Genomic DNA, 1,099,351 nt, shown 5'->3' with positions numbered 1-1,099,351 from the left:
GCATATTTTTAACTCCAGCAGAGGTGGCCGTAAGAGGAAATCACGTTGTTTTTGCTTGTGGTACTGTAGAGCGTGGATGACTGGTTACGTGTGTGAGCGCCTATAAAGTTAACCATTTCAGCACATCATGTGAGAGAGAACAGCGGGTCACAGTAAAATGAGGAATGTAGATTTGTATTGCTGGTGGTGACATTCCTATAAAGCTAGCAGGAAGGCTCACGAGCTGCAGCCACTGATCTGAATGTTGGCTACTGGCGGTGGCATCCCCCGGGCAGCTTTGGGTAAATGATAAAGTCTAGGCCCTTGTGGATCTCCAACTGGTCAGATTTGCCTGGGAAGGGGGGGGGGTCTTAGGTACCGTTAGGGCTCTCTGGTTTAGTTGCGTCATTCCGATGCTGTGGTTCTGCAGGATTAGGTCTATTTGTATTGCTTGTCCCTAGCCAGTTGGGCTCATAGTGGTGGTTGGAGTATAATGGCGGGTAAAGCTGAGGCAGTTGGAGAGGCGCTCAGGATGTTTTGTGAAGCAGGCAGGTAGGATTTAATTCAACCCGGTGTGCTTTTGCAGGCCTAGGTGAGTATGGAGCTCCAAGACGTGCTGTGGCCACAACAAAAAATTAAATGCCAAGGTGCTTGTTGAAAAGGGGAGGGAAGCGTGCAAACACCAGTGGGCTCATATGAAGCCTAGGCATTGTATTACACACCGCTTGAGGAGCCGGCTTCAACTGGAGGGAGAGGAGACAGGACCGCGTCCATATACATGTCAGGAGCCAAGCGCCCGGCAATTGAAAGGCAGCCCCAGGGAAATCTTTAGTGGCGCGTGGTAAGAACGCACAGCACAGTGTTGGCAGCGAATGCGAGCCGCTCGGTATCTAATGCAGGCCAGCAGGGGACAGCAGAGTGCTCACATGTGCTGTTTAGTGAGACCTCTCAGGTTAAGAATTTACCTATTTTCAGACGCTTGCTGCAATGTAGGGATGCTCAAGAGGAGGATGGTGCTGATTTAGAGTGAGCACTTTCAGCAGTTATACATGTTCTTCAAAGAGGAATTTTATGATAAATACAATTCAGGCAGGTCAGCAGAGGGTGGCAGGTAGTAATGAGGGCATTGATATGCAGAATGTAAAGAAGAATATTCTTCAAGAGTGTCAAGATGGCGGTCGTACTCTGAGAGTGATCCGGACCCCTCTGTCATCCGCTCAATTTCAGCCCAGTGATATATAGCCGGAATTCTTCCTAATCAACTTGGGGTGCCTGTACAAAGCTCCGGTGCTTCCTGTGCCACAGGGCGCCAAAAGTCCCAAACGACTGCCTTGAATGAGCAAGGGGACCCGGGCACAAGAAGGCAGTGCCCGAGCTGTGGTGAGCTCCAGCGCAGGAGAGGCACGAGTATGGTTGGCTGAAAGTGAGTGAGGACTCGCTGTCTGACTGGACCCCCCCCGCCGTCTGCTGTGTCAGGGCTGCTACCCATCGCGGCTCTGACCCTTGTGCCAGTGAAAATCAATTTGTAATAGGCTGCCGGCATAGGAGCGGGGCAGGAGCAAAGCACTGCTCTGGACGGTTGCTGACTACGGGAGAGGACATGGTGGATGAACTGTACCCTCCATCGAGGACGCCGAGAGGCCCCTCGCGGTGCAACAGATCGACACGGCCCAGGCGAGAGCTGGGTGAGTGGAGGGGCCCCAACTAAGCCAAGCCTCCGGATGCAACATCTGCTGCTGGAGACTGTGGCCCGCTGGAGTGACCGAAGAGATGCAGAGGGCTCACATCGGTGGGCCTGTGACTAAGAGACCAGGACCACTCCAACGTTGCTGCCCGTACAGGTTCGAAGCAGTGGGGGATGGTTGGAGAAATAGTTACCCAGGCTTGAACCATGGGCCTGGTCCTACCGATCCAGCACATGCACTAGCACAATTAAAGAGAGCACCCCCCACCTTTCCGGGTGTTGTGAGTATCTAGAGCCCAGGGCCTATGAAACACCCAGTCTCAAAGCTCCTTTCTCACACGGTTAAGTTATACAGGAGGCAGAGGAGGTTGAAAAACGGTCTCATCAGAACAACCTCTGCCTGGTGGGTATTTCCGAGGGATCAGAACCCAATCAGGTGTCAGTACTCATTGAAACTTGGATCAAATCGAGGATGGCGTAGGAACACCTCTCAGTGTGGCTTGTGGTACAAAGGGTGCACCGTGCTCTTGCATCTAAACCGCCCCCGGCAGCCCCTCACAGGCCCATTATAGCACAAATCCTTAACTTCAAGGACCGAGAGGCTATTCTTCAGGAAGCCCGCTTTCACCCCACACTTGACTATCAGGGATGCAAAGTTCTGCTGTTCCCAAATTACACCAAGGAGGTCCAGGTGCAACAGAGATCCTACACTGCAATCAAACAAAAGCTGCAAGCTCTCAATCTCTCGTATAGATTCCTTTTCCCTGCCCGTCTCAGGGTTATCCACAAGAGCCACTTCTTCGGCTCCCAGAAGCGGCACGGACATAAGCCACAGAGGAACACCCCCTCGCTAGAAGCAAAGCCGCATCTTCCTCTCCTGCACAAATGCCTTCAAAACGCGCAGTGGAAAGAGCGGCGATACAGCAGCAAAGATGTACCCGATCCTGGCCGGGCCACAATGCACAAAGAAGAAAGCGCCTCTGGTTCTCCTTTAGCACATACCTCTTCCCAAGAGTGGAACCCGAGCCAAGAGACACCCCGGACCTGATCACCGACCCCAGTGATAGAGGGAAGCCGGGACTCCGACCTATCGCGCAGCAATTTGATCTGTAGACCCCAAGGCTGTGGGTGTCGTAAGACTTCGGTCCTGATGGATAGGAACATTTCCGGACTTCTGGCTTAGTATAAATCCTGATAAGTGGAAGGGTCCACCACTCTGCCATCAACGTGCAATGTCAACACTTGTTCTTGTTTTTTTTTTTTTTGTTTTTTTTTTCAATCTGTTTATTGCACAGAATAGCAATCCAATCAGTACATACAATTGTAACAATGCGAACATAGAGAGGCAATGATCGGTTAAACAAACGATAATTGAATATATCACAGTGGGATTGCAAACTATCAGAATGACTCAGTACGATAGTACATTTCTGTTTTTTTGCAAAACGAGAATGAAAAAGGGAAATCATAATATAACTGAAGAAAAAGTGGTCATAACCGTACAAAAAATGATACAAGACAAGAATGTCGCGAGCACAGTCGAGCACGTCACTCAGCACAAAATTCAGATTCATCTACATTAGAGCAATTTGAGAACGGAACATCAAGCCTAACAGGTACAGACCAGTCTTCTGTCAAACTCCACAAAGGAGATTCTGGAACCCCACAGTGAGAAAGGCAACACTCAATGCGGTGGCAGAGAAATATTCAGCAAGTTGCCAGGGCGGCTAATTCCGTACCGTAGCAATGTCTGCAATGCGTGTACCTAGTTAACCCACCCCCGCGGGAACAAAGGAGTTAATCGATTGGGATTGTGCCCCCTGTGTTAGCTTCGCAATGTATGTCCGGAATGGCCCCCATATATCCAGCGGTCTGGAGGCGATAGGAACCATCTCGGAGTATTCAGCCCTGTTAACATTACAGTAAGCCATACTACGGAGCCAAGCGCGGACCGTTGGAGCGCGCCTAGCACACCAGAGCAGCGCCACTTCACGTTTAGCGAAAAGGAGGCCATGGGACGCCAGTTTTCTAAGCTGACGCGGGAAGTTAGCGACATAACCAAGCAGCGCAATTTCAGGGGTGGGATGTAGGTCAATGCCGAGTATTAACCCCAAAATCCTGGTGTACTTGCAGCCAATAGGTGTGCAGTTTCGGGCAAGTCCAGGAAAGATGGGCAAAGTCAGCCTGTGGGCCGTTGCACTTAGGGCAATTGTGCTGTCTGCTGGGGTCAATTCTGTGGGCAAGTGCGGGAGTGTGGTACGCCCTCCTAAGGAACCTAAAATGTATTAGTTTATGTCTGGTGTTAATGGAGACATCCCTTGTGGTGGCACAACATGCAGCCCATTGATCATCCGTGATTTGGGTACCCAGGTCGCCCTCCCAAGCAGCGCGCACCTTAGCGTCAACTGAGGGAACTGAGGCCAGGCACAGCTTATATAACTTGGATACGATATGCGCCCCTGTTTGGTTCTGTATTATGAATGTGAGTGCAGTGGAGTCATCAGGAGGGAGCGGGAACGTGGGGAATTCAGCCCTAAGCATAGAGCGAAGTCTAGTCAGCGTGAATGAGTCCATGAAAGTCCTGTCCGTGAAGCGGTGATCTTCTGTGAGGGAAAAGGCATGGCCGTCCAGGAAAAGGTCCTCTACAGTGTGTATATGATACTTGGATAGCGTGCGCTGTACCACCGATTCGCCAGTGATGGGGAGCCAGTGGGGGTTGGGCAACGACAGTGCAGGAGAGTATAGTTTCTCGAGGAGTAAGAGGGGTCTAAGTTTGTCCCAAGCCCAACAAGTAGTGGACAAAGGCTGTATATCTTGCGGGTCTCGAGGGAGTCCCCTAGGAAGGACGGAAGAGAGGGCCACAGGGAGCGCCAAGGCAGCCTCTGCTCTCAAATGAGGAATCCTGGCATCCGGGTGAAACCAAGGGTATGCGTACGAGCTCTGTGCGACCAAGTAATAAAGAAAAAAGTATGGTACTCTGAAGCCGCCCCGTTCGTAAGGGAGTGTCAAAGTTCGCCAGGAACACTTGTTCTTGTTTACACTGTTTGAGCGATAGATGTTTCCAGGGACAAATGACTGGGAGGGGAAGGGACAGTAGAGTTTTTTTTTTTGGTTCCTGTTTTATTCCCTTCAGTTCCCCAAGACACAAGCAATGTGGCGCTCACATCATCCTCAGGACAACACTTCCTCAAGAACACGCCTGCCGAGCCAGCTCATTGATCGTACTCACAAATGGGCCGGACGCCCTCCGCACCGCCACATACAACCCCTCCAGTGACTACACCCATGACAACACCCAATCTTGATCTAGAACCCCTGCGCATCCTCTCATGGAATGTCAATGGTCTGGACAAAGTGAAGCATACTGCTGTCTTGAAGTTCTCAAACCGCTTCACTTCCTCTGTCCTTATGCTGCAAGAGACCCACCTATTAGGTAAACACTGCCCCTTTCTAGCCCACCAAGGATTTGACATGGTATACCATGAAGGCTCACGTGGGGCTCCAAGGGAGCAGCAATCCTGCTCCACTGTTCCTTTCCCTTTGTAGTTGCGTGAGAACTTCACGACCCTCAGGCGTCTTTCTTGGCTCTCCCTAGGGTGGTGGGGGGGGGGGGGGCATGCAATTAATCTGATTACGGCCTACATGCCCCCTGCAGTTCTTGCATATTCTCTGCGCGATCTGGCAACCCTGCTGTTGTCTCTCTCCCAGGGGCTAACAGTGCTAGCAAGGGACTTTAATGCAGTTATGAACCCAGACTGGGATGCCACTGGCACCCCCTCCTCGAACAGGAGGGCAGTTGCCAAGAAACTTAAACACTGGGCCACCCAGCTGGGTTTGTGTGACATCTGTAGAGTATGGAACTCACGTCTCCATCAATACTCACACTTCTGTTGCCCACCACACCCGGGCAGGCATTGGCTATCTGTTCATACCCAATCTGGACTGTCGACTGGTCGTGACCATACACACACTCGTCCGAGGAATATCAGATCACACACTCCTACTTCTGTACCTCAGAGGGCCCACAGACGTGCTCCATCCTATGTGGCGATTTAACGCATGATTCGTGCAACAGCAAGAATACAAAGATGCAATCGGGAGCGTGCAGGAAAGATACCTCCAAATGAATAAAGGCTCGGTTACTTCCCCGAGCACGCTATGGGCGGCTGGCAAAGTGTCGATCCGAGGATTCGCTAAAGGATACGTCAAATAGACATATCAAGACGAACACGCCTCCTGGTTGGAAGTCTGCACAATCCAACTGGAGCAGGTATTGGACGCATAACCCGAAAGTAGCATAAGTCGTCAGCTCGATCTAGTATGTGAAGAAATACAGAATCTCTCCTTAGACTCGGTCAGGCAAATGTGGAGGTCCTCCACCGCCCATGTGTGTGGATGGGGTGACAAAAATGGCAAGCTCCTTTACTGGCTTGCCTCTCGCTCCCTAGCCAACGAGTAATACCTGAAATAGTTGACACACATTGCAATACCCAACGTGCATCAGAGGCGATTGCACAGACATTCGTGTACTACTACAACCGTCACTACTCCAAACCCAGGAGCCTGAATCCGGTGACTGGCTTTGATTTCTTCTGACTTCTCGCACCCATGGCTGCCCGAGGCAGAGATTAAAATGCTTGACCAACCTCTTTCGCAAGAAGAGATAAGCCAGGCTATGTTGATGTTAGCCACAGGCAAGACCCCTCGCCAAGATGGATACCCTGCCGAATACTAGCTGTTTAGGGAGATCATCGTACCACAACTTGAAGCACTATACACCGAGAACAAAGAGAAAGGGACCTCTCTGCGAGATAGACGTGGCCACAATCGTGGTCATCCCTAAAACGGACCCTCCTTCCAACCTATGCTCGGAATAGGGTCCGATCTCACTAATTAATACCAAAGTCAAATTATATGCCACGATTCTTGCTACTCGTCTCAAAAGAGTAATCACAACCCTGGTACACCCTGACCAATGTGGGTTCATGCCACGTTGGGGCATGCGACATTGTCTGAGACACCTGCGCGTAGCGCTGGCTCACAGTCAACTTCTCTCTCTGTATCTAGCCCTATTGATGATTGATTTTGAAAAGGCCTTTGACACAGTTGACTGGCGATACTTGGAGGCCGTGCTGATTCATGCAGGATTCGGCCTGTATTTTAGAGGGCTCATAAAAGTACTCTATTCCAAACCATCAGCTCGGGTGCTGACCAAAAGAGTCCTATCGGATGAATTCCGCATTGGCCAAGTGACGAGACAAGGTTGCCCCCTCTCCCACCTACTCTTTGCTCTCTCACCATAGAACCACTAGCCTGTCTCATCAAGGGAGATGGCCATATCCGGTGGTGGCAGTGGAATGAGTCCCACGAGGAGCGTATCGCCCTACACGTGGATGATGTGCTTTTATTCATGGCTGACCCCGCCCGATCAGACCCCCACTGCCTGCAAACCCTGAGACTCTTCAGAGAAGCGTCTGGTCTGAAGCTTAACCCAGCCAAATCAGTTCTGGTCCCACTGCACCTCTCCCAGGAATGTGTGGACCGGGAATGTGTGGAATGGCAAACTAACATTCCAATCAGGCTGCACAGTTTTCGCTACCTGGGGATTCGGGTGGCACTCCACCCGGAACTAACTTGGTCTCTAAATCTCACTTCACTGCTTAAAAAGACCAGAGAACGCCTTCGGAAGTGGTGGACTCTCACACTGAACCCAATGGGGGGGGGGAAGCATTATACAAAATGATGATACTTTCCTGGTTCCTGTACATGTTGCTGAACATACCTCTTCATATCCTGAAGCAATGGTTCTCAGCCCTGGATAAAATGGCTGTCGCATTTCTATGGGGCAACTCGCGACTGAGAGTGGCGCTGGTCCACTGTCAAAAAGCACCATACGATGGTGGGCTGGGGATGACTAACCTCTTCCTCCACTACATGGCTGCACTCTAACTTGTGGTTAATGACTGGTTTTCCAGGGGGTGGTCAGACCCAGCCTACCGTGCAGAACCGGGACTCTCGCGGATCCAGGCAATGCTGTATGATACGTCGGTTCCTCTCACCATCCCAAGCGTAACCAGATCAAGCTTCCTCGCGTGGCAAGCTGCACTTCGACGCACCCAATGGGAAGCCAGAATCACATTGTAAACACCCTTGTGGCAGGGTACATAGTTGAGAGAAGTGGCAGGGCTGGATGGGTTCCAAAAGTGGGATCTTATTGGTATTACCCAAGTAGGCGATGTATGGAGAGGGGATCATATTCACACATTCCAAAACCTGCAGGGTCTTCACTCCCTCAGCAACACATTATTTTACAAATACCTGCAGCTTAGACATGCCCTCGTGATGCACATCCCCAGTGGTACTATCCTACTTGAATTCAGACACCTAAAAGCCAAACTCTTTAAGAGTGAGTTGGGTAAGGGGGGGGGGTCACAGATCTACAAGATACTAGTTAACGACTCTCCTGCCACCTTAAATGAGCTGAGAGCCAGATGGGAGCGATGGTTGGGTCCTATGGAGGAGGAAGGTTGGGTGGTCAGCCCTTATGGCCCCGAGTAATCACTATCTCAGCCCGGCTTAGACTTATCCAAACCTACTATCTCCACTGTGCATATCTCACTCCCACTAGCCTCTAACTAGTGGGACATCTGCCAACCTCAAGATGCACATGATGTATGACTGAGTCCGCGGACTTCTGTCATATGACCTGGTCCTGTCCTAACATATCGAGGTACTGGGCTAAAGTGGTAGCCAAATTAGGCGAGGTTCTGGGTTGAGGTGTCCCACTCATGCCCAAGGTGTTGCTGCTGGGAATCCTGGGGGGCTTTGGTGACTCAAGAGTGGACAAAACATTCCTGGGCACAGCCACAATGGTGGCCAAGAGAGACATTGCGTCCAAATGGAAAGACCCAAACACCCCTACTATTACCCAATGGCAGGAAGGATTGGAATGGTGTGCCGCACAAGAACATCCTGTGTATGAGACATGGGGTTGCCCCTTCAAACATAAACATGTGTGAGGTAATTAGCCTTGATTGTTGGAATGACAGAGCGGGGAAAGGGCAGGAGTAACGGCATACGTAATCTTACTATTAAACTTTATAATTTTCTTGAATGTGTAAGTGCGGTTGCCCAGCAAACAGATATATTAGGCAACAGGGTGTCTGACGAGTGCATTGAGTTGTAGTGTCTGTTGATTTTAAACCCAATAAAATAGAGTATAAAAAAATATTATTCTTAGTAGGCAGGCTGATATTTAAATTTCGGGTCAGAAAGAGAGGACCAGTGAGTTTTTTCAGGGTCATAGTGGGCCCCAAGGAGTTTTACCTGTCGGTAGATAGGTTTGGGTCTCTGGTGAGGCTAACTTATTCTAATACTGGTCTAGCAGAGTGCAGGACCACAGTCTCTGCAGGTTGTGGTGGCTTGCAGAGCACTGGTGAGAGAATGCTTCATGGCGCCAACAGATGCAGCTTGGTTTTCAGTGACCCCGGAGGACTGGCCTGAAGAGAGGAAGAGATTTGTTGCCACCACCCCGACCGAGTGGAAGAAGAAGACTTCATCTGTGTTACTTCCAGGCTCCAGAAAAGTGAATTGGAAGCACTTTGATGGGGTGTGGGTGATGGAGAATATCCTGGTGTGAGTTCTGTGCATGCGGAGGGGCTATGATGAAGTTGAATTAGAGGAAGGGGAAATACCTTGTTGGCAAGAACAAAAAGAGATAAAAAAGCAGAGGGGATGAAAAAGGGGCGGAGGACTGTAACATTTTCCCAAAAGTCATATCTAACAGGCGGGGACTCGTTAGAGGAGTCACTGGATAGATGTTGGGATGTAGAAGAATACCAGAAAAAGGCGCTCGAAGGTGAGCTTCTCCAGAATGGGTGAGCCGACTGAGAACAGGTGAGAGTGGTAGTGTTACTGGGATGGCGTTAATGCGAAAGAGCAGCACATAAAAATATACAAAGAAACAGGACCTATAGCCGTAGATAAAGGTGTGGGTACAGATTCTACTGCTCAGGAGGGAGAGAAAACTGGTAAGAAAGATACAGTAGCTGGTGCAGGCGAGGATGCCAAGGTAAAGGGTAACACTGATGACACTTTTAAGTCATGGGTAGACAAAGAAGAGACATCAAATGAAGATGGGGTAAAAAGTAAAACGGAAGGCTTGAAAAGACTGACTTGCATGGGGATATCTTTGCCTTTGGGGGCACATTTGAGCAATGCGATGAAAGAAGATTTGGAGGGATGAATTTGTTGATGTATACAAACTGTTAAATAGAAAAATAAAATCTAAAAGAGTTCTAGAGAAGAGGCTTGGGAACTGGAAAAAAGACCTAGCGTGCCCACCACAATAGATATGTGGACATCTGCATTTTAAATATTTGCCGGCATCTATTGTGAACAATTTCCCGAGAGGACTGTGTCCCTTTGTAAGTATATAGATACCATTCATAAGGCCCATACGGAGTTTGGGGTTTCGCATGGATGCACTGCAATGAGGAATTTCGAGCCCGTATGGTGCCTATACCTGATAAACCTTTGGTGGTAGTGGACACCGAGCTATGGGTCCAATGGATGTATCCACAGAGACCTACTCCGACAATGCACCTCAAATGGCTTGGGAGTTCCACACCAGCCTTTTCTCAGGAAATCCAGCTCGGGGGGAGGGTATTACCTGAGAACCCCTTTTAAGTATAATCACAAGTTGTCTAAATGTGGGGCTCAGCACGCAGTTCTCCGGTGTTTGGGGGAGCATGCAAGTTTCAGGGGCAGCAGGCAAGGCAGAGGCTGGGGTTGATCTTCAACCTGGTCACAAAGGATTTTACACCAATTAAGTTGGAATGTTTGAGTTATTGGTTGAAGTAGTACCCTAACAGAGAAGAGGCAACAAGGTTAGAATGGGGTTTCAGAGAAGGTTTCAGACTTGGTTATCAGGCTCCTAGGACACGCAGCTTTGCAGAGAATTTAAGGTCAGCGAAAGAAGATAATCATATTGTTAGACAAAAACTGGACAAGGTAGTAGCAGAAGGGAGGATGGCAGGTCTTTTCACATCCTGGTCTTTGCCTGATTTGATGATTTCTTCCCTAGGGGTAGTGCCTAAGAAATCTGTGGGAGAATTGTGTAAGATTCATCACCTTTCATGGCACCAGGGTATGTCAGTGAATTATTATATATCAAGAGAATGCTGCAGTGCAGATTGCTTCAGTGGACTTCGTTGTTGCCCTAGTCAGATTGGTGGGCCCAGGAGCCAAGTTAGCAAAATGCGACATCAAGTCAGCTTTTCGTCTCCTCCTAGTTTATCCTATGGGCTTTTCTTTGTCAGGTATCCAATTTGAAAACCAGTTGTATATTGATAAAGTGTTACCAATTGGATGTGCACTCTCTTGCAGGTGGTTTGAGTCATTTAGTAGCTTTTTGCAGTGAATTAATTACCCATTATTTGGATGATTTTTTTGTTTGTAGGTGCAGAAGGCACCCAGGATTTTGCTGTAGCCTTAAAATAGTTTCAGGATATGGCAGATGTGTTGGATGTACCTTTGGCTCCTGAAAAAAGGGAAGGTCCTAGTACATGTTTAGTTTTTCCTGGTATCGAATTAGACACAGTTAAAATAGAGGCGAGGTTAGCTGAATTGAAGGTTAAAGAAATTGCTGCATTACTTGAAGAAACAATAACACCTCCGCTACACCTGAAGCAAGTTTAATGACCGTTAGGTCATCTGAATTTTGCTTGTCGTGTTGTAAGAGCAGGCAAGATTTTTTTGTTGGCAGATAGGTTTTGCTATGTCCGGAACTAAATTACCACATCACAGGATCAGGAGTTCCGCAATGATGTGGGATTTTGAAGTTTGGTTATGTTTTTAAAAGGTTTCAATGGCATCACCTTGTGATCCTTGGATTCGGATTTTGTTTGGATGGTTGTAGCGACCTGGGACAACAACAACAGAAGGGGTGGACACAGAGTACAATGAAACAAAGTTACAATGACACATCTCGTTCATTATACCCCCCACAGAACGTCAACAGGGACTTTGAAATACAAGAAGAAGAAACAGATCACTGGCCCTTTAAGGGAGACTGGAGCCAAGAGTGGGAGGAGTCACGACAAGACGACGAGACGTCTTATACCAGGAACGACGAATCAGAGGTGTGCTTGTTCACCCGGAGGGAGCGGAGCGGAGAGGAGAGAGAGCGTGGAGAAAGGAGGAAGTTGACGGAGTTCGAGAGAGCGGAGTTCGAGACGACGGAGACCCGGCGCGGAGAAGAGGAAGGAGAGAGAGAGAAGCCAGGAGGCCACCGACACCGCGGATCGCCCAGCCATACACCCGCGGGAGGTGTATGGCTCAACCAGGTACGCGACACTATTAAGGGCTGGGTCAGCCGTAAGGGAGGGTTTTTGGAATAACCGCCGTGTTTTCCTCCCCTTTGGTCTGGTGTCCCCCTCCCCGAGCACAAACCCTTCACAGCCGGCACTAGACGTGGAGCACAACTGGTTATTCCCCTCACTCCCTACCCTTTAGTATCGCAAGACGTGTGGACATTCTCCTCACACTTTGTATTTCTCCTTTTGTCCCGACTGCGAGACGAAGACGGAGCCGGACGAGACACCACCCCGACGGACACCCGAGAGAGGCCGTCGACCGGAAATAGTGGAAGCCTGCATCAGGAGAAGCGCGAGAAGTAGATCGCCAAGAGGAACTGTCACTAGAGGAAAGAAAAGCTCAGATCTCTTGTTTGCCAAAATAAAACCTAAGAAGACAAGAATTCACGTTTTGCCTATTAATCCCGACCCCGTTACAGTGGTGGAGAATGCGGGCATAGGCACCATCGCTGACAAAAAGATGGAAACCGTAGTAGATCAACTGGTAAAAGGTCAAGAGAAACTCGGATGGGTCCTAGAGCAACACTTGGTATCCGCCCAAGCAGACAGGGAAATATTGCGAAAAGCCATTGTGGGACAAAGGGAACAGCCCTGGGTCGATCCCACGGGTAGGTCTGGAGCAACTGAAAGACCAATGTCTCACGGAACACCGGCCATTTCTTTCCAAAAATATAGAACCGGAGAAGACCCGGATGCGTTTTTGTTAAACTTTGAAAGAGCAGCACGAGCTTGTGGCTGGCCAGTTACGAAATGGCCTTTCTTTTTAGCACCACTACTGGGGGGAGAAGCTCAGGCAGCTTATCAAGTGGCCAATCCAAATGGAAACACTGCCTACGCCGATATAAAACGAATCATTCTCGATCACTTGGGGTTAGACCCCGAAGCATATCAGCTCCGTTTTCGTAAGGAGAGGGCCATGGTGGGAGAAAACCCCAAAACATTGTTTGTCAGGTTAAAAATGGCCGCAGACAAGTGGCTCACACCCACTACTAGCAGCAAAGAGGAAATACTCGACAGGATTTATCTAGAACAGTTCCTAGAAGCACTCCCCTACGCCACCCAAAGGTGGCTTCGACAACATTCCGGGATAACCACCGCTCAAGCAGTTGAAATGGCCTCATCGTTTTCACGAGCTCAACCAAAGGTGGGTCCAGCGGACTGGGATAAAGAGGAAAAAAATGCTGACCGGAACGGTCTGTTCCGAAAGGTAGAGAGCCAGCACGACCTCGTACCTGGAGAACTGAGAACACGGGAACATCAGGCCCACAATGCTTTGATTGTGGACAGTGGGGCCACATCGCCCGATTGTGCCCTAAAAAGAGACTAGAAGAAGAACCCATGGAAGTGGGATACCTCCCTAAAGCGGTGCTGTACTCGGCGGAATTGGGTGGATCCTTCCGAGTAAGTGTAAAGGTTGACCAGAAGACCCTGGTAGCGTTGTTAGACTCCGGCTGCCGCCAGTCGGTCATTCAATCTCAATACGTAAACCCAAACCAATACATCACTAACGGGAAGGTTAATATTAAGTGTGTCCACGGGGATGTCAAAAGGTACCCTATAGCTAATATTACCATAGAACACACAGCAGGACCCCCACACATAGTAAGGGTGGGTGTAATGTCAGAATTGCCGGAAGACCTAATCATTGGGACGGATAACCCCGATTTCTTGACTATGTTTAAGAATACCCTAGAACCAGGTCAGGCAGGTAAACTTAAAAGATTGCCCAGCCCAAGAGACGAACACAGTGATCCGTCTGTACAACCCCAGAAGGGCACTTTAAAGTTTGTAAAATTGTCAGAAAAGGCGACCCCTCCCACTAAGGGTTCAACTAAAGCCGCCGGTTACGATTTATGTAGTGCTTATGACTACGAATTACCGGCTAAAGAAAAAGTATTGGTCAAAACAGACCTGCAAATCGCAGTACCCCCAGGATGTTATGGTAGGATAGCCCCTCGCTCCGGATTGGCCGCGAAACACTTCATAGACGTAGGAGCTGGCGTCATTGACGAAGATTACAGGGGTAACGTAATGGTCCTTCTTTTCAACCTGGGAACAACCACCTTTTCAGTACACAGAGGTGACGTGTAGCCCAACTGATATGCGAAAATATCGCTTCCCCGGCACTCCAAGAGGTGGCGGAATTAGAGGACACAGAGCGTGGTTCAAACGGGTTTGGGTCCACGGGAGATCGAGGTCATTCCGTAAACGCAGTGGTTTCCCCCGACCCGTGGATCCTGGATAAAAGCTTCAAGTTTGCGCAAATTAGTGACTCCACCCTATTTCATGCGTGGGAACAGGCCCACCAACAGGCCGGTAACTCTATAACATACCCAGCCTTCGAGATTCAAGAAGAGTTGCTTTATAGGATAGGTAAAGAGGGGGACTCTCCTCAGCTCCTGGTCCCAGTGTCGTTCAGAGAACAGGTCCTTTTTTTTGGACATAGCCACCTAGTTGCGGGACATAGCGGCACAGAAAAAACGACCCAAACTATCCTCCGAAATTTTTTTGGGCCGGGGATTTACAAGGACACTGAAGAGTATTGTAGAACTTGCGACATTTGCCAAAGGTTGAACATGAGCAGACCCCCGGCTGTTCCTCTACAGCCATTGCCGGTCATTGGTAAACCTTTCGAAAGGGTTGGCATGGACCTGATTGGACCGTTGCCAAAAACACTAAAAGGGTTCCAACACATACTGGTTGTGGTAGATTACGCCACTAGGTTCCCCGAGGCTTTTCCCTTATCAACTGCTAATTCCAAACAAGTTTGTGATAAAATGATCGAACTATTCAGTAGGGTGGGATTTCCGAAAGAAATTCTGACGGACCAGGGCACTCCGTTCGTTTCGAAGTTGATGAGAGAAATATGCCACACATTGCAAATCCACCAGATCCGTACCTCGGTTTACCATCCCCAAACGGACGGACTGGTGGAACGTTATAATCGTACCCTAAAAACAACACTCCGTAAAATGATGGAAGTCAGCGGGGACGAGTGGGACAGAATGTTGCCACTAGCACTGTATGCCATACGAGCTCAGAGACAGTCTAGCCTGGGGGTAACGCCCTTTGAACTCCTCTACGGGCGTCAACCCTGCTCCCTCCTGGAAATGACTAGGGATGCTTGGGTGAATGAAACCTCAGAAGAGACGTCGGCGACGCTCGATTATGCCCAGAGCCTGAAATCCAAAATCGGCAAGTTGAGGGAACTAGCGATGGTCCACCTTGAGAATAGCCAACGTAAACGGAAGCATGACTATGATAAGGGGAAGAAGTGGAGACAGCTACAGGTCAACGACTGGGCATTGGTTCTCCTACCGTCGTCTTCGCAGAAATTTAAGGCTGCATGGACAGGTCCATATAAAGTGGTTGGGGTGATAGGTAGAACTAGTTATAAATTACAAATAACTCACTCCAAACAACAGTCATATCACATAAACCTATTAAAAAAGTGGTTAGGTCCCCCGCCAGCACAGGTTAACCTCACGGGGGTCGACTCAAATGGAGAGTCTACGGTTCAGCTTCTTCTCCATAACGAAGAACTAACTACAGGACAACAACAAGAACTTAGACAAATTCTTGAGGGTTACGCCGGTGTTTTTTCCAACAGACCAGGGCGTACATCTATAACCGAACACTGCATCATAACTCCACCAAATAAAAAGATCAGAATGAGACCTTACAGAGTCCCGGAGGCTAGACGAGCTGCCATTAAGGCTGAAATAGACTAGATGCTTTGCCTTGGGGTCATCCGACCCTCAAAAAGTGATTGGTGTAGCCCCATCGTGATGGTCCCTAAGCCTGATGGCAGCAGGAGATTTTGTAAGGACTTTCGCGCCCTTAATGAGATTTCTCTCTTTGACGCATATCCCATTCCTAGAGTGGATGAATTAATTGAGAAACTGGGCCGCTCTCAGTACATCACTACCCTAGATTTAACTAAGGGTTATTGGCAAGTTCCACTGAGACCCGAGGATGCCAAAAAGACAGCGTTTTCAACAGAGGAGGGCCATTTTGAGTTTACGGTGCTCCCCTTCGGACTTCATGGGGCGCCGGCAACTTTCCAACGCCTTATGAACACTGTCTTAGCCGGATTGTCTGACTTTACGTCGGCTTATCTGGACGACATTGTGATCTACAGCCCAGATTGGCGCACCCACTTGGAACATCTGTCCACAGTACTGAGGGCTCTCAAAACTGCCGGACTCACAGTGAATGCAAAGAAGTGCAAAATGGCCTTTCGGAAAGTGAAATATCTTGGATATGTACTGGGCCACGGGTTGATTGAACCGCAAATTGAGAAGGTCAGGGCAATTATCAACACCCCTTTTCCTGCCACTAGAAAAGAATTGAGGTCTTTCCTCGGACTTGTCGGGTACTACCGGCGATTTATACCACAATTTGCAGACATAGCGGCCCCTCTTACGGATGCCCTGAGGGTTACGGGGAAATCCTCTACGCCGGTGCGACCTTCACTTGGAATGTTGGAAGCCTTTCGAACTCTGAAATCGATGATAACTTCTACACCGGTGCTCTCTTCACTGGACTTCTCACGGCCGTTTTCGCTGCATACGTATGCATCTGACTTTGGGATTGGGGCAGTCCTTTCCCAAGTGGGTGACGACGGTCTGGATCATCCAATACTGTATGTTAGTAGGAAACTGTTTCCTCGTGAACTGAAATACGCCACTATTGAGAAGGAGTGCCTCGCGATAAAATGGGCTATTGAAAAACTGGCTTACTACCTTGAAGGCCGTCGATTTGACCTGTTTACGGATCACGCGCCACTGCTGTGGATGGCTCGCAACAAAGCGAATAATGCTAGAGTAATGCGCTGGTTCCTGTCACTACAGCCATACGTGTTTTCGATCCATCACCGTAAAGGCGTTGATAATGTGGGTGCAGACTTTCTATCCCGTCACCCACTCACCGATCGTGAGTGTCCAGGGGGGAGGTGTGTAGCGACCTGGGACAACAACAACAGAAGGGGTGGACACAGAGTACAATGAAACAAAGTTACAATGACACATCTCGTTCATTATACCCCCCACAGAACGTCAACAGGGACTTTGAAATACAAGAAGAAGAAACAGATCACTGGCCCTTTAAGGGAGACTGGAGCCAAGAGTGGGAGGAGTCACGACAAGACGACGAGACGTCTTATACCAGGAACGACGAATCAGAGGTGTGCTTGTTCACCCGGAGGGAGCGGAGCGGAGAGGAGAGAGAGCGTGGAGAAAGGAGGAAGTTGACGGAGTTCGAGAGAGCGGAGTTCGAGACGACGGAGACCCGGCGCGGAGAAGAGGAAGGAGAGAGAGAGAAGCCAGGAGGCCACCGACACCGCGGATTGCCCAGCCATACACCCGCGGGAGGTGTATGGCTCAACCAGGTACGCGACACTATTAAGGGCTGGGTCAGCCGTAAGGGAGGGTTTTTGGAATAACCGCCGTGTTTTCCTCCCCTTTGGTCTGGTGTCCCCCTCCCCGAGCACAAACCCTTCACAGCCGGCACTAGACGTGGAGCACAACTGGTTATTCCCCTCACTCCCTACCCTTTAGTATCGCAAGACGTGTGGACATTCTCCTCACACTTTGTATTTCTCCTTTTGTCCCGACTGCGAGACGAAGACGGAGCCGGACGAGACACCACCCCGACGGACACCCGAGAGAGGCCGTCGACCGGAAACAGTGGAAGCCTGCATCAGGAGAAGCGCGAGAAGTAGATCGCCAAGAGGAACTGTCACTAGAGGAAAGAAAAGCTCAAATCTCTTGTTTGCCAAAATAAAACCTAAGAAGACAAGAATTCACGTTTTGCCTATTAATCCCGACCCCGTTACAATGGTCCAGATATTCTTAGACGCTGCTGGCTCCAGAAGTTTTGGTTTATTCTGGGCCGGTAGATGGTGTGCTGAGAAGTGGCCTGTGAAGTGGGAGGGAGAAGCAACACAGATCTTTCTGGAGTGATCTAAAATGGACCAAAGTGGTGGGGGCGGGAGGCAAAGGTGTTACTAAACAAATCAACGGGTTGGTGTGTCCAGTGGTTACGTTGCAAGATTTCAAAGCAGCGGGGGAGGCTGAATCAGGTTCAGTCTTTGCTCACCAAGATGGCTCGTGGCTGCTTGCGTGACAGGTGTTGGGTGTAATGAGAAAGGTTTTATGTCATATTGGGGAAGATCCTTTTCGTTTTGGCACTCATTCTTTTATAGTTGGCGCTGCTTTTGAAGCAGGTTGGGGTTTTATCTCAGTGCGGTAAAAGATTGGGTCGTTGGTCTTCGGTACTTTAGGGAGATTGAGGATGCTTAGCTTGTAAGTGGTTGTTAACTCTTATTTCTCGTTTCAGGTTGTGTGGCAGGATCGTCGGTGGCTTTCTTTTCCATTTGGATAGCTGGACATTTCATTAAGTGGGTCGCAAAGCAAGCTGGAAAACGTCCTTTTGGGTGGAATCTGGGGTTTTACAGTGATAAAATCAATATTGATTGGTGGGGTGGGGGGGGGGTCATGAAATGGGGTCAGCATTTACCCTGCTTATCCAATGTGGTGTTAGAATGTGCCCTGAAGTTTTACTTTTGCGTTTAGGGAAAAACGACCTGGTGCAGTTGTCAGGGTTTGATTAAAGAAATGGAAAACAAATCTTGATGTTCTTGGGCAGTCTTGATCTGGGACAAAAATCCTGTTAACAGCTTTGGCGCCTAGAAGAGTTTGCCGGATGCTGTTAAATTTACAGCAGTTGAGAGCGAGGTGCAAAGTTAGCTGGGAAATGCAACGTTTTTGTAGAAGTAGGGGTGCAGGTTGGTTGGAACTCCCCAGCCCAGCACATGAACGGGGAGCATCCTGACCCCAGAACAGGAGCATGGCCGACCGGAGGACTGGAGCGGCCGCACCGGGAGAAATGTGAAAAGACCAACATCAGCAACATTTAAAAAATGCAAAAGAAACACTCACAGCACCGCCAAATCATCCAGAAGCAAACCGGAACAGAGGCCGGAACTGAGAGCACCAGCGTTGCGACAGCCGTCGGAGCAGGAAAAAAACAGACATGGCGGTGGGTGGGAGGGGCTTATGTAACCTTCGCACTTTGAATTTCTGGCGTTTTGATTGGCTGTGTGGCGGCAGGACTGCCTCACGTAGTAAGGACTGGGACGGGGAGGACCCATGAGGGGGTAGTGTTCTAACACCAAGCAGCGGATTTGGCTAAAAGTGTAATACACACAAGTGATGTAACTCAATGAAGCAGTAATAAATATATATAACCGTTGGCTATGAGAAACCGTAACTTGTAAGGATTGTTGCTAGCAGAACAGTGTAGGTGAACTACTTAAGCTGTGAGGCATCCTCCTTTTCTTCAGGCTCTCGTACCATCCTCAAATCTTTGGTATCACAAATGGCTTTTTTTTTTTTACAACGGTTGCCAATGGTGGGGGAGGGGGGTGGGGGGTGTCACACAGTCCACAGGCAGTCCTGTTAGCCACAGCAGAGAATAATTTCATACAATGACAACAATTATTCTCACTGTGCCTATCAGGATCCCTGAGCCAATCTTCTTTCTAAATTAGTGGAAATCAGTGGTTCATCAGGCCTCAGCATCAACAAGGGAATTAAAGCATTATCCCAGAGCATGTGATGTACTGTGGCAATGAAGCACCATTCCACCAATTGAGGAAAGGATCTTTTGGAATTTTCTCAATTGGAGGTTTCATGGCATTTCACCTCAGCAAAACTGGATCCATCAGAGGTTGGGACTTTGGATCTGCTCAGGCTCTCTGTCTCATATTTCAAGTTGCTTCACTATAGCAAAAAATACAGGCTCTTTCAATATTGTAAGATGCTGTCCATGACTGTTAAGCAGTATTACCGTAAAACAAACAAATGGTTAGCAGGACCAGGCACGCCTAGACCTAGAATGCTAACTGCTGTGCTAAATGGCCTATTATCTACGCAAAAGTATGGTTAAAGAAGCGTGAAACACACACTTATGTCAGCATTGCTGAATCAGGAGAAACATGACCTACAAATTAAGGGAAGCATACATCCAGTAGTTTCTACCTTGTAAACCAGCTGCACCTGAAACAAAACACTATTGTATGAAAAAGTCCAACCCAACCTATTATATGCCTACTAATCCACAATATTACCTCCCTTTCGTAAAGAGGAAATAAGTCTGCCACCTGCTTAGGGATTTCTTAACTTGCATAATTCAAAAACACAAGGGGTTGGATTCACAAAATTCTCTTTGTCCGTATACCTAGGTTTACAACCGAAAGTGGCTGGTTTTACACCTGTTAGATTTAAACAAGATGTCTAGCAGGATAAATCTATTTACATCTGTAAAATTGTGCATACAGTTATGCACGTAAAATTTACACAAGGGGTAGTTAGCCTTATAAATTTCCGATCACCCATAAACTTGTACGTTTGTGGGCATTGACAAATTTCCCTATGATCTTTTCCCATTCATAAAAGGGTTGCCAATTTGTTCCTGCAAAGGGCTGGGGTAAACCCTTACATGTAATGAAGGCAGATATGAACACTCCCCTACACGGGGCAGAATGTTTTCCCCCCATGGAAAGAAAATAAATAAAATATGCAATTGTACATACATTGTACATATACATTGGCTTCTCCCAATGTGGAATAGTGTATGTGTAAAACTGGCAATATAAAAATTTTAAAATGACTTTCTCAGTATCACACTTAGAATTGTTTTGACTGAGGCAGCTTACCAGGCATAGTCATGGACATAATTCTGGAAATATTCCAAAAGTCGTATATCTACACCACCTGTAGGACTCAGTGTATGGTTGTAAACAGTGGCGGCTCCTCCGCTTAGGCGGAGGAGTGTTGCCCCCTTGAGCAAAAAATGAAAAATAAAATGACAATAACGTATTGTTATTGTCATTTTATTTTTCCTATTACATGCAGCCTGTGTGCAGTGTGGGGCGGGGCAGGGCTGGCCAGGGGAGGAGTGGTTTGCACTCCCAAAGAGCGAATTAACTGTTTGCCCAGACCTCTTGGGCCGACCAAACAGTTCATGCGCACTTTGCATGTTCCTACCAGGCTGCATTGCACAGCTTGGTCAGGACCAAGACCAGGAAGACTGTCACCCAGGCACTCGTCACCAGCCGACTGGACTACGGAAACGCCCTCTACGCCGGAACCACAGCCAAGCTACAGAAAAGACTCCAGCGCATCCAGAACGCCTCCGCCCGATTCATCCTGGATGTCCCCCGACGCAGCCACATCGCCAGCCACCTGAGGAACCTGCACTGGCTCCCCGTCGACAAGAGGATCACGTTCCGGCTCCTCACCCACGCACACAAGTCTCTCCACGACCTGGGCCCCAAGTACCTCAACGACCGCCTGACCTTCTACACGCCCACCCGCCAGCTACGGTCCACCAGCCTCGCCCTCGCAGCCGTACCACGCATCCGAAGAGCCACCGCCGGAGGAAGATCCTTCTCTAACCTGGCTGCCAAGACTTGGAACTCCCTCCCCATCCACCTTCGGCTGACCCAGGACCATCTCGCCTTCAGGAAACAACTCAAGACCTGGCTGTTCGAGCAGTAGCATACCCCTCCCCCCCAAGCGCCTTGAGACCCTCCCGGGTGAGTAGTGCGCTATACAAATGGCATGATTGATTGATTGATTGACCATACACAGGCTCCCTGTTCCAGTATGAGTGCCGATCCACAGCCCTCAGACCAATCATATTGGCTCAGGGGAGTCTGTGTGCTAGGTGTTTCCTGTTGCAGAGGAAGAAGGACGAGGACGCAGGGGAGGCAGCTGCCGGAAGTTCTAAGGTAAGTGCTTTTTTTTTTAATTAAGTAACTCCCCGCCTCACCACACCCGTCCGGTAGCAGCCGCTACTGGTTGTAAATGTCTTGACTATTGTAAATCAATCCCACAGTTTTGTTTGGTTCCAGTGTTGCATTTACATTGATGTTAGAAAGGATGCCAATAATTGTCCAAGAGTTGTGCTGAGATTGAATATGTGCTGGTGAAAACTACATGCCCTATGCTCATCTAGGCCTTTTTGTTGCTGTCATGTCAGTGTAATTACAAACTAATTTTGGGTTCCTATCAGAGATACCTTTGCCTCTGTGAGAAATGCAATATATTTATATAAAGACATTTACAAAGAAATTCATCCCATTTCTCTTCAAGGCTTGATTACACAACCAGCTGCATCAGTGATTTTAGTTTTATGCTAAAAAAAAGTCAGTTAATGTATATGTATTTTGTTTCAGAAAAAATGGTGCATCCTGCCTTGTATCAGTGATTATGCCAATTTGCATGGCAAACTTTGAAAGTGTACACACACAACAAAGGCTTGGGTAAGGATTGCTTAGAGGAATTCATTATTTCCCTCAAAGAAGAAGGCCTCCTTACCCATAGGCTCAATGATAGATATTTGAAGGGTCGCCTCACCTACAACTTTTCGTGGCATGCTTCATCATTGATGGCTCCTCACACTGGAATAACATGGTACTTCACCAGTAGACTCAACCATAACTGGGAGTTCTTTGATATTGCAACAGGGTTCCGATAAGCAGCCAAAAATACCTAAGGGTATACTCCAAGAATATTTCTTTATTGTGGAGTACCCTTGATGTAATAAAAAACAGATCAACTCAGCTAAAGAGCGAAATTCGTGTTACACTCAACCCTATAGGTTGCCAACATGTTTTGGCCGAATTAGTTGCCAAAAACTGCTCACCGTCCTTCTTAAGGGAAACAGAAATACCACCCTAGACAATGAGTGTAGGCACGCAAGAAGAAAATGAGGCATAAGACTCGTACCTGTATGTTGTTTAACAGCAGTGAGCCCTATAGGAATTAGTACAGAGCAATTACACTATAAACCCACAGACTGTAACAAACTTATAAATTATAATAGTTTTCATCCCAAAATGTTATGTGACAATCTACCATTTGGCAAGTTTCTTAGATTACGACAGAATCGCACAGGCATATAAGACTATAACCATCATGAGGGTTTATTGACTAGGAATCAACAAGCCAAAGAGTACCCTCTTGGATAAATAAGGAGAGTATGTTAGCCCTGAAGAAGACTGGTGACCAGTTTTTGGCAACTAATTCGGTCTAAACATGTTGGCAACCTATAAGATTGAGTGAAACATTAATTTCGCTCTCTAACCATGTTCCTATCTGTTTATATTATATCAAGGATACCCCACAATAAAGAAATACTCTTGGGGTATTGTGAGAAAGTGCCCTCTTTCTGCATGGTATGCCCTCACGTTTTGCTGAATTGCTGATGTTCTTTGACTGAGTGCGCCCTGGGCTCCTGCTAATCAGGTACCCAGGACCTATGTACCTTCCCTAAAATTGCATTGAAGCTTAAACCCAATTGGCATCTCTGGCCATAGGTCAGCCCCTGGTAAATGGTACCACAGGTACCCAGTGCACTGTGACCAGAGAAGGCCTCTAAGGGCTGCAGCACTCATTGTGCCACCCATAGAGGTCCTGTACCCTGACACTCACACACTGCCTTTGCAGCCTTCGTGTCTTGGTGCAGAACAAACTGAGGAGTCGACATGGCACACATCCCTGTGTGCCATACCTACAAACCACTGCTCTGGCATAAATCAGTCACCCCTCTAGCTGGGTGCACTATACCAGTGGTGAGGGTACAGGTGCATGAGCCCTGTACCCATACAGTGTCTAAGTCCATTCTTAGACATTGTAATTGCAGTGCTGCCATTAGGAGTATATGGTGCTGGGAGTTTGTCATTACGAACTCCACAGCACCATAATGTCTACACTGAAAACTGAGAAGTTTGGTATCAAACTTCTCGGCACATTAAACCCACACTGATGCCAGTGTGGGATTTAATGTAAAATGCACGACAGAGGGTATCTTAGAGATGCCCCCTGAAACTCGACCAGCTTCTTGTGTCCCGACTGAGAGGCTGCTTAGGCTGCCATCAACAGACATGTTTCTAGACCCCTGGGTCGAGAGCCTGCTGCTCTCGGGGGCCTGAAACAATGCACATCCTGAGACGAGGTGCCAAGCCTCCTCCCCCAGGATGGGCAGGGTTCACGAAGGAGAAGTTTCAAAGGCATGCCGCCTTTGTGAGCTTCCCCAGGCCACTTGCTGCTTTCAGTGGCTGGTCCCCACTGGTTCTACCCCCCACTTAGGGTGGGAGAACCAGCGGGGAAAACAAGTGAGGGAGAGAGGTGTGCCCACCTCTGCCAACTCCATCCCTCAGGGGGGGGAGGCGAGGTGAAGCACAACTCCCAGTACCTGCCATCTTGAGGATGGGGGAACCCAACCAACCAGGGATGGGCTCCTGCCCCCTCCCACTAGAGGGTGGCACAATAGGGGATGTACCCACCCAGGGAAGGGACCCATTGGTCCTTACCATCTACCTACCTGTAACGCCCCTAGATCTAGTATTTAGGAGCGCCCTGAACCTTGCTTCCTCAGATCCAGAAACTACAAGAAAGAAGATAAGAAGAAGGACCGAAGAGCTGTGCAGAGCTAACAAGAGGACGACGCCCACCGACTTGGCCCCAGCCCTACAGGCCTGTCTCCCCTCGAACCTGCTCCTGCGAAATCCTGGTGTGTCCTGCAGCCAGCAACCGCAAAAACCCAGGAGGACCTGCCTGCCTTCACTTCCAAAGACTGCTTCTCCCATGATCACCGGATTTGTTCAACTGCAACCTCAGGCAGCAGCTGGAAACCGCGAATCCAGCCCACTCTGCACTCGCCGAATCCGGCCCGAGTTTGAGTGGAAAAACACCACGAGGCGGTCACCCTGGCGATCCTGAACCGGGATCCGGTGACCCCTGACCTGCCTCAAGCCTCCAGCCAACGCCTGCAGTCTAAATCCAGAAGTCTTCCCTAACCGCGACCAGGAGCTGGTAGGAAGATCCGACCCCAAAAGGCACCCCTGCACCCGACGCCCCACAGCCTTGTGTGCCCAAACCAACGGTGCCTAACGAACCCCTAACTTCCCAACTCACCTCTTGAAGTGGTGGTCGCACCCAGAAGTCCTTTGTCTCCCTGCCTGCAGTGCTTTTGCAAACTGGAGGTTCTCCATTGAAAACCACAGGGCGCCCGATGTGGAACAACCAGTGGCCTGCTTTCCAGCAGCCACCAACCGGAGGCCCCATATCCCTATTGGAAAACATTGTGCCTCAACACTCTGCACTCGGCCGCCCTAGAGCCGCTAAGGGTGTAACAAGAGTGCATCACTGACCCTGGGGGACCCCTGATTCTAATTCCAGAACCTTAACTTCCACAGCCGATAACTTACCTGTGAATCGATAACCTGTTTTCCTCCATAGGATAAGATTGACAATTTTCTTCCAAAAAGTTTCTAAGTGTGGAGTTTTGAAATCTAAAAATATTCTTTAAAAATCACACGAATAACCAATACCAAACTTACCTGTTTGCAGGAAATGTCCCAGTGCTGAATCTAGGTATCTAGCACTGAGTTAGAAAAGTAACGTAAAAAGTAACTTACCTGTAATTTATTGAGAAAGCCTATTCATTTCAATGTACTGTATATGCTAAGCATTGCAACCTACTGCATCCCCTGTAAATCAAGTCCTATTGCATTTTCAAACTGTTCTACATTCAGCAACTTATTACTGTAAAGTATGTCTTGCCTACATGTGTCAGGCTTGCTTGGGTCTAAAAATATAACAACAGTATATATTTTTATACAAAAACAATTGGCCTAGAGTTTAGTTCTTGAGTGTGTGAATTAATTTGCTGAGTGAGTGTGTACATCAAATGCTTAACACTGTCCTCTGATACTGCCTTACTGCTCGACCACTCTACCATAAATAGAGAGTAAGGTTCAATCTAACTTTAACCTCTGCCTACCTCTGGGGTCACCTGGACTCTATACACACTATACCTAATTTTGATTTAGTATATATAGAGCCAGTTTCCTACAGGTATTGTAATTGCATTTATATAGCGCTTACTACCCCTGGCGAGGCGTCGAAGCGCTTTTTCGGCGGGTAGCACGCTACTCCGGGACCCACAGAGGATTAGTTTTGAATTAGTACAGTGAAACATGCAAGTACATTTTAAGTGGTGGATAGGAGGATTTGGAATGATAGAAGAAGGATAGAGTAGGACAGAGGTTTGTATTTATTTATCGCTCGCTTGTTGACGCATGCTATTCAGGGAGCCTATAGAGGATTAGAGGTGAATTAATATGGTGAAATATGAGGTAATTTCAATGGTGGATATTAGTCTGTTACTTGGAGTGAGAAGGATAGCGGATGGATAAAAGGGGAAGAAAGATTTGCATTCATATAGCACTTGTTACCCCTGATGGGCGTTGAAGCGCTTTTCTGGCGAGTAGCACGCCACTCCGGAACCCATAAAGGATTAGTGTTGAAAATTAGTATAGTATAAATATGAAGTAATTTGAGAAGTAGATATGTTATTCAGTTATTTGGGCAGTGTATTAGTATAGTTGAATATGGAATATGGAATTTGAGAAGTGAAACATGTTAGTCTGTTAAGTTTGATTGAAAAAGGATAGTGGATATTTATAGCTGATTTTTTGGTCCTTGTTGTAATGTCCTGCATGCTAATATCAAAGAACTCCCAGTTATGGTTGAGTCCACCAATGTAATCACATCTTACCCAAGTGTGGGGGCGGGGCCGCTGATGATGAAGCATTCCATGAAACATTGTGGTTGAGTCGATCCCTCAAATATCTGTCATTGAGCCTATGGGTAAGGAGGAGTTCTACTTTGACGAAACAAATTCATCCCTTTAAGTATTATGTACCCAAGCATCTTGTGTCTGTATAGTTGTTGACAGGAGGACCTGCCTGGGTAGTTTTTCCTTCTTCCTCTCTGATTGTGTACAAACTTTGAAAGTGACCACCCTCCAAGCACCATGGCCTACAAATATGGTAGTGGCCTGCACACTGTGGCACCCAAATTGCCAACTCAAGTTACTATCTTCAAGGATATACTTTTCTATGTAATAATTGATATACCAATATACAGTCTCTCTCATGCATTTATGTCCTGAAACCAAGCCTCTCACTCCGAGCTAGAGGTGCACATTTCACAACCTGGCTGCTAGACCTGGAGAAACATCTGCCTCTTCTGGTGAGAAGTTTGCATTTACCAACTGGACTTCACTTAAATAAAGGGAGTGGTTGGAAAATATCTCTTGATTCTATATTTCAATTCCATCTCTTGATTTTGTCTCAAAGTGTGCAAGAAGTTGTGCTATTATGGTGACAAATTCTAAAACTGTTGATATTAGCGACAATGGAAGACCCTAGTGTATGTATGTATGTGTGCTTCCTTTCAATAAAGACCGGTTCTAATTGTCTTCTTACCGATACGCTGCTATACTTATGTAGTTCTGTAAATCAGAGCCATTATGACACTGCTGTTCAGATCGTGCTATCTTTTGACACAGTGTAGTGTCAAAAGCGTACAAACAGTAGAACATGGGAGGTACTCCAAGACGTAGCTAAAAGCAATGTTTTCTTCCAAGTTTCGCAGTGCAACACTTAAATAAACTTGTTCTTGTTAGAAACTTGGCTAGAAGAGGAGATAATCTTTACATTGTTTTGCTCTGAGAAGTCTCAACAACGAGACTGGGTTCCACCTACGGAATCTAGGCTAACCAAATTTTTAGCAAGCCTGATCCCTGGTCATGGTAGCTGTTCCATCAAAGTTAGGGCCTGCAGGATGCCCTGTTCAATGTATTGTATTTTTGCATTTACTTAGTGCTTCACAACCCAGATGGAGTTTTGAAGCTCTATGATTTGCATCAGGATCTTTGGCACCCTTTTAGAGTGCAAGGTTGAATTGGGATTTGGTTGTAGATTGACCTGCATGAGATTTGAAGAGGTGGTGTACTCATGGTGTGATGCAGTTGCTGCTGTTAAGCATGAAGTGTTGAGCAATCTGATTAGAATAGACCCTTTGCAAACATGGATACCTACACATTTGTAGGGTTCATTATAACATGGAAATGATAAATGTAGGTTTTTAGAGCTCTCTGGAATTTAAGATGGTTTGACATTTCTCTTACAATTTTTATTAGAAAGTTCCATATCTTATTTTTCTGGACTGAGGAGGGGTTTCTTCTGATGAGATTATTTGTCAGACAGGAGCCTATGCAGATTGCTTTGACGGTGATATACCTAACCACAGCCAGTCAGTGTAGATGAAGAGAAGGGTTAACGTGTAACCTGCTATTGAAGTGTATGCTTTATCTCCCAGCTCCATTCCGGTTCGAATCCATAATCATGCCTGGGTTCCTTGGTTGGAATGATGGTTTAGTGGGGAGGTAAAACTCTTTTGGTCAAACGATAGAGTGGTTGTAGATGGTCCATTTCCCCTAGGCTAGCATCCACATTTTCTAAGTGTTTAGTTTGAATTACTTAATGTGCATGCAGTGATCCATAACCAGGAGGCCTTGCGCGAAGGCACAGGATTCTAACTAGATGGCACTTTGATGTTTTAGAATACCTGGTCTTCTGTGTAAATGTAGCAGCTCATTGTGATGGAAATCCGCGCCAGTTATGTCTGAAGAATGGGGGAAGCTGGTCAATCCTTGGGGGACTCCTGTTTTCTGTGCAAAAGGATCTGAGGAGACAAGGAAGGAGGGAAAGCAAAAGGGATGTTTCAGTATGGAAAGATTCACTCCAGCGGATTATGGTGCCTTGAATACCTGTAAATTCCCGTCTTGGAGCGTCTTGGAGTGGTATGATAAGCCAAGGCTGCAGAAAGATGTAAAAGCAGAGTAGTCCATTTGAGTGCACAGTAGTCTTGGCATCAAGTGAGGTTGTAATTTTGCAGATTTTCTTCTACTACTAGAGTGGCATCTTGTTAGTGTGTGGGGTGCAGGCTGATAGTTGTATACAGGAAGGCATTTAACCAACTTGCATAGAATGGACCGTTGCATATTGGGTGATGTTTGAAAGGACTGTTAGGTCGCGTGGTTGCTCAGTTTCTTGTTTTAAAATAGATTTTATGTAGGCCGTTTTCAGTTCTTTAGGGAATAGGCCATACTCCAAGGAATGGTTGATAATAGCTTTGGCTGAAATGGCCGAATGGCTGTTTATGAGGATGTCCTGGAATATGTATGGATCTTAAAGGGATGCACTGGTGATCCAGGTTTTTGTGAGACTGGCAAAGTCATCCGTAGATGAGGGCTGCATTGAGGCTTGGTCTGAGATATTAAGGCAATGTGTGAGTTGAATTGAAGGTCACTCTTTGGTTAAGCCTCAAGATAACTTTCAATATCGTTTGTTTTGCGGATAGAATGGTAAGCAGTGGTTCACATAATTCTTATGCAGGAATGGTTTTAGAGGTCGTGCATTCTGGGGGTCAGGATTTTAGCAATTATCTTGTTATGTTTCTTGGTTGAATGTATTGCTTTATGTATCCAGTGAGAGTACAAAAGCTTTTCCCATATAGAGTTGCTCTGTAGATTCTGGAATGGTTTGTCTTTGGGTTGTGTGTCTTTTTGCTGTCTTTACAGAGGTCTTTTCTTGAATGTTTTCTGGTGTTGGTGAGAGCAAGGGGTGGTCTTTCTTGTCAGGACGATGTCAAGGACGGATGTCACCAGGAGATGGAACCGTTAAACTGAGATTGCTGGAACATTAGGTAGTGATGAGTTAAGTTAAGCCCAGGAGGAAACCTAGTCAACTTGCTTGTCAGGTGTCTTAGGTATGTTTGCAGGTATAGATGCAGATTTTGATGGTGGGGGGGGGGGGTGTATATGGGGGTGTTTTACTACTAATCCTAGTCTCCACAATATATACAGAAATGTGGGCAGTAATCAGTTCTTTTGTTTATTGGTGCTGAATGCATGTCTTCTTTTGGGCTTCATCAAGGTTCCATTTTTGCTACATTTAGTTTCACCGTTTAAGACTAACAACAATAAATTTGCAGAAGGAATACTTCAACGTAACATAAACTTGTGCAACATGACCGCCAACCTTCAGGTGGTTTCTGATGTCAAATCCAGCAAATCTCCCTTTGTCTTGAAGACCCAGTCCTAAATGTTTACAGTGAAGAGCCCAGATATCTTAAGGAAAAGACTCAGGAATAACTGCACTCACAGACCCTCGCTAAATGCAGAAACTACTTTTAATTTTGATTGCCACTGACCTAGCAGTTCCGAATAGGAAAGCAGGCAAGGGGACCAAAAACACGTGGAACTAATAAGCATGATGTCATATTGACACAGGAGACTATATCACAGCCCCATCATATCTTTTGCTTTAATTAAATTGTTTCTATTTTCCAATCAAAGTCAAGGTGTAGACCTTGCTTTATGTATATGAAGGGAAACATTTGTATATCATAAATTTTACCTTATGGTATGTACATCCCATACACATTCATGACCATCAACTTGTTGTCAATGCAATAGGGTAACCACCTCAAGCCAGGCACTACGAACAGTCTCGGATCCTGAGCTTCTCGCCTATATAGCATTGATATCATGCATGTTAGTCTAATTAGTTTCATGGAAGCAAACAAAAGTACATCACCCTGAATGCACCAGGCTTTCGCAAAATAGTTTTGGACTGGATGTAGTATTTGTAATGACCTTGAGGAAGGATTTCACTCTGCACTGCAAAGAAGCACAGAATGTTTGGGGTAAATGCAGGAGACTATTTTAATACAATTGATGCATTGATAAATATTTATACTATCAATGTTATTATTTGGCTACTTGTAAGGTATGATACAAACTCTCAACACAGCATTTTCCTTCTATTGAATTAATGCAATATATACTTCAAAATGGGGAAAAGCACGACGGAGGTGAACAGCCATTTTTAACCAGTTACTACATTTTAAACGGTTCGGTGTTGCTGCAGATCAATAAGGAAGACTGTTCCATGTTAAAGCACCCTAGATTTAGGAACATAAAACATAAGCAAAGTATCAGATCTCCGCCAATGTTTAGGAATGTACCAAACAAATTTCTGCCACAAAAATTGAGGCCAATAATCATGGAAGATCCTGTGCATAATGCAGGATGTCACAAGAAGTTTTGAACAGGATCCAATTATGGACCGGCAGCCAATGGAATTTATGTATATGGCCTTAGTAAGGATCACATTTTTTAGGTTGACCAAAGTCATAGCTGCTGCATTTGAACTGCCGGGAAGCGCACAGAATCCTTTTTAGGAAAGCATAAATAGATTGCACCACCTCATCAACGGCAAGAATTCTGTGAGTGAACGTTAAAAATTGAAATTTCCATGCAAGAAAACAGAGATAAAAGAATGCAAGGTTGCCTTTAATAGGCTATGCGCTCCTATTCTATAGTCCTTTATATCTAGAACTCATCAAGTTAATATCAGTTATGACGTTTCGTGTTAAATGTAGATATTTGGGATACATTGAAGGTAGTAAGCCACGCGGCTTGAGTTCAGTTTCCCTCTAGTGTCCTCAGAGATGAGTCCTATCAATATATTTTTAATTCTTATTCTGAAATTTCCTCTTTGCTCTATGATCACTTTGAAAAAAGAAAACAATTAAAACATTGCATATTGTTACAGACCCAAAGATGTAAAGAATTTTTAAATAGTTCCCCTACTGAAAATCCATACAAATCGTTTTAAGATAATCAAGAACATCGGAACTTCTATGTGACAAGTTTGTTAAGTAAAGGGGAGGTAAGCCTGTTTGGTTTATTTTTAAATGTTTGATTTCAATGGGTAAAAAAATGTGTGTATTTGTTTAGAGTAGGAATGAATGAATGAAGATTTATAAACCTCAACCAAATTGGTGTCTCTGCGTTGACTGAAGCTAAACAAATGCAAAAGTAATGAGGAAGTGGACAGCCACGTCTTCAGATATTTATGGAACAAGAGTTTACCTCACTAACTGCACATGAACATTTAAAGTGTTTAGAGGTCCGACAGGAGAAAGTCCGGCTATCCTGTATGAAGTAGGGAGTATGGGCGATCTCAACAAGTGCCCAGAGGTAAAGCCGGCTGATAAGAGTTGGCGACTGTTTGCAGTTGCAGTCATGTGCGTCTCCCCATTACACCTGCTAATACCTGTATGAGCGCTTTTGGAAGGCAGGTGACACTGAGCAATAGTAAGTAAGTAAGTAAAAGTTTATTTGTTGATTAATTCAAATCATTACAAACAAAAGAACAGTACATATCCATAACAAAATCGAATTAAAAATAAACAACTGAGCAATAGTAAGAAGATGTGGGGGTGAAAGGATTTCCTTTGTAGCTCCTCGGCTGTCTGGCCCCTCTGCAACTAGCAGTTTGGGCCATATTTAATGAGCTCTATACATGAATTGGGGCAGCTGAAATTTGGTATCTAGGTCCGACTCACCCTAAACTTCTAAAGGAGCATCCACCCGATCAGAAACCGGTGATTAAAACCAAGAGACCAGACCCTGATAGTCGCACTGCTATATCCCACAGCATGCAACATTAAGAGTGGGGGAATTAAATGGACACTGTAGGGGTTGAGGGGGAGGCTAAAGCAAGGACACAGCAGGAGAGGCAGCGAAGTCCAGTAAAGGTAGTGTGACACGAGGATATTTCTCTTTTATTAATGTAAAGTATGTTTACTCTGCACAATACTTATGTGGGATAAGATGGTTGTCCCAAAGAAGCTATTCCTTTAAACTATGATGAAGTGAGTCACTGCAACCTAATGCAGGAGAATCTTCGTCAGCCCCCTCCCTCTCTGATGTACAGGCCGGTACCACCTGTAAGAGGGAATTATGTAGACATTGACTTTAACCAGTCATTCCCGCGCACCTTAGGGAAGGTTAAGGATAGGGGAAGATGAGATAGGCTGGAGAGAAAAGAATTACTTCTTTGCCTTCCACAACCTCCTACAAGAGATAGTGAGAGTATTGAGTAGCCAGGAGACACTGGTGCGGACAACGCAGGATAAGACCCGTTTCATGGCAGCTATTAAGCATTTACAAACTACCACTAGTCATGTGGAGAAGAAGGTGGATAGCAGAATGGAGGCATGATGGGAGGCAACTGGTTATAAGACCTTGGAGTGGACAAGGAGGTAAGAGATGTATTAGTGCAACTGTGTGACCTGAATAGAGAATGTGGGCACCTGATGGATTTTATGGACTATATGGTCATCTCCTTTGTTTGACAGGAGTTGAAGCTGGAGGTATTGGAGAATTCTGTCTGGGCCTCAAATCAAAGTGTTTTTGGTTTCCCTACAATCTCAGAGCATGGCAGTCCTAGGGCAGCAGAGGGGGTGTTCATATCCTCGGAAATGCTTGATAGAGCTCCCAATATACTGTGGATGCTCCTAAAGCGGTGACCCTGCCCACTAGGGTGCCTGTGTGAAGCTGCCACGATGAATGAGGAATCCTTGTGTAGTTGTGGATTCCAACTAAGCATTCCCTAGTACTGAGATATGTGGTCTTTAGAAGTACATCACGCTAGAAGAGAGCATGGTTGAGTGGGGATAAAATCAGGAAGGCAGGAGCTGCAGCTGGTTTGTCAGGACCTCTTGAAGATGGGCCTTGAGGCTTCGGTTTGGTATCCAGAAGGCTGAGAAAATCTTAGTGCGGAAGGTTTTGATATTTTTAGATGGCGATGCTCTGATGTTTCACGCAAGCTTAAAGGGGTACTTGATCCCAGTGAAAACATTGGAGGAATTTGACATCTCCTGGTGATCCTCTGCCTGTTCACCCGCTGCAAGTATACACTCCTCAACAACGGCAGGTGGTAGATGTGGCACATGGCGTTTGCAAGATGAGAATTTTTCCCTTCTTGTGCTTCATGATTTCAGTTTTATTGTCTTCCATGTTGTACTTCCTTTGCAACCTTTATTTTTGCCATGCTGGGTCTTGGGCGGACCACTGGCTTTCTCTGTAACCACTGGACTTTCTGTGGTGCATGATATTGTGTTGTGAAATACTTGAATTAGTCAACTTGATTCGAATGTGCGTCCCTGTGTTGCTGTTTGGATGACTGCATTCTGGTTTATTTTCTATAGATGGAACAACTATGTTAGTACTGTGTGCTTTTGACTTACTAATAAAACAATGTTTAAAAAAGAAAGGGCTCTCCTCTCCAAATAACACTACCTGCCCTGACATTGTCTTTCTGTTTTTCCTCTCACTCCACACTTACTGCTCACCCCCTTCAATAAGGTGCACCTCTCTTTAACCTCAGAATCTTCTACTTCTATCTGTTGAAATTGTTGATCCCTATTGAACACAGAGTGTCTCATGTGTCTTATCCTAGTCAGTGAGAGACAGCTTAGAGGTCAAAGTTTGAGCATGAGCTATCAGAAGGCAATCCCAATGCCAGAAATGTGAAGGAAAGATCTCAATGTCCTTTTGGGTCTGGTAAGGGGGCGATATGGGCAATGGAAGGTATGGGGTAATCTCCCCCTTCCCATCAAGTAAGTACAGTTACAGGAAGCGGCTTATTAGCTGCAAAGAAATTGTTGAACATGTAAGCTGGCCCAGTTGGATGATGCATTTGAAAGATGTACAAATTAATTGATGACATTGTAAATTTGACCTGAAAATTCAAGTTTCTGACAATTCAAAAAGCATTCTTTATCTGAGGGCGAATTGTCCCCTGCGAAGAGTCACAATAAAGTAGCATATATATAATATGTCTGGCCCTAACATGAAATTCCATGCTCTTTCAAAGTGATGATGTATGTAAAATCACTGGTCGACATTAGACTGATGTTATGTTATGTTATTATTTATTTATAGAGCGCGCGTTCACCCATGGGTTTCATGGCGCTAATGTCTGAGGTCCTGTGGTAATCCCTAATCGTAGGCCTGCTTGAATAACCATGTTTTCAGGGATTTTCTGAAGACCAGGAGACTGTCACATTTCCTGAGTGAGGTAGGAAGAGAGTTCCAGAGAGCAGCTGCTAAGTAAGAAAAGCAACTTCCTCCTTGCTTCTTTCTTTTAAAGGAGGGGATGGTCAACAGGTTCAGATGGGCAGAACGGAGATTGCGTTGTGGTTTGTGTAAGTCAATAGCTGTCTGATAAATTTTGGACCTTTACCATGTAGAGCTTTGTAAACAATACACCCGGTTTTAAAGATGATCCTTTGGGCCATTGGTAACCAGTGGAGTTTTTTCAGACTTTGTCGGGCTGACTGCCATTTGGGCTGTTTCCATATCAGCCTTGATGCCTGATTTTGGACCATCTGCAGTTGTTTCAGGGCGCCAACTGGGAGCCCGAGATAGATGGCATTTGAAAAATCAAGATGAGAAAGTGATAGAGCGCGCGAGGCCACCCGGCCAATAGTTTTCGCCGTTTCCGGCTTCAGGGCCCATATACTTTCCAAATCACCATATACATCGATCGGGTGACTTCACGAGCTCTACCAGGTTGATGTGTGTGTGTTCCCTGCTACCAAATTTCGGTGCACCCGACTTACCATCCACCGATGTGGGTGCCTAATGACCACAATGAATCAGGGAGCTAGCTGTAAAAGAAAGGCAGCAAAATACAAACCCAAACAATAACATTCAAATACTGTTTAAATGACCACGGACAACTGGAAGTTTTAAAATGTTTATCTAAATTCAATATTTTCTTGCATGAGGTACAATAAAACAAGGCAATCAATAACCAAGATAACGTAAATCACATAGGCAGAAAGAAATAATGACAGAGTAATCATCAAGGTACTAATAAAATGTAACGAGAAAAGATACTATGCAAGTCAGTATTATCTAAACAGGGATACCTAAGTGTGAGTGACTATAGGAGAGTTTATAATGAATAACACGCTTCACTTAAGGTGAAGGGGCCTTTGAACAATCTAGGCAACGAAGTTCTAGACCATATCAGGAAATGACACACTGCTATGCAAAATATAATTTCTAACAAATGAGAAGACATAGGAATAAACTTTATGGAAAAATATAAATGACTTTCAATAGTTGCGGAAAGGCATGGAAAATATAACATATGCAATGTTGAACTTTATTAAAGCAAAAGTTAGAAATTCAGAAGGTGCAAGAATTTCAAGAGGTTCAGAGCAATATTTACCTAGAAAGGTGTGGAAACCAAACCCTGGCCACGGGTCAGTTAAGGACAGGAAACCCTCAAGGAAGGATACCCCTCAAAGGACAGCAGGTGCAGAATGGACACCCAGGACAGGACAGGATACCCTTGGAATAGGAATCAGGACAGGACCCTCAGGACAGGACAGCAAACCCTCAGGACAGGACCCTCTTCAGGACAGGACCGGAACCCACAGTTCGGAAGCAACGCCTGCGCTCCACCCGCTCTGCAGCTATCGATCAAGACCCCGATTGGGTCAGCGAACTCCCAGCTAAGTGCTTTGCCAGCACTTTAAGGTTCAGTAGAACCTTAGTCTATAGTCAAATTCGGACAGAGTGCTCCGCAGCGCTCTGTATCTTCAGTCACCTATTGAGTGCGTTGGGTCAGTGACAGGTCAGCTAAACCAGACAAGTCGGACGGTTCACTAGGTGAACCCAGGGTAGATATACAGTTTGGGGACAGTGTACCACCCCCCAATGTTGCAAAGTGTCAGAATCCCTCAATTTCGATTGGTCCTAAGGTAGGGTTTGGGTAACACACCAATCACAATACACGAATTGAAGCCTTCATTAACATATTTGGGTACCGCCTAGCAGGTTTGGGGTTCCCAGGAGAAACTGTGCAGAAACACAATGACAATTTAACAATGTATCATATGAGGAGCCACATTCGCTGTTCTCGCAGGGCAGAGGTGACTTTCTCAGGAGCATCTCGCCCATCACTGCCAACTGGCTATGTTCCATCAGCCAAGGTCCCTCGTGCTGCCGAATGTCGCACAGGCGCAGAAGGGACCTCCAATATGGCTCTCCTCTCACTCAGACCCCCATTTCCCGCGGTACATGAAAAGTAAGCGAAAACAAATTAATACATAATAATGTCATTATGAAAACACATCACAGGGTTTGTACTTTTAACTCATCATCAAGAAATAAACTTATTGCATCTAAATGTTAGCTACATTGATACGGACACAAGAGCAGTGGCACGAGCAGTACCACATGATAAGCACAGCTATGAATTACGCATGCGCATAACTTTCCCTCCACTTCTGCAGACGCGTCAGGACACGTGAGTGTGGCTGACGCATGCGCAGTAACTAAAATACAAGCGGCGGCCATTTTTAGGGACACGGATTAATTCATTAGAAATACACATAGGCAAGCTTCGGGAACTTTACCTAAACAAAATAAATGTTAGTAAAACATACACTTTTGTTACCTTATTACACATAAACGAGGTTCTTGATTTCGGCAAGCCGCAAAATATGCGAAGCTTTGCTTCATCAATCCCCTCTTTGATGATATCTACTATCATCACAAATTATAATGGAACCAGATGCCAACTTTCTTTCACACTTTATAAAGTTCTATTTCTTCCAGCAACCGTTCTAACTTTTCTCTTTCAGTTTTAGCCGGGTGAGAAGTCTTCACCTTTTTGTATATCTGATCATTCACTTCCTCTAATTCAATCTCATCCACACTTCGTTTCACTCCTCTTGCATTTACCTCGTGCTTTTTGGTGCGCTTGCGGTATTTACAGCATAAGAAAATGGAAAGTATAATAAGACCTATAATACCAATTGGCATCAGAATTTTGAATAATAAGCTTTTACCTATGCTAGCAAGCCAATGACCTACATTTGAGAGACCATCTACCAGTCTCTTCCAGGCACTATCAACCTCGAGTGGTTTGAGTTCCTTTGCCAAATTAGTAATGTTTTTCACATATCTTTTGATCTGTACACTTTTATCCGGAATATAAGTGCAACAATGTTGCGCCTTCAACATCCGGCAGACTCCGCCCTCTTTCGCTAATAAGGTGTCAAGAGCAAGTCGATTTTGTAAAACCATTGATCTGATCGCAACCATTTCGGTATTGACCAGCAGAAATCCATGAGCTGTTTCAGTAGACAGCACATCTACTATAGTAGACAATTTGCAAATTCTGTGAGTGTTCAGAACCACTCCCACTCCAGGTATCAGTGCACTGAAAATACTACCCATAATTTCACCTATACTTTCTCTTTTACTACACACTAAGCCATTTGTATCTTCATTGCTTCCAGCTTTTCCATTCACATGGTATATTTTCGGGAAAACAATGCCAAAGTAGCAGCTCCCATACCAGTGATCCGGCAATTTGAAATAAGCCTTGTTCCCACAAATATAATAAATTCCAGGAAACACAGGCTCTGACCCATTTTTGAAACCCCAACCTCCAATTACCTTGTAATTTTGTTCGCATTCACTGGAACCAATGAAAACATTATTATAATAGCTAGTCTTCTCGCGGTGAAGACATAGCTTGCCTTTCTTTTCAAAATCCAGCAACAGAGCAGGACCCGCTCCACCAGATGAGGTGCCTTCCATGTTCTCTGCCCACTTTGGCTTTTTCTGACTTTCGTCATTAGCCTTCTTCTGAATTTTAATTCTCCTTTTCTCTGCCATGTTCAGGAACATCTTTTCCTGCTCACGCAAAGAACAAGTCAAGTTATCTCTGTGTGCGTCTGCTATGTCAATGTTACCTATAGTCAGAAAGTAGTCTCCCATATATCTTATGGTGTCAGTTTTGGTATGTACAGGATTCAAGTTCCCACGTATAGGAAGTTCAGAAAAGATCACGTCATTGTTAGAGTAATAATACTGTAACGGTCCCCTTTTGTAAAATAAACTAGCTAAAATGCTACAGGAAATTCCATATGTCAATGGCAGATGATGGTATGTCACGCCTTCAGCCACCGAAGTAGGTAGCTTCATGCAGACATAGCAATCTTCAATTTCCATAGTCTCTACATAGTGTATTAACAAGTTTGCGAAAACATTTAAATGTGTCCTGTTCTTCATTCCATGATAATGTAGTCCTCCCTCATCTGATGCTTCTAAGTCTCGTTTAGTTTGTCTCAATGCTCTCTCATGTCTTTCTACACTCTGTGTTGTTAGCTCCTCATTGTCAGTATTTACAACTTCAGTAGGGACAATGTTAGTATCTTTACTTACAGCAAAGGGAATGAAAATTGTTAATCCTATCCAAATAACTATCAGTACTACTACACTACATATACACACCTTGCAACACGTCTTAAAACGGCTGCAACTAGGTCTACCATTCACTGTTGAATCAGACATTTTAGCTCAGAAGGAGTGTTCTCACCCCTCTTTTTAGCTTTTTACACAACTAGCTTACTTTGTGCAAATTCACGGTGGTTCGTCTTCCTCTTCAGCTGAGTACTCTGGGACAGGCTCTCCGTCGCTCACGTCAGTTATATCAAGATCTTCAAGTTCTTCCAAAACCAGTGTCCATTCAGGAGACTTGTACTTTTTGTTTTGTCTTTTTATTCGCTCACTCCTTCTTTTGGAAGAGTCTTCTTCTTGCTCTGCTATTCGAGCACTTCTTCTTGCTTCTGCACGTTTTTCTTCCACTGTCTTTATCCTTAGTCTCAATCTTCTTACAAACCTAGGCTCAAGGTTGTTTCTTTTCTTTAGTCTCTTAGTCGGTACTTGGACTTCACTTTCTTTTCTTATTCTCTTGTTCTCTCTATCTTGTGGTAATTCTTCTCCACGTTCTTCTCCTACTTCCCTTATCTGGCTAGTTCCAGGGCTAGCATCAAATTCTTCTGCCTGGTTGCTAATCTGGCCTTGTTCAGGAATATTTTGTTTTTGGCTTTCGATTGTCTTTATTTCTGTTTCTGTTTCCTGAACCCGTTCTTCTAACCCTTTCTGATCCTGTTCAAGCACTTCGATCTCTTGATCTTCTTCTGCTCGAACTATCACTCTGTTTCTAGTCTCTTCCTTATCTGCATCAGGTGTTCGCGGTGGTGTATCGAATACCTGCTCTGTCCCTGTCTGACCTTCTCCTTCCTCAGTTTTGATTTGAATCTCAAGTGGCTGAGGTTCTTCGCCTGTGCCTTGCTTTTCCTCTTGTTCTGATAGGATCTTCAGTCAGATCAATCATCGGTATCCATTCTTCTGGCCATATGCTTGGCAGCTCGTCTTCAGCTACTCCTGGCTCAGTTTCCTGGACCTCTTCAGCAGGCTGGATTCTTGGCAGTTCGTAGTCAACTACTCCTGGGCCAACGTCTGCTGTTCCTGCAACCTGACTGGTGCTGGGCTGCTCGTTGTCAGTTGCTTCTGGTCTGGCTCCTTCAGGGTCCTCTGCTGGTTGCCCTTCTTCTTCAAATCCTTTGTCTGGCAATACCTTCTGGGTGTCTCCAGCGTGGATCCACTGAGGAACACCTGCGACCTTCACTGCAGTGGTTGTCACCAGGATTACTTGGCGTTTCTTTCCCCACCTTGGTGCCAGACAGCTTGATCGAGTGTGCTTCTTTATTTTGACCCAATCTCCTGGAACCAAGCTGTGGAGAGGAGTCGTTGGATTGAGGATGCCGTCGTCTCCAATCTGGCGAGAGATAGAACGCACTTGGTCACCCAATCTTCTGCAGTATTCAAGCACCAAATCATCAGTAATACTCAACAGTTTGCTTCCTGGCACCCATGCTTGTCTCATCACTCTTCCCATAATGATTTCATGGGGACTTAGGCCTGTCTTGCGGTCTGGAACACTTCTCAGTCCCATCAGGACCAGGGGCAGGGCCTTCACCCAGGTCATGCCAGTAGCATCTGTCAACTTTGCTAGTCTGTTTTTGATAGTTCCATTTACTTGTTCCACTATTCCAGAAGCCTCTGGGTGGTATGCACAATGGAGTTTCTGCCTTATTCCGAAGGCCTTACAGAGTTCAGCCAGTATGTCATTCTGGAAATGTCCACCCTTATCTGATTCAATAATGCATGGTATTCCGAACCTAGGTATCAGTTCTTTTAGTAAACACTTCGCTACTGTCAGTGCGTCACTTTGAGGAGTAGGGTAAGCTTCTACCCATTTTGAAAATACGCAAACAATGACAAGGACATATCGTTTCCCTTCACAACGGGGCATGGTGATGAAATCAACCTGTATCCTTATAAAGGGACCCCCTGATCTCCCAATCTTGCTCAGTTCAACCATTGTCCTCTTGCCTGGGTTCATCTGTTGACATGACAGGCACCTCTGGCAGAGGGACTCTGCTACCTTCCTGAACTTTTTACTGTACCAAGTCTGTTGAAATACCAGAATCATGGCATCCCTACCAATGTGTGATCCTTCATGTATTAATCTTGCCATTGTGCCAAGCAAGTGTCGGGGTAACACAGGCATACCAGTTGGGCCCAAAATCACACCATCCACACGTCTCGGTCTACACCCATCCTCCTTCCATTTCTCTCTTTCTTGCCAAGGAGCCGACTCCTGCCACTCTCTCACCTCATCCCATGTAGGCACTTCCTCAAACACCTGAAGCTGGCAGCTGGTTCCTGGCCCCCCTCGTTTTGGATTTACAATATACCGATCTTTGGCACACCATTGAGCCACTCGATCAGCATAATCGTTTCCCAGTGATACTCTGTCCATGCTCCTTTGATGAGCAGTACATTTTACCACTGCCAGTTCTTTGGGCAACTGGATGGCCTCTAAAAGGTCATGAACAACCTTTGCATTCCGAATGGGAGTACCTGAGGAAGTCATGAATTCCCTCTGTAGCCATAATTGGCCAAAGTCATGCACAACGCCATAACAGTACTGACTGTCAGTATACACTGTTATGCGTAAGTCCTTCCCAATTTTGCAAGCCTTTATCATGGCTATCAATTCGGCTACTTGTGCAGACTTGATGTTATATAGGTAACCTGCTTGTTCAATTTTTGTGAAAGACACTACTGCATAAGCAGCACTCAAGCCTCCTAATTCATGTCTTAGACAGGAACCATCCACAAATAGTTCTTTATCATGCTCAGGCAATGGTACTTCTTTTATGTCTGGGCGTGGCTTGGTACTGAACTCTGTTAGGTCAATACAATCATGTTCATCATCATCCCCACCTTCCATTTCCAAGGGGTCGGGGAGTAAGGTGGCAGGGTTCAGAATACCGCACCTAACAATGCTTACATTTGCTGCACCCACAAGAATCCTCTCGTATTTAGTCAGCCTACTAGGGGTGAGATACTGTGTTTTAGTTCTGGTCAATAGAATTACCACTCCATGTGAAACATACACGGTCACAGGATGTCCCATGACAATGGACTCACTCTGTTCCAAACTTGCACAGGTAGCAGCTACTGCTTTCAGACAGCCTGGTAACCCAGCAGCTACTGGGTCCAGTGTGGCAGAGAAATAAGCCACAGGCCTTCTGGTCGTGCCATGTTCTTGAGTCAGGACAGACAATGCGCAATTATCGCGAGTGTCACAGAAAAGGGCAAACTCTTTGGAATAATCTGGCATTCCCAACGCAGGGGCGGTACACAGACAGTTCTTCAATCTTGTGAAAGCCATTAGACTTTCATCGTCCCACTGTACAACATCTGGCATTCCTCTCGTGGTCATTTTTATCAAGGGCCTGGCTAAGGCTGCAAATCCCAGAATCCACTGCCTGCAGTACCCTAATACACCCAGGAACATTCTGACATCTTTTTGAGTACGGGGCAACTGCATTTTTTGAATTATTCTCACTCTTTCTGATGTGACTTTTCTGACACCCTTTTCTATTTGGTGTCCCAGATATTTTACAGATTTCGCACAGAACTGTAGTTTGTCAGGGGCTACTTTATGCCCTTTCTCACACAGATGATTTAGGAGGGCAATGGTGTCAACCACACAGTCCCGGTGACTTTTAGACGCCAGTAGAAGGTCGTCTATGTACTGCACTAACACAGAGTTCCCAGGTAAGATCAAAGTCTCTAGACATTTTTTCAAGATCTGATTAAAGATAGAGGGGCTCTCTGTATACCCCTGAGGGACCCTGTTCCAACAATATACGTGACCCTCAAAAGCAAATGAGAAAAGAAATTTGCTGTCGGGGTGCAGGGGTATCGAAAAGAATGCATGACACAAATCAATCACAGTGAACCATTCAGCATCCCAAGGAATCTGGTATAATATCACTGCAGGGTTTGGGACAATAGGGCAGCAAGGAACTACAATTTTGTTAACCTTTCTCAGGTCCTGCACTACCCTATACTTGCCACTAGGCTTTTTGATGCCCATAATCGGTGAGTTGCATGGGCTGCTCATCACTTCCTGTATGATGTTTCCTTCCAATAATTTTTGTATTTCCAGAGTGACACCTGCTTTCACCTCAGCATTCATTCGGTAGGGCCTAGTGTTAGGATATACTGCATTGTCCTTGATGGCTATTTGTATGGGGTCCACATCTTTCATCAACCCCACATCCTTTCCAGTGAAATCCCACACCTCTGGCTTTACGGCTTCCTGTAGTTCTTGGGGCAAGTCCTGCAGGGTCAATCTTTTAATTTCTGAGTCAGGTCTAAGCAACAATAATTTATAAATGCCGTCTTCATCTGGGGTCTGTATTTCAACACCTTTTGGTGTGCAAAAGATGGTACAGTTCATTTTGCACAGCAAATCACGTCCCAGTAGATTTACTGGACTGGTGTCACAGACGACAAATCTATGCATCTGTTTAAAATTTCCAATTGAAATCTCCATTGGTTCGGTAACAGGAGTACTAATCAATTGATTAGATACACCTACTACTTGGATATTTTCTCCCGAGAGGGGTAGGTTTGGAACGTCCACTGTTCTTACAGTAGAACGGGTAGCGCCAGTGTCCAACAGAAAGGTGACATCATTTCCGTCAACCTTTCCTTCAATATATGGTCCAGACTGGTCTACCGGCAAGGAAGCGCCAAGTACGCACTCCTCGTCCTCCCCTCTCAGGCCCCGTCAGTCCTGATCATTACAAAGGAAGGTATCATTCAGCAGATACTGCGAAGTTGCTGTATTTCTGTTCTCCCCGCTTTCCCAAACCTCTATCTCTTCATTTTCTGCCTGTCTTCCCCTGTATACCTGCTTGGGTGCTCGAGGCACCTGAACTGTTTTTACCTGGGGTTGAGTCTTTCTTGGTCTTTCTTTCTGCGTCTGTGGAGTTAAATCAGGAGTTTTCTCATTAACATCGACTAATTGGGGACACTCGTTTCGCCAGTGTCCAATTTCGCCGCACTGATGGCAGGGAAATTTTTTCATAGCCTCTTCCCTGCTAAATTTGGGCCGGGGCTTTCCTCCACCCCCTTCCCCAGGACTTTTGTTCTCAGCATTTTTAACCATGTTACTCAATTGTTTTTCCTGTTGTTCTGCGAGCTTCACCTGAGCCCACATAACCTTCTCCTTAAGGGCCTTTTTCTTTTCTGCCATCTCGTCCTCGCAGTACTTAGCGTACCGCAGGACCTCATCCATTTTCTTAGTATGCCAACAGATTTTATTGTCTTTTATCCACTGACAAATTTCAGGTCTTAAACCATTTACAAACCTGTAAATAAAGTGCGTCATATCCTTCAGGTCGATGTTGTCAATACCACTGTATGTTTTAAATACCTGCAATAACCTCTCATAGAAGGAGTGCACTGTCTCGTCCCTTTCCTGTGTTGTTCTATCTATTTTTGTCCAATCAGTTTCCTTTGCGGGCACCTTTTCTTTCAAGTGCTGAATTACCTGCTCATATTTTCGCATGACATCCTTTGATGGCTCCCCTGTTTCCTTGTTTCTGGGATACTCTTCACTGGGCCAATCTATGGCTATTTTACACTGGGTCCATAAATCAACTGGAACCACAATGTCGAAAAACCCATCCAGGTCTTTCCACAGACATTTCTGTACCTTCACGAACCTTTCCACCTGCCTGTACCAGTCAACTGGTTTCTCTCGTAATTTTGGAAAATCGTTCGTGAAGGACACAATATCCTGCCTAGACCAGGGAACATGCACATATTTCCCTCCTGGAACTTCGCGCATGGGGCATAGCTGCTCAGGTTTTTCTACTTCTCTTAAAGCAAACTCGGGAGTCACTTGTCGGGAGCGAACCTCTTCCCTCTTTTTCGCCCACCTGCTTCTCCATCTTTCCACATCTCCCCATTTCTGCAGTACCCCCATTAATTCTTTAATCTGCAACTTCTTCCCTGCCACATTCAGGTGTTCTATGTCTTTGTCTGAGAAGTCTGCTCTGTACGGTTTCTGTAAGGGCTTGGATTTTGAGATATCTACCCCCATACTAACTGCTGTTTCGGTCAGTTTTTCGTGGAGCACTCTGGTGTTCCTTGTAAAGCTTTTACATATGAACGACAATTCTTCCTCAGAGTAGGTATTCAATCGATCCAACCCCACATTTCCTGCCATTAATTCTTCTATTTCGACCCTCAGCTTGTAGAGGTCTAAAGGTTTTGTTTGCGGAGTCTGCTTCTCTAATTCACGACTCCAACTCTCAATTTCATCCGGAGTTACCAGAGAGACATTCCTAGTACCTGTTGCTGTCTCTAATTTAATTTCTTTTGTATTAAAAGGGTTATACCTCTGCTGTATTCCCTTTCCAGTCTGTTTGTTTGGCAATTCCAAAAACGCAACTTCAGACTCGCACTCACTGGACTGATCATCTATAATGATCGGTTCCTGTCTCGGGGTTGCCATGACTGGGGTCATAACTGGAGTAATCGGGTTTCCCTGACCATTTCCGTATAACGGGACCACCGGTCCAATAGTTACTGGAATAGTCAATGCCTCAGGACTGGTATTTAACTGAGAAATTTTCTGAATTATTTCTGTTCTTTGTCTAGCTAGAGCCTCTTGCTCCTTTTCCACTAGTACCCTTCTTAGAGTTGTGTCATGTAATATCTGGGGGGTCAATGGAGGAGTAAAACTCGGGGCTGTAGGATGCGTTTCACTTGGTCCTCCCCCATAATTTGGTTTCGGGAATAAAGTTCCAGTATTAAAGGACCTGCGCTCTTCCCCATATGGAGGTTGAACAAAAGGCAGTCCTGAATTCGAGGGTTTCTCTTCGCTTTCATACAAGGTTCTGGGAAAAAAGGTTTTCGTACGTGAATATTTTTCTTCCTGACTTGCGGGCACTTTGGGATATATATCCCTTGTTTCCGTCAGTTCGGGTTTTTCAGGATAGGGCAATACTTGACCACCCCCTCCCAGTCCCAGGGACCTGTCTTCTTCCTTTAGGAAGTGGCGTCGGGGAACATCTCCTACACTGGAAGGTCGGGTTCCCTCATTGTAAGGTGGCGGACTTCTGGTACAGATGTCATCTATTAGGTCATCATCTGAATCCCCCAGGGCCCCCCAATGCTTACTTTTTTCAGTACTTTTTTCACCCGCTCCAATGTTATGACATGCCGGCATCATGGGAAACAGACCCTCAACAATCATGCTCTGTCTCCACTGTTTCATCCTTTTATCCCTGGATTCCTGTTTCTGCCTGGGGTACCACTTGGTCAAACCCTTGTCCATTCGGGGTATTTCTCTTTCAAAAGCCTCAATCTCCCATTCCTCTAATGCCTCATACTGCGTTAGTCTTGGTCTGGGATGCAGTTCATTCATTCGGGTTCTTAAATTAAATAAGATCCTACCATTGAAAGTACCATCTAACGGAAAAGCCAATACTCCGTCATCTTTTGTGTACTTCACCCAATTCTCCAGCCACACACAGGTATTGTACCCTCGGTCAAACATCATGAATGAGGCGGGAGTATTGGGTGCTGGGACAAGAACACCTTCCCTAGATTTAATCGGTTTGTCCGTTTTAAAATAATTTTTCACCTTACTTACAAGGGACATTTTTCTCTTGGTTCCGTACATAATATCGTATCTATTAGTCTTCCACTGATCCCTTTCAAACCCTAGGTGCCTTGGATCAGGTCGAGTTCCTGTAGTCTGCGAGTGCCACATACGACTTCTGCGCTAACTTTGTTTACAAACTACCTCCAATCAGAACGCGCTTCAGAAATTCGTGCAACCAATGGGTGCGCGACACAAAATAAGCTCCGCCAATAGGTGCGCGACCCCTTCGTGAGACAGTTCCCACGCTCCGGCGCTCACCCCTCCTTTACAATTTCAGCTCCGCTACCCGCCCGCTGCTTCTACCAATCCCAGCGCGGCCCAGAGTGACGTCAGAGGCGCTTCGCGACTGACTCCCTCCCTTCACAAGGTAACGGAAACTTTCTTTCTTTTAAAGTGCTCAGTGCTTGGTTATTTTACAACAAATACACATTCGCCACAGTGCTCAAGTGTCTAGACAGAGAAAGAATTCTTTTACTGCAAGTAAACTACTTCCATTTACTTTTCACTCGCTGCGGGCAGATCTCTTCCGCCTACCCTTCACTCTAGCATCGGTGAACCTGTTATTCCCCTAAACTCATCCACTTCTTTCCGGGATATATTCCGAGTTTAAGGTTTCTCAGCGGACCCCTCTGCTTTCACGCTAGTTCCGAGGAACCTGCTACTCTTCCGATGTGACCCTTACTAGGTTACGCCACTATGGGAATTTTGCCAATGAACCCCGTTACTGTCATTTATTCACACATGTATTCAGAAAACCCTAGTTAGTGCTTCCCGGTTATCTTAACCTGCACCTAACTTTCCTCGAACCTGTGACCTCAGGACAATGGATTCTATTCACCACTTGCCCTTTCAATTCCCCGGGGAGTTCGGACAACACTTAACAATTCGATTTACAAATGCATGGATTAGTACATATAACAATATAAGAACAAGAATAATAACAATACAAAAATTCATGAGTTTCAGCAGCGTATTCACAAGAGAGTGATCAGTTCCCTCAGAACAGCCGCTCTTATAGCAGCATTAATATAATAGCAGCTTCCGACTTAACTAGTCCAACTAATCCCTGCCTTACTCTCAACTAGTCCCTAACCATCCTCTAGCTACCAGAAAACTGATAGAGCGCGCGAGGCCACCCGGCCAATAGTTTTCGCCGTTTCCGGCTTCAGGGCCCATATACTTTCCAAATCACCATATACATCGATCGGGTGACTTCACGAGCTCTACCAGGTTGATGTGTGTGTGTTCCCTGCTACCAAATTTCGGTGCACCCGACTTACCATCCACCGATGTGGGTGCCTAATGACCACAATGAATCAGGGAGCTAGCTGTAAAAGAAAGGCAGCAAAATACAAACCCAAACAATAACATTCAAATACTGTTTAAATGACCACGGACAACTGGAAGTTTTAAAATGTTTATCTAAATTCAATATTTTCTTGCATGAGGTACAATAAAACAAGGCAATCAATAACCAAGATAACGTAAATCACATAGGCAGAAAGAAATAATGACAGAGTAATCATCAAGGTACTAATAAAATGTAACGAGAAAAGATACTATGCAAGTCAGTATTATCTAAACAGGGATACCTAAGTGTGAGTGACTATAGGAGAGTTTATAATGAATAACACGCTTCACTTAAGGTGAAGGGGCCTTTGAACAATCTAGGCAACGAAGTTCTAGACCATATCAGGAAATGACACACTGCTATGCAAAATATAATTTCTAACAAATGAGAAGACATAGGAATAAACTTTATGGAAAAATATAAATGACTTTCAATAGTTGCGGAAAGGCATGGAAAATATAACATATGCAATGTTGAACTTTATTAAAGCAAAAGTTAGAAATTCAGAAGGTGCAAGAATTTCAAGAGGTTCAGAGCAATATTTACCTAGAAAGGTGTGGAAACCAAACCCTGGCCACGGGTCAGTTAAGGACAGGAAACCCTCAAGGAAGGATACCCCTCAAAGGACAGCAGGTGCAGAATGGACACCCAGGACAGGACAGGATACCCTTGGAATAGGAATCAGGACAGGACCCTCAGGACAGGACAGCAAACCCTCAGGACAGGACCCTCTTCAGGACAGGACCGGAACCCACAGTTCGGAAGCAACGCCTGCGCTCCACCCGCTCTGCAGCTATCGATCAAGACCCCGATTGGGTCAGCGAACTCCCAGCTAAGTGCTTTGCCAGCACTTTAAGGTTCAGTAGAACCTTAGTCTATAGTCAAATTCGGACAGAGTGCTCCGCAGCGCTCTGTATCTTCAGTCACCTATTGAGTGCGTTGGGTCAGTGACAGGTCAGCTAAACCAGACAAGTCGGACGGTTCACTAGGTGAACCCAGGGTAGATATACAGTTTGGGGACAGTGTACCACCCCCCAATGTTGCAAAGTGTCAGAATCCCTCAATTTCGATTGGTCCTAAGGTAGGGTTTGGGTAACACACCAATCACAATACACGAATTGAAGCCTTCATTAACATATTTGGGTACCGCCTAGCAGGTTTGGGGTTCCCAGGAGAAACTGTGCAGAAACACAATGACAATTTAACAATGTATCATATGAGGAGCCACATTCGCTGTTCTCGCAGGGCAGAGGTGACTTTCTCAGGAGCATCTCGCCCATCACTGCCAACTGGCTATGTTCCATCAGCCAAGGTCCCTCGTGCTGCCGAATGTCGCACAGGCGCAGAAGGGACCTCCAATATGGCTCTCCTCTCACTCAGACCCCCATTTCCCGCGGTACATGAAAAGTAAGCGAAAACAAATTAATACATAATAATGTCATTATGAAAACACATCACAGGGTTTGTACTTTTAACTCATCATCAAGAAATAAACTTATTGCATCTAAATGTTAGCTACATTGATACGGACACAAGAGCAGTGGCACGAGCAGTACCACATGATAAGCACAGCTATGAATTACGCATGCGCATAACTTTCCCTCCACTTCTGCAGACGCGTCAGGACACGTGAGTGTGGCTGACGCATGCGCAGTAACTAAAATACAAGCGGCGGCCATTTTTAGGGACACGGATTAATTCATTAGAAATACACATAGGCAAGCTTCGGGAACTTTACCTAAACAAAATAAATGTTAGTAAAACATACACTTTTGTTACCTTATTACACATAAACGAGGTTCTTGATTTCGGCAAGCCGCAAAATATGCGAAGCTTTGCTTCATCAAAAGTACCAAGGCGATTATTACCTGCACCAGTGCTGAGTGGGTGAGTAAGTGCGCTATTTTTCTGATTTTCCATAATTGGAAAAAACAGGATGAAGCAGTGGCTCCCACTTGACCTTTCAGTGAGAGGTCGGCGTTTAGTGTAACCCCCAGACTTTTGACTTTCTGTGTGGCTATGGGCGGAGAGCCCATGTGTAAGGGCCAAAAATGAGGACCCCAACTGAGCTCACTCTTCCCAGGCAGAACTAATTATGTTTTGCCTGGGTTAAGCTTTAGATGATTTAAGTCCATCCACTTTTGTATGAGTGACATCGTTACCTGAAACTCTTTGACAGCGTCCGGAGTATTCAGGGGGAATATTAGCTGTAAGTCGTCAGCATAATTAAAGATGGTAACTTTCTGGGTTTTTAATAAGTATAGTAGGGGTCTCAGATAAAGGTTGAATAGGAGTGGTGAGAGTGACGAGCCTTGTGGCACCCCGCAGGATGAGGATAGTTTTTGAGCTGTGAAGGTACCTAGTCCCACAGATTGTGTCCGGTCAGAGATGAATGACGCTATCCAACCAAGCGCAGAACCCCTAAGGCCGGCTTGCTCGACACGGTTTAACAAGATGTTATAGTCAACCGTGTCGAACGCGGCCGGCAAGTCAAGTAGCACCAGTGCCTGATGGATATCTTTGTCTGAGTTGGCTCTAATGGTATCCTGAACTGCAAGGATTACCATTTCAGTAGAGTAAGCTGGGCGGAACCCTGCCTGGATAGGTTCCAAAAAGTCTGATTGCTCTATGAAATTCGAAAGACATCTGGACACATGGGCCTCAAGAAGTTTGGATAAAAACGGGAGGAGAGAGATAGGCCTGTAATTTGCCGAGTCCAGTGGGTCGGCCCCCGGCTTCTTTAGGAGCGGGACGAGCGTGGCTGCTTTAAACATGCCAGGAACCTTACCCTGTGACAGGGATTCATTCAAAAGTGGGAGGATGCTGGCCGGCATAGCTGAGCATACCTCTTTCAGAATATGCGGGAGACAGCTATCGTAAGGGGACCCCGATTTGACCCGAGATAGGAGTTCCGATAGCGTGTTTAGGTCAATAAGAGGTCAAACATCCAGTGTGTGCGGGTTGATGCAGATGTCATCCAGCGCATCTGAGATGGATGAATTAGGGATGTTCCTTTTTATGGTGAGAATTTTATCTATAAAGAAAGAGTTGAGTGAATGACAGAGCTTCTGAATAGGTAACTGGGGGGGAGCTGTTCTTTCGCTGTTGCAGAGGTCATTTACTATTTTAAAAATATCCTTGGATTTATTTTGGGAATTTAGTATCTTCCCAGAAAAGTAATCCGTTTTATTTTTTTGAATGGTATAAAGATACTCTCTGCGAGCAGTCATGTATACTCCCTTATGTTGCTGACAGTATTTCACTCTCCAAGCTCTCTCTTTCTGGCGTAGTTCTAATTTGAGTTTCCTTAATTCAGGGCTGAACCATTTGTGGGCATCTGTATCACGTGTGCGAGAGAACTTGACCACTGGGGCGTGAATATCCGCAGCATCGGATAGCCAAACTGTGATCTTTTCTTCCATGCCGTCTAGTTCGTCGCTTAAGCTAGGTTGTGTGAATTTCAAAGTTTCTAAGAAATCCACAGTATTTACAGAGTTCCATTTTCTGGTTGTGCCTTTTGTCTGGTATACTGATTTAGAATGGCCTTCCATAGTGATTGTAAACTGGATTAAGTGATGGTCAGACCAGATACAGGGCGTGATAGACGGAGTTGGAAGTGATAAATTATGGGACCAGATTTGATCTAGTGCATGACCCTTTTCGTGAGTGGAATCCGATTTGTGTTTGGTCAAATTGAGATTCACAAGTAGTTCCTATAGTTCGACTGCCTGGGGTCCACCTGCCTCGTTGTTAAGCCAGTAATTTAGATCCCCTACTAAGAGGACTTTCGAGTGATGAGTAACTGAAAGATGAGAAGTCATCTCAAGAGCTGAGAATAGGCTATAGATCATTTTGCATACATTCAATAGGTCATTAATAGGCCATCTTTAGTTTTCAACTGCTAAAAAAGAGAACTAAGACTCTCATTCAGGAGCCCATGTAGTCTGCCACCTTTCTTGCAAAACAATGTTGATGAATAAGTGACTGGTTCTGCATTTCGGCGTAACGTTAACACAGAAAATGGCATTGAGATTGGCTGAAATACAGCGCCTCTCATTTCTAATGGTACCAAAAGCATGAGGTGTTCTGAAAGGAAATACAGAATATTAAATTTCATAAATTACAGCGGTTATTAACCAGTATTAAACAAATTAGTTTTACTTTGAGGAAGGCTTGGAGCATAATCGTAACTGACTATGCATAAGGTATTTGCATAACAGAGTGCTTATAATTTACTATCTCAATGACTGTAAACATGTTTTATAAGCTGTTTCATGGATGTGACCGACGTTATATTTGTCTTGTTCAAATCTATTACAAATTATGGTTTTTTTTTTTAACTTATAGAAGCTAAGATACCTAAACCTCATAATTCACACACTGGATATAATTTGGTGGTTTGGACCATACAATATTTGTAGCCAGACTCTTACAATTGGAATGTCGGGTTATAAAAGAGATAGGCATGTTTGTCGTCACGTCTCTGCCTTTCCCTAACCTTTTGTGAGCTTGATCTAGGCCTCGTGACTTTGATTTTAAGGCTATCTTGGCTAACATACTTATGTGATGCTGAGGCAGTAAATATGAGAGAATGAAAAACAGTACCTGCAATGGAACTGGCAGTAAACAGATAGGTGTTAAGGTTTCCTGAGCCTGCTGAAAGATTTTGTTGTAATCTTCTTTTACCTGCTGCACTCTCCTTTCAGTAGTTCTCTGCCTACCTGCTCAGCTTGTGATGAGGTCATGTAGAATGTTGGTGTGTGTTTATTTGAGTGGAGTGTCAGTGATCTGGAGGGCTGAGCAGCCAGGAGGCTGCTCCTGGTGGGGCAACTTATAGGGCAACTTAAGGGACAACTTAAGAGGCACTTAATGAACTTACTATCTTTCTATAACTTAAGAATAAATATACTTGGCGTAACTACAAGACCCAGACTACGCATCATCTTTCATTACAATACTGGCGACGAGTTGGAGAACTTACGTGATCTACATTGAATTGGAGTATACATATGGAACTGAAGGAGTGCAAAAAGAAGCTAACTGACTGTCAATACGAAACTGAAGAAGAGCAAGCAAAAGAAGCCAACTGTCTGTCCATAAGAAACTGAAGAAGTGCACGTTAGAGAAGCAAACTGGCTGTCCACATGCCCCACCAGTGACCATAGACCGGTCGGCCCCAACGTGGATGTGGCAGTGCTTGTTGAACTTGGGTGAGTGTTCCCATTTGTGATCGGTTTGCCTGCTAACCTAAGGATTAATTCTGCATAACGGCGTGTGACATTTCCTGATGTTCATTGTGTGGAAAAGCTGACCTTTGAGGCAGAATGGAAAAACGCAACATCGTGTGCAGAAAGAGTAGATATGCAGCAGATCTATGCGCAGCGCGTTTTGGCAATGGAAGTGAAAGCGTGTCTTGACTGTAGAAGAGACAAGTTTGCAGCGTGTTTTGCCAGCTAAAAAGACTTTTAACTTTAAAAATCGAGCCACCGTTCTTTCTGTGCTAGCTGACTCACCGTTTTTCTCGTGAGTGACAGTTGGTCCTTGGAGCTCTTTCTAGTTCGCCTGCATACCTGGAATGATGACGTCTTTGGAATTCTTCGTGGTGTTAGTGAAAGTCTCCTTTGACCCTTATGACGTTTGATTTGAGAAGGCTACCTCCGTCACGTCGGCGTCATGTTCAGCGCCTAAGCGTGCCCAATATCCTTTAGAGCGACGCTGAACGACGCTGTGGCGGCCATTTTGGCACATTGGGAAGAATCCTTTTGTTGTGCTGAGAACCACGACGTTTAGCATTGAAGTATGGAGATCGCAATGTTTTTGTTTTCCCGGATTGGTTCACGACGTCTATCAAGTCCCTTGCATGAACTCGGGATTTCGTGGGTTTTCACCTTGTGGGCCAAAACGAGCCCTGTTGCTTCTGACACAATTTTGGACATACTCTGGATTTAACCTGCACCACCTGGACTATGGATGAATGATTACTTGAATTAGACTTTTGGGCGAAGAATCTTCGTCAGCCCCCTCCCTCTCTGATGTACAGGCCGGTACCACCTGTAAGAGGGAATTATGTAGACATTGACTTTAACCAGTCATTCCCGCGCACCTTAGGGAAGGTTAAGGATAGGGGAAGATGAGATAGGCTGGAGAGAAAAGAATTACTTCTTTGCCTTCCACAACCTCCTACAAGAGATAGTGAGAGTATTGAGTAGCCAGGAGACACTGGTGCGGACAACGCAGGATAAGACCCGTTTCATGGCAGCTATTAAGCATTTACAAACTACCACTAGTCATGTGGAGAAGAAGGTGGATAGCAGAATGGAGGCATGATGGGAGGCAACTGGTTATAAGACCTTGGAGTGGACAAGGAGGTAAGAGATGTATTAGTGCAACTGTGTGACCTGAATAGAGAATGTGGGCACCTGATGGATTTTATGGACTATATGGTCATCTCCTTTGTTTGACAGGAGTTGAAGCTGGAGGTATTGGAGAATTCTGTCTGGGCCTCAAATCAAAGTGTTTTTGGTTTCCCTACAATCTCAGGGCATGGCAGTCCTAGGGCAGCAGAGGGGGTGTTCATATCCTCGGAAATGCTTGATAGAGCTCCCAATATACTGTGGATGCTCCTAAAGCGGTGACCCTGCCCACTAGGGTGCCTGTGTGAAGCTGCCACGATGAATGAGGAATCCTTGTGTAGTTGTGGATTCCAACTAAGCATTCCCTAGTACTGAGATATGTGGTCTTTAGAAGTACATCACGCTAGAAGAGAGCATGGTTGAGTGGGGATAAAATCAAGAAGGCAGGAGCTGCAGCTGGTTTGTCAGGACCTCTTGAAGATGGGCCTTGAGGCTTCGGTTTGGTATCCAGAAGGCTGAGAAAATCTTAGTGCGGAAGGTTTTGATATTTTTAGATGGCGATGCTCTGATGTTTCACGCAAGCTTAAAGGGGTACTTGATCCCAGTGAAAACATTGGAGGAATTTGACATCTCCTGGTGATCCTCTGCCTGTTCACCCGCTGCAAGTATACACTCCTCAACAACGGCAGGTGGTAGATGTGGCACATGGCGTTTGCAAGATGAGAATTTTTCCCTTCTTGTGCTTCATGATTTCAGTTTTATTGTCTTCCATGTTGTACTTCCTTTGCAACCTTTATTTTTGCCATGCTGGGTCTTGGGCGGACCACTGGCTTTCTCTGTAACCACTGGACTTTCTGTGGTGCATGATATTGTGTTGTGAAATACTTGAATTAGTCAACTTGATTCGAATGTGCGTTTGCTGTTTGGATGACTGCATTCTGGTTTATTTTCTATAGATGGAACAACTATGTTAGTACTGTGTGCTTTTGACTTACTAATAAAACAATGTTTAAAAAAGAAAGGGCTCTCCTCTCCAAATAACACTACCTGCCCTGACATTGTCTTTCTGTTTTTCCTCTCACTCCACACTTACTGCTCACCCCCTTCAATAAGGTGCACCTCTCTTTAACCTCAGAATCTTCTACTTCTATCTGTTGAAATTGTTGATCCCTATTGAACACAGAGTGTCTCATGTGTCTTATCCTAGTCAGTGAGAGACAGCCTAGAGGTCAAAGTTTGAGCATGAGCTATCAGAAGGCAATCCCAATGCCAGAAAATGTGAAGGAAAGATCTCAATGTCCTTTTGGGTCTGGTAAGGGGGCGATATGGGCAATGGAAGGTATGGGGTAATCTCCCCCTTCCCATCAAGTAAGTACAGTTACAGGAAGCGGCTTATTAGCTGCAAAGAAATTGTTGAACATGTAAGCTGGCCCAGTTGGATGATGCATTTGAAAGATGTACAAATTAATTGATGACATTGTAAATTTTGACCTGAAAATTCAAGTTTCTGACAATTCAAAAAGCATTCTTTATCTGAGGGCGAATTGGTCCCCTGCGAAGAGTCACAATAAAGTAGCATATATATAATATGTCTGGCCCTAACATGAAATTCCATGCTCTTTCAAAGTGATGATGTATGTAAAATCACTGGTCGACATTAGACTGATGTTATGTTATGTTATTATTTATTTATAGAGCGCGCGTTCACCCATGGGTTTCAATGGCGCTAATGTCTGAGGTCCTGTGGTAATCCCTAATCGTAGGCCTGCTTGAATAACCATGTTTTCAGGGATTTTCTGAAGACCAGGAGACTGTCACATTTCCTGAGTGAGGTAGGAAGAGAGTTCCAGAGAGCAGCTGCTAAGTAAGAAAAGCAACTTCCTCCTTGCTTCTTTCTTTTAAAGGAGGGGATGGTCAACCAGGTTCAGATGGGCAGAACGGAGATTGCGTTGTGGTTTGTGTAAGTCAATAGCTGTCTGATAAATTTTGGACCTTTACCATGTAGAGCTTTGTAAACAATACACCCGGTTTTAAAGATGATCCTTTGGGCCATTGGTAACCAGTGGAGTTTTTTTCAGACTTTGTCGGGCTGACTGCCATTTTGGGCTGTTTCCATATCAGCCTTGATGCCTGATTTTGGACCATCTGCAGTTGTTCAGGGCGCCAACTGGGAGCCCGAGATAGATGGCATTTGAAAAATCAAGATGAGAAAGTACCAAGGCGATTATTACCTGCACCAGTGCTGAGTGGGTGAGTAAGTGCGCTATTTTTCTGATTTTCCATAATTGGAAAAAACAGGATGAAGCAGTGGCTCCCACTTGACCTTTTCAGTGAGAGGTCGGCGTTTAGTGTAACCCCCAGACTTTTGACTTTCTGTGTGGCTATGGGCGGAGAGCCCATGTGTAAGGGCCAAAAATGAGGACCCCAACTGAGCTCACTCTTCCCAGGCAGAACTAATTATGTTTTGCCTGGGTTAAGCTTTAGATGATTTAAGTCCATCCACTTTTGTATGAGTGACATCGTTACCTGAAACTCTTTGACAGCGTCCGGAGTATTCAGGGGGAATATTAGCTGTAAGTCGTCAGCATAATTAAAGATGGTAACTTTCTGGGTTTTTAATAAGTATAGTAGGGGTCTCAGATAAAGGTTGAATAGGAGTGGTGAGAGTGACGAGCCTTGTGGCACCCCGCAGGATGAGGATAGTTTTTGAGCTGTGAAGGTACCTAGTCCCACAGATTGTGTCCGGTCAGAGATGAATGACGCTATCCAACCAAGCGCAGAACCCCTAAGGCCGGCTTGCTCGACACGGTTTAACAAGATGTTATAGTCAACCGTGTCGAACGCGGCCGGCAAGTCAAGTAGCACCAGTGCCTGATGGATATCTTTGTCTGAGTTGGCTCTAATGGTATCCTGAACTGCAAGGATTACCATTTCAGTAGAGTAAGCTGGGCGGAACCCTGCCTGGATAGGTTCCAAAAAGTCTGATTGCTCTATGAAATTCGAAAGACATCTGGACACATGGGCCTCAAGAAGTTTGGATAAAAACGGGAGGAGAGAGATAGGCCTGTAATTTGCCGAGTCCAGTGGGTCGGCCCCCGGCTTCTTTAGGAGCGGGACGAGCGTGGCTGCTTTAAACATGCCAGGAACCTTACCCTGTGACAGGGATTCATTCAAAAGTGGGAGGATGCTGGCCGGCATAGCTGAGCATACCTCTTTCAGAATATGCGGGAGACAGCTATCGTAAGGGGACCCCGATTTGACCCGAGATAGGAGTTCCGATAGCGTGTTTAGGTCAATAAGAGGTCAAACATCCAGTGTGTGCGGGTTGATGCAGATGTCATCCAGCGCATCTGAGATGGATGAATTAGGGATGTTCCTTTTTATGGTGAGAATTTTATCTATAAAGAAAGAGTTGAGTGAATGACAGAGCTTCTGAATAGGTAACTGGGGGGGAGCTGTTCTATCGCTGTTGCAGAGGTCATTTACTATTTTAAAAATATCCTTGGATTTATTTTGGGAATTTAGTATCTTCCCAGAAAAGTAATCCGTTTTATTTTTTTGAATGGTATAAAGATACTCTCTGCGAGCAGTCATGTATACTCCCTTATGTTGCTGACAGTATTTCACTCTCCAAGCTCTCTCTTTCTGGCGTAGTTCTAATTTGAGTTTCCTTAATTCAGGGCTGAACCATTTGTGGGCATCTGTATCACGTGTGCGAGAGAACTTGACCACTGGGGCGTGAATATCCGCAGCATCGGATAGCCAAACTGTGATCTTTTCTTCCATGCTGTCTAGTTCGTCGCTTAAGCTAGGTTGTGTGAATTTCAAAGTTTCTAAGAAATCCACAGTATTTACAGAGTTCCATTTTCTGGTTGTGCCTTTTGTCTGGTATACTGATTTAGAATGGCCTTCCATAGTGATTGTAAACTGGATTAAGTGATGGTCAGACCAGATACAGGGCGTGATAGACGGAGTTGGAAGTGATAAATTATGGGACCAGATTTGATCTAGTGCATGACCCTTTTCGTGAGTGGAATCCGATTTGTGTTTGGTCAAATTGAGATTCACAAGTAGTTCCTATAGTTCGACTGCCTGGGGTCCACCTGCCTCGTTGTTAAGCCAGTAATTTAGATCCCCTACTAAGAGGACTTTCGAGTGATGAGTAACTGAAAGATGAGAAGTCATCTCAAGAGCTGAGAATAGGCTATAGATCATTTTGCATACATTCAATAGGTCATTAATAGGCCATCTTTAGTTTTCAACTGCTAAAAAAGAGAACTAAGACTCTCATTCAGGAGCCCATGTAGTCTGCCACCTTTCTTGCAAAACAATGTTGATGAATAAGTGACTGGTTCTGCATTTCGGCGTAACGTTAACACAGAAAATGGCATTGAGATTGGCTGAAATACAGCGCCTCTCATTTCTAATGGTACCAAAAGCATGAGGTGTTCTGAAAGGAAATACAGAATATTACATTTCATAAATTACAGCGGTTATTAACCAGTATTAAACAAATTAGTTTTACTTTGAGGAAGGCTTGGAGCATAATCGTAACTGACTATGCATAAGGTATTTGCATAACAGAGTGCTTATAATTTACTATCTCAATGACTGTAAACATGTTTTATAAGCTGTTTCATGGATGTGACCGACGTTATATTTGTCTTGTTCAAATCTATTACAAATTATGGTTTTGTTTTTTTAACTTATAGAAGCTAAGATACCTAAACCTCATAATTCACACACTGGATATAATTTGGTGGTTTGGACCATACAATATTTGTAGCCAGACTCTTACAATTGGAATGTCGGGTTATAAAAGAGATAGGCATGTTTGTCGTCACGTCTCTGCCTTTCCCTAACCTTTTGTGAGCTTGATCTAGGCCTCGTGACTTTGATTTTAAGGCTATCTTGGCTAACATACTTATGTGATGCTGAGGCAGTAAATATGAGAGAATGAAAAACAGTACCTGCAATGGAACTGGCAGTAAACAGATAGGTGTTAAGGTTTCCTGAGCCTGCTGAAAGATTTTGTTGTAATCTTCTTTTACCTGCTGCACTCTCCTTTCAGTAGTTCTCTGCCTACCTGCTCAGCTTGTGATGAGGTCATGTAGAATGTTGGTGTGTGTTTATTTGAGTGGAGTGTCAGTTGATCTGGAGGGCTGAGCAGCCAGGAGGCTGCTCCTGGTGGGGCAACTTATAGGGCAACTTAAGGGACAACTTAAGAGGCACTTAATGAACTTACTATCTTTCTATAACTTAAGAATAAATATACTTGGCGTAACTACAAGACCCAGACTACGCATCATCTTTCATTACAATACTGGCGACGAGTTGGAGAACTTACGTGATCTACATTGAATTGGAGTATACATATGGAACTGAAGGAGTGCAAAAAGAAGCTAACTGACTGTCAATACGAAACTGAAGAAGAGCAAGCAAAAGAAGCCAACTGTCTGTCCATAAGAAACTGAAGAAGTGCACGTTAGAGAAGCAAACTGGCTGTCCACATGCCCCACCAGTGACCATAGACCGGTCGGCCCCAACGTGGATGTGCCAGTGCTTGTTGAACTTGGGTGAGTGTTCCCATTTGTGATCGGTTTGCCTGCTAACCTAAGGATTAATTCTGCATAACGGCGTGTGACATTTCCTGATGTTCATTGTGTGGAAAAGCTGACCTTTGAGGCAGAATGGAAAAACGCAACATCGTGTGCAGAAAGAGTAGATATGCAGCAGATCTATGCGCAGCGCGTTTTGGCAATGGAAGTGAAAGCGTGTCTTGACTGTAGAAGAGACAAGTTTGCAGCGTGTTTTGCCAGCTAAAAAGACTTTTAACTTTAAAAATCGAGCCACCATTCTTTCTGTGCTAGCTGACTCACCGTTTTTCTCGTGAGTGACAGTTGGTCCTTGGAGCTCTTTCCAGTTCGCCTGCATACCTGGAATGATGACGTCTTTGGAATTCTTCGTGGTGTTAGTGAAAGTCTCCTTTGACCCTTATGACGTTTGATTTGAGAAGGCTACCTCCGTCACGTCGGCGTCATGTTCAGCGCCTAAGCGTGCCCAATATCCTTTAGAGCGACGCTGAACGACGCTGTGGCGGCCATTTTGGCACATTGGGAAGAATCCTTTTGTTGTGCTGAGAACCACGACGTTTAGCATTGAAGTATGGAGATCGCAATGTTTTTGTTTTCCGGATTGGTTCACGACGTCTATCAAGTCCCTTGCATGAACTCGGGATTTCGTGGGTTTTCACCTTGTGGGCCAAAACGAGCCCTGTTGCTTCTGACACAATTTTGGACATACTCTGGATTTAACCTGCACCACCTGGACTATGGATGAATGATTACTTGAATTAGACTTTTGGGCGAAGAATCTTCGTCAGCCCCCTCCCTCTCTGATGTACAGGCCGGTACCACCTGTAAGAGGGAATTATGTAGACATTGACTTTAACCAGTCATTCCCGCGCACCTTAGGGAAGGTTAAGGATAGGGGAAGATGAGATAGGCTGGAGAGAAAAGAATTACTTCTTTGCCTTCCACAACCTCCTACAAGAGATAGTGAGAGTATTGAGTAGCCAGGAGACACTGGTGCGGACAACGCAGGATAAGACCCGTTTCATGGCAGCTATTAAGCATTTACAAACTACCACTAGTCATGTGGAGAAGAAGGTGGATAGCAGAATGGAGGCATGATGGGAGGCAACTGGTTATAAGACCTTGGAGTGGACAAGGAGGTAAGAGATGTATTAGTGCAACTGTGTGACCTGAATAGAGAATGTGGGCACCTGATGGATTTTATGGACTATATGGTCATCTCCTTTGTTTGACAGGAGTTGAAGCTGGAGGTATTGGAGAATTCTGTCTGGGCCTCAAATCAAAGTGTTTTTGGTTTCCCTACAATCTCAGGGCATGGCAGTCCTAGGGCAGCAGAGGGGGTGTTCATATCCTCGGAAATGCTTGATAGAGCTCCCAATATACTGTGGATGCTCCTAAAGCGGTGACCCTGCCCACTAGGGTGCCTGTGTGAAGCTGCCACGATGAATGAGGAATCCTTGTGTAGTTGTGGATTCCAACTAAGCATTCCCTAGTACTGAGATATGTGGTCTTTAGAAGTACATCACGCTAGAAGAGAGCATGGTTGAGTGGGGATAAAATCAAGAAGGCAGGAGCTGCAGCTGGTTTGTCAGGACCTCTTGAAGATGGGCCTTGAGGCTTCGGTTTGGTATCCAGAAGGCTGAGAAAATCTTAGTGCGGAAGGTTTTGATATTTTTAGATGGCGATGCTCTGATGTTTCACGCAAGCTTAAAGGGGTACTTGATCCCAGTGAAAACATTGGAGGAATTTGACATCTCCTGGTGATCCTCTGCCTGTTCACCCGCTGCAAGTATACACTCCTCAACAACGGCAGGTGGTAGATGTGGCACATGGCGTTTGCAAGATGAGAATTTTTCCCTTCTTGTGCTTCATGATTTCAGTTTTATTGTCTTCCATGTTATACTTCCTTTGCAACCTTTATTTTTGCCATGCTGGGTCTTGGGCGGACCACTGGCTTTCTCTGTAACCACTGGACTTTCTGTGGTGCATGATATTGTGTTGTGAAATACTTGAATTAGTCAACTTGATTCGAATGTGCGTCCCTGTGTTGCTGTTTGGATGACTGCATTCTGGTTTATTTTCTATAGATGGAACAACTATGTTAGTACTGTGTGCTTTTGACTTACTAATAAAACAATGTTTAAAAAAGAAAGGGCTCTCCTCTCCAAATAACACTACCTGCCCTGACATTGTCTTTCTGTTTTTCCTCTCACTCCACACTTACTGCTCACCCCCTTCAATAAGGTGCACCTCTCTTTAACCTCAGAATCTTCTACTTCTATCTGTTGAAATTGTTGATCCCTATTGAACACAGAGTGTCTCATGTGTCTTATCCTAGTCAGTGAGAGACAGCCTAGAGGTCAAAGTTTGAGCATGAGCTATCAGAAGGCAATCCCAATGCCAGAAATGTGAAGGAAAGATCTCAATGTCCTTTTGGGTCTGGTAAGGGGGCGATATGGGCAATGGAAGGTATGGGGTAATCTCCCCCTTCCCATCAAGTAAGTACAGTTACAGGAAGCGGCTTATTAGCTGCAAGGAAATTGTTGAACATGTAAGCTGGCCCAGTTGGATGATGCATTTGAAAGATGTACAAATTAATTGATGACATTGTAAATTTGACCTGAAAATTCAAGTTTCTGACAATTCAAAAAGCATTCTTTATCTGAGGGCGAATTGTCCCCTGCGAAGAGTCACAATAAAGTAGCATATATATAATATGTCTGGCCCTAACATGAAATTCCATGCTCTTTCAAAGTGATGATGTATGTAAAATCACTGGTCGACATTAGACTGATGTTATGTTATGTTATTATTTATTTATAGAGCGCGCGTTCACCCATGGGTTTCATGGCGCTAATGTCTGAGGTCCTGTGGTAATCCCTAATCGTAGGCCTGCTTGAATAACCATGTTTTCAGGGATTTTCTGAAGACCAGGAGACTGTCACATTTCCTGAGTGAGGTAGGAAGAGAGTTCCAGAGAGCAGCTGCTAAGTAAGAAAAGCAACTTCCTCCTTGCTTCTTTCTTTTAAAGGAGGGGATGGTCAACAGGTTCAGATGGGCAGAACGGAGATTGCGTTGTGGTTTGTGTAAGTCAATAGCTGTCTGATAAATTTTGGACCTTTACCATGTAGAGCTTTGTAAACAATACACCCGGTTTTAAAGATGATCCTTTGGGCCATTGGTAACCAGTGGAGTTTTTTCAGACTTTGTCGGGCTGACTGCCATTTGGGCTGTTTCCATATCAGCCTTGATGCCTGATTTTGGACCATCTGCAGTTGTTTCAGGGCGCCAACTGGGAGCCCGAGATAGATGGCATTTGAAAAATCAAGATGAGAAAGTACCAAGGCGATTATTACCTGCACCAGTGCTGAGTGGGTGAGTAAGTGCGCTATTTTTCTGATTTTCCATAATTGGAAAAAACAGGATGAAGCAGTGGCTCCCACTTGACCTTTCAGTGAGAGGTCGGCGTTTAGTGTAACCCCCAGACTTTTGACTTTCTGTGTGGCTATGGGCGGAGAGCCCATGTGTAAGGGCCAAAAATGAGGACCCCAACTGAGCTCACTCTTCCCAGGCAGAACTAATTATGTTTTGCCTGGGTTAAGCTTTAGATGATTTAAGTCCATCCACTTTTGTATGAGTGACATCGTTACCTGAAACTCTTTGACAGCGTCCGGAGTATTCAGGGGGAATATTAGCTGTAAGTCGTCAGCATAATTAAAGATGGTAACTTTCTGGGTTTTTAATAAGTATAATAGGGGTCTCAGATAAAGGTTGAATAGGAGTGGTGAGAGTGACGAGCCTTGTGGCACCCCGCAGGATGAGGATAGTTTTTGAGCTGTGAAGGTACCTAGTCCCACAGATTGTGTCCGGTCAGAGATGAATGACGCTATCCAACCAAGCGCAGAACCCCTAAGGCCGGCTTGCTCGACACGGTTTAACAAGATGTTATAGTCAACCGTGTCGAACGCGGCCGGCAAGTCAAGTAGCACCAGTGCCTGATGGATATCTTTGTCTGAGTTGGCTCTAATGGTATCCTGAACTGCAAGGATTACCATTTCAGTAGAGTAAGCTGGGCGGAACCCTGCCTGGATAGGTTCCAAAAAGTCTGATTGCTCTATGAAATTCGAAAGACATCTGGACACATGGGCCTCAAGAAGTTTGGATAAAAACGGGAGGAGAGAGATAGGCCTGTAATTTGCCGAGTCCAGTGGGTCGGCCCCCGGCTTCTTTAGGAGCGGGACGAGCGTGGCTGCTTTAAACATGCCAGGAACCTTACCCTGTGACAGGGATTCATTCAAAAGTGGGAGGATGCTGGCCGGCATAGCTGAGCATACCTCTTTCAGAATATGCGGGAGACAGCTATCGTAAGGGGACCCCGATTTGACCCGAGATAGGAGTTCCGATAGCGTGTTTAGGTCAATAAGAGGTCAAACATCCAGTGTGTGCGGGTTGATGCAGATGTCATCCAGCGCATCTGAGATGGATGAATTAGGGATGTTCCTTTTTATGGTGAGAATTTTATCTATAAAGAAAGAGTTGAGTGAATGACAGAGCTTCTGAATAGGTAACTGGGGGGGAGCTGTTCTATCGCTGTTGCAGAGGTCATTTACTATTTTAAAAATATCCTTGGATTTATTTTGGGAATTTAGTATCTTCCCAGAAAAGTAATCCGTTTTATTTTTTTGAATGGTATAAAGATACTCTCTGCGAGCAGTCATGTATACTCCCTTATGTTGCTGACAGTATTTCACTCTCCAAGCTCTCTCTTTCTGGCGTAGTTCTAATTTGAGTTTCCTTAATTCAGGGCTGAACCATTTGTGGGCATCTGTATCACGTGTGCGAGAGAACTTGACCACTGGGGCGTGAATATCCGCAGCATCGGATAGCCAAACTGTGATCTTTTCTTCCATGCCGTCTAGTTCGTCGCTTAAGCTAGGTTGTGTGAATTTCAAAGTTTCTAAGAAATCCACAGTATTTACAGAGTTCCATTTTCTGGTTGTGCCTTTTGTCTGGTATACTGATTTAGAATGGCCTTCCATAGTGATTGTAAACTGGATTAAGTGATGGTCAGACCAGATACAGGGCGTGATAGACGGAGTTGGAAGTGATAAATTATGGGACCAGATTTGATCTAGTGCATGACCCTTTTCGTGAGTGGAATCCGATTTGTGTTTGGTCAAATTGAGATTCACAAGTAGTTCCTATAGTTCGACTGCCTGGGGTCCACCTGCCTCGTTGTTAAGCCAGTAATTTAGATCCCCTACTAAGAGGACTTTCGAGTGATGAGTAACTGAAAGATGAGAAGTCATCTCAAGAGCTGAGAATAGGCTATAGATCATTTTGCATACATTCAATAGGTCATTAATAGGCCATCTTTAGTTTTCAACTGCTAAAAAAGAGAACTAAGACTCTCATTCAGGAGCCCATGTAGTCTGCCACCTTTCTTGCAAAACAATGTTGATGAATAAGTGACTGGTTCTGCATTTCGGCGTAACGTTAACACAGAAAATGGCATTGAGATTGGCTGAAATACAGCGCCTCTCATTTCTAATGGTACCAAAAGCATGAGGTGTTCTGAAAGGAAATACAGAATATTACATTTCATAAATTACAGCGGTTATTAACCAGTATTAAACAAATTAGTTTTACTTTGAGGAAGGCTTGGAGCATAATCGTAACTGACTATGCATAAGGTATTTGCATAACAGAGTGCTTATAATTTACTATCTCAATGACTGTAAACATGTTTTATAAGCTGTTTCATGGATGTGACCGACGTTATATTTGTCTTGTTCAAATCTATTACAAATTATGGTTTTGTTTTTTTAACTTATAGAAGCTAAGATACCTAAACCTCATAATTCACACACTGGATATAATTTGGTGGTTTGGACCATACAATATTTGTAGCCAGACTCTTACAATTGGAATGTCGGGTTATAAAAGAGATAGGCATGTTTGTCGTCACGTCTCTGCCTTTCCCTAACCTTTTGTGAGCTTGATCTAGGCCTCGTGACTTTGATTTTAAGGCTATCTTGGCTAACATACTTATGTGATGCTGAGGCAGTAAATATGAGAGAATGAAAAACAGTACCTGCAATGGAACTGGCAGTAAACAGATAGGTGTTAAGGTTTCCTGAGCCTGCTGAAAGATTTTGTTGTAATCTTCTTTTACCTGCTGCACTCTCCTTTCAGTAGTTCTCTGCCTACCTGCTCAGCTTGTGATGAGGTCATGTAGAATGTTGGTGTGTGTTTATTTGAGTGGAGTGTCAGTTGATCTGGAGGGCTGAGCAGCCAGGAGGCTGCTCCTGGTGGGGCAACTTATAGGGCAACTTAAGGGACAACTTAAGAGGCACTTAATGAACTTACTATCTTTCTATAACTTAAGAATAAATATACTTGGCGTAACTACAAGACCCAGACTACGCATCATCTTTCATTACAATACTGGCGACGAGTTGGAGAACTTACGTGATCTACATTGAATTGGAGTATACATATGGAACTGAAGGAGTGCAAAAAGAAGCTAACTGACTGTCAATACGAAACTGAAGAAGAGCAAGCAAAAGAAGCCAACTGTCTGTCCATAAGAAACTGAAGAAGTGCACGTTAGAGAAGCAAACTGGCTGTCCACATGCCCCACCAGTGACCATAGACCGGTCGGCCCCAACGTGGATGTGCCAGTGCTTGTTGAACTTGGGTGAGTGTTCCCATTTGTGATCGGTTTGCCTGCTAACCTAAGGATTAATTCTGCATAACGGCGTGTGACATTTCCTGATGTTCATTGTGTGGAAAAGCTGACCTTTGAGGCAGAATGGAAAAACGCAACATCGTGTGCAGAAAGAGTAGATATGCAGCAGATCTATGCGCAGCGCGTTTTGGCAATGGAAGTGAAAGCGTGTCTTGACTGTAGAAGAGACAAGTTTGCAGCGTGTTTTGCCAGCTAAAAAAGACTTTTAACTTTAAAAATCGAGCCACCGTTCTTTCTGTGCTAGCTGACTCACCGTTTTTCTCGTGAGTGACAGTTGGTCCTTGGAGCTCTTTCCAGTTCGCCTGCATACCTGGAATGATGACGTCTTTGGAATTCTTCGTGGTGTTAGTGAAAGTCTCCTTTGACCCTTATGACGTTTGATTTGAGAAGGCTACCTCCGTCACGTCGGCGTCATGTTCAGCGCCTAAGCGTGCCCAATATCCTTTAGAGCGACGCTGAACGACGCTGTGGCGGCCATTTTGGCACATTGGGAAGAATCCTTTTGTTGTGCTGAGAACCACGACGTTTAGCATTGAAGTATGGAGATCGCAATGTTTTTGTTTTCCGGATTGGTTCACGACGTCTATCAAGTCCCTTGCATGAACTCGGGATTTCGTGGGTTTTCACCTTGTGGGCCAAAACGAGCCCTGTTGCTTCTGACACAATTTTGGACATACTCTGGATTTAACCTGCACCACCTGGACTATGGATGAATGATTACTTGAATTAGACTTTTGGGCGAAGAATCTTCGTCAGCCCCCTCCCTCTCTGATGTACAGGCCGGTACCACCTGTAAGAGGGAATTATGTAGACATTGACTTTAACCAGTCATTCCCGCGCACCTTAGGGAAGGTTAAGGATAGGGGAAGATGAGATAGGCTGGAGAGAAAAGAATTACTTCTTTGCCTTCCACAACCTCCTACAAGAGATAGTGAGAGTATTGAGTAGCCAGGAGACACTGGTGCGGACAACGCAGGATAAGACCCGTTTCATGGCAGCTATTAAGCATTTACAAACTACCACTAGTCATGTGGAGAAGAAGGTGGATAGCAGAATGGAGGCATGATGGGAGGCAACTGGTTATAAGACCTTGGAGTGGACAAGGAGGTAAGAGATGTATTAGTGCAACTGTGTGACCTGAATAGAGAATGTGGGCACCTGATGGATTTTATGGACTATATGGTCATCTCCTTTGTTTGACAGGAGTTGAAGCTGGAGGTATTGGAGAATTCTGTCTGGGCCTCAAATCAAAGTGTTTTTGGTTTCCCTACAATCTCAGAGCATGGCAGTCCTAGGGCAGCAGAGGGGGTGTTCATATCCTCGGAAATGCTTGATAGAGCTCCCAATATACTGTGGATGCTCCTAAAGCGGTGACCCTGCCCACTAGGGTGCCTGTGTGAAGCTGCCACGATGAATGAGGAATCCTTGTGTAGTTGTGGATTCCAACTAAGCATTCCCTAGTACTGAGATATGTGGTCTTTAGAAGTACATCACGCTAGAAGAGAGCATGGTTGAGTGGGGATAAAATCAAGAAGGCAGGAGCTGCAGCTGGTTTGTCAGGACCTCTTGAAGATGGGCCTTGAGGCTTCGGTTTGGTATCCAGAAGGCTGAGAAAATCTTAGTGCGGAAGGTTTTGATATTTTTAGATGGCGATGCTCTGATGTTTCACGCAAGCTTAAAGGGGTACTTGATCCCAGTGAAAACATTGGAGGAATTTGACATCTCCTGGTGATCCTCTGCCTGTTCACCCGCTGCAAGTATACACTCCTCAACAACGGCAGGTGGTAGATGTGGCACATGGCGTTTGCAAGATGAGAATTTTTCCCTTCTTGTGCTTCATGATTTCAGTTTTATTGTCTTCCATGTTGTACTTCCTTTGCAACCTTTATTTTTGCCATGCTGGGTCTTGGGCGGACCACTGGCTTTCTCTGTAACCACTGGACTTTCTGTGGTGCATGATATTGTGTTGTGAAATACTTGAATTAGTCAACTTGATTCGAATGTGCGTCCCTGTGTTGCTGTTTGGATGACTGCATTCTGGTTTATTTTCTATAGATGGAACAACTATGTTAGTACTGTGTGCTTTTGACTTACTAATAAAACAATGTTTAAAAAAGAAAGGGCTCTCCTCTCCAAATAACACTACCTGCCCTGACATTGTCTTTCTGTTTTTCCTCTCACTCCACACTTACTGCTCACCCCCTTCAATAAGGTGCACCTCTCTTTAACCTCAGAATCTTCTACTTCTATCTGTTGAAATTGTTGATCCCTATTGAACACAGAGTGTCTCATGTGTCTTATCCTAGTCAGTGAGAGACAGCCTAGAGGTCAAAGTTTGAGCATGAGCTATCAGAAGGCAATCCCAATGCCAGAAATGTGAAGGAAAGATCTCAATGTCCTTTTGGGTCTGGTAAGGGGGCGATATGGGCATTGGAAGGTATGGGGTAATCTCCCCCTTCCCATCAAGTAAGTACAGTTACAGGAAGCGGCTTATTAGCTGCAAAGAAATTGTTGAACATGTAAGCTGGCCCAGTTGGATGATGCATTTGAAAGATGTACAAATTAATTGATGACATTGTAAATTTGACCTGAAAATTCAAGTTTCTGACAATTCAAAAAGCATTCTTTATCTGAGGGCGAATTGTCCCCTGCGAAGAGTCACAATAAAGTAGCATATATATAATATGTCTGGCCCTAACATGAAATTCCATGCTCTTTCAAAGTGATGATGTATGTAAAATCACTGGTCGACATTAGACTGATGTTATGTTATGTTATTATTTATTTATAGAGCGCGCGTTCACCCATGGGTTTCATGGCGCTAATGTCTGAGGTCCTGTGGTAATCCCTAATCGTAGGCCTGCTTGAATAACCATGTTTTCAGGGATTTTCTGAAGACCAGGAGACTGTCACATTTCCTGAGTGAGGTAGGAAGAGAGTTCCAGAGAGCAGCTGCTAAGTAAGAAAAGCAACTTCCTCCTTGCTTCTTTCTTTTAAAGGAGGGGATGGTCAACAGGTTCAGATGGGCAGAACGGAGATTGCGTTGTGGTTTGTGTAAGTCAATAGCTGTCTGATAAATTTTGGACCTTTACCATGTAGAGCTTTGTAAACAATACACCCGGTTTTAAAGATGATCCTTTGGGCCATTGGTAACCAGTGGAGTTTTTTCAGACTTTGTCGGGCTGACTGCCATTTGGGCTGTTTCCATATCAGCCTTTATGCCTGATTTTGGACCATCTGCAGTTGTTTCAGGGCGCCAACTGGGAGCCCGAGATAGATGGCATTTGAAAAATCAAGATGAGAAAGTACCAAGGCGATTATTACCTGCACCAGTGCTGAGTGGGTGAGTAAGTGCGCTATTTTTCTGATTTTCCATAATTGGAAAAAACAGGATGAAGCAGTGGCTCCCACTTGACCTTTCAGTGAGAGGTCGGCGTTTAGTGTAACCCCCGGACTTTTGACTTTCTGTGTGGCTATGGGCGGAGAGCCCATGTGTAAGGGCCAAAAATGAGGACCCCAACTGAGCTCACTCTTCCCAGGCAGAACTAATTATGTTTTGCCTGGGTTAAGCTTTAGATGATTTAAGTCCATCCACTTTTGTATGAGTGACATCGTTACCTGAAACTCTTTGACAGCGTCCGGAGTATTCAGGGGGAATATTAGCTGTAAGTCGTCAGCATAATTAAAGATGGTAACTTTCTGGGTTTTTAATAAGTATAGTAGGGGTCTCAGATAAAGGTTGAATAGGAGTGGTGAGAGTGACGAGCCTTGTGGCACCCCGCAGGATGAGGATAGTTTTTGAGCTGTGAAGGTACCTAGTCCCACAGATTGTGTCCGGTCAGAGATGAATGACGCTATCCAACCAAGCGCAGAACCCCTAAGGCCGGCTTGCTCGACACGGTTTAACAAGATGTTATAGTCAACCGTGTCGAACGCGGCCGGCAAGTCAAGTAGCACCAGTGCCTGATGGATATCTTTGTCTGAGTTGGCTCTAATGGTATCCTGAACTGCAAGGATTACCATTTCAGTAGAGTAAGCTGGGCGGAACCCTGCCTGGATAGGTTCCAAAAAGTCTGATTGCTCTATGAAATTCGAAAGACATCTGGACACATGGGCCTCAAGAAGTTTGGATAAAAACGGGAGGAGAGAGATAGGCCTGTAATTTGCCGAGTCCAGTGGGTCGGCCCCCGGCTTCTTTAGGAGCGGGACGAGCGTGGCTGCTTTAAACATGCCAGGAACCTTACCCTGTGACAGGGATTCATTCAAAAGTGGGAGGATGCTGGCCGGCATAGCTGAGCATACCTCTTTCAGAATATGCGGGAGACAGCTATCGTAAGGGGACCCCGATTTGACCCGAGATAGGAGTTCCGATAGCGTGTTTAGGTCAATAAGAGGTCAAACATCCAGTGTGTGCGGGTTGATGCAGATGTCATCCAGCGCATCTGAGATGGATGAATTAGGGATGTTCCTTTTTATGGTGAGAATTTTATCTATAAAGAAAGAGTTGAGTGAATGACAGAGCTTCTGAATAGGTAACTGGGGGGGAGCTGTTCTATCGCTGTTGCAGAGGTCATTTACTATTTTAAAAATATCCTTGGATTTATTTTGGGAATTTAGTATCTTCCCAGAAAAGTAATCCGTTTTATTTTTTTGAATGGTATAAAGATACTCTCTGCGAGCAGTCATGTATACTCCCTTATGTTGCTGACAGTATTTCACTCTCCAAGCTCTCTCTTTCTGGCGTAGTTCTAATTTGAGTTTCCTTAATTCAGGGCTGAACCATTTGTGGGCATCTGTATCACGTGTGCGAGAGAACTTGACCACTGGGGCGTGAATATCCGCAGCATCGGATAGCCAAACTGTGATCTTTTCTTCCATGCTGTCTAGTTCGTCGCTTAAGCTAGGTTGTGTGAATTTCAAAGTTTCTAAGAAATCCACAGTATTTACAGAGTTCCATTTTCTGGTTGTGCCTTTTGTCTGGTATACTGATTTAGAATGGCCTTCCATAGTGATTGTAAACTGGATTAAGTGATGGTCAGACCAGATACAGGGCGTGATAGACGGAGTTGGAAGTGATAAATTATGGGACCAGATTTGATCTAGTGCATGACCCTTTTCGTGAGTGGAATCCGATTTGTGTTTGGTCAAATTGAGATTCACAAGTAGTTCCTATAGTTCGACTGCCTGGGGTCCACCTGCCTCGTTGTTAAGCCAGTAATTTAGATCCCCTACTAAGAGGACTTTCGAGTGATGAGTAACTGAAAGATGAGAAGTCATCTCAAGAGCTGAGAATAGGCTATAGATCATTTTGCATACATTCAATAGGTCATTAATAGGCCATCTTTAGTTTTCAACTGCTAAAAAAGAGAACTAAGACTCTCATTCAGGAGCCCATGTAGTCTGCCACCTTTCTTGCAAAACAATGTTGATGAATAAGTGACTGGTTCTGCATTTCGGCGTAACGTTAACACAGAAAATGGCATTGAGATTGGCTGAAATACAGCGCCTCTCATTTCTAATGGTACCAAAAGCATGAGGTGTTCTGAAAGGAAATACAGAATATTACATTTCATAAATTACAGCGGTTATTAACCAGTATTAAACAAATTAGTTTTACTTTGAGGAAGGCTTGGAGCATAATCGTAACTGACTATGCATAAGGTATTTGCATAACAGAGTGCTTATAATTTACTATCTCAATGACTGTAAACATGTTTTATAAGCTGTTTCATGGATGTGACCGACGTTATATTTGTCTTGTTCAAATCTATTACAAATTATGGTTTTTTTTTTAACTTATAGAAGCTAAGATACCTAAACCTCATAATTCACACACTGGATATAATTTGGTGGTTTGGACCATACAATATTTGTAGCCAGACTCTTACAATTGGAATGTCGGGTTATAAAAGAGATAGGCATGTTTGTCGTCACGTCTCTGCCTTTCCCTAACCTTTTGTGAGCTTGATCTAGGCCTCGTGACTTTGATTTTAAGGCTATCTTGGCTAACATACTTATGTGATGCTGAGGCAGTAAATATGAGAGAATGAAAAACAGTACCTGCAATGGAACTGGCAGTAAACAGATAGGTGTTAAGGTTTCCTGAGCCTGCTGAAAGATTTTGTTGTAATCTTCTTTTACCTGCTGCACTCTCCTTTCAGTAGTTCTCTGCCTACCTGCTCAGCTTGTGATGAGGTCATGTAGAATGTTGGTGTGTGTTTATTTGAGTGGAGTGTCAGTTGATCTGGAGGGCTGAGCAGCCAGGAGGCTGCTCCTGGTGGGGCAACTTATAGGGCAACTTAAGGGACAACTTAAGAGGCACTTAATGAACTTACTATCTTTCTATAACTTAAGAATAAATATACTTGGCGTAACTACAAGACCCAGACTACGCATCATCTTTCATTACAATACTGGCGACGAGTTGGAGAACTTACGTGATCTACATTGAATTGGAGTATACATATGGAACTGAAGGAGTGCAAAAAGAAGCTAACTGACTGTCAATACGAAACTGAAGAAGAGCAAGCAAAAGAAGCCAACTGTCTGTCCATAAGAAACTGAAGAAGTGCACGTTAGAGAAGCAAACTGGCTGTCCACATGCCCCACCAGTGACCATAGACCGGTCGGCCCCAACGTGGATGTGCCAGTGCTTGTTGAACTTGGGTGAGTGTTCCCATTTGTGATCGGTTTGCCTGCTAACCTAAGGATTAATTCTGCATAACGGCGTGTGACATTTCCTGATGTTCATTGTGTGGAAAAGCTGACCTTTGAGGCAGAATGGAAAAACGCAACATCGTGTGCAGAAAGAGTAGATATGCAGCAGATCTATGCGCAGCGCGTTTTGGCAATGGAAGTGAAAGCGTGTCTTGACTGTAGAAGAGACAAGTTTGCAGCGTGTTTTGCCAGCTAAAAAGACTTTTAACTTTAAAAATCGAGCCAGCGTTCTTTCTGTGCTAGCTGACTCACCGTTTTTCTCGTGAGTGACAGTTGGTCCTTGGAGCTCTTTCCAGTTCGCCTGCATACCTGGAATGATGACGTCTTTGGAATTCTTCGTGGTGTTAGTGAAAGTCTCCTTTGACCCTTATGACGTTTGATTTGAGAAGGCTACCTCCGTCACGTCGGCGTCATGTTCAGCGCCTAAGCGTGCCCAATATCCTTTAGAGCGACGCTGAACGACGCTGTGGTGGCCATTTTGGCACATTGGGAAGAATCCTTTTGTTGTGCTGAGAACCACGACGTTTAGCATTGAAGTATGGAGATCGCAATGTTTTTGTTTTCCGGATTGGTTCACGACGTCTATCAAGTCCCTTGCATGAACTCGGGATTTCGTGGGTTTTCACCTTGTGGGCCAAAACGAGCCCTGTTGCTTCTGACACAATTTTGGACATACTCTGGATTTAACCTGCACCACCTGGACTATGGATGAATGATTACTTGAATTAGACTTTTGGGCGAAGAATCTTCGTCAGCCCCCTCCCTCTCTGATGTACAGGCCGGTACCACCTGTAAGAGGGAATTATGTAGACATTGACTTTAACCAGTCATTCCCGCGCACCTTAGGGAAGGTTAAGGATAGGGGAAGATGAGATAGGCTGGAGAGAAAAGAATTACTTCTTTGCCTTCCACAACCTCCTACAAGAGATAGTGAGAGTATTGAGTAGCCAGGAGACACTGGTGCGGACAACGCAGGATAAGACCCGTTTCATGGCAGCTATTAAGCATTTACAAACTACCACTAGTCATGTGGAGAAGAAGGTGGATAGCAGAATGGAGGCATGATGGGAGGCAACTGGTTATAAGACCTTGGAGTGGACAAGGAGGTAAGAGATGTATTAGTGCAACTGTGTGACCTGAATAGAGAATGTGGGCACCTGATGGATTTTATGGACTATATGGTCATCTCCTTTGTTTGACAGGAGTTGAAGCTGGAGGTATTGGAGAATTCTGTCTGGGCCTCAAATCAAAGTGTTTTTGGTTTCCCTACAATCTCAGAGCATGGCAGTCCTAGGGCAGCAGAGGGGGTGTTCATATCCTCGGAAATGCTTGATAGAGCTCCCAATATACTGTGGATGCTCCTAAAGCGGTGACCCTGCCCACTAGGGTGCCTGTGTGAAGCTGCCACGATGAATGAGGAATCCTTGTGTAGTTGTGGATTCCAACTAAGCATTCCCTAGTACTGAGATATGTGGTCTTTAGAAGTACATCACGCTAGAAGAGAGCATGGTTGAGTGGGGATAAAATCAAGAAGGCAGGAGCTGCAGCTGGTTTGTCAGGACCTCTTGAAGATGGGCCTTGAGGCTTCGGTTTGGTATCCAGAAGGCTGAGAAAATCTTAGTGCGGAAGGTTTTGATATTTTTAGATGGCGATGCTCTGATGTTTCACGCAAGCTTAAAGGGGTACTTGATCCCAGTGAAAACATTGGAGGAATTTGACATCTCCTGGTGATCCTCTGCCTGTTCACCCGCTGCAAGTATACACTCCTCAACAACGGCAGGTGGTAGATGTGGCACATGGCGTTTGCAAGATGAGAATTTTTCCCTTCTTGTGCTTCATGATTTCAGTTTTATTGTCTTCCATGTTGTACTTCCTTTGCAACCTTTATTTTTGCCATGCTGGGTCTTGGGCGGACCACTGGCTTTCTCTGTAACCACTGGACTTTCTGTGGTGCATGATATTGTGTTGTGAAATACTTGAATTAGTCAACTTGATTCGAATGTGCGTCCCTGTGTTGCTGTTTGGATGACTGCATTCTGGTTTATTTTCTATAGATGGAACAACTATGTTAGTACTGTGTGCTTTTGACTTACTAATAAAACAATGTTTAAAAAAGAAAGGGCTCTCCTCTCCAAATAACACTACCTGCCCTGACATTGTCTTTCTGTTTTTCCTCTCACTCCACACTTACTGCTCACCCCCTTCAATAAGGTGCACCTCTCTTTAACCTCAGAATCTTCTACTTCTATCTGTTGAAATTGTTGATCCCTATTGAACACAGAGTGTCTCATGTGTCTTATCCTAGTCAGTGAGAGACAGCCTAGAGGTCAAAGTTTGAGCATGAGCTATCAGAAGGCAATCCCAATGCCAGAAATGTGAAGGAAAGATCTCAATGTCCTTTTGGGTCTGGTAAGGGGGCGATATGGGCATTGGAAGGTATGGGGTAATCTCCCCCTTCCCATCAAGTAAGTACAGTTACAGGAAGCGGCTTATTAGCTGCAAAGAAATTGTTGAACATGTAAGCTGGCCCAGTTGGATGATGCATTTGAAAGATGTACAAATTAATTGATGACATTGTAAATTTGACCTGAAAATTCAAGTTTCTGACAATTCAAAAAGCATTCTTTATCTGAGGGCGAATTGTCCCCTGCGAAGAGTCACAATAAAGTAGCATATATATAATATGTCTGGCCCTAACATGAAATTCCATGCTCTTTCAAAGTGATGATGTATGTAAAATCACTGGTCGACATTAGACTGATGTTATGTTATGTTATTATTTATTTATAGAGCGCGCGTTCACCCATGGGTTTCATGGCGCTAATGTCTGAGGTCCTGTGGTAATCCCTAATCGTAGGCCTGCTTGAATAACCATGTTTTCAGGGATTTTCTGAAGACCAGGAGACTGTCACATTTCCTGAGTGAGGTAGGAAGAGAGTTCCAGAGAGCAGCTGCTAAGTAAGAAAAGCAACTTCCTCCTTGCTTCTTTCTTTTAAAGGAGGGGATGGTCAACAGGTTCAGATGGGCAGAACGGAGATTGCGTTGTGGTTTGTGTAAGTCAATAGCTGTCTGATAAATTTTGGACCTTTACCATGTAGAGCTTTGTAAACAATACACCCGGTTTTAAAGATGATCCTTTGGGCCATTGGTAACCAGTGGAGTTTTTTCAGACTTTGTCGGGCTGACTGCCATTTGGGCTGTTTCCATATCAGCCTTTATGCCTGATTTTGGACCATCTGCAGTTGTTTCAGGGCGCCAACTGGGAGCCCGAGATAGATGGCATTTGAAAAATCAAGATGAGAAAGTACCAAGGCGATTATTACCTGCACCAGTGCTGAGTGGGTGAGTAAGTGCGCTATTTTTCTGATTTTCCATAATTGGAAAAAACAGGATGAAGCAGTGGCTCCCACTTGACCTTTCAGTGAGAGGTCGGCGTTTAGTGTAACCCCCGGACTTTTGACTTTCTGTGTGGCTATGGGCGGAGAGCCCATGTGTAAGGGCCAAAAATGAGGACCCCAACTGAGCTCACTCTTCCCAGGCAGAACTAATTATGTTTTGCCTGGGTTAAGCTTTAGATGATTTAAGTCCATCCACTTTTGTATGAGTGACATCGTTACCTGAAACTCTTTGACAGCGTCCGGAGTATTCAGGGGGAATATTAGCTGTAAGTCGTCAGCATAATTAAAGATGGTAACTTTCTGGGTTTTTAATAAGTATAGTAGGGGTCTCAGATAAAGGTTGAATAGGAGTGGTGAGAGTGACGAGCCTTGTGGCACCCCGCAGGATGAGGATAGTTTTTGAGCTGTGAAGGTACCTAGTCCCACAGATTGTGTCCGGTCAGAGATGAATGACGCTATCCAACCAAGCGCAGAACCCCTAAGGCCGGCTTGCTCGACACGGTTTAACAAGATGTTATAGTCAACCGTGTCGAACGCGGCCGGCAAGTCAAGTAGCACCAGTGCCTGATGGATATCTTTGTCTGAGTTGGCTCTAATGGTATCCTGAACTGCAAGGATTACCATTTCAGTAGAGTAAGCTGGGCGGAACCCTGCCTGGATAGGTTCCAAAAAGTCTGATTGCTCTATGAAATTCGAAAGACATCTGGACACATGGGCCTCAAGAAGTTTGGATAAAAACGGGAGGAGAGAGATAGGCCTGTAATTTGCCGAGTCCAGTGGGTCGGCCCCCGGCTTCTTTAGGAGCGGGACGAGCGTGGCTGCTTTAAACATGCCAGGAACCTTACCCTGTGACAGGGATTCATTCAAAAGTGGGAGGATGCTGGCCGGCATAGCTGAGCATACCTCTTTCAGAATATGCGGGAGACAGCTATCGTAAGGGGACCCCGATTTGACCCGAGATAGGAGTTCCGATAGCGTGTTTAGGTCAATAAGAGGTCAAACATCCAGTGTGTGCGGGTTGATGCAGATGTCATCCAGCGCATCTGAGATGGATGAATTAGGGATGTTCCTTTTTATGGTGAGAATTTTATCTATAAAGAAAGAGTTGAGTGAATGACAGAGCTTCTGAATAGGTAACTGGGGGGGAGCTGTTCTATCGCTGTTGCAGAGGTCATTTACTATTTTAAAAATATCCTTGGATTTATTTTGGGAATTTAGTATCTTCCCAGAAAAGTAATCCGTTTTATTTTTTTGAATGGTATAAAGATACTCTCTGCGAGCAGTCATGTATACTCCCTTATGTTGCTGACAGTATTTCACTCTCCAAGCTCTCTCTTTCTGGCGTAGTTCTAATTTGAGTTTCCTTAATTCAGGGCTGAACCATTTGTGGGCATCTGTATCACGTGTGCGAGAGAACTTGACCACTGGGGCGTGAATATCCGCAGCATCGGATAGCCAAACTGTGATCTTTTCTTCCATGCTGTCTAGTTCGTCGCTTAAGCTAGGTTGTGTGAATTTCAAAGTTTCTAAGAAATCCACAGTATTTACAGAGTTCCATTTTCTGGTTGTGCCTTTTGTCTGGTATACTGATTTAGAATGGCCTTCCATAGTGATTGTAAACTGGATTAAGTGATGGTCAGACCAGATACAGGGCGTGATAGACGGAGTTGGAAGTGATAAATTATGGGACCAGATTTGATCTAGTGCATGACCCTTTTCGTGAGTGGAATCCGATTTGTGTTTGGTCAAATTGAGATTCACAAGTAGTTCCTATAGTTCGACTGCCTGGGGTCCACCTGCCTCGTTGTTAAGCCAGTAATTTAGATCCCCTACTAAGAGGACTTTCGAGTGATGAGTAACTGAAAGATGAGAAGTCATCTCAAGAGCTGAGAATAGGCTATAGATCATTTTGCATACATTCAATAGGTCATTAATAGGCCATCTTTAGTTTTCAACTGCTAAAAAAGAGAACTAAGACTCTCATTCAGGAGCCCATGTAGTCTGCCACCTTTCTTGCAAAACAATGTTGATGAATAAGTGACTGGTTCTGCATTTCGGCGTAACGTTAACACAGAAAATGGCATTGAGATTGGCTGAAATACAGCGCCTCTCATTTCTAATGGTACCAAAAGCATGAGGTGTTCTGAAAGGAAATACAGAATATTACATTTCATAAATTACAGCGGTTATTAACCAGTATTAAACAAATTAGTTTTACTTTGAGGAAGGCTTGGAGCATAATCGTAACTGACTATGCATAAGGTATTTGCATAACAGAGTGCTTATAATTTACTATCTCAATGACTGTAAACATGTTTTATAAGCTGTTTCATGGATGTGACCGACGTTATATTTGTCTTGTTCAAATCTATTACAAATTATGGTTTTTTTTTTAACTTATAGAAGCTAAGATACCTAAACCTCATAATTCACACACTGGATATAATTTGGTGGTTTGGACCATACAATATTTGTAGCCAGACTCTTACAATTGGAATGTCGGGTTATAAAAGAGATAGGCATGTTTGTCGTCACGTCTCTGCCTTTCCCTAACCTTTTGTGAGCTTGATCTAGGCCTCGTGACTTTGATTTTAAGGCTATCTTGGCTAACATACTTATGTGATGCTGAGGCAGTAAATATGAGAGAATGAAAAACAGTACCTGCAATGGAACTGGCAGTAAACAGATAGGTGTTAAGGTTTCCTGAGCCTGCTGAAAGATTTTGTTGTAATCTTCTTTTACCTGCTGCACTCTCCTTTCAGTAGTTCTCTGCCTACCTGCTCAGCTTGTGATGAGGTCATGTAGAATGTTGGTGTGTGTTTATTTGAGTGGAGTGTCAGTTGATCTGGAGGGCTGAGCAGCCAGGAGGCTGCTCCTGGTGGGGCAACTTATAGGGCAACTTAAGGGACAACTTAAGAGGCACTTAATGAACTTACTATCTTTCTATAACTTAAGAATAAATATACTTGGCGTAACTACAAGACCCAGACTACGCATCATCTTTCATTACAATACTGGCGACGAGTTGGAGAACTTACGTGATCTACATTGAATTGGAGTATACATATGGAACTGAAGGAGTGCAAAAAGAAGCTAACTGACTGTCAATACGAAACTGAAGAAGAGCAAGCAAAAGAAGCCAACTGTCTGTCCATAAGAAACTGAAGAAGTGCACGTTAGAGAAGCAAACTGGCTGTCCACATGCCCCACCAGTGACCATAGACCGGTCGGCCCCAACGTGGATGTGCCAGTGCTTGTTGAACTTGGGTGAGTGTTCCCATTTGTGATCGGTTTGCCTGCTAACCTAAGGATTAATTCTGCATAACGGCGTGTGACATTTCCTGATGTTCATTGTGTGGAAAAGCTGACCTTTGAGGCAGAATGGAAAAACGCAACATCGTGTGCAGAAAGAGTAGATATGCAGCAGATCTATGCGCAGCGCGTTTTGGCAATGGAAGTGAAAGCGTGTCTTGACTGTAGAAGAGACAAGTTTGCAGCGTGTTTTGCCAGCTAAAAAGACTTTTAACTTTAAAAATCGAGCCAGCGTTCTTTCTGTGCTAGCTGACTCACCGTTTTTCTCGTGAGTGACAGTTGGTCCTTGGAGCTCTTTCCAGTTCGCCTGCATACCTGGAATGATGACGTCTTTGGAATTCTTCGTGGTGTTAGTGAAAGTCTCCTTTGACCCTTATGACGTTTGATTTGAGAAGGCTACCTCCGTCACGTCGGCGTCATGTTCAGCGCCTAAGCGTGCCCAATATCCTTTAGAGCGACGCTGAACGACGCTGTGGTGGCCATTTTGGCACATTGGGAAGAATCCTTTTGTTGTGCTGAGAACCACGACGTTTAGCATTGAAGTATGGAGATCGCAATGTTTTTGTTTTCCGGATTGGTTCACGACGTCTATCAAGTCCCTTGCATGAACTCGGGATTTCGTGGGTTTTCACCTTGTGGGCCAAAACGAGCCCTGTTGCTTCTGACACAATTTTGGACATACTCTGGATTTAACCTGCACCACCTGGACTATGGATGAATGATTACTTGAATTAGACTTTTGGGCGAAGTTTTGGACTTTCGGATGAGGTATCGCTCATCTTCACATGGACTGGACTTTCGGGTGAGGTATCGCTCATTCTTTTACTTAGATTGGACTTTCGGGTGAGGTATCGCTCATCTATCTTGACCACGGTGACCACATTCATTGTTTTAGTTTGTTGTGTTACTATCTACCTTGTGATGTTTACATTTTGGTTTTCACAACATTGTTTTGGGGGCATGTAAAAGTTGTATGCTTGTTTTTATGTTATGTGGAGCATTATCAGAATGGTGTTGTTTTTATGAAAGACGTCGCAAATCTTCCCGTATTTACAACATTCCTTACTTGAGACAGCTCACCGGAGCATGAGACTTTATTATTTTTGCTGGTCATTTGTAGTTTTTGTCTCTTGTTTTCTGGTGTGGTGGTTGGTAAATGTGTGTGGTATATCTCTTGCCTCTACTGGTGTGTTCCTTTTCACAGTTGTACGTGTGTGTCATGGGTTATAAGATATCCCTAATTTTAGTTTGTCGTGGGTTATAGTAATCCATATTTTGTTTTCCGTGGGTTTAATTTCCCAAAATCTGTTTACCTTAGGTTTAAAGAAACCTATCAGATGTTTGCCGTGGGCATGGCGTTTTCCATAATTTGTTTTCCTTTGGGTATGTTTTCCCAACATTTTTGTCTATCTTGGGATTAGTTATTCCCATAATTTGTTTTCCTTTGGGTGAAGGAGTGCCCAGGGTGTGTTGCTTTTGGATTGGCGTGGCTCGCGGTGTGCTTGCCTTTGTTTCGAAGTGTTCATGGGTCGGTGTTTTGGATTTGCAGTTGGCAAGGTGACCCATCATATGTTTGCCTTGAGTTCTAAATAATCTTATTTAGTTAGTTTTGAATTACAGTTACCCATAGTTTTTTCTTTATGGGTGTTGGCTCTGTCATGTGGCGTTTAGGTACACCGTGTGGTGTGTTGTTCTTGGAAACGCAGTATGTAGTTTTTTTTTTAATTGTATTTTTGACTTGCATTCCTTGTTTTCTTTATTTTATCAGAGAGTAGGGTATATTACAATTTTTTTTTGTCATTTGTGTGTTTTACCATATCTATGCATTTTTGAGTAAAGGGGTAGGATGTGTAGTATGTTTTATTTCATGGTGTTATCAAGGGGGTAGGTGGCATGTTTTATGTCATGCATCTTTCCTCTCTCTTTTGTTGTTCCACTACACTACTTCCTTACACTTGTCTGTTATGGTCTTCATAGCAATCGGAGGTGATGTCCAGTTTCTTTTCACTGTTTTCACTGCATCCTCCTGTGCTCTAATGTGTGTCTAACAGCTTCACATTTTCTAATTGTTTTTCATATTATAATGGGGGAGATGTGTTGTAATCTTCTTTTACCTGCTGCACTCTCCTTTCAGTAGTTCTCTGCCTACCTGCTCAGCTTGTGATGAGGTCATGTAGAATGTTGGTGTGTGTTTATTTGAGTGGAGTGTCAGTTGATCTGGAGGGCTGAGCAGCCAGGAGGCTGCTCCTGGTGGGGCAACTTATAGGGCAACTTAAGGGACAACTTAAGAGGCACTTAATGAACTTACTATCTTTCTATAACTTAAGAATAAATATACTTGGCGTAACTACAAGACCCAGACTACGCATCATCTTTCATTACAATAGATTTGTTTTTCAGAATCCAGTGAAAATCTGACAGGTTTAAATTACAGTTTCAGGGAAACAGGTGTGAAAGAGAAACAACAGAACAATGCAACCTGACCCGATACCAGCAGAACCACACACAAAAGGTGGGACAGAACACTAGAGGATTGAAATGAAGCAAGGCTCCAACTGAGGAAAAAGGAATTATAGCTTCGTCATGTAATTCATACTCAGATGAACCCACAGCAACACAAGTAGACCTTTGACTCTGCACCCCATATGCTGCAAAAGCTCATGCTCTTCAAGTAAAGTAGAGCCTTATTTTACGGTTCAGTGACTAGTAGCCCAAGGGGAGATGTCACTGGAGTACCAAGCGCACAAACTGACATTTTCTACACAGCTTACTCATTATCTCAGTAAGCCACGTGTATACTTAAGAGTCGCATTTTTGAATGCTATGATTACGTTTGGTAATCCCCATTACTCTTAGTCCTACTCGTCCTCGACCCAGTCATCACTCATGAGGTATTCCACAGACAGGAAACAAAACAGGAAACGCTTTTAGGCTCCACCCCCCCTCCTGCCAGGTGCTATATTACACTCAACCACCAGCAGCACATCCTGACACACCAAGCAACAAAGGCCTGGACAGGGAGGGAGGGCGGGAAGTATGACTGGGTCGAGGACGAGTAGGACTAAGAGTAATGGGAATTACTAAACGTAATCATAGCATTACCTCTACGTCCCTCGTCCTCGACCCAGTCATCACTCATGAGGCATACCAAAGCAACGCCCAAACAGGCCTTTAGCAACCCAAACACAACAAAACACTGACCAGACACAAAGGAGTGCAGCAAAAAAGAAAAGTTTAACACACAAACAGAACTCAGAGCGGAGGGCGAACCCCCACAGCTTGCAACACCCCACGACCAAAATTGGTCCAGTCAGACAGGGCACAATTCAACCTGTAGTGCCTCACAAACATGGACTCGGAGGCCCAGGTCTCAGCACGACAAATCTCATCAAGAGACACACCATGATAAGCAGCCCAGGACGCAGACACGCCCCGAGTGGAACGCGCCTGAACCCCCGCCGGACAAGGCAAACCAGCACCACGATAGGCAAGAGTGATGACAGCCTTAATCCAACGACCCAAGGTGAGCCTGGAAGCAGCCTTACCCTTACCAGCCAAACCAAAGGTGACAAAGAGAGAGTCAGACAAGCGAAATTTCCCAGAACGAGCCACATAAATGGACAAGGCACGCCTCAGGTCCAAAGAATGAAGCAACAGCTCAGAAGGAGAAGAAGGAGAAGGACACAAAGAAGGAAGAACCAGCTCCTGAGAGGAATGGATACGGGAGCGGAGTTTGGGGACAAAACCAGGATCCAAAGAGAGCACCACAGCGTCATCCAGGAAACGCAAAAACGGGGGGGAACAACGCAAGGCCGTAAGCTCCCCCAACCGCCTCGCAGAAGTGATGGCCACCAGAAAAGCCACTTTGTAGGACAGAAACTTAAGGTCCACAGTCTCCAAAGGCTCAAAGGGGGAAGACTGCAAAACACCCAACACCAAAGAGAGATCCCAAGGGGGCACCAGAGAACGAACAGAAGGCGAAGAAAGAGAAAAACTACGAAACAGACGAGAAACCAACAGGCCATCGGAAGAAAGAAAAGAACCCGGGTCCCGGAAGGCCCGGATAGCAGCCCATTGACCCCTCAAGGTAGACACAGCAAAGCGTTTCTGAAAACCATCCAGAAAAAACTGAAGGACAGAAGACACAGGGCAAGAGGTAGGAGACAAACCAGAAGAGGAACACCACCCAGAGAAAGAAGACCAGTGCTTCGAGTAGGAAGACAAAGTAGACGGCCTACGAGAGGCCTGCATCACAGAAATGATGTGGTCGGGCAGACCAAGGACCCCAAGAGACAACCGTTCAACCTCCAGACCGCCAAGGAGAGGGAAACCAGAATAGGGGACGGGGACCTCAGAGGAGAGGGGTAGCGGGGCAGAAGCCAAGGAGGGACCACCACTAGGCCCAGCAGCAGAGGAAACCAGGACCTCCTCGGCCAGTGCGGAAGAACAGCCACCACCTGAGCCCCCTCCCGCTGAACCTTCAGCAAGAAGGCAGGAATCAGAGGAAAGGGAGAAAAGGCATAAAGAAGCCAAGGAGGCCACCGGAGAGACAAGGCATCCACTCCCCAGGCGCCCACCTCCGGAGACCTGGAGCAGAACAGGGGAACCAGGGCATTCGAGCAGGAGGCGAACAAGTCCAGAACCGGAGTCCCGAACCTCAGGTAAAGCAAGCGAAAAGTCCGGGGAGCCAGGCACAGGGACAGAGACGAAGGAAAACTCCGGCTCAACGAATCCGCCACCACGTTGTCCACACCTCGAATATGCTGAGCAGACAGGGCCAGAAGATTCTTCTCCGTCCAGTCCGAAATGGAGCAGGCCACCAGATTCAGGGAAGAACTGCGGGTCCCCCCCTGGTGATTGATATAGGCCACAGACATGGTGTTGTCCAATCTCACCAGCACATGGCAACCCCTCAGATGAAGTTGGAAAAAACTGAGCGCCCTCTCCACCACAGATAACTCCCTCCAGTTGGACGACCTGTGAGACTCCGACGGGAGCCAACGAGCCTGCACAGCCCAATGGTACAGAGTCGCCCCCCAACCGGAAGCGCTGGCATCCGTGGTCACAACCAGAGGAGGAGGCAGACGGAACAACATCCCCACGGAAAGGTGGGAAGGATCCAGCCACCACTGAAGAGCAGACACAACGTCCAAAAACACGGGCACAGGAACCGCATAATCCAGGACAGGAAAGGGGACCCACCATTGCATATGCCACAGCAGAGGGCACAGATGAACCCTGGCCCAGGGCACGGTGAAGACAGAAGCAGCCATGTGGCTCTGAACCTCCAGCCACTGAAGGAGGGGAGCCGAGGTCCGTGACAACAACCTCCTCAGCAAAGACTGAAGGCGACAAATCCGGGCCTCCGGCAGGAACACTCTGCCCAACACAGAATCGAACACAGCTCCGATGAAGGTCCTCCGAGTGGCAGGCTCCAGGTGGCACTTCGGCAAGTTGATCAGGAACCCGTGTTCCCTGAGCGTAGTCATGGTCAAGAGAAGGTGGCGAGACATGACCTCCAGGGACGGAGCCTGAACCATCCAGTCGTCGAGATACAGGAACACCGACACCCCCAGGAGATGGAGATGGGCCACCAAGGGAGCCATCACCTTGGTGAACACCCGGGGGGCGGACCGAAGACCAAAGGGAAGGACGCAGAACTGCCAGTGCTGGCCCTTCAGGCAGAAGCGCAGGAAACGCTGATCCCTCACAGCTACCGGGACATGCAGGTACGCATCCTGGAGGTCCAGAGTGGAGAACACCCGACCGGACTGGATCAGCGGGATAACCTTCTGGATCTTCCGCACGAACAAGGTCAGACCCCGAAGGTTGATGACCACCCGGAAGCCCCCAGTGATCTTCGGCACCACAAAGATGATGGAGTAGACACCCAACCCCCTCTCCGCCATAGGAACAGGGACAACCGCAAGCTTGCTGACCAAAGAACGAACCCCGTCCAACAAGGCCAGACGGCGGGAGGCATCCCGAGGAGAAGGGGTCACCACCACCCCAGAGGGGGTAGGTGGGGACAGGAACTCGATCCGGTAGCCCCTCGACAAGACATCCAGCACCCATCTGTCGGAAGTCGGCAGGCGCCAAGCAGGAAGGAACTGGTGTAGCCTCCCACCAGCGAGAACGTCCACTAGGCCGGCATAGTCAGGAACGCTGCGGACCAGACCCGGCACCCCTCTGGGACTTCTTCTGAAACTTCCGGGGAAAAAAACGGCCAGTGCCACGCTGACTCCGAAACGAGGACTGCTGAAATCTGGAAGACTGGCGGAAAGACCTGGCACCAGAGAAGGAGGAACCCCTACGGGGTGGAAGATCCCGAAAGGACAAAGAATGCTTGCGCTCCGTGAAGACTTGTGCAGTTTCTCCTCCAGCGAGTCACCAAAGAGACGGGCACCAGTGAAAGGCAGCCGCAAAGCCATGGAACGCTGGGCCGCGTCCGTCTTCCAATCCCTCAGCAACAGGTTACGACGGGCAGCCACAGAGGAACCACAGGACATAGCATAAGCCCTCACAGAATCAAAGGCAATGTCCGACAGGAATTCCGCCTGGCGCTCCATAGACTCCAGCAATTCCGGACAACCGGCACCCTCCTGCATAGATGAAAACAGGGTCTTGAAATCAGTCAGCAGAGACTGGGCAACATACGCCCCATAAACGCCAGAACGAATAGCCAGGTGCGAGGCGGCATAAGACTTCTTCAGGGCAGAATCCACCTTCTTGTCCACGCCGTCCTTCAGAATGTTATCATCCGCCATCGAAGGACGACCCACAAGACTGGCTACAACAGAGTCCACAGGAACTGAATCAGGCAAATGTTCCGCCATATCCTGCAAGGGATAAAGCTTAGACATAAATCTGGCATGGAAATATGATCAGGGTCCTTCCACTCCTTCAGCAGGACATCAGAGATAGAGGGATGGACCGGCAAGGAAGAGGCAACAGGCTTCCGAAACTGCGGCAAGAGCAAATCGTGAGAGGTACTGGGCGCAGAATCATCAGGAAACCCCATGGTAGCTCGCACATGGGAAAGGACTTCAGGCAAGAGATCCCTGGAAATGTATTTGCCCTGAAGCTCAACAGCAGCCGAAGAAGACTCATCAGACTCAGAAGAAGATGAAATATCAGAATAAAGTGCAGCAGAACCAGAAAGACCAGCAGCACCCTTCTTGGACGCCTTCAAATCGGAAAGAGTCTCCAGGATAAGGCGCTTGAGCCGATCATCATCAACTCCCCAGGCACGCTTCACAGGGGGAGGAGAGGAGGCCACACTGGAACCAGAGGTAGAGGGAGGCACAGGAGAGGAATGCTTCCTCTTGTGATGGTGTTTCCCCATAATGAACACGCAAACGCACAAAGCAGGAACAAATGAACATACAGCACAAGAGCACACAAACACCCCCCCCCCAGAGGCCGCCCATATATATACGTACACAGGGCACACCCTAATCAACCCCCCACAGGGAGGAACGAAACAGGCCAAAAATGGCCAAAACAACCAAGAAAGCCTCAAAAAACAACTAGGGAGGCAAGCCCACGACCCCCTAGCCAACCAACAAGCCAGGCCGTAAAAGAGGGAGGCCACCATTAAAGAAATGGGGCAACCCATAAGGTACTGGACCTGGGTGTTACATCAATATTAAACAACAATGGTCCGAGACCTCTATAGTTCCAAACAAAAATAACAATTAAGATTCACAACTCATGAGCATGTACCCATTGATCAGCTCCACTCAATTAATGATAAATACATGAATAAGGCAACAGCATCCATTTCCAGAAACAGTACAATATTTTAATCTATTGTGTCAATTTCAACCAAGAATGTAAAGCTTCAGTTTGTAAATCAATACAAAAATATATACATTGCCCCGTAGAGCGTGCAGCATAGCAAAAGGGTGTCAAGAAGTTGTGAAGGTGATTGAAGGAGAAAGAAAAGGAGGAAATCAAAAAAACATGTGAAATACAATTCCAATAATTTTAACAAACAGTATCAGGCCTCAAAATCCTGGATCGGTACAACCTAGCCACTTAATTAATTAGTCAGCACTCTCTCTTAGGACAGAATATATGTCATTAATATCTGCACATGATCGTGGACAGAGAAAATCGTGGTCCAGGTTTTTTTGTAAAGTGTCGACGTTTCGACTCGTCTTACGGCCTTACAGTTAGTTATGCCTGGGCCATGCGAGTCTTCTTCAGGACATAATGTACGGGGCAAACAGGGATCCTTATGATGATCCTGTAAGGAAGATAGATGACCATGAATTGGAGCCATTGCCGGGCATATAAATCACAGGTACATGCCCAGGAGTTTACTTGCTTACCCTTCTCGAGATCAAGGTGGTTATAATTCCCACACTAGAGAGATCAATCAAATCAATCCTAAAAGAATTCCTGTTGTATGTGGATTCTGTAAAAACAATAAAGAGCCTATATAAGACTCTATAGCCCTAAATCATTTAGACCAAACCAATCAAAGAATGAAAAAACGACAATTACCTCCTCAATGGTCTAGATTTCTTGTATCTTGGTTTTCAACGTACACCTTAGTATTTCATTTCGTTCCCCCAGGTAGCTGTAATATTATAAACAACAGATGTACCAAACCAAACTGCAACCTCAACGGTAATTCAAAATTGCCTGCATATATTAAAGGCTCACCGTGTAGTGATTCAACACTTCAATCCTGGGCTAAAGCGTCTACCACGAGAACTCTGTCGAGTGTATTATGCAGTCATCACGCTGTAAAGAATAAACAGCCTGAGTGAAACCACCCAACAATGGAATATTCCATATCGAGAAGTAAAAACATTTCAACCCCCATTACCTAATTCGTTATGAGGTTCTTCTTCTTCTATGGTGCCCAACACGACAGTTTCTCCAAGTCACCAGGAGGCTGTAATAATGTAGCATCAAGTGTAATTCCCATACAGTCACTTATGAAGATCTATCAGAGAATTACGGTGCCTACAATACGAGGACGCTTACCGCATACAAAGTCGATAACCCGAATCATTCGGTGAACAGCGTCTGACGTGCGACACAGCTCGTTTAATCCAGGCGCTTATCTTTACCGTCACTGGCGATAGTAAACAGCAAAGTAGGACTGCGCATATACTCGTAACAGCGTCTTAAAGCCTAATGGGGATTATGTTTTTTAAAATGTAATCGTAATCACTAAGGTCAGTACAAGGAGCTCAGGGTAGGAATTCTTATTCCCAATGGTTTGATGTAAATAAAATTAAATCGAATATAAATAAGACCGTCGGCCCTCTTGGCCCGGGACAATCTTATCATTATATACCCCCTAATGGGCATAATATACTCAATTAATTGTCCAAAATTCACAAACTACAGTTGTCATCCGTCGCTCAAACTCAAAAGTAAGGATAGTTAGTGTTAGTACCTATATCGAAAGACCAATAAAAAGATGTGTCGGCCATATTGGTTTGGGAGGACGTTCTAAATGTTTTATGAACCAGGTAGGTGTCGAATCCCAGGATAGCGCTAGTTGTGCACAATTAAAAATTACATTATTTACATATATACATTTCACATACAAATGTTACACATATTAAACAAATTACATCTATACAGCACATATTGATATTTACCAAAGTATTTCCTCATACAGTACCATCACAAAGTTAGACATTGGTTAATTCAAAGAATTGTTACAAACAAAAAAGAGAGTAAGGGAGTTCATTCACTCGAAAGTGAACTAGAGACTTCTCCTATTCCCCTGGAGGAAATGTATCAAAAACAATGCGAGGAGTATCCCCTATGAGGTTGAAGAACAGACGTATCTGGAGGACCGGTTTTTGGCAACAAGGAGGAAATTCATCCTTTTGTTTAAAACCCCTCACTCACCACCTAGTGGTGACATGCTTCATCATCGGGGTCCACCTTGGCGTCCTAGCGACCCCAAGGTGTGCTGCGACACCTGGACTACAGTGGAGCGGGTTGTGACTGTGGGTGCAAAAAAATAAATGTTAAAAATTGTCCTGGTTGTACTCAAAAAATTAATTTTAATTATAGAGCAACTGAACAATGTTTAAAAATATAAGGGCGAGATCCTGGTAGGGGGGTTACGACCAAAGGGATCTCTATATGTGTTGAGTGGTCAACATGTTTCTACCTTAAGGGCTGTTGCCCGGTATTCGTCAGGACCAGAATAACAGCAGGACAGGAGGTGCGTGCTCCCTAAAAAGCACACCCGTTCCTTGATCCCCTGTGTGCCTACTGGCAAAAATGGCCAGTGGTAAATGCTGCACAATACAATAAAGGGCAGGCGAATAAGCAAAAAAGAGACCTGTAGGGAGAGAAGAATGGGTAAAAAGCAATCAGGTATTGAGTGATTAACTTACTCTCCTGTAACGTCGTGCAGTTTCTCAGTGAAATGGAAATATAGTGCCAAAAGAAGGGGGGGGGGTTGTGGTCTCCAGATAAACATAATACCGTCGTGATGGAGTGAGATATTAGTCAACATCTATGCCAAGGAGTAGGTGCACGCGAGTTGCATGCAGTGTAAACACGACACTGCTGGATAATTATATTGAGTATATAAAGTGCCGATATCGAGGAAATACAAAGGGTGGCATTACATGGATCGTATTTATCACGTGGTGCCTTTGCTAATTGCAGGGTGATAAGTAACATAACGGTTCCTCTGCCATTGTGGGTGAATACAAGGTGGGGTGATCAAAGGCATAGCGGTAACTCGGTGGTGCTATATGTATTTTGACAGCATCTGACTCGTACATGCGAGTGAATAACATTTAATTAACATACATGACGAACATACATGTAACACTGAGGGACAAACATCAGCCCAAATGGCATAAAACTGGGCTTACTCGGATAAGAGCTCTCAGCGCTTCAACGGGCAGGGCGTAGGGTCAATGCCTATAGCGTAACATATTTCTGTAAGGTTAAAGAAAGCGCGGGCGTTGTAAATTTCTGTGCCGCTCAAGGCGCTCTGAGAATGGTGAGCGGTGCCCTCGTGGACCCGGTACTAGATAGTGTACCCGGGTGCTAGTATTGAGATTCTACTTACAGTTACTGGCAAGGGAAATCAGGTTCGACCTACTCCTCGCGTCCTCTGCTCGGCTAGTGATTGCGAGGGCAGCTGGACGCGGTAAAGAGGAGTTGGCCGCTTCCGCATTCGGGCGCGGCCTGGGCGGGTATGGGGGCGGGGCTTACAGTACGTCATGGCGTGCTGTCGGTAGCTAGGCTACCGTAGGGAAACAGACAGCGGGTTAGGTTGTTGCAAACCTCAGGACAGGTTAGGTAGGCTCGCGGAGCTGCTCCGCAATGCTGGCATCGATGTGAATGTAGCGTGAAATACACGTCAAGGCATGTGGTGTAGAAATTAATTACACAGCCTAGTGAATTAAAAGAGATAAGGAAGGAATACAATGCTGGCCTGGCAGTGGAGCAGACATTAGTTGTGTGACCGGTATAAGGTCAAAGGGCGGCATGACACCACAGTTAATGAAATCAGCCTACCATGGATTTATTGACATTGTTGGGTCACGTGGGGGCTAGACATGTATGCGGGCGCCAAAATGGCGCAAAAAGCCTAGGGTAGATCATATGAAGGCCATGTAGTGTGAGGAACACTCAGTTAGAGGCTCAGCAGGGCAAAGGTTCGATATGTGCTGAGAGTATCATATGGCAGCTGTGCTCATTTCTTAGTCAGTGGTCGGGGCGACCAATGGGAAAGGAGTTTCACTTCAGCACCGAGTTCCATGGAATATTATCGTTGAGTCCAATTTTGTGAGAAGAAAGACGATAAATCCATCGCTGCTCTTTTTCAAACAGTCGTGCTTGTGCATTAGGGCCTGGTTGGATTTGCTCAATTACCGTCCATCTCATATCGTTGGGGGTGTGATGCGCTGTAAGAAAATGGTCAGTGAGCCTGGTATTTGTTTTTTTGCATCGGATTGTGCTACGATGTTCCGCTATTCGTTGTTTGACTTTTCTTGTCGTCATCCCCACATATGGCTTGTCACAACTGCATCGGATCAAATAGATGACAAATGTACTGTTGCAGTTTGTGTGTGATCTTTGTTGCCAAATTTTGCCTTCCTCAAGGTTCAAAGTTTTTGTGTTGTTGGTGAGGTGGCAAACGCTGCAGTCACCACATCTGGAATGTCCGATCACTGGGGGTAAGCCCCAAGCGTTGGTGATGGTTTGGTTGGTTGTTGTCATATTCTTTATAGGTCTGGTGTTCACCAAAGTGTCTTTTAGGCTCCGTGCCTTTTTGTAAGAAAACAGTGGCCTGTCCCACTTGTGATTCCCCGTGTGTAGTATTGACCAATGTTTTCTAATACTTTTGCTGACCTGGTTGGACACCGCATTGTATGTGGTCACGCATGTGAGTGGGAGCTCCTCCTCTGGTCTAGGTGTGTCCTCTAGCAAAGCTTGTCGTGGCTGGTTTCTTGCCCTTTTCTGGCATCTCCTTGTGATCTTTTCGGGGTAACCCCGGTTAGTTAGTTTCTCCGTCAGATCTGCTGCCTGGGTTTTGTAGTCCTTTAGTTCGCTACAGTTCCTCCTAAGCCTGAGATACTGGCCGTAGGGTAGATTCTCCCTTAGGGGGCGGGGATGAAAACTGTCAAATCTCAGCAAGTTGTTTTTCGCCGTGGGCTTGCAGTGGGTTTTAGTCTTAAGCTTGTCTGTGTCTCTTTCGATCTCAATATCCAGAAAGACCATTTTGTCTTTGTCAACACTGTGTGTGAACCTTAGGTTAGGGTCACACGTGTTTAGCCACCTAATGAAATCCATTAGCGTTTCTTGCGGTCCTTGCCAGATAGTGAAGACGTCATCTATGTACCGCCTCCAGAATTTGATGTGGTTGCTGTAAGGGTTGTTGGGGGTGATGACATATTTTTTCTCAAAGTCATACACGTAGAGGCCCGCTACGCTGGGAGCGAAGACACTTCCCATGGATGTCCCGCCTATTTGGAGATATAGTTTGCCATCATGTTCAAAGAAGTTCCTTTTAAGAGCGAGGGTTGCGCACTCTACAATGAACTCTCTCGGTGTTGTGTAATCCCATGTGGAATTGTCCAGTGTTTGCTTGAGTACTGTGATGGTGGCGTCTTGGGGTATGTTAGTATAGAGACTCTCTATATATAGACTCACAAGGATGTGGTCTGGTTCAATCTTGATGTCTTCCAACATAGTCAGTAGGCTTTTAGTGTCCCTCAGATAGGTTGCAGTATTTTGTACAATAGTTTTTAGGAAGTGGTCACAGAAGCGTGATAAGGGTTCCAAAAGCGAACCTATGCCTGACACGATTGGTCTGCCAGGCGGCGGGATCTTGCCTTTGTGCATCTTCGGGACTACATAGAAGTAGGGAATCTTACCCTCCGTTTTGCAGAGGTAGTCCGCTTCCTTTTTGGAAATGTGGCCTGACGCCTCTGCTGTTTCCACCATATTAGTTATTTCCACCCTTAGGTCATCGGTGGGGTCGGCTGTTAGCCTTCTGTAGTTGGTGTTGTCCCCCAGAAGGCGTTGGCATTCGATGTCGTAGTCGGCCTTGTTCATTATTACCAACCCCCCGCTTTTGTCGGCTGGTTTTATTATGATAGAATCGTCATTTTTTAAGTCAGCTATGGCTTTGGTCTCCGCTTGGCTGTTGTTGTGGTATTGTTTAGTGACTGCTAGTGCTTCAATGTCGTTGAATACAGCTTGCTCGAAGGTGTTGATCTCCACCGGGATTGAGTGTGGCGGGGGCGTGAAGGTGGACCGCAATCTAAGGCCTGTTTCATTCTTGGTTTCATCAGATTCAATGATGGTGGTTTTTTCAAAATATGCTTTCAGTTTGAGTTTCCGAAAGAAAGCGGCCAGCTCACAATGTAATTTGAACTTGTCCAAGGCTGCAGTGGGCACAAAACCTAGACCTTTATTTAGTACATTGGATTCTGTAGTTGTCAGTGTACGTGAAGATAGGTTGGTTACTAGTTCCTCGCTGTGCTGGGGCCTGCTTTGTTGGCTCCCGATTTGCTCCTGGTTACGCTGCCTGTTGTGTCTTCCTCCTCCCAATGGACGTTGTTCCCTCGTCTGTTGCGTCCCCTTCCGCGCCTGCCTCTGCTCTGAAAAGGAGGGCGGGACTGGTTTTGTTGGAAGGGGAACTGTTGGAATGGTGGCTGCCAACCAAACATTGGGTACTGTTGTGGGTGTTGGTAAGGGTGCATCAACGGTTGTTGGAATGGATGTTAAGGGGGGTGGTTAAATTGTGGCCATTGGTAATTCCCTCTATAGCCTCCTTGTTGTCTTTTTCTGGGTGTCCCACTGTTGGAGCTACCGCTGTTGTGGGAACTGTTAGTGGTATCACTTGATGCGTCTGAGTCCTGGTCCGGGACTCCAGTGCTTTTGAAATCAGGGTCCGAGTATGGATAGACTTTTACAAAAGAGAATTTCTTCAGATCTTTCTGAAATTTTTGAACCTTTTGTTGGGTAAGGTTTTCCCTGTATTCGGCTATTTCTTTATTTAAGTCATCTAGCTTTTTTTTGTATCCAGTGATACTGGCTTTAATTTGTGTCTCGGTGACTTGAATCTCCACTTGGATCTTCTCCGACAAGCGTATGGCCGTTTTCAGAATTAGTATGATCCAATCGTGGGTGCAGTGCCACGCAATAAGTGCCCAATCTTTTCTAAACTCGGGGTCATCTAGGAAGATGCGTGGAGCGTTTGTAACCAAGAGGCCCTTTGGAGCTATTTTGTTGGTAACATATTCCTTCAATATTGTTCCATGTAGGATAGTCCTGATACGGTTCCTTTTCATTTCTGTCAGTTTTTCCCATTCACAGGTTTGTGATATGGTGTTACTAATGTTGGCGTCCGCAAAGACACTGAGATCACTCATGATGGAATCTATCTCATCGGTAGAATACGTAAGTCCTGTGTATTCCGCCATATTGGCTGTAGGTGTGTTCCTCAGAAATTACAGTGAAAAACAGTTTAAAAACTCAGTGGTAAAACCGTGGTGAGCTTAGTAAAAAACTTAGTAAAAAACTCTCGCAGCCTTTGCATATAACAACCAGGTACACACACTTAAGGTACACAGCAATTGCAACACCACAGGGGTAATTTATGCTATCCTATGCCCCTGTGGGTTCATGTACATTGGACAGACCATTCAAAAAATAAAATGTTGAATCCTCCAACATGTCAGCTGGATACGTTGCAGAACTGTAGGAGCGCCTTTAGTGCAACACTTTACCACTTTTGCCCATGAGCCTGACAGTCTTAAGTGGTGGATAATTGAAAAGGTGGTAGTGAACCAGAGAGGAGGTGATTTTCAGAGCATCCTGAGTAGAAGGGAATGTCGTTGGATATACCTTCTTGATACAGCCAGCAAGGGACTCAATGAGTTAGAGGAAATAAATAGACAAGTGGCAATTCGTTGAATTAACCAATGTCTAACTTTGTGATGGTACTGTATGAGGAAATACTTTGGTAAATATCAATATGTGCTGTATAGATGTAATTTGTGTAATATGTGTAACATTTGTATGTGAAATGTATATATGTAAATAATGTAATTTTTAATTGTGCACAACTAGCGCTATCCTGGGATTCGACAACTACCTGGTTCATAAAACATATAGAACGTCCTCCCAAACCAATATGGCCGACGCATCTTTTTATTGGTCTTTCGATATAGGTACTAACACTAACTATCCTTACTTTTGAGTTTGAGCCACGGATGACAACTGTAGTTTGTGAATTTTGGACAATTAATTGAGTATATTATGCACATTAGGGGGTATATAATGATAAGATTGTCCCGGGCCAAGAGGGCCGACGGTCTTATTTATATTCGATTTAATTTTATTTACATCAAACCATTGGGAATAAGAATTCCTACCCTGAGCTCCTTGTACTGACCTTAGTGATTACGATTAAGTTTTAAAAAACATAATCCCCATTAGGCTTTAAGACGCTGTTACGAGTATATGCGCAGTCCTACTTTGCTGTTTACTATCGCCAGTGACGATAAAGATAAGCGCCCGGATTAAACGAGCTGTGTCGCTCGTCAGACGCTGTTCACCGAATGATTCGGGTTATCGACTTTGTATGCGGTAAGCATCCTCGTATTGTAGGCACCGTAATTCTCTGATAGATCTTCATAAGTGACTGTATGGGAATTACACTTGATGCTACATTATTACAGCCTCCTGGTGACTTGGAGAAACTGTCGTGTTGGGCACCAGTGTGTCGAGAAGACTAATAGAGGAAGAAGAACCTCATAACGAATTAGGTAATGGGGGTTGAAATGTTTTTACTTCTCGATATGGAATATTCCATTGTTGGGTGGTTTCACTCAGGCTGTTTATTCTTTACAGCGTGATGACTGCATAATACACTCGACAGAGTTCTCGTGGTAGACGCTTTAGCCCAGGATTGAAGTGTTGAATCACTACACGGTGAGCCTTTAATATATGCAGGCAATTTTGAATTACCGTTGAGGTTGCAGTTTGGTTTGGTACATCTGTTGTTTATAATATTACAGCTACCTGGGGGAACGAAATTAAATACTAAGGTGTACGTTGAAAACCAAGATACAAGAAATCTAGACCATTGAGGAGGTAATTGTCGTTTTTTCATTCTTTGATTGGTTTGGTCTAAATGATTTAGCGCTATACAGTCTTATATAGGCTCTTTATTGTTTTTACAGAATCCACATACAACAGGAATTCTTTTAGGATTGATTTGATTGATCTCTCTAGTGTGGGAATTATAACCACCTTGATCTCGAGAAGGGTAAGCAAGTAAACTCCTGGGCATGTACCTGTGATTTATATGCCCGGCAATGGCTCCAATTCATGGTCATCTATCTTCCTTACAGGATCATCATAAGGATCCCTGTTTGCCCCGTACATTATGTCCTGAAGAAGACTTGCATGGCCCAGGCATAACTAACCGTAAGGCCGTAAGACGAGTCGAAACGTCGACACTTTACAAAAAAACCTGGACCACGATTTTCTCTCTCCACGATCATGTGCAGATATTAATGACATATATTCTGTCCTAAGAGAGAGTGCTGACTAATTAATTAAGTGGCTAGGTTGTACAGATCCGGGATTTTGAGGCCTGATACTGTTTGTTAAAATTATTGGAATTGTATTTCACATGTTTTTTTGATTTCCTCCTTTTCTTTCTCCTTCAATCACCTTCACAACTTCTTGACACCCTTTTGCTATGCTGCACGCTCTACGGGGCAATGTATATATTTTTGTATTGATTTGCAAACTGAAGCTTTACATTCTTGGTTGAAATTGACACAATAGATTAAAATATTGTACTGTTTCTGGAAATGGATGCTGTTGCTTATTCATGTATTTATCATTAATTGAGTGGAGCTGATCAATGGGTACATGCTCCTGAGTTGTGAATCTTAATTGTAAAAGAGGGAGGGGCAGGCAATGGAAAAAGAGAAGCAAAGAGCCCCTCGCGGCAAACAAAGAAGAAAGAAAAGGAGCGACTTACCGAGGCTCCACCAGCGCCAAAACGACCACCAGAAACGGGCCGCAGGGCCGCCGGGCCCGGAGGGGGGGCGGCACAAACCAAAATACACCCCCAAGGACCGGAGCGCCCGGAGCCCACCCGGGCGTCCGTCCAAACAGCCGATGGGGAAGAAATGCCTACCGCGCATGCGTGGAACCACACAAGCAGCGCAAGAGTAGGGCGGGCTTCCAAACACCAACACAGAGGAAGCCCGGTCCAAGGAAACAACACATCGGCGCCGGCCGACACGAACAAGAAACGCCGCGACCAGCAGCGCCTCCACACTGGGCCCCCACTCCACAGAGAGGACTGGGGTGAGAGGGGAATAAACGGGGAGGAGCGCGAACGCCTCAGCGCACCTCGACCCATGCCACCAACCCATGGAAACATCCCCGGGTCCCCACCAGTACAGAGGGGCCCGGGGGAAGGGGGCAAGGAACAACAAGGGGAGGGACGCGCAAACAGCAAACCAGCACTCCCAACCCCTACCTGCCAACAGGAGAGCTCCGGCATCCATCCAGGGCACAGCAGCAGCGAACAGGGCACGAAGGAGGAAGACCAGAGAAGCCCAGCAGCCCAGGTCAACCAAGCCCAGGAGGAGACAGGGAAGCCCAGCAGCCCCACTCCAAAAATCCCACGAAGGTCCATGGGAGCCCCCCAGAGCCCAGCAGAGGAGGATCCACAGGACAATATGGAGGTAAGTGCCCGGCACCCACCCCAGCGTCTCCCATCAAGTAATCCACCGACAGGAAACAAAACAGGATGTGCTGCTGGTGGTTGAGTGTAATATAGCACCTGGCAGGAGGGGGGGTGGAGCCTAAAAGCGTTTCCTGTTTTGTTTCCTGTCTGTGAAATACCTCATGAGTGATGACTGGGTCAAGGACGAGGGACGTAGAGGTAATGCTTAATGATTGCAGCCCCTGCCATTAAGACATATACTACTCACAGAAGCACGCAGTCTTAAGCATTTCGGTAAATGAGCCTTATCCGAAAATGTTTTTAATTTCACACAAAATCTAGTCCTTAACTCGTTTGTGATTAGTAGATAGAATGGACTACTGGCTTTCCTTTCTCGGTGTTTGCAAAGAAAAATTAATATTGATAATTAGCCCAACAGGTGGGTTTTCCTTAAACACTTTCAAAGGAAATAAAGCAACCCCAAAATTGCTATCCATTTTTCCATTCACAGGTAACACGCCCTGATACTTTGTTTGCAAGGGCAGCTTAAAGCATTTAGGGCCATATGTAGGTGGCCAAATAGCGAGGGTCACGCTGAAATTAGCAGGATCGCTATTTGGCTGCGAGCAATGTAGGTGAGTTTAAAACTACAAGCAAAATAAGGAATCACAAAATTGCGATTCCTTATTTTGCTCTTGCATTTAAGGAATCGCAAGTGCGATTCCGTAAATGCAATGTAAGTAGCACAAAAGAAAGTGCACTTTAGCCTTAAGGAATCGCTATTTACCACCAACTTCAAGTTGGTGGTAATTAGCGATTTCCTTTAAAAAAAAAACTTTTTTGAATATGCCATGTGGCACACATTCATGCCCTTAGGGCATGTATGTGTGCCACATGTGCACATATGCACATTTCAGGGGTGCAACAGGGTGTCTTTTTGACACCCTGACACCCTGGCACTCCCGCTATTTGCGATTCTTTAATAGCGAATCGCAAATAGTAAATATCTTCCATTCATTCCTATAAGCCTCCTAGCCCATAGGAATGAATGGGTAGGTATTCCTTATTAGCGAATATCAATTTGTAATTCGTTATTAAGAAATATTAAGGAATCGCTAATATTTCAGTGATTCCCACCTACACTCAATTTTGTGAGTCCTTAATAGCGAATCGGTAAAATTTGCTATTAAGTATTCACCAATTTGATTTTACCTACATCTGGTCCTTCATTACCTAACACAAAACAAGCACTTGCAATGCAATGTGTCTCGCCTTTGGAACCTTATATGTATTTAGATATAGAGCACATTAGCCTGGGTGCTAAAACATCTACTTTGCTTTAACACTGGAGGGAAAATAAGCACCAAACTGCGTGACACATCAGGTATGGGAACACATGGAGAGAAATATTGCCTTTCAGCAGGATATGGTATAATACAAAAGCTCTATTTGTAAAATAAAATAAGGACCTTCGGTGGTCATATCACTGAAAATACAAGTTTTGAATTTTTTTTTATTGTCTATGGGTGCTCGTGGAAGACAATTTCTATGGAATGGAATCTAAAGAATGCTAAAGTGATTCTGGTATTTTACTGACCTCTGCTGGTCGTTTTCTATCAAGAAAGTAAATTGAGGTAGTTGAACAGAAACAAGAGTCCCTTAGCGGAAGCAGACAAGTCCTAGGGCTGATCTCCTGAGCCCACAAAGTACATACACATATAAGTATATACTAAAGTATATTCAAGAGGACTCGAATGCTCGACCTAAAAAGGGTAAGTATTTAATAAAAATGCCCACACACTCATGTTAAATATTAGTTACAAACACATCACTTGACTGTCTGTTAGCAAGCTATAACAATAGACGGTTCAAAGCCGGAGGGTCCTAGGGAAAATTTTGAGACCACACAGGATTTATTCCCCAATTTCAGAACAAACAAAACATATTCAAAACATCCCTGAGCTCCTCCCTCTTAGAGAGGGGGTTGGAGCCCCCAGATGAACTAGGTTTTTCCTCTGGGAGGAGATTCCCAAATGATGAAGCATGTCACCTTTGGTGAGTGAGGGATTTCGGCCTGAAAAGGGAAATGCCTACAGATAGTTCTGTTGGGCCTATTCACTGATTTTGTTTTACATTTACACATTTTATTTTGACAAAACAGCCAGTAGTGATTTTCCACACTTTTTTACTACTATTATAGACCTCAGGATTTTGTACTGTTAGCAAGGCCTGTTACTTCCAATATATATCATGTACATATAGCAGTCTTTGAGTCAGCTCCTCAGCCTCTTGTGCGTGACTGGTCTGCATTGTTGTTTGTCTCACTTCCCTGCCCTGATTCAATGGTTTTCCGCCATATTCTTGTGTTTGCCCTTTCTAGGAGAATTTCAGTCTTACAGGGTTGGGATTGAATAGATGTGAGGAAGAGCCCTGTGAACAAATCACGGACAAAATCATGGAATTCGCTCTGCCTTCCTGCCTCACTGCCGAAGTGCCTGTGAAAATAGAGAAACAAAGGGTTAGACCGGGTGTGACCTGGGAAGGGCCACCAACATTAATGAAGGACAAATCTATTTCGATACAGGTGTGCTTTGTTCCTCTCGCTGGGGAGAGGATGTGGTCTGACGGCTAGACTGCCGAATTTGGAGCTGCGAAACTAAGGTTTGTGCTTCAGGGTCATGTCCACATCCTGTGATTCTGGGCAAATCACTTAATCTCTCCGTGCTTACCAAAAAAATGAATGTGTCCTTATGTAACGTACCCGGTGCTCATATAAAGAGCTCCAATACCTTCAGGTAGAGTTCGCACTATATAAATCTGCAAAAAAAAAGAAGAAACGAAGGAGTGGGTCAAAGAGGTCGAGGATGGCAAAACAAAAGAGGAGAGAAATGGTGAGGTAGTCCACAGGGAAACGGAATCTGGTCGTGGGACAGCAGAAGACATGGAGAAAGAAAGCAGAGTCCAAGGAGACAACATCACCAGCTTTGGCTAGTGCCCGGAAACATAGACCGAAGAGTGGTTGACGCCACCGCCCATCACTGCCACGAAAGAGGAAATGCTTGAAAATATATACTTAGAACAATACCTTGCCTCACTTAATTCCCCTGTCCTGAAATGGGTGCGTCAACATACGTAGCTGACATTGCAAAGAGCGGTTGAAATCGTGAGTGACTTTAACTGATCCCACAAGATTTATAAAGGGTGTGAGGAAAACAGCTGGAGGGGGACGGGACCTGGTACAATGAGACCACCTAGAGCTGGGTTGCCAGGAAACACAAGACAGTAACAATTGTATCTGGTCCTGCACCAAGATCCCCACTTCCTGCACCACAATGCTTTCATAGTGGAGGATTCGGACCTATTGCTTGACACTGTCCCCAAAAAGAAGTACCTATGGATATCGGCCTGGTTAGATCTCTTTATTGCACAACAACCGAGGCTCAACCAACCTATCACTGTCAGATGCAGGGCCGGACTGGCTACCGGGCAGTTAGGAATGCTGCTGAGCTGGGGGCTGATTTCGTTAATGGGGACCTGAGTGAGCTAAACGAAATTCGTTTTGCTTTCCGTATTTCGAAGCTCACGCAGGTCTCCATGGACGAAATCAGCCCCCACTGCAGTAAAATCAGGCAGCAGCTCGGCAGCATTCCTAACTGCCCGGTAGCCAGTCAGGCCCTTGTCAGATGAGGGTGAATGGTGAACCCGTTTCAGCTTTGGGTGTCATGCGCCCTTAGGTACTCCCAGAGGGAATTAAAAAAAACACAGAATGATAAATATACAATGTGTCCACGGCGACAAAAAAGTACATCCCAAGGGATCCCCTTTGTTTCGCGGCTAATGAGGCAAGTGTGTCAGCAATTAGACATCAAACAAATACTCACTCCTGCCTATCACCCCCAAACAGATGGCCTCATTGAGAGGTATAATGCCACTCTTAAGAGTGCCCTAAAAAAACGTCTGGACCTAGAAACCAGAAAATGGTAGGATATGCTTTTTGTAATCCAATGTAAAGTCCAGGAGAGCACTGGGTTTTCTCCCTTCGAATTCCTCTTTACTTTGACCGGCAGCCCCGTTCATTGTTGGATATGGCGAGAGAAGAATGGGAACAAGAGAAGGATCAGACAAAGACCATCTTGGGGTATGTTACTCATTAAAACCCACTTTGGGCAGATCTGAAACATAGTGAGAACTAATCTGGAGAACGTCCAACTATCCCAAAAAAAAACACTTTGATAAAAAGGCGATGGTCCAGACTTTAGCCACTGGGCACATGGTTCACCTAATGATGCCTTCATCGGAACACAACATTTTAGGTCAGTGGCAAGGTCTGTATGAGGTGTTAGAACAAGAGACTCCTGTCATTTACTGTACTGAGACGAACCCTGAAAAAAGGTAACCCAAATATATTATATAAACCTTCTAAAGAAAATGGGAGAGACCCTTACCCATCCTGTTTGGAAACCCTCATCTGGAACACCCTTGTATTTTCAATGTATTGATTCAAACTTCCCAGAAAGCTTGAAGCAGGACCTTTAAACCCACATACAACCCCTACAGGAGGTAGCTCCCTTATCACTGGCAAGACTGCTGCTCTATATCATGTGATAAATACACCTCCCAGGAAGACAGTGCGTTTGAGACCCTACTGCATCCCAGAAGATAGCCGAGAGGTCATAGAGAAAGAGGTAAAGCAAATGTTACAGATGGGGGTCATTGAACTATCCCTTAGCGAATGGAATTCACCAATTGTTTTAGTGCCAAAAACCGATGAGTCGGTTCGGTTTTGTATTGATTTTTGAGAAGTAAATAAAATCTCAAAATTTGATGCATATGCCCTCCCCTGAGTGGATGAAATGATAGAAAGACTGGGGAGGCGAAATACATAAGTACTATGAACTTATATAAGGGCTTCTGGCAAGTCCCATTGTGAAAACAAGACAAAGAGAAAACTTAAAGCCAAATCACACTTTTTCTGTGCTTCCTCCATTGCATTTACGGAATCGCAATTTGCGATTCCTTAAATGCAATCGCAAAATAGGGAATCGCAAATTTTGCGATTCCTTATTTTGCGAGTGTTTTTTTCTCATACATTGCACAAAGCTAAATTGCGATCGCAAACGCTGAAATTCTGCAAATTTTAGCGTTTGCGATCGCAATTTAGCTTGATAAATATGCCCCTCCGGGAAGAGAGATGTGAGTGAGAGTCGAGTGAGCCCCTTTACTTACATGGAAAGAATCACGTGCCATTCTGCCTCACTGCCGACATGACAGTGAAAAGAGAGAGACTCATAAGGTTAGACCTGGCGTGACCTGGTAAGAGTCACCAACATTAAAGAAGGATAACTCTAACGCATTCATGACATTTGGGACAGGCTTGACAAATACACCGTTACACATTACAGTCAACGCCTTCATAGGGAATGGGATAAATCGAGCCGACTTTTGGCTTGGATTCTTTGTCGGAAACACGCCCCTGACGCGATTATTTTTTTTGCGGGAGGCCTGGTCTACTCAGAAGTGGGGCTGCTGTGGGTCCTAAAATCCCGTCTGCAGACGGTGTGTGCCGCAGATCCCGCAATCTGTGAGGCATCCTATCTCCCTTACCTTCATGACCTGACCCTGCAGTCTATCCCTAAATCCGCACAGAAGGATCTCGAGAAACCCCTAACACTGGGGAAGGTACAATCCGCTCTGCAGCACCTACCACAAGCCAAATCCCCAGGTAATGACGGGTTCCCTCCGGAGTTCTATCAAGCATTCATGGGTACACTTCCCTGCCTCCTGTTGCAGGTTTACCTCGAGGCATTTGAACACGAAGTTCTCCCACCAAGCATGACACAGGGGGAAATATGCATATTCTGAAACCGGGAGGGGATGCTCATGAGCCCTCATCATATCGACAGATTACGATGATTAACACAGATGTTAAAATCTTATGCAAGCTCTTGGCTACTCGATTAGCGACATACATGCCTCACTTGGTCCATGAGGACCAGTGTAGGTTCATACCGGGACGAAAGACGACTATGAATCTGCGCCGGCGTAACCATATAATGCCTGAGGTGCGCGATCGGGAGGAACAGATGGTCTTGGTATCCATTGACCTCACCAAGGCTTTCGACACGTTAGATTGGGGATACCTTCTTGAGGTCTTACGCGCTGAGGGGTTAGGTCCCAAATTTTGTCGCTGGATTCGCATTTTGTATACGGCACCCTGCACAAGAGTAAAACTTGGGGGCACGAGATCAGAAGACTGGCAGTTGGGAAGGGGCAATCATCAGGGGTGCCCCCTTTCGCCTTTATTGTTCGCCCTGGCTATACAATCCTTCGCGGTCTGGGTCAGGACTGACATGGAATGATGGGGAATTAGAATGGGTGACATGAGTCATGTTATCTCCCTATAGGCCAACAATGCCCTGTTTTATTTGGCTTCTCCCTGGGACGCACTACCGGTATTGCTGCGCCAGCTAGACAGGTTTGAAGAGGTCTCTGGATTGCGACTCAACCACGGTAAGTCCCTGATTTTCCCATTGGCGAGACTGGCCTCGGTACCCCTGGGGGAAGTCACGGACCTGGGGTTGTGCTGGGAACAGGTGGGTTTCCGTTACCTTGGGATACAGGTAGCCCCGACGGACACATAGGTGCCGACCTGGAATGTAGACCGCATGATCACCTCCCTGCGGCAGTCGGTGACATTTTGGAACACTCTTCCACTGTCATTGATGGGCAGGCTGGCCATCTCCAAGATGGTGATGCTTACTAGGACACTGTATGTCCTCCAGAACTCACTATGTCCGTTACCGTCACGAGTCTTCAAAACCCTGAACATAATGCTTACATCCCTGCTCTGGGCGGGCCGACACAGTAGGGTAGCTCTTAACACTATTATACGCAGCTATGAAGATGGCGGTCTGGAAGCTCCACGCTTCGACTTATACTATTATGCGGCCCAATTACACCATGCGGCACGTTGGCTGACAGACGCGGACAATTGGGAGAAACGCCTTCTCTCTGGCAGGGTGCACACCCAGACACTGCAGGAAGCACTGATGCAGGGCTGGGGGTTGGACGCATCTCTTCCCTACATAGTGCGACATACAGCCAGTATATGGCAGCGGTTTGCGAGAAAGTCTTACGGAAATCACCCTTTCACAGGGAGCTCTCGGTCTGGATATTGGCACCCTTCAAAGACATGGGACGATACAACCTTGGAGGGAGGGTGGATGCGAAGTTCTTGCCGACCTTTTCCCCAACGAGACCTTCATCACTTACGAACAGGTGGAAGAGAACTTTGGCCTCGGACAGGGCCAATTCCTACAGTTCTGGGGGATTCAGGATGTGGTGAAAATAACCTGGCTACTGTTCCCGGACATTCCACCCCGACACACACTCTAGATATCCTACTCATGTGTGGTACAGGTCGCAAACTGATTTCTCTCCTCTACAAAGCTATGAAACAGGATTCTACACCCCCCCCCCCCCCACACCCCCTGGTGCCGTCATCTCGGGCTACCTGGGAGAAGGATCTCGCTGTCCAGCTGGAGGAGAAACAATGGGCACACATAAGCTCCCTCACGCGCACAGTCTCCTGTAACGCCAGGTTTAAATTAACGCACTTTAACTTCTTGCATTGCACCTACCTAACCTCAGTATCCCTGAAACTTATTTCATGTGACAGGGGAGATAGATGCCCTAGATGTGCCACAGAGAAAGCAGGCTTTTTACATTTGGCATGGGATTGTCAAATGGTCAGGCAGTTCTGGGTGGGGGTGGTGGGCAGTATTGTTGCGGCCACAGGTCTTCAGGTGAAACTTGAACCCTTGAATTGTTTCCTTGCATTTGTCCGGAAGCCGAAGAAAAATAAACTCCCATATAAGCTCCAACAACTAATGCTAGTGCTCGCTAGGCGCAGGGTAGCTATAACTTGGATGGGGCAGAGGGGCCCAGAAGTGCCCATCTGGCTTAAAGATGTCCGAGAGTGGTCCCTAGCCGGGGAGAGGCCCATATGAAATTCACCAGAAGGGACGAGAAGCTACAAGAGGACCTAATTGTTTGGCGTGAAATGTGTACCTCTGGGTTGGCGGAGAGGTAGCCCTTCTCGCAGGATACAACTGACAGCGAGGAGAGTGGGTTAGAATTAGACGGTGGGCCTCACCATAATGAGGAGCAAGATGACCGATCCCGGTAATATACACACTGGAAGTCAGTGGCATGCCCCTTCTTCACTGTATACGCTTATGAATGATTATATTTCCCCATTGTACTTTTCTTCCCCCGATGCTACCACCTGTCCTACGTGCCATTAACTATGTCAACGGTATGCCTACATAAGCTTTGTCGATGCCAATTTGTTTTTGCATTTGCAAAATATAAACTGAAAAAGAAAGTTTTTTTTTAAAAAAGGATAACTCTATTTCAAAACAGGCAAGCGGGGTTACCCTGGCAGCGAACAAAGGAGGGACCAAAGAGTCAGAGGACCCCAGAGCGAGAGAGGAGAGAAATGGCAAGTAAGTCCACGGGGAGACGGAATCCGGTTGTGTAAAAGCAGAGGATGGGGAGAAAAGGACCAGAGCCAAAGGAGACAAAGTCCTCAGCTTTGACGAGTGCCCGGAGACGTGTACCGAAGAGTGGTGGACAGAAAACAGAAAACTAACTTAACTGCTTATTATAACGGCCAACTAAATTGTTAACGAGTGCTAAACTATTTGAGTAACTAAACCTTTTTTCTTTTCTCTTACAGGAACTCAAGGAATGTGGTATGCTTGGTTAGCACAAGAATTATTGGTAAGTATATTTGAATGCGAAACAATATTTCTACTGAAACAACTGAAAACTAAACTCTCTTCTTTTATTTTACAGGTGCCAAGGACTGCGGAGAGCTTTGACTGACACAAGACTTTCTGTTGAGTAAACTATTCAGTGTGACTCGCGTTTTACATTTATTTTAAAAAGGACTTGCATGACTGGAAATTCTTTCTCTCAATGACAGGACGCTCCGAGAATGACTGGAAGGTCAAACGGAGTCACGGACAATTGTCTCTGGATTCTGGAAATATTCAATTCTGCCCGACGCGTAGTGTTTCCTAACACTACTGCCGTAAATGCTACAACGTATCTCTACTACACTAACTCTAAACGCTGGTGATGCTGAAGCACTGCTCCTTCTCCAACAGCTTTGGTGAAGTGCAAACAGCTGCGGGGAAGCGTGCACCTAGAGTGAAGCTCCGGGTTTCAGGCTCAAAACAGGAAGGCTGAAGCGTTGACAACAGCGCTTTCAGCCATCTTAGTGGAACGTAAATGAACAAGCTCAGTCCAAGACAGATAATCTATTTCCCTGCCAGAAGTAGTGATGGCCCTGTGGGAGAGCGGGCCGGATAAACAGACGCGGAGGCTGTATATAGTGGGCCAGTTGGCAAGTTTTATTCAAAACTTTAGTGTTTTTCTTGAATATTGTCTTTTGGGGACTATTGGTGTTCTTTCGGGTCTCCTTTCTCTTGTGTGGTTCCTCGTCTCCTACGAGCTTCGTGGTTGTTCGGTCTTCTCTGGGGCTGATGGATCTTCCAGGGAGGCTCATAAGAGGAAAGAAAACAAGGAGCCGTCAGATACCCCCTCAATGATACGCACGTGGGCTATACTGTATCCGTCACCACACCCGTTCCGTGTTTTGGGGAATGTCGTAAGACAGGACAGGTGGTTCTAGTGAGGTGAGGGAGGTTGTGATGAGGCAGGTCTGGGCAGTACTGTGCACTGTGAAAATAAAGGGGAGTAAAGAGCTATGATCTCTCACGATTTCCGAATTCACAATCAATCGGGTCAGATGAAATGTGAGGAAAGGGAATCACACAAATCAAAACCCTGTGTTACACACTCAGGGCCCCCCTCCCTTTTTACTTGTCTACCTCCCGCCTTTCCGCTCATTCTTTCCCCTATCCGTGGTCACTCACCGGCTCTGCCGCAACTCTCCTGAGTTGCGGCCGATCTCCAGCTTCCTCCTATGGGGACCACCAATCTAAGCACCATGTCTCGTCTTCATCTCGGGATCATCTTCTTCGTTCCACGATTCCACCACCTCCTCTCATTTCTCCTCCCCCTCGCAACTCTTTCCTCGCTCCGGCTTGTTTGCGCTCGCTGTCGGTGTATCCGGTCTTTTTCTCTTCCTGCGGGGATGTACTTCCGAGGTTAATCCCTCCTCCTTCCTCCTCCAATTCGCATGCATCTCGACCCTGTATGGGCAGAGGACATGGGGGAGGGGTTACCTTTACGGAGGCCGCTGTGTTGGATTGCTGGTTCCGCGAGGGGATTTCCACGGGTAAGCCACCTCCACTAAACGGACGTGTCAACCCCGGTAACAGGCGTGTCCTGCTCTGCACCTTCTCACAGGCCCCCACTAGGCTAGTCTTTTGTAGCCTCCTGGTTCGATTCCTGACACTGCCTGTCCGCAGTCACCGTTTTAAATTTGGCCATATGACTGGAAATGTACCAAGACGCTGTGTATTAGCAATGTACCAGGCACTTAGGTTTATTTAAAGAGAAAACAAACACAAGGAGATGATGGACGGAGCACTGAAACTTTTCAGACATTCAGCCCCAGTCACAGATCTGGGTTGAATCCATCATCGTTCTTTAGCTCACTTTGCCACCCCAGTTCAGACCCAGCCATATGCAAATCAGTCTTGACCCTGTGCCCTATGGGAACAGTCCAACCCGAACTCCCTAACCAGGTCTTCCCTGAACTGAAAACAAGCATCCTGGGACCAGTTTCAGTGTAAAACTCCTCACCAGCCAGGCTAGCTTGAATCCAGTGGCAAGGGACCCATGTCTGGGCATACCCTCCCAACTTAGGGCGAACAAAGCAACCTCAAGGAGATGATTGACAGAGTCTGAAACTTTTCAGACACTCACCCCCAGCCACAGATCTGGGTTGAATCCATCACAGTTCCTTAGCTCACTTTGCCACCTCAGTTCAGACCCAGCTATATGCAAATCAGTCTTGACCCTGTGCCTCATGGGAACAGTCCAGCCCGAACTACCAAGCCAGGTCTTCCCTGAACCGAAAACAAGCATCCTGGGACCGGTCGGAGCGTGTCGCCGTCGCTGTGTCTGCCGTCGCAACTCCGAATGAGGGTGTCGCCGCTGGAACTGTCGCACTGCACCGCATCGACCAAGAGCACCTCGCATCCCCAAGAAGTGCGCCGCGGTCGTAGCTGCTGCCGTCACATCTTGGATGTCGCCGCTGTAGTTGTCGCATTGAGCGGAAGTTTCACGTATCGTGGGAGTAGAGCGTCGCCGCTGGAGCTGCTTCCGTCGCATCGTAAGGGTGTCACCGCTGCAGTCCACGCATTGAACCGAGAACTTCTCGCATCCCCGAGAAGCGTGCCGCATCTGGAAGATCTTCACGTCTTTATTTCTTTGTATCTAACTTTGCCGTATTTCCCATCACTGCGACATTGCTTGTCGTGGAAGCGCAACGCAACTTAAGGTACTTTGACGCAGAGTGTCGCACTAAGAACTGAACTGAATTAAGCTTATATCTACCATTTTAAGGTAATCTTATTGTGTATTTTTGTCGTTTATGGTCTTGTGGTAACTCTATATAAAGTCTTCTTATTTTTTATATAAAACTGGTGTGGTGTCCATTTGTAGTGTTGTCACTGGGTTACTGTATGTGGTCACAACTGCTTAACTTACAACGCCTCCGAGATAAGGCCTTGCTGCTCATGCCAAGCTACCAAGGGGGTGAGCAGGGGTTATTTTAGGAGTGTAATCCCCTTATCCTGATTAGAGGAGAGGGTCCCTATTTGCCACACGTACACCTACCTGTGCCAACTAGAGACCCCCAAATCTAACATTGGTGGTAAGCGGAATGGATTCTATATTTGCATTTCTGACTCATGTACAGTGACTGGTGAACACTACTTAGTGAGTGCAGAAAATAAAGATACCACATACTTTTTGGTAGATTCCTTTTTGGATTTTTGTTCTATTTTTGAAAGATGCGTGATTCAGCTGTAGTGGAGAGGGTTGTATTTCTAAACAACTACTGCCTAAACCAGGGCTTCCTTAACAACGAAAGCCTAACCACGAGATTTTCTCAACCACTACCTTTTTTTAACACGTCTTCCTAAACCACTAAATTTAACATCTCTTGTTTTGCCAGCAGATGGCACTATTGTAATTACAATTCTTCTTGAGTGAACCACTCGTAAAAAATAAACGGATCTAAATCTACTTTTTTTTTTATAACGCATACCATTAGCTTTTTTTTTTTTCCTTTTTTTGGGGGGGAGACCCCCCCACAACCCCCCCTAATGTTCCCTTAATTCTGAGGAGTGTAGTGGAGAGACTCGTGGTTCAGGGAAGTCGTGCTTAATGAAAGTCGTGGTTTAAGAAAGTCGTGGTTCCGGCTTCGTTGTTCAGGTAAGTCGTTTTAAAATTATCGTTGTTAAGGATGTTTCCCATTGGAGAGAGCAGAATCCATAGCCACTACTGATCTTGAATAGGAAGAAGAGAAATTGGAAAGTTACAAAGTTGCACAGTTGAAGTATTTTTGCAAGAAATTCAAGGTTTCCACTGTTGGGTACACCAGGACACAAGAATTCTACAAGGCACTGAGGGCCTTGGTAGAAGCAAGGAAAACTCTTGGAATTGAGGAGGGGATGATCTGGCAATTGTGCAACAGGAAGGGCCATTGGGCTCAGGAGGAAGGAAGGCACCTTCCCCCGCAGGTAGCATTGGTTCTAACAAAAGTCTGCCTCCAGAGGAGTTGGAGGACAGAGAGAGATCAAGAAGGCATGAAATGGAGATGGCCAAGTTCAAGGTAAATAGGCAGCTGGAATTATAAAATAGAAGATGACATTGAGGAAAAGAAAATGCAGTTTGAGCATGAAAAAGTTTTGAGGGAGTTGGAGTTTAAAACCAAAAGTTTAGAAGTTACTCCCTCTGGTGGCAGCATACCGTCAGTACATACAGAAAGTAGAGTGTATATTCCCAAGGATGTGGTGAAGGAGTTTTACAAAAATGATATTGGTCAGTGGTTCAGAGCCTATGTGGTAGCTATGTCTTCCCACCGGGTCCCTGAGAGAGATTGGGGAGCGGGGTTGTGGGGAAGGTTCCTTAGTGAGGGGCGGGACACATTGTTAGACTTGCCTTCTGAAGTCCAAAATTCATACAGCCACATGAAAGATGCATTGATGTCTAGATATGGTTTGACACCTGAGCTCTATAGACAGAGGATCAGGAAGTGCAAAAAGTTAGAAAACAGTACTTGGGTTGAATATGTCACTTTCTTTTGCAGAGCATTGTATGGTTGGGTAAAGGGCAGCAGGGTTAATGATTTTCAAGGTCTCTTCGATTTGATTGTATGGGAGCACTTGTCTGATAATTGTTTTCCAGAGCGGCGCCAGCATCTGATAGATAGCAAGCTGACTAACCCTAGGAAGCTTGCAGAGGAGGCGTACCGCTTGGTGAGTACCCGGGTCCACAAGGGTCACGTGTGAGACTCAGCCAAAGGTGGGCAGGTTCCCCAGCAGTAGAGTGAAGGAGACAAGGGTAAACAGAAGGAGTTCCGCAAAGGGCCCCAAGGGAACCCAGTGAAAGGTTTCCAGCCTCCCCCTGAGAGAAAGCAAGGGGCCCCAACAGGTAGTCCTGTTCCCCAGGAGCCCCTAAAGTGTTACAAGTGAGGCAACCTGGGTCATAAGGCGAATTATACCAGGTGCCGCCTGTTTGGTAAACCAGCACCCACTGGTGCTCAGCCCCGGCAGATGGCTAGTGTAGCCTTGGGGGAGGAGATTGATGTCCAAGGTGGGTGGGGTCCCGCACAGATGACCTTAGTCTCTTGAGAAGACTGTGAGATGGTCTCACAAGCTCAGCTGCCCAGGAACACTAAGAAATATGGGCAGCGAGTGACCATTAATGGCCAAAAGGTGGAGGCTCTTAGAGATACAGGAGCCAGTGTGACAGCTGTTAAGTGTCACCTGGTGTCTCAAGAGCAGATTGTCCCTCATGCATTTTGCCGAGTTGTTAGCGCCGACAACACAGAGAGTCATTGTCCAATGGCTCAGGTTCCCTTTGAGTGGGGGGGGAGGGGTTCTCTGGTACTCTTCAGGTAGGTGTGAGGCCCGCCATGCCTGTTGACTGTTTGTTGGGAAATGATTTGGAGAGCTCTCCTTGGGAAAAGGTGGAGAAAACAACTCACTTGAAGATGGTTGGACTGCCTGACTGGGCGTGCGTGACCACCCGGTCAATGTCAGCCAGTAGGGGTTCTCAAGAGGACCTGGAGCCTGAGAGGGAGGCCCAGGAACCTGCCGAAGAGAGAAGTGGTGAGGCGCGGGAAACCGCCGCCCGAAGTTCCCATGGCGCAGGAGAAGGTAGACCCTGAGGAGGATGCCCTGGAGCCTACCGGCGAGCAAGTCGCTGAACTGGGGGACCTGCCTGAGCTGATCCATTGGCAGCAAGAAGGAGGCCCCTCCAGGGAGGAATTTTGCAAGTAGCAAAAAGAGTGCCCTTCTCTTATGGGCTTGCGGCAACAGGCTGCAAGCCAGGCAGCAGGTGATCAGTCAGGGTCACACTTGATTTACTGGGAGAATGGTCTCCTATATAGTGAGCCTAAGGTTGCTGAACCTGGGTCAGCCCGTGTGCTGGTGGTACCCCAGAAGTTCAGAGCCTTACTACTGGTGCTGGCTCATGATGTGCCATTAGCAGGACATTTGGGGGAGGACAAGACCTTTGAGAGGCTTGTCACCCACTTTCATTGGCCCCAAATGCGCAAGAGTTCTGATGCTCATTGCAGGACTTGTCAGACTTGCCAGGCAAGTGGAAAGAGTGGGAGGAAGCATAAGGCTCCTCTACAGCCATTCCCTGTGGTCAGTACCCCATTTGAGCGGGTAGGGATTGACATAGTGGGGCCACTGGACCCCAAGACAGCCATGGGCAACAGGTTAATTCTGGTCTTGGTGGACCATGCCACCCGGTACTCGGAAGCTATACCTCTGAGGACAGTGACGCCCCCCGTGGTGGGACGAGCACTGATGGGAATTTTCTTCCGAGTGGGATTCCCTCACGAGGTAGTGTCTGACCGGGGAACCAACTTCATTTCCAAATATATGAAGTCCCTGTGGCAGGAGTGTGGTGTAACCTACAAGTTCACCACTCCTTACCACTCCCAAGGAAATGGGCTGGTTGAAAGGTTCAACCGGACCCTGAAGGGGATGATAATGGGTCTTGAGGAACCCATGAGGCGTAAGTAGGACGTCCTCTTACCGTGCCTGTTGTTTTCATACCGTGAGGTGCCACAGAAATCTCTAGGGCTCCATCCCTTCGAGCTTCTCTATGGACACCCAGTCAGAGGACCTCTGAGTTTGGTTAAAGAAGGCTGGGAGCAATCTCCCAGGAAACCTCCCCAGGATGTATATAGCTACATGCTGGCCTTCAGGAACCAGAGTAGGTGTGACAGGCAACTCGCTGAGGCGAATCTGGAAGCCAGCCAGGAGGAGATGAAGCATTGGTATGACCAGAATGCCACTCTGGTAGAGCTTCAACCTGGCCAGAAAGTGTGGGTCATGGCCCCAGTGGAGCCCTGTGCGCTCCAGGATAAGTGGACCGGACCATTTGAGGTTGTGGAGCGCAAGAGTCCAGTTACCTACTTGGTGGACTTGCGGTCTCCTAGGAACCCCTTGAGAGTCCTACATGTTAACCGCCTTAAGCCCCACTTAGAGAGGTCTGAAGTGGGCATGCTCTTGGCAACAGATGCTGGAATGGAGGAGGAGACTGAGCCTCTTCCTGACCTCCTGTCAGCCTCAGAGTAAGATGGGTCAGTGGATGGTGTTAACCTCTCTTCCGCCCTGACCCATGAGCAACAGAATGACTGCCGCCAGTTGCTGGGACAGTTTTCTGATCTGTTCTCCCTGGTTCCTGGTGTCACAGATTGGTGCATCCATGATGTGGACACAGGAGACAGCTTACCTGTGAAGCACAAGTCTTACAGGGTAACTGACAGGGTGAGGGCTTGCATCAAAGAGCAGGTCTCAAAGATGCTTTGGCTAGGGGTGATTGTGTTCTCCAGCAGTCCTTCGGCCAGCCCAGTGGTCTTGATCCCGAAGGCTGCAGCACCGGGTGCCACACCCGAACTCCGGTTTTGTGTGGACTACAGAGGGCTCAATTCAGTCACGAAGACTGACGCGCACCCCATCCCCAGAGCTGATCAGCTCATTGATCGGTTAGGGGCTGCACGGTACCTCAGCACGTTTGACTTAACGTCTGGGTACTGGCAGATCGCCTTGACTGATGGGACAAAGGAGAGGTCAGCATTCTCCACACCAGATAGGCATTTTCAGTTCCGTGATATGCCCTTTGGGATGAAGAATACCCCTGCCACCTTTCAGAGGTTGGTCAACCAGGTGTTGGTTGGACTAGATAAGTTCAGTGGCTCCTACCTGGATGGCATCGCAGTGTTCAGTGCCGGTTGGGAGGAACATCTGCGCCACCTCTGGGAAATGGTGATGGCGCTGTGGAAGGCAGGCCTCATGATCAAGGCGAATAAGTGCCAGATCGGGAAGTGTTCCGAGGTGTACTTGGGACACCAAGTTGGGAGCGGCCAGGTGGTGCCCCTACAACCCAAGATTGAAACCATCCTGGCTTGGGAGCCACCCAAAACCCAAAAAGAGGTGAGAGCCTTCTTAGGTCTCACATGGTATTACAGGAGGTTTGTCAAGGGGTATGGCAACATTGTTGCACCCTTGACAGAGCTGACTTCCAGTAAGCAGCCCAAGAAGGTGATCTGGACTGACACCTGTCAGAAAGCTTTTGAGGCCCTGAAAGCTGCCATGTGCACAGCGCCCGTGCTCTTGGCACCCAGCTTCTCAAGAGAGTTTATCGTCCAAACAGACGCTTCAGAGCATGGTGTGGGGGCTGTTCTGTCACAGATTAATGAGGAGGGCCTTGATCAACCTGTAGCCTTTATCAGTAGAAGGTTACTTCCACGGGAACAGAGGTGGAGTTCTATTGAGCGTGAGGCATTTGCTGTGGTCTGGGCACTGAAGAAGCTGAGACCATACCTGTTTGGGACTCACTTCCGGGTTCAGACAGACCACAGGCCCCTCAGACGTTTGATGCAAATGAGGGATGAGAATCCAAAGCTGTTGGGGTGGTCTATTTCCCTACAGAGTATGGACTTTACGGTGGAACACTGCCCTGGTACAGAACACGCCAAAGCTGATGGTCTGGCCAGATTTTTCCACCTTAGTGAAAAGAAATCCCAGGAGTTAGGGTAGTTCTCCCCACTTTTCAGCTGGAGGGGACACGTGTTAGACCTGGCACATTGGCGTGGGTCTCTTTTCAATTTTTGCTGTTGCCTCATGGTTTTTTGCTGGTGTTAGATGCTTTGGGCACTGTGCCACTGCCATCCAGTGCCACAGTGCAAGTGCTCCCTATATTAAAATTGATGTATTAATCAGTGGTTCCATGTTTGGCTATTTGGTTTACATGTCAGACCCTAGTCTAGTGCACTGAGTGTGCCCAGGGCGTGTAAATCCAAATGCTGCTGGTGGTCCTGCAGCACTGGTTGTGCCACCCACAGAAGCAGCCTTGTAAAATGTGTCTAAGGTCTGCCATTGCAGAGCCTGCGTGCTGTCTGGTACTGTCATGCTGACCGGGCAAGTGCACCCACTTGCCAGTCCCTAGACCTTCCCTTTTCTTCATATCAGTCACCCCTATGGTAGGTCCAAGGACAGGGTGCATTGTAAGTATAAGGTAGGACAAGCCCTGGTGTGTGTGGCACGTCCTAATAGTGAATTACAGCCATTTTCGTTTTTCACTATTGCAAGGCTACCTGTTCTCCATAGGCCAGAGTGGGCATTTAGAGTTATTACATTTTATAATCCTAACTGTCTCAGAGAACATGGTAGAAATTCGAGTTTAGTATGCCTGAACTCAGAATAATAAAATACATCTTTTAGTGAAGTTGGTTTTAATATTCTGTGATTGCAAATACCACTTTTAGAAAGTAGGTATTTGCTTGTCTAACCATTCAAACCTGCCTCTGCTAGGTTGGGTATTCCTTTGTCTGGTTTTGTGAGTGACAGGGCTGGGGGATTCCAAGAGACAGGCTGAGTCACCCAGTGGTAAATAGTGAGATCGGCATCTAGATGGGAGAGAGGATTTGCACCCGAACCTTGATTAGGGCTGTGCCTGCTTTCCACAATGCTGGGTCCACCTCCTGGGGAGCGGCTGATGTCTCTGCCCTGCACACTGAAAGAAGAGAAGGAGTCCTGTAAACAAAGTGCTCCAGGACCGTACTTGCCTTCCACAATGCTGGCTCCACCTCCTGTGGAGCGTCTGATGTGCCTGCCCTGCACTGCGAAAGGAAATTAAAAGTCTGGTAAACAGAGTGCTTCAGAACTGGTTTAGACTGGGCAAATGCCCCTCTCCCCTCAGAGAACAAAGGATTTTGGGGTATAAATATTGGGACCCTGATCCCATGAAATTAGATCACTTTGGACTACAAGAAGAAACCTTTACTGAGGAGAGGAACCTGAAGAAACTGAAGAGAGACTATTCCCAAGATGAAGTGCTGCTTGGGGGAGTGGCCTGAAGTGGTTGCCTTACTGCCAAAGGAAGGAGAAACGAACTTTGTGTACTTTGCCTTCAACTTGTGAAGGATCTCCAAGGGCTTGGAAAAGAGCATGCCTCCTGCTGAAGTCTCAGGGACAACAGACTTCACCCCCCAGCTCCCTAGAGTTCTTTGGAAGTGCCTGCTGCTGTTTTGGGCCTTCTGAGGAACTGCGTGTCGCAAGGAGCTGGAAGCGTGACTCAACGAGAAGAAGCTTGTCGCCGTCGCCGTGCCTGCCGTCGCAACAACAAAGGAGGGTGGCGCCGCTGGAACTGTCGCACTGCACCGCATCGACCAAGAGCACCTTGCATCCCCAAGAAGCGCACTGCCGTCGGAGCTGCTGCCGTCGCATCTTGGATGTCGCCGCTGTAGTTGTCGCATCGAGCGGAAGCTTCATGCATCGTGGGAGTAAAGCGTCGCAGCTGGAACTGCTGCCGTCGCATCGTAAGGGTGTCACCGCTGCAGTCCACGCATTGAACCGAGAACTTCTCGCATCCCCGAGAAGCGTGCCACATCTGGAAGATCTTCACGTCTTTATTTCTTTGTATCTGAACTTTGCCGCATTTCCCATCGCTGTGACATTGCTTGTAGTGGAAGCGCATAGCAACTTAAGGTACAATGACGCAGAGTGTCGCATCTAAGAACTGAACTGAACTGAACTAAGCTTAAATCTACCATCTTAAAGTAATCATACTGTGTATTTTTGTCGTTTATTGTCTTGTAGTAACTCTATATAAAGTCTACTTATATAAAACCTGTGTGGTGTCTATTTGTATTGTCACTGGGTTACTGTATGTGGTCACAACTGCTTAACTTACAACGCCTCTGAGATAAGGCCTTGCTGCTCGTGCCAAGCTACCAAGGGGGTGCGCAGGGGTTATTTTAGGAGTGTAATCCCCTTATCCTGACTAGAGGGGAGGGTCCCTATTTGTCACACGTACCTACCTGTGCCAACTAGAGACCCCCAAATCTAACAGTGATCTTGTTTCAGTTTGTACAGCCGAATAAAAAGGACTCTGTACAATAAAATAAAGTGTGAAGAGGTACATGGAACAGGTGATCAACGGTGGGGGGAGAGGACAGCAAATTAGAAAAAGCACCCATCAGGCCTGGAATCAGTGCTTAATTTGTGCCGGTGGTTTCCGGTGCTCGGCACTGGCACCTAATTGTCAACACCGGCACTTTTGGATGTCTGCCACATGGTGCCTCTGTTTGCCTGATTTTAGAGATGAGCACAACAACAGTTGTTTATTAATTCAAAATACATTACAAATGACCAATACCTTTTGTCCAGGCTATTCTTATAGTTTTGGGGCCCAGAACAGTCTGAATTGTCACGCTTATAAGAGTGTGATTGTTAGAAGTTGTGTTGATACTGTCGTAGGGGCAATGTGTAGTGAGAGCTGCTGTAGCCTCCTGACGAGGGCCCTGGCACATATTGATGTACAAATTAAGCACTTCCCAGAATAGATCCCGACTGGGAGAGATCTGAGTCAGCCGGAAGGCATTGTCCTTTTGATTTGTACAGTTGATTCAACGTGCACCAGCACACAGACAAGCGGTACAACGTACAGAGTTTCAAGAGGGCATGAGCGTGGCATCCACTTCCATGTTGGTGGGAGAAGGAGGAGGAGGAGCTGAGCATTCCTACAAAAAGAAACATGCAGGAGAGACTTTTTTGTTAAAATTGGTAGTGTTATGACCAGCACTAAGAGCATAAATAAAAGAAAGATGCTGCAAAGGAGTAACTTTTATATGAATGGGACTTACTTTGCTTCCAGAAAAAACTGACAAGTGGAGTTGCCACCTCATGTACCTCACCAACACCCCAAGCACAGGCCTAACCACAACCTATATACTTGCAAACAACACACTGTACATGGTGTCTTGGAACCCGAGGCAATGGGAGAGCTTTGCGGTCTCATCAGGAGCATTAACGTATAATACCGTACCACCAAGGGAATTTAGGGATGGGCTCCCTCCGACATACCCAAGCCGTCGTGTTTGTGCTCGGTCCGACCCTAAGGAACAGAGTTCCTCTTTAAGTCAAGGGTGGGGGGCTAAGGGACATGGGAGGGTCTTAAAACCCACTGCTCCCTGTCAAATGGTTACCCAAAGAGGAGACATAACCTCCGATGCAAGGGGGCTATGTGGTGTGTGCTGAAGGGGTACCAGGATGACCTACAATCTAAGCTGAGTCCCTCAGTAAACTACCTTCAGCATAAGAGAAGCACAGACCTTGGAGGTACTCTCACCAGACTCAGAGGGCCAGATGTAACTTGGTACCAACTGCTGCCCTGAATGAGAATGGCCATGTAGAACTCTGCACCGTGCACTTGCCTGAGCAGGCCACGTGGAATGCCTCACCCCCAATGGCCACCTGGAACTAAACTTCATGCTTCAACCAGGCAGGAGAGGGTCAGGGGAAACACTGCACCATCCATTAGTGTCTGGATAGAAGAGTTCCCCCTCCCCCACCATCAGAGGATCCCTCACAGGTCTCTGCTCTGCCTCAAGAGATCCAGGCGGAACTCTGCATCCTCCAGAGTCCAGGGGCCAGAGGAACTATCCACCACCCAGAGGAGGGCACCAGCCCTGGTATGAGTGGGAACATTGCAGAGTCCCCTGGCACAACGGCGGGGTGAAACAAAACACCGCCTGGTGCACTCTGCAACAACCAAAGACCTGGACGCAAGTTAATTTGGCACCATCTATGGCGTAGATCCTGTCTAGGATTTCCCTGATCATACCGGGACTGGATGGAATACCCTATGAACAGGACCTTGCCAAAGAAACAACAACATGTGTTTGCCCAGCTGCCCGCCTTCATTGCTTTTGTATTTTACACTTTGTTCGAACACATGGAAAACAAGCAGGGCCCGCGCTTTGACAACTAATGAATTTCATTCAATGTAGCTTTCAAACCCCAAGTCACAGGGGAGAAGAGGGTGCATGTCTTCTGCATCCCCATTCATACCCTGGAGTACGTGTACACGTATGGCTGTTTGGTCCTCTGCAAACATCTCCGCCAGTGCCACTGCTATGGCCTCGAAGCGCTGAGGGAAATCTGAAATCAACATGAAACAGATCATTTCCAAAAGAGGTTACATTAAGAAAACAAGCATTGGCAAAGCCAATAGGCCTCGCCTAAGTGAGTACTACTGGCTTTAGTAATTGTCAATTCCTGTTAGCCATTTTGTATAACAGCACAGCTGCTGTTTAGCCTGTCCACATCATAGCATTTTTTTTTATCTGGCAGGAGTGGTGGGTCATGCAACACAACAGAGTTTGAAGGGATGGGGCAAGGAACACAGTACAGGAGGGTTGGGATAGAAGGGTAAAGCAACACCAACTGAGGCGGGGCGGGCTGGGTGTGGGCGAGAGACAGCCTGAAACATATGCACTATTTTGGAGTGCTGCCAGTAAAAGTAAAAACCTAGCTCCTAAAGTGCGGGCAGTGAAAGAACACTGGACATATTTGAGGTAAATACCTCTATAAATGATACAACCAAAAGGTAAGTACCTAAAGTGTTGTGTCAAGTCTGTTCCAAAATGTTGCAAACAAGTGGTATGTTGCACCAAGGATACATACGGATAACCCAGTCATAGGGACTGTCCATCTTCCAATGTGAACAGCACACTTGAAGGTTATGATGGATCAAATGAAGTTGTTTTAAAAGAGCAAGATGTTTTGCTTTAATAGAAACAATCAATGACATAACATTTATGTAATGCCAGCTTTAAGGTAAACAAAACCCAAACAGTTGAGAGTAAAAATGGTGAGGTGCTGAACTGCAAGCTTAATTCTAACAATTAAAAGAAGCAAATGAAAGATAGCAAACCTACAGAAACTCTGAGGCCTCTGTGGAAGACCTGGATATAAAGTGTGCCTTTACCTAAATGTACAAGAATACAGAAGGAAGGTCGGGGAAGGTTCATCAATGATATCCCTTGATCTGTCCAATTTTCTTAAAAATACTTTTAACTCAGAGGACATAACCTTCCCACGTTCTTAAGATTGGTTCCCTTCTGTAAAAACTGCAGTTTGCATTCAATACAGGCTGCGAAAACCCTTCCCTAAAGAAGAAAGAAACCGCCTCAGGGCAGAATGACCTCATCCTTCTTGAATCAAAGGGCGCAGATAACCCTGATGACCTCAAGTTGGCATTTTCTTGACATGTCAGGCCTTCTCCTAAACATTATTAATTTAACCTTCTTCACCAAATAGCAGGTGACCCCTATAGACCCAGATCTTCTAGCAGGATGTCTCAAAGGCCAATTTGTTTTACGGGCATCGCAAACTGCACATTACACACTGAACAGTGCAGATCAACTCTCCTGCAACCAGACCCAAAATGATGTGATCTACCCATCAACGAAGCAGGCAAAACAATTGATGGTATGCTATTTGAGGTACCCCTTCTAAAGGATGTCACTAAATTTGTCAGTACTGTCACCTCACTAAACAAAGCTCAGGCAGCCCTTGAGAGTCTTCAGTCAAAACCTTTATAACAAGGTCAGCAGACGCAGAGGGCACTCAGCTGGTCTATCTTTCTTCCAGCCCTCCTTCAAAGGTTATCCACGGCATCAGGATGGCTAGGGTTTGTACTTTTTAACTTACGAACTATGGTTGTTTTAATTCTTAATGCTATTTACTTGAAGTTAATATGGATTCTATTAAAATAAACAACGTTGTTAAAATAAAGCAGGATAGAGTAGACAGTTTCCTCACGTTAAATGTCTGTTGATCAAAAAGCAACTGCTATTCAACACAAAACATCAAAACATGAAGATAATAGTGTAGTCTTATCTAAAAAAAATGGCAAATCCTACTACCAGCCTAGGATTAAGGTGTATTTTAAGACAAAAACTACAGCAAAGGCTATGTGTTGCAGGGGCACCCTTGATAAAGCCAGATCAGGCCATATGGCAAGTTCTATGTCCAGACCAGAGGTTTTGCATTATTTAACCTCCTTCCTGCTTTATTTCAACAGAAGCCATATTGGAAGTATAGTAAATATCATTAGGAATTACAACACCTATAAATCTTAAGTAAAAAACAACAAATTCCAGAATATGATATTATCTAATCACAGTCCCATGTATGGTATAAACACTCATCAAAGCTGTAACCCCTCCTCTTTCCTGCTGCTCATGCAGCCATGAGAAGTACAATTTTCCATTTATATTTCAAATGTTTTATGCTGCTTTTGTGTATTATCTTTGGTACACTATGGAGCGGAGTTGTGCTGATTTACTTTGGCATTGTGACTCCCTTCTTGCTATTTTTATTTCTATTGTGTTTACCAAGTAGGGTTATGTGCTCTTTTCTCTTTTATCAATCCACCTCTCCCTCCGGCTTGCCTTCGACTGACCACGAGCGTCAATTTTTAGTGGTTTACCTCACATGCTCTACAGTCAGACGCCCGGCATTCTGTTCCTATTGCAATTCCGAAGATTCTGCCACTCGGCTTGCCCCAATTACCTCTTCACAGCCTTGTTAAGTTATTACCCATCCAGTAGGAGGTGCAAGGAGACGCATTCCTTCATCTCCACAAATGTAATCCTGTATGCACCAATTGACACACTACTCGACAAGGAGCCTGGGCTGCAATAATTTCTGAACAAGGTTTGTAAACCTAAGCAAATTTTTTCTTGTATGCATCATATTTATATATACATGTATTACAATTCACCCGAGTATGCAAATGGCAACCCCACCCCTCTCATTTCACTTTCTGGTGGGCAAAAGTGACTAACCCAAAAAAAACCTGTGGGTAATTTTTGCACAGAGAAATTTATTTGATAATGCCGTATTGGTCTTTAGGAAGATGTCCCAAGGTAATCCCAGCAATACCATAGCTCTTATTTCCGAAAGAGCTGAGCAATATATATTCATGATAGACTGGTCAATTTCGGACCAATCCATCCCAAACTATACTATCAGGTCCGTTTCCACCTCCTTGGGTCCTTTAGCCCAACAACTAAAGACCTTTTTCTCTTTGATACCAAAGCCTGACGTTCCAGCCCTTCCCACGCCTGGCTCTGAGGGTAAAGAAGGCAATTACAAGATGAAAAAGCCCTCCAATGTGACTGCCTTCGAATTTTTAAAACAAGCATTTACAATGCAATGGTTTTGCCTTTGACAATGTTAGAGCTATTGGCATTGTAAATGTTAAAATTTTCATCTATTTTTTTTTGAGTAAACAGATAAATAAATGGTGTTGTTTAGTAGTAAATAGCTTTATTTTTCGCAAATGTGAGACTTATTGCATTTGCACTTATACACACACACACAGGTATATGTACACAGAGCTATACATACACAGAGAGAGAGAGAGAGCTAGAGTGAGAAAGAGAGAGGGAGCTAGAGGGAGTAAGACAGAGAGAGAAGGAGCTAGAGAGAGTAAGACAGAGAGAGAAGGAGACAGTGGGAGCTAGAGGGAGTAAAACAGAGAGCGAGGGAGCTAGACACAGAGAGGGAGCTAGAGGGAGTAAGATAGAGAGAGAAGGAGCTAGAGGGAGCTAGAGCGAGCAAGACAGAGAGAGAGGGAGCTAGAGGGAGCAAGGGAGAGAGAGGGAGCTAGAGGGAGCAAGACAGAGAGAGGGAGCTAGAGGGATTAAGACTGAGAGAAGGAGCTAGAGGGAGTAAGACAGAGAGAGAGGGAGCTAGACGGAGCAAGACACAGAGAGAGGGAGCTAGAAAGAGCAAGACAGAGAGGGAGCAAGAGAGGGAGCAAGACATATAGAGAGGGAGCTATAGAGAGTAAGACAGAAAGGGAGCTAGAGAGAGCAAGACAGAGAGAGAGGGAGCAAGAGGGAGTAACAAAGAGAGGAAGCTAGAGGGAGTAAGACAGAGAGAGAGAGAGCTAGAGTGAGAAAGACAGAGCGAGAGGGAGCTAGAGGGAGTAAGACAGAGAGAGAGGGAGCTAGAGGGAGTAAGACAGAGAGAGAAGGAGCTAGAGCAGGGGTCTCCAACCTTTTCTGTAGTGAGAGCTAATTCTACTCAAGGAAAGTTCTGCCGAGCTACTAGCATATTTTATCACTGTAAAATTCTGATGATATGTATTAACATTACACTATCACTACCCTAACAAAGATTTATCAGGAGTCACCACCCAAAAATTCCAGATGAAGTTATAAGCAGAATGCTAGGAACACGTTTATCAATATTGAATGCTTATAATCAAGTAAAATTCAAATCATCACATGCTGTGTGCCACAAAGGGTACTACCACAGCAGTAGGTCTCCCCAACTCAAATTAAATTATCATTCAGCTAACAACTTTAAATGCGTTTTAGAATTGTAATATTTTGTCTTCATTAGCATATTCGTTTTTAAAAATACACATATTTTTCTATCAAAACCACTTTCCACTTTCCAGCAATCAAACTCAATTTTCCAAAAGAAAAACCTTTTCATAAAAAGCATAATTTTTTCTTTAAAAATCAAATCAGTTTTCATGGTTAGAAAATACACAGTCCCTAAACATCAGCTTTTCGTTTTCATTGAGTACCGCCATGTAAAGATGACAGGGATGGACAAATTCTGCCTCAAATACGCAGGAATTGGAATCATAGGCCATGCTTGCTCACCATAACACAATTAATGCATCTGTTATGCTAATAATGCCAACCATTAAACCGGGGCTACCACTGTGCCACAGCTGGATGCCCAACATATATCAGTAATGGACAATATAATGGGAGAAGTGGTTGCCACTCTGTCAGGAATGGCTCAAGGCAAGCCCATCATGCTCCTAATATGTCAGTGATGGCAGCAAGTATGTTATTACTAGACTTGTATGCCCAAAATAGTCAAGGATGTAATATTAATGCAATGGCACAATTATACCATCAACGAGCACAGTTGCGTCAGAGATAATACTCTTATGACGGGGACCAGCATACATATTTGGCAGCCCTTGACACTAGGAGTAGCTTTAAGGAACCAACACTGTTTATTAGTGAAAGACACAATGTCACCCACCCACACAAAAATGAATATGATGCTTCTAATTTTCTCTGCCTTGGATGTATCCTCTCTTCCCTCAGCTCTTTGATTGATCATGCTCCCAACCAACAAATGTTCACTCTAGTTCTTGCAGTCACACACTTTGGTGGGTCAGCCTTGGTTACTGCTCCCACTATTCTTTAATGTCACACACGGTGTGACTGATAGAGCAGGGCATATAACATGGCCAATCTCCTTCTTAGGTAGATTTAAAGTGGATAAAGATGGTTCATGTGATAAACCCATAGGCCAACACCATAGCCTACACATGCTTCAACAACCTCTGCATACTTCGCAAGACCTTTAAATGGATCCCTCCCGAATCCAGGAAGACCGTCACCCATGCACTCATCACCAGCAGGCTGGACTACCGGAATGCCCTCTATGCCAGAGTCAACAAATCTCTGCTCCACAAACTACAGACAGTCCAGAACGCCGCAGCCAGACTTGTCCTCAGCATCCCATGACACAACCACATCACCCAGCACCTACGGGACCTCCAGTGGCTCCCCTTCGAAAAAAGAGTGACCTTCAAGCTGCTCACACACACCTACAAAGCCCTCCACAACACCGGACTCCAATACCTCAACAAAAGAATCTTCTTCTACTCCTCCAAGAGAAACCTCAGCTCTGCTGACCAGGCCTGTAGCTCCCGGGTAATTTCTAGCCCTTTTCGTGCTCAATACGACTATAATCTACAATCATTTCAGTCCTAATAACCTTTTCATTCACTAATAGGGCTTAACTATGCGCTTTGACAGGGTTTAGTGCCTTTTTACCGTTAGTTAGGCCTGTAGGCCCAAAAGCCGGAGAGCAGCCATTTTGGATGGCTGTCTCATCCATTTTAGATAGTTGCCTCTGCTGACTGAGGTGCTTGCAGAGCAGAGGTGATATTTACTGTTAAGGCTGTTATTCGCTAGTTAGAAACCGGCCGAGACCGGCCCTTATCGAAGGAATGTATTTTGTTCACTGGTGGTAGACGCAATACGCAGGTGGCCACTGCTGACGGCGTGGGGTGCCAGGGGCTGGTACAGGAATTCGGTGGGAGTCGGCCTACGACTGGAAATTTCCATAGAGGAAGGGAGAGATATATTATCAAAGAGCAAGTAGCAGACAGAGAGAGAGTTACGTGTGGAGCAGACAGATGAAGTTGTCCTGAGAGCTGGTGATTAATTACTAGCTTGTAACGAAGAGGAGGAAGAGATCAGGAATCCTGTGAGGCCAACATGCAGGAGTGGTAGAAACCGAGACGAAGTCCAGACGAGGGTTCGAGTCCAGAACCGAGGCAGCGTAGACGAGGTGTAGTGGTGCAGACGTGTACCCGTGAGCCATAGTGGGAGAGCAGAGTCCCGAGCGAGTGAAGACCCAAGATACAGAGAGGGATTAGCTCCACTGCTGAGATGGAAAGACACACGTATAAGGTGAGACGTTCTGAGTTAGTATAGAATAAATATAGATCTAATAATCTACATTTCCTCCCTTTTTAGGTTGTAATGAATAACTGTAACTGTGATTAACTGACAATGTTTTAATGAGAATAAAAGATATAAGGTTCCCTACATATATTTGAGTGTTGTTTCCGTGACAGGACTAACCTTTTTCTTTAACCAGATACTGGCAGGTTAGCAGGTGATTGGACCCTTCTAGCAGGTAACTGAGAAATGGGGGACAGTGTAGTCCGGAGCTGGAAGGAACTCCCAAATGTTCTAATCTAATAACTCTTCCAAATTGTGAATAGTAAATATCGTTGGCGCATCCTAGGTGTGTGCCACCGACCCTTATAGAACCCCTGCCGAGAGACACAAGGTATCACGTCAGGAAACATAGATAAACATAGTGGTCCAGAGAGTTAGGGAAACAGTCTGGCGACTATAAATCAGGTAAACAGTCTGGCGACTATAAATCAGGTAAGTAAACAGTCTGGCGACTATAAATCAGGTAAACAGTCTGGCGACTATAAATCAGGTAAGTAAACAGTCTGGCGACTATAAATCAGGTAAACAGTCTGGCGACTATAAATCAGGTAAACAGTCTGGCGACTATAAATCAGGTAAACAGTCTGGCGACTATAAATCAGGTAAGTAAACAGTCTGGCGACTATAAATCAGGAGAGTTAGATAGGGGATTCCCTAGATGTTAGTTATTCCTACTTGTACAGGCTTGTAAATAGCTACTAATCGCCTTCTCAGGTGAGTTCTTTAAACAAAATGTAAATAATCTCCTGAGAAGAGTATAATTGCGTGACGGCTGAGGCAGCCATTATCGATAGGCCACCTACTCCAAAAACCAAGTCGTTACATTTGGCGTCACGAACCGTTTTCGATCTATAGGTGCGGGAATGCCTTGGTGATTTCATGAGAGGATCCGTGGGTTCTCGCCGTATTTGATTTTGTATATATTTGATATATTGTACAGTTTTTTGATCGATTTTGATTTGTTTTGTATATAACAATGTTTTCGAAAAAAGTGAAACCGACTTTTCAATGGCCTGTGGATATTCCTGGTTGGGAGGCTACTGCTTATGAAGCGCTTGCGCGTGAGTGGGCTAATTCCACGGGTCTGAGTGAGAACTGGACTTCGTCCTTAGAGCGTGCCGAGCCAGTTCAGGTGGTTGCGTGCTTGCAGAAAGTCCAGATTTTGAAAGACTCTGAGATTCCTCTCGTAGGTCGGAGAGGTTGGATTTTGTTGCATGCGTATAAGATTTTGCATGAGAAGAATACTAAATTACAAACTGAGTTTAAGACCTTGGAAGAACAATTTGTTCAAGTTAAAAATGATTTTACACTGTTGCGATGTCAAAATAAATTGCTCGCTGACAAACTTGACACTTATCAGGCTGTAGCTGAAAGGGCTGGGCTGCTGTCTGCATTGCGAAGTACAAATACAGACACCGACGTGGAAGGGTTAACACCAGAAAGGTGCGTATGGTTGTTGCGAAGGCAGGACTTGATTGGAATCCCGATGAGTGGGATGGTGATATTTGGAATTCATCTGATTCTTTGAACTCTAATGATGAAACTGCTGTGCATGCGCATTCTAGTGATACGTATCGCGACCCTCCTAAGGGTCCTACCGATGTGTCTGCTCCATCCGATTCATCGACGTAAGTTACAGGGCAATCCTCAGAATCCCAATGGTATTCCGCTTGACAGCTTGAAGGATTACACACAACAAGAATTGAATGACATGTTAGATCGCTTCCGACAGAAGCCGGGTGAATCCTTATTAACTTGGATGGTCCGTCTTTTTGACACAGGTGCTTCAGGTATCTCATTAGATCACGGTGATGCGATGAAGTTTTGTACGTTGAGTGTTGATTCTACTATTCAAGAATCTTTTCGCCATTATAATAACAATAATCAGACTAATCTTTTACAGTTGGCAGTTGACGGCTGTAATCGTAAATACCCTACTGAATCTGATTGGCCTCTGAATGACAATCCATGGTATACTTTGAGAGATGCTTCTCAGCGCTTGAAAGAGGAGAGTATGAAAACTGCTATCTTTTTAGGGACGGCTCATCGCTTGATGGATGGCATCCTTAATTCTTCTGTGAGGAACCGAATAATCCGTACGTCTCCTCCTGCTTACAAACAAGTTATGATGACTTTGCTGATTAATCAGACTGGTAACCGTTTGTCTGAAGTGATTGAGGCTGTGCGTGAACTTGGCGAGTTGGGTGAATGGTTTAAACCTGAACGACAATCCCGACCGGAAAACCGCACTAATGATTTTAAATTCACTAGACGTGATATGTACATAGCTTTGCTGAAGGATGGTGTCCGTGAGAAGGACATTCAGGGTCAACCCAATAATGTGCTTTGGTCCATGTTTTGTGAGCGCGGCTTGGATAGAAAGGAAGGTGCTCGAAGGGTGCGTAAACAGGACCTGGCCCATGACCGTTCGGATGACAGTGACCTTGATTCTCGATCTCATCGTGGGAAAGAGACGGAGAGAGAGAGAGAGAGAGGGGGAGAGAAAGAGAGTGGGATAGAACACGAGATGAATCATCTCACCCCAGGAGAGAAAGAGATCAGTCTGTACGAGAGAGAGAGAGAGAGAGAGAGAGAGAGAGAGAGATCTCCAGAGGTGCGGATGAGAGATAAACAATCACGATCCCCTGAGAGAGGTTCACAATATTTCATGAATGACAAAAATCCTTTTCATGAGGATAACAGATATGAACGAGATGCGACACTACCCAAACGATATGAGAGTCTTTACCCTGATTTGTCTTGGGCGCGAGAACACAGTAAACGAGAATAGGAAGTAGGTCAAGCTCCAGTGCGAAATTGGTCTCGCAAAGACCAGAGGCCTTATGTAGATATTGAGATATATTGGAGACATCGAAACATACAGAGGGCCCGAGCATTGGTGGATACTGGAGCAGAGGCCACTCTAATTTCTGGAAATCCTAAAAAGTTTAACGGACAGGGCTACACGATTACTGGACTAGGTGGTAAAGAGACCCCTGCAGTACAAACTAAACTTGAATTAAGAATTGGAAGAAATCCCCGAAAAGAGTACCATGTACTAGTGGTACCTCTTGATGAATATATAATTGGCATTGATATTTTAAAAGGTATGACATTGCATTTGGATGATGGATGTTATAAATTTGGTCATTGTCACTACATATCGACAAAAAGTGTGAGAGTTGGGCGTCTAGTGATGCCTCCGATTAAAATTCCTCAAGCCACGAAAGTGGTTTCAATGAAACAGTACCGCATTCCCGGTGGGCATGATGAGATCAGTGCTACCATTCAAGATTTAATGGACGCAGGAGTAATAATTCCTGTTATTTCGGCTTGGAACAATCCTGTTTGGCCGGTCCGCAAGAGTGATAATTCTTGGCGCATGACAGTTGATTACCGAGAGTTAAATAAACATACACCTCCTTTGACTGTTGCAGTCCCTGATGTTATTACTTTAATTGAGAGAATTCAGAAACATCCAGGGACATGGTATGCAACCATTGACATTGCTAATGCTTTCTTTTCCATCCCAATTGCACCCGAATGTCAGGAACAATTCAGTTTTACATGGAGTGGACGTCAAATGACGTTCAGAAGTCTTCCCCAGGGCTACTTGCATAGTCCGACAATCTGTCATCGAATAGTGGCAGAGCATTTAGATGAGGTGACTGTTGATCCCAAAATTCAGGTGTGTCATTATATCGATGACATACTGATTCAAGGTGAGACTCAAGATCAGGTGCGAACACAATTTGAGCAAATCGTTGCACATTTACAAAGCAAAGGCTGGGAGATTAATCCTGATAAATTGCAGGGTCCAACGCAACATGTGAAATTTTTAGGAATTCACTGGCATGAGGGAAACAGAGAAGTAATTCCTCAAGTGAAGCAGAAAATTGCAGAATTCGCTGTCCCTAAAAATAGAAAAGAAGCCCAAAAATTCATTGGTTTATTTGGCTTTTGGCGCCAACATATTCCGCATTTGAGTCAAATTTTGGCCCCTTTGTACAAAGTTACTCGTAAAAAGAATGTGTTTGAATGGAGTGAAGCACAGCAAGATGCATTTGATTTGGCGAAAGAAGCGATGCAGCATGCTTTGGATTTGTGGCCAGTGCGTGATGGTGATGTGGATTTGAATGTATCCGTACAAGACATGTATGCAAATTGGAGCTTGTGGCAGAAGCAACGCAATACTAAAGTACCTTTAGGCTTCTGGACTAAAAAATTACCAGACGCTGGTGAGCGTTATACACCTTTTGAGAAACAGTTGCTTGCATGTTACTGGGCTTTAGTAGACACTGAACAATTGACACTGGGACATGATGTGATTTTGAGACCGGAGATTCCTATTATGCAATGAGTTCTAAGCTCACCAAAAACCCATAGAATTGGACATGCTCAGGAGATTAGTATAGTTAAGTGGAAGTGGTACATACAAGATCGGCCTCGTGTGGGTCCAAAAGGAGTGGCGATGTTGCATGAGAAAGTGGCGCAGGCGCCACTGGCAGAGAGAGAGAATGAGTGCTCCGTACCTGTAGTACAGGAATCGCCTGTTAAATGGGGTAAGCCGTTCGATGATTTGTCAGTGGAGGACAGAAAACACGTTTGGTTTACGGATGGTTCAGCCAGGTACATAGGAGAGAAGAGACACTGGAAGGCGGTCTCATACAACCCCATTACCCAAAAGTTACTGAGTACGACTGGTGAAGGGCAAAGTAGCCAGTTTGCAGAGCTATATGCCGTATATCAAGTGCTAAAACAGGAATTGCCTGGAAAATGCCATATTTTCACTGATTCATGGTCCACTGCGAATGGACTAGTAATGTGGTTGCCCACGTGGAAATTCCATAATTGGAAGATCAACGGCAAAGAAATCTGGGGCAAAGAGTTATGGCAGGAGATTTGGGAATTCCTTCCTCAAAGTGATGTGACAGTTTTTCATGTTGATGCTCATACACCCATTGACTCTTTAGATAAATTATTTAATAATATTGCAGACGAACACTCTAAGATCCATAAGGCAGTGGTGGACCAACGAAATTCTGATTTGGCAGGCTTGGCGAAATGGGCTCACCAAAAAGCAGGACATTATGGCGAGAAAATTACTAGCAGGTGGGCTGCTGAGAGAGGCATTTATATTCCCTTTGATTTGATTAAAACAGCTATACTACATTGTCCAATATGTCAGCATTCCCAACACAGAGAGGTGCCTCGAATAGTTAAAGGACACTTACATCGAGGAAAATCCCCTGCCCAAGTGTGGCAGATTGACTACATTGGTCCCTTACCCATGAGTAGAAACTGCCAATATGTTTGTACTTTAGTTGATACTTTTAGCGGTTTTTTAATTGCCTTTCCATGTAAAAACGCCACCCAGATCAACACCATGAAAACATTAGATTTGATTACATTGTACTATGGTACTCCACTTCAGGTGCAATCTGACAACGGATCACATTTCAAAGGGAGATTAGTGCAAAATTACTGTGCAGAAAACAATATCGAGTGGGTGTTTCATATACCATATTACCCACAAGCATCCGGCCTGATTGAGCGAATGAACGGATTACTGAAAGACCAATTACGTAAATTGTCAGATGGTACCTTAAAGAATTGGAGAGACAATTTATCTGATGCATTGCTGATTTTGAATAACCAACCGTATCTATATGATAATTCTCCTTTAATGCGTTTATTCCCTCCAGCAGTTGAGGTTAAACCTAATACGATTAAAAGTACAGTTTCCTATTGGGAAATCACCCCCGGAGCCTTAGCTCCATGTTGAGCTACCCCTGGATCTGCAAGCTTAGACCTGCATTCTTTAAAAGGAACCCTTTTACGGATTAACGTAGTCACTATGATTGAAACAGGAATAGGTGTCCAAATACCTTCAGAACATTTCGGCCTGATTGCTCCAAGATCTGGTTTAGCTTTAAAAGGTATCCAGGTGCTTGGCGGTGTAATTGACAGTGACTACCAAGGAGAAATTAAAGTTATCCTGTTGAATAATGGCGATTCTGAAGTTACAATTAACGAACATGATAGAATTGCCCAATTGGTCATTATGCCTGTATTCAGTGGTGTGATTCAGAAAGGTGCAGCTCCAATTCTGTTAACAACGAGTGGTGCCGGTGGATTTGGTTCTACTGACAATCCCGGAGCTAGAGTATGGGTGCAATCACCAAATAATCCCCCTGAACAGGCTGAAATTATTGCAACAGGACTGGATAACACCATACTAGTGATGAGGCCAGGGCAAGAAGGCTGGGATGTAGTCCCGGCTGACAAATGTTATTTACGAGAATAAATGATACGTGTTTCTTGAATTGCAGATCATTACCTGGATTGCTGCTGCCGGATGTGTCGTCGTTGGACTCCCGTGGGTCTACTGCGACGAGAGTCAAGACGTCATCCGGGACCGGACTAACAATATGGACAGAGAACGTCGACCTGAAGCGGCGTGGGATGTGAAAACGAACTTTTGGGTCAGCCTGGCCCAATCAATTAATAACTCTTCCCATTTTTGTCTGACTGCGAGGAAGTCTGTCAACGACATCCTTGCCACTTGTCTTGTGGCAATCCCCATCTCCACTGCTTCCCTTTTACATTTCTTTAATATTACCAAAGTTCACCCAGACTTCATCTATCCAGATTTCACCCCATATACTTACTGTGCCTCGTGTACGGTCCTAACTGACCCTGAGCCCCCGAGTACTTTTCAAATCTTAACATTTAACATTACTGATGGGGATATATGTTATAACATGACATGTGACCCTAAATTTATTGGCAAATGTGCCCAATTAAGACTGGAACATTCCACATCATATTCGACTCATGAAACGATTTTGTGTCAAACTAGAACGGCACAATCATGTGCTTCCTTTAACAATAATATGAGATGTAAACGTATAATAATAGCTGCAAGTCATTATTACCATGTATCATTACCAACTGGATGGCTCTTTTCCTGCGGAAACAGGTCTTGGTCTTATATCCCAGCGAACATTTCTGGTGGCCCCTGTGCCCTAACAAGACTGAGTCTTTTGCTATTTTCCCCTGATGGAACAATTTTGTCCCGTGTGACACGAGATGTCATGCTGTCCAATGACTGTGATTCCTCAATTCACCTTTATTCTAGATCTGAATACCTTAGTTTAGCGATTTCTATTATAGGTGTTCCTGCTTTATCTGTGCATAATGCTAACACTATTAATAAGATCGCTTGCTGGATGGTATAATCTATCAATAGTACTTCTACAATTTTAACTGACCTGTTACTAGATAATCAAGGAGAACGCCGTGCCATCTTACAGAACAGGGCCGCTATTGATTACTTATTATTGAAACATGATCATGGCTGCTCAGATTTTGAGGGTATGTGTTGTTTTAATTTATCAGACCATTCCCAATCTATTAGATCTCATCTTAACAAGTTACATGAACTGACCGAAGAAATTAAGAAAAATACAAATGAAGGGTGGTTTGATTGGCTGTTCAGCTGGTTACCAGATTTACATTTCTTACGACAAATTATAGGAGGAATTGTTTTAGTAATTTGCATTTTAATTGCCATCTGTTGCTGTATCCAATGTATACCATCGTTTTTCCAGATGTTCCGCTCAAAAATTATGAACAGATCATTTAGCATAGTATCCTATTATTCCTCCAGTGACTTCCCCACAGTGTGAGATTATTCCCATTAGATTAGTTGTTTTTCTAATCCTTCAATGCTAGTACATATAGTCGGGAGTGGAATGTAGCGCCCGGGTAATTTCTAGCCCTTTTCGTGCTCAATACGACTATAATCTACAATCATTTCAGTCCTAAAAACCTTTTCATTCACTAATAGGGCTTAACTATGCGCTTTGACAGGGTTTAGTGCCTTTTTACCGTTAGTTAGGCCTGTAGGCCCAAAAGCCAGAGAGCAGCCATTTTGGATGGCTGTCTCATCCATTTTAGATAGTTGCCTCTGCTGACTGAGGTGCTTGCAGAGCAGAGGTGATATTTACTGTTAAGGCTGTTATTCGCTAGTTAGAAACCGGCCGAGACCGGCCCTTATCGAAGGAATGTATTTTGTTCACTGGTGGTAGACGCAATACGCAGGTGGCCACTGCTGACGGCGTGGGGCGCCAGGGGCTGGTACAGGAATTCGGTGGGAGTCGGCCTACGACTGGAAATTTCCATAGAGGAAGGGAGAGATATATTATCAAAGAGCAAGTAGCAGACAGAGAGAGAGTTACGTGAGGAGCAGACAGATGAAGTTGTCCTGAGAGCTGATGATTAATTACTAGCTTGTAACGAAGAGGAGGAAGAGATCAGGAATCCTGTGAGGCCAACATGCAGGAGTGGTAGAAACCGAGACGAAGTCCAGACGAGGGTTCGAGTCCAGAACCGAGGCAGCGTAGACGAGGTGTAGCGGTGCAGACGTGTACCCGTGAGCCATAGTGGGAGAGCAGAGTCCCGAGCGAGTGAAGACCCAAGATACAGAGAGGGATTAGCTCCACTGCTGAGATGGAAAGACACACGTATAAGGTGAGGCGTTCTGAGTTAGTATAGAATAAATATAGATCTAATAATCTACATTTCCTCCCTTTTTAGGTTGTAATGAATAACTGTTTGTAACTGTGATTAACTGACAATGTTTTAATGAGAATAAAAGATATAAGGTTCCCTACATATATTTGAGTGTTGTTTCCGTGACAGGACTAACCTTTTTCTTTAACCAGATACTGGCAGGTTAGCAGGTGATTGGACCCTTCTAGCAGGTAACTGAGAAATGGGGGACAGTGTAGTCCGGAGCTGGAAGGAACTCCCAAATGTTCTAATCTAATAACTCTTCCAAATTGTGAATAGTAAATATCGTTGGCGCATCCTAGGTGTGTGCCACCGACCCTTATAGAACCCCTGCCGAGAGACACAAGGTATCACGTCAGGAAACATAGATAAACATAGTGGTCCCGAGAGTTAGGGAAACAGTCTGGCGACTATAAATCAGGTAAACAGTCTGGCGACTATAAATCAGGTAAGTAAACAGTCTGGCGACTATAAATCAGGTAAACAGTCTGGCGACTATAAATCAGGTAAGTACACAGTCTGGCGACTACAAATCAGGTAAACAGTCTGGCGACTATAAATCAGGTAAACAGTCTGGCGACTATAAATCAGGTAAACAGTCTGGCGACTATAAATCAGGTAAACAGTCTGGCGACTATAAATCAGGTAAGTAAACAGTCTGGCGACTATAAATCAGGAGAGTTAGATAGGGGATTCCCTAGATGTTAGTTATTCCTACTTGTACAGGCTTGTAAATAGCTACTAATCGCCTTCTCAGGTGAGTTCTTTAAACAAAATGTAAATAATCTCCTGAGAAGAGTATAATTGCGTGACGGCTGAGGCAGCCATTATCGATAGGCCACCTACTCCAAAAACCAAGTCGTTACAAGGCCTTGGCCGAAATCACCCGCATCCACAGAGCCAGAACAGGAGGCAGATCCTTCTCCTACATTGCGGCCAAGACCTGGAACAAACTGCCCCTCAGCATCAGACCAAGCCCCACACTGAAAGCATTCTGGAAGAGCCTCAAGACCTGGCTTTTCGATTGACTGGAGCTGCCCAAATGCCCCCCCTCCCAGCGCTTTGAGACCCTCACGGGTGAGTAGTGCACTCTATAAATCCTTGATTGATTGATTGATAGGCTAACAGAGTGTGCGTTTGAGTGTTATCAAGAGGTTCTGACATTGGTTTTGCTGTCTGCAACTCTTACGGGTAATGAAACGAGCAGTGCTGCCTTCTTTAATATACACAGAATCCCTGAGATAAGATTGGTTTGGCTTCACCTCTGAGAGCTACTTTGAGGGTGCTGGTGAGCTACCAGTAGCTCCCGAGCTACTGGTTGGAGACGCCTGAGTTAGAGAGAGTAAGACAGAGAGAAGGAGACAGAGGGAGCTAGAGGGAGTAAGATAGAGAGAGAAGGAACTAGAACGAGCAAGACAGAGAGAGAGGGAGCTAGAGGGAGCAAGGGAGAGAGAGTGAGCTAGAGGGAGCAAGACAGAGAGAGGGGGCTAGAGGGATTAAGACGGAGAGAGAAGGAGCTAGAGGGAGTAAGACAGAGAGAGAGGGAGCTAGACGGAGCAAGACACGGAGAGAGGGAGCTAGAAAGAGCAAGACAGAGAGGGAGCAAGAGGGAGCAAGACAGAGAGGGAGCAAGACAGAGAGGGTGCTATAGAGAGTAAGACAGAGAGCTAGAGAGAGCAAGACAGAGAGAGAGGGAACAAGAGGGAGTAACAAAGAGAGAGGAAGCTAGAGGGAGTAAGACAGAGAGAGAGCTAGAGTGAGAAAGACCGAGAGAGAGGGAGCTAGAGGGAGTAAGACAGAGAGAGAAGGAGCTAGAGAGAGTAAGACAGAGAAAAGTAGACAGTTTTAGCTAGAGGGAGTAAAACAGAGAGAGAGGGAGCTAGACAGAGAGGGAGCTAGAGGGAGTAAGATAGAGAGAGAAGGAGCTAGAGGGAGCTAGAGCGAGCAAGACGGAGAGAGAGGGAGCTAGAGGGAGCAAGGGAGAAAGAGGGAGCAAGGGACCAGGCAAAACCTAAAAACTGCCTCTTCAGGCATGAATAGTTGGCCCACAACACCGCTCTCCGCTAGCACAGGGACACCTCTGCTAAGGAGGCTGTGCACTCTTGAAATCCTCATTCATTCAAACTAGGATCACGCTCACCCCTGCTATTGACAAATATTCCCCAAGATCACTTACAGCACACACCACTTTACAAAATGGTCCCGCTCTGCCACCCGGGGAAAAATAATAGGAAATCCCCATGCATTTTTGGTTTGAAAAGACTGCAGACATTTGCGTTAAGACCTGCATTTACGATCTAACTTGGCTGTTTTTGCAGATTGTTGCACAACAGCTGGATACTTTCTCAGACATTTGATTGCACAGTCATGCTACATGCTATTGTGCCCTTAGGTATTATCCTAAATACAGTTTACATCTACTTATGAACTGTCTGGGTCAGCCATGAAGTCATCTATGTCTCTTTTTGCATGCGGTCAATACAGCTGGGTTTTTCGTTTTTTAACTATTTGCATTTAACATATCTCCCCAACCCCCACGAGGCGTAAATCATTTTAGGAATTGTGCCACCAATGGAGTTTGTATGCCTTTTTAGTGATTGTATTAATTTTAATTACAGTTGCACTACACTGTTCTCGCGTTGATTAAATGGATTGTTTCAATAAAGTATGATTAAACTTGAAGCCAAATTCAATACATTAATATGCTGTGGGAAACAGGCAAAACATAAGTACACCAAAATGTGTAAACGAATAGGTAGACAGGAAACCTGGTACCCCAGTTGACAGACACAATGCCGCCACTGCTCTTAGGTGATATCAGTCTTCAGTTGCCGAACAACAATTGTGAGCAAAGATGTGGCCCCAGTGCTCTCATCAACGACTAATCCGTCCCTGGCACGTAGAAAGTTTCTATTATCCTCCGAGGATCGGTGATGGCAAGAAGGTTGGAATGGGTCGTGACTCTGCAGTATCCCGGACGAGGCCGCAAACTGTTAGTACATGTCTCAGCGCAGCTGCGTTAGCTGTATAGATAAGGCGCAGGTAAGCTGCCCACTTACTCTCCCCCATGCCCACGACACCGGCTGCAGCCTCACTGTGCTTACCTGAAAGTGGTCAGAGAGAAGCTGTAACCGCGCTCCGCCGCCATCTTCTCATCAGTAGTGAATGTGAAACACCAGAGAACCCGGCTGCTACCGCGTGGAAATAGATAGAGGACAACAAGGAAGTATCAACTTGCGAAGAAGCAGCCTCCAGGGGAGAACTCTCCGACCGCCTCCAAGACGAACGGAACCACGCCCAGGGAAAAAATCGCGGGAACGCCCCCGAATCTGGTCCGGCCTTGACGGACAGATCCGGCTCCCAATGGCTAGCCTTCTTTTATGGAGCTAGCCAATGGGAGCCGGGGGCGGGTCATCGATCCCACACCAGACTCATAAGGTTTTTTAGCGTATGCGCACTACGTGCGCACTTGCAGGCAAAACCTAAAAAGGCCTTGTTGGATTCTTTGCTCATTAATCCACCTGCGGAAGACGAGGAAGCACACGCTCATGCCTCAGACACTCTAGACATTGATGAAGACAACTCTGAAGCATTTGAGAGTGATCTGGAGCACACATGGTGCCGTAACTTAAATGAATAAAACTATAGGAAGAAAGTGGGGAAAAGCTAATCAACGATGTCCCTTAATCCCTCCACTCTTCTTGAAAATACTTTTGACCAAGAGGACATAATCCACCCTCACTCTTCTGATTGGTTCCCTTCTGCAAAACCTGTAGCCTACGTTCAATATAAGCTTCAAAATTCCTTCCCTGAAGCGGTATGAAACCACATAAAGGCAGAATGGTCTCATCTTTCTCTTGAAACACAGGTCACAAATACCCTTGACCTCAAATTTGCTTCTTATTGGCATGTCGGACCCTCTCGCAAAAAATCTTGATTTAGCTTTCTTGGCCAAATAGCAGGGGACCCCTATAGACCTATATCTTCTAGCAGGATGTCTCAAGGACATTTGTCTTTTGGCCACGCAAGCTGCACACTATCTAATGAACTGTGCAGATCAATTTTCCTGCAAATAGACCCGAAATTATGTGATCGAGCCACCAATGAAGCAGACAAAACAGCTGATGGTATGCTATTTGGTGTGCCCTGAATAAAGGAAGTCACTAAAGTTGTCAGTACTGTCACTTCACTATACAATGCTCAGGCAGCCCTGAAAAAGCTTTCAATCAACCCCTCTTTAACAATGCCAGCAGTGGCAGAGAGTACTCAGCTGGTCGATTTTCCTTCCAACTCTGTCAAATGCAAGTTAAGAGGTTTATTCAATAAGCAGAGCAGAGAGTGAAGAGAAGCATCAGGTTAAACCCATACACCTCAGCCACAGCATACCAACGGCCCATTCCACAGTGTGTAAGCTCCTCCCTCCACATTCCAGAACTTCATGACCGCAAGGTTCCACTGTTCTAGTCTATTCTACAATGTTCTGGTATTTTCTAAGATGCAGGTCAGATACACATCTCCCTTTTTTCACAAAAGATATTTTCCTCAGATTTCCATCCCAGAAAGAAACACATAATAGTGAATAATGAGTATTTGAAAAAGACAAGCGAAATATAAAAATAAGTTAAGAGGGCGACCCCTTTATTTGCTGAGGAGAGGCTGGGTGAACTATGGACGTCAAAGGGGTTCGATAGATGGGATCTCATCGGGATTAGTAAATTGAGCGATCTTTGGGTTAAGGATAGAGTGAAGACCTTTGCGGAACTACAGCAGGAGTATGGTCTGCTTGACTCGGAATTTTTTCGATATCTTCAGGTTCGCCACGCCGTTGGGTCGGTTTTTCCGGCCGGTTCTGATATTCCGGAGAGTTCCCCCCTGGAGGATAGGGTGCTGGACGGTCATGTTCCGGACAGCACTATTTCTCTTATTTATAAAAAACTCATTAATGTTCGATCGGACTTGCTGGTCCATTTGCGTGACGCCTGGACTGCCGATGGGCTGGAGCTAGACGATGAAGATTGGCAGGCTGCGGTGTCCTCTCCTAAAGAGGTCGCGATTCCGGCGCGCTTGCGACTTGTTCAGCTGAAAGTCCTGCACCGTGTCTATGTCACTGGTCCTCGACTGATGCGTATGGGTTTTTCTGATGATGGACTGTGTCGGCGGGGTTGTGGTATGCTTGCTACTTTCCTTCATATTGTATGGGAGTGCCCAGTGGTTGAGTCCTTCTGGAGGGGAGTGCATGAAGTGATGAATGAAGTCACGAATGTTCGACTGATACCTGAACCTAGGCGCTGTCTCTTGAATGTGTGGGAACCGACCGACTGTAATGTCGCTCAGACTCAATGGGTGACTCTAGGCAACATGATCGCAAAGAGGGACATTGCGCAGTTATGGGGCTCTCATAGGGCTCCCTTGGTCTCTGGATGGGAAGACAACATGGACTGGTGCATGTTCAGAGAGAAAATTGTCTACCTTTCCCGTGGCAGGCCCCAAAAGTGGGGTAGGATATGGAACCAGTGGAATGCATTCCGTGGGGACATCTGTGTACCCCCCTTCGTAGATCCCCCTGATACTCCTTGTTCCCCTTGACTGTACACTCCGGCTCCCACATGTACAGATTTATCGATATTTTCACCGGCTCTGGGCTCCCGTTCTGTCCCTCCCTCCCTTTCTTTTTCCTGTCCTGTACCATCTCCTGTCTCCCTTATTGTTTCCTGATCGCCTCCTCCTGCCACACACGAAACGACCATCATGATCGGAGTGCAGCCTTGTTTCTTTTGTTGTTTGGATGTTATAAAATGAAACCGCTCGTATCCTGTCGTTTGGAACTTAACGATCTTCTTACCGTGGCTGCCGGACCCCTGGTTGTCGGCTGATGAGCTGTGTATTATGTTATACCTTGTGATGTTTTCCTGGCCGGCCCGTAGGGTTGTAGGCGAGAATCTGTACTTCCATAATTTTGCTAATAAAGGTTTTTTCAAAAAATAAAAATAAAAATAAAAAATAAGTTAAGAAAGGATTTTTATTTATGGCTTCACAGAGGTGAAATTAGACATGAGTATCACATTACATTTGTAAAAATAAGTGGAAGTTAATGTAGTATCTGTCACTTTATTACTTGACTAAGTAATCTTTTAAGAAACTCAGCAGGCGAGTCACCAGTCCACTTGATCTGATTCGAACAGCAGTGTTTCCCCCCTTTTGTATCACAGGACTGTCATTACTACGTCTACTTTCTGACTTGCTTCACTGTTGTTTTGACATGTCACCCCATTGTGTACAGACCAGTACTGTTTCACGACCCTCCCCAAACACCATATTCTACCATCCTGTGTCTTGACTGCATTGTGAAAGAGCTTTATAACTTTTATGGGCTCATTACATTTTCACCATTGACTGTTGCCAGTTGGAGCTTTCACTCTTACCCAATCACCCACTTTAAACTCGATAACCTTGGTCTTATACAATTCGTCAAACCTGTCCTTCCTGGCTGCCTGCAACTCTAACTCCTTTTTCCTCCACTGTTGGCCTACATCTACCCTCACCCACCCTTTGTGCCATTGTATCCACCAAGGTACTAGTCTAGAATTGGGCTTTCTGCTCTTTAACAACTCAATGGGAGTCCTATTTGTTGACTAATGAGGAGTTAAGCGATAAGCCTCTATTCGCCTCCACACTTCCTCTTTTCAGCGCAACCCATTAGCTCTTGTCAGCTGAATTGCCTTTTTGAGTGTTTAGTTAAATCTTTCTACTGCCCCATTGGTTTCTCAGTGATACAGGGCACTAAGTGTGTGTGTTATTCCATTGCAGTACATACATTTCTTCATTTCTCGGGAACAAAACAGAACACCATTGTCAGTTAAAAGGGTGTTGAGTAGTCCCTCTTGAAAGAGGAACCCCTTGTAGGAAGTTTATAACTGAGATCGAGAGAAGTAGAACTCTCCATCATATCATGGAATGTCCGTGGTATCAACCCACGGAAAGGAAAACAAATACTCTATTTAAATAGGCTCGACATTAAGGTAGCCTTTCTACAAGTGACTCACTTATCACCTCACAATGACCCAGTCTTTGCCAAACAGTGGGGCTCCCATTGGTACTTCTACTGTTATAGCTCAAATTCCCGGGGTAGCTGCATATCGATACATAAAAGTGTCCTGCTCTTCCTGCAAACCCACTACTCAGACCCAAATAGCAGATATCAACTCCTGCAGGGCACGCTAGTGGGTAAAAATATACTGTTGGTAAATATCTATGCACCCAATATAGACAATCCCGATTTCTTTCATGATTTATATGCCCGCCTAGACGGTTTTGAGCCAAATCACCTGATAATGGGAGGCGACCTCAACATGCCACACTGCCTCCAGATGAACATGACTAGTATGCAAACCCACTGACAAACACCGGGCCAGGGCTGTCTTTCGACAAATTGCAGACACATATTCTGCAATATCCGCTACCCCCATGTCCCAGGGTTCACGTTCTATTCCTCCCCACACTCGATTTGGACCAGACTGGACTATTGGTTCTTAACAACAATCGCCCACCAATGGATATCTGAAATTTCAGTCCTACCCTGTACGTTGTCTGATCACAGTTCAGCCAGTTCTGCTTCAATTAGCAATACTGTGTACGTGCTATGCAGCCTACAGCTGGAAGTTCCGGGGAGAAGCTTTACAGGACCTGGTGTTCCGCAATGAGCTACTAACCTCCATCTCTAAATACTTCACAATGTACAGGGTCAACCCAGGCCACCTTATGGGAGGCATTTAAGGCATACATTTGCAGAATATGTATCTCTAAACATGCAGGTATACTCCATGACATACGCTCCCAATTACAATGAATTGAAGATACCCTAAGAGATCTGGAGCAGGGTACTGCAGAGGGGGGGCCAGACCGGATGCATCAACACTTGACACTGCTGGCTGAATTTCAAGATCTAGCAGACAGAGAGATTGCGTAACTGGGGAAACATGACACTGTACGTTGTTATGGTGAGGAGTAGTGCCCTGAACACCAACAAACTTATATTGCTAGCCTGTGTTCTGATTCGTGGGACACTATCACAGGTGGCGGAAACATCCTACAGGAATTTAAGAGAAACTACCGGGAATTATATTCCTTCAATGTTGAGGCGACCTCTACTGAGGTCGCTACAAACACCGAGGAAATAACAATTGTATGGCTATTAAACGGCCAGCGAGAATTCCTTAGTGATCCCCTAACATTGGAGGAGGTGACGCAGGCAATCACCACACTGGATGGCTCTAAGGCATCGTGCCTAGATGGCCTGACTGGAGCCTTCTATACAGCATTTAAGCAGCAACTGGGCCCACAACTCCTAACCCTCTACAATGAATCCCTGCTTACTAGGGAGTTACCACCCATACTCCGAGAGGCTGTCCTGACCATATTGTTAAAACCAGGTAAAGACCCCAGCCGCTGTGCATCCTAACGGCCTTTATCCTTGCTAAATCTAGATAATAAAATACTAGCCAAAGTGCTTGCCACTAGGCTGGCACTGTTGATGGGGCAGCTTATTTCACCTGCCCAGTTCGGCTTCGTTCCTCAAAGGTTCGACATCCCTCAATCTTAGATTTAGAAAGACCAGGATCGGAGACGGGTCATTTAGGTCTGCAGCTGCGCGGCTGTGGAATGAACTCCCAGTTGAACTTAGACAAATAGCAGATTTATTGTACTTTAGGAAAAGGCTTAACACTTGGCTATTCCCCAGGGTATAGTGGAGCCCAGCCGTAGCTCTGATTACTTTCATCTAGTATTGTTGTTTATGTGCACTATGGCATGCATGGTAATCTCAGCGCCAGGATACCTATTGGGTGACAGTGCGCAATACAAGACCGACTTACATTACATTACATCTGTGCACCATCTTTGCGGTCCTCAATAAAGTTGCCCAAGACATGCCAGTGGCTGTGGCCTTGGTGGATGCTGAGAAGGTATTCGATTCACTCGAATAGATATTCCCGAGAGTAATCCTAATAAAACTGGGATTACCCCCACCGTTTCTTGCACTAATTATGCTCTTACATACTAATCCAACAGCCCGCCTCTGAGTGAACGGCGCACTCACAAATGCGTTCCCTGTGCTGCAGGGCACCAGGCAAGGGTACCCGCTTTCCCCTATTCTTTTTATTATCGCAAGGGACCCATTGGATAGGGCGCTACAAGACAGACATGCATCACCGTTTACTGCAACTCATGTATGGTCCACTACTGCTATCACTGTATGCAGATGACATCCTGCTATTCATAAGGCACCCACAGGGCAACTTACCCCCACTTATGCAGTAGATAGCTCGGTAAGGGAACCTCTCAGGGCTCCATATTAACTGGGCTAAATCTGAGTTCTTTCTCCTTACAGCTACCGCTCAACCGCAGTCTGTGGAATAACCCCTCCGATGGGCTGATGACGGCACTAAATACCTGGGAATACACCTGCATAGAAATAAAGACCAGATACTTCAGCGGAATTATGGCCCAGCAGTGGCAGCGCTTATGGAAAAAGTGGACAGAAGGATAAAGTTACCCCTTTCTATGGCAGGACGAGTGGCCATCATTAAAATGGTGGTGGTCCCACGTTTTGCTTTACCTGTTCACAAACATTCCCATTCCGCGCTCTCAGACCTTTTTCCGCAATCTGCATGGCATCCTCCTGTGCCTAATATGGGCGGTAAGATGCCCTTGGCTACGGTGGGACACTTTAACCCTCCCCTGCAAGCAAAGAGGCCTTGGGGTCCCAATGTTTCCCTCTACTACCTAACCGCACACTGCCACTATACCTATAACTGGTATCATCCAGACGCCCACATTCCATATGTTCACCTGGAGTGGGCCCAGATGGATGTACTATTACATTCACAGATCTTGCCGCTGGGTATACCGCTGGAGACTGAGGATATTCAAACAGTCTTTAAGACCAGCTGGGCATGGCGGAGGCTGCGACGCATGTTGGAAAGTGGACCACTCTCTATACCACTATTCCTTTGCACGATAACCCGTGGCTCCCACTTACACGAGAAGCACTGGTCAACCGCACACTTAAAAGACATTCCTTACTCACCACAGGTGACTTATTCCCAGACTGCAATATCCTACACCTGACAGACAATGCACGAATACAAGGCACCTCCTATAGGGACCTCTTTGTCCTCAGGAGACTCCAGAACACCTTAAGGTCCTTCATGCCCTCCTACCCGCTCCCACTTGATGATTTCCCACCCTCGACACTTGTCATTAAGGCTGCAGACGGCGGTCATATGACATCGAGACTTTATCATTCATGCATGGCCCTGAAACTAGACACAACTGCATGCATGGGTGGGGAGGTCAGGGAGACAGAGTTGGGGACCCCACTAATAGATCCGATGTGGAGTTACTGCAGTGAGCAGATAAAGTGCTTTTCCTAATAACCAAAGACATAAACGGATACATTTTAAATACCTTCACCGATATTACCTCTCCCCATCCAACATCGCCAAATTCGACCACACTATATCCGATGAATGTTTAAAATGCCATGCCCCTAGGGTAGACTTTGCACATTTATCCTGGACATGTACGGTGGTGGCTAAGTTCTGGGAAAGCATATATACACATATCTCTGCCATGCTAGACTATGTGATGACCCCAGACACTGTGGTTGCCCTACTGGAGTATACACAAATTGTACCCAATGCATTCCGTCGCCTTTTCTCCATAGCACTGTTACTGGGGAAGAGGGAGATGGCTCTGAGATGGGCAAGTATCAGATCACCTACCTCGAAGGAATGGTTAGAAAGCATGAGCAGATGTAAGGCTATAGGAGAAGACTACGCCAACCTACAGCCCCCTTGCATCTCGCCCCAAAGACACTTGGTTACCCTTTCACATCTATCTTTGTAACCTAGAGCAAAGTGAGGATGCCAGACTCCACCCTCCCTTCTTTTTATTTTACCCAGTGCATGTCCGCCTCTGCTTTATATTGACTTCAGTATGAATAGAATCCACATTTACAGTGTTCTGGTACATTGTGACTACCGTGGATGTTTTTATTACTGTGTGATAATACTACTATTAGTAGTTGTATTGCACGAGCAACTAATGTTGCGCAATGTTTTTTTGTTTTTTTTATATTTCTTTTTATTGAAACAAGGCATAAAAAAAACTGTGACATAATATGAGGGAGACACCCTCCCGTACCGCACATTATCTTGACAGGAGAAAAAGGGGAGCATAAAGGGAGGTGAAGCGGGAGACATAATATAGACATATAGAACCATCAAGGAGAAGTAGGAATATCAATGGGAGAGTCAACAGGTGGTGCACAGATATCTCCCCTGTACCGGTTCCACAACCCCCACACAGATGTCCACTTACGCAGGCGGCCCCGCGCCACATAAACAGTTTTTTCGCGGAACATACACCAATCCATGTTCTTTTTCCATTCCTCGACTGTCGGTAGCCCCTCAGACCCCCATCTCTGTGCTATATTCCTCTTTGCTATCATATCGCCCAAAGTCACCCAGTTGGTCTGTGCTGTATTAAGATCCGTGGGCTCCCAAATATTTAGGAGGCATCTCCTCGCCTCCGGTAACACTGCCACCCCCAAACCCTCTTGCATGACATCGTGTATCTCCTTCCAATACTCGGTTACAGAACGGCACTCCCAAATAATATGGATGAACGTGCCCACAAGGCCACATCCCCGTATACACAAATCCGTCTCTGACAACCCCATCCGAACCAAGCGGGGTCCAGTGACATAAATTTTATGCAATATCTTCAACTGAATAAGCCGAAGGCGTGCTGGGATCGCGACCACCCTCGGCGAAGATACAGCCGTTTGCCAGTCCTCATCATCCAATTCAACTTCATCTTGCAACCATTTGGCTCTCAAGTCAACCAGGAGATCTGCTCTATGATTGATCAACTTTTTATAAATCAGGGAAATAGTTTTTTCGGGTAGATATCCATCTAAAATTCTGTCCTCAAGAGGTGAGGCCTTGGGTAGATCCGCCACCACCGGAAGCGCCCCCTTCAACGCATGTCAGACCTGTCATAGCGAAAATACTCAGTGCCTCTCAACTTATATTCAGTTTGCACTTCCAGGAACGTTTTAATCTTCCCCTTGGCCCAGACTTCTCCAACAGTCGAGACCCCAATCAAGTCCCATTTGTCGAAACCTTTCGTATTCCAAAGCTTGCCCAACCTATCAAAGTCAAATAGTGGAGTGGCTTGTGTCAGACTGTCCCTCCATCCCTAATAGCTAGTGGCATCACGCTAGATAAGCACAGCGTGCTTAGTTGGCCCTGTCAAACCTCTCCCCGCTGTTTTAGTATACAACGCCCTATTGTAATTGCCTCCAGGTAGGAGCCTCCTATCCATCGCATAGCCGGGGTCAGAAGGGGGCCCATAAGTGCTAAGGTTAATGGCCGCCAACTGAGAAGCCCAATAGTATAGTCGGATGTCAGGGAGCGCAATCCCGCCATCATACCATGGAAGAGTCAATTTAGCTAAAGCAATCCGGGGTCTACCATCCCATAACAGGGTGCGTTGCAACCCTTCGACCTCTCGGAAGTAACTAGCTGGCACTACATCTAATGAATTTTGAAGAGCGTATAGGAAACGAGGCAAAGACATCATTTTGAAGAGGGTTGCACGCTCCAGCAGGATGAGAGGGAGCCTCTTCCAACCGGCCACATCGCTTCAATGTTGCGCAATGTTGCCTGAATTTTCTTTTGCTCTGTAAAAAAAATTCAATAAAGACAATTTTTTTAAAAAAACAAGTCTTATCCATTTTTGTATTTTACTTTACATGTATGTATTGAGATTATATATCCATTGCTATTGTTTATCACTGTGTTTACGTTTTGCATTTTAGGACACCGTGCGTTTCCTCTGTGGTCAAGCGTGCTCCAATTGCCTTTTACATTTTTGCCTTTACGTTGGCGGCTGCGTCGCGCCTTTTTTACGGACTTGTTTAGGAGCGCTCCAGCCTCCAGGTGGTGATGTGCTGACATGCATGCCTTAATTCGTGGAGTGGGAGTAGGGAGTGAAGATGCGTTGGCCACCCAGCCGTGCAGTCCACTTTCAATTTCCTCACGGACCATTTGCACGCATGCCCACCTTTTCTCTCTTTCCCGGTCATTCAACACTGCTTTGTTTAATGCGTCAGCACCACGTAAACTATCGTCTGTACCCTAGTCTCGTGCTCTCCCCGGCGACACCCTGGTTGAGTTACCTCCAGGGCTGTATAAATTGTTTGTGAGGCTTCTTCCCTAGAGTGATGTAGGCTGCTCCTGCCATGCTTTATTGTTGCTTCGTTGTCATCCTGGGGTTTTGATAACTATTTTGCACTCCCCCTTTGAAGCTCATTTATGCAAAGGTGATTTGCCTCCCCTGAGGTACTAATGTAACTGCTTGGCATCCTTATTGCTACGCATGATCAATTTGAAGGGGAGATGGACCAATATTACAATGTACCGAGGGGTCTTTAGAGCAGGGCTTGGTGGAAGTGCTGGACGCTGAGGTCCAAGAGTCAATGAATAAGGCTTTGGTTAGGGCTTTGGGCCCCATTACTCGACACCTGCATGGCTATGTAAGCCAGCAGGGATGTATCCGTGCACCTCTTCATTAACTGGTGATTATGGCCCTCCCCGAGACTGGGCAATTTTAAGGGGAAATCTGCAAAGGGACCCCACTCTGCGGCCTTCGAAAAATGGCAGACTCCCTCTCGGGAGTTAAAGCAGATAGTGCTCCGCCTGTTAAGCCCTAGTCCGCTTTGCCTGAAACTTGGGGATTCAAATTCTTTTAGCTCCAATAGCTCTAATCAGGACATCTAGGCTGGTCCGAGCCAACAAATGTGCAAGACGTGCCACGACCAGCTAGTCTAAGAAGCATCTCACGGTGAATTCAAACCATCGGACATCATCTACTCACATTTCAACAGCTGGCTTCCCCCACAAGAAATAGCGGATTATTTTCAATCCCACATCCGCCAGGGCTTTGATAAGGATGTTGGGCTCAACTACACTCTGAGTGCCCCAGACCGGATCTCACCGGCAAAGTGATCGAAACCACTGAAGTGGACCCTACTTTGGTCACGTTCCTCAAGAAATACTCAAAAGATCTAAAAAAAGTCTTGACCATGCATGGTGCAATTGCGAGGATAAGTTATTAGACGTCACTGGCCCTCTCACCAAGATCCTGGAGGTAGCTTTCCAGGCCAAGGATTCGGCAAATCGACCTCGAAGTCTTAGTGGGTTGGGTTCAGAGAGCCATGTGTCAGCTCAGCAATGCATATTGCACTATATCCACTGAGTGTAGATGCTCCATACTTATGAAGATTTATCCCAAGCTTAATAAGCCGATTTCATCAAAAGTGGGACCGGTGGCGCAAGGTCTCCTCTGTGGGGCTCTGTTACTTACAGAGCTATCCATCCGAATTTGTTGCAACGTTTAACACTCTTGACAAAGACCGAGGGTCTCTTAAAAAGGTGTTCCGCCAATCTTTTTTTGGCAGGGCCGGACGGTTCAGAGAGCGTGTGTTCCGCCAGGGTTACTACCAAGGCCTGCAACGTGTTATTACCAGTGAGGTATAGGTGGTGGACAAGAATCCTCATACACCTCCACTTTCTACCCTTTCCGCACCCGTCGTGGTAGGAACTGCTTCAGAAGAGGGCGATTCAAGGGAGCACAAGGAACCTCCCAGGAGTCCAGAGCAACAGGTGAAACTGAATCCTCTCTCAGAGGTCTCTTTGGGGGGCATACCCAGTCTTTTCCTACACAGTTGGCAAAAGTTAACCCAAAACTCATGGGTCATTAAGTCCGTACAAGGGCACAGGTTGGAGTTTTACGACAACCACTTCCAATGTTCCCCACCCAACAAGATGTATTTTCCCCAATAACACCTCAGAAATTCAGGCTGTCCTAGTGAAAGAGGCTATAAGGGTGACCACTTCTCACCTGAATGGTTTTCCCACCTCTATATTTCTAGTAGAGAAGAAAGGGGGTTGGTCAATACTTGTGCTCCCTGAGACACTTTAACGCTTGGACAGCTTACCGGCACTTCAGGATGTAGGGCACCCATCTTCTAAGGGATATCCTTCAGGAGAGCGATTGGATGGTGCTTCTGGATTTAAAAGACATGTACTTGACAGTCCCAATTTATTTCCCTCATCGCCGCATTCTACAGTTTCTGTGGCGAGGGCATTGCCAAACATTCAAGGTCCTTCACTTTAGCCTCTCCTCAGCACCATGGTGTTTCACAAAGATTATGAGGCTGGTGGTAGAGACCTTCAAGTGAAGGGAGCGTGTTTGATCATCTACCTAAACAACACCATTCTTATGGCCTAAAGTCGTCAGACATTCTTGTCCGATTTGGAGTGGACAATTCTCCTCCTTCAAGAGCTAGGTCTCATTATCAGTCCTAAGAAGTCGGTTCTTTTCTCAGCTCAAAGCCTGGAATTCCTCTGGTTTCAGGTGGATTCAGTCTTGGTGCAGCTAGTCCTTCCCGCCTCAGAAGGTCCGGAATATCAAGGAGTAGAGGACTGCTTTGTGCAAACCGACGATAACCTTGAGGTTGATAGCACCGCTTGTAGGGCTTCTAGCTTCTTCCATCCAAGTCATCTTCCTGGGCCCCCTCCACTGCAAAGCTCTTCAACAGGTCAGGATTCACAACCTTCACAAGGGTCTCCATTATTTGGCATAAGTCAGTCTGTAGGAGGAGGCCAGGACAGATATGCCCTGGTGGTTAGATCACATTGAGGCCTGGAACGGCTAAGCAAACTTTGGCTCGGCACACAGAGGATTATCGAATCGGACGCCAGCCGGTGGGGCTGGAGTGTGAGATGCAGCTCAGTCTCCACTGGGGGCAAATAGCCCAATTCAAAACAGTCCCTCCATATCGATTGACTGGAACACCTTGCGGGTTCTTTCGCAATACAGAGTCTTTCCCCAGCAAAGATGGACTGTTGCATCTTTCTGCGGAAGGACAATATTTCCGCGATTCGGTATTCGAACAAATTGGGCGGGATGAAATCTTGTGGCGATAGCCAAGGACTTTTGCCTTCAGCATCTAATTACCTGAAGTTGCGAAGTATCTTCTGGGCCAACGCAATGCAGTTGCAGATTGGCATTCCTGTCACCTCTGGGATTCCAGTGATTGGAGACTTCACCCGAAGATCTTCAACGTGACTCACCGCCAGTAGGGCTCATGCTCTGTGGATCTATTCGCCTCTTGCCTCCACCGGCAACTCCCAACATTCTTTAGATGGCACCTGGATCCGCAAGCTACGGATGCTTTCCTTCAGGACTGGTCTCCCTTCCTGAGCAATGCCTTCCCCATTTATGATGAGTCCCAGGGTTCTTTCCCCGGCAAGGTGTCATGGGGTAGAAATTGTTCTAGTGACTCCTGTCTGGAAAGTGCAAGCTAAGTTTCTGGTAGTCCTCTAATTGGCTTGTGCTTATCCGATATTGATTCCATTCCGCTGGAACCTGTTGATGGACCGAATGTGGCAACCTCATCCTCGGATCCTATCGGGACATCTCTTGCTTTAGGCATGAGTGCTTCCGAGAGAGATGGAGACTTCCAGGTATTTCACAAGACGCTGCAGCCTTCATTAGACAGGCTTAGTCAGCTGGTACACATAAACGCTACGCCTCAACATGGCAACGCTGGTCTGGTTGGTGCTGTGAATGGGATGCTGATCCCGTTGGGGCAGATTGCTGTTTAGTCATAAACTTTTTATCTTCTTGGTTTTTGCTGGTATGGCGTATTGTCTCCCAGTGGATTGTAAACCCATTGGTGAACATCCAGTGGTGTGTAAGCACTAAAAGGTAGCCGAATGTTCAAACCCCCTCGGTAGAGGTTTTCAGTTTTATGTGAAGTCAATATAGTCCTTACATTTTGGAAGGATTTGGCCTGATAATAAATATTAAGCATGCAAACTGCTGTCAGCCAAACTGACTATGCTTTTAAAAGTAATATCATGCAAAAAAGGTCTGATGTACAAGTGTCGGGTCTCACTGGGGGGGGTTTCTCTTGCAAAAGAGTTTCCTTCACAATCACCAGGTTGACGAAATACAATTCCTGGTTGCTTTCTTATCCTGCATTCCCTGATAATAGTAAGCTTTGTGTTGTACGATATTTAAAGACGTATGAGGAAGTACCAGTGAGTTCCGTTCTGACATGTGGGGTTAGTTGTTGATGGTAATGCAGAAGCCATTCATGCCTGTGGCGGCTGTCACCTTAGCCAGGTGGATACGTTATCTGTTGCCTAAGGCTGGAAATGATATGTCCATTATGGCTATACATTCAGCTAGAAAGGCCATAGTCTCGAAGTCCTTTACGTTAGAATCTCAGTTGGATGATATGCTGAAACCAGCAAACTGGTCGTCCGAATCCACGTTTAAGTCATTTTATTATAAACCTATTGTCGATGTTGCTTCTGTGGTTGCGGCTCAGTTTTGAACAAGCATAATCGGAGCCTATGGTCCTGACATATAACAACAAGCATTTACAATGCAACGGTTTCGCCTTTGAGAAAGTTAGACCTATTGGCATTGTAAATGACAACATTTTTATTTATGTGTTGATTTTCAAAACAGATAAATAAATGGCACTGTCATTTACAATACCAATAGCTTAATCTCTCGCAAATGCCACACACAAACACACAGACCCACAGAGTCCCACACACATCCATACCTGCAGAGCCACACACACACACACACACAGAGCCAGGGTGTCTGTGAGGAAGATGGACAGGTAAGCCACAACAACAGGGGAGGGGTCGAAGTTACAAGGCAAGCAACAATAACGAACAGGGAGGCGGGAGGAGTAGGGAAAAGCAGCAACAATAGCAAAATGGAAATGGAGAGGGACGGGAGCAAGCAATAACAAGCATTGGCAAAGCTAATAGGCTTTAAAAAATAAATATATATTTTGGCAGTGAGACGTGAAAGAAGGACAGGAGGAGTAAAATAATCAGAACAGAAGGACAGGTAGGGGAAATAGCATGGAGGGCAGGTGGGGGAGAAGCGGAGTTGAAAAATAAAAGCACACTGGAAACCGAGGAAAGCAGTGGGGAGAAAAGTACACGACAGACAACAGGTGGACACACATGCACTCTCATGGAGTGCTTCGCAAAAAGAAACAAGTAGACCACAGAAACATCTGTCCAGAGCGCGCCTCAGGTCAGTGGAATGTCAGGCTGCACGCCATGGACGCATACACGGAAGCAACGCGAGATCACGGCGCTGCCTGCTGCTTACATGCGAGGTAATTGGTAAACTGATTACACGAGAGGTAAAGTGTCCTGGCGCGTAGCTGGAAAGTGCAGACAGAGATGGGAGTGACTGCAATGGAAGGGGGTGAAAAGAGGGAAACTTATAATACAAGGCAGAGACCGACTGATCCAAATAATAGGAGGAACAGGTAATTAAACATGCAAGCAAGGATAAAGGACATTAAAGATGGATAAAAAAAAAGCATAGTCGGCGAGTGGAAAACTTCAGAAAGGAACGGGAGCGTCGTACAAGTTAACGGCAGAAAGTCATATGTGCAGTCATGAAGCGTCACATGGTGGAGAGGCGAAGAGGGAGGGGGATCCCCACAAGCTGAGACGAGTCAGGCAGAGTCATAGGGGAGATGTGTATAGAAAAGAGGTGACTAAAGTGTGGGGGGTCACACGGGTGGTGAGGAGTTGGGTATAGTCGGAGCGAGGGGCGATGAACCACGGTATACCAGAGAGGCCCGTGTGCTGGGTCCGCAGGGGCCTCGAAGCCTCAGGCTTTCCGCTCTTTCCTTTGTTTGGCGCTTTCTTCAAGCGCCTTCACTGGGCGGAAGCTTGAGACGCTCGAAAGCCTAGATTTCTCAACGCCAGATTGGCGATTTGTCTTTTGAGGCACAGACTTTCAGCACAATAAACTAACGCTGCAGCGAAACCCACTTAAAAAGAAATCTACGTGCAGCTCCTGCTGTTTTCCAGCCTAGAATGGGGGCACGGCCCCGGAGAATACAGCAAAGTCCCTCGGGTCCGTTTGTAGTCTTAACTCTAACAGACTCGCCTAAACACTGCATCGGGTACAGCCCGGATCTCCCGGCTCTCTTCAAACCTAAGCCTCGATAGAGGCTTTACAGTAAACCCTTCCTCGTCCAGTGCGGTTCCCTGGGTATAGGTCTTAAACTACGAATATATAACTACGCAGAGTTCACCGTCTGCACCACACCCCCGGTTTCGAGAGCGTGTTGGGTGTAGCCGCTACTACACCCAATAACCGAGGCCGGTCTCCCTGTCTGCTTACTCAGGCTCGGACTCGGAGACACGCCGGGCCTCCCCCGACTTTAAAGCGGGACCCGGCTTTACACAGCCCGCTCTCCCTCCCGGCTCACAGGCCGGTCTGCAGCCTGCATTCCCACGCCCCCGAGATGCCCAGCAGAGTGCAGCCAGCAGCATTGCTGCATTTCAGCCCAGTGCCCCAGATCACACTCAACACAGGCATATCAAATAACACCCAGTCTCTGCCCCCGCATACAATACCAGTCACATTACCCACACCACTGCTGCTCTTACGGACATTACATCACAGAACAGGGTAGCTGATGTGCCCACACGAGTGGGAAAGCGATCAGCTGTAGAGGGACCACCTTATTTTTTATGCTGTATTTTTTTTTATCCCTAGTTTTCTTCCTTACTGCCTACTATGTAAAGCAATTTCCATCTGTTCTTTTACAGGATGTATGTAAAGCGCTCTGATACCTACTGGTTAAGCTAGCGCTATATAAAACCTAAAATAAATAAAAGACGGGAAGAACAGTTATAGCTTGCCGTCTAGGGAGGGGGGGGCACTTTTTACACCCACGTGTCAAGCACCGGCTCTGCATCCTCAGAGGCAGCTGCTGCCTCCCAGACCTGCTAATTCCATCAGGGAGCGGAGTCCCACCCTGTCACCAAATGCTCTCAAAAGCTGTAATCGTGCTCACAACATGGTGCAAGAGCCAAAACTCGCACATCAAACGAGATTCCCAGCCCCCACCCCTCCCAGGCAAAAGGAAACCACGGGACCACCCCAAAACACTATGCTGGTGGGAGTGGCTTCGTCCCACACGGCACATAGAAGGCACTCCTATAACCAGGTATACATCCCTTTTCACGGGGTTCACAATACAGTTCATGCTGGGTGCGATTCCCTTAAAAGCATTTTTAGAGACTCTCCCTTCTGCCCCACCACAAACACGTGATAATAAATCAAGGATTTGCCAGAATGAACAAAAGAGACGTGACCTGCGATAACACCACTTGCACGAGGAAAGTTCACTTCCCAGCCAACCTGTGGCAGGCGAGCTGCAGAGGCTAAACTTTGATCCACACCCAGTTGCCTGCAATGAACCTTCTGGGGAGTACCAACTCAGCGTGAAACAGCCTGGAGCAGTTCTCTGACGTGCAACATTTGAACATACCACCCCATCCATCAAGGGATTCCAACACAGAACAGGCACACAGGCTCTGTGCGGGGCGTTCCTTTTTTTCACAGAGCCCCGAGGTAATCAGATTTTCACAATATTTGAAACAAGGCTGTTGGGACTTCCTGCAACGTAAAAGAACAGGATACATTGACCACCGCACCCAGCCCCCTTAAGACCGTAGCGCGAGTTTGGCAGGGGGGGGGGTGCATTTTCAGACCGGGTAGTAAAAACTCCCCCTCAGGCTCAACTTTTCTATTATTCAGGCTCACCTCTGCAGATCCGGGAGGTAAAAATCCACAGAAAATCCAAAATAACTGCCCTCCGGTCCGGTGTAAACTGCTGGGTTCCCAACATCCAGGTTAAATCCAAGAGCCCCCGGGCGGAGGAGGCACAGGGCGAGGAGAGCCGCAAGGGCGGGCTGCCATGGTTGGTCTCCTGGGTTCTCTGTGCGGACCGGCGCTGCTCTCTGCCTCCTGTCCTGTCTCTACGGCCCCTGCTGCGGGCTCTTTCCTGCCTGTGAGTCACTGCAGCGGGGCCTGGGAGTAGTCTGCTCAAAGTCACCAAGCCCCCTCTAATTCCGGCGCAGGGGCCCGCCTGCCCCAGGCATTGGAACTAATTAAGTACGTTCTGTGTGCTTTTCACATCACAGCCTTAAGCCCTGCCCCCCCCTGCCCGGTGACATAATGCAATTATTCGGAGGCCGCTGTGTCTCTAGCCCCCTTCCTTTAACCTTTTTAAACCGCGAGAGGTGCACGGCTGGGAGAGGACCAGGGGCCCTTCACAAACGCCAGAAAGGGAAAGTTGCGACACCTCAGGTGTGGGTAGTTAATCCAGTCCTGTGTTTATTCATTGCAATATGTATGATACATGCAGTTCTAATACTTTCGAATTAGAAATACGGGATTCCAAGGCTAGGTACAAACAAGTCAGGTCCCGGGCCGGCAGCCAATCACAGCGCGGCCCGGGAAATGACGTCACGGGAGTGTCCCGGGCCGGCAGCCAATCACAGCGCGGCCCGGGACAAAGGGGCGGGGCTTAAAAAAGCACCAGAAACGCCCCCGAATCGCGTTTTCAAGAGAAAGCGCGATTGACAGCCTCTGTCTCCCAATGGCTAGTCTCCATTTATGGAGCTAGCCAATTGGAAACAGAGGCGGTCCAAACATCCCTACTGAAAACAAAAGTTTTCGATCTGGGAGGGGCTTTGCCCCTCGCCAGGTCGAAACCTAAAAACATTTCTAGCATTCACAATAAGAATTTTCAATTCTATTAAGGACACAGAGGTGAGGATTATCCCACCCTAAGCTAAATATGTATGGGCAGGCATTTATACTTTTTGAATATGCTGATTGCTGTTGTTATAAATATCCACCTGTTATTTCCATTTGGTTATGGAATTTTTCGTTATGATGGCCAGTGATTTTTGCTTCGGTTTTCTTTTTCCTCATAGAAAACATTGAGAAGTAACCGCCTCTTGGGCTGAGGTCATGCAGTGTTGGATGTTCTCCCTCTATTATTCTTGGCCTCAGCTGATGTTTTTTGTCTTCAGTACAGGTTGTGGGCGCCTTGGAGCACGGGTCTTCGAGTCAGATACCTGTTGAGTCCTGAATTCTTCCAGTTTGAGGGTCCTCCGTTGTAGGATTCCGTAATGATGGACAGTTATTTCCCAAATATGGGCAAAGAAAGAGGAATTTAGGTGGCGTTTTGGGGTTATATAGGGCTGATGGCTCTATAACTGGTACATGTGACTCTAGGTGTTCATAAAAAATTTAGCGTTTTTCAATTTAAAGTTCTGATTGGCTGCTGTATAGAGTAAAGAAAGAGAAGCATAGTCCTCGCTCCATCAATCAGTTCATATATATAATGCTGCTTGTCACCTGTGTGGGCATTCATGCACTGGGGAGTGTGCTCCTCTTGGGGGTTGTCAGTCAAACATCCAGGTTTTTAGGCCGTTTCTGAAGTTCTGTATGGTGGGTGCCGCCTGGAGGTGGAGAGGGAGAGACAGGTCTTTCCGGCCAGGTGGGAGAGGTGCGGCTGCCACTTCTCCTTTAGTGAAAATGGGGTATGCGGGCGAGGGAGAGGGAGGTGGTGGTAGGCTGGCCATTTGTTGTGCATGGCCTTGAAGGTATGGGTCAGCAGTTTTCACTGGTACTTTCTGCGGACACGAAGTCAGTGGAGTGCTTTCAGGTGAGGAATGATGTGGGCTCTCCTTGGGAGGTCAAAGATGAGCCTGGTTGCCAAGTTTTGAATGTATTGAAGTCTGTTAAGCAGTTGTGAGGCGATTCCTATGTAGAGGGAGTTGCCGTAGTACAGGTGGCTGGTGATGAAGGTTTGGGTGACGGTGCGTCTGGTGCTGATGGGGATTCATTTTAATATTTTCCGGAGCACACAGAAAGTGAAGAAGCACTCTAAGGAGAGTTTGTTTATCTGTTTCTTCATGGTGAGCTTGTTGGAGAGGTTTCTGGCGTGTTCCATGGGAATGGCCATGGTGCACAGTTACGCTGGCCACCAGGAGTTGTTCCAGGGGATGTGTTGTTCCCAAAGATGAGTACCTCTGTTTTATCGGTAATAAGATTTAGGCATTTGTTTTGCAATGAGTCATGCACCAGTGGAAACTGGCTTTAGTATTAGTGGGGTTTGCGGATAGGGAGAGGATGAGCTGATTGTCATCCGCATAGGATGTGATGTTTATCCCATAGTATTTAATGGACATGTAGGTGTTGAACAGGGTTGCACTCAGTAAAGAACCTTGAGGAATACTGCAGACAGTGTTCTTGGGGCCCAAGGTGTATGGCAGGAAGCAGATGCTTTTGTTTCTCCTGGAGAGGAAGGAAGCAATCCATCTGAGGGCATTTCCTTGTATCCCCACCTGGTGGAGTCCGAGAGAGAGGTTGTGGTGGGACATGGTGTTGAAGGCTGCGGAGAGGTTGAGGAGGATTAGGGCTGCGGTCTCTCCCTAATCTGTTGCTGCTATTAAGGCGGTTTCCATGCTAAGATTAGCAGAGAATCTGGATTGGGATGGGTCCAGTGCTTAATTTGTGCCGGTGCTTTCCAGTGCTTAGCACCAGCACTTAATGATCAGGACCGAGGCTACGCGCATCTGCTGCACATCACATGATATTGGTATATTTACTACTACTACTGGACTCGGAGTCGGCGCTGAGTGTTTTTCTCATCTCCTGAGTGAGTCCCAGTGAAGAGTTTATTTTTCTTCCGGACAAGGATCCACCCGAACAGACCAATGGACCTGTCCCTGTGTGTAACAAGCATTGTATATAAATATGAAAGACATGGCAATGAAGCTCGCTGAACATGGGTCCAACCATGAAAGTCAGAGAAACAAATAGAAAGTGAGAGGGAGACAAGGGGAGAGAGAAAGAGATAAGTGGAGAGGGGATGGAAAGGGAGGGGAGTTGACTGGGGAGGGGTGTAAAGAGAGGGGAGGGATGGGAAGTGAAGATGGTGAAGGGGAGTGAAGATGGGGAAGGGAAGTGAAGATGGGGAAGAGAAGTGAAAATGGGGCAGGGAAGTGAAGATGGGGCAGGGAAGTGAAGCTGGGGCAGGGAAGTGAAGATAGGGAAGGGAACCTTAAACTGCAATCCACCTTTGTGTTCCCTGATAGCTCCACCTCCCGCCGAACCACCTGTACCCAGTTACATAAAGGTCGATTCGCCAAGTGTCAGGGTAGAATTGGTGACTTAACATGGCCTTGAACTCACTTAAATCATATGGATGCAAAAGGGATGAACACCTGTTTTGCAGAAAGGTACTGATTTGTTCTTGGGGAAGGACTGGTGTTTGCAGCAGGGTCAAACATAGAAGGTGTTTGACAATTGGAAGATTCTGTACTTAAAAACACTGTCATTCAGACCCCCTTATGTCCTTTCTGCATTCCCACAGCCCACGATGTCCCAGACATACTGCCATGACTTGCTCCTCTCCCACCTCACCAACCCAAAATGCTTTTAATTAAAATGCTCTATGTAAAAAAATATTATGTTTCTTTTTGTAAAGATTTGCATTTCAAATAATACTAGCCAAAAACTGTAAACTTGCTTTGGGGTTTCTGATGGGAAGTTTTTCTTTCGAAACATTGTGTTTAATTAAAAATAAAGATGCAGTAGTATTTGCTTCATTCTAGGGGAGGAAGGATACGGAGTGGATCACAATAAGGAACTGTAAAAGGGGATTGTTTTATTGTCAAGTTTGGTGCTAAACCAAGCAGCGCTGCCATTTTAGCTCACATCATCTTGCATTCTACCACGCCTAATCTTGGGATCCTTTAAACTAAAAGTACCTTAATGCAGATGGACATATCCCAAACAGTCAGGGGTTCATGAACAGGAGACAATGTAAAAATGTGCTGGTTTTGAGTATTCCCTCTGGAACTACACTCCGGGGTAGAGGGGTGGTAGTGGCATGGTCTGTAAGGAAGCGAACAGACCCTTGTACTCTTTCCGCCATCTAGTGCCGGGAGCTGTGAAACAGTGAGCTTCCCTGCAGGTTAATTCAAAAGTAGGTAATACTACAGATGACCTGGAGATTACTGAATCCTATTTAAAAAATGTTTTGATAAGACCAATACATGAAGCATTATCAATGGCTTTCTTCAACTCACTGCATAACCGTCAATGGAAAATGTACTTCTTCTGTATGAAATTTGTATTCTAAAAATACTTGCTTTGGGATTATTAAAACAAAACCAGGTCTTAAACTTCAGTAATTCATCTTAAATAGGGCAAGACAAAGCCAGGTATGCCCTGCCAGTGCCACAGCCGAATAATTAGTTCTCTGCATTTACCTATGCATGCCTGGGGCCTATAGAGTAACGTATTGAGGTTCCTGCTTGCACTGCCTTGGAAGACTTTTAGCTCCAGTTTCCTTAAACTATCCCTAGGACACTAAAAAACATGCATATGGGGGAATTTATAGTCTGTAAAGAGAAGACTGCAGTGTTTTTCAGTCCAGCAAAATGTATTTATGTACAAACTTGTATAGATGTGCATTATTCATTTCACTTATAAAAGTTTGCCAGCACAAGTAATGCACATAGGGTGATGACATCACATGGGTGGCCACAGCTTGTGATTCACACTTTGGAATCTTGCACTGCTGTCACTGCTTCCTCTTTGTTCTTTGCATTAGAGAATTTTTGCTCTTATTGCTATACCTGTGTTATTTGCTTCTGAAGCCAAAGCGATTGACCTTATGAGGGAGAGGAGTGTAGAGTGCAAAGAGGTGGAGCACTTGTACAAAGATGGGCAGGTTTCAGGCTCCCACACACAGCGGTGTGTACAGGTGGCTGGTGTGTTTTTGTCTGTGCGTGTTGCCTGTGTGTTGGTTTGTGTCTGGCTCAGTTGCTTTGAAGCTGAATGAGGGCATCGGTGAGTTTAGCTAATTTATTTCAAAATTGTGCTTTATATGCACTTTTGATTTAATCTTTTTCAAAATGTTCACAAGGAAAGGGAAATTCCTATCAAAACCTTACTATGAGGAAGGCCCCCTTGCTGAAATTCAGATTGGGTATTACTTCTGAATTTTAGCAGTACCTGTTGAGGATGTGGGTGGAGCTAATATAGTAAGTGTGTAGAGCCAGTGAAGGAAATGGGTGAAGCCAGAGAAAAATAGGTGTGGCCTCCAACACATATTTGGGCACCTGTACTTCATATTTTACAAATTAAGCACTGGATGGGTCCAGAAAGTTGATCTCAAGGTGGTTGGAAAGTTGACTGTTTTCGCTGTCTCCAGAAACTTGGCTGGGAAAGATGTATTTTCAGAATGCTGGGCGTGGTCTTGGTGGTCTGTAAACCAGGATGCACCTGAAGGTGGACTTGCTGTCTGTGTTGAGTTTGAAGTTGAAGTGTCCGATGATGGGTTTGAGGTTATTGGTGGTTGCATTGCATTGGAGAGATGGTTTGTGAATGATGGCTATCCCACCTCCTTGTTTGTTTACATGATCTTGGTGTATTATCTTGTAGCTGCTTGGAGTGACTGTGGCGATGTCTGATGCGGAGGCCGGGTTGAGCCATGTCTCAGTGATGAAGACGACATCTGGGTCAGTGAGGTAGTCCCAGATTTCTGTGGCATGTTTGTGGAGTGATCGGACGTTGCTTAGGAGGCATTTAATTTCGTTTGACTTACTGAATATGTGCTGTGGTCCAAACACAGGTTAGTTGATGTTGCAGGAGAAGTGGCATTGTTGACAGGTGAAGGGTCCTGCTGTAGAGCATGGTGAGGCTATGCTGCATTGGTCGCTGCAAGGTCCTGGATTTAAAGCTGTTATCTCAGCGATTGAGTAGCTGTGGATGGGCAGAAATCCAGAGGTCCTGGTGCTGGGTGCAGTCTAGGCATGGACGGGCGCAGACGGGCTTGAATTTGTCACCCCAGCGGCACGGTCACACTGTGGCCTCCATTAAGTAGATTTGTGGGAGGGGGGCGAGGCACTGGCGGGAGGGAGAAAGCGGTTAAGGTTATGCTGGAAAAATAGAAACCTGAGAAAAAACGATTATGGGGAAAACAGATGCAAAAAGTTTAAAGTTAAGGAAGAACGACACCGGTTATGGTGAGAAAATGGTGGGAAAAGGGTTAGGGTTAAGGAAGAAAGGCAACGATTATGAGGAGAAAACAGAGGAAAAGGGTTAGGATTAAAGGAAGAAAGACCTTGATTGAGGGAGACAAAATGGAGGAAATGGGTTAAAGTTAAGGAAGAAAGAGAGCGATTATGGGGGGGGAAGGAGGAGAAAAAGATTAAGGGTACTATGGAGAGAAAGTGGGCAAGAGGTTAACATGAGGCAAAAATGACACTGTGGAGAGAAAAGGGGCAGACGTTTAAAGTGAGGCGCAAATTTTGCTGTGGAGAAGGAGGCAAGAGTCAAAGTAAGGAACAAATGAAACTGTAGAGAGAACAGAGGTAAAGGTTAATGTGAGACACAAGGAGGGCAGAGCTCAGTAGACAGGATGTGGGCTGACAGTGGTTGCAGGCTTGAGCGGAGGCTCGGCCTGCAACAGCCGGGGGCTGGCCAGGAACCTGCTAGACAATGCTAGACATTTTTTCACTGTAGTTTCCCCATTTACTTGCATAGAGTAGAGGAAGTGTTAAATGTCATATAGCTTCATTTTAACCTTAGAAAGCAAAGCTAAGAGACTCCGCTCTGTTGCTCTGATGTAGTGTCGTTTGCATCACAAGCCTGGAGTTTTGGCATTGTGATGCCAACGAGTTATCCCATGGTAATTGGCCCTATGCATGTTCTCTTGTTAGCATTACACAGTTGAAAGTTCAACCGTGAAGAGAACATTTCATCAGGGCGTGCTGAGGGAACTAGATGTGTCTAGGGCTGTAAAAGTTAACTTACCTGGAACCTTACAACTTGCGTGCAATAGATATTACAAGCCCAAACCCAAATTGCTGCTCTGGCACAGATAGCAAAGTGCTGTTCGTGTAGGCTTGACGCCAGATTGCTTTAGGCTAAATAATTACACCGGTGCCTTTCAACAGACAGCCCCTCCTCGTCTACGGTAATGAATGAAATAAGAGGCTATAGTCCTCCTTTTATTTCCAAAGCCGCCGCTTCCAACGAATGCAACAGACGTCCCTCCTCCCCTGAGGGACGTTTCTCTTTTCAGGGCAGGCTCTCGTCTGCGTCAGATTCCTAGAAAGCACAGACCGGAAGTGGATTATAAGCACCGCCCACATGTGTGCTACCGATTACCGCGCTGAAAGGAAAACGACAAAGATCGCACGTAAAAATGTCTGCTTCCACAAACAACGCTCTCAAATGCACTCAACTACGAGTTCGCCGGCAACGTTTTTACTAGCGTCGTCCTGTGGACGATCTCGCCCGGGCCTCTGCTTCTTTTGCTAGGTTGTGAGTTGGCATTCCCCGCCACTTATAATCATTCTGCGTCTGCCAAAAAAAGAGAAAGTTAGGCGAGTGAAGCGTTTAAGGGGCGGAGTTTGGTGAACCCGAAGGTATCCCTACCACGTGCCTAACTGTTGAAAGGAGAGAGCGCCATGCTTAGTGTGGCAAGCACTTTTTTAAATCTATTTTACAGGAGGCATTCACGCTTTAGTAAAGTAATGGAAATAAAAGACTGACCAAGAAAATGGAGACCTATTATTTTCCACTCTGCAATGTTCTGGGCTGTTGACGTTGGGGAATAAAATAAAGGCAGGTGTGCGGTATAATGAAAAATTTCCTAGCTTACGTAACGGAAAGTTTCGATTCTATTAAGGACTAGGAGGCGAGGATTATACGCAGTCCTTTCTTCTCTTTATTAAAATCAGCAATTCAAAGAAAAAACCAATCAACACAAACTTCTTAAACCACAACTCCCATGAGCACATGGGGCATAGTGTCCATAGTAACTGTCATCCAATCATGGAGCCGTCCGCCGTAATATTAGCCATGACGTCCCATCCTCTTCCTCTTCTTCTCTGTGAGGAAGAACTCCAGGAAAAAACCTTCAATCCTTCTGGTCGTGTCCTAAATCAAACAAGGACAACGTTATCCAGCTCTTCTTACAAGAGGGAAGGCAAGAAGGCAGTATACAGTCTATACAATAATCGGTATAACATGAGCTTTAGCACAGTCCAAGAGGAAAAACATGTATACAAGCAATGACCTGGCACAATTCAATTCAGTGCATCCACAACACATTGTAGAATCGTAAACTCAATACTTACTGAAATACGTAGGTATATGGGTGGGGAGAGACCACCAGTCTCGGGAGGGATAATCCTCGCCTCCTAGTCCTTAATAGAATCGAAACTTTCTGTTACGTAAGCTAGGAAATTTTTCATTCTATGTCAGGACGGAGGCGAGGATTATGCAGTTTCAAAGCTTATCCACCACCAGTTCTGCCGCGCCATAGATAGGCTTGAAGTAAAACTTTTTAAACGTGGACTCCGAGGACCAATCAGCTGCTGCCATGATGTCCTCTAACCTACCGCCCAGCTGAATGGCCTTAGAAGCCATTGCTCCTCTCGTGGAATGAGCACCGAATCTAGTCACATCTATCCCCGCTTCGGTCATGATCCAACGGACCCACCTAGCGATGGACGGAGCCGAAACCGCCTTAAAGGGCTTCAGCAGTGCAATGAGAAGCTGTCGCTCCCCAGGAGGACGACACTCCTCTGTCATATCCTCGTAGGCCTTGAGGCAACGCACCACACACAACTTTGGTTGATCCGGGAATGCCGGGTACGACACCGATCTAATACTGGTCTTGGTCCGTCTAGCGACCGTGAAAGTCACTCCCTCCGGAGTGAACGTACGTGCCGTGACGTCCAAAGCTCTGACGTCTGAGACACGCTTGCACGACACTAGACAAAGCAAAATAGCAAGCTTAGCAGACAACTCCTTCCTACTCAGATACTGGTTATCACGCCATGAGCAGAGGAACCGGAGAATGATGTTGACATCCCAGAGGTTGCAATATCTGGGTTCTGGGGGTTTGGATAGCCTGACACCTTTCATGAGCTTGCAAACCCAAGGGTGTTCCCCCGCCGGTTTACCGTCGATGAGGGAATGTCCCGCTGAAATGGCGGATCTGAAAGAGTTGACTGAGCGATATGCTAAACCCGATTGGGCCAGTTCGGCCAGAAAGTTCAAGATGAGGGTAACGTCGGCCCCCACGGGATCGGCGTGTCTTCCCAGACACCAACGACGCCATCGCTGCCAAGCCGATCGGTACCTCTTGACGGTACCTGGGGCCCAGGCGCTGCAAATGAGCTCCTTAGCGCCCGCCGAAAGGCGTCCGTCCTGCCAGCGTCCCCTGAAATCCTCCAAGCCATGAGGTGTAAGGTTTCCTGCAGCACCATCGGATGCCCCTCTCCCAGGGGCCCCGACAGTAGCGACGGGAACAAGGGCAGCCGAATCGGACGATCCCACGAGAGCTCGAGCAGAGGGGGAAACCAGGCCTGAGCCCGCCAGAAGGGAGTCACTAGGACCAGCGAAGCCCGCTGACGGCGAGCTTGCGCCGCTACTCGCGGAATCATGAGAAACGGAGGGAAGGCATAAGCCTGTTCCAGCGACCAATCTTGTAAGAATGCATCGACCGCCAGCGCTTCCGGGTCCGGTCTCCAACTCACAAACCTCGGAAGTTGGCGGTTGAGCCGGGAAGCAAACAGATCCACTGAGAACGGTCCCCAAACATCCGTCAAAGTCTGGAAGACCGCAGGGTGCAGCCGCCAGTCGCTGAAATCCAGGAAGTTCCTGGAATGCCAGTCCGCGATCGAGTTCTGCGTGCCCGGGAGATACTCCGCCGACACCGAAATTCGCTTCTCCAGGCAATAGTGCCAGAAGTCCTTTGCCAAGTTCGCCAGTGCCTTGGACCGAGGCCCGCCCAGGCGATTGATGTATTGCACCGCCGATACGTTGTCCATTCGTAGCAGGATGCAACACGAAACTTGGTTCTGTGTCAAGGACTTCACCGCGAAAGAGCCCGCCAGTAGCTCCAGGCAGTTGATGTGGAGCTGTAGCTCCGTCTCCGACCAACGGCCCCCCATCGTGACATCGCCGCACCGGGCTCCCCAACCCGCTCTGCTGGCATCTGATTCGATAATCAGATCCGGGCTTGAGCCGAAGATCGCTCTCCCGTTCCACGCACTCATGTGCTCTATCCACCATCGCAACTCCGTCCTCGTCTCCTCCGTAAGGGAGATGATTTCGGAGTAAGTTAGACCTTTCCGAAGGTGTTGCGCCTTCAGACGTTGAAGGGCCCTGTAGTGTAACGGACCCGGAAAGATCGCCTGAATCGAGGATGAGAGAAGACCCACGATTCGCGCCAGCTGACGAAGGGAGATTCTGTCTCTCCGCAGTGTGTGGGAGAGTTCCTTGCGAATCTTGTTCACCTTCTGCTGCGGGAGACTGAGGCAGGCCGCCTCCGAATCTATAAGGAATCCCAGAAAGGTCATCTGTCTCCCCGGAAGGAGCTCCGACTTCTGAGCATTCACTACAAACCCCAGATCCTGGAGCAGGGCAATAGTCATGGTCAAGTTGGAACGAAGACGGTCCTGCGACTGATCCATAATCAGGATGTCGTCGAGGTAGATGATCATCCGAACACCCCTCTCGCGTAGCGTTTCCACCACTGGCCGTAGGAGCTTCGTAAAGCACCATGGGGCCGACGAGAGGCCAAAGGGGAGAGCTTGGAACTCGAAGACCTCCCCGTTCCATAGGAACTGTAAGAAGCGCCTGTGAGGGGGAAAGATCGGTACCGTGAGGTACGCATCCTTCAGGTCCAGACGAACCATCCAATCCCCTTGCAGGAGAATATCGCGTAGGAGATGGATTCCCTCCATCTTGAAATGGCGGTACACCAGCCATTCGTTGAACTCCCGTAAGTTGATCACCGGTCGGAATCCCTTGTCCTTCTTCTGGACTAGGAAAATATTGCTCAAGAACCCCGCAGGGTGAAGGTGTGTTCTGCGAATCGCACCTTTCCTGAGGAGGTCTGAAACCTCGCGTTCGATCAGAAGACTGTCTTCTACCGAAAAAACCAATGGACGAGGGCGAACCCTCTGACGAGGGGTGCCATAAAACTCTATCCGGAAGCCCCTGACCGTCTGTAACACCCAAGGGTCTGATGAGATTTTGCACCAGTTGGGGAGGTGATCCCTTAACCTCCCTCCCAGCACGGATGGGGAAAAAAGGGTAACACTCACCGGATGGACCTCCCGGCGCATTTGCGCCGCCGTGGTAGCCTCTGCCGCGCCCTTTGCCGGCGCCTCGGCTAGGGTAGAAGTTCCCCTGACGGCCGTCGTTCCAGCCGTTATTCCGGCGCTGCTGGTTTTTGTTGTTAGGGCCTTGCTGCTGTTGTTGGCGGCCGGAGGAGCGACCCCGTCCTCTTCCGGCCCCTGCAAAAACCCGACCCGGAAAAATTTTCTTGATGGACGATTGTGCTCTGTCCAGGGCAGAGAAGGTTGTGACAAATTTATTTAACTCCTTAATAAAAGGTTCTCCAAAAAGTTTGCCTTGTGCGATAGGCCCCGCCTCCGAGGTGGCCAGATCTCCGAGTTTAGGATCAATTTTAATGAGGAGAGACCTCCTCCGCTCTGCCGCCAACGCGCAGTTTGCGTTACCTAGAAAGCATAGGGCCCTCTGCGCCCAACCTGCCACGACCTCCGTGGACATCGCCGTCCCTGACTCCTTCGCCCTCTCGGCTAGCTGGATAATCTGTGTCACAGGACCGACGACGTCCAGGAGTTTGTCCTGACAGCTGCGCCAGGAGCGGTCTATGCCCCTCCTAGGGTCCTTCATAAACTTTGCGAAGAACGCGTAGAGCTTGTCGTCGATGTCAGGAGTGGCCGACACTCTGCCTTCCAGCTTTGGGCGTGGGCATTCACCCCGCATGCGGGTTCTAACCTCCTTCTCTAGAGGCTGGCGCACTTTACCAGCCACGTACGCTGCAACTTTGGGATCCGGGGTCCACTCCGAAGATCTTGGGTGGTAGATCTTTGTCGGGTCAAACATATCTGGGATCTTAACATCGCCTTCGCCCGTCCCCGAGGAATGAGGTGCCGGTCGCCAAGGGCGCCCCGAATACCCATCCTCATCGTCCGAGGAGGCATCATCATCATCAGTAACGCCCTCTCCCTCCAAGGGGAAACCATACTCTTGGTCCGAGTCCGGGGCGACCTCGTCGCCATCCTCTCCGGGGTAGAATCCCTCCCGGCAGGGTAAATTCCTCAGCGTACGCGCACTTTTACGAAAGGAGTCTCTCAAGCGATCAAACTCCTCCAAGTGCCCCGCGTGACGCTTCGCAGACCGCTTACCCCCACCCTGCGCGCCTTTGGGTTCGCGATCCGCAGGCCCCGCGCCACCGAACACCCCGGGGATACTCTGGGTAAGGGCATCCACTCGCTCCCTCAAAGGTGCCAGTACCGTGTCAAGTGCCTGCGAGAAAACGCGACTCACCTCAGGTGGCAAGAGTGAGGTGCCAGTCACTTCCACCGCCTCCTGAGAAAGGGGGTCAATTTGAGCCGAAGACTGCATGCTAGATGCGAGGGCGTGAGCACAAAACACCTTGTAAATATCCCCAAAGGTAGCCCCCTCGCCAGTGCTCGTTCAGTGCTGCTGACTGAAAATTAAGGGTGCGGTGACCTGAAACCGCCACTAGATGGCGCTGTGCGCAGTGCACAAATCCACCGATACCGGCGTCGGGCGAGGGTTGGTGAGTCAGTGAAAGCTCTGACTCAGCGCGCCGTCGCAGGGAGCAGAGCACCGCGAGCGCAGCCTGACTCCCAGCGGTGGCGCCCCACGGAGCAAGGGAAAGCGGGGCCGCTTGCCACAGAGCCCGCGTTCAACCGGCAGGGACGGCGCAAGCAGAGCCTGACGCGCGTCGAGCTGCCGAGCCTGAAAAAATGCCTAATAAGCGAGAAAAGCGCACCACAAGCAAGCGCTATCGCACAGGCAATTATATATTAGCAAAAGTCACAACAATACACAATGCGTCAGGAAGGATAAAGAAGTTGACTTAACTGACGAGCAGAGAAGAAAGAGGATGGGACGTCATGGCTAATATTACGGCGGACGGCTCCATGATTGGATGACAGTTACTATGGACACTATGCCCCATGTGCTCATGGGAGTTGTGGTTTAAGAAGTTTGTGTTGATTGGTTTTTTCTTTGAATTGCTGATTTTAATAAAGAGAAGAAAGGACTGCGTATAATCCTCGCCTCCGTCCTGACATAGAATCTCATCACGCTGCTAAGCGATGCGTCCCATAGCAAAATAACCACATCTCAGTGGTAATCATCCATATAGGATCAGAACAGAATCAACACCCTTCCAACCACTCATTCTACACAGTGTACCATTCTACCTAGGTAGGCAAGCACTTACGCACCCCACATAGAGGTAGCATACCTGCAAATATTTTATGAAAGGGAAGTGGGAGATTTTGAAATAAAAATTGGGAAAATGTAATTTCCCCATTAACTTCTATTCAAGAAGATGCAATTTCTGGCGGGAGACAGCTAAAATAAGCCATTTTTAGCTTGAAAAATGTGGAGTCTTCTGCCTGAATTGGGTCAATTGGAGTGTATGAGGTAGTGAGCACTATATAAATGTTACAGTACAACACGGTAAACCAAACATGCAACTGTCCCGATTCACGCGTGAGACTACCGATTTCAAGGCTAGTTTCTCGCCTCCCGATTCCCGTATGCAAAAACTCGATTGCTCTGCAGGCTTTTGCAGACAGGGACTGGTCTTGAGTGACTTGGGAGTATACACTACCAGTAACCTGCTCCTGCAGGCCAGTGCACTTTCTTCATGCTCCTGACAGGTAAGGAAAAAAACGATATATTTACATTCAGTCCCATACATGACAATAAACCCTATTGGGGCCTTAATAGAAGTCAATGGGAGAAATACGTTCTCGCTTTCCTCTCCTAAAAAGTTGCCATATATGGTAAACATACTCACCTTGGGTCCATATGAGTTAATCGTGGAAATATTATGTGACGGATTCAAACAGCACACAAAAGTGGGGGTTGAAGGTGAAGTAGTTTTAAGAAAAAGTAGGCAATCAATCGGGTTTATTAGAGGAAAGTAATAAGATAGACCAGGATATCAAAAGAAAACAAACAATGGGTTAACAGATACATGTGTAGATCTCCTTGTGATGTGGTCCCAAATGGTGTTTTCTTCTGCAGCCTTTCATTTTAGTTATGCTTGAAATAGTTATTGATCCTTTGTATTTGCTAAGGAATTTGAAAAAACAATGAGTTTCATGTTTAGGAAGGTCCTTCTCTCCTCACTGAGCTATGGAGAGTGGTCAAGATATAGGGTTCTGGATCAAAAGATGCATCGTCTGTGTAGATCTTGTTTTTGCCACTACAAAATAGCTGGGACAGAGGCCTAATATTTGCGTTACCTTCTCCGGTCTGCACATGCTTTCATTTCTCTTTTCTTTTGATGTATCTCTTACTGCACGTCTTCCTGTGATACTGATGCTGTTGCTATTCCTGGGAGAATCTGTTCTAATTTTTCTCTTAAAGTTAATTTCTGCATGCGAGTTGCCAGTAGGGCCATGGGGTATGTCTCAATAGTTATCCAGAGTTTGACAGAATACCCAAGATATTAACTTTCGAACAAGCTTAATTATTTGGTGGTAATCCATCTACATAAGATTAACAGGCATGAAGGCTTCCTGTTGTAAGAAATAATGTAAAGAAGTAAAAGGTAAAGAAACCATCTAGACACCTCAGCAGAACGGATTCCAACTGGCACATTTGTAGCATTCGAAATTCTAACTACACCACATGAATAGAATGCACAGCATGTGCAATAACGCTCCGTAAAACATACATTAAAATCCATAAAAGGAAACCTCACATGAATGATTGTATAACAGCAATTAAATACATGAACTGTGAACATAAATAACAATGCTTCTACTAATGACTACAGAATACTATGTATTTTCCCAAAATATAAATAGTTTTCAAACCAATAGGACGATATCTGCATCCTTTCCCAAAAGCAAGTCCCTTGCAACTAATTCCTCTCCAACCTTCTCTGACACATGGGCTTGATCATGCACACAGCTGAGTACAGACACAATAGTCTGCTCACCCCTTTCTAGTGGCTTTTCGTTCGAAGTCCTACTGTTTCCAAATTTAGACATATCACTAATCAGAAAGCAAAACCCAGGTCACACGTATTTCATAATCCAATCTTTTTTTAAAACCACATGATTACGTTCTGGCCACCATATTCCATCAGTCAACCACTTTGAACCCTTTGTTACTTCAAATGCAGAAGCTCCTTTACGCCTTCTCTCATTCCTCCTCCTGATCAGCGCAAAGTAATGAACCTGGATATCCAGCTCATTGGCACCATACTTTCAAAATAGTCTTTCATTTTCCCTGTCTATCTCTTATATTTTCTCTGATAATATCATAGGTCACTCTTTATTTAAATACACCAGTCACATCAAAAAGCACCCAAGTACTAGCTTTGTCCTCCCTTCCCTGCACCTCAGCATTTACAATGGTGTTTCACCTGTATTAGAATGTGGAGTGTTATGACAATGCACACTTTCTTCTTAATCTGAATTGCTACATCACACCCGAAGCCACAGCTAACTGAATGATCTCCTTGAGATTTCTGTTGACTTGCTCCAGTAAACCACTGGATTGTGGCTTGAATAATGTCACCATGCAATGGCTTACAGAACTGTACCACATTATCTGAAATGGGGTCTAGTTGTAGTCCTCTCAATTGCAAAAACATATTCCAGAAATATAGAACAAGATCTCCTCACCACCTCGTGCATCCGACAAGCCGACACCACCATCTTGCTTGACTTCAACCTCCCAGACAACACAAGGTAAAAAAAAACACAAGAGGCACGGCCTTCAACCTCATCAATACACTCAACAAGGTACAGCATATCACACAACCAACACACTACAAAGGCCACATCCTTGACCTTTTCTTGCTCATCACTACCAACTATCCAATGCATACCCCCATATCCCTGACTTCACCAACCATTTTGCCATCGCTGTCACCTGCATAACGAAACTTGAGGGGGCCCCCCTACAAGGTACGGGGTGGGGCCTACTCCAGATCAATCAGGAGCTCTCCAACCGGAGTATTGTGCTGAGGGGGCCCCATGGAGCTTGGGGGCCCACATACGGTGTGGGCTGCGGGGGCCTGTGTTACGCCACTGATCCCTGTCTCTGTGCTCACCTCCCTCCCAACAAAAAAAGGTCAACAAAAATAGAAAGACCAAACCTACAAATCCTTTAAAGACTTCTCCGTTGACAAACTAATGGTTGAACTCATCTTTCACCCTATCAACTCCACATCCGACGCCAACACCCTTTTAAACACCTACATCACTTTTTTGGAAAGCTATGTAAACATCCCCACCCCAAATACTATATTCAAGTGCAAGCCAAAGACTTAGCACCCTGATTCTCTAAAGGTCTTCCTGGTAATAAGTATTCTATTTGTTGACAGGAAAGAAATTGGAAGAAAGTCAGAACTCACAAGAACTACTTGGTACTGAAATCTCTCTGCTTACCATGCAGACAGCGCATCAAGTCAACCAAGGCAAAGTACCACAACAAATCCATCAATGAAGCATCAACGAAAGCAGAATGCCTTTTAAGATAATCAATCTACTCATTGTCATGCCTACCTATTCCTCACTTCACAGAAAAGTGTAATGCCATCAACCTCTTCTTCAGTGAAAAAAATACTTAAGATCAGACTCGTATTGACAATACCAAGCCTGCTTCATTTCTTACACCTACCCCTTCCACAGAATCCCACAATGACCAGCCTTCAAAAACCTATCCCTCCCAGATCTCGCTGACATTCTCCTTATCCTTTTCCTATTGCCACTTCTTATAAAGATGATGTCTTATCACCTCCCTTCATCAAAGCTCTCTCCGGGGAAGCTCTCTTACTCTAACTTACCATTGTCAATGCCTCCCTCACTGAAGCCATCTTCTCAGAAGCTCTCAAGACAGGCTAGATCTGCTCACCCTTAGGAAACCTACACTAGATCCTGATGACCTCACCTACTACCGACCTGTCTATCCTACCATTCAAGATCATTGAAAAAGCAGTCTATGTTCAACTACAAGATCACATCAATGTTTCACCACAAAACAGATGTAATCTTCTATAATGGAGGGGTTTTACTACGTAGTTGGTGGAGGGAACCTTAAAAAGTCAGCAGAATTATGGTACTTTCCCAGCTTGTTCACAATGTGAAGGCAATACCCCTGTAGTTAGAACCCCCATAGCTCAATACAAAGTGGCCTTTCAACTTACCTTTTAGGTTGCTGAATATGGATATGAAAGTTTGGTGATCACAGTCACAAGGCTATTCCATGCAGGAACAAATGAAAATGTTCACAGATTCACACAAAATCAAGACTCTCTTTTTCAACCTGAAAGTATGTTTTCTCGTGTTTCTTCAGGCTTTTACTGGCACAGGCAATGACATGTTAATAAATTGTGAGTCATTATTTTCCCCATAGACTTTCATTGAGGCAATTTTAGGTGGGAGACTGCTAAAATAAAGCCACTTTTAAATTAGAAAATCGTAAGCCTCCAGCCGGAATCCAGCTTGTTGGCATGTATGAGGCAATACCCTTAGAGTGTAATGCACGACCAACGTCAGACACAGTTTGCTTCAGACTCTATGCCAACAAATGTCGCCTGGTAATCTGGAGACTACTATCTGTTTGAGATCTCTCAGGTTCAAATATTGAGGCAAAATATTGAAAGCACCCAGCGTAATATCTGCCCAATAATGGCTAAAAAAAGTAACATTTGAAGGAGCTGATGATGACATGAGGGCTTCAACTTCCTGGCTCCCTCCCAACTTGTGTAAAGATGTGTCCACAGAGCTTTGGTATTGGCTGTCAGAAACCACATTTTTTCTCATTGAGTGTGAGGTTGCATTAATGTCTGGGAGAGCACTGCAGACTTTCCAAGTGAGCAAATTATGTTCCTGCTTTGTCTTTCCAAGCATCAAAAAGGCATCTCTATAACTTTACATATTTCGCCCTGAAAGGCCTCTGCTGAAGATGAAACACCAAAGAAAGGGGTTTGTTTCTAAAACAAATAACCTTATGACTAGCAAGATGGGTGATGCAGCTTGGTAACTCTCGCTCACTACCTGGTCGGTGTCACACATTAACATGGCTGTTGGGCGGGCTGGTGGGAACTTCACACTGCAGGTAACACCACGTGAGAGGAGGCCACTGCCAGAGAAGCACAGGTGTTTTCAAGGACTGTTTTTTTTTGCCAGTTGTCACTAAAGACTGACAAAAACAGCCTTTCACCAAAGGTAAGTTTACTTGCAAATTAATGATAAATGGAACACAGGGACATATGCATTAAAGGGTTTTATTCATTTTGTGTCTACGGGAAAATGTTGTAGTACATTTGGCTCAAAATCTCGATCGTATGAACTTGCTTGTTCATCCAGAATGTACAAGCGTGAGCATCAATCAAGTATGTCCTCACACTTGCCAGCTGTCTGCACGGTTCTCACTAGCCGTTCCCTATGTTCGCGTTTGAGCATCTAGCAAGTGTGGCATGTGCACCAAGTGAAACGCTACAGTATCTTTTAAAACAAAGCAGTTACTAAAAATATAAAGCAGGTTAACTTATTTTATTTCACTCTCCCTCAAAATGTTTTTCAAATCTGTATTTTGCACTTTATTTAAAAATGGAAAACAAAAAACAGCTGGTGAACTCCAGCTCTGTGTTGCTCTGCTGCACTTTGCACTCTGAAACAATGTTTTCTGTGATTGGCTATATGAAAAGAATTCCTTACTTGACTTGGAAAAGTGTGCCACCCTTTTCTGTTTATATAAACACAAGGAGGAGTACCATCATTGGAAGGTCAAGAGACTCCTAATGTGGTGGTAGGCAAACAAAAGGAAAGAATGTATCATTTTATTAAAAACCCCTCACTCACCAACCTGGTGGTGACATGCTTCATCATCGGGGTCCACCCTGGTGGCCTAGCGTCACCAGGGTGTGCTACGACACCTGAATTACAGTGGAGCAGGTAGTGAATGTAGGTGCAGAAAAAAGTGTGTTAAAAATTGTCCTGGTTTAACTTTGTGGCAGATACATTTTATTGACAAGTAACTGGACAATGTTAAAAAAGTGGGGCGAGATACTGTGAGGGTATATTAAGGCCAAGAGTATCTCTTATATGTGTGTTGGTCTACATGTTTCAACCGTGCATGGGATATACCAGGTTTTCATCAGGACCGGGTTGACAGGGAACTGAGCGGTATGTACCCCCTAAAAGGCACACCCTATCCTCGTTCTCTGTATTCCAAAGGAGCAAAAATCGCTCAATGGTAAAAAACAGACTCTAGCCGCAATGGGTGAGTCAAAAACGTGAAAAAGACTGCTATTCTGGAGTCTAATCACATCGGAGGGCGGGAGGGGGTATCCCCACTACTTAACCGAATTAGTTCCTTCGTGTCGGAAATGCCGATTACCTATGCTTGTCCTACGCTGCCCTGCTACTGTAATTCAGGTGTCGTAGAACACCCTGGTGACACTAGGCAACCAGGGTGGACCCCGATGATGAAGCATGTCACCATGTTTGCCTACCACCACATAAGGAGTCTCTTGACCTTCCAATGATGGTACTCCTCCTTTTGTTTATCTAGTCCTTCCACAGGGGAACAGGAGTACACTCCGTTCACTTTCAGTGAACACGATCCCTTGCTCTCCCTATTGTTAGCATATACCCTTTTCTGTTTGCCTGCAACATTTTTACCCTTGCTGACGCAACAATTTGTGACTCCAGTGGAGGTGTCAAATGTCCCGTGCTATGCCATAACCCACTTGGGGTGAACACAGAAGATGTGGTTTAACGACCAGAGCGACCGACTAAAAAGCTGGGGAACCAGGTTCGAGTCTTGCGGGAAGCAAAATAATCCTGTGATTCTGGGCAAATCACTTAATCTCACCTGTGCCTAAAAATTAAAGTGTCCATCTGTAATGCAACTAGTGCTCATGTAAAGCACTCTGATACCCTCGGGTCGAGTTTGCACTATATAAAGCTGCAAATAAAAGTATTGGCTACTTACGGCAGGAGCGCTGGTTGGTGTTGTTTGACTCTGCTGTCCATGTGTCTGTTGACTGGGCCAAATACATCCTATCAGCATTTAACTCTCAGGCTAGCAAGGGCATCCAGTCAAAGGCTTCTCAGGGACCTAGCATGAGGTGGTAGAGACTCAGACCTGGACTAGCATGTGAGCGGGGCCACAGAAAGTCAGAATACAAGATATTACATGCAGATCGGTCACTCGCAAAACCCATTTGAAGACAGCATCTGCAGCGTCAGGAAATCACAATGTGTTGAAAGAAAGAAGCGCAAAACTAATTTGTGCTCATACCAGCACCGTCGAGGGCGGCAGCAATGGATGACTATCCTCAACCCTGTGCTGCTTGTAGACTGATTTTGAAAAAAACAGTGAATGATGCTAAAAGGGTGCCTTGTACAGAAGTGGGTATCAGATCAGTGAGAAATTTGACATAGTATGGCATTTGCGACAGAACCCCTCCCACTGGATAGATTCTAAAACAAAAGGAAGCCCGCAGCGTCAAGATATTATTTCAACAAGGAGGAGCAGCAAAACCAAAGTACACCCTGCTGTAAACTAAAAGAGGAGTCTCTTGAGCTTTAACAAACGTCTCTTCTACCTCCTCCTCAGCTCCCACTGATGGGGATAAAGTGCATAGCTTTCAACAGCTTCCAAAAACACTGGACTAGATGATAGAACCAGAATCTGTTATTCGCATTAAAGGATTCTTTCAAAGTTGTTTTTCAGTACACCTTCACTCATTGTCGGCAAAATTGAATATCCACTAGTTATTCTGTGTATGTGTCACATCAAGCACGTGAAACACCAAGTCCACCAGCTTCATTTAGATAGTGGTAGGCCTTATGTTTTCTGTTGACTTAGCCACCATTGGCTCATTTGACGGAAAACCCTCTACGACAGCCTGACGGAGTATGGACTGTGGGAGGAAGAACATTAGTACTCCCGCCAGGACTTTAAGTGGGATGAAAAAACTCGGGGGGCTCTCGAAGGGGCGTGGCCAATGTAATTAATGGTGTGGCTTAAAAACGCCTAAGCTGAAAATTTGTGCTTAGCATAGTGTGCCGCCCGACTGGTATTTTGTTGCTTTTGTCATTGCATCCAGATATATAATACAACAAGTAACATTACACCTACAACAAGTCGGGACTATTGGCTTCGTCAATGGCTGTTAGTTGCATATGATAAATAAGCACCAACTACTGCTTTATTGTATACAAAATTGTAAATGCTTCAGTTCTGACATGATGATACCATGAAGGAATTATGATGAGCCTCTTTGAAGTTACATCAAAGGCAGTGAAGAGTGGTACTTCTGCAGAGTTAAGATTTGGGGTTTTTTTCACCCTGAGGCTGGAGGCAAAAATTGAGAGCCCGAAAGGGACCCAACTCAGCACCTACTTTTCAGAACTGCTGGTGCTGAGTTCCGGCAGGACCTGACCCACGTAAAGTCCAGACTCCTGCCTATTTAGTGTGAACGGTGTAATGAATTTTTTCTTTCCTGTCCGTCACCTGGTGGAAAAGGAAGAAGAAAAAAATAATGCCCCTCACACAATGGGAGAAAATGCCCAGGGCTTTGGGGTCATTAGTTTTTTTTTTTTCTAAAACAAACTTCTGATTTGGGAGTCTGTTTCAGAAAAACAAAAAACCTGAAAAAGTTTAGTGAATGGCTGTCACAACCGACGGCGGCCGCCCACCAAACTTTTTGTACAATGAAAGAAACCGCCATAACTGCGGACCCCCCTCCAATCCCCCTTGCTACGCCACTGAGTTTGCTTGAGACAGTGGGAAGTAGGAAGCAAGGAGATCCATTAACTGGAATGTAGAATGTTCTTGCTGAATGCATAACTTTGAAATTACTGGCTAGCCTCCTGTTGTCCTGTGTGTTCTGTCAAGGTGTTCAATCCAAAATTTTGCTGGGACAAGGATGTTGATTATGTGTGTGGGGCGGAGAAGAGCCATGCTTCCAAATTAAAGAGCACATCTTGTTTGTAGCCTGATTTTTGGTTCCTTATGTCTGCTTTGTGTTGCACTGCTGAGTGTGCACTGATGAGCATGATGTGTTATTTGTACTTTTCAGTACATTTACTGTGGGAGGAAATGATTGATTTATATATAAGTTTGCTGGGATTCAGTGTGTATGGTTGGGTTCTGCAGCCAGAAACTTTGCATATTTGATGATAGTTGTAGATGTATTGGTGCAGTAAGACCACAATGACAGATTCCCTGGCACAGACGTTTGTGGTGGAAGATGCAGGGCGTCTGGTTCTTTACCCTTTCTTGGACCATAGATTATGTTTCCTTATCTTCATCTGCTTTTTAGATCAGGCATCTGGGTGAGGACCCACTCAGTAACCAGCAGAAGAAAGGCGAGAAGAAAAGTCCAGATCTGGTGTGAGCGTTGCCAGTGCCCAGATTAATGCTGCCGGTTGTTACGGTTGCTAGTATTGAGCAGAGGAGCGAGCTCTCCTGCTTTAACTGGTAGGGAAGCGCCCCTTGGTCTTCTAGCTGCTAAAGTGGAGGACCTTAGTTTAAGGATCTCAATAATCCTAAACCATGAAAATAGACCACTTGTATCTGTGTTTTAGGGGTATTTAGAAGAGTACCAAATATGCTCTTGCTTTGTGGTTTTATTTGAGAAATCATTGTTTTCACTTGCATTAGTTCAATTCGATCAATTGTAGTGAACCAGGATTGCAACTTCCAAAAAGTGGTAGGTTGTTAAATGAACACTGAGAACAGGAACAATGCATCCTGGGTGATATGAAGCCATCTTGTAATCTTACTTATTTAGCATAGTGAGATGGTAGCAGTACATGGTCAATTATGCCCCTTAGCCCCCTCTCCCCCCCAGAACATTAGAAAGTTCCAGTAAACATATATAATTCTGGGCATACATTTTGTACCTCACTCCATGTTGTCAAGACACTTAGGGGCCCATTAGGATGGCGGACGGATTGCCCCCTCCATCCGCACCTAAATTCCCCCCGGCATCTTAAGATGGAGGGGGGGACCGGCGGGGGGGGACCGGGGTGGAAAGTGTTTAATATGGTGGTGGTTTCTATTAGACACTGCCAGCCATATTATGATGGGATTCAACAGATGCCTTTCCGTGGCGGCAATGCCGCCACGGAAAGGCATGCGGTCTTCACTTCGGGGGCCCCCTGCAGGCCCCCATGGTGAAGGGGCGGTGGGGGGTGCACATGGGGGGTACCTGTGGTACCCCCCTGCATTTACATACACAATGCGGCAGGCAACGCGCAGTGCCTGCCGCTTTGTGTATGCAAATGCATACATGCATTTTTAACATTGTGGCAGGCGGTGCTGAGAGCACCGCCCGCCATAATGTTAAAAATGCATGATGCACCCGCCACTGTGGCGGACGCATCCTAATATGCAGTGTGGGACCGCCGCTCAGCTGGCGGTCCACTTTTCCGCGAGGGTGTCCGCCCGCCATCCTAATGGGGGCCCTTGTTTCCAGTTCTGGCTTTTCACATGCAGCTCTTCTTGTATATGCTGACTTCTCCTGGCTGACAGTGCCCCAGGTAATTAGGGTGCAGGAAGTACTGCAACACCCACAGATAACCTTGAAACAGTACAGGTGGAAAACTATTGACAAAAAGGACTTTTAAATGTTCTTTTTGGTGCCATTCATTGTGTTATCAGACCTAGACTGTCCAACTGCTGATTACATTGGCAGCTGTGTTAGCTTTTCCTCTCACTGTCTCTAAAGTGAGGGCATTTTGTAACTTGACACTAATGATACTCTTGGTAGGTACTGGGCAGGGTGGAAGGAATAGGCTGTTATATGTCAAAGGTTTTATAGCCCACATTTAACCCCTTCGCTGCGGCGGCAATTCCGCCGCAGCGCTAGGGGGGCGGTGGGGGCGAGCGGCGCTCGCATGCTCGTGACGGAGCCGCTCCCTCACGAGCCGCGGTTGAGCTGTGCTCATGACGGAGCGGTTCCGTCATGGCCCCGCCCGCTCAATAGAACGTCCAGCGCAGGCGCGGAATCCGCACCGCGCAGGCGCGGCGGCAGGGCCATGACGGAACTGCTCCGTCATGAGCACAGCTCAGCCGATGCTCATGACGGAGCGGCTCCGTCATGAGCATGGGAGGGGTTAAACAAGAACATTTGTTTACTTTTCTTATATCAGTTGCATTTGAAGTGTCGCTGCCTCTTAATCCTGAAATGAGATGCGAACAAACATTTTTGTAGTGTCCAAACAAACCATGACCCCTTTGTTTCCTTTGTTTGATGGTTAGACGTTTAAAACCACTCCGAATTATTGCTTCTTTAAACATGTGATATTTTCACTTAAGACTGGCCAAATAGCAACCACAAAATCATTGTACTTTGTGACGTCAAAGGAAAGGCCAGTGTGTTACTTGCAACTGCTCCATCTATCTTCCTTCTTTCATATTGGCAAGTGAAAATCGATTGCTGGAGATTGCACCGTTGGCAGACAATGTAAGTTTAGATTAAAACAGTTTGAGTAATGTTGTTATACAACATCAAGGAAAGCACAAAGGTCTTGGGAGAAATGCTTGCAAATAGTTTGAGCCTCTAGCAGTTGCTTGGCGCCTCGTTCCAGTCCTTTGCTTCTCAACCCCATGACACTCCAGAGACCAGCTACATCCGAATGAACCTTGGCCATGCTCCAATGGAAAAAGATATTGAACATAATAGAAGATTTTAAAACACAATTTTAATAGCATTACATATTCTTGATTACCTATCACACAGTCAGTTCAAATGCACTTTAGTGTGTACACGACTCAAACTTTCAACTTTAAAAAACCTATTTAGGGTTCACTGACAAAATATTGAGATAAAAAATATCGACCTACAAAATTATTGAGACTTAAATATCGACTACAAAAATATCAACAACCTATACTTAAAAAGGTAAGTATAAAAATATCAAAAATAAAAGAAAATATTGTTTTCAATAAAGTTGGTAGAAAGTAGAAACAGAGAACTCTTTTTTTATTATTTTACTTTTAAAGTATGAATACATAACAGGTATAATTCACAGCGATTTTCAGCAGACATAATACAGTGGTTAAAAAAGGCAATTTCAACTCTACATGGGTACATATATGGCACGAAGCCTAATTCGGTGAAGTATAGGCACATTGCAACAGATGTGCACATTGATTGTTCTACTCAGGTCTAGAGACAGGTATCTGTCCTGCGTAAAGATACAGTACTTCTGGCCAGATAAGTAAACATATCAAGGGCTGTTATTTCTCATTCTAGATCACCATTGGCCATTACAATATATAAGTAAAACCTTACACATCGTTCACTGGGTTCAGTACAATAATCAGACATTTATGGAATGGTGAAGGCAACAGATATATCTTAACATATCATGCTATTCCTCACTACAGCAATGTCTCCGGCTAATCCACTTGAGAGTCTGGGGAGTGTGTTAGAAGGTAACTTTGCAACGGACTCCATATATCTCTTGGTATTGAGGCATGAAGAAGTGTTTCAGCATACAGAGTCAGTTGGTCTTGGCAGTTGTTAGAATTGGGGGTCTCTAGTTGGCACAGGTAGGTCCTTGTGACAAATAGGGACCCTCTCCTCTAGTCAGAGTAAGGGGGATTACACTCCCAAAATAACCCCTGCTCACCCTCTAGGTGGCGTGGTGCAAATAGTCAAGGTTTATTTCAGAGGCGTTGTAAGTTAAGCATTTATGACCACATACAGTAACCCAGTGACAACACTACAAATGGACACCACACAGGTTTTATATAAAAAATAAGTTATACTTTATATAGAGTTACCACAAGACCAATAAACGACAAAAAGAATCCACAGTACTATTAGCTTTCAAGAGTTTTTGTTAAAAAGGCTTAAATCAAGGTTCTGTGCGAGTCAGTAGCCCGGAGGGGCTACACCCTTGTTGAAAATAACAGAGTCTAGCAAATCCAACGGACCTCGTCGGTCCCGGCCCACACTATGGTCGACAGACTCAGTCACAGTACCTTTTACTTGGGGCAGCCGGCCGGCACGGATGTGCGAGCCGGTTCCGGTGATCGTCGCGGTGCAGAAAAGAAGCATTGCAGGACACGATGTCCCTCGATGCGGTGCAGGCAGCGGCCCGTTGACAGAGTCGGTGGATGTAAGGCTTGCATTGCAGGGCGAGACGGTGCTTCGATGCGGTGCTTGAAGCTTGCTGGGTGGCGAACGAGCCGGAGTTTGGGAGCTGGCGTTGATCAGTCCGAACAGCGGTGCAAGTCAGGCGGTGCGTCGCAAAGCGTGCGAGGCGGTGCCCAACTCCGGTGCTGTCACAGGACTCGAAGTCAGCAGCAGTGACCGCGTCGGTCAGACCAGTTCGATTTGGTGTAGCGAGGCGTTGCACGTTGCTGTGTCCACCAGTCGTGGTGCAGCCAACGGCTCGGTGATGGCATCAGGACGGAGTCGGTGAGCGGAGAGCTTGCGTTGTTTGAGGCGGATGTTGCTTGATGTGGTGCCTACAGGGACACCGGGCCGGTCGTGAGAGTCGGTCACAGCTCCCTGCCTCTGTAGCCACTTGTTTCCAGCAGCAATTCACAAAGGCTGGTGAAATCCACTGGTCCTGGGACTTCGGTCACTGGGCAAGCTCTCTTCCAAGCCCTTGGAGATCTTTGCACAAGTTGAAAGAAAGGTCCACAACGTTCTTTCTCCTCTCTTTGGCATTCAGACAACCACTGCAGGCCAATCCCCCAAGCAGCACTTCAGCTTGGGAATAGTCTCTCCTCAGTTTCTTCAGGTTCCTTCTCCTCAGCAGAGGTTTTGTCTTGTAAGTCCAGAAGTTCATGGGATCAGGTTCCCAATACTTAGACCCCATAATCCTTTGTTCTCTGAGGGGCGAGGGGCCTATGCCCAATTCGAGCCAGTTCTGAAGCACTCTGTTTACCAGACTTCTCCTTTCCTTTCACAGCACAGGGCAGGCACGTCAGATGCCCCACAGGAGGTGGAGCCAGCATTGTGGAAGGCAAGTACAGTCCTGGAGCACTTTGTTGACAGTCTTCCTTCTCTTCCTTCAGTGTGCAGGGCAGAGACGTCAGACGCACCACAGGGGGTGGAGCCAGCATAGTAGAGGGAAGGCCCGGCCCAGGTGCAACGCCTCCCTCCCATCTAGATGCAGATCTCCCTATTGACCACCGGGCAGCCCCAGCCTGTCTCCTGGAATTCCCCAGACCTATCACACACAAACCCAGACAAGGAATACACAACCTCGCAGAGGCAGGCTCAAATGGTTAGGCAAGCAAATTCCTACTTTCTAAAAGCGGTATTTGCAAACACAGAATATTAAAATAAACTTCACTAAAAGATGTATTTTATTATTTTGAGTCCAGGCACACTAAACTCGAATTTCTACCATGTTCTCTGAGTCTGCTAGGATTATAAAGTGTAATAACTCTAATGTTCTCTGAGTCTGCTAGGATTATAAAGTGTAATAACTCTAACAGCCCACTCTGGCCTATGGAGAACAGGTTGCCTTACAATAGTAAAAAACGAAAATGGCTGTAATTCACTATTAGGGGTAACTGCAAACATTGGGCACAGGGTCAGCGCTGATTTGCATATCGCCATTGTCTAACCCAGGGTGGTGTGGAGTGGAAAAACGATGGATTTGGACCCAGATCTTTTGACTGGGGTGAATGTGTGACATTGATCCACATTCTGTCCATCATTGTTGTTTTTGCAGTAACCGCTCTAAGTGTACTGGGGATGCTCAGACGTGAGTCCCAGGCACTCCACACCACTGGAAGCAAGCTAGCCGGGCTGATGAGAGGTGTTACCTCGAAACCGGGCCAGTCCTCGGATGCTTGTTTCCGTTCTGGGAAGGACATGGCTTTTGTAGTTCGGACTGGACTGTTCCCATTGGGCACAGGGTCAGCGCTGATTTGCATATCGCCATTGTCTAACCCAGGGTGGTGTGGAGTGGAAAAACGATGGATTTGGGCCCAGATCTTTTGACTGGGGTGAATGTGTGACATTGATCCACATTCTGTCCATCATTGTTGTTTTTGCAGTAACCGCTCTAAGTGTACTGGGGATGCTCAGACGTGAGTCCCAGGCACTCCACACCACTGGAAGCAAGCTAGCCGGGCTGATGAGAGGTGTTACCTCGAAACCGGGCCGGTCATCGGATGCTTGTTTCCGTTCTGGGAAGGACATCGCTTTTGTAGTTCGGACTGGACTGTTCCCATTGGGCACAGGGTCAGCGCTGATTTGCATATCGCCATTGTCTAACCCAGGGTGGTGTGGAGTGGAAAAACGATGGATTTGGGCCCAGATCTTTTGACTGGGGTGAATGTGTGAAATTGATCCACATTCTGTCCATCATTGTTGTTTTTGCAGTAACCGCTCTAAGTGTACTGGGGATGCTCAGACGTGAGTCCCAGGCACTCCACACCACTGGAAGCAAGCTAGCCGGGTTGATGAGAGGTGTTACCTCGAAACCGGGCCGGTCCTCGGATGCTTGTTTCCGTTCTGGGAAGGACATGGCTTTTGTAGTTCGGACTGGACTGTTCCCATTGGGCACAGGGTCAGCGCTGATTTGCATATCGCCATTGTCTAACCCAGGGTGGTGTGGAGTGGAAAAACGATGGATTTGGGCCCAGATCTTTTGACTGGGGTGAATGTGTGACATTGATCCACATTCTGTCCATCATTGTTGTTTTTGCAGTAACCGCTCTAAGTGTACTGGGGATGCTCAGACGTGAGTCCCAGGCACTCCACACCACTGGAAGCAAGCTAGCCGGGCTGATGAGAGGTGTTACCTCGAAACCGGGCTGGTCCTCGGATGCTTGTTTCCGTGCTGGGAAGGACATGGCTTTTGTAGTTCGGACTGGACTGTTCCCATTGGGCACAGGGTCAGCGCTGATTTGCATATCGCCATTGTCTAACCCAGGGTGGTGTGGAGTGGAAAAACGATGGATTTGGGCCCAGATCTTTTGACTGGGGTGAATGTGTGACATTGATCCACATTCTGTCCATCATTGTTGTTTTTGCAGTAACCGCTCTAACTGTACTGGGGATGCTCAGACGTGAGTCCCAGGCACTCCACACCACTGGAAGCAAGCTAGCCGGGCTGATGAGAGGTGTTACCTCGAAACCGGGCCGGTCCTCGGATGCTTGTTTCCGTTCTGGGAAGGACATGGCTTTTGTAGTTCGGACTGGACTGTTCCCATTGGGCACAGGGTCAGCGCTGATTTGCATATCGCCATTGTCTAACCCAGGGTGGTGTGGAGTGGAAAAACGATGGATTTGGGCCCTGATCTTTTGACTGGGGTGAATGTGTGACATTGATCCACATTCTGTCCATCATTGTTGTTTTTGCAGTAACCGCTCTAAGTGTACTGGGGATGCTCAGACGTGAGTCCCAGGCACTCCACACCACTGGAAGCAAGCTAGCCGAGCTGATGAGAGGTGTTACCTCGAAACCGGGCCGGTCCTCGGATGCTTGTTTCCGTTCTGGGAAGGACATGGCTTTTGTAGTTCGGACTGGACTGTTCCCATTGGGCACAGGGTCAGCGCTGATTTGCATATCGCCATTGTCTAACCCAGGGTGGTGTGGAGTGGAAAAACGATGGATTTGGGCCCAGATCTTTTGACTGGGGTGAATGTGTGACATTGATCCACATTCTGTCCATCATTGTTGTTTTTGCAGTAACCGCTCTAAGTGTACTGGGGATGCTCAGACGTGAGTCCCAGGCACTCCACACCACTGGAAGCAAGCTAGCCGGGCTGATGAGAGGTGTTACCTCGAAACCGGGCCGGTCCTCGGATGCTTGTTTCCGTTCTGGGAAGGACATGGCTTTTGTAGTTCGGACTGGACTGTTCCCATTGGGCACAGGGTCAGCGCTGATTTGCATATCGCCATTGTCTAACCCAGGGTGGTGTGGAGTGGAAAAACGATGGATTTGGGCCCAGATCTTTTGACTGGGGTGAATGTGTGACATTGATCCACATTCTGTCCATCATTGTTGTTTTTGCAGTAACCGCTCTAAGTGTACTGGGGATGCTCAGACGTGAGTCCCAGGCACTCCACACCACTGGAAGCAAGCTAGCCGGGCTGATGAGAGGTGTTACCTCGAAACCGGGCCGGTCCTCGGATGCTTGTTTCCGTTCTGGGAAGGACATGGCTTTTGTAGTTCGGACTGGACTGTTCCCATTGGGCACAGGGTCAGCGCTGATTTGCATATCGCCATTGTCTAACCCAGGGTGGTGTGGAGTGGAAAAACGATGGATTTGGGCCCAGATCTTTTGACTGGGGTGAATGTGTGACATTGATCCACATTCTGTCCATCATTGTTGTTTTTGCAGTAACCGCTCTAAGTGTACTGGGGATGCTCAGACGTGAGTCCCAGGCACTCCACACCACTGGAAGCAAGCTAGCCGGGCTGATGAGAGGTGTTACCTCGAAACCGGGCCGGTCCTCGGATGCTTGTTTCCGTTCTGGGAAGGACATGGCTTTTGTAGTTCGGACTGGACTGTTCCCATTGGGCACAGGGTCAGCGCTGATTTGCATATCGCCATTGTCTAACCCAGGGTGGTGTGGAGTGGAAAAACGATGGATTTGGGCCCAGATCTTTTGACTGGGGTGAATGTGTGACATTGATCCACATTCTGTCCATCATTGTTGTTTTTGCAGTAACCGCTCTAAGTGTACTGGGGATGCTCAGACGTGAGTCCCAGGCACTCCACACCACTGGAAGCAAGCTAGCCGGGCTGATGAGAGGTGTTACCTCGAAACCGGGCCGGTCCTCGGATGCTTGTTTCCGTTCTGGGAAGGACATGGCTTTTGTAGTTCGGACTGGACTGTTCCCATTGGGCACAGGGTCAGCGCTGATTTGCATATCGCCATTGTCTAACCCAGGGTGGTGTGGAGTGGAAAAACGATGGATTTGGGCCCAGATCTTTTGACTGGGGTGAATGTGTGACATTGATCCACATTCTGTCCATCATTGTTGTTTTTGCAGTAGGTAATTCACTATTAGGACATGCCACACACATCAGGGCTTGTCCTACCTTGTACTTACAATGCACCCTGCCTGTGGGCCTACCATAGGGGTGACTAATATGAAGTCAAGGGAAGGTTTAGGGACTGGCAAGTGGGTGCACTTTCCCAGTCAGCATGACAGTACCAGACTGCACGCAGGCTCTGCAATGGAAGACCTTAGACACGTTTTGCAAGGCCGCTTCTGTGGGTGGCACAACCAGTGCTGCAAGCTCACTAGCGGCATTTGGATTTACATGCCCTGGGCACACTCAGAGCACTGTACTAGGGTCTGACAAGTAAACCAAACATCCAATCATGGAACCACTAATCAATACATCAATTTACAGTAGGGAGCACTCGCACTGTGGCACTGGACAGCAGTGGCATAGTGCCCAAAGCATCTAACACCAGCAAAAACACATGAGGCAACAGCAAAAATGGAAGGGAGACCCATGCCAATGGTGCCAGGTCTAACAGCAGTATACTAGATCAGTCAGCCCTCCCCCTACCCCACCTGGACGCTACTCTACATTTAGCTAACAACAATGCTATTACTAGATATTTTCGACATGACCTGGGTATGGATTTAGTGTATCCCAACAACGCTATTGAAGGCGTACAGTTTACAGTAATGGGCACCATCTGATCTAGGGCGTCGAAAACCTGAGGCCAATATTTACTCACTTGTGGGCACTCCCATGACAAGTGTAAGAAATCTGCACCCTGTCTTCCACACCTCTCACAGCAATCCGTACTTTTCAATTTAAAGCAGAACATTTTGACAGAAGTATAATATAGACGTTGTAGGAATTTATAATGCATGACTCGCAACCGACCACTAGCAGAGATCTGCTCCGTTTGCAGGCAACAGTATGTCCACTGATCATCTGTTATTTCCTGCCCTAATTCCAAACTCCATTTCATAGGGGAGGAGCAGGAAGGTGCTGACCGTTGAGTGTGAATTGTATGATAAAGAGTGGAAACCAAATGTTCCGGCGAGACATTGCAAAGTATTGTATGCAGGGGAGCAATCTGGGGTAATTGATCGTATGCCCTGGCGGAGGCGAACATAAAGAAATATGTCGAATGAAGAGTGTTGCCCTTTTGGAAAGAGGGACTCTAACGATCGAAATTCCTCATTTTGATAAAGATCTCCCCATGTGGCAATGCGCGTACGCTCACAGAGTCTGGTGAACCCTGTTTCTAGTAGCAATGGCATTCGGGGATGATATGAGAGCGGGAGTAATGGCGAGTATAGCATTGGGCATTGAAGGAGCAGTAGGATACAGTGCCAAGCATCTACTGTACATGTGATTGTGGTAGGTGTACTGTCTCGTGTTCAGGGGGGGGTGTACAATACACCATTCAGTGGAATGGGATCCGCTAGCCAATGTTCCGCTGCAATCTGTGGCATATACCTAGGAGGATGGATCCAGTAAAAAGTATAATGGGCCTGTGCGCACGTATAGTACAGTTCAAAATCTGGGATATCAAAGCCCCCCTGTGCATATGGCTGTGTGAGTATTTGACATTGTAAACGTGGCTGTTTCCCTCCCCATATCAACCTTACCATTTCAGATCTGAGTGTTTAGAAGAAGTGACGACCGGGATAGTAGGGGATATTTAGAAAAAGGTATTGTATTTGCTGGAGGATCACTTGATCAATGCAGCTCACCCTGCCAGAGAGATGCGTAGTGATATCCACCGCGTGACCCGGTCTGTAATGCGATCTATGGCTGTACCATAATTAAGGTGCATTAGCTCCTTCCTATCTTTAGTTACCACTATCCCAAGATATTTGAGATCAGAATCGCACCATTCTAAGGGAACGTCTAAGGGAAATCTAGATGTTGCTTGTGTCGGGGGAAAAAATTGCGACTTCCCCCAATTCATTTGTATCCCAGAGAGTTTTCCAAATATTATAAATTCGTGCAATAGCGGATTTAAATTATTCTCTGGGTCGCTCACGTAGACGGTCATTTCATCCGCATATAGTGATATGAGGATCTCTGGCAAATAACATCTCAGTGCCCTGTCTTGGTGATGTTGCCTCAGTTTAGATGCCAATGGTTCAATTGCAAGTGCAAAAAGTAGGGGTGAGAGTGGGCATCCCTGTCTCGTACCTCTAGATATGGAAAATGCATCAGATACATACCCATTGATTAGTACTTTAGCCGTAAGCATCTGATATAATAATTTTATCCAAGACAGAAACACAGGAGGAAATCCCATACCTTGCAGTACTCCCAGCAAGTAATCCCATTTGACAGAATTGAACACCTTTGTAGCATCCAGAAAGACTGCCGCCAGCGGCAGTTCAGGAGCGATGTTCTGTAGTATGGAAAACAGGGTACCTAGCTTGTGTGTAGTTGCCCTGCCTCTGACAAATCTTGCCTGATCAGGGTGCACCAACTGCTCCATAAGGAGAGACAGACGTTCGCAAGTATTTTTGTATCACAATTAAGGAGGGATAGCGGCCTATATGAATCTCAATGACTAGGTGATTTGCTAGGTTTAAGGAGGGAGGTACTAAGAGCCTCTCTCATGGAAGATGGGAGTACGCCAATTTCTAATGACTCTTCCTATACCTCCTTTAAATCTACATAGGTTTTATAAAATTCAGAAGGCAGTCCATTCAGGCAAGGGCCTTCCCAGATTGCATCTGCATTATCGCTTCTCATATTTCATCAATTTCAAATGGGGCTCTGAGAAATTTCCTCTGTGTGTTGCCAAGCCATCCTATTTGCACATCTCCAAGGAAGCTATCTCATTTGAAAGAGTCTCTTCTCTGCGATGTGTACAGTGTTGCATAGTGGGCGATGAAAGTGGCAAGGATGTCAGTGGTATCACGCTGTATTATCTCCCCCGGGCCTAAAATTTTCAACACAGAATTGTAGATGTGAGGACGCCGTATGGTATCAGCTAGGGCCTTACCCGGTCTCTCCCCTTCGCCATAGCGGCGGGCTATCCAATACTTCCCTTTGAATTTCGTTTCACGATCGGCTGTTGAAGTATATTCCGTTAGCTTTTCCCGAATTGCATGCTGAATATCACCACCTCCCCCCATAGCCAGTTGTGTTTCGAGGGCCTTAAGTTTGGCATCCAGTTTGCGAGTGTTCCTTGTATGTCTCTTAGCACTCCATAGCTTTTAGAAATACAAAATCCCCGAATTGTGACCTTGAAGATTTCCCGTATAGTTTCTACATTGTCAACCGACCCTCTGTTTCTCTGGAAAAAATCTTGGATTTCATCCCTTAACTCACCATGGAATACCGTGTCAAGGAGTGATAAGGGTTGCAGCCTCCAATTACTGCATGGTTTGTCATATCACGGTGGGGTGAGTGTTAGTTTAACAGGCGAATGCTCCGAATAGGTCATGGCCAGATGTGCGACATTTTTAATGATGGAGCCTAGGTCTCGAGATAGCAGGTAATAGTTAAGGCGTGCCCAGGAGTTGGCATGTGTTGTGTAGTGTGTACCCTCTCGTGTAGCGGGGTGGGGTTGAGGCCAAGCATCTAGTAATCCGTTATCTGATTTAATCCCCTGTATAGCGTGATAGGATCTATTATAATGATGCTTAGCAGGGTTAGATCTGTCTATTGCAGGGTCAGGTTCTACAATAAAATCCTCTCCCCAAGTTATATGAGTAGAGCCTATTTCCATAATCTTCTCCCACAGCAGTGTAAAAAATTTGTGATTATCTATGTTTGGGTCATAACAGCACACTAGTGTAACTGAATCCGTGCCCAATCTTCCCCAGACAATGGTGTATCTGCCATTTTGATCAAGGTACGACTTTTAATTAGTATGCCCGTGCCTCTAGCGTAGGATGAGTATGATGAAAACAACCTATGTTCTGCCCACTTGGTAGCAAAGGTAATGGGATGCAATGGATTAGTATGTGTTTCTTGGAGGACGGCAATGTGTATCTGTTGCCTATCCAAATACGCTAGCAGCTGATGACCTTTTTGTGGATCCCCCCGCCCTCTCACATTCCAGGTGATGATGTGCAAGTTCTGATGTGTAGCCCGATCAGCCATCTGTGTCTACTACATACAATAAATAGTAATGTACCCTTTGCAGACGTTGCTTCCTGTGTGTAGCATGTACCAAAATCTTGTATATTTGTCTGTCGCGCTGTATATTGGGAGTACCAGTAAAAAGTAAAACATCCCCTTGTCCCCCTCCCACTGAAGCATCCCAATCATGCCAGACATAACAATCCCTCCCCCTCCCTTGCCCAAGAGAATTCAATAACCAAAGCGCACATATTAGTGCAGTCCAGAGTGATAGGGAAATGCCCTTGTGGGGGAAACTTCTAGGGGCTAGCACGATTTCCCACACTTCCATAGAGCCAGTGAGATGATATCAGCTGTCCCTACCGGAGCGAGGGTGTTCGGCGTGCCCAGACATACTTATCTAGCATACCAGTAGTTCAGGTCATAGGTGCTGCAAGTCGACCACAGGGGATGTACATATCAGTTCCTGGAAGGCACCGTTTTGTTGCATCATTATCAGCCTCGTAGGTAGAGCTGTTTTCACCTCCACATTTCATGGTTCATTCAGTAACCGGCGAGGAGGCTCTGGAGGATGTATCAGGCCCTTTGGGATCATAGCTCTGTCGTTTCAACAGCTTCAGGAATTCCTCCACTTGCTGCAGTTTGGTGTAAAACCACTGCTTCCCTTGATGCGTAATTCTCAATTGAGCTGGGTATAGAAGGGCGTAGTCAATTTGAGCTTTTCTCAATTTCTGCTTAACTGGTATGAATTTTCGCCTCTCATCTTGTACAGATGCCGTGAAGTCAGGATATATTGTTAAATGAATTTCCTTCAAATCTGAGCTGCCGCTTATCTTGGGCTATTTTCAAGCAACAGCCCTATCCCGATAATTCAATAGCCACGCAATGATGGGCCTGGGTGCAGCACCTGGTGGAGGTCTTGGACCCAAGCACCGATGAGCTCGTTCAACTATGAAGTGTGTGGAGAGTGCTACAACTCCGATTGTCGCTAACAACATCTTCTCCACATATTCCTCCATTTTACCCATGTTCGTGCTTTCCGGAATGCCAATTATGCACACATTATTGCGCCTGCTTCTCGCGCCTACATCTTCATTTTTGGCAGCAATTATCTTCAATAGTTTATCCATTTGTGCTACATTATCCTGTAGATGAGAGGTCGCATCTTCGGCATCTGAGATTCAACGCTCCGTGTCTTTAATGCGTTTGTCATGAGTGTCTAGCTTGTGGTCTATGGCATCCATGCGCGTGGTCATGCATCCAGGATATCAGCGATGGTGGTGAGTCCCAGCTTGACCTCTTGCAGTAATGTCTTCATGTCATCGCTTGGGGTCGTACCCTACTGAATGGCGGATTGCGCCATACTCTTCTCGTCTTCCTCTTGCTGCAGTCATGTATTTTTCTTTGCATGAAAAGTTAACCGGGTCTGTTTCGTGCCCGTCTTCCCCATGGTTGCTATATATATCGCTTCCAGGAGCAGCAGTGGCAGGATTTACTGGTGGATAATCTCCCGTGTCTAGGCTTTCCTGTCCGGGTATTCACTCCTGATCTTTAACTTCACTCTTACATAGAGTAGTGTCTTATGATCACGAGGAAGCTATGAATGATAGACCCGCAGCCTTGTAACCGCGGCAGCAGTGCTTAAGCCGGTCAAGGATTTTTTTCACAGCCCACTTGCTTATCAAACTGTATCCTATTTTTACCTTCTGGTTACACATCGGTGTTACAGCTAGAAGGTCTAGTTCCAGCACCTATTGTATGTCACTGTGGAAGGATCGGGCACATTGGATAGTGTAGGTGCAATGGAAGGAGTAATAGAGGCTCCACAACCACCGCAAAGACGTATTTTGAGGTAAGTTATGTTAGTATTGCTCAGCAGTGTCTTAACTTATTGGTTTCACCAGCGGTATGCCTCAAATATACCGCAATCCTGATGGCAGCATTCTCCTGACTGGGCTATTTCTGGTGCTCTTTCTTTTAACTCGGATCTGTACAGGCGCGAGTAGCTCACTCCTATGTCTTTTTGCAGTGCAATCAGCAGCAATCTGTTTTCACTTCAGAGCGCCTTTCACTGCACCGCCTTCCAGATGCTTTGTGTTTAATATAGTGGTTCGACGTTAACACAACTTTCCCGCCGAAATGCCAGCAGGTGTCTACTGTCTCCCGGGGTGCACCTTCACCTCCCCTTGAGCAGGTGACTATAATCACATATTTTCTCTATTTAGCGCTTAACTGAGGACGCGCGCTTTCAACCGGGAATCAAACTGCCGTTATTACATTGGAGCATCTGTGGCCGATCCGCCACCCGGACGACATATAGAACAATACAGCGTCCCAGGGCAATCTTCTAGCAGCGCATTTAAATAGGTCTGTGTCTTTGCAATTGGGGCGAACACTGCGCCGTGTATGCGGGGGTGAACTCTCACCTCCCCGTTAGCAGGCTGTAGTGGTCAGCACTGAAGTCCTGTGGACCTGAAGCTCCACACTTCAGCAGGCCTTCTTGTGGGGCATTCTTTACTCCTCACCAGCAGCTCCGAATAGCCTCGCAGTAGCACCGAATTTGCGACCTCCTGTCACCAGACTTATAACTGCAATCTGCCGCTCTTTTTATGCCTGGATATTCGACTGGATCGGATAAATGATCGGATTAGGACGTCGACCGGCAGGAGCCTCACATCAGTGCGGCCTTCTTGCCAGTGCGCCACCTAGCACCCCCCAGAAGCAGAGGACTCTGGGTAGTTCTCAAGTTTAGGTGGAAAGCAGCACCAATATAGAGCACTCTCAACACCAGCGATAATCTAAATTTGCTCACCTCACAGCTCGGCATGGATAGCACTGTGCTAATCCTATGCTTAATGACTTTGCTGTGGAAATGGCAAAAATACTTTGTCCCTGTATATCTCGACATGGATGGCACTGTGCTAATCCTACGCTTAAAGACTCTAATAGAAAAGCAGACATTTGAGGTGAGCAAATTTCGAGTGTCGCTGGTGTTGAGAGTGCTATATATTGGAGCTGCTTTCCACCTAAACTTGAGAACTACCCAGAGTTCTCTGCTTCTGTTTTTGCATCATTTATGCATCACTCTATGCCTGAAAAAGTTTTGTTTTGAGATGTATATATATATATATATATATATATATATATATGCGAGCCAACAAACTCCGGTTCCGAAAGAAGCCGACAAGCAGGGCGGTCCGTGAGCAGGGCACCGGCAGCCCTGTGTACTATCAAATCCAGCACTCCCCAGCTACGGAAGAAACACCACGGACACCTTGCAAGGATTGCAGGTAATTTATTCCAAATGTAGAACTGCACCGCAACGCGTTTCACCTTTCGGCTTGATCACGCTAAAGAAGCCTAGCAGTGTACACATTTAAATATTAGTGTTAGACATAAACATAAACAAAGGACTCAAAAACACCGTGAATTAAATGTCACTGAACCACTTACTAACTAGTACCGCCATTTTGACCTAGTCACAATCAATGGCCAATGTATGCATGAAAACCCATTTCTAGTTCATGAAATACATTTGTGCACGCTGCCACAGTGATAATTAAGCGTGGTATATAACAGTATTGATCGCACTGCTAGTAGTCAAAATAACTGCCCAAGTGGGCCACAATTATTCAAAAGTAAATACAACACTGCGCTGTATGCAAATCAGATTGTCTACATAGACAAAGAACGTAAAAAGTCTCGCCCTAGTGGGCATGAACATCAAAAGGGTATACTAAACAGTCTGGCTTTGCTGGTCAAGATCCAATAGGCGTGTCCCACCATCACCAAAAATGTGCCATCACCTAAAAAATCAATAAAATATCATACAGTCAAAAAACATATGTACAAATTTCTAAAAAACAGTTCAGAAAAAACGGCAGCAACTGAAAAAAGCACAATTCAATTGTATTAAATGTATCACACTATGTGGATAACCAATATAAGGACAGATCAATTCTACCTGGAGTAACACTGGCCATTGATACTAGTTGATTACACTATATACATATATTACAGTTTAAGCAGATCAAGGAGGACACTGAATAGTTACTCCCTGTGCATGACTGATTATGTTGGGCAGTTCTTAATGCAAATGAATTGACAGTTCTTCACTTGAGTTCAAACCCTGCGGCATCATCGTTTCCATATCGATGATGTATTTGGACTCAAGTTTACGAAGTGCCAGTCTGCGGTTGCCCCAACGAATGTTAATGGGAATTTCATCGATAACAACCATTCTCAATAATTTTTCATTCTGAAAATGTTGTTCGAAGAAATGGCGTGCAACCGGATACTGTCTGTTGTGGTGTCTTATAGCTCTCATGTGTTCCAGCACACGGTGTTTGGCACATTTAATAGTACTTCCTATGTATGCTTTGTTGCATGGGCACAGTAGTACATACACACAATACATGGTATTGCAGTTCAGTTTCTTTTTGATCGTTAGCTTTTTCTCAGTGCCTGCAATAGATAGAATTTTACAATCAGAGCTGTTACTGCAGGCCTTGCACTTCCTGCACCTGGTGAAACCTATAGACACAGGCCTGTCCTTTCTAAGCTTGCCAGTTATCAGGTTTGGACTTAGCTCATCTCTCAGAGAATTGCTTTTTTGAAAAGTTATCTGAGGTTTGACACTTAGGTGTTTCTCCAAGTGTGTATCAGTTAGCAATACATGCCAATGCTTGTGCAGTATTTTACGAACTTGTGAGGCTTGACCCGAGTATTTGGTAATGAACCGTAAGGTGTTCTTCTCTATGGCCTCTACTTCAGGATGAAGTAACTTAGTTCTTTGCATGGTGTCAACCTTCGCACATGCTTCCTGGATACTTTTGGGACTGTATCCCCGTTCCAAAAACCGACCAATCATGGTCTGTTTTTCGGACTGGTAGTTTTCCTCAGAGCTACAATTACGTCTTGCCCGTAACAATTCACCGTAGGGGATACTATGTATTAGCTGTCTAGGGTGTGAACTGGCAGCATTCAGGATACTGTTACCCGCCGTGCCCTTGCGGAACAATCTCGTCTGCATGGTACTGTCAACAATTTCCACTAATACATCCAGAAATTCGATTCTGGTTTTACTCATATGTTCAGTGAATCTGAGATTGTGATCGTTGTCATTCAAACGCTCCACAAAGGTGTGGAAAAGTAAATTTTGCCATGTTCTGTGTCCCTACATGTCCTCCATCATATGTTATATGTGCATGATTAATATGCATATGTTATTCCCCATGTTTGATTAAAGACGCAATTACAGTTGTGTCCACCTCTAGTATGGCAGTTTCCAGTTCTCGTGAATACTACGAATATCAGGCCTATGTAAAGCTACGTTGCCACGTTTCTCAGTGTGCACGTTATTCCATTGTAAAGTCCCCGTTTCTAGGCCTCAAAAGGGCCCGGACACCAGATTCAGCTCCTGTCTCCTGTCTACTGTATTCCTCGCGGAGGAGCGATACAGCCCCCACCTGTATCCTCGACCCTTCACTTACTTCCTGCCTCGCAGTGCCCGGTTCAGCTTGGCTCTGCCTCTGAGTCTGCCAAGAGTATGTTATGATTCCAGTTATCAGTTCAGTCCTCCTCCTCTGCATTCCTAAAGCTACTGAACTGCATCAATAGTTTCCGTCATTGTCTAGCCTTTACGGCCCCATGTTAGAGAAATACTGTATTAATGGTCATTTAATATTCTTCATCACGCACTACATGTAGAATAATGCATGGTCCAGTCTTAGTGTCTGTTAGCCTTTCCCCTCCTGACTTCTAGTTTATATCAACATGTTCTCTAAACATCAGATACTAGATACTGTTTAGGTACATGTCGCCCTGACTCTCCAGACTTCAGTCTCTGCTCCTAGCACAGAGTTCGAAGCCCCCAGCTTCTCCTAGTGATACGTCATTGCCAGTTTGCGCGCACCATCAGGTTAGAGGTCCCGGCTCCTCAGGTAGCCCCCTCCATGGTTTCCGCCCCATTCATGACATATTCTGTTACGTTTGCATCACATGTCTATGTATACGCCCTGTTACACCTCTTTTCACCCTTATCTTTCGCGACTGCTACGCGTCACGCCTATTGCTCCACCCACTGCTACGCCTATTGTAATGTAATGCTATGTGTTTGCGTTATGTATATATGCTCATGTACTGTTATTAAAAGTTAGCCGTCATTCCCGATCCTGTCCCCGGCAGCTGCCATCCTATTCCCGTGCAGGTCGTCCTGTTCCTGTCCTTATGCTGTATTAAACCTGCAAAACTCCTACTACCTCGAATCTTGACTCTTATTTATTGAGCTATCTGTTATTCATTTATGCATTAAAAAATAGGGTATTATTTATTTATTTACCACATAATGGCGCCCGAATAGGGACTTGCCCTTTCCCCACGCGTCGGTGAAGCCACGCCGACCCCCTGACCCTCTGCAGTCGTGACGGAACTCTTCTGCGCACCGGCAGATATTTCTGCTTCAAGTATCCCTCAGGCCCACGGAGGAGACGGAGGAGGCGGTCCAGCATCCAGACGAGACGGTGGAGGAACGCGGCGAGTCCCGACCAGAGCCCAAGCCGAGAGTCCAAGGTCCGAGGTATCCGGAGGTCCACCCGTAACTGAAGTCCGAAGTTCGTCGTCCGTCGTCGTAGCAGTCCAGTCCGATCCGAGGCCTTCCGTGCTTGCTGCCCGGTGAGTACCGTCGCTGGGGTAGTATCTAGACAGGGTCAATCTAAATTGACTCTGGTCCGTGGGTTGGTGGTACACAGACCCACAAACGAAGTGTTCACCTAGGTGGATACGGGTCTTGATGCGTCCCTTTATGGGACCGGTATGTTCCGTACTGTTTCAGCAGTGCATCCAGTAACTCTAGTCTGTTCCGTTCTCGAGAAATTCTTGTGTTTCTGTTCTCAGTATTCCAGGTAATATTCTGTCCGAACTGTTATGTTATGATGTTCTTCATGTATTTTAATGTCGTGGTATGAATGGGGAATAAGTATCGTGTTCATTGTGTATTGTATTGTGTCTAGATTACAGTCCAGTCATGCCCTTGTTTTCTAAGTTACGTCAGTTAAAAACTAGAAAGGGTCTGCTGGAAGCAGCAGTTCCAGTTCCGCCTAGGGACAGTCCAGGTCATTTTATGTATCAGAAGCATGGCATAAGTGCCATATTATATCTAGATTTATGGGTAGAGTATACCAAACAGTTAGAAGAAAAGTATAGATGGCCCGTATCGGGTACATGGGATGCCGAGTGCATCATGAGAGTAGAAGAAGCATTATGGAAAAAGAAAGCCAGACAGTCACAGAAAGATGCCATCGAGTTATGGCGCAAAGAAGCTCATAAAAGAACCGAAAAAGAAATCAGAAAGTCAGAATTAAGTAGAGAATCCTTAGAACGAGCCCAAGAAAAAGAATTAATCGAGATAGGTGAACAAGTTAAAACTGAACAATCAGAGAGACAGAGGAATGCCCTTATTAAGGGTATGTATCCTCTCCTTGCCGAGGGCTTGCCAAAAGCGACCCCGGAGGCATCCAGTAACTTTCCGCCACCATTAGTTCCGACCAAGCTACGTCACAAACCGACCGCAGCTGATATTTTTATTTCGTCCTATTTGGACGACACAGTCCCAGAATATGCAAATCCTGTTCGCGCTCCGCCAGTCCCTGTAAATCAGGCACTTCCCGTTCCTCCAGACACCGGGGTACCCCTTGCAGTACCTGTTATGGTCCCCCCGGTCCAGCCCGCTATACCAGTTCAGCCCGCATTTCAATTTCCTGCCACACTAGTACGAAGAGGATCAGTCGACGACTCTAGTTTAGGGGCCGCAGGAGGAGGTCCTCCTCAGACCCCGCCGCCACATAAGCGTTTAACAACAGCCGAATTACATATGCAAGCGTCACAGCGTACGCCCAGACATCAGTCTGTAGCAGAAATAAGAAAAGCCCTTAATGAATGCGGCTATGATCCAGTCCCAGGCGAGGATAATATGGTTTTATATTCATTACGTGTAAGAAGGGTGGCCGAGTATCTAGTCACCCTACCGAATATGAAAGAAGACCTAGACAGAATATATCGTTTCATCCGTACAGGGGATGATCCAGAAAGCATTGGCGAAGCCATGTCTCAAAGGAAAGCTGAGACCTAGCTCATGATATTAAAGTTTCTGATCAATTGTCTAATAAGAGAACAAGATTACCCGTCCAAAGATCAAGCCGAAATGAGAACCCTGACCAAGTGGAGTGATAATATAGCCGAGGGTAAGCACAGAACCACCAGTGCTATGGAAAGTATGTACAAGAAAATTCGTAAAGAAATAATAAGGTTACACGATCAACGTAAAGCAACACAAGTAAGCGAGAAAGAAAGTAACTCTGATACTGAAGAGGTAGAGGACGAGAATCCCGACAGAATAGCGTATGTAGGAAAATCTAGATTTCCAGATCGCCATTTACGCCTAGAACACAAGTCTACTTTCCATCATCCAGCACCAGAACAAGGTTCTCTAGAACAAGTATTCCAAGCTACCGATCACATTCTGAAATCACGAATCGGTTACAGTGAGTTGAGTACCATGCATGAACAAGAACTAGTCCGATCAGCAGTCCGATGGATTACTGATTCTACCACTTTTCCAGACGAAATAGTGGCACAAATGTTTCTGAAAATGCCCCCAGCCGAGCAACGACTGGCGGGTATGTATATGATTCAGCACCTCATTACATTGTATGAGGGTCAGCACTCTGATCCAGGCCCGTTACATGATATCCTGAACGAGTTACTCCAGTATAGATGGAAAGGTTTAGGTACCGATTTAATTAGTGTCGTTCTAGAACAGCGTCACAAATATAGAACGTTTTTGAACCCGCATTTTGTTCATGTCTCACCCCCAGAAAGTAAACCATTTTACATGGGGAGACAGAATCCGTTACGAGAAGTCCACCCAGTTAGAGGAACGGGTGGCGAACTAGAACGAGTGTTTGTTTACACTCCGATTACAAAGATGGAACTCCTAGAGATGAAGAAATTAATTCCCTGTCATGATAAAGATCCAGCAGGGTTCCACCGAGAATTAAAAGACATGCTCCGTATGGGAGAATACACGTATCCAGATATAATTAAAATGTTAAAGGTTCTGCTGCCCGCAGGGGTGTATGAAAAGCTCAAGGAAAAAGAATGGGAGGTGGGAGAGAAAAAGATCGATTGGGCAGTTCTAGAAGCTGAAGATAAGGCACGAGTACCAGGTACCGGTCTTGGAGCGAAATGTAAAGAATTACCGGAATTATTAATACAAGTTTTGCCCAGATTATTGACAACTAGAAAAGAAGACTGGGATGCAATCTCAGCCTGTAAACAGAAACAAGATGAAGACATTAGTGATTTTTATTCTAGATTTGAGAAATGTTTTAGCATCAACAGTGGTCTCAAGACAAGTAGTGAGTCATACCCTCATCTTTTTGTTACTAAATTAGTCGAGAATTCAAGTCCACAAATTAAGAATCGAGTTTTGAAAGTCGAAAGTACCTGGCAAGCTAATACCCCGTCCCAGATGTTACAGATGCTCCAATACCACCAGAATAGAATCAGGGAAGAGCAAGACCACGAAAGGAAACGTATGAAAGACACGAAAATGAAAGTACTAGTTGCACAATCTGTTCCTCAAGACAGTCAGAAGAGGGGTCCGAATCAAGCCAGTCATCCGGCAGCTCCCGTTAAAGGGAACTGCAATTATTGTAAACAGCCAGGTCATTTTATAAACGAGTGTGCAGTTCTGAAACACAACATAGCTACTGGTAAGACTAAAGAAAGACCACGTCCGCCTAGACAAGAACAAGTTTCACAGACTCCTCAGCCACAGAATGCACCACAGACAGTTACAGCACCGCAGCCTATCGCTGCAACACAGCACGTTACACAGCAGATGTACCAGTATGCACAGTCCGAGTATCCAGAGTACCAGCAGTATTCATGAAACAGCCTAGAGAGGGAGGTAGGCTTGCCTCTCATCGAGATACCTGTAGATCAAGAAGGTCCCTATGTTCACAGTCAAGTACTAGGGAAAGATAGAAAGTTTGTGATTGATACAGGGGCAAGTAGGACCACAATTAGCCATGCCGAAGTTCCAGGGGCTCCGCTCTCAGGCTCAAGAGATGTTTCCCTTGGATTTTCAGGAAAACCTATCGTAAATGAAATATCAAAGCCAGTTACTCTAGAAGTAGGTCCATTGTCCCGTACTACTGATCTGTTACTTACTAAGTCATGTCCAGAGAATTTATTAGGCATTAAAACACTGAAAGAGTTAGGTGCAGTTATATGCTGTTCCCCAGAGGGAATACGTCTGTTCCTACGTGACTTCAAGGGTCACTATGTATTACGAGATTTTGATCCCAGATTGTCTAATGTTCCGCAGCATTTATGGGCGCAAGGTCCAACTGATGTAGGTTACATGCAAATCACACCCCATCGTGTGACTCTCAAGCCAGGTGTAGTGTTACCACGAATCAGACAGTACAGATTGCCACCTGAGGCTGTAGCAGCCTTATCCAAAATTATTGACGAGCTCATCGCTCAAGGAGTAGTTGTAGAAACTGACTCCAATGTATGCAATTCTCCGATCATTCCAGTCATGAAACGTACTGATCCAAATGCACCCCCAGTATATCGATTAGTGATTGATCTCCGAGAGCTTAATAAATGTATTATTCCCCAGTATCCAGTTGTCCCAGATATCTCTTCCCTGTTGACAGCCATTGATTCCGAAGCCTCATTTTTCACTGTCATAGACCTCAAGAACGCGTTTTTCAGTGTTCCCATTCATCCAGACAGCCAGTTTCTTTTCGGATTCTGTTTAAATGGAAGGAGCTATATGTTCACACGAGCTCCTCAAGGTTTCACAGAAAGTCCTAGTATTTACAGTCAAGCACTCAAGAGACAACTAGACAACATTCACATGCCAACTGACACTGCCCTGCTCCAGTATGTCGATGATCTACTGATCACAGCCCGTTCTGAACGTGACTGCGAGCGAGCGTCACTGACGGTTCTGTATTTCCTAGCCGAGATGGGGCACAAGGTGTCCCCTTCTAAGCTTCAATTCTGTGTCCAGCAAGTGGTCTACTTGGGACACTTACTGTCCAAGAGGGGTAGGCAGTTGACACCAGACCGTATCCAGTTAATAGCGAGTCTTCCTCAGCCCAAGACCCAGAAGGAGGTACGTGCTTTTATCGGCCTCACTTCTTACTGCCGACAATGGATTCCTCAGTATGCATTCCTAGCCAAGCCACTGATACAGTTAACGACACAGGAGGCAGCCGTATCGTCTGTCCTCCCTTGGACATCTGAACATACACTCAGTTTCAATGAGTTAAAGAAAGCCCTATGTCAAGCTCCAGTTCTAGCTACACCAAACTACAGTAAGCCTTTTACACTTTTCGTCACAGAACGCGAAGGTACAGCATTATCTGTTCTCACACAAGATCAAGCAGGACAATACAAGCCATGTGCTTATTTTTCGAGCACATTAGATCCTGTAGCCCAGGCTCTGCCTGCGTGCCTCAAGTCAGTTGCAGCCACAGCACTAGCTATCAGACAAAGTGATTCCATAGTCTTAGGACACTTCCTGACAGTACAAGTTCCACACTCCGTGGAAGTTCTTTTAAACCGAACACAGACTCAGCACTTGACAATTGCACGTTTAACAGGTTATGAATTGACACTGTTCCAGCCACACATAGAAATCAGACGCTGCAACGTTTTAAATCCTGCTACATTGTTACCATCAGTTACCTCGAATTCTGCCACACATGACTGTGTGGAAGTAGTTAACATTACGACAAAGCCAAGACAAGATCTGACAGATATTCCGTTACCAGATCCCGACCTGACACTTTATGTGGATGGTTCATGTATGAGAACAAGTACAGGAGAACTAGTCGCCGCGTATGCAGTGACTACCGACACCGAAGTTATTGAGACACACCGTATTGACACCCTGTCCGCTCAAGCAGCAGAGCTAGTTGCTCTGACACAAGCCTGTATACACGCTAAGAACCGGAAAGTTAATGTTTACACAGATTCACGCTACGCATTCGGAGTCGTACACGACTTTGGAGTGCTCTGGCAGGAGAGAGGTTTCATGACTTCTCATGGAACCAAGATTCAGCATGGTCTCCTTATTCAAGCTCTGTTAGATGCCATACATTTACCGACATCCATTGCTATCATGAAGTGCAAAGCACATACGAAAGTTACTGACATTATTTCCCAGGGTAACGATCTAGCAGATCGCACAGCCAAGCTTACAGCACAGACTCCAGACATTCCAGTTAACATGACACACACTCCAGATCCGACTCCATGTATGACAGTTAAGGACCCTACACAAGATGTCATAGATATCCAGTTACATGCTACTCCTGAAGAAATCAAGAAATGGTCCGAACAAGGAGGGGTCCAGACAGATCAAGGATGGGTGACGAAGGGTAGAGCCACATGGTTTCTCCCCGACTCTATGGTTCAAGTCATTATCAATACCGCACATAGTCCAGCACATTTAGGAGAAAAAGCTATGCTAGACAGTATCCAGAACATTTGGTTCAACAAGCATTTACGAGCTGCAGCCAAGCAGAAAGTCCGTACCTGTATGATATGTTGTCAGTTTAATCCAGGTAAAAGTGTCCCGGTGGAACAAGGGGGATTCCAGCCTCCTGACCACCCTTTTGAAGTCCTCCAGATGGATTATATTCAGATGGAGCGATGTCGAGGTTTCAAGTATGTCCTTGTAGTTGTATGCGCCTTGTCCAGGTGGACAGAAGCATATCCAGTCCCAGATTACACAGCCGCGACCACTGCCAAGCAGTTGGTTCGTGAGTTCTTACCCCGTTATGGACTCCCTAGGGTCGTATATTCTGATAACGGCCAGCCATTCTCATCTGAGTTGATGAAGCATGTTTCCCTTTTGTTAGGATACCAGTGGAAGTTCCATTGTGTACGCCATCCTGAAGCAGCAGGTCTCGTAGAGAGACATAACCAGACCCTGAAAATTCGCATCGCTAAAATTTGTAAAGAGAAAGGTGTGGACTGGCTAGTAGCTCTGCCAGTCGCTTTGTTTTATATGCGCATGGTCGCACATTCCAGATCAGGTCTGTCCCCGTATGAGGTCGTTTTCGGCCGCCCCCCTAACATGTGGGGTACTCCTAGACCCCGAAGTATTACCGATGTTTCAAGTAATATGCTGACAGATTACCTAGCTTCCTTGATGTCTGCCCTCAACTCTTGTCGTTCACAGGTTGCCGCCGCATTTCCAGACAACACCGAGGTGGCACCGCATGAAATCGTTCCAGGATCCATGGTCCTTGTCCGGAATTTTGACCGCTCAAGTCCACTGGATCCACGCTGGAAGGAGCCCCGACAGGTCCTCCTCGCCACCCGTACAGCCGTGAAGTTGGAGGGTCGCAAAGGCTGGGTGCACCTTTCACATATAAAGAAGTTTTATGGACTGAAACCCGTCTCAAAGAACATTTCCCAGGATTTGAAGGATTGCCAAAATATTGTTCTCAAGGACTGTCCCGCAAAAGACATTGCTACAAACCCTCCCCTGTTAGAGAAAACTCCGCAGCAGGAGTATAAGTTGAAACTCCGGTCTAGTAAAATAAGTCAGCCAGTTTGATTGTCTAAGTCCTCCCCTAGGTGAAACGGTTAGACTGTTTCTGACATGTATAAAATAGACCCCATAGTGAGAGAGTTAGTCAAAACTCAATCCGATGTATCATTTTTCTATGTTTCATATTATTTCTCAGCATTATGATTTCCTGCACCAGTTATGCCTTTTACCTGTATTTTCTAGTTTCTCATGTAAATACGTCTTCTAATGTTACAGTAGAGCACACGTTTAGTGATCTACCTCCTCATGAACTCTCTTACCGCCTCGCTATGCGAAATAATACTTTTATCCGCATGCTACATTACTCACACCAGACCAGCAATGCCACTAATTGTTGGGTATGTGGTCGACTTCCCCCTTTCCAGACACCGAAGGGAGTTCTGCCACTCTTTCCTTATCCGTTTTCACATAATGGTTCGTGTGGAGCATGGTCCACGTTAACGTCATCCTCAACAGATATGTCTTTTCTTAACAGTACATGTTTTCCAGACAAGCAAGGTCTTCCCCACAGAACCGGGTTAGATCTAGAAAATGAAGTGTACAATTTAGGTAATTATTCTTCGAATTTCATGGTCCTGAATGTTCAGTCTGATACTACTCCAGACTTACCTGCTATTTCAGTACTACCAGTCAAAGGCGAATTATGTGTCCGAAATAATGGTTCCGTACACGTAGGACATAGTGATTGTACTATTATTGTCAAGTATAGTGACAGTAGGAAATCTATTTTCAAAGCTTTACGTCATTCTTATTTTATTTGTGGTCAGACCGCATATGTTCGTCTGCCCCTCGATTGGGAGGGAACCTGTTACATTGCCTTCCTACTGCCACCTGTTTTTCTAGCCCCACCCGACTACCATAGGAATTCCCACCTAGTACATACTAGACACAAGAGAAACCTCCCGATTGTCGATTATACTGAAACTGCTCTAGAACAATATATAGATATCAATAAAGGTGTCTTCCCTTATTTAGGTACAGTTGTGAATAGTAAACTGATACGTAGATTAACCAGAACACTCGAAGCCGTAGTAATTGAGACTACTTCTGCTCTAAGTAATTTAACCGAAGAACAATCCTTTATGAGAATTGTCGTGCTCCAGAATCGTCTCGTCCTTGACGTCATATTGGCCGATAGGGGCGGGGCCTGTAGAGTCATCGGATCTAGTTGCTGCATTTTCATTCCAAATAACGCGCCGTCTGTCTATTCAGCTATAACCAGACTCCATAAAATTGCTCATCTATTACACCAAGATCCAGGCACCTGGACATGGTCCGGTTGGTTCTGGAATATAATTTCCGCCTGGGGATGGAAAGTCTTGTCCTTTCTAGGTATTGCAGTAGCGATCATATTCAGCTGCTGCCTCTGTATACAATGTGGCCCTGCGATTTGCGGCATTTGTGCTACCTCTTGTATTCCTAGTCCCAAGCCCCGTTCTAAATCCCGTTCCAAGAAAATTCGAGACGAGCAAATGATACTGTATGAAATGATAGATGGTATCATGAATATTGATGTTTCCTGATGAAACGTAGTGACAAGGAGGGAATGTGGAAAAGTAAATTTTGCCATGTTCTGTGTCCCTACATGTCCTCCATCATATGTTATATGTGCATGATTAATATGCATATGTTATTCCCCATGTTTGATTAAAGACGCAATTACAGTTGTGTCCACCTCTAGTATGGCAGTTTCCAGTTCTCGTGAATACTACGAATATCAGGCCTATGTAAAGCTACGTTGCCACGTTTCTCAGTGTGCACGTTATTCCATTGTAAAGTCCCCGTTTCTAGGCCTCAAAAGGGCCCGGACACCAGATTCAGCTCCTGTCTCCTGTCTACTGTATTCCTCGCGGAGGAGCGATACAGCCCCCACCTGTATCCTCGACCCTTCACTTACTTCCTGCCTCGCAGTGCCCGGTTCAGCTTGGCTCTGCCTCTGAGTCTGCCAAGAGTATGTTATGATTCCAGTTATCAGTTCAGTCCTCCTCCTCTGCATTCCTAAAGCTACTGAACTGCATCAATAGTTTCCGTCATTGTCTAGCCTTTACGGCCCCATGTTAGAGAAATACTGTATTAATGGTCATTTAATATTCTTCATCACGCACTACATGTAGAATAATGCATGGTCCAGTCTTAGTGTCTGTTAGCCTTTCCCCTCCTGACTTCTAGTTTATATCAACATGTTCTCTAAACATCAGATACTAGATACTGTTTAGGTACATGTCGCCCTGACTCTCCAGACTTCAGTCTCTGCTCCTAGCACAGAGTTCGAAGCCCCCAGCTTCTCCTAGTGATACGTCATTGCCAGTTTGCGCGCACCATCAGGTTAGAGGTCCCGGCTCCTCAGGTAGCCCCCTCCATGGTTTCCGCCCCATTCATGACATATTCTGTTACGTTTGCATCACATGTCTATGTATACGCCCTGTTACACCTCTTTTCACCCTTATCTTTCGCGACTGCTACGCGTCACGCCTATTGCTCCACCCACTGCTACGCCTATTGTAATGTAATGCTATGTGTTTGCGTTATGTATATATGCTCATGTACTGTTATTAAAAGTTAGCCGTCATTCCCGATCCTGTCCCCGGCAGCTGCCATCCTATTCCCGTGCAGGTCGTCCTGTTCCTGTCCTTATGCTGTATTAAACCTGCAAAACTCCTACTACCTCGAATCTTGACTCTTATTTATTGAGCTATCTGTTATTCATTTATGCATTCAAAAATAGGGTATTATTTATTTATTTACCACAAAGGCACGTGCTGATTCCATATCCCCATCCCAAATTAGAAAAATGTCATCTATGTACCTCAGCCACAGGACACAGCGATCATGATTTTCCAAGTGGGCGGCCACCCGCTCCTCCCACCAGCCCATCGCCAGGTTGGCGTAGCTGGGGGCAAAGCAGGTGCCCATCGCTGTGCCCTGTGACTGATGATACACAACCTCATCAAAGAGGAAAAAATTGTTTCGCAAGCAAAATTCCATCATGTGGACAATCATTTTAGAGTGGGAGAGGAAGGCGATAGAACGTCGCCTCAGATAGTATTCCACAGCTTTTAATCCAAAGTCATGTCTTATGGATGTGTACAGACTGCACACATCCAGCTAATACATAGTATCCCCTACGGTGAATTGTTACGGGCAAGACGTAATTGTAGCTCTGAGGAAAACTACCAGTCCGAAAAACAGACCATGATTGGTCGGTTTTTGGAACGGGGATACAGTCCCAAAAGTATCCAGGAAGCATGTGCGAAGGTTGACACCATGCAAAGAACTAAGTTACTTCATCCTGAAGTAGAGGCCATAGAGAAGAACACCTTACGGTTCATTACCAAATACTCGGGTCAAGCCTCACAAGTTCGTAAAATACTGCACAAGCATTGGCATGTATTGCTAACTGATACACACTTGGAGAAACACCTAAGTGTCAAACCTCAGATAACTTTTCAAAAAAGCAATTCTCTGAGAGATGAGCTAAGTCCAAACCTGATAACTGGCAAGCTTAGAAAGGACAGGCCTGTGTCTATAGGTTTCACCAGGTGCAGGAAGTGCAAGGCCTGCAGTAACAGCTCTGATTGTAAAATTCTATCTATTGCAGGCACTGAGAAAAAGCTAACGATCAAAAAGAAACTGAACTGCAATACCATGTATTGTGTGTATGTACTACTGTGCCCATGCAACAAAGCATACATAGGAAGTACTATTAAATGTGCCAAACACCGTGTGCTGGAACACATGAGAGCTATAAGACACCACAACAGACAGTATCCGGTTGCACGCCATTTCTTCGAACAACATTTTCAGAATGAAAAATTATTGAGAATGGTTGTTATCGATGAAATTCCCATTAACATTCGTGGGGGCAACCGCAGACTGGCACTTCGTAAACTTGAGTCCAAATACATCATCGATATGGAAACGACGATGCCGCAGGGTTTGAACTCAAGTGAAGAACTGTCAATTCATTTGCATTAAGAACTGCCCAACATAATCAGTCATGCACAGGGAGTAACTATTCAGTGTCCTCCTTGATCTGCTTAAACTGTAATATATGTATATAGTGTAATCAACTAGTATCAATGGCCAGTGTTACTCCAGGTAGAATTGATCTGTCCTTATATTGGTTATCCACATAGTGTGATACATTTAATACAATTGAATTGGGCTTTTTTCAGTTGCTGCCGTTTTCTGAACTGTTTTTTAGAAATTTGTACATATGTTTTTTGACTGTATGATATTTTATTGATTTTTTAGGTGATGGCACATTTTTGGTGATGGTGGGACACGCCTATTGGATCTTGACCAGCAAAGCCAGACTGTTTAGTATACCCTTTTGATGTTCATGCCCACTAGGGCGAGACTTTTTACGTTCTTTGTCTATGTAGACAATCTGATTTGCATACAGCGCAGTGTTGTATTTACTTTTGAATAATTGTGGCCCACTTGGGCAGTTATTTTGACTACTAGCAGTGCGATCAATACTGTTATATACCACGCTTAATTATCACTGTGGCAGCGTGCACAAATGTATTTCATGAACTAGAAATGGGTTTTCATGCATACATTGGCCATTGATTGTGACTAGGTCAAAATGGCGGTACTAGTTAGTAAGTGGTTCAGTGACATTTAATTCACGGTGTTTTTGAGTCCTTTGTTTATGTTTATGTCTATCACTAATATTTAAATGTGTACACTGCTAGGCTTCTTTAGCGTGATCAAGCCGAAAGGTGAAACGCGTTGCGGTGCAGTTCTACATTTGGAATAAATTACCTGCAATCCTTGCAAGGTGTCCGTGGTGTTTCTTCCGTAGCTGGGGAGTGCTGGATTTGATATATATATATATATATATATATATATCCCAGCTCCGACTCCACTCTTCACGGATCACTCGTTGGCGGGTGCGGTTTGCGGCAGTGGACATCCGCTAAACATAAACGCTCCAACTCTCAAAATTCCATTAAGAATTACCGCACTCGCAGAGGGGGATACAGCATAATTCTCTTTATTTTCGACAAACGCGTTTCAGCTACAAGCCTTCGTCAGTGTCAATAACACCCCACCGGTCAGCATGTTAATAAAGTTTCTGTGTTTGCATACATAGACATCAAAAGTTTCGACGATGGCGGAAAGGGCTGTGGATCGAGAAATTGAACAAGATAGGAAGAAAGTGCTTTTGTTCAAATCTGTTTTTATTGTGAACACAGCGATAAGCCTACAACCCCATTTCAGGGCCGGCCGCGCAGAAAAAAAAAGACCAGTGGGCAGTATTAACCGGGGGAGGTGGAACCATTAACACAGCGCTCTGCCTACAACCCCTGGAGGGGCCGGCCGCGTGGCTTAGGGGAGAGTATAACAAGAGGTGGTCAGATGACGGCAATGCGTCGGTGTGCGGGGGAGGTGCGTACGTAAGAGAGAGCAATGGTGCCACATTTTCAAAGGCCCAACAGGGGCCGAACTGCCCCAAAGAGGGGTGGAAGCCAGAGTGGCAAGTAGGAAAGAAGAAAAGTCAGAGGAGGAGTGAGTAGTAGCGAGGTGGAGAGGGATCTGGGGGGCGTGACTGCAGTCGCCAATATGGGATGGACAGCGCAAATCGGCACTGGGGGAAGCGATTAGGTGGCTAGCCTGTTTGGGTCAGCAGGGATGAGGGCATCCTCAAACAATTGCAGGGCGCGGAGCCTGGGAGGCATGTGGCGGGCATAACTGATGGAGCACAGGTATCGCGCGAGAGGTTCCCACACTGCCTTGAAGCGTATCCCCCGTGATTGTATCCGCGCCGTGAGTAGCTCCATAGTCAGGACGTGCCAGAGGCGCACGAACCAAGAGGCTATCGGCGGTGCCTCAGTCCGCTTCCAGTATAGAGCAATGAGTTGCCTGGCTGCGCCCAACATGTGAAGGGAGAGGATCCAGTCGCTGCGCGTGAGGGCCCTAAGTGTGGGGGGTCGAATGCCCAGCAGGAGTGTGCAAACCTCTTCAGGGAGGGGAAAACCCAGCACCTTCTTAATGTGACTAAGGACCTCCTTCCAAAAGACAGCTAGGGTAGGGCACGACCACCAGATGTGTACGAAGTCACCAGTCGCAGTGCCACACCTCCAGCACAGCGGCGAGGAAGTGGGGAACATTTTGCTGAGTCTCAGGGGAGTGTAGTACCATTGTGTTAGCATCTTGTACGCGTTTTCCCTCTGTGGGATGCTGCGGTAGGTTTTGGGGATGTCGTTCCAGAGCCGAGTCCATTGAGATGGCGTGATATCAGCGCCAGTCACCGACTGCCACTGCCTCTGATAGGGATGCGCAGGCGGAGCGACGGGGTGTTGCAATATGTTGTAGATCTGGGATATGAGCCGTTTCAATCCCCCGAGGGAGCGTGCCAACTTCTCAAACGGGGTATATGCCCTGGTAGCAGCCTGATACATGTCGTCCCCCGAGAGCCAGTGGCGTAGCTGCGCATATTGTAAGCTAGCGGTGAGAGGAAGGCCAAATTCGTCTCTGCAGTCCAGCCACGATTTAGGCGACCCACCAAGAAAAAGATCTCCTGCGACCCTGCAGTCTCCTTGAGTCCAACTCTCGAAGGCTCGGGTCTGGGCAGCAGGGGGAAAGTGCGGGTTACCTGCAATGGGGGTGTGCGGAGAGGGGAACGTGGTGAGGCCCTTGGGTACCGCCACTCTGTCCCATACTTCAAGAACCGTCCTTGTGGGGACCGCCATATATGCACTTCTGGAGCGCGCCACACGCGGTAGCCATGGTAGGTCCCATATGGTGCGTCCCGTGACCACTCGGTCCATGTGGAACCAGTGCTTGTCGCTTTCGCGTGCACCCCATTCGATCACGAACCGGAGATGCGCCGCCCAATAGTAGTGGAGGAGATTCGGGCAGGCCAGTCCACCCCTGTCTCTCGGCTCCATGAGGACTTTCTGTGAGAACCGGGGCCGCTTGCCCCCCCATATGAAGGACGTGAGGTCGCGTTGGAGGGTTCTGATGCAGTGAATCGGGATCGGGGTGGGGAGGCACTGGAAGACATATAGGATGCGGGGGAGGATCGACATCTTGACAGCGTTGAGCCGCCCCAGCCAGGAAATCATCAAAGGTTTCCATTTCCGCAGGTCCGCCAGGACTTCCTTGCGGCAAGAGGCCCAGTTCCTCGGGGACCACGAGTCGAGGTGGGGTGTGAGGTCTAGACCCAGATATTGAATGTGGTCATCCGCCCAACGGTAGGGTGTGACCCCCTTCAGGAGGGAGACCTCCTCTTCGGGGACGGTGAGGTTAAGCGCCCAAGATTTGGTGTGATTAATTTTAAGGCCGGACGCCTGCTCAAACAATGAGAGGGTTTCGTGCACCGCTGGGAGGGAGACCCGAGGATTCGTAAGAGTAAGAATCAGGTCGTCCGCAAATAGCGCAACCTTGTTAGAGCGCCCTCCGTGGGGGATACCATGAATATCAGGAGTGCGCCTAATCAGCTCCGCCAATGGCTCGACCGCAAGAGCGAACAGGAGCGGCGAAAGCGGGCATCCCTGCCTCGTGCCCCTGTGGATCAAGAGCGGCGATGTCAGCTGACCGTTGACCCGAATTCTGGCCTGCGGCCCAAGGTAAGGGGCCATGCACCTGGAGATCATGAGAGGGCTAAGACCAAGTTTCGTGAGGACCGCCCGTAGGAAGGTCCAGTCGACCCGGTCGAAAGCCTTTTCTGCGTCCAGCGAAAGGAGGCAGGCCGGGATTTTCCAGTGGTGCACCTTACCCACTAGGTGTGCCAGCCTGCGAACGTTGTCGGCTCCCTGACGGTCCCGTATAAATCCCACCTGGTCCGGGTTCACTAATCCCGGCATGTGCGGGTCCAGCCGCTTGGCCAGGATCTTAGTGTAGATCTTGAGATCGGTGTTAAGGAGGGCGATGGGGCGGTAGGAGGCACACAGGTCGGGATCCTTCCCAGGCTTGGGGATCAGGGCAATTTCCGCCAGGCCCATATCAGGGGATGGGCCAACGGTATCAGAGAAGGAGCTGTAGAGCCGCAGCAGATGCGGGCGGAGTTGGGTCAAGAACAGGCGATAGAAGGTCAACGGCAGGCCGTCCGGCCCCGGGGTTTTCCCCACAGGGAGGTCTTTGACCGCTTCTGTTATTTCCTCCTCCTGCAGGGGCCCCTCCAGCGTGGCCGCACAAGCAGGGGACAGTGGAGACCCCCCGAAGTCCGCAAGAACGGCCTCTCGCGCCTCCGCAGAGGTGGGCTCCTCAGCATACAGGGAGGAGTAGTAAGCGACAAATGCGGCCTGTTTGGCCTTCTCTGAGGTGGCACTGGTGCCATCCTGCCGCTTGACATTGGCAATGTGGGCCCTAGCTGCGCGTGCCCGCAGCCTGACGGCCAATAGACGACCAACCTTGTCCCCTCCCTCGTAATACCGTTGCTTAAGCGCTAGTAGGGAGTGTTCCGCCTTGTTGGTGCGCAGGGCGCGGAGTTGCCCCCTGAGAATGGCGAGAGTTCTCTTTGACGCCCGTGAAGGGGAGTCCCGGTCCCGAGACTCCGCCTGCTTGATCTCGCTAGCCAGGTCGGTTTCCACCTGGAACGCTTCCTTCCTCCGCGCCGCCGCCAGGGAGGTGATATGGCCCCGAATGGTGGCCTTGAAGGCATCCCAGACCGTGTGAAAGGGCAGGTCGGGGGTGTCGTTGATGGCGAAGTAAGAGTCTATGGCGTCACGGATGCTGGCGACGTCGTCCGGATCCCGGAGGATCCTCGGCGGGAGCGCCCATCTGCGCTCACGAGTGGCACGGGTCAGGGGGTCCTGCAACAAAAGCTCCACGTGAGCGTGGTCCGACAGGGAAATGTCGGAGATAGTGGCAGTTAAGGAGTCTCGGGCCAATTCAAGGGAGGTGAAGAGATAGTCGATTCGGGAGTATGTCCGATGGGAATGTGAATAGAAGGAATAGTCCCGGGTCCCCGGGTTGTGGTAGCGCCACACGTCCACTAGTCCCAGGTCTGTAAGCTGCGTTCTAAGGGCAGAGGACATTGCTCCCGCGCCGTTAAAGGGGGTTCCCGCCCGATCTAGCTCAGGGTCCCAGACAAGATTGAAGTCGCCGCCCAGGATCACATTACTGTCGCCCGATGGGAACTGTTCCCGCAGAAGCGCCTGGAGGTATTTGTCCTGCGACTGGTTGGGTGCGTACACACATCCTAGAGTGAACTGTGCTCGTCCCATCTGTACCGTGGCCCGGAGGAAACGCCCGTCAGCGCTTTTGAAGGGTTTCACGGGTCCCCGCCGAATGCCAGCCCTACAGAGGATTGCCACCCCCGCTGTCTTGGTGTCAGAGGATGCCCAGAACTGTGTAGGGTATCTGGGGTGCGCCATGCGTTTGATGTCACCCCTGAGAAGGTGCGTCTCCTGGAGGAGGATAATGTCAGGGGAGTGGTGTAGGAGGTAGCGCCATATCTGCTTACGCTTGTTGGGGGAGTTGAGCCCTTTGACGTTGAGGGAGAGGACCTTCAAGGGCGTAGGGATGTTCGCTGTCATAGCACTAAGGGGGTGTGGAGTCGCGCAAGACCCAACATAGCAGACCCACCCGCAGACAGGACAGCGGCAGCCTCATCTCGCCTCCAGCGCGCCAACCCCCACGGGACCCACCCCGCCACCCCTTCGCAGGCGCGGGGAAAGAGTGATAGGAGAGGGCAGTGAAGGGTAAAGTAGGAAGAGGAGAGAAAGGAAAAAGAGAAAAGGCGCAGAGAAGAAGTAGAACCAAAACAGGCCAACAGGGCCAGTGTACATTGTCCCAGATACCGGACATCCTCTACCCAAGGGTTTGGATGAACTCAGGAATGTCACTTCCTATGGGACAAAGGGGGGGGGAAGCGAAGAGCTAGGTAAGTGGAGTAAGATTGAATCGTCTCAGAGCCCGTCCACCCCGCTGCTCCAAGGTAGTTCGGGGGCGTGTCGGGCCGTGGGACCACTTGGTCCATTCAGGCGCCAGTGGGGCGCTGGGGCTCCTTGATGCAGTACATGGCCTGGAGGAGGCAAAAGATATCGTCCATTCCTTCAGACCCCCGCGGGCGGGGGGGGGAGAGCCACGGATGTGGCCTGCCAGTGAGAGGGGGAAAGCCCCTTTTCCAAGAACAGTGGGGTGAAGTCTCCATGATGCATGAGGACACATCGGGGTGCCCAATGGGCGAGCACATGTTCAGGGCATCTGTGAGCACAATAGCAATGGTCAGTGTTCTTCCGTAGCCGAGGGGCGATCCCCACCCTCAGATCCAGAAGCGAGGAGCTGGGAGGCCTGTTCCTCGCGGTCGTCCTCAAGAGAGCGGATGTGTGCGATGATGTCCTGTTTGGTCTGTGAGGCAGAGAGTGCAGCCACCGGAGGGGACCGTCGACGTTTGCGCACAGTGGACCATTCCGAGCGTGGAGGGGCCTTCTCCAGGTGGGGAGGTCGGGTTGGACTGTGATCCGGGGACTCCGGCATGCCTAGCAGTTGTGCCGCTTCCTGATAGGACCTGAGCGCCCTGCGCTTGTCCTCCCACCTGAAGATGAGCGCGAAGGGGTGGCCCCACTGGTAAGAGATGTTGAGGGTCCGGAGTCTCTCCGTGATCGGGCGGAAGACCTTTCGTCTGTAGAGGGTTGAGGGGGCCAGGTCCTGAAAGATCTGGATCTTGTGGCCTTCGTACCTCAGGTCCGGGTTGTCCCTAGCCGCCTTCAAAATGGCCTCCTTCTCAGTGAAATAATGAAGCCTGGTGACGATGTCGGGCAGGGGACCCGCTTTTCCTCCCGCTCCAAAGACTCGGTGTGCGCGGTCGAGGCGCGGCGGGGGGGCGTCCTCCTCGCCCCACACCGCTTGCAGGAGTAGGGCCACGTAGGCCATGGTATTAGTCCCCTCTTCTCCAAGTGGCACACCCCGTATGCGTAGGTTGTTGCGGCGTCCCCTATTTTCCAAGTCCTCCTGCTTAATCTGGAGCTGGATATGTTGTTCTTCGAGGGTCGCCACCCTCCGCCAGATCTGCTCCAGGTCTTCGGTGCGGGAATCGACCGTCTTTTCCAGGCCGTCGACCCGGTCGCCAAGGTCGGTGACTTCCTTGCGAAGTTCTTTGACGCATGTATGGACCTCCGACCTGAGGGAGCCAATCTCAGTCTTCAGATCAGCCATGAAGGAGGACATGAAGGCCTGCGTCACCGGTGGGGAGTCGGCTGGCGGTGGGGGTTTCCCCCCTGAAGACGATGAGGGCCCCCCGGATGATGACGGCGAACCCGCCTTGCCCCACATGGAAGCCACTGATGCTCCTCTGGTCGTCGTGGGCGGGGGGTCCGGCCTGGTCCCCTTGCCGCGGGTCATGGTCCACTCAGGGCGGCAAAGGGCAGTGGGGGGCAGGGTCAGTTGCTGTGGACGATCCCTGATCAGCGGCGGGGGATACGCTGTGTGAGGCCGCCCTGGTGCCCCGCTTCCCAGCCGTCCGGATCTCACGAGCAGGGGTTCAAGTCCATGAGGCTAGAGAGGGCGGTGCACGCCTTGGCCCTCACGAGTCCAAAGCCTGGACGGTCCGCCAACAGGACGCGGAGCGCACTCAGGCGAGAGAAGGCCAGGCCGTAGAGAGGTCGCAGGAGCGGAGGTAGATGGCGCAGCCGGGGAGGCAAGGCAGCGTGGGCGATGGCAGTAGGTGCTCCACGACAAGCAGGACCCGGGGCTTACAGGCGAAGAGCCTCCTATGGCTCGTGGCGTGGCGCAGCCTCCCGGTCTCGACTGTGCCAGGGCCAGTCCCCAGCGCGACCCCCAGCCGGCTCTGCAGCGACAACCGAGGAGTGATCAGGGGGGTCCTTCCCAGTGTCCCCACGTCTCAGCAGTAGGAGGCCCAGTGCCTGGGGGTAGAAGATGGCGGATCCGCCCGCCCGTGGCAAGGTGGTGGTCCGGGCTGCAGCTCACCAGGCTCAGCAGGGCCGGGTTGTGGTGGAGAGGCGGGCAGGGGAAGTGTCCTGTGGTGCAGGGGCCCACCGAGGCTCAGGCAGCGCCAGCAAGCAGCGTCAGGGCCGCTTCCCCAAAGCGCTGCTGTATGTGTCCGGGGCAGCGTCTAAGTAGGGGCTGTCCGCACTGGTGGTACTGTCCTCCACCCAGGGTGCAAGATGGCGGGTAGGCCCGCGGCCGAGCTCCGCTGTCGCCGGATTCCCCCCGGGAGTTGGAGAAGGGGGGGGGTAAGGGCGGCGCGCTGCAGCTCACCAGGTGTGTCCAGCGATGGGTCGTGGTCGGGCCTCACGGGCAGGGGGCCTCCGGCGACTCCTCCGGTCTGGGCCTGCCGTTCCCGCCAAAGCCGGGGCCTCTCGTGGATGCGGCGTCCAGGCCGCCGCTGCTCTCCCCGCCGGTGGCAGCCCGGTGCAGACAGCGTCGGTGCACCGCAGCCGGTGTCAGACCGGCTCCGCTGATGGATCGGAGCCGCAGGCTGGGGTAAGAATGCTCCGGAGCCTCACTCAGGCCGCTGTGCCGGTCTCCTTCTCGGGAGCTAGTCCGGATGTTTCGGCAGCGGGCCCTGCGGCAAGATGGCGGCCAGCGGCCGAGCCGGGGACCCCAGAGCCGTGCGCTGTGGCCGCGTGAGTGCTCACGGCCGCGATTCGCCGCCAAGAAGGATCGCCAACAGGGTCGGCAGTGCACCGGGGGTCCTCAGGAGCAGATGACCCCCGAAACTACGCTAAAACAGGCTCAACAGTGCAGCGGGGCGACGGAGCTCGATCGAGACACGTCTGCTCACATCGCTGTCTTGGCCACGCCCCAGCAAGAAAGTGCTTTTAAACCTACCTCTACCTTTAATCCATAAATGCCCTGGGATGCCATCGACGTGTTCTCAGAAGCTGTGACCAATGATCTGCTGACCTTCAGAGGGAAACAAGGAAAGGCCGCCTATTCGGGGAATATCACACCGCAAGAAAAGAATGGCTGCAGGATCTCATGAAGGACGACACGATTGTTATCAAACCATCGGATAAAGGTGGGAATGTGGTCCTATTATCGAGAGATCAATATCGGAAGGAAGCAATGAGACAGCTATCTGATGTACAATACTACCGGAAGACCAACCAGGAGGAATATAAGAAGAGTGTGGTGCAATATGATAAACTGGTGCAATAGTGGTATAATTGATCGATGCTAGGGGCAGAGGAACATCTGTTTCTACGCAGTAACAACCCCACAATCCCCACGTTTTATCATCTGCCTAAACTACACAAAAATGAACAAGAACCACCCGGGAGACCGATTGTGTCCTCTATAAATGGTTTGACAGAACACATGTCTAGGTTTATTGACAACTATCTGTTCCCTTTTGTGGTCCAACTTCACTCTTACATAAAAGACACAAAAGATTTCTTGAGTAAAATCAAAGATGTTGTCTGGGATCCATCTTATCTACTAATGGTACTGGACATTACCAGCCTGTACACGAACATTAGACATGAGCAAGGAATGACAGCTGTTGAGCACTTTTTAAGCAAAAGACAGCTGTGGTTTGCGCAACATAACTGTATGCTGTTGGACTTTGTAGAGTTCTGCTTGACTAGTAAACATTTTTTGTTTGAAGAGCAACTTTACATGCAGGTATCCAGGACTGCGATGGGCACCTGCTTCTCCCCCAGTTATGGGAACTTGTTCGTAGGCTGGTGGGAGGAGCGGGTGCCCAGGCAGTGCCAGGGTAACGGGCAGGACATTGGAGGAGTGGCGCGGTGGTATCGGTACATCGATGACCTGTTCATCGTGTAGCAGGGGACGATGGATACGGCCCATCAATATGTAGAAGTCCTTAATAACAACTCTTGCAACTTGCACTTCTGGGGTACCATTAGTCCAGTGGCAGTGGACTATCTGGACCTGAGAGTGTTCGTTGACAATGGTAGACTGCGCACAGCACTTTTCCGTAAAACCACAGCTGGCAATTCTATCTTGTGTGCCAACAGCAATCATCCTCCAAAGCTAGTCCAGAGCATTCCCTATGGGGAGCTTTTGAGGCTACGGAGGAATAGTTCGGGGGATCAGGACTTCGAGGCGGCTGCCTCGGAGAGTATCAGTAGATTTGTTAGGAGGGGTTATGACCTAGATTCTTTGACTAAAACTCTTGGGAGGGTCAGGAAAATACCCAGTACTCAACTTCTGTTGGACAAATCCAAAGTAGAAGATTCTAACCTAGCAGGGAAATTTTGTATGATCACTCCTTATTCGTCTGAATCCAATCACCTCAGGAAAATGCTTTTAACAAACTGGCATATCCTGAAAACGGATCCTGTCATTAAGAAAGACATACCAGCACGACCACAGGTAACTTTCCGCAAGGCAAGGTCTTTGAGAGATCTATGAGTAAGGAGTCATTTTGAAAAGGCTGTACCCAGAATAGGAACACTAAGAGAAATGAAGTGCTTTTTCCCCTGCAGTAGGTGTAAGGCCTGTGTTGGAAGCAAACGAGTTTTAACATACAGTCTGCCTGGGACTGTAAAAACTAGGATTATTGACAAATTCATCACATGCAGTACACCGTATGCTGTTTATTGTTTGGTCTGCCCTTGTGGCTTACGCTACATAGGTAGTACCATTCATCCGTTGAAGATCAGGATCCTTGAACATCTGAGGGCGATTGATAAGGCTAATCCTGCCTACCCTGTCGCAAGACATTTTGCAGAATTACATCATAGCAATAGGGGTAAATTGCAGTATTTTGGATTGGACTTCGTCCCGAGTAATTGTATTGTATTGTATTGTATTGTATTGGGGATTTGTATAGCGCTCGGCTGCCCCAGCAAAGGGGCGTCCCGGCGCTGCGAGCAGAACTAAAAACGGAAGAGAATATCAGAAGAAAAGAGAACAGTTACTGGAAGAGAAGGGTTTTGATGGCTTTTCTAAAAGCCAGAAGATCCTGCATGCCACAGATAGTTTCCGGGAGGCTGTTCCAGAGCTTGGCAGCGAGCGAGCTGAAGGAACGACCGCCCACTCTGGCTAGATTGATACGGGGTATGACCACCAGATGTTGTCCTGCTGAACGCAGTAGCCTCCCAGGAATATATTTCGTCAGGAGGGGGCACAACATCGGGGGGAGGCGGTTTTAAGGATTTTGAAGGCAAGACAAAGTGCCTTAAACTGAATCCTTTTTCCCACCTGGAGCCAGTGCAGTTTTTTCCGAGCTCCCGCCGCTGAGGAGTGGCGGGAGAGGCCTACCAACGCTCTGGCGGCAGCATTCTGCACTCTCTGAAGTCTAACAACTTCCGCCTGATTAGCGCCCAATAGGAGGGAGCTGCCATAATCCTGCCTAGAGAGAATGGTAGCTTGGACAATAACCTGGCGGGTGTGACAGTTGAAGAACTTCAGCGTAGGTCTTAGATTGCGCAGGATGCCAAAGCAGGTGGCTGCGACTTTTTTAGTGTGATGAGTAAATTTCAATGCCGAGTCGACCCAGACTCCTAGATTTTTTACACAATCCTTGGGCATAGGCGGTTGGCCTAAAATATCCGGCCACCAGTTGCCACCCCAGGCTGCGGTGTTTTTCCCCAAGAGCAGTATTTCCGTTTTTCCAGCATTGAGCTGGAGGAAATTCGCCGTCATCCAGTTGGTGATGTCGGTAAGGGTCTGCTTGAAGTGATGAGCCTCCAGACCGTTATTGCCATTGAGAGCCACCACCAACTGGGTGTCGTCTGCATAAGATACTAACGTCAGACCACTCTGTTTAGCCACTTCAGCTAGTGGTCGGACGTAAACATTGAACAGGGTGGGGCTCAGTGATGACCCCTGAGGCACCCCCTGTCCAATGTTGTGATCTTTTGAGATGTAGGGAGGGGTGGACACTTTAAAGGATCTATTGGCAAGGAAGTCTTTAAACCATCCCAGGGCCGTACCTATAATTCCAGCTTCCTCCAATCTCATCAGGAGGACCTCGTGTGACACCGTATCGAAGGCAGCACTGAGATCCAACAGGATCAGTGCTGCCGTTCCGCCGGTGTCAAGAATGGTACGGAGGTCCTCTGTAACACTAAGCAAGGCTGTCTCGGTGCTGTGACCCGCTCTAAACCTGTGTTGGGAGTCATCCAGAATGTTATTGGTTAGGAGGAAGTTGGTAAGGATGGTATTAACATGTGCTTCCATGATTTTAGCTGGCCAAGGAAGAAGAGAGATGGGCCGAAAATTTTCAGGAAGGGTAGGATCCAGAGTGGGCTTTTTCAAAATGGGAGATACCCATGCCTGCTTCCATTTAAAAGGGATTTTGGCCATAGAAAGAGACCGGTTAATAATATTTCGTATTGGTTCCGTGATAAGCTCATTAGCTGCACAGAAGGTCTCGGGTTTTAGGGGATCGGCCGGGGAGCCAGATTTAATTTTTTTACAAATTTTATCGAAGCTCTCACGTTCTAGTGTGGGAAGGGAGAACAGACAAGGTCTGCTAGGGTCTAACATAACAGAAGGCTGAGGGGAGTGGGGAAAGGTCTCGTAAATTTTCTTTATTTTGACAGTAAAAAAGTTGGCCATGTTATTACATAGGTCTGAAGAGGTGACAGCAGAGATGGTGGTTTTCTTTGCAGTAAGATCTTTTACAATTTTAAAAACAGTTTTAGAGACATTAGTGCTATTATTGATTTCAGTGGCGTAATAAGCCGCCCTTGTTCTACAGACCTGGCGGACAGGCGACAGGCTAAGAAAACTCAGGCGCCTGGAATCCAGGTACATAATTGATCTGTTGACGAAATCCCCTAAGGGTGTAAATAGTGGGGAAGAGCTGGTGGTGCACTTGGAGAAATGATATGAAACGGATTCTCATCCAAAGTGCTTATCCGCTCTGGCATGGCATATATCCATTCTGAGTGGGGACATTAGTGTGACTTTGCGATTTTGAGACTGTTATTCTGAAAATAATTTGAACCTTTTTGAAATGATTTTTGTAAATTAGTAATGTCGTATTCTTTGTACTCTTTGGACTCTATGAAATTTTGAATGATTGAATTTATGAATTCTGAATTCTGAATTTTTGAATTTTGAAATTTTGATTTTCTGAATCTCTGCTTTTCTGCAATTTTTTGAATCTTGAAAAGAATTTTTAGAACTTTGAATCACTGTTTACGCTTGACTGCTAATATTGTTTCTTATGGGATTGATTTATGTAAAGGGGTTATTTGCCGATGCACGGCTTGATCTGAATTTGGTATTGTGCACGAGGAATGTGCGGTTGGATGAATTCTTCACGCATTATGATATTTGTGCGAAATAAGCATTACGTTTAGATCATTGTAGCAGCAATGAGTGTGGCAATGCAGCGCAACATTCCTGGTGGCCCTCCCCTACAGATGTATACTGTAGGGAGGCAAGCTGATACACGGCGATATACTGATAATGTGACCGCTTTTTGAGAGACTGTTTAAGAACTTGACAATCCGTGATGATATAATTGAAGGACATAATTATATTTGTCCATGTATATACCTTAATGGTTACTCGCAGTGAGAAATGCGAGGAAATTCTAAGATGGCAGGTCGTTTTCCATAGTTGTCCTTGTCCCCTTTTGATGTCTATGTATGCAAACACAGAAACTTTATTAACATGCTGACCGGTGGGGTGTTATTGAGACTGACAAAGGCTTGTAGCTGAAACGCGTTTGTCGAAAATAAAGAGAATTATGCTGTATCCCCCTCTGCGAGTGCGGTAATTCTTAATGGAATTTTGAGAGTTGGAGCGTATATATATATATATATATATATATATATATATATATATATATATATATATATGTATATATATATATATATATATATATATATATATATATATATATATATATATATATATATATATATATATATATTCAAAACAGGTTGCCACAAAGTGAGGGGGCCACTGCTGAGGATAACTTCTGCCAACACAAGTTCCACGAAATGCTGCCTGTCACCTTCCATCACATAACACGGCTCTACGCATTTCAGGTTTCCCCTTGTTCACGAGCCAACAGCAAGTAACACAGCCACCTTGATTGGAAACACCTGCTTTATTAAATAGTTACCGCCCATGTGGGCGTGTCTTAGCCTCAAACTTTAGCAAGTGCAAGCTGATGCATTGTGGTACAAGCAGTCCAATCACTACATTTTACCTCAGTGGGTCGGTGTCAATGTTCAAAAATTGTGCAAATTAAACACCACAGTGGGTTGACGTACGGTAAAGAGCAGCTTCCGTCGAAATTCATTCCCTTGTGTTTTTGAAAACCTCTGCTCCATGCTGGCACTTGGAAGTCCGGTGCCTGGATACGCAACCATGCGGCGGGCCTCCTCGCGACCGACAAAGGCCGCTAAAATATTCAAAACAGGTTGCCACAAAGTGAGGGGGCCACTGCTGAGGATAACTTCTGCCAACACAAGTTCCACGAAATGCTGCCTGTCACCTTCCATCACATAACACGGCTCTACGCGTTTCAGGTTTCCCCTTGTTCACGAGCCAACAGCAAGTAACACAGCCACCTTGATTGGAAACACCTGCTTTATTAAATAGTTACCGCCCATGTGGGCGTGTCTTAGCCTCAAACTTTAGCAAGTGCAAGCTGAAGCATTGTGGTACAAGCAGTCCAATCACTACATTTTACCTCAGTGGGTCGGTGTCAATGTTCAAAAATTGTGCAAATTAAACACCACAGTGGGTTGACGTACGGTAAAGAGCAGCTTCCGTCGAAATTCATTCCCTTGTGTTTTTGAAAACCTCTGCTCCATGCTGGCACTTGGAAGTCCGGTGCCTGGATACGCAACCATGCGGCGGGCCTCCTCGCGACCGACAAAGGCCGCTAAAATATTCAAAACAGGTTGCCACAAAGTGAGGGGGCCACTGCTGAGGATAACTTCTGCCAACACAAGTTCCACGAAATGCTGCCTGTCACCTTCCATCACATAACACAGCTCTACGCGTTTCAGGTTTCCCCTTGTTCACGAGCCAACAGCAAGTAACACAGCCACCTTGATTGGAAACACCTGCTTTATTAAATAGTTACCGCCCATGTGGGCGTGTCTTAGCCTCAAACTTTAGCAAGTGCAAGCTGATGCATTGTGGTACAAGCAGTCCAATCACTACATTTTACCTCAGTGGGTCGGTGTCAATGTTCAAAAATTGTGCAAATTAAACACCACAGTGGGTTGACGTACATAAAAGAGCAGCTTCCGTCGAAATTCATTCCCTTGTGTTTTTGAAAACCTCTGCTCCATGCTGGCACTTGGAAGTCCGGTGCCTGGATCCGCAAATATGCGGCGGGCCTCCTCGCGACCGACAAAGGACGCTAAAATATTCAAAACAGGTTGCCACAAAGTGAGGGGGCCACTGCTGAGGATAACTTCTGCCAACACAAGTTCCACGAAATGCTGCCTGTCACCTTCCATCACATAACACCGCTCTACTCGTTTCAGGTTTCACCTTGTTCACGAGCCAACAGCAAGTAACACAGCCACCTTGATTGACAACACCTGCTTTATTGAGTAGTTACCGCCCATGTGGGCGAGTCTTAGCCTCAAACTTTAGCAAGTGCTGAACTTGTGTTGGCAGAAGTTATCCTGAGCAGTGGCCCCCTCACTTTGTGGCAACCTGTTTTGAATATTTTAGCGGCCTTTGTCGGTCGCGAGGAGGCCCGCCGCATGGTTGCGGATCCAGGCACCGGACTTCCAAGTGCCAGCATGGAGCAGAGGTTTTCAAAAACAGAAGGGAATGAATTTCGACGGAAGCTGCTCTTTACCGTACGTCAACCCACTGTGGTGTGTAATTTGCACAATTTTTTAACATTGACACCGACCCACTGAGGTAAAATGTAGTGATTGGACTGCTTGTACCACAATGCATCAGCTTGCACTTGCTAAAGTTTGAGGCTAAGACACGCCCACATGGGCGGTAACTATTTAATAAAGCAGGTGTTTCCAATCAAGGTGGCTGTGTTACTTGCTGTTGGCTCGTGAACAAGGGGAAACCTGAAACGCGTAGAGCCGTGTTATGTGATGGAAGGTGACAGGCAGAATTTCGTGGAACTTGTGTTGGCAGAAGTTATCCTCAGCAGTGGCCCCCTCACTTTGTGGCAACCTGTTTTGAATATTTTAGCGGCCTTTGTCGGTCGCGAGGAGGCCCGCCGCATGGTTGCGGATCCAGGCACCGGACTTCCAAGTGCCAGCATGGAGCAGAGGTTTTCAAAAACACAAGGGAATGAATTTCGACGGAAGCTGCCCTTTACCGCACGTCAACCCACTGTGGTGTTTAATTTGCACAATTTTCGAACATTGACACCGACCCACTGAGGTAAAATGTAGTGATTGGACTGCTTGTACCACAATGCATCAGCTTGCACTTGCTAAAGTTTGAGGCTAAGACACGCCCACATGGGCGGTAACTATTTAATAAAGCAGGTGTTTCCAATCAAGGTGGCTGTGTTACTTGCTGTTGGCTCATGAACAAGGGGAAACCTGAAACGCGTAGAGCCGTGTTATGTGATGGAAGGTGACAGGCAGCATTTCGTGGAACTTGTGTTGGCAGAAGTTATCCTCAGCAGTGGTCCCGTCACTTTGTGGCAACCTGTTTTGAATATTTTAGCGGCCTTTGTCGGTCGCGAGGAGGCCCGCCGCATGGTTGCGTATCCTGGCACCGGACTTCCAAGTGCCAGCATGGAGCAGAGGTTTTCAAAAACACAAGGGAATGAATTTCGACGGAAGCTGCTCTTTACCGTACGTCAACCCACTGTGGTGTTTAAATTGCACAATTTTTGAACATTGACACCGACCCACTGAGGTAAAATGTAGTGATTGGACTGCTTGTACCACAATGCATCAGCTTGCACTTGCTAAAGTTTGAGGCTAAGACACGCCCACATGGGCGGTAACTATTTAATAAAGCAGGTGTTTCCAATCAAGGTGGCTGTGTTACTTGCTGTTGGCTCATGAACAAGGGGAAACCTGAAACGCGTAGAGCCGTGTTATGTGATGGAAGGTGACAGGCAGCATTTCGTGGAACTTGTGTTGGCAGAAGTTATCCTCAGCAGTGGTCCCGTCACTTTGTGGCAACCTGTTTTGAATATTTTAGCGGCCTTTGTCGGTCGCGAGGAGGCCCGCCGCATGGTTGCGTATCCTGGCACCGGACTTCCAAGTGCCAGCATGGAGCAGAGGTTTTCAAAAACACAAGGGAATGAATTTCGACGGAAGCTGCTCTTTACCGTACGTCAACCCACTGTGGTGTTTAATTTGCACAATTTTTGAACATTGACACCGACCCACTGAGGTAAAATGTAGTGATTGGACTGCTTGTACCACAATGCATCAGCTTGCACCTGCTAAAGTTTGAGGCTAAGACACGCCCACATGTGCGGTAACTATTTAATAAAGCAGGTGTTTCCAATCAAGGTGGCAGTGTTACTTGCTGTTGGCTCGTGAACAAGGGGAAACCTGAAACGCGTAGAGCCGTGTTATGTGATGGAAGGTGACAGGCAGCATTTCGTGGAACTTGTGTTGGCAGAAGTTATCCTCAGCAGTGGCCCCCTCACTTTGTGGCAACCTGATTTGAATATTTTAGCGGCCTTTGTCGGTCGCGAGGAGGCCCGCCGCATGGTTGCGGATCCAGGCACCGGATTTCAAGTGCCAGCATGGAGCAAAGGTTTTCAAAAACACAAGGGAATGAATTTCGACGGAAGCTGCTCTTTACCGTACGTCAACCCACTGTGGTGTTTAATTTGCAAATTTTTTTAACATTGACACCGACCCACTGAGGTTGAAAGTAGTGATTGGACTGCTTGTACCACAATGCATAAGCTTGCACTTGCTAAAGTTTGAGGCTAAGACACGCCCACATGGGCGGTAACTTATTAATAAAGCAAGTGTTTCCAATCAAGGTGGCTGTGTTACTTGCTGTTGGCTCATGAACAAGGGGAAACCTGAAACGCGTAGAGCCGTGTTATGTGGTGGAAGGTGACAGGCAGCATTTCGTGTAACTTGTGTTGGCAGAAGTTATCCTCAGCAGTGGCCCCCTCACTTTGTGGCAACCTGTTTTGAATATTTTAGCGGCCTTTGTCAGTCGCGAGGAGGCCCGCCGCATGGTTGCGGATCCAGGCACCGGACTTCCAAGTGCCAGCATGGAGCAGAGGTTTTCAAAAACACAAGGGAATGAATTTCGACGGAAGCTGCTCTTTACCGTACGTCAACCCACTGTGGTGTTTAATTTGCACAATTTTTGAACATTGACACCGACCCACTGAGGTAAAATGTAGTGATTGGACTGCTTGTACCACAATGCATCATCTTGCACTTGCTAAAGTTTGAGGCTAAGACACGCCCACATGGGCGCTAACTATTTAATAAAGCAGGTGTTTCCAATCAAGGTGGCTGTGTTACTTGCTGTTGGCTCGTGAACAAGGGGAAACCTGAAACGCGTAGAGCTGTGTTATGTGATGGAAGGTGACAGGCAGCATTTCGTGGAACTTGTGTTGGCAGAAGTTATCCTCAGCAGTGGCCCCCTCACTTTGTGGCAACCTGTTTTGAATATTTTAGCGGCCTTTGTCAGTCGCGAGGAGGCCCGCCGCATGGTTGCGGATCCAGGCACCGGGCTTCCAAGTGCCAGCATGGAGCAGAGGTTTTCAAAAACACAAGGGAATGAATTTCGACGGAAGCTGCTCTTTACCGTACGTCAACCCACTGTGGTGTTTAATTTGCACAATTTTTGAACATTGACACCGACCCACTGAGGTAAAATGTAGTGATTGGACTGCTTGTACCACAATGCATCATCTTGCACTTGCTAAAGTTTGAGGCTAAGACACGCCCACATGGGCGCTAACTATTTAATAAAGCAGGTGTTTCCAATCAAGGTGGCTGTGTTACTTGCTGTTGGCTCGTGAACAAGGGGAAACCTGAAACGCGTAGAGCTGTGTTATGTGATGGAAGGTGACAGGCAGCATTTCGTGGAACTTGTGTTGGCAGAAGTTATCCTCAGCAGTGGCCCCCTCACTTTGTGGCAACCTGATTTGAATATTTTAGCGGCCTTTGTCGGTCGCGAGGAGGCCCGCCGCATGGTTGCGGATCCAGGCACCGGATTTCAAGTGCCAGCATGGAGCAAAGGTTTTCAAAAACACAAGGGAATGAATTTCGACGGAAGCTGCTCTTTACCGTACGTCAACCCACTGTGGTGTTTAATTTGCAAATTTTTTTAACATTGACACCGACCCACTGAGGTTGAAAGTAGTGATTGGACTGCTTGTACCACAATGCATAAGCTTGCACTTGCTAAAGTTTGAGGCTAAGACACGCCCACATGGGCGGTAACTTATTAATAAAGCAAGTGTTTCCAATCAAGGTGGCTGTGTTACTTGCTGTTGGCTCATGAACAAGGGGAAACCTGAAACGCGTAGAGCCGTGTTATGTGGTGGAAGGTGACAGGCAGCATTTCGTGTAACTTGTGTTGGCAGAAGTTATCCTCAGCAGTGGCCCCCTCACTTTGTGGCAACCTGTTTTGAATATTTTAGCGGCCTTTGTCAGTCGCGAGGAGGCCCGCCGCATGGTTGCGGATCCAGGCACCGGACTTCCAAGTGCCAGCATGGAGCAGAGGTTTTCAAAAACACAAGGGAATGAATTTCGACGGAAGCTGCTCTTTACCGTACGTCAACCCACTGTGGTGTTTAATTTGCACAATTTTTGAACATTGACACCGACCCACTGAGGTAAAATGTAGTGATTGGACTGCTTGTACCACAATGCATCATCTTGCACTTGCTAAAGTTTGAGGCTAAGACACGCCCACATGGGCGCTAACTATTTAATAAAGCAGGTGTTTCCAATCAAGGTGGCTGTGTTACTTGCTGTTGGCTCGTGAACAAGGGGAAACCTGAAACGCGTAGAGCTGTGTTATGTGATGGAAGGTGACAGGCAGCATTTCGTGGAACTTGTGTTGGCAGAAGTTATCCTCAGCAGTGGCCCCCTCACTTTGTGGCAACCTGTTTTGAATATTTTAGCGGCCTTTGTCAGTCGCGAGGAGGCCCGCCGCATGGTTGCGGATCCAGGCACCGGGCTTCCAAGTGCCAGCATGGAGCAGAGGTTTTCAAAAACACAAGGGAATGAATTTCGACGGAAGCTGCTCTTTACCGTACGTCAACCCACTGTGGTGTTTAATTTGCACAATTTTTGAACATTGACACCGACCCACTGAGGTAAAATGTAGTGATTGGACTGCTTGTACCACAATGCATCATCTTGCACTTGCTAAAGTTTGAGGCTAAGACACGCCCACATGGGCGCTAACTATTTAATAAAGCAGGTGTTTCCAATCAAGGTGGCTGTGTTACTTGCTGTTGGCTCGTGAACAAGGGGAAACCTGAAACGCGTAGAGCTGTGTTATGTGATGGAAGGTGACAGGCAGCATTTCGTGGAACTTGTGTTGGCAGAAGTTATCCTCAGCAGTGGCCCCCTCACTTTGTGGCAACCTGTTTTGAATATATATATATATATATATATATATATATATATATATATATTCACTGAAAAAACCATAGGTTATAGACTATATATAGTTAGGAATTAGCATTTACAAAACCTTGAAAATTCACTGAAAAAACCATAGGTTATAGACCATATATAGTTAGGAATTAGCATTTAAAAAACCTTATTTTACTCACACAAAACCATTGAAATTCCATATATAGTTAGTTGCACTAACTATATATCGCGCACCCGCAATCCACTGCTGATCATGTCACATATTACATCATTCATGACATGGTCAGTGACATCACTGATGACATCACTGATGACATCTCAAATGACATCACTGATGACATCACTGATGACATCTCATTTGACATCATTCTTGTGCTAATACGATAAACCTCTTCAGACTCTAATATAACCTTAGATACACTCAGTGTATACAGACACTCACACACTGCCACTCATCCATGGAGTTACTCACACACCCAGTCAGTCATGCAAAGAAACAATCTCACCTCCATTTCTTCAACTATACAGTTAAACACACCTTACTTATTGATACATATACTAACACATATTTACTCTCTTATACAATCCCTGATACAAGTTCACAATGATCGATACAACCACTCACTCATTCAGTGGCTCTCATGCACAGTTATTTATATATGCCAACTCTCACATGTACTGTGTTTTACATATGTACTTACTATGACATGTAGCATTGAGATATCCATTCACTCATCAATACACTCATGCACACAGTCAACTGCCCATGTAGCTGTTTCCACATGCACTCTTGAACTCATACACCTAGTGAATAAACTGCTCACACATCTATGCATAGAGTCACACACCTTCCAGCCACCCCCACACAAACTCAATCTCCCATAGAAATACTTGGGCAACCAATTAATAACACATATAGCCTCTCGTATAGCTAATGATCAACACATGCAGCAGTTTACAGAACAGACATAATGATGCACAAATTAAGACAGTTTAGTCACTAACCCATGCATTCAGTGAGACACATTTAATCACTCACTCATACAGTCAGTCACGCACCTACTAAATCCTTCATCCAGACACTTATACATCCACTCATTCTTCAATATGTAAGACATATTTTAACTTTACAGAAACATACAGTCACTGGATGTTGTCATCAGTGATGTCATCAGTGATGTCATTTGAGATGTCATCAGTGATGTCATCAGTGATGTCACTGACCATGTCATGAATGATGTAATATGTGACATGATCAGCAGTGGATTGCGGGTGCGCGATATATAGTTAGTGCAACTAACTATATATGGAATTTCAATGGTTTTGTGTGAGTAAAATAAGGTTTTTTAAATGCTAATTCCTAACTATATATGGTCTATAACCTATGGTTTTTTCAGTGAATTTTCAAGGTTTTGTAAATGCTAATTCCTAACTATATATAGTCTATAACCTATGGTTTTTTCAGTGAATTTCAATGGTTTTTTAATAGCAAATATCATAAGCTGTCGAATGTCAAGTACGTGGTAAGTAAAAACATTTTCGTGTTTATGCACACTGATCTGCTTTGAATACTGCCCCCCACCCCTCATTTCTATTAGGAGTACTCTCTCTTTGCAGATAGTGAAGGGTAGTTAACGCAGCCCTTTGCCCCCTTTGTAATACGTCGTGCCTGCTTCTCTCTCCATTTGATTGATTGTTCTCTTTGGTTCATTCTCTATTTACAAACAAGCACAGAGTCGCAATACTCTGTTTAGTCTTTGCAGATAGCGAAAAATCGTGTAAAAAAACAAAAGGAATCGAGCAAAATCAGTAGGCCACTAATGGGATCTCTTTTTGACCTCGCTAAAATAGAAACATTAGGAACAACCTGTTGAAAATAGCAATGCGTATGTACATAAGCGGCGTTCATTTGTGTTCACAGTACCCCTTGTTGATTGTTTCAATCGAGCATTGAATTGTTCGAAGTTAATTCTCTTAAGGATCTTCTCTACCTGCAAACGAGGAAGAATAGGAATATTCTCTCTCCCTTTGCAGATAGTGAAGGGTAGGTAACGCAAGCCTTTAACACGTCGTACCTATTTCATTCCTCATTGATTGATTGATTGTCCGAACATTGACTGTTTGGGAATTAGTTCTTTTTGGAGGTATTCCCTGTTTGCATATAAACGTAGGAAAATCTTTGCAAGTAGTGAAAGGGTACGTAATGCGGACCTTTCTCCCCCGTTGTAATCTGTCATGCCTATCTACTCCCCACTGATTGATGCACCTTTTTCACCCGGACCATTTACTAGAGATACGTCATCTGGCCCGACCAGAGAGCACCCCTAGTGAAAAGGACATATGCAATAATAACGAAGTGATCACTGTATCCTGTTAACAGAAACTTTACCATGAAACAACCTGGAAAGAAAAAAATAGGAAAACGAAAATCAGTAGGCCACTGATGAACATGAACATGAACTTTTATTAAACAACAAACAAAGAAACGATAACATAACGTAATGATAAAACCTATTAATGTCCTAGAAACAAGAAAACGTTAAAGTATGCCAGTGGTGAGAGACCAGAAAAACAGTCCGAGAAACCAAATCACCCCTCGCTGTCCCAACTCATGCACTCTGAAAGTTCAAAGTTTTGAGGAGTGCTTGTAACATTGTCTGAAGCCTATTTGCAATTGCTTCATCTTCACTATTCTTAAAGTAAGTGGGGGCTGTTGTGATGCGGTGCCACCCTGAACCGCTTGACGGAGGCCCCCGAGGGACGGTGTCATGTCGCGGACTCGGAGGGGGCGCTTGGCTCCGGCCCCCTCCCCAAGTCGTGTTGCCCTGGTGTGGCCTGAGATCGCCCCCGACATAGGTGGCCGGCTCCCGGGGTCAAGCGGAACTTTTTTCCTTTTGGTGACTCTTCCATTCTTCACCTTGTCCCACAATCCGTTTCACCTAAAGACACGCTGTAGTGGGGCACCCCTTTTCCATTTCATTTGCCATTCAGCCCGCTTTTGCTACACTGTGCCTCTTCCGCTATTCAGCTGTTTACCGCCCGCTCTTTCGACTACAGCGTCTCGCTCACCATGTACTTGAGTTGCTCCCGCTCTTGCGGTGCAGCGATAGGCGGCTGCCACAGGACTCTCAAAATGGCGGCCATCTCTTCAGATTTGGGCGTGGTCCACTAAAATGGGCCTGCGACACCTTGGAACTCGGACGCTTGTCTGCTAGAGCTTGGGCTCCATTCTCGAAAGCGTCCCCTCATCCTTGAAGATTCTACAAAAGTCTTGGGGGGCCCCCGACTCCCGCAGGCTTCTGGTGGGGAGCGCCTAGCATGATTGCTCGTGGAATGGCCACGACGGAGCTACGAAATGGTGGTGCTCTCATGCTAACGCCAGCTTCAGTCTGAAACATCCAGAAACACTGTAGACTACCAATTCGATCAGTTCCGGTAGCGCTCCAACGTGACCCGGTAGAGAAGAACTTGCCCTCCCCTCTTTGACTGATGGTTCTTGTTGCCTGTCCCTTCTGTTGTCATTTAACAGAACTATTTAGCCTGCTGAAAGGGGTTGTGTGCCGTCCGCTGGTTGGTGGAGACATTTTCACTATATTCTGGACCTGCGTTGTCGCGTAATGCGTCATATGACGCGCCGCGTTAGAAAGTTTAATAAATTATTAAACACAATAAACAATCCTTAAAAAATAAAAGTCTATCATTCATTTTTCATTGCAGTACGCTGCCCAGAAAGCTTCCCGGTTCCCGGACCGGGCGCTACCCACGCAAAAAAACAAAAAAAAATTTTTTTTTTTTTGCCCCGCGGGGCCGTTTTAAAGCCTCCACATTAAACCTAGGGGGTCAGGGAGGATCTACTATGCCCCCTTATGGTTATTTGCCCCTTTGTTTTGGCCTCCTCTTGTCTCTCGATCCTACCGAGAGACAAGATGGCGGCAGCTACGGACTTTTTGGAATGTTGACAGACGCCAGAGAACCAATCAGCTTCGCTTCACAAAGCTCCGTTGCGCGAAAAGTACGCGTCCTGGAGCGCTGCCCGGTCCGCTGCTACAGATATATATCTTTTTTTAAACGTTAATTTCTCAAAATCCACTGGAGCACATATATTGAGACCTACAAAAGGCACATCGGGCTACCAGTCCCTACAATTTTGCCAAGTTTCGTGCAAATCTATTCAGCCGTTCGGGCTAAAAGTGAGGCTAACCGCCCTATGGAAAAATCAATGTTAAAAACACGTTTTGGGACCCCCCTTTTTTCTCGGCCCCCCCTTGACGAAACCCCCCCAAATTTTCAGGGGCTGCTCAGAAACAAAATGTGCCATTTTCCTGAAAATTTCAGCCAATTCCGTCCACAAACGCCAAAGTTATTAGACATAGAATTTTCAAAAAACCCATAGGGAAAAAATCCTAACTATATATACCTACTGGCGACCGCCAGTAGGTAATATATATATATATATATATATATATATATATATATATATATATATATATATATATATATATACATATACATATATATATATATATATATATATATATATATATCTATATATATATATATATATCCAGTTAAGAAAAATGTAAAACTAATAATTTAAAATTATATTACGATTTAAAAAATACTATACATAACAAAAGATGTTTTATATATATAGAAGTGTTGGATTGCAGAGGGAAACAATTTACTATTCCCTCTCCAATGAGTGCAAAAGTAGGGAAAGTGTTGGAATATAGAGGGCTAAAATGTATTATTCCCACTCCAGTTAGTCCAACAGTAGGGGAAGTGTTGGATTGCCGAGGTTCAACAGTCGGGAAAGTGTTGGATTGCGAAAGGGTAGAATTTACTATTCCCACTCCACTTAGTGTAACAATAGGAAAAGTGTTGGATTGCGGAGGGATGAAATATACAATTCCCACTCCAAGGAGTGCAAAAGTAGGGAAAGTATTGGATTGCGGAGGGGTAAAATGTAATAGTCCCACTCCAGGCAGAGCAACAGTAGGGAAAGTGGTGGATTGCTGAGGGATAAAATGTACTATTCCCACTCCAGTCAGTGTAACAGTAGGGAAAGTGTTGGATTGCAGAAGGAAAACATTTAATATTCCCACTTCAGTTAATACTACATTAGAAACAAATACATTCTCAGCAAAACTATAAATTAATTTAAAAAAAATATTAAAATATAAATATAATAGAAAACACAAATGTATTTCATATAAAAACTATTTAAAATAAATACATATTATAATGTTAAATACATATCATAAATAATTACAAACATTATTAAAATGTTACTCCGAAAATAAATGTCATATTCAAAAATATGTTTATTTCAAAAGTATTCATCAACACGAAAATAATGTACTTATTCATTTTTATTTCAGTTACCACCACCATATACCCCTACAAAATTTACAAGCAACACCTAAAACTTAACTTTAAAAAGCTAATTATTTACACACAAAAAATACATATTTATTAACTAATTATCAATAAATACAAATTAATTATTATTTAATTCAATTTAATTTACTTTCCACAATATACCCCCCAAACATATTAATCTAAAAAACATTAATTCTAACCTAAGTAATATTTAATTTACTTTCTACAATATATCCCAACATAACCCAAACCCACAAATAAAATGTTAGTTTAAAAAAATGTAATAGCACAATTAACATAATTAATTATTAATCAAATAATTATTATTAAATAAAAATATTAATATTAGTTACATAGAATTAATTTACTTCCCACCCCGTAGCCCTTTGAACCCCACAACCCACACCTAATAAAAAAAATATTTGCCCAATTAACATATTTAATTATCTATTAAAAATTAATATTAGTTAACAATTAGTTATGAATTATTTAGAATTAAATCACTTCCCACCCTGTACCCCTATAAACCCCACAACACACACATAAAATTTAAATGAGAAAAATTAATTACATTATTAACATAATTATTAATTAAAAAATAATATTAGTTGAAAAATCATTAATTTATTATATTTAGTTTACTTCCCACCCTGTGCTCCTAATCATCCATAACTCGCTACGGTACTAAAAATATCAAAAATTCCTTAAATTAAATTGAAACTCTGCAAAAAAAATTACAAATACATCAAAAAACGTAAACAATTATACGAACAAATATCATATATATTTAATATACATACCAAAATACATAACAATAATTAAAAAACGATTTTATAAACAACTATATTTTTGTAATTGATATTAATGACTTTGATATTTTTTAAATCAATATTACTTACCTTAAAATCGATATTCTTGACAACGATATTCTTGCTGACGATATTTCCATGTCACAATATTTTTGGCATCGATATTTTTGCAAGTCGATATTTCCAACTCAATATTTTGTCTCAACACCACTGCTGACCTAGGGAAATGGGACCTAAGTTTGAATCCTGGCTTTGGCTAAACATGCTGTGATTCTGGGCAAATGACTTTGGGCCATATGTATGAAGCCAATTTGCGATCGCACATTAGCAGTGTGCAATGTAGCACACAAAAACCCCCTCCCAAAATAAGGAATCGCAGATTTTGCGATTCCCTATTTTGCGATTGCATTTAAGGAATCGCAAAATACGATTCCTTAAATGCAACATAAAAAGTACAAAAGAAAGTGCGATTTGGCCTTATGGAATCGCAAATTACCACCAACTTCAAGTTGGTGGTAAATTGCGATTTCACTTAAAAATGCACTATTTTGCATTTCGGGCATGTATGTGTGCCACATGTGCGCACATGCACATTTCAGGGGTGCAACAGGGTGTCCTTTTGACACCCTGGCATCCTTATAATTGCATTCTCAATTTGCAATTCTCTAATTGGTAATCGCAAATTGAGAATGCCTTCTCATTTATTCCTATGGGCCTCCTAGCTCATGAATGAATGGGAAGTTATTCCTTATTTGTGAATCTCAATTTGCGATTATCAAATAAGGAATATGTGGGATTCACAAAATTATTAGCAAATCCCACATACATTGCATTTTGCGATTCTCAAATTGTGATTCGCTGAAAATCACAATTTGAGAATCCCCAAACTCTATTTTGATACATATGGCCCTTAATTTGTCAAGCCCTAAAATGGAAAACAAATATCTGCAATGTAGTCTGTTTTCTTTGTAAAGCACCTTAGCCGCAGGGCTAGTTGTGTTCCTTAGAACGCTGCAATAAATGTACTTTTTCTGTTTTGCAATCCCAGAAGTACTAGTGCAAATGTAGCAGTTGCATTACAGTGCTTGAACAAAATTCAGTATATAGCTCAGGAAATCAACACCAATGTCAGTATTTAAAAGAATGTAAAAATGATCCTTTATTATGGACATCTATTTAAATAAATGGAAGGATCTGCCATGTTACTTAAATACAACTTTCTTCCACCTCCATTTTATTTACCAATTTTTATGTAGACTTTCTTCACACAGTATTATTATTATAGAGAATGTAATTCACAGTACATGGTAATAATACTTCTGCCTCACATTGGAACAGAAAATAATATGATGAAATCGCAACATAACACACTTAGGGCCTGATTACGATGTCTACTATTGCGAGGAAGGAATAGCCCGACCATCGGTCAGCGGTTATGACATTCCAGGTTGCGGTCGGAAACATCCATTTTGCAATGGGAGTTTGTGCAGCTGGCTAAAAAGGCCTGCAGCACAAGCTCCCATTTTTAAACATTCCTGCACCATGTGGCAGGCACCTCACAGTGGCTGCCACACAGTGCAGGGATGTTTAGGGGGGCACGATAGGTGCCCCCCAGGCCATGATACGGAGGGCCTTGGGGGAAGGGGGCCCTGCTAGGGGCCTCCAACGTTACTTTCCAACACCCTTTCCATGTTTGAAAGGCTGACATGGAATGGCTGTCGGAAACTGACATCATAATCCCTACGGCGGAGCCGTCTTCATTAAGGGATTATGAGGAGTTTCTGACTCACCAACAGGCTCCAGAGCCTATCAGAAAGCGTTGGTTGGTTCCTTCGACTGCTGCCCCCGACTCCATGCATTGTAATGTGTTGGTCAGATTGCAGCAGTAGATGGCAGTCAGGCCACAACCGACAGGCCGTTGGTTGTGGTCCGACAGCCATTGTAATTAGGCTCTTAATGTGGAAAGTCAAATTTAATAGCGTTGTTGGATCCCAGTATAATTGAATACGAACGGATATAAAAAGTTTACTGACAAGGGAAAAATGGGTGCCATGGATATGGATGTGTGAAGTTGTATTTATCATGACACAAGAGACATATTAGAGATGACAGATGCATTAAAACAATAGGAAAGTCATCCTATATGTTTCCTGTACATATGGTATCTCACTAATGCAAAGAGGTGACTATGTACTTAGTAGTAGTGTTTGTTCTTTTTATATACAATTGATTCTTAAGTGTTGTCAGTATGAGGTATATGAATCTCTTGTCGACACTTATGCAGAGAAGCCCATATCTTAAGATTCATAGAATCTTGCACTTTGTATTTCACTCTCTCATGTCAGGCTAATTGAAAACGCTCAGTTTGCCATTTATCATGTGTAGGGGCAATCCTGGTTTTCCAGTGGTTCAGGATTCAGACCTTAGCCACTGCAAGTGAGGTGGCATCCATCTTCTCCATAAGGAGGATATAGCTAAGACATCAGAAAGAGCATGTAGTTATGCAACTTTGATGGAAGGTCAAAGGTTAGTAGGCTATGGTGAGATAGTGTGATCCGAATCCTTGACCAATAGGTAACATACGCGATCAGGTCGGAGACTGCTGATTTTTTAAGCCAAAAATTGCTTTATTTCAGCTGGCTCCTGCCAGAAATTGCCTTTGCTTCAATAGAACTCAGTGGGGGAAATACAGACTACCGATTTTGTTTTTATAATCTCCCACTTTCCTGTTCTGAAATGTAGACAGCATGTTTGAGGTAGCGATGAGTGGGCATAACAATAAAGTGTGGCATAGTGTGCCCTCTTCCTGGTCGTACCCCCAGCACTGCGAATCTTTGGCCAGTCCCCACTTGACTTAGGGGCTCATTACGATATCGGGGGAAAGCCTCTCCTGACACCGACTCAGAATCAGGACAGACCGACTTGCGGTCGAGGGCTCCGACCGCTGAATTACAATGCGACCAAACATTGTTTGGGTAGATTCCCATTGTTTCCTATGGGGGACTGGTGTTCCGCCAAACAACCGGCTGTAATAAAGGCTCCTGGGGGCAAATTAGGTGTGTGCAAAAAACCCTGCACCTGTGTTGCAGACACCCCACGGTGCCTGCTACACAGTGCAGGATTTTACAGGGGGGTCCCTTAGGTACCCTTTGGCAATGAACCGTAGGCTGCGGGCCTGGAGGGCCCTGCAAGGGGCCCCAAAGTCACTTTCCGCCAGCCTTTCCTTGTCACACAGGCCGATGCAGAAAGGCTGCTGGAAATCGAGATCGTAATCCCAAGGGCGGAAACACTGTTAATAGAGGTGTACGATGAGGTTCGGACTGACAAGAATACTCCGCGAGTTGCTCGGAACCAATTCAGAATGACCACACGGCTTACATTCAGACCGCAAACATCATAATCGGGCGGTAGAAAGGTAAACCGACCGAGTCGGTTGGCAGGGCTCCGACGCGGTCGAGGAGATTCCGACTGTCGGGAGGAGGCTTTCTGCCCTACTTCGTAATGAGCCTCCAAGAGTGCTAGTGTCCAATACCAACTGTGAAATATTTTATTGAATGTCAATTTCAATCAAGAGTCTCACAGTCCCTGATCATGCTTGTGTAATGAAGTGGATCATTCCTCTTCTACATACTCAATCAAGAGGTTATTTGGCATTTATTATTGGTGTCTTTCACCACAGAAGTCAAGTACAATTCCATAATCATGGTTTTATATAGCCCCATTATTGCACCTTTGTGTAATTTTACACAGGTATATAGTGACTAAGGGCCCCATTAGTATGGCTGGCGGACTTTGTCCGCCCGCCATACCCTCGGGAACCAGGACCGCTCGCTGAGGGTGCGGGGGTCCCGCACTCCCGATTTGCATGCGCCTGCCACACTGGCGGACGCATTGGGCATCAGCAACATTGTGGCGGGCGGTGCAGAGAGCACCACCCGCCGCAATGCCACAGAGGCAGGTTGTGCGTTTCAATGCACAACTGGACAGGCACCGTGCAATGCCTGCCACGTTGTTCATTGAAAGGCAGGGGGGTACCATAGGTACCCCCCATGTGCACCCACACCCCCCGGAGTCCCTGGGGCCATGCAACGGGCCCCCCAAGCAGACTCTGCATGCCTTTCCGTGGCAGCAAAGGCATGTTCAAGGCCACATTGTAATAGGGCTGGCGGTGTCTGTCAGACACCGCAACCATATTGAACCCTTTTCCGCGCGGTCGACATGTCGACCGGACGGAAAAGTGGCGGACGGTCTTTCCGTCCGCCCATAGAACCCCCAGCCATTGTGATATGGCGGGGGGTCTTTTCTGCGGTGATGGCGGGCGGATTGCCCCTGCCGGGCCGGCAGTGACTACCGCCGGCCCAGCGGGGACAATCCGCCCGCCATCCTAATGGGGCCCTAAGTGTTCAATTGATGTTTCTGCTTGTTCAGAATACATTGCAAGCAGTTTTTAGTTATCAGTATCACCAGCTCTTATTTTCAACTAGTCCATATTGGAATAGTGTAGGAAAGTGCCCTTTTTCACATCGTTACCGTCCACTTTTTGCATGATATCTGTTGCACTTTGACTGAGTGTGTGTGTTAACTGTACCTTTGTTTCCACAATTGGCACACCTTTGGCCCACATGTAAGTCCCTTGTAAAAGGTGCCAGTGGTACCAAGGGCCTTGTGACCAGAGAGGGTCTCTAAGGGCTGCAGCATGTATTGTGCCACCCTCACAGACCCCTCACCAGACTCATACACACTGCCATTGCAGACTGTGCGTTTTGGTGCAGACAAAACCTACGAGTCGACATGGCACCCATCCCTGTGTGACAAACCCACAACCACTGCCTGTGTCACAGGTAAGCCACCCCTCTAGCAGGCCTCTCAGCCCTACAGCAGGGTGCACTATATCACAGGTGAGGTCATTGTAGTATGAGCCATATGCCCCTACATTGTCTAAATCCATGTTGTATGCCTGAGTGGGTGTTGGTTTTTATTTCTTGGTGACTGACATTGTCACTCAAGTGATTGTATGAACTCTATTACCTCGTACAGTATGAGGCACACACCTTGATATTTATTTGACACGTCCTGTATATAAATGTTTGGGAGCTAAAGGAGCACTTTACTACCTAGAGACCACATTATAGCTATGTACTTTGTTTGCTTGTGATGATATGTTTGTCTTGACAGATTTTCCCTTTCTACGAGTTGGACGAAAGGACATCTGACCGTGAGTACTCGGTTAGGTCATAGTGGTCAAAGGAAGGGTATACCTTAGCAAGTGTATACCGCCCGGGCCACATTCACTGGTCCTTATGAAAAACTGGTACTATCAACTTCAGGTTGAAACAGTAGACCTTCTTATGCACTTTTTATGCACATTTTTTCACTTTAAAGATACTGATGGTCAATCTAACCAGGAACGGCATCTCACCATTGTTTTTAATATTGCCCAGTTGCTCCAGAATAAAATACTTTTAGTGAGTTCTATCTGGCCAATTTTTAAACCGCCTTTCACTCACTGGCACAACAAAAATGAACCTGCTCCACTGTAATCAGGTGTTGTAGCACACCCGGATGGCATTCGACCATTCGGGTGGGACCCCAATGATGAAGCATGTCATCAACTAGGTTGGTGAGTGAGAGGTCTTCTTAAGAAAGGAGAATTTCCTTTCTTGTGCACCATTCCCAACACTGCGGAGACATTGCGTTGTCTCTTGGGTGTACTCCTCCATTTGTTTTTGTAATAAATCCATTCTTAGACATTGTAAGTGCAGTGAAGCCATATTGGGATGATAGAGATCGTAGGTCACCCGACCAATATTTTCACCACTCAGGTTTCGGGCCCATATACTTCAATTCACCATCCACATTGATCAGATGACCTTACAACCTACTACCAATAATTGTGAGTCCCTTTCTACTATTTCTTAGTGTACCCGACTTACCATCCACAGATACGGGTACCTATGACCACGATGGGTCAGGGAGCTAGCTGTAAAAAGAAAGACAGGAAAAATACAAACCCAACATTTAAACTTTTACTTTCATAAAATGACCACGACCAAACTGGGAAGTTTTAAAAGTTTATCTTAGATTTCAGATTCTGCAATCATACAGTTTATAGCAATAAGGCAATCTATAATCAGAATAACGAAGAGCACATAACCATATAGGAAGAGTATACAGGCAACCATCTAACCCTATAATGAGGGAAAATTCAGAAATAACGGAAATGAAATTCAAGGGAGTGTACTTAATGCTAGGAATTTTTATGCGCGTATTAGGATTTTTATCATTGGGTCATATTTCGAGAGAAAAAACACTAGGGAAAACCTATACATCTATAGGAAGGGTGGAAAAGTGCAACACACTATAATTCTAACGTTATTACTTCAATTCAATATTTAGGAGAAAATTGTAAAACACATTTAATTCATAAACAGTATGGAGAGATTTATACTTAAAAAGACAGGGGAACATAGGAACATGCTATGAAATTAAAGGCAAATGACTTGAATGAGATGCAATGGTTGCGTGAGAAAAAGCATGGAAAATTATCATATGCAAAGGTATGTCTTTATTGAAGCAAAGACAGAAAAATAGAAAGGTGCAGTTTAAGAACTCAGAGCGATATTTACCTAGACTGGTGTGAAAACCAACCCTGGCCACGGGTCAGTTAAGGACAGGAAAACCCTCAAGGAAGGATAACCCTCAGTGGGACAGCAGGTGCAGAATGGACACCCCAGGACAGGACAGGAAAACCAGATTAGGATCAGGACAGGACCACCATGATACGACCAGCACCCACAGTTCGGAAGCAACGCCAGCGCTCCACCCTCTCTGCAGCTATCAGTCAGGACCCCGATTGGGTCAGCGAATTCCCCAGGAAAGTGCTCCGCCAGCACTTAAGGTTCAGTAAAACCTTCAGAGTCTATGGTCAAATTTCGGACAGAGAGCTCCGCAGCACCTCTGTATCAAGTCACCTATTGAGTGCGTTGGGTCAGTGACAGGTCAGCTATTCAGACAAGTCGGACAAATTCTCTAGGTGAACCTAGGCTAGATATACTGTTTTGGGACAGTGTACCACCCCCCAGATGTTTGCAAAGTGTCAGAATCCCCAATTTCGATTGGTCCTAAGGTAGGATTTGGTTAACACACCAATCAGAACAGACTTTTCTAAGCCCCTATTTACATGCTTAGGCACCGCCTAGCAAGATTGGGGTTCTCACGAGAAGTCACACAGAATACAATGGAGAAGAATACAATGTAATAAATGTAGCATTTTTTATTCCTCTGGCTGGGTGAAGGTGCATCTTCCCATGCATGACTTTGGCAGCAACCTTCTGTTGGCTCGGTTTCAATGCCACCTCGCCTCGGCTGCTTCTGCGCAGTACTGCCCTCCAAGATGGACTCCCAAGCCCCCATCACCCCTCCGTGCCGAGGATACATGAAAAGTAAGCGAAAACAAATTAGCACATAGAAATAAACGAAGGTATTTCATGTTAAAATTTCGTACTTCAGATTTATCATCATAAAAATATACTATGCAATTAGATATTAGTGCAATATATAACAACACGAGAGCAACAGCACGAACTTCAGCACGTTATTGCAGCGAGCTGCCATCTTGTGGCTATTACGCATGCGCACCCTTTCCCTCCAACTAAATCTACGTAGAGTCACGTGAGTGTGACTAACGCATGCGCAGAAGCAAATTTAAGAAACGGCGGCCATATTAATGACAAGGGTTACTCTTATTAGTAGAACACATAGGCAAGCTTCGCTACCACACATGTATACCAAAAATAAAAGATATTAGTACAATGTACAGATTATTATGAGGTTACAACAGATCCGAGGTTCATGAATCGAGCAAGTCGCGATGCGAAACCTTGCTCTATCAGGGTATGTCGCCTGGGAGCTTGTCATTATGAACTCCAAAGCTCCAGGATGGCTTTACTGAATACTGGGAAGTTTGGTATCAAACTTCTCAACACAATAAACCCACACTGATGCCAGTGTTGGATTTATTGTGAAATGCACCCAGAGGGAATCTTAGAGATGCCCACTGAAAAAATGAGCAACTCCCTCGTGTCCAACTGACTATTCAACACCAGCCTGCCACACACAGACATGTTTCTGACCTCCTGAGATGGGAGCCCTTGTGCTTTCGTGCGTCAGGGACAAAGGCTTCTTGGGGTGGTTGCTTCACGCTTACCCCAAGCAGGAACAGCATTCAGGGGGGTAAGCCTCAGAGGCTTCCTGCTCTTAGATATGCTAGCCAGGGCCTCTCTAGCTAGTGGAGATGACCGCCCCCTTGACAAAGCCCCACTTTTGGCGACAAGGGTGGTGGTAATAGTAGTAGTCAGGAGAGGTGTGCCCACTCTCTAACGGGATCACACAAGGGTGCCCTGGATCAAGGTAACCCCCTCCTTTGGAAAACTTCTGACCACCACATTACAATGCAGGTGGTCGAAAGTGAAACTGGCAGGTCATTCCAGCTGGATTCTGGGGGCCTCACCGTAATCCCTAAGGATGGCATTTCTGCCATCAGGATTACGATGTTGGTTTCAGACAGGCTTTCCAAGTCGGGCTTTCTGACATGGAAAGCCTGTTGGAAAGTGACTTTGGGGGCCCCTACCAGGGCCTCCTTCTTCCTGTGTCCTCCGGTTGGGGGCCAAGGGGGCAACTATGTGCCCCCCTGCACAATGAGGTACCTGCCACACAGGGGAAACAGCATTTACAAAACTGTTTCCACAACGCATGGCTTTACAACTCGGTGGTTACAACAACTGTGTTGTTACCACGCGTGCCATTACATCACAAGTCATATGAACGACTTGCTGTAGGGGGCGTGCAACATCAGGGAATGTGTTGGATTTTAAATCCAACACCTTCTCTGCTGGTGCACAAACTGGAGTAGAAATAGTAAGTCCAGCGCGCCCCCTAAAGTAAGTCGTTGATATGACTTGCGATGTAATGGATGCGTTGTAAGGCCATGCGTGGTGAATGTATGCGTTGAAATGTCGTACATTCCCACACAGTGCAGGGATTAACAGAAACTCCCATTTCTCTATGGGAGCTTGTGCTACAGCCAGTTTACGGCCACAACACAATCTCCCATAGAGAAATTAGAGTATGCAACCGCACCATTTGCAGACTCATTGTAATAGTGGTGTCGGGACTGCTTAGCAGAGGTCTGTTGGTCCCGAGACCACAACGGTGTCGGGCAGATGTAAATCCACCCAACATCTTAATAAGGCCCTAAGTCTATCCCCATTCTATAATAAAGTTTAATGTCTTTGTGACTTTGACGTAATAGTCGTGGGGGGACCAGTCGAAGGGAGCATACTGAAGACGTGGTTATATCCAACAGCAACCACCATTTTAACCAGTTGAGCTATTTAGTGCTATCTGCATGTGGATGTCCAAGTTCATTTTGCTGATTAAGGGGCCTATTAGGATAGCGGACGGACCTGCGTCTGTCCGCCACCCCGAGGTGGAGGGAACGTCCGCAGGGGCTGCGGCGTTCCCTCCATGCAGATTAGGATGTGACCGCCACCCTGGCGGTCACATACCCTATGTTTAACATTGCGGCGGGTGCTGCTTGAAGCAGCGCCCGCCGCAAGGTTAAAAGTGCATGCTGTGCATATGCATGCACAAAGCGGCAGGCACCGCGCGGTGCCTGCTGCTTTGAGCATGCATATGCAGGGGGGTACCATAGGTACCCGCCATGTGCACTCCAGCCCCCAACACCCTGGGGGCTCGCAACGAGCCCCCAAAACAAAAGACCACATGCTTTTCCACGGCGGAAAAGCCGCCGCGGAAAAGCATGTCTTCTGCCCCATCCTAATATGGCTGGCGGTGTCTGATGGACACCATATGAGAGCTTTATCCTAATCGGCCCCTAAATGATTGAGGGTATTGGGGATTATGTCTGCAAAGCCAATATTCAATAATATTCCCAAATGTTTAAGGTTGTGTGTGACTCATTTGAAAGTGTGATTTTCTGATGCTGCCCTACTTGTGTAGCATGACATAGGTACGATTCACATTCACATTTTGTCCAGTTAATTTGTAACATGAGAAGCTTGGGAATGTCTCTATTAAGGCCCTAAGGAATGGCAGTGAGGTTTTAGGTTTTGTAAATAATAACATAATGTGTTCTGAAAGTAAAAGGGCCTTTGTTTCTCCTTCATATGGGAAAACAGTGATTCCTTCGGAATAATATACTGTATACTTATGATACAAAAGCACAATCGCAATATAGAGTGTTAAGTAATGGCAGAGGGCGAAGGAACCACTAACACAATAGATTCAGTGTAACATTTTATAGATTTTCAAACAAAAATAGATATATACATTGTTGTCAATCAAAGAAACATTTGTGCATTGTGTCCCAAGTGAGAACGGGAACCTAAACCTAAGTGACAATGTGAGTCTTATATACAAGGTTTCCACAATTTGTACAAGTCGACCATTATCAAAATGGATTCTATGTGAACAGCAACTATATACAGTGATATGCGCTGGGAAATAGTTTGCTTCTTCTGTTTGTCGACGGCGTTTCGACCCTCTAATCAATGTGGGGTCTCTTCAGGACTATTGATGAAGGGACATCCCAAAGTGAGGGAAGACTGCCAATCTGATAATGTAGGTCGGCCAAGGAGGCTCTGTGAATATTATTATTAAAGTGTTTATACTTTACCAACTAAGTAATGACACTTTGGAAATGTTCGTTTTTAGAATTGATCTGCTCCCCCAACATTGCTGGAAAGGTGCTCTGGTCTATCAACCACCAGGGTCCCTCTCTAATTTCTTGCTTCAATTAATCGAATTCATCCAACCACATGTGATTTCAACTAGAAACTTTGTGCTTCTAGGAGATTTCAGTATCCATAGCGAAAATACCACAAACCAAGACACTGCTACCTTTCTGGCAGACCTAACCTCATTGGAACTGGGTAAGATCAATAGTGGTCCCACTCACTTAGCGGGACATACGTTAGAAATGATCTTTACCAATTCCCCCAATATCATCTGTGGTGCCACCTCTCCACTCACTTGGACAGACCATTCACCTATAGAGTTCTATATTAGGGGCCCGGGGACACTTAACAATTCTCATACTAATTCAGCCAGGTGGCGTAGACAGTGGTTCAAACTCACGCTCGAGGATTTTCAAAAAACTTTCCTTAGCTCTCAGAATTTTGATACAGTTAATGTGGTGGGGGCGCCTAGCTTGTTTCAACCATCCGGTCCCACTGAAAAAATGCGCCAACGTAACCAGACATCCTCAGACAGCTTGGTTCTCTCCCGATCTCCGAACAGAAAAGAGCAGTTGTAAAATATTAGGATGACTATGGCCTTTATCACATCTCTTACAGGATAAAGAAAGATACAAACTAGCACTGGCGCAATACCATAAAAACATTAAACATGCTTGCAGAACTCATATAGTGCAAAAACTCGAACAGGCAGGGAATGGCCCTAAAACCCTCTATCAGATTCTAAAAACCTTCACCAAGCCCAAAGCATGGATAACCTGTGACTAAGGGAGTGAAGCAGGGCTCCTGCTTGAGTCCCACTTTATTCAACATTTATGTTGCCCCCTTAGCAAGATTACTAAGGAATTCAGGCTTTGTTCCTATGTTTTATGCTGATGATACTCAACTTCTACTCTCCTTTGACATGAACAATCCCAATGCTCAGTCAATCTTTGCGGAGGGTTTGCGCACCATTGTAAGCTGGATGAGAAATGACTTTCTCCAGCTTCATGCAGGGAAAACGGAGATAATGCAGTTTGGCGAGGCAATGTTGAGGTGGTCTCCTGGATGGTGGCCCAAGGAAATGGGCACTGCACCTACGCCGAAACTAGTGGCAAAAAACATAGGTGTCCGTTTGGACCAGAAGTTGAACATGAAAGAGCATGCAACATCAAATGTCAGGTCATGCTTTCACAGGCTTTGTCCTCTGAGGAAGGTATTCCCCTTTCTGCCAACACACACGCGGAAAACACTTATCCAGGCACTAGTGCCAAGCCGGCTAGATTATTGCAATTCCATGATGATTTCAGCAAATGAAGTATCTCTGAATAGGCTACAAGTAGTTCAGTACACTGCTGCCCGTCTGGTAACTATCTGCCCCCTCGAACTTCCTCTCCCCCTTCTGCGACAGCTACACTGGTTGTAAGCACGAAAGCGAATCAAGTTTAAGATTTGTTGCATCGTGCACAAATCTCTGAGTGGCAAAGCCCCTAGCTACTTAGCGAAGAAACTGACCAACTACCTGCCGCCCCTATCTCTCCAATCAGGTTCCAAATCTCTCTTTGTTACTCCTCGCTATAATAAAGAGTGTTTGGGATGAAAAGCTTTCTCCCACATAGCTCCTAACCTCTGGAATGCACTCCGGGTGCACCTGCGACACTGTTCGGTTCACATACAGTTTAGAAAATACCTTAAAACCCTACTGTTCTAACCCACCTCTCCATGTGGCTGGTAGCAGCAATCCGACAGCCCAGAGATACCCTTTGGGGTGATTCAGGTGCTCTATAAGAAATAAAATTAATCTAATCATATGGCTGGGTCCAAACTGGGGTGGTGTGGTGAACAAAAGTATGATGAATTAAACCAGGATGCGTGTTTCTGGTCCAGGGAGGACCTGGCTTGACAGTTCTGACTGGACTGTTCCCATGACGAGGAGGGTCAAGACTGATTTACAAATGGCTGGGTCCAAACTAGGATGTTGTGTTGAGCAAAAGAATTATGGATTAAACCTCGATCCTTGTGACTGGGGGTGAATGTTTGCATTGTTCAGCATTCTGTTGATCATTTGTTCCTTTTGCATTGGTCGCCCTAAGTGGGAAGGGTATGCCCAGACGTGGGTCCTGTGCTCACTGTGCCACTGTATTCAAGCAAGCCTGGCTGATGAGTGGTGATGTCCTTAACCCAGTCCCAGGATGCTTGTTTCCGGTCCAGGGAAGCCCTGGGTTGGCAGTTCAGGCTGGAGTGTTCCCATGATGAGCAGGGTGCATGTGGCTGGGTCCAAACTGGGGTGGCATGGTGAGCAAAAGAACCATGGATTAAACCCAGATCCTTGTGACAGAGAGTGCATGTTGGTATTGTTCAGCATTCCATCCATCATTTGTTCCTTGTGCTTTAGTCGTCCTAAGCGGGAAGGGTATGCCCAGACGTGAGTCCCATGCTCACTGTGCCACTGGATTCAAACTAGCCTGGCTGATGAGGGTTGATGCCCCGAAACCTATCTCAGGATGCTTGTTTCTGGTCCAGGTAGGACCTGGGTTGGAAGTTCGGGCTGGACTGTTCCCATGAGGAGCAGGGTCAAGACTGATTTGCATATGGCTGGGGCCAAACTGGGGTGGCGTGGTGAGCAAAAGAACGATGGATTAAACCCAGATCCTTGTGACTGGGGGTTAATGTTTGCACTGTTCAGCATTCCAAATGTTATTTGTCCCTTTTGTTTAAGCCTGTAGTAACAGCAACAAAAACACAGAGCACAAGGAAATGCAACAGGAGTCAGTTACAAAGCCAGCACACTCTCTGCACACAGGGCTGAAATAGCTGTAGGCTGATGGAAGGGCCACAGGTGCAGGGAGAGAGCCAGGTGCAAGGAAATAACCAGGTGCAAGGAATCAGGGAACCACCAATGAAGAGAAGGACTTGGGGGCTTGCAGGAAGGCAGACCAAGGAAACCATGAGACTCAAGACAGGGAATAGGAAAACCTGTAATGGACTATGGAACAGAGCACATATAGAAACGGGTCCAGAATACAGAGATAAAGGGTTCAAAATAACCGTAGGATCAAGGAACAAATCTATCAAACGAGAAACCACCATCAGGATGTGATCTAGGAAGGGTCTGAAGATAGAGGAAGCTACAAGGACCATGATGCCTCACGCAAATGAAGGGGTAGCCTGGACTGGAATGCAAAGTGTATCTGGCAAGGTGTAGAAGTGTATAATGTCCTAATTAGAGATAACAGCAAGAGTCCAGAGGGCCTTTGTGAGCGCCGCCTAGTAGGAGGATGGCAGAACCCTGACATGGATTGGGATGCGGTCCCAAGTAATTATCAGTGGCTGAGATTAATTCAAGCATTCCATCTATCACATTTTTGTGTACTTTCAGTGTGTCTTCTGTTTTTAAGCATACAGATAGTTTAAGCTTTCTGTGTCCAAGGTTTTATTGGTTCAATAGAGCAGGAGATTTATTTGAGTGTTTCACTTCCCATAGAGAACTATGAGCATTACTATCTTCATGCCCTGCAGCAAAAAGGTGCTCCTACATGTATAGTCTGTTACCAGTCTCTTTCTGAAACACAGTGCTTCGGGCAAATGTCTTTATGTCCTTGCTGCAGTATCACAACCTTGTGTTTCTAATTGCGTTACCGAGAGATCGCTGTGATTGCAGGTAGGTTGTGAGTAGTTACCCATGTCCGCCCACAGAGCGAGGCCCACAGAACAGTTCCTACTTGCCTTTGATCCAGTCCATGTCCCTTACTTGCACTGGATTAAGCGTGCAGTGGTTCCAGTTGTCAGAGGACCCAGTGCTCCAAGTTAGGTTCTAGCAGCCCTTAAAGCACTTTTTCTGGTTTTCTCCTGTGGGTCAATTCAGTGTCATAGCTACCAGTCATAGGTACCAGTTATATGCAGCTCACTCCTCCCTAGGCTAATATTATGTTGTTTCAGGGTGCGCTTTTAGTGGTCATGTCTGGAAACCTCAGTCAAGTAAGGTGCACAGAAAGTAGCAGGCCAACACTTTTCTCCTTAACCATCTTGGTTTACTGGATATGTCTGCCCTGCTGCACAGTTCCAAACTCAATGCATTTCCAACCATGACATTTCGAAAGCCCCACACTCTCTCTCTTGGCTGCTGTGGTGCAGCTGCAGTGGCCGCTTGGAATAACCACTCCTTTTGTCGCAGGAGGTCTTGAAGCAACATCTTGCATTTCTGCACAACTTCTGCCAGTCAATTTGGCTGGATTTCTGATAGGGTCTCTGGTGTCCAAACAACTGCTGAAAGACAGCAGTCTGCCTGGAGAATCATGAGGAAGCAGCCATCCTGCTCCCGGGCCTGTCTCTGTCTCCTTTTATGTCTATTTTTCAGCAGTTCTAACAACATCTGCACTTTATACTATTTCATTGTGAACATAACATCTTTTAACTTAGTGAGTTTTCACTTAGATTCAAGCTCTATATTCTTATCCTGAACTTTACAGGCAAATACATGGAAGGATTTTTGAACAATGACTGTACAAAATGTTAATGGAATCCACATCACTAGTGGGTACTGTTTGCATTTCATATGTTTTACTTAAGCGGGCATTCTCTAACAGTGTTTGATTTTTCTCAGATAATGTGTTCCTGCAATTTGCAGTTTTGTATACTGTGAACTGAGTCGCTTTTTGGTGTCATCCGGGAGTAGCCAGAAAATTAAATAACCCCCCATTTGAATCAAAGTTCTTAATTCACCAAGCAACTGAAGCAAGTCATCACTACCCTCCCCAGAAGAGCTCTCTTGTCTCTTTCATCCAAGCACCTATCCATTTATCCTTTCATTGTTCCATGCACCTGCTATATTCTACCATTTCACCATTACATTCTGCCATCCATTCATTCTTTCATCCATCATTCAGACTTTTACCATTTCGTCCGTCCACCAATCCATATCCAAAAATCCATCCATCTCCAAAACTATTTATTGTACCTATCCATTAAACCTATCCATCCATTCATCTATCCAGCCACCCTTTCACCTATCCATCTCTCCATGCACCCTTTTACTCATCCATCCATCCTTTCAGTCATTCATCCATACAACCTTTCGCTTATCCATCCATCCACCCTTTCACTCCATCCATCCACCGTTTCACTTCATCCAATCAATCCTCCTATTCACTCATCCATCCATCCACCTGTGTACTCAGCCACTCATCCTACCATTTACCCTTTCACTCATCCATACATCCTTTCACTCACTCATAATGAGCAATACCCTGGTGTCGAAAGTACGCACTTTCTTGGTCGAGCAACGCACAGAAAGTGATCACTTCCCATTAATTACTAAAATCAATACGCTGGTCAACAAATCCCAAAAAATCAATACTGTTGCTCAATACACTGAAAAATTCAACCTTCGGAAAGTGATATGGGGAGGGAAAGACATAAAACCAACAATAGAAAAATTCAAAAAACAATTGTCGGAAATGACAAGTAAAGAAAAAGAAAACCCAATAAAAACATGGGAATATTTATGTAGTGTCCTAACGAGAGACCCTCCACCCACGAAACCGAATAAAGGACGAATCGATACAGGGAAGAAGCCTTGGTTCAACCTCTCCCTCAGGGAGGAAAAAAGGAAAATTTCACGCGAAGTCCGGAATCAGGTAGCAATAGTGAAAAACGGAAAGAAACCGGATAAGGTGAAATTAAAGGCCATGCGGAAAAAATATAAGACCCTGCTGAGTAAAGCAAAAAAACTATACCAAGAAGAAATCTGGACAAAATTACTAGTTGCAAGTAAAAATAAAAACGGTTGGTCATTTTGGGGTATTATTTATTTATTTTTTTTATATATATTTTTATTAATTATAACACAAGAGTAGAAATGTACATTTCGGGTATCATTGGTATAACATATTACAGTGGCGAACGGGCAGATGAAATGAAGAAATACAATCTAATTGTAGGCCTCTGGAAAGTATCAATACCAGCCGGAGCTGGGTCAAAACAATACAAGACAAATAACCATAAGCAAACATTATCAGAATCTGCCCACCAAGGATACAGGATATAAAATTAGACACTCGACACCCGAATATGCATAACAACAGGCTCAGGAGAATATGCCACATCTCTTGTGGAGAGGGGAAAAGGGAAAAGATAGGTCATAGAACAAAAGAAAGGAAAAAAAAAAAAAACACAACCCCCCACCCTGCGGATGGCTACGACCTAACCCCACTAGCAGTGTGCCTGTCGCCCCCTAAACTACACCCCAAGGAAGGGAAAAGACGGAGGAGGAATATCTTACGACCCAATGCGGGCTCTCGGACTCCCCTCCCCCCCGCCGCGAACAGACGTTCCCCACCATGGTACTAAGAGAGGTAAAGCAGACTTATAAGCAAACTGATGGAGAAATCACCAGGAGAGAAAATACCATCCCGCCCAGCCCCAGACATAACAGAGGCAGCAAATCCCATTGTCGAACACAGTCAGTGAACCAAAGCCAAAAAAAAGAATCCCATATAGCCCTCACTCCCACCGATACCACCCAGCAGTGTCAAAGGAAGTCTCTGCACAGAATTAAAACAGTCAAGTTCAATCCTGGCCTCTACGATCCATCACACAAACCCTCTCCGATAGGACCAGCACAATAGCAAAGGAGTCAGAACGTTGTAGAAAGGGGAGAGGATCAATATAGCATGAAAGGGTCAGAAGAGTCAAGTCTCGAAGTCTATCAGGGATACGAAAGTCAATCCAATGAATATCGATGGAGGTCCCCAGAAACGAAGAAAGAAATAAGTCCTGTGAGGGCGATGACTTTGCCGAGTTTGCTGGCTGGTCAGGGGCTCCAGTCGCGGGCCGCTGTAGTTGCGCAGATATAATAGGCGTCAGATTAGAACGATGCTCGGGGTTCTCCTCCCGGATAAAATCAAACTTTGCGGGGGTCACCATATAGTGCGGGTCTGACTCTGGGCTAGGGTCCGGTCTCGAACAAACAGTCTCAATGCGTACGGTTAGGTTGTGGAGAGCAGCCTCCATTTGCCAGTGAAGAGCCCCGATGGCGGCCATGACGGTCCCCAGTGTCGGTCCACACGCCGTCCGATCCATCTCCGCTTAATCGATGACAAAGCAGGTCATCAACCCCGGAGGCCGGCTACTCCGGGGAAACCAACTGGAGTGGGGTGGGCGAAGTCGACTGGCGACTGTCAGGCTGTGCGCTCTTTACACCGCAGCCGAGAGCGGGGGGCCCCCCCGCGGACCCCGAGGGCTGCAGCAGGGTCCCAGGAACCGGACCCCCACTCACCACGGCATCCACGTCTCGTCGCTGTCTAGCGAATATACGCAGGGACTCGAGACAACCACCAGGATCGAGAATTTGTGTCACTCCAATGAGACCGGACCCTGCCAGGTACCCGCGGCCGATGTTGTTCAACTGAAACCCGGCTGGGTCAGTACTCGAGGCCCCGGTTTACAGTCTGGAGAAGGCCCGAAAATGACAGACGGTGTAACTTCGTCAAAAAAGGTGATAAAGACTCCGGGATTGCGTTCCTGGACTCAGTGACGATTCGGACACACGGGAGTCTGGCGGGAGGTCAGGATTAAGTTCAGGATATATCCACCAGCGACGGAGGTCGACGGAGCCGGGAGCTTATGCGGCCATCTTGGTTGCTAGCGTAGCTCCTCCCCCCGTGGAGGCCATTTTGGGGTATTATTAACAAATTGACAAAGGGCAACCTACTCAGACAAGAGGCAGGAATTGGAGAAAATAAATGGATCCAGCATGTTAAAAACATGTTTTCTGGCAGGGAGAACGGACAAAATCGACAGTGTAAAAAAGAGTGCGGAATATGCACCAAAAATTTAGAGCATGCAGAAGCTCTTTTTAAATCACAAGAAATCCAGCAGAAAGATATCAGCATGCCAACTGTGGCCAACGAGAATCGGCCCAAAAATAAAACGGGCAAGGAGCCTACAATACCACCAAAAACACCAGAAGAAATAATACCAGTCCTAGACAACCAGGTAACAACCAAACAGCTAAAAAGTATAATAAAACGTCTAAAAACAGAGGGTGCAGCAGGTCCTAATGGGCTCCCAAATGTGCTTCTTAAATACTCCCCGGAGTTCTGGGCAGAATATTTAGCACCACTCTTTAATTGGATCTATAGCCAGAACAAAATGCCCAAGTCCTGGAAAGGGAATATAATACACCCCATTTTCAAGCAGGGCGATAACAACGACCCAGGGAATTACAGGCTAATATCGCTGATCGACGTGGAAGCGAAACTATATGGATCATGCTTGCTGCAGCATCTCCAAGACTGGATGGAGGACACAAATATAATACCCATGTTGCAAACGGGTTTTAGGCCAAGAATGGGCACTTTAACAAATTTGACAACCTTGGCCCTTCTAAAGGAAAAAGCAGAAGCAAAGAAGACCAGACTGTTTGCTTGTTTTATAGACCTGCGATCCGCCTTCGATAGGGTGAACCGGAACAGACTATGGGAAAAATTAAGATCATGGGGGTTACCGAAGAACCTATTGGAGGCTATAATAAGCCTGTACAGTGACACCTGGGCTAGAGTCAAACTGGGAGACAGTAGCAGCATTACTGCCGAAAAACGCACGCAACAGGGCCTAAAACAAGGCTGTGTACTGGCCCCAAGCTTATTTAATCTCTACATGGCGGACATTACCAAACACATACAGGTGGGGGAAGGTCACCCACCGAACTTGGCAAACACACCAATTCCCTTTCTTCAATATGCCGACGACATAGTTGTGTTGAGTCAAACCCCAATAGGGCTGCAAAGAATGATAAACAACCTTGTAATTTATTTGGAGCATGAAAGCTTAGAATTAAATAAAGAAAAGACCAAAGTAGTCCGCTTAGTAGATCCGAAGAAAGCAACATTCAAATGGTACGCAAACAGTACCCAAATAAAGGAGGAAGTATCCTATAAATATCTAGGATTAAAATTGGGGTGAGGCCCGACCAACAAAGAACATAAAATAGATCTAAAGGCGAAAACACACTCCCTGATCTATGCACATCGGTTATTGCGGAAAAAATTGAGCTGTCCAAACTACACACACTTGGTAAACGTGATGAAATCACAGACCTTACCCACTTTGTCATATGCATTGGCCACCTGGTGTGGCAAAGAAGCGGGGATGCTAAATAACTTACAAACAAAGGTATATAAAGCGGCTCTAAATCTTCCAAAATCAGCCTCACCAGCACAGGTACGCCTAGAATTTGGCCTGCTGAATCAGAAATTTCGCAGTATGGGTACTTTTGCGAAACTTTGCCACAAATTACGTTTGTCAGAGGAAGGCTCACTGGACAGCCTGTGTTGGAATGAAATCGAAAACCAGCAGAAACAGTCTACACTAGGCAGCTGGGGAGACTTCTTGTTGCAATCCTTGAGGGGTTTAAAAATCCAATCAACATTTCTTGAAGACAAATTGATAATTTCGAAGCGACGACACGGGTGGTCAGTGATAAACTCATATTCTAGGCCAAAGCCACAGCCTTATTTAGAAAGTCATTTTAATGAGAATCTAAAACAGAGATATATAGAACACTGGCTGGGCTTACAGCCTTCTAAGGACTTGCTACCATCCTGGAAGGGCAGTTATACAGACCCTCATTGTCGCCTATGTGGGTACCAAAATGAAACATTACCCCACCTGCTATGTGTTTGCCCGGCTCTTATGGACTTAAGGAGACGACTTTTAAAAAACATTTTTAATAAAATGAACATTCGTACATGCAGGCAAGCTGTAATTCGATGGTTGGAGGGATCGTCTCCCGTGTTGGCTTGTAGGGGGGCCAAATACATGAGAAAAGTAGAATCGCTCCTACGACAAGCGGAACATGGGGAGACAAGAGATGTTTTTTTAACATGTACAAAATAAGCACATTTTTAACGAATTTCAACGATTATCTAATGCACTGTAATTTTTTAATAATTTTTAATAATTGGAAACAATAAATTTTGACTTTGACTTTGACACTCATCCATCCACACTTTCAAACATCTGTCCATCCATTCACTCTCCCTTTCAGTCATCCATCTATTATTTTACTCATACTTCCATCCACCCTTTTGTCCATCCATCCAACCTCCCTTTCACGCATCCATCAATTGTCACACATCCATCCATCCTTTCTCTCATCAATCTAACCTTTCACTCATCCATCCATCCATCCTTTCTTTCACTCACTCATCCAGCCACCCTTTCTCTTATTGTCCATCCATTCTCCCTTTCACTTATCCATTCTTTCTCTCATTCATCCATTCACCCTTTCACCCGTCCATCCATCTACCCATACATCCTTTCACTCACCCACCCATCCACCTTTTCAATCACACCCATCCTTCCTTCCTATTACTCACTCAGCTTTGTTTGCAAAGTTGCAGGCAGAAGATACCCATCAAGAACTTCCCCCCGCTGTAGCTGCTAAAGTTGGGGCTTCATGACGCTGCATTTATTCATTTACTCATCCGTCTATGCATCCTTTCGCTCATCTATCAATCCACCCTTCCGCTTCATCCATCATCCATCCACCCTGTTATTCCACCCATCCATCCATCCATTCACTCCCTCCACTCAGCCATCCATACTCTCACTCAATCATGCATCCATACCTTCTCTCATCAGTCACCCCTTCATTCATCCATTCATTCTTTCACTTATTCCTCATTCAATCCATCCATCTATATATCCACTCTCTCTTTCACTCATCCATTCATTATTTTACTCAGCCCTCCTTACAACCATCCCATCACTCATCTATCTACCCATCTGCCTTTTCACTCACTCACCCATCCACCCTTTTCACTCATACACCCATCCATACGTTCACTCATACACCCACCTACCTTTTCATGCTATGTATGAGCTTTTGTCTGCTGAGTTGCAAGTAGAAGAGCCCATGAAGAACTCCACCCCATTCTAGCTGCTAAAGTAGGGGTTCACAACACTCCTGGGTGTCAGTATGAGTTGAGGTTGTGGATGGGTGTTTATAACAAGCAATGACAGAGAGCTCAGGAGTTGAGGCTGAAGACAAAGTGAGTTTCTCTCAGTGCCTCTTAGAGGGTCATGTAGGTTTTCAGAATACGTGCTCATCCATCTAGTCCTTCGTCTCTCAGCAGATCGCAGACAGCAATGGTCATGCTTGTCAATTGTAATTGTGATTCTGTGTGGAAGTGTATGAAGGAGATACACAGCTGTCAAAATATTGATAGGGCAGAAGTAAAAGAAAGTACAATACTTACAGGTGGAAGGGTGTATTGTGTGAGTAGTGGAGATGGGGAAGTGAAGGAGATGCAAGGATGTCTATGTAGGAAAGAGTGAAAAGAGGGTGCTGACGAGGAAAGAAGTGAGGTGGTAGATATGCAGATGGAAGAATTTTGAAAGATTTGGGGAGAAAGGGGCATAAGTGCCTAACATACAGACTCAGCCCTGTCAAGTTTCCCAAGTCCTTGCATGATGGACTTTGCCAGTCCAGGTTTTTTTCTTTGAATTCTGGGACTTGTCATCTTATTTATTCCATTACAACACAGTACTTCAAATTCCAGACGTCAAAGGAAAAGAAACTAAATTGGACCATCACATCTTGCATGGACATTGAAAACTTGGCAGCTATGGAGACTGCAGAGGAAAGTGGTGCAAGAGGAGTGATTGAAACACTCCAAAGACAGTCCTTAGTATTGTTTAGTTCACATTCTTACCTGTTTAGAACTAATACTATTAATTCTACTTTTAGTTTTCCGTTTTAAGCCATACGCTTAATTGCATAGGTCCTGCCTCTTGCAAAGGATTGATATTTACGCTTCTTAGGCAACGCCCTTTTAGAGTCTCACCACTTTTTTCATTCTACTTAAAGCCCTGAATAAAGGGGCATATTTACAAGGGCCATATCTCCGCTTTTTTGGCTTTTAAAGCCAAAAAAGCAGAGATTAAAATATTGCCCTATTTACAAGAGGGTGCTAACATGCATTAGCGCATGTTAGCACCCTTTTTTCAGACGCCTCCCTTTGCATCTCTAATGAGATGCAAAGTGGGCGTCACTGGGCAGTACAACCTTGTAAATATCACTGATGTGCACATCGCGATATTTACAAGGTAGCCCACGCATTTTAGCAGACATTAGTATTGGGCGAAAACCACTGTTTTCGCCAATAACTAACGTCTGCTAAAATCATGACTACCCATACCTAACATGGGGAGTGGATTCTTGTGTTACGACCATATGGTCGTATCAACAAGCATATCGCCGTTTTGCAGGGAACATTGCTGGAAAACCAACGATGTTCCTGTTGTATGCTTGCAGTAGAAATCAGAGATGTATTCCAAGAAGTTTGTCAACCATAAGAGGTTTATTAGATAAGAGTAAATCAACCCACGACCAGTACAGTTGAGTAACAGGCTTGTAATGGTCATGACATATCTATCATGGCATTCTAAGAACATAGAATAAGAACTCATGTACAACATTCCTTAAAGAGCAAGTATAACAAGTGCAGTACATACTACACATCCTTCCCCTAATAAATAAAGCAGAATTGTAGATGAAAAATACAGTAAGATAATATACACATACATGGGAAAAGAGAAAACAATATAAAACATTAATTCAAAATATAATCATGGAGTCTCACAGGAACAGATCTGATTCTACGACTGAGAACCTTACCATCCCCCGCACCAATGGAATTGGAAACAGGTTGTAAAGTGGGCAGAGGCATAAGATTATTTGAATCACCATATGCTAAAAGTGAAGAATCAGGAACAACATTAGTAGAACGATTTACAGGAACAGATGGAACAGAAGGAAACATTGAGGATTCTCCAACACCAAACCAATCAGTGCTAAGATCATCGGATAAATCCGTGGTCTGCTTGTTGGAAGAAATAATCCTCGCTTGTTGATCAGAAATCTTAATGAGAGTATTCTTGTTCCACCAACCCCTTTCAAATAAAAGAGCTGCAGAACGAGAGACCTTTAAGACTTTAACGGGAGCAGAAAATTTGGATTGCCCCTTAGTGATTTTAACAGGTTTCTTAATGATGACCCAATCACCAGAAACAAGAGGCTTTTCTGTAACATGCATACGTTTGTCGTAATTACCTTTATAACTCTCCTGTTTGGTTTTAACATGTTCACGAATCTTAGCTAAATCCACATTGACAAGAGAACTCTTCATCAACCAAGAAGGATTCAATCTAGAAGTAGGGATCCTACCTCGAAGTAAAACAAAAGGGGATACTCTTGTGGTACTGTGCGGGGTACAATTATAGTTCCAGATTTTCTCGTTAAGAAATTCAGAAATATCAAGTTTATTGGCACAAGCTGTTTGAACAGCTTCCTTCAATAAACGGTTTGCTCTCTCTACAAGACCATTAGATGCTGGACTGTAAAGAGGAACTAAAATGTGCTTAATATCTAAATTATTTAAAAACATATTCATCTCTTGTGAAACAAAGTGCGAACCGTTATCGGAAACAATTTCATGTGGTGTACCATCGATGACAAACAAACTCTTTAAAAATTAAATCACAGCAACCGAATTAGGATTCTTAACCAAAGAAAAATATATCCATTTAGAAAAGTAATCAATGGCCACAATCAAGAATTTGAGATTATCATTAAAAACAGAAAATGGGCCAGAAAAATCTATGGCAATTTTCTGCCAAGGAGCCAAGCGACTATAACCTTAATAATCGCGTCGCGTTGACAAGAAGTTCAATTGAAAATTGTCGTCGACGCGTTAGACAAGTTGACTCTGAGCGCTGAAAGCGTAAACAAAGGAGGAGCGCATTCAGGTTACGTATTACGAAGGGCGCATTCTAGAGTGACGTCGTATTATTCGACGTGCTGCGCGTGTACCAGAAGCGCGTAAAGAAATAACAAGTCAGCTTGGTTCGCGAGAGTAGAACGCTTCTCGCATTTGAATAAACGGTACGATCAGGGCAGCGTTTCCAAGATAGCTTTCAGGTAAATTTTTGCGAAGAAAATTAACTCACAGTTTTAGTAGAAGTAGTCCCAATAAATGAGAACGATGTTTCGAAGGCAAAATCCAATTTGCTTGAAACGGTGGAGCCAGTGACTTTAAAGTTCACAAGTCGAACGGCTCACGTCGGTGGGTTTGACTCTTACAAGCTTTAAATCGTCGCCAATAAATGTTGTATGCTTGCAGTAGAAATCAGAGATGTATTCCAAGAAGTTTGTCAACCATAAGAGGTTTATTAGATAAGAGTAAATCAACCCACGACCAGTACAGTTGAGTAACAGGCTTGTAATGGTCATGACATATCTATCATGGCATTCTAAGAACATAGAATAAGAACTCATGTACAACATTCCTTAAAGAGCAAGTATAACAAGTGCAGTACATACTACAGTTCCATGCAAAACGGCCATTACCCCGCTATCGCTGGAATTTATATTGCCATTGCGCTATGCGTTGTAAATACAGCGCAAATATCGCGATAAATTCCAGCGATAGACGGCGATAAATATGAAAGCGCTAAGCGCGCTTTGCGATATTTATCGCCGTCTGTTGTAAATATGCCCCAAATGTTGTTAAGAGGTAAAAGATACATTGGCACATCGTGCAAAGTCAATTTGGCACTTCAGGCTAATGTACATCGGTTTATGTATAAATTACTATTTTAACATATGATTTCTAGGGTTTGGTAAACTTTTCAAAGCCTTTGCAAGCCCACCAGTTATACAGTTTCACATTTTTCAGTCAACTTTCCCAATTTGGTAAATCGCTCTGACAGGAGAGGGACTACCAGGAATTGTAAAGCAGTTTTGTTCTGCAGCATGGCGTCTTCTTATACGTTACAATTTATTAAGTAAGTTAGCGCTCTAGCTCTTTTGTTAGCACACTAGTTACAATTAATCGCTTTGTGTGATAAGAAGCAGTGGAAACCCAGAGAGGAAATGGAGGCTACAAATGTTAAACGCTCGCCCCTGCAAAGTCGTTCTTTTTAAGTCAATAGCGCTAAGGGTGCAAGGTGGCCACAATACAAAGTCTGACTAGCAATTGCCTAAGCCACACTAAAAATGGCGCCTGCGTGCTCCCGTGGCGTCGCTTCGTGGCGTCATCGCGCCACTGGCAGGGCATGGCCGTGGAGAGGCAAAGTTTGTCAGTGAGAGTGAGGGAAGTGAGGGCGCTGGAGCGGTACGGGTCGCCTTCTTGGTCTTTCGGGAGCGGCTGGCTGAGGCGCCACAGGCCCCGGGCCGGGCTCTGGAAAGGCGCCTGATTCTGTTTTTAAATTATACGCGTATCTACATTTTTAAAATTCGGGACCGGTGAGCGCGGCGCCTTCTGGGGCTCTAACCCTTCAGACATCTCCTGAGACACAGAATCGGCAGCAGTGATGACGGAAGAGTCCAGCATTAGTGCCCTGTCCTGGTCCATCAACAGGGATGATTATGAACTTCAGGAGGTGATCGGTGAGTGCAGGCCCTGACCCCTCCTTCACCCTTTAATACCTCACAAAATGTGTGACAGGTCCCACAGCTCTGTTAGTTGCCAGGCCCCTCCACACTTTTAAACACGGGCTTGTGACAGCCCATGCTAATCCACTATAGGCTACCAAGGTTTGCCACGCACACCTCCAGACATGGGCTGGCTATTCTCAGATTTACATCCGTGCTATCCGGCCCACGTACAGTTAAATGACAGTTCAGAACTGTGCCCCCCTCCTGGCCTGCCATACTCTGTGACCTCAGTAGACCCAACCCGTGCTGACAAGCGTTTGTTATAATACTACTAAATCACAGGTCTAGTGACAGGCTCCAAAGCCAGTCTATGACCATGATTTCCTGTCACTCACCCCTACACATGAGTTGGTGATGGGTTCATTAGCTATCTCGGTGCTGGCAGGCCCTGCTACCCCCACCCCATACACACACAAGTTGGTGACAGTCCACATTGCCTTCATCTCTTATAGCCCTATTCCAACACATCATATTGCCCCCAGCCATGTTGTAAGAACTCCAAAAAAAAGTGCATCCCACCATTAGAACATGACTGAGCTCTTCCAGTTCCACAAACTACTGACAGGGCACTTGGAACCCCACCCCCAGTTTTAGTACTTCCTAACCCTGTAGATCCTGTGAAAATCACCGTCCTAACATTTCAGAATACTTCTTTGCAGTCAATGTCACCACCCTTTGAAACTGTTTGTGGTCACAGGTATGGTGTCAATTTTGCCCGACACACAGAAGCCACTGTAAGTCAGAGGCCCGCTCTGTTCTACAAGTCCCTTAGCCCCAGAACACTCAACCAATATATGCTATAGCAAAACATGTCTGTTCTTGCAAGGTTTAATATTCAACTCATGTACACACACGCTTGTGACAGGCTCCAGAATTAATTTCTGCTATAGAAAATAGTTCCCCATAGCCCTCCAAACTGGCCGTTAACAGGGCAAAGTCACGGACATCCTACTCACCTCTCACCTCCAAATGCCGAGGCTACAGAGGAAAGAAAACATTTCAAATTCTTTGCTACTGCCAGCGTTTCTCCCTAGCACTTGGACAGTTATAGGTTCCAGAACCTATACTTGTGCTATTGAGGCCTGATCACACACAACCTAAAATATACTGATGACCGAGCCTCTTTCTTTGCTGCCTGGTTGTGCACTTTTTGTACCCATAAACGGGCAAAAGCTAGACCCAAAGCTCCTTTGTTTTGTTGGTGTCTAATCTATACCCACACTTCTCTAAACAGGTGAAGTTAATCTTGTTTCTGTAAAGAAGGGATGGCCGCAGACTCTTGCTTTCCTTCCATAGTTTGCCCATCGCAGTTCAAAAACTAAGTGACAGCTGAAGAGCCCCTTTCTGTCCTTAAGTGTTTATTCTCTACACACACAGGAGCTAGTGACATGCCCCAAAGACCTTCTATGCTGTTAGTGGCAACTGCCCTACTTAAGCGTAGACTAGTGATAGTCCTTACTTCATTTCTGGTTACTTCTTCACACAAGCCCATACTGGCTTGTGATTTGTTCCGTAGGTATGGGATGACAAGGCCTCCCTTCTTTCCCTCTCTATACTACAAGCGTTTAATAGCTCCCCTCTTCTCCAAGGAGGTTTGGTGGTAGGCGTTGGTCCTGTCATTCATTCTGTCTCTCGCTGCTCTGAGTCTACTCAGTACTGTGACATCCCTAAATAGCCACAATGTCCTGTGCCCAACGCTCTAATTACTTAGTTTAGTCTCTGTTAGATTACATAGGTATTAGTCATATACCCAACACCCCACATTCCCTTCGTTTCCCTAGTCCTTTGCTATCCCCTCGTCAAAGAGGGGACTGCTTGGGAGTTTCAGCAATGTCTACATATTCCCCCCCAAAGTTCTAGAAGAATTGGTTACTTTTTGAACTGTGAAAAGTCCTGTGAACCTGTCAAATACTATCTGCCCTGTCAGTCTGCCAGCTTCACCTTCAAGTGTTCCGTGACAAATCTGGGACCAGCCCTAATAATTCACTTAGTCCTAGTATAGCCTTCCTCCACCTCACATAGGACCCGTGATGAGCCCACACGCCCCTCCTTCCCTAACAAAGTTTGTCTTTGCTTAAGTGGGTGGGGAGTTCTAAGTAGCCTAGACCTCATAAACAGTCACGCAGTGACTGCTGACTGACCTGTGCACCAAGAAACTGTCAGGTGTTTAATCCCTTTTCTGGTGGCAGTGACTGGTTGTGGGTTTATGGTTTCAGCCGTTTGCACTCAAGAGACGGGGCCCAGGGATTGTTTAACCCTTCATTGCTTCATGCCACGTGTGTATCCTTAAATAAAACACGATGACACGCACCAGGGGCTTCTTTTAACTTCTAGATCTATCCTCCATCAGGTTATTTACACCTTAATTCCGTTGATGGAGCGTTTGATAGGTAATTGGGTGTTGGGTATTGGTCTCCACTCCTCGTAAGCACTCTTCCTACAGAGGCCTGGTAATGGGCAGCAAAGATTGGGGGCCGAAGTGACAGTGGCAGTCAGTTATTCTGTCCCTCTTTACCTTTGACAGGCTGTTCTAATTGAGCCCGCACCCGTCTTGTCGGCTATTAAAATGTCTCGCCTCACAACTGTCTTCCTTGTGCATGCACTGTTAGCATCCACATTCTGTCTGTCACGACGCGCACCACAGCAATCATTATCACTTTTCATTCCTCTCATCAAATAATATATATTTTTCTTAGCGGAAAAATTGAAATTGCCAGAAGTATAGAATGTGCTGTCGCTCTAGTTTTTATATTTTTTTGCAACAGACCTACTCATGACATTTTTCTTTACACTGTCCTGTCAAATTCCCATCCTGCCCAGTCATATCGAACCCGCCACTGAACATTCCCCACACTTGTGACATAATGTCCCCCAAAATAGCGCCGGGCAAGCCTATTTGAAGGGTTAGCTTTATAGTTGGCTCCAGCACCTTTCTTCGGAGGCAGTTACATTGTATTGGCAGTTTAGAGGTACCCAAGATTGATCAGCCTTTTGTAAATTCTTTGGACGTGTTGATTTTTCGTTTCTTTGCCACAGCTGACCCGTCAGAACATGTTGTATGTAATAAGGTACTTGTATAAAGGGTATTGAGACATGGTGGTCAAACTCCAGAATTTTTCTTCTCCTACCCATAAGTGGCAATTGCCTACCTTGAGTATACCACCATAGAGATGTCAACGCTCATTTAAAACAAATGTAGAGACTGCAAGCTGGTGTTTTCCCCTTTTCTAAGTGCTCCCAAGGGGGAACTGTGGTATTGTGAGATGAAGTGATTTATCAGGGTTGCGCACGCTTGCAGGGTTTGAATATTTCTGAGTGTGATGAATTGAAAACTTGAATACATCTCCTTTCTAGGTGTTATGCAGATTTTTTTTAATGAGATCTCTGACATCCGGAAGTGACAGACGGTGTGGGTGGATGTGTTGGGCTCGACATTAAATGTACAGTCACTGACTCCGTTATCAGGCTCTTAGGACTAGCTTCAAATCGCCGCATAGAGATGGAAGGTGCATCCATCAACATTTCACAAGAATTCCCACAGTGTTATGTGGCTTAAGCCTAAAATGAAATCCAAGGGCTGCTTTGAGCGGTAGGCAGTCGGCAGTCCTTCCTTTTGTATGGCTAATACATTGCCAGGTATTTTCGAGGCGGTACACGCTACAGCTTGGATAAAGCTGTATTCGTCAAATTGGTCACGCATATTCATGAATCTCTGTCTCCCACCAGGCGGCTAAATTTTTTTTGTTTGATCAGCAGTCTGTATTCATTCTGCTGTCAGATGCACACCTCCCCTGCTTTTCCTGTCTTTGTGTCAGTAAAAGCCTAAAAGCAGAGAAGCCACCACTGTTCTCCCCCCTACGCTTGCATGCAACAGAGTGATAAGAGGTTGATGTGTGTGTGTATGTATGTTGCTTACCCAGAAGTTACAATATGAATTTACCATGCCCCGAAAATATCTTAAACGGTTTCTTGCTTGTTAGAATCAGTCAGATCATCTGTATGCCAGATTGGTGAACTAAACAGTTTTGTTTTTTTAATGTTTACACAACTCAGCCAGCTGTTTTGCAATGAGATGAAATCCGTGCATAAAACAGAATAACGGAAAATACACTTCTTGCCGCAACCTAAATGTTGCTACTAAATATGTTTGTGGAATATGCACATTGTAATTGCTATTCTTAAATTATACATGCATCTGACACTGCTGGGCACTTTGTCATTCCTTATTATTTTAACAAGAATGCTAAAGTACTAAAACAGTAGTTTAGACATGCTTTTATAGGTGGTGCGCTCACAATCTCGTTTGAATGCGTGTTGCATGCATATTCCATTGCTCAGCAGGCACTTAAGAGCAGCTGTCAAGCTGCAGGTTTAAATCTGAAATGTGCTGCGTTCTGGCTGTGACCCCATCGTGTTTTGATTCTGCAAAGCCCCGGCATGACTGCACGTTTCCATTGGTGGAAACGTTTTGGAAGGTCATACCCCAGACCACCATTGTAAACTAAAGGCAGATTGCGCGCTAACCTAGATCTGTTTAACAATATCTATTTCTCATTCAATTACGTGTAAAATGTGCTCATGTGGGGCAAGGGGGGAAGGCGGGGCAAGAGGGGGTAACATTCGTGTGTACTCCAGCTTGCATTTGGGTACTATGATTATCTTGTAATCTCTAGTGACCCACACACCCTGTTGACAAGGCAAAATACAAAGTACTTGGGGAGCGTGGGGCAGTTGCTAGAAGGACAATTCACTGCCCCGTCCACTTCTTCCCAACTCTGGTACTAATCTCTACTGCTCTACATCTGGTTGCAACGCTGAGAGATGGTCTTTATAGGTCGGACCTCAAAAATGGTGCTTTGGGATTTGAGCTTTATTCCATCTGTTTAAGTAGTTAGCCTTTGTAAATGATGAATGCCACTACATATCAGTTTGGTTGTGTGCAAAGTAACTTTTAAAATAAACTTTTACCCAGTCTGTAGGGTGCATGTCACATCTGTCATTTGTTTCTAAAGTGGTTTAACATTCTTCTTGCATTCATCTTTTAAAACACACAGGAATTTGTCAGCACATCGTCATTGGGATTGCAGTTTAACATCTGTAATGCCTGCAATGTGAACAGCTAAATAACTTTTTAGGACCATGGTTTGTCTTATGTAATTACAGATCAGGGGATCAGTTTTAATAATATTTTTAATAATATTTGTAATTAAAAGACCAAGGAAGATGATTATGCATGCTTCTGCTGTGTATTTGACTGTCTGTATTGCTTTTAATACTTGTAAACAACATGAATTGGGAATTTCTCTTTTAAAGATATTTGTTTATATCTAAATAAAGATATGTTACTGCCTGCAGTGTGTGTGTGTGTGTAAATCGGAATTAAACTCACACCCTGCCCAATATTAGGAATTCCTTTTAGCTGGTTGTCGTTTACTCCCGAGGGCTTTCCAGCAGGTTACTCCGAATTCCTTCCAGTATGCTGCTAAACTTTTCGCAGTTTGTGAGGAAAGCCTAACAAAAGATAACTTAGATATTTAAATCGCACGCCTTATAACATTTCCAACAGTTTTTTCTTCTCCTTCAAGCGTGCCATAAAATGCGGAAATTAATCTCAAGTGAAAGTGATTGTTATATGATTTGAGCATTGCACCAGTTTGCTTTAAACAAGGACAGAATCTCAACAAAGATCTTGCAAAAATGTTAGGAATGTATACTGCATGCCAAGCATGGGTGGAAGGTGAATGATGAGGAAGATCATATTTTTCTGTTTGTAAGAAAAATCTACTTTTGTTTCCGAAGGATTTATTTTCAGCAAAACAACGGTCATTAACTTTTTTCCTTGCCAAAGCCGGTCAGTGCTGCATGCTTAAGAAGAGTTTTTGTAGATTTGCATGATTCTGACCAGCAGTGTAAGTGATATTCTGTTAGGGACTTAAATAATAATTATAATGTATGAATCCTGAGGATTAGTGCACTGACAACCCTCTACGTGAGTTCACATTAACCTCCTATTTTAGCCCTAAGTGAACTCTTTCCATTGTGTGTGACCTGGGGCCCATGTTTTCTATCAGAATCTCATTGTGCATTGTGTCACATGGTACTGAGTGTTAATAAAGCAGAGCAGCCTGTGTAGTGCAAATGAGATGAAATCCGAAGAGCATGTGATCCTAAATTCTTGTTTCTGTAACAGGCAAAACACCATGCTCTTTCAATGGCCATTGTTTGAAGATTAGTAATTAGTAGGTAGCTAATCAAATCACACGTCTAACGTGTTTTTTGTTTCAATACACCTGTAAATTGTGAACGTTATCACGTTATTCAAACATTCTGCTTCACAGTTTTAAGAGAATGTTTAAAACCGTTGCTTCCAATTGTCAACAGTATGAGACACACCTTCAAAAGTGTGAAAAGAGTAATGGAAATGTTTAAACACCAACGTTACTTAATATGGAAAGAGCAGCAAAGCCACCTGTCTTCCCTGAACTGTTTACCATGCTCTCCCTAAAAATCAAATGTTCTGCAGCACCCTGCGCTTCAAAGGCGAGCCCAGTCCTTACTAAACCCGGTTTTAGAAATTTGGTGCGCTAACCCTCCAAAATAATGTGTCCCCCCCCCTCCCCCCAAATAAAAACAGGTTCTCTTTCCCCAATAGCTGGAAAGTTAATTCTCCTTATAAAATTGTGAGCATGTCTCTGTCTCGGGTATAACCATGCCGCAAGAGATTACTACTAACTCATCCCTTTTCACTTGGAGAGGTTTTTTTTTTTTTTAATAATGGTGTTATTTTGACACTTGTATGGCAGGCACTGGAGCAAAATCTGAATGCACATGTTCAATTTAGCCTTCCCTCATTGAGATGCACCTATGTTTCTTCCTACTGGGATAAGGGTTCTCTTTTCCAATTAACATCTTCAGACCCTCTAGCCAAGCACTCATTGGACAGTCCTCGCATGATTGTCTGGTTTTGTTTTATACTGTTTTAGTCTTGTTTTCTTTAGTACTCTGTAATCCTTCCCTGTAAATTTCTTGGGTTTGTACTCTACTTAATTGGCTCTACTGCTTTTCCTGATAATCTAGTAGTCTACAGTGGACCACACCTGCGCATATTGTGTGAATTATCACATGATATTCCTGGTTAGCTGTCAGCTTTGTTCAAAGATTTAGGCTCTTACTGTGACTCAGTTAATCATGTACTATTTATTATATTTCTACTAGTGAACCTGGAACAGTCCAACATACTGGAAAATATCAGTTTAACTAAAAGTCACTCATATGATGGGATACGTTTAATTTACAGTTTATTTAAAGGTTAATGAGGCAGCACAAACCTTACTCTGGCCTTTTCTATGGCATACATTTTTTTAAATTTGATATAAAATGACATTTTTTAATAGGGGAACATTACTGTAGTTAGGTATACCTCACTTTAAAAAGGTAAACCTCTTTTTTGTTATTTTACCAAGTGTAAAGCAGTGTAATACAGATTTGCTTTGTTAGCTTTTCCAAGCTGTTTAACCCTTCATTTATCCCATTATGCCTTCTAGTAGCATTACAGATTTATTTCTTCCATTAGTTGGTATCTTGATAGTAGATGGTGATTGTGATTCTCATATTTAACATGACTAGAGAATCTGGATTTCATTAGACATGGAGGCTGACATTATGCATTATTCCTTTAATGCAGTCCAAGCAGCCACTTACATCACAATATTAAAAGGTTCCAGAATAGAATACCAACACATGAAAGGCATGAGCCATCAATAATCTGCCTCTTTTAAATGTGGAGGAAAATAAGTTCATGAAACTTGAAACATCAAAACGATCTTATGATGAGCAAGATGGAGAAGAAAGAATGAAGGTAAAACAAAGACCAGACGACACACAGTCAAAGGAGCGTTACCTGAAAAGAGAAAGAAGTAAATATCTCTTGAATGTATAAAAGTGTCAAGCTTATCAAGCTAAAAGGAACAAGAGTTAATAAAAAGTACAGTAATAAACTGTAACAAAAACAGCATTCAATCATTGTAAGGCCACGAAGGGGTGGGATGGGAGGTATAATGTCAGCCTCTGTGTCTTTAATGAAATCCAGATTCTCTAGTCATGTTAATATGAGAATCGCAATTTCATTGCAAGAACGGAGGCTATATTATGCATGTTGGTAGCTTTGTAAAACATCATCAGACATATGTTCAATAGGCTTGCAATAATAAGTGCAAAGGTGCTAGCATTTGACCAGTCAGCAGCTTTGAGAATGTCGTCCAACTTACCTCCAGACCAGAGACATTTACTGGCCATAGCACTCCTCTAAGGGAGTGAGCTTGAAATTTCTTTAAGTCAATACCTGCTAAACTCATAACAGTCTTAACTCATCTAGCAATAGAGGTCGAGGTTATGCCTTTGTGGGGTTTAACAAAGGATATAAGTAATTGGTTAACATCCTGAGGGCGAAGAGCAAACATTCTGCGATCATACTCTCTCATGCACTCCACTACGCAAAGTTTTGGACATAAATCAAAACGTGGGTAAAAGATTGAATTAGACATCGTCTTTGTTCTTCTATGAAACTCAAATTTTACTCCGAACATGTTATAAGATCTATTTGTAATTTCCATGGCTTTGACATCAGAGACCCTTCTGCATGAGATTAGGCATAGTAGAGTAGCCAGCTTAATGGAAAGGTTTTTAAAAAAAATTGAGGAGAGTATTAACAGGCCAGTTATTGAAAGATCAAGGATTAATTTGGCCCAAAGACTTTCATATTTAGGTTTAGGAGGTCTTCTTAAACGAATGTTTTTCATCACTCTACAAACAATGACATTTTACCTACCGTTTTACCATTGAAGAGGACATGACCAGCAGAAATAGCCTATCTATAGCAATTGATAGTTCTACAGCTGAGGCCTTTATCAAATTGTTTAACAAGGAAGTTCACTATGTCAACAATAGGTGTTTCCAAGAAATCCAGGTTCCTTTCCAGGCACCAACGTACCCAGATTCTCCATAAGTTGTTATATCTGTAGTGAGTGCCTGGGGCCCAAGACTCTCTTAGGAGAGTTGCAGCCATCGCCAAAAGTTCTGAGATTTCATTGGATCTCCTAACACTCTCCAGGCAATTAGGGTTAAACTCCTGTTCTGAATTAGGGGGTGAACTCCTCCGTCTACTTCTGCAAGAAGATTCTCTAGGGTAGGAATTAAGAAGGTGGGGTTGCAAGCTAGTTCTAGAGTGGCGGGGAACCATGCTTGGAATGGCCAAAAGGAAGTTATTAGGACAAGGAAGCACTGATCCTGTCTCACTTTCTGAAGAACTCTCGGAATCGTGGCAAAGGGAGGGAATGCGTAAACCTTGGCTCCATCCAAGATTGTAGTAAGGCGTTGACTGCTAGAGCACCCGGGTTGGGCATCCAGCTGAAGTTGTTCTCCAGTTGAAAGGTTAGTCTGCTCGCAAATAAGTCTATCTCTAGAGGGCCCCAGATCTTGTTTAGGGTAATGAACACAGAACATTCAGTTTCCAATTGCTGTAATCTAACAGGAACCTTGAGTTGCCAGTCTGCAGAGATGTTTGATTTCCCCGGAAGGTATTCCGTTTTGAGAGCGATATTATGCTCCAGACGGAATATCCAAAGTTTCTTTACTAGATTCGAGAGATCCGCAGATTTGGTGCCTCCCAATCGATTTATATAGGCTACCGCTGACATGTTGTCCATCTTTAGAATGACTGACCTCCCCTGGAGAGAGTGTCGTTGTCGCTCATGAGGGCATAAAGCCCAGCTGTTAGTTCTAAATAATTTATGCGGTGAGATGATTCCTCTTGTGACCAGTGTTCTGATTGAGAAGGCAAGCTCCCCAGCCATGAAGGCTCGCATCCGATTCTAAAACAAACTCTGGTTTTGAACCAAAGATTGCTTTTCCGTTCCACGTGTCTAGGTTCTTGAGCCACCAGGTTAGTTCCCATTTGGCTTCTTGATCCAGACAGATCCGATCTCCATACCAAAGGCCAGATCTTAGGGCTCTCATCTTTACCCTTTGAAGGTCCCGATAGTTGAGGGGACCGGGAACGATGGCTTGGATGGAGAGGAGAGGAGACCCAGAAGTTTGGCTAGCTCTCTCAGAGATAAGTCTTGCTGTTTCAGGACGTGTCTTATTTCCTTCCTGATTTTGGTAATCTTTTTGTAAGGTAGTAAAATTAGACATTTCAATGTGTCTACTGTGAAATCTAGGCACTCCAGAGATCTGGAAGGGGACATAATTGATTTTTCTTTGTTTATGATGAATCCTAAACTTTCTAGGAGATCCATCACAGTCTTCAGGACTTTCGCTAGTTGTGAAGGCTCTTTAGACATTATAAGAATGTCGTCTAAGTAAATGATTAAATGAATGCCCTTTATTCTTAGAGATGAGGCAACAGCTCTCATGACCTTGGTGAAGCACCAAGGGGCAGAGTAGAGTCTGAAGGGGAGAGCCTGAAATTGGTAAAGGTAATTTTTTCAGACCATTTGAAGAAAGGGTTGGTGGGATTCAGCTATAGGAATGGTGAAGTAAGCATCCTTTAGGTCCCGTTTGACAAGCCAGTCTCCCTCTTGAAATAAATCTCTCAAGAGATGGATGCCCTCCATCTTGAAGTGTCTGTAAACCAAATATTTGTTTAGTTCTCTTAAGTTTGATAGGTCTCCAACCTTTGTCTATCTTTTTTACAAGAAAGAGTGTGCTTATAAATCATAAAGTTTCTAATGGGACCTCTATTATGGCTCCCTTTCTGAAGCATAGAGGAGATCTCCTCCTCTATTATTTTTTTGTTGGTCTGGAGAGAGAGGGGCACGTCTCTCGGGAAAGAAGTTTGTAAAGGTATATGAGTCAAATCTATCATAAACCCAATGGCCTTGCTTAAGAACCAAGGATCTTGAGTGATCAATCTCCAATTGTGAAGGAAGTATTTGAGTCTACCACCTACTTTTTGGGGGAAAGAAGGAGAAGGGAGAGAGTTCTCACTTGCAGGGCTGTTTTATATGTTTGATATGAAGGTTCCATGGGATCTAAATCCTCTGATGCGCTGGCCTCTAATTCTCTGCGGGTAGAATTGAGGCACGTTGTACTGCTGATACCCTCTTCCGAAACTACAGGATCTTGGAAATGGCCTTTGATTGAAGCGGCCGGCAGAGAGGCCTCGTCTTCTGGCCCTCCCAAAAAGGTTAGGATTGAAAATTATGTGCATATTTTGCTGTGCCTTGTCCAGGACGGTGAAAGTGGAGACACATTTTTCCAAGGATGTAATGAGGTCTTCTCCAAAGAGTAAACCTTTTGGATTTTGTGAGGGTTCTTTATCCACCATGTCAGTTATTTTTGGATTTATTTTGAGTCAAAACAACTGACTTTCTGCATTAATGCTAGTGTTGGCATTACCCGGTAGAATTAATGCTCTCTGGCTCCATCCCCTGATGAGATTGGAGTTGAGAGGCGTGCCATTGATGTGGCTTTCTTCTGCGGAACCTAGGATTCTGGCTAATGGTCCCAGTACGTCGAGAAGACTGTCTTGGCACCCTTTCAGGGATTTTTCCATCCCTTTTCTTGGATCACGTCCAAGTTTGAATAGGAATTCAGGGTCCAAATTGGGGTATAGCAGCTTTTATCCTCAGTAGAAGGTCTAGAGCATTCAGCTCTAAGGATGTTATGAGTGTCCCTTTCTAAGAGGTTTCTTATCCATTTTTTACCGAATTTTGTGACGTGGTCCTGAAGGATCGACTCTGAACTTCTTGGGCGTTTCAGATTTAATGGGGAAAAACTTTCTTCCCCTAAGGGGTCAAGGATTATATCCTTAGATGATGGGAGTTCCTCTTATGGATTGTAAAATTGTTGATCATCTTCATCAAGATCAAGGACCTACTTATCAGGTGTGTCCGAGGATTCTATATCATTAGATTAGTTATCTCCCATATTGTAAAGAGCATTATGATATTTTGTGCCGCTAGGGAAACCCAATGTTTTGTGCCGCTAAGGACACCCAGATAAGTTGTGCCGCTAGGGACACCTTGGGAGTTTGAGGTGCGAGGACCTCCATTAGAAGTGAAGGCGCTACGACCTCCCTGAATTGGTGAGTTGCTTGGACTTCCTGTATTGCTCTTATCAATGTTTTTACTTTTCTTAAGTGTTTTACACCTTAATTCACTGATCTTGTCAGAGTAGGAGTTTGGAATTTCTGAGATTTCGTACTCATCAGGGAGTGACCTTTTAGAGGACATGATCTGACTTAAGGTCTCAAACATGCAGGACCTCAATTCCTTATGAAGGATGTTTTGCAGGGCTTCGTTGTCTATGTTAGGAGTAGGGGCAGAAGCCTTGTCCGAGTCAGACATGGTATATAGGAAATGTTAACTTGTAAAAAGTGGTAAAACCCTTTAATGAAAGATAATTAGGGAGGATTTCCCTAAATAATAGCGACAAGGTTTATAGATGAAGGAATGTCAAGAGAATAATTCCTCTCATTATAATTAATTTTGTTATAGAATGTTGAAAAGGCCAGTTAAATGGGGATTTCCTGCTAAAACCGTCTTTTTTTTTTTTTTTTTTTTTTTTTTTGTTTTTTTTTTTAAATAACTACTTGCGGATGAAATCCGAAATAATAAAAGGTAGCGATGCAGAGCCGCGTTGGAGTGCGCGGCCTGCATCGGTGGAACGAGGTGAAAAACGGGAGTTAAACGAAGACTTTAAGTAAGCTCATTATGGCATGAGGAAGGAGAACAAGGATAACATTGAAGAATAATCGTTTACACAAAAAAACAAAATATTAAGCTTTGATTAAACATCTAAACATCTTTAAATATATTCAAACATTAGAAATTGTACATAAGCTGAAAGAAAAGGCAGGTTAATCTGGTCAGTTACGCAAGGATAGGAATGGGGTGTAGGGAGATCTCCATATATTGGAGATTGGTGTAGAGGCAGTAGGAAGGGGGGGGGGGGGTGAGGTTAAGCCACACACAAGGGAACTTCAAAATCGAAAATAAAAATGAATAATGGTAATGAAGGAAAATGAACTTAGCTGCTTGGAGCTCCATTTAAAAGAGGCAGATTATTGATGGCTTATGCCTTTCGTGTGTTGCTATTCTATTCTGGAACCTTTTAATATTGTGATGTAAGCGGCTCCGTTCCTGTAATGACATTTTATCTGAAGGACTCTGGCATTTTTTTTCTTTCTTAGTTTTGTCCCAGATATGAGCTCCTCCCTTAATTAAGCATTTAAAAGCGGTATTGGGGATGCCTTGTTTGTGTCACAGAAGTTATTGGGTGAAGATTCATTGGTTCTGTGACTCCGGATCTACCGTACCCAAAAGGAAGCAAGACCACAAAGCTGAAAACTGTTTGGATAAAAAGTATCTCTAAATATTACGTCACCATTTCAGCCTCCCAGATATTTCTGAAGGGGTTTGGGGTTACAGTGAAACATAGTTTTGTGTCCTTCCCCTTAGATATTTTTTTGTTGACAACTGCTGGTAATGTCAATTGGAAGCGAAGTGAATGGCTTGTAAAATACAATTTAAATAATTGCACATGAAATGGGCTGCATCACTTTAATGACCTTGTCTGTACAAATAGTTTTATTAAACTAGAAAGGTAACAAAGACTTGCCAGACAGTAGTAGATGCAGAGTATAGCCTAAATATTCTCTCAGGTCCTACATCTCAAAGCTTTTTGAGAAGCAGTACTGCAGGTTCTCTCCCTTTTCAATTTTTGAGTGAATGTTAATTTAAAGTGCATATGTGTCACACTGTGCTGTCTCCTGCTCCTTGCACTTAGAAGCAAAGCTGCCTATCCCAACAGGAATAGTCAGACAATATTTGAATTGGAAAAGTTATGTACTGGAAAAAACACAACGGTTAGAGTAACAATATAGTTAAATGTTTTAATCAGAAAGGAACTTACGTTAAAAAAAAAAAACCAACTTGAATTCGGCAGTTATAGGCTGCGCCCATGGAATTATGCAGCAGAGGAGTGCCAAATAATGGGCAGGGTTAACTAAATTATGTGGCAAGAACATGCAAATTATGTGGCAAAATTTGTAATATTATTTCATTATTTCTTAATTTCTACATTTGTATACACAGTTGGGCAACTCAGTGTACCAGTTTAACACCAAAATATAACGATTAGCAACAGAAAGGTGACTTTCAAACTTTGTGAAACACTTTATATGGGGCAGCAATGCACGCCGGTGTGTTTTTAGTAACTTTAGAACCGTTCGAGAAACAAAAAATGTTTTTAGTTAGAATCTGCAGATAACTCTGCTGGGACTGTACAATTGTATAATTACATGGGCCCTGGTTAGTTTAGATAACTAACTATATCATCATACACTGCCTATGACCTCACATATATCCTCACTCATGACTTGTTAAATTACATTATGACATCACTGACATCTCAAATTATATTTTTGAAGAAATCACTGATGACATAATACAATAAGGCTCCATGCCGAACACGCGGAGTTGTCAACTAGCTGTGAGTTGGCCGCAGGGCCTGGCTTGCTAGCAGGCCTGCACCCAACCTGCTGTTGAGTGGCCAACAACTGCTCCATACTGCCTTTATATGGCCTTGCAAACTAATTGGGTAACCCAATAAACGTCAAAGGACATGGGTATAATGCAATACGAACAACAAGTTGTCCTAACGTACATCCTTGGACAGACCCAAGAAGTTGTGACTCTAATAATTTAATTCGCTGAGTCACTCAAAACTGATTTCATGCAATAGTTGCCCAAAAGGCAATTCAATACTAGTCGGCACGCACCAGAGAAACAGATACAACTGCTTTATTCAGAGAAAATTATTTTTAGGTCGAAGCCTAGCGTAAGACTACACACATGCGCAGTCTCGCTGGCGAGATTTAGTGTTATTGGGGAGATTTCACTAGCGGGCTTTAAGCCCCGCCCCTCTTTCCCATTGGCCGGCGTCACCATTCATGCTAAACGGTGGCCAGCCATTGGGAAAGAGGGTAGTGTGACGTACACTTTTCTCTTTGTCAGTCGGCCCACTTGGACGGGCTCGTCCGACTTACTTCTGCTGTAAAAGGTTTCTAATCTTTATGGGGCCATGGCCCCATAAAGATTAGAAACCTTTTACAGCAGAAGTAAGTCGGACGAGACCGTCCGACAAAGAGAAGTCTCTATCTGGCGAGCGCTATGCAGGCGTGACGCTGCAGTCGGAGCATGGGATCACCAGCTCACTCTGGAGTTTCTGCTCACATACATAAACTGTAAACCTGCCCATCTAATGCATTGTTATTTCCAAGCTGTGTGCTACAAACAAGGCGCTCCGGATTCTTGCCCTACCGGGTCCTCGCTGACCACAGGGAAGGTGGAGGTAGCACGGTTCTGCTCTTCCGCAGCCAAGCACGACTCGCAGGGTTCGGCTAAGGTTCCCGAGCGCAGCGAGCAATCTCATCTCATCACAGAACCGTCTCAATCGGGCAGTTTTTCCAACCGGAACTGTGAAGTCAGCGCACCACGTTTCCACCCGTGCTGTTTTCAAAGTCTGAACCGAGTGCTACTCGGAAGGATCTTGTTAGCTCGGGTGGCCATCTTTAAAACAGTAATACAAACAGACGAATTTGTGCTCGCTTGGGGCTGGGAGCAGTGTTTGTGACTGTAGTAGCAACCTCCAAGTTCATAATGTTTAACTTAATCTGGGCTAATTTACAACTCCTAAATTCGTAGAAGGATTCTCATTTAATGAAAAAATAAGTCGCCACGTTTATTTCTAGTAAAAGCTATCCTAATTGTGTAACTTTATAGCCGCGCTAAATTTTCAATTTAGACAATAAAATAAATACCAATTCAGAACTTGCCAGCGGTAAAAAATGCCCATTAGATTTTCATTCACTGCTTCTAGATCGTGTCACTTCGGGTCAGTTTCTTTCTCTGCTACACTGTTTCTCTTCGCTACATGTCGTTTGATTAGGCGATGGCTCATTTTGAAAGGGTGCTAGCTGGGCATAATACACATGTAAGTAGCTTTATGGGGCCATAAGTCGGACGAGCCCTTCCAAGTGAGCCGTTTGACAAGGAGAAAAGTCTCTGTCTGGCGAGCGCTTGTTTAGGACTTGTGCCCTGGGTAACATGAATTGTAAATACCCCTTGTATGAATAAACACATCGAAAACCACCCCCAGTTTCAGCTGCTCCCTGTCTGTTCTCTCTAATTTCTTTTGCTACCTTTTGTTTAAAGGTGAATGGAGGGCTTACTTTGCTTCTGAGCTCGTGAATTAATCAGCACTGCATGTATTAAAGATATGGTTTGTTCCCCAACATTAAAGGTGTGTTTCCAATCCCCTTTGCACCCGACGGAACTTTTTTTATTGCTGTCATGTCATTGTTTCATACCTGCAACTGTACTGGTACTGGCGAGCGTAACCACCTGAGTCCAGGGGCGCTATCCCTTTACTCATCTTCGAACATATACGTATGTTTTTTTTAAACTTTATTTTGGCCGTATAGCACGTAGTAAATATAGCGGCAGCAGGCCGCTTCAAAGGGAAATAATTTGAAAAGTGCATGCTTTTTTTACTTTTCGCATTTCCCTCGTCGATGAAGTACCATGTTGGGCTCACACGGTCTAAAGAGAAAGGTGTGCCCAGATATTTAAGCTCCAATGGTTCTTTGTGAGACGAAGCTGGCTACTTAGGAGAGGCTAATGGGTTTCTTTGAATTCACTCTTTAAACAAACAAATGTGGCTGACTGCATCTTGGTGCCCTGCCTCCATGGTACTACAGATGCCAGAGATGCAGGGGATGACTCGCCGGCTTCTCTTCAAAGTCTCCTACGGTTACAATCGGCTGCCTGGTTTTGCTTCTGGGCTCGAGTTGGCCCGTGTGAAGCCTTTATGAAAAAAGACCTATTGTGGTCTATTTGAATGGTTGATACGGTGCCTCATGAGCCTGTGTCTTAGGGCATTTGCGGTTAAGTGACCGCTTCAATTGTTTAGAGTTGTTCCATACCCTGCAGCTTCACACGGGCCAACTCAAGCCCAGAAGCAAAACCAGGCAGCCGATTTTTGCTGCCCGGTTTTAGGACAATAGGCTTACTACATTTATTTACAATTGAGTACTTGTTTGTACGGACCAGCAGAGGTCCTGATGAGTAGGCAGGAGGGGACTGCCTACGAAACATGTCATGTCGACATAGTAGACTACACATATTGATCTACTTACTAACCCCCTTTTAACGTTCCCAGCCAGCAAAGCCATTAAATTAATTTTTTCGGCTAGCCAGGGAATTTTTAAACTTTTTGTACATACACCCACGTATATAGGTCCCTACACTTCCTATCACTTACCACTGTCTTCACCAATCACATAGCCTATCGTCAAGAACTAAGTGCTCCCGCGCACCTCGTTGGTTGTAGCACGCCCCGCCCCGTAGAGGGACGGGAAGACCCCAATGATGGGAGAATTACACTATGGGATTCATAGAGTGTGAGGGGTATTTTAAAAACACACAGTGCCTTTTTCTGCCAACCGCAGAGAGGCATTCCTTCACTTTTAGACTTTAGATCCTCACTTTTTTTCAAAAAATATTCACCCTTACACATTGATATTCTTAATCAGACCACAAGGTCTGATGGGCTGCTCCTTTTCAGGGGAGCAAGGGCCAGTCTGGAGCAACCAGACCGGCGTTGGAAAATCAAGGTTTCGTCGTCACAGAGGCCACTAGCCAAGGGGCAAGTGACAGGACAGACGCGTTGAGCAGGAAAATGCAGAAGGGCCCCACGCAGAACTCGTGGAGTGTGGAGGGCTGATCTTCGGTGCAGTTGGTGCTCGGGGCTGGGGCTTCTCAATCCCCAATGCACAACTTCAAGGGTGCCTCAGAAGTTGCACGGAAAGCAATTCGCTGGCTTTCCAAGATGGCCAGTCTCGCGTCGCCTCCACGGGTCTCAGCTTTGCTGTGGATCGGGCTGAAGAAAGTCTGGAAGTCCGGGTCTTGTCAGACTCTGTCAGGAGCGTCGAGAAAGCAAACCGTTGATCGCTTGATGGTGCCTGCTTGTGCAGGGTGGTCACTCCTTGACCACAAGGGAGATTCTTCAGTCTTCTACGTTGAGTAGGATGTCGAAGGTCCAGAGTTTCGTATCAGAGTTTCAGTCAGGATAAATCTAAAGTCTTGGGACTCGGCTCCTACCTATATACCAAATCTAGGGGCTGGATTACCTGCTAGGTCCCTCCTATGGGTGGGACCCAGGAAGGGGGTGGTTACACCCCTTTCCCTTTGTCCAGTTTCGCGCCAGAGCTGGGGCTGGAGTGCCCCAGCACCGGTTTGTACTGGACTATGCATGGGACACCATGTGTGCCCCAGGCAGTGTCTCATTTCATTCAGCCCTCCTTGCCCCAATACACTATAGCCTGCCTGGGATGGTGCTAGCACCTCCCTGTGACAGGAAACCTATTGTCCAAGCCTCCCTCGCTGGAAGGACTCCCAGCAGCAGGAGGTCAGACTTGTGTCTGTGGCAGCAGCATCCATTTTGTGATGCTGAGGCTCTGGTTAACTTTAACCGGGATTAGTGGAAGTAACAGAACTGGCGAGGGGGTAGTATTCCAAAGCGTATGACACCTTTCACAACATGTTTTGATAAAGCCGAACCAAAGATAGCATTGAACCGCGAGGTTTATAATGCACTTAAGAGTATATGGTATGGCATTATCCTAGAAAAGCTATAAGGTTCCGAAAGCTGCAGACAGGCTCAGCTCATGCTAGAGCACCATCTCACATAAAACCAAGCACTCTGCCTCCAGGATTGTTAAGGCCTGCCATAGGAGTGACTTATATGTGCATATGTGTCTAGACATAAAGTTAGATATAGGTATACTATATCTAAGCAAGGGGTGATTACACAACCTTCCCCAGCTGAGTGATCAGGCAGTTGTGTCAGTTTGGATGGCCAGCCAGGGATGGCAAAAGATATGCTGCAGCCCCTGGTAGGCCTTGGGTGCACCTATGCCCTGGGTACCTATAGTACACTGTACAGGGACTCACAAGAGTGACCCAAATCCCAATTGGTGATGTACCTAAAGTACATGGTTTGAAATTTAGAGAGCGAACAGCAGGGCTGTGGGTCTGATTAGCAGGCCCACAGCCACATTAAGTCGAAAACCAGTGAAGCAAAAAGCAAAAAAATGGGGTGACCATAGGAAAGCAGACCCTACTCTCCCCGAGCCACATTCACTGTCTTCTCCTGAACCATGCTCCAGTCCATGTCTTTTTTTCAGGGAGCTAAGAGTAGGTGGCGCAGCCGCCCCCCACAGTCTCGCAATATTCCTCTTCACAATCACTAGACCTAGTGTGACCCACAATTTACCCCTAGATGAAAGGTCAAAGGGCTCCTATACATTAAGGACGCACCTCTTTGCCTCAAGTCGCAACTCCATTCCCCACACCTCGTACATGCAATGTAGCACCCGGGACCAGTAGGCCTGTATCTCTCGGCACTCCCATAAGATGTGCAAGAAGGTACCCACCTCCCCACACCCCCTACGGCAGAGTCCATTCTCACTGCGACCCATAAGAACCATCCTAGTGCCAGACAGATAGATCGATGCAGTATTTTCAGTTGGATAAGGTGCAATTTTGCAGCGATTGCTACCGCCTTAGGGGATGCTAGCGTCTCTCGCCATTCCTCGTCATCCAGTTCGAGTCCATCTGCTTCCCATTTCCCCCTAAGGGCCGTCAGCGGGTCTGGGGTGTGATTTGAGTTTCTTGTATGTTAGTGAGATGGCCCTCTCTGGGAGGTGGCCATCCAACAGCCTATCCTCCAGTGGTGAGGACCCTGGGAGTTGTGTCCCTGGGGGGATGTTAGTCTGGAGTGCATGTCGGACCTGCATGTAACGGAAATGTTCCGTCTGGGCCAAGTCATATGTTTGTTGTAGTGTGTCAAATGATACCACCCCAGTCGGGCCCCACAGGTCTTTGACTTGCGATATCCCGATCAGGTCCCTGTTTCTAAACCCTTTGGTTCGTCTGAGAGAGCCGAGCCGTTCCGAAGCCCAGAGCGGGGTTGCTAGGGTAAGTTTTCCCGCCCACCCCAATTTCTTCTGTACGATGTGCCATAGCTGGACCGAGTGTTTGGTAGGTTCCGTTAGGTGGTATCTACCAGGGCGCGAGTAAAGGGCCACCTCATAGTCCCCGCCCCCGGAAGGAGCCACTTATCCATTTTGTACCCAGGGTCATTCCCAGCACAGTATGTGCCCTGGTTTATGGCCGAGAGGTGCGCCACCCAATAGTATTTCCGGATGTCAGGGAGCGCTAGTCCCCCCCCGCCAAACCAACCCAGCGTCAGTTTTTGCAGGGAAATGCGTGGCAGGCCAGTCCAGAGCAGATCCCTCTGGGTTGTCTCGATTGTGGCGAAATACTTCTGAGGCACCAAGTCCGGGTAGTTTTGGAGAGCGTACAGGAACCTTGGCAGCACCATCATTTTAAACAGCGCTGCCCGCCCCTGTAGAGACCGAGGGAGGGTTTTCCATGTGGCCGTGTCTCTTTGAAGCCGGCGGAGGGGCGGCAAAAGGTTCCTCTCATAACAGACAGTCCGGTCCTTGGTGATAAAAACCCCTAGATATGTGACGCCCTCATCAGCTATTTGGATCGGGCATTCGCTCGGAATCAGGGGGGGTTCACCATGTAGGACGTAAAGGAGGGATTTGCCCCAATTAATACCATAGCCGGAGTAGTCGCCGAACTTGGTGAACATTTCCAGCGCCCTCACAATGGATTCACCCGGCTTCGTAAGATAGAGGAGGATGTCGTCCGCGTAAAGCGAAATCCTGTCCTCTCAACCCTCCGCCCATCGTATCCCCGTCAGGGAGGAAGCTTGTTGAATCCAAGCTGCAAACGGTTCCAGGGAGAGAGCGAAAAGTAGAGGTAAGAGGGGGCACACCTGTCGTGTCCCTCTCTCAAGCACGAAGACGTCTGAAACCTTATTATCGAATACCACCTGCGCTAGCGGTTCCGCATATAGAAGTCGCACCCAGCTCACAAATTCCGGGCCAAATCCCAGCGTCCGTAGAACGGCCAACATATACGGCCATTCCAGGGTTTCGAACGCCATTGCTGCGTCCAACGACACCACTACCGCGTCTTCGTGGATCCGATGACAGCTATCCATCACTCTGTGAAGCCGGCGCAAGTTAAGCGCCGTATTGCGGTGGGGCATAAAGCCCGACTGATCGGGGTGCACCAGTGTATGGAGGACGGGTTTTAAGCCTATTGGCCAGCAGTTTGGCTAGGACTTTCGGCTCCGCATTGAGCAATGAGATCGGCCTATAAGAGGCACACAACTCTTTAGGCTTCCCCTCCTTGGGGATAGCAACAATCTTATCTACGCGCTGGTCTTTCGGTAGTGCCCTCTGCGCCCTACTCTCATTAAACATACGAAGGAGGGGTACACCAATACTGTCGGGTTTAAGCTTGTAAAGCTCCACCGGTATGCCATTCGGTCCGAGGGCTTTCCCAGGACGGCGATCATGAATGGCCTTAAGTAATTCGTCCACCTTATAGGTGCCTCAAGCGCCTCCCGCTGTTCGGCAGTTAAAGCAGGGAGTGTAATGTCGCTCAGGAAAGCCATCGACTCCTCTTCCGATCTTTTGGACTTCGTCTTGTAGACCCGTCAGTAATGAGCCGCAAATTCCTTAACAATCTCGCGCGGTTCCGTAATAACGGCCGCCAAGTCTGTCTTAATTTCCGCTACCCTTTTCTGTGCTTGTTGTTTCTTGTCTAGCCAGGCTATGAGCTTGCCCGCTTTGTCCCCTTGGTCATATAGCCTGCCCTCCCTGTCTCGTGCCAGTGTCTTGGCCGCTTCCGTTGCCAGGGCCTTATACTCTGCCGTTTTAAGTTGAAGTCGGTGTATCGCCTCTCGGTCCTCACCCTCCTGCGCGGCATCTTCAAGCGCCAGCAGATCTGTTTCTACTTCTGCAATCTGGGCTTCCCATTCCTTACGGTTACCTGCGATAACCGACAGGGCCTCAGCACCGTTTTAAAGGCCTCCCACAATACCAACAACGAGTCAACCGAGCCCTCGTTTTCCCTGAAGTAATTATCGATAACTTGTGTCCGTTTTTTTCCCGTGTCTTCGCCCTTAATATACCAGGCATTAATCAGTGCCACACATCCCACCCTGTGGCTACCTACGGTTATGTGTGCCCATAAAGGGGAGTGATCCGAGATTCCGCGCGCCAAGTGGGCGATCTCCTGGATTGTGACATCCTGGTACATTGGTGCTAGTAAGTAGTCTTATTTGTGAGAAAGTGTGATGTGGGCCTGAGAAAAAGGTGTATTGCTCTTGAGTAGGGTGTTTGAGACGCCAGAGGTCCACTAGACCACATGCTTCCATAAGATTGGGGAGCCACCGTTGTCCTGTACCAATATCTCTGGCCGGGCGCCTGTCCATTTCCCCTCACACCACAGTGTTAAAGTCACCCCCTACAAGGAGTTGTCCCTCCGGGAGAGAAAGCAGCAATCTCCCCAGATCAAGGTACGACTGTGTTTGGAGGCCTGGCGGGGTGTAGACCGTCACCAGATTGAGCCGGCGACCCTCCCATGTCCCTGAGATAGCCACAAAGCGCCCCAGGGGATCCATCTCGGTGTGTTCAATTGTGAATGGAAAGTTGCGTTTGAGAAGGATACCCACTCCTCTGGACCCAGATGTAAAGCCCGCATGGGCCTTCAGTGTACCCCCATCTATTAAGAGCATAACATGTGTTACCCATCAGGTGGGTCTCCACTTGACCCAATGTTAAGTGGATTTTTTCATGTATGCACTTTTATGTTCCAGACTACCCATTCACAGGAGCTGTGACCTGACCGGCCATATCGGGCGGCAACTAATGGTCCGTAGTTCACACACCTATTTGTAATTCCTATTGAGTCAACACACGAGTGACCGGTTTTAATTCAGTTTTGATCTCACTTAAGTTGTCTCTTTACATACCCCCTTTTGTCCTGATCAAGACCCGCAAGCGGAGGTACTAAGTCATCCTCTACGCATTCAGTTGGGTCGACATCCCTCAACCCAGGGCATGTACTACGGTGTAACCTCCATTACCCCCCCCCCCCCGTCTCCACCCCCCCACCCCCGATGCTGCATTTTGAATCTGTCTGTGTTCTCGTCAAATGGACTTTAAAAAATAAATAATGAAAATTATCTTTTAGCCAGTCCCACCCACACTGCTATGCTGTTCTAAGCATCATCCCAGCCAGTCCCTATTGTTAATTGACATAGTGTTCCTGTATAGTTGTTCCTTTGCCTTTCCTAGAGCAACCGTTTATGGATATACTGCCATATGTTGCAATGATTTGGCTATTTGCGTAACAAGAAAATATAAAAATAATTTTCTCTCTGAATAAAGCTGTCTGTTTCTCTGGTGAGTGCTGAAGAGTATTGAGTTCTCTCTTGGGCAACTAATATGTGAAATCACTTTTGAGTGACTCTGCTAATTAAATTATTAGAAACACAACTTCTTGGGTCTGTCCGATGTACGTTAGGACCACTTGTTCGTATTATATATGGCTTTGAGCAGCATGGGTTGGCAAAAGGGTCTGGCCTGCTGCCAACCCTGCTACACAGTTTTCACTGTGCTCAGCCGGTGTTGGTCGCAGTAACCCTTCACCTTACCCTCCCCCGCAAGGGTGCTGTCAACCATTGATGCGCACAGAAAGAAAACATATATGTATATATTTGGAGTACAACTGAATTATTACAGTTCCACACGTGGGTCTGCAGTACCAAAATCGGATTATATATATTTTATTTTAATTACTGGGGTTTCCTTTAGCCCCAACTGTCACACATGGACCTAGGTGTGCCCTGCCCACCCGGTTTCCTTATATGACCTTTTATTTTCTTTTTTCAGGACTTGATTGATTACTGTATGGTGAATGCCAAATTTTCACAAGTGTTGCGGTCAGTGAGTTAGATTGTTTTGGTGCCAAGATCGATACTTTTGCTCAACCGAAGACAAACTCTGAGCCTTACAAGTTAAGTAACAGCTCACCGATAAGTTTTTTCATTGACTGATACTATGAGGGCCGTTCAACCCCAAAAAGCAGTGACGTCTCTGAATCAGATGAAATTACTGGGATTAGTTCCGCTCAGAACCTTCATTTTGGGCCTATATATAAATAGATTGTCCAATGCCATATCAGTGGACAAGTTGGTTCATGACTGTTGGAAGAGTGCCAAAATAATATTCATCGTTGAGAAGGGCTCTCCTATCTAACTGGGGAGGTACTGGCCCAAATGTCTAATTGGAAACATACAATAAATGTTTAGCAAACAGATATTGAGCAAAGTTATTTCATTGATGGCTCAAAAATCATACACCGACCCATCAACAGGCAGAATTCAGGACCCAAGTCAGAACTGTACACCAGGTCTTTGGCTTTCTTCTAATAAAATGGAAAACATTTGACATTAACTGGGGTCACTTGTATATAGAGTGTGTTGCTTTACAAGCAGCCTTTTATCTAGTGCCAAGCTCACAATTATGGCAAGTACTTTCAATATAGGGAGTCTCAATGAATTTACTATTTTTAGTAAGGCAGCTTTATTCGGACATCTATCAGGAGAGAATTCCATGACTGTTTACTTTCCACCACAAAATGTTTTTGAATTCTTATTTATCGACTTTCTAGATTATTGTAATGCCATCTGTTGGACTTGGCCCTCTATACATGGTCATCCCCAAACTTATTTCCTTTGTCGTCCTGTTTTCTGAACCCGTTTTTGTTGGCTTTTAGGACTGCGCTCCATACCACTGCTAACCAATTCTAAAGTGCTTGTGCTCCCGCCTTTTAGCATGGTAAAATTGGCTTTTACTCAGTTGTCAGATTTAGTTTGCTTGTAGATCCCTAGTAAATTGGTACTGCATGTACCTAAGTCCTGTAAAGTAAATGTTACCTTGTGGGCCTGCAGCATTGATCTTGCTACCAACTTAAGTAGCCTTTTAAATAGATCTCAGGCCTGCCATTGCAGCCTGTATATGCAGTTTCGAACTGCAATTTTGACCTGGCAAAATGCGCCATTTGCCAGGTTTTACCATCCTTATTATTTAATTTATGTAAGTCTACCCTAGGTTAGGTAATGTAAAAAAGGGGATTTCCTTTGTGTTCTTCAGTTAATTCTCAATCATATAGCAGATTTTCTCAATCAATTTTTACATGACCTGTAGAAATATTAGATACAGAAACTCTATAGATTCCTCATTTCTCACAAATTTATTTTTCGGAAAAAACCTGGTTGAAATTACAATACACGAATTAAAAACAATAATTAAAAACAATATAAAAACAATATGCAATCAATTGCTCAAATCAAAGATCTTCCCACTCTATACATTTCTGATTTGATCTATGAATCTTAGTTTACATGTATTGCATAAATTTGACATACAACATACAAATTAATACAATTTTATAAAGTATAGTTAAAAATCATATGGAGTCCTTATGTCGACGCGTTTCGGTGCTTGAGTTTGAATCGAATGAACACCTTCCTCAGGACTGAACTTTATTAAAAACCAGGTATCTTCTTTCTAGAAAGACGAATACATACAGTTAGTCTCAAATTTTCCTAAATGAGAAATTGTGTCCCTACTCCTACATGTCATGTATCTATCTGCATATATTGCGTCCTTTTACATTGACCAATATGTTGAGCTTACTTTTATTGCATGTTCATCATTATTTTCATGGAATACTGGACCATCAAGTTTACTTTCCAGGTCCTCTTGTGGGTTCTGATTCATATATATCGACCACAATACCTATACAGATGGGTGAGCGAGTGGTCAAAAGTTATCTTTAATTGACCAAAAGAATTTAGTTGTTTGGCAAAGTACTTAGTCAATGTTACTTACTTCACTATTGGAGTTACAATCATATCATCTGCATCTCCTTTGAACTTGGTTCTGTAGTTTATGCTACTGGATTATTTGTGCCGGTTAAAATCAGGCGTTACCTTTGAAGCCTAAGGGATTAAAAAATATAATGACATTGTTGGTGGCCCTAGGCATTCTGAGCTATGAAGTGAAAAAAAAAAATGAGGTAGATAACGTGGGGCATCATATATATCTATATATATATCTATATATATCTATATATATATATATATATATCTCTGTCAGCGTATAATGATAGCCTGACTTTTCTCGAGGATGGCCATAGGAACACGCTCAATTGTGCTTCACAAGCCGTTCCACTCCGCCACAGATTCTATTGTTCAATAGAACAGAAAGGGTGCCAAGGGATCCCTTTTTGTCAGGTGCCTCTTTTGATATGAAAAGGTTCAGATATGGCATCATTAAACTATCTGTGCTCCAGGTTCCATGTGCAGTAGTTTTGCTATAGTCTTAGAGCCCACCGTAGTGGGCTCTACCAGCCATTAAAGGCCCGCTCCAGCACGAACAGTCCGAGCCGAAGGTGAGGGTCTTTATCATATGTTGCGGGCCTTTAATGGCCCGCAGATCCCACTAAGAGGGGGCTCTAAGGCTCTTAGAACATTTGCCCCTAGAGGGCAGAATGTTTTAATTTGTAAAACAAAGGCCTCACGGAGCCTGAGGTGGTTGATACCCCCTCGGGCGCTGTGAGGCTTTTTGTCCACAGCATTAGCTGTGAACAAACATTGGAATGTCGGAGCTCTGGGCTTTTACCAGCCATTAGAAGCCCGCAGCATTCCATTGTCTTCAATGAAGTGCTCAACATTCCAATGGTCTAATTGTCAATGAAAACCTGGGCTAAGTTCGTCCTCTCCAGAAGACAGAACATAAAGGGCCAATGCACTAAATGAAAGGGCTTCTCACAGTCTGTGGAGACCATGGCCCGCGGCTTCTTGCAATCCATTGACTTGGCCAGTACAGTATTAAGTTGCCTCATGCATTGTTAGGTACTAAGACTGGGTAAGAAACCGTTTTTGTCACCCCTGACTGTGTATTACTGTTAACAATCTATTGGTTAACACTTTGACAAGTATCTTGACCTCCATATTAATTAAGGATATGGGGCGATATGAGCCACAATAGTCAAAAAGCTCACCTGGTCTCAGTATAACAGATAAAGTGGATTCCCTCGGGTCCTGTGATAGTATCCCAGTCTTAAGGGCTTCCTCAAAAATACTCTAGCTAGGCTGCAGTGTTTCTCGTAAGTTAATATATTTAATGGTTGTTTTTTATGTTGCCAGCACCAGGGTACCCCTCCTTGGGTATGGAGGGGGTTACGGTTTTGTGCTTTCTAAGTAATATAAGCATAATTACTGGATATACAAGCTGGTACCATAAAGATTACATTATTATAAAAAGCATTCCTGGTTACTGCTGGATAATTTGAAAAAGCCAAGGAAACCAAAATAAATTGAATATGTGATTTTATTGACTGCCACAAACTCCTCCTTTATGTCGGCTATGTCAAATTTTGGAACGCCCTTAGGAAATGGTATCCCACAATAACTCATTGTTCTGATGCATAACGTATACACTAAGCAAACCAGCATTGACAAAGCAAATGGGTCTCGCCTAGGCAAGAGCTATTGGCTTTGCCAACGTGTTCTGGTCATGTTATACATCGGAGTGGCTGCTGCTCAGCTTGGCTAAAAGTTAGTGGGGTAGAGGAGAGTGGAAAAGAGTGCCGAAGACTGAAGAGTCATGGGCTGGAGTGTCGAGGAGAGAAGTAGAGTAGAGTGGCGGGGAGTAGAGTGGCCTAAAGCGAAGTGAATAGAGTGTAGTAGAGTGACATGTCATGGACTGGAGTGGAGTGTTGAGGAGAGAAGTTAAGTGGAGGGGTGTAGAGTGACGTAGTATTGTGGAGTGGCGTAGCGTGTAGTAGAGTGACGTATCATTGAATAGATTGTAGTAGAGTGTCTGAGTGGGAGTGGTGTGGAGTAAAGTGTGAGTGGTTTTCCTAGTGGAGTTTCTGAGTGGATGGCTTGGAGTGGCATTGCGTAAAGCGTCAGTGGAGGGCGTACAATGAACTTAAGTGTTGTGGAGTGGCATAGAGTAGAATAAAGTGGCACAGTATCTCGAGAAGTGGCCTGGAATTAAACCGTGTAGTGTGGAATATACATGTTGTTGTAGTTCACTGCTATTACAGACAACACATTTTCAAATGAAATGACCATTAGATTTGCAGATACGTTTTTCTGATACAACTATACAAGCTTACAAACGATGATGTGTGGAAATGGCATCACCTAGTGTACGGATGTGTTTTGATCATATTAAAATATTTGTTTCCACCACACTTCCGAATTACAAAAAAAGTTCCTCACTTGTGCATTCCTAATTCTGATATATTCTGAAATATTTGCACACTTCATTTACTAACCTTTAAATGCTGGTGTGTGCTAGGGAAAACTTTTCTTTCCCAATACAGGCAAGATTATCACATAAATTCTCTCACTTTGAAGTCCGAGAAAGTAAAGTAAATGCCAAGCTTTTCATGGAAGACACAGTCTGACATTTGACCTCTGTCTGTGGAGCACAGCATATGTGACAAGATAACAAAATGTAAAGGCCTGTTTATAGAAAGCAAGGACTTGTGGAAGAATATAAGGAGAAGGAGCGATAGTGAACAAGCTTTGCTGCTTTGGAGTTATAAAGACTGCTGGACAGCCTAAAACAAATAAAGCAAGCAAATGGAATTTCGAAAATGCGAGCTACAAATTACAAACCCAATGGTAAGCAATGGGTGCAATGCTTTCCCAAGCAAGCTTTCATAATGCTCACAAGAAGTCTTTTCGCAAACGGACAGCAGCACTGTGTGATAGGCTTTGACCTAACAACCTCAATTGAAACAGATCTTGGTGAAACAAAATGGTTATGGGTTGGCAAAGAGGTAGACAGCTGTGCATTCTTTCACCCTACCAATTCAGCTTTTATGAAGGCCTAATGTGAGAAGCTGGTATGGAAGATGTGTGTGGATTCAAAATTGGTGTATGAAACATTAGCCAGCTTTAAAAAATGTTTAGAAAAAGAAAATGTATATATGTATTAGTACATTTTCTGAGAACACAAAATGTACATCCTGTACGAAGAGTAACTCAAGGCCATGGGTATACAGGATCAAACCACAAGCACCATGTTTACAGGTTAGTGTTGACATTGTTTACATTGGGCAGTTATATTTATTAAGCGTTAGCCTCCACACTGCAGCCAGGTACATGTATACTCACTCTCCCCCTTCCTCTGACTGCGGTTGGAGGCTGAGATTCCCCCGGCATATCGCTCATTTCCAGTCCTTAATGCCTGAGCCAAGGGCCCCATATCTTAAATAATATATTTGGGCGCCCTCTCGCTTTGTACGTCACCTTTTCTGCCCCCATGTACATATCCATCCTTGTTTTCCATTCATGTAGTGTTGGGGTGTTTGGAGCACCTTACTGTTTGGCTATGTCCCTTTTGCCACTACTAGTCCTAAGTTGCGTAGGGTAAGAGCATACCTGGACGCGTCTATCTCGGAGGGTGTGCCCAACAGAGCGTATTTGACGTCTCTTGGCAGCTGTGTCCCCACTATCTCGCTAAGCTCCTTTATTATTATAGTCCAATATATTTGTATATGGGAACAATCCTATAGAATATGGATGTTTGTTCCTATTTCCATTCTGCAACGTCTGTCTTCCCAATTTTATAAAGACTGGATCTGTCAAGGTAAACCCTGTGGAGGATTTAGAATTTAATATTAGCCACCTTTTGATATGTTGATGACACACCTCGCATAGCTCAAAGTCAAGGAGACCTGATAACCCTCACAGTGATTGGAACTACTAGATGGAAAAAGACTATAGTGATTACAACAGGCACATCAATCAATTTGAAAGATAATGGTGAAGAATTATAAGTGAGGGACAGCTTTTGTCTTTTGACATTAACCATCGTAATCTAAATGTTCCAGCAGTCAAGATACACACTGCAGATTAGCACGAGGCAGCTCTGCAATGAGACCTGAAAAGATTTTCAAAAGCCTAGCTGTTTCTTCAAGAACAAAGGCCTGAATTGTACAAGCATATTTCTTGTGGCAAGCTAGACAGTGAAGAAACCAGAAATGAAGACCATAGATGTCTTTTCCTGTAGTAGTGTCATACATTTCTAGGAAAACTATGAACATACAAGAAATCTTCGAGATAAATACTTGATCAAATCAAGCCAGGACCTTTACGCAAACACAGAGATAACCGGACCAAACCTCTCAATTTGGACACACAAAGTGAAGCACTAAAGACTATATGCTTGGAAAAATGGGGAGACTTTGAGGAAGATGATGACTGGGAGCAAGATGTTTGGACGCGATCACATTTTTTTTATTTTCCCACAAATAGTGCTCACTAACGTAAGGCAACAGGGCTTAAAAAACTGTGATTAAAATCGATATGAATAAAAGTACTTTAGGGAGCAACATTTAAATGCATGTGTGTAATGCCGAGTACTCGACTATGCTTCAATGGAGGTTGTGGCTAATGAAAAGAGATGCAAATGTCACCCATTTTCAAGTAAATGTTTATGGATATATGGACTTTATAGTAATTATTGTCGAATTGTGCAATAAAAAAATCGAATTCTAGGATGCAAAGGTGAACAAATTGGCCTCTTCTTTAGAGGCTTGGGCAGCCTGTCTTGTGACTACTTAAAAGGTCATAAATTTGCCTTGCAAAAGGTAGCGATCATAGGTATGTATCGCTTGCTTAAATTCATTCCATGCCAAGCAAGTCAGTTTTGAAACCTTCTAATCGTATTTTGTATTTTTATTCAGGGTAGCCTTTAGCTTAATTGCCATTGATCGGTGATCCTGTGAGAGCAAGTGGTTTTGGTAAAGAGCGTCATTCTTCCAAATGCAGTGCTGACACCACTCTAGTGTAGTTGCAGTACACCTCACACATATAACCTTTATGCTAGCAAGACGGCTCTCTAGCATCAATGGTTAGTCTTGTGAAATTGTTAAAGAACCATTGAGACCTGCTAAATGAATACCACTATGTGTTGCCTTGAACAAACAGGGGTTAAAGAGATTTAGTCTCAGAATCATTTTCTGCTGGAAGTTACTTGTTAGATTTTTTAAGGTACATACTGAACACCTTAGTTATACTTTAAGCGATAAAAATAACCAGTTATTTTGCTGTGCAGATTTTTTTTTATTTCTGTCGGAAATGCACACACTGCACTCGCCCCTTCCGCTCCCCTAGAATCGGGGCAGAGCCAGAAGCTAGTAGTGTGCACATCTTAATTGTAAGCCCATTTTTTTTTGCTTTTTGAGCCTGCCAGCACAAGCGCAACGTCCTGGTCAATAGGCACAACACATTTTAGGTGGTTCGATTCTGAGACGGTCGAGATGGCTGAGCGAGTTGAGCGCTTGCTGCTTATCTTTGTGTTTTGGGCTAAATTCGCAAAAATCCGGCAACAAGTGTACTGTAGTGTCATTTTTTTCACACTGGCTACCGCTGAAGTTAGGATCAGAAACTCTAGGTAGGAGAAAGGAACAGGTTGCAAGCGCAGCTCCTGCCCGCATTTGTTCGCGCCCCCTCCTTGTCTATTCGAGCCTTTGATGTGCATTGACTGCTCTGGTGTGTGTCGGTTCCCATACACCCGGTCCGGGTTTCCTCAACAGGCTCAAGCCTCACCTCCCCTTCGTTACCTATGGAAGGAGCATTGACGCATTCGGTCCATTGGACATGTGAGCCCGGCACTACATATGGCTTACAGTGCCTGGTAGGGAACATGTCTGTCCCATGTCCGTATTGTTTGTCTCCTATCTTGCCTTGTACTAAATCAGGGCTGCCAAGGGGTATTTGAAAGTGTGACAGACGCACTGGTTTGTGAAACCTTAAGCCACCGATGTCTACAACTGATAAACCGTCAAGGTAGTTTGCTTCGAGGTATTTGCTGGAAAAAGCACACCTTTTAAAACCCACATAATATTTGGGACATTAGATTTACATTGCGAATGAGTGTTTGCAAAATGTGCTTTCCCTCATATACATTTAGACAAATTGAGAAATATTTTTGACTTTTCTCCCTTTTGTGTCAAATTCATGATTTTTGAATCCTGTGGCACGCAGCTTAGGGGTTCATCCTTTTGAGGCTGATCAGGCGAATAGCATTAAACTGGGTAATTTAAATAAAATATTATTCACAGCGCTTAGAGGTGGCAAAACAGTGGTATTCTATGCTATACAAGATAGTTATCATCACAAACACTGATGGTGACTTATTTATTTTATTTATAAAGTTTTATATAGCGCAAACTTGACCCAAGAGGGTATCGAGCGCTTTACATTTAGAATCGTTGCGTTACAAGTTACATCAGATAAAAGAGCATAGTAAGGTACAGTACACATAAACAATGTTTCAATAATTCGAAAGAGGGATGGGACGAGGTAGTAATAGCGGGGAGATGAGGAAGAACAATGCCCAATATCCGGCTGGGTAGGTGACGGTCAAGGGGGAAACCAGGGCCCATCTCCTCATTAGCTGTCAAGCAGCTCCACCGGTCATCAGCCATGTTGCTCAGGTGTCGGCATTCAGGAAAAAACTGTTTTAGTTTATTTGATTTGCGAAGGTTATATAGCACTATCTAGACCCGGAGGTATCGTAGCGTAAAACCAGGGGAACATTGCATTAGAAGGTAATCAAAAGGATTATAAAGCGCTGGCTTTACCGTAGGTATCAGAGCGCTAGAACAGAGGAAACAATGCGTTCTAAATTGCAACAGTTAAAATAGCGTAGTAAGGTCAAGTAAAACAAACAACGAGGTTGAGAGAATGTATAGCAAAGGAGGGGAGGAAGGAGCCATAGCAGGGAGACGAGGAAGAACTGTGTCCAATGTCCGGCTGGGTAGGTGACTGTCTAGCAACTCCACCGGGCATCAGCCATGTTGCTCCGGTCTCAATGTTCTGGGAAAACAGTTTAGAATATAAACGTAGGCTACGAGGATAGAGGTAAAAGCTTGTTTGTTTTTTAACTATACTTACTGTTCGTATGACAATTTCTAGGTGAAAGCATAGTTCTGAAGGAAATTTCGACCCACTCATTATTTTCCTTCTGTTGATTTTGAAGGATTATGTATTTTATATTTGAGAAAGGTCTTTACAAAGCTTCACTTTTTCCAGCTATTTGCGTGGGGGGTGGGGGGGGGGGGGAGGTGTTGGTTGAAGTAGCTAAGCAATATGGCTTCCGCCCACTAGAAGTCATGGCACTGATAGTGCAAATAACTGATGTAAAATCTGTCCAGGGTTATGTGTAACAAGTCTAGTATTCTTCTCATCTTCTCTAGGCAGATGACGCAGAGGACCAATTTTTAATATGGCCTTAAACTAGTATTTAAAATCTTTTCATAAATCCTACTAATTGTCAAAATCATGGAACAGAAGAATGAACCATGTTGAGCGTTTTTTTTTTTGTGCAGATCCGAGTCCTTACATAAAAGGAGGATGGCATTTTATTGAAAGAAGGATATCCTTTTCCTTCAGTTTAAAACCAGATTAAATGTTTAAAAGGATGACCTGTTCTTGTTAAGTTGACGGTTTATACTCCGCTGTATACTCCATTTCCTGGGTACCCTAATAAACTAGACCAAAAAAATGCTCAAAGTGACCTGCGCTCGCACAGACAAATTGTTAAATATTTTCAGAAAGGCTTTCTTTACCTTTTATTATTTTAAACTACCACTTGCAGTTTTTGCTTTAAATGTTTTCCTGGTTTGCTGTGCAAAGAAATTTGTTTGCAGTAGTATCATCTGCTTGGTTCTTCATAGAAAACTCTTCTGTACAGAGCATAAAATAAAACACAACGCTTCGGGGAAGCCAAATGTCAGTATGTATTTAAGTTCAAGGTAAGTTTGAGATAAAGGAATATATAGTAATGCAGGGAATACAATAACAAGAAAATTAAAATAATTACATACAATAAAGTCCTTCAATTTTGAAGAGTACAAAGGAATTAGATGAAAGTCAATCATATCATGTGTAAGAGAATATCAGTCGTAGGAAAATAGAATCGGTAAAGAAAAGAAACTTACAATCTTTTCTAATATACATATTACAACCCAGGATACAATTAAACTATATATTATCAACATGAAGGCAGTCATGGAGGTTTAGTCACTTCCTGTTGGAGAGGAGTGAGAGACAGAGAACATCGAGCACTTGTATCTATAAACGACGTAACAGGCGTCTATAAATCTAAACGTTTTGATGCCAAATGCATCGGGTATACAAATGTTGTGTCAAGTCTATGATTGTAACAGACAGCATACCACCATGCTTGATACGACAATTTAGTAAAGTCCTTCCAGTTTTTGGTAATTTGTTGAAAGGCAACTGCTAACAGCAAGTCTATTATATTTACATTAGAATCACAATGTTCCCAAACAGGGGATAAACTACCTAAAAAAATAAGTGAAACAGAGAAAGGGTGATCGGAGTAAAAAATCAGATTAATTTGATGCCATATCTTTTCCCAAAAACTATGAACAGAGTTGAATGTAAAAAGCAGGTGAAACAAATCTGCATGTGATTAAGAGCATGTCCAGCACGTATCTGGAAGTGCAGTATGTCTTGCATTGAGGGTAAGTGGAGAAAGTAGGAGTCTATTATATATAAAAAAGAGTGTCTGAGTGGTGTTTGCAGCCCTAGAGGACTTCTTAAGTTTAAGCCAGATGTTGTCCCATAACTCCACAGACCAAGATATTCCTAAATCTTTCTCCCAAGATACCCCTACCTTAGTTTTTTTCCCCTCGGAGTAAATAAGCTATGTTAAAGTTTATATATGGCGGAAGCCCTAGAGTTAAGTAGGAGAACCCACAATTTATCTGCAGGGACGGGTTCAGGAGGAATAGGGTGCTGAAGATTTGTGCGTTGTGTTCAGGCATTTTGAATAGCTTGTATTAAGAGGAGATATTTAGAGCAAACATTTGGAGGTAGGCCAAAAGAGCTGCTGGCATGGTCAAAAGACATAATCTCATCCTGGTCATCCTGGTCATCTAATTGACTCACCCAAATCAGGCCTCGTTGTCGCCACGATTTCCAAAATATAGATCTATTATTTATCAAAATAGAAGCTTTGTTCCATATAGTAGAGTTAAAAACTGAGACCCAATCACTGGAATTCGAAGAGGAGACAATCTGTATAATTTTAGAAGTATGTATAAGTCTAGGAGTGGAAATTTACTGTGGTTTACGTGTAAAAGACAAATATTCTTGGAATGAAAATGAGAGCTGAAGGATTGTTCAAGCATGACCCAAAGGGGACAGTTTGCAGAAGACTCGGAGCCACCTCGAAGCCTGATGTAATAGGAAAGACTTATGGTAAATGGGAAAATTAGGGAAATTTGTCCCACCTTCCGATTTTGGGCGATTCAATTTTGATATAGACATATGCGATTTCTTGTTACTCCATAAAAAGGAAGATGAGATGGAATTACATTTTTTAAAAATATTTTAAGGGTATAGACAGCGGAATGTATATACAGTGAATCAACTGCAATGAAGAAAAGAAAAGAAAGAAGAGAAAAGTACCGCGAATAGACAAAATTTGAAATGTGAAAGAGAATTGCAGGATAGTAAAAAATATTAAGGTGAAAATAGATAGAGATAAGACATTCCATTTAAGAAAGAAATAGAAGAGAGAAAATAGTACAAGAGATTAAAAAAAACCAGGTGAAATGAAAGACTTGCATATAATCCAGGACATACGAAGGGTGGAGGGGTGTGAGGCCGCACGGAACAATGACGTGCCCAAGACTCATACGGGTAGGCGGAGAGGAAAACGGAACCAACAAACGCTGGAACATAGGGGGAAGGATGACACGCAAAAGTTGCCTGTAGTGAGAAAAGGATGTTAATTATATAATTGAGACAACGTTTACATAAATATACTTTGTGTACTAAGTATCAGCTCACAAACATAACCAATAACAGTATTATAGTTTGTAACAAGAATAGAACCATATCATGAGCCAAAAATATCTATTTGGAGCTTGATGAAGAAGTAGTATCCATTGAGTCAGCGTGGTAAGAGTATAGGAAGCTTTTTAGTTTTATTGGGTCTTCATAGGTGTTAGTTTTGTTATTGATGATCACTTTTAAATAGGCAAGGGTGGAGTAAACCATATCGTGCACCAATGGAGCGTAGTTGCAGTCTTAATGCTAGGAACTCCTTGCATCGGTCCGCAGTTGATTTAGCATAATCTTGAGAGAAAAATTAGGAGTTTCCTGACCAAGTAATGCGATTCATTGCCTTTGCCGCAGATACGATTTTTAGCAAGTCAGTGTTTTCTAGAAGGTATAAGATCACTCCTCTTGGTTTTCTTACTGTGGAGGAGGACAACAAAGGTAATGTCGGACCCAATCTATGAGCTCTCTGGATATTGAGAAGAGTGTCTTCTGGTAGCTTAAGTATCTTTGGGAGAAAGGATTTAAAAAAGGCGATTGGATCTGAACCTTCTGTTCCCTCAGTTAGACCATAGATACGAAGATTATTTCTCCTATTTCTATTTTCCAAATTTTCAATTTGCTTGTGAAGCATTAACATCTGGGAGCATAAAGAGTCAGCCTTGGAAGTAGAAGAATTTAAGGCGTCCACATTTTGTTCTAGTGTAATAACACGTTCTTCCATATTAGACCATCTGTCAGAGAGCATCTGTAACTTAGAGTTCGCTTCTTCAACAAATGGGCGTAGGGCCCTAATTTCTTCTAGCAATAAGTCCATTGTGACTGAAGTAGGTTGTTTAGGAGGAGAAGGAGGGTCTTTCTTCAGCCTTTTTGACGGAACTTTGGTAACACCAGAGGCTAAGGTGGTAGTAAATGTCGACGCACCTTTAGGTGAAGCGTTGGCTGAGTCATCCATGGAAAGATAACTAGCGTGAACTGGTGTGAATTGAGAATCTATGAGACGAAGATTTGGGTTGAGCAAAACCTTTAGGTAATCTTCCCATAAATGAGAATAAAATTAAACTGGAATACCAATGACCAGGGATTCTCAACTTAAAATGTCTCAGTAATTAGCTCCTTAATGCAGTATGATGAAGTAGGAACTAAAAAAGATGCATAAGATCTGGTGCAACTAGATAAAATAGTTGCAACGTTATAGCGATGCCACCATTAATGATTCGATGAATAAAGCAAAGCGCAGGTAATAAGCCAGTCAGTTCGCTGAGGCAAGTTTGTCTGCAGAATATTACAGAGTGGCAGCTATTAAATGCGCGGGCTATGCCATAGTCTTTGGGTTAGTAAAAGTCGTTATGTTAAATGACACGCTGAGAGATTAAATAAGGCGCTCATGTAGTACTATCTAGGAGTGTAGCAATGAAAGCTGCGAGTTGAAGAGGAAACTCCGTCAGCGAGAATTCATAAAAAGCTCAGTAAAGCCGCATCTCAACACATTAATGAAATGAGTTTGTCTGCTTTCTTGTAAAAAAATTTGAAGATTAATTCCATGAATGTCACAGGGCTCCCAATACATCATAAGTGTTTCTCTCATTTGTTTTGAATTGCTTTACTTCAAAGTGAAATATGTAGTGCAAGCAAGAAGAGGCAAACCACAATATAATACATCAGAGAAGAAATGAAATGCAAGCGCAACAAAAGCATTCCCCCAACATGAGTAGAATAAGGCAAAATGCAAGCGCTAAAACAGGTTTGTCTGGGAAGTGCTCTAAAATGGCAGCCATTAAATTCACAAGCTGCTGCATCCTATTATGTGGGTAACAAGTCACTGACTTAAATAATGCAGTGGATGATTAGGTGAAGCGCTTATGCAATGCTGTCCAGCGGTCATCATTCCAAGGATTTTGGCAATGGAAGCAGCGCAGTGAGGTGACAGCTCTGTCAGTGGTATCGCACAAGATGGCGGGCGCAAGCTCAGCAGAGCTGCGCCACAACTCACAAGTGTAGTAGAGGTGCCTTCGGTGCTGCAATCAATACGGAGAGAACATCTTTGTGAACCTCAAGGCTTCCGATACATATTCCTCAGTTTTTATGGCTGTGCGAGTGAAAGTTGCCCCGTTCGGGCCCTTTCCGCTCCCGTCCTACCCGGGAGAGCTATGAACGAGCCGCCATCTTCTTCGGGCGCTAGCCACGCCCCCAGTCAGTATGTATTTAATGCAGAAATATCAATAAACCAGCAAAACAATTAGCCACAGTTTTTGTTTCAGCGAAACAATTGGAGTACATAATGTTAAAATCTATACCTTTCGGAAACAGTTTTATAAATTTTTCGTTCAATACAAGTCAATGGAAGCGTGAACACGTGATGGAAACTCTTACTTCAACAAAACTAATTAATGAGGAGGAGGCAGGATCTGATCACAAACTGAATGTGAAAACACTTTGAAGGAAAGATAAAGCAACATAAATGCTGAGTTCACTACTATTTGAAATGTATGCTTCTGTCTGCCATTCTTAATAAAGAGGATGTGTAAAATGGCTTCTAGGACTCAGAAGTACAGCAAACTTTGCAGACATACTAAAGTTAGCATGCACTTCGGGCCACTGTAAAAACAACAATAAAATGAGGTAATCTTCTATATGTGTGCATGTTAAGGCATCCATGTGCGATGGCTTATTGGTAACAAAGCACTGCCATTGAGTCACAGAGCATATTATTGTGGTTTCTGAATAGGTTTGTCTAATATGGAGTCTAGCATGCCCAGAACTAAGGTCCGACATTAGCCCTTATGTTGTCTAAAAGGCAAAGCTTTCCTTGAGTTCTGGAGTTACCCAGTGCAGGATAGAGAGAGCAAGCAATGTTCCAATGGCCAGGATTTCAAAGCTGTGCGAACTACTGGAGAAACACAGTACATTTCGCAGGGCATTGTCAAGCTGCACCTAGCATCTTTTGATGATAGTACTCCAGTTGGCAGAAAAGCCACATGAAACGGTTGCTTGTGGGTAGGATGTTTGCACGGTTGAGAATGCTTTATGATAAATGTTCCTGCCAACTTGTAGCAGACCAATAGCAAATGATGCTTCCAGGCCATACTGAGAATCCAAGAAGCTGCATATTAATTTTCCTCTCCACCCGGTTCTAGGAACAAAGGCTGTCTTTTTCCCTTTCTTATGCCGTGGGAAACGAAGGCTATTTCGATCTTCAACACTGTTTTTTTCTTGTCAAAGGCGAAGGGATGAATCCTGTGAATCCAGCTTCATGTGTAGAAACACAAGAGTAGCCATGAGCACCTCGCTAGGGCTACTGCAAGAGAACATCACCTCATAATGTGGGCTTTTTGGGCAACCCGAACCTGGAGCAAGATATCAGTTTAGGAGACTACAAAGTTACCAGCTTTTTGACCGGGTTAGTGGTGTGTGCAAGGGAGGGAATAGTGGAATTGATGCAAGGCTGTGAGATGCTGCCCTGGGATAGGATGTCCACTAATGTTAGTGGGCACCTTGCACCAGTCCAGGCAACCCTTATGGTGATTTAAGAGGTCTTAGACAACTTTAGAAAGCTCTCGAAGTGGTAGCTGTGGAGAGCAGCCTTCAGGCTTAGTCCAGAAGGAGTGTAAAGCAGCTTGTTTCACCAGAATGCAGTCTTATAGTATAGATTAAGTGAAAAGAACCACACCAAGTATTTATACAAATATGTATTTATTATATAACACTCTCTAGTACGTTCAAATATCTCCTACACGGAGATAACACTATGCATACAATACTTTAGCAAATAAACACCGTAAATAGCACGAAATACACAGTGGACCCCGAAGTCCAGCGCAGTCCTGCGTGCCCAGACGGTAGAAGTAGTGGTGTCTGATCTGAATCTTTTCCCACAACGAATCTAGGGACCTACACCCAGGTAAGCTCTTAATTACCCTAGGGAAAGGGTTGTTAAGATTCAGAGGACCCTGCCATGGGAGGGTCTGGACAGGGGGAGGTTACTAAAATGTCCTTTGTCCAGATTCCTGGCAGGGCAGGAGCCAATGGCTCCCAGGACTGGTTTGAACTGGGCTAAATGTGTCCCTCATGCAGACTGAGTGGCGCTGGCAAGTGCACCCCCCACCCCAATACACTAAATCCTGTCTGGGAGGTGGTCACATCTCCCTGTGACAGGATTCCTATTGTTCTGCCTTCCCCTTCTCGAGCATGGCTCAGCAGCAGGAGGGCAGAATTCTGTCACTGGTCGGCAGCAACCATTTTTTGTGCTGTCTGGGTCAAAAAGGTTGGTACAGGGAACACTGAGAGCCTAACTGAGGGCTCTTCCAGTGCTTGGAATCATACCTACCACACCGCTTACAGAGTGGAGGTATGATTCCAACATGTTTGATACAAAACCTGATAGGATTCTTTGCAGCCATTTTCGAATTAGCAGTGCTCCTCTATACAGTACATGGCTGCTTCACTGACAACCCGGGAGCATGGACTCCGTAGGCTGCAGGGGTGTCCTGCTCATGCAGGGGCACCCTCTCACTTAGAACCAAGCACCCTGCCTTCAGGATTACAAAGGCCTGCTATAGGGTTGACTTACAGGTTTTAAATGCAGTGACCCTAGATATAGGAAACCTATATCTTTAGTAAGTGGTGCAAGTACCAACTTAAACAGGCTGCAATGGTAGGCCCGTAGTTCCATTTTGAAAGGTCTTTCAAGGGTGACATAATAGATGCTTCTCTGGGGGACCTATGCCCTGGGTACATGGGTACCATATACCATAAGATTTGTCTTGCACTGACTGTATCTGTACAATATCTTACTGGTGAGAGCAGCCCCTCCAGTACCATCTGGTGCCGTCTTTTGTTGGTTACTCTATTCTCTTGATAACTATATGCGATATTGCTTCTATCTGATTTATTTTCAGTATTACGCTGTGTGTTGAAAGGATTGTACGACTTCTTTTAAGTAAAGGCCTTGGCTGAACGATGATTACTTGAATATTATTATATGCTTTGTTCAGTTCTGGCATTCTACCCAACAGCACCTTCCTGGGTAACACTCGGACAGCGCACCTTCGCTACCCTGAGGGTCCAATGCTAAAGGAGAGTACTTGGTGCCCAGCTTTGGGCTCATTAGTACGGTAAACCCCATAGCACGAGTGGTAACAGGCTCTTGTTCTAGTTTGAGCACACTAACTCTGTATTTCCCTGGGACTCTTGAAAAAGTTCCCACATTGCTAATTAACTCTAGCTAGCTATACATAGACAACAGTGGATGAAGTCAGAACAGATTCATGTTGCAATCGCAACTGCCTGGTGTGCTCCATTGAAAGTTAGATTTGTTGAATACATGTAGATTATGATCTTCATGGTGTGTTCATATGAGACAATGCGGTGGCACATTTAGGCTGCAAAATCTAAGTTAATTTACACACATAAGCAATAATATTTGGGCTAAGATTATTTTTGAATACTACTCATTCGTTTAGGGTGAAACTGGATTAATTGGAATGGCTATTCGAGCTGAGACACATTTAGGTATGTTCGGCAAGAATAATGGGTGTTGCCCCCTCCCCGCCCTATCAGCAATTTAGAGGTACCAGTGTGTTGGCAATTCTTCCCTTTAAAACATAGCCACTACTTGTCTGTTAAATTGGCAATCGGTGATTGAGCGGTTGATTGTGTATTAGAGTTCTCGTAATTAGCAAATTTATCATTTTTGATGTCCGAATCAATAGGTACTTGCATCATGTGAGAGTGAAACAGTGAGATGCAAAGCCTTCTGACTGAGTTGCTACAGTGACATAATGTGGCTGTCTTACAGGAAGATAATTTTATCTGAATCCCTCCTTAATAGTTTCGAAGAATTCGTTTTTTTCTGCAGGGGAGTTTCTAGGAACAACTCCTCAATTTCGGTTTATATATTACTCACATGCGTGCTTGACCTGTCAAGCAACATTTGAGTGTGCTGCAGTGCCAACATTTATCTTTCCATACAGTGCATCAGCAATCTACCCTGTGATAGTGAGGCTCGTTGCACTTTTCTAGAGATTCTCCAAATTTCTCAAGGCCCATAAAATGCAAATAGCCTTTATGGATTAAATGGAAGAGAGGTTATTTGGAAGGGTATAGGCTACAAATAGCAAGGTAGAAGTTAATTTTGATACAGCGTTAGCCCTAAAATTACTTACGTGGTCCTTCTCTCTAAATGATTCTGAAGCTTCTTCCATAAGATTGTGTTTAAAGGAGCTAAGTACCAACTTAAACTCCTAAATATTTCAGTTGCTCAAAATTAAACCTATTTCAAAGGCGGTAATTTCCGAAAAGGTTTAAATGCTTTTGACTTTTTGTAGTTGACTTTAAACCCAAACATGATAAATACAGTGTTCTAAAGTTTCCCTGCCTCCTTTGTTTAGTTTTATGTAGCGTGCATCTTCACCATGTAATTTTGTAGTATCCCTCTGCAGCCTTTTTTTTTGGTAATATATATTTTAAATCTAACCTTGCATGCCAAGTTCTCTATACAATTATTTGCATTCCGGAAACTTTTCATTTTTTGCTGGTTATAGTGTATTGAAAATTAACTAGTATAGACTAGAATAATTGTATTTATATTTTTACATATGAAACTCAAATATAATTTCACCTGGTAGAATATATTTTTTTCTGTTCCCAGTACCAATTGTGGCAAACGTTTTTTTTTCCTAGCAGTTTCAGACACTATAGTCTTGTCTATTTTGAATAAAGGTTTCTTGATCTTGACTGATCAATAGAGGGAGAATTCACAAGTGCAGGACAACTACTTTAGTTCCTAACGTAATCAAAATACGGGCCTTAAGCAAGGTAACCGAAAAGCGAGTCTCGGCGAACACCAGACGTTTCAATTAGACCTTTTCCACTTCCAGAGTCTGGTATGTTCAGAAAGATGGCATAATTAGTTCTCTTGCACCATGCCAACGCAAATCTTGGCATAATCAGAGCCTGGTATTCAAGATCATTGTTCACTGGGCGACACCAAATAGGACAAGTTCATTGTTTAGAGGACGGAGAAACCCGTGTTTCATTTCTGGCAAAGTATTAATACCCAGACAGATTTTTAGATTCCCTTAGAATTGCTTTAGTGATTTAAGAGGCCGTCCTATCTCTAGTTCTCAAACTTAGATGAGGCACAGTCTGGAAGTAAATGCATAATGAAATGCCTTGCTGATTCCCAGTGACTTCATTATGAATGCTGGCATTAAAACCTTTCAGAGGTGGAAGTTTGTAGGCAAATATTTTCCAGTCAATTGTACAGCAGTAAACGTCATTCTCCTTTGAATCTACTGTTGATTATGTATGACTCATGTAGTTCAGGCCTATTTGAGTCATTCCACATGAGCGAATAAACTATTAATTCATTCATTTTTGTTGTTTTGTATGAGCTTGAACAGCTGCCCCCTGAGAAACTTTTTGATGTGATCAGAGAAGATTGGCTGCTACTCCTCGGATCTGGGATATCACTAAAAGGCTGGGATTCCAGCCAGTGAGGTTGCCCCAACCCACTCACTGACAATTCTTGCTACTGACACATACATATTGCCCTCTCCTCCGACACCTTGGTCCCATCACGATCTCTGGTGCCCATAGCACATTCAATGCCTGTATGTGGGGATGCGGTGCACGGTTTACAAGGGCACAACACTCAAAATGCATCCAGCAATCCCAATAAATGGATGTTCTGCCAGATATTCGCTTTTTATGACAAAAGAGAGCTATTTATATATGAACCCACACGCAGACTTCGGAAGTCCAGCAGTCTAGTGCTATCTGGATACGCTTATGTGTCCCGCTTTCCAGTCTACTGACTGGTTTTTCTCCATTCAGATCAGGCCCTGCTAGTGAATACAAGTTTTAGAGGTTGAACAATGGATTTGTAGAAGACAGTCTCCTAGTGCCGTAGGACGATTAGTGGGAGCAAGTTCTCCCAGGGCGCTGCAGGCCGGCAATCCGTCTTAGCCCAATTGTATTGATATTGCGGTACGGAGGCTTTCAACAGTCTGGCGTGGCGGTAGACTGGCGCGAATGCCGGTGATAAGCGGTGTTCTTGATTTTGCAGGCAAGGTATCTGGGTGTCCACCGCACTCCTCCAGTGGTGCAGTACCTTCCTCTAATCCCAACGTTAGGTCTTGAGTGGCTACTTGGTTTCTGATGCTCTAAAAGGGACTCACTTGTACACTGTACCAGGCCAATTGCTCTTGCTCCTCATGGCATCCCCCTCTGGCATAAGGGGTTGGGCGGCATCCTGGAAAAAGCTTGATCGGTGAAGCAGTAATGATCTTCACAGTATAGGGTTGTCGACTTTAGGTAGAGCACAAGCAACAGCCAGATGAGTGTGATAGTACTGATCTTCACGCCCACCTTTTCTTGCTTTTAGGATTATTGACTTTGCGTGTCACACATTGCGACCATACTGATCTTCAAGGCAGATTCGTCTGGCATATGATCTCGCCAACTTTGAGTGGTACACAGGCAGCAGCCTGATCAGTGTGGCATTCCATATCTAGATTGTCAACCTCACACTTCCGTGGCCCACTCGACAGAACCCCCACTGGGCATCGCTTCCTCATGGCACTCTCCCCGTCTCTATAGGGTTCTCTGGTCCCAGCAGGCTATCAGATGCTGGTGCTCCCAGGTCCAGGGCAAGTGTCATTGATTCTCTTGAGTGCTCCCCCTCACCTAGCAGGGAGACTAGCAGGCCTTCGTCCCCAGTCCTGCTCTCACTAGGCATAGTCTTACTGAGCCTCTCTACAGCCCTAGTCTGAGTGCTTGACATTTGACAATTTGGGAGTCTCAAACTCCATTGTTACCACCCATTTCCAGAAGTGATTTAATGCCCTCTTTGAAATGTCTGGTTCCTTTGAATTGCTCACTTGTCTGTCAGGTCTTTTATCCAGGAAGTAGCCTGTCACAGCAGGAGTGGCTCCAAGTTTGATAGCTACACAACACAAACCATGTGAGTCCCTCGATCACACCAGGATAGCAGCCTCATTGATCTATGCCCATATAAAGGTTACAAAGGTCCTAGCCCTGCTTCCTTATCTCTGCAGCGTTTTCCTGATCAGTTACAACCTCTTCCTATGATGTGCTCAGTCCCTAGTGACCTTGCTCGAATCAAAAAGCCCCGGTAAAGTGCACAAGAGAGCCTGGCTCTCACTGCTTCTCCGTATTTGTCCCACCCAGCACTCGGAATCTAGTAATCCACAAATCTGTCTGGGAGGGCTCCTTCATGCTCAACATGCCTTTCCAAGGCCCTGGGTCTCCAAAATGGAACTCGCATGCTTCCATATACTGTACCACTCACATGCACACATACACACATACATACATACATACATACATACATACATCATGCACAAGCAAACTCATGCTCGTCGTACGGCGCTAGATGCTAACCTGATGTAGGCCTAGGGCAAGTTGAGCACACCGCAGTTGAACTTTACATGAGTGGGCTGTTAGGCTCCTCTCCAGTGACACAGATTAAAAGGTCTGTGCACTCTTTGAATCATTGTTACAAAAACAATGTATGCTGCAACCACTCACTCTGGAAACTTAACTCTTGGAAAGGTCAGTAGCCTTTTACCACCACGGAGGTAGCGCTTTGGGCGCCCCTCCCAATCTACCATGACTGAAATCCTTGAGACAGGCCTAGTTATAGGCCAGCCCTACTGCCAATGCTGTACTTGTTTTTGAACAGAGAAGCGGGAGCAAAAGCATTCACTATACCAATCCAATAATCATAGCTTTCTTAGTGCTAGTAAATTATATTTGCTATGTTCACAGAGAAGAATAGTATTACTATCACATGTGATGTTATGGAAATTTGAGCCAATTTATTCTGGTCAGTTATGCAGTGTGATATTCCTGCTGCAGAGGTCATCACGGACCCAGTGCACATGGCCGTTACCTAGTTAACGTACCCACCAGACAGATGTTCATATTGGATTTAGTCATGCCCATGTCCAGTGAGAAATGTATTCTGGTTTCTCATTTCTCTTTCATTGCTACGTCGTTCCAAGCACAGGCCTGTTTGCATTTAGGGCACAATTTCGAGTGCTTTTTGTTTTCTTGTTTGATTCTGCACCTGCCTCCACCTGGAATGGAAGGTTGGAGGTGTTTTTCTTCTCTTAGAATGGTCGCCTCTTTTATAGTATACGTTCCTTCGTCACCCTCTGCTTTCCAGAGTCAATTAGAAGTTGGGGAACTATCCGGCTGCTCCATGTGGCCCCTGATTCACATTATGGGTTTTGTTTCACAAACTGCTACTTCTACCTTGAGCCCTCCTCTATGGGTCCCAGTTGGACATAGTCAGTTTTTACAGAAGAGGATTTGGTTCTTCATCCTTATACTTCTGTCTCTGAATTTAGCTGTCTGGTGCCTGAGATTTTCACCTTGCATGTTAAGTTAGTCCGGGTAACTTTTTTAAGCAATCTGGAGTCAGACTCCTAACGTTTCTTTCAGGGCCGGGATTCTGACACTGGCCTGTGGCCAATAATCTCAACACTGTCCCTTATAGTTTATGTGATTGTTAGTCTTTTGTTTGCTGCTCCAGTAGATTAGGATGCAAATAATATTCTGCAGGTCCTTTTTGTGTGACAAAGGAGTCTCCCGGAATTGCAGAAAACTGGTCGGTCTTCATTTTTCTGTTCTGAGTCAGCAGCCGTGTGGGATTGGTTTCCTCATATCTGGGTAATAAACCCTTTGAATACTTGATGACCAGTGACATTCAACGTGTAACTTGGAAGAAAAGTTAGTTTTTTGGTGGCTGTTGCCTCTGCTTCGAGGATCAGTAAGTCATGGGCCATAGCTTACTGATCCTTAGTAATACAACTTCCCCTTTTGTCCCTTCCCAAGATTCTCTGCGAATGCTCGATTTAATTGATGATGGTTCTTCTGTCAGATTTCCCTTAAATCATTCTGTGATGCTTAATTGACTTTGTTGTCTGGCTGTTTTGAAAATATCCTAATTTTATCTTGAGGGGTACATAAGTGCCAGGCCCTCTAGAATGCTTTTTTCAGACACCTGATGCTTTTACTGCTCCCTAGTCTTCCAAAAACATGCTTTACGGGCATGGTTTGTTGGTTGGACTTGTAGTAATGGATGCTTTTATGACACAGGACGTAAAAACAATATCTCAGGGAGTGTCCAGTACATTTTGGTGCCATGTCCCCCTAAAATGTATCTGCAAAGCAGCATCCTGGGTTCCTTGTTCATTCTAAAAACACTACTCTATGGACATCAGATCCTGGGCTACTGGGCAACTTGGCCATACATTCCTCCTTTCAAATTCATCATGCGTTTTAATCAGTTATGTCCTAGTATTATCGGAGCTCAGTATAATTCGAACATAGGCATACTATGTTACCTCACTGGATTACACCAAAACGTGTACGTTGTCTGTTTTCAAGGGCAAATGTGTATATATATATATTTTTACCATTGTCACATAGATCAGTAGCCCTTTGAGATGCTTTTGCGGATTAACAATGCGTACATTTGGTATACCAGCAAGTACAGGTTATATACTGGCTCTACACTCTAACCTACACTTCTGCACTCTCCCTTAAAACCGGCATTTCCAACAATCCCTCTGGGTACCTGCTATATTCAGATGTCCTTTAAAGTAGGGACCTTAGGGGGGAGAGTTTTGTGCATGATCGTAAAGGGATCGAGCAAGCATGTATTTACAGTCAAATTTTTATAGTAGCTCCTATTGCATAGCCATAGTATTCCGTCAGGATGTAGGCAGAGGGATTAAAAGCTACTAGTGATAGAGTAGCGAACACTATCTCAGCAAAAGTAAATTTTCTTTGAGACAATTGGCGTTTTCACCATGCTTCTTTTTAGGTCTCAGTCTAGTCTCAGTCTCCGATAGCGCTGCCACCTCGTTGAAAAAACACTTATTGTGGGCATTCTGAAAACACGTTCTGAAACTCATTCCACCCATTGCTTACCCTTGGCTTTGTAACTCACATTTTCTGGCGTTCTACTTGCTGGCTTTATTTGTTTTAGGCTGTCCAGCATGTCTTAATCACTCCCGTGGAGCATAGCCTGTTTACTGAAAACGAGCACTCGCGGAAGAATACAATAAACAGGCCCTTAAATCTTGTTTTCTCTTGTCGCATTTGCTGTGTGTTCAATTGTCAGACTCTGACTTCCGAGGGTGCTTGGTGTTTAATTTTTGTTCTCTGTTCTCGGGCTTCAAAGTGAGAGGATTTATTCGACTGTCTTGCAATGTACTAGGAAAGAAAAGTTTTTTCCTAGCACACGACAAAATGCAAATGCCTGTAAATGAATTGTGAAAATATTTCAGAATATATCAGATTTCGGATATTTTTTTTCTCGAAATTCTAAAATGTGGTGGAAACAAATATTTTAATATGACCAAAACCAATCCGTACACTAGGTGATGTTATTTCCACATATCGTTTGTGTACTTTGTAATTTGATCGGTAAAACCGTATGTGCAAATGTAATATTTATTTCAGTTCTAAAAGTGGTGCCTATAATGGCATTGCGCTAATGCACTATGCATACTCCACTGTACGCCATATATGTATGTTATATCCCTAAAGTCATAGGGATTGTGAAAAATCCAAGCATCATACAAAAACAAGTGTAGCAAATGTGCCATGCCCATTCAACAAGAGGCATGGGGAACTGGACTCTGCCGGCGTGCCTCGCCTCCCTCCAGCCATTTTACAGTATTTATAGTTCAGCCCGGGGTGCTCTGGCATCGCAGGGGGGACCATCTGTGGCAACGAAGATGAATCTGAGGCATTGGCGAAAGTAAAGGAGATAGCATATTGAGAAGCTGATTCCTTTCCTGGCTGCGGCGGAGTGAGAAGTCCGCGGTATAACACAAAATGGCGCCTGCCGCGATGGGATCATTGAGTGTTCCCTCGCAATAGCGACTTACTCTGGTTGGGTTAGCATCCCTGGGAACCCAGGCTCTGGAGGCAAGTTGACTTCAGGAATCCGGATGAGGTGCGCCGCGAACAAAGTGGGAGCCGCGCACGGGTGGTCTCCTCTGAATCACTCACAGCGGTTGAGGTGGAACCACAGGGCGGTGATTTAGAGAGCGAGCAGCATAGAGGGTGCGGTTTCAAACGATTAAATTGCAGATTTGGTGGCATAACGGAACGGGCCTGACTGTGCCCGACCCTAAAATGGCAGCAGCACCTCTCCGCATTAGGACTGAGATCAATCGCAGGGATCGTCCCCGGAAATGTGGCAACTGAGAATTGGCCAGCTGGGATGATCCCTGGGTTCCACACAAGTGGTGTCTTGCCCTGGGAGGAAAAATGGGGCAGAGTTAACACCCAGCATGTGGCTGTGCTAGACAGGAGCTACCAAGATGGCTTGAGCCAGGCAGGAGACCTGACTTTGTGGCACAGTTCCGCCTGCCCTTGAGGGTCCTCCTCTTTCCACAAGATGGAGCCCAGCATGACCTCAAGATCAGCCCGGGGATCCAGCATGCTGCTTCCCCCTCCACCCTTCTACCCCTATGGACATCTCCAACTCGGGGATCCCTCCAGACCCAAGACCACCACCCTTGAGTGCAACACCACCTGAACACCTGGCTGAACGATGACAAGAATTTCCTGCTCTGTAAATATGTAATATATATTTGTCAAAGCCTAATCTCTGTTAAAATGTAATTCTGTGTGAATTTGTAATTTGTGTATATATATATATATATATATATATATATATATATATATATATATATATTTCTCTGACCACTAGTATATGTAGTAGACCTTTGTACTTACTACCATTCCTATGTGATTTTAGAGTTTATCTGTTTGTATCTCTTCCTTGAGTGACTTTACAACTTGTACATTTGTAATTTTTTTCCTTCTTTATATTGCTTTTGTAACTAATGTAATCCAAAGTCCTTGTGTAATGCAACTGTTTCTTTTGTAAAGCGCTCTGACACCTTCGGGTAATGTTTGCGCTATATATAATCGCATTAATAAATAAAAAAAATGAAAGACTGTGGTATGTAACTGGTGGTGCATTTTGACTCACTGGTATAGTAGTGCACTGTCGAGCACAGACAGCACATTTTCTGTTGAAATTTGCTTAGACATTTAATTTTACTGGAAAAACTATATAGCACAAAATGGTAATGGGTGGAAATTGTTTCAGTTAATATTGATCATTTATTTGTGCATCACTAAGTAAAATGTATTGTTTTGATTTTATTAAAATCTTTGTTTTCACCACACTTCAAATTATATCAGCAATTAAGAAAGCACAAATTAAGCTCTTTGTTGTAATTCTGAAATTTGTATAGTTAATTTCCTAAAATTTAAATGTGCGTTGGAAAAAAATAGACATGCTGCTTTCGTGTATTTCCCAGTAAACCGTAGGATCTGCGCGTTTGTGGACAACATAAACTTTGGGTGAGGTGCCTAGACTGATTCCATGCATTCCTGTAGGATATGTTGGCCTAAAGAAAAGCTAGCTGACAGTGCCAGCATAAGCCACCCTCCCAACCTAAACATGTGGCGAATGGTTTCTGGCAACCACTGAACACGGCAACTCTGACCTTCCTGTTATTCTTGTAAAGAATACATTTGCTGTGACAATCAGTAGACAGAAGCAAATGAAAGTGATTACAAGCACTAGAAGAGTAAATAGCGGGTATAGTTCTACCACTGTGATAAAACAGTGTATATATGCAGGCATATAAAACAAGGTAGTAATCGGGCATACTCCTACTACGCTATCCCTTCACTATGTGCTTCTAGTGTAGGTGTGTTTATCAGGGGCCTCACACCTTCTCCCACTTCTTAGGGCATCCTCTGCTTTAATAAACTACTTCCTCCTTCTGGCACCAGTTTAAGTCAGTTTCTCACTCTGATACTGACTGGGGAAAGAGGCCCCCCACCGTCTCACGATGTGCTTTGCCACTCCCTCTGCCAGTTCCAACCAAATCCTGGTATATCAGGACCAGTCCTCCTCCCCCTGTATCATCAGGAGCAACGATTTAGCATCCATTTGCACTCTTACTGATCTGATCCTAGACATCCCTTCCGTCACTCCCTGCCAATAGCTTTGATTCTTGGGGCAATCTCACAGGATATAGTACAAGGATCCCCCATGCGCATACCCCTCTCGCACATATTGGTGTGTTCATTGCTCCGATTTTGTGCAGCAGAGTGCGTGAGTAGTAGGCCTGAAGCAAACTTTGAGCTGCATCAGCCGAAATTGAGTTGGAATAGCTATGTCCCAGGGTCTTTGTAGGGCTTTCACCCAGATCTCATAGTCCGTGTCGGTAGGTCATCCCTCCAGGTGCACCTCAGAGGGCCCAAGGGGTCGGGAATTGTTCATCAATTTTCCATAAATAACTGACACTCTCTTGTTCATGATAGTGCCCGTTTGCAAGCGGTCTGTCGAGGGAGACGAGTCTGGCAGGGTTGTCTCTTCTTAAATATGAACCCAGAGAGCATTTCAGAGTTGAAAATAGTGAAGTTTCTGGGCGGTTGATAACTTGTATCCTGACTAAGTGTTTCGAAGGCAATCAATGCTCCACTCCTCCATACATCGCCCAGATGCTTAATCCCGTACCACGAGAAGCCCTGCAGGTTGGACACCTCAGTAAGCCGGTTGCCGTGCCATAGGAGGGTCATGGCCATCAACTTGGCCTGCCAGCCCAAAAGCATTCAGCCTTCGTGCAGTACCCTACAACAGTTGATGTGTGTATTGGTAGGCCCCTCGGCTTTCTGGCGGGTATACAGGATAGTTTCATAGTTCCCAGTAGGCATCGCTTCTCTGTCGATGCTATAGGCCCGCTCCCCCTAGTCCAAAAATACCTAGTCGTTAATCACTATGCGCTGCGAGGCCTAATAGTACTGGATTTTCCAAGTGCAATAAGCTGCTGCCCCATGCCACTATAATGCAAGGAGCTCTTGGTCTGGTCAACCTGTGTGTGTGTGTGTGTGTGTATATATATATATATATATATATATATATATATATATATATATATATGGTGGGATTGGGTAGGGTGTGTGTTGGAGGGTGTATAAAAAGCGTGGTAAGGACATCATTTTATACAAAGCTGCCCTTCCTATTACAGATAATGGAAGGGTGTGCTAATGCAGAGTCTATCCAATTGCTGGGTGAGGTTATGCTGATCATGTACAGCTGCTGGTATTGGGTCACAAAAATCTTTACTTGAAACCATCCGTTTTGATTGGGGCCGCACAATCCATCGGGAATCGCTGGTGCGGTCCCGACAGAGGAAACACCACTGAATTGGCCCAGTTTATACTGTAGCCAGAATAGCAACCAAAGGGTTCAAAGATGTGGAGAATCCTGGCTATTAAAAAAAATATGGTCTGGCGACATATAGTACTATGTCGTTGGCATATAAGGAGATGCGTTCATCCCAGCTGTCTGATGATGGAATACCCCTTATCATTGGGCCACAGATCCAGGACGCCAACGGCTCCAGTGACAGGGTGTATATCAGGGGCGATAATGGGCACCCATGTTGGGTGCCCCTTTGCAGTGGGAAGATCCTAGATATCACTTCGTTAACTTTCACTCTAGCCATAGGTGCCTGGTAGCACAACCTGGTCCATTCGCAAAAATTGGGTCGAATCCTGGTCTGGCCAAGGTATCCAATAGGAATGGCCATTCTATGCGATTAAACGCCATTGTAACGACCAGTGCCTTTAGTGCTGACTGCGCCTCCTGTGGCAAGCCAATCATGTGCAGGACCGCATATAATCTTTGCTGATTGAGTCGAGTGTTCCTACGTGGCATAAAGCCAGACTGGTCCACACGAGGAGAAGTCATTAGGGGGGCTTAGTCGCCAGGGCCTTGGCCAAGACTTTCGAGTCAACGTTCAGGAGAGTGATTGACCTGTAGGAGCTGCACTCCTCCGAGGGCTTGACTAATTTGTGTATGACCACAATTGTGGCTATGCATTGATCCTCTGGCAAACAGCCTGCCTATCTAGCTGCCTAGATCATATGTTATGTTATGCACTTTTATTAGGCGCACAGATGCTCCAGCGAAGGAGCGTCCTGGGGCCGCGACAAGGTAGCAGCACAACACAACGTGACAACATACAGAAAATTAAAACTAAGGGAACAAGAAGGTTTTCACCGCACGGCGAAAGGAGAACAAGTCCCTCAGGGCGCGAATCGCCGGGGGAAGGGAGTTCCAAAGCACCGCCGCACGGACTTGGAAGGAACGTCCGCCGGCTCTACTGCGCTTAAAGCGAGGAACAACAGCCAGTTCTAGATCAGCAGATCTTAAAGCTCGCGCTGGAATATAATGAACCAGAAGTTTGGAAAGAATCATGGCCGGAGACCCCTTAAGTATTTTATAGGCAACACAGAGGACCTTGAACTGAATCCGCTGAGCCACCGGGAGCCAGTGCAGCGAGCGCAGGGTACTGGAAGTGGGGCATGATCTAGGTAATCCCACCACCGCTCTCGCAGCGGCATTCTGGATCCGCTGCAGGCGACCAATTTCTGCCTGGTTCAGGCCTACCAATAGGGAGCTCGCATAGTCCAGCCTAGAGATGACAGTGGCTTGGATCACGAGTTGCCTGGTGGCGGCATCAAAAAACTTAAGCACAGGACGGAGCCCCCGTAGAATGCCAAAACAACAGGCCGCCATACGTTTGGTGTGGCAGGCAGACGTAAGGGAAGGATCCAACCATACCCCGAGGTTTTTAAGCTCAGACACGGGTAGGTGTAAGACCCAAATCCCCTGGCCACCATCTCCCTCCCCAAAGTTCCGGTTGTTTGCCAAAAATCATGACCTCGGTCTTGCTGGCGTTCCGCTGGAGACAGTTGGACGTCATCCAGCCAGCGACCGCCCGCAGTCCTTGTTGGAATCTGGGTGCATCCACATCGGCATCCCCGCTGATCGTGACCGCTAGCTGGGTATCATCGGCGTATGACACCATTGTCATACCCCACTGCCGCACAACCTCAGCTAGCGGCCTTACGTAAAGATTAAACAACGTATGACTCAGCGAGGAGCCTTGGGGGACCCCCAGATCCAACAGATGGTATTTGGACTGGTACGGTGGGACGGTCACGCTAAAGGTCCGATTGGCTAAAAAAGACCGGAACCATTGGAGAGCGATGCCGGTGACACCAGCCTCCTCTAAACGACGCAGAAGGATGGGGTGTGATACGGTGTCAAAGGCGGCGCTCAGATCTAATAGCACCAGCGCTGCCGTTTGACCCGCATCAAGCACGGAGCGCAGATGCTCCACCATATACAGCAGAGCCGTCTCCGTGCTATGCCCTGACCGAAACCCATTCTGCGTCATATCAAGGATATCGGCTTGGTGTAGATGTTCCGAGAGGACCGCGTTGACATGCGCCTCAGTCACCTTGGCAGGCCACGGCAGGAGTGAAATTGGCCGATAGCTTTCGGGCTTGCTACCATCCAGGCTAGGTTTCTTGAGAATAGGCCGGACCATGGCCTGTTTCCACTTATGTGGAACTACGCCAGATGTAAGCGACGTATTGATCAAAGAACATAGCGGTGAGATGTCATGCGCAGCTAGGTCTTTGAACACAGCCGGACAAAGCGGATCCGCTGGGGACCCGACCTCACTTGGCGAGCCAGTTTGCCAAGGCTTTCAGATGTTAGATTCGGAAAAGAGTGCAACTCCTCAGATGTCAAAGGTTTAAAAGGTGTGTCTGCAGGTGGGATAGTCGACGGAAAAGCCCGATAGATAGCATTGACCTTTTCCAAAAAGAAATCCGCCAAAATTTCACAGTGCTCAACAGAGCTCTGGTGGATAGCAGTCACCTTTTTGGCTGTAAGGTCTTTCAACACCTTGAAAATGGTTTTAGAGGGGTTGGCACTAGTCCGAAATTGTAAGGCATAGAAGGCAGCGCGGGTTCTGCACACTGCTCGATGATAGAGTTTCACAGTGGCCAGGTACAAGACCTTTTTCTCGTTGTTATAGGTTTTGCGCCATGCCCGCTCTGCACGCCTACAAGTGGTCTTAAGGGCCCGTAACGCGTCGTCGTACCATGGGCTGGAATTCCTGGCCCCCGATTTACACCAGACTATAGGGATAAGGGAATCTAATGCCCTAGTCACCCAGTTGCAGAAGCCATCGTAGCCTTGATCTACAGCCCCAGTTGTATCTAGTGGGTCGGACGACAAGAAATGGAAAAACTCATCCAGCTTCAGTTTGTTCCAGCTGCGTCTAGGAGTTGGACACACCACTGGTTTGGGCTGCATGACGGGTACGGGGCACCGGATCTGTATCAAATAATGATCAGTCCATGCCAACGGTGTAAGGCTAAAAATGCTGGATATCTAGCATCTGTGCATCTATCTTGTTGGTCATTCCTATAAACCTTCCCTGACTGCAGGGCTCCGAGGGCCGCTGCTTGTTCATCCACCTTATCTGCATCTAGGGTCTCTGTTGCCTCACCTGTGAGAGCCTGAAGGGAGAAGTCCCGCAGAAACACCTCCAAGTCGGCCCCTGTACTGGCGCTCACAGGCGTGAACAGGTTTTCATTGTAGGATACAAATGTATCTCTGCTATATCCGAGTTAGTCGTATGTAGGACTCCCTTCCTATCCTTGACTCCCACCACCCAAGATCAATCTCTATCTCTCTTCTTGAGCCAGGCCATCAGCCTGGAGGCTTTATCCCACGATGTGCATGAGGTGCTGTATAGCCAATGCATATGACTCAATTGCATTTTCCGCCGAAGCCCTGCAGCTCAGCAGCAGCCTATGGGGCAGGACTGCTCCTCCCTCCTCCCTCCTCTGCTACTCTTGTCTCAAGGGTGAGTATTTCTCGCTCTATGTTCTTGCATTCCACCACTGCCTCCCTCCGATCAGTTATGTTATGTTATGTTACTGAGTATTTCTAAAGCGCACGTTCACCAAGAGGTCTCTTGGCGCTAGGTAGCTGATCTGCCCTTGATCCATCGTTTCTGGTAAGCCTGTTCTCCAATGGTGGGTATTCCATGCTCGAGGGGCAGTGCCGGAGAACCTTCTTCCTCCAGTCTGGTGTTTTTTTTTATATTGGGGATGACCAGATAGTTTAAGTGACTAGATCTCAGTTCTCTGCTGGGGCAGTATTAAGTTATCCGAGATATTATGAAGGCAGGGCTGCTCAGATGTAACACCTTAATGACCGTGCAGCCTACCTTAAACCTAGTTCTTTGCGTCACCGGCAGCAACTGGAGGTCCTTGGTTACCTAAGAGATGTGCCCCTTCCTGGGCAGGTGAGATATTAGCCGAGCTGCCTGGTTTTGGGAGTTGGTGGCCCCCCCCCCCCATCTCACTGGCCAAAGGGTGGGATTCCAGCGGACCACCTTATTCTTGGTGAAGACTATTTCGGTTTTTATCAAAGTATAATTTCAAAGGGTTACTGTTCATCCAATACTGGATGAACAGCATAGTATCTTGGAAATGCTGCCATCTTCCTTTTTTTGTTCTGCTGCAAAAACTAGAAAACTTCGTGTAACTCCAAGCATAAGATCCAAACTCCTCCATATTTTCTTCTCCTTCGTTCAGTTCCTCTTTTAATTCTGTCCTGAATAAAGAAAAAAATAATACATGAAGAGAAGAGGTAGGGTCAAACAAATGCACGGGAGGGATATTAGCCTCCGTGCCTTTAATAAAATCATGATTTTTCTACCCATTAAACTGTGGAAAAAAAGCATTTTATGTCAAAGGCCCGCAGGCCAATATTATGCATGTTCAAAGTTCATTCAAAACATTCTGTACAACATTTTCCACAGGCTTAAAGTAGAACTTATTAAATGTCAAATTAGAAGACCAATCCGCTGCTTTCAAAATAGCTCCTAAACTTGCTCCCATCATAAAGGCCTTGCTTGCCATAGCCCCTCTGCTTGAATGTGCACTAAAAATCCCAATGTCAATCCCTGACATCTTCATAACCTCTTTAACCCACCTAGCTAAAGTAGGAGCCGAAACTGCTGTAAAAGGCATTCCATATGAAATAAGTAACTGAGAGCAACCCAACGCCCGCAAAACCATTGTTCTTTTCTCATATTCTTTTAGACAACGAACCACACACATTATTATGACCCTCTATATTTGGGTAAAAAATAGTCTTTGACATGGTCTTAGTCCTTTTACTTATCTCGAAACACACCCCTTCAGGCTGATAACACCGCGAAGATACTTCTAAAGCCCTAATATCTGAAACTCTTCTAAATGAAACTAAACACAAAAGAACTGCCAACTTCCATGACAAACTCTTTAGACTCAATTCACAATTAGGTCTCCAACTACCCAGTTCCTTCAAAACGAACGATACATCCAAAAGAAACGCATATTTAGTCTTGGTGGCACTTTTAAACTAACACTCTTAAGCTCTCTTTTAACCAAGACATGCTGACCAACCGGCACATCGTCAACCAACTCATGCCCAGCCAAGATCGCTAATCTGTTCAAATTTGCTGTATGGTATGCAAGCCCTTTCCCAAACAGGAAAGACAAATAATTCACAACCTCCACTACATTAACAGGTACGGGATTCAAATCCTTTTCAAAACACCAATCACACCACTTTCTCCAAGCCAGTCTATATGCCTTTGTATTACCAAAGGCCCATGATGCATTGATGAAGTCTGAAGACTCCACTGATAGTGCTGACACTTTCCTTTTTAAACATTTTTTTTAATTTTTTTTATTCACAACACGAGAGGGAGAAACAAAAATTCACATGACGAAAGTAAACAATGGGGAACATAGACAAAATAGCAGAATGACAATTGACGCAGTTAAAATATATCTTAATCCAATAAGCAAAATATAAAATATAGGTAGATGACGTTGCAGATACTTGCCCCAAAATGCAAGCCAAAACAAAGGATGAAAAAAGCTCAAGTAATACACCATGTTCAAATAATAAATGAACCCCAGATTTTCTCGCATTTAGATATTGAGTGGGTACCTCTTAGCTTGGCCAGGGCATGTTCCATAGAGTAAATCTCATTAACCAGTGCCCACCATTCCATGTCCTGACACTTTCCAAACTCTCCTGAAATCAGGCACCCCAAAAGCCTCAGGTGTCCTGCAATCACTAGTTTGAGGCAAACCGCTCTCTGCACCCATTGGCTTATTTCTTCCATATCAGCACTTTTATTGCTCGAATGTGCCTCTTCGCACATATCGAAAATCTTAGTAAGAGGATCCAAAATATCAAGTAATCTGTCCCTTCTTGGGTGCCTGCCAGACTTATTTAAGAATGTCATAATTTTCAAATCTAGCTCAGGAGTGTAAGCTACTTGATTTTCCAAACTCGGTCTAGGACACTCAGATCTTAGCCGAGTTCTTACTTCTTTTGGGATCTCCCTACGGATCCAGTATGATATATACTTTGCTACGTGATCTGCAGGCACCCACTGCGGAGATAATGGGTGCTGAATTAGTGAAGGGTCAAACATTTCTTCTCCTTGTGGGTCTAAAATATCTTTTTTCTCCAACTTAATCTTTTCATCCTCAACCTTCCTCCTTTTCCTTTCAACCACATCTTCATCCATGTCAGCAAAACCTGACTAACACGCGATTTCAACATCCCCACTAGAGGAAGATGAATCGCATACCACCAAACTGTGGCACCTTTTTCTCGCCTTTATAGCTAACCCCGTTGGCCTTTATAGCCTTTTCGCTTTCCTGAACCTTACGTTCAATCCATTTTAAATTTCTCTGTAATTCAATATTCTTTCTCTTTGACGTCTTCTTTACGCCATCCTGTTTAGACCCACTTGCAACAATTCCACCTCTTCTGTGGACCAAAAAACCTCCTCTTCATGAGGTTTGTCTCTATTACCTTTCACCTTTTAATGTCCTTTCCACTGTACTCTCTTATCGTCTTATCAATGCTCGCTGATAATTCCCCAAACCTCTGATCCATATATTGTCTGAATCTGTCCTCAAAACCTGACTCCTCATTTGTATCCATTCCTTATAAAAATAACCTTCCTTTCTTTTATATAAATGACTTAGCTGACTTCTTTTCTGTAAATTCTTTTTTCTACTTATATTAAAAATAATTATCACCACAGCTTTCTCCTCCTGCGTCAATGTCTCTTTCACTATCGAATACCGGTGAAGAGATCGTACTCTTCATGAACTGTCAATTTTTTTTATCCCAAAACATGGATGAACCCTTTCCATAATAAAGTGTTTACACTTTCCCAAACTAACAAATTGGCCGCCCGGCGCAACGAATGCATACAGGTGCAGAAATTAACCAAACATTCTTCTCCCTAAAACGCTCTTTAACTGGCTAATGAAACGCGCGTGAGGCAAACACCCGCTCTGAACCGTGAGGCAACCAAAGAACTTCATATGCCAACAATCTACTCCCGCTGATGAGTCGCGCGCCTAGAGACATGCTCGCTCTTGATCCGCGAGACACCAAAAGATCTTCACGTACCAACTGAGATCTTCGCCTCTCACCCCACGTGACCCGATTTAAAATTGCTCGCACTCCCAACGGTAGGCCTACTCTTTTGAATAACTTAAAGGAATTGCAAATTTCAACCTCTATCTCTCCTGCCTACCTATCTTTAGCGATTACTTTAAAAGGTTAATAAACACTAAAACCATGCACAATAACTTCTTTCTATAATAAATTAAATTTCTCATTTAAAATATATATCATTTTCACATTTAATATTAATCTAATGATTCATTTAACTAGAATCTAGTTATATTAACATTATCTAACTTTTAAAATTAATTTCTTTCAAAACTCAAATCAGAATTATGACACTCCTTAAAAATGTACTTATCTATAGTGTGAGCAGCAACAAAAGAGGAAGATGGCGCCGGTATTTGGACATTATGCATGTTCAGTGTTCTGGAATGTTTTAAATGTTCCAATTCTTGTTGCTGCTGTGTGAGGAGCAATAAAGGATTATTTGCATAATATTAGCCTCTGTGCCTTTAATAAAATCATGAGTTTCTACCCATTAAAACTGTGGAAAATCTGCATTGTAAACAGCAGTTGCATGTCAGCGTAATTGAAAACGTTCACCTCTATCATTTTAAGAGAATTGACCATGGGTCAAATATAGATGTTAAAGAGATGGGGAGAGAGAGGAACCCTTGTGGCAGCCCGCAGTTAAAAGGGGCCTCTGCTGAAATCAAAGGGGGTAGCCTCACTGATTGGAATCTATCATTCAGAAATTAAGTCACACATTTCAGCGCCACACCCCGTAGACCAGCAGCCTTAACCCGGTCAGCCAAAATAGAGTGGTCGACCGTGTAAAAGGCTGCCAACAAGTCTAGTAGCACAAGGGCTTGGGTGTGTTCCCCTTGTCTACTTCCTTGCGCATGTCGTCGATCCCAGACGTGACTACGAAATCCCGCCTGACGGGGTTCCAAGAACTCAGACTTCTCTATAAATGCACTGAGATGATGTGCAACGTGTGCCTCCAGAATGTTTGCCAAGTATGGTAAAAGAGAGAGAGGGTGAAAATGTTTCATGTCTGTGGGGTCGGCCCCATCTTTCTTAAGAATAGGTACAATAACAGCTTTAAAAAAAAAGTGGTGACCAACTTAGAATTAATAGATTGATTAAGAAATAGTAATACACTGTCTGCAAAGGCAGTTGCACTACTCTTAAGACCTTAGGGGGGAAAATGTAATTGGGTGAACCTGACTTAACTTTAGTCAGTAACTTTGTTAGGTCCCCTTGGGATATATTGGGAAAGCACAAGATCGTGTGGCTATTCATGTCCCCTGCTGATAAATTGATAGAAAAGGGACTAGAGGTAATGCTCTTTTTTTATGGCCACAATCTTGTTCATGGAAAAGGCGTTCAGAGAGTCACACAAACTATGTGAGGGTTTGACCGGGAGGGTCACTCTGGATTCGAGAGTTCTGTGACGAGCCTAAACATCTCTTTAGATTTGTTATGGCATTCTACTTGTGAAGTAGCTCATTTTAGTTTGCCTTAAAAGAGATTTATACAGTTTAAGTTGTAGGAGATACCTAGTTTTAAGGTCTGGTGAGTACTCAGAACCCCATTTCCTTTCTGCTCGTCTAAGGTGATAGTCAGTGCTTGGGCATATCCACGGATCAGTGCTTTAAAGGCTTCCTATAGGGTATATTGCGATGTTACTAAACTGCGATTGTCTTGGAAGTATAAATCGGCTGATGAGCGCAGTTTTTTCCCTAACCTCACCGTCCCTCAGTTACTTCTGGTCCAGTCTGGGGAAGGTGGGAGTGCGAACTATTGACACCTGAACCTAACTCCCGGCGGGGAGTGGTTAGAAATTCTTAGCACGTGATGCATAGTTTCTTCAAAGTTTCCCACCTGAGTGTGGGGTGTGAAGTAGTAATGGAGGTGTGAGAAGGAGCCGTGGGAAGCTTAGTAATATGTGCATTGATTCATGTGAGGGTTGTGGGTTCTTCTCCGGTCCACTATACCCATGGCAGACATGAAGGCTGTTCGAACGCCCCCTTGCCGCGGCCAGCTTTTCCAGACCAGGGTCCATTACTGCATTCATATTCCCCCCCTCATCCCAACAGGAAGGTCCCAGTGGGTAATTCTAAAAGAAGGGCATTGAGTTTTAGGATGACTGTAGCATGGAGTCTAGGTTGAAAATACAGGGAGCACAAATTCAAGCGGAGCCCTCCCAGGTACTTGTCAGAGCCACGCAACACCCTTGGGCATCCCACCACACTCTGGTCACTGTGAGGGGCAGCAAACTGTTAATCAGGATGCCCACCCCCTTGGGAGTCCATGGAGTTTCCAGTGTGGGTCAGGAGTCTATACACAAACCGGGCCAGAGCCCTATAGGGATTTCCCGTAAGGTATTTCCTGCATTAGTACGATGTCGGGGAGTAGCGTTTAATGTACTTCAAAAGTGTGTTTGATCTTATTGCAAAGTCCATTCACATTCCACGTCTACACTGTATGTGTTTATGTTGTGGCCCTGCCATAGGTGTGTGTAAGTGTTCTGGATTTTCCTCCGCCACCTCACTTTGGGCAACGCATCCGTGCTTTCTGCCCTTCACTTATTACATGAATAAGCAAAACAGTTCAACATTTCAACAAAATCTTACAGTTTCATGAACTCCCTCCTCCCTGCGTCCCTACGTAGTGAGCTGTAAACCTCCCACTTCCCCAACCTTCAGAGTGATCCAATATAGTTCATGTGCCCTAAAAGAAAGCAAATATTCAGGTCTAGCTTCCCCTGAGGTCTCCCTGGTCTCCCTGCTCTCCCACCCCCATCAAACCAAGGAGTAGAGTCCGATGTCCACTGTACAGGCCCATGCCCGTGCATCCCCTCAGTTCGCCTCTCTCACCCACCCCCATAAAAGAGTGAAAATAAAATACTGGCGCACCGTGGACTCAGTAAGTGTTCATCCTGTAGCAAGGACGGTCTTCTGGCAGGACAAGCTGGCAGGGGCCGTAGGGATACGCGACTCTAGGCGTTTGTCTCTTGGTATAGTCCCATTTTCTCCCATACCCTGCCACTCTCCAGCCATCCAACCAGTCCTAGTTCTCTTCCGGTGTCATGAAGTGAGCGCCTTGCCACCCGTGACAACTCTGAGCTTGGCTGGATATAGCATCATGCACTTTAAGTTCTTTTCCCTAAGGGCTTTTTTGACTGAGTTGAAAGTCTGCCGCTGGTGCTGTACCTGGAGGGAGAAGTCTGGAAAGAACCAGATAGTCAAATTTTCATACTGTAAATCCTAATGTGATCGGGCCGCTTGCAGGATCATGTCCCGGTCCCTATAGTTGAAAATACAAGCTTTAATTGACCCTGGGCGCGGTGGTGGCCCCAACGCCCGGTGAGCCTGTTCTATGGTGAAGTAATTAGACAGTCTTTTGGGGCAGAGGATATTAAGAATGAGGTTTTCGAGAAAAAGATTTGCAGATTGCCCCTCAGACTAGCATTAAGGATATGCAGATAGCCCTGTCACCCCGTGGATGAAGATAGAATGACAATTGTACAGTGTGCGTAAAGGCCTTTGTACTCAGTGTTCGAGGTATCATGATAATGTTGTGCACAGCCAGATGTGTAAGCAAAGATGTTTCAGAGAAACTAATCCAACATTGTCATACACGCAAATATGTGCAAAAGGTCACAGTAAAATGTTATTGTGCAGAAATAGGACAGTGTAAGAAAATGTGCAGTGTTTCTACGTAGGCCTAACCTGGCCTCATAACACTACAGCCTTTCCTTTCCTTTCATTTAACTTACCCCTGCCTGATTGCTAAGTAGGTGACTTTTTTTGCCAAATCCCTTCACTTTGCAGTCCGAGAAATAAAAGTACTCTACAGTTTCCGATTAAGCAGCAACTTGACAGAGGATATAGCCTGATATTTAACCTTTGTCTTTGAACGTGCAGCAAATGAGACAACATAAACATAATACTTAAATGTATCTTTCTTACTCTTTAACCTTCTTAACTCCAGCATTATGATTTCTGTGGGTGCTGCAGCACCCCCAGCATCCAACCTTCCAGTGCCTAGGCCCATAAAGTCTGATTGTGAAACCCATTAGATGCTACTTTAAGTGGTTGAGTATAATACTTTAAAAATGGTCGGAGCCAGCATTATTTTGGTTCATTTGGGAATGGGTGATGGAGCGTGCAGGTTGGGAAAACACCTGCACCTTGAACAGAACTTTGTAATATTCTAGCCCCGGCTTTTTATCCCTGTGTTTTGAGACCATTGTCTATCACTGCACGCTTCCATTAACCGAAAAATCATAAATGCTAAAATTTTGTATAAGATGAAACTGTTTGGAAATAGTATAGCCCCGTCCTTTGAACACTACATTTATATTTTTGTACTAGCTTTGGTTAAGCGCAGGGTTTTTTGATGTTTATGCCAGTTCTAGTCCAAATCACAACAAATTCAATGAAATGATATAGACATGAAAAACAAATGGAAAGGGAAACCAAAGGAGATGTTTTAGGTTGTAGCCTACCAGACCATGCATCTGTCTGGTTTGCTGACAATATTTTGGGGACATTCAGAAAGCTTCTCTGGGAATGCATTCTGCCCATTGCTTACCATTGGCTTTTTGGTTTGTAACTCACTTTTGCTTGCTTTCTATTGTCTGACTTTATTTGTTTTGGGCTGACCAGCTTGAGTTTGTTCCTTCTGTGGCTCATACCTTATTTACGGTATGTATCCTTCTAAGTGCTTCTCTTTTGTAAACAGGCCTTTAATTTAACTCCTTCTTCTTCTTTTTTTTTTTTTTTTTTTTTTGTCACATGTGCTGTGCATTCACAAACTGAGTTCTTGTCCGGTTCTTTGTTCAGGGAGCTTAGTGTTTACTTTTCTTTCTCTGACTTCAAAGTGAGAGGATTTATGTGGCAGTCATGCTGGACCCTGGGGTTGTGCTGGAGATGAAGCACAATTTTGATTATTCTGAAGTGTGGATGCTAATTTTTGAATACGATCGAAACAAATAAATACACTAGGTGATGACTTTACCACACATCATTTGTCCGCTGTAAACTTTTATCAGTAAACCTATGCAAATGTAATGGTCATTTCAATTCAAGATGTGTTGTCTGTAATGACAGTGCACTACCACACTATTCATACTCCACTCTGCACCACTCCATGCCACTTAACTCTACGCCTCTTTACTCTGCACCACTCTACTCTGCCAATGCATTCTACCCACTGTGCACAGTACCCCACTCTTTGCCACGGTACCCCACTCTTTGCCACGGTACCCCACTCTTTGCCACGGTACCCCACTCTTTGCTGCTCCAGTTACTCTACTCTGCACCCCTCTACTCTGCACCCCTCTACTCTGCACCCCTCTACTCTGCACCCCTCTACTCTGCACCCCTCTACTCTGCACCCCTCTACTCTGCACCCCTCTACTCTGCACCCCTCTACTCTGCACCCCTCTACTCTGCACCCCTCTACTCTGCACCCCTCTACTCTGCACCGCTCTACTCTGCACCGCTCTACTCTGCACCGCTCTACTCTGCACCGCTCTACTCTGCACCGCTCTACTCTGCACCGCTCTACTCTGCACCGCTCTACTCTGCACCGCTCTACTCTGCACCGCTCTACTCTGCACCGCTCTACTCTGCACCGCTCTACTCTGCACCGCTCTACTCTGCACCGCTCTACTCTGCACCGCTCTACTCTGCACCGCTCTACTCTGCACCGCTCTACTCTGCACCGCTCTACTCTGCACCGCTCTACTCTGCACCGCTCTACTCTGCACCGCTCTACTCTGCACCGCTCTACTCTGCACCGCTCTACTCTGCACCGCTCTACTCTGCACCGCTCTACTCTGCACCCCGAAACAGTCCACACTGCACCACTCTACTCTACCATGCACCGCTCTGCACCACTCTGCACCCCTCTACTCTACCATGCACCACTCTGCACCCCTCTACTCTACCATGCACCACTCTGCACCCCTCTGCTCTACCATGCACCACTCTGCACCACTCTGCTCTACCATGCACCACTCTGCACCACTCTGCTCTACCATGCACCACTCTGCACCACTCTGCTCTACCATGCACCACTCTGCACCACTCTGCTCTACCATGCACCACTCTGCTCTACCCTGCACCACTCTGCTCTACCCTGCACCACTCTGCTCTACCCTGCACCACTCTGCTCTACCCTGCACCACTCTGCTCTACCCTGCACCACTCTGCTCTACCCTGCACCACTCTGCTCTACCCTGCACCACTCTGCTCTACCCTGCACCACTCTGCTCTACCCTGCACCACTCTGCTCTACCCTGCACCACTCTGCTCTACCCTGCACCACTCTGCTCTACCCTGCACCACTCTGCTCTACCCTGCACCACTCTGCTCTACCCTGCACCACTCTGCTCTACCCTGCACCACTCTGCTCTACCCTGCACCACTCTGCTCTACCCTGCACCACTCTGCTCTACCCTGCACCACTCTGCTCTACCCTGCACCACTCTGCTCTACCCTGCACCACTCTGCTCTACCCTGCACCACTCTGCTCTACCCTGCACCACTCTGCTCTACCCTGCACCACTCTGCTCTACCCTGCACCACTCTGCTCTACCCTGCACCACTCTGCTCTACCCTGCACCACTCTGCTCTACCCTGCACCACTCTGCTCTACCCTGCACCACTCTGCTCTACCCTGCACCACTCTGCTCTACCCTGCACCACTCTGCTCTACCCTGCACCACTCTGCTCTACCCTGCACCACTCTGCTCTACCCTGCACCACTCTGCTCTACCCTGCACCACTCTGCTCTACCCTGCACCACTCTGCTCTACCCTGCACCACTCTGCTCTACCCTGCACCACTCTGCTCTACCCTGCACCACTCTGCTCTACCCTGCACCACTCTGCTCTACCCTGCACCACTCTGCTCTACCCTGCACCACTCTGCTCTACCCTGCACCACTCTGCTCTACCCTGCACCACTCTGCTCTACCCTGCACCACTCTGCTCTACCCTGCACCACTCTGCTCTACCCTGCACCACTCTGCTCTACCCTGCACCACTCTGCTCTACCCTGCACCACTCTGCTCTACCCTGCACCACTCTGCTCTACCCTGCACCACTCTGCTCTACCCTGCACCACTCTGCTCTACCCTGCACCACTCTGCTCTACCCTGCACCACTCTGCTCTACCCTGCACCACTCTGCTCTACCCTGCACCACTCTGCTCTACCCTGCACCACTCTGCTCTACCCTGCACCACTCTGCTCTACCCTGCACCACTCTGCTCTACCCTGCACCACTCTGCTCTACCCTGCACCACTCTGCTCTACCCTGCACCACTCTGCTCTACCCTGCACCACTCTGCTCTACCCTGCACCACTCTGCTCTACCCTGCACCACTCTGCTCTACCCTGCACCACTCTGCTCTACCCTGCACCACTCTGCTCTACCCTGCACCACTCTGCTCTACCCTGCACCACTCTGCTCTACCCTGCACCACTCTGCTCTACCCTGCACCACTCTGCTCTACCCTGCACCACTCTGCTCTACCCTGCACCACTCTGCTCTACCCTGCACCACTCTGCTCTACCCTGCACCACTCTGCTCTACCCTGCACCACTCTGCTCTACCCTGCACCACTCTGCTCTACCCTGCACCACTCTGCTCTACCCTGCACCACTCTGCTCTACCCTGCACCACTCTGCTCTACCCTGCACCACTCTGCTCTACCCTGCACCACTCTGCTCTACCCTGCACCACTCTGCTCTACCCTGCACCACTCTGCTCTACCCTGCACCACTCTGCTCTACCCTGCACCACTCTGCTCTACCCTGCACCACTCTGCTCTACCCTGCACCACTCTGCTCTACCCTGCACCACTCTGCTCTACCCTGCACCACTCTGCTCTACCCTGCACCACTCTGCTCTACCCTGCACCACTCTGCTCTACCCTGCACCACTCTGCTCTACCCTGCACCACTCTGCTCTACCCTGCACCACTCTGCTCTACCCTGCACCACTCTGCTCTACCCTGCACCACTCTGCTCTACCCTGCACCACTCTGCTCTACCCTGCACCACTCTGCTCTACCCTGCACCACTCTGCTCTACCCTGCACCACTCTGCACCACTCTGCTCTACCATGCACCACTCTGCACCACTCTGCTCTACCACCAAGAAAAAGAGAGGGACCCACCAGCCAAAGGGGACCGTTAAAGACTTCAGTCACGAAAAAAGTGCCCCATGGCTACTAGTATGTTTACCATACAATCCTTCCACACTACCTCACACCAGTAACAAGAGAATGGACATAAAGGATGTGATCAACAGATCTATGCACTAAAAATGACGTTCAGTTTTATTAAAAAACATACATCAAATATAATTCAATTGAATAAGGCTAAAAAAAAGTACATAGCTGATTAAAAACGTCAGAATTAAAAAACAAAATATTAATTACATCAAACAATAGCATTCATTATAAATTGGGAACAAAGAAGAAAGGAACAGTAATTCCTAATTCTAGAGGGAACTCCTAAATCAAGTCAGTATTCAATTGTATCCACCATGGGGTGAAAATTGATCTCAATCATACAGTACAATTGCCCCAACAGATTTTAGATAGTATCCTCTTAACAGAGCATCGACGCGTTTCGTTGGGCCTGTGAATGAGCGGCCGTCACCTTCTTCAGGAAATTAAATACGTCCCAATGACAATATGAATAGTCTGTATTCCCAGGGCTAGTGAATTCGTCTGGATCCGTATTACCACTTGGTACTCGATACACTCGGTACCTTAGTCGGAGAAACAGCACGGTCCGCTACTGAGAGCGAAACCGTTGGGCTATTATAAACCTTTCTTCATGCTGATAAGGAATCGGCAAGTTTTTCGAGGAACCTTCAATTCAGCGCAGAGAGTTATTACTCAGTTAGAATAATTGTTAAAATCCCTCGGTACAGCTTAAAAAATTGCTGAGACGGTTCTTCCGATAATAAGCAACTGCTCGGGGCAGAACACACCGTCACCTTCCGCGATCTTAGTCCGCTGTGTATATCGCTTCAGGGTGAAATGCCTCCGGAAATGGTCAAAAGGTGCCATTCTACTGCCCTCAAAGCCGGTGCACTATACGGCACTACACTCTGTGCAACTCTAATCTACTGTATATCACTGTACTTTATGCCCCTTCACTTCTCTACTCCACTCTACTCTTTGCCACTGCACTCTACTCTTTGCCACTGCACTCTAGCCCGCTCCACTCTACAGCAGTCCACTCCTACGTCCTTTGTACTCTACTCCAGTACTCAATGCCTCTCCAATCTACCATGCACTACTCCACTCTGCGTCGCTCTGCCAATGTACACTGTCAACTACTCTATGACCCTCTACACCATTTAGCTATGTCACTGCTTTCTACGCCACTCTACACCATTGAGCTATGTCACTGCACTCTATGCCACTCTACACCATTGAGCTATGTCACTGCACTCTACACCATTATATTCTTCCTCACCGCTGTACTCTATGCCACTGCACTCTGTAACGCTACTCTGCCACTGTACTTTACGCCACCACACTTTGCACCACTCTACTTTGTATCACTCTACTGCACTCTGCTGCAATGTACTCTACACCACTACACTTTATGCCACTCTACTCTGCATCACTCCACTCTGCCACTACAATGTATGCCGCTCTAATCTACTCTGCACTCCAAAGCTCTGCACTCTACAACACTGCTCTCTCCACCTATGCATTCTATCATAGTCCACTCTACGGTGCACCACTTCACTTTACTCTGAAACAATCTACTCTACGCCACTCTGGTCCAATCCATCCTGCTCCACTCTACTTTACTCCAATGCACTCTACACCACTGTACTTAATGCTACTCTACTCTGTGACACATCTCCACTCTACGATGCTGTTGGCAACTCTGTGCCACTTTACTCCACTCAATTCTATGACTCACTACTCTACTGGACTTTGACACTATGCCACTCAACGCCACTCTACAACACTGAACTCCACTCTATGCCGTTCCACTCTACTACACTACTACTCTATTCCAATCCATCCGACAATCTATTCCGCTCTACTTTACAACACTCTACTCCACCCAACACACTCTACGTCACTCCATGACACTCTGCCGCTCTACTCTACGCCACTCTACTACCTACCACTCTGACACCCTACTGCTTCAACAACACTCTACGCCACTTCATTTCACTCCACTCCATGACACTTCACTTCACGCTACTCCACTCTACTCTACACACTCCCTGACTCTCTACGGTGCTCCATGACACGCCACTTTACTCCATGACACTCTACTTGTCGACACTCCACTCACCTTTACGCCACAGACTTTGTCATGCTGAACAGCAGACACCCTGGTGTACAAAGTGACTAAAACACATTGGCAAAGCCAATAGCTCCTGCATCGGTGAGACATATCGGCTTTACCAGTGTTTGTTTTAAACTCTTTAAAAGTCTGGAAGAAGCCATTTACTTTTTGAGAAATGTACGTAAATATTGAATAAAATAGTTTAATCAACCTCACGCTGACATTAATAAATTGCCTTCTCTCGGCTGCTCATAATCCCGTGTTTAATTAATGCAGGCGAATTAAAACTGTGAACGCAATGATTGCAACCCAAGTCCCGCCAGCCAGTACGCTCTGTTGTGCTTCAGGCATGCCCTTCTGTCAGCAGGTACACAAAGAAAATACGTTGTAGTTTTCGCAGTTTATGGTTAGCAGGGCTCACTGCAGCGTTTTGTTTTGGAGAGTGGATACCGGCTTACCGCGCACCCCGACAGCTTCCTCCCCTGCCAGATAATATGGAGTTAGGGGAATGTCACAGACCTGCATGACATTCTGAGAGGCTTGCCATCTCAGGGCGGTGGAGCAGTTTCGAAGAAACCCTGCCAAATATTTATTTATGATTACACATGGATTGCATGTGTGCATCATGTTTTCAGTTACACAATTCACAATTCAAAAGTGCTTTATTCGAGTATTACTCATAAAAGCAGACATACAAACACGTAATAAAAAACAATTAAATTACAAAAGTCACATTTGACATAAGCACATATCACTGTAAAAAACAAATGTATTTCAGCAGAATTTACATAATCGCAGGTGTAAAGTTCATTATTGTTAAGAATCCAGTTAAAAACAATACAATATCGATGCTAAAAATCAATAGAATTCCAGTCCGAGATGACACGTGAAGAATACCATACAGAGAATAGATAAACTAGCAGTCTCTGATCAACTAGGCAGAGAGTAGTTACCCTACTAGCAATCTCTGCCTAATTACCCACGGCCACCCCAAGTACTTTGCAGTCGCAATTATAATCCAAGTCAAGGAGGTAGATCTAACAATACGCAAAGCGACCATACTGCTTTTAGTACCCAAGTTCCTACACATAGGAGACAACCAAATTCGCCTTGGAACAGAATATACATGGCAGGAGAACAGGAAGTGACCAAGTGTTTCTTTTCCATCCCCACAAACTGGGCAAGTAGCTGGTCCTCCGTCTCTCCACTTAGATGTTAGATTACGAAGAGGGAGAGAGCCAGCCCTTAGTTGAAAAAACAGTTTCCTGTCCATGGGTTTCGATATGTAATCCCAATACATTTCATATATAGGGAACAGTTTAACCTCAAGAAAGGTGGTAGTCATGGACCCGTAGTTAATACTAAGCAAACTCCTATTTGCAACCCGTTCCCAGAATGTTTTTTAGGATTGCTTTAGTGGGGAATGATGACCCAGCCGGATCAGACCATAGTGCATATAGTCCAAGTTCAGATAAAGCGAGTTTTAACGATTTGAACCATTTAATTTTGTTAAAACGATCCGCTTTGATGACATCCATGAACCCATCCGCATAGTGGGAGAGCTCAGGCGTGGTCCAGAGCCTACGCCAATATAAAATCGGACGTAGTTTACCCATTTCCGAGATTTCTCTCCTGCCAAGCTCGTATCTCAGAGGCAAAAGCGGGCTGCTCTGTGGGGTGCCTGTGAGTTTCCTTAAGAATTTATTCTCAGATGTTTGAAGCTCCTGCAGGTTTTCTTGCCCCCACAACTCAGCCCCGTACAATGCAGACCCAATTGCTTTAGCCTCGTATATGATCAAGGGTGGTTTAATTGGTTTGGCCAACGATTTCCTATGCTCCTTTATAATGGTACCAGCTAATTGCTTGTGTCTTAATAATGCAATGTTTATATGTTGGTTCCATCTGTTATCATTGGCGATAAGGATCCCCAAATATGTAAAGGATTTTACAACTTCAAGGGTGCGTCCGCTCATGGTGATTTTGGATTTAAAATTTTTATGAGGATTAAAAACCATGAGTTTGGTCTTAGATGCGTTTACCTTCAAACCATGATCGCCACAAAACTTGTCAAAAATTGCCAATGATTTCTGTAGACCACTTGGGGTTTTGGATAAAATTAACGTGTCATCGGTAAACATTAAAATAGGAACTTTTACACCTGCAAGAGAGGGAGCATCCACTACCTGAGATTGCATACGGGGGACAATGCCATTAATAAAAAGAGTAAATAGTGTTGGTGCCATTGAGCATCCTTGCCGAACCCCGCGCTCAACAGGAAATTCGGCAGTGTCATTACCGTACCCGCCCCATTGGATTTTGGCATAAGTACCTTCATGTAGTCTCATGATCAAGGTCAACAAGACCCCTGGGACCCCCATAGCCGCAAGCACTTCCCACAGTTTTGCCCGTGGTACCAGGTCGAATGCAGCCCGCAGATCAACAAATGCTGCGTATACACTGCCTCCACCTAGTACCACGGTCCTCCACTGGATCAGTTGGAAGCGGAAGACCTGATCCACAGTGCTGGTTGCCCTGCGGAACCCTGCCTGAACAGGAGATAAAATATTGTGGTCCTCCGCCCAATCGAGCAAGCTATTTATAATCACTCGCCCCACAATTTTTTGAACAGTATCAATTAAGCTGATTGGGCGGTAGTTGCAAGGTTGGGCACGGTCTCCCTTTTTATATACAGGGATGATTACAGCACCCCTCCATGATACCGGGATTTCTGCACCCTTGGCAATGTGGTTTACTCCACCTTCCAGTGTCATTTAGGAAAACGTCCGCTGGGACCCCGTCAATACCAGGAGCTCGGCCACTATGTGCAGATTTTAGAGCAGACAATACTTCACTCTGAGTGAAGATATTGTCTTCTGCAAACAAGTAAATTGGGCAGATGCTGTTCACAGACTGATCCCTAGTAGAGTACTGTTCGCTGAAGAATTTAACCCATGCGTCCTGTGGGACGTTGTTGTTACAAGCTTCTTCAGACCTTTCGTTACCCCATTTGACGATGTGCCAAAATAATCTAGAATGTTTATGATCACTTGCACATTTCAACTTGTTCCAATGGGCTTCGTCCCAATCTCTTTTCGCTTTAGCAATACAGTTTTTATAATGCTTCCTAGCAGATCGAATCACCCCCAAATTTTTGCTCTTGATTGCTACTCCCAAGTTGGTTCGTGCCACCTTGCAATTGTGATTATACCACTTAGCAGCTCTTTTGGCACGTAGACTCTTGCTATTTGCGGGTTTTAGAAAATAACATTTGATTTCATTAAAGAGAGTCACGTGTGCTTTGGTAGTATCGTCATGGCCCAGAGAGATCCCTGCCACGCACTCCAAGGCAGCAATAGCCTTGTCAGTCGCAGCTCCTATTTTTTCTAGGACCTGGAGGTCCGACCTAACACCAGACCACCTCAACCTACGCATGTCATTTGTTGGTACAATGAGCGGTGGTAGAAGTTGGTCACAGGGGATAGATACAGTATCTTCAGACAGCCACAATTTATGAGAAACACTTAAAGGATTGTGGTCGCTCTCGAGCCTTTCCGTCACCACCATATCACCAACAAATGACCATATAGACATGCTACAGATGACATAATCAATCCTGCTTTTGTTTCTCCCATTATTGAAAGTCATCGCAGGTACTCTGTCAGACTTAGTTCGACCGTTCAGAGCTCTTAGCCCATGTTCGAGGCACATTGCGTTTATACCTAATATATCCACAGACCATCGAGTTACTGGAGTAGTTTCTAAGGTGGGGATATCCCATTGCTTATCTTCCTCTTCACCCAGTGAAGCCTCTCCAGTGACAAGGGTTCGAATGTGCGATTTAAATCGCCTGCAATTATTATATTCTTCCCTGTCGAATGTATCTCTAGAAGATTATACAGGCTTAAAAGAACCTCAGATTTTCCTGCATTTCCTCCTCTGACATATATATTATAGATGTCGATGGAGATGGATAAATCACTCATAAGTCTAATAAGCTGGATGTCTTTTTGATCAAGCTCCACACTTTGTACTACAACCTTTAGGGACTGTCTGACCCATATAGTGAGCCCCCCCATTGGGCGCCCTTTTGGGCCCTTGGTGGCTGGAACATAAAAATTTAAGTACCCCAAAGCAAAAACAGGATCACAGGCCCATGTCTCTTGGAAAATGCAAATATCGTACTTGCTTACAAATCCAAACCAGTCTGCACCATCCAACTTGGAACATAGCCCAGCCACATTCCAAGACAATAGATTCCCCGTATCGATTTCCATGCCAAATTCGGGACTAGAAACAAACCCATTCAACACCGCATCAACATTACCGCAGCAGTCTAAATTTTCATTAGCTGGTCCTTCAGTAACCTCAGGAATGACCCTCTTAGAGCGAGCTTCTACTAGATGACCGGTCTTCCCATAAGTACGTACATCACAGGTGTTTTGCAACATATGATTATGGTTAAATGGTTGTCAATCACAGGCATCCAGGCCTGAGAGGGCAGAGAATCTATTCTCCAAGCCTAGTCCCCACTCAATAGAGCCCACGTCCATCCTGCCTCTTTTAGTCACAACGTTCCATTTTGTTTTTAGAATACTAGCATTCGGACCCCTTCCCTTCCGAGGGTAGAAAAAGTCCAAAGTCAGTGGAACAATTGAAGTTGATCTTCGCTGTGGAGGTAAGATGTTGGGCAAGATGTTTGGCAAGACCCCAGGGTCTGAAAAGTGGAGAACAACGCCCCCCCCCCCAACTTTTTAACCCTATTGCCAATCCACTCGACCCTTTTGGCGTTTACAAGTTCTTCAGATAATTGCTGCTTTCCCCAGGGAGAAATAACCATGTTGTTAGTGAGCCACGATAAGGATTTATTTATTAAGGATGATGTTGATTCTTTTTCTCCTGGAGCTAATGGGGGGACATTAGCAAGGACAAGAACCAATGGAGAGGCTTCTACTACAAGCTCAAAAGACCCTTTCCCAGTGTTAGAATCGTCAATAATGGGAATAGGGGGTACAACATCAGAGGCACCGACAGAGGAACTAGGAAGTGATGCCGTTGGTGGATTTGGCGCAGGAATAGGGATGGATCCAATGTTTTTTACAGTGGCAATTTTACTCACTAATGGCTCTATCCTGGACAGAATGACTTCCGGGAGATTTCCTACCTCCCCCAGAGATTTTTCTAATAATCCTTCTAATCGACTGACCTCGGCTGTTAGCTTATCGATTTTACTAACCAGAGGTTTAACTAAACCTTTAAGTTTTGTATCCATCATATGCAGTAATTTATTAAGTTGAGCATTGGAGAGAGTAACATAGGCTTCACTAGTCAAATCATCCTCTTCATCCTCCAGTGGTTTCATTAGCGGGGTTGCAACTTTATTTTTAGCTGACCTTAGACCCTCCCGTTTTGACGTAACCTTTGTTTTATCCCCTGTGATCCTTGGGGCTGGAACAGGAGCTGCAACGGGGGTTGGTGGCTCATTATTGGTGGATATCACAGTCACAGCTTCACTGTCACTATTATCATCAGTGCTGGCAACTATGCCACTAGGCTGGATAATAATAGTGTCGTGGAGAGAATCCTGTGCATCACCTGAAGGACTGCTGGTTTGTTGTGCAAAAGGATCCTCTATCTCTATGTCGTCAAAAGGAGATTGGTTAGATAAGTCTAATCCCAATGAGGATCTCCTGTCGCTGTTTATTCTTGCCACAACTTGAACAAGATAATTGTCTATGGTATTATTTGCAAGGGCTTGCTTTTTCGCAGGCATCGTTCAATAGGACAATATACTCGGAGCGTTATAGTTTCTCACAAAGCTCAACAGTTATGATAAATACCCAGGGCAATATCTTCCGAGATGGGCGGTATACTACGCTTGGTCGAAATGAATTTAGGACAGAGTCTCGGGCCCAACCCAACCTGGTCCAACCTCGGACGGCCTCAGACGGCCCGCCCTTTGCCCGCCCTTTGCCTGGGCTTAGCCCCGGGCGCTCCCGCACGCTTCCGCGACGCGAAGGAAGAGGCTGGATTTAAAGCGCCTCCTGGCGCTTTTTTCACGCTGGCGGCTTCCGGCCGCGGTGCAAGCTGGAGTCTGTGGTCCTGTCAGCCTGTGCTCTCCCCCTCACAGCTGCCGCAAACGGAAGATGGAAGCGTGCTGCGGCGGCGGGAGGAGAGCGGGAGTAGAGCAGAACAGGTAGGCGCAACTCAGGCAGGAGATCTGCTTCAACAAAAGGCAGTGTCGGCGTTTGCAAAGAGCCCCCAGTTACAAAAAATGCACTTGTTTTTGGGGGCTTAAGTGGCCGTGATGAATGGTGGAAAACATATCCGAGCGAGATTTATTTATTTTCTTTTCGTATCCTTCCACTCTGACCAATTTCATACTTTACTCCATGTTGTCTAGTTATAGTGAATGTGCCAAGTATGAGAACGTGCCAAGTATGTGAACGTCTGCTAGTTGGCCAATGTTAGTTATTGCTTTGATCGGTCACAGCCAGGCTGAAGTGGCTTTTGTAGTTTCAACAGGCCGTTCAGTGGAGCCTGGCTGCTTAATGATGTGGTTGGTGTCTCTGGCCGAAATCGGACTTCCGAATGCCTCCTTGAATGGATGCGTCTTTTAAGGCATTTTTTTTAAAGGGTTGAAAATTAAGATTGTACCTCATGGAAGGACTTGCCACGTTTTTTTATGCATTGCAAAGCACGTCTAAAGGACACCATATATTTAACAAAACATTCATGGTGGAACATTAAAAATATTCAGCAATAAAAACATACACACTGGTGTTGGTAAGGCCAGTCCATCAGTATCAGTTGTGGTCAGCATTACATTTGCAGATTGCATACACTGAACTTTGGATACAAAATGAATGTGCAGTCCATACTTAAAGCAGCAATGAGTCACGCGGAGGAAGAGAAAGAAAGTATATGTGGTGTAGGCACGTGCAATTTAATTGCGATAAGAGACACAGTTATGGTTTTACCTAGACAGAGATAACAGAGATGAATGTTTAGGACCTTTTACGAATTGAATAACATTGGTAAAACATCATGAAAGTAAACAAACACCCCTTTATTCAAACAGCTAAACTCGCCACCACTGCGCCCCAAACCTATCCAACTACACTCTCTGTGGACATACTCTTCTGTTCCAAGCCATCCCAGGCAATGAGAATTCCCAAAGTTGTCTTGGTGAATAATGCAATTTATGACCAAAATCTTGGTACCATAAAGTTCTGTAGTAGGGGATCTCTGTGTATAGTCATAATCTAGTGAATAGTCCCGCCCATGTGCGTGGACCCCGGAGCAATCAAAAATAATCTCTTACAGTGTCGAAAAATACAGACCTGCACAGACACTTAAGAGAGAATTAAAGACAGATAATGCAGCCTATAACACAGGCTACACTGTCCAGTACTTCAACTAGAAATTCCACCCAAAAATCCACAAAACAGCAAAGCCTGTACAGATTTCCCTTGCTTCAGCAGCAAAAAAAACCCTGGAATTATAGAGAGGAGGATCTGGACAGACAAGCCCCATAGGCTGCCATTATGTGGCTCAGAACAGGATACTGTGCCTTTAAGAGAACTTTCCAGTATCCCAGAATGCACTGCAGGTCCCTTTTACTTTCAGTTCTTTTTTCCGGCTCCTGCAAGCAGGACCCTGGAGCATTGAGCTCTCCCTTTTCAAGGGTTTATTGGTGATTTTTCACTATTAATTTCGTTTTGAGTGCTTCTAAAGTACTTTAGTGCTGTTCTTCTTGGTTTTTGCTCCTTTTTTATGTCAAATATGCCTGCATTATTTGACAAATGCCCGGAGTGTTCCAGGAAGAAGGCCAAATCGGATCCCCATGAGGTGTGTATCCTCTGCCTTCCCTCTTCCCATGTCCCAGAGGAGTGTGAGATTTGTCAGGGCTTCTCTGGCAGGACCCTGAAGGACAGACAGAAGATCAGGCTTCAGGGACTCGAGGAAAGAAGGCTGAAGGCGCAAGGTGGGTCTGGAGGGGCTTCTTCTGCCCGTGCTGAGGCCTCTGGGGGGGCTCCCCAGAGGCAGGAAGACCAGCAAGCGGGCCCACTCTCCGTCTGGGTCGATTGCGCAGACCACGACGTTGAGAGGAATGACTACGGTCTGTTCCCCATCTCCCCAGGGCTCTGGGGCGAAGCGCCGTCGACTGTCGACGTCGAGGGAGGTGCACAGACCGCCGTCGAAGTCTCCTGTGACGATTTCGTCGTCATCCTCGTCGAGTGTTCGACGTCGATGGGCCTGGCGATGGCGCTCGCCGTCGAAGCGACACCGCCGTTCGTCGGCGAAGAGGAAAAGATCGTCGTCGAGGGGAACCTCGTCGTCGAGGAGTGGACGGACGAGGTCGCCGTCGAGGCGGACGAGGTCGCCGTCGAGGCATGGAAGACGGTCGACGCCGCTGAAGAGACGCTCGACGTCGAGGGGCAGACGCTCGCCGTCAGGTCACCGTTCTTAGACGTCGAAGAAGCGTGAGAAGAGGCCTGTTGCCATGGGAGGCTCGCCAATGTCCCAGGCTGGTGGTGGATCACCGGGCTCGGTGTATTCCGAGGTGTATACGCCTTCGCAAGTTACGCCTCCGCCTCCATTGCCGAAGGGTCTCCCTCCGAGGGTTCCTACCCCTCCTCCTTTGCCTCCGCTTCCGCACCCTGTACCTCGGCCTCAGGTGCCAGAGAAGCCGCCTCCGGTTCCTCCGAGGTCGGCTTCGTTGCCCAGGTTTCCGACCCCTCCCAAAGGGACTCCAAAGCCGCAGGCCCCGGTCAAACCTAAGACGCCCGCTCCGGTGGAACCTGCGGATCGTCCGAGGCCTAGGAAGTCAAGATCACGCTCCGGACGGAGAGGAAGATCTAGGAGTCGGCACAGATCCTCCACTAGATCTAGACGTCGCCATAGGAGGCGAGGATCCAGGTCCCGCACGGACTCCTCCAGGATCCTATTCGCCGACCTTGTCGGATTCCCCGGGGACAAGGGTGTCCCCGGTGGACGACGACAGCACGTTCCAGGAGGTTCTCCTGAGGGGGGCTACAAAGTTAGGCATCACGGTGACGGCTCCTACACCTACGACGTCCGTGATATTTGAGACACTTCACAAGAAGCATTTGTCTCGCCCCCTGCTGCCATTAGTGCCGGGTTTGGTGGAACCTGCGGAGGAGCTGTTCCTTACGCCAGCGGTGGTGAAGGCCGCTCCCTCACGACTTCTGAAGAAGTACAGGGCCCCGGATTCGGACCCGGCTTTCCTGCGAATGGATCCAGTACCCGACTCCGTTATAGTGACGGCGGCCAGGAAGTTACACTCTACCTCCCCGTCCTCCACCGTGCCGCCTGATAAGGAAAGCCGATGGATCGAGCCGGCTGGGAGGAAGGCTTTTGGAACTGCTTCCACTACCATGAAAGCCTCCAGCGATTCGGCTTTGCTGGGTCGGTACGACCGTGCCCTGTGGGATTCCCTGCAACAGTTCACGGACCTTCTGCCACGAGACAAGAGGGAGGACTTCCTAGAGATCCTTAAGGAAGGGATGCTGGTTTCAAACCAGGTCATCAGCGCGGCTGCGGATATCTCTCTTTTGGGGGCCCATGGGTACTGCCATGGGATCAACCAGCGCCGTCATGCTTGGCTCAGGCTCACGTCACTCAAGCCGGAGGCCCAGCAGCGGGTGGCCAATCTGCCGTTTTCAGATGCAACACTGTTCGGGAAACATGCCGATGATGAGATGGCCCGCATGAAGGCGGAGGCAGAGACCCTGACGGCGGTGGGCTTGGAGAAGCCCAAAGAAAAGAAGTCCTACCGACCGTTCCAGAGATGGTTCGGTGCGCAGGGCAGAGGGTGAGGACAGTCTTCGGGGCAGCAGCAGCAACAGCAGCAGTTCCGGAGACCCTTCGAGAAGCGCCAGAAGGGTAGAGGTGGACAGCAGTCCTCTACAGCTAACAAAGGCCCGGCCGGGTCTCGACCCTGAGCGGTTATTTCCCCTTCATCCGTTACCCGCTCCGGTGGGGGGAAGCGTTCAATTTTTTCTGGCAGAGTGGAGAAAAATTACTCAGGACAAGTGGGTGCTGAATATTGTTTGCAATGGATACAGTCTTCGGTTCACCAGCCCTCCATCGATTCCTCCGGTCAGCTCACAGTATTCCTCCGGTCAGCTCACAGTATTCCTCCGGTCAGCTCACAGTATCAACTGCGCGAGCTGCAGGCGGAGGCAGATATCCTGCTAAGGAAAAGGGCGATAGAAGACGTACCTCTGTCTCGAAGAGGTCTGTACTCCCGGTTCTTTCTGGTCCGCAAGAAGGACAAGAACGAGTTCAGGCCCATTCTGGACTTGCGACAGGCAAACAAGTGGATTCGCAGAGGAAAGTTTCGCATGCTGTCGTTGCATCAGATTTATCCTCAGTTGCAACAGGGAGACTGGCTATGTGCAATAGACCTACAGGATGCGTACTTCCATGTGCCCATTGCACACAAACACTGGAAGTTCCTGCGATTTCAAGTCGGCACCAATCACTATCAATACACGGTACTTCCATTCGGGCTGAAGTCTGCACCCAGAACTTTCTCGAAGTGCATGGCAGTGGTAGCGGCACACCTGTGGAAGAACAAGGTGTTTGTCTACCCGTACCTGGACGATTGGTTGATCAAGGCCTCCTTCTCGGAAGCTCAAGCGCACTTCCAGAAGACGTGCGTTCTATTGAACAAGCTGGGGTTGCACATCAACTTGTCCAAGTCTGTCCCGACTCCGGTCCAGTGCATTCAGTACTTGGGGGCCACCATCGATACGATGTCAGCAAGCGTGTCTCCTTCGGAGGAGCGACGATTATCACTCCTTCGGAAGGCTCAGGCTCTTATGACCACTCCATCTACAACAGTGAGGAAGGTGTCTTCTCTACTGGGATCGATGGCCTCTTGTATCTTCCTGACGCCACACGCGCGGCTGCACATGAGACTGCTGCAGGAGTGCTTGGAGGATCAGTGGGACCAGAGGAGAGGATCTTGGGACGACAAGATACGACTGTCTCTGCATGCTCTTCAGTCTCTGAAGTGGTGGTGTTCAGCAGAGAATCTCTTCAGGGGAGTTCCCTTTCACAAGGACATTCCCACTCAGACTATCGTGACGGATGCTTCTCTCCAGGGCTGGGGAGCGCACTCCGGAGATTTACAGATTCAAGGGACGTGGTCCCCGACGGAATCCACGTACCACATCAATTTCCTGGAACTCGGAGCTGTTCACTTGGCACTGAAGGCCTTTCTCCCGTCCTTCCAGACCAACTCCCTGCTTGTACAGACGGACAATACGACCACGATGTATTACCTCAACAAGCAGGGGGGTTCGAGATCACGCACCCTGTCGCAGGAGGCGCAGGCGATCTGGCACTGGCTTCTGGCCCAGGGACTGACTATAACGGCCACCCATCTGCCAGGTGTGCAGAATGTTCAGGCAGACGCACTGAGCAGACTGATTCAGGAAAACCACGAATGGGTCATAAACGACGAAGTACTAGGAGAAGTCTTCGCAAGGTGGGGAACTCCAGATGTAGATCTGTTCGCCACCGCGGAAAACAGCAAATGCCGAGACTTCGCCTCCAGGTACTACCAGCCGGGGACACTGGGGAAATGCGTTATGGATCAACTAGTCGAACAGCTTTCTGTACACTTTTTCACCCATTCCCCTGATTCCGACGGTTCTCATCAAGCTGTCCCAGTCCAGGGCGCGGATGATACTGATTGCCCCGGAATGGCCCAGGCAGTGGTGGTTCACGGACCTGCTTCACCGGTCTCTCCTTCCTCACATGAAGTTGCCGTGCAGGCCGGACCTTCTCACGAAGTTCGGGGGACAGATGTTGCACCCCAACCTCTCGTCTTTGAGTTTGGCGGCATGGCTCCTGAGATAGTGCAATATGGCCATCTTAATCTCCCAGAAGATTGCATGGACATACTGAAGGAGGCTAAGCGACCTTCCACTAGGACTTCTTATGCTTACAAGTGGAAGAGGTTTTGTATCTGGTGTAGGTCCAAGAACTATGACCCGACGACATGTAAGGAAGATGTCATCCTTCCATACCTTCTACATCTGGTGCAGTCTGGCCTTAATGTCCATTCCATTAAGGTCCATCTGGCTGCCTTGACTGCCTACAGGAAATGCCCTTCACAGACTTCCTTCTTCCAGATCCCTGTGATCAAAGACTTTTTGGAAGGCTTGAAGAAAGTGTTTCCTCCTGTCAGGCTTCCTTCGCCTTCATGGGAACTGAATGTGGTGCTGTCCAGGTTGATGAAGGAGGCTTTTGAACCTATTCATAAGGCTTCGTTGCAGCACCTGTCCTGGAAGGCGGTGTTCCTCGTGGCCATTACATCGGCCCGCAGGGTGAGTGAAATTCAGGCGTTGTGTTGCCAAGAACCTTATACTGTATTTCATGCTGCTAAGGTTGTTGTGCGTACTCACCCTAAGTTTGTTCCCAAGGTTATTTCTGATTTTCATGTCAACCAGACTATAACTTTGCCTACGTTTTTTCAGAATCCTTCATCTCCAGCGGAAAGGTCTTTACGTTCCCTGGATGTGCGGCGGGTGTTGAAATTTTATCTGGATAAAACCAAAGATATTCGTAGGTCGGATCAATTGTTTATCAATTATGGATCAGTCAGGACAGGTCTTGCTACCTCTAAGCAGTCTATCTCTAGGTGGATTGTGTCCTGCATGCAATTGTGTTACCAAAAAGCTAATAAGACCTTAGGAGGTAAACCTAAGGCTCATTCCACCAGGGACAAAGCTGCCACGACTGCTTTGCTCCGTAATGTTCCAATTGCAGAAAACTGCAAGGCGGCCACTTGGAAGTCGGTCCATACCTGTGCTAAGCATTACTGCCTGGACACTGATGCCAGAGCAGACGCTCAGGTTGGGCAGGCTTCGCTGCGAAATCTGTTCGCACAATAGTGGTGTTATTTCTCGTTTCTCCACCGCCGCTTTGGTGTGGGGATGGGCTTGCCATTCTATTCACTAGATTGACTATACACCGAGATCCCCTACTACAGAAGGAGTAGTTTCTGTCCTGTAACTCCAGTTCTGTAGTAGGGGTATCTCTGTTATAGTCATAAGCGCCCTCCCTCCTCCCCGGTGGAGAGAGATATTCATGTAAGGAATGCTACAGGTCTGGCGTGTTACGCCTTCAAAAAGAACAAAGTAAAAGGGACCTGCAGTGCATTCTGGGATACTGTGAAGTTCTGGAAAGTTCTCTTAAAGGCACAGTATCCTGTTCTGAGCCACATAATGGCAGCCTATGGGGCTTGTCTGTCCAGATCCTCCTCTCTATCATTCCAGAGGGTTTTTGCTGCTGAAGCAAGGGAAATCTGTACAGGCTTTGCTGTTTTGTGGATTTTTTTTGTGGAATTTCTAGTTGAAGTACTGGACAGTGTAGCCTGTGTTATAGGCTGCATTATCTGTCTTTAATTCTCTCTTAAGTGTCTGTGCAGGTCTGCATTTTTCAACACTGTAAGAGATTATTTTTGATTGCTCTGGGGTCCACGCACATGGGCGGGACTATTCACTAGATTATGACTATAACAGAGATATGCCTACTACAGAACTGGAGTTACAGGACAGAAACTACTCCTTCACCAATGAGTTCTCCAGTAGTCATGGAGTTGTTTTTCCTTGCTTCTAAAACGTGCCTGCGTTATAATGAACAAAGGTCCTTAGCTTATTTGAGAATCAAAAAAACAATACTGTATAGAAACACAATGGAAAGCTATACGTTATAAAGTTTCCAAACCCAGCCGGGAAAGGAGTTTATTTATCAAGAAACAATGTTCAATCCTACAATACAAACGTAATAACAAGACACAAGCCTGTGCCGTACAAAAAAGAGGGAAAGGAAAAATAGGATAAAGGTGAAAGCGGTGTCTATCAGGCAAAGGAAGAGAGCAAGGACAGGGCACTGTAAATAGGTAAAAGATCAATAACAGTGTCGCCTGGAGTGGAGTATACACAATCTTATTTGACAATATTGTAAATGTAAACCCACTCATGGGTGTCGACGTTTCGATCCCTATTGCTCAACTAGATACATGGGATCATCATCAGGACTTTTGTAATGAACAAAACATGCCTGATTGTGAGAAAGCCTCAGTAAATCTATGCATGAAGCCTCACATGGGAGGTGTACTTCACTTCAAGGTTTATGGCCGAAGAGATCGTGCACGTAGTAAAATGTCGTGGAGGTCTTTTTTGGGGGTCCAGACGAATTGTTTGTTAAAGAATTACTGGTACAATTCGTAGTTCGTTTCCAACTGCATACGATGGCAGCGCTTACTTAGCTCATCAGGGGAGCGGGGTAAAGATTTTACGTGTAGGCAGCAGTGGCCATACACGGGGGTTGCCAACAATGTGGCGTTCAGACGAAAGTCAAGGTTGAAGACTTGTCTCTCCCGTGGCTTCTCGGTCAATGCCGGTTGCAATTGCATTGACCGATCTGGACCCCCAAAAAAGACCTCCACGACATTTTACTACGTGCACGATCTCTTCGGCCATAAACCTTGAAGTGAAGTACACCTCCCATGTGAGGCTTCATGCATAGATTTACTGAGGCTTTCTCACAATCAGGCATGTTTTGTTCATTACAAAAGTCCTGATGATGATCCCATGTATCTAGTTGAGCAATAGGGATCGAAACGTCGACACCCATGAGTGGGTTTACATTTACAATATTGTCAAATAAGATTGTGTATACTCCACTCCAGGCGACACTGTTATTGATCTTTTACCTATTTACAGTGCCCTGTCCTTGCTCTCTTCCTTTGCCTGATAGACACCGCTTTCACCTTTATCCTATTTTTCCTTTCCCTCTTTTTTGTACGGCACAGGCTTGTGTCTTGTTATTACGTTTGTATTGTAGGATTGAACATTGTTTCTTGATAAATAAACTCCTTTCCCGGCTGGGTTTGGAAACTTTATAACGTATAGCTTTCCATTGTGTTTCTATACAGTATTGTTTTTTTGATTCTCAAATAAGCTAAGGACCTTTGTTCATTATAACGCTGTTATACCCATGGTACTTAGCTATCCGTTGGGTCCCTCTTGTGTCTTAAAAAAATCTAAAACGTGCCTGTGCATTGTTTCATTAACTTGCACAAGTAAAATGTTGTTTTTATATATTTTTGACTACTGATGCAACGAAAAAAAGCATTCCCTAACAAGTCACTTTTTCAGATAATTTAAATTTGTTTACTAGTCAAGTGTTGAGGCCTTAACAAACTTAATAATTGCTGTAAAATGCACCGTTTGGGAATACAATGACCTTACCTAAATGCATTAAATTAATTGGAATAAAATAAGGTGCACCTCTAATAATGTGCGTATCCTCCTAGAAAAAGATGTAAAGGATTGGGAAGAGCAGGGTAAAGAGGATCCAATATGCATCTGTATACTGGTCATTGCCTCGTAAGCTGAAATCCACCATAAGAGCTCAACTGAGGCTTGCACCACAATGTAAGCCTCAGTTGAGCTCATTATGTAAAAGCACTCTCCCAGACCACAAGGCAAAATTAACATTGATTGAAGCATAAAAAATGATGATTAAGAAAATGTCATTTGAATATATTGACATTTTTCAATTAGTATCAAACCTGAAAATGTTACTGCTGGAATTAAACTAATTTGAATATACATTACTGATAACTAGAATTGACAACTAGAATATATAGCTACCAGATTTGAAGATGATGGTGCATGAAAATCTCCAATAGTCCCAATAGTCCCACGAAGGAATTATTTTCAGTTATTTTGTGGCATTTTTTCTCTTTTACCACTAAGGCCGGCATCCATTTTCTGCTCACCTGTTTCATTATCCATTTCCAACTCTTTGACACAGTCACCATATTCCCTGATTAAAGCTGTAGTGCTTCGTCCTTTTCTCCATGAAGTCCATCGTTTTCTTGCTGTAATCTTTTACTGACAACATCCATGAAACATTTTTAGAAAGACTTTCCTTTCTTAGCTAATGGTTTCCACAACATCGAGGGAGAGGTGTGGCGCCGCGGCCAGGGCGACTGACGCTGGAATCTGGGGACCACGGTTCGATCCCCGGCTCCGGCGGCAGGTTAGCCCAGCACCATGTGACTCTGGGCAACAGCTCGCTTAATCTTCCCGACGGCCCCCAGCGCCTAGAGACCCTTACGGGTGATTGTGCGCTTTACAAATGTGGACTTTACTTTACTTTATCTGGAGTGCTCATAGATAGTGGTAGGTATTTTGTTTCAGTATAGTTCTCAAAATATATACGTAGGTTTGAGCTTGGTGTTCACTTCTTCATAAGGAGTAGAATTGATTTTGCTTCATATGCACTCCTAATTGTTAATAAGGTCATAGAGTAAGAATGTTCCAGAGTTGACAAGACTTGGGACTACCTTTTGGAAGAAGTTTGGGATAGTATACTTGCCAGTTTTCCAGTTTTTGGAATTGATCAGTGGATACTATGTGTTATCTTTGGTCCATAATGTCAATTAATGCTGCTGTCCCAAGACTCTCTTGCATGTGAAATCCACTTGGATAACCAAGTTACTCCCTTTGTCTGGTTAGCTCTATAGTGTATTGAAAGTCGGTCACTTAACATTTACTCTAGAAGATGGTAGAGTTTCTAACTCTGCTGCATCATGACAAAGGTTATTGCAGTTCACAAAAACATCCAGTTAAAGCGGTAGCCTAGATAACTAACTGGTGTTTTATTTACATATTGAGAAGAGGTGCAATTAAAATCAATGGCAGGTAGGAAAAAAAAGAAGGTCCCAGCACCTCGGAACCAAAAATGTGCTTATGTGTGGTATTTTGTGTTAAGGCACTACATAAAAACACACAAGGTCTTGTTACCAATACTATCCTATTGGGAAATGTTTTCGTTGTCCTGGGCAATCTTAATTAACTCCTATGTTACTATTGTCTGTTTGTTGCAGATATTCAGTAGATGGTTGTACCATACAAAAGGCTACACTACATCAAGTTGGCTATGAAATTTCGGCTCTACTTTCTCAGTGTCCATGTGTAACGCTAGACAACTCAGAGGTCTAGTGCTGAGGTGACCGAGAATGAAAAATTTCCTAGCTAGCGGAACGGAAAGTTTCAATTCTATTAAGGAGTTTCAATTCTATTAAGGACTCGGAGGCGAGGATTATGCTATTCTTTCTTCACTTTATTGAATAGCAGCCATTTGTAGTAAAAACTGCTACTATTCCCACGATCCATAGGGAATAAACAAATAATAGAGAAGAGAATGTCCATGGCAAGAGTGTCATCATCTGCACCAATCACAGGTCCCCAGGGTGCTGATAGTCCTCTGTCTCTGACTATTCCTCCTCTTTCGCCGCTCGGTCAGCCATCCAGGACGCTACAAGAATCCTATTTGTTGGAATCGCCTGTAAAGGGCAACGGGTAAGGGACAGAAGTGGCTGAGAATCAAACCTGTCGGGAAAACATCTCAAGTACAAACGCAAGAGCATGACAATAAAGCATATAGCTAAAGTCAAAACTTTACTTACTCCAATACGAGGGAGGGAAATCCTGCAAGGAACTTGCACCCTGGGTGGGATAATCCTCTCCTCCGAGTCCTTAATAGTATTGAAACTTTGTTACGCTAGCTAGGAAATTTTTCATTCTATGTCAGGACCGGAGGCGAGGATTATGCTCGTTTAAAGCTTGCTCACAACCATATCAATAACTGGTTTAAAGTTAAACCGCTTAAAGGTAGAGTCTGAAGACCAATCTGCAGCATTCAGAATGTCTAACAGATGAGCTCCCAGGGTAAAACCTTTGGAGGCCATAGCTCCTCTAGTAGAGTGTGCCCCAAACAGACGGAGGTCCATACCTGCCTCCTGCATCAACCACCGAGCAATTGTTGGCGAGGAAACAGCCCTGTGAGGCTTTTTGAGTGCGATGAGGAGCTGCCGCTCCCCTGGAGGTCTGAATTCCTCAGACATTTCTTAGTACACCCTAAGTAAGGCCACAACACACAATTTCGGGGAATCCAGGAAAGCAGGATAAGATATGGACATTGTTCCACACTTTGTGCGCAGACGGATTGTAAAGGTAACCACTGTAGGAGAAAAAATCCTACCAAACACGTCCAGGGCCCTGAAGTTGGACACTTGTCTGCAAGAGACTAAGCAAAGAAGCATGGCTAACTTCGCAGAGAGTTCCTTCCTAGAAAGGAATCTGTTTGGCTACCAAGACAGGAAAAGGTTCAAGACCAGGTAGACATCCCATAGTTGGGAGTACCTCAGCTGTGGAGGCAGAGACAGGCGGATGCCTCGAAGGAGACGACAGACCAAAGGATGTTCCCCGACTGGAGAGCAGCCCAGAACGGTATGCCCAGCTGAAACGGCGGAACGAAAGGTATTGATGGTCCTATAGGCCAACCCTTCTTCCGCCAAGGAGGCCAGAATATTTAGGATGGAAGTCCCATCTGTTGCTACGGGATCGAAACCCTGTCGCAGACACAAACACCATCTTCTCCAGGTTGAACTATATCGCTTGACTGTGCTGTCCGCCCAAGCTCTGGACATGAACCTCTCAGCCGCTCCCGAAAGGTCCGGGACCGCCCATCATCCCCTGTAATCCGCCGCGCCATCAGAGACCGCAACCCCTGCGCCATAAACGGATGAGGGACTCCCTCCGGACTGCGGAGGAGAGTCGGAAAGCCGGGGAGAGGAATTGGAAAATCCCAAGAACGTTCCAGTAGAACCGGAAACCAAACTTGTGACCTACAAATCGGCGAAATGAGAACCACGTCCTCTCGCTGCCACCGCACCTGGGCTGAGTCCCAGGTGATCATGGCAAGCGGGGGAAAGGCATAACCCGCTTCCTCCTGCCAGTTCTGCAGAAACCCGTCCGTCTTCTCCGCTGGAAGGTCCGACCTCCAACTGAAGAACCGGGGAAGCTGGTGATCCAGTCAGGACGCGAACAGGTCCACTGAACTGTCCCCAGAGGTCCTGGAGATCCGCAAACACTCCTAGATGTAGCTTCCAAAGGCTCACGTCGTGGAAATGGTGGGACTGAAAGTCCGCCACCTGGTTGTCTTGACCGGGAAGATATTCAGCTGAAACTGAGATCTGATGGTCCAGGCAATACTGCCAAAAGTTTGCTGCCAGGTCCAAGAGGGCCTTAGAGTGTGTGCGCCTCGAGATGGTTTATATACCGGACCGCCGAGAAATTGTCTATTTTGAGGAGGACACAAGACCGGATCAAATCCTTGGTCCAGCACCGGATCGCAAATGACCCCGCCAACAGTTCCAGACAGTTGATGTGCAACTGCTGTTCTTGCCTAGACCACATACCTCCCGTGGTGAAGTCGCCACACCTTGCGCCCCAACCGGATCTGCTCGCGTCGTACTCGATAACGATATCTGGCACAGAACCGAAAATGGGCCGACCATTCCAGGCTTCCATGTTGGATAGCCACCACCGGAGCTCCTCCGTGGCGTCCGCTGACAGACCCACCTTATAGGAATAAGAGACACTCTTGCGTAAGTGGGAAGCTTTGAGGTGTTGAAGGGCTCGGTAATGGAGCGGGCCCAGGAATATAGCCTGGATGGAGGCCGACAGAAGGCCCACAATGCGAGCAAGTTGCCTGAGCATGATCGGAGGCTGCGTGAGCGCCCTCCGAATCTCGTGACGGAGCTTGGTCCGTTTCCGGGATGTAAGGCTGAGGGTGGATTCTATTGAATCGATGGAAAAACCGAGAAAAACAACCCTTTGAGAGGGCACAAGAGTTGATTTGGCTGCGTTGATCACAAACCCGAGGCCCTGAAGGAGGTTGGCGGCCATCTGGAGGTGACGAGAGAGGGTAACGGGACCTTGCGCCATCAGTAGTATATAGTCGAGATAGACGATGAGTCTTATGCCCGAGGCCCGAAGCCGTTCGATGGCCAGTCGGAGAACATTGGTAAAACACCAAGGGGGAGGGGACAGAGAACGAAAGAGTGGCGAACTTGTACACCCTGTCCTGAAGAAACCGCCGATGGGGCTGGAAGATCGGAATCGCGAGGTAGGCGTCCTTGGGGTTGAGGTGCACAATCCAATCGCTGGGACGCAGAATAGCGCGGAGTAGATGGATACCCTCCATCTTGAAGTGCCAGTAGACTAGCCACGCATTGAACTCGCGTAAATTGATGACTAGTCTCTGGCCGCCATCAGGCTTGTCCACCAGAAAGAGGTTGCAAAGAAAACCTCCCAGATGTGGCCACGATTCTGTGATCGCTTTCTTGCCCAGCAGAGACTGCACCTCTTGGTCGACTAACGCGGCCTCCGCTGCCGAAAAACGAGGCGGGCGAAGCAGCACAGCCTGAGTAAGATCCCCTTAGAACTCTGTGAGAACCCAGCACAGTTTGCAGCACCCAGGCGTCTCCCGTGATGGAAGTCAAAGCCGGGAAAAAACGCACCAGACGGCCCCCCACCTTTATAAGGGAAGAAGGGACAACAGTCACTGGAGGAAGGGAAGGAAGGGAAGCACTCACCGGAGAGCTGGAGGCGGCACAGCCTCTACCGCCTCTGTTCTTGCCACGTCATCCACACGTGGGGTAAAAATTGCCAAAGCGGGCCTGGGTCTTGGTATTGCCCGGAGGAGACTTGACCTCTGTTGGTTAGGGCAGCCGGACTTGCGGCCCCATGGAAAACCCGAGGGCGAAAAACCTTCCTGATAAAGGCTTGGGCCTTGTCAAGGGACGTAAAAGTGTTGTCAAACCTCCCTAACTCTTTAATAAAAGACTCGCCAAACCGGCCGCCCTGAGCAATTGCGCCCGCCTCTGTGTCGGCCAGGCCCCCCAGCTCTGACCTGTATGAGTAGGGACCTGCACCGCTCAGTGGAGTTTGCACAGTTAGGGTTCCCAAGTAACACCACCACGCGCTGGGCCCAAGATGACAGGTTTTCAGGGGAAATTAGGGAACCAGAGGCCTTGGCCTCCTCTGCCATATCCAATATTTTAGTGATAGTGCCCAAGATGTCTAACAACTTGTCTTAGCAGGCGCGCCATGACCGATCTATGCCCTTTTTGGGGTCCTTTACAAATTTCTGGAGGAAGGTAGCCATTTTGGGGGTCAATGTTTGGGGTGGCGGCTACCTTGCCATCAAGGGAGGGTCGAGGGCATTCTGCCCTTAGACAATTACGGGTCGCAGGCTCAAGGGGGCGGCGGATCCGACTGGCCACGTATTGGGTGACCTTGTCCGAGGGGCCCAGTCGGATGACCGCGGGTGTAGGATATCGTCCGGATTCAACATATCCGCAGAGAGATTCTGCCCATCAGAGGCCGGGGCATTCTGCCCATCTGGCCAAGGGCGTGAGGGTCCACCCCAGCATCCTTAGCGCGTTTGGGCGGAGGGGGTTGGGTGTCTGCCTGCGTGCCGCTAGTGGAAGGGACAGCAGGGAGAGACTGGGCAGCCCTGGAGAGCCTGTCACAGGCTAGATCTATTTTACGGGTCAACCTCTCCTCAATGGGTGTCGTAGCTTGTTCCATCGCCTTATATATGGACGCATCCACAGTCATAGAAATCATCGCTCCACTGAAGGGCAGAAAGGTTCCTCGTCCCACTGATCGTCTTGGTAGATGTCCACCTGATAGTCTTCCATTCAAGTCAGGGAGGTACCCTAAGTAAGTGTATGGGAGGGTAGTACTGTATCAGGTAAGTAAGATTGGGAGGGTAGGTAGGAGAATACCAACAGAAACAACAAGAGGTGGAGTGCCTCAAATATAGGGAGCTGGGTGTCAGCCTGAATTTAGGGCGGTCAGTGCTCGCAATTAGGAATGGGCCCGGGACCCCAAAGCCCAGGTGCCAAGTAATCTGTAGGGCGGCCTGCCAACAAGGATCCCCGCAGACACAGTCTGCAATACAGACACAAGAGTCTGAGCGTAGGAGTAAAACTCTTAATGGAGTGAAACTGACCCCCAGGCAGGAACTGCCTCACGCTGCCTAATGGCAGAATGCTGACCGGAGAAATCGCCGGCGTTCAATGTGGGCAAAAGTAATCAGGCTGCCTAATGGCAGTGTAAGCACAGATCCAGGTCAGGAGTGTAGAAGGCAGGCAAGACCAGGCACTCGATGCGATGCTGCAAGGCTCCTCTACGCGCTACTGACAGTTCTGAACCGGCAGCACGCCTCAATGCGGCGCGCAAAAACGCTCCCTCTGGCGGTTAACAGCGGTCACCTCAGCAGGCACCAGACAGAGCCGTTAGAGCGCTCCGACGCTCCCACGGCTGAAAGCGAGACGCCGAGAAGCTGCAGCTTCGCCAGTTAAAAGGAAACCACAAGGCAGCTACAAACAGAAAAATAACACGCAGAAAAGCACTTCTGGCAACCGGCGGGCGCACGTCCAACATGCAATGACGTGCGCGCGCCAAAACCCCAAGCCGTGAGGGAAACTGCACCGAGGCATACGATAAACAATAAATGCAAGCGCAACCCATGAGGGAAACGGCACTTTACAAGCTGCACAGTACGCTGTATGAAAAGCGCCAGTAACGACAACAATCTAAAACTAACAGCCTAATCTCACAGTAAAGCATTAAGCACAATAGAAATAAATCGGACTGGTCTTGGCTGCAAGCAGCGAAGAAAGAGGAGGAATAGTCGGAGACAGAGGACTATCAGCACCCTGGGGACCTGTGATTGGTGCAGATGATGGGACACTCTTGCCATGGACATTCTCTGTTTTCTGTTTATTCCCTATGGTTCATGGGAATAGTAGTTGTTTTTACTTATCTACAAATGGCTGCCATTCAATAAAGTGAAGAAAGAATAGCATGATCCTCGCCTCCGGTCCTGACATTGAATCTACTAAATTGTAGGAGGACTACTTGTGCTGAATATGGGTAGTACCCGTAGTGCTTACTGGATGGGTACCAATACGTGAATGACCCATATCTCAAGTGTCAGACTGCCGTGAGGGTTTACAGATGGTGGGGATATCAATGGATCTGTCTACATCCACTGGTGTGCTATTTAGGACTAGGACACTGGAATTCTGGGTTATATTAGATAATATCTTCAACAATAGAGGATTGATAAGATAATTCAAACAATTTTATTTCATAATATTTGTCCACAACGGACGGAGCACTACTACCTAAGGTGAATAGTGAAACCCTCTGTGGCGGTCTGTTCAAAAATAGCAGTTCTAGAATTCCACAGTGCAGCAGTGCAGGGTTGGCCTGGTTTGATGCAGGGTCAGCACATTCATATCATAGTCAAGGAAAACAATCTGAAGATCCTTTAAAAAATGTTCATGTAGATGCTTTTTAAATCAATTGTGACAAGTTCAATTGCAGACTTGTTGTGGGTCCTGGGCATCTCCTTCTCACAAAATGAACTACAAATAGGTGTCACTCAGCCGGACAGTGCTCTTAATTCTCCTGGTCAGGGTCCTGTTCGTCACTACACACTGGATACTATATTTCACTTCTTTCATGGGAAATAGTTTACTTTTTGGCGGGCAGGTTGCTGCAACATGACTTACTCCAGGACCTAGGCATGGTTCTGGCCTTAAAAACCGAAAAGGGGGTGTTAATTATTACAGGGCAGTATCCGGTAAAACACGGTCCCAGAGTAACGAGAGAGACAGGGCGTACTCACCAAAGCTTCTTTTCACTGCGGATGGTGCCGTATTAAATTGGTTTTGCCATCACGAGGTGTATTGAAACTCTAAAAGGATAGGAATGTGGCTTATAATGCCAGGAATGATACTCTCCATCAAGATCTAAATTGCATTACCTTACTCATAAGATACACAGAGCATCCAAAAGAAGAAGTTTCTTCATCGCAGACAAATTTTAGGACCCACTGGGTCTAAATTATCACCAGTTGTAAGGTCTAAGATTCATTCTTCTCTGTGACAGCCCAGAAGAAGTCAAGGGTTTCACACCCTATTAACGAAACACGTGTTGGCTGGCTCGCGAAGCAATACACCATTAAAAATCAACATTCCAAGAAAGAACACCTTTGTCTTCATCCTTGATAACGATAACTTTTCTGTATTGTTTATCCACTCATATGCGTGTGCACAGGACTTGTTATGGTTCTGGCCTTGAAAGGGCAATGGGGAATAGAAGCCAACTACCTTGTAAATATCGCAGTGGGATGATGCATGGTCTTCTTCTGAGGTTCGGACAAAATTAAAGTAGTAATTGTGACGAGGCAGAATCCAGTCTGCTGTTTGGGTAGGGCTACTTTTCTGGGTGTATCCGGCACCCATAGCGATAGGGACCAAATCTAGGGGACTCATATTGTCTACTCTACTGTGGGAAAATACAAAACTGGCCGTTGAAGTACAAAATTGATCCATGGCACAATGGATGGCCTCCAGATCACCTGCTATGTCGAAGTAGAGAAAAAGGTGTCGATTTGGTGTGTGCATCAAAAGCGGGTGGTCTTTGAAGCACGTAGCTGCCCTCAGAAACATGCACGGGTGTAGGGTAAACGGATTGGACAACTAGTTTAATTGATTGTATACCTGTGATGGTGGTTTGTACAGACATGTTTTGTCTTACAATTGTTGGATGTCTTGCACTGTACGGACTAATTCACTTGCAGTGATGTAATGTGTGTGCCTTGTTCCACTATTTCACCGGTGTTACTGTTCTAAAACTCAATAAAATGGGATAAAAAAAATGGATCCGTGACACATTGCCAGCTTCGCTGCCTTTCTTTCACATAAGGACATTTTTCTCCTATCTCCTCTTATAAATCGTGAAACATGAAAGGAGATACAAGCGCCTGAATTAATCTTAAGCACTGTTGGTTATTAATTGCACAGTCTATTACATTGTTTTTGTTCTATTAAACCCAGGTGTATTTCAGCTCTGTGCCTCAGCAGTGATTGGCTGTTGCCCCTTGCTAAACCCACTCTTCAAAAATGTACCAGTTGCTGAAGGGCCGAAGGCTTTACCCTGTGATGGTGATCTGATCTTGATATAGCTTGTTCTTCACATGGTCTGCAGTGTTCTGTGTGTGCTCCTTCATCCCACAGGAGCTGGAGTGGAGAGCTCAAACTGTCGTTAGCAGTTTGTCTGAGTAGAACCCTTCATGAGCTTTGCAAGCATTGGGGTTTGCGGGACTTGATTCATGGTACTGTTACCTGCCCAGCACCAGATCTGGGCTAACTGCCTCATAAGAGAAGTACCAGCACATCATCGTCCAATGGGAAGTTGCATGTGTCCTATGAGGAATACCATTAGTGCACAGGTGGTGTTTTGCTTCGGATTATTGTATGCTATTCAACAGGGACTCCTATAAAGCTTCACAAGATACCGGATTAGATCACCCTCAAGCACAGCCAGATGTTCGTCCTCACCTAAGGTGGATGCCCGAGTAGAAAATGAGTGTTATGGCCATGGGCCTATAGCACATTCAGAGCCACATGCTTGACCCCTGTCTGTATCACTTCAGTCGCTGTGCACCTCCACAATTACTATACTTTAGTATCCGGGCTGCAATGTGTATTCTTCAGAAGTAACTGGAACATGCTTTGTTCGGTCCTGAGAGACTCCATGTTACTTTCGGCCTCACAGGCGTCTGAAATGGATTCAAATTTCCCTGTAGCAATTGCGTAGTGGTGGTGTACTGTTCCAACCATTGTGGCTCAGGTATTCTTCCCAATGCATAGAAGCAATGTCAAAAGCAGTATGGCACCTGTACCACTCTACTCTATTGCAACGCTGTCTTCTCCACTGCGCTCTACACCGCACAAATCTACTCTACTCTGCTCCACTCCACTCTACACCATTGCACTCTGTGCTCCTACACTCTGTGCCAATCCCCTGTATACCGCTCTACTCTACACCACTGTGCTCTACACCATTACACTATATGCAGCTGCAATCTACCCTGCACCACTCCACGCGACTGTACTCTGAAATAATCTACTCCGTGCCACTGCACTTTACGCCACGCTACTCTTAACCACTGCACTCTACGCCAATCCACTCTACACAACTGCACTCTACTCTGCATCACTGTAATCTACGCCACTCTACTACACTCTACACCACTGCACTCTGACACTACTCTGCAACACTGCACTCTCCTCCACTGAACTCTACGCCACTCTACTCTGCACTTCTCCACCCTACGCCACTGCACTCTACAGCACAATACTCTGCACCACCCCACTACTCTACTCCGCATCAATCTGTGCTACTCTACGCCACTGCACTCTATGCCATTCTCCTCTGCACTGCGCGCCACTGCAGTCTGTGCCACTCAACTCTGATTTCAATGCCACTACACTCTAAAACACTCTATGCCAGGGCACTCCACACCAGTCCCCTTTACGCCACTCCACTGTATGCCACTCTACGCAACTCCACACTATGCCACTCCCATACATGCTACTCTCCGCCATTCTACTCCCCTCTACAATACTCTACTCTTCACCATTTCACTCTACGACACTCCACGCGGCTCTCCTCTTTGCCAATAACTTTTAGCCATGTTGAACAGCAGCCAAGCTGGTGTAGAACATAGCTAAAACACATTGGTAAAGCCAATAGTTCTTGCATGAGCGAGACTAGTAGACTTTGCCAATACCCGTTTCCCACTGCCCCTTTATTTTTAGGTCGAGCCTGGACAGCTCATGCGCTGCTCTGCGAGGCGTGCTGCAATCTAGACTGTGGCTTTGAAGCACCTCCTATCTTTTCCAATCGTTCCTGTTCGTGTCCTTCATAAATGCATGCTTTTGGTTTGTCAGAATGCTTAATTAGCCCTGCCTTTTTGTTTTTCAAACTCTTCCAGGAGACTCGCACAGTTGCACGAAGTCTTACGCTTTTTTTTATATATATAGGTTCCGTTGTGCGCAATTTTTTTTCCTGCTAGTTTTCCTCCGCTTTTGTATCGGCACACTGCCTCTGTGCTTCATGTTTCGGTCGGCATTTGCATCACTGGTTTAACTATTTTTTTTTTACTTTGGAGGTTGTGCGCCTTTTAACGATTTGAGCACTTTCATTTTCATCCTTTGCGTCTTGTTTCCTGCTTGTGGCAGCCTGTTCACCGCGTGCCATTTCTCCCTTGACCCGCTCCTACCACCCCTGTGAGATTGCTGCTTGTGATTTGCCCAAAATCACAGGATGTTGAGCAGATGCCGAGATTCGAACTTCTGAGTCTGCAGCTCTGACTGAATGCCCTATTCTAAAAGAAGGAGAGAAGGGGAGATAATCATACACTAGATAGAAAGTATGACTTTTGTCCAGCCGGACAAGAATTTATTTTCATAATATTTTTCAATAAGTAGCGTTAAACAATCAATAACAAGTGGGCACACTCTAATACAGCTTAATCTTAGCGCACCGATACACCTTATGCACTAAGATTAAGCAGTATTAGAGTGTGCAATGGTGTTTAAAAGTTGATATACGTCTGTGTAAACTGAGTACAAGTATACAGACCCATTTTGGCTTGCCTTTTGGCCAATCCCTTTCGTTGTTCTGTCTTGTGTTTTGTGGGTCACGGCTGTGCCCACTTGTTATTGATTGTTTCTTAAACGCTACTTATTGAAAAATATTATGAAAATAAATTCTTGACCGGCTGGACAAAAGTCATACTTTCTATCTAGTGTATGATTATCTCCCCTTGTTTATTCTTTTAGAAAAGGGACCACTGTTCTCTATAATATGATGCTACCCAAGGTCCCTACTGAATTACCTTTGGGTTCCCTTGTCCTTGTATAAAAAAACTGACTGAGTGCCCGGCAGCTCTGACTGCATGCCCTTCACAGAAAGTTTGATGATGTTTCATTGCTGTTTTTTAAATGTTGCCTGATGGAGTCATTTATAAACTCAGATGCTGTTCAAGTCACATTGCGTGCTGCCCCTCCCCACCCCTTCACCGCTTTCATTTTCACCATTGCGTCTTGTTTCCTGTTCGCCTTCTGCCGGCTCTCCCTACCCCTTCACCCCGCACCCACCATCTCTCCGAGACTGCTGCTTGTATTTTAAGTGATTTGCCCAAAATCACAGGGCACGGTTTGCTCATCAGTGACTCTGCACCCTGAAAGCTCCAGAACCGCACAGTATGCTGGATTACCAAATCCTTACAAGGTCCCAAAGGCGAGACCTATTGCATTGCAAATGCATGTCTGTCTAGACTTCCTGACCTTCGAACTTTTCCTCTTACGTCACCTGCACCGATTCCGCTTTTTCTATACGATTTGCATTGTCTGCACTTTATTAATGTTTAGCCCTGTTACTGCTTGCCTCTTAACACTAGGGTTTGTATTTCTATTGGCCTCCCCCCCCCCCCCCCCCGGGTCCTGGAAACTGTTCTAGAAGGTACTTGTGTGTTTCATGTGTGTTCCGCAATCAACCTATCGATTTGGTTAATGAAACTTACTTTTTCTTCAAGCCATCCTAACCGGGAATCCAAAGAGCTAACGATGCGTCCAACACTTTAATGGAGAGTACTGAGGCCCACAGTTGCAATGAATGTTTTCATAGAAGTAGTTTGTGTCTTAAAAAGCAAGGTGAAGTGTGGTTCTTGCTTGGTACTTTATCCTACATTCACATTTTGCATGCGATCCCTTTAGGGTGGCCTATGAAGAATTTTTGAAATATAATAAATTCTCTTGTTTAACTCAATTTTCTTTTTGACTAGGAAAATACGTATTTAGCTAATAGATTGACGTCAAATAATGTATGTGTTTAGTCTATGGAAGCTGGTTCATGAGAAGAACTCCAGCACATGGGATTCTGCGCAGGAGCGCAGTTGTAGGTGTGCCCACCAGTTAGCCCTGTATTGGCTTGGGTGTACATTGGCATGGCTTGGGGAGCGGTGTTACACCCCCCCCTAATAAATGTATTTACTGGTAAATAGTTGAGTAAAAGTGCTTTCATTCGGAGATGGCGAGGTCTCTGTAGAGTATCACCAGGAGTTTTTACAAACACACAGACAAAACACACACTTTATCCGTTTGAAAGCCTTTAAAAATGTTAGTAAGTTTACAAATTACTATGTTTTCCCTCACTTAGTACCCCTTCCATTATACATATATCTCCCTTTCCACGGCCCCTTTAGCCCCTCTCATGCTCCCCTGCCTCGCATAATCTGGGGCTAACGTTCATCAGACATTACAGGTCTGTCTACAGCAAACAAAAGCCAGTATTGGGTAAAATGCGTAATAAATTACAAGCGTGTCATGGGTCAGAAGATGCCAAGCACCCTCTTTGTGCTCATGCGTTCCCTCACACGAGCTGCCCTAACGTTCTGTCTTCATCAACTCGTGCCATTTTGTAAAGGCGGCAAATATTAATTTTAATAAACGCCCCCCGCCAATCCGTTTTTTGGTGCCGGTTAGAGCACCTCGTGGTGTCTTTTGGCTGTAGAAAAATCGAAGGACCAGCCAATAGAGCACCACCTTTCAACTGTGGAATCGAACTTCCCGTTCTGGGGTGTATGCTTCAAGGTCTGTTTCAGTCAACGTATCAGTCACTTACAAGACTTAGGCGGTAACTGATGAAGGAAATGAAAACCAGAGGCTAAAGGGAGCAGAGTTGAGATCTTTAGGATTTCAGACTAACCATCATTATGTTTGCAGAACCTTTAACCCGATTTTGACATACTAAATGTATGAGTAATGATACCTTGCTTTTATGTCGGTTTCCTTCGTGTAATTAACATACTGGGGATTCCTAAATCTTTAAGGCGATCAGGAGATCTACTGTGAATAGCTATAAGAACATATTATCCTAAAATGAAATACATGTTACTTCCTGTCATGCATGTGTCTTAGCTTGTTTCCTGGAGATTTACACTTGTGGTCAAGTGGATATTTCTGGGACTACAATTGAAATATTGGAGAGAAAACAAGTTTTACAGATGGTTTTATGGTAAATATTCAGGGAAAAGTGGCAAAAGTAATTCAAATGGTTGCGTTTGTATAAGTATAAAATTAAACCATTTTCTTCGACAATAGTGGCGAAAATCACCACGAACACAGCTGGTCAAAATGGTGGCATGGTGCCATCTCATGGCATTGGGCGTCTAGTTTAGTGTCTGTTTTCCTCCGCTTTAATAATTTACTTTCGTAATCCACACAATTTTATTTTTCTAAGTCGTGGGCTTAGAAACGGTAAGTCATTGTCGTACGAACCCCATGCCTCTTTTATTCCCCTTGTCATAATGAAAATATATATTCATTTATTTTGTTGTTTATTTAAAGTGCTGTATAAAACTAATAGCCCCTCCTAGCGTTCTGAATGGGGTGGTTAACTGAGTTTTGCAAGCACATCATTATGGGACAAATAGAATCGAATGTTGTAGTTTTCCATCCATATAAGCACAAGCAAGAGGAAAATAGGCAGGTGGTCATGCTGGCCCATATAGTTGAACAACAAACTCCTGCATTTTAGCACCGGGATGCTCGATTAATAGTGGCATAATACTATTTTCAATTTCTGAGAGAAATGCAGAATGATTAAGTAAATAAGCAATAGCCAGGCAGAGTAGTTTGATCAACACGATTGACCTCTTGCATCTTAAATTACATATGAATTATTGGTTGTCAGAAGTGAAGAACAAATTATCCGTTTTTAAAGCATTTCTATACCTAGTCACCCACCATACGCCTCCAGCCACGCATTGCTAAATGTTCCTTTGTCCTGTAGTCACTCGTACAATAGCATTCCATTCCTACAATTTTCTCTGGCATCAAAGTTGAACCAATAATGACCTAAACATGTGGAATTACATAAATTACCAGCAGTGTCAAAATGCAACAAACCAAGGCCCTTTAGTCCGGCTCTGTACCACGAGTGCGTACGTAACGGTCATTCTACAAAACAATGAATCATTCATTTCTGTATGACATTCATGTCCTTGTTGTCTGCTACAAATTAAGTGTTGGTAAAATAAACACCATGATTAATTGTGCTCAATGTTGTACGTGTGTTAGAGTTCTTAATTTTTTTTAAACGGTTGTTGCTAAAAAAAAAAAAGAGAAAAGAAAAAGTAAGCTGTAGGCTGCATGTAATAGCAGTGCAGCGCCATCAAGATCAGACCTGCTAGACAGGACTCTGATACCGCTGAAGGTGACGCTGAGCCGACCTGCTGCTCATTGTAGCCTCTTCTGGTTAACTGGGAAGGACCTGCTGGTTCTCTGTGGCTTTCAAATGCACAAGAGATTGCCTCTGGGTGTTTGGCAACAACTGAAAGGACTCACTATGCCAATAATGGGGTACGTTGAAGGACTAGCGCACTTTTGACCAGTGGGTAACCAAAATTGCAGCTTTTCCCAGGGAGATCATAAAGGAGGAAACCGAGAAGGAGCAGTGGGCATCGAGGGTGCGTGGAGTCTCCCTGAAATAACACCAGGAGTCACCAATTTGCGCATGTTAAAGTGTCTAGTTTTAGTACAACTGTGTGATTTCATGAAGATCTTTCTTGCAAAGATGGGCAACTGGTGTGGTCATTAACATAATTGCGTCTGTTGGCTAGTTATTGAGATCTGAGCGTGCGCACCCCCACACTGTAATAGGCTGGGCCATAGGACACAACTGGCACACAACCTTAACTCCCACGGGTGAGGCCCAGTAGCCACTACTTGTCTTGTGGCTGCCGGAGTGGGTATGACTGCTACCGCGTTGAGAGAAAATGGTGTATTAAATACTTTTTGTTTCATTTAATTTCTTCATGGATAACTGTATTAGGATATGTCAATGGTGCCCACCTGGTATGCAAGCATTTACCAGGTCAGGATGAATCTGGTTTTATCTGGCTGGTGCAGTATCTAGATAACCAAGGGTTAGTTTAATTTATAGTTGATGGTAAAGATGCATTAGGGTATCTAACATGTCAACTTTTCCCCCTTAACTTGGTGACCACAATGCATGGTGGATCCTGTTTGGTTCCAGAGAGAGACTGAGAAATGTCCGGTGCTCAAAAGATGAGACGACTCCTTGACTGATTAGTCCCAACTGAGCAAAGGTGGAAATGGGATACTGGTTGCAGGCTCACAACTGAGGCAGTTAGTGATTAAACCCTAATCGGACTCTGTTGATGCCCTGTGCTTGGAATGAGTACAATTTATTAATTGAAGGACCAGTCTTTTGCCTAAAGACTTGGTAATTCTGACTGCAGAATAATATATAATAGCTGCTGAAAGTTAAAAGCTCCAAATTGTATCTTGTGATTGAGCTGGCAGCCTGCCGTAAGGAGTGCTATTGTATATTGCAACTTTACATATTGGCACTATCCTGATTTTCTTAGTAGTGTGTTCTGGGTATGTGAAAGATTTTGACTTTTGAAATTGGGTCGTTCAGCTAGGAACAAAGCAATAGGACTGGTTTGATTGTGTTAGTTTTTTAAATTAAAGCCATGATTAGAAAGAATGACTGGAGGGATTCATGTTGTTCCCCTTTTTAGCTTGAACTCGGACAGTTACAATACAAATTGTTGTTAAAGCATTTACCAAGAAATGTTTTATTAATAGAACACAGCATTTTGAGGTGCCTGGATTAATGGTTGCCTTTGTAGGTCAACCCATAAACTATGCAGACTAGCGATCTGCCTCAAGTTTATTCATCCGAGCAGCTTCTTGGAAGGCCTAGTTAATATGTTCCAAGTGCAGTTTGTCTGCGCTGCTGAAATCCAAAGAAATCAACAGAATGTTGCCACCAGGAAATGGCTATATTTGACTGAAACTGCAGGGGAAACCTTACCTGGTTACTGTTCTGGTTGCAAATTCATAGCTCTTTCTCGATGTCTGTAGTGATACATGTTCGCTCTCAGTAGGTGCAGACTACTGTTTTGCTGCTCCTTAGTGCACCTAATCGGGTGACATTCAGTTTCTTAATGAGAGAGTTGTAAGTCAAGACACACAAGATTGCAACTATCAATTAGGTTAGAGCATTATTGCGTACACTGGCACATTGAAGGTAGGAGGCTAAGTTGGAGTGAACCGAATTTGAACCTGTCCTCCTTCCTAGGTAGGTGAAATTGGTGCCACTGATTTAAGTATTAAGCGGATGTTCAGCAGCAGAGTTGTTCTGTCTTCAGAGTGCTAATGAGTTATGTCCTTTTTCCATGTACAAGCCAACTACTGCTATTTGCAATTGGATGGTTTAATCATGTCCTTGGATTGGCCCAACGATTATTTGCAGAAACCAATGAGAAAACCAAACATGATTACTCCTTGAGCGCCATTGAATTGGCCTTGTGGATGAACAGTTGTCTCATGATCCCTCTTCATCAGCTGTGTTGTCATTTAAGTTTTTAGGCGGTCTCTTCGGCATCTGTTGTGGTGCTCTGCCTGTTAAAATCACCAGACAGATCACCTGGCCACACTGTGCCTGGGCATCCTTGTGACATTTGCTGTGGACAATCACATTGCCAAGCCAGTCTGGCTTTCGTACTTCTTCTAAAAAAAAAAAAAAAAAAAAAGGTACTGCTCTAGTCTGCTTCAGGGTCCAACCAGGGCCCCTTCCAAACACGAGGTTGGAAACTATGCCTATTTTCCCACCATGGTCTCATAGATGAATTGTATACAGAAAGCGATCATTTGTTTTTTCCTCTCTGTAGTAGGCTCCTTTTAATATTTGATTCAGAACTTTAATGTACGGCAGACCTATTTGTTTTACTGCTACTTTTTTTTAGGTCTAGCTTACCAGACAGTAAAAGTTGTTTAGTAGCAAAAGACCTGTAGTCGACTTACCAAAAACGTACGGTCCGCTATTGTTTACCATTCATTGTCACACATCAGCTTGCTTCATATTTGATGACTTTTTTTGCCCTAGCTTGGTCTATCTTCTGTTTGTCCCTCCGCTGGAGCAAAGCATCTTTACAATCGCTCTTAATGTCTGGTTTTTGTCTTTTCACTACTCACCTTTAGGGAACTTTTTTTAGGTCTCGGCCTGCCAATGCGCTTGCGCATTGCTGGCGGAGATTATAGTAAGGGCAAAAGAACAGTCTACCAACGGAGGATTAGCCACAGTTCATGTGATCTACGCGCGTGCCCAAATCAGCCACGTTACAAACCACCATTTGTCTGTGCCGCACATCGCACTTCAAAGGCTGTCACTCCCCCCCCCCCCCCCCGCAAGCGCACACCGCACTCTTCTACTTCCCCTCCCACCTCCCACGGCCGGCCGCTCTTCCCATTCACGCGCTCTGCAGGTCACCATTTGCCAGCAAGCGGACTTCAAAGACTTCAAGCTGTGGCCATAATCAGGCTCCTCTGCTTGCTGTGACCCCTCCCTTTTCCCCCTCCATCCTGGTCAGCCTCGCTCTCCCAAGCGCCTCGCTTAGGCACATACATACACCTCTCGCGTGCTCCCCCCACCTCATCCGATCACTTTCACGTCCGCTTGGTCTTGAAGACCCGCGTTAAGAAAATAACTCTAAAAGGATTGTCTTTGCTTAGGGGTAAATCACAACTGCGATCAGAGATCTTTGTTGAGAACCCCTAAAAGGCTATGTTGTTGGAGATTCATGTTTCTACTTAGTCTCACAACTTGTCTCCACCAGCACTGACCGCAACTGCCCCTGGACGCTTCCTCTCATGTGGTGCCATTTCCACTTCTCGCTCTGTTGGTTGCACACTCGTTCCTTCAATAAGCCCAGTATGCCTGTCACACTCTACTCTCCATGTTACTGAATACACAACCCAAATTTGGTTGGTGTATTTAGTAACATGCTGCACGCCTCACACTGCTGCACGCCTCACACTGCTGCACGCCTCACACTGCTGCACGCCTCACACTGCTGCACGCCTCACACTGCTGCACGCCTCACACTGCTGCACGCCTCACACTGCTGCACGCCTCACACTGCTGCACGCCTCACACTGCTGCACGCCTCACACTGCTGCACGCCTCACACTGCTGCACGCCTCACACTGCTGCACGCCTCACACTGCTGCACGCCTCACACTGCTGCACGCCTCACACTGCTGCACGCCTCACACTGCTGCACGCCTCACACTGCTGCACGCCTCACACTGCTGCACGCCTCACACTGCTGCACGCCTCACACTGCGGCACGCCTCACACTGCGGCACGCCTCACACTGCGGCAGGCCACACACTGCGGCAGGCCACACACTGCGGCAGGCCACACACTGCGGCAGGCCACACACTGCTGCAGGCCACACACTGCTGCAGGCCACACACTGCTGCAGGCCACACACTGCTGCAGGCCACACACTGCTGCAGGCCACACACTGCTGCAGGCCACACACTGCTGCAGGCCACACACTGCTGCAGGCCACACACTGCTGCAGGCCACACACTGCTGCAGGCCTCACACTGCTGCAGGCCTCACACTGCTGCAGGCCTCACACTGCTGCAGGCCTCACACTGCTGCAGGCCTCACACTGCTGCAGGCCTCACACTGCTGCAGGCCTCACACTGCTGCAGGCCTCACACTGCTGCAGGCCTCACACTGCTGCAGGCCTCACACTGCTGCAGGCCTCACATCACTCTGGGACACCACCACATCACTCTGGGACACCACCACATCACTCTGGGACACCACCACATCACTCTGGGACACCACCACATCACTCTGGGACACCACCACATCACTCTGGGACACCACCACATCACTCTGGGACACCACCACATCACTCTGGGACACCACCACATCACTCTGGGACACCACCACATCACTCTGGGACACCACCACATCACTCTGGGACACCACCACATCACTCTGGGACACCACATCATCACTCTGGGACACCACATCATCACTCTGGGACACCACATCATCACTCTGGGACACCACATCATCACTCAGCCCAACCACATCATCACTCAGCCCAACCACATCATCACTCAGCCCAACCACATCATCACTCAGCCCAACCACATCATCACTCGGCACCACAACAACACGGTCCTTGCTTGCTACCAACAAGCATTGCCATAGCCAATAGGACTCACATTAAGAAAGTGTAAGCTATTGGCTTTGTGAATAACAATGCTATTAATTTATATATTTTCAAAGCCAACACATATTAAAAAAATTGTCATTTACAATACAAATAGCTCACACTTTCCTAATGTGAGACCTATTGCATTGCAAATGCTTGTTCTTTTTGGTTAAGCACTCCAAGAGTTAATGGGTTTTCCAGCTCTCTCCTCTTCCTGTGTGCTCCCCTTAAATGCTCTCTTCCTTCCTCCATGTTTATCACTCGTGTAATTCTCCCTGGTTCCCACTAGTGCTCCATGTATCTCTCACCTTTGCATGCTTCTCCCAGCTCCCAATGTTGCAGTCTTTTGTATGCTTATGTCTCTGAAGTGTTTTGCCCCCCCCCCTGCTGCCGTGCTGTTCTACTCTCCCAGCTCTCACACCCTGTGTTTATCGGTGGGTGCTTTCCCTCTCCTCTTGTCTTGTCCCTCATGCAGTGCCTCACCTTTCTCGATCCCACCTGCTGTGCCCATTTGCTCCTCTGTCTGTCCTTTTTATTTTTTATTTAAATATGCGCTTTTACACTAAAAGTTTAATTTATTTTTATTTACAGATCCATGTTGCATCTACCATCTTGTATTGGTAAATAAAAAATTAAATGCTCCCACGCAAGGATTTTGGCATGCATACATATTGACACTTTAAAGTGTTTTGAAATTACGTGACTGCTAGCAGCAGTTGTCATTGAACCATTTTTATACCAGCACTAGCAAGGCCATTAGTTACTGTTTATGAATGCACTAAAAAGCAAGACCTAAAAATCCATATACGTTAATGACTGCCCTCCTCCCATCTGTGCTGCTACCAGAGAAAAACACCATACATTTTTTAGTTATCTAAGACATGTTATTAGCACTACAATGGCGTGTGTGTGTGTGCGCCCCTGAAATTCAAGCTCATACAGCTGGATAAACAAAATTATTTCAGTTGTGTGTAGGGCAAGCACTTTTTTGTGGAAGCATACGTCTGCCCAATCAAGATGTGTTCCTGACTCCCAACCTGTGGGTGGAGCCAAAGCCCTTCTCCTGTTGATTCTCACATATTTGTCTGGCAACAGCTGCACTGTCAAGCCAGAACATAAAAATGTATGCATTGTTGCACATCACCAGGGGAAGGGTAAAGCAAACCACTGTAGATCATTACTGAAAGACACTGGCAAAGCCAAAAGGTCCTAAAGGCTTTACCACTGCTTGTTAGGTCAGGCGTGGCGTACTGTGCAGTCGAGCTTGCGAGATTTTATGTTTTTAGGAGTATTTCACTAGTGAGGGTGAAGCCCCGCCCCTCTTCTCTATTGGCTGTCCTCCTAAACGGTGGCCAGCCATTGAAGAAGAGGTCCTAGTGATGTTCTCCTTTCTCGCTAAGCCCCGTCCTTTTCAGACTGGGTTCAGATGACCCCATAAAGAAGATAAGGAACCTTTTACCCCAGGAGGAAGTCGGGGCACCCAGTCTATAAGGGACTGGGCTTTGAAGAGTAATTTCTTTTATTTCCTGCGCGTCTTCCCCGCCCTCTGCCCCAGCCTTGGACGGTCATTGGTCTGTTCCCCCATCTGTCCTGGGGCCTGGCTGAATGGAGGCGCAGCTGGAGAGTAGGCTCCTCGTTTGAGCTGCTGCCGGCGGACACTGGACCGAGCCTCCTCCAGCGGCCGAGCCTGGATTCACTCTGATCCGAGGGACGCTGGTCTTGGACGCTGGATGCCACGGCGCACTGTCCATGGACTGGAACAGTAGAGGTAAGGACCCTGTGCCTGTAGTTCACTGCTGCCTCCTCGGAGTCCCCGCCCGGAGCCTCCTAATGGACCCAGAGCGTAGGGCTTGAGTCCTCCCCTCAACAGGCGCTGCCATTCTTCTTACTTCTAAGTTTAAAACTAGGAATAGTTTCGGCACATGAGTCAGGTGTAAATAGCACGGCAGCTTTAATGCTGTACACGGGCCAACAATCCTATTACTCTGGCAACCGTGAGCGGCTGCGACGTCACTTCCTCCATGGAAGCTCTGCCAGGGCTCGTGTGCTGTCTCTACTGCTCCGCACGGGGCGGCCGTGTACGATCCCGACTGAAGAGAAGGCTGCGACGCAGGAGAGCTTGTGAGGCCGAGCACGGAGGATGGCCGCTGCCACGGAGTGTCAGAGCGGCGCCTCCGGCCGCCACGAGAAGAGCCTGGGTTTGCTCACTACCAAGTTCGTCACCCTGTTGCAGGAAGCTAAGGATGGCGTGCTGGATCTTAAAAGTGGTCAGTGCGACTTCCGTACTCACTGGAGATGCGTCCTGCATGTGCAGGGGTCTAAGAGCGCTGCATTCTCCATTCGTATGAGTTTGGTGGTGGGGTGCAGTCTTAAAGAGCCGAACTTGTTTTCTACATGTGGCAAAGTTAGGAGAGAGTAGCAGAGAATGAGACACCTGGAAATTGAGGGTCCTCGTCTCGAGTCTGATTGAACATGTCATTCTTTCGTTGGTCTGAACCTTTGCTCTCTTTGCGAAGTGCCCTTACTTCTCAAGTAGGGGGAATGTTTTTAGGTCTCGCGTTTGCGAGAGATTAAGCTATTGGCATTGTAAATGACAATGCCATTTATTTATGTTTTCAAAACCATCACATAAATACAAATTTTGTCATTTACAATGCCAATAGCTCTAACTTTTGCAAAGGCGAGACCGTTGCGTTGTAAATGCTTGTTTTTAGATATTGTAAAGGAGCTGCATGAATGTTGCCTCAATTAAATTTTATCTCCGTATTTACTGTTATCGGAGAAACCAATCAAAGGGGAACGCCAAGTAATTAGGCTGTTTCTCTAGGAAAAAGTGAGGCCCATTCTTCGCTTTTTAGGTCTCGTTGCGATTACAGTGCGCAGCGCTGTCTCGCCAGAGATCTATTGTTACTGACACAGCTTTCCAGGAGACAGCACCTGGCCGCGCGCCTTTCCTCTCCGAGGAGGCGATCGGAGCGTGCCACGCGCACGCGAACACGCTCGCTGTGGCCAGCTGCTGTCTCCTGGGAAGCTCCAACACCACACACGCATGCGCATACACAGACAGACACACGAGTGCCCATGCACGCACGCACATATAGACACCCCCCCCACACATACACACACACACACGCGCACACACACACACACGCACGAGTGCACCGAGCCCCCCCCCAGCCCTTTTGAACTTACCGGGCCAATCTCGGGGGACTCCGCTCTCAGCACGCAGCAGGGGCAAGCACCGGGCATGTGCCTCGTGCCCCCTCCGCAGAGTTCACGCTGCGGCTCTTGCCAGCTCCTTTCCCAGGGCTCCCTCTTGGTCAAGGGAGCCCCGCAACACTTGCGCAACCTCCTGCTGGCAGCCCCGGGCTCTCCACCGCTCACAGGAGCCCCGGGCCGCGATATGATTTACACCGCCTGCCTCCTCTTCCGGTCTGGACGCGGCCCCGCCCCGTCACAGGCGACATTGCCTGACTTCCGGTGCGTGCGCGGCGGTATTCCGGGGGCATTTTCTGCCACACAAACCTTGCCAATTTTTCACTCTCTACCCCGCCCGCTGCCCACGAAGGAGGCCCGGCCCCCAGGAGCGGGACCGGGTGCCAGAGTCCCGCTGCACTGGGAGCGGAGACGCCGCCGACGGAGCCCCGGAGCAGCACGGAGACAGAGTGAAGTCCCCAAGAGACCCGGTGAGTGCGGGCGTCTTGAGGCGGGGGACCCAGTGTTCTTTAGAGGCCCCGTGGGGGCCCGGGCATACTCCTGGAGCGGCCCCGGAAGACAGCGGGCCGCTCCCTCTTTAATTCCAGCAGCTCTGCGGGCGCTGTTATTTCGAGTCCCCAGAAGTGGGACTCCAACGTTTGGGGCATATTGGTTCAAAGCCCCCCAGGGGCTCCTGGCGCCATTATCATTTCGAGTCCCCCGAGCGGGACTCCAGCATCACGGGGCAGTTGTTTGCTTTCTTAGCCCACGAGGGCTCCGGGGGCCATCATTGTACGAGGGGGTGCGTCGGGGCACATTGCCGGTGCCCGCCCCCCTCCTGCTAAAGTGGTAGCGACATTTGGTTATTTTAGAGCCCAGAGTGGCTCACAGCCCACCGTGCCTGAGGTGCTTCACCAGAGCTGTGTGAATAACAGCTGTGAGCCCGTGCCTGAGGTGCATCATCAGAGCTGTGTAGAGCTGTGTGAATAATAACAGCTGTGAGAGCAAGGAAAAGTCCTCCAGCCTCCCAGTCCAGCAGGCATCCAGGCAGCCAGGGCTGCAATTAGTGTTGCAATATTTAGCAATGTCAAAAGCTCAAACTTAATTACTGCGAGACCTATTGCATTGCAAATGCTTGTTGTTGTAGTAAAGAAAGGTGTATGTGTTTGTATAAGGGTGCAGAATTTCACGATGTAACCTACTAAAAATAATTTGACAGGATTCGCCAATGAATAGCATTTATCAAAGAGCACAGTGCCTTCAATCAACATTTCTAGCATGTACATGCACTCAGTGTACTGGATTAAAATATCTAATTTAAGTGTTAAATTGAGCAACCTTTTTTAGAATAATTCCGATAGTTTGACACTCGCTGCTCCGCACTGAGTTGGTTTTAATAAAGTAATAGACTCAAAAATCAACAGGACCTTCGTACCTGGCTGGGAAATACAAAACGTTCTTTTTTTTTTTTTTTTTTTTTTTTTTTTTACACACAAGTCCAGCTTCCAACTCTTATCGCCCAATGTTCTTCTATGTATAGAACACTCTACAACCTGTGCATTCACCAGAGAGTGTTTAACTCAAGTAGTACAGCAAAGGCAATTGTATTAGATCTAGCAATTGCTATGATCATTGTATTGTCTAGTATAAGAGGAGAAAAACACAGACTTCTTTCACCAAAGGATGCTGCTTCTTCAGAATCAAATTGTGTGTTGTTAACATAGGAGCACATCAAATAGCCACCTCCAGTTGTGGCCATTTCCCCAGAACCTAAGTGAGACCATCCCTTTTTTCTGGGTTGTGTGTGATTTCATAGAAAAACAATTTCATGGAATACCATTACAGAGAAACCATTTCATCCTAATTGTTTAATTGACATTTTCAGAATGAATGGCCTTTACCTTTTCATAGAAAACAATAGAATGTCTTCTTTGTCGAAATGTTGCTATTGAATGCTTTATTTTTTCAAGCGTAAATGAAATGGTTGCAGTTCTCACTTTCACAAACAGTTTTGCCTGCTATAATTATTTGAGTGATTTTCTTCAGGGGACATTATTGCATACTTACTTACAACTCTTACATTTTAAAACAATTACTTGGATGTTTTTAATTTTCTGACCCATCACACCTGTAAACCCCATCCATTGCTGACCCCTCACTACCCAAACACCATGAATCCCTCCCCCCAAAAACCACTCCCCACACCTAAACTACACTAATCCCTGAAGGCTAAAAGACCTTTCTACCCCAAAAATCCTCTATCCCTAGACCATAAAATCCCTCACTACCCCTATTTCACCATGTCCAGAAACTTCTTTGTACGCCTAATACCCACCCATTCAATAACCCTTAAAAGACCTCGGCAAACCCAAAATCTACCCATCCCTAACCTCCTTTAAAAAAAAAAAAAAAAAAATAATACCCTGACCGCCATTAAACACCACTCACCCATGACTCAGAAGAACCACTCATCATCCTAAACTACTCATCGTTGAACCGTAAACACATCCAAGCTCCACCCATCCCTAAATCCTTAAAACCCCTCACCACCCTAAACTCCACCCCTATCCTGAATCCTAAAACCTCTTAACCACCCCAGGTGCTATCCATAATTGAACCTTAATCCTCACAGCCCTAAACTCCGCCCCTCAATGAACCTTAAAACGCTCAACACCCTTACACTTCACCCATCTCTGAAATCTAAAAACACCTCAGACCTAAACGCCTCATCCGTGAACCTTAAAAACCCCTCTCCACTCCCATGCTCCTTCCATCTCTAAACCCTAAAAACCCCTTTCTATGCTTGAACTTCAATTATTCCTTATTCAAAAACTTCTCATCGCCCTAAACATTACCCATACCTGAATTCAAAAACCCTCATTGTCCTAAACTCATTCCAAGTTTAATTTAGGATTTTCCTTAACACCTTCGCTGCGGCGGCTATTCTGCTGCAGCGCTAAGGGGGCGGGGGGGCGTGTCACGCCCATGCTGGTGACGGAGCCGCTCCGTCACCAGCCTCGGTTGAGCTGTGCTCATGACGGAGAAGTTCCATCATGGCCCCGCCCGCTCAATGGAACGCGTCGCGCAGGCGCGTCAGGCAGGCCATGACGGAACCGCTCCGTCGTCAGCACAGCGCCTCCGCGGCTGATGACGTAGCGGTTCCGTCATCAGCACGGAAAAGGTTAAGACCATCTTTCCTTGTAAATGTTAGCGTACATTTGAACATTTTTAAAAAAAATTCCTTGCATGTTTTAGTACAAGATAATGGTTAAAAAAAACTTGGATTAGATCAATTCGCAACTGTGTTTCTGATGGGCCTTTCTGATTCAAGAAGCTCTCTCATAGAGGCACTCCTTAATTTATTCATCTATTGTGGATGGAAATCACTAGATCAAAATTCAAAGTTTGAGAAAAATGTAAAGTATTGAATCGGAAGAAGGATTCAAATTCAAAACCAATCTCCATTTCACAGTTTATTAAACCAAACAACATCATCCACTCTGGATTTATGTAGAAAAAACATGTTCTCTATAATTTGTTTGCTAAATCCATGTCTTTTGAAAAGATGACTTTGTGACTTCTGAGTGAAGAAATTATCCTAGGTGAATGAGGACTAGAAATCCGGAATGAGGATCTGTAGGAAGGTGGAGTATTATGCGGTGATGATGGTTAGGCTTTCCCATGCAATACTCTTACAATACACCAAAGATGGTCTTTTGATTCACAATAATAAATCCTTAGCTCAGTCCTGGTACAGTGGCAAAGAGCAGTCCGGCTTTATTTACTAGAAGAACATGTGTTCATCTTTTCAGAGTACCAACATGGACGATAAGTAATTGACATGACTCAAAAGATATCCAACACCAATTTATAAAATTGAAGCCAATTTTTTTTAAAATATAAATTTAGACACCAAAACGAATTCAATCAGATAGGTATAATTGATGGTGTGGATTTAGAAGCAAAATTAAATCGGTGCGAAACAGTACGGCAATACTTTACCATTGTGGTCAATGTGAAAAAGCACTAGTGACAATTGGACACTTGCAGGTAGAGTTGCGTGGAATTCGAGGAGCGTAAAGGTAATGTAGTTCCCAGGACCAAGCCACAATAGTCTGTTCGGCTTTACCTGGCTCGAGAAGCCCGGGTGCTGGGTTGTCCTGGATGTCCTTGGCACTGAAGCTCGAGCCATGGGGGAGCTGGTTTTACTCTTGTACCATGTTGGGGAGGAAACGGGTGCAAAAAGTCAAGCAGCGAAGCCACTGCTGACATTGGATGAAGGTTTTGCACGGGTACTTCAAGGTGCAGCGTCGAGTAAAGGTGGTGATTGCCGGACTAGCCACCAACAAGGCATGGCAGCGGGAAGGTCAGCAGAATGTTATTTCGACATCTCGAGGACCGGGGGAAAATTGTAGCCGTCTGAAACTTTGTGGAGGTCAGGACTAAATTTCCCCCAATGCATTAAACCATCTGCTTTTGGGTGATCCCTATGAGGGCTCGATGGCGTGAGATTCTTTGGTTCCTGTACATTGTGTTTTCCTGCTGTATGCAGGGGACTAGTGCCACTAGTTCAGGGGAGTCTGGAGTTGCATTTGGCTCTCAAAGGGGTTCCTCTGTCTGGGGGAACCGACCTTTGGTCAGGAATGAGTCGCAGTCATGCATTTCCAGCAAGGTTGCCGCAGAATATTATGCCTTTGCTTTGTGCAGATCATGTTATTTCAGACACTGATCTCTTTGTCCTTTGTTGCAAGCCAGATTAGAACGGAGGTTGTGGTGTTGGGGGTAACCCTTAAATCCTAGAGTTAGGGGGGTGAGTGTGGGCGCCAATGGGCTACTAGCCCCAGTGGCTAATACGCCCTTGAAGTGTCACTTTTTCTACCATGAACCCTTTATTCTACCACTTTTTAAAATGACAGAAACCTTTCTTAGCTGTACAGACGAGGTAGCCCGCTCTAGAGGCGTGGGCTAGCGTTTTTGGGCTGTTCACCTGAAAATCTAATTTTCCTGCCTGCCCAGGTGCAAATGTGCCTGGAGGCAGGGGGAAGCTGTTGCCTCCTTTGGGAGGCAGCCTGGTTGCATGTTACAGGTGGTGAAGACTTTGAAGCTCACTGCCTTGATGTTCCACTCAACTAGCCATCCTGTCAGCGAGGGACGTGTGACCTCCTTCTTGTCCAGGCCATTGTTTCGGACTCCTGGGAGACTTCACACTTACTGGCAGTGGGTCAGATTCCTTTCTTGCAACTGTGGGCTGACAGCCAGAGCACAGGAAAGGCTGGGGCAACCAGGTGGGCAACCTCTAAGGTAGCCACCTGTGTGCATGCCACATTGTCCTCGACACAAGATGTATGTCGGGGATGACAAGACACGTTGTTTGATCTCAAACATGACATATTTCAGTGGTACCATAATGGAGATGGCAACCTCCAGTTTGTCTGGGTGCCAGCTCATGTTATCCTATGGACTGCTTATCACTCAGTGTCCTTTAATGGAAAAGGCCACTGTAGGTGACATATAAGGTAGCACTGACATATCGTCACCTTTAATATATTGCACCCTGCCTCCTCTGCTCAGGAGGCCTTCCTTAGGGGTGACTGGCACATATTATTAATAGTGCTTTGACTTTGCCACACAGGATGAGGCTCATAGATATATCCCATGTCCGCCTTCACAATGGAGCCCTTGGGGCAAAACCGATGACGCTTGGTTTCCCTACCTCACCAAAACATGGAGGTTAGTGCCCAATTCCTGCCAGGAATTTTAATGGGGGATTTACCAACTCCAGTAACTCCACAGCCTCACCCTTCTCTAGGGATGATGGAAATGAGAGCTCCTTCAATTTCAGGGGTCAGTCCTCCAAAGCCAGTTGTTCCTTGTCCTAAAGATAAAAGTGGCGCACCACCAGTACGAAGTATTTATGATGATATAACCAGTCCAGGACTTGGAGCAACACCTTTGAGTTCGCGGAAGCAGCACAGTTTTTCCTTCATGCATACTCCATTATCCGGCACAATACCATCTACACCTGGGACAGGCAGTAGCGTATTCAGCCCAGCAACAATAGGACAAACTAGAAGGACGATGCTGAATCCTGCTCAGCTTGATCCTTTTTATAGTCCAGGTGACGCGCTGACTTCAGACAACCAGTTAGATGACACATGGCTTCCTACATTCTGCTACAGTTTGCAGAGTATGGAAACATTTTAAAGCATGTGATGTCTAACAGGAAATTGGATGCACATCCAGGACCAGTCCAAATTGCAGGCCAGGAAAGCCTTGAGCAAAGATGGAAGGGTGTTTGGTGAATCTATAATGGTTGGGGTCAAGTCTTGCATAGATAAAAGTGTAATTGAAAGCTGTGACAGGTCTTACACGTGTTCCACATCCTCAGTCTACACACCACTAGTGAAAATAATTGGCACGCCTGTACAACATGCTACAACTCCTAGAACAACTACAGTGCAACCACTTTCTGCAGCGTATAAAGCATCAACCAGTGAATATCAGGTTGTTGCTGACTGACAGACACCAAGGAAATGTGACAACATTGTTTCTAAAGCCATGGAATACATGTTTGGATGGTAGTTCGAAGGTGGGAGAGCCTCACTGATATAAACCTGTCAGTTTTCTTGGTTAGTTATATAACCAACTGGCAGCACTATTTCTCTGTCTACTTGGGATGGCAGTTGGTGGTCTTTTAGGCTGCTGTGCACTTGGAGGGAGTGAACAGAAAATGTTGACTTGTCTAGGTCCCCGTAATTGTAAGATAATTACATGTCGGTCATCAGTGTGAAAGTAAAATGCTGGTTCTACTGCATCCGTTACACCTATTTAATAAGCAGCAATGTATATTTTTGACTAAAAGGATTGACATACCTAAGCAAAGGGACATTGTGCCAATTGTAACACGTTGGTGTGCTAAGGCACAAAAAGTTATGTTTAATAGATTTTGTATAGCAGCACCTTAACGTATTTGGTTGCTTTTCTTCTTCTAGAGGTACCTGATTAACACGTGCCCTTTTGAAATTAATATTGTCTATAATGAACATGGTCATAATGTTTCTGTCACTGTCTGTTTTTCTCATTGTTACATATTTTAAAATTGTTATTGTAAATTCACAAATAAATGTGTTGCCTACAAAGTTCGAGCAGTTTGCACTACTCCTGCAGTGGCAGGCCCCCTGTCATCAATTTACTGGGGTCACTCAGGATGGCACTAGCAGTGCTTCAGGCCCTGGTTACCCTTTTAACGCCCATGCCCTGAGTACCACTAGTACCATATACTAGGGACTTATAAGCGAAGATTTACGTCCTTGTGAGTTGGGGTTACCAGTTCACTTATATCAGTCTTAGCGAAGGAGAGTACTGGCATTTGGGCTTGGGCAGCAGACTCCAGTGCACTTTCAGAGTCATAATCATCGGCATTGGAGCAAAAAGTAGGGAGAGGGGCTGGTGACCATACAACAAAGGCACTTTGCTACAGAACCCCACTGTGGACCCATTTGGAATGTAAGCTTGATTGATGCAAGCATTTACTTCGGTGTATTCTCCCTTTACTGCTGGTTCTAGCATTCTGGAGGCAAGCTCCAAGTCAGGTTTTACTTTACACCTGTTTAAAGTACTGAAATCATTCTTTTATTTGTTCGGCGATTACTGTTCTAGGCATGCAACTTTGAAGGTGTGTAAATGACAATGTTAATAACAAAACTCTGGTACATAACTTTATCAACTCAAGATTGATAAGTCAGAGTGGTGTCACCAGTGTTGGATCCTGTGACATTAGGTTTATAAAAATATCTGCAGCAGGTGTGAAACTCACTGCATTCACTACGTGACTTCTACAGCTTGGCTCATAATAGTATACAGATTTTCATGTTTCAGGTCTGATCTCGAGACCACCATCACTGTTTTGCAAATCTAATTTTATTAAAAAAATCATAAATAAAAAAACACACATATATACAGAACTTGACATGGTTTGGGTGTCAGCCTTCTTCATTTATTGGTTTGTCAACCGGTTAAAAAACAGTGTGGTAAACCGGTATGGAAAGCAATATTTGCAACAGTACTTGCAGTTCCCCAGTTTTACTTGGAGCCAAGTATTTGAGTACGAGGTGATAAAATAGTTTTCATTAAGGTAGACGGGATGTTCTTTGCTGCTAGCTTCTGCCATAGGATATTATGTGGATCTGAGGCAAAGGCCGCGTTGAAATCCATGAAGAATAGACATAGCAAGCATTTTGATTTAATAATTTTATCAGCCCCATTGCCAAAGCCAGAAGGTTTGCAGTGATCCCCATCCCCTTTTAAATCCTGTTTGGTGGTCGGGAGGAAAATACAATATTCTTTAGCCACAAATTGAGTTCTCCATGTAGCCTCATTATCCTGCAGGGAAGTTTGTCAATAGTTTCCTACGTTCAAGATTCTGGTATTTCTGCAGTAGAGATGCAGTGATTGTATTGTTAATAGGGTCTCCCGAAATTTCAGGTTGCCTTTAAAGAGTTGTTGTGGTAGGCCATTTGGCCGTCTTGCCTTATCCTGTTGATTACTTCAACAATCTGTTGACTAGTAAAAACTGTGATTTCCATGGATGAGAGTGCACAAGTTTCTGTACTTAATGATTTTAAATATTCCATATCAGCTACTGTTTTAACCACAGGTATTCCTGCACCCCACTTGTTCGTTTCAATGGATTTTGGGGTTGCCATTGTATTGTTACATTGTGCCTTGATGATCTAATCTTCCTGTTGGCGTGCAGCTATATTTGCATAGTTTACAAGAGGGTGGTGTTGGTTACTTTTATTTACAATCTCCCAGAACTTTTTTGCATTACTCCATTTACAGGCAAGGCTGAGAGTCGGCCAGTAGTTGTCATGGGGAGCATGTCTGATTGCCCATATTTTATTTTAAAAGACTTTTGAATGACTGCAATTTTTACGTAAGACCGGCCCGGTTGTGATGCTGTTTTTAAGCTCTAAGCTGTTTATGCAGTTCCTTTTTAATGGCCCTTGTAGATGGAGGAAGCCTGTGGCATAGTAGTTTGTTTTGTGTAGGAACATGTGCTCTGCGTGAGTGTGATAGAAACTCGTCAGTCAGGTTCTTGATTCCCACTTCCCAAGCCTTTCTCGAACTCTGATCATTTATGACCAAATTTTCCATAAGTCTGCATTGCTCCTCAAAGTCCTTTGCTGTAGCACCTTTCCAGTTTTATCTGTTTAGGTTGGTAGTTGGTGATACAGATCCAGAGTATAGACTTTCGCCAGAGCTGACTTTTATTGCCTAGCTGCAAAGTATGCAGATTATGATTGCTTCCTGAGTGAACGTCTAACTTGAAAGGCTCCAAGTATCTAAACGAGGAGAGTCTCATTGTATTGTATTGTATGCCAAATTTATAAAGTGCAACTTTCACCCAGCTGGTATCTTGGCGCTGTAGCACGTGACATCAACACCCACAGATGGAAAAAGGAAGTGGATCGGCAGTAAACGTTCTCCATCATCACGGGATCATATTCTAGGGAACAGCCATGTTTTAACATTTTTCCTAAACTGCAGGATGTGTAATCTATAGTGGAACAGGATTTAGTGGTGGTGTGAGTCTGTGATGTAGGCTGGTCTTCTCTTGCTGTTCTGATCGCTGATCTGAGACCGACATGCAAGCCTATACCCAATATCTCCTTTACAGTGGGATCACGTCTTTTAGTCACGGGTATCATATGATATGAGATGTTCAAATGGTCGTCTTGTAGCAGTACCAGTTAATCTTGATAATTGTTGGAGAATGGATTTCAGTTTAAAGAAGCCAGTTAAGATGGTGTGCCCCGACATGCTTTTGGCTTAGTTTGGTTATTATTGACTCCAGTATAGGTATAATCTCACTTTTTAGGTGGAGGCGTGAGTGGATGTAAATATTCATCAATATGAGTGGTGCTCTAAGTTCACACATCCAGTTTGCAACCAGCATAGCCATGATCCAGGATCAATGTAGTGCGATTTCTTCTATATTAACACCCTTATCAAAGGAAGTGTAAATAGCTAGGCCACCTTTAGGTCCGTCTATTATCGTTGTTGTTAATGCTTAGTATCTATATTCAAAATTCCTGATCAGGGGAATGGATGTTATACTCCATGTCTCCTGCAGCATTATCACATTAAATTGCTGCTAGTACTTGACCGCTTCTACATTATCAACCAAGTTCCTCAAACGTCTTATTTTCTATGAGCATATCTGCAGACCAGTGGAGGGACTGAGCGTATGCATAGCAGGTAGTCCGTTTCCTGATCTATTACCCAAGGCCATTGGCAGCCATAACCAGTCTGTCTCCATGTTGCTGTTTTGACTCGACCTGTGTTTCCACCCTAGTGTATCTTTCAGCTTATTGCTGTATTTTTGGGCGGGTTTTTGCTGCTGATTGTGTTTTTCAGAATTGAAAAAGACTCTTTTGAGCAACTGCTATTGTGACTGTCCTAGATTCACTGTAGAGCTGTACTGGGTATGCTTCAGTTAAATATCTTGTTAGCTCTATGCCCCAGTTCCTGAAGTGATACTTTTCTTGCCACCTTTGTCCTTCCTGTTCAGCCGTTGAATAGTTAATTAAAGTGGGTTCCTTTGGTTGTGTTCCTCTAGGCAGGAAAAACACAATGGATTGTATGTCTGCACTGGTTAAATGTGCCAGTGGCACATGGCTTCTGAGTAGATTCAGGAAGGATATTTCCCCTATTTAGTATATTGTGGGGACCTTTCAATACATATTCTGGGTAGATTAGGATCTTTCTTCCTGATTGGTCAGTAATGCCTGAGCTTTGTATTGAAGCAGCACCCAGGAATGGGACAATGAAGTGGAGCACAGTTGGAAACGCCGACCACAATCATCGGTCATGCAATTGGTGGATTTTTGAGAGGTGTTTGCCATGCTCCCTGTCCAGCATTTTTGCGCCCCCACAGTTTAACTTTTACTCCACAAGCATTTCTCACACCTTCAGTCCGATAGGTGTGAGAATTGATTGTGGTCTAAAAGTTAAAACTGTGGGGACGCCAAAATGCTGGACAATGTCTGTGAATGGTCTCCTTGCAATTGAGGGTGCGTCTCCCTCCCCTCTGCCTCCAGACAGACACCATCCCTGAGAGGCCGGGGGGGGGGGGGGGGGCCCCTCCAATGGACCTTAATTGCAAGGCGACACCTTTTTAAAAAAAATAGATCGCCAGGGAAACAGGACACATCACCAGTGCGTGGCCCCATGCTGGTGGGCTGAGTGCGAGGCCCTGTGCAGCCGCCCACGCTGCCCATGCCTAGCGCCGACCATGGCGGTGAGAACAGCTGGAGCCGAACTGTCAGACAGCCTGTCTACCTGCCTGCCTGCAAAGTCAGTTGCAGCGAGCCCTGCCCTGCTCCCTGTACGCACGTGTTTCCTGGAGGACGCCGTCTCCCTGCGCTGAGGCAGTATCTTCACAACAATGCTAGCCGTTGCCGACGCTGGATACACGTGTCATAAGACTTTGGTGCGGTTTTCTTGCATGTCTGTTAGTTTTAAAATGGAATCAAAATAGAATAGGCCACGTGCAAGCAATAGGGAAATAGGCAACGGGCAGTAGTGTAACAACCGTGAGTGGCGATGGAAGAATGCTGATATGCAGTGACGCATCAGGGTGAAGCTTGCTCCCAGGGAAGCACTTAAACTAATCAGCAGAAGTGGCACGCAAGCGGGTGTGTTGGTCCCTCAAGCTAGCACAAGCCTCCCTAGTTGAACGCTGGCCGCTTCCTACCTTTCCAGGGGCCTGCTGCCTAATGCACTCACCGCTGCTGTCACTGTCGGCAGCTCTGCAGATTGTTCATCTTCTGTAACAGCCACTACTGTCCATCTCAAAGTTGCCTCCTGGGTTTTGTCGGCCCTTGATCAAGTGACAGGCAAATGACCGATTGTAAGTCATGGGGTATCAAGCTGCCTGGACAAACCGAGCAGGTCCTCACGCGCTGAGCATCCAGTGTCCCCGGGCCAGCAGCAAGCTCCACCCTCACATGTAGCCACGTAGTACCTCCTTGTGATTTATGATGCCCGCCTTGAACTCCTTGATCACATCTGTGTGGGCATATAAGGTTAAACACTGTAAATGCTATTTCACCTTCCCTTCGTAGACTTCTAAAGTAAAATTCATGTATTCGTAATAGATGTGAAATATATGCCCTACTTTCAAGGTGCCATCTTTGTTTATTTTGATTACAAGATGGAACTGATGCTATTTTGAAATATGTTGGAAAGTATGAATGATAGTGGACTGCATTTCAGAAAAAAAATATTGATTAGTGGGGTGGATTACCTGGGTCCCCACATTAGCAAAGAACGGTTGGGTCCTAATGGCAGTTTGAAAGCCATTTAAGAAGCTCCGTCCCTAAAGTACAAATATCAGTCGCAGTCTTTTTATGGGTTGGTGTAGTATTAAGATGTCGATCTAATTTTGCTAGAAAGACCATCAAGATAAGGGTTGTTGAAGAAGACAAACCTTTTCATGGTGTTAAAAGTATGATAAATAATTTTTGAAAATGCAGAATTAAATTGTCGCTGTTTAAACCTAGAAACTTTTTTGACACCAACGTGGTAGATCCCAACAATGTTTACAGTTGTGTAGTTTTAATGCAGTCGAGTTGACGGAGTGCAGTGACTGTAGCATGTGCGTCCTGTTCATGGAGAGGAACATTGATTTGTTATTTTCCCACCTAGAAACCAAACGGGGGCCCGTGACGTATACCCTGTGGAGGATTTTAAGTTGTACCAGTCGGAGTCGAGCTGGAATCGCGACCTCCTTGGGAGAGGAGATCGCAGACTGCCAGTCCTCGTCATCTAACTCGAGACTGTCACGGGTCCACAAGTCCCGGAGATGCAATAGGAGGTCCGACCTATCGTTAATTATTTTTTTATAGACAAGGGAAATGGTACTATCAGGTACATGACCATCCAACAATCTATCTTCTAATGGGGACGATTCCGGAATTACACCCCCCACTGGGAAAACTGACATCAAGGCATGGCGGACTTGAACATAGCGGAAGTACTCTGTGTCACCCAATTCAAACTCCGTCTTTAACATCTCAAACGATTTCACCTGACCTTTGACCTAGAGGTCTTCCACCTTACTAATACCAATGAGGTCCCACTTATCGAAACCCTTGGTCTTCCACAATTTACCAAGCTTATCCGAGCCAAAAAGCGGGGTTGCTAGAGTCAAGCGGTCTTTCCATCCCATAGAATTAGTTGCGTCCTGCCACACACGTACTGCCGTCTTCGTGGGCCCTGACAAAGCCTTAATCACCGATTTTGAATACAGTGCCCTATAGTAATTACCCTCAGGCAACAGCCATCTATCCATGGCGAAAGCAGGGTTCAATTCGGGACCATACATACCATGATTAATGGCACCCAATTGAGACGCCCAATAATAACGTTTGATGTCAGGGAGAGCAATACCCTCGTCATACCACGGGAGCGTCAGTTTGGCAAGTGCAATACGGGGTCTACCGTCCCATATCAACTTCCTTTGAAGACCCTCAACTGTGCGAAAATAGCTAGCAGGAACTATATCAAGAGTATTCTGGAGGGCATAAAGAAAGCGAGGCAGAGACGACATTTTAAAGAGGGCCGCACAACCAAGCAGCGAAAGCGGAAGCTTACGCCAACCCGCGACGTCCAGTTTCAATTTAGTGAAAGGCGGGAGAAGATTCCGTTCAAACCTAGTTGCGGGGTCCAATGAGACATAGATACCGAGGTATTTAAACCCCGATTGCGTCACCTGAATGGGACAATTACGTGGAAGAAGAGGGATGTCACCAGAAAGAACGTATAGATAGGATTTCGTCCAATTAATAATCAGGCCAGAGTTTTGACCAAAAGAGGTCAAAACATCACACAAGACCATTAATGACTTCCGGGGCGAGGTCAGATACAGTAAAATGTCATCTGCATAAAGCGAGATGCGATCTTCAAACTCAGAGGACCACTGAATACCCTTCATCGAGGGCTCCCACTGGATCCACGCAGCGAGGGGCTCGAGGGCTAAAGCAAACAGGAGCGGCGACAAGTGACCACCCTGGCGAGTATCTCTCTCAAGACTAAACGGAATAGAGACCCGACCATTCACAACAATTTGCGCAAGGGGGTCCTCATAGAGAAGCCGCACCCAGCCAATAAAACCGGGTCCAAACCCAAACTTAGCCAACACGCCCCACAAATATGGCCATTCCACAGTATCGAAAGCCATAGTGGCATCCAACGACGCCAAGATGGCCGGCTCACGTAACGTTGCAGCCCTCGCGAGAACTCCATGTAGACGCCTAAGATTCAGGGCAGTGTTTCTATGTGGGATGAAACCGGATTGATCCGGATGGATCAACCCGCTAATAATGGTGATTAATCGGTTAGCCAGTAATTTTGCGAGGATCTTAGGTTCGGCATTCAAGAGATATCGGCCGATACGATGCACACTTATCTCCTGGTTTCCCTTCCTTATGAATAACCACAATGGTAGCAAGACGCTGATCACGGGGGAGAGAACACTCGCGTGACTCCAAAAACATATCCCTTAAATAGGGAGCCATCTTGTGAGGCCGCAACTCGTAAAGTTCAATAGGCAAACCGTTGGGACCCGTAGCTTTCCCTGAGCGCAGGGAGCGAATTGCAAGAGCCACCTCATCCGCTGTTATTGCAGCTTCCATTTGTTCCCTGTCAACATCAGAAAGACGCGGTAAAGCAATATCACGCAACAATAGGTGTGAGTCCTCCTCCGGCCTATCCGACACGGAGGAGTAAACTGTCTGGAAGTGATCCGCAAAACATTGGACAATCTCTACAGGGTTGGTGACTCGAGCACCACTCGCCGTCTCTCAATCACAGGCACCACACGACTAGCTCTGTCTTTCTTATCCAGCCACGCTATCAATTTGCCTGCTTTATCTCCCACATCATATAGACGTCCCTGTTGTTCTCTACTCATGGCCTTAGCTGAGTCAGTAACCAATGCCCTGTATTCCAACAGTTTTAGTCGCAGAACATGTCTTAGCACGGGTAACCTCCTGCTCCAGGCCAAGCTCCAAGTCCGCTATCTCCATCTCGATCTTGACCACCTCCTCATCCCTCCGTTTCTTAACGCCCGTGATTAACGACAGGGCCTGGCCCCTAAAGACAGCCTTGAAAGCCTCCCAAAGCGACATCGCAGACGAAACGGAACCCTCGTTTTCCAGAAAATATTGGTCAAAAGATTTTACCAGGTCAGCACGAGTTTTAGGGTTCCGGAAATACCAGGGATTAATCGGGGCTACCCGTCCCTCAGTCCCGGAATTCAACTCCAGTCGGAGCCATAGCGGAGAGTGATCGGAAATTCCCCGAGCCAAATGCTTAACCTCAGTGATAGAAAGTGCCTGAGCAGCAGGCACCAAAACATAATCAATCCGTGAAAGGCTACCGTGAGCGCCCGAATGAAACGTGTACTGCCGCTGAGCGGGGTGTAACAATCTCCAGCAATCTACCAGGCACAGAGTGTCAATGAGATCGCGGAGCCAAGTCTGAGCCCCCTTAAGATCCCTAGGTGGATGTCGGTCAACCATACCAGAAACAACAGCGTTAAAGTAGCCACCTAATAGCAGTGACCCCTCGGGGAGAGCGAGGATAACCCGCCCCAAGTCCGCAAAAGTAGTTCACTGCAGGCCAGGGGGGACATACACAGAAACTAGGGAAAGGGTCCGTCCCTCCCACCTACCCGTAAGAGCAACATAGCGCCCTCTGTCATCGAGGACAGTGGTGTCAATCTCCAGCGGGAGAGAATTCTTAACAAGGATACCAACCCCCCTGGAACCAGAGGAAAACCCAGCATGGGCGACCAAACGATACCCCTTCCTATTCATGGCAGGACAAGTATTACCTATCAAGTGCGTCTCCTGAAGAAGGACAACATCAGGGGAAAGACGTTTTAACAACTGCAGTACTACCCCACGTTTTATCCTATCCCCCAACCCATTCACATTCCAGCTCATCAGTTTCAACCCCCACCCCCATCCCGAAAAAGAAAGTAGATCCAAACCCAGTAAGAATCCAGCACTTCGATCAGAAAGCCTAACAATACATTGCCTTGCATAAAAACAAACAAACTCCCCAACAGAATCCCCCATCCCCCACCAACATCCCGTTACAAACCCCCCCACCCTGCACCCCTGCTTGAGACTAGAAAGCCACTCCAACTTGCAGTGTGCCTGTCGCCTCCACATCTAACTAAGCTACAAAAAGTCAATCAGAGGAGGAAAGAGACCCACCAATAGCCCCGCAACCCCCCGAATGTCACATCAAATAACATAACAGAATCAGCGAACCACAGTTCGAGGCCAACTAGAGACCCCAGAAACCAGACAGCAGGTGTTCCATCAGTCCGCCTTCCGCCCCACCAGACTGTTCCTCCTGTGCACGCTGACTCTGCAGAGTGTCCAGCCAGTTGGCCACCCCATCCGGTCGATCAAAAAAATAAGTCCGCTCCGCATGTTCGATCCTCAACTTAGCCGGGAAAAGCATAGCGTACTTAAGGCCCATGTCACGCAATCTTCTCTTCACCCCTAGGAAACCAAGTCTCTGCTTCTGGACCGATTGGGTAAAGTTCGGGTAGAAGCTAATGGTAGTGTTTTCAAACTTTATAGGTCCACCCATCCGTGAGGCCTGCAGGATAGCGTCTCTATCACGGAAATTAAAGATTCTTGCGATAGGCCGCGGTGGGGCACCCATCTTCAGTTTACCACCCGGAATTCTATGGGCCCGTTCGACCGTAAAAAACGTACTCAGTCCCTTGGGTGCAAGGTGGCTAACGATGAGATCCTCGACGAATAGGTCAGCCGCTGGATCCTCCGCCTTCTCCGGGACATTATTCCGCCTAGCCCGTCCTTCAAAATCCTCCAGGCGACGCACAAAGAGGTCATTGGAGGACCTCAAAATTGCGGACCTCTGTCTGCAGGTCAGCAACGTCACCCGTCAGACTGGTAGCTTTAATGTCCAACGACTTGACTTTCTCGTTCGTTTTCGTCAAGTCCGTACGGATCAAGTTGACATCTATCGCCACAGTATCGAGCTTATGGGCGAGAGTCTCCAGCTGTTGCCCAAGGGAGGATTTGATCCCATCGATAGCGGCCATAACGTCCTGAAGGGTCAGCTCTGTTGCCGAAGTCAGTGGATCTCTCGTGTCCTCCAGCGACCTGCCCGGTCCACCGGGGGATCCCTTAGCCTGAGCGTAGCGATCCATGATGTTAGTCTGGGTATAGCCACCCCGTCGAGTGGTCTTAAGTTTCTGCTTCTCCCCCTCCGGTTTCCCCGCCCTTGAAGGATGCAGACCGACTTGGAGCCGTTAGGCAAAATAGAAAGATGGCGGCACCTGGGACCCCCGAGCGGAGGCCCAGTTTCAGCCAGAGGGCATCGGCCAAGTGTCGTCCCAAAACCAGCAAGGCAATGAAAGAGCACACTCGAGTGCAGCGCAGGATAACAGCCCTCAGCACGGGGGGGGAAGGTCCCAGTCGAAGATCTCTATGGAAGACAAATCGAAAGTGAAAGTCAACCGCACCGGTCGTCCCTGTCCCCTCAGGCCGATGTTGTTCAACTACAACTCTGGCACCATGCCAACTCCACAGCCGGGCGTCACGGAGATGTAGGCCATAATCTTTGGAGCACCACAACACCAGTTCCCGGGGTCCAATTCGGAATCGGAATGCAGATTTCGCCTCACCTGTGGTTCGTCTTCACGAGGACGTCAATGAAGGACAGGATAAACGACAGGATAAATGCGGGAGGTTACGAGGGTCTCTGGAGCCCTAAGCTCACACGGCAATCTTGGTTGCGCGCGAAGCTCCTCCCTGTTCATCCATTGTTAGTTTATTTACGGGGAGATCCTTCATCAGTGGCTGATTGATTCCTTTAATCAGCAAGGCATGTGTTCTATATAGCGTACTATATAGTATTGTGTGAATGCACTAGGTATTCCCACTAGACTGTCTATGACCTCCCCTATTTGAGGTGTTTGGAAGGGTGTTGTATGGTATTTTGCCCGTCTGGAGAGCAACTCCCTGGTGACCAGCAAGTATAACAGTTTTCCTGTTTTATCACCTGTCTTGTAGCAAATCATTTTTGTGGCCAACCAAGTGAGTTTGCCGAGTCTATGGCTATTTGTGGTGTTCTTACCTTCCCCAATTGCTTGGCTGCTACATTGCTGCTACATTGTCAGCACAGGCCGCTTACTATTGCACTAACTGCCACAGTTGGTATTACAGTGGGTTAATCTATAACTCCATATGGTTCTCCTAGAGTCTTGTATGAGAAATCGTTTTCCCCCTGCCTCAAAATGGGACTGGCATGATTTGTATATATTATGTATATCCAAAACTGTTGGATAGCAGAATGTGTAGTATACTTTTGTTAGGTTGTAGAGGAGATGTGTGTTCTTGTGATAGAATGGTGTATGCCACTCAGTAACAGAAGAGAATCCATTGCTCTTGGAATCGTATTTACCAATTGTCTATGGGGCCTCCTAATTATTAAATTAGTTCTTATGTTCTTCATCATTAAATAAAAATCAATTTTTTACATCCACGTTCAACATAAACTTATCTTTAACACGTGCCATGGTTTTTGCAGCCATTGACAGTTGGATCTAGAAACTCAAAACTGTACACTGCGTACCCTTCGTGAGAGGTGTAAAAGTATCAGATGCAAGGAAATCAGATGTGCGGTTGCCTAAGTGTTGGTTTTGGCTAATTTATCAGTAAAAACTAGACAAATGCTCAAATGTATGCATCGTAAAACATGCAACTGTAGATGGCCAGTTATCCAAGTGTTTCTTTGGTATTTCACCACGAAAAGCTTAGATCAGAGGAACGTAAGTGAGCAATATTGGAAAATATCTGAAACAAATGCTAACTCCTTTCTATAATTTGTGTCTTCTTTCAGGAAGTGGAGCTACTGCTGTTGTGCAAGCAGCCTACTGCATTCCAAAGAAAGAGAAGGTGGCGATAAAGAGGATCAATCTAGAAAAATGCCAAACCAGCATGGATGAGCTTTTGGTAAATATACAATTCAGAAATGGCCGATTTGGGCTTACATTGAAAGCCAAGCCTGTTTAATGTTGTGCACAATCTGCTAGTACTATCCAATAGGGCCTCAAGAGCAAGGCAACATGAACTATTTTTATTTAGAACCTCGCTTCTGTTTTCCTAGTCTACTTTAACGATTGTGATAACGTACTTATATCAAATTTGAATGCAGATATGTGGCAGCTGGACAATCTACGCTCCCTATTTCTATGGCTACCCACCTCTGGCTTTGCCTTACCCTTCACTGCAGCAATAGTTACTGCTCTTGTTTATACAGCATCATTTTCTTTACTTATTTTCAGTTTTATCCCTGAAATTACACTTGTTGCACTTTACGTAAAAATCTTGGTACAAGAGAAAATGCATAATTGTGTGTACAGCTGCTAGCTACCATTTCGTCAAAGGAGCCACTGAATCCGAGGGGGGTATTGCAGATGGTATTTTTAGTTTTAAAGTGCCACCAATTTCTTATGACTGCTGTTTAAAATGTACAATGGCACGAGTAGAAGTAAAATATTTTATGTATCGTTCAACAAAAGAAAACGCTCTCTACTAACATGCCCTGTATTCATTGCAGTCTGCTCGACTGCGTTTTGAGGAGTGTAACTTAGTAAGAAGCTCACTGACGCCTGATGTCCTCCGCCCTCTTACTTGTAATTAGCTCTAACCCCATCCTCTGTTTAGGGCGAGACTTCAAAAGGAAGGCTAGTCACTCTCAGCCCTCATCCACTCTGTCATCACCTAGCTATAGTATTACCTCTATTGCATTCAAAATATATTCAAATTCACCCTGCGTCATTACTATCTCACCTCCCATAATCCACACCTCTTTTAGCTATCCCTAGCATACATTCCCTCAGTTCACATCATGCATCTTCTTGCCGCCCACACACACTTTTTATGTTTACACACTTTAAGAAACTGAATTGTTAATTGGGGTGGGTGACTACCCACCTCACGCAAATTTCACAACCCATGTCAGGGTGAGCCCTTAATGCTACTAAATTCACCTGAGTTTAACTGGCTGGTAGCTATGGCACAGAGCAGACTGGCTTAACTTGAGGCAATGTGTAAAGTTTTTCTTTATTACCAAAATAGTAATAAAGTCGAAATATAAAGCAATAAAAATCCCCAGCAGAATTAAAGCGTATGATTTCAACAACAAAATGACGACAATCCATTAAGGAGAACCAGAGACATGCATTTTTAAGTTTTAATTGGGAATAGCATGAAAAATCACGAAGTTCCAATGATAGTCAATGGTTGCATTAGACTGAGACCTAGACACAATCTGAGGTTAAACATGATGGAGTGGGAGTCAGATACACCAACTAGGTCCTATATGACTTAAGACAATGTACAATTCCCCCTGTTCCTATTAATATCACTTTGATCTGATAGAGACTTGTAGCCATCGATTTCTCACCTGGATCTGGAAGTATTTCATGAGCAGTACACCTGCACGCCGGAAGGAGGCCTGGGCCATGTTCTCTCAAGCTAAGGCTGATGGGACAGATTCAGCTAAGTTAACGATTTGTTGTGGACTGGACACTACCGATTTGCTTGGGAGTGTGGTTACTTTGTTGAAGTTGCGGCACCATGCCTGGCTGAGAACAACTAGCGTTTCCGAGGATGTCCAAGTCTTTCTTATGGACATGTCGTTTGATGGGTCCCACCTCTTCGAAGACAAGACGGACTCTGCGCTCGATCGTTATTTCGAGGGCGAAGATGACGAGGATCAGCAGACCTACCAGCACTCGACGTCCTCAGAGGCACAAGACTTGGAGTGGCATGACGTCGTCGCAGATGTGCCGGAAGAAGGGGTAGACGCATTCCGTTCGAGGCCTTCACCGTCAGACAACATAGGGATCTACAATATGGTCATCCAAAAGGCTGCACAGACATATGGGGTAAAATTGGAGGAGAAGCCCAAGGCATGTTTCCTCCTGGAAACTCTACTGCCTCAACAAACTATGAGCCAGTTCCTGCCCATGCTTCCTGGTGTGTTGGACCATGGAACGGATGCCTTTAAAGAACCAGCGGTATGCAAAGCTGTGACTCTAAGAACGGAGAAAAAGTATAAGCATTCCTCAAAGAACCCTGCATACATCCAGGGGTCAGTGCCAGCTGATTCCATAATTACAATAACCGCTAGGTAAAGGGCCAATGTACCCACAAATGCCGGACCACCTCCAGACAAAGAGAGTAGAAGGTTGGACCTCAAGGGGATGAAGGTGGAGCGGAGTGCGGCAATCCAATGACTCATTGCAAACTCAAACGCCCTAATCAACAGGCACTGGGAGGAAGTGGGGCAACTCCTGAAGCATCCACCAGACCAGTACGAACACGGAACAGCTCATGTTTAAAATCGGCCTTGGATGCTGCGGAGACGTCCAGCAGACAAATGATCGGAGTGACCAAGAGAAGACACGCCTGGCTTAGTATTTCAGGATTCAAGCCAGAAGTGCAAAAAAACATCCTGAATACACCATTTAACGGAGAGCTACTGTTTGGCACACCAGTTGACGAGTTAACCCAGCTCAAAAAGAACAAGACAGCAAGGTCCATGGGAGCGCTGCAGTTCAGAGGGATGAGAAGGGGTACACCTGCAAAAAGGCCAGGTGGTAAGGGGGCAATGTACCTACCACATCGCATCAAAAGTTCCAATAAAGCTATCAAGGGAGCAACCAAGACCAGCAGCAGCAGGGATAGCAACAGCAGAACTGGCAGTACCAGCCCTGGGGCCAGTCCTTTTGAGGGCGCTCAAACGGACGAGGACAGACACGAAGAGGAGGCCAACAGCCTTCCTCCATGTGATTTCACCATGGAGCAAACACCCACCCTAGCAACACCTTGGGTGGGCAGAAAGACAGAGCGAAAAACAGAAACCTGTCGCTCCACAAAAAGCAGTCCCTCGAACACACAGCACCCGTAGGAGGCAGGATAAAGGACTTCCTCCAGGAGTGAAGGAAGGTCACAACTGACAAATGGATACTAAACATCATACAATACGGATACTGCATAGAGCTAGAGAAACAACCTCCAAACAGAAAACCAAGAAACAAGGCACACTCAGTAAAGCAACTTTCACTCTTGCAACTAGAAGCGCAGGAGCTGCTCAGCAAGGAGGCGATGGAGGAAGTACCACACAACCAAAGGAACAAGGGGGTTTACTCCACTTATTTCCTCGTGCCAAAGGTGGACGAAACAAAACACTAAGACCTATCATAGATCTAAGGTTCTTGAACAAATTCATAAGAACTCAAAGATTCAAAATGACTTCCCTACAAGAGGTAATACCACAAATACAACCCGGAGATTACATGGCAGCTATAGATTTAAAGGACGCCTACTTGCACATCCCCATCAACCACAAGCACAAACGTCTACTAAGGTTTGTGATCTACCAAACTCACTACCTGTTCACAGTACTGGCATTCGGACTCAAATCCGCACCAAGGGTGTTTACAAAATTCCTAGCAGCAGTAGCAGCGCACCTACGAGGCAAGGAATACACGAATATCCCTACCTCGACGACTGGCTTGCAAAGGCAAGTTCATACCGCCACTGCAAACACATCCAGCAGGTCATATAAACACTGAGCCACCCGGGTTTCTCTAATCATTGGAAAAAATCATCATCCGAGTCGGAGCAGATCAAAATACTCTTAGGGGCCGAGATCAACACCATACAGGCCAAAGTGTTTCCCAGCAGGAAGAGAACATTGGCGATACTGAAGGAAACTCCTCTTTACCGCAAGGGGCAAGTTCTGACAGCGAGGACGTTGAGCAAGCTAATGGCAATGATGGCGTCGTGCATCCACCTGGTCCCAAATATTCAACTACACATGAGACAATTCCAGGTATGGATACAGCAGCAATGGTTACAGGCAACAGGGAGTTAAGAAGATCTAGTGGTTCACACACGCAGTGCATCAGGAAATGGCGGTACTGGAACAAGGAAAACATTTCATAGGGGAAACCATTCACACAACCAACTCCAACAGTGACCATCACAACGGACGCCTCCCAGCTGGGGTGGGGCGTGCACATGAACAAACTCAAGGTGAGAGGTCGATGGTCGCAGCAAGATGCGGTCAGACACATCAACTACCTAGAACTAAAAACTGTGTTCCTAGCCTTAAAGGCATTTCAGAAGCAGCTTTACGGAAACAGGGTGTTGATCCAAACGGACAACACAACTACCATGCTCTACATCAACAAGCAGGGTGGAACACAATCAGTACCACTATCGGGGTTAGCACAGGAAATATGGACATGGGCCACTCTACTAAGGATAGACTTACTAGCAATACATCTCCCAGGGAAGGACCATGTGGAAGCAGACCGACTCAGCAGGCAGACGTCAGCCTCCCACGAATAGGAGATCAACCAGCAGGCAATGGAAAAAATATTCCAAAGGTGGGGAACACCGCAAATAGACCTATTTGCAGCACACCAGAATGCAAAATGCCAACACTTTGCATCCAGGCAACCAGACCATTGGTCACAAGGGAATACGCTACGGATCAGTTGGTCAAGGACATTTGCATACTCCTTTCCCCCCGATACCACTGGTACACAGGGTACTCAACAAATGCCGGATCAGCAACATGACACTAAAACTGATAGCACCTCAGTGGGCCAGACAGTCCTGGTTCTCACAGAGAGTGGAAATGGCACAAGAACCAGGACACAGGTTCCCAAGAAGAAGGGACCTGTTAACGATGCAGAACGTAAAGGTGCTACACCCAGAGCCAGAGAGCCTCTGCCTAGCAGCATGGCTCCTGACGAACTAGAATTTTCACACCTCAAACCACAAGCAGGTACTATGGCAGTACTCAGGGAGGCCTACCACAAGAAAGTGCTACATAGCAAAATGGAAAAGGTTTCCCCAATGGTGCATCAAGGAGAAACTACAATTGAAGATCACAAGGGAATCCACTGTACTGAGATACTTAACACACCTGCTACAAAACAAACTAAGCTACACATCCCTACGGGTGCACTTAGTGGCGATAGTGGCTTACACAAGAGGAGAAAAAGGGAAATGTTTCTTCACCTCCGAAATTGTGAAAAGATTTCTGGAAGGAGCGAAAAGAATCTCACCCCCAAAGAGGATGCCAGCACCAACGTGAAACCTCAACGTAGTGCTAACTCAATTGATGAAGGCACCCTTTAAACCTATTCACAAGGCTACATTGCACATGGTCACACTAAAGGCAGCCTTCTTAGTGGCTATCACGTCGCTACGAAGAGTAAGTGAGTTGCAAGCGCTAACACTCCAAGAACCCTACCTACAAATACACGACAGGATTGTAATGAGAACGGACACACACTTCATGCCAAAGGTGGTGTTTCGGTTCCACATTAACCAAGCAATCCAAATACCATGTTTTTTCCAAAAACCTCCCACAAGCACAGAAAGGACGCTACACACGTTAGATGCCAGAAGGGCTGTAATGCACTATCTAGAAAGGACAAAGGAGTGCATAAAAACAAAGCAGTTTTCTCTCCTTTGCCAGCAGTTTTTTGGGATGACCAGTCACCAAAAATACGATTGCACAGTGGATTCCCCAAACATTTCAACTGCCACAAGCAGGCAGGACAACAGTTACAAGGAGCAGCTCAAGCTCACTCAACAAGGAAGAAAGGAGCAACAATTGCTTTTCTGGCGAACACACCTATTCAAAACATTTGCCAAGGTGCAACTTGGTCTTCAGTGCATACATTCACTAAGCACTACTGTGTGGATATTTAAATGAACAAGGAAGCGCAAGTGGGACAGAAGGTCTTAGAACACATTTTCAGTAACCAGTGCTCATCTTCCACCCAACCACCGCAATAAAGACAAACCGCTACTAAGTCCATGCATAGCGTAGTGAATCCAGAAAGATTCACGCTGCAAAATGTATAGTTTCTTACCTGTCGGTGTAGTTTTGCAGCTTGAAGACTTTCTGGATTCACTGACGATTCCACCCTCCTCCGCCAGAAAGATGAGACAGGAGGACAGGGGGGTTAAACCTCACACATAGCTAAATGGATAAGCAAAGAGGATAACATAAAACAAGAAAAGAATTCTGGGATGTCCAAGCCCACCTGGGCCATGAAAAAAAAGAGAAAATACTACGATTCCGGACCCAACCACTAGATGGCGGAATGGAATAATGCACAGCATAGTGAATCTAGAAAGTCTTCAAGCTGCAAAACTACACCTACAGGTAAGAAACTATACCTTACCAGCCCGCTCCCCCCCGACTTCTTTAGTTAGCCCTCTTATCATTGGCACCCTGTGGCAGGGGGGGGTATGCTATCACATGCCCTGCTGGATATCTGTAACATCAGACTGCTCGGTTCTTCAGATTCTTCGAAGGGATTGCTTCCTCCCCTTCATGACCATCCCTTCACCCATGCCACCAGCTTGCGACCGGCTGATGGAAGGCCATTTTCCTTACTCTGCTAGAAAGTGATGGCTCTCTAGGCCAAGGGAGCCATAGAGAGGGTGCCAACGCCAGAAGTAGGTCGTACTTCTTATTCCTACTACTTTCTAGTGCCCAAAAAGGACAGAGATCATCATCATATTCTAGATGTACTTTCTTTTTATTTCTTCTTCAAGAAGAAGTTCAAAATGCTCACGCTTGCTCAAATCTTGTCTGCTCATGACCCAGGAGACTGGGTGGTAGCATTGGATTTGCGGGACACACAGTTCCACCTTCCTGTCCTGCCTGCCCACAGGTGTTAGCTGGGGTTCACAGTGGGCCACGAACAATTGCTGTTCGCTATGCTTCCTTTTTCCCTTACCAGCGCCCCATAGGTCTTCACCCAGGTGATGGCGGTAGTTACAGCTCATCTGCGGATACCAAGAGTGCCAGTCCTACCCTGTCTCGGCGACTGAATGTTGAAGACGGGCTTGCTTTAGGCAGTCTTCTCCCACCTCCAGACTACTGGTGACCCACTGCATTTGGTGGGGTTCACTATCAACATGCCGAAGTCACACCTAATTTCTGCTCAGGCGATCCCTTTCATCAGAGCTGTTCTGGACATGGTGCAATTTCGGGCCTATCCTCCTGAACTGCGAGTCCAGGATATTTAGTCTGTGATACCAATGTTTCAGGGTCTATCCTGGATTTTGATGAGACTGACTCGGAGGCTGGTGGGACTCATGGCCTCCAGTATCCTGCTTATGAGACATACTTGCTGGCATATGCGGGCTCTTCAGTGGTACCTGAGATTCCAGTGGGCACGGCATGAGGGGAATCTCTCCGACCTGGAGAGGTCCGCAGGATTACTTCTGCCGGCTCTTAGGGGCTGGATCAAGGTTTGTTCTCAATTGGCAGCACATGACATGTTTGTGTTTGTCTTCTTGTTTCTTTATCCGCTGCTGTGATCACACTGTTCTAGTGTTTCACTAGTTGCGCTTAACTGTGTTGTGTCTGTCTCTAGTACCCCGAAATACTGCATGACGTGAGTCTGTGGTTGTCCTCTGAAGCCCCCTGAATGCAGATTGTTGGGCTCTGTCGGAGACGGCGTTGGGGTGCAAGCAGCAGTGGTCCAGTGCTGTGTGATTGCTTTTGTTTTTGACAGACACCAAACCCTCTGGGCTTTTCTTCGTGTCTGCTTTGTTTCAGTTCCACATACCCGCTGCTGGCCTGTGCATCCTTTCTGGGATAACGCTGAATTCCTCAGATAGGGCCAGTCAACAGCACACGATGGACTGGAGCAGGCAAGCTATGCTCTGGGCAAGCTGGATGAGTGGCTGGCTGAATGGAAGACCTGGATGAATTGATAAATGAAACCAATGGCGGGACGAGTTCATAGATGAATTAGTAGGCAGATTTCATTTATTGAACTGGGTGCATGAGGTGAACAAGGGAGTAGTCACGTTCAGGATTCATGTTGGTTTGGAGGGTAGTGAGGCTGTGGTGGCAGAAACCTGGTACTGACGTCACTTGAGAGGACCACATCACTATCCACTACACACGTTTTCACAGTATGACTTGAAAGTTGGCAGAGTGCTTGGATTTCAACTAATGATTTTCTTAATGAACTTGCATTAGGGCTCCCCCCCCCCCTCCCCTGCTGACAGTGACGTTCTTCATTATTTTCACAGATGGTGAATTCAGGCATTCTTACTGTAAACACTGATGTGGCAAAGGGGTGGTAGTAGCCAGCAGCAGCCACAGGAGACGCCCAGTTTCACTTTTAAGTAGCCTGGCTGTTCTCTCTCTAAATTGATACCATGTACTTTAGGTACATACCAGATTGGTTACTGGGTCACCCTTGTGAGCCCTTGTATATGGTACCCAGGTCATGGGTACACCCTCGGCCTACCAGGGGCTGCAGCATGCATTTAGCCACCCCTGGTTAGCCTTCCAAACTGACACCACAGGTCTGTAATTACAGCCTGGGTAAGGTGGTGTAATCACCCCTTACTTAGATATATATATATATATATATATATATATATATATATATGTCTGTCTGTCTGTCTGTCTGTCTGTCTGTCTGTCTGTCTGTCTGTCTGTCTGTCTGTCTGTCTGTCTGTCTGTCTGTCTGTCTGTCTGTCTGTCTGTCTGTCTGTCTGTCTGTCTGTCTGTCTGTCTGTCTCTCTCTGTGTCTCTCTCTGTGTCTCTCTCTGTGTCTCTCTCTGTGTCTCTCTCTGTGTCTCTCTCTGTGTCTCTCTCTGTCTCTCTCTGTGTCTCTCTGTGTCTCTCTCTGTGTCCCCCCCTCCTATGGCAGGCCTCTACAATCCTGGAGGCAGAGTGCTTGGTTTTGTGTGAGAGGGTGCCCTAGCATGAGCTGAGCCCCTCTGCAGCTTTCGGAACCATCTCCTTATAGCTGTTCATGTTCTAGCCATACCATATACTCTTAAGTGCATTATAATCCTTGCGGTTAATGCTAACTTTGTTTTGATCGAAACATGTCGTATAAGGTGTCAAACACTTTGGAATACTACCCCACCCCCCCCCCCGGCCAATTTTGGCGGCGGGGGTAGCATACCACCCTTCTAGAGGAAGAAGACATGTAGTTACTGGTAAACCCGGTTAAAGTTAAACAGAACCGCAGCATCACAAAATGGATGCTGCTGCGACAGGCCCTCCTGCTGCTGGACGAAACTCCGGCAAGGGAGGCCTGGACAATAGGTTTCCTGTCCAGGGAGGTGCTAGCACCTCCCCAGACAGGCTTTAGTGTATTGGGACAGGGTGGGTTGCATTCAATTAATGCTTTTCAGACACTGCCTGGGGCACACAAGGTGCTCCATGCATTTCCCAGTTCAAACCGGTTGCTGGGGCTCCCAGGACCAGCTCTGGTGCGAAACTGGACAAAGGGGAAGGGGTGTAACCACCCCCTCTCCAGGTCCTCCCATAGGTGGGACCTTAGAGTTAGTCCAACCCCTAAACTTACTATAAGAATAGGAGCCCAGTCCCTGAGACTTGAGATTACCCTGGACGAAACTCTGATACATAATTCCTGGACCTTCGACATTCCATTTCGACTGGAAGACGGAAGAAATCTCCCTTGTGGTCAAGGAGGGACCACTCTGTCCAAACAGGCACCAACAGCATCTTTGCCGGTGTGCACTTTCGAGGCTTCCGCCGGATCCCGAAGAATCTGCGACACAGTACATGGACTTCCAGACATCTCTGACGCTGTGCTGTGCTCCCAGCGAAGCTGAGACATGTGGCGGACACGAGAGACGTGGGACTGGAACTCCTGGACCTCCTGCATCATTGCTACTGCACCTACTTCCCGAGGTATCCCGAAGTTGTGCATTGGGGTATTTGAAGCACCCAGCACCTTTTGCACCGAAGCTCAGAGGCCCACACTGCCCGAGTGTCCCGTGGGCCCGCGTTGTGCATTTTATCTCGACGCGTCTTCGCGGTTCCTAGTCCGTTGGCTAGTGAACCCCCACGAAGACCAGTCTTCACTTTCTTTAGCTTTCCTGGTTGCTCCAGGCTCGCTCCCACTCTTCTCCAAAGGAGGAGTTCCTCAGACCTTGCTGGTCTGCACTGAAGCCAGTCTCGACATCCTGCGTGGGACATCTTGCGTGGGTTGCTGTTGCCAAGGCGTGTTGGGTCCAATCCGGATTCAGACACAGCAGTCAACTAGATCCTTTGTGGGACAGCTCGAATCCAGCTCCTGGTCATCGTCGACGCCTCCTGGACCCTGTGGCTTAAGAGACCAGCTTCACCTCTATCACCCGAAAGCACCCGACATCGGCTGGCATCTTCTTTCCACCATCCTGGTCACTGGCTAGTGGCCCAGACTCTGTCCCTTCTGCTTTCAGGTTCTTCACATCTCCGATCCACTCGGGCACTTTTCCTCTGGTCGCCTGCACCACTTCTTCGCAGCTCTCCATTGGAATCGATGACTAAACTCGACACCAAAAGACACCTATGCACCCGGCTTCCCTGGGTGAGGTAACACGAATACTCCGGTGCTCCCGTGGGTCTTGACTCTCGAAGTGTCCTAGTCTAAAAGGGTTCCATCGTAGTTTACCTAGAAGTACCCTTAATCTTTAAACTTGTAACTTGTTTGTTCTCCATAGAAAGTCAATGGTAAGACTGAATGGTTTAGACACTGCAAGTGTCTCCCGTGGGCTTCCTACATCCTAACCTTTGGTGGTTCTATGCAGCCACAGCGATTCCACAGGCTCTAGGCCTGCTTTCTAACACTCATGTGGTTCTTATACCACTATTTTAGTATATGGTTTGTGAGGCCCCTAGGGCATAACTTATACTGTGCAACTTATCGTATGCTAATTAAGTTCCTTGTATTGTACTTTTACCTCTGACCTCATAAAGAGTCCAGAGGGTTTGTGTTTAGAATAAATACATATATATTTGATATATACCTTACGTGGTGTGCTTTCATTTGATCATTCAAGAGATTATAATTGGTAAAACAACTAGCTTAACTCGCCTCTAAGTCTTAGCCTGAAGGCTGCTCTCCACAGCTACCACTAGGATAGCTTTCTATAAGGTTGACATTACAACCTACCATCAATAAGGGTCGATTGGACTGGTGCAAGGTGCACACTAGAATAGTGGACATCATATACCAGGCCAACTTCTCACACCCTGGATCACACATCTTGTGAACGAAGGTAACCTGGGAATAGAGCTGGATGCCTGCCCCCCCCCACCCTTCACTCTACTTTCATGTAACAAATCTTATAGTGAGAAAACTCAACATACATTTTCCAGTTAATTCCCCGTGTCTTCACGAGGCCAGATTGTGACACCGCGGCCACATCCGAGAAAGTAGAGACACAAAATGCAAACCAAAGCACGGAATACCATGGAATACCATGGAATACCATGGAAATTCCAGGAGTTCAGACAGGCACTGTACACCGAAAAGCACAGTGAATGTGACATCAGAAAGAGGGCAGTGAAGAGCTAAACACGTTACCCATTATCCACTCAAATGCATTTCCACATATAAATTATTTCATTAACCGCTATACTGCAATCATTTTGCCCATCAAAACGTTCCTGTGATTATGTTTGACACCATCCTGTTTTTTCACAAGTAGTACCACTTTTGTTTACAATGCTTAAGAGGTTATGGTAATATTTTCTTCTTGTGCCTTTTGTAGGTGTCTTTTTTCGTTTTCCATTCATCGTTAGGCCACTGGTAAACAGTATAGTTAGAAAGTTAAGAAAAAAATGGCGACTAGAAATGTATGCAGATTGTGTTGACCTCTGCTTAGGGAGGTGTTTGTGATATTCATTCCTTGCTCTCCTGTGGCATACTTTGGGTTAGCATCAATAGTGACTTTAGGTGGTTCAACCTGTCTGCGTCCCATCAGAGGAAGGACAAGCTTTCAGATGATTTTCTTGCCTGACTATGCCATCCTGCCAACACTACGACCTGTCTGAGTATTGTTTCGATACCTGTCCCAGACTCTTAAGTGCCTCGTAACCCTGCCGCCTCCCAAGCTAACTTTGACCAGACATAATTTTATGTTGCCACTTTTTCAACCTACATCGGTGCCCTTTTGTTTTGATTTATAATGTACGCATTACTGATGCTCTGCAACTTTGACAGATTATGACCATTGTACTGCTTTGCTACGCTCATCTACTGTAAACTGTCTACCTGCTTAATACAGGCCTACTGTTCCCTAATGACCTCTTCCTACTCCTGAAGCTACATGTACACTTGTTGACATTGTAACTTAGAAATACACTGTTTTGAATTCTGAACAGACTTCCTCATATTTTCATTAAATAGCAGTGAACCCTATCCTTGTGTGTGGCCATTCACCAGTGGCATATGAAGTATCTGTGGATGTTGTAGCACCCAGGATAATGTGCTGCATGGTTAATTGCTTAAAATGTCCCAAAAAGCGAGACCTATTGGCTGTGTCAATGCTTGTTTTTTCTCTCATTTTCAACTGTTCTCATCGAATCCCCCAGGGATGGTTTCATTGCTTTGCTTCGGTGATCCATACATTTCTCTGGGCCTGCAGCAGCCCCATGTAGACTCTGAATTGCTAGTCGTCCCCCCTTTGATGGCGGGACGGGCATGGCGGATCTTTATTGCTACTACTTGAAAACATTGTTTTTACTCTGTAGTTAATAAATACCTCATTTATTGCCCCATACTCCTTTTATCCGTGAGCAAAAGTTTTGCTTGCTATTATTATTATTATACTCTACCTATCCCTTCGTCGTACCCTGATCCCTTGCTCAACAGCAAGGTTCATACTTTATATTTGTACATAGATAAAATTGCAACTTGCATGCGCCAGATCTCTTCATTTCTACATCCATCAATCCGAGGCTAAGAAAATAGAACCCTTATTTATGCAAGAATTTGCCTGTGACTGAATTAGAATTCCTTTCCTGTAGCGTGTGTGTGACCTCTTGTTTAACACATGGTTCGGGGAATAATTAGTCGTTCTCGTGCCTGCTGGAGTTTATAAAGGAAAGTAGAACTTGTCTGGCGCCAAGTACTGACACTCTACAACCGCGTTGTATATTTTCGCGACCACTAATCACTTTTTATTTGATGAACGGGATGACCACGACACGCGCCTTGTTGCCACAGGAGTGTTCACAGGTTTTTAAAATACATCAACGAAAGCAACCTTTCTTGCTCCCTGTTCGTGGAACGGCCAAAATACAGCGTGCTAAACGTACCTCTTTGGCAAAGAAAATATGAAAGCAGTGCGGTTAACTTTTCATTTTTGCATTCACGATGATCGTTTTACCGTGTAGACGAATTATAACTTAGCCTTCTTTGTTGCATGGCTTAATTTTTTGCATTTAAGAAAATACAGTAATATCTTTATCCGTTTCTTTAAATTGTTAGTTTACATTTTGCGTGTCATACATGAAGGCCGAAACAAGTATTACAATAAAAGCAATGGAATACGAAACGCTTAAATAACTGCCTGTAGTGACTAGAGTCGACTGTTAATATTTCAGCTAAACTGTTCTGTGTGTTGAGTAGCCTCGTACTTGTGGGGTACCTCCGTTAAACGGGTTCGCAATCACCTTTTTTCAAATATTGTGTGAGTGTGTGTTTTTATTTTTTAATTCCGATATAAAAAGTCAAATATTTCATACATCATCAGATGGAAGCATTCTTCCCTTCTAGTTCATCTGTTTTGTTTGATGCCATAGATACATTTCTAAACCCAGTTTTTGAGCAGGTTCCAATCGTTTCAATTTATCGTGGTTCCAGGCTATCCTTGGCCGTACACAGCAACTGATTAAATACAGTAGACTGGTCCTTTGTATTTAAGATTCTAGCATGGGGTATGATACTATGCTGTCAGCTACTTCTCGGAATGGGCATGGTATTGCTGGTCGCAATTAATACAATTTTTGGGTATAGGGGTTGGGTGAAAAATCTAAAATGGCTGAACATGGACTTTTGCCATTACTGCCTCCTACACTGAATCTTTATTTAAGAAGAGTACTTAACACGGTTCAACTGAAAGGTGGTGCATACGATCGCAAGACCGCTTTCAGATTTCTGATATTTATACATTTCTAATTTTAAAGCTAATCCATTAAAATGAGGCTACCACACATTGATCATTAGGCTTATCACCCTAACATATACAGAAACTAACTTTAATGTCATACTAATTTACTCTTCAGATATTGAATGCCATTCAGTATGAGAAACATCCTAAACAAATGCAGCGGTTGCTATTCTGATTCACTTTGCAATTGAATTTTTACATTGCGATAGTTAACATTTCAATCCATCTCCTGAAACAGACATGGTGCTGTGATACAGCACAACATTTAGTGCTATCCATTTTTTAATGAACAGACTTTAAAAAAGAATGGACTTGGTAGCACAAATATTGAACTGAAACACGTGGCAGGCTTTTAAAAAGCGAGACCACATTGTATGTGATAAATGTTAGTTTCTGTATTTGATCACCTTTGCTTAAAGTTTGTTGTATGTTTGAATATGTTTTTGGGCTTGTTAATCATGCTCAAGAAAGTTTTAGTAGTGATGTATAAATCTAGTGAGGGTCATTTGTAGCACAGGTTCTAACTGGAAACAGCCATTATCTACAGTTTAGTAGGAGAGGAATGCTTAGGCTTCCTTCTGGTAACTGACATTCTTCTACAATAGTGGCCTGTGATGTTACTTAGTACTATGCCACCATTAACTTTCTCTGCTCCTTTGTTTTAGATGACTGAGTACAATACGTGTTTGAGCTGTTTATGGAGGTCTTTATTTTAACAGAAGTTATTCTTTATTTGTAGAAGAACTAAACCAAACTCTGCACATATGCCAGTCTGTTTTTTCAGCATAATCTTAAATTTGTGAGGTCACCCATCTCGTGTAGTTTGGGCAAAATTATACCTTTTATCAAGTTCTATAGTAATTCATAATCTAGATTTTAATCGGCATACTTCAGTTTTGTCAAAAGGGCTTGTTAGATGAGTAATATAGTTGTCAAGATAAATGTGTTCTTTGTGACCATTGCACAGTAACCCTGAGCCACCCTGCTTCTGATGTCGCTCTTCCTGATCAACCTAGTATGATTTTCTACACATAAAGGTTTGTGCTACAAGTTTACGTGATTTAGAAAAGGCGCTCATGTGATAATTACTGGAACCTGCTGAAAATGGGCTTCATTTCACGTGACTCTCCTTTTAACATGGATGCATCACATCCCTATATCCTGATTGATAGTTGTGGTGTGCAAGCATTTCTCTCTGCCAGTGTTTAGTGAGGTTGCTTTCTGGCACTCCCTGATAAATATATGCACCTGGTAAAATTTGGACCCCTTCTTCTGCCTCACTTTGTCTTATGTGTGAGTACTTTATAAGTTTGAATATCCCGGTTAGTGAAAGCCTGTTGAATTGCGTGTCTGTCCCAGGGCAAGCTTATGGCACTCATCTGAGCAAAGACATTTCCTGCATCTTGTGTCAATCCCCGAAGAGATTGCTAGAGCGCCATAAAAATATTTGCCCCTATGCCATCATCGGTGGGGTTTTTTGTGATTTCCATTCTAATGCAGTCTTGCTTTTTGCTTCCAGCAGAGCCAGGCTCGCACATTTGTTTTTATGTATTTTGGATGCGGAAGGCAGCAATAGAAGCAACAAGCTCATCTCGGTGACCTTCCAATGCCTTGTTAATCTGGGATGTTACCCAAGTCTGCCCTGGTAATGCATGGTCCAGAACCTGTTCTGTGAACTGGAGGGGCGCCGAAAGCATACCCTCCTAACAGGAATATTATTACTGTCCAACCCCTTTGGTAAGTCACATAAAGCAGTGGTGGTACCGTACCAAGTTTTTGTAAATCTATAACATGACCAAACCTTTTTCTGTGTCAAGAGGTGATGCGGTCTGCTGATCCCACTCAAAGTTTCTTTGTATGTGAATCCCAGAACTTGTTTTGGAATTCTTTTGCATGTTGAGTGTATCTGTGTAATGGGTGCTGAACGTGTGAGGTAGTAGGACTTTGTATGTTGTGAGCGTGTAAGGACTAGGATAGGGGTATCAATTTAAATGGTCCCTGATTTAGCATTGCACAAGATGGGAGGGTGGATGCAACTTTCTTAGACACTGACAGTCCTGGTGCTGGAGGGTGAAGAACAGACAGGGAAGCAAAGAAGGGACAGCGACAGGGCTGCCTTTAGAAAGTCGATGTGGAAATTCTTAGCAAAGGCTGCAAATTAGTTCTTCCTGAGCATGGCAATTTTGCTGTTAGTAGAGGTGAGGGGGTGTCCTGCAGTGTTTGTTGTTGAAGGTGAGGAAGATTCTTGGTAGTGCATGCTCTTTTGCCTGTCCTTGATTAATGCATCAGTAGGACTAATGACAGCGAGGTGCAGACATCTCAGAAGACAATGTGCCCTTTTTTCCTAATCCTCCTGCTTGAAAGCAGGACCATTGCTACCTGTTGAGAGAATCCTCACCTTGCACAAAACCTGTATCTGAGGAATGGCCACAAAATCTATTTGAAAGATAACCAATTTAAACCGGTTCTAAATCCTTAGGCAGTGGATTCACATTCTCTGGAAAATGTCTATAAGGTAGGATCCGAAACACACCACTTTCTTTTAGTTACAGTTCTTCTTGATCAAGGAAGGGTATATTCCACAGGGTACTCCAACGACTGCTCGTAATGATCAGTGCCCAGTACATGTCCTTAAAGATGGCTTCATGATCAGTTGCAGTGTCTAGCAATGGAAGTAAGCATTACTGGGAGACATCTGCTCATGCAGATGTGCCCTCACGTAATATAATGCAATCTACCATGGGACTCTAAAGGCCTGCTGTAGGAGTGACATACATATAGTGCATGCAGTGTACATGTACATGGCACACAGTATGCCATGTTCTGTTCCCAATGTTTTGAACCATTACACACATCCTGTGACAGCAGTCTGCATGTTTGTGTGTGGATCCCTGAGGGTGTCATAATACATGCTGCAGCACTTAAGGATCATTTCCCTGGGAGCAAGTGGTGACATTTACTAGGGACATACAGGGGTGTTAAAGTCCTTGCCAATTGGGTTTCGATTTATCATTTGTCTTATTTTAAGGGAAAGAGCACTGGGGCTTAGTTAGCAGAGACCCAGTGCACTACCAATCAACAGCATCAGTACCAGTGAGTAAAAAAGGGGGTGGGGGGGTGGGGAGGAGCTATGTTAAAAAAAATGGCAATTTCCTACATCAGCAGAGATCCAATGCCCATGCCAAATCTGTAGGAATACCTGGCAAGTTTCCATAAGAGGTTTGCACATACATGTGGAAGGCAAGGATGTTTCGTAATGGCTTCAGTTTTGAGATCACTGGTAGAAGGCATGATTTGAACAATGAATCTAAGGCAGCCACTCTAATAATTTGTTTGTTTATAGAAGGAATGACAGTCACTGGGAGAGTGCCTGTAGCTAATCAAGTAAGCTATGAGAAAATGAAGAAATTTCTGAACAGAAGGTTTTTACTGAAACAATCTCAGTACTGTCCGATTATCCAAAGAAAGTAAAAGTGGAAGGTGCGCGCTTTGAAATTTGAATTCATGTTGTGTTGCGTGATTGAAATGAGTGGGCAGACAAGTCAAATATTTAATGCCTTTAACGAGTTGATAACAGAGTGACTGAAAGAGGAATGCTCTACTTCCCTCAGGCAAGATCTGCCAGAATTGGCTAAAAAAGATCCAGAGAAAATTGCAGTGCTGGCTTAGAAGTGGTTAACTAATAGGGTTCACAAAAGGCAAATAAGTTTAACAAAGCACTGGAACAGCATGAGTTTAAGGCGAAGATGGAGAGGAACTCTCAACAAAGTGGTTACAAACTGGAGGTTATGAGCCAGGACAATTCTCAATTCTAGACAAAAAGGAAATGGGGTTCCAGATCAGGAACACATGGAAAATGGAGGACAGGAACGTTTTTTCAAGCCAAAGTGATTACTTTTTATAGATGTATTGACTAGGTGCGTGTATCCGAGAGGGCCTTGTAGCACTCAACCTACTTGCAGTGGACATTTGGAAAAGTGACCGAGATGCACGTTTATCAAACTACCATGTTATTTGTGTTGTAAGCCAACATTAACACACAGAAGATTCCTGCCACCATGGTACGGAACGTTTATCTCCTGATGCCAGTGACGCATTATTTGGGGGCAAGGACCACAATATTTCATGTTTACTTGTGATCACTGGATAAGTAGGCTCAGCCTCTTGCAGCACAAACACTTTTGGTTGCAAGTTACAGTACTACATTGTTGGCCTATTATTTGAAAGTTTTATATAGCACAAACAAGACCCTTGCGGGTATCAGATTGCTTTACAAGGTAAGTGTCTTAGATACTTAGGTACATGGTAAATAACAGAAAGTTCCATGATAGTGTAAACACCCTATCATAGATACATAGGTATATGGTGCATAACAAAACGTTCCATGTAAGGAAGATTGTTTGCAATCAAAATAAGATTTTTTTTTCCATAAGTATAGGTTGTTTGAACATGGTTCATTATTGAAACTCTTTACAATTGGGGAGCGTGCACTATGGAAATGCTGTGATCTCAGCCTGTCTTTACTGTCAGTGATTCCAGAATAATAATGTGTATACTTTTTCAAAATGTAACAATTTGAAGCTATTTATAATTTTCCTAGTATGCTTTCTGATTTTTTGCAAATAAATGCAGAAGCCGGAGTAAGATGGCGACAATGCTAGACGTGTTTGCTGGGAGCTCCGGACTGGGCCCGCTGATTATCCGACATATATTCTCCCTATCGACTATCCACACACACTCTCTGCTGGAGGATGATCCGAATGCCTCCTGGTGACCCTGGTACGGTGCCCCCTATAGCTGATTGCTGTGGGAATGAGGCGCGGCCAATCGTGAACTGAGACCCAGGCCTGTGCCAGACTGCCTGCTGGGGACACCCATGGCCCATTTGGGGAGCTGTTGCCTGTTGCCTGGGAGGACTTATGGGGGTGCATGGAGCGCGAAAGCTCGGGTCTGTGGTTGCCCCGCTTGGTGGCCGACTACAGAGACTCGTCACACTCATCACCCCCCACCCCTGGGTCAGGCTGGTGACTAGTGCAGCCTACCTGACAGCTGTGGACACTCTCCAGGTGACCTTTTCTCTGCTGCAGCCTGGATTTCCACAGGATGTCCGTCGTTCCCCGGCACCCATGGCCTGTGGATTCTGCTGACGCCCTGAGTCCCAAGCCCTTCCTGCAGCTGTAACCCGAACACCGCTGAAGGTATTCCCTGCTGGGAGTCCGTGCTACTTCTACAGAGTTATTTGCAGGCAGCATACACCTATGGCTGCTGACCTAGCCCGCCATAAGATTTCAGACACTGCGGAGGGCCAGCTGTTTCCCCCCTCCGCTTGGACTTAGTGCAGACTTAGTGAGACTGTCTCTGCTGGCTCCCGCTCCCATCATTGAGGGCGATCATGACCCCCCCCTGCCTCCCTGCGGAAGGGGGGGTATCATGAGTGCCCTCAACGTGCCACGCTTCGGCCGTGGCCTTTGGTGAGTCCGCTTAGCCCATTGTAGCGTCTGCAGGAGATAACTGCCCTGACGGGGCCCAGGTGATCCGGACCTGCCGCCGCCACACTTATCATCAGCATTGTCCTTGACTCATCATCTGAACTGGGCTGGCTGAACTATGTCCTGAAGGGCCCCCTTCCTCTTCTCCTCTGTGGTTTTGTGCCTGCTCTTCACCGACACCTCTGAAGTGTCACAGGAGTCCTGCATCAGGGGGTGGCCTTGTCGCCCCAGCTATTTGACCTGTGCACAAGCCCACGGCGTTCCTGCCCCCCATCAATGGTACCTCGGGGTTGTGAATGTCCCTGTGATTGCCCTTGGCTCCAGTGCCGACCGTGTCGCTAGTCGTGAGGTAGGATCCTCTTCATTTATCTTGCTGGCCCCCGCTCCTTCAATGCTGCCCGCGGACCAGAACTGTGGAACCGCATCAGTGGGCACTTGGCAATTGGGCCATGTATACTAAGGGGAAGCCTAGAAAATTACTGTCGGGCCGATTTGGGGACCAACCCGCTTGTCCCATCCACACAGGGAAAATGCGATATTCCTGGCTGCCTGCTGACCCTCGTGGAGGGGTGACTTCGGATTTTCTTTGACTGTCTGGGTTGTCCACTACACCTCTACTCGTGGAGTGATCATATTGCCCTGGTTCCTGTCTTTCTCCACTGGGTGGGCCTTCCTGTCACCCCTTCTCCGAGGAACACGGACTGCTCCGCTGTATTGGGCACAACTTCCTGAAGCCTTCCTAGGTGTCTTGTGCTGTCCCGGAGATGACCTGAAACCCAAGAGTGCCACCATGCAAAACATACAGGGGAAGGCACCATTGATCCGACCTTGGCAAAGGGGGTGACAAGACCCTCAACAACTGGAAAAGACCCTCCAGACGCACTCAGCCCAGTTTGATAAAGTACTCCAGGCCATCCTAGACACTAACACCTCCCTGGAGACTCGCATTGATTAAGTCTCAGTAGAGGTCAATTTACACCATGCCAATCATCGCAAGATATCGGACCGCGTGGGTGAAATTGAAGCTGTATTGGCAGCCCTATGCCCCTCAAAGAAATAATTTGCTTTGATCACTTCCGCTGGATTCCTATGGATCCAAATGCCCATATATTTAACAGGGCCATTCTGCCACATTAGGTGGAATTCCAGCGGGGATGGGTCCGTGATCTTAGATAATCGGAGCACAGTGGACTTGCTCCAGTTTGTTAAGCCCAGAGTCTCTCCCAAATTTAATATATTCCCTTAGTAGGGGCGATAGATTGTTTTTAGAGTCGCAAACATAGAGCACCATGTCGTCTGCATATAGGGATATTCCTGTTAGCCGTAGGTGGAATCTTAGTGCTGTATCTGCTTGTTGTTGCCTTTCTTTGCATGCAAGGGGTTCGAGTGCAATGGTAAACAATAGGGGGGAAAGAGGGCATCCTTGCCTCGTTCCACGCTGTATTTGTTCCGATACCTGCCTATTTAGCCTAATAGGTGCTCTCGGCTTGGTGTAGAGGAGTTTTTTCCATTGTATCAGCATTCCTCCTGGCATGTCCATTCTCTGTAAAATTGTGAATACATGGATCCATTCCACTGAGTCGAAGGCTTTGGCTTCATCAAGTAATACAGCCGCCGCCGCCTCCAATCCTGGGTTCAGTTGGTGCTGAAGTGCAAAGATAGTGCATATGATATGTGATGTCGACCGCATTGGTATGAATCCAGATTGAGCCAGTAATATAAGGTTTTGCATTATCGGTTGCAGTCTTATAGCCATGATTTTAGCTAGTATTTTAGCGTCTGTATTAATAAGTGACAGTGGGCGGTATGAGTCACAACTATCTGGTGCTTTGTCAGGTTTTTGTAGCACTACTATTGTGGCTTCTTGTAAGGTGGGTGGCAACATCTTTTTATTGAATGCATCCTCATACATATCCACTAAATGTGGGCTTAGCAGGTCCTCATATTGTTTGTAGAATACACATGTGAACCTGTCTGGTCCTAGTGCTTTGCCATTTGGTAGTACCTTAATAGCCTCTTGTACTTCTTGTAATGTGATTGGTTGTGCTAGAAATTCTCTTTGGCCATCTGGGAGCCATGATATGGCAATGTCCTCTAGGTACTCTGCGATTTCTGTCGTTCCCGCCGTCTTGCAGGATGTATATAGATTGCCGTACGTCTCCTCAAATGCTGTCAGTATTCCTTTAGTGTCGTAATGAGCTACATCATTGTCGTCCATTATTTTTATGATTGTCTGTGTCACGTTTTTGGTCCGTATTTTATGCGCCAGTGTGCTGCCAGGACTGCCTCCCTCACCATAGGCTCTGACTGTCTGGCATTTCGTCATGTATTTAATTTCGATGTCTGCAAGCACATTGTATAGCGTTAACTGCTCCCTCACTTCCCCCAGAATATCTGCACAGTGCGTGCGGTCATAGTCTCCCTCTAGCTTCTTAAGTGTCTTTTCCAAGTTCTGCAGCTGTGTAAGTATATCATTCAGTATTCCTGCACTTGTACCGATGCAAACCCCACAAATGGTTGGCTTAAAGGCCTCCCATAACATGCTTGGATCTCTCACTGAGCCTTCATTCAATTGGAAGTATTATTCCACTGCCACCTTATTAGCTTTATTGTATATTGGGTCGAATGGAGATGTTGCATTGAATCTCCATCTGTATTGTGGAGGTATGTATGTTGGCACATCTAAGGACAACAACACAAGTTTGTGATCTGAAAGTGTCTTAGGGAGATGTTGAACGTCATTCACCCAATTACTGCCCCCTTCCACCCAAAAATGCTAACCAGTAATCAATCCTGGATCAGCTCGCATGTACTGGTGCGGTATATATGCCTTCTTGTTTCCGTAGGTGGCGTATGTAGGAGAGTGGGGTCTGCAATCCCATGGCCACCCCAGATTTTTGCTTTTTGCTTCACTGATTTACGACTTTCCCTGGCTGTGGGCCTGCTAATCAGACCCACAGCCTAGCTGTTCTCTCTCTAAATTACAACTGTGTACCTTAGGTGCATTTTACCAATTGGTACTGGGCCACCTTATCAGTCCCTGTACAGCATACCTTAGGTATCCAGGGCATAGGTGTACCCAGGGCCTACCAGGGGCTGAAGCATGTATTATGCCACCCCTGGCTGGCCACCCAAACAGACACAACTGGCTGCACATGTCGAGTAATGTGTCATACGAATTGGAATACTAACCCCTCGCCAATTCTGGCGACGGGGTTAGCATTCTACCCTTCTAGAGGGACACGACATGTATGTAACTGTGAACCCCGGTTAAAGTCAGACATAGCCTCAGCTCCACAAAATGGATGCTGCCACCGAGACACAAGTCTGCCCTCCTGCTGCTGGGAGTCCTTCCAGCAACGGGGGCATGGACAAAGGGTTTCCTGTCAGGGGCGGTGCCAGCACCATCCCAGACAGGATTTTGTGTATTCCAGGTAGGCAGGGCTGAAAGGAAGGTGACTGCAAGTGGCACCCCGGTGCTCACTGTGCATATGCCTGCTCAAACCAGTTCCTGGGGCACACCAGCCCCTGAGCTGGGGAGAGACCGGACAAAGGAGAGGGGTGTAACCACCCCCCTTCTAGTCCCACCCATAGGGCAGGACTTAGTCGCGTGCCAGCCCCTTTTCTTAGTATAAAGATAGGAGCATGCCCCCTTCCCAAATTAGATAATCTTGAATCTTGAAACTACTTTCCACAAAAGGTACTCTTGACTCTTCTGAAGACTCTCCCTTGTGGCTAAGGAGTAGCCACCCTGCACCAGCAGGCACCATCGAAGCTCTTGCGGTTTGCTGTAAGTCCATCCTCTGGATCAAGACTGCCCAGCTCGACGAGACCCGGATTCCCTGCCATCTCTGACCTCTACCTACATCATCCAGCACAGCTGAGATTCGTGGGTGCGACGAGACCCGTGGGACCGGCCATCTTCAAGACCTGCACGACGCTTTTCCAGCACGACCCCCGAGAGACCCTCGAGTAAGTGCACTGGGGTTTGAGAAGCCCTAACCCGAAGCAGCTCCAGCACCGAAGTCCAGCCTCCCAGCATCCACGAGATCTGCGTGGGGCCATCTGCTTCCTTGCTGTTTGCCACGTTGTCCGGTCACTTGCCCGTTGGCTAGTGACCCTCTTGACGACGTACCACGACGATTTCACCGCTGGTCTGGTTGCTCCAGACTGGCCCTTGCTCCCCTCCAACAGAGGAGCACCCTGGACCCTCCTGGTCCACTCCAGACGCCATCTTGAGTCCACCGCGTGGGCTTGCCTTTGCCAAGGCTTGTTGCTCCAATCCTGGTTTCAGCAGCGCCGACAGCAGACACCCTCGTGGGATAGCTCGCCCCTCCATCCTGGTCGCCGACAACGCCTCCTGGTCCGAGAGACTGCAGAGCCAAGCGTCGCCCACTCACCTGGTCGAGGTGCCCTCATCCGATGCCATCCTGGTGCCCATCTGATCACTGGCTAGTGATCAAGAACTGAGTCCCCTCTGCTTTCAGGTCATCTTCAACTCCGATCCAGGCTTGGATCCCATCGAACTTCATCACTGGTCGCCTGCCAGCAACTTCTTCTTTCAGGCTCCATAGACTGTAACGAGGATTCCCGACGTCTTTTGAACGCTATGCAGCCGCAGCCCCTGGGCTAGGTAACTCGAGCATTTCAGTGCTCCATCGTAGGTTCACTATCTAAGTGTCCAGATCCTTTTTCGTTTTCAGCCTAACTAGGCGGATTCGTCCGATAACACTAACTTTACGAAATCTAGCATCCATAGACTTTGTCCCGCGTGAGAGTGCACACTCTGCACCCGATCTCCCTAGGCCTCCTGCTCCTAACCTCAGGGTTCAGTAGTGTAGTCCTAGCGATCCTGAAGCCTCTGGATCTTGTTACTTACCTGCTAGTATTTCGCATCCCACTTTTGTAGTATATGGTTTTTCGTGCCCCTCGGGCATTTGTGTAAATTGTGCAACTTAAAGTATTTTCTTAAGAGTTTTGTATTGTGCTTAGCTCCCTGACTCATAAAGAGTTCAGGGTAGAACTGTTATTAATAAATATCCTATATTTTTATAACAACTTGTGTGGTGTCCTTTCACTTGGTGTTCAAGGGGTATATGTGATGGTAAAACAGCTGGCTGAACACGCCCTCTACAGTTTAGCCTGAAGACTGCTCGTGTCCATGCTACTAGGATAGCTGGTCTGAAAGGTTGACTTACAACCAATCATCAATAAGGGTTGTTTGGTATGATACAAAGTGATCACTAGAATAGTGAGCACTATATATCAGGCCAACTTCTCACAGCATAGCCACCATATGTCTACTATGTGGCATTCTTCCATGCCCTTAAGTATAGCCTTAGCTGCTTGTTTGTGATGCTCTATTGCTGTTATTGATCTGTCATTGGTAGTACGCAATGCTACATTTAAGCCTCCACCCCATAGTGTCTCCATCTGTGGTAGCTCTCTGTTTGTTCCATATGTTCATGTAAAACCTTGATCGTCTATATTAGGCCAGTATGTGTTAATCATCCCCACTCTGGAGCCACACAGTATTCCAGTAAGGATTATGTACCTGCCTTGATCGTCCATGATGGTGTGTTCTACTCTGGATTGCACTCCCTTTTTAATCAGGATCATGACGCCACTAGAGTAAGAGTAGTAGGAAGAGGCCATTATTATTTCCACCCACCATTTTCTTACTCAGTTTTCAGTATTTTTAGTTAAGTGGGTTTCTTGTAGCATAGCTATCTCTACTTGGTGTCTATCCAGGTAAGCCAACACCTGTCTAAGTTTTCTTGGGTCGTTCAGGACTCTTGTGTTCCAGGTAATCAATTTCAGCGGTGCAAGTCGACCGTGGCTATGCATTTGTGTGTGTAGGGTACATATATATGTGCATGCTCAGTGTTATTTCTGCATGTGTATTGATAGTGTAATCTGAAAGACACGTTCGTGATAGATTCCTTACCTTAGAATATCCCCAGGCGTGAGACTGGATCCGGAAATTATTTGCGTTGCAGTACCCATGCGCGTCGGTAGGCGGCTCCGCGTCAGTCATCGGCGTCGTGGGCACCGTGATGACGTCGTCGGAGTACTTAGACGCCGCCTCCGCGCGCTGACGTCAGTTCTTCTTTTTTCCGCGGCAGCAAGCGCAGATCCTGAAAAAGTTGTACCCTAGTCACTTTTTGTCGACCCTTTTTTGATCTACTTCGAAGTCTCTCGACTCCGACGGTGCCGGTAGGTATGCCCGGGTTCAAGCCCTGCGCCGACTGCAGCCGACTGATGTCGGTTACCGACCCCCATCGCCGGTGCCTGCACTGTCTAGGCCCGGACCACCACGACGACGAGTCCTGCTCCGACTGCGAGGCCCTGACGTCTAAAGCTAGACCGGAGCGGTCCCGTAAGCGACTCGAGCTTTGGCAGTCCGCCCCGCGCCGCTCGAGGTCCCGGTCCGAAAGGAGGTCTAGGGACTGGTCGTGGGGCCGGAGTCACCACAGTTCCGGGAGTAGTCATCGGTCTTCGGGCTCGAAGTCCTCAGGTAAGAGGCACAAGAAGTCGAAGAGGCACCATCGCTCTTCTGACTCCCCCCGATGCTCGTGCGACGCGGCCGGGGGTTCGGGCGACACCGCCCACGGTTCGGGCGACACCACCCACGGGGCTCCGCCGGAGCCGCAGGTGTCGCGGCCTGCTCCATACCCGCCAGTCCCTGGGCAGAATGCGAAGCCGGGGGAGATTGATGACTTCCTCTGGCCATGAGGTCGCGGGCCGGGTGCTTCGGCCCCGGCGTCGTTGGGTCCTTTGGCCCCGACGCCGTCGGCGACTTCGGTCCCGATTGCGCAGGGCCCCACTGGATCCGGCTCCAGATCCGGCTCGCCGCCGGTCGACCTCACAACCTCGCCGGCACCAAAGGGTGTCGCTCCCGGCGCCTTCCCAGGACGACGCCGTCCCTGGTCCTACCCTCGATTTGGGTCCGGCGTCGGAGCGGCGCTGCTCGGCGCCACGTTCGACGCAGATGGGAGATTTTTACTTCTACGACCCGGCCTCATCCTTTGAGCCTGAGTACCAGGCGATGGGTGATGAGGGGGATGGGGAGGTGTCTGAGGACCCTCTGGCACGTGAGTGTCAGTCTTCTGCGGACTGGACAGGAGAGCTTGGGGAGTCCAGTGGTCTGGACACTTCGCCCGACACTGGTTTTGTCTCCTCCTAGCGTGGCTACTGAGGAGGGGGCTGCCTATAGTGTGGTGCTGATGAGGGCGGCCAAGACCTTGGGCCTTGAGCTCCCCGTCGCGGCGTGAGGACTAACCTCCTTACTGAGGTCCTTAAACCGCAGTCAAGCTTGGCCGAGCCTCTGCTGCCTTGTCAGACGTTCTTCTGGGCACTTGGTCCAAGCCCGCTACAGGTCAGCCTGTGGATAGGAACGTGGCCAGGCGCCACCGCCCGGCTCCGGGCGACCCTTGCTTTCTGTCTACCCTCCCCACTCCCGAGAGCCTGGTCATCCAGGCCTCTATTTCCCAGACCGCATTCCCGTCTGCTCCTCCTGACTGGGAATCCAAGAGGTGCGAGCAATACGGAAAGGAAGTATTCTCCTCCCTGAGTTTAGGATTGCGGTCAGTCAACACCGCATGCCTCTTGGGCCGCTACACCCACTCTCTGTGGGATACGGTCGTGGATGTGCTGCCAGAATGCCCGGTGGAGGTCTGGGCTAAACTCGGCCAAGCCCTTGTGGAAGGTCGAGATGCGGCGTGTTATTCCATCCGGTGTGGGCTGGACACTACAGACTCACTATGCAGAGCGATGGCAACAACGGTGGCGATTCGTCTCCACGCCTGGTTGAGATTTGCCAACTTCTCGGCTGATGTCCAAAACACACTTATGGACATGCCGTTTGATGGCCGTCACCTCTTCGGCGACAAAGCAGGCCATGCGCTCGAGCGCTTTAAGGACTCCAGGGCTACGGCCAAGTCCTTGGGCCTCTCGGCCCGCGCCAGCAAACTGCTGCTTTTCGCCCCTTTCGTGGCCAAGGAATGGGCGCCCCCACACGTTCTGCCAGCCACGGGCTGCAAACTACCATTCAGCGCGGTGGCGGACGTGGAAACCGCCGTGGTGGCGGTCGGGGACAACGGCGAGTTCAGTCCACACCAGCCCCTGCAGCATCCGCCGCAAAACCTTTGTAGTCCGAGTCTTCAGGCCCATGTGACGCCAGTGGGGGGCAGGGTTCGCCATCACCACCACCACTGGCGCACTGTCACATCGGACAGGTGGGTGCTGCAAATCTTCCGAAGGGGCTACTCCCTCCCCTTATAGGCGTCCCCTCCAGCCATGCCACCTCAGTACCACCGCGTGTCGGGGGATCACTTGAAACTTCTGCAAGAGGAAGTTACGGCCCTCTTGGCCAAGGGGGCCATCGAGCGAGTTCCTGGGCCAGAAGTAGGGTGTGGTTGTTACTCCCACTACTTTCTGGTACCCAAGAAGGGCAAAGGGGGCCTATGCCGTATCTTGGACCTACGGAACGTCAACTGCTTCCTCCGCAAGGAGAAGTTCAAGATGCTGACTTTGGCTCAGGTCTTAGCTGCCCTAGACCCAGGAGACTGGATGGTAGCGTTGACTTGCCAGCTAGGCCACAAGCACTTTCAGTTTACCGTGCTCACCTTCGGCCTTACCAGCTCCCCACGGGTGTTCACGAAAGTGATGGCGGTGGTCGCAGCTTATCTGTGAAGGTTGGGGGTTTCAGTTTTCCCCTACCTCGACGACTGGTTGTTGAAGGCGGGCTCGCCCCAGACAGTAGTCAGCCACCTCCAGACTACGGTCGACCTCCTGCACCTGCTGGTGTTCTCCATCAATGTGCCGAAGTCACACCTGTGTCCCTCTCAGAAGCTCCTCTTCATCGGAGCGGTTCTGGACTCGGCGCAGTTTCGGGTTTATCCTCCCGAACAGCAGGTTCGGGATATTCAGGCTCTGATTCCGATCTTTCAGCCTTTATCCCGAGTCTTGGTCAGGTTGACGCTGCGGCCTCTGGGGCTGATGGCCTCCTGCATCCTTCTGGTGCATCACGCCCGGTGGCGGATGCGGGCTCTGCAGTGGGACCTGAAGTTTCAGTGGGCCCAGCATCAGGGCAACTTGTCCGACCAGGTCTTGATCTCGGAGGGCACTGCAAGACAGTTGCAGTGGTGGCTCATGGACCGCGATTGGGTCAGCGGCAGATCCCTCTCCCTACCCCAACCGGAGCGCGTAGTTGTGACGGACGCGTCCCTCCAGGGCTAGGGGTGCCACATGGGCGAGGCGGAGATCAGAGGCCTCTGGTCTCCGGCGGAGTCCTGGCTCCACATCAACCTTCTGGAGCTGCGAGCGATCCGGCTTGCACTGAAGGCATTCCTCCCCTCTGTCCGGGGGAGTGTAGTGCAGGTGTTCACGGACAACACCACCGCCATGTGGTACTGCAACAGGGTCCTGGCATAGTGTCGTCGACCCTATGCCAGGAGGCTCTGCGCCTCTGGCAGTGGCTGGAACTTCAGGGCGTGACCCTGGTGGTTCAACACCTGGCAGGTTCCCTGAACGCCAGGGCGGACGAACTCAGCAGTCAGTGCATGATGGATCACGAATGGCGTCTGAACTCCAACGTGGCGCAAGGCCTCTTTCAGCAGTGGGGAGAGCCTTGATTAGATCTATTCGCCACAGAAGAGAACGCGCAATGTCATCTGTTCTGCGCGCTGGAATTTCCAAGGCAGCACTCGCTCGGAGACGCTTTTCGCCGCGAGTGGAGTTGCGGTATATTGTACGCCTTTCCGCCTATACCACTTCTGCCCAGAGTGCTGAATAAGATCAGGCGCGACCGGGCCCAGGTTATCCTTGTGGCTCCGGACTGGGCACCAAGATATTGGTATCCAGAGCTACTCAGCATGTCGGTCAATCCCCCGATTCGTCTGCCTCTTCAGGAGGACCTTCTGTCGCAGCAGCAGGGGACGGTCCTCCACCCGAACCTGTCCAGTCTCCACCTCCATGCTTGGAGATTGAGCGGCGACAGTTGAGGCCATTTGACTTGCCTCCTGAAGTTTGTAATGTGATTCTGGCAGCCAGGCGTCCCTCCACAAAGTCGGTATACGCCTGCAGGTGGAACAGATTTGTGGCATGGTGCACAGCAAAGGCTGTGGATCCACTCTCTGCCCCCCTTTCTGAGGTTCTCCTCTTCCTACTTTCTCTTGCCCAGCAGGGCTCTGCTCTGGGCACTATCCAGGGCTACCTTTCTGCCCTTTCCGCCTTCTTGAGGCTTCCTGATCAGCCTTCTTTGTTCAAGTCCCCGATTGTTAACAGATTCTTGAAGAGCATCACTCATATGTTCCCCCCTTTTCCTTTCGTGATGCCCCAGTGGGACTTGAACCTGGTTCTAACTTACCTGATGTGTGCTCCTTTTGAGCCGCTTCATAACTGTCCTCTCCGTCTTCTGACGCTTAAGACTGCTTTCCTGGTTGCCATCACCTCTGCCAGGAGAGTGAGTGAGCTCCAGGCTCTTTCCTCTAAACCTCCTTTCCTTTCTTTCCATCCGGACAAGGTTGTGTTGCGGACAAGACCCTCTTTCCTGCCCAAGGTAGTCACAGCCTTCCACATCGGGCAGTCCATCACCTTGCCCACCTCATTTCCGCCTCCGCATCCCTCGAAAGAGGAAGAGAGGCTCCACCGTCTGGACCCAAAACGTGCGCTCTCTTACTATCTGGATCGCACACGCCAGTTCCGGGTGGATGACCAACTCTTTGTTGGTTACGTGGGCCCTAAGAAGGGACGGGCGGTACACAAACGGACCATCTCTCGGTGGATCGTGTTGTGCATCCAGGCGTGCTACTCTTTGGCTAAAAAGGAACCTCCTGTTGGGCTGAGGGCCCATTCCACTCTGGCCACAGCGACAATTTCCCTGGGCTGGGGAGTCCCCTTGCAGGACATATGTCAGGCAACTACGTTGGCCTCGCTGCACACGTTCGCAAGACACTACTGCCTGGACAGCGAAGTCCGGAGGGGATGGCTTCTTTGGCCGTTCCGTCCTCCAGGACTTTCTGGTGTGATTATTGGTTCGCAGACCCACCACCGGGGTTGGTATTGCTGGGGTATCTATTCTAAGGTAAGGAATCTATCACTAACGTGTCTCTTTCAGATGCACAAGTTGCTACTTGTGTAACGATATATCTGTAAGAGACATTAGTTAGTGATAGATTCCTTTACGACCCACCCAACCTCCCCGTTCTGCGAACCGATATCTAGGGTTAAGGTCATCCCCTTTCTGGGCCCTAGTTTCATGGCACCAGTGTTGGTTTTTATCATGGCTCTGCGTTTCTGGCGCGGAAAAGCTCTGTATAAGAACTAACGTCACCAAGCGAAGGCGGCGTCTAAGTACTCAGACGACGTCATCACGGCGCCGACGACGCCTACCGACGCGCATGGGTACTGCTAATTTCCGGATCCAGTCTGACGCCTGGGGATATTCTAAGATAAGGAATGTGGATACTAGTGCCTAACTAAATAAACAACCTCCCTCACCCCCTCCACCCCTGCATCCCAATCATGCTGGAGAAGTCCCCATAGAACAAAACACTTATCCATATGTCAAATAGTACTGCAACGGTGAAATTCCTTGCCATCTGGTAGTCAACAGTGTGGGGTATACAACAGTGGGGGCATACGACAGTGGTGGCTCACCTGAGTCCCATCTCACGCCCCGCTTGGTTAATGGCGGGCCATGAGCATTCATTTCGTATGATCAGCCATCTAGTTGTCGTTTAACTTGTTTCTAACCCAGTTATGTGGCAGCCATTTCCCTTCTCCATTTTGCCATTCGTTGCCTTGTTGTCCTTTCCGGTGTAGTACTCCTAGTTCCTTAGAGGTTTACGACTCCTAACAATCCATTTAGTCATCTTCTGTATGTTGGCGTTTTTGCTTGTTGCCAGCTATTAGCATGTCCGTATAGTCCATAGCTGCTTTTGGTATTTGGAAAACCTTTTCTTTGCCTCTAAGCATTATTTTGAATTGAGCAGGGTAGTGCGTGGCAGTGGATGTTTCTACTTTTTGCAGACACTTTTTGACTTGCAGATACTCTTTCCTAGCCGTCTGTACAGTCATTGTAAAATCTGGAAAGCAATGCAACGTGTTTCCGTGATGATTTATAGCTATTTTTTCTGGCCAGCCGTAATATTGTGTTCGTGTCCCTATGGTTTAACAGTCTTGCAACGATGGGGCGCAGTGGTGCTCCAGGCGGGTGTCTGGGTGCCAGGGAGTGGTGTGCTCGCTCCACTATTAACATGGGCAATAGCGCTTCTGTTCCAAAAATTTCTTTCAGCAAGTGCTCAACATTGGTCTCCACCTGCCCAGTGTTAGTCGATTCTGGTACGCCTACAATGCATATATTATTTTGTCTTGATCTCTCTTCAAACTCCTCATTTCTGGCCTCAATTACTGTTATCACTTTTTCCATGTTTAGGCTTTTGTACTTGGTTCTTGCTTAGTATCTTCAGCAGCTGATAATTTATGCTGCATTTTGTTCAACCTACTCGTTTGTTCCATTTTTGTAGTTCAGTTATCCATTCTTAGATTCAAATGATCGATTTTACCATCAACTGATTGCAGACTTTGTTGCATAGCTGTCAACGTGGCCTCAAGAGCGTCCGAGGGGTGGCTTTGCTCTTCCATGTCCATAGCTGTTATCCTGGGTTGGGCTTTAATTGTTTTCCCCATTTGGGTTTCGAGCGTGGTAGTAAGGCGCTTTCTCACTGGGTGCCCGATGTTTATTTCGTACTTTCGTTGCACGCTTGCCCTGAATTTGTGCGCTAATGGTCTCCCCTGTCTGTCAGCAATGCTTTGATCACTCTGAGCTTCAGGGTGGACAGTTTCCGAAAGTCCCTTACTGCCCTTCACCTTTCTCTGTGCTGCGCAAATAATTATGATGTAGTCTCTTTAACTGAGCTATTCACACTGTTGCGTTACACTTTTGCCCAGCTATGCATCTTTAGTCGCCCTTGCACACATGGAGCGGTCAAATTCGTTATTTTTCTATTTTGGCTGCTCGGCAGTGCGTCCCCCGCCGCTCCCAGCGACTCGAATATTACAGCACGGGTAACAGTCGCTAGTGCCTCACGGGACCTCCGCTCCGCCCCAACCCTCCAATAACTTAGTGGAGCAAGCACATGATCCCACACTCACCTTTGGGTCAGGAGTAGTTGTTTCCCTGTGTGTGCAGCGGACTGGTCTACTGGCACCTCGTTTCTTGTACCTTCTTTGGCAATCTTCAGCCAGCTCTGCCCTTACAGTGGGCTTCTCCAGCGCGTTCCACGTTCATGGCGTGCGGGCTAGCCTTCAGCTGCACTCTGTGTGTCACACGCTGCTTGCGCCGGTAGCGAGAGTCTGCATACGTGTAGTTTGAGCTCCCTCGTCTATCTGCAACCCCAGTGTCAGGGTCTGTGGATGTTTCAGCTGACGCCGTGGCAGTCGCTCGCCTGTTAGGCTACCGGCCTTTAGTCTGTCAGCGCTGCCATTTTACCTGGCCTCGCCTGTCAGGATCTTAGATTTTCAGGGCTTAGAGCAGCAGCCATCGCAGCGAGTTTCAGTTATATCGAGCCACCACTCGTTCTGCTAACATCGCCCAGCATTTTTCCACATTTGCTTTGGCTGTTATCAGGATAATGACGGATTACAGGCTCACAGCGGCTGAGCTGCACTAGGGAGCAGGCGCCTTGCCGCGAACTCTCTAGCGCCCGCTTTTCTAATCATTTTAAGACCCAATTCCCTTGTGTTTATTATTTTTTTTGGGGGGTGGTAGTGCTTTTTTAGGGGGGGGGAGGTGGGGTATGTAGTAAGGTTCGACATTTTCTACGTCTTTTTTTAATGTCGACTTCTCTTATTTCTGGCCCTCTTTTGAAGGCCTCATACTAACGTTGGTTGAATGCATAAGTGATTTGGGACTTTGATGATTCACATGCACATATGTGCAATAACTACTGTTAACTAACCACCCTGTAGTTTTGGGCCCGAGCTGGATTAGAGGGGAGTCATTACCTTTTAGGTTATTGCTCTAAAGTTAAGGGCACTAAGGCTACTAGCACTCCCAATACAAATAATTGAGGGCAGTGCTGAGCAGGAAATATTTCATATATGAAGACACTGGGAAAAAAATGTTTATTCTCTCTGATTATTACTTATCTCTTTAAAATTAGCTTGTTAACAAATGGTTATCTTGGGCTCCTCCCTTTGATTTTCCTGAGTCGAAAGCCCAACGAGTGAAAACTCAAATGTTCTTCACAAAAAGGACAAAGATTTAAAAGAACCTATCACACCTACAGATGTCACAGTTTTGAGAGAGACAGGTTATTTTCTTCGTATAAGTAGGCTTTCTGTTTTGTGGTGGTACCAGATGTCCCCCTTGGGGTAGATGGGTAGGGTCCTGCACCGAAGAGCACCTTGCCTTCCCTTGTCATCACCGTGAGTATTTTTGAGCCCAACTAGTGATATGGCAGTTGAGGTTGAGGTAATCCTATTAGATTCTGTTACCAGTCTCGTTCCTCCTTCATGAATCCGTAAACTACAGCAAAACCATCCTGAGACTTGTCTTCCTGAATTGAAGGACCAAAAGACTATCATGTGCTGTGGTAAGAAGAATTGGAAATATCCTGGTCAACTCACCCCCACACTCTTCCTCTGTGGCTGAGCAACTTACATTGGTTGACACATTACAAAACAGAAAATATGAGACATAGCGAATCAAAAACTGAAGCCACTGAAAAATGATAGGTAAAGTAATAGTTGCAGCTATGTTTTCTAATGTAGCTACCTCTTATAATACGTAGAGCCCAGGGCTCTCAACTGTCCTCGTCCCACAGTTATGTGACCACTACTGACATGATGTTATGCTACTACCAGCACCCACTCTCAGTGGAGTGTTAATGGGGACTGGCATATGCGCTTAACTCCTGCTGCTAACAGATTTGAGGCAGACGATTTTCAGACAATATCGGACGCAGGTTGTTTGAGGGTGTAATTGAATAAAATCTTTGTTTTTCCCATAATCCTGTGTGCATCCGCTCACAACATTCTTGCCAAGAGGCACAAAAAAGGCTGCTAGGCAGACACATTGATATGACTGGTACAACTGTGTTAGCTGATGTTAGTCTGGAACCTGATAATTCCACAATAGTATGCCAAGTCATATGCATGGAACGGTAGCCACTGCTGGTTACAGTACCAGGGGAGGGGGCCCGCTAGTAGTAAAATATGTTGAATATGATATTAACATAACAATATCTTAAAACGTGCATGTAGCTGTGCATACTGGAGGGACTATGATCAACTTTTACAAGGATTCTTATTACCTCTTAGGTAGAGGTGAGGTATAAAATGGTGTACTAATTGCTTTCTCTGGAGGATAATGGTGAGTCTGTAGAGGCCATGATGTTATTTCAATCATATAAAGGCTTTAAGAAAATCAGAATGACTATCGCGTATGTTGACTCTTCTGCTGGAAAGCAGACTGATTAGGATCCATCCATCGCTTTAAGGTTTACATTTTGTATAATGAGATGTTAGGGTGTTGCTGTTGAATAGGTTAATCCTGCCCATGGTACTGATAGCCAGGACAGCTTTAGTGGCTTTTAGAAGCCATGTTATACCTGATCCTAGCAACCTGTTGCAACATGTGCTATTCTGAATTTTTAGAAAAACAAACGAGATACCCTAGGTGTGACACTTACGCGCAGACATGGGCCGATAGCTCACTGTGCCATTGGTCTCAAGTTGCCACTTCCTGACAAGGCCTAAATAGAAACTGGTCTAGATTTGCTTGTGCTCATCTCTAGAGGAGACTGGTCCTGGCTGTTAACAAGACTGATTTTCTCGGTCTCGAGGTGCATAATATAGCCTTATAGTCCGCCGTAGCGGGCTATACCGGCTATTAAAGGCCCGAGCCGAAGGCGAGGGACTTTAACAAAGGAACTGGACTTTAATAGCCGGTATAGCCCTGCTACGAAGGGCTATAAGGCAATTAGAACATTCTGCCACTAGAGGGAGCTCCCAACATTCCAATGTTCTAATATAGCCTTATAGCGCGTCGTAGAGGGTATAGCCCAGCTACGAAGGACTATAAGACTATTAGAACATTCTGCCACTAGAGGGCACAATGTTCTAACAAAAAAACAAAAAAAAAGCCTTATGGGAGCGTGAGGGGATTGGAATCCCCTCAGGCTCCCTGAAGCCTTTGTTCACGCCCAAGCTGTGAACAAAGAAATATTGGAATGTGGGAGCTCCAGGCTTATTAGCCCGGAGCACTCCATTGTTTTCAATGGAGTTCTCAACATTCTAATGTTCTAATCTACATTAGAACATTGGAATGTTGGGAGCTCCATTGAAAACAATAGAGTGCTCCGGGCTTATAATAGATGGTATAAGCCTGGAGCTCCAACATTCCAATGTTTCTTTGTTCACAGCTCTGCCTGTGAACAAAGGGTTCAGGGAACCTGAGGGGATTCCAATCCCCTCACGCTCCCAAAAGGCTTTGTTTTTTTTGTTAGAGCATTCTGTCCTCTAGTGACAGAATGTTCTGATAGCCTTATAGCCCTTCGTAGATGGCTATACCGCTATTAAAGTCCCTCTCCCTTGTTAAAGGCCCTCGCCTTCGGCTCTGGGCCTTTAACGCTGGAGAGGGCCTTTAATAGCCGGTATAGCCCTCTACGGCGGGCTATAAGGCTATAGTATAATTGTCTGTAAATTGCCAGATTAACATCCAGTAGCTGATTTTAATTCAAGCATTCCACTTCCACTTTTTTGTTTTTCTCCATCTTAGATACCTAATGTGTGGTGGGTATACCTAGACGTTCTCAGTGTTTACTGTGTTGAACTCCTAGTGTAATTCACTGTAGAGGCCCAATAGTCCAAAATTGGTTTTGGGTGCTTATGTTCCCATCTAGAGGGACTTGGACTGAGTTTTTGCAGGACTGTTCCTGTTGGAGCAGCATTCAGATTGATTAGCATAAGGCTTGTCTGTCTGGAGTGTCATGATGGACAGACAAATGTAATTAAGGATTGAAATGTGGTCCGAGCACTTAAAAGTGGCAGAGGTGAATTCAAACATTGCACCCAATTTTTTTGTTTTGTTTTTCAGGGAGTAATATTCAGAGGATGTTACCTCAAGAGCTCATGCCCAGTTACGTAAGACCATTTCGCAGTATACATTCCCATTTCAGTTAAGCTACCTCTCGCTAGCCAGGCTATGCAGTCTTCCTATGAGTCTGAATGAGGGCCACTACATGTAAAGGTAAGCACAGGTTGGTCCGAATGAAGGTTCCATTCATCCAGTCTACCATCTGCCTTCATGGTTCTCTAGTAGTGTATGAGGGGAGATGAAAGAGACAAGGTCTGAAAGCTGGCAGGAACGAGGGTGAGATCTTTGCATGGGCTCATAAACTGACATTAACCCCTTCGACGCTGATGACGAGCTGGGCTCGTCATGGCGTAGCCTCCTCGCACGCTCATGACGAGCCCAGCTCGTCACGTAACATGCGATTTTAAAAATCTCAGCGTACGAGCGGAATTCCGACCGCCCGCATGCGGTTAAGGGAGCTAAGGACTAGTTGTACAAGAGCTGTAATGGTGGGTAACGTACCTCACTTTACAGAAAATAACTAAATTACCATCCCAGACCTATGAAAGACACTATGCCATGCACAAGGCCTCAAACCCCCCACTATTTCTAGGACTATGCACGGTGGCTTACTTAATACAGCTCTTTTATAATGTAAATAAAGGACGAGCTGCATAACATTAGTCTGTCTATGCTGTAGAAAATCTGCAATTCACTTCACAGCTGGGGCCATGTCCCCAGTAAGCATTGTCGGTTTAAACAGGACTTTGGCACCCAGAGACAATTGTAGATGCTTTTTAATCTTTGTGGTGATTGCCAGTGTATTATAGTTGAGATTGCTAAGAAAAGTACACACTTATGTGTTTATATGTATAATAGAAAACTAGCTCCAAGTCAGCAGAGCGCTGTACAGGGTCGAAGTCTGAGATGCAGTGAAGGTGAACTATTTGAAGAGTTGCAACGTAGTTCTTTAAAAAGGTGGTCTTCAACTATTTCCTTAAGTGAAGAAAGGTTGATTTCTGATGGATACATAAATGTTGTGCAGGTGGAGATGGCCGGTTGTCTAGTTTTTAGGTCTCGCGTGAGACCGCGCACATCTGCTGTAACTTGAGACATTCTATTGTTTTATTTTTTTATTTTTACATCCTCTAAAGGGGTTGTTAGCCCACTCATTACTTACCTTTAGTTGGCTTCATTGCCACTCTACTTTTTTGTTGGTGAGCGTGTGTTTGTGCAGGTCTGCTTCACTATATTTATAACGTTTTATGTAGCACGAACAGAACCCATGGGGGTATCAGAGTGCTTTACAATATGCAGTTGTTGAGCATTAGATGGTTGAGGTAGTATACATAGATTCGGTATTCGCCATTCAGTACAAAATAGGTAGATGGGAGTATATGGGTGGCATAGAAGACTAGTAGTTATTAAGGAATGATCCACGAGGGAATCAGAGCGCTTTACAATACACATATTATTACATATTAGGAGGTTGATGTAGTATACATGCATTCGATATTCGTCATTCAGTACAAAAGAGGTAGACAGTAGTATAAAGGTAGCATAGGAGACTGGTAGTCATCATAGAGTTAAAGTCTTAGGATGTGAATTTGTTCATTAGGAGCAGTTGTACTTCTTTTTTGAAGGAGGTAAAGGAAGTGATTCCGCGAACCACTGGAGGTAGGGAGTTTCAGATATTCTGAACGATACCTGAGAATGCTCTGCAACCAGTTCTCTTTTTGTGAAAGGATTGTGGTTTCAGTAGTAATGAACACGCACTACGCAATAGTCTATGTCCTCCTGATCGCTCAAGCTTTCGTGCTAAGTAGCTGGGGGTATTATTATGCAGGGCTTTGTGAGTCATGCAGGCAATCTTTAGGTGTATTCTTGCCTCGTAGGGTAGCCCGTCCAAAGCCTTCAAGGTTGAAGAAATGTGGTTATTTCTTTAAGTTCCTGAGACCAGTCTGGCTGCACCGTTAAGCGAAGCCCTCAGTGGAGCAAGCTTGTATTTGGGAAGACCGCATAGAGTGTTGCTTCCATAGTCCAATCTTGGTAGCACTAGGGCTTGTACCTGCCATTTTTAAGTCGTTCTGTGGGAGGAAGGGCTTAAGTTTCCTTAGTATGCTCATTTGATGTTTAGCTCCCTTGGTGGCAATATTGATTTGTGCCTGCATGTTTAACTTTTTGACGATGGTGACTCCCAAGAATTTCGCTGAGTCAATGATGTGGGGAGCACCTTCAAAGGAGGTAAGATGCTTCAGCCATAAGTCTATCTTTAGTGAGTGATTGGGAGGGGAGTTGAGAAGGGATTCCATTTATTTGGTGTTAAGCATGAGGTGGTTGTCAGTGAGCCAACTTTGAGTATTCTGCAGAATAGCGTTGAGGGAGATAAAGTCTTCTGGTTGCGAGATTTTCATACACAGTTAAGTGTCGTCCGCATATAAGTGATATAGAATGTTCGCAGAGTTCAGTGCGTTTGCCAGGAGTTACAGGAGTAAATTGAAAAGGATGGGTGAGGGTGCTGACCCCTGAGGAACCCCTTTGGTGACTCTGGGGGGTTGAGAGAGTGAATGCTTAGTCTTGATTCTTTGTGTTCTGTTATTTAGGAAGGAGGTGAACCATTGTAGCACTGGGCCAGTTAGGCCCATCCTTCGTTCTAGTAAGGACAGTAGGTTGTCATGCTTAACCGTATCAAAAGCGGAGGATAAGTCACGAAGTATCAATAGGCATAATTCGTTGTGGTAAAGCATTTTTAGGATGTCGTCTATTATGTGGTTGAGTGCAGATTCAGTGCTGTGACCTTGCCGGAAGCCGGATTAGTATTTGTCTAGGAGGTTGTAATTCTCGAGGTGATTGCATAGTTGTATTTGGACAAATCATTCTAGCAATTTCGCCAAAGTGTGGATGTTGGATATAGGGCGTTAGTTGTTGAGATCAGTCGAGAGAGTCGGATTTCTTTAGTATAGATGTGACCTGTCTTATTTTAAGACAGTCCGGTATGGACCCTTGTCTCAGAGCAATGTTTTTAACCAAAGGGAAGAATAGATGTTTTTATCTGTTTGAATAAAGGAGGTAAGGGGTCAGAGAAGTGATTTGAGGGGTTAATCGTTAGAATGTTATACATTTCTTGTTCAGGGAGGGGAGAGAAGGTGTGCCATGAGGTATTGTTTTTTGGGAATTCCTTCTGAGTATTAAAATGGACCTTGATCTGAGAGTGAGATTTAGCATCAAGGGCCATAGTTTGTGGGAGGGCCTTCTTAGATTGAATGTTGAGTTCAATGGATTTGGTTTTTCTAGGAAGAATTTGGCCAGCTCATCGTAGTTGGGTGTAGTCTAGTTGCTTGGTTCCAGGGAGTTTGGCTTGTTGCGCGCTTGTTGTTTAACGAAAGCTAATAGTTTTTTGGGACAGTTGATGGCTTGGTTCAGCTGGGATTCGCCTTTATGATCTTCCTATTTTATGAATTCCTCAGCACTCTGAGTTGATATAGGCCCTCAATGGAGGGTGCTGATTTCCATAGTCTCTCCGCTGCTCTTAGCTTGCGCCGATCCGAATCCAGGTACTCATTGAACCATGGTTTAGAGAGTTTGGAGGAAACCTTTTTCTCTTGGAAGGGCGCTGCGGATTCAAGAATTTCAAGCATCATGGAATTGTAAAAGACTGTGAGATCATGGATGTCGGCCATGTCTGTCGAGGGGATCAGGGAGGAGTTGCATCGGTTTACCAGGTCGATGGATTTGTTTTGTTTTTGTGGGTGGACCCCTTTTTGGAATTACCTCAATATTGATTAAAAAGAGAATGCTATAATGGTCTGTCCAGTCACATGGGGTGATGGATTCCAATGATACAGTGTTCATTTTAGCTATGATGAGGTCCCGTGTCTCTCCCTTGTTGTGGGTTGGCCCGTCACAGAGTTGGGAAAGATCCTAATTTGCCAGAAAAGATTTAAGACTGCTTACACCATGATCGCTTGAGTTGTTCCAATGGAGATTGAAGTTGCGCTGGAAAATCTGTGGCACTTGTGAGTTGCCATTGGATGTAATGACTTCCATTAGCTCACCGATGAACGTCAAATTATCACCCGGGGGTGGTAAATTATGTGAAGTTTGTAGGCGAGGCGCTTGTCATCAGAGATGTTGATACTGAGATATTCGCAGAAGGATAAAGAGATGGAGTCTGCTTGATTGACTGAATTGTCTGTGTATTTGTTTTCTTCCCTGAAGCATGGACCAAGTGCTGACTGATTTTATTTATTATTATTTTCATTGTGTCCTTCTATGCTGCTTCAACTCGGATTGTGGTACCTATTTTTAGGTTTTGCTTGGCAATGCGTACGAAGTACGCATGCGCTAGCAAAATCCTTATGTTTCTCTGTGGGGTCGGGTATCCGCCCCCTCCTCGCCCCCTCCTCCCATTGGCTAGCTCCATAAATGGAGGCTAGCCATTGGGAGCCAGATCTGTCCGTCAAGGCCGGACCAGATTCGGGGGCGTTCCCGACATTTTTTCCCTCTCCACCCACTTCGGATCGTCATCGCGGCGGAGGGTGTGTTATTTTTTATTTTTTTTAGTCGGCTTGTTTTCGTCTTTTTCAAGTGTCTGTTGTTGGAGTTGGCTGCAAGATTCGAGTTCCCACGAGGCGATCAGGTAAGGAGCATTTTGTTGTGCGTGCGCCGTGATCCTCCCGCCCCACCCCCCCCGTCCGTGTCCTTCCCGCCCCCCCTGCCGCTTCCGTGTCTTTCCCGCCCCCCCCCGCTTCCGTGTTTTTCCCGCCCCCCCCCGCGCTTCCGTGTCTTTCCCGCCCCCCCCCCCCCCCAGCTTCCGTGTTTTCCTTGCTCTTATGACCGGTCACTATTGGCTCAGATTCTATGTGCCTTGCACCCAGAAAACAGGATGGTGTCCCAGGACGCGTTGTGCACTGCTTTGCACGCAAGTTTCGTGCAGCGCTACGGGCCGATAAATCGGTCTGCACAAGATCACACGCTTTGTCTTCTGGGGAAGCCGGGATAATTAACCGCAAGCCCACTTCTAAAATTAGCCCGGGCTTTTCAGGGTTGGCATGTGCGCATACTCAGCCCACTCGGCCGCGGGTGCTGTCACTTTCTCTGAGGGGGCGGCATTTCCCGGCAGAGGCGGTGGGAAGAGGAGTCGGATCCCCCGGGCGCGCGGACGGTGCCAGTGCCCGGGATGGACGCGCGCGCGCCGATGGACGACCTGCTGGAGGAGGGCAGTCTGTCCACCCGGGCAGCACAGCTCAGGTGGTACTGGGAGCAGGAGGGCTCAGCGCAGAGGCTGCCACCGGGTGGGGAGGGCGGGGGGGTACCATGCACCCACTTTAGCCTCCTCGCGCCCGGGGAGTTCTCCAAGCAATGGAACCATCTTTGCATTCTGGCGCTTGTGGGTTTAGTTTTCTTGAGGGGCGTCACAAGGCAATTAAAAAGCTCTTGGAACGTACCCGATGTGACACCGAACCGGCGGGTGGGGTCGACACTCGTCCGGGGAGCAGGGTGTGGGGCCGTCTTTCCTTCCAGTTCTCGATTCTTGTCTTTTTCCATCCACCCTTCCATTTTTCTTTCTCTCCGGTTTCTTTCAGTCCTCTTCCACCCGTGCATCCTTCTTTCCTTCTATTATTCTGTGCCTGTCTTCCCCCTCCTTCCTTCCATCCATAACTAATCCATCCTTCTTTTTCTTCATCCACCCTTCTTTCCTTCTCTCCTTCCCTCCATCATCTGACCTGCTCCTCTCCCTTCTCCATATCCGTCCGTCTCTCAGGCATCCATCACTTCTCCACCCAGCCATCCCTAGCTCCATCCACCCACTCCTCTCTGCGCCTATCCCTGCGTCAACCCTTCTCTCATCCACCCCTTCAATCTAAACGCTTTCCATTCATACTCTGTTCATCGATCCATCCTTCTCTTCAACGACCTACCCCTCTACCTCTTATCTTCCTCTCCATCTCTGCTTCTCTCCATCCACCTACCTCTTATCCTCCTCTCCATCCATGCTTCCCATCATCCACCTACCTCTACCTCTTATCCTCCTCTCCATCCGTGCTTCCCTCCGTCCATCTGCCTCTCATCCTCCTATCTGACCATGCTTCCCACCATCCACCTACCTCTCTCTTATCCTCCTCCCCATCCATGCTTCCCTCCATTCACCTACCCCTATCTCTTTCCTCCTCTCCATCCATGCTTCCCTCCGTCCACCTACCCCTACCTCTCTTTCTCCTCTCCGTCCATGCTTCCCTCCATCCACCTACCCCTCTACCTCTTATCCTCCTCTCCGTCCATGCTTCCCTCCATCCACTTACCCCCTACTTTTCATCCTCCTCTCCGTCCATGCTTCCCTCCATCCACTTACCCCCTACTTTTCATCCCCCTCTCCTTCCATGCTTCCCTCCATCCACCTACCCCACCTCTCCATCCATGCTTCCCTCCATCCACCTACCCCTATCTCATCCTCTCCATCCATGCTTCCCTCCGTCCATCTACTCCTCTGCCTCTCATCCTCATCTCCGACCATGCTTCCCACCATCCACCTACCTCTCTCTCTTATCCTCCTCCTCATCCATGCTTCCCTCCATCCACCTACCCCTATCTCTTTCCTCCTCTCCATCCATGCTTCCCTCCGTCCACCTACCCCTACCTCTCTTTCTCCTCTCCGTCCATGCTTCCCTCCATCCACCTACCCCTCTACCTCTTATCCTCCTCTCCGTCCATGCTTTCCTCCATCCACCTACCCCTCTACCTCTTATCCTCCTCTCCGTTCATGCTTTTCTCCATCCACCTAACCCCTACCTCTCATCCTCTTCTCCGTCCATGCTTCCTTCCATCCACTTACCCCCTACTTCTCACCCCCCTCTCCTTCCATGCTTCCCTCAATCCACCTACCCCTACCTCTCCGTCCTCGCTTCCCTCCATCCACCTACCTCTACCTCTTATCATCCTCTCCGTCCATGCTTCCCTCCCCCACCTACCCTCAATCAATCAATCAATCATGCTTTTGTGTAGCTCGGCTACTCACCCGTGAGGGTTTCAAGGCGCTGACCCATCTACCTCTTATCCTTCTCTCCATCCACCCACACATCTATCGCGCATCCTTCTCTCATCCATCCCTTCAGTCTGTCCTCTTTCCATTCATCCGTCTATCGACCCCCTTTCTCTCCATCCACATGTGTATCTGTCACAACCTTAATGCTCACCTTCCACCCCCTCCCCCCTCTCCCCTGTGCTCTCTTGTAGCTCTTCCCATAGCCCCATCATGCAGTTCTCTTCCACAGACCTGCCTCTCCGACTGAAGTCAAAGGAGCTGTAAACACCCCTGTAAGTGCCTGACACGACACGGGACATTCTAGTAGCCCCCCTCGCAACCCCCCCCCCCCCCGGCGCGAGATACTAACGTGAGAGGCGGGCCGGTGTGGCCGGTTCATGGCGCCCCCGCTTTGATGATAAATATCTATTGTGGCGCTGAAAGTCACTGCCTTTGTCACAGCAGCCTCCAAGCACGTGCCAAGTGTCGGGCTCCCCGAGGGTCTATTGGCACAAGGGCTCCCCAGGGGTCCCCGCCTGGGCCTCTCCGTGCGACCTCCGCACCTACCCCTTTAGCAATGTATCAAAGTGCATAGCAAATGTGTGCGTGTGCCTGACCATTAGCGCCCCCCTAAGGTTACCAGGTGACTCCAGCACGCTATCTCGTATTTAACAGCCTAATGCATTCTGGGAGTTGTAGTATTTATTTCTAGTCTAACAGTTGTCTCCGCACCTGGAAACAATGTTTTGTGAAAGAAAAGGGGTGGAACACGGATGGTGACATGAGGTGATCTGCTCAGTTTAGCCCCAGGGTCGGATTGGGATTGAAAGTCGGCCCGGGCACACAAAACAACCAAAAATCGCCCCCCATTTGCATAATGCCTCTCCTCAAATCACTGCTTCAGCGCAATTGCATTAAAAAGGAGGGGGCTTAAAAAAATGCACGCATTAGTTTACACTAGTGAAACACATCTGAAAACAAGTGAGGCCACTTCTACTGAGGCCCCCTGCCCCGCTCAGTATGTGCACACATTAATGGGCCGGCCAGCGAGACAAAGGGAGTGATACCGCTGCCTGTTGCTAAACCGGCGGTGGGGGACCGGCAGTCTGTGGGGGGGGCTCGCAGTCTGTGGTGGGGGGCTCGCAGTCTGTGGTGGGGGGCTCGCAGTGTGTGGGGGGGCTCGCAGTGTGTGGGGGGGCTCGCAGTGTGTGGGGGGGCTCGCAGTGTGTGGGGGGCTCTGTGTGTGTGTGGGGGGGCTTTGTGTGGCTGTGTGTGGGGGGCTCTGTGTGGGTGGGTGTGTGTGTGGGGGGCCTCTGAGTGTGTGTTGGGGGGGCTCTCTGTGGGTGTTTGTGTGTGTCATTTGCGAGAGATAAAGCTAGTGGCATTGCAAATGACAATGCCATTTATTTATGTTAAAAGAAAAAACATAAATAAAAATGTCAAGAGCAATGCCAATAGCTCAAACTTTAACAAAGGCAAAACCATTGCATTGTAAATGCTTGTTCTTTTTGTGAGTGTGTAGTTTGTCTGTTATTTTTACCTGCTCCCATGCCTCTCTCTCGTTTGTTAGCTGTTTTTTCTGCCTTTCGCATTTTACTTTTATGTCTTGGACCTGCTGCTCCACTCACTCGTTGTTAGCTTTGTAGGTTTTTCAAAACTTCACTTTCCATTAAGCCACTTTTCTCAGGCCAATTTTATTCAAGGCTCATGACAAAACAGCATAATTTAGTAAATTTAAATAAAGTTCTGTGTGCAGTATTCACTAATGGTCCGTTTGTTTTTGACTCGTCCATGTTTCCGTTGCATTTCGTGTAATGCGCCTTCTTCCAAATTTGGCAAAGCCAATGCAAATTGCAAGTTTTTCAATTGTGCCAAATGGTGATATCTGCGTGTGCCTAAATAAATGTGCATGAGTGTTTTTAGCAGTTTGTAAGTTGTATGCCTAAATCACACATTATACCATAATATACTATACAATAACAGACCATGACATACCACACCATACCATACCAAATTACAGCCAACCATCCTGAGTCATACTATACAGTAACAGGCCATACCACTCCATACCATACAATTGCAGTCCATACAAATCATATATATTATCCTATACTAGACAATAATAGGCCATACTATATCATACTACACTACACTATACTATGATAGGTCGTACCATATCATACTTTTATCTCTGCCCTCCACTGAACCTTAAGGTCACCCTCATTTCTCTGAACCCCAAATTCACCCTTTGCTACTACCCACTCCGTACCCTCAGGTCACCCACCCCCTTACCTCAACCCACCGAGACCTCAAGGCTCCCTCACCTCTCATTACCTCTACCCACCCCGCTAAAGACTGTGTGGTAATGTCTGTTTCCCCTCAGGCAGGACACACATGTTTTAGGAGCAAAGTAAGTTGTTTTGTGCCCTTCAGGACATTTGGCGAGCATTTTAGTCTCCTTGATGGGTTGCCCCCTCACTCCCCCTCTCCACCCTATAGTTTAGGTCTTGGCTGACGCTACATACCCGCTTATTGCTTACCATTGATTTGCTTGTTATCCATTATTTCCTTGCTGTTCTTTGGTTTTGCTTGGAGCCTCATAATGGAGTGGTGTGGCATAGAGTGAAAGGGCATAGAGTGTAGTGGCGTAGTGTGGAGTATGCATGGTGTGGTAGCACAGTGCTAGACAGACACTTTTTGTTTTGAAATGACCATTACATTTGCACCGAAATGCGGTTTTACTGCACACAATGTGTGTAAATGTCATCTCCTAGTGTACTGATGTGTTTTGATTGTATTCAAATATAAGTTCTACCACTCTTCAGAATTACAAAACAAGTGCTTCATTTTTACTGATTCTGATATCTTCTGAAACATCAACACTTCATTTTTTTTGTTGTGTGCTTGAAAAAAAAATTCTACACCCTCTCATCTTACATGGGTACTCAGCAGGATTGTGGCATAGATTCTCTCACTTTGAAGTTAGAGAAGGAAAAATAAACACCAAGCTTCCTGGAAGATAAAGCTTGACATTTGACCTCTGTCTTTGAATGCACAGCAAATCTGACAAGATCACAACAAGATTTAAAGGCCTGTTTACAGAAAGCGAGTTTGTGGAAGAATACATTAAACAAGGTTTGGGCAACGGGAGGGACTAACTCAAGCTGGACAGAAATATAGCCAGCAAATAATCAGAAAATGTGAGTTACAAACCACAAAGCCAATGGTAAGCAACTGGTGGCATGCATTCCTCGATCAGCTTTGAATGTCCTCAAGATGTCTTTAGTGCTTCGACCTAAAAAGGATCACTATCCCTTGTGGTCCGCGCTGGTTGCGCCATAGTGCTTTCCCACCCCTAACTTTCAGACATGCTTCACAGCACCCGTACTGTTGTGGAAACATGGCCTAATGAAATAGACAAAGTCAATAGCTCTCGCATAGGCACCTCAACTCCAGTCTAATGGCTTTTTAGCTGAGGGATTGTAGAGAGCCACCTGAAATGGTGAGTAAGCATGGGCGTAAAATCCGTTCCGCTCGCGGATTTTGCGGATTTTCGGCAAATTCGCAATCCGCGAACTCTCGCGAACTTGCCGAAAATCCGTGCGAAGCGTATTTTTTGCTTGGTCGCACTTGCCAACTAGAATACTATACAATTTCGCGGGAGTAAACACTTGCGAACACGTAGATGCGGCGTGCAGCGACAATCTCGCAATTGCGAGATTGCAAAATTTGCAATTTCGCACAAGAAATCCACCAGCAGGCAGCATAAACCTTGAAAATTATGATTTTTATCAGAATAACTCCTCAGGTTGACATTTGCCTGCACTTTTTTTTTTTTTTGCAAGGAGTCCATTTTGGGGGTGGGGGGGTGGGAGGAAGGAAGTGCCCCACAGTCTCCAACTTCCTGTTCCTGTCCAGCAGGCTCCTCCCAGTGCTTTCTTCATGTGCTGGTCACTTTGATTTGGATCTTGACCTGGAAGGATTACTTCTTGTGGATGCTGCTGGATATTTGGATTTTTGCAAAACTGAAAGCACTCAGCAGGTGCAAAAGTTCAATCTTATCATTAGTAACCATTCCCTGTAGTGCCTGGAAGGATTACTTTTTGTGGATGCTGCTGGATATTTGGATTTTTGCAAAACTGAAAGCACTCAGCAGGTGCAAAAGTTCAATCTTATCATTAGTAACCATTCCCTGTAGTGCTTCCTGAGGGGCCCCTTCAGAGTTCAGTTGCCTACTTGCAACTATTCTATGACCCTGCTCTGACCCTCACAGCAGGCTCAGAGAATAGCTACAAGTATACAACAAAGGTCCTGTTAAAAAAATTACACTGCAACAGAAAGCAATTACAGATAAGGAAGCAACTGCCAGCCTGGAAGTTCAAATTCAGTGACACATTAATCAGCCCCTAATTCATTCATGTCAGTTGAGGCAGGGCAGGTGTGCTTTTCCCCCCATAATCTACAGTGATGAACTAGAGGGTGGCATGGGTGAGCCAGAGGGTGGCATGGGTGAGCCAGAGGGTGGCATGGGTGAGCCAGAGGGTGGCATGGGTGAAACAGAGGGTGGCAGTGGTGAAACAGAGGGTGCTGTGATGAACCAGACGTAGAAACAACATGGTCGCGACCGTTGCTACCCGACAAGTAAGTTCGCGTTTGCGAACTGGTAAAAAACACTCGCGAAATGGCAGAAACACTTCCGAACACACAAAAAAAAGGAATCTGCAAAATTCGTGAGTTTGCGGATTTTGCGGATTGCGAATCCGTAAATACGCAATTTCGCAGATTGCCAATTCGCAAAATCCGCCCATGCATAACGGTGAGCTTGTCAGCCAGATAAGCAGTGGTCCCAATGTGTTAGCTTTATTGATAAAGCAGCTGGGTTTTCAAAATGGTGAAGGCAGACTAGGGGGAGCTAGTGGACTTCCATTAGTGTGAAATGATGTGGTTATATTTCTTCATGTGTGTGATTAGATGTTCTACAGTGTGTATGATGTGTTAATAGGAGCTTCCTTTCGTGAGAAATTGGCTGCTACCTTTGAGCTCTCAAGTTTACCTATTAAATGTGCTAGCTCATTCGATCCACGTTTTTGTATTCTGTTACCTGTAGTCCTAAAGTTATAATGGGGTAAACAGGATTACAAGTACCAAAATGCAAAGAAAAATCATGAACTGAGTGAGCTCCTATTAGGAACTCCGAAACGTGTGCTCTGTGCTTTTAGACAGCAGAAATACCCTAATCAACATGACACTTCTGGACTTAACGTGAAACCATGTTCCTTCTAAAAAGCCTATTTTTATTCTTTCCGAAACCATATTCCTTTAAATCTTGTTTTAACCGATGCGCGCACACACACTCTACCACACACACACACACACACCTTCACGTACAATTTTCACACTTTGTTAAACACTTATCATACACAGATCCTTAATAGCTTATTCACAGTAACATGTTTTCAATGCTTCTATTGACCACTTATTTGTGTGGGTTGCACATGTGGCATTTCCGTTGCAGCCTTATTTGCTTTTCAATCACGTGCCCTAAATGTAACGCCTGTGATAGCACAGAAAAAAGCCTTTTGTACTTGGAGTATGGCATTGTTCATTGGGCGTCGGAGCGTGTCCTCGTGTCAAAATGGCCCTTCTCATCTAACATGCTTTCTAGACGGGCTGGAAATGGGAAAATGTGAGACTATTATTTATACACGAGTAGGAGGGCGAGTGGCAGCCAGGCGCCGCCCGTTGGGGCACACAAGTGTATAAACAAAACATTTTTTTTGTCGTTTTGTTTGTGTGGGTTGGTCTTATTTTTTTCAACAAAAATAGAAGCATGTGACGGTCTTTGTAGCTTTGTATTGTGGTGCACTCTAATCACTGCTTCTGGAAGTGCGTTCTTGCAGTGGTTTGGTATCTGACTTCAGAATAATTAATACAAGACCGTGAATAAATCCCTTCTTGTTTGCTTGGTGTTGGACAACGAGATGCTGGGAGGGTTTCAACCTGCTGCTGCTTCTGTAAGCGTCATGTGGCTCAATCTGTCCGTCTCTTGTCTGTTTACCTCTCTCTATCCATACATCTCAGTTTGTGTTCATTTGTGCCTCTCCCTCCCTCTCTCTCTCTCTCTCTCTCTCTCTCTCTTTATGCCCCCTCTATCTTTCTCCTCTCCTCACTCTGGTACTCTTATGAATTGGAACACAAAGTGGAGATCTGTGATTCACATTATTGTAGTTATACTATCATGTGAAATGTTGTGCTGCGCTGTAATGATATTTATACATTTTAGTTATAAAATGTTACTGCTATTCAGCAGTAGCGCCCTGATTTCAGCGACTTTTTCAGTTTGACTGGATGTCAATGTAGGTAGATCTTTTTTTGTTATCCGTTTACTAAGAATGCTAGGTGAATCGCAGGTGCTGTCACATTGCAAAGCCTGGAAAAGCATCCTTAAGCTTCTCAAAAATGTCTGACTTTGCACTCCTATTTTCATGTTTGTGTCAGACTACTCTAGACATGCGGTTCACACAGTCCTGTATTTACAGTCTGTCTTCATGAAGTGATAAAAAAATTGTGCTCATAAAATACCCGGAAAGAAAGAATATTGGCATTATTGCTGCTTGTCGCACATTGTAGTGGTTCAGGCTTGTGTGAGCCTTGATGCACCAACTGCAAATGCTAACAGCAAGATAATATTGGTTTAACAATTCTATTGTAGTACAAGACTTAAGCAAGTTAAGCTTTGTATTGCCAGAGCAATTACTCTGCTGCCAAATATGTCCTGAAGTCTTTAGCTGGGTCATCATTAAATAGTGTGCTGTCAAGGTAATCTGGCATGGCCTCCAGGCTCCTGTGTAGAGTCTCCAGTTGAGTAGACCTGTTTGGTGGGTACACCCAGTTGACATGAGACGTGCATCTTTATATATGTATACAATTCTAATCATATAGAGCTAGTTGAAGGAGTGTATTTAAGGTTGGAGGCAGTATACCAAAAGAGATCTATTTGAAATAACCTCTTCTCCTTTTGTAGATCCTTCTTTACTCGTTACTGAAAATAAAGTACTTCTCTGCACCTCGTTGCTACACATTCTCCCTTTCTGTACGTTTTCTGTTTTCCTGCCTTGCCGTCTTACTCTTGGGGCGAACAAAGCAAAACCAAAGGGGATGATGGACCGAGTGTTGAACATTGCAAGCACTCTCCCCCAGTCAACTGATCTGGGTTTCATCCATCATCATTCTTTAGCTCACTCCGCCACCCCAGTTCAGACATGGCCATATGCAAATCAGTCTGACCCTGTGCCTCATGGGAACAGTCCAGCCCGAACTGCCAAGCCATGTCTTCCCTGGACCGGAAACGCGCATCCTGGGACCGGTTTCTGGCTAATCAGCCACCATCAGCCAGGCTAGCTTGAATCCAGTGGCAAAGTGAGCAAGGGACCCACGTCTGGGCATACCCTGCCAACTTAGGGTCTTACTCTTGGTCGCCTAGACTTCATCCCTTTCCAGAATCTAGCCTCTGTTGTAACTTTAACTGTTGTATTTTGTGGAAAAATTAATGTCCTTCTCACATAGTTCGTGTATCCACGTCCTGCACTCCAAATGCACCCATTACACCTTCTTACCTAAATGTACCATATGCAATTAATCTCTTAATTGTTTTTATTATTCAGTTGTCTATTACCCATATGCATGTAATTGCTAATTGGATATTTCTGACTGTAAAGCACTCATGTCAGTTTAGACTATATTCACACTACATGAAATCTGAAAAAAATGTCTCCAAGACATGCATAAAAATACTGGTTTTCAATAATGATCTTTAGTTTCTTAAAATAATTATTTGTTTGTGAAAGACTGTGGTGGAGTCACTTGTCCCAAAGAGCTTTAGGACGAGGTAAGAGAATATATATATATATATATATATATATATATATATATATATATATATGAATCATTGAAAAAACCATAGGTTTTAGGGAAAGTTATAGTTATTTGGACATTTCACTCGTACAAAACCAGAGAAATTCCCCCGTTATAGTTAGTTCAGCTAACTATAACTCCCGTCCCTGCACTGCTGATGACGACACATATTACATCACTCATGACATGGTCAGTGACATCACTGATGACATCTCAAATGACGTCACTGATGACATCACTGATGTGGGTGGCGGTCCCCGGGGCTGCAGGTGGGCAGTGTGACCCCTGCGATTATGATTGAGAGCCCCTGGGAGTGGCGGTCCCCGGGGCTTGGGAGGGGGCCTTAGAGGCCCCCAAACTTTTACAAAAACAAGCCCCGGGGGTGGTGGTCCCCGGGGCAGTGTGGCCCCCCTCCCCCTCCGCATTTTTTACTGCCCCTGGGACCGGGCCCACCCAGGGGCTTCAATTAAAAGTAGCGCGGGAGGCCACGCTTTGTGTTTATTTTTATTTTGTTTTCTCGGCCGGATTCGCGCACCCAGCGTGAATTTGGATGACATTTTTATTAATGCGTTTTTGGGCCCTGGGGTTCTTGTGGGACCCCCTGAGCAAGCCTACGGGGTCAGGGTGTTTCTACCCTGCCCCCTTTTCTTGTTTTTCTCGTTTGTTTCTCGTTTCTTGTGCCTCGGTTCTACTGATGCACAAGATGACTGCCAACACTTCCTGATTTGAAGTGTCAACAGCCAATTGGAATGCAGCTCGTGATCGGCATGCGCGGATCCTCCGTTCCTCTATATATCGAAACCTTTATTTTTTTATTTTCTCAGCAACTACTGAACGGATCTACACCATTTAAGAAGAGTGCCTTCTGAACCAAGCACTACCTTTTTGCCAAATTTGGTATAATTCCGTTCAGCAGTTTGAGCTGTAGCAGTGTCTAAAGTTTCCTATGGGAAATTGATTTTTTTCACCTCTTTTTCTTGAATTTCTCAAGAACTACTCAACGGATTTACACCATTTAACAAAAAAAGAGTTCGGGCTGTAGGCGTGTCTAAAGTCTCCTATGGGAACTAACATGGGGAAAACACGTTTTGGGACCCCCCTTTTTTCTCGCCCCCACTTGCCGAATCCCCCCAAAACTTTCTAGATAGGAGCTGACCGGAGCGCCCCATGAGTTTTGAAAATTTCGCGAAGATTCGTCATCCGGCGACAAAGTTATTGGGAAAACAAAAAATGCTTTTTGAATAGAAACAAAGTCCTAACTATAACTACCTACTGGCGACCGCCAGTAGGTAATATATATATATATATATATATATATATATATATATATATATATATATATATATATATTCAAAAATTATGTTCTGGTTTTTTTTTTTTTTTTTTTGTGCCCACATTCAAACTTGAATGAAACTGAAAACCTAGTGAACGAGCAAAAGAGTGTAAAATCCAATACATTTGTGGTAAATAAATAATTAATTACCGGTACTATTTTTGAATACATTAATAATAACAGATAGCTCAATAAATAAGAGGCAGGATCCGTGGAATCTGAGTCTAACAGGCTTTAATCAGGCATAAGGGAAGGGACAGGATCGGAACAGCCTGAAATAGAATGGCAAGGAAGGCAGCTGCAACGTCTCACTAACAGTACATGGTATATATAGTAAAACATCACAATTACATTACATACAGTAGGCGTAACTAGTGACAAACGTAAGATAAGAACACATGGGCGTGAAAAGAAGGCGTGCACAGGGCGTGCACGAAGACATGTGATGAGAACGTCACAGAAGTGTCATGAAGTGGGTGGATACATGGAGGGGGCTACCTGAGCAGCTGGAACCTTTAACCTAGTGGTGCGCGCAAACGGACAATGACGTGTAACTGGGAGAGCTGGGGCTCTGACTTCTGCACTAGAAGAGGAGATGAAAGTCTGCGATGTCAGGACGACATGTACCTATAGCATATCTGGTATCTGGTGTTTGGAGTACATGTTGATAGAAACTAAAAGTTATCAGAGCAAAGGCTACTTGACACTAAGGCTGGTGTAGGCATATATTCTACATGTATTGCGTGTGCTATGAATCTTCTATGAATATTAATACAGTAATTCTCTTGCATGGAGACAGAAAGACTAGACTATAACTGGAGATGTTTATGCGGTTCGTTAGCTTAGGAATGTGAAGACGGAGAGCTGAACTGATAACTAGAGGCATAACATATTCTTGGCAGACAGGCAGGCAGAGCCAGGCCAGGCACCGCGCTGCGCGGCAGGAAGTAAGTGAAGGGTCAGGGATGCAGGTGGGGGCTGCATCGCTCCTCGGAGTGGTTTCAGGAGACTGGAGCTTGAATCTGGTGTCCGGCCCTTTGAGGCCTAGTAACGGGGACAATTGGATGAATTAACGTGCATAATGTAAAACGTGGGCAACATAGGCCTAATACTCGTTGCTTTCACAGGAACTGGAAACTGGCATACTAGAGTTGGACACAACTATAATTGCGTCTTTAATCGATCATAGGGGGATATGTGCATATCGATCATGCACATATAACATAGGATGGGGAACACGTAGGCACATATAACAAGGCAAAATTCAATTTTCCTCATTCCCTCCTTGTGCCCTACGTTTCAATCAGGAAACATCAATATTCATGATACCATCTATCTGTTCATATAGCATCATTTGCTCGTCTCGAATTGTCTTGGAACGGGACTTAGGACTAGGAATACAAGAGGTAGCACACAAGCCGCAAATCGCAGGGCCACATTGTAAACAGAGACAGCAACTGAATATGACCATTACTGCTATACCTAGGAATGACAATACTTTCCATCCCCAGGCAGATATTATACTCCAGAGCCAACCGGACCATGTCCAAGTGCCTGGATTCTGGTGTAACTGATGGGCAATTTTGTGAAGTCTGGTTATAGCTGAATAAACAGACGGTGCGTTATTAGGAATGAAAATGCAGCAACTAGATCCGATGACTCTACAAGCTCCTCCCCTATCGGCCAGTATGACGTCAAGGACGAGACGATTTTGGAGCACGACAAATCTCATAGCAGATTGCTCTTCAGTTAAGTTACCTAGAGCGGAAGTAGTCTCATTCACTACTGCTTCAAGGGTTCTGGTTAACCTACGTATTAGATTACTATTCTGGACAGGACCTATGAAAAAAAAGAAACCTTTATTGAAGTCTTGATACTGTTCTAAGGCAGTTTCAGTTTGATCGACAATTGGGGACTCGGTCTCCCTTCTATGTCTAACGTGTACTAGATGTGTATTTCTGTGATAATCGGATGGGGCTAGAAAAACTGGTGCCAGTAGGAAGGCAATGTAACATGTTCCATCCCAATCTAGGGGCAGACGAACATATGCGGTCTGACCACACACAAAATAAGAATGACGTGAGGCTTTGAAAATAGATTTCCCACTGTCACTATACTCGACCACAGTGGTACAATCACTATGACCTACATGTGCGGAACCATTCTTTCTGACACATAATTCACCTTTCAGTGGTAGAACTGAAATAGCAGGCAAATCTGGAGTAGTCTCGGACTGAACATTCAAGACCATGAAATTCGAGGAATAATTACCTAGATCATATACTTCATTTTCTAGATTAACCCTGTTCTATGGGAAAGACCTTCCTTGTCTGGGAAACATGTTCTATTCAGAAGGGACATATCATTTGAGGATGACATTAACGTGGACCATGCTCCACACGAACCATTGTGTGAAAACGGATAGGGAAAGAGTGGCAGAACTCCCTTCGGTGTCTGGAAAGGGGAGAGTTGACCACACACCCAACAATTTGTGGCATTGCTAGTCTGATGTGAATAGTGTAACATACGGATAAACGTATTATTGCGCATGGCAAGACGATAGGATAACTCGTGAGGAGGCAGGTCACTAAAAGTGTGCTCTGCTGTAACATTAGAAGAAAAATGTACATGTGAATTAATAGGAAAACAGAAATGTAAGGCATAACTTATGCAGGTAACCATAAGACTCAGAAATGTCATAAATAATAGAGTAATAATGCATCTACTTCGAAGATTCTTACAATAACGTATTCTCTTAGAGTTTTGACTAACTCTCTCACTGTGTGGGTCTATCTCATACATGTCAGGAACCTGTCTAACCGTTTCACCCGAGAGGGACTTAGACAATTAAACTGGCTGACTTACTAGACCTCAGTTTTTCTTTATACTCCTGCTGCGGAGTTTTCTCTAACAGGGGAAGTTTAGAGTCAGTATCTGGGCAGTCCTTGAAAACGGGGCAGTCCTTGAAAACAGTCTTTGGAGAGAGTCCATGAAATCGCTTCACATGACTGGAGTGCAACCACCCTTTTCGACCTTCGATCTTGACTGCAGTCCTTGTTGTTAGTAGGACGAGTTTAGGCTCTTTCCAGCGGGGCTCCAGCGGACTTGAACGATCAAAATTCCTCACGAGGACTAGGTCGCCTGGTATGACCTCGTGCGGTTTCACTTGAGTGTTGTCTGGAAAAGCAGCGGCAACCTGTGAACGACAAGAGAGTAGTGCAGACATCAAGGAAGCCAGGTAATCTGTCAGCATATTACTGTCAACATTAGTTATTTTACGTGGCCTAGGTGTACCCCACATGTTTGGGGGACGACCGAAAATTACCTCGTAAGGGGACAGACCTGAACGGGAGTGAGCGACCATTCTCATATAGAAAAGGGCGACTGGCAGTGCTACTATCCAATCTACGCCTTTCTCTGCGCATACTTTGGCAATGCGGATTTTCAGAGTCTGATTATGTCTCTCTACAAGACCGGCTGCTTCAGGATGTCGTACACAATGGAACTTCGACTGGTACCCTAACAGAAGGGATACTTGTTTCATGAGTTCGGATGAGAATGGCTGGCCGTTATCTGAATACACGACCCTAGGTAAACCATAGCGGGGGAAATACTCACGAACCAACTGCCTGGCAGTGGTCGCGGCAGTGTAATCTGGAACTGGATATGCTTCTGTCCATCTGGACAAAGCGCATACAACTACGAGGACATACTTGAAACCTCAACATCGATCCATCTGAATATAATCCATCTGGAGGACTTCAAAAGGGTGGTCAGGAGGATGGAATCCACCTTGTTCCACCGGGACACCTTTTCCTGGATTGAACTGACAACATATCATACAGGTACGCACTTTCTGCTTGGCTGCTGCTCGTAAATGCTTGTTAAACCAAAGATTCTGAATACTGTCTAACATGGCTTTTTCTCCTAAGTGTGCTGGACTATGTGCAGTGTTAATAATGACTTGAACCATAGAGTCGGGGAGAAACCATGTGGCTTTTCCCTTCGTCAACCATCCCTGATCTGTCTGGACCCCTCCTTGTTCAGACCATTTCTTGATTTCATCTGGGGTAGCATGTGACTGTATATCTAGTACGTCTTGTGTAGGGTCCTTAACTGTCATACAAGTCGTCTGAACTGGAATGTCTGTCTGTGTCGTGTTAACTGGAATGTCTGGAGTCTGAGCTGTGAGCTTGGCTGTTCGATCTGCTAGATCGTTACCCTGGGAAATGATGTCAGTGACTTTCGTATGTGCCTTGCACTTCATGATAGCGATAGCTGTTCGTAAATGTATTGCATCTAACAGAGCTTGAATGAGGGGGCCATGCTGAATCTTGGTTCCATGAGAAGTCATGAAACCTCTTTCTTGCCAGAGTACTCCAAAGTCGTGTACGACTCCGAATGCATAACGTGAATCTGTGTATATGTTTACTTTCAGGTTCTTAGCTGGTATGCAGGCTTGGGTCAGAGCAATGAGCTCTGCTGCTTGAGCAGACAGGGTGTCAATACGATGTGTTTCTATAACTTCAGTGTCAGCAGTCACTGCTTACGCGGCTACTAGTTCTCCTGTACTTGTTCTCATACATGAACCATCCACATAAAGTGTCAGGTCGGGATCAGGTAATGCAATGTCTGTCAAGTCTTGTCTTGGTCATGATGTTAACAACTTCCACACAGTCATGTGTGGCAGGATTTGAAGTAACTGAGGGTAACAGTGTAGCTGGATTTAAAATGTTGCAGCGTCTAATTTCTATGTGTGGCTGAAACAGTGTCAGTTCATAACCTGTTAAACGTGCAATTTTCAAGTGCTGAGTCTGTGTTCGGTTTAAAAGTACTTCCACGGAGTGTGAAACTTGTACTGTCAGGGAGTGTCCTAACACTATGGAATCACTCTGTCTGATAGCTAGAGCTGTGGCTGCAACGGACTTGAGGCACGCAGGCAGAGCCTGGGCCACCGGATCTAATGTGCTAGAAAAATAAGCACAGGGCTTGTATTGTCCTGCTTGATCTTGTGTGAGAACAGATAATGCAGTACCATCACGTTCAGTGACAAAAAGTGTAAAAGGCTTACTGTAGTTTGGTGTTGCTAGAACAGGTGCTTGGCATAAAGCTTTCTTTAATTCATTGAAAACAAGTGTATGTTCTTGGGTCCAAGGGAGGACAGTCGATGCGGCTGCCTCCTGTGTCGTTAACTGTATCAGTGGTTTAGCTAGATATGCGTACTGAGGAATCCATTGTCTGCAATAAGAAGTGAGGCCGATAAAAGCTCGCACCTCCTTCTGAGTCTTGGGCTGTGGAAGATGTGCTATTAACTGGATACGGTCTGGTGTCAACTGCCTACCCCTCTTGGACAGTAAGTGTCCAAGGTAGACCACTTGCTGGACACAGAATTGTAGTTTAGAAGGGGACACCTTGTGCCCCATCTCGGCCAGGAAATACAAAACTGTAAGTGACGCACGTTCGCAGTCACGTTCAGAACGGGCTGTGAGCAATAGATCATCGACATACTGGAGCAGGGCAGTGTCAGTTGGCATGTGAATATTGTCTAGTTGTCTTTTAAGTGCTTGACTGTAAATACTAGGACTTTCTGTGAAACCTTGAGGAGCTTGTGTGAATTTATAGCTCCTTCCATTTAAACAGAATCCGAAAAGAAACTGGCTGTCTGGATGAATGGGGACACTAAAGAATGCGTTCTTGAGATCAATAACAGTAAAGAACGTAGCTTCGGAATCAATAGCTGTCAATAGGGAAGAAATATCTGGGACCACTGGGTACTGGGGTATGATACATTTATTAAGTTCTCGAAGGTCAATCACTAATCGATAAACTGGAGGTGCATTGGGATCAGTACGTTTTAGAATCGGAATGATAGGACAATTACATACATTGGAGTCAGTTTCTACAACTACTCCTTGAGCAATGAGCTCGTCAATAATTTCCGATAAGGCTGCTACAGCCTCAGGTGGCAATTTGTACTGTCGGATTCGTGGTAATACAACACATTCTTCAGAGTGACACGATGGGGTGTGATGTGCATACAACCTACATCAGTTGGACCTTGCGCCCATAAATGCTGTGGTACATTCAATAATCGTGGATCAAAATCACGTAATACATAATGACCTTTAAAGTCTCTTAAAAACAATCGTACTCCTTCTGGGGAACAGCATATAACTGCTCCTAATTCTTTCAGGGTCTTGATGCCTAGTAAGTTTTCTGGACATGATTTCGTTAGTAACAAGTCTGTAGTTCGGGATAATGGACCAACTTCTAGGGTAACTGGTTTCGATATTTCATTAACAATAGGCTTTCCTGAAAATGCAAGGGAAACATTTCTAGAGCCTGAGAGTGGAGCCCCTGGAACCTCGTCATGACTGATGGTAGTCCTACTTGCCCCTGTATCAATCAGAAACTTTCTGTCTTTCCCTAATACTTGACTGTGTACATAGGGACCCTCTTGATCTACAGGAATCTCGATGAGAGGCAAGCCAACCTCCCTCTCTAGGCTGTTTCATGAATACTGCTGATAATCTGGATATTCTGACTGTGCATACTGGTACATCTGCTGTGTAACGTGTTGTGTTGCAGCTATAGGCTGCGGTACTGTAACTGTCTGTGGTGCATTCTGCGGCTGGGAAGTCTGTGAAACTTGTTCTTGTTTAGGCGGACGTGGTCTCTTTCGTTTTACCAGTAGCTATGTTGTGTTTCAGAACTGCACATTCATTTATATAATGACCTTGCTGTTTACAGTAATTGCATGTCCCCTTAACGGGAGCTGCAGGATGACTAGTTTGATTCGGACCCCTCTTCTGACTGTCTTGCGGAACAGATTGTGCAACTAGTACTTTCATTTTCGTGTCTTTCATACGTCTCCTTTCATGTTCCTGCTCTTCCCTGATTCTGTTTTGGTGATACTGTAGCATCTGGAGCATTTGTGACGGAGTATTAGCTTGCCAGGTACTTTCGACTTTCAGTACTCGATTTTTAACTTGTGGACTTGAATTCTCAACTAGCTTGGTAACAAAAAGATGTGGATACGATTCACTACTTGTTTTCAGACCACTATTAATAATGAAACATTTCTCAAATCTAGAATAAAAATCACTAGTATCTTCGTCTTGTTTCTGTTTACAGGCTGAGATGGCATCCCAGTCTTCCTTTTTCGTGGCTAGTTATCTTGGCAAGATTGTATTAACAATTCGGGCAATGCTTTAGCTTTATCCCCAAGACCGGTACCTGGAACTCGTGTGTTATCTTCAGTTTCTAATGCGGTCCAATCTATCTTCTTCTCTCCCACCTCCCATTCTTTTTCTTTGAGTTTTTCATATATGCCCGCAGGCAACAGGACCTTTAACATTTTAATGATATCGGGATACGTGTATTCTCCCATACGGAGCATGTCCTTTAATTCACGGTGGAACCCTGCTGGATCTTTATCGTGACAGGGTATTAACTTTTTCATTTCAAGAAGTTCTATTTTCGTGATAGGGGTGTAAACAAATACTCGTTCTAGATCACCCCCCTCTCCTCTAACTGGATGTACTTCTCGCAACGGATTCTGTCTGTCTATATAGAAAGGTTTTCTTTCTGGGGGTGGAACGGAAACAAAATGTGGATTCAGGAACGTTCTGTATTTGTGACGCTGTTCTAATATGACACTAATTAAATCGGTACCTAGACCTTTCCATCTGTTTAGGAGTAACTCGTTCAGTACATCATGTAAAGGACCTGGATCAGAATGCTGATCCTCATACAGTGTAATGAGGTGCTGGATCATATACGTACCCACCAGACGCTGCTCGGCTGGGGGCAGTTTCAGAAACGTTTGGGCCACTATTTCATCTGGAAACGTGGTAGAATCACTAGTCCATCGGACTGCTGATCGGGCTAGTTCTTGTTCATGCATGGTACTAAGCTCGCTATAACCTATTCGTGATTTCAGAATTTGATCGGTGGCCTGGAATACTTGTTCAAGAGAACACTGTTCTGGTACGGGAGGAGGAAAAACTTTCTTGTAATCTAGGTGTGAATGTCGGTCGGAAAATCTAGTTCTACCTACATACGCTATTCTGGAGGGATTCTCGCTGTCTACCTCTTCACTGGAAGAGTCATTCTCTTTCTCGGTTCCTCTTTTTGCTTCCTCCTTCTGGTGTATACTTATAATTTCCTTACGAATTTTCTTGTACATACTTTCTACACTACCATGTGTCTTGTGTTTTCCCTCGGCTATATTGTCACTCCACCTGGTCAGGCCTTTCATCTCGTCTTTGTCTTTATCAGGATAATCTTGCTCTCTTATTAAACAGTTAATCAAGAACTGTAAAATCATATGTTGAATCTCGGCTTTTCTGTGTGCCATAGCTTCGTGAATACTTCCTGGATTCTCCCCTGTACGGACAAAACGATATATTCTGTCTAGATGTTCCTTCATGTCGGGCAGAGTGACCAAAAAGTTGGCAACCCGTCTTAAACGTACTGAATATAATACCATATGATCTTCGCCTGGAACTGGATCATATATACAGTCAGTAAGAAGTCGCTTGAGATCTGTGTATGTAGCCACTTTTGGCGTACGCTGTAACGCTGCTTCTCGCGGCGTCAGTCGTCTTACTTGAGGCGGGGTGATAGGAGCACCTCCCCCCGCTGCTCCTGAACTGGAATCGTCAGTTAATACTGTACGTGCTGGTAAAGTGACTGGCAAAACGGGCACACCTAATGTGGGCTGGTCCGGGGGTACTGGCACATTAACTTGGTCCCCGGGACCAGTGGCTGGAGGAACAGGAATTACATTATTTACAGGATGCTGAGGGTGAGCAGGCGGAATAGGATTTGCATATGCCGGGACTGTGTCGTCCAAGTAGGACGAAAGAAAAATTTCAGCTGCGGTCGGTTTATGACGTAGCTTAATCGGGACCAATGGTGGCAGTAAATTACAGGGTACTTCCGGGGTTGCTTTCGGCAAGCCCTCGGCAAGAAGAGGATACATACCTTTAATAAGGGCATTTCTCTGTCGGTCTGACTGTTCTGCTCTAACTCGTTCACCTTCTTCGATTAATTCCCTTTCTTGGGCTTTTTCTGAGGATTCCCTACTTAATTCTGCTTTTCTGAATTCTTTTTCGGTTCTTCTATGAGATTCTTTGCGCCATAACTCGATGGCATCTTTCTGGGACTGTCTGGCTTTCTTTTTCCATAATGCTTCTTCTACTCGCATGATGCACTCGGCATCCCATGTACCCGATACAGGCCATCTATATTTCTCTTCAAGATCCTTCGTGTAATCCACCCATAAGTCTAGATATAATATGGCATCTAAGCCATGCTTGTGATACATGAAATGTCCAGGACTGTCCCTAGGAGGGACAGGAACTGCTTCTTCGAGTAACCCTTTTCTAGTTTTTATCTGACGTAACTTCGAAAACAGAGGCATGTCTGAGTTGTACTTGCGAACACAATACACAATAATCACAGTAATGAAATGGCAAACAAATCACTCATACCACGACATAGAAATACATTAATAACAGTTCGAACAGAATACTACCTGATACACTGAAACATAACACTTGAATTTCTCGAGAACGGACTTACTAGAATTACTGGATGCACTGCTAAAACAGTACAGAACATACCGGTCTCGTAAAGAGACACGTCATACCGTATCCACCTAGGTGGACACGTCGGACTGGATCTGTGTACCCAAACCCATCGGACCAGGAACAAACTAATGAACCTGTCTAGATACTTCCCCCGCAACGGTACTCACCGGGAAGCAGAAACTGAAGGCCTCGGACTGGACTGGACTGCTACGACGTCTGGTTACTACGCATGCGCTTCGAACTTCGGTGCTTCGGTTACAGGTGGGCCTCCGGATACCTCGGACCTTGCTCTCTCGGCTTGGGCTCTGGTCGGGACGAACCGCATTCCTCATCGCCTCGTCTGGATGCCGGACCGCAGTCTCCGTCTCCTCCGTGGGCCTGAGGGAGACTTGATGAAGCAGAAATATCTGCACGTACACGGTAGAGTTCCGTCACGGCTGTAGAAGGGTCAGGGGGCCTGCGTTACATCGCCGGCGCATGGGGAAGGGGCTCGTCCCTATTCGGGCGCCATTTTGTGGTAAATAAATAATTAATTACCGGTACTATTTTTGAATACATTAATAATAACAGATAGCTCAATAAATAAGAGGCAGGATCCGTGGAATCTGAGTCTAACAGGCTTTAATCAGGCATAAGGGAAGGGACAGGATCGGAACAGCCTGAAATAGAATGGCAAGGAAGGCAGCTGCAACGTCTCACAAACAGTACATGGTATATATAGTAAAACATCACAATTACATTACATACAGTAGGCGTAACTAGTGACAAACGTAAGATAAGAACACATGGGCGTGAAAAGAAGGCGTGCACAGGGCGTGCACGAAGACATGTGATGAGAACGTCACAGAAGTGTCATGAAGTGGGTGGATACATGGAGGGGGCTACCTGAGCAGCTGGAACCTTTAACCTAGTGGTGCGCGCAAACGGACAATGACGTGTAACTGGGAGAGCTGGGGCTCTGACTTCTGCACTAGAAGAGGAGACGAAAGTCTGCGATGTCAGGGCGACATGTACCTATAGCATATCTGGTATCTGGTGTTTGGAGTACATGTTGATAGAAACTAAAAGTTATCAGAGCAAAGGCTACTTGACACTAAGGCTGGTGTAGGCATATATTCTACATGTATTGCGTGTGCTATGAATCTTCTATGAATATTAATACAGTAATTCTCTTGCATGGAGACAGAAAGACTAGACTATAACTGGAGATGTTTATGCGGTTCGTTAGCTTAGGAATGTGAAGACGGAGAGCTGAACTGATAACTAGAGGCATAACATATTCTTGGCAGACAGGCAGGCAGAGCCAGGCCAGGCACCGCGCTGCGCGGCAGGAAGTAAGTGAAGGGTCAGGGATGCAGGTGGGGGCTGCATCGCTCCTCGGAGTGGTTTCAGGAGACTGGAGCTTGAATCTGGTGTCCGGCCCTTTGAGGCCTAGTAACGGGGACAATTGGATGAATTAACGTGCATAATGTAAAACGTGGGCAACATAGGCCTAATACTCGTTGCTTTCACAGGAACTGGAAACTGGCATACTAGAGTTGGACACAACTATAATTGCGTCTTTAATCGATCATAGGGGGATATGTGCATATCGATCATGCACATATAACATAGGATGGGGAACACGTAGGCACATATAACAAGGCAAAATTCAATTTTCCTCACATTAAAGATGACTTCTTAATTGCTGTGTCAGGATGTATGTTTATTCTTGGTAATCAAATAATCAAGTACAGCATTTAGATAAGGTAGTAATCCAGGTTCCAGTTAAGGTTAAGATAAATGCCCCACCGGGAGCAGCAGCCCTGCTGCTCAGCCTCCCAAGGTAACTGACAATACACTTAAAGATGCACAGATAGAACTAAGGATGACATCATAGAGACAGCCTGAGCAACAGAGTACAAGAGACTAAGAAAGGACAAGAAAGAGAGAAGAGCAGAGAGAAGCAGGATACAACACACCTTCCCCCTTTAAACGAAAAGTTAAAGAAGATAAAACAGAGCAGAAGAGTAAAATAAAGGAACAACATAAAAACGCACAAAAATAAACACCCTCTTCAGAATGGTGGAGACTAGAGGAAACGCACAACATAAACACCCTCTTCATAATGGTGGAGAGAAGAGGTAAGTGTGAGGGTACCAACATTGTACCAACACCATGAGCTAACAAGAATAAAAGTGGTTATGGTAAACCACTTGACAAAATCAACATTAGAATGAAAATGGATCTGAACACCTCAATGAAAATTTGAGCAATAAAGGTTCAGTACCGTCAATCATGAATGAAATCTGAACACCTCTAAAAAACATAGAGCACCGAAGTGGTCAGCATACATAAGCACTAACTGAATTGAGCCCTAGGCTCATCACCAGTAATAATAAATAGAACTGTGAATCTCAATATGAATAGAACACCTCCAGCAAAGTAGAGCACCAAAGTGGTTCACAAAATGTAAGCATAAATATAACTGAGCACATCTACGGCTCCTCACAAACACTGAACATGAAAATGTAATATTAACCCCTTTTAACAAAATAGAGTTAAGCATAGATAACACTGAGCACCTCAACATAAGTCGAGCAAATAAATGACTCAGTAGCAATACGAATAAATCTGAGCACCGTTATGGCTCATCAAAAACACTGAGCCCTCTATGGCCCATCACCAATAAGCATAACAAGAATGGTGCACCTCAATAGATATTGAGCAAATAAATGGCTCCAACAAACGTAGCAAAATTATAATACCTACAACTAACCTCCAGAAGATACAAATGGAAATGAACATGAAACTGAACACCTCTAAATAATTAGAGCACTAACGTGGTTCATCAAATTTTAGCACAAATAAGTGAGCACACCACGGCTCTTCAACTTTAAACTTAACAGGAATGGAGCTCCTCAACGAAGTTGAGCACAGATATGGCTCCTCCCAGCAAGACTTGAAGAATTAATCAGCATGCATAGTTTCTTTCTTTTCGTTCTTTTTTTCATTTGAAACATTAAACCCTCAACAAATAAAACCCCCAAAAGATCCAGAATCCAGTTAACTAAAAAAAAAACAACGGAATGGAGCACCTCAATATGTACATATTGAGCATCAAAAATGGCTCCCCACTTCGAAGAAAGAATTATACTGACATGTATGAAATGACTTGCGTAAAATATCACATAATAGGTCATTAATCACAATGAACTTTAAATCATCAGATCAACAGCACCGTTCGAAAATTAATTAAAATGCAAGGTGCAGCTGACCACATTTTAAACAAAACAAATTAAAATAATAAATGTAGTCACCGTTGTCAGATTTTCGGACTTTCCTGACTTGTAAACTGAAGTGAGAATGAAAACGCCAACACTCTTTTCCTTTACAGACAGTCACCAAAAGCAAATAAATTGGAAGCACGGGGACGTCATGGAGAAGCTCAATAAGGGGTGTCTCCGAACATCAGAGCTACTTGAAGGATGCGCCGGTAGTACTTCCAAATAAAATGATGTCCTTCTGAAGCTGTAGTTGTATTAAGATGACATGGCACACATTATCAAACTGAAAACATGTAAGCGTTATTCCTTGCACCAAACAAAACTGTCTAAACACAGCAATGCACGTCGGGCACAAGAAGGTAAGAACACTGTTGAATAGAAAGGCTGTGTTGCAACAAATGACCCAGGCGGAAACAGGCAGGAACAGTACAAGGTGAACTGACTTTAGACAGGACCAAATGCCAACTTTAAAATGGTGCTACGCAGCGCACGCTGCACCGGGTGGCGCTCGGCACGTAGGTGCTTGATAATCCATTGTGATGTGCATTTCAGCAACGAAGCTTCTGTGGACGTCAGACAATCCAAGGTAAGCCTTATGCGCATTTTCCAGCTCACGCACAGTTTTTAAATGGTAACATAACAGTTAAACTGTCCGCAATGGCATCGGGAAAAGGAGCAGTCCCTGAAAGCACAGATTTATGCTTTAACTTTCACTCGGAAGCAGCACATTCACAGTCACTTCAACCCGGGACCCAATCCTTGACCCTGACTAAAGTATGAAATCATAAAATTCCACCACATGTATATGGGCTGACATCCTCGTGGCAAGAGCTCCAATGATGCAGACTCTCCGGCTCCCCTCAGGTGCACTAGCCAACTGTTCAGAGCACACCAACACAGGATTATTTCACAGATCTGATGACAGCAAAGTTTGTTTCAGAATATACTATCTACTCATTTTCAGTCACAAGAAAGTTGGTAGTAGACAGCATAAAGTATCCATGTACAAGTTCCAAGTTATTCAAATCGAATCACTTCCTTTTCTAAAATGACTGTAAGGCAGGGAGTCTCCACATGTAGCTGCATATTATATTATGTAAAAGCAGATTTTAAACAGCAGGTGACAACTTAAACATCCAACGTTTAAGCGTACTTCAACATGTACCAAACCCAACTTACTTCTGGCTGTCTGTTGTTGTAGACACTGGTGGGGCAATTAAGAGGTTGGGCATGAGGTTCAGTTAGTTTCTTCTGTTGCAGTATCTTTTTGATCACGCGTGGTTTCTTTCCTTAAATCGTCGCCAGTGTAAAATCCAATAAATTAAAGATGACTTCTTAATTGCTGTGTCAGGATGTATGTTTATTCTTGGTAATCAAATAATCAAGTACAGCATTTAGATAAGGTAGTAATCCAGGTTCCAGTTAAGGTTAAGATAAATGCTCCACCGGGAGCAGCTGCCCTGCTGCTCAGCCTCCAAGGTAACTGACAATACACTTAAAGATACACAGATAGAACTAAGGATGACATCATAGAGACAGGCTGAGCAACAGAGTACAAGAGACTAAGAAAGGACAAGAAAGAGAGAAGAGCAGAGAGAAGCAGGATACAACACTAGTGAACGAGCAAAAGAGTCTTAAATAGAATATCCTGGAAGAAAATGTGATGTTCAGTGACCAGGCTTATTTTCCTATGATCACAGCTAATATAACGGACATTACAATTATATCACGTTTTCAATTTTAAAAGCACAGTTTGAAAAGAGGCTACTAATATTGAGATTTACTTGTGAAGTAGTTGAGGTGGTGTCAGTCTTTCACCCGTTCTCCCCCCTATATTGCTTTACCACTCCCTGTTTCTGCGCCTCAGAAGGAACCCACCCCACAGATTTCCAAGGAATTCTCTGAATAGAATGTGGTTATTCCACTTTCAAACATTGTGAAGGATGACATTTCTGCATGCAAAACCCTTGCCTGCATACTTTATATATTTCATGCACTGGTGATGTTCAAACTAGACCACGACTACGCTTATAAACGTTACTTCTAAGAAACCAGTCCAACCTACTCGTCTTTTGGTTTCCAGTGGTATAGCGGTTCACTTTACTTGATAACCCCGGTTTTAAATACTTTTCATTTGCATCTAGCTTATTGCACTTATCAGTGATGCAATTCTTGGGTCTGTTTATGAAAAGAAATAGGTGTGCTCATCGCTCTGGTTTCCTGAATACAAAAATGTAATTTAATAATAGCTTTCCTGGCTGCCCCAGTACATTTTCTTGCAAAAACATATTAACACTCCATATTGTTTTTCACTGTGGTGAATTCCCTCAGCAACCAACTTAACATTACAGATTGTGTTAACATGCACGACTTTCTATTTTTTCAGAAATTTCTAAACGTATCATGTAAAAATCACCCCAGGATTTATTATAGGTAATTTCTGTATATATATATTCAGTATATATATATATTCAGTTATTAGTCCTTGTTGCTTTGACCTAGTTAGGATGGACTGTCTGAAAATAATTAATGTCCGACTGTGGTTTTTCACTGATCAACAAGGTCTTGTCAGGGTACTTTGCATTAAATCATGACTCTATGAATTGTCCAAGTATTTGTCAATAAATTGCTATAACTGCCAAGTTTTTAACATCCTATAAGTGCAGTACTAGTTTCTGACTATTTTGTAGCAGAGTGCCTTGTACGGAGCTTTGATATTCATTTGCAGTTTCCTTTTTTTAGCCTAATGTCTACATTTTCCCCATTTCTCTTTGCAGAAAGAAATCCAGGCCATGAGTCAGTGCCATCATCCTAACATTGTGTCGTACTACACCTCGTTTGTAGTAAAGGATGAACTGTGGCTGGTGATGAAATTACTAAGTGGAGGTGAGTGGTTCTCATTCTGGTCATAACATGTACCCTCCAGCTCCTGTTCTCATAGAGACAATGTTCTACGGAAATCTATTGAAGATCGCTTTTGGGTATGTTTCAGTCTTTGGAATAGTTTGCCTCTTAGACTCAATCTAAAATATTCCCTTGTGTCTAGTGATTGCATTCCATGAGATGTGTGTGACTGCTTTTCAGTTTTGTTCACCGCATTCAGGTAGCTCCTTGATTACACGTATTAGCAGGCTGCACCATTCATCATGGTGTCTTTTGTTCTGCATGTTCTATTTTGTATGCTGGGGGGGGAGGGGGGTCAATATACTGTTACAACAACCAAAATCCTTTGAACATGCGATGAGAAAACGATGAATATGGAACCTCGTAAATCAAATCTAGGGTTAACAATCTGATGGGTCGGAACTTTTGCAACAAAACATAAGAAATGGGCTCAGCAGATATTAGGAAGGGAAGTGTGGGATAATGAGTAACTGTACAAAACTAAACCTTTTCCTAAAGCTGTGTGGGGACATGGAGAGGCCAGTTCAAAGGTTGCCTACAGCACCCCCTGATGGTGGGTGACAAATGCAATACACTATCATGTCCCCCTGCAGTGTTTTCCGGAAGGTGTAACATTCGTGGAGAAAAGGGGTAGAGGAGCACAAAAAATGTATCACATCTAGTGTGCCAAATAAATTCTGACGTCCCTGGATTGACAGGAGCTAATTCAACACAGGCAGGTGTTGGTTAAAGGAGGCTACACAGTCCGTATGATCCAGTCAGGCAAGATCAGACAGTTTGCTACTAGAAAATAAAGCTGGAGCCTACGATAAGAAGTTTGGCAGACTGAGCTCTAAATTGTAACTCACATGGGCTTTTTGGGTGAACTGCTAGCCAACGAGCATTGGCAAAGCCAGTAGGTCTGGTGTTGGCCGCCAGCCTTTGTCAATACTAGTTATATTTTTTCATAGTCTTTGTAAAGCTTTGTTGTTTGGACACAAGGCGGGCCATCTTCAATCTAAAAAAACAAAACATTGGCAAACCCAAAAAGGTTTTTAGTCTAAAAAAGCACAGATTACCATAGTAGTCCCTGGCACTTAAAGGCACTACTTGTGCTCCTTGTGAATGAGCAGAATACCATCACTTACAGAGAAGTAAGCCATTTGTTGAAATGGGCAGACCCATTTCTATATGCTGTGTCCTGTATGTAGTGGGTGGCAGAAAAATGTGAATGACCCTATAACAGAAAAATTGATGAAGAGGGCTGGGTGAAAGCCCGTAACAGTAATTATATTACGCATATCGTGTTTGTAAAATCAAAAGGTCTTGGCGAACTACAGATCCGAAAAGCATAGTATGCAAATCCTGTATTTCAAGCTAGACAAATGCCAGTCTAGCTTGAAATACATCAGCGAGAGGGAAATTAAGTAAAGATGTGTGATGCACATACCTTTGCTGTAGAAGCTCACTAACTTACTGTTTTGTCTGAGCATAACAACAGGTAACACACACGCATGCCCTTTTTTTCTGGAGTTCTTTTTTTGATTTAATGAACCCGCTTGCGAACTGTTGTGACTTTGTCTAACTTTGGTAATGAAATACAGTGGTTGTGCAGGGCAGTCGTTTGTGGAAGACTGCTTAACACCTCTCATGGCTGTATCACTTTGTATGTCCGCAGTTTGAGGGCTTGGACAACTAGTAACCAGACTTCTGACAACAGCTCACGGTCATGCCTCTTTGAAGTCTTAGCAGGAATCTCAAGGTCGGTTGTCATGTGGACTTCAGACCGACCATCTCCTCGGTAGAAAGTGGTTGTCTAGAGCAAGGTAAATGGTTTGGCCATCAGTGATTCATACTTCTCTGCACTGGTTGCTGTGCTCCAAATCCATGTACTGCTGTCAATGCTGCTTTCAAATGTAGGCCACTTGGTCTGGCAGCATCCCCAGCAACCAACTCTGGTTGAACATTTGTTGGTGGCAGAAAGGGCTGTGTTTAGTCTGCGTAGATTTTGTTCTGACCCGTGCACATTCTGGGCTTATGGACTTTCAAATTCAGGGCCCTCTTGGTGTGACTGCATCATCAGCAACCAAGACTGGTAGAACGCCTGCGGGTGGCTGCGTTTAGTCTGCGTAGATTGTGTTATGGGCCGTGCACCTTCTGGGCTTGCGCAGCTCATTAATGTGTAACCGGGGGTGTATCTTGGTCAGTAAGATTGGGGGAAGGGGAGCTTCAAATTTTCCAGCAATCACACTGGCATATAATGTTAACATACATTATGCGAAGGCAGGGCTCAGGCGAGGGGCTTAAAGGGCAGTGGAAAGAAAGAAGATTGTAGATTTGTAGGGGGTACTAAGTGAGATAAAAACATAGTACTTTGTAAACTTATTAACATTTTTGAAGGTTTCCAAAACCGAGAAAGCGAGAGTGCGTCTTTTTGTCTGTAGTTTTATAAAAATTCCTGGAAAAATACGACAGAGCCCTCACCATATCCGACTGAAACCACTTGTATCCAACTAATTGCCAGCAAATACATTTATTAGGCGGGGTGTAACTCCCCAAACACCCACTCTGAAGCTACGCCCCTATTTGTAACATTCCCAGTGTGTGCTTGAGTACAGACTTAACATGTGAAACTCAGTCGACTGAGTGCCTTGCACCCCTAGTACTGATCTGCTTGCCCTTCTCTGCCCAGGGATGGGGTCACAGTAACCGTGCATGTCTCTACTGTCTGGGGCTGGTTGCATGTGATGAGCACATACAGCTGCAGCCCGCACTGCTATGGTTTGGAAGGAGTTTTTCTTCTTACCATAGCAGGGCGTGCTGAAGACTCGGTCACTGACATTGGTGATTTTTATTTCTGCAATGGGTTACATGCTGCTGTGTGCTTGTTTGTTTGTCACTGTTAGTGTGTCATATTTGCGTATGTGTGTGCTGTCTGTCTAGGTTGTCAGGGTGGCATACAGCGCCACACCTGCTGAGAACATCTGGCTTCTCAGGTGATGTCCAGGCTAACCTCATGGACATGCCCTTTGACTTGACTCGTCTTTTTGGTGAGAAAGGGAACTCTGCCTTGGAGCACTTCAAGGAATCTTGTGCCACGGCCAGATCATTGGGCCGCTTGGTTACACCTCATTGCCAGTCTAGCTTTCTCTCCTTTCGTAGCAATGGAAGGTGTTTTCAACCACGTCCACTATATCCCAGCCATCGTCCTGCTCAGCCTCCCCAAATTGTGCAAGGACATGGACACTGTTCATTCCGACCTCTGAATGGTAACCAGAAGTCATCTGCCACCCAGCCCTCGTCAGCTGCAACCTCCAAGCATTCCTAGTTTGGTTCTGCAAGACCATGTTAACCCAGTCGGAAGGAGAATTCAACACCATCTCCTCCACTGGAGGTCCTTTAACCTCAGACAAATGGGCATTGCAGATCATTCAGGAAGGCTATTCTCTTCCTTTTCCTTCTTTTCCGCCATCTCAAGAATGACTTCTGGAGGATTATCTAGCATTACTCTGAGAGGAAGTTACAGTTCTCCTGGCCAAGGGAGCTATAGAAAAGGTTCTACTTTCTGATACCAAAAAAGAATAAAGGGTTGAGGTCCATTTTGGACCGTCAGACCGTAAATCTCTTCCTCAAAAAGGAGAAATTCAAGATGCTCACAGGTCTTGTCTGCCCTAGACCAAGGAGACTGGCTGGTAGCCTTGAACTTGCAGTATGCGTATTTTCACATCCCCATCCGCTTGCCCACTGGCGTTACCTGCGGTTCAGGGTAGGCCAGGAGCACTTTCAATTGACTGTGCTTCCATTTGACCTTTACCCCTCGAGTGTTCACTAAGGTGCGGCTGTGGTTGCAGCTAATCTGCGTAGTTTGGAGGTATCAGTCTTTCCCCTATGACTGGCTGTTGAAGGCGCTTACGTCCCAGGCTGTCTCCCACCTCCAGACTACGGCAAACCTCCTGCATTCCCTGGGGTCTCTAAAACATTACAGTAACACCTGACTCCTTCTCAGATGCTCCCTTTCATCTGAGCTGTTCTGGAATTTGCAGTTTTGCGCTTAACCTCCCAAGCAGCGGGTCCTGGATATTCAGGATATAGTACCAATGTTTAAGCCTCTTTCCTGGATTTCTGTGAGAATGGCTCGGAGGCTGCTGGGACTCATGGCTTCCTGTATCCTGTTGGTATACCATGCCAGATGGAGTATGCAGGCTGTGCAGTAGGACCTGAAGTTCCAGTGGGCGCAGCATCAGTGGAGTCTCTCCGATGTGGTCCAGATGTTGGGGCGAACTGCGAAAGATCTGCAATGGTGGTTGAGGAACTTCATTAGTGTCTGAGGCAGACCCCTCTTCCCCCCCCCCCCCCCCCGCCAGATTACACACTAGTGACAAATGTGTCACTCCTGGGATTTTGCGACCATCTGGGAGAGTTGGAGATCAGAAGACACTGGTCTCTGGCAAGGTTGAGACTCAATTTCAATTTGTTGGAGCTCCAGATGATTCGGTTAGCATTGAAAGCATTTCTTCCCTCTGTCGAGGGAAAGTTAGTGCAAGTGTTTACAGACCACATCCCAGCCATGTGGTACTGCAACAAGCAGGGTGAGGTGGGTTATGGAACCTTTGTCAAGAGGCCCTGCTTCTCTTGAGATAGCAGGAAAGCAGGGCATAACCCTGTTTATTTAACACCTGTCAGGTTCTCTGAACACCAGGGCAGACTAACTCAGCCATCGATGCCTAGCGGATCACAAATGAAGTCTCCATCTGGAGCTGGCCCAAGGTCTCTTTCAGCAGTGGAGAGAGCCTGAGTTAGGTCTGTTCACCTCCGAAGAGAATGTGCAATTTCACCAGTTTAACTTGCTGGAGTTTCCAAAGCAGCTATCGCTCAGTGACTCTTTTCGTCATGAGTGGAGCTCAGGCCTCCTGTACGCCTTCCAGCCCATACCACTTCTGCCCAGAGTTACAGTTAGTCTATGGAAAATAGGTCCTAAGTGTTTATGTGTTGCTAATAACTTTGGCGCTGTTTGATGAATGTACTGATGACCATCAATAGGTAATTAATATATATTATTATATATATTAATTACCTATTGGCAGTCACCATAGGTAGTTAATATATATTATCTATATTAATTACCTACTGGCAGTCCCCGTAGGTAGTTAGCTAGAGCCTAGTTTCTTAAGACCAAGTGTTTACACTCACAGACCCACACACCCACCCACTCAGCCACTCTCAAAGGCAACAGGTTACAGTTAGGATTCAAAAGTTAAAAAACATAGAAATTCACTGAAAAAACAAAGATTACAAGGACTTTATAGTTCGGCTCAGATTTCACTTGTGCAAAACCGGAGAAATTCAGCAGTTCTAGTTACTTGAGCGAACTAGAACTAATTCCCCTGCAGTGCACTGCTTATTACTTCACATATTACATCACTCATGACATTGTCAGTGACATCACTGAGGATATCTCAAATGTCATCACTGATATCATTAATTGAATGTGTTTCCTAAAAGTTTGAGTGCTAAAGATATACAGTAAGATACTACAAGAGTTAAATGAATATACTTTCTTTAATACTGAGTGATACTATTTCTAACATATATTATATGAGTGGCTGTTTGAGTGGCTGTATTGGTAAATAAGTGGGTGTGTGAGTAGCTGTGTGAGTGAGTGGCTGGCTGTGTGATTTGTTGTATTGGTGACTGAGTGCCTGTATGGATGACTGAGTGGCTGTGTGAGCAGCTGTATGAGTGAGGAAGTGGGTGTGTGAGTGGCTGTATGGATAAGTGTTTGACTTTGTGAATGAAAAAGCAAATCAATGAATGAAGCTATAATGGCTTTAATTCCCAGGCTTGCCATTTGTTGACTGACTAGCACGGTTAGCTGACTCAATCAAAGATAATGTAGTAGGACATTCTTGACTTTCATGTGCAGTTAAAAATCTTTCTGCTGAATTGCAGTTTCCTTGGGAAATATCAGTTACGAAACGTGAACACACACAACTCTGTATCCCTCTGTTGCACCCTTGTATTCTGCATTTGATAGAGATCTCTAGACGCAGATTCCTTACCTTTTGAATTTCCCAGGTTTCAGGCTGGGTCTGGAAGATTTTTCGTGAGCAGTATCCCTACGAGCCGGTAGGTGGCGCCGATCAGCTCTGCATGCGTCATCTGTGTTGTCTGCCCCGGAAGTGACGGCCGCAGTACCTATATAGATGCCATCTAGGCGCACTGACATCAGTACATTTCTTTCTGCACCAGCCATCGCTGATCCGGAGAAGAGCTACTCCTCAGTCACTGTTTCACTATTTTTTTCCCCGCCATTTTATCTAGTTTGTTTGATGTTTTGTTCTCCTGGTGTGTAGGATGCCATCCAAGAAGACCGGATTCAAGCCCTGTGGATCCTGTCAATGGCTCATGTCAGTGACGGGCTCACATCTTGTCTGCTTGTGATCTATGGTACGCAACCAGAAGCTCTACGATACTCTACAACTTTCCTCAACTGAACATCTCCCTGCTCTACGATACTCTAGAACACTCTACTCGAATGTACAACTCTCTGCTCTACTCGAACACCGTACAACACATTACTCCAGCTATGCTCTTCCACTATGTGCCCTTCCACTCTACTCTGTGCCACTTAGCACAGCTCTTTGCTGTTGCACTGTACACCACTTAAAGCTGCTGTACAACATGGCTAAAAAACATTGGCTAAGTGGCAAAGCCAATAGTTCTTGCGTAGATGAAACCTAATGGCTTTGCAATGCTAGTTTATTTTTCTTGCTCCTCTGAACCCCTCCCTGCTCATGCCACCCAACATTTTCTCTCCCACCCAATCTGTCCCCTCCCCCACCCCTCCCAGTTGTTTAAGTTTTTATTTATTTTTATTCATCCCCATACCGGCTCCCTCAAGTCGCATTTGTTTGACATTAGATTTTGGGGGGGGGGGGGTAGCTACTGTTAATTTCTTAATGCACACGTTTGAGCACATTTCATGACTTTTTTTCGTAAACATTTTAGTTTACTACTATAATACAAAAAATAGCCGCCAAGCCATGCTGTATCTTCGCTCGTACATGGTGATGGTATACATAATCCTTTTAGACCATAATAGCATCAGGACATACAGACATGTACACATCATCCTGCTTCATTTATAAACCTTTTTAATGTTTTTTTTTGCCCATGCTCTTCAACATCGACAAAGAAGCAGATTATTTCTTGTTGCTGATGTCTAACAGCATCAGGGAAAAAAATGTAACAAAGCAAATAGATCTATAATGTTTTTAAAAAGAGATAACAAGTGAATTTACTGTGCAGGGTTACAATGCTTGAGACATTTGGTAACAATGCATGACTGATTAAGATTTTTTTCTTAAATTTTTTTATTGGCTTTCACAACAAATAACTAGCATTTGGGACTCCCCGGGGACTCCTCTTTGCCTTAAAGATGGGTTGGTTGCTCCTATTAGGGAAGGTGGAATTTCCATTTGGTCAGATCTGGGGGATACTAATGGGGTGTACCTGTGGGAAATATTGAAAGCTAAGATAGGCCCTGGATTCTCCAAATTCAAGTTCTTACAACTGAAATCCTGGTTCGAGGCAGAGAGCGGGGGTTTAATGGGAGATTGGGAAACTGAGATCCTCTTTATGTCAGACCATCTGATAAAGAGAGACGTATCAATTTGGTACAAGAAATTGGTCGAAGCAGACGACAAAGATATTCCATCTCAGGCTTTGGTGTGGAGACAATCTCCCTTTGAATCTGTTATAGATGAGTTATTAGAGCCCTCCTTAAATCTTCTCTACAAATATACAAAATATACAAAATCAGCTAGCCTAAAGAAAAACAATTTCTTTGTTACCAATCAGATCTACTATACCCCAGCTAAAATAGCAAAATTTGCCCAACCCCCGAGGCGAAATGTTATAGATGCATGGCCCGTAAAGCAAATGACATATCACGGTTAATGGGACTCTAGTCTTTTTTGCCGATGACCGCTCCTCAACAAAGATCTTGGTAGCGAAGGACAGAGGACTTTTACTGTGTCTTATTTTACTAGCGCGCAGGGAAATCTACCTGAAATGGTAAGACTGCAACCCCCCAAGAATGGAAGAATGGTTGAACTCTGCATTTGCAATGGCTCGCCTCGATATTGCCAGTGTTGGGAACACCTCAAATAGCCTCTGGCAACCTCTTATTGCCATGGGCAGAGATCTGAGATTGTGTAGACAATGAAGCGCGAAGGCTCCCGGTCCTATGATTACACCTTAAAACTCCAGTGTAAGGAGTTGGTCGGGGGACCTAAGCATGCGCAGTCGGCCGGAGGGAGCCCAGGTCCATAAAAACAGCTGTAACATTCTGCAATTTGTTTAAAGGTGAGATGAGGACAAATATATATTTTTTTTAAATAACCAAGTAAAACATGAGAAAAGCAGCTTTGCAGTATACAAATAGTAACCAATCATATGCATAACACAAGCACATGAAACCTATCGGGCGGTTCACCAATTAATCCAGCGAGCATGTAACTCCACTCACTCTTAAGCTACAATACATCTAGGATATGTTGCTTTTAGGCCTTAAACATTCGGGTGGGCGTGTGTCCGGTGAGTCTGTGATGAGTCGCAGTATCTCAGCCCATTCCATCAGGTCATCTTCAATTTTTTATCTGTACGTACTTTTCTCATATGATTCGCTTCAGACTTTGTTTTTTTTTTTATTTCAATTTTGGTACTTTGTAATATTGCCTATTGTCATTCAAGTATCAAGAAATGAACAACAAAACGACCCACAGTCCTTAAAGTGTTCTGAAGTTTTGTTTGCACTTCTTCTTTAAATAGAGCTTTAATTCATTCTTTTATAAAATAAAAAAAATAATCTGAAAGTAGCTATAAGCTCAAATTTTATTCAAGAACTGTTAATGAATTCCAATTTTGCTTTAATTTCTGGCGACATTTTTGGAACGTGTATCTGTTACCTTTTATTCGCACCACTTTAGTAGACTATGAACAGTTTGAACATTTGATATATGGACAAACATAAAATGATAAAACAGGAGATATCAGCAAAAAATTTTGAACTGTTGCCTATATTAAGTATTATTAACTGAAACAGAACTGAAAGAGGGTATTTCTTAGTGTCACAAAATATTTGTACTTATTGACATATTTTGCTGTGTCATCTATTTGTCCCATACAGTTTCTTGGAGTGTCATGGGATAGAAGGGGGTGGAAGAAAGGTGGAAGATGCCATAAAACAGTGTTGAGACGACTTCTGAATTGCTATAATGCAGCCTTCCTGATGTCAGCAATGGTCTCCCCGCATTGGCAGGTTGTCTTAAAATCTAGCTGGGGCTCACCATTCACCTACTTTCCCCTCTTCAAAACATGCAGTCTGTCAGCACAACGCCCTTAGGTAACTGAAATGTGGCACCCAGCACTTAAACATTTTCAGGAAGTTTTAATCATATCAAACCAAAATTCAGACTGCTGGCTCTTTTCATTACATATTTTATCCAGAAAGAAAGCATTTGCTAACTAGTTCTGTTCTGCCTTCTCGTTACGTAGGAATGGGTTGGATGCTAAAATCTAGTGTCATCATTCAGTCCACACTTCTAGTCATCTCGGTAGATTTCTCTTCCCTGCTGTCACACAGGTTTCTCCTCTTCTAATAACATTTCAATGCAAGAAATACCCTTAGCAACACAATTGCAAATTCCGTGTTACCAGTTGTTTCATGTGTTTCCTCTGGGGATTGACTTTACCATGCATTTGACTACAATGTGACGGATGCCACAAGGCTCTGCAATGCGATTGCCGTGTTCTCTCCACAATCTCCCCCTCCCTGACAATTTTGTGCTTAACAATAATTTCATCAATAAAACATTTTTGTACTACCCTGTTTTCAAAACAAGCAGGCTTAAAGGCCCACAAACGACACTGTACAGGAAGCTTTCTTCTGTGGAACGAGCTACGGTCCTGCAGAAAAACCTTCATTCTATAATAAATAACAACCATATATCCTAGGTGAGCTAATCTTTACTTCCCGAATATGCCTTTTACAACTTCTCCATTTTGCTTCTGAACATTTCAGCATACCTTTATCCAGCACTCTGTGGACCCATTCACTTGTACTCTCGCCTCTCCTCTGCTTCACCGCCTATCCCCCCAAATGAGTATTCCTTGCATAGATCCCCCAACCTCTCCTTACTTTCGTTTTAATGCACCAATGCTTGTGTCTTTTTAGGTCTGGCATTAACAAAGACCGTTTGTATTTACTAAAATGTTATATATATTTACTGTAGGAGGTTTCAGCCTGCGCTCTTCATCCATTGGTCTGTTTTTGTGCCAGTTAAATCATGGAGACGTGTGTCAGCCCACCATTGACTTAACTTCACTGTGCGTGTCAGCATTCTGCTGTTTGCAGACAAAATAGGCATAGTGCCAGGGACTACTATGCCAATGTGTGCTTTTTATTACCCAAAAATATTTTTGCTTTTAGCCAATGTTTTTGTATTCGTGATGGCCCAGCAGCTCCCCAAATTACAATGTTATACCAAAACCAAGACAATACAAAAAAAATTTGACAAAATACCAGGGTTGTCGACTTTTTATTCTTTCGATCCTCGGGATCACGGTTCGATCACTGGCTCCGGCGGCAGGGGTCTGCCCAGCACCATGTGACTCTGGGCAATAGCTCGATTAATCTTCCCACCGGCCCCCAGCGCCGAGATACCCCTTTGGGGGTGATTCGTGCGCTATACAAGTACTAGATTTACATTTTTATTTTATTTTTTTAAGAGGCGTTGATCTAATGAGCAATGCAAGTGAGTTGTCCTTCTGATTTTTGTTTTACAAGCTATGCTGTATCAGAAGTTGTTTGTGGCTGCAATTTCAACGATTTTACATTTGCTAACTGATGGGCGTTCAGTTTGTGTGATATTTTGCGTTTTTCTCTTGTGGGAAACTATTGTAAGGTATGGTCTTAGCAAAATGAGTTGACCTTTGCATTCCATTGAAGTCACCAAATTCCTCATCTAGGCAGTTAGGGTGTTGACTGCATGGATGACAGACCCTCCGCTTTTGTAGTCTGAGGTTGAATAAAAACACCTCCTTTCACCAATGAGTGAGCATCTTCTGTCACAATTTGGGACAGCCACCATTAGTGGCCTGCAGGCTATGTAACAGGTGACGGCTACATTGAATCCTTTGAATGTAAATTGGTGCTGATTGAGGTTTACAGAGAGCGGGAAATTGTTTTGAGGACTTGACCCGATGGTAGATAATACTGTGTATTGCCTCCAAATTATTTGGTCATTTTGTGAACAGAGTGCGCAGCTCAGTGGCTCATCCGACATCAACCGAACATCCTTCATCAGCACATTCAGTATCCGTGCTAAAAACAGGCCTTATTGTGTGTTCAGGGCTCACATGCTATAACCTGGCCACCAAGACGGAGCACTCACCGCTTCACCGTCACTGAGCCTCCACTCTTTGGAGCCAACCACAATATCAGCTATGCTGTTCATATTCTGGAACTCTGACATTGTCCGGAAAGTAACCACACACAAGAGAAGGGAACTTGAAACATATTTTATTTTTAAAAAGAAAAACAGGTGTGTTTTGAAGTTAATTCCTTTGCGGGTACATTCTGCCACTTAGTGGCATACAAAAAAAGTCCAATGAAGCAAGGAATACTTCTAATTTTCTTTAATTGTTATAATACAGTTTCATGCAAAATAAGAGAAATGTATAAGGACAACACATACATATTACTTCTTGTGTTCCATATCTTCCGCTGTATCATCCGCTTTTTTGCTAGATACTGTTTTCATTACTTTAATGTTTGTTGATGACATCTAACCACCAATGGAGTGTATGTAAGCCACCATTCAACCTCTCCGCTTCCTCCCTAATCCTGGCCCGCCCCCAATTGAATGGCAGGAGTGAATTTATATGTTCGAGAATTACATAATTGCGCGGGATGGTCAAAATTTTAACCGTAGTAGGATGAAAACCTTACTAATCAGTGCCCCTTGCTAGTAAGGCCAGCCTGTTTTCAGATGTTTACTGGTTGTTGTGGATCAACTAGTTTATCCAATTGCAGATGTCTACAAAAGGCTAAACGAAGACTGGAAGCAAGGCTTGCCAACTGCGAACTTTCCAATGGCGCGTCATAAATTTAAATCTCCACCACAAAGCTCAGATGAGTCAGTGGAAGAATATGTAGCACATTTCAGGAAGTTGTTATAACGTGTCCATTTGACAAAACGACTGATGGAACTAATAAAGGATCACCTTCGTGTTCAATGTCATAGCAAGAAAATATAGCAGAGGTTGTTTGCAGCAAAAAAACAACTTTGAAGGCAGCCATCGAGATTGCTAAAAGTGTCCTAAGAGTCAATTGCCTACCAACATAAAGGGAACGAGAGGAGAAGACGTGGCTTTTATTGAGGAGACAAAAAATGATGTGAATGTTGTGAGCACGAAAACTGGCTATGGATTCAAAGGTTTTACCATTGTGAATGATGATACTGTAATCAAAGGGTCCGTTTCAGGAAGACCTTGCACTAGGTGTGGGAGCTATTACCATTCTTCCTGTTTTTAAAAGAAACAAGAAAAGTAATGCATTGCACGAAGATTGCAGAAAATTGGGCGAAAACTCACCAGGATCTGTAAGAGTAAGGTTAAGGGGAATGTTGCCTCTATTGCCAAAGAAATATTCTATTCTGAAAGCGCTTTTGAGTTTGGTAGTGGAGGAATACAGTCGGGGGAAGGAAGTGTAGACCCAAAGCCACTTTCCTGATAAACAGAGCTGGTAGATCTCATGGTAGATTCTGGTTCCATGTTCACTATCATCCCAGAGGATATTTGGTAGAAAAAGTGAGAAAGGACCACATTAGACCTTGAGGATATAAACTCTACAGACTTTCAAGGGAGCGCTATTGTTAATAGCTTTTTGTAGGAGGCGAATGATGCAAAGTTTACGTGGCCACGCTCAAACCTCCAGTACTGGGTTGGGTACATCAATTCAACCTTCATATAATCATTAATCTGCTGGCCAAGGACTAAGTCATGGTGATGGAGGACACTGATGTGGGAGAAATAGTCCGTAATGACAATCAGGTGTTTATGGCTGACCTGGGAATGTTGAAGGGTTGTGTAGAAAGGATTGTACTTCAAGAGCCCTGTAAAAGACCGAGCCAGGCAATTTCTCACTGTAATCAGAGAATAGGCCAAAGGACTATTAAAGGAAATGGTTCAGGAAGAGGATTGAAACTGTGGAGTTGGCACAGTGAGTGACACCTATACTCGTCACGAACAAGGCCGACATTAGATGACTATTACATTTCAAAGTCTGAAGCTGAATAGTTTGGTTGCTAGTTTCCCTCTAGTCAACACAAGAGAGAAGATATTAATTTTGAAAGAGGCAAAGTATTTCTCCAAGCAGAAGCGCATATGATCAAATAAACTTACACCCTGACTCAAAAGCACTCACTGCAATTAGTACACCTAATCATGTTTTTCAGTGCAATTGGCTTCCCTTTGGTCTTGCCTCTGCTGCAAGTATTGTTCAGCACATGGTGCAAGACATCTTTAAAAATCAAGCACAGACTGTGTTCTTTCAAGACAATATTCTTGTTTTTGGCAAAAACTGTGGACAAGTATAACCTGCGTTGAAACAAGTTTTGGACAAAATAAGAAATTCCAAAATTACTGAAAAAAGGAAAGTGCCAATATCTTAAGGAAGAGGTGAAATACCTAAGACTACACCATCTTTGCCCAAAGATCTGGCCAAAAATATGACCCAGTTAAAGCCATTAGGGATGCTCCACAAGACCAAAACGCAGAGATCAATATGAATTAAGATCCTTTTTGGGTTTAGTTCATTTGTAAGCCAAATTTGTGAAGAATTTTACAGGCAAGAATTAATCTCCCATGGTACTATTGATAAAACAAATATTTTTGTATGGTGGTGTGATCAACAAAAAGCTTTGAGAGGGTAAAAGGTGATACTGCTAATGCCGTAATTTTGACACCTTTTGAACTTAAGTGGAATATTTAAAGACTGATCTATTGGGATTGAATGTGACCATAAGCCATCGTTCAGAGTGTTGCAGCTGGGTGGTATGAGTAACATGCCAGCTAGTATTGAAAGGTTGCCAGCCAGATTACAGAATTTGAACTTGAATACATCCCCAGTTGGAATAATAAGCTAGGGAACTAGCTCTCACCTACCCTGACCCCATTTTGCAGGAGATGAATTTGTAACTTGCAGGAGTTTGTGGCATGTATGTATGATGTATTGGTTCTTTTCAAAAGGGGAGTGGTTAGCTGCGCTATTGGAGGATAAATGTAGTTGGGGGTAACAAAAATCTCTTAATTAAGGGTGGTGTTACAGAGAACTGTTTTAAGTGTAGAAACTGGACCTTATTTTAAGATTTTGGTAAGGTGTCAATTGGAGGCGATTGTGTTGATGCAGGGAAAACGTTTTGGCTCTCCTTTAACATTGAGGAAAGGAGTACATGAGCTTGCATATGAAGGACATTGGGTCATCCTTAATGGTCAAGCACATCAAGTAAAACCTTTGGTGCCTTTAGATGTAAAATCATAGGCCTAGTGGATTTCTTCGTCCTGGGTGGGGCAGCTTTGGAGTAAGCCCTCCAGTTACCCTTCCCAAGGGAACAGAAAGACTGCATGCCACTTTTTGAGGGGTGAGAGCACTTGACCATGCATGGGGTGGCCATACTTCCACTCTAAAGGCCCCTTACCTTTTTCGCCATCCATGGGGAGATTGGAGGATTTATCCCCAATCTGTCCCATGTCGCCCCAACCCCAGGGACGTAACACAGGCCCACGCATCCCCCGCAGTGCGGGGGGGCCCTCAAGCTCAAGGGGGGCCCCCTTAGCACTGCACTTCGGCTTGAGAGCTCCTAATATAGTCCAAAGGGGGCCCCTCCACGGACCTGGCAGGGGGGCCACCTCAATTATTGTTACGCCGCTGCCCAACACCCTCCTCTAGAAAGCGGGATATCAGGCAGAAACCCCACTGGATAGCAGGTATATATTTGTATTTGTTTCTTTTTAGATTTTTACAGAGGGACCGTATTGGGGGCCGGCGTGTCCTGGCCTCAAACCATATCTCCCCCCCCCCCCCCCCCCCCCCCCCCCTCCACCCCACCCCCAGCAGTCTACATTTTTAAATAGGGTTGGGTAGCCCCATCCTGGCATTGGGATAACGCCACAACAGTCTTTCCGCCCCAATTGTCCGGGGAATATGAGAGGATTTACACTGCCCACCCACCAGCCAAATTCCCAGTGGATGCCCCAAAAATATTTTTTTCATGAAAGAATTGGGTGGGAGCAGGCCCGTTCGAAGGCGCTTAGGTCATCCCCTTCCCATGGCAAGCAAAAGTGATTTTTCTGGGTGTAGTTTTGACATATGGGCTGACAGAGTGGCTAACCTCCTCTTCTGCCTCATCCTGGTGGCAGACGACTGTGGTGCCCAGGGGTGGTAGATGCAGTGTAGTACCAGGATGAATAAGGCTGCTTATATAGTGCGACAGCGACCCATGATGGGCATCTCAGTGCTGCATTATTAGGAGAAGGCATAATGTAATGGACAAACCCCTCACAATACTGGGATGGGCAAACCCCTCACAATACTGGGATGGGCATATAGAAGATAAAAAATCCAATTTCTCCTCTTGACGTTGACGGAAAGTCCACCAGACTACCATGGGGAAAAAGTGAGAAAAGTAATAATTGGGCGGGGTGCTGTACCATCCACAGTATTGTGGTATGTAGGTCTTCTTGTCGCAAACAGACTGGTTTGGTTGGCAGTGGACTCTTGGCAAGCTCTGGCACTGTCTGTCGAAGGTTTGGTGAGTTGAGACCTGTATACCCTAATTCTGCGGATGCTGGCAACATTGGTCAGGCCACATTCATTCTGGACCAGTGTTTGTACTCCTATTTAATGTTTATTATATTGCTTTACCTTCAGTGATCAGATTTAGAATATAGGTCCTGAAAATGCCATACACCTCTTAGTAGGGTCAGTAGGAATAGCAGAAACACGTCGACCCTCTTATCACATAAAGGATGGAATGATCTCCCCATTCCTCTTTTAATGTGCACCATGAAGCATTTTTAAGTAACCTTTTCACTCACCTTTATCACACTCAACTTCACCTATACCCAACAGCTCACATAAAGCTGTCCTCCGAGGTATCATCCAAGAGCTCCTCTCCAGGTTCTGAGAGTTGTAGCCCATTTGTTTGTGGTGTGAGGAGGAACCTGATGCCACCACTTGGTGGGTGAGAGTCTTCCGTCCTTAAAACAGATATTTTATTTCTTATTTTGTTTGTCTCCTTTCTTTTAGAGACTTACAGATAATTAATACGACCCTGTAACTTTTTATCCTGATCAAACCCCCTGCATCCTTTTGTGCGTTAGGATCACTCTGGCACTCTCAGCCAATGGTGACAATAATAATACTGTGTTATCAAGCTTGTCCTGATTGAAGCACTGACACTAGTGTGTGTATGGTCCCTAATGCACATCATTGGAACAGATCAAAACTGTAACCATGTGCATGCCTTGCACACACATGGACTTTACTGGTTCCTGTTGCATGCGATAGACTTATCGTCTGAAATGTTTGGGTAGGTAGGGGGTAGGAATTTTGAGGAACCCTGCACATTCCAGAACTGTACCTCACATAAAGGTGAAGATGATTATAGCCCAAGTTTAATGTTTGCAGGGCATTATGGGTAAGAAATTGTTGTGGGATCTACACAAGACGCCACTCTGTACTGCTCTGGGTATCTATTTTTTAGGAATGTCTGGGTTTGGTAGGTATCTGTGGGCATTGGCCGAGTTCTGGCCCAAATACCGCAGCTACCCACATCGAAGAATGAGTCAGTTTGAAAGACAAAATGTTCATTTTTTTTTTCCCCTGTTGCCTTTTGGAGGCTATCCTGTTGCAGATGCTAGCCCAGCCACACAAATGGAGTGCGTTTTTATCGGTTGTAGTGTGGGAACACATTATAGTAGAATATTTATTATTCCAATTGGCTTTCTCTCCATTTTTAGCTTCAGGTGGTCACCAGTGTGAAAGAAATATCCCGTTTTGCAGAATGCCATCTCAATCACATGATATTGTGGGATAATCCCAAATTCAGACCTGTATAAATAACCACTGTTTCTGAACTCATTAGCTTGAGAAGGTTTAAAAAATAAATGTTTCTTTCAGACCCTTGTCTTCTTTATTAGAGGTGATCATTGGACTTGATTCATGGGCAGAACACAGAGAATACATCCTTATAAGCATGCTACTCAGCTGTTGGCTCTGAATATCATGTATTTGAACAACCATCAAACCCTACATATATCTGTGGCTAGAAGATTCTTCTGGAGGCAATGATGTATTGCATATGTAAATCAATCATCATATCTACTTTTCAGAAACGTGTAGCGCTCTGTGTTCACCTATTGGTTTCTCACCTGTTCCTACCACAAATAGCTAGTAGGTAGAAGCCACAAAAAATAAGAAATGTCAACTGCCAATCAGAAAAGAACTCCGCCAGATCCTGAAAGCTGGGAAGATGGAGATCTTAGCATAGCAAACCTTTTGTTGCCGTTTTAAGGGGAAAATATACACTTTATTGCACAGCATTTCTTTTGTTACACATATCCAGAAAACCTAAAACGCTGTTACATTTTGGTTGTTTTCTTAGTTCTCTTCAGGGGATACATGACCACTTGCTACCATTAACATCCCCAACATGAGTAAAAAAATTGCAAAGTTGGCATGGGTAGCTTTTTGTTGAAATTTTTTTTATGAAGGCCTAAGCACAAATTGTCACACATCATAAAATGTTCTTTACTTCTGCGGGGAGGGGGGGAGTAGAAGTGTGGTTTGGGGGTGAAAGCAAAGCCTAATCGCTTAAAGGGTTAAGATTTTAGATATTCAAATTTGAGTGGGGATTAATTCGGTATTGCGTTTCTAATGAGGTTTCACATATATATAGAAATATTTTTTTCAGTATTGTCACTAGGCACATTGGTCACTGATGTTGCTGCGCTGTTTAGGTCGAGCCTAACAGTGCAGTTCACCGATTGCTTGCCACTGGTTGACATTACGGTCTCTCTTGCCAGCTTGCTATTTAATGACTTTTTGTGTCTATCTTGTCGATCTTCTTTGTCCTTCTCATGTAGCATAACCTCTTAACCATCTCTTTGACAGGCTGGTTTCTATTCTTCCACCGCTCACTTTTAGGGAACTACGCTCTCCATGAGAGTGCTTGTGTTCCTCCTCAAATGCGCTTTGTGCTCTGTGGTTCTGTCGTGTTTAGTTCATTCCCCACGATGAGCTCCATTTTTCCCCCCTCATGTGCTTCTACCCCTTCCCCATGTTATCACCCATGTGTCCTGCTCACTCACTAGTGCTTTCCCCTCTGCTGGCCATTTTCTTCTCCCCCAGGTCCCCCACGCCATAGTGTGTACTCTTCCATGTTGCCGTCTCTTGTGTGCGGCTGAGGGGTTATTTGTAGGATGGAGGAATGCAGGGTAACACCTACCTGGGAGCTCTCCCAGGATCACGTTACACTACACTCTTCTGGATTGTGAAACCTGGCCTGCACCTCCTTCCTTTCCAGCTGGAAAGAGTGATCTGTCCTAACTAAAAGATCAAGGGCACTGTGTGAACAAATATAATTAATATGGTGTGTCCTTAACCCCTTGTATGTGCGGTGAATTTTCGCGCTGTGTGTGTGATTTACATAGTGGGCGGGATTCGGATGGCCCCCGTCCGCACACACCCACCGTGACGCATGACGGCTGGGGGCAGTCATGAGCATGCAAGGGGTTAATGTTGCAATTTTAACAAATAACTTTGGTTGAGAAGATTTAGGACCATATGTACGAACATTTTTAGCAGTCTGAATCAGAAAATCGTGCTGTTTGCGACTGCTAAAACAGCTTTTAGCATGTACTAACCCGATTTTGCGAGTCAGTAATAGGTTACCGACTCGCAAAATAGGGCTTGCGAGTCGGTATTAGGAAGGGGAGTTTCCCTTCCTAATAGCAAGTCGCTGGGGCATGTATGCATGTTTTGCGACTGGAATGCGGTAGCAAAACATTAATATTTTACCTACTCGTGAAGGAGGTGGTAAAACGAGTCCTCAAGTGGTTCCCCTTTGTGAATGTGGGCGCCAACATTATTTAGGAGCAGGCAGTGGTCCCATTGCCCACTGCCTACTCTTAAAAACTGAAAAGGTAGCTTTTCATTTTTTAAATGATTCTCGTTTTTCTTTAAGGAAAACAGGTTCCTTGTCAATAAAAAAAATGAATGCTTTATTTAAAAAGCAATCACAGACATGGTGATCTGCTGACCCCATCAGGCCACCATCCCTGTGATTACAGTCCATTCCTAATGGGCCGCAAATTTTAACTTGCGACACCAGTGGGACTCACAAACCGTGTCCGAGACACTGTTGTACATCACTTTTTGTGAGTTCCTAATTGCAAGTAAAAAAAAAAGTCACAATTAGTAAAAAATAAATGAAATCCAGTATTTGTAAAGTGGGAATAAGTACTCGAGGGTGTTTAGGCGCTGGGGGACATCTGGAAGAATGAGCAAGCTATTGCAGAGAGTCACATGGTTCTGGGCTAACCTGCCGCCGGCACCGGGGATCAAACCCTGAGCCCTGTGTTCCGGAGTCTGCCGGCCTCTTCCCTTGTGTCCTTGCTGCAAATAGCCAGGTCACGACTTTCTTCTGTGAGTATATGCAATCCGTATACTTTCACAGGCCTGTATTGGCACTTTTCAACAAGGATGTGATAATTTTTAGGTGACATTACCAGCATATTTCATCCGGGTTGTGATTGTTTTAGGTTATAGTACGTGCACTTTTTATCAGGATTTGGACACTGTGAGGTGAAAATAAAAGCTATTATCCCGAGTGTTGTCATCGTTTTAAAGAGCAGTGGCATCAATTCTCATCGGAACTGTCATAGTTCTGCGGCACCGGGCCATTACTAATCATCATGGCTCGCTGTGTTGTTAGTTGACAGTACTGGCCCTTCTCGTTAGTACTATGATAATTGATAAGGTACAGTGCCATGACCTCTCAGCATGGTGATGTGATGTTAATGTAGCAAATACATTTTCTGTTTTTAACAAGGCTGCTATATAGTGAATGGGATGGAACTTGGAAGCCGCACTTCTCAGTCTGTATTTTAATAGGACAATGAAGGTTCTTATCAGGAAAACTGCTTTTCTGCAACTTTGCAGCACGTTTAATGGGGCAATACTGGCAATCACTCAATAATATTGCCATTCTTTAATGTGATTATACCGTTTCGTTTCATAAGTCTTTATTTCGGCAAAATATACCATAAAAGACCACACAGAATAAAACACAATATAACATTAAAACCAACATGATACATAAATTACATAATACACAGGACATCGCTAGCTATTCAGTAACATACATAAAAATCATAAAAGCAACATTCATTTTATACACATCATTAAGAACCATTTTATTACAATAATTGATGATAAATTAAGACATTAAGTCAATTCAAACGCATTGCTAATCACTGGATACCACTACTAAAAAACCCTTCATGAAAAATAATTTGGGATGATGTTGTTAAAGCCATTCTGTACATACACACTCCGATCCGGCCGATAATAAATCTCTATGTTAGATCTTTCCAGAAAATGATGTTTTCTCTCTAGTCTTGTCTTTAAGGGCCGAGGGTAGCGGGACCTAGGGTAAAAATCATGGAGTCCCCAGACAGAGATCGGTCCATCCCCTAATTGTGAAAACCAAGTTTGTAAATAAGGCACCACCCGATCGCTCCAGAATCTAACTAACACCAGGTCGCCTGGGAGATCTTTTGGAAGGGGGCCGAGCCATCCCACCCTTCTAACACTTCGAATGGCACCATCAATGTTCGCTGGCAAGGGTCGGTTCCTAGACAGCCAATAGATGACCTTGTGTTTTAGATCCTCTGATCTCTCGGTTTTTCCCTTTGTAATTGGTAAGACACCAGTGAGAACACAGACAAAGGGGGCGGCCATTGGGGGCAGATGTATATGTTTGGTATAATCTAGGTTAGTAGTTTTCTCCTCATAAGGTGGGGGCACTTTTGGCACCCCTATATCAGCGAAGATGCTCTAGGTGGTAATGGGCTCGGTGACGGATGACGAGAAAATACAGGGGCGGTTGTGTGGGACCGTGGGTCTGTTAAGAGGGATGCTACTTTTTTGAGGAGCTAACTTAGAAACCACGGTAGCGGGTAAGGGCTGTGGTTGGCTCTGTCCTGCCTGGTTCTTGTTAGGTTGAGTCGGTGACCTAAATGAGGTATCTATATCCCTTAACCTATCCCCTAGGGAGTTGATTCTTGCAGTCAAAGGGGATATAAGAGAGGTGACCAGGCGTTCAATGGGGTCCAGAAGAGCTGCCTGATAGGGGGGTGCAAAGGATTCAATGTTGTCGCGGACTTGGGAAGCTGTAAGAGGGGTGCTGACAGACGGTAAGGAACTTGTGCAAGGCTTAAGCAGTTTAGCTTCCCTCCCCATGCTGTTATCCCCGGGGCGCCTTCTTGTGGCCATAGGAGTTTTAGGGTTCCCTAGTTGTTTAGTATTTACTTTTACTAACGGGGATAAGAGTGGGGCAACCAGAGTGTTATCATTTGCGTTCAATAGAGAGTTAGACAGCAAATGTACGGGAAGTATTGGGCTGGATAGGACTTGGGGTGGGTCTGCTCTGGTTTCAACTGGTGCATATCGAACGTGACATAGGGCGTTCAAATCTCCAACCAGGACAAACTTGATGCTGTGTCGACTAGCTGCGCCTCGGGATGTTTGCAGGCTACGCAATGTGAGGGCAGACGAGTTTCTAAATCCTCCAAGTCATGGATAACGTGTAATAATACCCTGTCTACCGTGTCTACATAGCAGTCTAACCTCCCCCTACTAGAATCACTTGGGAGAGTACTGGGTTTGGGAGCCCCCTTAAGAGACATGGCGACGGTGCAGCAAACAGAGTCCCGCAAAAAGTCAATGGAAGTCCTGGTGTCTCTGCAGTGTATACAGAGATATAGGTCTGAGTCTCACTATACCTTGTTCAGTAGGAGCCAAGGGGGGTGGCCCGTCCCGTCCTTCTCGGGCCTCTGAGGGCCACAGAGGGCCCGCCCTTTGCCCGGGCTTCGCCCGGCATCCCGCTCGCGTCCCGCGAAGCTGATCAGAGCGCTGTATATGGGCGCCTCCTGGCGCTTGCAGTGCGTGTGGAAGCTGCGCCGCCGCTGAGGCAGCCGGGAATTGCAGTCCCGGGGCGGCGGCGCTATGCCTGCAATGTAGTGACTCGTGGCGGCAACAGTAGAGGACTCCCCTCGTCCCCCAGCTCCAGTGAGTGTACCCCACCTGCTCCGCCGAGCAGAGCGCTGTATATGGGCGCCTCCTGGCGCTTGCAGTGCGTGTGGAAGCTGCGCCGCCGCTGAGGCAGCCGGGAATTGCAGTCCCGGGGCGGCGGCGCTATTCCTGCAATGTAGTGACTCGTGGCGGCAACAGAAGAGGACTCCCCTCGTCCCCCAGCTCCGGTGAGTGTTTAGTCCTTACATACTGGCAATCACTCAATAATATTGCCATTCTTTAATGTGATTATACCAGTACTCCCCATTAGAGCAACCATACTAGCACTTCTTAGGGGCCGCTTTAAACTTCACTGTAACCGAAGTTATACATTTTAGGTCAAGCCTACCAGACAGAGAGTGCGCCGTCTGCTGCAAGGCATATTGTAGCTTACCAAGCACATAGAGGTGCTTGGAGCCCATTCCTTAAATCCTTACCTTATCATTGGTTTTCTTTTCTGGTCATTCTCATTTGCCTGCTTCTTATTTGTTTCCCAGATAGTCAATCTTGTGTTTGTCCCTCCCATGGAGTATTGCCTTTTACCCTCTCTTTGACTGATTGGCATAGCTGCGTTCACTGCTTGTGCTTGATTTTCAAGCACCACTTTTTTATTTTGCGTATATTTTCTAGCAGTCCAACTTGTTTGTCTTTCCCTCTACACTCTGTGTTGCTCTCCCAGTTGCCGGACTGCTTCTCTCCTCCCCTATTGAGGGTGCCTGTGTACTTCTCCCCTTTGGTTCTCCTACTTTTGCCCTCTGTGTTGCTTTCCGTTACTCCCCGTGCAGGGTGGCTAAAAGCCAAAGCCAATAGATTCCAAAGGTATGCCATTTTGTCTTTGCCAATGTTTTAGTTGTGCTGTTATACATTGATGTGACAGCGCCCACATGCCATAGCAATGTTATTCTATTTGAGACAGTACTGGCATTTTTAGGTCGTGCCAACCACACAGCACAGCTGTCTGGTTGGAAAAGACATACTGTGGGCATTACAAAAACTTAGTGGGATTAAAGCTGCCTCATTGTTTTAGTATTGGTTCTTTTTATTGCCACTCATTACTTGCTTCTCATTCATTGGCTCAGCTTGCCTTGTCCATCTTACTATCTTGTCCCTCCCTTGAAGCTTAGTCTCTTTCCCATTTTGATTTGACTGACTAGTGTCCTTCCACCATTCACTTTTATGGAACAAATTTTTTCTTTTTGATTAAGCACTCCGAGTGCTTTCCGTCCATCATGCGCTTCCCCTCAAAGTACCCCAGTGCTGCTTGGTGATCTCTTGTGTATGTTCCCCTCTCTGTGTTTTGCATCCCTACTCAGAGAGTTGCTGTCACCCTTGTGTGCTACTCGCTCTCTCAAACACTTCTCCTCGTGCCTCGGCGCTGAATTTTTCTCCCCGCAACTCTTACTCCATCCATCATGTGCTTCTCCTGTGTTGCTTTCTTCTCCTAAATGCATTGCTTTTCCCTTCTTTCTCTATTGCCACCGTGCCCTCCCATCCCATTTTTTTTTAAATATTGTGCTTTGGTACAAATCGATCCTATTATTTTTTTATTCACCAATCCTAATGGTGCCTTCCATCTGTAAATAAAAAAAATGCAACATTTTGCTTTTCCTCCATACATTACACCAACTTTTCTTTGATTTTTTTTTTTTTTATAACCATTGGTGCACACCATTAAGAGCACATTCTACTTTCCCTTCCCCTCTAGATGCTGTACTACATTTCAAAAAGCAATTGGCAAAGCTGATAGGTTCCAGAGGGTAGACATATTGGTTTTGCCAATACTTGTTTCCTATTTTAGCTTTTTTTTAAAAAAAATTTAATAAAGCCCTTCTTTTGCTTTTTAGTTCCAGCTACATCTCACATTTACGATTCCCATAAAACGTCTTACTAACAAACAGAACAATCTGAACAGCACAGGCCAAAAAGCTTATAGAAGTACCTTGTGCAGAGCAGCTTTGCACTTATACACAACTAAATTCCTTAGAGTATATGATCACCACGTCTCGGCTGCATTGTCTGTTTTGATATTTAGGTTTCGTAACCTGGCGAGGGGCGAAGCCACTCCCAGATCGAAATCTGTTGTTTCTAATAGTGAGGTTAGGACAGCCTCTGTTTCCAATTGGCTAGCTCCATAAATGGAGGCTAGCCATTGGGAGGCAGAGGCTGTCAATCGCGTTTTCTCTTGAAAACGCGATTCGGGGGCGTTTCTGGTGCTTTTTTTAAGCCCCGCCCCTTTGTCCCGGGCCGCGCTGCGATTGGCTGCCGGCCCGGGACACCCCCGTGACGTCATTCCCGGGCCGCGCTGTGATTGGCTGCCGGCCCGGGACACCCCCGTGACGTCAGCCAATCACAGCGCGGCCCGGGACCTGACTTGTTTAGCCTGACGTTGCCACGAAACATGATACATGTGTTTCCTTAACCTCCGTTAGACTGAAACTGCTTAGCAATGATGAATGTTTAGAGTGACGTCTAAGTTCAGATTCCTAGAGTCCAACGCACGAGCTGGCATTCCACCGGGCAACTTAATAGCAAGGTTGTGTGTCTCGCACGTACAATTTTAACTTAAAAATGCGACTACTTCTCTACCGCAGCATACATACAACCACTGCACCCCAACACCCATTGAAACATTAATCACCAGTCGGTCCTCCCGTTCGAGGTTTTGTGATAGCAGCCTTGCTACTAATCCCGCCTTGATTTAGAGACTAGCCAATCACAAAAGAACATGAATACGTCCTCCCTCCGCCTTGTAGGCGGTGTCCGTTCTCGCGTAGAATCAACCATGCTCCGCCCCTGCCACTGCCTCCTCCCTTTACTCTGTTTCCTTTCGTTACGTCACCTGTCCTGATCGTTGCAAGATGGAGGAGTACGCACGTGAACCCTGGTAGGTGATACAGAATGGCTCATTTTCAAAGGGCATTTTAACAGAGGGCGCGACGCATATGGTCTGTTAGTGTTGGAGCAAGGACGTTCTTTCTCTACAGCGTAATGTCATATGTGCGCCTCATGCTTCCTGTCTATGAGAACCAGAAACCCAGCGCCTGTATAAGCTAGTAATGAATGGACGAGGCTGGGGTGACCTTGTCACTGCCCAATCTTTTCGTTACCACGGTGGGTCGCGCCGGTGGTAGGGAGTGCAGTCATAGCGAATAGTTTAGCTTCTTAAACCAGGTTATTCCCACGTTTACGTTGTAGAATAAACATGATCATGTCAGAATTGTACGATTGGTGTTTATCTTGTGGGCCAGGAAGCTGCATGACCCACAGTGCTTCTAAACAGCCCGGAGTTTGACTAAATACATTATTTGGGTCGTACCGATCTTGGGTGAGGGAATAGTCGAATGGCTGTAATGAAAGAAGGTGCGGGGGGGGGGGCAGAGATCTGAGTGGAAATATATGAGACTGTTTGTGGTCAAGTGTTGTGTTTCCTTAGAAACATGTCTAAATTGTACCTTTTATTGAAAGGATAATTTAAAAAAAATAGCAAACCAGTGTTTTTGTTAAGCATATATTTCACCCTTTAGTAGGGCAATTAATAAAGAACAAATGATACGTTTGCAAGACGTGCTCAGATCAGTTTCCTGTAGAGGTAGTCGAGCCAAGGGTCTGGCTCGGATCTTGGTGCCTGTGCACGAGCCGAGCCCTGAAAATGCTGGCAATGTTAATCATGCCTTACACATGATATAACATATGATAAAGTTGTTCCAGAATTCCAAATTATGTTTCTTTAACGTATAGCTTTCACATTATTATGTTACATGACACTGCAATGAGAAGTACTTACTAAAAGAAATGGTTTTTAAACATAAACGATTAGGGCACTAAAAGTCAAGACCGTTGCCATGTAAACACTATAGGTGGGCCCTATTATTATAGAACAACATTATAGTCTATTAAAGCACTTGGGGGCATATTTACATGTTCTGGCGCATCTCTGCAAATCAGCAGGGATGTGCCAGAACAGATGCGTCATGCAAGTCCCTCCTTCTGCCACCACAGATGCACCGCATTTACAATGCGGCACACCATGGTGCAAAGAAGGGAAGAGGCGTGACGCATCTTGTGGCATATGGGCGGCGCATTGCTGGAGTCGCGTCGCAAGCGCGACGCAGCTCCTGCAATGCACAGGGGCCACCCATACTCAACGTGGTGCGTCACTCGTTACGCCTGCTTCAAGCAGGCGTAAGGATTTGACGCAGCAGCGTCGTAAAACTGACTCAGTGAAATCATGTAGATTTCACTGCGCCAGTTTTACGGAGCTTTCCTGCGAGGGAACGCCCACCCTGTGACAGAACGCCCACATGAAACCTGACGCAGGTTTCATGTGGCGCAGAGCTTTACAACGTGACGCATCTGCCTAGATGCGTCACGTTGTAAATAGGTCGCAATGTGGCGCATTGTTTACGCCGCCGCTGCGGCATAAAAGTGACGCAACGGCGGCGTAAAAGTGTCGCATGGGGCTTGCAAATCTGCCCCAAACTATTTTTGTACAACAGGTATTCTGTACGTTCTTATTTGAAAGTGTTTTTATAGACGATAATTAAGACACGTTTTGGTGAAATGAAATATTTGCTCAAGATCACACAGTTTAAGTGGTGAATCTGCTGTTTATACTGTGTTTTTGATTTCACAGTGCACAAATCAGCCAGAAAATTATGGTTTGTCGTTCCTTAATTTAAGAATTTGTTTTCACCTCTTTGTGCTTTTTAGGTTTCGACTTTTGGCGAGGGGCGAAGCCCCTCCCAGTCGAAATCTTTTGTTGTTAGTAGTGAGGTTAGGACAGCCTCTGTTTCCAATTGGCTAGCTCCATAAATGGAGGCTAGCCATTGGGAGGCAGAGGCTGTCAATCGCGCTTTCTCACGAAAACGCGATTCGGGGGCGTTTCTGGTGCTTTTTTTAAGCCCCGCCCCTTTGTCCCGGGCCGCGCTGCGATTGGCTGCCGGCCCGGGACACCCCCGTGACGTCATTTCCCGGGCCGCGCTGTGATTGGCTGCCGGCCCGGGACCTGACTTGTTTTAGTAGTTTTTAGATATTTATTGTGTAATCATTAATTTTACTAGGAAGGCTTGAATCATATATATTTAATTCATTTTTAGGTTGTATATGTTTGTATCTTACACATTCTCACCTCTATGTATCATGTACTATCTTTTGTGATTTTTACATCGGAAAAAAGATTTATGACTGGTCCCATTTTGTACGACTTAATTCTTCCATATGCCAATAGCGTGGCTGGGCAGCCAGACGAGATTACGGTGTGTGTATCCTGCTTTTCAATACATTTGAAGCCCGGCGAACGCCGCAGGAATCGTGGACCGAGGGGGGGCTAGGACTACAACTCCCAGACTGCCCGGCACCTGTTGCGTCACTCCTGCCACCTGAGGCGCATCAATCATCGCCGGCGCTGCGTCTCAACCACGCTTTCCTTTTGCAGAATTGGCCGACGCGAATTGTGAGCTCAGACTAAAATATTGTCTTTTGATACTCCAGTTTGCTGACATGGGGGCGACTGAAGAATGCAAACCGGAACCAGGCGCCGCCGTTCTTCATAGTTGCAGGTAACATTACATGGAGAACTTAAAATCTGCGGGGTAACAAACCTCACATTGGTTGTCGAGGTATCCATGGACGCGTGTGATAAATTGCACGTTGGCCTCGTCTCATGCACACACTGTCCCGTGGTAGGGCTCGCCCTCCTGGGGTGGGGAGAAGCATGATGGCCATATTAGCCATTAACTCATGTACTTCAAAGTCCTTATGAAATGTACCTGGTTCTTTTGGAAAGTACTCTTGGGTAAAGTTCGCGCTATATAAAAATGCATTAAATAAATCAATCAGGCCTTGGTCATCGTTGCTTCAAAATGTAAGTGCAGACCGGACTCACGAGGCAGCACTGGCCTTTTATAGTTTGTGTCTTTTTCCCTCGAGACTTTTACAGCTGTAAAGTTCTTGGTACTTTGCAGCCCGTTCTTAGGGGGCAGATCAAGGACCGCTCTCCACAGTAGATTACACGGTTGTGATCCATCACTATATTGTGGCCGACACACCTAGAAACGCCATTCAATGTAAAGTGGGTCTTGAATATCTACTCCAGATGTCTCGTGTGGTGTCGGACTTTTAACTCAATGTGTAGCTTAGCTGGTGAGTCTGTATTCTCTGGTACTGTTTAAAATGGTCACATTTTTCCTTGTTTGTGTTTTTTCTGACGGGAGTGTCGCAGATTAATTTGTATGGAGCATGGATCAGCCTATCGGCATGCGCAGTCTCTGGTAAGCACGCCTTTTTTGGCAATGTGAATTAAAGTTTACTCGATGTAGCCGTAGCGTCTCGAAACTTTGGGAAAGCTGTTTTATTGAATCCGAGCTCACTTGCGGAAAATATAAACGCTAAAGAATGCTGCTTTTGAACGCAGCCTTAAATTGGGGCTTGTAAACCTGGTTCTCCTAATATTATGCGCTGAATCGAGAAATGCCTTGTTTATATTAGTCTATGCTTTGCTAAAAATGATTCCTTTGGGTTCTAATAAAGTCTTATTAGTAAATGTAAACCCAAACCACAGAGTTACTTTTAAAATCCCGAGTTTGTGTTTCTCCAGGCTATTCGTTCTTAACCTGTCATGCCCACCTGCATGGACGATTTGCGACTACTGCATCTTCTAACCCTCATTGTCTCATGGAACATTTTCAGTGCATTGATTTACTCACTTTTGTGAGTTATTGCCTCTGCATATTGTGTTCGATGTAAAGTGCTGTGACAACCTAAATTTAGGATGATTAGCACTGTAAAAGAAATTGAGTAGAAAAAAGTGTCATTTAAATCGTCTTTAGTGCAATTACTCATGCAGATAGATACATCTTACGTTTTTACAGTGTGTTCTTAACTCTCTCATACATGGGATGAACAAAGCTGTGGGCCTTTGTTTTCCTCCTTTGTTTTGGCATCTTGATGTTAGGCTTCAGATAGCTCTCAGCAAGGAGGATACTCGAACAAAGGCGAAACCGTTGCATTGTAAATGCTTGTTTTTTTGAAGTCTTTTGTAGGGTAGCTCAATAAATCTGATGCCGTCATGTGAACCTGGTACAGCTGTGCATATTCGCTTTCCTGCCTTTGCCTTTAATGGGATTCACCTGTTCGGTGGTGCATGGGGCCACCTGCCTAAATTTAACGAGAGTCACCTGTTCGGTGGGGCGTGGGGCCACCAACTGCCTTGTTTTTTTGTTTTTAGACCCTAAAGATTCCAGTTTAGCGGATTTGCTTGTCCGAATTGTAAAGGTTGAAAGAAAATGTTGTTTCACGTCGGAAACCTTTCCCATGTTTGCACATTGTATTGTCTAGTCTGAGGGTACTTGATATGTCGTTGCCGGGGGCCTGGCTTGGACAAAAACCTTAAGTGCATGCCAGTGTAGACACCTTTTACGCACTGTAAGGGTTATCATTCGCCTTCCCCTTTAGTTTAAAATATTTTTTGGGCATCACTGTTCGTTTGTAAACTAAGTATTTCAACCACGTCATGCTCTTAACACCATGTGATTACCTCTCAACAGTTCTTTTCGAGTCTTGCATCCTGTACTACATATATAGCCCAGATCTTTCCCAGAACTTCGTGATTTTAGATACTCATTTAATACAGCTCCCCTGCAGCATGAGCCTTCTCATTGATCCAGTTCTTGACCCCCCTAAAGCTTTGGTCGCCCTTTACCATAATATGCTTATCCATGAGTCATGAAGACAAATGTGCGATTGGTATGAACCATGCATTATTATCTTAGTGTCACTGGGACTTTTCCTACTTTTCCAGCTGCTTGATTTCCCCGCAGATACATTTTAATCCTACGAATAATAGGTTCGCTTTTAAGTTCCCTTTATGAAATAAAATTAATAAAAGGATAAATGGTACGCTGCTTTCGTCTATGCTTTGCGGGAAGGTACATACATGTTGGTCATGTTACTTCGAGCAGAGCATAGAATTGATCACATCCCAATACCAACAAAAATCCATCCGGTGACGGATGCCCCCCTATAACTGTGCTTACAATGGAAAGCCCAGGTTTATCTAAAATGAAGCACTAGGTTTACGATTCGTTGAATGCGTCTTGGACTGTTAACCTGGAGAAATGAGATTCCTATGAGATGGGTAGGAAGGAAGCAGAACATTTGCGTCGTAATGAAGTCATTTGTCATTTTTCCCCAGGTTTGTTCCTGCTCATGCAAGATTGTTGCAACGGATAGTCATCACTCTTGTTTTTAGGCATTCGGCTGTCTTTTGTCAAAGACCTATTGTGGGCAGTAGCATTGCTTGCAGAAAAGCCCTTTGAACCAGTCCATTGCTTACCATTTGGTGTGCTTTCGTCTGTTCTATAACTTACCTTCCTCCTCTTGTTTGTCCCTCCTCTAAAGCATAGCTTCTTTACCATCCTTTGACTGGAATGACTTGATTTCTTCCACTGATTCGCATCCATGTTCTTTTTCTTTGAGCACGGTATTCCGTTGCATTCTTGCGCTCTCCTTGGTGTACTGCTTCCTCACCTATAACTAGGGCTGGGAGTAACTTGCACAATTTGCTGTAGTGCAATTATGCAAAATTGCAGCAAAATTACAGGAGATTATGCAGAATTACGCAAAGAGCATAACCTAGTATTTAACGCTATTTTCTTAGAGCAAAAATGCATGCACAGGTCAATTTAGGGCATAAGTTGGCGCTTTGCACTAAGAAAATTACGCTACATGTAGCAGAACAAGAACCGCAGCAGCCGCTCATGCTTGCTAGGCTTGTTTCTGTGCCCCTGCAGTAGGATTTTTGTGTCAAATTACTTCTAAATTCCTCAAAGGGGCACGATTGCATAATTTTTTGGTAATTTTGCCTCAAAATATTACTACGTAATTACCAAAATTACTCTGCTGTAGTACTGGCTTTCTGGTCAGAGAGGCGATGGTGTGCTTTGTAGTCGCACACTAGTGAGATGAAAAAAAAAAAAGGTCACAAAGAATGAACATACAATCTTCTGATAGTTCGATCCCTACTCAACAGAAGTGGCGCAGTGTTGGAATAGTTTATCTCGGCTTGTAATGCAGATTAAAAGGGGAGAAACATGAAACTGAGTGGATATGACTGCAGGGGAAGAGTGATAAAAGTTTCTGCCATGCCAACACACTGCCTGCACCATGGTGTAGTGGGGTCACTTGGAATCTTTTGTGGTCACCTACCCGAAAAGAGACGAATCAACTCCCCGCACAGACCCATGGCCTTTCTTTTGTTTTTAATAAAGTTGGTTGGTTATTCTTTTTTTTTTTTTTTGGACGATATCCCTTTAAAACACTTACAGTATACATGTGCAGGGAGTTATATTCCCTAGTTAACTCTTTGTGAGCTTTTTTCACTTTGATCTCACTCGTGTGTGACCACTAAGGACACTGTCCCTCCCTCTCTAACCAGGAAGCCGGTATCCCCTATACTCTAGGGTAAGAGAGCCAATGAGCAGATACAGTACAGTAATATTTTACACAATTGTCTATATTTTTTTCACTACTGTGCATGATGCATGCACATCTTCCTTGCATGGTTATTATGTAGAGCGAATTGCCTTTTCGGGGAACAATGCTAAACAAATCTTTAACATGGTTCAAAGCTTTCTTTCCCCTAAAGCGGAGTTCATTACCCACTGCCCCTCACCTATCTGGTGTGAAGAACTCAAGTTTTTCATCAATTAGATCCGAGCACTCCAATCCAATTTTGATGCTGACAATAGCCCGCCAGCGGCGAGCATTCCATCTTACAGACTGCCACCTGCTACCTGACTACCCTTGTGGCTTTCGAAGCAATACCTAGGCCGGACTCCTTAGCAGCCCTCAAATCTCTGAAATCTGGTTCGCCAGCTGACCCCTGTCTGGCTAAATTGCAAGCCAAGGCTGCTGAGATGATCAATCTAGACTTGAATTTGCTGATCAACCTATCTCTTACTGCAGCCATTGTGCCTGCAGCCTGGAAAGAAGCCAAAATTGTCCCTTTATTGAAAAAACCCACTCTTGACCCCAACATCCCCTCTAGCTATCGCCCTATATGCCTCCTCTCTGCTGTGGCGAAAGTGTGCGAAAAACTGGTTAACAAACAGCTGGCCGATTATATAGAATAACATGTCTTCTTCACCCGGCCCAATCTGGCTTCTGAGCCTCTTACATCACTGAGTCGGCTTTGGTCAAAGTCGCTGAAGCCATCTGAGAAACTTTATGCTCAGGAGGGAGGGCAGCCCTCATCCTGTTTGACCTGTCGGCAGCTTTCAACACCGTGCCACACCCCCCTGCACCTGGACCGTTTCAGGGAAATTCGATTATCAGGGTCTGCTTGGAGGGGGCTGAAATCCTATCTTGGCGCAGCATGCAGCAAATCTGGATCCTCCTTTTTCAGCCTCCCCCAGAACTTGAACACAGGCATGCTGCAAGGGTCTATATTGAGCCCTCTGCTCTTTAACATTTGTGTCTCCCTTTATCCGGATGGCTGAGGAGCTGGAAGCCAAAGTCATTGCTTATGCAGACGACACCCAGCTCCTTTTCACATGGAATAAAAATGACTCCTCCACCTCCCTAGCTAAATCCTGCCTGTCATCGGTCTTCCTCTGCCTAGTGGAAATGTAACAAGTTAAAATACGAGATTCTTCTTTTCAGGAACAATTCCCCCCGCAGTTCCGGAACTAGTTGTGGGTGGATGAATCTCCCCTGCCTACCGACGAGGGCCAACCTAGGAGGAATCTTGGGATCTGGTTTGATGAGAAGCTGAGCTTCATTCCCCTGATTAAGAAGTTTACAGGTCTGTGCTTTGGCACATTAAAATCCTTAAAGTTCATCCCTCCTTTTCCCATTTCAGCAAGGGAAACTGTCACCTGTACACTGTTATCCTCGCGCCTTCAGTACGCCAATGCCTTATACGTTGGTCTGCCGTGGCTATCTACTGAATAAACTTCAGGTACTGCAGAACTCCGTGGTCAGAACTCTTCTCAATGTTCCTATAAAGACCAGCGTTGGACAACATTTACGTAATCAACATTGACTGCCGGTGATAGAGAGGGTGAAGTTTAAATCCTTGGTACTCGCACATGCAGCTCTCAATGGACTTGGCCCGCATGCTTGAGAAAGCGCTTCAGTTTCTATGTCCCTACCAGGCAGCTACGCTCGGCCACGTTGCTTCTGGCCCAAGTCCTGAGGTTTTGCCTTAAGAGGGTAGGCAATCGCTCCCTTGCTTTCAAAGCGGCCACAACCTGAAACCAACCTCCTCTGGACTTCGGCAACATCCAGGATCCTAAGCTCTTTAAGAAAAGGCATAAGACCTTCTTTTTTTATTTAGGCCGCTAATCTTTTCTTTCTCTTCTGCTTGGCCGTTAATCTTTTCTTTCTCTTCTGCTTCCCCATCCAATGGGCTCGCGCCAGGACACACTGAGTAGCTGTGCGCACTACAAATCCCATAAACATTCACTAACCACCTGTGCTTTGAGTGCTATGGTTTGCTGTGCAATGCCACTTGCATCCTACGTTCCTTTCTATTTAAGTAGGGAAGGCTTTCTGTTTACATAAAATAAAACCTTAAAATTCTTGTTTTCTCATTTTTAACTGGTTGTACTTATTGAGCACTTCCGGTAGGACTCACCTGAGCACATTAGTATTTTCCTATTCATTTTTCAATTATTTTTCCACCTCACTAAGAATCCAGGTAAATACTCCTTCAAGAGTTAACTAGGGATCCCTAGCCCTGAGAAGTGCCCCAGACCCGTAGGCTTCTAGGATGGGCAGAAACATGTTGGCTTAACTCTTTCGGCAGTGTGAGCCATTGTCCTCAAACTACCACCCTGCCAGTTTTTAACCTTATCTAATGTACCCACCAGTTAAGGCAAAATAGCCTGGGTACACCAAGGTATTTTTAACTCACTGATCTGGATCCCTCTGTTATCCAGTAGCTTTCATCTAAGAACTCTCTCCTGCCCGAAGTCCAACAGTTGGTAGAGTCTGCCCTGGTGCCACTGTCCTACCAGGGTGGGGAGAGGTTCCCAATGATGAAGCATGACACAATTTTGTTTTTGAGGCATTCTCTTCCGTAAAGGTGACCATCCCTCCCTTTAGTACTTAGACAGGAATTCTGTGACCATCCCAGTGGGACCCTTGGATGCTTGTCTCAGGGTAGGAAAGCTGGATTGTGTAATCTACTTACAACGGCCTTACCTGTTGTGGTAATTAGATTTTCCTAGGAGGTGTGCGGCGGCTTACCTCCTCCTCTCTTGTATGCGTTATGAGTGACTGAAATTGAAAAAAACATAATCTGTGGCAACACTGTTATTCTCTGCCCTGCTGATTCTAGGGCTCACTTCCCTTTGGGACTCCTCTGTAACAGATATTTATTTCAAACAGGCTGTGAACAAGACATTGAGCTTCCTTTCACATTTGCAGGATAAGAATCAGTTTGGTATGAAGGCTCATGCAATTATGCTCATACATTCTTATGTGCCCCCAACCTTTCACCATTATTTGCGCACTTCTTATTCATCTCACTCAAAGTTTGAGTCTAAGGATGGTCACCTTTCCTCCAAAATATATCACCCCTCGCTGGAAGTACTACTGGTTAACCGAAACTTGTTGTCTTTGTGGGTAGAGACAAGAAACTAGAACACATGTCCTTTGTACTTGCTTTAGGTTGATTAGCTGACACAGACCCTATTTTGCTCAAACGCCTTAACATTTTGCAAATAACTTGCAGGCAATCCTTGATTCAGTGTTTAAGTGAGTGGTAGCCACAACTGTCATGCAGTTTTGTGAAATGTATGGATTGGTTCTGCCTGGATGTAACCGCTTTGAAAGTAATATATAGATGGCAGTTTTCATACGTATTCTTTTATAACTTTGATTAGTAGTGTAAGGATCCGTTTTTTTTTCATATCATTTTAGTATCTCCCAAGTGTTTTGTAAGTTTGTTAATTACATGGATTGTTTTTATTGGTTTGATATAGCTCAAAGGTATTGAAGGAAGAAACCTACAGTACAACGTGGTTAATGCTTCAGATATATTATGTATAAAAGGCAGCTGTGCACTATAGAAGCCACTGATTATATTATATTTATGATCATCTTTATCAAACAATGAAACGGTATTGAAGAATTGTATTGTGATTGGGTGAATGTTGTGGACGAATGAGAGGTTGGGAATGAGTATATGGCTGAAATAATTACTGAATTAAACACCACAGAGTTGTAAATGTTGTATAAATTATCCTTCTAATAGATATGGATTAATATGTATTATTTTAAAAAAAACTCCATAAATGCATGTAATCTGTTCTTATGGTCATTAAATGAAATGCTCTCAATATTATCAAGAAGGTTTTGACAATTTAGAATTGTAAAGTTGCCTATGGTCTTTAGTACATTGAGTCATTTGTCCTTGCCTTAGGAACTATAGTCTGTAGAAGGGGAACCCCTTAATACTTGTATGAATAGCTCAAACGTATATACACATATTCTTGATATATTTTATATTAATTTTCATTTCTTGAGTAGTCACTTTGTTCTTATACCTCCTTGTTTTAGATTCCTTGTTGAGCAAATTGGCAATGGTTTTTATTAACTACGCAGAATAATTAAACATTTGATTTAACATTGCCCCTTTGGTACACCCAGTTTTGTTTTTGAATGGCCATGGAGAATTAATTTAAAAAAATTATTTAAAGATTTTGTTGTTTACCATGCCATGTTTGTAGGTCAAGTCTAATATGCAGAGCAGTCTCTAAAATTAGGCTAAGCGAGTTGTGTTACTTAGTCAATGGTCTGACCACACTAGACTCATGCTCTGTGGCCCTGCCACCAAGATCTGCTACTTAGTGTGGTGACTTTTAATGCTCCACAGCAGGAACGAGTCTGATGCCACGACCGATTTCAAAGATAATGTACGTGGCATCTGACTCGCACAGTTTGTGTCTCTGGTGGTATTAGTTTGCTGTGGCGGCCACCTTGGAATGGTTCTGATGTTGATATGAGGCCTTATGGTCAGATATAATAATGTTTTTGATCCCTCTAAAAGCTTGTGGTTTAAAACAAGTATATTATAAATGACTTAATTAATTGGTCATTAATTTAGGTGTACTTAATATCCAAAACACTAGATAATGGCAAGGATGACTTTTGATTGTGCTGCTTAGGTCTTCAAACCGAATACCAAGGTTTTAACTGATATGAAGGCTTGTGACATTACAGTACGCTAAATGTATGAAATATGCTACATTTAACGAGCACTAGATCATAGGTATGTGTTAATATATTTGGGCTACGTCTATGGCCTTCTGAGTGTCCTAATCTGGCGCCATGGGATAGTGTTATTTAGACTTTTCAGGGAACTTTGTAATTTGTATATCCATTTCTGTTCTAGGCCCAGTAGCATTGATTTGTAGTTTTTTTTTGTTTTCAGGTTTTATCATTGATAGTCCAGTTTGTCGTTCCAAGAATGATATGCTTCAAGATAATGATTTGCTTATTTTGTAGCCAACCTGGCCACTCTTATGGTGTTCATTGATACGGACTCTAATCTTTCTATAGGGAAGCAAAAGAACCAGAACGGAATCACTCTGCCACTGATATCTGGAAGTGGAATATCTCGCTATTATCTGGGACTAATATTCCCAATATGACCAAGCCACAAAAATCATAAAGATATAAAAGATAAAGATACTACTGCATGACTTTATACGTATTTAATAAAAATTATTCAAATACATTTAGGTTTCATGTGTAGACCATTTCAATAAATACATCTCTGCTTACATAATAACGTACACTATTAGTGGAGTGGTGTGGCTCACTGGTTAGAGGCGGCAGACCCGGGAGCAGAAGTCGGCCCGGGACCAGGGTTCAATTCCCGACGCGGCAGGGTCGTGGACCAGGGTCAGCGGACTCGACAATTCTCGCCTCGGTGCCTACTCTAACGTGGGGTCCCACTCGGCAACTCTGGGCATTAGCTTGCCTAATCTCCACAACGGCCCCATCAACGCCGGGGATGCCTGGCTCCACCTTGGGGATTCCCAGTAGGGACCATCCCACAGGGAAAGCCAGGACGGGTTCCCCAGCGGTATACAGCGCCGGGACGCCCCTTTGCTGGGGCAGCTGTGCGCTTTACAAGTATACAACATTTAACATTTAACACTACACAGACTGTCCTTACTCTGTATTGTCCTGCCTCTTGATGAATCAGTAAGAGCTTTTTGTATTTTCAGATTTCGCTAAGCTAATGGGCAAGATACACAATTCAGAGTTTAAGAAAGTCCGGCTTGACCCTGGGGGGTGTTGTCATACAATTGTTGTAAAGTCCAGATGTTTGGGAGGATTCACAAAGAATGACAGAAGAATTTTGAGAAACCTCTAATAGAATTTAAGGAGTGCTCCCCTGGGTTAAATTAACTCATTAAACACACTGTGTGATGGGAAGTGATGCTTGCAATAAGTCCCACCACTGGCAACCCATCGTTCTTTTGCCCACTATGCACCTCAGTATGAACCCAGCAATATGCAAATTGGTCTTAACCCTGCACCTATAGGAACAATCTAGCCCAAACTGGCATGCCAGATTCTCTCTGAACCAGAGCACAAGCAACATAAGACTGGTTTTGTGCTCACTGTGCCACTTGAACCAAGCTACACCCAGTTTTTAGACTTAACGCAAGCATTCCTTCCATCATCTTAAGCTTGTTTGAAAATTAATTCCTGTCACAATAAGGAAAATCCACATCCCAAAATCGCATGTTTTCCTTTGTGCATAGAATTCTTTTTTGTTTTTATAACTCCTACAGAGAATGTTTCCTAGTTTAGAACCCCCTTTCCAATCTCCCCCTTGAAATGTGGGGTGTTCTCTCCCTTTTAACTCTGGAAAGGCACCTAACTCCTGCTTTCAATTAGTAATTTACATGTGTTTCCAGGATTGAAAGCTACCTGCTAAATATTTGTTTACATTTTTTATTTCTTTAAACACACATACGTTTGTGACTGGACTATTCTCTCATTCATGCTCTGTTTCCTTATTTGTCCCCGAGACTAATTCAAGCTTTCCACCCATCACCTTTTTATTGCTCTTTGTGAAATGCCCTTAATGCAGTCGGTATGCCCATACATTGGTCCTGTAACTTGCTGTGGCATAGGACTCGTTGCACCTCACTGATGAAGACCAAAAATGCTAAAGAATGTCCATGGATGCTTGTGATCAGTCAGAAGAGGTTATGTGGCCAAATGGTTCTGCCTAGACTGTGCCTTTGGTGCAAATCAAGGTGGTTTGTATAATGTCGGTCCCAATGTGTAGAGTCACAAAAGGATGAATTGGAATGACGACCTAAAATTACCAGTGGCTGATATTATTTTGAGCATTCCACCCAACGCTTTCTGTGTTTCCTTACACTTAAGCTTATTTAAAGCAGTTTGTTCTAGTGACTTTATTTGGGGCTCTGGGCTCAGATGCAAGAGCAAATTGGTTTGCTTTGTTCGAGCATGTGAAAATGAGCTAAATGCCGATCTAAGGTACCACTTTAAAACAAGACGTTAAATCTAACATTGAGATGTACTGTGGCCAGATACACATGGTAGCTAGTTATATCAAGTTATATGAAAAGGTAAAGCATCTCAAAATATTAATTATTTGATATGTTCTAGCATCAGTAAGTGTTAATTTTGAGGACGTTTACCATGTATAATAAAAAACCGATTCCCATAAATACAAGTGCCTGTGAGTATAACAGAAGTAGCATTGCTATACAGCAAGGAAGAAATGTACTGTTCAAAAGAACAGCTTCCACATATGGACTCAAATACCTGACAATACCTGACAATACCTGAAGTGACCTTGTGACACTGATGTGTTCACTCTTCCCTGCTCTGATTTGCTTCCTGCCGCTGCTACATCAGTAGAAATAATATTTGACCAAACATCAACTAGCCTTTGTTGCAGCTAAAATGAGTGGATTGGGTAACTAGCATTTGTAAGTGGCATGGTACTGTTAACAGAAATGAGTATAGTGTGCAGTTCTTTAGCAATTTATGTCAGGGTTGCACTGCAAAGTGTTTGTCAGCAAGGCAGTTGTCCTTCAATGACTCATGGAGGAGCTACTCAAAGTTTCGGCCTGTACTGCACATTCCTCCTAGTGTCTAGAGAGCTCCACCTGCTTTTGTCCCCTTTTACTAAGCACCTGTTTCTCACCCTAGCCAAACTTATTGAGAGAATATGATTGATCGGAGAGGTGGTGCTGTGATTGACGAGACTCCGTTATCGCTCACTTTCTTTTTAAAACTTCTCAACTTTGGGAAAGGGCTGTATAACCCTTGACCCTTCCTGGATTTCTGAAGTTGGCACTATTGAATTGCCAAAGACTGTTAGAAGTATTCAGTTATATAGAAGACAGTTCAGTTAGCGGAAGGTGGAATTTCAATGGTCATTACAGGATAAAGATAGCGTCATCTCGGTGCCTTGAATTGACATAACAAGCCAAACAAGAGGTGATGAGTGAAAATTCTTTGTCCCCTACTGCTTCATGCAACATGGTGAGTAAGGATGCCACTGTTTACCAATAAAAGGGTTGATAAAATGGATCCGGGCTATGTGAATGAAAGCCTGAGACATAAAATAAGATACACTAGTGAGCCCACAAAGAAAATCCATAAAGGAATGTCTAAACTGGACAAGATTCAAATCCAAGCTTTGAAGGTTTATTTAAGAATTAGAATCCTAAAAGAAGGCAGAAATAGTCAGTTAAATTCAAAATACTCTTTGCATACAAATGTGTCTTAGAAAAGGCAATGGAAGTAGAGTCTTAGTCTAGTCAATGTCCAGAACCAAATTGGTCTAGTACAAACCAAATAATGAAGTCAAGTAGCAAATAGTTATAGCTATTGCTCAGTTTAAAAGCAAGAGAGAATTATGGAAAATGTACAGTACTGATTCAATATGAATACTTACCTGGAGTCTGCCTTCTAGGGGTGCAAGGGAAAGACCTTGCTCATATACCAAAAACAGTACTTATAGAATTTCAGCAGCAATGAACCAGGCCCTAAACATGGTGTGAGGTGGCACCAACATGGGCTGTACTAATAAAGATGCCTTTATCTAAATCAATCAAAATGTATTAGGAACATTATATAAAACAGGCCCACTTTACAAACCGCAAAACACACAAGATGATGGACGGAATGTTGCACATTGCCAAAACATTCACCCCCCAGTCACAGATCTGGGTTTAATCGTCGTTATTTTGCTCACCACGCCACCCCAGTTCAGACATGGTCATATGCAAATCAATCTTGACCCTGTGCCTCATGGGAACAGTCCAGCCCGAACCCTTCGAAAATGAAGGACTTTTAACTTGCAAACTAGTTTAAATGGCAGTGCATTACTAATCATTGGCTGCCTGAAAATAAAATACTAATAAAGCACTTTTCTGCTAGCAAATAAATCAGCCTTGAACATTAAAAAATAATATATATGTTACTTCAAGCAGGCTTCCTCTGTAAACTCGCATGATGACGGAACCGAAATGTAAAACTGATTAACTCACGAGTAATTGTGCAAAACGCTGAAGGACATTTTTAAAAACACGCTGCATAAACGGATGAAAGAAAGCAGTTTAAAATGTGCACAGTAGAACCCATGCGAATGGACTTGAGGCCTTGTTCTGGCAAGTTTAAAGCTTCTTTAAGAAAATACAATACATTTACTCCATTTGCGTCCCGTCCATGTTAATTAAACACACAATTTTATTTTTCTAATTAAACATTCTCCGCAGCCATATGCACATCTGTATTGTTCCTGCTTCAGTATGAACAGCATAACATAAATTGTCAGGCCATGCCCATCCTGAGCTAGAAAACACCCATGGAAGGCTGATTTCACCCTCACTGGGCCAGCTTAGTGAGGTAATGTAACATCTTAGTCACTCCTTTCTCTCTTCATGCTCTCTCATTTGTTCTCACATCCTTTCTCTCTCTCCCTTCCCTCCCCCCTCTCACCTTCACTTAATTGCTTCCTCACTTGGTCGATGCTTAACTCCGATCATGCATTTCCACTCTAGAGTTTCCAATTACTGAGGTTTGAGGTGATTTGGGCAAGCATAATATGCTTAAAATCAACATCAAATGCCTGCCTCTATGCAAGTACCAACCCTCTCATCACTTAACTGCTTATTAATCGGGGATGGATGGAAACATTGGGCTTAACACGTTTCTTTTGCACTGCACAATTGATTAAGATAATATTGAGAAAGTTAGTCCTCTGGCCCGAGCCTTTTGGTATTCTCAAAAGTTGACTACTTAAAAAGTAGTAAGGCTTGAGCTCACGGCTACAATGAATAATAGCCTGTCACCATAAACCTTATTCGGAGGCACACCGCAAGGATGTTAGAACTTTCCTGCGGAGAAAAGTGAATACTGTTAACTTTCATCACGTTGGTTTATTGGTGCGGACCTTTTCCAAAGAATGAGATCCCCCTACATGAAACATTTAGCAGGGAACAATATAAAGGGAGTTCTCACAAGTCCTCCTCAAAACCCGATATCTGGCACAGAAGTGAATCCCTTCCCTTAAAGTACATTTAAAGTGATGAAAGCAAGAAAAGTGCAAGGAGTTGAACCGAAAATACATGGAAAGATTCAACCTAACGTTGCTATGGTTACCGTACGCAGGATTGTGCCATCGGGTTTCAATGCCCTTAGTTTTGACTTATTCCCACTGTATAATTTGCCTTTCATACCGAGGTGTACCGAAGTCATGGTAATTATAACAATTTAAAGGATTCCTAACAGTCCTGACACTTTATACCGAAAATATTTATTGTTGCTATCCTGCTCAGTGGTACCCGTTTTAGCGACCCTGGCAGGATGAAAGTGTTCACTACGCCCTCCAGGATTGAGACCTGTGACCCCTCGTGCACACGCATGACTGTCACTGATGTCTTAGTCTGCTGCCATTCTGCACGTGTTTCATCTACCGCCGGATACTGCCGAAGGCTTCCAAGTTGCACATCTATAAACTTGAAACACGAATAAAACGAGTTACCCTTCCGGGAACCTTGGCTCCGTTTTCATTTTCCAAACACTGGAGTCCAGTAAATCTTCATTAGAATATTAAGCAAGCTCGGAGATGGGTAGGTGCACGTTAAAGCTGATTATGCTGTCACTCATCTGCAGTCTTTTCCATTTAGGATTGTGCCTTGCTCTATCATGTTATGCTAAGTGTGTAGCGCATTGTCACAATTTGTACGGTCCCAAAGCACTTTAGAACCTAGGCGTCTTTTACGTTTCCGGGGTTCTTGACGAGCAACGTCAGTAGTCTGTTGATTGTTGTTTGGTTGGTAGGCGTATTTGGCAATGCTGTAAGATTGTGGTCGATTAACATATTCTTTAGGTAAGCAATATACTCGGTGTCTAACTTTAACAAACTGGTTCCTTCTTTACTGGACCGTTGAAACATATACCTAGTTAATTTGGAATTGCACTAAAGGTTTCAAAATTTGTATAAAGTGATGCATTCTATACTGTGTGTTAGTTCTATTGATGGGCAAGATATGGGACTTTTAAAAAAAAATCTTAATTGTTTGCAGAGGTGCAAAAGTATTTATTTTCTCTCCCTCAAAAATGACTCAAAATATGGTTTGCCAGTATCTTGAATGAAAACTGCTTATGAGGGCGTACCTTAAATACAAAAGACACAGAATCTATAGGCATGGTACTGATTTAAGCAGAAAATGTCTTTGGCGCGGTTTACCGGTCGTGGTCTCGTTTTCTGAGTGAACCAATCTGCTGCAGGGTGAAAATCATGCAACATTGCACAATGCTAATTGTTGCAATTTTGTTTATTTAACTACAGCTATAAACAATTATGCACAGGCCACATTTTTGCCTACTTTATAGTGAGTTGATGGTATAATAAGACTTTGGTCTAGTGCTTTAAATATATTTCATAATGGAGTATTCTGTTCCATTCGTTTTGAATATAAGATAATGGTCCATTATTTAATAAGAAATAAGATTTTTTTTAAATCTACTTTAGTTTACAGTAACCTGCTAATAAAGGCACAAACATGAGGAGATCTCAGTCATGCATCAAGCCTGCAGATATTGAAACCTCTGCCAGGTCTTCCAGCCTTGGCGTAAATCACACCCAAGATGTATCTCTTTCAGAAGATCACTTAGGACACGCACAATTACACTGTACACAATTACACTGTACATCTTTAACACTTTACACAGAGCAAAGGGCAGCACCCTTATTTAAAAAAAATAGCAGAACCCTGTGTAGAGATAAGGGAACAGTGAAGCAAACAAGAACCCACAATTGCCTCACAGCATATGTTATCCAATCAATGGCTCCTTCATAACCTGTTTCTGCCCATGATGCCATTTTCAACCCGAAGAAAAGACTCCTACAAAAGGTGAAGAAATTTGGCATTCCAAGATTCAGCAGATGTCTATGAAAAGAGCTTGGAGCCAGAGTGGCATGCTGCTCCTTCCTACCCCAGCTGTAACTGAGGAGAGGCAATCTGGAATTGCCAGTATGAAGCTGGTGTGACCCTCTCCCGCTCTCTGTGGGGGATGGGGAACTGGTCATGACGCCAATATCTGTGGCTTTTAAGGGTAAGGCTAAAGCATTTCATGTGACTGGACCTGTGAGAAGCTGTTCCAGCTCTGGGCACCCTTGAAAGAGGTGGACATCTGGGGAGCTGGTGAGCTCACAGATCAGTGGTCGAAGATTTTTCAGTGGAGTCCCCGTGGATGTGGCAATTATATTTTACCACCTACTCTATGCTGGGAGGTCCTTTTCTGGTCTTTGAGTGGGCTTCACAGACCAGGAGAGAGCATTGTTGAAATCAGTTAAAGGGCTGCACTCACACTTCCCCAAAACTGAGAATATTGTAATGTCAAGGAGACTAAAAAGTTGGGTCTAATGAATAGAGTTCTGGGTCGAGACAAACCAAGAAAAATTGGTAATGAGGATAGACTACTTGGAAGGAGTGGTGAAGACCCTGGGGAGTTTTGTTTTTTTGCAAAAGACCTACAAACATATGCTGTTGAGGTTATGGTGAAGTTAGAGTGATATTGAAGCTTGATAATCAGAGGATATCTTAATGTAGGGGGTCTCAGCTCTGATACTTCTAAACTATAAGGAGGAATGGAAGGTCTGCTGAATTCTCTGGCGGCTAGCTTGAAGGAGGAGGAGACAAGTGTTTAGCATTCCTTTGAGGGAGTCCAGGACTGGTGAGCGTGAAGGAAGCACCACAGTAATCCTATTGAGAAATGCAACAATGAAAGACCAATTCCACATGCTGAAGTTCGTTGGATGATTCTTTGAGGGCTGCCCTGCACTGGGCCAGGGACAGACTAATTTGCATATAGCCAGGTTCTGAGCTGGGATGGGGCAGTGAGCTAAATAACGGTGATGGATCAAGCCCTGATCTTTGGACTGGGTAAGAGTGGTCTGCTTAATTCAGACACTCTGTTCATCACCACCCCCTTTTCTGAATCGTTTTTGGCCACTATAGGTGTGGCAGGGTATACTCAGACATGAGTCCCTTGCTCACTGCTCCATCAGGATTCAAGCAAGCCGGGCCGACGACGGCTGAAATGCCAGAAACCGGTCCCCGGAAGCTTGTCTCCTTTCTGGTGAAGAATTGGCTTGGTAGTTTGGTCTGCCCTGTTCCCATGATGCACTGGGCCAGGGACAGACTAATTTGCATATAGCCAGGTTCTGAGCTGGGATGGGGCAGTGAGCTAAATAACGGTGATGGATCAAGCCCTGATCTTTGGACTGGGTAAGAGTGGTCTGCTTAATTCAGACACTCTGTTCATCACCACCCCCTTTTCTTACATCTCAGAATGGCACTCCGATATAAGGTACCAGTAACAAAGTCCTGACCACCTATCTCCCCAAACATGCCTGCTCAGGACCATGAACTCTAAACAAAATATCAGACTGGACAACCCAGTGCAGTAATCATACAAATAGATTATGATGAGATGAAGTACAACAAAAAGACCTGCACAGTTGCTCAAAGCTACGCGCATACCAAAAACCCCCACAATTGTCTCAACTTCATACTTTTATTTGTAATTATGTTGGTTGTCTATTTACTTACTTATATACTATTGCATGACCTCCTCTGATGTGTCTGCCTTTTGTCCTGGAGTTTTGTCCTGAATTTTGACCTTTTGCCCTGAATTTTTGTCTTGAATTTATGACCCTTTGTCTTGAATTGTTACACTCACAGTCCTGAATTTGCACTCATGCCAGTTACTCACCCTACTGATAAACCCCTCCCCCCACACTCCTCTAGGGCTGCGCTGAAGACCTCAGACTCTGGAGCACGAGAATGCCCAAAGGGGAAGCTGGACCTCAAAGCCTGTTATTGATTGGGGAAACCTGCAGACAAGTGAACAACGGAAAGAATGCGATAGACAAACTTACTGACAAACCATCACGTAATAGGGCACATTGTTACAATAGTGACCAGCACTGCCAAGCCCGAAACACTACAAGACCATACCCCAAGGAAGAAGCACTTATCTGACTGCTGAGCAGTGAAGCAATAGGTAGAAGTTTTCCTTAGGGATGTTCTTATGTGAGGACAGACAGCTGATATGTGGACTTCAAGTTTACGCTTAGATTCTTGGAAGTTGTGGTACTACGCTTGTTTCATGGTTTCATATGCTATTTTTTCTGTGGCTCCTGAGCAAATGCATGGAGAAAGAAAAGCATAATCCCAGTCTCCGGTCCTTACATAGAATCCCAAGTATCCTAAATCAACAGGATGCAGGAAGTATGAAAATCTGAATGTGGAAATGAAGATTCAAACTCTAGTAATCATGATACATACATAGTTAGCTTATGTGTGTTTTATAACAGGACTTGAGCATCGTGGGTGCCCCGTTCTAGTGGCTTTCTTGCACTCTAACTCAGCAGGAATACGAGGAATATCTCACTGACTGAAATGAATACTTCATAGTTCTCTTTGTCTCTACTTCCTGAATTTAGGGCTCTTAGGTCCCATGGACTAACTTTATATTAGCCAAGACTCCAGCCTCTTTTGGTCCAATCTTTTCAATTAAGATCAAGGGAGTTTTTTGTTTTTTTTCAACTATGGAATTGACCTTGGATTTCAGGGTTGATTTCTGACCTAGAACAGCAAGGTTTTCAACCTGTTCTTATTGCTAAAAGGCAGCAAGATACCCACTTTCCTCTGCTCCAGGTGCATACAACGTGACTGTGTCCTAAATACAGATGCCTCCTCATTTAATGTGCAGACAAAGCGCTAATGCTGGCAAACATTTATAAATTATCTACTGACCTCGATTATTCAGTTTTAAAAACCTCATATTCCGTAGTCCTTTCACAAAATTGTTTGTGAATATGCTAAATAATGTTTTTCCATTACCACGTACCCAACTTGAATTGTGTATTTTTGTACTGGATGACTACTTTGCACCATAATGAATTCTATTCATACAGTGCATTGCATTTGTAGTACTTAATGTAGAAAGTGCTGCTTCAAATAGCCAATTTGAAAAAGCATACTTGAAAAAGCTCAAATAAAAGTTTGAGAGATGACAGTTTAGCTCAGTTCATTTAGGGACATAATAGGTCTCAAGGTGCATGGTTCTATTGCTAATCTAGTACAACATTAAGTAATCTTGGGCGGCCTCAGTTTAGTTTGCTGATGGTTTTTTATGCACAGAAATTTAGCAACTTAAAAAACAAAGTGATAGATTGAATGCTTGAATTAATGTCAGCCACGGGCAGTCACTTGGGCTGCATCCCAATCCGTCGTTTTTTGCCCACCATGCCACCTCAGTTTGGACCCAGCCATATGCATTCAGTTCTGACCCTGTTGCTCTTTGGAACAGTCCAGCCCAAACTGTCAGGCCAAGTCCTCCATGAACTAGAATGCAAGCAACCCAGGACTAGTTTCGTCCTCAATATGGGCTGATCAGCTATGTATAGCTTGATTCCGGTGGCAAAGTGAGCACTGTATCCACGTCTGGGCATACCCCTGCATCCGAAAACAAAGTGATGGATGGAATTAATCTCAGCCACTGTTGCAGAAATTTAGGAGATGAGCATTTATAAATTTGTTGCTTAAAAAACGTTGGCTTTTAAATACCTACTTTAACCAAATTAGTATTGAGTCAGTTACTTTACAGTGTTGTCATTTTTCAACTGCAAGAGTAAAATTATTTTATTTTCTGCTTCTCAGCTGTAGAAATTAAAGTTTATCAATATTCCAAATTACAGGGTATTTCATGCACAGACTTTATAGCAATTGCCTTTTAAATATTGATTACATAATTTTTCCTCATGATCAATGTTTTTTTTCTTTCCACAGGCTCAGTACTGGACATTATTAAACATATTGTTGGGAAAGGCGAACACAAGAATGGAGTTCTAGATGAACATAGTATTGCCACGATGATGAAAGAGGTGTTGGAAGGCTTGGATTACTTGCACAAAAACGGGCAAATCCACAGGTATGACGTTATTGCTACACGGATACTGGTTCAGTGAGGTTTTTGTTATCTACCCAATGCAGTAACATTTTCAGATTTTGATATTTTGATATTTGTGATGACAGTAGGTCTTGGACACATCCGGTTTTGAGAGGGTATGATTTATCGTTGCTACAGCTACCCACATTTTTTGCCAAAGTAATTTTAAACTATTGGTGGAAAATCCAATAGTTTTACAATGTAACCTGTAGAACCGTAGGAATGTAATACCTACTCTTTTATGTCAACATGTTGAGTGAAAGTTCAGAATAAAACCTATCCAGGCGAATCGTGTTTAGAGCAAGCTACATATTCAATCCTTAAATGGTCCATTTTAAGGCAGGGCTTTGCTTGCTTCCATGAGGGACTCTCCTTCTCCCCCTCCCCAGTTAGTCTGTTTTTCCCCCTACAGTTCTCTGACGATTGCCCTCTCTTGTAGGTCCGGCCGAAATGTAATACACGCTGGCTTATTGTCGGGGGTTTTGCATTACAATTGTTAGGGGGAATACCTGAGATTTAGAGATTATGACACATGGCATAATTGAGACTTGGCTTGAGTAATTACTCCATTGTGGAGGCTCGGGAAGAACACAAACTGAATGCGAGCAGATGTTCGCATTGTGTGCGATTTTGTGCTATTTTAGCTCGAAATACATCCTTGAGAAGAAAATGGACGAGAGAGATTATTTTGCGTTTAAAAAAATAGCTCGAAATAGCAGAAGGTGACATTTTGCATAATGGATAATTTCGCATAATTGTTTAAGCATTAAATGTAATTTTCTTTGTCAAAATGATTATGTATTTCTCCCAGGATTAGTTTTAACACGGACTAGCGTGGAGGAGAAGGTACTTGTGTGAAGATCTTGGAGGAAGAAAAGGACCTTGGAGAGTTAAAAATTTATATTTGTTTTATGACTATAAAAGCAAATGAATAGTGGATTCTACGTTCAGTTGATGACTATGTTCACTTTTGGTAACCGTAGTCACCACAGTGTGGAGATCTGAGCAATGAATAAGGGCACTTACGTAGTACCGCTTGGCAAGCTAAATATGCTGTAAAAAAATATCTTCACTGAGAGGAAGGTGGGTAATACACAGGATTTATTTTCCATGAAAGGTTATATTTTTTTCTGCAAAATAAGTGTTTTTCGATCTGTATGTCTACAGTGTCAGCAATTTCCTTCACATGATTCATTAGACAGTAAAACGTTTTCCATCGTAGTGGACAAATGACCCTAGAGTACATGCCTGAGAACACCAGGTGCTATTTTATAGATCTTTGCAAAGTTTCAATCATACACTAGTACACAGTTTGATGTGTGTCCCCTTTGTGCTCCTGTAGTTTAGTACTAAAGAGTGGAGACCACAGATGCCTATTTTGTTACCTGCTCCTTACCCAGAACAGGCAGTGGTTGTTTCATTCCTTATTGAAACGTTTTTGCTGTAGATAAAATAGGTGGAAAACCCATCATTCGGGATTTAAAGGTAGCAAAAAAAGTAATTTTGAAAGAATAACTGCATTCATATTTTGATTCTGTATCTTGAAGCTCGATCTGCCTTTCCTTTGATAAGTCCAATAGGTGCCAGTCTTGTTCGGCCAAATAACTGCAGACTTGGCATACTGTTACTATTCCATGCAGATTGATGCTGCTCTACACCAATAGGATTTGATAAATGCCCTAGACGGGGCAAAGGGAAGTGCTAAGGTACCAAAGCTATGAGGGTTAGCAATCCTGTTTCACCCTGACTCGCAGCACCCAGAGCTCGTCCAGAGCACTTTGACTGAGTTGCAACAATTTGGCTGTGGTCTACTTTTTTTTGCCCGTGGCTTAGAAGCCTTAAAATTGCAAGTGTCAGTCCAAATTACCAAGAGCTAACATTTCAGATGAGTAGAAATATCTGCACAAATATAAGTAAAATAATGTGTCACAAATTAGAAATGTCTTGTTACTTTTTAGGCGTCCATTCGCAGTTGTCTTGTCCGAATGTTGAGGACTAACTCGCTGAATAAGCAGCTCACTCACACTCAGCACCACCTTTCACGCCCTTCATCATGCTACTGATGGCCTTTCACTGCCCAGCTTTCTGTTGCTGACTCCCATCTATTCTTGCTCCCATCTCCCCATGTTTTGTTCCCCATTCTTGCACTCCTGCCCCAGTCGCATATTTCTCCTATTCCTCTGCACCTCGATTGCCTGCCCCCTCCCTCTTGCCACAGATCAACAATAACTCCCCCTCCTCTGACCCTCATGCCGCAGCCTACTTCTCTTGGAGCCTGCAGTCATTTTGCCAGCAGCCGCGTCTCTCACAGCCCACGACCACTTCTCTCACAGCCCACGACCACTTCTCTCGATTGTTTAAACCCCCCACATCCCTCATCCCAACTCCTACCAATACAGTTTTCTGGTTTATTCCCATTTCCAAATGAAATCACTTCGTGTGAAGTTCTAGACTGGCCCTCCAGGAGACAGTATTTGGCTTTCTTTTCTAACTTTTGTGGTTGCCTTACTTTTGTTTATTTACATAGCCTTTTAAGTTATTTATTTTCTACGGAACAATAGTGCTTCTGCTGGAATCTCTCCTGCGCTTAACAAATAAACTCACAGAAATACAGGTAATATTGTGTGGGGTACGTTTCGTGGTGTACTTGATGGTGCGTTTATTTAGACAATACTCTACACATCAGCGGAGCAGTGGGAGTTGCGCTTGGAATAAGGTTCATAGAGGGCAGACGGTTAGTCAGTTTGAGGGTAAGTGAATTTAATGGGGATTTGAGGGTCGTAAAGAGGAAGACATGCACTTTGAGCACATGCTTCAATTTAATTTCTATCAAATTGAAGTATGAATTAATTTCTTTTAGATTATGAGCTGACAACCTATTTATATAAACGTCTTATCCATTTTAATTGTAGAATTTTAATTATTGATAAATTAACCTTTTGACTCTAAGTACTGCAGTGAGAGTCTAGTGGGTCTACCGGTCAAATGGATCCGCTGTAGGGACCGTTGTTCTGTGTGCACAGTTTTTAGGTTTTGGCTGCAAGTGCGCACGTAGTGCGCATGCGCTAAAAAACCTCTTGAGTTCAATATATGATAGATGACCCGCCTCTGCCTCTCATTGGCTAGCTCCATAAATGGAGGCTAGCCATTGGGAGACAGAGGCTGTCAATCGCGCTTTCACGGGGAAAACGCGATTCGGGGGCGTTTCTCGGGCTTTTTTTAAGCCCCGCCCCTTTGTCCCGGGCCGCGCTGTGATTGGCTGCCGGCCTGGGACTCCCCGTGACGGTGTTTGGTAAAGGGTTTCTGGAGGGGGCTGTGCCGAACGAATAACAAGTGAATGATCAGAGCCGCCCGCTTCCTGGAAGAGTGGGGAGATGGCCGTCGCTGCTGGCTCTGCTTGCAGCGCGGGTCATAATGAAATGAAGGGGTAGCCCTTGGCGGTCACTGATAGCAGCCTGGGGGCAGGCGGTGTGAACATTACCATGACGGAGAGTAGTCCGTGCATCCGGAAACACTGTACGTGGTTAAAGGTAAGGGCTTGCTTGTGAGAATGCAGATCGACAATCTGCTGTTACCTTAAGTGTTGCACTGTGCTACTGGGGAAAAATAAAGTTGTACAATTGTGAACCTCATGCAGAAGGGTCTGTTCACCGCAGATTAAACTTGTATATATGCAGTAAGAGCAGAGGGCCTCGTTCTTGAGAGTTCATGTATTGGAAATGTATATGTTTATCGGTCTTATCTTGAACTTTCCTGAAGTATTTCTCCCTGCTCAATATTTAGGCATACTTAGGCAGAACTCTTGTATTTTTCTGACCGTCTTCTCGTGTCCACTGTTTACTATTGAACTATACAACAAGGTATTTTAAGACCCCTCGTACGTAATTGCAATAGTTAACTTTTTCGTTTTTTTTTTCATTGCATGTCTTTAAGGCAGATGCACGATGTTTGACGTCTTGTATAATGCTTGATCTCCTGCACTTCGTTTGTATATGAAACTTTTTTCGATGATTGAAACCTGTCTTCCACTCACTCATTGTGAAAATACGAATGGGCATAATCTGTATAAAATAAATGTGCTTCAAAACGTATTAGCTGGCTTTTGAGATAAGTTGAGGTTGGTGCCACGTGGCATTGGAAATATCCAACCGCTGTTAAAAATGTATCTTTACAAATTGTATTTGTAGAACAGGAGATGATGTCCCTGTTCGAACAGTTTCTCCAGTTAAAGGGTTCCCTGTTTGTTTCTCTGTGGAATGTGTAAATTGGAAACAAATAAAACCTAAGCAAACACCATAAAATGCAGCGCGTTACACATGGTTGGTAAGGAATGCTTGACTTGCCGAGTAACAATGTGTTCCGTTTGTCAAACCTTTCTTTGCCATGTGTGTCTCCGAATTTTTTTCAGTGGATGTCAATCTGACATTTGATCACAGTGCGTCTGTGTGTACGTATTTTAGAACAGTAGAAATTGTACTCCATCCTGAAGCAGAGATGCTGTCCTTAGCTCAACACATAGAATTGGTTGTTTGCTTTTCCGGCCACGGGGGCATCCTACAGATCCATATACTATTTCAGCTTATCCTGTCTTTCCTGTGATATTTGGGCCTGTTGCACATTCAAGCTGATGCTTTGTATTGCCCTCCACTGTGCGCGTCACCAAGGACATGTATTTGGTGCAAAAAGTAGCTTGGCTGCATGCACTCATGTTGGCCGCCACATGTCTTGTGGATGCTTCCTGGACCACCTGCAGTTTGTTTGTCACGCCTGTGGCGTTGATCTGCTGTAGTGCTCTCTTTGTGCTTTAATAACGCCCCCAAGTGTCCTGGGTAAGCTCCATATAGTTCTCAAGTGGTGATTTAACTGCGCCTTCAGTGAGATGGGTCTTTTAGATGATACTACGTGACCTCCATGTACTCGAGTGGCCCAACTGATGTACATCAATGGCAGCCTCTACATTTGGTACTGTCCGCCCTAAAGTGGGAGTCCCTGCATGCGCATTGGTGTCTGTTCTGACATGCCGTGCCGTGCTTCCACTATGCCTTTTACACATCCCCAAACAAGTATGACATATATCAGGGTCTAAACACCCTTGTAGCCATGTGCTCAGGAACCTGGTAGAAAAATGAAAGCACTCCACAACATTAGTAGGCTGTTGAGCAATCTACAAGTAGTGCAGTCAAGCCACCAAGAAAGCACTGTAGGTTTCCCAAGGGTTCTGGACAGCCCTGTATAAATATTCATGTCTGTACAAGGCAATATAATGCAAATAGCAGCATCGCCAACTCGGCCTTTCAGCCTTCCGAAGGTTGGTAGAGTGATCTCAAGATGAGCAATAGTAAAGTCTGTCACTTGCAGCTCTGCAGAACGGTGGCACACGCCCTGCACAAGCAGGGGAATATTTACAGCAGGAATACTTAGGCTATAACGTGCAGAAATAGGTTTTAAAGTACCTTATATCTAGGTGCAGCTAGCTTAGAAAAAGCAACACTCAAGGGTGAGTAGTTTGCACGTCTGGTGCTTTATTTCTTTATTAATTGTATTTAATGTGCAAGCAGTCGGTCATACCTGTGCTTCATATAATCTTAAACTCATGGTAATAGGGTGGCTATAAAAAATGCTTTAACAAAACGTAGCGTTTAGTTAAATGACGAAGTAGAAGTGATAGAGCCTAAAGGTAAAGTCTTTATCTGTGAGCCAATCTAGCTGTTGGTGTAAAATGAAGCCCACCCACCCAGTCTGGTATTTCGGGGAGAGTGATCAAATAATACTCACAAGGTGGCACCGCTAGGTTACCCGGAACGTGTATGTAAAGTAATGTGCATATGTCCAAGTTCCCGCTATGAATGAATTTCTTATTAAACGGGATCACATTTTTGCCCCCAGACCACATTTGGCATAGCTAAAGTTCGTGTTTCTGTCTGTCCTTTGTCATGTGCTCATCTATGTGTGTGTGGCACTTAACTGAGAGTGGAGTATGAATGTAAGATGGTGTGGCTTTTGTTTTGGCCAAATTTCTCCTGCATTGTCCTTGATTTTTAAATGTAATATATCCTCCTTTGTCTAAAGCTTTTAGCAACATAATCAAGATGCATTATTTGTAATGTCTCCTGTTAGTGCACAACATAAACATTGCAGCCCTCTCTTCTGACATTTCTGCCCCCTCATTATATCTTCCCCTGCTCTTTAAAATAAACTCCCAAGATAACAAGCAATGCAATAGGTCTCGCATTAGGAAAGTTTGAGCTATTGGTCTTGTAAATGACACATTTTTTATTTGTGTTGGTTTTGAAAATAGGGAAATTAATAGCTGTCATTTACAATGCCAATAGTTATAACTTTCGCAAATGTGACAGCTACAGCCTTTTGTAATGCAATAAGTGTCATATTTACGTGACTTAGATGTATTGATATTACAATTAACAATTGCTTTTGTTTTTTTTAAATAATTAATACTTAAATAAAAGTTATTGTAATTTATAATGGCAATAGCTTAAACGTTTGTAAATAACTTTTGTGAAGATTATGTTCAATGTATTTTATTGTGACGAAAATCCAAGAACAGAAGTGAAATATGAACTTTTTTTGTGACATTTGTAGTAAAGCTTGAAACATTGAGAGAACATATTTGAACCAGTTGTTGTTGAATGGTTGCACTGATTGATGATGTGGTGGCGCTGAGTGATGCTGTGGTAGCGACAAGTGATGCTGTGGCGTTCAGTGATGCTGTGGTAGCACATAGTGAGGTTGTGGTGCCCCTGAGTGATGCTTGTGGTAGCTTGTCTCCTTTCTGGTGAAGAATTGGCTTGGTAGTTTGGTCTGCCCTGTTCCCATGATGCACTGGGCCAGGGACAGACTAATTTGCATATAGCCAGGTTCTGAGCTGGGATGGGGCAGTGAGATAAATAACGGTGATGGATCAAGCCCTGATCTTTGGACTGGGTAAGAGTGGTCTGCTTAATTCAGACACTCTGTTCATCACCACCCCCTTTTCTGTATCGTTTTTGGCCACTATAGGTGTGGCAGGGTATACTCAGACATGAGTCCCTTTCTCACTGCTCCATCAGGATTCAAGCAAGCCGGGCCGAAGAGGCTGAAATGCCAGAAACCGGTCCCCGGTAGCTTGTCTCCTTTCTGGTGAAGAATTGGCTTGGTAGTTTGGTCTGCCCTGTTCCCATGATGCACTGGGCCAGGGACAGACTAATTTGCATATAGCCAGGTTCTGAGCTGGGATGGGACAGTGAGATAAATAACGGTGATGGATCAAGCCCTGATCTTTGGACTGGGTAAGAGTGGTCTGCTTAATTCAGACACTCTGTTCATCACCACCCCCTTTTCTGTATCGTTTTTGGCCACTATAGGTGTGGCAGGGTATACTCAGACATGAGTCCCTTTCTCACTGCTCCATCAGGATTCAAGCAAGCCGGGCCGAAGAGGCTGAAATGCCAGAAACCGGTCCCCGGTAGCTTGTCTCCTTTCTGGTGAAGAATTGGCTTGGTAGTTTGGTCTGCCCTGTTCCCATGATGCACTGGGCCAGGGACAGACTAATTTGCATATAGCCAGGTTCTGAGCTGGGATGGGGCAGTGAGATAAATAACGGTGATGGATCAAGCCCTGATCTTTGGACTGGGTAAGAGTGGTCTGCTTAATTCAGACACTCTGTTCATCACCACCCCCTTTTCTGTATCGTGGTGATGCGATAGACACACAAATAAAAATGTTGTCATTTACAATGCCAATAGCTCTAACTTTGGCAAAGGCGAAACCGTTGCATTGTAAATGCTTGTTATTATTATCATTAGGTGCCCTGTGCCTTTCATTCTTAATATAACGAGTGCCAAAATCTATTATCTGCTTCAAGAAACCGCTTCAGCAGTGAACATATGCCTTACCGACTGCTAATTGTTTTACTTCCTAGTCCTGCTGAGGCATCAGTGTTCCTGGGCCCTGCTCCACCCTTACCCGTTTGCTTGCATCCATTTTACTGCTGTGTGTAAAGAGAGAAAACATTTTCACTACACAAAAAAGTCTGAACTAATAGTTCTGTTTTTTCTTGATTTGGAAAGTTGATTGGAAATAATTGGTTCTCAGTTCATTTAAATGTGTTTAGAAGTAGTCTGCTCCCACTCGTCGACTTTGGAGTTGTCTGTCTTGCAGCTGGCAAGGTTCTTAAAATCGAAACCTCGTGGAAATGTGAAGTGGGCAGTCAAATGTTGCTCAGCAACCAAAACATGGCAACTAAGCAAAATGATGAGATACGCACACAGTAGAACGAGTGGCAAACTTTCTGAAACACCTATTGCATAATGCGGGGAAAGGTTCAAGTTGATTTAGTGGATGCTTCGGGAGCTCTATCAGCGGTGCAGAATGGCCATGGTATTTGTTCAGCGCCCCACCCTGTCCACTGCTGGACTGCAAGTACAAGGGGACTGACTACATCCAATTTCAATTGGTTTATTTAAATGCTAATGTTGATTCAAGCAGTTGCCTTGTTGATAGTGATTGTAAATGAGCTTTGAATGCCTGTCTGGTAATATGTTTATATTTTAGCCAGGGACTGATCTCCGTGCGTTTTCATGGGTGTGATTCTTTGTGTAGGTTTGAAACAAGAATCTACTTCCGAAGTCAAATAATCCTCTAAATACCAGAACAGGGTGCATAGCATAGAACAAATGAATCATTTTCTAAAATATACCAGATGATAAATTTACTTCAAATTGACGGAGCTACTCAGAAAAAGGAACACTTGTACTCACTTAGAAGAGGGTAAAGTACATAGACTACACTGTTACTCTGTTCTTTATAGTATGCCAAAAAGTAAAGTAATTGTTTATCCACTACGGAAAAACCTTTTTGACTTGTACAACACGTGCAGTACTCTGTGAAAATGGCACATATGTTTGTTTGTATTAAAGCCTAAAGATGTATGCACTGACATAGAATGAGTAGGTATTGGATGGTAGGAAGGTTTTGAAATGAATGTGTTTCACAGCAGACAATTTAGGTTTAGCAGACGATACATTTAAATGGGTATTGTTAGGTCCTGAATTTTCAACGCTGATAGGCATGCCACAGTTTAGAAGACAGGTCATCATTATTTGTGTATCAGTCAATATCTTTTAGAGGTATAATTCATCTCTTCCCAAAAGGTCTGCTCTTCACTAAGGATGTGACTCTTCTGAAAGAAGACTTGTCACAACCTATCTCTTAAAGATAATCTGGCTCAGTCAAACGCGGAATTACCCGTATGCAGTGGGAAGAATATAAGCACTTGAGTCTAGTAGTCAACTCTCTATTCATGATCGTATTCCGATGTATGTGGTCATTATCTCGCCTTCCTGTGAAGAGTTTGGTATTTTAGGCCTACACTTAAAAGCTACAATCTTTGATTGTCCTATGTTAGTCTATTTTGACGGTTGAATGAAACTCTTGAGTTACATAACTGGTTATTCTGGTTAATGTTGATGATCTAAAGTCTATGATCAGCTGCTGAGAAATTTAAAAAATGAAGTTGAAGCACACGTCACACAAATTCCCTGCAGTAGTGGGACCACATCCTGTTACCTCCAGTCTTCCTTCACATGCCTCTACAAGATTAGTGAAGGATGAGTGAAACCAGTGTCAATCATGTTTGTAACAAGCCTATATGGAAATGGAGGTTTTATAGCTTCTACTGCATTCTTTATTCGAGTTGTTGAATCGAGTGTTTCATATTGTGATTCATAAAGCATGATTTGTTCCTTTTTTCTACATAAAAGTATAGATTTCGGAAATGGTGTACGTAGTGTTAATGAAGTTTTATTTTTACGCTCATTCGTAATCTTTAATTTGCAGATGTTTGTTACTATGTGGCATTTACATGGATCTCAGTATCAATGTCCTTCCACAACAGAAGGCTTGGTCTATGTGAGATACTCTAACCCCTATTAAATGAATCCTAGACTTATACCCCCCTAGTTTGTTTTAGACTCGTCCTTAGGCTAACCTGTGTGACCGTCCATTTTAACATTAGAGGCTGATCTTTTGTGTGAGCTACGGAAATGCTGCTTTACTATCCAGAATTTATTTAATGACTTTGACCCATGGATTTAAGAGGATTCTTCTTTTTCTCTTTTGAAGGCTATTCTTTAAATGTGTTGTCCATATGAGTAGTAGAAATTGAGTACTTTTAAACATTAAACATCTTTCTTTAAAAGGCAACACTAAGATTTGACTAGGAGTCTTGTGATACAGTACTTAAACTCCCACTGCCTAAAAGGTGACTAGTCTTGGTGGTGTAGTTTAAATATTTATGAAACTTGAGACTTTCAAGGGGAGTTAATAAATAATAGCCCTGTGTGTGTGATTCCAGTCCAAGTTCAGTTAATATAGACACTGAGCTAGGGTACATATTAAGCACCCAAAACCATTTGCATATATTATAGGCAGGCAGATGCGTAGCACCATTCTCAAAAGGTCCACTTTTCTGTTTTTGCACATGAAACTGAAAGTTTATGTACAATAAAGACACATTTTCTTATTAACTGAGAATGTCTTCTCTAAATTGTGTCGTCTGGTAGGTAGTCAGAGTGGGGAGAAGACTGATGAAACACAAATGTGTGCTTGGTGCGTGCATGCTTGCAAGGTGAGAGTAAATTAAAAGAAATAACCACTTGCCTTGCTTGCTGCACGACGTCGGACGTCCTCCTCTCTCCTGTCCTGATCATCCTAGTTTCCTCCAGGCTTCGCGCGTTTTACAGCAAATTGCCTTACCCAATTTTGCATGAGAGAAGTGCCAGGACTGGAGGGAGCAGACACTCTCAGTGCTCTCACGAACACTCTAGGCCTGTCCTTTCTCTATCACAGCTGTCTAAGACAGGTGGGTTAGAGAGGTTTAAAATGCGCATGTCTCACTGGCCGATGCAAGACGGCCGGCCAGAGAGACATGCACACTTTAAACCTAAGTGTACAGCCAGCCCACCACTCCTCCCTGCTACAACAATGGCCCCACCCGGTCCTGACACTGTTCAGGGTGGTCGTATGAAAAATAAAATGGTATTAAATTGTTTTTATTATCATTTTATTTTTCGGCTCTTGGGCTTTCCTGGGGAGGGATGCTCCTCCATTCTAATAGAGAAGCCGCTCCAGAATTATAATGTCTTGGAAAATGATTTTATATAAGTCAGTAATGTCAGCAGACTTCCATCTACTGGTAATCAGGCGTGTCAGCGAGGCAGAGCGCTCCAAGGCCTTATCCGGTGAGGTGGTGTGGGTTAGTACCCCTGTCTGCAGTCCTGCTTCAAACACCATCCATAAATCCTGTGAAATCAGTGTTTTTACGTATAAAAAGGGAACGTACTTTATTATGCACACACTGCTCAATATTACACATTCATTTATAAATATGTACATTAGGGCTGGTGAAAACATCTATGGTGACAACCTCCTAAGAGTTCATACCCTTAGCGAGCCATAAGACCATGATTACCCCCCACATAAACTGGACACAATATAATATGTTTTTATCAAAATGCATTCCTACTAGCTTTGTCAGGTGTCCCACATTATTAAAAGCAGAACAATGATGTAATTGGTGCAGCACAAAATCACTAAGGATGGTAATATCCTACAGGGCACGAACTGACTCACTGTTAACTTTGTGATTGTCGATAACCTTCATTAATACATGTAATGACTCGCTGTCGACTTTGTTTTTGCCTATAATGCATCTCCATGACCAGGAATAGGACATGTAATAATTCATTGTTAACTTTGCTAATGTCAGTAAAACATTTCAATTAAGTGTCTTTCTATTTTTTATAGTTACTGCAATGCAGCTGTCCGATGCACCAAAACGGTGGCCCAAGCTCTTGAAGGGCTTGAAAAAATGGAGAGTTCTCCCAGAGTTACTAATACCAACTTGCGATATTTAGGGGAATTAGGAGATTTTGAAACAAAGGTACTTTCCATTGAAGAAGGGCTACCGCTCTAAAATAAAACTAGGAGGGGGGGGGGGAAACGCCACATGTCCCCTCGCTTTGTACAGACTTCTGTCCAGGTCCCTTGTTCACCACAGAGCATTTCAGTTTGAAACAGCAGGATTAGACTGGCTGGTCCCAAGGGGACATCAGCAGGAGACTGCTTCAGCCCAGTGGCACTGGGGACCCTCAAAGGCAGATTGTAATCAGGGAGGCTGGGCTACATAATTTTGTTCTGCCCCTGCTGGGCTGTTTTTGGTGTTTCTGGACACGCTGTGCTCTTGGTGGTTTGGCCCTAGACACTAGGAGCATGTATTCCAGGCCTCCTGACGTCTAAACCCTTGCAATCCGTGGAAAGCTTTAATTTATTATTTCCCCACTCACCCACTGAACCTGTCCTTTGTGTGGGTGCCTGACACTTCTGCAATGCAGGGTGTCTTTAGTAGCAGCCTCAGGGGTCTCAGAGCACGGAGTGCCCTGCCTGCCAACTCTCACCGAGAACTACGGCTTCCTAACCACATGTAAGTCATTAGTCTCTCTGTCTGGGCATTCTCCTTTTGGAAGTTAAACACTGACCGGTCCAGTCCATAGAAGACCAGGGCAGCCCTCCAGAGTCCCCACCCCTAGCAGGTCCATCCCTCTGCTGCCCCAGAGGGTATGGGCTGTGGTAAAGGGGGTGGGGGCACTGATGTCAAAGAGGAACTTGTGGAGACCATATTTGCCATAGACAATTAATGCCACTTGTTTTTCTTATGGACCACAGAGTGAAACTACTAACTTCTTTAAAGTAAGCGAGGACAGACGCCAGGGTTGTTTATTGGCCTCTGCCATCTTTAATATCACAACTAACCACTTGCAATCCCATCTCGAGCCCCTCACCCTTGATGGTCCTAAGTATTGGGGGTGTTCTTATTGCTTTGGTACTCTATGCTGATGTTACAGCCTTGTTGGACTGGAGGGAGAACATGTTCCATGAATTACTACACTCCGCTTTTTGAACCCAACAAGTGAAGATGCAGGTTGATCCTGGTGGCTAAAGTATATACCCAGAGGAAATATTTGTTAGTAATGCCAGAAAGTTGTCTACGTCTAAAGTGTCATAATTCTGGCATATGGATCTTCAATGTCTGACAAAGTGTTCTAAGTGGACCTTTTAGTGCTTTACCCCAGAAGCATTAAGCGCACAAATAGAAGGTAGTGCTCAGTATGGCAGCCTAACTGTGAAAATCCTCTAGCATCAACAACTAGTTTTTCTTCAATCTAATTTATTCGGTGGATATTTGTTCTCCGCAACCTTAAGTCTTCTCACAGAAGGTTTAGTGGCGATGGAAGGCCTACGTGTTTTGTGATCGGATGGAAGTGGAGCTTGTGCTGCTTCTTACCTCTGTTATTCTGAGCTAAGAAAGCCAGGCAGGTGACTTTGACACCGTATGTAATTCCTTTTGTGGATTTGTAAAATCGTTGAAAATGTGATAATATAGTATTTTACAGTGATATATTTTTTGTGGCAAACCAGGACGTGAAGAAAGAAGTTAATAACTACTATATAGCTCAGTGTGATTTAAATTGCAACAGGATAGGCCGCTTCATTTACTGACTCTGGTCTTAGAAATAATTGAAAACTGCACACTCAAATAACACACATGCTACATCAGTGTGGTAAGCTTAAAGCAAAATGTTGCAGGTTTAGTTCTAGTGGAGTGGGGGTGAAATTGTATCTGTATACACACATATGTACATTCTTATATAATTAGCTGGAAATTTGTCCAACATAGTATAGTATTATATTTTAAAGAATATTTGGAAGTGATTTTTAGGCACTGTTTGAAAATATTTTTTCTAAAACATGATGATGATTCTATCCTAATGTAAGAATTATTTCTTAACATCTGATGTTGGTGTATAGAAGGACCGCACTGTTCTCATCCGGTGCTACAGAAGGCCGATTTTGCAGCAGTGCTGCTATATTGGTTGTATGACGGATCAACGCAGGAAAATACTTTGCATGCCTTTATCATGCATTTCTTACCCCACATTTTTTTGAAACACATATGATGCTTTTACTCTGTGTGTAATTACCACACATTGTTTAATTACATATACATATATATATATATATATATATACACACAATATATTTGTGTGGGTGAGACCCCCCACATCCCCAAACTTACCTTAAATGTGCAGTAAAAGCATACATTGTAAAAGAATTTGTTTTAAAAACATACGTGGTGAAATGTGCGTGGTAAAGGTACAACATGGTAAAAAACATGTTGTAAAGCCTGTTTCCCGCTATATCAGCCCCAGTAAAAAAAAAAAAAACGACTCCCACAGCTGAAAAACCAGTTGCTACCCTTCCAGCTTCCTGGGCACTGCTCTGAAAAAACTTTCAGGGCTGCTTTGGGTTCCCTGTTCAGCCCTAGTTCCCTTGAAAGAACTTCAAAAGGTGCAAAAAAATCCCAGGGATCCTACAAGACTCAATTTTCGGATCTTCTTTCATTTTTTTAAAAACAGATTTTATTAAGATTTCAAATTGCATACGATAATGGAACTCCGGATTCACTAGTAATACATATAAAACGCCAGCCATCGAAAGACAGCAAGTCATTTCGCTAAAGGCCACCCTTTCAATTTCAATTGTCCCATTATCCGCATTTGTGTGTCAGGGAAAAGCTAACATCATAAGAACAGTCCCACCCCCAACCCACCACCCTTTACTTAGCGTCATCTTAATACAATAGTTATCAATCCCTAGGATCTCTTCTTTCTGTCGTTTTGCCCCTTACAACTCTTGCTCGCTCATAACCAACCTCCCACCCTCCCCAGGTATGTCACTTACTATAAACTCATATATTCATGCTCTAGGGTTACACCAGCGTGTAAACTGTCCTTCGTAGTGAGCCACTTGAAGTGCAGACAGGGTCATACTATATGGTGAGCCTGGTCTAATGTGTGGCCATCAACAAGGACCTGTGATAGTGCCAGGCGATCAATTGCCGCTGTCAGAGCCCTCCTCAGCTAGACTATCTTCCCTGTCTGCATCTGGATGTTTCAGAAGCTCCACTAGTGCTACCCAAGTCCTGGCCATTTCTAATGTTTTCTCGCTCCCTGTCATGTTTGCCATTTGTAATCTGATTGCTCCTTCACACTGCCCACTTTACAAATTCTCTCGTCCATCTGCTAAGCTAGGGCCACTCCTTGCCTTCCAATGACTAGTGATATCCCTTTTAGCCAAAACCAGTCCTAAGTCCAAGAACTTGATCGTGACCTTGTTTCTGGTCGTGTGCGGAAACCAATGTAGCAAACAGTACCCCGGAGCCGCCTCCACCTCTCTCTCTCTCTCTCTCTCTCTGTTACATTCGCCAAGACTGCAGTGCTCTCCCCAGAAGTCCCTCAAGTTTGAGCAACTCCGGAACATATGTAGGAACGCCTCCATGTTACAGCGTGGGCACAAGCCTGTATGGATTCCAAAGTACTCATTGATCTTACCCTGAGTGAGGTATGCCCTGTGCAGGACATAGTAGTGCACTAGCTGGAATCTTGCATTTCTGGAGCTCTTTTAAGCTCTCTCCACTAATTCCCTCCCATGGCTTCTCATCTATAGGCTCCTCCAGATCCTCCTCCCATTTGAGACGTAACGCAGTCAAAGGCTGTAGGATTTCATTTGTTGGACGCCTATAGAGGCAAGTAACCACCTTAAAGGTTTCAGCTGCCAACACTACATATTGGCAGATTGTGGATGTCTAAAGTTCAGCGATCCCTTCCTGCCAGTGTTTGCGCATGGCTGCTGTGAGGGCTGCATGCAGAAGAAAATCACCCCGTGGCAAGTCGTAGCGCTCTCGGAGATCATCAATGGGAAGCATAGTATTTTCTTCATAGAAATCTCCTACTGTGGCAATTCCTGCCTAACTCATAGCTTCTAGTCTACGCCAATTCTCTCCGTGGGGCAAGGCCTCACATATGATCAGTGGGATGCAGGTGCATAAGGACAACGGATCCGAGCCCTTCGGAGGGACCTATTCCAGCATCAGCGCACTGTACTCCAGTCAGATGGGACCGAGTGGCCTCTTGTAGGGAGTTTCAGCAGTATTTGTGAGAGAAGTCGCAAGCTCGGGTTGTCACTCCCTTTGTTCGCCGGGACCCCGGAGTCTGATCGCCATCCACTTCGTGAACCCCTGTAGCTGCAAGATAGTAGGCCTCAAAGTCTGGCACCACAAATCAATCAATTAATCAAAGCATTTATAGAGCGCGCTACTCACCCAGAGGGTCTCAAGGCGCTGGGGGAAGGGGGGGGGGGGTGGTCCGCTACTGCTCGAACAGCCAGGTCTTGAGCTGCTTCCTGAAGACGAGGTGGTCCTGGGTCAGGCGGAGGTGTGTCGGGAGGGAGTTCCAAGTCTTGGCGGCGAGGTAGGAGAAGGACCTTCCCCCTGTGGTGGCTCTTCGGATGCGGGGGACGGCGGCGAGGGCGTGGCCGGTCGATCGAAGCTGGCGTTTGGGGGCGTAGAAGTTGAGGCGGTTGTTGAGGTATCCTGGACCTTGGTTGTGTAGGGCTTTGTGTGCGTGGGTGAGGAGGCGGAAGGTGATTCTCTTGTTGACCGGGAGCCAGTGCAGGTCTCTCAGGTGTCCGGAGATGTGGTTGCGGTGGGGGATGTCCAGGATGAGTCGTGCTGAGGCGTTCTGGATCCGCTGGAGTCTCTTCTTGGGTTTGGCGGTGGTTCCGGCGTAGAGGGAGTTGCCGTAGTCCAGACGGCTGATGACGAGGGCCTGGGTGACCGTCTTCCTGGTCTCGGTGGGGATCCACCGGAAGATCTTCCGTAGCATGCGCAGGATGTTGAAGCACGACGAGGAGACGGCGTTGACTTGTCTGGTCATGGAGAGGGAGGAGTCCAGGATGAAGCCCAGGTTGCGTGCGTGGTCTGATGGTTTGGGTGCGCTGCCTAAGGCTGGGGGCCACCACGAGTCGTCCCAGGCGGAGGGGGAGGATCCCAGGATGAGGACTTCCGTCTTGTCCGAGTTCAGTTTCAGGCGGCTGTCCTTCATCCATTCGGCTACCTCTTTCATCCCTTCGTGTAGGTTGGCTCTGGCGGTGGCGGGGTCGTTGGTGAGGGAGAGGATCAGCTGGGTGTCGTCGGCGTAGGAGATGATGTTGAGGTTGTGCTGGCGTGCGATGGCTGCAAGGGGGCTCATGTAGACGTTGAAGAGGGTTGGGCTGAGCGAGGAGCCTTGGGGAACGCCGCAGATGACTTTGGTGGCTTCTGATCTGAACGGGGCGAGGCGGACTCTGTGTCCTTCCGGCGAGGAAGGAGATGATCCACTCCAGTGCCTTCTCCTGGATTCCGACGTTGCTGAGGCGCTGTGCTAGGGTGTGGTGGCAGACAGTGTCGAAAGCCGCGGAGAGGTCCAGGAGGATGAGGGCCGCTGTTTTCCGTTGTCGAGCAGGGCTCGGATGTCATCGGTTGCTGCGATCAGGGCGGTCTCGGTGCTGTGGTTGGCCCGGAAGCCAGACTGCGAGAGGTCGAGGGATCCGTTCGTCTCGAGGAAGGCGGCCAGCTGCTTGTTGACGGTCTTCTCGATGACTTTTGCAGGGAACGGGAGCAGCGAGATGGGGCGGTAGTTCTTGAGGTCGGTGGGGTCGGCTGATGGCTTCTTTAGTAGAGCGCTGAGTTCGGCGTGCTTCCAGCTCTCCGGAAAGGTAGCGGTGTCGAAGGAGGTGTTGATGATGTCCCGCAGGTGTTGAAGACGTGGTGGGGGCAGGGGTCGGTCGGAGATCCGGAGTGGATGGAGTTCATCGTGCGGACGGTGTCTTCGGTGCTGATCGGGGTCCAGGCGTGGAGGGTGGTGGTGGGGGGCGGTGGTTCGGTCGTGGCGTGCGTTGGTTGAGAGCGGAAGCTGTTGTGTATGTCCGCGATCTTGTTGTGGAAGTAGGCGGCGAGGGAGTTGCAGAGGTCTTGCGAAGGGGTGATGTCGTTGATTCCGGCGTTGGGGTTGGAGAGCTCTTTGACGATGTTGAAAAGCTCCTTGCTGTTGTGTGCGTTGTTGTGCAGTCGTTCCTTGAATGCAGTTTTCTTGGTGGCGCGGATCAGTTGGTGGTGTTTTCGGGTGGCGAGCTTGAGGGCAGTCATGTTGTCCGGTGTTGGGTTTCTGTGCCAGTCTTTCTCGAGGGTTCTGCAGTTCTTCTTGGAGCTCTTGAGTTCGTCGGTAAACCATGGGGCTTTCTTGCTGCCGGGTCTGCTGGGCGGGGTCTTCAGAGGGGCGAGGTCGTCTGCGCAGTCGCTGATCCACTTCGTGAGGTTGGTGGCCGCTCGGCTGGGGTTCGTTGCGCTGGTGGGTGGGTTCTTGCTCAGGGAAGTCACGAGTTGGTCGGCTGTGATCTTGTTCCAGCTTCTGCGTGCAACCTGTTGCTGGTGGGTCGTGGTCCTTGTGAAGCTGAAGTGGACGCAGCTGTGGTCCGTCCAGTGGAGTCCGGTGGCGTGGCTGAAGGCGATGTCCTTGCTGGATGAGAAGACTGGGTCGAGTGCGTGTCCGGCGTAGTGGGTGGGGGTGGTCACCAGTTGCTTGAGTCCGAGGTTTGCGAGGTTGTCCAGCAGGGTGGTGGTGTTGCGGTCGTTGTTGTTCTCCAGGTGGAAGTTGAGGTCCCCGAGGAGGATGTAGTCAGCGGAGGGGAGGGCGTGTGGGCTGACGAAGTCGGCGATGTCCTCGCTGAATTGTGTGCGTGGTCCCGGGGGTCTGTAGATGAGGGTGCCTCTGAGGGTGGTCTTGGGGTTGATGTGGATCTGGAAGTGCAGGTGCTCGTCGGGTTTGAGGGTGTCGTCGGTGTTGGTCGTGATGCGGATGGTGTTCCTGTGGATGATGGCGATGCCTCCTCCAGTCTGGTTGATGCGGTCCCTCCGGATGATCTTGTATCCGTCTGGGATGGCGATGTCGGGCACTGAGGAGGCGTTCATCCAGGTTTCCGTGATGAAGGCGACGTCTGGGGCTGTGGTGTCGAGCAGGTTCCAGAGCTCGACGGCGTGTCTGTGGACGGAGCAGGTGTTGAGCAGGATGCACTTCAGGTGGCTGCTGCTGTTGTCCGTCTTGGTCGGTGCCGGCGTGGTGCAGGTCCGGATGCTGGTGAACTTGCAGGAGTGGCAGCAGAAGGGTCCGTGGGTGCGTCTTGGGGTGGCTCGGTAGCAACCCGGGCTTCGGCCGTCGTTGAGTGCGATGAGTTCGGTGGCAAGGTAGGTTCGGCGGGTGGGCTGGTGTCTGCGGGGCCCAGGGGTCCTGGCACTGGGCGCGGTCCAGGCGCGGATGGGCGCAGACGGGCTTACCTTTGGCGCACCTTCGGCGCTCATTCGGTGCTCCCGCTGCGCGCTTCCGCTGCGCGGTCGCTCTGGGGACGTCATAAGAGAGGAGCCTGGAGGGCGGGTCAGCTGGGTGGTGGGAGCGGGGCGTCCAATGGGCAGGGGGGGCGGGGTCGGCGGAGGTCTGTGGCGGGAAGGGGCTCACAGGGCGGCTCTGCGGCGGCTGGTTGGTCTGGCGGAGGAGACCCAAGGAAGGGCAGCAGAGGGGGGTTCAGGTAAGCAGGAAGGTAGAAAGAAAAAGCGGGGTGTCAGCAGAGGGGAAGAGCGAGGTAGGCAGCAGGAGGGGGGAAAGTGCCGAAGGCAGCGGCGAGGCGGCGGAGCGAGGCTCAGGCAGGCAGCAGTCAGCAGCTAGGCTCTGGCAGGAGGTAGGCAGGAGCAGTGAAGTGGGGGCGACCTCGCCTTGGAGAAGGCTCAGCAAAGCCTCCCTCCGCTCTGGGCCTCATCATGGTAGCTAGTGCAACCCTACGTCTTCCAGCTCTCGTGACCATTGTTTTGAGCTGAACAAACATTCGAGTTGGTATCCAAAGTGGTGGTGAGCCAAAATAATACAGAGTCTTGGAAAAGTCACCATCTTTAGGAGGGCAACTCGGCCCGACAGCGGGAGAAGGTCTGATCTTCTTCTTTCATAACCTGCCCAAAACTTCGTTATGCATTTCAATGAGACAAAGAAATTAAACGTTGAAGGTGGCTGCTACAAAAGTGTTTACACATTCTGAATAATTTTGTGCTGCATTGTAAAGCGCATGATGAATATTTACAAGTTAATTAAAACTAAAACAATACCCATAGGATTTTTGGAGTGGAGTCTTGGGATCCCGGTTGCAGACTGCTTGTCAATGAGGAAGAGCATCTGCTTCAATTTTGCCAATGTGAAAATAAAGACAGATCATTTCAGGATAGTATACAATACCAAAGTTGATTATACCAGAAAAAACTGACACCTTTCAAACCGTTCGCCCATCACCTCATCTTTATTTATTGTAACTTGAAAGGTGTCAGATATTCTCAGACGTGAGTCCTATATCCTCTCTGCTACACTGTTCTTCCCATCACAGCATGCCGCATGGTACAATGGATGAGTGACAGCATCTGCCCTTTAGCAAAGAGCATCTGTACATACAAAGTATTTCCCTTAAGTTCCAGGGACTACTACGGCAATGTGTGCTTTTTCAAACCACAAACATGTTTTTGCTTTTTAGAAAATGTGTTTTTTGACCGACTTTTTCCCCAGCAACAAAGTTTTGCAGAAGTCTTGCAAAAACAAAGTTTGACATCGCTATATTTTTTATTGCGCTCAATTGAGTCACACTAACTAGGGCGTAATCATCTTTGCCTAACACGGATGGAGGAGCAGATGGTGCCGTGAACCCTATCAAAGGTATTACGACAGTGCCTCACACTGCCCTCGATAATGATAATTTATACAGACGCTATTCGGCATTGCACTTATATTGACGTGAAGGAACCGCTGGTACACAGTATATACCATCGCCCTTCGGGGGCAAGAACTCTTGTTCACTTCATTTGCGAACAATATTGTATCCAACTCACGGAGGAACGTACTTGGATTTCTCTTCGGGGCACCACCCCACATGAAGGTACAGGACAGTCGGGTATCTGATAATATATTCCTTCTGCGCCTACGGTGAACACGCAGCTTTTCCCTTGAATTATGGGATTGAGACGATGAAATTATTGCCCTGACGAAATTCCCAAGGCACGAAAGGGAATGAAACGCGTTGGCTGTGCCTCTGTATTTTATAAAGAAAAGAAATAAAGAAACGAATAAAGAAGGAACAGAAGGAACAGAAGATCCATAAAATTTATGAACTTTTTCTTGTTAGTCATAATATTGAGTGCACCTCTCAAATTTTGGTAATAACTAGGGCGTTGGTGTATGAGCATGTTTGCAGCCCTTTGATCCCTGTTTTGCACCGGTTGCATAGCGTGGCACTACCTGCACCACCAATAGTCCATACCATACCCTGGTGCAACAGACCTGATAAGTAGCATGAGAATGGGCATGCAGTGACACCAAGGCCAAAGTAAAAGTTGTGCAACAGGTGTGGAAGGGGATAGGGCCTTAGACAAGACAACATGTTTTGTTTTTGCTCAAACTCTATATCATTGTATGTATAACTTGCCGACTCATCTTCATACTGTAATACGAAAGTCTGTAGTCTGTTAGACTCCAGTGCATTCCATTGACCATAGAGATATGTCTTCAGACAAAGGTTACAATGTCCTCTGTCACCGTCTACCCAGGAGAGGGTTGAGCAGGGTAAAATTAGGGACTGAGCAGGGTTTGAGTTTGGACTCATCTTCCAGTAAACTGTATTAACCTTCCGGAATTGTGGTTTAGCTGGGGGAAGAAATGCCATTAGAGTGAAATTTGTGGGTGAGATGTAATGCAGGTTTGCTCGCCAAACAGCAAGGGCCAGTGGTGAGGAGGACTTCAGCTGTACTGCCAAGGAATCAGGATGTTCTAGGTACTGCTACTACAGGTATTATGCTTGGCAATCATTTTCCCTCTGAAATGTTATGGTGGACCAGACCTTAATGCCTCTCATCAGGTCTAAAGGCCCCTCAGCAGCCCACTCTATTAAACTCTTCTGTCCCATGTTAAACGCTCATGGCTAATCTCAGCTCTGCAGGCTGTAGGTAAGCTCTCCAGGACATAGGGCCGGTCTCCCGTCAGCAAGGCAGCCACCAGTTCTTAAGGAATGTTAACTTTACTGGCTCAAGTCAGCATTATTGCTACCAACTCCTTGTGAACAAAAGAAAACAAAACATTAAATCTACTCACCATTTAGAGGTTGAGGAACGGCTATTCCTGTATTTGTTCACTGTGTAGAGATGGACAATGATTGGCAATAATAATATATTTACATCAAAGATTATACATTGAGACACAAATATGCGCTTGTTTAGCATCCACAAAATAGCATTTATAGGAGTCAAGTAAACATATGTACAGAAAATACCATAAGATAAGTTGTATTTATTTAGGAAAAATAGAACTTTGTCTAAACATGCTGTTGGACTAAATGTTCCTTGTGGGGTGTGCAGTCATGTTGCCATGTTCTGAGTGCTTGACTGTGACTCATTTGTATCCCAGTTTTTGATGTTGGCTCTAGGCTTGCGCTAATATAACATGTGCAGAGACCTACCTCTGGCACAAATAAAGCCCAACAACTATCCTGTGACCTGGAGGGGTACACCAATTGTGATCTCAATTTGATGATAGTGGACTACCACCCCTGTCATGGGTTTAGCATGTACAGAGCTGGTGGCAGCATACCGTGTTTTGTAAATTCACAGTCGTGAACAGACCTATCTGTGTAGCCGGCCCCACTTGTGTAAAGTTCTGCCTCAATGTGTAACCTAGATCCTACTACTAATATCCAAGTGGATTGTGTGTTTTTGGGGCTTGTGTAGAACATGCAGTTTGTGCATGAGTGAGTTAGAGTAATTAAGGCCATTTTGGAAGCCCCTAGCTTGCTCCTGTGTGCAAGATGTAGGTGAGATTGTGTTCATAGACATTGAAAGAGTATTGCTGTCATTCCTGAAAATGGAGGGAGCCGACAAGGTTGCTATAAAAAACACTTCAGCAGATCCTGCTGAGTGGAGCTGTTTAGTTTTCCTGTGCTGCTGTCATTTGATAGGTGTTCGGGTATGACGTTCTTCTTTGTTGTTCAGGGTGAGAGATCTTTTAGACAAAACCAGCCTTTTGTCTTCATCCTGATCATTGTTCAGTGTTCGTGGTGAAAAGCCATTTGCAGAAACTTCACACCTCTTTGGCCTCTATTGTGAGTACTCCTGGCTGACAATTACCCTGCTTTGAAGGACATCACTTCACACAAAGGCCCTGTCTTGTGAATAGCTTAGAGAGGACACTTGACAGAAGAACCACCTCAAACCTGTTTTGAGATTGCATGAAAGTGGGAGATACTTGCATCTTTGTAGCTCCACTTCCTAGTTCCTTCACCAAGGAATGGAATATTCCACATCATACTTTGAGGACTGTTGTACATCAACCAGAACAGCTTTCTGTGTGACGGCAAGCTTTCCAGAGGAGAGGGTCATCAACTGTAGTCTTTACTTGCTGGAAGAGCTATACCCCTGACCTGACGCAACTGTACAATAACCTGCCTGCTGAGAGAGTGAAAAAGCCTGTCAAGCTGCAGAAGGTTTGACTATCCAGGTAGTGGCAGAAATTGCCAGACTCTAATATGGAGGATCTTCCAGGAGAAAGAAGACTTCAGAAAGTGATATGCGAGTCCAAAGAGAATCAGTGCAATCTCTCCAGGAGTGTGGTTCCAATATGGAATCACAAGCAGGCAGCCGACCTTGCAAGAGGAACAATCCTTGTTGACCTTGCTACTTAAATCAAGAGCTGTGCCCATAGTGAATGTAGCCACCTAACCCTAGAACTGTTCCTGTGGCTCACTTTGCCACAGAAGTCAATAACGATATCTGTGGTGGATGTAACCTTTGTAGCCAAGACTTGTGCACGAGACGGTCGCAATGGCATTATTTAAAAAGTACATCCCGTGCCTGCTAGCATTCGTTGTGACACCCGTGTAAGTGGTGGCCCATCTGCTGCCCAGTGACCCAGACGCAGGTCTGATGCCTGCCATGAGCCCTCACTGACTTACATTACCAGCATTCTTTGAAGGACTCGCAGCGGCAGCCCCATTCTGCAGCGACCTACCCAGACCGAGGGCCATTCCTGCAACCATGTTGTCTCATCCCAGAAGCTGGCTCGACGGGAGACACGTATTCCTGAAACGCATAGAGACCTGCACTGTGATGAGATTGTATCTAGGAGGCTGTACCCAACTGAGCACAACCATAATTGAACTGGGATGCGTGAGCCTTGATTAATGTCTCATCAAACTAACCTAACGGGGGCTTGCCTAGACTCATCAGAGATGGGGCTAATGTGAAAGAGAGAAGAGGGAGACTGCAAAGACAGTGTCCCAAGGTGCAGTAGCCTAAGTGGCTGTGCAGATTAGTGTAACTGTGGCAGTGTACCGTTTTAAGCATGTCTATTAAAGTATGTTTTTTTCCAGAAAAAGCACTGGGTTGGACAAACCAATATTACTCTGCTGGGCGATCGGAGTTTCCATCCCCCTACACTACCTCCCTGAGAGATGTGTGAATGCTCCAAAGTGCCTCCACTGAGTTAAATGCTGAAGGGGTTTACGTGGCCCAGTTTGACAGACTCTGGGACATCAAAGGTAAACCACCACAGCCCCCACGGCTGAGGCCCAGTAGCTTCTGCTTGGCCCATGCCCCCTAAACTGGATTAGACAAATGCCCTCTGCCACAAAGGATATTTATTCAGAGTGACAAACTATATTTGCTGTATGCCACCGAAGTTTATATAGTCAGTGTAATTCACTTAATACTAAGTTTTCAAAGGGAGTCAGGGGTACAGTGGGTTAAGATAGGAATTGTGCAAGAGGCCCTCGAGGCATTGAAGGAGAAGAAGGAAAACAAAGATTTTTTTTTTTAAAGAAAACTAACACTATTTTAGAAACCAACAACTTTTGGATAATCCCCAGTATTCCACAACACATGACATAACTCCTCATGTTATTCTTGAAGCGTTAATGTATAGTGCTATGATGTGAAATTTTAAGCATCATATTGAATGTGTTTCAATACTTCTGAGATGTACTTTTAAGGTCCAGCTATTGCCATACTTTGTGTGATCAACAGACAAAAGCTTTAAGAAACATAACAGTCAGAGAGACTTTGGCTCCTCCCACATGTTCACCTTGATTACAGCATTTGATTGGGCAGAACTTGTGTGGTGCTGCCAAAAAAGAGTGCAATACTTGTTGCACGTTTATTGACTCCTGAGTGGTGTTCCCTCACCTAACAATGCCACCCCATTAAAACGCAATAACCTGGCAGTGTGTGAGAAGAAACCTCCAAAATGATGTAATAGTGCTCGCTAAGAATATTGCTCTGTGAGCAAGCAGCAGTATAACTGGTAGAAGTATTGGTAAACAGAGCTTCCAAACAAGGGATTTCCCCCATCCAAAATGGTTGCTATCTCCAGTGTGATGACACAGCTGCAACTGAGCCTGTTTGCTTTTTCTTCCCCATTTGCATTAGTCACATTAAATACAAAAAAGTCTGATTTCCTCGGCCTTCCTTGCACTCCAGAAGTACTGCTCACTGCAGCAATCGCCTATGGTCCTGCTTCGCAACAGCCTCATCCCAGTCTCTCCTCCTGCACCAACATACAACCTCACTTCACAATCCAACTTCATTGGCTCCTCCATGGACTGCTTACATACAACACTCCAGGTCAGCATGCTTTTCCCTCAGATACCAGCCCCTGCAGAATGCTTTTGCTATGCAGGCGAACAGGGCCCGGATGTTGGTCTACATCATGGCTTCAGAAGGAGCAAAAACATCATGTTTGGCTACAGGTGAAAATCCCACCTTTCTTCACAGTGGCTATTCTGAATGCCAATTGGGCTCCGTGCAGGGCCAACAAGTACCTCTTGAGCTATAAATTCATCCCCCACCTGCACCACACCCTTAGCCTGCAGTACCAGGCAACTCCTACACCAGATCACAGTTGCAGTACTTCATCCTTAGCCTGTTGTGCTTGCTCTTTTTGCCCATCTCCAGCAGACCTATTTCTCTTGTTTGTGCCTGCCTGCCAGGCGCGTATCCTTCCTGAGGGCTGGGCTTAAATGTTTCATCCTCTGACTTCCAGGCCTGGAGTTTAAATTCATGGGATAGATTTGGAAGCAAACCCTGCTCACAGAACACTGCCAACGTACCCGAGTTGCTGAATGCTACTTTTTCTTCAGAAATCTGCAGGCTGGAGCACTGGTTTGGGGTGACTTACAGCAAATTAGTCTCCCGCCTGGAGCACCCACAACAGAAGCGCAAAGAGTTGTGAGCTATTAGCACCTGGCTAATGACAGCTACAAAGACAGTGACCAGGAATGTGTTAAAAGGATGGTTTTACACAAAAGACCCTTCTAACTCTGAAAAACAGATTGCAACCCCCTTCACCCTCTACCAAGAGGCAATGCTACAAGAAAACAAGCCAGGAACCACTCTTGGGACAAAGACCTAATTGAATTTTTGTTCTCACTTCACTGTCTAGGTTTCCTTACTCCTGTTTCTCTCCTAATACCCATACACTGGGAAAACATCACCGCCATATTGTGCACAAGAACAAGCTAGGTTCTTCTAAAATGGAACCCGCAGGTTTCCATCACTCTGCAGGACTTGGATGTACAATACACATATGCCAACGCACACAAGATACACTTGGGTGGTATCAGATTACGAAATCGGTTATAAATCTGATTGCGCATTGGCTGCCACACTCAGCCAGTGCCAAATAACTTACTTTGTGAGTAAGTGAAAACGCTTTTAGTCACAGAAAAGTGATGGTTGATCTTTAAATAGGACTTTTTTTTGGGCGCCGATTGACCTTGTGTAGCGTTCAGACCCTGTACCAAGGGTGGGATACTCCAGCTATTTAAAATTGCTGTCCTAGGGTATACTCAGAATTGCATGTTTCAACTGTCTTCCTCGCATGTATGGTGCACTATGTTTAAAGTTGTTTATTTCTACTGCTTACTGCCTCTGATTGTTTGCTATCTCCGAAAGTCTTCTCCCACTCTACTCCAAACAATCCAGCAAGACAAATTGATGTTGACTTGCTCCCGCACGATTCCTCTCCTTTCTTTTTTCAGAGACCCTCTTCTTACCTTCTATCCTCTGCATGCCTTCTCTTTCTGAGGGTAGTCTCCTCTGCTTCACACATTTCTGCCTTAATACTTCTTCTTGTAATTATGCAATTGGCTGATACCTCTTTTTATAGATCACAACCTATCCTCTTTAAAGCCCTGTCTCTGTAATTTAACATTACCTAATTTCCACCAGCCTATCTATCTCACTCACCATTCACCAGAAATCACATAGCACCCACTAATGATCACTTCTAACCGGTACTAACATAATCTATCACAAAGTAACTGAGTAATTGCATGCAATTTTCTTGAGCGCAGATGACTAATCGCAATGACCACTGCAGTAACTGCTAACCGATGGTTCCAGAATAGGATACTACTCGCTGTCCGGGGTAGTCACTGCTGTATAAATACAATTACAATACAAAACCACCTGCAGCTTGGACTGAAAACTGTACACTCTTCTTTGCTCTCTTTGTGTCCAACTTACCCGAAATAGAGCAGAAAAAAACATCAATTGATTACTCAAAAAGGTTGTTACATAAAAATATGAGGAAAGGGCATCTGTGACCGATGCCAGCCATGCTTCCCAACCAACTTGCATCCAGTAAGCAACTCGTTGACAGAGCTTAGAGTGATAGCAAGAGGGGCATTTTATTCCCTGACCCCAAACTGCCCTCAAGTTTGGTAAATTCACAATTCCACAGTGGCACGCAGACGAGACATTTAATAGTAACACTATGGGACGTAAACAATACAGATGTATAGGGTTGTGAGTCCCAGGGCTAAACCTAGCTTTGTAATAGGGATGGCGCAAATAGCACCCATGTAAGATCACTGAACTTTAGTAGCCCTAACTTTCCTTCCCTTACTGCTTCTCAGCATGTTGGACACGCATTGTGGGACATTCTAGCCTCTCCTAGACAAAGGTTCGATTGGGGAGGGGAAGCAAATCACTTCAGCCACCTAATGACCAATGCTGCCATATTTATAGGTGTACAGGTACAGTAGCTAAACAAAACAAGAATAGTAGTTCAGAAGCAAATGCTCTGTTTCATGCATTTTTAACAAGAGCATTCCTTTAATAAAGATCATAATCCTAATATATATGCATTCAAATCCGAAGCAACTGTGTAACTCTTCCACCAAGATCAGGATGCATTTTTACTATTATGTACAGATTTCTCAAGTCACAAATATTCGTTTCTAGCTTTTGTTTATTCTTTTGATTTTTAGGTCTGGTGTTAGTCAAGATCTTTTGATTTTACTAAAAGTTATATGCATAATGGACTTGCAACAGATTCCATCCAGCCAGTCCTCTGGAAGACTGTTATTGTCATTCAGATTTTTCTTCTACTCACTATAGCATACAGCCTGGGGCAGTGGGTCAGACCTCTTAACCGATTGGCTAACTTCAGTGTGAGTGACTGTATTCTGTCCTTTCACTAAAAAGAACATCCACACACAACGTAGATTCCTCCAGTGCAAGTTACTGCAATGGCAATGTGCCCTTTTTGAGAGCAAAAAATAATTTTGCCATATCTAGGTTTCGCCTGCACAGCGCTTGCACTGTGCTTGAGAAAGCTATTGTTTTTAATATAAACTTAAAAGGGATTTGCATCTCTCCTTCTCTCTTTCCTGGCTTCTTATTGGTTCCTGTGTGTGCCACTTACATTTCCTCCATTTCTATTGGCTGTAGCATATTTTCCTCCATTTACCAATGCTTGTTTCTTGTTTTTCCTCTGCCTCTCTTATCAGGTTCCCGCTGACGAAATAATGTTAACATCCGCTTTAGTGGTACTATATTTTCATAAAAGTTGGCCTTTTACTATTGCAGCATATTTATAGAACAATTTATCACCCAGAGAGATTAAGTGATTTGCATACACTCACAGGATGTTGCTCAAAGACTCAACCCCGGACCCCCAGCTCTCGAGTCAACAGCTCTGGCTGCTGCACCACATCCTCTCCACTCCCATGTTATCTGTCAGTGAGCTCTTTTCTTATGCTGGACGATGATTGATGAAAACAGCTCCTTATTTATTACGTAGTCGAAACTGATGCATTACCAATGCTTGTTCTTTTTAGATTGACGAAGGCTTAACAGTTTCCCCAATAATAAAGTAGTGCAAAAAACAAGCATTATTAAAGCCAAAAGGCTGGCAGCCCTATTAGCCCTTGAAGTGCACCTCTTGGCCATCGCAAGCACTACCTCGGTAGTGCTGCGCACGCCGCACGCCCGTTGGCCGACGCGGCCCCGCCCACCTAATGGAACGCCCCGCAGCGGTTAAGGCGTTAACTTTGACAGTGTTTGTGGTACTGTGCTTGGTGCTGTCCAACTGTGTTTATTTTGTTTTTTAAATCATCTTCTTATTTCTTAATTTATTTCACTGTTACACATGTTTGCCATAAGTTTAGTTCCATGTTGACCACGCCAAAAGATTTCATCTTGCACACCGTTTGTTTGTATGGTCAAAAGGTAATTTTCTAGGCGACACGGATGAGTCTTATATTAATTACCAAGGGATTTTAGAGACTGCATTACCTGGGGATTTAAAAACGTCAGCGTGTTTGAGCATTGCCGTTTCTAAGTTAATTGGGACCGCCTTTCAATGTACACATTGTTTGCCGACTCTTGCAGTGACAGCTCCCCGGAGCTATTTTAATTATTTCAAGAGAACATAGTTGTCAGACTGCGCCTGTAAGATTGCTTTCGGATCCAGGCATAAACTGCAGTTCAGTAATTATGCTTAACTTTTACTGTAAAGTCCACATTTGTAAAGCCACAATCACCCGTAAGGGTCTCTAGGCGCTGGGGGCCGTCGGGAAGATTAAGCGAGCTATTGCCCAGAGTCACATGGTGCTGGGCTAACCTGCCGCCGGAGCCGGGGATCGAACCGTGGTCCCCAGATTCCAGCGTCAGTCGCCCTGGCCGCGGCGCCACACCTCTCCCTCCTGTGACTCGTTTATGTTCTCCAGTACCTTACAGTTGTTGTTTTAAATACGAGTAAACATACAGATTTCTCTGTTTGCAGTTCTAAAATATGAGAGAATCCCATTGATTTAAGCTAATTTCGGATTCTGTGCTGGGAATCAAATAGGAATTTTTAAAATCTTGACTTCAGTGCACTTCGTCTGAGACCAGTGGTGTGCTTGTGGAACCATTTGTGGCAGCACACTGGAGGTCCTTGGCTATCTGCAACAGATAGCAGACTGCACTCACCAGGCAAGAGGCAATCCTAGTGGGGTAGTACTCTAAAGGTGCTAGGCTTTTCACCCTGGAACTCTGTCAACTTCACTTTGCTCCCATAAAAAAAGTATAGCAAAATGTTAGGAAACGTTTTAAACCCTCCTTTTCCAACAAGAAGTAAATTTCACTGCAGATTTTTTTAAACCGTGACTTTTCAAGACTTTAGCCTGTTACCCTCTCTTGGGTTACCATCTGATGTCCGATCACCTGCTAGTCTTGCTGGTAAGTGTGATGCTCCTTGCAAAGATTGCCTTGATAGCTTGTTGTTTTTTAAGGTAATGCTTAAAAGAAATGATCTACAGCTGTCCATGGATTGGAAATACCGTTGGTGATTCCTTTTCAGAATCAAACATTTTCAAATGCATGTGTACCAGTTATTTAGGATCTTCTTACATCCTACTTTTCTTAAGAGCCTGCAAATTGATTAACGGAGCTGCGGTCTCTTGACTTTAAAATCGCCAGTGTTTACAAGATATTCAATATAATTTTGGCAGTAAGAGCCTGGATTTCAGAAGGGGCCCTTAAGGATGTCTGAACAGATTTAAAATAATAGTTTTTTGCTGGTAATAGAATATCAGTATTTCAGTCTTCATCACCGGAGTTAATCCTGGATCATAACCTGATGCCTTCTAACGTTTCTACTCATGCTGCTTAAGTTATAATTGAATCAGAACTCTGCCTCAATATTGCAGTATTCTGCTAGGCAACGTGTTACAGGAGAGTGTTGTTGACTGACAAAAGAAACATGCAGAACACAGTTGATCAGGGCAGAAGAAGCAAGAGGGTCTGCAGTTTTACCAGGGATTCAAGTAGACCTAGGTCGGATAGAGAGGGTGGTAGTGGTGAAAAAGATAGAAGGGATTTTAGGAAGTCAAATATTTCTGATTAGATAGGCAGAGAATGGAGCAGCCATGTTATTCTGTGTATTTATGCTCAAACCACATGACGAGAATGTGCAGGGAACATGTCCTCCACATACATTGAAGCAGTATGTGTTTTTTTTTTTTTTGTTTTTTTTTTGATCAAATATATTTTTATTGAGTTCCACAAAGCAATGTGATACATACAATATATGAAGAAACAAAAAGCGATGTCATGGCGCCCGTCCCAGACCCAGCAGCGCACCCCTCTGAGTGTCCATGAGGTGAGGCAAGTCCGGGCGCCCGAGTATGCTAGCTTGGCGGAGGGGCACGCCCCCCTGCGGCCATCCGAACTCTTTTCACCCAACTCCCAAACAGGCCCTCCCTCCCACCCCACCCCAACTGTATCCCACCCCTTCAACTACCCCCAAGCCCCCCCACCCTCCCCCCTCCCGCCCGGTGTGTTCCTTGTAGCGCCTATGTTGGTTGTACTGTGTAGAAGCTAGACTTTGTGTTCCGCTCTGGTCTTTTCATCTCTAAACCCCTCCACCAATTTCAGGACCCGGAGATACCTCGGGCATGTGAGCTCCGTAAATTCCTGGGAAAGTAGAGAGATGAGTGGACGCCAGGTTGCCCTGAAGGTTTCGGAGGACTGAGTAAGCGAGGCTTGTATCCTTTCCATCCCCATGATGTACCATAACCGATGTAACCACCCCGTGTGTGTGGGCTGCCTAGTGGACCCCCAGAGTGACAAGATGTGCTGCGTCGCTGCCCCCATTGCCAGTCCCATCTGTTTTCCCCTCATAGATTTGAGGGGGAACGTCAGGTCGTTCGGCAGTCCGAGAACAGCATAAGCTGGGAATCGTGGAATGTCGGTGTCAAAGTGAGTGTCTATGTCCTTGAGTACCGCTGTCCAATATTCCTGTACCTCGGTGCAGTCCCACAGGATGTGTAGCATGGTCCCCGTGTGCCCGCACCCTCTCCAACATTTAGGGTCTTTGCTCGGATTCCCCTGGTGTAGACGCTCAGGGGTCAAGTGCCAGTAGTAGGCGATCTTGACCGCCGCCTCCCTGCTAGCGGTATTCCTGGCCGTATGATGAGCCCGGTGGTATACGTCTCGCCATTCTTTAGCTGAAAGAGCACGCCCCAGTTCCCTCTCCCAGCGCCTCTGCCCAGCAGATTTCTCCGAAGGGGGGGGGGGGGGGGACAGCATCTGATATAATTCCGTGATGGACCTTGTGTCCGATGTCTTGGTCACTATCCAACGCTCATAGGGGGTGAGGGGGCGTCCAACCAAAGGCGCCACATCGGCGTGCGTCAGCCAGTGCCTAAGCTGGAAGTACTGGTAGCGGAGTGGCTTATCCAGTGAATAGTGTGCTGTCACGGCGTCCCATGTCATGAAGCCCTCCGTATCGAAGAGGTGGCCCGCTGAGCGACACTCGGATTGTCGCCACTGTGGGAATGAGCTCGTGGGGCTGCCAGGGGGGAACGCCGGATTGTCCAGCAGAGGCGTCATGGGGGAGGGAAAGGTCGTCAGGCCCCTTGGGACCGCGGTAGCATCCCACACTTGCAAAAGGGTCCTGGTGATAGGAGATCTTTTGAGGTACGGTGGTCTGTCTGGGCGCGCCAGGTAGGGAACCTTCCAGAGGGGCATGCCCGCCATGGCCCTGTCCTGGAACAACCAGTGCTTCTCCGAAGTCGGTCGGGACCACTCCAGTAGGAATCTAAGCTGAGCCGCTTGGAAGTAGCGCCTGAGGTCCGGAACCCCCAGACCCCCCTCCGCTGTCGTCCTTGTGGCCAGGTCGCGTCGCAGTCTGGACCTTTTATTCGCCCATACATAGTGATGTAGGGCATCCTGTAGTTTCTTCAGCATCCCCAATGGGGGAGTGACCTGGATGGTCTGGAATACATAAAGGATCTTGGGCAACAGGGACATTTTTATGGCCGCCACCCGGCCCAGCCACGAAAGCGGCTGTTGCTTCCACCTCGCAATGTCCCCCTGGACTCGCGACAGCAGCTTGGTATAGTTAAGGTCGACCGTTTGAACGGTTGACGGCGTCAGGTCTATCCCCAGGTACTGCACGGTGGTGCTGACCTCAAGCCCCCCTATGTGCAACGAAGCCCTGTTAGCTGGTCGGGTGTTGCTACCTAGCGGCAGGACGACGGACTTCTGGACATTCATTTTGAAGCCCGACACTGCCCCAAACGCGGTCATTTCCGATAGGAAGGCCGGCAGAGAGACCCGGGGGTTATCCACCGCCACCAGAATGTCGTCCGCATAGAGGCTGATGGTTTGCTCCACTCCTCCAAACTTGATCCCGGCTATGGCTCGGTTGTCCCGAACCCGCTGGGCAAATGGCTCGATATAAAGGGCGAACAGGAGCGGCGAGAGTGGGCAGCCCTGCCGCGTGCCTCTCCGGATGTCGAACGGCTTAGAGCTGACCCCGTTGACTTTGATGGTCGCCTTCGGGGACGCGTAGCATCCCGCCACCCAGGAGCGGAATCGCGGACCCACTCCGAATTTGACCAGCGTCTGTTCCAGGAACCTCCAGTCCACCCTGTCGAACGCCTTCTCGGCGTCCACCGAGAGCAGTGCTGCGTCCGAGGCGTTGGCGTATTGCAGTATGTGTTTTAAACGTATTGCCGACTGTACAGAAAGTAGATTTTATCTTAGAATCTTTGGTGTGCATAATCGTGACATTTCAGAGGCTCTTTAAGTGTGTTTATAGAAAGCCAAATTGCACCCTGTCTGATGCCTGTCCAAAGATGCCCGCAACTCAATGCAGCGTCCCACTGCAGACCTAGAGAAGAGTAAATACGGCTTGGGGAGGCATAACGAGGAGAAGCTGCACAGAAATCGAGGTTGGGGTTTCTATGAGAGAGACATTTAGGTCTCACCTAAGAAAGTGCATGCTCTGTCTTTTATGAGTCATTGTTTTCTAGCAGTGAGCCTAGAGGCCAATCATATCCAACTATTGGTTGGCTCCATTGTCACTGTCATTTGCTTGCTTCTTATTGATCAGCTGCTGTAGGCTTCCTTCTTCGTTTGTTTGTCCTTCCATTGGAGCATGGCTGCATTACTTGTCTTTCATTGCTCAGCTCTTTATTTCGTTTTTAAGCACTATATAGGAGAGCGTTGTTTTCATCTGTCTCCCTTATGCTTTTTCCCCACCTACGTGTTGCTCACGCGCTCTAACCCTCCGCCTTATTTTATTTTGCCCCACACACCTGCTGTACCCACATTGTGCAGGTTGCCAGCGCTTGTGGCATTATAGCGTTTTTCTAACACCCTTTGTTTGTGTTCCCCCCACACACACACACACTCCCTATGTGTTGCTGCTCGCCCTCGCTAGAGCAATACAAAAAAGTGCTATTGCACCACCAGTGCTGACCATGTCATAGAGCCTTTTTTTTTTTACTTACTTTTAGCCATGCTGCACAGCTGCCGCTTTGCAGTTTAACATGGCTTAAATGATTGACAAAGCCAATACCTTGCATATGCAAGACCTATTGGCGTTGCCAATGCTTGTTACCTGTAATGATTCCAAATGAGGGATTCCCCTATGAGTGTACAGGCTGTAAAGAAAAACCCCACCTGCTGAGAAGACTGGTTTGCCTGATAGAGGTGGTTAACTAGATTGCTGTGGGAGGTAATATCTGGCATATTTGGTCTGTGAAATATCTCCCCTGAAGAAATAGATCTCTTTATTCTTGGTCTTTCCATTCCCATCCTATCCACTTCTTTTACTTTTGTCTTTTCATTTATCTTTATTCCATTTTTCTTCCATTTGACTTTACTCCTTTTTCCTCTTTTTGTGAGGAATTAAAACTTTGGAGGTATTGGAAAGTTTTCAGTAGGTGGTATTGGTCAAAAAGGTCTGTTAAATTGCACGGAAGGGTATGAAAAATGCATAGTTTTACATGTAGGAAAAAGAGAATCAAGCTACCCGGATATGCGTAGTGTGCTCCTCGTGTCCGCAGCCCAAGCTGAAGTTCAATCTTGTGGATTGGAAAGTTTGTTATCAGTTATTTCATAATTCTGAAGAGCATGATAACATTAGGAGTGACTCACAGTTGTGGTGCTTACACAAAGAAGAACAAAATGCCTATCAAATAATTGGGATCCACTCTTAGCTTACGACTTGATACCAACCCTGTTCTTCATTTCTTGTTCCATGGTGAACACACCTATGCCTCAACTTTAAGCTAAGATAGCTTAACCCCTGGAACAGTTGTGGTCATCTTGAGTGCCTACTGTTGTGAAATGGAGGGGCTATATGCTCCCTAGGATGTAAGCCCAGGGCTGTTGGCCAAGAACGTTAACAGAGCAACAACAAAGGTTTAAAAGAAGCAATAAATCTCTGGTTATCCTTCAGTGATGGGGTAATTAATTTGCTCCTCAGCTGGGTTATGATGTTTAGATACCAATACATGTAATTTAGTACTTTGGCTAATGTAGTGTTTATCCGGTTTATCAGAAAAGACTGATGTCACAGAGCCTCCCATCCCATTTCAATTGTTTGTCTGCTGGCATTGATACTTGCTCAGGCATGTATATTTAAAAGCTCTTTAGCTAATTGAAGACAAGGAAAATCCACGCCAAGGTTTCAGTCTGACATGGTCAACGTCATAGTCTATGATGCTGGTTGTCGACACTAACAGAAAAGCCCAAAAAACCCTAACCGCCGGCGATGGCAGTCTACGAATAAGTAATCGTTGGCATCTCAATTGAAGAGACATGCAAAAATGTCGCCATCGGTGAGACATGCAACATCAGCAGTCGACGAGATGACCATTGATGTCCCTGTTGAGACACCTGTTGATGATCCATCTTCTCCCATAAATTCCACCTTAACTGATTTGGACCTATGTATGGTTCTGGGCAGTTGAGAGTAAAATTCCAGGTAGATGATGGAGATCACAAATATACTGTGCACACCACATAAAGAGCCACATCCTCAAGGTCATATAAAACTTTTGAAGAAGCTTCTCACCTAATCTCACCATGAATATGAATCATATTATGAAAAATAACACTATCATGAGCCAGACATAATCCAAATCCCAATAACCATTGTTTGGGATCTCAGGATGATGTCAGACTATTATACACGATTTCCTGATAAGGCACAAAGCCAAGCAATGCCTGTGTTCAAAACACTGCAAACAACAATCCGAGCAGCAAATCCTATGGCTATTCTAGGCTGTTTCAAGAGACAAATGTGGTCTGATCTGGTATCCCTGTTAGACAATTTGCCACAATAGAAAAGAGTGCGGCTATGGCCATTTTAAAGGAAGGAGAATGAATATCGACAGTGATTGACACATCTATGGATGTAGCTACTACAGGCTTAAGACAATTTGCCGTAATAGCTGTCTTAAAACGTCGATGATGGCTAGGCAGCACATCCTCTAGACAAGAGGTGCAGAGTAAAATGCTGCCTATGAGATTCGGTGGTGAATCTTTTTTTTGGGAAACACGTGGACCAGGCACTGCAGCGCGTACAAATGGATACTGAAACGTCAAGATAGTTGGGTGTTCAACAACAGTGCAGACCGCAGCCCTTTCGGTCTTGTAGGGGAAAGGACACCCAGCCTATAGAAGAGAATACCAGCAATGCAGGTACCAGCCATATTCTATGCAACAATAGCCATATTTCGACTATTTGCCTCAGTGCAAACTATCCTCCGTGGCATTCTCCAGAACCATTCCTAGAAGAAGCACCACATAGTACATAACACAAGACAGAGGGAGGAAGTGCTGACGAGCTACAGACACTAGTCACCCCATGCCACAAATTACTACCTTTTTGCAAAGCAGGTGGAAAAAATGTAATTTTCCACAAAATGTTGAAGTATCTCGCATAGACACATGGGTACTCGATTGGTAACGACTGGCCATATCTTAAAGATCGTAGAGAAACTTTCAAGGACACCTCCAACCAGAATGCAGTAGCTTCATTTGCAGAAATTGCAAGAGGATATTCTCTCCATCATAAAGAATGGTGCAATAGAGAAGGCTCCCAGATCTCAACAAAATCCTTGATTCTATTTCTTCTTTGTTTCTAATCATGAAAAAATTAAGAGAATGGAGACCAATTCCAGATCTAAATGTTCTCCCCAAAAAACAAAAGTTCAGGGTGGATATTCTTCATCTGCTTAAAGAATCTGAATTTATGACCACCCTACAGGTACAGAATGCAGACATCAACCTCCCTGTTCATCCAACAGTCGCAAATATCCACATTTTCAGGTGGCCAGTTGCCAATATCAGTTCAGGGTGCTGCCATTTGAACCGAAGCCAACCCCAAATAGGTTTACAAAATGCATACCCCTAGTAGAAGCTCCTTTAACCTCTTGCGCTCTACCGCGTTTTCCCGCTGTACGCGGGAATTTCAAAAATGGCTTGTTTATGACAAAGCCAGCTCGTCATCTGCGCAGCGCAGGTAACGCTGATGACGAGCTGGCTTTGTCATCAGCGCTGAAGGGGTTAAGGAAGCATGGCCATCAAGTGTTCCCCTGTTTGTATGACTGGCTGATAAAAGGCTCAACATGCAGTTCAGTTAGGTATTCAATCCAGGCATGTCTGAACTTGTTCGAAAGATTGGACCTCACTGACAATCCACAAAAATCAATACTGGTCTGAATCCACAGACCACGGTCCGGTTTCTGTGGGCAACATTGGACACCAAAAAAAGGAAAAAATGTTGCCCCAAGAGGGATTGCGCAGATTTCAAGATTTAGCTATTCGGATCTGGTTCAAGAAATGTATTACAGTACGCTAATTCAAATGCCTTTAAGGTCATGATTGCCTCCTATACACGTTTAATTTCATTTTGTCGATTAGAGAAGGGGCTTTGCTTAGAAGGTCTTGACCTGCCAAAGAGTGCAAATAGAGGGATCCTTTAAAGGCGAGATCAATATAACATTGTTAAAGGAAGCATTACTATAGTGGACAAAGATGGTCAATACAGCAAAGGGCCTCAGTTTCTTAATGCAACCCGCAAAATTTATTGACAGTGGATAAATCCATGGAAGGATGAGGTGCACATCCTGTGGGACCTAGCTATCAATGGCAGGTGAACTCAGGAGGAAAGACACCTGCCTATAAATCTACTAGAGCTTCAAACAGTACGGACCTCCGCTTCTCTTGCAGAATTCAGAAAGGCACTCAAGAACTGGCTGTTTGACTGAGCACCTCTGGCCCACAAGCGCTTGGAACCCTCCTGGGTGATTAGCTGCACTATAGTAATCAATGGATTGATTGATTGAGGAGTAAAGGCATTACTCATGGTACACATAGACGATAGCACCACAATGTTTTACATTAACAAGCAGGGAGGTAAAAGATGGAAAGCCTGTTAAAAGAAGCTTAGACCCTCTGGAAATGGTCAAGTCAACACAAGATACCTTTGTCAGTGGAAGATTTACCAGGTCAGGACAAAGACTGGGCAGATAGCCTAAGTTGTAGTGTCCAGGAATGTCACGAATGGGAACTGCATCAATCAACCATTGACAAAATGTTCAAAATCTGAGGGAAACGCTTGTTAAACAGCAACAGCACGGTTTTGTTATGGACAGAGAATCTACTATACATAGTAATACAGCAATCACTGTTTTTAACATTACTTACCGACGTGATCCTCCTTGACGCCGAGAATGCGTTTGACAGGGTGTCTTCACTATATCAGTAAACCAGAGCTAGGATACCTATCCGCAATGAAGCTTCAGAGGCATTTAAGATTCAACATGGCACCTGTCGGGGTTGCCCACTTTCTCCCCTACTTTTTTAAAAAGTTTTTCTGGAACCTTATGTAGCCAGAATTCTTAATTAGGTATTGCTTTTTAAAACCATTGCATCAATGAACCTTTGGCATCTACTTCCTATTTCTCTCGTTGGGAAATTCAACACTGTTAACATGAATGTGCTCCAGAAGTTGCTCTACCTGTTCTGGCCTATCCCCCTTAGAGTTCTGTATTCTTTAAGTGTATTGGTAGATTTCTGTGGAGTATCAGACGGCGAGATGGGCTATCAAATGGCTCAAAACACCACCGGAATAGGGTGGATGGGCCCTACCAGATTTCGAATAGTACTTTTGGTCTGCTTTTGGGGGAACGCATTTGTAGCTTTGTGTCAGATGTGTGATCCTAAAATACTTTACATTTACTAAATAAGCTTGGGGACAGGAGCGTGTGCTGCTCTAATAATTTCAAGGCGCTTTGATTCAAGGTGGTGCAGGATGCTTGGTCTATTTAGATGGATTGGGATAAAAAATGTAATTTCTGGCAAATTCATCCCTATACTCAAGTTTACAAAAACCATCTTTTTTTCTGCCTATTTTTCATGATTCATTTGTCGTGTATGCCGTAATCTGGGTCTAAAAACTGTTGGCTGTTTTTTGTCATCTAATACAATAGGCTCCTTTTCTAATTTATAAGGGGAGTTTGCACTTCTGCTAAGAGCTTTTTTTTAGTATCTCTAGATGTGGGATTTTTTTAACCAGGTAATCAATCACTATAGTCCAGGAGCTTCATTTATGGGACTTAATGTTTAAGGAAGAAGACTGGATTGGCATTCGGAGGCTATCCATATGCCCCAATGGAGCCAGTGAAAGTGAACTGGAGGTGCTGGCTAGAATATGATCTAATTTGCTAGGATGAGGTGAATTCTCCAATTATCACTACATCAATTACTATATCCTCCACACAATTAATATTGGACAGGCTCAATATAAACTTTTGCAGTGCAATATTATACACCGGAACGTTTATCTACATGGGCGGATGAGTATGCAGGTGGTATGTGCTGCCCTGGATGCAACTTTTTGCAGTCAAATATTATTCATATGTTTGTAGTGTAGTATGCCCCGCATCCAAGGCTATTGGGAGTAAATTTGTCTTCGGCTCTCAAACAGGCTAGGAGTTAAGGTGGAAGTGGGATGCATTGAACATTATGATTGGTATACATCCAATAATATCTTACTACAGTTTGTCTGCTCTACTTTTTTCAAATCATTATCGTTAGAATTTGCCAATACTATGAAAGCAGGTGGATGTTACCAGGGCCGTAGGGCAAAGCCTTATCAATAGGAAGCATTCCTGATTCTTGCCTTGATACCGCAGGTGTTGAGAAAGGTAAGAAGGAAACCATGTTAAATAATCATGATTGCACCAGACAGTTTTTGTTTAAGAAACTTCTGCTACTCTCAGATCCCCCAAAGATCTCGATGGTGCTGCGGTAGGACCTTCTATCCAGGGACATTAGTGAAATTCAACTTCCAAACCCAACATCTCTGAAGTTACATGCTTGGCTCCTGTACCCAATGAATTTTCCAATCTGAACACATCAGAAGATTGCAGAAGAATTTTAATGCAGGATAACTATCTTTCAAAGAATAGAACCTTCTGTGCTACATAATCAAAATTTGGTTAAAGGTCTAACTCACAGGATTTACTTCCAATATCTGTTATTCCACATCAAATTCTTACCTACATCCTTAGTGTTGCACATTCTGGACTTGCTCATGCATCTGTCAACTTACATGTAGCAGCTATTTCCATTTGAGAAAGGAATTTAATAAAGCCTCTCTTGGCACCAATAGACTGATCAGAAAGTGCCTAAAAGGACTGTTCAGTGCTTTCCCTCCTTTATGGAATCCCGTGCTACTTTGGCATCTCAACATAGTACTGTCAAACTATATGCGGTCACGACTATAACCTATCCACAGGACAGGGAGTAGATTTCTCACATGGAAACTGGCTTTATTTCTAGCATTGACGTCAAGGTGGAGGGTCCGTGAAATACTGGCCTTTACAATTAGAGCTATATCTCCACTTTTGCTATGACAGTGGTGTAACAAACTTACCGGAAGTTTATACCTAAGTGACTTCCAGCTTTCATTTAAATGATCCAATTATACCAAAAACATTAATTCCAAATTCACCATTTAATTGCCTTTAGGAATCCGCTCGAAGTAATTTCCCTAAGCAAAGAATAGCCTGAAGAGTTACGTCTGCTATTTCATTTTGCCACACAAAAGTAGGTGGAATACTGCACAGCAACATAAAAGCCCATTCTACCAGGAGTTTTGCAGATTATGCTGCTCTGTTTGCTGGAGTTTCATTAACAGGCACATGCAGAGCTGCAACATGGAAGAATGTGCACAATTGTCTACATTATTACTGTCTGCAAAAGGCCGTTCTGAAGGATGCAGCAGTAGACCAAGCAGCAGAACGTCTTCTTCTTCAGTGGGGTGAGCTATACTTTGATTTCCCTTCTTGCATGGTCGTAATTTATTCTGAGTACTATGTCCTTTCTTTTACTCTGATTCAAGCATGTGAATCTATAAACAATTCGATACTGGAGAAGAAAAAAGTTACTCATCTGTAATTCCAGTTCTCCAGTATTGATAGTGTTCGTAGATTCACATGTGACTCACATAAAAATATTGGTCCTGCACATAAGTGCTTTAAAATCTGAAGGATGGTGGACTCTTGGTGTGATCTTCAGTTTGATTAGCCAAAGTTTGTTTTTTATGACGTCAGGGTCGCAGCCTCTGGGCAGTGTTTAGCATGGACCTGCTATTAAAATGTTACAGTGGGACTCCTTGCTTGATGACTTGGATTACTCAAACGTGAATCTATGAAAGATGCAAGTACTTGAGAACTTCTGTTGCAGGCAAGTAACTTATTTTCATATCCTTATTGCTACAGGGTATACATCCGAAACCAGATGTATCTGGGCTGACTGTGCATAAATGCTTACAAGTATTATGTTCAGCTAAATCTGCCTCTTTGATTTGAATAGAGTCACTCCTCGGCCCTTCTGAGTTTAACTTCTCAAAGCATCTGCAGTCTGGGTGTCCACCTTTTGTACACCCATCACTGGTTACACATGAAAAACCTGACAATAAAACACCTAACACTGAGCCTCCTCCCCAGAATCCTTTTGCTGCTTCAACTGATTGCTGTTGTCTCTGGTATGGTCAATTTCAGGATAGGCTACTAAAATATAAATTATGGAGGTCTAATGGCCAAGACTGAGTTTAGAATATGCCTCAACATCAGTATCCCAAGACTACATTGCACCAGCATTGGAGTTGCTCTAATGACTTTTGACTAAGAAACTGATTTTCTTCAAACACTTATGTCTTGTGCTGAAGGCACTCTACTAATTGTCCACATTGATGACCCCTTACCCCTAAAGTAGGTTTTGCACAATAACTTTCAAAGTGATATAGAAAATAAACAGATGTTATTTATTATTAGATTAAGCACAGTGCCATTGAAGCGCCTTGCTGCCAACTGCTGCTGCTCTAACTGCCAAAACATGGAACCTTAAGAGGGAAGAATATTGTTGCCATTCCAGTTTAAGAAAAGGTTATAAACTGCAACCACAGGAAAGGGAAAGGAAACAAAGTTCAATAAACCAAAGCACGTAACAATAGGTCCTCCTATAAACTGACTTTCCGCCCTCCTGGCTTGATACAAACATTTTGGGGCAAAAATGTTGTGCCTCCATAACCCCTCCCTCTAGAACGGTCTTCCACCTCAATGCAGAGGGCGATTCAGGAAAATCCTGGGCATTTGCCTATTGTTACAGAGCTCTGAACTACATCTCAGCTGCTTTTCCTAAGCATGTACTGCCAGAACATGCAAACCCTTATCTTGCCCTCATCTATTTTCACCCCATCTGTAAAGTCTTGCTTCTCTGTCCCACCTGAAGGGATTTGAGGCAGAATCTGCCTTCCATAAATCAGTAAACAAATGTTTCATGGGCGTAGCGTTGTTCACTCTGAAGAAAGCCATGGCTTTATTTTCTCCTTCCTCCAGATCACTTTGAAAAGCACCCCTGTGAGGATGTAAAATTGTATATACACAACGGAATTTCCAATTGGTGTGCTTGCATGGTGTAGTATTGATATTATGTAAAAGGCATGTATGTATGTAAAATATTTAAAAAAAAAAAAAAAAAAAAAAAATCAACCACACCCTTAAAGAACTACACTGGCAGCCGATAGCACAAAGAATAAAGTTTAAAACTTTTGCCTTTTGTTAAGAGCTCAGGCGCCATTCTGACCAAAATACATGTAGTCTAGTCTGATGAATCTATTTGCTCATATATGCTCATAGATGCCATGGTTGCAAAATCAGTCTGTGCGGTTGGACCTCTGCCCTGGAATGGTTTGGACCCCATTGGGAAAAGTCTGCCTACCCTGCATCATTCAAAAGAAACCCAAAAACGACTGCTATGAAAGAAGTGTTTCCAAACCATCCATAGACACATGAACTACCCCCTCCACACCGTGCAGGATCTCGAGTCCACCGCTTTTGATATCCCCAACCTGATATGCCACATTGTCTTTGATACGTCTTGTAAGAAAAGGGACTGATGAGTTATAAAGTAAACTGCACGCTGAACTCCTCCAGCTCTAAGAAGTGACAGTCTGTCACAACCCAACGATTTAAAAGAACAAAAACTAAATGCTATATTATGTTCTTGGAAGAGGACGTTTCCCCGTAAGTATTAACGGGGAGGTAGAGTCAGGTAGTCCTTGGGCCACCAAAGCCAAGGGCTCTATCCTACTCTTCTCCTGCCTCGTTAAATGCATGACAGAATATGCCTTTAACAAGAATTACACCAGTTCTCTAAAAAAAACTTCCTTCCAGTGTACTGACTTCATGAAGGAGTTGATTACCAATAGTAGCAAGAGAGGATGTATATTTGTTTTTCTGTTTGATGGTAATGGTGCTTGTGCCTTGTGAACAAGAGCAGTTAGAGGTGAAACTTAAAACTCGAGAGCAGACGCCCTACTTTTCCTAAAAGAGTGGTTTCTGCTAGCTGCTGGAAGTAGCCCACACCTCTTGCTTAGGAACTCCCATCTCCACCTATGTCCTTGATTGTTGCTTCTCTACCATTGCAAGCTTGGTGTAGGTGGTATAGTGACCTGATAAACTGAAGGTCGAGCTAGGGACTTGCCCATCAACTGAGACTGAGCTCGGATACCAGTCTTTGTCCGCAGGGAATGTTTCTCCACACAAACAAGCAGCGAGTTGAATGAGTAACGTGAAATCGGACCCTTCAGGAATCTCTCCCACATTTGATGCACAGACGGCAGCCATTCTGAATTCATACATCTACTATTGATTGCGGTGCGGTTTTACAATATCTGACCACTGACCCAGCCTATATCATTGTCTAAAAAGAGTCGATTTCGCAGCTAGTGTCTAAAGAGAGCACGACCATTTCCTCTTCGAAGGTAATGCACTCCATGGAGAAAATCTTTCATTTGTGAGTGCAGACGTTAACTTGACAATGTGAAGACCTCTTCAAGAGGCAGGCGAGGCCTTTTACGACTATCCAGATGACCAACGCTAATCGGCTGGGCTAAAGTTTGCTAACGTTCTGCTTTAATCTCAAAATAATTTTTTCCAAATTTAAACGAATTTAATTACACTCCACTGTTAGATGACTCGCTGCTGCTGAGAACGCCATGGGCTGTGATTCTTCGAGGTAAGACCAGCAAAATGAACACATTCTTTCGTAATTGGGCGAGGCACGGTGTGCTTTTGTTACTCAAGTGCTCAGCGGCTAATGGTGAAGGGCACTGCGTGCTTCACCCTAAGGCGTGTGAGACAACATATCAAGTTCTGTGTTTAACCGGTTTAAATGGGGCCCTTCTTTCGGTTCCCGATGATATCTTTAGCCACACTTGGGCTCTTGTACACCTGCGGCCTCCTGTTGAAATCACACTGAAGCACAGATCACGATCACCCTTCCAAGTGCAAACTCGGCTGAGTCCGTGTTGTGCTTGGAACTTTAGCAGACCTCGCAATCTCTGTTATTCAATCCAATCTGGTAGACTGGTCTCCTTGTCAATGACGTATTTGTTGAATTACTCTGAACAGGGAACGGGTATTCTGCTTGGTTTAATTCGAGTCACCATGGTGCCTTCTAAAGCAGAATGGCTTGTTTGTTTCAGCCACTGCATCCGCAACCAAGTTGTACTCGTCTTGCGGATCGGCCTGCTTCCAAACATCAAGTACGCCTGGTGATACGGCGCCCCCTGACCCTTACCACAAGCCGCCATCATGCGATTGTTGGCACGCCAGCTACAATAGCCTCCAAGTAAAGATTGTGCTGCCTAATATTCAAAGCAGAGTGATTGTAGAAACGTAATTTGTAAGCGGCTCGTTTAAGTGGCACTGTGGTGCTTTTTTTTTTTTAACTAAAACCTTGGGCGGTCTTTGGTAACTGTTCTCGGTGCCCAAGAACCTCTGCTGCTATTGCATTGTACATTTCATAACAGGTGCTGAAGGCAGCCTAACTTGCTCCATCCAGAAGGCTGTACACAGCAGAGGGGTTGAAACTCTGATATTGCATGCCATAGTATTTACACTACATAGATACAATTTCCTGCCGTAGCTCTGGCTTTCAAAAAGAAGACCTTTTGAAATGTACATTTTGGAAAGGAGGATAATTTAATCATCACATATTCCTAAACAAAAAATTTTCTGCTTATATGATAAAGCGCTGTAATTCCGATTACAAGTATGTGTACAGCTTCTTTTATAAAGGTTTGGTAGTCTTGATCTGGTTTCATTAACTCCCTAGTTTCAGTTGTATTGCTGTGGACTGTGTTTACAATGTTCTGTCAATACAACAAGGTGTCGCACAGGATAGTACGATATATGAACCTTGATCTCTGCCATGTGCCTTAATTCCTAATCCTTTTTTGCGGGCTAAAGGAGGCAAATAAATGGTTTCGAGACCCACTGAGAATCTGAGAAATGGTGCCCATAATTAATTATCTGATACCTCGCCATTTGAAACTAACAGAGATCTAACCTTTATCAGAAGGTTATTTTTTTTCTATGAGGCTCCCAGTAGCTAGTTCCCCAAACTAGAGTTTAAGCAGCACCAGTGATCCAGTAGTCTGTGGTTAGGGGAACAGGACACTTGTCACGCTAAACCGGCACCTATGCCTATTGGTCTCCGATTCAGTGCTCAGTACAGTGGGGGTTAGGAAGGGCAATTTGTTCTCTACTCTAAGACCTTGGTTCAGGAGGAGGATCCTGTTTGTCCATCTCAGACTAGAAAGTCACTGTTCAGCTTTTCCCCCAAAGTTGTACATTGTATAGGGTTTCAATAGGACAGAGCAAACTCGGCACAGTTGTAATCCTGTTCGTCTGGCCAGTGTGGCTGCATAGTCATGAGGTTATCCCAGTGCAAGTTTCAGTTCGTTAGTCCTCATTTGTGTGCTCGTTGAGGGCTTGCTCGCCTCCCTATAGGGCTGTACAATGTGTTCCTCTTTAATTTGAAAGGTCTCAAACAACAACAGGACTGGCCCTGGTCTTTAAGGTAGGATAAAATGTGCGGAGTCCTGCTTTTCACAAGCATGTGAGCTAGCACTTAGAGCACCTTCTTGATCCTAGAGAAAATATACGTTAAAAGTGCAAGGGAACAGTATTAATCCTCTGTTTGTGGCACTGACATGAAACCAGGGCCTCCCAAAAGCTAAGCTTCCAACCTAATTATACTGTAGGAGGGGCGTGTAGCAACTGGACAAATAGTTAATTAGCTTTTATTCCAAGAAAATTATGATCCCGGGCCAAATTTGTAGTTGCTCGAAAGCTCAAACAGCAAAGGGGAAATGCATTTTGAATACTGGTGCTTTTCATATGCTGGGAGGAATTGAATGTAATCTGTCCTCTTATACCCCCATGTACAGGCTTTAAGGGGCTGGTACCCTGGTATAGCATCAGTAATGTTATTAATCTTTAAAGAAGAAGAAGAAAATGTGTAGCAAGGACTGCCAGTTTAGGCAACATTACCCGTGCACTCAACAGGACAACATTCCCTACTCTGTCTCCTCTCCCACACGCACGCTGTTCACACGCTGTTTTCACGCACGCGCTGTTTACACACACACACTATTCACACGCGCGCACATGCGCTATTCACACGCACTATTCACACACACGCTGTTCACATGCACTGTTTACACACACGCTATTCACAAACGCGCTAATCACACGCACACAATTCACTCGCGCACACACACGCTGTTCCCACGCACTGTGCACGCGCTGATCCCACACTCGCGCAATTCACACGCGCAGTTTAGCACGCTAGTCATACGCACACTATTCACACACTATTCACACACTATTCACACACTTCACACACTATTCACACATATACACACACACTATTCACACACACACGCTATTCACACACACACACTATTCACACACACGCTATTCACACGCAAACACACACACGCTATTCACACACAAACACACACACGCTATTCACACACAATACTCTACATACTCACATTACAGGATTCACCGAGCTAAAGGACAGTAAAGCCGCCTTTTATGGGAGACTGAATGAATTTTTATGCGAGAGGTGAATATCTATATCCCCATCAAGGTAGAGGTAAAAAAGGCCTCTGCTAGTGAGGTAGAAGCCAGGCGGGCAACTAGAGCCAAATTTCGGGGCGGGGGGGGGGGGGCAAAGGGGGGAGGGGTCTGAAAATATTTCGGGGGGGGGGGCTAATTCTTCCAACCAAGGACAAAGTGGCTGTGAAAAGGGGTGACCACACAACAAAAGCCTCATTTAAAACTAAATGCTCTTTTAAAGACCTGTTAAGTACTCGGGTGCGGCTGCAATTACATGCTCGCCAGCCCGCGAAGCTGTCTCAGCACGGGCTGACAGGCACGACGGCGGCGGGGGGGCCTGAAGCCCCGTGAGCCCAATTGGGTGTTGCGCGCCTGGGTAGAACCATCTTCCACCGACTGTCTATTTACCCTTAAAGTCTGGTATGAGGACGCAGAAGCATACCCAACTATTAGTGGTGGTACATTTTGGGTGCACCCTCTGGCAAGCAGAGCACGTGCTTGGTTGATGAATGTCATCGCAAAAATGCAGATGTCTCCAGTGGACACAATGATTGTCAAATCCATTGATGGCATGACATGGGTAAAGCCAGGATAAAGTCAAAGAGGGGCACGGTGACAGTTTTCTCATTAAAGAAAATCATTTTGCGGTCTACACGCAAGGAATCGGATATCTTCCAGAATAGCTTTGTCTGTATATAAAGGAAACAGCCTTCTTCTGGTCTTTGCTTTCTTTCAACTGTATGGTTGACATCTAACCAGTGGCCTAGCAAAACTTGAGGTGGCTCCCTGAAAAAAGTACAAGGAGGAGGGCACCCCCAAGCTCCAGACCGAATCAGGAGCTGTCTGCCCAGGGGCCTGCTGCCCGTGTACAGTGCCGGAGGGGACCTTCTGGAGCTGCCACCCCTCCCCCAACACCGTGGAGACTGTGGCTGCTATTGTTACGCCACTACATCTAAAACTACCTTAGCTAAATCAGGGATGTGGAATTCCTATAGCCCGATGCCCAGGACATATTGTTTGGGGTCAAGGGCAACAAGTTTTAATGTGTATTTTGTCCTTGGGACAAGTAGGCCCAACCTCCTACAGCACAAACCCTTTGGCTGCCAGGTTGCAGTACCACGTTAAGGGTCAGGGAAGGGCACTGCCTTCAGTTAAGTTAATATTTGTGTGCATATTTTAATGCTGTTCAAACTTGTATTTATAGTTCATTAATTTAAAGCCTTTATTATTAGGGTGAGCACTCTAAGTAAATGTAAATTCTGACTGCACTCTTGACAGGGGTTCCAGTATAAAAATGTGTACACACGATTTCAATGTTTAGCAGTATGAGGCTATGCATAATGCTCCCAGAATGCTCTCTGATTAGATGCAAATATTTGCAGTAGCTTAAAATCAAGATTAAGGATTCTTTGCTTTCAATATAAAATGTTCCTAAAAAAATGAAAGAAGGGGAAAAAAACATTTTGCTAAACTACTGTAAAATTTCAGGTACCATTTCATTGCAGAATCATTTAGTAAAATTTGTTGATGCATGCTAGTATTTCCCAAAAATATTCATATTGGAAAATCAGTGTAACCAGTTTCAATAAGATCATGGGAAACATAAAAATAAACAAGCTTTGGTAAAGCCAGTAGGTCTGAAATTGGTGGTCAGCTTTTTTAGTTTTGGCAATGTGTGACTTGTTTTCGCATGGTTTTTGTAAAACCTTATTGATGTGAGAGCTGCCATGCCCTCACCATTATAACAAACATTGGCAAAAGCAAAAATAGTTTTTGGTTTCAATAAAGCACACACTGTCACATTAGTTATTGGCACTGAACAAAACTACTTTGTGTGCCGATATGCTCCTTGTGAAAGAGCAGAATGCGTTCACTCACAGTGAAGTCAGCCGTTACAGAGAGAGAGAGAGAGAAGAGAGAGAGAGAGAGAGAGAGAGAGAAGAGAGAATGAGAATTTTAATAAATACAAAAGGTCATGGTTAACACCAGACCAAATTAGGGGCCCAATTATTAAAGAAACTCTCAAAAGTGCACCCTTGGTATATGTCCTTGCATTAAGTGCAGCTATATGGCTTTCATGAATTCACAAGAATTTGCAGAAGTAGGGCAAGAAACTGTACTCCTAGAAAATGTTTGTGAACTGCATTTTAGCATGAGCAAATATGCATGTGTAGATTTGCTCATGCAAAAACCTAAGTGCAAATTCATATTCCCTCCAACCACTTTTTCCCCAATGCTGGAAAAAGGTTTACGTCTGCCATTATCAAGAGTAAATTCCCAACATTTCTCAGTATGGGAAAAGATTAGAGAAGAGTTGTTGAAAACACTTAAAACATGCAAGTTTGCAGGTTTGCTCCGACTCAAAAGGGCATTGCAACCCTAGAACTATTGCTTACCACTACCTTCAGTCTCAGTGTGTAGATCTGCCGAAACGTAACAACATAAAGCAATTGCTAGTATTCAAACACTACTATGGTATGAGCCCTGTCATAATCAGAGAGGCTATATAAGAGCTCTTATATAATGAGATTGCTGCCCTAATTTGTGACCACACTATATGGCACCAAAGGGACAAGTGGATTTTGTTACAGTACATGTAGATTTATGAAGCAACTTGCCCCATGGAAAAGTAGATATTTTAATAAATTCCACACCCCTGCTAAATATCAAGAGCCACTTTATGAAACCTTGATTTTTGATTGTTCAAAAGCAGCAAAAGAAATTCTACACCAACTAAATAGGAGCGTCTAAGAAGTGGTGGGATGTAACTGATTTTCAGAGAGCTAGAAGCTGATCAGGCCACTGTGCTCCATGCAGCTTGCCTTGCCTTCCTTCTGAAACACTGAGACTCAGTCTTTACTCTTTGTATGGCATGTGTCTGATCCGAGCCTTTTTGCAATTTGCTTATTGATTTCACTCATCATTCCTTCTGCTATGCATCTCCATGCATTTGCCTCCCTTTTATTCCAAAGAAATTTGATTTGTTACTTCTGAGAATCTCTCCACAAGTCTAATCTGTGGATCATGTGTTATAAAAACCATACCTCTGCTGCAATTGGTTCCCAATACCAACTTGTAAAAATGTGTTTAAAAGATCCTGTAGTTATTTTCCGATATCTGCAGGATGCTGGCATTTGGTATGATTAAATCCAAATGTATACATAAACAGGAACACTTTTTGATAAATATCCAGATTGTTGGGAGTATAGTTGGTTGGAAGGGACATCATTATTAATGTTCCTCAATAGCGGGTCATAATGTTGACTAAAGCAAAGGCTTTCTTAAAGATCTCAGTTTTAAGACGTTTTAAAAAAAATGGAGGTAGTTTGGTTCAGCTTTGAGTTGCAGTTCCAGACCATTCCAACGTTTTGGACCCCAAAATCCCATTGGTTGATCTCTATTTTTGATGGTTGAAGGGAGACAAGGAACCTCAGAAGCTCAACTAAGATTTCTTGTGAGGGTATAATGTGGGTAGCAGGCAAAACTTTCGCTATCATGCCAGACCAGAAGACAATGTAGATGATGCAAAGGGATTTGAATTTAATCCTGGCATATGGAATGTGGCAATTCAGAATGAGGCAGTGGAGTGTGTTTTAGTTATATCTTGGCGGTTAGATTTTACAATTTCTGGAGTTTAGCCATCACGTTCTTTGGCCTGAATCGATCACATTACATTTGTTTATCCGCATTACATTTGTTTATTCCTTCCAAAATGACTTATTTTGCTCTGTTTGGTGAAAGGTTTACAGGTGAAAGACAATATAATCGTTTGCAGGGGAGGGTAGATTTAAAATGCTATAGGCATTAGACCTCCTCGCACCCAGACTGTGAAATTAGATACTTGCGTCTCCTTTCAGGTGACTTTATGAGAGGTGCACAATGGGGACATAGAAACCTTTTGATTTGCAGATGGGGCCATTACTATCCCTGTGCGCTCACATCCCAAGGGAGGGTCTAAAAACACATGAAACACCAGCTCTCAATCAATCAATCAATCAATCAATCAGGTCATTTGTAGAGCGCACTACTCACCCGTAGGGTCTCAAGGCGCTGGGAGGGGGGGGGTGCCGCTACTGCTCGAACAGCCAGGTCTTGAGCTTCTTCCTGAAGGAGAGGTGGTCTTGGGTCAGGCGCAGATTGGTCGGAAGTGAGTTCCAGGTCTTGGCGGCCAGGTAGGTAAAGGATCTTCCTCCTGTTGTCGTTCTTCGGATGCGGGGGACGGCGGCGAGGGCGTGGTTGGTTGATCTGAGGAGGCGCTTGGGAGTGTAGAAGTTGATCCGGTTGTTGAGGTAGCTCGGGCCTTGGTCGTGTAGGGCTTTGTGCGCGTGGGTGAGGAGCCGGAAGGTGATTCTCTTGTTGACCGGGAGCCAGTGCAGATCTCTCAGGTGTCCGGAGATGTGGCTGCGTCGGGGGATGTCGAGGATGAGTCTCGCCGAGGCGTTCTGGATCCGCTGGAGTCTCTTCTGGAGTTTGGCAGTGGTTCCGGCGTAGAGGGCGTTGCCGTAGTCCAGTCGGCTGGTGACGAGGGCTTGGGTGACCGTCTTCCTCGTCTCGGTGGGGATCCACCGGAAGATCTTACGTAGCATGCGCAGGATGTTGAAGCATGACGAGGAGACGGCGTTGACTTGTCTGGTCATGGAGAGGGAGGAGTCCAGGATGAAGCCCAGGTTGCGTGCGTGGTCCGTCGGTTTGGGTGCGGTGCCCAGGGCGGGGGGCCACCAGGAGTCGTCCCAGGCGGAGGGCGTGGAGCCCAGGATGAGGACCTCCGTCTTGTCTGAGTTCAGTTTCAGGCGGCTGGTCGTCATCCATTCGGCTACGTCTCTCATCCCTTCGTGCAGGTTGGCTCTGGCGGTGGCGGGGTCGTTGGTCAGGGAGAGGATCAGCTGGGTGTCGTCGGCGTAGGAGATGATGTTCAGGTTGTGTTGGCGTGCGATGGCCGCGAGGGGGCTCTACCTTTTGTGGTTGTGTAGAATGTATGAAGATTATTCCTAAAGATCAATGAATATTTTTGTTACATGACCTTTAGGCACCTGATATGGAATAAAAGGATGGCAAAAAAAGGAACATGCATAGTGGTGGAATGGATTTCTTTATTCAATATAGTTACGGCACATTTGATATTAATGTTTAGACATCCAACACCACATACCCCTTTGAAATATTCTGTCCCAATTGATGTGATAATGTGTGAAACAAATCTGGACTTATCTAGTGAATCATCTGCTCTAACCTCTAAATATTTGAAACCAGTTTGGTTCCCTCTGTTGCGCGCAGAGGATTTTGAAACATGAGTCATCGTCCTAAAAAAAAGATTTCCAACAGTTGTGCTTGCACGCATGGCCTGCTTGGCATTCTAACATGCATGTATTGTAGCTAATACAAGTTGCTTTTAGTTTTCAGAAATAGTTCATAGTGCTTGACTCGTTCAAGCTTCGGGCTCTGCTACAAACGCATGAAACTCTGTTTACAGATTAAACAAACTATATTCATCCTTGGTGGCAAACGTTTGTTCATTGGCAGTGGGGCTACCGGTTTGTCTGCTTTCTGCAGTCAGTTGTCCATTAACTTTGACTTATTTATGAATAGCGTTTCGCAGCTTTTCCCTGTAGCTCTCTGGTGCTTTAAAACATATTTGCAAGGCAGTTGGTGATTTCCTGTTACTAGTAAATGGTTTGTTATTGTCTATAGGATCATTACTACAGCCCCCTCTCCACATCACCTGTCACTAGCCTCCTTACTGTGGTCCAGGAGTCTGTGTTATATTGAGACCATGACTCGTGCTTGGGATGCCTGTGGTAACTGAAGAGGTCGAAAGAACAACAAAGAGAGCGAGGAAAAACAGGGGGCACGTCCTTCTCCCTGTATTCAATAGATAAACAACAAAGTGGACGGACCCAATAAGGAATCCAAATACAAGTGTGACTCCATGTCATACACAGGAATGGAGAAAAAACGAGTTGGTTTTTACTAGGATCCTTCACCCACCAACCTAGTTGGTGGCATGCTTCATCATTTATAACTGTGCCCCAGGACCTTGGGAATAAAATAAAATTAACCATTGAGGACCCTATTGGTACTTTTTAAACCACACTTCGAGCACCCTTCTCACTCAACAAAATCAACCCACTCCGCTGTAATTCAGGCGTCGCAGCGCAGCTGGGTTGCATTCGGTAGCCCAGCTGGGAACCCAATGATGAAGCATACCACCAACTAGGTTGGTGGATGAGGGTTATTCTTAAAAACCCACAGTTTTTTTCTTCTTTCCTGTGTATGATATGGAGTCATCCTTGTATTTGGATCAACTCAAGATGTCAATCATTAACCCAACCTGGTTTTCATCTGTTCTAATGTGTTAGTGAAACCGTGTAGGTATGACTGGTACTGATTTACAGATCTCATGTACTGAAAGTGTTTTTTTAAAGGGATATGTAAGCTGTGAGAAAGTTAGTATAAATTAAGTTTTTTGTTGCTTGACTAGGAGTTTAATGACCAGGTTATTAATTTTCTCTTAAGTGAAATCCCTCTCTTCAGTTCACTCAAGAACAAATTCTGATGCTACAAATTTAAACTAAGGGCTCTTAGAGCGGAGCCTTTATATACCATTTCCTAGAGTATTTAATTCTCACTTCCGTTACACAAAATATGCCCCAGTCTTCAAATTCATACCAGAGATATAATGCAAGTTGAGGCAATTAGATCTAATGTTTCATAAACGTGGTAATTGTAGTGTCATAACGCCTTTGCACCCATCCTAGTGACCTACAGTCCTAAAGCAGTTTAGGTACAGCAAATACTGCCCTAATGCTGGATGTTCCCATCCTTTTAAAGTGTGGAGTAGAATCTTCTGTCAGTGACCAAGCATAGGCTCCTCAGTTTTCCATAGAAGCCTAGTTTCATTTCTGAAGATGGCTGGAGTGTTTTTTATTTCTCCTTTTCATGAGAAAAACCTGAATGCTTTTGATACCATAATTGTCGTTTTTCTATACTAAAGTAAGCCACAAAGAATTGCAATCTCTATAGTCTGAGTAAGTAGTTTATTACAGTATGCGAAAGGATTCCACCTAACCCTACCAAGAAGTAACCTGGGGCTTGGAGAACAAGATCGTTCTTATATTAAACTTTTGACATTGTTTTTTAGTTCCGAATATTTTCCACTCTGCTCTCACAGGATTGCATGTTAATGCTTGCAGGTAATATTTAGATGCTATTTATTAATACAAAACTACTGTTAGTCTTTTTCTTTGTTGTATCTTTCTCAATACACATTTACCTGCACTGGCTCGCATGCTTCATTTTATAAGGGAGGCCAGATTCATATTACCTACAGAATATTGGGTTAGTAATTTTGCCAAACCCTCCCTTCAACCATATAGATTCCGGTGACTAAAGTTCCTGATACAGAACAGTGCCTTCCGAGGGACCTCTGTGCCTTCAGGACTTGTGGTTTTTAGGTAGACTACGTAAATACTCTGTACCACACAGCATGGGATATGAAATTAATTTCAGAAACAATACGATATACTCGCTTCCCATGCAGAAACGGGCCTTACTCATTTCATTGGGATTTGCTCATAGATCCCTGCACAATAGTGTCACAGTAGCTTAACAAGGGACTCTCTTTCCACCAGCTGTCATGGCAGCTAAGGTCCACCACATCAGTTGAAATACATAGCAGTGTGCAACCATACCGCGGATATTCCGGTCTAGACCCGGAGGCAGATCTTTATCATAAATAATGTCAACTAACAGGATACAGTTTTTGTTCCTCCCCTGAGCATGAATGTGTTACTTTTTACCTTTTCACTACATGGTTTTAAAGCCCTACTTTCTCTTTTTGAGTTGAGCCCTCCATGAGAGTGCATGTGTTTTTCAAGCCTTCTCCCTCGTGTTTTTCTCTTGCACTGCTGCACTTTGTGTTGCCTCTGTTGCGCTACTCCCCCCCCCCCCCAATCCATCTCCACTAAATAAAACAAGCATTTGCAATACAATAGGTCTAGCATTTGCGAGAGTTTAAGCTATTGGCATTGTAAATGACAATGCCTTTTATTTATGTTTTAAAAGTCAACACATAAATAAAAGGAATTGTCATTTACAATGCCAATAGCTCAAACTCTCGTACATGCGAGACCTACTGCATTGCAAATGCTTGTTACTTCTATGCAAGCGCAGTCCGCTTTAGGGTGGCAGCCTGCAGCACTGCAGTAAGTGCTTATCTCTAGAAATGTCTTTCTTGTCCTTCACAGCCTATTTGGCAAGGTCTCACTCCCGGGGCCGGACTGGAAACCAAAACTAGCCCTGGCAAAAGTTCATACCAGCCTCGCTCAGGTCATGGCAGCCCGTCCTGCCCTGAGAGCAGTTCCAGAGCCTGAAACCCCCAGCCTGCAAATAGGCCAGTGGAATGATGGCAAGTCCAATCCCGCTCGCCCCATTCTGAAGGAGTGTTCCAGAGCCTGCTAAACTTACACAGAATTTGTTTTGAAATATACCATGGAGGAAGGATTAAGAACATACATAACCAAGCTGCCTTGTAGTAGCTGGAAAGGGGAACATAAGGGAAACGTGTGTTCAGTCATTAACATTTATTAAGTTAAAGGTAACAATTACGGCCACGTAGACAAGCATTTACAATGCCATAGGATTCGCATTTGCGAGGTTGCAACCTATGGCATTGTAAACAAGTGAACAAATAAAAAAAATTAAAAAAAATCGCGGCACCCGCTCTTTACTTTAACCATGTTAAAGGGCGTGTGCCGCGATTGCTACAAAAGTAAAGAAATAGAAAAAAACATCTATTTCTTTACTTTTGCACCAATCGCGGCACTCGCGCTTTACCTTTAACATGGTTAAAGTAAAGCGCGGGTGCCGCGATTGGTGCAAAAGTAAACAAATAGAACGCGTGCACGCTTGGGAGAGCAGTCTTCACTTTTTCAAGCACTGCACTCGTGTTTGTGGCGCGCCGCTGCGTGCTTCCTCAAGGTAGACGCCGTCACAAATGAAGAGCGACGGCTGAAGGACCTCCTATGCAGGGCATGCGAGCTGCGTAGGCGAGACCTAAAAAGTGCTTGCTTCATTTTGTAGTCATGCACATGCATTGTGAGCAGTGCTTAAAAATGGTGCTGCTTTCGCATCATGACGCTTTTATTTTGTTTGTTTTCAGGGATACTGTGCAGCACAGCTAAAAACAATTAACAAAGCTATTAAGTTCCTAAGGAGAAACCTGCTTGTTCAACTTCTCACCACAGGAGAGTTGGGTGTTGCAGATAGTAAGCATGGTAATTTAGTAATTGAGAGACGAAATAAGGGAACAAAAAACAGCCGCCCACAGCTGCTACTGAAAAAGGTGAAAATAGAGAAAATCTAAGTGGATGTCAAGTAAATTCCAACACCATACCAAAGGGGATGATGGACGGAGCGTTTGAGCAAATCAAACACTCGCCCCCAGTCAACTGATCTGGGTTTAATCCATCCCCATTCTTTTGCTCACTCCACCACCCCAGTTTAGACATGGCCATATGCAAATCAGTCTGAGCCTGTGCCTCATGGGAACAGCCTAGCCCGAACTGCCAAGCCATGTCTTCCCTGGACCGAAACAAGCATCCTGGGACCGGTTTCGGGTTCATAAACCTCATCAGCCAGGCTATCTTGAATCCAGTGGCAAAGTGAGCAAGGAACCCACATCTGGGCATACCCTGCCAACTTAGGGCGAACAAAGAGATACCAAAGGGTATGATGGACGGAGCGTTTGAGCAAATCAAACACTCACCCACAGTCAACTTATCTATGTTTAATCCATCACCATTCTTTATCTCACCCCACCACCTCAGTTCAGACATGGCCATATGCAAATCAGTCTGACCCTGTGCCTCATGGGAGCAGTCTAGCCCGAACTGCCAAGCATGCGAGCTGCGTAGGCGAGACCTAAAAAGTGCTTGCTTCATTTTGTAGTCATGCACATGCATTGTGAGCAGTGCTTAAAAATGGTGCTGCTTTCGCATCATGACACTTTTATTTTGTTTGTTTTCAGGGATACTGTGCAGCACAGCTAAAAACAATTCACAAAGCCATTAAGTTACAAAGGAGAAACCTGCTTGTTCAACTTCTCACCACAGGAGAGTTGGGTGTTGCAGATAGTAAGCATGGTAATTTAGTAATTGAGAGACGAAATAAGGGAATAAAAAACAGCCGCTTCCAGCTGGTACTGAAAAAGTTGAAAATAGAGAAAATCTAATTGGATGCCAAGTTAATTTCAACAAACCTAAAACAATTAGTGTTTAATCCAGAAAAAGAACCTTTATGAAAGGTGTAAATGTATAGGATCCCCTTTACTGAATAGAAGAATAGGTTACCTTGCTCACTTCCCACCCAAAATTATGGCTTCTGACCACATTCAGAGGTCCTAAAGTGCTAGGATCAATTTACACTACTTTTAGATTCTGTGTAGGATCACAGTTTTCTGTTTTACTTTTAAAAGCATTTCATCATTTTTCTGCAGTGGCGTTTACCATTAAATTTACTATTGTAGGTTTAGTTTAATGCATTAGATTGAGAAATAAGCCCATGTCTTTAGTCTACATGTTTGCCTGATAAAATTGCGTTCTGTTTAAAATCATTTTTAACAATGTTTTCCAGAATCCTGCACATATGTGTAGATAATTACATATTTTAATAGTTTAGATAGACTATCCATGATGGAGAACTGGGATGTTAAGTGTTTAACTTTTCTTTCTCCATTTTAGTGTTTGATCTTTTCCAACGGTATTTTGATGAGGAAGACCTCATCTGTCTCAGAGTTTAGGGTTAAGGTGTTCTAGCAATTTGAGTTAGGTAGTCTGTAAATCTGAAGTTCTTGTGACACCGTGGTAGTGGCTTTGTCTCTAGGAAGAACGTAATTTGCAGTACTTCATCCCCCTGCCCCCCCTTACCTCTACTGCATTGTTGAGCATTACATCATTTCAGGTAAGCTTGTCAAGGGTAAGGGTTAATTAATTACAAAATATGTGAAATTAATTGTATTTAATGAAGGGGTGGCATCTTCCTATGAAACGAAGTCATACCACTCTATATATTGGAGGTAATATTTTGACATACAACCGATATTGCATATAAATTGGTCAGGATGGATTCTGACCAAAAGATGAAAAAGGGGCGTGAGACCATGAGGGCAATGGGGCACACAGGGGACATAATAGGTTTTTACTCGTGATCTTGATAGTCCTTTGGTAACTGTGTGCTGGGCCTCTGTGTAGTTAGGCTGCTTTGGGGCAATATTGTGTCTTAGGGTTGGGGCTCTTCTAGCACCCAGGCCGAGGCTGGTAATGGACACATTGCATGGAGGTTAGTGGATATGAGGATTGAAAGATGGTTGTGAATGGCTGGGTTGGGGGAGTACACTACGGATGTGGCAGTGATTGTTTGTGCAGGGGATTGTACTCCCCAAGCCGACCTGGTCTGCATTGGAAGAATACATGCTTGGGCAATTCTCCTCTGTCTCTGGTGTGAATTTAGAAAGGACTACTTGGTGTTCTGTTGAGCTATGTCTTTGCAGAGTGTGGCTTCCAACAGAAAAAGTCATCAGCAGGACAGACTAGCAGAACTTTTTTTATGTTTTAGTCCTAGCCCTGAGGAATCTGCAGCTCCATCCTGTAACAAGCATTTACAATGCAATGGTCTCAGCATTCTTTAAGTTAGAGCTATTGGCATTGCTCATGACATTATTTTTATTTATGTTTTTGTTTTTAAAACGTAAATAAATGCATTGTCATTTACAATGCCAATAGCAGGGCAGGAGAGCAAGCACAACGAACGAGGGGGCAGGACAGCAAGCACTACCAACTATGGGGCAGGAGAGCCAGCACAAACAACGAGGGGGCAGGACAGCAAGCACAAGCAACGAGGGGGGCAGGAGAGCAAGCACAACCAATTAGGGGGGCAGGAGAGCAAGCACAACCAACGAGGGGGGGCAGGAGAGCGAGTAAGCGCAACCAACAAGGGGGGGCAGGAGAGCGAGCACAACCAACGAGGGGGGGCAGGAGAGCAAGCCCAATCAACGAGGGGGGGCAGGAGAGCAAGCACAACCAACGAGGAGGGCAAGAGAGCAAGCACAACCAGCGATTGGGGGGGGGGCAGGAGAGCAAGCACAACCAGCGAGATGGGGGGGGGGTGGCAGGAGAGCAAGCACAACCAACGAGTGCAATTTGCGAAATTATCCAAGATTCTTACACAATTATGGAAATGTTGCCAGGCCGCCTTTTTATAGATCATAAATTCAATAGCATACTTTATCACCTGCTTTTCTTTAGGACGGACTTGACCAAACTTAAATGTGAAACCTCGAAGTTATCAGTAAGGGCAGCGCGGTTATAGCGCATTATTATAGGTGTGTTATTTTCCTGCAAACCCCGTCGGCCGTCCCTTTAAACGGTTCTGCTCAATGCACTTCAGCCCATTAGTATCAGCCTCAATTAAAGCACACGAGATGACAAATGATCAACAAGTGCTCTGTGGTGGGGGAGGGGGGTACCAGTGTGTAGAAACTGCTCTCGGACGGAGTAAATCTAAAAATACAACGGTGGTCAAATACCATGCTGAATTTTGAGACATCCCTCGTTTCTTGTGAGACGTTTTAAACTATTAAACTTGTTTAGGATTGGCTTTACGAGACGTCCCATGAAACGTCCAACTTTGTTTCAAATAACCCATGGAAATGCCATGGGCCGCCCTGGCTCCATGCGGTAACCGGGCGTCCATTTTCCTTTTGCACCGCCATGATCAATTGAACACAAAAGAAAACGTCCATTTGTAAACGGTTTCAGGCACTGTTGTCACGTGACACCGCCAGTTGCGTAATAACTCAAAACACATGACAATACAGAAGACGTTCGGTACGTGTTATGTACAGGATCGGGGCAAGGCATAGGCACTGCTCCATGTTGTGGTGCAGCAGCAAGCACAGCGAGGGGGCAGGGGAGCAAGCGCAGCGAGAGGGGGGCGGGAAAGCAAGCACAACGAGGGGGCAGACGCACAATGAGGGGACAGAGGCATGAACACAGGCACAATAGGCAAGAAAAGCGAGCACTCACCGGAGGACTCAGCAGCTTCTCGACTTGCGGCGGTGAGGCAGAAATGGCGTCAGAAAAGCGCCGCCATTTTCGCATTCGGGGGTGTGGTTTTTGCTGTTGGGTGACGTCACGGAGTTAAAAACTGCAAAAAACACGCCCCCGAATCCGAAAAAGACTGGGCTTGAACGGAGTGATGCCCCTCTCCTCCAATGGCTGGCCTCCGTTTAGGAAGCCAGCCAATGGAGAAAAGGGGCGGGTTCAAGCCCCCATACACTGTAAACATAAAATGTCGCTGCGCAGTGTACGCTAGACCGAGACCTAAAAAGCACCTCATCAGGGACCACACAGATATGGCACTGATTTAACTCTTCAATGAGCTGCTGGGCAACTCTGACTGCTGTTGCTATAATGGGCAGCAGTCAACTCCTACTCAGTGCATCTTAATACTTTAGACTTCCAAATCAGTCAGGTTTTCCTACTTAGAAAGCTGTACTCTCTGCTGGGTTGTTCAGGCTTCTTTTGCTGTTAGCAAACAATGAATGAATGAATGAATGAAAGCATTTATAGAGCGCATGGCTACTCATGTGAGTGTCCCGGTGCAAAAAAGGTCTCCATCGTTCATCCCGCTAAGCCGCTACAGCCAGTACCAGGGCTTTCTGGCTATGGCCTACCAAATCATGGAAGCTCCTTAAGATGGCTGCTCTGGCACTAAATGGTGTATCTGATAGAGCATCTGGGTGCAGATTCCTTACTTAGCATAATTCCCCAGGTATCAGACTGGATGTGTACATATTGGACCAATTCATCTTCCTGCCAGTATGTGACACCATTCGGCTCTTGGTGGAATCATTGGCATCATCCGCGCTGGAAGTGACTTGAGCGGTACTTCAATAGGCGGCACCCCAGCACGTTGACATTAGTTCCTTGGTGCCCCTTTGGTGTGTGGATGACGTTCGACTGGAGCTCTGCCTCTCCTGTGAGAGCCTTGGAAAAGCCAATAGGTTGCGCCATTGGGAACTTAATGCCTTTTGCTTATTGCTTTTTAGCTGTGCTGTACAATATCTATAAACAAACAAAAAATGCAATATGATGCGAAAGTTTCATCATTTTGTAGGCTCACCCTCACCATGTATGTACATGCTTACATAATAAAGCAACCACGTTTTTTTTTAGCTGAGCTGGATTGGTGAATAATAAATAAGTAGAGCAACATAGGCAATACAGAGTGCAGCCGTGGAAGAGAAGTACACTAGGGAGAAAGCTGGCCGGAACACTCCAGTTGTGGCTTCGCAACCACCTCTGTGGACTGTTCCAGTGGTGCTGAACACATCGTGATTCCCGACTACGATATGGATCGGCGTAGCACAGTATTGGCTCTAGTGCCGACCAGGCCCATATGGCCTGAATGTGAGATGGAGCCCTATTTCCTTGAAAGGCCCACTGAGTACCATGAATGGAGGTGATCTGAGGGATCCCAATGTTTATTCCGACCCCTTAGCAAAGTCCATTGCTGATGACACCTCGTACGAGGACTTGTCTGACACCAATGGTCTGGACACCTCACCTGACATTGGCCTTCTCTCGCTCTTGCACAGTGGCTACAGAGAAAGGGTCTTTTTCCGCAATGATGTTCAGGCGCGCAGTTGATGTCCTGGACCTGATGCCCATGGTTGAGGTCAAAACTAGCATCTTGACTGGTGCTTCAGCCCGGGTATCCTCCTCAGAGCCTTTACCATCCTTTAATGTAGCCCTCACAGATGTTTTGTTCGGGGCCTGGGCTAAGCTCTGCACTGGCACTCCTGTGCACAGGCCCAATGCTAACTGACATGGCCTATTTCCCTGGGATCCAGCCTTCCTCTCCCAGCACTCCACTTCTTAGACCTTGGTGGTCCAGGCCTTAACTTCCAGGGTATTATCTGTCCTCAACCCTGGAGACTTGATGATAGCATTGCTCGACACTTAGTCCAATGTTCCAGTCTTGCCTGCCCATAGACGGTACCTGCGATTGGCCACAAGCACTTTCAATTCCTTTTGCTCCCCTTTGGACTCACCAGTGCTCCTTGGGTGCTCACCTAGGTGTTGCAGCTCATCTGCAGAGGTTAGGGGTTCCAGTCTTCCCCTACCTTGACGACTGGCTGTTAAAAGCTGGGTCTTCCCAGGCAGTTGTATGTTAGTGGCCCCGGATTTGGCAAGGAGCGTCTGATATCCTGAACTCCTGAAGATGAGCATCTGTCCTCCGATTAGGCTGCTTCTTTGGGAGGATCTCCTGTCGCAGCAGGATAGGGTTCTGCAGCCGAACCTGTTCGCTCTCCACCTGCACACATGGAGATTGAGCAGCAAGAGTTGTGTGTTCAGCTTTCCTCTCGAAGTGTGTGATGTCAGCCAGGAATCCCTCCACAAAAACAATTTGACTGCCGTAGGGACACGTTTGTTGCTTGCTGTGTAACCGAATCTGTTGATCTTTTGACAGCACCCTTCTCTGAATTTATGCTGTTTATTTTATCCTTAGCCCGGCAAGGCTTTGCTTTGGGCGTGATTAAGGGGGTACCTTTATGCCATTTCTGCCTCACTTCGGTTGCTGGATCAGCCTTCCCTGTGCAAGTCACCTGTTGTGACTAGCTTCCTTAAAGTTTGCAACACCTTTCCTCCTATGCCCTTCATCATACCCCATTGGGGACCTGAATTTCGTCCTCACCTTCCTCATGTGCTCACCATTTGGACCGATACACAGCTGCCCTCTAAGACCACTGACCATCAATCTATCTTACTTGTGGCCATCACATCTGCCAGGTGGGTTAGCAAATTTGCAAGGTCATTCTACTAGAGCTAAAGCTGCTACCTTTGTGTTAGCTAGAGGGCTCCCAGTTCTGGGCATGTGTGAGACAGCCACGTCTAGATTACTGCACACGCTGTTTGCAAATCACTACTGCCTGGATAGTCAAGTCTGGAGAGATAGGCATTTTGCCCCTTATGTCCCCCAGGACTTTTTTGCATGATTAGTCCGCAAACCCACCTTCGAAGAGATACTGCTTTGGTATCTATTCTAATGTCTCTGTGGCTAAAAGTCTCTATCAGATGAACAACTTGCTTACCTTCAGTGACGCCTTATCTGGTAGAGACTTTATCGAGCTGCAGATTCCCTACTGAGCCTTTCATCCTCCCTGTTCTGCGGACTGTTTGTAATTCTCATTTACAGAGATCCTTTGGGATATCACTTGGCACACAAGTCATTCCTTCTCAGCTTGGCTCTGTGTTGGTAAACAATCAAGAACAGAGGTCAGCGCGAGGCTGTAGTGATTAGATAGAGCGAGAGAGAGAGAGAGAGAGACAGAGAGAGAGAGACAGACCACCGTGTAATATTCGAAGATACGGAATCTGCAGCTAGATATGGTCTCTACCAGATAATGGCTGACTGAACAAAAGTAACTTGTTCAGACAGCCCTTTGAAGATAAGTGAGAAGCAGTGGAGGCAGAATGCACCATCCCCTGTTACGCGCAGGTACTCAATATAAACAGCGCAATTTTCAGTACTATCCTTATGCTCAGTCTTGTGTCACTGTTCTTGTATAGTATTGGAATGCAAGTTTCCTTATCTCCCCTTACAGCATGCAAAGAAATGACATTTAAATATCAGTGAGGGGTTGAAAACAGAAAGCTAATGTGAGGAATAATAATTGAGCTGCTTATGGGTCAAATCAACTCAATAACGTCTGTTTTATTGATTTGAAACAATGAAACTGAGATTGCTCCTCTAGGATTTGGCATCTTGATACCCTTCGATTACATTCTGATGTTTTCGATTTCTCTAATCAGCAAAAATATTTTAAAGACACTTTTCAAAATGACCTGAGCATTACTAGTGTGTCCTGCTGTGTGGATACTATTCAGGGATATGGCAGGAGGAATGTAGATGAAGAGCATGAAAGGAAGATCAAAGAAAGCCGGAAATGCTGATAAACTAGGGTATGAAGGAAGGAAACTAAAAGGAACAAACCAATGGAGAAAGCAATGAATGTAAGGAATGGAGAAACTATGGCAGAGCTCAACAAACCACAGAAGGGAGGTGAAGAGGGGTGAAGAAATAGTTAAAGGGGTGGGGAAGGTATTGGGAAAGGGAAGGCCCAATTGTAGGAAGAAAGGGACAAACGACAGAATGAAATATAGGATGACAAAAAGAAAGTGGTGAGACTTGCTTATCCTAGTTTTTTGCATTTTCGGGGTGCATTTGGCGAGACTAATAATGACATTTACAAAAAGGAGCTATAGAGGGATACAGATCAGGTGGTCCCCCACTCACAATATTACAATAGAATAAGGACCCGATCCTTTATCTGAACATGATGGTTGGATTTCCCTTCACCATTGTTGGCCACACAGAATTATGTATATCAACAGCAGCTACAGCTAATACTGTCTGTTGTTGGGAATCCATGGTCACCTTTGTATAACATTCTTGTACTTGGTCTCCCCCGGTTAGAATCCCAGCTTGTAGTGCAAAGAATCAAGTGTTTAGAAAAAGGTGGTGAAAGGCTAGCAGTGCCTCAATGGAGCAACACCATGGGAGTTTACAGATAGGTTCTCACCCGTAAACTCAGGTTCTCATCAGCAACTGCCATGCCACAACAAAAAAAGTTTAGACTTGTAGAAAAAGTGAAGAAAAAGTCACGTGCTCAGTGTGGTGAATCGTAAGACCGGCACTCGGGTAACTTATCCGTATGCCCACCTATTCTGACCCAATAACAGAATAGCGGGAACTGAACGTGAATGCCGCTACACCAAGACTAAAAACGAGCTAGACAACCACTAGCTGTACTGTTTTTTTCTATGCTGTGGGTCTGCTCACATTAAAACCAAGCCACACTGTTGCCACCTATCTATTTTGTTTAGAGGTCCAACATGTTTCATTGCCATGACTGAACTTACGCCAATTTCTTCAGGGCAAGGGTCAGTTCTCGCCACACTTCAACAATCTTTTTATGTTTTTCACCTGGAGCAAACAAAGACAATACAACACACATCACTCAGTCAGCACAGTACACAAGAACAGCAGTCCATTCGGAAACCATGTTCATCCCAATGGTATAGTTACTGGGACGTTGCCCCTCCTGGGCATACCTGCAACCCCCTCTTTTTCGAATGTGTGTACGAGTCCACACTTCTAGAATGCATCGCCACAGCTGCTTATCGTCAGCCAATAAATCAATAAGGAAATGGATTAATGGCATGTCTTAAAAAAAACTCCTCTGACTGTTTTATTGTATGTTGTCCAGGGTCTGATTACTCTTCTCTCGGCGTCGAATGCTGCGTCGTCCGACACCGGATCCGAACCGAGGGAGGGACCGGGAAAGACTTCGTCGGGGGCGACACCCTGGGGGTCGGTGCCGGTGCCGGTGGAGGGGTCGTAAGGTCGACCAGCAATTCTTCTATGATCCGGCCCCATCCTTTGAACCTGACTATCAGGAGATGGGAGGCGAGGGTGATTGGGAGGGGTCTGAGAACCCTCTGGCACGAGAGTGCCAGTCGTAACCGGACTGGGCAGTGGATCTAGGGGAGGCCAGTGGTTTGGACACTTCGCCCGACACTGTCTTTGTCTCCCCTCCTACTGTGGCTACGGAGGAGGGGGCTGCTTACAGCGTGGTGCTGACGAGGGCGGCCAAGGCCTTGGGTCTTGAGCTCCCCGTCGCGGCCGTGAGGACTAACCTCCTCACCGAGGTCCTTAAACTGCAGGCAAGGTCTTCGGAGCCTCTACTGCCGTTTAATGAGGCCCTTACTGACGTTCTGTTGGGCACTTGGTCCAGGCCCGCTACAGGTCCCCCTGTAGATCGGAATGTGGCCAGGTGCCACCGCCCGGCCCTGGGCGACCCTAGCTTCCTGTCCACACACCTCACCCCGAGAGCCTGGTTATTCAGGCTTCTAACTCCCAGACCGCATTCCCGACTGCACCACCTGATCGGGAATCCAAAAGGTATGAGCAGTTAGTTAAGAAGCTGTTCTCCTCACTTAGTTTGGGGTTGCGGTCGTTCAACACCGCTTGCCTTTTGGGCAGTTATACCCACTCTCTGTGGTACATGGTCGCGACGTGCTGCCAGCTTGCCCGGAGAAGGCCCGGGTCAAACTCGCTCAAGCTCTTGCAGAAGGGCAGGATGCAGCACGGTATTCTATCCGATGTGTGCTGGATACCACGGACTCGCTGGGCAGGGCGTTTCCACGACTGTGGCGGTTCGCCGCCATGCCTGGCTGAGGTCCGCCAACTTTTCGGCTGATGTCCAGAATTCCCTCATGTACATGCTGTTTGATGGCCGTCGCCTCTTTGGCGACAAGGCAGACAGTGCGCTTGAGCGTTTCAAGGACTCCAGGGCTACGGCCAAGTCCTTGGGCCTGTCGGGCCAGCGCCAGAAAACGTATGCTTTTCGCTCCTTTCGTGGCCAAGGAAGGGGTGCCCCTTCACGTCCTGCCAGTCACGGGCCACAGACTAACATCTAGCGCGGCGGCAGACGTGGTAACCGCCGTAGCGGTGCCAGGGGACAGCGGCGAGGCCAGTCCTCATCCACCCCCGCAGCATCTGCCTCAAAGCCTTCCTAGTCCGAGCTTTCAGGCCCATTCAACGTCAGTGGGGAGCAGGGTTCGCCATCACCTCCTCCACTGGCGCTCCATCACATCTGACAGGTGGGTGCTGCAAATCGTCCGAAGGGGCTACTCGCTCCCCTTCGAGGCGACCCCTCCAGCCATGCCACCGCAGTACCACCGCATGTCGGGCGATCACTTGCAACTTCTGCAAGAGGAAGTTACGGCCCTCTTGGCCAAGGGGGCCATCAAGCGCGTTCCTGGGTCAGAAGTAGGGTGTGGTTGTTACTCCCACTACTTTCTGGTTCCCAAGAAGGGCAAAGGGGGCCAACGCCCTATCTTGGACCTGCGGAACGTCAACGGCTTCCTTCGGGAGGAGAAGTTAAAGATGCAGACTTTGGAGCAGGTCTTGGCTGCCCTAGACCCAGAAGACTGGATGGTAGCGTTGGACTTGCAAGACACATATTTTCACATCCCCGTTCTGCCGGCCCACTGGCGTTACCTGTGGTTCACAGTAGGCCTTGAGCACTTCCAGTTTACCGTGCTCCCCTTTTGCCTTACCAGTGCCCCTTGGGTGTTCAAGAAAGTGATGGCGGTGGTCGCAGCCCATCTGCGCAGATTAGGGGTGTCAGTCTTCCCCTACCTCGACGACTGGTTGTTGAAGGCAGGCTCGCCCCAGACAGTCGTCAGCCACCTCCAGACTACGGTAGACCTCCTGCACCTGCTGGGGTTCTCCATCAATGTGCCGAAGTCACACCTGTGTCCCTCTCAGAAGCTCCTCTTCATTGGAGCGGTTCTGGATTCTGCGCTGTTTCGGGTTTATCCTCCTGAACAGCGGGTTCGGGATATTCAGGCTCTGATTCCGATCTTTCAGCCTTTATCCCGAGTCTCGGTCAGGTTTACGCTGCGGCTTCTGGGACGTGGACCCTTTGTCAGGAGGCTGTGCGCCTCTGACAATGGCTGGAACACCAGGGCGCGTCACCCTGGTGGTTCAACACCTGGCAGGTTCCCTGAACGCCAGCGCGGACGAACTCAACTGCCGGTGCATGATGGATCACGAATGGCATCTGAACTCTGACGTGGCGCAAGGCCTCTTTCAGCGATGGGGAGAGCCTTGGTTAGATCTATTCGCCACCGAAGAGAACGCGCAATGTCATCAGTTCTGCGCGTTGGAATTTCCAAGGCGGCACTCGCTCGGAGTTTTTTTCGCGAGTGGAGCTGCGGTCTATTGTACGCCTTTCCACCTATACCATTTCTGCCCAGAGTGCTGAAGATCAGGCGCGACCGGGCCCAAGTCATCCTTGTGGCTCCGGACTGGGCCTGCAGGTGGAACACATTTGTGGCATGGTGCACAGCAAAGGCTGTGGATCCCCTTTCTGTCCCCCTTTCAGAGGTTCTCCTCTTTCTTCTTTCCCTTGCCCAGCAGGGCTCTGCTCTGGGCACTATCAAGGGCTACTTCTCTGCCATTTCAGCCTTTTTAAGGCTACCTGATCAGCCTTCTCTTTTCAAGTCCCCTGTTGTAAATTGATTCTTGAAGGGTATCACTCACATGTTTCTTCCTGTTCCTTTCGTGATGCCTCAGTGGGACTTGAACCTTGTTCTTACTCATTTGATGTGCGCTCCTTTCGAGCCACTTCACAATTGCCCTCTTCGTCTTCTCACTCTTAAGACTGCCTTCCTGGTTGCCATCACCTCGGCCAGGAGAGTGAGTGAGCTCCAGGCTCTTTCTACCAAACCTCCTTTCCTTTCTGTCCATCCGGAAAAAGTTGTCTTGAGAACGCGTCCCTCTTTCCTGCCCAAGGTAGTCACAGCCTTCAACATCGGGCAGTCCATCACCTTGCCCACCTTCCTTCCGCCTCTGCATCCCTCGAAAGAGGAAGAGTGGCTCCACCGTCTGGACCCAAAACATGCGCTCTCATTCTATCTGGACCGCACACGCCAGTTCCGTGTGGACGACCAGCTCTTTGTTGGTTACGTGGGCGCTAGAAAGAGACGGACGGTGCACAGACGGACCATCTCTCTGTGGGTCGTGTTGTGCATCAAGGTATGCTACTCTTTGGCTAAAAAGGAGCCTCCTGTTGGGCTGGGGACCCATTCCACTCAGGCCACAGCGGCTACTACTGCCCTGGGTCGGGGAGTTCCCTTGCAGGACATCTGTCAGGCAGCTACGTGGGCCTCGCTGCACATGTTTGCTAGACACTACTGTCTGGACAGCCAAGTCCGGAGAGACGGCTTCTTTGGCCGTTCTGTTCTCCAGGACTTTCTGGTTTGATCTTGGTTCGCAGACCCACCAGCGGGATTGATATTGCTGGGGTATCTATTCTAAGGTAAGGACTCTAACACTAACCTGTTTCTTTCAGATGCACAAGTGACTTACCTTCGGTAACGATATATCTGTAAGAAACAGTAGTTAGTGTCAGATTCCTTAACGTCCCACCCATCCTCCCCGTTCTGCGAACCGATATCTAGGGTTACGGTTCTTCCCTTTGAGGGCCCTAGTTTCATGGCACCAGTGTTGGTTTGTATCATGGCTCTGCATTCCTGGCGCGGAAAAGCTGTGTATAAGAACTGATGTCAGCGCGCAAGGGCGGTGTCTAAGTACTCCGACGTCATCCCAGGTGCCCAACGACGACTGACGCAGAGCCGCAGACAACGTCTACTGATGTGCAAGGGTACTGCTACGCAAAACTTTCTGGATCCAGTCCGACGCCTGGGGATATTCTAAGGTAAGGAATCTAACACAAACTACAGTTTCTTACCGATATATTGTTACCGAAGGTAAGTAACTTGTGCATTATGTTTATTTTGAAGATGTTACACAGCACCACCAAAAACAGGTTACAAAGCTGATAGTTACCAAAATCGTTCCCAAGGGAGTGACCTATTGGTTTTTCCAGTGCTTGTTCAAGGTAGTGGAATACATTGCATACCCTAACTTATAGAATTCGTTGCTTATTGATCCAAACCTAGACACTAAATCCTGATGTTCATACCAATCTGCTGTTTCTGAGCGTAGAAGAGAGCATATAACGATGTTTTTTTAACCTACAGTGATCATTTTATGAAAGAGTATAAAAATAAAGTAAAAGTTTCCATTTCGCGATTCACTGCTGACATAGGCAGTACCAGCCAGGTTTCCCTGCTGCATCCTTTTGCTGCTGCATATTACCCTGTGTTTAATCGAATTGCATCTTGACAGTAAACCATACTACTCCTTTGGCCTGACTCTCAGCTATTTCCTGGGTGTTGCTTCGCGCTGACATGCCCCAGTTGGCATCAAAGGAACTTCAGTAGATCAAAAGCTTCTGATTTTCCTCTTTTGGAACCATTAGTAGTCCACTGGTAATTGAACGTGAAGGTGTGGTGTCCAGAGAGTGACTTTGAATGAGTTCCACCACGATTACAGGCCATTATAAGTTTCACCACTGGAATCGGGCTAAAACCCCGTGAGCCAGATTTGCTGGGTCCAGTTTCACATGTTTTTGCTGATTCTGGGCCTGTTTCCCCACACATCCTCTTTCCTTTCAGGAAGGGAAAAATGTAATTGGAAACTCATTAGGTTTTACCTTGTAATACTTGTAGTTGGGCGGTTGTGGTACTTTTCCCTCCTAAGCCCCACCCTGCCAGTCTTCCCTGTGAGGACACCTGCACCCACCCCTCCTCAAGCCCTACACTCTCAATCTCTCCTGTGGGGTCTCATCTGCGCCCAGTTCATAATGGGGCCCATAATGGTCAATTGTTAATAATTTTTACAGGTGCCTAGAGCGCTATTAAAAGGGTATGGCTACTTGCAAATAAATACATTGAAAATACTGAGTAACTTGCACGTTGGTAAATTTCTTTTTTAAGCAATAGTTATTCAAGAAATTGTTTTGCTTATTATTTATGTAATTTTATGCTAGGGTGTTTGGGCAAAATACTTTGAAACTTAGGTGCATTATTAAAAGTTGTTTTTATTTCCTCAGGGACTTGAAAGCAGGAAATATTCTTCTTGGAGAAGATGGCTCTGTGCAGATTGCAGGTATAATTTCACATTTTTTTCGGGAGGAGCAAATCTCTTAACTTTTTAAATTTTTCAGAAAATAAGTTTAATGCTTTTGAAGTCTTGTTTCTCACCTTATGCTTTCATGTATTCAGCATTACCGCTTGTTGCTCAATTGTGTTTTCTTAAGGCATGGCTTAGTTAGGAGTGTTTTAATTGCCTGTCAAATGTTTGCCCTGCAGTTTTCCACCTTCACTATCGTCTCAAATATATCTGCATCACTTCCAAGTGGCCTAATTGTGGCTTTTTGGCACAGTGTAAAACGTAAATATATAGTATGGGCATGTAATTATTATGAAAGGTTTTACCTATGTCAACAGACAACCAAAATCGTCACTTACAAAGGTCCCACCTTACAAGACAATTTAATGCGATTTCTCTTTAGTTTAATTTTTGTTGTGTTTTCTGACATAGTGGTTTTGTCTTTTTTTTGATGCGGTAGTGAATTTGAGACCGCTTTAGCTGACTCACCAGACATTTTTTTTATTGCTTTTATAGTATACATAGACAGAGTAGCTTTTAGTCAGCGGGCTTCATCCAGTAGTCGGTTAAATTGTCAGTTACCTGATGCTTAAGCCCATCATAGCATACAGTATTGAGCAATGGGTCAGACCAGTTTTCTTATTGGCTCCCTTCCCTACAAGTAACTTAACAATGCTTGTACATATGCTTCACATCTCCGAAAAATAGATCCCTTCTCCTTAGTGACAAAAGTGATACAAAGTGTGCAATTTTATTTTTATGCTAAATTTGAATGTCCACAATTTTCTTTTGCCTGCAACATGAGTGCCCAGTTAAATGACAATTTATTTTCCAGCTCTTTTTAGGTCCCGCCTAGGAAGCACATGCACGGTCTCTTTGAGACATGCTGTATCTACAATGTGGACTTCGAGCACCGCCTATCTTTTTCATTGGTTCCTGTTACTGGCCTTCATAAATGGCTGTTTTGTTTTGGGGTGAAAATGCTTAAAAGTCCTTCCTTTTGGTCTTTTGTAACCTCTCATGAGGACTGCCCCTGTTACATGTTCTCTTACTCTTTCTGTTATTCATGGTATTCGTAGAGCACATTTTTTTTTTGTGGCCTGCTGCTGCTAGTTTTTGTTCCCCGACAACGCGCTTCGCGCTTATCTTGTTTAGTATTTACAGCCTTTTTTGTGTTTGCTGCTCGTTTTAGTTTCCTGACAACACGTTTCGCGCTTATCTTGTCGCACGAATATTGCATTTCCCATGGATCCTTGCTGCAACATACGAATAATCTTTAATACCCATTATATTAGCATCATTGATTGTTTTCTTGGCCTGTAATCCCTATTTGTGTAAATGCTGCAGAAGCTCGCTTTGACTGTGATTTCAGACGTTCCTCGAATAACTGTGGTGCTTCTTATACGTGGACTACATTGCCCATGAATCGTTGCTGCAACATGACGCGATCTACATGCGTGTCGCAATCCCGGTATGTACCACAGCCCCATGATTCCATGGAGTTGATAGGACGTGTAATTGGCACTCGTGGCTTCTTTTAACCGCTTCCGCGCTACCGCGTTTTCCCGCTGTGCGCTGGAATTTCAAAAATGGCTTGTTTATGACAAAGCCAGCTCGTCATCCGCGTAGCGCAGGTAACGCCCATGACGAGCTGGCTTTGTCATTAGCGTGGAAGGGGTTAATAGCAGCTCTTAATGCCGTGCCAGTGCCTCTGACTTGGCATTGGAGAGGGTAGATTTTGCACTGATTTCCTGTCTTGCACGTAGAACCTGTTTAAGAGTGAATCTAATCAGGGACTGGTGTGTGCTTACCATTACTATGTACAGTATGTCATTGTTACCACTGTTTTGGCTTGTACACTGGCTTTCTGGTGACAATCTAAGTTAGTCTGAAATACACTCCGATCTTAGTTATGAAAGACTTTGGACAGTATCTTCTGCTACACAGTTCAAGTTAACTCACGGACAAGTCCTTTCATAATAAGCTACAAACTACACATTGCATTTTAGAATTGCCTTCAAATGTAATTACTTCTCGTTGAAATCACATCCTGAATCCAATTTTTTGGACACGGTGCTCTCTTCTAGGGAATTTTACATCTGAATCAGAATAAATGCCCTTACTCAACTCTCAAACTTTATGTAACCTTTGTGTTGGGACGGCATAATAACTGTCAACAATGCCTGCGAGAATGGGTCTTCCGTCGGCATTCACGCAGGAAGTAATAAAAAAAAAAGCTGCCCTGTTCCCAAGGGTAAATTTCAATCCCTGGTTGCACAGCACTCAGGATAATGTGCTGCATGGTTTAACACTTCTAAGGTCCCAAAGGCGAGACCAGATGGCTATTCCAATGCATGTTTAAAGTGGTTTCTAGTCAATATCAACAAGAGAGAAAGGGCATGAGTAGGCACTCCTGTACCCCAACCAAATGTAAATTAACAACAAAGGAGTGACTGTGATAAAGGTGCTATCAAACTAAGATAGTGAGGTGTAATATTATTTCGCTCTGTGCTGCACATGTGATCAATGCTCACACACGTGCATGCGCACAGCGAAATCTATCTAACTCCCTATGCACGCCCAATAGGTCCTCCTCTAAGGATGAAACCTGATGGGCTTTATAGTCACCCAGTGTTAAAAAGAGGGAAAGAACCTTGCTTATTAGAAGGACCCTCCCTCACCACTAGTTGGTGACATGCTTCATCATTGGGTCCCTGCTGGGGTGACCGAATGTCCCCCCAGCGTGCTACGACGCCTGATTGCAGCGGAGCAGGATGTGGTGAGTGCAACAGTGCCCAAATTAGGAGGTGACTAAACGTGAATGTGTAAGTGTATTAAAAAATGCAAAGGTTGTGCCTTTACAAAAATCTTTAATAATGGCCAACCTGCATTAAGTAAAAACAAAGTGGACGGACTACTCAAGGTTCAGAGTTACGGAACCGGAGTCCTAATAAAGATCAAAAGTTGGTCAACATGGGGCGTGGCCTAGCGGGCGAAGATGGTGGACGTAGCTTGTTAGAGCTCCCGCCGGCCCGACAATAATCCGAAGCATTTATCCTGGCTCCCGGACCCACGAGGTGATACACCGACCTCAACTGGTAGCGGAAGGTGTGGAGAACCCATCGGTGTGCTGGACTAAGCTCCTGCGCCGCCTGACGCTGAACACGCAGCTGCAGCCCTTGGAGGCCTAGCCCCGGCGTGCGCAGCCGGGGCCTCGATTTTGGCGGTGACCGGGACGGGCGTCCCTGGAACGGACCTCCGTTGGCGATCCTTGGTGCCGCCTGGCTCGGCTGAGTTGGCGCCGGAGTGGGGGTCGGAGACCCCATTGCATCCCCCCCGCCTCCTAAGTGGCCTGGTGAGAAGTGGGGCACGGGGAGACGGCAGGGGCCTGAGCATAGCCCTAGAGACCGGGGCCTAGATTTTCGTGCTTCCTGACAGCGAATGGTGGGACCCGGAGCCGGTCCGAACAGCGACCTGGGCGGCCCGCTTGCCATCTAGGGGCGACGCTGACACCCTGGTTGTGCCTCCTGCCCAGTAGCCGACTGTGGGCCCTGCCGGAGTGCCGTCTGGACCCCTGGAGGAGCTGTGGGACGGAGGCGGCTGCGTCGTGGAGCGAGCAGTGAGTACATACGGCCCCAGTGGGGGTGGATGCTAGACCTAGTAGACGGAGTGGGGCAGGAACTGTGGCGTGCTGAGACCCCCCCCCCCCTGCTGTGGAGCCCTGGACGCGGTTGGCCGCCTCCGGTGGGGACTTGCCCCGGAGCCGAAGGAGCCTGGTGCCTGGGTCCCGATCTGCATTGCCTTCTAACAGTGTGTGTCAAGGCCTGAGCTGACCTGATCGTTCTGGGGCGCTGATTGGTGAGGTGGTGGACACCTGGCACCCAGAGTGGACACTTGGGAGGGACCTGCTGGGCACCAAAACGAGGTCAGCTGCATAGTGGCACCAGGTGAGACTGCGGCGGCCCCCTGGTTGCACCTTTGGGACTGAACTGGGGTCCGGTGCGAACCGGTCATTGGTGGAGAAACCCCCCTCTGGGATTGCCATACTCTGGGGCTAAGACATTATCCGACCTGTCCTGCTGCTGCCCGAGAGGAGCTCTGCTGGCTGCTGAAGTTGGACTGCCCTCCATGAGTAACCCAGCCATGACCAGGGGCGGTGGAGGGAGTGGGTCCACCAAGCAGGGACCCATAGACAAATTTACCGGGCCTAGTGGAGGGCCTGGTGCCTCCGGGGGTGGCCAGGGTGCGGGACCCGACAACGCGGCGTTGATGGCGGCGATTACCCAATCTCGGGACATGCTGGACGCTAAAATAGGAGCGGTTGGGGCTGATGTCACTCTGTTGCGACAGGATCTTCGCAACGCTGTAGCCCGCATTGCGGAGGCCGAAACTAGGATCACTGGAGTGGAGGGCGATGTAGGGACACTGAAACAGAAGATGGCGGCCATGGAAAGAATCCAAAAGGGCTTGGCGCTCCGAGTGGAAGACGCGGAAGGGCGGGCGCGCAGAAACAACCTGCGCTTTGTGGGCTTTCCAGAGGACTGCGAGAAGGGGCACATGGATAGCTTCTTGACGCAATGGCTGGAGAGCTGGCTCCCCCGGACGCCCTGTCGCGATGCTTCGTGATTGAACGCGCCCACAGAGCCCTGACGCAAAAACCGCCAACCGGAGAACGACCTCGTCCGGTCATAGCCCGATTGCTGAACTTCCACGACAGAGACGTCATCTTACGGGAAGCAAGAGCCAAGGAGACACTTATGTTTGAAAGTCATAAAATTATGATCTTCCCTGACTATACTAAACTCGTACAGCAGCAACGCCACTCTTTCATGGCAGCGAAAGCTAAGCTGCGTGGCTTGAAGATTCCTTGCTCTATCCGGCCCGTCTCCGGGTCATCTTCCAGTCGAAAACTCACTTTTTGAATCCCCGGAGGAGGTGTTCAGGTGGACTGATGAGACAGTCAGGGTCCGGCCACACGCCCAGCCGGGCTTGGGCTCTGGCCCGTCGCGCGGATCCTCACCGGAGAGGGGCGACCCTGCTACCCGGAGTAAGCGACACAGGAAGTCCAGGTCACGGAAAAGGTCCCTCTCTCGTGATGGCCCGCCTGACGAGACACAACTTGACACTGACCAGTCTGGAAAGGAAAATTGAACTTTTGAGTGCGAGTGCTTCTACAGATTTTGAGGATTCACCGAGGGGATGGCTCGAGGATGGGTTGTGCACGCCTGGTCGTCTGTTCATTGGCGCATAGTGCCGCGGCACGCCACGGATAATGGCCGGGCCTACCCTGGCTTGTGACATTGCCGCCGAATTGTCATGATGTCATAGGCTAATGTTGATGGGGGTGGTGGTGTGGGTTCGGGGTGCTGGTCTTATGGGGCTGCCTAATCCCCCACGGATGGGGGGTGGCCCTGAGGGGAAGGTTCATCGTTTGAGGGAATAGTTGGGATCCATTGGTATGGTTGGCCTTGGACGCTCTGTTTTGGGCCTGAGGCTCCCCATGCCGCGACAGATGCTTCAGTGTTCCGTGGAGCGTAGGGGTGGGGGGTGGGTTCCAGGGGTTGGTTTGTTTGGTGGGGGGGGATGCTGGGGGGGGGGTCTGGGGTGGCCAGGGGGGTTTGTACGTGATTCTTAATACCATACCATTACTTGAGTGGAGTGTCTGGACTGGGTGCTGGGGTCCTCGGGCCATTTCCATCTTGACTATGGTTGATTTACCATCTTCGGGACTCCCTAGGGAGTCAATGAGAATATTAAGCTGGAATGTCAGGGGGATGCTGGACAAAATTAAGAGGGGAGCGGTCTTGCGATGGGGAAAGCGGGAGGCTGCTGATGTCTTGTTGTTGCAAGAGACGCACATGATGGGGACTAAGGTGCTAAGCCTGCAGAGATTTGGTTACCAACAGGTATTTCATGCCGGGTTCTCCAGGGGTTCGAGGGGGGTTGGTATTCTGGTTCACCGCAGACTGGCCTATACTCATGAGCGACAATGGCTGGACCCACAGGGCCGCTACGTTTTTATTAAGGGTATGATTGGTGCTGAACCGGTCGTGTTTGGGAGTGTGTATGCTCCTCCCCCGCTGCAGTGGTCCCTGGCTGAACGGCTGTTTGAGGTGTGGGCGGACATCCCGGAATCCCTGGCTGTGCTGGGTGGTGACTGGAACGATGTTATGGATGTCTGCATGGATCGTAAGAGGCTGCAAGGCACGGTGGTGGCGGCTGTCCCTACCAGACTGAGTGCGGCGTTTGAAGGACTGGGCTGGGTGGATGTCTGGAGGCATGTGCATGCCACGGTGAGAGAATATACGTATGTGTCCGCTGTGCATGGCTCCCTTTCTCGACTGGATTATATTTTCATGCCGGGAGCATTCCTCGACAGAGTGAGAGAAGCCAAAATTCTGCCTAGGGGCTGTCCGACCACTCTCCTGTCGCAGTACGGATAGAGTTACGTAGGAAGCGTCAGCCGTTCCGGTGGAGGATGTCCTCGTGGCATTTTCAATAGGCAGACTATGTTCAACACATGCGTGGCGCGATTGCCCATTACTGGCAGGAGAATCTGGTCGAGGGCGTCGACGCAGCGTCGGTCTGGGAGGCTCTGAAGCCTACACTGAGAGGCGTAGATATAGCGTGGTGCGCGGCCGCCCGTCGTCGTCGGGAAGCTATTGTTGCGGCAGCGTTGCAGGTTGAACGCCTAGAACAGCGGAGTCGGAGAGAGGGGGACGGGGTGACTGTTTGGTTGCTCCTGCAGGCACAACAGTCCTACGCATCTATTTTGATGGACGAGGCTTGGCAGGCATGGCTGGCCACGCAGAGCAGGGTGTATCAGTGGGGAGATAAGTCCTGTACTATGCTCCATAGGCTATGTCAACACGTCATGCAGCCAGTTACATTGCCGAGACTCACGGACGGGGAGGGAGTTTCTATTACAGACCCAGCTGCTCTGGCGGCGAGTTTTGCCCATTATTACGCAGACCAATATGCTCAACGGGACTGCCTCCCGGCTGATGCGATTGACAAATTTATTGCGCATCTGCCCCCCCGGGCTGTTTCCGATGACACAAGGAAATCCCTGGACCTTCCCCTTACAGCAGAGGAGCTGGGTGAGGCTTTGGGACAACTTAACACCGGGAAGGCGCCCGGACCAAGTGGCTCCCTGTGAATTTTATAAAAAGTTTCATCTTCAATTAGGGTCCCATTATAGGGAAGCGCTGGAGTTGGCGAGGAAACAGGGTTGCATGCCGGCAGACTGGCGCCACGCCGAAGTTGTGGTCTTTCAGAAGCCCGGTAGGCCCCCGGACCGTCACGAATCGTATCGCCCCATATCCCTGCTCAATTTTGAGGCTAAATTACTGGCAAAAGCTCTGGCTAATCGCCTCCTCCCATACGTGGCTGAACTGGTACATCCGGATCAAGCGGGCTTCATGCCACATAGGGCAACATGGCACAACATCAGGCGAGCGCAGACGGCCATCGAAGCCATAAGGGCTTCCGGGGGAGCGAGCGGCCTTATTACTAGCGGACATAGACAGGGCATTTGACTCGGTCAGCTGGACCTACCTATTCGCCCTCCTACCACGCCTTAACCTAGGCCCAGTGTTTATTTCCTATATCAAACTACTGTACACTGATTTAACTGCTTCAGTGCGGGTGTCCGGGGCGATCTCGGAGAGATTCTCGGTAGGCCGGGGGACCCGGCAAGGGTGCCCACTGTCCCCCTACCTCTTTGCGTTGGCCATGGAGCCCCTGGCTTCTTGGGTACGTATTGATGCACAGCTTCGCGGCTTTGTGTGGAGTGGGGGACTCTCCGATAGAATTGCGCTCTATGCGGATGATGTCCTCTTCTTCCTTACAGACCTCAACCGGTCCGGCCCCCGTGTCTTGGAGATTATGCGCATATTCGGCGAGGTGTCGGGGCTCTTCCTCAATCCACGTAAGTCCACCCTTTGGGTACTGGGCGGGGGTTCCGGTGTCTACCCCTGGGCGTCGGCATTACAGGTGGCAGCTGGGGGACTGAAATATCTGGGAGTCTTCCTGTCCGAGTCCGCTGACATAGCGTGGGAGTGCAACGTGCTGCCGGTATGGGAGAAGGTTCAAGCAGACATCAAGACGTGGTCCCGGATGCCTCTTACAATCTTTGGAAGGTCTGCGATTTACAAAATGGATGCACTCCCGCACATGCTGTACCAATTACAGAACCACCCATATAAGATAGACCCACAGTGGTTTCGTCGGGTCAACTCAGTACTGGGCCGCTTTCTATGGGCCGGGGGCGCCGCCAGGGTGGCACTGCGGACATGCTTCCTGTCCACTTACTGCGGAGGGCTGGCCACATCGGACCTCTTATCTTACTATCAGGCCTCCCACCTATTAGTTCTTAACGAGTGGTGGTACGGCGACAGAGGAGACCCTGCATATGCCCTCGAGCGCTCGTTGATGGGCGACACCACACTCCACACACTACTGTATTCGGCCAGGCTGCGGAAAGAATTGCCTCGGGCCACACAGGTGGTCTTCATGGTCTGGCGCCAGGCGTTGCGCCGCATGGGATGGTGGGGTAAATTGACAGCGGAGACCCCACTGTGGAAGAACGGACTACTTCCCGCTTTGTCCTCGTTGCTGGGATTTGGGGGCTGGGATTCCATTGGAATCTCTTCCCTTGGACATGTTCTGACTGGGACTACACTTAAATCCTTTCAGGACCTCAGCTCGGAATTTCACATGCCCAAGTCCCAATTCTTTTAAATACCTACAATTCCGCCACGCGCTTGCTCCAAGCTTGGTCGGCCTGAAGCGACTGCCGGAATTCAGTCCAGTGGAAGCCAAAATCTTTATGGGCGACCTGGGAGACAAGAAGGTGTCCCGAATTTATCAAACCCTAGTCACTCATTGCTCCGCTTCTTTGCTCCCGCTCAAAGACTCCTGGGAAAAAGATGTTGGCCCCTTAGATGAGGACGATTGGAGGGAAGCCTTGGAGTCACCACGGGGGGCTGCAATCACGGTACGTCTCCGACTGATCCAGTTTAAATATCTACACAGGGCATACTATACCCGGGAGAGATTGTGGAGGGCGGGCCTGATTGCTCGCTGAATCTCACAATGATGCATTGTACTAATCGTTTCTAAATCGTGAAACGTTCATTTGAAAATGCAGTGTTTTAAAAGAAACTTCATCATGCCCAAATAGTTAGGGTCAAAAACGTGGAGTAATCAGGGAACACCCCTCCAAAAGCGGGAGAAATGCTAGGCAATTGCAATGGTCGCGAATGTTAGTAAACTCACTTCCTTAGAGGCATAATCACGCCCCTTTGGTAAAGACAGCGTGGGACTCCTTCACGCGGTGTCTATCTGATGGGAAAAGAAACCGCAAAGAGTCAACACGAGCGAGATGATCAAGAAATCGATTTTTAGGAGAAAGGTGGCAGGGAGGCCTTACTTCGGCACCCGCGACTCCCCTCTGTATACCTGCTCTCTCGGCTGCTGTCTTCCGGGAGTGGCGGAAAGCGAGAGGGATCGGCTTAAGTATGATGATTGCGTGATTGGCTAGGCGTGCTCTGGTGGGTGGGTGACGTCAATAAGTAACCGACGCGCCCAACGCCTTAAAGCTGAACAGGCCCGGGAAGAAGGTTTAGAAGTAAGGGTTCGAATCCCGGTGTGGTATAGATGTATTGAGGGTTGACCCGCCCTGATTTCATAAGAATAATAATAATAACACTGCTAAAGGTGTAAATGTTATTGGATTGAATTAGAACCCTGTGTGAGTACTATTTTTCTAAGTAGCGGGCAACCTGTAATTGTATACGCAAATGGTGCGAGACAAGTATTAGAGAGGGAATAGACATTCTTACCGAGGGCAGATGCCTATTGGCGTTGGACCGCAAACAGTTCCATACTAGTGAATGTATAGACTAGTGAAAGGTACAGACGGTTCATAACCTTTGGGAATGTGTATGACACCCGAGTGGGTATTCATATGTAGGGACCTACATCTACCCCTCTAATATTGGCTATATCTCTATGCATGATAAACTCCTCAGAGAAAAAATACTCAAAAACTAGTACTCAAAAGTAGTACTCAAAGAGTAGAAGGCAAAGTGGGGCATAGTCACAGGTCAGTGGGCAAAAAACTTCTATGAAACTGGAACTGAATATATCTATCTCCTTAGCACACTGCCCCATGGTATGTCATCATTGAGGCCAGTTTTATTAGTGCCAAGGCGATACACCCAGCGTTGTTCTTTCTCGAATAATGTGGACTCAGAACCACTTTCCAGGTGCTCCAGGTTTGTCCAATCCAGATCATTCGGTGTGTGATTAAATTGTAGAAAATGGGAGGTCAATTTTGTTGTTGATTTCTTACAGCGTATGTTGCTACGATGTTCACATATCCTGATTTTTATGCGTCTAGATGTCATCCCCACATACTGTAGACTGCATCTGCAAGTAATCAGGTACACAACACTCGAGGTGTTACAATTTGTGTGGCTGCGTTTTTCCCATCGTGTGCCGTCCTTCAGATCCAGAAACTTTGTGTGTGAGGTGAGATGGCAAATGTTGCAATTCCCACATGGGTGGTGTCCTATGACTGGTGGTAATCCCCACGCGTTAAGAACACTGGGTAATTCTCCAATTTTTGGATATACATTTGCTCACTGCGATTTCGAGTCCAAACATATCCTGAGTCCCAGGAACCCATACAGCAATAACATCGCCGTATGGCGACGCTACTTGCCCCAGTATTGGAACTTTCATAGATTCCCATGCTTTGTATCATTCCCCGTCGTCGGAATGGGAGCCTCGGTAGTATAAAAACCATAGAAACAAAAGAGAAACTTAGGCCTAGGCCTCATCTCATTTTGTATCCTATCACCCTCTTTTTGTAAAAAGAGACCAAACTTTTGCCAGGACCAATCAGAGCAGCCTCACCCTCTGGAACCTTCCTGAGAGAGCTCAGAGCCTCAGATTTTTCTACCGCACGTTGTGCTAGGGAGTCTCCACTGAGCTCTGCTCAGCTTTTCATTCTACTTCTGGATTTCTTCAAGTTTCTACTGGATCAACATGTCTGACAAGGAGAAGAAGGCCTTGTTCAGGGCCTGTGCCTCTTGTGGGAAAAAACGTCTTTTTGTGGAGGATAAGCATGACAATTGTATTTACTGCTTATATCCTGACCACAAGGCCACAGAGTGCAAGATCTGCAGAACCTTCTCCAACAAGACTCTTCGGGACAGGGAAGGTCATCTGTTAACCTGGCTTCAAAAAATGAAGACTCGCAAAGAGGTGCTCTCTTCGGAGGAGGAAGATACCACGTCTTGTGCTTCCTCTCACAGATCGAGGAAGAGGGGTAGGTCTCCTCCGGGATCTTCTACATCTCAGCCCTCCCTTCAGGCCCCTCACAAGATCTCTGATAGGTCTGAGAGGGCTGGTCCCCTTCAATCTCCTCACGGAAGTGTAAAGGAGAGGCAGGGACAGGCTGCTGGAGTGAGTGCAACTTTAAAGGACGTGAAGGAGGTTCCTCTGTCTCCCCCTCCGTCCAAAAAGGCCAAATCTAGTGACAAACACTCTTCAGTCACTTCAGGACCTGGGCCGGAAAAGAAACAGCGCCCGTCGACGACGAAAACACCAGGTACGTCGTCGACCGTTTCTTCAGTTAAAGTTCCCGCCGTTTCTGTGGCTCCGTCGACGGTAGCGCCCTCCACGATGACTTCGTCGTCATTCAAGGTCCCCAGTTCGTCGGCGCTAACATCTTCCACGTCGACGACTGCAAGCAAGGTACTGTCGACGGCAGCGGTGTCGACGAGAACTACGTCGACGACGACGACCACCTCGACGACGATGTTGATGACGACGAGTTCGTCTACGAAGCCGTCGACGGTGGTTCCGTCGACGACGAGACCGGCGTCGACGAAAACTATGGTACCGTCCACCATTCCGCTGACATCTTCGTCGACGACTGCTACACCGTCGACGACGGCATCGTCGACGGGACCGTCGATGGGGCAAAAGATGCCTTTTTCAACGCAGAAGATGAAGATTACACCGGAGATGACTTCTCCGCGACGGGTCTCTGCGCATCTTCCTACTATGCTTCTAGACGATGAATCTGAGGAGGATGAAGTTGAAGTTGAGGACGATGATTATGGTCCTGCCTATAGTCCCTCTGACTTGAACGTCAAGATGCAGGAGACAGACACGGAGGAGTGTTACGACCATGCGGGTTGCCAGCAGTCGTATCCATATGTTCGGGAAGAGAGACTTGCTCCGAGTTTGGGCCAGGGCATGGTAGCCATGCCCTCTTCGCTCATTTCTGACCTGCAGCTGATGCTGCAGGATTATCGGAATAGGTTTCCGTCGGAACCTTCTGGACAGTCTGCAGTTCCTACACAGTCACAAGTGCAGCAGGCTATTAGTCTTCCAGTGGCACACCCCTCGCCACCACCAGTTGTACCTGCGGTCCGAGTCCCCACTCCGGATCCCACACCCTTTCATGATGTCCAACAGGATACCTCTTCGGATGAGGAGGCGATACAGGTGGATCCCTTGGTTGATCCGTTGCAAGACCCGGATTTGGATCGAGACAGTGGGCCACAAGATCCGGACGCTGCTGGTCGTGACACGTCCATCTCCCCTCCTGTGGATATAGGGGGTTTTCATCACCTGGTGGAAAGGGCAGCTAAAAGATTTGGATTGCCGATTTCGAGAGAAGAATCGGAATGTTTCCTTTATGACTTTAAGGAACAACACCGGAGATCGGTCAAGTCTATTCCCATCATTGAACATGTATGGGAGGAAGGGATGAAAATTATGCAAAATCCGGCCACGGTGATTCCAGTCCTCCCGCGGCTGGAAAAGACGTATAAGGCTCCGGACGGCAGTCCTGCTTGCCTTCTTGGTCAGCCGAAGCCTGATTCAGTCATCTCTCAGGCGGCTCAAAGCAAGTCCAAGAACCCGTCCACACCTTTGACCACACCACCGGATAAGGACGGTCGACGCCTAGATAACGTGGGGAAGCGGTTTTCCTCAATGGCCAGCTTGCTTGTTAGAGCGTCCAATGCTCTTGCCATCCTCGGCCGATACGACCGACAGATGTGGTGCGACATGGAACCCTTCGTGGAGCAGTTACCAGAACCCACAAAGGAGGAAGCCAAGAAGGTGCTTATAGAGGGGGAAAAGTCTTCTGCTGAGGTTATAGACTGTGCAATGGACATTGCTTCCACGGCATTTCGAGCCTTGGCTGGCTCGGCAGTACTACGACGCCAGGGCTGGTTGAGAGCCACCTGGTTTCGCCAGGAGGTCCAGAATAGGATCCTGGATCTACCATTCGATGGGGACATGCTGTTTGGCAAGCACGTGGACGATGCTCTGCAGAATATCAAAAAGGACACGGACACTGCAAAGGCCTTAGGGTCCCTCACCTACCGGAAAGTCCCCTTTAGGGGCGCACGAGGCAGAGGATTTACATCATACAGAGGGAACCAACAGAGATATTCCTCTCAGCCTTCTCAGTCCTATAAGCCCCAGTACTCCAATCCGCGCCAGGGACAATCGGCGTCTTTCTCTCGCCATCAGCCGCGGGGCCGTCAGACCCGGCAGGGACGTGACAACACCAAGCGTCAATAGCGGCTTTCCGGCTCTACCTACTGTTCCTTCCCTCCCAGTCACATCAGTGGGGGGCAGGATTTCTCTGTGTCTGGAGAACTGGAGATCAATAACATCGGACCAATGGGTCCTCAAAATTGTAGAGAGTGGCCATGTGTTGGAGTTCCAAGACCTTCCTCCGACAAGAGCTCCGGGCACCATCCGCAGGGGACATTTGGGACAACTCCACCTCGAAGCCCATCAACTGTTCCTCAAGGGAGCGATAGAACCGGTGCCTCTGTCCCAGAGGGGCCGGGGTTTCTATTCAAGGTTCTTCCTCGTGCGGAAGACGATAGACACTTGGCGCCCCATCCTAGACCTGCGGGAGCTCAACACCTATCTCGTCAAGCTCTCCTTCAGGATGGTCACTCTCCAGGAAATTCTTCCTCTCTTGAATCCAGGCGACTACTTGGCGTCGCTGGATTTAGAAGACGCGTATTTCCATATTCCGATACATCCAGCTCACAGACAATACCTACGCTTCACAGTGGGAAAGAGCCATTTTCAATTCAAGGTGCTTCCGTTCGGCTTTCGGTCGGCACCAAGAGTGTTCACCAAGGTGTTGGCGCCGGTTGCAGCCTTTCTTCGGAAACAATCTTTAGAAGTTTTTCCTTACTTAGACGACTGGCTCGTCAAGGCAGAACTTCTCATGCAGTGGCAACTTGCATCCATTTGTTCCGTTGCCTGGGCCTTCAGCTGAACGAACGCAAGTCAGTCCTGCTGCCCTCCAGAACAGCCAGATTCCTGGGATCCGTGTTGGACACCACGCACTGTACAGCTGGTCCCTCGGAGGAACGACAACAAAAGTTGATGATTTCGGCTCGACTACTCTGCCGCAAACAATTCCTGTCTGTCTGCCAATACAAATCCCTTCTCGGGTCGATGTCATCCTGCATACCATTTGTACCACATTGCAGGCTGCGAATGCGTCCTCTGCAGGAGGAGCTAGACAAGCAATGGCGCCAGGCAGAGGGGTCATTCAACGACAAGGTGGTGGTGACAGCAGCGATGAGACAGGCGAGCGAATGGTGGCTTCTAAAAAGCAATATCGCCCAGGGTCTGTCATTCAGGAGTTCACCTTCACCCATGGTGCTGACCACAGACGCGTCACTGGAGGGCTGGGGTGCAGTTCTCCGAGAGCTTCAAGTCAGTGGCCACTGGAGTCCAGGACAGCGCCGGTGCCATATCAATTTCCTGGAACTAAAGGCCATTCGGTTGGCCTTGCAAGCTTTTCTGCCCAGAGTTCGCAACCATTCAGTGCTGGTCCGGACGGACAATACTACGGCCATGCACTACGTCAACAAACAAGGAGGCACCAAATCGCTGACTCTGTCCGCAGAAGCTCAGCGGATTTGGGATTTTGCGATTCTGAACAACATCACTCTGAAAGCCGAACACCTGGCGGGAACTCTCAATGTCAAGGCGGATGCCTTGAGTCGACAGACGGAGGTGACTCACGAGTGGGAGTTGAATCAAACCATTCTGGACAGGGTGTTCTCAGTCTGGGGGACACCAACCATCGACCTCTTTGCTTCACCGGAGAACGCCAAATGCCGGTTCTACGCAAGCAAAGTTCACCATCAGGGGTCCCTGGGGAACGCTCTTTCGATGGCTTGGTACAGCGCATTCTTTTACGCTTTTCCTCCAATTCCCCTCATTCCTCGAGTCCTCAGGAAATTGAAGGCGGAGCCCTGCAAGATGATTCTAATTGCTCCAGCATGGCCCAGACAATTCTGGTACACCGAGCTTCTGAGGCTCTCCCGAGCTCCTCCGATTCACTTCCAACCCATTCCGTCCCTGTTGTCCAGGAATCAGGGGCAGGTTTACCATCCGGATCCGACATCACTCCACTTGACAGCGTGGCTCCTGAACACAGAGAGTTCAGTCATCTAATGCTCTCTCAGGAATGCCGGGAGGTCCTGGCTCATGCCCGAGCACCAAGTACCAATAAGACTTACAAGGCGAAATGGAAAAGATTCTGCCTGTGGTGTCAACGTCAAGGTCTCCATCCTTACACTTCCCAACCCCATCAATTCTTGCCATATTTACTATCTCTGGCTAAGTCGGGGTTGGCACATTCATCTGTAAAGGTACATCTGGCGGCCATATCGAGGTATCGACGCGATTCTTCGGGTCCGTCCTCATGGTCCTCTTGGGTTGTCAAACAATTCTTGAAGGGATTATTCCGTATGTATCCTCCAGTTCGTCCTCCTCCTCCAGTGTGGCAGCTCAACCTGGTCTTGGCGCAACTCATGAAGGCTCCGTTTGAGCCTGTACACAAAGCAGACTTAAAGTTCTTGTCTTGGAAGCTGGCCCTCCTGGTGGCTCTCACATCAGCGAGACGAGTGAGTGAGCTTCAAGCACTCTCCATAGTGCATCCATTTTTGCAATTTAAAAAGGAGGTTCTTATCCTTCGGACCAATCCAAAATTTATACCGAAGGTACCATCGGAGTTTCACTTAAATGAACCCTTGATTCTGAAATCTTTCTTTCCGCACCCTTCTACGCCTGCGGAACGCACGCTCCATTCTTTGGACGTTCAGAGATGCTTAAAGTTCTACTTGGAGCGCACACGTCCTTTTCGGAAGACGACTCAGTTGTTTGTGTCCTACAGTGCACCACGAAAGGGATTGCCTTTTGCAAAGAGTGGCATTTCCCGCTGGATCTCCAGTGCGATTCAGTTCTGTCATCAGGAAGCTGGCAAGCCACTGGATGGAAGAGTCAGGGCACATTCCACGAGATCAGTGGCGTCATCAGTGGCTCTCTTTTCAGGAGTGGCCATTAAGGACATATGCAGGGCAGCAACGTGGAGCAGTACTCATACCTTCACGAAACACTACTGCCTGGAGTCTGCAGGACGAGACGACGCGGCTGTTGGTCAAGCAGTCCTGCGGAATCTTTTTCATTGAGAGGTGAGCTTTCCCTACGATCCCTCCAGCCTGGTGAGCACATTTTGTTTGTTTTGCTATGCTTTATGTATTGCTTATATGGTTATGTGATGCCATGTATGTACAAAATGTGTTCTTCGTAATTTACTGCTAGCTACTCTGATACAAAGCATGGGAATCTATGAAAGTTCCAATACTGGGGCAAGAAAACCAGTTACTTACCTGTAACTTTGGTTCCCCAGTATTGGTACCGCCTCCCCGGGGAAAGCTCAGCCTGGTTACAGAGTTAGTGGCGGTTTGCACAACGGCTACGAAAATCTGAGGCTCTGAGCTCTCTCAGGAAGGTTCCAGAGGGTGAGGCTGCTCTGATTGGTCCTGGCAAAAGTTTGGTCTCTTTTTACAAAAAGAGGGTGATAGGCCTAGGCCTCATCTCATTTTGTATCCTAAGTTTCTCTTTTGTTTCTATGGTTTTTATACTACCGAGGCTCCCATTCCGACGACGGGGAATGATACAAAGCATGGGAATCTATGAAAGTTACCAATACTGGGGAACCAAAGTTACAGGTAAGTAACTTGTTTTCATAGACGACGTGTTTATGATTTGGCAAAGTGATGAGACCATGCACGTGTGTGAGCATTGATCACATGTGCAGCACAGAGCGAAATAATATTACACCTCACTATCTTAGTTTGATAGCACCTTTATCACAGTCACTCCTTTGTTGTTAATTTAAAGTGGTTTCTAAACAGTAGCTACCTGAAATGTGAATCCTTTGTTACATGAGGATTTATTCTGGACTCCTTCACAATACGCATCAGTATTTTAAAAAGTTTTTTTTAGTTCAAGCACATGACAGTTACGCAAAAGCAGGGGTGGCATATGCTTTCAATTTTATTTTTGGGGCACATGCTTGCAATTGAAAATAAAAGCGAACCATTGCACCAGCTTGCTAAAACCAGACCTAGGTTATTGCCAGTGCTTGTTTTTGCTTATGACTTTTGAAAGCAGCTTTGGCATGTAGAACTTGGTTATGAACCACATTTTTGGGACCTGGACCCTGTAAAGTTGTATTGCTAATTCATCATCTGTATCAGCACACTTTTAAAAGTGCTATTTCGGGTAGAAATTTCTGTCTGATTTTGCCCAAAGTACTAATAATGCACAGGCTGCATCTTGTCAGGTATTTACTGTTCACAGCAGACACCCTGCTGTATTCTAGAAACCTTATAATTCAGGTTTTCCAATTCATTCAGCCTTTTGCAATTTCTCTAGCCTGTTAACAGGCCTTTGAATTGTGGCCTTCGCAAACTGTGTTGGTTGTACTGAAGGAAATGCGACCTCTCGTAACACAGGGCTATTGTAAATTTTTACTGCTCTCGGTTGGTTAGCACCTAACACTTGTCACCCTGTACACATAGGTACAAAAGGGGGTGGTGATGGACGGAGCATCTGAACCAATTAAACACTCACACCCAGTCAAAAGATCTGGGTTTGATCCATCACCATTCTTTAGCCCACTCTGCCACCCCAGTTCAGACATGACTATATGCAAATCAGTCTGACCCTGTGCCTCATGGGAACAGTCCAGCCCGAACTGCCAAGCCATGCCTTCCCTGGACCGGAAACAAGCTACCGACGACCGGTTTCTAGCATTACAGCTGTCTTCAGCCCGGCTTGCTTGAATCCAGTGGCAAAGTGAACAAGGGACTCACGTCTGAGCATACCCTGCCACACTTATGGCGGCCAAAGCGACCTCTCGTAACACAGAGCTATTGTAAATTTTTACTGCTCTCAGTTGGTTAGCACCTAACACTTGTCACCCTGTACACATAGGCACACTTAACCATATTAAAATATATAAATGATACTACAATAATTATCAATACCGCTATGTTTTCCCACCATTAAAATGTAACGTCACTTCTAAATAAGTATTTTGCCTTATCATTCGATTTCAAATCAACTTTTTCCAACATATTACAGTTGGCAACCCAAACACAGTAAACCTTGGAGAAGTGTGGCTCAATGGTTAGAGCGGCAGACCCTGATGCAGAGGTCTGGCCCGGGACCAGGGTTCAATTCCCGCCTCAACGGGTCTTGGGCTCAATTTCCTCGGAGCTGATAATTCTCGCCTCGGTGCCTATTCTAACCATGGGTCCCACTCTGCAACTCTGGGTAATAGCTTGCTTAATCTCCACAACGGCCCCAACAGCGCTGGGATGCCTGGCTTCACCTTGGGGGTGCCCAGGAGTGGGCATTTCACAGGGAAAAGCCAGGAAGGTTTCCACAGCGGTATGCGTACAGCGCCAAGACACCTCAGGGTATAAGTGCGCTATACAAGTACGAATTCATTTCATTTCATAAGCATATTTGAAGTGAATTTCCATCTTAACTATTAAAAGCTATATTAAAAATACAATGCAAACAAATTCTCTTTCAATAGTTTTTGAAAATATTTTTCTTCTGCTTTCTGGCATTGCGACCCTGCCTGCTGCTTGCTTGCGTTCCTCCTCCCCTCTGTTGAGTGTGACTGTTCGTCTTCATTGCTGCAAACTCTCGAAAGAATGTAGCACAAGTTTGCTTGTGAATAATTATTGGGCAACCCTATTTTTAGCTTATGTGATGATTTCCAAGTTATCTCGCTCATATGAAGAATCTGGCTTAGCAGGCAAGCATGTCCTTTAGACAGGAAAACGTTAGATGGCATCCAAGGGTACAAACGAGCCATACTTTCTTTAAGAACCATTATGCAACGCATAAAAGAAGGGCTCCTCAATACGAGTGGCTATCTATCCTCCTCAGTCTACCTCTTTACACAAATCTAGGTGTCAGCCCTCACCCTGCAACCAACACATTGCATGCCACATTACCTTGCTAATCCAGAATAAGGTAGGGCATGGTCATACCGTACAGGAATGCTAACTCCGACATCTGGCCTTTCCTTTCGGGATATGTTTGTAACTAGGGCGCCTTCAAGGAGCCCAGGAGAATATCATCAGTGTGGCTGCAGTCAACCTAGTGGGCATGTTGCGCAGAGCAGGCCTTAAAGGGTGAGCTCACAACACTGATCTCTACATGTGTTTTTTCATTTCCTCTACTCCCTTGACAAGTTATTGTGTGTTGAGAGCCATAGACTGGAGCTCGTCAGTGTTGTAAGATCAGTATACACCCCTTACCCTAACCCCATTCCCTATTTTCTTTGTTGCTCTGGACATCATGTATTTGATGTCTCTTATCTGTGGTCTGTCTACTAAGCCTATTTATATGTAAAAGCTACAGGTCCCTACTTTTAAAAGTGTACATTTTATTAAAACAACACTAACTGTAGCTAGCAAAAAACTGCAGGATGCAAGAGGCAAACCACTGCTTAACCATGTTTTAAATTACTTGAATGTAGTCTTTGACATTTAGCAGTAGCATTTAGCAAAAGGTAATTCGCATTCCTTGCTGACCTCTTATTTTCGTCAACACAGCGTGTTACACTAACCTAGCTTGACTTCAACCCCAGATTCACCCAATGGACTCAGAAAAGAGTGTATACTAGCCATCAACCATTCTTCTATACACATGAATGGTGCCCAAAATATCAGAATTCTATTGAGAAGGGAGATCAACCTGAGAACACAGCTTGGAGGGAAGGATAGATGTGCTTCGTCTGTGACTTATATTTTTTTTTTTTTTTTTTTTTTTTTAAAGCGTAAGTCTTTTATTACCTTGTTTGCAATCAGTTATACAAAACACGCCTACAACCTCAACAGGCCGGCTGTATACATAAAGAGCTCTTTCGAAGCGCTGTCAGAAGAACACGGCCATTCAGCCGACATCCATTGGACCGGCGGCGTGGGTATAGTCGACCTGTACACTGTGGCACCTTGCAATATATCAATCAATGCATATTTGAATCACTTACATTTTACTCTCTTTTTGTTCCCCCTCAACCGGAACTGTACTAAATGTAACTGAAGAACAAAGGAAAAACGAAAACACAAACTGGTTAAACTAAAATCACTGCATCACAGCATTCTCCCCCCTCATCTTGTCGGTTAAAGTCACCATGTAGTAGTCTCAAATCATCTTCACATCCCAGGATATGATCTACATCAATCAGGCTCGCCTTGCTGCTGCGCCTGCAGGTAGTCCCTCAAGTAAGTCCAATAATCCCTGGGACGTGATTTCGCCGGCAAGTCCTCTTCGTAGGTCTTTAGAGTGTCCTTACAGTAAGTTAGATCAACTAACCAATCCTTCACCTTCGGCCCCCTTTTCCCGTTCCAGTGCATAGCTACTCTCCTTTTTGCCATTAACAGGGCTATTACACCAAACTTTCGCTTCTTCGCTCTGAGACTTGGGACCAGGCCTAACAGACAAGTTAATATCGTGCACTCAAGCGTTTCTCCCAGCATTAAGTTGATCGTTTTCACCACCTCTCTCCAGTATTCCCCCACCATCCCGCATCGCCATGCTAGATGTAGGAAGTCTGCATTGTCCGCCCAGCATCTTGTACATTTCGAATCCTCCCTCAAACCATATCTATGGAGACGTTCCGGTGTGTAATACACCTGATGTATGTATTTAAAATGTATTATTCTAAGGTTTCCATTAGGGGTTAGCATACTAGTGAGTGAGCAAGTCATTTCCCAGTCTTTTTCCGACAGCGTGTCGCCCAACATAGCGCTCCATTTACCTCTCATTCTTTCTGTGTTACCCCCTATGTCTTTCTGTAGACTTACATATAGCCTAGATACCAGGTGTGTAGCCGCAGGAGCTTCCAGCATCAGTTGCAGTGTGTCCAGCGTTTTGGGTTCTTCCGGGTAAGTGGGAAAGTGGTCCTTCACTGCCCTCTGTAGTCTGTAGTAATTAAAACTAAATAGCAGTGTAGGATGTTGTATGTACCTTAGCTTGTCCAGTGTTTGAAACAACCCCCCCTCGTATAAATCCCCCAGTGTGTCAATGCCAGCATGCCGCAGCAAGTCCATCCCTACCGGTTCCTGTGTCACCGACAGTGATGGATGATTCGCCAACGGGAGACTTGGGGCATAGATCGGCGATTTGTCTGCTGCCCTGCACATCAGCCTCCAAGCGTCTATTGTGGCGTTTACTGGGTTTATGTCTCTTTCGTGTAGTCTCGGCCTCACGTGTGTTAGTATATTAATTAATGGAATCGGATCGGCATCGCCTTTTTCCACCGCCACATGTGTTAGAAAAGGGACTTCGTGGAACCAATTATGTGCAAACTGTGCTTGAGCGCAGAGGTAATACAAGTACATGTCGGGGACCTTGAAACCACCTCTCTCATATGGTAGTGTCATCGTTTTTAGCTCTATTCTAGCATGCTTTCCCGCCCAGAGCAAACTTAGTACTATTCTGTTTATGTTTCGGAACACCTCTGCCGGAGGTTTAATGGGAATGTTGGTGAACAGATAGAGCAATTTGGGTAATAATACCATTTTCACTATTGCTGCTCGGTCCGCTAAGGATAGCGGCAGTCTATTCCAACGTTTAATTTTGTCCTCCAATGACAGTAAGACTCTGCCGTAGTTGGTTCTAATTACTTGTTCCGGATCCCTATGGAACCACACCCCCAGGTATTTAGTGGGTTCTTCCTGCCACTCTAAAGGGTAATCCAGTTTGAAAGGGGAAGTGCTGTCTGTGAGCGCCAAGATCAACGACTTTGACCAGTTTATCTGCAGGCCAGAATGGTGTCCATATTTTATGTATTCTCTTATCAGCGGATTCAGATGCTGCTCCGGGTGCTTTACATAAATCACCATGTCATCTGCATATAATGATATGTGAATTGGGCGTGTCGGGAGTTGAATGGCCGAGCAGTGGTGGTGCTGTCTAATTTTACAGGCCAGCGGCTCCAACACCAAAGCAAACAGCATCGGGGACAACGGGCATCCCTGCCTTGTTCCTCGACATATGTCTATGGGTTCTGAAATATGCTTGTTAACCCGGATACGAGCTGTCAAATTAGTATATAACATGGCGATCCACTGTGTGAATATAGGCGGAAAGCCCATCCTTACCATAACCGCGTGTAAGAAAGTCCAGTTTATGGTATCGAACGCTTTGGCCGCGTCTAGAAGGACCGCCACTGCTTTCACCTCCGGCGCTAGATAATGTGCTAGTGCAAAGAGTGTGCGCGTATTGTGTGCTGTTGACCTATCCGGTATGAAGCCAGATTGATCTGGTCTCACCAGTAGAGGCATTAGCGGCTTGAGCCTAGCAGCTAAGAGGCTTGCAATTATCTTCGTGTCAACGTTTATGAGCGATAAGGGGCGATAAGAGTCGCAGTTCTCCTTATCTTTTCCAGGCTTCAGTAAGGCTATCAACAGTGCTTCCCTCATAGATGCCGGCAGTTGTTGTGCCTCATGTGCCGCACCGTATAGGCGGACCAGATGTGGAGCCAGGAGGTCGGCAAAAGTTTTATAAAACTCCGTTGTGTAGCCATCAGGCCCCGGAGCCTTACCGTTCGGCAATAGCTTAATAGTGTCTAGCACGTCTTCTACCGTGACAGGTTTGGCCAAATATTCCCTGTGCGTGTCCGATAGCCATGCTATCTCTACATCCTCCATGTACGCCAGCATATCTACTTGGTCTGGAGAGGGTCGTGCCTCGTATAGTCGACCATACGTTGCCCTGAACTCGCCCAGTATGTTGTCGACGTCTCGAGTGATCGTTCCCTCCCGAGTCATGATCTCGGTAATATGCTGGGGTGGTCTATCTTTGCAAATTTTCTCTGCCAGCGTCCTGCCTGGTCTACCCCCTTCTCCGTACATTCTCGCCGTCTTTCTCTTGGTTATGTAATTAAGTTCATCCATTGCAAACTGGTTATGTTCTTGTAGCAGCGTTTGTATATTTGCCAACAATGCGGTGTCTCTCGTCTGTGCATATTGCCGTTCTAGTGCCTGTATGGTCGTTTCCCGTTTGTGTAATTGCTGACGAATATCTTTTAGAAGGCCTGTGGTAGTGCTAATACAAACTCCCCGCAGTGTAGCTTTAAAAGCTTCCCACAGTAGGCAGGGGTCTTCCGTCGTGGGGCAGTTAAGCTCAAAGTACTCCACTATTGCTTTGTGAAGGGTGTCAGTGTAGATTGAGTCTCGCAGAGCAGTAGCATTGAAGCGCCATGTGAATGGTGGGGGCACATAGTGCGGGATTTGAAGCGCCAGCAGCACCGGGCAATGGTCTGATAGTGTTCGTGGTAAGTGTTTGATGGAAACGGTCCAGCTAGTCACTTCTTTGGTGCTCAACCAGTAGTCTAGTCTGGACCAACTGTTGTGTGACGCAGTGATGTGTGTTGCAGCCATCTCCCCAGGGTTGTGTACCCTCCATATATCCTCCATTGTCAAATCAGCGAGGGCTTCTCTCAGTGTCATCCTTGCACGTGTATGTGGTTCTGGTGTGGGGTGCGATCTGTCTAACCCATCCTGCAGTGCGATATTAAAATCTCCACCCCACAGTATGTGGTCGATTTGAAGCTGGGATATATCATGCCATAAATTCGCAAAAAAAAGCGGGTCATCCGTGTTAGGGCCATACGTGTTCACCAGCGCAATCTTTTGCTGTCTCACCCTACCAATGACAATTACACTACGCCCTCCTGTATCTCTATGTACTGCAGTTATCTCAAACTGCACTCCCTTTTTTATTAGTATACTGACACCACGAGAGTATGTGGAATAATTGGAGCTGGTTACCGATTCCGCCCATTTAGTTCCCAGAGTGGAATCGGCGGAAGGGGCCAGATGGGTCTCCTGAAGAAACGCTATGTCCACATGCAATCTGTCAAAGTAGGCAAATATTTGACGTATTTTTTTAGGATTCCCCAGGCCTCTAACATTCCACGTGATGCATTTTAACGCTGTTAGCCTGTCCATTTTAGAGAGGTGTGCAGACAGCTCGGTGGATTGTGTGATAAAAATTCAGTCCTTTGTGTGACTCTCAGAGACAGTGTCAAGGTGGACATGTGTGCGCAGCGGTGTACATTCGGCAATGTAACTACAGAGGTCGCAATGCTTCTCAGATACAGTGATATAGTTGTAACTTCCCCTAAGCCCCCCCTCCTCCCCCCACCCACTTCAGCCCCCAAACTCTGCCAAAGCCATCCCCAGTCTAGAACATAACAGTCAAGATAACCATAGTTGGGGTACACCCACTCGGGGGTGTCACCAGTGGCACACTTCTCCATCCACATAGTGGATGTGGACTGATGCATTTTAAACATTCTTCAATTTCTGTGCACGTATCCCGCACTCCCTCCACCCTCTTCCCGCGTCCTTCCAGCCAACAAAATATTTAACTTTCTACTATCGCACATCCCGGCCATAGTATGTCTGTTCGGGGCCAGTTGCGGAAGACATCATAGTCTCTTCCTACCCTCTTACCCACTATTTTTTCGTGCGGACCCCGCGGTTACTCACTGTGCAATTCGCCTGGAAGGTGTTAGCGCCCACAACTCGTATTGTCATTTACCAACACATGGCACGTGTCGGGTGCAGTTCAGCTTCCAAAATGTCCGTGACGGAACACAGATTATAGTACCCCTTAAAGTTCCGTGGTCCAACATTTCTGCCATCACCCTATGCATAGACTTTCATAGTAGTGTTCCAGTACGTCGACTGATTGCTCATTCGTCCTCGTCTCCTTGGTCCTCACGGTCCTGTTGAACACGCCGCCGTCCCAGTTTCTTGACATAGTCATGTGCTGCCTGGACCGTTAGGAGGATTATAGGTTTACCCGCATTCATTATCTTGAGCCTCGCTGGATATAACATGGCATATTCCACACCCATATCTCGCAGTTTCTTCTTTATTGGCGCGAATTCCTTCCTTGCTAGCTGGACTGCCATGGTGTGATCCGGGTAAAATTGTAGTGTGTTGCCTTGATGAGTTACTGTCCCTTTTTCCCTGGCGAGACGAAGTACAGTGTCTCTGTCCCTGTAATTCAACAGTCGGGCTATTATCACTCGGGGTGGCGCGCCTGGTTTTGGAGCGGGCGCCAAAGACCTGTGTGCTCGCTCCACTAGAAAGACCGGTGATAAGTGTTCCTCGCCAAACAGTTCCTTGAGCAACTTTTCCACGTAGTTCTCCAATTTACCCGTGTTTGTGGATTCCGGCAGGCCTGCTATCCTGACGTTGTTGCGCCTGGACCTAGCTTCTTGGTCCTCAACCTTGGCGCGCAGCGTTTCTAGTGTTTTGTTCATATCGCCACATGCTTTAGTCGTGGTAGTAGACTCATCCTCCACCCGTGATAGTCTTTGCTCTGCTTCACCCAGCCTCTCCCCATGCTTATCCAGTTTCGCGGCCATGTTGTCCACTCTCAATACCACAGTGTCCAATTTATCGTTCATTGCAGACAGACTTTGTTGAATAGCACGCAAGACTTTCTCCATACCTGTTTCGTCGCACGCTTCATTGTCTCCCTCAGCGTCAGATGTTCTTGTGGCGTTCTGTTGATGCTTCTTCGCCTCGAATTGGAGTTTGGTTTGTTGTTTTTCTGGCTTGCCCATGGTGGTATAGCGTGATGCGCCGTTTCGCCGCGTTTTCTCTTTGGCGGGACTGTCTGGAGCAGTCGGCGATGTATGTGGTGGGCTGCCCCTCAGCGTTCCCGTCTTCCTGCGAGCACCAGTGCAATGCATCAGCTACACTGAGGGCTTGTGTGGTGGCGCGGTGAATCCGGCAGAAAAAACCGCGAAGAGCTCCGCTGTGCACACGTGGTTCTCAAATAGTACACTTCATGTTAGGAGGTTGGTCGCCAGCGCTTGTTCGCTCCCACCGCTACAGTGTCAGGGCGTGCAAACTCGATCTGTTGTAGTCAGTGGGTGTAGTAGACGGCTCACTCTTTAGTAGTTAGGCATATGGCAGGCAACCAGCTATACATTCTCCGCCACCGTGAGGGCCGGCGCAGCGCTCGCAACCACGTAACAGCAGCAGCGTGGTCCGTGTGGCTAATCAGCTAATGTAGTCATTTGAGCTATTCCGACTTTTCCCCTCCAATCCTGCCGCAGTGTCACCCTACCTCCGCAGCAGCAGATCGCGTCTGGGTGCATCGGTGTGATCGCTGTCTTCCAGGGCGGCCCCCGTGCGCTTACTCACACGTTCTTTGGCGCCTGCGTTCCACTGCGGCCGCCATCTTGTGCGTCTTGGAACGCATAACTTGTTATCCGTGTGTAGATGTTCTTGGCCCCTTATTTCTGCAGTCCACCGCTGTGTGATTCCGCCACCGCTCGTCGGCCCAGTTGTCTCGCCGTGAGTCGGTGTCCGACGTCCGTTAGAGCCGTGTGCAGCGCCCGTAGCTTTCCGTGTCAGCCTTCGGTGCCCGCCATCTTGCGGCAGTGCAGCCCGCTGTACAGTTTTTCACGGATATCTTCTCCGATGCGGTGTTTTGGTCCGTTTCACCTTCACCCGTTGTTAGGCATTACCTTCCGATCCCCTTCTATGCCGTTTGCGGTGGTATAGCGGAGCTCTCACGGGAGTTTATCGCTGTCCATGCATCAGTCCGGCGGAGCTGACTCACAAGTCAACCATCCCGCCGTGCGCCCTCTAGCGCCCCCCTGTGACTTATATTTGTTACTCGATGGGAGTAACTAAGCTGACCTTGGTGCAGTGTTGCAGAAATGCCCAGACAAGAACAAACCTCCGGGCCAGTTGCTCCTTGATGGAGGGAGTTTGGGTGTAGCGTTTTTCTGACTGTTTTCTGAACATCCTGGATGGGAAAAGTTTGGGCAGTTTAGTTTGATTTGCCCAGGGGTCATCGTTAGTGACAGACTGGTTTTAGTACTTTAATCGTGGTGCTTAACCTGTTCAAAGGGAGCTGACTGGAACCAGAGAAGTAGAGGAAATGTCTACTTGCTGCTTCAAGGCTTTCAATCGTCATTTGTGGTCTGTGGACAAAGTGGGTTGAATCTCTGGGACTGAAAGACTGCACTCAGAGTGAAGGTATTTAGCTTCTTGCTCGCCTCTAATTCGAGATGGGTCCAGGTCTTGGCAATGGAGCGCGGTTGTCCTGTGGAAATGTAATTATTTGGCGCAGGAGAGTGCAGATCATCCTGGCAACTGGAGGAACTGCAACCAACCACCTGGAGGAAAAATAGTGGAATAGTTTCAGCTTTATATTTCTCATGCCTAGCCTTGTGGACACACACAGATGATGCTGGAGATGCATCCAATAAACTAAACGCCGTCTGGGCATTTTGATATGGACCTGAACTGGAGTTGTGTGGTGTACTCTTCTACAACTTTTAAACATTGATTTGTGACTGCGGATAGACATTTTCCATCAAAGCACTGCTTTTAACTAGAACATTTACTTTTTGGCAAAAGCAGTTGTTCTAAATTATTTTTCTCCTTCCAAGTACACTAATTCGGGGTATTTATATCTTCCGGTGCCAAAAACAGAGAAGCACTGCAGTTCTCATTATGTAGGAAGACCTAATAAATTAAAACTTTAAAGAGCTGTTCGCTTTGAAAATAGTTTTCCTATAACTCACCTGTGCTCCCTCTATTGATTTCGCTTAAGTTTTTGGACACAGTACATGTTTAATTCATATAACTTTATTTTTCTCAAGGAAGCTATGCTGCCAAACTATCAAGGGCAGCAAGGGATTACACCAACACATCGGTTTACGTTTATTTTCCCATAATTTAACCACGCTGTAACAGTAAAATTTACCAGATGCTTTGCTAACAGCATTTAGTATGAATGTATCTTCGAGGGAGTAGCAGGCTTCATATTAGGCGGACATTTATAAGTTGTCGGAACATAATCTAGAAATCAGTATGTCTATAGCACTGCCCTACCAGAGCCAAGAGATTCTTGTAACTCATTTTGGGGGCTCTCTGCTTCTCCAGTGTTGCTATAGATTGATCAGGCTTCTAGGAAACAGTCTAGAAACATAGGGAAGCACACTGAAATAACAGTTGAAAATGACAGGCCACACAGAATAGGATGACAACCTTCTCCTTTCCTGCACAGAAGCCCAATGAATTGAGGAAAACAACAAAACAGTGATTGGTTAAGCCTCCCTACATACGAGTTATTTAACCAGAATGCGTTAATCATGGTACCCATCATCTGGAACTCAACCACCTGTTAATAATCTCTTAGGGAATTAATGTGATAGAATGCAGTTCATGAGACATGAGGCCTCCCGAGAATACTTCGGGATTAATTGAATATAACTACTACGAAATTAACACTGTTTTAAATATTTACTCAGTGTAGCCACTAAAACCTAAATTATTCATTGTGCTCTTGCTCACACTGTACGTTATTGACTGCTGAGGTTAGAATCAATTGTGTACTCTATCCGAGTTAATGGGTTTAGCAAAAATGAGGGATACAATTGTTTAATTTGAGCCTTGACAGAGGAACAATTTACTACTTTACTCCCTATTAATACTAACTTAACTGTACTGGATTTTTTTCTTCCTGGCATTGGATTCTCCATGGGTATTTGTCTCCAGGGGACCACTGTATCGGGTAGGTAGGCGATACCAGTAAGATTGAGTCTACCAGTCAGTGCATGCACACATTTTGTTTTTAATTGACTGATGTAAATTGCTCCTGACGTCTTAGCTCGGTCAATAAATTTTTTTAAAATGGTTCCTGCACGTGTGGTGACACGATCTGTGGAATGACATGACCACATGAATCATTACGTCTTTTTTTTTTTTTTTTGCCGATTCACAATCTTGTCATAAAGTATTAAGATTGATTTGCATATGGCTGGGTCCAAACTGGGGTGACGTAAAGGGCAAAAGAACGATGGATTTAACCCAGATCTTTTGACTGGGGGAGAATGTCTGAATCATTCAGCATTCCGTCCATCATTTGTTGTAGTTACACTTTTTGCCCTAAGTGGGATGGGTATGCCGAGACGTGGGTCCTTTGCTCACTGGGCCACTGGATTCAAGCTAGCCTGGCTGATGAAGAGTGACATACCCTGAAACCGGTCCCTGGATGCTTGTTTCCGGTCCAAGGAGGACCTGGCTTGGCAGTTCGGTCTGGACTGTTCCCATGAGGCACAGGGTGAAAACTGATTTGCATATGGCTGGGTCCAAACTGGGGTGGCGTAGTGTACAAAAGAACAATAGATTTAACCCAGATCTCTTGACTGGGGGAGAATGTCTGAATCATGCAGCATTCTGTCCATCATTTGTTGCAGTTACACTTTTGAACATAGTCACAAAAAAATCAGATCAGAGGCTCAGAAAAACACAGCATTCTAAAGCTTTCAAATCCATATGGATTTTGTCTAGTTCAGTTGGCACCTTCCGTGAGGCACGTTTACAGTGCAGTGGTCTGGCTGATATCACCATAAGTTTGTAATGTCCTACTGTCTGATATTACATTCAGGAGTGTTTCATAAATTCATTAACTGCCATAGACTTCAGAACTCCCACTATATTGGTATTTTTAGGATCATTCATGATTTTTATTCTTTAAAATTAACAAATGATTTTTCTTTCTCATAGAAACCTCTTATATCGCCCTCCGGGGCCAGATCATAAATTCTCCACCAATTTATTGGAAGCTATAGCCTCCTATGCTTTTTTATTGCTAACTTTAATAATTCGAAGTGCTGTTCAATCTGTGAATATGATTTATGACCTGGAAGGTATTGAGCTCCTTCAACAGGTCACAACCTCCACTCCTAAAACTGATCACATCTTAGATACTGTTTTTACCAAACTTGTGAACCTCAAGGTAGGACCTCATCAGTCTCTAACCTGGTCCGAACACTATGCCAAAAGTAAAAAAAAAAACTAAAAAATCACAAGTTTTTGATTTGGAACTCAGAGATCCTCATAAAATACAAGAAAGATTGTTTAAAAAAACAAAACTAATCATGCAGTATAAAATATACAAAATTATAAAATGCAAGAGAAAATCAATCTCTGTACAATCGTACACTAGTTTAGATATCAAAGGCTCCATGGACAGAAAGTTCAAATGCGCAATCAAATCAATTAAACATTATAATGCAATACTATACAAGCTTAATAAATGCAACAAATAAGTGGTGCAAAATGTTTTACAGTACTTCTATTTGAGCAATGTGTCCAGCTTTACAAAGCAATATTTATACGATAATTATATTTATATTGTGCAAAATATTTAAGACCTAAAGTGCCATATACCCCAGCCACTATGGAATTGCAACATTCAAACATATCTAAAAAATGTTTAAAAACTGAAATCTTTGCACAAACTATTTCTGATGGTGGTGTAAAGAGATATTCTGTAGTAGGGGATCTCTGTGTATAGTCATAATCTAGAGAATAGTCCCGCCCATGTGCGTGGACCCCGGAGCAATAAAAAATAATCTCTTAAGCTGTCTTCATTGCAGTCCTGCATAGACACTTAGAGAAACTTTCCTCCCCTCAACAAATCCTTGGAATGACGGAGAGGAAGGTAAGGACAGACATGCCTCCATAGGCTGCCTTAATGTGTCTGGAAAAGGGATACCGTGCCTTTAAGGAACTCTCTAGAGACCCTCGGTATCCCCGCATGCACAGCCTCTTTCTTTTACTTTAAGTTCTTTTTTCCGGGTCCTGCTTGCAGGACCCTGGAGCATTGAGCTCTCCCTTTTTGGGTGTTTTGTATAATTTTTGGCACTTTTAAAGTGTTCGAGTGTGTTCACTCGACGTATTTTTGCTTCTTCTTCACTTTCTGGTGATTGTGGCCACTCTTTTGTCAAATATGCCTGCCTTATTTGAGAAATGCCCAGAGTGTGCCAGGAAGAAGGCAAGATTTGATCCACACAGGGTGTGTATCCTGTGTCTCCCTTCTTCTCATGTTCCTGGGACCTGTGAAATCTGCCTGCAGTTTTCCAGTAGGACCCTGAAGAACCGAGAAAAGATCAGGCTCCAAGGACTGGAGCAAAGAAGACAGCAAGGTCAAGGTGGGTCTGGGCGGGAAGGGGCTTCTTCCTCTGCCCGTGCTGCGGCCTCTGGGAGGCTCCCCAGTAAGGAGAAGGCCAGAAAATGCCACCGGTCTCCGTCTGCGTCAATAGCCTCGACGTCGGCGTCGAGAGGAATGACCAGGGTCTGCTCCCCGTCTCCCAGGGCTCTGGGTCGAAGCGACTTCGACGTCTAGGGGATTGACGTTAAGACCTCTGACGAGGTCGACGTCTAGGACTGCTTCGTCGTCGAGCCATCATAGACGTCGAGAGGGTTCAAGGAGGCACAGGCATTCGACGTCGAGGCGTCACCATCGTTCACCATCGACGTCGACTCGACGTTCGGTGTCGAGAAGGTCGTCATCATCGACACCGAGAAGACGTTCTTCGACATCGAGACGCGATCATCGACAACGAGACGGCGGTCATAGACGTCGAAAAGACGCTCAGCGTCACGGGGGAAAGCATCGTCCTCCAGGAGGCGTTCCAAAGCCAGGACTGTGTCCTCGGTCAGGTCACCACAAGTCCACGGTCGCGGCGGTGCCGTTGCTCGGCTGACAGGGGTACGGCCACTAGGTCCCCCCTTCAGGTCAGGCGAAGAAATTAAAGAGAGGGGAAGAGGCTCGGAGCACTCACAAGTCTATTCGCCCTCCAAGCCGAGGTCACCTACACCCCCTCTGTTACCGAAGGATCCTCCTCCACGTAACCCTCCGCCTCCTCCGCCACCTGTTCCTCCTCATAGTCCTCCGCCTCCTACACCACCTCCTCCGCCGAGGTCTACCTCGTTACCACAACTCCCACCGCCGCCTACGGGGCCACCACAACCTAGGCTTCCGTTTTGGCCTCCCCAGCTCCCTCCGCTACGGCCCGTGGACCGTCCGATGCCGCGGAGGTAGAGATCTCGCTCCAGACGGACGGATAGATCCAGGAGTCGCCGTCGCTCTTCTACGAGGTCCAGACGGCGCCACAGGAGGGACCGGTCAAGGTCCCGCTACATGGGTTCGTCCAGTGCCAGGGACTACTCCCCTACCCTGTCGGACTCCCCTCGGACGAGGGTGTCTCCGGTTGATGACATAGTCTCCTTCCAGGACGTGTTGCTTGCTGCGAGGGGCGTCTAAGCTAGGCATCTCGCTTACTGTGCATGCGCCATTGACTTCCGTAATTTTTTTAACTCTGCACAAAAAGCAGTTATCTCGCCCTGTGCTGCCCTTGGTGCCTGGGCTGGTGGAACCTGCCATGGAGCTGTTCCTCACGCCTGCAGCTTCGAGGTCGGCACCTTCAAGGCTGCAGAAGAAATAGAAGGCTCCTGTCTCGAACCCAGCGTTTCTTCGGTTGGATCCCACGCCTGACTCGGTAATTGTTACGGCAGCAAGAAAACAGCACGCCACCACCCCATCATCGACAGTGCCTCCTGACAAGGAGAACTGCTGGATGGATTCGGCGGGCAGGAAGGTTTGCGGGACGGCCTCCATATCGATGAAGGCCGCGAGTGCCTCAGCACTGTTGGGACGTTACGATCGGGCTCTGTGGGAGTCCCTCCAACAGTTTTCGGAACACCTTCCCCGGGAAAAAAGGGAAGATTTCCAAGAGATCCTTGCTGAAGATCTGCTGGTTTCCAACCAGGTGATTAGTTCGGCTGCGGACTCCTCCCTCTTCGCAGCCCACGGGTACTGCCATGGGGTCAACCTGAGGCGCCACGCCTGGTTGCGTCTTACATCCTTGAAGCCCGAGGCGCAACAGAGCCAACCTACCCTTTTCGGGCGAAACCCTCTTCAGGAAACATGGGGACGACAAGATGGCCCGCATGAAGGTGGAGGCGGAAACCCTGAAGGCTGTCGGATTGGAAAAGCCTAAGGAACAGAAAAAGACCTTCCGCCCGTTCCAGAGGCGGTACGGGGCGCAAGGCAGAGGGCTAGGTCGACAGGCTGGACAGCAACAACAACAGCAGCAGTTCCAGCGGAAACCGTTCCAAAAGCGCAAGAGGGGCCGAGGTGGTCAGCAGTCTTCCTCCGCGACCAAAGACCCGGCTGGGTCTAGGCCCTGAGGTGCTACTTCCCCTTCATCCGTTACCTGCTCCGGTGGGGGGAAGCATTCAACATTACCTGGCAGAGTGGAGAAACATTACTCAGGACAAGTGGGTGCTGAATATTGTTTGCAATGGATACAGTCTTCGTTTCACCAGCCCACCTCCAGCAATTGCACCGGTTGGCTCGCAGTTCCAACTGCGCGGGCTCCAGGCAGAGGCCGATACCCTGTTAAGAAAAAGGTCGATAGAAGACGTCCCTCTGTCTCAAAGGGGACAGGGTCTTTACTTACGCTTCTTCCTAGTACAGAAGAAGGACAAGAACGAGTTCAGACCCATTCTGGATTTGCGACAAGCAAAGTGGATTCGCAGGGAAAAGTTTTGCATGCCGTCTTTGCACCAGATTTATTCTCGGCTGCAGAGAGGAGACTGGCTGTGCGCGATAGATCTGCAAGATGCGTACTTACATGTGCCCATTGCACGGAAACATCGGAAGTTCGTGCGCTTCCTCGTCGGCACCAATCACTATCAGTACACTATACTTCCGTTTGGACTGAAGTCTGCACCCAGGACTTTTTTGAAATGCATGGCCGTGGTAGCAGCGCACCTGAGAAAGAACTAGGTGTTTGTCTACCTGTACCTGGACGATTGGTTGTTCAAAGCCTCCACCTTCCAGGAAGCGGAATTGCACTTCAACAGGACGGCCGTCCTGTTGAACCGTCTGGGGTTGCACATAAATCTGACCAAATCTGTCCCGATTCCTGTGCAGTGCCTGCAGTACTTGGGAGCCTCCATCAATACGCTGTCGGCAAGCGTGTCTCCTTCGGAGGAGAGACGCTTATCCATCCTTAGGAAGGCTCAGGCTCTCATAGCTGCTCCATCTACAACAGTGAGGACGGTGTCTTCTCTACTGGGATCGATGGCTTCTTGTATCTTCCTCACTCCGCACGCGCGCCTACACATGAGGCCGCTACAGGAATGTTTTGGAGGACCAGAGGAAAGGGTGTTGGGACGACCGGATTCAGTTGTGTCTTCACGCCCAACAGTCCCTGAGATGGTGGTGCTCAGCAGAGAATCATCTCCTCAGAGGGGTTCCTTTCCACAAGGACATCCCGACTCAGACTATCGTTACGGATGCGTCTCTCCTGGGCTGGGGAGCGCATTCAGACCATCTACAGATCCAGGGTACGTGGTCTCCGACAGAGTCAACGTATCACATCAATTTCCTGGAACTCACAACTGTTCCCTTGGCACTTAATGCCTTTCATCCGTCCTTCCAGACCTACTCCTTGCTTGTGCAGACAGACAATACGACCACTATGTATTACCTCAACAAGCAGGGGGGCTTGAGATCGCGCACACTGTCACAGGAAGCGCAGGCGATCTGGCACTGGCTGTTAGCCAGAGGCTGACGATAACGGCAACTCATCTGCCAGGTGTGCAGAATGTTCAGGCGGACGCCCTCAGCAGGTTGCTTCACGAAAACCACGAGTGGGTCATAAACGACGAGGTGCTAGATGACATCTTCGCCATGTGGGGCACTCCAGATGTGGATCTGTTCGCCACCGCCGAAAACAGCAAATGCCGCGACTTCGCCTCGAAGTATTACCAGCCGGGGACTCTGGGGAACGCGTTATGCATCAGCTGGTCGAACAGCTTTCTGTACGCTTTTCCACCCATTCCCCTGATTCCGGCAGTGCTCATCAAGCTGGCCCAGGCAGTGGGGGTTCACGGACCTGCTTCACCAGTCGATCCTGCCTCATCGGCAGCTGCCGTGTCGGCCGGACCTTCTCACGAAGTTCGGGGGGCAGTTGGTGCACCCCAACCTCTTATCGTTGTGTTTGGCGGCATGGCTCCTGTGATAGTGCAATATGGCCACTTGAATCTTCCTGAGGATTGCATGGACATATTGAAGGAGGCTAAGAGGAAGTCTACTAGGACCTCTTATGCTTACAAGTGGAACAGATTCTGCATCTGGTGCATGTCTAAGAACTATGATCCGACGACCTGCAAGGAGGATGTTATCCTTCCATACCTTCTACATCTAGCTCAGTCTGGCCTGAATTTCCATTCCATTAAGGTTCATCTGGCTGCATTGACTGCTTACAGACAATGCCCTTCGCAGACATCCTTCTTCCAGGTTCCTGTGATTAAGGATTTTTTGGAAGGGTTGGAGAAGGTGTTCCCTCCTGATCGGCTTCCTTCGCCTTCATGGGAACTGAATGTATTGCTGTCCAGGCTGATGAAGGAACCTTTCGAGCCTATTCATAAGGCTTCACTGCAGTACCGGTCTTGGAAGGCGGCGTTCCTCATGGCCATTACATCGGCCCGCAGGGTGAGTGAAATTCAGGCATTGTGTTGCCAGGAACCTTGTACTGTGTTTCATGCTGCTAAGGTTGTTACGCGTACTCACCCCAAGTTCCTTCCCAAGGTGATTTCTGATTTTCATGTTAATCACACTATAACTTTACCAACATTTTTCCAGAATCCTTCCACTCCAGCGGAACGGTCTCTTCATTCCCTGGATGTCAGAAGGGTGTTGAAATTCTATCTGGATAAGACCAAGGGTATTCGTAGATCCGACCAATTGTTTGTCAACTATGGGTCAGTTAGAACTGGTCTGGTTACTTCGAAACAGTCCATCTCTAGGTGCATTGTGTCATGTATCCAGCTCTGTTATCATAAAGCGAATAAGACCTTAGGAGGTAAGTCTAAGGCTCATTCTACCAGGGGCAAAGCAGCTACAACAGCTTTGCTTCAGAATGTTCCCATTGCAGAGATCTGCAGGGCGGCCACTTGGAAGTCGGTCCACACCTCTTCTAAGCATTACTGTCTGGAGTCTGATGCCAGAGCAGATGCTCAGGTTGGGCAGGCTTCGCTGCGGAATTTGTTCGCACAATAGTGGTGTTGTCTATTTTTCTCCACCACCGGGTTGTTTTTGGATGGGCTTGCCATTCTATTCACTAGATTATGACTATACACAGAGATCCCTACTACAGAAGGAGTAGTTTCTTACCTGTAACTCCAGTTCTGTAGTAGGGGGTATCTCTGTTATAGTCATAAGCGCCCGCCCCCCCCCGGTGGAGAAAATGGTACTGTGATGTATGCTACAGTCCTTGCTTTATGCACCTTCAAAAAGAACCGAAAGTAAAAGGAAGGGGCGGTGCATGCTGGGATACTGAGGGTCTCTAGAGAGTTCCTTAAAGGCATGGTATCCCTTTTCCAGACGCACAATGGCAGCCTATGGAGGCTTGTCTGTCCTTACCTTCCTCTCTATCATTCCAAGGATTTGGTGAGGGGAGGAAAGTTTCTCTATGGGTGAAACTTGACAGATTGTGTTAAATGTGTTATTGGTGTTATATCCTTGGCATTTCTAGTTGAAGTACTGGACAGTGTAGCCTTTTAGGTACAGGCTGCATTATTGTCTTAAATTTTCTCTTAAGTGTCTATGCAGGACTGCAATGAAGACAATTTAAGAGATTATTTTTGATTGCTCCGGGGTCCACGCACATGGGCGGGACTATTCTCTAGATTATGACTATAACAGAGATACCCCTACTACAGAACTGGAGTTACAGGTAAGAAACTACTCCTTTCCGGGCCTCCCCTACTGTAATTATGTTATACTGTAAAAACAATGGTCTTAGCAGTTGGCGCTGCTATGAATGAAGGAGAGTATGAACAAAAATCACGTTTTTAATCTTGAACACAATTCTCACAAAGAGCACAAAGCCGCTCCTCCCTAGTTAATCCCTCCCAAGATCCTGACATAATTCATAACGGAAACAGATTCAACCTTAATAACAGAATAGTTCTGCGCACACCAGGGCGGAGGTTCCAAAGTACATACGGTTATGGTTTTTTACAGGTGCTACTTAACCACCACTATTTAATTCCGGGCTTGCTGAGCACACAGTATAGTGTCCCTTTTCCGGCTCACTTCATAAATTGATTTTTTAAACCAATGTTTTTTAAGGTAAACTTTGGAAGGGGTGCCACCTCACTCTGACCAATTTCAAACGTGTCCAGAGCTTTCATATAATTTGTGAAAATGGGACTTCTTTCCTTCAAACAATAAAAAAGTTCATATTTCAATGCAGCTCGGATGGACCCAGAGTCACTGTTCAGTAAGTTATTCCCCCACCTTAGAACAGCAGCCATAGCAAACACATTCATAGATAGGAGCCCAAGTTCATGTCGGAAAGCTGAAGGTAGTCCTAAAATTCGAATTAGAGATTTGGCGCTAAATGCTCCCTTCAACCTTCTCAAAAAAGGACCAATGCTGGTCTTCCATTACCTCACAGGCCTATCTCAATGAAGGCGGAATTAATCTGCCTTTGCCTGCAACACTTGTAGTCTGTGAATGGCTGAAGCTTGAGATAATCCCTTACTTCTTCCCTGAGTAATGTGATCCTTATTTAAGCAATTACTAGAGAAATGTCTACCCAGATATGGATACAACTTCACCACTTCCAACTTGTCATTTCCCAGAAACCAGTGAAAACCCTTCCTAGCTCTGCACACCCGGGACCTAAAAAACATAACTTTGTTCTTAGAGATGTTTGTTTTTAGAAACTATTCGTCTGCATAATTTCCCAGCTCTGAAAGACCCTTCTGTAATCCTATCTGGGTTAAATCCAACAAAACATCCTCAGCCTACAGTAGACAGCCAACGCTCAGTGCTCGTAGTTTATTCGGGTCTCCCTTAGTCTGTCCAACTCTGCACGGTAAATCATGGATGTAAAGGTTTAAAAAAGGGGCGCAAGTAAGCACCCCTGCTTCAGTCCATTATGTGTCAACTTTCCTGGACAGACCTGGTTCTTTCCTGTCAGAACAAGAGTCCAAGTTGAAGAGTGCAGAGCAACAATCAACCTAAGCAAGTACACGGGGATCCCCAATGCTACCAATTTCCTCCACAGCATCCCATGGTCAACCCTATCGAACGCTGTGGAGAAATCAATAAAGGCAGAATAGAAGACCAGTCCCTTGCCTACAGGATTCTTTTCTATCCTTGTTTGGAGGGCCGTGATATTATTTAAGGTTTCACAGTTCTTACGAAAAACTGCTTGCTCCACGGAAACAAGGTTATTACTAAATGCCCACTCTTGGAGGTGAAGGAGAATACTCTCGGCGAATAGTTTGCTAATTGCGTCCAATAATGCAATCTGCCTGAAACTAACAGGATGGGTTTTAGGACTCTTTTTATGTAGTGGCACATTAACACTTTCTTTTCATGAAGACCATATAAGCCCATGCAAATAACAAGATTGGAACACCGGGCCCAAGTAAAGAAACCATGCAGATATCTCGGCGATCAGGAGTTCATCCGGGCCCATCATCACAAAGAACTTTGCAGCCTTAATAATACTCTCTATCTCCGCACAAGAGGGCTGGCCATATGCACTCAATGACGGAGGCTTGTCACTCAACTCCAACAACATCGCGCAACTAGAATTGAATACGTATAGCTGCGAGCTATATTGGGTTCAATCTGCATCGTCTATTGGAATGGCCTCAGCCTTAATACTAGTCACAATATTCAGCGATTAATGCCCAGTATTTACGCGATTCACCAGAAAAAGCAATTTCTGGTCATTCTCCCTCCTCCATTCACACACCTTCAATCTAGCTCTCACCCGCTTCAGCCGATTGATTTTCCTTTGCCTCAGTAGCGACAACTGCTTACATTGTTTCCTTACTAGTGAATTTGTCATGATTTACCTTCTTTACCTCACAAGGATAACTACAGGGGTTTATCATTAGTAGTACTAATTTTGCTGCCACAGGATCAAAACCGGGACAACTGCTTTTCAAACCAGACAGTAGGGTTATCTCGTGCAGTGACTGAAGGGTCTGAACTCGCTATTTTAACATGAGTGGCACAGATCATCATCATTTTATTTGACCAAAAAGTACCCCCATTTGTTTTACTTTAAACAGAAGTGTCATTTCACCTTAAGCTTAAGTAAACAACTAGAAGAGCGACTACTATGATCACTTAGATTCATCCTCAAATTGGGAGCAAACGCCAGTCATTTGGTAAGACCATATAATTAATGATTGTCCTCAAGAGGAATGAAAGGTGAGAGAGACTGGAAAGTCCTCTGAGAATCTGCAATTTAAAGCAAGAAGCTCATAGGATCTCATATAAACCAGAACGCATAAGCCCCGTCTATTGATCTAATATTACCAGGCAAAGCAACCTTGGAATACTCCACACCTCTTCTAACTCGGAGTGTCCAAAGGTGAAAGAAGAACAGTTGGAGATTTTAGCATTACAATCTCCCACAGTGAATATTAATGTGCATTCTTCTAAAACACTAATATTTTGCACAAAAGAGAACATAGACTCAACTAAAGAATCAAACCACCTCCCAGGAGGGATACACACGTTTACCAAAAGAAGGGATGTAAAAGGTTCTCCTGTTGGATTACACAGGACTAACTTTAAGCAGATGCAAAGTTTTGAGTAATGGACTAACACCTTAGGAGTCCAATTTATGCCACTACTAAAGTATAATGGTTATACCTCCGCTGTCATGACCATTTACTCTGGGTTTTGCCGCACAAGAGAAAACAAAATAATTCTAATATTTTAAATCCGGGCATATCCAAGTTCCCTGCAAGCAAATTATCAATGGGCCTAAATGCATTAAAAGGTTTAGCTTGGATTTAGACTGTCCCAGAGCTGCCATTTTCAGGTAAGGGTTTTTCCCACTGGACTACCTCTGCAACACTGCAAGTTTTATATTTCTCAAAGCATTCAATGTGCCTGCTACCCAACTAGATGGAGCTAACGCACCTCCCTTCCCAAATTCTCTGGCCCTCTGGTCCACCTATCCCACGGTGTTTATCACTCTCCTCCCTGTATCTCTACCAATTGAGCCGCCTGTGATTCCTTCAAGTTTGCAACCCCCCCTGCTACTACTTGAATCTTGGATGGGCTCCTAGGTGCCCTGTGATTCCTTCAAGTTTGCAACCCCCCCTGCTACTACTTGAATCTTGGATGGGCTCCTAGGTGCCCAATCTAAAAAGAACAAGCTTAGGGTCTAAGGTTATTTCAAATGGAAAAACATCAATACCTTTTCTCCGGAAATGATCAGCATTAGCCAGGATTAACATTGCAACAATTCTAGAATTAAAGTTGACCCTAAAACTGAGAAGTGAAAAAGAGGATCCAGATATACCCGTTCAATATCTCTACTTGACACCAGGCACAAGGCCACAATGTCTAATTGGAGCTGCAGGATAAAAGTTCGATTCCTAGGGAGCAGTTCACTATTGAACAAGGAAACTAAATTCAAGGTATTAGAAGGAAGGCCAAAACCACGTCCTTTTACGAGATTATTATTATACTTTGCCCCAGCCCCTGAATTGAGCGGCTGTGCTAATGGAATAAAAGAAGGGGCCTCCCCATTAAGAGTCCTCCCAAATTTGGGAACAGAACATAAAGAAAATTCTCCACGAGTGAGAGCTGGGGGAGGTTTTTACGGTCCCACACAGCCTCTTCGGGACTCCACTATTTATTTCATCGGTTCTCACTCATTCTACAATCCCATCTCCAGCATCATCCTTCACTAAACCCCCGTTCGGACCACCCCAATTATTATGGACAGTTACTCCCATATCTGTGAGCCCATTCTCCAACTGATGGCAATCTAGCGTTTGTACTTCTAGTATATTTGGAGGGGCGGGCATACTGATTACTACTGGGGACTCAAGCTCCCGACCTAGATGAAAGATGGTGTTCTCTGGCCCTTCTACCTTATGAAGCTGAATAATGGGAGCAAACACTTCTAGATCATCAGAAAACCTGAGCTTTTTAGACTTCTGTTTCATGATACACTGAGCTCTTTTCTTTTTCCCCTTCTGGCTTTTTTCCCTATTACCGCCCTGGGGGCTCCCTTCACAGGAGAATTGCCATTGTGGTAAGCCCTTAGTAAATTAACACTAGAAGGGAATCTTGCAAGAATACAACCCCAGGGGTAAGGGGAGCTCTTTTTTTGTAAATTTCGGAAAAACAGGAAGAGGATTCTCAATTACAGTTACATTTGCACTTTGGGCTACATAACACCATTCTTTGGATAAATGGTTTTGAAAAGGGAGAACTGGGTGTGTTGTCAGTCTCCTTAATGGCCTCCGAATTACCGTTGCTTTTTTCAAAAGGATTGGCCCCATGTCTGCCATGATCATCCGCCTGAATTCCAATTTCTGCGACCTGTTTTCTTTTCCTCTGTTAGTCTGGGAGGTCTGAGATTTCATTTCAATGCTCCTTTCTTCCTTCCTTGGACATAAGCCAAGGTAAGTGAGGTGCTCCACCCTATTAAATTTGGGACAAAACATCCAACACATGATCAGAATAGCAACTGCACTCCATGAATTACTCCAAAAGTCTCCCTAGATGACATTTCCAAACCAAGGGCAACATCTTGGCCACCAGATGGGGCCTGAAGACTAATGCGGATGGTCTCAGAATAGAGCTTAATGCCAACAATGCCTGCAGTGTTCATCTTGGGAGCAGCCTCCGTGTCTGTTTATTCCCTTATTTCTGCTAGACAACACAATTTATTAGACTGACTTAAGGGATCAGCCGGATCTGGGCTGTGAACAAATAGATTTGCTTGATGCAAATTGGTGCCCTGGAACGACACCGTAACTAATCTTACATTGTCTTCATTATTTTCACCTGACATCTTCAGTCCCTTTTTCCCCTGCCTTGTTCCCCCTTTATGAAAATGGGGATAGAGAGGGATGAGACTTCAGGACAGACAAATGACTGAGGCTTCTTTCTCCGAATAGTTTTTTTTGTTTTCAAAAGTTTAGGAAGTAGTTTGAGGGCAATTTCCGAGGGCAGGAAATGAGTGATGTGTGAAGGGAGCAAAGCCAGCCCCCTCCCTGAGGCACAAGCCACACCGGTCTAATGCTAGCAGTCTCCGCACCACTGAGGGAGTCCACAGCCTTAGCCTCCCCTGCACACTACCTCTAGAAACCTTCAATCAATAAATGAGTTATTGTCTGAAACACCACTGAAACACATCTCTTTAAATCTCAAGCCCAACAACGCATCAACGCAACTCCATCACTGGGGAGAGTCTGGCAGTTGACCTCCTACTTCCCTCTTTCATGGAGCAAGCTGTTAAATAGAGGATTTTCCCTAGGTTCGGATTAGCAGGCAAGCTTACTGGTCGGGGCACGTAGAGATCTCCAGCAGTTCTGTTGAAACAGGAGAGAGAAAGTCGGGTGAGTCACGGCTGCAGCTTAGACAAGCCCCAATCCTCCCCTTTCGCTGTAACCACCTCAGTCACACACTCTTCACAAACCGAGTCCTCCAAGCTTCTCTCAATCCTGGCCGGTTGTCAGAGGCCACAGGCCTCACACCGGGGGCTGGAGCCACCACTTGCACTGCCTTGTTGCCTCACCGCCTCGCCTCACCTCACCCTGAGAGCTGCTCACACGCTGCTCATCAGAGCAGTCACACACATCGTAGTCTCTTCTGTATGCCATTCTTGTCCACCTTCTGTCAAATGCTTGCCCAACCCCCAATATGAGATCACTTATCCAGGTTAGATGTTGGACAAAACTTGAACGATTTCAGTTTGGCAATCCTTTTCACTCTAAACCATGGTTCACAAGTAATGGGGACCAGGCAAACATGGTTGGTAACTTATCGCTTTCTTCAGCTTTAGATCAAGTTATTCACTTTGTTTCCTAGCACTAAACGGTTGACACCCTCAGCTCCATGATTTAACAGTTATCTTCCCTTGTTAAAGAAAAAATATAAAAGCCTAGAGCACGCCTGGAGCCAGGAATACTAAACGCTCTGTAAAACTCAATATATGACTGCCATAAAGGTTTACCATAAAGCCATGAGAAAGGCCTAGTCCCACTTTATGCCATCAAAATTAAGTAGACTACTCTTCTATGAGAATATTTTCTATTGATAAATTCCTCCTGGATTCTTTTAGGTAAGGCTACCTCCATTCCCCCTTCTCATAGCAGATGTAATGAATGTGCCACATTTTTCCCTGGAACAAATTACTGATATTTATACTTATTTTCCTAGTTAGGCCTGGATCTTCGTGACCCCAACCACTGACGGGCCTCTTTCTGGTTCAAATCCCATTTTTCTGAACTTGCACCCATTAAGCTTGTTCTTTTGACTCCTATAATCAAGTCCATCAAGTCACTCTCTCCACTGGACCTGGCTCCCGCGTGTGCCACAGAGATAGGAGCTCCAATAATGTATTCAGTTCTAGTCAGCCTTCAGAATTCTTCCATCTACTCTGCCTCAGTTCCACATGAGTGGAAACGCACCATAATCATCCCTCTATTTTATCAAAAAATTTAAAAAACGTAATTTACCTACCGTAAATTGATTAATAACTTACCGGACCCCACAACACCACTGAGAGACAAATGGGTGGACAGCATAAGGGACATGGACGAGTCAGAATGGCAGGAGGCACTGGCCTCTCCCAAAGAAGTGGAGATGCCGGCACAGTTGCGACTAGTTCAATTAAAAATCCTGCACCGGACATACCATACCCGAAGCACCATGCATAAAATGGGAAGGTCACAACATCCGTACTGCCTTAGGGGCTGTGGGGAGGAGGGGTCCTTCTATCACACTGTGGGACTGTCCCCGGATAGCTGATTTCTGGAGGAGGATACTGAGAACACTATCACAAGTCACTGGTGTCTCAATGGCCCCAGAGCCCCGAAAATGCTTACTAAACATATGGGAACCCAATGACCTCACACGCTTGACACAAACTTGGGTGACACTGGGATTCATGGTGGCAAAGCGCAATATAGCGCAGAAATGGGGATCCGACGTTATGCCTACGCTCTCGACCTGGTGTAAGGATATGGACTCAGCCATGATGGCCGAAAGAACGGTCTACATTGCCCGGGGCTGTCCCCCAAAAATGGACCAAAATATGGGCAGCATGGAACATTTATCGGGGGAACATATGTGAGCCTATACCTGATCATGATAACGACTGCACTGATGAAGAGTTATGAGGAATATAGGGGTTGAATGTTGAATCAAATGTATGTGGTCTTACTTCCCGCCGACTGGGCAAATGTGCGAGCTATTACTGATTTTCTGAAACTAATGTGCATATTAATAGTCATGATTGACATTTTTGTATTGTCATATTTGCCATTGTTTGGAATATAAACAATAAAAACAGATTTACAAAAAAAAAAAAAAATTAAAAAAAGAATAAACCTTGGTTAGACCTGTCCAGGTTAGAAAATGTAGATCCAATTTCACTTCCATGTCCAGATAAGGTGCTGGGAAAGTATAGTAACAGCCAGCTTACCTTGAAACCCACAAGCTCCTCCACTCTTCACAGTCTGGATTTCATCTCCTACAGAGTACCAAATTTGCCTTCCTTGCAGTGACAGAGGTCTTGCGCAAAACCCTAGTTGTGCTTTGTCAGTTCAGCCTTAAAAACTATCTTCCACAACTCTTTATAGCAGAGACTACTCAATTGTGAGGTATGTAAGGATGTGTTGAATTGGTTTCTTTAGTTCCTTATAGCTCTTTTCTAGTCTCAATTAGGCTGTATTCTTCTGTTAGACCCCCAATCTCTTGCGTTGTTCACCAGGGCTTGTCTTGGAGTCTGATGGTGTTCAACATTTACATGTATCGTCTGGCCGAAATTTAGATATTTGGCATTGGTTTAATAGCTTATGCTTATGATTTACAATTTGTTACCTCACCATCTCAAGAGCCGAGCACTTAATCATCCAGATTGCCTGATTTCAGTTGCTGATTGGAATGGCATGTATTGCCTAAAACTGAATGGTGGTAAAACTGAAGTCATGTTGGTTGGAAGCAACCATCATTTCTGGACTACGAGTTGGAGGCTGGTCTCTTTAGGACCTATACCCCATCCCAAGCCTTCATTGAAAAACATAGTTTCTGGTTGGAATCCACTCCCCAGGGATCACCAAATCACACTGATCTCAGCCCGCTATTTTGGACTTATGATATGCTTAAAGAAAGGGCACCCTTTCCTCCCTTTTCTGTACCAAAAAAACATTGTCCAGGTAAGTGTCTCCTTTTGTCTGGGCTATGGCAACAGCCTTTACCTGGGTATCTCTCAGACTCTGGTCAGCCATCTCCAAATTATTAGAAACATGGCAGGCTTTCCCCTTCTATGAGTTCCGAGGCACTGGCCCATCTCTATGCATCTCTGAGGGCTGCACTTATTGCCAGCCCCCCAAATAATCCAATTTAACGCCCTTTGCTTTTATCTTGCATTTTAAAGTATAAACCCTGTGCATCTGCAGCATTTAAATAATTGCTGCACTAATTTCAGATCCCTATTGGCCTCCAACCTTCAGTTGATTAAGTTATGAGAATTTGGAAGGCCAGATATGGTGGTTGATCTCGCTCCGACATTGTGGAACAGCCTCCTGCTTTGTCTCAGACAGAACTCTCCTGAAGACCTTTTCAGGAAACAACTTTAAATCTTCTTTATTTCTTGGTAGATGAGGCTCCTTTTGGCATGAAAGCAGCGCTGGCAATCCCTGTTTGGGGTAGCTATGGTCAATTTCTTAATTATTCAGTTTTTTCACTCCTGCCTGCTTAACCCTACATAATGGGGTTACATTGCACGTGTGAGAATGGATGGGCTTTTTTCTGACTCACTGCTGTGCAGCTGTATAAGTAGCACAAGTTTGTCGAGATTAGCATGATGGCTGGTTAACAAGCTTCTGTTTTGGCTGAGACAGTGGTATGGAGACCCAGTATTGGAAGGTACTCAAGACAAACTGTTCCTGTAGAAGGCTTATTATGTGGGAACACATAGGGTGCAGCTAATCATTAGACTTGTGGTGAGGCACCATCCTGATAAGATTTCAGTTAGAAAACAGCTGTCACGTTAACCAACTTGCTGACCCACTTGCTCTTCTTTAGGTATCAAATACAGGCAAGGTGCAAGAGAAAGGCAGGAAAAGGATAGGAATACTGTAAAAGTCGAAAGAGAACGAGTCAATGGGACACCCCCTCCTCTTAACAAGGAAGGAACATGAAAAGAGAAAAAGCAAGGAGAGTAGTGACCGTAATGGAGGCGGTTGCATTGAGGAGAGGAGAGAGAGCAGCATTGCTAGTCAGGGCTCGAAAAATGTACTCACACGCATTTGCGAGTCAGATTAAATCAGGACGAGCTATTTTTAGGTCCTACTCGCCCTTTCTGGTGAGTAGGAAGACAAACTGACACTTGACCTCTGCCTTTGAAAGCAGAGGAAATGTGACACGATAGCAAGATTTAAAGGCATCTTTATTGCTCACAAAGTAAATGAGAAATAAAAATACTTTTAAATCTTGTTAACTTGTCACATTTGCTCAGCTTTCAGAGTCCGAGGTCAAGTGCATTTCAGTTAGGTCGAGGAGATTTTGTAGGTTACTAGACCTGCATGTCTAGTGCATTTTTTATGATTTTTCGAGCCCTGCTAGTTTAGTTCTCCTACTGGTACCCCTCGGTTGAGTAGGTGCCCTGCTGAAATGGCAGATCTGTAGGCATTGATAGTTCTATAAGCCACGCCTCTTCCTCACAAGGTCAGATAAAAAAAGTTCACAGTGTGTATTACACCTGTCCCCAGGGGATCATGGCCTCTCCCCAGGAGATCATGGCCTCTCCCCAGGAGATCATGGCCTCTCCCCAGGGGATCATGGCCTCTCCTCATACACAGAGACCATATATGCCTAGCTGAGCTATATGTCTTCAATGTGGATTCGACCATGCCTTATTGATTAGGTCAGAAGCCTGTTCCAAAAGACCTCAGGCACTCTCCTCCATGCTATAAGATCAATATTGTCCCTTCTCATCAAGGGTTGCAAGTTGCTATGAATGCCCTTTGGGATGTTCTGAGTCTAGAGAAGACAGATTGGCTAATTCAAAGAATGTTCCAGAACTGGAAACCAAGCTTGCGATCTACCACCACCAAGCTCGCCTTTTGTCTCCTGACATGTGCGGTAATCCTCACTATCATGGAAAAAGGGGTGTAGGCATTATTTAAAGCCATCTTAGCCTCCGAAGGCAAGCATTTGGATTCACTGAAAGTGTGTGGTGTCTATTCCGTTCCGGGCAAGAGATATCAAACCGACTAATAGAAAAATGGTTATCTTTTAATTGGAAGACCTTGAACACGTATGGAATACTTCTGAGCCATATTCAGTATTCATTGAAGCCTTGGAAAAAGTTACTTTGTAACGAAACATGTCAGCTGGAGGACTATTGATTTGTGCTCTCCATTTGTGAAATATAATGTTATCGAAATTCTTTGCTTTCTAGTACCCTGTTAAGCTTGTATGTTTAATATTTTATATTACATTGAACAAGTCAATTCAAAGAATCTTTATTCGGTGATTAAAAATCACCATAAAAGCACACACATATATACATAATAAAAAGTTATTAAACATTCCAAGATCCTTTGTGCAGAATGTAAACATAGCATAAAATACAAGCAATGCAGATGATAAAACAGAGTATGACACTTAAAAGACATAAAATTTGGCACATTTCATTCTTCTCCCCTAGTGTGTCTTAAACGGACTGCTACCTTTATAAAATTCATAATACTACATAATGTTAAGGGGTCCGAGGCTTTCTGTAGAAATACCAATGCCTCCCTAGCATGGGCCAATCTGATTTTTTTTTAACAGGTTTACAAGGAATCTGCGTCTGGGCATTGTATAAAAGGGACAAAGTAAAACAAAATGAAGGGAGTCCTGCGGAGACCTATTGTCGCAGCCGCAGGGCCCCTTCTGTTCAATTGATGTAGTGAATCCTGCTGGTAATGCCAACATAAATGGGAGTAGGTGCAGCCTGAATCGGCACATCAAGAACCTATCCTGTGCGTTATGCATGAGGTACAAGTATGGTTCCATACCTTCCACGCTCTTCACTAGGTTGTGTGCCCTCACTGTCTTTTTACACCCTTCCGCCTCAGCTCTGCGTAGGGTTTTCCGCTCAAGAAAAATGTTCCCTACTTGCGATTTATTCTGGGCTACAATTGTTGCAGGGTCAGTAAAGAGGTTCCCAAAACCTAGTTCCTCTAGGGTATTCTTCACATAATGGAGCCAAGGGATACGCATACATTTGTCCAAAATTGTTTTCTGCTTGTCGAAATTGATTTGTGAAATATCTATGAAACAATATTGAATTGATCAGAGTGCAGAGGTTATCTTCATGTTTGACATATACACCGGGTTCTTTTAGGAACACAGTGGATTGACACCTTAGGTTCTGGGGTGTAGGCTTCTAACCTTGAGGGGCACCAATACTATAAAGTTCACATTGAATGCATACAAAGAATGATGTGCTACCAGTGAGACCACCGTTACCGTTTGTAAATATTGTGTATTCTAGGCAAATCACTTAATCTCCCCGTGCCTAACAAAAAAATGAATGTGTCCTTCTGTAACAAAACTGGTGCTCATGTAAAGCGCTCTGATACCCAATTCGGGTCTAGTTCGCGCTACATAAAACTCTATTAAAAAAATAAAAGATAACATTGAATAATTTCAGCTTCTGTGGATCAGAATTGGGACATTTCTACCACAATAAATGCTTTTCCTTCTCTCCAAATTTTTCTTAGCCCGTCCCAGATATTTACCTGTCTAGTCAAAAGGATGTGAAGTTTATTTTCTTCTAATTTGAAAGTATTGTGAGAGTTACAAAGTTGAACAAGCACTGGCAAATAATGGAGGGCTAGCTTTTTGTTCAGTAAGTGTTTGATAAAAGTTGAACAACTCCTATCCAGTTTTATAGAAACAAATTCCCAGAATGTCGCAGTATTTTCTCTGCATGTTACAGAGCCTTTTTGTGCTCATGTCTTTACTTTGTGACACACCCAGGAAATCCAACTACATCTCATCACGACAGCAAAGTAGATCAAGCGAAATGAATAAAAAAAGGGATTTGGCAAATAGGGCTGTAGCAGTAACCCAAATAGCATGACTTCCTATAAAAACCCACCATAAATCACAATTAAGATCACATAATCTCAACAAAGTAAATACATCAAAGAAGTAACATTTCCGAGCTACATCTCATATCATATCTGCCGCTCCAAAAAAGGACTACTATATACCCCTCATCAAAACCTAATTGGCGCATTTATGGAAGACTGCACAATCCTCGGAGTGCTGTGGCCTTGACACTCAGCCCAGCCAGGCAGTGGCAGACCATGAAAACAGATGCAGGGGTGTACCACAAGCCCGCTCTCTGTTTATATTTTATATTGATTTATTTTCCTACTTTCGAGGTCTGGGTTTCGACAGCTCAGCAGTCCCTAACAACATACACAGAGTTGGCTTTAAGTCTGGCCCTTTAAACTACTGGCTTGTTTCAACCCGCCTCTTTTAGCCATTGGCTTGAGCCTGTCAGTCATGTCTTGACTCAGCTGGAGATGGTGTATCCACCTCTCACCTAATTTTATTGGTTGTTAGAGTGTATCCCTGCGTCCACTCCAGTGCTTCCATTTAGCTCGATGAGAGACTACTATACAACCATAGCATTCTCTGTCTGCGCCGGCTGGCTTCATCCTCTTTGTCTAGCTCTAAACTGCTGAAGTTGCATGCATTCGTACATAAAACCCAGACTTATTGGCTTTGCCAATGTTTGCTTGAAGAAATAACTGAATAAGTGAAGAGGCCTGATGCCAGACATAAAATGTGAGAGGGATCTTATGCACAAGGAAGATTTGGAAGCGAAAAATCTCTGTAGAAATGATACTTTTTGCTTATGAATGTTCTTCTTGCAACGCAGATGTGGACAACGTCGAGGTCTCGTCCAACTTGTAAACTTTGCCAAGTGTGAGATGAGCTAGCACTGGGGCGATGCTGAACCTTCGCCCTCCCCTACACAGGCATTGTCGCTTCTGATAAAGTTTTCCATTGTGCACATTGAGGCAGGAGCGCCTCGCGAGCGGTGACTTGGCCAGGATGATAATGTAATATTATCATTGGGCGCCTCACCCCACGCTCCAACCCATGTGGTCCAGGCCGGGCCCGAGGGTCACATTGCTGCATGCACAAAGTGAAGGCTGCCTCCAGGCTCGGGCCACACAGCCTTCCTTATTTTAGTCTCTCTAGTTTTACAATCCCGTTTTTGCGAAGCCAAGCAGGCGGAGCTGGCTTTCAAGAGGATTTTTTTGGCTTCTCGCCCGTGTCCTCGACTGATAAAACTGTCACATTTTGTGCCTGCCCCTGGCCTTGAGCGAACCCACCCGGCACCTGCATTCTTCTCTACCTATGGAGGCTCTTTGGGGAGTTAAAATGAGCTATAGCGCCAATCGTCTGTGCTGAACGCTTGTCATATATGTGCCGCTAAAAGCATTGAGGTGAGCACAGACTATGGCTCAGATGCAGGCATGCAGGAGGGTGGAGATTTTGGGGGTGGGAAGCTGCAAACGAGAGAGCTAGAAAACGTGCATTCTCATGGAATGCTGAAAAAAAGAAAGTAGTTCTTTAAATGTGAGCAGTGTAAGGATAGGTGCGCTAATTTATTTTTAATGAGGCCGAGGGAGCGACGTGCAGTCTGAAGGTGGTAGGTACGAGCCTGCGTGCCGGGCAGCGTCCCGTGAATGGTTAGGGACAAAACGGCCGCCATCTGTTTACAATTAACGCGAGCGCGAGACGCGGGCACGATAATTGAAAACAGGTGGAGCTGCAGCTCGCTCTCGCAAGCCGTAGGCCGTGGGCAGATACAAAGGTGGCACAGGCACCCACCTTTGTCCAATTGCGTGCTGTCTTTTTATAAAGACTCACCCAAAGCCCAATAGTGTGTGAGCACCACACGCACAAGCTTCAAGAAAAGCTGTAGCGATGCCAAGAGGCCCTCTCCTCGCTGTAGGCGAGACCTAAAAATTAGCAAAACTAAGATTTCACAGAGATGAAACCTATTGACTTTGCAAATACGTTTTTTGTTTGGGCACAGGGAGAATAAGTGATTTGCCCGTAATCACAAGATATTGAGCGGACGCCAAGGCTGGAAGTGAATTGCGTGTAATCACAAGATGCTGATCTTGACACTCTGGCTGGAACTGGTAGTTAGAGGCAGCTCAGAAGGAGGAAAGTTAACTATGGGAAAAACAGGCTCATGGTGGAGGCGATCTGGGGACAGCAGCGGGAGGTCAGTGGGGGCAAGCAGCGGCGGGCGGGAGGTAGTGGGGGGGCTGGCAACCTACAACAAATGCAGGCACGGTCGGAGGGACAGGTAGAGTCAGCCCGCAATACTAAGCACTCAGATGGTGTGCTACAGTATATAATAAAAGCTGTGAGGAATGAAAAATGTCCTAGCTAACGTACAGGAAAGTTTCAATTCTATTAAGGAGGCGGAGGCGAGGATTAGGCTGTCACTTTCTCCCTTTATTGTACTCCAGCAGCCAGTATCAACATTTTTCAAACAAACTACATTTCCCATGAGCATCAGGGAAAATGGAAACAAAAAATGTCCCAGTCACTGTCCAATCCCAGGCCCGGGATCTTCATATCTTCCTCTGCTGGCACTCTATTCTCCTCTTTCTTCCTGCGACACTGCCACAGTCCTTTGCTCGCTAGTCCTGTTTGCCCGCCTCGGAACCTACGGTACAAGCAGACTAGGTAAGGTACCAGGAAGTAAACTTTCCAACCAACAATTAGCCTCACGGTATAAGCCAGTCAACATAAGAACATCGTAGCATCACTGAGCAAGTCAATCGACAGAAGAAACGTCATCGCCTACAAAAGCATATTAGGAAACTGCATCATTTAGATTTTACTTACCATCCCAACGCAGCTATTCTGGGAGGGTTCGAATGAAGACAGGGTGGGCTAATCCTCGCCTCCGGCTCCTTAATAGAGTTGAAACTTTCCTGTACGTTACCTAGGAAATTTTTCATTCTATGTCAGGAGCGGAGGCTTCTGATTAGGCTAGTTCAAAGCTTGTTCACCACCAAGGAAGCCAGAGACACCACTGGCTTAAAGTAAAATCTTTTGAAGGTGGAGTCTGAAGACCAGTCTGCAGCTTTCAGAATGTTCTCCAGACGAGCCCCCAGGGAGAAGGCTTTAGACGCCATTGCCCCTCTCACAGAATGGGCTCCAAACCGGGAAATATCTATGCCCGCTTCCTGCATAACCCAGCGCACCCACCGCGCAATAGTAGGGGATGAAACCGCCCTGTGTGGTTTAGTAAGAGCAATGAACAACTGTTTGACACCCTGTGGGCGTATATCAACCGTCGCCACTTCATATGCCTTTAGTGCCCTCACCACACATAACTTCGGGACATCCGGGAATGCAAGATAAGAGATAGAACGCGAATCGCTCTTGGTACGTCTGGAAACATGGAAGGTAACTCCATCCGGGGTCAAGATTCGACCCGTAAGGTCCAAGGCTCTCACATCTGAGACCCTACGACACGAAATCAGATATTGTAAAATCGCTAATTTAGATGAAATCTGTTTCCTCGACAAGTATTTTTTGGACGGCCAATCTCGAAATAGGTTAAGGACCTTATTCACATCCCACAAAACTGAATAGCACGGTTCCGGAGGAACTGATAACCGAATCCCCCGCAGCAGTTTGCAAACCAGAGGGTGTTCCCCTATCGGGTGGTTATCCAGCGGGGAATGACCTGCCGGGGTGGCCGACCTAAAGGTATTGATTGACCTGTACGCCAAGCCTTCCTTTGCTAGAGAGGCTAAGAAATTAAGGACGTGGACAATGTCCGCCCCCATTGGATCAATCTGTTGTCGCAGACACCAACCACTCCACCAAGACCATGCTGATCGGTACCTCTTGTTGGTACTGTCTACCCAGGATTTGGCCAACAGCGTGGCAGCATCCTCCGAAAGCCCCGGGACTTGCCAGCGTTGCCTATAACCTGCCAGGCCATCAGACACAGGTGGCCTGTGGCCAGGAGGTGGTGAGGATCCCCTTGAGGATTCCTGAGGAGATCTGGAACGTGGGGTAGAGGGATTGGAAAATCCCAGGAAAGTTCCATCAGAACTGGAAACCAGGCTTGCTATCTCCAGATCGGGGTGATCACCACCAGATCCGCCTGTTGTCTCCTCACCTGGGTTGACACTCTGATGATCATCGCAAAGGGGGGAAACGCATAGCCCCTCTCTTTGCTCCAGTCTTGCAGAAACGCATCCACCGCCGTCGCTTCCGGGTCCGGCCGCCAACTGAAATAGCGCTTCAGCTGGGCGTCCAGACGGGAAGCAAAAAGGTCCACTGAAAACAGACCCCATCTGTTTACGATCGCCTCGAACACATCGGGGCGAAGTTGCCAAAGACTGGCGTCTCTCCAGTGACGAGACCACCAGTCTGCCACCCGGTTGGCTGAGCCGGGAAGGTGCTCCCCCGACAGGGATATTTCGTTGGACAGGCAATACTCCCATAGAGTCCTGGCAAGGTCGGACAAAGCCCTGGACCTGGTTCCTCCAAGGTGGTTGATGTAGCGCACCGCCACCACATTCTCCATCTTTAGAAGGACACAGCACTGAATCCTGTTCTTCGTCCAACACCTCACCGCAAAGGAACCTGCCATCAACTCCAGACAGTTGATGTGAAGGTCCTTCTCTGCGGATGACCATACTCCGCCTGTAGACACAGCGCCACAACGTGCTCCCCAGCCCAGGCCGCTGGCGTCGGATTCTATCACCAAATCCGGCTTGGAACCGAAGATCGCCCGACCGCTCCAAGCGTCCATATGCTCGATCCATCATTGAAGCTCCATCCTCGCCTCTTCCGTGGGGGAACGACCTGGGAATAGGTAAGGCCCTTGAGGAGGTGAAAAGCCTTGAGGCGTTGAAGGGCCCGGTAATGAAGGGGCCCCGGGAATATCGCCTGAATGGACGACGAAAAAAGACCTACAACTCTGGCCAGGTGCCGTAACAGGATCGTTGGACGTGCCAGAGTGCGTCTCAATTCGGGCCTGATCTTGGACAATTTCCTAAAAGGCAGGGACAAGGTGGCTTCTACTGAGTCTATCATAAAACCCAGGAACTGCATCCTCCGCGATGGGAGAAGGTCTGATTTGTCCTGGTTGACGATGAATCCCAAGGACTCCAGAAGGCTGACCGCCCTTTGAAGATGGACCAGCAGCTTCCGCGGACATTGATGCAGGAGGAGCATGTCGTCCAGATAAATTATAAGACGGATGCCCTCCGTGCGCAAGCGCTCCACCACCGGCTTCAGCACCTTGGTAAAACACCACGGAGCAGATGATAGTCTGAAAGGAAGGGAGGCAAACTCGTACACCTGTGGGCCCCACTGGAACTGAAGAAAACTCCTGTGGGGAGCAAAGATGGGAATCGTGAGGTAGGCATCCTTCAGGTCCAGCCGGACCATCCAGTCCCCCTCCTGAAGTAGTTCCCGCAGGAGGTGAATACCCTCCATCTTGAAATGGCGGTAGATAAGCCAGCCATTGAATTCCCTGAGATTTATCACTGGGCGATAGCCCCCGTCCTGCTTCTCCACAAGAAAAAGATTGCTGAGGAAACCTCGCGGGTGCAGTTCCGCCTGCACAATAGCCCCTTTCTGTAGTAGATCTGCGACCTCTTTGTCTATCAGAGCGCATTGGTCCTGCGTGAAGCCGATAGGTCTGGGGCGAACGGACTGCTTGGGGAGTCCCGAGTACTCTATTTCGAACCCTCCGACGGTCTGCAAGACCCAGGCGTCGGAGGTGAGCGAAGACCATGCCTGAAGAAAAAAACGGAGTCTGCCCCCCACTTTCAGGCCCGTTACATTTTGAAGTCTCACCTTTGTGATTATTGTAGCCGCCGTCTCCTCTTCCTCTTCCACCGCGGCGGCGGAGATAACCTCTGGTCTGGTAGAAGTTTCCAAACTTGTCAGGATCCTGGTATTGACCCCTGTGGGAATCGCCCTGCTTGAAGGAGCCTCTGTTATAGGGTCTGCCAGACGAGAGGCCCCTCCCTCGACTGTCTGCGCCAAAAACACGGGGTGTGAAGATTCGTTTCACGGACGCCTGGGCCTTGTCCAGGGAATTAAAGGTATTCACAAATTTACCCAGTTCCTTGACGAACGGGTCACCGAAGAGGTTACCCTCCGCCATCGGGCCTGCCACAGAGGTGGCCAGTTCCCCCAACTTCGGGTCTATCTTGATTAGAATACATCTCCTCCGTTCCGTAGAAATGGCTACATTCACATTCCCCAGGAAAATAATCGCCCGTTGCGCCCAGCCAGAAAGGGTCTCCGGGGAAATCAGGGACCCCGAGGCCTTGGCTTTTTCGGCCATGTCCAGGATTTTTGCCAAAGTCCCCGCCGTGTCCAAGAGTTTATCTTGGCAGGCCCTCCAAGATCGGTCTATAACCTTTTTGAGGTCCTTCACAAACTTTGTGAGGAAGGTGGACATTTTGGGGTCAATCTCTGGGGTAACCGTAACCTTACCCTCCAAGGCGGGGCGCGGGCACTCTGCCCGAAGGCAACTACGCACCTCCTGGTCCAAAGGCTTACGAAGCCTGGCCCCCATGTATGCCGCCACCTTGGGGGCGGGAACCCAGTGCGATGAGCGCGGGTGGAGCAACTCGTCCGGGTTGAGCATGTCTGAACTGGGGTCGGAGCCAGACGCCTGGGTGGAATCAGCGGGAAGCCACGAACGCTCTGGTTCCCCATCCGAGGTTTGGCGTGACTCATCTGGGTCGACGGTGGTCGCATCGTCCTGACCCCCCTCCAAGGCTCTAGATGGCGCCTCCTTTGAGGTCGAAGGAGTATCAGCAGTTTTCGCTTCTAAGAACGCCTTTTTCAGGCGCAAGAAGGCATCGGAATCCACCCCCGCGTCCGCAGAGCGCTTTCTCTTGTGGTCTGTGGCACTCGTTGATGGTTGGTCCGGAGGTATGGGGCCGGTTTGCCCTGAAAGGTCTGCCCCTTGCCCGAGAGGTTGGCACTGTGCCTGAAGATGATCTATTTTCTTCTCCAGGTACGCGACTACCCGCGTTACGGCCTTCAAAATGGAGGAATCCATAACCTGGCAGAAATGGTCATCTACCAGCAAGTACATTATCTGCTGCTCCTCCTCCTTCTCATAGTATTCATCATACTCCATAGCGCCTCTGCACAACCGCAAGAAGCCAAGGTTATTAGGGGGTATGACAGGACAGAGCCCGGAGGTATAAATCTCTTCCCGCCGCAGCGGGGTCAGTAATAATGAGGCTGGGACCCAACAGCCTCTGTTATGAGGCACTGAACTGAAGCCTACCTGAGCCGGTCCCGAAATCGCGCTAAGTATCCTACCCGCCTCGCGGGTGTTCAGGCTCCAGGCAGGGGCTCGGGTGATTTTGTTTTAGCCTTAGCGCTACCCAAAACACAAAGACAAACACACAATTCCTCCCCCGCGGTGCGCGAGTAAGTTGAGCCGCTTTCCTGACGTGAGCACAAAGCGTAACTCAACGACTCGCGCCCGATGGGAGGTAGAGCTCCTCAGTGCGGCAGCGAAGGACGCCGGTCCCCTAGCGGCGGGAGGCCGCCCGCGCACAGAGCCTGAGACAACATCCGCGAAAGGAGCGGAGAACGCCCCCGCGGCCCACACACAGAGTCACCGCCGCAATCCCCTCAGGGGAAAAAACATCAACGCGCTAGCTTGCGCGACCCGGTGCAATCCAACAATGAAATCGCCAATGACCTAGAATCAGTTAGAAAAGGAAAAGGAAAAGCACTCATCTGTATGCTGCTGGAGCAGCGAAGAAAGAGGATAGAGTGCCACCAGAGGAAGATATGAGGATCCCGGGCCTGGGATTGGACAGTGACTGGGACATTTTTTGTTTCCATTTTCCCTGATGCTCATGAGAAATGTAGTTTGTTTGAAAAATGTTGATACCTTTTAATGGCTGCTGGAGTACAATAAATGGAGAAAGTGACAGCCTAATCAAAAGCCCCCGCTCCTGACATAGAATTAAGATGGCCTGCAGATGCACTGTTATGGAGTGCTCAATAAGATTTTTTTTTTAAAGAAACTTTCAGAGTGCTTAGGCAGTAGAAGGACACTAGCAAGTTGCCAGTGGCCGTACGCTGCACTTGGGCCAAACTCCATGCCATGGACAGGCAAGCAGAGCAGGAAGTGAAAGCAGACAATGTGCTGACCAATTTGAAGTGTGTAAATTGGAGCAACATTGGAATGAATGAAAGGTAAGTTCCTGTAATTATTGGGCGGGTTCAAATCCCCTTTTAAGATTTTTTCTTAAATACAAGAGATTTCGCAAGCACAGCGCAAAAAACCCTAAGCAAACACACTTATCTGGCTCCTGAGCAGTAAAGAAAGCAGAACTGCTTTTCCTTGTGGACTGTTTTATGTTTTATATAGAAGAGACAATGAATATGGCCTGGGATCGCTAGATCGCCAGGACTCTAGTGCGCACTAACTAATGAAATTTTTCAAATTTTTCAAATTTGCACAATTTTAATGCATATTCTTTGTTTCAATTCATTTCATGGTAAACAAATAAAATGTTATGTTTCAATGCAATTTATACATAAATAGTACACAATTATTGTATTGTCATCATACACTTTCCACAATTCCATTTGTACAAAACAGTTATATTTACAACCCAATGCATTTCGGGGTTTGAACCCCTTCGTCAGGGGCCTAAATAACTGGTTGTAGAGTAGTTGCGTGTACTACATATTTTTAGAAGTTTTTAGAAGTATCTTGATTCCCAATAGACGAAAGAACTGTCTGAAGCTCTATGTGATTTTAACTGGGAAGTTCGGGGATCTGCGAGCCTTTTTACTTTCTCCCAGTCTCGCTAAGATTCAGCATACTCCCGTGCGGGGGTATAGGAAAAGCGGCGTAGTAACGGCGTCTTCCCTCACTGCTTGCGTTGTCCAACCATTTATTCATTATATAGAAGAGAGGCATTGTTATTAGTGCACTTTCTGTTCCTGTTTGGGATTTGCGTGATTTGCAGTCCCAGAACTTTTCTTGTTGAACAGTAATGGGTGTTGGGCTGCTGAGCCAAAGATGAAGAAAGGTTAATGTACACTTGAAAGCCATCTGCTTTGACATAGTTAGAAGGTACTTGCACCTGCCTGTAGCTGTATGGCGTGCAGATCTAAAAAATAAATGTTGCTTTGAAAAGTGGGGTTAATGCAGAGTTTTACTTAATTATGAAATTGTTCTGTTTGGCTGTTCCACTACTAACATAAGGTTGTGATTATATCTTATTCTCTTAGATGTTTTTGATGTTGAGGAAATCTCACCCATTGGTAATTACTCCATTCCATTTTAGAGTCCATTATTTTTGTCCACTTTGACACACCAGCAAAGAAACACACTAAAGCAAATCCGGTTTAGTCCTGCTTCAGGAGAAACAATCCAGCCAAATTGTCAGGCCCCTCTGAAAGGCAAATATGCAACCCTGACCGGTTTAGGTCTATTTGGACCTCATCATTAAGGTGCAGCATGATTCCTAACGCGTACGATGACAGCACACAATGATGATGGGTTGAATGCTTTAATTGGTCTCAGCCACAGGTAGTCACTCGACCCTTTTGATGTCAGGTGGTCAGTGTCTCCTTGAAGACTCATCTTGAAATGCATCACCCTATTGATGTTTGTTTGCCCCCCTTTTTTTTAAACACATTTCCCTTGTTGCCTTTTTGAATGGTAATCCACAAGAGCCAAAGTATCCTGCCAATTCTCGGCTTAAGCCTTGAATGGACAAGCTTTTGCCAACAATTTAGGGCACTGAAAAGGTTGCAAAGGTACTGGATACTTGGTGTCTTCGGTTGCTTGAGGCATAGACTTCACAGTAGATGTCGGTGGCAGGCCACCAAAATTGAGTAAATTCTTCAAGGCACACATACTGATGTGGTCCTTTAGCAGAAATGTAATGGCTACGTTTATCTACTTAAGACTGGAGCACATTTCTCTATGCTGAACACCAATTCTTTTTGAGTCAACATTGAGCAAACCTGAAGAACATCATAATGAGTTGGTGCCCATAGTGAAGATCAAAATGTTATACTAGAAACATTTGTTAGTATCATTTTTCTTGATAAGATGGAAGATCGAGCTTGTGGGGGAAAAAGGCAGAGGAAACAAGACCAAAAAGCATTCTCCTGAACTGAAGAGACTAGAAGTTGTGATAAATGCTTGAGAGACATGGATTTTGGCATTAAATAAAACTGGTGGGATGCAGTTTTTAGATCAAAAGTGGAAAGCACTGTTCTCCATCAAGCATGGATGTTCTTTTCATTATCTACAGCAAGGGATATGATTCGAAATTACTATGTATGCACTAAGAGGTCGTAAGGCTACATTTATACTCCGTTTCCCATTGTCTTCACCCCAGCACAATGGGAGTGAAGATGTGGTTCCTTCGGAGATCTCCCGGTCTGCTATTTCTTCTGTTAGCAGGAGTTGCAGTTCCTTCCTAATGCTAGTATGTACTTCTCTGCATTTGCTTCACAGACGTGGAATGTTTTAGACCGATTCTATGCCTTGCAGCTTGCGTAGTTTATTACCCCACCTCATGGAAAGATTTACATTTTGCAAATTCATGCTAAATTCTTGTACGGTCTGGACAGACTTGGGCATACAGGGATTCACAATTATTTGTACCAGTCTCTGGTCTCTCCACCCAAACCATTTGCCAAGTGCCCATTGCTACCTGCAATCCTTCCTTGGGGATGGACATCACTTTTCCCACTACATGGTTCTAGGTGATCTTCACATCCACCTTGACCAGGCAGACTCTAGAGACACACTTCATTTTCTTGACGTCCTACATCTTGCCCAGGTTTCTTAGTGGGTTAGTCTCCTTACTCACCAAGGGGGTCACATCATCGATCCAATTTGTTGTAATGTTTCCATATTGGTGAATGACCCCTTCCCGGTTCCCTGGTCTAACCACTTCTTAACTATTTCTCTTGGGCGGTAGCCAGCGCTGACCCCCCTGTATGATGCAATCGCAGACCGGCCTTTTGCAAAATCGATCCAATTGTGTTTAGCCAGGCCTTGGAGGTTTCTAGGCCCATTCTTCCTGGTGATCTTGAGGGAGGACTTGCTGGGTTTACGAGTTGGATTTCTAACACAATGGATACATTATCCTTTGCACCCCCCCCCCTCCCCGTAGGCATTCTAGGGAGTCACCTTCCAAACCATGGTCCAGGTCCGACTTGAAGGCGTTAAAACATGAGTGTAAAAACTAGAGCGGGATTGGCGGCGCAGAGAATTCTGCCCCTTGGCTAAACAGAAGCTTAGGCTAAAACAACAAAATTACTATTCTGCCCTAGCCCAGGCTAAAAGGCTATACTATTCGAACAGCATTAACCTTGCCTAAAACAACAACAAAGAAATGTTCGCCATCGTCCAGAGCTTCATGGCCCCCACAGCCCAATCGAGCAGGTTTCCATCCTCAGAGGCCTGGTGAGATACTCTCTTTAGCTTCTTCATTGATGAAATCCACACTATTCAGGTGGCTTTTACCTCCTGCAGCGGGGGCCACAATTGGTTCCCTGCCTCTGGTGTCTCCACTTGCTAATCCTATGCACTCCCTGGCTGCCTTTACTCCCATTGATCTTCCCAGCTCTCTAAAAATTCTGAAGGGCCTGAAATCACTCTCTCCATCTGACCCCTGTGCAGCCAGATTGCTGGCGACTGCTGCAGAGATTATCAACTTGGAAGTCAAAAGTATCATTAGCATGTCCCTCCAGGAGGTCTGAAAGCTGGCCAAGATTCTTCCCTTACTAAAAAAAAAAAATCTCTTGATCCTCTTAGCCCTGAGAACTACCGTTGCATCTCCCTCTTGCCTAGTGTGGCTAAGGTGTGCAGAAAGGTGGTGACCAAAAAACTCACTGAGTTTATCGAAAGTTCAGGCCTCTTGCACCTGGCCCAGTCAGGGTTTAGGGCTTCTCATTACACCGAGTCAGCCATGGTGGAAATTTCAGAAGCCATCCAGTAGTGTCTGGACGCCGGCGGGAGGGCAGCGTCATACTGCTTGACCTGTCAGCAGCGTTCAACACGGTTCCACACTCACTGCTGCTCTCTCGATTTGCCAAGATTGGTGTGTCTGCCACTGCTTGGGGCTGGCTTAAGTCCTTTCTGAAGGGGCAGATGCAACAGGTCTGGCTTCCACCGTTCTCTTCATCCCCTCGGACAGTGGCCACAGGTGTCCCCCAGGGGTCTTACCTTAGCCCCTTTCTTTTTAATATCTAAGTTACACCACTGGTCCAACTTGCCGAGGACTGGGGGGCTAAAATCATTGCCTACGCTGATGACACCCGCTCCTATTTACCTGGGGTAAAAACGTGGACTCCGTCTCCTCTGCAAAACATTTTTTGACTGCTGTATTTAAGTTGCTAGCTGCTGCCCAACTTAAGTGCAACAAGGAGAAGTCTGAGATACTCCTCTATGGGAAATTCCCCCTTAATTTTAGAGAAACTATCTGGTCACCCGAGAACTCCATGCCTTCATTGACAGGGAAACCCGCTAAGAACCTGGGGGTCTGGTTTGAGGAGAATCTATCATTTTCCACTCTGCTGCTTTGGGCTACTGAGAACCCTCAGGAAATTTCTCCCTTTCCTTCCTTGGGCTGCAAAAGAAACTGTTATCCGTGCTCTTATCTTCTCCTGATTAGACTATGCCAACCTGCTGAATAAGTTACAGGTGGTCCAAAATGTGGCAGCCTGGCTTCTTCTTGACATCCCTATTAGAAGCATCGTGAGACAACACCTGTGCTCATTGCACTGGCTTCCCGTGGCAGAACGGGTAAAATTTAAATCCCTAGTCATTGCTCATCGTGCCCTCCATGGCCTAGGCCCTACCTACTTTCAGAAGCGGTTCTCCTTCTATGCCCCTACGAGACAGCTGCGCTCTAGGTCTCAACTTCCCAGGTTCCCTGCTTTAAGCTTCAATAGTTGGGCGGCAGCTCTCTTGCCCTGAAAGCCGCCTTGGCCTGGGACGCCCTGCCACTTGCGTTACGCTACACCCAAGACCCCATGGCTCTCAAGTAAAACTTGAAAACTTTTCTCTTTGTTTAGTTCAACCTGTTTTACCCCTCTTGGTTCGCCTAGAGACACCCCACGGAGTAGCTGTGTGCGCTATAAAATAACATGACATTACTTCTATTCACATCAGTAACAGTTGAGTTTCGACCCCATCTCTTTTACTTTTGCTCCTACTGCTTTAATATACTTGTTATTGATGATGCACTCTTCATTAGACTTTTTCATTTTTTTTTACTGACTTTTTACTCATGCTACTGACTGTTGTAGCTTTCACTAGTAGCAATCACCTCAGCAAAGGTGAGATCTCCGGTGACCCAAAGTTGCTCTTGTGTTGACCATTAGTTGATACCTGAGCACCTCGTCTGCATACATGGTCCCCTTATGTGATGCTTGCAGTGTCTTGCCACCATAATCACATCTTCACTAAAACTATCATATCTTCTTTCTCCGCCAACGGAATAGGCCTGTGTAATGTCCTAAATCGCCAGGAAGGCAAGATGTTCTGTTTATTACAGGAGCAGAAAGATAAGGTATTGATAATTATTAGGCATTGCAGGATTCCAACATTCCCTGAAGATCTGTCTGGACAAGTGGAGAGAGAAGGTCAGGTCAAGGCAAGGACTCAGATGGACAGGATAAAGAAAAACAAGGAAAGAAGAGAGCGAAAATGCCAATCGCACACCAGCATCAGGAGAGGTGCCAAGGCAAAAGCTGGCTGACTTTCCCGAGACCAAATCAGACTTGTGATTGGGACGAGAAATGTCCTTTCGGACAAAGCCGGAATCACACTGTGCCACACTGTGCCAACACAGCGCCGCCAATTGAACTAATGTGGCATTAGCACGCATGGTGGAATAGCATTGGATTTAGAGTTCAACATCTTCCCTACTGGTGCGCAGTCTGGAGTTAGAATAGTAAATTAAACTATTCCAACATCCATCACCCTTCATAGTAACAAAATGAATCATTTACAAATGCATCAGGTGTGTTCAGGTAATGATAATTTACACCTCATTAGCTGTCTAAATGAAAGCGCTTTTCTAAGAATATACCTTACCACAGCGCATGCATTTTTCAGTTGAAAAAAAATGTATGCACATTAATTAAATATAAAAGACTTCTTTCATTTATGGTGATATTCTTAATATTCTGCCATGAGTGCTCACACATTGCTAGAGAATAGAAATATATATTTTTTTAATGATTTTAATTGCTTTTAAATAGTGGCAGCTGGGTAAATAATGGCTACTTGTCTGTTTGAAGTCTAAAGTGTTTGTTTCTGTTGGTTCTTTCAGACTTTGGCGTAAGTGCTTTTTTAGCAACTGGTGGTGATATGACGAGGAATAAAGTGCGAAAAACATTTGTTGGCACACCATGTTGGATGGCCCCTGAAGTTATGGAACAGGTATGCTTTCTCTTTGTTTTAGACAACAATAGTAGATGCCATCTGCTGCCCCATTGTAAAAAGCCCTCCTCATCAAAAATGTTGAGTGTTTATTAAAAATTAAAATAAACTCCATTATGTAAATGTTATATCACAGTAATGTAAAATACATGCCTATAGAAACCAAGTGAAGAACGGGCATACACCAAGAGATGTGATTTCAGGTTCTGTGAATTAAAATAGACATTAGGGTGCTTGTAAGCAAGTGGCATGAACAGCAATCCACTAAAGATCGTTTTGCCTTTGTGTCTATGGCCCCTTAGCAAAACGGATTGATATTGACCTGGCTGGTAAAGGCGTAGGGCGGCTGTATGGAAGGTATATGCACATGTAATCAGTTGATGTGGGCTATTGGGTCCCATATATTCTGGAAAATCTTTTAAGGATTTTTTTTTTTACGGTCCTCACGTTTCTATGGCCAGAATTTGTTGTTTCTCGAATTGATGCATTCTCTATATAACGTTACACCATGTTTTTACGTTAAGACCAAGCCTTTTTGTCTAGGTCCCCAGTGAGTTTTAGCTGAGCCCTTGGGATACAAGCAGGGTCACTGGATTCATGCAGGACATAAAAGGAGTCCTTATTTCCATCATATTTGATTTAGATTTCGTGTTGACAAAGACAAAAGCCCTGTGCTTATTTGTTTGTTGCAGACGTTAGTTGTCCGGCACCTGTTCCACTCACTAGTACAAGTATAATACCTGAATAGAGCAGTCATGAATTGAAAGGTGACCATTACCTTTTAAAAAGTCTTTGTGACTGTTTGGATTTTCTTGCTGTCGAGAATAATGATCTGAGGGAGCAACAAACAACAATGTGGAAATTTGCAAATTTCGCATACATTTTGCAGTAATCGATACTGATAAACTACTTTGTTTACCAGTGGTCCTCCATATAGGTGGAAAAATAAAGGAATGCCCCAATCTGGTGTTTTGAAATAATTTGCAATCAATGTACCACACTGATGCATGTTAAAGTGGAGAAGTATTTATACCCTTGCACAGCAGCATTTTACCATCTACTGTATTTGGTTCTAAATACAATTCGAGGTCCAATTTTTTTTAATTCGTTTACTTTTCAGGTCAGAGGCTATGATTTTAAGGCTGATATCTGGAGTTTTGGAATAACGGCAATTGAGCTGGCGACTGGTGCCGCCCCTTACCATAAATACCCACCAATGAAGGTGAGCACACCCTTTCTTTTACTAAAATGAAGCTTTGACAAACAGTACTTACATTTGCGACAGTTATGCAGTTGTCAGTTTAAGAAAATATTGGCGCTCCTTACATGCACTTGCGCTCTCACCACTAAACTATAGATCACTTGTGGTGGGAAATTTTCCATCAGACCGAAAGAATGTGTTACCGAGAGCTATGAGACACTGTGAATGGAGAAAATCCTCTTTTATGAATTACGTACAACATTTGAAAATCCCTGTAGTCCCAACTTGTTCTTGTAAAGCCCCAGGTCTTCCACAAACGTACGGTCACATTGATAATTTCCCATTGCGTCCAGAGGTTTGTTAACCATTTTATATTTGTCATCCTAGTTTGAAATCTTATTGGAATGTTTTCTTTTTCTTTTTTTGTGTATTAATGCTATATTATATATTGTTTGCAAGCCGTGCAAATGTAATTGTTGGATTTTGTTGTTTCATAGAATTAAATGTTTTTCTTAATATTACCAAGCCTGCGTTTCCAAAGAGGAATATTCTCGTCTCAGTTTAACATAGGTTTAACATTTTATTTATTTACTTAAGTTTTATATAGCGCTGGCTAGACCCGGAGGTATCGGAGCGCTTTACATGAGGAGAGTTACATTGATTACAAATTATACATTGCTACAGAAGGTATGACAGTTACAAGTTACATTTTTAGGTTAATTAAGTGTAGAGGGGTAGGGGGTAATGTAAAAGGGTGAGGGGAAGGAGAATTAAGTGGAGCATAGGCATACGGATAGACAAAGCAGGCAGGTGGAGAGGAATTCAGGGGATGTAGCCAAAGAATGAAGGAGGGAAGCGGAGGTGGTAAGGGACACAGCGTGGAGACAGGGAAGTAACTGTCTGATGTCTGGCTGGGTGGGACAGGGATCATTCTCAGTCCTCAAGTTTGTGTGATCCCCATTTGCACAGTGGCATCTCTCAGCAGGGTCGCTGAGACTCCAGGGCATAAGATGCTGGATCCCTCCCCAAGAAGGAGAGGAGTGCTTTGGTCACGGGCACACTCTGAGGAATGGGGGAGGGGGTAGGAAACCCAGCAGGAATACAATGTCCGAGGTTCGGCAGAGTAGGAGTCTGCTCCCAGTGGTAAGGGGATCAGTCCCAGTCCTCCACTATGCGTGACACCCGTGTCACTGTGGACTCTCTCAGAGGGGTCTCAGACTCCAGGGCAAAGATGCCAGATCCATCCCCAACAAGGGGAGTAGGAGTGCTTTGTACAAGGGCATAGTTATGGGGGCCATTTGAGGGAGTCAAGCCGGTAGAGAAAGGCACTCCCTGTAAAATGGTCTAATGGCATTGCCTCTTCCCACTTGGCTGGCGCCACATTGACAAAGCACCAAATCACCAGGCTGGAAGGAGGAGCTCCGTGTTGCTCGTACAGTCGCCATTTTAAGGACAGGCGACAAGCTTTAAACAAACAGCCGCAGTGCCTCTAAAAAGGTTAAAAAAAAAAATTCGGCAAATACCTCATCGGGTGTGCGTCCAGTTGGATTAAGGTTAGTTCCTTGGGTGGTTCCAGCATTATACTTTGATTGCGCCGCCTTCGACCGCAGCCGTCATCTTAGGGTCAGGCATTGAGCTTTTGTTGCGCCTCTCCCCTCCAGAGCGTGCTGCCATACGCAGGCCCGGTATCAACAAACAGGCAGTCATCAGGGGGCCGGCCACTGCGGCACACATCAGTCAACAACAGATGCACAGATACACAATCACTTCTTCTCAACATCACTGTAATCGGGAAGGCTGGTCGTTGGAGTGCATTTAAGCTGCCATTTTAAGAACAGGCTTCATCACGATAAGAGCCCCACAAAGTGTGAAAACTTGGGTTATGGATGTATACCCAGTTATGTGGTCAACATGGGTCTGCCTACGTGAAGTTCAAGGCATTCATCAGGACCAGGATTTTGTCACTCTGCTGGCATACAGTGCAAAGAATAAAATATAGAAAAATTATACGCGGCCTCAATTCTTGATCATCAATCCGTAGCAATGACAGTCAGTATGATAGGTCAGAGGGACCTGTAAACAAGTAGTAAAAACAACATATCAAAGGGAGTAATAATATCACTACACCAACGTGCACCATCACCCTTCACTCTGGTGAAATGCCTGGTCAACCAGGATTCAAAGATCTTACCTTAGATCAATGTGTATGATCCGACTGAACCATCAACAGAGTCTCTCACCATGTTGATTCCGCTAATTAGAGGTATACATTAAAATTAGAGGGTGGTAATAACAATATGGACATGCCAGCATACAGACATAACCTAAACGGTGGTAAAAAGTCGAACAAAAGCGGTCACATCAAGTGGTGGGTGTTCATGTTAAGTTCTCAAACTAGGACCCAGCCCATTGACTATATATCTAAGATAAAGGTATGGATGATGCCTACATCAATACCTAGTGGAGGGGACATGTCGTCCTCATACTAGTAAAATAATGTATCTGATCCACAAAGGTGAAAACAAAATAGTATATGTGGGCCGGAACCATCAGCGGCCCTAAGGTTTAACATAAGTTTCCTAAAGCTAACTCTATTATTATACATTACTTTCATTCTTTAGAATATCCCATAATACCCATGCCACATCAGAAGCTTAGGATTATTGCAAGGCCATTTTATAGGTATTTGAAGCAGCAGATGTAAGGACTCTTATTGCTTTTTCCTAAAGTCAAACAATATCAGTTGTGAAGTAGACTAGGTCCCTAATATTTGTAAGCAGCTGGTCAGGTTACAGTGTTATGAAACCATGTCCCTTCTTATTTGTCACCTGTTTTTGACTAAATGTTTGTATTCATGTGATGGTCTGTAATGTATGTTCTACTGAACAATACTCTGACCCATGAAGGAGAGCATTTCGATTGTATTTAGAAAGCACATTTGGAGTCCAATATTACTGGTGAAAGTTCCAGTTAGTCCACTGTCCTCGAAATGATTTATTTGTGCTTGTTCCCTTTCTTTAAAGCTCAGTTTCATTTTAATGTTTGATTTATGCCAATACTGTCAAACACAATATAATATTTAGTAAAACAATTGTATAAGAATTTTATAAAGGCTCTCAAATTTAAAATCTACTAACTATCAGACCTCTTATTGTATTCCTCATGTTTAAACACTACCTCTTTTAACATTTAGCTCTATGATTATTGTAGCAAACAATGCTCCTAACTTGTTACAGAGTGTTACATTTCCACATTTCATTATTTACTCTAACATGACTCCCTGGTGTTTAATATCCTTATAGTGGGTAACAACAAGGATTTCCTGTGAGTGCTAAATTGTGCAAATAAAGATAAGTTGCTGAAAATATATTGCACAACTGAGACTTCACAAGTATTGTAGTTTCATTACCCTAAAAATGTCTATTTTACCTGTTCCATTCTCAGTTTTAGCACCCACCTTCTCACTTCTTTTGATTTAATTTGATGTAATCTTTTTTAAATAACAGGATACACCATTTCCCTCTTGGAATTTCGGATTAGCATATCAGGTAGCCTTCTTATATAATGTTAAATCAGAATTTTAAGGTCTTCACTTAAAAATATTAAAGTTTGTTTTCATTCCTTTTTATTCTTCAGATTTTCCAACTTTGTCTGATAGGTTCAGTATAGATTTTATCCCGAATATTTGTCTTTCCATTCTAGATCTGAGGTTATCTCAGTATGCTTATTAAATAAAGATAGAAAATTATCACTAGATGCAGTAATTCGGCAATAACAATCATGTAAAAATCTTCTATGCATTTTATAAATTATACAGACTAAACCCAGCTCTAATTTTAAGACATGAGCTAATGAACTTGGAGGCAGTCGGATTTATTATTTCTAGATCAAACATTCTACAGACTAAATTTTGTTGGCATCTTTATCCCACAAAGTTTCTCTACAATATAATACTGCCAATGTTATTTCATATTTTATTTCAGTATATCTATAGATTTGTGGGCCAATTTGGCGTTTAACTTCTCCAGTGCATTAGCTGTAGCATGTGCCCAAGTAACCAAATTTTACACAAGATTTCAAATTAAAATTCCATGCAAATAAACCCCCCATTTATACATAGTTGTCTACTGTTTCTAATATTTTGATATCTAATTTACTTTTCAACTTATTTGTAGTTTTCATTTTTCCAAATATCAGTCTTGGTTTTTACAGTAGTAGTTATAGAATAAAATTCCTCACAATATTTAGAGAAGGCATCCAGTGACCTTTGCAAACCCATTCCGGTTACACCCAGAAGTATTGTATCATCTGCATAAAAAGATACTTTGAATATGGGTTCAACTCAAATTTGGTGGAAATCCTTCATTGTTTGACCTATGTTTTGGTGCCTCTGCCATATAAGTAGAGAACAATAGCAGGGCCAAAATAAATCCTTGGCTGACTATTTAGTGTCAGTTCTCTTTATAACTGCACCATTAGCACCCAATTGTACTTGGGTCCATGCTTTGTTGTGCAGTACAATTATGAATCTAAAGAGGCCCATTGGCATATTCCATGCTTCCATTTTCTCCCACAGCCTATTTTAGTTTATCATGCAGTGGATAAGTCTACAAATGTAGAGTTTCGCCTGAAAATAAATTTCCTTTGACACAACCCAGTTTTCCAAATACTGTAATAGGTGTTGCCTAAATATTCTTCTGAATATATTCTTATAGGCTATAATCCTATAATTTCCAAGATCTGTTTGAGCTCCTTTCATATACAATATCTAATGCTTCCTTTCCATGTATGAAAAAATCTTATTGAGCTAAATTATAGCATGAAAGAGTGGATGGAGCATTATAAGAACAGATCTGAGGTGGTAGTTACATCAGGTCTACTGCTACCCCATCTAAACCCTGTGTACCTGAAGGTTTGCTTTTTATGTATGCTTCTGTTTATTTTTCTGATGGTGCTTCATTTGATATATTTACTTAATCAGCTGTCACAGTTTATAAACTCGCAGCTCCCACTACCATGTAAGCATCTGTGTGTAGCATGCAGTGCTGTAGATTCACATCAGCTACCCAACTCCCATGGGTTGCTGTAGATGTACATTCTTTCACTTAAACTCTTCTGCCATGGTCAGTAAACTGTCCTATCTTCTGCTCTATTTCTACACTCACCTGCTGTGGGACAAACAATCTTACAATGGAGCCAGTGGACATTCGCACTGCCAACTAAGGGAGGAGTCAATATACCCTGTGACTCCAGGGACTTCGCAGACATTAGATGGCAGGATTAATGCCAAGCATATAAATCTGCAACACTACATGCTACGAACAGATGCGTACAGGGTAACATATTCCTTTCCTGTAGAGGCCAAAGCCTAGCTTCCTAATATCAGCTTCTAATGTTTCTTCAGTGGTTCTCTAAGATTAGAAAGTTGATTGGGCTTTTAAAAGATAATCTAATCCATATTATTGAAGCTACTCTCTTGATATAACTTGGTCTTATTTTCCACCGATTGAGATTTGAACACAGAATTTTTAATAACCTTGAATGATTTTAGACTACTTTCTTCAGCTGAGAAAGTCTCTTCAGAAATATATTGCTTTGAATAGATGGATGCCGGGCTACTCAATAATCAAATGTGGTGCACAAGCAGTCTATCGTAGGTATATTGATAAAACAATAAAAGACGAGAGTCCTGTTTCTTTAGTTCCACCGTATTCTCGCCCTTTCCTGAGGATCTTCTCTAATTTGTACTTTACTCCTAATCTCAACTGATGTGCTTGTTTAATCAATTGTGTTTTCTTCAATTTTAGTCTCTTAAATTTCGTCAAGCACTAGAAATGGCTCCTAGTTTGTTTCTTTGGGGTTTTAGTTAGACCAATGTTAAATAAGGTTAAAATGCTTCTGTTAATGTTAAAGGGGCGACTGGCGCAGGAGTAATGGAGTCAGAAGCTTTGAGAATTGCTTTCAAAGAGGGCTTTATTTTTAGATAAGCTTTTTGTTTTCTGCTGGTTATTCTTTCTCTTGCAAAGGCTGCAGGGTCCGTCTTGTTATACTTCGGGGACGCCAGACTGAGAAATGTCCAGTACCAGGTGGAACGCTCTGGTCAGTCTGAACTCAAAAGCAAGAAAAAAATACAAGGGCAGAAATTAGGAGGTTTGTCTGGGTCTTGCCAATGCGAGGGACCGGGGAGTGAGGGAAACCGAGTGCACGAGTGTTATTCACAGATGACTCTACTGTGCTCAAGTGCTCCTGATAGGGAAAAGGTGTGCGGAGACTGTACAGGTACTTTACACTATTTACAGGTGGGATTCGGCAAGGCAGACTGGTTACTCAGACCCACCCAACCCGCAACCTTGCCCAGTACCTGTTCGAGCCACGCTCCTCCCGTGGGAGCGTGGCAGGGTGGCTCGTGAGGACGTTGGCCTCCTGGCGTGATGTTACTGCCTTGGTAGTCTGGAGCCTGGTCCGTCCCGTCTTCTTCCTCCGCTCTCTTCGGTCACTCGATTCTCCTACTGCCGCACTCTCCGTCTTCTTCCTCCTGGGAAACGCCGTCCGTCCATTTCCTCGTTCCTCCTCCTTTTGACGAACCTGCAGCGATGACGCTCAAGAGGGTAGGAGTCTCGTCCTCCGGGAGTCCCCAGTTAAAGGTACCATGTCTGTTTTCTTCTTCGTGTCTCCATAGGGACTCCGTGTCTTCTTGACACTCGTTGGTGAGATAAGAGTTGTCCTGCTGATGAGAGGAGACAGAAGCGGGTGAGAGGGGGTAGCTGACCATCAGTCTGTTATCGTGTCCGGTTCCTTCGTTGACCGTCTGTCCCTGCTACAGCTTCTTTCGTAACGGACAAGCCCAACAAAAAGGGGCATAAAAGCTTCTGGGTTATGTCCAGTGGTGTACTAGGGTTAGTTCAATAATTCCCATAACATTATTCTCAAATCAACCCTTATCTGATTGTATCAAAGGTTTAAATGGGATTTTGTAAATGTGAGAGTGGTAAGGTTGTATGTAAATTGACCCAAAAATGCATAAGTAGATGATTTTGCATGGTATAGAGCAGAGCGGTGAACATATCAAAGGCTTAGCCAACAAATATGCGGCAGATGAATTGCCACTGGGCCTGTCAACGTGAGGGGCCTACTACACTATCTGCTGCGTGCAGGTGTTTTGTTGAAGGCACGCCAAAGGCAATCCCATATAGCACTCATCCATACCTGGACCGTGCAGAATGTGAGAATGCCTGTTTCTAACCTTTCAACAATATACCACCTTGTCTATAGCACAAAGTGTTTATATATTGTACCTTCACACAACAACTTGTATAGAGCATTGCAAATCTGACCGTTGCACGCTGCCAGAATGCTGCATTTGATACGTTTCTGGCTGGTTGACATCTACGCAGGAGAATCATAGCTAGTGCCTGAGACAATCCTCATTACAGTATAAACTCCCACATATCATTATGCCTCCTTCCTCCAATAGCAGCCTGTGAAGACTTGACTTATAATAAAGAGTTCTCTTCCAGGGGATCCTCATCAATAGTCATAAGCATTAGAATATTCCCGCCCATGCGCGGGACCCCGGAAACAATATATTATATGTGCCCCACATATATATAGACATATATATATAAATATATATATATATAAAAATAAGCAATTGCAGCCAAATAAAACAACAGAGCTGTAATATGCTGTGAAGAATTTCCACCATACAGTGTATTTTGCATTAGAAACATGAGAAACAACACCAATGCTTGTTTAGAAACTGTTTTAATGCTTAAAAAACAGTAGAAATTCTCATAACACACTGTAAACATATACAGCTCCCAGGCTGCATTGCAAATCCCCAGTCTAAAAAGACTGAAAAGCTAACCTGTAGCTGAATGCACTAAAACTGACGCTGTGCCTTTAAGGCACCTCTGCCCCTAGCTTCCCATCATGCCTCAGGGGTTACAGTTAGGTCAGTTGTTCTTTCCGGCTCCTTCAGGAAGGACCCTGGATACTCAGCTCCACATTTTTCTGCCTTTTTCAGTCAGAAAATCTTCAAAAGAACAATTTTTTGATTTACTTTGACTTTTCAAATCAGAGTCAAGTAAATAACTGCTTAGCAGTCAATTTTTTGTGAGGTTTTCCTGTCAGGATGCCCTCATTATTTGATGATTGCCCTTCTTGTGGCCACAAGAAGGCAAAAACGGACTCTCATGAGGTCTGTATTTTATGCTTGCCAGAGGATCATGATCCTAAAGACTGTTCCCATTGTAAAAATCTGTCTGACAGAACTCTTAAAGACAGAGAGAGGAACAGGCTCTATGGTCTGGCCCAGAGATCCATGAGAGGAAGATCTACGGAGAGGAAGAGTTCAAAGAGACCCAGAACTCCCTCCAAAGGCAAGTCAGAGCGTCCATCAACCTCAGCACCGGGCTCGGCGCTGAAAAAACAACATCTGATGGACATTTCGAGAGAAAAAGCTCCGTCGACGTCGAGATCGGCGTCGATGAGGAAATCGTCGTCGAAAAGAAGTTCGCCGTCGTCGAAGAAGACTCCGCCGTCGTCAACTAGGCGACGATCGGCGTCGAGAGAAGCCACGAGATCGCCGTCGACGAGAAGATCGACGTCAGGACATAAGTCAACTCCGCCGCCGTCAACCAGGCGACGGTCGGCGTCGAGAGACAGGTCACACTCGCCGTCGTCTCGACGTCGACAGGCTTCGAAGAGTGTGACACCTCCGCCGACGTCTCCACGGAGGCGCTCGGCGTCGAGGAGCAAGAGCCCCCTCGGACGATCGTCGTCGAGGAAGGGATCATCGAAGGCACGTCGGCGCTCGACGTCGAGGATGTCCGATCCTCCGCCGTCGCCACATGCCAGGTCGAGATTGCCATCTCCGTCGCCGACAGATCAACGTCGGTCGACGTCGAGAGCTCCGTCGACGGCAGGGCAACGCCGTTCGACGTCGAGACCTTAGTCGACGGCAGGGCAACGCCGTTCGACGTCGAGGGAGAAGACTCCGCCGTCGGCACATCATCGCCGATCGACGTCGAGGGACCACAGGTCAACGTCGAAGCATTCAACGCCGAAGGTTGTCACCCCGTCGACGCCGCAGAGGCGTTCGACGTCGAGGGAAAGGCTTTTGAGACGTCCTCCAACACCGGTGAGACGGAGATCTCCTTCGGTGCCTTCGACAGTCCTAGTGACACAATCTGCTTCACTCCATTCCTCCTCAAGTGCCTCGGGTTCAACGGGGTCATCTTCTAGGAGCAGGAGTCCGGTACAAAAGAGTCCCCAGCGGGGGTACACTTCACATATAAGACTCTCGCCAAGATGGTATGCTCCTTTGAGTAATTGGAAGGATTCTAAGGCACCAGAGAGACTTCAAAGGTACTTGAGTCCAGTCCACAGGTCCCCTCTTCAGCGAGCAGAAGAGGCAGATGGGCAGAGTCCTGCCATTCACCGATCACGCTCACGAGAGAGAGGAGCGGACAGTTCGCATACCCCTAGGGTCTCCCGATCGCCAAGGAGGGAGCAACCCAGATCTCGAACACCGAGAAATGGGATACGGACTGAGAGATCGAGATCTCCAGTACATAAGAAGGTATCACGTTCTCCTCGAAGGGAGGAACGACCTAGGAGATCACCGGTGAGGAAGGAGCATTTTCACCACAGGAGAAGAAGGACTCCATCATCCTCCCCTCCATCTTCACCTGGATCTTCTAAAAGGGATTACTCTCCAACGCTGGCAGACAGCCCTCGCTCAAGAGCTTCCCCTCTTGACGACGTCAACACATATCTGGACGTCTTGCAAAGGGGTGCTCACAAACTGAATATAGAGATGACCACTCCAGAGGTGTCCACTACTGTGATTTTTGAGACCCTTCATCACAAATCATATACACGGCCGTTGCTCCCATTAGTTCCAGGAATAATGGACCCAATCAAAGAGGTTTTCCTCACGCCAGCAACGATCAGGGCAGTACCGGCACGTATCCAGAAAAAATATAGGCCGGCCGACTCAGATCCTATCTTTGTTAAAGGTGAGCCTGCGGCGGACTCAGTTATTGTAGCCTCAGCTAAGAAGAATCACACAGTCGCTCCTTCTTCGTCAGTTCCTCCTGACAAAGACAGCAAGACGCAAGATTCTTGGGGACGCAAGGTATGCAGCACAGCAGCTTCATCCCTGAAAGTCTCTAGTGCATCAGCCCTTCTGGGAAGGTACGATAGGGCCCTATGGGACTCCATGGAACGATTCAAAGGGAAATTGCCCAAGGAGGACCAGAAGGACTTTGAGGAGACAGTGACGGAGGGCTGTTTGGTGGCAAACCAAATGATTAGTTCATCAGCAGATAACGCCCTTCTAGCTGGACATAACTATTCACATGGGATATGTGCGAGGAGATCCTCTTGGCTGCGTTTAACTGGGCTCAAACCAGATGCACAGCAGCGCATCCTCAATCTGCCTTTTTCCGGATCTTCACTCTTCGGGGAGCATGCCGATCAGGAAATGGCCCGTATGAAGACTGAGTTAGACACAGTAAAGGCAGTAGGTCTGGAAAAACAGAAAGCACCGTTCAAACGACGCTTCAAGACCAACAAAAACCGGGGAGGCCAACAGAGGGTTCAAACCCCTCAATGGTCTCAAAACAAGCCACAAGGAAAGCCACAATACAGAGGTGGAAGGTCGAGCAGAGGTAGAGGCGGACATCATCAGTCCTCTACCACACCTAGAGGAGGCAAGGCCTGAGCAGTGGCTTCCTCTGACACCGTTACCCACTCCAGTGGGAGGAAGTGCTGCACAACATCTGGCAGAGTGGGTCAGCATCACGAAAGATCGGTGGGTGCTGAATATACTGCGCAATGGATATGCGCTACGTTTCAGGAAGAAACCACAACCGACTCCTCCAAAAAAGTCTCGCTCGTACCAACTCGAGCTCCTCAAAAGGGAAGTGAGCGTCCTCTTACAGAAAAACGCAATCGAAGAGGTACCCCTATCCCAAAGGGGGAAAGGAGTGTACTCAAGATATTTCCTTGTCCCCAAAAAAGACCAAGAAGGAAAATTCAGACCGATTTTGGATCTTCGACTCCTCAACAAAGTGGTGGTCAAAGAGAAGTTTCGCATGTTGGCACTCCACCAAATATGTCCTCATCTACAAATCGGAGATTGGATGTGTTCGGTGGATTTACAAGACGCGTACTTCCACATTCCTATTACACCAGGTCATCGAAAGTACTTGAGGTTCCTGGTAGGATCCAAGCATTATCAGTTCAAAGTGCTTCCTTTCGGACTCAAATCCGCACCAAGGGTCTTCACCAAGTGCATGGCAGTGGTAGCGGCGTGTCTACACAAAAAAGGTCTCTTTGTGTACCCATATCTAGACGACTGGCTCCTGAAGAGTTCGTCACCTCGTCAAGCCACCAAAGACTGTCACCTGTGTCTCCAACAGCTACACAGGCTCGGCCTCCATGTGAACTCAGAAAAATCGATCCTGCAGCCCACGCAAACTATCCACTATCTGGGAGCAGTTCTAGACACAAAGTTAGGAAGAGCGTTTCCTTCGCAAGAGAGACTATCTTCCATGGGACAAAAATGCAAAAAGTTACTTCAGGTTCCTCGTCCAAAGGTGCGAGACGTAGCGTCTCTGTTGGGCTCCATGGCGTCCTGCATCTTCCTAATACCGAACGCCAGGTTGAGGATGCGGCCTCTACAAGAGTCTGTGGAGGATCAGTGGGACCAAGCGACTGGAGATTGGGAGGATCGAATCATCCTGTCTCAAGCAGCACTGACCTCAATACAGTGGTGGACTCGCCCTCGGAATGTCCTGCAGGGAGTCCCTTTTCAGCAACCTCTTCCTTCGCTGTCTGTGGTAACGGACGCATCTCTAGAAGGCTGGGGTGCTCACATGGATCATCTTCAGATTCAGGGTCGCTGGTCGACCAACCTTCAGACATACCACATCAACATGCTGGAGCTTCGAGCAGTTCATCTGGCGCTCAAAGCGTTCTTTCCAGCAATAACAACGGACAAAGTCCTGGTTCAGACGGACAACACTACAACTATGTTCTATCTGAACAAGCAGGGAGGAACTCGATCTCGCCCTCTGTCTCTGGAGGCCCAGACAATCTGGCACTGGCTTCTGGCTCGGGGACTGTCGGTGGTGGCAGTACACCTTCCAGGCGAGCTAAACACAAAAGCAGACGCACTCAGCAGGCACTTCGAAGATCAGCCAGACTGGGTGCTAAACGACGAAGTGGTCGAAGAACTCTTCCGTTGCTGGGGTCGTCCAGACATAGACTTATTTGCGGACGACGAAAACGCCAAATGCCACGCCTTCGCGTCCAGGTTCCACCGGCCAGGGACGCAAGGGAACGCTCTCCTGCTGGAGTGGACAGGAATGTTCGCTTATGCTTTTCCCCCTCTGGCACTGATTCCGAAGGTGGTGGCCAAGCTCATCAGATCGAGCATGGACATGATCCTAATTGCTCCGGATTGGCCGCGACAATGGTGGTATCCAGATCTGTTACATCTGTCGCTGTGTCCACACAGACGTCTGCCGTGCAGGCCAGACCTGCTGAGCAAGATGGACGGGAGGATCCTGCATCCCAATCTCCCGTCGCTGAACCTGACTGCATGGCTCCTGAGGTCTTGCAATATGGACACTTAAATCTGCCTCCGGAATGTATGAATATTTTAAGAGAGGCAAAGAGACCTTCCACAAGGACGTCTTATGCGTTCAAGTGGAAAATATTTTTCATTTGGTGTAAGGACCATGGCTTTGATCCCACCAAAGGACAAGAAGAGGTAGTCCTGCCATACCTCCTATACTTAGCGACATCAGGGTTGAAATACGCTTCTATTAGGGTTCATTTATCCGCCATAGTAGCGTACAGAAAATCACCTACACAAACATCGTTTTTTCAGGTCCCAGTAGTGAAGGATTTCCTTCAGGGATTAAAGAAGGTCTATCCACCTGTGAGAAATCCTTCTCCTCCCTGGGAGTTGAACCTGGTTCTCTCCAGACTGATGTCTACACCGTTTGAGCCTATACACAAGGCCTCCTTGCAGCATCTCACTTGGAAGGCGGCCTTCTTGGTGGCGATAACCTCTGCGCGCAGGGTTAGCGAGATACAAGCACTCTGCACCAAGGAACCTTACACTGTGTTTCACCACAACAGAGTAGTAATGAGGGCTCACCCATCTTTCCTTCCAAAGGTGGTATCGGATTTTCATATAAATCAAACGATTACCCTTCCTTCTTTCTTTCCTAACCCATCGACCCCAGCTGAGAGGTCGTTGCACTCGTTAGATCTTAAACGGGTGCTAAAGTTTTACCTAGAAAGAACGAAGGACACCAGAAAGACAGACCAACTCTTTGTCAATTATGGTGCAATGAGGACCGGGTTTGCAGCAGCCAAAAGATCCATCTCCAGATGGATTGTCTCTTGTATTAAACTAGCATACCAGCTGGCTGGCAAACCTTTGTTGCAATCACCCAAAGCTCATTCCACTAGAGGGAAGGCAGCCACAATAGCTTTTTTGCATGACATTCCTATGTCAGAAATATGCAAGGCTGCGACATGGAAATCAGTCCATACCTTTACAAGGCATTATTGCCTAGAGTCTGATTCCAGAGCGGATTCTCAAGTAGGGCAAGCCTCCTTGAGAAACCTTTTTGGGTAGAGTAAGGCCTATTCTTGGGCCTACGGGTATGAATGTTATCTGTTGATTCCTTTGCCCGCAGGGATGAGGTGAGGCTCGCTACTCTATTCTAATGCTTATGACTATTGATGAGGATCCCCTGGAAGAGAAGGATTAGTTACTTACCTGTAATCCTAGTTCTCTTCCAGGGGTATCCTCATCAAAGTCATAAGCAACCCTCCCGCCTCCCCGGGCAAAGGACTTTGTTTATTACATCGGAGATGTTTTTAACCTGTTATTACCATGGTTTGGTTTTCAGTCTCCGAAAAGAAGAACTGACCTAACTGTAACCCCTGAGGCATGATGGGAAGCTAGGGGCGGAGGTGCCTTAAAGGCACAGCGTCAGTTTTAGTGCATTCAGCTACAGGTTAGCTTTTCAGTCTTTTTAGACTGGGGATTTGCAATGCAGCCTGGGAGCTGTATATGTTTACAGTGTGTTATGAGAATTTCTACTGTTTTTTAAGCATTAAAACAGTTTCTAAACAAGCATTGGTGTTGTTTCTCATGTTTCTAATGCAAAATACACTGTATGGTGGAAATTCTTCACAGCATATTACAGCTCTGTTGTTTTATTTGGCTGCAATTGCTTATTTTTATATATATATATATATATTTATATATATATGTCTATATATATGTGGGGCACATATAATATATTGTTTCCGGGGTCCCGCGCATGGGCGGGAATATTCTAATGCTTATGACTTTGATGAGGATACCCCTGAAAGAGAACTAGGATTACAGGTAAGTAACTAATCCATAGTGTTCACCTAACGCACGGAATATCTGCTTTTGGAAACATGCTGCTAAAAAGACCGCTTTAGAATCATTCACTGAATCTGTACGTGATTTACATGAAAATGTTTCCCATCTCTGCAGCTACCAGGGCTGGACTGGCTTATAGGACAATCGGGCAATGCCCAATGGGCTGGTCTTATAGCTCAGTGCTTGGGACAGGTTTTTTGGCAGTTTGTGGGCCTAGTTTATGGTCTGGTGGGCCGGTTTTTACTGTTGAGTTCCCTGAAATTGCCTTAAACATTGCTTGCTGCAAGCTCCAATCCCTGTAGTCCTTCATACCTTGCAAGACACTTATACACCATATATTTACATGTTCAAAACTTCCTCAATTTGCAAACTCAGGCCACTTTTTTAGCAATATATTTCACTAATGGGGGCCTCTTTTATTTTGGTACTCTGCCTATTTTCTGTCCCAGTTTGACCCTGGCTGCTAATATAAATAAATAAATAGGGCCTCTACAATGAATAACAGTAACATAACATATGTTTGCATTATATATTTCATGTGCTCCCGGTTAGTTAAATCTGTGTAGTCCGTGACAAATTTGAGTGCTTTAAATATTTGCCTCCTTGTTCTTTCTGATTTACAGTGTTACTTAATTTAAAATAAGTTTGTTACCTCTTTTTTTTCTATAGCGCGAACTAGACCTCAGACATCGGGTATTATCAGAGCTCTTTACATGAGCACCAGTTTAGTTACAGATGAACACATTCATTCTTTTGTTAGGAACGGGGAGATTAAATGATTTGCCCAGAATCACAGTATGTTGAGCGTTGTTGCAGAGACACTAACCCGGTTCCCCAGGTCCACTGCTCTAGCCGCAATGCTACATCCTCTCCCCACCTTTGAATGTAGTAATTTACAGAGAGACATTAAATAAACATTAAACTGAGATTTGTAAGTGTTTTTATAATTTAGTTACATTTACCACACAATCAGTTGGCCTCAAGTCTGGGCACGTTCATGCAGAAAAATAAAACTATTGGGAAAAACGTGGGAGAAGTAAAAAAGAAAAATGACATTCCCTAACAGTAACTCTCAGAATCTTACTGCCCGATAGAAGCACAAATCTAATAATTTTAAATATGAGATAAGCCTGCAGTTAGCTTCCTGTGCCTATAAAAATATAGTTCAGTGCATTTTAAATGAAAGATGAAAAAAGTTGTTTACCAAAATACTACTGTTTTTAAAATTAAGTAGAAATTAACCCCTTCGCTGCTATGCCTCCCAACCCCCGTGCGAAGCCTTTATTTTTTCTTTTACTATTTGGGGTAGTTCGCGCTTAGGCCCCTGTAACTTTTTGTCCACCTAAGGTATCCACATCAAATTTGCGCCCTTTCTTCCCAACACCCTGAGGATTGTAAAGGTACCACAGGGTTTGTGAATTCCCCTGGAGGGGACCCATAAATTAGCCAAAATACAGCTAATGGGGTTTTTTAATGGGAAAAAAGTGCTGCAGAAGAAAGTGTTTTTTTCCCCTGCAAATGGCTTCGACCAAGGGTTTGTGGTGCTGAAATCACCATCTTCTCGGATTTCAGCGACAGGCAGACATTTGACAGAAAACTAACATTTTCTACTCGGTTTTGGCATTTTACTGGGACATAGCCTATTTATACTATTTTTTTATGCTTTCAACCTCCTTCCAGTTAGTTCTAGAAATGGTTGAGAAAGCAATAATAGATCCCAGAAAGCTATACATTTCTGAAAATTAAACAAAACCCTGAATTCAGCAAGGGGTCATTTGTGTTGATCCTTCAAGTTTCTTTTTTATAGAAAAAGTTGAAAACAGAAAATATTGGAATTGAGTTGAAAAAACAGCCATTTGTGGCAACATTTTCACCTGTAACTTTTTCTAAGTATGCCAGATTTTTACAGCAATATACATTTTACATCTGCTGGACTCTTCTGGTTGTGGAGATATATAGGATGTGTAGGCTCACCAAGAACCCAAGAAACTCAGAGCCAATAACTGAGCTGTGTCTTTCAATGGTTTTTCCTTTTGTACCAGGTATATAGCAATTCCTCTGGTACAATATAAAGAGTGAAAAATAGGTACCAAGGAAACCTACATATTTTCGAAATGGGAACAAAATATAGAGTTTGCAAGCAGTGGTTATTTGCACATCGCCGAAATTGTGAGTACCAATAAAAGCATGTGAATTAGAGGTCCTTTTCCAAAATTACTTTTTTTTACAAATTGTCTTACATTTGTAATGCAGAAATGTAAAGAAAGTCAATTGGCAATAACACTTGTTCTACTATTCGGTGTTCACCTAAGTCTCCTGAAAAAAAATTCTACCTCACCTGTGCTGGTAGGTCTAATGCCCACAACAGGAAACAGCCCAAAATGCAACGTGGACACACAAACTAGACACCCAGGGGAATCCAGGATTGGGTGACTTGTGTGGCTCTCCCCGGGCTCTGTCACCCAGAATCACTTGCAAACCTCAAACTTTGTGTAAAAAAAAACAACAAAAAAAACACTTTCGTCACATTTCTGTGACGGAAACTTCTGGAATCTGCGTGGTTCCACAAAATTCCACACACCCAACATTCCTCAAAGTCTTCCGATAAAAATGGTACCTCACTTGTGTGGGTAGGCCTAGTGCCTGTGACAGGAAACTGCCCACAACGCAACATGTACAAATCACATTTTTCAGTGAAAACTAACCCTTTTTTTTGTGCAAAGTCCCTAGCTGTGGATTTTGAACCCTAGCTCAGTCAGCACCTAGAAAAGCCTAGCAAACCTATACATGTTTTAAAGCCAGACACCCAGGGACTCCTGGATGGTGTGACTTGTGTGGCTCTCACCAGGTTCTCTTACCCAGATCCCTTGCAAACCTCAAACTTTGTCAAAGAAACACACTTTCCTCACATTTCTGTGACGGAAAGTTGTGGAATCTCTGTGGATCCACAAACTTCCATCCACCCAGCATTCCCCAAAGTCTCCTGATAAAAATGGTACCTCACTTGTGTGGGTAGGCCTAGTGCCGGCGACAGGAAATGGCCCGCAACGTGGACACAGCACATTTTTCCAGTGAAAACTGACCCTTTTTTTTTGTTGCAAAGTTCCTGGCTGGGAATTTGGAAGCCGAGCTCAGCTGGCACCTAGGGAAAGCGAGCAAACCTATACATTTTTGGAAAACAGACACCCAGGGGAATCCAGGATGGGGTGACTTGTGTGACTCTCACCAGGTTCAGTTACCGGGAATTCCTTGCAAACCTCATACTTTGGAATCTGTGTGGATCAACAAACTAACATGCACCCCGCATTCCCAAAAGTCTCCCGATAAAAATGGTACTTCACTTGTGTGGGAGGGCCAAGTGCCTGCGACAGGCAAGGGCCCAAAACGTATTGTGGAGACATCAAGATTACCAATAACAAAACAACCTGGTTTTGCAAGGAGGGGGGTCCACCTAGGTTTTTGGCCTCTGGCTCGGCGGCCATCTAGGCAAACCTACCAAACCCAGACATTTTTGAAAATTTGACACCTGGGGAAGTTCAGGGAGGTATGGCTTGCGTGAATCCCCCAACGTTTTTCTACCCAGAATCCTAAGTCCAAATCTAGCTGGAAAAAAAAATCCCATTTTCCTCACATTTGTGTGTGGGATCACCGTGCTGGCACAAATGTCCTACCACACAGCATTCCCCTCAATCTCCCAAGTAAATGGATACCTCACGTGTTTGGGGGGGGCAAGGGCTTGCCACTGGGAATGGCCAAAAACATAGGGATCAAGTGGATAGTACAGCGAACTCTAAGCGCTATACATTTTTACAAATATTTTTTAGATGATTCTGCATTGGACACCCACAGAAGTGAGATATCATTTTTATCGGGAGACTGAGGTGAACACCCATCATGACATCGGACGGACCTGGCAGTCCGATGCACGCAAGGCGTTAAGGCGTTAAGGGGGTATTAAGCAACCAGATAACATTGATAACGCTATGAAACATGTAGAAATGGGATGCCGGACATAGGTACAAATCTCTCACTATTTTCAAATCTTTAACAATGTATTATGCATTAAATGTCTAAAAACACCTGCTTCCCTTCATGCTGCAAACTATTACAAATAAGTAAAGCTTTCATTTCATGTATGCATTAAGCCCTTAAAGATCATTTACTTTGGGCTTCAAATTCAATAGTTCCTATTCCAGGTAGGTGGCACCAATGAGTGCCTCTCTTTTGTGATTAATACAGAATGTTAGCATTTTAATTATTAATTGCAACTCTGTGCTGAAGCTAGAGTAGAAAACTCTGATGAATGAGCTATCAGACTGCTGTTGGGAGTGTTTATTTTAGATCTCTAAAGCACAAACGTTTATTTCCACTACAACATTAAATTCCTCATTTTGCTTTTTTTTGTTCCACCTCTACAGCAGAAACATGGTATTCAGATGTGCCTCACATTTGTTGGGACTATAGAATTGTTAACTATGTAGCTGTTCATTAGAAATCTGTGTTAAAGGTACAGTAGAGCACTGGGGAATCAGCTGGCAGACTGCTGTTGTTGGATGTTGGTGCTTCACTCTACATTGTCAGGCTTTTTTCCTCACCTCAATTTGGAATATGTTTGAGAATTCATCGAACGTGTTCTCATTTTGGCTTTAGGAGCACTAATTCTATTTCCATGAGACAATCACAAGATAAACCGCTTTTGCTCAAAGAAGGTTTAAACAGATCCCAAAAGAGAATCTGCACTTTTCACAGGATGAAATCACCATAGTTCCTAAAACTAGAATGGCATCACCAATAAATATTTTATATTGCAACTAAAATGTGTTATCATTCTATCTATTTCTTTTTTTATTCTTTGAACTAGGGTCTCATTCAGTCTATTTAATTGGGTCAAAAATGCTGGTGCCATATCTCAATCAAAATCTAACAAGTATGCTTCATGTAACCTTCCACATAATTAGAATCATGATCCACACACAATCTACCAAATAAGTTAGCGTATTTCACCCTCCAGTGTTAAGGTTCTGATTTACAATAACAATATTAGGCAAGGGCATTGGGCAATCATAGGTAGATATTGATTGGAGTGCAATAGGGCCCTTGGTTACCACTAACACACTCTGACTACAGCCTTGGCAATAACTACCTGGTGCAACTTTCCCATTGGCTGAAACTGCTTAAGTAGTTGCTTGCAGCTATCGCAGAAAGAGAAGATAACCAATTTAGCAATATCATGAGTTTTATGCAGGAATGTGTTAGTTAAAAGATTGCTAGCTTTGAAATTGGGGCATTAGTTGAAGAGGGTAAGTATCCACCTCAATTAATAAACAGAGACCTTCTCAGGGCAAAGCTCTAAAGTCACTAAATAAACACAAGCTCAGCTCCTGGGTAGCTATGGCACAGAGCAGACCGGCTCAACTTGGAGTGCAAAATAGTAATAAAGGCAAAACACAATACAAGAAAAAGAGCAAACCAGTTTACAATAATAGAGTAAATTGAAATAAATAAAATTCCACCAAAATGACATAAATCCAGTTGGGGAAACTAGGGTTATAAATTTTTAAAGGTAAAGGTTCAAAATAGCTCCAAAAAGTGTTAAGCCCCAACCATCGTCGTCTCCTAGGTGCAAGTTAATGCTGTTGGTAATGGAGCGCATGTAAGATAAAGAAACCAGGTTCAACAGTCAGAGGTTTTTCCTTCCAGACTTGGGGTCGATTCCGATGTCGTTTGGAAGGGCTCCGAATCTGTTTTGGGTTTTCTGAATCCGATCTGGAGCCCTTGTTTCCGACCGATTCGGACGCACTTCCGATCGACCAAGTACGATGCCTGGAAACTGGTAGGCCTGTCTGACTCTGTTCCTAAAGGCATTCAGACAGGTCGAGGCTTTCCGAAGCTGATTCGTACAGCTCTATGGACTCTGTTTCCGAGCAAGCGAGTACGGTGACCGCTTTGGACAGCCTTTCCGATGCCGTTTTTGCACTGAATTAAATGCCTGTCAGAATATGTCTTTGGCATCCCTTAGCAGGCACACTTTCACCCAGGGCCCTCCAAATCGGGCCAGTGGGGGAACCCATAGGTCCCCTCTTCCCAACCATGCACAGTGTGGCAAGCACCATGGGGTGCCCGCCACAGGGTGCACGATTTTTCCCAGCCACCCCTTTCTTCAAAGGGAGCGTGTGTTCTCGATCAGGACATGTGCTCCCATTGAATTCAATGGGAGTCTGACAGAATCGTATGTGGAAGCATCCGGATGCATCGTACTCGGTCGGTCAGACTCCCCTAATCAGAGTCGTACGGAAAGCATTTCGGAAATGATTCGGTCGGAATGCTTTCCGAACGAGATCGGAATGGGGCCCTTAGTGTCTGAAATGAAAGTCAAAAGCCCTCATTAAAACAAGGCGGCAAGCTGTGGCCGAAGAGGGCTCCAAATAGTCGGGTAGCCACTGGACTAGGCCTCAGTGAAGCTACTGATTTTTTGCGACACCACTCCGAGCAGGAGATATCTAAATTTCGTTCCCCGAGAAGTTCCCTCACCGCCCGAGTAACCTGAATCCTTGGCCTAGCATCAGCATACTTTCGGATCAGCTTGGTCTAGGTCCTCTGGAGGTTGTTGTAGCAAAACGTTTCTAAATACCAGGTTTCGGAAAAAGTCAGGAGAAGTACACTTTGACACCCGCTGAGGGTCCAGGACCTTAGGGACAGCACTTGGGGATTGAAACTCTCTCCAGCAGAGGCCAGTAGCAGGCCACTGGGAAGTCTTAATTGGAATTGGTCAGCTGGGCAGTTTCTGAAGCAGCCTCTTGTAGCTCTTGTCCCAGCTCTGGGAGCAAGCTCACACCATCAAGAGGGCTATTCAGCTGCCAGATTACAGTTGGAGCTCATGCAAATGGGTCTCCAGAGGCTTTAGGGACCATAAAGGTAACCTTCTGAAATTACCTTTTCCAAAATATTTATTAAGTCTGACTTTGCAGTGAATTGGGTTTGTACTAAAAAGTCCAAAAATGATTATTTTAGTTTCCTAGCCCGAGATAACATTATTAAATGTAATATTGTATCCCAATGCTTTCCTGTAGAACAGCTAACCGTGCTACATTGATAAACGCTTTTGGGTTGTTTTCCCTGTAAGTACATTTTAGACACCAACTTTTAAATATCCTGCACCATGCCTTACAGGCAGTAAGGCCACTTACCGTGACTTATTAATGTTTGAAAGGTGGCTTTATGCTGTCAAACAGGTTATTTTGACATGTCGTATTTGCAGGTTTAAGAACTGTACAGCCAAGCTACAGAGGGCTAGGCCTGCGGTCATGTTCAAACGGCCAGTGTAGTGGCGGTCACAATGAGTGCAGCAGTCTGCCTGTGACATTTAACTTACAGACCGTGAACTAAGGTCTTATAGGTAATTTAAATATGCCAATTATATGTAGGCTATTTTCATCCCATTGAAAGGGGTAGTATAGTCACTTTACGACTGGTTAGTATGGGTAAAGAGCACAGAATTATGTGGCCCATAAAATCAGTTAAGGCAGCAATCGGGGGGTACAGTACATAAAAGATGGCGATTTCCCAAAAAACCTAACGTAAATATAGGGAAAGGTAAGTAAGTAGAAATAATACTGTTGAAAGAATAGCTGCAATAAAATTTGTGTCACTATACATATGGAAAGGTATTTCACACCTGTGGCTGAGAGAGAATGTAGCTTTGAATGGAACAAGAAAGCTCTGTTCAATTAAAAATAAATGTGTTAGGAAACGCATAGTTCTGAACTTTACATCTGTTTATGGTTGTGCTCACTCTTGGCATGCGTCATTGCATGCATTTGCTATTCTCAATAGTGTTTCCTGCTGCCAACTACTGGCTGTCTGCTGTGTTGCTATCATGCATGCACGTTTCTGTTATGATTCCTGGAGATGGGTGAGTGTGCAGTGGTGTGTCATTGCAGCACAACAGAACGGACCAACTAGGCCACTTCATGGGGCACAGCTGCCTGGAAGAGGATGACGTGATTGGTGCATCTTGTGGTTCTATGCGCTAAGCTTATAGTCCCTAACCTTTTCACTTCTGAGGACCTCGCATAATCATTACTAGAACCCGGGGACCCCCCCACTAAACCATAAATGGAATTGAGGGACCCCCCACTGAGTCATTACTGGAAGCCAGGAGCCCCAGCTTTGGCATGTTTGATTTGAACCACACAACAATTCACAAAAAATACAGTAACATGCATTAATCAGACAAATACACAAAGGATTAAATAGATTTTTATGTAATTCACAAACAGTTATACCATAGTCACCATCTTAATTTTGATCGATAGTTTGATGCTCTTCCAAATTAATTTGAGGACATTCATTGCCTATACTAAATTGTGTTTTTTGCACTTGCGTTGCTCCCAATAATTAATCTGATGTCACAAACTTACATTTTAGCCTCTAATTTCAAATTCCTTCACATTTAGAGAACATTTTAAATGGTTCAGTTGTACATTTTGCTTCTTTATTTATATACTCTTTATTCAGCTGTTATTATCTAATTTTCTAAGCAGTCACTGAGTAGGCTTCCTCGACCTGGTTATGAACCACTGCTCATAGCGTTTCCTTGAAAGGAGATTAATTTTCTTTTTTAATGTTTGGGCCAAAAAGAGGTCCTAGAGGGTTTGGCAGCAGCACTCAGTTAGGAATGCAGATATCTTTTGCTATTTTTCCTTACTCTGCACTACATTGTGTTTCACTCTGCCTTAACACACTGTATACACGTTATGGTGCCCTACTACCCATCTCTTGTACTTGTGTTATGCCGTCAAGGATTTTCAGGTCTCTTCTGCACTTCAGTGTTAACTCAGTCATTTGCTTCTGGCTGCATACAGTAGTGCCCGATGCCAGGCTAGATTTGTCTCAAGGGATTCATGTGAATTTGCCTTTTGTGAAGTACGGACTTGGTGTTGACGCTGCAAACAACTGTAGCAGCTTGCTTAAAGTATGCAGTGTGTGATCCAGTGAGTACTTCTGCTAAACTGCATGTGCTGTTGGGCACAATTGCAGCTTCGATCAGGACTGTGGTTGACAATGTGGCACTTAGGCTGATGAATTCTGGAAATATAACCATAGTTGTCAACAAAGAAATCAAATGTTTACGCAAGAGGAGAATCGGCCTCCACCTGGCTCATACCGATTCTCATTTCATATTCTCACTGATCATCAGTCACTTCTCAAGTCCATTTTGACCTAAGTCTTATGAGGGAGGCGAGCCAGAATATTCTCCAGAATATATGCATGAGAGTAAGTCATACCTAGAAGGTGGTGTGGGGGAGGATTTATACTCCACTGCCTTAAACTTCTGTCCTGTCACCTAATAGGAGAAAGGCTGGCTCCAAGCCTTATTGTACATTGTTGTTCCCTCATCTGGAAAGGTTACAACTGTAGAGCACACAGACCCACTAAAGTGACATTTGCCATTTAAATTCAGTTGATAATTAATTCCAGTGCTATTCGCCTACGTAAGGAAAGGTGGAAGCCAGGGGGGACTCCCTTATGGATTCATTTTATCTCCTTGGAGCGGTCAAGTCCACTCCTGCATACAGGATGAATTACAAGAAATGTCTGACAAACCAGAAAGAGGTAGGCAGTCGTCATTCAGTGATCCTGAGAATCATCTCCAAGCGGTACACAATTATGCGATCCAGTTCGCCTCTATCCTTAAATCTAATAACTTCTTATGGGCCATTTTGCGTGAAGAATGAAATCTCATTCAGACTTTCTTAGCCCTTTCCATGCCCTAAGTGATCATTTAAGTTCCCACTCCATCCTCCTGGATGTTAGTCCAAATTCAACATGACTTAAAGACCAAAAAGGGAATGGCCTTTTTCATATGAATGGAAACAATCCAATTCAGTAGAAAAGTGCCTTAACCTCCCTATGGTTCAGCCCCGTCAGCGAATACGAATTCTATCTCTTTGTTCAAATGTAAATAAGTCTGCTGCTGCTCCTCTTTAAAAAAAGTTTAACTGTTATGCGGATGGGAAAGAACAATATTGAGCTTGCCTATTTTGAAAGTGTGAAACACTTTCATTGTTTTTTTTTTATGTTTCATCATTGTAAGTGGCTCTTTAATGTGAAAATGATCGCCGTGGGGTGGTCCTTGCTGGACCATGTCATGAGTGATGTAATATGTGACGTCATCAGCAGCTCATTGCGGGCGTGCAAGTTATAGTTAGCTGAACTAACTATAACGGGGTAATTTCAATGGTTTTGTACGAGTGAAATGTCCAACTAACTAGAACGCCCCTGAATCCTATGGTTTTTTCAGTGAATTTATTATATATGCTTGAATCATTCCTGTCATTAGGTTGAGAGTCCCCTTGAACTTTTAATAGCAGTAAGCGATCTTTACATGGCCAAAGACCTCAACCACGGTGTATGTTTACTAGTGTACCCACCTAAACTGAAACAACTTGAACTGAAGCCAATGAGGTGGAAGTGCTGGACTCTCTACTCCCTCTTGAGTCCACCGTAGTTGAGATTTCTGAAAGACTCAAAGATTGGCTCCAGCAATCCTCTAACCTCATTAATCTCAGTTTGCACAGGTGTTTACAGAGAAGATTATTTTTACCAACAAAGAAGAGTTGATTCTGTCGTGATATTATGATTTACTGCTGCAAACTACGAACAAATATAAAATGATATGTTGTTTGAGAGGCTGTATTAGCAATAATGACTGTCCCTGGCCAATCAATAGTTTTGTTACATTCTTGCTTTAGAGCATAAAGAGTTTAAGTATAAAAAAAAGCACCACACAAAAAGAGAAAAAGGGTTAAAATATTTAATATTTTAAAAGGCCATGGCATGGCTTTGTTTTGGCGTTTGTTGTCTCCAATAAGCAATTTAAACCCAGCGACGAGATTTGCGTATGTAGCTAGGAATGTCACTTCAGCTGTGTTTACAATAGTCAGTTGTGTTTTAAACCTCAGATTGTAAAGGATCTTTTTGGAACGTTGAAGAGTATTATGCCTTTGAAGTCAATTGAGCAGAGTGGTTGAATGGTTTAAAATCGCTTTCCAACGTTTTCCAGAATGATGGAAATTAATTGTGTATGTAGCTTTCAACGGAATCTGATACACACGTCATATATTGAAAGCCTGGTTTGGCTCAGTATTGACCCGATTATAAAAATTAAGATGGTATCCCCCCCACTGTACTACTGTTGATTCACCATGTTGAGCCTATCCAGTAATGAAGACCAGGCCTATATCCGTCACCAACTTTCTGTACTTGCTCAATTAATTTGCCATATGCGCGCTACCACACTTTGCTGCCAAACTTTGGTTGCAGAGATAAGTTATTTAGATACCTAGCTCTTGTTATTAAAATTAACTGACAGTTGTAGAGTCTATCTCAAGACTGCTGTTAGCGCAGCCATGTTTGAGACGTGTTGGTGGAAGAAAGACTAATTTATTTCTGTGTTCACCAAACCACTAACCTACTTGAAAATAAGAAAAGTTACCTGAATTTCCTGCCACCATCCCCATCACTCTTCACCCTTAACACCTTCTCCTCCTCCCCACTCTCATAGTCTTCCTTACCTTCACCGTCCTCCTTACCCTCACCGTCCTCCTTACCCTCACCACCCTTTTTCGGTAATAGATTTTTTTTGGGCGTATTATTTAAAGCTAAGAATAATTTAAATGAAATTTGACAGACTACTGTATTATTAAACAAAAGATAGCTCAATGGCATTTAATGTTCTGTTTCACAGTTGGCACACAATAACATATTGGCTGTCATAGTCTAGATTCTATTAAAGATTTCAAACTGATATTTTTACTTTTTTTTTTTTTTAGGTTTTAATGTTAACGCTACAAAACGATCCTCCGTCACTGGATACTGGTGTGCAAGATAAGGAAATGTTAAAAAAGTATGGAAAATCGATTCGAAAGATGATTTCTTCATGCCTTCAAAAAGACCCAGAGAAAAGGTAAGAACTGTTAGCAAAAGATAGCTAAATGATTAAGGATCCAGCACTTGGTAATGATGTCCTTAATTTATATTTTGATGTAATTTGCTGCTAAGCAAAGTGCGAACTGCTGTTCTAACATAACTGTTACATGTGTCCGGTACCCTGTTACCTACTGTACATAAACACTGTAAAAACGATTCTCAGTCATTTCATGCTGCCATTTTTAAATGATCCCTCCTACGATGATGATGGGATAAAAGTCCTTCTGCTGCGTTCTTCGAATCACTAAAATTGCATTGTTAGGAGGTGTGACCTCATGCAATAAGTGGCCCCCTAATGACATCACTGTTCTTATCCCTTGTTGTACCCTGAGCTCCTCAATAGTTTAGAATCACTTCTACGGGTCTAGGGAATAAGGCTAAGAATGTAAACTATAGAAAGTAAACAGTGTTCTCAGATTTGGTTGCTTCTTGCCTCCACCTTCATGACTGAGGGCCAGGAGGAGCAATAGGAGTGACAAGGGTACCAAAGAACAAGCCACAGGAAGCAACTTCTTACCCCGTGCTATATGCTGATGAAGTCCAAGTCTTCCTTTTAAATTAGACTTTCTGGTAACGAGTTTTGTTGGTGCAGATAAGATAAATGAAAGACTATAGGATACCAACAGGGTCTATTTGTTTCTGGATATATAATTAAAATGTGTATGTAGTGGAACGTGTTCCAAAACAAATAAGATGGCAATAAGTCACTCATGGGTGTGTTCCATTCCATTGTTGTTCACCCATTATGTCACTGTGGACAGAGTCTAGCCATATGCTGCAAGTCAGTTTTATTCCAAATCCAGTGGTAAGAATTGAAAAACATATTTTCAATATAACTGCCTCTATCCCAGTAAGGCTGCAGTACTGGCCCTTTGCCCGCCCGAGTTCAGGTGCTTCTTGCAGGCTTCCATCATTTCATTCACAATGATGCCCTCATGAATGGTCTATTAGTGAGTGCTCTACAAGATTAGCACAGTCAGTCACAGCACCAAAAATTGTTGAATCTCATTGCAGGTGCTGTGCAAACACTTCAGATCAGCTATTATACATACATCTGTCCCATACTGCAAGTTTAGAGCAGGGTTTTCCAAAGTCTGTCCTGGAGTGCCAGATCCATGCCAGATTTTTAAGATGACTCCATTTATCTAAATGGGGTAATGTTAAAAAAAAATCTGGCATAGATCAGTCCCTCCAGGACCGACTTCGGAGAACACTGGTCTAGAGTATAGGATAGTCCTCAACCAGGAGAAGTCCCATCTTCCATCCTCAGCCTTTACTCCAGTTTTGGCTAATTACCAGAGCATCTCTCTCAGAATTTTGAAAACTACCTACACCGGAGACAGCAACACATAAACATTCCATAACACCCTCATGTTCTTGAGTGGATGTGTCAGTTGTTACAACTTCACCTGTATGATATGTCCCAGTTTAGAATCCAGATGCCCGCTGGGGGGTTGGCACCAGGTTGTCTGAATATTTAGTTATTTACCTTACATCTTAAACATGCTAACACATTTCAGCTATTGCTCTTCAAACTTTTGTTTTTAGCTCTTGGCTCTAGACGGTGCATGCGCTGTCTTGAAAAAGGATATGTTGTATCTACTTTGTGGGCTTTAGCCCACCCAGAGGCTTCTGATTTGCTGGCTCCATCATCGCTCTCCCCATTTGTCCATGGCATGCATGCAACATGCCTCTTTCTGTGTTTAGCCCTCCCTGAGAGCATGGACCAATTACACCTAAAAAATATACATTGACCATTTTAGGGCATTTTTGGGTACTTTTTATTTATTTGTTTAAGAGCGCTTTTCACAGGTGCTCCTGTTTTTCCTCGCACCATTCTCAGTGGCAGATGCTTTTTTTGCCTAACAACATACCAACCTACAACTTATTTTAACATCATATTAGAGTTTGTGCAAAAAATGTGTACAGTACACTTATGTTCAGGGTATATTCTTTGCGTTGCTAACACTCCTCCCCGCCATCCGTGCTTGTTTACAGAGTAGGACCCTCTCATCGGCCATCGTTTATCTCCATGCGGGAAACATGGCAGTTGAATAGCATTACTGGAGTCTTGCATTTTGTTTTTTAAATTGACTAACTGACTCCATGGTCATAGGTTTACAGCATATGCATTTTAGCCTTTGCACACATTTCTTAATTGTACAATAAAAATTAAAAAGAAATCACAATGCTCATTTATTCTGTATTAAAAAAAAATCTTAATTAGTTTTGTTCTCACATTTAGACTCGTCTTGCAGCAAGTTCTGCATATTAAACCTGGCTCATACACTGGCACAAGCAAAACAAATAAATGATAGTGTAAATGAATAAAGTAGCAATAGACACACAGCTTACAGCTTCCAATTAATGCCACTTTTCTTCTGCAATCAAGAGCTGCCTTACATCTGCAATAAAGGAAGTTGTTTACAGCAGATGTTTCTGTATTGAAGGTATCTGATGACTTGGGTGCGTTTCTGATGCTTCACCTTTACTCTGTGGTGCTAATGACCTGATGCTGACCAGAAAGTAGCCTATAGCTGCAAGAGAGAAGACTAGGGATCCTTGATCGCTGCTGGGGCATGGATATTGAAAACTGGATCAAGATGAGCAGCTCGCCCCTGCACACCATAAAGAAATGGCACCCTCTCACTTCACCAGGGATCTCCGCCCCCGTTATCATTAAAGGTGGGTGCAGCCTGCATTCCTGTACTTCAATGCCCACACAATGAACTCAACCTGGCAACTTCAGAAACTTTAGATGACAGTGTTAAGAGAAACTTAATTTTCAGAAGTCACTGTAGAGACTTGAATATTATTGGAAGAAATTAGCAGATTCTCTTAAAATGAAAACTGCTCTTGTCGATACGTAGGGTACTTGAGAATTTGGCTTAGCGCTGCCATTTCGCAATTTTTTTCTGACAGATCAAAGCTCAGTACTGGGTATTCTTACCCTCTTCAACATATACATGACACCCCTGGCAGACCTAGTCAAGAGCCACGGACTCAACATCATCTCCTACGCTGACGACACCCAACTCATCCTCTGCCTGACCAACGACCACCAAGGACAAGTTCCAAAGATGCATGAGAGACGTGGCTGTCTGGATGAACAACTATTGTCTCGGGTTCAACACCGACAAAACAGAAGCACTCATCTTCGGGAAAGTCAAGGACACCCTCTGGAACAAATGGTGGCCACCTGAGCTGGGCCCAAAACCCACCACGTACACCCGCAACCTTGGCATCATCCTCGACAGCTAGCTATCCATGTAGAAGCAGGTCAGTGCCATCTTTTCAGTTTGCTTTCTCACCCTCCGCATGCTCTGGCAAGTATTCTGATGGCTTCCTCTCAGCATCAGAAGAACACTCACACAATCACTCGTCACCGGCAGATTAGACTGACAACTCCCTCTATGTTGAAATTACTGCCCAACTCATGACCAAAATCCAGACAACTCAGAACAGAGCAGCCAGACAAATCCTTGACCTCCCTAGACGGACACACATCACCCCTCATCTCAGGAAACTCCACTGGCTACCTGTCGCAAAGAGATGCCAGTTGAAATTGCTCACCCTCACCCACACCTACAAGGCACTACTCCACGAAGGACCTGTGTACCTCAACAATCATATGAATTTCCACCAACCTACCAGGAAACTCTCCGAATCCCTCTCCCTAGCAGCCATCCTACACATCTGCCAGATGAAGAGTAGAAGCTGCTCCTTCTCCCACCTGGCGACTAAGGCCTGGAACAACCACCCCTGCTGCACCTCAGAGCCTCACCATTGCTCCAGCAGTTAAGGAAGGACTTCAATACCTGAATGTTCAACTAATAGGACTACAGGCAGCATGAGCATGGTCCCCCCAGTGCCTGAAGACCCTCACAGGTTATGCAGCCGCGCTTTACATATCCTCATTGATTTATGCAATTTCTCCTCATAATCTCATCTGTCGTAACCAGAGAGCTCAGTAATTCCAGCTGTTGTGTGGTCCCTGATTTTTAAAATAATGCATGGTAATTACGCCACACAGTTTCGGAGAAATGGGGACCCTGTGCTGCCCACCGTATTGATCGACTCCTTGGACGACTCTTGGTGACTTCCTTTCTGGGCTTGCATATTTAGTTCATCCTCCCCACAATAAATACACACATGTGCACATCACACGAGCATGTGTAAACGCACACAAAACACATGTATAGGCAGCCCAATGATACCCAATCGTGCACTAGTACTGCTGTATCACACAACCATGTGCGTGTTTGTAAACACACAAAACCATGCACCTATAATACACAGCTACAGGCACCCCCTCGAAAGTAATAACACACACACACACACTTTTACACAGACACACATGACACATCCACAACCTCACAAACATATGGCTTAAAAACATCCACATTGACAACGCCAAAAGTTCAGAGCTTGGCCATTGCCGAGACCTGATGGCTTTGCCAATGCTTGTTTCATTTTTTCTCCATTATCTAGCTTAAATGTGCTATTTGTATCTACAACCACTTACTGGGCTACATTCTTGTTAAATAAAACTTTATGCGGCTGGCTGCTCTATCAAGGTTTACATTTACTGGCCAGGGATGTTAATTGTATGTTCATTGGTTGTCTTCTAATGTTTGATGGGTTTTAGACATTGAGCTTTTTGTTAGAACTCAATTATTTGTGCTTTTGTCGTGATACTAATAGGTCTGTTGAAGTGGTAATCTTGGAGCACCCCTGATTGTCATTTCGTAATCCAGAGTAATATGCTAGACTAGATTGTTTGCTGATTATAGCCAGTAACAAACATTTCTCCCTCTTCAGGCCAACCGCAGCAGAACTTTTGAAACACAAATTCTTCCAAAAAGCAAAGGTAAGACTGTGATGTTAGAGTTTTTTGAGAAAATACTTCTCAGTTAATTGCTGTTATTTATTATCTGGCTGCGATAATGTATTGTTTACTTGACGCAAGCTTTTTGCAGTTGAACGTTTGTGGCTGCGGGTGGAAATTGTCTGGCACCTGATGTTTTTAATTAAGGTACACTAATTAAATTGATGCTCTCTCAGGCACCACATTTGGTGCTCACTACTGCGCTGGATATGTATGCGGTAAGTTCCCCAAGTATATAAATAATAGTTATCACATTCTCCTTCCTCCTTACCAGTCTGATTAGAGGTTGCGCAGTCTTTCTCTGCCCCAATAAACGACGGCGTCCCACGAGGCCAATCCAGGGTCTGTGGAAATCAGCTGATGCAAAAGTCGAGCGTGTTCAGTGACTAGAAAACGGCGTGCAGCCCCTTGCTTCTTCAGAACTGCAGTTTTTTTGTGATTATAACGTTCCTTTTAAAAAAATTAATTTTAGTACTGAATTTTCCATAATGTTATTTAAAGGGAACATGTACAAGCAGGTTTCAACAATGTAGCAGTTTCCCCCCTTTATTAATATAAATATATATAGAGCAGCTGAGGGATCTGAATACTAACTAAGTGCCCAGGTTCTTCATAATGCAAGTGAGACCCAGCTTTGGTGTCATCCCTGCCACTGCCTTCCTTTTAAGTATAGCCCCAATGTTGCCCTGACTTCCTCTGTGTCAGTTCTCCTAGTGTACACAAGGAGTCGCTCTGATTGGCAATATCCACGAAAGTCAGTCCTCTTTTTACCAGGGCGAGTCCGCGGGCTATGACCTCAGCACAGCGGTAGAATCTAAACGGTTTCTCCCCAGCACTAACTCTCCCCTGCTCGTTGATGGTGGGTTGTTGTAGGAGGGTGCCTGCTTCCATGGGTCATCCAGTTGTCTTAAAACGACAGTCCACACTGTTCTTTGGGAACTATATAGCTCCATGGGCCAATAGTGTAGTTGCTCCATCATATTTGTAAAAACATAGGAAACCTAGTATGTGTATCGTGCCTTGAAGCAAAATGATAAAGAACGGTCTAACGTATGTAGGGATTTTAAGCCAAGAAAATGTTACTCTATACTTGCATCGTGTAAAAAAATAGATTGCCGCTTTAGTGGTCAAATTACATGAGGTGGTTTTCAGCCTGACCGCTTTCAATTACATGCTGAATGTGGTAAGTGAACATTGCACTGTATAGAATCTCATCTAAATGAGTGATTTGCCTGTCATTCATTACCTATGTAAGTGAGGAAAACACGCTGCAGGTTTATCAGTTATCTAGTTAAAAGAAAATAGCTGCAAGTTAGGCGAGGCAGAGCGGAGGAGTTTTGTGTAATGTCCTCGCATGTTGCTACGGGTTGCCTCTGATCCTCTTGGGCTGCCTCTGGTTCTCCTACAGACCTTCGTCGGAGTCTGTCAGTGCTCCTGAGGAACAGACTGTCTCACCAACATGGCTTTGGTGCACGTTTATCAATGGTTTGAGAGGAAGCCCACAGAAGCCTTCAGAAGGCTTGTTACAACTGCTTTAATTGTGTTGGAGAGACCCAGTTACTAATCAACAGCTTGGACAGACAGCTCAGGGTCTCCGGCAGTGGTCCCTTAAGCGATCACTGATGTATGATATTCGCACCTACTTTAAAGTTATTTGCCTTGCTAAGCAGTGCTAAGGTGATGATCTCAAACATCCAGATAAATAGCCGCACCCCACCAAGATCTATGAAGGCCAGAGATGATATTGCCTTTTCAGTGCAATTTTCAGATGTACTCGTTATAGACCCTGCACCCGAACCCGAATGTTAAAAACACTCCTGATCCAATGATAATCAATTTTCTATTTATATTCGGCGTTTCTCTTTCCCGAAGTTATCCCTTTTATTTTCTATTTATTTATCTCGAATTTGATGTGTGTGCAATAGCTGCGTAGCCATACAGCTTTGTCGTCAAGTGTAAGAAAGGATAGTGTAGGAAAATATTCTAGCTGTGCTCTAACACTATTAAATGGTTTCTTAACTTTTTAAACCTGTTGGTGAACATATTGCCATATAACCGCTACATTTTCTGTGTATTAATTGATGGTGAATGTGTCAGCTGTAGCACGTATTACCATACAGACAAAAATACACAAATACCGTAGTGAAATATGATTATGATCAATATATTAGGGAAAGGTGGGGGTGCGTGGGGAAAAATAGCCTCTGAATTTCTTTAGGTGTTAACCATTCTTAGCCACATGGCTCTGTACACCTCCAGCCATTTGACTGTCATTGCCTTTGACCCTATACATTACTCCGCTGCCTTTGGCTAGGTTTGTGCTATACAAATGCCACATACATGCGTACAAATATTTTTCACTTTGACATAAATATAGAAGCATATTCAAAGCTTTTGATCTTCCTTTGATACACATGCTTGGATTATTCCCTCTTCTTGAGCTCGGAGTATCACAAGGATCTTTCAGTGACAATAGCAAAAATTGGACTGAAAACATTAGAAGTACATTAGTAACACCAACACCTTAATAGAAAAGAGCCAAACTCCAGCCCTTGAGGTTGAGAGTTCGTGGACCTCCATACATCCCAGAAGCTTCCATACTTCAGGTTGTACTGCACGTTATGAGGAAGGGAGTCCATATCGATATTCTGGTCAAGGACCTTTCACTCACCCTATTTTACCATTTGTCACCAAAATTTGACCTCTTCAGGTATCATTTTCAACTATCCTTTGGAATTCTGCCTGGAAGACAGTTATGCTATAACAGCTGGATCACATTTAAACTGTATTTACTGCCATCACCTGCAGCATGAATCAAAAGACTGCAAGATTTGCTGCAAATATTAACCTGAAATCCTGATTAACAGGGATGCCATCTTCTCAAGTGGCTGCAGAAGAAGGCCAGTGACCACGTACTTTCAGATGAGTCTGTTCCAGTAACACCAAAACAAGGTAAAAAAGCCACAGAATTACTCGCAAATCTGGAAAAGGTGTTTCAGAAAAGCCCCCCCCCCCCACCCTCATAGACCTTGCAGAAATCCACCAAGAATCTCAATAGACCCTCAAAATAGTCTTGCGAGGTGCATTCCAAAAAGAGGCTGACAGACTGTTGACCACTGTCATTGCAGCTCCTCCCTCTTTGATGGATTCATCCATTTTCACTTCATCCATGGGTGAACTGACATCCATGTTCTTCTTGATGACTCCTGCCATAGTCCCCCCCATCTGCACCAGTTCTATCAATGAAAATAGTTGCTCTTCCTACAGTGACAACACCATCAGCTTTCCCAACAATTACATTATGTACACCTGCCAACTCCTATACCGTTGCCGACACCTTACCATCAATGGCGGCACAGATGACAACACCAATATTGACAGATGATGAGAGGAGAGAAAGGCTGGTCCTAGCCAAGAAATCCTTTCTTCCTGAAAACATGTCACGTAGCAAAATAATCAGCTTCCTGCAAAGTTCGTATACACAGAAGATGAATCTCCGGATGAAGGACCTTTAGAAACTGCCAATAGTCTGTCTCAGAGTCATGTGAAACTGTGAAGACTATGACAGAGATGGTGATTACAACTATTGACCACTGGAAGAATCTGACCGCAGACATGAAGAGGAACATTAATCTCTCTGTATTTATGAACAGTCTCATTATGATAGAAATTATAAGATCAACAAGGACTAATCCTACCAGGAAACCGCCAATTGCTGGGGTTCTAGTGGGCCTTATTAATGATCTGCATAGACATAATTCTGGGCATCAACATCCTACTTTTCATGTGGAAGGTTCTTGGCACCAGCTCAGACAGATTTAGTGCAACCAGCACCTGGTCTTCCACCACAAATGCCTCCTCATCCACAAACATTGCCTACACCAATATTGGTTTAGCACATGGATACAGATACCTCTGATGCAAAGGATTAGGACAGGAGGAGTGCTCTTCAAATGTGGCTGCACCATCTGATTTGTGGGATGACTAAATCGCTCTGGTAACTAGTGCTAACTAGTGCATCTACTCCTCCTCATGCTGTCTTAACTTTGAATAATATAGCCCGTTTCCACTCATTAGTGGAAATGATGTCAAAAATATTTGACTTTATTAAAACCTATTGTTTCCTCTACAAATTTAAAGAAGCATCCAGGAAATTGGTGAAGACAATCCTGATAGTCTATCCCATATGGAAAGAAGGTATAAAAACATGCAAATACTGGCTTCAATTTCAGAGATAATCCCTAGATTGGACAACAAAATAGAGCTCTGGACAACTCCGTAGCACGCCTCAGTTGTCTAAGGCTTAATCGAAGAGTCAGAAGATGGACAGTTTGGGGGAAAAAGTATTAGCCTTGGCTGTGACTTTGTTTAAAAGTGCAAATTCCCTTGCAATTGTTAACGGGTACAAGCACCAAATGTGGGTAGACATTGCTCCATACCATGGCTTGCTGCTAGAAGGCCAGAGAGGAAAAAGTGTTCACCAATCAGCAAGAGAGTAAAAAAGCCAAAGTGGTAATTGTAAATTAATCTTTGTGCGGCCAATACTGGTTTCCAAAAATGGCAAGTGCAGTGGTACTGACATCATCAGAGGTTGTTGTGCTCTACCTTATTTAAGGGGGTGGTGATGGACGGAGCATCTGAACCAATCAAACACTCACACCCAGTCAACAGATCTGGGTTTAATCCATCACCGTTCTTTAGCCCACTCTGCCACCCCAGTTCAGACATGGCCATATGCAAATCAGTCCGACCATGTGCCTCATGAGAACAGTCCAGCCCGAACTGCCAAGCCATGCCTTCCCTGGACCGGAAACAAGCTTCCTAAGACCGGTTTCTGGCATTTCAGCCGTCTTCAGCCAGGCTTGAAATCCCACTTTATCAAAATTACCACCTCTCTCAGCTCCCCTCGGGATCTATTTAAAATTGTGGATTCCCTGTGTGCCCTTCAAACTCCTGACCCCATTGTTGCCTCACAGGACCTCTGCGACCAAATTTCCACCTTTTTCCATGCGAAAAGTGGCCCCTCCCGACCAGATGGGATCCTCTGCAGATATGATTTCTGTCAGACCTCAGGGTAGCTATCTTACCAACTTTCCCTTAGAGCAACTTAATCTGCACCTGGATGCTCTCAAGTCGGGATCGCCCCTTGACCCCTGCCCTCTTAAAATCTTCAAGGATTGCAGAGACACTCTACTCCCTCCCTTCCTGGAAGTCATCAATCGGGCAATTCACGAGGGTGTCTATCCGGAGCTGTGGAAACTAGCCATTGTTAAACCCCTCCTTAAGAAACGCACTCTAGGCCCAGGGATCCTCAAGAATTTTTGCCCTATCTCCCTGCTCCCTGCGAAAATGCTAGAAGCCCACTTAAACTCTCATTTGAGCGCCTTCTTGGAACACACCAGCCTCCTTGACCCATCCCAACACGGTTTTCGGAAGGCACACAGCACCGAGTCCGCCCTCACAGTTGTCACTAACAACATACGGGCTAAGGTTGACAGTGGCCAGACCACCCTGCTGGTCCTGCTCGACCTCACAGCCGCTTTTGACACCCTGTCCCCTTCCATCTTGGCCTTGTGCCTCGGGGAGATAGGAGTGGAGGGACCCGCGCGTAGCCTTTTAACATCTTTTCTGGCTAAACGCGAACAGAGGGTCAAGCTGGGCAACTACCTTTCCCCCATCAAGCCTGTGCAGTGTGGGGTTCCTCAGGGCTCGTCCCTGAGCCCCATGCTTTTTAATATTTATGTAACACCTTTGGCCAGGCTGGTCAGATCCTTTGGTCTGGAAGTCGTATCTTACGCGGACGACACCCAGATCATGGTCTCCATCTCGCAAACCACAGACATCACTGCCTGTAATTTTAGAGCCTGCATGGAAGCAGTTGTGAACTGGATGGCGAGAAACTACCTCAAGTTAAATGGGGAGAAAACGGAGGTGCTCATTTTTGGAGGCAAGCAGGAGACCTGGTCTGCTGACTGTGGCCCTCCGCCCTAGGTGCCTGCCCCACGCCCTCTCAGTTGGCCCGGAATCTGGGTGTAATTTTTGACTCCTCGCTTCGCTTTGACACACAGGTTAGAAGGACTGCCTCACCCTGCTGTGGGGTCTTGCGAATCTTAAAGAAAATCGCCCACTATCTCTCGATCGAAGCCCGTAACCAGGTCACGGTGGCCCTCATAACCTCAAGATTAGATTACTGCAATGTACTCTATCTAGGAATTAATAAACAACTTGTCCAGCGTCTCCAGATTATACAAAACGCGGCCGCAAGGTTCGTTTTTGACGCTCCTAGGCGGTCATCAGGCTCCTCCATCAGGAAAAACATGCACTGGCTCCCTGTGCAAGCAAGGATTGAATTTAAGGCCTTGTGCCTTACTCACCGCGCCCTGCATGGACTTGGGGCAGAAGGTATTTGTTCTCTGGTGTCCCGTCATACCCCCGGCAGGGCCCTTCGCTCAGCGAATAAAAATCTCCTTGCCATACCCAGAAGTACCAAAGCAAGGTGGGGCAGGAGGGCCTTCTCCTCCCTCGTTCCAAGGATTTGGAACTCCCTTCCTGTGGATCTTAAGGCTCAATCATCCTATCTCCTTTTCCGGAAGGTCCTGAAGACTTGGCTCTTCAGTGAATTCTATTGCTAGTCGGCACGCCTCCTCCCCCTCCACACTGACTTCTATCCACCCTCAGCGCCTTGACGCCTATGGGCTAAGTTGCGCTATATAAGGCTCCAATCATCATCAACAAGTGAAATAATTGTTACTGCTTTGTTTACCAGCTCTTTGAAGGTTTTATGGAATCCAGTGCTCTCCCAGAGATTTCGTAGAGCCAAGTTGTTTATTAAGTTTTGTAGGTAGGCCATTGCCGCACTGCCTTTTAAATTTTTTTTTTATTCAAGCCCATTTCAGAGGAAGGTGTTCAAAGTCGTCTGATCCGCTCCCTTTATTTTGTGCCAGCATTTGACATAGGCGCCCTTCCGCGCTATTTGTTAGTTCTGAAGACCAATTCAAGTCTTATTGGTGCCGGCGATGTATATTTAGGAAGATTGAATATGATTCTCAATTGCCCTCGCTAATGTGCTGTCCAAGATCCGTGCATCACCTCCTCGTAGGCATTCGCTTCTGTAGGTGATCGTGGGTATAAATTTAGCTTGGATCACCTGTAGCAAAGGGGGGAGCCTGGGTCCCGCGATTTTGAGTTAAGGTTTTTTAGGGCTACCGCCGTTGCATTACCTCTCCTTCCTATTTCTTCTTTCTGTTGCTGGAACATGCCTTTACTGTCCACTATTATACCCAGATACTTATACTCTTCAATGGTTTCCAGTGGGGATCCTCCTAGTTTCCAGCGGTATCTGTATGTGCTCCTCTTGGAGTTTATTCCCATCACCTTAGTTTCCTCGAAGTTTATGCTTCATTCATTTGTAGACGAGTAGCTGTACGTTGGGTCAATCAGATGTTGTAGGCCAATCAACGTGCGGCTTATTAGGGAAACGTCAGCATAAAGTAATTTTGAGAGGTTAAAACCTCCCAATTTAGGAGCATAGGAGTTGCAGTTATCTAACTCCGGGTGAGATATGACATAAAGAGGTTAAATAAAGTTGGGCCAGGACACAGCCTTGTGTAAGGCCCTTAGTCATCTGAACGTTTCTCGACTGGCAGTCGCTGGCTCCCAGCTTAATTTAGCCCACATGTCAGTATGGAGTAAAATCAGCGGAGACGATAAAGCAGATGGAATTGTTCTTTTCGATAGCTTGTCCCATAATTTATTCCTATTGATGTTATCAGAGGCAGATAAATAATCGATGAAGCAGATGAAGAGTGGGTGGTTGGGTGTATTGTCAGCATCTATTAGAAAAGATAAGGCGAGGATATTTGATGTTGTTCCGGTGTGTTTACAAAAGCCTATTTGGTTAATAGGGATTACTGCCTTTTCAGCAGCCCAGTCAGGAAGCTCGTCCAATAAAAGGCTAGCATAATACAGGGATGTGGAATTCCTATAGCCGACGCCCAGGACATATTGTTTGGGGTCAAGGGCAACACGTTTTTAATGTGGATTTTGTCCTTGGGACAAGTAGGCCCAGCCCCCTACAGCACAAACACTTTGTATGCCAGTGTGCAGTACAACATTATGGATCAGAGAAGGGCACTGTCTGCAGTTAAGGTAATATTTTTGTCAAATGTGAATGCTGCTCGAACTTGTATTTATGGTTCATTAATTGAAAGCCTTTATTATTAGTGTGAGCGCTCTACGTAAATGTTATAAGCTCTGACTGCACTACCGACATTGGTTCCAGTATAAAAATGTGTACACACATTTTCAAAGTTTAGAAATATGAGGCTATATCTAATCCCAGAATGCTCTCTGATCTGATGCAAATATTTGCAGAAGCTTGAAAGCAAGATTGATGATTCTTTGCTTTCAAAATAAAATATTGACAATAAAATTAAAGCAGGAAAAAAAAACATTTAGCTAAACTACTGTAAAATATCAGGTACCATTTCTTTGCAGCATCATTTAGTAACATGTGTTGGTGCATGATAGTTTTTCGCAAAAATATTCATAATGGTAAATCAGTGTAACCAGATTAAATAAGATTATGGGAAACAAAAATAAACAAGCATTGGCAAAATAAGTGGGTCTAAAATTGGTGGTAAGCTTTTTAGTTTTGTCACTCTGACTTGTTTTGACATGAGTTTTGTAAAATCTTATTGGTGTGTGAACTGCCGGGCACTCACCATTATAACAAACATTGGCAAAAGCAAAAATAGTTTTTGGTCTCAAAAAGCACACATTGCCACACTAGTTACTGGCACTGAACAAAACTACTTTGTGTTCCGATATGCTCTTTGCGAAAGAGCGGAATGCTGTCACTCACAGTCAAGCCAGCAGAAACAGAAAGAGAGACAGAATTTTAATAAACGTAAAAGGTCATGCCCAGACTAAATTAAGGGCCTAATTATAAAGAAAGTCTCAAAAGTGCACCCATGGTATATGTCCTTGCATTAAGTGCAGCTATACAGCTTTTGTGTATTCCCAAGAATTCACAAAAGTAGGACAAAAAATAGTACTTCTAGAAAATATTTGTGAACTGCATTTTAGCATGAGCAGATATGCATGTGTAGATTTATTCATGCAAGTGGTTGAAAATTCTCTGTCCATCCAACAACTTTTTCCCAACTCTGGAAGAAGGCTTATGCCTGCCTTTGTCAGGGGTACATTTCCAACATTTCTCAGTATGGGAAAAGATTAGAGAAGAGTTGTTGAAAACCCTTAAAAATGCAAATTAGTAGGTTTGCACAGACACAAAAGGGCATTCTAACACTGGAACTATTGCTTACCACTACCTTCAGCCCGAGTAGGTAGATCTGTGGAAACTTGGCAACACAAGGGCATTGCAAGTATTCATACACTATTATGGTATGAGCCCTGGCATAATCCGAGAAGCTATATCAGAGCTCTTATATAATGAGATTGCTGACATAATTTGTCGCCGCACTACATGGCACCAAAGGGACAAGTGGATTTTGTTACAGGACAAGTAGATTTATGAAGCAACCTGCCCTATGGACAAGTAGATATTTTAATAAATTCCACACCCCTGATAATATTTGGCATTGTTGTCTATTAAGGCAACAGCCTGTAGTTTTATGCTTTGCTTTTGATGCCTTTCTTGTAGATTGGAGATATTATTGACCCCTTACACGAGTTTGGTATTATTTCCGCTTCTAAAATCTGTTTGTAAAGTGGCAATAGTGCTGCTGCCCAATATTCCAGATCTTGCTTGTACATGATGGGTGGGATGCCATTAGAGCCCAGGGGCCCCAATGCTTTGCCTGTCGCTATCCTTTTCATAATCTTTTTGTCCGTGAAGGCCATAGGTTCTGACTCCGGTAATGTAGCCCAGTCAATTATACGGCTACTGGATTCTTGTGGCTCGTTCATAGTGCCCGATGGTGCAGTGTTGAAGTGATGCCAGAGATAGTTAGCCCATGCTTCTTCTGTCAGGTGTGAGTTGATACAGGGTTCTCTTGAATTCTGAAAAGTATTCACGGTGCGCCAAAACCTTGCACTGCTTGTTTTTGCATCATGCAATAGTTTGGCCCATAGCTTATTCTCCTTCTCCCTTTTCAGGTGCCAGATGAATTTTTATGGTGGTTTTTAGATTTTTTAATTCCTCTTGGACGGCCTCATCTGGGCCCGTTTGACGTAGCCGCCGCAGTGATCTATTTAAATCTCTTTTGGGGAGCCTTTAGACTGTTTTTTTGCTTAGTTGTCAAATCGTTACCTTGCTCACTGTAAGATGCAGGGATTGGCCTCTTTTGTAATTGTCCTTCAGTTGCTACACAGGCATTTTCTCTTTTTGTGTGGGCTGCCCCAAGGCTGTTGATGAAGGTTTCCCAGCGGCTTAAGATACCAATGTGCATCATTTTGCCTTCCTTCCAAAGGTTTTTTGCTTCAGTCTTGAAGCCTTCCAGGTTGCGGGTATTGCATTTTATTCTTTTGTGATATTACTGTGAAAATCACGCTCGGATTTCCTACTGGCAGGATTGGCATTGCACCTTGTATATTTAGTATGATCTCTTGAGAGAAGTGATCGCTAGCATCCTTTGTTCCTATTCGGAAATCAGCGATTTTGCTGACCAGTGGCAATGATGAAAATGTATAGTCTATTATTGTGGTAGCTGATGAGTTATCAATAGTTGCTGCCGGCAGACGGTCCTTTGGAAAGCTTCCGTTTAGTGCCACCAGGTTCAGATGTTCTAGGTCCTTTAAAAATTCATTTTCGTGCCTAGATTGCGTACCCCATTTGATCCCTTCTTGGTGTGGGATACCCCATGCCGAGAACTGCTCTTCCAATGAGGGGTCCCTAGTCCGGGGCCCCAAGAGGTGCACATTAAAATCCCCTGTTATGATGATGATCGGGGTTTTCTCCTCTGACATTATCCTTGTTGGTTCCGAGACCAAGAGTTTCATCCCTGCTTTTTTCTCTCAAGGATGGATGTATATATTTAGTAAATTTAATTTATGATTGGGTTTGTTTCCTCCTAGGTCCAGTATTATAGCATTTATACCGTTGTTTGACTGTTTAATTTCCAATTCCTTTATTGCGTTTAAACTCCTTATTGAAGTGTAGATTATGCCCACCTTTTAAATGCCCAAATTTGGCACTTCTGGCCGCCGGCAGATGATATGCTTAGCCTTGTAATTGATGCGGTTGGTCTAACCAGGTTTCTTGGAGTGCAATAAGATCACATTTTTGAAAATACAATAATAGTTGTGTATCATTGATTTTGTTTCCTAGGCCATTTATATTCCTACACTGGTGTTTCTTTGTCATGAAAGATTTTAAATCTGTCCGTATTCGGACCAGTGACTGATCAAGGAAGATAGTTTTTGAGAAGCAGACACATCCACAAAAGAATGTATGAAATGATTTGGTAGTCTGGGTCTGGCCATCAACATAGCCAATTTCAGCTTCAGGCCCACAACTTCAGTCCTGTTTTAGTCACCCTCCTTAACACCAAGCATGGCAAAGCCGATCTGTTGGTGGAAGACTTGTGCGTCTTCAGTCACTTACCTACAAAAAAGTTGAAAACCAATGTCTAGCTGTTCAAGTCATTGTTGGGCTAGATATCATCTTGTTTTCCACTGGTAACTTTTTTCAGGCTGTGTATGTGGCCTCTATAGGAGTAATTCCACGGCCTGTTGCTCTAATTGACTGGATGTTTCGACAATCCAATTCAAGTCTCAACCACGTTCAAAGCTGCCTTGACCTAGTGGTTGGAGAGATCAGCTCTCACAAAAAGGTTGCTCTTTCGCCTGCAAGTATCCCAGTTGATCATGACATTAGACATATCATGGAAGTAGTGGGCTGCCCTTTTTCAGGAACTGGAACCAAGGGGTTGAGAACAATCCAGGAGAAGAATCTTCCCACAGACATCCTGGAACTCCGAGCTGTCCAAAAGTAATTACAATTGTTTCCTCCCAGATTGAAAAAATCACCAGTCCTGCTTAGATGGTAAGTAAAGACAACACCCCTATGGTGTTCTATATCAGCAAATAGGGCGGCACCAGATAACGTCCACTATTGAAAAAAGCCTCCTTTATGATTGGGCAAAAGATAAAAGAAATCTCATCAAGAGCAGAATCCCTTCCCCGCAGTCAGGAACACTTGGGCAAATGCTCTCAGCAAGACTGAAAGCATATACCGCTAATGGGAATTAAATCAGGAGTGGACGGCTACAGTCTTTTGCAAATGGGGATCATCCAGCACCAAACTTGTTTGTGACATCATGGAGCAAGAAATTCCTATACCTCGTGAGCAGGCAATTGCATTAGGGGAATGTGGGTTGATGCATTTTCGATCTCATAGGACAAGACGTTTGCAAATGCCTTTCCTCCACTTCTCTTCTTGATTACAATGGTTCTCAGCAAAGAGAACCATTCTGACTAGCTGTAAATTCCTCAGTTTGGGTTCAGCAGTTTTGGTTCACATTACTTCTTTAACTCTCAAGAGTTCCACCTATCACTCTGAAAAAACAATCTCTTTTCGAGGGGCTATGGACAGACTATACATCACGACCCTCTGTATTTGAACTTATGGGTATAACTACTGAACTCAAGAAATCAACAAAGGAGTGTATTACCAATATAGGTCAAAGAAGAGCAAGCATGTAACAACACTCACGGTAGAAATTACCTGTGAGGGAAACCAATTCAGGTTATTCAGAAAGCCTTCACTCACCAACCTAGTTGGTGACATGCTTTATCATAGGGCCCCACCAGGAGTGGCTGAATGCCACCCTAGTGTGCTGCAACGCCAGTTTACTGCGAAGCTGGTTGAGTGATTGGTGAAGTGTGAAATAAGTGAGTTAAAAATGTCCAAATTGTGTCCAAAAAATAGTTTTAGTTTTGCCAAATGGACAGGAGTAAAAACAAAGGTGTAGGATAAAGGACCGAAATTAAAAGTCCAGTTTTATCCCTAAGGTGTGGTCGACATGTTTCTGCCTATGTGTGAGCAATTAGTCAGGCATTCGTCAGGACCAGTGAAGTGTAGTGGTGAACCCTGGCATTATGGGCGCGCTAAGGCCCACCCTGACCAGAGATTGCTAGTGTTAAAAAGGTATAACAACACTGTATCTGGATTCCTTCACATTGGAGCGGAACAGAGTTTATTAGTAGGTGCAAAAAAATCAGGGCACCATGGGTCTCGGGAGGGGGGTGGTAGCGAAATGACACACTGTCCTTGAAGCTAGGCACCCGTTTGGAACCTGAGATGGGGAGTAGAAGTGTTTGTTCCATTCCCTTCCTCTTTTGTTGATACAAGTATAACTACTGAACACCTGGAGTTTGCACAATTTGACATTCAGCAGGATTGTTGAGATGCTCTAGCCCAGGGCAGGGCTGCTTCCACTATTAAAGCTGATCAAGCCAGATTGGATCATTCAGGTCTCTGGCCTCAGAAACCCATTCTCGGTAAAATTGCAGTACAACTGCATCAAATTCTGCTTTATCTCCTGCATCAAACTCTAGCAGTGCTTAAATATATATTTCCATTAAGGTACAATTGGCAGTTTTACCTAGGTTTAGGACATCATTCGGCACTTACACTTGTAGTGCTTTAGAAATCTGACTTGTGGAAGGCCTGGCGGGTGGGGGAGCCGGGGTTGGTTTGGGGGGGGGGGGGGGGGGGGCGTGTCGGTTTAGTGCTTACTCAGGAAATTGAGTTCAGTTTTTTTTTTTTTATGAGGTGGTTGTGCTACTAAAGTGACTGCTTCTACTATGCCGCATGCAATCTCTTTGATACTGTTATTGAAAGGTCACTGTGTGACTCCAGCTTCACTACTGGGTATGACTGAGTCATGTGAATCCGTAAAAGATGGCATTGCTAGACAGCTGTAGTTACTGGTAAGTAGCTATTTCTTTTAAATCGCCTTCGTATCCGTATAGGAGGTGAGAAATATTGTGACTTTTTAAAGTGTGCCAGTCATTAAATGTGACTATCAAAACTGTCTTCACCCGCCTTGCAACAGCCCAAAACTTCACTGACCCGTTAAGCTGTTTTTATGCTGTTGCTTTTTAAGCTTTTCTTGCTCTGCGAATATCGTAATCTTAAGAAGTAGTTTTCGTCCTTTCCCCATCAAGTGCTTCAAATGTAGATTGAGATTCGCAGAATTATTCTATAGTGCCTGAATAATACGTAGCTTTTGATAGATCTTCAGAATGAGTCTAACAGTATCTGAACTGTTTTTGAAAAAATCTGTTTATTGTAGGTACCCGAAGGGTGGTAGATGTTAAACTTTTGTAGCCCTCTTTGTTGTACACAAATCAGCACCTCAATTAAGTTCATACCACATATTTATAACATATAATATAACATACATATAACATATTACATATACATATAACATAACATAATATAACATAATACAACATAATACATATAACATATTTTTCATAATATATATAAAACATAATATAACATAAAACATAATATAACATAATACATATAACATATTTTTCTAACCGCCCTCACCCCCTCCCGAAACCTGTTCCGGTGATCTAAATATTAATTGAATAAAAGGTGTTATTTTGTCTGTAACAGGCCTTGCATGAAATACCTTTTATTTCTTAAAGTATATTGAAACATTTTGATCCATATTTTCTTTGAACGTTGATCCATAATGTTGAATTTCTAATGGGACATATTTATCTATAAAACTGGAAATCTTGTTTTTGTGTTTTAGAACAAAGAGTTTTTACAAGAAAAATTAATGCAGCGAGCTCCTACTATCACGGAACGTGCCAAAAAGGTATTTTATCCTTTTATAAAATGTAACTTATGCAAATAGAAATAAGCTATTGCTTCATAGATAATATTTTTGTGAAGTTCTTATGATTATTAGTTTCTTCCAGTCTGTCAAATTTACTTTTAAGGAGGTAAGAGGCAACACGTGTAGGTGGACCCACGAACATGTTACTACATTGTTTGCATTGATCTCAGGTTATAGGTCAAAATATTGAGGTCAGAAATATCGACATTTACATATATCGACTAAAGATATTTTCCTGAATGGGTACCAACTCCAGAATATTGACTGCCACTTTGTCATAGTAAATATTTTTAGGGAACATTTAATGTACTTTTTTAATGCCAGATATGCTCACCTTTACTACATTGTATGTCAGTATTTTGGAGTCCTTATATGTGCAGGTTGAGTTTTAGAACTCAACATTTTGTCACCACAGCAAGGTCTGTGTACCAGAGTGTAATTCTGGGCATGGGTGCCGCAATGGTGATTACGGTGTGAGTTCTTGTGGTTCTTCTAAAAAGTCACGGTGAAAGAAATATTTCAGTATAAGAACCCCACATCTGTGACAGAAAGGGATACGCCCTACCACACTAATATAAGTTTCAATTTCGGATCCAATGTTGGTGCTTCATCCCTAGCATTGATCTGCCAATCAACCCCATTGAACACACGTAGTTAAAACTTAAAAGAAGGGAAACACTCTAAGGTAATTAGAGTGTATAATACTCCTGTTCCCGGATTCCGTTGAGAAAACTGGGTCATAAAATGATCTAGTTCATTTTTATTCTTCAGTGGAAAGATAGTTTCAAGCCAATGCATATTCCCTCATGGAGGGTCATCAGGGCTTCAAAAACATATGTAACAATAAAAACCTCCAAATTACCTAATCCACACAAATCTAATTACTCAACATGAAATTCCCATCCATCATTGGTAAACCTAGAAATCACACAAGTTGTACTATCCCCCGCATCTTGATTAATCAAATTGTGCTTAATAAGAGCCATACTGATACATTTTAGATTCTCAAGAGGACCCAGGATACACTTACTTCCCATCTATAATAATCGGTGGTAGTACAGTACTTACAACTGTTCAGAGCCTCAAAATGCTTCATTTAAAAAATGTGTTGTCGATATATAAAATGTCTAAAACAATTGAAACAAGCCTTTGCATTTACGTGAGCTTGAGCTATTGACATTGCAAATGATTGCCTTTTATTAATGTTTTGTTTTTTAAAACCTATATAAAAGGCACAGCCATTTACAATGTTAATATCTTAAACTCTCACAAATGCGAGAACTATTGCATTGCAAATGCTTGTATTACAGACGGGTCTTAGACTTCGCGGGCCCCCCCCCCCCCCCCCCCACCAATAAAGCCCCTTGTATCGTACGCTTTTTGACGTTCTTGAATGGCAGTCTATCTCAGCACCCACAAGGGATGGTTTTGCTGTATAGAAAAGCTAATTCTAAATGATTTCTAGCAGGGCTCCAATTGTACCTGCGCCGTGAGTACTATGGCTCTGCTGCCGACCCCACATTCATCCCCAAACCATTTCGAGATCTTACTGTCAAGCAAGACTTCCAGCTCCTTGTCCTCTCCCCCTGCACCATCCATCCTTGCTACCCCTGGAATGCCGGTGAGGCGTGAGGACGGAGCTACTTCTACAGTGCCATGACGAGACCAAGCTGACAGCTAGTGGTACAAAATACAACCTTTTAGCCAAATACAAACAAGCATTTGCAATGCTGAAAGTGTAGTGCATGCCCGGGGGCAGGACGGCAATGGGGAGCAAGCTGCAACGCTGGCAGAAAAACTCGAAACAATAGAAGGGGTATAGTTAAAGAGTGTCCGGCTTATAAAAAATGTAATAAATACATAAAGTAAAAGGAGCAAGTGGCAAGGAAAAAAAGGTGCGCAACAGCAATGAGAAGCAGGCTGCCATGCTGCCTAAGCTTGCAGTGCTTGTAAAACATAAAGAACACATTATAAGGAGCAAGTTGCAAGTAAAATAAAGGTGTCTCCGCTATAGTTGAAGCGAGCCGTGCTGCCAAAATAAAGACAAATTACATCAATTGAAACGTTTAAGCAAAGCAGCGCCATTGCAGGAAAACATGTCGTGCCTGCAGTAGCAAATTATTGAAGAAAATACTGCTCACAGACGGTAAATAAGACATACCCTGTAACAACAAAAGTAAAAGGTCCTGTCCTCATGGGAGGTTAAAAATGAAGACAAGGCAGGACCAAAGAGGGACTAACAAACCTATTAACAAATTAGAAGCCATCATTTACAAAGGACAGTGACACAAGACAATGAAAAATATGGGTGGAGAGTGGGCACAGCATGCCTTGCAGAGAAGCGCATGCGCTGCCCAGGCTCATCCTAAAAACTGTATACATATATATGATAGAGACTCTACCTGCAAATTCTTTACCTTAGAATTATTGCCAGGTGTCGGACTTGATCAGGAAATTTTTCATGCACAGTACCCTTGCATGCCGGTAGGTGGCATAGTTCCACTACTCGTGGTGTTGCAGTGCCTATATAGACGCCACCCCAGTGCACTGATGTCAATTCTCTTCGCACCAGTTAGCACATATGTGGAGAGAATTACCGTCAGTGACTTTTTGACTGTCCTTTTTTCTACTTTTTGCCAAGGTTTTTTTGAGACTTGTCTCTTGGTATGGCATGGATGTCAACAGGTAAGGGAAGGCTGAGTTGAAGCCCTGCAGTGCCTGTCACTGACAGATATCAGTGAAGGTCCTGCACGTAGTCTGTCTGGTACTTTGAGTGCGACCATGACACCAACACCTGTGACGATTGTTGCACCATGAGCCCCAAGACCTTGAGGGAGCGATCCCTCAAGCTTCTTGACTATCTACGTGAGTCGCCATGACAGTCTAGCTCCAGGTTCAGAGAAAGGTCACCTGGACCAGTCACTAAGCCATCGATTTTCATTGCAGTCAGTCGACCCATTCCGGTAAGTCCCACTAGAAAAAGAAGAGGAAGTAGTCTTCGACTTATCCACGTCCGTCCATGTCATTTGTCACGATCAGGGAGCATTAACACTCATGACCTGGCTCCACGATTAAGTCTGGACCTGGGCCCTCGCTGTGCTTTCCCAAGTATCCGGGAGTTGAAGCGACCGCTGCCCAACTTCTATAATTTTATGAGGCCGTGCACCTCATATGTGGGCGGCTTGTCCACGCTGGAGCACCTTGGGGTCCTACTGGTCTTCCACATGTTGGTTCACATTTGGTGTCAATCTGGTCTCTTGTCTCCACAGATGGATCCAGATCTGCACAGGTCTAGCCACTTCAACATTCCTTTCACTGGCCCATCGGGCGACACTCCCAGCGTCATGTCCCCCTTTTTATATCTGCCTCAGACAAAGTACCCGATGGGTGCTGCCCAACGCTGACTCCGGTGCCAACTGGAGACATGCCCTCCAGGCCAGAGCCTGAGCCCTATTCCTATGGGCTTGGATGTGAAAAACATTGGGAGGGACCACTGGACCCTTATAAATACCAGTCCCTAGATCTAATTGAAGACACGTGGTGTGAGGATTTGGCGGATGCCAGTGGAACGGACATCTCCCCAGATACTGGCTTGGTCTCTCCTCCTACCGTGTCTATGGAGGAGAGAGCCTCATTTGCTTTGGTGGCGAGGAGCGCAGCGGAGTTCTGAACCTCACGCTGCCCTCCGTGGCTGTCACGACTAATGTCTTGACGGAGGTGCTTCAGCCAGGAACCACCCTTTAGAACTGCTTCTCCCATTTAATGAAGCCCTCATGACCTCCTGCTTGGGGCCTGCTCCAAGCCCTGTACAGGGGCTCTTGTAAACAGGACAAATGCCCGCTGCCATTACCCTGCTCCAGGGGATCCCAACTTCCTCACCCTACTCTGGAGATTTTGATGGTCCAAGCCCTCCACTACCTGAGTAAATCCTGGTGCATTCCCTACTACCGCATTGGATAGAGAATTCTAAAGGCAGGACACCATGGGCAAGAAAAATTTTTCTTGCGCTAGCCTGGTACTTCGGACAATGAACACCATGGGCCTTATGGGCTGTTACTCAATTCAATCTGGGAGTCTGTTGCACAGATGCTGCCTGCTGTCTCAGAGGAGTCCCAAACCATATTCCCCAAGCTATTGCTGATGGGAGAGACGCAGTGGGCTACTCACGAACGACTCACTATGCAGAGCGGTTACTCAGTCAGCAGATGTATGGCGCCATGCCTGGCTAAAGACTGGCTTTTCAGAAGATGTCCAGGCTATGCTGTTGGACATGCCCTCTGATGGATCCCGTCTCTTCGGAGACAAGGCAGACTTGACGATTGAGGGCTTCAAGGATGTCAGAGCTACGGCCAAGTCCTTGGGCCCTTCCATGGCCCCTCACCAGCCCCAGTCCGCCTTTTGCTCTTTTTGTGGCCACAGAATGGATTTCAAGGCACGTCTCTATGCGCCCAGCCACCACTGCACGCAGGCTTCCTAGCCCATGCATGGCCGAGGACGCTGTACTCACAGACCATGTGGGTAAGGCAGCCAGAGGTCGGGCCAGTCCACCACTCTCCCATCAGCCTCCAAGCTGCTTCCGTTTCCCCTCCAACCATCATAGGCAACCAGTGGAAGACAGGATATGCTATCACCTCCATTACTTGAAGTCACTACCATCTGACCGTTGAGCTCTCTGCATTGTTTGTAGGGGCTACTCCGTCCCCTACAAACCACTCCTCCACCCATGCCACCCACTTGCGACAGGCTCATGGAGGACCATTTATCCTTACTCCGCCTTGAAGTGGTGGCTCTCTTGGCCAAGGGAGCCATGGAGGGGGTGCCGTCAGCAGAAGAAGGTCATGGCTGCTATACCCACTAATTTCTGGTGCCCAATAAGGACTGAGGTATTTTTCCTTCCCTAGACCTGCGCCCTCTCAATTTCTTCCTGAAGAAGCAGGAATTCAAAATATTTATGATCACTCAAGTCCTGTCTGCCCTGAACCCGGGAGAGTCAGTGGTAGCGTTGGACTTGCAGCGTGCATATTCCCACTCTACTTACCCATACATGTTACCTGCGATTCACGTAAAGGTCATAAGCACTTTCAATTCACCTTGCTCCCCTTCGTCCTCACTAGCACCAAGATGATGGTGGTAGTTTCAGCTCATCTGTGGAGCTCAGGGGTGCCAATCTTCCTGTCACGATGACTGGCTGTTGAAAGAAGGCTCGTACCAGGTGGTTGTCCACCACCTCCAAACTATGGCAGATCTCCTGAACTTGCAGTGGTTTCCTATAAATGTCACACCTGACTACCGCTCAGAAGCTCTCTATCGTTGGAGTTGTTCTGGACACAGTGCAGGTTCGGGTTTATCCTCCCAAGCGGCGAGTCCAGGATATTCAGTCTATGATACAGATGTTTCAGCCTCTGTTCTGAATTTCGGTGAGGGAGACCCTGAAGCTGTTGGGACTCATGGCCTCCTATATACTGCTGATAACTCATGCCCAATGCATATGCAAGCACTGCAGTGGGACTTGAAGTTTCATTGGCCACAACATCCACAGAACCTTTCAGACAGCGTCCTGATCTCCGAGGGAACTGCAAAAGATCTACAGTGGTGGCTAACGAACAGAGATTGGGTCAAAGACCGACTCCTCTTCCTTTCCTGACCAGATCTCTCAGTAGTGACAGATGCGCCACATCCTGGGATGTGGCGGCCATCTGGGAGAGGTGGAGATCATAGCACTCTGATCTCCAGTGGAATCCATACTCCACATCAACCTTCTGGAGCTCCATGCCATCAGACTTGCATTGAAAGCCTTTCTAACCTCTATCAAGCGATGGCTAGTACAGGTTTTCATGGACAACAGAACGGCCATGTGGAACTGCAACAAATCGGTGGGGTTGTGGATCCTTTGTCAGGAGACCCTACATCTCTGGACATGGCTGAAACACAAGGGCATAATTTCTGGTACTTTAACAGCGGCCGTCTCTGAACACCAGAGCAGACTAGCTCAGCCATTGATGCCTAGCGGATCACGAATGGAGTCTCCCACTGGAGGTGGTGCTTTGTCTCTTTAGACAGTGGGGTGAGCCTTTGGTTGGATCTTTTCTCCTTCCCTGAGAACACACAATGTCAGCAGTCCTGTGCACAGGATTTTCCAAGGCGGCTCTCGATAGGAGACGCTTTTCATCTTGAGTGGAGCACAGGCATTCTATATGCCTTTCCGCCCATACCACTCTTGCCCAGAGTTCTAAGGAAGATCAGGAACGACCGAGCCCAAGTCATCCTTGTGGCTCTTCATTGGCCATGGAGAGTCTGGTATCACGAGCTACTCAGCATGGCCATCAGTCCTTCAATCAGGCTGCTCCTTAGTCAGGCTGCTCCTTAGGGAAGATCTTCTGTTGCAGCAGCAGGGTACTGTCCTCCAAGTGAACCTGTCCAGTCTCCGCCTTCTTGCGTGGAGATTGAGTAGTGGTAGTTGACATCTTCAACGTTCCTCCCGGAGCTTGAAACGTCATCTTGCAGCAGGCGTCTCTCCACCAAGACAGTATAAACCAGTCATTGAAAAACATTTGTTTTAACATGGTGTGCAAAAAGACATTGATCTCCTTTCTGCCCCCTTCTTATTGAAGTTTTACTCTTCATTCTTTCCCTTGCGCAGCAGGGCTGTGCTCTGGGCACTCTTAAAGGCTATCTGTCTGCTCTTTCTCCCTGTTTGCGGCTGCCTGACCAACCCTCTCTGTTCAAATCCCCTATTTTACATAGGTTTCTAAATAGTCTTGTTCATCTCTTCCCTCCTTCACCGTTTATCATGCCTCAGTGAGACCATAATATGGTGTTAACTTTCTTGATGTTTGCTCCTTTCGAGCCTTTCCATAGTTGTCCCCTCAGGCTTCTGCTGATTAAAAAAGCCTTCCTTGTGGCTATGACATCTGCCCGTAGAAGTAAGTGAGCTGCAGGCCTTGTCTTCTATGCTGCCTTACTTATCAGTCTATCCTGACAAACTGGTGCTTCATGCAAGGGGCTTTTTTCTACCGAAAAAGGTTACCCCATTTCACGTACGCCAATCCATCAAACTGCCTACCTTTTACTCTTCTCCACATCCCTCTAAAGAAAAGGAGCAACTCCACCATCTGGCCCCAAAAAGAGTGTTGTCTTTAAACCTCGACCGCACACAAGCTTTCAATGTGGATGACCGGCTCTTCGTGGGGTATGTTGGTGCGAAAAAAGGCCAGGCTCATTCTCTGCATAAAAATTTGCTATGCATTGGCCAAGAAGCAACCTCCAGAAGGTTTGTGCGCTCATTCCACCAGAGCTAAAGCTGCAACCACTACTTTAGCTCACAAATATTCGGTCATGGGCATCTGCCAGGCAGCAACGTGGGCTTCCTACACACGTTCACCAAATATTACTGTCTGCACAGTCTGGTCCGTAGGCGGTGGACAATTTGCCCGTTCAGTCCTGCAGGACTTCCTTGTTTGAAATTGGTCTGCAGACCCACCACCGGGGAGGGTATTGCTATGGTAACTATTCTAAGGTCCGTAATCTGTGGCTAGAAGTCTCTATCAGACTTCTATAACTCCTTATCTGGTTGAGACTATATCTAGCTGCAGATTCCTTACTAACCCACTCATCCTCCCCGCTATGCAGACAGATTTCTAGGAACAGGGCTAATCCCTGTCCAGACCCTAGTTTTGACACCAGTGGTCGATGTTCATGGTTTCACATTTCTGGCGTGGAAAGTCGTGAAAAACTAACATCAGTGCACCTATATAGGTGCTGCGGATGACACTTTCGGCTCAGACAACGCAGACGATGCATTTGGAGCCGAACTGCGCCACAGCACCTACCAGCGTGCAAGGGTACTGCTCTCAAAAAAATTTCAGATCCGGTGTGATGTCTAGGAATTTCTATGGTAAGGAATCAGTGGCTAGATAGTCTCTACCAGGTAAGGCGTTACTGAAGGTATGTAACTTGTTCATCTGAAAGAGACACGTTAGTGATAGATTCCTTACCTTAGAATATCCCCAGGTGTCAGACTAAACCTGGGAAGTTTTTTCGTCCGCAGTACCCTTGCGCGTCTGTATGTGGCGTTGTGCGGCTCCGCGGCCGTCGCTGGCACCTTAAGCGCCGAGATAATGTCACAGAGACTACTTAGGTGCCACCCATGCACACTGACGTCCGTTCTTTCTTTTTCCGCACCATTAAGCGCAGATCTGGTTAGAGCACGTACCCTAGTCACTTTTTGAGACTTTTGTATCCTGTGGTTTTGAATCTACTCTGATGCACGTAGGGATGCCTGGTCTGGCACTCGTTCCAGCACCGTTCATGGTCCAGGGGCCACTCCAGAGGACGCTCGCGGGGCCACCGTCATCGCTCCTCTGTTCCAAGTCTTCGCCCTCGGATGCAGGTAAGAGACGACATAAAAAGAAGGCGAAGAAGTGTTGTCGCTTTCAGATGTCCCCCTGTCTGTCCCCAGATGCGGACGAGGGGGACAGGGGTTCTGACCCCGTGGCTCCTTCAGAGTCCCGCAGCCTACCCGCTTTACCCAGGTCCGTCAGCGACTCCCCACAAATGCAAACATTTCTTGTTGCCATGGACCGCTTGTTTATGACTCGAGCTCCCACTGGCGCGCCCTCGGGCCCCATGTAAGGATCCTGTTGGGTCGCCGGCGGCTTCGCCGCCACAGGATCCCCCGCTGCCGCTCCGTCATCATCGCCACCCTTGGCTCCGCCTCTGGCGCCGCAGTAGATACCATTGGTTCTGCCCCTGCCCAGGTTCCAGGACAATTTTTTTCCTGCCTAGGATCCGCACTGGGACACGGCGCCGGTTCGGTCGTGTCCGGCGCCGTTCCTGATGCTGTTTGTTCCTTCCCCAGCCCCTGCCCCACCGCCACAGCCTGTACCACATACGGTGGAGATGGAGGGTGACTGGGAGGGGTCCAAGGACCCTCTTGCTAGTCAGTGTAACTCTGAGCAGGACTGGGCGGATGAATTAGAGGAGGCTGGTGGCCTTGATGTCTCCTCCGACCCGGGGTTTGCTTCTCCTCCACCTACCATGGAGGAGGGCGCCTCTTACACAGTGGTGCTCCGTTGGGCAGCTGAGGTCCTCAATCTTGACCTCCCCACGGTGGCCCTAAAAATTAATCTCCTCACTGAGGTGCTCCAGGCGGCGTCCACTTCGGCGGAGCCCCTACTGCCATTTAATGACGCCCTCACTGACGTCTTACTGGGCACTTGGTTGCGGCCAGCCACAGGGGCCCCTGTGGATAAGAACGTCACCAGGCGTCATCGCCCGGCGCCGGGTGACCCTGCCTTCCTGACCACTCATCCTGTGCCCGAGAGTCTGGTCATTCAAGCTTCGAAGTCCCAGAGTGCCTTTCCCACGGCCACACCGTATAAGGACTCTAAGAAGCTGGAGCAGTTCGGCAAGCGGCTGTTCTCTTCGGCCAGCTTAGGGTTGCGGTCGGTGAACACCACATGCCTATTGGGCCACTATTCCCATGCGGTGTGGGATACAGTTGCTCGGGTGTTGCCTCAGTGTCCTGAAAAGACACAAGCTGTGCTGTCTCAAGCTGTTGCAGAGGGTAAAGATGCGGCTAAGTTCGCCATTCGGTGTGGCTTTGACACAGCGGACTCGCTGGGTAGAGCTATTTCTACGACTGTGGCGCTTCGTCGCTACGGCTGGTTGAGATCTACCGGGTTCTCACCAGATGTCCAAAGCTCTCTCATGGACATACCCTTTGATGGCACTCGCCTGTTTGGCGATAAAGCCGACAGTGCGCTGGAGCGTTTCAAGGACTCGCAGGCTACGGCACAGTCCTTAGGTCTTCCCACGGCCACGTCTCCCTTTCGTGGCCACGGAACGGGTGCCCCTGCACGTTCGTTCAGCCAGAAGCCTGCGCAGAACCAACCTCAGTGCGTGGAGGCCGCCATGGAGGTACAGGGCGGGTCAGCCCACCTCTGCTCCAGCAGCATCTGCCTCCCGTTCACGCAGCATCTGCCTCAATGCCTTCCTAGTTCGAGCTCTGGGGTGCACTCCACGCCTGTGGTTGGCAGGATTCAACATCACCTCCCCCACTGGCGTTCTGTCACTTCGGACAGGTGGGTGCTGCAAATTGTCCGACGTGGTTATTCTCTCCCCTTCGAGTCTGCCCCCCCAGCCATGCCACCTCAGTTCCACCGCATGTCGTGGGATCACTTTGCGCTTCTCCTGCAGGAAGTCACGGCGCTCCTGGCCAAGGGAGCCATCAAATGGGTTCCTGGGCCAGAAGTAGGACGTGGTTGTTATTCCCACTACTTTCTGGTCCCCAAGAAGTACAAAGGGGGCCTGCGCCCCATCTTGGACCTCTGGAACGTAAATTGCTTCCTCCGGAAGGAGAAGTTCAAGATGTTGACTCTTGGCTGCCTTCGACCCTGGAGACTGAATGGTAGCGTTGGACTTGCAGGACGCATATTTTCACAACCCCGTCCTACCGGCGTTGCCTGCAGTTCACGGTAGGCCAGGAGCATTTTCAGTTTGCCGTGCTCCCCTTCGGCCTTACCAGCGCCCCTCGGGTGTTCACCAAAGTGATGGCGGTGGTCGCAACTCATCTGCGCAGGCCAGGGGTGTCAGTCTTCCCCTACCTTCGACGACTGGTTGTTGAAGGCGGGCTCACCCCACGCGTCCCTCCTGGGATGGGGAGGCCACTTGGGAGAGGCGAGATCAGAGGCATCTGGTCTCCGTCGGAGTCCCGGCTCCATATCAACCTTTTGGAGCTTCGGGCGATCCGGCTTGCACTGAAGGCATTCCTTCCCTCTGTCCGGGAAGTGTAGTGCAGGTGTTCACGGACAACACCACCGCCATGTGGTATTGCAACAAACAGGGCGGGGCGGGGTCCTGGATCCTATGTCAGGAGGCTCTGCACCTCTGGACATGGCTGGAACATCAAGGCATTACCTTGGTGCTTCAACACCTGGCAGGTTCTCTGAACGCCAGGGCGGACAAACTCAGCCGCCGGTGCTTGATGGATCACAATGGCGTCTGAACTCGGATGTGGCGCAAGGTCTCTTTCTGCAGTGGGGAGAGCCTTGGTTAGATCTATTCGCCACCGAAGAGAGCGCGCAATGTCATCAGTTTTGCGCGTTGGAATTTCCAAGGCGGCACTCGCTCTGCGACACTTTTCGTTGCGAGTGCAGTTACGGTCTGTTTTATGCCTTTCAGCCTATACCACTTCTGCCCAGAGTGCTGAAGAAGTTTTGGCGCGACCGGGCCCAAGTCATCCTTGTGACTCTGGATTGGGCACGAAGATACTGCTATACCGAGCTACTCAGCATGGCGATTGATCCCCCGATCCGACTGCCTCTTCGGGAGGATCTTCTGTCGTAGCAGCAGGGGGCGAGCCTCCACCCGAACCTGTCCATCCTCCACCTCCTTGCGTGGTGATTGAGCGGCGACAGTTGACAGCTTTCGATCTTACTTCCGAAGTCTTTGATGTCATTCTGGCATCCAGGCATCCCTCCACTAAGACTGTATACGCCTGCAGTCGGAACAAATTTGTGGCATGGTGCACAGCAAAGGCTGTGGATCCCCTCTCTACCCTCTTTCTGAGGTCCTTCCGTTACTTCTATCCTAGGCCCAGCAGGGTTCTGCTGGGCCAAGGATAGAAGGATGAAGTTATCTGTTATCTGTTGAAGACGCTTGAGCAACAATCAGATTGGCAAAGTTGCAAACGCACAAGATCACTGGAGACATTTTCTCTGCGTTCTTTACATAGCTGTAGTGTAGGCGATGCACTCTATAATTTTACCCAATGGGGTAGTACTTACTAATCGGCCAGTAAAAAGTACTCCAGTTGGGTAGATTTTTTTCTCAAAACAGCGGCCTCTTCTTGGATAAATACGCCCAGCAGGATTAACTCTGGCACAATGTTCATTCACAGAATTTACACCTCAACAGGTTACACTTAGGACATTTTTCAAGAATGTAAAAATGTACTGAAAAATCCAAAGGTTACAGGGACGTTATAGTTGCGGAAATAGAATTGGCAAAATCTTAAAAATCTATGTAAAAGCCAAACTTTACAGAGACGTCCTAGTTAGGCTCACATTTCACTTATACCCAGCTGGACTGGGCATAGTTTTGCTCCCCGTCTCCCTGTCTTGCCCCCCCCCCCCCGCCCCCCCACGCCCCCCCCATCGTATTTCTGTTACTCTGCTTTTTCCTTGTCTCCTATCTATCTGTTCCCATTCAGCATTCTTTCGTTCTTTGTCTACTTCCTTTGCTCCGATCCCCTCTCCCCTGAATCTTTCCCCTTGTCCGCTACACCGCCTAGCCCCCTGTCCTTTTGTGCCCTTTTACTAAGCACTCCTTCTCCCCTTGTTGGGAAAAGATCCAAAATATATTTAGGCTGGAGTCTCCGCATACCCGCTGAGAGAGTCCACAGAGCCAAGGGAGCGGAGCCACTCACAATTGCGGTATGGTATAGCACCCCTTGCCAAAGCACTCCCTCTCCCCTTTTTGGGGAAGGATGCAGTAAGTAGGCCTTGGAGTCTCAGAGACCCCTCTGAGAGAGTCCATTGCACTTAGGGAGCCTCTTGCAACAGAGATGGGAAAGGATACCACCCCCTCTGGAATCACAGCTTACTGGACTTTGGGGCGCAGCTTTGACTCGTCTACCGGTTTGTGTCCCCGTCACCCCCCCCCCTCCTCTTCCCATGCCGTGTCTCTAACCCTTCCCTCCTCCATTCTCTGTCTACTTCCCCTGCTCCTAACCCCCCCCCCCACTCCCCGTAATATCTCCCCTTGCCTGCTTTTTCCTTTACCTATATGTTCCTTTTTGTTTGTCTCAACCTGACTTGTCACTATGTTGCCATGCTCTAATAACTGTGTAACCTTTGTAAAGATGTAACCTGCAATTATTGTCTGATACTCATGTAAAGCGCTCTGAAACCTCCAGGTCTAGCCAGCGCTATATAAAACCTTTAAATAAATACATATTACGTCACTCATGACCTGGTCAGTGACATCACTCATGACATCCTGTGAGTGTGCGTGTTTTTTAAAAGTTTGAGTGTTAAACATATATAACAAGGTACTGCAACACTTAAAATAGTATACTTTCTGTATTACTGAGTGATGCTCTTTCTAACCTATATTATGTCCGTGTCTGTGTGACTGTATGTAGGTTTTTTAATGTTATATAGCACTGTCGACTTGTTGGTCCTGGAGGGTAGCATAGAGTACAAAACTGCCAACATATGCTTCACTGCTGAACCTGAGAAAAAGGTGAATTTGGTGTGGTTCACCCTGGATCTCATTTTCTAAAGGGAGAACCCTACAGAATGCATGAATCATACATTTTGCCTTTCTTGTTACCTTCTGTGTTAGGCAGAGGCGAATTTTGCAAAATGTCCTCAATTTGCTTTTGAATATAGCATAATACTTAGAATAAAACAAAAAAAAAACAACCCTCCTTGCTAGGCCCTGGGATTGTTATGGACTGTTTGGAATAATGCACCTCACAAGGTCAGAAGAATGTATTTGGTGTAGTGGGTACCGGGTAGGTTAAATTGTCGCTGTGTATCCTGTGATAGGAATTCATTGATTGACACTTGAGCATCACAGACTTTTTATTTTTTCACTTATCCCATAGATTATTGAAAGGGCCACGGATGCAGGTAGGGGCCGGTCCCAAATTTACAAATTCAGATCAAATCATGCATGATGTGGTGTATCTCAAAATGCTGCCCCACCTCACCCTCAAATCTGCGACAAGACGCCCTCGGGCATTCGTGGGCTCTACAAATCCGATAATCAAATCATAATCAAATCAAATGTGGCTAGGGACCGGGTCCCTGATATTCCCTTCAGCTGAAAGGGGCGCTTTTACTACACTGCTTCAGGCATGTAACGCCTCCTCTCAGATATACATTGAGCTTTAGCAACGCTCCCTTCCTTCTTACCTTCCAGCCAGGAGTATTAGAACCCCTGCCTGCGTGCTGCGGCTCCGTTTGATGTTCGTATACTTTATAAATTGCAATGGATCAATGTCAGTTTTAATTTGGCCAATGGGAATACTCATTTACTGCAAAACAGAGCCATCTAGTGGATTATTTGTATTTAGCAGTTCAGAAGGCTGATTGAAAACGCGGTAAGCAGTGAAGTAGTCAGTGGTACTCCTCCTGATCCCATACCTTCACGATAAATAGATTTGCTTCTTCACAGCAAAAGCACGCGGTAAGTGGGTGTTTTGGTGAGCAGCGGTTTGTTGGAACTTTTTAGGTGTGGGACCAAGTCTTTGCAGGAATGCCTGAAATTGTTTTACACATGCAACTCCAAGCAGTTGGGTGGGGAGTAAAAGTTAAAAATACAAATCCTCGGGAAGGAATGTAGTATGCATAGGTTGTGGCTTGTAAGAGCGATTGTCTCGGCAAAGCGCAGCACTTTAGAGGGTATAAAGCTTGCCCCTTCCATTTACTGTTTCACTTTGCTTTCCTTTACCTGGTCACTGATTTTGCTCTTAAGTCAATAAAAACTGCATCGAAAGTTTTAACTTTGGGACATATATTCCCTGATAATGTCGAACGAGTGCAGAGTACACTCTGATTGGAGTTTTAGTTGTCACCCAGCTATGAGTACACGATCATGAGATCACTACCGTTCTGGTCAGGAAATTGTTCTTACAATTTAGATCGCAGTCTTTACCGATTATGGCCTTACGTGCTAAGAGGGCAAAGGTGATCTACCAGAGTACAGGATGCCCGGCGGGTAACGGGACCTAGAGAAAACCGATCTCACTTTTTATTCTTTTGCTCAGCATCTGATGCCCATAGGAGAAAATGGCTATTGCCCCTATGTAGATTCCTGAGTATAAGGAGTTAGTTGGTTGCCACCATGCTCGTAAGATCTGACACCTCTAGGCTGGTGGTTTTTGCGGTTGTTAGAGTCCTCCAGGCATCCTGGATATGGAGGTCCGAATGCATTAGTGCCACTGTTAGGACACCTGAGGAGAAACATTAAGGGGGGCCGGATGTCTCCAAATGTGTACGGTCAGTCCTGCTCAGTCCAGGGGATTGAAAAACAGCGTATTAAGTTTTTTTTTATAAATTGTGTTTTACCCATTGTTTTGTAATGTTTTTAGTCATCTTAAATATCGTTTTTAGCGTAAAAGTCTTATGAACTTATAAATCGTTTATCTATTATGTTGCTTGTCAATATACACTATGTACTTTATTTTTTGGGGTGATAACTAACGTGTATGAGTTCCTTCCTATTGGTTTTACTCTCGTTTTCCCGGATGGCATAGCAGACTTAGCTGTAGCTACTTGGGGATATTTCTTTCTGGCAATCTGTTTTATTATGCAGATGTATTATTGAGGATATTTTGTTAGATTCATCAACCATTTGTGATAAAGAATGTAAAATGGCTTGAAACTTACACCAGTCCACTTAACTGTATTGTAGCAAATTGAGCTTGCAACTTTGTGTTTTTCTGTGATTATTGAATTTCTCGTCAGCTTTTATGGTTCTTCAAACCGAAATAAAGATAAAGATGATGATTGGATTTTTTTTTCTGTTTAGGTCCGGAGAGTCCCTGGGTCCAGTGGACGTCTTCATAAAACGGAAGATGGCGGCTGGGAGTGGAGTGACGATGAGCTGGACGAAGAAAGCGAGGAAGGAAAGGCTGCCGTGGCAATGCTCAGAGTGAGGCAATGAAATAGAATCAGCGCTGCTAGCGATGTTACTAAAACAGCTTCTGTTTTTCCCCCAAAATGTTACATTTGATTTTCCAGTTTTCCTCAAATTAGTCTTAAATTTGTCTCTCCTATTGATGTTTCGCTCAACGATCTGCAATACGATTATGTTCCGTATGTTCCTACAGAGGCTTATTTTAGTCAAACACTCTTTGTTCATCCCTAACAAAGGTAAATACTCAGTCAGTGCAATTGGTAGGTACCCTGAAGCCTCGTGAGAATTGAGCATGTTTTTTATTTTCGCTGGAAGGACATATCCTATTTTGGATTTCAATACTTCTTGAGGGCTCCCCTTTAATAAGTCTTTTTTTTTTTTTTTACAGTGGTCAATTGCGCTTTTCCATCTTCTCGAAGAGAGTAGGGACCCTTTCTGCACAATAGCAGCATGTAATTATCTTCTCAATGTTGCATTTGTGCATCTGCCTTCTGGCATTGTACCTTTTTGTAGCTGGTGCTAAACTTCCCTTTAAAAGTGTAGTGCCAGAAGTTGTTCAGCCTCTGCTGTGGGTACCAGTTGTTGCCCCTACCCTCCTCTAGGGCCGCTGCATACGTCAACATTCACTTCTTTGCTGCTGGTTGTGCTTGATCTCTGTTGAAGTATCTGCAAAAAGGATTGGTCTGTCCTGGTTTTCTTTGATTCCACCACCAAATGCTGATTTTCTATGAAACCATGTTCTGTGTCGGCACCCACCAACTAATCAAGTTTTAGTTACTGCTGTTCTATAAACCAGAAAGTAAAAGCGAACATGGTATGTCCAGAGGATCTTCGGTGATGATCCAAAGCAGGATTGTTCAGCGTTTGAGGGCAAGAGCCGTGTCAGATTTTCAGGTTAATCACTAAGTAAATAGTTTGATTTAATGATGTGTAGGACTGGATAATGTATTTAACCTGCAGTACCAAGGCACCTTTAATGAATGCCGCCACAGTTAACCTTTTTGCTGATTTGCTGTTCCCATGCTAATCTAGTGCTGATAGATCCAAAACGCTATACTGCATCACTGTCCTGACTTCCATCATGATAACTATCAGTACCGACACATGTACAGATTGCAAACTTTCTCTCTGGATATGTGATTTAATCGGAATTCCAGTACTGAAGCACTCGCAGAACTCTTTTTTTTTTTTTTTTTTTTTTTTTTTTTTGGTAAGACTATATTAGCATTTGTCAAACTTACAGTAATTGTACAACACAGTGGAGGGAATGAGTTCTCGGTCAGCCAAGGTTGTACATTGTGACACAGCTATTTAGCCGACATCCTTCCGGTCCGGCAGCAAATGTTTGACAAAACACATAAGGCAATCATGATATATCAATAGTTGGTAAGACGTCTTACTGTTTTATGCTTTTTATAACAAACAATCCAAACTTTAGACTCATGCCAATAAGGACAGTTACGTCGAATCTACCCATATATCCCAGTGTCACTTGATTAGGACCAGGTTCCTATGCTATCACCCCTCTCCTTCCACACACCCGCTCCACTGTTATCCCTGGCACTCGACCCCCAACTTCGCCAGTCTATCCACCCACTCCCTTCAATCTAGTCCTCCAGGTCTTCACCCTCGTCTGAGCTATCGTCCTCATCCTCCGGAAGCGGCTCACAGAGGTCCCCCCTATACTTATTCCAAGCCACCCAGATTGCATTCCACTTGCGCGGGTTAGCCCTCATTTTGTAAACTGCACGTTCAACAATCATCAGTTTGTCCATCGTTCTACACCACAACGCCAGCGTAGGGATTTCCGCCACACCCCACCTCTGCGCAATGTCGCGCTTGGCTACCATAGTCCCAATGGTGACCCACTGCTGTCTCCGGTGCGGCAGGTCAACCCCCTCCCACACATTCAGAAGGCATAGACGTGGGTCTGGCGGTATGGAAGTGTCAAGGGTTTGGGAAATAGTGCGCATGATTTGCCGCCAGTAATTCGAGATAAGAGGACATTCCCAAAGTGTGTGTAGTAATGTTCCTTCCTCCCCACACTCTCTAAGACAATACGGGGTTTCTGCCCTATGCATTTTGTGTAGTGAGGACCTGGTGTAGTATACCCTGTGCAGTATTTTGAGCTGTATCAGCCTGAATCGGTCCGACACACCCGCCTCCCGTGGCGATGCCAGAGCGGCATTCCATTCTACCTCATCCATGGACCCTAACTCAGATTCCCACCGTTCCTTCAACTTCTGCAAGGGATCAGGTAAATTATTCAATAACTTACGGTATGTGAGTGAGGTGGCGCGTGTTTGCATGAATTCCGTGAGGAGACGGTCCTCCAGAGGTGAGGAATCCGGGATTTTAGCGCCCGGCTCAATGACCGCCATGAGTGCATGTCGTATCTGTATGTATCGGTAAGTTTCATTGGGACCTAATGCATATTGTTGCTGCAGGTGTGGAAAAGGGATCATTCCCGTAGAAGTCCATAGGTCTCCCACTGTCGATATGCCGATATTATCCCACTGAGTAAAACCTTTACTTGATCTAAGACAGCCCAATTGTGCAGTGTCCCACAGTGGAGTAAGTTTAGTTAAGACTCCCTTCCACTTAAGTCGTGTCAGTGCCCTGTGCCATATAGTGACCGTGTGTTTGGTTGGACCGAGCAGTGTCTTCGCAAGGGTAGGAGTATAAAGCGGGGCCAGCAAACTGTGTGTCCCCAATTGCGTTCTATCTGAGAAGTACGCCGGGTCATTCTGTGTAACGTGTAACCAGTGATTAATAACTTTGAGTTGCGATGCCCAGTAGTAGAGCTCAATATTAGGTAAGGCTATCCCTCCGTCGTACCATCCACGGTTAAGCTTCGTGTGCGCAATTCTGGGTGGACGTTCTCCCCAGAGCAACTCGGAAATCAGCACCGTCACTTTACGGAAATTGGATGGTGGAACCAGGATCGGGGTGTTTTCTAGCACATACAGGAGGCGCGGTAAAGCCTTCATTTTGAATAGCGCCGCGCGTCCCAACAGCGTAAGGGGCAAGGTTTTCCAGTGTCGCACATCCGCCCGTAGTCTGGTAAGAGGGGGCGCCAAGTTCAAATCATAGAACGTAGCCGTGTCACTAGTGACCCGGACGCCCAAGTATTGAAACGAGGTATCAGCTATAACCAGCGGGCAGTTATCGGGAAGGATTGGCACCGGGCCTTTCAGTACGTAAACGACTGACTTCGTCCAGTTAATCATGTATCCGGAGTGTAATCCATGCGCGTCGCAGATCGCCAGCAAATTCGGGATGCCCGTGTCCGGGTGGGACAGGTAAATTAGCATGTCGTCTGCATATAGGGATATCCTGTCCTCCCAGGCGTCTCCCCACGTGAGACCCTTTAGCAGGGGAGTGGCCCTAATGACAGTAGCCAGTGGTTCCAGCACGAGGGCGAACAGCAAGGGGGACAGTGGACATCCCTGACGCGTCCCTCTAGCCAAGGGAATCGCTCGAGAGATGTGGCCGTTGGCCGCTACGTGTGCCACCGGATCCGTGTAGAGTAGTTTGATCCACGAAACGAATTTGGGACCAAAGCCCATACGAGCCAGGACCGCGAAGAGGTACTGCCATTCCACCATATCAAAAGCCATTCTGGCGTCTAGTGACAGAATGACCGCCGGTTCCTGCAGTAAGTGGGCTCGCGCCACCACCCCATGCACGCGTCGGAGGTTAAGTGCCGTGCTTCTGTGTGGCATGAAGCCCGACTGATCCGGGTGGACCAGACATTGCAAGTGTGGGGTCAGTCTGTTCGCAATGAGTTTCGCCAGTATTTTAGCTTCAGCATTAAGCAGTGAAATCGGGCGATACGACGTACATTCCGCGGGTGGTTTACCTGGTTTTGGGACAGTCACTATGGTTGCTACCCGTTGATCCAGGGGCAAAACCCCCGTTTCCCTGCACTCCGCGAACATGGCCAGGAGTGGCGAGCTCAGGGTGTCAGAAACTGACTGGTACCACTCGACTGGAATCCCGTTAGGGCCGAGCGCCTTGCCCGTACGTAATGCACCAATGGCCGCCCGGAGTTCTTCCTCCGTCAGATCAGCCTCCAATTCAGCCATCGCTTCCGAAGGCAAAGTTGCGACCGGTATGGTTTGCAGCGCTGCTACCGCAGCTTCCGCAGTGACAACCTCCAGTGGGGTGTAGACCGTCTGGTAGTGGTCAGCCAGGATCTCGATAATTTCGGAGGGACGTGTATGGGGCGTACCCATCGGATCCATTAATTGTAAAATGTGCCTGCCGCCCTCGTTCTTCCTATCTAGCCAAGCCAGTAGTTTGTTGGCCTTGTCTCCCACATCATAGACTCTTTGCGCAGTCGTCTCAATGTTTTCCACCGTTCGCTTTCTGAGGAGATCGGTATGCAACTGTTGGCGGAGGTGGAGTGTGTGGCGAGTGTCTTCCGTCGGGAGCGCCATATGGGCCGCATTAGCTTGCTCCATTTGCAGCTCCAGAGCCAGCAGTTCAGCTTTCTGCTCTCGCTTATGTCGCGTTATCGCTGCAATCGCCTGGCCCCTGAACACTGTTTTATATGCTTCCCACAAAGTCGTAGGGGAGGACACCGTGCCTAAGTTTTCCGCGAAGTATAGCTTGGTTGTTTTCTTCAACGCTTTACGGACTTGAGGTATTCTGAGATATCCTGGGTAAATGGGGTAAATTCTTTTACGAGCGATCGCTGCGCAGGACAGGGACATAGTCAAGGGGGAGTGATCTGAAATACCCCGAGGTCTAATACATACATCCTCCACCGTGAGTCGACCACCCCCCAGTGTGAGGAAGTAATCAATGCGAGATAGGCAGTCGTGTGTAGCAGAATAATAGGAGTACTGGAGATCCTCGGGGTGCAAGTGTCGCCATATGTCCACCAACCCTTGTGCCTCAACAAAGTCACTAAATCTGGACAGACCAGGTGTTTGTGTCCGGGCCGGGAACCTATCTTTCGTAGCATGGGCCAACGCGTTAAAGTCTCCTCCCACCACTAGGTCTCCGTCCGGGAGTTCCAGAAGGAACTTCCCCAGGTCCGGAAGTGCAGCCGCATGCAATGCCGGGGGGATATATACAGACACCACATTAAGGGAGACTCCCTCCCACTGCCCACAAGCTGCCGCAAAGCGCCCATAACTATCGATCTTGGTAGCCTGTAAAATAAATTTAGACGCTTTCTTCAGTAAGATGCCAGCCCCACGAGACCCCGTAGTGAAGTCAGAGTGTGCGATCATGTGGTATCCCCGCCTGTTCAGAGCCTTACTAGCTGCACCAACTAAGTGTGTCTCTTGAAGAAGGATCAGGTCGCAGTGGAACCGTCTAATACTTTGAAGAACCAACCCTCTCTTTACCTTATCCCCCAGGCCCCTCACATTCCAGGACATAATCTGTAACGGAGGCACAGGCCCCACTCCAGGAGCATCTATCACGTTACTCGGTTGGGACATTCCCGCCATTGTATATCTGTATGTAGAGACCCAGGACCTGTAAGGCTTGGCAGTGACATGTCTGATGAGTACCCAGTCCCGGGGCATTCCCCCCTCGCCAGCAGTGGCTGGCCTGGCGTCTTCGAGTCAACATCAGGCCATTCGGCGTGCGTAGTCCAGACCAACGCGACAAATGTGGATACCAATGTGATTAGCAGAGTCGAACAATACAAACCATGAAACCGCAACAACCCTCCCCTCCCCAAAACTCCCCCCCTCCCTGCCACACGGACTCAGAACTGCCCGACACCCCAACTCAGCAGAGTGCTTGAACCCACCCAAGTAAAAGTACAAAGTTACTTGCTCGTCGGGGGTGAGGAGTACTCCAATGTCAGCAACCCCTCGTACCCTCTGCAGGGGCCCTCAGGCCAGTGCGCACGGCAGCACAGGCAGCAGCCATAGTGTCAAAAATAGTCTCGTACCTGCCGGGTCACTAAACATCAACCTCCAGATCAGCATCAGCATTGTCTCTCAGCGGCGAAGTTCTTTCGGTTTCAAAGCCCTCACCTCGATTCTCGCCCTGGTCCACCAGAAGTCGGCCCCTTTGACTTCGCCCCTGACGGCGGGGTTGTGAGGCTGGCCGCCATCCGTCCAGCCAGTCCCGGGCAATCTCTGGATTGTCAAAGAACCAGGTTCGATTTTCCGCTACCACCCGCAGTTTCGCCGGGAAGATCATGGAGTATTGGATCTCCCTCCTCCTAAGTTCCTTTTTGACGTCCATGAACGTTTTCCTTCTTCTGGCCACCTCCGCTGTATAGTCCGGGAAAAAAGCCACGGTGGAGTTCTGGACCTTTATAGGTGGGGACACTCGCGCAGCCTGTAGGATGGCATCCCTATCTCGGAAGTTAAATAGTCTCGCCAGGATTGGTCTAGGGGGTGCTCCCGGTTTAGGCTGACCACCAGGTACTCTATGCGCCCTCTCGACCGAAAAGAACGATGACAATCCTTTCGGTTGGAGCTGCGACTTGATGAGGTCTTCCACAAAAAGGTCAGTCGCTCTAGTACCTTCCGACTCTGGAATTCCAAGAATACGGATGTTGTTCCGTCTGGAGCGTCCTTCTTGGTCGTCCAGCTTGTCCTTCAGTATTTTATTCTCAGCCACAACTGCCTCCATCGCAGTCTGGAGCTCCGAGACATCCTCCACCAGTGATTTCGTGACAACCTCCAGCGAGCCCACTTTTTCGGCCATTTTGTGGAGGTCTGCTCGGATGAGGGTGATTTCCGTCGAGATCGAACCCACCGTGGTCTGGACTTGCGTGAGAGCTCTCATTACGTCGTCCAGGGTTGCCTTCTTCGACCCTGCAGTGTCCGCCGGTCTCGTAGATGCATGCCGTCCTTCGACCGGAGGGGAGGCCGTTTTATCACTGGTGTATCTCTCGATACGTGTCTGGGTCGTGCCGCCCTTGGCTGCCATGATGTCCACTGTAGAGCGCAGCAGGTCAGTTGGTGGGACGGATCAAGAGAGATAAGGTCAGCCACGGGCCCGGCCCCACCTGCAGCACTGCCAGGGCAGACAGTCGGATGTAGAAGGGGATCACGCCCCCAACGATGGTGGAGAGTCAGCCACGGTACGTTTGCCCCGCCAGGCTTTCCGCCCCCTCCGGTAGCTTCACCCCAATTACGTTTGCAGGGTCACAGCTATGGAGCAGTGCGGGGTCCCACTATGGCTCCGGGGTGTCACTGGGAGCGCCTCGTGTCTAGTGTGTCCCTGGGCGTTACCACGGGCCCATGCTATGGAAGTTGGTAGGCAGTCACCGGTCCACCATTTGTGTCCCCCAGTACTGGAGTCGCGCAGATTTGCATTGCAGGCGTAGCGCCTGGTGCTGCCTCCCTGCTAAACGCACGCAGGCGGTGGAAATGAGGGGGGGGGGGGGGGGAGAGCTCCCAGGTACTCCGCAACCCCCGCGGATCTTGCCCGCTCCGGTGGTAATCACTGCTGGCTCCTCACCGTACCCTTCCAGTTCCCTCCTCACAGCGCCTCGGTCCACGACAGGTCCTCCGCCCCACCAGCTGCGCAGGATAACGTGGGCGCTGCACCGGTAGAGCCAGCGTAGGCAAGAAAGGTCGCCGAGCCTTCCGCGGGGTCTCCTACCAGTCCCGGCCACTTCCGGTCTGTCACCACCGGGCCGCACACACTTCCGGCCGGGTGCGCTGGCAACTGGCTTCCCCGGTCTCTGGCCTGTGGTCTGGGCTCGCTGATCCTCGGCCGCAACTCAGCCACCCGGCACCCGATTTCCTCCCGGTTGCTCGCCGCCTGCACCGCCCGGCTCCGGGCCCTCGGTGCCCCCGCCTGAGGCACAATTCTGCAACGGATGAATATTCGGATCGTCAGAGAGGCCGCTTCGTGATCGGAGCTAGTCCTCTACGCTGCCGCCATGTTCGGCCGCTAGCCACGCCCCCCCCACTCGCAGAACTCTTAAAAATTTATTTTGCCCCATAGCATTGCAGTATGGACTTTGATGAAATCCCTTCTTCATATCGAGGGGGTTCAAAAGCACAAGCCGGCTGCGGATATTTTCTCAACCTCCAGCCTCCTGGGTTCACAGTTTCAAATACAGAGGGACTGTGCATATCCTGTAGGTTAGTTTTTAATTGATCATAACATTAAGATTGTGAAAGGCTAGGTCTGCTGCAGAGATGTTTTTGTGTTACCTACCATGGCAGGAAAATAGCTTTAATGCTCCAGAAAACTAAGTGTGTGAATGAGATCGATCCATCAACAGGTTACATGTGCCCACCACAGTAAAACAGATGAAGTTGTTCATGTGAGTATTTTAGGATCTGGTTTACCCAGCGTTTTACAGGTTCCAAACCCTGTAGAATATCTCCTGGCTTAGCTTGCTCCTGATATTTATCTGGAATATGTTGAGCACAAGTTTGAATCCCAACAGGATTAACATATCCTTTCACCCTTCTACGGCTGACATTAAAATATGGTAATAGCAGCGATTTATTGAACTGGGTGGTAGGACTCTAGCTCCCCTGTGTATTCATCATGCCTCTTGCTACCTCTCTTTACTGCCAAACAATGGAAAAATATCATTAGAGCCTCGGAAAAATGTTTCGTTTGCTAGATTGTGCCAGGTCTGTGGTCATGTTATCAACTATAGACATGCAAAGTGTACACTTCAAACGTTCAGTAGCGCACATCTGGAGTGCAACTGATTCACAGTGGTTTTTGAACCGATACTGGCACACGCTATCTGCGAACCTAATGGTTCAACGTGCAAGGCACACCTCATTAATGTGCAAAGCACACCTCTTTAATGTGCAAAGCACAAATAATCTGCAATGGAGAGCTTCCTGTACATATTTTCTCTTTGCTTGTGGTCTGAAAACAGCTATTTCCTTTAGGAAAGAGGTGCCCTGGGAGTTAAAAATGGGCATACAAAAAGGAAGCACCACTACTTTGAGCACTAGTCTTAAATCTTAAATCTTTGTATATTGTATGTTTGGACCCGGGGAGATTTCTAGATTTGTGTTGTAATGTGGACCAATATTAGTACCGTTATTTCGTGTGTTTTAGTATTAATATATAATTGCATAAAAATCGTTTGCACTCTTCACTGTGCACTGTTTGTGTCTTGCGTGGCAAACCTGTTTCACCTGTTACAAACTCTAAATACCCAATTGAACATTAACCTTTTTTTCTTTTGTTTTGTAGTCACCAAGAGTGAAAGAATCTTTACAAAATTCGGAGGTAAGTCCATTTATTTTCTCACCTTTGCTTCGTCTTATTAGTAGATGTCATTGCATGCAACTACATAAGGTGAATGCAGAACTTCCTTGTGCGGGTCTTCTTGCTATTATCATTGGATGTGATGTTTTTCATCATACTGTAGGGGGTGTTTACGGGTCACGCCCTCGACCTATACGCACAGGCTACAGAATACCAGATACTAGACCAAAAATAGTGGAATAGTGTGCAGGCAGTCAATAGCTCTGACCCAATTGTGTTGTGTTTTTTGAATGCAGAACTGGACTGCCGGGCTCTGTCAGTGCCCTGCTCTGTTTAACTCTACACGTTATTCTTGAGCTCCATCTTTGCTTTGCTGGTTGCCATTTTTTTGTTCTGCTCTTTTATTCATGGACTGTGTTTGTATCTTCCACTTGTGGCGTCACCATGTGTGTGTACTTGGATAACACTGCTCTTTTTTTATATTCCTGGAGATGTCTCACTCTGTACACCTGCATTCCTCTTCCTCTCCTCAAAGTTTACATTGTTGAGCAACTTTACTCATAGAAATGGAGTAAACGTTCTGTTTATATGTGCTAGATATAAACGGTCTCATGAAATTAGGGTCCAGATTTCTTTGTGCATTAGACTGTGGTAGGCATGCAGGGTTTGAAACGTAAACCTGGCTGCCCGTCATATGAAGGTGGAGTTCCTTGCATCCTGTCTGGCTGGATTAGAGCAAAGTCCAGTCCTGACTCCTGGTCAATGATTAGATAGTGTTTCTTGGACAAACATACCTTTTCTTGTTGCATCAATGGATCTTAAATTGTAAAAAAAAAAGACATCTGGTAGTAACAGCTGCTTCAGGGGTTTACCTATCAAAACACATGTCCTCATGTGACTGGTGCCGGCCCATTATTTCTGGTTTTTTTTTTTTTTTGAAGAGCCTGAGAGCAGTGGGGGCATCGCCTAACTAGTTTTGTTGCAATACAGATGGAAGCAACACTCTCCTATAAATAGGGATTACCCTGAAATATAGCAAACATTGAAGTGTTTGCCTTTTTGTTTCTTCAGGAAATAGGATCTCTTCTTGAATATCGTCAATTTAGCAACGAGTCTCTACATTGCTAGTTTTGGCATCATGCTAACAGCTTATTATGAGCTTGTGGGAACCTCCAACAAGCATCAGTGGACCTCCAACGACTTGAGATTCCCCACCTAGATTTATGAATGAGGTCACTGCCCTCTCTGACACTGGTCTTTGTAGCTTTGTCTTTTATGTTACTACGTATGGGAAGTCGCATGTCGGAGTAGTGCACTTGAAAGTGCTGTGGAGTACAAAATGTCTGGCTCTGGTTCCATTCCCATGCATCTCCTAGGTTTTGAAGATGCTTTTAAAAACACTAGATGATCGCCTCTCAAATTACCGCCTCTTCTTTTCCCCTCCCCAAAGAATCAGCGAATCATTAGGGCACCAAAACCGGGAATTTACTTTCCTAGGTCAGCCAGAGGTCAATGTCTACTTGCAATACATGAACCCACCCACAGCTTTGTTGGCAGTTAGGAATTGTCACCTAGTACTGCGTTTCTTGGTCACTTAACCAAGAAGGATACCCGGAAGAAAAGCAAGTAACCCCTTTCATGAATTCTGAAGGGGAGCTAATTTTCAAAATAAGCTAATTTCCAAGTGTCTTACTAGTGAGTCACTTATTTTTGATAATATGTTGGATCAATGAATGCGAATTCAACTAGACATGACAAGCCATCGTTTTCTAGCCCCGAACTGGCTGAGGTATTTTGTCTATTAGCAAAGCTCTTTAGATGCCGTTTATACTGTTTGACAAGAGACTCAAAATATTTGAAAGCGAAATTGCAATAAGCATCTTGATAACAAAGAAACATCCCCAATTTGACGGTACAGAATTAAAATGTGCTTACATTTTCTCTAGAAAAGCTTCGGAAAACTAGAAACTTTTTTTTAATTAAGCTCCTTGCTTTACTGTTGAAATTACATTTTTTTGTCTGAAGATACCATGTAAAAGTTAAATTTCATAAAGATTTGAGTGCAAAATTAGGTATTTGGAGACTGTCAGTCAGCAATGTTGACTTCTTTCACCTAAAGACTTGATTATGTATCTGTCTGCAAGGTGCATGGTCCTTTGCCCTGGTGTAATGCTGATTCAGCGCAGGCTATCTGATCTGCAATAGTTCAAATGCTAGTCACAGTTTCAAATGTGAATTGTGATTCACTGCACCCAGCAAGGAGTTACAAACTTGCATTGTTAACATGTTGCAAAGGCTGCCCGTGAAACTCTTCTCTTCCTTGAGTGGCAGTGCTAGAGTCCATGCTGGGATAAACATAAGGTGCTCATGGATGGATACACTAAAGAGAACTCCTCTAATGATGTACCGTCTGTTGAGACTAAAATGTGGATATATGTTTACCTCACTGCAATGGGATCTGACTGATATCCACCAACACAGTTCATCTACTTTGTCTTGTATTGGGCCTGAGAGTTTTACTACACAAATGTGACCATTTTAGTAGGTTTTAGTCTAGAATTGCTTTTAGGTGTCTTTGCTCCTGAGTGTCACATTGGCCATAAAACATTGCGATCTCAAATTAATTCACTCTACGGTACTTTACCCTTTATGGTTATATTTTTAGAATGGCACAAAAAACATTCAGGTATCGACCATCCTGCTTCCAGCACAGTTGGAAAAAAACAAAACCTCAAAGCAAAAATAAGCAAATCAAAAACCAAGAAAAGGGAAACCTTAAAATTCTACTGCTCACGTTGGTTTATTTTAAAAAGTTGTAGTTGTCTGCATTAAACATGTACTGTTTTCATAGAGTTGCAAAGCACATATTACAAAAAGATAACTGAAAGATTTAATTTAATTATCCCTATGGATGGCACTGCCTATTGATTGGATCCCTTATTCGGGCACCATGTGAAACAAAGAGCTTTAAAATAGCTTATTAGAATATTTATACAGAATTTGTATTATCCAAACTTGGAAAATATAATTCCATATAATTATAGAAATATATTGTGCAAGTTTGGACACCATAGTTTTTTCATTACGACTGTCAAATAGCATGGCTCCATGAACCCAACTGAATCGGTAATTTGGGGGTGGGGGTATTATGGCTTCTTTTTAGATGTGTAGTCTTGCTACTCTTTCCTTAGTATTCTCCCTGGTGAGAAACGTTTAGGAAGTTGCTTGTTTAATGTAATTCAGATTGTTTTTTTCATTTGTGGCATTTTGTGGGAATCCTACTTAAATTAGTTTTTCTCTGAAGCCACGCTTTTCATGGATGAACTTGTACCCTTGATCTGTTGTGTGGTCTACAGGAACTAAGTCATGCGAGATACCAGTTTTACTCCAAGACTACCAGAAATGTAGAATAGAATGGTATTTGTTCGCAGTGGATTTCTGATGTTTTGTTCACTTTCCACACGAGGAGAAGGAGCTATTGACAAGTATATTAAGCAAGTAACTTCTATTCAAAACATGACGTAAATGGCATTTGGTTAAAAAAGACGGACAGTAGCAAAATAGATAAATGCTGGAGAGTGTGGGTGTAAAAGGCAACTCACTGTAATTGTTTAGGTATTACTTCATAGGGGGAGATGAAGATTAAATGTAGGAAGTAGATCATAGCTCTACCAAGAAAACCAAAAATAATTGTTTGGAGTACCACTGAAAGATCAGTATGTCTCCAGGCAAACACTGGCAGCATTGCGTGCAGAGACCAGTCACTCACCTTAGATGCTTGCTACAAGAGTGAGAAATCTATTGGTAGAGGACAATGTCTCCCATTCCTTTCGAGTTTCCATCACATTTTAAAAACTGTGGCTGATGCTGATCGCATGTATGGCTCTAGAAGACGCCTTTGTCGTGCCCAAAGAAGTATATGGCCCAAAGCCAGGCAGATGAGGATACATTGGTGAAGGATAAGGTATATAACCTACATGCCTGTAGAGTCCGGTAGAACCTTCTCAGGTCACACGTGGTGCGTGCAGTGGTGATGTATGTCTTAACCTAAGCAATGGAGCCTAAGGGATGATGGGGGGGCAGCTTAAGGTGGCAAAAGGGCAGTGAAAAGTCATAAAGCAAATTCAACGATGTGTGGGGGGAGGATCAGACCTAGGCATTTATACATTTGAAGAATATTGCTTAAAGGTATCGCATTTCATTCTCTCTACATAAGCACTGCTATACATATTCGGAAATAACTAATGCACAACAAAAAAAATAGCTGTCATAGCTGCTTTATAAGGAGAGGAAGAGGCTAGAAAGAGAAGGGGGTAAAATGGCCCAGGTTGTCTTGCATGCATACGATAATTTTTAATGACATTACTCGTATCTTTTTCCATTCTACATCTTGTCACTCAGAACTCAATATATATGTATTAGATGTGTTATGTTGCCTCTAATGATTGTTTGTTCATATTATAATGATTGCATAATAAGTGATTTGTTTTTTAAGGTATACATGTACGTATTTCTTGGAAAAAGCTATAACATAGGATTACCTTTCACACTTATTCTGCACCATTTGAGGAGGCGCTGACTTAACTTCTTGATGTGTGCCAACTCCTGCCAAATACACAGAAGAGGTTTTTATTTGTTTTATTAATTGTCTTTACCAGCTCTTTCCAGCGGGAGAGCCCACCGGTACCTTTCTTCAGGCACCTTCTTCACAGACCTCTACTCAACTACCTCAACCTTCAGGACAAAGTTCTGCACAGCCTTCGCAAGTCACGGTCCCACAATCAACAACAAATGCTTCCGTAGTTCCATCAGTAGTACAGGTAAGGTGACCAAGAACTAGCCGTTGGCAGCCTTCTTGGATATATTTAGATTTTCACATAAGCCCTGCTTTGGGCAAAAATTACAGAGCAGGTCCACACTAGTTCTCTGTAGCTAGATTGCCGTTAAATGAAAGAGTTTTATTGATAGTAGCAAGCCTGCTAAAACTAGTATCGTCTTTGTTTTGAGGGGTTACTCTTCAGATTACTTTTCTCTTAAAATGGCAAGAGTATGCATCATTGTACAGTACATGAACATTTGAGCCAAGCACAACTTGTGAAGTTTGCGGCCGGACTTATTTATTTATGCGATTTTATATAGCGCGAACTTTACCCGAAGGCGTCAGAGCGCTTTACATAGGACCCAGTTTCAAACATAAGGACTGACGGTACAAAAAGAATTTGCAAATTTTTGACTTGCATAAGAACCAGTTGAAAACGTACGGACTTAGGTTTACATGCGTTACAAAAAGGTACAAACAGAAAAAAATTCAAATGTACAAGAGATAGTCACACAAGGAGGAGATACAAATCGATAAACTCTAGGTATATACTAGTGAAATCTCTATCTACTTAGGGAGGGGATACACATGGATATACTCTAAGAGTCACATAGGCATGTTAGAGAGCAGAGCGGACTCCTGCATAAACTAGTGATTAGTTATCTCTATATACACAGGGAAGGGGTAAGACTGGATATACTCTAAAAGTCACATAGGAATGGTAGAGAGCAAAGCGGACTACTGCATGTTCTAGTGATTAGAGTTATCTCTATATACATAGGGAGGGGATACACATGGATATACTCTAACAATCACATAGGAGACTAGTCATTAGAGTTATCTCTATATACATGGGAAGGGATATGACTGGATATACTCTAAGGGTCACATAGGAATGGTAGAGAGTACAAAGGTCTACTGCATACACTAGTGAATAGAGTTATCTCTATATACATAGGGAAGGGATACGAATGGATATACTCTAAAAATCACATAGGAGACTAGTCATTAGAGTTATCTCTGTATACACGGGAAGGGATATGACTGGATATACTCTAAGGGTCGCATAGGAATGGTATATGGTGCAAGGTCTGAAGCAAATACCATTGATTAGAGTTATTACAAAAAGTCAAAGAGCAGAGTTCCATAAGTGTGGATGCAGTCACAGCACAAAGGGAGGGTGGGAGGGATGCAAGGGTATGGAGAGAAGGGCAAGCGGAGAAGGGAGGAGACATTTGAGGATCATCCACGGGGAGCAGGGTTAAAGGACGGGGGAATGGGAGGAGGGCTAGAGTCCAGAGAAAACTGTCCGAAAATAGCAGCAAAGTGTCGGTCAGGACAGAACAAAAGTCAAAAGGTCCAGGAGAGAAGGTGGGAGCCCAGGTGGGAGATGAAGCTGGAGGCCATCCGCAGGCGCGTCGCCATCTTGGAGAGCTTGCGGTCATCCGGCTCGGTGGGCGTGAGAGTGCGCAAGGTGATGAAGGGGTTGGTGCGGTCACGCGTTGGCCGTGAGGCGCTGCCACGGCAGCCAGTAAGTTGTGTTTGTATTCAACCGCCCTGGAAGATGTGTGGGAGTCGGCGGCGGACCGGCAGGGGGACAAGCAGTGTGGCCTCCGGGAGCCATGAGCCATGCTGTAGGGGGGAGGGGTGAGTGATCCGGCCCGTTTCGCCGGACCACAGGGCATACCGGAAGTGGACTTGACCAAGAACAGAAGGTCAGTCTGCTCTGGCTTTTAGGTACAGGGATGTTCACAGGTTATGAATGATTGATTGAATGAATGGTGAATACAAGTCAGAAATATCCAGTTAAACTGGTAAAATTGGTTGTAGCAAATTCTGCATACATTGACTGTAGCCCGGGGTTGCAGGAGTCATTACTTATTTTCTGTAACTTGTGTTAATATTTTAATAACTGTTATCAATCTAAATCCTACCAACAGTGATTCGTGCTCTGAAGAGAAACAAAGTACTGTGAAATACCAAAATAGTAAAGTTGGTTAGTGCTCGCTCTGAATAATATGCAGTATGCTACATTTTTAACAAACTATTCCGAGGCACGGATGCATAGTAGAAGAAGCTGTCTACGTTAGTTACACTTGCAAAATGGAACACCTAACTAATCTAATGAATTAGTCGGCTTGATTGAAGACTAGTTTAAACTCGAGATATCGGGACACCCTACCGTACGATCGATAGGCAGAAACATTTTGTTTGATTTATGATCAGAAATCAAGAGACATAAGAATGGATGTTGTGCATAGTTTTTGGCGCTATTGTAGCACCATAAGTGGCATGATCCTGTAGTCCTTGCAGCTACTGAAGTAACACGTCATAAAATCTGGCGCGCAAGGCTTTGCTTTAGTCATCTTTTACCCTTTGGATTCCTCAAAGACTTACAGCAAAGTGGGATGCTGTAAGAAATTGTCTCTTAAATCCAAGATAGTACAAAGTAGCACTCACAGGGTGTTCCTGAGGACCGCGACAGTTACATTTTATGCAAAGAGTTTTTTCTTTGGCAACACTGGAAATGAAATGACGTGGAACAGAAACAGCATAGTGTAATTCTAAATGTTGCTGATGGGATACGCACAAAAGGAATGGCGTTTCTGGCATTCCCAAGGCTGAGCCAATCTGCATCTAAAATCATCAATTTCTTTGTAAAATAGCTAAAAACAATGAGTTGCAAAATAATTTGGGTAGCATCAGTGTTCATAGGAATTCTAATGCCAAATGATCTGAGCATTTCTTGAGATAGATGAACCTAAGACTTTTAATGTAAAGTGGCAGGCAAAAATTTGTGGAAGACCAAAGGGCACCAGAGAACACGAGGAAAAAAAGCCATTGGTTGTTCAAAGTGCCTCTGAAGTACGAGAATTACACTTGCCCTCCATTAAGACTAAGACAAATGTTTTGATGGAAATTCTACAGCGAGGCAGGCAACAATTGAGTCCTGGCAACCTGGTCGAAATCCTGTTCTTACCTGCGTGTGAACAGACAGGTTGCCAGATGTCAGTGACCAGTGGCTGGTGACTCGATTTTTTGCGCTAAGCAGCCAACTCAGTTCAATTCAAGAAATCTATATTCGCCAGTCCAGCTATAAAAGACAAAGTAAAACAGTGCATGACATAAAATATTCATCAAATTTAAAATCCACATTTGGTACATCGACAGGGGTAAAAATCATAAAAAAGCAAAAATACAAATCAGTAAAATCTAAAATTCAGGGGAAATCAGGGCAAGCTAATAATCACCAATACTGGCGAATTCCTTCACAATTCAGAAAGTGATATTAGCCCTCTAGGGTTCTCCTAGCTCTGATAGCAGCTTTGAAAATAGATCAAATTCTGAAGCAAATCTTCGAGGTATTTAACAGATGCAGATGACATAAAGCCTTATTGCATCCGCGATGGCCAAGGATTTTCAACTACTACGTGGAACACCTTTTCCCTCTGTCCATGTGATGATACCTCAGAACAGTCCCTGCTTCACTGTGATTTAAAAAAAAATCTATTTTAACTATGCACAAAAGCATTTTCTTGAGCAGCCCACTCCAGAGTGTCTTATTGTGCAGGCCTCGACCAGTAAGGTGAACCTGGCAGACATGTTTTCCACTGCCAACTTGGCCCTACTATCCTTAAACAAGGGCTCTCTGGGCTGATACATGCAAGCCCTCTGGTTGGGACATGACCAAAGACATCTTGTTGACAGCCTTGAAGGACCTTAGGGCCTCTTTGCGTCAGAGGATACACGATGAGCAGGACATCCCTGGATGGAATGTCACAGATTACCTTAGTGGGTCGGCTGGTACCAGTGTTAACCTTCATAGACCTATCTAGGTGAGATTCACTGGGTTCTGGCGATGTACAGGCTTTAGAGAGAAAATAAACTGCGGGCGGGAAACAGGCTGACAATGTGCATGTCAGCAGGGTCGTTAGTCCTCTTAGCCTCTCATGCGTTGCTACGACGCCCACCAAACCACTTTATTTTGCCACTTAGCGGTGCATGCCCACCCAGTGGAGGCAGGATCCTGCACGAACTGCCATGTCCACAGAGGGTCCCTATCAGATTGTCCAAGCGGACAATGCCCTACCTTGTCTGATCTCCCAATCCAGTATTCCTCCCACTCCGCAATGAATCTGAGCAGAACATCTGACAATTTTGCTGCAGGAAGTAGGCATGTTGCTTGCCAAAGGTGCCATACTAAGGGTACTGGACTTTGAGAAAGGTGAGGGTTGTTACTCTAGCTGTTTTCTTGTTCCGAAAAAGGACAGGGGACTCAGGCCAAACTTGAATCTCCAACCCCTGACCTTCTTAAAGAAGGACACATTTAAAATGCTCAGATCCTCTCTATTCTGGGCTCAAGATACTAAATGGTGTCCTTTTTTAATACCGTCCTGCAATCCCACCGGTGTTGCCTGTGGGTTAAGTTGGACCCGGAGCATATTCAGTTTGCTTGTGGGATGTCCAGCAAGGTCCAGCCAACACTGTTTGATGCTGGACAGTCGTTTTGAAAGATGACATTTGAATGGAGCAAACAAGAAGCACTTACAAAGAAACGAACACTTATAAAGAAACGAATATGCAGAGTTTTGAAAACTTTTCATTATGCAGACATAAAGCCAATTGCTTGCTACTCTGGCAGATTTAGGGTTCATTTTCTATAGGCAGAGACATGTGCCACAACCGGTTTCAGTTTCACTTTGCTGAATGTTCTGAAGCAACTATCTATGATTTGGTTAGCAATTTGTGAATCTTTTATTCAGTTTTTTGGTGTACCTTACGTTCTCAGAACGTTAGTTGTAGATCAAATGTCTTGTACATTGCTGCTATCTAATGCTGGATTCAGAATATTACAAGTTATTTTTTTCGAAGGCTGAGTTTGTTTTAAAGTGACTCGTAATCTGTCAATCAGTCAGTCAATAAGTCTGTATTTCGATTCTTCATCATAAAAGACATACTACACAAATATAAATTTCATACAAGACAATCATGTTATACAGACTAGAATTTGTTTTTTCCAAAAATACAGATACATAAAAATTTAAATAGGTAAAAAAGTACTAAAATGGTTGCTAAAATAGTATTAAATGTGCAAATAGCAAAGACTTAGACAGCTAGGTATTATCAAGTAAAAAAAAAAACTCCAACCGGGACCCATTTCCATAAGGAATCCCACTTTGGTTCCCACTAGGAATAACAATAGGATCAAATGCTCCGTCGTATTAGGGACTGACCTTTTTAAACCGAAGAACCCAGGCCCAGCTCAAAAATTTGGCTACACCAATAACCACTGGAGTAGAGGTGTCGTATTTCAATATTCTACTCGCAACCTGTGCTGATCTAGTTCCCATTAGCATACAAACTGGTTTTAGCCATATGCGTCTGGGTTGTTGATACTCAGGGCAGACAAAAAGGAAGTGATCAACAGTTTCAACTTGATCCATACAAAATGGACATTTATCACTTCCTGAGGGATTCCATCTACTAGATAGCCATCGTAGTGATAGTGTGCCTACTCTAAACTGATGGTACAGTTTACGATCGAGCGGCTTCGTAATGGAGTCCCAGTACTCTTCCTGGCATGGTTCGTCCTTAATAATAAGGAATGTTGCTGTCCGAGAACTACCTACCGTGGACGTGTATCTCTTAGTTTTAATCCTATCCCAGTACACATCCCTGAAAAGCTTTTTAGGTTCAAAGACTGCTCAGTCAGGGTTAGCCCATAATTCCCCCAGCCTCATATCTGTCAATGTTTTTATTTCGGCCAACCAAGGGATTTTATGAGAACCACCTAACCCTTTAACTTCCATTAAAGCCTTAGCATATAAGGAAAGTTCCGGAGTAGTCCACAAACGTTGCCAAAACGCCAATGGTCTGTAACGAGCAACATCCTCAACAGCCTGGCATCCTAGATCAAACAGTAAAGGTATATGCGGAGAGGATTGGGGTACCCCTACAGCAGACCTCAATAATTTATTTTGTGCAACCTTTAGTGGGGTCAAGTTACTGAATCCCCACAATTCGGCGCCATACAAAACAGCAGGTAAGATTTTGGAGCCATAGATTTTAACTAGTGGAGCAATCGGTTTGGTCAAAGAGTGCCTATGCTCTTTAAGCAGGGCTCCACCTAATTGGGTGTGTTTTAAAGCAAACAGGTCTATTTGGAGCTTCCAACTTAGTTTGTCACTGAAAGTGACACCTAAATACGTGAAAACAGATGTCTGCTCCTGAAATTCACAATGCACCAGGATACAGACATGTTGGTTTTTTGGCTTTTGGTTTGGACATGTTATGACTTTTCAATTACCGCTGTGCCTTAATTTAAACTTTCGCGCCAGATAACTGTAGATACATCCCAAGTTGGCATAGAGCATCACTTAAACAATTTTAACTACTTATGGATCGGTATTTGGATGCGTCTAGTACCAGGTATTATGAGAATTACTTGTTTTGAAGGAGGATGTGGAAAACTATTGAAATTCGGGCCATCCTGCAATTGCAAGTTCTTGTGATCATACAGGCATTATGCCTGTACCTGTATGGAACTGCATTGCTACAACTCAACCATGTCACCTGGCAGAGATAATAAGGCTTCAACTGTGAAGATTTGGGAGACCTGCCAGTACAGCTGAGGCTAGCGAGGGATGGAGTCTGATTTCTGTGTTCCCCCTTTGACTCCGGCTCTGGGTATGTAAAAATCTCCAGCAGCCCAATGAAATTTGCACCGAGGATAAAGACTACACAAGGGATTTTGAGCCATGACACTGAGGGCTAGTCATGCCATCCCAGACTCGAAAGCGCACACCCCAAACCCCAGGGAAAAACCTCTATAGGAGAACTGTCTTCAATGGTAAAGAAACGCCTTACCCCAACCACTTCTGAAAGTCTCCACATTCGACTGCGTCACTTTAGTCAAGACTGTTTAACACTGAAAGGCTAATTCGGCACCTTAAGATGGGCAAGATCAAGATCCACAATATGTGTGTTGATATGAGACACAAATGCCTTCAACTCCTAAACCGCTTCAAAGGCAAAGAACACATAGATCCTGCGCACGTCGGGACAGCACTGAGGCATTGACATCACCACAGCCGTACAGCATGACAGAGAACGGTTTATATTGACCTAGACAAAGGTCATATTGCTGCTTGTTCCCTTCAGGCTTCACAACCAGTTAATAAAAAGTGTAGCTTTTTATTTATTTTTAGTTTTTTTTAGAGTTTTATATAGCGCAAACTAGATTCGAGACATCGGGTATCAGAGCGCTTTACATAGCACCAGTTTCGTTACAGGAGGATACATTCGTTTTTCCTAGGCAAGGGGAGATTAAGTGATTTGCCCAGAATGACAGGATGAACGTCGTTGCCGAGACACAAACCCGGTTCCCCAGCTTAGAGGACGACCGCTCTAGCCGTAAGGTTACATCCTTCCAAAGGAGCCAATTCAGAGGAAATCATGACATTTATATTTCATAGAAATGGAAAATAAGCACCATCATACTTCCCCACCCCCACAACTCTCCCACCACACAATGTTCATTCATATTCCGAGGAGCAACCCTTAGAACTTTCAGTGCCCTCATATGATGAATGATGGACAATAGAGCAGCAGGAATATTCATGGCATGATTAGAGTGGATTTGCAGCACAACGACTCTTTGTAGTCTTACCTGGTAAAAGCACCCACCGGACAACTCCTCAGCATGCAAAGTTATAGCAAGAGCTGAAGATCGCCAGAGGGCAGTGAAAAAAAAAATTAAAAAAAATCTATCCCACAAGATCCCATATTATCCGTGTTGAAGTCTCTGCTGACTCCCTGGACTAAGCAAAAAAAAATGTAACTCTTTGTGGCAACATCCGAGGTAAGGCTAAGGTTGCCCAAGGCAGAGACACCACTGTCAACAAACAGTGACCGTCCTTTAATCCCCGCTGACCACTGAACACCTGCTTAGAGAGGATTGGGGGGGTCACACATTTGTAACAGGAAGTAGATAACTTGGATAATTAGGTGCTGTCCATCATAGTCCATGAATATTGTCTTGAATTTCACACCAACCCTCCAAGTTACACACCACACCATCAAAAGTTCACCAAGTGCCATCACATCCTGTTTATGGAGGAGGTGCAAGCAATTTTACCAAGACTCAATGGACGTAGACGTAGTGGTAGTGCATCAAAGATGTTTCCACTGTGTACTTTCTCATTACTAGAAAAGACAAAACTTTGAACGCAATCCTGGATCTCAGAGCTTCTCATTATTGCATTCGATTCCCTCACTTCAAAATGATGATTTTGCAGGGTGTTGTTCTGCTTCTAGATGCACGGTTCTACCTGGTGACTCATAATCTCGAGGATTTCTTCCTCCACATCCCCATACTCTAGGCTTATTTTCAATTATCAAAGATTGGTTTTAAGCGGAATATATTAGCAATTCAAGGTGTGAATGTTAGGGGTTATCTTAGTAGGGAGAGTTGTTACCAATTGTTGAGCTAATTTGGTTGCGCACTTAAGTCACCACCAAATCCATGTGTTTCATACCTGGGCGACTGGCTGGTAAGAGGCAAATTGTACACAATGCCTCCCCCTACCTAACAAATTAAACAACTTCTCTAGAGACTAGGATTCATAATCAAAAATATCCCAGCTGTGTCTACAGAAAACCCAGGGTTTTAGGCAGCTACACTCAGTGCAGTGATAAGGAAAGTTTACCACCATGAAGAAATAATAATGACATTTGAGAGACTGTTTCCCTTTACCAGATGTTGCATCCTATGACTATACTAATTATATTCAAACTGTTGTGCGTGATGGTGTCATGTATTGCTCTAGTCCTAAATGCAAGATTAGACAGGCTACCTTTACAGGAATGCCTTGCCAGGCAATGGTCACAGGCGACTGGGATTGAGCATTTTAGTGTAGGTGGTGCCCAGCTTTTAGCACAAATTACAATGGTGAAAAAAGAAAAGCTTGAAATTAGGTCGATCTATTTTTGGCCCACAGCCCCAGGGGAGCGGTGGTACAGAGTCATCTCTTCCTGGTTTTCGAGCTCATGTGGGTTCCCTCACTATTCAGGGACTATGGTCTCCACATGAACGGCTTCTGCAAACCAGTCTGTTAGTGCTCATGGCAATACAGCTATCTCTTTGAGCGTTCAAACTAGACTTCCAAACAGTGTGTTAGATTCTGTGCATCAGGAACAACTAGAGCTCCCAATTACAATGCAAGAACTTGAGACCTCCCTTAAAGAATTGGCCCTGGGGAAGGCCTCTGGCCCCGATAAACTTCCGTTAGAAATATACCATGTGCTATTTCCTATTATTAAAGATGATATGTTGGCGACATTTATAGAAGCCCAAAATGGGAATCCACCTCCATCATGGGATGATGCAAGTATAATAGTGTTTAAGAAAAAAGATAAACCTTCGCATTTTCCTGGGTCATATCGACCTATCTCACTCATCAATGTTGATGCGAAATTGTACTCTAAAATTCTTGCAAATCGGCTGATCCAAGTCGTACCTGCTCTTGTTTCTGAACAACAGCATGGCTTTCTTCAAGGGCGTGGTACGATTAATCATATACATCGTGTTATTGCAACGCTAGACTATGCTACCACAAATCATCTGAACGTTGGATTGGTGTTTTTAGATGCTGAAAAAGCGTTTGATCGCGTTACATGGGCATTTTTATGGGCGATCTTGGGAAAAATGGGTTTTGGACCATGATTTATATTTGCTTTACAAGTCATGTATAGACATCCAAGGGCCAAGGTATGTGTGTCGGGGCAAGAATCAACAGCAGTTAATATTACACGGGGCACACGGCAGGGGTGCCCCTGTTCACCTCTTTTATTTGCCATATACATAGAACCTCTGTTAAAGACGCTGATGTAATCCCAAAATATACAATCCATGGTTTTACCCGGGGGTAGTATACGTGTGTTAGCTTATGCTGACGATGTCGCGGTTATAACATCGGATCCAGAATCTGCATTACTTGAAATTGAAAACGCGACAAACTTAACATTCAGAAGACACAGGTTATATGTTCAGCAGGACTATGCACCAATGATAGCCGGGTTACCCAGGAGGCCAAATATTTGGCCATTAAAATTAGACTGTCACTTCAACAGTTAATTATGGTGAACTGGTCAGATATATTGCAATCGGTCAAAAATCAACTAGAGAAAATTGAATGCTTACACTTGTCATTAGTTGGGAGACGCAATGTTTTAAAAATGTCTATCTTACCAAAAGTTTTATATTATTTTCGGGCAGTACCATTGGAGATACCTGCAGTACAACTGAGGAAATTACAATCTATAACTGATCGATTCTTATGGGGTTGGAAATCTGCGCGAAGGGCGTCCAAATTTATGACATTGCCAATTTTATGTGGAGGATGGGGAGTTCCAAATTTTGCACTATATTACTTCGCATGTCTTATGCAAAATATTAAATTTTTTGCAATTGGTGGAACCCCACCTACATTTGAAAGCCCTGATATCTTTTTTCTCTTACTTGGCCCACAATCTCGGCAAATGTTGCTTTGCTTTTTAGAACCTAGTTACTATAAAAGAACTAGATTTAAATTAGTATTGTCCGCCTTCAAAGGATGGCGGTCTATACGGAAGCCTATCTCTTTGGGACGTATTCATTTTTATACCCCCTGTAACTCTATAGAACTGCTTCCGCCAATATTTAGAGATCGCACTATGTGTACATGGAGGGGAAAAGGCATGATAGCTATAGGTAATATGGTTAAAGACGGTACAATTGCTTCATTTCAGGAGCTAAAAGATAAATATAGTCTTTCCCAACATGACTTTTTTTAAGTATTTGCAAATACGTAATTTTATTTTTAAACATCCAAATGCTCTACCGCTTTGTCGTAATGACTTTATTGAAATACTTAAAAAATCTTCACACATAGGGACTATATATAATTATTTGTTAAATCTACAACAAGATGATATGGGATTGCAGGAATCTAAATGGTGTATAAGATTAGGCACATCGGTAGTACCCTTTCAAGAATCAATCTATATAGCCGATAAAATTATTTTATCTGCCAACCTCTATTCACAGCATTACAAAACCTTATTCAATCTATATCATACACCATTTAAAATGCTAAAATGGGGCAATGATAATAATGGGAAATGTTACAGGTGTCAATCTGATTTGGCAGATATTGTACACATTTTTTCAGACTGTCCAATATTAAACCTTTTTTTGTATCTATAGAAAAATTCTTAGCATATATTACAAAGTCTGATGTGATAATCTAGAGAGAGATGATTATTTTTGGTTTATCTAATGATAGTAATTTGTTTCCAGGTTATCAAAAAAATAGATACGTTCTATTTATGGCTATGGCTGTAGCTCGCCTATGTATATCCTCAATGTGGTTGAAGCCTGAAGCACCTACATATGAATGTGGCGAGCAAAGTTTTATAATGTTTTTTATTTAGAATTTAACCTTTATCGGATTAAATCAGTCAGGAAAATGCAAAACGGGTAAAAAATTTGGCAGGTAATGATAGACCATTTAGAACCCTAATAATTATTACTCTGGCGGTTAAATATGATAATCTGCTGTTTAGATTGCATTTATTTTTTTTATTAATATTGCCCCTATTGTTTGTTTATTATTCTTCCTTATTTTTAATCATCTGTTATATTTGCACCATAAATTTGTGTCAGTACGATGATTTTGCTATGATATAATGGTTTATATATTTTTTTGTTTATGTGGCTTTGAACTGAATTAATAAAAAAATTAAATAAAAAAAAAAACGAAACCGTGTGTTAGAGGCAGGTGTGCTGTGGATACACATGCTTAGTATAAGTCCGAAATTTAGTGTTGCGCTCAGATGATTACAAGTTGTTTTTCTTCCAAGAAGTTTAACTTGAGTCACAACGCTGTGTGACTCCTCCTCTTGGTAATAGTTTGCATGGTCATCAACACCATCTTCAGATTGGTTTTTTTCCACCAACGGGTTCGGCTGTAATTTCTTGCACTCTGGTTCGAGACACCTCCAGGCTCCCCTCGGTTCTTTAGTATCCACACTCAATGGTATTGTCTTGACCAGTTACTTTATTGCGTCCCAGCGATCACCCTTCTGCGTAGTGGGTCTTCGGCTTGCGCTCTCGGCCCACGGGCACGCCTGGCCGGGTATACTTTAAACACTAACACCATTCTTCGGAGAATGGCGTGCTAATGGAACACACACCGTTCAGTTTCTGTCCGAACTGTCATTCCTAATATCCTCATACTGACCAACACACCGTTTGCAACCTATGCCTCTCGCCCAGTCATCGAGAGGAGAGCTGTGAGGTATGCAAGTCTTTTATATCTAAAAAAGCTCCTCGAGACCGACGTGCTTGATGACAGGAAATGCAGCGCAAGCAAGCAGACGATGTACTGGACATCTTCTGTTGACATCAAGAGGAGGATGAAGAATCTTCAGTGGCACAGGAGGAATCGCTGTCGATCTATGATTCTGATTCAGAGTCCCAATCCGATGACTACTCAACCATTATTCAACCTGCACAGAAGCATCAGTCAATGAGTACTTAGACCTCTGATCCTAACCCAAACCATCGGCTTCAACCAAAAAGTCTCCTCACGGTCCGCCACTGCAAAAAAAGCGAATACACACACCGAAAAACTGATTTGTAAACCCTTACTCTGCTCCCAAAATTCGGCATTCAGCAGGGGCCTCCACCTCCTCCACATCTGGGTCTACAGACCCTCGATCTTCGGTCTCTGCACCGAAACCCAGCTCCAACTAAACTGAAGCTTCCACCTCTTAAATGCTTTGTTTTTGGACCAAAATCTCCAGCGGAGCCGATCCTCAAACATTTTTCAAGGACGGCCAACCTGAAACAAAGAAGACTCCGATTCATCATGGAACCAAAAGAATAGTCCTCCAACCAGCAAAACAACAATCTTCTAAAAATAAGTTGTCTTTGAAGAGGCTTTGGATGTTCCTATTCAACTTATAAAAAAAGAAGAGGAATGATGCGGCCACTAGCCCATTGCACATCCCTATTCCATCTTCACCTACAACACAAACACCACCTTCACCATCTACTCCACCTCACTCACCACATTTATCTGAGGCAGGTGACATTTTCCTCACTCACCAATAGGAGAAGATGATCTGTACATTTGAGAAAACCTACACCCAGGAGATGCTTGGGATGACTGACATTGAACGACAAGGGATACAGACACTGATCTATATCACTCACGACTATCACCACCTGATGATGCGTTTGCATATCAGGATTTAATAGCAAGAGCAGCAACTTTCCACTAGGTCTCCTGATATAAGGATTGAATAGAGGAGGATTTTGTTTTTGAAACTTTGTCTAATGCCTGAAGAGGGGCACAATATTTACCATTACGTAAAGGCATGACAAGTCAGGCAAACACTTAAAACCTTGTCAAAGCGAGAATCATAATACCACTCATTGACAAAAAATACAAGGCAGCACCATCAGATCCTAATTTTATTAAAGGTCACTTAACCCCAGACTCTTTAGTAGTCTTAAATGCAAGAAAGAGGGTTAGCTCCCAAACCTCAGGAGACACACCACCTCTAGAGAAATAATCTAAAATAATAGATAAATGCTTCTGGGACACTTGCTGCTACACAAGCAGCTAATCATTGGTGTATAGCCAACAGCCAAGCTCTATTAGCAAGATATGATGGGGCCCATTAGGACGAAATGGAAGGGCTCCTTTAACACCTCCCAGAGGAGCACAGAAAAAGGAACAGGAAATTGTTAATGAGGGAAAAGAACAATACATCAACCCTGAGAAACAAAAGGGTAGATTTGAGGGAGAACAAGAATAACAAGCAGCATGAATTTAAAGAGAAAAAAAAAGTCGGAGGGAGGAGGATTTCTGCTGGAAGGCGAAACATGGGTGGGATTTGGTGTAAGAGAAGTAACCTACCGGGGGCGACAGAGAGAGAATAACACATGCAAACTCTTTTGTTTTTTTAGTGAAGCGCGGCCTGTGAGAAGAAACAGAAGCAACGGTAGGGTTCTGAGCGGAAGCAATAAGAGAGGGTTGGGCGGGGTATTAATCTGGAGCCACACGAGGTAACATGGAAGCAGCGGGGGGCAGTGAATGCTGAAGCAACACAGGGAAGGGTGAGGGGGTAGATGTGAGAGCAACATGGGGTTGTGTGAGGGGATGATACGAACTGAACACGAAGAGGGCAGGAGGGATGTGAAAGCACCATGGGGAGTGCTGGACGAGCAGAGACAATAGGGAGAAGCATAAGGGCGAGCAAAAAACGCAGGGGAGAGAAGTGCACAAGGAAGACAGCTAAACAAACCAACTGAACACGATGAGGAACGTGAAAGCAGCATGGGGAGCGCGGGAGGAGTGGAGGCAATGGGGAGCAGCATACTGGCGAGTGAAAAACGCAGGGGAGAGAAGTGCACGGGGAAGACCGCTAAGCAACGCGCCGCGTTCGTGAAAGTGATCGCGAGGACGCGCTCTGTGGCCGGGGAGGGGTGGAGCGAGGCGCGCTGCATTGGAGAGGCGGAGCGAGGCTTGTGCGCGTAATCGCAAGCTGGTGGTAGGGAAAAGCCTTTGGTAGCACTTCGAAAAGCCACTGACTAAATGTCTCGGCCAGCCCAGCGCATGCCCTGGATCAGGCGAGACCTAAAAAGGACACACAGGTTGCAAAATCAATGTGGCCCTCCAGATAAACACATACAGTGGTTCCTTTTGAAGGCCCAATACAAGCAAGATGCAAGATCCGCTACCACAGACACCACAGGGTCAGCATACAAAACCCAAGGACAAACCTCTACATCAAAATCCTTTTACAAAGATTCTTATAGAGGGAACAATTTTAAAGAAGAGAGGCAGAAAAACAATACCCATTCCTCAAACACTAATAACAAACAATAACTTCTTACTATCCACTCAGACCACTTGACACCTGTCTGGGGTCGTCTTCATCAATTTCTCACCACTTGGAAATCAATTACAACAAATCAATGGGTGTTGGATATTATCCAACGTGGTTTATGTCTGAAGCTCATTAAAACTCCTCCAAATATTTCACCTTGCGAACACGAACTGTCCATTCAACCTGAAATTCTCCTGCAACAAGAAATAACTATTACAAAAAGGATCAATAAAACCAGTTCAAAAAGTTTCAGGGAACAGGAGTTTATTCACCGTACTTCCTTATTCCCAAAAAACATGGGTCACTACGACCCATTCTCGAGCTCAGACCATTAAATCATTACATCATATCAGAACACTTTCATATGGTCATGTATCAAGAGATTATTCCTTTGTTACAAAAAAAGATTTCATGGCTGACTTGTATCTAAAAGGCACCTACTTCTATTTACCTATTCATCCAGCACAAAAAAAATACCTCCGGTTTCAATTTAAGGGAAACCACTATCAATTTCAAAGTCCTTTTATCCAGGATTACCACTGCACTAAGAGTAGTCATAACATTTCTATCAGTGGTAGTAGCACATCTGCGCAGACAAAACATTCATATCTTTCCATATTTATACGACTGGCTAATAAAAGCAAACAGCCTCAGCCTTTGCAAACAAAATATTAAAGAAACCCTAACCTTACTACATCAACTAGGGCTTACCATCAACCTACAAAAGTCCCATCTGCAACCAGCCACCATACAGTTGTACCTAGGGCTCATGCTCAACCCCCATTCAGCATTGGTAAACCATAATGCTGACAGAATACACAGCATAGTAACATTAATTCAACAATTTCAAGCAGGGAGTCAAATTCCAGCCAGAACACTTCTAAGACTTCTAGGCATTATGGCATCTTGTATTTGCATATTTCCACTTGTCAGACTACACATGTCATTGGACACAGTCACTGGATCAACTTCACAATCTAGTGTTGGTAGACAGCTGCACACATCGCTCTCTTCAATGGTGGAATTCACAAAATCTATCCGCAAACAATTCTAATAGCAGATGCTTCCCTAATAGGTTGGGGTGCACATATCCAAAACCTCACTATTCAGGGAGTATGGGATTCCAAGCACAAGAATCTCCATATCAATCACTTAAAGGGGCAAGCTGTGCTCCTAGCAGAGAAAGCCTTCCTCCCTCACCTACAACACAAAGTTGTCCTAATTCGAACAGACAATGACAAATATGTATTCTATACAAAAACAGGGAGAATTCACTCTCTCCAATTCTCTCGACACAGAAAATATAGAGATCTGATAGAGGCTACTAGCCGCAGATTCCTTATCGTAGAATTATCCCCAGGCATGAGACTGGATCCGGAAACTTTTTGCCCAGCAACCCTGCGCGCTGGGTGGGCGGCATCACGCGGCTCTGCCCAGGCGTTGCCCGCGTACGTGACGTCAGCGAGGTCACAAGTCCCACCCCGGCACGCCTACGCCAGTTTTTTCCTTTTCCACTTGCAACGTGGACCCGGTTCATTCTCCGGGCCTGTTTAGGCCTTTCTCTTATATCCTTCGTGTGTTGTGGGAACAGTGTGCGGATGCCTTCGGGCTTAAAGACTGGTTCGTCTTGTGGACGCTTAATGTCTGCGACAGACCCTCACCTCATTTGCATGTGGTGCTCGGGGGAGGATCATGACTCCAATGATTGCGAGGCGTGCCAGCGGTTGAAGCCGAAGTCGCGGCGGGAACTCCGGATGAAACTTCTTTCGTCTCGCATGTCCAGTCTGCTTCGTCGCCTCGCTCAGCCTCTGTGGAAGGTTTTTCGAGCGGCCGTCATCGTTGTCGTTCTCATCCCTCTCCTGTGCCGCAACAGCGTTGCTCCCCTGTGGGTAAGTGTCGCAGTTTGTCCCCGAGGGCTGGTTTCCGGCCTGTTGGGGGCGTCGGCCCCATGTATTATCTCCCTATCCACCATTCCCCGGTGAGGGGGTGTCGAGAGCCCAGATGGAGACATATGCCGCGGCTTTGCATGCCTCGCTGGCTTCTCCTCCTCCTCCTCCTCCTCCTCCTCTTCCTTCACTTCCTTCTTCACCTCCTGTGACATCGGCGGATCCCTTGCGCCATGCGGGGCCCTCCGCGGGGCCCTCCGCGGCGTCGCCGGTGGCTATGGCTCCGGCTGGCTCGGAGGATGTGGTGACGTTGAGGTGCGGTCCCCCGGGGGTCCCTCCTTCGGACCACAGAGCCTCTGTTTCGCCGCAAACACCTGCGGGAGTCCCTGTGGTTTTGCAGAAGGTCGCCAGGGCTCAGGTCGCATCCCAGGGCCTCCCTCGGCTCTTTCGACAGGTGGCGACACTGTCTGAGGCCAAGGTGATGCCGCAACGGCACTGGCAGCTGCTGGCCCTGGCGGTGCCACAGGTGTTGGCGGACTCCTCTCGTTCTGTTTTGGGTCGAGGCTGGAGGGGGGCCCCTCGCTCCTCCCGGGCCCTTCTCGTCCCTCCATGCAGGCGGCTGCCTCGTCGGAGGTCAAGTCAGGCTCGGCGGCGCCACAGGGGTCAGAGGGCCCTTCTTGTCCCCTCATGGGTCGAGGCTGGCGGGGGACGCCTTGTTGGTCCCCGGGTCCTTCTCGTCCCTCCGCGCTGGCAGATGCCTCGCCTGAGGTTGTGTTGGCCTTGGCCCTGCTGTGGGGGTCGGTGGACCTCTCTCGTTCCCCTATGGGTCGAGGCTGGCGGGGGACTCCTTGTCGCTCTTCGGTTGCTTCTCGTTCCTCTATGCAGGCGGCTGCCTCGTCGGAGGTCGAGTTGACGCTGTTCCGGCACCGCCCCTTGACCACCTCGACTCTGCCCCTTGACCACCTCGGCTCCATCCCAGCCCCCGGTCCCCGGCGCCGTGTGAAGAGGTGGAGGCCTGTCCGCCGTCTCCTGGGGTGTTGGACGACTACGCACTGCTCCAGGTTGCGGATTATATAGCCCCGGACAGGCGTCAGATCGTGGATTCGTCCTCGGACGTCCCCTCTTCTCCAGAGGTTGCGCGCCTGCTGGTGTCATCCTCACCGGAGACGGGCCGTCGCGTCGTGGCTTTCTCCCCGGCATCATCAAAAGACAGCTCCTTGCCGTTGCCACTGTTTTTGCCGGAGGAACCACAAATCCCCCATTCTTCGGCGCCTCTTTCTCCCTTTTGGGCCTGGGCCTGGACCTGGCCCTTGCCCACTCCGGATGGCTTTGGGGACGGCCGCCTTAGCTTGCAGCCGTCACCCAAGGAGGAGCAGCTTTTTCCACTGCGGGGCCTTACGGAGGCGGGTGCGGCCTTCGCTCGTGCTGTATCCACGGCTGTGGGAATTTTGCACATGGTAGATCCGGCTGCCCATTTCCCCGCGGATCGTCTTTTGGAGGTTCTCCACCAGGGCTCTGGTGGACGGGAGCTGCTGCTCCCATTTGAAGGTTCGCTCCATTCTTCTCTGACGGGGACTTGGGGATGACCCACCACGGGGGATCCGGTGCCCCAACACCTTCTCCATCGACACCTACCGGCGCCACGTGAGCCGGCGTGTCTTTCCCTCCACCCCACTGCCAGTGGGCCTCTGTTGCGGACCGCCTTTACTTCTCTGCCGTTGCTGTTGGCTCCACCTTCCCGGGAGGCCCGCTGACTGGGCTCTTGGGGCCGCTATATGTTTGCTTCGACCAGTGCGGCTCTGCAGGCCCTTAACACTTTGTGTAATGGCTAGGGCCACATCTTGCTTGTGGGACTCGGCTGAGTCCCTCGGATCTGCTGCTTCTCAGTAGGATGCAGGTGTTGACCTGCGGCACCATGCATTAGATGGCCGGGAGCTGGCGGAGTTTACTCTTCGCTCCGCTCTGGACATTTCGGAGGTGCTGCGTCGTGCTATGGCTTCTTCTGTGGCCCTTTGCCGCCATGCTTGGCTTCGGGACAGTGTGTTCCCAGAAAATGTGCAGGAACGGCTGGTGGATCTTCCCTTTGATGGCACCCTTTTTGTTTCACGCCCCGGTGGACTCAGCCATCTGGAGGTTCTTGGCAGGGCTTCGGCCTCCTCCTCCTCCTCCTCCTCCTCCTTCTCCCTCTTCTCCCTCTTCTCCCTCTTCTCCCTCTTCTCCTCCTCCTCCTTCTTCTCCTCCTTCTTGTCCTCCTTCTTCTTCTCCTCCTCCTTCTTCTTCTCCTCCTCCTTCTTCTTCTTCTTCATCTTCATCTTCATTTTCATTTTCATTTTCATCTTCATCTTCATTTTCATCTTCTTCATTTTCATCTTCTTCATTTTCATCTTCATCTTCTTCATTTTCATCTTCTTCATTTTCATCTTCATCTTCTCCTTCATCTTCATCTTCTCCTTCTCCTCCTTCTCCTTCTCCTTCTCCTTCTTCTTCTTCTTCTTCTTCTTCATCTTCTCCTCCTTCTTCTTCTTCTTCATCTTCATCTTCTCCTCCTTCTTCATCTTCTTCTTCATCTTCTCCTCCTTCTTCTTCTTCATCTCCATCTTCTCCTCCTTCTCCTCCTTCTTCTTCTTCTTCTTCTTCATCTTCTCCTCCTTCTTCTTCTTCTTCTTCATCTCCTCCTTCTTCTTCTTCATCTCCTCCTTCTTCTTCTTCTTCATCTTCTCCTTCTTCATCTTCATCTTCATCTTCTCCTCCTTCTTCTTCATCTTCTTCTTCATCATCATCATCATCTTCTCCTCCTCCTTGACCGGTGAGTCGGGCTAGCTCTTGTAGTTCTGGGTTTTTCATGGCCACTCGAGTCCTACTTCTTGAGGCTGTGGTTCTGTTGGCTGCTGGACGGCCCTTCTTTGCTGTGTGTGTTTGGATTACCTGCCCCAGGTTGGCCCTGAGATTAGGCCTCCTGTTTTTTTTCTCTTGGGCTGCTTGACTAGCCTTCTGCGGGGGGTTTTCCCCGTGACTTTGTCTGTTGTCCTCTGCTGCGGAAGTTCTTCCAAAGAGGGTTCCCATGTCTTGGGACTTAACTTATCCTATGGGGGGTAGTGGTAGCTGTTATATAGCTTATGCTGTGCTGGGGGGTTGTGGTCGCCTTCAGGCTTCTGCTCTCCATGGCGTTCATGTACGTTGCAGGTGCAATTTCCCCTTTGCAGGATTACTGTCTTGGTGGTGCCCCGGGATGTCTTCCTTGGGGTCGCTGTGCTGTGTGCTAGGTCTGACCTGCTGTCCGCTGCCTAGCGTCGTGGCTCTGGTTCTGCTTCTTGAGTCATGTGCGCGGACCCCTCGCTCAGGTGTGTACGGGCTCTTCTTCACCTTCATGTTCTCTATCTTGGAGGCTGAGATGTTTTGTGTTCCTCCTTCTTCCTGGTGTAGCCTGGCCGGTATTCTGGGGGGCTCCGGGCTGTTCTTCCTGCTTCTGACTGTTTTTTTGTTGTCAGCGCCGTTCTGTCTTGTCTGTTTCCTTCCGACCGTGGTGGGCTCGCCTTCTTTTCCCTCGTTTCCTTGGGCCCTTTAGGTTGTTCTTTTCCTCTTCCTTGCCCTGGCGTTGGTTGGAGGTTCTGTTGCCTTGTAGGGCCATGGGGTGCTTCGGCCTCCACGGGCTTTGCCCTTGGTTCCTCTGTTGAGGGTGAACGGGCTCCCTTTTTTTTCTTTTTCTTTCTTCTTCCATCACCCCCCTTAGGGTCGGTGGTGTTCTACTTGTGGGGGTTCCCCTTTGCCTGGGGGGAAGAGGCTCTTCACCGGTCTGTTGGACTAGTCCCCTGAGAGATCCTCTGTTATGTCCAGGCTGGTGAGGTCCTTTCGCAGACCCTCATTCCCCGGGGGTATGGCTAGGGTATCTATTCTACGTTAAGGAATCTTCGGCTAGTAGTCTCTATCAGATGTATGAGTTACTTACCTTCGGTAATGATGTATCTGGTAGAGACGATTCTAGCAGCATATTCCTTCATGGCCCGCCCGTCCTCCCCATTTTGCAAGGACTTTTGCTTGGTCTTCTGCACTCTCCTCCTGGGGGGTGGCTGGTCTACTGAGGGTGCATTCCTTGTTTTGACAGGCTGTTTTGTTCAGTTTCTTGTTCATTCCTCTATTGGCGCTTTGGAGGATGTATCTAGGGGTACTCCTGTGCCCCTCTGTTCTGGTTGTTCCAGGTTTGAGGCTTGCCTTTCCTCTCGTCCCTTCCCTCTTGGTTACTAAGTGTCCTGGGCCCTCTACATGTTGTTGTGACATTTTGCTTATGTTTCTTTTCTCAAGGGGGGGACTGTCTACATGCTGGCAGGGTGGCTACTCAGGTCTGTGTTCTGCTCTTTCTTCTTTCCCTGCCTTTGGGTACTGCAATGTTGATACTGCTCCTTATGGTGTTTTGTCACCATTCCTGTCTCCGATTTTTCTGCTCTTTCGTACACTGTTCCCATACTCCCACAGTTTTGTCTGATGGCTCCGCATTGTGGCGTGGAAAAGTTCTCAGAAGAAAACTGACGTAGACGCTCCGGGGTGGGACTTATGTGACCTTGCTGACGTCACGTACGCTGGCGACGCCTGGGTGGCGCAGCGTGATGCCGTCCCCCCAGCGCGCAGGGATGCTGGGCAAAACGTTTACGGATCCAGTCTCACGCCTGGGGATAATTCTACGTTAAGTAATCTGCGGCTAGAATAGTCTCTACCAGATACATCCTTACCGAAGGTAAGTAACTCGTACATTAGCACTACATGACAACATTCACCTTCTAGCAGAACATATCCCTGGGGCAAGAATTCAAATTGTGAACTTTCTGAGTAGTAGTACACTGCAACATGTCCACGAATGGGAACTCCACCCCATGGTTCTTCCACCATGCTTTCAAAAATGGAGGTTCCCACAAATAGAACTATTTGCAACAAAAGAAAATGCAAAAAGCCCACACTTCGCAAGCAGATATCCACACCAACATTCCAAGGGCAATTTTCTATGGATAATTTGATCGGGGATATTTGCATGCCCTTTTCCACCTCTCCAATTACTTCCATTCGTGGTCAGGAAACTTGGGCAAACATTTCTTACCATTATACTAATAGCTCCAACTTGGGCTCACCAACCATGGTTTTCAATACTGTTTTTAGCTATCTTTAGTTCCAAATGAGAAGCTTCACCTTCACCTGGACTTTCCACGCAAATCCAAGGAACATAGAGACATCCCAATCCCAAAGAAATTAATCTTGCATTTTGGCTCCTGAAATCTTCGAATTTGAATACTTAAATTTACCTCGAGAATGTATGGGCATTCTTAGAAAAACTTGCAAACCTACTACAAGGCAATGTTATGAGGCTCAAAGGAAAAGATTTGTTATATTCTGTCACAAACAAAACATCAACCCTCTTCATGCAAAAGTACAAACAATTACTTATTGCAGTTACAAACTACATGGTTGGCATATACTTCTATATGATTATAACTTGCTCCTATTGCAGCCTATTTGCATACTAGACTGCATTTATCATTATTTTAAATCCCTGTTATTATAGCCTTTATGGAGGGACTTAAGAGTCATTCCTCCTAGACTTGCACCAGCATGGAACTTCAATATTGTGTTAACACATATGGATCCTCCTTTTTGAACACTACATTTTTGTCAATTGTAATACTTATCATGAAAACTTGCCTTTTTATTCACTATTATTTTACTTGGAAGAGTCAGTGAAATTCAGGCATTAACTCTTAAGGAACCTTTCTTTCAACTACACAGAGACAAGCTAGTACTTAGAAAATATCCTAAATTCCTACCAAAGGTTGTTTCTAATTTTCACATTAATCAATCCAATGACTTACCTGTTTTTGTCCTCAACTACATTATTTTGCTGAAAGGGCATTACACACTTTAGATGTCAAAAGGGCCCTATGTATTATATTGACAACTAAATCTTTAGGAAAGACAAAGCATTTGTTTATTGCCTTCGCACCTCCTCATATGGGAAAGGCAATTTCTAAATCGGGCATTTCAAGATGGATAGTTAAGTGCATCCAAACGTGTTATGCAAAAGCTAAAATGCTTTAACCTGTTCCTCCTAAAGCTCACTCGAATAGGAAAATAGGAGCTTCCATAGCTTTTTTAGGGAATATTCCTATTGCTGATATTTGCATAGCAGCAACGTGGTCGACTCAACACACTTTCACAAAACATTATTGCGTGGATGTCTTTGCACGCTAAAAACAACTGCAACTCTCCTGGGTTAACCACTGCCTAGGGAGAGGGATTGCTTTACAGTCTATACAAAGCATGTGTATCTACAGCACACATGCCTCAAATGGATTGTTACTTACCCTGTAAGCTTCTGTTCTTGGCATGTAGTGTAAAGATTCACATGCACCAACCCCCAGCCCAAAAACCTTGTGTAGGTTGCAGTTCATATACTTTATATACTTCTAATCATACTACTGCATGGACATCACATTATTGATATATATATATATATATATATATATATATATATATATATATATATATATCTATATATTTCATAGCTACGTTCTCCCATACACACAACAAAACAATCTGAAGATTGTGCCGATTATCATGCGCAGTATTACCAAGAGGAGGAAGCGCACAGCCTCATGACTTGAAGAAAACTTCTTGGAAGGAAAACAACTTGTAATCATTTGAGCCCAACACTAGATGGTGGACTTGTGCAAAGCATGTGAATCTACAACACTTGATGCCAAGAACAGATGCTTACAGGGTAAGTAATATCCTGTCTGATCCAAACAGACAATTGAATACCATGTACATAAACAAGGCAGCTCACCCACTCCACAGTTGTCCAAGCAATATGGCATTGGTGATATGTTATCAGATATGCTGTTTTCAGAACATGTACCTAGACAGCAACTTTGCTGAACGCCAGTGCACCTGTTTGATACATTCAAAAACACAATATGCCAAAGTTTCATCTCCAGCTATAAGCATCCATAGACCGTTCCCGATCAATGAGATAGTTGGGTGTATTAGCTCACGCTTTTCCCCCAGATACTTTAGATTCCTTATGTAGTGCAGAAAAAGCAGGCGCCAACAATGATACTAATTCTCATTCGCATGACCGGACATGGGCTTGTCAGTCTTGGTACTTTCTAATTTTAGGGACCTTGGATCATCCACTCGAAATGTTACCAATCCCTGCAGATCTGCTCAGTCGTCAAGGGTGGTTACTGCCTCCCAACCTCAAGTTGCTTAGTCTTGCGATTTGGCACTTGAGGTCTTATAATTCTGTATTCGCTGTGAAGTTACCAGAAAAGTGCATACTAATCCTAAAAAAAAAGGCTTTAAAACCTACTACTCTTGCATGCTAAGCTGATAAATGGAAATTATTTGTCATTTGTTCCAAGCAGTACATTCAGTTTATGACAACTAAAGTTCTGTTTATATTCTGTTATCTTTTACATGCGCAAAATGTAGGGATAATCTACACTTCTACAAGTACGCTAAGTGACAATAGCTTCATATCTGCAAAATGGAGATTACCAGCCAATTCTCAAATCCCCTATCAATATTGCCTTTATATAAGGTCTTAAAATATGTATTTCCTCCCAGTGTGCTGTGTTTCTTCTTGGTGTCTTAATGGTGACCTCACTAGCTTTGAGAGCACCATATGAGGCACTTCATTTATGGCCACTACAATTCCTCTCTAGGAAGGTATTTTTTCTTGTGGCGATCATCTCTCCTAGGAGAGTTGATAAGCTTCAGGTTTTTTCAGTCGATCAACCCTTTCTGCAAATACACAAAGTCAGCGTTGGGCTGCTCAGACCATCTTTTTTGCCAAAAGCTTTATTACTATTTTCTGTCAGCCAGTCAATAGTTTTACCTTCTCTTTTCCCACAGCCACAATTGTTGGCGTAAAAAGCATTACTCACATTGGATCAAGAGCAACGGAAAACAGTACTTGCCTGTAACAATTGGTTTACAGTCTGTAGTGTCCCAAATTCTCCTCACTGGAGCGGAGTAGAAAAATAACACGTTGACACAGGCATCACTCTTAGTCAATATTGTATGTTTACTCTCCAGTACACATACATTGTGACTTTATTTCCAAACACATACTCACCTTTAGGAGAGAACATTCAATTTGAGGTTGTCTGTGTCACCTCAAAACCCGCTTTGAAGAAAAAGAACTTGTAATGTTTCATGTCTAAAATTAGGCGACACAAGTGTGCACAGCATGTAACGTCACTTTACTACCGGCTGCAGACTCATTATTCCATGCAAGTAACATTTTCAATTGTTTGATAATGATGTAAAATCTTGGATATTGTAAAGATTTTAAATCAGTAATAAAAAAATTCCTGTCAGATTGCTCAGTTTTCTGAAGCTTCCTAGTTTTTATTAAAAACAAAGTCCTATATTCTAAAGGGAATCATAACATTCGGGCAGAAACCGCTATACTAAGTTGTGATGGGGTTTAATCAGTGGTGAGCACTCCTACAAAAGGTATTTCAGGAGCATCTCTCTGTAATTATGTTTGTTAACATCAGGTTGCTCCATTGAGGACTCTTATTTATGTATTTATTTATTTGCTTTAGAGCCAAGGTTCCCTTTACATGGAGCCACCTGATCAACAGCAACACTGGTGTACTGTTTACTTGACTCAGCACAAACATGAATAAGATGTTGACATGCAAATCCGTCATTTAGCTCTAGAGTAGCGCAAAATGCGCCCTCCTGTCAATTTTTCACGCAGGTACACATTTTGTGGGAAACAAATAGTGTGTTTTACAAGTTAGTGGGTGATAGACATCAGTGATATTTATCGTGATGTAACTTTTACATTCGACTTCAAGAAATGGATTTGATTTTATAATTTAATGCAATTGCTACTTGAGTCAATGCTACCATTTTTTTTTTACCTCTAGATTATTTTAAGCCTCTTTTAGTGGTTTTTGATATAGTTTACTGTGCATTGTATTGAGGGAGGCCAGGTTGAAACTTGCTAATACATCTTCAGCTATATTTTGGTTTAGATTAGATGAGTTTGTGTAGGTATTAACAGAATATGTACGCCACTCCAGATGAGCACAAGGCGTGCATGTGGATCAATCAAGATGTACAGAACTCAGAAAAACATGAATCCACTTGAAAGTATTCTGAGTTCAGGCTACTGCTCTAAATTGGTTTTAAATTTCCCACCAGCCATGTGTGTTTTTTTATCTCCTTTAAACTTTCAGGTCCATTGCCTTATTTTCTCCAGCAGCCTTTCTGAGAGATTTTATAACATCCTATTGGTGTATCTATAAATTTGTATACTTTGATGCAGGGCTCAAGTGACTTGGTTTTTGACCGATATGTTGACTTCCATGGATATCCCAGTAATTAAAGTGTAAGACATTTCAATCTGTTAAAACGTGCCCCTTCATTAGTGATACTTACTCGCTTCTTAACCCATTTTGGTACTTTCAACACTTAGGAGTGCACAACCCTTATAATAAAATAACTATATAATAACTCTTTAATTAAATATGTTCCCATTTAGTACTCTTTCTCTCTTTGTCTACCTCCCTAGCTCCTATACACACTCCCCTGAATCTCTCACCTTGCCTGCTAGTCTGCCTAGCCCCCTATCCTTTGTGCCCTTTGAAGCACTCCTTCTCCCCTTGTTGGGGAAAGATCCAATATTTATACTCTGGAGTCTCAGCATACCCGCTGAGAGAGTCAACTGCGCCAAGGGAGCCACTCACAGCTGAGGTATGGTATGGCACCCCTTGCCAAAGCAATCCCTCTCCCCTTTTTGGGGAAGGATCCAGTATGTAGGCCGTGGAGTCTCAGAGACCCCTCTGAGAGAGTCCACTGCGTAAAGGGAGCCTCCCGCAACAGAGATAGGGAAGTTATACCACTTCCCCTGGGATCACAGCTTACTGGACTTTGGATGTTGCTTTGACGCGTCTACCGGTTTGTGTCCCCGTCGCCCTTCCCCTCCTCTTTCAATGCGGTGTCCTTCACCCTCCCCTCCTCTTTCCCACCTTCATTACCTGTCTACTTCCCCAGCTCCTTCCCCCCCCCTCCCCTGAATCTTTCCCCTTGCCTGCTTTTCCCCTTACGTATTTGTGCTTATTGTTTATCTTGACCTTACAAGTAACTATGTTGCCATGCACTAATAACTGTGTAACCTTTGTAACGATGTAACCTGTAACTATGATCTGATGCTCATGTAAAGCGCTCTGATACCTCCGGGTCTAGCGAGCGCTATATAAAACCTTTAAAAATAAAAAATAAAAAAATAAATGAACAGGCAAGCATTTATTTAAAGGTTACTTTAAGTTAAAGAAAGGAAGTAACTAGGTCTCGCCTTTGTGACCTTTTAAGTGTTTAGCCATGCAGCACATTATCCTGGGTGCTGTGTCACCAGGGACTGAAGAGCTATACAATTAGTAGACACTGGATTATGCAGTCTGATTCAGGAATACATGCTTACCTCAGTAAACATTCGCCATACTCAACCACCAATGCACTGCACTCTGAGATCTCACGGGTACCACCAGTGCACTTCAGTCCAAGGTGTTGCAGGTGCCTCTGCGCACTGCACTCTGCGATCTCACCTGTGCTACCAGTGCACTGCACTCAGACAGGTCTCAGGCTCCACTGAGCCCTGTACTTATAGATGTCTGCTTTCAGAAATGTCACAAGCACTGACAACCTGCCATAATGTGAAAAATCCGAAATCCCAAAAAAAGCCATGCTATCGCAAATGACATAAAGAGACATAACAAGATGGCTGACTGGTTAAACGCTCTCTGCTGGCATTTGCTTGAGGTATTTTGGGAAACCTTGGGTAGTATGTAGGCCCTTTGAGTTGCATAGCATGCGCGGAATTCTGAGACAGCAGTTACTTGGAATGCATGGAAGCAGTGAGTAATATTCTCTGGCACATACGTTCACCCCCGTCCCCTAGCAAAGCAATAGCCCTAAAATATGTAAAAAGTTATAATTCAATGGGTTTACAAAATGTGAGTGCTTTATGTGCAAACATGGACTGAATTGGTATCGACAAAATGGTGCACATGCAGTTTGTTTGCTAATAGTGAAGGTAGGGGCAGACTGTTTTAATGCACCTTAACTGTGTGCTAATTCCTAAAAATAAGATGCTTCAATGATTATTTATGCATTTGTATGGTGTAGAGTTTGCATGTGGTTACGTTATTAAATACCCGTCTTGCTTTTGGAAAGCATGCACCTGATAAGTAGCTTAGCCCGGATGCAGCACCCGTGTGACGTGCTGTTAACAAGACAGTATCTTTTTATAGTAACTTTGAGTTTCATATATGTGCAGGTTTTATTTGTGTTCTGCTTCTCAGTAACATGCTTGTGGTTCATATTACGCAGAGCGTTCTTGTGACTTTGTTGCTGTGTATTATATTGTAATTGTCGCATTCTTCGAAAACAGACAGGCTGACAGCATGCAAGCTGTTTGGTAATCCCTGACACTTTATTATCTTGGCAGTGAACAGGGTGTGACAACGAGAGGGGTAACGGAAGAGAGCTGAACAGGCCCTGGTTAAGAACTGAAAGCAGAGACAAAGCTATAAAGATTACTATCGCTCTTCCACACAATATATGAGCCTTGTTTGGGAATGCAAATATTTACTGATGTGACCGTAATTACTGGATAGGAAGCTTCCCACCGTGATATAACCCTGGGTAAAATAAAACCAGCGATATGCACATAGAGGGGCATGTGAAGGGCAGCGTGCCTTTTCGTTCTTATCTATATTTGTCATTTGCACGCTTAACGTACGTAGGCACGCACATTGTTTAAAGAATATGCCTCCATACACAATGTTTTCAATTCAAAATCTGAATTAAAATGAAAAGTTTCGCTACCTTTTAGATGCTCCTAACCCAAATTACCAACCACAAAATAGAAAATAAGCCGTAACTAATCCTGGGAGGTTAACCCAGTCACAAAAACATATTTCCGATAAAGTGTAAATGCCTTCAGACGGCATCAATGAAGCAAAAACGTGCTAAAAAGTGCTAATAAAGAAAAACGAAGCTTGCAAAATAAAAGCATTCTTTAAAGTGTGTAGCGTCGGTTTTCCCTGTGCCTGCCAAAACAAGCAGGATACACAAACCAGAAACAGAAAAAAAAGTCCCAAAAACTAAACGAAATAGGCAGAGGAGCAAACATGCATGTAGGAGTGCCAGTCTCCAGAGACCGGAACCACCCACTGAAATAAGTGACAAATTTGATTTTTAACAAGTGCACAAAATAACTAATGGAGAGTGAGAGTTGTGATTAATGCCCATGGAAGAGATACATAAAGGCTCAAACAAAAAGGAGGAAAAGTGAAATTAAACAATTGCCTTGGATCACGAATGTAGTTAAGTGGATAAACCGGATTAATCCCAGGTTTTTAGTTTCACATTGTGCAATTTGTACACTAGCTGTTGCTTCCCCTACACCCACCTTGACTCAACTACTCCTCTCCCCAACCTCTCACTGCTTGCCTACTGGCATCAATGTGTTCCTCAGTTACATTACAGACTAAACTTTGTGGTCCCTGGAAAAATGTATGGGAGTACCCGTGCATTACTGTATATATCACTTTATATTTGTGATTTTTTTTCCATTTTATGTTTGAGATTATCTGAAATAAATTGTTCTTCTTTTAGGCTCCTAGTGCAACCGTTGTGCCTCCAGCCCAGGAAGAAGTAAAAACTGTAATCAGTCTTGTATTAAGATTAAGGTAAGTGGACTGCCGTAGGTTTGATGGAAATTGATTATTTATTTCTGTTAGATAATCTTTTATCCTAATGCCATTTATTTGGATTGCGTTATTGTTTTAAATTTTGAATGCCTGAGCACAGTCCCTTTTATTCATTCATTATCAATTGAAGCTTCTCCAATTTTATAGTGTTAATTCTAAGGAGTAGCACTTTAAGTATCTTTCACTCCCTTTCTCACAAATTCCAGCTAGAATATGCTTCTCAGGGTTTTAGTTTTTATATAATCATTCTGATTTGTTATTCTCTGAAAGACAATATATCATTAATTTCCTTCTAGGTATGATTCTTATGGCCGATGGTTCCTCTAATATGTTTCCAATGTGTCTGCTTGCACCTGCCCTCTGTCTCTCTGCCAGGAAGCATTTGTGTCATCTGTTAAAGTATACTTTGCAAAAATTGTTAAACAGATTTTACACACTGGAAGAATATGGGTGGCATTCAGGATATAAAATCAATAGGAAAAAGTCTACTATATTCTCGCTGGGACCTAAACAGCAATGCCCCCCCCCCTTTTCCGGTTAACCTAAAGGTGAACTCTGAGGCTTTTAAATTCCTTGGTATATTTATGACACCCCATTGACAAACCTGTTGTCCCAATCTCGGATGGGTGGTGTCCAACTTCCAGAGGTATGTAGAGCGATGGAGGGACTTGCACACATTATGGAGTTGCCCCTCATCCATTGGTACTGGAATGCGATCCTGGTGGAATTCTGTAGGGTACTGGAGGTTGTTCTTTCGGCAGAACGCTCATATGCCATATTGGGTAACCCAAACGATCTAGATATTCCAAGACCCCACCTTCTCTTCAGTGCTCTGGGCCTAGTAGTTGCTAAGTGGGATGTGGCATGGAGATTAGAGGGGGGGGGTCAGAAGTTCGACCATTCAAAAGTGGAGTAGAGGTATGGATCTGTACATGATGACGGTGAAGGTAAAATATGCCAGTAGGGGCTGTCCCCGAAAGTTCCGTAAAATATGGGGCACGTGGAATATCGACTCAGGGCTTGATCTTGTGTACGATTGTCAGAACAGCACGCCAGACCCTTGGGTGAATGATAATCATGAGGGGCCCCGGGGCTGAGTTGTCAGTTAATGGGACTGTAGCAGTGGAGGGGAGGATGCGAGACTATGCCTGTCTGCATTGTAATGCTAAGACTCCCAATTACCACCTTCAATCAATCAATCAGGATTTATAAAGCGCAGCTTATCATCTGATAGGGTATCCAGTCACTTGCATGTCCAGGAATGCTTATTCTAACAGCAAGTTCTTGATGGCCATTCTGAATCCTGTAAGTGTAGAGATTGTTTGGAGGTGAGTGGGGAGGCTGTTCCAGGTCTTTGCTGTGATGCAAGAGAAGAAGTGTCCTCCACTTCTGCTTCCGTAGATGCGGGGAGTATGGGCAAGTGAAAGGGAGGTGGAGCGTAATCTTCTTCAGTAAGTCACAATAGTAAAAGCCTTGAATGAGCTATGATGTCCTGTTTGTTCCTTCAACAATGGTAATAAATATTACTCACTTCATGTATGCATAGGGAGTATGCCATGCAGTTTTTCATGTATAATATATGAAACATCGAAAGAAATATATGTTCGAGGCATGTGGGCTGCTGACATTCATATCTGTGCATAGATCGCCGCCTAGTGTTGGGTCCGGATGATTGCACATTGTTGTCCTGGAAGAGTCTTCGAAGTATCACGAGATAGGTAGCGCCTCCCTCGGTCTACAGTGCGCATGGGCATCCTCTCTATCCTCACATTGTTTTTTTCCACCATTGGGTTCGGATGTACCTTCCAGCACTCCAAGTTCGGAATCAAAGAAAACTTTTCTAAAAGGCCAAAATGCCTTCGCTTTCGTCTGTATTGTTTCGATCGGTACCGAAAGACTTTCTTCAACGTTTGTTTGCACTCCGGTCGTCGAATCGGGCAGTTAGGCCTTCTCGACGCCACGTGGACCGACGGTCGATGGAACGAAGTCCATTCAAATACTGCCCGCAGTGCAACTCGAAGTTCCCGCACACAGATAAGCATCCAGTGTGCAACAAATGTCTATCTCCAGATCATAATGAAAATAATTGTCTAGCTTGTGCCCAGTTCCGATCCAAAAAGACTATCCGGATTCGGCGGGCGGCGAGGCAAGAAATGCAGAGGTCGGCACCGGAGCCCGAGAAAATCTTCAACGATGAAGAAGAACTAGTACACGCCGAAGACTCTGATCAAGACGATCAATACTCCGAGCACGACTCTGAATATTATATCGACGAAGAGGAGGAAATCGTCGATATCGAAGACTATGGACAAGACATCGTAGCTGTCGAAGACGACTCCGATGACAACGAGGGGCGAACCGTGAGTACACCGCCCCATATAGACACTACACATCTATCAGAGACTCAGGTCGAGTCATCGCCATCAGGCCTTAGCCAAGAACTAAAAACTGGTTCTATAGCCCCGCCATATCGCCCGGCTAAGAACATATGAAAAGAGCCTTCTGAGACACGTAATTCAAGGCCCGTTCCATCAAAACCGAAACTAATCGACACGACCGTCTTCGGACCGAACGTAGTCGAACCGAAGGTCACAAAACCAAAGGGCGCCGAGCCGAAGGCCACCATACCAGAAAAATCTTCGAAGCCAAAGGCCGTCAAATCGACCAAATCGACTTCGACCTTTAAAAAATGCGAAAAAGCCTGTCACCGAAGACCAAAAAGCTATGCCCAAGGCGGTCGTCGAACCGAAACCTAAGGTTCAACAGACCAAACCCTTCGAGCTGAAGCCCATCGATCCGAAGAGGGGTATCGAGCCAAAGCCGCAGGCTCCAAAGACACCTCAAAAGCCACAAGAAGTTACCGAACCGTCAAAGTCGCTCGGTCCAAATAAAGTGGCGCAACCTATAAAAGATATCGGACCGACAAAACCGGTCAGACATCCGCAAAAACCAATACATGCACCGAAACCGGTCGAACCAACCAAAGGGATCGAACCGAAAAAGGTCAAACCAAAGACATTGGCGCCAAAGTAAAACACTGTGGAAGAGGAGCTCATCCATCCAGACCCCTCTACAGAAGATCAATCCAAGCTATATATTGACCCAAATACTGGGGAAAGTGACTGTTTATACAAAGAAGAAAAGACCAGTTCCTGCTGAAGACTTTTGTAGAATTCCTCTCAAAAAGAAAAGAGACTGTGCTACCTCTCCTATTCTTTTCCAACCTATCTCTCCTGCTATGCCTACTACTCCATATGCCCCATACTCACCTGCACGCTCTGCCCACAACCCAGATGAGGATCAGGATGCAGACGTGGGTTTCGGATACCCACAAAACCCATATATGGACCCCAAATCACAACCATGGGGTGGGGGGTGAGCCAGACCATGAGGGGGCTCTACCCATTACAGATCCTACGGTATACCCTGTTAAACCATCACCCACAGAAGACACGGTGGCTTTTAACTCTTTAATAGAGCAGCAAGCTACCATAATGTAGACACACATTCAGATGCTATAGAAGAAGATTTTCTATTTGATACGCTGGCTACATCAGAAAAAAGTGTCAAAACACTCCCCATGTTAAAGGGCGTCCTAAAGCATGCAAATGACATTTTCCAGGACACTGCTAGGGCATGTGTCATCAACCCAAGGATAGAAAAAATTATAGGGCAGCATCAGTAGACCCTACTTACATCAGGGGACAACTCCCTTTAGACTCATTGGTAGTATCCAACGCACGAAAGCGTGCTAATTTCCAAACTACTGGAGATGCTCCTCCTCCTGACAAGGAGTCCAAGATTTTAGAAGCATCAGGCTAGAGAGGAGCAGCTCAAGCAGCAAACTCATGGAGAATAGCCAATACTCAGGCCTTGCTGGCCAGATATGACAGGGAGCACTATAATAGCTTAGAGGGACTTCTCCAACACTTACCTGAGCCTTACAAAGAGCAGGCAGATGAACTTATACAGGAGGGAAAGCTCATCACCAAGGCTTCCATTAAGTGTGCTCTAGATGCGGCAGATACAGCTGCCAGATCTATCAACACACGCGTACTGCTTAGGAGGCATGCATGGCTTTGCATATCTGGATTTAAAAAGAAGTACAGGCCACAATCCTTAACTAGCCTATAAATCCAGATTTTTTGTTTGGTCCAGCAGTTGACTCAATTCTCTAAAAAAATGAAAAAGGACACAGACTGCAAAGTCCATGGGAGCTCTTCAGTCCCAACACCGAGGCTCCTTTCGTCGCTCCACTTATAGAGGAGCGAGAGGTAACACATCGCAGCAATCCTCCACATACAAGACTAATACGCAATCCACATACAATAAGAACACAAACAGAGGTGGATACAGAGGAAATAATAACAAGGGCAGAGGCCGTGGAGGCAATGCCAATAGATCCTCCACTAACACCAAACAGTGACTTCTTGGCACTACCCCCAGACCATATAACACCGGTCGGGGAAAGACTACAACAGTTACTGCCAGTCTGGTTCAACTTCACTACAGACAAGTGGGTCCGGCAAATTATCCAACATGGCTATTGCCTAGAACTCACATCAACACCACCCAACATACCACCCGTACACCGTCCAATGTCACAGGAACATATAACATTACTGCAGCAAGAGGTCATCAGTATGCTGCAAAAGGGGGCCATAGCACCAGTCCCACTCCAACATCAAGGAACAGGAGTATACTCACTATACTTCCTCATTCCCAAAAGGGACGGTTCTCTCAGACCAATATTGGACCTCAGGCCCCCCAACCTGTACATTTTATCAGAGCATTTCCACATGCTCACTCTGCAACAAATCTTGCCATTGCTGCATCAGGGAGACTTCCTAGCAACTCTATACCTCAAAGATGCATACTTTCATATACCAATACACCCTGATCACAGAAAGTATCTGAGGTTTACTATTCAAGGACAACACTACCAGTTCAAAGTCCTACCATTCGGGGGTCACAACAGCTCCACGGGTGTTCACCAAATGCCTAGCAACAGTGGCGGCACATCTCAGGAGGCAACACATTCATGTGTACCCATATCTGGACGATTGGCTAATACACGCGCCATCAGCCCAGCAATGTGCCAGCCACATGTCAAAGACCATTCATCTCCTGCACAGTCTAGGCTTCTAACTAAACTACCCAAAGTCACACCTGCAACCCTCCCACGTCCAACAGTACCTGGGAGCGACAATAGATACACTAGCAGCCAAGGCATACCCTAACACAGCACGGATCAACAGTATGCAAATGTTAATCCAAAGGTTCAGACCACAACATTCATTGCCAGCTCGAGTGTTTATGCAACTAATAGGCATGATGGCCTCGTGCATATTTATAGTCCCTCATGCCAGACTACACATGCGTCCGCTACAAGAGTGCCTAGCAAGGCAGTGGGACCAGGCTCAGGGACAATATAATATTCAGAGTCGTGCTCGGAGTATTGATCGTCTTGATCCGAGTCTTCGGCGTGTACTAGTTCTTCTTCTTCATCGTCGAAGATATTCTCGGGCTCCGGTGCCGACCTCTGCATTTCTTGCCTCGCCGCCCGCCGATTCTGGATAGTCTTTTTGGATCGGAACTGGGCACAAGCTGGACAATTATCTTCATTATGATCTGGAGATAGACATTTGTTGCACACTGGATGCTTATCTGTGTGCGGGAACTTCGAGTTGCACTGCAGGCAGTATTTGAATGGACTTCGTTCCATCGACCGTCGGTCCACGTGGGGTCGAGAAGGCTTAACGGCCCGATTCGACGACCGGAGTGCAAACCAACGTTCAAGAAAGTCTTTCGGTACCGATCGAAACAATACAGATGAAAGCGAAGGCATTTTGGCCTTTTAGAAAAGTTTTCTTTGATTCCGAACTTGGAGTGCTGGAAGGTACATCGGAACCCAATGGCGGAAAAAACAATCTGAGGATGGAGAGGATGCCCATGCGCACTGTAGTCCGAGGGAGTAGCTACCTATCTCGTGATACTTCGAAGACTCTTCCAGGACAACAATGTGCAATCATCCGGACCCAACACTAGGCGGCGATCTATGCACAGATATGAATGTCAGCAGCCCTACATGCCAAGAACAGATGCATACTGGTAAGTAGCATATTCCTTAATCGGAACAACACATCAGGCTAAATTCAAGCACTAAGTAGGCCTGGCTAGTTGTTTTACTCCTCCTGGATGATTGGAGCATGCAATCTGTGAGGAAGTAACCAGAGTTTTCAACACTAGTTAGGCTATCTTGTTGAAGTATAGTACTGAACTTAGCACTGTAGTTCTAAATGGAAGTGTTAGAGATTGCGTGTTTTGGTTGGTAGGAGGTTAACCCTATCAACTTAATAATCAGCTGGTTAGGCCAAAGCACAGGTATGAGAATCTCTGCTCTACCTCTGATAACCATGGCACTAGTAGCAGGCAAGCCCTTGAGACGTGCATATTAAATTCAAGCAGTATGCACAAGTTGAAAGTCGAGAAAACACAGTAAAATTCCCAACTCAATTCAGAAAAATAGAGAAAAGCTTACTGAACAAAAGGTCATAAAGATCAAGGTGTCGGGTGGATAAGTAGAACAAGAGATGTTAATATTTTACGTTTTAAAGCAAAAAGGCACTTGGAAAAAAGTAAAGCACCAGTTTGCAGATAACAATGACCTAAGTGCAACCATGATAGAAGCAGAGGACAAATACACCAAGGGGTCAACGTTTTTTTTTTATCATAGGACTTAGCCTCTGGACTCAAGTAAAAATCTTCAAGCAGAGCAAACGCCAAGGGTGAGGTCAGCAAGGGTTCGTCAATGTTTAATACATGGTCATCAAGCTCCAGCTGAATCACTTGGCTTTGGCACCAAAACCTCTGGGTTGGGACAATCCTGGATTTTGTGACAGTTTAGGATGCTTCATTTGACATATTTGCAGCCTTGCCTAGACCAAGATTTTTCCTTTGTATTTAGTCACTTTTTTGGAAGTCATTATACCCCAGTGGGGCAAAGCTAGAAGCTGTAGTTGAACAGGGCTCCACAAGGCTAGATACCTTTTACCCTAAGGTCCCTATGAATCAGTTTTTCAGCTCGACAAAAATCCCTGGGCAGGCAAACCTAGTTTTCTTTCTTGCCTTACGTACAACCTCCTCAGGGACGTAGGAAGGGGGGTACGGTGGATGCGGGCCTTCCCGGGTGTCATCACTGAGGGGGGTGACAAAATGTCAAAAATGTATTTTAAACACATATTTTTGCCATTTTTTTTCACCCCCCTCAGTGATGACACATCACCCCCGTCTTTACAAAATGGCAAAATGTGTTTTAAACCCATATTCTTGCCATTTTGTCAAGCCGAGGGTTACAAGTAATTTTCCGCACCGTGTACCACCTGACCTTGCTGCGCCACTGAACCTCCTTGGGGCAAGCCTTTTACCTGTATCTCTCTGACCCATATTTCGGGACTTCAGAGGTGGGAAAACATGACTAAGTTTTACTTTCCTTCAGGTTAGTACTTCAACCCCTCGCTGATCAGGGCAGGCTTCTAGGCACCATTTCTCACTCCAGCCAATTTACTGCATGGAACAGTACTCAGTGTTCAGCTGGGCAAACTTGAAGTTGGGTATTCTGCTGTTTGTACCTTTGAAACCAGAAAACAGGAGGCCACCCTCTTGACCGTAGGACAACAGTTCTTGTGTCCTTGAGAGATAAAATGTGTCCTCTTCCATCTGGGTTCTTTCTCAGAGTGAGCTTTCTTCTTTATTTGTGCTCTTTTCAGTTACTGAAATGTTCTGAGGGTGTGGTGATTGAGGTGCCATATCTGTCCTGTGAACTATTCAGTGATTGGAGGAGCTCTGCCACCCAATTCTATTTTCTTGTAGTCCCTCTCCTTTTGCTGCATTTCTTCTTTGCCTCGCTGTAGTATTACCAAGGTGCCCTTGTTTCAAGATGGCATAACCCTTCAGCTACCAGGCAGGCCGGTCTTCACCTCCTTAGCTATACCTTAGGTAAATACGCTCACCTACCATCCAACAGGGTCCAAACTGGTTCTCCTCCCCACTGTGACAGGAAAGAAGCTTTTCCTGAGGGCCCTAGGAATGTATAGGAGAAATCCTCCCTAGCTTATCAAACATCTCCATAGGTAGAGCTAAGATTGTTCTTTATTCCTCCGTCTGTTCCTTTCCAATCCCAGATTACTAATCCTGCTTAGTGAGCAGCAGTTAGCTCCCCCTTATCCTTGCTGTGCTCAATACGACAGACACCTCTGTCTGGGGCACTGCAGATAACTGTATATTAAGTCTTCCCCCTCACCCGAAAACCCTGAAAACACAGTATAAATTTGTAGATATGGCTATCCTCCTAGCGAAACAAGCTATTACAATGAGTAGGGAAGTAGGCTCCCCCCCACTACACCATGGCACACAGAGATGGTCAGATGGGGAGGTGCAGAAAGTGCCATCCTTAGAAGAGAAGAACCATGTGGGGTGCACAAAATTCCCATCTCCATGGAGTGTGATCAAATGAAAGCGCTAAACTAAAGATCTGGCAGACCCTTTAGGTCCATAACAAGTGTTGTCCCATCTTTCACGAATCGCTGAGCCCAAGCGGTACTGTACAGTCCCCGTCTACACCACTTCCCAACAAGGACTTCAACACTAAAAGCACTTGTTAAGACATGATGACCCAACGGATACACACAACGGAACCCTTTGTTGTTAATTGCAGGAGTGAGCCAAGGGGTGGAGGGGGGTAGGATAGTAGGGAGTTGGGAAAGTTTATTATATATTATGTTAGATTCTTCTATTACAGGTTCCTCAAACAGATGTAGAGGCGAAATTTAAGTAAATGGTCGTAATTGAACATAAATACACAGTTTGACTTCCGAAAAAGAGACAGCAAAGTTGTATGTCACCGAATCAACGATGGAAAGATCATCTGCACACTATGTTCATGACTCTTGTAACATACATTAATGTCGGACTCGATTGCAATGAATACAAGAATAAAATCAATAAAATGATGTAAAAAAAAAATCCTTCCTGTTCTCAGAGGCAGGCCATTGTCTTCTGAGCCAGGGTCGTTAACTCTTCTAGCCAAGAATGTGTATTCCAGCTCTAGGGGGCATGAGTGACAGAACAGGTTTTAAGCCAGTTGTGGCTCAGACAGCATAAAAAACAAATAAATAAATACATAGGTCTGATGGATACTTCTAATTGCAGATTCCTCACCACTAGACTATCCATGTGTGCCTGAAATCGAGCTGGACATACCTCTGTGCCACAACTGAAGAAAGCCCTTTGCTTGCTGTGGTGTTTCAGAGGGCAGGTGAAGCAATATAATTGGAACTGCAATAGAACTGCAGTTGCCCATTATAGAGACAAAAACAAATATGTTGGCTGAGATTCTACAACCAAGGCCAGCTTCATCTGAGCCATCTGACATTTAATGGAGCTCTTACCAAGGCCCTTTTGACTACACTTATTCTAAGTCATTCTCCTACCTGCTTGCCTGTCAGCCTTATTGTGGCTAGGTGACATACACGGGCCGCCGGTGATTGGTAAACATTGTTTATAACGCATGCGATACTTCGCATGCCATTACAACACGGTCATTACAACAACCGCATTGATACATCGCAAACCCTTACAACTCAAGTAGTTACAATGACTTGCTGTAGGGGGCAGAAGGTGTTGGATTTAACATCCAACACCTTCTCTACTGTTGCACTGACTGGAGTTGGAATAATAAATTATACTATTTCAAAATCCAGCGCACCCCTACAGCAAGTTGTTGTAACCGCTTGCTTTGTAATGGTATGCGATGTAACAACGCAGTCATTGTAATGACATTTTGTAATGGCATACGATGTATCGCATGCATTGTAATATGGCCTATTCCCGGTGATCATTACTTCGTAACTAAGCCCCCTGCACTTGAGAACCCAATTGTTTAAGCTTCAACAAGCAAATATTAAATCCAAATTATCTAGTATTGGGGTATCTTTAATAGATTCACATGCTTGAATCATTCCCCTTTAACGAAGTGGTAGTCGCACAGTACTAAAATAAAGTAGTTTTAAAAAATATCCATGGGCTAGCATGGTAATTAGGCCATGAATTTAATAGCCTATCTACATCAAACTTTAGATACAACCAATCAATAGCTAGCACCCACTAGAACCTTCCCAAGCGAGGCTGAGCCCCTCAGATTTTCCATCACAAGTGTGGATCGATAATACCAAAGTATAAGCGGAGCCTCTCAGAGGAGGCGGGTGGCTTCCATGTGAACGTATGAAAGATATTCACAATTCATGTGTGACGGGAGTCTCCTTGAGCTCTGCTCAGTTTTACGACTCATAAACTGTTTTTTCAACTTGAAATCTACTTTGTCTCATAAGAAAAGCCTATTTCGCCCCTGCAAGACCTCTGGGGGGAAAAAGAGGGTCCATATTGATGACCCACACAAAGATTGCATATATTGCCTTCATCCACAGCATGAGGTGACACAGTGCAAAATCTGTTACTCTTTCTCCTTCAAGACTTTGAGTTACAGGGAAGGCAGGCTAATCTTGTGGCTGAAGAAGACGCAAAGAACATCTTCTCATGAAGAGTGACAACTCATCCAAGTCTCACAAGAGACCCAGATCGCCTGAGGGTAAGTCTGAGGAGGACAAAAAAACCTCCCATCAGACTAAAGACTCTCTTAAAAAGGAGAAGGAGAAACATGGTAAATCTCCTGCCTTGCCACTGCATTCCAAGACTTCGAAGGAAAAGCGTTGACGACATGTACATCAACATCATCCACTGCGGCCATGGGTGCTCCCGTTTCGTTGACAACTTTGATACCATTGATTAAAACCTAGACAACAACGACGCCAAAGTCCACAAAGAAATCACCGCTGATGATGACCCGGTCGGCGATGGATACGTCCACTACACACCCGTCGACGACATCATCAACAAAGCCTTCTAAAGAGATAGTACTGACAACTGTCCCATCAGAGCCACCACAACATGGTTTCCAGATGAGGAAGGCATCTCAAAGACCTGAGCTCATATCAGTAAGCAAAGTTTCGCCTTTGCTGCCTAGTCACTTGCTGGACACAACAAAAACAGACAACAATGGTCCTTTTGGGACAGCTCATAGTCCCTCAGAGATAAACTTAAAATGCTAGGAGGAGGATGAAGACTACTAATGATGAGGAGCAGTATTACTGGCATTACTACCTGATTCCTCAAACAATGCCACCAGTACAGGTATTATGTAGATCCTCCTAGACAAGAGTCTCCACAACTGCCACCATCATTGAGTCAGGTTTTATAAGCTATGTTGACGGATACAGGAAACGCTTACCGCAACCCCGAGAGTAACATGCTGCAGCACCACCATCATCTATGGTACCTTCTACTCCGACATTGCCTCCTCCCACTCCTAGGATGACGCCTCGTCCCATCAAACCAGCACCTCCTAGGGATGATCCAGCCTCCTCTGCGGATGACTTGGAAAAGGGCAAAATTCAGGACCCTCCACCGACTACGGATGAATTGGGCAATTATGTTATACCCACTACATCACCTTCATATCATCCTTCAGACTCTCTTCCAGAGGATATAGGAGGTTTTTTTAACTTAAAGGATAGAGCTGCTTCTAGATTTCACCTGCCTACCATAGTGAAGCGATCAGACTGCTTCCTCTGACATTAAAGAATAAAAAAGGAAGTTGGTGCGCTCCATCCCTATTATCGAACGTATCTGGCAAAAGAGTCTTAAAGTTATGAAATCACCAGCCACAGTGGTACCTGTCTTACCTCAGATAAACAAGAAATATAGGGCACCAGAGCATTCCACTGCATGCCTTACGGGGTACTCCAAACCGGACTCTGTAATTTCTGAAGCGGCTCAGAGAAGGTTGAAGAATCCTTCAACCTCCATCAGATCCCACCTGATAAGGAAATGCTCCGCTTGGATAGAATTGGAAAGTGCTTTACATCCAGGTCGGCGATAACCATGCCAGCTGATAACGCCTTTGCCATTCTAGCCCATGTTTGATCTCATCCAGAGGATAAATGGCAGGAAACTAAAAAAACACTAGCAGAAGGCGAACTCACAGCTACCGAAGTTATTGACTGCGCCATGGACATAGCCTCCACAGGCTTTAGGCAACTAGCCGGTGCAGCAGCTTTAAGGTCCAGGATGGCTTAGAGCAACCTCATTTTGACCTGAGGTGAAATCTAAAGTCCAGGACATGGCATATGATGGCCACACTTTATTCGGGAAACACATTGATGATGCCTAGTTGGCCATTAAAACAGATGCGGCCAAGTCGCTGGGGACCTTGCAATATCAAAAGGTGCCCTTTCGAGGAGCGATTGGACAGGGTTTTTCCAGTTCTAGAGGTGCTTACCAACGCACCCAGCAGTATCCAGACCCATCTGCTGCAATATCAACAGGGTTACCAGCGACCAACATATAGACAAGCATCTACAGCTCTTTTCTCCAGACCGCATTTTGTAGGAAGCCACCATCCCAGGGCCGCGACACAGGCAAACAGTGACAGCAGTCAGGCGCCAGCTACTGCCCCCTCTCTTCCAGTTGGTGCAAAAATCTGCAGTCACATCCATCAGTGGTGGAACATCACTACGGACCAATAGGTAGTAGATTTAATAACCTGTGGCTATACTCTAGAGTTTTTACAATGGCCACCAAATCCTCTGCCCAGGGCCTCTCACCCCCCTCGTCTTCACGTATTAATCCAGGAAGCCAAGATTATGCTGTTCAAGGGAGCAATAGAGGAAGTCCCTCTGGCGCAAAGAGGAAAAGGATTTTACTCCTGTTTCTCTCTGGTACGCAAGAAATCAGATGAGTGGAGGCCCATTTTAGGTCTCCGACAGTTCAACAAATATCCTTTGGCGCCTCAACAGTGGAGATTCCATGACATCCCTGGATCTGGACGTCACCTATTTCCATATCCCTATCCACCCCAAACACCAAAAGTACATCCGATTCACAGTAGTTTGGTACCCTTTATCAATTCACTTATTTACCAAGTGTCTGGCCACAGTCGCATCCACATTACAGAATCAAGGTCATCAAGTATTACCATACTTAGATGACTTGCTCCTAAAAGCTCTGACATCTCTACAAGCCACCAAAGCTATGGAAGCCTGCATAACACTTTCGACAAGCTAGACCTTTCCATAAACAGATGGAAGTCTAAGGTTACTCCCAGTCAAACAATGTTTTTTCTTGGAGCCAAGCTAGACACAGTTCAAAGCAAGACCTACCTCTTTCGAGAAATGCAGTATCGATTAGCTCTTTTGGCATGAAACTTAATAAAAAAGCATTGTGCTTCAGTGAAGATATACAAGTTGCTCCCTGGCATGCTTTCTTCCGCATTCCACTTAGTTCCTGAAGCTAGTCTCCACATGAGACCACTACAAGAAGAACTTCAACCTCAGTGGATTCAAGCAATCGGGTCCTATGAAGACGTGATCTCTATCACTCCAAGAATGAGGGAGGTGTTCAGATGATGGAGCCTAAGTTCTCATATTTCACAAGATCTTACATTTCTACCTTTGGTTCTGGATTTTATCACCACCACAGATGCTTCTTTAGAGGGTTGTGGAGGCCATTTACAAGACCTCCAAATTCAAGGGAAATTGTCCTCATCCCAAGAACAAATGCACACCAGCCAGTTAGGACACAAAGCCATATTCCTCTCCCTGCAGTCTTTCCTCCCTCAGATAGCCAGAGCCTTGGTGTTGATCCATATGGACAACACCACAAGCATGTGCTACATCAACAAGCAGGGAGGAAACACATCTCTAACTCTATCTCAAGAAGCGAAGAGCTTTGGAATTGGATAACAGATCATGGAATGTCCCTGAAAGTCGAGCATGTCCCACGGCTTCGAAGCACATTAGCAGATGCCCTCAGCGGGTCAAAGGACAGTTGCCACGAGTGGGAGCTAAATCATTTCCCCCCCCATCGATTCCCAAGGTATTGCCAAAATGAAGGCAGAACGCGGTCGCCTGCTACTGATTGCCCCCGGATGGCCCAGCAACACTGGTTTTCGGAGCTTCTCCTCCTGTCAGAGGCCAAGTCCATCTACCTTCAACCGACACCAACTCTGCTAAGCATGAATGGGGCCCAGATATGTCACCCGGAACAGGCATCTCTTAAATGGCATGCCAGGTACGGGAATTCATTGAATTTCGGGCTCTGAACATAACACAAGAATGCAGAGATATTCTCACCAGGTCTCGAGCAGAAAGCATCAACAAAACGTATAGATCAAAATGGAAAAGTTTCTGTCATTGGTGCAATAAAAACAATTTGCATCCATACCTTGCTACTCCAGAGAAAATCTTTCCATGCCTACTCTCCACGACTAAATCAGACCTGGTCAACTCATCGGTAAAGGTCCATCTTCCTGTCTTATCTGCATACAGATGCTCTTCTAAGACTTCCTCTCTTTGTTCCACCAGATTTGTAAAGCAATTCATGAAAGGGCTCTTCCGAACGTTTCCTCCAGTGAGAACTCGTCTTCTGGAGTGGCATCTCATTGTAGTTCTATCACAGCTGATAAAGCCACCTTTTGGGTCTATCCAGAGGGCGGATATCAGATTTCTCATGTGGAAGGTTGCTCTTCATTCGAAGTCTAACATCCACCACGAGAGTCTGTGAGATACAAGCTTTTACTACCAAGTAACCTTTCCTATACTTCACAAATGACTTTGTGGTTCTCAGGACGAATCCTAAGTCTACCCCTAAGGTTCCGTCACAATTCCACCTAACCAAGCCTGTTCTTCTCAAAACTTTCTTTCCCAATCCGGCCACACCAGCAGAACAAACTTTGCATATTCTGGGCATTAAATGGTGTTTTAAATTCTACCTGCAAAGGACAAAAAACATCTGCAAGTCTGATCGTAGCATATGGGCAAGGTCGTCAAGGTACCGCAGTTACTAAGACGACCATTGCCATATGGATCGCAGCTTCAATACAATTCTGCCATGACAAAGCAGGCAAACCTTTGGCAAGAAAAATTAGAGCGCATTCAGCAAGAACAGTCTCTACCTCGGCTGCTATGTTCACGGGCATTCTACTGGAGAAACTCTGCTGGGCTGCAACATGTAAAAGCCACACATGTTCAAGCAGCATTACTGCCTGGAATCAAAACAGCTTAGTTACGCAACCATAGGGCATGCAGTGTTATGTCATTTATTCCATTAGAGGTGTTTACGTATGTTTATGTATGTTTACGGTTACTTGTGTTTCAAATATGGAAATCTTTGATGGATTAGTTAAAAATGTAAATATTGGGTGTTGATCATAGGAATTTTATTCTGTATCTCTATACATTTTGCATACATATATATTTGCATGAGTATGTTCATGGAGATATTCGTTTATATTGATATTTTCATCTGATGTTAATGTTACCCTCCATCCACAAAGGGTACTTACAGTTGTTATAATACTGCTTGCTATTCTGATTCAAGCATGTGAATCTATGAAAGATATCCCAATACTGGATAAGAAATAAGTTACTTACCTGTAACACAGTTAACCAGTACTGATATCTTTCATAGACTCGCCACAACATGATCTTATAAGCTATTGACAGCAGTAAGCAATGTCCCCATCAATCTTGGGACTTCATAGCTGTTCCCAGGGACTAGCTTACAGACCGTGCCAGCCCTCCCAACCTGTACCACAACAGTTAACCTATTTGTTTTGAGTTCGCAGATATGGCTCTGACAGAATATGTTCAGACTGACATGAACAGTAATCCTGCAGTGATTCTTCCCCTGCTGCATCACTACCAAGCCACCTAAAATTGTCCTCTCCGGCACATGCCTGGCTGGTAAAAGGCACCATATTTCCTCCAGCAGGATATCCATCATGTCAAGACAGGTGAGGTCTCACAAATTGATCCCAAGGTCTTCACCCTGCCATTCATCTCCTCCCCACCTTGCCTTGCTCTTATACTGGAACTGTTGGAAGATCACTCTGCAATTCTGATGCAGGAAGTCAACCTGTTCAAGAGGGCCAGTGTGCAAGTTTCACATTTAAAGAACTCACAACTCACATTACTTCCTCGTTCTCAAGAAGGGTCAGTGTTTAAGGCTTATTTTGCACCTCTGACAAATGAAAACCTTTCTGAGGAAGGACCGATTCAAAATAGTATAGGTATAGGTTCTCCAACCACAGTGCCAGGCTGGCAGAAGAAAACCTTTTCTTTCCAAGGTATCCAGCTTCTTGGGTTCCCTGCCTGGTGGAGTGGTAAGGAATGTGCCTGAATTTACTCTGGAAGTGGAGGCTTCCACCGCCAAGCTCTCCAGGATAGGGTGCTGGTTGAGGAAATTGGGATCCCCTGGGGCAGGAGCAAAGGTGGTGGGCAATTATCATATTCACAGGAGTCCTTGTGAAGGGCTTGGACCAGGCCCACCAAGTAGGACATCCTTGAGCGCTTTGTTAAACAGGAGATGCGGTTTGGAAGTGGTGACCCTGGGTGAAGCACCTCTGTCAAGATGTTTGTTTTGACAGCCACGAAGAACAACTGAAGGTAAGAAACTCGGCCACCCTCCTCACCACCATACCAAATGAAGCTCCCTCCTTCATAGCCACGGTAGGAGAGACCTAGCCAGTATCTGGGGAGGTGTCCAGTCCACTGTCATCCACCAAATCCTCACGGAGGATGCACATCCAGCTGCGTATCGTAGTCTGGATAAGTATAGGAACTGTGCCACCGGTGGGTGCTGGGGACGTCAGCAGTGGAGCTGAGTAATTTCGAAGTGGCTCGACTGGTGCCATTCTGTATCTGTCCATTGATCAAAGGAGGCCTACTGATGCCAGCGGCTAACCCACCAGTGGAAGACAAGTAGGGGTCCCTCTCGAACCTGTGTGACCCGAATGAGCTCTAATGGGGACCGGACACCCAAATATGTGGTACCTGACCTTCTAATTCACAGAGTTGGGCACGGGTCACTCCGGCTCCTGGAAAACCAGGAAGGCACAGAGCCTGGCCAGGCATAGGATCAACTGTGGAGCCAGGTCTAGGATGCCTACGCTCCCTCTTCTTGTCGGATGACTTCGAGGAACGGTGCGAAGTCGAAGACCTCCTGGGCGACTTGTTCTTCATATGCTTGTGGACCTACCCAAACACCCAGATGACTTCAAATGCAATGATGAGCACTTGGAGTGGCTCTGCGACCGACTCCGGAACCTTCCTCTTGACTGGTCTTGATTCAGTCGCTGTATCACATGTTGAGTGGCAAGGAGCTTGAGGGACCACTCACTCAAAGCCTTGGGGTGCATGACACAGGTCTTGGCGTCATAGTTGCGTTTGTGGTGCCAAAGGCAGACCAGGTGTGGATCGGTCACTGACATTTGACGGTGACCGTTTGCAAAGGGTATGAAACCTGCCTTCATCTGGGACACCCCTGCCATAACAGGAGACAATTTCTCAAAAATCTTCAACAAAATGGTTGAAAAAAGGTCAGTCAAAAAGTTACTGGGGGTAGCTGTTCTCTGGATCTGCGCTGAGTGGCACTGAAAGAGAGGAACTGACGTCTATGTGCTGTGGTGACACCTATATAGGAATCACACATATCACTTCAGGCGCGACGAAGCCACATGAAGCCTAACAATGCCACTTATCGACACCCAGTGGTAGTACTTATAAAAAAAAAAAGCCAGATCCAGTGTTATGCCTGGGGTCTGGGGATAATTCTAAGGTAAGGAATCTGCGGCTAGATAGAGTATCTACCAGATAAGGCATTATCAAAGGAAAGTAACTTTTTGTTCCTGTGTCGTCCTCTCCCCGTCCCTCCTTATTGCCTTCTCACCCTGTTTTGTCCCTCATCCCACTCCTCACAGCTAAATATATGAATTTTAAAAAGTGATATGATGCAGCCAGTGCTAATGCGTTTTCACTAGTAAAAGAATAAAATTAAATTTTGCCGCTGCTTTTTTTTGTGGGGGGGAGGGGATTGTTTTTATTTGTTTTAGCTGCATTGCACTACAGCATGGCAGCAAATCACTGCCAAAGCTCATGGCTCTTTTAGGCAAAACCTATATTAACTTTGGCAATGCATTTATTTTCTTTTTAAATGACAAGTACTTACACTATACAGTAGTCCCTGCATCAGTGATCCCTGAAAATAACAACACTAATTTATTCTTCCTCTTCCCACCTACAACTAAGTCAGGAATTTACGATTCTCCGTTTTACCTGCAGTGAGCGTCATACATTTATTTTAGAAAACAAAGACTTAAGCTGAAATAATTAATCTTTTCGTACCCGGACCTTGTGACCCGAGTTCAAGGCCCCGGAAGTTGTGGCCCAACTTCTCTACCCTAGAGTTTGTGACGATTTTTCCATAGCTGCCAAAGTTTCAGATTGCCATGTGTGACATTTTCATAATTTCAGTGAAATTATGAGTGACATTTCAATGACTATGAGTGACACTTTCTGGCGAGCAAAAATCGTGCAATGAAGACGAGGGACACTTCTAAATATCACAAATACAGCCATTTGAGCAACAAGAAACCCCAAGAAGTTCTTGAAACTGCTGCAGAGCACCAGAAATGGAAGGTCACTAACCATAGTGCTCCCTCCTGTAACCAGACAAAGGTAACAACACTACTGAACACCGTGGCAGGCTGGCTGTGTGACCAAAAGGATGACGAGACAGAGCAGCCCTGCAGATAAAATAATGATCACATTATCACAGATCTGCAGTGCGCACACCATGCTGCTGACTTTACAGAACAACTTGGCAAAACTCAGTGAGGAAAAAGAAGTAGAAAGTGTTTTCCATCGAGCAAACAGGGTCCTTTATTACAATTACTCACAGCCTTATCCCCTGAACATGTGGCAAAAACGGTGCTGCGCAGTGCCTTTCGTCACAAGCCAGTGCGCTACAAGACGAAGAAATACACAATGTGTCTGGTCAATTGAATCTGTGATCTGCTTCATCAACGCGTGTTGGAATTCGCACCGATGAAATAGAACAGAAAACAGATTCACAAAAGTGCTCGTACTGGTCTAGATTAGGTTTAGGCCACAAAAACGGTTCCCATTAATGTTCGTACTGGATTGGTTTTAACACAAACAAAGTGTTAACTGATTAGATTTGGAGAAGATTCAAATTTAAAAGTATGTTAAAATCAGTACACGTATCAGGAAACGTACAATAAATAAACTGCAATGTAAATGAGCAAAAGTAAGACTGCGGGAATGCCTGGATCCTGTGTACAGTAAGTACAGATAGGTTGCAAATCATGAAATTCTGCGGGTTTAATTTATACTAAAATGAAACTCGTAACTTACGTAACAGGTAAATCTGTGTGTGTGTGTGTGTGCAGGGGCCCGGTCCGGTGGCCGTGGCGGACCGGACGCCAGCGGGCCCGGCGATGATTAATCATGCCTTGCCCTCAGGCACCCTCTCATGATGCTGAACAGTCAGTGGTCGGACCGACGACACAGGCATCACAACTAGTCAGACCCGGCGGCTTTTTATTTATTTTATGCGTTTTTGTATAGCAAGGACTTTACCCGAAGGTGTCAGAGCTCACAATAGAAACAGTAGTGATACACGAGGAACAACCACAATGCCACAAAAGTAAACGCCACGCCACAAGAGGAAAAAAGTGACGTGTGTATGCCACAAAAGCGCACAAAGTACAAGCAGCGGCAAAGCACTGCACCAAATGACAGACACCCAAAACACAAGAACAACCGCCATTCCACATGAGGCAATGGCGGCACCCGCGCATTAAAGCAAACAAAATGAAATACAAGAGGCAGCAAACGACACACCACACGAGGGAAAGTGACGTGCACATGCCACAAAGGAGCACACAATACAAGCCGAAGTACAACACTGCAACAAGTGGCAGACTCTCAAACCACAAGAACACACCAGCAATGCACCCCCACGGTCATGCAAAACACTCAGAACCCCCAATAATGGAGAGACAGACAACAGAGAGGGTGTGAATCAAACCTGGAAGTGTCTACGAAGGAGGAGAGCCCCGAGACCAGCCCTGAAGGCCTGGGAAGAGGTGGTGGTCCGGGAGAACCAAGTCTCGTGCAGCACTCCAGGGAGTCTGAGAGTTCCCCGCCGCTTCAGCCAACTTCCACAGACTACCTCCCAACGTGATGACATCCGGGTAATTAATCCTGACCCCCATGATGCACCCCTACAGCAAGTTGTTGTAACCGCTTGCTTTGTAATGGTATGCGATGTAACAACGCAGTCATTGTAATGACATTTTGTAATGGCATACGATGTATCGCATGCATTGTAATGTGGCCTATTCCCGGTGATCATTACTTCGTAACTAAGCCCCCTGCACTTGAGAACCCAATTGTTTAAGCTTCAACAAGCAAATATTAAATCCAAATTATCTAGTATTGGGGTATATTTAATAGATTCACATGCTTGAATCATTCCCCTTTAACGAAGTGGTAGTCGCACAGTACTAAAATAAAGTAGTTTTAAAAAATATCCATGGGCTAGCATGGTAATTAGGCCATGAATTTAATAGCCTATCTACATCAAACTTTAGATACAACCAATCAATAGCTAGCACCCACTAGAACCTTCCCAAGCGAGGCTGAGCCCCTCAGATTTTCCATCACAAGTGTGGATCGATAATACCAAAGTATAAGCAGAGCCTCTCAGAGGAGGCGGTGGCTTCCATGTGAACCTATGAAAGATATTCACAATTCATGTGTGACGGGAGTCTCCTTGAGCTCTGCTCAGTTTTACGACTCATAAACTGTTTTTTCAACTTGAAATCTACTTTGTCTCATGAGAAAAGCCTATTTCGCCCCTGCAAGACCTCTGGGGGGAAAAAGAGGGTCCATATTGATGACCCACACAAAGATTGCATATATTGCCTTCATCCACAGCATGAGGTGACACAGTGCAAAATCTGTTACTCTTTCTCCTTCAAGACTTTGAGTTACAGGGAAGGCAGGCTAATCTTGTGGCTGAAGAAGACGCAAAGAACATCTTCTCATTAAGAGTGACAACTCATCCAAGTCTCACAAGAGACCCAGATCGCCTGAGGGTAAGTCTGAGGAGGACAAAAAAACCTCCCATCAGACTAAAGACTCTCTTAAAAAGGAGAAGGAGAAACATGGTAAATCTCCTGCCTTGCCACTGCATTCCAAGACTTCGAAGGAAAAGCGTTGACGACGTGTACATCAACATCATCCACTGCGGCCATGGGTGCTCCCGTTTCGTTGACAACTTTGATACCATTGATTAAGACCTAGACAACAACGACGCCATAGTCCACAAAGAAATCACCGCTGATGATGACCCGGTCGGCGATGGATACGTCCACTACACACCAGTCGACGACATCATCAACAAAGCCTTCTAAAGAGATAGTACTGACAACTGTCCCATCAGAGCCACCACAACATGGTTTCCAGATGAGGAAGGCATCTCAAAGACCTGAGCTCATATCAGTAAGCAAAGTTTCGCCTTTGCTGCCTAGTCACTTGCTGGCCACAACAAAAACAGACAACAATGGTCCTTTTGGGACAGCTCATAGTCCCTCAGAGATAAACTTAAAATGCTAGGAGGAGGATGAAGACTACTAATGATGAGGAGCAGTATTACTGGCATTACTACCTGATTCCTCAAACAATGCCACCAGTACAGGTATTATGTAGATCCTCCTAGACAAGAGTCTCCACAACTGCCACCATCATTGAGTCAGGTTTTACAAGCTATGTTGACGGATACAGGAAACGCTTACCGCAACCCCGAGAGTAACATGCTGCAGCACCACCATCATCTATGGTACCTTCTACTCCGACATTGCCTCCTCCCACTCCTAGGATGACGCCTCGTCCCATCAAACCAGCACCTCCTAGGGATGATCCAGCCTCCTCTGCAGATGACTTGGAAAAGGGCAAAATTCAGGACCCTCCACCGACTACGGATGAATTGGGCAATTATGTTATACCCACTACATCACCACCTTCATATCATCCTTCAGACTCTCTTCCAGAGGATATAGGAGGTTTTTTTAACTTAAAGGATAGAGCTGCTTCTAGATTTCACCTGCCTACCATAGTGAAGCGATCAGACTGCTTCCTCTGACATTAAAGAATAAAAAAGGAAGTTGGTGCGCTCCATCCCTATTATCGAACGTATCTGGCAAGAGAGTCTTAAAGTTATGAAATCACCAGCCACAGTGGTACCTGTCTTACCTCAGATAAACAAGAAATATAGGGCACCAGAGCATTCCACTGCATGCCTTACGGGGTACTCCAAACCGGACTCTGTAATTTCTGAAGCGGCTCAGAGAAGGTTGAAGAATCCTTCAACCTCCATCAGATTCCGCCTGATAAGGAAATGCTCTGCTTGGATAGAATTGGAAAGTGCTTTTCATCCAGGTCGGCGATAACCATGCCAGCTGCTAACGCCTTTGCCATTCTAGCCCATGTTTGATCTCATCCAGAGGATAAATGGCAGGAAACTAAAAAAACACTAGCAGAAGGCGAACTCACAGCTACCGAAGTTATTGACTGCGCCATGGACATAGCCTCCACAGGCTTTAGGCAACTAGCCGGTGCAGCAGCTTTAAGGTCCAGGATGGCTTAGAGCAACCTCATTTTGACCTGAGGTGAAATCTAAAGTCCAGGACATGGCATATGATGGCCACACTTTATTCGGGAAACACATTGATGATGCCTAGTTGGCCATTAAAACAGATGCGGCCAAGTCGCTGGGGACCTTGCAATATCAAAAGGTGCCCTTTCGAGGAGCGATTGGACAGGGTTTTTCCAGTTCTAGAGGTGCTTACCAACGCACCCAGCAGTATCCAGACCCATCTGCTGCAATATCAACAGGGTTACCAGCGACCAACATATAGACAAGCATCTACAGCTCTTTTCTCCAGACCGCATTTTGTAGGAAGCCACCATCCCAGGGCCGCGACACAGGCAAACAGTGTCAGCAGTCAGGCGCCAGCTACTGCCCCCTCTCTTCCAGTTGGTGCAAAAATCTGCAGTCACATCCATCAGTGGTGGAACATCACTACGGACCAATAGGTAGTAGATTTAATAACCTGTGGCTATACTCTAGAGTTTTTACAATGGCCACCAAATCCTCTGCCCAGGGCCTCTCACCCCCCTCGTCTTCACGTATTAATCCAGGAAGCCAAGATTATGCTGTTCAAGGGAGCAATAGAGGAAGTCCCTCTGGCGCAAAGAGGAAAAGGATTTTACTCCTGTTTCTCTCTGGTACGCAAGAAATCAGATGAGTGGAGGCCCATTTTAGGTCTCCGACAGTTCAACAAATTTCTCCAGAACCAAACCCCCAAGATGATTACACCCTCAAATATCCTTTGGCGCCTCAACAGTGGAGATTCCATGACATCCCTGGATCTGGAAGTCACCTATTTCCATATCCCTATCCACCCCAAACACCAAAAGTACATCCGATTCACAGTAGTTTGGTACCCTTTATCAATTCACTTATTTACCAAGTGTCTGGCCACAGTCGCATCCACATTACAGAATCAAGGTCATCAAGTATTACCATACTTAGATGACTTGCTCCTAAAAGCTCTGACATCTCTACAAGCCACCAAAGCTATGGAAGCCTGCATAACACTTTCGACAAGCTAGACCTTTCCATAAACAGACGGAAGTCTAAGGTTACTCCCAGTCAAACAATGTTTTTTCTTGGAGCCAAGCTAGACACAGTTCAAAGCAAGACCTACCTCTTTCGAGAAATGCAGTATCGATTAGCTCTTTTGGCATGAAACTTAATAAAAAAGCATTGTGCTTCAGTGAAGATATACAAGTTGCTCCCTGGCATGCTTTCTTCCGCATTCCACTTAGTTCCTGAAGCTAGTCTCCACATGAGACCACTACAAGAAGAACTTCAACCTCAGTGGATTCAAGCAATCGGATCCTATGAAGACGTGATCTCTATCACTCCACGAATGAGGGAGGTGTTCAGATGATGGAGCCTAAGTTCTCATATTTCACAAGATCTTACATTTCTACCTTTGGTTCTGGATTTTATCACCACCACAGATGCTTCTTTAGAGGGTTGTGGAGGCCATTTACAAGACCTCCAAATTCAAGGGAAATTGTCCTCATCCCAAGAACAAATGCACACCAGCCAGTTAGAACACAAAGCCATATTCCTCTCCCTGCAGTCTTTCCTCCCTCAGATAGCCAGAGCCTTGGTGTTGGTCCATATGGACAACGCCACAAGCATGTGCTACATCAACAAGCAGGGAGGAAACACATCTCTAACTCTATCTCAAGAAGCGAAGAGCTTTGGAATTGGATAACAGATCATGGAATGTCCCTGAAAGTCGAGCATGTCCCACGGCTTCGAAGCACATTAGCAGATGCCCTCAGCGGGTCAAAGGACAGTTGCCACGAGTGGGAGCTAAATCATTTCCCCCCCCATCTCATTGATTCCCAAGGTATTGCCAAAATGAAGGCAGAACGCGGTCGCCTGCTACTGATTGCCCCCGGATGGCCCAGCAACACTGGTTTTCGGAGCTTCTCCTCCTGTCAGAGGCCAAGTCCATCTACCTTCAACCGACACCAACTCTGCTAAGCATGAATGGGGCCCAGATATGTCACCCGGAACAGGCATCTCTTAAATGGCATGCCAGGTACGGGAATTCATTGAATTTCGGGCTCTGAACATAACACAAGAATGCAGAGATATTCTCACCAGGTCTCGAGCAGAAAGCATCAACAAAACGTATAGATCAAAATGGAAAAGTTTCTGTCATTGGTGCAATAAAAACAATTTGCATCCATACCTTGCTACTCCAGAGAAAATCTTTCCATGCCTACTCTCCACGACTAAATCAGACCTGGTCAACTCATCGGTAAAGGTCCATCTTCCTGTCTTATCTGCATACAGATGCTCTTCTAAGACTTCCTCTCTTTGTTCCACCAGATTTGTAAAGCAATTCATGAAAGGGCTCTTCCGAACGTTTCCTCCAGTGAGAACTCGTCTTCTGGAGTGGCATCTCATTGTAGTTCTATCACAGCTGATAAAGCCACCTTTTGGGTCTATCCAGAGGGCGGATATCAGATTTCTCATGTGGAAGGTTGCTCTTCATTCGAAGTCTAACATCCACCACGAGAGTCTGTGAGATACAAGCTTTTACTACCAAGTAACCTTTCCTATACTTCACAAATGACTTTGTGGTTCTCAGGACGAATCCTAAGTCTACCCCTAAGGTTCCGTCACAATTCCACCTAACCAAGCCTGTTCTTCTCAAAACTTTCTTTCCCAATCCGGCCACACCAGCAGAACAAACTTTGCATATTCTGGGCATTAAATGGTGTTTTAAATTCTACCTGCAAAGGACAAAAAACATCTGCAAGGCTGATCGTAGCTTATGGGCAAGGTCGTCAAGGTACCGCAGTTACTAAGGCGACCATTGCCATATGGATCGCAGCTTCAATACAATTCTGCCATGACAAAGCAGGCAAACCTTTGGCAAGAAAAATTAGAGCGCATTCAGCAAGAACAGTCTCTACCTCGGCTGCTATGTTCACGGGCATTCTACTGGAGAAACTCTGCTGGGCTGCAACATGTAAAAGCCGCACATGTTCAAGCAGCATTACTGCCTGGAATCAAAACAGCTTAGTTACGCAACCATAGGGCATGCAGTGTTATGTCATTTATTCCATTAGAGGTGTTTACGTATGTTTATGTATGTTTACGGTTACTTGTGTTTCAAATATGGAAATCTTTGATGGATTAGTTAAAAATGTAAATATTGGGTGTTGATCATAGGAATTTTATTCTGTATCTCTATACATTTTGCATACATATATATTTGCATGAGTATGTTCATGGAGATATTCGTTTATATTGATATTTTCATCTGATGTTAATGTTACCCTCCATCCACAAAGGGTACTTACAGTTGTTATAATACTGCTTGCTATTCTGATTCAAGCATGTGAATCTATGAAAGATATCCCAATACTGGATAAGAAATAAGTTACTTACCTGTAACACAGTTAACCAGTACTGATATCTTTCATAGACTCGCCACAACTGTTGTATCCTCGTGCATTATCTCGAGCGCACCCGCCGCATGCATTGGAACTTGGAATCTCTGGTCGGGGATTCCGTCCTGTCCTTTGCAGCGGTTGGCGTGGGTTCCTGTGATCTCTAACTGACCAACTTAATAAACCATCTTTCATAACATTGTATCGTGTGGAGATCTTCTTCCTTACCTGGATTCATCACTGGCGACGACGAGGAAACGAACTCAGCGATTTTTGGAGCCCACAGCCCCGGTACTCCCGGATAAGATTACCGTTGCCAATCTTGAACGCGCTATCTCCACCACGCACTTTGCCGAAGCTTCCACATCCTGTTATTAACATCATCCCGAAAATCCCGCATTCTCTTCGACTATGGTGAGACTTTTATCCTTTTTGCAGCGTTTTGCCTCATTCGTTTACCATTTGAATTGACGCATGCGCCCCTCCTCGCGCTAATAACACTACAGCTCGTGCGCAGTGGCCATCTCGCGCATCACACTACGTCTCCAGCAATCTAGTGCATGCGCGTGCGTGCGTGAGCCCGACTTTCTTTATTTCGTCACAAAGGCAGCGCAGAGGCAGCGCCAGCACAAGCAAACTCCGTATTCCACGTTCTGTCTACATCACAAAGACAGAGTCAGCATCACAAAGACAGAGTCAGCACATGAGGACTTTACTTTTTCAGATCACTTGCCTTTGTGACATCACAATACTTTTCCTATAAATTCATTTTCTCTGCAAAGAAAAGAACATCAATTGTCTTTCATTGAAGGTGTCCATTACTATTCATACCAATCTTCAAGATTATTTATGACATCATTTTGCCTCTATTAATAATTCCATATTATCAACAATGGAAAGTTTTAATGCACCACCACCTTTTCTAGCTACTCCTAGTGAACCCCCTCTGGAGTGGAAACAGTGGCGCGAAGGTTTTGAAGCTTATTTAGAAGCCATTGGTGGAGAGAATTACACTGACAAACGCAAACTCGCTATTCTCAAGCATTCGCTTGGTGTGGAGGGGAGACAAGTTCTGTCTCATCTTCCTCCTCTAACCTTGGATAATTCTTCTGAAGAAGAAACTGATGTTTACGAAAATGCTAACATGCAATTAGATAAACAATTCATCAAGAAAGTCAACGAAGTTGTAGCTCGTCACAAGTTTCTGAGCAGACAACTTCCCATTGAACCCATTGATTCCTTTGTCAAAGATTTGAGAATTCTCGCTGCCAAGTGTAATTATCAACAGTTTCAAGATCAAATGATCAGAGACCAGCACAATATCTCCGATGTGAAACTTCAAGAGAAACTACTAGATGCGAAAGATTTGTCCCTTTCAAAAGCCCTTGATATTGCACACCGATTTGAAGATATGAAGTTAGGCATCAAGGAACTATCCGACAAAAAACCAAAAGAATCTTCTTTAGAAAAAACCAATGTCTCTGTAGTTCAAACCGTCAAGAAGAATCCAACTGAATCTTTTTCCAACAAACCTACCTTTCCTTCTACATCATATCAAGGTCTCAAAAAAGATGTGGTTTGTTTCAAATGCGGTTTTCCTGGCCACGTTGCAACTGACAAGAGATGTCCCGCCATCGGACAATTTTGCAATTATTGCAAATCCAGAGGTCACTTTGCCAGAATGTGCAAAAGTCGCAACAGATCAAAGAACTTCTCTTCTGATTCCAGACGTCCCAGATTCTCTCAGGTTCAAGCTGTGGACAGTGATGACGACGTTTATGATGATATTTGCACCGTTTATGAAGTCGGAGAAGAGAAAAAAGACTCTCCGTACTGTATGCTTCAAATAGGGTCCAAGTCCATAAAAGTTATGGCAGATTCTGGTGCAAAGTACACATTGATTGGTGACGATGTTTTGTTAAAAGAATTTCCAGAGGTTATGTCTTTATTTCCCTCTGACATAAAACTAAGGGGTTATGGTAAAAAACCCATTGAGGTATTTGGATACTTTCATTCCACTTTATCATTTAAGGGCAAATCAATTCCTGCTAAAGTATATGTTGCCAAAGATGGGTCATGCTTATTAGGTTGGCCACAACAAAGAGAGTTAATGATGAAACTTGATCCAAATCATCCTGATCAGGTTCTGGGATATTCTGATTTGATCAATTCTGTTGATGTGCCTTCAGACAACAAATGGAAAACTGTTTTTCCGCAGGTCTTTTCCCCTAATTTGGGTTTACTTAAAAATTTTAGTCACAAAATCATTCTTAAACACAACGCTGTTCCCAAGGTACACAAAGTACGCAACATCCCTTTGGCCTTAAGAGAATCCGTTAAAAAAGAGCTTAAAAAATTATGTGACTTGGATGTAATTGAGGAAATTGAATCCTCTGAGTGGCTTTCACCTGTAGTTGTCGCCCATAAACCCAATGGGAAAATTTGTCTTTGTGTGGATATGCGCGATCTGAACTCCAATGTGTGGGTTGATAGACATCCTCTACCTAACATCGGAGAGATGTTCTCTAAGCTGAAGGATGCATCTATCTTCACCACATTGGATTTGTCTAACGCATATCACCAGATAGCCCTTCATGAAGACAGTAAACATCTGACATCGTTTATTACCACTGAGGGTGCTTACAGGTACAAGAGAATGCCTTTTGGCTTAGTGTCTGCATCCTCAGTGTTTCAGCGGGTCATGCACAATATGTTCAAAAATGTTCCTAATGTATTATATTTTCAGGACGACATATTAGTTTTCGGCAAAGATGAATGTGAACACTCTGAAATTCTATTTAAGGTTTTGTCCATTCTTCAAGACAATGGTCTTACCCTCACCAAGGAAAAGTGTAAATTTGAAAAAGCTTCAGTAGACTATCTAGGTCATTCCATCAGTAAAGAGGGTATTTCCCCCAAGTTGAGTTTAGTCAAAGCCATTGAGAATGCTCCCGAACCAACCAACAAGGATCAGCTCAGATCCTTTCTCGGTTTAGCCGAGTATTATGCGAAATTCATTCCTTCCTTCTCAGATAAAACTTCGCACTTACGAAAGTTAATGAAAAACCAACAACAATTCATTTGGGATGACAATTGCAAAACTCAATTTAATTTTGTAAAGAAATGTATTGTTTCCGCTCCTGCCTTATCACCTTTTGACACCAATTGTAAATCATTTATCGTCACTGACGCAAGCAACGTTGGCCTTGGTGCGGTGCTGATGCAGAAGCAAAACACTGGTTTTGTCACCGTTGCTTTTGCATCGAGACCGTTACGTGGCGCTGAAACAAAATATTCCACTTTAGAAAAAGAAACATTGGCTTGTTGGTGGGGAATTGAATATTTTCGCAGATATGTATATGGTACTGATTTTATTGTGCGCTCTAATCATCGACCCCTTGTTGATCTTTTTACGACCAATGGATGTGGCAAAGCCACCTCCAGGATTGCGAGATGGCAGTATAAATTACAAGATTTTCATTTCTCAGTCGAATATATTCCTGGTGCCAAAAATGTCCTTGCCGACTTCCTCTCAAGGTTACCCATTGAAGATGATAATTGTGTTGCCCCTGATGATGACCCTGATAAGGTTGTGTCAATCTGTGAAGTTTCCAATGGTTGCATCCGAGAAAATGATTGGACACTGGCTTGTCGTGATGATCGGGATTACTTAGATGTGTTGTCTTTTGTCAAAAATGGTTGGCCTTCAAAGAACAGTTTATCTTCTAGCATTTTGCCCTACTTTCATGTTGCACAAGAGCTTTCTGTCCAGGGAGAAACTTTGTTGAGGGGTTTGCTTTTAGTTGTACCTCTTGGTTTAAGAGACACCGTGTTAGATATGGCTCATGAGGGTCACCCGGGGATGTCCAGTATGAAAAGAAGGATTAGAAGTGAATTTTGGTGGCCTGGTGTCGACAAGTTTATAGAGAAAAAGGTAAGATCTTGCATCGAATGCTGTGTGAGTGATAAATCCCAAAAACCTATAAAGTATCAACATGACTCTATCTCGAGGCCATCTAAACCCTGGGAGTGTGTTTCCATTGACATTGCTGGTCCAATGTCTTTGGGTCGTAGCCCTGTCTATGCCATTGTTTTGATAGACCAATTCTCCAGTTGGCCTGAGATGAAATTTGTTCCTCATGTATCTTCTAGGGTCATTGTCGACTTTGTAAACTCTATTTTCGAAAAAGGTTTCCCTACTTCCATCCTTTCTGATAATGGCCCCCAGTTCACCTCCGTAGAGATGAAATCCTTTTGTTGTAACCATGGCATTTTACACAAGCGCTCCTCCGTGTATTATCCTCAGGGTAACGGGATGGTTGAAAGGTGGATTAGAGTGCTCAAAGAAGGTTTGCAACTTGCTGTATGCAATGGTGAGAGTTGCTATGATGCAGTTAGAAAACTCTTGTGGAGTTATAGGAATACTCCAAAATCCGTGGGTGATTTATCTCCTATCGAAAAAATGCGAGGAAGAAAGGGTGTGTGTAACATGAGTCAGCCCTGGATGAGGGATCTTGTCGATGGTAAGTTCAGGAAACATGATTCTCCTGTGAATTGTAATAATTCCAACAATCCCTGCATGGTTGGTGATTGGGTACGTGTGAGGAAGTCTGGTTTTATTAGATCAGGTATGTCACATTTCTCCGACCCTATGCTGGTTGTTAGAGTGGGCAGGCAAGTTGTAGAACTGTCAGACGGTAATGTTTGGAGTCTCTCCAAAGTTGTTAAGGTTCCGTCTTTGTGTATGAGACCGTCCCCTTCTAGTGGTTCTTCTTCTCCCAATTTGTCTGGAACCTCTCACTCCTCTAACAAATGCCACCTACCTTCAACTCCTCACCTGCAACTACCTGTTCCCATTTCCTCCCGCAAATTGAATACTCCCCGCCTAAAGAAACCTCCCGTGTGGCACAAAGATTACAATGTTGGAAAATAGGTTTTCTCCATATCGAACTATAATGTTGTTTTAGTCCTTACATTAGTTGTATGCATTTTGTGTCGTTATGTTTTCTTTTTCTTTTCTAGTAAGGAGGATGTGTTGTATCCTCGTGCATTATCTCGAGCGCACCCGCCGCATGCATTGGAACTTGGAATCTCTGGTCGGGGATTCCGTCCTGTCCTTTGCAGCGGTTGGCGTGGGTTCCTGTGATCTCTAACTGACCAACTTAATAAACCATCTTTCATAACATTGTATCGTGTGGAGATCTTCTTCCTTACCTGGATTCATCAACAACATGATCTTATAAGCTATTGACAGCAGTAAGCAATGTCCCCATCAATCTTGGGACTTCATAGCTGTTCCCAGGGACTAGCTTACAGACCGTGCCAGCCCTCCCAACCTGTACCACAACAGTTAACCTATTTGTTTTGAGTTCGCAGATATGGCTCTGACAGAATATGTTCAGACTGACATGAACAGTAATCCTGCAGTGATTCTTCCCCTGCTGCATCACTACCAAGCCACCTAAAATTGTCCTCTCCGGCACATGCCTGGCTGGTAAAAGGCACCATATTTCCTCCAGCAGGATATCCATCATGTCAAGACAGGTGAGGTCTCACAAATTGATCCCAAGGTCTTCACCCTGCCATTCATCTCCTCCCCACCTTGCCTTGCTCTTATACTGGAACTGTTGGAAGATCACTCTGCAATTCTGATGCAGGAAGTCAACCTGTTCAAGAGGGCCAGTGTGCAAGTTTCACATTTAAAGAACTCACAACTCACATTACTTCCTCGTTCTCAAGAAGGGTCAGTGTTTAAGGCTTATTTTGCACCTCTGACAAATGAAAACCTTTCTGAGGAAGGACCGATTCAAAATAGTATAGGTATAGGTTCTCCAACCACAGTGCCAGGCTGGCAGAAGAAAACCTCTTCTTTCCAAGGTATCCAGCTTCTTGGGTTCCCTGCCTGGTGGAGTGGTAAGGAATGTGCCTGAATTTACTCTGGAAGTGGAGGCTTCCACCGCCAAGCTCTCCAGGATAGGGTGCTGGTTGAGGAAATTGGGATCCCCTGGGGCAGGGGCAAAGGTGGTGGGCAATTATCATATTCACAGGAGTCCTTGTGAAGGGCTTGGACCAGGCCCACCAAGTAGGACATCCTTGAGCGCTTTGTTAAACAGGAGATGCGGTTTGGAAGTGGTGACCCTGGGTGAAGCACCTCTGTCAAGATGTTTGTTTTGACAGCCACGAAGAACAACTGAAGGTAAGAAACTCGGCCACCCTCCTCACCACCATACCAAATGAAGCTCCCTCCTTCATAGCCACGGTAGGAGAGACCTAGCCAGTATCTGGGGAGGTGTCCAGTCCACTGTCATCTACCAAATCCTCACGGAGGATGCACATCCAGCTGCGTATCGTAGTCTGGATAAGTATAGGAACTGTGCCACCGGTGGGTGCTGGGGACGTCAGCAGTGGAGCTGAGTAATTTCGAAGTGGCTCGACTGGTGCCATTCTGTATCTGTCCATTGATCAAAGGAGGCCTACTGATGCCAGCGGCTAACCCACCAGTGGAAGACAAGTAGGGGTCCCTCTCGAACCTGTGTGACCCGAATGAGCTCTAATGGGGACCGGACACCCAAATATGTGGTACCTGACCTTCTAATTCACAGAGTTGGGCAAGGGTCACTCCGGCTCCTGGAAAACCAGGAAGGCACAGAGCCTGGCCAGGCATAGGATCAACTGTGGAGCCAGGTCTAGGATGCTGACGCTCCCTCTTCTTGTCGGATGACTTCGAGGAACGGTGCGAAGTCGAAGACCTCCTGGGCGACTTGTTCTTCATATGCTTGTGGACCTACCCAAACACCCAGATGACTTCAAATGCAATGATGAGCACTTGGAGTGGCTCTGCGACCGACTCCGGAACCTTCCTCTTGACTGGTCTTGATTCAGTCGCTGTATCACATGTTGAGTGGCAAGGAGCTTGAGGGACCACTCACTCAAAGCCTTGGGGTGCATGACACAGGTCTTGGCGTCATAGTTGCGTTTGTGGTGCCAAAGGCAGACCAGGTGTGGATCGGTCACTGACATTTGACGGTGACCGTTTGCAAAGGGTATGAAACCTGCCTTCATCTGGGACACCCCTGCCATAACAGGAGACAATTTCTCAAAAATCTTCAACAAAATGGTTGAAAAAAGGTCAGTCAAAAAGTTACTGGGGGTAGCTGTTCTCTGGATCTGCGCTGAGTGGCACTGAAAGAGAGGAACTGACGTCTATGTGCTGTGGTGACACCTATATAGGAATCACACATATCACTTCAGGCGCGACGAAGCCACATGAAGCCTAACAATGCCACTTATCGACACCCAGTGGTAGTACTTATAAAAAAAAAAAGCCAGATCCAGTGTTATGCCTGGGGTCTGGGGATAATTCTAAGGTAAGGAATCTGCGGCTAGATAGAGTATCTACCAGATAAGGCATTATCAAAGGAAAGTAACTTTTTGTTCCTGTGTCGTCCTCTCCCCGTCCCTCCTTATTGCCTTCTCACCCTGTTTTGTCCCTCATCCCACTCCTCACAGCTAAATATATGAATTTTAAAAAGTGATATGATGCAGCCAGTGCTAATGCGTTTTCACTAGTAAAAGAATAAAATTAAATTTCGCCGCTGCTTTTTTTTGTGGGGGGGAGGGGATTGTTTTTATTTGTTTTAGCTGCATTGCACTACAGCATGGCAGCAAATCACTGCCAAAGCTCATGGCTCTTTTAGGCAAAACCTATATTAACTTTGGCAATGCATTTATTTTCTTTTTAAATGACAAGTACTTACACTATACAGTAGTCCCTGCATCAGTGATCCCTGAAAATAACAACACTAATTTATTCTTCCTCTTCCCACCTACAACTAAGTCAGGAATTTACGATTCTCCGTTTTACCTGCAGTGAGCGTCATACATTTATTTTAGAAAACAAAGACTTAAGCTGAAATAATTAATCTTTTCGTACCCGGACCTTGTGACCCGAGTTCAAGGCCCCGGAAGTTGTGGCCCAACTTCTCTACCCTAGAGTTTGTGACGATTTTTCCATAGCTGCCAAGGTTTCAGATTGCCATGTGTGACATTTTCATCATTTCAGTGAAACTATGAGTGACATTTCAATGACTATGAGTGACACTTTCTGGCGAGCGAAAATCGTGCAATGAAGACGAGGGACACTTCTAAATATCACAAATACAGCCATTTGAGCAACAAGAAACCCCAAGAAGTTCTTGAAACTGCTGCAGAGCACCAGAAATGGAAGGTCACTAACCATAGTGCTCCCTCCTGTAACCAGACAAAGGTAACAACACTACTGAACACCGTGGCAGGCTGGCTGTGTGACCAAAAGGATGACGAGACAGAGCAGCCCTGCAGATAAAATAATGATCACATTATCACAGATCTGCAGTGCGCACACCATGCTGCTGACTTTACAGAACAACTTGGCAAAACTCAGTGAGGAAAAAGAAGTAGAAAGTGTTTTCCATCGAGCAAACAGGGTCCTTTATTACAATTACTCACAGCCTTATCCCCTGAACATGTGGCAAAAACGGTGCTGCGCAGTGCCTTTCGTCACAAGCCAGTGCGCTACAAGACAAAGAAATACACAATGTGTCTGGTCAATTGAATCTGTGATCTGCTTCATCAACGCGTGTTGGAATTCGCACCGATGAAATAGAACAGAAAACAGATTCACAAAAGTGCTTGTACTGGTCTAGATTAGGTTTAGGCCACAAAAACGGTTCCCATTAATGTTCGTACTGGATTGGTTTTAACACAAACAAAGTGTTAACTGATTAGATTTGGAGAAGATTCAAATTTAAAAGTATGTTAAAATCAGTACACGTATCAGGAAACATACAATAAATAAACTGCAATGTAAATGAGCAAAAGTAAGACTGCGGGAATGCCTGGATCCTGTGTACAGTAAGTACAGATAGGTTGCAAATCATGAAATTCTGCGGGTTTAATTTATACTAAAATGAAACTCGTAACTTACGTAACAGGTAAATCTGTGTGTGTGTGTGTGCAGGGGCCCGGTCCGGTGGCCGTGGCGGACCGGACGCCAGCGGGCCCGGCGATGATTAATCATGCCTTGCCCTCAGGCACCCTCTCATGATGCTGAACAGTCAGTGGTCGGACCGACGACACAGGCATCACAACTAGTCAGACCCGGCGGCTTTTTATTTATTTTATGCGTTTTTGTATAGCAAGGACTTTACCCGAAGGTGTCAGAGCTCACAATAGAAACAGTAGTGATACACGAGGAACAACCACAATGCCACAAAAGTAAACGCCACGCCACAAGAGGAAAAAAGTGACGTGTGTATGCCACAAAAGCGCACAAAGTACAAGCAGAGGCAAAGCACTGCACCAAACGACAGACACCCAAAACACAAGAACAACCGCCATTCCACATGAGGCAATGGCGGCACCCGCGCATTAAAGCAAACAAAATGAAATACAAGAGGCAGCAAACGACACACCACACGAGGGAAAGTGACGTGCACATGCCACAAAGGAGCACACAATACAAGCCGAAGTACAACACTGCAACAAGTGGCAGACTCTCAAACCACAAGAACACACCAGCAATGCACCCCCACGGTCATGCAAAACACTCAGAACCCCCAACAATGGAGAGACAGACAACAGAGGGTGTGAATCAAACCTGGAAGTGTCTACGAAGGAGGAGAGCCCCGAGACCAGCCCTGAAGGCCTGGGAAGAGGTGGTGGTCCGGGAGAACCAAGTCTCGTGCAGCACTCCAGGGAGTCTGAGAGTTCCCCGCCGCTTCAGCCAACTTCCACAGACTACCTCCCAACGTGATGACATCCGGGTAATTAATCCTGACCCCCATGATGTGCCACACTTGACCGACAGCAGTATCGACTGCTGAGAGGGCAGCCCCTCCCCAACCCCCCTGGAGCTGAGACTGTGTGTTTAACTGTAAACCCGGCGCCGCGCTGGCGCCGCAGGCAGCCACTATTGCCGCATTGTTTACAGGCTGCTGGGCCGGGTGAGATACATTGTTGCGCTCTCAGCCACTCCACAGGGTTTAACCATTTAGGAACTGACAGCCCAGCAAACTCTCGGCGCTGGCAGAGAGACTGCACAGGCGCCGCTGGTGACATGAGCTGCAGGTGCCCAAAATGCGTGACAATGCATTTCAGTGCGGTGATGCGGAACACCACACTGAAATGCGTGAACGTCGCACCTGATGCGTGATACTTGACAGAACTGTTTTTCCAACTCCGAAGGCTGTGTGCCAAAATCCCATCTATTGAATTTCTTTCACGATCTTCCAGCCCATGAATGTATCACGAGTTTCCAGAAGCCTGGAGTTCCTGTGTTTTTTGGCCTTTAAAAAGCGCCCTTGGTATATTAAGCAATGTTGGTTTGTACTGGTGGTTTTACATGGGGGCATCCGCTTCCATTTTAAGGATCCGGTACTTTTTATCTCTAGATTATTAGTGCAGTATTATATATCTCGAAGATTATCAATTGCTCGACTCGGGCAACCAGTTACATTAGTCAAAGTCCGATTTTCTTTGTTTGATTTTTTTTGACACGGGTCGATTGAGTGGTTTGGCCTGAATCCCTGGATGTTGAGCCCACGCCGATATTCATACCTGGTTAAAAAGCCTGCAGCTCTGGCTGCCAGACCACATCTCCCATAGAGAGGCAGAGGGACAGAAAAAGGACGAGGAAGGGTTAAGAATTTGAAAGACTCAGATGGGAAGTGTGGTGTGTAGGAGACAGAGGCATGACGTGGAGTAAATATTAGGCAGTCTTGGTGTTCATCATCCACTTGATGACCGTGCATCGGGCTCTTAAGAACAGCCTCGGGCCATATATATATTTTTTTCCACAAGTGAAGCACTGGTTCTAGGTCTGTCAGCTACCCTGGGTGTTCCCTAGAAAATAAATAGTCCTAATTTTTCCAAACGCCACATGTGACATCTGTAGGCCGCTTTGTTATATCAGGAGACAGACGCACACACACATACACCCCAGGATGCCCTATCTACAAAGTTAATATGAACGGAGGTTTTCTAGGGGGAGCAGTGGAGGAAAGGGGGACGCTTGTTTTGGTTCTTTTAGGACCCTTGCTGTATGCAGCCAAAGGGGAGGTGATCTGTGTGCTCCTGTTTATACCAGTACCTTATTTCTTAACGTCCAGCGTAAAGGTTCACTCCTTCTTACTTGTTGCTTGTGTTTTTTCGAATAATCATATGGTTTAAGTCGTTAGGCTTTGCTGGGCATGGATCTCATCTCTGGTAATTCCTAACTAGTCTGTAAATCCGTGATCTAACGTTAGGGATGAGTTTTAGGTCTGTTTGTGCAGATGAGGTCCAACTAATGTTAAGATTAATGGTTAAAGCTTTCCAACAGCTGTTCTTTTAAACTTCCACTGTGTCACAACCACTAAATAACACACTGTTCCACCCTTGTGTTCAGTCCAAAGGTTGCAGATCAATATGATGTATTACAAGGGAAGCACAGCGGAATTCCTTAGATTGCCATTTGGAATGTACATGTTTCCTGTAATTCACATACTTTTTTTCATCATGTTCTTGTACAAATGTATGCCTGCCTTTGCTGTTGTATCTGGGATGCGCTGATTATGCAAGTTATGAGTGATCTGGCGTAGCCTGCCAGCTTCCAATTTTCTGACATCCTTTTTCAGTCAAACATTAATGTAGCAACGGGAGCCAACAAGAAATTGAGTGAAGGAAAAGCCATCATCCACCTGCAGAGCTCAGCAAACCATCACCTTTGACAATTTACTAATCCAGGCGGTCTAGTTAAACTAAGAATAGAAAGTACACCAGAAAAATGTAATCTGCCGAAGAACACTAATTTACACCCCGAGAGTCTTCAGGATAAAGATATAGAAATGCCTTTGGGTGGCCTGGGAGAAAACATTTGAGATATACCACATCTTATAACCCAATGCAATTATTCTGTGATTGAAAGCTAAACGCTAAGCAGAAATGGGCATCATTATGTTACATCGGTAAATTAATTTCTGGGACATTGTAGATTACCGTGCATTACAACTTTAGAGAATTCAGTGGATTAACAGGCATTGTATTTTTCCATGAAAACTGGCAGTCAGCATCAGAGAACTACTGGGTTACAAATAGGGATGAAGAACAGGAGGACTTCTTCGGAGGGTTGTGGACGGATTGATAAATTGAATAACCTGAAGTAAATTCCATTTCTCACCAAGTGTTATAATTCACATACATTTTACTCTTCAATAAGTGTTTGAATGACAGCTCTGTATGCCCGCTGCTGAGTTGTCAATTACATTGCAATAAGACTGGAAGGTGAGCTGCAGGTCTGGAAGTTCCTGGCCTATAAAACAACCCTCAGATTTTGGGACAAACTGTGGTCCTCGAACGTACAGAAGTTAACATTTCTCTGTGCTTCTGAAATTGGAAGGAGTGAGTTAAGGTGGGTGGTGCAGGTCAGAAATAGATTAGGGTCCCAGCAATGGTCTCTAAACATAGAGAAATTTAAGTTGGCTGAGGCATCCCTCCTGTCAAAAGGCGAACTAAATATGGCTTGTAGAAGGGAGTCAAGATTGGCAGACATGGAGTATGTAGGTATCAAACCCTCAGCAAATTATATGCTGGAATCATGGGGAGGGTATTCCCGTACATATCAGTCCTCCCCGATGCCCTCTTATGCTCATTATCGTTAACATTTCAGGTAGCTTTGAAAGTCTGGTACTTATGGGCTTCGAAATGTAATGCTTTTCTGGATTAGAGAATGACTGCACATGTGGGTTGAGGTTCTAGAATTTTAATGTTAATTTTTTTATTGATTGTCATCATTTTTATAAGAATTGTCATCATTTTTATATGATACGTTGCCAGATTTTAAAACTGCTTTTTATAAAATATGGTATAAGACACGCGATAATGCACTTGCACTTTTGTTAAATATGGAATTTTAGATGCAAGCAGACAAGTCTTTGTCTGCCCTGCCAGGAGCGAGACGGAATGCCCAGCTGTCGGCTTTAATCTGCTCATTCAGCTTGTTGCTAAGGAAATCTCGGACATCATTCATGGATGTTTATTAAATTGGTGCATGAAGGTTCTGCGCACCATTGAACCTTGGACCCTTGGTGAATTGGACCATTGGGCTCATTGTCTCAAGACTTACCTGTGTAGCCTGGCTTGGCACCAGGCTTAGGTTGCCATCCCACGTCCTGAAGAAGACCCGCAGCTGAGGCTTCACTCTCCCTCATTTTATCAGTCGAAACGTCGACGCTCTCCACCTGTCAAGACCTGTACCTACCTCCATCCCGTCATTCCATTGAAGGTGCATTAATTGCACATTTGTATATTTACAGATTACATGTAAATGAACATTTCACATTGGACAGGTCTACTTTGTCTGGTTTTGATTACCAGTAACTCTTAATTCATCTAAACTGTTTTTATTATATATTCTTGTGACTCACCCCTTCTCACTACCCTCCACCATCACTTCCCTATTCCTTTCCTTGCTCGCAACCTCGATATATTGTAAAGTAAATATTCTGCTGATAATTGAATTAAATACTGTTGTTGAAAGTATTTCAAATTGGCTGGCACTTTGAATATATATTTTTTGTGTGGGTCTTCTACACATGTATTCATGAATGACTATTGAGTATATGTATGTAGAAACGTTTTTGAATATTAATTATTAGTGTTGTAGTACTTCACGCAACACAGATTGTACATATTCAAATTCAATTCATATGAAATTGGTCACGGACCACCCTACCTCTTTAAGGCAGGTCCCTGGGCCATACTTTCAGGCTCCAGGGTCTCTTGAACACCCTTAGCTGCCATAGACCGAGTGGTCACACATGCCCACTCAGGCAGACCCAACATCTCTAAATGAGCCTTCTTCCCCACCTTAACCCCAGGGGAGCTTTCCAGATCATTGCCTAACAGACAATCAACAGGCATGGCTGGCCTCACAGCTACTTGAAGAGTACCAGACCCCCCCCCCCCCTCACTCAAAGGGAACTCGAGCCACCTTGCAATGGCTCTCTGTGTTGTTAGCGGCAACAACTGGGAAGAATGCATTGGAGACTACCTGCTCTTCAGATACCAAGTGACACTTGACAGCTGTCACACTGGCTCCGGTGTCTCTCAGAGCCTCCACTCTATGGCCATTGATGGTCACCCACTGCCTGGATTTTTTAGTGTTATCAGACAGCTGAGTTTTTGGGACCATCTCAAAGTCTCCTAATGAGACAAGGGACATTTCTGCGGAACCCCACCCACCTTGGGCACCCAGGGCTACACTGGCCATCTGACTGAGTGGTGCACAGGGTGGCACATACTGACCCTTTTGGGAACACTGGAGATCATACCAATGGTGTCCCACCTGCTTTCATTGAAAGAAGGTAACAGGCCCCCTTCGAACAGGTTTACCTGTCGGGGTCCTGACTTCTTCTCAGGGGGAGGCTGGGAACCCTTCCCTTGGTTCCCTTGGGAATTACTTTGGGGCCCTTTCCGGAACTCCCTCTGTTTACCCTTGTCCCCCTCACTCTTCTGCTGGAGACCCTGCCCATCTTTGGCGCAGTCTCCCACAAGACCCTTGTGTACCCTGGTACTGACCCAGAGGTCCGCCTCTTCAGCAAGCTTCCTAGGGTTAGTCAACTTGCTATCAATAAGGTGCTGGTGTAGCTCTGGAAAACAATTAGCAGACAAGTTATCCCAAGCAATTAAATCATAGAGCGCTTGAAAATTATCCACATTGCTACCCCTCACCCAACCATCCATAGCTCTGAAAAAGAAAGACACTTATCCTACCCAAGTGGTTCCCTCCAACTTCTTACAATTCCTGAACCTCTGTCTATAGAGTTCTGGAGTTAAACCATACCTTGTCATTAGTGCTTCTTTCATGTGGGCATAAGACATCCTATGATCACTGGGCAAGTCTAACAAAGTATCCCTACCTTCAGTTAAAAAGCAGCCCCACAAACCCGCTCCCCAATCCTTCTCAGGGACCCGGTGGGCCAACATTGCTATCTCATAGGCTGCAAACCACTACCCAATATCTTCACTTTTGTGAAAATCTTTGGCATCCTTGGGAATATGTACCCTGCCTTCTGAAGGCACAGATGGTGCGCTGCCACCAGAGGGATTGATTTCTAAGCCCTTGGCATTGATTTCTAACTCTCTCAACATCCTCTCATGTTCCATTCTCTCTCTTTCCAAAGACAACCTCTTATTCTCTGTTTTCCTCTGACTCTCCATCTTAAGCTTAGCCAACTCCAGCTTGAGTGCCCTATTTCTCTCCCGGTCTTCCAGCTCTCTGTTGGACAGGTCTTTGGAGGAGATACTGCTGCCAGGTGGAGGGAGTCCCCTTCCCCTGGCTGAAAACACTGGCCTCTCAATGGGCCCATCTGCATCCCCAACTGGCTCCACCACAAGATCAGGGGCATTTCTTGCTCCTACCCAGGCCCTCAGCGCCTTCTGGGAGTCATCCTTTATAGAATTGCCTGGTGTAGCAACTTTCAATTTCCTGAGCAGATGTTTGAGCTGTTTCACAGTGTAGGTTTCCAACCTCTCGTCCTCAAATTCAAGATCCATAGATGCAACAGATGCTGGTTTACTCATGGTAGTAAAAATTCAAGGAAAAAGATTCTAAAAAAAGTATGTGGTCGCGTTTGGTCTGCACTCACTAGTAGTGTACACCAATCGCTGTATATGACACACTAATGCAAAGTCCAAATCCCTCCGCTGCCACCAATGTTAGATCTGGGGGTCTCTAGTTGGCAATGGTATACACCTTTGTCCAATTAGGCACCCTCACTTCTAAGTCAGGATAAGGGGATTACACTCCTTAATAACCCCTGCTCACCCCCTTGGTAGCTTGTCACGAGCAGACAGGCTTATCTCAGAGGCAGTGTGTTAAGCATTTGTGAATATACACAGTAATACAGTGAAAACACTACATATGGACACAAGACCGGTTTTATAAAAATAAGTATTCTTTATATAGGCTTAACACAAGACCACAAATGACAAAAATCCACAATATTACACTTAAGATTCTTTTAAAGATGATCAAAGTTATTTAGTTCAAGTTGTTGATAAATGCGACACAGTTCCCAACAAAGTACCAGGATGCGTAACGCAAAGTAAACAAAAGGCTTGCAAAAGGGGAGATGCGTTGTGGGGGAGATGATGCGTCGTGCCTCAATGCTTGCGCAGAGTAGGGGATGCATCGTAATCCTTACCGGTGCGGAGGTGATGCGTAGATTCTCAGCCTGCTGGCCCGTTGCTGTGTGCAAGATGGCGCCTTGATGCGATGATCCGCTTGCGATGCGAGAAGATGGCGCCCTTGATGCGCCAATGCGATGATGATGCATAGACACCGTGGGAGCCTTGCGACAACTCTGTACTTTGGAGCTGCGACAGGCCCTGCGACACGCTTCTCCGGTGATGCGATGACGACTCTCTCGATGGAGTCACGCTTCTCCGGTTATGCGACAGCAGGCAGCTTTGATGAACACACGCTTCCAGGAAGATGCGGCGAGGGCTCGCTTCTCCTGCGATGCAACGATTTCAGCTGCGGCGGCGACATGCTTCCTCTCGATGCGTCGCGCTTCCAGCTCCGAGACACGCAAATGTCTGGAGTTGAGAATTCCCAGCAAGGAAATTCAGAGGGGAGCTGGAGATGAAGTCTTTTGTCCCTTAGACCAGCAGGAGGCTAGCACAGTTCAAGCCCTTGGAGAATATTCTGTAAATGATGAAAGTCCTTAAAAAGTTCCTTCTCCTTTCCTTGGCAATGAAGCAGCCACTGCAGGCCAAACCAGCAAACAGCACACTGGCAGAGGGGCAGTCAAACTCCTGCAGCTTACTTGGTTCTTCTCCTTGGAAAAAGGATTCTTGTTCCAGAAGTGATCTAATTTCTTGGGATCAGGGTCCCAATATTTATACCCCAAAATCCATTGTTCTCTGAAGGCAGAGAGGCCTCTGCAGAGTCGCCTCTGCATAGTCCAAACCAGTTCCTGAGCACTCTGTTTACAAGACTCTCTTCTTCCTTTCACTGTGCAGGGCAGAGACATCAGCCGCCCCACAGGAGGTGGAGCCAGCACAGGGGAGGGAAGAGACAGCTCTGGAGCACTTTGTTGACAAGATTCCTTCTCTCCTTTCACAGTGCAGGGCAGAGACATCAGACAAGCCACAGGAGGTGGAGCCAGCATTGTAGTGGGAAGGCCCAGCCCTATTCAGGTCCCAGGTGCATTTCCTCCCTCCCATCTAGATGCAGATCTCTCCATTCATCACTGGGCTGCCACAGCCTGTCTCCAGGAATACCCCAGCCCTGTCACTCACAAACCCAGAAAAGGAATACACAACCTAGCAGAAGCAGGCCTGGACAGTTAGGCAAGAAAATACCTACTTTCTAAAAGTGGTATTCTCAAACACAGAATATTAAAACCAACTTCACTCAAAGATGTTTTTTATCATTCTGAGTTCAGGCATATTAAATTCGAATTTCCATCATGTTCCCTGAGTCAGTTAGGATTATAAGAATGTAATATTCTAACTGCCCATTCTGGCCTATGGAGAACAGGTAGCCTTCAATAGTGAAAAGCGAAAATGGCTGTAATTCACTATTAGAATATGCTACACACATCAGAGTATGTCCTACCTTATACTTACAATGCACCCTGCCCTTGGGCCTACCATAGGGGTGTCTAACATGAAGCAAAGGGAAGGTTTAGGGACTGGCAAGTGGGTGCACTTGCCTAGTCGTCATGGCAGCACTAGACTGCACACAGGCTTTGCAATGGCAGGCCTGAGACACACATTACAAGCTGCTTCTGTGGGTGGCACAACCAGTGCTGCAAGCCCACCAGCAGCATTTGATTTACAAGCCCTGGGTACACATGGTGCACTGTACTAGGGGCTGACAGGTAAATCAAATAACCCAATCATGGAGTCACTAATTAGTACATCAATTTAACATAGGGAGCACTTGCACTGTGGCACTGAATAGCAGTGGCACAATGTCCAAAGCATATAACCAGCAAAAACATATCAAAACAGAGGAGGCAATCCGTCAAAATGGAAGGGAGACTTACGCCAATGATGCCAGGTCTAACAATACTTATGACCTCCCTTTAGAGATCCAACATGTTGCTAGATGGCTTTCCACTGCCATAGGGGTGGCTAAATTGGTGATTCTACATCTTTGGAAAGCAAGTCTAATACCCTCTTTTCAGATCTAGTTGGATAACATGTACAATATGGCAAGTTTTGTACACCTAATTTATAATCTAAATGACAAATTATAGATATTTCTAGAGGTTTGGGGTTCTTCCCTTAAAGATTGATGTGCCAAACTCACCCATACATCCCAGGCGCCTACGGTGAATCATATACTACTTCACGTTCCATGTAGATCCCTATGTTCTCTTCCCAATTCCCTTCCCCTTGAGTTCCCCAGTTTTCGACCCTTTATATCGTCGACCCACATTATTGGAAGTTTGACATAGGGGGACGTCAAGTTTTACTTCCTTTTGTAAGGGTGTTTTATCATGCTTCGCCACCTCGCTCCCCTCCTCAGTCCTTGATGGTTATGTTTTGTTCTTCTGTACCCCTTGTTTGTATTATTACTCATTAACTGCTTTAATGGCGATATTCTCAACCTGTGTGGCAGTTGGTTTGTGTATCTTTATTGTGCCACTCTTGTTACTTACTTTAATAAGAAAACTACAATAAAGAATTGAAATACAATATTCTTTATAGCAAGTGATGAAATACTGGCTCTAAAACTCCTGTCTCTTGTTAAGGATCATCATGAGCATAGAACACGGTCGCACATGCTAGTTAAGGCATGCATTATTGTGATTTCTGAATGCATAGAAAAATGTAAAGACCATGGGCTCTAACACCCACTGCTCTTCCTAATGCTGATACTGACATATTGCCTACTCTGCTCAGACATTGCTTGAGCTTTGTGGTGCCCAAACTGAGCCATCCCAATCAGTCTCGATAACCACAAGCAAGATCCGTAGACTAAATGGAGTGATAACTGGCTGGTAATGCAACTTGAGGCAGCCTGGTGGTGGCCAAACTTGGTTATTAAAAAGCCTTCTACTCCGCATCATTGGCCTATGTATTGCAGGTTCTAGGTCACTTTGGTTTTGGACTTGGCTTCATATGATGGATCAGACATCTGTATGCTAACTAAGGCCAGAGCAGTGGTGTGTTAAAAAAATATTTTACAGCACTGCAAGATGCATGGCTCCCCTGTAGCTTGTTCTTACCACTAATACTTCTTTCGATGTGATACAGATCGATGGTTGCTAGTAGGATTTTGCATATGTGACCCAGTCACAAATCTCTTTATATTTTGACAATGTGTGACTAGCGCCATATTATTTAGGGCTCTGAGTGTCATTATTCACTTTGAGGTACTTGCTGGACTGATAATTAACTGAAACATTTTTGAATTATTTTTGCCTGGGGCTTCCTGATCCATTGGTGATTGCTGTAAATTAGGTTCGAGGTGCACCCGATTCGATCAGGTGTCTTGTGATTCTCGTGCAAAGGGATGGGGCAACAGAACTGGCACATTTTCCTCCACTTCATTGATGCTTCAGGGACAGGTAAATAGGTGGGTCAGCTGGCTGTATTTTTGTGCATTTTATTTAGTTTAGCATTGTCTTGCTTATTTCCAAAATTGAAATCATCATTTGCTTTGCTTGTGTGCGGAGGTAGGAATCCTTGAATTGCCAATTGCATGCCAATGCTTCACTGGAACATTGTTTCGATAAAAATCCTGAACCTTAACCTATACTCCAGTTTCCTGACTGCTCACCATCAGCATGTTCCTTATGAATTTGATGAGTGCTTTGAGCTGCTGCATAGGTAATGGAGAGAACAGTTCAGTGTGGGCGATTGCGTTCTCGGCTCTAACTCTGTAGCTGCTAGCCCTATCAAATATTTGGCTAGATTCCTGGTATAATGCACTTTTAGAGTGCAAACGATTGCCACATATCACCCGAGTCTTAAATCCACTTGTAGCCTGATTCTACCACTCCTTGATTTTCTACCTTTAACAGCACAAAGTGATGCAGTGAAGTGTTTTGGTTGGGCACATAACTTTATAAACCAATTGGGTAACGTATTTGACAACTCGACCCTTTGACCCATAGTTGATTTTGAATCCATTGTGAGCTGTTCAGTGGGCATTGTTACTGAATATACTAGGCTAAAAGCTAGTCTGAAGACCTGCTGAGATGTGAGATCCTTTGAATTTCTGGTTGGATCCCCTTCTCCACTTTATGTTGATGAACACATATGAATGGTACTTAGTGACTTGTATTTGTAGTTCTCTTCATGATCTAGAAGCATGTGTTCCTGTTGGGGTTCAAAGGAGGAGTACCATCTGTGAATTCCATTGCTTCCATCAATATTAGTTTCAAAGTGATGCTTTATAAACTCTCAAAAGGAGTTTCCTTACTCCAGCTTTTATCGGCAGGTTTCAACATAGATGTACCTCATGCTGTGCTACAAGTAATACATTCAATGCTGTTTTTTGCATGTGACATGGTCCTCCCCTTCTTTCGACTTGTTCTAGTTCGTTGAGATGGAGAAATATTGGAAATTACTGGAGTACAGATTGAAAGGGTTTCACGATTTGCTGTATTGGATCTTCTACTGCCTGTGAAACCAGTTGCACATTTGCGCGTTGTGGTTTTGGCCCTGTTACTAGCAAGCGATGCATTGTGCTTCTGTGGATGCGCAGGAGAAAGCAAAGTTACTTTTCTAAGTTTAGGATTTAGTACTTTGTAGAGGAAGAGAAGACATTATTTGATCTGATTAGAGCATGGTGGTGGTTTCTCTGCTGTGATTATTCAGAGGACCTGTTAGCTGATTGAGGTCAAGGGTTAAGGCGAGGGTTAACCACTGGGTAAATAATTGGTCTTTGTTTAGTGTGTCCTAACTTGTTTCCATTGGTTTACCAAAGGTATGTTTCTGGGGAAGATGTGGCTACCACACTTTAACATTTGCATTAATAACCTGGGTTTTGTTTATTATGGACTATCTCTTTTTAGTTCAATGAAAAAGTTAAAAAAATTTACTTAGTCCTTCATCGTTGATTAAATTCAAGTATTTATGAATGGGTCTGTGAATGTAACTCATTTACCTTTTTATCGGTATATCATTTTAAAAGCTTCTATGTAAACAACACTGCTGCCCCAAAACTTTGTTTTTATGGTTCCCTGGCAAGATATGTAAAATATTGTAACTAACTTTAATCTGTATATATGCATCATAAAATCTTTTTTTTTTTTTCAACAGGAATTCAAAGAAAGAATTAAATGATATAAGATTTGAATTTACCCCAGGGAGAGGTAAGCTTGACAAAAGAACATACCTAATTAAGTGTTTCTTCTTAATCGTTAGTTATTATACATTTCTGCCTTGTGAAATCTGATCATCCAAGCCTTTCACTCTGTGCTAGATCTGGTTCTAAAACTAAAGGATCACGTAGTACAAATTTCACGAAAATAATCTACATTTAGAGTATATGTCTGACTTTCATAGGAATCAAATTACCAAGGCTCAAAGGAGCACTTGAAGAAATCTATAACAGTTGTAGACCTACTGGACTACTCGACATTGCAAACTTTCCTTATGGTAATTGTCTACTAGAAACTCACATGCTCCTGTTGGAAACCTGCATGAGAATATTATTTGCTTTGAATTCTGCCTTTACACTCATTTTTCCTGCACAGTTTTTTTCCTGAGGACAAATTCCTACCCCCAACATGGGATTATTTTCCTTTTCCACTCTTAACATTAGCTTAGTCCTAACTCCTGCCTTAAACAGCAGAACATTTACACATGTTGCTATGATGGCAAACTGCTTGCTAGAGGTACTTGCAAACCCTCAAACGTAAGTGTTTCACCTATTCCTGCTGATCCACCAAACCTTAAATTATGATTTTGGAAAATGTGGCACAAGTTTCACCATCGTAGGTGAACTTTAGAAATCTTAAATTACACGAATTCTGATTCTGTGAATCGGGATGTGCAATTGATTTACTTCACTTGATTGCACAAATAAATTAAGTTTGGTCAGGTGGAAAGAACAGTTTTTAAAATATGGAAACCCAGTGGGTGTTCCTCACTGCTCACTATCTATCTGCAGGGGTAATAAAAAAAGGTTTAGTGGACCAAATTAATGAATTTATAAATGTATCGTACTTATAAGAACTGTAGACTACATGTGCTTAGATTGTAAATTTATCGTATTTATAAGAACTGTATACTACATGTGCTTGGATTGTATTTTAAATGTATTTATACAGCGCTTACTACCCCTGGTGAGGCGTTGAACCGCTTTTCGTCAAGTAACATGGTACTCCGTAACCCAATAGGATTAGTGGTGGCTCAGTATAGATAAATAGGAGTATAGTATCAGTATAGGGAGGCATGGGTTAATTTGAGCAGAGGACATGCGAGTATGTTAGTTGGATCCAGTGGTTAATTTGTGAAAATATATAAGTTCTGGGGCTCTCGTAAGGAGGCAGCTTCTACCATCCAACTTCTCCTGTTAGCGCTGCCTAACACAGAACCAACTACTAGCCATGAAACCCTGCAAGTTCGGGGAGGATGTGGCCTAATGGCTAGGCCAACTTTGGAGCTGGGAAACCAGGTTCCAGGATCAGCGTTGGCTCAACATCCTGTGATTCTGGGCGATTCACTTAATCTCCCCGTGTCTACCAAAAATGAATGTGTCCTTAAATAGCGCTCAAGCGCCAGTGTTGATCATTAAGTGCTGAGGCTGAGCTCCGAAAACCCCAGGCTCAAATTAAGCACCGGTTGGATTGAATAGAGCAATCGAGTAACAGTAACCGACCAGTGGATGAGGAGGGCTGGCAGAAATCCTCTAAGAATATTACACTTTTAGAACCCTCATCCTCCCTCCCCCCCCCCCCACTACCTCTTCAATGCCCTGTCTCGAAACCAAGCACAAGACCTCACTCCTTTACAATCACCTTCCTTGTACCCTTGCTGCTCCTTCCTCTTCCAACTCCCACACCCTTCCTAATCACCAACTGTGAAATAATTACTTTTAGTTTTTCTCCTCCTACCCCTGCTAACCCCTTCCACGCCCGACTTGTCGGACCTATGGGAGCTACTTTTTTTTTTCCTCCTCTTTCCTTCACCCATGATTTCACTCTTCCTACAACACCCCTCCTTCCCTTACTGCTCTTCCCTACCCCCACTTATTTTACTTCTAACCCCTAGGAGCCTTGCTCTACTTCTTCTTCTTCGTCATCTTCTTCCTCTTCTTCTACTTCAACTATCTTCTTCCTCTTCTTCTACTTCATCTTCTTCCTCTTCTTGCCTGGCACTTCGGACGTATCTGCCTCATCCTTGTCCTCTAGTTCCAACTCTCCATTGAGGTGCGAAGGTTCTTCAAGCAGCGATTGCTGCTGTTTTATTGCTGCCATGTGCAAGTCATGGCAGATCACATGTCGCTATCTGTAGTCCCAGTTACTATACTTGACACAATTGTGTGAAACTGATACAAAAAAAACCTCTCAACCTCTCAATTTCTCAGTTTCTGTATTTGCAAAAGTAGGAAACACTTGAAAACATGTTAACAGAAGTGTTTAACGTGTCTATCAAGTGCTTGTTCCAAAGATATTTACAAAATCTCATGATTTGGGAGGAATTTTATACAGTATTTATCATGGGTTCAATATTAACTATGTTTTCACTTCTGTAACTTGAGGTACTTGCCCGAAGGTGAAGCTGTCTGATGACATATGAAGTCTTCGCAGCTTCATTTATTTTTAATAGTTAGCCGTATATTCGCTTTATGTGCCTGCTTTCTTAACCTGTCACATCGGGGAGCACGCAGGAGATAGCTTTCAGTTGATCTTGAAGCTGAACATCGTGAGGTATTGGCTTCATAAGTTGAATAAACCACTGGAGCAGTGGGAAGACCGACTGTCCATCACGCTCCCTGCACACTTAGAACACCAAGCACAAATATGCAGGGCCTTGAAAATGTTCATGACTCACTGGAATAACTCGAACAAAGTGCTGAACTAAATGTACTATTTTGCTCTTCTTTTCAGAAGAACAAGGATTTACACATAGCCTGCTGTTACCCAACGCCTTTCACTTTTTGCTATGCTCTGGAGATTTCAGTAGAAATGTGCAAGTATTAATGGAAATCAATATCTGCTTTCTTTTCAGATTCATAGAAATTAACAGCAGACATGTGCCTACGCGCATTTCGCCTGCCCATTTTTCCTCTTTTAGCTGAGGCTGTTTTGTCCCCTGTTCTGGAACTGTTTTACGTTTTTTATGGATTTGGCGTGTAATGTACATTTTGAAGTGGTGCCTCTGACTGACGCTTTTAAAAAGTGTAGCTGCTGGCTGACCCAAAATGTGGATTTTATATTTTGTTCTCTAACAACGAATGAGAGACAAATTCCAAACGGGGGTTCACACCCAGTACCATCCTAATTTTAAGATTGGCTTTGCCTTTTTAATCCGTCTCTGTTCGTCTGTCCTGCTCCCAACTAGATGGTTTACAGCTCACAGGAAGGGATCAGGCAAGAGACAAGTTTCAGAAACTTTGTTCGAGGCATATGAGCTGCTGATTCTACACTTTGCATTAGATCGCCACCTTGTGCTGGGCTCGGATGATTGCATGTTGTTGTCGTCTTGGAAGAAGTCTTTTGTAGTCACGAGATAGGTGACTCCTCCCTTGGACGATAGTGCGCATGGGCATCGGCTCCATCCTTAGATTGTTTTTTTTTCGCCACTGGGTTCGGATGAAACTTTTCCGCTCCGGTTCGAAATCTACTTTTCAAGTACTTTGGCGCGTAAAAACGTATTCAAACTTCACCAAACTACTTTCGATATCGATAAACGTCGACGCGGGCTATTGGACATATCCACGCCGTGAGGCCTACACCTCATGGAAAGGACGCCATTCAAAAGATGCCCCGAGTGTGGAGCGAAGTTTCCACACAGTGACCATCACGAGGTCTGTAACCTGTGCTTATCGCCAGAACACGACAACAGACAGCTATACAGCCTGTGCATCCTTTCGATCCAAGAAGACGATTCGAGATCGGAGGGCCCGTAGACACAACATGCAGAGATCGGCTCTGGAACCGGTGGATATTTTCGAAGAAGAAGTTCGCTCGTCCCCGAAGAAGATTCAGACAATCTCCAAATCGTATCCAGGGCAGACGACTCCGATGACTCCATACCATCGGGTCAGCACGTGAGTACTACTGCCCCTGCCCCATACCCAGCACCCAAATCGAAGGCAAAGGTTAACACTCCGCCTCCGGGGCCCAGTCGCGACCAAAAAAACACTTCGAAAGCCCCACCATCGAGCCCGGCTCCGAAGAAAATACTCAAGCCTTCCGGTAGCTTCTTACCGAGCAAGCCGCACGTGCCGATCCCACCAGCTCCCTCGACACCGAAACCGAAAGAAGTCCCGGCTCCGAAACAGTCTACTTCTAAAGACAAAACTATGAAGCCAGCATCTGACGCCTTGAGGCCGACGAGACCAGCTTCTACTCCGAAGCCAATATCTTCGGTACCAAAACCTACAAGGCATGATTTCGATGCGCTCAAGCCCACGAAACAGCCTACGACCCCGAAAACAATACCTTTGGTGCCGAAATCTACGCCAAAGGACACAGTAACAACTCCTACGGTTAAAGACAAGCAGCAACCACGCCCGGAACCGAAAAAATCGGCGCCGGCAAAGGTTCAGCAAGGAGAAGACCTTTTCCAATCTGATCCTCTACAAAAGAAGATCTACATTGACCCAAAGACAGGTCTTGTATCCACTACACCACACAGGAAGAGGAAGTCAGACACCGCACCTACACCTGCAGTGCCTGTCAAGAAGAAGGACTCTGCCACATCTCCTATGCACCCTTCTTCTCCTATACTTCCTTCTCCTTCATATCCTGTTCCTCTTAACATTTCACCTCAAAATTCTCCTGAAAACTCTCCTCCTCATTCTTCACCACATACATCTCCAAATGATGAGTATAGCATAGGGGGAGGGGTAGACCCAGATGAGCCTTTTCCCTACCCTATTGATGATCCAGATTGGGAGTACCCAAACCCACAAGATGTGCCAGATATTCCTGACCCACATTCATATCCATCAAAACCTTCTCCCCCAGAAGACAATATTGGTTGTGGCCACTTACTGAATAGGGCTGCATCTATCATGGGGTCACCCTGCATTCAGATGAGGCAGAGGAAGACTTTTTATTAGATACGTTTGAACAATCACAAAAGTCTGTTCAAATTCTGCCTATGATTAAAGTGGTCATCAAATATGCTCCAGAAGTATTTAAAGATCCTGTACGTGCTAGGATTCTAAACACTAGAATTGAGAAAAAGTACAGGCCTGCTCCTGGGGATCCTGTCTACATTAAAGGACAGCTACCCTTAGATTCCCTAGTCTTGTCAAATGCTAGAAAAAGAGCAAACTCACAGACATCAGGTGAAGCACCACCCCCTGATCAAGAATCTAAGGTGATAGATACTTCAGGTAAAAGGATAGCTGCACAAGCTAGCAATACATGGCGTATAGCTAACACACAAGCCCTCCTTGCAAGATATTACAGGGCTCACTATGATCAGTTAGAGACACTAGTACATCTACCTGACCAATATAAGGCGCAGGCAAACGACCTTATACAAGAAGGCAAGTTAATTTCAAATGCCTCAATCAAGTGCACACTTGATGTAGCAGACACTGCATCTAGAGCTGTAGACACTAGTGTCCTACTTAGACGTCCTGCGTAGCTACGCATTTCAGGATTTAAGCAAGAAGTGCAAACTACCATCTTAAATCAGCCATTCAACCAACATCAATTCTTTGGACCAGAGGTAGACACAGCACTTGAGAAAATGAAGAAAGACACCGATACAGCCAAATCTATGGGAGCTTTGCAATCCACACAAGCTAGAGGCTCCTTTCGTCGCTCCTTCTATAGAGGAGGCTCCAAACAGACTGGAGCAGAGAATACAGCTTCCTTCAAAACCAATACACAGACATCCTCCAGTAAAGGATACTTTAGAGGAGGCTATAGAGGCAACAACAATAAAGGAAGAGGTCGAGGTAACAACAATAATCAAACCTCTTCCACCTCAAAACAGTGACTTCCCCCTGCTCCCCCAACAGCACTCCACACCTGTGGGTGGGCAGACTTACACAGTTCCTACCTGTCTGGAATTCCATCACAACAGACAGGTGGGTAAGACAAATTATCCAGTATGGCTACTGCCTCAAACTTACAGCTACCCCTCCACACATACCACCCAGGCAGCGTCCAATGTCTGCAAAACATCGTACACTGCTCAAACAAGATGTCCTAACACTTCTTCAAAAGGGTGCAATAGAAATAGTTCCTTTACAACATCAAGGAATAGGGGTTTACTCGCTGTATTTTCTAATACCCAAAAAGGATGGGACACTAAGACCAATTCTCAACCTCAGGCTCCTCAATCACTATATAAACTCAGATCATTTTCATATGATCACTTTACAACAAGGGCTCCCATTGCTGCAACAGGGCGACTTCCTTACAACACTAGATCTAAAGGACGCCTACTTCCACATTCCTATACATCCTTCTCACAGGAAGTATCTGAGGTTTGTACTGGAAGGACAGCATTATCAATTCAAAGTCCTTCCATTCGGGGTAACAACTGCACCAAGAGTGTTCACAAAGTGCCTAGCAGTAGTAGCAGCACATCTCAGAAGACAACAGATACATGTCTTCCCATATCTAGACGATTGGCTCATAAAAGCCAAGTCATTCAATCAGTGTGTCCAACACACATCTCAGCCAATTCAAACATTGCACGACTTGGGGTTCATAATCAACTACACTAAGTCGCACCTACAGCCCTCTCATGTACATCAATATTTAGGGGCTACAAGAAACACGTCTACAGCTCTAGCGTATCCCAGTCAGCAAGGATACAGAGCATTCAAGCCTTAGTCACAAAGTTTCCACATCAACACTCTCTCCCAGCCAGAGTGTTCATGAGCCTAATAGGCATGATGGCATCTTGCATCTTTATTGTACCATATGCAAGACTACAAATGCGTCCGTTACAGGAATGTCTAGCACAACAGTGGAATCAGGCTCAAGGACAACTAACAGACCTGGTGTTGGTGGACAGCCGCACACATCGCTCTCTGCAGTTGAGTGAACACCAAAAACTTGACAAAAGGGCGGCCGTTCCTCGAACCTGTTCCGCAAATAGTACTTACAGCAGACGCATCTCTCACAGGATGGGGAGCCCATCTCCTACATCATACAACTCAAGGGCAATGGACCATTCAACAAAGATCGTTCCATATCAACCACCTAGAGCTGCTAGCAATATTCTTAGCGCTCAAAACTTTCCAAGTACAAAACAAAGCTGTCTTAATCGGGACGGACAACATGACAGCCATGTACTATATACAAAAACAGGGTGGGACACACTCTCTACAGCTGTCCCAGCTTGCACAGAACATTTGGAGATGGGCCATTCCACAAAACATATATCTGTTAGCAGAACACCTTCCAGGAGTTTACAATCAGATAGCAGATCTGTTAAGTCGACAGACACAACAAATTCACGAATGGGAACTACATCCGCAAGTTCTTCTACCATTCTTTCACAAGTGGGGTCATCCAGACATAGATCTGTTCGCCACACGCGGAAAACGCAAAATGCCCAACCTTCGCCGCTAGGTTTCCACACCCGCTGTCCAAGGGCAGTGCGATATGGATGAACTGGTCAGGCAGATTTCCGCCACTACCACTAATACCACTAATAGTGCGCAAGCTACGACAACAGTCGCTCAAACTGATTTTAGTAGCTCCCACATGGGCACGCTTACCGTGGTATACAACACTGCTAGAACTATCCCTAGTTCCACACCAAAAACTACATCTGACACCATCCCTGCTAATGCAGAACCATGGAGACATCAGACATCCAGACCCAAACCAACTGAATCTGGAGAACTGGCTCCTGAGGTCTTAGAGTTTGGTTATCTTAACCTACCACCAGACTATGAATATCATTAAACAAGCCAGGAGACTTACTACTAGAGCTTGCTATGCTGCTAAATGGAAACGATTTGCCATTTACTGCAACAATAACCAAATTGATCCCCTAGATGCTTCCATCCAAAATATCATTTGCTACCTTCTACATTTACAAAGATGTAACTTGGCATATTCATCTATACGCCTACATCTGGCAGCAATTGCAGCATATTTACAAAATAGACAACATCTGTCTTTATTAAGAGTGCCTGCTATTAAAGCATTTATGGAAGGATTAAAAAGAAGCATTCCTCCCAGGTTACCACCCTCTCCAGTGTGGAACCTAAACATTGTTCTTACAAGGCTCATGGGGCCACCTTTTGAACCTCTACACAAATGTGAACTGCAATTCCTCACATGGAAAACCGCTTTTCTAGTAGCTATTACCTCTCTTAGGAGAGTTAGTGAGATTCAAGCTTTCACTATACAAGAACCATTTTTACAATTACACCGTAATAAAGTGGTTCTCAGAACAAATCCTAAATTCCTTCCAAAAGTCATTACACCATTTCATTAAAACCAATCTGTAGAGTTACCGGTGTTTTTCCAAAACCCAGACTCTGTAGCAGAAAGAGCTCTACACACCCTAGACGTTAAAAGAGCTCTTCTCTATTATATAGATAGGACCAAATATTTTCGCGAAACAAAGCAACTGTTTGTAGCTTTCTCTCCACCACATAAGGGCAACCCCATCTCTAAAGCTAGAATTGCAAGGTGGATTGTAAAATGTATACAAATATGCTATCAAAAAGTAAAACGTACATTGACAGTTCCTCCTAGAGCACACTCCACACGCAGATTAGGAGCCTCCATGGCTTCCTTAGGGAACATTCCCATAGAAGACATCTGCAAGGCAGCAACATGGTCTACAACACACACCTTCACTAAACACTACTGTGTTGATGTGCAAGCCAAGCAGCAAGCTGCAGTAGGCCAAGCTGTCCTAAAAACTCTTTCAAACTACTGCAATGGATACAGGTGACCACTGCTAGGGGAGACACTGCTGCACAATCGATGCAAAGTGTAGAATCTGCAGCTCATATGCCTTGAACGGAAAATGATACTTAGCAGTATGCATCTGTTCTTGGCATGTAGAGCTTCAGATTTCTACACGCCCTCCCGCCTCCTCGGGACCTCTATCTGTTCCATTTTCATGTTAATTAGATATACACATGGACATCTTTATTTCTATTAACATATTATTTCCCATCATGGTGAAAAACAATCGAAGGATGGAGCCGATGCCCATGCACACTATCGTCCAAGGGAGGATTCGCCTATCTCGTGACTACAAAAGACTTCTTCCAAGAGGACAACAACATGCAATCATCCGAGCCCAACACCAGGTGGCGATCTAATGCAAAGTGTAGAAATCTGCAGCTCTACATGCCAAGAACAGATGCATTCTGGTAAGTAGCATTTTCCTTTTGGACAAATGCTTGAGACCTGTCCTTTATCAACCCTGGGTACTTTATCATCACCTCTCCTCCCGAGTTTGGGTTCTGGACTAAAAAGAACATTTCAAAAGACCACATGAACAAGGCTGTGTTAGGGATGCATTGACTTTTCAAAAATGTATTCTTTCAATTTCACACAGATCTATTTAGCACTCAGCAGGTCGATATTTTCCGAAAATGTACCTTAGTTATCCTGAAAAATACCATATTGTTATTTTTATTAAATACTTAAATTGGCCACAGTAGAACTCTGATATGGTTAACAGAAGGAGCTCTTAATGCCACCATCAAAGGTGAAGAGAAAGGACGCGCTTCCCACTGCATTAAGCAGATAGTAGTTTGCTGCTTAAATTTCATCAAAAATAAGTGCCTAAGTATTTTTGCGTTTATTTTTAAGCTGAATGTACTTTGACATGCAGAATTATAAATAAAAAGCGGTATTTGCTGCTACAAGCCCATCAGAAATGAACGCTTAAGCATTCTTTTTTTTATTTGTTATTAAACTGAAGGTATACTTGTGTAATTACATGCAATCATTTTTTAATGGAGCATGGATATTCTTTCAGTGTGCTTTAGTTTTAATTTTCTATCATTGTTTACCATTGTGAAATGTACACACCGTTCTCACAGTGTCATTTGGTTATTTCTCGAATTAGTATATTCAGATCATTGTACTTCTTGTCATACAACATATATTCTTTTTAAAAATTAGTTTGCAGAATAAACTAAAATTTTCATTCACGTTGTGGGTGTTCAGTTTAAAAATGAGAAAAGGGAGGATTTTCAGATTCTGGTATCTTCAAGACTCCGTCCCTTTATTTGTAAGCCCTGTTATCGCATTATCTACATAGTTTAACTTGTGTCTCATGTTTTTCCAGATACCTCAGATGGCGTGTCCCAGGAGCTTGTCTCGGCTGGCCTTGTTGATGGCAGGGATCTTGTGATAGGTGATTGCAAGCCCTTGTTTTTGTCCTGTTCTGCATTATTTATGTTACGAGGAAATTACATTATTGTTTGTAATAAATGTTAAAATCCTTTGAATAACTTGTAGCCAGGGCATTTACTGAAACCAGTCCTAATATTCTATTTGGCATTTTTAACTTAGATGAATTTCAGCAGTACGAGTACGTACATATCTTCCCATTCCAGTGTATATAACTTTCTCCCGCAATAGCTTGCTTTGTTTTAGCTGGCTTCAGGCTGGGGTGGTCTGAAACAAAACATTATTGCTGAAATGCCTGAATGTTTTTAAATCACTGGTAAAAACTGGATGTCTCTTCCATGCCCCTGTTTAGGTTTCGCCTGGCCGTAGCACTGCGCAGCAGTGCTCGCGCAGGCGAAATCTTATGTTTACCAGTATGGTGCTTTGTCCCGCCCCTCTCTTCCATTGGCTAGCTCCATAAATGGAGGCTAGCCATTGGAAGAGAGATCTGTCCGTCATTGTCGGAGCAGATTCGTGGGCGTTCCGGCAATTTTTACTCATCCCGCCCCTTTTAGAACGTCATTGCGGCGGTGGGCGGTGGTTTATTTTTTTTTCTTAGAAGGTTTTTTTTGGTCATTTCTCCAGGCCAACCGCCGCCGGAAGAAGTCCAGGTGAGTGCTCCCCTCCCCTCCCGCTGTCCGTGTGCCCGTTCCTGCCCCCCCTGCTGTCCGTGTGCCCGTTCCCGCCCACCTCCCGCTGTCCGTGTCTCCGGCCCCACTTGTAAATGCTTGTTTCTGTTTTCTGTAGAGTCTCCTCTTCACGCACATTGTCACACAAGTGGACACACCACGCAACACTAGCGGTATCGTTATATTTGCAGTTCGTGATGCCCTTGGACAGAGCAGCTCGTCGGGCTGTATTGTGGCTGCTTTCAGCCGGAGGACCCACTGCGCCGTATGGGAGAGGGTAAGATATCTTCCCAAGCTCCACCAAGGGGTCAAGCAGCAGGCGAGCAGCGCAGGAAGAATTTTAAATAAACCGCTCCACTCCGCAGGCGCCAGGCCGGTGGCAGACCGGTTTGCCCAGCTCACAGTTCATGTGTGGTGGAGAACCGGGCGTTCGGGGATCACGACGCCCAGGACGGAGGGAATGCGCAGGTCCACAATCACGTCTCACCACGTTCCCCCTCTGGGGTACCCACCAGTAGAGGACCGCCACAGCGAGACGACCCGACTCTGGCGGACAAGGCGGGAGCAGAAAAGGGATGCCGGAAGGGCGCGGGCCGGGGCAACCCCCCCGGGCAGCAGTAACACCACGGCGGCAAAGCGGAGGGAGCAATCAAGATCGCAAAGCGTCGTGTGACAGGGTATCGATTCTTGGCGGCCGAAACGGAGCATGACCACACCGCCCCCGTGAACATCAAGGCAAAAGTTGAACTGATGATGAGCGAGCGTGGCGGCCTTGGAATAGCCTGGGGCTCAATTAACGGTAGGTTCCGGCCAGCTGTGAAACGAGCGGACTACGCAATGCACTCAGGGGGCAACTTCAGGCTGGGGACTGGGAAAATGGGAACCGTGGTTCAATTCCCGGTAAGAGCGCCCCGGCCATACAACAAAAAAAAAAAAAACCCGGACACGTCAAAGTTTAATAAAAGGGTATGGATGTATGCCTGCTATTGTTTACCGGGATCTGGTGTTATGGCCAAGGCGGGCGAACTCGGCAATCCAAACGGGTAAGAGTTATCGAATAGGGGTGATGTGCTCAGACTACAAACTGCACACACTGACGGGTATTACAAGGGGATATGTAGAGATGGTAGCTATAGGGGTTTTTAACCCCCCAAAGCACGAAACACTCGGCGCCCAGATTTGGCGAATTTGCGCAGGGAGAAAGTAACAGAAAACAAGGCAGCGTTACTAAAAGTATGCACAATAGCCTTAATGCTCACGCGGAAGCTGTAACAGGATGACCACGAGGATGGAAAGGGCACGCTAGTCATAACCCAGGGAGTAAGAGACAGTACGCACTGCCGGGTCGTTACCTCGCAGGTCAATTCACGACCGTCATATTGAACGTTCACATCTGGAAGAAAGCGGCCCAACTTTGAAATAGTTGTGGTAAAAGATGCATTCTGTGGATTAACTGTGTGAAAACATTATACAGATCTTATGAGCTGGCACTTTAGGATATTTTTATGGGGTGATCTGAAAGGACAGCTGTAACTGTGGCGCTAATGCACTGAAGTAACTTAAAATGTTTTGTATTTAGAGGTACTGCTACAATGCTAAATGCCAGCACTGACAGCATAAAGCAGCTGGTATTTTTTTAAATCCTCTTATAGATGCCTCCGTTTCACAAGTTGTAATTTTGCAGCACCTTTAAAGAGTTACACTTCAGCGGACATTTTATTTTGCTTCTGAGACCATGTTAATGGAAATATAAAAGTATGCCAAAAGAAGCCACAAGGCATAAAACTGCTGCAAAAAGAAGTCAATTTGAGCATAAGAAACATGATGGCAACTGGGACTTTAGTATAACCTCTTACATGATGTAATGTAGTTTGCACCTGTATCTGAAGTCGTTGATGCTTACCAAATATGTTGCTTTATCACTGTTGCTTCTGCATTTGAAACTTATGTAACAGAAAGGGACTCATGATGGCTTGCCAATCAGCAGGCTAAATTGTGTTTTACCAAGTGTCGTGATTTGACTATTTGGGACACTTCAGACCTTGGAAAAGGATTTCTCAGCCCCTGGAGACTAACCTGAATCAAGGGAACTCCACCCCCCACCGCTGTTCACACCAGGTGGCACTTGTGCTAACGGCTGCGAGGAGGGGGCGGGGCGAAAATGCTACAAGCGCTTGCTTCAGTCCCAATGCATGGGGCCCACGTGTGTCGTAGGATGGCCCATCCTTGTCCTGCGCCCCTCTTGGGTTTTCCTTTTATGATACCGAAGGTACTGCGTTTTTCAATATCCTTTCACTTATGTTCATAAGTTCACTCTGCCCTATCTTTCCTGCACCCTTGACTCTTAAAAGGGACATTTAAAGAGCTCTTCCTTGGGGTGACCCATCAGCCACTGTGAACTTTACACCCATGCTCAGTGTTCTTTTTCTCTGTTTGTGGGTTTTAATAAACCCTCAAGGTTTGGCTTCGTTGGGGAAGTGTAATGAAGTTTCTTGTATATCAAGGGTTTTTTTATTTTACTGGTCTACTTTGCCCCTCTTTGGTCTACCCCCTCTCTTTGTTATAGATTACTTCACTAGACTACTTTCCATAACCTGGCTGATAATTGAAGTCCTTTTCCCCCACTACATTGGTTTTTGTTTTACCCTTTATTAGGGCTGTGGACCCCTTTACTCACATAGATCTGTTACAGATTGGGAAACGCAAGGCACTGGACCTCATGCAGGGCACTGCAAAGCATAGTAAGGGATCTAAACATCCTAACAATTGTACCCTAAATGAAATAGACCTCTTTAATAGAAGAGGTCAAATCCATCGTAGGTGCGGATCCTTCAACCTAAGGCGATTTAGCGGGTAGCTCCAATAAATAACCACAAACCCTTCCAGGTTATTTTAAAGGAAAAATGACTAGAAAATCTACTGCCCAGGCCGCCCTCTCTATCTACTGATGTAGACTCAGCATGCAGGAGAGAGCATAACACCCCACAGCATCACAGCTTACCTTCCACCGTAGAGGCCTTACCTTGCAGTAATCGCTTCTTGCCCTAGGTAGGGGAGCAAGCAACCCTGCATTTCCCTGGGGGCCTATAGGTGCAATAACTTCGCCACATCCACCCTCTGGAGAGACAGCTATCATTACATCTCAAATTATGGAATTAAGGGCAGAGGTGGGGAAACTAAAACTTATGATTATACGTTTATATGGTATGATGAACAAATTTGAAAGGGCTCTGGTGGGTGTGTGTGTGTGTGGCTCTGGGTGTGTGTGGCTCTGGGTGTGTGTGTGTGTGTGTGTGGCTCTGGGTGTGTGTGTGTGGCTCTGGGTGTGTGTGTGTGTGGCTCTGGGTGTGTGTGTGTGGCTCTGGGTGTGTGTGTGTGGCGCTCTGGGTGTGTGTGTGTGGCTCTGGGTGTGTGTGTGGCTCTGGGTGTGGGTGTGTGGCTCTGGGTGTGGGTGTGTGGCTCTGGGTGTGGCTCTGGGTGTGTGTGTGTGGCTCTGGGTGTGTGTGTGGCTCTGGGTGGCTCTAGTGTGTGTGTGTGTGTGTGTGTGTGTGTGTGTGTGGGGCGCTCTGGGTGTGTGTGTGTGGCTCTGGGTGTGTGTGTGTGGCTCTGGGTGTGTGTGTGTGGCGCTCTGGGTGTGTGTGTGTGTGGCGCTCTGGGTGTGTGTGTGAGGCTCTGGGTGTGGGTGTGTGGCTCTGGGTGTGGGTGTGTGGCTCTGGGTGTGGGTGTGTGGCTGTGGGTGTGTGGCTGTGGGTGTGGGTGTGGGCGTGGGTGTGTGTGTGTGTGTGTGTGTGTGTGTGTGTGTGTGAGAGATTGCGTGTGTGTGTGTGATTGTGTGTGTGATTGTGTGTGTGTGTGTGTGAGATTGCGTGTGTGTGTGATTGCGTGTGTGTGTGTGATTGCAATTGCAATTGCTGTCTGCTGAGCTCGTCCAGTAGGGTACAATAGGTCTCACATTTGCGAGAGATTAAGCTATTGGCTATGTAAATGACAATGCCATTTATTTATCAGTTTTCAAAACCAACACATAAATAAAAATGTTGTAATTTACAATGCCAATAGCTCTAACTTTAGGAAAAGCGAAACCGTTGCATTGTAAATGCTTGTTTTAGTTAAGTTTACCGTTTAAGACTGGGGCTATCCATGTGTGTGTATATATAAGGCTCGACTTTACTTTCCCAAAAGTGACAATTGAGCCTGCTAGTCCCATCTTTAATGATAGTGTGTAAATATTTGGCCACAGTATTTAATTACAAATGTTACTTTTTAAATAAAGCATTTCCGTTCACCAGTTTTTGGTTTTGGCTTTTTGGGGGATAGCTTGATCTTCATTCTCAAGGAGGCCTACAATGGTTTAAATTTGAGAAGAAAAGAAATCTGGAAAATGCTCTTTTTAGGTAGGTCTAAAACTTTCCTGACCTCAAATTATCATTGCACTGGAAGTTTGCTACCTCACCTTAGTTGCATTTGCAAATGTGAGTAATTGTCAAGAGATCACTGAATAAGGGGGCTTATCAATGTGCCCAGATAGTAGTAATAGTAATAAGGGAATAGCTTGGTTTAAAGTTTCTTGACTAGCTTTCTCCAGTTTATGAAAATATTCTGTGAAACTTGCCTACGTTTAAAAATTCAAGTGCAAAGGTTTGCTGGTTGGTACAAATAAAAGAAGATAACCAAGCATGTTTTGCCTGATCTGGCATGGTCACTGTGATGTCTGTTTTCAGTCAAGGCTATATATATGAATATTAATTGGCTGCACAATCAAAACCTGGCTCTTTTCAAAATGTTGTCCCTGTTTTTCATTGAGTACTTTGAGGCAAAGATAAAGATCTGTTTTCTCCTTTATTTTGGGGATGTGTGGTTATCAGCTATGTGACTGTGTAAAAATCCCTTGCCTTACTGTATGTGGTTCATTTTCTCTGTCGACCCCCTCACGACAGCACCTTTCTTAACATTCTTAAGTTGAAACTGCTTCCTGGTACTCCTCTTTGTGGAGTCAACTTACTCTACTCGTTACTACAGAATATTATGAAAAGTCTTTAACCCCTTCGACGCTCATGACGAGCTCAGCTCGTCATGAGGTACGCCTGTCGTACACTCATGACGAGCTGAGCTCGTCATGTATCGCGGTTTTTTAAAAAACTCAGCGTATGGCGGAAAAATGCGCCGCACGCATGAGGTTAACTTTAGACATTAATATTCCATCTACCCACAATGTGAAAGACAGTGACCTAGTTGACAGACTGTAGGCCCTTTCACAACAATCCATACAAACTAATTTGAGCCCATTTAGAGATGCACTCCAGGGACCTGTGTGGTGGCAGTTGTTGTGGTAGGCAAATGGGGCCTCAGATTGTTGGCTTTAAGGATAGTTTTTGAGTGGTGTCCCCTTTCACACTTCACATCCTCAAACCTCTAAATATTTCTAAAAAAAATGAATAACAAGCTCCGAGTCTGGCTGTGAGGCCATGATGGGATCTCTCAAACCAAGTCCCAGAAAACAGGATGTTTCATATCGGAATCTCATTGTTATTTTAGACTTGAAGTTCTTTCTTCCTGCTCTATAGGGCAAGTGGTCCTTGACTATGTGAATAATTCATAAGCTAGCTCTTTCAGAATTTAAGATAAGAAAGTGTACCTACTTCCATCTTTTCGGTTTATTGCCATATCCTCATACTCACCATGCCTTCAGAAATTGGAGTATAGCTGTAGTGGGGTGGGGGAGGGGGTGCAGAGTAACTTTGACAGTACTAAGTAGTCTAGACTCTGGTAAGAATGCCCTGGAGAGATCAGTAAATCCCTTCAGTTCACTAGTTGAGTTATCAATGTTCTGAAACCTGCTTTTACATATTAATGTATGATAGGGCCAAGCTTCGCACCAACAAGTAGCCCACCATGGTCAAAATCCATTTTGGATTGCTTGTGCTTCTGTTTAGAGAGCATATAGGACCTAACATTTCTCGCTGAGCTTCCCCTTTCGCAATGGATGAGAAATGATTGACATCTGGGTTGTCCCCTATGTAATGGCATAGATAAGCAAAAATGATTTAATTGTACTGAAAGTTATATCCAGTAGTTTTGATCCAAACAACACATCACTTTGTTTAACAGCTATAAACATGGGCATATATGTAAGCTATCTGTGCTATTGGAGGTGGGAGTTCAGAAATCCTCCGATGAATATCTTTGCCCTTCCACCTGGACAGTAAATTCACAACGGGGTGTACCCTAAGGACATCCTGACCTGGGTCAGTAAAGATAGGTATGTATATGTTGGTCAGTGTCTATTTAGTTAAGATCAAGAATTCATCATAGAAAACCTTTATATGAAAAACTTATTTAGAAATTACTTTCGTGTAGTACAAGGAATTTATTCCAACATTTTCAAAGATTAATATACATGATAATATATTTACAGGAATGCCACAAGTTATGCCTCATGCAAGTAAACAATTTCTTCATTGAGTCAAGCAGAGTCAACCGGACAAAAGTCTCAACACAGTTGTTTCAAAACAATCCTTGTGGATTCATTCGCCAGTATTGGAAATTCACACGTGATAATACATTAAGAAATGCGCTCAAAGTGAAGGAGAGAGGAGACAGTTTGAGAGGGATGGGTGTGATTGGGTGGTGGTGGGGACTGGGTAAAGGATGTTGTGACCATATTACAATCACAGTGATGAATGCAACCTTTACAGACTAATTTTGTTCATTAGTTCCAAGGAAAACTTTAACATAGGGTTTGTATGTATCAACGGGTTGCTTCCTATGTTAAGAAAGTAAAAACAATCCGGTCTACGTTTCGACCCCTATGGATTAAGGGTTGATTGAAGCCTCATGTTGGGGTCTTCTTCAGGACGTGAGTACAAGGAGCGCCTACAGGTAATACAATTTGAAAGAAAGGGAAGTATCAGGAATTGAATATTATGCAAAGTTGTACTACAACTATTTCAATGGAAAGGAAAAGACTTCTTACTTAAAAACGGGCCGTCCAGTGGCCTCTTATGGGTGGACCTAAATCGGTTCCTCAGTCATAGCCATTAATCTGAAAGTAATTCGAAAATGGAGGATTGTGGTTTAGGAAACGGGTTAGAAATTAACCCTGTCACTTGTATGTAAAATGCGATAACACAGGGGACTTACTAGGGCATCCGGGGCTTTCCAATCTTTCACAACGTTATGGCTTGGTTTCCGCTCCTCCAGATGAAAGGTATCTGAGGGTTCAAGACAACCAAAATGAAAATGAAACGTTTCCGATGTGGGAGATATTATTTTACGAAAAGAACATGGTCTGTGGGCGTTGTCTAGGTAAATTAGTGGGAACATTGTGTTAATTATCGCTTAAAAATGCCATGTATACAGCACGCACTGCTCGAGAGTTCTTCCGAGCGTGCATGACAGGGAGTTAAATTAGTCTCAGAGAGCCCTCCGTGCGGGTGCGGATTGCAGTATCTTACCCTCAGTTCAGCATCTGCGCGGGTGTTAACAGCAACACAGCCTGACCGCGAGTGAAGGGAGCGCGAGGTGCAGGCGCTGAATACCTGCTGTGGGCTCGTCTCGGTTAGCCAATCAAGAGAGGCCAGCTCCGACACGTTTTAGGGAGTGTGTAAAACGAGCTGGGAAATGTGAACTGGGGCGTCTCACTGTGAAGGGTCTTATTCTGCATGATTCATAGGAATGGCTGAACAGTCGATCAAATGACATCAAATTCACCTCTAGTTGCAGCATTGAATCCATAGACTACTTGGATATTACTATCAAGGAACAGGAGGGAATGCTATATACCACCTTATACAGGAAACCCAGTGAGAGGAACACTTTATTACGATATACAAGCCACCACACTCGGGCCCTGAGAGATAATTTACCCTTTGGGCAGTTTCTCCGCATCCGGAGGAATTGTTCAATGAAAGACGACTACTTTGCGGAATCGGATGGACTAATTTGCAGGCTTTTGGAAAGAGGGTACCCGAAAAGATTGGTAAAAAGAGCACGGAAAAGAGCATGGTTCAGCGACAGGGAAACACTACTCACACCAAAGAATCGTCAACTCCCAGAGAACAGGATGGTCTGTGTTACCACGTACTGCAGCAAGAGCAACGAGATTAGGAAAATAATCTACGGCCATTGGAGTATTATATCAGACGTGATCGAAGTACCGGACCCACCTATGCATGCCTTCAAGAAGGCAAAGAGCATCCGAGATGTTGTGGTTCGCTCCTTGCTGGACACCCCACCAGCTCCCACAATTCAAACAATGTGGAATCTACCTAACGTGGTTGGGAATTACAAATGCAGCACCTGCAAAGCCTGTGTCCTGTGTTTGGAGACTAAAACCGTAACACACAATAACATTACCACCAATCTTAAAACATTGACAAACTGCAATAGCAATGGGTTGATTTATGCTATATTCTGCCCATGTGGGATGATGTACATAGGCCAAACAAAGCAGAAGATCAAAAACAGAATACTTCAGCATTGCAGCAGAATTAGATGCCAAACCGTGGGGGCACCCTTAGTTGACCATTTTCAGATAAATGCCCACACACCTGAATCACTCAAATGGGTGGTTATTGAGAAGGTCACACTAGGACCGAGGGGTGGGGATCTAGACTCCATCTTGAACATAAGAGAATGCAAATGGATGCAGCGATTTGATTCTGTGCAAAATGGGTTGAATGAAATGGATTCAACATTCTCTCAAATGGCTTTGATTAATCGTGACTGAGCATGGGGGATGCACCTATGCGTCTTACCATAGCTATGTGTCGGATGGATCACATCTATCCATATGCTGCCATGTTGAGCTATGAACTACAATCTCCTACACATGACTGTTCAAGATCTGTATGGCATATCATTTCTTTAATCGTACAATGTATAACATCATGTATGCTCACGGTTAAATGTATTGTGACACTCTTGTGGTCCTTCACGAGTGCATCTGTTTTGAAGTACCACATTCAATCGGTCTGCCCGTCCGCATTATGCCCGTATTCATATGTATTCATTTTCCATTGAATGGTAAAACGTTAGTGTGTGCCAATTTGTAACCAGCGTGTGTTGTACAATTCTATAAAGACGCGTAATATGTTTAAAATCCAGCTGATCACTATTAGGTTATTTTGACAAAACCAAGCAAAGGGTTATTAGGATGTGCATTTTGGAACCAACGCTGATACACACAGAAAGCTAGGCACTGTGCTTGCACTGGTCAGGTCTCCGATTAACTTGTTACAGCCCTTGTCCTTCTTAATATACTCCCTTCAACCATGCCGGAGCGGGCCACTCCCCATTGGCTTATGGAGACGAGCCCCCGGCTTAATGTCTAAACTTAGTAAACTTTTACCAAACGGCTTCGAGTTATACCGAGTTTACATGTTTTCAACAGTGAGCGGGCTTTATTCTCCCGTCCTGAATCCTATGAATCATGCAGAATAAGACCCTTCACAGTGAGACGCCCCAGTTCACATTTCCCAGCTCGTTTTACACACTCCCTAAAACGTGTCGGAGCTGGCCTCTCTTGATTGGCTAACCGAGACGAGCCCACAGCAGGTATTCAGCGCCTGCACCTCGCGCTCCCTTCACTCGCGGTCAGGCTGTGTTGCTGTTAACACCCGCGCAGATGCTGAACTGAGGGTAAGATACTGCAATCCGCACCCGCACGGAGGGCTCTCTGAGACTAATTTAACTCCCTGTCATGCACGCTCGGAAGAACTCTCGAGCAGTGCGTGCTGTATACATGGCATTTTTAAGCGATAATTAACACAATGTTCCCACTAATTTACCTAGACAACGCCCACAGACCATGTTCTTTTCGTAAAATAATATCTCCCACATCGGAAACGTTTCATTTTCATTTTGGTTGTCTTGAACCCTCAGATACCTTTCATCTGGAGGAGCGGAAACCAAGCCATAACGTTGTGAAAGATTGGAAAGCCCCGGATGCCCTAGTAAGTCCCCTGTGTTATCGCATTTTACATACAAGTGACAGGGTTAATTTCTAACCCGTTTCCTAAACCACAATCCTCCATTTTCGAATTACTTTCAGATTAATGGCTACGACTGAGGAACCGATTTAGGTCCACCCGTAAGAGGCCACTGGACGGCCCGTTTTTAAGTAAGAAGTCTTTTCCTTTCCATTGAAATAGTGTAGTACAACTTTGCATAATATTCAATTCCTGATACTTCCCTTTCTTTCAAATTGTATTACCTGTAGGCGCTCCTTGTACTCACGTCCTGAAGAAGACCCCAACATGAGGCTTCAATCAACCCTTAATCCATAGGGGTCGAAACGTAGACCGGATTGTTTTTACTTTCTTAACATAGGAAGCAACCCGTTGATGCATACAAACCCTATGTTAAAGTTTTCCTTGGAACTAATGAACAAAATTAGTCTGTAAAGGTTGCATTCATCACTGTGATTGTAATATGGTCACAACATCCTTTACCCAGTCCCCACCACCACCCAATCACACCCATCCCTCTCAAACTGTCTCCTCTCTCCTTCACTTTGAGCGCATTTCTTAATGTATTATCACGTGTGAATTTCCAATACTGGCGAATGAATCCACAAGGATTGTTTTGAAACAACTGTGTTGAGACTTTTGTCCGGTTGACTCTGCTTGACTCAATGAAGAAATTGTTTACTTGCATGAGGCATAACTTGTGGCATTCCTGTAAATATATTATCATGTATATTAATCTTTGAAAATGTTGGAATAAATTCCTTGTACTACACGAAAGTAATTTCTAAATAAGTTTTTTATATAAAGGTTTTCTATGATGAATTCTTGATCTTAACTAAATAGACACTTCCACCTGGACAGGCAAGACTATTGAACATTATATTGAGAGATAAATGATTCACATGTTTGAATCAGTCATTGAGCAGGGAGTGCCACAGAATCATTACAACAGAAGTCCTATACTAGACATAGCCTAGAGGTTGTAACCATGGCTGTTGAGCAGCTTAGCCACATCATTGTAAAAATAACTAATCTTCAACCAGTCAGAGACCGATTGAAGGCCATACCCTGAGAGGCCATCATTCTTAGTACTTCTACTGCACATTTGTGTGAAGGAAGTTCCCTTGGGACCTGCTAAAATCACTTCCGATAAGGTATTCTTTGAGATTTGTTCATGCTTATCAACAGTCTTCTATAGAGGTTTTAGAAGTCTTTCTTCATAAAACGACTCCAAGATATCAGCTACTGCTAAGAAAAGCCTTTATAAATCTTGTGGCTTTTGTGGAACAAAGATGTTCTATTCTGATTACCCTCGTAAGGGAATGCATGTATTGTTTATCTATCTCCTCAGACTAAAGCCTGCAAGATATGCCCAACATTTTCATCTAAGATACAGGGATGTGGAATTCCTATAGCCTAACGCTCAGGACATTGTTTGGGGTCAAAGGCAACAAGTTTTCATGTGTATTTTGTCCTTTGGACAAGTAGGCCCAACCCCCTGCAGCAGTTTGCTGTCAGTTTGCAGTACCACATTATGGATCTGAAAGAAACAGGTTAGTGTTAGATTTACTTATCTTAGAATATCTCCAGGTGTCAGACTGGATCCGCAAAGTTTTGCGTAGCAGTACCCCTGCGTGTCGGTATGCGTCCGTTGTCGGCGTCATAGTCACCGGGATGACGTCGTCGGAGTACTTAGACGCCGCCCTCGCGCGCTGACGTCAGATCTTCTTTTTTCCGCGCCAGCAAGCGCAGATCCGGGAAGAGCAGTACTCCTTCACTTTTTGACTAACTTTTTCGATCTATTTTGGATCTTCTCGAATCGATTATCGACTCTGGTGCCGATAGGGATGCCCGGGTTCAAACCCTGCGACGACTGTAACCGACTGATGTCGGTTACCGACCCCCACCGTCGGTGCCTTTATTGCCTCGAGGCCGACCATGATGAGAAGTCGTGCCCAGACTGCTGGGCCTTGACGTCAAAGGCTAGGCGGGAGCGGTCCCGTATGCGCCTCGAGATCCGATAGTCGGCCCTGCGCAGCTCGAGGTCCAGGAGGAGGTAGAGGGACCGGGCGCGGGGCCACAGTCATCACAGTCGACACCACTCGTCGGGCTCCAAGTCCTCAGGTAAGTCGAGGCACAAGAAGTCGAAAAAGTGACATCGCTCTTCTGTCCGTCTCCCCCCTCCCCCCTCCCCCCCCCCCCACGCTCATGCGATAACGCCACGCTGGAGCCGCAAGCGCCACGTCCAGCTCCACACATGCCGGTCCCTGGGCTGAACGCGATGCCGGAGGAGATCAGCGCCTTCCTCATGGCTATAAGGTCGCGCTTCCCTCCGTTGGGTCCCGCCGAGGTGCCTTCGGGCCCCTCAGACCCGTCTGGGAGCCCAAGCGGGCCGGCGGCCTCTGCGCTGTCGGGTGCTTCGGCGCCGTCGACGACTTCGGTCCCGACGCCAAAGGGTTCCTCAGGATCCAGGCCTGGATCGGTGACGACGCCGGTCGACCTTACGACCCCTCCGCCGACGTCGTCACCAAGGGTGTCGCCCCCGGCGCCGTCCTAGGGCGGCATTGTCCTCTATCCCCACCCCGGTCCGGATCCGGCTCCGCCCGGCGCAGTTTTTGATGCCATTCGGTGAGGCCTTCACCGACGACCCAGCTCCATTTCTTCCTGACCTTCAGGAGATGGATGACTAGGGGGATTGGGAGGGGTCAGAGGACCCTCTGGCACTGCAGTGCCAGTTGAGCCAGGACTGGGCAGACAAACTGTGGGAGGCCAGTGGTTTGGACACTTCGTCCGACACTGGTTTTGTCTCCCCTCCTACCGTGGCTACGGAGGAGGGGGCTGCTTACAGCGTGGTGTTGACTAGGGCAGCCAAAGCCTTGGCTCTTGAGCTCCCAGTCGCGGCCGTGAGGACTAACCTCACTGAGGTGCTCAAACCGCAGGCAAGCTCCTCAGAGCCTCTCCTGCCGTTCAACGAAGCCCTCACTGACGTTCTGTTGGGCACCTGGTCCAAGCCCTCTACAGGCCTCCCTCTAGATCCGAACATGGCCCAACGCCACCGCCCGGCTCCAGGCGACCCCAGTTTCCTGTCCGTTAGCCCCACCCCTGAGAGCCTGGTGATCCATGCCTCAACTTCCCAGACCGCATTCCCGACCTCCCTTCTGGATCGGGAATCAAAAAGGTACGACCAGCTGTTCTCCTCATTGAGTTTGGGGTTGCGGTCTGTCAACACCGCCTGCCTTTTGGGCCGTTACTCCACTCTTTGTGGGATACGGTTGCGGAAGTGCTGCCGCAGTGCCCCAGCGGAGGTCCAGGCAAAGCTTACTCAAGCCCTTGCGGAGGGAAGGGATGCAGCACGATATTCTATTTGGTGTGGACTGGATACCACGGACTCGCTAGGCAGGGCGATTGCAACGACGGTGGCGGTTCGCCACCACGCCTGGCTGAGGTCCGCCAACTTTTCAGGCGATGTCTGAGCATCACTTATGGACATGCCCTTTGATGGCCGTCGCCTCTTTGGCGACAAGGCGGACAGCGCGCTGGAGCGTTTCGAGGACTCCAGCAGGCTTCCGCCTTTTGTCCCTTTCGTGGCCAAGGAAGGGGCGCCCCCACACATCCAGCTAGCAACAGGCCGCAGAAACAACCTCAACGCGGATGTGGTAACCGCCGTGGCGGTGCCAGGGGACACCGGCAAGGTCAGTCAACACCGGCACCCGCAGCATCTGCCTCTAAATCCTCCGAGTTTTCAGGCCCATTCGATGCCAGTAGGGGGCAGGGTTCGCCATTACCTCCTCCACTGGCGCTCCATCACATCGGACAGGTGGGTGCTGCAAATCGTCCGAAGGGGCTACTCCCTCCCCTTCGAGGCGACCCCTCCAGCCATGCCACCGCAGTAACACCGCATGTCGGGGGATCACTTGCAACTTCTTCAAGAGGAAGTTACTGCCCTCTTGGCCAAGGGGGCCATCGAGCGCGTTCCTGGGCCAGAAGTAGGATGTGGTTGCTATTCCCACTGCTTTCTGGTACCCAAGAAGGTCAAAGGGGGCCTACGCCCTATCTTGGATCTAAGGAGTGTCAACGGCTTCCTCCGGAAGGAGAAGTTCAAGATGCTGACTTTGGCTCAGGTCCTGGCTGCCCTGGACCCAGAAGACTGGATGGTAGCGTTGGACTTGCAGGACGCATATTTCCACATCCTGCCGGCGTTACCTGCGATTCACGGTAGGCCACGAGCACTTTCAGTTTACCTTGCTCCCTTTCGACCTTACCAGCGCCTCATGGGTGTTCACGAAGGTGATGGCGGTGATCGCAGCTCATCTGCGCAGATTAGGGGTTTCAGTCTTCCCCTATCTCGACGACTGATTGTTAAAGGCGGGCTCGCCCCAGACAGTAGTCTCCCACCTCCAGACTATGGCCGACCTCCTGCACTCGCTGGGGATCTCCATCAACGTGCTGAAGTCACACCTGTGCCACTCACAGAGGCTCCTTTTCATTGGAGCGGTTCTAGACTCAGCGCAGTTTCGGGTTTATCACCCCGAACAGCGGGTTCGGGATATTCAGGCTCTGATTCCGGTCTTTCAGCTTTTATCCCGAGTCTGTCAGGTTGACGCTGCGGCTCCTGGGGCCGATTGCCTCCTGCATCCTTCTGGTGCATCACACCAGGTGGCGGATGCGGGCTCTGCAGTGGAACCTGAAGTTTCAGTGGGCACAGCATCAGGGCAACCTGTCCGACTGCGTCCAGATCTCGGAGGGCACTGCAAGATAGTTGCAGTGGTGGCTCACGAACCGCGATTGGGTCAGTAGCAGATCTCTCTCCCTTCCCCAACCGGAGCACGTAGTAGTGACAGATGCGTCCCTCCTAGGATGGGGAGGCCACTCCGGAGAGCGGGAGATCAGAGGCCTCTGATCTCCGGCGGAGTCCCGGCTCCACATCAACCTTCAGGAGCTGCGGGAGATCCAGCTTGCACTGAAAGCATTCCTTCCCTCTGTCTGGGGAAGTTTGGTGTAGGTGTTCACGGACAACACCACCGCCATGTGATACTGCAACAAACAGGGCGGGGTGGGGTCGTGGACCCTTTGTCAGGAGGCTTTGCGCCTCTGGACATGGCTGAAACACCAGGGCGTCACCCTGGTGGTTCAACACCTGGCAGGTTCCCTGAACGCCAGGGCGGACGAACTCAGCCGCCAGTGCGTGATGGATCACGAATGGCGTCTGAACTCAGACGTGGTGCAAGGCCTCTTTCGGCAGTGGGGAGAGCCTTGGTTAGATCTATTCCCCACCGAAGAGAACGCGCAATGTCATCAGTTCTGCGCATTGGAATTTCCAAGGCGGCACTCGCTCGGCAACGCTTTTCGTTGCGAGTGGAGCTGCGGTCTGTTGTACGCCTTGCGCCTATACCACTTCTGCCCAGAGTGCTAAAGATCAGGCGAGACCGGCTCAAGTCATTCTTGTGGCTCCGGACTGGGCACTAAGATACTGGTATACCGAGCTACTTCGCATGTCAGTCGATCCCCCAATTTGTCTGCCTCTTCAGGAGGACCTTTTGTCGCAGCAGCAGGGGATGGTCCTCCACCGAACCTGTCCATCCTCCACCTCCATGCGTGGAGAGTGAGTGGCGGCAGTTGAGGCTTTTTTACTTGCCTCCCGAAGTCTGTGATGTGATTCTGGCTGCCAGGCGTCCCTCCACAAAATCGGTATACGCCTGCAGGTGGAACAAATTTGTGGCATGGTGCACAGCAAAAGCTGTGGATCCTCTCTCTGCCCCCCTTTGAGGTTCTCCTCGTCCTTCTTTCTCTTGCCCAGCAGGGTTCTGCTCTGGGCACTCTTAAGCACTACCTCTCTGTCATTTCTGCCTTCTTGAGGCTTCCTGATCAGCCATCTCTTTTCAAGTCCCCTGTTGTAAATAGTTTCTTGAAGGGCATCACGCACATGTTTCCTCCTGTTCCTTTCGTGATGCCTCAGTGGGACTTGAACCTTGTTCTAACCTATCTGATGTGTGCTCCTTTCCAGCCACTTCACAATTGCCCTCTTCGTCTTCTGACTCCTCAAGACTGCATTCTGGTTGCCATCACCTCTGCCAAGAGAGTGAGTGAGCTCCAGGCTCTATCTTCTAAGCCTCCTTTCCTTTCTGTCCATCCGGACAAGGTTGTTTTAAGAATGCGTCCTTCTTTCCTGCCCAAGGTGGTTACGGCCTTTCACATGGGGCAGTCCATCACCTTGCCCACCTTCTTTCCGCCTCCGCATCCCTCGAAAGAGAGGCTCCACCATCTGGACACAAAACGTGCGCTCTCTTTCTACCTTGATCGCACACGCCAGTTCCGGGTGGATGACCTGCTTTTTGTTGGTTACGTGGGCGCGAAGAAGGGACGGGCGGTGCACAAGCGGACCATCTCTCAGTGGGTCGTGCTGTGCATCAAGGTCTGTTACTCCTTGGCTAAAAAGGAGCCCCCTGTTGGGCTGAGGGCCCATTCCACTCTGGCCACGGCGGCTACTACTGCCCTGGGTCGGGGAGTCCCCTTGTAGGACATCTGTCAGGCAGCTACGTGGGCCTGGCTGCATATGTTTGCTAGACACTACTGCCTGAACATCCAAGTCCGGAGAGATGTCTTTTTCTGCTGTTCCAGGACTTTCTGGTGTGATCTTGGTCCGCAGACCCACTACCGGGGTTGGTATTGCAGGGGTATCTATTCTAAGATAAGGAATCTAACACCAACCTGTTTCTTTCAGCTGCTCAAATTACTTACCTTCGGTAACGATATATCTGTAAGAAACAGTAGTTAGTGTTAGATTCCTTACCGCCCCACCCATCCTCCCCGTTCTGCGGACCGATATCTAGGGTTAAGGTATTTCCCTTTGAGGGCACTAGTTTTATGGCACCAGTGTCGGTCTCTGGCATGGCTCTGCGTTCCTGGCACAGAAAGCTATGTACAAGAACTGACGTCACCGCACGAGGGTGGCGTCTAAGTACTCCGACTTTATCCCAGCGACGACGGACGCGGAGCCGCAGACGACACCTACTGACGCGCAGGGGTACTGCTACGCAAAACTTTCCGCATCGAGTCTGACGCCTTGGGCTATTCTAAGGTAAGGAATCTAACGCCAACTACTGTTTCTTACAGATCATAAGGTTTCACAAAAACCATGCCAAAACAATTCACACATTGACAAAACTAAAAAGCTGCCAACCAATTTTAGAACTGCTGGCTTTGCCAATGCTTGTTTATTTTTTTTCTCCATAATCTTATTGAAACTGGTTACACTGATTTTTCATTATGAATATTTTGGGAAATTACTATCATGCTTTAAAAAGTTAGTAAATGATGCTGATGCACATGTTACTAACCTTCGGTAACGATATTTCGAGGCATACAAGTTGCAGATTGCACACTATGCATAGATTGCCACCTAGTGTTGGGCTCGGATGTTTGCAGTTTGCTTTGTTGTAGGAAAGTCTTTGGAAGTCACGGGATAAGCGACTCCTCCTTTGGATGATACTGCACATGGGCATCGGCTCCATCCCCAGATTGTTTTTCGCCATTAGGGAAGTGATGGAGCTGTACAAGAGGTAGTGATGTCCATGTGATTTGTATCTAAATAAGATAATACTGGAACAGATAAAGGTAGCCAGGGAGGCGGGTGGGCGTGTGTAACTCTGCAGCTCTACATGCTACTTACCAGTATGCATCTGTTCTTGGCATGTAGAGCTGCAGAGTTACACACTATGCATAGATGGCCACCTAGTGTTGGGCCTGGATATTTGCAGTTTGTTTTGTTGTAGAAAAGTCTTTGGAAGTCATGGGATAGGTGACACCTCCTTTGGATGATACTGCGCATGGTCATCGGCTCCATCCCCAGATAGTTTTTTCCGCCACTGGACTCGGATGTGTTTCCAGCACTCCGTGTTGAAACCGAATTCCTTCGGCGCGCAATCCTCAACAACTTTCCGAAAATAAGTTTCAAACGCTTTTCCACTCAACGCTATTCTTCAAAGTCAAATACTTCGATTCCGGTCGTCGTCGACAGCCTTTGGGCCTAACTAGGCCTCAACTCCAGCTCATAGAAAGGACGCCATTCAAGAAGTGTCCTCAATGTGGGTCGAAGTTTCTCCACACCGACCTTCACGAGGTATGTAACCTCTGCCTTTCTCTGGAGCACGAGGCAAAGGACTGTTCAGCTTGTTCCTCTTTCCGCTCCAAAAAGACTATCCGGGACCGAAAAGCGAGAAGAACAATGGCTCGATCTTCAACTTCCATTCAGGACGACATCTTTGAGGAAGGCGTCAACGTCCCAGAACAACAAGACGTCGACAGCGGTTCCGAACATGAAAAAGATTCGGATGTCGAGGACATCACTCCAGCGCAGTGGGTCGTAAGTAAGACCGTCGACCCCGACCCTTCCTCGACGCCCCCAAAGAAGGCCCCGGTTAAACCCTCGCCCTCGGGTGCACACCGACAGTCCGCTTCTACTGCCCCACCGCCGGAAGAAGCCAATTAAGCCTTCAGACGACTTGGGTTTGGGTCAGCCTTCGCACGGTGCCGGCGCCAACTTACCGGCACCGAAAAAGACATCGACACTGGCTACGCCGACGTCCAAACCATCGGCGCCGAAACCCACAACTCCTTCGGCCCCGAAACCCAGGTCGGAACCAAGCAGAGCTTCGGATTCCAAAAAACCACCGGAACCGAAAAAAGCATCGGATCCAAAGAAACAACCGGATCCAAAAACACCCGACCCGAAAAAAGCTTCGGAACAGAAAAAACATTCGGAGCCGAGAAAACATTCGGAGCCGAGAAAGACTCCTGCTTCCCCAACAAAGGACATTGTCAAAAAACCAAAGCAAGCCGCTTCGTTGCCGAAACCTTCTCCAGCACCAAAAGATCAGCCTCCGGCAGAAGACTTATCTTATCCAGACTCTGCTCAAAAGACTCTGGCTAGATCCCAATCACTGGACAGTTGATTTTGGCCTCAAAGAAGCGACCACTGGACAAACCAGCTCCTGCTCCGCATGCAAAGAAGGACATGGCTACCTCGCCTTAAAGACTGCCTTCCCCTTCTCCTCCACCTATGCCATCACCACAGGCTCCCATACCACAGAATTCCCCAGCATCCGCTATAGACCATAGGGATGATAGCTCTGATGATATGGGGGGTAACATGCCTGATCCAGCCACACCTACAGGATCACCTGACCCATGGGATGATTATACCACTCGAGATGTCCCAAATGTCTCTCAGGATGACTTGTACCCCTCAAGGCCTTCCCCACCAGAAGACACTATAGGGTTTAACGAATTGATACACAGGGCTGCACAATATCACGGGGTAGACATACATACAGACCCTGTAGACGAAGACTTCCTGATGGATACCTTTGATAACGTAAAAAGGTCTACATCCATTTTACCAATGCTTAAGGGAGTAATTAAACACGCTTCTGAAGTCTTCAAAGACCCAGTCAGAACTCGAATCATTAACCCTCGTATAGAGAAGAAATATAAAGCCGCCCCTTTAGACCCGGCATATATTAAAGGGCCAGTACCACTAGACTCACTCGTAGTTTCCAACTCACGCAAGAGAGTACACTCGCAAACAGGTGATGCTGCCCCACCAGATAAAGAGTCTAAGTTACTGGACGCATCAGGGAAGAGAACTGCGTCTCAAGCAGCAAACATGTGGTGTATCGCCAACACACAGGCATTGCTAGCCAGATATGATAGAGCACATTATGACTAATTAGAGTCACTAATGAGACACCACCCTGATAAGTAAAAGGATAGAGCACACAAACTCATCCAAGAGGGTAAAAACATTACAAACACCTCCATCAGGTGTGCCCTTGACGCAGCGGATACTGCGTCTAGAGCAGTTAACACAAGCGTCTTACTACACAGACACGCCTGGCTACGTATATCAGGATTCAAACCTGAGGTACAAAGTGCCATTCTTAATCAACCTTTTGATGAGCAACACCTATTTGGAGCCAATGTGGATGTATCTCTTGAAATAATGAAGAAAGATACAGACACCGCCAAATCCATGGGAGCCCTGCAGTCGCAGGCTCCCAGACGTTCATTTCATCGCTCATGCTATAGAGGTGCCACCAGAGAATATTCCTCAGACACAGCTTCTGCCTCATACAAAGCCCCCACACAATCCACTTATGGCAAGGGCTACCAAAGGAGTGGGTACAGGGGTAACAATAACAAGTGTAGAGAAAAAAGTATCAACTCACGCTCTGCCTCTACCCCTGCCCAATGACTCCCTTCCACTTCCCTCGTCCCATTCCACTCCTGTCGGGTGAAGACTCCAACAACACCTGCCAGCCTGGGAAAACATCACATCAGACAGGTGGGTGTTACAAACTATTCAATCAGGTTACTGTCTGGAACTAAAATCTACAAAACATACCACCCAAGCAGCGTCCAATGTCACAGGAACATTTAACATTGCTCAGACAAGAGGTAATATCCCTCCTGCAGAAAAATGCAATAGAAATAGTTCCAAAGCACCAGAAAAACAAAGGAGCTTACTCACTGTATTTCCTAATACCAAAAAAGGACGGATCTCTAAGACCCATCCTAGACCTCAGACCTCTAAATGTTTACATTCAGTCGGACCATTTCCATATGGTCACACTTCAACAGGTCCTTCCACTACTGGTACTAAACGACTTCCTTGCCACTCTAGATCTCAAGGACGCCTACTTCCATTTTCCCATCCACGCAGCGCACAGAAAATATCTCAGATTTGTGCTAGTCGGGCAGCACTACCAGTTCAAAGTGCTCCCATTCGGAGTCACAACAGCGCCAATAGTGTTTACCAAATGCCTAACAGTAGTAGCAGCACACTTAAGAAGACCGCATATTCATGTCTTCCCATATCTGGACGACTGGCTCATAAAATCCAGCTCATACAGCCAGTGTGTACAACACATTCACGCTACCATTCAACTGCTTCACGGCTTGGGATTCACAGTAAATCACACCAACTCGCATCTACAACCCTCACACATGCAACAGTATCTCGGCGCTACAATAAATACCCCACTAACAAAATTCAAGCTGCAACACTCGCTACCAGCTCGAGTGTTCATGCAGCTCATAGGAATGATGGCATCTTGCATATTCATAGTACCTCACTGAAGATTGCAAATGCGTCCACTTCAAGAGTGCCTAGCACGCCAATGGAACCAGGCTCAAGGTCAACTGACAAACCTAGTGTTAGTAGACGGTCGGACTCATCGTTCTCTGCAATGGTGGAACACCAAAAACCTTTCCAAAGGGCGACCGTTTCTAGAGCCAGTTCCTCTAATAGTCTTGACAGCGGACGCATCGCTCTCCGGCTGGGGAGCCCACCTCCTGCATCACACCATGCAAGGCAGGTGGACACCGCAACAAAAGCTACTCCACATCAACCACCTAGAGTTACTAGCTGTGTTTCTAGCCCTAAAAGCTTTTCAAACTCAGGTGTCAGGCAAAGCTGTCTTAGTCCGCACAGACAATATGGCAGCTATGTACTACATAAACAAACAAGGAGGGACACACTCTCTGCAGCTCTCTGTTAGCACAACAGATATGGAGATGGGCTATACCACTAAAGATCTTCCTACTAGCCCAACACGTCCCAGGATTACAAAACACTATGGCAGATCTGCTATGTCGACAAACTCAGAAAATCCACTAATGGGAACTTCTTCCACAAGTTCTTCATCCGTTCTTTCAAATGTGGGGATAACCTCAAATAGACCTCTTTGCCACCCACGAAAACGCAAAATGCCCAAACTTTGCCGCCAGAGACCCACTCATTGTCCAAAGGCAATGCGATATGGATGAACTGGTCAAAACTATTTGCGTACGCTTTCCTCCTCTCCCACTACTTCCATTAGTGGTACGCAAACTACAGCTCATCCTAAGCGCTCCAACTTGGGCCAGACAACCGTGGTACACCACGCTGTTGCAGATGTCTGTAGTATCACACCAAAAACTAAACCTATCTCCACGCCTATTAACGCAGAACCATGGAGAGATCAGACACCCGGACCCAGCTCAGCTCAACCTAGCGATCTGGCTCATGAGGTCATAGTTTGGTTACCTCAACCTTCCCCCAGAATGTATGAACGTTATCAAAGAAGCTAGACGCCCTACCACTAGAGCATGTTACACTGCTAAGTGGAAAAGGTTTGTCATATACTGCCAGAACAACCAAAAAGTGTCTATTCAACACATCATTGGATATTTATTTCACCTTCAAAAGTGTAACTTAGCCTACACGTCTATCAGGTTATACCTTGCGGCCATTGCCGCATACTTGCAAAATGGGCAACATCTATCTCTTTTTAGAGTGCCAGCTATTAAAGCTTTCATGGAAGGACTCAAAAGAATAATTCCACCCAAGACACCACCTGCACCAGTGTGGAATCTAAATGTGGTTCTCACAAAGTTAATGGGACCTCCCTTTGAACCAATACATAAATGCGAATTGCAATTTCTAACCTGGAAAGTAGCTTTCCTAGTAGCCATTACGTCTCTCAGAAGGGTTAGTGAACTACAAGCATTTACCATTCAGGAACCCTTTCTGCAAATGCATCATAACAAAGTGGTTCTTCGTACTAATCCAAAATTCCTTCCAAAAGTAATTTCCCCTTTTCATCTAAATTAATCTGTTGAGCTGCCCGTATTTTTCTCGCAGCCTCAAACAGTCGCAGAAAGAGCTCTACACACTTTAGATGTCAAGAGAGCATTACTGTACTACATTGAAAGGACACACACTTTTCGTAAGACAAAACAACTTTTTGTGGCTTTCTCACCGCCACATAAAAGCAATCCCATTTCAAGGTCAGGGATCGCTAGGTGGATTGTTAAATGTATACAAATATGTTATCAAAAAGCCAAACGCACATTAACAATCCCACCAAAAGCCCATTCTACCAGGAAGATAGGGGCTTCAATGGCATTCTTAGGGAACATTCCCCTAGATGACATATGCAAAGCAGCCACATGGTCTACACCGCACACATTCGCAAAGCTTTACTGTGTAGATGTGCAAACTAAACAACAAGCCACTGTGGGCCAGGCTGTACTAAAGACTCTGTTTCAAACAACTGCAATGGATACTGGTGGTCGCCACTAGGTGTGGGAACTGCTATGTAATCTATGCATAGTGTGCAATCTGCAGCTCATATGCCTCGAAAGGAAAATGCTACTTACCAGTATGCATCTGTTCTGGGCATGTAGAGCTGCAGAGTTGCACACGCCCACCCGCCTCCCTGGCTACCTTTATCTGTTCCAGTATTATCTTAATTAGATACATATCACATGGACATCACTATCTCTTATACAGCTCCATTACTTCCCTAATGGCAAAAAACAATCTGGGGATGGAGCCGATGACCATGCGCAGTATCATCCGAAGGAGGAGTCGCCTATCCCGTGACTTCCAAAGACTTTCCTAAAACAAAACAAACTGCAAACATCCGGGCCCAACACTAGGTGGCAATCTATGCATAGTGTGCAACTCTGCAGCTCTACATGCCAAGAACAGATGCATTCTGGTAAGTAGCATTTTCCTTGTGTGGAAGTGTCTGGGCCCTCGCCATTATAACAAACATTTGCAAAAGCAAAAATTTTTTGGCCTCAAAAAGCACACACTGCCACAGTAGTTACTGGCACTGGACAAAACGTTGTGTGCCGATATGCTCCTTGTGAAAGAGCAGAATGCGGTCACTCAGTGAAGCCAGCCGATACAGAGAGAGACAGAATTTTAATAAACACAAAAGGTCATGGTCAACGCCAGACCAAATTAGGGGCCCTCCTATTAAAGAAAGTCTCAAAAGTGCACCCATGGTATATGTCCTTGCATTAAGTGCAGCTATACAGATTTCGTGAATTCCCAAGAATTTACAGAAGTTGGACAAGAAATAGTACTCCTAGAAAATATTTGTGAACTGCATTTTAGCATGAGCAAATATGCAAGTTCACTTTCCCTCCAACCACGTTTTTCCAAACTCTGGAAAGAAGGTTTACGTCTGCCATTGTCAGGAGTAAATTTCCAACATTTCTCAGTATGGGAAAAGATGAGTAGACTTAAAACATGCAAGTTAGTAGGTTTTCACAGACTCAAAAGGGCATTCTAACTGTGGAACTATTGCTTGCCACTACCTTCAGCCCCATTATGTAGATCAGTGAAAACGTGGCAACATAAGGGGATTGCAAGTATTCAAACACTACTATGGTATGAGCCCTGTCCTAATCAGAGAGGCTATATCAGAGCTCTTATATAATGAGATTGCTGCCATACTTTTTCGCCGCACTACATAGCACCAAAGGGACAAGTGTATTTTGGTATAGGACAAGTAGATTTATGAAATTCCACACCCCTGTAAGATAGAGCAGCAATAATTCTAAGGCTTCAGAAATCAAAAGAAGCAACTTTCTCAGATTAAAATAGAGAATCAGAAAAAAAGACCCACAAAAACATCTCTGAAACTGTTCCAGGTGAACCTGGGATACTACCTCAAAACAAGCTGTTAAAAAATCTAAGCAGCGTAGCAAATTTCCTGAGGTACATAACACCCTGAAAAAGTCAAACCTTGAACTACAACTATCCACTCCAAAGAAGCTTCACAATCAGTCCAATGCTCCTTCCCTGGAGCCCCAGAAGATACCATTTTCACCACCCTCACCTTCATTAAAAACTTCCTCAGCTAAGATGCACGCTTAAACACCCTTGATGAGAGAACAGTCTATGGTTGACTCGACAGAGAAGTGTATAGCAAGACCTCCATTGATGGCTTAGTTGACATAGTTATCAGTGATGCTGGTGTCGACAAGCACAGAAAAAAAGGAGACTACTTTGACCTAAACTAAAATCTCAATAACACTATCTGCAAAGAAATAGTCAACATCTCCATCAATGACACACCTGTCGAATAGACGACCCATTGACAACCTCACCAGTGAAGACTCTTTCTAGCGCATATACCCTCCATGGATGATGAATCTTCCTCCGATCAAATAACATACATTTCATAGCCTGGAGTGCCATCAGAAATTATGTATGTAACCTACTTCTCCACAAAAAATATCTGAACAATCACCCGCAAGACACAAGGGTCAGAGAATGAAGGATCATTTGGCCCCGCATACAATATCGGGCAGCTAAGAATTAAATGAACAGAATATGATGATGACCAAGAGTATTCTATATCAGCACCACCTATAGAAGAATGTGAAGAACCACATTTTTCATGGTCCTACAAACCATTGAGTCTCTCACCGGCAATCTCAACAAGGAAAGGACTCTTACAATGAGGACCAACAGAACCATGCCCTGGAAACAATCCAGATTCCAATGGCCCTTTGATCTGAGAATGAGTCTGACTTATTATTATAGGCATTACCAGATGAGTCCCAAACACAAGTAATGCCCAGTCATCAAACCCTATAAAAGGTACCTCCAACAGCACCTCCTAGACCGTAGAATGCATAACCTGTTACTCAGGCAGTCATTTTCAGCACTGACGCAACAACCTGATACTTGGACTTTATATCCGGCCAGACAGGTTTTACAACTGATGACAACAGAATCTCCACTAACCCCAGAATGGGATGACTATATAACCCATTCAGTGTCCATTCCTGTAGACTCCCCACCAGATGACATAGCAGGCTTTTCTGCTTTCATTGAAAGGGTTATTCAAATGTTTCAATCTACCTTTACCAGCAAAGGATGTTTACTGCCTCCTTTATGACTTCAAAAATGCAAAAGAATTCAGTGAAGTTGATACCAATTATCGACCACATAGGGAACGAGGACCTCAAAGTTATGCGCAATCCAGCCTCAGTGTCAACAGCGGTCCCAGAAATAGAAGGTGCCAGGTACTGCTCCAACCTGCTTAACAGGTGATCCAAAAGCATATTCATTTTTTTAATAGATTTTATTTGCATCTTAACCGGCAAGTGCCATGACTAGTATTTGAAAGGATTGTGTAGGATGCATTCTAAAGCAGACTCCGCTATTATGCAAGTGGCGCAGGGAAGGTCTAGAAATCAGTCAACCCCCTGTTCTTAGCCTCTGGAAAAAGAAGGTAGGTGCAAGTCTAACAATTGGAAAATAATCTCAACACAGTGGCTGCAATACAATCAGCGCTGCCAACTCTAGCTATTCTGATATTTTGACAAGCAAATGTGGTCTCATCTTGCACCACTGCTGTTAGACTATTGGCCAGAAGGTAAAAAGAATGAGGCTTATGCCATTTTACTGGAAGAAGAGTGAACATCAGCAGCTATTATCGATGCATCTATGAATGTGCCAACTACTGATTTCATATAGCTAGCCAGACTTTCCATCTTAAAAAGACATGGGCGGGTCTGCGGTTCATCCTTTAGACTAGAGGTGTTTAGTAAAATACTAGATATGCAATGCAATGGGAAATCTTTTTTTGGTAAAAATGTATATGAGGTGCTGCAAGGCATAAAAATACACACTGAAACTGCAAGATCTCTGAAAATTCTTAATCCGTGCAAGCAGCATCCCTTTCGGCTTTATAGGGGAAAGGATTCTGGCCTTTCCCCTATAATGGTGGATACCAGCTATACAGGTGTCCGCCATATATTGTACACCATCAGGTATAGGATGTACAACACCAACAGGACGATGTAAAACACCAGCAATACAGTCAGCAGTATCGGCCTCAGTGCAGCAATCCGTTGGAAAATGGGTTATTAGTAGTGGTGAATGTTTATCTATTACCACTGGCAATAAGGCCACTAACACTGTCTAGGGCTCAGTACAGGTCTCAATAAATTATTCCCAGGCTTAACACTTGGTAGCTTTGCTGCGAGCAGTCAGGCTTAGCTTCAGAGACATGTATGTAAAGCATTTAAAAACGCCCATTCAGATAATATTTCAGACACAACACACAATACAAATCCAACACCAATTTATCGAAATATTAAATATTTCCACTTTCAAATATAAAAATTAAAATAATTAAATGTAGGGAACTGGAGATATGATTTTTTTAAGATTTAGTGCTGTATAGCACATAGAAACCTACAGCGCCGATTGGGACATCTGGTCGCGCTAGACCGGGACTAAGTCAAAGTTTCAGGCCAACTGCTGTAGAGTCCTGCACGGCTGCCCTTCGGGGAAGGCCAAAGTCACAGTTTTACCTTAGGACTTAGAAACTTTTCTGGAGCTTTTTCTGCCGGGGTCCCTCGATGCTCTTCACCAGACCAGGTTCGGTGAGTGTTTGCCGGCTTTCTTTCCAGGGAGCTACCGGTCAAACTCCGGAAGTTGGATCTTCAGAGCTTTACAGCGGACCAACCAGCAGGCCAGGCCTGCTCGCGGTTGAAGGTGGGCTGCTTGGCTCTTGTAGTTGAGTGGGTCCCCTATGGAGCTTTTTTCCAAAGTTGCTCCAAACTTCCGGAACTTCTTCCTGAAGTTCCTCTTGAGGGTCCAAAGTGTCAAAAAGACAATCCAAGACTCTGGAAGCTCCAAAATGATCCTTGAAAGTTTGATACTTCAGTTCCCACATTCCACTTGGGCAAAACCCCCTATAAATCCACTGGACACACTCCAGGCTGGGTATTCTTGGTGGGGATGATCCAGGTGAGATCTGTTAACCTGTAGCTTTCACAGAGTCCACTCTTTATTCCTTTGAAGCAAGTTAGGTTACACGTAGCTTTAGTTCAAGATTGTACGGCAGGCACAGTTAGAGTGCAAGGCCTAGTTGGTGCAATTCTATCCTCCAGCATGCACCCTTCTTTTCTTAGTTTCAAGCAGCAGATCTGAGGGGCTCTTCTCCTCTCAGATACTTATTTAATGTTCTCTGGGGGTCAAGCAGAAGAACACTCCTGTCTAGTGAGGTGCAGGAAAATACCCCAGAGCATGACCACTTCTCCATAGTGTGGCATAATGCTCTCCCATAAAGCACTATTCCTCCAAAATCCAATATGGCTAAAGTCTCAGCAGAGGAGCAAGAACTAGTTGAAACAACTTCCAGTATGGCTCATTTCCATAGCTCTCCTCCCCCTGACATCTGCACATTCCTTACTCAAGCCTGCAGGGTCAGGGGATCTGGTGGGTAGATGGGATTGGCATTCCACACCTGTCCTATCCCCTTTGAAGCTCCATGGTTTACGACCACTCCCCCCCTGCTCCGTCATTCCAGTGTAGCAGAGCTCCTCCCACCAGATAGCCTGCCTCTCCTCGGGTTACATGCATCACTTCATCAAAGCAGCCTGGCTAATTGTGTTTACACTGACCAATCAGGGAAGAGGGCAGGAATGCTGAATTTTGGCTTGCATATAAAAAAAAATCTTATAACATCTTTTCGGTACACTTTAGGATACATTTAACAATGCCATCTTGTTGGATTTATCAATACCATTCTCCCAAGTCCTTGAATGATAGTTTCTTTAATTCCTACCAATAGTTATGCGTTCATAAACTATGGCAATGTTATCCTATGTGGCTGGAGATCTACAATGGGGAAAATTAAGCGTGCAGTTTCTCCAACACCAGGGATTATAAAACATCTTTTATAAGGACACTGCTTATAGCTATATGACCCCCTCAGCCTGGAACACCTAGGGGAGACATTAGGGATCCTGAATATGTAAACATTGTGTAGAACTTCACACCATAGTGCCCATAAGCTCCAAAGTCGATTTTGAGAAGCACTTTCCTACAATGGGGACAATTTCTATATCCCCAGGCATATAAAACATACATTTCAAGGTCTCTTTATTATGATGACATAACCCCTCACCCCTGCGACACCTAGTGGAGACCTTGTCTGACCTAAAATGCCATAATATTGTAGATTATCAATTGAGAAGTGCCCCTGCCAAGTCGAGTTTGAGCACAATGTACCTTTAAAAGCAGTGCTGCAACATAGGGTTGCTTTTACAATGACCTTAGGCTCTCAGCAGTGCACAAATGCAAGTGCAAAAAGGGCAGCTGGCCTCTAAACTGCCATTGCCCATTATATACCTGAGACTTGAAGGTAGTTTCAATCCCCCTGCTCTATTATGTACTAGAGACTTATAGGGTAGGCCATGACAATTATAAATGTACCCTCATGTATGTACGTGTTTTCACTGTATTCTCATTGTGTTTTCACCATAGGGCAGGTCCTGGGCCTGCCTAGAAGAGCCAAGGATACAGTCCGAGTCAGTTACCACCAGGACCAGTCAGCAAAAAATGGGGGTGCAAAGGGCACATAGGATGACTTTGCAACACCATCATTATTAGCATATTCAAGAACCCCTCCTGAAAGAAGTGCTATATAGACCAGATCTTAGGAGAAGAAGACACTGACAAACTGCATGTGCCCGTCTCTTCCTTCCACAAATTACCACACGGTCGCCAAGTAGTTGGGAACATTACCTCTCACAGAGAATGTTGGAGAAGCATCACACGAGTCCTAGATTTAGTAGCCAGTTACCATAGTTTAGAATTTGAGAAACCCCAAAGAACACCTCCAACCAGAATGCAACGTCTAAATCTGCAGAGATTGAGAGAGGAAATTCTCTCCATGATAAAGAAAGTGGCTATAGAGAAGGTCCTCAGATCGCCTGAAAATGGGGGATTTTTTTCTTGTTTCTTTAATCGGGGAAAAAGGCAGGAGAATGGAGTCCCATTGTTGACCTTTGCCAACTCAGTGGTGTTTTTCAAAAAGTCCAGGATGGTATCCTTGCAGGATATACTCCATCGTATAAGGGAATCAGACTTTATGACCACCTTAGACTTGAAGGGTGCATACTTTCTCATTCCTATTCACCCCAACCATTGGGAATATCTGGATTTCCGGGTGGCTGTTAATCACTATCAGTACAGGGTACTGCCATTTGGAATAAAGTCAGCCCCAGGGATATTTACAAAATGCATTTCACCAGTAGTAGCACATTTATGAAACCAGTCAACTATTTTGAATACTGACTGATAAGTTACAATATACAGTTCAGTCAGGAATTTAACACAGGCATGGTTGAACTTGTTCTAAAGATTGGGCCTCACCGTTGATACTCAAATATTGTCAACCAATCTGCTAAAAAAAACAGTGCATGCGTCGTAAAAGAGAATACACAGATTGCATGATTTAGCAGTTCGAATTTTATCCCAAAACTGGGTCACAGTATGCCAATTCAAAACCTTATAGGCACAATGTTCTTCTCCTGTATTACTTTATTTCCATGTTGTCAATGTTGGATCGGGCCCTCTCCGGAGGGTCACCCCCTACCCTGTTGCCTCCATCCTTTTTTGTTTTGCTGAATTCTTTTTTTGTTGGCTTTAGGACTTTGCACTTTACCAGTGCTAACCATTGCTTTGGAGCTTGCACTCTCTCTCTCTAAAACATGGTAGCATTGGCAAACACCCAAAGGACTCATTTACTTTACTTGTTAGATCCTAGTAAAGTGGTACTAAATGTACCCAGGTCCTATAAGTTAAATGTTACTAGTGGGTCTGCAGCACTCCTTGTGCCACCCAGTTAAGTTGCCTTTGTAAACCTGTCTCAAGCCTGCCATTGCAGCCTGTGGGCAGTTTTGAGCTGCTTTTTTGACCTAGCAAAATCACCTGATCAGTGGGCCCCATTCGAACTGACGCAGCGTGAGACAGGACCTCACATCTCAGTTCAAATATAAACAGATGCATTGCCAAACAGGCCGAACCCGGTCCTGTACCTGCACTGCATAGCAGTCGGATTCAATTGTGCCTTTTTCCATGTCCGACACGACCGTATAACCCTATTTGGCGCTTTACATTTTCTGGCGCTGCTTTTAGCTAAGACTTTAAAATTGCATGTATCTAGTCCTGCTGATTGTAATTCAGTTGGTTTTAATATCATTTAGTTTATTAAAATGTACTCTTATTTTACCAGAATTGTGTGTTTTTGTTTCTTATCCTGGTTTTATTTTATTACTGTTTGAGTACTGCTTAAATACTAGCCTCAAAGTTAAACCCGATTGCTTTTGTGCCAAGCTACCAGAGGCTTAATAAGATGTTAATTTAGTGACTTTTTGTTGTTCACCTGGTCAAAAATTGTGGTTGTTGTTGCAGAAGGATTTTACAACCCCCCCCCCCATCCCCCCAACACTAATAGCCCAATCTTTCGCAGTCTGCTACAAATGAGACTGCTCCATTAGGGACTGGACCATCAAATTGGTCGAGACAGAGGGATTCTTCAAAGATAAAATCAAAGTAACAACATTGATAAGATAAGGATTGTTATAGTGGTCAAAGCTGGTCAATACCGTGCAGTGCCTTAGGTTCTAAATGCAACCTGCAAAATGTATTATGACAACAAATGCATCCAGGGAAGCATGGGGTGCTCCTCGCCAAGACCTAACTATCAATGGCAGGTGGGCTCAGGAAGGAAGTTGCTGGATCTTTGAGGAGTGCGCTTAGGTCTTAGGTGTTTTCTTTCAACCGTGAGCGCATATTCCTTGTTAGTAGTGTATTGTCTGTGAGTTCTACATTTTACATAAACAAGCAGGGGTAGAGAAGACCTGAAAGCCTGTAGAAGGAAGCTCAGACCCCAATGCTTTGGTCAGTTCAGCACAAGATATATTTAACAGAATTTGCAAGCAGGATGAGATTACCAAGGTCGTGGGTGAATGTTCTCTCAACAGCATAATCGGGGGCATTTGTGTACAGATTTTCCTGATCCCTCAAGTGCTGAGAAACTGAAGAAGAGGACCATGCCAAATAATTCTGGTGCACCAGCATGGCTGAGGCCATTTGGTTTATGGAAAGACACAAAGTATTGTTTGCCACCCTGAGACTAACTTACTGGACAAATGCCAACACTGCAAGACATTTAACAAGTGCAAAGAAAAAAATCAGTTTATGGACTCCAGGGGAACGGCACAAACATCAAGAACACCTTTAAGGAAGTTCTGCAAAGTCAGAAGAGTGGGGTAAAGGGGATCTTCTACCAAGGCTCCTGTTTCCATCTCTGAGAACTGCAGGGAGACCCAAAAGAGATGTGCATGGAAAACAGAGCCATTTTTTTATTGACACAGAGATCCATTGTAAAGAAGTGGCTCTATATTTACTGGACCAAAGTAAGGTACAATGTGTATAGAGTCCCCAGTCCCCAGAGGTACGACAGAGGTTAAAGTTAGATATAACCTAAATCTCTAAAGTGGTAGCTTGGTCGAGCAGTAAGGCTGTATCAGAGGATAGTGTAAAGCATTTGTTGTACACAGTCAGCAAAAGGTTTCTCACACTCAAGAACTGAACTCTAGGCCAATTGTTTTTATATCAAAAGATATAGTTTTATTTTAGATCCAACAGGTATCAAAATATACTTTTCTCAATGTGAGTGACTTTAGGTAATTACTTTGCAGAAAGGCAATAGACTTTGTAAGTACAAAGCTACAGTGGTTGCAAATGGCAACCCAATTCTAAACACAATTTAACATTGAGCTTAATGGGGTTTCCTACATAAATGCAGTTGATTATTTAAAGGATTACTTTTCTGACCACAGAACTGGATCCTGGATTCAGTCCTGGGACCTAAGCTGTAAACAGTTAAGTAAAAGCAATTTGGTTACAGTTGTGATTTTTAAAGAATATAAATGTATTTTCAAAGTTGACACTTGGAAACTTTTCAGTGAAAACCAGGCAATGTTATCCTATGGGAGGAAATACAAGTCACAGGTAAAGTAGGCTCTCAGTAATAATAATAATAATAATAATAATAATAATAATAAAGTAGGCTCTCGGTACTTTTGTAATCCAGTACTGGACTCCTAAGTTCAGCACTGGGACCTCTACCTAAGACAGGTAAGTAATTACGTTTTAGTATTTGTCACGATTTTTAAAGAATATTTGTAGTTTGCAAAAATCGACACTCAGAAGAAATTTCACAGAAAAACAGTCAATTGTTTCCTATGGAAGAAAATGCAGGTAACTGGTAAGTACAGTTAGGATTACTTTCGAGGTTCAGTACTGGGCTAAAAGGTACAGTACTGGCTTCTCTCCTGATCACAGGTGAGTAATTCGGAATTCTTTATTCGGCTGATATTAGATGAAAATTGTAAAGTTTCAAAACTCCGCACTTAGAAGAAATTTCAGTGAAAACCAGTCAATGTTAGCCTATGGAAGGAAAGTGAGTTATCGGCTTTGAGGTAAGTACTCGACTGGTGGAGTTAAGATTCTGGGCATAGACTCAGGGGTCTCCCAGGGTCGGAAAGGTACAGTAGTTACACCCTCAGCGGCACAGGGGCAGCCTGGTGCAGAGAGAGTACTGGGATGGGGACGCTAATTGATTGACCGCCACCTTCTGGCTAGGTGACTAGTGAGCCATTGTCACACAGGGGCGGAGTGGACTGGCCCGGGGTCCACCGAGGAGGCCATTGATTGAGATGTCGTCAAAATCCGAAGGTGATAGGCAGCAGTCCAGAACCTCAAAAGGGTCGCGGCAGGTCCAGACCAACAAACTTGACCGGTACACAATGCCTCGGGGGTCGCCGCCAGATTCGGGCACAAGTTATATTTACTTGAGATAACTCTTAACTACAACTGTTTAATTCCAATGGTTTTGTGTTTGTAAAATATTAACCTAAGTATAATATCCCTGTAACCTTTGTTTTTTTCAGTGAATGTCTACATTTTGTAATACTATTTCTTAACTTTAACAGCCCTATCGATTCAGTTTAAAAATGTATTTCAATCATAGACCATAAAAGTCGCAATTAAAAAATACAGGGCGTAAGCCAGATTAAAAGTGCACTTAATATTGAGACCCGTTTAGAATACAACGTGGGCTCACTTGAGTGACAACATAACAAATGGCAAACTCATAGGTTAAAATAATTTTTTTAAAACATTTTTATTGACATTTTTTGAGTTTATTACAATTACATGAGCAGTGCATAATATCACATATCTCGTATGTAAGCTTAATGACCACCAACCTTTACGTGCCCACTAGCTCACCGCCTCAGTTTGCTTGCGATTTCCTTAACCCCTGCCTACCGCTAATTCCCTGCCCTGTCTCAGTGGGCGATTCCTGCCGCAGACCAGGATTCAGGCAATGTCCTCATCAATTTTACTCCTAGTCCATTAAACATAAACATTTAAACCAATAAAAAGAAAATGAAGAAAAATCTGTGCATGCCCCAACCCTGCAGGGCAGGGACCTTCTGTGTGGGAATGTGCAAGTCACTCACTATCGCTCCCAGTCTCCTCCCCAACTTCTTGTTTCTGCTCTGGGTTTTCCCAGGTCACCAGCACTTCATTCTATAAGTCCGCTATCAGTCGTATCCAGATGCCCCTTGTTTACTTCCAACTCAAGGCTCTGCCCTCTGCTCCTGCCCAACTAATCACTTCTCTGTTCCAACTGGCCACTCTATATTTTCTTATGGGACCTTATTACCTTACCCCATTCTCCATCAGTGAGTTCCCTGTCTATCGCCCTTTTCCCATTTACCCCGGAGAGCCCCCATAGGACTAATAGCCGCTGCAGCCTGAGCTTCATGGTTCCACTTCACTTGGTGTCCCGCAGTGCCCAAAGTGATCAGCGCATGCAGCACAGGGTGGGTCACCGGCTCATCCCTACTTCCACCCCATAGCTGTCCAAAGGTACGAACCAAAGCTTCGTACTGCAAGAACTGACCAGGAGGAAGGCAGTAGCTATCCATGAAACCCACAAACGGGACTATTGAGCCATCTTGGTAGCAATCGCCCACCATATCTAAGCCCACCTCTGTCCATGACCCCACCTGCTCAGCCGTAAACACTGTCACCAGATCACCATGGGGGAGCCCAACCAATGGCAGCATGGGAGGGTACCACCGGGTCCCACCCAGCTTACGCACACAGCGTTTCCAAGTGTATATGGCAGTAAGTTGCAACACCGACTTGTATGGGACAGTGACTGCTGGTCTCAATAATTTGGCCAACAATATATCCAGTTTACCAATTGGTTCCAACAGCCAGGTTCCTGCTGCATGTACTCCCTCTACCCACTGCACCAGCCACTGTAGCTGGGCAGCCAACATGTACAACTCAAAATCTGGCACACCCAGGCCTCCTTCTGCCATCGGGCACTGTAACGTCTGCAGGGCATCCCTTCTGCATTGGCTCCCGGTCAACAAGAGAATCACCTTCCGTCTCCTCACCCACAAAGCCCTACACGACCAAGGCCCGAGCTACCTCAACAACCGGATCAACTTCTACACTCCCAAGCGCCTCCTCAGATCAACCAGCCACGCCCTCGCCGCCGTCCCCCGCATCCGAAGAGCGACAACAGGAGGAAGGTCCTTCTCCTACCTGGCCGCCAAGACCTGGAACTCACTCCCGACCGACCTACGCCTGACCCAAGACCACCTCTCCTTCAGGAAGAAGCTCAAGACCTGGCTGTTCGAGCAGTAACGGCACCCCCCCCAACCCAGCGCCTTGAGACCCTACGGGTGAGTAGTGCGCTCTACAAATGACCTGATTGATTGATTGATTCGTCCGTCATCCCCCCCCCCATATTAAGTTCCTCACCAAGGCATTAAAAGGTCTGAACCCTCCCCGGGGCATCAGGGTCAGTAAATTGACAAAAAGGTACAACCGTCTCAGCAATATAACCATCTTAAATAAGGAGATTCGCGCCATGTTCAGCAATTTCAGTGAGCGCCAGAAATGTACACGAGTCTGGAGCGCCCTGTCCTGGTTCCCTTCGCTTAGGTCCTCCTGAGAATGAACAATGTGTATTCCAAGGTATTTAAATGAGTAGGGAGCCCAGTTGATGTCGGTCGGCAGTGTCCCCAGACGGGGTTCCAGACCCAACAGGTAGGTATTTTTCTTGTTAACCCGTAAGCCCGACAGTGCCTCAAACCACTCCAGGAGTGCAAGCGCAGCTGAGGTGCGAGGTACCTCCTCTCCCAGGTACACCAATAGAACATCAGCATACAATGATTGTCCTGTCGAGTTTCCTCCCTATGTGCTAGGATTTCCTTATGTATTACCTCTAAGAGGGACATCTGTGCAGCTTCCCCGTGTGGACTTCCAAGTAGTGGGGTGGCTGACGAGTGATCCCAACTGAGTTCCTGGGCTTTAATCCCGACCGGGGGTTTTGCTGTGGATATGAGTGTCCCCAGATCGTGCTCTGGTTTACTATCTGAATCCAAATTGCTCCCTCCTTGCTCGGAACTATCATCCTCTGACCACTCGCCACCTTCTGAAACAGAGTAAAAGCATTCGCTAGGAGCTTTTTCTTTGTCACGTAATTTTCCGAAGCCGGTAATTGCTACATTTGGCTCTGGAATATGATCCTGTAGCAGTGTTGGTACCAGATTGGATTTGATTATTCCTTTGGATCTCATCTTTTCGGAGTCAGCGTTTTCTACTGGCCCCTCCTGGCTCACAGGCACTTCGTCCATCAATGTCACATCATTTGATTTCCCAATAACTTTTACATTAGTTTCTAATATAGTCGGGGGAGGGCCAGTAATTGGACCCAGCGAGGGTGGTGGAGCAATTGCCCCCCCCCCCCTCAGCAGCCACAGTTACTGAGATCTCTTCGGCCCCTTTCCCCTGCACCATTTCCTCTGACAAGTCAATAGTTTTCATATCCTTTTCTTTATTTATGTTGGCGAAAATATTAGAGATAGGGGTCCCTGTCTGCTTTGTTTTAGCTGCCGATTGTTTTTTTCTTACTGGAGGTGTCTGCTTCCTCTGCCTGTTATCCTCCTTCAGCTTCTGCTGCAGCATCGGCGGCAGCTTTCCTTTTTGAAGCAGCTTTGGAGTTTGTATTGACTTTGGGGGCCATGTCTTCGCTCTGCCCTCTCTGTCCTCCCTTGTTGCAGCGCCCTCGATTCCTCGCGTCTCTGGCGGCTCGGCTTACTCCCGACACAGCCGCGCCTCTCTGTTTACTCCGCAGGCTCAGCTGGCTCTGCAAGCCTCGGGACTCTGGGCTCCTCCCCTCCGTGTGCAGTCTGCCTCTGACCGTGAGCGTCCTAACGGCCAGAGTTAGTTCCCGCAGCAGCCGTCCAATGGGTCCACGGCAGTTCCGAGGCAGAAACATCAATCACTTTCCGCCCTCTGCCCTTCGCAGATTATCTGCCGATTATCTGCCTTATGCCGTCTCGCACCTCTGAAGGAGTCACCTAGGGCCAGAAGGTAACCATTTAGCGGGTTTGTTTTCTCCACTCGGACCCGTTTTTTACATCCTTATCATTAACGTTGACGTTCAGTGGCCGTGATTATGCATTCCCGCTAGCACATCAGGGTAAAAAAAAACACAGATCTCCACTGCCTCACTGCACGCAGCCGTCCTACACGGCCGCCATCTCCAAACTTACCCCAATCGCAAGGCACAGGCCGCTGTTAGGAAGATGCAGGGTGTCATAAGGAAACTGTCTACGGTATGCGTCAACTTGGGGGAGCGAGTAACCAACCTTGAGGAGAGGGTAGTTTCGACTGAGGCAGAGTCGGCGGCCGCCTCCAGTAAAGTAGATGCCCATAACGCTCAAATATCAGACATCCAATGGAAATTGGAGGATTTGGAAAATCGTCAGAGACGAAACAACCTTCGGATTTTGGGGGTACAGGAGGGGGCCGAGGGGTCGGACGTGAGAGCCTTTGTCATTAAACTGTTCGAGCAAGCATTTGTGGACCTACCAGGTTGGAATTGGTCAGTGGAAATTCAAAGGGCTCACCGTACCCCATTTAAGCTTAGCAGGAATCCAAGAGAAGGTGATAAACCAAGAGCTATACTTATATTTCTAGGTAACTTTGTTCTGAGGCAAGCCATATCGGAAAAAGCAAGACCAGATTCAATAAAGGTGGTGGAAGGAATTTCTTTTTTTGTCAGACCTGACTTCTGTCATATTACAGTGGAGAGACGATGGAGGCTGAGACAGCTGATAAGACCATTTCAAGAAAAACAGATGCAGGCCTACCTGATCAACCCCGCGCAATTGAAAATAATCAATGCTGGTCGAACTTTGTATTTCACTTCCGAAATCAAAGCTAAAGAATACTTAGACTCTCAGGGGGGTTGATTCTGATCAATGACTTCTCTCTTTCCATGTGTTTAAAAAAAAGAAAAGAAAAGTATACTGAGTAGTATGACAAGTCTCCTAAGTCTCCCAATGGGCCAATTTTAAATTAAATCTCTTTTCAACATGTCAAGAATGATCGAGTGGTACGTGGGTGCACTCTTGACAGTTAGATTCTCATTGGCAAGACACACATATGTAGGGTCTGGACTTTATGCATGGCTTTATTTAATCCTTTCTCCACTGCCTCTATTGCCTTTCATCAGGTGCACAGACTAGGTCTGAGCGCCTTACTTAAGTGGGTGTGGGTGTTGGTGTGGGGGGTGGGGTTGCGTAGGGTTGGAGGGAAGGGGGGGTGGGTCAGAAAGGGGTGGGGAGGGGGAAAAGTAAAAAAAGAGGTGTTATGGTATAACGAGGTTTTCGATTTAATTCCAGGGACGATATTGATAATAATTGACAAATTCTGGATGTATGTGTACTATTATCAGGAAATTTTGATACAGCTTGATGCCACACATTAAAATTTGTTTTCTCAACATTGGTGGGCTAAATGATTGGAGAAAATGCCAAAGATTGTGTCACTTTGTCAGATTTAATAATCTGGATATTCTGTGTCTGCAGGAGACCCATCTCCCATGGGCTAGGAGAAACCTATTAAATATAAGGGGTTATGAGCTATTGGCCTGCTCCTCGCAAACCTCAATGGTCAGGGGAGTGGCTATTCTCGCCAAACAAAACCTAGGTGGAGGTAAAAGAGTGAAGGCCGACAGCTCAGGGAGGTGGGTAATAGTCGAGCTGACCCTCGGATATACGCTGTGCACAGTGTATGGGTCCAATTTTGATGACCCAGAGATGTTCGATATTTTAGAAGGAGAACTGGCAGATTGGCCAACTCCGATTATAATGTGTGGTGATCTGAATATCTCGGTTGATTGGAATAGGTCAGGTAATTACTCAGGGTCCAAACCAAAAGTGTTTCGGGCATTTCTCTCACTTATGAGCTCACATGGGCTGAAGGACGTCTGGAATGTGAAGGAACCCAATGACCCAGGCTTCACCTACTTCTCGTTCCCACATCAGAAATACTCCAAGTTGGACTATTTCTTACTCTCCTTAGATGAACTTTGCAAAGCCAACATTACGAAGCTACCCAAATCCATTTCTGATCATAACCCTCTGATATTGACATGTGAGGTGGAAAAAATTGAGGGGGGACAAACTAACTGGTCATTTGAGAGAAAGCTTCTCTCAGATGACAGGTTTGTGGGACATCTTAGACAATGGGCCAGGGAGTTTTATGAGATAAACCGCTATAGCGCCTCTCGCAATATAGTTTGGGAAACGTTTAAGGCCTCTCTGCGGGGCGAAACAATAAGCTGCTCAGCGAGACTGAGGAAGGAGGATAGGAGAAAGGTGGAGACTCTAATTGGGGAGCTAGGAGTAGCAGAGGAACAACATATCAATGAGATAAAACAGGGGCTCAATGGTCAGGCATCCCAGAACAGAATGGCTTCCATAAAAGCGGAACTCCATGGGTCAGTGATACAGAGGGAGACTAGAGAGTATCAATCAACCAGAGCAAAGCGATACGAGACGGGAGAACAGGCAGGAAGGGCACTAGCACTTCAGATTAGACAGGAGAGATCTAAAAACACGATCTCCAGCATTCAAGAAGATGGTATCGAATATACAGAGCCAAAGGAGATATTGAGAGTCTTTCAGACTTTCTATCAAAAATTATACGATGAAGAGGGTGGGAGGTCTGTATCAAACCCAGCACATGTAGACATTGGCCCAAAATTAGAGGAACATAGTAGGGAGGCATTAGAACATGATCTGACCTTGATAGAGATAAAGGAGGCATTGCGGGGACTAGCATCCGGCAAGGCCGCAGGTCCTGATGGGATTCCCCTCGAGGTATATAAATGCTTAGAGGAGGAAATTGCCCCAATTATTTTGGATTTATTCAACGGCATAGTATGTACTGGCCTAGTCCCTGAATCCTGGAAGGAGACTAATATAGTTATATTCTATAAAAAAGGAAACCTAAAACTAATCCCGGATCATATCGCCCGATTTCCCTTATTAACGCGGATACCAAATTATACTCAAAGGTCTGGGCTCGGAGATTGGGGGGGGGATCATAGGCCGTCTTGTCTCCCCGTGGCAGCATGGGTTTGTGCCAGGTCGAGGCACAACGGACCATACTAGACGAGCTATTGCACTATTCGATGCCCATGCTGCCTCGGGTAGGGATATGGCCATGATCCTCCTCGATGCTGAGAAAGCATTTGACCGTGTGGCCTGGGAATGTTTGTGGGATACTCTAGCTGGAAGAGGTTTCGGGAATAAGTGTATGAGGGCCATCAGGGCGATGTATAATGACCCGGTGGCGAGGGTTATGGTCATGGGTCAAAGATCGGATGAAATAATAACCAGAAGAGGAACTCGGCAAGGTTGCCCTTGCTCCCCGATCTTGTTTTCATTATACATTGATCCCCTGATACAGAAAATTCTGGCCTCGGAGCAGATCACCCCAGTAACACTAAACGGTCATACCACCAAACTTCTAGCATATGCTGATGATCTGGCAATTATAACATCGGATCCCCAACATGCTTTGGTCGAGCTATGTCAATTGGCTAAGGACTTTGGTAGAAGCTCAGGCTATCGCCTGAACGAGGAAAAAACTCAGATCATTTGCACAAGGAATATTACTAAGTTGGATCAAAAATATGTTGAGTCAGCTGTGTATCTGGGTGTTAGGGTAAATGCAGATGTAAATAAGATCATTTCAGAAAACTATCTACCTCTGATAGCCTCAATTGAAAAGGAGCTTAAAAGGATTGATGTTTTACATTTGTCATTGATTGGTAGGGTAAATGTTCTGAAAATGTCTGTTCCCCAAGATTCTTTACCTGTTCCGCTCTATCCCTCTATTACTGGAAGAGGAGGTGATTAGGAAAATAGAAGCAGCATTTATTCGTTTTATATGGCAGTACGGAAAAATTAGAAGGTCGATTGCCCTTATGTCCTTACCATTTGAAAGGGGTGGCTTGGCGATGCCAAATCTTAAGCTGTACCATTGGACATGTCTCCTGGTTCAAATGAATATTCTGTTTCAATATGACCCGGGGGGGCTAGAACCCCAGCCAGGTAATCATATTATCCCCTCCATTTTTGAACTTTTATTAGGGAAGAAAGCTGCATGGTTATTAATGCGTGAAGTCGACCGCAGATACTATAAGAGCCAAAAGTAAGATCTTGATTGGGGTATGGGGGACCTGGAACTCTGTAAGGAAATTCATGAGTATACCAAGGATCAATCCTAACATTGACTTATGGGATTCCAACATCTTTGCCCATTTAGGCCAAAACAGAAGCTGTCGTCTTTGGAGGGAGCTAGGTGTCCGGTGTCTGGGAGATGTCATGGAAGAAAATGAGATCCTCGACTTTACCATATTGCAGCAAAGATTTGGTATCCCAGCAAGCCAGTGGCTGCTATATGGGCAAATTGTTCAAACACTTAGCGCAATCAGGCCTAGGATTTCTCTCCAAGCAAACAGTTTATCTGAAAGAAACAGGTTAGTATTAGATTCCTTACCTTAGAATATCCCCAGGCGTCAGTCTGGATCCGGAAACTTTTGCGTAGCAGTACCCCTGCGCGTCGGTAGGCGTCGTCTGCAGGCGTCTCCTGCGGCTCCGCGTCCGTCGTCGGCGTCGTGCGCCGTGATGACGTCGCTGGAGTATATAGACGCCGCCTCCGCGCGCTGACGTCAGTTCTTCTTTTTCCCGCGCCAGTTAGCGCAGATCCGAAGAGCAGTACTCCGGTCTTTGACCAAAGTTTTTGAATCTTTCCTGTTACTCTTAAGGTGCCGGTAGGATGCCCGGTTTTAAGAATTGTGACGGCTGTGACCGCACGATGTCGGTCACGGACCATCACCGCCTCTGCCTCCGGTGCCTGGGCCCGGACCACGACGTGGACGCCTGCGTCGATTGCCGGGCCTTGACGAATAAAGCTAGACGGGAACGGTCCCGCAAGCTACTCGAGCTCCGGGTGTCGGCCCCGCGTCGAGAGCGGTCCCGGTCCGGACGGAGGTCTAGGGAGCGTTCGAGGGAGCGGTCGCGGAGCCGTCACGAGCGCTCCGGGAGTCGTCACCATTCCTCTGGTTCCTCAGGTAGGAAGCACAAGAAGTCGGGGCGTCGTCAACGTACCCCCGACGCTCGCGCGATGCGGCCGGGGGTTCGGGTGGCCCCACCCCCGCGGCTCCGCGTGAGTCGCCGACGCGGCCTGCTCCATACCCTGCGGTCCCTGGGCAGGGCGCGTCGCCTGAGGAGATAGAGGCGTTCCTCATGGCCATGAGGGCACTGTCTCCTCCGACGGGGCCTACGGCGCCTGCGGGCCCGGTGGTCCCGTCCGGGGGCCCTAGCGGTTCGGGTGCTCCTGCCTCGACGCCGTCGGGTGCTCCGGCCCCGACGTCGCCGGCGGCTCCGGCCCCGGCGCCGCAGGGACCTTCAGGGTCAACGGCGGCTGGTCAACCGGCCTCTCCGCCGCCGATTCCATCGGGGCAACCCACGGCGCCGCCCCCGCTCGGCGCCGGGCGGCGCCGCCCCCATTCCCTCTCCGACTCCGGCCGCGGAGTCGAACCGGCGTCGCCCGACGTCGAGTCCGACGCCGATGGGGCCTGTTGACCCCGGGGAGCCGGTCTACATTGTTGACTCCGAATATGGTGAGGATGTAGATTGCGGAGAGGAGTGGGAGGGGTCTGAGAACCCTCTGACCCGCGAGTGTCAGTACGATGTGGACTGGACAGGTGACTTGGGTGACGCCAGTGGTCTGGATGACTCCCCCAACCCTGGCTTTGTCTCGCCTCCTACCGTGGCTACGGAGGAGGGGGCAGCTTATTCAGTGGTGTTGATGAGGGCTGCCAAGGCCTTACACCTTGAGCTCCCCGTCGCGGCCGTGAGGACTAACATCCTCACTGAGGTACTCAAACCGCAGTCATGCCCACAGGAGCCACTGCTGCCGTTCAATGAGGCCTTAACTGACGTTCTTTTGGGCACGTGGTCCAGGCCCGCTTCAGGTTCGCCTGTTGATAGGAACGTGGCCAGACGCCACCGTCCGTGTACGGATGACCCAAAGTTCTTGTCCACCCATCCCACCCCTGAGAGCCTGGTGATCCAGGCCTCGACTTCCCAGACCGCATTCCCGTCGGCCCCGCCCGACCGGGAATCTAAGAGGTACGACCAGTATGGTAAGAAGGTCTTTTCGTCCCTGAGTCTGGGACTGCGGTCTTGCAACACCGCGTGCCTCTTGGGCCGCTACACCCACTCTCTGTGGGATGCGGTCGCGGAACTGCTGCCTGAATGCCCACCGGAGGTACGGGCTAAGCTCGGCAAGGCTATGATTGAAGGCCGAGACGCAGCACGATACTCCATAAGGTGTGGTCTTGATACGACCGACTCACTGGGCAGGGCGATGTCCACGACGGTGGCGATTCGTCGCCACGCCTGGCTGAGATCCGCCAATTTCTCGGCAGATGTCCAGACTGCATTGATGGACATGCCGTTTGATTGAGGTACTGGGTTTTTAAGAACCGGCACAGAACCGGTAACCCAGCGGTGCCAGGGAATCAACACCCAGAGACCTCGGGTTCTTCCTGATCCAGACCTACAGAAACTCGGAGTCTTTTAGGTGAAGTCAAAGATTAGTTTATTGGCTGCAACCAAGGTAACAAGTGTCCTAGAAGTACAATACGAGTATGTTCTCTGGGATGAAAATGCAACAACTAGATTGGATCAATTTGCATACTCCACCTCGGTCTGCAAGTATAACATCCAAAGCGACCCGGTTCTGAAGGGTCATAAGTCGATCCGACTGGAGCTCAGCGGTTAAGTTACTAAGGGCACCAGCAGTTTCAATCACGGTGGATTCAACTACCCTTGTTAATTGCCTTATGTTTCTACTGTTAGCCATGGATCCCCAGAACGGCAGAAAACCCTTTGCAAAGTCCCCAAATTCTTGACCTGCAGTGTCTTCTTTACTCAAAACACCTCTAACTACCCTTGTCTGGTGGTAATCCGCCACTGCTGTGTAGGTGGGAGGTAACAGGAATGAAACAAAACATGAGCCCGAGAAGTCAGGGGGCAACCATGTATAGGCTCTATCATGGCAGATGAAATAAGTACCCTTAGCGGCTAAAAACGCAGGGGAAGTCTGAGATCCAAAAACGTACGTTTCTGTACAGATACTCTTCCCTAGCTGAGCTCTGGGATTCTTGCCAATACCTTGCAGACACAGGTGACCTTGATGGGGTACGATCCAGATAGGGGACGATCTTTTGGCTTGCTGTTTCTCACTTAAAGTAGTGCCATATCCGGTCACGTTCCAACCTACATATGCAAGTATCTCATCATCCGGAGTATCTTCATAAGAAGTTACTTCCTTGATCATGTCAACTATACCTTTGACTAGGGCGCTAGTCTTGAGGTTGTCTTTTACAGAACGTAGGGGTTGGATTTCTCATGCATATATGAACATTGTCCTATATGCCCATCCTGAACCATTGTGACTAAATGGCAGGACCAAATAGGGGATACCTTTATCCGTTGTGTGAGGCATGAGACCGCACACCCAACAGTTAGTTGTGTTCATTACTAATTTGGTGTTGGTGTAATAACTGAACAAAGGAGTTATTAATGAACTCTAATCTCCTATTCGATTCGTGGTCAGGCAGAGGGTGGAAAGAATGAGAGGAAACGGTAGGAGGAGGTATGGGTGATGCAGTGGGTGCAAATGTTACATGGAAAGAGAATAAAACATAACTTATCAAAAAGATCATTACGCTGGATAGCATAAAACTACACAATATTATGAAACTTTTCTTTGTCATCGTGTTACAAAGTCTCTGCTTAAAGTTCATTTGCTTGGCAGGTCTCTCCACATCAGAAAACTCCATCCTCTCTAAGGTGCTGCCCGCGACGAGGAGGTTGATTCTGCTAAGGAGTGCTTCTGTCAGTCTAGGGCAACTCCCTTGGACCGACCAGAACCACCGACCTAACGTCGTTGGCTGCACTTCCGAAGACTTTAACCAATCACGGCCCTAGCAGCGGAACCCGGATGGCGGTTCAAAAAACAAAAATAAGCAAGTTTCCTAAATGGGAGAGCTGCACAAAAAGTATTTGGGAGAAAAAAAGAATTTATTAGTCCATAGGTCTTGGTCTCAAAATCATAAAAAGGAATCACTCTTATCAGTTCGTTTTTCTCGGTCTCAGATTGTAACGTCTTTTCCCTGGTACTGTCTGGTCCTGAAACAGGAGTTCAGGTTCCAAAGAGTTCAATTGTTCTGGTGGTGGCACAGTTTCTTGAAAAATGTTCTCGCTTTCACATTCAGGGTTAGTTTCTTTTACACGGTCATCGCTGACAGGTATGATACGTGGCACAGCCGTGAGCTCTGAGTCAGTGACACCCTTCTGGACCCACTGGTCATAGGGCAGAGGGAAGGGTACTTTTTTACAATGGATCCAGTGGACCCAGTTGGCCTTCCCCTCCACCCGAACGGCTGACCTTGTAGACAGAAGGACGAGATGAGGTCCGGTCCACCTGGGCTGGTCGTTTCTTGTTCTTTGAAAGTTGCGGACGAGAACCCAGGAACCGGGGTCAATGGCGTGACCCGGAGTCTCAGAGACCGGAGGCAGGGTGTTGTGGACCTGTTGATGCAAAACACGCAATTTAGCCGTCAATTCATACAAGTAATCAAGCAAAATAGGGTGTTGCAGCTCGCTGAACTTCGTGGGCCTAGGCACTCCCCATATGTTGGCTGGCCGGCCAAAGACAATTTCGTAAGGGCTGAGTTTCACTCGCGAATGCACAGTCATTCTGGTGGATAGGAGTGCTAAGGGTAGAGCGTCAGGCCATTTAAGACCTGTGCTCGCTTGGATTTTGGCCAATTTAAGTTTTAGCGTGCCATTGTAACATTCCACTAATCCAGCTGATTGGGGGTGATTTGCAGCGTGGAACTTCTGCCTAATGCCTAGCCCTTCACACACTCTTCATCACACGACCCACAAACTCACTTCCATTGTCAGACCAGACCATTCTAGGCATTCCGAACCTGGGGAAGTACTCTTTTACAAGGGCTTTGGCAGTGGACAAGGCAGTATTGTCTTTTAGGGGATAGGCTTCTACCCATCTTGAGAAAGCACAAACAACAACGAGCACGTATTTTAAGTTGTTGCACCTCTCCATATGTATGAAATCTTGCTGCAAAACCTCGAACGGATACGTAGGAGGTGCAAAATGACCAGCTGGAGTTGGGGTTCCCCTACCAGGATTGTGCTTCAGACATACCATGCAATTCTTGACAACATTCTCTGCACACTTGGGAATCCCTGCATTCTTCCATACTGGGGCCAACAACTCGCAAATCCCTTTCACGCTGATATGAGCCATTCCATGAGCCATTGTAACCACTGCAAGCACATATGCATCGGGTAACAACCATCTCTGATGCTCTGTCAATTCAATCCAACAACCATTTGCATCCATTCTTCCTGTACTCTCTCTCCACGTGCTCAACTCTTTCTCTGTGGCCTCAGCTTGGATGGACTTCGCACTTTCTATCGTATCCTCACATATTCCAACCTCACCAGTCCATCTTTCAGGGCTTGCAACATACATTCGGCTCATCACATTCTTTGCCGTTTCTTTAGCGGTCTCATCAGCAAATGCATTTCCACGACCCACATCATCCGTCACCTTCTTGTGAGCACTACATTTCACAATCGCCATTTGCAGGGGCAAGGTCAGTGATTCAAGAAACACAGGAGCTGAACATAATGCTGTGCGTAATTCGAGAAAACTTTTCTGACACTCTTCAGACCAAGGGATGGGATTGGGTGTATTTTTACACGTTAATGCCACCAAGGGTTTGGCCAATAACGAAAAATTTGAATTCCACTGTCTACAGTACGATGTAATGCCCAAGAAAGCACGCACTTCTCTCTGTGTTCTTGGCACACTCAATTTCGCTATTGCCTGAATTCTTTCTGGGGTCAGTTTCCTTCCCTCCTTCGATAAGAGGTGACCTAAGTAGGTCACTTCTTGTCGGCAATATTGAAGCTTGGAAAGTGACACCTTGTGATGCAGATCACACAGATGACGCAATAATGTCAATGTGGCCTCTTTACAAATTTTCTCAGTATCTGCAGCAATGAGCAAATCGTCCACATACTGTACAAGAGTGGCACCTTTAGGCAAAACAATCGTGTCAAGCTGAGTTTTCAGAGCTTGACTGTATATTGAGGGGCTTTCACAGTAGCCTTGAGGAGCGCGTTTAAAGCGGAAGCTTCGACCTCCTAAACTGAAGGAAAAAATGTCCCTGCTCTCCTCAGCAATTGGGATGCTGAAGAAAGCATTCTTTAGGTCAATCACTGAAAACCATGAAGCAGAAGCTGGAATCATAGTCAATAATGTGGTAATGTCGGGGACAACTGGGAATTGTGGCACAACTATGTTATTCACTTCTCGAAGATCAATCACGAATCTGTACACAGGTGGCTGAGAAGGGTCAGTTCGTTTTAAAACAGGCAGAACAGGACTATTGCAAACATTGCCTCGTGTTTCTTCAATCACATCCTTTTCAATCAATTCGTAAACAATTGCTAGCAAAACTTTTTCACCCTCATTAGATATTTTGTATTGAGGAATTCGTGGCATTTTAACATTGGTCTTCAATGTTACGACATATGGTGGAATTTCTAAAAGATCAACATCATTAGGACCAGTAGCCCAAAGAATATCTGGGAGAAGTGACAATTCTGCTGGAAGTGCATCTCTCGACAAATACATGGGAGAAACCACTTTCTTACCTAAAGTAAGTTGCACTCCTGAAGGAGAACAGTACAAAGTCGCATACAATCTTTTTAACAAATCCAATCCTAGCAAATTTTCACCACAACCTGTTGTCAGAATAAGGGGTGCTTCGAATTCACAAGGACCAACAGAAAGAGATAAAGGGTCAGAAATCGGATTTCTAACTGGGGCGCCAGAAAAACCTACAGAAACGTTTACTTCGCCAGACAAAGGTGCGCCAGGGAGTTTGGAGTGCATAATAGAACTCTTTGTAGCACCAGTATCCAACATAAAAGGTTCTGACACACCTGATGTAATCACCTCAACGTAAGGTCCACTCTGATCTACTGGAACTGAAACAACTCCCTCTCTTTGTCTATGGCTGTCCTAGCAATCATCATTCTCCCACTGCTCATTTTCTGTGTAATAATCATCAACATAGTATTGAGCTGTCCTGTCAGATACGTTATTTTGCTGATCAAACCTGTTCATAGAGTTTTGTGGTGGAAGGGGACGTGTGTCCTGAGGGGCGTTTCCACGCCCTCTACCTCTAGGTGCTTGCTGACTGCCACGACCTCTTACACCAGAAACTCCATTTGCACGTTGTGATAGGGCAGGACAATTATACTTGTAATGACCCTCTTGTTTGCAATATAAACACTGGTTGGGGCCTACAAATACACGGGGTTGAGTATACTCGAATCTTTGTGAGTTTCTCTGATACTGTTGAGGCTGCTGAAAAGTATTTTGGTAGTGATTCTGACCATTATTATTTTGATTACCACCACCACGTGGCGGATAGGCTTGCTGTAGCAAAACCTTCGTTTTTAGTTCTCTAGTTTTCTTTTCTACTTTATCTTTCTCATCTTTGTCCCTATTCTCGTAATATTGTGCGGTAGCCAATATCTGGGCTGAAGATGAGACTGCCCAAGAACTTTCTGAATCTTTTAACTTTTTACACAATTCTGGAAGCAGATTGTGCACGAATTTATCAACAAATAATCTCTGACCACCTTCCGTGGTCATATCTTGACCGCTGTGGTCAACAAATGTTTCTTCAAATCTGGTGAAGAAATCTGAAACAGTTTCTTCTTTCTTTTGCTTGCATGCAGACAACTTATCCCAATTTACGCGTATTGCAGGCATTATCGTTTTCATGTAATCTACTATTTTACCAGGGAGTTCTGCTATCAAAGGCTCCACCAACTTGGCACCACCAACTTGTCGGGCATCTGCAGCAGTAATATTAGCCCATGTGTCACCTAATTCCTGGTCATGATCTACATGACGAATTTTACCCCATAAAGGCTGTGGAACGACATTTCCAAATAACATATCGATATCGGCTAGATTCATTATACATGACCCAGCAGTTTGTGACAACTCTTTATAGTACCCTGCAGGATTTTTACACGGATCTGGTAATGTTTGTTTGAGTGCTAAAACTTCAGCTCGCTTCCATGGGACATGTACCCATACACGCTGAAAGTGTGGCAGAATAGGTGGGACAGCAGTCGTGTCACCCTCTCTCCATTGTGGGGGAACTTCTCTCATAGGGTATTGTCGCGCCTTTTTCCTACTGGACGTATTAGATTCAGATGGTGACCCAGAACTGCTTCCCTTACTCCGATATGATAACATTTCAACTGCTTTTTCCACATCTGGACCTACAATCATACCTTCTCCGAACCTAAATCGTACAAGACACATTTCTCGTGGGATGCATTCCTGATCATTGTCTTCTAAATCCTCGCAAAGGAAAACACACATCTGTTCGAAAACATATCTCTGTGTCACTGTTTCCCATTGATGGAAGACTTCCATGACAAACTGTAAATCATATTTTGCAGTGTCCATGACCCATTTCCGAGCTAAACCATTCAGAGAATCTCTCTCTTGGTAATCAGGTAGTTGACTTCGCAACTGTCTTCTTCCCATGTTAGGGGTCGTAGTAGGCGACCCGAAAAGAGGTAAAAGAAGGTTAGTAACAGTGCTGGCCATTTTCTGCCGAATGGAAGGTGAAACTGAAGGACAAACAGATGGAAAAACGGGGTGAGATAAGGTAGGGGTAGAGATAGCAGAAGAGGTATCAGGGGAAATAGAGGGGGCACTAGGCAAAATCGTAGAGGGAGCATTAGGAGACGTAAAAAGTACAGTAGGCAAAATTGTAGAAAACACAGGTGAAACAAAAGTGGTCGGTGGGCCTGGAGAAGGCTGCACCGAAGAAGTAGGAGCCAGCTGAGGAACAGCTGGTGGGTGCTGTGGAGGAGCAGGAGGCGTAGTTTGCGCAACGAAAGGTTGCGGGGATGCTGTGGCATTCTGCGCATAGGGGGGTGGTGAATTTAGTAAATGCGACATTAATGGGTCTTTTTCACGCTCTTTTGCTGCCTCTTGCTGAAGAGACGGCAAAACTGGATAACACTTATCTATTGCCATTTTACGTTGCCTGTGCAACTGCTCATTCATCTGCTCTTCTTCATTATCTTTAAACTGCACAGCAGCTTGCATTACTGAAAGTCCCCCTTCTCTCTTATTTTTCTTAGCTAATTTAATTTCTTTTTGTTTGGCTTCTTTATGCCATAAGCGGAAAGAGTCAAACATCGCCGGCCGGGCTTTCTTTTTAAAGAGTTTAACTTCAAGGTTGTCTAAGATTTCAGAATCAAAGCTACCATATTGGGGCCATTTTAGAACACCATCTTTCCTAGTGTATTTAATCCATACTTCGTTGTAGGTGATGGGGCCTACCCCATTTTTTACATACAGTTCGTAAGTCGGAGTTCCAACTGGAGGAACCGGACATGAGTCCTCCAATCGGGAGTCCCTATTATTACTACCAAGACAAAACAAATTCCCAAGTCTAAGACTAGGCATCTTCGCTCTCTAGTCTAGTTCCAAACTTCAAAGGATTATCGATTACGATATTTCTCGTGAATACACGAGTCCTTTAGTTTTGGTGCTTGCAAGTACCAATACAAAACTTTGTATCCAAAGATACCCAAAACTAAGTCCAATCTAAGGACTGGGAGACGCTCCACTTATACTTAACTGAAATATCGATGACGTCACCAGAAGACTCGTCTCAGTGTTTCGCTCTACCAAAAACCTCAAGGGTCCAAATCAGGGCGATAGCCAGGGCAGCAGTCCTTGTAGCCGTCGGGAAGCGGGGAACCTCGCAGCAAAGACCTTCGGACCACGTCGACATGCAGGGGTCGATGAGGTGGTTGGCCGTCCTCCAGAATTTCCACACGAAGCTCCTCACGATCTTCGGCTGACTGGTACCACTGGATTCGCCCCAAACGTTGGGCGCCAACTGAGGTACTGGGTTTTTAAGAACCGGCACAGAACCGGTAACCCAGCGGTGCCAGGGAATCAACACCCAGAGACCTCGGGTTCTTCCTGATCCAGACCTACAGAAACTCGGAGTCTTCTAGGTGAAGTCAAAGATTAGTTTATTGGCTGCAACCAAGGTAACAAGTGTCCTAGAAGTACAATACGGGTATGTTCTCAGGAGACTGCACACTTTTACAAAGTCAGGCTTCTCTTCTTATACACAATTTTGGGCCTCGGGCAAAACATTCTTGGCTGTAAAGTAAATCGTTAACATATTTTGGTACAAAGAAAAAGCAGAGTCATGATGACATGTCCATATTTCACTTCGCGCTGTCTTCAACAAATCATTTGGCAAGACCCAACATTTCATCAGATATCACTGGACCCCTAATAAAAACGGGCACCTCCCCACCATAAAGTAAGTGAAGCAAAGGAGCGGAGATAGATGTGAGCGAGATATGGCAGGTGTGCGCGCTGAAATGGTTTTATGGTTTGTTGAGCCTAGATGCTATCTTGCTCGGCCACTGGGAGGGAACTGACCTAACGAGTTCGGCCTGGGGCAATGGTTCCAACTTATACTGAGGTCAGGGAAAAGTCAATTAAGGAGTACGTGTCCTTGTGGAATCAAATTCAACTGGATTAAGGCCTATGTAATGGGCAACACATAAATGGGAATGAAGGGGTCAGAATGTAAGTGACGATTTCGAGGTGAAATCGTCACTCGAATAGGCTGAAAATACATGTACATGATGTACTCGTCATTCTCGGTCTTTTGATACCAAATTCGTCATGTGTCGACGAAGTTTTAATTCTCGAGTCCAGAACTATTATATGAATCCAGATTTTCAGAACCACATGATGGCAGTCGCCTGTTTGGCGACAAAGCGGACCACGCGCTGGAACGCTTCAAGGACTCCAGGGTTACGGCCAAGTCGTTGGGTCTCTCGACCCAGCGCCAGCAAACGGGTTCGTTTCGCTCCTTTCGTGGCCACGGAAGGGGCGGTCCCACACGTGCTGCCAGTCACGCGCCGCAACAGACTTCTCAACGCGGCGGCGGCCGTGGGAACTGCCGTGGTGGCGGTCGGGGACAGCGGCGAGGTCAGACCACACCTCACCCCGCAGCATCCGCCTCTAAATCCTCCTAGTCCATGCTTTCAGGCCCATGTGACGCCGGTGGGCGGCAGGGTTCGCCATCACCTCTCCCACTGGCGCACAATAACATCGGACAGGTGGGTGCTGCAGCTCGTCCGAAGGGGCTACTCCCTCCCCTTCGAGACCACTCCTCCAGCCATGCCACCGCAGAACCACCGTGTGTCGGGGGACCACTTGACACTTCTGCAGGAGGAAGTTACGGCCCTCTTGGCCAAGGGGGCCATCGAGCGCGTTCCTGGGCCAGAAGTAGGATGTGGTTGCTATTCCCACTACTTTCTGGTACCCAAGAAGGACAAAGGGGGCCTACGTCCTATCTTGGATCTACGGAACGTCAACGGCTTCCTCCGGAAGGAGAAGTTCAAGATGTTGACTTTGGCTCAGGTCTTGGCTGCTCTAGACCCGCTAGACTGGATGGTAGCGTTGGACTTGCAGGATGCGTATTTTCACATCCCCGTCCTGCCGGCCCACCGGCGTTACCTGCGGTTCACGGTAGGCCACAAGCACTTTCAGTTTATCGTGCTCCCATTCGGCCTTACCAGCGCCCCACGGGTGTTCACAAAGGTGATGGCGGTGGTCGCAGCCCATTTGCGCCGGTTGGGGGTTTCAGTCTTCCCCTACCTGGACGACTGGTTGTTGAAGGCGGGCTCGCCCCAGACAGTCGTCCACCACCTTCAGATGACGGCAGACCTCCTGCATGAGCTGGGGTTTTCCATCAATGTGCCGAAATCACACCTGTGTCCCTCTCAAAAGCTCCTTTTCATCGGAGCGGTTCTCGACTCGGCGCAGTTTCGGGTTTATCCTCCGGAACGGCGAGTCCGGGATATACAGGCTTTGATTCCCATCTTTCAGCCGTTATCCCGGGTTTCGGTCAGGTTGACGCTGCGGCTGCTGGGGCTGATGGCTTCCTGCATCCTTCTGGTGCATCACACCCGGTGGCGGATGCGGGCTCTGCAGTGGGACCTGAAGTTTCAGTGGGCCCAGCATCAGGGCAACTTGTCCGACCAAGTCTTGATCTCGGAGGGCACTGCGAGACAACTGCAGTGGTGGCTTACAGACCGCGATTGGGTCAGAGGCAGATCCCTCTCCCTTCCCCAACCGGAGCACGTGGTTGTGACGGACGCGTCCCTCCAGGGCTGGGGAGGCCACTTGGGAGAGGCGGAGATCAGAGGCATCTGGTCTCCGGCGGAGTCCCGGCTCCATATAAACCTGTTGGAGCTGCGGGCGATCCGCCTAGCACTGAAGGCATTCCTCCCCTTTGTCAACGGGAGTGTGGTGCAGGTGTTCACGGACAACACCACCGCCATGTGGTACTGCAACAAGCAGGGCGGAGTGGGGTCGTGGACCCTTTGCCAGGAGGCTCTGCGTCTCTGGCAATGGCTGGTACGTCAGAGCGTGACTCTGACGGTTCAACACCTGGCAGGTTCTCTGAACGCCAGGGCGGACGAACTCAGCCGTCGGTGCTCGGTAGATCACGAATGGCGTCTGAACTCGGACGTGGCGAAAGGCCTCTTTCTGCAATGGAGAGAGCCTTGGTTAGATCTATTCGCCACAGAAGAGAACGCGCAATGTCATCAGTTCTGCGCGTTGGAGTTTCCAAGACGGCACTCGCACGGCGACGCCTTTCGGCGCGCGTGGAGTTGCGGTCTATTGTACGCCTTTCCGCCTATACCACTTCTGCCCAGAGTGCTGAAGAAGATCAGGCGCGACCAGGCCCAAGTTATCCTTGTGGCTCCGGACTGGGCTCGAAGGTACTGGTATCCCGAGCTACTCAGCATGTCAGTCGGTCCCTCGATCCGCCTGCCCCTTCGGGAGGACCTTCTGTTGCAGCAGCAGGGGACGGTCCTCCACCCGAACCTGTCCAGTCTCCACCTCCATGCGTGGAGATTGAGCGGCGACAGTTGAGGCCATTTGACTTGCCTCCTGAAGTTTGTGATGTGATTCTGGCAGCCAGGCGTCCCTCCACTAAGTCGGTATACGCCTGCCGGTGGAACAGATTTGTGGCATGGTGCACAGCAAAGGCTGTGGACCCTCTTTCTGCCCCTCTCTCCGAGGTTCTCCTCTTTCTTCTCTCTCTTGCCCAGCAGGGCTCTGCTCTGGGTACTATCAAGGGCTACCTTTCTGCCCTTTCGGCCTTTCTAAGGCTGCCTGATCAACCTTCTTTGTTCATGTCCCCTATTGTAACGAGATTCTTGAAAGGCATCACGCACATGTATCCACCTGTTCCGTTTGTGATGCCTCAGTGGGACTTGAACCTGGTTCTGACCTTCTTGATGTGTGCTCCCTTTGAGCCACTTCATTCCTGTCCTCTCCGTCTCCTGACTTTAAAGACGGCCTTCCTGGTTGCCATCACCTCTGCCAGGAGAGTGAGTGAGCTCCAGGCTCTTTCTGTCAAACCTCCTTTCATGTCCATTCATCCAGACAAGGTGGTTCTGAGAACTAGACCTTCTTTCCTGCCCAAAGTAGTCTCTGCTTTTCACATCGGGCAGTCCATCACCTTACCCTCCTTCTTCCCGCCTCCGCATCCTTCAAAGGATGAAGAGCGACTCCATCGTCTGGACCCAAAACGTGCGCTTTCATTTTATATGGATCGCACTCGCCAGTTCCGGATGGATGACCAACTGTTAGTTGGCTACGTGGGTGCGAAGAAGGGACGGGCGGTGCATAAACGGACCATCTCTCGGTGGGTCGTCCTGTGCATCAAAGCGTGCTACTCTTTGGCTCGGGAGGAGCCTCCTGTTGGGCTAAGGGGCCCATTCCACTCGGGCCACGGCGGCTACTACTGCCCTGGGCCGGGGAGTCCCCTTGCAGGACATTTGTCAGGCGGCTACGTGGGCCTCGCTGCACACGTTTGCAAGGCACTACTGCCTGGACAGTCAAGTCCGGAGGGATGGCTTCTTTGGCCGTTCTGTCCTCCAGGACTTTCTGGTGTAAGCTGTATTGGTTCGCAGACCCACCACCGGGGTTGGTATTGCTGGGGTATCTATTCTAAGGTAAGGAATCTAATACTAACCTGTTTCTTTCAGATGAACAAGTTACTTACCTTCGGTAACGATATATCTGTAAGAAACAGTAGTTAGTATTAGATTCCTTACCGCCCCGCCCATACTCCCCGTTCTGCGAACTGATACCTAGGGTTAAGGACATCCCTTTCAGGGCCCTAGTTTCAAATGGCACCAGTGTTGGTTCTCACATGGCTCTGCGTGTTCTGGCGGCGGAAAAGCTGTGTACAAAGAGCTGACGTCAGCGCGCGGAGGCGGCGTCTATATACTCCAGCGACGTCATCACGGCGCACACGACGCCGACGACGGACGCGGAGCCGCAGGAGACGCCTGCAGACGACGCCTACCGACGCGCAGGGGTACTGCTACGCAAAAGTTTCCGGATCCAGACTGACGCCTGGGGATATTCTAAGGTAAGGAATCTAATACTAACTACTGTTTCTTACAGATATAGCGTTACCGAAGGTAAGTAACTTGTTCAATAGTTGACTATCTGAGAAAGGGGGTAGTAAAATCAAAATAGGATATAACTGCCTTCAACAAGAACTGGCTGATGATTTGGAAAAAACGGAGACTAATTTGGCTCAAAAAATTGGTGACCCAGATGTCGATCTAGATTTAGCTCTAGTTTTGAATAAAAAGTTCTTTCGATCCACAAATCTGAGAGCCCAGCATTATAAGACTCTTTTTAACCGATATTTTACTCCCTCCAAACTGTTTGCATGGGGCGTAAGAGAAAATGATTGCTGCCCTAGGTGCAATACGAGCCCAGCAGATCTATTCCACATGTTTTATAATTGCCCGAGTCTGACCCCGATAATTAGGGAAATACAGTCTTTTTTAAAGGGGCTGCTAGAACAAAACATCGTTCTATCCCCTACCGTGGTTTTAGTAGGAACTGACGGTAAATTGAGGGAGGAAGGTAGCGCTGAGGCACTGATTTTTATATCTGTAGCTGTACTTCGTATATTAATCTCTGCTGGATGGAAAGACACTACAGCACCAACATTCCAGCAGTGGATAACTAGGCTCCTAGGAATTCATAACATAGAGGATTGCCTATATGACAGTAAGGGGAAGAAAACACGTGAAATGGGTAAAAATATATGGGCCCCTGTTAAGAAATGGAGGGAATCTAGACATTAAAAATATAAGCATAACCTATAGTACGTTGGGATTCCCTCACACCCGCTTTCCTTTATCTACTTATTTATTTCTCTATTTATTGCCCGATCAAATTGTTATCTCGTATTTTATATTTATTGCTGATAATGTATGTACTCCGACTGTGTAATGTTATTATATATTTGTTGATCACTGTTGTAAACCTCAATGTACAAAAAAAAAAAAAACATCAGCATACAATTAAATCATATGCATCTGCCCATCTAACCTACACCCTATCCCTGTTCCACCCTGCCGGATCAGCTCTGCAAGTAGTTCAATTGCCAGGGCAAATAATAGGGGCACAAGGTGGCATCCCTGCCGAGTTCCCCGCTGTATCCGGTATTAGGAGGACACGGATTTCCCAGGTCTGACCCGTGCAGTCGGTGATGCATTCAACAGTCTGACCCACTTCACCCAGCCCTCCACAAGGCCCAACCACATCATAGTCTCAAAAAGGTACTCCCATCCTACCGTGTCAAAGGCCTTCTCTAGATCAACTGACAGGGCACCCGCCGAGGGCATGGATCTCGTCTCCTCTTGAAACAGAACACAGTACAACTTGCGCAGATTATAGGAAGTATTACAGGAGGGGATGAATCTGTTTTGGTCTGCATGGATGATGGCATGCTTATGCGGGAGCAATCTAAGCGCCAATATTTTACTAAGGATTTTAAAATCAAGGTTGAGCATAGAGAGTGGTCGGTACTCTGTTACTGGGAAGTTGGCTTCTTTATTCTTAGGGAGGGGTATCACCAACGCGCTCTGGGTCGACTCAGGGAGGCCCCTATGGTGTAGGGACTCTGCATATAGGGTCACTAATCTTTGCGCCAATAGGTCCATATAAGTTACATAAAACACTGACGGCAGTCCATCATGACCCAGTGTCTTCCCCTTTGCCATGTCTGCAATAGCAGCTCTGACTTCATGCAGGGTCACTGGGTTTCCCAAGTCATCCTGCACCTGTTCGTCCACCGCCCGTAATGGCAGCCCTTCCAGAAAATCCTGGATATCGGAACGAGGGACCGGCCCGGGGCTAGTATATAACTTATAATAGGTACAGAACAGGGTATTGATGGCGTCCGGGTCATGAACCAATTCTCCGGAGTCCGACTGAACCTGTGTAATCGGTGCCCCTCTACTTTCAGGCTTAATCAACCACGCCCATAGATGGCCAGCCCTTCCCTCCTCGTTGTGCCTTCTGTTGAGGTATTCCCTATAACTGTGGCACCTCATCTTCTATAATGCACTACTATAGCTAGTGTGGGCCTCCTGTAAACGCTCAGCTGAGTTGGCCTCCTGCCCCTGAACATTGTCCAGTTGCCGAATCTGAGACTCCATATCCAATGATTCTTGACTAATTTCCCGATGTACACCAATAGATTGCCCCAGGCAGTGGCCCCTCACCACCACCTTAAATGCCTCCCATTCCACATACACAGAGGACGCAGACTCTGCATTAATTGGGAGATACATGTCGATAAGAGCCCTCAGGGAGTCCCGGAAAGGCACATCTTCTAACACAAGTGGGCTCAATCTCCACAGAGGAATTGGGGGCTGTCTCCAAAGAGGTTGTTGAGTCAACAGCAGAGGGCTGTGATCCGAAAGGGTCCTACCCAGATACTCCATTTGCGTAACGGATGCGCTAAAGTCCAGTGTGCACAGAAAGGCGTCCAACCTGGTGTCTACTTTGTGCATTGGGGAGAAATAAGAGTATTCCCTATCGGTGGCATGCTGCACCCTCCAGATATCTTCTAGACCCCAATGACTCGTCCAGCTTCGGAACCTCATAGGTTAAAATTATGATAAAAATGATCCTAAATTACATGAGGAAATATTCTCAATGTTAAAATGACACATTGGATTTACTTAACTACTAAAAATGTTGCCATGATGCAAGGAACAATACCCAAATACCCAAATCGACAAGATTGAGCAACAGAGTTAATCTCCGGCAGTAAATGTAAATGTAAATGTATTTCGATTTATATAGCGCACGATTCACCCAGGGGTCTCAAGGCGCTTGCTTAGGGAACCCGTCCTGGTATTCCCCTGTGAGAGATACCCCGGCAGGGTATTCACAAGGTGAAAGCCAGGCATCCCGCCGCGAGGGGCCGCAGTGGAGATTAAGCAAGCTATTGCCCAGAGTCGCAGAGTGTGACCCCGTGAGTCGAGTAGGCACCGGAGCGAGAATTGTCGAGTCCGTGGAATTTTTGAGCCCGAGGCGGGGAATCGAACCCTGGTCCACGGCTGATCTCAGCTTCCGGGTCTGCCGCCTCTAACCACTGAGCCACACTTCTCCACTAAAGAGTGAGAGAGATAATTTTGCGCCAAACTAGCTAAGCTCTCTCTACTTAGCAATCAAGAACACAGTGGTGGATGAGGTGACGACCCTGCATATTTTCAGGGCAGGGAGGATCAATCTAGTCCATGTAGGGCTCAAAAAATTTTGAACCCTATGAAACTATCAGTGAGTGCCCTGGGTTTAGTTGGTTAATCAGCTTCATCTCCTTATGTTCCCAGAAAAGCGACTTTAGCTTTTTGGCATAGGAAGATGTAATGAATGAAGTATCTTCCCAGAGCTCTTGGGAATGGAAACGTCCTCGTCACCTTTGCTTTTTTGAGTGAATTTCATGGTTTTTTTTTGTTTTACGTAAAGTAATATTTAATTACCATACATTAATCCAACTGCCACCCTGCATGATAGAAGCTTGAGGTTGGCAGGAGGGCCTGGGCATGTTGCCTACCCCCCACATAGTCAACCACATGACACACACACAGCCTTTATCCACGCACAGTGGGCGGGGGGGTTTGTCACAAGGCCCGGCCTGCGGCCAGTCCCTTTGGCCAACACCCCCCCCCCTCCCCAAGGCAGCCAACACACGATCCCCCTCCACAGGCAACTTTTGGCCCCAGGGACCTCGTTCCCTGGCGCCCGGCCATATTCTGGAGAGGGGCATGCAGCCCACCCCCCCGGGCCTCATTTCAGCCCTGAGGACCCCATGGGCTGTTTTCGGCCTGGGGGACCCCATCCCCTGGGGCCCACTAATATATTTATGGGAAAGGAGGTGCCTAGACCCACCTGGGCTGATTCCAGTCCCTGAGACACAGCCTTATGAAAATGTGAGAGGGGAGATGCCCCCTTCCCGGGAAGATTTTGGCCCAAGGACTCCATCCTGTAGGGCCCTGCAAGGTTATTAAGTGGGAGGGGGCATACAGCCCCCTTCCCGGGTCTTGGCCAGTGACTAAAGGGGGAGTTTTCACCACCCGGCGTAAGGGAGTCAGGATATTCAAACACTGCCCCCTTGTGGTTTTTTTTTCGTTTTTCTTAGGACAAGTCCCAAGGGGGCTCCCAGCACTTCCTGATTGAAGTGGTGGCAGCCAATCCGATCTCATCATGAGATCATTCTGACCTTCCACGTCCCTAGATATACATTTATCATTTTTTTAATTACTTGAAAGCTACTGAACAGGTTAAATCCAAATTACAACTACACTCTTTATTGACCAAGATCTAGCTTTCTACCAAATTTGGTTTGATCTGTTCAACTGTTCAGGCTGTAGTCATTTTTAAAATCCCTAGGGAAATCACGTTTTGGAACACCTCTTCTTATCGGCTCTTGCTTGACAAGTCACCGTAAAACTTCCCAGGCACCAGCTGAATTTACTGGCACACTAGTTTTGAAAATGTCATGAAAATGTCTCATGGCGACAAAACCATTAGCAAAACAAGAAACGCTTATGCTATGGAAACTAGGGCCTAACTATAACTACCTGCTGGCGAATAACGGTTGGTAGGTATACCGCTGGTAGGTGTGTGTGGGTATATATATATATATATATATATACACAAACAAACCTACCTACCAGCAGTCTCCAGTAGATAACTATAGTTAGGGCCGAGTTTCTATATAAGAGTTTCTTGTTTTACTAATAATATTATATTGATTGCCTAGAGTGGTAAAAGGCTTTTGTCATTTTACAGTATGGCGTGAATCACAGTGTACTAATCCTATGCTTAAAAACTTTGATAGAAAAGCAGATATTTGAGGTGAGCCAATTCAGAGTCATTTGTTTTTGTGGGGTGCTCAATACAGGAGCTGCTCTCCACCTAAACTTGGCAACTAACCAGAGTTCTCTGCTTCTTTTTTGCATGTATATACACACACACACCTGTGTACGCACGTGTATGCACACATGTTCGTAGCATGTGTTTTTCTTCGAGGAAGTAGGTCTCTGTGACTACTCTGAATGTAAATGCACATGTTCACTAACTCCATTGTTAGATTGTTTTTCTCTGCCATCGGTTTTGGAGGTGTTCTGGTGTGCTTCTAGTCTCAAGTTCACCAGTTGCCATCATGACCAAGTCCGCTGACTCCCCCTTCCCTCCTGCGAGTACATTCTTCAACATGTATCATCTTGACAAAAAGTGTCCGGGCCTATTGGCTCCCGTGGCGTTTCGGGTTACCGCTTGTACCCTGCTCCCTTCAGAGAATGACTATGCTCTTCAGGCGATGGAACCGATGCCTTTCAAGAGATACCCCAGTGTCACTCTAAGTATCCCTGGGTCAACCTCCCTGCTGTGCGAAACGTGTGACTCTTGCCGGACCATAACAAGACCCACTGCGAATAATGCAAAAAGACGCCATGTCAGAGCCGAGAAATGGTTGGCATACAGTAGGATGGCCCAGCTCACTACAGAGACACCTGACATCCTTGGAGAAGCCGATACCCTGGGCACTGAAAAGAAGTAGCAGGTGGCTCTGAGCGAGTAACCTGAACTACCAGCCCGCCAGCCAATCCCAGAATATATCGACTCAGAGGCAGATTTATCTCGGGAGGAGGAAGACCAAGCCCCTGTGGACACACCCCTTTTGTCGGCTCTACTCCAGATGCCCTGCATAACCACTTTTCCTCAGTGGATGCATGTTGGAGCTGAGCACCTCGCCTCCGGAGGATGGGCTTTGAGCCGACCAGTCTCACAATACCATGGGCATCCTCACACACTGTCTCACACCACAAGCAGCACTCACACCCCTCAGACTACCAATCTCACACTAGCACAGAAGCATTCTCAGGCCTCCCTCATAATTATCATTCTCACACTACTGACCCCACTCTCAAATTCCTCACATACTAGCAGTCACACATTACTGAAAACATGAACACCCTCACAGACGTGAAGTTTTGCACTACTGTCAATCTCACAACACTTAAAGTAGTCGTCTCACTATAGTTCTAATGCTACTCAGACTACCAGTCACACTTTGGACAGCACTCGCACATCTCTCTGATTAGCAGTGTCACACTACCACGAGCACTCGTACCCCTCATCCACTAGAGAACGCACTCACTTCCCGCCACCTATTAGTAGTCTCACACAATTGACAAAATTGTAACTCCTCACACACTAGCTTCACATACTAAGTCACATTGCGCTCAAATAACCATCACACTACAGATGGCACTTTCACAACCCTCCAAATAACAGACTCAATACAGGCAGCACTCACACCCCTCACAAACAACTAGTCTCACTCTACTGATGGGCCTCCTTAGTCCCCTCATAAAATAGCAATCTTACACTTTAGACAGCTCCTTCATTGTCCTCAAAATGTAGCAGTCTCCGACTTACATAATCTTCTTTTAGACCCAGAGCACTAGTCTCATGCACTCATGCACCTAGAAAAATGGCAGTAAGACACTACTGACCCCAGTCTCTTACCCTTAACACAGAAATAGTCAAAGTAGATACATCACTCCCATCTCCTTCATAGACTAGCAGTAATACAGTACTGAATGCAGCCCACCCCCACACTGATTAGCATTTTCACACCACTCTTGCATCCATCACACTAGCAGTCTCACACTACCATCAGCAATAGCATACTCCTCACAGTCCAGCGGTCTCATGCTGCCAAACAGCACTCTTACATCCCTCTCAGTCTAACTGTGACCCAGCTGGAAGCCTGTCACACATAAAATAAAGTGCCTCTTCGTTGAGTAATGAGTTTGTATGTGGCATTGTCAAGTTTCAGAAGTGTGCCACAATTTCCTAGCTAATCTGGTAATCTTTCAAAAGACTTAGAATCTGCAGCAAGTAGTACAATAGGAATTATTTGCATAGCTCTGGCAATATTTCTGATGGTTTCTGGATTTCCCTGTAGATTAGTCATGCCCCTTGCCACCCCAACAGCTCCCCACCCCACCTTCTGGCATTTTTGTGTTTTCCTTGTCCCTTTTTGGAAGTAAGCTTAAGAGGCACATAGGACATAGCTCTACTGTGGCACGAGTATTATCTTGAATGAGGATGCTTCAAAGACAAAAAAGCACGTCTAGGTTTTATTTAGTTTTCCTTGGAAGCAAAGCCTTAATTTTTAGACTTGAGATTTAGTTAAGTGCTTCGGGATTCTCAAGAAAGACTTTTGCAGTGAGAATTAATTATCCATCAGAAACATTTCTTAGTTCGGTAAGTAAGCATTTCTCTAACGAAACCGTGCCATGTTGAGCTTCACTGTAACTAACAGGGCTAGTAAATTTGCCTTAATTTAAAATAAAAGCATAGCAGTTTCCCTGAAATGTAGGTAATATGTCTGTGTCTGGGCTTGGAACTGAATAGCATATAATAACGTGCTCACTTCGTAGCAAATTGTGTAAGACATGTTTTTAATTTTGTCTCCCCCTCCCCAAACCCCCAGTTGCAGCCAATTTGCAAAAAATTGTGGACGATCCTCAAACGAATAAATCTGTCACTTTCAAACTGGTACGTATCCATTCTTTTACATAGTCAACTGATTGTCATGTTTCTTCCCACTAGAGGGAGATGGTAAGTTGGTGAAGATGCAAGTATAGCCTCCTTTAACGCCTGAATTTGTTGCAGAATCAGTTCCTTGGTCACAAGAACGTGTATGGGTCTCAGTCCATGATTTCAAGCAGAGCAGCTTGTTTTGTGATTTCCAACGATGTTTGGCAGCATACAACTTGGCTTTGCCATGCCGGATCACCTTCAGATACATCATGACTCACACCCTGCATGACTGGAGTTGTCTTCCTGCCATAGAAACTAGAGGCACACCCCATGCGGATAAATAACAGACATCGGTTCGCAACAATCCACACCAGGTTTAAATCCCATGATTTTAGGAGTTGACTTCCTCCTTGCACACAGCTGCAACATGATTCTCCACACACACACCTCTTCTAAATAGTACTGTTTAGATAGTCAAGCAAGAATGGTAACACAAGTAGGATAATTGGTGTTGACAAATTGGTTCAATTTGGCCCACCCTGAACACAGGAGGAAAGCAACCACTATATAGTCGATGAAAAGCATGTGAATCCAGAACAGTTTCACGCTGCACAAGAAATTAGTTACTTGCCTGCACCAAGTTTGCAAACGTGTATCCCATCTAGACCCATATCCGCACTCCACCTCCCTAGTGAAGGGGCAAATAAACTACTACACGAGAACAGAGCACAACGGAACTTGAATATGGAGACCGCGCACATTCGACGTCATAGACTCCACCTATTAATGATGCCCAAAAAGAAAATGTTTTACAAAGTCAGGAGTTTTAGGCACCAGCCTCTAGATGTCAGAATAATACAAAGCATAAAAATCTTGAAGAGTTCTGTGCTGCAAAACTACTTTTTACAGGTAAGTAGCTAGTGTTTGCCTCATACAAATAGTTCTGGGGCAGGTGTGCACCAGATAACTGTTTCGCCAAACTAGACACACCTTGTCTGTGTCAGCTGCTGCAAAGAGTATGTGATATGGTGCACATGGCTTAAAGCTGAAGAATGGTAACAAAACTGCAAAACAAATCCTAAAAGATCCAAAAATGTATTTGGCAGGCACCCTGCGTAGAAATGTGCTTACCTTGAATTAAGCATTTAGAGTAAGTTCCATTCAATGCGAAAGGACTGGCATTACATGAGTAAGAGTTTCTTCCATTTGAAATTAAATATGGATTGTAGCATGCATGCTACAAAAATCTGTACCTACAAACCCAAGGGGGCATCCCCTGTTTGGTAATGTTTTTTGAGTAAAATATCAAAAGTGGTTTATGAAACCCTGTACATACGTTAAGCAAATATTATTCTTTGTTTGGGTGCTCATTCTGCTACCCCATTCGGCTGGGTTGCTTTAGTAAGCCTTTTTCAGGTATTCCTAAATTCCCTTGCTTTTACCTCAGCATGTTTGATACAACTTGTCTCTCTAATTAAGAAAATACTTGAGTGACTTAATACAAGCACTAGTTGACAGATGTTTACTTGCATCCCATGCTTCGACCCCATGCTTCACACTCTACCTCACACTCATGGATAATGTGGCTTGCAAAAGAGGCTATAAGATTCTGGAATTCAGGTTGACTTGATCAATGTTTCATTACCAGCACTACTTTAGCATTTTTTTAATTGCAAAAAGGAATGTTTCGGATCCAACAGCAACGAGCTGAAGTAGTATAAAGTTCCATAGGGCTTAGCAATTACTGCAGTGATTAGCTACATTATGCACGTCACAGGTGCAATTTCAATCAATGCTGACTCAGATCTAACTATTACGGATCTATGAAAGATACTGTACTGCAAAGCTAGTGTTGCAGGTAGGTAACATTTATTCTCTTCCAGGGGATACTCATCAATAGTCAAAAGCACTGAATTATCCCCGCCCACGTGCGGGATCCCGGAGCATATACATACATATATACATGCATATATGTACATACATATATACATGCATATATTTACATACATATACAGGTGTATGCCCAGATCATAAAGTATATAAAACGTACAACACCATGCACCTACATATGTATGCATACCTACATGTATGCACATATGCAGCCTCATCAAAAAATCTAAAAACAGATAGGGCAAACAGCCAAAATTACATCAGTTTTTCTTTGTATAACAAAGTCTGTCAAGACTGCTTGTAATAGAGACCATACACTATAATGGTTTCATACAAAAATCCTTTATTTACCAAAATAAAGAAAGACCGGTAATTGCAGGCAGTTTGGCCCAAAGGCTGCATAAGAATAACTGTCTTAATACAGAAAAGACAACTGGCACCTTGCCTTTAAGGCTTACAAGAATCTGAGCACTTTGCCTTTAAGAACCTCAGGGAGCACTCTGCTCCCCGCATGCCCCACAGGTGACAGTTGGGTCAGTTAGATCAGTTCTTTTTTCCGTCTCCTTCTGTGAGGATCCTGGAGCTTGAGCTCGACAGTTTTCTGACTTTTCTGTCAGGAATTGTTATTTTTCTAGAATATTTGCAGTTTCTCCTGTTCTGGCAGAGGTTTATCACCCTTTTTTGACAGAATTTCATCTTTTCTGTCAAAATCCCAGCTCTTTTTCTCAAATGTCCAGCCTGTGGGAAGAAGATGGCCATTTCAGATCCACATTCTGTGTGTATCGCCTGTCTACCTTTTAGTCACGAGATAGACTCCTGCTATCACTGTAAGAAGTTTTCTGCGAGGACTTTACGTGATAGAGGATTCGCCTTCAAGCAGTGATGGAGAGAGGAACAGCCTGATTGGAAAGTGGCCTTGAGTCAAGAGCCCTCCTCTTATCAAGAACATCGACCCCAGCATAATTCTGCCTCTTCTACCTTGAGAAAACGGCAGATTCCAGACTGGTCGACGTCGGTACCACTGTTGAAGAAAAGGCCTATACAGTCTCCGACGTCGAGACCGCGTGAGTCTCCGTCACGAAAGGCTTTGACGTCGAAGTGTACTACCTCGGGCTCGAGGTATGTTCAGGATGTGGGTCAATCGACGTCTAAACACCCATCGACATCTAGACACCCATCGATGTCGAGACATTCTCCCTTGCCTCACCGTAGGTCGATGTTGAGAAGTTTGCCTACGGCAAAGAGAGCTCGAGGTCAGTCGATGTAGAGAGCATCAAAGTAGACGTCAAGGAGCCGAGAGCACTCGCCATTGAGATCACCACAACGCTATAGACGGACGACGTCTAGGTCCCATTTGAAGAAGGCGAGGTCGCTGTTGAGGACAGTGAGGTCCTTAACACCTTCCATGCATTGCCACACGTCGGGGAGATGCAAGGGTCGACGTCTAAGGAGATGCATACGTCGACACCGAGGCCATCGACGGCGAGGGACAAAGAGCCTGCTGTTGCCTCAGAGGAGGTTGGAGCTGAATCTCGTTCGCCCTCAAGATCTTCATTGTCGCCAGGACTGCATATTGTCCAGGTTTCCCCGGAGGGCTCTCCGGTGGTTGGCGCAGAGCCACGGCCTAGGAAGTCGAAGGCCCTCAGTAGCCCAGGTTCGGGCTATTTCCGTACCTACTTCCCTTCACGCCTGTCAAGATCTCCATCACATACTGAGGCTCCGCAGAGGACACCACGTAGATCAAGCTTTTCAACAGTAGTGTCTTCTAGAAGAAGTCATCCGCGCAGATCGCGCTCTCAGCATGCCCGTCATGTGCACTCAAAGGACAGGTCTCACTCCTATCATTCTTCCTTCACCGAAGGGAAGGCGACGGAGATCTCCCACTTGGTCTTCTTCTTCCACCAGGTCCTCTGAGGGATTATTCTTCAACTTTCACATCTACACCTCCATCAAGAGGAGTGTCACCAATTGATGATCTCACCACCTTCAATGAGGTACTCTGTAGGGGAGCGAGTAAGTTAAACATTACAATGTCAGTCCCTACGGTTTCTTCTTCTGTGATCTTTGCGACCCCCCATCAACAGTCTTCAGTCAGTCTTTTGCTTCCTCTTGTCCCTGGCATTATTGGACTTGCGACGCAGAGTTTTCTGATGCCAGCAACGGTGGGTTCTGCGCCCTCCCGGATAGTGGAGAAATACAAGGCTCCTAATTAAGAGCCGTTATTTCTTCGTTCTGATCCTCCACCTGGTTCCATCATTGTGGCAGCGGCTAGGAAGACGCACTTCTCTGTCTTCCTCTTCGGCACCTCCAGATAGAGATAGCAAATTGATGGACTCTATGGGTAGAAAGATGTGCAACACCTCAGCATCTTTCATGAAGATCGCCAGTGCCTCTGCTCTGCTGGGGAGATATGATAGATCCTTGTGGGATTCTCTGGGCCGTTTCGCAGACAAACTCCCTAAAGAAGATCAGCAAGATTTTCGTGAAATACTGCAAGAGGGAGGTCTTGTGGCGTATCAGATTATCAGTGCTTATGCTAATTCCGCTGATCTGGCTGCACACTGGTACTCCCATGGTATTTGTTCAAGGCGTTCTGCGTGGCTACGGTTGACTGGCCTTAAGCCAGAGGTACAACGAAAAATCACCAATCTTACCATTCAATGGGTCTTCTCTCTTCGGTCCCCATGCAGACAATGAGATGGCGAAGATGAAAGTGAACTGGACACAGTGAAAGCTGTAGGGCTGGAGAAGAAGGAAGAACTTCGCAGGCGTTTTTGCTCCTTACTACAAACGCTCATGCCAGCAGAGAGGTCAAACTTCTCAGTGGTCGTCGCAGGGTCACCAGCAGAAGCAAAGGTCTCATTCTCACCAACAAAGACCAGGTAGAGGAAGAGGGAACAATAAACAGCAGTCCTCTACCTCAAAGCAGACATCGAAGCAATGAGGGAGTTCTTCCTCTAAACACGTTGTCCACTCCGGTAGGAGGAAGTATCGCTGGTCATCTGGAGGCGTGGAAGCGTGTAACCAACAACAAATGGGTGTTAAATATTGTCAAGAATGGATATCTGCTACGTTTCAAGACCCCACCACCATAGATTCATCCGAGTGGAGGTCTCCGCTTGTGTCATCCCATTCTACATGAGGAGGTAAACCATCTCCTGCGGAAGAAAGCCATAGAGTATGTTCCAGTTCATCAGAGGAGCCAAGGGATATACTCTCTATTTCCTAGTCGCAAAAAGAGGTCCTTCAGTGGAGTACAGACCAATTCTAGACCATAACATCTTAAACAGATATATCTGCAAAGAAAAGATTCGGATGCTTGCTCTGCACCAGATCTTTCCTCATTACATCAAGGACACTGGATGTGCTCCATAGATCTGCAAGACGCCTATTTTCACATTCCAGTGTCCATCAAACATCGGAAATGTCTCTGTTTTCAGGTTGCTCTGCGCCATTATCAGTTCTGAGTTCTATTATTCGGACTCAAGTCAGCTCCACAGACTTTTTCAAAGTGCATGGCAATGGTGGCAGCTTTTCTACGCAGGCGAAGAATATTCATTTACCCATACCTGGACGACTGGCTTCTGAAGAGTTCCACTCCATCCCTTCTTCAGTTGCATCTCTCTTACAGTCTCCAAATAATGAACAAGCTGGGTCTACGAGTCAATTTAAAAAAATCGATTCTCAATCCGACTCAGAATATTCACTTCCTAGGGTCGTCACTGGACACCGTGGAGGCAAGCGTGTGTTCTTCGGTGGAGAGATTTTCATCGATCAGGATGAAATGCCAAGAGCTCCAGCAGTCACACCATCCGACAGTCAGAGAAGTGTCCTCTCTCCTGGGGTCCATGGCTTCCTGCTTCTTCATAGTCCCCAATGCCCGATTGCACATGCATCCCCTACAACAGGCTCTGGAAGACCAGTTGGTGCAAGTGTCAGGCAGCTGGGAGGATAGGATTACTCTTCCTCAGTCTGCCAGGGATTTCATCAGGTGGTGGACAAAGGGATTGCATCTAATGAAAGGTGTTCCCTAACATTAGGAGACTTCTACTTAGACCATAGTTACAGCCGCCTCCCTACAGGTTTGGGGTGCTCTATTGTCGGACACGTAGAGGGGATATCATATTAACTTACTGGAATTGAGGGCCGTCCACCTAGCCCTCCAGTCGTTCTTCCCGTCTCTTCAGTCCAACTCTCTCTTGATTCAGGCAGAGAACACCACAACATTTTATCTGAACAGGCAGGGAGGTACCAGGTCCAGATTTCTGTCCCAGGAGGCACAAGCAATCTGGAAGTGGTTACTGGCAAGACGTCTCGCCATCACAGCGGTCCATGTGCCGGGCGTTCTAAATGTCCAAGCAGATTTCCTCAGCAGAGAGTTCGTAGAAGCGCACAACTGGGTGCTAAACAACGAGGTAGCTCAAGATATCTTTCGAAGATTGGTTGGAAGGGGGTTGGATATTTTGTTGATGCAATGTCTACACACTGTGCAGTATGGCAGGGGTTAGACATCGACACATTAACAACAAATTAGGAAGTTTCTGCACCTCTGCATGTTTCACGGTTATATTTATAGTCATATCTTCAGTTACGGGATTTCATTCTATTCTACTTTACACGGGATTGCACTTATGCATATTGCTAATATTATTCCATCCGGCACACCCATCTGCATTCTATTCACGATCGGCCAACTAGCATCCCCGTTTAGTTTTTTCAGTTTTATTTTGAAATAAACTTCTCATCATATGTGTTTATTGCCATATTCTCTTTACTACTTTTACAACTGTACCGTATCCAGCCTTCACGTATACATGTTTTATCAGGGAGCTTTAATCAGGAGTTTGTGACTGCACATACAGACAGCAGTCTTTCTTCCATTTTCATTTTCATTCCGGGGTATCTCATCGAGCAGTCCGTCATCCATTTCTCGACTAATCAGTCCTATTTTTACCGCGACTCCTGGTGCGATTTTCAAGCGAGTTCACCACGGTTTGGATGAGTATGTCTTCCAGCATTCCGTTGCATTTTGGTGTTTTTTTTGGTAAGTCCGCACTCCCCTTCTCAGCCTTAGCCTTAGATATTTCGGGTCTCACGATAGGAGACTTCTGTAACAATTTTATGTGCTGTTATTGTTTTCAGCTACTGGCATCCACATCAGCATTTACCCGCATTACCTGTTCTCTCGTCAGGCGTCCACATTCGTATTCGCCCACGAGATTTAGAGGACTGTCTTTGGTAAACATCCGATACGGCCTGGTTATTGTGCGTGATGCAACCTTCCACACAGGTTTCCAGTAACGCGAGGTTGTTTACCATTACAGATTTTTCTTGCTAGTTATTTTACGAGACTTTCATCTACACGGATAGTCTGGATACATTTAGAAGCAGGTACTTTCTTACACACTGTATATCACTCTTGCATTCAAACACTTTTTTTCTTGACAACTATATTAACAACGCATGGTTCTTAGTCGGTATGCACAGACCTTTTATATTCACCACAGTGAGCGACAGCATCACTACTCAGAACTCTTTAACCCTGAACAAATTCACTTTCACTTGCATGTTGGTTTTGCATGTACCACAACCGTTTAAAACTTAAACTCAGACAAATTTGGGCAATATCTATTGTCACTTTTAACCAAAAATGTTGCTGAGACAACTTCCTCCGCACGCATATAATATACATTAGTGTTGTTTTCAGATGTGGCCCTGAAGAAGGGACCACGGGGTCCTGAAATACATTGGGCTGATTCTTCAAAGATCTGCTAAAATTCTTCTCCATCAGAATTATTGTCTACAAAAACCATTGTTTACTTTGAATTGTTTTAGAAAATTTTGAAATTATAGGTGGAGATGGTATCCACTTAAAATGCTTATACACAAATAACTTGTATATGGAACTCATGTTTATGCATCTTTGTTTATATGTTACATGGTTAATATAATTTTGAGCAAAGAAGATTCATGGTTTCTCTTGTTTTCATACAGGTTTTGGGTTAATTAATTGTTTTATTGACCTTGGCAACTGCCATAGGTATAGTCCTACCCACTCAGGGATCATTCCCTGTTCTCTATTTGGGTTCTGGACATAGACTTGTTCGCAGACGCAACAAACTCCAAATGCCCCGTCTACGCATCCAGGTTTCACCAACCAGGTTCAAGCGGGAATGCTCTATTGATAAGATGGTCTCAGAGCTTACTCTATGCTTTTCCTCCGCTGCCTCTCATTCCGGCAGTGATCACCAAGTTCTACAAGACCAACTCCAGGATGATTCTGATCGCTCCGGAGTGGCAGCGTCGATGGTGGTACCCGGACCTTCTACAACTCTTCGAGGAACCACACCGGAGGTTACCTTGCAGTCCGGACCTGCTGTCCAAGAGCCACGGGAAAGTGTTTCACCCCAATCTCTCTTCGCTCAGGCTAACAGCATGGCTCCTGAAGTCTTGCAGTATGGACACTTAGACTTGCCAGCGAACGGTATGAACATCCTTAGAGAAGCTAAGAGACCTTCTACCAGGGCTTCCTGTGCTAAGTGGAAGCGTTTCTACATATGGTGCTTGAATAATGGTCACAACCCGGTTAAAGGACAGGAGCAGGTCATTCTGCCGTATCTGTTATACCTGGCTAAGTCAGGCCTGCAGTTTACATCTATTAAGGTACACTTAGCAGTAGTTACGCCATATATAGGAAGTTACCTACGCAGGGTTCTTTTTTCAAGATGCCAGTGCTGAAAGATTTTCTTGAAGGGTTGAAAAGGGTGTATCCACCAGTACGAGCACCTTCTCCTCCGTGGGAGCTCTTTTTTTGTAAACAGTTTTATTAGCAGTCTTTTCAAATTGCACAATACAATTACTATTCGTCGCAGACATACACAACGGTTCCCCTGCCCAGTTACCATAGCGTTTACATACAAATTCCCTTCTTATGCGTTTCAAGAGAGGTTGTCATGCATCTTGCACTGGTGTTTGCAACAGTTCTATCTACTCTGGTACCTGGGTTAGGATAGGTCGTAGGTTCAACACCCAACATTTACATGGCAGTGTCCAATTGTGCATGACCGACTTGACGGCCTTGTATATGTCAGCACACAGTATCAATGTCTGCAGTAATAAAACAGAACTTCCCCAACAGGAATTCCCACCCCCCACCCTCCAGTCCTTCAAGCATATGTGAATAACATAAAAGAATGGTTGTCCGTACAAGGCCAGCTGACGTATACAGTCTAATATCAACTATAGCATGAACAGTTAAAGATGCATATCCCGTGCTCCGATGTTTGTTATAAGGGTTCAGACAGTGAGAGAAAAACACACATAATCTTATCTTTAGTTAACATGTACTATATAGGTTCATGGGGTCCGTGGACTTTACTGCGAGTCCACGTCCACCTCTTGTGTTTTTAAGGATTGTAACATTGTATCCCACTCCAGCGCTATTGGAGATTTACGCAGACCTCTCGCCTCCTCACGCCTTAGTGCCACACTTTCTGCCGTGCCCCACCTGATCACTTCACCATACCACACCTGGAGGGGGGGGTGGTTTTTGGGACTTCCATCGCATGGTAATGGCCCTTATTGCTAAAATTAACGACAGATTTTCAAATCTGTACTGTACTTTGTGCTTCGAGGGGGGCTTATGTAAGCCTAGGATACGTTCCTCCATGGTATTGGCTATTTCTCTCTATATAACTGCAGAAATTAGCATTCTGTACGAGTCCCAGAAAGCCCTTAGGTGAGGGCAGGTCAACAACATATGTGCTATACCAGCCCCATCCACATTTTATCTGGGGCAGTGGTGCTGAGTTTGCGGGAACATTTTGTCTAAGCGTTGTGGGCCCTGTGAAGTACCATGGTTTGGATAAATTTAAATTTAGCGTTTCTGGTGATTTTCCTAGGGCGTACGATGATTTTCCCCCACTCCTTCCCTTCTAAGAACCATCCGACGTCTTCCGACCAAGCATCTTGCAATTGGGAGAGGGATATTCCAGCATGTGCCCGAATCCCCATGTATAGCCATTTCACCAAGTGCCTGCCCCGTCCCATGTAATGTAACATAATTCATGTGTAGCTGGTTCTTGTCTAAGCAGGGCCCACTGTGTTTCCACATACTGCGTCACGGCCGCATGCAGGAGGTACAGATGGTCTGGTACTCCCGTGTTCCTGACAAAGTTGTGGTAATCTAGCAATTGTCCCTCATGAAATAGGTCTGATACTGTGCTAACTCCTGCGTCCTTCCAGGGGGCAATGGTGTGGTGTTATACGTCCAGTTGCCAGTGGTATGCCCACTAGGGGAATGTTACCTGCATAGGCAGGGGGTGTGTTCGTGTAGAGGAGTGCCGCTTTCCAGCATTGTAATGCAATGCGCAGTAAAGTAGGGAGCTGTTGGGGGAGTTTACAACGCGGTAGCAACAGCGTATGCAAGGCTCCCGCCGCTACGTCACGCTCAGTGTAACCTATCTCCTGGAGATTACGTCCTGCCATCCAAAAGGAGAGCCACTGTAATTGGCAGGCGTAATAGTAGGCCCTAAGGTCAGGAACCCCGAGTCCCCCTTTGTCGGTGCCAAGTTGGAGCCTCTTGAGGCTAATCCTCCGTCTGCCGGTTCCCCAGATTAGATCAATTAGTAAAGTGTTTAAAAGTTTGAAAGTGCATTGTGGGAGCACTATCGGTAGGTTTGTAAAGTAATAGAGTAGTCTTGGGAGGACGACCATTTTTGTAATGGCTATCCTACCTATCACCGATAGCGGCAACGTAATCCAGAAGGCAATACTAGCGCGGAGGCCTCTAATTGCCTTGTGTAAGTTGCCATCCAGTAAATCAGTGGGAGTCCGGTATATCTGTATTCCCAGGTATTTGAATGTCTGTGGTGCAACTTGTATCGCCACTGGTCCAAACGGAATTATCATGGGGGTCGTCTGCTCACGGGAAAAAAAGGCATGAGATTTCACCGGGTTAATGGCCAGCCCTGATATAGTTTCAAATACAGCAAATATCTCCGCCATAGGCGTTAAGTCAGATCGGAGATCTTTAACATATAGAATTATGTTGTCTGCGTATGCTGAAAAAAGGTTTACGGTGGGTCCGATCGGGATACCCAGTTCCTGAGCCTCCGCTCGCAGTTTAGTAGCCAGGGGCTCCAGCGTCAGTTTAAATAAGAGTGGCGATAATGGGCACCCCTGCCTTGTTCCTCGAAAAATCGGATAAGCAGCTGAAATATGGCCCCCAGTGCGGACCCGAGCCGTAGGAGCCTAGTATAACAGCTGGAGCCATTTTAGATAATCATCCAGTAGCCCAAATTTGCCCAGTGCTTTAAACAAATATTCCCAGTTCAGCGTGTCAAACGCCTGTCGGAGGTCTAGCGATACGCATCCAGCATGAGTGTAGTGTGATGGGATGGCCGACAGTAGGGAGTGCAGTCTCCTGGTGTTCAAAGATGTGCTACGGGCCGGTAAGAAACCCGTCTGATCTATATGTATTAATGTATGCAGGAGTGGTGGGAGCCTATTTGCTAGTATTTTGCTAAGAATTTTGTATTCCGTTGCCAGGAGCGACAGTGGGCGGTAGCACGCTAGGTCAGTGGGGTCCCTGCCCGGTTTTGGGAGCATGACTGTCAGTGCTTGTGCTGTTGTCAGCGGCAATTCACCTTTCTCTAAAATCATTTAATACAGGAGTTCCAAGTGGGGTATAAGTGAATCTCCATAGATGTCCTAAAATTCTGCAGGCAGCCCGTCTAATCCAGGGGTTTTATTTCGGGGAAATCCTTTGATTGCTGTTTTTATTTCAGCTTTAGTAACCGGGCCTGAAAGACCTTTGAGTACATCCGGGCCAGTCGTGGGTACGTCAGTGTATTTAGGAAGGCATCCATCTGTGTGGTCAAATGATCCTTGGGGTTGCCGTAAAGTATAGCATAGTAGTGATAGAAGGCTGTGTTAATGTCATGTTGTATGTGCGCTGTACTACCCTCCAAGGTAGTAACCCCACTAATCACCCTGGCCGGGGGGGTCATCCTTTATTAGTTTTGCCAACAACGCCCCTGATTTGTCTGCTTCAGTGTGGGTTCTTTGCGTGTATTGCTGACAATCTATTTTGCGAAGTGATTCAAGTAACTCCGCGTGTTGTATACAGATTTCCTGGAGTGGCCCCTGTTTCTCCCTATCACGCGCCGCCTCCTGTTCTAGGCAACCCATCTTGCGTTCTGTTTCCATGAGGGAATTATTAACCTCTTGTCGAACACCCACAGTTGCACCGATGGCCCTACCACGTATTACCGCCTCAAAGGCATCCCATTCAATCAAGTCACTAGAAGCTGTGTTGCTGTTTTCTAAAAAGTAATGTGTAATAGTGTCGGCCGTTGCGGAACGGAACACTGTTTCCTCTAACAGTTATGGCCATATTCTCCAGGTGGGTACTGGAGTAGATATCCTGCCCATTGTAATAGTTATCTCCAACGGGTTGTGGTCCGAAAACGTTTTGGCGAGATAAGTAGTGTGTGTGTGACCTGCATTGCGATACTATTAAAGCAATAGATCCTATCTATCCTGGTGTGCAGCATGTGAAGCCGAGAATAAAACGAATATTCTCTGTGCGTCGGGTGTCTCATCCTCCACACATCACACAGAGCCCAACCGGCCGCCTATGCACACTTTGCCTTTGCTAGTTTAGTGACGCCCACCCCATTTAGAAGGGGATGTGACCTATCTAAGAAGATATCCATAATCGTGTTGCAGGTTCAGGGTGGTAAGGAAATGTTCCTGATCGGTCTTTGGCGCATATACGCTGCCCAGTACCACCACCTGGCCGTCCAGGGACCCACGTATAAATATATAGCGTGCCTGTTTGTCAATTCGGTGTTCCAGTGGTGTAAAGGGTACCCCATGACGAATCCAGATTGTGACCCCCCCGGGCATATCCTGAGTAGCTAGTAGTGAACCTCTCCATTTCTTGCGGAGTTTCACTGCCTCTTGCTGTAACATGTAGGATTCTTGTAAATATACTATTTGCGCTATCCTTCGCAATAGCTGGGCGTGTATTCTATGGCGCTTCTGGATGGAACCCAGTCCCCTAACGTTCCACGTTACAATGTTATACTGACTTTGTGTATGCATTGGGATATCTTATTAGTCCCGTAATCAGACCATGTCATATTTGTGACTGTGTGCAGTGCTCTCAGGGCCATCAGACACATATCACCGCATCCCTCCCCAAAATCCCCAATACTCGGTCAGGTCAAGAAACTATACCGGACCACTAAACTAAACAGTAAACAGAACTACACCCTGTGCTGCTATAGCATTCGCCGATTGGGGGACATCGCTGATGCCGCCTACAGAGCGTGGGTCACGCTCCATCCTATTTACGAGTTCCGAACCTCATGGAACCCGGGCTCAATAAAATGTGATCACAGTATATAACAGATCATTACACAACACACACAACGCTGCACCTCACAGGTGTTATACCATTATAAAACAAGGATATCATACCAATCGTCAGTCAATACATAGAGAACCGCATCATACCAGTTTCAGCCAAACAGTCCATCCACCGTTTGAGGAGTCACAGAGGAAAAGAGAGCCACGCTACCCTCAGAGTCCGACTTGTTCAGATCTTCAGAAGAGGACGAATCTTCCACAGGTGCGGGCTGTCGGAAAGTAGCAGCCACTATGAGTGCTTGCTCCTTACCCTGTTGCTGCGCTGTCGGATTAGGCTGTCGGGAGTTCACACGTATCCGTCTGCTGCGACACACTCCGGTCCGCTTGACTGGAACCATCCCGAGTACTCTGGGAAGCGTTTTCACCAGTTTCTGAGGGGTCTGTGACCTCCAACCATTCTTCGACGTCCTCTGGGCTTTCAAAGAAATAAGTCTTGTGTGCATAGATGACTTTTAAACGGGCGGGGAAGAGGAGAACATATTTGAAGTTCAGAGCTCTCAGTTTCTTCTTTACAGCCATGAAAGAAGATCGCTGCCGTTGCACCATAAGCGTGTAGTTCGGGTACAGCGATATTCGTGCATTTTCAAAGTTGATCTGACTCAGCTCTCTTGCTTTATGTAGCAGTGCGTCTGTCTCTGTAATTTAACAGCCTGACAATGAGTGGCAGTGGAGGGGTGCCCGGTTTAGGTTGACCAGTGGGTATTCTGTGCGCACGTTCCACGCAGTATTGGGTGGAAAGCCCTTCTAGAGCGATGTGGTCACGGAACCACTGTTCCATGTACACCACCGGATCTCGCCCTTTGCATCGCTCCGGCAGGCCAATGACACGGACGTTGTTCCGTCTTGTCCATCCTACAGCATCCTCCACGCGGTCCAATAGGTTGTTGACTTGTTGTAGCTGCTGCACCTTTGTCGTGGGTTGAGTCTGTTGCGGGGAAAGGTCTGCCAGGGCCATGGCATTATCTTTCACCTTGTCCGCTAATTTTGCATGATCCGCCTTGAGTAGTGTGAGGCCTGTTGTGAGAGCACCAATCTGATGTTCGATGGCCTTCCTCGAGTCTCTGACTTCCTGCAAGATAAGGTCCAGTTTGTCCACCGGTTCCTGCTCTGGAGTAGGCGGAATACAGCTGGGCAATTGCAACACCCCACTGAGGTCCACTCGTGCCATAGTGGAGTCTGCGCTGGTTCCGGCGTCCTGTTTCTCTCTGTTGCGGCCCATTACTACCGGGTAGGTCGCAGAAGCTCGTCGGTGTGTTCCACCGTCTCGGGGGAAGGGGCAAGCCAAGGTCCGACCACGCTACAGTTCAGCAGGAGGGGCCATGCAATCCCCAGGGGCACACACCAGCAGTAAGGCCCTGCTCAATAACAGTGTCCTGGTTGCCCCCGACTATTCAGACATCCGGGCTCCGCTAGCCCCCCAGTCGCCCTCTCTGCGCGGCATGTGTAGGCACCCCACCCGGGGTAATATCCAGGCGTTCCAGGAGTCACGTCAAGCAGGGGCCCAGCGAGGTCCAGTCAAACATGCAGTGGGTCTTCACTGGTCTGTGCATATGTGCATGCCTTCACCCCAAATATTAGGGTCAACTCACCGCCTTCACGGTCCCAGCAGGGATTTCCAGGGCAGTACAGCTCAATGGCGCCCTCCAGGTCAGCACTGGATCCGCTATGTAGTGGGCTCCCCTCTATTGGGGGGGTGAGGGGGGTCTCGTAACGCCGGCATAACAAACCCTGCACAGGCGGGGGGCCGCTGTAGCACTCCAGTCCACCGGGTCGCGCCCGCTCCAAGCGCGTTAATAGCAGTCCACAATTTTCACCCAGGGACCTGCGTGAATCTGTCCCGGGGGCCCCTCCGCCGTGCACCGCAGTGGCTTACGACCTCACCCGGTCCAACTCCCGCCCAGGCTACCTCCACCGGGCCTCTATGGCAGTACGACCCCCGTCCGGGTCAGCTCCAGCCCGAAAAACCAGCAGGTGTGCCCTAGATGGTAGGCCCAATCCGATGTCGTAGACGGTGTGTAGGCCCTGGGTGCCAGCGCTCCCCAATCTCAGGCAGCAGGTGCGTCAGGGCTGGTATGGCAATTGTCACCGCACCGATGAACAAAGATAAGCGCCGTTCTTGGTTGCAATTGTCTGCACAGCAGGGGAGGGTACGCCGCGGCACCCCAGACCTAGTGCAGCGCCCGTCTGTCAGCATGACCGTTAAGGGCCGCAGCGCATTCCCAGGACTCGCGTGAAGCAACCCCAGGGATTATGCGCAGTGCGCGGCTGCCGCTCACCACCTTACTCGGTCCGGTCCGCTTCTACTCCGGTGAACGGCTCAAGGGTACCACCCCGTCGCCCACGCCTCCTCCGTCGGCCCCTGCTGCAGGGAGGACACCATCAGGGCCAGCCTCGCCCCTCCAAGCCAGCGGGCGGGCTCCCAATTTCAGGGCCGCCTCTATCACACAGGCGGCGGGAGGGCATCAAGTATCGCACACTCCAATATCCGACAGCGAGAGTGTCGGGGGCCGATCAATGCTTGCCCCCAATCCAGGGGGCAGCGGTACCCCCTTCTAAGGGAGGTTTGGTGCAGCGTTAGTCAAATCTATTCAGGATGTAGGAGCCCCTGTCCGGAGCTCCGTTAAGACACAGCTGCCATGCTCGGCTGTCGGCCACGCCCCCCCCCTCCTCCGTGGGAGATCAATGTGGTTCTTACCAAACTGATGGGAGCACCTTTTGAACCAATACACAAGTCCTCCCTGCAGCACTTGTCTTAGAAAGTGGCCTTCTTGGTGGCTATTATGTCTGCACGTGGAGTCAGCGAGTTACAAGCATTGTGCTGTAAAGAACCCTACACTGTTTTCATTCTAATAGGTTAGTTCTTAGAACTCAACCTAGTTTTCTGCCAAAGGTGGTTTCAGATTTTCACATTAATCAGGGAATCACTTTACCTACTTTTTTCGCTAATCCTACTATTCCCCCTGAAAGGGTGTTACATTCCTTAGATCTTAAGAGAGTGTTGAAGTTGTATCTGGACAAGACTAAAGATATAAGAAAAACGGACCGACTTGTAGTGTAGTTCCTATATTCCCAATAGGCTCTGCACATTGGAATAATATATCCTATAGATGTGACGTAGGACTTATATCTACTAGGTCTCTATCGAATATATTAGACTTAATTGTGAATGCCAGCTAGCTCAGAGGTCACTAGAAACTTTCTCTAATTCACAAGAAGAGATTCGTTTCTGACAGCATAAACATGACAACTTTGTTTCCCCAAGATAAAACTGATCTTCAGTTGTGGAAACAATAGATAGATATTTTACTCAGTCATTCGTGCATGCTTTGTTTCACCAGAGGTGCAGAGAAATAGAGAGACGGGAGTTTTCAATAAAAGTATTTATTGAACAGTCTTCTTTCTCATGCAGAAGAAATGAACTGCTACAATCGTAATACTGGCTGTAAAGTAGAATGCGTTCAGCAAGAAGAGTACTATGAAATAATACTCTAAAAGCATTGTATGGCTTCTAGACCATAGATAAATACATACATAAATAACAAAGGCTAAAAAGTACTCTGCTGGTGCTTCTAAAATATGCCTACCCCGATGTACCTAACCTAAGTCTAGTACGAGGGAAGAAGTAAGTGTGGTGTAGCATAAGTTTAGTATTCTTTTTGCCAAGAATCTAACCAAGAACTCTCTTAAGGGATTAACCAGCTCCGTACCTTGGTTTTAAAATGAAGGAGGTCAGTGTCAGGATTCGATTTCCCAACACCCCGCAAGGGGAGGTTGGAAACGCTGGAGCTGGATTTCTCGGCAAGTGAAAAGACAGCGTCTCTCTCAGTGCGTCTGCTGGAGGTCGTCTTCCTTCGGCACTTGCTGTAGCAGCATGCGTCTGGCAAGTAGATAGTCGAACTGCTCCAAACCACCGTGTGTTTGCTATGGCAAGTGTGGGCATATTTATACCTTGAAGGTGCCGAGTTTGACGTAAAGTTGGACATAATAACGTCATCAAAAAGTCTCAGTTCTTTGAAAACTCCATGAGTTCTTGGACAAATCAATGTTCAAGCAAGGGGAAGTCCCTAACTGCTGAAGCAGAGTTTTCCAAGAAATCGTTGTGTATTTTCGGAACTAGTAGAAGTAGCCATGCCGTATTTGGACGGCATGAGCTATGTCTAAATGTGGTTATGATTTCTATGCCTATATAAGGATATGGTGATTTATACCTATATAAGGGCATGAATCGGGAAAATTACACTAGGGTCCTAAAGTGCTATACAACAGACTATTTGTCAATTATGGTAGAATTAACACAGGTTTAGCTGCATCAAAGAGGTCAATTTCAAGGTGGACAGTCTCCTGCATTTCTTTGGCCTATCAGTTGGCTAATAAGTGTCTTCAGGGAAGGCCTAAAGCACATTTAACCAGAGGAAAGGCCTCTACTAAGGCCCTCCTCAGGAACATTCCCATAGCCAAAATCTGCAAAGCAGCTACATGGCGGTCGGTTCATTCTTTCTCTCACCGTTACTGCTTAGAATTGGATGCTCAGGCAGATTCTCAAGTAGGTCGGGCATCCCTGAGGAATCTGTTTGGTTGATTATCTGTTTTCAACTGTATTATTGCCTTTTTATTACTGGTGCAGAATTGCTCGTCCGCGAAATGTGAGGTATGGGCTTGCTATTCTATTCACTGCTTATGACTGTTGACGAGTACCCCCTGGAAGAGAAGGATAAGTTACTTTCCTGTAATCCTAGTTCTCTTCCAGGGGTATACTCATCAAAGTCATAAGCACCCCTCGCGCCTCCCCGGACGAGCAATGATAGTACAGGATGGAAATCAGTTTTAGTACGCCTTTATAAAAAAGAACTGACCTAGGGAGGAGCCAAGATGGCGGACGGGACGGACGTGTGAGTCCCCGGCTCCGCGACCCGTCTGTTTTTCACTTTAAAATCCTGTTAGTTATCCTCGGTCGAATCCAATTTCAACGGAGCCACGAATGCGCTGGAGATGACTGCGTTCTCCTGAGGTCTCTCTAGGCTGATTTGCTGGAGGATTCGTGGAGTTAGCCGACCTCCGACACTGCCCCTGGGATCTGCTCCGATGTTCCCCGCCTGACGCTGCTGGACTTGGGAGGTGGAACGAGCTGTGGCGGGGCTGTAGCGGGGCCGCTCCTGAGCGAAGCGCGACCGATTGCTGAGACGAGCGGATTTGCTTTCTCTGCTGAGACGAGACCCCATTTAACGGCGGAGTGTCTAATTGTGGGGCTGGGTCTATGCAGGCGAAGCCTTTCTTTGTTCCGAGACGGGCCATCGGAGCGGACTCCATCTTAAAGCGCTTTCTCCGCCGTGAGACGCTTGCACCAACGGCCAGCGGAAGGGCTTTCACTCGCGCAGCCCCCGGACTGCGAGCCGCGCTACATCTGGTGGCTCTAACTCCTGCTTCATTAGGTACCGGAGTCGGCCCCCCCCTCCCTCCATTGTAGGCTGCCTGAAGGGGTGGTAATGGCGCCTGCCTATCGAAACGACGGAGTGGCTGATCCCCTGTCTTCAGTACTTGCTGCCCTGCCTGCCCTGGGGCTTGAGACTACACTGGGGGTGTCATTGAGCGGAGCTGACCGGCCAGTACCGCGGAGTGTCCTGACTTATAGAGATATCATGATGGCGCTTGTGGATCTACGGGCGATATGGCGCAGGACTGCTCGAGAGCTGGCACGGAAGATCGACAGCGCTGCCCATGACATGGGGCAATCGCGGCTGGCTGACCCTTTGCTGCCTCTCACTGCTCCCGAGATGGATACAATGTTGCAACGTGTGCACACGGAGATCGGCCTTGTCCCTGGCTACAGTGTCGAGTGTTTCCCTACTGACGAGACTACAGCTACAAAGTATCCCTCCATTCTTACTACTGAGACTTTGCCTGCGAGAATGCTGCCATCGTCTTTTCTTCACAATCGGAGTGTGAGCCATCCTGCGGAAAAAATAGAGCCCGCCACCCTGGATGCTACTCTGGCTGCCGACTGGGGACACTCCCTTCTTCTTTTTCCGTTTCTTCCATGCCGAGGGCGGCCATTTTCCTCCTTTGTCCTGCCTGCAGTGCGCTCACAGCGGTGGCCAAGCCTGCTGGGGTTTCGACGTTCAGGACAAGGTTGATGCTGTCTCTCTCACTGGTTCTGACTGACTGGCTGGCTGAGACCCGGACTGGCGCGCTGGTTGATATACTGGTAGCGTTTTACATGCAATGACCCCCCACGCGGATCTCCATGCTACAGTCGACGGAATTCCTGGTGACTTTTGACGGCCATTTTGTGGTCTCACTGCACTTTCGTTTTTCTCTTGCCATGTTGCTTCTTTGTTCTGCAGTGGGCGAGCTTCTTTCGGGGAGCATGTCCGGGGGTTTATCCACGTTTGGGTCAGGGCTGGGCTGATTTCCTTAGTACCTGCTTCTTGGCTGGTTGGGCCGGGTTTGGGATTGTTTTTATGTCCAGTTTCATCGACTGCTGCTAGTTGATCGAGGGCTGGGATCGGGGGTGCTCCTGAGATCGGGACAGGGTTGGGCGGGTTCCTGGTTGTGTCACTGTCTTGCCGGGTGGGGATTGGGGTTAGAATGGGGTACGTACTGGCTGCATGGCTTATGTTTACGATGTAGACTGTTCTCCCCCGTCTGTCTCTATTATAGCTAGTGGTTGTTTTGCTTTCCAATGAAGGCATCCTTCGGGTGCTGCGACCTTTGTCAATGGCACAGTCGGCATTATACACTGGCTACCCTAATTAATTGCTGGCTATCGCCTCCGCCACGTTTTCTTTGGTTCCTGTTTGCTGGTCCTGGAAGCTTGTTGTGACATGGGTGTTATTTGTTTAGGGTAGCGTCCATCTTGCTCTCCTTTCTCTGCACTCTCGTTACGGCGGCCATCTTGTCCCTTTGTCCTGACTGGGGAGGGCTTTTGCTGGGCGTCATGCTGTAGTGGTCGCTTGCGACCTGATCAGAGCTGGAGGTCTTCGGGGCTTCGCTCTTGTTGGACCAGCTGTTATGTATCGGACTGTGCCGCATCTCTGGCGAATGTAATGGTCGTAGCCCCCCACATTTGTTCTGCTACTGTTGCTCATCCTGGCGATTTCGTACGTGGGGTAGAACTGGGTGTATCCTGTTATTGCCCATATGGACGGGGTGATCATTCAAGTACCGGCTCGGGGTCCCGGGTGTATCTGATTCAATTTTTCATTTGGTGGTGTACTTTTCGATATTATTGCTTCACTCAGTGCAGGGGGCTATACATAGCTGGGGGTCCGGGAATTTTGTTAGTATTAGGGCTCCTCCTCCCCCGTTTCCTTTCTTTTTCGGGAGTGGTAGACTAGCTTGTTCTTTTCTTCCTCCCGATGCTTCAAGTGTGATGACTTTCTTTTCTTATCTTTCTTCTTTCTTTTCTATTCTTCCTCTGTATTTCGGGTTTCTTTACTGGGCGACAGGCACTTTGCCGGGGGGGGGGTAGGCCGTAGCCTCCGGATTGTTGCAGGGTGGGGGGGTAGATTTATTTTTCTTTTAGTTTCTATGGGCCTTATTTTTCTAATTTCTGCGCTTTCTTGTTCTGCTTTCTGTTCTGGGTCTGCGTTAGGGGTCAGTGGGGAGTAGGTGGCGCTGAGGGTAGTACGTACATGTGAACTGCAGCTCTTATTGTTTTGTATGGTACTGCCATATTGACGGGGTGTTCTTACTAATGTTGTTCTAATTGCTGCTGCCTGCTCATGTTGTAAAGCTAATGTCCGGACTCAGTTCTTCTTGATTTTATTCTTCACTGATTTATATTTCTTCAAAACTTTAAAATTTAACCTTCAATACTCCTTCTCCTTGGCGACATGACTCCATTCAGTGTAACTGCTACAGATTGCTGCTATCTTGCCTGTTGCCGCTGTGAAACCGCATTGCTCGCACATGTGCTTGAAGTTTCGTGGCCGGCCTGCTGGTTGTAGGCCCGTATTTGTTCTCTCTTTTTGTGCACAATAAAGGTTTTAAAAAAAAAAAAATAAAAAAAAAGAACTGACCTAACTGTCGCCTGTGGGGCATGCTGGGAGCAGAGTGCTCCCTGAGGTTCCTAAAGGCAAAGTGCTCAGATTCTTGTAAGCCTTAAAGGCAAAGTGCCACTTGTCTTTTCTGTACTAAGACAGTTATTCTTATGCAGCCTTTGGGCCAAACTGCCTGCAATTACCTGCCTTTCTTTGTTTTGGTAAATAAAGTATTCTTTTATGAAACCATTATAGTGTATGGTCTCTATTGCAAGTCTTGAGAGACGTATTGTTATACAAAGCAAAACTGATGTAATTGTGTCTGTTTGCCCTATCTGTTTTTAGATTTTTTGATATGGCTGCATATGTACTTATATGTAGGTATGCATACATATGTAGGTGTATGGTGTTGTAAGTTTTATATACTTTATGATCTGGGCATACACCTGTATATGTATGTACATGTATATGTATGTATATATATATATATATATATATATATATATATATATATATATATATATGTAGGTATGTATGTATGTATGTATATGTATGTATGTATGTATGTATATGTATGTATCCAGAAAACTCCCACTGCTTCTCAGATCAAAGCACGGACCACAGGTAAAGTGCAGATTTCTGTATTTAGATGAGTCCTCCATCTGCGCTAGCAGCACAACGCGTTTCGTCATAATATTGCTGTATGCTCTGGGATCCCGCACGTGGGCGGGCAGAATTCACTGCTCATGACTTTGATGAGTATACCCCTGGAAGAGAACTAGGATTACAGGTAAGTAACTTGTCCTTTTCCACCTTTTTGGTTACATGCTGTTTTGATGAGTTTGTGAAATGTAATACCCTGAATTCATTTTTATCTTACACAGGCATCTGGTGTTGAGGGCTCCGATATCCCAGATGATGGTAAACTTATAGGATTTGCACAGCTCAGCATCAGCTAAATCCCAGAGCACAAGATGGCCCTATGAGAATCCACACGTTCATCTTTATGACACTTCTGTTGGCCTAAAGAAACCACTTCTGCCAAAGAATTGAACTTCGGCCCCAAACAAGGAGCTGTAGCATTTCTCAAACAGACTCACAAGCTTACAGTGTAACTCAAAGTTACTCCAAAAGTAAACCATTTTTTGTAAATAAGGAGTGATTGGTAATTAAACGTTGGAATGTGTTTCATGTCAAACAAGCAGAATACACACTGGCAAATGCATGTCACCCTTGCTTGTTATTCCTTTACATTAGAAGAATACTACTGAACATCCAACCGGGATCCCACCACTATTCAAATGTTAATTCCTGTAATGTGGTTTCAATGGCTTACATTAACCTTGAACTGCAAATAAAAAAGATCAGCAGAACAACTTTCCTGTCATCTCAGATTTTTAGCTGAAATTGTAATGTAAAGTTGTCTGAAACACTGTAGCTCTGTTTTTTTCACTTTGTCCGCTGTTATGAAGAATAATAAAATCCCAGTGATATTAAGAACTTCCATATCTCAGTAATAGTGATAACTTATTCCTAGAAGGCACTAAGTTATATTAGTACAGCAAGTTATTTTGTTGTTCACTAACATTATTGGAAGGGACTCTTTGAATTATGTTTACCAATAGCATGAAGTGTGCAAACTTAAAGTACAATAGATTAGGACCCTATACCAGATAGTCTGGGAAAGGACTAGAAAATATGGGTCTGCAAATTTCTGCTTTCAGGTGAAAAGAGGCAAGTCATATGTTGAGTGTAATGTTGTGCATTTGACCCTCCAATTTACTGTTTCGGCTAACTAGAGGAAAACTACTAAACAAAGTTAATATTGGATTTAAGACGTGTTTTATTTAGTTATGCACATACCTTTGAAGTGGAAATCCGTCATACATATCATTGAAAGAGTCACTTCAAACATTTAACAAAGCATAATAAACCATAAACTATTCCATGAGGTTTTTAGTCTGTTCAGTATATCAAAATTACTTGAAAGCCAACACCCTTAATTTGCTTCCTTCCGTCAAAATTATAATTTATCATGCATGCAACATTTTACTCTGTAATCCTTCTTTCAGTATAAACAACAGGTATTTATTTTATATTATGCTCGAATTACAAAAGAAAACTAAATTATTAGAGGTAAATAAAATATTGTGCTCCTTTGTCTTTCATGAAATTCACTATGTTGAAAGTGCGATCAAATTTATTGGATACTCTGCAACCTACAAGGAAGCTCTCCACAACCATTTTATAGCAATAAGTAGTAGCAAATGTAAAGATGTTATACACAAATGAGTCAAGCCATGTTGTTTAAATGGCTATGGTCCTTCAATAACGTGCTACCAAAATCCTGTTTGATTGGGATCCTATGCAGATGATCCCACCCTTATGTCTTAATTGTATGTGGTTTTCACAAAATTGTATTAAACATACATCATGCACTTGTTTAAATAACACACATTTACTACAATGTGAACAATCAGTGGTGGTAATTCTTTTTAAATACTCTGTCTCACAGTTGGCCTTGACGTGTGCAACTAGCTTTGAACTATTTTATAAAAAAGCATTAGGAGGTAATTTAACATATAAATAGGATTTTTTTTGTTTCCATATAGATACAGTCCATTTTCAAATGTAAGTGTTACAATGGGAAAATTGGGCATATTATTTCTTTCTAAGTCTTTAAATAATATATATTTATATATTTTCTCTGAGCCCCTTCGGGAGTTTCCTGAATTGTGCATATTTTTTATACCACAGGTATTTTGAATCGTCAAGTAAATATTAGATACCTTCCAAATGAGATTTCTTGAAGTATTCTAAAAGCGGAAATTACAACGTTTTGAGCATGTTCTTGTAGATGAAAAGAATTCAAAAGATAGAGTGGGTAAAAAGCAAGGTGAATGCTTTGCTGATGCTGTCAAAGTGTAACACCATCTCTTACACCTGTAGTTAGTTGGTAAATGTTGTTTGTTATGCATCAGTGTACCATGATTGAAGCGTTCTGTTAGACACCTTAATTATTTTTTGCAGCACTGTGAAACAACTGAAAGATTGAAGCAACTTTATTTCATTGAGAGACCCATCTGAACGTTACCATCATCCCTGTTTGGAGCATGCTTTCTTGTGATTCTTAGCTTTTGTTGATGCCCAGTGTGCGCTTAAGAGCATTGCGTGAGTAGACATGCAAAGCCTATGCCCTCTCTACAGAAGGGTCTAATTAAAATGTTTCATCTGAGAGCTAGTCAGTCCAGAGTTCAGTATTACCTTCACTGCCTCGCATGGCATATACTCATGTGCTACTTTGGGCTGAAGTTATAGGAAATGTTGAAAGGCCGCATCTGTTCAAGTGAAGTAATGCCTTGCCTATCCTTGTCTGTTTTGTTTCTGGTACACTTGACCACCTGTTTTTAACACTGGTCTGTGTCCAGTATGAGTGAAAATATCACGTGGCTTAGATATGTAGGGCCTGACATATGGTAGCTAACCAAAACCCTTTTTATGTAACTACAGTGCTTGATATTTTCTTATGAAATCAGAGGTACAAGTGCCAATGCTGTTCATTACACACTATGATTTGTTTAACAATACAAACATGTTCATTTTAGTAACCTCTAGCTTTGCCCCTAGAGCTGGTTTGTGTAAGTGAATACTTAAGCAATGAATGGTTTATCTGCACATTTGTTGAAGGCGTTAATGCAAGGCATGGATGATGTGTGAGGTGGAAAGCGAAAGTCTCCACTTTTTCAGTCACTAAAGAGGTGAAATAACTGAGTTCACCCTTGCCTCCTACCATTTCAAATGGATTGTGAAATGGCTGAAAACTAAGGTGTTTATTAAAATGCATTCTATTTTTTCTGGATAGTATTGGCGTTCTCTGTCCAGTGTTCATTAGTGGTGTATTGCTACCTATGTTCTGAGGCCATTTCATAATGTGATGCAAATGGTATGCAAGACCAGTGTTACACTGCCTGGTGTAATGTAGATTATAATAAAGGATGTAAAATATTCTGCCATTTTTCCTTTTTTGACTTTGTATTTTACTGCATGTTTCTCCTAATTATTTTTAATCAATAAAGAGCAAACTGTCCATTGTTGTATTGCAGTATTATTTCTCTCTTTTTAAGCTTGGATTACAATAGACCGGGTTCAGTAGACATTTTATCCATTTAGAGCATAACTGTGCCAAATTGTGTTCCAAAGAAAATCTTGTTGCAATTGGAAATAAAGACAATGTGTTGAGGAACATAAATTACTAGAACTGTACCTATTTTTTGTCAATTGTTTCAGTAATGTGTATGTATATCCTACAAGGCCATCACAAGAATAGTCCCAAACATACTCAACAGGCTTGTCATTGCAAGAAAGTTAACTCCGTTTAATATCATGAGATGTGAAGAACACAACTGTTATATGGCATAACAGTGATGGTCTTCTTTTCATCTAATAAATAGGGATTACTATATAGAAACTGCACACGGGATCATCCTTAGGCTGGCTGACCATATGTTTATGGCAGTGGTATAAACTACTGAAGCTCTGCAAAAGGACCACCACCTTTACTGTCAGTTTGCCATTCCTCTGAGGTACTGTCAGAAGACCCTTGGGCATCTGCTGGGCATCTGCTCCTACCCCATCAATATGGGTCTGCCAGGACCACAATTCTCCTTGTGTTTAAGAGGTCAACGATGGGCCTCATGGAGAGGTGTCTCCCAAATCATTATCTTATTCAATCCTTGAACCCTGTTGCCAATATGTGGTGCTGTAGCATTGTGCCAGTTTTGATCAGTATCCCGATGGACCGCAATTAGTTCAGGTTAATAAATGATTTCTATGTATTGGTATGGAGGATCTCAAAAATATGCAGTAATGCAAGTTTTGGATTTAAGAAGACATGCCAATGGCACCTTAACCAGAGCTTTGCCTCGGTACTTAGCTTGACTGCATTTTTCCAGAATGTTTTTATAGGATTTTTTAAATTTTTTAATTAAAAATTTCAGAAAGTGTTAATTCATAAATGAAGGAAAAGATGCAGTTCCCTTGCGCAGTATCTCCCATTGATATGAAATACATGGTTGGGGGGAATAAATAGTGTTAAGTGTGTCGGGGTTGCATGGCCTGTAGTCCTCCACCAGGGATCACACACTGCAGGTATACATGGCAGTCTAATAGTTAACCTGTAGATCACATCCCTCAATGCACCAGTGGGACAGCATCAAATGCCCCTTTCCCGGGTCTTCGGCCCAAAAAATTATATTCCCACCTCCTGTTTATAGGACAGGCAAGGTCCCCGTATCGTCTCACATTTTTGGGGACAACCTCTGCCTTATATGTCTCTCTCAGGGAAAAGGAGCTCATTCATATCTTCTGCATCTTAAGGGGATGGGTTTCTGAGAAATGTTTTGCGTGGCCACAAAACACCCTATCCCCATGAACGGTCGACAGTGACCTGGGCCACTTTTCTCCATCCGTTCCAGCAAGGCCGTCTTGGGGTGTAATTGTTGTGGCCTCCCCACCACTGTTGCTAGTGTACACTTGACCCTGTACCAGAATTTTCTGATGGATGAGCATTCTCAAGTCACATGCAGGAGCATACCGCTCTCCCCATCACGGCGGACACAGCAGGCATCTAGTTTCCTCCCCATTCCTCAAGAGTCCCACACGTGAAATATACTTTCTGGAAGTATTTTAATTCGATGAGTCGTAGGTGGGCAGAAATGGGCAAATCTTTCAGAGCTTTTCTGGACTCCCTTCGCCCATCGTCATCTAGGTTACCTACATCATCTGGCTATTATTTTTCCTGAATCTTTGAATCACAGAGAAACTCTGTACTGTGTGATACAAATCTCTCCCCCCCCCCCCATTACATGACCATGTTAGAACGTTTATGATGAGTCCTGTGGCATCTGCTACCAAGTCTGAGGAAATAGCTGAATCAGATTAATCTATAGCTGGTTGAAATGGCTACTTTCCTTGGAGCTCAAAGGTGTTCAAACAATCATCTTTGGATAACCCAATAACGTCTGCCTCCCTGAGTGGCTAAACTGTGTGCAGTAAAATTGCCTGGACCTGTACACCTAGAAGATTTTTTGTATCTGCCAGAGTGCCCATTTTTAACTTCAATTGTGTTATGTTTCGGGATGATGTCTAGGTCATTGATCAGATGATGTTAAGGAGGGAGAACATACCCAAGTTATAGGTACCAGTATAACTGGGTTCTATGCAGATGCAATTCCTGTGGCTAATCTGGAAGTTTGATTTACCACTTTTTTAATCCTCGATATGTCCCATAGTGCAAACCCTTAAAGCACTGAGACCTGTGCAAAGTGTGTGCCCACCACAAAAGGTTTTCTCATGTTAAACTGATGCCTAGTTTGATTGCCTTTAAGAACTTGCTGTAAATACCATCATCATAGGAGGAGGGATATGGGCAGGGATGCATACCCATTATAATAAGTGGAGAGGATGTAGCCTTGAAATAGCCCAGAGCTCAGTTTTGTATGTAGGAGCTGAATCCGGACTGTACACCTGATCATGATTGCCTTCATGGCACTATCATACATTGATTTGTGTAGCATCCTGAATCTTCACTGTATACATATTTGTAGCACCTGGCCTTTGAGACTCTAGGGGCCTTCCTCCACAGGAAGCTATGCAGTAGAAACATCACCAGCTAAAGAATGAGCAAGATGTTTTGTACAGATAGTTTTGTAGTGTATGCACACATTTTTGAAGACACACCATTGTAGTCTGGACACATCTCCCCATTACTGATAAAAGAAGCTGGGACCATCAATTGAGATCACCTCAAAGAGTCCAGCACTAGAGTGATATTTAGGCTGTAACACTGTGTCCAACTTTGAGATATATGTTTCAGCTATAAATACCCCAGCACATCTCAAATGTATTTATTTACTTCTGGAGTTATGAAGTCCTGCTCACCCCTGCTCAAACAGAAAGGTGATGGATTTGGATCAATTGACCTGTAGGTACGAGTGCTGCCCATACTGGTTTAGTCAATACATTGCTTGTGGACCAGATGGTTCAGGTCACAAATCTAAAGAAAGATCATTAGCATAGAAAGAGAGCTGGTCCTCCGCTTCGGATGCGCAGATCGAAATGTCAGTATAAAGCCTCCCAGCTTACACTCAATAGCCAAATCAAACAGTGCAACAGGAAGCTTGCTTGTCTGGTACCAATTGCAGTGGGACATGGGATTGAAAGCACAGTGCTTAACCACAGGTTTGCCATGGGATTTGTGGTAAACAATCAGATGTAGTTCAAGAATGAAGGACCAAAATCCATAAATAGTGCAGTTAATGGGATCGAATACCCTTTAAAAAATTGCAAGTTGTACTGCTCAAGCATTTTGTCTTCCAAATCTGAAAGAAAGTTAGTTATAGATTCCTTACCTTAGAATTTCCCCCAGTCGTCCGACTGGATCCGGAAAGTTTTTTGGTCTGCAGTACCCCTGCGCGTCCATAGGTGGCGTCAGTCGCTCCGGCATCGTGGTCTCTGGGATGACGTTCCAGAGGTTACTTAGACGCCGCCCTCGCACGTTGACGTCTATTTTCTTTTTCCATGCCAGCAAGCGCAGATCCGGAGACAGTGGTACCCCCAGTAATTTATTGACTGAGTTTTTGCGTCTTTTTGTCGACTTCTTTTTTGAGTCTTCACAGACTCCTGGTGCACGAGGAATGCCCGATTTCAAGGCCTGCGATTCTTGAGGCTCTTCGACTTCCCCTCATCCGTTGGCCGATGCAACGAAGGGTGTGTGTGTCTCAGGTGGGACCCCTGCCCAGCTTCGTCAATTTTACAAAGCGATGCATGCCATCTTTGGGCAGTCCGGCTCCTTTGGTGTGCCTTCGGCCCCGCGGACTTGTTGGTGGCTCTAGGCCTTTGACGCCTGTGGCTCCAGCCCTAGCACCACAGGGCCCTCTTGGATCCAAGCCTGGATCCGGATCAGCACTGGTTGACCTAGTGACACCTCCACCAGCGCCGACTCCACCGGCACCACGCCCAGCCGGCGTCAACCCCAGCTTTCATCCCGATGTGGAACCGGAGCCGGACCGGCGTCGCCTGACGCAGGATCCAACGCTGATGGGTACTTTTGTGCCTGTGTTCCACCCTGGCCATTTTCAGCCCGATTTGCAGCCAGAGGAGGGTGAGGAAGACTGGGAGGGGTTGGATGACCCTTTAACCACGCAGCAAGAGTGTGAGCAGGACTGGAGAGAGGAACTGGGGGATGCTAGTGGTCTGGATACCTCCCCAGACCTAGGCATGTTGTCTCCTCCTACTGTGGCTACGGAGGAGGGAGCGCAATACTCAGTGGTGTTGCTTAGGGCGGCTGAGGCTCTCAACCTCGAGCTACCTATGGTGGCAGTCAGGACTAACCTCCTGACAGAGGTGCTTCAGCCGGCAGTGGGCTCTTCGGAGCCCTAGCTGCCATTTAATGAAGCCCTTACCGACATCTTTTTGGGTACCTGCTCCAGGCCCAACACTGGGGCTCCTGTGAATAGGATGGTTGCCAGATGCCACCTCCCGGCCCCGGGTGACCTCACTTTCCTCTCCCAACAACCTACCCCTGAGAGCTTGATGGTCCAAGCCTCTACGTCCAAGGGCTCCATCCATACAGCTCCACCTGATGGGGATTCCAAGAAGCTGGACCAACTTTGGAAGAAGATGTTTACTTCCTCCAGCTTGGGACTGTGGTCAGTAAACACTGCATGTCTGTTGGGCCGTTATTCCCACTTTGTGTGGGATACGGTGGCGCAGGTGCTGCCTCAGTGCTCTCTCATGCTGTTGCCAAGGAGAGAGACGCAGCAAAGTTTACCATCCGCTGTGGGCTGGATACCGCCAACGCACTCAGCAGAACAAATGCCACGTCAGTAGCCCTTCAGCGCTACGCCTGGTTGCGTTCGACTGGTTTTTCCGGGGATGTCCAATCTACACTTATGGACATGCCCTTCGATGGCTGTCGCCTGTTCAGGTACAAGGCAGACCACGCGCTAGAGCGCTTTAAGGACTCTCGAGCTACGGCCAGGTCCTTGGGCCTCTCCACCACCCGCCCGTTCAGTCTTCCTTTCACCCCTTTCTTGGCTATGGAAGGGGTGCCCCACTACGTCCTGCCCAGAGCCACAGGCCAGCACAGGCTGTTCAGCCCCAGCGTAGCCGGGGACTTGGGAACCACCGGCATGGTTCTGGGGGCCAGTGTGCTGGCCAGTCCACCACTGCCCCCTCTGCATCCGCCTCCTAGTCCGACCTTCCAGGGTCATCAAACGCCAGTGAGAGGCAGGATCCACCATCACCTCCCCCACTGGTGCACCATCACATCTGATAGGTGAGTTCTGCAGATAGTCGAAGGGGCAACTCCCTCCCCTTCGAGACTACCCCTCCCTCTATGCCTCCTCAGTACCATCGCATGTCAGAGGATCAACTGGCCCTTCTCCAACGGGAAGTTTCGGCCCTCTTGGCCAAGCGGGCCATCGAGCGTGTTCCTGTCCCAGAAGTAGGTTGTGGTTGTTATTCCCACTACTTTATGGTGCCCAAGAAGGATAAAGGCCTGCGTCCTATCTTGGATCTCAGGAACGTCAACACTTCCTCCGGAAGGAGAAGTTCAAAATGTTGACGCTCGCTCAGGTCTTGTCTGCCCTTGACCCCGGAGACTGGTTGGCAGCGTTTGACTTGGAGGACGCTTATTTTCACGTCCCCAACTGCCGGTCCACCGGCGTTGCCTACGGTTCACGGTAGTCCACGAGCGCATTGTTTACCGTGCTCCCCTTTGGCCTTACCAGCGCCCCTCGGGTGTTCACGAAAGTGATGGCGATGGTCACAGCTCATCTGCCAGATCAGGGGTTCCAGTCTTCCCCTATCTCGACGACTGATTGTTGAAGGCGGGTACGCCCCAGGCAGTCGTCTCCCATCTCAAGACTACGGCCGACCTCCTGCATTTGCTGGGGTTCTCCGTCAAAGTGCCGAAGTCGGACCTGATTCCCTCTCAGAAGCTCCTTTTCATTGGAGTGGTTCTAGACACAACGCAGTTTCGGTTTTATCCTCCTGAACAGCGAGTCCGGGATATTCAGGCTATGATTCCGATCTTTCAGCCTCTATCCCGGGTTTTGGTCAGGATGACCCTGAGGCTGCTGGGCCTCATGGCCTCCTGCATCCTGCTGGTCGATCATACCAGATGGTATATGTGGGCTCTGCAGTGGGACCTGAAGTTCCAGGGGGCGCAGCATCAGGGGAATCTGTCAGATTACTTCCAATTGAGGGCACTGCACCGCAATTGCAGTGGTGGCTAACGAACCAAGATTGGGTCAACGGCAGATCCCTCTCCCTTCCCTCAACCTGAACACACAGTGATGACAGACGCATCCCTTTTGGGATTGGGTGGCCACATGGGAGAGACGGCGATCAGAGGCCTCTGGGCTCCACGTCAACCTTCTGGAGCTTCGGGCGATCCGTCTTGCACTGAAAGTATTTCTTCCCTCTATAAGGGGAAGAGTAGTGCAAGTGTTCACGGACAACAACACCGCCATGTGGTACTGCAACAAACTGGGCAGGGTGGGGTCATGGACCCTGTGTCAGGTGGGCCTGCGCCTCTAGACATGGCTGGAACATCAAGGCATATCCTTGGTGGTTCAACACCTGGCAGGTTCTCTGAACACCAGGGAGGACTAACTCAGCCGCAGCTTCACTCGGAGGTGGTGCAAGGTCTCTTTCTGCAGTGGGGAGAGCCTTGGTTAGATCTATTCGCCACCGAAGAGAAAAAGCAATGTCAGCAATTCTGCGCGTTGGAATTTCCAAGGCGGCACTCACTAGGCTACGCTTTTACTCACGAGTGGAGTTGCGGTCTTCTATACACCTATACCACTTCTGCCCAGAGGGCTGAAGATCAAGCGTGACTGGGCCCAAGTCATTCTGTGGCTCTGGACTGGGCATGAAGAGTCTGGTATCGCGAGCTGCTCAACATGGCCATCGATCCTCCGTTCAGACTGCCTCTTCGGGAGGATTTTCTGTTGCAGCAGCAGGGGGTAGTCCTCCACCCGAACCTGTCTAGCCTCCACCTCCTTGCGTGGAGATTGAGCGGTGGCAGTTGACATCATTTGACTTGCCTCCCGAAGTCTGTGATGTAATCTTGGCAGTCGAGCATCCCTCCATTAAGACGGTATACGCCTGGAGATGGAACAAAGGCTGTGGATCCTCTTTCTGACCCTTTTTCTGAGGTTCTCTTGTTCCTCCTTTCTTTGGCCCCCAAGGGCTCTGCTCTGGACACCATCAAGGGCTATCTTTCGGCCATCTCTACCGTTCTAAGGCTTCCAGATCAGCCTTCTCTCTTCAAGTCCCCGGTTGTAAATCATTTCTTAAAAGGCATCACTCATCGCTTTCCTCCTATTCCTTTTGTGATGCCTCAGTGGGACTTGAATTTGGTCTTTACCTATTTGATGTGTGCTCACTTTGAGCCGCTTCATAACTGTCCTTTGACTCTTGACTCTTAAGACTGCATTCCTGGTAGCCATCACATCAGTTAGAGTGTGTGAGCTCCAGGCTCTTTCATCCAAGCCTCCTTTTCTGGCTGTAAATCGGGACAAGGTTGTCCTAAACTTGTCCATCCTTTCTTCCAAAGGTGGTCACCTCCTTTCACATCGGGCAAACCATCACTTTGCCCACCTTCTTTCCGCCTCCGCATCCTTCAAAAGAGGAAGAGACACTCCACCGCCTGGAGCCAAAACGTGCGCTTTCCTTCTATCTGGATCGCACCAAACAGTTCCGGGTGGATGACAAGCTCTTAGTTGGCTATGTGGGCACCAAGAAAGGTTGGGCCGTACACAAACGGACCATTTCTAGATGCGTCCCCATTCTCCTAGGGCGATGGCAAGCACTATTGCTTTGTGACGAGGAGTCCCTCTGCATGACATCTGTCAGGCGGCTACGTGGGCATCATTGCACACGTTTACGAAACACTACTGCCTGGACAGCCAAGTCCGGAGAGGCGGCTTCTTTAGCCATTCTGTTCTCCAGGATTTTCTGGTGTGAGCTCGGTTCGCAGACCCACCTCTGGGGTGGTATTGCTGGGGTATCTATTCTAAGGTAAGGAATCTATAACTGTTTCTTTCAGATGGACAAGTTACTTACCTTCGGTAACGATATATCTGTAAGAAACATAGGTTAGTTATAGATTCCGTACAGCCCCACCCATACTCCCCGTTCTGCAAACTGATTTCTAGCATTAAGGACATCCATTCAGGGCCCTAGTTTTGTGCACCAGTGGTTAGTGTCTTGCATGGCTCTGCGTTCCCTGCGCGGAAAGTTGTGTACAGAATTGACAGCGTGGGAGGACGGCGTCTAAGTAATCTCCACGACGTCATCCCGGCGACCACAACGCCTGATTCCGAGTCGACCAACGCCACCCACCGACACGCAGAGGTACTGCTGACTAAAAAACTTTCCGGATCCAGTCTGACACCTGGGGGATGTTCTAAGGTAAGGAATCTAGAACTAACCTATGTTTCTTACAGATAAATCGTTACCGAAGGTAAGTAACTTGTCCATTAATACAGTAGATCAGTTTGTAGGATGTGCAAGCATCTCCTGGTTGTCCAGGCTTCAAAAGTACAATGACCGTGGCATTTTGCATGTCTAAAGGCAGTTGATCATTAGCTAACGATCTTTTTAAACGTGCTATGAAGATGGTGAGTCCCCAATAAGCAAAATAGTGTTAAAAAATACACTGGTAAGCCGCTAGGACCTGCATTTATGCCCGATTGGAGCTGATGGATAGCCTAACCTAATTCTTCAGGGTCCTCTTCGATGAGGAGCTCTAAAACAAAAATAAAAAAATAGGAGGTGATCGCCTGCTTCTCCAACTTCGGAGAATCGGAAATAAAAAAATATTTTACCTTCATCCATTTCATCATTGCCGTAGTCATATCCATGATAGACTACGCAAACTCTTTATTCTGGATCTCCCAATAAGCCTCAACCACAGACTACAAATACCACAGAACGAGGCAGCCAGGCTGATTTTTCAACAACCCAGACAATGCCATATTAACCTGCTGAGGAGACTGCTACATTGGCTCCCAGTGGTTTAGAGTGCATTAAAAACTCGATGTATTATTTTTAAATACCTTCATAGCAAAAGTCCTGCCTTTATATCTTTCAGAATTACACCCCTAGTTGAAACCGAAGGTCCACCCACTTGCAACACCTTACTATCCCAAAATTCTAAAGGAAAAAGTTGGGTGGTGCTAGATTCTCTATGATTGTGCCCCCAGCACATCGAACTCTTTTCCCCTGTACACTAGACTCGCACCCAACTATGTGATATTCAGGCCACTCCTAAAAACATTGCTCTTTAAACAACCATATGAATAACCCATGGATAGCGTGGCGCCTCCCTGTTACCTAAGCGGAAAGAAATCTATCTGGTGTACGTGTGCTTTACCAATACCAAGTAACATAGCATTGCTTCTGAGAACGCTGTGGGTGACACCCATCCCAATAATGGACTGGAACTACAGGCGCATAGCTTCCCTGAGGAAGCCAACAAATGTATCATCTGATAATCAGGTATTGAGGGAAGTTTTGAATGCAGTCACATGATCAGTTCGTTAACCCATTGAAGTTTTTAAAGAAATATGGAAGTTGCCTGGTGTGGTGCACACACATTCATGGATAAGTGTGGTCTTCCTCTGATTCTGAGATTGTCAAGTACATAAAGGACTGACTATGCATAGTGATAGTGCGGCTTATATGGAAAGGTGAGGTTTTTCTTGAATAGTGTGGGTGGACAACTCCAGTCTTTCATTCACAGGAATGCTGCTCTCCCTGCAATTAAGTTCCGACTACCCTTTTGCCTGTGGTCGGCAGCCTATTTTCCACCACACAGGATTTTGGTTGGATCCTCGCACCCCCCAACTGTATGTAATTCTTAATGTGTCAAAAAAGTGCTGGTGGTGACTGCCCAACAGTATAAGGTATTCAATATAATTCTTTGCAATTGCTTTTTGAAAATTTGTTTTAATTTAGGCTTTACACCTATATTATATGTGAGACAAAACAATGGACTGTAGACTGACAATGAGTCTTTTTCTCTTGAAGTATAGTTTGGCATTTTATACCCTTCCATGAAGGCAAGCAGTATATGATAGCATTACCTCTTCAATGTATATCAACATTATCTTAGTTTTACACACGAGCGGCGATCCATGAGAATAGCGCGGCTGGCAGAAGTGACATCACATGCGTTTGTACCCAAGATAAGATCACAGGGGTTTGCAATTGCGTCATCTTAGAAACCAACAACATCACAGTAAGTTTCACATTATCTATACCTTGATGGTATGACCCTAATCCACATCAATGAAGTAAAAAAAAAAAACATGCAACAGTGTAAGAACTTTATGCAAGACATTTAAAAAAAACACTGAGTCCACTCCACTTGTTTCACTTATTGACTATGCTGCAGCCACTGATCTGCCAGATGTACAGCCAAGATTTGACAGGCATACTGCAATGATGTATCTCATACCCAGCTATCTTCCCAATATACTGAAGTACAGGCTCATGGCCTTTTAAAGCCAAAAGCCTGCACAGTCACAGCCAAAGATGTTTAGGATCGTCTGCAACACGCTTCTGATGATGATTTACGGTGCTGGCCGTGCAGAGATGCAATAAAAACAAGCTAAAACAAAAAAAAATGTTTAGGATCAGCCACCGCACGCTCGGGTACAGCTTTAAATGTCCAAGTACAAGTACTAAATTCCCAGATAATTTTAAATGACCCAGCACATGGCCTGGTGGCAAAATACCATCCAAATAGCCAAGACACATCACCATATCAAGAAAACAATGGACCCCGATTTTTGCACTCAGTCACAGCTTCGATCAAGCATCGGCTTCCCGATTTGTCACAAGCTGTATGCAGATGAAGATACATAACTAAGTCAATTAAGTTCTGAAGAGGTCTGTCAGGCCCTTCCATTCTACCCACTCGTTTATCTGCTGTAACAGCATAGTATTTTATTAGTCTTCGGTTGTGTCTAAGCATTTGCCCTCCAGTTACTGCATGTTTGTTCTTTTATTGATTTTCGCCCCTACATTCCTGATGTTATTGACCCCAATGGAGCACTATTTGGCTGTCCTAAAGCTACCTTTAATGATCCCCGCACAAAGTTGTGGCATATAAAAAAAACCTGTATACACTTTAAATCGCAAGGGTTACTGTTAGCACAACTAAACAGAACTCAGTTTACTAAACTCAGAAGGCGGAGTTGTCCTTGTCAGGATGCAAACATGTGACCTGCTGTTCTCAGTAAGTTCTACACTCACTGATCTATTGTGTTATGTTTCGTAGGGTTCCCCAATATGGGCCAGAGTATTCTAACCATTCACCTACATTTACCTACCATTACACTTCATAACGGGTTTTGGCATTGACCTTTTACCTAACTAAGCGCTGCATAAAATGTTGTGTGGTATTCCCGAAAACTAGCCTAATTAATTATGCAGGAATATTCTCGGAATCACAGCAGGATTACCATCTTCTGCATAATAACTATGTATATGGGTCAACCTCGACTGACATGACACAGCAAGGTAGAATCCCCTGAGGGTACGTTTTGGGTATATATACACCACATCTTTGTCAAGCAGGCAGAGAAGAAAAGACTTCCATACAGACACACTGACGCAAGACGCTGAGGTTCCTGCACGCAGACACTCCAGCTTGCAGTGGTCTGACATCCCTCGTGGGGTGTCCATCTCGAGACCAAGACCGGGTCTCACAGTATCTCACTTCAGGTAATGGGGCTGGCTTCAGCCTAGGGGGATTCTTGGCTCTACACCTACATGCATGCTAGGTACACTTAAGTACATCTAGTTAGGGTTGCATCGTAAGAGTATGCACTATTATTGTCATGTATTTATATCATGCATATATCCATTGATTTAGCACTATGGTAGAAATCTACCATCCATTTACTCTGTTGGTGCTTATAATAATTTAGATCTGTTTCTGTCTTACGGTTGTTTCAGCACGCCTATTTTACACTAGAATGATGCTGGTTCAATAAATGCTTATTGAAAACGTCCCCACCGTTTATTCTGTGCATCTCTCTGATACAAAGTGAGCAGGAGTATCTGAAAGAAACAGGTTAGTATTAGATTCCTTACCTTAGAATATCCCCAGGCGTCAGACTGGATTCGCAAATTTTTGCGTAGCAGTACCCATGCGCGTCGGTAGGCGTCGTCAGAGTACTTAAACGCCACCTCCGCGCGCTGACGTCCGTTCTTTTTTCCGCGCCAGCAAGCGCAGATCCGGAAAAAGTTGTACCCTAGTCAATTTTTGACTAACTTTTTACGATCCTTTTTGATCTACCTTCGAAGTCTCTCGACTCCGACGGTGCCGGTAGGGATGACCGGGTTCAAGCCCTGCACTGACCGCAACCGACTGATGTCGGTTACTGACCCCCATCGCCGGTGCCTGCACTGTCTAGTCCCGGACCACGATGACAAGTCCTGCTCCGACTGCCGGGCCCTGACGCCTAAAGCTAGACGGGAGCGGTCCCGTAAGCGACTCGAGCTTCGGCAGTCCGCCCCGCGCCGCTCGAGGTCCCGGTCCGGAAGGAGGTCGAGGGGCCGGAGTCACCACAGTTCCGGGAGTCGTCATCGGTCTTCGGGCTCGAAGTCCTCAGGTAAGAGGCACAAGAAGTCGAAGAGGCACCATCGCTCTTCTGACTCCCCCCGACGCTCGCGCAACGCAGCCGGGGGTTCGGGCGACACCGCCCACACGGCTCTGCCTGACCCACAGGTGTCGCGGCCTGCTCCATACCCGCCGGTCCCTGGGCAGAACACGACGCCAGGGGAGATTGATGACTTCCTCATGGCCATAAGGTCGCTCGCTCCTCCGTCGGGTTCCGCGGCGCCTTCGGGCCAAGCGGTCCCGACTGGGTCCCCACGCGGGCCGGGTGCTTTGGCCCCGGCATCGTCGGGTGCTTCGGCCCCGGCGCCGTAGGCGACTTCGGTCCCTACGCCGCAGGGCCCCACTGGATCCGGGTCGCCGCCAGTCGACCTCGCCGGCCCCAAGGGTGTCGCCCCCGTCCCAGGACGATGCCGTCCTTGGTCCTGCCCTCGATTCGGGTCCGGCGTCGGAGCGGCGCCGCTCCCGACGCCGATGGGAGATTTTTTCTTCTACGACCCGGCCCCATCCTTTAAGCCTGAGTACCAGGCGATGGGTGATGAGGGGGATTGGGAGGGGTCTGAGGACCCTCTGGCATGTGAGTGGCAGTCTTCTGGGGACTGGACAGGAGAGCTTGGGGAGGCCAGTGGTCTTGACACTTCGCCCGACACTGGTTTTGTCTCCCCTCCTAGCGTGGCTACGGAGGAGGGGGCTGCCTATAGCGTGGTGCTGATGAGGGCGGCCAAGGCGTTGGGCCTTGAGCTCCCCGTCGCGGCCGTGAGGACTAACCTCATCACTGAGGTCCTTAAACCGCAGGCAAGCTCGGCAGAGCCTCTGCTGCCGTTTAATGAGGCCTTATCAGACGTTCTTCTGGGCACTTGGTCCAAGCCCGCTACAGGTCAGCCTGTGGATAGGAACGTGGTCAGGCGCCACCACCCGGCTCCGGTGACCCTTGCTTTCTGTCTACCCACCCCACCCCCGAGAGCCTGGTCATCCAGGCCTCTAATTCCCAGACCCCATTCCCGTCGGCTCCCCCCGACCGGGAATCCAAGAGGTACGAGCAATTCGGAAAGAAAGTATTCTCCCTGAGTTTAGGATTGCAGTCAGCCAACACCGCATGCCTCTTGGGCCGCTACACCCACTCTGTGGGATACGGTCCCGGACGTGCCGCCAGAATGCCTGGTGGAGGTCCGGGCTAAACTCGGCCAAGCCGCTGTGGAGGGTCGAGATGCGGTGCGTTATTCCATCCGGTGTTTGCTGGATACTACTGACTCACTAGGCAGAGCGATAGCAACGACAGTGGCGAATCTTCGCCACGCCTGGTTGAGGTCTGCCAACTCCTCGTCTGATGTCCAAGACACACTTATGGACATGCTGTTCGATGGCCGTCGCCTCTTTGGCGACAAGGCAGACCATGCGCTTGAGAGCTTTAAGGACTCCAGGGCTACGGCCAAGTCCTTGGGCCTCTCGGCCCCACGCCAGCAAACGGCTGCCTTTCGCCCCTTTGGTGGCCCATGAAGGGGTGCCCCCACACGTCCTGCCAGCCACGGGCCGCAGACTACCATCCAGCGCGGTGGCGGACGTGGAAACCGCCGTGGCGGAGGTCGGGGACAACGGCGAGACCAGTCCACACCTACCCCTGCAGCATCTGCCTCAAAACCCTGTGACATGGGACTTACCCAGAAGGTGCTAGATCCCACACATTCTGCAGGCCACACCTTAGATCTCATATTTACGAATTCACAACACCTGGAAGTTCAGCAGCCGCTGCCGCTCATTTGGTCCGACCACTATCTGATCCAATTTTCTCACCAATTTCAAATCGGTCCAAACAATAAGGTCAACCCCTTTTACCAACAAGGAAAATATAAAAGACCTTGGCTCAAGCTGACGATGGATAGCTTTGCCAAACCCTTCATCGACCAATCCATAAAACTGGAACAGATGGATCAAGACCCCTCAGCCATGCTAGATAGTTTTAATCTAGCTCTAACAAAAACTTTGGACATAGTGATCCCACAAAAAAGGCGTCTTTGTCAACAAGGAGACCCTCAGCCCCATGGTACTCAGACGAGCTTAGGTCTCTGAGAACAACATGCAGAGCACTAGAGAGGAAGTGGAGGAAGGGAAAACTATTAGAAGACAGGACAATTTATAAAGCCGCTCTAGCTCACTATCATCAAGAAATAAAAATGGCCCCATGCTCCTACATCCAATATCAAATAGAAAAGTCAAAAAACTCGACCAAAGCTCTTTAATATTATCAGAGATTTCTCTTCACCTTCAGTATGCAAACAATCACCGGTAGAGTCACAGGACTTGTGTGATTCCTTAGCATATTTTTTTCACGAAAAAATTGGAAAAATCTACTCAAATTTTTCAGACCAGGATACTAACAAGATCCAAGCAAATTAAGTCGGATAATTTCCCCACTCCTAACAGAGCTTTGCTCAACCATTTTAATCACATCTCACTTGCAGAGACAACGAAACAGCTAGCAGCAGCTAAATCAGGCTCTCCGCAGGATACATGTCCACCTAGCACAATGGCTCTTGTGTCCTCTGTATGCGCTCCTGTTATCCAACGAATTTTCAATGTATCTATTGAAACAGGCCTCATTCCTAGGGCCTGGAAAGAGGCCTCCGTGCGGCCTATTTTAAAGAAATCTACAGCAGACCCACTGAAATTGCTGGAATCCAATATAAACATCCAGCTTAGTCAATATCTGGAAGCAAATGATCTGCTGGACCCTTCCCAGTCGGGTTTCCGGCCGGGGTTCAGCACAGAAACTGCAACACTGGCGGTTACCGACTCGTTAAGACGCACCCTTGATGCCGGCGGCTCTGCAGTCCTGATCCTCTTAGATCTCTCCGCGGCCTTTGATACGATATCCCATCAAACGCTGGTGGAGAGACTAGGTGAGTGTGGCATCGGTGGCACCGCCCTACAGTGGTTGAAATATTTCCTAAGGGACAGATGGCAAACCACTACGTTAGGACCATTTGTCTCAAAAAGGAAATTCCTGCTGGACAAGGGGGTGCCACAGGGATCGTGTCTCAGCCCCACCTTATTTAATATTTATCTATCCCCCTTGGCAAAACTCATCCAATCCTTCGGCTTTGAGATTATCTCCTATGCCGGCGATACGCAGCTACTGTTTCCAATTGGCAATAACATCCTGAATGAGAAACAGCACTTCATGGACGGTATGCTGGAAATCGCAAATTGGATGAGGATGCAGTGCCTACAGTTAAACCCGGGAAAAACAGAGCTAATGCCCCTAGGGAAATCTGCACATCTCTGGACTGCTGATTGGTGGCCCTCCAAACTAGGTGACGCCCCAAAACCTTCCACCTCCGTAAAAAGCTTAGGAATCCACTTGGACGCCAAGCTTGATATGAAGGACAACATAAAGAACATCACAGGCTTGTGCTATTACAATCTACGGCTATTGCGAAGAATCATCCCCTACCTACCCCTGGAACATCGGAGAACCGTAGTGCAGGCGATGATAGGAAGTAGACTGGATTATGGCAATGCCCTATTGGCAGAGGTTGGAATCACGGCCCTATCCAAACTAGAGGTAATACAGAACACGGCCGCTAGAATGGTCTTGGACTGTCCTCCTGGAACTCCATCCCACCCGCTTCTAAAACAGCTACACTGGCTGCCAATTCAAAAGCGCTCTGTGTTTAATATCTGCTGTTTGTCCTTCAAAGCTCTTAGAGGCGAGGGTCCAGTCTACCTCAGAAATAAGCTCTCTAAGCATTCGAGTGAATGTAATCTGCGATCCAACTCCCTAGCCCTTTTGAACATTCCCCGGATTCGACTCACCCGCACAGGCGGCAGAGCGTTCTCGTTTGTAGCACCTAAATATTGGAATTCGCTTCCTTTAATGCTGCGGGAATCCACAAATTACTTATCCTTCAGGAAACAACTAAAAGCTTGGTTGTTCTGATCTTTTTCTCCCTGCTTTTCTCCCTTCTGTCGGTTTTCCCTTTAGGTAAAGCGCTGAGATGCCCCTGGGAGATTCATGCGCGATACAAGAACAATTAACATAACATAACAACCCTCCTAGTCCGAGCTTTCAGGCCCATGTGACACCAGTGGGGGGCAGGGTTCGCCATCACCACCACCACTGGCGCACTGTCACATCGGACAGGTGGGTGCTGCAAATCGTCCGAAGGGGCTACTCCCTCCCCTTCGAGGCATCCCCTCCAGCCATGCCACTGCAGTACCAGCGCGTGTCGGGGGATCACTTGAAACTTCTGCAGGAGGAAGTTACGGCCCTCCTGGCCAAGGGGGCCCTCAAGCGCGTTCCTGGGCCAGAAGTAGGGTGTGGTTGTTACTCCCACTACTTTCTGGTACCCAAGAAGGGCAAAGGGGGCCTACGCCCTATCTTGGACCTACGGAACGTCAACGGCTTCCTCCGGAAGGAGAAGTTCAAGATGCTGACAATGGCTCAGGTCTTAGCTGCCCTAGACCCTGGAGACTCGATGGTAGCGTTGGACTTGCAGGATGCTTATTTTCACATCCCCGTCCTGCCGGCCCACCGGCGTTACCTGCGGTTCACGGTAGGCCACAAGCACTTTCAGTTTACCGTGCTCCCCCTTCGGCCTTACCAGTGCCCCACGGGTGTTCACGAAAGTGAAGGCGGTGGTCGCAGCTCATCTGCGCAGGTTAGGGGTTTCAGCCTTCCCCTACCTCGACGACTGGTTGTTGAAGGTGGGCTCGCCCCAGACAGTCGTCAGCCACCTCCAGACTACGGCCGACCTCCTGCACCTGCTGGGGTTCTCCATCAATGTGCCGAAGTCGCACCTGTGTCCCTCTCAGAAGCTCCTCTTCATCGGAGCGGTTCTAGACTCGGCGCAGTTTCGGGTTTATCCTCCCGAACAGCGGGTTCAGGATATTCAGGCTCTGATTCCGATCTTTCAGCTGTTATCCCGAGTCTCGGTCAGGTTGACGCTGCAGCTTCTGGGGCTGATGGCTTCCTGCATCCTTCTGGTGCATCACGCCAGGTGGCGGATGCCGGCTCTGCAGTGGGACCTGAAATTTCAGTGGGCCCAGCATTAGGGCAACTTGTCCAACCATGTCTTGATCTCGGAGGGCACTGCAAGACAGTTGCAGTGGTGGCTCACGGACCGCGATTGGGTCAGTGGCAGAGCCCTCTCCCTACCCCAACCGGAGCACGTAGTTGTGACTGGTGCGTCCCTCCAGGGCTGGGGGGGCCACATGGAAGAGGCGGAGATCAGAGGACTCTGGTCTCAAGCGGAGTCCCAGCTCCATATCAACCTTCTGGAGCTGCGGGCGATCCGGCTTGCACTGAAGGCATTCCTCCCATCTGTCCGGGGGAGTGTAGTGCAGGTGTTCACGGACAACACCACCGCCATGTGGTACTGCAACAAACAGGGCGGGGTGGGGTCGTGGACCCTATGCCAGGAGGCTCTGTGCCTTTGGCAGTGGCTGGAACATCAGGGCGTGACCCTGGTGGTTAAACACCTGGCAGGTTCCCTGAACGCCAGGGCAGACAAACTCAGCTGTCGGTGCATGATGGTCACGAATGTCGTCTGAACTCGGACGTGGCGCAAGGCATCTTTCAGCAGTGGGGAAGAGCCTTGGTTAGATCTATTCGCCACAGAATGTCATCAGTTCTGCACGTTGGAATTTCCAAGGCGGCACTCGCTCGGAGACGCTTTTCGTCGCGAGTGGAGTTGCGGTCTGTTGTACGCCTTTCTGCCTATACCACTTCTGCCCAGATTGCTGAAGAAGATCAAGCGCGACCGGGCCCAAGTCATCCTTGTGGCTCCAGACTGGGCACGAAGATACTGGTATCTGAGCTACTCAGCATGTCAGTCGATCCCCTGATTTGTCTGCCTCTTCAGGAGGACCTTCTGTTGCAGCAGTAGGGGACGGTCCTCCACCTGATCCTGTCTAGTCTCCACCTCCATGCTTGGAGAATGAGCGGCGACAGTTGAGGCCATTTGACTTGCCTCCTGAAGTTTGTGATGTGATTCTGGCAGCCAGGCGTCCCTCCACAAAGACAGTATACGCCTGCAGGCGGAACAGATTTGTGGCATGGTGCACAGCAAAGGCTGTGGATCCACTCTCTGCCCCCCTTTCTGAGGTTCTCCTCTTCTTTCTTTCTCTTGCCCAGCAGGGCTCTGCTCTGGGCACTATCAAGGGCTACCTTTCTGCCCTCTCCGCCTTCTTGAGGCTACCTCATCAGCCTTCTTTGCTCAAGTCCCCGATTGTTAACAGATTCTTGAAGGGCATCACTCATGTTTCCCCCTGTCCCATTCGTGATGCCCCAGTGGGACTTGAATCTGGTTTTGACTTACCTGATGTGCGCTCCCTTTGACCCGCTTCATAACTGTCCTCTTCGCCCTCTTACTCTGAAGACTGCTTTCCTGGTCGCTATCACCTCTGCCAGGAGAGTGAGTGAGCTCCAGGCTCTTTCCTCTAAACCTCCTTTCCTTTCTGTCCATCCGGACAAGGTTGTGGTGCGGACAAGACCCTCTTTCCTGCCCAAGGTAGTCACAGCCTTTCACATCGGGCAGTCCATCACCTTGCCCACCTTCTTTCCGCCTCCGCATCCCTCTAAAGAGGAAGAGCGGCTCCACCGTCTGGACCCAAAACGTGCGCTGTCATTCTATCTAGATCGCACACGCCAGTTCCGGGTGGATGACCAACTCTTTGTTGGTTACGTGGGCGCAAAGAAGGGGCGGGCGGGGCACAAACGGACCATCTCTCCGTGGGTCATGTTGTGCATCAAGGCATGCTACTCTTTGGCTAAAAAGGATTCTCCTGTTGAGCTGAGGGCCCATTCCACTCGGGCCACGGCGTCTACTACTGCCCTGGGCCGGGGAGTCCCCTTGCAGGACATTTGTCAGGCAGCTACGTGGGCCTCGCTGCACACGTTTGCAAAACACTACTCCCTGGACAGCCAAGTCCGGAGGGATGGCTTCTTTGGCCGTTCCGTCCTCCAGGACTTTCTGGTGTGATCATTGGTTCGCAGACCCACGGCCGGGGTTGGTATTGCTGGGGTATCTATTCTAAGGTAAGGAATCTAATACTAACCTGTTTCTTTCAGATGCACAAGTTACTTACCTTAGGTAACAATATATCTGTAAGAAACAGTAGTTAGTATTAGATTCCTTACCGCCCCACCCATCCTCCCTGTTCTGCGAACCGATATCTAGGGTTAAGGTCATCCCCTTTCAGGACCCTAGTTTCATGGGACCAGTGTTGGTTTTTATCATGGCTCTGCGTTTCTGGCGCGGAAAAGCTGTGTATAAGAACTGACGTCAGCGCGCGGACTCGGCGTCGAAGTACTCCGACGTCATCACGGCGCCAACGACGCTGACGATGGACGCAGAGCCGCGGACGACGCCTACCGACGCGCAAGGGTACTGCTACACAAACATTTCCGGATCCAGTCTGACGCCTGGGGTATTTTAAGGTAAGGAATCTAATACTAACTACTGTTTCTTACAGATATATCGTTACCGAAGGTAAGTAACTTGTGCGACTGAGCAAAAAGTACTGTACTACTTCCATGATCCCTCATGGGACAGTGTTGTCATGTTTGATAGTTGCCAAGAACTATTCTCTCCTTGGTAAGAGGAGTTTACAGTGGCACTGTGAGCTACTTAGGAATACAGGTGGACATACCCAATGGGGGTGTCTGGAATCCGTCTGGACACCAGTACCACAGTCTATGTTGTCTAAATGCGCTGCCCCTTATAGGAACTACATGACATGGCGCTGCCAACGTTGGTTTGGTACTTATTCAACCGTCAAATCTGAGTAGTTCAGTCGGCTCTCTCAGAGACCCCTACTCATATTTACCCAAAGACATATGGAGTGGAAAGGGGAAAATCTGTCACAGCGGAGTAGGCATATCCTATGTATTGGCTGTAGGTTTATTCAAGCTTGAAGGACAAATAGTTTCTATTGTGCATAAAACCTTATCTCAGTTTCCTTGAAACTTTTTTCTACAATGGCTGATGTAGACCTCGCTGCACCAGCACAACGTGCGAATGCAGTTAAGGAAGGAGAACAAGAAGGCGAAATAAACATTTCAGAAAATGTCAGAACTGCCCTTACTTTAAAACTAGCAGACTATGCAGTCACAGCTAGAGGTGGGACACTAACATTTGTGATTGAGGCACACGAATCCTATAGAACTGAGGTATTCTATTCATGGGTTAAATTCCCACAAGCAGATGCAAGCACAAATACATTTCAATCTTACACTGAAGGTGAAACACCAGAGGAATACTTTCCATATAATGACATTGAAGTTTCACTAACCTACCAGGAGCACATAAACTGGTTTAAAGGCACCCTGCCACACACAAAAAAAAGTAAGACTTGGTCCATTCGGCAGAGACGGAGCGACTTGGCCCATCCTAGCGGAAAACACACCGCATCCAGACATTGATACAATGCCGGTAGCAGACTTGCATCCGCTACACAGACAAATAACAAAACTTTACAGAAACCTGACACAATTTGTTATGAGAACGCTCACACTTCAGCCAACAAGAGCTACACCAGTGTGACAGATTTAGGGATCTACAGCTGAAATAACTCCATAAACTCTACACGGAGTTATAGGTAAAATGCTGACTAGACTTGAACAAATACCATTCTGGATAGCTCAGAAAATCACACTGTTAGAGACCGTGTTTCCACACACAAGCCCTCAGGAAAAAGACAGAATGCTAGCAATCTGCTTGGCAATGAGGATAGCTTCCCAGATAGAGGATTGTACCTCTTGGGGTACAATTTTTGCTCTCATATATACCAGAACTCAATAACAGTAATACCAGATGTATTAATGCACTCAATGTCCAACCCACCATCGTGGATTCAGCAAAATCTCTAGGCATAACCCTCGACACCAATCTCAACATGCAGCAACACATCAACAAGGCAACTAAGGGAGCGAATTTCCAAATCAATACCCTGAGGAAACTTAAACCTTTCCTCCCAGCCAATGACTTCCAAACCACAGTACAAGCACTAGTCATCCCTCGAATAGAATATGGCAGCGTCGCCCTCTGCGAACTCCCGCTAACTACTACCGCACCCCTAAGAGCTTCTCTAAACGCTGCAGCGAGGCTCATACCTGGGTCAAAAAAGCACTCTCATATTTCTACTGACTTGAAATCCCTGAACTGGCTGCCTTTTGAAGCCAGAATAAATCTGAAAATCGCCTGCATGACTCACAAGGCGGTACACCTGAACTCTCCCGGCTACCTCACTCAGAAGTTGACAATCTCTGGCAGCACTAGAGGCACAAACAATCTTCTGCTGAAACCCCGTAGATTCCGGAAGGAAAAAACATATAAACGCTCCTTCTCAGGAATGGCACCCAGAATCTGGAACTCACTCCCCCCCGAAACTAGGCTCATCTCTTCCACTACACTCTTTAAGAAAGAAGTAAAAGCTATCCTCATGACAAAATACACCTGAACTTTTAATTAGGTCTCCTTAAGAATAGGCACCGATCTGTATTACTTGTTTGACCCCGCTGCATATTTGCATTACTTGTAATATTAATTTACTGATTTACATGATTGGCTTTGCCCTCACTTATTTGTACTGTATGCTCCTCTGACTTAATTGTTTTGACTATGTTCGCTCATGTACCCCTTCTGTGTAAAGCGCTCTGATATCTGCAAAGATCTTGTCCGCGCTATATAAAACTTTCAAAATAAAAAATAAATAAATTAAGAGAAATACAGAAATAGTATGGAGCAGAACCTGCTCTGAACTTAGGGATGAAATTGTTGGGAAATTTTGCCCAGGTATCAAATTTTATGTTAGCAAACATAAAAGGGGAGGCTGCAGCAGTGGCAATGTGCCAACGTCTGAGGAATTTCACTCCTTTACAACAGGAGCGTCAATTACCTAAAATTATCAAAGATACCTATGCCGAATTAGGTAGAGATAGTTTGGGAGCTAGAGCAACAAAACCTCAACTCATGGGTGGACCAGAAAAGGCTAACACCAAGCAAGCACCTGATTCTTCCAAGAAGAAATGGGACAGTAAAAAAAAAAAATGAATAGAGAGAATAGGTCACAATCCAGGGGTGGATCTCCTCAACAGGAGCCCTCCAAAAGGAGGTACAACCTAAGCAATCATGATAACATAAAACAAAAACCTAACGGGTATCAGGATACTGATACACGTTACTTTCTGGGTTCATCAAAAACTCAGAGGGGAAGAACGGTCAGAACACAGACAAGAATGGACAAAGTCCACAGACACAAAGCGTACTTCAGTCTATAATATCAAAAAAGAAGATAAACCAAACTCAAAACCTCAATTTCAAATGGTTGCAAGTCTTAAAGTTAGACATGCCCAGAATTCTGAGGAGTCAACTCCTGAACGGAGAATGGTCTCTGACGACGCTAAACAGCGCAGCAGAAGTAACAATAGCTCGCCAGAACCTGATTGAATTTCTGGTGACAGCGGAGTTTAATGAACACATCACGGTGGAAACAACTGATACAAGGGTAAGTGTCCCACATTGGTTACATGAGATAACACTCCAAATGGAGGGGGACAAATCCAGGAAAATTAAAGGTCTCTTTTGGGAGAACTTCACTTTTTACTATGACATCCTTTTGGCCGAAAAATAGTGGCCACCTGAGATTGTTATGGAGTGCCCAAAGGGAGAAACAGTAATTTTATCAGTTTTTTCCGACCTTGTTCCGCTATAGTTAAAACATTCATATACACAGGTGTGGCAGTAGCAATCACTCCAGCATTATATTACAACCATGTAGGGTGGAAGACTGAGTCACCTCACCATTAATAATCCTTTTTTTCCTATAATGAAACCTGATAATTCATATTGTTTAGTTTTAGACTACAGACATCTGAACACATGCACAAATACATTTGCAGTATAGAATGCACACAGTGCCACATTAATGAATAACATTGTGCGAATAAAATACAAAACAACAATTGATATCTCAAATGGATTTCTCTGCCAAAATATAGTGCCTGAGAGAAGATATTTGACAGCATTTTCATCCCTCTCTTCTCATTGTCAATTATGTCGACTTCCCCAAGGGTATAAAAAGCCCCGGGATGTTCACAGCTATGGTAATTGAGTTACTCCAAAATTTAGATGAGGAGACATTGTCCTCTGTAGATAATATTTATCTAACAGATGATTTAAATAACTATTTGACCAGGGTGAGCAGCATAATTTTGGGGTTTGCCTACAAGGGCTACAAATTCAACTTTTAAAAAATTGAAAATAGCCCACCTCAATGTCCTATTTTTGGGGTACGAGCTTTCTGTGAAGGGAAAATCCTAACAGGTACTTCTTAAAAAAGTGAGCGCTGCTCCAACCTCTCTGAAAAACGTACAATCCATATTGGGATTCCTACATTTTGGATTACGCAGAAAAAGTAAAACCTTTCTACAATTTAATCAGACCTGATTTCTCAATTAGACATTGGACTCAATAACACACGGATATCCTTCATTCCTTACAAGCTGACATGATAGCTTCGAAACACCTACACCTACACACATGTAAATACCACAAATTTGGTAATCTGTGTAATCACGGGTCAATCGGGGTACACCTACCTAAACCTCAATGAAGGCGAAACAGTACCGATAGCATACAAATCATACTTTTACACAATCGCTGAAATGCGTTTTGCTTCTACAGAAAGTAATTCTGACAGCAGGTGTCTTAACTCCAGTTCTGGCCTTAGAGGCTATTACAAAGGCTAGTCTTCCAAATGCTAAAGCTTTACATCCGAGAAGGATAAAATGGGCTAATTTTCTCACAGCAACAGATGTAGACTACAAACTGGATTCTACATTAAAAACACAAGCAGTTCTGCAATACGAGCAAGAATATCCTATCCCGAATGAAATTATGCATCTAGATCAGTATGAATACATTATTTACACGGACTTCTGCTCAGCCTCCATAGGTAGTAAACATCAATAAAGCGCAGCTTGTGCGATTGTAGAAGGACGTCTGCAGGATGGCAAGTTCCATCAGTACGAAGACACACTCTCTATGAGATGGCACGTCACAGCTGGCAGAATTAAAAGCACTATTACTGTCACTAATACAAATTGATCGAGAATTCCCCACACTTAGTGTGCGATTCATTTTACTGTTTCCAGTTGTACAATGAATACCTTCGCAATTGGGTTTAAAACGAGTTTAAAGACTCAAAATGTGGCACAATAAAGCACAAATGCTTTGGGAACAAGTGGCAGAGTTGAAAAAAGACTTGCCAAGAGCTCACATGATACACACGCTGAGTCATCAACATGATGGCGTTCATGTTGAAGGGCATTCATTGGCTGATGAAGCTGCCACGGGGGCAGTACAAACTGCCGCCATAGCTGCAATCACTCGTTCTAGCATGAGAATAGACGGACATATAATGGTAGCTATCATTGCTTCACGCAAAAAATAGCACAGCCTTACCGAAAGGTTTTCCACTCAAGTACTCCTACAAGTTAGATGCATAAAATATTCTGCATGCTCAAATTTCAGGAGTGGGGGATAGAGTAATTCCAAACACGGATCGCAGGTTAGGTTTAATTCTAGCTGCACTTGAGGGTTTGGGCTCTGCACACACAGGGGTTACTGCAACTCTTTCAACTGCAACTCTTTCATTGCTGAAACAACGCTATTGGTGGCCAGGTCTAACTAAACAGACAAAAGCGGTTGTACTTAAGTGCGACATCTGTCAGCAGATGAAGGGTTCGACCGTAGCACGCCCACCACAGACACCATTACTGATATCGGACAGACCTCTCGCCTGTGTCTATTTGGACCACTGAGGCCCCTTACAATCTGATGGGGCTTACAAGTTCTTCTTGGTGGCAGTGGATTCATGTTCTAGATTCCTGTGGGTTTGGCCTGAGCGCTCAGCTGACACTCAAACTGTTATAAAAGATTTACGATTCTTCATAGGGACATACGCAGTTAGCACATTACATTCTGACTGTGGCCCCGTGTTCAGCTCTAGGGCTTTCAAGGAAGCCATGGTAAGTCTGGGTGGTCCATTGCGGTCAGTGCTTAATTTGTGCTGGTGCTACCGGCACTTTTATTTTAGGGCCGGGTCTACACACGCGATCTGCTCACTAGTGCACACGGTCTCCCCGGTGAAGAGCTGATAGCGGCACATGGTAAATCCATACCTGGCTTTCAGTGTTGCCGCGATTTGTGTGTAAAATATGTAAATTTGAATGCCGTTACCACACACCTTAACGGAGGCACAAGGAGGGCACATACCTCCAGAAACTGCCTGGGCGAGGTCCTTGCCTCAGTGTAACGAACGGCAATCATAGCACTAGTGTGCTACCAATGAGTGCTTGAAATGGATTATTAGCCTGGCCCCCTCCCTCCATGGAGGATTGTCAAGTGTTTACACTTGTGACCCAAGTCGGACCAATGCGATTACTGTCTCCACTTTCAGACCGCCGGAGCGCACTGCGCAGCTGCAGCAATAGTCCGTCAACTCAAGAAGAAAGCAGCGTGTCACGCAGAAGCAGGCCTATGATTTAAGTGTTAAACCCAAAAGGCAGTAAGTAATGATTTCATTCTCCTAACGTGCACTAGTATGTCTTGTTTAATGTTTGAGGTAGGGGCCTGAAAAAATGTAACCTTTCGTTTCTTGTGCTTGTTTTTATGTAAATGTACCGTAACTTCATTTGCAAATTCCACTGCAGATAAGCTGCCCTTCCATCTAGTTTGGCTGGCTATACGAGTGAAAATAAGGTGCTTGCATGGTGTTTCTACAGCAACCAGCTTTCCAGCTGCGTACCCCCTCTTTCATTTCTTGATGTGCACCGTGTTGTGTTCTTTATTACTGTAGTTTGCAGTTGGGAGATCATTGAAAACAGGCTCACCTAACTCACTATCTGAAGAAGTCTGTGAATAATTTGTATCACAAATATATTGCGGGTTCGTTGCGGAGGAATGAACACGTAGTGTGATACATTAATGCTAAACATGACCAGTCCCTCAATTGGGCATTCTTTTTTAGGGATCAGAATGCGCCTTCCAATACTGTAGCATGACATAACCGTGCCTAATTCTGTAAAAGCCTATTGCTATGCCATTTATTAGATTCTTCTTTACAAGTGCATAAAGGAATGCACATAAAGTAGTTGACGCCACTGTTGGTTTGTTTGTGGAGGTTCTTTGATGGGGTGTTTTGCATCTTACTTAAATATGGCTAAATTGTACACCATCCACCCCCCCCCCCCTCCCCCCCCCCCCCCGAACAGTACAAACAGCGATTTAAATGGGCAGGTACTGTCTGATGCTGAGTACCTGCAATTTAACTTGAAAGGTAGAGTACCCGCACTTTTACTTGAAAGGTTGAGTACCTGCACTTCTCAACACTACTGAAAACACATTTAATGAGAGAGTACTGGCACATCTCAAAAGCAACAAGGTACTCTATATTGTGAGTACCTGCAATTCTATAATTTAATGTAAAACACCGAGTGCAATCCAATCAGGTTTTCAGGCTGTGTAAAACGAATATGTATGAAGAGCATTCACATGTAATTAATTTCAGCCACGCTTATGTCCATACTTTTGGGTGCAAAATCCAGACTGTGTTTTACTATTTGTTCGATCAACAAGACCATTTAAACTCCTATGTAACATAATTCAACATGGGCATTACTTGATTGTCAGTTGTTGGATTAAGATACAATTTTGTAATGTTCTCCTTTTCCCCCTTCAAGTACAAGCTGAGGCAGTGGAAGGTGTGTAACCAACGTTTTATTCTCTTGTAAATATCCTACAGAGCTTAGGGCGCCGAGCGTCTAACAGTGACCGCTCCGGTCGCCAACTGCCGCTTTTCGCCGTTCGCGCCTTTCCCCGCTGTCTCCTGCGCATGCGTGCGCCTCCTGCTCTAGTCTATGGCGTGACGCGTCATCGCGCACACGCTCATAGACTAGAGCGCATACCACATATCTCCCCCCTTTAATATAAACAACAAACAATTTCCCCCCTTAGGTTAAGAGTCCCCAAGCAGGCGTATGAGTCTATGTTGGGGCACCTCGGGAGGTGGCACCAAAAGCTAGTGTCCATCCATCACAAAGTCTCTATAGCGAGAGGGCGCAGTGACTGCCCTTCCGCTGCGGGTGTGTCTTACCGGCATGTTCTCTCTCTCTTCTGTCTCTCCTTGGGACCTCTCATTTCCTCTCCCATCAGCTCTCTGCTCTGCATTCACCGGTGCGCCATCTCCATCGGTAGGCCTTGCTCCCAGGCCATCCATCTCAGTGTCCTCACCTACACTTTCCCCACAGTCTCCTGTGCTGTGCCCCCCTTGGGGTCTTTCTTCCTGTAAGTCCATCCGTCTCTCGTCCTCTTCGGACTTGGGCCAAACTATTATTTTATTGACTCTGGCCATGCGGTCTTGCGACCAGACCTTGCCGTCACTGAGAAGAGCCGCCCTTCCTCGTACCTCCTGAACTTGTAGGGGCCGGCTGAACTTGCTTTCTCCTTTCTTTTGTAGGGTAGGGAGTTTAACCCTGACCCATTCCCCTTCTTCCAGCACTGTTTCCTTTGTGTTGCGTCGCTTATCATAGTGTGCTGCGTAGATCTTCTGGGCCTTCTCCAAATTGTGCTGCACCACCGCTGGGGACCACTTGCTGGTGATGGTCTTCTCCCTCCATGCAACGTTGTCCCGGGTGAAGGGATGCCGTCCCCTTAGCACTTGGAACGGACTGTACCCCACCACTGAGGGCGTGATCCTGTAGGCCCATAGCATGCTCATTACTTCCGCTTCCCAGTCCTTTCCTTGGGATATGGCTGCCTGAATGGAGCCCATGAGCACCCTATTGAACCTTTCGACCTGGCCGTTGCATGCCGGGTGATAAACGGCCGTGTGTTTCACCTCAATCCCATTCCTTTTCATATATCGACCCCACTTGTCTGACACAAATTGAGGTCCATTGTCACTGAGAATGGACTTGGGTATGCCCTCACGTAGGAACACCGATGTCAGGAATCGCAAAATAGTGTCCGTGTCCATTGACTCCTGTATGTCCACTTCAGGCCATTTGGAATACTTGTCCATTATCACACATATGTATTTGTTCACCCCTCTGCTGTCTAGGACAGGTCCCAGAATGTCTATAGCCACATCCTCCCAGGGGCCTTGCGGGGTGTCAAATTTCCCCAATGCAGGTCTGAGTGGGCGGAGCACTTTGTCCGCTCCTTGACATTGCCCACACTCCCGCACTTGTCTCTCTATGTGGGCATCCATTCCTGGCCACCAATACATCTGCTTGACCAACGCCTTGGTTTTCACTATGCCCAAATGTCCCTCGTGCAGCAACTTCAATAGCCTGGGTATCAGTGTCACTGGGGGCACAACACGTTCTCCTCTACAAGAATATTCCCGAATCGCTCAGTGACAATTCCTCTCTCATCTCATAGAATCGTCGCACTCCCTCCGTGAGCTTCTTTTTGTCCGGCCAGCCCTTTGTGAGGTGTCTCCTTACTTCCACCTTCTCCTCATCAAGCTCGTAGGCCGCCTTCCATTCCTGCGCACTAATCGACATCTCATGATCCTCCATGCTGGCCACCATCTCCTCTTTGTCCGGGGCCTCCTCCGGCGCTTCCTCCATCGCAGCAGCCTGGCTGAGAAAATCAGCCACCTTGTTTTGCGTGCCTGGAAGATATTCTACGTCGTAGGTGTAGTCCAGCAGCTTCAACGTCATTTTGGCGATTCTTGGGGTCGCTGTGTCATGGCCAGAGGATGTCAACACCTTGATAAGCGGCTTGTGATCCGTTTGAAGCTTGAATCTCGTGCCCCATATGAACTGCCGAAACCTGTTTAGGGCCCACGTGACCGCCAGCATCTCTTTTTCGATTACGCTGTACCGTTGTTCCGTCGGAGAGAGTGCACGGGACGCAAAACTGATCGTTTCCTTGGATCCATCTTCTCTTTCCTGCGCCAACACCGCCCCTAATCCCTTGTCGCTTGCATCTGTCGTCACTATGGTCTTGCCGGTGGGGACGTACCCTTGCAGTGGGATGGCTTGGCTGATGCAGTCCTTTACTGTCTCAAATTCGGATTGAGCCTCTGCGTCCCATTCGAATTTTGCATTGTTTCTGATCAGTTGTCTCATCCTGTAGGTCCGAGTGGCAAAGTGTCTGACAAACTTGCTGTAATACTCGGCCATTCCAAGGAATGACCGCACTTCCTCTTTGGTTGCTGGGGCTTTGGCATCCCTTATCGCCTTCACATTCTGTTCTTTCGGCGAGATGCCGTGTGTACCAATTTCATGTCCTAAGTAGGTCACTGAGTGAGTCCCAATTCTACATTTGCTCCATTCCGCTGTTAAGCCCTTCCCTTGCAACACTCCTAGGACTCGATGCAGTTTCTTGTCGTGCTCTCCTTTGTCGGAGCCCATCACTAAAATGTCATCTTGAAAATACTGCACCCCCGAGATGTCCTTAAACAGTCTGTGCATTAGTTTCTGAAAAACGGCCGCGGCGGAAGCCAAGCCAAAGGGCATTCTCCTGAATTGGTAGCAGCCAAAGGGCGTTATGAAGGATGTGTACTTCCTACTTGAAGGATGCAGTTCTATTTGGTAATATGCTGACGTGAGGTCTATTGTGGAGAAGTGAGTTATGCCTTTCGTTCTCGCCAGCATCTCCTCGATCCTGGGGAGCGGGAATCTCTCCACTATGAGGTTTTTGTTGAGCTCTCTGAGGTCCACACAGAGCCGGACCTTCCCATTAGGTTTCTTGACCACTACCAAAGGCGATAGCCATTCTGCACTGTCCACTGGCTCGATGATGCCTTGTTCTTCCAACTTCAGCAATTCCTGTTGCACCGCTTCACTCGTGGATATGGGTATGTTTCGGACCTTATGGACAACTGGTACTGCCCCCTCCTTAAGGACTATTTTATGTACAAATTTGTCCAGTTTGCCGACCGTGCCCTCAAAGACCTTGGGGTATGCCGCTTTCCAGTCCTCATCCTTCGAGAGGGGCCATTCATCTGTTAACAGTATCTGCTCCTTCCCTCCTGGATTGAGTATGATGCCAAGATCTCCTGCGTCTCTCCATCCCAACACCGATGGGCCCTTCTCCGCCACGTATAGAGTGCACGTGGCCGACCTTCCTCTGAATTCAAACACGAAGTCCCGGCACCCCACCAGGGGGATGGAATTCTCTGTGTACGAGATGGGTCTGATGTCCGGCGGCATTAAATCGGGCCCCACTACCGGTGCGAAGTCCTCTTCCCATATCGATCTTTGCACGATGGTCCAGGGGGACCCTGAATCGACGGCCACATGTACCTTCACACCCCCAATGAGCATGTCCGTGCGGGGCTTATCTCTTCGCTTCCCTGCTACATCCAGTACCTGATCCTCTATGCACAGAACCAGATCATCTTCTTCTGGGTCTTCTTCCTCACTCAAGTTCGCTGTGGCGGAGTCGATGCACTTGACGGTGGACTTCGACCCCTTCTTCCGGCACACCTTTTCAAAATGGCCGGTCAGCCCACAGAACGAGCACCGGGCGCGGAACGCGGGACAACGTCTGTCCTGCGCCGTGTGCGCTGCACTGCCGCATCTGTAACACGCAAATTTGTTACCAGGACTGGAGCGGGCCGTCTGTTTTCCAGTTCCTCTCGTGTCCTTCCTTTGGTCTCCGTAATTGCTTTTGGGCTTGCTGGACTGTGGCGCCTCGTCAATCTTGTTGATCATCTGCCTCGGCCCACTTTCCCTTTTTGCCGCGTCGGCACCTCGCTTAGACATTTCCGCCTTCTTGACCATCGCCACCACTTCTTTAAGGGACGTCTCGTCCATCGCCCATAACTTGTCCTGGACCGCTCTGCTGGTGGTGTGCATCACGATTTGGTCTTTAATGTATTCATCCTGCAGGGCCCCATACCGGCATGTGATAGCTAGGCGTCGGAGTGCCGCCACGTAGTCATCAATAGATTCTCCCGCCTCTTGCTTTCTTTGTTGAAAATTATAGCGGTCTATGGAGACACAAACCGCCGGGCGGTAGTGGCTGTCCAGGTCGTCCAGTGCATTCATAAAGACATCTGTCTCCGCTGCACCTCTCTCCTTGGGCACTAGATTCTTGAACACCCTTACCCCTTCTGGGCCTAAGTTGTGGAGCAACAGTCTCTTTTTCCTTTCCGGCGTGTATTCCCCTTCACTCTCATCTCCGAGGGCCTCTATGTAGTTGAGAAAGTATTCTTTCCAGTCCTCCCATTTTAGTTGGGGTTCTCCCGGCCTGGGTAGGAAAGGGACGGGTGCCATCAGAGCAGAAGCTTGATTCGCCATTCTGACGTCCTCTCTAGGGTCTCCCTCCTGGGCCCTTCGTTGGGTAGGCTCACCGGATGCCCCTGCACTCTCTGCCGTGTCGCCTCGGCCCCTTGGGCTACCTGGGGTATTGTCCCTCGCACTTTGCGCAGTTTGCTCGGTCTTCCCCCCGTCCTCTAGCTTGGGGGTGTCTCCCTTGGTTGCCAGGGTGCTGGCTGAGGGCCCCTGGTGTCTTGGGCAGCACTGACCTGACTGTTAAGTCGGTGTTTGGGTCTGTATCCTGCTGTTACGCTGCTGCCACGCCCTTAGCTCTTCCTGTAGGTATCCTGCCTTGCTGGCTCGTGCGAGGGGTTTGCAGGGGGTATGGTTGTCGTCCTCTGCACCTGGTGGTGTTCAGATCCCACCCTCGTCGCCACTGTAATGTTCTCCTTTTCCCCCTTCAAGTACAAGCTGAGGCAGTGGAAGGTGTGTAACCAACGTTTTATTCTCTTGTAAATATCCTACAGAGCTTAGGGCGCCGAGCGTCTAACAGTGACCGCTCCGGTCGCCAACTGCCGCTTTTCGCCGTTCGCGCCTTTCCCCGCTGTCTCCTGCGCATGCGTGCGCCTCCTGCTCTAGTCTATGGCGTGATGCGTCATCGCGCACACGCTCATAGACTAGAGCGCATACCACAAATTTAAAGTCGGCTCTCTAGTTCACCAGGCCATGCACAGCAGCAGCCGCCCACCTTACATGGGAGTCTGCAGATATTTGGAAAAAGCATGCCGAGCCAAGAGCTAGGGCATATAAAGAGAAAGTGAAACTAATGGTAATAGGGAATGAGGAGAACGAGTTTGCTTGAAACATGGACAGTATTTGTGACACAAGAAATACTAAAGGATAAACCACATAATTGCAGTTAAGGTTTAAACAATGTCCATAAAATAATTATTTTACATTGTATTAAACAATACTACACTACACAAATTTGGTAGAAGTGAGTGCAATCGAGTATGTCAAAAATGTGTCTTGGAATCGGTATAATGAAATCGCAGCTCATTACAAGCCACATTTAATAAACTCTGCGCACAGTAATGTCCACTTTGTGGTCGGGACATAGGTCTAAGAAGGAACAACTCCAGCTTTACAGTGTAAGGTATAGTACAGTTAGTTACCAAGAAGGTGGTTTCCCCAGCAATGGTAACCATGTTAAGTGTTCCCTAAACTATTCTCGTGGCTTATTCACCAGTTCTGTATTTTGGAAAGGTGGGCAGCTGGGTTGATCACGAATATCTGATCGAATGAGCCTGCGTTTTTCACGATGTCTGCCCACCGCTTATGGTCTTCAGAGGCATGGCTAAGACGTTCATACACTTCAATATGTGGTCCATGTATATGGTATTTGGATGATTTCTTGTAACCTGCGAGACCGGACTCTCACCTTGGATTTTCTTTAACATCCTATTGCATTCTGGGATCTGTAATATTGGTTTACTTTAATTATACCCATTGTACTAAACTAGATTACACAGTTTACTAAAACAAAAGCACATGACTGGATTAGCGTTTCTCTAATGATGAAAAGCCATCAAGTAAATACACAACACCATCCCTTTAGATGGATTTTTTTAGCAACACCAGTAAAGTACCTTAGTTTCCATGGGTGACGTGGGGGTGATTTATTCCTGCAATTAAAGCAAACCATCACTTGATCTGGCCATCATCCTTTGCTCCATACAAAACCAGAGGACACCACGTCATGAGCATCATTGTGTTTTTTTAACCAGCATTCCACCGGGTCAGAGAGAGCATCAATATTCATTTCAAAAATGTTATTGGAAAAGCAATAAATAACTTTCCGCCTCCATTCTTGTGTATCCGCCCCTTCTTTACTTTGCCTGTCCATCCACTCTTGTCTATGTCTTTCTTTGCCAGCTCATCTTTCCCCAAGTTCCATTTTTTTTTTTCAACAGATGTACTCTATTTCCCTCTTTTTAGATCCTCTTCCTCCCATATGTCTCTCTCTCTCTTTTGCTTCCACCTTTCATAGCACTCGCTCTGTCTTCATTACCGCGATTACTTTCATTTCTTCATGTCTGTCTCTCTCTTTCAGACTCTGTCTTCGCTCTCTCTTTTTCTTTCAAGGGGCCTCCTTATAAAGCCAGCTCTGTTCTGCAGCGAGTCATGCCCTGATTACTGTGACTAATTCTTAAACAAGTTGTTTTAAATACCGTTTCACTTTTTAATATGGGTGATATGTGAGAGTCTATTATGGACATTTTGCAGAGACATGCTGTATTTATTGTCCATGTAACTTCCATGAAAAAGTTTCTTTTAGACCAAAACAGCACCTCTCAAATGAGAAATGGGAGAGCATCATTGAGATTATCTGCAGCATTATTACGGAGGTATCCTTGACCAGGCGGTCTCTTTTGCAGTAACTTTGCCCACATCTCGCCGCACCCGCTCCGCGGGTGCCGCATCGCACAGGAGTGCGTGGGACTCCGTCTGCCAGCACAGAGGGACAGCAAGGCGGCTTGGGTGAGAGGCTCGGCGGGGCTGCGAGCGTGCAGGGGACTCCAAGTACCAGGAGTCCCTGCTAGACCGTGAACCACCATCCGGTCCGCTCTCCCTGCTGGCCCGCCCCTCGTCCACCTGAGGGCTAAAAAGGCGCCCTGCACGTTTCGTCGGCGGGACTCTAACTCGCTTACCTACGGAGGTATCCTTGACCAGGCAATCTCTTTTGCAGTAACTTTGCCCACATCTCGCCGCACCCGCTCCGCGGGTGCCGCATCGCACAGGAGTGCGTGGGACTCCGTCTGCCAGCACAGAGGGACAGCAAGGCGGCTTGGGTGAGAGGCTCGGCGGGGCTGCGAGCGTGCAGGGGACTCCAAGTACCAGGAGTCCCTGCTAGACCGTGAACCACCATCCGGTCCGCTCTCCCTGCTGGCCCGCCCCTCGTCCAACACGCCCCCTATATCACATCCTCAAACTCCCGCAGCGCGGGACGCAGCTCGGGGCGAAGACCGGGCTAAGAGCGGGCCGTTTGAGGCTGTTCGAGTACGGAGAGGACTGGACTGGCCCAACCCCTTGTGCCCTTCCCTCGGACATCTGGTCTATATCTTTGCTCTTTTATTGCATACTAGGGGTGTTTTCTATTTTGTTAGATATGTGTACCCGGGCAACACGTAGTAGGGTTAATAAGGGCGGGCCGCAAATAAATGGCCCAATGGATGATTTTATCACCCGTACTAACTTAGCCATTGATCAAGAAATATCCAAATTGCAGACTAGTGTCTCTTTGGATTTGGCCGCTGCTAGGAAATTGTCACTGGACTTTGCAAACTCAAAAAAATCCTCCTTGGGAAACATAGCAACTGCTGTAACTTCAGAGCGCCCGGCCATTCCGCACTGCATTATTACGCAGTCAGATGTTCACTATAGTCCGACCACACTCACTTCACCTTTACCCCCGTGTCCCGCATCTCTGTCTGAAAATCAGAATTTATCTTCTGCCACCTCCAGTCAGCTAGTCACTAATTCCCCCTCCCTGATGACTTTTGGGATACCTGTATCTAATAACTCCGAAGGTAAACTACCCAAAAGGAAACGCAATTCTAGGTCTGCTTACTCGCGTAAGAAATCTAAAATTGCTGTGGCATACCAGTGCAATGTGGGAAGTGCACTTGTGACCAATGCTATAGGAGGGTGTGCCTCTCCGATTGAGGCACTCACAGAGGTAGCTGAAGAGGGAATTGCCTCTGTATCTGTTAACACAATTGCTGAGGGTGATGGCAAACATACTGAGGGATATAAAGAGGGGGATGGGGAATTTATAGGCTTGGTTTGGGAAACACTTAAGAAGCTTCTCTCTCCCTTAGATCTGAGACTATCACGCATTGAAAATAATTTGTTGGAGATGGAGAAGAGCATTATAGCTCTGGCTACTCTTGGTTTGCGTGGATTAGAACACCAAAGTCTCTTAGAGAAAGATCCAGCCCCACATGCCGTACAACCACCATCTTCATTACCTGTTATAGTGCGGCAAGTCCCCAAACCACGATCTATAGGTGTGGATCGAAAAATCGTCGACCTCACATCCACACAACTGAAGCTCCCCAACACCCAACCTTCTGTAAATCCCAATGCTAGCGCTCCCCTAAGACAAAATGCCAGCAAAGCTGTTCACCAACCATCCCAGGGCCCACGTAGTAAGAACATTTTTCGAGGGGGTAACATTGATCTCCCTCCGGAGGCTAATGATTATGTGGTTGTGTTGACGGGGGTCCCCCAGCTTGGAACTGACCAGCACGAGACCGACTGGTCTCTGAAGAATAAGACCATGCACTGGCTCAACGTGAATAGACCGATTCCAAACGGTCGGAGAAGCAGAGTCCTAATGGTCCGTCGAGTCCCATGGGTGGGTCCCTCTTGGAAATCTAGCCCGTGGGACTGTATAGTGGTTAAACACACGGAAGATACCGAAGGTCTTTCTTGATCCAAACTCAATGCAGAGCCTGTAAAGTGTTCTACACCGGTAACTGGAGCCAGAAGATTCTTATAGTACAGGAGACACACAGAAAAGAAGTGAATATTGAGATGTAGTTCACAGTAAGAACTCAGTCCAGAAAAAGATTATGAACCCATAGAAAGTACCCATCAGCCCACTCAATAGTGGAACTTCGTCATCTGGGATTTTTTGTTTGAAAAATTGGTGTCCAATACGCCCTTCCTCAGATGAAACTTGAGGCTAGCTTAGGACCCAATGGTTGAACCTTCCACCAGAGAGGATGACAGAGTATGAAGGCTGATAGGGCTTAGTTGCAGTGCTTAGAAAAAGTGTAAGAGAAAACAATAGTAATCCAAGTGATTAAAAATACCTATCTTCATGTCAATAAGGAAACTTTATTATGTGTGCCCATCAAGATGGTATAGTTAAAAGCAGAGTGAAAATAGCTGTGAAAATAATTACTATTTACCATAGATGTTAGTTGGTCAACATGTTTCAGCCTCTCCAGGCTTTCGTCAGGACCTATAATTCACTACTGCAACACTTACTTTTTGTGCTGTGAAGGACAGACTATAGATGTTCTTAGAAATTGTGTATCATCTCCTGTAGAACAACATAAACACAGAGAAAACCATACAGCAACAAGTTATGGTAATTTCAACGATAATCGTTAATTTGTGTTTTAACATACATGTACATTCTATTGTATGATTTGTAACTTACCCAATATTATGGGATGAGAGACCTCACCTGGCAACGGCTCAGGGTAAGGAGGCCACGCACTATAAGGGATTAATAAAAATAGTATGTTTTAGTTCATCTCATAATTTGTAGGTTCATCTCTTTGTTTGGATAGGCGCATCCAGATCGCGTTCTAGTGCAGACACAGTATGGCAAGAAAGAAGGCCAAAGCCTGGATGACTTCTATGGTATGGTATTTCAATCCAACTCTCAGTCCTGATCATTAAAAGTAGCAGACACGTGACTTTGTACCCCGAGTGTTAAAGGCACGCTTGTATCTCAATGCGTTTCATTCCCACTCAAGCTAACGTGTACCCCTCCTAGAATCCGACATTTCTGATAGAAAGTCTGATAATATACGTCGGAAGGGAAGAGACAAGTGAATCTGGCACTGTTTTTGCTTCAGAAAGGTCCATTACAAGTGCCCTTTCACGATTTTAAATAATAGCATAGACTCAGCCAGTATTACGGGCAAAGACTGAACCGCAAGACCTACCGCCGCCTGGAGCACACTCACCTCTCCGTGCATGCACCTTCGGATTGGCTCGATACATGAGCCTATCGGATTGCAAAGATAGGCAGCTCTCTCCAAGGTCCGCAGGCCGCGCTTTTAACCGCGCGCACCGCACTGGGCCATCACCTCCCCCTCGGCTCGGTGAAGCACGAGGTAACGATGGAGAGGTGAGTGTGCTCCAGGCGGCGGTAGGTCTTGCGGTTCAGTCTTTGCCCGTAATACTGGCTGAGTCTATGCTATTATTTAAAATCGTGAAAGGGCACTTGTAATGGACCTTTCTGAAGCAAAAACAGTGCCAGATTCACTTGTCTCTATCCTTCCGATGTATATTATCAGACTTTCTATCAGAAATGTCGGATTCTAGGAGGGGTACACGTTAGCTTGAGTGGGAATGAAACGCATTGAGATACAAGCGTGCCTTTAACACTCGGGGTACAAAGTCACGTGTCTGCTACTTTTAATGATCAGGACTGAGAGTTGGATTGAAATACCATACCATAGAAGTCATCCAGGCTTTGGCCTTCTTTCTTGCCATACTGTGTCTGCACTAGAACGCGATCTGGATGCACCTATCCAAACAAAGAGATGAACCTACAAATTATGAGATGAACTAAAACATACTATTTTTATTAATCCCTTATAGTGCGTGGCCTCCTTACCCTGAGCCGTTGCCAGGTGAGGTGAGGTCTCTCATCCCATAATATTGGGTAAGTTACAAATCATACAATAGAATGTACATGTATGTTAAAACACAAATTAACGATTATCGTTGAAATTACCATAACTTGTTGCTGTATGGTTTTCTCTGTGTTTATGTTGTTCTACAGGAGATGATACACAATTTCTTAGAATATCTATAGTCTGTCCTTCACAGCACAAAAAGTAAGTGTTGCAGTAGTGAATTATAGGTCCTGACGAAAGCCTGGAGAGGCTGAAACATGTTGACCAACTAACATCTATGGTAAATAGTAATTATTTTCACAGCTATTTTCACTCTGCTTTTAACTATACCATCTTGATGGGCACACATAATAACGTTTCCTTATTGACATGAAGATAGGTATTTTTAATCACTTGGATTACTATTGTTTTCTCTTACACTTTTTCTAAGCACTGCAACTAAGCCCTATCAGCCTTCATACTCTGTCATCCTCTCTGGTGGAAGGTTCAACCATTGGGTCCTAAGCTAGCCTCAAGTTTCATCTGAGGAAGGGCGTATTGGACACCAATTTTTCAAACAAAAAATCCCAGATGACGAAGTTCCACTATTGAGTGGGCTGATGGGTACTTTCTATGGGTTCATAATCTTTTTCTGGACTGAGTTCTTACTGTGAACTACATCTCAATATTCACTTCTTTTCTGTGTGTCTCCTGTACTATAAGAATCTTCTGGCTCCAGTTACCGGTGTAGAACACTTTACAGGCTCTGCATTGAGTTTGGATCAAGAAAGACCTTCGGTATCTTCCGTGTGTTTAATTGTGTAGTTGGGGGACAAGATATCCTAAGGTCTAAAAAATAAATTCCCCTTGGGCCCTTCTCCACTATGTGTTTCTAAGGACTGTATAGTGGTAACATTCGAGGATCCATACACGGCGCACCATATCTGCTCATGGGCTATTGATGGCGAAGGTCTACCTATTGTACCTAGGCCACTGTCCTTTTTCTATCCCCCACTCAGCACGCACATGCAGGATGGCGACTGGTCTCTGGTACGCCATTGGCCACGGAGAGGGCTCTCAAATAAAGACAAAGATCGAGATCTATCGAGACGCTGGCTAGGGCTCCCTACTATGAACAGGTTCGGCTGCCTCGAGGATGTTGACTGACGCCCAAGGCTATCTGTATCTCTAGTGCCTAAAAAGGGCCTCCTATTCTTGGGGTCCTCAAATCACTTATCCCTGTCGTCTGAATCTGAGGATATTAATCCTACCACATTTATACAATCTATGTTAAATCCCCAGCAAACTGAGGGGGCTTTGAACTTTTCAAATAATTTAGGATCCCAAGTAGCAGCTCAGGATCTAGATGTTTCTCCTATGATACCTGTGTCACCACATCGAATGGCTCCACCAGATGGCATGCGACCCAACGTAACCAGGGCCGTTTTCCGATCCCAGGATGAGCCCCCCCCATAGGCAAAATATCGCTGTTGTAACAGTGCCAGGAATAGTGCCAGATCCCGCTACATTGGCTAGGTTGCCGAGAGAGGTTACCCCCGGTAGAACTCAGATAAAGATCCTAAGTTGGAACGTGGCAGGGCTTGCCCGTAACTTTGACATACCAGAGTGGAATTCTTTTCTGGATCCTTTTAGCATCTGTCTCCTACAGGAAACTTGGTGCTTAGAACCTAGACACAGGGTAGGCTTTACAACCTACTTTGTTCCAGCCACTCAACAACCAGGCAGTAAAGGTCGCCCGTCTGGCGGCCTACTTATTTGGGTCAGTATTGCTCTGGGTCTTAGTGTTAATCATAAATCCACCCAATCCCCCGATCTCCAGAGACTAACTATACAGTGCCAGGGGGGCAGGAAGTTAGAAGTGTTTAACCTCTATCTAAGGGGGGCCAGAGGAGGGGTATCAATGTTATCTTCAACAGGACTAAATAGTGAACTTGAATCCTGTAACATTGACTCCTATGTAATCCTTGCAGGCGATTTTAACTGCTGCTTTGAGCCTCTGGCAAGTGAGGATATACTAGATAATTGGGAAGATGACACAAGGAGAGGTATCCCCACGCTTGCCTTAGACCCGATCCAAAAATGGACGCAGAGTGCAATTGATATTAATTCTCTCTGTATCGAACACGCCCTGAGAGCAACTAATGGGCGCTCCAACTCAGACCTAAGGGGAGCGCATACCTACAATAGGCTGGGACACACCTCCAGAATAGATTACATCATGCTGAACTACAATTTATGGCCATTCCACCAAGATATGGAAGTCTTCTCTTCTTGTGATAGCGATCATAACCCCTTGTCTCTAACTCTTACCCCACCGTGGCAGGGCGGGAACCAGGTCAAGGCCGCCTCTGCATGGAAATCATCCCATGAACTTGTTCCCTCCAATTGTGGTAGGCGGCTAAAATGGGCTAAAGTAGCAGCGGATGAGGGTAGGATGGAACAAGCGAAGACCATAATGGTGGCTATGAGGTCGAACTTAGATGTTCTGGAAAACACCGAGCATACTGCCCTAGCGACCTTTACAGAAACCATCTCGGCCCTAAGTGAGTTGTTTATCATTCCGCTAAATAGGGTAAGGGCCGGGACGAGAAGTGTCTCTAGGGCGAGAGACAAATGGTATACTTCAGAATGTCGGGTCTCAAAAGCGGAGCTCATTCTTGCTGTGAAATCCAAAGATCCAGGGAAAATTAGACTTGCCAGGAAATCATATAAAAAAAGTATAGTTTTGGCCAAGGAAGCATATGATTTCATCTTTTGGAGTGACCTAATGAAGGCGAGTTCCAAGAAAGACTCTAAGGGGTTTTGGGATCTGATGAGAGCCAGGGATAATCCCATTGATGCACAACTGACCTGTAACATCTCAGGGGAGGCTTGGTTTCTCCACTTCTCTAAGTTATACTCTATCCCCTTAGTTGTATCACAATCTAGCACGGACTCCCTACCTAGACTGCCGGTAACCAGCGCAATCAATGATTGCCCCTTTAGTGTCAAGGAAGTAGAAGGGGCAATTAGGTCCCTTGTTATAAACAAAGCTGCTGGCCCGGATGGCATTCCTGGCGATCTGTTGAAGGAAAACGTACGCGAGTGGAGTAGACTAATTGCTTCACTCCTGAATGAGGCTGTTTTAGGAGGCTGCCTACCTGACTCTTGGAGGGGTGCTGAGGTCGTCCCGATTTTTAAGAAAGGCTGTCGGGACGACCCAGCCAATTACCGTCCAATCAGTCTGCTGGACTCAACACAAAAGGTAGCAGGCAAAGTAATCTTAGGCAGGATCCTCCATTGGGTTGAAGAAAATCAGGTACTATCGGATTTCCAGGCCGGATTTAGAACAGGAACGGGTACAATCGAGCAGACATTTCGCTTATTAATGTTGTATTGGAAAGTGGTTGTATTGGGCAAGGGTAGTTTGTATCTAATTTTCATCGATTTACGGACTGCCTTTGACCTGGTCCCACGAGCCCATCTGTGGAATGTTCTGGAAGGGCTGGGTATCCCCCCTTACTTGCTGGGTTTGCTTATCAAGTTCCATGAGCGCAACTTTGCTCAGATTAGGTGGGGTGATCAGGGGCAAAAAACACCTTGCATACCTGTAGATAGGGGTGTCCGCCAGGGATGTGTGCTAGCCCCCACTCTGTTTTCACTCTACGTAAACGGAGTGGTTGAGCATCTTCTTCAACAACCAACAGATGCACCCTCCCTGGCTGGAAGGAAAATACCTACGCTCCTATTTGCAGATGATACCCTCCTAATCTCAAAGACTCCTGTTGGCATCCAAAAGTTGCTTTCTAGCTTTAAGGACTTTTGTGACATCAGGGGCCTAGCTATCAATATAAGCAAAACCAAATTCCTTGTTCTAAACCCTCCCAGGAAATCCGTTATCCCCCCTGTCTTAGATTCTGTCCCCCTTGATAGGGTTAAGGAGTTTGATTATTTGGGCATAAGACTCTGTGACTCCATGAACTGGAAGGCCCATCATCAAAAAATCTTTTTGACCCACAAGAGGGTTACAGGGGCCCTGCTAAAAGAACAACGTGCCTCATCCCTTAAACCCATTGGTGCACTATTAGACATATACAGGGCAAGGGTGGTGAGTGCTGCATTGTATGGTGCGGAATTGTGGGGTGTACAGAGAGTTAACACTTTAACTTACCTCGAAAACAACTTTCATAAAGATCTTATGAAGTTGCCTCATAGTACCCCCACACTCCCTCTCCTGCTTGATGCAGGCACACGCCCAATAAGTGAGCATGCTAGGCTACGTCCCCTCCTATTATGGGCCCGGATATGGAATGTCCCAGAATTATGCAGCTATGCTGATGCCCTAAGAGAACTCCTTGCTCTACCTGGTTGGCATAAGGTTGGCTGGCTTAGGGAAGTCAAGCGGCTTCTCTATGAATTGGGTTTAGGAGACGCCTGGGTCAACAGGACAGCCCCATCAAAGCAGGTGCTCAAGAATTTATACTGGGCATGGGCGACTAATGTGAGAACGAACAACTCCAATCTTTGTAGATCGGCTCTAGAGTTTTTTGTAATTAAGGAGCTCCCTTACAGAGAACCCTACCTGGACTTGATCCATAATCCGTGGGACAGATCACTGTATTTTAGATTTAGGGTGGGAGTTCTTCCATTGGGGCAGCTAACCTCCACTTGGAAGCCTCCGTTGCAAACCATACCATACTGCCCTTTCTGTGAATTAAAGGTTGAGTCCACTGCCCACCTGTTGTTTGAGTGTCCCGCATATGTAGTTCCCAGATCCAGATGGCTGAAATCATTATGTAGGAGCCTTGGTACTAGATCACATCAGGAGGCTCTACGTATATTACGATCGGATGCCCGTCCTTTGTTCGCCTGCTGTCTGGCTAAATTCCTGGGTTGGGCTTGGCGGTTAAGAACTGCAAAGAAACTTTTGCTCCAGTAAAATGTTCTGTCGGAATCTGTATCTACTCTGTTTTTGTGTCAGGTAAATAGTTTATTATATGGCCTACTATTGTCCTTTTAGCTTTTATTTTATGTGTTGTTAGCTTTTTATGTATTTTTTTACTACTGTTGTATTGCAATGCTTTTATAATATGTAAATATATCGAAATAAAGCTATCCAACAACTAGTGCGCTGCTGCTGTGTTAAATATTGAAAACACAAGTCATTATCCCTGAATATTAGATGTGAACACATTTAAAATGTGGGTGAGTGTTCCTTGATCACATAACGTGCATATGCCTGAAGTATGCACTTCTGGGCACTCATTGTCCACAAAATATGTGTTTGCCAAAGGTTAGAAGCACTGGCTAATATCAGCTGGCCATATAATATGAGTATGCCAGAGGTTTGCAGAAGTGGGCAAATATCAGCTACCCATATGATGTACATATGCAGAGGCTTTCACAACTTACTATTTATAATAGGGCAACCAAACAGAAGCCTGAACAGGTGGACATTTCTGACTTGGGTATGTGAGGTTTGCAGACCACCATTATATGCACTGTAATGCTGAAGTTATCTGCATATCTGTAAAGTGTAATTTTCAGATACTTTACTACAGCATTACACACTGTGCATATATAAAGGGTCTGAATTGCATGCTATAGGCATACCTGTGGCATTACATTTTACATGAGCCTATAATATACACACATTGTTCGATATATTCATATAATCAGAGGTTTTACATGTCCATATTGGGCATATTACAGCACTGAATGATGTGTATAAATCAGTAACAGGCAAGGCATAGGCCAGAGAGGTGCATACGGTGTATCTAGCATAGTCCAATATGTTCTTCATGTGATAAATGCCTTCATAGTGGGCTTGTTTCTCTCAGCTCTATAATATCATATATTCTTTGGTAACAAGATGTACATGTATATCAGTGGAATGTGAATTCCCTAAATTCTCAGAGCAAAATAATTAGAAGTGTGTAAAGTGTGGTACTCTCTTGTACTATTAGCCTGGTTGGGGGCAGTGTAGGGTGTTATTTAAAAATCAAGCCTGGAGAGACACAAAAAAACTACAGATGTAGATAGTAATTCCAGCATTACTTTAGAGTCAGGCCTTTCGTGGTCAGAAAAAGTGAATTATCTTTGGTTCCAAAAGTTATGACATCCAGTCTCTTTCGTGGGTTTGCCTTGATTTTATTAGCAATGTGTTTTGCTGAAATTCAGATTGGGTATTACATCTGGCTTTCAGTGCCAGTTGAGGATCAGGTGGAGCCAATAGAGTAAGGGGGTGGAGCCAGTGGAGGAAGTGGGTGGAGCGGGCAGAAGTGGGTGTGGCCTCCCACAAACATTTGAGCACCTGCACTTAATATTTTACAAATTAAGCACTGATTGCGGTACTCTCCATACCATCAGAGGGAAATCTGGTCGTGCAGAGGAAAAACTGACTTAAAGCAATCTTTAACAGCAAAGGTATTAAGTTCGGGTGGTTGTTGGGTCAATCACCTCTTTGGAGTCCAGAGGGCACTAAATAATATGCGGAGAAGTTCCCTAGGAGCTGTCCTCCCTTAGGAAGTCCTATTTGGAATGAGATTGTGAGTACCTGATCTCGATTAAGAAAACACAGTGGCGGATTAAAAACCTTTTGATATCGATAAACATTTGGCTGTTTTACAGGATCTTAATGAATTCCAGGCACTACAAAGAAACGTGCAAATAAAAAGCACTACCACTGGGGAAGTGAAATCAGTAACGGCAAGACCTACCCGGATCCAAACAGTTTGGGACCTGGTCAGAGGGAAACGTGTACAAGAAAGAATTTGGGCCATCATTCAGAAAGCCTGTACCTGTCCTGGCTGTCAAAGGAACAAGAACAGTACTTTTTCCGCCTCTTGCCGGCAAAAAAGAGACGAGATTTGTCTCGATTGATCTGATCAAACCACACTACGTGGCTGATCCTGAATAGCAGGCCACAGGTAGCCGCTGCTCTCCTCTCACTACCATACAGGAAGTTCAGACAGCAATACTGATAACATTCAAAGAATCCACAGTTCGAAGCAATGGAGTTCCAACAACAAAACGTAACTCGTTCCGATTGAAATTGAACAACAAAACCCAAACGAAACACCAATATCAATTCGGCCCAACACCGACATCTACATCAATATGTCTCTATGGGAGACAACTGCCAGTTCAACAAAACCTGCAGAGCTACCAAAGACAGATCGAACTGCATCTGGCTACTTCATCGATTTCAACACTTTTTCTCTGAATCCAAGTGAACCAGAGTCGCCGCCAGCTCCTGTTTCCTTCAAAAACCAACTTCATGATTTTTAAATTTTTCTGAAAAATACCTACCTAGTTTTACCATGGCTACAGCTCTGGATAATAACAGGAATACTGTTCCTACTATTATGGATAGGTTTAGTGACAGTCTTTTCCTTGGTTGTGAATGTACACTATCTCCCAGAACGCTCTGCAGTATCAAATGTGAACTTGGTGCTGAAACCTCATACGTCATCTCATCGTGAAAACCATAACATTTTTTAATCTCGCCGCCATAGAGCTGGAAAACAGGGCAGCAACCAAAGAGGTCCCCGGACAATAGGCCAGGCTTGGCTGGCCATGGACTCTTCCATCCTTTTCCTCTCCTTTTCAAACGGTCGTTTTTTTGTATCATAAAGTTAAAATTAACGCGCCCCCCGTTTGAACTATCAGCTTTCTCCCATACCTTTTTACTTCTCCCCCTTATTATCAGTTAAAAACAATGCGCACCCAGAATGAACTCACACGATAATTTTGCCTATTTCAGGACACGAGTTTTTAACTTGATTTAAAGTTGATTTTGTATTATTTTTATGAAGGAAATGTTGCCGGCATGGTGGTAAGTCCACTCTTTTATGATTTTTTTAAAATCAAATAAAGTACTATTATTCTATTCTTATTCATCGTGAAAAGAGACCTGTCCTATGTGAACATTACAGCAGTTCCTGACGGAATAGTTTGGCATAAGGTTTTGTATGATGTATTTGGGCCCACAGAATTTTTAAAAGTACCACATGTATTTAAAATTCCTTTAAATTATATAATTACCTCCAGTACATACTCTGACGATTGGGATTTTGAAACTGTTAATAATATGTTGTCTGATTTAGAACTGTCTGCAGCATTTTCAACAAATGAAATGTTTGATGACTCTTCTGATTTCACCGAAATGTGCTGTTATCAACTCTATGGTCATCATTTATTGCATAAAACAAGTACACCACGTAATGTTTTCGCATACCACCAATGGGAATATTGCCCAACGCCACCAAAAGGTAGTTCACAAACGTTTGCACAAAAGTTTCCTTATTTTTCTGGATTCAATACATCTGATCCATGCTCTTAATAGTATATGCTTGCACCTTCATCTGCAAAGAAAAGTATGCTCACTAAAACAATACTCTGCATCCTTTATTGCCCAACTGTCTGAACAGGGTTTCGGCTTATGGTAGGACACTATAGACACTAAATAGGTCTGGGGGACTAAAGAATGGCACGTTCAGGGAACCAAGCCACTATTTAGAGCATGCCTCATACCACAACAAATGATTTTCCTGAACAACACTGTGCAACAGACTCCCTGTCTTGGGTTAGCCAAGATTAAAGACTTGAATAAATCTTGCATTCCCTCGCGTTCACACTTTGAGGATTGGCAAAATTACACCGAAAATGGTGAAGGTACACTAGATGACATCACACAGGGTATTCATACAATTCAACAGACCCAAATTGGAAGAGACGGGTGGTTTGCCCTACTGACACAAATAGGTGTCAGTCAAGATTCAGGGCTATCTCTGAAGGGTTTAGTACCCTTAGGCCTGATTTACGCTATGTACAACGAGAACATCCGGGGTGGTGATGTCATAGAGTGTTGGGAAGTTATGCCTAGACTGGCTAAGAACCTCAACACTCTCAGGTGAAACAACACTTGTCCCTACTTTCAGATGACGTGGATCTCAGGAATTTTTTACTAGGTCCCCGAAAGCAACATGTTGGACTTGGCCCTTTTTGCAGATTCATCCCTCAACTTTTTGCCTTTCTCCTAGCCTTTTTTCTGACATGGTGTTGGTGGTTTTAGGCCTCTGGGCACTTTAGCATTGCTGTCCAGTGTAAAGTGCGTGTGCTCTGTGTGTTAAATATGGTACGATTGTTCTACACCTGTTTGGCCTATTTAATTCACCTGTCAGTCCCTTGTAAAGTGGTATCTCATATACCCAGGGCTGGTGGATTAAATGCTACTGGTGGGCTTGCAGTGCTGATTGCCCAACCCACTAAAGTAGCCTTTCAAACCTATCTCAGGCCTCTGCCGTTGCAGGGTCTGTGCGCACAGTGTTACTGCCGCTGTGACGTGGCACCTAAAGTGTGTGCCATGTCCGTGACACCCCTTTTACTACATGTCAGTCACCCCTAAGGTAGGCCCTAGCTAGTTCTATGGGCGGGGTGCATTGTAGGTAAAAGATAGAACATGTACCTTAAGTGTGTGACATGTCCTGGAAGTGACAAACAGCCAATTCGGTTTCTCACTACTGTGGGACTGCTCTCCCATAGGAATGCATTGGGGATTCCCTGATAAGTGTTTCAGTCGTAATTCCTGATATGACAGGAGCAGCGTGGTCAAGTTTGGCATGTTTGAAATAGTAATAATAAATGCTACGCAATGGTTTGCCCAGATTTATTATAACTATTTTAGAAATGCCAATTTTAGAAGTTGGCATTTCTGTGTGCTATGTGTCTGCCTGCCTGATGTGAATTGCATGTCTGGCTTTTCAGTGACAGGGGCTGGGGAGGGGTGTGGCTCCAGGAGAGGCAGGGGGAGTCAGCGCTAGGCTGAATGGGACAACTGCAGTTGGAGTAGTGGGAGAAGTCCCTGGTCCCTGAATAGGATTGTGCCTGCCCTAGTGCATGCTGGCTCCGCCCCCTGTCTTGACTGATGATGAGCCCCCACCTAACAATGGAGAAAAGGAGCCCTGTCAACAGAGTGCTCCAAATTACCCCTGAACCAGTTGCATCTGGTTCCCCGAAAGCCCTGTACTTCAAAGGGAAATGGAGTATAAATGTAGGGGCTGTGACCCCATGTATTGATGCTGTTCCTGGACCTTTCTGGGGCTGTTCCTGTGCTGCTGGGGCCCAGGAGGAAACGCTATGAGGGCTTGCCTCCCTGCCGGAGGGCCCTGTGTGCTGGCCTCCCTGGGCCTAGCTATGCCCCATGGACTTTGAAGAACTCCTAGCGCCTCGTGAGCACTATATTCTAATTTGCCCAGGAGAGAGAAGCTGGCGTCTGCAGCTCGAGGCTGCAAAGGAATCCCTGCGTTTGGGGTTCCCTCCTATGCTCCTCCTCTAACAGTGGGAGCCTATTCCGCTTTTCGCCCCTTTTTTGCTACAGGATCGGGTGCCCACCCTGCGTTTCGCCAAAGGAGCGGGTGCCCACTCTGCATTTTGGTGCAGCGCTGGAGCCTACCACACTTCATGTATACTTAAACCAGCGGGTGTCCATCCCACATGCGGTGCTACTTGGCCTGTGCCCCCCCCACCTAAATAAGTATTGTTAAGGCCGGTGCCCACCCCGCACTTTGCTGCTGCCAGAGAAGTCACTGCCGCGGCCCCGGAAGTTAGGCAACTCGCCTGGTTAGGGGTGGAGCCTCCCGCAGCCGCGACCCAGAAGCAGGAAGGAGCCTGTTTTCATGCGTGCAAGAGGACTGGAGCCTACCCCGCCTCCTTGAGCTCCAGGCAGAAGTCCCAGTCCCAGGAGAGGGACCGGGTGAAGAGGCAAGTTTCTGCCCCCTTCGCTCCCGTGACCGGAGGAGAGGGACTGCAGCTGATCAGTGGGGCTCCCATGTTAAAGGAAGAGCTCAGAGTGTTGCTGCATCAGCCCAGAGCAGGAAATCCAGGCGGGAGCCTACCCCACCTGCATGTCACCGGTACCGAGAGGAGAAGCGCAGAGAGGAGCGGACGCCCAGAGAGTCCCGGTGAATGGGGGCTCCATGTGTTGATGCCTTTCGAGGCACGTTGTCGGTGCTTGTTCTGAGGGGACCTGCAGGAGAGCGGGCCGCTCCAACGTTGGGGCACGTCTTGTTTTAAGGGTCCCAGTGTGGGAATGCAGAGGGACTGAGTTGGAAGCCCGGTGGGGGTGTGTGTCGGGGCACATTGTCGGTGCCCTCCCCCTGTGATCACTCCTCAGGCACAGTGGTACCAGTCTTGCCTACATTTCTGCCACAGCTGCCCCGCCTGACAGTGGGTAGCTGCACGTTGTGCATATTGATTTGAAGAGTCCCAGTGGGGGCACTCAAGGCCAGGTGCGCCAGTGGCCATTGTGTTCTTCAGTTACGCCGCCGTAACGGGCAACTGCATTGTTGGGGGCCAGTTCTTTGGGAGTGAGAAAGGGGTGAGTTGTACCCCATGCCTCAGTGCATTGCACACTTTTTTTTGTTTGCTGCATTGGCAGCCAGGGGGCCCTTTGCGAGGTCCCTATTAGAGTCCTGACATTTCTGGACAGAGGGCATTTGAGCCCAGAGCAAGGCCAGTTGGCCTGGGGTCAGTTTAGGGTGTTGGTAGGGCGCAAGGCCCTAATGTGATGCCAATGTATAATGCGTTTATGCCCAGTTTTCAGGCCTACTATGTTTGCCTAAAAGGTTCAGGCAAGATGCAATGTTATCAGTCATGACTGGTTGTTTTACTGGAATGTGATGTGACTTATGTCCAGTGTTTAAGCATAATGTGTTTAGGCCTAATGTGATGTTGCATAATTTATCTATGGTTATGTGTTTATGCTGGTGAGGCCTAATGCATAATGTGTTTATGCTAATGAGGTGTGGGCCTAATGTGATTTATGGGACTGCGAGTAGCCCTGGTGGCGCCGCAATTCTTAAGTGCTTAGCGATATTAACTTCTGGGAAAATCCGTGCAATTCTGTGCAACTCTTAGTGCTTTGTATTTTAAAATATGTGAATATTTTAATTATTACTTTTTTATTGTGTGAGCGTGGGGTACTGTGAACTACTTTGCTGGGGGCATTTAAACGTTTTTCACTGCTTTACCGACCCCGTTCTGCCGCGGCTGCTGTGCCGTTTGTGCGGAGGGCGGTAACTACTAGTCCACAGAATCCCTACTTCCGGCAGGACGCGGTCTAGTCGTCCGCCGGAAGGAAGGGTTATTTAGCCACGCATGCACCAAACGTGCAGCGGACGAGCGCAGCGGGCGCGCCTAAGGCAAGAATGTCTGCGCCCGTCTGCGCCCGTCCGCGGCCGAGCGGGGCCTGGGGCCAGAACCCCTGTTGGAATTGGGGCAGTCTTAGGCTATACCCGGCAACAGCTGATTGATTTATGCACAGCGGTCAGCCCACAGTGTAATCATGGACTGGATCCCAGTAAGGGGGATGTAGTAGGGGCCTGCAAATATTGTGGTATCATGTTGAATGGTGGTGCCCGTGTAGGAGGCACCACCAAGGAACTTAGCTGTGCGCTGCTTAATTGCAGGTCTATAAAAAAACACAACATGGAAGTACGGGACCTATTGCTGGATAATAATTTGGACATTCTCTTTGCAACAGAGACCTGGCTCGATGGGGAGTCGGACCCTGAAATACTGGATGCCCTGCCCCAGGGATATGGCATTTGCAGGCAGGACAGAGCCCGCAGCGGGGGGGCGGGATTGCATTGATCCACAGGGATAATATTATCTGCACCATGGAGCTTGCTAGCATAGCGGGCAGTGAGACAGGGGCGTTCTCTATAACAGTGTCCAGTAATATGATTATCAAAGGTCTACTGATCTCTAGACCCCCGGGCGGGAGCAGCAAGTTTGTGGAGAGCCTAATACACAATTTGCTATCCCCTGCTATGCGCTACGACAAATTCCTCCTATTAGGTGATCTCAATTTGCATTTTGATGATAAATCTAACATAGCGGCCCAAGAGGTTCGCCAGGAGCTGTCGACCATGCAATTGACACTGCAGTCGGCACTACCTACACATCGGCTAGGCCATCAATTGGATCCACTCTTTTGTAATTGGGAGGGCATTAAGGCCGAGCCCCCTGTCCCGATGGTTTGGACTGACCACTATTTGGTACCTTTTCGTTTCAAATTCATGGAGGGCAGTAACCCGGAGAAGGGAAGTGGCACTAAAAAGAAACAGAGGAAATGGGCTAAATTTTCTTTAGACACATTTGGTGCCAGTCTAATACAGGGGGGTCCCCCTGATGGGCTAGGTATCACTATTGATGAAGCTTGCGCTGCACTGGACAAACGTATTGAGACGGCCATAGATCAGACTGCCCCCTGGTCTAGGAATGGCCCGGTGCGCCGCACTAAATCGCCTGCCCGGTTTAATGCTGAATTGAAAGAAACTAAGACAGCCTGCAAACGCATGGAAAGAGCCTGGAGAAAGGGCTACCAGAGGCGGGTAAGGCGTACAAAGACAGACTCAGGGGCTATCACACCTTGATTAGGAAAACCCGTTCGGTCTACTACACCGACCGTATTGATAAGGCTGAGTGTTCGACGAAGGAACTCTTTGTAGTCTATAAGGAGATATCATTGCTGGCTTCAAGATGCGAACAAGTTGGTTCCTCTGCACAAACATGCAACCAGATTGCTGATTTCTTCCACAAGAAAGTGCAAGATATCTATACCACCTTTCCTAGTGAGGCCAGGACTGGCCTCAGCGGTGACACGCCAATGGAAGGAGATATCTCTGAGAAAGACGGCATCAGGACTTTCTCGGTCCCTGATGAGGCTTTGCTAATTGCAGTAGCGAGGGGGTCAAATCTGGCTCCCCCAGGGATCCGGCTCCTGCTAAGATTTTGAGTGGCAGTATGGAATTATTGGCACCCTATGTCAAGCACCTGTTAGCTCTGTCATTTGAATCTGGCAGGGTGCCGAATACATGGAAGCAGGCTGTTGTACTTCCACTTAAGAAAAGCCACAAATTAGCATAACTCAACTTAGTAATTTGCGCCCGATATCCCTCCTCCCCTACTTTTCTAAAGTAGCCGAAAAACTGGTTAACCATCAACTGACGGCTCACATCGAAGCGCATAGGCTTTTCCATCCCTCCCAGGCCGGTTTCCATGCCTATCACTCCACCGAATCTGCCCTCCTCTTCTCCACAGAGGCGCTGAGGAAATATGTAGACGAGGGACAGACAGCAGCGCTGATTCTTCTCGATCTCAGTGCCGTGTTCGACACTGTAGCTCATAACACCTTGCTACAGTGTCTGAGGAGAAGTGGAGTGATTGGGAGGGCTTGGTCATGGCTGGAATCTTTCCTCCATGACCGCAGCTTCTATGTGGAACAGGGTGCTTATAGGTCAGAGGTTTTTGACCTAAAGCAGGGAGTTCCCCAGGGCTCCAGTCTCAGCCCCACCCTGTTCAATTTGTACGTAGCACCGGTGGCTGCTATTACTGAGCAGTATGGGATAGAGGTGGTAACTTATGCCGATGACACGCAGCTGGTTGTGGCTTTGTCGCAACCAGCTGAGCACGCAGCCAGCAGATTTGCATCCTGCCTTCAAGATCTGGCAGGCTGGATGGCCAACAACTGTCTCAGACTGAACGGGGACAAAACTGAGGTGCTTATCGTTGGCAAGTCCCCCTCGGTGTGGACCTCTGCCTGGTGGCCTCAGGCTCTGGGCCCATTACCCGTCCCCAAGGATCATGTGAAGAACTTAGGCATGTGGATAGGTTCTAAAATGTCCTTTGATTATCACACTCGGCGTGTCGCAGGGACGACGTGTTTTGGAATCCTCCGCAGTCTGAGAAGGACACTCGACCTACTCCCAGCGTCTGCCAGAAGGGCCCTGGTCCATGCCTTGGTTACCTCGAGGCTGGACTATGGGAATGTCCTTTACCTGGGAGCTAACACGAGTTGCATCCTAAGACTGCAGCATATCCAGAATGCAGCTGCGCGACTAGTGCTGCAGCTGCGCGACTAGTGCTGCAGCTGCCCAGGAGAGCCTCCTCAAAAAGGGCCTTGGAGACACTGCATTGGCTCCCCATCAAGGAACGTATTGAGTTCAAAGCACTCTGTGTCAGTCACAGGATCGTTCATGGCAAGGGCCCGGGCTTTCTGCGCAATCTGCTCCTTCCTTAGAAGCCCACCCGGCTCCTGCGCTCTATGGGTGCTGGCCTGCTCTCGGTCCCTAGAATCAATAGTGCGAGAATGGGAGGGCGTTCCTTAGCCGCATGGAGATGGAACACCCTCCCACTTAGGCTTCGTGTGGAGCCCTCTGAGGTGGTGTTCTGGAAGGAGCTGAAAACTCTCCTGTTCCCGAAGCCTTAATTTTCCGGCGTAGGGCTATCCCCATTCCATCTCCCCAGGTTGCTGCTCAGTCCTTTGATAGCGCGGGGACACACTGGCAAGTGTAACCAGGTGCTTTAGAAACTCAGAATTATTATTATTATTTATTATTATTACCTAATGTCATGAAATGAAATGAAAATAACATTTATAAAGCGCTACAGTTGCCCTCAGGCGTCCATGCTATGATATTTTAGGATGGTGTCTAATGTGACTTTGATAATGCTTAGGTCATTATTGTACCAATAGTTACTGGTTGTGGTTTATAATGACTTACCTGTTCTGACCATGGCCCGATTGGTCTGGTCCTGAATATTGCCTAGTGCCAGTTGGCACAGTGTAAATGTGTGATTGTTACTAATGTGTTTATGATAATACAAAGGCTATTTTTGATATAACCTAGAGTAGAGTTTTTTATGGTGTGCCTAGTGTGTTGCTGCTGTGTGTGTGTGCTGCGCAAATGCTTTACACATTGCCTCTGGGATAAGCCTGACTGCTCGTGCCTAACTACCCAGGGGGTGAGCAGGGTTCATCGTCGGCGTGTAACTCCCTTGTCCTGTTTCTGCCGGTCTTTGGCACAAGCCTTAGCCAACCAGAAATCCCATTTCTAACACCACGTCTGAAACACTTCTTATATGCTGTTTATAATTCAATTTGAAAAATCTCTCAACAGGAAGCTGCGGAGATATTTGCGTGAAATTGACAGAATTAACTTAAAAAAGGCTTTGTTGTTGACAATGGCATGACCACACTAACATCCATGATTTATTCACTTGGCAACAGTGTATCTTCTGCTGTAGATATAATGGAACAGGATCTGTCCATCTTACAACACAGATAGGCTGTGGGGTTTTAGGTTTAAACCTATAATAACTGATAAACCCCACTGAAAGTAAAATAGCCCTCACTGGTGAAAACCTATAAACACTGAAAAAACACCTGCACAACCACAAACTAAATGCCATTCAAAGAAAGGAAAAAGAAAGTGAAAGAGTCATGTTGTTCTTACTGAAGGGGTCAATAAAATGTAGCTTTGTTATACAAGCTAGAAGTAAGAAAGACTGGCTAACATTATTCTGCTTCAGTTTTGTTTCTTCTTCCTTTTACTTTTTTCAGTTTTATGGCCTTTGGTCTAAAGATGCAGGGTTTAGTTTCACGTTTTAGGTTTAGATTAAATATTTTATAAACTGTAGAGAATCAGGACATATCAAACTCACATTTGATATTTTGGCTGCATTTTGATTCTTTCACTGATAGGTAAAATGGCTAGTTTCATAAAAATCTTTCCTAATATGTGTCATCACATTTGCCCACAGAGAATGGGTAAACACCCTTAATACATCAGACCATAGTTTCTAGTGGGTCAGTCTTGATAGTAGGTGAATTGCCAACACCTCCGGCTTTAAACATTAAATGCAAGGTATAGTGACAAGTATATATATCACCAAGCATCTGGGATAGTGGTGAAAACGTGACACCAGGCTTTTGGAAAACATGAAACGCATTGTCACTTATTATGCTCTGCCAAAAAGGTTCTTTCCAAGTTCAACAAAGATTGCAGTGATATTGTTTGTATTTGTAGTGATTCAGCTACGTATATAAAAAATGTGTGTGATGACCTGTCAAAATTGATACCCAAGCTGAAGTGATTCCCTGTAGGAGATCCTTGCCACTTGTTAGATAGTATGCTGAAACCATCTTTACAATCTTCAGAGTTAATGAGGGATGCTATTGACTTTTTAGTCCATTCTGGTGCACTGTTTTCTTATGCCCAGGAACTAAAATGCAAGTATTTATCATTTTGTGCTTTATGTGGCATCAAAGAAAGAGTCATCCTAACTGTGCCCCATAGCTGACGGTTCTCAGCCCAAGGGGCTATGAATGCTGAGAGCGCCTTTTCACAGAAGTTTACATGGGAAGGAAAACGCGAGCGCACATGACCAAAAACTCACTGAAGAAGTATTGTATGGTGTACTACAATAAGATTAACTTGCAAAAATCTCTTTGGACCTCATATACACTATACCTACACTGCCTATATACCATATTCTTTCAGTGCAGAGAGCAAGCAATGATAAAAGCAAAACGTTCCATAAACACCGGAAAAACACTTTTTCTGTTGTTTTTAGTGGCGTGAAAATGTGTGACCACTGATAACTGTTTTTTAAGATATTGAAAAAACTGGAAAAAAACCCACCAGAATTTACCAAAAATAGAAACTGAAAACAGGACAGCATAAACACGGACAATCACAATTAGGTTTTATTATGTCATTAAGCTGGACGCTGCAATCACTGTACTTTGGTTCTGTGCCCTGGAGATATATAAACAGGACATTTCTGTTCTCTGCATATAATTTGACCGAGAAGCAGACCACAATGGCACAAAGAGTGGTGAAATATACAATGCTGCGCCTTGAAAAATTATACCAACTACCTTTCACCGTGGCAGAGTCACCATCCACGGAATGGTTAATTTGTGGTCATATCACATTACCAGTAACAACTTTCCAGTTTCAATATTACCTAGACCACCACCAGGTAGGTAGGTATGAAGCAATGAGCAGGGAATTCACCCATGAATCTTGGGAATTACCGTATAGATTTAGATGCAGGAACGGGGACACTGAAGGTACAGACTGTGAGAATTCTTGGAGTGGATCTCTCATTTTCCAGGATCTTACGATTCACGGGGCCTGTAACGGTTCAGTAGCTACCTTGGGTCATTTGAAAGGTTCCCCAGCTGCGGTGATGAATCCAGTGTTCAGGCTGCTCTCAAATTGAAGTTACTTAATGCTGAATGATCACGGTTGTTGCAGGATACTTCCAGGCATCACATATCTTGTCACTGTAAGTTACTTGTTGTATGCAAGTATTGTTTCCACCAACGCACAGTCAGGGAGGCGCCGTTATGACCTTCGTTGGATGTTACCTTTATATGGTTTGATACTCTGAGCCACATGAAAGCCATGCTTTTACAGAAAGATATGCCCTTAACCTCAGCCCGAGAGGTTTTTGATCTCAAGGTTGCAAGGTCCTCTGCTGAGATACAGGCACTGGTATGAACTAACTGCCCTTTCTATTTTGGAGAAATGGTACGGTGTATCTTTAAAATGTCTGATACGAAGGGTATAGTACACCTATTTAAGACCATAGGTCCTGGACTGTTAAGCAACTTTCAGACAGTCTTCTGAGTGATTCCAGCTTTCATACCCTACTCATTCAGAAGTACTTTTGGAGGACTTCCGGTTACTGGTAGCAGGAATCCTGATTTAATTTTTTTTGCTATGCAATGGGTGTCCCTGTTACCAAGGAAATGGAAAGAAACAGTCTTGGTGTGATATTACCGTGATCGCATGGTACTCCATCTTGGCACATCTCGAATTCACGAGCTAAGCGAGCCTTGGTTCCTATCATTTCGACCACACTGGATTGACTGTGTTTGCCCATCCTACTTCTGTCGACAAGAATGCGTGTTTGACCTCTAACACTTTCATCAGTTGCACCATCGGACGTGGACGCATTGCTGGACCCGTTAACAGCCCACGTACTGCAGTGTCCCCAGTGTATTCCAATGTTGATGTTGGCATTCTTAGAGCCACCACGGTACGCTTCATCTCCTGTTTGACCGGATACTGGCTCTACTAGAGGCCAAAGGCTTTGAATGTTACAAATGCGTCCCCAGCATCGGCTATGGGAACTGAGGAAGATTATCTTTGCTCTATTGACCTGATCTGTGAGGTGTTACATAGACCGTCGTCTGCAAAGGCAAGCAGCAGTGATGTTGCGTCTCCCACTCAGGACACATAACATTTGGCTCACCGTGTGCTGGGAAGAATTTGGCCTCCTTTCCAAAACATCCGAAATTGGAATTTTAAACAACATTTTAATTTTCTATGCTATCACTGAGCTCCATGGCTATCAGACGTACTCAGTGGCTCAGGCAATATATATGAACATATTTTAAAGGACTATTAGAGTTTATTTTTTTTGAGATTTTATGAATTTGTAAGCTTTTAAACAACTGTTTAACAATATTAACATGCTTGTTTAGAAGGGCATTGCCTTTTTAGTACGTCGTCCGGTTGGATGAGGAGTGGGTGTTATGTATCATAGGTTACCCCAATATAGGCCTGAGTATTCTCCTAACCTTTCACCTACATTTACCATACCATTACACTACATAACGGGCTTTGGTATTGACCTTTTACCTAGTTAAGCGCTGCATAAAATGTTGTGTGGTTTTCCCCGAAAACTAGCTTCATTAATCATGCATGAAGATTCTCAAGAATTACAGCAGGATTACCATCGTATGCATGATAACTGTATAAGGTTCATCCGTTCAGTCATCCTTGGCCGACGTGACACAGCAAAGTAGGATCCCCTGAGGGTACCTTTTGGGTATATATATATATATATATACACACACCACATCTTTGCCAAGCAGGCATAGGAGAAAAGACTTCCATGGTGACACACTGATGCAAGCCGCTGAGGTTTCTACATGCAGACACTCCAGCTCGCAGTGATCTCACATCCCTCGCGGGTGTCCATCTCGAGACCAAGACGGAGTCCCACAGTCTCTCACTTCAGGTAATGGGGTTGGCTTCAGCTTAGGGGGATTCTTGGCTCTACACCTACATACATGCTAGGTACACTTAGGTACATCTAGTTAAGGTTGCATCATAAGAGTATGCACTATTATTGTCATGTAATTATATGCTTGCATAAATCCATTGTTTTAGCACCATGGTAGAAATCTACCATCAATTAACTCTGTTGGTGCTTATAATCATTTATATCTGTTTCTGTCTTACGGTTGTTTCAGCACACCTATTTTACACTAGAATGATGCTGGTTCAATAAATGCTTATTGAAAACGTCCCCACCGTTTATTCTGTGTATCTCTCTGAGACAAAGTGAGTACGAGTGACTGAGCGAAAAGTACTGTACTATTTCCATGATCCCTTATGGGACAGAGTTGTCATGTTTGATTGTTGCCAATAACTATTCTCTACTTGGTAAGGGGAGTTAACAGTGGCACTGTGAGCTAGCCAGGTATACAGGCGGACATATCCGGTGGGGGTGTCTGGAATCCGACTGAACACCAATCCCACAGTGTATGCTGTCTAAACGCGCAGATCCTATATAGGCTTTAGGAACACAACAATTCTACCACCAAGTTGCCATATAGCTGGGGCATGCGCTGACCTGTATCTGGTAACTAACATGTTATATGATGCAAACATGTTTGCTTCCTACTAATGAGACTAGTGAAATCAAAACTGCTTTCAATGTATACATAACCACACACCTATTAGTATGACAAGTTCTGCAGTTATTATCTTATTTAATGATACTGTGCAGCCGCAACATTTGAGGGGAGCTGTGGATTTAGCTCACGTGCCACAGAGTGAACCATCTGCTGAAAGATGTGCAGTCTAGGCCCTTATTTTACTTATTTACTCAATCTTTTTTAAAAAAAACACAACACACGATGCAACGCAGTGACCGCACTTAATTAATTACCTTACCTTTACTGATTTTTGTGTATTATTTATGGTACTTAGAAAGTAAAAATGAATGTCCCAGTTGATGTCCTAGAGAGGGCTTTTGACCTCTGCATGAACACATTCTTTACATATTTTATTGTAATTCAATATGTTGGAAAATGGTCATGAAAATGGATTGTTTCAATTTTCGTCAACATTTCGTTCATGCTATTAGATGCTGTTCTCAATACAGAGAATCATTTAAGATGCTGTTCTGAAAGCCACAGTTATTTGAAGGAGGCACCCTGAGTACAGAAAAACCCAAACACTTGGTTTATCTTTTCAATGTCTGATGGCTTCAGTCTTTCATTGCCACCTAACGTGGCGCTATAAAGTCTGATGTCCAGTCTTTCATTGTAACCTAACGTGGCGCTATAAAGTCTGATGTCTTCAGTCTTTCATTGCAACCTAACGTGGCGCTATAAAGTCTGATGTCTTCAGTCTTCTGTCTTCTATTGCCCCTATTGTGGCGCTAGCATTGTACATATCTAATGTGCAGTACTGGTCCCCTGGCTCTTGATGGACATTGCTTCTCGAGACCCCGAGTGTGAACACACAGTAAACCTAAAACTGAAGACCAGTTCTAAAATATAACTGGAAGACCGAAATGAACACAGTCCCCTCTTTTATTGCAATAAGTGTGCATGTGTAGGCTGTTGGTTTTCTGCTGAGTTCACCATCATATATTTAACACAAACTGTTTTACTCTGGCAATATAAAACTATATTGCTGTGCTCCCATGAAGACAAAAGTGCTTGTTGGTGACGAACTATAGCATGTGGTGAATGTGTGAACATCTATTGCTTAAGAAACCTGTATGTATAGCATAGAGTTTGGTTCCATTTTGTTTCAATGTATGTTAAAATCAGACCCCCCGGAATTTTGCGGCGTTGAGTGGCAAATTTCGCGCAAAAAAACGACATTTGTGGCCCAAAACCTGAAAATTTGCTGTATTTTTGCGGTGGGCAAAGAATGTGCCCACCACGAAAATACCGAAGGGTTGTGCTGTGTCACTGCTGGAGACTGTGCTATGTCTCAGTCTGTAACTTTGCAGTCTCCAGCGGCGCAGAGCCTGGAACCGGAAGTCATCTAATACCATAGAGAGCAGATTACCATATGAAACCTGCTCTTTTTGGCATCAGACAACTTATGCGTGCAGGGCAGCAGGGTTGAAGGGCTGGGAGGGGTGGGGGTGGCAGCAGAGAAGCTTGAGTGTAGGTCAAACAAGCATTGGCATAGCCAATAAGACTCACTTTTGGGACCTTATAAATTTAGCCATGCAGCAGATTATCCCCGATTAGCATGCCCACACACAACATTTTTGAATAATTGTACACTTTTTATTTAAAGTCGATATGAAATAAGCCAAGATGCGTTGGAGATGAATGGCCTGCATGCCTGGAGTATGGGTGCCAAGGCGGGACGTGGCATGTGTAATGGTGACGAGCCCGCATGTGTGACTATTGACCTTGGCAGCATTATTATGATATATTGAGAGGGTGGCTCTATAAAAGGGAGGCATGCTGTATTAATGGTGTTGCATGGTGCAGCACTGCTTACTATTTACTTATAGTTTATAGTTAGAGGCTTGCCTGGTCTTTCCCTAAACCCCTTCAGTTTTTTTCTGGATTTTAGGAATGAAAAGGAAGTATATGCAATGTTTATCAGTTAGCGCCATGTGTGCAGTGGAGGTACTCAGTGCCCCGGTGTTATTCCTGGCTCAGAATACGGAGGGGAAGAGTGTCGAACAGTAGGATTTGTGGCAAAGGCTACTCGTGTTAGAAATGACCCGTTCATTAGTACTTGTTTTGTCAGTAGCTAGACTGAACAAGGATTTGTGATTCATAAAGTGATGCTTTCTTCTTCAAGAGGCTTGCATGGTTTTAATATAATAAGTAGCCCCAGAGCATGAACCCACTGTGTTTAAATAGACTGTGAAGTGATGGCTGCAGGGCTGGAGCAGGGCAATGACTGTGGCCCCGCATATCAGAACTTGCCATACATGTTATTGTTGTGGTTACAATATATTGAACATAGATGTTCAACACTAAGTGTAATATATATTTTGATGTATCTCACACACTCTCACACTCTCACACACTCCCCCCCCCCCCCCCCCCATTTGAAGGGAAAGTGGTAGATAAGCCCTTTTCCGTAGACAAAATATAAGCAATTCAACCTACTTAGTGTGTCAAAGTCATAACAATAAGTGATGTCAATCCAGAACAGAGTACTTGCTGGTTGTATCTTGGAAGATGACCTTTTGTGATGAGCGAGATTAGAGCACGCCTTAGTTTAAAGTGCAATTTATTGTTTCCAGTACGCATTCGAATTGCAAAAGCTTGCATAAACAATCAACCTACATAACAAACATTGTAGACAGGGTATCTTATCTGTAGGCTCAGAAACTAGGTTAATGTGTGGAAATAGTGCTGCGGTGAATGTGCGTACACGCTGCTGGGTAATCGGCTGAGACGTCCCGCAGCCCGCCGCGCCTTGGAGGATGGTAAGGGTGTACAGTTTTTAATGGAGGGGAAGATCACAGAAGTCTTTCATACGCCCTTCGTGAACAAGTAGCGCTTTCGTGACTCCAGCAGCTGCGGAGAAGCAAAGCTGCTTGGAACAAAGAGAGCTTCACTGCGCTGGTGAAACCAAAGGTGCAGTGGATAGGGAGGAAATGGCATTGTGGCCGGGAGTTGTTTACATCTTTCTGTGCGCCTTCCAGTTACCCTGGTCACATTTGGGTGTTTCCACGGGATCCGCCCTGTAAGCTGAAACAACATGATCACCTTAACGCATATACAGAAGATAAAGTGTGGCACTCGTGAAACAGGCGCTGCGCTGAGTTAAAGTATATTTAAAGTCTTTGAAAACAAGAGCCCTGTGGTGTAAACAGACACCTGAACCTCACATAATCGTAAACAGCCTCGTTAAAGGCACCCACTGTGGAAAGAATGCAGCTCCCACCCTGCGTGCTGCTGCTCGCTCCCGAGACCAAAACGCTGTGGGAGTGACGCATTAGAAAGGCGGTGGGACATGCATCTACCTTTGGCCATTTGCGTGCGTTCATTATTGAGAGAGATACGCAAAGGCCAATCCCATGTGTGGGAGTATTCAGACCCACACAGAGAAGTTTAGAGTGCTCACAAGAAGCCTCCCAAAGAGCAGCGCATGTGCGCTGCGCTAGGCTCGACCTTAAAAAACACAATAGGAGATGTGGGAGGTTAGGGGTTAGCCTGCAGGGGGCACACAAATGTGTGAAGCAGCATGCTAATTGCTCAGGCTTGCATTTCAAAGGCAGGTAGAAGAGGCCTTTAACAACTTGGCTTCATTCTGGCCCATCGCTCACCCTCTCTTTACTGGCTCGGTGGCAGCACAGAGCCATCATTTAAAAAAAAAAAAGAAGTCACAGAGCCAATAACGAGAGAATGAACAGCCGTTTAAAAAAAAAAACATATTTCACGGGCAGTTTTGTAAAAAATGTGGCATTTTTACAAAAGTGCAGATTTCGCGATTTGTTTGCAAATTGTGAAATCCTGGGGGGTCTGTAAAATGATAAGATAGTCTTACATTACTCGCAAACAGTTATCTACTTAATGAGCAGAATTTTGTTTTAATTGCTGCATAATTTATTTAAACTTGCCTTCTTATTTAGGCTTCGATTTGGTCATAATTCCAATGCATGTCTGAAAGTTAAAATACAACATATTTAAGCAATCATTTCTTTTTTTTCAATGAAAACAAACGTTGGGACTTGTGGGTTTCTTTGAGACATGTTTCTTAAATGTCACAGCTTCGATGCATAGAAGCAGTTACAAATTATATCTTAATTATCTATGTTTTAAATCATCTGGTTCTTCAAATCAAAATATTGTCTTTATTTAGGCATTCTTGTTGTCTTAGTGTTTCAGTTTAAGAGCACTGTTATAGGTGCTAATGTTACGCGGTTGATTTGCATCAGTGATGTCCTCAAATGGAGTCCGCTTTGATTAACCTAAAATCATTGCTTTGTAGTGTAGAAAAACATTAACATTGCGGTCAATGGGAAAAACTCATATATGATCTTGGGTACTTAGAGAGTATGGTCAACTGAACCCACTTGGGGTTATGGTCTCTTGATTCCCTAGACCAGTTCACAATAGCTAGCACTATTTTACCAGGGGCTCGGGGTGCAGAGATGCACTTTAGCTGCCAAACGAAGCTGTCAATCAGCCTCACGTTCTGCAAATAGCTACCTTAGCAAAAAGGTACTTGCGGGTCATGTTGAGCAAAAACATTTGGAGCTTAAGCAGGGAGTTGACCCAAGACCAGGAGTCCCCAAGGCAAATAGACCCTACCTGGTTCGGCAGACTCCGTGCAGAGGTGCTCTTGGGTATCCATAGTGCTGAACAAATCCGCAGCCAGCAGTGCTGCCAGTTGTGCCAAGAGAGGGTACAAACAAATGTGGGATATTTATGATTAAGCCACTGGAGAGGTTGGACTTTCGTGCAGTTGGATCTCTCCTCTTGAAGCAACATTAATTAAGCCCCGGGGTGGTGGTGGTCTCCGGGGCTGTGAGGATAGCGCTGCCCCCGTATGCAATTAAATATAGTGTTGCCCGGGAGAGGCGTCGGACCCTCGGCCTGCGTGCGGGGGCCAGAACTCCCCCATGCATTAATTTTTTAATATAGCCCTGGGGAGGTGTCGGTCCCCGGGGTTGTCTGGGTGGGCTGGAGCCCCCCATGCGTTATTTTGCAATTCAGCCCCAGAGAGGTGGCAGTCCTCAGGGCTGTGGGGTGCACCCCATCAATATTTTTCGACACCGTCAACCACGATAAACGTCTCAAACGCCTTAATCTCAGGATGGGTCTGGACGGTGCGGTATTAGAATGGTTCAGATCCTTCCTCCATAATCGTTCCCAGAGATTCCTCATCAATGACAACCTATCAGCTCCCACCCTGGTCATGGTTAGAGTCCCCCAAGGATCAACCCTGTCCCCCATCCTCTTAAATCTTTACCTTGAGTCTCTCACCGAAGTTCTTCGTACTGCTAACATCTAATACCACATGTACGCGGACGATGCCCAAATATACATCAAGATCTCTTCGCTTGAGGAGATCCTCTCCCTGAACGAGACCCTGAAATTGACTGTCAAATGGCTAACAACTAACCAACTAAAACTTAACGCCCAAAAAAACGAATTTCTCCTAATCTCCCCCCCCTAAAGCTAACCCTGAGATTCAGTTGTGGATCAAGGCCATTACAGCCCTAAACTGCCAGCCGACCATTGTGGATTCTGCCAAATCCCTGGGCATAATCCTAGACTGCAACTTGAACATGCGTGACCACATCAACTCAATGGCTAAAGCAGCTAGATTCCACCTGAGCTACCTCTGGAAACTGAAACCTTTCATTGAGGCTACAGACCTAAAAATGGCAGTTCAAGCTCTAGTCATCACCAGACTGGAATATGGTTGCTCCACCCTCACTGGTCTACCCAAGATCTCCCTAGCACCCTTAAAAGCTTGCCTCAACGCAGCCACCAGACTACTCACCAGCACCGAGAAATTCAACCACATCACTCCTCAACTGAAAGCACTAAACTGGCTCCCCCTAGAGGCCAGAATTCAACTGAAACTGGCATGCATCACACACAAGGCTCTTCATTCAAACTCCCCTGTTTATCTGGCACAAAAACTAGTGGTATCTGGAGGAAGCAGAAACTCCGGGTCCGCCAGCAACCTTGTACTCCAACCCGCATTTTTTCAGAAAAAAAGAACCTATAATAGGGCATTCGCCGGGGCAGCACCCAGAATCTGGAACTCTTTCCCACCCGCCATCCGAAGAATCCCTTCTCTAGCACGCTTCAAGGAGGCCAAAACCTTCCTCATGGGTAAATTCCTTGCCTAATGTCCACCATGCCTGACCACAAATCTGATGTTTCTAAGACTATCGTTCTTCTCGGATCACCAATCCCTCCCCACAGAGAATCTACGGGGCTTTTAATTTCTTTACTAAATCTAGTTTTGATTGCAATATTACCTTGTTATCCATATTATCCCATGTTCCCCACACCCCTGCCTCTCCACACCCCTTTGTACAGTTTCTGTATACTTCTGCACATTGACTTTGTACACTGTGATAATTCCTGTAAAGCGTTCTGATACCCTCACGGGTCAAGTTCGCGCTCTATAAAACTCTGGAAAAAAATAATATATATATATATATATATTACCTACTGGCGGTCGCCAGTAGGTAGTTATAGTTAGGATCGTTTTCCATAGGAAATCCGCAACATTCTATTGGGAATAACTTTGGCGCCGAATGAGGGATCTGCCTGTAATTTCCCTTAACTTTGCCTCGCTGCGCTCCGCTCCTTCCCTGAAAGTTTCGGGGGGATCCGTCAAACGGGGGCCGAGATAAAAGGGGGTCCCAAAACGTGTTTTCCCCATGTTAATTTCCATAGGGCGGTTGGACTCACTTTTAGCCCGAACGGCTGAATGGATTTCCACCAAACTTGGGAAAATTGTAGGGACTGGTACCCCGATGTGCCTTTGCTATGTCTCAAGATATATGCTGCAGTGGTTTTTACGAAAATCAACTTTGAAAAAATATATATTGGGCTACATTGGGCTATATATATGTTAGAGCCCAAATGTAGCCCAATGTAGCCCAAAGATGGCCACCAGAGACAAAAAAAAAACAAATGTAGCCCAACTATCAGCCAGATGTAGCCCAACTATAGCCCAATGACAGAATGTCCCAGAGTGTTCTAAAGAACAACTAGAGCGCTAACCGTCTTACTTATGACAAAAGTATGGCACACCTGAAGTCATCTTGATTGGAATAAAGTGTTAACACTTAAAACATTTAATTTTCAAAGGAACAAAATGAGGGGGTTCATTTTGCCATAGAAATTATGATTAGGGCTGAAGAAAGAAAGATTAGGGCACATTTTGAGTGTCTTCTCAAATCCTCTTATATTTCATTAAAAAAAATCTGATATGCAGTCTCCCAAGATGGCCACCAGAGACAAAAGAGCCCAAATGTAGCCCAAATATCAGCCAGATGTAGCCCAACTATAGCCCAATGACAGAATGTCCCAGAGTGTTCTAAAGAACAACTAGAATGCCAACAGTCTTACTTATGACAAAAGTATGGCACACCTGACGTCATCTTGATTGGAATAAAGTGGTAACACTTAATACATTTAATTTGAAAAGGAACAAAATGAGGGGTTTCATTTTGCCATAGAAATTTTATATATATATATATATATATATATATTCACTGAAAAAACCATAGGTTACACACCAGTTATAGTTAGGAATTAGCATTTAAAAATCCTTTGAAATTCACTGAAAAAACCATAGGTTTCACACCAGTTATAGTTAGCTGGAAATTTTACTCGCATAAAACCATTGAAGTTCCCACGTTATAGTTAGTTGGACTCACTATAACTTGCACGTCTGCAATGCACTGCTGATGACGTCACATATTACATCACTCATGCATATATTTAAATATTTAAACATTACTCGCTAATATATGTATTCACTAAGATACACTTAATAAGCCAGTTAACCAATCAATTAAAAAAAAAAACAAAACACTGTCATGAGTGATGTAATATGTGACGTCATCAGCAGTGCATTGCAGACGTGCAAATTATACTGAGTCCAACTAACTATAACGTGGGAATTTCAATGGTTTTATGCGAGTAAAATTTCCAGCTAACTATAACTGGTGTGAAACCTATGGTTTTTTCAGTGAATATATATATATATATATATATTCACTGAAAAAACCATAGGTTAGAGACCATATATAGTTAGCTGGACATTTTATTGACATAAAACCAATGAAATTCCATATATAGTTAGTTGCACTAACTATATATCGCGCACCCGCAATCCACTGCTGATGATGTCACATATTACATCATTCATGACATGGTCAGTGACATCACTGATGACATCACTGATGACATCTCAAATGACATCACTGATGACATCTCAAATGACATCACTGATGACATCATCTAGTGTCTGTGTGTTTTTGTAAAGTTTAAATATGTTTTACATATTAAAGAATGAGTGGATGTATGGAAGACTGAGTGTGTGTGTGGCTGGCTGGGAGGTGTGTGACTGTGCATATCAATGTGTACTTGTATCAGTGATTGTATAAGAGAGTAAGTATGTGTTAGTATATGTGTGAAAAGTATGGTGTTCTGTGTTTACCTGTATAGATGAGGAAATCGAAGTGTGATTGATTCTTCACAGGACTGACTAGGTGTACGAGTGCATATGATAGTGTTGTAATAATGAGTGACTGTATGTATGAGTGATTGTATGGGTGAATGAGTAAATGTGTGTGTAGACGTAGGAATCAGTGAGTGCGTATGTAGTAACTGGTATTGGTGTGTCATGATGTCATCAGTGATGTCATTTGAGATGTCATCAGTGATGTCATTTGAGAAGTCATCAGTGATGTCATCAGTGATGTCACTAAAGTATGGTGTTCTGTGTTTAACTGTATAGATGAGGAAATGGAAGTGTGATTGATTCTTTACAGGACTGACTAGGTGTGTGAGTAACTCCATGGATGAGTGGCAGTGTGTGAGTGTCTGCATAGGTGTATGAGTGCATATGATAGTGTTGTAATAATGAGTGACTGTATGTATGAGTGATTGTATGGGTGAATAAGTGAATGTGTGTGTAGACGTAGGAATCAGTGAGTGCGTATGTAGTAACTGGTATTGGTGTGTCATGATGTCATCAGTGATGTCATTTGAGATGTCATCAGTGATGTCATTTGAGATGTCATCAGTGATGTCATCAGTGATGTCACTGACCATGTCATGAATGATGTAATATGTGACATCATCAGCAGTGGATTGCGGGTGCGCGATATATAGTTAGTGCAACTAACTATATATGGAATTTCATTGGTTTTATGTCAATAAAATGTCCAGCTAACTATATATGGTCTCTAACCTATGGTTTTTTCAGTGAATTTTCAAGGTTTTGTAAATGCAAATTCCTAACTATATATGGTCTATAACCTATGGTTTTTTCAGTGAATTTCATTGGTTTTTTAAAAGCTAATATCTATAGCTGTAAAATATATTCTTTATTACGTGACGTATCACGTAGCCACATGAGACGCCTCATGACGCGTCGCATAACCGTGACGTATCGGCTCAGCAGCGCAAACAAAACCCATAACGTAAGCGTGCCGGAGCACGCTTACAGATATATATATTTTTTTTAACCTTAATTAGACAAAATCCACACGTGCACATATCTTGAGGCCTTGCAAAGGCACATCAAACAAACAGTCCCTACAATTTTGCCAAGTTTGCTGGAAATCTATTCCCTTAATTTTTTTTTTTACTGTTTCTCTTGGTTTTCCCCTTGTTACGCTTACCGGGACGCTACCCGGTACGCGAACCGGACGCTCCAAAAACACAAGATGGAGGACTCCCGTTACGCTGCCGGTTAGCTGCCCGGTTCGCGTACCGGGAGGCGCCTCTACCGCGAAAAATCGCGGGGGACTTTAATATCCCCCTCATCAATCCTAGGGGGTCAGGAGGGGTTTACCTTGCCCCCTTTCCTTCATTTCCCCCTTCTTTTTTCACCACATCTTGTCTCTCGAACCTACCGAGAGACAAGATGGCGGCCGCTCCGGACTGTTTACAATGTTGACAGCTACGCTGCCGGTTAGCTGCCCGGTTAGCTGCCCGGTGAGCTGCCCGGTGAGCTGCCCGGTTCGCGTACCGGGACGCGCCTCTACGGCGTAAAATCGCAAAACAAATTTTTTTTTATTTTTTGCCCCGCGGGGCACTTTAATATCCCCCTCATCAATCCTAGGGGGTCAGGAGTGGTCTACCTTGCCCCCTTTCCTTCATTTCCCCCTTCGTTTTTCACCACATCTTGTCTCTCGATCGTACCGAGAGACAAGATGGCGGCCGCTCAGGACTGTTTAGAATGTTGACAGACACCGGAGAGCCAATCAGCTTCGCTTCGCGAAGTTCCGTTACGCGTCAGGTACGCGAACCGGGGCGCTAACCGGAGCGCTGTCACAGATATATATTTTTTTTAAACGTTAATTTCTCAAAATCCACTGGAGCACATATATTGAGACATAGCAAAGGCACATCGGGCAAACCATATCTACAATTTTGCCAAGTTTCATGTAAATCTATTCAGCCGTTCGAGCTAAAAGTGAGTCCAACCGCCCTATGGAAAAATGAATGGGAAAAACACGTTTTGGGACCCCCCTTTTTTCTCGGCCCCCCTTGACGAAACCCCCCCAAATTTTCAGGGGCTGCTCAGAAACAAAATGTGCCATTTTCCTGAAAATTTTAGCCAATTCCGTCCACAAACGCCAAAGTTATTAGACATAGAATTTTCAGAAGTCCCATAGAGAAAAAATCCTAACTATATATACCCACTGGCTATCGCCAGCAGGTAATATACATGTATAAACATATATAGTCTGCATATCTATATAAATATAAATGCATGCATACATATACATATATGCATACATATGCATGTTATTTACATGAAAGTTTTAAAAACACTAATAAAAGCAAAGCTAAAAAGCCACCTCATTACAAACAGAATGGCTTTAACTTAAACGAGGGCGAGATCTATTGCATTTTCAATGCTTGTTTACTTTGGTTCTATCAAGAAGGCATTCAGATGTGTCACACATTTGCCATAAATTCTGAATGTTAGCACTCTAGTTGCTCATTAGATCACTGTAGTAAAGCTAATGCTCACCAGGGAAGTCTGCTGCTAATCATGGTTTGCAGCCATTTTCCTGCATTTTTTATCCCGCAGACTTTCAGTCCGCATACCATTATCCCGCAAGGTCATTGACCTCGCATACCATTATCCCGCATTTTTTCAAAACGCATGTGCATTTATCGCGCATGCCTTTACAAAGAATTACGTTTTAAAGGCATGTATGGTAAATGCATTTGCGTTGTGAAAACCACGATGACGAGAGAGGTAAGTGGGTTTGTGTTAATTTTTTCGTGGGTTAGTGATTGTGTAGTGTAGTGTAGTGTTGTGTAGTGTAGTGTTGTGTTAGTGTAGTGTAGAGTTGTGGAGGTTGTTTAGTGTAGGGTCATGCTGGGGGTAGTGTTTTAGGGTTTAGGGTTGTGTTGTAGTGTTTGCGTAGTGTAGGGTCATGCTGGGGGTAGTGTTTTAGGGTTTAGGGTAGTGTTGTAGTGTTTGCGTAGTGTAGGGTCATGCTGGGGGTAGTGTTTTAGGGTTTAGGGTTGTGTTGTAGTGTTTGCGTAGTGTAGGGTCATGCTGGGGCTAGTGTTTTAGGGTTTAGGGTAGTGTTGTAGTGTTTGCGTAGTGTAGGGTCATGCTGGGCGTAGTGTTTTAGGGTTTAGGATAGTGTTGTAGTGCTTGCGTAGTGTAGGGTCATGCTGGGGGTAGTGTTTTAGGGTTTTGGGTAGTGTTGTAGTGTTTGCGTAGTGTAGGGTCATGCTGGGGTGTAGTGTTTTAGGGTTTAGGGTAGTGTTGTAGTGTTTGCGTAGTGTAGGGTCATGCTGGGGGTAGTGTTTTAGGGTTTTGGGTAGTGTTGTAGTGTTTGCGTAGTGTAGGGTCATGCTGGGGGTAGTGTTTTAGGGTTTTGGGTAGTGTTGTAGTGTTTGCGTAGTGTAGGGTCATGCTGGGGTGTAGTGTTTTAGGGTTTTGGGTAGTGTTGTAGTGTTTGCGTAGTGTAGAGTCATGCTGGGGTGTAGTGTTTTAGGGTTTTGGGTAGTGTTGTAGTGTTTGCGTAGTGTAGGGTCATGCTGGGGGTAGTGTTTTAGGTTTTTGGGTAGTGTTGTAGTGTTTGCGTAGTGTAGGGTCATGCTGGGGGTAGTGTTTTAGGGTTTTGGGTAGTGTTGTAGTGTTTGCGTAGTGTAGGGTCATGCTGGGGGGGGTAGTGTTTTAGGGTTTTGGGTAGTGTTGTAGTGTTTGCGTAGTGTAGGGTCATGCTGGGGGTAGTGTTTTAGGGTTTTGGGTAGTGTTGTAGTATTTGCGTAGTGTAGGGTCATGCTGGGGGTAGTGTTTTAGGGTTTAGGGTAGTGTTGTAGTGTTTGCGTAGTGTAGGGTCATGCTGGGGTAGTGTTTTAGGGTTTAGGGTAGTGTTGTAGTGTTTGCGTAGTGTAGGGTCATGCTGGGGGTAGTGTTTTAGGGTTTAGGGTAGTGTTGTAGTGTTTGCGTAGTGTAGGGTCATGCTGGGGGTAGTGTTTTAGGGTTTAGGGTAGTGTTGTAGTGTTTGCGTAGTGTAGGGTCATGCTGGGGTGTAGTGTTTTAGGGTTTTGGGTAGTGTTGTAGTGTTTGCGTAGTGTAGGGTCATGCTGGGGGTAGTGTTTTAGGGTTTAGGGTAGTGTTGCAGTGTTTGCGTAGTGTAGGGTCATGCTGGGGTGTAGTGTTTTAGGGTTTTGGGTAGTGTTGTAGTGTTTGCGTAGTGTAGGGTCATGCTGGGGGTAGTGTTTTAGGGTTTAGGGTAGTGTTGTAGTGTTTGCGTAGTGTAGGGTCATGCTGGGGGTAGTGTTTTAGGGTTTAGGGTTGTGTTGTAGTGTTTGTGTAGTGTAGGGTCATGCTGGGGGTAGTGTTTTAGGGTTTAGGGTAGTGTTGTAGTGTTTGCGTAGTGTAGGGTCATGCTGGGGTGTAGTGTTTTAGGGTTTTGGGTAGTGTTGTAGTGTTTGCGTAGTGTAGGGTCATGCTGGGGGTAGTGTTTTAGGGTTTAGGGTAGTGTTGTAGTGTTTGTGTAGTGTAGGGTCATGCTGGGGGTAGTGTTTTAGGGTTTAGGGTAGTGTTGTACTGTTTGTGTAGTGTAGGGTCATGCTGGGGGTAGTGTTTTAGGGTTTAGGGTAGTTTAGTCGTTTAGTGTATGCTAAAGGCATATTCGTTCTAAAAGTTTTCGTTATTTTAATTTGCGGCCTAATAGTACATGCGGGATTTTTTTTGCGGACTGATGGTATGCGGGATTTCGTCATATATTCGCTAATCATACTTTCTATGGCAAAATTAACCCCCTCATTTTGTTCCTTTTTAAATTAAATGTTTTAAGAGTTACCACTTTATTCCAATCAAGATGGCTTCAGGTGTGCCATACCTTTGTAATAAGTAGGACTGTTAGCACTCTAGTTGTTCTTTAGAACACTCTGGGACATTGTGTCATTGGGCTATAGTTGGGCTACATCTGGCTGATATTTGGGCTACATTTGTTTTCTTTGTCTCTGGTGGCCATCTTTGGGCTACATTGGGCTACATTTGGGCTACAACATATATATAGCCCAATGTAGCCCAATATATATTTTTCAAAGTTAATTTTCGTAAAAACCACTGGAGCCTATATCTTGAGACATAGCAAAGGCACATCGGGCTACCATTCCCTACAATTTTGCCAAGTTTGGTGTAAATCCATTCAGCCGTTCAGGCTAAAAGTGAGGCCAACCGCCCTATGGAAAATTGCATGGGAAAAACATGTTTTGGGACCCCCCTTTTTTCTCGGCCCCCCCTTGACGAAACCCCCCCAAATTTTCAGGGGCTGCTCAGAAACAAAATGTTCCATTTTCCTGAAAATTTCAGCCAATTCTGTCCCCAAACGCCAAAGTTATTCGACATAGAATTTTCAAAAATCCCATAGGAAAAAAATCCTAACTATATATACCTACTGGCTATCGCCAGTAGGTAATATATATATATATATATATATATATATATATATATATCCTTCAATTGCCAAGAGGGAATTCACCACAGGTATGGACCACCAGCAGTATTTCACAAAAGGTTCCAAGATGCGGGTTCACAGTTCCATATTTTTATTCACCCAAATGATACAGACAAGTGTCCGCCCCAGATATGTTTTGATCGCCTTGTCAAACGACGCCAACATTATTTGCTAGTGAAAAAAACACTCTCCCTATGGAAACTAGGTCCTTACTATAACTACCCTACTGGCGACCTCCAGTAGGTAAAAAATAAATGTGTATGTGTGTGCGTATATATATATTCACTGAAAAAACCATAGGTTATAAACCATATATAGTTAGGAATTAGCATTTACAAAACCTTGAAAATTCACTGAAAAAACCATAGGTTATACACCATATATAGTTAGGAATTAGCATTTAAAAAACCTTATTTTACTCACACAAAACCATTGAAATTCCATATATAGTTAGATGCACTAACTATATATCGCGCACCCGCAATCCACTGCTGATGATGTCACATATTACATCATTCATGACATGGTCAGTGACATCACTGATGACATCACTGATGACATCTCAAATGACATCACTGATGACATCACTGATAACAACATCCAGTGATTTTATGTTTCTGTAAAGTTTAAATATGTCTTACATATTGAAGAATGAGTGGATGTATAAGTGTCTGGACGAAGGATTTAGTAGGTGCATGACTGACTGTATGAGTGAGTGATTAAATGTATCTCACTGAGTGCATGGGTTAGTGACTAAACTGTCTTAATTTGTGCATCATTATGTCTGTTGTTCTGTAAACTGCTGCATGTGTTGATCAGTAGCTATATGAGTAACTATATGGGTTATTGATTGATTGTCCAAGTATTTGTATGGGAGACTGAGTGTGTGTGTGGCTGGCTGGGAGGTGTGTGACTCTGTGCAGATCAATGTGTACTTATATCAATGATTGTATAACAAGGTAAGTATGTGTTAGTATATGTTTGAAAATGTAAGGTGCTCTATGTTTAACTGTATAGACAAGAAAATGGAAGTGTGATTGATTCTTTACAGGACTGACTAGGTGTGTGAGTAACTCCATGGATGAGTGGCAGAGTGTGAGTGTCTGTATAGGTGTATGAGTGCATATGATAGTGTTGTAAAGATGAGTGATTGTATGTATGAATGATTGTATGGGTGAATGAGTGAATGTGTGTGTAGACGTAGGAATCAGTGAGTACATATGTAGTAACTAGTATTGGTGTGTCAATGGTTTCAAAAATTATACTCTGTATTTAACACTGGGTGAAACAGAGGTTATATTAAAATGTGAGGAGATGCATTGTATTGTCACATGAATGATATCATCAGTGATGTGGTCATTGATGTCAAATGAGATGTCATCAGTGGAGTCATCAGTGATGTCATTTGAGATGTCATCAGTGATGTCATCAGTGATGTCACTGACCATGTCATGAATGATGTAATATGTGACATCATCAGCAGTGGATTGCGGGTGCGCGATATATAGTTAGTGCAACTAACTATATATGGAATTTCAATGGTTTTGTGTGAGTAAAATAAGGTTTTTTAAATGCTAATTCCTAACTATATATGGTGTATAACCTATGGTTTTTTCAGTGAATTTTCAAGGTTTTGTAAATGCTAATTCCTAACTATATATGGTTTATAACCTATGGTTTTTTCAGTGAATTTCAATGGTTTTTTAATAGCAAATATCTATAGCTGTAAAATGTATTCTTATTTAAATCCAAAAATATATTTTATATGTTTATTAATAATTTTTTTTAAATATTTTTTTTGTTTCGCTCCCGGTCCGCGGACCGGGAAGCTTCCCGTTAGCTCAATTTTATGCCGCGACCCGGTCCGCGAACCGGTAAAAAATCAACATAGTGACGGTATCGCGTTGCCGCGTAATGCGTCTTATGACGTACTGCGTTAGCGCACCCGGAAGTGCCCCGGGGCGCGGACCGAGGCGCGAAACGCAGCTCCCCGGAAGCGATCCGCGGCGCTTCGCGAAAACGCGACGTATCGCGTTGCTGCGTAATGCGTCTTGTGACGTACCGCGTTCGCGCACCCGGAAGTGTCCCGGGGCGCGGACCGGGGCGCGAAGCTTAGCGACCCGGAAGCTAACCGGGGCGCGTTCCGCAGCGCGTAACATGAGCGTGAGAGGTCATGTGACTTGTTAATAAAACTTTTCATTGGTTCATTTCACTTTTGGTTTCATAATGATGTAAGGCTAGGTCAGGTGACCTAAAAATAACACTTTTCATTGGTTGAGAAGTATTGTTTTTCCCAAATGATGAAAACCCCTCCTTCTTTCCTCACTCTGACTTTCATCATTGTGAGAGGAAGACCTATTTTGCTTGTTGGAAAATGGCTTCATTGGTAGCTTCAGCTGGTGGACCCCCACCACCACCTCCACCTCCTCATGGGAAGAGAGGACCACCTCCCCAGGTCATTACCAACACTGAGGAGGAAGATGAAGAAATGGATGAGGAGGGAGAAGAACCACAGTTCTTAGAAGAGGTGCCCCGGGTTTCCAGAAAGAAAGCCAGTTTCATCTGGCAGTTTTATTCGATCCCTCGTGGCCAAAAAAAAGTCAATGCGAGGTATGTCACCTGCCGCATATGCAAAGAACAATTGTCCAGAGGGACGGACAAAAAATATAGCTATGGAAATCACACAATGCACAGGCACATGACAAGGAAGCATCCACTAAATTACAGCCGGGCGGAAATAAGGGATATGCTTGACAATCCAAGACCAACTCCTGTGGCCAGACCAACAATACCGATTTCTCTAACACCAGAAGAGGCACGGGAAACTGTGCCAAATATTCAAGAAAATTTTGGGCACATGATTCACTTATGTATGCACTGTCGTGCATTATTAGCTTGTGGCAACATGAGCATCAATGCACTCAACCTGGCGTATGAACACCATGATTGCCCTAACCGCCCCCAGTAATTTTTTTTTGCTCCTGTTGAGCCCTTTTCAACGCCTGTTTTTTGTTGTTTCCCCCCCCCAAAAAAACCCAAAAAAATATAAAATCGTTCAAAAAATACAAAAAAAACAAAAAATGTTCAAAAAATAAAAAAAATATATAAAACAACAAAAATATTAAAAAAAAAGTTCTTTTCAGAACTACCTTCCCTTTCAAAAAAAATTGCTAGAATGTTTAGCACTCTGGCAAGCTCTATTTCTTTTGGTTCGCTCCCGGGTTAGCTTCCCGGTACGCGGACCGGGAGCTAACCAAAAAAAAAAAAAAAGTGTAAGTATAAGGAAAGTAAACAGAGAGTGATGTTAAAAGAAAGACAGCTATAGGGAGTAAAGAAGAGATACTGTTTAATAGATCTATTTACCGAAGAAAAGACAGAAGAGGGTATAATTGTGAAAAACAAAATAGATAACGAAGTGAAAGAAAAAAAAAGAGAGTATAACATTAACAAAGAAGAGTTTCTTGGAGAATGTGAGTGAATGTTCAAAATGAGATTAAAACATGAGGAATAACAGAGAGAAAAAATAGAAAACAAAAAATAACAGAAAAAGATTAATTGAAACAGCAAAGAAATGTAAGTAACATAGAGCCATATCATCAACATAGGCAATAAAAGTTTTGAAGCTTTTATTGGCAGAAATGTGTCGCTAAAGCTGCTTTTGTGGCAGAAAACTGCCGCTAAAACCACTTTTGCACCAGTTTTCTGCCAATAAAAAGAGCAATAATTTTATTGGCTGTGTTCATAATATTCCCCTTAGTGTGCTTCAACTACACAGAGAAAGCATTATGAACAAGTAGTGATAGAGTGATCAGTCAAAGACACTAAGAGTAATAGAGACGGAGTGAGTGAACAAGAGTGAGGAACTATGAGAAGAGAGGGACTGAGGAAAAGAGTGGAAGGAGTTGAGTAAGTAGGTAATAGAGAAAGGAATGAGGAAAGTAGCAAAGGCAGGAAACTGAGGGTTAAAGAAATGAAGCTGTGGAACTAATAGTAGGTGAATGTGATAGAAATGTAACGAAAAGAATACAAAACATTTACCTTATAATTGTCGTTAAATTACTCACTTTTTGTTTTTATACTTTCAATCTGTGAAAGAGAGAACAAACATTTGAAAAATATTAAAACATGTATTTAAAAATTAGAAAAGACAAGGGAAAAGATTGAAGGACAAACAGTTTTTCAACAACTTTGACACTTACAGAAGCTTCTGCTTCTCCAGGCCCCCTACACAGTCCTAAAGATATACATTTTAAACTAACAGTATCTTGATGCAGATGAAGTGAGGCCTATCTTAAAACATGGTGCATCTTTTGCATTGCTGTTGTTTCAGAAAAGTGTCGCAAGACACTAAAATTTTAAATAATTGCTTCAGGATGCCAATAAGATGTCTACTATCCAGAGGTTTGTTTGAGGTGAGGCCTACTCAGGGTTGCAGATGAGATTTACACTTGTTGAAGAGTACAGAGGAGATAATACATGTGAAGGTCTACCAATGAAGTGAGTCATGTCCACTGCACTCTTCAACAAAGTCCAAACCTCCTATGTTTCCCTGGACAGACCTAAACTTGATCTGCACAATGTGATTCGTAATGATAGGAAACACAGGTGATGTAAATGAAATACGTGCAATTTATTTTGCTCATTTCACAATCACATCACTTGTGTTTCCTTTGCTTAGGTATCTCATTGTGCAGATGTAGTCCAGCATATGAAAGAATACGCAGAAGTGCAGCACTGCATGCAACAACTTTGACACTTACAGAAGCCTCACCTTCTCCATGCCTCCTACACAGTTCTACATATACATCATAAATGCAAACAGTACAGAATTAATTATACATGTTAAATGGTTTATTTTTGCTGTTCTCAGAATGTATCAAAATTCACTAAAAACAGTGACTTGAAGGTATTCATCATATAACAGCGGGGAAAAAAAACCACAATCAAAATGATTGTGTTTAAAAAACCCATACAACATAAGAAATCAAAATTCAGAACTCCTTAAAGTTAACTTACTTTCCATGACGTCCAAGGATGTCCTATGAACAGCTTACACTCTTTTGTGCTGTTATTACTTTCAGCCCGCCACTTTCTGAAAGAAAATCTCCATCGTTTTTAAAAACACGTTACATGCAATAAATGACTTCTTGCTCTCTACCACAAGTTTCCACAAGGCCAAATCTGGTCAGAGCCATTTATAACTCTTGGATTTCTTGTAAGCCAATCCCGTCATTTGGCATTTCCGCAACTTTCAGAATTAAAATGTTGAAGATCATTTTCACAATCCTGGAATAGTAATATCTTCCCCTTCTTGCTCAGTCATGTTCTACATTTCCTATGACACTGATACTGCTTACTATGAAGCAGACTTACACTACCTCTATGACTACTACAATTATTTAATTCTCTACATCACTTTTAATCACAAAGCAATGTAAAACAGTAGACAGCATTGCAGACTTACATTCCCTCTACTCCATGTTTTGATTGGCTGCTTCAATTAGCTTATAAAAAGAAACAGTTTTTCTGAACTCATTCAAAGTGCACGTATTTCTCCATGACGTCCAGTCCTATGGTTAGAAGTTATGTCTCTGAACTACACTTATCCTCAAGGCCAAATTGTGTAGGAGCCATTAGAACTTCTTGAAATTCCACAGAGCACATCCCGAGATTATTTCCCTAAAATTTTGGTTTTAAAAACACCAGGTAAGAGTTTTTAAGGTCATACGGCAATTTTTTTTTGAAAATTAAAACAGAATCATTGCAGAATGACCAGCCATTTCTAGACTTTAAATAAGCTGTGTAATGTCCTGATGTTATTGAAGGGCCGTCATGATATATAATTGCTGCAGTTACAAAAGTCCTTCCTGATATTGACAACTGCAAAGCTACAAAATTTTTAATTAAAGTTGTCAATTTTGTTCCATCAGGCCTACATCGTTGGAACATTAAAATGACATACTGGCCATATGTTCGTATAAATAATGTGGACATCATTTCAGATTTACATTGGCTACACTCCATGTTGTGATCAGCTGCTTTTACTAGCTTATTAAAGGAGACTGATTTACTGTCTGGCAAAGTTAAATATATAAATCTTTCTGAGTCTACACTAGTAGTACTTGATACCATACAGTTCTCGCAGTCATGCTGCCATTGATAAGAAAGCCCAAACAGCTGATCTACATCTACACCTTCAGCATGTAATACATCAAGCATATACATTAAAAACTCCTGACAATCTTGCTGAATATTTTGAGAGAATTGTGTTTGGCCTGAACATCTGTCTAACAGATTTCGAATTTCAGACACACTTTCTATGTTTCTTCTATCAGTGCTACATTTCTCTAACACAGAATTTAACAAACTGCAAAATCTTTGATCAGAATTGACCACAATCTCTTCTTTTACATTTTCTAGAGAAAACAAAACATTAACCACTACATTAGCATAGCAGTTGACACCAGAACTGTTTTCAAATTGAAAACCAACAACATCTTCAACAGAATCCTTTTTGTTTCTGCTTGTAATTTTAGGTTCATCGACTTTTCGTCTTTTTGCTACAACCTCCCCAGTATTGGTCACATTTCTTCGTTTCCGGCCTACCACACGTTTCTCAAACAAAGGATACTGAGGCAAATGTGGCGCATACTCTCTTCTTAACCTATTGTATTCCTTAACACAATCTAGATCAGCACAAATGTTTGTGACATCACACTCAATCAAGTACAATCCCGATAAAGTTCTAACTCGTGACAATGCCACATATGCCATACCCTCCTTGAACACAGAACTGCCAATATTCACCAATGCACTGTCTACACTTAAACCTTGCGATTTATGGATTGTCACCGCATATGCCAAGCAAACAGGAAACTGCTTACGGCGAACATATAAGTCTTTTACAAGCAAAAATCTAGCAGAGCAACGACCAATTAGCTGTACTTCCTCAATGCCATTAAATTTAATTTTTAAAAATTCAATTCCATCTCGATTTCTGTATTTTACAAAATCAACAACATTACCCATTGATCCATTTACCAGACCTCTTTCAACATGTAAATTCCTTCTTAAAATTATACGGCAGTTCAAGCACACATTCAGAGTCTTTTCAAAACCTGCAGTTTTAGATATACTCTTCTCTAATGAATCCAATTTTGTTTTCAGATTCTCAGACAAAATAATTGTTGATCCCATATGCTCTACTCTGTCAATAGCTTCCAGTTTCACAATCTCTTGCTTTTCTAAATGCAACATTTTGTTGTTGAATTTGGCACATTCTGCAAGAGTTGGCATCAAACATATTCCAGAATTCTTATCAGTAATTTTCTGAAAAATATTCTCAGGCACAACATCTTGTTCTGGATATAAATTTGACAGTAATCGTGCATGTAAAGCTTCTTTCCCATGCTCGGTCACTTTTCCAATTCTAACATCTTGTAGAATAGTCTTGTAAACTTCATCCTTCGCCTGACGCATATTTTCATGCAGTTCAGCATAATTGAAGTTTAACCATATATTGACGTTGCCAATGCTGCCTAGGCACTTCCTGGTATCTTCATGCGTGAGCATTTTGAAACAGGTTGCCCTTTCACTGGTGTCAGCTGCAGAAGATCTCCGAAAACAATGATGTGTTTGCCACCAAATAACACATCATACTCTGTTTTGAGAACTTCTTGCATCCTCAAATGCACAAAGGCAAGCATGACATTGGAAACCATGCTTACTTCGTCAATGATAAGAAGTTTCATTTTCCTCAAGATTCTTGAAACTTCAAAACAAGCATCTCCAGATAGCTTGTGATATTGTAATTTGTTGTCATGCTCCACTGGCAGCATCAGTAAACGATGTAAAGTAATCCCTTTAATGTTATGTGCTGCCAGTCCAGTTGGAGCGGTGACAACACAAGACAGCGATGACTCTGTCCTTTCCTGCAAATAGCATGAAATTGCTTTAATGAGGAAACTTTTTCCAGTTCCCGCTTCTCCACTCACGTACAGTCGGACAGGCTTCAACGACGTACATGAGCACTCTTTCTTGTCATGACTTAATCCATGATCAATTTGCATGGTAACTTCGTCATATATTTTCCTCTGCTCAACGTTGAGTTGTCTTTCCAACTCTTCTAAGTTAACCGCATCCTCCTGAGCATGTGCCATGGCTCTTTCCACTTCATTCATGGCATTGGCAGCTTCATTTTCGATAACAGCTCCTCCTAGTGGATCCTGACTCAATGAAGCAGAACTCTGACTGTCCTGAGAACTGTCTCTGGCAATCTCGGCTGCAATCGTTGCTTCCTGCTCAATTTCCGCATTCAACATTTCTACATATTTGGGAAAAGCAGGACATTCTATGGTCTCCTTGGCGGCATTGAAAGAGTCTTCGTAACAGAGGAAATCTCCAAGCAGTTCCTCTTCTGCACGCCAAGGCTTGAAAAGTTGCAAAAGTGCTAAATAGAAAAACTCCTTTTTTTCAGGAGATTCGCCACTCAATTTTCGATGGTTTACCAAGTGGCATTTTCTTTGCTTGACCAGACATCCCTCACTTCCTATTACAGCATACACTCCTTTCTCAGTATCTTCTTTGATGTTCCTCTTGAATATGTAATTTTGAAGAACCTCATACAGACAAACATTGTCGAGGTGACTGCTTCTATTTGGATAATATGTATCCAACATGTTGGTCTTCAAAATGTCGGTACTGTTTGGCTCCTTTTCCGCCAAATACTCAATTTCCCGCACAGGTTTCAGAACTCGATTACGCGTTGCAGCAAGACCAAGACTCGCCCAAACGATACTCCTGGACTTGGCATAGAGACTTGCTGAAGACAACCGGTCAGAGCATTCGTAAGCTCCAATTTCTCGATGCGACAACATCTTCAGACTGAAACTGTACAACTTCTTGCTGAGGCTCTTTTCATGGGAAATGTCCTCCCACATATCCTTCAATTCTGTCTTCTCTTTTTTGGTGATGTAAGACGTCACATACCGAGCCACAGCCATACAGTTATCAGCCACAAACTGTATATCCATGTTAGCATTCCACATGGACAAAATCACCGGGTTGTAGTCGTTGATGTACTTGGACTCTTCGTTCCTCTTCAAATTGTATGTGTTTTTAGGTGATTTCTTCATGACATTATGTCGCAGCGAAGACCTCAAACTGTTTACTCTTCCTTTAGAAATCACCGGTCGTGGAAAACCGAAACGACATTTGGTGTAAAACTTGTCCTTGTTTCGGAATTTACGACGGCAGTACTTTCCACATCGATGGCTTTGGAAACGCAGAACTTTTTCTCTTAGGCTTTTCTTCTCCTTTGCGTTTGGAACAGCACACGTAGAATACTGTTGGATGAAACTCATCACTGAGTCTTCTGGATCCGTTCCAAATTTAGGTGCATCCTTGATCCACAGCAACATATGTATATGAGGAGCACCTCTTGCTTGGTACTCCTTTCTCCAGAAGAAATCCAACACCTCTCCAAGAGGTGGATTCTTCTTATTCATGATGAAAGACATCATAGCTTCAAATCTATGATTGAAGTACCTACATACATTGACTGGATCCAAGGAGCACAGTTCTCCGGGTGTCTTGAATTCGATGTTATCTACGTTAGCATTTGCCTCTCGTAGAAATTCAAGTAAGTCTTCCCAGCCATACTCGGCACAGCTCAGAGTGAGGAACCATGTGGGAGTACCTAAGTTCCTCAGCATACATTTTAAATCACCATGACGACGGTACCAGTACTCATTAGTACCACGCTGACACGCCATGAGATTAATCAGGTGAGAATCCAAAATACTGTCTTGGACATTGACTTTATCCATAAAGTCACTTGCCGAGATGTTTTGCATGTGTATACCACTTTTCAAGATGTGGTTCACTGCATATGACAGTCCAGACAGATCGCTTTCAAACAGGAGATGAAACAAATAGGGAATGCATTGTCGAAACCTAGCATCTCCTGCATACAATCGCAAAGTCCGGTATTCAGAAGCAGGAATTTGATGAGGTCGCTCATCATATCTTCCTCCCTGACCTGTTGGAAAAAGCTGTGGGAAACACCGAGCTTCCAAACTTTCCTCCCAAACACTAATGGGACTCCCTTTGGCTTGTTTCATTTGAAACAACTCAATAGCATTCCCCATGACTTCCTTGGAATGCAAAGGATGAACACTATAATGTTCATATATTTCTTCACTAGTAGAGGGTTCTACTTTCTCAATTTGACCAGCACACAAATCGCTATCCTCTTCCTCACTTACTTCCTCTTCTGCAACATATACATTCTTATAGTATTTATTATTTTTTTTCAAATACAATGTTGCCTTTTTAACTTTCCTAACATCTACTAAATCTTGCCATATTTTCTTATTCTTTGTCGGAACCCCATTAACTAAGATAACCAGAGGTTCCTCTTCCACTTTTTCTACTCCAATTGTGTTAATGTTTTTCTTCAAATCTAGAGGCAAATAAACAACTCTTCCCTTTAATCCTCTCTGTAAATCTGATGGAGGCAATTTCCCTGTCTTTGGCTCCATTTTAACAATAGCCTGAAAGGGATGGATACTTTGAATCAAAATAGATTCATAAGTATTTAAATCCTTCAATTCAGAAGGAATCTCAACCAATTCCAGATTATTATGAACTGCTCTAGCAGGCATCTGGTTTTGATTTAATTTGCAACAACAATAAGTACACACACGTTGATCCAATCCCAAATCAAAACAATTTTCTACCATCAAGTATGTTGCGAAATCCTTCCATTCACTATTATCTTCCCTTTCACTTTTTGCATATAAATCCACTAACTTAGTCTGATTCTTATAATAAGTGCGTCGACAACACACACAAGTGAAATTAGGCCTCTCACTTGATTTCACCTCAAACGTCGCAATTTCCCTCTGGAAATTATCTGTACTGGAAACCTGTACACTATCTTCCACATGACCCTCTTCTTCTTGCTCAATTTCAACATTCTCCTCTTTACTTCCAAAGTAACAAAACTCAATTTCTTCACATATATTCTTCACATCTATTTCAGAACCATGCAAAAGAGCAGCGCATAATTGTTTAAGCATAATTGCTGGACTCTTAGCATAATACAACATTCTAACTAATTTCCTCACTTTATTATGATGCACTGCTAGCATCCTGAAATGATGAAAAACACTCTGGCATACTCTCCTGGAAAGACAAGCCAGTGAATGACCATGCAAACCTGTCACTTCTCTTACTCTGCAAGGATCTAATTCTTGCAACAACCTTATTTTCTGCTTCAAACTTTTCTTATTAAATGACCGTACAAAATCACAAAGCAAATTGATGGAATCCTGTCGCACACTGCAAATACTACTACACTTCCAGGTGTACACAGGACCCTTAGCACGTCTTCCTAAAACCTCATTACCTAACACCTCTTCTGCCTCTGTTGTCACAAGTTTTTCTTTTTCAACTGGACAACCATCTTTCACTTCATAAGCACGACCACTGGTGTAAACTGCATGCACCAAATCATTATCCTGGAAATAACTCTCCTCATTAAAAAATGCCTCACAGCTTGAACTATGCATCCATTCTCCAGAAAAAACTTCACAAAAATTACTACGATTAACTATTCTCTTCCATCTACTATTTCTTTTGAAATCATAAATTGCCTTGTTTAGCTTCCTAATTCTATTGATTATCAAAATAAATAACTTACGTTTAATTTCAAATGCCTGATCAATAACTTTCTCAACTTTTTTTTTTCTCTTATAAAAAAACAGTTTCTGTTGACCTTTCTTAATATTTTTTAACAAATTGCCAATTATCCTGTTGCGGAACATTCGTTTACGAATCTCCCTAAACTGTTGTTTCCTTCTACTATCATGCACAGAGTTATCTCTTGCTCTAGCAGTAACATTTTTGATTGGCCTTTCCTTTCCATTTGAATTCCTTCTCGTTTTATGGACTGAAACATTTTCTGTAGTAATATTTTTTTTACTACACATATTTCTTATGAAATATTTTGTGCTCTTACCCGGTGCTTTCTTCGTGACTTGACAAATCTTTTTGTTAGAGGACTGCTGCTTATTTTCTTTCACCTGCTGTCTTTGACGTTTTGCAGCCTTTCTCTGTCTTTCTATTGTTGGCATGGTGAAATCTTGAAATGATCTGCAGTTGAATCTGTGGTAAAATATAATAAAAAATGTTATTAACCATTATTACCAAACAGTAAAATAATAACAGTGATCAAAAACTTAACACACTACTTGACATTTTAAATAGAAGATTTTTTAGTCCTTGCAAATTTACAATACAGAAATAGCAGAAAAGAAATGACATTTATATTTGTTACCTGTGCTATTTTATATGTGAATCTGATCTAATTTTATGAGCATATTTTAATATTTTATTGAAGACACTACACATAACCTGCTTTTGAAGGTGTCTTTATTTTTAAATTAAACGGTTTACCTTTTTACTTTTTATTAATTATAAATTTTAAAAATAAATGTTTATATTTCCATAGGCTCAAGCAGGTCAGCTTCCCATCCTATGTCATATAATTCGGACAAATCTGCATCCTCATCACGCTCTTCTTCATCCTCAGGATTTAAATCATCCAAGGGATCAACATCCACTGATGTTTCAATTACAAGTTCAATGATGAGGTCAAAATCAACTGATTGCAGATTGTCGCTCATGTTGAGGTTGTCTTTATCTTTAAAGAAAGATAACAACAATGAGATGTTGCAGAGTAAGAGACAAATCTCAGAGATTATAATAGTAAAATTGTTTAACAAGAGTAATATTTTGCAGCTATTATTTAGCCATGTCCAGCAATGCTGAGCAGGTGAAGACTATGTCTAAATTTTCAGTGAACAGGACTCATCTCTTCTTAACCTTGGATAAGCCTCACCGACTCTGTGTGTCCTGCACATACTTAAATGTAAAGGGGCAGATTTATGTTAAATGGCACATCCCCAGGCATGCACCAGTTAACGTGCACCACTACTCTGCCACCCATGGTGTGCCGTATTTACAATCAGATAGGAGAAAGCTTCGTCAAAACCCTGCGCCTGCTTTAAGCAGGCATAGGTCTTGACGCAACATTGTGGAGATGGGGCACCCCTGAGCCTTGCTTGAGCTGCATCGCACTTGCGATACAACTCCAGCAATCACTACCTTTACAGCACAGATACGTCACGCATCTGTGCCATTTTTGCCCCATGATGCCCCGTATTCTAAATGCAGCACACCATGGGTGGCGGAACAGCGGCGCAGGATGACTGACACATCCCTGGTGATGCACCAGTCATCATAAATCTATCCCTAAGCTTCTTATCTTGTTACAGATGAACCGCCATATGTAGCATGAAACTATTTTGCATTTCCTAAATAGCGAATTTTAAGGAATAAATAGCAATTCTTTACCATTCCTAATTTGCAATGAGCAAATTGCTAATTGCAAGTTACCCATTCATTTCCATGGGCTAGGAGGCTCATAGGAATGAAGGTTTAATTTGCGATTAGCAATTTGCTCATCACAAATTAGGAATTTTTCCAAGGGTGCAGGGGTGTCTCAAGAACACCCTGCTACACCCCTGAAAAAGAAATTTGGGGGCATATGGCACACATACATGCCCTAAGGACTTGTATAGGCGTCATATGGCACCTTTTGTTTTTGGGAAAAAAATGCTTTTTGAAAAGAATTCGCAAATTACCACAAATTAGAAGTTGGTGGTAGTTTCCAAATCCTTAATATCATTTTTTACATATTTTTTGTTTGATACATTGCATTTAAGGAATCGCAAAATTTGCAAATCCTTCAGTGCAATCGCAAAATAAGGAATAGCAAATTTTGAATTAAGGACATTTTAAGTAATTTCCACATGTGCAGTGTTTTCAAATTATGATTTGAAAATCGTTTTTGGGGAAAAGTAATGGTTTGCAAATTTATGACAAGGACATAATGGTGTATGCTTCTCTATAAGGCATTTCAGTGTCTCTGATGTCATTTTTCCCATATTACATTATAAGACCTTTCCCCATGGAGCACATTCCTTGTAAATATGCTCCCACCTGTGCATGGTGAATTTAGATTTTGACTGTTTGAGTCACATAGCCATGTTAAAAGTCACCCCAAAAAATTGCAAACGCTTTAAAAAAACACATTCATGTGTCTTAAGGACATTTTAAGTCATTTCCCCGTGGACAGTGTTTTGTAAGTGGCGCAAAAGAGGCATACACCTATCATAAATCTGTCCCTAGCATTTTAAATGATTAATTCAGGATGACGATAAGGTGTGGCCTATCCAGAGGTTTGTTTAAGGTGAGGCCTACTCAGGATTGCAGATTAAAGTTACGCTTGATGAAGAATACAGAGGACATAATACATGTAAAGCTCTACCAATGAAGTAAGTGATGTCCACTTCATTGCGCCAGTCATCATAAATGTATCCCTAAGCTTCTTATCTTGTTAGACATCAACCGCCATATGTATCATATAACTATTTTGTATTTCCAAAATAGCGAATTTTAAGGAATAAATAGCGATTCTTTACCATTCCTAATTTGCGATGAGCAAATTGCTAATTGCAAATTACCCATTCATTTCCATGGAGCAGGAGGCCCATAAGAATGAAGGTGCAATTTGCGATTAGCAATTAGCTCATCGCAAATTAGGAATTTTTCCAAAGGTGCAGGGGTGTCTCAAGAACACCCTACTGCACCCCTGAAAACGAAATTTGTGGACATATGGCGCACATAAATTTTAACAACATTCCTTTACCTCAAAAACGATTTTCAATTCATAATTTGAAAACACTGCCCACAGGGAAATTACTTAAAATGTCCTTAAGACACATGAAAGGTTTTTTTTATTGCCTTTCCAGCATGGTTGGGTCACTTTTAACATGGCTATGTAACACAAACATTTAAAATCTAAATTTCCCATGCACAGGTCGGAGCATATTTACAAGCAACTTGCGCCACAGAGAAAGGTCTTACATTAAAATGGGAAAAATAACATCAGGGACAGTCAATTGCCGTATAAAGAAGCATACACCATTATGTCCTTGTCATAAATTTAAAAACAATTCCTTTTCCCCAAAAACGATTTTCAAATCATAATTTCAAAACACTGCACATGGGAAAATTACTTAAAATGTCCTTAAGACACATAAAAGCGTTTTTTGATTGCCTTTGCAGCATGTTTGTATCACTTTTAACATGGCTATGTAACACAAACATTCAAAATCTAAATTTTCCATGCACATGTGGGAGCATATTTACAAGCAATTTGCGCCACATAATTCATAATTTTCTCCTAAAAGCACACTATTCTCTATCTAAATTAAAGAAATATTTTCTCACCTTAGCAAATACTTTGAGTTTGAAAACAGTCTCAGAAACACACCAATTTGTCTTCAGCAGAGCAAAAGGTATGCACTCCAGAGTCTGCAGCTATCAAAAGCACAGAAATGCTGTAATTCTTCACACATATCTCTCATGTCACCCAATCAAAACTCTTCCCTCACTTTTTTTCAAATGAAAACCCTTCCCCCCTCTGCCCTTTCTGCCTTTTCTGCATGGCAACCACCTCTTGGAAGACTTCTGGTGTTTGCAAGTTCACACAACTTTGTTGCAGTTGAACTCTGAACTCTCAGTGCACCTGCATATCCAGTGCATTCTTTCATTTAATGATTTTTTATTGACCATTCAAAATACATCTTTCAAAGAACACATCCGTGCACCCTAACTTTCTGTTTTCAGCAATCAAAATCCACCAATCACTGTTACTGCTTCATGAACACAGAAACTCCACAGTTTTTTTCATTTTAAACTCTCATTTTTTCAACTGCCATTTCATTGCCACACTTCATCTGACTGCAGGAGAACCTTCTCTCACCATGTTTTCTGTCTGGATTGTTGGACATAGTTATATTCACTGGGCTCAAAGGTACGTTGAAAACAGGAAATTACCTAACCTCAATTTACAAGATGTGGAAATTAAGTGGTTTGGCCACAGAGGATTAAAATGTCACCAATTGATACCATTGGTGAAAACCTTTATGCATTTGCCCAAACCTGACCTGTTAATTGTGCACTGTGGAGGTAATGACTTGGGCACTTTGACTGGTGTAGGTCTGGAAATGCTTTTAAAGGACACCTTTGAGCAATTAATGGCACTTTTTCCTCAGACTGCCTTGGTATATTCAAATATATGCCAAAGACAGAAATGGAGGTGGTCAAACCAATTTTGTCCACAAATTGAGAAGTCGAGGAAGCATGTAAACAAATCTGTTTCAGCTTACATGAGAGACCATGGAATGGGCTCCCTGTACAACAATAACTTGCGTTACTACATGCAAGATATCTACAGAGGAGATGGAGTTCACTTCTCAGATGAGGGCAACAGAGTTTTCACTCTGAATTTAAGAATGTGCATTGGTACCTACTTATAAGTACCTAAATGTACCATAAACCCAAAAGCTCTTCTCAGAGCTACCCTACATCTGATCACTCACAATTATTATTTTACTCTAACATTTTTCACTAATTTCCAACAAAGTACGCTCCCTGGGGCGCTACCCGGTACGCGAACCGGGAGCTAACCTCGCGAAATTTTTTAAAAAAATGTTTTTTTTCCGCACATATAAGCCTCCTCAGCCACCCTCAGAAAACCTAGGGGGTCAAGATAACTCTACCGTGCCCCCTTCTACCCATTCTGAACATTATTTGCCCTCCATCTTGTATCTTAATTCGACCGAAACACAAAATGGTGGACTCCCGGAACGCTTAAGGTTCGCGAACCGGGGCGCTCAACGGTACGCGTACCGGGTCGCTCCCTGGGAAGCGCACCATCAAAAAAGGTGGGAAAGTAGTTCACAGAAAAGCCACTGGAGACAATTTCACCAAATATAGATTAGCTCATACTACATACCAATCCCTACCATTTTCACAAATTTGATTGGAATTCCATTTAGTCATTTAGCCTGTAGACCTCTCTAAATACCCTGAGGTAAATTACTTCACAAAACACATCTGAAGTGTTGGAATTGACAACCAATGAAAATGTTACTTTCATTTTCTACTTTTTTTACCTGACATTTCATTGGTTATATACCTGAATATATATAAAGGAAGAGAAGAAAACACAGCCATTTTGACTACTACTTCTTGCTGTACATTTCAATAGTATTTTCACTAATTCCTTCAACTTCTTTCTAAAGGTAAGTTTTTATTTTTAAAACTGAAGTATATTGTGCACTATAAGTTAATATGGTAAACTTTTTCTGATAGATATATACTATCCCTCTGTAGTAGTTATAGATTTAGAGAGACTTCTCTGTTATAGTTATGGATGGAGTTAGGCTTCTCTTGTATAATTATGAATTTACTTACGTTAAATCACATACACTTTTTTATATTCCTACTTCCACTCTGATACTATACACTGCCCAAAGATAAATTCACTGATAAAAAATGCCTATCTAAAATTATTCCCAACATTGCCCTATCTCTACTAATATATATTTTTTTAATCCAAATTTCAGGCAAAATGGAAGGCGAAAACCAAGTTTCTTTTGAAATGGACCTGCAAGAGAGCAGCCAAGAATTGATTGATACAATTGATCAAATTGACATTGAATTTTTCGATGAAACTTGGGACAATGAACTACTGCAATGTGTACAAGCAGTAGATAACCTCCTTGCAAATGAGGACATTTTACACCCTCAGAGACTACAATGTATATTCCATGATAATTATGAAATTTCTGACAATGAAATGTTAGAAAGTTTAATAAATTATGAAACACAATCACAATAAAAAAAATGCTTAAAAAATAAAAAAAATAAAAAATAATCAACAAAAACAACAATCAATTAACATACAGCATTTGAAAAGTCTATCATTAATTTTTCATTGCAGTACGCTGCCCAGAACGCTTCCCGGTTTGCGGACCGGGCGCGCCCCACGCAAAAAAAAACAAAAACATTTTTTTGTTTTTTTTGCCCCGCGGGGCCCTTTTAAAACCTCCACATTAAACCTAGGGGGTCAGGGAGGATCTACTATGCCCCCTTATGGTCATTTTCGCCTTTGTTTTGGCCTCCTCTTGTCTCTCAATCCTACCGAGAGACAAGATGGCGGCCGCTCCGGACTGTTTAGAATGTTGACAGACAACGGAGAGCCAATCAGCTTAGCTACGCAAAGTTCCGGTACGCTTAAGGTCCGCGGACCGGAGCGCTGCCCGGAGCGCGCTTACAGATATATATCTTTTTTTAAACGTTAATTTCTCAAAATCCACTGGAGCACATATATTGAGACCTAGAAAAGGCACATCGGGCTACCAGTCCCTACAATTTTGCCAAGTTTCATGCAAATCCATTCAGCCGTTCGGGCTAAAAGTGAGGCCAACCGCCCTATGGAAAACTCAATGTTAAAAACACGTTTTGGGACCCCCCTTTTTTCTCGGCCCCCCCTTGACGAAACCCCCCCAAATTTCCAAGGGCTGCTCAGAAACAAAATGTTCCATTTTCCAGAAAATTTCAGCCAATTCCGTCCACAAACGCCAAAGTTATTAGACATAGAATTTTTAAAAATCCCATAGGGAAAAAATCCTAACTATATATACCTACTGGCGACCGCCAGTAGGTAATATATATACATATATATAAAGATTGGTATAAGGGGTCCAAAAAAAGGACTCTCCGGAAAAGAACCACCGCCCTTACCTTGGGGCCGGTCTTCCAATTTATCTTACTGCCGCTACATCTTTCCGGTCACCTGCTATAACACTAGGCAACAGGATATTGATGACTGGCAGGGGACTTTACAATAAAGTGTCTTTATAATACCAAACACATGAAATCCAGCATAGGTTAGCACGCATAAGCAGCTTGAATGGATTCATAATGGCTCTTAAGATGGAGGCAGCAGGACCTCAGTAGTGGCGGAACATTCACAGCATGGTGTGGGATTAACCGTGAGTTTGCCTGTTCCACCACGCATTGCCCTCGGATCGGAGTGTCGGCGCTGTAGCTGGGGCGCTTTGATATTGACAATTAAACGCTCGGCGGGGAGATAACAGACAGTGAGTGGTGGAGACGTGGGGGATGCTCGGTGCTATCAAGATGGGGACTGCAAGTAATCAACAACTTCAGAACCTGGAGAGTATGGCATGACTCAAGCGGTGAGTTTAGCCGCTACAACATGCATAGCCCTTCGAATCTGACTGTTGGCGCTGTGGCTGGGGCACTGTCCTATTCCCAACATTGCGCTTGGCAGAAAGTAAGCAGTTTGTGTGGAGCGGTGGTGAAGAGGCTGTACGGAGCTCCTAATCATGGCGGCTGTGAGGGCTGGGCAATGGCGGTGCCAATAAATACTGCAATTACGGACTGGCTGAACGATCGGAAGCTTGCGCTGCCAGAGAGATAAAGTAACCGATGCTGCCACTGAGGATTGGGACACTACTACAAGGAAGCAGCGCCTGTTCTATCTGTATAGTGCGTGCCAGGATGATCATAAAATGGTGGATTTCAGCAGTAAGGGCTCCGCCAGTGATCTATTACGAAGAGCTATGTGGGCGACTGATTTGAATTGCCATAGGCTCAACCAGCACGCACACAACTTCTCCAACCATGCCTGACTTCCGCCTCTCACCAAACGGCGGCGAATTTTTGCATTCCGCGTCTGGTGCTCCAATACAGCTGGCAATTCCCAAGTCGAGGGGCTCATCTAGGGCAATCCATGCTTCTCTCATCCTGACCTCCCTCATGCTGACCCAAAAGGATCGCTGAGAGCTGGCATGCGGCAGGTCCACCAACCGCTACCTGCTCTCCTCCCTGGGGGGGAAGCCACCACTGCGCGTCCGGCGACCAGGTATGAACACTGTGTACTCCACTGAGACCACCCTCTTTGGGCTCCAACTAAGATTGTAGGGTGGATCTTCAGGGCCCCTGGGGGCCGGCTCGATTGCTGGACCCCAATTATATGCTGGACCACACGCGCTGATACTGCCCATCTCACGACGGTGAATGCATGGGGTGTCTTTGAGTCTTCTTCACCCACAGGCGCACCGAGGCCGCAGATCGAGGCCTCTCCTGTCTCGTGGAACCCCTGCACCGACTCCTTGCTCAAGCTTTGAACCACTCCTGCACCTCTGACCTGCTGCACGCGCTACCAGTCAACGGGGGCCTTCTCCACTGCGAATCTGCTGAGGGGCCCTATGGAGGACACTGTTGGATCTGCCTCCGGACCTGCCATGACCACCATATCCATGGGAACTTCTAGCCAAACTACCTTCCCCCTACCCCTCCTCGCTCTACTCCTCTCCACTTTCCTGCTGCTGAACTCTGCCTTCACCTGTCCTGGCACGTAGTCCCCACCCTGTCTATCTGCGAATTTTCCCTCGTCATTTGAGATCTAGCTATTTTGTCTGATGCCTGAGGGAGCTACCTGGTTTAGCTATAGGGGAGACAGGTCAGGGGTTCCCTCCTTGGACATCACCTACCCAGTCGGTCTTCAGCCAGACTTCCTTTCGTCTCTCCTATCGTCTCATTCCGCATCCTCCCTCTATTTTCCTCTCTCCTTCTCTCCTCTCTCAATGTATTGAGACTGAACTATTCTGTCGCATGCCCGATGAAGCTACCTGGTTTAGCTATAGGGGATATGGGCCGTGGACTCCCTCCTTGGTCGTCACCTACCCAGTCGGTCTTTAGACAGACTTTCTTTCGTCTCTACGGTTGTCTCTTCCCCTCACTTTCCCTCCTCCCCCACCCACCCTACTTTTTCGCTCCTCTCTCTCCTCCCCTAATGTATTGCTGATTGTTTTGATATAATGTTTACTTGTTTGATCTTTTCCTGATATATTGTTGAACCACATTGCTGCACTTCCTTTCGTCTCTCCTGCAGTCTACGACCGCATCCACCCTCTATTTATGTCTATCCTTCCCTCCTCTCTCAATGTATTGAGACTGAACTATTTTGTCTGATGCCCGATGGAGCTACTTGGTTTAGCTATAGGGGAGATGGGCCGTGGATTCCCTCCTTGGTCGTCACCTACCCAGTCGGTCTTTAGACAGACTTCTTTTAGTCTCTCCTTATTGTGTCGTCCCTAGCTCCTATCCCCTCTCCCCCGAATCTCTCCCCTTGCCTGCTACTCTGCCTACCCCCTGTCCTTTGTGCCCTTTGACTAAGCACTCCTTCTCCCCTTGTTGGGGAAAGATCCAATATTTACTCTCTGGAGTCTCAGCGAACCCGCTGAGTGAGTCCACTGCGCCAAGGGAGCCACTCACACTTGAGGTTTGGTATGGCACCCCTTGCCAAAGCACTCCCTCTCCCCTTTCTGGGGAAGGATCCAGTATGTAGGCCTTGGAGTCTCAGAGACCACTCTGAGAGAGTCCACTGCGTAAAGGGAGCCTCTCGCAACAGCGTTAGTGATACCACTTCCCCTGGGATCACAGCTTACTGGACTTTGGACGTTTGCCTTGACTCGTCTACCGGTTTGTGTCCCCGTCACCCTTCCCCTCCTCTTCCCATGCTGTGTCTCTCACCCTACCCTCCTCTTTCCCGCCTTCAATATCTGTCTACTGCCCCTGCTCCAACCCCCCCTCCCCTGATTCTCTCACCTTGCCCGCGTTTCCCCTTTCGTATTTGTGCTTATTGTTTATCTCGACCTTACAAGTTACTATGTGGCCATGCTGTACGAACTATGTAACCTTTGTAACGATTTAACCTGTAACTATGATCTGATGCTCATGTAAAGCGCTCTGATACCTCCAGGTCTAGCCAGCGCTATATAAAACTTTTGAAAATAAAAAAATAAAAAATAAAATAAAAATAAAATAATAAAGAGAGTCGTTGACAGATTATCACGGAACCAACCGAGCTACTTTCCAGTCCTAACCTAGAACCCACATGGGAAAGAGTCCAAATAACCATATGAAATAACACCGGAACGTACAGATACACGTGCATATACTAATCACATAGTTGACATATTGGAGACCAGAACTATGGAGGAACAACGAGCCTCAGTGGGAACGGGCAGCAAAAGAGGTGTTTAATAATAGTGCATATGGGCTGAATAGGAACATATTTGAGGACCAAACTGGCAAAATAACGAAGAGGATTACCTGTAGCACTCACTTTATATGCTCTGGAATGTGATTGCCAAATTAAATGCATTGGTAGTACAATCAGCAAAGTGTAAATCCACATTCTACAACTTGTGAGGGCCATAAAAAAATCAGTATACAAACTACCCTGTGGCCAAACGTTTCTGTGAGGTACATAAAGGAGACCACACGTGTTTACGCTACTATGGAATCAAACCTATGAGAACGGAGTAACCCTGGAGCCATAACGTTGATGCTGAGCTACATGTCCACATTTGAGGAGAAGAAAATGTCTACGACAAATATTGTGAGCGATAATTCCTGTGAATCACAGATAATTGAGCAAACCTCTCTTCTACGATGACTCATAGTATCATTCTTGTGCCTTTGCTTTTATGTACTATCATGTTTTCCCCATACATGGCCACTTTTGGGATGTGATCATTGATTAAACCATTGTATATATGGACATAGATATGCTTATTCAATACTGACTAGTGTATGTTGAATTTGAATCCACTTATTATATGCACTAATATTTTTGTAGAGAAACCTTTATGTTGCACAGCACTGTGACTGTGACATTCATGCAATTAGTCACCTGCCCATTTTATTCTCAATATGGCAATTTTTGCCTTTATATGTAGAATATGTTCAAAAGATATCTTTCCTGGTGGATCAAAATCTAGGCACTCGTATTGTTTTAACTTTATTGTGCCTGGCAAATGATAACTTTGTATTCTATATGTTGAATGCATTACCTGAAATTGATGATTGGGGCATATGAATAGCAAATGGGGATTTGATATGCAATATGATATCTATGACTCGCACTTTACAACTTTATATGGACATAATTGTTTCCAGCGATTGCAATTGAGCACTTTATTGTATAGTTTGGGGGCTATTGGCTTGCTATTTGCACATTAAGACTAGTATCTCCTTTTTGAACCATCAAGCTGTATGAGTTATATTACTAGTGAATTTATATTGCTGCTATATTCCACACATTTACACTATCAATGTGAATTTATGCTGCTATTGGTTTGTTAGAGAATTGCAGATGAGCACTTTATTTCATACTACTGCTGCAATTTGACCTACAAATTGGATCAACATACTGTGTCGACTATTTTATGTTTACTCTATAAAGTCAAATATCGATCAATCAATCAAAAGCTTTATTCGGTTGCTTCATAAGACAATCATAAAAGCACAGAAATAGAACACATCAGTACATGATTTACAATTAAAAAAAAATATATATATATATCATATCAAGGTAAAAAAAACATTGCTACATAATCTATTATTATTTATTATTAAATTAGTTTTGTAACGCTCGCAGCTATCCAAAAAGGGTTTCCCGGCGCCTAGCACACAAATTGTTAGAAAAGGAGCAGTCAAGAACCATTTGCTACTAAAGAGCCAAGTTTTAAGATTTCTTCGAAAGCTGATATAGGACGGGTCATTCTTCAAGGACACCGGAAGAGAATTCCAGATTTTGGGGCCAAGACAAGAAAAGGAACGACCTCCCATTCTTCAAGTTTAAATCTGGGAATCACGAAATCTCCGTGGGCTGTAGAGTGCAGTGGACGAGAAGGAATGCAAGGATGGATGAGCTCTTGCAGATACGCTGGTGCCACACCTTGTTTGATTTTAAAGATGTAACACAGGGTTTTAAATGTAATTCTTTGATCAATTTGAATCCAGTGAAGGTCACGTAAATACGGTGAGATGGAAGCCTGTCTAGGAACTTGACAAAGAAGGCGTACTGCACAGTTCTGAACTACCTGTAGCTTTCTCAGTACCGTTTGGCAGCTACTGAGATAGAGAACATTGCCGTAATCGAGGCGAGAGGTGATGAGTGCCTGGACCACCGTGCGTTGGGTTGAGGCAGGAAGCATCCAAATGATCTTACGAAGCCACATCAAGATCGTAAAACAGATGGCAGCAACACTCGCCACCTGTTGTCTCAAAGGGAGACTATCCTCAATAATGATGCCCAGATTACGGACATGGGTGACAGGTAGGGGAAAGGAACCCATTTCCTGAGACCAATGGTGAGGGCCCCATATGTCCTTGTGCTTGCCCAGGATAAGGACCTCAGTCTTATCCCCATTTAACTTCAAAAAGTTAAGGCGCATCCACTCGTAGGCTGCACTGAAGGGCAGATGTCGTAGCGTCTTTAGTGGTGGAAAGCGAGAAGACAATCTGCGTATCATCTGCATACAAATATAGGGAAAGACACACCTCTTCCACAATCTCTGCTAGAGGTCTGACAGATGTTGAAGAGTAGGGGGCTTAAAATGGATCCATGTGGGACTCCATGTGCTGATACACAGATCTTAGATGATGCCTTAGCGGAAAAGACTTGAAAAGTGCAACCCTCAAGGAATGAAGCAAACCAGGATAGGGCCATGCCGTCCAGCCTAAGAGACCTAAGGGCGTTAAGCAAGATTTTATGCGACACAGTGTTGAATGCGGCACTCAAATCTAATAGAATGCCGCAGTTTCCCCTTGATCTAAATGCTGGCGATGTGGCAGAGAGCTGACAAAGAATGTTAATAGGCAAAGGATCAAGAGGAGACCCAGATGTAATACTGTTTAAACAATTTTGGAAAGACGCCTCTTCAAATGGGTGCCAGAAAGAAATCTTGGCTATTTGGTCACAATTACTGTGATTTGTAGGGTCAAATGCAGAAGCCATACTACACAAGGAAGGGGAAGGAGCAGAGATTGACTTGTAAATAAGTTCAACCTTCTGAATAAAGAAGTCAGCAATGTTGTTACATTGATTTTCATCAAGGACAGGAGGAGGAGGGATGGTATCAGAGCCAGCTAACTTCTTCACTACCGAAAATAGAGCCCGAGGACGATTAGATGCCTTAGTTATTGTGTTAGCAATGTAAAAAATGCGTGCCTCTTTACACGCTGAATGATAACTTTTAAGAGCAGCTTTGTAAGCATCTTTACAAGTTAAAGAGTACGATCTCCTCCATCTTCTTTCTAGTGCTTTACATTTAGACTTAATAACTTTAAGATCGTTTGTAAACCATGGGGCAGGGGGGTGATGAGTAAAGCTGCGTTTGGGTACGGGGGCAGACAGATGTCAATCGCATTGGTTAGCCAGTCCGAGACAGCAGTATTTAATGAAAGCAAAGGTAAAGTGACATCAGGTATGCTAGTAGACAGAATAGTATTAAAAGACTCCATATTCAACTTGCCCCAAGATCTGAGACTACCTGAGCTAGTAGGAGGGGCCACTACCCTAGATGTCTTTGCCTATGATGATAGAAAAGTGTCTAATCAGGATCTAGGAAAATAAGAAATATCCTGTTAATATCTTTATGTAAGCAAGATGCCTAGTACACTATAAGCTTAAAACATTATTAAATTCACTTGTATTATATCCAGAATAAAGCTCTAAATGGACATACAATTCCTGTATCTCAGAACTTTCTTTAAATAAGTCGCTATTTTAAATGTACTATGTACATCTTCAAGCTGTTGTAATACAATTAAAGCAGGCAGGCAATGTCGAAGCCCAATAATTTTTATATCGGTACCAGGTAGAGTCTCCTTAAGAAGGTATAACATTTGCAGAACAATATTACATGGATAGTAGATTGGTAGGAATTATTGTCACAGGGGCATAGTTGGAGGTTTGAGGACCAATCATTCATTTTGGGCAAGGTGACTAGTCTGTGAAAAACCTCCAACCTAAATCTAGTCAATAAAAATTGTCTTACACTCCGGGTACACAAGTTACATAGGGTTGGATATTAAAAGTAGTTAAAATCAATTGATTGTGAAGTACAGTAGGTTTTAATATCTCTGATGACATTCAAATAGAATCCAACAACAATAAACCCTCCTTTTTTCAGTTCCTTCCTTGATATTTGATGAGTAGAAAAAGGGTTAGTAAAATACTCAGGATGACCAAGATCCTTTAAAAGAAATTTGGACATATTTTATCCATGGAATTTTCAAAACCCCTTCCAACTTTAAAACATCTGATAAAATATCCCTGTTTAACTTAGCCTCTTCTTTGGCCCACAATCTGTGCCAAAGAAGTACAGGTTCAAGCTTTATTAAATCAAAAATGAAGGGGAGTCCAACTCTGCATGACATATGCAGGATGAAGTACTGTTTGGGACTGATAAAATATATCTCAAAAAAGAATTTTCTATGCGTTGTATTGGGAGCAAGTCGGTGTACCCCCAGACTCCTGCCCCATATACTATAGATGAAACACACCTTGCCTTCTAGATCTTGATCAGCTCTTCTGGTGCCTGTTTTCCCAGCTTTCTGGCAAAGGTGGTAAGGGCAAACGTTGTCCTTAGGAGTACCAACTTTTTGGCTGTAACAGCCTGTACCCAAGTGTCATTATGGGCAAAAAGGATTCCCAAATAAAAGAACCTTTTAGTTGCCCCAATCTTCTGTCCTGCAACAAACATATCTTTAAGTCTCTTAATGCCACGGCTGCAGCGCATGATAAAGGTCTTAGAGGAGTTTACTCTCAGGCCAAGATTCTCCATAAACTGAGAGAAGCTGTCTAATACCCTCTGAAGGCCAACCTGAGTGCGTGACATCAACACAGCGTCATACGCATACAGAAGCGCTGGAATTGGACGTCCTGCCACTTGTGGAAAATCTTTATTATCTTCAAGGAGAGCATCCCCCAGACCATTAATGTAAAGATTAAAAAGAAACGGAGCCAGGACACATCCTTGCCTGACTCCGCTCTTAATCAGAAAAGTAGCAGAACATTCACCCTTCAGTCCACAACGCACACGTGCCTTGGCATCACTATAAAAACGCTTAAGAAAATAAATAATCTGAGCCTCAACCCCCATATCTTCTAAAATGAGCCAGAGTTTACTGTGAATCACACAGTCAAATGCGGCTGTGAGATCCACAAAAACTAAAAATAGTTTCCCCTGTTTAGTCCTCGTATATTTCCCTACCAGGATTGACAGATTTATACCCTGCTCCAATGTTCCAAGACCAGCACGAAACCCGTCCTGCAGGTCGGATAGAACAGAGTTCTCTTCTGCCCAATCCTGCAAGCGCTCCAAAATTCTTCTGCCTATTACTTTTGTTACACCATCAAGTAGAGAAATAGGCCTATAGCATCCAGGATCCTGCCTATCCCCTTTTTTAAAGATGGGCACAATGGTAGACTCTAACCAGGTAAAAGGAAGTGAGGTACTACAGCTAGCAGTAATTACCTGGGCTAGGATAGGCCCCCAGAGAGCAGTATTTGCTTTAAAAAGATCAGGAACCCCATTGGGTCCTGGGGCCTTCCCTCCCCGGCTTTTAGAGAGTGCCCGTTCCACTTCGTCTATGGTGAACGTCAAATCAGAGTAATGATGAGATGGATACAAATTAAGATCCCCCTGGACGTTACGGTCCAACGTGTTAGAGTTTCCCTCACCTTTATATACTTTTGAAAAGTGCTCAATCCATTGGGCTTCACTAATAGCTATTTCAATGGTTGGCCCAGCCTCGCATAAAAGAAAAGGCATTTTAACAACTTTCCAAAATGCCATACTGTCATTTGTCAATGAGGCCGTGTGTAATGCCTCCCAGGCCTCCTCCTTCAGAATATTTTTCTGTCCTTAATTGCTTTGTTATAATCCCATCTAGCTATTCTCAGATCAACCAAATTTCTAGGGGATTTGTGTAGTTCCCTTTTTAGGTGGGAGTGAGCATGAGTGCACCTGGAATCGAACCATCCATACTTGGTTCGATTACTATTTTTGCGCCTGAGAAGGGATTCTTTTATAGTATTAGATATCGCCGAAAACGAGGCTAAGATGTTATCTGGGGCAGCTGTTTCAGACAAACATGTCTCAATTTCAATTTTACATTTGCTCACCACTGTCTTAACTATAGCTGCCTCGTCCACCATACTCCAGCGCAACGAAAAACCATTTACACTCCCAATGGCTATATTGTCTAGCAACTGGTCATTGATATTTGATTTGACCATTTTACTTAAATACCACTTAATTGACAGACATAAAGGAAAGTGATCACTAAGGGAAATATCTGAGACAAAAAATGAGTGGAGACAATATGCATGATTACTTGAAATTAGAACATAATCTATAGTGGAACACAAACCCCTACCACTAAAGGTCCAGGGCATAGAAACGGGTACTGGGCATAGATCAGGAGAGGTGTGGCGCCGCGGCCAGGGCGACTGACGCTGGAATCTGGGGATCAGGGTTCGATCCCCGGCTCCGGCGGCAGGTTAGCCCAGCACCATGTGACTCTGGGCAATAGCTTGCTTAATCTTCCCGACGGCCCCCAGCGCCTAGAGACCCTTACGGGTGATTGTGCGCTTTACAAATGTGGATTATTAACAAATCCTAGGTCAAGGAAAAAAAGTACTTACATAAAAAAATTCCCCTAAAGTGGAATGTCGAAAATGGGAAGAACATGCCCCCTCTTCAGCTAGGATCCCACATAAATTATCCTAGGCATTGGGACATAACACACAATTAAAATCGCCTGCCAATAATGTTATAGTCTCTTTTGTCTTATTCTCACCAATAGATTTCAACAATTTTGTGATACTCTTTACAACAGATGCTACTTCAGCTTGGGGTATGTTATTATAAAAATGAGTTAATACAGTACAGTGTTTTGCATCTATATCCAATATGAGTGTTTGATAATAAGGGCCTGTTGCACACATAGTTATTTCATTAATCTTCAGGGCGCTTGATATATAGGGGCAAAGACCACCCTTAGCCCTACCACTCAAACCATCTATTGCTGGTGTATGGTAGCTCTAATACCCATTTATATGGGCTCCCTCCTTCGACCATGTTTCCTGTAGACACAGTATGTCAGTTTGCAATACAAAATCCCACCACAGCTGATTAGATAATTTAGAGCGAATGCCCGCAATATTCCATGAGACAATAGTACAAAGTGCTGGGTCATTCTCTAAAGTAGAGGTAGAGGTTGCTATCCCTGGCAGATCCTCAGGTTTCTTGTCATGTAGCTAGGAGACATTTGAGCAGCCCACAAAATTAGGAGATGTTTCCACAGTTTGAATGATCAGACCTTGGTCCTCTTCCCTATAATGACCATTAATGACGTTAGATAGAGAGACGATTCCTGCCCAGGCTGATCCGGCCTCTCGCTTGGCGGGGCGTACAGGTAAAGGATTGGGTTGGGTGGAGGTCCCCAGAGCAAGTCAGTCAACATCCTCCAGTGGATTCAAGGCATCAAAGCGGTTACTCATAGGAACCCGAAATCTAGACTCCCTATTCCCCATAAAATCTGCCTCTTCAAATGGTGGCCAGCAGAGTTTAAAATGTGTTGGTGGTTGATAAAAGTAGGTTAATACCACACAATCCCCACGTTGAGTTTTTCTGGATGTACCCACCCTATTTTCCGTGCCATTTTGAGTTCTGTAAAGAGGATGTTTTTAATACCGGTCCTTAAATCGAGGAAGTGTAATGCCTTATTCCTCAGGGTCGACCAGTGTTCAAAAGAGTTATGCATTAATGGAGGTACATTTGACAGGATAATCGTATATGGGGTTGTTTCCGGGGGCAAATTGAGGTTGTGTGATGATTTCATAGGGTTACCTCGATGATCTTGAGTATTTCTTTCCCTCTCTAAATCTTCATTTTCAGACTGTCCAGTCGGTTTAGCGTCTGATATTCCCCTTACTGGATTCACTGTATTACCAGCCTCTGTTATTGAGGGTCTTGTATTTGGGAGATGGGACCCACTACAGGTAGGGATATGTAAGGTGTGTGAAGTAGTATCTTTAGCAAGACTCCCGGTCTGCACTTGTCTAGTTGCTAAAGTGTTGGCAGCTTGACCGTCCTCCCTAATGTTCACCCCATTATTTAATGGGCATCGGTTGGGCTCAGAATTACGAAATGGTGGGACCGAGGGTTTACAGCTTACAATCCCTTCCATCTTATCCAACCCAGCATCTACCATTGATAATTTTTGTAGGATTGGGTCCAATAAGACTGTTACCATTGTCTCTAATCTACCCCAAAAATTCTACTCTTGGATACTACCCACGGTCTTTTTTGTAACAGTTAGTGGTATATTAATAATGGCATTGGAGGGACCTTCGTTGGAATCTATTTCATCTACAGAAGTTCTTAGTTTCTTCCCTGTTACTCTTTGTCCAGGTTTGTTATGTTTGCATGTTCCTCGACTTTTCCTTTTCTTTTGATGTGGTTCCGCAGGATGAACTGTGGCAGCTTTGGCTTTTTGACCTCTAGTGTTGACCATGGACCTGACAGGACTATGCTCAGTACCAGATAAGAGGATAGAAGGAGTATCCTCTATTACAAATTCTGATTCATGTTGCTGTAACAGTCTAATTTCAGGGGAAACTGGATTATGAACTGGCATTATACTCGAGTCAGCTAATACTGGGGTCAGGGAAAGTCTACTCTGAGAAAGAAGGGGTAGAAGTGATAGCCTAAGTTGGATTCCCTTGATTAATTCTGACTCGGCCCTTAAGAGGAAAGCGTCCAGGGTCCCAACAACACCCTGTCCTTTTTTCCGCTTACTCATGACGATTATATCAGGTCAAATATGCAAAGAAATACAAAATCAAGAAAATATATACTGGCAGCATGGATTTTTAAAATACTAATAGGAATATATTCAGGTTGTGTCAGAGTTCAGAGTCTTTGGGCCCTTACAAATAAATTAAAAATAACTATCACAGTACCTTGCACGTTGGGCCAGGTTTAAAGCAGGGACCTAGAGGTTAGAGGGGTGGCCCTGCCCTGCCTCTACCTGGCGCATACAGGCGCTGATGCGCCCGCCCTTGGCCCGGGCACGCCAACGTCCCGTGCTGCGGGGGCCCGTGGCCGCTTAAGAGCGCTCAGGGGGCGTGTTGGCGTGCTAATGTGCTGGCGCCTACGGGCGCAAGGGCTGCTGGTGGATGTAGTCTCCCCGCCGGGTTCCAGAGGGCTCCATGCGATATGCAGATAGCAGCAGTCCTGGTCTCAGGACCAAAAAGTGCAGCATGCGTAGTGCAAAAGGTTATTCAGAAAGGCCCCCGCCCCACAAGAGCCCGTGGCCGCTTAAGAGCGGTGTCCGGCACTCAGGGGGCGTGTTGGAGTGCTAATGCGCTGGCGCCTCCGGGCACAAGGGCTGGTGGGGGATGTAGTCTCCCCGCCGGGTTCCAGAGGGCTCCGTGCGATATGCAGATCGCAGCAGTCCCGGTCTCAGGACCAAAAAGTGCAGCGTGCGTAGTGCAATAGGTTATTCAGAAAGGCAATTAATAAACAGCTGGAGCATCTATGACCTCTACTGCAACACCTCATGCTGCTGTGGTGGTTGCTAGTGGATTGCAACTGAACTATTCACTATACAGTCTATACAGTCTAGCTGCTTATGGCCTGCGACGTACATATTATGACAAGTGTGTTATCTCCAAACCGTTTGGTTGAACGAACTACAGGTACAGAGAGCCCTTTTTGCTGTCAGCAGTGTGCACATGAACACTTTAAATGTGTAATTTTGCTGCTACTAACTTGCCAGGGATCTGCAAATGCCAATTTATACTAGTGCTCTCCTGTTATAGATTTTTCAACTGCACGAGTGTACCAGGATTAATATTCCATATCTGAAAGAGACCATTAGTTATAGATTCCTCACCTAAGATTTACCCCCAGGCGTCAGACTGAATCCGGAGAATTTTTCTTCAGCAGTACCACTGCGCATCGGTAGGTGGCGTCGGTCGACTCCACGATCGCCGTTGGCATCGTGGTCACCAGAATGACGTCGCAGTATTTCTTAGATGCTGCCGCTGCGCGCTGACATCAGTTCTTTCTATTTCCACGCCAGGCCGTGCAGATCCGGAGAGAGCAGTACCTGGAGGAACTTTTTGACAATATTTTTGTGACTTTTTGTCGATGTCTTTTTGAGGCGTTACGACTCCTGGCGCATAGGGATGTCATCTCAGCGGACCAGCTTCAAGCCTTGTGACTGCTGCCACAAGCTAATGTCGGTGACGGACCTCCATCTTGTGTGCCTCTGGTGCCTGGAGCACGACCACAACCCGAAGTCGTGCTCCGACTACCGGGCCAGGGCCCCGAAGTCTTTGCGGCAGCGTCCTGAAAGCTCCTGGAAACCCGGCAGTCAGCTCCCTTCCGCTCGAAGTCCCAGTCGAGAGGGAGCTCACAAGACCAGTTGTGGAGCCATCACCACCACTCCTTGTCAAAGTCTTTGTCTTCGGGTAAGTCGAAGCTCAAAAAGAAGGCGAAGAAGCACCTTCGCTCTTCAATGTCAGTAGTTCTTAGGCGCAACGCCTGGCTGAGAACTACTGACTTTTCGGGTGGTGTCCAAGCTACACTTTTGGACATGCCCTTTGATGGCCATCGCCTGTTCAGTGACAAAGCAGTTATTTACAACAAGGGGTGGTGATGGACAGAGTCTCTGAATTAAGCAGAGTACTCTCACCCAGTCAAGAGATCAGGGCTAGATCCAACACCGTTTTTTGGCTCATTGCACCATCCCAGTTCCAGTCCCTTGCTCACTGCTCCATCAGTGGTCCGTCCTCGGAACACGGCGACCGGGAACACACAGAGGAGGGATCCCGCACCGCAGTGCACTCTTGTGTTGCAGTTACGCTAAAGGTACTTACTCCGCTACTGCCATTTGGGATCCCCTCCCGGTATAGACTGACACCTACACGTGTCTTGTCTCCCCTGTTTTGTTCTGATCCTATGCGCTTTACTGAGCGCCTTTGTTGCAAGAGTAGAGACACAATCTATTTGGAACCCGGAACCAGGGCTCTTTGCATATATTAAAGACTGACTACTTGTCAATCTTGATTTTGGATTCTTCGCTCGACTCACCTACGTGTGGCATCGACCCTTAGATGCCTGGGTCTATTTACCAGCCCTGAAGAGTCGTGTTGACTTAACTTTTGGGAACACGACGAAACACGTGTCGGCTGAATGTGGATCCAATAAACGTCCTGGAAAACTTTAAGAACTTGAAGATCTGTTGTTGTTTTTACTTGGTTGAAACCACTGTTGTACTTTTTATGCACACTGCTTGTGGTTGCGAGAGTTTAGCTCTTAGTTCAAGCAAGCCGGGCCGACGACGCCTGAAATGGCAGAAACCGGTCCACGGAAGCTTGTCTCCTTTCTGGTGAAGAATTGGCTTGGTAGTTTGGTCTGCCCTGTTCCCATGATGCACTGGGCCAGGAACAGACTAATTTGCATATAGCCAGGTTCTGAGCTGGGATGGGGCAGTGAGCTAAATAACGGTGATGGATCAAGCCCTGATCTTTGGACTGGGTAAGAGTAGTCTGCTTAATTCAGACACTCTGTTCATCACCACCCCCTTTTCTGAATCAGTGACAAAGCAGGCAACAGGCTAGAGTGGATTAAGGACTCCAGGGCTACGGCCAGATCCTTGGGCCTTGCTTCCATCTCTCACCCAGCGCAGTCGGCTTTTCTCCCCTTTCGTGGCTGCAGAAGGGGTGCCCGCCACGTTCCACCTACAGCCACAGGCAAGCACAAGCCCTACGCGGTCCGGGATATGGGGCCCACTGTTCAGGGTCTGGGAGCCAGTGGGTCGGCCAGTCCACCAGCGCCCCCTCTGCAGCAGCTCCAAGCCCTCCTAGTCCGAACTTTCTGGGCCACCAATCGCCAGTGGGTGGCAGGATTCGCCATCACCTCCCCCACTGGCTCGACATCACGTCAGACAGGTTGGTTTTGCAGAAAGTCTGAAGGGACAACTTCCTCCCCTTTGAGACGACCCCTCCATCCATGCCACCCCAATTTCATTGCATGTCGGAGGCTCACTTGGCCCTTCTCCAACAGGAAGTTACGGCTCTCTTGGCCAAGGGAGCCATCAAGCAAGTTCCCTCCCCAGAAGTAGGTTGTGGTTGGTATTCCATCTACTTTCTGGTGCCCAAGAAGGACAAGGGCCTACGTCCTATCTTGGATCTCAGGAACGTCAACCGCTTCCTCCGTAAGAAGAAGTTCAAAATGTTGACACTGGCTCAGATCTTGTCTTCCCTCGACCCTGGAGACTGGATGGAAGCGTTGGACTTGCAGGATGCTTATTTTCACATCCTTGTCCTGACGGCCCATCAGCATTTCCTACTGTTCACGGTAGGCCATGAACACTTTCAGTTTACCGTGATCCCCTTTTGCCTTACCAGCACACCTCAGGTGTTCACGAAGGGGATGGCAGTGGTCGCAGCTCATCTGAGCAGATCAAGGGTTCCAGTCTACCCCTATCTCGACGACTGGCGGTTAAAGGCAGGCTCGACCCAGGCAGTCACTCCCACCTCCAGACTACGGCCGATCTCCTGCATTCGCTGGGGTTCATCATCAATAAGCCGAAGTCACACCTGATTCCCTCTCAGGAGCTCCTTTTCATCAAAGCGTTTCTGGACACAGCGCAGTTTCGGGCTTATCCTCCTGAGCAGCGAGTCCAGGATATTCGGGCTATGATTCCGACTTTTCAGTCTCCCGGGTTTCAGTCAGAATGACCCTTAGGCTACTGGGCCTCATGGCCTCCTGCATCCTGCTGGTGGACTATGCCATTTGGCATGTGCGGGCTCTGCAGTGGGCCATCAAGTTCCAGTGGGCACAGCATATGGGGAATCTTTCCGATTGCGTCCAGATCTCGGAGGGCACTGCACAGGTCGCTAACAAACCAGGATTGGGTCAACAGCAGGTCCGTCTCCCTTCCCCAGCCAGAGTTCACAGTGGTGACAGATGCATCACTTCTTTGCCGGTGGGGCGGCCACAAGGGAGTGGCGGAGATCAGAGGCATCTGGTCTCAGGCGGAGTCAGGCTCCGCATCAACCTTCTGGAGCTTTGGGCGATCCGTCTTGCACTGAAGGCATTCCTTCCTTCTGTTAAAGGCAGAGTAGTGCAGGTATTCACAGACAAAACCACTGCCATGTGGTACTGCAACAAACTGGGCCGGGTGGGGTCGTGGATCCGATGTCAGGAGGCACTTCGTCTCTGGAAACGGCTGGAACATCAAGGCATGTCCATGGTGGTTCAACACCTGGCTGGTTCTCTGAAAGCAAGGGCAGACGTAGTCAGCCGCCGGTGCATGTTGGATCACAAATGGTGTCTTCACTCTGAGGTGATGCAAAGTTTCTTTCAGCAGTGGGAAGAGCCTTGGTTAGATCTATTCGACCCGAAGAGAACGCGCAATGTTAGCAGTTCTGCATGTTGGAATTTCCAAGGCGGCACTCGCTCGGTGACGCTTTTCTTCGCAAGTGGAGTTGCAGTCTTCTATACGCCTTTCCGCCTATACCACTTCTACCAAGAGGGCTGAAGAAGCTCAAGTGCGACTGGGCCTAAGTCATTCTTGTGGCCCCGGACTGGGCTCGAAGAGTATGGTATCAAGCTTTATTAAATCAAAAATGAAGGGGAGTCCAACTCTGCATGACATATGCAGGATGAAGTACTGTTTGGGACTGATAAAATATATCTCAAAAAAGAATTTTCTATGCGTTATATTGGGAGCAAGTCGGCGTACCCCCAGACGCCTGCCCCATATACTATAGATGAAACACATCTTGCCTTCTAGATCTTGATCAGCTCTTCTGGTGGCTGTTTTCCCAGCTTTCTGGCAAAGGTGGTAAGGGCAGACGTTGTCCTTAGGAGTACCAACTTTTTGGCTGTAACAGCCTGTACCCAAGTGTCATTATGGGCAAAAAGGATTCCCAAATAAAAGAACCTTTTAGTTGCCCCAATCTTCTGTCCTGCAACAAACATATCTTTAAGTCTCTTAATGCCACGGCTGCAGCGCATGATAAAGGTCTTAGAGGAGTTTACTCTCAGGCCAAGATTCTCCATAAACTGAGAGAAGCTGTCTAATACCATCTGAAGGCCAACCTGAGTGCGTGACATCAACACAGCGTCATCCGCATACAGAAGCGCTGGAATTGGACGTCCTGCCACTTGTGGAAAATCTTTATTATCTTCAAGGAGAGCATCCCCCAGACCATTAATGTAAAGATTAAAAAGAAACGGAGCCAGGACACATCCTTGCCTGACTCCGCTCTTAATCGGAAAAGTAGCAGAACATTCACCCTTCAGTCCACAACGGACACGTGCCTTGGCATCACTATAAAAACGCTTAAGAAAATAAATAATCTGAGCCTCAACCCCCATATCTTCTAAAATGAGCCAGAGTTTACTGTGAATCACACAGTCAAATGCGGCTGTGAGATCCACAAAAACTAAAAAATAGTTTCCCCTGTTTAGTCCTCGTATATTTCCCTACCAGGATTGACAGATTTATACCCTGCTCCAATGTTCCAAGACCAGCACGAAACCCGTCCTGCAGGTCGGATAGAACAGAGTTCTCTTCTGCCCAATCCTGCAAGCGCTCCAAAATTCTTCTGCCTATTAATTTTCTTACACCATCAAGTAGAGAAATAGGCCTATAGCATCCAGGATCCTGCCTATCCCCTTTTTTAAAGATGGGCACAATGGTAGACTCTAACCAGGTAAAAGGAAATGAGGTACTACAGCTAGCAGTAATTACCTGGGCTAGGATAGGCCCCCAGAGAGCAGTATTTGCTTTAAAAAGATCAGGAACCCCATTGGGTCCTGGGGCCTTCCCTCCCCGGCTTTTAGAGAGTGCCCGTTCCACTTCGTCTATGGTGAACGTCAAATCAGAGTAATGATGAGATGGATACAAATTAAGATCCCCCTGGACGTTACGGTCCAACGTGTTAGAGTTTCCCTCACCTTTATATACTTTTGAAAAGTGCTCAATCCATTGGGCTTCACTAATAGCTATTTCAATGGTTGGCCCAGCCTCGCATAAAAGAAAAGGCATTTTAACAACTTTCCAAAATGCCATACTGTCATTTGTCAATGAGGCCGTGTGTAATGCCTCCCAGGCCTCCTTCTTCAGAATATTTTTCTGTCCTTAATTGCTTTGTTATAATCCCATCTAGCTATTCTCAGATCAACCAAATTTCTAGGGGATTTGTGTAGTTCCCTTTTTAGGTGGGAGTGAGCATGAGTGCACCTGGAATCGAACCATCCATACTTGGTTCGATTACTATTTTTGCGCCTGAGAAGGGATTCTATTATAGTATTAGATATCGCCGAAAACGAGGCTAAGATGTTATCTGGGGCAGCTGTTTCAGACAAACATGTCTCAATTTCAATTTTACATTTGCTCACCACTGTCTTAACTATAGCTGCCTCGTCCACCATACTCCAGCGCAACGAAAAACCATTTACACTCCCAATGGCTATATTGTCTAGCAACTGGTCATTGATATTTGATTTGACCATTTTACTTAAATACCACTTAATTGACAGATATAAAGGAAAGTGATCACTAAGGGAAATATCTGAGACAAAAAATGAGTGGAGACAATATGCATGATTACTTGAAATTAGAACATAATCTATAGTGGAACACAAACCCCTACCACTAAAGGTCCAGGGCATAGAAACGGGTACTGGGCATAGATCAGGAGAGGTGTGGCGCCGCGGCCAGGGCGACTGACGCTGGAATCTGGGGATCAGGGTTCGATCCCCGGCTCCGGCGGCAGGTTAGCCCAGCACCATGTGACTCTGGGCAATAGCTTGCTTAATCTTCCCGACTGCCCCCAGCGCCTAGAGACCCTTACGGGTGATTGTGCGCTTTACAAATGTGGAATATTAACAAATCCTAGGTCAAGGAAAAAAAGTACCTACATAAAAAAATTCCCCTAAAGTGGAATGTCGAAAATGGGAAGAACATGCCCCCTCTTCAGCTAGGATCCCACATAAATTATCCTAGGCATTGGGACATAACACACAATTAAAATCGCCTGCCAATAATGTTATAGTCTCTTTTGTCTTATTCTCACCAATAGATTTCAACAATTTTGTGATACTCTTTACAACAGATGCTACTTCAGCTTGGGGTATGTAATTATAAAAATGAGTTAATACAGTACAGTGTTTTGCATCTATATCCAATATGAGTGTTTGATAATAAGGGCCTGTTGCACACATAGTTATTTCATTAATCTTCAGGGCGCTTGATATATAGGTGCAAAGACCACCCTTAGCCCTACCACTCAAACCATCTATTGCTGGTGTATGGTAGCTCTAATACCCATTTATATGGGCTCCCTCCTTCGACCATGTTTCCTGTAGACACAGTATGTCAGTTTGCAATACAAAATCCCACCACATCTGATTAGATAATTTAGAGCGAATGCCCGCAATATTCCATGAGACAATAGTACAAAGTGCTGGGTCATTCTCTAAAGTAGAGGTAGAGGTTGCTATCCCTGGCAGATCCTCAGGTTTCTTGCCATGTAGCTAGGAGACATTTGAGCAGCCCACAAAATTAGGAGATGTTTCCACAGTTTGAATGATCAGACCTTGGTCCTCTTCCCTATAATGACCATTAATGACGTTAGATAGAGAGACGTTTCCTGCCCAGGCTGATCCGGCCTCTCGCTTGGCGGGGCGTACAGGTAAAGGATTGGGTTGGGTGGAGGTCCCCAGAGCAAGTCAGTCAACATCCTCCAGTGGATTCAAGGCATCAAAGCGGTTACTCATAGGAACCCGAAATCTAGACTCCCTATTCCCCATAAAATCTGCCTCTTCAAATGGTGGCCAGCAGAGTTTAAAATGTGTTGGTGGTTGATAAAAGTAGGTTAATACCACACAATCCCCACGTTGAGTTTTTCTGGATGTACCCACCCTATTTTCCGTGCCATTTTGAATTCTGTAAAGAGGATGTTTTTAATACCGGTCCTTAAATCGAGGAAGTGTAATGCCTTATTCCTCAAGGTCGACCAGTGTTCAAAAGAGTTATGCATTAATGGAGGTACATTTGACAGGATAATCGTATATGGGGTTGTTTCCGGGGGCAAATTGAGGTTGTGTGATGATTTCATAGGGTTACCTCGATGATCTTGAGTATTTCTTTCCCTCTCTAAATCTTCATTTTCAGACTGTCCAGTCAGTTTAGCGTCTGATATTCCCCTTACTGGATTCACTGTATTACCAGCCTCTGTTATTGAGGGTCTTGTATTTGGGAGATGGGACCCACTACAGGTAGGGATATGTAAGGTGTGTGAAGTAGTATCTTTAGCAAGACTCCCGGTCTGCACTTGTCTAGTTGCTAAAGTGTTGGCAGCTTGACCGTCCTCCCTAACGTTCACCCCATTATTTAATGGGCATCGGTTGGGCTCAGAATTACGAAATGGTGGGACCGAGGGTTTACAGCTTACAATCCCTTCCATCTTATCCAACCCAGCATCTACCATTGATAATTTTTGTAGGATTGGGTCCAATAAGACTGTTACCATTGTCTCTAATCTACCCCAAAAATTCTACTCTTGGATACTACCCACGGTCTTTTTTGTAACAGTGAGTGGTATATTAATAATGGCATTGGAGGGACCTTCGTTGGAATCTATTTCATCTACAGAAGTTCTTAGTTTCTTCCCTGTTACTCTTTGTCCAGGTTTGTTATGTTTGCATGTTCCTCGACTTTTCCTTTTCTTTTGATGTGGTTCCGCAGGATGAACTGTGGCAGCTTTGGCTTTTTGACCTCTAGTGTTGACCATGGACCTGACAGGACTATGCTCAGTACCAGATAAGAGGATAGAAGGAGTATCCTCTATTACAAATTCTGATTCATGTTGCTGTAACAGTCTAATTTCAGGGGAAACTGGATTATGAACTGGCATTATACTCGAGTCAGCTAATACTGGGGTCAGGGAAAGTCTACTCTGAGAAAGAAGGGGTAGAAGTGATAGCCTAAGTTGGATTCCCTTGATTAATACTGACTCGGCCCTTAAGAGGAAAGCGTCCAGGGTCCCAACAACACCCTGTCCTTTTTTCCGCTTACTCATGACGATTATATCAGGTCAAATATGCAAAGAAATACAAAATCAAGAAAATATATACTGGCAGCATGGATTTTTAAAATACTAATAGGAATATATTCAGGTTGTGTCAGAGTTCAGAGTCTTTGGGCCCTTACAAATAAATTAAAAATAACCATCACAGTACCTTGCACGTTGGGCCAGGTTTAAAGCAGGGACCTAGAGGTTAGAGGGGTGGCCCTGCCCTGCCTCTACCTGGCGCAAACAGGCGCTGATGGGCCCGCCCTTGGCCCGGGCACGCCCACGTCCCGTGCTGCGGGTGCCCGTGGCCGCTTAAGAGCGCTCAGGGTGCGTGTTGGCGTGCTAATGTGCTGGCGCCTCCGGGCGCAAGGGCTGCTGGGGGATGTAGTCTCCCCGCCGGGTTCCAGAGGGCTCCATGCGATATGCAGATAGCAGCAGTCCTGGTCTCAGGATCAAAAAGTGCAGCATGCGTAGTGCAAAAGGTTATTCAGAAAGGCTCCCGCCCCACAAGAGCCCGTGGCCGCTTAAGAGCGGTGTCCGGCACTCAGGGGGCGTGTTGGAGTGCTGATGCGCTGGCGCCTCCGGGCACAAGGGCTGCTGGGGGATGTAGTCTCCCCGCCGGGTTCCAGAGGGCTCCGTGCGATATGCAGATCGCAGCAGTCCCGGTCTCAGGACCAAAAAGTGCAGCGTGCGTAGTGCAATAGGTTATTCAGAAAGGCAATTAATAAACAGCTGGAGCATCTATGACCTCTACTGCAACACCTCATGCTGCTGTGGTGGTTGCTAGTGGATTGCAACTGAACTATTCACTATACAGTCTATACAGTCTAGCTGCTTATGGCCTGCGACGTACATATTATGACAAGTGTGTTATCTCCAAACCGTTTGGTTGAACGAACTACAGGTACAGAGAGCCCTTTTTGCTGTCAGCAGTGTGCACATGAACACTTTAAATGTGTAATTTTGCTGCTACTAACTTGCCAGGGATCTGCAAATGCAAATTTATACTAGTGCTCTCCTGTTATAGATTTTTCAACTGCACGAGTGTACCAGGATTAATATTCCATATCTGAAAGAGACCATTAGTTATAGATTCCTCACCTAAGATTTACCCCCAGGCGTCAGACTGAATCCGGAGAATTTTTCTTCAGCAGTACCCCTGCGCATCGGTAGGTGGCGTCGGTCGACTCCGCGATCGTCGTTGGCATCGTGGTCACCAGAATGACGTCGCAGTATTTCCTTTTTTTTATTTTTTTTAAAACCTTTATTGTACAGAAAGCGCTCACAGATACGGGCCTACAACCCATCGGGCCGGCCACCACAATAAAAGAAACATAGCAGGCAATACAGAAGCTCCCACAGGACATCACAGCAATCCATATGAGAAGCAAAGGCAAGAAGCCACCGAGCAACCATCACGTACAGGATGAGAGAAGGTTGATTTTATAATAGAAGAAAGGGTGTCTCAGAATAAGGGCAATCCGTAAAGTCCAGAGGGCCGTGGTGGGCCGCGAACAAGCAGCAGTATCGAACACAGGAACATTCAAAAAGAACAGGTACATTTTGGCAAAGTCAGAACGTGAGTCCCACAGTAATAAGCAATTGTAACCGCTGCCCAGCGCCCTCCCACTACTACGAAAAACACAATAATACACAGAACTAAAAATAGGCTTGCAAAACAAAGAGCCCTCTGCCACAACAACCCGGGGGAGGAAAGAAAAAGGGGGAAAGGGGAAAAAAAAAGGGGGGAAAAGACATAGGAAAAAAAGGGGGGAGAAGTAAGAACGCAGCATCACTGCACGCGCCCCACGGCTAACGAAGCACTCAAGAATAGATCAGCACATGGAACCAGTGGTAACAGGAGGAATGAATGCGTAGTAAACCGTGACGGCAGGAATACCAGAAGGCCCATGCTAGCAAAAACACCCCAGGGGGCCACATGCCGACACCGCGTCTCGAAAAAAGGGGATACATAAGAGCCATAGAACCAAAAAAAAGGAATGAGGGGAAAACACAATACAACAGACCCCCCCCACCCCGCACATCCCACCCTGCACCCCTGCAGAAGGCTATGGCCTACCCCCCGGCAGCGTGCCTGTCGCCCTAATCAGAACCCGAAATATAGAAGAGATAAAAGTAAGCAAGAACCACAAAGACAAAAAAGAAGGGAAAACAGGGAAGTAGCAACGGGAGAGGAGCCATATAATCAAAACCCCATCAGCTCCCACCCTCCCGTCCGAAAGTACTCAGAACCCACGGGAAGATAATAAGCACAAGGATAAGCTCCAGGAACATGAAGGAGAATCGAACATAGTCATACAGTTATAAACGGATCATCCGATCATACCGATAGATAACAGTCCACCAAGGCAAGTTCATCTCAACCCTGTCCTTGTTTATCCCAAGCTGTAGTCGCCCAACGCACAAGGAACCAGATCATGTGGAACAGGAGGTGAATAACAGGGAGTCCGATCGGCAATCCACACAAGTCATATCGATTGCGACCCGGATGAACCGGAAAGGACGGCAACCACCTCAGGCAATGCAGGCACAGTTCCGACGACAATATGAGGGAAGCCAATCCGGCGGAGCAATGACAGGATCTTCGTTCGGCCATTCGAGGCAAAAAGGGAAAGGGAGATCCAACAAGGCCGGGCCGGACGGGACCCGGCCGGCGGACCCCCTGTACAGGGGGGAGCACAGGATGAAGGAGGGCAGCGGACATCCGTACACCCACACCAACGGCAGCCGCCGGGCCCACGACCTCCAGGAAAGTTCCAGCAGCACACAACAGAGATGAAGCCGCACACACCGGGGGGGGCTCGGCAGGCCCGGCAAAATGATCCTCCTCCAGGTCAATGATAGGCGCGGCCATGGGAGCACTCCAGGAGCGCAAGGCGGCGAGGATGTCGCCAAGCGTAGGCTCACCTTTACGGTATTCAGCAAACGTGCCATGCGGCGGACCAGCGTCGCCAGTCTCGGCCAGTCCGAGAGACATGGGGTCGGCCGCCATCTTAGAAGCCCGGCGGGGCCGCGGCAAACTCCGACCCCCGTCCGGACACCAGCGGGGCAAACAGGATACAGCCGACCACCAGCAGAGGCACTACCAGAGCAGGAAGGGGGGCCACCAGAAGAAGGCGGGTCGCCGGCTCCCCACACGCTACCGGCTCCGTTCTCCGAGTCCGGGCGGAGGGACTCAAAATGGCCGGACCGGAGAACAAAGGGGAGACGGGCCACATACACGGTCAACCCCGTCCATGGAAGGCAGCGCCCCAACACCAGGCCGCAGGACCGCCGGATCAGGCCCGGATAGCCGTAATCGGTCTAATTGCACATCGGCCTCTCCGACCGAACCCACACCGCCACCAAGGGCCGGCCACAGCGCTCCGCCCCGCCCGGGCGCCGCCAAGGAGTGTCAGGCCCGCTCGCTCCGGAGGCCCCGAAGCAGACAAGGGTGCAGCCCAGGATCCGCGGCACCCAGGAACAAACGGATCAAACGATAAGTGCCTGTGAAATGTCGTAGTTCCATAGTCTATCAAAGAATACTTCCCGGGGCAGGATAAAACACAGGATAGACGTTCCAGACAGGAAAGCGAACGGAGCCGAGCTAAAACGCGGCCATCTCGGACGCGAGCTTGGCTCCTCCCCCGTCGCAGTATTTCTTAGATGCTGCCGCTGCGCGCTGACATCAGTTCTTTCTATTTCCACGCCAGGCCGTGCAGATCCGGAGAGAGCAGTACCTGGAGGAACTTTTTGACAATATTTTTTTGACTTTTTGTCGATGTCTTTTTGAGGCGTTACGACTCCTGGCGCATAGGGATGTCATCTCAGCGGACCAGCTTCAAGCCTTGTGACTGCTGCCACAAGCTAATGTCGGTGACGGACCTCCATCTTGTGTGCCTCTGGTGCCTGGAGCACGACCACAACCCGAAGTCGTGCTCCGACTACCGGGCCAGGGCCCCGAAGTCTTTGCGTCAGCGTCCTGAAAGCTCCTGGAAACCCGGCAGTCAGCTCCCTTGCGCTCGAAGTCCCAGTCGAGAGGGAGCTCACAAGACCAGTTGTGGAGCCATCACCACCACTCCTTGTCAAAGTCTTTGTCTTCGGGTAAGTCGAAGCTCAAAAAGAAGGCGAAGAAGCACCTTCGCTCTTCAATGTCAGTAGTCCTTAGGCGCAACGCCTGGCTGAGAACTACTGACTTTTCGGGTGGTGTCCAAGCTACACTTTTGGACATGCCTTTGATGGCCGTCGCCTGTTCAGTGACAAAGCAGGCAACAGGCTAGAGTGGATTAAGGACTCCAGGGCTACGGCCAGATCCTTGGGCCTTGCTTCCATCGCTCACCCAGCGCAGTCTGCTTTTCTCCCCTTTCGTGGCTGCAGAAGGGGTGCCCGCCACGTTCCACCTACAGCCACAGGCAAGCACAAGCCCTACGCGGTCCGGGATATGGGGCCCACTGTTCAGGGTCTGGGAGCCAGTGGGTCGGCCAGTCCACCAGCGCCCCCTCTGCAGCAGCTCCAAGCCCTCCTAGTCCGAACTTTCTGGGCCACCAATCGCCAGTGGGTGGCAGGATTCGCCATCACCTCCCCCACTGGCTCGACATCACGTCAGACAGGTTGGTTTTGCAGAAAGTCTGAAGGGACAACTTCCTCCCCTTTGAGACGACCCCTCCATCCATGCCACCCCAATTTCATTGCATGTCGGAGGCTCACTTGGCCCTTCTCCAACAGGAAGTTACGGCTCTCTTGGCCAAGGGAGCCATCAAGCAAGTTCCCTCCCCAGAAGTAGGTTGTGGTTGGTATTCCATCTACTTTCTGGTGCCCAAGAAGGACAAGGGCCTACGTCCTATCTTGGATCTCAGGAACGTCAACCGCTACCTCCGTAAGAAGAAGTTCAAAATGTTGACACTGGCTCAGATCTTGTCTTCCCTCGACCCTGGAGACTGGATGGAAGCGTTGGACTTGCAGGATGCTTATTTTCACATCCTTGTCCTGACGGCCCATCAGCATTTCCTACTGTTCACGGTAGGCCATGAACACTTTCAGTTTACCGTGATCCCCTTTTGCCTTACCAGCACACCTCAGGTGTTCACGAAGGGGATGGCAGTGGTCGCAGCTCATCTGAGCAGATCAAGGGTTCCAGTCTACCCCTATCTCGACGACTGGCGGTTAAAGGCAGGCTCGACCCAGGCAGTCACTCCCACCTCCAGACTACGGCCGATCTCCTGCATTCGCTGGGGTTCATCATCAATAAGCCGAAGTCACACCTGATTCCCTCTCAGGAGCTCCTTTTCATCAAAGCGTTTCTGGACACAGCGCAGTTTCGGGCTTATCCTCCTGAGCAGCGAGTCCAGGATATTCGGGCTATGATTCCGACTTTTCAGTCTCCCGGGTTTCAGTCAGAATGACCCTTAGGCTACTGGGCCTCATGGCCTCCTGCATCCTGCTGGTGGACTATGCCATTTGGCATGTGCGGGCTCTGCAGTGGGCCATCAAGTTCCAGTGGGCACAGCATATGGGGAATCTTTCCGATTGCGTCCAGATCTCGGAGGGCACTGCACAGGTCGCTAACAAACCAGGATTGGGTCAACAGCAGGTCCGTCTCCCTTCCCCAGCCAGAGTTCACAGTGGTGACGGATGCATCACTTCTTTGCCGGTGGGGTGGCCACAAGGGAGTGGCGGAGATCAGAGGCATCTGGTCTCAGGCGGAGTCAGGCTCCGCATCAACCTTCTGGAGCTTTGGGCGATCCGTCTTGCACTGAAGGCATTCCTTCCTTCTGTTAAAGGCAGAGTAGTGCAGGTATTCACAGACAAAACCACTGCCATGTGGTACTGCAACAAACTGGGCCGGGTGGGGTCGTGGATCCGATGTCAGGAGGCACTTCGTCTCTGGAAACGGCTGGAACATCAAGGCATGTCCCTGGTGGTTCAACACCTGGCTGGTTCTCTGAAAGCAAGGGCAGAGGTAGTCAGCCGCCGGTGCATGTTGGATCACAAATGGTGTCTTCACTCTGAGGTGGTGCAAAGTTTCTTTCAGCAGTGGGAAGAGCCTTGGTTAGATCTATTCGACCCCGAAGAGAACGCGCAATGTTAGCAGTTCTGCATGTTGGAATTTCCAAGGCGGCACTCGCTCGGTGACGCTTTTCTTCGCAAGTGGAGTTGCAGTCTTCTATACGCCTTTCCGCCTATACCACTTCTACCAAGAGGGCTGAAGAAGCTCAAGTGCGACTGGGCCTAAGTCATTCTTGTGGCCCCGGACTGGGCTCGAAGAGTATGGTATCCCGAGCTCTTACGCATGGCCTCAATCCTCTGATCAGACTGCCCCTTCGGGAGGTACTTCTGTGGCAGCAGCAGGGGACGGTCCTCCATCTGGACCTGTCCAGCCTCCACCTCCTTGCGTGGAGATTGAGCAGCAACAGTTGACAGCTTTTGACCTTCCTCCCGAAGTATGTAATGTTATCTTGGAAGCCAGGCGCCCTCCACCAAAACAGTATACAAGTCTAGATGGAACAAATTTGTGGCGTGGTGCGCAGCAAAGGCTGTGGATCTCCTTTCTGCACCCCTTTCAGAGATTCTCCTCTTCATTCTTTCTTTGGCCCAGCACTCTCTGCTCTGGGCACTTTAAAAGGCTATCTTTTTGCCATTTCGGCCTCTCTTCGGTTTACTGATCATAACATAACGTGTAATTGTAAAGCGCACGTTCCCCCCAACAAGGTCTCTTGGAGCTGAATAACAGATGTTTATTGTTACCCAACTCAATGGTACTCAGCCTTCTCTTTTCAAGTCCCCTACTGTAAATCGCTTCCTTAAGGGCATTACTCATTTGTTTCCTTCAATTCCTTTCGTAATGCCCCAGTGGGACTTGAACCTGGTTCTGACCTACCTTATTTGCGCTCCTTTCGAGCCGCTGCATAACTGTTCTCTCAGACTTTTGTCTCTTAAAACTGCCTTTTTTGGTTGCCATCACCTCTGCTTGCAGGGTGCGTGAGCTTCAGGCTCTTTCTTCCAAACCTCCTTTTCTGGCTGTTCATCCGGACAAAGTTGTCCTTCGCACTAGGCCTTCTTCCCTTCCCAAAGTGGTTACCTCTTTTCACATAAAACAGACCATCAATTTGCCCACCCTCCTCCCGCCCCTGCATCATTCTAAAGAGGAGGAGAGGCTCCACTGTCTGGATCAAAAACGTGCGCGTCCATTCTATCTCGATTGCACAAAACTATTCTGGATGGATGACCGCTCTTTGTTGGCTATGTGGACTCCAAGAAAGGTCGGGCCGTGCAAAAACAAACGATCTCTCGATGGGTTGTTCTTTGCATCAAAATCTGCTATTCCTTACCGAAAAAGGAACATCCATTGGGGTTGCATGCCGTTCCACCAGGGCAACAGCAGCTACTACTCCTTTGGGACGTGGAGTCCCCCTTCATGACATCTGCCAGGCAGCTAAGTGGGCTTCATTACACACGTTTACCATACATTACTGCCTCGACAGCCAAATCCGGAGAGACAGCTTCTTTGGCCATTCAGTTCTCCAGGATTTTCTCCAGTGAACTTGGTTCACAGACCCACCTCCGGCGTTGGTATTGCTGGGGCATCTATTCTAAGGTGAACAATCCATAACTGTCTCTTTCGGATGAACAAGTTACTTACCTTCGGTAACGATATATCTGTAAGAGACATAGATTAGTTATGGATTCCTCACCAGCCTGCCCATCCTCCCCTTTCTGCGACCTGACTTCTAGGGTAAGGTACTTCCCTTCAGGGCCCTAGTTTTGTGCACCAGTGGTCAGTGTCTTTCATGGCTCTGCGCTTCTGGCGTGGAATGTTCTGTAAAGAACTGGCGTCCGCGTGCAGGGGCGGCGTCTAAGTAGAGACCGCGACGTCATTCCGGAGACCACGACGCCAACGACGAACGTGCAATCGACCGACGCCACCTACTGACTCGCAGGTGTACTACTGAAGAAAAATTCTCCCGATTCAGTCTGATGCCTGGGGGTAAATCTAAGGTGAGGAATCCATAACTAATCTATGTCTCTTACAGATATATCGTTACCGAAGGTAAGTAGCTTGTTCGTTAAGTCAATTCACAAACTGTTACAATTGTGATTGATCGCCCTGATTGAACAGCTTAGCACTTGACTTTTTAATGTTATTAGCCACATTTAGCATCAGCGCATTTAGATAGTTTTGTTAATTCTTCCTTTTTAATAAATCAATAGATAACTGCAGTTGATTGCCCATTTTTGTCCAGGATGTCCACAAGAATATATATACTGCAACGTGTTTGTTACTACTGAATTGCGAAACTGTACTCCGTGATTATACTATGCCCCTCTGCTTTCAATATTAGATTTTAAAATAGGCTTGGTTATTTCAATGTACCTCTAATCAGCCTGGAAAACCTGACATCCCGCAATTGTAAAATCGCTTTTGTATTTACATGGAGACATATACGGCATTATCAATATGATGTGAGAATGCGGCTTTAAGGTAAGTGCATGTAGTGTTCCCTCTCTCATGTCAGAGAGCTGTGCAATGGTAGAAGGACTGTATATTAATCACAGCTGTGGGCAAGGGTGGGTTGCCCAGTTGAAGGCATAAGCCAAAATGTGTTGGTGTCCAGCTTGTGTTTGGTGCACTGTTTTCAACCAAATAAAACCACTGTCTGCATCCTGCTGTGCGCTCTCCCTTTGTTGGAATCATCTAATTGTTTGAAGCTCTGGTGCGGCTGTCATGGTGGTGGAAGGCCACTGAATATGGAGATCTCACTCTCTCTCATCTATATATATCAATAATATCTCCACTGGAAAAAACAAAGGTTACAGGGAAATTATAGTTAGGAAGTAGAATTAAAAGAAGCTTAGTAATTCGCTGAAAAACCAAAGGTTACAGGAACCTTATAGTTAGGTTCAGATTTTACACACATAAAACCATAGAAATTCAGCAGTTATAGTTATCTCAAGAAACTATAACTCATGCCCTAAGGTAACTATAACTTGTGACCCCACCATGCACAGTTTCTCATCTATAATTTTATTGCAAATGTTGCAGTGATATTATCATTGATACCACAGAAGATGCCTCACTGATGTAATATGTGGGGTAATTAGTGCTTGGCAGAGATGTAAGTTACAGTTATGGTTAGTTTGTTCAGTGAATTTCTAGTTTTTTTTAATGTAAAGTAATATTTTATTACCATGTGTAAATCCAAACCCCGCCAAAGGCCAAGTACAGCGTGTGGTCAGTTGCATGGCATGGCCTGCGGTCATACCCTGCAGTTAACCTCTCGCAGTCCAAAGTTACAGTAGTCCTTATTTCAGTATTACTATTTGGGTATAATGTACTTACAGATGTCCCAGTTAATACACCCAGACCAAGCAGGATTTATACCTAGGAGAAACACCACGCATAACCTGAGAAGGCTTGCACATATATGGCATTCCCCGATTATACAAGATATGGACTCTGCCCTAGCTATGTTAGATATCGAGCAAGCCTTCAACTCAGTAGAGTGGTCTTATATCTGGGCAGTCCTCCAAAAGATGGGGATGTGACAGGGGTTTCTCTGCTGGGTTCAACTACTACATATGAATCCGACCGCCCGGGTGAGACTTAGGGGGGTGGTGTCAGACCAGTTTTCTTTGTCAAGAGGAACACGACAGGGATGACCCCTGTCTCCACTGCTGGTTGTGGTGGCAATGGAGCCACTAGCGGCAACACTCAGGAAAAACATGGGGGATCTGGAGTTCCCCTGGGAGATACCGTACACATCGTCTCCCTGTATGTGGATGACATGTTGGTGTATCTAAGGCACCCGACTCAAGCAGTTCCACCCCTCCTAAATGAACTATGGAAAATTGGCGAGTTTTCTGGGCTCCGCATTAACCCTGATAAATCGTTAATAGTCTCAATTGGGAAAATGACACGGGAAGCAATTTATATACACCCTGAAGTGGGTCTGTCATGGAAGAAAGAGTGTATGAGGTATTTGGGAATACAACTGTGGCATTCATCCTCGTCATTTCTAGAGCATAATATTGGGAGGATATTTGATGAGGTACGAGCTTTGGTGGGATTCTGGAAGTCCTTGCCTCTTTTCATAATGGGTAAGGTGGTAATTATAAAAATTATAATACTGCCCTGCTGCCTCTACACCCTGCAACACTCTTTCTATGAAATTACTAAATCATAGTTTCTGTCATTAGATAGCTTATTTGTGGAACTGCTGTGGGGTAACAAGCAGGAAACAAGTTAAACTAGACACCCTCCAATGGAAGTGGATTGACGGGTGGTACAGATCCCCGTATGCATCTATATTAGGTAGCGGCCCAACTACAATACGCGGTCTAATGGCTGGAAGAGGGCAGTAATTGGGAGAAGGCCCTTTTGGAGTGCATCTACACCAGTAGTACTCTGCCTGAACTACTCATGATGGTAGCTGCGATCCTGGACAAATATCCCTACCTGATCAGATATGTAAAAAGATAGCAGAGTCCATGTCCATCCAGCATTGGAGGGACGGGGGCTGTCTTACAATGGGAGACTTATATACCAACGCCAACTTTATAACCCAAGAGGAAACTGTGACTGCTTTTGAGCTCGGAGCGGGACAATTCCTACAGTTTGGCAAGATAGTAACAATGGGTAGGGAGGTTTGGACTTCCTTCCCAGAGGAACCCCCATTTACTGCTTCTTTCACAACTATACAATCAATGGCGGGTGGGGGGCGCTTGATCACCCACATTTATATGGCTCTGTGAGAAGATAGCCAAGTTAATGTCCTCCCGGTTCAGGCAAGGTGGGAGAAGGAGTCAGAGGAACCCATATTAGAATGGGAGTGGGTAAAGGTAAATGAAGAGTTCAGTTCTGTAGCCCAGTGGCTGAAGCCTGGGACGCAATGAGGAGGAGGAGCCGCAGCCGCTGAAAATCTGTCCAAAACGGCCTGATATTTGCACGATAGTAGCCCGATATTTGCCCGAAAACAGCCCTCGGAGACTTGCTGGTTGTCCCGCTGAGTCCCACTGAGGGCTGAGGGCATGGCCGAATTGGCACTGCGGGCCCTCGGGCATGGGCCGATGGGCCGGTGTCTCAGTGCACTCTGTGGGCCGTTTTTTCCCCCTTTACCAGTCCACAGAGAACACTGACAGGGAGAGGAAAGCAGCTTGCCTGGTGCTCCGTTGTTTTAATTTCCCCATCCTGATGATCTCCCCCTTCCCATAAGTCCCGTAGGGGGAGACCAAACCGAAGGGGGAGAGCATCTAGTTAGCCTGAAGCTGTATTTGTAAGCTCCCCTCTGAGTAGGGGGAGACCAAACAGATAGGGGAGATCATCTAGTTAGAATCCGGGCCAGTTCAGTGCTGATCAGCTGTGGCCTCTCCTTGACCCCCTGCCCTGCCAAACAGTCAGCTGATGGTGGGCTGGGCAAGGGTGATTGTGGCCAGAATCAGCCTCCCAGGCAGCCAGGTGGTGCTCAGGCCTATGAGCCATTTTCACCTCGGCCCCCCAGGGGCCCATGCAGCCCAGAAACAGTACTTGCATTAGTCCTCGCCCACAGGCCTTCTCCTATAGGACATAGTGGGGAGGAAGAATGGGTCTCACTATGAGGGCCAGGTGATATGGAGAACTCGCACCATCTCCACCTTAGCCCCCCCCCCACCCCCAGCCGCATGGATGGCCCAGAAGCTATGTTTTTGCTTTAGCCCCTCTCCTGCCACCCATTGACCTGAGGCAGTGAAGGGCTGAGGAGGGTTGAGTAATCTACAAATAGCTGGGGGCCTTGCTGTTTTCAGGTGCTTCTGCGTTGGAGGGCTGGGGAATAACATTTTAATAGAAAGGGGCTTTGATGTTTTCAGATGCTCCTGCTGGAGGTCTGGAGAATCATTTTTTAAGAGAAAGGGGCCTCGCTGTTTTCAGGTGCTCCTGCACTGGCGGGCTGGGAAATAATCTTTTAAGAGAAAGGAGCCTCGCAGTTTTTTTCAGTTGCTCCTGCGCTGGAAGGCTGAGGAATAATTTTGTAATAGAAAGGGGCCTTGCTGTTTTCAGATGCTCCTGCGCTGGAGGGGCTGGGAATAATTTGGTAATAGAAAGGGGCCTGTCTGATTTTCAGGTGCTCAGCTTGTAGGACATTGTCACCTTGGCCAGACCCTCCAGGATTTCGCGATTTCGCGGTTTGCCGCGAAATCGGCTTTTTTGTAAAAATGCCGCGATTTTTACAAAAGTGCCCGCGAAATCGGCACTGCATGGACCGCGGCTGCCTTTAGGTGTTAGTGAAGGAGCTGCAGCTTGGAAACTAATTCAATTGAACTTTTAAGCATTAAAGACAGCTTTTTCATAACTTTGCACTTTGGGCACCCTCAGCACTAATTGTTCCTCTCTCTCGCACCATAAGTCCTATCTGACACAAGGTCATGGTGTGTAAAGTGAAGAACTTTGTGAGGCAGAGCAGTCAGGATATGGCTGCCCTCCCATTAGCCAGTGGACAGAGAGAATAAAACTATCACTGGTGCAGCACAGTGAAAGGACACCACACATGAAAAGTATGAAGTTATCAAGGAGCATTGATGTCTACTGAGAGAGCCATGGCTGCTTGATTATGAACCCTGCTCGCTTTTCTCTGGGACCTAACTTGTATCTTTTAAAATCCCATTTTTTTACTTGAACTACAAAATGTGGCACCCAATTAAATTTACTAAACTTCCAGGTCCTTCACTTTCTTTAACAACTACAAATGATGACTACACAAAAAGAGCTCAACATTCCCTGTCAATAATGTTCTTTTTAAAACGTCCAACTCTAGAATACAGGTGGGATGTTAACAAGGAGGGTGATTCAACAATAACTAGAAGAAAAAATACCATGATAATGGCGAGGAGGTGCATCAGTCCCTTTCCGGCTCTATTAGAGCTCTGAGAATTTGGACTGAGCCATCACCCATGCTCGTCCCTTCTAATGTCTTCGGCACTTCATCTACATTATTTGTAGTGCCCCCTCTAATAAAAAGACCCACTCAAAATTGAGATTAAATGCCAGATGTGGTGAGGATCTTGCCAAAAATCCCCCCCCCAAACGTGCAACCCTCTTAATATTACCTGCGTGTTTTGTTACTTCCATTGAAAAGATATCCGAGGCCTCAATGCCACCTTGACAGGTAGTCAAATACATTTGGAACTCAAATTGATTTATTGTGAATGATGGCGAGTATTGATGCTAGATTGTGGTATTTGACAGACCCTCCAGGACTTCGCGATTTCGCGGTTTGATAGAGTCTCGGACTGACAGACTCTGCCACGATTGAAGTGGGCCACAAGCATCGTTGTTCATCTAAGAGCCAGCTCAGCTCATGAGTGTAGTGTATATGTACACACACCTGAAGTAGAAATGCTAGTACCAGTAGGATCAATGTAGTCTGGCTTCCTTCTTCTGAAAGTCAAAAGAGCCCAATCCGAAAATCATGGCAATGCATGAGATAAGGCATACTACTTTTGGACCTTCAGCAACAAATCAGCACTTTCTTTAACTTGGGTCCACCTTTAAAAATGTGAATAACCAAAAAGTAGTGAAATTGCAAACCCATGACACATATTGCTCAGTGGAAAAAATTGACTTCTTATATGCCTGTGGATTTTTCAGATTCTTACAGATCTTGGACAGTTTGCAAACTTTTCCTAGCTTTTATTTTCAAATTTTGGATTTTTTTTCATATCTCTGGCAGAATTTGGTGGCACAAAGAAGGCCTGTAGAAACATCAGAAATGAAGGAGGAATAACTGGGGCCAAGATTTAGAAGGTGGGGCCACCAATGCTGCTCAAAACATAGACCATAATACTGCAGGCAACGACTGAACCATTCATTATTTTTAATGGCAGCTCAACTGAGTTGCAGGCTGGTCTGATGTGACAAATCTCACCATTAATAAGTATAGCAAATGCATGAAATCCGGCACAGCACCTTACACAAGGTGTCTTGGGAGGGGAAGGGATGTTCAGGTTGCTGCAACACCAAAGAGGTAGGTAAGTAGATTTGTGTATGGAAAGTAACACGCATGCTACATAACCACCCCAATAACGTTCACAAGTATAAATAAAATGCATGGAGTAAAAATATGTAGTTTCTAATATTTACAATGGATTTGTGATAAAAACATATTTCTAAATATTCCAGATAGCTGAGTAACAAAGGTGCAAAGAACACAGAAACTAGCAGTAGATGAGTTTAGATATCAATGGGGGTGCCGGGACTGGAATCGGGGACTCCCGCTCTGACCTGCAGGTAACGCAGCAAGATAATCAGAAATTGCATGGGGGAGGGGGGTCAGGGAGATAAAACCGGGGACTGCAATGTGCATGACAGGTGCCAAATGCGTTTTTTACAAATGTTTCTTGGTGGGCCCGCTGCGTGCCCAGTGTGTGGCGGGCCCTGGGGGGCATTGCTTTTGGGGAATTTATTCATTAACATGTTTATGTCCTATATGTAGCCTTGAAGCCAAACAAAGTGTCTACATTGTAAATAAACCAAATATACATAGCTTCATGTTGTTAAATAACAAAAAAAAACTAAGATGTCTATGTTTGTTGTAGGGAAAATGGCCAAATAAAAAGCCGCAAAATGGCCGCTAAATTTCCATATTTGTGCCGCTAAATTTCCATTTTTGTGCCGCTAAATTTGCTAATCCATGCCGCTATATCCTGGGGGGTCTAGGCCCTGTGTCCTTCCCAAGAACAATATCCTCCCACTTACATTCCTTGTGTGTTTCATGAAAGGGCAAGCCCGCGAATGTGGGCCACGCCCGTGAATGTGGACCATGCCCCAAAAATGTGGGCCACGCCCCGCAAATGTGGGCCACGCCCGCAAATGTGGGCCACACCCTGCAAATGTGGGCCACTTTTTTCGTCAGTGCCTGGGCCAAATTATAATGCCAATCCGACCCTGGCTGAGGGCCACTACCGCTGCCGTTGTTGTTCCCGATGGAGGCAGTTTCGATCCCTGAGTGCCTGTGGCCAGAGTTCGGAGTGTGAAGAGCGGTAGGTGCGAGAGACGGTGCGGCGTGACAAGGAAAACACATAAGTTCCCAAAAGTGAAGTAACGAGGAGTGAAGTCTGACGGCGGAGCCCTGTGGATCTGCAGAGTGAAGGCAAAGGTGGACTGAAGGTTGACCTGAAGCAGAGGGGTTAGGTGGAGTGGTAGACGGGGGTTGACGGGCTCGGGCATAGGAGATTTTGTAAAGTCTCCTGCCCCACTCCCTCCCTTGTGGCTTAGCCTTGGTTTTTGCCTTATTGTGTTTTCATTTTTTATTAAACACTATAAGCATTGTAAGCATTTCAAGGCCACTAAGATCCCAAATAACCAGGCCATCAAGCTGGTAAGCTGCTAAGTACTCAAGCAATTAGGGATCGTGTCTATTCCCACTACAAATCTGCCACAACCTCGCTAAGATTTCATCAGACTTTGGTATTTCCAAAACTACAAATTGCAATCTGTCCTTGGTGAAAAGATCTACTGGAGATCCTCAGGAGTTAGAGGGTGCTTGTAGTGTATAACGGTAGTGACTTCTGACTATTGAAGACCTTTGAAGACGAGCGCGCTGACTACTGGAGATAAGCGTGGCTCCCCTTCCTGCACGGTCTGAGCCCCAGAGCTCTGTGTTGGCAGCCAGTAATTCAATCTACCGCCCAAGCTCATGAGTTTGTGAGACTGCGTGCTGTGCGTTGGAGAGCAGAAACTCGACACTCAGTTCGCGGTGTAGCATAAGCGGCGCATCGGCGCACTGGAGCTAAACCTCTCCGGCTGTGCTGGCCAACCTGGCAAAGGGACTTGTAATATAAGAACTAACATAGGACCGCAAAATATTTACGCTGTGGCAGATTGGTGTACACAAGAGCTTGCAAAAAAACTAGAGCTAATCCTCTAAGGAACAACTCACTGCAAATAAACTTTTTGAAGAGTTTCAATACTATCCCTTCCTTCTTCCCTACAAAGGAAACAAGTTTCAAATCAGTAGGGATGCCTGAGTCTTCCCAAAAAGAACATGAAGATCATGTAGAGGCTAAAGTAATTCCCGGAAGTCCATTGCCAGTAGTAGCTTCCATACTACCGTCTAAAATTGGGGGATCATGGCCTACAGACCGTCAACACTCGGAATCTAAGGTGGCTGACTCTTTGCTGGCGAATTTAACCATTCACTCCCTTGTAAATGGAGTCTTTGATCCCAAAGGAGTTTCTCAACTAGTCCCAAAAGCCGGAGAACACTTAATGGAAGATTTCACGCTACCTGACATTAATTTAAATCAGTCTCATAAGATGTCTTGCGTTCATAATCTAGAATCGTCCAGGAATATTATTCCTGCCACTTCATTTTCCTTGTTAAACTGGAACTGTTTAGTAGTACACCCAGCGGAACAAGCTTATTAGATTCACGTGGTTCAATAACTCCTAAACTATCCCCGAACTTTCTTCCTTTAACTAATAATCCAGAGTCAAAAATGCAATGTCGGAATCGTTACTTTGCCTGGAAAGAGTGCTGGCTTCCATCCTAGCCCTAATGGAGAAATCAGAAAGTAATTCTGACTCTATTTCGGGCTCTGTTTTGGCCCTGACCAAGTTTATAGCCTCTGAACAAAAACTATTGCCAGACAAAGCTTTCGTACTTCCGTTCCGTATGTCTAATCCAGGGAAGGGATCTTCCACTACCCTTCTTTTGACGGAAGGTTCCAACAAGCTATATTCTACTCAGACTGACTCTTTTCCACTTGTTAGAGGGCGAGACTTTGGTATCAAGGTTGGTAAACATTTCCTTAGTAGAAATAATAAAACTAAAATGAACGAAAACTAATATATATTTGATAAGTTACATTCCTTTACTCTACAGCACCTTTTCGCTTCTGAGCCTTTAGCTACAGTGGTTGTACCTCTGTCCTGCCCCCAAACTAAGACGGAAAATACACATTCAAGTACAATTTGAAAGGTTTTCCCTATCTTCCTAAAAACTGGTGTAAATTCCTAAAAGCAGCCTATAGAGGAAGGTCTTAAAGATGGGTGCTCTCCTATTAAGGAAAATGATATCAAGAACAAAAGTACCGCTTGTAAGAAAAAGAAGAAGGAAAAAGGGCAAAACGTTGAAGGATAAATAAAAAAAAATGACAAAACTGTTACGTTTCGACTCTAACCTTTTGCATAATACATTACCACAGCTGGATTCAAAGGTTTTGAAGAAAGAAGATGGACAAATGAGTACATTCTATCGGGTCCTTGTTCTTCATCTCTGAACTCAAGTGTACCAATTAAATCTACCAATGATGCAGTGACATTAGATATAAGTGTTCCTCCTATTGTTCAGAGTATTTTGAACCGTAATGCTTCTCGATTTGCTTCTTCACTAGGTAATAATGTCATTTATAATTCCAATGATAATATTTTTGAGGTTTCTAACTTAGGTAATAAATCCAGTCCTGCCCCTTAGAGCCTGGATTTTTCGTTTATTTTTTTACCATAAATTATATATGAATAGAACCTTTTTGTTGGGTTGCCTTGCTGAAATTCCGGACCTACAGATGATCCAAAGTAATGACGTCGCTTTGGATGAGGTACAAAAATGTAACAATTTTAGGGGTGCAAGAGTAACATTTACGTCCAATGCTACCTTTCCCTGATAATGGCACACAGCGATAAACTACGCTTGTGTGGCATTGATGTTTTGATACCTGAAGTGGAGTTACCATAAAAAAAAGTGGCCCTAAATAAGCTGCCTAACATCGATCTAGAAACCTCTGCAAGAGGCATACCTTTCTCGGCGAAAGAGAGTATTTTGTAGGTTTTCCTCAGAAACAAGGTAGGATGGTTCAGCTCCATACAGAGAAAAACACTCAACACGTTCTTTCTGCAGAGGAGGAAGATAAGAAATGGAGTTGGGTTGCAGAAGTTCTTAATTCAACTAGACCCTTAGGCCTAAAATGTGGGAACTCTTCCTGGCAAGGATATTAATGTGATATCTTGGAACGCAGCCGACTTAAGCACTAATAAAAACAAACTCTTATTCTTGAAAGAGCAGAATGCCGATATAATTTATCTACAAGAGACTTGGATCAAAAAGAACTAGTCCACTCAAGATTATATTGTGCTGAGCCGACCTGCGCTCCCTGTGAATAGAGGTTACGCTAAAGGAGGTATTGCTATTTTGCTAAGCACAAGCCTTAGTTGGTCAAATAAAGACATTTTTCATGCCTCTAACCTTATTCAGGCAATTAAGTTAGATCACAAGGATGGCCAGGTTATCTTGGACTCTATGTTGATCATAAATGCATATTTACCTACCAACGCATCTCATTCTTATCTATTAAAAGATCTATTCCATTTTATATCATCTACCCCGGAAAGTGAATAATGCAGGTCCCTATTATTAGTTGGAGATTTGAACTCTAAAGTCTCATCTGATAGTATAAGGTTATTTTCTAACACCGAAAAAAACCGAAGCCCTAAATATTCCCATTGCCCAATTTCAGATTAACAGCAGGAGAGACAAAAGAGGAGTCTCATTACTCGAAGGTTTGAGAAGTTTAGATCTCCTAATTGCTAATGGGAGGCTAGGAAAAGATATTCCAGCAAATCACTCTCATAAGGCGCCAACTGGGAGAACTATTATAGATTATTTAATTGTTTCTGCAGATTTTTTCTGTAAATTTACAAATATGGATGTTCTGGGAATTGTTTTCAGTGAGCATATGCTGATCTGTTTTAAATTTGATTTTACTTGCGCTAAGGTAAGCCCCTGGAACTTCAAAGGCGACACAGTTGGGTTCAATGTAACAAATGGTAGAATTTACTGGAATACTCAAGCGACCGCTAAATTAAAAGCGTGCTTATCTACTCTAATAAGAGACCAGCAGCACTTAATAACTGTCGAGTGTGATTCTACCCAGCCAGATTTACTCAAAGCATTTTCCCATAATATAGTGATCCTGGCTAAATCCTGTATATTAACACAAGCTCCTATTAAACAGGGATCATATTTTAACCCAGAGCTTACTATAAATAGGGAAATAAATTAGTGAGGGCCCAGTTCCTGAATTTTTCGACCAAGCGAAGTTCTTTAATAATCCTATTAAAGAGGAAGAGACAGAGGAAAAAACGCTCCCTAAGACAAATAAAGGAAGATGGTGCATAGATACAGCTAAAAGAAGCAGCCTCAAAAAATAATTCCAAAAGGTATTGGGAAATAATTGCCGACTGCTGTGGCACTAGAGTGAAATTTCTCCATATACCCATAAAAGAAGAGGAATGGAAACTTCACTTGCTAGAACTGTATTCTGTGAATATTAATTCCTTTAGGTTAACCACTGTGACACCCGATCAGTGTAAAACCTCAGTATCCAATTATGTACATTCAATCAATGAAGTGGCCGGAGGTATTAAAAAAATGAGATGCTCAGGAGCAATGGGTCCTGATGAAGTTCCCATGACAGTAATTAAAAAGGAGCCACTTTTGTGAGCTACTTTTCTAGCTCCACTGTTTAATCTCTTCTACTCCCAGGGGAAGACACCACCATCTTGGTCTGGAAGTATTTTAATCCCTCTATACAAAAAGGGCCCTAGAACACACCCAGGTAAATATCGGCAAATAGCCTTTTTGGACGCGACGGGGAAAATATTTTTACGTAATATCCTCGATCACCTTACGGAATGGGTGACAGAGAAGATAGTCCTCCCCATAGAACAAGCAGGTTTGAGAAAAAAGCATTCCACTCTAAATAATATCTCTATGCTGAAACTAATTGAGGAGAAATACACAGTCTCTCGTAACTCAAATGAATACATGGCTTTTATAGACTTTTCAACGGCCTTTGATAAGGTAGATCGACCTCTATTATGGAGAAAAGTGCATAAAATGGGACTGCCCTCACCCCCGCTATCCTTAAATATTGCACTACATTCGCAAACTTGGTGTCAGATACTAATGGGTGGAAATCAAGGTTTATCAGATGTAATCCCTACAGAAAATGGTTTGAAACAAGACTGTTTGTTAACACTGTTGCTTTTTTCTTTATATATAGCAGATTTACCCGATTGCTTTGCTCAAGCTGATGGAGATGCACCAAAGGAAAGTGACCGGGCTTTTGCATGTCTTTTGTATGGAGATGATATAGTAGTAATGGACCTAACCCCTATTGGGTTGAATACAAAGCTGTTATCACTACATAAATATACAGTTGGCCACTTTTTGAAAATAAATGTCTCTGAAAGTAAAATCTTAAGTATGAAAAGTAACAAAAGTAGAAAATCATATAACTTTAAGTGGCAAATTGGTCCTGAAAAGCTGGTGGTGGTAGACTCATACCTTTATTTAGGGAAACTTACAACAGGTAGTATGAAGAACAAACCTCATATTGAACATAGCACTTGTAAAGCTACATCTCACACCAATGGTTTGCATATTTTTACAGTGCTATGGGCAGAAGGATTTTTTTACATCTACTGATGGTTTTTAAGGCAAAAATTCCTCCAACCCTGCTCTACGTGATTGAATCAATCCCTGTTAAGAATTCGAGTTTTTTAGATAGGATTGTAGGTCAGATATTTTGTAAAATATGTAATTTTTACACGTTAGTTCCAACTGCAGCAATTAGACTAGAATTTGGCCTGATAAGCTCCTATATCCAAGGTTTATCCAGGGTTTTACGCTGGGGATAACAGCTAAACAATGTCGAACCAGATTCATTAAGAGGTCTCATGTGTTATGAAATCTTCAATGTTAAGGCAGGTAATTACTCTTTTTATTGTGACTTCTCATAGGCACTAAACATCTTTGGTATACATGAAGAATCAGTGTTCACACTCCCACCATTAGGATTTACATCTCTCTTAAAGACCTTAAGTGGCAAAATCAGCTTTGATAGAGATGCAAAATTTTGCAATTCTAAAGAGAGATTAAAACTAATAGCCAGGACAAACTCACTGAGATTGCACAAAAATACTTATTTTGGAATTTAGAAAACGGAACTCGACGTTTGCTCACTTTATGTCGTATGAATTTTTTTACCTCTAAACGAATTAACAGCAAACTGGTCCTACAATTTGAAAAATGGAAAAACCTGTAATTTGTGTAAGCTGAGCATTCAGACCTAGGACCATGTCTTGGGTGAATGTTTGCATTGTTCAGCATTCCGTCCATTAATTGTTTCTTTTGTTTGTCTGTTCAGCACTGGCTTCGAGTCGTCATCGTTGGCTTCGGACAATGTTTTTACAAAATTGTGTAAAAAATGTAGCATCAGCCCGACACACTCTTTCGTCAAAAAAATTAAGCAGTGTGTGTAAAATATTTTAATTATTTTAAAGAGTTTGTTTATATTTTAAATCTTTTACATATTCTTTTAATTGGGTGATTAACCCCCTGTTTGTCATCTTCTTATGAAGTATTAGTATTTCATCCTTAGTCAAATTGTATTTTGCACATTGATTGGCTGCCATTTACTGCTATGTTGCACAATAGGGATATGTTACATTCATTTCCCACTATGTACTTGTTGTTAACTACAAAACCTAATTGAAGTGGGATTTTGGATCTATTTTGCACATGAACTGGCTGCTCCTAAATTGCTTTTTTGCACAGGTTAGGATATGTTTTGTTATTCCTTTTTCTTGTTGCTAATTCCAAATTAAACTTTTTAGCCGAAATTGAACTTTAATTCCAAATTGAACTTTTTAGCCGATATTGAACCCTGGCCTTCTTCTTGCAAATGAACTGGCTGCTACTTACTACCCTTTGCACATTTTAGGATATGCACTGCTATTCCTTTCTTCTTGCTGCTAATTCTAAATTGATCTTTTAGCTGAAGCTGAATTTTGAACTCTGTTTTATATATGAACTGGCAGCCACTAAACGTCCTTTGTACATCCTCGGATATGCTCTGTTACTTCAATCCTTATGCTGCTAATTCTAAATGCTATTTTCTGTCGAAATGGCTGTGTGCTGCTGCCCAAATCATTGAAAAATCTTCTCCAAGCACTGAGGTTTTGTATATTATGTTTCACTTAAATGTACCGGCTATGGTCTGATACGGTTCTAAAAAACAAAAAAAACTAAAATTGATAACTTCTACAGTAGAGGTCTAGGGCTCGGTTTCTGTTGGGTGCTAAATGGTTTTATTGTTGAACATCTTAAGTATTTTGCGTACTGAGATAACTGACAATATTGACTGATATTATTTAAAGAAATTTTAGCCTTGCTAACAGGTCTCTGATAATTTTATTATGGCCTGTGGATTGAGTTCTGTTATGTTTTTATCACTTTTAATAATATGCATGTGGACCTCTTAGGAGTTCCAAATCTTTAATAAGATATTGAATTGAATTGAATTACATGAAGGAGTTCGAGAGGTGAGCTCCAATGCAAGATGTAATTTAATTCAATATAACACAGTGCACCGGGTATATCTAACCCCATACAGACTAAGTAAAATTTTACCCGGAAAGATCAGATGCTTGCCCTAGATACGGAGAAGCAGCAGCACGTTTCGTGCGTATGATATGGGAGTGCAGGAGTTTGAGCTCATTCCGGGAGGGAGTGTTGGAACTTATACATGCGGCGACCAGATGGTTTGTCCCCAGGACGGTCCGCACTGCCCTGCTAAATGTAATACCCACCCCAAAAAAGAAAAAACTGAGTAGGAGGTTTGTGCTCCTGGGGTTGGTTATTGCAAAGAGGAGAAGAGCACTCTCGTGGCTTAGCCCAATTCCACCGCTTTTAGGTAGATGGCTGAGAGATATGAAAGTGTGGATGACAGCTGAACTGGTATGGATGAAGCACATTAGAAAAGATGATAGACTTGAGGAGGATGCACAAGCATGGACTGCGTTGCTTGGAGATCTAAAGGATCCCATGGATGGGGAGGTAGAGGTGGTAAGGGATTCAAAGCAAACCCCGGACATGGGGAAAAGGAAGAGGGATAGGTGGAACATAGTGCAGCACTTTGGATAGATCGTTATGAAATTATAGTCTTGAACATGGATATTGGACACTTAGACACGATGGGTGGGTGGGAATGGGGGATATTAAGTTTGTAGGAAAATGTTATAGTTATTATTGCAACATTGTTGAATTGAACACCGATCCTGTCACAATCGATAACTTTGGAAAACTATGTTTTAAACGTGAATTGTTACTGCTACCACGTGTAAAATGCCAATAAAGAATGTTGAAGAATTTTTTTTTAAATATTTTAATTGCCACAGTAAACTCGCTGTATGTGTATAATCACCATATACCTTGTCTTAAAAAATTAAATTATACATTGTGATCTTATATTATGATCATATTATTACTTTTGGTTTACAATCCACAAGCGTCTTGTGAGACACTTGCGCGAGGACCGCAAGTTAAGTTAGTAAATAAAATACACCCTTCAGTGAAACTTGATTGGTTAATATGAATGTCAATCTTTGTTTAAGAAAGTACCCACAATACTTTCCTTTTGGATAAAGCTTCTGATGGTGCATCATCCCTTGGTGTTTCCAGCCTCAGTTTCTGTTTGGCTATGTGTGGAAGTTTTATAATTTGCCAATGTCTTTTTCATCTGACAGTGGGGAGGAAGCAGGACCCTCAACATCTACAGAGCTTGCTAGAAGCTCAAAAGAATCCCTTGTCATATGGTTCATACTTTCTCAGTAAAACTCTGTTTGTTGGACAACATAAACATAAAAACTGTGCAAGACTGAGTCCGCGCACACCATCACAATATGTTGGCGAAGTCCTTCTAGCTCACAGTGCACCATCTGGCAAGTTAACAGGTAAAATGTGCAAACTCAGAACATGACAACCATGACTCCCCTAGGAAATCGTGGAACAGATCTAGAACCCCTTTGTTTGGTAATTCATGTATGTCCAAAGAGATCCATGGCGTTTTAATATTTATTGAAGCCAAATGATTCTAGTGTAAAATATGTGCACTGCAATAATTAATATAAGGAAGAAGAACACCTTTGGTAGGCCAAATGATGTCATAAGTACTGATGATCAACGTAGAACAAATACTGAAAACCACCTTTTTTTTTAGCAGTAATCCTCTTTAGAATTTTGGTTGAGAAACAAAAGATAAGAATTTAGTAGCTTGCAAGGTAGTTTTGAATTTAAGGTTGATATCATTACATTTCGTCCCTCCAGGTTCACTCTTTAAATACAGTATAGGATCCAGATGGTACAATAAGTCATTCCTGAAAGATGATAGCCATAGTAGTGTACGTTCTTCCAGAAATAGATATTTGTCCAACCTTGAAGTTTGTAATTTCTGTTACCAATTCAGTTCCATCTGCTCTGCTTCGTTGTACCATTAGTATAAGATATTTTCCACTTCTTGCTAAAAGTAATGTGGCATAACATCTAATCGACAATTTGGGCAGGTATTGTTTTGGTTCGCTTTTTTGATCCATCTGTCAAAAGACACAGTTTTGCAATCCGGTAGTATTAAATAAATAAATCGTTCAGAGTCTATTCATGCAATTGACGTGAAAGAGGAATATTCACACTCATGGTTCCATGAGTAACTCAGTTGAAATAAGTCATCAATACTTATTTCTTCTTCTAAAGCGCCAATGATGACCATTATAAACTCCTGTTCATCTTGTTGAATGTCCTGAGTAAACTAGACTGATCCACTACATGTATCTATTAGATCTCGAATGCATGAAGCACAATGTATTACAGTCCTATCACTATGTAAACGTTGCAGCAAAACACAATGCAGAACATAATCGCTTCTGTGGTTTCTGTTCAATTGCAAATAAAAGATGTGGTAACTGAAAGAGTACATTGAGAACAACATTTGCATAGCAGTTGACATCAGAAGGGTTTGAAAACTGCTAACCTAGAATATCTCCCTCATTCTCCCCTTTTGCCTTCTTAGCAGATTCCTTGTACTCCTTCTTTCAATAATATCCGTAAAATCCTTTATAAACTTTTGCTTTGGACAGATTATCTGTTTTTCATAAATGGGATAGTGTCCTAAATGAGGAGCATATACACTTCCTAACCAATTGAACTCTTTGACACAACGTGCATCAGTACTTACTGTCATACATTTTAACCCAAAACAAACCGGATAATGTTCTATCTAGAGATAACTCTACATATAACATATCTTCTTTATAAACACAGTACTTCCAATATTTATAAAAGCTGCATCTACACTTAAACCTTGAGAGTTATGGATAGTGACAGCATATGCTAGAGAACCTGGAAACTGCTGCTGCCAAACAGACAATTCTTTTGAAAGCAAAAAACGCACAATACACCTACCAATCTGCTTTATGCCATCAATATGATCAAATTGTATTGCTAAGTATTCAACCTCGTTCCTATTTGGAAAGTTAATGAAATCAATAACTTGACCCATGGCACAACTTAATAATCCTTCCTCAACATTCAAATTTCTACGCAAAGTTACTCTGCAATTCTAGCAAACACTTAAACGATTCTCTAATCCCACATTTCTGGATACATACTTTTCCAATTAATCCAGTTGTGCATGCAGTATTTCATCTAAGAGTACTGATAAACCCTGATGTACCATTTTCTCTAGTGCTTTCAGTTGCAACATTTCTTCTTTCTCCAATTTTAGTAATTCTTCGTTGAGCCAGGACCGCTCTTGAAGTGTAGACATTAGGCAGACAATCGATTTTTCTTCCAGAATGAAACAAAAAATTAGCTTTGCTGCTCTCTTGGTTGTAGGAAACAGTTTCTTAACAAATCGGCTTTCTAATGAACATTTTCTATCTTTTGTGACAACCACTACTCTAATATCCTTGAGTATATTTCTGTATTCAACATCAAGTGCTTGACGCATATTCCTAAGTAGTTCTTTCAATTGGAAATGAAACTAAATGTTTACATTTCCAATACTTCCCCATGAATTTTGAGTTTTATTATGGAAAAGTGGGTTGAACACAGGCTGCCCTGTCATGAGTGTAAGTTGTAGTTGATCACCAAACACAATTAAGGACTTTCCTACAAACAGCACATCATACTTGTCTTTAAAATCTGTTGTGTGCATTCTCTAGTGTACAAAGGCAAGCATTACATTTGAGACCATGCTCACCTCATCACTCATTAAAAGTTTAATTTTCTTCAGTACTATTGAGACTTCCTGATATCCTTCACTGGATAACATTTGGTACTCCAGTTTGTTGTCATGTTCCACAGGCAACATAAGAAGTCGATGTAAAGTAATTCCTTTAATGTTGTGTGCAGCTAATCCAGTGGGTGCTGTTATTGCACATGATAAATTCGAGTCTGTTGTCCCAGTGAGAAGTTCAATTAAAAAGCTTTTCACGGTGCCAGCTTGACCACTGACAGATAATAGTATTGGCTTGAATGATGTGCATGTAAACTCTTTCTTCTCACAAAGGAACCCATGTTCAATTTTCTTTTACTTCCATATATATTTATTTTTGCTAGTTAGTCAGTTGTCCAACTAACTGTTCTAAATCAGCACTTTCCTGTCTTGCTTGTTGCATTGAACTTTCCACCTCATTCATGGCTATGGCAGCTTCATTTTTAATAATTGGATGTCCAAGTAGATTTTGACTCAGTGATCCTGAACTTTGGCTGCTTTGTCAACTCTCCTTAGCTATCCCAGCAGAAATTATTTCTTCCTGTTCAATCTTATCATTTAATATTCTTAAATAGATTGGAAACACTGAATGCCGTCCTTCATCATTGAAAGAATCTTCTTAGCAGTCCTAACCTGTGAGTAATTTCAATTCAGAATGCCAAGGCTTGAAGAGTTGTAGAAGTGGCAGATAAAAAGAACTCTCTTTTATCAGGAGTTTGGTAACTAAGTTTTCTGTGGTTAATTAGATTTCCATTTGTGTGTCGGACCAAACAACCTTCCCAACCAACTACTACATATTTCCCTTTGTCTACGTTTCTGTAACATTGTTTTTATATTTGTAGTGTTGAAGCATTTCAGAAAGACACATTTTCTAGATGTGGACTCCTTCTTGGATAGTATGTATCCAAGATATTTGTCTTCACAATATCTGTACTCTTCAGGTGGAGTTCTGGTAGATAAGGAATTTCCAGAAAATACTTCAACACTCTATTTCATGGTGCTTGTGAGGCCTAGACTTACACAAACAATTCCCTTTGAATTTAAACTGGCTGAGCTCAACCGATTACAACATTCATAGGGGACCTACTTCCCTATGAGAAAGTATCTTCAGATTGAAGCTGTACAATTTTTGGGGTAGCAGAAATCTCCTCCCGCATCTCCTTCTGTTGTGGTGCTGGCACTCACCTGACAATTAAGACGTCTGCAGGGGCGATGATTGCCCCTGACCTCTCAGGACACCTTTGCTGATGTACCAAACCTTTGTTGATTTAACAAATGGGTCTCAGCAGATGTTTCAAAAGGGCAGGGGGATTGGAAAAGAAAAAGACAATGCTACACCTTGCCACCTGGTCCAGCCCGGCACCCGACACTTGGGGAGCGCTAGGGGTCGTCAGTGACGTTCAAGGGGGTGCTCTGTGGGTGGAAACAATGATAAAAAATGGATAAGTGAGGGATTGCACTCGTGGGAGGACTAGAATACATTACAGTCATCAATCATATTATCACCTTTTCCCTAAACGGGTTGTTTTTGAATCACTCTCTTCACTTTCCAGGAAGTGAGTTGCGCTAAGTAGGGGTTTTGATCAAGGAGTTTCTCAAGTATTACTGTTTTCTCTTAAAAGTGCTCAAATGCTCGTGGTCTTGTGGTAAATAAATAAATAATACCTCTATTTTTTGGATGAATAAATGAATAACAGATAGCTCAATAAATAAGAGTCAAGATTCGAGGTAGTAGGAGTTTTGCAGGTTTAATACAGCATAAGGACAGGAACAGGACAACCTGCATAGGAATAGGATGGCAGGGCCCAGCAGCTGCTGGGGCTGGATCTGGGATGAGCGCGCTAACATTTAATAACAATACACGATCATATATACTAAAACAGTTGCATTACAATACATACGATAGGCGGAGCAGTGGGTGTGATCAATAGCAGTCGCGAAAGATAAGGGTGAAAAGAGGTGTAACAGGGCGTATACATAGACATGTGATGCAAACGTAACAGAATATGTCATGAATGGGGCGGAAACCATGGAGGGGGCTACCTGAGGAGCCGGGACCTCTAACCTGATGGTGCGCGCAAACTGGCAATGACGTATCACTAGGAGAAGCTGGGGGCTATGAACTCTGTGCTAGGAGCAGAGACTGAAGTCTGGAGAGTCAGGGCGACATGTACCTAAGCAGTATCTAGTATCTGATGTTTAGAGAACATGTTGATATGAACTAAGAGTCAGGAGGGGAGAGGCTAACGGACTCTAAGACTGGAGCATGCATTATTCTACATGTAGTGCGTGATGAAGAATATTAAATGACCATTAAAATGCAGTATTTCTCTAACGTGGAGACGTAAAGGCTAGACAATGACGGAAACTATTGATGCGATTCAGTAGCTTAGGAATGCAGAGAAGGAGTACTGAACTGATAACTGGAATCATAACATACTCTTGGCAGACTCAGAGGCAGAGCCAGGCTGAACCGGGCACTGCGAGGCAGGAAGTAAGTGAAGGGTCGAGGATACAGGTGGGGGCTGTATCGCTCCTCAGCGAGGCTTCAGGAGACAGGAGACAGGAGCTGAATCTGGTGTCCAGGCCCTTCTGAGGCCTAGAAACGGGGACTTTACAATGGAATAACGTGCACACTGAGAAACGTGGCAACGTAACTTCACATGGGCCTGATATTCGTAGTATTCACGAGAACTGGAAACTGGCATACTAGAGGTGGACACAACTGTAATTGCGTTTTTAATCGAACATAGGGAATACATATGCATATTAATCATGCACAAATAACATATGATGGATGACGCATAGGGACACAGAACATGGCAAAATTTACTTTTCCACATTCCCTCCTTGTCGCTACGTTTCCATCAGGAAACATCAATATTCATGATACCATCTATCATTTCATACAGTATCATTTGCTCGTCTCGAATTTTCTGGGAACGGGTTTTAGAACGGGGCTTGGGACTAGGAATACAAGAGGTAGCACAAATGCCGCAAATCGCAGGGCCACATTGTATACAGAGGCAGCAGCTGAATATGATCGCTACTGCAATACCTAGAAATGACAATACTTTCCATCCCCAGGCGGAAACTATGTTCCAGAACCAACCGGACCACGTCCAGGTGCCTGGATCTTGGTGTAACAGATGGGCAATTTTATGGAGTCTGGTTATAGCTGAATAAACAGACGGCGCGTTATTTGGAATGAAAATGCAGCAACTAGATCCGATGACTCTACAGGCCCCGCCCCTATCGGCCAATATGACGTCAAGGACGAGACGATTCTGTAAAACGACAAATCTCATAGCAGATTGCTCTTCAGTTAAGTTACCTAGAGCAGAGGCAGTCTCATTGACTACTACTTCAAGGGTTCTGGTTAACCTACGGATTAGCTTACTATTCTGGATAGGTCCTATAAAGAAGAAGAAACCTCTATTGAAATCTGTATACTGTTCTAGAGCAGTTTCAGTATAATCGACAATGGGGGACTCCCTTCTATGTCTAATGTGTACTAGATGTGTGTTTCTATGATAATCAGGTGGGGCTAGGAAAACAGGTGGCAGTAGGAAGGCAATGTAACAGGTTCCCTCCCAATCGAGGGGCAGACGAACATATGGGGTCTGACCACAAATAAAATAAGAATGACGTGAAGCTTTGAAAATAGATTTCCCACTGTCACTATATTTGACAATAGTAGTACAATCACTATGTCCTACGTGTGTAGAACCATTATTCCGGACACATAATTCGCCTTTGACTGGTAGTACCGAAATTGCAGGTAAGTCTGGAGTAGTATCAGACTGAACATTCAGGACCATGAAATTCGAAGAATAATTACCTAAATTATACACTTCATTTTCTAGGTCTAACCCGGTTCTGTGGGGGAGACCTTGCTTGTCTGGAAAACACGTACTGTTAAGAAAAGACATATCTGTTGAGGATGACGTTAACGTGGACCATGCTCCACACGAACCATTATGTGAAAATGGATAAGGAAAGAGTGGCAGAACTCCCTTCGGTATCTGGAAAGGGGGGAGTCGGCCACACACCCAACAATTAGTGGCATTGCTGGTCTGGTGTGAATAATGTAACATACGGATGAAAGAGTTATTACGCATAGCGAGGCGGTAAGAGAGTTCATGAGGAGGCAGATCACTAAACGTGTGTTCTACTGTAGCATTAGCAGACTTATTTACATGAGAAACTGGAAAATACAGATAAAATGCATAACTGGTGCAGGAAATCATAATGCTGAGAAATAATATGAAACTTAGAAAAACGATACATCGGATTGAGTTTTGACTAACTCTCTCACTATGGGGGTCTATTTTATACATGTCAGAAACAGTCTAACCGTTTCACCTAGGGGAGGACTTAGACAATCAAACTGGCTGACTTATTTTACTAGACCGGAGTTTCAACTTATACTCCTGCTGTGGAGTTTTCTCTAACAGGGAGGGTGCAGTATCATTGTTCTTTGCGGGACAGTCCTTGAGAATAGTACTTTGGTAATCCTTCAAATCCTGGGAAATGTTCTTTGAGACCGGTTTCAGTCCATAAAACTTCTTTATATGTGAAAGATGCACCCAGCCTTTGCGTCCCTCCAACTTCACGGCTGTACAGGTGGCGAGGAGGACCTGTCGGGGCTCCTTCCAGCGTAGCTCCAGCGGACTTGAGCGGTCAAAATTGCGAACCAAGACCATGGATCCGGGAACGATTTCATGCGGTGCCACCTCGGTATTGTCTGGAAATGCGGCGGCAACCTGTGAACGACAAGAGTTGAGGGCAGACATCAAGGAAGCTAGGTAATCTGTCAGCATATTACTTGAAACATCGGTAATACTTCGGGGTCTGGGTGTACCCCACATGTTAGGGGGGCGGCCGAAAACGACCTCATACGGGGACAGACCTGATCTGGAATGTGCGACCATGCGCATATAGAACAAAGCGACTGGCAGAGCTACTAGCCAGTCCACACCTTTCTCTTTACATACTTTGGCGATGCGAATTTTCAGGGTCTGGTTATGTCTCTCTACGAGACCTGCTGCTTCAGGATGGCGTACACAATGGAACTTCCACTGGTACCCTAACAAAAGGGAAACATGCTTCATTAACTCTGAGGAGAATGGCTGGCCGTTATCAGAATATACGACCCTAGGGAGTCCATAACGGGGGAAGAACTCACGAACCAACTGCTTGGCAGTGGTCGCGGCTGTGTAATCTGGGACTGGATATGCTTCTGTCCACCTGGACAAAGCGCATACGACTACAAGGACATACTTGAAACCTCGACATCGCTCCATCTGAATATAATCCATCTGGAGGACTTCAAAAGGGTGGTCAGGAGGTTGGAATCCACCTTGTTCCACCGGGACACTTTTACCTGGATTAAACTGACAACATATCATACAGGTACGGACTTTCTGCTTGGCTGCAGCTCGTAAATGCTTGTTGAACCAAATGTTCTGGATACTGTCTAACATAGCTTTTTCTCCTAAATGTGCTGGACTATGTGCGGTATTGATAATGACTTGAACCATAGAGTCGGGGAGAAACCAAGTGGCTTTTCCTTTCGTTAACCATCCTTGATCTGTCTGGACCCCTCCTTGTTCGGACCATTTCTTGATTTCTTCGGGAGTAGCATGTAACTGGATATCTATGACTTCTTGAGTAGGGTCCTTAACTGTCATACATGTAGTCGGATCTAGGGTGTGTGTCATGTTAACTGGAATGTCTGGGGTCTGAGCTGTAAGCTTGGCTGTGCGATCTGCTAGATCATTACCTTGGGAAATAGTGTCAGTAACCTTCGTATGTGCTTTGCATTTCATGATAGCAATGGATGTCGGTAAATGTATTGCATCTAACAGAGCTTGAATAAGGAGACCATGCCAAATCTTGGTTCCATGAGAAGTCATGAAACCTCTCTCCTGCCAGAGCACTCCAAAGTCGTGTACGACTCCAAATGCGTAGCGTGAATCTGTGTAAACATTAACTTTCCGGTTCTTAGCGTGTATGCAGGCTTGTGTCAGAGCAACTAGCTCTGCTGCTTGAGCGGACAGGGTGTCAATACGGTGTGTCTTAATAACTTCAGTGTCAGTAGTCACTGCATACGCGGCTACTAGTTCTCCTGTACTAGTTCTCATGCATGAACCATCCACATAAAGTGTCAGGTCGGGATCTGGTAGTGGAATATCTGTCAGATCTTGTCTTGGCTTGGTCATAATGTTAACTACTTCCACACAGTCGTGTGTGGCAGAATTCGAAGTAATTGATGGTAACAATGTAGCAGGATTTAAAACGTTGCAGCGTCTGATTTCTATGTGTGGCTGGAACAGTGTCAATTCATAACCTGTTAAACGTGCAATTGTCAAGTGCTGAGTTTGTGTTCGGTTTAAAAGAACTTCCACGGAGTGTGGAACCTGTACTGTCAGGGAGTGTCCTAATACTATGGAATCACTTTGTCTGATAGCTAGTGCTGTGGCTGCAACTGACTTGAGGCACGCAGGCAGAGCCTGGGCTACAGGATCTAATGTGCTCGAAAAATAAGCACAGGGCTTGTATTGTCCTGCTTGATCTTGTGTGAGAACAGATAATGCTGTACCTTCGCGTTCTGTGACGAAAAGTGTAAAAGGCTTACTGTAGTTTGGTGTAGCTAGAACTGGAGCTTGACATAGGGCTTTCTTTAACTCATTGAAACTGAGTGTATGTTCAGATGTCCAAGGGAGGACAGTCGATACGGCTGCCTCCTGTGTCGTTAACTGTATCAGTGGCTTGGCTAGAAATGCATACTGAGGAATCCATTGTCGGCAATAAGAAGTGAGGCCGATAAAAGCACGTACCTCCTTCTGGGTCTTGGGCTGAGGAAGACTCGCTATTAACTGGATACGGTCAGGTGTCAACTGCCTACCCCTCTTGGACAGTAAGTGTCCTAAGTATACCACTTGCTGGACACAGAATTGAAGCTTCGAAGGGGACACCTTGTGCCCCATCTCGGCTAGGAAATACAGAACCGTCAGTGACGCTCGCTCGCAGTCACGTTCAGAACGGGCTGTGATCAGTAGATCATCGACATACTGGAGCAGGGCAGTGTCAGTTGGCATGTGAATGTTGTCTAGTTGTCTCTTAAGTGCTTGACTGTAAATACTAGGACTTTCTGTGAAACCTTGAGGAGCTCGTGTGAACATATAGCTCCTTCCATTTAAACAAAATCCGAAAAGGAACTGGCTGTCTGGATGAATGGGGACACTAAAAAATGCATTCTTGAGGTCTATGACTGTAAAAAATGAGGCTTCTGAATCAATGGCTGTCAATAGGGAAGAGATGTCTGGGACAACTGGGTACTGGGGAATAATACATTTATTAAGCTCTCGTAAGTCAATCACTAATCGATATACTGGGGGTGCATTTGGATCAGTATGTTTCATGACTGGAATGATCGGAGAATTGCATACATTGGAGTCAGTTTCTACAACCACTCCTTGAGCGATGAGCTCGTCAATAATTTTGGATAAGGCTGCTACAGCCTCCGGTGGCAATCTATACTGTCTGATTCGTGGTAACACTACACCTGGCTTGAGAGTCACACGATGGGGTGTGATTTGCATATAACCAACATCAGTTGGACCTTGCGCCCATAGATGCTGCGGAACATTGGACAATCTGGGATCAAAATCTCGTAATACATAGTGACCCTTAAAGTCACGCAGGAACAATCGTATTCCCTCTGGGGAACAGCATATAACTGCACCTAATTCTTTCAGTGTTTTAATGCCTAATAGATTTTCTGGACATGACTTAGTAAGTAACAGATCAGTAGTGCGGGACAATGGACCTACTTCTAGAGTAACTGGCTTTGATATTTCATTTACAATGGGTTTTCCTGAAAATCCAAGGGAAACATTTCTTGAGCCTGAGAGCGGAGCCCCTGGAACTTCGGCGTGGCTAATTGTGGTCCTACTTGCCCCTGTATCAATCAAAAACTTTCTGTCTTTCCCTAATACTTGACTGTGAATATAGGGACCTTCTTGATCTACAGGTATCTCGATGAGAGGCAAGCCTACCTCCCTCTCTAGGCTGTTTCATGAATACTGCTGGTACTCTGGATACTCAGACTGTGCATACTGGTACATCTGCTGTGTAACATGCTGTGTTGCAGCGATGGGCTGCGGTGCTGTAACTGTCTGTGGTGCATTCTGTGGCTGAGGAATCTGTGAAACTTGTTCTTGTCTAGGCGGACGTGGTCTTTCTTTAGTCTTACCAGTGGCTATGTTGTGTTTCAGAACTGCACACTCGTTTATAAAATGACCTGGCTGTTTACAATAATTGCAGTTCCCTTTAACGGGAGCTGCAGGATGACTGGCTTGATTCGGACCCCTCTTCTGACTGTCTTGAGGAACAGATTGTGCAACTAGTACTTTCATTTTCGTGTCTTTCATACGTTTTCTCTCGTGTTCTTGCTCTTCTCTGATTCTATTCTGGTGGTATTGGAGCATCTGTAACATCTGGGACGGGGTATTAGCTTGCCAGGTACTTTCGACTTTCAAAACTCGATTCTTAATTTGTGGACTTGAATTCTCGACTAATTTAGTAACAAAAAGATGAGGGTATGACTCGCTACTCGTCTTGAGGCCACTGTTGATGCTAAAACATTTCTCAAATCTAGAATAAAAATCACTAATGTCTTCGTCTTGTTTCTGTTTACAGGCTGAGATTGCATCCCAGTCTTCCTTTCTAGTTGTCAATAACCTGGGCAAAACTTGTATTAATAATTCTGGTAATTCTTTACATTTATCTCCAAGACCGGTACCTGGTACTCGTGCCTTGTCTTCAGCTTCTAGAACTGCCCAATCGATCTTTTTCTCTCCCACCTCCCATTCTTTTTCCTTGAGCTTTTCATACACCCCTGCGGGCAGCAGAACCTTTAACATTTTAATTATATCTGGATACGTGTATTCTCCCATACGGAGCATGTCTTTTAATTCTCGATGGAACCCTGCTGGATCTTTATCATGACAGGGGATTAATTTTTTCATTTCTAAGAGTTCCATCTTTGTGATCGGGGTGTAAACAAACACTCGTTCTAGTTCGCCACCCGTTCCTCTAACTGGGTGGACTTCTCGTAACGGATTCTGTCTCTCTATGTAAAATGGTTTACTTTCTGGGGGTGAGACATGAACAAAATGCGGGTTCAAAAACGTTCTATATTTGTGACGCTGTTCTAGAATGACACTGATTAAATCGGTACCTAAACCTTTCCATCTATACTGGAGTAACTCGTTCAGGATATCATGTAACGGGCCTGGATCAGAGTGCTGACCCTCATACAATGTAATGAGGTGCTGAATCATATACATACCCGCCAGTCGTTGCTCGGCTGGGGGCATTTTCAGAAACATTTGTGCCACTATTTCGTCTGGAAAAGTGGTAGAATCAGTAGTCCATCGGACTGCTGATCGGGCTAGTTCTTGTTCATGCATAGTACTTAACTCACTGTAACCGATTCGTGATTTCAGAATGTGATCGGTAGCTTGAAACACTTGTTCTAGAGAACCTTGTTCTGGTGCTGGATGATGGAAAGTTGACTTGTGTTCTAGGCGTAAATGGCGATCTGGAAATCTAGATTTTCCTACATACGCTATTCTGGCGGGATTCTCGTCGTCTACCTCTTCAGTATCAGAGTTACTTTCTTTCTCGCTTACTTGTGCTGCTTTACGCTGTTCGTGTATCCTTATTATTTCTTTACGGATTTTCTTGTACATACTTTCCATAGCACTGATGGTCCTGTGCTTACCCTCGGCTATATTATCACTCCACTTTGTCAGGGTTCTCATTTCGGCTTGATCTTTGGACGGGTAATCTTGTTCTCTTATTAAACAATTAATCAAAAACTTTAGTATCATGAGCTGGATCTCGGCTTTCCTTTGAGACATGACTTCGCCAATGCTTTCTGGATCATCCCCTGTACGGATGAAACGATATATTCTGTCTAGATCTTCTTTCATATTCGGTAGGGTGACTAGATACTCGGCCACCTTTCTTACACGTAATGAATATAAAACCATATTATCCTCGCCTGGGACTGGATCATAGCCGCATTCATTAAGGGCTTTTCTTATTTCTGCTACAGACTGATGTCTGGGCGTACGCTGTGACGCTTGTGCATGTAATTCGGCTGACGTTAAACGCTTGTGTGGCGGCGGGGTCTGAGGAGGACCTCCTCCTGCGGCCCCTAAACTAGAATCGTCGACTGATCCTCTCCGTACTAGTGTGGCAGGAAATTGAAATGCGGGCTGAACTGGTATGGCGGGCTGGACAGGGGGGACCGTAACAGGTACTGCAAGGGGTACCCCGGTGTCTGGAGAAACGGGGAGTGCCTGATTTACAGGGACTGGCGGAGCGCGAACAGGATTTGCATATTCTGGGACTGTGTCGTCCAAATAGGACGAAATGAAAATATCAGCTGCGGTCTGTTTGTGACGTAGCTTGGTCGGAACTAATGGTGGCGGAAAGTTACTGGATGCCTCCGGGGTCGCTTTTGGCAGGCCCTCGGCAAGAAGAGGATACATACCCTTAACAAGAGCATGCCTCTGTCTGTCTGACTGTTCAGTTTTAACTCGTTCACCAATCTCGATTAATTCCCTTTCTTGGGCTCGTTCCAAGGATTCTCTACTTAATTCTGACTTTCTGATTTCTTTTTCGGTTCTTTTATGAGATTCTTTGCGCCATAACTCAATGGCATCTTTCTGTGACTGTCTGGCTTTCTTTTTCCATAATGCTTCTTCTACTCTCATGATGCACTCGGCATCCCATGTGCCTGACACAGGCCATCTATACTTTTCCTCTAACTGTTTGGTATACTCGACCCATAAATCTAGATACAATATGGCGCTTATGCCATGCTTCTGATACATAAAATGACCTGGACTGTCCCTAGGCGGGACAGGAACTGCTGCTTCTAGCAGACCTTTTCTAGTTCTCAACTGACGCAGTTTTGAAAAGAGCGGCATGACTGAACTATAATCTGGACACAATACGATACACAATAAACACGATAACTACTTCACACTCATTCCACGACATCAAGATACATGAAGAACATTCAAAATAACAGTTCGAACAGAATACTACCTGGAATACGGAAAACAGAATACATGAATTTTCTCGAGAACAGAACTGACTAGAACAGAAACTAGATGCACTGCTGAAACAGTACGAAACTTACCGGTCTCATACAGAGACACGTCAGGACCCGCATCCACCGAAGTGGACACTTCGTTTGTGGGACTGTGTACCACCAACCCACGGACCAGAGTCAATCAGATTGACCCTGTCTAGATACTACCCCAGCAACGGTACTCACCGGGCAGCAAGAACGGAAAGCCTCAGACTGGACGGGACTGCTTGGACGCCGGACGGACGAACTTCGGACTTCTGTTACAGGTGGGCCTCCGGATACCTCGGACCTTGGACTCTCGGCTTGGGCTCTGGTCGGGACTCGCCGCGTTCCTCCACCGTCTCGTCTGGATGCTGGACCGCCTCCTCCGTCTCCTCCGTGGGCCTGAGGGATACTTGAAGCAGAAATATCTGCCGGTGCGCAGAAGAGTTCCGTCACGACTGCAGAGGGTCAGGGGGTCGGTGTGGCTTCACCGACGCGTGGGGAAAGGGCAAGTCCCTGTTCGGGCGCCATTATGTGGTAAATAAATAAATAATACCTCTATTTTTTGGATGAATAAATGAATAACAGATAGCTCAATAAATAAGAGTCAAGATTCGAGGTAGTAGGAGTTTTGCAGGTTTAATACAGCATAAGGACAGGAACAGGACAACCTGCATAGGAATAGGATGGCAGGGCCCAGCAGCTGCTGGGGCTGGATCTGGGATGAGCGCGCTAACATTTAATAACAATACACGATCATATATACTAAAACAGTTGCATTACAATACATACGATAGGCGGAGCAGTGGGTGTGATCAATAGCAGTCGCGAAAGATAAGGGTGAAAAGAGGTGTAACAGGGCGTATACATAGACATGTGATGCAAACGTAACAGAATATGTCATGAATGGGGCGGAAACCATGGAGGGGGCTACCTGAGGAGCCGGGACCTCTAACCTGATGGTGCGCGCAAACTGGCAATGACGTATCACTAGGAGAAGCTGGGGGCTATGAACTCTGTGCTAGGAGCAGAGACTGAAGTCTGGAGAGTCAGGGCGACATGTACCTAAGCAGTATCTAGTATCTGATGTTTAGAGAACATGTTGATATGAACTAAGAGTCAGGAGGGGAGAGGCTAACGGACTCTAAGACTGGAGCATGCATTATTCTACATGTAGTGCGTGATGAAGAATATTAAATGACCATTAAAATGCAGTATTTCTCTAACGTGGAGACGTAAAGGCTAGACAATGACGGAAACTATTGATGCGATTCAGTAGCTTAGGAATGCAGAGAAGGAGTACTGAACTGATAACTGGAATCATAACATACTCTTGGCAGACTCAGAGGCAGAGCCAGGCTGAACCGGGCACTGCGAGGCAGGAAGTAAGTGAAGGGTCGAGGATACAGGTGGGGGCTGTATCGCTCCTCAGCGAGGCTTCAGGAGACAGGAGACAGGAGCTGAATCTGGTGTCCAGGCCCTTCTGAGGCCTAGAAACGGGGACTTTACAATGGAATAACGTGCACACTGAGAAACGTGGCAACGTAACTTCACATGGGCCTGATATTCGTAGTATTCACGAGAACTGGAAACTGGCATACTAGAGGTGGACACAACTGTAATTGCGTTTTTAATCGAACATAGGGAATACATATGCATATTAATCATGCACAAATAACATATGATGGATGACGCATAGGGACACAGAACATGGCAAAATTTACTTTTCCACAGTCTCCTATGCTGAACATGCACTCTTTGGGGAGCAAATATGCAGTACTCATATTATCACAACCAAAACATTGTAGAGTGCGTCTTGGCCTACCGACTATGCAATAATCATATACCACAACAGAATAATGTAGAGGGCTCCTTGGCCTTCAGAATAAATGGCACTCGATAAATAACAGGTAATTACACAAAAAACAAAATAGCAGCGGACTAGCTCTTGTCCACTATGCTCATACGTAATGCACAAAAAAATGGAACTCAAGCGAACATAGTGGTAGTGGAGTTTCCCTTGATTTATAGTCTTTGATATGCTTGTTAATTCTTGCTCTGTCAAGCAATCACAAACAGTCCCTAAACAAACACTCTCACTGTTTTATCATAATCAGGAAGTAAAGCAAATGGTCCCCCACAAAGCACGCTGCACTTAGCTGACAGCGACATCAGAATGCTGGAAGCCTTTGAAGTTATTCGGGAAAGCCTCATGAACTGCTGTGTAAAGGCTCCTGGAATCCAGAGCTGGATTGCCTAGTGGAGAAGGGAAGAGGCCCGCCAGGTGAAGAGTTGCCGGCATCGGTGCAGGAACAAAGCCAAGCACCGTTGTGTACAAGGCAGGGCTTTTTATAGCCAATCAGGAGCCGTTAAAGGGCACAAGGCTAGACGCTACTCCAACCATGGTGGTTGCATAGCAACAAGGAAACAAGCCATCCAGATACATGCACGGGTTGCCCTGACTGCAGCAAGCATTGGCAACATCAAGGAATGCAAGAAAGAACAAGCATTGTTACCAACAAGAGTGCATAATCACATAAATAAAGCCTATCCTCTATAGTAACACAGTGAACAATACAAATAACATGGTGTTACATGCACATGATTGAACAAGAACCCCCAAGGGTGTTGACAAACCATGCAGGACTGGGACATGGACATGGACATGGACAGGGAATTTCTGACACCTTCAACTCTGTTTTCTCTGATTTTGTTACGTAGGATGTCATATCGAGCAACAGCTATGGAGTTGTCTTCCATGAATTGTATGTCCATATTAGCATTCCACATTTGGATAATCACAGGATTATAGTCATTAATATATCTGGAGGTCTCTGTTCTACTCAGGTTGTATGTGTTTTTTGCTGGTTTTCGAGACAGTGTATGTCTTACTGCGTGTAAAAAGCGGTTTACTCTTCCTTTTGGAAATCACAAGTATTGGAAATCCAAAATGACACCTTGTGTAAAAGTTTCTTTTAGTCCTGTATTTTTTTTACGCAAAATCTGCTGCTTCAGACCTTTTTGACCACTGTCTTTCGCGAAGGCACATCTCACATAAACCTCTTTGAAAGAAAGTACAGACTCTTCTGTGTCTGTTCCAAATTTTGGTGCATCTTTAAACCACAACAACATAATGAATATGAGGAGCACCTCTTGCTTGATACTGTTTAGGCCAAAATAAATCTGTTACTCTGCCAAGAGGAAGATTTGTTTTGTTGCAGATAAGACAGCATGGCTTGAAACCTGTGGTTAAAATATCTACAAACATTAGCAGGATCCAAAGAGCAAAGTTCTCCTGCTGTCTTCACATTGATGTCCTTAATGTTTGAGTTTACTTCTCTCAAAAGCTCAAGCAAGCCATCTCACATGTAATCTGCACAACTGAGTGTCACAAACTAAATAGGTGCACCTAATTTTCACAACCTACATTTCATTTATCCATGATAATGATTCCAATACTCATTGGTACGATGTTGGCATGCCATCAAATTAATCAAATTGTAGTCCAACTTTTCATCTTCACCATGAACTTTGTCTAAAAATTCCTTTGCAGAGAGATTTTGCCGATTAATTCCTGCTTCAGTATGCGATTTACAGCATAGCATAGACCAGACAAGTCATTCTCAAATAATAGATGGAATATCTATGAAATATACTGGTGAAATCTAGCGTCCTCTGAATATAATCTGGTTTGCCTGTACGCAGCTGCTGGCATTTGTACCGGGTGGTCATTATACCAGCCTGCTGCTCCAGTGGGAAATAGTTGTGGAAAACAGCGAGCCTAAACCTTTCTCCCACATACTCAATGGAGCTCCTTTTGCTTGTTTCATTTGAAAGAGATCAATAGCATCACCAATAACTTCTTTAGAATGTAGTGGATGGATGTTCATATATTTCTTCTGATTTGGATCTATCCACTGCTTTCAATCTGTCCACTTGATGGTAATATTTCATTCTCCACACAACTCGACATTTCATATTATGAATGTTATTTTGTTTGAGGCATGAGTAGCTTTTTTTATTTTATTAACATCCACTAAGTCTCGCCAGATTTCTTTGTTTTTGGTAGGGACACCATTTGCAAAAATGATAAGTAGTTCATCATCATCTCTCACTACACCAACAGTTTCAATATTCCATTTAAAATCTAAAGGTAAGTAGACAACTCTTGCTTTAAGGCTGTTCTGTTGCTGTTCCTGTAGTAATTTACCAGTCTTTGGTTGCATACAAAATATTGCTTAAAAAGAGCGTATACATTGATTGAATATTGATTTAATGAATATTTAATTCTCAAAGTTCTTTTGGAATTTATATGAATTCTACTTTGTCATATATTTCTCTGGCTGGCATTTTGTGACCCTCTAACTTATCATAGCAGTACTTACATATAATATGCCATGTTGACAAATCAAAATGTTGCTCTACAAATAAATATTCAGCAAATTCTTGCCACTTATTTCTGTATTCTTGTTCAGTTTTGGAGACCAAAACAACATTGCGATTTAGACTTTAGTAAAAAAAAACTGTGCTAAACCTTGCAGTCTCTCATGGAAAGTTCTCAATATAAATTCCTGTATTCTGTTCCTCTACACCAGCACATACTAACTCTGCATTTTCCCTGAACTCCTTTTCAGGACCAAAGAAACGAAATTGAACATCTTCACAAACATTTTCTACCTCTGCTACTACACCATGCAATAGAGCTCTATTAATTTTCCTAAACCTAAGGCAGGAACCTTAGACAAGGCCTGTACCTCTTAGCTATCACTTCTTCAACATTCGGAGGAACCATCTCCTGTTTTGCAATGGAACTATCATCTTTCACTTCATAACATCGACCAGTTGTTTCAGCTGCATGCGCTAATGTGTTCTCTTGGAAGTCGTTTTTTTCATTAAAGAAAGGTTCAGTACTTGAAGTATGCTTTCATTCTCCACAAAGTTTTACAAAAATTATTTCTATTAAGTTTTTTTTTTACTTCTTCTCGTCATAGACAGTACTATTTTATCCAGTATGCTCATTCTGTTTAGTATCAAAATTAATAGCTTCCTTTTCATGGCAAATGCCTTATTAACTACAGTCTCAAATGTATTTGTTTGACTGCTTCTATTCTCCTTTTATATTGCCTCATAGTTTGTACCAAATTATGTATTACCCTGCTACGAAACATTCTAACCCTTAAATTGCTTCTAACTTCTTAGTAAATGCGCTGCCTTTTTATATGATTTAGTTTTCTTAATGTCACTTAGTTTATCTCATTTCTCAGCTGATTTGAAACTTTGCTTTTTATTTACATAGTTTTGCTCACTTTGCATTTTTCTGCATACTATTTTAAGAAACTTCTTAGTATTCTTACAAGTAGTTTTTTTTTCTCTTCAACCCCATTCTCTGCATTATGTCCCTTTTCCTTCTCTGTTGTAAGGAGATAGTATTGTTTACTCTGCTTCTTTCTTCTCTTTTTTTTTGGCATTATAACTCTCTGTTTTTAAGTACAAGTAGATGTCTGTAAATTTAAAACAAATTAGTACATTTAGCTTTTCATTATGAACCATTCACTTACATAATTTTACATGAATAGTTATCACTATATTGTAACCGCTCTAAGTCCCTTACTTTTTGTGTTTAAATCAGTGTGTGCCTGGATATGACAAGATATGCATCAGTGTGTGACTGAGTGGGTCACTGTATGCATCAGTGCGTGCCTGGGTGTATCACCACATGCATTAATGTGTGTCTGGGTGTATCACTGTGTGCATCAGCGTATGCCTAGATGTGTCACCATATGCATCAGTCAGTGCCTGGGTGTGTCAGTGTTTGCATAAGTGTGTGCCTGAGTGTGTTAGTGTATGTATCAGTGTGTGCCTGAGTGTCTTATTGGGTGGATCAATGTGTGACTTGGTATGTCAATAGGTGTGTTAGGGCATGCATGAATATGTGTCTGGGTGTATCAGTGTATGCATCAGTGTCTTCTTGGGTGTGTCAGTGCCTATGTCTGGGTGTCTTATTGTATCAATCAGTGTGTGACTGGGTGTGTTAGTGTGTGCATCTGTGTGTGCTAGTGTGTGCATCTGTGTGTGCGCCTGGGTATGTTAGTGCATGCTTCAGTATATGTGTGGAAATGTCACTATATGCATATGTATGTGTGGCAATGTCACTATATGCATATGTGTGTGCCTGGGTGTGCTAGTGTATGAATGACTGTGTACTTATGTGTATTAGTGTATGCATCAGTGTGTGCCTGGGTGTGCTACTTTATGCATTAGAGTGGGTCTGGGTGTGTCAGTATGTGCATCAGTGTATGTTTGCCTACAGCCTACCCTAGGGGTCACTTATATGTAAAACAAAGGGAGTTTAACGCTTGGCAAGATATTTTAAATGCCTACTTGACATGGCAGTAAAACGCCATACACAGACTCTATAGTAGCAGTCCTGAGACCTATTCAAAGGGCTACTTGTCTGGATGGGTGACTCGGTTGTGTTAGTACTGATCTAAAAAAGTCTATCAGTCCATCTCTTGGTGTGTCACTGGAGGCGTAAGTAACTATGTTGCTCTATGATTGTCTGTCTTAGAATCTGTATAGGTCTCCATATTTATATGTAAATGGCTTTATAGATCACTTACTGGCTATGTTAATGGGTCGAGGGTATGTAAATGTGTGTGCAACTGCCTCCGTTACTGCTGGGTACATAAGTGCTGTATGGTCATATGACTGAATGTGTAAGTGCATCTGTCTCTGTCTAACTGGGTGTGTGAGTGGCTCTATGCTTTTGTTAATAGGTATGTGAGTCGCAGTATGGGTGGAAGACTAAATGTTTTATTGGGCATATGGGTCTACAAGTGTGCAGACCGGTCACTGAAATTTCAAAGTGCATGTCTTAACTTTTAAGCACAGAGCACCCTGCCCTATGGCCTATGTAAACCCTACCTTAGGGGTGACCTATATGTAGTAGTAAAAGGGATGTTTGAGGCTTGGACAGGAGTTTTTAATGCCAACTCCACCTGGCAGTACAACTGCACACACATCTTTTGCTGTAGCAGGCCCAACATATGTTCAAAGGGCTACTTAACTGGAAGGGTGCAGAGGATTATAACATTCACTTAGAACTCAGTATAGGTATATATATTCTTTTTAAATATATACCATTATTACCGTCCCTATAACATCTCTTTGCTGTTCTCCAATTTATGAGGCAGTTTTACTTCAAATGTATTATCAGGCGAAATTTGCAGTCTAAAGTATTAGAATGGTTATACCAATCACAGTACAAAAGAACTAATAATGGCAACCTTTCCCACTGTGCCTTCAGTGATACTGATGTAGTTAGCAAATCATAACCATTGTTGCATTTTTTTTCTGATTCCACTTCTCAATGGGAAGTTTTCCTAACACTTTCTTACTCTCTGGTAAAGATGCCCAATTTGGTATTGTGTGTGGACAGATTCACCAATCAGTTGAGACACTCAGTGTGCTCCCATGGAACTTTGCAATGAATTTGCAAATCTATACGGGAGTCTGTTAAATCATTTAACATTGTACTACAATGAATTTGCATCTACATTTTACTTTAGAAGGCAGTAGTGATTTAGAAAATTAATATTTCATAGATAGCAATCTCTCTAAACCACTCTCCTTTCAACTTTGAAAGTAAAGTCTATTTAGAACCATTGCCCCTACACTGTTTTAGCTCAGTTTCCATAGCTACCCCCTTTGGAACACTCTCTTGTACCAGTAGGTCAAATGCTTACAACACTTTCTGTCAGCTGCATACTAGCTTCAAGTTCAATAGTAACAGGTGTGGTTGACTGTTTGGAGATATAAGCATATCCAAAATAGCATTACATTTTATTCATTTTTCCAGAGCAAATCACAGATCTGCTTACTTTTCCTTCAAAATCACTGCTGAATATTAAATACCAGCATATTATCAATATCAAATCAAATATGTTATTTTTTTAAAGTAGGTACTTTTCTCCATTTAAACTGCCTTTCATTTCCAAAACTGAAATGAAATGAAATGAAAAACAATTTTTAACGCGCAACTAAGCCCAGATGGGCGTCAAGGCGCCTAACCAAATAATACCAGATAACAGAGACTAATCCTAATTACGGATATGCCCTGACGAAACACCAGGTCTTGAGCGCCTTTTTAAAGTAAGACAGAGAGGGTTGCATCTTAATCTCAAGAGGTAACAAGTTCCATAGTTTGGGAGCAGCGATGGAAAAAGCTCTGTTTCCCCAACGAACCCTTTTGGCACGTGGGACAACCAACAAATTCATCTCTGAAGATCTTAAAGATCTACCAGGCTGGTAGCGGGTCAGCAAGGCACCAAGGGGATCAGAAGAACCCTCTGCCAAAGCTCGATAGACAAGACAAAGGATCTTAAACGAGATCCTGAGATGAATGGGCAGCCAATGAAGGCTCTTTCTGGCCATCGTAGCAGATGAAGCTTTGGGAAGTGCTAAGACAAAACGAGCAGCCGCATTTTGAACCACCTGTAATCGCTGAATGAGCCCCTTGTTGGAGTCTACATAAAGCGCATTACAGTAGTCCAACCGTGAACCTATCAATGCTACTGCCACCTGTTTACGTGCTGAGGGAGAGAGATAGTGAAGAATCCTCCTGAGAATCTTTAGTACTCCCCAGCAGGTGGCCACCGTACGGTTGATCTGCAGAGTCATGGATAAAGAGGTGTCAAAGATAACCCCCAGATTTCTTGCCGACTGGGAGGGAGATGGACAGGTTCCCAGTGAGGCCGGCCACCACTCATCCGACCAAATATCCCGGTCCTTGCCAAAGACCAGGATCTCAGTTTTATCGCCATTCAACTTCAGGGAGTTCTGAAGCATCCAGTCAGAGACTGACTGCATACAGATCCTGAAGTTGGTGGCAGATGAGCTCAAGCCTTCTCCTCTGTGCTACTTCTCCTTGCCTTCAAAATAGTTAGAGTGGGGATTGTGGGTCATAGCTTTGTGTTTTAAGGCCAGAGAGTGTGCTAGAAAGAGTGGCATTGACAGGGACTCGGGTTTGCCTAATGTGAACATTACTTGGGTTGGTCAGAGAGGATTAAAGTGGCATCAATTTCTGCCTTTGTTTGAAAGTATTGTGTATTGCCAACATCGAGACCTCATGGGTGTGCACTATGGTGAACGTAACCTAGGCACACCTACTGAAGTAAGATTGGAAATCCTAATGAAGGATACCTTTGTTCAATTAATGGCACTTTTCACTCACACTGCTGTGGTATTCACCAACATTTGCTATAGGCAGAAACCAAAGTGGTCAAACAAATGTTATCCACAGAAAGATAAAAACCAGGAAACATGTCAATAAAACTGTTTCCTCATCCCTCAGAGACCACAACATGGGCTCCATCTACAACAACAATTTACATTTTGACATGATGGTATATATAGAAGTAAAGGAGTTCATTTTGCAGATAAAGGAAACAGGATGTTCCTTAACAACTTGAAAGACTACATCCTCTTTTATATGTAGTTATCATCTACACACAATAAACTGAAAGGCTCTTCTAAGAGCCAACCATTTCCCAAAACCTAGTTAATTTTCTTTTTAAATCTCTTTTTTAAATTTATTTTTTGACTTCACCGATCCACAAACCAAAATCACACATCCAATTTACAACAGCACATTTAGAAATCATGCCTGTGATTGACTCTGTGCATCTGGCAATGGCCATGGGAGTAGGTTAGTAATTTTTTGAGTGCATCTGTGAGTGGGTCTCTGAGTGGCTGCATACGTGTCTGAGTAAGTCTGTGTGTTGATGTGAGGGTGTCTCTGGGTATCTGTGAGTAAGTGTGTGCCAATGGGTCTGTGAGTATGTGCATGAGTGTCTGAGTGGGTCTGTGTACGGGTGCATTAGTGTCTGATTGGGTCTGTGAGTGGGTGCATGAGTGTGTTCGGTCTGTGAGTGGGTATGTGAGTGTCTTAGTGGGTATGTGACTGACTGTGTGAATATGTAAGTGGGTCTGTGAGTAGGTGTGTGAGTATCTGAATGGGTCTATAAGTGTCTGAGTGAGGGTGTAAGTGGGTGCATGAGTGTCTTGGTCTGTGAGTAGGTTTGTGAGTATCTGGGTGTTAGTGGGTGCAAGAGCGTCTATGTGGATCTGAGTGGCTGCATGAGTCTCTGAAGGAGTCTGTGAGTGGGTACATGAGTGTGAGTAAGTCTGTGAGTGAGTGTAAGTCTCTGAGTGAGTCTGTGACTTGGGGAATAAGTGTCTGGGTGTGAGTGTCAGAGTGGGTCTGTGACTAGCTGCACAAGTGTCTGAGTGGCTCTGTGAGAGTACATGAGTGTCTCAGTGGGTCTGTGAGTGGGTTCATGAGTCTCTCACTGGGTCTGTGAGTAGATGCATGAGTCTCTAAGTGGGGGTGTGAGTGGGTGCATAAGTATCTCAGTAGGTATGTGAGTGGCTGCTTAAGTGTCTGCGTGCATCTTTGAGTGGGTGCATGAGTCTCTAAGTGTGTGTTTGAGTGTCTCAGTGGGTGCATGACAGAGTGTGGGTCTGTGAGTGGATGTATAAGTGTCTGAATGGGTATGTCAGTGGATGTCTGAGTGTCATAGTGAGTCTGTGAGTGGGTTGTGTGGGTCTGTGTATGTATCTTTGAGTGGTTTGTCAATGTCTGAGTGGGTGTGTGAGTGGTTGTGTCAATGTCTGAGTGAGTCTGTGAGTTGGTGCATGAGTCTAAGTTAGTCTGAGTTTCTGAGTGGGAAAGTGAGTGTTTGAGTGCATGAGTGGGTGCATGAGATTCTGAGTGGGTATGTGAGTGGGTGCATGAGTGTCTGAGGGGGTCTGTGAGTTGATGCGTGAGTATCTGAATAGGCCTGTGAGTGGATGTGTGAGTATCTCAGTGGGTCTGAGTGGGTGCATGAGTCTCTGAGTGGGTCTGTGAATGGCTATGTGAGTCTCTGAGTTGGTCTGTGAGTGGGTGCATGAGAGACTGAATTGGTCTGTGAAGGGTGTGTGAGTCTCTGATTGGGTCTGTGAGTAGTTGAATGAGTTTCTGAGTGGGTCTGTGAGTGGATGTGTGAGTCTGAGTGAATCTGTGAGTGGGTGTGTGAATCTCTGAGTGGGTCTCTGATTGGGTATGTGAGTCTGAGTGGGTCTATGAGGAGGTGCATGAGTGTCTGAGTGAGTGTACATATATTTTCTTTGGGCAGACTTCTCAGATCTGCAGCAAAGTTATATGGATTAAGAAGTCCTCGCACTCAAAACAAAAAATAATTATGGGGCATTTTATTGCCTTTAAGGGGTTCCTCTGAGACCCCTATATTGCACCCTGACCACTTCTAGTACTTTGTAGAATTTTATCAGCCCCCTGGTTCGACTCCAGTAGCATAAAATGGCAGTTGTAAACTGCGGATGTGTTAATCAACCGCAAAGGTACAATGGGAATTGTGTTTAGCATTGCAGTGGAGTCAAAAATCTTTTCAAGTGGAAACAAAATTGTCATGGGGTATTTTGTTTCCCATAAGGAGCCCCTAAGAGACACTATATTGCACCCATAGGGTTAGTGTACCTCAACCCGGATACCTTCTATTAGTTTGCAGATTTATTTTCAGCCCCCTGGGAGCGTTTCCCATTATATAAAATGGCGGGCACAACTTTCTACTCAGGATGTGGCCAACCAATCACAGCATCACTGCTAGCTCGTGGATTTGTGAACTTTCCGGATGGATTTGCGAAGTGTTCGCGCATTGATATTCAAATACATTTTTCCTTTAATATCTCAAAAACGACTGTATGGATATACACCAAATAACAAAAAGGGATTTTCCGGACCAAGGGCTAGCTTTCTGACACATTTGGGGTAAATCAGTCCAGTTGTTCAGGCTGTAGTTGTGTTCGAACTCCCTAAGGGAATTTGCATGGGGAAAAAGTATTTTGGGACTCCCCTTTTTCTCAGCCCATGCTTCAAGAATCACCCTGACACTTTCAACACAGCTGCTGACCTGAGCATTGTCCTAACTTTGAAAATTTCATGATGACCCCAAAGTTACCGGCAAAGCAAAAAACACATTTCCCATGGGAACCGGGCCCTAGTTATGACAAACTACTGCTACTGTATATTTATACTTATATATATATATATATATATATCAGCGCGCTTGACCTCCTTTTCTATTTCGCTTCGAAAAAAGGCAAGAGTGGACCCGTTTTCTTCTAAGTGATTTATTAAGCAATCACCATGTCGCCGGGGCGCGTTTCGGACGGTAGAGACGGCCTTGATCACATGACAGAGCATGGGGGGCAACACCTCCATTTAAAGTGCAAATGCAGCAGCAATAGATATAGAAAACATATTACACATTCAAAATACATAAATTGCAGCATAAAGCTAAAATCATGTTAAAATGTGCGTATGACATTACTATTTACAGTAAAAACAAGTAAAACAAATCGCTGTAAAATACAGTAAAGTGCATGGAAAAAACCTACTGGATAGAATATCCTGAGTAAATGGGTTCAGGGATATATTTCAGTCAAAATTACTGTTATGGGCCCCTGTTTCCTGCACTAGTTCCTTTTTGTCCTGGCTAGATAGACAATCCAGCTGCTGTATTCAATAAAGTGACTAAGTGCGAAGTGAGTTACCCCCCATCTTCCTAAAATGCGAGACCCGTATAAATAATGTGCAAAAAATGCAATTATAAAGTGCAGAATAGTTCATATGTGCAAATAGAATGCTAGCAGCATAACTGGTACTGGCTAATGCTAGTTACCTTTAAAGGGACCTCATGTAGTGCAAATCACAATATAATATATAACCTGTACATTCAGCAAGGAGGATAAAACAGTAAGTTAATTAAAGAGATGATCATAAGGATGATTCCCACAAAATGACATTCACAATATAACATTGTAATAAAATCATTTCAACCTAAAATCTAAAAAAGTTAGCTAAAACCTCCTGATTATGTATTACTCAAACATCATAACGTTCTAAAATATGAAGATGGAAGTAATTTGTGTGTTTGAGATGCAACCATATTGTTGATGTGTACCTCAAAACAAAATATGTATATATGTACAAGTTTCTGGAGACCTATGCTGTACTACCTAATGAATAGGAGAGATAAAAGATCATTACTCAGTGACTCCTCCATATTAGGGTAGGCCATCAACTTGGTACTTAATAATACTGAGCAATTACCTAAACAAATAAATATGCAATAAATATTAAATAATTGTTCATAATCATTATAATAACTCTGAAACGTCTGGGAAATATCATAAGTATGTGTACAAATCCTCACTGGTATTAAGACCATTTGGCTGCTTGGGGTCCAGTTCTAATATATGTCTTGTCTCCATCGCCGCAGTCTGGCTTCTCTGTTGCCCCCTCTCTTGTTGATAGGCACTGTGTCTAGCACATAGTATTTAAAATATTTAAGGCTGCTTTGGTGGTGTTCCTTAAAGTGCCTTGTCACCGGATAGCTGGGGTCATTATTTACAATAGCTTGTGTGTGTTGCAGGATTTTTTTTTGCACTGGTAGTTTCGTACTGCCTATGTATATTAGATTATAGCTGCATATCAGTGCATAAACAGCAAATTCAGTTTTGCATGACAGATATTTTGTGATGGTATGTGTTTTAGGGCTAAAGGCAGTTTGATAAGTCTTGGTGTTAACACCAAATTGGCACGTCTTGCAATTGGCACATTTGTAAAATATATATATATATATATATATATATATATATATATTACCTACTGGCGGTCGCCAGTAGGTATATATAGTTAGGATTTTTTCTCTATGGGTTTTTTGAAAATTCTATGTCTAATAACTTTGGCGTTTGTGGACGGAATTGGCTGAAATTTTCAGGAAAATGGCATATTTTGTTTCTGAGCAGCCCTTGAAAATTTGGGGGGGGTTCGTCAAGGGGGGGCTGAGAAAAAAGGGGGGTCCCAAAACGTGTTTTTAACATTGAGTTTTCCATAGGGCGGTTGGCCTCACTTTTAGCCCGAACGGCTGAATGGATTTGCACGAAACTTGGCAAAATTGTAGGGACTGGTAGCCCGATGTGCCTTTTGTAGGTCTCAATATATGTGCTACAGTGGATTTTGAGAAATTAACGTTTAAAAAAAGATATATATCTGTAACAGCGGACCGGGCAGCGCTCCAGGACGCGTACTTTTCGCGCAACGGAGCTTTGTGAAGCGAAGCTGATTGGTTCTCCGGCGTCTGTCAACATTCCAAACAGTCCGTAGCGGCCACCATCTTGTCTCTCGGTAGGATCGAGAGACAAGAGGAGGCCAAAGCGAAGGGGCAAATGACCATAAGGGGGAATAGTAGATCCTCGCTGACCCCCTACGTTTGATGTGGAGGTTTTAAAAGGGCCCCGCGGGGCAAACAAAAAAAAATAATAATAATCGAACGGCTGAATGGATTTGCACGAAACTTGGCAAAATATTAGGGACTGGTAGCCCGATGTGCCTTTGCTAGGTCTCAATATATGTGCTCCAGTGGATTTTGAGAAATTAACGTTCAAAAAAAGATATATATCTGTAACAGCGCTCCGCTTCGCGTACTTTTCGCGTTACGGAGCTTTGCGAAGCTGATTGGTTCTCCGGCGTCTGTCAACATTCCAAACAGTCCGTAGCGGCCGCCATCTTGTCTCTCGGTAGGATTGAGAGACAAGAGGAGGCCAAAGCGAAGGGGGAAATGACCATAAGGGGGCATAGTAGATCCTTCCTGACCTCTTAGGTTTGATGTACCATTTTGCCAAGTTTGGTGTAATTCCGTTCAGCCATTCAGGCTGTAGACGTATGTAAATGTCCTATGGAAAATTGCATGGGGAAAACACATTTGAAAGTGTTGAAATTTAGAACCAATTAAAATGTTACTTTGGTTTTGTATTTGTGTGTGATGAAAGTTAATTGGTTATGTATATATTTCAAATGAGAGGAAACCACAGCCATTTTGTGATACTACTGTCTGAGGTACATTTGTGAGGAATTTTTGGTGGTGAATTTCTGGTGTTTGATTTACACAGTACTAACACTTCTCCTACTTTTAAAAAGGTGAGTTGTTAATTTGTAAGGGGAACTATGTTGTACACTTGAAGATAATTTGAAAAATGTTTTCTGTTATTTATTTGCAGTCCTTCTGTTATACTAAATACTTGATAAAGTTAGTTTTATATTATGTATTACTAAAAACGATAAATGAAAGTGATTATTTTTTTCTGCAATTTACAGCAAGCAATTTCAAAATAAAATGGCTCACAATGAAGAGACCGTGGCAATTTCTTTTGAATTGTCCACTACATTGATTGAAATTGAGAGCACCAATAATGAAATATTGTCACAAGGAGGAGATGACTTGTATGATTCCATTAGATTGATTGAAATGGACAGCACCAATAATGAAATATTGGCACAAGGAGATGACTTGAATGATTCCACTACATTGATTGAAATTGAGAGCACCAATAATGAAATATTGTCACAAGGAGGAGATGACTTGTATGATTCCATTAGATTGATTGAAATGGACAGCACCAATAATGAAATATTGTCACAAGGAGGAGATGACTTGAATGATTCCACTACATTGATTGAAATTGACAGCACCAATAATGAAATATTGTCACAAGGAGGAGATGACTTGAATGATTTTTTTGATCAATCTCTTGATGGCGAATTTATCGAATGTTTGGAGACCATAGAGTTACAAGAATCATCATTGCAGACTTTTCATGAGGACATTGGTGATGAATAACATGTTACTAGTTCTTTCAAATTTAGAAAATTCTGAAGAATAAATTTATATTTAGAAATCAAAAATTGTTTGAGACATTATTCATTTTTATTTTTAATTTATGAGGTTGTAGCGAAGTGATTGTAGTATAAAATGAGACTTATAGTATAGAGTGCAACATTTTTATGTTACATGGTAAGTTTACTCATATTTACTTCCCTTCTGCCACTATATTATCTCCAATGTGTATTTGACATCTCTTCTTCATCTCCGGCCTCCTTTCTCTCACTGTGGGGCATATTATCAAGGGGGTTTATCTCCGCTTTTTTGGCTTTAAAAGCCAAGAAAGCGGAGATAAAATTATCTCTCTATTACCAAGCTGTCGCTAACACCAGTTAGTGACAGCTAATAGGAGATAGCGACCATCTTGGGCCCCGCTTTGCATGTCAGTGATATTTATCACTAATGACATGCAAAGTGGGCGTGCCAAGATGTTAGCGACTGGAAACAGTCGCTAACATCGCTATCTCCTATTACCAACTTTTGGAGATATTCGCGCTAAGCGCGAATATCTCCAAAAGCTAACACCTGCCCTGAGCAGTTCTTCACCATGTTATCCAATGGGAGGTGGATAACATGGCTAAGAGCATTTGCTCGATAATGCATGAATATCGCTGACTTTTCAGCGATATTCATGCATTGCGGCCGTTTTTTATCGCATTTGCGATAAACCTTGCTAATAGCAAGGTTTATCTGCGATAAAAATCGCCGATGTGCGGCGATAATTTTTGTCTCTAAACAAGTTAGAGACAAAAATTTTCGCTAGTTGTTGGTAATATGCCCCTGTGTGTCTCCGATGCATCTTATCGCTGCTATTTTGTGTAATTACAGAAGAGAGTAAAATAAAATAGTTCGGAACGTGAAAAGGGGGCAAAGTAGAGTACTCCTCACCCCCTAGGCCTTTTTAGGCGGTCCCAAAAGGATCAGTTTCTGCTTTCCTGAGAGATTATGGTATGAGTTCCATATACCACAATAACTTGCATTACAACATGCAAGATATCTATCTCCTTTTGGAGATATTCGCGCTAAGCGCGAATATCTCCAAAAAGTAACACCTGCCCTGAGCAGTTCTTAGCCATGTTATCCAATGGGAGGTGGATAACATGGCTAAGAGCTCGGTAATGCATGAATATCGCTGAGTTTTTAGCGATATTGATGCATTGCGGCCGTTTATTATCGCATTTGCGATAAACCTTGATAATAGCAAGGTTTATCTTCGATAATTTCTGACGATGCTTAGCGGTAAAAAATTCGTTGGTAAGCATCGTTAGCGATAAATATCGCTTAACTTTGGTAATATGCCCCAACGTCTGTTAACGTTCGATTCGAAGGAAATGAGGAAGTGTTGAAAAACATTGTTTGCGCCATCTTGCCTTTTTTGAAATGCCACACTTTTGTGGTGCACGGCAGCCATTTTAGATGTCTTGACCAGACCCACTCTCTGCACGCTGTCGATTCGTAGCATGGCTCCTCACCCTCGCAAGCATCTTCCCCAGGCACTGGTCACCCCCGCTCTCTGTCTTATGCATGGGCAATAAACCTCCCCCCATCTGCGCTGCTCTTCCCTGAGAATCACACTCTGTGCCCGCCCGACACCTCCCTTTCGCCCTATTCACTACCGCACCCTCTGACACTCCTCTTCCTCTGTGTCCGATTGTCCAGGCTATCAGCTAGCCCTGCAGATGTAGTTTATGGCCCCAGCTGTAAAGAATCACCCCTCTTCAAAGGAGTTATAGTAGATCAAGGCCCACACCCGATGAGATCCGTCACACCACACGCGTTCCTACTATCTGAAAACCATCCTGTATTGTGATTGGGGAGGGGACCGAGCCTGAAGCGGAAGATTCCAGGAATGACTCTTGGTACATCAAAGTTTTTACAATTATGTGTCACATTAAAAATATGTAGCACTCCAACAAAGTAGTAGGAATATAAAACTTTAATAACATATAAATATATACAACAAAACAAAAACAGTAAAAACATTTAAACAACGAAGAGACCGTGGCAATTTCTTTTGAATTATCCAATAGATTTATTGAAATTGACAGCACCAATAATGAAATATTCTTGTCAGTAGCGGTCTGTTGTGCGAATAGTTCCAAGGCAGCAGAACGCGCTGAAATCTAGATGGCACGAAAGTGATGTCTAGTAAGTTGCCGCCCAGCAAATAACGGCGTGGGGCACCGCGGGGGTGAGTGAGTCCAGTAGGCACCACAGCTATTCTTACCGGCATCGCAGAATTACTGCTGGGGACAATGCCTGTGCTGTAGCAGGGTCACAGCAGAAACAAAAAGGATTTTGTTGAAGATGTTGTTGGTTTTAAATTTGAAAACAGTTCTGGTGTCAACTGCTATGCTAATGTAGTGGTTAATGTTTTGTTTTCTCTAGAAAATGTAAAAGAGGGGGAGGCAGTCCAAAGTTCCGTTAAGAGGGCAAAGGAAAGGATCGGTGGTTTGAACTATCAGTGAAAAAGGGGAGGGGGTGCAACAATTTTTCCTACCGGGTCACACTGTGCTTTCACCGGAACTGAGGTCTGCAGGATTCTAGTAATTCAAAGTGAGGCTGGCGCCAGCATGGGAGCGCCGACGTCCCGCGGATACAGTTTCGTCACTCCACGGGCGATCATGGCAGTCATTCCCCATCGGGGGTCGGAGACTCCCGCGGCTCCTCTAGAATCTTCAAGGTCGTGGAGGACTACGGTGGTGGAGTCAAGCAGTGACCGGGCCATTTCTTTATGCTGGGCCCGCTCTTGCCAGGTCGACCGCCATTTTGAGAGTTCGGTAGCTACTGGCGATCGCGGGGTCAAATGAGCGGACGGGCTCCACCCTGCCGGGCGAGACGTTGCAGCATGGCCACAGTGGAAGAACCCTTTTCCGGGCGCCTGGAGCGCTGAGGGTGCAGCTGGGAAGCCTCCACCTGGGGAGGCGGGAGAGGCCTGTTCGCACCGTCTCTCCCTCCCAGTGCACCCCACGGCGTCTCGCTTGAGATTTGTTATGGCCGGACCAGGCGATGAGGACGAGGGGGGGGGGGGGGTCGGAGGCATGTGCAAGAAATCCCCCCCCAGTGTTGTCGCAGCCATTATTCAAGAAAGAAGAAGTGTCCCGTCCGTCTTCGGGCCGGGCTTCCGGTAGATGTCGGCCGGACGCCCCTGGCTCTGGCCCCATGAACGGGTTTCTTGGTTTATCGGCTGCAGCCGGATCCCATCGTCCTCGGCCCCCCGACCGTTGGTGGCCGGACCGGAAGAGCATGTGGCGGGAGTACCTGCAACTCTCAAGGGCCACCGCGGCCGGACTGGGAGAGAGAGGGGAGGGTCGAGGAGACATTCCCCCCCCCTGCAACTGTTCAGCGTTGTAAAGGCAATCCCCTGGCCGGGTCCCGCTGGCCTCGGCCTCTCCTCCGGCTACACCCTACGTTAGGATCTCCTGGCCGAGGCGTGGCAGCAGGACCTGCCTTATATGGGCTGCTCCCGGCTGGGCGTAGCCGCAACCCTGCCCCACCTTGGAAGTTTCCAGAGTGGGGGCGGATGTTCTACTGACTTGCATTTTCCCTAGTCTATCGATTTTTTGGGCGTGGCAGGCGGTGGGACAGCGAGGGGTGATTTGGTTTCTCTTACTGTTTTTCTGGTCTCTCACCACTGGCATATTTTAACGTTTTCTTGTTTCTAGGACATTAATAGGTTTTATCATTACGTTATGTTATCGTTTCTTTGTTCGTTGTTTAATAAAAGTTCATGTTCATCAGTGGCCTACTGATTTTTGTTTTCCTATTCTTTTCTTTCCAGGTTGTTTCATGCTAAAGTTTCTGTTAACAGGATACAGTGATCACTTCGTTATTATTGCATATGTCCTTTTCACTAGGGGTGCTCTCTGGTCGGGCCAGATAACGTATCTCTAGTAAATGGTCCGGGTGAAACAGGTGCATCAATCAGTGGGGAGTAGATAGGCATGACAGATTACAACGGGGGAGAAAGGTCCGCATTACGTACCCTTTCACTACTTGCAAAGATTTTCCTACGTTTATTTGCAAACAGGGAATACCTCCAAAAAAAACTAATTCCCAAACAGTCAATGTTCGGACAATCAATCAATCAATGAGGAATGAAATAGGTACGACGTGTTAAAGGCTTGCGTTACCTACCCTTCACTATCTGCAAAGGGAGAGAGAATATTCCTATTCTTCCTCGTTTGCAGGCAGAGAAGATCCTTAAGAGAACCAACTTCGAACAATTCAATGCTCGATTGAAACAATCAACAAGGGGTACTGTGAACACAAATGAACGCCGCTTATGTACATACGCATTGCTATTTTCAACAGGTTGTTCCTAATGTTTCTATTTTAGCGAGGTCAAAAAGAGATCCCATTAGTGGCCTACTGATTTTGTTCGATTCCTTTTGTTTTTTTACACGATTTTTCGCTATCTGCAAAGACTAAACAGAGTATTGCGACTCTGTGCTTGTTTGTAAATAGAGAATGAACCAAAGAGAACAATCAATCAAATGGAGAGAGAAGCAGGCACGACGGATTACAAAGGGGGCAAAGGGCTGCGTTAACTACCCTTCACTATCTGCAAAGAGAGAGTACTCCTAATAGAAATGAGGGGTGGGGGGCAGCATTCAAAGCAGATCAGTGTGCATAAACACGAAAATGTTTTTACTTACCACGTACTTGACATTCGACAGCTTATGATATTTGCTATTAAAAAACCATTGAAATTCACTGAAAAACCATAGGTTATAGACCATATATAGTTAGGAATTAGCATTTACAAAACCTTGAAAATTCACTGAAAAAACCATAGGTTATAGACCATATATAGTTAGGAATTAGCATTTACAAAACCTTGAAAATTCACTGCAAAAACCATAGGTTAGAGACCATATATAGTTAGCTGGACATTTTATTGACATAAAACCAATGAAATTCCATATATAGTTAGTTGCACTAACTATATATCGCGCACCCGCAATCCACTGCTGATGATGTCACATATTACATCATTCATGACATGGTCAGTGACATCACTGATGACATCACTGATGACATCTCAAATGACATCACTGATGACATCACTGATGACATCTCATTTGACATCAATGACCACATCACTGATGATATCATTCATGTGACAATACAATGCATCTCCTCACATTTTAATATAACCTCTGTTTCACCCAGTGTTAAAAAGAGTATAATTTTTGAAACCATTGACACACCAATACTAGTTACTACATACGCACTCACTGATTGCTACGTCTACACACACCTTCACTCATTCACCCATACAATCATTCATACATACAATCACTCATCTTTACAACACTATCATATGCACTCATACACCTATACAGACACTCACAGTCTGCCACTCATCCATGGAGTTACTCACACACCTAGTCAGTCCTGTAAAGAATCAATGAGACTTCCATTTTCTTGTCTATACAGTTAAACATAGAGCACCTTACATTTTCAAACATATACTAACACATACTTACCTTCTTATACAATCATTGATACAAGTACAGATTCATCTGCACAGAGTCACACACCTCCCAGCTAGCCACACACACACTCAGTCTCCCATACAAATACTTGGGCAATCAATCAATAACCCATATAGTTACTCATATAGCTACTGATCAACACATGCAGCAGTTTACAGAACAACAGACATAATGATGCACAAATTAAGACAGTTTAGTCACTAACCCATGCACTCAGTGAGACACATTTAATCACTCACTCATACAGTCAGTCATGCACCTACTAAATCCTTCGTCCAGACACTTACACATCCACTCATTCTTCAATATGTAAGACATATTTAAACTTTATAGAAACAAAAAATCACTGGATGTTGTTATCAGTGATGTCATCAGTGATGTCATTTGAGATGTCATCAGTGATGTCATCAGTGATGTCACTGACCATGTCATGAATGATGTAATATGTGACATCATCAGCAGTGGATTGCGGGTGCGCGATATATAGTTAGTGCAACTAACTATATATGGAATTTCATTGGTTTTATGTCAATAAAATGTCCAGCTAACTATATATGGTCTCTAACCTATGGTTTTTGCAGTGAATTTTCAAGGTTTTGTAAATGCTAATTCCTAACTATATATGGTCTATAACCTATGGTTTTTTCAGTGAATATATATATATATATCTCTCAAAACAAAACCCTTTCAGGCATAGAGTGACGCATAAATTATGCAAAAAAGTAGGAGAGAACCCTGGGTAGTTCTCAAGTTTAGGTGGAAAGCAGCTCCTGTTAGAGCACTCTCAACACCAGCGACACTCTAGATCTGCTCACCTCAAATATCTGTTTTTCTGTCAAAGTTTTTAAGCGTAGAATTAGCACAGTGCTATCCACGCCGAGATAGAAAATGACAAAGTCTTTTGTCATTTATACAGCAAAGTCTTTAAGCATAGGACTAGTACAGTGCTGTCCTTGCCGAGCTGTAAAATAACAAAAGCCATTTATCACTCCAGGCACAATATTACAGCTTTGAATTGGTAAAATACCAACTCAAGCCAACCTGAAATGAGTAAAAGCAACCCATGACACAGTGTTTCGCTCTAATTAGAGCTCTTCAGAGAGGTATAGCTTTGTCCAGACACAAGGGAGCACCCAGTATTAAGTCAAAACAAAACCCTTTCAGGCATAGAGTGACGCATAAATTATGCAAAAAAGAGGAGAGAACTCCGGGTAGTTCTCAAGTTTAGGTGGAAAGCAGCTCCTGTTAGAGCACTCAACACCAGCGACACTCTAGATCTGCTCACCTCAAATATCTGTTTTTCTATCAAAGTTTTTAAGCGTAGAATTAGCACAGTGCTATCCATGCCGAGATAGAAAATGACAAAGTCTTTTGCCATTTATACAGCAAAGTCTTTAAGCATAGGACTAGTACAGTGCTGTCCTTGCCGAGCTGTAAAATGACAAAAGCCATTTATCACTCCAGGCACAATATTACAGCTTTGAATTGGTAAAATACCAACTCAAGCCAACCTGAAATGAGTAAAAGCAACCCCTGACACAGTGTTTAAGCATAGGAATAGCACAGTGAGGCATGGACAGCACCTTTGATTTGGTGCACAAATACAAATCCCTAATAACCTCGACAACTGATAAGTCTGAATCAAAACCTTTTGTCGTGCCCCCTAAGAATTCACCAAACCCTTGTCCTGAAGAGAACCCCCAAAGAAAGTGTGGGTTTGAAATGCATAGACTAGGGATCAATAGGGGATCCTAGTTCAACCAGTATCAATATGGACATATAAATTCATTTGTCTAAAGAAACTATTGGAAGCCCATATTAGAAAACTTTGGACCCTTTTTATGTTCCAGTAGTAAGATCACTTTCTGTGAATGTAATCCTCTGGTCTTGTAAAATCTTGGATTGGTGAAGATGCAATTTTAGACTAGTTCATGTATAAATTTTGCATTACCACAATGTATTTTTGATTTACCTTTCCAAATTTCACACATGTTTTTCAAGTATTTTTCACTGTATATCCAAAGAGTTGAATGTGGATTGTTCTTTCTTTTATCGCACCAAATGGGAAAGTTTAAAAACGTTTTTGTTCAATCATTACTAAAACAAATTTGAGGTCATGATTATTGAGTAAAATGTACCTCATGCATAAGTAAAGATGTGTGTAAATCTCACTACAATTGTATATACAATTGTCTAAAGCCCAAGGTAGTTGTAGGTAAAGGCCAAACCCCCAAATTGACACAGACACTTAAAAGGCTGTCATGACAGGAGCCGGCCTTTCATTTAGGGTTAGCCCTGGCACTGGAAGGTCTGTGTCTCTAATGAAACTGGTAGAGAAATGTGAGCTTTAAAATACGTTTCCAAGTGTGTTAAATACTATCCTACTACTTATAACTGTCCTCAAAGGTAAACTGCAAGTAGGCCGTAAATAGTGACGTATGTATTTAATACTGAAAACATATTCTATCAACTTTGAATGTCTAACCTCTACGTTTCTCAGGCATGTCTCTACTTCTACAAGTAGTCTGACAGGTGAGGTGCAGCTGATATGCCTATCTGTAAAACTATACAGTCTCTCACAACCCCAGGCACATATTCACAGAGCTACTTCACTATTCATTCCCAAATATAACAGACGTGTTTTGTAAGTAGGATAATGGAAGGGCTACCACGCACAGATTCATACCTCAGTATTCTCTATAATACCCAAAAAGTAATCAATACAGCTTCTTCTACATACATTTATTGAGTTATACAGTCTGTAACAGAGGTATTCTAATAGGTACTTGCTACTATACATGTGTCATCACATCCCCAGAAAGCACTGACAAATTCATTTAGGTATCTGAAAAGTTACAGACACTAATAAAGCAGGGATGCACAGTTGGCAGCCTTTTATCTTAGGTCACGCCTGGTACTAAAAGTCTGTTTCTCTAATAAAACTCGTGGAGAAATGTTAGGTTTAAAATATCTCCCAAGTGAATTAAACACTATCTTAGTACTGTCCTCAAAGGTACACTACAAGTCGGCTGTAGATAGTGATGCATCTACTTAAAACTGAAAACGTACTCTCAAGTTTGAATGTCTGATTTCTACCATTTCTCCCCCATATCTATACTTCTACACGTAGTCTGACACCTGTGGTGCAGCTAATGACCCTAACTTTAAAACTATATGGTCTCTCAAACGCCTGGACGAATATTCACTTAACTTCTTCAACATTTAGTACCAGAAGCACAAATCTCCTTTGTAAGCAGGCCTCATAGAAGCACTTGCACACACAGATTCATACCCCGGTATTCAGTATAATACAGAGTAAGTAACATATACAGTTTGTTACAGAGGTAGCCTAATAGATACAGACTACTTTACTGTTCTGCCACATATAAATCACCCCTAATGTAGCCTGGAGCTAGACCATAGGGCTCACACCTATGTGCATAATAGATAACATATGTAGTTACACAACATTACATTTACTCTATTTTCCTTTCAAACAACAATTTGTTTTGAAACAGAAGATTTAACATGACAAACTGGGAATGAAGCAGAAAGGCACAAAAGAAACAGTACTGTTTGAAAAAGTCTCAAAATTAATCAGGACATAATGGACAGAAAACACTCCAGGAAAACAAATCTGCTGGTAAGAGATTAAGCAATTTCTTCAAACAGTGCTTAGAAAAAAAAGTATTGAAAATAAAGTGAAGAAAAAAGAAAAGTTTTGCAACAACTCACAAACAGAAACAAATAATACAAGTTCTAACTGGAAAGTGTTCTAAAGAAAAAAGTAATCGAACATCAAGGCAGACATAGTGTAAAGGTATAAGAAGAAGAATGTTTAGAAGTAGAGTAAAACAAAATTTAGAAAGAAATTTAAAGCAGTATAAGTAAAGATCAGCTGCTTACAAGCAAAGACAACTTATATAAAGTGTAGTAGATAAAGCATTTGCCTTGAAGCGAAAACTATTTTTATTAATTTTAAACAGGATGAAAATACTAGATAAAACAGTGTTGAGTATGTAGAGGAAAATTCAGAAAAACAATTGTGAATAAAAGTAACGTTTGCAATATATTTAGAGGAGAATGGAAACATATATCTAGTATAGAGCCTGGCTTTAATGAAGAAAGCTATTTACAAAAGAAGACATTAGTGCATGCAGTTGAAACAAATGGTCGCTTTTATGAATTAAAGGATGGTATTCTGGTTGCACAAGAGGAAATAGTTGCTAGGAATGTTGAGAAAGTCATAGCAGAAAAGGTACAGAGATGACGTAGACCAGCCCCTGTATATAAGTGTAATTGTAGCAGTATTTCTAGGGTTCGACCAGAGTCTATTGATAAAATGAGATACTTTCTATGTGAATTTTTAGGCAGAAGTTTGAAAAATAAAATTGCAATTTTTCCGCGATTAGATCCAGGCAAAGTGAGAAAGTGTAGCAATTTACAGGGACATTCACATGCATGTTTATCAAAGAAAGTATGCCAACGTTATTTTTATCATTTCAGAATGTTAGCTGTTCATCACTATGAAATGCAAACGTTTGCTAGGATAATTTACTATGTAAACCTCCAGCACTATACTTTGGAGATTTTAATACAGCTCTTTTGCATAGTAGAATAGCAGATGTACAAAACGTTTGATGATGTCCAGTTTTGTTTTTTGGGCCTGAAGAGTGTAGGGAAAGTGAAGACTTACCATCTACAGCTGTAGTAGAAGAAAAAGACACACAGACTATATTTAATACTGTTGCAGAAGAATTTAGAACATTTAACACAGTTTCTTCTGAAAAACCAAACTGTGTTTGTAGTTCATGTAGAAGCACTCGCTACAAAAATCTAACTCGGACTGTTGATCTGTATTTTAAATTGAAAAAGAATACAATGATAAGTGGCAACAATTTGCTTATTAATTTGTAGAAGAACTATATGATTTGTCCTCTCGACAAGTTACAGGTAAATACGGTTATAACAAGTTAGAAGAAAACAAAATGCCAGCTAGAGGCGTATATAACAACTTAGAGTTTATACCTATTCCTAAAGAACTATCAAATTTAAATGTTTGGGACTATTCTAATCCAAATTGTCCTCCCATTTCAGCCCATAGTACGTATGGAGCCTAAAACCTGAGAGTTGCAACCCACTTATCTACAAGAAGGCCTCAACAGCAGAGTTGTATACTTACCTTTAGATTTTAAATAGAATATTATAACTGTTGGTGTAGATAGAGAGGATAATGAACCACTTGTTATACCAGTAAATTGTGTGCCTACACAAAATAAAACAAAATTGACGAGTTAGTAGATATTAGTAACGTTACAAATACAAAATTATACCAGGTACAACATTTTTTTTTAATAAGAATATTGATGTTGTTGATGATGTGACAAATGTAGAGGAGGAAACAATTTTTACAAATGGACAGTTTGAAAAAGTAGATGAATCCAAATCAGAAAAGATTTATGCACAATACAGCATTCATCTTCTACATTCAAAAGAAGTGATTGGTGATGCTATTGAATTCTTTCAGATGAAGTAAGTAAAAGGAACACCTAAGAGTATGTGGGAGAAAAGTTTGGAAGCTCAGTGTTTCTCACAACTGTTCCCCACTGGTCAAGGTGTACGCTTTGATGTCTAACCTGTACAAATACCTGCATCTGAATACCATTCAACAAGATTATATTCAGAAGACCCAAGAGTTCAACAATCTATTCCCCTCTAATTTCATCTTCTATTTGAAAGTGATTTATCAGGTCTTTCATATACTGTTAACGATATATTGAAAACAGGACTACATCTACAAAATCTCTCTGCAAGAGAATTAATGGACAAAGTTCACGAAAGAGAAGTGAACTTAGAATATAGTTTAATATGATGTGTGCCAACGTAGCTCCAATGAGTACTGGTATAGTCGACACAGAGAACTAAAATGCATGTTAAGAAACCTAGGGGCACCTACTTCGTTTCTGACACTAAGTTGCACTGAGTTTGCATGGGATGATCTGCTTGAGTTCCTGTGAGAAACAAATTCAAACATCAACAATATTGACTTAAAGTAACCCTGGGCGTAGTGTGCGGAGTGGGGCTCCGCGGAGCTACGCGAAGTGGGCACACAACTACGCCCACCCGCGCACTCCGCGTAGCCCCACTCCGCGCCGCCCGCCTCCCTCCCGCCCTCCCTAAATACATATATAAAAGTATAAAAAGCTTTTAAAAACACTTACCTTGTCTGCCGCGTCCCCGGGGATCCCTCTCGCCGTCCCGCGATTCGCGCCGCCACCGATTCGGATCCTAATGCGCATGCGCGGGCGGCCGCGCATGCGCATTCCTCATGAGAGATGCGCATGCGCGGCCGCCTGCGCATGCGCATTAGGATCCGAAATGGCGGCGCGAATCGCGGGACGGCGAGAGGGAGCCCCGGGCACGCGGCAGACAAGGTAAGTGTTTTTAAAAGCTATTTATACTTTTATTTATGTATTTAGGGAGGGCGGGAGGGAGGCGGGTGGCGGCCGGCTACGCACCGTCTGCGGAGCGCGCGGAGTGCCGCCTGGCTACGCCCGCTACGCAAAATGCGTAGGAGACGGCACTCCGTGCACGGAGCGTAGCTGGCCGCCCACCCTTAACTTAAAGACACCAGGTGAACTTTGTTCTTTGGATCCTTCAACTGTTTGCAGGTATTACAACCACAGGTTTAAAGCTATGATGTATTTTATCTGCAACAAATGAAATCCACCACTTGATGAAGTAAGTGATTTTTTTTTAGGCAAAAGGAGTACCAAGCCAGAGGTGCACCTCATATACACATGCTCTTATGAATAAAGGATGCACCAACATTTGAGACTGATAGTGATGAGGCTATCCTGAGTTTTATAGAACAGTATATAACATGTGCCATCCCAATAGAAGGTGGACAAAACTATTTGAACCAATACGTTTCTGCAGTTTCAAAGTCACAGAAGGCTGAAATAAGGCTGTCAGAAATACAGAACTAAAGGTCAATTTCCATGACCTGTGATTTCACAAGGAGAAGTAGACAGCTTTCTATCAGCAGTAAGACATACAATCACTTGTGAATCACCAAAAACACTTATATCTAAAAAAAAGAGCTGAAGCCTCAAAGTAAATCAATGATAATAACCTAGTCATACTGAACATGTGAAATGCAAACATAGATATGCAGTTTGTTGCTGTTGCTTGCTATGTAACATCATACATTAAAATTCAGAGAAATCAGAGATGAAAGAGATGTGGGAGGAGATTTCTGTGGAGAAGAGTCTGAGCAAGAAATTGTACAGTTTTAGTTTGAAGATGGTTTTCTCACAGAGAGATACATATGAGCGCTCATATCTGTTAAGTTCAGCCAGCTTATTTTCAAAGTCAAAAGTAATCATTTGGGTAAGCCTAAGGCTTGCTAATACATGAAACAGACTATCAAAGTCTTTACCAGAAATCCAATACTTAGCAGAGTTTGAATCACAGAGTACTGATATTGTCAAAACAAATATATTGGATACATACTATCCTAGAAGAAGTCCACATTTATAACAATTTGACCTAATGAAATACTTCAGTATTACAGCTTTACAAATAATGTATCAGAAAACAAAAACAAGAAAAATATGCAGTAGTGGGATGTGATGGATGTTTAGTCAAACTTGCATAACAAAATCTAATCAGTAAACAAAAACCCAGTTCTTAAACTGCAGAAAAGAAAGAATCTTTCTATTTGGCACTTTTTCAACTGTTCAAACCTTGGTGTGATGAAACAGAGTTTCTCGAAGATTATGATTCTTACGAAGATTCCTTTAATGCTGCAGAAGAAAGTATTCAGTGTTCAGTCTTTCCTTTGTATTTGAAAATGTTAAATGATGAGATTGAACAATAAGAACTATTGTAGCGGCAATAGCAAGAGAAAGTTCAAAAAGTAGTTAAAGTTCAGGCCCATTGAGTCAAGATCCACTTGGACAATCAATTATTTAGAATAAAGCAGCAATAGCAATCAATGAAGTGGAAACAGCAAAGGAACTCACAAGGCTGGACACTATTTATTTTGAATATTTAGAAGGACAACTGAACAGTAAACAGAAATAAATCTTTGAAGAAGTAAAAAAGAAATTACAACATGGCTTCCTGCATGAAAAAAGGAATGCAAATGCTCATCACTTAAACCTATTCTATTATACATCAGTGGTCAGGAAAAAGTTTCCTAATTAAAGTTCTCACAAGTTATCTACACTGGACTACAGATTCAAATCTATCATGTGTAGTAACTGCACCTGCTGGATTAGCTGTATATATCATAAAAGGGATTACTTTAATCAACTACTTAGGCTACCTGTGGAACACAATAATAAACTAGAATACCAGAAGTTATCTGGTGCAGCTTGTCACAAACTCTTAAGAGTCCTGAAAAAATTGAAGCTTTCAATCATCGATGAAGTGAGCATGGTCTCAAACGTAATGCTTGCATTTGTACACATGAGAATGCAAACATTTTGTAAAACAGAGTACGACGGGCAGGAGCCCCAGTGGATGTGAATGGGCTGTGAGTTGAGGATCCATTGGTTGGGGGGGTGCCCATCCCCCGTTGGGGACTGCGGATCAGCCCGGCCGCGACAGTTACTTCGGTGTTTGGGTTGAGGTATGGGGAGGGGAGTTGGTTGGGCAGGGGATGTTTTAGTTTTCAAGTTGCACTCTCACCACAGGCCTGACACCGTCTACATGTGCACCACTGGGGCTTAGTATTTGTGTTGCATGACAGGGTACTCCCCAATGGCTAGTATGTCCAGGGGTGGGCATGGGATGCAGTGAGGCCTTCGTATTTTAAGTTGGAATGTCAGAGGGGCACTAGATGAGATCAATAGGGGGAAAGTAATACTCCAACATGCGAAGCGCTCACTGGCGGATGTCCTTATGTTGCAAGAGACGCACCTCATGGGCACAAAGGCTTTATGCTTCCAACGTTATGGATTCCAATAGGTCTTTCATGCTGGCTTCCTGAGGGGTTTCCGGGGAGTGGCCATATTGGTGCACCGTAGGGTCCCATTTACGCATGAACAACAATGGTCAGATCTGAAGGGGCGATATTTGTTTATCCGGGATAGGATTGGAAAGGAACCCCTGATACTGGGTAGTGTGTATGTTCCACCACTGTTACAATGGAATCTAATTGAGTGACTTTGGTCCTTCTGGGCGGATATGCCCGGTCATGTCCATAGTGGGTGGGGACTGGAATTATGTCATGCAGGTGGCACAGGACAGGTCGGGGATTGGAGATGGTCACAGAGGTGTATACCGGTGAAACTACATGCTTTCATGATGGGAATGGATTGGGTCGACACATGTCGCAGCTCGGGGCTACACCTACCTTTCTGCAGTTCATAAATCCTTTTCTAGGTTAGATTATAAATGTGTTCCTCGGGCTAGGGCAGGCAGGGTGGTGGCGGCGGGGATACTGCCAATATATGTAAAGTTAGAGACTGGCAGGGGACGGCAGCAGTTCCGGTGGTGCATAGCGGTGTGGAATCTCCAGAACGCAGAATATACTGCCCATATGGGAGAATCCATCGCTCAGTATTTGACCGAAAACGTGGGGTCGGTGTCCGGTGCGGCTACGTTGTGGGAGGCGATGAAGCCCACTTTGCGGGGGTAGACATATCTTGGTGTGCGGCGGCTTGTAGGTGGCATAGGGAGGAACTGACGAGTGTGGAGGCGAATATAGAGACGCTTGAGCGGCAGAACCGAGAGTCTGGGAGTGACCTGAGAATGCGGCAATTGCTCCTGGCCTGACAGGAATGTGCAGCCATGCTGATGGAGGAGGCACGTCAGATTTGGTTGGCTACGCGTAGTAGGGTGTATCAATGGGGGGACAAGTCTGGGAAAATGTTGCATCGCCTTTGCCAGGGCACTTTTCATGCCCAGGCCCTACCTGGTATATTGGATCCGGTGGGAACCCCGATTACGGATCCTCCAGCATTAGCAAAGAGCTTTCCCACGTACTTTGCCGACCTATATGCCCCCCGGGAGTGCCTGGAGGCTGCCACAATTGAGAAATTCATTACGGATTTGCCACCCAAGGTGCTATCTGACAAGCAGCGGGACCTGTTGGATGCCCCCTTATCGGATGAGGAGGTGGGAGCGGCCCTGGGAGAACTGAATCCAGGGAAAGCACCCGGACTCAATGGGTTTCAGAGCGAGTTTTTCCAACGATATAATGAGCAGCTGGCCCGCCATTACCGGGCTGTAGTGGAGGAAGCTCGGGACAAGTGGGTGCTTCCCCCGGACTGGAGGCACGTGGAGGTGGTGGTGTTTCACAAGCCCGGGCGCCCACCGGAGTGTCATGCGTCATACCGTCCCATTTCCCTTTTAAATGTGGAGGCCAACGTTCTGGCAAAGGCGCTGGCTAATCGGCTGCTGCCATACATTGCATCGCTGGTACACCCCGATCAGGCAGGATTTATGCCCCAGCAGGCTACCGGGCACAATATTAGGAGGGCACAGGTGGCGGTTGCGGTGATTCAGCGATTGGGGGAGCCGGCGGCCTTACTTTTGGCAGACATGGACAGGGTGTTTGATTCCCTGAGTTGGGTGTATCTGTTTGCCCTGCTTCCTAGGCTCAACCTGGGCCCGCAATTCCTTTCTTATGTGAAACTATTGTACACCGGCCTTACAGCGTCGGTTCGTGTTGCGGGTGCAGCCTCCTCCACCTTTGCGATTCAGAGAGGCACGCGGCAGGGCTGTCCCCTGTCGCCATACTTATTTGCCCTGGCCATGGAGCCCCTGGCGGGGGTGGTGCGCATGGACGCTCAGGTGCATGGGTTTGAGTGGGCCACGGGCCTCTCTGATAGAATAGCTTTGTAGGCGGATGACGTTCTCTTCTTCTTAACGGCGGTGGACAGAACGGGGCCACGGCTTCTGCATATAATGCAGATTTTTGGGGAGACTTCGGGTCTCAATCTGAATCCCCGCAAATCCACATTGTGGTTTCTGGGCGTGCAGACGAGGGTCGGTGCATGGGCGACCGCGGTTCAGTCGGCTGCGAGTGGATTAAAATATCTGGGGGTGGTGCTCTCGGAGGTATCAGCAGTGGCCTGGGAGCGTAATGTGGTTCCTGTGTGGGAGCGGGTGCAGGCTGACATCATGTCCTGGTCTCGAATGCCTCTGACGTTGTACGGTAGATCGGCAATTTTTTAAATGGTAGCGCTCCCCCGACTTCTCTACCAGCTGCAGAACCACCCGTATCCTATCCCAGGTCGATGGTTCCGACTGGTGAACTCTGTGTTGGGGGCTAATACACAGCTCCCCCCACTGGAACTCTGTGTTGGGGCAGTTTCTGTGGGAGGGAGGGAGGGAGGGAGGGTGCGAGTGGCAATGCGTACATGTTTCCTCTCTACCTATTGTGGGGGGTTGGCATCCCCGGATCTCCTCTCATACTATCAGGCCTCACACCTGCTGGCCCACAATGAGTGGTGGTATGGGGACCGAGGGTACCTGGCGTATGCGTTGGAGCACTGCCTTATGGGCCATCACATATTGCAAACGATCTTGTACTCGGCGAGGCTGCGGAGTGCGCTGCCGCCGGCTACACGGGTGGTGTTCATGATTTGGAGGCAGGCGCTGCGGCGCATGGGCTGGTGGGGCGTCTTGACCCGGGAGACTCCATTGTGGAACAATGGGAGGCTGCCCCAATTGGCGGCCCTTCCGGGGTTTAGGGGATGGGACGCCATTGGTATTTCCACCTTGGGCAATGTGGTGGGTGACACAACACTCAAATCCTTTCGGGATCTCCAAGAGGAGTTTCATATGTCCCAGACACAATTTTATCAGTACCTGCAGCTGTGGCATGCGTTATCCCCTAGCCTGCAGGGTCTGGAGTCCATTTCTGAGTTCAGCCAATCAAAGCTAAACTCTTTATGGGGGATTTAGGTGAAAAGAAGATCTTGCGCATATATCAAAACTTGTTCGTATATATTGTTCCTCCACGCTTCGAAAGCTCTGTGGGGACTGGGAGGCCGACGTGGGCGGGTTGGAAGGAGAGGACTGGGTAGAGGCTCTGGCAGCCCCACGTGGGGCAGCCATTACAATGCGGCTTCGCCTAATCCAATTTAAATACCTCCACAGGGTCTACTTTACTAGGACGCGCTTGTGGCGGGCGGGGATGATCACCTCCTCAGTATGTCTGCTCTGTGACCAGGCGGAGGGTACATTTATTCACACAGTTTGGCAGTGCACATCATTGGATCGCTTCTGGAGGGGGGTCTTTGCTTGTCTCTCAGTGGTCCTGGGCTGGGAGCTTACCCGGCTCACCACGGCTGGCACTGCTACAAGTCATGGAGGGGGTTGGGGGTCACATCTATAAATGGCACCTTTTGCTTTTGGGACTCACCCTGGCAAAGCGGGACATAGCTAAAGCCTGGAAGGAAGCGAAGGCTCCATCGGTGGCCGCCTGGAAAAATGGCCTAGATTTTTGCATGGGCCTGGAGCAGCCCGTGTTTGTGGCCAGGGGGTGCCCGCGCAAGCATTATAAAATTTGGAACCAATGGGCGGAGTATCGGGGCTTTTGGTTGGAACCCCCTGCGATAGAAGAGCCCTTGTTACCGATTTAAGTCGGGGAGTCTAACAAAACGATGATCCAGAGGGCTTGAATCAAAGTAGAATTATTTACAACCCACCAGATAGGCTTGTGGCACAAGCCAAGTGGTGGCTTCAACTGGCATCAGCTTGACCCATAACATTCTTGCTGATGTCATGTAGCATTCCTAACAGGGAATGCTAGTCTTAAAGGTGAAGAAACAACACATCTCCCTTTTTATAATAAAATAACCAAAATAAAACAAGAAACAAATAGCAACATTAATAAACAATAATCCAGTAAAAATGATAATGGAAAATATTACTTGGGATAATAATCCTGTAAATACAAAGGAGATCTTTTAGCTCTAGTGCTGCGAAAAGGAACATTTTGTGACAGATTCTTGAAATGTTTCGGCTTTTCATTATCATTGGAACATTTTGACTTCACATTACCATCCTCCTCCCACCATTTTGTTAACCGAGACATACTCCAAACATCCCCACCACCAAGCATGACAACATTATTCATGACTTTAACAATACATCTAGACCCAAAATACTTAGGTTCACCTTTTGGTGACCACACTGCTTTTTTAATAAAAACAAAATCACCAACCTTCCATAAGATCTTCTTTGCCCCCAATTTGATGTCAAACCTCCGCTAGTAATTATTCTGATACTTTCTCACTCTCCAATTATTGACAACACAACCTCTGTCTTATACACTTAACCATAAAGGATTCAATTTTGAACCAGCCGTTCTACCCTTCAATTTTTTAAATGCCGAACAACCAGTCACGCTGTTCGGTGTGTTTCTATGCGCCCATAATTTTTCCCTGAGTATAGGCTTAAGTGGAACTCTCAACTTTAAAGCGGTCTGAGCAGAAGCCCTAACCAGTCTATTCATACTCTCAACCAAACCCTTTGCATAGGGAGAATAGAGAGCAGTTCTTTGATGAGTGATGGACAAGTCTTTCAAAAAGTCAGCCATCTCTTGTGAGGTAAATTGTACCCCATTATCTGAAACAAGGACATCAGGAATCCCTTCACAAGTGAAAGAATCTTTTAGAAACTCAATGATATTCTTAGTTAAAACTGAACTCATACAAGAAGCAGATAACCATTTAGATGTATAATCCACCAGGACAACCACAAATCTCTCAGAAGGAGCCAAATTATCAAAAGGACCAACTATATCCACAGCTAGTTTTGACCAGGGACGCTCCGGTATAGCAACAGGGGAAAGAGGAGTGGTCCTCACCTTCCTAGATTTATCATTTCCTGCACAAATGGTACAATCCCTGACAGTTTCTTCAACTTGGCGATCCACTTCAGGCCACCAATAGGATTCTCTAACCCTCGCCTTTGTGAGACTACGCCCAAGGTGTCCCTCATGTGCAAGGTTTATTATCTTTTCTCGCATCATCAATGGGGGAATCAACCTGTCCCCACGAAAAAGCTCGCCCTGCACAATGTTTAATTCATCTCTGACATTCCAATAACCTTTGGCCGAATCAGGAACATCTTTCCAACAGGCCAACCATCCACAGTGAAATCCATAACAGATGCTCTTGCTTGGTCACTCATAAAACAACTTCTCCATTCAACTTCATTTAGTGCTGATTCTTTTACCCATGAAATGCTCTGGCAATCACGATCACTTACCACATACTTTTGTAAAGGTGATCTTGCGAGGAAATCAGCTGGAATTTTCTTAAGGCCAGGTAAATATTCCACATGGAAATTATACTCCATGAGTCCTTCAACCCACCTCTTGATTCTCGGAGTAGTGCACTCAACATTTCTACAAGAAAACATCTTTACAAGGGGTTTATGGTCTGACCTAACAATAAATGACAGACCCCACAAATAAAACTTAAAATGCTTGATGGCCCATGAACAGGCCAGAGCCTCACGTTCGATCACTGAATAACACTCTTCAGCACCCTTCAGCGACCGAGAAGCAAAGCCAATGACCTTCTCAGTGCCATCAACCATTTGGGAAAGAACAGCCCCCAACCCCCGAATACTTGCATCAGTGGTCAAAATTGTCTTCTTGTGCACATCAAAATGACCTAAAGTTGGCATTTTCGCAATTTCTGATTTCACTTCTTCAAAAGCATTAGCACATTCTTGATCCCAACTAAAAACAGCGCCCTTCTTTAAAAGAAGTCTGATGGGTTGCATAACACTTGCAAAATTGTAAATCAACTTAGAGTAGTATTCAGACAAACCAATACATGATTTCACCTGGTCTTTGTTTGAAGGAGATGGAGCCTGCAATATGGCCTCAGCTAAATCAATTTTAGGACTGATTCCCTCCCCAGAAATGGAATGTCCAAGATAAGATACTGAGTTCACCCGGAATTTGCATTTTTCACGTTTCAAAGTTAACCCATACTTCTCTAACCTAGACAAAACTTTAAATAAAACCTCATCATGTTTACTCTTGTCATATCCATGTACCAGAATGTCATCCTGGAAAAACAGTACAGAATCAATTCCTGCCAAAACATTTTTCATAACCCTTTGGAAACAAGCAGCTGCACTTGCCAGACCAAAAGGCGTTCTAATGAACCTGTAAGCTCCAACAGGGGTTACAAAAGAGGTTAAATGTCTTGAGTCTTCATGGAGCATAATTTGGTGATAGGCTGCCGATAAATCCATCACACTAAACATATTTGCCCCTCCTAACTTTGACAGGATCTCATTGATATTCGGCAAAGGTTGTCTATCTACCCAGATTGAACCATTCAAACTTCTTAAGTCCACACACATCCTAATTTTGCTCCCTTTATCCATAGGTGCCAAAACGATGGGCGCAAGCCACTCTGAGGATTCTATCTCCTCAATTACTTCTAACTTCAGTAGTCTGTCAATTTCTTCCTGAAGTGGTTTCAACATAAGGTTAAGTACCTTCCTTACTTTATGCACAACAGGTTTCGCATTGTTCTTTAAAATTATTTTATGTTTGAAACCACTCAAAAGACCAAGTTTGTCGCTAAAAACTCCAGGAAAATTTTCTACAACATCTTGAACATCACCCTGTGGAGAAACCAACATGACTTATTCAGGTGCATTTGGATTTAAAATAATTCCAAGGTCCCTTTGGTTACGCCAACCAAGAAGGTTATCCCCCCGCTTGGCCTTGGCAACAAAGACTTTGCCCACTGTTTCCCTGTCTTTAAACAAGATGGTCTGAACAGAATAACCAATTAGATAAATTTATTGACCACAGTACCCAACCGGATTTATGTTGGGTGTTAAAAGCTTAATTTTGTCAGACCCAAAAGTTGAAAACCAAAACTTGTCGCTGATTAAGGTAAACAAAGAACCTGAATCAGCTAAAACAGGAACAATCTCATTTCCTATATATATGTCACATTTCGGCATTGTCACAGTATGAGAGTCTACAGACTTAACATCGTTCACAATCTCAAATGGTGTGTCGGTGATGCAATGGACTGCATGCTGAACACATTCGTCCTCTTCCTCCTCTAAGTTCACTTTGTTGCTCCTGCACATCCGAGCATAGTGACCTTTTTCCCCGCAATTTCTGCGAACAGTACTTTTCGCAAAACAATTTGAAAAATTTGGTCCGTCATTTTGACTACCACATCTGGGACATCTAAACTTCCCATCTCTATTAAAATTTAAATTTTGTTTCGCTTTGTCAGGTTTTGAAAAAGTCTTATCTTGCTTTACATTTGCTTTATTGACAGAGGCAACATGCATTTCAGGATGAAAAATCTCTTGGTTCTCATTGTTAATATTTGAAACAAGGTCATACTGGCTTGGACCTTTCCGTATTTCTTTGACCCAATTAGAAGTATGCTCAACACTCTCAACTATGGTTATGGCTCCTTCAAATTCAGATTTTTTGACAACTTTTCCTGAATTTTTTGGTCATTAGTACAGCGGACAAGCTGATCACAAATGAGAGAGTCAGTCAGCTGTTCAAATTCACATGTTTGTGCAAGTGATTTAAGTGCTGCAACATAATTGCCGACTCTCTCACCCTTCCCTTGTATACGCATGAAAAACTTGTGTCTTTCCATAACCACATTAATGCGTGCTCCAAAATGTTTTTGTAAAAGAAGAACACTCATCTCGTACACATCATTAGGTTCTCCAGCCCCTCTACCTACAGGGATAGGATCTAGACTGTCATAGATATTCCTACCCTCAATGCCAAGATTATTCAATAGAACTGCTTGTTTTCTGACAGCAGAGAACTTTTCATCACCTATGGCGAGCAGGTACGAATCAAAAATTGGCTTCTACTTTTTCCAAGGCAAAACTGGTTCACCTTGTTCACTTAAAAATTGAGGTGGTTGATTCATTCCACTCGTCGTTGACATCCTGAAATCAAAATGAACTTAACTAGTTAACAAAATAGATTAAAACAATAACCTAAAATAATAACCTAAAATAAATAAGGAAAAGTAACAAGCTAACTAATTCCAAACAAATATTTCTCACGCTGGGTTCTTTCCTGGTGGGTTTCCTCCGTCGCCAGTAATAAAACGATGATCCAGAAGGCTTGAATCAAAGTAGATTTATTTACAACCCACCAGAGAGGCTTGTGGCAACAGCCAAGTGGTGGCTTCAACTGGCATCAGCTTGACCCATAACATTCTTGCTGATGTCATGTAGCATTCCTAACAGGGAATGCTAGTCTTAAAGGTGAAGATACAACAGAGTCCTTATGAAAAATAGCGGGTGGTAGTAAGGGGGTAGCGGGTGGGAGTCGGGATCTACTGAGCAATTCTAGGTGCATAACTGTGGACAAGGGGATGTGGGCTTGTGCAACCTTTGGGGGTGGGAGTTTGGGGGGGAGTTGGGGATTGGGAGTGTTAATTATACACAAAAGGATATCTAGGAGTCAAAAAGTGAAATCAAATCACAAACAACTGTTGACGTGACAACCAAGAGCGGGGTGACAGCTGAATTAACCAATTGCACCACGTGATATTATATCACCGCATTCACGTGAGGCACATACTCAAGGTGAGAATTTTCCCATCAGTTGTCTACCTGTACCGCCACTTTTACATCATTTGGGTTCTCCTTACCCAGGAGTCAGTGCAAACACAGTCACACAAGACGGGAAAGGGGACTGTGAGAGTAAGAAGACCCACCGTTCTTGTCTGGTGAGCGGTATCAGTGTGATAGGACAACTGAAAAAAGCAGTGCGAATAAGTGATTAGTGAAAATATAAAATTAGGTGAGACTGAGTAGAGGAAAGACTTTTAATGTTTTCTCTCAGCTCCCTAACTATAAAAGCAAAAGTGTGATAACAGATTTAACAAAATATCTGCTCAGCGAGTGGTCAACATGTTTCTGCATCAAAAGGAAGTACCTATGCATTCATCAGGACCTAGTTGGTGCTACTGCTGTAAAATTAGTGACAAGAGTAAGAAGGAATCATATCACCTGATTGTCAGGTTCAGATGCTCCACCACAATCCAATTAATGTGGGGATCGCGCCTCACCTCACCTGGCTGCAGCTCAGGTAAATGAGGAGCACCGCTCTCTCCGTCGGTGTCTCCAGGCGTTCCTCTGCGCTGGACTTGGGGAGCAAGTCCAGCGCAGAGGAACGCCTGGAGACACTGACGGAGAGAGCGGTGCTCCTCATTTACCTGAGCTGCAGCCAGGTGAGGTGAGGCGCGATCCCCACATTAATTGGATTGTGGTGGAGCACCTGAACCTGACAATCAGGTGATATGATTCCTTCTTACTCTTGTCACTAATTTTACAGCAGTAGCACCAACTAGGTCCTGATGAATGCATAGGTACTTCCTTTTGATGCAGAAACATGTTGACCACTCGCTGAGCAGATATTTTGTTAAATCTGTTATCACACTTTTTCTTTTATAGTTAGGGAGCTGAGAGAAAACATTAAAAGTCTTTCCTCTACTCAGTCTCACCTAATTTTATATTTTCACTAATCACTTATTCGCACTGCTTTTTTCAGTTGTCCTATCACACTGATACCGCTCACCAGACAAGAACGGTGGGTCTTCTTACTCTCACAGTCCCCTTTCCCGTCTTGTGTGACTGTGTTTGCACTGACTCCTGGGTAAGGAGAACCCAAATGATGTAAAAGTGGCGGTACAGGTAGACAACTGATGGGAAAATTCTCACCTTGAGTATGTGCCTCACGTGAATGCGGTGATATAATATCACGTGGTGCAATTGGTTAATTCAGCTGTCACCCCTCTCTTGGTTGTCACGTCAACAGTTGTTTGTGATTTGATTTCACTTTTTGACTCCTAGATATCCTTTTGTGTATAATTAGGTTACTGTTAGGGGCATGTATCTAGTAAGAGTCGGTAAACTAGCCCTTGGACCCCCTTCTATGTAGTTTGTTAATGATGGGGAGTGTTATTCTGTTGTGCTGCAGTAGATGGGGCCGTTGTTTGCGGGGGGGCGAACAAATTCAAAACAAAAGTCGCTTGCTGTCTTGGATGTACTGGATAAGTTTTGGCAGATGACTCTGGAGTGCAGGGCGCTGCATGATATATGCAATCTGACTAATAAAATCTGTTTTTAAAAAAAACAGAGTACGACGTACTGTTTGGAGGAACACTTTTAATTGTCTTTTGACACCTACTGCATCTGACTCTTGTTAAAGGACAACCTGTTTGTAAAAGACTACTCCACAATGAAACAAGGAATTATTTGGGAAGCATTCGAAATGTAAACATTTGGGTAAACTTTTAATACTACAAACTATTAAGGAATATGCAATAAGCAGCTGATGAAGAATATGGAAACATCTTTAAGGATATAAAAATAGGAATTTTGTCAAGAAATAGTAAACAAGCTTTGGCAAGCCGACTAATAAAGAAACTGTTTACATCTGAAAAGACACCAGCTCAAATAATGTATCATATGATTGCAGAACACAAATCCATACTTCTTTAATGCCTACACTGCACACTGCAACAGTGTTCAAACTTTAATGAAGAAATGTTCTAACTGGAAAAGGAAAACAATTTGGAACTGGCAGCTATTGATAAAATGGAACACCAGGGAGTAGCAATACAACTAAGTAAAAAACTACAAGAACTCTGAATCAAAGACTGCAGGATCAGAAATGTATTTATGCATGTGTAAAAACTGTTGAGCAATTTTACAGCGAAATTTGAATGTAGTGGAAGGATAAGAAAATGGTGCTATGGGTAAAGTTGCTGATTGCGTTAATTTCCCAAATAGGGATCAGATCGAATTTTTAGTTGTAAAATTTGATCAGATTAATGGAGTAAGACAGATTGGGTGTTGTGTTATATGTTTTTTTCTTGTAAAGAACCTGCATGTTTGATGAAAGCAGTTCCCAGTGTCTCTAGCATATGCTATAAATATCCACAAGTCTCAGGGATTGAGTATAGACAGAGCTTTTGTAAACATCAGAGGGAATGTGTTCAAAGAAGGAATGGCATATTTTGCATTGTCTCGAGTAAGAACATTGGTTGGTTTGCATTTAATTGAATTTGATGACAAAAAGGTTAGTGTTGATGGAAGTTGTGTAAGGGAGTACAATCACTTAAGAAGTCTATACTCCTCATTTAGGTGAATACCCAACCTACGAAAAACATACACTGTGTCCAAAATGGAAATATATAAAAAACCCAAATGAACTTTAACATGAGAAGAACATGCAAAACAAACTTGAAGGCATAAAGAAAAAATAGTGGAAATTGTGGGTGATATTGTAGGATATCAGTTAGAAAACAGTTAAGGTATCAACTGCTACGCTAATGTGGTTCCGCATTTGGGGCCAGATGTAGGTAATTCCGATTTACCTACTCTTAAATACCGAATCATACCGATTCGGTATTTAAGAGTAGGTAAATTGGAAGTAGGCAGATGTAGGTAATTTTTAATTTTCAATTACCGAATCTGTAAGATTTGGTATTTACCGATTCTGTAAATACCGAATCGGTATTTCCCATTGGTTCCTATGGGTATTGAAGCCCATAGGAATCAATGGAAAATACTGATTCGGTATTTACAGAATCGGTAAATACCGAATCCTGGCAGGGGGAACAGGGTGTCACTTTGACACCCTGTAGCACCCCAATTGCAGGCTTGTGTGCCATGTGGCACACAGACATGCCCTAAGGGCATGTCTGTGTGTCACATGGCATAGGTGTACATGCACAGATGTGCATGTACACTGGAATTCGGTATTTTACCACCCAATAGGATTGGGTGGTAAAATAAGAAATCCTAAGGGCCTGTGGCACTGCAAACTGTGCCACCTACATATGGATTAACAGAATCGGTATATTTACAGATTTGGAAAAATACCGAAGTGGTAAATTTACCGAATCGGTAAATATACCGATTCTGTAAATTCCGAGCCACCTACATGTCAAAAGCCAAATACCGGTCGGTAACAGCCGAAATCGGCCGTTACCGACTAGTATTTGGCTACCTACATCTGGCCCATAGTCTTTCATTTACCACATCATCCTAATGACATGATGCAAACCATGAGAAAAGATTCTGTTCTGCACTACATAATTTATTCCAGCAGTTGCTTAGTGACAGAAGTAAAATACATACTGCTTCTGGCATTCAACATCTTTTGGATATATGTAGCAGATCAGTAACATTCACTCTCAACATAGAGCAAAATGCACAAGAATTTAAAATGGTCATGCATGGAGTCTTAGAAGCAGACAAAATAAATAATAACACCTTATTTAGACTAACATACAAATGGGAGCATACATTTTAAAATTGCATGTTTACCTCAACTACTGAAATACATGCAGAATGATTCTTATACTTAACACTACCAGATTGCAAAACAGTGCCTTTTGACAACTTGATTATAACAGCAAATCAAAATATGACCTGCTCAAATTGTAGTTCGGATATGATGCCTACATTACATATACAAAGATCTGTAAAATACCTCATTGTAGTGGTACAATGATGTATACTAGATAGATCAAAATTTCATTCAAATATTTAAAACTTTAAAGTAGAGCAAATATATATTTCAGGAAGAATTTATACAACATTGGTTATTTTTTTTCATGAAGGAGCTAATATAATATTTGGACATTATATTGTGTTTTTAAAATATAACAGTGGATGGACACATTGCAATGATACCAACCTTAAATTCCAATCTAGATTGCCTTCTAAACTACAAAAGTCTTACCTGTTGTTTTTTCAGCCAAAGTTCTAAAGACATAATTTGGCCTATTGGGGGTAATGTCCTTATAAAAATCTAATACATTGGATTATATCAGTATTGATTATCACTCTTTTTCTCAATATTTCAAAAATCAGCTAGGATGCATATTTGTTTGTACTACTGTGCCATTTATAATAGTAGTAGAACCTAAAATAAAATCTATTTCTGATGGATACATCCGCCTGTGGATTCCTCACCTTATGAATATCCCCTGCGCCAGCATTCTGTGGAATTTTTTCCCTAGCTCTCCACGCTGACGAGGACGTCACAATGCCACGGCTCCACTCGTGACTCCGCATGACATCAGCGGAGCCATAAGAGAGCCTCGTCAGTTCCCTTTTTTCCGCGCCGTCGACGCATAACGGTTTTCTAGCTCTCTCCATACTTCTCGAGTTACTTTGTTGTTATCTTCATCTTTAACTGTTTCTGTTAGGATTTCATCTTTGAGGAAGTCCGGGTTCAAGCCCTGTAGGGAATGTGGGGGTCACATGTCCATCACTGACCCCCATGAAGATTGCTTATGGTGTTTGTCGTCGGATCACGACATGGAGGATTGTTCCAGTTGCAGAAAAATGAACCTGAAGGCACTTAAAGAACGGGAGGCCAAACTGTTCATGGCTAAAGCAAAGAAGGAAGGAAGAGGGCGTAAAAGAGCTAAGTTAAAGTCATTGGCTTTGCATTCGTCGAAGTCAAGGAAGCAGAAGAAGAAGAGACATGGGTCCTGGGGCCGTTTATTGAAGGGTAAGGCTTCGAAGTTGCCTTCGCTGACTCCTCGACGTCGTCAGAAAGAACTTGTGTCACCTTCGCCTTCTCCTCGAGTGACTCCGCAGAGATCTCCTTTTTTAAAAGGTACTCTGGCGCAGTCTTCGGTGCCGGGGGGGCTCGCCGGATTCTGAGGGATTGCCAGTCCAGGATGATCCTTCTCCTGTGCATGAGATTGATCCTGTGGCTCCGGTGGATCCGGTTGTTCTGACAACGAATGTTCCTTGTGTAGATTCAAATCCATATCCACAGTTTCCTACTCCAGGTGCGTATCCGCTGCATTTTTTAAATGCCATGTATGGAGTGTTTGGTAAGGCAGCCTTTCCTTCTAGAGCACCTTCAGGTCCCGTAGGTCCGCTAACCTTCAACTTGGGCGTGCCTCAGCACTTTGCCCAGGCACCCTTCGTGCCTTTCACGCAGACGGTGCCATCTTGGCAGTTTCCGGCTCCAAGGGTTTCGACGCTGTTTGGTGGGCCCTCCTCTCGGCCTCGTACAGCGCCGATTCTACCTTCGGATCCTCCTACGACACCGGCTCCAGAGCTGTCTGTGCCACGTGTGGAGCCGCCGACGCCGCAACCGAGATTTTGCATAAGGAGAGAGGCGCAGAGACTGCTGGAGGAAGAGCAGTATCAGAGGCAGGAGGTTGATGAGGGTGAGATTGATGAATCGGTGGATGATTTTGAAGGTATTCAGGAGGCAAGTTGTCTGGACACCTCCCCTGAGTGGGAGCTTTCTTCCTCAAGGGCTTCTCCACCTCAAGAGGTAGCTCCTTATCATACTGTCATAAGGAAGGCTGCAGAGCTTTTGGACTTGCAATCGCCTACTGCTGAGTATAGGCCAAATTTGCTCACAGAAGTCTTGCATTCGCCTTCTTCAGTAGTTCAGCCCTTGTTGCCCTTTAATGAAGCCTTAACAGAGCCTATCCTTGAAGTGTGACGTAAACCACTCTCTTCTCTTGCTGTGTCTAAATCTGTGGCTAGAAGATATAGGAATGCTCCAGGAGATGCACACTTTCTTTCTTCTCATCCGTCTCCAGGAAACTTGGTGGTTCAGGCGTCCTGTTCCAAACAATCTACAGGCACTTTTCCTCGGACTACGGCTGACAGGGACTCTAAAAAACTGGAGCAGTCAGCTAAAAAGGTCTTCTCTTCATCTAGCATGGCTCTAAAATCTACCAATACTACCGGTTTGTTGGGCCATTAAATACATGCTCTGATGGATTCGGCGAAGCAATTGGTACCCAAGTTGCCTGATGAGAAGTGGGGTAATTGTATGGAGGTTCTGTCAGATGCTCAAACTGCAGCTAGACAGGTTATTCAATCGGGCCCGGATACCGCTGATTCAGTGGATAGAGTTATGGGTTCTTCCATAGTTACCAGGAGGCAAGCTGGCTTAGGTCCTCTGGATTTTCCCCGGATGTTCAGGCTAACCTTCTTGATTTGCCCTTTGATGGTTCAAAGCTTTTCGGGGAGAAGGATGATTCTGTACTTCAAAGATTTAAGGATAGCAGGGCCACAGCGAAATCTTTGGACTTGCAAACCCAGTCAAGGGGGTTTGGATATAAAAAATATTATGGATTTGAAAGGACTTCCTTTCGTGGCTTGCAGCAACCTCAGCAGCAGCAGCAGCAAAATCCTCTCGATAAGTCATATGCAGGGAAAACCAGAGGACACCAATATGGTTCTGCCCGCTATCTCTCCTCCTCCTCCTCTATCTCCCCTGCTCCCCCGGTAATGCAGGAAAGCAGCCCTAGATCCCCTATCTTGGATCACGTGGGTCCTGTAGGGGGTCGGTTGTCTCACTTTCTACAGGGTTAAAAATCGATCACATCAGACCTTTGGGTTTTAAACCTTGTAGAGAATGGGTACACCCTTCCCTTTCACGAGTTTCCTCCTCATTACCCTCCTTGACACGTTTTTTGTTCGGAAGAACATTTGCTTCTTCTTCAGAATGAGGTCCTTGCCTTATTACAAAAAGGTGCGATAGAGGTGTTCCCGGAGCAGGAGAGGGGACAGGGATGCTACTCCCGGTATTTCCTGATCCCCAAAAAGGATGGCAGGTTACGTCCGATTCTGGACCTCAGTGTCTTGAATTTTTACCTGAAGCAGAAGAAATTCAAGATGCTGACCCTTCTGCAGGTTCTTCTGGTGCTGCAACCAGAGGACTGAATGTGTCGATCGATTTACAGGATGTGTATTTTCATATTCCCATCCTGAGGTTGCACAGGAAGTATCTCCGTTTTACGGTAGGTTCGCAGCACTACCAGTTTGCGGTCCTTCCGTTTGGTCTTACTACTGCACCTCGAGTCTTCATGAAGGTGATGGCAGTGGTGGCAGCTCATCTCAGGAGGTCAGGGATTCCAGTTTTCCCTTATCTGGACGATTGGCTGCTCAAAGCGGAGTTGCCAGAGATGGTGCTTCATCATCTACAGGTAACAACTCGGCTGTTGCTCTACGTGGGCTTTTCAATAAATGTGCCCAAATCTCACCTGGTGCCCTCTCAGTGCTACCTGTTCATAGGGGCGGTACTGGATACTACTGTATGTCAAGCTTTTCCTCCTCCACAAAGAATTCTTGACATTCAGGAGATGATTCCTTTGTTTCATGATGGAGCCGTTGTTCCGGTCCTGAAGGTCATTCGCCTGCTCGGTCTGTTCGCTTTCTGCATTCTGTTGGTCAGTCATGCACGCTGGCACATGAGGGCACTCCAGTGGTGCCTCTGCAAGCAGTGGTATCAACACAATGGAGATCTCAGGGAGTCAGTCAGGATCTCCAGAGACGCTGCAGCGGAGCTGACTTGGTGGAGTGTGCAGGGCAACCGGCGGCCACAGTGATCACAGATGCCTCCACTCTAGGGTGGGGTGCTCATCTTGGGGATCTGGAGGTCAAGTGTCTTTGGTCTCCAGAAGAAAGGTTGCTTCACATCAACCTTCTGGAATTGCGGGTGATTCGTTTGGCACTGAAGGCTTTCCTCCCTTCCCTTCGCGGTCAGTCGGTTCAGGTCCTGACAGACAACACTACCGCGATGTGGTACATCAACAAAAAGGGAGGTGTAGGTTCGTATCTTCACTGTCGAGAAGCCCTGCAACTCTGGTCCTGGGCTCGGGATCATCAGATTTGTGTTTTTGCAAATCATCTAGCCGGAGTGCAGAATGTTTGTGCGGAGAGTCTCAGTCGGCATTACGCGGCCGATCACGAGTGGCGGCTTCATACGGAGGTGGTTCATCACATGTTCCAGATGTGGGGGTCTCCTTGGTTGGACCTGTTTACCACTTGCGAGAACGCGCACTGCCCGTTGTTCTACAGTCTCCAGGATCCGATGCAGGGAGCATTGGGGGACGCGTTTCAGTTGGATTGGGGCTCGCAACTCCTTCATGCATTTCCTCCTATTCCCTTGATTCCTTGGGTTCTGAGGAAAACCAGGCCCAAGTTTTATTAATTGCTCCGAATTGGCCAAGAAGGGTGTGGTACACAGATCTACTTCACCTTTCGTTGCAAGCTCCGCTCTGACTCCCTCTCAGGGCAGTCCTCCTCTCGCAGTCGTTGGGGCAGGTTATACACCCCCACCTCCAGAGCCTGCACCTTAATGCCTGGAGATAGAACGGGGCAACCTGAGTTTCTTCTCCCACCGGATATGGTGAATGTTATCTTATCATCCAGGCGACACTCCAATAAGTCAATTTACTCTTATAGATGGTCTAGATTTGTTAAATGGTGTGGAGAGAGATCCATTGATCCTTTAAAGGCTCACTTGTCAGATGTTTTTCAATTTTCACTTTTCTTCGCTCAGCAGGGTTGTGCTGTAGCCATGGTTAAGGGATATTTGTCAGCTTTGTCAGCATTTCTTTGTTTGCCGGACCAGCCATCTTTATTTAAATCTCCCATTTTTTTGATGTTTATTAAGGGCCTTACCAATAGGTTTCCGCCTACTCCGTTTGTTATGCCTCAATGGGATTTGAATCTTGTTTTAACTTTCTTAATGGGTTCCCCTTTTGACTCCTTACATAGTTGTCCTTTGATACTTTTATCTTTTAAAACAGTCTTTCTTGTGGCTATTACCTCAGCAAGGAGGGTGAGTGAGCTTCAGGCTCTCAGTTCAAAACCCCCGTTTTTAACCATACATGCTGAAAGGATGATCCTCAGGACCAGGGCTTGCTTTCTGCTTAAGGTGGTTACTCTCTTCCATCTAGGGCAGTCCCTTACTCTTCCTGTGCTCTATCCTCCCCCTCACCCTTCCAAGAAGGAGGAGAAACTGCACTGCCTGGATCCTAAAAGAGCTGTGAGCTTTTATTTGAACAGGACTAAGGACTTGCCAGTGGACGATCATCTCTTTGTGGGCTACGTTGGACGCATGAAGGGCAAGGCAGTGCACAAGCGCACTCTATCCAGTTGGATCATCTTGTGCATCAAGATCTGCAACGCCCTTACTGGTAAGGAACTGCCTGAGGGTATTAGAGCTCATTCTACTAGAGCCAAGTCGTCTACCTCTGCTTTGGCCAGGGGTGTTCCTGTAGTGGAAATTTGTAAGGCAGCGACTTGGGCCTCCCTCCATACTTTCGCAAAGCATTATTGCTTGGACTCCGAAATGAGGAGGGAGGGACACTTTGCGCACTCTGTCCTGCAGGACTTTTTGTTATAGAAGGGTGGACAACCTCCTCCGGGAGTGGGACTGCTGTGGTAATCTATTCATAAGGTGAGGAATCCACAGGCAGGTGTGTCCATCAGAAGAACAAGTTACTTACCTTCGGTAACGCTTTTTCTGCTGGATACAGTATCTGCCTGTGGATTCCTCACTGACCCACCCTCCTCCCCGATGTCCACCCTTGTATACCTTAAAGGTGACATTGTTTGACATGTTGTTTTGCATTGTCTCTTCTATCTATCTTGTACATTTATAGGAAATGCGTATGTTCTTTGGCATTCCATTTGATTTTACACTAAGTGGATTTGTTTGAATATTGTACTTTGAATCTGTTGTCGGTCCACCTGTTCGCATCAGAGGCACGGAAAAAATGGGTGGAACTGACGTCATCCCGCCGATGAGGCTCTCTTATGGCTCTGGTGACGTCATGCGGAGTCACAAGCGGAGCCGTGGCATTGTGACGTTCTAGTTGGCGTGGAGAGCTAGGGAAGAAATTCTGCGGAATGCTGGCACAGGGGATGTTCATAAGGCGAGGAATCCACAGGCAGATACTGTATCCACCAGAAAAAGCATTACAGAAGGTAAGTAACTTGTTCTTATGTTAATTATTAGAGTTGATATAGATAAAACAACTAATTAAGAAATTGTAGTGAGCGTAAAGCATAGTTACACATATTTATAATGATGTACTATGCACTTTGGTTTTTTTCTACAATCGATTTGATTGTTTTTTCCCCAATGTTCTAATATGATGCTACTTACAAACCACCATGTATGGTGAAATAGTATGAAAGTGTAGGACAGTAAAAAAGGGGAACTGATATTTATTCTTATTATAATACACTGTTATTATTTATGAAAAATGTAATATTAATGTATTTGTTTAAGATAACATACTAACATACTTTTATTTCTTTTTGTTTTTAAAAGCAGCTACAGTTGAACATTGTAAGCTACTTGAAAACACTAGTATTTAAGGCAATATTATGCCAAGACACCTGTTACTAGATGATCCATCGTAATTACTTGGAAGTATATAGGACCTAGTCTTGGTGATGAACTCTGCACCCCTCAGATATATGTCACTCATCTACTGGGCAAAGACATCTCAAAGTTAATGGAATTTCCTCTTTGTGAGTTTTTTGAAAAGCACATGTTTATATATTAAAAACGACATTCTTTACTTGGTCTGAGTTTGTAATGAGACTGCCATTGTTTCTATTTTGCATATAGCTGTGTTGCCATATGCTCATAAACAAGAAACATATTTTCACAATGATAAAACTTGAGAAACATACTGAAACAGTTATGTTATATATGTAGTAAAACACTAACACTACTAAATAAACTGTCTACAAAAATCTGAGGTGTAGTGCAGTTAAAGGTATACATGCAGTTTGGCTACTACATTGGCTTTCTTATTAAAACAAATCAACAATTCTTTTTTTATTCTTATTTTTTTATTTATCGAGTTTTATGCAAAAAAACTAAACAAGGAAGGACAGTACATCTACAGGCTGAAACATTGACAGTCTCTCTTGCGATCTTGGAACATCAAAATTGGTAGAAAGCAGGCCATACACGACTTATTACATAACACATGAGGAATGTATGCAAATTGAGCTACTTGTGATGCATTCTGGCGCTCAGTGGAGATTGTGTACCATGAACCAACTAATACTCTTAGGTGCACTATTGAGTGCTTTCTGACAGGGTCCCCTCCCATCGTTCCGCAAGTGGCAACGCTCTTGGGCCCCCAGAAGTGTCCTCTTCCTTGCCCTTTGTGGCAGCCCGCTCTTGTAAATATATTCGTAACAGTTCCCAAATGTCCTGAGGGCGAGAGGTGGGTGGCATCAGTTCCACGTACGTCGTCAGTTGTTCCAGGCAATATATGAGGCCCCCCCAGCCATATCTTGAACTTGGGTGCTCGCCCTCTTCCCCACCTACAGGCAGCAGAACATCCATTAATCATCTGTGATGGAGACGTCCAAGTCATTTCCTCACTTGGCTCGCGCGTTGGGGATATTGTGGGGACTATTAGTTTGGGTGGTTCGATAAAGCAAGGGAGAGGCCTGTTGTAGTAAGGCGTGTAGAGGAGCAAAGGTGGAGGGCTTGGCAGGGAAGTAAGGGGTAGCAGACCTTACATCAAGGTGAAGCCTCACATACATAAATAGTTCCATAGCAGAGGGTTGGCAGTCTTTAGCATTTGTTGACACCTCACTTCCCTCATGGCTGGGATGTCTAATCTGCCCTCCAGCGGCAGAAGAGGGGAGTATACTGTGCCAACTTTCATGCAGTTAGCTATAGCCCTCCAAGCTCTGTGCACTCCACTGTGGTGGGATCTGCACATTTCGGGTCAGTGGGTGCGCTAATGTAAGCCGGGTACGGGGTCGGAACCATTGGCCAGTGCTCCACTGCAAGATGTACAAAAAGGGGAAATTTACCTATGCCTCTGTGAACAACAATGAAAAGGACATTTAATGCTGAACAGAGGGGAAACCACAATTAGTTAGTTCACCCAGACATTTAATTTCTGTCATTGACTTTTTTCGTTGTGTGTTTCACATTTACGGGCGAGGAAAATACATTGTCAACTTCACATTAAGCCCGACATGAATTTTTAGAAGGAAAAAGCAAAAAACAACAAATAATACAATTAATGTGTAGAAAAAGTAAATAAACAAACCATACAAATGTACTTTTACAGAAAATGTTGTTTACAGAAAATGTTGCCAACAGTCATAAAACCATTATCAAAAAACAGTACAAGGACGATGTCATTAAGTCAATGCATAAAATTTCAGGGGGTAAGTTCTATTCACTACACAACCCAAAATCCTGTCACGATATTATTGCAATAGTTTATATTAATAGCAACAGGAAAAATAGCCAAAACAATCAATTTTTGCCAAGCATGAATGACTGAATGCCTGATTTAATGCCGACGCGTTTCGAATCCCAATATTTTAATCATCGGATTCTCATCAGGGCAGAGAATTATATCCGCAGGTACTGTATGGAGAAAAGGAAAGGGAAATTGTTTAAAAAGGGTCCACCTATCATGAAGGGTGGAAAAAGGGCTTTTTCGAATCAATGCATCGAAAGATGCAACGTACCTTATGTGACCAATACATACTGGTCTACATGTTTCTTTATTAAAATGTCATCGGACAACCGTGGAAATCAACCTGCGGAAGAGCGAGATTGGTCCAGTAAGTTATAGTATTCTGCTTGGGGGCTGGCGCAAGTTGTGTTAAGCAAAAATTGCAGGCGAGTGAATTTACCTTAAAATATGAATGATTTCCAACCGGACTCACGAGTCAAATGTTGGATTGTTAGTTCCAGTGTTGGGTCCCCTGCAAGATGTGGCATGTATGGTGGTGGGTGCATCCAGTATACCGCAAAATATGCCTGAGCGCACCAGAAGTATAACTCCATGTTAGGAACCTCGAAACCACCCTTGTCAAAAGGTAGATTTAGTATCTCCAATTTCAGTCTGGGTTGCTTGCCCCCCCAGGTCAATCGGATAAGTTCTTATTTGAGGGTGTTAAAGAAGGATCTGCTGGGGGCATATGGGATGCAGGTGAAAAGGTAGAGCAGTTTTGGGAGAACGATCATCTTAATCAGTGCTATCCGGCCCGCCAAGGATAGAGGCATAGCTATCCATCTAGTGATGGAATCTGTATGTGTGCTAAGCACTCTTCCATAATTTGCCCTCATGAGGGATTTCCTATCCCTGGTTATGACTATTTCAAGGTATTTTACTTCTCCTCACATCAGGATAACGGGAAATCCGGGGTGTATCTTCAGACTGCATCTGTGAAGGGGAAAATGTGTGCTTTGCTCCAATTATTGTTTATCCCGGAGTAGCGCCCGAACTGCAGAAAAGCCCGCAATATAGGATTCAGGCTCTCCTCTAGGTTTCGTAAATACAGCATGAGATCATCCGCATATACCGAGACAAACAGAAATTTGCCTCTCCGGGTATATGAGGGCATGCTCACGGTGATGTTGCCTGAGCTTAGCCACCAGAGGCTCCATGGCCAGGGCGAAAAGGAGAGGGGAGAGAGGGCACCCTTGCCTCGTCCCTCTAGTGATGGGAAACCGGGGGGAGCAGACACCGTTAATAAGGAGGGTGGCTTGCGGTTGTGTGTAGAATAGCTGAATCCATGCGAGGAAGGGGGGGAACCCATCCTCACCAGTATGCTGGCCAGGTATTCCCATTCAAGTGACATCATATATACATAAAAGCTTCCGTTTAACATCACAGGTTTAGCACATGACTACCATGGTGAAAAGGAGAAACCCAAAGAAGTCAAAGCAACTAATACACATCAATTTCTGCCTCTATTCAGATTTGATTCAATAAAAACCGTGCCTATTCATGTGAACATGCATTTAATATACGTATGTTTATTATTACTATCTTCCCAAAAGAGTTCATAATTATCTGTGTTATTCAATATGGCACTTTGCAAATGCTATCATAGGCATGAGATTATAGTGTATCATATATATTCCTTCCACTGTCTGTTATTTCAAGTGACACCACTCATACGCTGTTTATAGCGTGGAGACAGTGAGTTAGCCAATAAACTATACCCCAATAGTGCTAACGATCAAGACACAAGATGCGGCCATCTTGATGAAGTTAAGAAAGGCAAGAATGCAATGGATTGGCATGCTCAAACTAGAGCGAGGAGCAATTTTCGCCCATCGCTTTGCAAATAAAAACAGTCCCATAGCTATGTCTTCTGTATTTCACTAAGATGTTTTGTTTCTTTCCCAGAGCGGTGCCTCCATTGTCCTGAGCTGTTGCCAGGTGGGGTGAGGTTTTTCTTCCATACTCTTGAGGTAAGGCTCGATGGATTTCTTTAAGCCTACTTTGAGGACTCATCTGATAGCTATTTTTAGCTACATAGATTACTAAAGACAAATAATACTGTTATCCAAGACTCTAGTATGTACCTCTTGTATCTCTTATAGATTTCCCAAGAGGCCCGAGGAATGTTGACTGTGAGAAGATTGGTTCACAGTGTATCCTTTATTGTTTGAGTTCACATCACTTTACTTTACAGTAGCATTTAACATCGATTAGGTCCTGACGAAAGCACTCGGTGCAGTTTTACCTTGGAGTGCTGAAACATGTTGACCGATGATTACTAGCGGACGGCTATCTATTGAAACTGTCCTATTGCACTGTTTTTAACTTTTGTTCGTATCAGACATGAATAAAGTTGGAGTCTGATTACGCTTCAATTTTAGAATTCACACCACATCTTTGCACTGCACTTTTCTCTCCCATACACTCGACAAATTAAACTTGCTCAGATCTGTACCCATAACTTTGAAAACATCCTTGGGCTCCTCCATCACTAGGGTGAAGTGTTAGCCCTGTCAAAGGAGACCCAGATGATGAAGCATGTCACCTGGAATGGTGAGTGATGGGAATCCATACAAATTGTGTGTATTTTTTTAGAGTCTTGGTTAGTTCAGATATTCTTTGTTCGTTTGACTTTAGACCTCGGGGTATATATTGTGTATTGACATTCTTAATATGTGCCGAGGGATTATGGTTACAGAAGTCGGTGATGTGATGAAGTACCACTTTACCAATCTTGTACTGGGACAACATTGCCCAAATGTTAACTTTACACTTCCATATATGGTTATGTGCTGTATTGTATATGGATGGAGTGTACTGTGAATTTGGAGGCCATGACCCTTTAGGGATCCAACGTAATGTCACAAAGGTATTTCCACCAGCCTTATGTATATTTGTAAATTACTGCATAGTATTTAGTAGTGTGTGTGTGTAATGAATGTATTTGACTGGACAATTATTTATTTAGGTGTTAATGTTGCTTGCCAGTGAATGGTGATTACTAGCCCACAGATCTGGTACATTGTTCACAAATCTCTGAATGGCCTAGGTCCCAGCTACCTATCAGATACATATACCAAACATCTGCCCCCTAGGTCCCTCCGATCAGGATCCAAATCTTTACTTCTTACTCCACTCTATAAAAAATCTCTCCTGGGTGGGAAAGCTTTCTTCCTCCTAGCCCCTTCTTATTGGGACCAACTCCCCATTCATCTGTGTCAATGTCCAGATCATTTGAAGTTCAGAAGGCTGCTAAAAACCTCATTGTTCTGATTCGCTCCTCTTCTATGGTTGGCTGTAGTAACCTATAGCGTGGCGATACCCCTGACAGGGTGATTCGGGTGCTTTATGAATTAATAAATATCAAATATAACACCACCTCCCCTGA

At 45.4% G+C, this 1,099,351-nt stretch overlaps 1 protein-coding gene and 1 pseudogene across 1 annotated transcript; both read left to right on the top strand.

The window, feature by feature from the left end:
- Positions 1-261,084: 261,084 nt before the first annotated feature.
- On the top strand, positions 261,085-894,505 carry OXSR1 (oxidative stress responsive kinase 1). The gene is made up of 18 exons (XM_078665259.1): positions 261,085-261,623; positions 389,391-389,503; positions 458,017-458,125; positions 505,916-506,057; positions 577,213-577,268; positions 640,991-641,100; positions 642,221-642,322; positions 668,582-668,715; positions 673,560-673,608; positions 688,362-688,427; positions 703,989-704,111; positions 713,256-713,291; positions 717,929-718,090; positions 747,594-747,667; positions 795,019-795,071; positions 805,171-805,239; positions 869,064-869,128; positions 891,303-894,505. The coding sequence occupies exons 1-18, from the start codon at positions 261,548-261,550 to the stop codon at positions 891,375-891,377; spliced, it is 1,614 nt and encodes a 537-aa protein (XP_078521385.1). The 5' UTR covers positions 261,085-261,547; the 3' UTR covers positions 891,378-894,505.
- LOC144785147 (nucleoporin NUP35 pseudogene) lies at positions 376,092-377,018 on the top strand (annotated as a pseudogene).
- Positions 894,506-1,099,351: the final 204,846 nt, after the last annotated feature.

The sequence above is a fragment of the Lissotriton helveticus genome, chromosome 10, assembly GCF_964261635.1.
Source record: "Lissotriton helveticus chromosome 10, aLisHel1.1, whole genome shotgun sequence".
NCBI lineage: Eukaryota > Metazoa > Chordata > Amphibia > Caudata > Salamandridae > Lissotriton > Lissotriton helveticus.
This window is presented reverse-complemented; position numbering and strand designations above follow the sequence as displayed.

Bases quoted from the DNA above. Each gene is read 5' to 3' on its own strand.
- OXSR1 (XM_078665259.1), top strand. From the start codon at position 261,548: ATGACGGAAGAGTCCAGCATTAGTGCCCTGTCCTGGTCCATCAACAGG. The intron at 261,624-389,390 runs GTGAGTGCAGGC...GTCTTCTTTCAG, and splicing joins TGAACTTCAGGAGGTGATCG to GAAGTGGAGCTACTGCTGTT. The intron at 718,091-747,593 runs GTAAGGTGACCA...TTCTTCTTTTAG, and splicing joins TAGTTCCATCAGTAGTACAG to GCTCCTAGTGCAACCGTTGT.